This window comes from Pristis pectinata, chromosome 11 (genome assembly GCF_009764475.1).
Source record: "Pristis pectinata isolate sPriPec2 chromosome 11, sPriPec2.1.pri, whole genome shotgun sequence".
NCBI classification, from domain to species: Eukaryota; Metazoa; Chordata; class Chondrichthyes; order Rhinopristiformes; family Pristidae; genus Pristis; species Pristis pectinata.
The window spans coordinates 17,861,500-19,014,932 of NC_067415.1; the positions used below are offsets into that span (position 1 = coordinate 17,861,500).

The following is a 1,153,433-nucleotide window of genomic DNA, read 5'->3' on the forward strand; positions in this document are numbered from 1 at the left end:
AACAGATGTAATCACAACCTCATTTTAAATTCCATAATTAAAATCCACTTTATCTCTCTTTACTGAATTTTTTAAAGTATAGATCCTGATAACTGGAAGAAAACCAAGGTATAGAGGAAAACAGTTCTAATGCTGGCAGATGAGATCAGTTTAAAAGGTTGGCATGGATGTTGTGGGCTGAAGGGCCTGTTTCTGAAATGTATGACTCTATGATAATTAGCCTAATAGTTTAGGGAAGGTGAAATTGCTGAACATGAAATTAAAGAACTTGGAGACATAGAGGGATACAGCACAGAAACAAGTGCTTTGGTCTAGGAAGACCATCTGGCACCCATTTACACTAATCCTATACTAATCTCTTTTTTTTATTCTCCCCATATTCCCATCAACCCTCTAGATTCTACCACTCATCTCTACACCAGGGACAATTTACTGTGGTAAATTAACCTACCAACACACGTCTTTGGGATGTGGTAGGAAATCAGCACCCGGGGGAAAGCCACAGAGGTCGGGATTAGTCCCATGTTACAGGAGAATTGAGGCAGTGGCTCTATTAGGGGTGCCACTGTGCTGCCCATCTAAAGAATTGAGGCTCTGTTGAGAAAAGATTTAAGGGTGACCTCATAAAGGCCTTTTAAAACAGGTTTTGATTGAGCTGGTGTATAGAGAATCCACAAGGAATTCAAAAGAAACCACTATGATTGAGATGTGGAATTTGCCAGTATAGGAGTGGTTGAATCAAATGATGTAGCTGCATTTAAGAGAAGACTACACAAGCACGAAGGAAATAGAGGGTTACACTGATAGGTTTAAATGAGAAAGGACTAATGGGAGGAGGCATGAGTGGGCCAGTTGGGATGTGTGGCTGGTTTCCATACCAAATATCTTATCCTACATTTTAAAACAAAAAGCCCATAGAAGGATTCCAGGCAAAGTAGTAATAGACCGTGCTGTGATCAGGTGTTGAACTTTACAGTGAATGGTCAAATAGACAGCTAACCCTTTTCCTTCAAATTTGGGTATGAAAATAGAATAATTAGCTTCAAAGCTATGTACAATTTTATTTAAAGATAAGATATCTTTAATAGTCACATGTACATCGAAACACACAGTGAAATGCATCTTTTGCATAGTGTTCTGGGGGCAGCCCCTAAGTGTCACCATTCTTCTGGCACCAACATAGCATGCCCACAACTTCCCAACCTGAACTTCTTTGGAAAATGAAGTTCAAAATAACTGTGTTAAGTTTTGATTCCAGAGGCAATTGACATCTTTGCAGGTGCAGTTTTAGCTTTGTGGTCTCTCCAGCAACTGTCCATGTTGCCTTACACTGCAAAAGTCAAACCCATAACTTTTACCTTCAATGAAACAACTGTATTTACCATTTGCCTAAATGTAGCAAATTATGTCATTTGAAGTTGAATTCATCACATTTTAAAGAATGCAGAAATATTTTTAGGTGCACCATCACCCTCTAAAGGTAAGAGGAGGAAGAGCAACAAATTAAATTAAATAATTTTATGTTTATTCTTGGTTTGCAGCAAATTAAATGAGCTTGCATTGAATCCAGTGATCATTTGATCTTTATATCAACAATGATGATTTTACAAAAAAGGCATTAAACCACAGAATTCTATAGATTGAAAAGTGGGTTATTTGGCCAAGCAAGATTGTATTCCTGTTCCTAAAGCAATACCAAACTAATTTTCCCCATCCTATTTTAAACCATCCATTTCTACCTTTCCCTTAAAAAAATGGAAAGGTCTTTGTCTCAATTACTCCCATCAAACAACTCTGCCCAGAACTTGACCCCCAAATGCATGCTCTCTAGTCACTTATCATTGTCTCCAACCACATGAAAATCTTTGTCCTGTCAAAGATGTTAATTTTGAAAAGATCTAAATGAAAAATTTACTAGACCTGGCCTATGTGATTGGAGTGGAGATGATTGCAATACTACAGGTCTCTCTCTCTTACAGTTATCCAGTCCCAGTAGCTTTGAGGGTTTTACGAATTGCAAAGGGAAAGATTTGGCAGTAGGGATGGACTTAGAGGTGATAGTGATGGGGCTGAAGATAAGAGATTTAAAGAATTTAAGCTTGAATTGTTTGAAGGCCAGTTTCTGTGAGTGAGGCTAACTGATCAGTGACTGGGATGGGCACAGGCTAGATTACTGATAACTGATAACTGAAATTAATAAGAGCTGATGGGCAGTCTAATTGGAATAATTAAGTTTTGAAGTGATAGTATTGGTGAGGGATTCAAGAGTGTTTCAGGTTGAGGGAGATAATGCTGCTGGGTAGAAGTTGACTGCCCTTGTGATTGTGGGCTCATGACAATTGAGTTTTGGATCTGATGAGCAGTGGTTAAAAATGAGGTTCTAGCAAGGCAGGATTGCTTTGCCGCTTTGACTGCCGTGTGAATGTAGTAATTACAAAGAAGGGGGTTAATCAGGGCAGTTTGGGGATTCTTGCAGCTGAAATAAAGTGACATTTGCTACTATGTGCTGTCAGCAGTTTGTTGCTATGTCTTCCCAAGCCTGCAACCTCTGTCACATAGGATGAAGGTAGCAGGTGCTTAGGAATGCCACCACCAGTAATTCCCCACCTCCCAAAAAAAGGCATATCATCACTACCATCAAAGTACTTAAGATAAACTAGCAGATCCACAATGCAACTCACCACCAGCTTCACCAAAGCAGTTAGATGGGTAATGAATATCGGCATTTGCAGCAATACCCAATTTGTCGTCTTGAATTTTAAGTGTCTTTGAAGGCTTGCTAAATATGGCTAGCATTTACTTACCAATAAATCAAAACTGGCTAAAACACTCTGAGAAGTAAGAGCACTGAATGCTGAAAACACTCAGCAGGTTAGGCAGCATCACTGGAAAGAGTAGCAATTACCTTATTTATCAGACATGTTCTCATGTTGCTCTGAGCAATATTACTATACCTGTATTCCTTAAGTGTATAACAATTTGTGTTTATTAAACAAGCTTGAATTCTAATTCTCCTATGAGATGAAATATAAAATTTGAGTGGCAGTTTAATATTAAAGGTACAGACATTGTTATAGATTAAAGACATAGAACATAAGGAATAGGAAGAACAGGCTATTGAGCCTTTTAAACTTGCTCCATCATTGACATCATGGCTGAACTAATTCACCTTCCTGCACTGTCCCCATGGCATTTGATTCCCTAAATCCAAAAAGTATCAATTCCTGTCCGAATGTACTCTGTGCACCCATACCATCTAGACCAGAGAATTCCCAAGATTTATGATATTCTGAGTGCACAGATTTCCCCATATTCTCTCAAATTGACAGTTCCCAATTCTATTGCCAAGACAAACATCTGGCTAGCAAAATTAGAAATTCTCAATCTCTGCTATTAGCTCAGTTTTTCCCTCTTCATTTGCATAGGCTCATCTGCTGTGCATGCACCATGTTCTCCTGTTAATAAAACATAACACAGACAGAGAAATGTCATTACCAACTAATAGGCACCATTAACCCCTTTGATCTGGCATCACCTTATCATAGATGGAGAGACAAGACACCGCAGATGCTGGAGGAACTCAGCAGGTCAGGCAGCATCTGTGGAGGGAAATGGACAGTTGACATTTTGGGTCGAGACCTGTACTGTGAAGGGTTATGGTCATGTGACACCATTGACCACATGGTTGAAAGCCACACCACTGTCAATCAAGGTCTGGCTCCACCCACCCATTAGCGCACACACTTGACCATTGGCCTTTGTAAACACCTTTGTAACTGACCCTGAGCTATTGGCTTGTTTAAATTACCTGGGCTGGACCACCCAGCCCTCCAGCACTATAAAGAATGCCACATGTGCGTGGCTCTTTCTCTTTTGATTGTTCCAGGAATCGTGAAACAATACTGAAGAGACCATTGGTAAGAGTATGCACTTCCACAAGGGTTAGGAGCATCCTAAGTAGATTCCCGGTAGTGTAGAGCCGATGCTTGCACTGAGGTCAAGGGGTCAGGCACTATTATTTCTTCCTTGATCATGTGTAACCAGTTTGTTATGTGTGTGTACGCATCTCACCCTTGTTGCGATTTCCCCCACGTTTGCGATCACCCATGTGTGTGTGCGTAAGTGTGCGTCTATTCCCGTTCATCCTGTCCCGCGTTTGTCTTTGTGAATAAATTATTTTAACTCCGAAGACTGTGTCCAGAGTCCTTGCCCTTTAAGACCTTACGAACTTGTCTTACAACAAGACCCTTCATCTGGACTCATGCAACCGCAACCCTTCCTGTTATCTGTCTCATTAAGTGCCTTTATTGATTTTGTTTCAATAAAGTTCATTCACATCTAAACTCTGGCGAGTAGAAGACAATTCCAGGAAGTGGTTTATTGCACTTTTGTTCCATTTCCTTCAGAACAAGTATATCCTACACACAGATAGCTCTGGAGTTTCTTGGGAGCAGCAAACTGCACAGACCAACTATTCCCCTAAGTCTGCACTTGTTGCGTCTTCAAGTGGTAACTTTGCCACAAAGGTGGCTCCAGTCTGGTCAGTGACATCCTGCATAACAGTGTGTTTGGGCTATAAATGATAATCTAGCCACAAAAAATATATGGTTGGTTAGGGTTGAATTGACTGTTAATGATTTTAAAATATTATTCAAACTTTAAAATATTCAAACTATTAACTTTTATTAATTTTAAAATCATTTAAGTTACTAAAGAATTGTACTTAAATACTAAATACTCATTAAAAATGCAAACTTGCTCTCCTCTCTCGCTGTGGTTCCTCCTTATTTAAGTGGAGTTACTGAGGCTGGCACAGATTTCTCAGAACAACTGCAGCAAATTAGTCCTTTGCTGCCTAATGACAGGAATCATTAGAAAATTGCTGGCAAGTTCAGGAATTCAGCATTCAGGCATGCTTGCACAGATATCCTAAGCTTCCTGAAAGTTATGTAGGAAAAGTAGTGAATTCCACACACAGCTGTTGGTATTTTACGGGAAAAGCCAGGCCAGCATAGGTGGCCCAGTGTTACCATAGCATCATCTGTTGTAAAAAGGTTTTATACTCACTTGGTATTGGTTTATTATCACTTGTACCGAGGCACAGTGAAAAGCTTGTCTTGCATATCGATCATACAGATCAATTCATTACACAGTGCAGTTACATTGAGTTAGTACAGAGTCCATTGATGTAGTACAGGTAAAAACAATAACATTACAAAGTGTCACAGCTACAGAGAAAGTGCAGTGCAATAAGATGGTGCAAGGTCAACAACAAGGTAGATCGTGAGGTCAGAGTCCATCTTATCGTATAAGGGAACCGTTCAGTAGTCTTATCACAGTGGGGTAGAAGCTGTCCTTAAGTCTGATGGTACGTGCCCTCGGGCTCTTGTGTCTTCTACCTGATGGAAGAGGAGAGAATGACCTGGGTGGGTGGGGTCTTTGGTTATGTTGGCTGCTTCACCAAGACAGTGAGAGGTAAAGACAGTCCAAGGAGGGGAAGCTAGTGTCCGTGATGTGCTGGGCTGTGTCCACAACTCTCTGCAGTTTCTTGCGGTCCTGGGCAGAGCAGTTGCCACACCAAGCTGTGATACATCCAGATAGGATGCTTTCTATCGTGCATTCATAAAAGTTGGTGAGAGTCGAAGGGGACAAACCGAATTTCTTTAGCCTCCTGAGGAAGTAGAGGCGCTGGTGAGCTTTCTTGGCTGTGGTATCTACGTGATTCGACCAGGACAGGCTGTTGGTGATGTTCACTCCCAGGAACTTGAAGCTCTCAACCCCCTCGACCTCAGCACCGTTGATGTAGACGGGTGCATGTGCACCGCCCCCTTTCCTGAAGTCAATGACCAGCTCTTTTGTTGTGTTGACATTGAGGGAAAGGTTGTTGTCATGACACCATTCCACTAAGCCCTCTATCTCCTTCCTGTACTCCGACTCATTGCTGTTTGAGGTATGGCCTACAATAGCGGTATCATCTGCAAACTTGTAGATGAAGTCAGAGCAGAATCTGGCCACACAGTCATGAGTGTATAGGGAGTAGAGTAGAGGGCTGAGGACGCAGCCTTGTGGGGCACCAGTGTTGAGAATAATCGCGCTGGAGGTATTGCTGCCTATCCTCACTGATTGCGGTCTGTTGGGTGATCCAGCTCTGTTCCCTCAACAAAGATGTTCAACATCTTTGAAGATACAGTTCTATTCACTACATGTAATATGAAGTCACAGATGGAGCAAAGCCTATGGTCCCCGATAATACCTCAACTGTAGTCCTGAAGTGTTGTTCCCCAGAAGTGGTCATACCTCTAGTCAAATACTTCCAATTAAACTTCAGCATAGGTATTGAATTTGTTCTTTATGCTGAGTGATGACAGCAATTGTTGAAAATGAAATTGTACACAAATACTTGCTTGTAATGCTTCTAACTACGTGCTTGGCGTAATGATTAGCCATACCACGGACAGTGGTGATACAAAGCCTATCACTTGAATGTAATGATAATTGATCAAATGTGAATAAAGTTATGCCCAGATTGACAATCATATTTGGAATTATAAGGTTACCCCAAATCTTCTTGGTTTACACCAGTTGCTGACCACAAACCTTTGCTGGCAATTGTGGAGCTCAACTTTGCTGTTCTTATGTTCGAGTTCAAGTTTATTGTCACAGACGTACGTACACAGGCTATAAATGCCATGAAAATTAGCTTTTTGCAGCAGTGTCTTCCTGTCTCACTGCGGTTTTGACATTATACACAAAACATCCAAGCAAAATGACTTGTTGAGGCTACTCCATGAAGATGCCATACAAAAGTAGAAAGAAGTTTCCACACTATAGGAAACGGAAGACTTTTCCCATTACTGGATTGTAAATAGCTGGAATTACACCAGAAGGTGTGATCTTGGAGGTGGGTGTATGAACACATTAAGTGGATGGGCTAATTTAAACTCAGGCCTGAATGATGACATGTAGCTCCTCCATTGCAGATGCCATGAACCCTCTACTATTAAGGCTACATAAAATTGAGACACTAGGTAGTTATAGCAAAGAAGTTACAAAGCAAGATTAAGAAAAATCTTGATGCACAACACCTTGGTGTAGTGAATATGAAGATGATGGCTAGAGGATTTGTAAATTGTCCTGGCATAGGCAAAGCTAGGGAAGGTCTAGCCAGTAGCTGTGTTTTGTTGGGACTAAACTTCCACACACTCCTAAAGCACCTCTCCAGGTGTGGGAGTGGCCTACAAGATGAGACCGGCTGGTCCATACCGCATTGTGAAAAAGATGTGGACAACTTTTTAGTATCAGTTGGCAGCCAGTTTTAGTGGTTAGAATTAGAACATGTGAGATCATGCACACCGCAGAATGCATGATAGATTAAGATCTATTTTTGCCCTACACGGTCTTTAGGAAGAAATCCTATTGGTTTAGATCATGCTGGTTTGAGCAGTTTACAATAAGCAATGCAATAAAAGCACCATTTTAATTCTCACCACCACCTTCAAGAGGGGAAGCAGAAAGCTCAGTTACAGTGGCGAAGGAGGAATTGAAGAAACAGAAGGTTAATCAAACATCACAATAAAACATTGACTTGCAGCATTTCTTCAAAAGACGAGACACTCCAGTGAAAGTTGATGCACGGGAGACTCAGGATGCGGTTAATTCTCATTCAGCCCAATTCGGAAGCAAACAGCTTATAATAACATTGTGGCACAAGTTGCAAGAAGAGGTTTTGTCTGCACAATTGAGTTTATGTACTAAAATCTCCAGCAGGTCCAAGAAGAAAAAATAGGTCATGGGCAGGTAGTGGAGGTACATGGTTGTAGGAATTAAAGTAGTAAGAAATTCAGGAAAGTCCACATGGACCATTTGCCGCTAATGCCTGATGCCTAGCAGAATAACAAAAAAATGAAGATTGAAGATGGTCATTAAGTGAATTGTTCAGGAAGATTCAATATATAATATTTCTGATGAGAGTGTCATAAGACAATGTCATTGAGTCTGACATTGAGACTGGGAACACAGGCTATATGGCGGGACAGTTGAAGAACAGTGGAAGACTTTCAAAAGAGATTTTTCACGGTGCTCAGCAGAAGTATATTCCAGTTAAAAGCAAGGACAAGTAAGAGCGGGGAGAGCCAGCCTTGGATAACTAAGGAAATAAAAGAAGGTATGAAGCTAAAAGCTCATGCATACAAAGTCACCAAGAGTAGTGGGAAACTGGAAGATTGGGAAAACTTCAAAAAGCAACAGAGAGGCACTAAGCATGCAATAAGGAAAGGGAAGATAGATTATGAAAGCAAATTAGCACAAAATATAAAAACATAGTATAAGTTTTTATAATTACATAAAGCGGAAAAGGGTGGCTAAAGTGAACGTAGGTCCCTTGGAAGATGAGAAGGGGGAATTAATATTGGGTAATGTGGAAATGGCTGAGGCCTTGAATGATTATGTTGTGTCAGTCTTCATGGTGGAGGAAACGCCTAACATGTCAAAGAGAGATGTTATGGATGTGATAGGAGGTGAGGATCTCGACATAATCGCTGTCACTAAAGAGGTAGCGATGAGCAAACTAGTGGGCCTAAAGGTAGACAAGGCCCCTGGTCCTGATGGGATGCATCCCAGGGTACTGAAAGAAGTGGCGGAAGTTATAGTAGAGGTGTTTGTGATAATTTACCAAAATTCTCTGGACTCTGGGCAGGTCCCAATGGATTGGAAGACAGTGAATGTCACGCCACTGTTTAAAAAAGCACCTAGGCAAAAGGCAGGTAATTATAGGCCAGTTAGCTTAACATCTGTCGTTGGGAAAATGCTTGAAGCAATCATTAAGGAAGAAATAGCAAGATATCTGGATAGAAGTGGTTCCATCAGGCAGACACAGCATGGATTCAGGAAGGGCAGGTCCTGTTTGACAAACTTACTGGAGTTCTTTGAGGATATAATGAGTGCAGTGGATAGAGGGGAGCAGGTGAATGTTGCATACTTGAATTTCCAGAAGGCAATCAATAAGGTGCCGCATAAAACTTCAATCAGTTGGATGGGTTGAAGTGTGTCTATTTTAATGCGAGAAGTATCAGGAACAAGGGTGATGAACTTAGAGCATGGGTTAGTACATGGAACTACGATGTTGTGGGCATTACAGAGACTTGGCTGTCACAAGGGCAAGAATGGCTGCTGGATGTTCCAGGGTTTAGATGTTTCAAAAGGGATGGGGAGGGAGGTAAAAGAGGTGGGGGAGTGGCATTGCTAATCAGGGATAGTATCACAGCTACAGAAAGGGAAGATGTCCTGGAGGGATCGTCTACTGAGTCAGTGTGGGTGGAGGTCAGAAACAGGAAGGGAGCAATCACTCTATTGGGAGTATTCTATAGACCCCCCAATAGTAACAGAGACACTGAGGAACAGATCGGGAGGCAGATTTTTGAAAGGTGCAAAAATAACAGGGTTGTTGTCATGTGTGATTTCAACTTTCCTAATATTGATTGGCACTGCCTTGGTGCAAAAGGTTTGGATGGGGTGAAATTTGTTAGGTGTGTCCAGGAAGGGTTCCTGACACAATATGTAGACAGGCTGACTAGAGGAGAGGTCATTCTGGATCTGGAACTAGGCAATGAACCTGGTCAGGTGTCAGTTCTTTTGGTGGGTGAATATTTCAGAGACAGTGACCACAACTCCCTGACCTTTACCCTTGCCTTAGAGAGGGATAGGAGCACATGGTATGGGAAAGTATTTAATTGGGGGGGGGGGGGGAACTATGATCCTATTAGGCAGGAACTTGGGAGTGTAAATTGGGAGCAGATGTACTCAGGGAAATGCACAATGGAAATGTGGAGATTATTTAGAGATCACTTGCATGGGGTTCTGGATAGGTTTGTCCCACTGAGGTAGGATGGTAGGGTGAAGGAACCATGGTTGACAAGAGATGTGAAATAGCTAGTGAAGAGGAAGAAAGAAGCCTACTTAAGGTTTAGAGAGCAAGCATCAGACAGGGCTCTGGAGAGTTACAAGGTAGCCAGGAAGGAGCTTAAGAGCTAGAAGGGAGCATGAGAAGGCCTTGGCGAGTAGGATTAAGGAAAACCCCAAGGCGTTCTACTCGTATGTGAAGAACAGGAAGATGACTAGAGTGAAGGTAGGACTGATTAGAGATTGAGGAGAAAACGTGCCTGGAGTCAGAGGAGGTAGGGGAAGTCCTTAATGATTATTTTGCTTTAGTAGTCACCTGTGAAAGAGACCTTTACATTTGTGAAGACAACATAAAACAGGCTGATAAGCTAGAACATGTTGATGTTAAGGAGGATGTGCTGGAACTTTTGAAAAACGTTAGGATAGATAAGTCACTGCGGCCGGATGGGATATATCCAAGGATACTATGGGAAGCGAAGGAAGAGATCTCTGAACCCTTGGCAATAATCTTTGCATCCTCACTGGCCACAGGAGTAGTGCCAGATGATTGGAGGGTGGCAAATGTCGTTCCTTTGTTTAAGAAAGGGAGTAGGGATAACCCTGGGAATTGTAGACCAGTGAGTCTTACTTCAGTGGTGGGTAAATTATTGGAAAATATTCTTGGGGACAGTATTTATGAGCATTTGGAGAAGCATAGTCTGATTCAGGATAGTCAGCATGGCTTTGTGAGGGGCAGGTCATGCCTCATGAGCCTGATTGAATCTTTTGAGGATGTGACAAACACATTGAGGGTAGAGCAGTGGATGTGGTGTATGCGGACTTTAGTAATGCATTTGATAAGGTTCCTCACGATAGGCTCATTCAGAAGGTTGGGAAGCATGGGATCCAGGGAAGCTTGTCTGTGTGGATTCAGAATTGGCTTGCCCAGAGAAGACAGAGGGTGGTTGTAAATGGAGCGTATTCTGCCTGGAGGTCGGTGACCAGTGGTGTTTTTATAAATGTCTTTGAGGAAGTGGAAGGGTGGGTTAGTAAGTCTGCAGATGACATGAAGGTTGGTGGTGTTGTGGATAATGTAGAAGGTTGTCAAGGGTTACAGCGGGACATTGACAGGATGCAAAACTGGGTTCAGAAGTGGCAGATGGAGCTTAACCTGGAAAAGTGTGAAGTGATTCACTTTGGAAGCTTGAATTTGAAGGCAAAATACTGGGTTAATGGCAGGACTCTTAGCAGTGTGGAAGAACAGAGGGATCTTGGGGTCGAAGTCCATAGATCCCTCAAGGTTGCCACGCAAGTTGATAGGGTTGTTAAGAAGGCATATGGCATGTTGGCCTTCATTAGTCGGGGGATTCAGTTCAAGAGCTGCGAGGTAATGTTGCAGCTCTATAATACCCTGGTTAGACCACACCTTAGAATATTGTGTTCAGTTCTGGTCGCCTCACTGTAGGAAGGATGTGGAAACTTTAGAAAGGATGCAGACGAGATTTACCAGGATGCTGCCTGGATTGGAGAGCATGTCTTATGGGTTGAGTGAGCCAGGGCTTCTCTATGGAGCAAAGGAGGATGAGAGCTAACCTGATAGAAGTGTGCAAGATGATGAGAGGCATAGATCGAGTGGACAGCCAGAGACATTTCCCGGGGCGGAAATGGCTAACACAAGGAGGCATAATTTTAAGGGGATTGGAGGAAAGTACAGGGGGGATATCAGAGGTAATTTTTTTTACAAAGTGGTGGGTGCATGGAACGCGCTGCCAGGGGTGCTGGTGGAGGCAGATACATTGGGGACATTTAAGAGACTCTTAGATAGGCACATGAATGATAGAAAAATGGAGGGCTATGTGGGAGGGAAGGGTTAGGTAGATCTTAGAGCAGGATAAAATGTCGGCACAACATTGTGGGCCAAAGGGCCTGTACTGTGCTGTTCCATCTAAAACATGAAAATGGTTGGTAAGCCAGCAGAGGGTGCTCTATTAGCACCTTAGCACTGAATTAACAATGGATTCTGTAAGGCTATTTAAATCAATTGTAAAGTTAGGCTGTGTGACAGTGGAAACAACGAGTCAGGCTCTAACAAGCTAGAAAAACATGATTGTGATTTTTTTATCCCCCTGCAAGGGCATCGATGAGGTCTAACTTTATATTTAAATTTCCTGCCAGTGGTATTTTACATCCAAAATGTGTGTGGGTATTACTTTTGTGAAAAGGATACCTAACCCTACTGTAATAGGCTGCAATTAAGTTTTTTTTAAAAATTGTAATTTTAAGAAAATGGATTCTGCTGCCCTAAGCTAAGTAAGTAAGTTATCGCTATTCAATGTGTGGCTGGTGGAAAATAACCCACACAGTATGTTAAAATGGTCCCTAGCAATACAACTATTGGGCTGTTCACATCCCCCACAATGATTCATTTTTATTGTCTTACACAGAAAGCCATTATATAATGTGGTTACATTACAAATCATACCTAGTTATGAGGACATCCTAAAAATCTGAATAGGAATGGAAATACATTGAGAAAAGTGATCTTTCTTTCACAAAAATAGTACCAAATAAGTATTGTTATTGCATCCGTAACCACATGTTAACCTCAAAGTAAGCCAATCACTAACCACCAAACCATTCTCTGCAACCACAGTGTTGCCTAATCTCCAAATGTGCCTGGTCCATAATGATATATCAGGTCTAGATCTGAATACTTGTTTAAATCATGGTTTAGACAGCATCTTCCTGAAGAAACCTACACACTTTCTTTAAAAAACAGGCAGAAAAATGAGTCATTTGCCTTTTGTTATATAAAAAAAAGTCATCTTATAGTAGCAGCTGCTACTTTTGTATCCTTGAAGCCTGCACCAGAAGAGCCTCATCAAAGTCACTTCTATGGTTACAGCTATGGAAAAGTACAGAGCTCACTGCACAAACAGGTAAGAGTGCATTCATGGGATAGGTGAGCAGCACAAGCATGTGGCCAGCTGTTCAGCAGGCCATTATTGCTCATAATGCAATATGTTAGATGGCTAGAACTTCGACACAAGCTGGATAACTGGTTAAAGGGTTGCAATGGCAGGTCTCCACCTGTGAGGGTCGCATGTATCACAGACAAAATAAAGCCTCACCTTGTCTGTTCCAATGTAGTTCAAGAGAATCCCTGTGGAATGAGATTGGATATATTGATTTGTCACTGCCAACACCTTTCAAAATTGATAAACCTAACATGAAGTTTGTAACGCATTTGCTGAAGATTGCACATACTGTAAATAGAACGTAGAACAGAGTGGCCCACAATGTCTGCACTGAGCACGATACGGAATTAAATTAATTGTCTTCTGCCTGTACATGATCCATATCCCTCCATTCTCTGCATATTCATGTGTCTGTCTCACTGCCTCTTAAGCTCCACTATCTCGTTTGCTTCCACCACTTCAGCCCGTTCCAGGCACCCACCACTCCCTGTTTCTAAAAAAAAACCTCCCCACATATCTCCTTTAAACTTTCCCCCTCTCACCTTAAATGCATGGCCTCGAGGTACCTAACAGGTAAATACACGCCCATTTTCACTTTAGTCAATGTCTTCAAATAGCATATGAAAGTATCCGAGTGTGTAGTATATGAAAATAATTTGTGACGGCTGCTTAAGAACCAGAAGTCAACTATATAATCTGCACGTTTAAGGTAGGGACTACCTAGTTAATAATATGGATGAAGTGGAAGAATAAGTAAGGGACTGCAATGGTCAATCTGAGATGATGGCAATGCAGGAGATCTGTAGTGAGCTATCATCTTTTTATGGATATAAATAAATATAAGTCCCCAGTTTTCAAGACATCAGTGACTATTTAGATGGCTTTTGCCATAAGTCAGACTTAAGGTAGCATGGAAGGAGCCAGAGACATTAAAGTAGTAAGTGTGTTCTGTTGTACTTGGGTTAGGTTCCAGAAAATGCGCACTCACTGCCTCCCGTAAGCATATCAAGCTGGAGCACTTCCAGATAACTGAACAAATTGCTGTGAGGCAAAGGAGTCAATCTTCAATAGCAAATAAACCTTCCATCACCAAAAGAACCAGGCAGGGAACAGTACATTTAAATAATTTTGTTTTGTTGCAAAAAATGGTCCAGCAACGCAGCTTTAAATAGTCAATTCCTGAAAGACTAAACTATGACATTATTTAATCACCCATTTATATACTGCACACAAAGCAGGCTCCCAGCAAAAAAAACAAGAGATCTCAGTTAATTGTTCTTCTGTACGTAACATCTGCACAATTAATAGGGATAGGGAGGGCATTTTAAGCTGTGTTAAATAGTGAAGCAGAAGCTTGAGTGTTGTATTAGTTGGGTGGTATCTGATGAAAGTGATTCATGCTCTCTCTATCTTTAATAGGAGCAAAAGCATAAATTATGTAATTAGACTGTTAATCTGAGGATGCACGAGTTAAAATCCCACAATATAATTGACAAATTTAATTGAGTTGTTATAAATAATCAGGAAGGAAAATCCAGTGTTGGTAATGGCGACAATAAAACTACAGTTCTGATATAAATGCCCATCTGATTCACTTCCTGAAAGGAACCCTGTCGCCCTTACCCAGCTTGGCCTCTGTGCCTCTATAGATATGGTGGTGATACAGTAGGAAATTACCAGCTACTAATGCAGAGGATTAAAAATCCAGAGGCATGAGTTCAAATGCAGTTAAAAAAATGGAATATTTAAAGCATAATAGTCTTAGTAATAACTATTGGATTGTCATCTGACTTACTAATGCTTCTCAGAGGGAGAACTCCTGTCCTTACCCAGAAGACATATATGTGACTTCAGACCCACGGCAATATGGTTAATTCTTAACTGCCAGGAAACCCAAAGGGTTGTATCATAACTGATATGTTTGACATTTCAATCAGGTGGTTAACCACCATCGGTTTCTCAGGGTAATTAGGGATGTGCAATAAATGCTGACCTTGCCAGTGATGTCTGCACCTTGGAAAATAAATACAAAGATAAACCCCATAGAAATGTGACCAACACTTAACTATTTTCTGAAATTGTCCAACAAGCCACACAGTTATATTAGACCACTACTGTCCATTGTGTTTTAATGTAATGAATTTGCCATTAGAATTGGTTTATTATTGTCACATGTACTGAGGTACAGTGAAAGACTTGTCTTGCATACCGTTCATACAGATCAATTCATTACACAGTGCATTGAGGTAGTACAAGGTAAAACAATAACAGAATGCAGAATAAAGTGTAACAGCTACAGAGAAAGCAGTTAAGGGAAGCAGTGCAGGTAGACAATAAGGTGCAAGGTCATAATGAAGTAGATTGTGAGGTCAAGAGTCAATCTTATCGTACTAGGGAACTGTTCAATAGTCTTATAACAACAAGATGTATGCTGTCCTTAAGCCTGGTGGTATGTGTTTCAGGCTTTTGTATCTTCTGCCCGATAGGAGAGGGGAGAAGAGAGAATGTCCGGGGTGGGTGGGGTCTTTGATTGTGCTGGCTGCTTTATTGAGGCAGCAAGAGGTATAGACAGAGTCCATGGAGGGGAGGCTGGTTTCCGTGATGTTCTGAGCTATGTCCACAACTCTCTGCAGTTTCTTGCAGTCCTGGGCAGAGCAGTTACCATACCAAGCCGTGATGCATCCAGATAGGATGCTTTGTATGGTTCGTCGATAAAAATTGATGATGGTCTTTAGCCTCCTGAGGAAGTAGAGGCATTGGTGAGCTTTCTTGGCCATGGCGTCTACGTGGTTGGACCAGGACAGGCTATTGGTGATGTTCACTCCTAGGAATTTGAAGCTCCCAACCCTCTTGACCTCAGTGCCTTTGATGTAGACAAGTGCACTGCCCCTCCTCCTGAAGTCAATGACCAGCTCTTTTGTTTTGCTGACATCGAGGGAAAGGTTATTATTATGACACCATGTCACTAAGCTCTCTATCTCCTTCCTGTACTCCGACTCATTGTTATTTGAGATATGGCCCATTATCATTTGAAAACTTAGATTCATAGAGTACTACAGCACAGAAATATGCCCTTCGGCCCATCTAGCCCATGCTGACCTGATCTTCTGCCTAGTCCCATCTACCTGCACCCAGACCATATCCCTCCAAACCCCTACCATCCATGTACCTATCCAAACTTCCCTTAAATGTTACAATTCAACCCACAGCTATCACTTCCACAGGCAGCTCATTCCACACTCGCACCACCCTCTGAGTGAAGAAGTTTCTCCTCAGATTCCTCTAAAATATTACACCTTTCACCCTAAACCTATGACCTCTAGTTTTAGTCTCACCCAACCTGAGGGGAAAAAGCCTGCATGCATTCATTCTGTCTATACCCTTCATAATTTTGTGTACTTCTATAAGATATCTCCTCATTCTCCAGCGCTGCAGGGAATAAAGTCCTAATCTATTCAACCTTTCCCTATAACTCCAGTCCTCAAGTCCCGACAACATCCTTGTAAATTTTCTCTGTACCCTTTCAGGCACAGGCAGGCACAGTAGTGTAGCGGTTAGCGTAATGCTTTACAGCGCCAGCGACCCGGGTTCAATTCTGACCACTGTCTGTAAGGAGTTTGTATGTTCTCTCCGTGTCTGCATGGGTTTCCTCCAGGTGCTCCGGTTTCCTCCCACATTCCAAAGATGTACAGGTTAGGAAGTTGTGAGCATGCTATGTTGGCGCCGGGAGCACGGCGAAATTTGTGGGCTGCCCCCAGAACACTACGCAAGAGATGCACCTCACTGTGTGTTTCGATGTACATGTGACCCATAAAGATATCTTATCTTATCTCTTATCTTATCAAGCTTATTGATATCTTTCCTGTAGGTAGGTGACCAGAATGGCACACGATACTCTAAATTCAGCTTCACCGACATCGTGTACAACTTCAACATAACATCCCAACTCCTGTACTCAGTGCTCTGATTTATGAAGGCCAATGTGCCAAAAACTCTCTTTATGATCCTATCTTCCTGTGACGCCACTTTCAAGGAATTATAGATCTATATTCCCAGGCCCCTTTGTTCTACCACGCACCTCAGAGCCCTACCATTCACTGTGTAAGTCTTACGCTGGTTTGTCCTCCCAAAGTGCAACACCTCACACTTGTCTGCATTAAACTCATTTTCCTAGCTGGTCAAGGTCACACTGCAAATTTTGATAGCCTTCCTCGCTGTCCGCTATGCCCCCGATCTTGGTGTCATCTGCAAATTTGCTGATCCAGTTTACCACATCATCATCTAAATCATTAATATGGTTGATAAACAGCAACAGACCCAGCACCAATTCCTGCGGCACACCCCTAGTCACAGACCTCCAGTCAGAGAGAGACAACCATCTACTACCACTCTCTGGCTTCTCCTGCTAAGCCAATGTTGAATCCAGTTGGCTACTTCATCCTGAATGCCAAGCGACTTAACCTTCTGGATCAGCCTCCCATGCGGGATTTTGTCAAAGATCTTACTAAGGTCCACGTAGACAATGACTGCCACCTTTCCCTCATCAACCTTCTTGATAATCTCCTCGAAAAACTCTGCAAGATTGGTTAGACACGACCTACCACACACAAAGCCATGTTGACTATCCCTAATCAGGCCCTGTCTATCCAAGTACTTGTGTATCCTCTCCCTCAGAATACCTTCCAATAATTTACCCACAATTGACGTCAGGCTCACCGGCCTATAATTTCCCAGCTTATTGTTAGAGCCTTTCTTGTACAATGGAACAACATTAGCTATCCTCCAGTCCTCCAGCACCTCACCTGCGGCTAAGGACGTTTTAAATATCTCTGCCAGGGCCCCTGCAATTTCTGCAGAAGCCGCCCACAAGGTCCGAGGGGACAACTTATTAGGCCCCAGGGATTTATGCATCCTAATTCGCCTCAAGACAGCCAGCACCTCCTCTTCCATAATCTGGATACAGTCCATGATCTCACTACTCTTTTGCCTCAGTTCTATAGTCTCTGTGTCTGTCTCCAGAGTAAATATGGATGAAAAAAATCACCTAAGATCTCGCCCATCTCTTTCAGCTCCATGGATAGATGACCTTCAAGAGGACGAATTTTGTCCCTTGCTACCCTTTCGCTCTTAATATAGCTATAGAAACCCTTGGAATTCTCTTTCACCTTGTCTGCCAGAGCAAACTTATATCCTCTTTTTGGACCTCCTGATTTCTCTCTTGTGTTCTCTTACATTTCTTATACTCCTCAAGCGCCTCATTTGATCCTAACTGTCTATACCTGATTTGTGTCACCTTTTTCTTTACCAGGGCCTAGATATCCCTCAATAACCAAGATTCCCTAAACCTGTTAGCCTTGCCTTTTATTCTGACAGGAACATACAGATTCTATACTCTCAATAGTTCACTTCTGAAAGCCTCCCACTTACCAAGCACCTCTTTGCCAGAAAACAGCCTATCCCAATCGACGCCTGCCAGATCCCTTCTGATGCCATCAAAATTGGCCTTACTCCAATTTAGAATCACAACCCAAGGACCAGTCCTATCCTTCTCCATAATTATCTTGAAACTAATGGAATTATGATCACTAGATCCAAAGTGTTCCCCTACACACACTTCTGTCACCTGCCCGATCTCGTTCCCTAAGATGAGATCCAGTATCGCGCTCTCTCTAGCCGGCGCTGTAACCGCTACACTACTGTGCCTGCCTTATTGAATTAGTACCTCACCTTAGCCTCCGCCTCCAACTCCTTCTCCTTGTAAATGAAGTTAGAGCAGAATCTGGCTTGTCGTATTTAGGACTGATGTGATAAAATGAGTTTATCACATCACTGATTTAGCTGAGATAAATATAAAACAAAGAGCTTAGAAACATGAAAGCTGCTGAGCAGCATAAAGCACCAATACTTTCTCTCCAGTAAAACTTGCGCAATGTATAACTTTAAGGAAAATGTTTTTGTAATTTGCCTTTGTCAATCCCTTTGCACCAGTTTACAAGACTCAGGAAATTGTGCTGATTAAAATGATCATTCTACCAGGGAGGAATATTCCATCAACAAACTTTTAAATAATTTAGATTGCAGCAAGAAGAACCTAGAAAAACCGCTTTGAACAGTCACATTGTGAAAATAATATTTTTATAAGTGTATGCCTCATCTTACCAGTTGTGAAACAGAAGCTACTAACTGACTAAAACTCCCCCAGGTGCATACACAATATGCTGTTGAAGAAGGTGAAAAACCTGTAGGGTTTTGGTTGATGGCTCTTTCCTCATCCTGAGGAATTAGAGCCAGGAATGAGATCATCAAGCCTATCTGAACAATATAGAGGCTGTGATTTTTTTTTGAGATGTTTTTGCTGCTTCAGAAAATTCCCTTAATGACTTAACTCCTTATAGCCACATCTGTCTGATATCTTCTAATACATTTAATTGGCAGGAATCTATCATAGAGCATAGAACATAGAAAAACTACAGCACAATTCAGGCCCTTCGGCCCACAAAATTGTGCCGAACATGTCCCTACCCTAGAAATTACTAGGCTTACCCATAGCCCTCTATTTTACTCAGCTCCATGTACCTATCTAACAGTCTCTTGAAAGACCCTATCGTATCCGCCTCCACCACCGTTTCCGGCAGCCCATTCCACGCACTCACCACTCTCTGAGTAAAACACTTACCCCTGACATCTCCTCTATATCTACTCCCCAGCACCTTAAACCTAAGTCCTCTTGTGGCCACCAATTCAGCCCTGGGGAAAAGCCTCTGACTATCATCTTTAGATATACACGATTAATTAATTGACCCAGCAACAATTGTCATTTGCTGAAGAGACTTCCAAATTTCCACAACATCCTGTGTATCATGTTGTTTAGACTGTACCTCTTGGTGCTAAACTCCCCAGCAGAAGTAGTTTGAAAATCAAAAGAAAACTGCAAATGCTGGATATCTGAAACATAAAATGCTGGTAAAACTCAGGAAGCATCTGTGGAAAGAGATTTTGTCAGAACTGGGAAAGAGAGAAATGCAAGTTAGTTTCTGTGAAAATTAACTTGTCTTTGTAGTGGTTAGCATTACACTATTACAGCGCCAGTGACCCGAGTTCAATTCCGGCCACTATCTGTAAGGAGTTTGTACATTCTCCCTGTGTCTGCATGGGTTTCCTCCGGGTGCTCCGGTTTCCTCCCACATTCCAAAGACGTATGGGTTAGGAGTTGTGGGCATGCGATGTTGGCCCTGGAAGAGTGGCGACACTTGCGGGCTGCCCCCAGCACATTCTCAGTAGCGCAAAAAGACGCATTTCACTGTGTGTTTCGATGTACATGTGACTAATAAATAAATATCTACATCTATCTATCTTTCCCAGCAGAACTGGTAATTGGTTTATTATTGTCATATGTATGAGGTACAGTGAAAAACTCTGTTTTGCATGCCATCCTTGAAGATCATTTCACACATCAATACATCAGGGTAGTACAAGGGAAAAGCGATAACAGAATGCAGAATATAGTGTTACAGTTACAGAGAAAGTGCAGTGCAGGCAGACAATAAGGTGCAAGGCCACGACGAGGTAGATTGTGAGGTCAAGAGTGCATCGTATCTTACAAGGGGACCATTCATAGTCCCATTGACCCTCACAATCTATTTTTATAGATTCTTCATAGAAAGCATCCTATCCGGATGCATCATGGCTTGATATGGCAACTGCTCTGCCCGTGACCGCAAGAAACTAGAGAGTTGCAGACATAGTTCAGCATGTCACGAAAACCAGCCTCCCCTCCAAGGATTCTGTCTCCACTCTTGCTGCCTCAGTAAAGCAGCCAACATAATCAAAGACCCCACCCACCCCAGACATTCTCTCTTCTCCCCCCTCCCATGGGGCAGAAGATACAAATTTCTTCATCAGGTATACAGCTCTAAATTTGTGCATCTCCTCTTGTAATTAACCCTTAATCCAGGAATCATTTTGGTACACATTTGTTTCTAGAGTCCAAAAAATCTATTGGTCACCTCCTTGAAGACACACAAAGACTGAGCATTCTCTGAGGTTGAAAATTCCAAAGATTTATTATCTGCATGAAGAATTTCACTTCCTTTTTGTCCTAAAAGTTCGTCCTTTCTCTTGGGATTATTCTTTCTAGTTGTGGACTCTATCTGTTGAGGAAACAGTCTCTTGATTCTGTGTCAATCTCTCTGAAAATCTTGTATACCTGATTGAGGTACCCTCTCAGTAGTAAGGTGGACAATGAATTCATTGCACATATCCAGGACGATTATCTAGATTTAAGTGTTGAGAAACCAGCAAAGGTTATATTTAGATCTTGTTTTATGCATTGAGGAAGGGTTAATTGATAATCTAGTTGTAAAGGGGCTTTTAGAGAAGAGTAAACAAAAAATGACAGAAATTTACGATTTGAGATGGATGTACTTCAATCTGAAACTTGGGCCTTGCATCTAAACAAAGCAAACTGTGAAGGTATGAGGGGAGAGTTGTCCGTGGTTCATTGGGAGAATTCATTGTAATGAATTGATGATGGACAGGCAATCAGCAGCATTTAAAGAAGTAATGCACAATTTGCAGAAAAAAATATATTCAGTTAAAGCACAAAAACCCAGGAGGATTTTAAAGAGAAAACGTGGTCCATCTGTGGCTGACAGGAGAAATTAAAGAGTATTAATTCAAGGAAGAGGCTTGTAAAATTGTCAGAAATAGCAGTAGGCCTGGGGATTGGGAGCATTTTAGAACACAGCAAAGGAGGACGAAGAAATTGATGAAGAAAGGCAAGCTAGAATACAAGGTGCTAAACGTAAGAATGCATTGTGATAGCACCTGTAGATATGTAATAAGGAAGAGACCAGCAAAGGCAACTGTGGGTTCCTTGCAGAGAAGATGAGAGAATTTACAATGAGGAATTAAGAAATGGTAGGGGAATCACACAACTGTTTTTTGCCTGTCTTCACAGAAGACACGACAATCCTGCCAGAAATACTGGAGAACTAAGGTTCCATGGAATCATACAGCACAGAAACAAGCCCTTATGCCAACCCGGATGCCTATCTATGATAATCCATTTGCCCTCATTAGGCCCATATCCCTCTATGCCCTTCCTGTCCAAGTACCTGCCCAAATCCTTTTAAACATTTTAATTGTATCTGCTGCAACTACTTCTTCAGGCAGTTCATTCCAGATATTCACTACTCTCCGTGTAGAAAAACTTACCCCACCCAGATCTCCATTAAGAAATAGGAACTGGCTGACATAAGCAGCAGTAAAAAAAAAGTAGTACTAAAGGAATTAGTGAGACCAAAAGCTGATAAATTCTAAAGATCTGATGACCTACATCCCACAGATATGAAAGAGGAGGCTGTAGAAATGGTCCAACCATGTAGATGCCACAGCCAAGAAAGCTCACCAGCACCTCTACTTCCTCAGGAGGCTAAGGAAATTTGGCATGACCCCTTCGACACTCACCAACTTTTATTGATGCACCATAGAAAGCATCCTATCTGGATGCATCACAGCTTGGTATGGCAACTGCCTTGTCCAGGACCACAAGAAACTGTGACACAGTCCAGCACATCGCAGAAACCTGCCTCCCCTCCATGGACTCTGTCCATACCTCTTGCTGCCTTGGTGAAGCAGCCAGCGTAATCAAAGACCCCACCCACCTGGGACATTCTCTCTTCTCCTCTCTTCCATCAGGCAGAAGATACAGGAGCCTGAGGGCACATACCACCAGGCTTAAGGGCAGCTTCTATCTTGCTGTTATAAGACTATTGAATTGTTCCCTTATACGATGAGATGGACTCTTGACTTCACAATCTACCTTGTTATGACCTTGCACTGTATTGTCTACCTGCACTGCACTTTCTCTGTAGCTGGTATTGGTATTGGTTTATTATTGTCACTTGCACTGAGGTAGAGTGAAAAACTTGTCTTGCAAACCGATTGTACAGGTCAATTCATTACACAGTGCAGTTACATTGAGTTAGCACAGAGTGCATTGATGTAGTACAGGTAAAAACAATAACAGTACAGAGTAAAGTGTCACAGCTACAGAGAAAGTGCAGTGCAATAAGGTGCAAGGTCACAACAAGGTAGATTGTGAGGTCATAGTCCATCTCGTTCTATAAGGGAACTGTTCAATAGTCTTATCACAGTGGGGTAGAAGCTGTCCTTAAGTCTGTGGTACGTGCCCTCAGGCTCCTATATCTTCTACCTGATGGAACAGGAGAGAAGAGAGAATGTCCCGGGTGGGTGGGGTCTCTGATTATGCTGGCTGCTACACCAAGACAACGAGAGGTAAAGGCAGAGTCCAAGGAGGGGAGGCTGGTGTCCGTAATGCGCTGGGCTGTGTCCACAACTCTCTGCAGTTTCTTGCGGTCCTGGGCGGAGCAGTTCCCATACCAAGCCGTGATACATCCAGATAGGATGCTTTCTATGGTGCATTGGTAAACGATGGTGAGAGTCAAAGGGGACAGACCAAATTTCTTCAGACTCCTGAGGAAGTAGAGGTGCTGGTGAGCTTTCTTGGCCGTGAAATCTACATGATTTGACCAGGACAGGCTGTTGATGATGTTCACTCCCAGGAACTTGAAGCTCTCAACCCTCTCGACCTCAGCACCATTGATGTAGACAGGTGCACGTACACTGCCCCCTTTCCTGAAGTCAACGACCAGCTCTTTTGTTTTGTTGACATTGAGGGATAGGTTGTTGTCATGACACCATTCCACTAAGCTCTCTATCTCCTTCCTGTACTCCGACTCATTGCTGTTTGAGATACGACCTACAACAGTGGTATCATTTGCAAACTTGTAGATGAAGTTAGAGCAGAATCTGGCCACACAGTTGTGAGTGTATAGGGAGTAGAGGGCTGAGGACGCAGCCTTGTGGGGCACCAGTGTTGAGAATAATCGTGCTGGAGGTATTGCTGCCTATCCTCACTGATTGCGGTCTGTTTGTTAGAAAGTCAAGGATCCAGTTACAGAGGGAGGTGTTGAGTCCTAGGTCACGGAGTCTGGTGACAAGCTTGCTTGGGATTATTGTATTGAACGCAGAGCTGTAGTCAATAAACAATAGTCTAACGTAGGTGTCCTTTCTGTCCAGGTGCTCCAGAGCTGAGTGTAGGCCCAGGAAGATGGCATCTGCTGTAGACCTGTTTCGGCGATAGGCGAATTGCAATGGGTCCAGGTTGTCTGGGAGGCTGGAGTTGATGCGTGCCATGACCAACCACTTCATGATGGTGGATGTTAGAGCCACTGGTCGGTAGTCATTGAGTCATGTTACCTTGCTTTTCTTCGGTACCAGGATGATGGTGGTCTTCTCAAAACAGGTGGGAAACTGAGATTGAAACAAGGAGAGGTTAAATATGTCCGCAAATACTTCTGCCAGCTGATCAGCACAAGATCTGAGCACATGGCCAGGGACACCATCTGGGCCAGGTGCTTTCCTCGTGTTCATTCTCCAGAAGACTGATCTTACGTCCTCCGCTGTGATCACGGGTTCAGCTGCATTGTAGCTGTGACACTTTACTCTGTATTCTGTTATCGTTTTTACCCTGTACTACCTCAATGCACCGTGTAATGAATTGATCTGTACAATCAGTATGCAAGACAAGTTTTTCACTGTACTTCGGTACAAGTGACAATAATAAACCATACCAAATGGTGAACACTCTGGTTATCATCTTCCAAAATTCCATAGGTCGTGTAATTGTTCCAGAGGATTGGAGGGTAGCAGATGAGGCCTCGCCATTTAAGAAGGGAGGGAAAGAGAAAATGGGGAACTACTGAGATGTTAGTCTAATGTCAGTGGTGGGGGAGATACTGGAGTCAACAGTGAAGGATACAATATAGAACACCTGGAAGAGAATAGTACTAATTAGTATGGACTTGCAAAAGGACAATAACGTTTGACTGAAAACATTTGTCTAATTAGGAGTCCTTTGAGGATATGACTAGTAGAATAAAGTCAAGTGAAATCAAGGAGTCAAGCTGAGTTTATTGTCATGTACACAAGTATGGTGAGGTACAGGTACAATGAAAAATTTACTTGCAGCAGCATCACAGGCATGTAGGTACAGACAACACACAGAACATAAATTATACATAAATTATATTAGACAGTGAAGAAAAAAAAGACTGCAAATCAAGACAATAGTGCAAAAAAAACCACAATCAGAGACAAGTCCATGGTAGTGCAAGAGGTGGTCCCTAGTGTTTCATTGCTGAGGTAGGGTTAGGGTTGTGCAGGTCTGTTCAAGAACCTGATAATTGTAGAAAAGTAGCTCTTCCTGAACCTGGTGATTTGGGACTTCATGGTTCTATACCTCCTGCCTGATGGTAGCAGCGAGAAGAGGGGGAGCCAGTAGATAAAGAGCCACACAAGAGGTTAGTCAACAAGGTAAGAGCATAATGAGTTGGGGGTAATATACCGACATTGATTGAGAATTGGTTATTGGGCAGACCTCAGGCTTAAGGGACAGCTTCTACCCCACCGTGATAGGACTATTGAATGGTTCCCTTATACAATGAGATGGACTATGACCTCATGATCTACCTTGTTGTGACCTTGCACCTTATTGCACTGCACATTCTCTGTAGCTCTGACACTTTACTCTGTACTGTTATTGTTTTTACCTGTACTACCTCAATGCACTCTGTACTAACTCAATGTAACTGCACAGTGTAATGAATTGACCTGTACTATCTGTATGCAAGACAAGTTTTTCACTGTACCTTCGTACAAGTGACAATAATAAACCAATACCAATACCAAGACAGCAAGGAGTGAGAATAAATGGATCTTTCTTAGATTGACAGGCTGTGACTTGTAGGTTATTGCAGAGCTCAGTGCTGGGGTGCAGCTATTTACGATTTATATTAACAATTTTGTTGAGGGAACCTAGTGTCATTTTCCAAGCTTGCTGATTATCAAAAACATAGGGCGTTGTACCTACCTTGGTCTTGTTCATTCACTCAGTTTGTCTGTATCCCTCAAAGACTCTTGTACCTTTGTAGGTAAAATATAATGTGGAAAGTATGAAACTATCCACTTCGGCATTCAAACCGGAAAAGCAGAATATTTATTAGATGGTGCTATTCAAAGGGCACTTATGTCCTTGTAAGGAAGTCACTGAAAGCAAATGGTAAGTTGGCCTTTATTATAAGAGGATTTGAGTGGGATGGTGGCTATCAGATCCGGGGGAATTGAAAATCAAAAACTGAAGATGCTGGAACTCTGAAATAAAAATTGAAAATGCTGCAAGCACTTAACAGGTCAGAGAACATCTGTGCAAAGAGTTTCAGATCCAAGACCCTTCACCGGGGATTTATCTGGGTTCAGTCCCTTTAATTTCTCCAATACAGCATCAAATATGATATTAATAACTTTAATAAGTTCCTTACCATCATTAGACCTTTAGTTCCCCTTCAGTTCTGCTGATGCAGAATATTTGTTCAATGCCTAGGCCATTTATTTCCCATTACAATTTCAATTGTTTAGAAATTATTTATGGGAACCACATTAACATTAAATCTACATTGCAAACCCCCTGAAACTGATATGTCCTTAACAAACTCTCTTGCCTAGAGCTGTTCAGAGTACCTCAGGTATGTTCTGATGAGGGCTTTGCAACAGATAAATTCTGATGTTGATTTTGATTGCATAAAACAAACATGGAAATAATCTGCGGAACTACTAAGAGTATGGAATTTGCCACTCAGTTGCAATACTCAATTGTTTTATTAATCCTGACTTACAGCATAATATTTTGTGCACCGAAATGGTTCATCAATGTATCTTTCTTTCAGGGAGTAGGTGAAATATGAATATACCCTTGTGATTTAGTATCAGGTGATGTAGTTCTGTCATCAATTTATAGGAAGCTGCAATGAACTTCTGTCAGCCACATTTCCAAATTAACGTACTGGGCTTCAAATTGTACGATGTAATTCCAATTTCAGTAACCATTGTACAAATTAATGTGCCTGCAACCATTTAATGCTATAAATAAAGAGGATGAAGGATGCTCAATCAAATTCTTGTACCTAACTGAAAACTACACACTAGATTCAATCTTAACAGCTTTTTCACATTGTTATTTGGACTGTTCCTATCCTTCCTTTCTCATGATTCCTGAATCGTAGGGTTTCTTTTCTGCTTTTTCTGGACATCGATAGTCCGGTAGTCTTCATGAAGCTTCCTTATACAACGCAGCATAATGAAGATCTGAATCACACATGGAAACTGGCCCTTTGGCCCAGCAAGTCCACACTGACCATCAAGCACCCATTTACACCAATCCTACGTGAACCCATTTTATTCTCCCCACATTCCCATCTACTTAGCCCAGATTCTACCGTTGTCTGTCAGTGAGAGGAGATGTTTCAGACAAGAGCATGATAGAATGGTGCTAAGATCACTTCAAATAAGCTCAAGTATGAGTCCCATGATGCTGGGCTTTTGAATTCTTCAGCATCAGTTAGACCAGAAGATATATGAGCAGAACTGGGCCATTTGGGCTCATTGAGTCTGCTCCACCATTCAATCATGGCTGATTTTTTTTTATTCAACCCCATTCTCCTGCCTTCTCCCCATAACTCTTAACCCCTTTATCAATCAAGATCCTATCAATCTCTGTCTTTAATACACCCAATGACTTGGTCTCCACAGCTCTCTGTGGCAACAAATTCCACAGATTCATTACCCTCTGGTTGAAGAAATTCCTCCTCATCCCAGTTTTAAAGGGGCATCCCTTTATTCTGAGGCTGTGCCCATGGATCCTAGACGCTCCTACTAATAGAAACATCCTCTCCATGTCCACTCTATCCAGGCCTTTCAGTATCCGGTAGGTTTCAATCAGGTGCCTCATCCTTCTGAACTTCCTTGAGTACAGGCCCAGAGATGTGATCAACTTTGACAGGAGGAAAAAGTGATTCAAGCTTCCTGCTGATGTCCAAAATGTCTCCTCTCACCAACAGGCAATGGTAGTATCTGGAGGAAGTTGATGGGAATGTGGGGAGAATAAAATGGGCTAATGTAGGTTTAGTGTAAATGGGTGCTTGATGGTCAGAATGGATTCGGTGGGCTGAAGGGCCAGTTTTCATAAGACAGAAGGACTTAGCATCTCAATCTCAAGTTGGTCTTCAGATAAACTACAGTGAATCTCTGCAATGATATTCCATTTACACAGATCAGACTTTCACAGACTTCTCCTTATTGTATTTACAGATTTACCTGTTGTCTGCATATCACTACCAATGTGTGTTTTACATTCTAACACTTTAAATGACAGTCATTGTTATCACAGAAAATACATGAAATGCTGAACATGTCAGGCAGAATCTGTAGCAGTTCAAGTGAAAGGTCATTGACCTGAAACGTCAGCTCTGTGTCTTCTCTACAGACGCTGCCTGATCTGCTGAATATTTCCACCCTCTCGCCATCCTCAGCGAAGAGAAGCAATGAAAGCCCTGAAATTCTAACATTGCAGAGTTGAGTCATAGAGTCATACAGCATGGAAACAGGCCCTTCAGCCCAACTTGTCTGTGTTGACCAAGTTGCCTAACTGAGCTAATTCCATTTGCCTGCTTTTGGCTCATATCCCTCTAAACTTTTTCTATCCATGTAACTGTCCAAATGCCTTTTAGAACATAGAACATAGAACACTACAGCACAGTACAGGCCCTTCGGCCCACAATGTTGTGCCAACATTTTATCCTGATCTAAGACCTATCTAACCCTTTCCTCCCACATAGCCCCCCATTTTAAATGTTGTAATTGTACCCATTTCTACCACTTCCTCTGGCAGCTCGCTCCATATACTCACCACACTCTGTGTGAAAAAGTTGCCCCTAAGGTCCCTTTTAAATCTTTCCCCTCTCACTTTAAAGCAATGCCCTCTAGTTTTGGACTCCACTTCCCTGGGGAAAAGACTTTGGCTATTCACTTTATCTATGCCCCCATGATTTTATAAACCTCTGTAAGGTCACCCCCTCAGCCTCCTACGCTCCAAGGAAAAAAGTCCCGGCCTATCCAGCCTCTCCTTACAACCCAAGCTCTCCAGTCCCAGTAACATCCTTGTAAATCTGTTTTGCACCCTCTCCAGTTCAATGTCATCCTTTTCTCCTGCAAATGCCTCAGTCATGCACCATGTAATCCCAGAGCTATGCATACCTAGAGTGTATGACAGACTGAATATGCAGGATATGCTCTCTATTGCCCATCATCCCTCAATAGATTTGGCAGTGGGCAAAGATTATTCAAACTCAGGAGTAATCTGCTTTAGCACACAATGAAACCCTGTTTTATTCTCAGTCCTTATCCATGGGCTCTGCCTGGCATATTAGAGGATAGTCAGAACCCTTGGCTGATATCTATCCATCCCTATTGAAAGAGAGGTCAACTGCAACAGAGGAAGACAGTTCCAAAGACTCACAATTCATGAATTATTAGAATCTATTATTAAGGATATAATGGCAGCACATTTAGAAAATCGTCAGACAACCAAGCAGAATCGCCATGGTTTTCTGAAAAGGAAATCATGTTTGACAAATTTGCTGGAGTTTTTTGAGGATGTAACAAAAAGTGGATAAAGGGGAACCAGTAGATGGAGTGTATTTGGATTTCTAGAAGGTACTTGTTGAAGTGTAACATAAAGGTTACCATGAGGTAAGAAAGCATTGGTTGAAGGTAATATATTGGCATGAATAGCAGGGTGGCTAGCTAACACTAAAGGTAAAAATGGATCACTTACGCACTGGCAATCAGTAAACAAGTGGAGTGCCACAAGGATCAGCGCTGGGGCCTCAGCTGCGTTAATGACCTGGCGCCTTCGTATCTCCTCTTCACAACGTGTTTTCCCACCTATCTACGTGTCACCTTTGGCACTTGGTATGCAGATCAGCTGTTGCGGTTGGATGCAAAATTTCCAAACTGTATTCATACCTTTGACGTATACAACAAGAATCCAAGAAGGCTTAGTTATTTCGAACAGAGGGATTTGAGGGGACAAATTCACAGGGCATGAAGGGCTACATAGTAAAACTTTTATCCCGCTGTTTTAAGACTCCTGAATGGACCTCTTGTACATTAAAGGTGAACTCTTGATCTCACAATCTATCTCATCATTGCCCTTGCACCTTATTGTCTGCCTGCACTGCACTTTCTCTGTGACTAATTGTAACGCTGGTTTCTGCATTCTGTTATTGCTTTTCTTCTTGTTCTGTCTTGATGTACTTGTGTTTTGAAATGGTCTGTATGGATGGCAATACAAAACTGAATTTTTCACTGTACCTCAGTACATGTGACAATAATAAACCAATTCCAATTCCAATGTATTTTTTGGGATGTGAGTGACACTGGCAAGGGCAGCACCTAATTCACATCCCCATTTCTGCTTGACAAGGTGGTTGTGAACCATTGTCTTGAACTGCCGCTATCCTTCTGAAGGTTCTCCAATGGTGCAGTTGGGGAGAGAGCATGAAGGACCAGCAATACGTTTCCAAATCAGAATGGTGTGCCACTTGGAGGAGAATTCCAAATGTCATGAGAAGCCATGACCTTGAAACAACAAAGTGAAATGACATTTGAGCTTAACAGTGATGCTTGTGATTACTGTTTGTGTTAAGCCTGACTTTCCAGTAGGATATTGCACTGCGTATATCAGTTTGTAATTGAGATGGATTACTCAGAGGTGAGCTAAGAGGTTATGATGCATTTATATAAGATTTCAGTTTGATGGTCCACTGAGCACATTGCATGCACTCTCATCTGTGAATATTTCAAAAATTAAAGAGAACATTTCACCAAGTAACAATTTAAAACAAATGAAGGAATAAATATTTTACATTAATTGCACTTAGTCAACTGCTTACTTCATTTTTGGATAGCTTTCTAATAAGCCTGTTTGCAGTATTTATTTCTTGTGAATAAGACTTAAAAAAACTTGCCAGTATATAATACATTCAGGATGTCTTGGTCCTTTATAATAATTATTCTTAAAGTGCAGTCATTGTTGAATTAAAAAGTAATATTCAACGCAACTCCCCATTGGAAGGTCAGATTTTAAATTATCAAAGGGAGAATAATCACAAACATGATTGTTAAGAGTCATAGAGTCATACAGCATGGAAAAGGGTCCTTTTGCCTGACTCATCCATGCTGACCGAGATGTATATACTGTACACACTAATCCTATTTTCCTGCATTTGGCCCACATCCCTCTATTCCTTTCCTATCCATGTACCTGTCCAAATGCTTTTTGAAGGCTATAATTGTACCCTCTACCATCTCCTCCAGCAACTAGTTCTATGTACCCATTACCCTTTGTGTGAAAAACTTGCCTCTCAGATCTCCTTGAAATAATTCCCCTCAATATGCTGGGAAAAAGGCTGTGCCTATCTACCCTATCCATGCCCCTCATAATTTTATAAAGCTCTAAGGTCACCACTCAGCCTCCTGTACTCCAGTGAGGGAATCCCTCACTCCAGGCAACATCTTGGTGAATCACTTCTGCACTCTTTCTGGTGTTGCCACTTCCTTTCTATAGTGCAGTGAGCAGAACTGCACACAATATTCCAAGTGTGGCTGAATCAATGCCTTGTACAGTTGCAACATCATGTCCCAACCCTTATACTCAACACCCCGTCTATGAAGATAAGCCTGCTAAACACTTTCTTCGCTACCCTGTCTACCTTTGTCACCATTTTGAGGTCATGTATCATCTACTTTGTTTCTTTAATCACTTGTGATGGTTTCATGAGTTCCATTTTGAGTCAAACACAGAAATATTTAATTGTACTTAAACTTCTTAACACATCTCACTGAGTCCCAGCTGCTTCTCAGATAGAACATAGAAAAGTACAGCAAAGGAATAGGCCCTTCAGCCCACGAATTAAACTAGTAATTAAATGTCTAATTAAACTAGTCCCTTCTGCCTACACAAGGTCCATATCCCTCCATTCTCTGCATATTCATGTGCTAATCTAAGTGCCTTTTAAACGCCTCTATCATACTTGCCTCCCTCACCACCCCTGAACTACCGAAGCTGTAATGCACAGCTACTTGTGTGCTGAACAGCAAGCAATAGACAGGGCTCAGCAACATTACAACCAATCAGATCAAAACTCTGCAGTCCTACCTCACCCAGTCATGAATGGTGGTGGTAAAGGAAATAGTTAACAGGAGGAGAAAACTCCAAGAACACACCTGTCCTCGATGATAGCAGGGATCAGCATGTGAATGCTAAAGAAAAGGCTGAAACATTCGCAGCTATGTTTAATTAGAAGTACTGACTAGATGATCCACCTGGAACCCCTCCTCAGATCCCCACTCACAGAAACCCGTCTCAATTCACTCCACCTTAAATAAAAAAAGCAGCCAAGAGCACTGGTTACAGAAAAGGCACTGTGGGAGTGTCTTCACCAGAAGGACGGCAGTGGTTCCAGATAGCAGCTCACGATAACCTTCTCAAAGGCAGTCAGGGATGGGGAAAATTGCTGCTCTTGTCAGTGATGCTTGGATCCCAAAAGTGAATATATAAAAAAGTAGACATCAGTGTGCCCACTAATACAAGGTTACAGAGGAAGTGCTGGTAAACGGAATTAATATAGATGGATACTTGATGGTCAGTGTGGTTATGGTGGGCCAAAGGGCCTGTTTCTGTGCTGTATGACTTTATGACCTACTTCCCACCTAGTTTCACAGCACATTTCTGGCTTAGAGGCTCCCTGAATAATTTGTGCCCAGGCTTAATGCATTTGATGATTTCCTTCTAATTCATTCACAGATTGCCTTCTATTAGACAAAGATATCCAACTCAACCTTCGTGCCTCATATTCCCCTGGGGTTGTTACTCCTGGAGTGAGTTACTGTCATCAATTTACAGCCTTGTGTCAAACTCTGTTAAGCGCTTCGAGCAATCTAAGCACTCAGCATGACATAGCTGTGGCTGATCATTCTGGGATCAGTGAGAGAGAAGCCTTGAACCAGAAAAATCAAAATGCTTGGATGGAAGGAAGATACCCCCAACCCGCACTAGTTAAAAATTCACAGATATGGGATGGTCGCACTTCGACACCAATCTGATTACACAGAGCTGCTTGACTGGCTGGTAAAATGACAAATTCATTATTGAAAATGACAGAATGGAACGAGTTTGAAGGATCTACTCTGCATAGAGGGGTTTTTGCAAAGCACATACAACTCGCATGGGAAGATTTTGACATTTGAATATTATTAAATTGACTTTGCTGGGACCACTAGTACATAGAGAAATCAACCTGTGATGGCTATCCCTTCCTGCTGGTGAAACATTTCTGGATTAGATTGGGCATGTTGCGAGTGAAGCAGGACTCTAAGATTCTCCAGTCTACTCACCTCTTCTTCAATTGCTCTATAAACTATCCCCTCTATTATTAAACGTTCACATTAATTGGCTCAATAAATGTTGACATCCTCCATCTTCATTCATCACCTCCAACTGACATTCTTCATTTCAGTTCTTTGCCCTGACTCCCTCCATTCTTTAACTAGAGGGTGACCCCAAACATCCAACATCCTTTACTCTGTCAGGTCTATTGGAATTGGAATTGGTTTATTACCTAAGCCACCTTGCCTATCAAAAACAAATATGATAACCATCTCTTCAAACTTTTCTCTCCAACCCACTCAATCAGTACCACCTTCTGTTTCATTGTGCACGAGATTATGGGAACTCGCTGGGTTTGAGCTGGAATAGCTGGTAAATAATAAAAACTACTGAGGATTTTGGGCCTTGTATTCGGGTCTTTAATGCCACAGGATTCAGGCTCCAATTCACATGCTCAGACCAAGTGCTGGAGCCTGTACGTGTCCCACCCTGACCCATGGCTTGAGAGGTCCCAGATCAGCCACTGCAAAAGCTCCCAGGTAGATGTGATTTAGGAGCATGGTTGCTGTTGGGAATTGTTGGAAGTTAGAAAATATTAAAATTAGAACATAAAACAACCATTGCAATGATTATTCATATTCAGATAAATTCTATCATTAAAAATAGAGAACATGAAGCACAGAGGTAGGCCAAAGCAGGCAGCTGTCAAGCTTTCATGTCATAGTTACACCGCATGGAAGCAGGCCCTTCAGCCCCACTGTCTCCATGCCAACCATCAATCACCCATTTGCACTAATCTACATTAAACCCAATTTATTTTTCCCACATTCCCATCAATTCCCTAGATTCTACCACACACCCAATCACTAGGTGCAAGCTGTACGTGGGAGGAAACGGGAGAACCTGGAGAAAACTCACGCAGGGAGAATGTGCAAACTCCACACAGACAGCAGCTGAGGTCAGGATTGAGCCTGGGTCACTGGAGCTGTGAGGCAGCAGCTCTACCAGCTGGACCACTGTGCCACTCCAGTCCTTCCTGTACAGAATATCTACTTCATTTCTTAATAGTTCCTAACTCTCTGTGCTGAAATACTTCCATAGTGCTCAGTAGATCAGTCCTGTCAGCACAGAAATCCCACTGCAGATCACAGTAGACCTAATCTGTAAGCATGGGAATCCTACTGCAAATCAGACTGGATCATTCCTGTCACCATTGGTATCCTGCTCCAGTCTCAGATTGAACCAGACTCCTCCTGGCCTTAAGACATAAGAAATAGGATCAGGAGCAGGCCATTTGTCCCCTTGAGCTACTCCACTGTTCAATAAGATCATGGCTGATCAGACACTCAAGTCCACGCACCCTGTTCTTTCCCCATAACCCTTGATGCTCTTACTGATTAGAAATCTACCTGTCTCAGATGGCTAAGCACAGCTCAAATGCCATCTATAAATTTGCCAGTGACACCACTGTTGTTGGCAGAATCTCAGATGGTGATAAGGAGGTGTACAGGAGTGAGATAGATTGGCTGGTTGAGTGATGTTGCAACAACAGCCTCGCACTCAACGTCAGCAAGACCAAGGAATTGATTGTGAACTTCAGGAAGGGGAAGTCGGGAGAACACACACCAGTCCTCATTGAGGGGTCAGCAGTGGAAAGGGTGAGCAGCTTCAAGTTCCTGGGCGTTAACATCTCAGAGGATCTATCCCAGACCCAACACATTGATGCAATCATGAAGGTGGCTCGCCAGTGGCTCTACTTCGTTAGGAGTTTGAGGAGATCTGGTATGTCACCAAAGACTCTTACAACTTTAATAGATGTATGGTGGAGAGCATTCTGACTGGTTGCATCACCACTTGGCATGGAGGTTTTCTAATTTGGCTCCTGTAAAAACAGGCATGATCATCAAAGTTAAAAAAAACACACCCAGTACTCTACTGTCTAAATTGCCTAAAGCAGTCATTCTCACTCTGGCAAAGTGGAGGGAGGGAAATGTTCACCAAACATGCAGCACAGAAGGACGTCAATCAGACCAGCATGGTCTGTGCTGAGTGAAGCATCAGCCTTCCTGCTTCTGTTGATATTCCCTGCAAACTAAGAGTTGTTCCTTGACAGGCTTTCTGCAAACATTGATTGTGATTAGACGCAATGGGATGGAGTAACCACACTGAATAATTTAACAATGCCTAGATAAAAGACTGTTAAAATTAAATATTTATATTACATGCCTTAAGCTGAGGTTGAAAGGCAGCTCTGTCATGTTTTGTTCAAATGCCAGAAGCTTCCTTTCAGCTGAGTTTTTACATTACTGTGCAGTCAAGAGTGACAACCTGCAAAGTCCCAGAATGATTGCTGAATTATTTTTCATCAGTAGCCTACCTGGGAATTTTATCTCTACTTACTAGGAATATCTACTTATTTTCCATCAATGTTCAAAAAAGTTAACTTGCCATTACAGAATTCAATGTGTTTTAAGTATCACATAACAGAAGATGGAGCTGGAAAATATGGTTATAACAAATGCTTTGTCTAAATAGTGTGTGAAACTACCCACCACAATGAAGCACATCTTCCCTTCTCTATTTAAGAAACTGGAAGATAGAGACAGAGGCAGTCTCGAGAGTTGTTACCCCATTCATTGAGGTCATGGATGATTCATGAACTAATTCTGTCTTCCAATCTTTGCCATGTACGCTCCAACATCTTTAGTTACCAAAAATCTGAGAATCAAAATGAGTGGCTGGTTCAGCATCATTGTCATTTGCTGAAGAGAGTTTCAAACTTCTATCAATAGTTATTTATAGACACGTTTCCTAATTTTCTCCTGAAAGGTCTGGCTCTAATATTTAAACTCAGCGCTCTAGATCTAGATTCTCTAAAATGACCAAAGTAAAGCCTGCAAAATTCATTGAAGCACAGAAAATTCCTAAGGGGCTTGAGAGGGTAGATGCAGGGATGATACTTCCTCTGGCTGTTGTGTCGAGAATCAGGGGTCACAGTCTTAAGATAGGGGGTCAAGAAAGAGATGAGAAGAAACTTGTCCACTCAGAGGGTAGTGAATCTTTGGACTTCTCTATCCAAGAGGACTGTGGGGCTTAGGTACTGAGCATACGCAATGCAGAGATTTTTAGATAGTAAGCATAATCAAAGCCCCACTCACCCCAGACATTCTCTATTCTCCCCTTTCCCAACGAGCAGAAGATACAAAAGCCTGAAAGCACATACCACCAGGCTCAACGACAGCTTCTATTCCACTTTTATAAGACTATTGAATGGTTCCCTAGTACGATAAGATGGACTCTTGACCTCACAATCTACCTTGTTATGACCTTGCACCTTATTGTCTACCTGCACTGCACTTTCTCTGTATCTGTGACACTCTATTCTGCATTCTGTATTGTTTTACCTCAGTGCACCGTGTAATGAATTTATCTGTATGAACGGTATGCAAGACAAGTTTTTTCACTGTAGCTCGGTACAAGTGACAATAATAAACCAATCCAATTCCAATAGTGCAGGAAGGTGATGCTGTGGTAAAAGATAAGTCATGATTTTATTGAATGGCAGAACAGATGCTTGGGGCCAAATGATCAATCACCCCTGTTTCTATTTCACAACCTGCTAGCCTCAACAAAATAGCCCACTTCCTGGGACTGAGTTGACTGCCTGGTCACTGTCCCAAAACCAGAAATGGCTGGGTTTAAGATGTTGAAGGGTTAACATCTCACCTGACCCAATCTGACTAGCTCCAACAGAGAGATTCAGATCACCTACCCTTGACATTCAATGTCATTACCATTGCCATTCTCCCAAATTAACCAAAAACTCAACTGGCCCTATAAGTACCACGGCTACAAGGGCAAGTGAAAGGCTGGGTATGCTGTCAGGACTCACCTCCTGTCTCCCGAAACACTTTCCACCATCGATAAGGCACAAGTAAGGAGCATAACAGAATACTCTCCATTTACCTGGATGAGTGCAACAACAACAACAACAACTCTCAAGAAGCCTGTCAAAGCAGGACAAAGCAGACAGCTTGATTTGGCACTACATCAACCACCTTAAACATTTATTCCCTCCACCACTGGCATACATTTACAAAATGCACTGCACTTTTGCCTAGGCTACCTTGACATCTAGCATGAAGAAGCTATAAGAAGAGATTGAACAAACTTGGGTTGTTTTCTCTGGACCGTTGGAGGATGAGGGGTGTCCTGATAGAAGTTTATAAAATTATGAGAGAAGTAGATAGAGTAGATGGAGTCTTTTTCCCAGGGTGGATATGTGAAATACTAGAGGGCATACATTTAAAGTGAGAGAGGGAAAGTTTAAAGGAGATTTATGTGGCAAGTCTTTTACACAGAGAGTGGTGGATGCCTGGAACGTGCTGGCAGGGGAAGTGGTGGAAGCAGATAGGATAAGAGGCATTTAGAAAGACAGATGAACCGGCAGGGAACTGAGGGATACAGACCATGCGTTGGCAGATGTGCCAGCAGATGTGCAGCTTAAATTAGCATCATGGTTGGCACAAACATTGTGGGCTGAAGAGCCTGTTCCTGGTCTGTACTGTTCTATGTTCTACGCTCTAAGAAGGACAAGGGTAACAGGCACATTACCAGGATGATGTGCCCTCCAGACGTACATCATCCTGACTTTGAAATATGTCACCGGTCCTTCATTGTTGTTGGGTCTAAATCCTGGAACTCCCTACCCAACAGCACTGTGGGAGTACCTTCACCAGGAGGACTGCAGCAGTTCAAGAAGGCAGCTCACCACCACCTTCTCAAGGGCAATTAGTGATGGACAAGAAACCCTGGCCCTGCCAGCAATGCCAAGATCCTGAAGAAGGAATAAATTAAAAAATCTGCTTTGCAGGTTTAAGATTCAGTCTAATGCCATAAAAAATAATCATTTTTGAAATAAATGATGTTACCTGCTTTTGCTTATTTTAAGACTGTAACCTTCATCAATTTGCATTTTCTTCCTCTCTATAAATTCTGAAGGAAAGTTTGAAGTAAGTACTGGGTTGAAGTAATGCACAGCCATATTTTTCAGATTCATACCACTCTGTTTTAGCACTGTCTTTTCTTGTTTAATTGTGATATAAGTGACCCTATTAACTGGGAGGTCACTGACCCTTTTGCAGCATTTATTTGTAACAAAAGATTTCTTGCTGAAAAGATTTTTTACTTGCCAAGTGTTGTTTGTGTCCTGTAGATTTGTGGGAATGCGAAACTTAATCATTTTATTATTCCTGTCCTACAAGTCTCCAATCTTCAAAGGAATAAATGAAAATTTAAAATAAAAAATACATAGAAATAAGCATACACACATGCAAATTAGGAGGAGGAGAAGTCACTCAGTCTCTGTAACCTGCTCTGCCATTCAAAAAGATCCTGGCTGATCTGTATACAACCTCTGCATTCCCATCTACTCATGGTAACCTTACACCCCTTGTTCATCAAGTATCTCTTTACCTCTTCCTTAAAAAGATTCACACTATGCTTTGAGGAAGAGAATGCCAAAGACTACAACTCTCTGAAGTAAAAGGTTTCCCCCATTTAAATAGCAATCACTTATTTTTAAACAGTGAACCCCTAGATTCTAGATTCTCTTAGAAAAGGAATCTACCTCTCCACATCCACCCTGTTAAGATCCCTCAGGAACGTAGATGTTTTCATTAAATCCCTACTCTCTGTTGTGAACTCTAGTGGATACAATGAAAAATACAATGATGCTGGAGGAACTCAGCAGGCCAGGCAGCATCCGTGGAGAAAAGCAGGCAGTCAATGTTTCGGGTCAGGACCCTTCTTCAGGACCACGATCTGTATCTCCCCGTTGCCAGACACTTCAACTCTCCCTCCCACACTATCACTGATATATCAGTCCTCGGCCTCCTCCACTGCCAGGAGAATTCCAAGCACAAATTGGAGGAACAGCACCTCATTTTCTGTCTTGGAACCTTGCAGCCTAATGGCATGAACATTGAATTCTCCCACTTCAGGTAATCCCCACCCCTTCCCCACAAACCCCCCCCCCCCCCACCATGCTTCTTCTCTTCTTCCATTTCCTAGCCTCTTTTTTTTTCCTCTCTCTCCTTACCTTTGACGTATCCCCCAGTGGATCTGCTCTCTCCTCCTCCCCCGCACATGCCGATCACTATCTCTTACCTGCATCTACCTATCACCACCTTGTGCCCACCCCGCCTCCCCTCTTTTGTCCACCTATCGCTGCTCTGCTTTACCCTCCTGTATATTGGGCTTCCCCTTTTCCTATCTTCAGTCCTGAAGAAGGATCCTGACCCGAAATGTTGACCGCCTGCTTTTCTCCACAGATGCTGCCTGGCCTGCTGAGTTCCTCCAGCATCATCGTGTTTTTCATCTAGATTCCAGCATCTGCAGTCCTTTGTTTCTCCAGTGGATACAAGCCTAGTCTGACCAAACTTTCCTCTTAATACAACATGCCCACTCCAGATATTGGTCCAGTAAACCTTCCCTTTAAACCATATGAATTAGTATTGATATTGGTTTATTATTGTCACTTGTACCGAGGTACAGTGAAAAACTTGTCTTACATACTGATCATACAGGTCAATTCATTACACAGTGCAGTTACATTGAGTTAGTACAGAGTGCATTGAGGTAGTGCAGCTAAAAACAATAACAGTACAGAGTAAAGTGTCACAGCTACAGAGAAAGTGCAGTGCAATAAGGTGCAAGGTCAACAACAAGGTAGATCGTGAGGCCAGAATCCATCTCATTGTATAAGGGAACTATTCAATAGTCTTATCACAGTGGGATAGAAGCTGTCCTTAAGCCTGGTGGTATGTGCCCTCAGGCTCCTGTATCTTCTACCTGATGGGAGAGGAAAGAAGAGAGAATGACCCGGGTGGGTGTGATCTTTGATTATGCTGGCTGCTACACCAAGACAACGAGAGGTAAAGAGGGGAGGGGAGGCTGGTTTCCGTGATGCGCTGGGCTGTGTCCACAACTCTCTGCAATTTCTTGTGGTCCTGGGCAGAGCAGTTGCCATACCAAGCCATGATGCATCCAGATAGGATGCTTTCTATGGTGCATTGATAAAAGTCGGTGAGTGTCAAATGGGACATGCCAAATTTCTTTAGCCTCCAATTCCTCTGTATTTATTTTTTCTAATAATATTATTTGTACCTGATTAATTGATAGTGTTACCCCTTCTGGAAAAGTGCAATTGAAAATGTGGGACAACGTCCTGATGCAGGGCTTCGACCTGAAATGTTGACAATTCCTTTCCCCCAGAGTTGCTGCTTGACCTGCTGAGTTCATCCTGCAGATGTTTGTTGTTCCAGATTCCAGCATTTGCAGTCTCCTGGGTCTTGACGATGTTGTATTTGGACATAGATGGAATGCTCCACCTCTCTGCACAATATCCTGCTGTTACTCAGTACTCACTATATGGGATCATTCACGAAAAATAATTGGGTACAGCACCAGAATATTGCTAGCACTGATGGATCCGTCCATCAAAATAATAGTCTTTAAAAAATTAAGTGTGGTTTGTGAACAAAGGGTTGCAAGTGACACTGCACTGTAGCCAGCACACTGATGGTAACTGGCTATTTTTAATAAATAAAAATAAAGTAAAAATTAACAGCACACTAACTTTTTCCTCCTGCTGACAATAACAGGGAATATTTTTCAAAAATTGTTCATTCAAGTAAAGGGCAGTTCTTAACTTCAAACATAAAGAGGGGCCATCTGCCTCACTTACTGCCACAGCCGCTATTTACTATCAATAAAGAGTGACCAATGTAGACATACATACAAAGGTGTACATGGTGCATTAACTTTCTTTATTGCCCTGTATATGAGTTGACAGATAATTCCCTAAATGCTTCTTTATATATCTAAGCTACTGACATAAGGTAACAATGAAAAGCCAGAAATGCTAACCTGAGAACATACACTGCTCCATAAAGATTGCAGGTAATATTGGAGAGGAGAGCTATTCAAGAGCTTTCACATAATCCCAGTTATGATTTATCCTTGAGCTGTTTGTGTGCCTGCCTCTTAGCTATAAAAAAAGTAGGTAATAGAGAGGGAATGTATTGATGAGAAAAATGATCAGGAAGCCTTGGATTGATAATATATTTTATAAATACAGATGCAGAGATCAGTACAACCTGAGGACCTTCTGTTTATCATTAAATTTTATGGAATGAGATTGAGAAATTTAATTTGAGATTAACTGATTGGTGCTGTCAGGGATACTTAGGACACGAAGGCATCATGGAGTGAAGGTGATGAGAATGGAGCTGTGAATTTGGCTACTAATATTGACAAACCATTGACTGAAGGCAGTGAGTTCACTCCCTCCATCTCCCTATCCACTCTGTGGGTGACTCATCAATGGTGAAATTATTGAAGTTGTAGAAGATGCATAGAATTTCTCTTGGGTGGTATAATTTTGACCTGACACTTTTGTTGCACAATCATCACCTTTCACTTATCATCCCCAAAACTTGCTATGGGCTGGTATAGACTATTTTGTTGTTGGACAAGTAATGAATGCTTGGAGTCTCAAAGGGCATTTTAACAAGTGGAGCACAATTGACCTGTCAATAAAATTGAAGCCCACACATAGCTGAGAAATTACTTAAAAGCTGGAGGAATACAGTAATGTTTCCCCTGGATTGGTACTGAGATCACTGCTTTTCCTGACATAGAATTTACTTGGACCTGGTGGTCAAGGACACTATTTCAAAACTTGCAGATAATGCAGAACCTGGAAGTGCGGTAAGCAGTCAAGAACACAGCAGTAGATTTCATGAAGACATACTTCATGTGGTAGCACAATGGCACAGCTAGCAGAGCTGCTGCCTCACAGCTCGAGTGACCTGGGTTCATTCCTGACCTTGTGTGTTGTCTGTGTGGAGCTTGCATGTCCTGTCTGTGACAATATGGGTTTCCTCCGGGTGCTCCGGTTTCCTCCCACATTCCAAAGACATATGGGTTAGGAAGTTGTAGGCATGCTATGTTGGCACCGGAAGCATGGCGACACTTATGGGCTGCCCCCAGAACACTCTAGGCAAAAGATGCATTTCACTGTGTGTTTCGATGTACATGTGACCAATAAAGATATCTTATCTTATCTTAAAGAATGGGCAGAAACAGAGACCTGGGGTATTTGTGCACAAAGCTTTGAGACCAGTTAAAAAGGCATTTGGGATCCATAGCTTTACAAATGGAGGCATAGATTACAAAAGCAAGGAAGGTTTGTTGAAACTCTTTGAAAGACTAGTTTAGCTGCAACAGAGTAGGGTCACTTAATTCTGGGTGCCATACTTTCGGAATGATACAAAGGCCAGAGAGAGGATATGGAAGGGGTTTGCTGGAATGGCTCCAGGGAAGAAGTCCAGTTAGAGAGATAGACTGGAGAAAGTGGGATTGTTCTCCCTAAATCGGAGAGATTGACAGGTGACCTTAAAAACAAGAAAAATCATGGAAGGTCCAGATCAAAAGAATAAGGAGAAAGTGTTTATATGAACCAAAGGTTTGAGAACAAAAGGACAAAAGGTGATTGGCAAAAGAACTAAAAGTTACAGAAGGCAGAGCTCTTTATGAAGTGATCTGTGCAATGTATTTGGTATCAGTTGTTAAAAGGTGATTGGGTTTTAAAGCTGTTTTAACTTGTCATGTGATTAACTGCTCTGAGTTGTACCTGTTATCCGTGGAGGCTTGTTGAACCAGGCTGGAGAGCCCTTTGGAAAAATAAGCAGTATAATGTGGTGAGCTCTTGAGTATGTGAACCCATTCAGTTCTTGGCTCATAAGGAACCCAGGCACCACAATCTGGAACTCAATGTCTGAACAGGTGGGAGAGACAGGCTTCAACCATGGTGTTCTAAAAGCAATCAGAGAAATACTTGAAGAGGAAAGATGAATCCAGGCTACAGGGAAAGGGAATAGGAACAGTATTACCCTTATAAAAACATTGCACATGCTCCGTGACTTCCTTCTGTGTCGTAAGAATAATGCTGATTAGGAGATGGTGCTAGTGTGGTAATTGCCTGAGCAAGGTTTCTCCTATTGTTTTTGTGAAGGTAAGCCTTCTAAGTAATCACACAGCTGGTTTTCTGGGATGCTTTGAATGTTTTGCCAGAAAAACCCTAAAAGGAGATTCCATGGTAGTGTTTGAAAGTGAATGAATATTTCAATATTTGAGAAAGAAAATGCTAAAGGACACCAGAGTGGAAATAAGTGAACAGCTTTCAGACATTCAGTGTAGGCAAAAGGAGCTGAACAGCTGTAAAATTATAAAAAAAGTTTTTTCTGTACCCTCTACATGGCTTTGACATATTTACAAAGTAGGGCACCCAAACTCCATGATTTTTTACAGGCTCAGCATTAACTGTTACCAGCTTGGGTGTTCTACCAGTGGAAGTAAATTTAATTTGTCTTTATATTTTTTGGAGAAAGTGCAGTGAAGAGCCAGGGTTAATAATTCAAGACAATACCAATGTTGAAAAAGTAGGGCACTAGACAAAATATAAGCAGTGGTTAGCGAGATCAAGCTTTGGTTTTAATACCCCAGAGATCTTAAGCAGTAGGTTGATATGCTGAAACTGGTTCTTCAATTATTAACCCAAGAACCATTAATGCTTTTATATGGTACTTTGGTACTTTGACTTCACTGCTAATGTGTATATTTTAAGCAGGCTTGAGCCATTCTGAAAGAAAGAATTTTTCTTTTCTTTACCATTTTTCTTTACCAAACCATTGTGGGTCCTTAAGGTAACATATAAAATGATTAATTCTAAGGCATTGAGTAGTCAGAATTCCAGAATGTAGACAACAGGAAATAATGATTGGAATTGAGAACTGGGTCAGTATTTCAATAATTTAAAACTTTATAGAATAACAGAAAGATGCAGTAGGCAATCTACTGGGAAATTAGTAGATATAGAGTCATACAGCATGGAAACAGGCTCTTCAGCCCAACTTGTCCATGCCGACAATGTCCATCTGAACTAGTCCCATTTCCCATTTCTGTTGCCCTGGCTACATTATCAGCTCACACTCCCAGTGCTGTTATGGACAAGGTAGTTTGAGCAGAAGACTGCAGAATCAAACATGATTAACAGGCCAAACACTCTAGCAAATAATCTGGCAGTATTTAATTCAGATTTCCTTCTGTCTTGGTCACAGGGGTAATTTTATGTATCCGTCACTGTGTAGCCTGAGCTTAAGTAATAAGTCAACCGCAAGACCTTCAATGTGTCTGTTCTTCTGATGTCGTGTGAGAGCATCAGAAGTCTAATACCAGACTTCAACTGATTTTTGGAACTTAATTCCAGCAACAAACCTTTTTTAATTAAACAGCAATCTGGAGGGAAGGATTAGTGAAAAGTTCCCCCTCAGACGAACAAGTACAAGAATTGGTTTCTTTACACAATAATTACCATCGTGTATCCTTTCAGAACGGAAGTATAAATTGAAAATAGTGATTCCTCCGCTGGGAGGGTTACATTGAACACACAAAGGAGCGAGATAAATCTAGGATCCACTTCATTACGTCCACCTCCTGCTTTTCCCATTGCAGCAATAAAGCCAAGGTCCTTCAGGATCTTATAGTTCAGCTCCTCACCACTGTCATACATTCTACCTTTCTCTAGAAGTTTCAGCAGAGCAATGGGTTGCTCTGCACCATACTCATCAACCTAGTTTTCAACAATCAACAAAGGCAAATGAACCTTGGAACAAAGGAAATTATTTAAGATGGGAAGTTACTTAATCAGACACGAGGCTCTGTAATAAATCCAATTTTGTAACCATGGAAGCCTCACTAGATGTTGAAGAGGTAACTTTACTCTTCTACTGCAGGTTAGGCAGGCAGCAAGGAAATGGGTGACCACCATGCAGAGGAGAGTGGGTAGCGCAGGAACATTCTGAGAAGTATCAGCCATAAGGATTTCATTAAGATGGTGATCCATGAAGGAATGTAATGAGAGAGACCAAACATTACAATTGAGTGAATAATCATACATCAGATGGCAAACATTTTCTTGTATTCTAGTTGAAGTGTACGAAAAAAGTCTTTAGAAGTGTAAATGCACCGTACATAGCTCAGTTCAGGTATGATTGACACCCTTTTTTTGCAAGTGAAAATGCACCTGTAACCTGTCAACAACAGTCTTTTGATAAACACAATATACACTTTTTAAGCAGATCTGAAATGCTGCACATGCTTGGCTAAACATCAAAAATTATTTACTTCTCTGAATTGCTTTTTGTTTTCACTTGGATGAATTATTGATCTGTTAGACAGTGAGATTAATGATGTTGCCACAGACCTGGATAACTCAGTCAAGATTTTCAAACGCATTACCTTTTTGTCCATGTTTCCACTCACCAATTTCAAAGACTTTCAATGCAGTACAGTATGGTCAAATATAGTGTGAATTTCGTTCATTTGTATAGAATGCACTGGACGATATTAAATAGCTTCAAATCACTAATTAGATCAGTAAGCGGTATGCTTCAGTCTTGGTAGAACATCCTGTAAGAAATTCCTTTTTAACTCCTGACAGCCAGCCATCAATCAAGGATCCTTGTTTTCCTTCTTGTAATTGGGTTTCTAAGACAGAAGCACAGCACTCTAAAACATTGTGGTCTCCTCATTAGTGGTTTGGAATTTACAATAAGAAATAATGGTGTCAGCAGCTTATGGATTTCAAAACTCAAATCTAAAAATTGTGGTCAGTGGCTCCCTCCTCTATCACAGGCAACATTGTTTTGCAGCTGTCTGCAGATGACCTTCAAAAATCAGTGAATGGAGGAGAGTTTGGGGTTTCTCAACCCACTCTAATTGTAAAAATACCTCAAAATATTATGGTTTATTGCATGAAGTATCAATGAACTTTGAATGGTTTTATAATAATTACTGCTTAGCAAACTTGCTACCTGGAAATAAGTGATTTAATATTAGTGGATACTCATTCCCTCAAAAAATACAAATTTTCATCCTAGCTTAAGCTAGTCTTTATTAAAATTTGCTTATGATGTTTTGCTTCTACCTTATTCTCATGTTTATTGTGCAATATTTACTTTACACTCTGTGCAATACTTAAATTGAATTAAAAAATGTGCTTTTTACTTCCTGACGTTGACTGCAACAATGCCTCAATGGGATTGGTTGCTCAGCCCGATGGTACCAATAGAACTGACATCACAAGACAAGGGAGCAGAAGTAGGCCACTCGGCCTGTCGGGTCTGCTCCAAACAAGATCACAAGACAAGATCACAAACAGCCACAAGACATGTGGCTGCAACAAATGTTAGGAAAGGTCAAATTTGCACCATAGCAATTGTTAGGTCTTTGACCTAAACATTGAACACCATTGCTTACCCTGACCACAAAGTCCATCATGTAACATCCAGATTTAAATGATTTTCATCTTGTGCTCTTTTGCTTTAATTGTTGTATACACATACTTCAACACTTTTTTACAACATGGAAGAAGGCCATTCAGTCCATTGAGCCAGTTCTTACAGCAATTCCAACAGGCCGTTTCCCTCACACTTCCTGGTGGCCCATTCTCTCTCATGTGATCATCAGCTCCATCCTGATTCTCCAGCTGCCTTCTTAAATAAAGGGTAATTTACAGCAGCCAATTAACACACCAGCAAACTATATGTCTGAAGATCTTCAAGTGAACAGAACTTGTACAGAAATACAGACATGGAGCATAGGAGAATGAGGGGTGACCTTATAGAGGCTTATAAAATCATGAGGGGCATAGATAAGGTGGACAGTAACAGTCTTTGCCCCAGGATAGGGGAGTACAAAACTACGGGGCATAGATTTAGAGTGAGAGGAGAAAGGTTTAAAAGGGACCTGAGGGGCAACTTTTTCACACAGAGGGTGGTGAGTATATGGAACGAGCTGCCAGAGGAAGTGGTTGAGGCAGGTATAATAGTATCATTTAAGAAGCACTTGGATAGGTACATGGAGGGGTGGGGCTTGGAGAGATACTGGATGAGTGCAGGAAATTGAGACTAGATGGATGGGCACCATGGTCAGCAAGGACTTGTTGGGCCAAAGGGCCCGTATCCGCGCTGTTTTACTCTATGACTCTATGACAAAATTGTAATTTTTGCTCCTTCTTTCTTTATTTAGTGATAATGGTCCCTCATTTTACTATGTGACTCTAATCTATGTGAGCATGGTACACAGTAATAAGGACCTACCTGGATCAAGAATTGAATATGTGATCTAAAGTCCTCTCCTTGCATTCAATGAAAAAACATTCACCCATTTTGTTGACATCAAGTTACGTCCACACGCTTCCAACCAAAATCAGTTAATGTAAAAATCTGTGTACGTCAGCATAAACAATTATGGCAAAACGAGAATGATAAGTATTTTACCTTTAGGCAAGTAGTTTAAACTGCACTTATTCAATTATCATTCAGGTATGTCTGGTACACGGTGCATTTTGAAACCTGCTCTTGGGGAGCTTTTTTAAAATTTTAATGTCACATACTTATGCCATAAAAATCAATTCAAATGAACAGAAAATGCAGTGCAGGAGTCAGTGAGAAAGGTTCTTTTTATAATGTCCAAAATTGCATGTGAAGAATTACTTTCATTATTGCAGTGCCTAAGTATTTTCTTTCAATAATAAGAAGCACCTGAATCAATGGAACTGGAGGAGGGTTGGAGGAGCAGATTACATTTAAGGAGAGCTACCATTTTAGTGGGTGGAGACTTGTTTGGGCAAAAGGCTTAATAGTAAGATCAATATGACTGGATCACGGAAAACTACCTGATCAGATTTCTGTTGATGATTATAAAGTAAAAATAACCGCACAATGACATAAGACTAATAATGAGGGTGTATATACTTTCCTCAGAAAACTTCAGTTCAGACTAACTCATTTGCACAATCCTAATACTGAAAAATGCATTTCAATCAGTGGCATTTAAGCATTTTTCTGATGCACATTTTGAAGGGTAATTAGATAAGATGTTAAGATAAGGTGTTTATTTATCAGTTGCATGTACATCAAAACACAGAGTGAAATGCGTCTTTTTGCGTTACTGAGAATGTGTGCTGGAGGCAGCCCACAAGTGTTGCCACTCTTCCGGCGCCAACAAGGCAACTTTGACATTGTGCAATAATTTGCATCTTTTCCAATTTCTAAAAATTATTTCCATTGACCGTTGGAGGCAAAAGTTGCTCTTTTGTTATGATGGATTCATTGCAAGTTAAAGCTATTTGTGGAAATCAAAAACAAATCTTCAGCTTTGCTAGGGTGGTTTCCAAGACCTTAGAAATCGATTTTTGACAAAGTTAATGTCAAAGACCAGTCCAGTAACACATGGAACTAAACTGATTTCCCTAAATTCTCACTTTGAGTAAATCTCTCTAAAGAGATTATCGGCAAATCACCAGAAGAAAGAATATTTAATCACTGCAACATTGTGGAAAGATCACCTCATACTATCTAGTTCTGGAGTAATTAGGATAGGTTTTCCTCTTAATTTTGCCTGGACAATTCCCTGGACATTGGAAAGAAGGCAGAAACCTGTTAATTCAGATCTCTGCAACCTTTCCTGGGGAAATGCAGTAGCATTTCATTAAGACGAAAGACCAATCATATTTTCTTGCTTCCAGTTTATTCTGTCAATGACTTTGGTCACCCATGGGAAGTGCAGCTCTAGAAATCTGGTGCCGACAGCTGCAGAATGACCACTGGAGATTGGAGAGAGGGAATCAGGAAGCAAGCCAAAACCTTGCAGCCTTATGGCAGATGTTCTTTAAAACCCACCCCCTCCTACACCAATCCCAATGGCATCAGCCAGGAGGAAAACCGGCATCAATGACAGTGTTCCTGTATCCCTATCTCAAGTATATTTCTGATATGTCCCCTCGAATAGGATGCAGCAAAACTTAAGAAAATCCAAAAAAAAACTGCAGATGCTGGAAATCTGAAATAAAAACAAAATTGCTGGAAACACTCAGCAGGTCAGGAAGAGAAACAGCTGATATCTGAGGTCTGGGAGCCTTCATCAGAAAGTGGGAAAGGAGAGAAGCAAGTTAGTATAGGCAGCAGAGAAAGTGGGGGAAGGAGATGGGTGGAACAAAGGGAGTTTCTCGATAGGTTGAGACATAACAACCTAATGTGACAGGTGAAGGAAACTTATAGTTGAAAATGGAAAACGGTTTTGTATGCACAAAGGAATGATTAGTCCTGTAAGTTTTTCTGATAACACTTTATTTCAAGGAACAAACACAGCTAAGACAAAGGTTGTATTGGGACAAATTCAAGCAATTTCAGATACGCTTGAATGACTAATTTGTCTTGCTGGACCTACGCTCATACTGGTGGACACCTACTTTATGTCCAAACCATTGCAATTCAGCTCTTGCACAGAACTAACAAAACAAAGCTCTGCTGCTGCATCTTCAAACACAGGCATGGACACCTTCCAACCGGAGCTCAGTAAGTAACGTTGTAAATTTGAATGAGAGTATTCTGGATTGATGGGCCTCTCACAATGCTGAATGACCAAAGTCAGCCATCCTAATATGGAGATCACATGCTTAGCAACAGGGACATCCAATGGAAAAACCCAAGGGTCCTCTTAACGTCAGGCTCGAGTGCTGGAAGAAACCATCAACCTTCTTGGTCAAAGTTGGGCCATAGCCTGTGCAAACTCAGGAGGTTGAAATAAATTGGTAAAATAATACCAAACAACGCAACATATAGTGACATCGTTGTGGATTATTAAATACCTAAACAAAAGGGGCTTCTGTTAGTTGAACAAAAGAAATTGAAGCTAATTTTGTGCAAAGGAAATGCTTTACTTGCAGCATATGTCTAATGCTCTGCACAAAACTGTAAAAATAACTTTTCCTGTTGTACATTAGGAATTTAGTTTTTATTTTGATTTGAAACCAAAATACTGACTAATTACTTCATTTCTAATTATGCCCAAAGAATTTGTATAACTAAAGCCCCCTACATTTGTCCAGCAATGCACAAGTTATTGTCTTAACAACAACATCATTTTAGAACCAACATGGTGCCCACATGAGTGATCTCAGCATGGTGCCCGTGACAACCCCAGCAAGCATCCCCAGCACAATTTGTCCTCCTGCGTTACTATAGGGGTCCTGGTGATACACACAGGTCATCCTCGACCCTAAAAAAAAAGAGGAAACACAGTTTATTAATGTATAATTATAACACGTATACATAACTAACGACTTATCCCATGATCTATTGTTTTACATGCTGATACAGCTGAAAGCCTAGATTTTCTTACAGCAATATTGAATTGGCAGTTGGTGTTTGGGTAGGAGGACTTCTCCACCTGAAGTGCATGCATCACCTCTGCATTCCACTATTTTCCAATAGATTGGATAAGCTGCAGTGGATTGGCCTTCCTCTATTAAGTAGATGCCTTGTTTGAGTATTGATTTGAGCCTATTTGAGTACTCCTGCAACTTCCCACTATTCGTAGAATCCTACAGCACAGAAACGGGCTCTTTCGACCTATTTTGTCCATGCCAACCATGATGCCTTTCTACACTAATCCCATTTGCCTGCATTAGGCCTGTATCCCTCCCTGCTCCTTTCCTATCCAAGTACCGGTCCAAATGCTTTTTAAATGTTGTAATTGTATCTGCCTCCACCACCTTCTCTGGCAACTCGTTCCAGATAACCACCACTCTCTGTGTGGAAAACTTACTCCTCAGGTCTCCTTCAAATTTTTCCGCTGTCATCTAGACTCACCTGCCATGGGAAAAAAATGCTCTATCTATCGTATCTATGACCCTAATAATTTTATAAACCTCTAAAGGCCACCCCTCAGCCTCCTACATTCCATTGAGGATAAACCCAGCCTAGCCAATCTCTCCTTATAACTACATCCTTCCATTCCAGGCAACATTCTGGTGAATCCCTCTTGCACTCTCTCTATTGTTACCACATTCTTCCTGTAATGCGGCAACCAAAAATGTACACAATACTCTAAGTGCAGTCTAACCAATGTTTAGTACAATTGCAGCACGCTCCAACTCATGAAACGCCATCTGTCCATTTCCCTCCACAGATGCTGCCTGACCTGCTGAGTTCCTCCAGCAGCTCATTTTTTTGCTCCAGATTCCAGCACCTCTTATGTTTTCATGTACACAATGCCTGAGCCTATGAAGACAAGCATACCAAATGTCTTTTTCACTACCCTACACACCTGTGTCACCACTATCAGGGAACTATGGACTAGCACCCCGAAGTATCTCGGCACATCAATGCTCTGAAGGCCCCTGCATTCACTCTATATGTCCTACCAGAATGTGACCTCCCAGAATGCATTACCTCGCACTGTTCTGGATTAAATTCCAGCTGCCACTGTCCACTCAACTTTCCAGCTGATCTATGTCCCACTGTATCCTTGGACAACCTTCTTTGTTATTTAGGATTCCCCCAATTTTTGTGTCATCTGCAAACTTAGTAATCATACCTCCTAGAATATCATCCAAGTCAACAAAGGTTCCAACACCGACCTCTGCAGTACACCACTAATCACAGTTTTCCAGTCTGATTAAACATCCATCCTCCACTACACACTGCCTCTTATCACCAAGCCAATTTTGGATCCAGTTTGCCAACATGCCTCAGATCCCTTGTGCCTTAACTTTCTGGACCAGCTTACCACATGGGACCTTGTGAAAAGCCTTACTAAAATTTATGTAAGCCATGTCTACTGCTCTGTCTTCATCAGTTTTCCTAGTTACCTCCTCAAGAAACAGTCAGATTTGTGAGAAATGCAGGAAACCATTCTGACTCCTCCTCATCAATCCCTGCCTTTCCAAGTGAACATAAATCCTGTCCCTCAGAATCTTCTCCAACAACTTCCCTACTGGGCTTATCTCTACTGCCCTTTTTGAACAAGAGGACAACATTAGCTATCCTCCAATCTTCTTATACCTTCAGAGAACAAATCTTTGTCAGAACCCCAGTAATCTCCTTCTTTGCTTGGCTTTGCATCCAGGGTTATATCCCATCAATCCCTAGTATTTATCTATCCTAGTATGCCACAATATTTCCAACACTGATACAGATGTGCTCCAGAATATCAGCATACCTCTCCCTTAACTTTTCAGTCTCCACTTCTTTCTCCCTGGCGCATTATGATGAGAAATATTCAATTAGGATCTCACTTATATCCCCTGGTTTCACACATATGTACATTACCCCTCTGGTCTCTGAGGGGACCTATTCTTTCCTAGTTATTCAACATTGCAGAAAGTCTAATGTAAAGAATGTGAAATGGATACCCAAGATTGCCAGTTGGTTCAAAGCATAAGGAAAGGGGGCATTCATACTAGAAATATGCGTCCAGGCATTTCTAAACCAATTTTATCTCATTTTTTTTTTACTGGTCTTAGAATTATTTGTGCCAGTTGTTCAACGTTTTTCTCAACATGGTTGCTTGCACGAATGGTTTTCCCAATGGGAATTCCTCTACCTGTCACGTTTGGAAAAGAAGACGAAAGGAAGGGTAGCAGATTGCATTGGAAATGCAGTGTGATCACTCAGGTACAGCTGTTTCCAGATGGTGGTGGGTAGCTGATGTTTGGACAAGTAAAGGGACATTCTTCAGGACAATAAATTTGATGACATTACTGAGAAATAAAGAACCATAGAATGAAAGAAAACTTAAGATGGAGGCCATTCAGCCCATTGTTCAGTGTCAGCCTGATCCCACCTTCCAGCACCATGTTTGTAAACCCTGAAGGTCATAGCTCTTTGAGTACTCATCCAAATACTTATTAGGTTTGGTAGTGAGTCCCTACGACCCCCTGGATGAAAAAAAATCTTTATCTCCCCTCTACTCCTTCTACCAATTACTTTAAATCTCTGCCTCCTTGCTAAGGGAAATAAGTTAAGGCCCCTTACCATATTATACACCTCCATTAAATTTCCCCTCAGCCTCCACTCTTCCAAAAGGAACAAGCTTAGCTTATCTAATCTTTCCCCATAGCTACGATTTTCTGGTTCTGGCAACATCCTCATAAATCGTCTCTGCCCCCTCTCCAGTGCAATCACGTATTTCCTGACATGTGGTAACCAGGTCTGTAGGCGGAAGTCAAGCTGCAGCCTAACTAGTGTTGTATACAGAATCAGAATCAGATTTATTACTACTGACCTATGACGTGAAATTTTTCGTTTTGTGGCAGCAGTATAGTGCAAAGACATAAAAATCTATAAATTACAAAAATAAATAGTGCAAAGAAAAAGGGTAATAAGGTAGTGTTCATGGGTTCATGGACTGTTCAGAAATCTGATGGCAGAGGGGAAGAAACTGTTCCTAAATTATTGAGTGTGGGTCTTCAGGCTCCTGTACCTCCTCCCTGATGGTAATAATAAGAGGGGATGTCCCAGATAGTGAGGGTTCTTAATGATAAATGCCACCTTCTTGAGGCACCTCCTTTTGAAGATGTCCTCAATGGTGGGGAGAGTTGTGTCCATGATGGAGCTGGCTGGGTCTACAACCCTCTGCAGCCTCTTACGATCCTGTGGAGCCTCCATACCAGGTGGTAATGCAACCAGTCAGGATGCTCTCCATGTACACTGTCCACCGTCCTGCATTACCTCTCTGCTCTATATTCTGTGCCTCTGCCAATATAGTTAAATGCCTGCTAACCATAATGTCAGATGCATGCTGCGAAACACTGTTAACAAGATTTATATTGGTTTCCGTGGCATTGCATGAAAAAGATCTGGCAAGATAACAGTGAGTGCTAACAGATAAGGTTCACCCCCTGAAATGCCATTTACAAGGTCTCTAGCCCTGACAACTTAAACTAAAAGTGGCCATGGAGAGCTAATCTTCTCAGGATATGGGTCAATCAATTGACAGCTGTGGCTTTTATTCTGTGAACACACTTAGATCTGTCTACCTAACACAATACTAGTATTGGTTTGCAGTCACCTGTAATTGGTTACCTCTCCTTGCAGTCATTCTGTCATGCTATGTGAAATCAGTACCAGCAAGTGATAAAGGTGTAGATAACACCACAAGGTTATGTATGCTTGTTGGAAAAAGAGCAGGATAACATCAAGTTAACAAAGTTGTAACTTAAATTAAAAGCTAAGCTAGCATCCTGAAGAAGGGTCCTGACCTGAAATGTTGACTGCCTGCTTTTCTCCATGGATGCTGCCTGGCCTGCTAAGTTCCTCCAGCATCATCATGGTTTTCATCTAGATTCCAGCATCTGCAGTCCTTTGTTTCTCCAAAAGCTATAACTAGCTTGAAATTGATTTGCCTTTGACATGAAATTATTGCCATGTTGTGTGACAGGACTTTAAATGCCATACCTGGACACGGATAGCCGCAGTTCCTTGGACTGATGTAGATGGTGTTAAACGCATCTGGAGCAATGGTCTGATAATGATCGTCAGCAGGATCATACACAGATACCTTAAACAGAACAATTTATTAAACATTAGTGAGCTTTACAATAACAAAGGAGCAAGAGAAATTTTATCTTTAGTGACTACATGCAGTTATTACATCAAGGATCAAAATGATTTCCTGCTGATACTAAGCAGTGGCCAAATGCATTGAATGAGTTTATGGAACCTGAAATACAAGGTGAGAATTGCTGTCTTTATAACGTACCTGTTTCTAGTACAAGTACCAGGATTGGTGAATATTTCTGGTGGAGAGGTAGCGGTACATACCTCGACAGGCTGCAAATGCATTTTTTCTGTTCAAGGTCCTTTGTGGCATTCTTATTACATCCTATTTTTGTATTCCCTTTGTATTTGTTTAGTTTTCAATCCTTCTGGTTTCAAAGTATTCTCATTGCTGTAATTCTAAGGTGAGTTGGGACGCCCAAGAAAGCAAACACAAAACTATTGCCAGAAGCTTCATTGGACTTGACATTTCACCACCAGCAGGAAAGAAGCCAAATATTCTGTACTAAGCGACTCAACGCCAAACACAATCAACTACAAGGCTTGGGCGGCATTATAAAATAACCACTGCCAGCCTGGATAGACACAGCTGACATAATACACAAGAAGTTCCACTCCCCATCTGCACCAGATAGATCTGTCCATGATAGCAACAAGAGAAGTGACCACTGCACTGTCTGTGTGGAGACAAAGTTCTGTCTTCACCCTGAAGGCTCCTCCATTGCGTTGTGTGATTCTATGATTATGCTAAATGAGATGGACTCATAACCAATCTGGCAGCTCAAAACTAAGCATCCATGAGGTGCTCTGCACCATCAGCAGCAGAAGTGAACTCCACCATAATCTGTGATGTTATAGCCCACACCTCCTTCGCACTGCCATTACTATCAAACTAGGACATGGCAAAACAACAGTGAGCACCACCGAGTATGTTTCACCCCCTGAATTCACCAATTACAATATCTCTTGCCCTGGCATCTCACACTAAAAGTGGCCAAAGGAAGTTCATTGAACCCTGGTTCAAAGAGGATAGCGGAAGGTGTTGCTGGGAGCAGTACCTGGTGTACCTAAACTGAGTGCCAACCCAGTGAAGCACAACAGAGGACCACATTCATGCTATACATCAAAATCAGCATGCGATGGATAGAGCTAAGTGATCTCACTAACAATGGATCAGATCAAAGCTCTGCAATCTTGCCAAAATTAGAAGTGCATGGTGGTAGAGTGCATGTTAAGCAGGTGACTCCAAGAATATCACCATCTGTAATGGTGTCTGGGCCTAACCTGTGAGAGCTAAGGACCAGGCTGAGATATTCGTGACCATGCTGGGTCAGAGATCTACCTTAGTTTTCCCCTGAAACCTGTATCTCAGAAGCCGGTTGTCACCAATACAGTTCACTCCACATGACATCAAGAAACAGCTGAAAGCACTGGATTTAGCAAAGGCTATGGAACTGGACAACATCCCAGTTGTAGTACTAGAGACCCGCGCTACAGAACTAGCTGCACCTCTAGCCAAGCAGTTTCAGTGTGGTTACAAAGACGTAACTGTAAACTGATGGAAGGTGTTGTCAACAGTACTAACAAGTGGTAAAAAACTAATCAGCTCCTTCCATTGCAAGGACTGAAGTGGGCATGTTCACTGACGATCTCACAATGTTCAATTCCATTTGTAACTCGTCAGCAAATGAAGCAGACTATGCCTGTGTGCAGAATTTGTGTAACATTTGTGCCACGAAAGTGCCAGACAATGACCATCTCCCACTGGAGAGAGTCTAATCATCTACGCTCGATACTCAGTGGTATTACCATCGGATGAGTCCCCCACCATCAGCATCCTGCAGGGACCAGGCCATCATTGACCAGAAAGTCAACAAGACAAGCTTCATAAATACCATGGCTACAAGGGCAGGTCAGGGACGAAGTATCCTGTGGTGAATGACTCACATCCTGTCACAACAGCACCTTTCTTACATGGACAAGATACAAGTTAGGAATGTGATGCAGTGCTCTCCACTTGCCTGAATGAGTGTATCTCCAAGAAGCTCAAAACCATTCAAGGCAAGGCAGCCTGTTCACCACCGTAAGTATTCATTCCCTCCACCACTAGTAGAATTAATACCCTAAGTATTCATTCTCTCCACCACTGGTAGCAGTTTGCACCATTTATAAAATGCACTGTAGTTATTGCCGGGGCTACTCTAACACCACCTCCCAAACCTGTGGCTTCGAGCACCAAGGACTTCAGGTGCATAGAACACCACCACTAGCACTTTCCCTGCAAGCTGTACACCATCCTGACTTGGAAGTATTTCATCAGTCCTTTATCATTGCTGGATTTAATTTCAAGAAAGCAGCTCACATCCACCTTCTCAAGGGCAATCAGGGATGTGCAATAAATCTTGGCTTTGCAAGCGACACCCTAATCCTCAAAAATGAATAAATGATTAAAATGGTCAACCAAATATTTGACAACAGTATAATTCCTGTGTTTGAGAACCTCTGACTCTGCTGCCATGTGGAACTTGCTATTTAAGATGTGTTAGAGATGATAACATTGAGTTAAATTCAAATGTCAAATGGTCTTGGAGACATGGATTATAATTGGGATAAGGCTGTCTGAACAGTTCTCTGGAGACAATAAAAGATAGTTAAACACTCTAATCATTACACGTATTTTGACTGAGATGACTTTATTCAGCTGAACTCAACATTGTCAGTGGATCCTAAGGTATTTGGATGCTAAAGGGAAAGAAATAAAGTAAGAGCCTGCATTTATTTTGCACAGTTCTTGACTTCAGGACGTATTTAAAGTGTTTTCCAGTCAATGGATAGTGTAGATAGTAAGAAACCTTTTCCTGTGGCAGAGGTGTCTGAGACCAGATTTAAAGTGACGGGGAAGAACTTTAGAGAAGATCTGAGAAAGATTTTTTACATACGAGGGTGGTGGCAGTTTGGAGTGCATGGCTTCAAGGGTGGTGGAGGAGGCAGGTACTCTCACAGTATTGAACAATCATCTGGATGAGCACTTGAATCGCCAAGTGCTGGTTACTGAGATTTGTATAGAAAGATGGTCAGCATAAACCTGGTGGGCCAAGGGGCCTGTCTCTGCTCCATTGCTCTATAACTCTATGCAGATAGAGCAAAATGGTTCTAGCATGTAAAAATGTAAATATTTGGTTTCTTATATTCTGTTCAACTATTGTTCAACTTTGACAATATGGGAACAGCAGTCCACCAACAAGGAAAGATGGTCCAAGTTCGTTTACTACTTTGTATAAATAAGATGATTGTTATCTAGAAGAGTGAGTGTGGGTTCACGTGCCATACTGAAAACAAAGCACCTTAGTGGTTCTTAATGGAATTGTTGGTCCAACTTTGCTAAGGTACATTCAGTCTACATGAATCTTTGGTTCAGGTCACATGGTGGATCTACTTTTATACCCCTGTGTTACATTATTTATAGAAACAGGCCCTTCAGCCCACTGAGTCCATGCTGACCATCAATCACCCACTTACACCAATCCTACACTAACCCAATTCTATTTTCCCCACACTCTCATCCATTCCCTCAGATTGTACCACTCACCTACACACTAGATAAGATAAGACATCTTTATTAGTCACATGTACATTGAAACACACAGTGAAATGCATCTTTTGTGTAGTGTGTTCTGGGGGCAGCCCGCAAGTGTCGCCATGTTTCCAGTGCCAACATAGCGTGCCCATAACTTCCTAACCCATATGTCTTTGGAATGTGGGAGGAAACTGGTGCACCCGGAGGAAACCCACACAGACACAGGGAGAACGTACAAACTCCTTACAGACAGTGGCCGGAATTGAACCCTGGTCGCTGGCACTGTAATAGCATTATGCTAACCACTACACTATAGTGTGGGCAATTTACAGTAACCCATTAACCTACCAACCCACAAAACTGAAGCACTTGGTTTAAACGCGTGCGGACAAAGGGAGAATGTACAAACTCCCTACAGACAGCACTCAAGGTCAGGAATGAACCTGGGTCACTGGAGCTATGAGGCAGTGGCTCTACCAACTGTGCCACTGTGCTGTCATTACTGTCACAGTAGACATGGGGGATTGTGACCAACTCCTATAAAACACGCTGAAACCACTGAACGTGACTGTAGGTACAGCTGAACAGAATTTGCAACAATAATATCTTTATATTTTCTGTAGACATGTCTTGAATAAGGAAATATATTCAAAATCTTCAGGATAGCCTATTAATGGAGTTAGCCATAATGTAGTTAATTAGTCTTAAATTGCAATAGCAATCCAACCTAATCTTTCTCTGAAAGTTTCAAGTTCCCCATTTGATGAGGCTCCAAAATAGATTCAGCTGAATTTCAATCACTGAATTACATTCAAAAGCAATCGGAAATTACACATATAACGGACCTGATCACATAGCATGTTTTCACTTTAATATGGCTCTTCCCCTCAAGCTGTCTGGTCAGAGAGCAAAGCAATATGCTTACAGCATAGGTTGTGTTCGGCTGGTGACACAATCTGAAAGCACCTGTTTATTCGAGTGTTGATGCCTGAGTGTTGGGTGACTGAATTAACAAGAAAGTATCTACATTTAGTTTGATAAAATGTTTCATATTTGTCAGGTGCATTATTTATCTGTGTGCATTGAGCAACAGTGGTATCAATACTGTACAAAACATAGAACTCCCTCACACTCCCAGATGAAGAATGCAAAACTATTTAAGGTAAACAAGATCAGATAAGATTTCTTTATTAGTCACATGTACATCAAAACACGCGGTGAAATGCATCTTTGCGTAGTATGTTCTGGGGGCAGCCCGCAAGTGTCGCCATGCTTCCAGCGCCAAACAAGAATAGAGACACAAGAGATTCTGCAGACGCTGGACTCTGGGGCAACGCACACAAAATGCTGGAGGAACTCAGCAGATCAGGCAGCATCTATGGAGGGTTTTGACCCAAAATGTCAACTGTTTATTTCCCTCTATTGATGCTACCTGACCTGCTGAGTTCCTCCAGCATTTTGTGTGTCTTGAGGTAAACAAAAAGCCATTTTGTGCTGAAAGTCTAGTGTTTTCTAAGTTTAATGTATTATTTTGTGTTGAACTTCCAGGCAAGTAGAGTTGGCAATAATAGAAACTAATTACTTCTGTACATGGTGGTGTTTATTTGGTGTATTATGCCTTGTAGATGAGATTTGCATTTCTACACAATCATGCAGGGCCAATTCACTGCCTGTGATGTATGGCTATTCATAAAGGCACAAACAACAGACGTAGAAGTTGAATTATATGCTGCAATCAGAATTGCTGTCTTGAAGCAGAATTTCACAGACTGGAACCAATTGGAAATAGCATTCAAAACTCCTACACATGGTCTTGATCAGAATATTCAATATGTTTCATGGCTTCACCCCAAAGAAAATTTCAGGATGCAGCTCCACAGTAGAGTAGAAGAATTAACATACTATTGAAGAAATGGTAGTAATATAATAAGAAGGCTCTGGGCCAACCTTGCCTTCCAGTTAATGCCATGGCTAATAAGGGAGGCAGGGTAACTTAGTGGTTAAGTTACTGAATTGGTATCAGTAACGATGACAATTAAACTATTGTAAAAAGTCACCTGGTTCACTAACGTCCTTCTGGGAATGTAGTCTGCTGCCCAGATTGACCTATTTCCGAAACATCAAAGATCCCCACCATCCGGGCCATGCCATTTTCTTGCAGCTACCATTGGGCAGGAGGTACAGAAGCCTGAAGTCCCACACCACCAGGTTCAAGAACAGCTACTTCCCTTCAACCATTTGGCTCTTGAACCAACCTGCACAACCCTCATCACTACCTCAGTATAGCAACACTATGGCCACATTGCACTACAATGATTTTTTTTGTTCTAATTGTGTTCTTTCTTTTAAAAATTGTGTTTAATTTATGTTTATCTTGTGAATGTTGTGTCTCTGATGCTATGTGCCTGTGATGCTGCTGCAAGTAAGTTTTTCATTGCACCTGTGCATACATGTACTTGTGTATATGACAATAAACTCGACTTTGTCTTAACTGCCTTCTGAAATGGTAACTTACTTAGTTTGTGATTAATTATGGCATTAAATGTTGACCTTGTTACTCATATCTAGTGAATGAAGAGTAAAGAAGCTTCAAAAGCAGTTTATCACTTGAGTTTGCTCTATAACTCGGTGTATAAAATCATCGTAAGTTAATGCTCGGCCCTGAAACTGCAATCAATGGCATGTAACAGTACAACAGAATGTACATTATTTTCTCCATTTCTTCGAGCACCCAGGTAGTTTCTGTTGACCAACTGTTTCCCTCTCTGAGAATCTCTTTTAGGGAAAAGGTGGGTAGAATTTTGAATGTTTTTTCCCCTTTAATTATTTACCTAAGCCCTTTAGGAAAGTTGCTATTGAATCCACCAATCCTTCTGGCAGTTCATTTCAGGTTACAATCTGTCACTTCCGCCCCTAGATTTCTTGTATAAAACATAACCTCTGCTTGAAGGAGAACAATTCCAGCTTCTGCACTGTCTCCATATGAATCTTTCAGGGTTGATACCATTCCAGTGAATCTTCTCTGCACTCAGTCTATGGACAAGATCCTTGCTGCACTATGTACTTAGAAATGGCCTAAATGTTTTGGCAGGGTTAAAACTATTGTTTTAGAATAGCTTCCTTGCTGTTTTACGTATCTCTCATGAGATGTTGCTGTCACTGCCAAAGATAGTATTCAATGCTTCTCCCTTTTTCTCCAATGTTTTTGTACTAAATTGCCTGAATTTTCACTGGGCAGGAGTATGTGGTTGGTGAGAGGTTTCATAACAGGAACCAAGATGTCTTAGGTATCCTGCATGTTGTGGAATTTTAAACTCTGCAATGAATGTTTAGGCCACGATGGTCCAACTGAGAGTTTTAGCTTCCAGTCAACCATTTCAGTGCAGACTGGTCCAATTCACAGTTTGGAAGGGATGGGGAGGAGCTGCAGTTCTCAATTCCAGTCCCCCAGCCCTGATCCAATCACGAGGTGGGGATCCAATCCATAATCTTGTCAATAGCAGAGTGGGGTAATTTGGGGCAGGGAGGATCTCTTCTTGAAGATGAAGCTGCCTTACTTAAATCCCCAGATTTCCAGAGGCCTGGGAAACTTGACCACCCACAGTAACACCTGCAGGTTAAATCATTATTCCAACCCATGCCTTGTGTGGGCTGTGGCACCCCATACCAACCCCCAACTCTTGTTCCACCTCCTTAATATCTTGAATTCAGTAAGATGTATCTGGCTTCATGAAACACAAAGAATTCCCCCTCTCCCCCCAACACCTCACCCCAATTCTCCCGGATGTATGGCATACTTGCCTTTATTAGTTGAGGCATTGAGGTTAAGAGTTAGGAAGTTATGTTGCAGCTTTACAAAACTGGTTAGCCACATATGGAGTATTGCAGTCAATTCTGGTCACCCCATTATAGGAAGGATGTGGGGGCTTTGGAGAGGGTGCAGGACAGGTTTATCAGCATGCTGCCTGTATTAGAGAGTATTGGCTATAAGGAGAGATTGGAAAACTACAGTTGTTTTCTCTGGAGTGGCAGAGGCTGAGGGGAGACCTGATAGAAGTTTATAAGGCATAGATAGAGTAGACAGCCGGTATCTTTTTCCCCAGAGTTAAGGTGTCTAATACTAGAGGGCATGCATTCAAGTTGAGGGGTGAAAGTTCAAAGGAGATGTGCGGGACAAGTTTTTTATACAGAGAGTAGTGGGTGCCTGGAATGTGCTGCCAGGGGTGGTGTGGAGGCAGATACGATAGAGGTATTTAAGAGGCTCTTAGATAGGCACATGAATGTGCAGAGAATGGAGGGCTATGGACCCCATGCAGGCAGATGGGATTAGTTTAATTAAGCATCATTAGCTTAATTAGTTTGGCACAGAATCGTGGGCTGAAGGTCCCGTTCCTGTGCCATACTATTCTATGTTCTATGTTCTATCCCCACCACCTCCCCATCTGCATCTGATCACATGCACCCCACTATGTTACAATTCCCCCAAGACATTAGCTACAAAGCTATGGTTCTTATACTTTTTTAACTGCCTCCTCAACTTGTCAGCCACCTTCAAAGACACATGTACGTGAAGTCCAGTACTCCCTTTAAAACTGTGGCATTTTCAGAAGGAAACCTGCCTTCATTTACTGAAGTAATCTGTTACGTGCCTCTCACTAACATGATTGTCCCTTAACCACCCACTGTCTAAGAAGGCCACTCAGTAGTGTGGAACCATTGTGGTTCAGGAGACACCTCATGATTACCAGCTCAGGGACTGGAGACATAAACACCCCCTTTTGCAGCATCTCCACACTCAAAGAATGAAATTTTATAGTTAAATTGTTTAAAATTAAATTATTTTCTTATAATTATTTTAAGGTAAAGAACTTAACTAGGGATTTTTATGCCACTTATTCTTCAGGCCCAGCCTGCATATACAGCACACAATACAAAGAATGCAACCAGTATGAATAGAATAACAGGCAGATCTTCTGAAAGACTTGTTACCATGGCAATAGCTGCATGCTGCTCTTGGGCAGTCTGCCAAGATAGTGCAGCGAGATAGCTGCTAAATTAAATTTTATGTACAGTATGATATTGTTCCAAATTTGGAATTTTCTTGGATATTGTGATAAATGAAACCTGTGTCTGTTATCATGAACCTGCTTTTCTATTCAAGTGTTAAGCAGTAGTGTCGAGATTAGAGACAAGAGACACCCACACACAAATTCTATTTAACACATTTGAAAAGCTGGGTCTTCATGGAAAATCTCTCTGAAGGGCTTTGTTTTCCATACGCTTAGATACAATGAAGGTGTTTGCATCAAAACACCTCTTTATGCCTCAATATAAAGTCATCGCACTGCACAGGAAGCCACTTATCTCTGTATCTATTATGACAGAGCAGGAGATTCAGCCCATCGAGTCCTTGCCAATCTCAGCCAAGCAATCCCATCAGTCCAATTCCCCTTGTCCCCCTGCAACATATTCCCACTTGCATGCCCACCAGATTCCCCTTCAGATACACTTGCCACCCATCTATGCTAGAGGCAATTTACACCAGTCAATTCACCAAGGGACACATCTTTGGAATATATGAGGAAACCAGAGCACCCATAAAATATAGGAGCAGAACTAGGCCATTCGGCCCATCGAATCTGCTCTGCCATTCAATCATGGCTGAATTTTTTTCAACCCCATTCTCCTCCTTCTACCCGTAACTCTTAACCCCCTTACCAATCAAAACCTATCAATCTCTGCCTTAAATACAGACTTGGTCTCCACAGCCCTCTGTGGCAACGAATTCCACAGATTCATCACCGTCTGGCTGAAGAAATTCCTCCTCATCTCAGTTTTAAAGGGACGTCCCTTTATTCTGAGGCTGTGCCCTTGGATGCTAGACTCTCCTACTAATGGAAACATCCTCTCCACATCCACTCTATCCAAGCCTTCTATCTGAGTCACATGGAGAACTTGTAAACTCCACACAGGTATCACTGGACAACAGGATTGAACTTGGGTTGTTGGAGCTGTTAACTGCCGCACTCCCATGGTTAATGTTCTCTTAAAGGACGTTTCAATAAATACTGCAGAATGAACTTTACAAACACACATTGTTTATAGAGTGTTACTAATAAAAGCAAAATGGCAAAGACGTTCGCACAGGAAGTGTTTTCCCCATAATCCTTCATTCTCCTGAAGATCAGAAATCTATCTATTCAGACATGAATACACAATGCTCTGAGAAAATTTCCTCCTTGTCTGTCTTGAGTGGTCAACTCCTTATCCTTAACCTTTGACCACTAGTTCCAGACTCTCCCACAAACCACCACCCATGGGAAATAGCCTCATAGCATCTATCCCATTGCCACCTCAGATTCTTTTATATTTCAGTGAGATCACCTCTCATTATTATTAGTTCAGACAGTAAAGGCCTAACCTGTTCAATTTTTCCCCACAAGACAACCAAACCTCTCAACCCAGAAATCAGTCCACTGAGATATAAACCGAAAGTCTTGGAAGTACTTAGCAAGTCAGCTTTTTAAAATTCACTTTCAGAACCCAAGCACCACTGGCAAGGCCAGCATTTACTGCCCATCCCTAATTGCCCTGGAGAATGTAGTAGTGAGTCACCTTCTTGAACCTTGGCTGTCCTCTGGTGATGATACTCCCACAATGTTTTTGGGTAGGGAGTTCCAGGATTTAGACCCAGCTATGATAAAGCAATGGTGATGTATGTCCAAGTTAGAAAGTGTGCTACTTGGAGACGAACCTGGAGATGGTGGCGTTCCCATACACCTGCTGCCCTTGTAGAGGCTGTGATTTTGGGAGGTACTATTGGAGTTGCTTGGGTGAGTAACTTCTGTGCATCTGTAGACGGTACACATTGCAGTCATTGTGCGCTGGTGATGGGAATACATGTTTTGAGTGGTTGATGGGAGGCTGAACAAGCTGGCAGGTTTGTCCTGGATGGTGTCAACCTTCTTGGAAGCTGCGGGCACTTCACTCAGCTAGGCAAGTGGACAGAATGCGATTCCTGACTTGTGCCTTTGGAGATGGAAAGGCCTTGGGTGTCAGGAGATGAGTCACTGGCCAGCTTCTGACCTGCCCTTGTAGCCCTGGTATTTATGTGGCTAGTCCAGTTGAACTTCTGTTTAATGGTGATCCCCAGGATATTGATGGTAAATGACTTGGTAGTGGTAGAGCCATCGACAGTCAAAGGTAGGTGGTTAGACTCCCTCTTATTGGTGAGGGTCCTTGGCTGGTAATTTTGTGGTGCAAGTGTCACTTGCTTCTTATTAGCTCATGCTCGAATGTTGTCTGGGTCTTGATGCGCACACACATTGGCTGCTTCATTTGCTGAGGAGTTGCAAATGGAATTGAGGACTGCACAATCATCAGCAAGCAGCCCCACTTCTGGCATATGAGGGAAGGAGGTTCGTAGATGAAGCAGCTGAAGATGATTGGGACTATGACCCTGCCCAGAGGAAGCCCTGCAATAACATCCTGGGGATAGGATGATTGACCAACAACAACCTCAATAATCTTCCATTGAGGGAGGAATGGCTCCAACCATTGCAATGTTTTCCCTTCTATGCCCATTGACTTCAGTTTTACCTGTGTGCATTGATGCCACATTCAGTTTGGGGTTATTGACCTGAAACATTCACTTTTTTTCTCTCTCCACGCATGCTGCCTGACCTGCTGAGTATTTCCAGCATTTTCTGTTTTTATTTCAGATTTCCAGCATCTGCAGATTTTCTTTGCTTCAATATACTGCTGCACTTTGAACCTTTGCTGCACTTTCTTAAACAGTGTGAGTTCTCCACTGTATACTTCCCTCTGGTCTGAAAAATAACGTTTCACTATTATACTGTTTAGAATCAGAATCAGGTTTATTATCACTGATGTATGTCGTGAAATTTGTTGTTTTGCGGCAGCAGTATAGCGCAAGACATAAAACTTACAAAAATGAATAAATAGCGCAAAAGAGGAATAATGTGGTACTGTTCATGGGTTCATGGACCGTTCAGAAATCTGATGGTGGAGTGGAAGAAGCTGTTCCTAAAACATTGATTTTGGGTCTTCAGGCTCCTGTACCTCCTCCTCGATAGTAGTAATGTGAAGAGCGTATGTCCTGGGTGGTGAGGGTTCTAATGATGGATGCCGCCTTCTTGAGGCACCGCCTCTTGAAGATGTCCTCGATGGTGGGGAGGGTTGTACCCGTGATGGAGCTGGCTGAGTCCACAACCCTCTGCAGCCTCTTTTGATCCTGCACATTGGAGCCTCCATACCCGCCGGTGATGCAACTGGTCAGAATACGCTCCACCGTACACCTGTAGAAATTTGCAAGAGCCTTTGGTGACATACCAAATCTCCTCAAACTCCTAATGAAGTAGAGCCGCTGGCGTGCCTTCTTCATGATTGTGTCAATGTGTCAGGCCCAAAATAGAACCTCTGAGATGTTGACACCCAGGAACTTGAAGCTGCTCACCCTTTCCACTGCTGACCCCTCAATGAGGACTGGTGTGTGTTCTCCCGACTTCCTCTTCCTGAAGTCCACAATCAATTCCTTGGTCTTGCTGATGTTGAGTGCGAGGTTGTTGTTGCAACACCACTCAAACAGCTGATCTATCTTACTCCTGTACGCCTCCTCATCGCCATCTGAGATTCTGCCAACAACAGTGGTGTCATTGGCAAATTTATAGATGGCATTTGAGCTGTGCCTAGTCACACCGTCATGAGTGTAGGGAGAGCAGAGCAGTGGGCTAAGCACACATTCTTAAGGTGCGCCTGTGTTGATTGTCAGTGAGGAGGAAATGTTACTACCGATCCGCACTGACTGTGGTCTCCTGTTAAGGAAGTTGAGGATCTCGTTGCAGAGGGAGGTACAGAGGCCAAGGTTTAGAAGCTTGCTGATTAGTACTGAGGGGATGATGGTGTTGAATGCTGAGCTGTAATCGATAAACAGCAGCCTGACGTATGTTTTGCTGTTGTCTAGGTGCTCTAAATCCGAGTGAAGAGCCAGTGAGATTGCATCCACTGTAGACCTGTTGTGGCAGTAGGCAAATTACAGCGGGTCCAGGTCCTTGCTCATGCAGGAGTTAATTCTAGCTATGACCAATTTCTCAAAGAACCACATCACAGTAGATATGAGTGCTACCGGGTGATTGTCACTGAGGCAGCTCACCCTGCTCTTCTTGGGCACCAGTGTGATTGATGCCCTTTTGGAGCAGGTGGGAACCTCCGACTGCAGCAGTGAGAGGTTGAAGACGTCCTTGAACACTCCAGCCAGTTGGTTGGCACAGATTTTCAGTACCCTGTCTGGTACACCGTCAGGGCCTGATGCCTTGGGAGCATTTACCCTCTTGAAGGATGTTCTGACGTTGGCCTCCAAGACAGAGATCACAGGGTCACCAGATGCTGTGGGGATTTGCACAGGTGTAGTGTTATTCTCCCTTTCAAAGCGTGCACAAAAGGCGCTGAGCTCATCAGGGAGTGACGCATCACTGCCATTTATGCTGTTAGGTTTCACCTTATAGGAAGTAATGGCAATGCAAACCCTGCCACAGCTGTCGTGTGTCCGATTGTGTCTCTAATTTCACACGGAATTGCCTTTTTGCTCTCATGATGGCCTTCCGTAGCTCGTACCTGGACTTCTTATAGGGTTCTGGATCGCCGCTCTTGTTCCAATAAGGAATTCAGCAGAAACTCCTTTACCCAGAGCAGTGATGATGTGGAAGTTGAGGTTAATGTTGATAGATTTATGTGACAAAAATAAGAGGAGGTCTAAGTGGAGCACAAACGCCGGCATGGATTAACTACCTGAATGTGCTGAGCATCCTATGTAATCCTATGAACATAAGCCCTGTATAATCATAAATCCCTCCATTCCCTGCATAGTCATGTATCTAACAGCCTCTTATTCTTCAAATACTTCATTCCCCTGTAAGAAACCATTTGATTGCTTAACTACTTGCTATACCTGCATGGTAATGTTTTGTATTTCATGTACAAGGATACCCAGATCTCTCTCTGAATACCAAAAGTTAATAATTTCACATCATTTAAATAACATTCTGCTTTTCTGTTCTTCCTACCAAAATATACTCCATCCACCATCTCTTTGTTCTCTCTCTTTACCTTTCTAAATCCTTGCAGAATCTTTGTCGTTTCCTCCCAACCTACAGTATATTTCCCACCTATCTGTACATCATCAGCAAACATGGATACATTAAATTCTAATCCTTCATCTAAATCATTGACGTAGATTATAAACAGCAGAGTTCCAGCATTCATCCCTGAGGCATTCCACTAGTTACAGCTCGCCAATACGAAAATAACCCATTCATAGGCAGGTTCTCAAACAATCTGACACCTGGCTGCTCAAAATGGTAGATTTTAGGGAGAATCAGTAAGGAGGCAGGGAAAGTTAAGGAGGGAATTCCAGAGCTTAGGGCCTTGGAGGCTGAAGGAATTGTCACCAGTGTACCAGTGGGGATAATCAAACAGGCCACATTTGAACATTGAACATAGAACATGGAGCAGTACAGCACAGAACAGGCCCTTCAGCCCACAATGCCGAATTAAACTAAATCTCTTCTGCCTGAACATGATCCATGTCCCTCGATTCTCTGCGTATTCATGTGTCTACCTATCAGCTTCTTAAACACCACTATCATATCTGCTTCCACCACTACCCCTGGCAACCTGTTCCAGGCACCTACCACTCTCTGTGTAAAACATCTTGCCCTGCACATCTTCTTTAAACCTTCCCCCCTCACCTTAAATGCATGTCCTCTTGTACTTGACATTTCTACCCTGGGAAAAAGATTCTGTCTGCCCTAACTATCCACTTTCATAACTTCATAAACTTCTATCAGGTCTCCTCTCGGCCTCCAGTGCTCCAGAGAAATTTGGAACACAGTTACCTCTGAGGATAGTTGGGCTGGGGGAGTTGATAGAAATAGGGAGGACTGAGACTATGGAGAGATTTGAACACAAGGATGAGAATTTTAAAAGCAAGGTGTTTCTTAACCAGAAGTCAACGCAGGTTAGTAAGCACAAAGTTAATGGATGAATAAAGGCCACCTTAAAACTATAGGCCTTATTTCAAATTCAGTTTATAAAAGCCCTCATTGGGTAGGCAAGGTGGTGAAGAAGGCATTTGTTATGCTGACCTTCATCAGTCAGGGCATTGAGAATAGGAGTTGAGGCATTATGTTGCAGTTGTACATGACGTTGATGAGACCACACTTTACTGTGTACTTCATTGTGGAGCATTTTGTACAGTTTTGGTTGCCCTGTTATAGAAAAGACATCACTAAACTAGAACGAGTGCAGAGGAGATCTATGAGGATGTTGCCAGAACTTGAGGGATTGAGCTATGGAGAGAGGTTTAGCAGGTTGGGACTTTTTCCATTGGAGTGTAGGAGAATGAGGGGTGATGTTGTAGAGGTGTATAAAATCATGAGGGGTATAGATAGGGTGAATGCACATAGTCTTTTTCCTAGGGAAGGGGAACTAAAAACTAGAGGGCATAGGCTTAAGGTGAGAAGTGAAAGATTTAAAAGGGACCTGAGGGGCAACTTCTTCATGCAGAGGTGGTGTGTAAGTGGAATGATCTGTCAGAGGAAGTGGTTGAGGCAGGTACAACAACAACATTTAAAAAACATTTGGATAAGTACATGGATAGGAGGGTTTTAGAGGGATATGGGCCAAATGCGGGCAAGTAGGACTAGCTTGGTGGGCACCATGGTCGGCATGGACTAGTTGGGCTGAAGGGCCTATTTCCATGCTGTATTACTCTATGACTCTATCTTTTTCCTGGTTCATTGTGGATAATTACCAATTTAGCTTATTTCTGCTTCATGAAGTGCACTTGTCAATACCAGTTGATCTTGCATGATTTTGCACACAAGATGTTAGCACTTAGGTTTGAACTGAGGGATTAGAGACCGGGGGATGCTTGGGTCAGAGTATACAGAAACAATTCAGTTGAAGTCATATATTCGCTTCTTATACTTGCAATTTTATTATAAATTCCCATGTCCACATTTATGCATCTCTTCAACTGTGATGAGGGCATAATTACAATGTGACAGGTTTGAATGTGCTGCATCATTATATACATGGACGCAGAAAGTCTTAGTGAAGAAAGTTGACAGGAGGTGTGCACTGACACAAGACTTATAATGAATTATATTCTTTATGATGGAACCTAGCTCACTGCATTAGATTCCACTATTTCAGCTGTGCTTATCGTCAGGATTTAATGAGACTGACTACTGAAAGTAATTCTTACACAATTATTATGTGAACTGTCAGGGTTCAGGAATTTGAATGGCAAGTTCATGTCAGATAACGTTTAAATTATGTAGATAGGGGGGAAAAATCAATAAAATTATCATCAATATTGAAGCTGTGAGAAAATGAACAATTTATATTTTTTTATTACCTTCAGGAATCATAGTATAGCAAAAGCACAGATTTATAAATTATTCATTTCAATGATTTAATTACAGACCCTGCTGGAGTCAAATAAGATGGGTAAATTACAGCTTCCATGACTCTTATATGGAACTTCACTTATAACCATGACTAACTGAATTAATTTTTCATCTTATTTTTTTTCCATCAGAATTAGCACAAAAATAATAAAATAAAATCATTCTATTTATTAAATGAGAGTTTTAAATTTTTTTCCAGAACTTTGGTAATAGGTGAGCTGGTTTCTTGATAAATGCCTAATCAAATATTTGTAGAACATAAATGTTCCTGGTTTTAGAGGTACCACTTTGGCAGGGAAGGAAGATTAACTGGAAAACAGGAAACAGAGTTTGGGCATGAATGGGTCTCTTTCTGGTTGGCAAGATGCAATGAGTGTTGTGCCACAGGGATCGGTGCTGGAGACTCAACTTTTCACTGTTCATATTTATGACTAGGATGAAAGTTCTAAGGGTTTGATGTTATATTTGCTGATGACCCAATGAAAGGTAGGAAAGTAATTTGTGAAGATGGCATATGGAGATTACAGACTGAGATAGTGGGCAAAGATTTGGCAAACAGAAATTGCGATATAGTTCATTTTAGCAAGAAAAATAGAGGCATGTAATTTAAATTGTGAGAGACTGCAGAGCTCTGATGTGCCCCTTGGTGTTCCAGTGCATGACTTGCAAAAGGGTACAACCAAACCAACCCTCCTGAGTTAGTCAAAAAACAAACTGCTGGAGGGACTCAGCGGGTCTGGCATATCTGTGCAGGGAAATGGACAGTCGACATTTCGGGTCGAGACCCTTCATCTGGAGGGGAGATAGTGTAAAGAGATGAGGGAAAGGGGTGAGGCAAGAATTTCCAGGTCATGTACAGTTACATAACAATCCCAATACTGTTCTTCAGAGCAAAAAAACTTCGGAGGCTTCGTGGGCTTCACTTCGGAGGACTTAGGAGCAGATAAGTTTTTCTTTATCTTTTTTATTAGGGTTTTAAATATAAGGTTTAGTTTTTAATAGGGTTGTAATTTATTAGGGTTAGTGTTTTTATAAGGTACTTCTATAAGGGTGTAAAAGTTTTAAGTGGTAGAGTGGGGGCTGGACTGCGCAGGCGTGGCGCGGGCAGATTAAAAGGCCAACCACCATATCCAGCGGGCAGTGTCGGAGCGGGCAGCTGAGTGAGAGGTAGCAGAGTGTTCTGGGCTTTGGCTCAAGGGGCTTCGGCGTAAAAGGGGAGAGGAAAGGTAGGTGACTTGAGTTAAGGAAGGGGTATGAGTGCGGTTTCCTGTACTCAGTGTCAGATGTGGGAGTTCCCGGAGTCTCCCTGCCTCTGGGAGGGCTACATCTGCACCTGGTGTGTCGAGCTGCAGCTCCTGAGGGACCGTGTTAGGGAACTGGAGATGCAGCTCGATGACCTTCGTCTGGTCAGGGAGAGTGAGGAGGTGATAGAGAGGAGTTATAGGCAGGTGGTCACGCCGGGAACATCGGAATCAGGCAATTGGGTCACAGTCAGGAGGGGGAAGGGAAAGGGGAAGGGGAAGAGTCAGGTACTAGAGAGTACCCCTGTGGTTGTGCCCCTTGACAATAAGTACTTCTGCTTGAGTACTGTTGGGGGAGACAGCCTACCTGGGGGAAGCAACAGTGGCAGTGTCTCTGGCACAGAGCCCGGCCCTGTGGCTCAGATGGGTAGGGAAGGAGTGAGGAGGGCACTAGTGATGGGGGACTCTATAGTTAGGTGGGCAGACAAGCGATTCTGTGGATGCAGGAAAGAAACTCGGAAGGTAGTTTGCCTCCCAGGTGCCAGGGTCCGGGATGTTTTGGATCGCTTCCAAGATATCCTGAAGGGGGAGGGAGAACAGCCAGAGATCGTGGTACATATTGGTACCAATGACATAGGTAGGGAAAGGAATGAGGTCCTGAAAAGAGACTATAGAGAATTAGGAAGGAAGTTGAGAAGCAGGACCTCAAAGGTAGTAATTTCGGGATTACTGCCTGTGCTAAGTGACAGTGGGTATAGGAACAGAATGAGGAGGAGGTTAAATGCGTGGTTGAGGGATTGGAGTAAGGAGCAGGGATTCAGTTTTCTGGATCATTGGGGCCTCTTTTGGGGCAGGTATGACCTGTTCAAAGAGGACGGGTTGCACTTGAATCCCAGGGGGACCAACATACTGGCGGGGAGGTTTGTTAAGGCTACTGGGGAGAGTTTAAACTAGAATTGTTGGGGGGTGGGATCCATACTGGAGAGACTGGGGAAGAGGTGTTTGGCTCTCAAATAGAGGAGTAAGTACCATAGGCAGGTGATAGAGAAGGGACGTGTTCAGACAGGCTTGAGATGTGTCTATTTTAACGCAAGGAGTGTTGTTAACAAGGCGGATGAGCTTAGAGCTTGGATCGATACTTGGAGCTATGATGTGGTGGCCATTATGGAGACTTGGATGGCTCCGGGGCTGGAATGGTTGATTCAAGTGCTGGGTTTTAGACGTTTCAGGAAGGACAGGGAGGGAGGCAAAAGAGGTGGGGGAGTGGCGCTGTTGATCAGAGATAGTGTCACGGCTGCGGAAAAGGTGGACGTTGTGGAGGGATTGTCTACGGAGTCTCTATGGGTGGAGGTTAGGAACAGGAAGGGGTCAATAACTTTACTGGGTGTTTTTTATAGGCTGCCCAGTAGTGACAGGGTTATTGAGGAGCAGATAGGGAAGCAGATCCTAGAAAGGTGTGAGACTAACAGAGTTGTTGTGATGGGGGATTTTAATTTCCCAAACATCGACTGGCATCTCCAGACAGTGAGGGGTTTAGATGGGGTGGAGTTTGTTAGGTGGGTTTAGATGGGGTGGAGTTTGTTAGGTGTGTTCAGGAAGGGTTCTTGACACAGTATGTAGATAGACCTACAAGAGGAGAGGCTGTGCTTGATTTGATATTGGGTAATGAACCTGGTCAGGTGTCAGATCTCTCAGTGGGTGAACATTTTGGTGATAGTGATCATAATTCTATCTCATTTACATTAGCACTGGAGAGGGATAGGAACAGACAGGCTAGAAAGGTGTTTACTTGGAGTAAAGGGAATTATGAAGCTCTCAGGCAGGAAATTGGAAGATTAAATTGGGAACAGATGTTCTCTGGGAAAAGTACGGAAGATATGTGGCAAATATTCAGAGGATATTTGTGTGGAGCTCTGCATAGACATGTTCCGATGAGACAGGGGAGTCATAATAGGATACAGGAACCGTGGTGTACGAAGGCTATAATAGATCTGGTCAAAAGGAAAAAAAAAGCATACAAAAGGTACGGAGAGCTAGGTAATGTTAGAGATCTGGAAGAGTACAAGGCTAAAAGGAAGGAACTTAAGAAAGAGATTCAGAGAGCCAGAAGAGGACATGAGAAGACCTTGGCGGGCAGGATTAAGGAAAACCCCAAGGCGTTCTACAAGTATGTGAAGAGTAAGAGGATGAAATGCGAAAGGATAGGGCCTATCAAGTGCAGCAGTGGGAAAGTGTGTATGGATCCGGAAGAAATAGTGGAGGTACTTAATGAATACCTTACATCAGTGTGCACGACGGAAAAAGATCTGGGGGATTGTAGTGGGGACTTGCAGCAGCCTGAAAAGCTTGAACATGTAGATATTAGAAAAGAGGTGGTGCTGAAACTTTTGGAAAGCATCAAGTTAGATAAGTCACTGGGACCGGATGAGATGTACCCCAGGTTGCTGTGGGAGGCGAGGGAGGAGATTGCGGAGCCTCTGACGATGATCTTTGCGTCATCGATGGAGACGGGAGAGGTTCCGGATGATTAGAGGGTTGTGGATGTTGTTCCCTTATTCAAGAAGGGGAGTAGGGATAGCCCAGGAAATTATAGACCGGTGAGTCTTAGCTCAATGGTTGGTAAGCTGATGGAGAAGATCCTGAGAGGCAGGATTTATGAACATTTGGAGAGGTATAATATGATTAGGAATAGTCAGCATGGCTTTGTTAAGGGCAGGTCCTGCCTTATGAGTCTGATTGAATTTTTTGAGGATGTGACCAAGCACATCGATGAAGGGAGAGTAGTAGATGTAGTGTATATGGATTTCAGCAAGGCATTTGATAAGGTACCCCATGTGAGGCTTATGGAGAAGGTGAGGAGACATGGGATCCGAGGGGACATTGCAGTGTGGATCCAGAAATGGCTGGCCCACAGAAGGCAAAGAGTGGTTGTTGAAGGGTCATATTCTGAGTGGAGGTCGGTGACCAGTAGTGTACCTCAGGGATCTGTACTGGGACCCTTACTCTTTGTGATTTTTATAAACGACCTGGATGAGGAAGTGGAGGGGTGGCTTAGTAAGTTTGCGGATGACACGAAGGTTGGGGGTGTTGTGGATAGTTTGGAGGGCTGTCAGAGGTTACAGAGGGACATAGATAGGATGCAGAGTTGGGCTGAGAAGTGGCAGATGCAGTTCAACCCAGATAAGTGTGACGTGGTTCATTTTGGTAGGTCAAATATGTTGGCGGAATATAGTATTAATGGTAGGACTCTTGGCAGTGTGGAGGATCAGAGGGATCTTGGGGTCTGAGTCCATAGGACGCTCAAAGTGGCTGCGCAGGTTGACTCTGTGGTTAAGAAGGCATATGGTGTATTGTCCTTCATCAATCGGGGAATTGAATTTAGGAGCCGTGAGGTATTGTTGCAGCTATACAGGTCCCTGGTCAGACCCCACTTGGAGTATTGTGCTCAGTTCTGGTCGCCTCACTACAGGAAAGATGTGGAAGCCAAAGAGAGGGTGCAGAGGAGATTTACAAGGACGCTGCCTGGAATGCGGAGCATGCCTTATGAAAGCAGGTTGAGGGAACTCGGCCTTTTCTCCTTGGAGTGACGGAGGATGAGGGGGGACCTGATAGAGGTATATAAGATGATGAGAGGTATTTATAGGGTAGATAGTCAGAGGCTTTTCCCCAGGGCTGAATTGGTGGCCACAAGAGGACATAGGTTTAAAGTGCTGGGGAGTAGAAATAGAGATGTCAGGGGTAAGTTTTTTACTCAGAGTGGTGAGTGCGTGGAATGGGCTGCCGGCAACGGTGGTGGAGGCTGATACGATAGGGTCTTTCAAGAGACTGTCAGATAGGTATATGGAGCTGAGTAAAATAGAGGGCTATGGGTACGCCTAGTAATTTCTAGGGTAGGGTCATGTTCGGCACAGCTTTGTGGGCCGAAGGCCCTGAATTGTGCTGTAGTTTTTCTATGTTCTATGTTCTGCTCACAATGTACCTCCCATGTAAAAGGTGCAGGCTAGCTTTAAGAAGTGCAAATAACTAACAATGTTGGGCACCCCTACTGTGCAGGCTGCCAATGAATAGTGTGGGAAGCAGTTGCTGCTCAGAAAATTCATTATAATAAGCAGAAAGCAGCATAAAGTTGGCATAATGCCTGAATTCCGCTCAACAGATTAATTGTGCACAGTATTCCCTGCATGTGCCTTAAGGGGCTAGCCATTTTATAGACTATCATCTCATAAGGCAATTTCCCTGCAATAGTTATACTTAAGATTGACAGAATCAACAGGTAAATTATGGTCAGCCCCTAACATTCCCTCATTTGTAACAAACTATTACTGCAGTGTGGGAGCATTATCTTAACCAGTGTGACAAAGCATGCACCTGTTAATATCTCAGTTCAAGCATCCTGGATGTAAGCAGCAGACTACATTAATGCATATTGCCAGCTCCAGAACACTTAGGAGTGAATGAAGAAACTTTGTGTCATCGCAACAGCCAAGAGATGTATTGATATTTGTATAAATAGTTTTTTATTCAAGGGATGAACACAATGTGGCACTGATGGGGAAGATAACCTGCAGTGGTTCAAGAGAACAGCTCACCACTTTCTCCCCAAGGGCAATGAATGGTGGCCTTGCTGAGAAATGAATAAAACTACACAGAATGCACAGAGCATTTGCAACACTCCTTCATTAAACAGAAGCTGCTGCATTAATGGACAGTAATTTCTTGCTTGTGTCATTTCACAGTTCACTTGCAAAGAAGTAATTGCAGGAAAATGAAACATTAGTTAATTTGAAAGGTCACTATTGTGGGGAAAAGAGGAAATTCAAGTACTTGATATTATTTTGACAGAAAGGAGACCAATCATCCTGAATCAACAGAAAAAGTCTGAGGAGATGGCCTTCCCCTTTTCTGCTTCTATCTGGAAAATTGGATCATATCTGGATGAAGATCTGGGTTAAAATATTCAATGAATTTACATGTCATTGAAACTGATGGTGGGAGTTGCATGGTAAATCATATTACTAACTCTTGTAGTTCCCTGCTAAACTGAGGAAGAGGGAAGAAGAAGGTGCCACAGAACTTGGCACTTTGATGTGAAGCTCTGTCTACATAGCAATGGCAATAGATTCTTAACAAACAATGTGGGCTGTTTGAAGGAAATGCACTGGTGGTGTAGAACTTATCAGAACGAGTGTGGCAGAACATGCAAGGCAAAGATCAGGGCTGTATGATATTTTCAGACGCACATTTATTGAGACTGATATTATATCAGAAGCATCTTCAAGTGAGTTAATTCAAAAGCAGAAAGCCTTTCCTGCATGTTTTATGGCTTCAAGAATGAGCCTACTGCAGCGGGAAAAATGTAGTACTGGACTGGAGTGTATCAGCTGTAAGGAGAGGATGGACACGTGGATTGATTTCTCTGGAGTGTCGGAGGCTGAGGGGTGACCTGATAGAAGTGTGTAAAATTATGAGGGGCATAGATCAGGTAGATAGCCAGGGTGGAAATGTCAAATACTAGAGGGCATAGGTTTAAGGAGAGAAGGGAGAGATTTAACAGGAAACTTAGGGGAAACTTTTTCACCCAGAAGGTGGTCCGTATAGGGAATGAGCTGCTAGAGAAAATGGTTGATGCAGGTACATTAACGACATTTAGAAGACACTTAGACAGGTAGTTGGTTAGGAATGGTTTAGAGGGATATGAGCCAAATGCAGGCAAATGGGAGTAATTTAGATGGGCATCTTGGTCGGCATGGACCGCTTGGTCTGAAGGGCCTGTTTCCTTGCTGTATGACTCTATGAAATAATGATTCTACTAGAATTGCAAGGTTAACCCTAGCAGGAAAGAAGTTAAAAGCTTAGTTGCTTTTGAAAAGTTAAGGTTGAAGGATGAAGGGTGGCCTTTAAAATTACAAAGGGATTTGAAGGAGTAGACATTGGGAGCATTTCCACTTCTGAGAAAGAGCAGAGCTAGAGGCTATTAACATAAGATAGTCATTCTAGAAGTCAAACAGGGAATTTAGAGGAAACCTTTATACCTGGACAGTGGTGAGAATGTAACTTGGTACCACAGGGGGTGCTTGAGGCAAATGGCGTCAATGCATTTGAAGAAAATCTGGATCAGTTTATGGGTATTAAGGGTTCAGGGGACTACCCTGATACAATGTTACAGGGGAAGGCAAGAGGAGACTCAAGAGGGGCTAAAGTGCTCGCTTGCACAATCAGGGCTGGATGGCCTGTTGCTGCATTGTATCTTCTATGTGACTTACTCACAGCAGCAGGTTTTGCTCTCAGGAATCTGCTCATTTAAACCCCTCTTAATGAGAACAGCACACCACAAGATACATTAAATATTCCCAACAGCAGCTCTCATACATACAAAGGAACTCCTTTTCAGAGCAATCGCCAATTCTTTGCTGATAGATTGGCATATTGAAATTATTCTTCATTTCATCATCATTCATGTTGGATATTTAATTTGATTTCCTTTTGATAAGTTAGAAAAGGTGTCCATTAAACAGTGAAACTGTGAGATAGTTTCAAGTTATCTCATTCTGTTATCTATTAGCTGTGATTTAGGACATTATCTCTTCTAATTTATCACTGCCATTTAAGTTTAGCCATGCATATATTTCAATTGACTGAAGATGTAAGTCCAGAGATTTATTAGAAAATACAGGAAAAGGATAAGATTCTGAAAAAGACACAATGTGATTTATATACGGGATTAATTATGTCTCTTCAAAGAGTAAAACAGTTTAAATGTGATGCACGTGACGACTAATTTATTGTGCATAAAATTTCAAACTTTATATTGTTACCTACCACTAAGAATGTTTGTCAAATGACTGGCTTTTAATAACAGAATATGAAAAATCTTAAATTTTTAGAGCTCTTTGCACTCTTGTGGATAATTAGGTTTCAAAGCAATCCAGCAGCCTTCATGATCATTATTAAAATGTCAATGCACAAATTACAAGATTTGTCAAATCTATGGCTGTGATTACTGGATCTCTAATCTAGCACTTTCACCACTACATTATGGCCATACGTTTTAGGCTGTGTACGAATGCAGCCTTTTGAAAGAGCTATAGCTTGGAATTGTTAGCCATATTGGTAAAAGATTAATACATTCATATGATGTTTCTCTGTTAAGTTTTTCTATAGTAACTCGCTCATTTTTAAATGTTGCCTTTTAAATTAATATAAGGATTTGCTTCCACTTCTTCAAATCTAGTGTACTACATTCAATGCTTACAATGTGATCTACTATACATTGGAGAAGCCAAATGCAAAATGGGTGACCACTTTGTGTAGCACCTCCATTTAGTCAGTAAGGACAACCCTGAGCTTCTAGGTTCCTGCCCCACTCTCACTTTGACCTCACTATATTCAAATACATTGTTCCAATGACATCCAATTTATGCCTAAAGAACACTTCATCTTCTATCTGAATGAATTGCAGTCCTAGGGATTTAATACTGAACTAAACAGTTAAAGGTAGCTGTCTCTTTTTTCCTCTCTGTCTGCAGATGTGGCTGCCTCTCTGTTGAAATTTATATCTTTTTCTTTTCTGTCTCTAACTACCAGCTTTTCAAGTAATTGCTGCCTTGACAACATTGGCTTGCACTGTATCAAGGTTTTCCCTCTGTTCTCTCCCCTCTCTGCTGCAACTTAAAGCTCTCTTGTTTTCACACCTTTCTAGTTCTGATAAAAGGTCTCTCACCTGGAACATCTACTCCTCTCCCCACTGAGGCTGCTTGACCTGCTGGGTGCTTCCAGCATTTATTTGCTTTTGTTTTGGATTTCCAACAATCTTCATTTCTTGCTTGAAGTTATACCAATTTTATTGCTATTTTAAAACTTAGAACACAGAACAGCACAGGAACAGGCCCTTTGGCCCACAATGCTGTACCGAACTAATTAAACTAGTAATTAAACGTCTAACTAGACTAATCCCTTCTGCCTATACAATGTCCATATCCTTCCATTCTCTGCATATTCATGTGCCTATCTAAGAGCCTCTTAAACGCCTCTATCATATTTGCCTCCACTACCACCCTTGGCAGCACAATCCAGACACCAACCACTCTCTGTGCTGTAATAGTTTTATGGTATGAGGTGCATTACAGCATTTCATCCTTCAGAAACACGTGTAATAGAATATAAACACCTTTAATGGCTGTGGAGGAGACACAAGAGACTGTCGATGCAAGACTCACTTTCTTCTTTTAGAGGAAATTTTTACTGACAGATTATGACCAATTCCTTTATTTATTGTGCACTGACTAGTTCCTGGTTGGCACATTTCTAGTTAGTTTCTTCTCTTCCGACTTGGACTGCTTTTATTTTCTCAGCAGTGTTTCAATCCACCAGGTTAGCAATCCACCAATCACAGTCATAGATTTGATCATTCCAGTTACAATTTACTGTGGTTTATCAATACAAGATTCAACTCAATCAGGAGTAAGAAAAGTGCTAACCCTGAAGTTTGATATTAAGAGGTGTAACAAAGTAAAATTTTCAAGCTAAAAAAACATAAATAAGGTCTTACTTCACAACATTCATTTTCTATGAACAACCCTCTCACTTCAAATTGCACAGTTTTATCCATATGAAAACATATTTACAGCCATTGGGTGAACTCAATGGGCCAGGCAGCATCTGTGGGGAGAAATGGACAATTCACATTTTGGTTCGAGACCCTTCATCTGTCTAGATGAAGGTTTTGACCCGAAATGTCATTGTAGGCCAAAGTCTCTTTTGTCTCCTCTACAGCTATTAATGGTGTTTACTAATCATTGCATTCTCTTACATGTGTTTCCAAAGGATGAGCTACTGCTACGTACCTCATATCATAAAACTATTACAGCACAGAAGGGTGCCACTCAGACCATCAAGACCATGGCTCTCAAGTCAGGAGTATTTGTGCCTGTTCCCATACAGACAACAAGGAACTGGTCAGAGCACACTAAATAAAGATGTTGGGCATAACCTGTCAGCAAAAACTTCCTCTAGAAGAAGAAAACGGCAATAAAATTGGTATAAGTTGGAGCAAGAAACAAAGATGTTGGAAAACCAAAACTGAAACAGAAAATGCTGGAGACACTCAGCAGGTCAAGCAGCCTCAATGGGGAGAGGAATAGCTGTTTCTGGTCAAAGACCTTTCATCAGAACTAGAAAAGTTACATTTGGCACGGACATTGGATTCTCCCACTTTAGGTAATCCCCACACCCCTTTCCCCTCCCCCTCCCCCAACACCCCGTCCAACCATGCCTCTTCTTTTCTTCCCTTTCCTGGCCTATACTGAAGAGGGTCTTAGATAGGCAGATGAAGATGCAGAGAATGGAGGGGCATGGACAATGTGCAGGCAGAAGGGATTAGGTGTCATTAGTTTAATTAGTTTGGCACAACATTGTGGGCCAGAAGGCCTGTTCCTGTGCTGTACTGTTCTACTTTCTAAGAAAGGTCCTCACCCAAAACGTTGACCATCTACTTTGCTCCACGGATGCTGCCTGGCCTGCTGAGTTCCTCCGGCATCATCATGTTTTTCATCTAGATTCCAGCACCTGCAGTCCTTTGTTTCTCTAAGACATTTATATGGTATAAAATAAAACCAGAAAATGCTGGGAATACTCAGTGTCAGTGGGAAGAGAAACAGAGTTAATGCTTCAGGTCAAAAACCTTTCATCAGCATTGGGAAGGAGAGAAAAGAATCTTGTTCAGCTTCAGGTAGGGTAAAGCCAGGGTGGCCATGAGGATAAACTGTAAACAAGGTTATCTCGTCAATGAGTGAATGGGAGCAGTTAGAGAATGAGAATATAGACAGAAGACTGTAGACCAAAGAAGATAGCTACTGTGCAATAGCTATAGGTCAGTCTGGCATGTCCTCTATTCCCAGAGAAAAAAAACAAAAATATAAAAATATACTAATATTGTAGATGGACAACTGATACAGACATAGAAATCAAGTTGCCTGAAATTGTAAACTTCAATCTAGAGTCCAGAAGGCTGCAATGTGGATGATGAGGTGCTGTTCCTCAAGCTTGCATTGGGCCTCATTGTAACAGTACAGGAGGCCGCAGACGGATAGGTCAGAGAGTGGGATGGGGAATTAAATTGACAGGCAACAGGAAGCTCAAAGTTGCCTCTGTGGACTAAACGCAGGTGCTCCACAAAGTGGAGACACAAGAGACTGCAGACGATGGAACGTTGAGCAACAAACGCTCTGCTGGAGGAACTCAGCAGGTCAATCTGATGTAGGGTTTTGACCTGAAGCGTCGGATATTCCTTTCCCCCCCACAGATGTTGCTCAACCCACAAGGTTCCTCAAGCAGAGTGTTTGTTCCTCCGCAAAGTGGTCACCCAATCTGCGTTTGGTTTCTCCAATGTAGAGGAGGTCACACAGTGAACACCGAGTGCAGTACACAAGACTCGAAGAAGTGCAAGTGATTTGCTGCTTCACCTGGAAAGATTGTTTGGGTCTCTGGATGGTGGGAAGGAATGAGATGAAAGGACAAGTGTTACATCACCTGCAGTTGAAAGGGAAAGTACTGTAAGTAGGGAGTGGTTGATGGGAATGGAAGAGAGAACCAGGGAGTCACAAAGGGAACTGTCCTTGCAAAATGCTGAAAGGGGAGGAGAGAGGAAGATGTGTCTGGTGCTGGAATCTCTGAAAGGGGTGGAAATTGCAAAGAATGATCTGTTGAATGCAGAAGCTGGTGAGGTGGAAGGTGAGGAGCGGGGCACTCTGTCCTTGCTTTGTCCTAGAAGAAAGAGGGTGAGCGCAGAGGGGCAGGAAGTGGATGAGATGTGGTCAAAGGTTTTGTTTACAACAGTAGAGAGGAAGCTATGGTTCAGGAAGAAGGAAACCATCTCAGAGGCACCTGTGTTGGAAAGTCTCATCTTCAGAGCAAATACGGCAGAGACAGAGGAACTGGGAGAATGGAATACAATCCTTACAGGAAGCAGGGTGGGAGGAAGAGATAGCTGAAGGTGTCGGTGGGCTTGTAATGGATGTTAGCAGCTAGCTTATCTCCTGAGATGGAGACAGAGAGATCCAGAAAAGGGAAAATCAGAGTGGAGGACATGCTCAGCCTAATCTAGCAACATGTCTTCCTCCTCTGCATTTTGTAACTCCGAAGTTCTTTTATCCATGTTCTCACTCTCTACCTGCTCCCATTCACTCATTGACCAGATAACCTTGTTTATGGCTTTCCTCGGTTTTACCCTTTCAGAGACAAACTCCCCTCCCCACCCGCCCTGCAGCTTAGTGAGCTTTTGTTGTCTCCTGCCAGTTCTAACAAAGGGTCTCCAACCCAAAACATTGACTCTTGTTCCTCTTCCCATAGATGTGGCTGCATCTGCTGAGTATTTTCAGCAGTTTCTGTTTTTATTTTAGATTTACATTATCTGCAGTTTTCTTTGTTTGATCTTCACTTACATTTATATAGGACTTTTCATCAACCAGGCCTGTGAGGTACATCTAAAGGGTAATCATTATTGTAATGTAGGCAATGGGATACCGATTTGCTAGAAGCAAGGATCTACAATTGACAACAAAATTATAACCAGATAATCTGCAGTAATGATGTTGATTAGGACTAAAGCATTTATCAACATGCCCAGGAAAACATGAGAGGAAATGGGATCTTTTGGAAAAAAGATGTCTCAGGGGATGTGAAAGGTGGTACTTCTGACAACACAGCATATTCTCAGTGCTGTACTGACGTTTGAGTCAGGGTTATGATTTCATGATTATGTGGTCACATCTCTCGATAAAATTATACTTGCGCTAAGAAAATGCTGAGAAAATAAATTAAATCTTAACACGGCATTTCAATATTAGAGGCAGATATTATAACATCAGTAATTTTATCATCTAATTATCATCATGTATTAGGGAATCCTTAGTGTGTTCTTAATGCCACTCCACAGAATTGGACATAGAGCAGTAAATGATTAAAAAAGCTAAAAGACTAATTTACCCACACATTCCAGGGCAGATTCAATTAGTTTAAGTAGTTCTTCATATTCTTTTTTTTAAAGATGTACTACAATTGGTACAATAACAATGAGGTTATGTTATGGGACTGGTTTTCCAGAGGCCTACACTAATGATCTAGAAGCCTGAGTTCAACCCCCGCCAGGGCCGCTAGGGAATTTAAATTAATTTTTTAAAAACTAGAATTAAAGAGATAGCATTAGGAATAACAAAATTACTGGATCATCATAAAAAATGCATCTGATGCACCAGGGAAATAAATCTGCTGTCATTATCCAGTCTGCCTATATGTGACTCCAGACCCACAGCACTGATGTGATTTGGCAAGTCACTCAGTTGTAACAAAAACACAATGAAACAAAAAAGAATATAAATGGATGGAGAACAAGACTTGGAATCGATCTGGGGACCAGATTCAGACATGCCAAAGGCACACCCAGCCCACTTGGCTCTGCAAAGATTTTCTCACTAATGTCTGAGGATCTATGCCTAAATTAGAAGAAGTCTCCACAGGTTGATTAGCCAACAGCTTTAGGTGGTTATACTCACTGAGTCATACACTTAACTAATGTCTCAGATCTCCTCTACCATCCTCCCAGCCCAGACCCAGCATGGTTGGAGGGAGTTAGCTTTTCACTGTACATTTGACACCTATTACCAATTACCAATCCTCAACATTGACCCAATTAAGACAGGACAAGAAAATCTCCAGGACGTTGGAGGCACAAGAGACTGCAGCTGGAACCAGAAGCAAAACCCGGCTGCTGGAAAGCCAGGCTGGAACTCAGCAGGTTAGGCTGCATCTGTGGCCCACAGTGTCTTGCGAATGTTTGGCATCTGCTCCATCGAGTTCTGTTTCCTGCACTGCCTTTACATTCATTGGGTTCTCTTTACTACACTCCTTTGAAACTCATGGGACTCCATTTCCCACTCTCTCTTTAAACTCAATGTATTCCTTGCAAAACTTATTATACTATTAAGTGATGTCTGACAAAAGACAGCATAGGTCTGTTGTGGTATTAATAGGAGTAAATTAGTAAATTGGTTGATTATTGTCACATGTACCAAGGTACAATGAAAAACTTTGTTTTGCATGACATCACCATACAGATCATTTCATCACATCAATACATCGAGGTAGTACAAGGGAAAAGCAATAACTGAATGCAGAATATAGTGTTACAGTTACAGAGGAAGTGCATTGCAGGCAGACAATAAGGTGCAAGGGCGTGATGAGGTAGATTGTGAGGTCAAGAGTCCATCTTATCATACAACGGGAGTGTAACATCCAATAGTCTGGAACATCTGCTACTCTGGCACCAGCAAAGTCCCCAAGGTGCCAGATTATCAGAGTTCTATTAGAACAAGAAAGGAACAATGTGGACTCCTTAATAAAGGGTAATGATGATACTGTAATTGAAAATAAGGAAATGGCCGATATGCCAAGGGTTCTCTGATGACACCTCCCAAACTCATGACTTAAATGATCCATAAGGTTAAGGCCAGCAAGTAGTCAGGATCACCACAATTCATGTCATGCACCACCATGACGTGCAAATATTTCACTGTTCCTTCATCATCACTGGCCCCAATTCCTGGAACTTCCTACCCAACAGTACAGTGGAAATGCCTTCACCACATGAACTGCAGGAGTTCACAGAAGTAGCTCACCATCATCTTCTCAAAGGCAATTCTGATGAACAATAAATGCTGTTCTTGACAATGAAACCTGCATCACAGGAATTATTAGAGAAATGGCACCATAAATCACAACTGGGCTGTATTTTTAAAAACAGACAAATTGAAGGTAGTATAAAAACAGAAGTGCTGAAAATATTCAGCAGGTCAGGCTGCATCCATGAAGAGAGAAAAATAGTGTTGATATTTCAGGTCAATGACTCTTCATCAGAACTAGAAAAGTGAAAAGGTGTTTTAAGTGCTTTAACGGGGAGGAGTGGAGAGAACAAAGAGAATATTTGTGATAAACTGGAGACCAGGATTATCTGGTGACACATTGCTTTCGGAGCCGTCTAGTCAACAGTTGACTAAGGACAGTTACAGAGATGCTGGAACTGTGAGAAGCAAAACACAGCAGTTACTGGAAATCTGAAACAAAAGAGAATGCTGGAAATGCCTGGAGATCAGGCAGCATCTGTGGAGGAAGAAAATCCAAGTTACGAAGGATGACCTTATGTCAGAGCTGGCCATTTCTGACACAAGCAGGAAAGTCTGGTTATCTGAAACTGTTGAATTCATTACTGAGTGCTGAGGGCTACGACATGCCTAGACAGAAGATAAGGTACTGTTACTTAAGCTGACATTAAGCTTAGTTGGGACTGTGTTGGAGGCCAAAGACAAAAAGAAGGATAATTAAAGGAGGTGCTGTCCAAAGTGGTCACCCAATCTGAATTTGGTTTCATCAGTGCAGAGGAGACCACATTATGAGCACTGCATGCAATACACTACATTGAAGTACCAGTGAAGCCAAGTCAAGTATAACAACTTTGAAAAGACAATTGGACAGGTAAGTGGATAGGAAAGGTTTCAGAGGTGAGACCAAGTGCTGATAAACAGGACTAGCTTGGATGGGCATCTTGGTCGACATGGACAGTTGGGCTGAAGGGCCTGTTTCCATGCTGTATGACTATGACTCTAACTTCAGTGTCCCAGGTTCTGTTCTGACTTGTGTCTGAAGTGTACGCCTTCTTTTAGCAAACGACCACCTGCTCTGTTTTCGTCCCACATTCCAGACACGTGCTGGTTGATAGGTTACTCGACCATTGGAAACTGTCTCTGGTGTCTAAGCAGGTGGTGGAATCTGGGGCAGTTGCTGGGATCGGTGTCGGATCAGTGTAAATAGGTGCACAGTGTCAGTGGGCCAAAGGGCCTGTTTCTGTGCTGAATGTGACTCTCAGTGACTTTAAACACTAAAGGCCGGCAAACACATGGGGTTTGTGCATTCATGTTAAATACCATCCTGACTGTTCCTTCATTGTCACTGGAACTAAATCCTGAAGCTCCTACCCAACAGAACCATGGAAGTATCTTCACTGCAAGGACTGCTCACCACCGCCTCCTCAAAGGTAAGGATGGATTGTAAATTCTGTCCTTGACAGTGAAAGCTATGTCCCAGGAATGATTAGTAGGTTTCTATAATACTTACTATGGAACTTCAATTCCACATCCCATTCCCATGCTGACATGTCTATCCACAGCCTGCTCAACTGCCACGGTGAGGCCAGGTGCAGGTTGGAGGAACAACACCTCAGGTTCCGCCTTGGAAGTCTCCAACCTGACTGCCTCAACATCGATTTCTCTAACTTCCGGTAACCCCTCCCCTTGTGCCCCCCCACCTTCTCCCCCCCTTTGTCTTCCCTCATTCCTGTGGACCCCTCACCCCTTCTCTTTCCCTTCTCCCACCCTCATGACCTGCCCGTCTATTCCCCACCTCCTTCCCTTTATTCCTCTCCTACCGAATTCCTTCTTCTTCAGCCCTTTGCCTCTTCTACCTATCACCTCTCAGCTTCTTACATCACCCCCTTTCATCCCCCGTCCCCCACCCACCTACCTTCCCCCTCTCACCTGGACTCACCTATCACCTGCCAGGCTGTGCTCCTTCCTCGACCCCAACCTTCTTATTCCGGCTTCTTCCCTCTTCCTTTCCAGTCCTGGTGAAGGGTCTCGACTCGAAGCGTCGACTGTTTATTTCCCTCCATAGATGCTGCCTGACCTGCTGTGTTCCCCCAGCATTTTGTGTGTGTTGCTCCAGATTCCAGCATCTGCAGAATCCATAATACTTTGCTGCAATATCTCTTAAAATTACCAGCAGCTTCTTTACTCTTTTAGGAATGGATTGAAATGGCATATTCAGAAAGACAGCAGCAAGCAGAAGGCCATCCTATAGGTACAGAATGAAACACTTGGTCTTATCAGACGAACCATGCATTTGGAAGCATATGGTCACCAGGAAGATGCTTACTGAGATCTTTAATGCTGGCTGCAGATCCATCGTTCAGTAAGCCAATGTCTCACCTGCATCTCTCTAAGTCACAGCATTGATCAGGTGTTATTTTAGTTCCTAGATTGTTCCACAAATTATTGGCATCACTGAAAGGACCAGGCCCATTTACGTGCAGAAGGCAGCATATTTATTGTTGCAGAAAGCAGCCACCCTTCACTAAAGTACGATAAACATCAGGTCAGACAAAATCACATCCCATTACTAAGGCTTCACAGAGTACTGACTATGGTAGACCATGGGAAGTAATCAGTGGAATCCATCCACCAGAAGAGTTTTTACTTGTCTTTGTGCAGGTGTTGGGCCAATTGTACCAATTGCCAGCTAGTAGTTCCATAGAATGTTAACCATAAGTCTGGAGAACTTGACTAGCTGCACCATGCAGGTCAGCAAATTCCTGATTTCTATACTGGACTCATGAATGCACTGGAGAGACTGGTTTATCTGACATCCTGCCCCATTGCTTGACTTAGCATTGAATCCAGGGACAGGGCTCAGACATGCTGAACTAGGCACCCGGATACACCTTGCATTCTGGTCCTCTGGGTAGCCCTATTTGTTAGAATGGGTTCCCCGAACTAGACCGAAAAAAAAAGTACATTTTCGTTGATCTTACTTCAGGTTATTGCTTATAATTAGTTTCAATAACTTACTTGTCTTTAAGTAATTTATCAGTTTGCATTATGCATTTAAAACATTGGCAATAGTAATTATTATTACAGCTAGGCACAGAGGAGAGAGGCTATTTGATAACATCTAAATTTTATGTGCTGGTAAAAGGTGCCATTACACATCACAGTGCTTTCAGTCATAAACCAAACTTATAACTAATGTTCTAACGTCACTGCTCCAGATATGTTGTGTGTCCACAGTTAGAGAGAGCTGGGATCAGCCACTGTCTTGTCAAAGTTCAAATTTGCAGGCCTCTGAATTTTAGCCTCAGAATCAGCTTTCTCCTTATCCACATTATTATGTGAATTATTTTATTTGGGAAAATTTATTATGAATGTTAAAATGATTGCAGAAGACAGGTTTTGTGTTTCCTATTGCTGTGAAATATCTAGATGTGAGGCAATATGATAGTATATGATAACCAGGTGGGAAGCTTATACTCTACCTGTTGAGGCAATGAGTGCAGGACAGGTAATTCCCTGTGGTCATAAAAGGAACATCAGAAACCCAGGGTTTTTTTCTGTTCCTGTAGAAGTTTTAGTAACTAGTCATGGTTCTCCAGTAAAAACCTGACAGTGGATTTCCCATTCACACAGATTTCAGAGGGGAAAAACAGTGAGAAAAAGAGATTGGATTAATGGGCATTTTATTATTAAAACTTCATCACATAGGCTAATCTAATGTCTACTATTATAATGTCTCACACTTGTCAAAGTTCACACAATATTTCTTAAAGGTACTGTGTAAATCCATGGCTTCTAAGATTACATTAATCAGTATTAGTCAGCATGGCTTTATGCGTGGTAGATTGTGTTTAATGAATCTTGTAGAGTTTTTTGAGGAGGTTACAAAGAAAGTAGATGAAGGAAAGGCTGTGGATGTTGTCTACATGGACATTAGTAAGGCCCTTGACAAGGTCCCACATGGGAGGTTAGTTCAGAAGGTTCAGAACTAGGTATCCATGGAAAGGTTGTAAACTGGATTTGAAATTGGGAGAAGAAAGAGAGTGGTAGTGGATGATTGTTTCTCAGACTGGAGGTGTGACTAATGGTGTGCCTTAGGGATCTGTGCTGGGACCATTGTTGTTTGTTGTCTATATCAATGATCTAGATGAAAATGTGGTCAATTGGATCAGCAAGTTTGCTGATGACACTAAGATTGGAGGCGCTGTGGACAGCAAGGAAGGCTTTCAAAGCTTGCAGAGGGATCTGGACCAACTGGAAAAATGGGCCAGAAAATGGCAGATGGAATTTAATGCAGACAAGTGTGAGGTGTTGCATTTTGGAAGGACAAATCAAGGTAGGACATACACAGTAAATGTTAGGGCACTGAGGAGTGTGGAGGAACAAAGGGATCTGGGAGTTCAGATACATAGTCCCCTGAAAGTGGTGTCACAGGTAGACAGGGTTGTAAAGAAGGCTTTTGGCATCCTGGCATTCATAAATCAAAGTATTGAGTATAGGAGTTGGGATGTTATGGTGAGGTTGTGTAAGACATTGGTGAGGCCAAATTTGGAGTGTTGTGTGCAGTTCTGGTCACCTAACTATAGGAAGGATATCAGTAAGGTTGAAAGAGTGCAGAGAAGATTTACTAGAATGTTGCCGGGTCTTCAGGAGTTGAGTTACAGGGAAAGATTTAACAGGTTAGGACTTTATTCCTTGGAGCATAGAAGAATGAGAGGAGATTTGATAGAGGTTTACAAAATTATGAGGGGTATAGACAGAGTAAATGCGAGTAGGCTCTTTCCACCTAGATTAGGAGAGATAAGTACGAGAGGACATGGGTTTAGGGTGAAGGGGGAAAGGTTTAAAGGGAACATTAGGGGGAGCTTCTTCACTCAGAGAGTGGTGGGAGTGTGGAACGGGCTGCCACCTGACATGGTAAATGTGGGCTCACTCTTAAGTTTTAAGAATAAATTGGATAGATACATGGACGGGAGAGGTCTGCAGGGTTATGGACTGGGTGCAGGTCAATGGGACTAGCGGAATAAAGTTTTGGCACAGACTAGAGGGTCGAATGGCCTGTTTTCTGTGCTGTAGTGTTCAATGGTTCTATTAGGCTCATAAGGGACATCCAGCTTTGCACTGAGGAAGTCAAAAATAAAGTCACTGACTCTTGCAGTATTTCTATGTTACTATGTTTTCACAAATGGAACTTTTATTTGAGAGAACTTCCTTATTATGGTGTGGTTCCACCGTTATTAATAGAACAATAGCATCTCAGTTTCTTCCTTTAGCCCTCCATTAGAGGGCCATTGCAGCTAATTGTGGAGCCCCTAAAGTCACCCTCAGCTGTGACCTTCTCTCATTCGCTGCAAGCATCATGTCTGAGTCCTTAAACTGAGAGACAATCATAGGTAAATCTGCAAGAGTTATAATCTACAATGGACAATAATGAGTCGAGATTGACTTCTTCAATGGAAGCAAAAAACTTTTCTTAATTGTGCAATGGTTTGCTAATTATCACAATTAATCCCTGAGACATTTAAAGCCAGAAAGAACTCAGAACCAGCAGGGAGGATGAGCAAGTGGAAACCTTGGGAGTAGCGGTTTCCTGAGAGTTTGCCAAGTTTTTCAAATAATCATGTTTCAAAAAATCAACAGGTTTCCATCAGGTAGACTGACAGTTACAACTCCCCCATTCCCTCTCTCCCCATCCTGTTTATCTCTGAGCTATCCAATAATTATTGTCTTAGCCAAGAGATCCCATCTTAAAGAAATAACAATGATGTGATCCCCAATGTTATATCAATGGTAAGAACAGAATGAAATTAATGCAAGACTTGTCTTTACTGCAGTAAGCATCCTTCCTGTTGTAGCACAAACCATCTCTGAGCACAAACAGACAGCGTTAGAGCAAAGGAGGCCTGGATATGGCAGTAACTGGGCTATCTGAATACTTATAATGAGATTAGGTCTCTTTGCAGTTTGCAGCAGTAAAGAAAGGAGAATCTTTTCTCCAGTCTGATACTTAAGATCTAATGTACCAACAACCCAAAGTTGTAACAAGGCCAAACTTCACACATGTAACCTAACAACTGAGGCAGAGAGTTTTAATTTTTTTTGCAGGTAGAGAATAATGATTGTTGACATCTCAACCACTTGCTTTTTATCCACCCAACTGCAGAAATTAGGGACTCCTTAAAACAAACTAAAACACCCATCACCTACGAGTTCAAGCTGACTCTTAAGAAGCAAGTATTTTCAAAGGACTTTTTGCATTCTGAAATTATAAAGTGAATCAATTTCCTCCCTCCAAACCCCATTAATGAACTCTGTTTCCCTCTCCATGGGTGCTACCTAACCTGAGTCAACCCACTGAGCTTTTCAACAACTTTCTGTTTTTTTATTTCAGGTAATCAGCATCTGCAATATTTTATTGGCAGGGCCAGCATTTATTGCCTAACCCTAATCACTCAGATATTGGTGAGCTCTCTTGAAACATTGTGACTGTGTGGGGAATGTTTTTCGCCACAAATATTGCAGTCAGCTTGACCATTATCTGTGATATTTTAGAAAAACGAGCATTTGACTCAAGAGTGAACAGTTCAATCCTCATTAAGGAAGAGGCAGCTTTGGGTCTCTTGAAGAACATTAAGAAAGATAAGTCCACAGGGCCTGATGGGATATACCCCAGGTTATTGAGAGAGGTAAGAGATGAGATTGCTGGGGCCTTGACCAAGATCTTCATGTCCTCTCTAGCTACAGGTGGTGTCCCAGAGGACTGGTGAATAGCTAATGTTGTTCCTTTGTTTAAGAAAGGAAATAGGGAGAATCCTGGTAACTATAGACTGGTGAGTCTCACATCAGAGGTAGGGAAGCTATTGGAGAGGATTCTTTGAGATAGGACTTATGAGCATTTGGAGAGCCATGCCTCAATTAGGGACAGTCAGCAGGGCTTTGTGCAGACAAGTCTTGCCTTACTAACTTGATTAGGTTTTTTGAGGAGGTGACAAAGGTGATTGATGAAGGTAGAGCTGTGGATGTTGTCTACATGGATTTTCGTAAGGGGTTTGACAAGGTCCCACATGCTAGACTCATCCAGAAGATTGACATCCATTGGACTTGGTCATTTGGATTTGGAATTGGCTTGCCCATAGAAGACAGAGGGTAGTGGTTGATGGGACTTATTCTGGCTGGAGGTCCATGACTATTTGGTATTCCACAGGGATTTATACTGGGACATCTGCTGTTTGCGATATATATAAATGACTTGGATGAAAACGTGGAAGGGTGGGTTAGTAAGTTTGCAGATGATACAAAGATTGGTGGTGTTGTGGATAATGTAGAAGATTGCCAAAAAATACAGCAGGATATAGATCAGTTGTATATATGGGCAGAGAAATAGCAGATGGAATTTAATCTGGCCAAATGTGAGGTGCTGCAATTTGGGAGGTCAAATGTAAAGGGACAGTACACAGTTAATGGCAAGACCCTTAAAGGTGTTGAGGTACAGAGGGATCTTGGGGTCCAAGTCCATAGCTCCCTGAAAGTGCCTGCACAAGTTGAAAGGGTAGTAAAGAAGGCATATGGCATGCTTGCCTTTATTAGTTGAGGTACTGAGTTCAAGAGTCAGGAAGTTATGTTGCAGCTTTATAAAACTCTGGTTAGGTTGCATCTGGAGTATTGCATTTAGTTCTTGTCACCACATTATAGGAAGGATGTGGAGGCTTTGGAGAGGGTGCAGAAGAGATTTACCAGGATGCTGCCTGGATTAGAGGGCATGGGCTATGAGGAGAGGTTGGATAAACTTGGGTTGTTTTCTCTGGAGCAGTGGAAGCTGAGGGGAGACCTGATAGAAGTTTATAAGATTATGAGAAGCATAGATAGAGTAGACAGCCAGTATCTTTTTCCCAGTGTTGAAATGTCTAATACTGGAGGGCATGCATTTAAGGTTAGAGGGTAAGTTCAAAGGAGATGTGCGGGCAAGTTTTTTACACAGAGAGTGGTGGGTGCCAGGAATGCACCGCCTGGGGTGGTGGTGGAGGCAAATATGATAGAGGCATTTAAGAAGCTCTTAGATAGGAATATGAATGTGCGGAGAATGGAGGGATATGGACTTGTGTAGGCAGAAGGGAATAGTTTAGTAGGCTTTTAATTACTAATTTAGTTAGTCCGGCATAACATTGTGGGCCGAAGGGCCTGTTCCTGTGCTATACTGTTCTATGTTCTGGAAGCCAGCACTGTAAGTGCTGCAAGATACAAGGTGTGCATTTAACAGAGTCAGAATAATAAATATGCACTTTGAATCTTAGAATAAAGCAATGAGAGATTAGTGGAGACACAAGAGAGTGCAGATGCTGGAATCTCGAGCAACACACAAGTTGCTGGAGGAACTCAACAGGCCAGGCAGCATCTGTGGAGGGAAATGGAAAAGACCCTTCATCCCAAAACCTTGACTATCTATTTCCCTCCACAGGTGCTGCCTGGCCCGCTGAGTTCCTCCAGCATCTTCTTTGTTGAATGAGAGATTAGCCACTGGTGAGCAGAGCAAAGTGCACATATTCAGGCATGAAATTAAAAGCTCCTTTTTATTCATAACTTCAATTCAATTCATAATAGTGAGAATTTTTTGGAATAATTCAGGTCGAAAGTGGTGTACCTCATGTTATAGAAAACATTAACTCAAGCCACAGTCTCATAGTCACAAGGAGCGAGAATACATGATATTTTAATCCACTCTTAACCCATCCCAACCATTGAACCTCTCTGAGCAGAATGTCCAAATTTGGTTTTATTTAAACATTGTACATTTTCATTCGTCTCCATTTGAGTATTAAATAATGTTTGAAGAAATCTCAATAATCAAGATAAATTGTTATAAAATAGAAACCATTTAAAAAATTGCTCTTACCACATTGGACTTTGCTTCCAGGAAAGCCAGCTTCCATGCCCTGCCACACACAATATAAGAAAAACAGAAAAGATTTCATTGATTTGGATTTAGAATTTTTCCATACAATGTCAAGAAATTGCACCAAAACCTTATACTCACTGTTTTATGATTATTAGGGGCAAAAATAAGTTCAATTTCTGAACTGCAAGATATTTGAGATAGCTTGACTACATAAATGATATCACTTGATAGTCTTGTTAATGTATCGAATTCAGAATCAGAATCAGGTTTATTATCACTGACCTATGTCGTGAAATTTGTTGTTTTGCAGCAGCAGTAAAGTGTAGGACATAAAAATTACTGTGTTACCAAAAAAAAAATAAATTAACAAGATAGAGTAAAAGAGGAATAATGAGGTAGTGTTTATGGGTTCATGGACCGTTCAGAAATCTGATGGCGGAGGGGAAGAAGCTGTTCCTAAAACATTGAGTGTGGGTCTGCAGGCTCCTGTACCTCCTCCCTGATGGCAGTAATGCGAAGAGGGCATGTCCCGGATGGTGAGGGTCCTTAATGATGGATGCTGCCTTCTTGAGGCACCGCCTCTTGAAGATGTCCAAGATGGTGGGGAGGGTTGTGTCTGTGATGGAGCTGGCTGAGTCTACAACCCTCTGCAGCCTCTTTTGATCTTGCACATTGGAGCCTTCATACCAGGCGGTGATGCAACCAGTCAGAATGCTCTCCACCGTACATCTGTAGAAATTTGCAAGAGTCCTTGTTGACATACCAAATCTCCTCAAACTCCTAATGAAGTAGAGCCGCTGGCATGTCTTCTTTGTGATTGCATCAATGTGTTGGGCCCAGGATTGATCCTCTGAGATGTTGATGCCCAGGAACTTGAAGCTTCTCATCCTTTCCACAGCTGACCCCTCAATGAGGACTGGTGTGTGTTCTCCCGACTTCCCATTCCTGAAGTCCACAATCAATTCCTTGGTCTTGCTGACATTGAGTGCGAGGTTGTTGTTGCAACACCACTCAACCAGCCCATCTATCTCACTCCTATACACCTCCTCGTTGCCATCTGGGATTCTGCCAACAACAGCAGTGTCATCAGCGAATTTATAGATGGTGTTTGAGCTGTGCCTAGCCACACAGTCATGAGTGTAGAGAGAGTAGAGCAGTGGGTTAAGCACACATCCTTGAGGTGCGCCTGTGTTGATTGTCAGCGAGGAGATGTTATTACTGATCCACACTGACTGTCGTCTCCCAATAAAGAAGTCAAGAATCCAGGTTAAGATAAGATATCTTTATTAGTCACATGTACATTGAAACACACAGTGAAATGCATCTTTTTGAGTAGTGTTCTGGGGGCAGCCCGCAAGTGTCACTACACTTCTGGTGCCAACATAGCATGCCCAAAACTTCCTAACCCGTATGTCTTTGAAATATGGGAGGAAACTGGACCACTCGGAGGAAACCCATGCAGGCACAGGGAGAACGTACAAACTCCTTACAGATAGTGGCTGGAATTGAACCCGGGTCACCGGCACTGTAATAGCGTTATGTTAACCATCACACTACCGTGCCTGCCCTAAAATTATGTTCCCTGACCAGGAATTGAACCTGGGTCGCGGCGGTGAGAGTGCCGAATCCTAACCACTAGACCACCAGGGAAGCTGTTGCAGAGTGAGGTACACAGGCCCAGGTTTTGAAACAAATGTCAATCCATAAAGCAAGCAATCTGAGATTTTATTTGGACTCTTTTTTGACTAGTGAAGAATAGACATGGAGGTGGCAGATGCATTTTTTACGCCTTCTGTGTTACTGGGCCCATATGTTAACTTTGGCCCAGGGTCAGAGTCTGGACAAATGACAAATGGGCAGAAGCACTCCCCAAGCTCACAAGGAGCTCGGTGTTACTTTACCATCTTCAAAATGCATGACCAAGGTGCTTGGCTTTTGATGTTAAAAATAATAGGATGCATAATTACTAACAACAAGGAAATGCAGAAGACAACTAAAGATGTAAAGATGACCATACATTTAGATTTTGTTGCTAGTGCAGCAGTTATTGCTGCTGCCTCACAGTTCCAAGCACCCAGGCTCAAGTGTTGTCTGTAAGGGACTCTACATTGATGTATGGGATTTGCCAAGTACTTCAGTTTCCTCCTACATCCCAAAGATGTGCTTGTAGGTTAACTTGGGAATGTAACTTACCTCTTGGTGTAGGTAAATTGCAAAAGAATCAAAGGGGAGTTGACAGACATGTGAGAGAGAATAATTTGCAGTGGTAGAGGGAAATGAGGAGAGCAACGAATGTGATGGCTCGGCTGGGAGTTGGCATGGATCAGACGGGCCAAATGGTCTCCTTCTGTGGCATGATGTAAGCAAATACCCTGCTTGTATCAGCTGTGCAATAATAGCTGGTGAAAGTGGAGGTGTTTTCAATTTTCTAATCTTCCAGCTAACTGAACATTGATCATCAAATTGCAGGTGGGTTCCTCAGCAAACAACATGCTGTAGCACACTGATGAATGGCTGCAACATTTATCTTGCAAATTATGAGCATCAGAGGCATTTTTGGAGAAATCCTGGAATTTGTTATCCTGCATCACATGTGCAATGGACTCAACTGCCTAAATATAATAGGCCTATTCAAATCTTAGAACAGTATCTGAAGCATTTCTCACTAAGCTCTTTCCCTGGTGGAATACCTTCTATAATGCCAAAGACCATAGAATGGATACTGAACTGGATGCTGATTCAATGTTGCTTTCAAGCTGCCGTATAAAAGACTGTCAATACAAAAATAACCCATACTGCTGACAGGGACACTATATAATTAAATAGAAAATACATTTATTTCTAGGTTGGCTTTTCATCCAATGACACAAATTGCTTAACACTGTGGTGTAGTTTGATTGAAACTCAGAAATCAAAGTAGCCTCCAAATGTTCCAAAAATTGGCTCTGTGTTCTGCACCAGCTCACATGTAGATGTCATCTTAACACACCTCAATTTACGCTGAAAATAGGCAATCCTTGATTGTAATAGGAAGAACACATTTCTCCTTTCTCTTTAATATTTTACCTGCTCTCTTCATTACTGAAAGCCAGGGAAACCTGGGACCTTGTAATGAAAGCTTCTATAACAAGACTCTGCACCTTTATGTATCTTTAATAGCAGCAAAGCTATTACTTCTCAGGCACCAGACAAAGGAAATATTGGGCTGCGCAATCACCCTAACAAGAGGAGGGCAAAGTGTAAAAATTACTCCTAAACTGAATATAGGTTTCTTACTGCCTCCAGCTCCCAGAAATTTCTGATGGATCTGCAAATTTAAAAAGAAATAACAAATCTATGACCATTTTAAATTAGCATTATGAAAGAAATTTCATTAAAGGATAACCAAGGGGAATGTGCAGAATATCAGGTGAGGGACTAGAGAGCAGTCAATGAGTAACTGAGTAAGTACCTATTGGTTTACCCTACATTCACAGAATAGAAGTTCCTAAGGTTTCACCACAACTTTCACAGAATGCAGTTATGGACAGGGGTGTACACCTTGACATATGTTTACACATGTGAAGATACAATAGAGCAGATTTCCTTTTTCTTATTACTGAAAGGCTATGGTGGGTAAGTGGTTATCAACCCTGGTCTTTAACAAGGCAAGTCAGACATACTTGGTCACTATGGGGATGGAGAAATTGAATTGTTGCTGGTGGGAGAATGTAATTTGAGTTTCATGTTCTGAGGAGATTTAACTCCTAATCAACAGCAACAAGTTGGCTTGGGCCTATTCTGCTCATGGTTCCTCAGTACATTGGTACATTTTCTTTTAAACGCAGATTGCTCCAGAGCCCAGGGGAGTAAGGGTACTTGCCCAGCTTCAATCCTTATAGGACATACCTTTGGACTAATGCCAATGAGACAAGTGACCCTCTGCCAGAAGAGGCAGATCAGCTGCTGGAAGCTCACCCAAATAATAACGGAGCTCTGAGACACAAATTTAACCAATTCTGGGTGCAGACGCTGCAGAACAGTCACAGGATTAAACAGTTTGACAAATGTTTACACTTGTCAAGATACAGCTGTGCAGCTTTTACTCTTCTTGTGCTTGAAGGGGAATGGAGGGCAAGTGGCTACGTCACTAGACTCACAACCCTGGTCTCTTACAAGGTAAGTCAGAAATACCCAGTCAGAGCAGAGTTTGGGTCATTACTGCTGGGGGATGGCAAAATCTCTTGCGGAATTTGAACTTTACATTTTGAGGAGCATTAAATCATCTAATTTTAGGAAGAAAAGGAAATTCTATTCGCTGGCTTGTTGGTTAATTGGCCAATGTAAATTAGGAGTATTAGAATCTGGGAGAGTTGATGGGAAAGTGGGGAGAATAAAGTAGGGTTGGTATAATTGGGTGCTCGATGGTCAGCACTGACGTAATAGGCTTGAAGGGCCTATTTCTGGGCTGCCTGACTCTAGCAGGATGCAAAAGTAACCTCGTTCCCTCTCTGAATCATTTCCTTAATTTCACATTGACATTACTTATCCAGAAAGCTAAACTCAACCATCTTAACCTGGCTTCTTAGAATTCTCACTACATGGGCCCTTCTGTGTAACTTGGGAATGAGAGTGGGAGGACAAACGCTGAGCCATCAAGGGCAAGGGCCACATGCTGAATCCTTCTTACATGTCTCTGAATCGTGGATATGAAATTGTGAAGCTTCAGCAGAGAGTTAAAGATTATAGTCCAGTTTTAAAAGTGAGGTGAAGTTTTGGAGGCTCAGAATTTCCTCCAAGATATTCATGTGGCACTGCTGTGGTTTAGATTCAATGCCAGTGTATAGCAGGAGGGCAGAGTGGTACCACAATTATTGCTGTTGCTGCACAGCATCAGTGGTTAGAGTTCGATCCTGACCGAGGGAGCTGTCTGTGTGGAGTTTGTACGTTCTCCCTTTGACCACCTGGATTTACCCTGTGTGCTCCGGTTTCCTCCCACGTCCCAAAAATGCACCGGTCGGTAGGTTGATTGGCCACCGTAAGTTAACCCTCATTGGTGTAGGTGGCAGGAGAGCCGGGGGAGTTGATGAGAACGTGTTAGAGAGGTTGGGTTGCAGGGAAGTGGGGAACGTGACTGATGAGCATGCCCTGATAGCTGCACGGACTTGATGGGAGGAATGGCCTCCTGTTCTGTCATTAGAAAATATGAGATGAGAATGTGGGAACAAACCTGAGGAATTTCAGAATATCTGAATCTTTTCTTCATATTTCTTATTTCCTTATGACATAGAACGAAGACTTTTGGCCAGCAGGCATATCCCAGCCCTCAGTGTAGCCGCAACAATCTTATTCCCCCACCTAGAGTTTTGAACTGTGTTACAAACATCCACCATTCCACATTTGATAATACTTGAAACACAGCCAGTACCTGCAGCAACAGAATGTTACAGCTACATGTAGCAGGAAATTAAATGAGCATTGTAATTCCTTGGTGAGTTTGCACATGACTACACACCTCATCAGCTCCATAGCACACACAGTGCAACACACATCTCCCACGATATAACACCAAGCTAATTACAGGAATAATAAACAATTCTTCAACAGAAAAGAATTAAAGGGAGAGAGAAAACACTATGGCCCTCTTCACATGCAGATTTCAGGAAAATAAGCATTTTCTTCTTGCATTGGGTACTCTCAAGTTTATTTAATTTGGTTGAATAACATTTTTTGACCCAACAGCAGTGGTCTGTTAACTTCTTTTAATAACTGTATCATATTTTGTTTCTGAACCATACCTAACCCTCAAGCTGCAGGGAATTTAACAGAGACATATCACTTCCACAAGCTGTGAGCATTTAAAAATACTCCAGTAGTAATAGGTTGCAAAATTCACAAGGTGAGTTTCAAGGTATACTGAATGTCAATTTCAAAGCTATCAGCAGTTTTAACATATATCTGGAAATAAGAATCAGATCTTTCTCGTATAATACATGGGGAAAGGATTCTATTGCTCTAATCTAATAAAAGGAATACTTCAATGTAGAATAAAATATTAGGAAACTGATTCATTTGTGTAAATAATGTCAGTGTACACAATAAAGCAACAAAGATGCAGCAGTATTGCAGTCTAGTTATATGGATATGAACGACTAGTAAGTAACCAGTCATCTAACCTGATATCCAATAATCCTGTAAGGAAAGGAAATAAATTCAGTGTAATTTGTATTTACACTGCTGAATTTGAGACATGTTTTTGTGATCTCCATACTGAACAGAAGATTATCTTTCAATTAAGATATCAGCTGATTTACATCATCCATTACAATTATACTCAGTTCTCTTATAGATTTTTCTAAAGCATGCAGTCTTCAACCAGTCAAGAGATTGCAGTGGGACAAAGACTGCTAAAATGTCACACAGCCATTGTTTAAACAGACTATTATGCTGATTCCTTAGTAAGAGAGCAACGTTTTCATTTGAACATTGCAAGCACATCCTGGAACCCAAACCTTCTGACACTTCTTTTAATCTTTTGTTTGTAGGGTTTATTGTTCAGTGAAGCCCTCAAGAAAGTTAGCACTCTGGTTTTAAATTTTGAGAATCAGATTTTGAATAGTTAAGTATAAGGCAGATAATAATATGATAGATTTAATGAATTTGCACTCCAGGTGCAGAGCATTCTGTACTGACAGTGCGTATCAGGAATTAATGTGTGCAAATCAGCACACAATCCCACAAGATTCTATGCCTTTTATTTTCATTGTTCTTGGGATGTAGGTGACACTGACATTGCTGCATATGTTGTTCCCCCTTGTGCTTTGAAAGTGACATGGTGGAAGCTGCAGAGTGGGGGTCTGGAATGGTAGTATCAGCCACTAGCAGCTTTCAAAGGGCTGTTGGCTGCCCTTGACATTGAAACATTTTTTAAGAGAGAAAAATGCTTCAGGACAGAACAATCTCATTCATCAGTTAGCATCTGGCAGTAAAGTAAAAGGTTGTATAGCAATGAAGGGCAACCCTGATTCAATGGTGGCATCATCTGAATGGGGTGTAGAGGTGGGAAGGTAAAGGGGGAATGGGTGAGGGGGAAATAAAATTATTTTTATAGACCTCCTTTGAAGCATTCACTTGAAACAGGCATTGAGTGATTGAGGCAATTTTCAGATAATCCAGCTGCATTAATCAAGAGCTCCTATAACTTGAACAGAATGTGTAACCTTGATAAGCCTTGAACAGTGAGTGTACAGGCTCAAAATTCTTAAAGTCTTTACACATCTACTAAGCCAGAACACTAAAACACTGCTGAATTAATCTGTCCAAAATATTCAGTTGTTAGTGATCTGATTAAGTAATTCATCTTAACTATTGCACTTCATTTCCAAAAATATTGTTAAGGAAATAAAACAATAGGGGTTCTGCTGTCTCAGCTATTTAAACTAGTGACAGTACAGGTTCCTTGCTTCATGGGTTAACTGAACTCAGCAGGGATTCTGCAGGTAACATCAGTGCCTCTGAGACAACAAAAGGAATGGTGCTACACCTGCTGTCTAAGCGATGACTCCTGTTGGAAACGTATCAGCTAAGTATAGAATCAGTATAGATGATGCCCTCATATTTGACATTCATAATCATTCAGGAAAAGTATGGTCAGTAAAGGAAAGAAGAGATAGAAATGAAACAGGTTTCAAAAATTATGCTTTTATTATAAACCAAAAAAAATCTCCATTTGCTCATTTTCCTTGTCCTCAACTAAAGAAGACTGTTTAAGCCATTGTTCACAAGTACCTACAGTGACTTACCCAAGTGCCTAACCTTCATGCATGAGCATAGATTACAGTAGGCTATTCAGTTGTGATAAGCATTCCGGCCAAGTTCACTGCAGCATTCACATGACTTCTACATGGGTGCAATCTCAGTGATCGGGAATGGGCACAATGGTTGATTATATTTTATATTTTCCTAATCTGGGATATTGAAGCTAACTTTTGCATCCAATGCAGCAGAGATCAGCTCCTCATCCCTGATCAGGAATCAAACATGGCTGGTACAGATTTGTTTGAATGACACAGCTGGTGCCACGGTTATTCAAAGAGCCCTCAATAAATGCACTTGTTAATTGATGGTTCCAGTTCCTACTCTAATTCAGTTCATCCCTTCACCTACATGAGAAAAATGAGGTTCACAGCAAATGTTTTTTGAATGCAGATCCGGTGGTCGCTTTGTGAAGCACCTGCATTTGGTCAGTCCCAGGTGACTCTGAGCTTGCTGTTGCTTGCCATTTTAATTCTTCATCCCACTCCTACTCTGACCTATCTGTCTGCTGCCTCCTATACTGTCATAATGAGGCACAACACAAGCTTGAGGAACAGCACCTCAACATCCATTTGGGCATTTTGCAGTTTTTTAGACTCAGTGTCGAATTCTATGACATCAGATGACTCACTTTCTCTGTCTGCATCAGAAATGACTGCATCTGCTGCAAGTAGCTCCGTTTCTCTCTCTCCTTCAGCACAGCCTGACCTGCTGGGCACATCCCACAGTCCTGCATTTCACATTTTACACTTCTTTGGATTGTCACCCTCTCACTGTCCCCTTGAACCCAATGACCAGAGGACCTCTACAATCCTTCCCCATGGCAACTCCCACCTCACCTTGTCACAGATGTTCCCTCCCCCACCATCTCTGCAAATAAAAGCTAACTTATTTTTCACTCTTTCCAAGTTCTCACTCTGGGTCTTTGACCAGCAAAGGTAGATAAGGTAGATAAAGCATATGGAATACGTTTTCATCAGCTAAGACACAGAATGTAACAGCAAGGATGTTAAGGTATAATTGTATAAATCTTTAGTTACGACACAGCTGGAATACTAGGTAGAGTTCTAGTTACCAAATTGTAGGAAGGGTGTGATTGCACCAGGGAAGATTCAGAGGAGGATCCCAGGATGTTGCTTGGGATGAAGTATTTCAGTTATGAGGAGACATTGGATCGGCGAGGTTTGAATTTTTTTGAAGCAGAGAAGGATGAAGGGGGACTTGATTGAGGCGTACAAGATTATGAGGGGCATTGATTGTGTAGATAGTGAGAAACTGTTCCTCTTGGCAAAGGTTGTATGACCAGAGAGCCAAGTTTGAGGTAAGGAGTAAATGATTTAAAGGGAATTTGGGGGAGAATTTCTTTCATCCAGAGGGTGGTTAGCATCTGGAATACACAGTCTGAGGGGTTGGAGGAGGTACTCTCACAACACTTAAATAGTATATAGAGGAACACCTGAAGCACCGTGCATAAAAGGTTACAAGGCAACTACCATGAAGTGGGATTAGCTTACTTAGGTTCTTGATGGCTGGCATGGACAAGGTGGGCCAAAGGGCCTGTTTCTGTGCTGTATGACTCTATGTCTCTTTGCTTCTTGCATTTTCTGCTCTTGCTCAAGATAAGATTGTCTGCTGGTGATTAATATGGAAGCTGTTAGATGCAAAAGTGCCTAATTTGCTGTCTACAAGTGTGATAATAGTTGCCTGAAAGGATAATAATGGGAGCTGTTGACCAATCACATCAATCTCCATCCACTAAATTTACAACTGATCCAGATGTTAGATGAGGAAACCCCACAGTAATGGAAACCATAAATACAAAGTCACCTGTTCCTCTAAAATATGTGAACATATCTCAAAACAAATCTTAAACTGCTCATGAAACAGTAATTTTGTAAAAGAAATCTTTTTAATCTGTATATGTATAAATCAACACTGTTTCCTCAGTTTCCCTGGGGTCCCTGCTTAGTAGATTAGCTACTCTCTACAGCACTCACTGGTAAATTATTCTATTAGATTGGATACATGAGAAAGGGAATAGGATTGATAGACTTACAGTGCATCATCAGCGCTGTCTGCACTAAGTCTCAGTTTTGACCCGTCTTTTAGGTGAATCATCAGCATACATTCCCTACTGGTTTCCTCGGGTGGCAATCCACCTAAAGCAGAAAAGAAGGCAAAATTAATCCAGAAAAAATATATAGGTTAAAGAAAGAGGCTCTGTTCCCCTTCAGCTGTTTCTATCAAGAACAGTATGTAAAACTGGCATTTCAAAAATGTTGTTCAGATCTTGCATTTTTTCAATAATTTGGAGATAATCAATTTCAGTTTTAAACTCTTGTTACATTCTAGGTGAATCCTGGCATAGAATGAAGTTGCACATAAAATGAACGCATGTTGACAAAGGTGCAACTGATGCATTTAGTCTCCAGACAACACCCACACTCTGAAGTAATCATTTCTGTACTGAGCTTCAACCCTTAAACTTACACTACTATAAAACAGGGATAACTTTTGAGGAAGAAAATCTTTTGATTTGACTTGTTTCTAGAATGAAATCTGGAAAAAAATACAATGAAAACTGTACTTATAATGGATGTCTCAAAAGCATTTCACGATTATAATTATTCCTATTCTCCATGACATCATACAGATATAACAGAGAGCAAAAATTAAAAGCATAAAGGCCATTGTTTGTATCTGTGCTACATACTGAATTAGTTCCAAAATGACAACTATTCCATATTACTTGCCATGCCAGTCATTGTTTGGAGAGGACATAAGTTTGGTAACACTATGGAAGTTATGTAGAACAGGCAAATCATAACATTATCATGCAAATGGGATTTCCACTCTAGCTATTGCTTTACATTAATATTTCACAGCAGAACAAGCATCCAGAATCAGCAAGTGCCTATATGACCCCAACCCCTCAACTTTCCCACCAACCAACCCCCCCCCCCCCCCCACCCCACCCCCAGCCCCACCAATTCACTACCACTGTTTAACAGAAACATCAATTTATCGCAAGTTAGCTGCACTAATTCTACAATGGCTTGGTTCTTTCCGAGATCCTTTAAAGTTGCTGAAGTCTACAAGGGTTAAAGTGACAGATGTTGAAAGACTTTTGTTTTATTTCTCCTTGAAAAGTTGCAGGACAGAAAAGACAAATAAAGGGTCACAGTTCAGGACCAACTGCTAGGAGAGGAGATGTGGAAGTGGTGGTGGGGGGAGGGAAGGGGGACAGGAGGGATGAATGGGAGGGAAGGGACGGGAAGAATGAGGAGAATGGCTTTCAACAGGAGAATAAACCTTAGTGAGAAAGAGTATGTGGAGCCTTGGTGGAAACATCTTCTCCGAAACATCTGCTGCATCCTCAGAAAATGGCAAGCATTGGTTTGCCAGTGGATGTCAGGGTCAGAAGGGTCATGAGCACTGATGTGCCTTGCTCCTTTGACAGAGTGGTAGTGGGATACTGCACTTCAGATTCCATTTCACCTGCCAAAACCAGTCGCAGCAAAAATGCACTTCCCCTTTCAGAAATCCAGAGCAGCTTTAATTGCTGCTAAGTACTCACAAAATTGGGCACATAGTAATGTATTAAAAATGGTTAGTGTTGACCACAAGATGAGACCAGTATAAGGATCAGGCAGCATAGACTTGGCCTATCATGATTATTTTTAAGTACTGTGTTTCTTATCACGTCTACACCAACCCGAGCATGTTTGGCTAATGCAAATCTTTCCAGTTCGGCAAATGTATGGTTATAGAGGAAGAAAAATTTTGAGAATATTGATGTAGGAGCAATTCAGCAAAGTTCAAACTCTTCCTAGACTTCAGAGGAAAATTCTGCTGCTTATTCAATACATTCTCAATAAAATCTAAAATTTCCAAAGTGGCAATCTCTAATATGGTCCACAAGAATATAAATTTTGGCAAATGTGAGATTTCGCAGTTCTGCTACAGTAGGAAGGACTTCACTACAATATCCACCCAACATTGTTTGGTGTTAGATTGGATCCAACAGTGTAAAATCCTATTTGTACAGTAACCCTTATTTTGCAGAGAGAGGTGAACAAACAGTAGTGTCCATTCACTACACTTGCTCATGGTCTTCTCTTGGGCTATTACATTGGATTATAGAATGATAGGAAGTCACTTTGGTGTGGGATCCTATTCAGGGATCTGAGAACACTGTGAATTGGAAAGCAAATAACCCATCAGAACAAGGCTGAGGAACTTAGAGCGCGGGTAAGTACGTGGAACTATGATGTGGTAGCCATTAGGGACTTGGCTGTCGCAAGGGCAGGAATGTCTGCTGGATATTCCGGGGTTTAGATGTTTCAAAAGGGACAGGGGCAGAGGTAAAAGAGGTGGGGAAGTGGCTTTGCTGATCAGGGACAGTGTCACAGCTGTAGAAAGGGAAGATGTCCTGGAGGAATCGTCCACTGATTCAATGTGGGTGGAAGTCAGAAACAGAAAGGGAGCGATCACTCTATTGGAAGTATTCTACACACCCCCCCAATAGCAGCAAAGATGCTGAGGAGCAGATTGGGAGGCAGATTTTGGAGAGGTGCAAAAATAATGGGTTGCTGTCGTGGGTGATTTCAACTTCCCTAATATTGATTGGCACCTCCTCAGTGTAAAGGGGATAGATGGGATGGAGTTTGTTCGGTGTGTACAGGAAGGATTCCTGACACAGTATGTGGACAGGCTGACTAGAGGAGAGGCCATACTGGACCTGGTACCAGGCAATGAACCTGATCAGGTTTCAGATCTCTCGGTGGGAGAGCATTTTGGAGATATGACCATAACTCCTTGACCTTTACCATAGTCTTGGAGAGGGATAAGAGCAGACGATATGGGAACGTCTTTAACTGGGGGAGGGGGAATTATGATGCTATTAGGCAGGAACTTGGGGGCGTAAATTGGGAACAGATGATCTTGGGGAAGTGCACAGCAGAAATGTGGAGGTTGTCTAGGGAGTACTTGCATGGGGTTCTGGATAAGTTTGTCCCATTGAGGCAGGGTAAGGACGGTAGAGCGAAGGAACTGTGGTCGACACGAGATGTTGAATATCTTGTCAAGAGGAAGAAAGAAGCTTACCTAAGGTTTAGAAAGCAAGGATCAGACAGGGCTCTGGAGAGTTACAAGGTAACCAGGAGGGAGCTTAAGAATGGACTTCAGAGAGCTAGAAAGGGGCATGAGAAGTCCCTGGCAAGTAGGATCAAGGAAAACCCCAAGGCATTCTACACGTATGTGAAGAATAAGAGGATGACTAGAGTGAGGGTGGGACCAATCAGGGATAAAAGGGGAAACATGTGTCTGGAGTCAGAATAGGTAAGGGAGGTCCTTAATGAATACTTTGCTTCAGTATTCACCAGAGAAAGAGACCTTGATGTTTGTGAGGATGGCCTACGACAGACTGATATGCTAGGGTGTGTCGATGTGAGGAAGGAGGATCTGCTAGAACTATTGAAAAACATTAGGATAGATAAGTCACCGGGGCCGGATGGGATATATCCAAGGTTATTACAGGACGTGAGGGAAGAGGTTGCTGCCCCTTTGGTGATGATCTTTGCGTCCTCACTGGTCACAGGAGTAGTGCCGGATGATTGGAGGGTGGCAAGTGTTGTTCCTTTGTTTAAGAAAGGAAGTAGGGATAACACTGGGAATTACAGACCAGTGAGTCTTACTTCAGTAGTGGGCAAATTACTGGAAAGATTCTTAGAGACAGGATTTATGGGCATTTAGAGAAACATAGGCTGATTAGGGACAGTCAGCATGGCTTTGTGAGGGTCAGGTCATTCCTCATGAGCCTGATTGAATTCTTTGAGGATGTGACAAAGCACATTGATGAAGGTAGAGCAGTGGATGTGGTGTACATGGATTTTAGTAAGGCGTTTGATAAGGTTCCTCATGGTAGGCTTATTCAGAAGGTCAGGAGGCATGGGATCCAGGGAAACTTGGCTGTGTGGATTCAGAATTGGCTCGCCCATAGAAGACAGGGTGGTGGTAGATGGAGTGTATTCTGTCTGGAGGTCGGTGACCAGTGGTGTTCTACAGGGATCTGTTCTGGGACCCCTGCTCTTTGTGATTTTTATAAATGACTTGGATGAGGATGTGGAAGGGTGGGTTAGTAAGTCTGCTGATGATACAAAGGTTGTTGGTGTAGTGGATAGTGTAGAAGGTTGCTGTAGATTATGACAGGATATTGATAGGATGCAGAGCTGGGCTGAGAAGTGGCAGATGGAGTTCAACCCGGATAAGTGTGAAGTGATACTCTTCAGGAGATTGAATTCAAAGGCAGAATACAAGGTTAATGGCAGGACTCTTAGTAGTGTGGAGGAACAGAGGGAGCTAAGGTTCCAAGTCCTTAGATTCCTCAAGTTTTCCATGTAGGTCGATAGGGTTGTTAAGAAGGCGTATGGTGTGTTGGCCTTCATTAGTCAGAGTATTGAGTTCAAGAGCCATGATTTGATGTTGCAGCTCTATAGAACTCTGGTCAGACCACGCTTGGAGTATTGTGTTCAGTACTGGTCGCCTCATTATCAAAAGGATGTGGAAGCTTTAGTGAGGGTGCAGAGGAGATTTACCAGGATGTTGCCTGGATTGGAGAGCATGTCTTATGAGGATAGTTTGAGTGAGCTAGGGCTTTTCTCTTTGGAGCGAAGGAAGATGAGAGGTGACTTGATAGAGGTGTACAAGATGATAAGAGGCATAGATTGAGTGGACAGTCAGAGTCTTTTTCCCGGGCCACAATGGCTAACACAAGGGGACATAATTTTAAGGTGATTGGAGGAAGGTATAAGGGCGAATGTCAGGGGTAAGTTTTTTACACAGAGAGTGGTGGGTGCGTGGAACGAACTGCCGGCAGAGGTTGTGGGGGCAGATACATTAGGGACATTTAAGAGACTCTTAGATAGACACATGAATGATAGAAAAATATGGGGCTATGTGGGAGGGAAGGGTTAGATAGATCTTAGAGCAGGATAAAATGTCGGCACAACATTGTGGGCCGAAGGGCCTGCACTGTGCTGTAGTGTTCTATGTTCTATGTTCTAGAATGAAGAATTACTAAGCCTCAAACCTGGAAGCATCTGCTGGAATAGATAATTCAATGCAAAGTGATCTACACAAAGCAAAAGAAACAGAAAGAAGGATAACATTAAAGAAGGACAAGACTAAATTTTTTTATATAATCTCCAACAGTATTAATAAGCTGCTGTCTTATGCAATGAGACAGTGGATAGTGCTTTTTAATGCAAGTTGTTTGGAGATATTATTTGGTTAAAATCAGTTAGCATCCACAAATCAAGTGAATCACAATGATTTGATTTCTTTTGTATTTACTTGTCACTTCAACATCATTCTAATGTTACCTGCTGCAACTTGTATCTGTTCTTCATTTCTGTCAGTTCTTTCCCTCTGTCATAATGAACAATGAAAACAAAAGAAACTTCTAACAGGCAAGTTTCATGGGAAATTCCAGGCAGCAACACTGTTCATAGCTCACCGCATGGGCAAAGATATTTTGCTTATCATTCTGCAAATGGGCATACAGTTTTTGTCTTATTGCTCATGCAGTTCTTATTCTGACAAGATTTTAATACTTAAAGGGATTACATTTTAATGAGATCACCTCTCATTTTTCCAGTATCTAGAGAATATATGCCCATTCCATTCTATTACTCCTGTTACCCTATGCTCGTAATGCAGAGGACAACCTAGTAAACAGTTGTTGCACTCCTCAGCTTAATACACCCTTGCTTCATTAAGGAGACAAAAGCTGCACATAGACTTCTATGTTTGGTTTCACCAAAGCCCTACATAATTGAAATAAAGATTAACATAATATTTCTCTTCTTAATTACGTTATATACCTACATGTTAACTTCCAATGACCCGTATGCAAAGATAAATTTATTGCTCTGAAACTCATCCTCTTCCAATCTCTTGTTTGTTAAAAAAGTTCTGTTTTTCTTTTTATCTTCCCAAAGAGTTGATTTCCCACTTCCCCATATTATACTCCATCTGATATCTTTTGTCCATCATCGAACTGGTTTCTGTACCTTTGCAGCTTTTTTACTTTCCTCTCCCTACTTTCTCATTTTGCTTCAAAGCCACCAACCTAGGTTGTAAGTAGCCGTGGCCCACTTGCTGATTTTCACTCCAGACAATGGCTTGTTTATTTATGCTTTGTTTTCTGTCCATTAATCAATCCTCCATCTATTTTAATATATTATCCCTGTCCCATAATCTTGTGGATCAATCAATCGTGTAGCACATTTGAGATTGCCTTACAAAAATCCAAATATATTGCAACTATTGGTTCTACCCTACTTGTTACGTCCACAAAAACTTTAACAGATTTATCGAACAATATTCTTGTCTATGGAACTACTAACTCTGCCTAATTATAATGATTTTCAAAGTGACCTGTTAACACATCCTTAACAATATGCTCCATCATTTTCTCCACTTCTGATGTCAGGCAATTGGCCTATAGTTCCCTTCTCCTCCTGATGGTCATAGAGTCATACACCGTAGAAATGGGCCCTTCAGTTCACCATATCCATGCTGACCATTTTACTCAGCTACACTAATCCTATTTGCCCACATTAGGTCCATATCCTTCTATGCCTTTCCTATTTACATGCCTGTCTAAATGTCTCTTAAACATAATGATTGTATCTGATTCCACTATCTTCTCTGGCAAAACAAACCAGATATCAACCACTCTCTCTGAAAAAAAATCTTTCCCCTCAAATCCCCTCTAAAACTCCTTCCTCTCACCTTAATCCTATATCTTCTTGTTTTTGATTCTGACTACCCTATCTATGCCTCTTATAATTTTATGTAGCTCTCTCAGTTCACCCTTCAGCCTCATACACTCCAGGGAAAACAAGGCCAGCCTATCCAATCTCTCTCCATAACTAAAGTCCTCCAATCCAGGCAACATCCTGGACATCAGATTTCTTTATTAGTCACATGTACATCAAAACACACAGTGAAATGCATCTTTTGCGTAGAGTGTTCTTGGGGCAGCCCACTAGTGTCGTCACGCTTCCAGTGCCAACATAGCATGCCCACAACTTCCTAACCTGTACGTCTTTGGAATGTGGGAGGAAACCGGAGCACTCGGAGGAAACCCACGCAGGCACGAGGAGAACATACAAACTCCTTACAGACAGCAGCTGGAATTGAACCCAAGTCGCTGTCGCTGTAAGGCATTACACTAAACGCTACACTACCGTGCCTGCCCCCTGATAGATCTCTGCACTTTCTCCAGCACAACCACATTCTTTCTACAATGTGATGACTAGAACTGGATACAATACTCCAAGTTCAGTCTACCCAGTGTTTTGTAAAGTTGCAACATTACATTCCAACTTTTATATTCTATGCCCCAACCTACGAAGGCAATCATGTCACATGCCTTCTTCAGCACCCTATGTACCTGTGTTTCCACTTTCAGGGAACTATGGATTGAAGCCAAGGTCCCTCTATTCACCAACATTCCTTAGCACCCCAGCATTTACTGCATATGTCCTAACGTCATTTGACTTCCTAAAATGCATCGCCTTGCAATTGTCAGGATTAAATTCCATCTGCCAACATGCTGCCCAACTTTCAATCTGATCTATGCCCTTACACAACCTTCCTCATATCCACAATGTCACAAACTTTCATGTCATCTGCAAATTCACTAATTATACCTTTATGCCTTTACATGTCCTATCTTTCAATTTATTGGGACCATTCTAAAATCTGCATAACTCTGAAAGATCAAAACCAATGCATTTACTATCTCTGCAACCACTTGTTGAAACCTAGAATGTAGATCATTGGATTCGAGAAACTTGTCCAATTCATTTCATGGGGTATTTTTAACTAATAATTTTACACTCTTATTAGATGTTCCATTCTCCACAATTCTGATATGTTCCTTATGGTTTTTATTGTGCAATGTGCCACAAAGTATTTGCTAATCAATTCTGTCAAGTCCTTATTCACCATACTAATTTCTCTTGTCACTGCTTCAAGGAGCCCACCTTATGTTTGCTAATCCTTTCTTTTTTTCACAGGGTAGAGCAGAGATCGTCAGCATATATTAAGAATCTGACTTCTGGCTTTTGCATAATGTTGCCAAGAGGCAACATGTGAAGGAAAAATAAGAAGGGACCAAAGCTGGGGGGGTTTCCAGAAATAATACGTCGACTTATTTTTAAATAGATCTGTTCTACTCAGTGCCAATGAACTGCCTGAGCCACAATCTCAAAAAAGCAACCACAAGCAAGGTAGACCCTTCAACTACAAATGAAAGTGCCGAATTTGTGTCAGGAAGTCTACTGGAATTTTTCACAAGATCACAAGACAAAGGAGCAGAAGTAGGCCATTCTGTCCATCGAGTCTGCTCCATGAGCTAAACTAAAACTATTCCTATCTAGCCCCAATTTCCAGCCTTATCCCCATACCCCTTGATACCTTGACTAATTAGATACCTATCTATCTCCTCCTTAAACGCTTCCAATGATCGGGCCTCCACAGCTGTACGTGGCAAAGAATTCCATAATTTCACTACCCTCTGGCTAAAGAAATTTCTCCTCATCTCTTTTAAACCGGTACCCTCTAATTCTAAGATTGTGCCCTCCACTATTACCGCATCATTTCTCATGCCATCCATTGTAATAACCCAAGAGAGCCAAATTGTGTTGACTTATGGTTCATTATGTGCTGCCCCAACACTGAATAAGAGATGCATTTGGAAATCCCCAAACTTCATAAACAAAATATTCTACCAAGTTGAATGGATTCAAGTCAATGTCCCAATGCCACAAAGCACTCTAGGATTATATAGGATTCCATAGGATACATGGCATGGAAACTGGTCACTGAGCCCAACCAGTCCACATCCACCATTCAAGCCTCCCTCTTTCTTTCCCCATCTAAGTCTATCAGAGTAAACCTCTATCCCCTTCTCTCTCATGTTCTTGTCCACTCATGCAATTGAATGTATTATTTGCTTCAAACCATTCTCTGTGGAAGTTCAATATTCTCACCACTCTTTTGGCCCAGAACTTTATTCGGAATTCCCTATTGAAATTTCTTGGTGACCCCCAGATGCTGATGGCTCTTCCTCAATATTCTCTTTCTAACCATTCTATCAAAACTCTTCATAATATTAAAAAAATCTATTAGGTCACCTCCAACCTTCCTTTCTCAAAAGGTCTACTCTGTTCAGCAAGTTGTTCACCAGGGAATGAAACAAATCATTGTTAAACTTACAAAGTGACAGGAAATATTTACCTGTGCATTCATATCCCACCTTTACACTTAAGCAATTTATTTTTAGATGGATTCTGTCTTCCAGTTGATTGCGATTTTCATCTTGATAATAATAAAGGCTACCATCCAGCCATAAATCAAACCAGTTCCTCTTCCATCGCCGAAGAACTGAGCCTAAAGACACACAACGTTACATATGTTCATCGGCTGCCCACGTTAATGCAGGATTAAGAAATTTACTGTTGAACTTTAAAATGGTTCAATTACAGTGAAGCTTCAAATAGATTCAAATAAAGGAAATCCCTGCCACTCAAAAGTCAAAAACAGGGGGCAAAGATTCACATAATACAGTGGTTTCCTCACAAACTCTTTGAATTTACGATATTTAAAGCTGTAAAAGTAATTATAAAGTTAATTGATTTAAATACGTGATAGACAAGTGTTTGAATTTAAAAACAACGATTTTAACTTCTTTCAAGGTGTCCCTTTCGAAAGCGCAGTGACGAGTTAAAAGTACTGACTTTGTCTCCACAACCAACCACTCTTCACCGGAGCCATCCTCGGTCTTCCGAGGAAGGGACGACCGCCCAGCGGGACCTGGGACAGCTCCTTCGGCTCTCGCCTGGTTTAGGACCGAATTTGTCTTCCTTCGCGCACTTGCGCTGGAACAATTTGCACTCGACAGCTCAGGGGATGGCGGCCTCTTCTCTTAATCCTGATCCCAATGACCGGATTAGGATTTATCATCACGGGTTGATCCAGCCACTGAAGCTTCTAGAAAACAGGTCGAGGACGTTTTTGCAATTTCACACGCACAATGAAGCAAACATTCTTCAGAAACCAGCTCTGTTTCTGGAGCTGTTCACAAAACAAAAAATAAGTCCCGCAATTTTTTCGTTATTACTCCTTGCCAGGTTCCCCAGACAAGCTAATGCCCAGAGTTCCCTCCAGATACGAGCAATCAATTATTAATTTAGACATTAAAAATTGCAATGCCAATTAATTTAAAAATGAGGTTAGAATGGGTTTTTAATTTCTAAAGGCACCCCATTTGTAACCAGGCACTTTCTAACAAGTTTCAACTATTGTATATAAGAAAGGTAGACCGTTTAAAAGGCGTATTGATGCCAGTTAATACCGCTCCAGTTAAGATTGTGTGTTAACACCAATGTATTTCACACTGTGCAGAAAGACTATGACCACGACAAAGGGAAATGGAATTATAGGCATTTTGCCCTTGTTAGTTGGGTTGAACCGAAAGAAGCTGATATGTTTGGCACGGTGTCCGAACTCCACAAACTTCCTCCGCTGGATAGTTTTTGACAGTGTCCTTGCATACACTTGCGAGACGTAGCCTGGGAGTTGCAGTGTGTGTGTGTGTGTGTGTGTGTGTGTGTGTGTGTGTGTGTGTGTGTGTGTGTGTGTGTGTGTGTGTGTGTGTGTGTGTGTGTGTGTGTGTGTGTGATGGACGCACATTTCGCAGGAGACGGGCCTTACCTGCCGGCACTTAGGTGCGCTGCACCAGATACTGAGTGGGAAGAGATGCTGCAATCTTTTACCAGAAGGCTAATGTTGTGCCAACTGGAAACAACAGGCTGACGATTTTTCCAATCTTGATTGCTGCGTCCCTGTTCAATTAGATGCATATTGTATCAAATGGGACGTGGTGCAGCCTCAGGCTCTGGGCAGAGGTTGAGTTTGTGCCAGGGGATTCACGGCAGGCTGGGGCTCATCCAGGACTGTATTGCAGGACACGGAAGGTGATGCTGGTAGTTCTGAGTCTCACACGTGGAGCTTTACTCAATGTCTTAAAGTTATTTCGTGGAATATGTGAATGAGAAGTTAAAGGGGCCAAAGATAACTTCATTGGGGGCATCAGAGGTGTGGAGGCAGAGAAGCCTTTGACAACAGCTGGACGGGTAAAGGTGGAACCAAGCAGGGGCAGTCATACACGGCTGCAGAAGAGAGGTCTGTGAAGAGGATTGCATGATCTGGAGTGAGAAAGAGTACAGGAAGGACATGAAGGAAGGGGGGAGAGTGCATGAAGATCAATTTTCTTTGGGAGGGGAATTTCGACCAATATTTTGACGGAGCATATGAGGAATGCTTGAATATTAGTGTGAAAGTGAACAAGATTGCTTTCAGGATAGGATATGGACAATGGAATTTAGATGAGGTGGAGATTGGTAGGTGCTGAAGCTTGGTGAAGCAAGAAGAGGTGAAATTTGCACATTGAGCTGTCTCCTTCATTCAGATCTACAAGTAATTAATTTCCGCTGCATTGTTCACTATCCGATCCTCAAGACACAAATGGGTCTGCAACAGCTAACAATTTATTTCTCACTAAAACGGTAACTGATTCATCCATCAGTAGCTCCGCTTCTGGGCCTGAGCTGGAGATGAGAAAGGCATCAGAACTTGATACAGTCATTTATTATTGCTCTCAGCTGGTGAAAACTCACCATGCGAAAGACTGGAGGAAGAAGAACTGTAAGGAAAACAATTTATGATTATATATCAGACAAGTAAATCTTCTGAAAACAGTTACAATTGTGACGTTGGCCCTGAAATTTAACTGCGTGAATATTAGCACTTCCTTCACCTTGTGTAGTTAATACTTCTGATAAAGTAATGAATAACAGAATATTACATGATCTGAGGACATTGGTCTCGATTTTGAATCAGTGACGGTGTTAGCATGGCCTTTGCAGAAAGGTGCCCATCTGGGTCTAGTGATCTCTGTGGCATGGATTTCCCTTTGCTGATGTCAGGGATCCATTCCCTGATGCTGTGCGGACATGATGGAATTAACCTCAGTAAACAGAAGAATTCAAATGAAAGATCAACATTTTGAACTGTTAACTCTGTTTCTCCTCCACATTTGCTGCCAATTTTGCTGAACTTTTCCAGCATTTTCTATCTTTGTTTTAAACTTTCAAAATCCACAGTATTTTGTTTTTGCTTATTACTTTCAGGGTATTTTATAGTGAGACTATCTGACATTGTTGCTACTTTGTTGATCACCGGAGATTTCGACATTAAATGACACATGTGGAAATCCCGAAGTAGTTATCAGTTTAATGGCATAATGATGATGGACTCTTTAGTTTTACTGTAATTACTGTGGAAAATGTGAGCTATTACGTAAAAACAGAAAGTGCCAGAAATACTCAGATGAAGGGTCATTATAAACGAAGAAGGGTCATTGACCTGAAGTGTTAACTCTCTTTTTACATGTATATTCATTCAAGGGGTGTGGGCTTCACAGGCTTATCCTTAGAGAGAATCATAGAGTCATACGGTACAGAGTTGCACTTGAGAAGGATCTGGTGAGCTGTCTTCTTGAACCACTGCAGTCCTTGACAGGTGGGTATGCCCACAATGCTGTTAGGGAAGGAGTTCCAGGCTTTTGACCCAGTGATAGTGAAGGAGTGGCAATATATTTCCAAGTGAGGATGGTGTGTGGCTGGGAGGGAGCTTCCAGATGATGCTGCCCTTGTCCATCTACCCGGTAGAGGCCGTGGGTTTGGGAGGTGCAGTCTGTTCCTCTCTCCAAATATGCTGCCTGACCTACTGAGCATTTCTAGCTCTTCATATTTCAGATTTACAGTATCTACAGTATGTTTCTTTTCAATGAGCTGCCAGTATTCAAATCCTAATATTTGTTTGGCATTTATTTCAATCTCAATATTTCCACAATTCAACAATGAAACAAAAGCTGCTTCAGTTAAATCCCCTGCACTGTGTGCAAACTCATGGCCCATGATCATTTCTATTTTATCTCTTACAATCAAGTTTTAGAAATAATTTTCATAAGATTCAAGCGTTCCTCCATTTAATCCATCCCAACTCCTGTCAGGTGCATAACGTGTTCTTCCACAAAGATCTCACGCCAGTCACTGATTATTAGCTCGATTATTAACGTGCAATTCCTTTTCCAAAGGTACACTTTACAGCGCACTATTTTTGGTTGTAAAGAGCATCATTAGTTTCTAATGGTTGTTGGTACAGGAGAGCTGAGAAAGAAAATTCCATGAGAATCTTTCCCAAATGACTTAACCACAATGTCATCTCTGCACTGATCGTTCAAGGTGACATTGTCAGCCATACTGATAGAAGTGTAAAACAAAACAATAAAATTTACATTGATGTTGTTACCTATGCCACATTAATCCATGTCCTCTTCTTATAGCTCATTGTTAATAGGGTGTAAATTAAAATATGATTCTTTTAAATAGCATTAGCAGCATGATCAAAGCACTGATTGTATTAAGGCTCTGGTATCTTAGCAACATAGACATTGAATGCATAAGTTCCAGTTTGAAAAATTCCAGGGGAAAACTCGGCACTATTGTCAATGCTTTGATTGATTATACATGTCCCAAATTTCCCAGTGGCTTAGAGGACTCAGTCTCCTTGAAGCCTTAAAGCATAGATTTAAATAAATGATTTTTTCTAGTACAGCAACTTAGATGTAACTTGTTGTTGGAGATAGTTGTTGGAGAGAGTTTCTGGAAAGATTATGGTGGCTAAATTAGATATTGGTGGAAAACTGGGAGTGCGTTATGCAATTAACAAGCCTTCATTTAACCAGGTGCAGCAAGCACTTAAGTTTTATGCTCGAGTCTCCTTATTATGATCAATGCAGTTTGCCTGCACAAACTATTGTTTATGGCCTTAGCAAACATCCACAAGATCCCACCTCATCAGTGGCTATCACCAATTGAAGCTGGCTTATGTTGATTGAAGCCACACTCCGTGCCTCAAAGGGCAATCCTTGTTGCTTGCAGCCAGTGGTAAAAGGCATTGCGTTTTGTGGAAACAATGGTAGAGTACTGGCAAGCGTGGGCACGCTTGACTTTTGGATGCATATCTGGAAGGTTTCATGGACAAGGTGGAAAGAAATCCTCTACCTGCAGGAGCACAGGTTACCACTCAGGCCCATCTTCTTAGGCAGTCCCTTGGGATCGAGGATGACTTACCAGCGCTCTGGTTGTTGGGTGCATGGGGGACAAATATGCGAAGGACAGACTTTTCCGCGCATGGGTAAGATGTTGGCTGATGGGGATAGCTGGTGGCAGTTCATGAGGTGGTCTGCTCCTTCTGCCATTTATCATGACCTCTCTGTGTGTTCACAATGCAATGCCTCAGTACCATCCTGTGTGCTCCTTCTCAACACACTTCACCCTCCACACACCTAAACCCCTCCCTCCTCCTCCCTCCACAACCTCACCCCCTCCCTGCTCCTCCTTCCACACACCTCATGATACAAAGATAGGTGGAGGGGCAGGTAGTGTTGAGGAAGCAGGGAGTCTGCTGAAGGACTTGGATGGGTTGGGAGAATGGTCAAGAAGTGGCAGATGGAATACAGCGTAGGGAAGTGTATGGTCATGCACTTTGGTAGAAGGAGTAAAGGCGTAGACTATTTTCTAAACAGGGAGTGAATCCAGAAATCAGAGGAGCAAGGGGACTTGGGGATCCTAGTGCAGGATTCCCTAAAGGTTAACTTACAGGTTGAGTCGGTAGTAAGGAAGGCAAATGCAATGTTAGCATTCATTTCGAGAGGATTAGAATATAAAAGCAAGGATGTAATGCTGAGGCTTTATAAGGCAGTGGTCGGACCACATTTGGAGTATTGTGAGCAGTTTTGGACCCCATATCTAAGGAAGGATGTGCTGACGTTGGAGAGAGTCCAGAGGAGGTTTACGAGAATGATCCCGGCTATGAAAGGGTTAATGTATGAGGAGCATTTGATGGCTCCCTGCCTGTACTTTCCAGAGTTTAGAAGGATGAGGGGGGATCTCATTGAAACCTACCGAATATACAGCCTTAGAATGGAAAGACGACCCTTTAGAACAGAGAAGAGGAGGACATTTTTTTAGCCAGGTGGTGGTGAACCTGTGGAATTCATTGCCACAGACAGCTGCGGAGGCCAAGTCATTGGGTATATTTAAAGCAGAGGTTGATAGGTTCTTGATTAGTAAGGGCGTCAAAGGTTACGGGGAGGAAGCAGGAGAATGGGGTTGGGAGGGAAAAATAAATCAGCCATGATCAAATGGAGGAGAAGACTTGATGGGCCAAATGGCCTAATTCTGCTCCCATGTCTTATGGTTTTTTCCATTTCTAGTGATCACAGGCCAGAAATTTCTAGGGGATGTTGTATTTCTCCATGGAGGTTTTCAGTACATCCTTGAAACATTTCCTCTGTCCACCTAGTAATCCCTTCCCATGACAGAGCTCGGAATAAGTGCCTATTTTAGGAGCATGGTCAGTCATGCCCAATGTAACCAAAGGAGTATAACTAAGGCCTCAGTACTGGGGTTGTTGGCCAGAGAGAGGACACTGACATTGGTTTGCTTATCCTTCTAGTGAATTTGCAGGTGGAGACAATTTTGGTGGTATCTTTCCAGTACTTTGCTATAGGTAGTCCAAGTCTCAGAAGGATGTAGGAAGACCATGCTTTGCACCAAGTCTGAGGTCTTGACCTTCAATTATACTTTTCCTCAGTTAATGAAGTCTGTGCTGGCAAATTGAAATTACTAGTGAACTTCATCATCAATGAAAGTCTTTGGTGAGAGGTGGGTCCCAAGATATGTGAATTGGTCCACATTTACCAGGGTCTTGCTGTGAACCTTCATTGTTGGAGGGCAGTGTGGTGTATTAGCAGCAGGTTGTTAGAGGACCTTAGTCTCACAGATGTTGAGTGTAAGAGCCATCTTCTCATAAGCTTTAGCAAAACTGTGGACAATGCCTTGGAGCTGGCCTCCAAGCCTGTACCACTGCAAGTGCCGTCTGCACACTGCAGCTCAACCACCGAGGTTTGAGTAATGCTGGTTCTGGGATATAGTCGCCATAGGTGAAAAGCTAATCTGAAGATTAGTTTCACTTCCATAGAGAGTTTGTCAGAGGTGAGTTGCAACATTGCACTAAGAAAGATTGAAGAAAGCGTTGGGGCAATGATGTGACCTTGCATGATGCAAGTCTTCACTAAGAATGGTTCTACTGTCAGCCCTCTGGTTAATATCCCAGTCCTGATGAAGGGTCCCGACCCAAAATGTCGACTGTTTATTTCCTTCCATAGATGCTGCCTGACCTGCTGAGTTCCTCCAGTATTTTGTGTGTGTTGCCTTTGGTTAACATCATGGCTTGCATGCAGACATGGAGCAGGTGTAAGATGGAAATGAATTTCTGTGGACAGTCAAATTTGAAGAAGGTGTTCCACAGTCTTTTCAGATAGAACAAAGAACATAGAACATTACAGCACAGTACAGGCCCTTCGGCCCACCGTGTTATGCCAACATTTTATCCTGCTCTAAGATCTATCTAACCCTTCCCTCCCACATAGCCCCCCATTTCTCTATCATTCATGTGTCCATCCAAGAGTCTCTTAAATGCCCCTAATATATCTGCCCCCACAACCTCTGCCGGCAGTGCGGTCCACACACCCACCACCCTCTGTGTAAAAAACTTACCCCTGACATTCTCCTTATATCTTCCTCCAATCACCTTAAAATTATGTCCCCTCGTGTTAGCCATTGTGGCCCTGGGAAAAAGTCTCTGACTGTCTGCTCGATTTATGCCTCTTATCATCTTGTACACCTCTATCAAGTCACCTCTCATCTTCCTTCTCTCCAAAGAGAAAAGCCCTAGCTCACTCAACCTATCCTCATAAGACAAGCTCTCCAATCCAGGCAACATCCTGGTAAATCTCCTCTGCACCCTCTCCAAAGCTTCCACATCCTTCCTATAATGAGGTGACCATAACTGAACACAATACTCCAAGTGTGGTCTAACTCAGAGTTCAACAGAGCTGCAACATCACCTCGCGGCTCTTGAACTCAATACCCTGACTAATGAAGGCCAACACACCATACACCTTCTTAACAACCCTATCGACCTGCGCGGCAACCTTGAGGGATCTATGGACGTGGACCCCAAGACACTGCTAAGAGACCTGCCATTAACTTTGTATTCTGCCTTCAGAATACAATGGAGTGACAGGCTTTGGTGAGGTCAAAAGAGGGCAATGTATGGTCACTAGTGTTGTGCTCTGAATCTTCATTGGAGGTGTTATCTGGCAAAAATCATGTCCACTATGCTTTTGGATGAACGGAATCTAAGCTGTGTTTGGGGGAGCAGCTACTCAGCCATTGGGTGGTGGCAGTCGAGGAGTCCTCAGGAGCAGATGTTAACTCCACTGAAATCCTACAACTCGGTGGTGAAGATCTTCAGTCTCAAATCCACATCTGGGAAGAGGAGGATATTCTAGGGACCTCTGAACCATGCCCATCTTCAAGAATGGAGACAAGTTTGATTGTGGAAACTACAGAGGGTTCTCTCTGCTGTCTGCCTAGGTCCGTAGTGGAGGGAGATGGTACTCACGGTCAACATTAGTAGAGAAGATCCAAAAACATAGATGCAGTGTCATAAGAACATTAATGACATTGCACACATGGTTAGGTCAGGTAAAGTATCAAGTCCCATCTTCCTATTATTACATCACTAGCATCACCTACCACCTCACGTTACACACGAAACACTCACATAACAGCAAAAAAACAAACTGCCCAATGAAGGGTCTCGACCTGACACATCGAAAGTCCATTTTCCTCTACAGTTGCTGTCTGACCCGCTGAGTTCCTCCAGCAGTTTGTTTTTTTGCTCCAGGTCCCAGCATCTGCAGTCTATTGTGTCTCTACTCACTCACTGACAATGTCTCAAAGTGAGGACACCCACCTGATCATCATTTTTCTCTCAGATGGTCATGAGTCTTTACAACCCTCTTCTTCAAAGGTGGTAGAAGTAGAGTCTTTGAATATTTTTAAGGCAGAAGTAGACAGATTCATGATAAACAAGAATTCATGAAAGGTTACCGGGATAGTCGGGAATGCAGAGATGAGGTTACAGTCAGTTCTGTGATGACCTTACTGAATCACGGAACAGGTTTGAAAGGTCGAGTGCTGACTCCTGCTGCTAATTTTTATATTTGTATCCACACCTTTCATTTCCTACACACTGCTGGCTATGCAGCCATGGCAGCCACTTCACCCAGAACCATTGCGGCACACTCATAGAACATGGAACATTGAACATAGTATGTACAGCACAGTACGTACAGCACAGGAACAGGCCCTACAGCCAACAATGTCTGCACCGAACATGATGCCAAATTAAGTTAAACCTCTTCTGCCTGCACATGATCCATATCCCTCCTTTCCCGCATATTCATGTGCCTATCTAACAGCCTCTTAAACACCACTATCGTGTCTGCTTCTACTGCTACCACTGGCAGCCCATTCCAGGCACCTACCACTCTCTGTCTAAAAAACTTGTCCCGAACGTCTCCTTTAAACTTCCCACCCTCACCTTAAGTCCATGTCCTCTAGTATTTGACACCTCTACCCTGGGGAAAAGATTCTGACTGTCCACGCTATCTATGCTTCTTATCATCTTCTATCAGGTCTCCCCTCAGCCTCCAATACTCCAGAGGATGTTGGCACTTGCCAACATATTTCCCCCTATCACGAAGGAGAAGACACTAAGCAACTTACACCAGACAAAACCATACTCTCTGGTTCAACCCCATGGGGGAGAGTGTGTTATCAATAACTGGTGTGGTTACCAGTGAGCTCTTGGCCTTAAAAATGATGGTAACTCCCATACAATGCTTCCTGAAGATGTGTTGCTCTTTTTTTATCTCCAGTCTATTTTTCTGGCACTGCAGGCATTCCCTTGTTCCCTATCCTGCTGGAAACCCAGAGGAAGGAATACCAATGCACCCATTTCTGCAACCCAACATGTGGAACTCAAAATATCTTAGCACCAGCCATGGCCATTCCCTGTTAGAGGATATTACTTCCTCAGAAAGGGTTGAAGTGCAGTCTTTTCCCATGATCTCACCTTCAAGTCAATCTCTGACAGATGTACCAGTCATTAAGGATTCCTGTAAATAATGCAGGTGAAGGGGACTTTCTCTCATCTAAGCCCTTCCTTCCATTTCTCCATGTGTGATTATCAACTGGATCATTGCATCCCAAATTGTTATGCCTGCTGTTGAATTAGTGGGTTGCACAAGGATTGCCACCATCAGCTCTCCACTCGGCATTACTCGAGAGGAACACGTGCCACAATACGACCCACTTTGCCAAGCAGTGGAAAAAGGGCACAAACTTGTGTCTGTAACTCACAAACAAAATTAGCAATCAGTTGTCATCATTGGCGCCAAAGACCCAGCTTTCCAGTTAATCATTTCTAAATTAGGTTTAAAGCTTAAAATTCGAATGCATAAATGGACATTGATGAAAATTAGTACGTGAGTTGCCAGTACTATTCCCTAGTTGACACAGATGCATTTGAAAGTGGTTTGAATTTCAAAGCTACACTGAACACATTATGAATCTACTAATATGTAATGAGTTGATCCTATTGTGCAGTAAGTGATAAAATGATTGGTTACAATAGTAAGAGCAAGATAGAAAGGGACTTTGTAAGAATGCAAAATATGATGCCAGCATATTTTTCCAATACTCTAAAAGCAGCATGGTAATCAAAAAAGTGTCAAGTATTAATAAAAATTTAAATATGCAGGAGATATTGAATTTGCTAACTTTTTGCTTCATTGAGGCTTATAGCAAGAGAGGACAGTTGTGTACCTGGGCATATTAGCATTTGAATGAGACCCGGGGAAAGGTCCAAGAGACTGGAAAAAGACAGATATGATTCTTGAAGGGACACAGACTCATCGCTGGCAAATACCCAGACCTATTAAGTCTGGTTTCAGTAATAGAAAAATTAATGAAAATCAAAAAAAAACTGCAGATGCTGGAAATCTAAAACAAAAACAAAAAAATACCAGAAATACTCAGCAGGTCAGGCTGTATCTGTGGGAAAAGACACAGAGTCAACTTTTCAGGTTGAAGAACTTTCATTCTGATGAAGGGTCTCCAGCCTGAAACATTGACTCTGTTTCTCTTCTCACAGATGCAGCCTGACCTTGCTGAGTATTTCTAGCTTTTCCATTTTACATACTGTAAAATTAATAGCTTTTTAAGAAGCAAAATTGAAGAGAGCCTGTATGAGATAAGTTGCCAGATCTTGCCACCAATGTCTTTGGTGGTGCCAACCCCCACTTCTCATACATTCATTGTTGGGCCTCCTAGTTGATTATCCTATGATTTGTAAGAGGTAAGAATGTAGAGGTATCTCAAAAGTCTGTGGACATGCTGCTTGTATCTGAGTGCTTCAATGTCAGCAGCCACAGTTTAATGCTGGAAGCTTTTGAGGCAGTTCCAATATTGGTTTCCAGAAAGATATAAATGGGCTCTTGTGGTGCCCTAGTCTCTTGTGTCCTTGATGCCAGAGAATAAGGGTTTTACCCCTTTCCTCAGCATTTATCGCATTGACTCTTTATGAAGAGGATTGCAAATGGGCTTTCAACCAGGGGAACCAGCAGTCCCCAACTATATAACTGGCAGGTGTAGGAGCATTCAGAAAAGCATTCCAGGTGTGTCTATAAATAACACTCTTCCACAGATCCTACCAACTCTAGTGGAACTTGCTGTGACTGGAATACTTTCTTGACACAGTGGCCTTTTTTTAAGGGAAAGTGGACATAGATAGCATATGTGTATCTCCTTAACCAATCAATTATAGAAACTTTGCTGAGGTAAGCAGAGAAGCCAAGAAGTATCAGTTAGAATATTTAGTACATATAGAAATCAGAAATGAGAGAGGGAAAGAAAGATGGGATTAATAAAGTGATGTGAAAGAGGCAGAAAATGTTTGACTTATAGAAGCTCATTTTCCGTTCGAGGGAGGGTTTTTGCAGCAATTAATTGCAGGGTTAAAAATGGTCATACACTAGAATGGACAAATTCTAACATTTCCTGGTGAGTTTAGTGGTTATATATCATGTAAGTATAGCAACTTCAAACTGTGCCAAGTATTTCATTGCAACAGGAACATTTAGAGGAGCAGGATAATTCAGATGGGAATTTCCTGACTCCTGCATTTAACTGGGAAGTGCAGATCCCAGAAATCTGATTTACTTCTTAATAGTGGTGAACACTGATAGCCTCCATTCCACTGCCAATATATCTGGGCCAGTGATTTTACATGTTTTCTAAACTCTTCTTAATTGAATTGCTCACTTTCCAACAGTCATATCTTTGTTCTAATCATATAATATTCAAATTAGCTACATCTCCCTCATATACTTTATCAAAAAGTGGTATGACACGGGCTATGTCTATGTAATTCCCCACATACTTTTATCTTATCTGGAGCATAGGATAGACAATTGGAAAGTTGCAAGTTTTAATACATGAAGAAAACTATTTGGGTCATCAAAATGTATCCATCGAACAGGATCCTAGAAATCCCTGAATTGTAGCATTCATAAAAGCAACAAAAAGATGAGAACACTCAGCAGGTCAGGCAGCATCTGCAGAAAAGCAAGCAGAATTGGCATATGGCATGTTGAGGTTTCTCGCATTTTGTCTTTTGATTTCAGATTTCCAGCATCAGCCCTTTTTCTATTCTCATAAAAACTATAGCTTGTTAGAGGCATAGGTACCAGCATAGATTGTTGGGATGAATGACCTGTCGCTGTATTACAAATGCTATGTAATTTCAGGGCAGGTTTTGTCTCACTTGAAGTTTCTTCCATGTATTCAAGCTTCTGTGAAAAGATTTGGGTGCTTTGAATAGGTCTAAATGTGCCATATAAATGCAAGTTCTTGTAAAATATCTGAAAATTAATCATAAATTTACCTTGTACTATCTCAACTCTTTTCATACTTATTAAGTTAAAGTACTATTTCTGATTTACAAGTTTCTATTCCCATAATAATTAGCAGCAACCATTGAGGTTGGGTTTTAGGGATGTACAGTATATCTGTTTTTCCCACCAGCACCCGATCTTAAAAGACGTTTATATGAAAACTATACAAGGTTTGTCTTTGTGTGCTGGTGCTTTTAAAGAGGTACAGAAGAATTAAGGATGGAGATTCTTGATAGATAATTTGGACAGAATAATAACATTCAAAGTTTCAAGATAAGTAATAGCTTTTAAGCATGCTGAAACAAACACAACATGCTTTCAGGCAGTATAGATTTAGATAAACCCACTAAGTGAAAGTCCGGTCATAATTTAGGAGAAATGTATTATCCTCAGAATATCATCAGAACAATTTTAAAATCTGTATGTTTTCCAGCTGGCTCTGTTTCTACACAAATGCATAAGGCTCCCATATTAAGTTCATCTGCATGCATTTTTAGCATAGGTGTTAACCCATTTATTCAAAACAGCAGCATAGAGGAATTTAGTATGAGTGCTTTAAACGTTGCTATAGGAACAGTGTTGACTGAAGAATACAATGCCAAGTTGCTGATGGGGTCAGCTAATTTGAAACAGGACTTTTGTGCTGCCTCTTCACTCTCTGTGTCCATATTTTCTGAGATTTGGATCTTTCTGCCTGTCACTCTTCAACATGAAAAAATGTTATTTTTATTTAATCCTCTAATGCTGACTGAAAAACTGGATGAAACCTTAGAAGATGATTTTATTCCCTATTTTTAATTTTGGAAATGGAGGCATATTTTGCTAAAATGAGGAGTTCCTGTGAAAAGGTGAGAATGGAGTTGTGGGATTGGGGGAGGAAGGGTTAATAGCCTTTCCAAAATTGAGCTGTTTTAAAGTGGTAAATTAGTTCCATAATAAAACAGATAAAATCATGGCCAATTCTGCTTTTGAAGTTTACTACTGCATATTGGAGATTAGGGCTTGACAAGGGCCTTCACATTTCCCAATTTCCATTAGGATGGTTGTAGATTGGGTATTTTCAGGTAACGGTGTGGAAGTTAATTAGGCATTGAAAAGATACTGCTGCAAAGGTGATCAACTGTGGAAAAAAGATGTGGTGACAAAAAATGGAATGGAATGAGAACTCACATTTGGCAGAAAACTCATGTTAGCATACCTTTTGTCAATTTCCTTCTCTAAAAATTATATCAGATAAATATAATTGTATTCATTCATCCCACCACGGATGCTGGAGGTAGATCCCAGATATTTAATGGTATTGGTTTATTATTGTCAATTGTGCCAAAGTACAGTGAAAAACTTGTCTTGCTACCGTTAGTACAGATCAATTCATTACACAGTGCATTGAGGTAGTACAGGGTAAAATCAATAACAGAATACAGAGTAAAGTGCACAGGGAAGTGCATTGCAGGTAGACAATAAGGTGCAAGGTCATAATAAGGTAGATTGTGTGGTCAAGAGTACATCCCATCCTATAAGCGAATCGTTCAATAGTCATCTCACAGTGGGATAGAAGCTGTCCTTGAGCCTGGTGGTACATGCCCTCAGGCTCCTGTATCTTCTGCCTGATGGGAGAGGAGACAAGAGAGAATGTCTCAGGTGGGTGGGGTCTTGGATTATGCTGGCTGCTTCAGCAAGGCAATGAGAGGTATAAACAGAGTCCATGGAGGGGAAGTTGGTTTCCGTGATGTGCTGGGCTGTGTCCACAACTCTCTGCAGTTTCTTGTGGTCCCGGGCAGAGCAGTTGCCTTACCAAGCTGTGTTGCATCCATATAGGATGCTTTCTAGGGTGCATCAATAAAAGTTGGTGAGTGTCAAAGGGAACATGCCAAGTTTCTTTAGCCTCCTGAGGAAGTAGAGGCACTGGTGGGCTTTCTTGGCCGTGGCATCTATGAATCTATTTTACAGGATTAAACACTGATAAGTAATGGGAAAATGAATTTAGCCCCATGTTCTTAAAACAACATAAGGACTTAAGAACTGGATGTACGACATTGGAGCTAGAAGTTACAGTCAGCCGTCTGGCTCCTTGAACCTGCTCCCTCAATGTGGACAAGGCTAATCTAGTGCCTCGTCCACATTGCCTCCGATCGCTGTATCCTTGGATTCCTTTTATTTCAGAAAATGTATTGATCCCAGCCTTAAATATATACAGTATTCAATAACTACATATACACAGGCTTCTGAGATGAAAAATTTCAAAGATTTACAATACCTTTCATCAAGAGAATTTTCCCCTTCTTAATCATGGATAGTTGACTCCTTATCCTGAGACTCTGAACCTGAGTTCTAGACTCTCTATTTAGAGGAGACAGCCTTTTGTTTATCGATGCAGGAGGTATGACAGGCTTAACTACCAGAAGCGAACCACCCAACCAATGGTATCAATATTTGGGAAGTAGGCTGTTCTCCTTTTAGTTATTCTTGTTGGAGTCATGTCTTCACATGGCATGGTTAGAATATGGAAATCATTGCATGACAGGGTGGTGGAAGCAGATTCAATCATGGCTTTCCAAAGGGAATTGGATCAATGTTTGCAAAGAAAAAAAGACATTGCAGGGTCAAATGGTGACATCGTGGGAATGGGATCAGCTACATTGGTCTTGCAGAGAGCCAACATAGACTCAAATGGTTGAATGTATTATTACCATTCTGTGATTCAAAACAAAACACTGTAAATGAGGAAATCTGAAATGAAAACATGAAATGTTGGAGATACTCAGCCGAGCGGCAGCATTTGTGCAGAATGAAACCTTTCTCCTATGATTCACTTTCCTCTGCCACAGGAACTTTACAACTGTCAATGCTGGTGGTGTCTGTCCTCAGAGTAAGTTCCCTTACTTCCTTCTTATGCCTTCCAGGTTCCTGGATATATTTTACTAAAATTCCTGAATTTGGTGGGGAAAGAAGATTAATCTAGTGATGAGTTAGAGAGGAATGGTTTTGGTTAAATTATGCTGAGTAATGTCTATGTTCAAACACATACTAAAACTTGTTGCTAGCAGAAGTGTGGCTGAAGTTAGTGCATGCATCCAATCAGACTTGTCTTCTTCCTTGAAAGTGGTCATGATTTCAGCTTCTCTGAGGTCCCATGGAATATCCTCCTCTTTCGCGATGTGGATAATGAGGCTGAGACAAGTCCGACTGTGAAGGGATTTCACTGCTGACCACCACAGGGAATGCTATTGCCAAGCTCCTCTTCAACTGCCTGCCATCTCTTCAACTGATTCCATCCATCCTGAAGCACAGTAGACATGATCTTCACTGCATAACAATTCCAAGAAAAATACAGAGATAAGCATTAGCTACAATACATGGCCTTTTTTGATCTCACCAAAGCCTTTGACTCCATCATTCAGGAGTGACTGTGGAATACCTCCCCATATTTGACTGCCCCTAGAAATTCACCTCCATCTTGTGTTTGCTCCACAATGGCATGCTAGCCGTGTTATTAACCAATGGGTCTCCAATAGAATCATTCTCAGCAAAGGCTGGTGTCCAACAAAGCTTCGTCGCTCCAATGCTTTTCTTGATCTTTCTTGCCGCAACGTTGCATTTCACCTCTGGTAAACATCCCATGGGCATTGAGCTAATCTTCAGAACTAATGGAAGGCTGTTCAAGCCTGCAATGATTACATCGCAGAACCAAGGTTACCCAAGATTGTTACCCAAACCTCGGAGGTTGAGCTGCAATATGCAGATGATGCTTGCGTTTGTGCATGCTCAGAGGCTGAGTTCCAAGCCATTTTGAAGCGTTCACTTAACAAAGATCCTCTGCTACCTGCTCTGCTGCACTACTCTGCTCTCTGACAATAAAGAGACCCTGGAAATCATAGACCACTTCCCATATCTTAGAAACAACCACTCAGAGAAGGCTGACATTGATGATGAACTTCACCGCTGCCTTCAATGTGCCAACACAGCCTTTGGTTGGTTGAATAAAAGTGTACTGGAAGATCTAGACTTCAGACCTGGCAGAACATTCATGGTCTCCCTGTTACCTGGACTACCTATATGCACCTGTTACCTAGACTACCTACAGCAGGCATTGTAATGCACTGGAAAAGTACTGTCAATGCTGTTTCTGCTGAATCCTTTAAATTCACAGGAAGTCTAAGCAACCAGCATCAGCATCCTCTGGCAGGTCAACATCTCCCTCATTGAAGCTCTAGTTACTCTCTTTATTGGGCAGGCCACATTGATCACATGCCCAACACCAGACTCCTAAGCCTGGTGGACTGAGGGAAAGATTCAAATATTCTCAAAGTCTCCTTAAAGAAAAGCGACATATTCACTCATACTTGGAATCCCTGGCCTTGACCGTGCAAAGTGTAGAAGGAACATTTGGGGTAGTATTGTGAACCTTGACTCCACACATCGGGACCACACCGGGGATTTGTGTAAGGAACAGAAGGAGCACACCACCTCACAAACTATTCACACACTCACCCTGGCAGCCACCCCCAGCCCCATCAACCAAAGGGTCTGTGGTTCCCACAATGGCCTCATTAGCTACTCTGAAACGACAAAACCAGAGTGGAAGTAAGTCATCCTTGATCTCGAGGGACTGCCTAAGACTAAATGCATGATAGATCAATAAAGGAGAAATTAGTTGGGATTGAATTGTATCCTCTGTTTGAACACTGAATGGGTGATGAATTAATGTATAAAGTCAAATAATGTCATCTTGAATGGAACTGAATTTCAGGAATTCAGTATGAACACATTACTGCATTGTGCATTTAGCACACTCAATTGGGAACAGGTTTCTATCCAACTGTCCTTAAAGTTTACTCTGGAATTCCATATGACTTAATCCTGGAAACATTCAGCAAGTCAGCCAGCATCTATAGAAAGAGAAACAGAGTTAATATTTTGGGTCAAAAAACCTTTGTCAGTTTCTCTTTCCATAGATACTGCCTGACCTGCTGAGTGTTTTCAGCATCATTGTTCTTATTTCAGATTTCCAAGATATGCGTTTTTTTTAGAATTTTATCTAATAGAAAATGGAAATCATTTATCTGCAGGACGTCATACCAGGAATTGAATGAAGGGCATTTTGGTTGAGCTATATAGTAAAACAGACAATATTAAATCAGCTGTCCAGTATACATTTCTCCCAATTGTCACTTCCCTTCAATTGCATCCTCCACCACACAATCATAAAGGTACAGTGCTGTGCCTCTCTTTCTCATTCCAAGCACACATTTCCATCACACCACAAACAACTATTCTCTCTGCGTGTTTCTCGATCTGATTTTACCCTTCCTGATCTAGGGCTGCTGTGAACAATTGCTGCGTCTGACTTTCTTTGTGACTCAAATTAGCTAATTCAACACAGAACTGGAATTAAACATTGGTCCTTCTTGGGTGTGTGACTCAGTTACTCACTTGTGTGAGTTTTAGTTAAAGCCGAAATGCTGACAGATGAGACCGAACAGCATTTATGAAAATAATTATCTTCCCCAGAACCCTAACCAGGGAACAGGCTAATGATAGAGTTGATTTAGGATTTTTAAGAAACATTTTCATAAGTTTTATTAGATACTGCCCCTTTTTTAAAATCGTCATAGCATATACAGATTGCACCCAAAATATTTAAGAATGTTTTTGTATGTTTTGGGGTGTTTGGTATGACAATTAAAACAAGGGACAATAAATCATGAATTTGATTTTGAAATTTGCACAAGGTGTATTAAAATCCTGAGGAAATTTTACTATTATGCTAAAGCACAGAATTTCTTCCTGTACTTTAATATATGGCCCACAAATGGTCGTTAATATGACATTTAAACATGCGCATGCAAGAGATATAGGGTGAATTTGGCAAAATTACACTCCTGATATTAAGTTCCGTTTGATTAGAGTTCAGATTGGAGATCTGAATGATAATAAGAAGAACTTGCATTTTTATAAATGTATTAATGTATCATCTTTCACAACCTGGCAGGGATTTCGCAAACAGCAATGTCTCACAAACAGCAGGGAGCTAGTCAGTTTGTGATTCTAGTCGCAGGATAAGCATCAGCAAATGCACAGAGTGAATTCCACCATTGCTCAAAATAGTACTATGTGTTTTTCTGCATCCACCATAGAGGAGAGATGGGGCTTTGATTTAACATTGCAATTAAAGATGGCACCTTTGATACAACATGAAGCAAAGTACTGCATGATGTGTCAACCTCAATTTTGGGCGCTGAGGTTTGATACCGCTGTTGATAATTTTAACCCTCGGTAAAGTAGAAATGCCACATACTAAGACTCGCACACCAATATTATTCTTTGATCCAGGCTCCATTTGAGGAAGTTTCAGTGCCAGGCACATAACCTCATTAAACTTGTTTTTTTTATTTCAAAACAATAAAGCTTCTGTGACAGTGTTACACAAGAAGGAGAAACCATGTGGGAGGCATTGCCACTGACTTAATGTGCAAACATTTTGGGTGATATAAATGTGTGCCACAGAGACTTTCTACATAGTTTATAAATCTGCACTGTGGGTCCACAGATGATCAGCAATTCTGCTCTTTCTGAGAATATTAAGGAATCCATGACTGTGATCAATATTAGCCAACTTAAGTAAGTCAAAATAATCTTTGCTGTTATGCCTCACTGCTTTTGACATTGAATGCTTCATGATAGAGAATTATTGCTTTGTCATTGATACAACTTTCCCTTCATTACATTTTGTATATGACAGCATTGTTTTGTGTTTCTCTGAAATTTGTATGCATATCAATGATGTATTGTATGTATATCAATGATGTATTGTATTTATGAATGATTTATCAGTTGCTGTTACAGTGTGCTCATTTATTCTCAATGGTTTTCTGCTTGTTGAGCAGATTCCTGCAATAACTTTGACAGGACACCCCAAAAAGTAATTTTTATGCACCTTCACCATTTCTCAAGGAACTCCACCAATCCCCAGGTGAAGTAATTGGAAAGCTGTTGTGGAATTTCAGTGTCATATTATCTCCGCCTCACTTCTTTTTCTGCTCTCTCTTGACATGTTCTCTATGCATAGTTCTTGTTGTTGATTGAAAACCCAAATCAAATTTAGCACCCAGGTCAAATCACAATTCACAGAGACTAACATTGTTATGCACAGATGTGAATGGATATAATTAGATAATAGAACTCAGAATCCAAATTCAAACAAAATGTGTAGCGGGATTATAAACAACTTTGAGAGGAAATATAAAAAAAGTGCTAAGTCATAGTTAACAGCTGTGTGAGGAGTTAAAGATGGAAAATGTTGATCAAAACCATGGACCAACATGCAACGACAATGTTTACCTTCTATTGCACCAAGTCTTTCTGGAAACCAAGAGTGTAAATCAGGTAATCAAAGTTATTTATAAGATTGCAATTTTTATTTATTCACTATAAATACTGCTTGTTGCTGAAATCACAATGTCAGTCTTTAACACTGAAATTTTTGTTAGTGTACATCATCTGCAACCATTTACCTTTCATCCCTCTGTGGTTAATCCAATAACAGGAAAAGACTCATAGTGTCATACAGCACAGAAACAGGCCCTTCAGCCCAAATGGTCCATGCCAACCAAGATGGCCATTTAATCTACTTCTTGATTCCCTAACCCTGGGAAAAAGACTGTGTGCATTCACTCTACCTAGGCTGCTCATGATTTTATACACCTCTATAAAATCACCTCTCAGCCTCCTACACTCCAAGGATTAAAGTTCTAGCCTGCTAAAACTCAGTGCCTTGAGTCCCGACAACATCCTCATAAATCTATTCTGCATTCTTTCCAGCTTAATGGCATCTTTCCTATAGCAGGTTGACCAAAACACAAAACTCAACACAATATTCAGAATCAGAATCAGGTTTACTATCACTGACATCTGTCGCGAAGTTTGTTGTTTTGTGGCAGCAGTACAGTGCAAGACATAAAGACATAAAAATTACTATAAGTTATAAAAATAAATAAATAATGCAAAAAAGGAATAACGAGGTAGTGTTCATGGACTGTTCAGAAATCTGATGGTGGAGGGGAAGAAGTTGTTCCTGAAACATTGAGTGTGGGTCTTCAGGCTCCTGAACCTACTCCCTGATGGTAGTAACGTGAAGAGGGCATGTCCCGGATGGTGACAACTGCGACATAACTTCCCAACTTCGATGCTCAGTGCCCTGACTAATGAAGACCAGCACGCCAAAAGCCTTCTTCACCACCCTGTTTACCTATGATGCCACTTTCTGGGAGCTATGTACTTGTATCCTAGGTCCCTCTGCTCTGCAACACTCCCCAGGGATTGTGAAAGTCCTACCCCTGATTTGTCTTCCCAAAATGTAACACATCAAACTTATCCGAATTAAACTCCATTTACCCAGCTGGTCAAGATCCCACTGTGATTCAACTTTTCTACTATGCTACATGTCCCATTTTTGGGAATGTTCTTAAGTCAGTATCTTTAAAGAATACATCAAGTCCCTAGCCACATTGAAGTTGTACCAGACCATAATCAATGAAGCCACATGCAAGGAACCATGTTGTTGAGATTTTAGGTTTCACTGTCTGCACAATACTGAGCTGGATCATGTAATATTCTTTCCAGAATAGGTAAATCCATTTTAATAATCAGATCATTACATATTACTAAGTAAGCACTAGTTTAAAGTAAAAAATGGTGAGCAGTGTTGACATTACACCAGTTCTCAGTTTAGTCAGGATATAATGACTAACATGTCTAGCTTTTCCAGCCTGGCATATGCATAAGTGAGAGTTAGCTGGTACATCATCCTGGCACTAACTCCACATGTATTTCAGTGTTATTTTCAAATACCATAAATGGTAAATGGCTGTGATTGAGAACTCATATGATAGAAAAAATCAGGTGCAGGTCTTGGTAACAGTAATTTGCAAATTTGGAAGACAGCAAGCTTCCTTGAGAAAGAAATAATTGTAAGTAACACAGAAAAGATATCCGCTCTGTTTCTATTGGAATAGTAAGTCAGGGAAAGGAGAACACTCTTTGACAGTGATTACTGCAGGATTTTCTTGGTGCCTTCTGCTCAAATTACTGAATGATAAAAGGGGACAACTATGGAATGGATGGTTCCACATTGTTGGTAGATATCTCAGCAAGAACTCTTCTGGTCTTTTCCACCAAAACATCTGTGCAATCAAAAGCCTACAAGGCCAGGTTGACCTTGAGGTTTTGAAAGTGGCAACAACTACAACTGGTTGGCAGCAGGACCTAGCTGCCTACAGTTCTTTGTGGGTTAAATGGATGTTATGGGGGCAATTCTTGAACCTAATCCTCCTTTCCTGATTCTAACTCTAATTTGGCAGCTGATATCTTCTGAGAATTCACTTGCCTACAGCAGAAGTTAGGTCAGATGCCTCTTTTTGAATTTTGATTTCCAAGTTTTTTTTCCAGTATCTTTATTATTAGCCACACTGGGAAGGCCAGCTTAAAGTGGTTGTTGTTAGTTGTTATTATATAATACAAAAGGTGGTGAGCCCAAGGTAAAGAGATCTTGTGATTCTGGAAGATCTTAAGCTAACTGTTGGCATTTTAAGTGGATGCTAAGCTACTTTAAAAAAAAGTGCTCTGGAAAGCCAGGAAGCATGACAGACCCTTAACACTGACAAAGACAATTGCCACTCTCTCGCTCTTTCAGTTCCTCCTCCCTCAGCACTCAAATGCCTCCTGCCTCTCCTCTCCTGATCATCTTTGCCACTCCCTTGAGGTCGTCCATCTTGTCCCAGGATCTAACTGAGGGCTAGTCCTGGGGATTCATAGCAGACAACCAAAGTCTGTCAAGTTAACTTAAATGTGGAGCAAAAAACAAACTGCTGAAGGAACTCAGTGGGTTGGGCAGCATCTGTGGGGGGAGATGAATTGTTGATATTTTGAGTCGAGACCCAGCATGAAGATGGAGATTTGGGAGGTAAGATGGCTGGTATAGGGAGGAGGGGGGGACAGTGAGACAAGGGCCAGTGGGTGATAGGTGGACTGAGGAGGGGTGAAGGATAATGGGCAGAAGGAGCCACGTGGGGGAGGGGTGGAGTTGGGAGACAGAGGCAGGTTGGTGATTGGTGGAAGCAGGCAAGGAAAATAAAAGAAGCAGATGGAGCGAGTTTGGGGAGGGTGAAGGTGGAGTCAGAGGCTGGAGGATGATAAGCAGGGACACAAAGCCTACAAGTGCTGCAATCTGATATTGGTATTGGTTTATTATTGTCACTTGTACCGAGGTACAGTGAAAAACTTGTCTTGCATACCAATCGTACAGGTCAATTCATTACACAGTGCAGTTACATTGAGTTAGTACAGAGTGCATTGAGGTAGTACAGGTAAAAACAATAACAGTACAGAGTAAAGTGTCACAGCTACAGAGGAAGTGCAGTGCAGGTAGACAATAAGTAAGGAAGGTGATAATGGGAACTATTAAGGGAGAGATGAAGGGCAGATGAAAGCATGTGGGGGAGGGGATTTGGTGGGTGAAGTGTGTGGGTCATAGGTGGATCGAACCAGGAGGGTGAGGGGGGTGAAAATGGGTAATAAGGGGCTAGAGGAAGAGTATGGAAAAGTGAGCAAAATGAGAGGACTGGAAATATATTGGAAGGAGAGAAAGAGGGGAAGACAGAAGGTAAGGGAAAATTGGAAAATTCAGTGTTCAATTTAATTCAATTTTAATTTGGCCTCTTTTGATTCTGCCTGTATTTACAAGTTTCCTGAAGCAAATTCATATTGGCAAACTATGAAGTGCTATGCAGTTTCCATCTCTGTTAATACATTCTTTGCCACTGAGTATCACTTATTCACCTACACCATGTTTAATAAATTATCTGTCAGCTTATAGCTTGGGTCTTGGCTTGATGGGTAAACAAATATTCATTCTCTATACAGAGAACTTGAAGGCTGTGGTGATGTGATACAATCTAGTAAGTAGATGTACGGATTCAGGGATTTTGTTTTTGGGAGTTACTATTATTTACTTATATATTGGGAGATAAAAATTCAGAGTAAAAGATGTTAAAGTGCCTACATAAATGGCAGCACCTGAGTGGATTAACTTACGTAAAAGTCAAAGTTGAGTTTATTGTCACATGCACAAGTACATGTGTGCACAGGCGCAATGAAAGACTTACTTGCAACAGCATCACAGGCACATAGCATCATATAAGCAGCATTTACAAGAAAAACATAAACTGAACATAAATTATACCCAAGTTTATTACATACCCATTAAGATAAAATAACTTATTACTGAGCACATTAGTATTCTGTGGTAATGGTCTGAGTAGCTAGTGTAAATATTCACTGTCACAGACCTGTGCCTGGAGCAGTAATAAATACAGGTGACAGTGGAATCAGCAATATCATCCCCCAGTGTGTTTATCCTGGAATTATCCATGACTCAAAAGTTCTGCCATTATTTCTCGCTGAGGTGTTCTTCCTAAGGCAACACTTCCTGTAAATTGACAAAGGGCAAAATTCATCAATAGATGGTATTGGTTTATTATTGCCACGTGCCGAGGTACAGGGAAAAAATTGTTTTGCATACCATTCATACATATCAATTCATTACACAGTGCATTGAGGTAGCACGGGGTAAAAACAATAACAGAATACAGAGTAAAGTGTCACAGCTACAGAGTAAGTGCAGTGCAGGTAGACAATAAGGTGCAAGGTCATAATGAGGTGGATTGTGAGGTCCAGAGTCCATCTCATTGTATAAGGAGCTGTTCAATAGTCTTATAACAGCAGGATAGAAGCTGTCCTTGAGCCTGGTGGTATGTGCCCTCAGGCTCCCGTATCTTCTGCCTGATAGGAGAGGGGAGAAGAGAGAATGTCCCGGGTGGGTGGGATCTTTGATTATGCTGGCTGCTTCAGCAAGGCAACGAGAGGTATACACAGACTCCGTGGAGGGGAGGCTGGTTTCCATGATGTGCTGGGCTGTGTCCACAACTCTCTGCAGATGGTATAAATAGATCAGTTGGGAAATGCATAGTAACAAAATTGCACAATTGCCAATGACTTACATGAAGGTTTTTGGGACAGATGATGGATAACAGATCATTGAATCAAATATGAAGCAGCACAGAATAAGCCCACTCAGAAATAAAAACAGAAAATGCTGGAAAAACTCAACAGTTCGGGCAGCATCCGTGGAAAGTGAACCAGTTAATGTCTTGGGTAAGCAACAAGGCTCTTAACAATGTTCCATGTGTCAGGCTGGTCTAAGATGTCAAGGTGCTTGGAATACAAGAGAAAGGGGCAAATTGGGCCCAAAACTAGCTCATTGACAAAAACCAAAGGTTAATATTGACAGGTGATTTGTGATTGGAAGGCTGTTATCAATGGGGTTCCACAATGCTCTGTACTTGTTTTTTGGTGTATACATTAATGATCTAGGTTTAAATGTAGATTAAAAAATGCAAATAAAGAAGTCGACAGTTGACACAAAGATTTGTCTTTGTGCTTGACAGAGAGGAGGAAAAGTTTCCAAATGAGGATATCGATGACCTGGTCATTTGGGCAGAGAAGTGGCAATGGAAACTTTATTCAGAGAAGTGAGAGGCAATGAGGCGTGACAATGCAAGGGAATACACAATGAATGAGAGGATATTGTGCCGTGAAAAGGCAGAAAGGGACTTGGGAGCAGATGTCCACAGATTTTTTATAGGTAATAGACACATGGAATGCTTTTCTTTATTAGCTAACACCTAGAGGTTATGCCTGAAATATACACAACACTAGTTAGGCTTCTGCAGGGGTTCTGTGTAAATTTCTGGTCACCACATTACAGGAAAGATGTGATTGCACTGGAGAGGGGGCAGAAGAATTTTATGATGTTGTCAGGACTGGAAATTGTTATTTGTGATGAAAGCTTGGGTAGACTGGGGTTGATTTTTGTGGAACAGAGGAGGCTAAGGGGAGACATGTATAATGTCTGAAACATATAAAGTTGTGAGGGACTTACATTGAGTTAACAGGAAAGACGAACTTCCCTTAGCTAAGGGGTCAAAAACAATAGGGCACAGACTTACAGTGCTTGGTAGAAGGATTAGGGGGAGATGAGGAATTTCATTTTTCACTTAGAGGATGGTAGAGGCAAAACCCTTCATCACTTTTAAAAAGGGCCTGAATATGTACTTGAAGACCTGTGACTGACCAAGTACAGGAAGTTGGGATTAAGCTACGATGCTACTTTTCAACCAGCACGGACACAATGGGCCAAATAGACACAGAAGGGGGCCACATTTTCTAAGATTCCATGAAGGGAATATAGTTTGATGGGGAAGTGATGTCAGAAGTAAGTAGTTTAAGGAATGAAGTGATGTAAGTTTTTTTTGGAGGGAGAAAGATATGGCTCCAAGCCAGATCAGCAAAATTTCAATGCTCATTTATGACTGTCAAGTACTAAAAATATGATTAAACATATTAGTTTAATTTTGTTAACACTGTTAACATTGACATCATTATTGTTAATTTGCTGCTCCAACAACCCACTTCCCCAAGGTTGTGATGGTTTTGTTGTTGCAGTAACATCCAAAGGCTTGGACTGATAATCTGGAGACATGAGTTCAAGTCCCAGCAAACAGGTAGGAAATTTAAATTAAGAAAATTAAATGATTCAGAAGGTATCAGTAATAGCAGCATTAGATTGTCTTGGAAATCCAAAGTCTTTGTGGGATCAAAATATGCTCTGCCTGATCTGGTCGTATTGGCTACAGACCCAAAACAATACATTCTGAAGTTTCCTGGCAAGCTGCTCAGTTGTATTAAACCACAGCAAGGGTGAGGGATTTCTAAATAATTGCCAATAGTGTTTTGGTTGTGTAATAGATGCAGCACCATCCAATGCAGTCCCATGGCAATACATTAGTTATAACATCAAACATACCGAAGGGATAAGAGTTATTGAGCCAGAGAGTAACACAGCATGGAAACAGGCCCTTTGGACCAACTCGTCCACACCACCCAAGTCATCCACTCCTAAGATAGTCCAGTTTGTCCATGTTTGGCCCATATCCCTCTAAATCTTTCCTATCCATGTACCTGTCCAAATGTCTTTTAAATGTTGTTACTGTACCTGCTTCAACCACTTCCTCATTCCATGTACGCACCACACTCTGCATGAAGAAGTTGCCCCTCAGGTCCCTTTTAAATCCTTTCACTCTCATCTTAAACCTATCCCCCCTAGCTTTTGATTCCCCAACCCTGGGAAAAAGACTGAATGCATTCACCTTATCTATGCCCCTCATGATTTTATACACTACTATAAGGTCACCTCTCAGTCTCCTTTGCTCCAAGGAATAAAGTCCTAGCCTGCTCAACTTCTCTCTACAACGCAGGCCCTTGAGTTCTGGCAACATTCTTGTAAACTTTCTTTGCACTCCTTCCAGCTTAATGACGTCTTTCTTACAATAGGGTAACCAAAACTGTACACAATACTCCAGGTACACCCTCACCAGTGGAGGATGTTGCCAAGATGTGAGATGATCACACTTCAGGCTTGTGAGTAGCTCAGAGCTAATCTGGTAACTTGACTTACCAAGAACCCACCACATATGACAAAGTGCATTGAATTTGGAAGGAGAATATTCACTGGGTGCAGCATAACACAACATGGTGTCAGAAAAGCAAAAAGATGAATTGCCTGTTATTCGAGTGCAAAGGCAGTAAGACCAGTAGCAGGCAGAGGAGGATTAGTAAAGGGATAGGGCCAGTTCACTGTGATGCAAAAGCTGACTGCAGTTCCTGTCAGAGGAAGAGTATAATGAGATCAAAGCCATGGCAATGAACCCAACAGAGAGGAAAAAGAATGAGTGAGTAGAAAAGTGGAAGGCAAGTTTAAAAAGAAAGGTCAGGTTAAGGTAGACAGTGGTGCAAGATGTAATATTATTCTTAATAGATTTGCAAAGAATCTATTAACACGTGCTTACAATCTACAACTGTAGAACGGCAGTAGCACTGGGAAAATACAAGTTGAAAATGAAAGATCCAAAATTTGGAAAGAAGTACCGTAAGGAGTTTGTTTGTTGAAGAGAACCATGTGCCACTCCTTGGTTGCTGTCAAGCCCTGGAAATGGAACTGATAATAGTACAGCCAGAGAGCCTGATGAAGTTAAAGGCTACTGCAGTTGTAAGTTGTACACTCAACAAGCAGCAGGTGTAAGATGAGATTGAAGGAAATGGAAAGTTGGAGGGAAAATACTATCTAGAGGTGGATTAGAATAAGCAACCCACATTATAACCTCCAAGTTGTGTTCCTGTATCTGTAAAAGAGACAATAAAGTTGAATTTGTAAGAGTGACGGAGGCAGATATCACAATGACAGTAGTCACTCCTCCTTCTTGGATATCAAGCTTACTGTGTGTGGATAATCTAAACAAGCTGAGGATCTGTTTGGATCCACGTGATCTGGACACCACATCAAAAATAACCCATTATCTGATGAAGACATTTTAAGATATTCTGTTGGATATGAACAGAGCACAAATCCTTAGTGTGCTGCTTGGCATTAATGGATTTTGACATGTAGGACTCAATGGTGAGAGTTTGTTTCTAACAACCTTCAGCACAGCTTTTTGGAGATATGGGTGGCTGAGGATGTAATTAAAAATCAGCACCAAAGAGTTTTGATGAAGGCTGGCATAAGTCCAGAGTCAATGATGTTCTTGCCTTTGGAGAAACACTGTAGGTGGGGAGATAGGCTGTGACAGAAGGATAGGAGCCTTCATAAACAGATGCAGAGAGAAGCAGTTGAAGTGCAACATATGGAAGCTAAAGTTGGAATTGAAGGAGGTTTCCTTTGTGGGTCATATGGTCACTACTGAGGGGTTCAAACCAGATCTGGTAATGGCGAATGTAGTGATGGAAATGCCAAACCTGACAGATGATGCTGAGATCCAGCATCTGTCGGGATTTGTCAACCACTTAAGGAAGCTCCTGCCTATTAGAGTGAGGTGTGTGAAGCATTGAGGGAACTAATACGGAAGAATGTCGAAGAGCATTGAAGGGAGATCCATGAACAAACAGTCCAACATCAGCCCAGAGACTGGTGAACATCTGAACCAAAATAAATCTGCCAGCCATGCAAGGTTGCCAAGGCCTAACATTCCAACTAGAAGCAAGGGAGAAAGGAAAAAGAAGCCTCTTGCTACAGTAGTATAGCTGGGAAAATGTCACCCCTTAAATCAAGTGGTATAATGGGAATCCAACCAGGACAGCAACAAGAAAAGCAACAATATTTAGAGAGTTGGCATGACAGAGATCCCATGATGTAAAAATCCAGAAGGTATTAAGTATGACAGGAACAGGGATCATCTGAGGAAAACTGTGGAAGAGGTTTGGGATGCTGAAGCTGCTGAAGATCTAGCGGAGGATGCACTGCAACTTCTGCTGCAAAACAACAACACCACAGACCACAGATAATGAACAGCAACTAGTGACTAGCAGATCTGGGAGTACCCAAGTGAAACAGTTCAGGAGCAGCATAACCCATACCAAAAAAATTGGCTACTGGTTTGGTGAAGCTACAGCACAGGACACCTTGCATACTAACCAGCAACAGAGAGCATGAAGTGTCCCACATCCAACAAATCAGATCAAGCCAGGAGCCCTTTCACATTAATTTGTGAATGGTGGTGGACGGTTAAATAATTAATGGGAGAAACAGACTCCATGAACATCTTTGTCTCAAGGATAGACAGGCCTGACCACACCATAGCATTTGGGCCAGAAGGGCAGAATGAATGATCCATCTTGACTTCTTCCTGAGAGCCCCACTATTATAGAACATAGTCTTCAGCCAATTCAATACACTAATGGTATTGAGGCACTGCAGATTGCACAGAGTACAGCAAATGCTTTGGGCTCTGTCAACGTGGTTGAAGATTTGTGTGAAAGAACTGGTCACACACCAGCCAAGTTGTTTCAATATAACCGCGACTCTGGCGTCTATGCAACAAAAGCAGAAAATTGCCTGGTTTTCTTGTATCCACAGGACAAATCCAACTCAGCCAATTGAGGGCCTGTTACTCTCTCAATCAACATCAAAGTGAAGGAAGAAATCAATATTACCATCAAGTGCTGTTGAGGTCATTTCAATTTTTTGTATGTTCTAGGGATGTAAACTTGAATACAGAGTGTGTCATTATGTGCTATTATGTAGTTATAATAAAGAACTACAGTTCTCAGTAGGCAATGCAAGGGGTCACATGGGGGAAGAGGAAGTGGCTGTAAAAAGAGAGGGAAAGCAAGCCAGGCTGTGGTGTTGGTTAATAAAAATGTTCATATGTTAAACCCGTGCAAAGTTTGTCTCTTGATGAAGAACAAACATAACACAGAGAACTTAATTTCAAGGTCTGCAGATGAACTAAAACTCAGAACGTAGTAGACAGTGAGGAGCATATTAACAACTTCAGGAGGATATAGAGAGAAAATTGAAATAGGCAGGTGCATGCCTGTGAAATTAATGTGGAGAATTGTGACATAGCTCAGGTTGAAAGGAAGAATGCAATTTAAACTAAACAGTACAAATTTTGAAGAGAGTATAGGGATAGAGTGGCCAGGGAGCATTTGCAAGTCATTTGAAAGGTAAACAGGATTCTATGCTTTATAAATTGAGTATCCAAACAAGAAAGTTATGCTAAATCTTTATTTAAAAATCTGTTTGGGTCTCAGCTACAATATTATAATCATTTCTGGAAAGGACATTTAATGAAATGGTAGCAGGGATGAGCTGAATTATGCAGGGAAACTGGACCGTTCTCTGAGCAGGGAAGGCTAATAGGTCATTTGACAAGACAGAGGTATTCAAAGTCATGAAAGATTTTGATAAATTAACAAAGGGAACCATTTCCCATGGCAGTAGAGTTGGGTAATGGAAGGGATAGATTCTGAGGGAAGGAAATTGCAATAATGATCTAAAATACATTGCCTGAAAGGGTAGTGGAAGCAGATTCAGAACGAGCTCGTGAAAGAGAATGGATAAATAATTGAAGGGAAAATCTTAAAAGAGCTACATGGACATGTATTGGAGTGGGACTAATTGCATTATTCCTTCAAAGAGCTGGTGCATAAATAGTGGTCTGAATGGCTGCTTTCTGTACTCTATTATTTTTTGATTCATTGTTAGAGATAATTAGGACAAATGCCTTTCCTGTTGAGCAAGGTTGATATTTTTAATTTATGGGTGCTAAGTTTTTTAAAATTCATGTAGGAGAATGCTCAAGATACACTTAATGCCTGAAGTGCAAATTTGCACCTGCAGTAATTGGGCAGTGAAATTACAGGTATTCCTCCTTCTCTCTGAGTCACATAATATTTATAATCTCTTCCTGATTTCTGATCTGCAAACTTCAAAAGGAAATTTCAAGTCCTTTCATTTATATTGATATGAATTTCCTCAAGCCTTCAAGATACAGGAAAAGCATTGAAACATTACAAGAAGCATTGAATACTATTCTAATCATGAAATGGAACTGAATAGAAGTCCATGAAGATTTAACTGTGTCTCCTGGATTAGGACTTTTCAATATAAATGTGAAACTTTTTTGAAGTCCACATACTCATAAAGACAACAGAGGCCCAGGAGCAGAATGTCCTCATGGTTAACAACTTCTAATTTACATTTTTATTTAATTTCTTAAACTTTTTAATCATCTGCATATCATGAACAGCCATTCCCTAAAAGAGCCAGAAGACATTCATCACTGTTGTCTCTAGATGGCTATTAGAAGGTGCATAATAGCAGCATGGGTTAATTTTTCCTCTTATATTTTTCTTTCCATGATGATAATAGCTTGCTTCCACCCAGCGTTTATTGCACATTCATTTCTTTGCCCAGTATAGTTTACATTGAGATAAAGAAGATATTCGGATACTAGAACATAGAACATTACAGCACAGTACAGGCTCTTCGGCCCACAACGTTGTGCCGACATCTTATCCTGCTCTAAGATCTATCTAACCCTTCCCTCCCACATAGCCCTCCATATCTCTATCATACATGTGGCTCTTAAATGTCCCTAATGTATCTGCCCCCACAACCTCTGCCGGCAGTGCGTTCCACACACCCACCACTCTCTGTGTAAAAAAACTTACCCCTGACATCCCCCTTATACCTTCCTCCAATCACCTTAAAATTATGCCCCCTCATGTTAGCCATTGTGGCCCTGGGAAAAAATCTCTGACTGTCCACTCGATCTATGCCTCTATACCAATCTATACCAAATGACTCAGCACCATGAAATACATAAAATAAAGTGGTTTTAAACAAGTCATTACATAGTTTTATTGTAGTAAGTGGCAATGGAATGAATTGATGCAGTCTGCATTGGAAACGCTGTTTTAGCCAATTTGGAAGTTTTGTCATACCATTGGCTTTAACTTTTTAGTGTTAAGTTGTACAATCAAATAAATGTTACCAAATGACTCAGCACCAGGAAATACATAAAATAAAGTGGTTTTCAACAAGTCACTACATAGTTTTATTGTAGAAAGTGGCATTGGAATGAATTGATACAGTCTGCATTAGACTTTCTAACAAACAGACCGCAGTGAGGATAGGCAGCAATACCTCCAACATGATTATTCTCAACACTGGTGCCCCACAAGGCTGCATCCTCAGCCCTCTACTCTACTCCCTATACACTCATGACTGTGTGGCCAGATTCTGCTCTAACTCCATCTACAAGTTTGCAGATGATACCACTGTTGTAGGCTGTATCTCAAACAGTGAGGAGTTGGAGTACAGGAAGGAGATAGAGAGCTTAGTGGAATGGTGTCATGACAACAACCTTTCCCTCAATATCAACAAAGCAAGAGAGCTGGTCATTGATTTCAGGAAAGGGGGCAGTGTACGTGCACCCGTCTACATCAACGGTGCCGAGGTCGAGAGGGTTGAGAGCTTCAATTTCCTAGGAGTGAACATCACCAACAGCCTGTCCTGGTCAAATCATGTTGATGCCATGATCAAGAAAGCTCACCAGCGCCTCTACTTCCTCAGGAGGCTAAAGAAATTTGGTTTGTCCCCTTTGACTCTCACCAGCTTTTACCGATGCACCATAGAAAGCATCCTATCTGGATGTATCACGGCTTGGTACGGCAACTGCTCTGCCCAGGACTGCAAGAAGCTGCAGAGAGTTGTGGACACAGCCCAGCGCATCACGGACACCAGCCTCCCCTCCTTGGACTCTGTCTTTACCTCTCATTGTCTTGGTGAAGCAGCCAGCATAATCAGAGACCCCACCCACCCGGGCATTCTCTCTTCTCTCCTCTTCCATCAGGTAGAAGATACAGGAGCCTGAGGGCACATACCACCAGACTTAAGGACAGCTTCTACCCCACTCTGATAAGACTATTGAACGGTTCCCTTATACAATGAGATGGACTATGACCTCACAATCTATCTTATTGTGACCTTGCACCTTATTGCACTGCACTTTCTCTGTAGCTGTGACACTTTACTCTGTACTGTTATTGTTTTTACCTGTACTACGTCAATGCACTCTGTACTAACTCAATGTAACTGCACTGTGTAATGAATTGACCTGTACGATTGGTTTGTAAGACAAGCTTTTCACTGTACCTCGGTACAAGTAACAATAATAAACCAATACCAATACCAATACCAAATGCTGCTTTAGCCAATCTGGAAGTTTTAGAAAATAGAACATAGAACAGCACAGCACAGAACAGGCCCTTCGGCCCACAATGTTGTGCCAACGTAGCTAATCCCTTCTATCTGCAGTAGTACTAGAAGTACTACTGCAGGGCTCACAGTACTTAGGTTCTGAGGAGAGTCTGAAAAACTTGGGGTGCTTATCCTTGAAAGGAAGGTAGGTGCCCTTTATAGAAATGTTTGAGGAATTGAATGGGTATGAAAAAAGGTAAGTCTCAAACACAGCTGAGGTTGTAAGATGGAAGTGCTTAAGAAACAAGAGAAAATAAGAGCGTGAAAAGGCCATTCTCCATCTTGATACCTTACCACTTGATGCCTTAAATGTATTTAATGACTTGACCTTCAAAGCACTCTGTTGCAGTGAGTTCTCTAAGTTTATCACTATTTGAGTAAAGAAATTCCTCCTCATCTCACTCCTAAACCTCTTGCATTGTAACCCAAGACTGTGGCCCCTTGTCCAGTCTGTCTAACCCTGTCAGAATTTTGTAAGCTTCAATTAGATCCCAAGTCATTCTTCTAAGCTCCAGTGAAAACAAACCCAGATAACTTAACCTCTAAGAGTGACAGAAACTATGGTGAGATTGAGAAAAAGGCACTAGGGATTGTCTCTGAATGAAAAGGTTTCATCAGTTTTCACTGTGGTCACAGCCAACAAGCCTTTTATCAGCAATTCTTGGTCTGGTTGGCAATATTGACATAGGCTGTGTCGAGAATGCAAAGGCAGAATAGATACTAACTAATGAACAGTCAATTTAGGATTGATGTGAGGAATTTCTTCTTTACACAAATGATCAACACATGGGATAATAATAGCTGGAACCTTTAAAGAAACAGCAGGAATTGGAGGTCTGTAAGTTTTGTTATTGATGGATAAACTGGAAGGTGGTAAATACCCCTCCTCAGCTCTGTCTTCAAAAGTTAACATGAACCAGATAATCAGCATATACTGCCCTACACAGAGCCTTATTGACAATGATTGTATAGAAAAAAATACAAGGACAATAATAAATCCACAAGGAGCCTACTGCATCCATCAAGGAGCTATCAGAAATCTCAGTGTACAATTTAGAGATTTAAAGGAACTTCCTAATGGAATTTTTATAACAGCATATGTTCCAGATATTTTTATGAAAGGTTAAAATCATGAATGCAAACTTAGAATGTGTGAGGGAAGTCCAGGCAGAGGTGTGTTTTTCAAACTTTTGAATCACTTTGATTTTAAAAGGTCATGGAGAAAAGTTCCCTGTCCACCAGCTTGTTCACACATAAAACAGGGTGATAGGAAGCTATAAGAGTTTTCAAACCTAGCATATACTGTATGGATGCCCTGGGGCCTGTATGATTCCATTTTTGAGCCAATAAGTGGTGTTGTAATACATATCAGTCATGATCTGATTGAATGCTGGATCAGGACCAAGGAGCTGAATGGCTTTTTCCTGTTCCAATAACCCCACCACCTTTCAGTCAGAAAGCTGCCTTTGGGCTTTGAATAATGGCAGCTAGCTTTTCTTCTGAAGAAAAGGCATAAAATGAAGATGCTTCTGGCCTCCTATTAATGCCAGGTGGTTGATACAATTCCCTATAATGCTGCCTGTCTGCTGTGCGCTGCATAAGGGAAATATATAGGGTCAGCAATTCAGCCTCTCAAGCCTTCTTTGCCAGTGTGGTCTGTGATCGTATGTAGCGGCCATTTCTTCTCATAGGCCAAATGTCTCATTCCGGGAATCAAACTAGTGGATCTGTGCTGCACCACCTCCAATGCAAGGATTTCTTTCCTTAGGTATGGAGACAAAGTTATTGATCACCAGACTGAAACATTTTTGGGTGGAAAGTCATCCTCTGTTGTATGCATTAAATGCATTATGTTCTAATGCATGTGCATTGAACTCCGATTTGAAGTTGAGTTCTGTTGTCTTCAACAGTTTTGCATTTACTTTTGGCAGTTGTTTACACTAGTAATAATATCTTCATCACATGTCAGTCACTTCGAGTTCTGATATTCATTTGATCATGCCTGAAGTTTCTTTGCATTCTTCCAAGGAATAATCATACTTACAGAGCAATTACTACAACAACTTATGTAGCACTACGTTCCTCACAGAAACATCATCGAACAATACGATGTAAGGCAAATGAGCAAAAAGAGGGAACTGCAGCTGAATGGAAGGCCACCAATTATAAAATGATGAAATCTGAAATCATCAAGGAACCAGAATGAGAGGATCAAAACAGATTTCTTGGAAGGCTATAGGGCAGGAGAAGGTTACAAATCCAAATGCATCACAGCTTTGTATGGCAACTGCTCTGCCCAAGACTGCAAGAAATAGCAGAGAATTGTGAATGCAGCCCAGTCCATCACAAAAGCCAGCCTCCCCTCCATTCACTCTGTCTACACTTCCTGTTGCCCTGGGAAAGCAGCCAACATAATCAAGGACCCCTCCCACCCTGGTCATTCTCTCTCCCCCCTCCCATGAGGCAGAAGATACAAAAGCTTGAGAACACATACCACTAGACTCAAGGACAGCTTCTATCCCACTGTTATAAGGCTCTTGAATGGACCTCTTAAATGATAAAGATGAACTCTTGATCTCTCAATCTACCTTGTCACAGCCCTTGCACTTTATTAGTCTATCTGCACTGCTTTTTCTCTGTAATTGTAACACTTAATTCTGCATTCTGTTTTTTTTGTTTTGTACTACCTCGATGTATGGAATGTTCTGTCTGGATGGCACGCAAACAGAAGCTTTTCACTATATCTCAGTACATGTGACAATAATAAATCAATTACCAGTTACCAAATATGAGACCACAAAGTGAAAAAATTTCACGTAACTTCCATAGTACACAATCTATTTCACTGTTTTGTTAACTCGTCCACTTGTCCACTCGTCCCTCCTGGCCTCCAAAAGACCAATTGGCTGATTGGTTAAAATATTGCTCTAACTTTTCATCCTGGACATTTTAAAATGTTAGTATACTCTAACGCCTCTATCTATTATTTTAATTGAGTGCAGTGCTCTTTTCTGTTTCTCAGATTATCTATAAAATAATCAGATGGTGCAATTGTTTTTTTTATTTGAATTAGTGCAAGTATTAACAAGCAAAATAACACATTGTATTTGCATACTTCACTTTGTTTCATGCCTAGAGCTGCCAATTTATGGAATTTTCTTTATAACTTCTGCCCAAACTGCCCTGCTCAGTTAAACAGCATTTTTTCTATCTGCAATATTTTTATAATCAATAAACTAAGGTAGTCCAAAGCCTCTATGACAGGAGCATCCAGGAAATCAATTCTTTATGATAATTCCCAAACAATCCTGAAGATTACCAGTCCTCCTAATACTGAAGAACAACAACAGAGAGAAATCTTCACACTGTCATTGCTGTCTGAAAAGAAACAGCCTGGGGTTTTAAACTGGACCATAGGCTTCTTTAGAAGAACAGGTTACATATGTTATAGATACTGGTACTCCAGATACAGAAAGTAAAAAGAAATTTGCAGAAGAGCCAAAGAGGAGATAGAGAATTTGTTCTGTTTCAGAAAAAGTTATGGTTTGGAATGCAGCACTTAAGTGGTATGGTGGAAACAGACTGATTGGTAACTTTCAAAAGATGATAGTATATCTACTTGAAAAAAAGTACTTTGCTACATAGAAAGAGAATAATTGTAAAGTTCTTTAAAGCAGGCGGCACAGGCATGATGGGCTGTATAAACTCCCTCTATGCTGTAAAATGTCACAAAAGGGTCCTTTTCAATTTTACTATAATATTAAGGCACTCACATAATTGGTTGTTCTGTACATATCACATCACCAGCTAAATGTGACCATCATATATAAACAAATCAATAGTTTAAGATGGAGATGTACTGAGCCAACATAGTAATACTCATTATTTGGCAGTTCAAAATCAGATGGCTGTTTGGACATAACCGCAAATTTCTGATAGTTAACCCAAGTCATTGATTATGGCGTATTGATTTGTTTCAAACTCTTTCAAATAATTCATTAATACTAAGCACAATTTTAATGGTTGACACATTCTTTTAGTCACAGCAGTGCTGACATATGGCTTCATAAAAGCAGCCTTGATGACTCTCACCCAAATATTTCACATGATCTTGAAAAAAGATCATTCATTCAGTTTTCTACAGACTTGGGCTATGTTAAGGGCCACTTCATCCTTTCAGCTGCAATGGATGTTGCTGTTTGCAACTTCCAGTTATTATAATATCATCAGGGTTATAAATTACCCTATCTCTAGTCCTGTAAGACTTCATCCATTTTCTTTTGAAAGATAGTGGAGCACAGGCAACTGCACAAGGGAGTATGTGGTAACAGTACAACAGTACATCCCCTTCTGTATATTAATAGACATCATTTTGTGCTGTTATCTAATGTGATCAGTTGATAACCTTGCTAAAGATCGTTTGGGATTTTTTTTGCTAATTTCCTTGCAATTTTGCAGCTAACGTGTTCACACAATGTGATCTTTCAGTTGAAGCAGAAAAAAGACAGGCCAATCACAGCACAGCTGTAATAATGTTCCTTTCACACTTCTCAAGCAGCTAAATTGCTACAACCTGTGCAAATGACATATTTTGCATTCATTCAGCTGTAAAGTTTGCAAACCTTTTTGGAAATGGTACAATGAAAACTCGGGAAAGCCAGTTTCAGTGAACAGGACAATGTTTTAGAACACAATCAGGATTTTGGAAAATGGTAGCTGCACAATTTCCCTTGGTGGTAAATCAAAGGGCTCTGTCACTACAAAGTTTATGAAATGAATTACAGCAGCAAGGTAAATTCATTTAGGCTCTATCACAATTTGAAGCATGAATCAGGCAGGTGGGTTGAAGACAAGTTGAGTGGAATGACCCAATGGTGTTATTAATTCGCTAGCTCATTTCAATCAAGTTAGTCAGGCACAACCTTCCCTCAACAAAACTGTACTGGCTGTCCTTGGTTAATCTGTGCCTTTCTAATTGAAGCTTTATACTGTCCCTCAGAATTGATTACAATAATTTGCCTACCACTGAAGTTAAACTAACTGGTTCATAATTACACTGTTTATCCCTCACTTTCTGAAAAACACTAGAATGATACTAGTCCTCCAATCCTTTGCCACCTCTCCTGTAGGCAGGGAAGATTAGAAAATGATGGTCATTGCAGATGATCTTCTACAATTTCCTCCCTTCTAACCCTTCATTCACCCCTGACAAATATTGAGTAAGCTTTGCAACTTCAAGTTGCATTCTCGAATGCCACTTACTTCTGCCCAGCTTCTCAGTGATGTGTGCCTGTTGCAGAAATGCGCAAGTGCAACTCATGCCAAAGTGCCTGGTCACACTATTGGGATGTTGCAAAATGACCCCTAACTTATCATTATTGCATTTCATTCGGGGGAGCTACATGATCGATTTTCTGGGCCTCAGCCTCTGACTGTGGCATTTGTTGATGATGATGGATTCAACAAAAGCAATGATGTTGAATGTCAAGCAGGGATAGGAGAGATGGAAAGACAAGGCATTCTGTTTTCTGAATATTGATGAAATCAAAGTCTTAATTTTCTTAGAGTCCATTTGGGGCTACAGTTCTTGATATGGAGTCCATGTATGTTTTAAGGTCAGGATGGGAGGGAGTTTTACTCTGCAGTTGATTTTGCTTAATGAACAAAGGTAACTGAATGATGACAATTCCCCATACTGTAAACAATGTCCATTTCCCAGAGACCAAAACCCTTCAACTTAATTACAAATAAATGATCAAAGTCTTTAAGTTAAAAAGGGCGGGAAAAAAATGAATATTATACTCTGGTTACCTTCATTTTGAAAATAAAATTTGTTTACATAGGTAGTAATGTTGCTTTAAGTGAAAACCAAGAAAAATACTCACTATAGGTTTCAAGCACAGATGAAACCTGCACATTTTTATAACAATCTGACAATGGTGAAACCCAATCCACCTTGTCCTTCCATGTTTCTGCTGTCGACATCTTCTGTGTTGTGATTCGTTCAGTTTGGCAGATTATCATTTAAGCTTTTATTACAATGAAATATTGATCTCTTAATGCCTCTTAATAATGCAAGTGTTTTTCCCACCTGAACTTGCTGTTCAAAGAAGCCCATTATGTTTGCTTCCTCTCCCCTGAGCTATTTTCTCTGGAAGCACTCCGCTAGCATTGCAAATTATATGAATTACTAGTAAATGATTCACACAGACTACTTTTCCTATTTATCAATAACACCTAGTCTTGCAAGAACCAAACACTTCTTTTGGTTCAGTGGCTTTCATTATTGCAGGAGATATTTGTTTGCAACTGAAAGCTTATAACAGATCTATTTCATGAAAACCATGGAAGGAAACCCAGTATTCATAGGTGTCAATGACATTCATGGCCATATTTTCATGGTAGTCACAGTTAGGTTCCTTCTTGGTGTAGCAAACTAACAAAATGAAGTAAGAATTGAAATATAGGATACAACGTGTTTCCAGACCTTCAGTTGTTCATGGTATTCAGATGGTGAGCGGTTCCAAAGCCTGAGTTACACTGTGAAAGTAGTTAATTGGATATAAATTAGCTACAATCTGTGAGTTCCCTCTTCTGAATTTGCCAGCTTCACTCATTCACTCGAATTTGCCAGTTTTCACTCATTCACTTGAAGAGAATATCAGAAAGCTAGTGTAATCAACTTAATTTCCCAAAGAGTGTCTGTTGAATTTCCAAGTAGATCTAGTTCATGTGTAGCTCATGAAAAATTGATTGAGGTTCAAGGGCAATTGAAAAACTAGGTTTGACAGTACATTGTGGAATGCTGCAAAACATTACAATCAAGGATAACAATAAGGACCTTTCTCTCTGTTTATACTGCTTAAAGTCTGAAACAGAAAGAAGCAGTCTGGCATCAAACATAGTCAAGTAGCTTTATGAAAATTAACAAAAGAGGCAATAGGTTTCCAAATAGTGTTGCTGTGGCGAGCAAGCAAGAGGCAAAAGAAGGGTCAGGCCAGACTCTCAAATTCAAATGACAAATTACTAACTAAAATCTGTAAAGTTGGAACAAGGTTCGTGGAATATTGGCATTTTATAGCAAAATCAAGCCCATTTGGCCCATCACGTCAATTCTACCTCAATGAATGTGTTTTCTACTTAATCCCATTCCACTACTTTTTCACTTTATCCATGAAGTATCTACTCTGAGAAAAATAGCTTAATTTTCTTTGAAAACCTATGTGGAGCCGTATAGCATTTTATGCCATTCATCCAATGTCTTAATTCAAATTTTGAACTTTTCCTTTTCTTTCGAGGATGATTTCCATACAATTACTCTAACCGGTGACTTAATGATAAATGGAAATTTTTTTTCCTGAGTTGCCTGTTTAAAATCCTTCATAAGTTTGAACATCTTTAATAGACTAAAATTGCCTTCTGAAATGAAAGGATGACTGACTTTTCTGTTCTGTTCTAATGTCTGAAGACTTTCATTCCTGGGATCGGCTCTCTGAATGCTCTCCCCTGAATCACCTGAATCCTTTCCATCACTGCCTTCTAAATGAGGGTGAGAAAGGTCTTGAGTTTCCATGAGGTTTGCTGATCTTTTCAGAATAGTTTTCCTGAAATTGGTTAAACCATTTCAAAACCTAGGGAAGTTCAAATGCATTAATTCCATGTAGTCTTTAAGATCATTTTCAGTTATTTAAAATTGGATTATACATAGATGGTGAATTGGACACACTTTAAAAAAGCTTGATGGGATAAACCCATTTTCAACTGTAAATGCATTAGGTTACCTCTTATAAACAATCATTGAATATTTTAACGAAATTTTTAAAAAGCAGATTAGAATAGATTAGCTTATTGTCATAGACACCAGGGTGAAATGAAACTCCTTGTTTGCCCGAAACTCGCAGAATTAACAGTATACATGGTAATAATAAACACAACAATAAAATCAATGAGTGCAAAACAGCAGAATGTTGCAAAGGTTGCAGTACAATCTGAAGTTGTGCAAAAAACAATACTGAAGTGACAACAGTGGAATAACAGAGAGATAGATTAAGACTACGAGAAAGTGGCAGTACCACTGGGAAGAGGATGTGAAAGAGGTGATTGGTTCAGAAGTTTGAAAAAAGTGGGAAGGAAGTCTGGAAGTTTGGGCTTTCTAAAGTGATGTCTGATTGGCCTAGTTTGTGCAAATGGGTTTGAATCAAAATTGGATTAAAAAATTGATCTCTTTAGGCAAGCACAATTTTGACCAGAACTTGCAAATGGATTAACATTTGTACCCAAAGCAAAAACTCTTCACCAATAATTTCACTTCAGTCTCAGCTCTTTAACAGAAAATTATGCCGGATATCAGTGCAAACATAAAAATACAAACCTTGAATTGGGGAGAATAAGTAGGAATTGCTTTCAGACATTTTGGGTATTATATCTATCTTAAATATCTCTTGGCCTGAAAATTATCTAAAATTCCTCACTCCACTACTTAACTAGTTAGCTGGGGTGCAAATGAAGAGAAGAGAAGAGAGGATTCATTTTCTCATTTATCTTTTGCAATGAAGAATGTAACAGCATCAAGATAACTTGTCTATTGGTTGTATCACTGGACCCTTGATCTGCTTGGATGCATATTTGATCCTCCATCTGAAGACAAGGGGTAATGGCAAAAGTTACTTTCTGATTTTCATTAACCCATTTATTCAAATTTTCCAAGAACCATTCTCCTGAAGTACAAGAGTTGGGATGTCATGTTGCTGCTGTACGAGACATTGGTGAGACTGCACCTGAAATATTGTGTGCAGTTCTGGTCGCCTAGCTATAGGAAAGATGTCATTAAGCTAGAAAAGGCGCAGAAAAGATTCACAAGGATGTTATTGGGTCTGGAGGGCATGAGGTATATGGAGAGACTGGATAGGCTGAGAGGTGACCTAATGGAGGTATATAAACACATGAGGGGCACAGATAAGCTGAATGGTCACAGTCTTTTGCCCAGGGTAGAGGAGTTTAAAGCTGGATCACATAAGTTTAAGGTGAGAGAGGAAAAATTTAAAGAGGACCTGAGGGGCAACTTTCTCACACATAGGATAGTGGGTATGTGGAATGAGCTGTCAGAGGAAGTGGTAGAGGTGGGTACAATTATAACATTTAAAAGACATTTGGACAGGTACATGGATGGGACACACTCAGAGGGATATGGGCCAAATACAGGCAAATTGAACTATCTCAGGTCCCTTTTAAATCTTTCCCCTTTCACCCTAAACCTATGCCCCCTAGTTTTGGACTCCTCAACCCTGGGGAACAGACTGTTACCATCCACTTTATCTATACCTCTCATAATTTTAAACACTTCTATAAGATCACCCCTCATTCTCCTACATTCCAAGGAATAAAGGAATAAATCTCCTCATTCTTCTTACCAAGATACATCACCTCATATTTCTCTGCCAAGTACCAGCCCATTCCACTAGTCTGTTTATATCCTACTAAAATCTATCACTATATTCTCCACCCTTCAGTTGCCAAATTGTGTGTCATCTACAAATTTAGAAACTGTGGCTTGCACCCCGGATTTAAGTCATAAGTATTAAAAAATGGCAATGGCTCTAACACCATTCCCTGGGGAATGCCACTATTCATCTTCCTCCGATATGAGAAATAACAATTTCCACAACTGTTGTTTGTTACTTAGACAGCTTCATATCCTTGAACATTCATATCAATGTTCCTTTTATGCAGTGTGCTTCAACTTTACAGACAATCCTGTAATGTGCCATAATGTGACACTTACATTTTTTTTCTTGGTCCTATAGTCAAGTCAAGTTCAGTTTATTGTCGTATGCACACGTACATGTATGCACAGCTGCAATGAAAAACTTACTTGCAGCAGCATCACAGGCACATGGCATCATATAAGCAGCATTCACAAGAAAAACATAAATTAAACATAAATTATACACAAATTTTACAAGAAAGAACACAATTAGAACAAAAAAAAACACAGTTCATTTTAGTGCAAAGTGATCAAAGTGTTGCTAAACTGTAGTGATTGGGGTTTGCCGGTTGGTTCAAGAACTGAATGGTTGAAGGGAAGTAGCTGTTCTTGAACCTGGTGATGTGGGACTTCAGGCTTCTGTAGTTTATTTGGGTACTGTGATCCTGGAATCCCTGGTAATGCAGTTAATGTCAGGAAGATTTGTCAGAATGTGAGCTTCAGACCATTGCTACCATTTGAATATGGGCAACATCAGTTGCAGGTGAGGCAAACAGAGGTTAATCAGTACAGTGAGATGGCAATAAAGATGCATAATCTGGTTTTCTGTCTATTTATATTTCCTCTACCTAACTTCCTGTGCGATCGGGGAGGAAAATCCAGACCTGTGTATTTGAGTTAATGAATAATAAGGAATTTATAATCTTATTGGGAATAGAACATAAACCTTCAGACCATGCGAAAGAGACTTTAAAAAAAGGCATTGAAAGGGATTTTTGCTATTGTAACAGAGTTTTAATTAATGGATGGTATAATTAGCCTTATCCTGATGTAGATAGGATAACACAAATGTTTGTGGTCAAATAATGACGGAGGTTCTTAAAACATATCTTTCACTAGTTCTCCTTAATAAAAATATTGTCCACCCAACGATTACTGTACAGTGCTGTATCTAGTTCTGCTAATGAAGCAGGTCAAGTGTGTAACCTGAAGATAGGTGAACTCTTGGGAAACAACCTAATTAGGTTCACATTGAAAATAGAAAAGTAGAGAACAAGATAGAGGTTTTGGTTTGGGAATTAACTAATTTCAGTAACATGAGGGGGGAGCTATCCCAGATTAATTGGTTTGGAAAAAAAAAGGCATTTCAAACAACAGACCACAGGAGAGATGATAAATATGAAATAGATGAGCCACAAGTTCCATCCAGGAGTGAAGGGAGTATATCAAAGATAGGTAGCTCCATGGATAAATAAAAAGTTAAGAGCAAAGTTAAATTTAAAAATTGATAAATGATAAATACAGAGAAGTTAACATATGGAACCTGAAAATTGCAGGAGTTATAGAAAGGAAATAAAGAAGAGATATTAGGAATTCTGTGATGGAATAACTATCATTAATTAGATTGGTGGAACCATAACAATTATGTTGATTCTGCCAAAATTGCTTGATCACATCAATATAACCTGCTCCATAATGTATGGAGTGTCCAGTTAGATAGAGGAAGGCAAACTATTTTCTCTCCCAAGGAATCCAGAACAATGGAGACATTATTTTCCCAATCAAAACATGGTGGAAACCTGGAACTCTGTCCCCAAACGGCTACGATCAATAGATCAATGATCAAGATTGATGCATTTTGCTAAGGTATCAAGCCCAATGGAGAAAATATAGATTAATGAATTTGAGGTGCAGATGTCACTCAATCCAAAAAATAACAGGGCTGATGGCTCACTCCTGTTCCTGACTGCACCTCTCTCCCCCACCTATCACCAGAGCAATCTGAATATTAACAGCTCACTAACGTAACTTCAACATTAGAACATAGAACAATACAGCACAGTACAGGCCCTTCAGCCCACAATGTTGTGCCGACATTTTATCCTGCTCTAATATCTATCTAACCATTGATATGATAATCATATCATTATATCAATCTATCTAACATTGACCCATCTTCTCTGAATCCTACCACAAAAAAAGAATCAATGGTGTGGAAACATGATTTGCTCCAAATTGTCCCCTAATTCACACAACATCCTGAGTTATTCAATTCCATTCCTCCATCATAACCATGTCAAAATCTTGGAATTCCTTATTTTTGATCACATCTTTCCCTTTGTCCCATTCTTCAGGGTACTGGGGATGGGCAAAGAATATGGTCTTGCTCATCTCAAACATAAGTAAAGAAGGAAAAATGAAAAAGTCTGCAAGCAATATAAATTGCAAGAAGTATTACAAGCAGATAAAAAGTATAAGGATGGTGAAACTAGATGACAAATTAGTTTAAAAATGAAAGAATATCAGATTCTAAAAGTTCCTTTTCAGGATATTGGAATTATTGTCACACGTACTGAGGTACAGTGAAAAACTTGGTTTTGCATGCCATCCATACGGATCATTTTAAAACATAAATACAATGAGGGAGTACAAAGGGAAATGCAAATAACAGAATGCAGAATATAGTGTTATAGTTACAGAGAAAGTGCAGTGCGGGTAGACAATAAGGTGCAAGGGCCAAGTCGAAATAGATTGTGAGGTCAAGAGTTCATCTTTAACGTACAAGAGGTCCGTTCAATAGTCTTATAACAGCAGGATAGAAGCTGTCCTTAAGCTTGGTGGTATGTGTTTTCAAGCTTTTATATCATTCTTTGCAAGGCTAGCTTTTATTTCTCAGCCCTTGTTGTTCTTGAGATGGTGGTGGTGTTTGGGCATAGATTTCTTCAATATCTGAAGAACTGCAAAACAAATTATGTGAAATCATGAGCAAATCTGCACAGATCCGACCACGTGATGGAGAGAAGGTCTTTGATGAAGCTGATGAAGTTAGTTAGGTTTTCAACATCGGCTTGAGAACTCTCTGCAGTGATTTCCTGGGGCTGAGGTGATTCCTTTCTAATAATCACAACCCGTCTAGTGAAATCAATGGGACTAGAAATTGGGAGAAATTATAAAACAGGTTGTTAATTTGTTACAATACATTTTATATTATCATATCATTATCCCAAGCATCATTTAAAAGGACAGTGTATTAAAAGAGTGAATGGAACAAAATCTCCAAGCCCAGATGATGTGCATCCCAGAATATCAAAGAATGTCAATGGTGACAATGATAGTGGGACTGTAGTTATATTTTCTCTGAATTCTTAGGATACTGAAGTTGGTGAAAGAACCAAAAGCAGCAAATTTTGCACTCTATTCATGAAAGGAGAAAAGGACAAGCAGGAAATCAGTGCCAACTTATCTTTACTTGCTTGTAAGCATTGCATAGAAACTTAAGCCACAGAAAGAGGTAATTTACCTTATCATGTTCACAACTAAGGGCTGGTTTCCCCCTTTTGAACTCCCATTCCGAAGCCTTGTCTTATGAAATGTATTCTCATATTATCTTACAACATAAAGGTGGTCATTTGGCCCATTGAGTCTCTGCCAGCTGTCAGAGCAATCCCATCAATCCCATTCACCCACTTATGTCCCAGTATTCTCTCTCACATGCCCATCAACTCCACTTACACTTGGGGTAATTTACGGTAACAAATTAACCTGCCAAACAACGCATCTTTGGGATGTGGGAGGAAATCAGAGCGCTCAGGGGAAACCACTTGATCACAGTGAGAACATAAAAACTCCACACAAACAGCACTGGAGGTCAGGATTGAACCTGGGTTGCTGAAGCTGTAAGGTTCCAGCATTATCTCTGCACTGTTGTGCCAACCTTTGATGGAAGGATTGAAAATTCAGATTGATTTCAGTGGAATGTTGGCCAAGAAGGTATCCAATAGAGCTTTTTTAGAGTTTGAGAGAATAAATAGTGAATGATTAGCTCCTGAGATAGTAAGATGATAGATGAAGGAGGTTAATGAACTACTCTGCAATGCCCTTTTCTAAAAGATAAGGAGCCTCTGGGATACTCCTGATGTATTCCACTCACATTATGTGAATCAGCCCTCTTTCACACAAGCACTCCAAGCCTTACTGTTGAGCAACGAGTGCATTAGTTGTTCTGTGATCCTCAATGACCCATAGTACCCTTACTCTCAACTACTGCAAACCTGCACATTACCAACTTTCTATTTTGCTTCACATGTGAAAAAAAGGAAACTGAAGGACAGATTAACACAAACCCTGCAGCAAAAAGCAAACAATTTGCTAAGAATATTGATCTTTATAATTCACTTCTAGCTTTCATTGTTCACAAATCCTGTAACAAAAACAGGAGTGGGAAAATAAGGTAAGAATTAGTAATGCAACAGAAGCAGTACAACTAGAAAATAGCAATACTATAGATACGATTTGATGTGAATTCTAACTTGCTTATTGGCAGATGAACAGGCAAATTGGGTTCTACTTTCTTGAAGCTACTTTATGCAACTTGTCCTTCAGCTGAACATAACTTTGTTACCAAAATTAACTAATTTACGTGTTTTTCTATCTCACAAAATTGCAGTTTTTCTTCACAGTATCTGGTGAATGCTCAGTTCCCATGTGCTTTGGAAGGGGAAGGGGCAGCATCCCACATCCTTATGATGCTGCCCGATATTTTCCAGCCTTAGCCAATCCTTGATGTTGCCATAAGACCAGTGATAATGTAGAAATAAAGTGAAAGAAGACAATCTTGGTCATTCCACTCAAACCTCTTCCATAACCATCACTGAAGTGTCTAAGATATATGGCTGCTAGGTCTTCTGCTAGAACTCTCCTAAGGCCAGAGTATCAAATGAAGAAGCAGAAGGTGACAAAAAGAGTTGACTTTCTCCCTTTTCAGTGGAATTTTCTGCGTCTTCTGCTTGGTGCTCTTTTGCCGCTCCATTTAAGTAGGTCTCTTAAGAAGGTTGGTCACAAAATGAGCTGTTATGATTGCAGCTTAGGGAGCTGCTTAGTAATCCTGTGTTGCTGTTCACCAGTGCATTGATGCAAATCATGAAGGCCACAAAATTGTCCCAGTGTCATGGATCATTTTTGCTATTTATGGAAACTTGAAATGTAAAATTATTTTCTACACTGCTGAAACCTTTCCAGAAAAAAAAATGATGATTTTCACTCTAGCAACATAGTATTAGTGACATGCTTGGTGCTCCTGTGCTACATATTGGCTAATATTATAGAACCATAGAGTCATATGGCAGAGAAACAGGCCCTTCACTCACCATGACCAATCCAACCATGAAGTACCCATCTATACTAATCCCATTTACCGACACAGAGTTTGTAGACTTCGATGCCTCGGCAATTCATGTGTATGTTCAGATAGTTCTTAAATGGTACCTGCCTCCATCACCTACTCGGACAGTGCATTCCAGATTCTATTCACCTTCTGGGTAAAAAAAATTCTTCATCAGATCCTCTCTAAACAGCTTAATGCTCACTTTAAACCTATGTCCTCTGGTTATGGATGCCACCACCACAGGGAAAAGTTTTGTACCATCTATGCCCACCATAATCTATCCGGTCTCTCCTCAGCCTCCTCCACTTCAAGGAAAACAAACTCAGCCTATCCAGTCTTTCCTCATAACTGAAACTTCCATCCCAGGCAACATCCTGGTAAGTATCCTCTACACCCTCTCCAATGCAATCACATCCTTCCTATAGAATGGCGACCAGAACTATGCAAAATACTCTAGCTGTGACCAAAGTAAAGTTTTATAAAATTGTACCATGACTCCATATTCTCTTAATTTATACCCTGGCGAATGAAGGCAAGCATCCTGTGTGCCTTCTTCACCACTTTACAGGTCCTCCCCAGGTTACAGTAGGGTTACTTTCCTGTGAACTGTTCGTAACCCAGACAGTGCGCAAGTTGGAAATGCAACTGCAAACTAAGTTCTCAGGTGACAGAAGATGCCTGCAGTCCTGCAGCAGCTGACAAATCCATCCTGCCAGTCTCCCAAATGCTTGTTCATATATGCATGGCCTGTACATAAGCTGGGGGCTCATAAACTGGGGAGGACCTGTATTTACCTGTGCTGCCACCTTTAAGGATCTATGGACTTGTACACCAAGATCTCTAAGTTCCTCAATACACCCTAGGTTCCAATCATTCATGGTGTATGTACTTTTCTTATCACACATCCCAAAATGCGTCACCTCACCCTAATCAGGATTAAGGTTCTTAAATTCCTGTTGAAATAGAGCCAGCAAACTCAGTTTTCTCTCACACATTATGTTCTTCTGTAGACTTGGCTCTGCAGGTAAAAATATTTACTCAGTTACATAAATATCCATCTTTTCATCTTCTACATAAATAAATCAAAAAAAGGGAACTTTCCACATTTATTGTGGCAATGAAAAATGAGCATATTATCTGGAACAAAAAACATCTAAAATATTACTGCAAAGTTCAGCTCTCACAAGCTCAAAATTTAAAGTCCATTTTTATCGATGTCACAATTAAAAAACATTTGGTCCTTTCTTTCATCAAGAAGTACTTGACTCTTACTCTTGATTAATAAAAGCAAAGTGATTATATATTGCATTCCTAACAACTCATGCATGTATTCACTTCAATTTCGTTACCATGCTTTAACATATAAAAAATAAATCTCTTGCATGTTTTCTTTAAGAGTAAACTCTAGTATATACCCATAAGACCACATGTACACACAATGGATGGAGAACTTTCAAAATTGGTCATCTGACTTCACCATGATTCAAGGATTTTCCTCTGTATTGGCGTCTAAAATTGGTAGCCAAAGTGATCAAATAAGTTATCCAATTCTGTTCAACCCTTCTGGTGATCATCTGTATCATTGAATACCTGCTGATTTTTTTTTATATAACTTATTTTCCTTCACTAGCAGGGTTGGAGGTAGGGAAAATGGTTGATTTTCCAATGCTAGCTTTGCAGTAGATCAACTATCACCACCCCTGTCTTCATCTCCCTCCAGAATGTCTGTTTACTTGCAAACTAGGCCCTAGAAGTCTTTAAGCTTATTGCAGATAAATTGCATCAAAATAATGGCCTTAAAGGTAACCTGATGGAAGAATGTTGACACCTTTCCCTAAATGAAGCATCTGGACCTGAATATATCTTTCCACCATTTGCCCTGTGCAGAACATAAGCTTGGGGTTGTGGTGTTTACCACCAAATCACACATTGGTTTGTCTTCCCATGCCTCTGGCAGTTTATCTTCTTTTGAGCACATGTTCTTGGCAGACGAGAATAGTTTACAATGGCATCATGGTCAGCACAGACATCGTGGGCTGAAGGGCCTGTTCCTGTGCTGTACTGCCAAACGAATTACCATCAAAGTTTCCTCAGCAAGGTAGCTTCAGTACTTTCCTCACTCAGCCTCTCCATTGATAGATATTTTCTTCAGCCTACATTATGGTCTGTCTCCACTGTTCATTACCCCCATGCACTCTCTGAAGAATTTAGATCAGTCTTTGTTTTAAAGTGAGGAATGGAGCATCTAAATTACTTTGTCTCAATTAATCTTTGTTCTCTATCCATAACCCCATTCTTTGCCTTTGGAAAAAAAATCCTCTCACTAATTCATTTATAACTGAACCTAGAAAACAGAAAAGTGGAATATTGTTTAATTTGGTGACTAACTGCGAAATGTTGATGTTCAAAGAGACAAGTTCAACAGTCAGGGGGACAAATGGTATGTTAGCATTTTATTGCGGGAGGATTTGAGTCTTGTGAGAGAGCTTTTGTTATGGGAGTTTTGGTGACTTGACACCTAGAATATACTTTTGGCTTCCTTACCTCAAAAAATATAGTTGCCAGAAAGGAAGTTTGGCAAAGATTCACTGGATTAGTTCCAGCTTTGGTCATTCTCTAGAGTTTGGAGCAATGAAAAGCAACCTTATTGAAACTTAGAAAATTCTTACAGGGTGGAGGTAAGGGAAAATGTTTCTCCTGGCTGAGAAGTTTAGAACCAGGGATCACATTCTCAGAATAAGAGGCAGATCATTTAGAACTGAGATGAGGAGAAAATTATTCTCTCATATGCTGGTGAATCTTTGGGACTCTCTACCGTGTATGGCTGTGGAGGATCAGGCACTGAGCTCATTTGAAACAGATTGATTGATTTCTGGATATTAAGGGAATAGAGGGAAATGGGTTTAATACAGGAAAATGGTGCTGAGTTAGATAAGTCATGATCTTGATAAATGGCAGAGCAGGCCTGAAGGGCCGCATGGTCCACTCCTCCTTCTAATTCTTTAGTTCTTTTGTTCTTATCTGGCATGCATCTCATGCCAGGGAAAACCCAGGCTCGTGCATGTTAAGTGCTTGGCCAATTTAGTGATGTCTGTGATTTCAACTGGAAAAGAATGAACACAATCTACTTCTAGTAAAATCACATTTTGTACAATTAGTCTCTAAAATCAGCTGCTATGTGAACTAATTTCCAGACAAATGAGTGGGCATCAATAGCACTTTGCAGTTCAGAAATCCAAAAATTTATTGGTAATTGGTAATTGACTTATTACTGTCACAAGGAGTATTGTGAACAAGGCGGATGAGCTTAGAGCTTGGATCGAAACTTGGAGCTATGATGTGGTGGCCATTACAGAGACTTGGATGGCTCCGGGGCTGGAATGGTTGATTCAAGTGCCGGGTTTTAGATGTTTCAGGAAGGACAGTGAGGGAGGCAAAAGAGGTGGGGGAGTGGCGCTGTTGATCAGAGATAGTGTCACGGCTGCGGAAAAGGTGGACGTTGTGGAGGGATTGTCTACGGAGTCTCTATGGGTGGAGGTTAGGAACAGGAAGGGGTCAATAACTTTACTGGGTGTTTTTTATAGGCTGCCCAATAATGACAGGGTTATTGAGGAGCAGATAGGGAAGCAGATCCTAGAAAGGTGTGAGAATAACAGTTGTTGTGATCGGGGATTTTAATTTCCCAAACATCGACTGGCATCTCCAGACAGTGAGGGGTTTAGATGGGGTGGAGTTTGTTAGGTGTGTTCAGGAAGGGTTCCTGACACAATATGTAGATAGACCTACAAGAGGAGAGGCTGTGCTTGATTTGATATTGGGAAATGAACCTGGTCAGGTGTCAGATCTCTCAGTGGGTGAACATTTTGGTGATAGTGATCATAATTCTATCTCCTTTACGTTAGCACTGGAGAGAGATAGGAACAGACAGACTAGAAAGGCGTTTACTTGGAGTAAAGAGAATTACGAGACTCTCAGGCAGGAAATTGGAAGATTAAATTGGGAACAGATGTTCTCTGGGAAAAGTACAGAAGATATGTGGCAAATATTCAGCGGGTATTTGTGTGGAGCTCTGCATAGACATGTTCCGATGAGGCAGGGGAGTCACGAGAGGATACAGGAACCGTGGTGAACGAAGGCTATAATTAATCTAGTCGAAAGGAAAAGAAAAGCATACAAAAGGTACGGAGAGCTAGGTAATGTTAGAGATCTGGAAGAGTACAAGGCTAAAAGGAAGGAACTTAAGAAAGAGATTAGGAGAGCCAGAAGGGGACATGAGAAGACCTTGGCGGGCAGGATTAAGGAAAACCCCAAGGTGTTCTACAAGTATGTGAAGAGTAAGAAGATGAGATGCAAAAGGATAGGGCCTATCAAGTGCAGCAGTGGGAAAGTGTGTATGGATCCGGAAGAAATAGCGGAGGTACTTAATGAATACTTTACGTCAGTATTCATTACGGAAAAGGATCTGGGGGATTGTAGTGGGGACTTGCAGCGGCCTGTAAAGCTTGAGCATGTAGATATTAAAAAAGAGGTTGTGCTGAAACTTTTGGAAAGCATCAAGTTAGATAAGTCGCCGGGACCAGATGAGATGTACCCCAGGTTGCTGTGGGAGGCGAGGGAGGAGATTGCGGAGCCTCTGACGATGATCTTTGCGTCATCGATGGAGACGGGAGAGGTTCCGGAAGATTGGAGGGTTGCGGATGTTGTTCCCTTATTCAAGAAGGGGAGTAGGGATATCCCAGAGAATTATAGACCGGTGAGTTTTACCTCAGTGGTTGGTAAGCTGATGGAGAAGATCCTGAGAGGCAGGATTTATGAACATTTGGAGAGGTATAATATGATTAGGAATAGTCAGCATGGCTTTGTCAAGGGCAGGTCCTGTCTTATGAGCCTGATTGAATTTTTTGAGGATGTGACTAAGCACATCGATGAAGGGAGAGCAGTAGATGTAGTGTATATGGATTTCAGCAAGGCGTTTGATAAGGTTCCCCATGCGAGGCTTATGGAGAAAGTGAGGAGACATGGGATCCAGGGGGACATTGCAGTGTGGATCCAGAACCAGCTGGCCCACAGAAGGGAAAGAGAGGTTGTTGAAGGGTCGTGTTCTGAGTGGAGGTCGGTGACCAGTGGTGTACCTCAGGGATCTGTACTGGGACCCTTACTCTTTGTGATTTTTATAAACGACCTGGATGAGGAAGTGGAGGGGTGGGTTAGTAAGTTTGCAGATGACACGAAGGTTGAGGGTGTTGTGGATAGTTTGGAGGGCTGTCAGAGGTTACAGAGGGACATAGATAGGATGCAGAGTTGGGCTGAGAAGTGGCAGATGCAGTTCAACCCAGATAAGTGTGAAGTGGTTCATTTTGGTAGGTCAAATATGTTGACAGAATATAGTATTAATGGTAGGACTCTTGGCAGTGTGGAGGATCAGAGGGATCTTGGGGTCCAAGTCTATAGGACGCTGAAAGCGGCTGCGCAGGTTGACTCTGTGGTTAAGAAGGCATATGGTGTATTGTCCTTCATCAATCGGGGAATTGAATTTAGGAGCCGAGAGGTATTGTTGCAGTTATATAGGTCCCTGGTCTGACCCCACTTGGAGTATTGTGCTCAGTTCTGGTCGCCTCCCTACAGGAAAGATGTGGAAGCCATAAAGAGGGTGCAGAGGAGATTTACAAGGATGCTGCCTGGAATGCGGAGCATGCCTTATGAAAGCAGGCTGAGGGAAGTTGGCCTTTTCTCCTTGGAGAGACGGAGGATGAGGGGGGACCTGATAGAGGTGTATAAGATGATGAGTGGTATTGATCGGGTAGATAGTCAGAGGCTTTTCCCCAGGGCTGAAATGGTGGCCACAGGAGGACATAGGTTTCAGGTGCTGGGGAGTAGATGTAGAGGAGATGTCAGGGGTAAGTTTTTTACTCAGAGAGTGGTGAGTGTGTGGAATGGGCTGCCAGAAACGGTGGTGGAGGTGGATACGATAGGGTCTTTCAAGAGACTGTTAGATAGGTACATGGAGCTGAGTAAAATAGAGGGCTATGGGTAAGCCTAGTAATTTCTAGGGTAGGGACATGTTCGGCACAGCTTTGTGGGCCGAAGGGCCTGAATTGTGCTGTAGTTTTTCTATGTTTCTATGTACTGAGATACAGCGAAAAGCTTTGTTTACATGCCATCCAAACAAATGATTCCGTACATAAGTACGTAGAGGTAAGATAAGATATCTTTATTGGACACATGTACATTGAAACACACAGTGAAATGCATCTTTTGCGTAGAATGTTCTGGGGGCAGCCCACAAGTGTCGCACGCTTCCGGCGCCAACATAGCATGCCACAACTTCCTAACCTGTACGTCTTTGGAATGTGGGAGGAAACTGGAGCATCCAGAGGAAACCCACGCAGACAAGGGGAGAATGTACAAACTCCTTACAGACAGCGGCCGGAATTGAACCCGGGTCGCTGGCGCTGTAATAGCATTATGCTAACCGCTACACTACTGTGCCTGCCCTACAAAAGGAAAAAAATAACAGAATGCAGTTACAGAGAAGGTGCAGTTCAGGTAGACAGTTCAGGTGCAAGGGCCATGATGAGGTAGATTAAGAGATCAAGAGTTCATCTTTATTGTACAAGAAATTTGTTCAAGATTATTATAACAGAGGGGTAGAAACTGTCCTTGAGCCTGGTGAAATGTGTCCTCAGGCTTTTGTATCTTCTGCCCGATCAAAGGGAGGAGGGGGGAGAAGATAATGACGAAGGTGGGAGAGGTCTTTATTAAGTTGTCTGCTTTCCTGAGGCAGCGGGGGAAATGTAGACAGAGTCAATGGAGGGAAGGCTGGTATTCATGATGGACAGAGCTGTATCCACAACTCTCTGCAATTTCTTGCGGGTCTTGGGCAGAGCAGTTTGCAACAACCCTGATGCAGGGTTTGACCTGGAACATCGACAATTCCTTTCCTCCTACAGATGCCGCTGGACCTGCTGAGTTCTTCCAACTCCACATTCCAGCATCCGCAGTCCCTTGTGCCTCTAGCTACAGGGAGGTCGGCAAAGAGATGGGGAATAATGAGACATAGATCGAAGTGGACAGTCAGAGACTTTTTCCCAGTGCGACAGTAGCTAACACGAGGGGACATAATTTTAAGGTGATTGGAGTTTTTTACACAGAGAGTGGTGGTTGCCTGGAATGTACTGCCTGTGGAGGTTGTAGGGGTAGATACATCCGGATTCCTTCCACATTCCAAAGACGTACAGGTTAGGAAGCTGTGGACATGCTATGTTGGTGCCGGAAGCGTGGTGAAACTTGTAGGCTGTCCCTCGAACACTCTACGCAAAATGATTCATTTCACTGTGTGTTTCTATGTACATGTGACTAATAAAGTTATCTTATCTATTTAAGAGACTCTTAGACACATGAATGATAGAAAAATAATGGGTTATGTGGGAGGGAAGGGTTAGATAGATCTTAGAGCAGGATAAAATGTCGGCACAACCTTGTGGGCCGAAAGGCCTGTCCTGTGCTGTTCTATGTTCTATATATGGATGATGGGACCAGAGGGGCCGAATGGCCGGGAACCGCACGGCAGATTCGATCTCTTATGACGTCAGCGTGGGTGATTGACAGCCGGGAGGGGGTGGGCTGGTTCCCTTCCGTACGTCGTGACGCGGGCGGGCAGAGGTGTGCCGGATGTGGCGTTTCTGCCGCTTCCCTCCCCCTCTGGCTGGGTTCGTTTTTGAGAAGGAGACCGAGCGGTGCGGAGGAGAGAGTGAGAGAGAGAAACTATCCACAAGCAGGCAGGCAGGGAGGGAGGTGCTCGGTCCCGTAGTCGCTGGTAAGTCCCTGCTCTTTCTTTTAAAAATGCAGCTGCGGAGCCGCCAGACGCACCGCTGTTTTTTTTTGTGCCTTTGCAAGTGAGGAGAAGGGAGAGAAACAATAAAAAAGAGGGAGTTTTTTTGTGTTTTAAGATGGACGTTTGTTGTGGCTGCTGACTGAGTTGTGCAGGGGGGCAGGGCCGGCTGCGGCGGCATTCACTCTTCCCTCCCACCCTAACTCGGCCGTCGAAGTGTCAGTGCGGGAGGGTGATCGCACGGGCTTCGTGTGTTTTGGGATCCCGGGTTCCCTGTGAAGGGACGTGGAGGGGGGGGGGGGGGGGGAAAGGGAAGGGAAATAATGAACTAAAATGGACGTTGCTGGCGCAGGAGCCCCCTCGTCCACTGCTGCTCAGTCCCAGAGACGATGAAGGGCTCTTTCTCTCACCTCAGGAATGCAGCGAGGCGCGGAAACAGCCCCAAAGCTCAGAAGAAAATGCATTAAATTGCATTTTCCCTAATTTAACTTCCTTCTGTCCCTCCTTACGCCAAACCCAACAAGAGCAAGTATTTTGATTTTTTCCCCCCCTTTCACGTTCCCTTTCCCAGCCCTTCTTTACTCGCTGCAGTCTGTGGAGTGGGATACATTTTTGTCATGTTTGTTTTAAAATGAACATTGAGATGGTGTTTTCAAGGCGCAAGGCTGCATCTGAAGCACAATTAAAATAAAGGCGGTTCCGTGTCTAGTATATTCGTTCAGTTGTTGGAAGTGTTTTCTTTGTGATGGCGACAATATTTTCTTTTCAGTTAGTGAACAACCTCAGCAAACACCTCCGCCCCCCCCCCCCCCAAACGCGGAAAAGACCCGCTAATGTTATACTGGCCAGGTCTTTCTGTCAATACCTAAATGTAACAGAATAACTAATTTTTGTAGATATGTAGCTTGTATTTTTAAAAAATATGTAAATGTGAAATGTGCGGATTGCATCTTGAAGCAATGCCATTTCTTGTTTCTGCTGTTTAGAAGCATGATACGAGTACTTAAAATGGACGGGTTATGGCTGCTGGTTTTAAGGAGCTGAAAGGCATTAAAATCTATTAGTTTTAAGAACGATGTCAATTGCACTAAATGACCGAGGCATAAATGTTTTAATAGTTTCTCACTAATTTGGTCCATTTTGAACATTAGGAAAAGCTTTCAGGAACTCTAGGGACGGTATACATTGCTCTTTCGACTGTCTCAGCCTAAAAATTCCTTCAGTTTTTACCCTTCATTTTCTCTGATGCAATTGCGCTAATTTAGACACGTCAATCCGTTTTGTATATACGTGTGGATGTTCATCGAAATAACATTTAGCCTAAGTTATTGCAAAAGGGATAGAACTGTACTGAACACATTTTTGATTCAAAAGTGCTTACCAGAGGAGTTCGTTATTTCCTAGGAGGATGTATCCAACACTCTGGTGCACAGTATTATACCTCGCTGCCGACTTTGGCACATTCATCATGCAGTTTTTTGGTTTTAATCTTTTAACAGCGTTGGCTTTATTGAATGTGCTCACTTATTCGTTTTTTTTTGCGTTAAGTGCCAAAGCAATATTGCATTGAACATAGTTGACGCTATGTTCTTTTAATGCATTAGTTTTTTGCTGTTGGTCTTTATAGATCTGCCCTGTTTACCTCCCCTCTCCAAAATAAAGTACTCTTGTCTTCAGGTACTTCATATTTTTGCCAGTTGGAATAATTATATATATGTTTGGTAATGTACAGAAATTGCAATACAGAAATGTAGATTGCCTGCTCAGTTGTCAGTTTTTAAGATGCTGTACGTCTCATCTTCCTCTGTGGAATGGGCTGTGGGTATTCTTGCAGAACCTGCTTGTTCTTCTACATCCATGACTGGCAATGTGAGATGTTCAGTGTAAAATATTCCAGTTCCTCTAAATGCTACTGCCTATTAGAACTTCTTCCTTGCATCCTGAATTTGTTCAATTGGTACCTGTTTTAATCTATAATTGATCTGAATTCAATTTTTCATTTCAGAGATAAATTTCATTTTAGTTAAATATTTTATGCTTGGCTGTTGGGTGAGCAGAAAGTGCAGTTTTGTGGTGACTACGTTCAACACATAGAATCATTTGAATTTACGGCACAGGAGCAGGCCATTTGGTCCATTGTATCCATGCCAGCAAAAATGTCTGTTTGTTCCACTTCTTACCTCTGGGCCATAACGTAATCATAGCTCTTCAAAATGCTCATCCTGATACTTTTTTGAATGTGGTGAAGGCTTTGTACTATTTTTAATTTTGCATGCAATCATGTGATTCTTTTTGGATTAAATATTTCAGGTCTAGTTCATCTCAAAGATGTTGGTTATCAGAAACAATAACATGTTGGAAACCTGAGTCTTAAATGTTTGGGCCATGGGTCAGACAATACTGCTCAAAGGCAATAGTTACAAATAGAAATAGGGTGTTGCACAACACCCTCAGGCTAAACTACATGTAATTGTAATTTTGGCAAGGATATTCTAACTTTTAATGTTTGAGATTCTTCTTCAAGAATAAGTTGGAGGCTTAGGTAAAATGCCATGTTTTTTCTGTGGAATAGGATCTACTCTGCAGTTGCTGAATTTGCTTGATTGTGAATGATTGTTTAGAAATTGGGCACCTTGCTGTGAAATTTACTTTGCCTTGCCATAGTCCATATTTAAATGTTTAGGAAGTTTGCATGCTATTCTCATTTAATCTGTACGCATAAATATTTTAAGAAATGCAGATCAAACTGGTTGCTTTAAGATTAGGGAAGTGAACAAACTTTATTCCATGCTTCTGCAAGGTATGCAGTATAAGCAGGGCTTGGCAGAATTCTATTTTGATTTGATTTCAACAGATAACATTGTTTATTTTTAGGCATATTTATCAATTTAAATTTGTATGATTACAAATAGGGCAGTCTGGGCAAACAAATTTATCAACAATTTTACACCATGAAGAGGCTTACAATCATTACCCAAAGTAGAAACACAAATATGCAGAAATCAATAATAAAATCATAAAACCTGCCATGCATTGTCAAAACCTTTGGTCCAAATGTTTTGTGGCAAAAATGCATTAATGTTAGGTGATGGCCACTGCTTTCTTGCATAGTGTTGCACTGATGTCAGTGCAAATCATGCACATGTTAGTTTGGGGAGTGTTGTGAGCAATGGCTCAACATTTGAGCTACCACTGGGCATAGTTCTCTGGCCATAAATCAGCAGGAGGAGGTTTTAGTTCTTTGGATTGCTGCTCATTTTGCCATGGGCAGCTGCCTGATGCAGGTGAGTCACAACATGTCATTGGTGTTTGAGAGTGACACAGCTTGCTGAAAAACATTTGGTGTGGCTCCTCTTGTCACAATCACTGTAGTTGTGAAGCAGGCAGAGTGTTTAATGAGGCTTGGCTCTAAGTGCAGAAACCACTGCTGCATGGGTAACCTGTTATTTGGGGCACCAACTTGCATTGGCTGCTGGCTATGTTTTGGGTTTGTCTGATCTATTTCCCCTTTATCTCCAACATCCCTAAATGCAGCTTCCCTAAATGAAAGACTTGCACACTGCCTATGCCTAATTAATTTGATTTTTAACAATAGAAATATTTTGACTTGAGAGTGAGTGAAATTATGTATGTAAAATAACTGGAATCCATTCCCAGCAGGCCTAACTAGGTTGTGTGTGTTGTGCATGTGCTCTTGACCCATAATTGTATAACCACTAATTAAATAAGGTATAACTACTGTGCTGAGTAACAACAAACTCTTTAGGACTAACCTTAAATCTTAAAAAAAAGAAATTACTTCTTTGAAGGTTTGATGTAACTTTTGAGTTCTTGGAATGTTGCAGAATAAACTTGAAAATCTAGTGCTTAAGTCTTTTGCTTATTCTGTGATCTGTTTTCTTTAATCGTTCCCAAATATAAACATCCATGGAAGATGGATGAACTTCCAGGTACCAAACCCAATGCATCATTTTAATGTCTGAGCATGGGTTAAGGATGTTGAGCTAGCAGGACGTTTCCTGGTATATGAAAATGACTGAAACAAAAGACTTGGAAAGTAATGTTTTCTATTCGGATAGAAAACAATGAGATTTGATTTGGGCTCAAATAATGAAGGGATGGGAGAAGGGTAATATTTGGCAAAGGAAATGGGGTTAACTCACTGCTCTTTGAAATAGTATCATTGGACATATTACATCTGCCTTGGAAAGCAGATGTGACTTGCTGGATTCAGTCTCAGGTTGAATGACTTTCCTTTACTGTGTCTGGTTAATCTTAGGTGATCTTTCATCAAAGTATTGAGTTAGGCCTTGCACTCACCTAGATGTTTGTGCCAAGCCCTTGAAGTGGAACTTGCACCACAATCTTGTGTTTTGATGGAGTGTACAACAAGTAAATGGCTGTACTTAAGCCATGAATGAGATCAGTAAATTGAATACATGCAACAATTATTATTGCCATAATTTGCGGATAGAATTAACTATTGAACAGTTGAGTTTGCAGTTTGGTGTGTAATGTAGTATTTGGCAAGTGTATTGTGGTTTGAAACATTGTTATGCCTTGGCCTTGCATAACAATCTCTTGCATTAACAGTGGACTGTACGTATCCCAGTGGTATGCTAAGGTGTCCCAGCTGAGAAAATGCACTCCAAATTCTCTCTAGAAAGAAATGGAGTGCAAAGCTAATGTGTTCTGGTTAATGGAGATGTGGCAAAAAATGGGAGATGGAAAATATTTTAATTAAAGCTATTCAAGTTGAAAAGTTCAGTGGAAGAGCAATAATGTGAAAGCCATGCAGCAAGCACCCATTGCTTATTTAAGTGAGATGTAATATCATTTTGATAAAATATTGCAATATTATTTACCTCCATACCCCCTCATTCAGTGTGTTCTAGTTTATAAATGCCTCCAGGCGGAATAAAAACCTCTCTAGATCCCCTCCAAATCTCGCTCACTTTACTCTAAATCTAATTTATACATTTCTGGTATGTGGAAACTTTTCCTGCTGCTACCCTATCTATGCCCCATGATTTTGTATAGCCCACAGCCTCCTCTGCTCCAAGGTTTTTAAATAAACTCAGCCTTTCCTCATCATCGAAATACTCCATCGCAGGCATCTGACTGATTTTCCTTTGTACTCTCACTGTGCAATCGTGTCCTTCCCATAGTTTAAAGAACAGAATTGAACACAGTATTCCAGCTCTGGCCTAACCAATGTTATATAAAGTAACTGTTAATACATTTTTTAAAAAGTGCACACAGCTCCAGTAGTATTTTGATGAACAAAGTTTTGATTAACATTTATTCCTCCAGACCACATTGATCAATTTGTCAGTTTTCTAGATCCTCTTTATAGGGCTTTATGTATCAATTGTTGATCAAATGATTAATATTGCACAGAAAGAAAACTGAGCAGACCTCTGAGTGGTAGATAACATACTCTCATGGACTTGTCTGTGTGATTCTGTTGTGTGAAATTTTTTCAATGAAGAAACATTACATTGATAGCTTGGCTCATTGTTTTGAAAGCTATTTTCCAGCTATCAGAAATTGCTTTATAGTGTCTGCTTAGTTGTGTAACTGTTTATCAAAAAGCCAAATTTGATGAATGGGGGATGTGGCGGTGGATATTCTACTGGACTGGTAATCCAGGTTTATAATTCTGATTTTAGTGGTAGCATGATTGTGGTAGATTGAGAATGTCAAATTCTCTATAAGGATTTTTTTAAAGTTGGAAATAGAAAATTAGTACAAATAAACATTGACTTTCAACCTGCCAAACTAGACTGTGGGGGGGGAAACCTGTGGCTCTTTCATGGTTTGGGCTGCCTTTGTGGCCTGAAAAGTTACTGAAGGTAGAAGGCTCAGCCTGCATCACGGAACAGCTTTGAATTGCCCAGTAAACACGTGATGAATATTTCAATTCAGAAATCGATCATGGCTGGTCCAAGCATCAGTAACTGTGTGAGAGCACGTGAACCATTCTTAAACTTTGGTCATCAAGCAAAGTGGAAATCTCTTGCCTAGATCACCAGAAATGGCACGCGCGCACATAGGATGACCATCCCTTGAATTCTTCTGGCCTCTATTTGGTAACTAACCATCCACAGCCTTGTGTGATGCCTTCGGAATTTGCACGTTCTCCTTGTGGTTGCATGGGCTTCCTCCAGGTGCTCCGGTTTCCTCCCACATCCCAAAGATGTGCTGGTTGGGAGGTTAATTGGCCACTGTAAATGGACTCTAGTGTGTAGGAGAGTGGTAGAATCTGGGGGTATTAAGGGGGTAGTTGATGAGAACATGGAGAGAATAAAAAATGGATTAGTGTAAATGATTGCTTGATGGTTTGTGTGACTCAGTGGGTCAGAGGGCCTGTTTCAATGCTGTATCTCTCTGATTCGTATGAAAGAATGCATGGTATCCCACCTGATATAGTGCTTATGGAAAAACTTTTCTCTGGGGATGAAAAATAACACATCTTAAATTGAGCTAGTTATTTAGGAGAGCAGTTAGGAATGTGAGGAAAAAATTTGGAAAACTAGCATTGAGGGATGCTGAATAATGATGGTCAAATGGAATTTGGGTGCTGTTCATCTGTGATGTATTTGAATGGCAGAGTTAACTCGGAGCTGACTCTCTGCCCTGTCAGTATATAATGGCAGTGCATTGCTGGTGTCACTTGTTATGAATGAAATGGTTGTAGCTAGAGAGATTACGGGAGGTGAAGGAATAAAATGAACTAGACTTTGATAAAGATTTAGAAAAATAGGGTGATGTGGTTGGGAAGGGGTGGAAATTGACAAAAGGGGAGATGGTAGAATCAGTAAGAGATGCTAATACATTTGGAGGAATGACGTAAGCCTAGAAAATAGAAAATGCGCCTGCACTGCAGCAATGGGAGGTTCATGCTGGGACAGCGAGCAAGTAAGCAGTCTGTTTACACTGGCATAATTTATGTAGCTTTGTGTAGTACAAATACATCTTTTTGCATCCATTTTAAAAGGTTATGCAGCCTCATGAGGTAAGGTGAAAGAATGCACAGCTATAGACCTTTGATATAGGCTTCACACAGAGCATGTCCAACATATCTGCGTTTATAACGATGACATTTGAGTAATACATAATTCATCATTTTTCTTTGCAGTAGTTACCTAGCTGACTGAAGAATATGTTGAAAAATAGATCTTTCATGCATTAAAGTTTTGGGAAGGTTGTTGTTCAAAAGCTGCAATTAGCTAAAATAGTTATACTATTTTATTTTTATTTATGGAATGCGGACATTGTAGGTAGAGGAGTTCCAGCTGATGAGAGAACAGCAATATATTTCCAAGGCAGAGTACTTGCATGCCGGTAGGGGGTCCCCATGTGCCCCTTGTCCTTGGTGGTAGAGGTTGCAGAGTTGTGCAGTGGTATTGGAGTAGCCAAAACAAGAAACTGCAATGCACAACTTCCCCTCACCCCCTCTCTTTCCGAAGGGACCGTTCTCTCCGTGACTCCCTTGTCCACCTTGTCCCTCGCCACTGATAACTCCCCTGGCACTTAGGCCTGCAACCGCACCAAGTGCTACACCTGTCCCTACACCACCTCCCTCACTACCATTCAGGGTACCAGGCAATCCTGCCAGGTGGGGCAGTGCTTCACCTGTGAGTCCAAGGGTGTCATTTATTGCATCCAGTGCTCCCAGTGCGGTCTCCTGTACATTGGTGAGACCTGACAGATTGGGTGACCACTTCATCAAGCATCTTTGTCCACCGCAACAGCCAGGGCTTCCCGGTGGCCACCCACTTCAATTCCACATCCCACTCCCATACTAACTTTTCTATCCATGACCACATCTACTGCTACGTTGAGGCCAGGCACAGGTTGGAAGAACAACACCTCATTCTGCCTTGGGAGTCTCCAACCTGATGGCATCAACTTCGATTTCTCTAACTTCTGGTAACCCCACCCCCTCTTTCTTCCCACCCCCCCCCCCCCACTCCTTGGATTTCCCTTATTCCTGTGGCTCCCTTCCCCTGCCTAGATGACCTGCCCATCTCCTCTCCATCCCTTGTCCATCCTTTATTCCATGGTCCACTGCCCTCGTACTGGATTCCTCCTTCAGCCCTTGACCTCTTCTACCTATCACCTCTCAACTTATTACATCTTTTCCCCCTTCCCCTCCCACCTACCTTCCCTTTCTCACCTGAACTCGGCTATCCCCTGCCTGCGTGTGCCCCTTCCCCTCCCCCCACCTTTTATTCTGGCTTCCGCCCTCTTCTTTTCCAGTCCTGATGAAGGGTATTGGCCTGAAACGTCGACTGTTTATTTCCCTCCATGGATGCTGCCTGACCTGAATTCCTCCACTTTTTGTCTTGCTCCAGATTCCAGCATCTGCAGAATTTTGTCTCCTAACTACAATGCATTTTGTTGCTGGTAGACTGCAGCCATAAGTTGCAGATGGAGAGAATGAATCTTTAGGCTGGTGAATTTGATGTCTGCTGAACTGACTCCTCCATTTTGTAAGGTGTTGAGCATTTTAAATATTGTTTGGGTTTTGCTCATCTGGGGGTTTGGAAAATACTCCATTGCACTCCTAATTTGTGCCTTGAAGATGGTAAGGATTTTAGGAGCCATGGGGTCATCTGATTACCACAGGATACTCACTGATCTGGTTTTAGTAGCCACAGTGTTATACAGTTAGTCTAGTAGAATTGCCACAGTATTAGGTAGCCAGTCCGGAAGGGTTACTGCTTAATGGTGGTCCTTGGGACGTGGATAGATTTGGTGATAAGTGCTGTTGAATGTCAAGAGTGGTTTTAGACACATAGAACAGTATAGCACAATGCAGGCCCTTCGGTGTTGGAGTTGGCGATAGTATTGTATGGTGCAAATTTTATTTTACATTTTTTAGCCCAGTCATGAATGTTGTTCACCATTTGCTGCTGCTTAGATGTGCACTGCTTTGCTGTTTTTGTGAACTGTATTGAAGATTGCTGACAGTTTGTGTGCATACAAACACATTTCTGACCTTTTGGATGCATACAGAGTCGTGGATGAAGTAGTTGAAGATGATTGGACCTCTGCTGGGATGACAATAGCTAACATCCTTTTTGTGCAAAGTACAACTCCAGCCATGGAGACATTTCTACTTGATCCCCAATCACATCAATTGTATTCTGCCTCATAAGGTTTAGTGACATCAGAATTCCAGGATTTGAATATAGCAATAAAAAGAAACTGTAGGTGTTTTTGTAGTCCCTCTCATGACCTCTCCATAAAGCTTCATACCTAATTAAGTACTTTTAAAACATAGGTAGTAGGAGAAACCTGCAGCCAATTTGTGCACAAGGTTTCACAAGCAACCATGAAAAATCCAGTCAGTTTTTAATGTTTGTTGAAAGGCAAATAATTGGCCAGGCACTAGAAGAATTCCTAAGCTCTAATATGATGCTTTTTGTCTTGGTTTAATGGGCCAAGTTATGCTGAGTGATTTTGAGCTCCTTGCACCTTGGGACAATTTGGATTTAAGCTTGTACATGGTCAAACATGAAGGTCTGAGACATCCTAAAGGTCACATGCTAGTGCATCTGACTGTTCTATTGCTGGATTTGTCATTGGGCCTACTGTTTGAGCAGTGAATCACTGAGCAAATGGTGCACTTTGCATCTGGCAGCTTTATACCAACTTGTACAAATTGAGACCCTGTTAATTTTTATGGCGTTGTTGACCCTGTGGGAGGGTGGGGGTATGTGTTTCGTGTATTTTATTTTAAAACTCTTAACAAATAATTGAAATTACAAACAATGTTTTAATGTCTAAGTAAAATATTGAAATAATTGATAAATTGCCTTTATCACAGCCACTTAGTCTTTAGAGTTGTACAGCACGGAAAAAGGCCCTTCGTCCCATTCTTGTCCATGCTGACCAAGCTGTATATTCAAGCTAATCCCATTTCCCAACACTTGGCCCATATCCCTCTAAACTCTTGTCATCCATCTATCTGTCCACATACTTCTCAAATGCATCTAATGTATCTGCGTCAACCATTTCCTCTGGCAGCTGGTTCCATACATATACCATCCACTGTGTACATTTAAAAATTGCCTACTTAACTCTTTATGAAGCATTTGATAGGCAGTGATTTGTTTAATGCTGGGTGCTTTAGGAGTAGTGCCTCAGGATGTCTTGAGGCACACTTGGAGTCCTCTCCATCTTGCCAGATGCCTTTTTGTGTGATGGGTCAGTTTGTTCAGCTCTCTGCATCCAGGAAAGGTGATTGCAGGTAGATGGAGACTGTGGTTATGTACTTATCTCAGAGCAGACCTTGAACTTGTTGCCTTCTGAATAAACAGAATGGTACTTGGCGGAATGAATATCTAAGACATACTAGGCTCCAACAAACTGCTAGAGGAACTCAGCAGGTCAAGCAGCACCTGTGGGGGTTGGGGGAGGAATTGCCCTGATGCAGGGTTTCAACATTGACAATTCCTTTCACCCCACAGATGCTGCTTGACCCACTGAGTTCTTCCAGCAGATTGTTGCTTTAGATTCTGGCATCTGCATTCTCTTGTCTCCATACTAGGCTCTACTTTGATTTCATCATTTAGCTCTAGTGGTGCTGAGAAATCTAAGATCTCCTAGTATCGGAACTAGATTAAGAAATTTGGTACTTCTGCTTTGAAAATGAGGTAAGTGGAATAGAAATCCAGAGCACTGTTAAACTATAATTGTTGGGTAAACAACTTGCATAAAAATGAGCAAGACTCATTGGCTGAAACCCTGCAAATAGTTCTCTTACCTGTAATCTAATATTGTCGTCATGGAAGAGGATGTTGGATGCAATCAGTTCTTCTAGGATGAGCATAGTGACCTCTCATTTGTGCTTTGATTTATTATAAAATTTTAATAGCCAATTCACTAAATGGTAACAAACCAGAAATAGCAAAAAAAAAGTCAGGGAAGCATATTGTAAGTTGCTGTCATTAACATGACATTACTAAAATTACACTTTTTGGGGTTAATTTTACAAAATTAAGTTTGCACTTTGTTCCTAATTTAGATATTCATTAGTTTTTTGATTGTTTTAAAACTTGTGGTGAGTAAAAGATCCAGCATTTTCTTAATTGTCAACGCAATTTTTCAAAGTTGTTCATGATTGCAACTAAAGTGGTGTATATGATGCCCAACATTTGGAAAGTGGGTCACAGAATTTGAAATTTATGCAGAAGCTGTCAGATGGACTAGTAAGGACAAAAACATCAGGCATGCTCTGAGTTATGCTGGAAACACTATGCAGAAAGTTTGGCTCCTGAATAAATGGACTCAGTGGAATGGCCTTTATTCACCAAACATTTGTATTGTTGCAGATTTTTTTAAGCAATATCCATAATTGCAAATATATACTGTAGCTATTTAAATGTCATATACTTTTGCAGGAAAAGTATCCTGAGAAATACTGAAATTTATGTCAAAGAGCTTTTTGTAAAATCTGGAGTTGTGCAAGTGACTTTTTAATCCATTACTTACTCCCCAGGTATCTTGACCCATTTTAAATCGCAGCCTGAAGTCTTGCATTAGAACGGTGGGGGGGGGAGGAGAGGGCTGTTGTAAATGAGAGTTCCAAAATTGTGTAGGGTTTTGATCTGTTGCTTTAAACCTTTGTCTATAATTCAGAAATGATATCTTGTGGTTTTTCAGATTTGGAGATCTATTGGTTGCTGAAAGATAAGGTTTTTTCCCATTGCTTTCCTTTTCTTTGCCACAACCTTTGAGATATACCAAGCAAATTAGTTGAAACTATAACAGTGTAGGAAACATTGGCAAATTGGGTAGTATCTGGGGAGAGTGAAACAAAGTTAACTAGTGAGAATAATTACCTTTAATCAAGTTCTGGTTTTCATCATCTTACAGCATCACATTCAACCTTTACTAGTAACCCATTTTTACACACTAAAATTTTTTGCAATCCTAAAAGGATGCAGTCAGTGTCTAGGTAATGTCTTGAATATGCTCAATAACGGTCAAGCATTTTTGTGATCCTTTTTTTTTTATCTTCACATCAAGTTGGCTTACTTGGGTTTGGAATGGCTGATCTGCATTATTTTGCATTGCTGTCAATTGATACTGTAAATTCCTTGGAGGCAGAAAACTTAGGTTTAAAAACAGGATTGAACGTCATAAGCTCAAGTATCCCTTTAAAATACACTCGGGGATTGCTTTGATTTTAAATATTGCCAGAAGTTGTTAGATATGCAGTCCCTCAAGGGCAGGCACAGTAGTGTAGCGGTTAGCGCAATGCTATTACAGCACCAGTGACCCGGGTTCAATTCCAGTCGCTATCTGTAAGGCGTTTGTACGTTCTCCCTGTGCCTGCATGGGTTTCCTCTGGGTGCTCTGGTTTCCTCCCACATCCCAAAGACGATGGGTTAGGAAGTTGTAGGCATGCTATGTTGGCGCCAGAAGCGTGGTGACACTTGCAGGCTGCCCCTAGAACACTGCAAAAGATGAATTTCACTGTTATGATGTACGTGTGACTAATAAAGATATCTGATCTAATCATGCTTAAATGTAACTTTATTGATTTAATATCTCCCTTTTATTCAGAAGACCTGAGTTATTCTCACATTTGTGTCATAGTAATGTAAATTTACTATAAAAGCAATAATACAGGTAACTAGGATGGTTATCTTTGGCAAAAGGGTCAAATTTAAACTGTAGAGTTCTTTCAGTAGAGATCACAATTCATAATACTAAGTATCATCAATCTACTTGCTATTTAACTGTTTACAGTTTTAAAAAAATAGTTGCTATTATCCACTGGGCACTATTGAGATTTTGTTATTGATTTTGTATGGTTGCTATTCTTGGCATTTACTGCAATTTTCCTAATGGAATTTCCATGGATGTTGAAATAATACACGGGAGATAGCAAAAGCATAGTTGAGGTTGTGCATAGTAGCTTGACTGAGGCAGAAGTGGGTTTGAGATGGCTTTTGATGTTGACATAGATGTGTTGTTTGGAGCTTAGTTTGGGTTTGTGAAGAGTTTGCATTAATCTTGGGGTTGGTCATTTGGGTTTAAGTATCATTGGATGCTGAGTGATTTTTGGTGGCATGGACTAAAGAGTAGGTTCATAACGGTTGAGGAAGTTCCTGCTTATCAAACTGCATGCCGGGCAAGTAGTTTAGAAATTGAGTAGTTTTTAAAAAAAAGGTGGTAAGAGTAGAACTGTTGCCATTGTATGTTGAATCTATCAGTTTGAGCTGGAAAGTTTAATTGTGGTTCTAGTCCAAACCACCAGATTACAATGCCCACAGCCCACAGTCTACTAACACCTTTCTTGTTCATGTGATGCCAGGATCTGTAATGGTAGAGAAGGACGTTAGTCTTTTGAACCACTCACTGGATAACAATGGTGTGGAAATTCTGAAATTTGGAAGCCAAGTTTTGTTATCTATCCATCTCTGACATGCTTCACATCTCTGGCCTTCACCCCTTGCTCCACTGTTTCTGAAGATGAAAGTGGATTTAGAAAAGTTAATGTTTCTTTCGTTGACCAAAATGTTGGAAAGCTTTACGTTTGAGTGAGTTTCCACCTCTACCACCTTTTCAGATACTGAGTTCCAGGCTCTTCATTAGGGAGAAATGATTAAAGTGAAAAATGGTAAGAGTGGGTGTACTTTATCAAGATTTTCAAAAGGCCATCATTAAAGTACACCATAATAGACTTGGGTTGCAGAATGTGGAGTCAGAGGTCAAGCAGCAGAATGGATTACAGGTTGGTTTCAAAACAAAAGAATTGAAAGGGTTGTTATTCACAGGAATGAGGAGGGATAATGTTAAGTGCAGGGACCACTGTTAACAATTTAGACTTTGAAATCAAAGGCATAATTTCTAAATGTGCAGATAATATGAAATTTGTAGGGGGCATGATGATCAATATGGAGGAAAACTGGAACATTGTGAGGAAAAATAATATACTTGTAGAATGGTTAAATTATTGGTAGACGAGGTTAAGTACTTGCAAGGTAATACATTTTGATAGGACAAAATTGATGCCACTTGGAAGGTGGAAGTCTAGGTGATTAAGAAGATGAAAGGGATCTTGCCACCACAAATTACTTGTCCTCTGATCCTTCTAACTTAAATCCTTGCTGATTGTTTTTAAGCTCAAGAATGAATATGAAGGATCTATTTGCTTATTTAGGCCTTTCAACTTTATACACTGGAATTAAGTCTCACCTCATTCTGTATTTCAGAGAAAGCAACCCTAGCTTTTCAATCTTTCTTCATAGTTAGTTTTCCACACCTGGCAACATCTTTGTAAATCTCCTCTGGACTTTTCCCCAAAACAATTACATCTTTAATATGGTGACCACATTTGTATGACACACTCAAGCTGTGGCCTGACTAGTGTTCTATGCACTTCTAGCATAACCTTACTGTTCCATGCCTTGGCCAATAAAGAAGAGCACCCTGTGTGCCTTTTTACCCATCTTTATTGACTTGATCTTAAGCATCTTTTGGAAGTACACTCCAAGGTTGCTCTGTTCCTCCACAGCACTCAATATCCTGCCATTTATTCTATATTCCCTTGCCTTGTTGAATCAGCCCAAGTGCATTGTATCATGCTTCTCTGGATTAAATTTCATTTGCCATTTTTCAACTAGATGGAATAGGACCAAGAGGCAAATTGCATTTTAATTTTAAGATTGAAATCATTATAATTGTTTTATTCCTTTTATTAAGTAATCATATCAACCTTAACTTGGGGAAGCAAGTGAAGAAAGCTGAATATCTGATCTGTTAAATCTAATACAAGCTCTTTCAATGAAAGTAAGATCGTAAAAAGCAGGCTGCTTAAATATGGTTTCTGTTGAGTTTAAAAAAGTACGGGAGTGATCTAATTATGATATTTAGATTGGGAAGCACTTTTTCCTGGAGTAGTGAAAATTTGGAAGTCATAGCGAACTAATTTGGAAACTTGTTTACTCCTTTCCTCTGGTTATGGTGGATAAGAAATTGGCAAAAGGTGGTTAGAGCGAGGTATCCTTGAGGCAGTGACAAAAGAGTTGGAAGGTATGGGCAGCATGATTAAGAGTTTGGGTGGAGGGGGAGGGTGGGCAGAATACATTAGAAGAGGTGAATGATGACCTTGACTAAGACCGATAGATCTAATTTGTTTCTTATCCTAGTATCTTTTATCTTCCTGACAACTACAAAAATGAAATGTGCATCACTCAGATATATATACATGATTGTTTTAACTATAATTTATGTGCCTCTTTCTTCAAGATTTTGTTTCTGGTTGTCAGCATTTTCCATTATGAATCCTGTGCTGCATTTAAAGATGCCTGTGTTCCATGTAATGCTGTGGTGATGCTGAGATGGAAAAAGTGCAGTACTTCTACAATGCTTTCCAAAATGCATGTTTTCTTACGTGATATAAATTCAAAGCATTATGTCGTATATAGCTTAAATGAATCTCTATGTTCTGAAGTTATCAGGCTTACTTAGCCCAATTTCTCCTGGAGATTTAAATTTGTCTTTGTTTCCTAAAAGCAATGCCAAAGGAACTTTGAGTTATGGTATGAAAGCACAATGCTAACGAAAATCCTGTTCGTGATCTGACATTTTTATGTTTTAAATATTACTAAAAATCTGACACAGGTGATGAAAATGTAAACAATTCAAAGCTTCAGTTCATGCTTTAACCTAGACTTAATTTAAGCTAGGCGGTATGTCCTAGGAGGTATGTCAAGATCAGAGTTGTTAGAAATGTACCAGGACTTTAATTGGAGTTATATATGGAGCATATTTTGTATATTGAGTTACATTACTTTGGAACGCACTGCTCAAAAGGGTGGTGAAATCTGATTAAGTACTTTTCAAAAGGGAATTAGATAAATATTTGAAAATTGTGATGCAGTTGAGGAAAGAATAGGAGCTGCTGGAAGGTAGCTTAAAAGCCAGCATGAACCTAATAGACCAAATTCCTCCTCTACAAGATGGACTCTGACCTCACGACCTGCCTTGTTGTGACCTTACACCTTATTGCACTGCACTTTCTCTGTAGCTGTGACACTTAACTCTGTACTGTTATTGTTCTTACCTGTACTACATCAATGCACTCTGTACTGACTCAATGTAACTGCACCGTGTAATGAATTGACCTGTACGAACGGGATGCAAGACAAGTTTTTCACTGTACCTCGGTACAATAATAAACCAATACTACATGTATCATTCCATGGTCCTTTGATCAAAAACCAAACTACTGGAGGAACTCGGTGGGTCAGACAACATCTGTGGAGGCAGAGGGGTGATCGGCGTTTCAGGTTGAGACCTTGATCTGGATGCAGGATCTTGACCCAAAACACCAACCATCCCTCTGCTTCCACAGATGCTGCCTGACCTGCTAAGTTCCTCTAGCAGTTTTTGTTTTGTTCCAGATTACAGCATCTGTAGTTCCTTGTGTCTCTATTGGTTGATCAATCCTTTGTTTTCATTATTGGTTGATGTGTTGAACCAATGGCCAGCCACTGGGTTCTGTATAATGCGACTTCAATATTTTCATTAATTCCACCCTAATTTGGATCAGTTAAAAATCATCTTGTGTGCAGCTAAACCATACTAATCTGAAATATCTAAATTAATATTCTGTTTGTGAGCTGATTTCAGTAGGTTCACAAAAGGGTTTCTGCATTTGCCCACAATTTTCCACACTGCCCCCCACCCAACTTGACCTGAAAACCCAGTATTGTACAAATTTGCATGCGAGGGATGTCAGGAATGTAATGAATCCACTGAAGTCCATCTTGGCATGAGCTAATGGCTTGAACAATAAAAATTAGGGTATGAAGTTTATCCTTAGAGCAGTGGTTTATCCTTGTTCTTTTCATCCACTGTTTATATTATGCATGAAATTGGTATTGGTTTATTATTGTCACTTGTACCGAGGTACAGTGAAAAGCTTGTCTTACAAACCGATCGTACAGGTCAATTCATTACACAGTGCAGTTACATTGAGTTAGTACAGAGTGCATTGATGTAGTACAGGTAAAAATAATAACAGTACAGAGTAGTGTCACAGCTACAGAGTGCAGTGCAATTCGGTGCAAGGTCACAACAAGGTAGATCGTGAGGTCATAGTCCATCTCATCGTATAAAGGAACTGTTCAATAGTCTTATTACAGTGGGGTAGAAGCTGTCCTTAAGTCTGGTGGTATCTGCCTTCAGGCTCCTGTATCTTCTATCCGATGGAATGTCCCAGGTGGGTGGGGTCTTTGATTATGCTGGCTGCTTCACCAAGACAATGAGAGGTAAAGACAGTCCAAGGAGGGGAGGCCGGGTGTCCGTGATGCGCTGGGCTGTGTCCACAACTCTGCGGTCTCTTGCAGTGCTGGGCAGAGCAGTTGCCGTACCAAGCCGTGATACATCCAGATAGGATGCTTTCTATGGTGCATCGGTAAAAGTTGGTGAGAGTCAAAGGGGACAAACCAAATTTCTTTAGCCTCCTGAGGAAGTAGAGGCGCTGGTGAGCTGAAACTAAGCCATTGATTGCAGTTCTTTCTATGTATTTTAAAAATTATCTATCCTTGTGTTCTAAAGTTTTCACAAGTCAAGTTTTGTTGTGTCACTGGCTGTATTTTGCAAATACCTGGCTCCTGTGCACAGCGATTCACCCCCATTTCTCACTCATCTATTGAAAAATGTCTTTTAGTCCCTCACCCCGAAGAAACTTGATGTTACTGCCCATCCCAAACTGAAACCTGAAGTGTTTTTAACTTTTCTCCACGGATGAGGTGCTGGCCATTGTTGCTCCTCATGGAGTTGTCCAGTTTTAATCCTTCCCTTTCCATTTTGCTTGTTCATATTGAGCCATGATCATATTGAATGCGCTACGGTCTTGAGGGGCAAGTGGTCTTCAACTGCTATTTTCTTATGTTGTCTCCCTCATCCCTGTTCTCTGCCTTGTTTTCCCTGTCACTCATGGCTTCTGACCTCTATTGAAACTAACCCTGATCCACTATTTATTTCTCCTCCTGCACCATCTCTCTGGTCTTAGTCAGTTTTCTTCTTGTCTCATCTTGTCTGTGCTAGTTCTCTTTTCTTATTTGACTATAATTATCCATTAGCTTTCTAACCTGGATGTGGACTTGTTGGGTGATTGATTGCAATATTGGAAATTAAATGTGATAGCATGTTCTGTAGTGTTTTTCAGGCGTGCATCCACAAAGAGGGGTATTATCTATAAACTTTCTGGTTCAAGGTTGTGACATAACTTTTATAGCCGCCTCACAGCTACAACAATTCTACACTTAAGTGCGTTTTGATTTGACTAGAACATCACTGCATGATGTCTATTAATGCCTTCTGTTACAGCAGATTTGTGAATTATTTTTTTCACAGTAAACATAAAAATCATCTGAAGTTTTTATTTTCCTGGGAATTTGAGATTGTATGCCAATCAATCAATGATGTCAAATCTGACAGCATGGCACAACAAATGATTAAAGTGTCCAGTTTCTGTGGCCAAGGGAAATTGTGGCTCTACTTCCAGAAACGTTTCCCGATACAGTGCAGAAAATAGTGGCCGTTGGAAACTTGATTTCAAAGGAGTATTTGCTGTAGAATTGTGTAAGTTTGAGCTCATCTTTTTATTCCAGAGGGTGCAGAAGGCTGGAGAATTTTGGCTGGTTTCGGTTTTATGCTGTTCACTGTAGGTTTGATTGGGTGCACTTTACCATACCATCCTCTTGCACTCAATGTACATTAAGGTTTTATTCCCTCTCGGTACGTGGGAGTTGCTGGGAAGGCTAGCATTTATTCTTCATCCTGAATTGCATCAAACACAATGTTGGACCTTTGTCTCGTACCACTGCAGGGCGCTTGGTAAATAGAATCCATCAGTGTAAATTCTAGAATTTAGACCCAAGGAACAAAGAAGAATCAGCACTGTATTTCCAAATCAGGATAAGGTTCGACATGGAATGGAACACACAGATGGTATGTTCCTGGGTGCCTGCTGCTCTTGTTCTTCTAATGATCGCTGAGCACTAGTGATTTGCTGTAGCCCATTTTGTAGATGCACACAGGAGTTATGATGTGCTGCTGATGAAGGGTATGACTGTTTTAGGATGATGGATGAGATGCCAATAAAACATTTTGCTGTTGAACTGATTTGGTATTATTAGAGTTGCATTCATCCAGGAAAGCTGGTCTCCCTCCATCCCAGAGATAGTTGTAAGACTTTTGGAATTGGGAGGTGAGCTAGTTGCGGATACCCAGCCTCTGACATTTTTTGGCCACAGTATTTATGTGATTGGTCTAGTTGAGTATCTGGTCAGTGATATCTTCCTCCAAGATGATGGTGGGAAACTTGGTGATGACAATATTGAAGATTGTGATGGATAGCCTTTCTTTTGGAGATAGTCTTTGACTGGCACTTGTGACTTAAGTGTTACTTCTTAAAGCCCATACTTGATGGATTTTGATGATGTAAGCATGGTTGTTTTATTGTCTGAATTTCCACAAATGGAGCTGAACAGTCTATCTTTACGATAGAGGTAAAAACATTGAAACTGTAGAAGATGGTGGGTGCTGTGACACAGCTCTGAACTCTTTCAGGAATGTTCTGGGGCTGAGATTGATCTCCAGAAACCAAAACCATCTTCCTTTGTGAAAGTATGTCTCCACCCAGTGCAGAGAATTACCCTCAATTCCTTTTGACCAGATTTACCAGGGCTTGACACATCTGGTCAATTTTGCCTTGATGATAAAAATGGCCTTGCATTTGGAAGTAAGCTATTTTGCCCAAATTTACAAAGATTCTACTAAATTCCAGAGCCAAGTAGTCCTGGGTGACCACATTATTTGGTAGATGGCAGTTCTATGGGTGCCCAGGAACAGACTAGCTGCAATGGGATGTGGCCTTAAAAAATTGCTTTATTATTGTCATGTGCCAAGATACAGTGAAAAGCTTTGTTTTGCATGCCATCCAGACAGATCATTCCAAAACATAAGTACGTCAAGGTAGTACAAAAAGAAAAGCAATACCAGAATGCAGAATATAGTTTTACAGTTAGAGGGCAGTGTAGGTAGATAAATGAGGTGCAAGAGCCTTGAGGTAGATTGAGAGTTCATCGTTAGCTTATGAGGTCCATTCAAGAGTCTTATAACAGCAGGATAGAAGCTGTTCTTGAGCCTGGTGGTATGTGTTTTTGAGCTTTTGTATCTTCTGCCTGACAGGAAGGGGGAGAAGAGAGAATGACTGGTGTGGGAGGGGTCTTTGATTATGTTGGCTGCTTTCCCAAAGCAGCAGGAAGTGTAGATGGCGTCAATGGAGGGCAGGCTGACTCTTGTGCTAGTGTTGGCTGTGTTCACAGCTATGCAATTTCTTGCTGTCCTGGGCAGAGCAGTTGCCATACTAAGCTGTGATGCATCTGGATAGGATGCCCTCTGTTGCATCTGTAAAACAAAATAATAATAATAATTGATGGGAGTCATCGTGGACATGCCGAATTTCCTTGGCCTTCTGAGGAAGTAGAGGCACTGGTTTGGTCATAGCTTGTCCTGGTCCAACCACATAAATGCTATTGATGATATTTACACCTACCAACATAAAGCTATTAACCTTCACCTCAGCACCATTGATACAGAGATGGGGATATACTCTGCCCCACTTCCTGAAGTTTATGACCAGCTCTTTTGTTTGCTGACATTAAGAGAAGTTGTTTTTATAGCCTCTGTATCCATGATCTCAATTATTTATATACAGATTGAATGAAGTTTGGCTTCTCTACTGGTTTATACCTTAGGAGGAGGCTGATATGGATTAGCCACCTGGCACTTAGAGTTGAAGATGTTTGCAAATGAATTTGTTTTTGCCATTCAACTCTTAGTTTCCTTATTCAAGGAAGGATGTTAATGAGTTGGTAACATTTTGGAGAAGGCTTACTGGAGGTACCTGGAATGATGGGTTGTCTTGAGGAAACGCTGAACAGACTAGGGTGTATCAGCTGGAATTGAGAAGAGTGAGGGAACCTAACTGAAACACAATCCTGAGCGATCTTGCCAGGGTGGGTGTGGCAAGGGTGTTGCATCTTGTGGAGAGCCTAGAGCTAGGAGGCACTCTTTAAAAAGTGTTACCCATTTAGTCAACAAATAAAGTGAATATCATGAATCTTTGGAACTCTTTTCCCCAAATGGCGTGGAAGAGTTTTGTATAGTTTTAAGTCAGATTCACGAAAAGCAAGGAGTTGAAGGGTTACTGCAGGCATGTGAATGTGGAGTTGCAGTCAGATTAGTCATGATCTTATTAAATGGCAGAATGGGCTTGAGCAGCCGAGTGACTAATTTGTGAGTTCATAAGCTCCATCATTGTTAATGTTCATGGAGCTGCCACATCCTCCTATTAACTCTTAGATTTTCTGCTATCATTCATTCTGGGGAATCAAGAACTAGAGGTCTCAGATGAGAGGAGAAAGATTTAATAGGAACTTGAGGGGCAACTTTTTTTTTACTCAGGGTAGTACGTGTATGGAATGACCTGCCAGAGGAAGTGGTTGAGGCAGGTACAAAATAACTTTTTAAAAGACAGTTGAACAGGTACTGATAGGAAATAGATAGGAAAGGTTTAGAAGGATATGGGCCAAAGGCAGGCAAATGGGACTAGCTTGGATGGGCATTGTGGTCAGCATAGACCAGTTGGGCTAAAGGGCCTGTTTGTGCTGTAAGACTCCAACTGTAACTGAATTTTAATTTGATCAATTGATTGCAGATTTCTTAATTCTGTCATGTTTTCATTTTTACATATTGCACTACCACAATGCATCTTTCAACTGTTTTCATGCTTGGGTCTTCCTGTTGTACATTCATATTTTTTTATCAAAATAAACTTTATTCATAATAAAAAACTATATACAATAATAAAACTGTTCAAACCTTTACATTCGTGTACAGTTCCATTCTTAGTGTTACCTTTTTATATATAAAAAAACACGGCACCGATGCCACACGCGTGGCTCCCTGGGGTGATACCCCAATCCCATATTTACAACCTTTGAGCGGCATCCTCGCCTGACCCCGCCCCTCCTCCTGTGGCAGAAGAACCCTAAACTGTTGTCCTTCCCCACCGAGCCCTCGCGTTGGCTGCACCCAGCTTCAGTGCGTCCCTCAGCACGTACTCCTGCAGCCTGGAATGTGCCAGTTGGCAGCATTCCCCTACGGACATCTCGCAGTGCTGGGAGACCAACAATTTTCAGGCAGACCAAAGGGCGTCTTTCACCGAGTTGATGACCTTCCAGCAGCAGTTGATGTCCGTCTCTGTGTGTGTCCCCGGGAACAGCCCGTAGATCAGAGAATCCTCTGTTACGCTGCTGCTGGGGATGAAACGTGACAAGGACCCTTGCATCTTCTGCCACACTCTCCTCTCAAACCCACAGCCCGCAAAGAGGTGGGCGACCGTCTTGTCCCCAGCGCAGTCCTCCCGGGGGCAGCGTGCACTGGGGGTGATGCCCCAACGATGCAGGATGGATCTGACTAGGAGGGCCCCTCTCACCGCCAGCCAAGTGAGGTCTTGGTGCTTGTTGGTGAGTTCTGGCGATGAGGCATTCTGCCAGATGGTCTGGACAGTCTGCTCAGGGAACCACCCCATGGTGTCCATCGGGTCCTTCTCCTGCAATGTCTGCAGGATGTTCCGTGCTGACCACTTCCCGATGGACTTGTGGTCCAAGGGATTAGTCCGGAAGAATTTTTCCACGAAGGACAGGTAGTGCGGCAACGTCCAGCTGACTGGGACGCTGTGTGGCCACGGGGCCAGGCCAATCCTTCGCAACAGCTGGGACAGGTAGAACCTCGGTACGTAGTGTCACTTGGTGCCCACTTACTTGGGTTCCACGCCCCACAGCCACAGCATTTGTAAGCATAGACCTAAGTTTTTTTTGTTTGTGGTGCTCAGTATTAGTTGTCCACTACCACTTTTAATTCTTGGTTGTCACTGTGCTTTTGAGCTATGTTAAACATTTTGCTTTGTTTCTTAACCCCATTGTTGCTTTCCACCTTTGGGCTTTGAAACTTGAGGTTGCATCTCTGTCCAAGGATTGTAGACTATCCAAGGTGGCAACTATTTAGGACTGAGTGTTGCAGAGTCTTTTGGATGAGACATTAACTTGAAACCTGTTTGCTCTTTTGGTCAGCCCTGAGCGATCTCATTTGAAGAGTGAGCAAGTTCTTCCACATCCTGACAGCTTTCCTCAACAGACAAGGCTGAGGGCATGTTTTGTTTGCTCTATTAATATTGTTAATGGGATCTTGATATACTAAATTTGATTTCTCAAATTTCCTGCTTACACTTTAAAAGCACTTCTGGTGCAAAGCAACTAAAATATTCTGACTATGCAATAGTTAATGCAAATTTTGAAATTTAATGAAAATTAAATCTTCATATTATGAAATCTATTATCTTAATTTTAAATAGGCACCCTCTGCTGGGATTGCACTCCTTGGTTCCAGATGTTCCAGACATTCCAGCCAGAGCACCTGCTCCATCAAGCACTCAGTCTTGTTTTAATGTTAACACATTCTTGCAGACTTACCCTATTCAGCAGCTTGTAGGACAGCCCCTTCTAAGGATTGTTAGGGAATCTGTATTCCTTTCTCTAAAACAAATATATCCTTCCTTCAGCATTGGCACTAAAATTGCAGCTCTCAAGTATGGTTTCCTCAGGACTATATCAATTGCAGCAAGATTTTTGTAGTTTTGTACTCTAAGCCCCTGTAGTAAAAATAGACAAACTCTTCAGAGTACACTTTTGAGCTCATTTATAACCTTGATTAATACAACAGACTAATTAATAACTAATGAGTTAATACAAATTGGAAAGGGCATTTGTCAGGGCACTTTGCAGCCTTCTGGAGTCAATATTGAATTTTCTGACTTCTGAAGGTCAGAATTGGCCATTTTTGTCACAAGTCATCTCTAATATTGGTTCTCTTCTACCTCTCCATTAGCATGCCATGACCTGTTATTTACAATACATCAAATGTTCCCCCCCTCTAACTGCCCCATTAATAACTTATCCCCACAGCAACCCTGGCCTGAGCCTTTCACTGATTCCCTTTGTCCTATCCATCTATTCCCCCCCCCCCCCCCACCTCCGCAATTTAAACCTTTTTCTGCTTTCTCATTTCTGATAATGGACCTTTAACCTGAAACATTAACTCTTTTCATTGCCGTCTATTTCCAGCATTTTCTGCTTTTGTTTGAGATTGATGGATATTTGTACTGGCAGGGAATCATGTGAAATGACAATTGGGCAGGATTGTAGACTTAAGATAGAAAATAGTGTTGTTGAATGACAAAATAGGCTTGTACAGCTATATGACTACCTACTGCTTTTTAGTTTGTTGACCTGTTGAATACCAAGATGCATAAACACTTTCCAATTGTGTATTTTGAAAGCAGTCTAATATGATAAGCCTAAATTTTTAATGCATCACCAAACTCTGTATGAATGCTGATCACAACTACATATTTGGTTACCTTTACCAAGTCAATGTTAAATAAACCCTTGATGTTTAAAATATTTTCTTTTGCTGCAATGTTTAATAACAGTAGTCAAATTGAGCTTTCCCCTGAAATTTATTCTAACTTAGAAAATCATCTTTTAGAATATTTAGAATTCTAGTGATCTCCCTGAAGAGAGGACAGTTGAAACATGAGTTCTTGAAGGATTTTGACAGGATGGATGTTTCTTGTGGGAGAATCTCAAATGAGGGGTCACAGTTCTGCCTACTTAAGGCAGAGATGAAGTGACATTTCATTTGAGAGTCATGAGCATTTGGAACTTATAGGGTGGTGGAAGCAGTCTGTGATGATTATTAAGACAGAAGTTGATATTTGATAAGCGGTTGAATATGAAGTTGAACTTGCAATCAAATCAGCCAGAAACATTAAATTGTGGAGAAGTTTAAGGGGTTGAGTGGCCTACTCCCACTAATTTGTATATTCATATTTTCAGATATCCCATCCAGGTCCATTTTATTGCACTTGGATACAGTTATGTTAATTTTCAATATTAGCTGGAAAGAAAGGATATGGCTTTGTATAGAGTGATAACTATTTGCTTGTGGCTAAGAAAAACTTAGACCTGTATTCCTTGGAGTTCATGAAAATGAGGGATGATCTTATTGAAACAGGAGCCAAAGGGTGCATGACGAGATAGATATTCCACTAATGGGAGAGTCTTGAATGAGGAGATGTCCCTAATCTTGTAACTACAAGATTTAAAACTGAGGTGAACAGGAATTTCTTCTCATTGTGGTGAATCTTTGGAATTCTTCACCTAGGCTAGAGCACTGGAGGTATTTAGAGGAAAATAAATTTTCAAAATGTAGAGGAATTGAGTGCAATGTGGAACTGGCACAAGATGAGTTGAGGTGCTGGGGAGATTGGCATGATCATATAGTGGGGCAAGCTTGAGCAGCTAAGTGGCCTACTCCAATTTTGTGTTCTTGTGAATGGATTGAAATTCTGCTTAAATACTAGCACTAGATTATACTGTTCATACTGTTTTACTCCACTTCCAGCTGATGCTACTTAATGCAACAGATGCTTAAGATGAGAACTTGATTCATAACTCAGACATTAAGATAAATTTATGTCTGTTCCAGTTTCATCCTAATAGTTGAGTAGACTGCTTAGTGTTGGATCCCATATTTCAAATGTATTCAGTAGTAATAATTCCAGGAAAGCTCAATTATCCAAAATTAGATGGAGGAAATGAAAAAAGGAGAGGCTGTTGCAGTCTTGTTAGGACAGTTTACTCAATGCTGGGAATACCATTTTCAAAGCAGTATCCAGGCATATCTGGTTTTGAATGAAGATGTATTCTAGAATGCTATAACTATTCAAATAAATCCAATAGTTTACATATCTAATATTATTCAAGTATACACTTACAGATCAGAGTTCATACTAGTTCGTATAGTTTGCAGCAATTCTGTAGTTGAATTGAGATCTGGCCATAACTGTGATTCATGCAGAGCTTAGCCAAGTTTAGTGGGAAGTTGTATTGGTACCAGTAGGAGGCTGGTAACTTCGCTTCATTACCCACGGAATGAATACTGCCAGTGCTTTGGTAAACTGTTCTTATTTCTGCTAACACTTTTCGTCTAATCTTTTGGTGCAAGATAATGAGAAATAATCTAGTCAATTTCTATTCCTTGCACATGGGCATTTATATCTGCTCTTGTGATGGAATTGTTTCCTGAGAATTCTACAGGTAGGTTACATATTCTATACTTCCATAATTCTTGGCTTATTTTTGAATGTTTTTCACTTACAAGCAACTTGATCCTTTTGAAGATAAATAGAAATGATCTGTCTTGCTTGAATATTAAGACATAGCTGGTTATTATTCATAAATAGCACTAAAATAATTGCAACAGAAATATTGTGTACAAAAAAGTATCAGAATATCTAAGTTGTATTTTCTTTCCTTAGAGTTCCTAGTCTTCCATCATGAATCCCGTTTATAGCCCCGTTCAACCTGGGACTCCTTATGGAAATCCTAAGAATATGGCTTACACAGGTAAGTCTGCTTTACTTTAACTACACTGGTATCCATATGTGCATGATTTAAAGAGACATCAGTGATATTCTGCTGTGAAAGGAAGTGTTTAAATAGCATTAGCTTCTCCTTCATTAGACTGTGATTATGCCCTCTAGAAAAATGGATGCTTAATAATGTCTTTGTCTTAAAATGTATAAGTTAAATGGTTTTGTCGATCAGTTTAAAATTTATTCTAGGGAGCTCTGGTGCAGGAGTATTGTGGTGCAGCTATTATGTATAACCATTTGGTTCTGACCATTTGCAGTTAAAATGGTTAAACAAAATCTGGTGTTGGTATTTTCCATGAGAGCAAGAAACTGGAATTTTATGTGAATGTAGACATTGTAAGAGCCAAGTTAATTCACTGAAGTGATCATTTTCTGGTTATGTTTGAGTGCACTCAATCAGGTGTGCTAATGTATGGCGAAAGGTTATTAAACAATTTCTCATTTGGATATACAAGGACATGATACTCTGCCCTTAAGCTACATAAGTGTTCAGAAGGTTTACCTTTGAATCATCTAAGCACATCGACAAGTGCTTGGATTACTCAAGCAGTGATGTGAATTTGAAGTTGAGTGAATTTTGCAACTTGGAATAACTGAAGATAGGTAAATGCAAAGTTTAATTAAAAAACTGTTTTGATTGACAACAGTGAAAACAGAAAACAGAGAAAGATAGTTTTGAAGCCAATGAGAGGAGGTAGGTGTAATGGCCTACAGGTTATCTAATTGTACCAGTCACTGTTCATGTTTATCTTGTCCAGTGCTTCAATGTGTTTAAAAAAAAATCAGTGCATACATATTCAAGCATAAGATAGACAAACTCTTCAGTGTACACTTTTTGAGCTCATTTACAACATGATGTAGTTCCAAGCAGTCATAATTCTTTAGATCAGTTGTCCAAAACATTTGTGATCACATGCAGTCTGAATCAACCTTAACAAATTGACCCAAAAACATGGGCTACTATTTACAGTGAATAACTAAATCATTTGTAATTGTTGAAAAAATAAATTGCTGGTGGTTCCACTGCGTAGCAAATTTTGGAATACCGTTAGGACTTCGCGACAGGAGTTTTTCTTTTTTGTATAGGGTTTTTATTATAAGGTTTAATGTTACAAGGTTCTTTTTTATAAGTTTTTATATAAGTTTTAATCAGGAATAGTGGAGACTGAACTGCGTAAGTGTATGACGTCAGCAGGTAAGGCATGGGCAGTTTAAAAAAGCAAACCGCCATATCCAGTGGGTAGTGTCGGAGCGGGCAGTGGAATGGGAGAGAGCAGAGTGTTTTGGGCTTTGGCTCAAGGGGCGAGGAAAAGTAGGTGACTTGAGTTAAGGAAGGGGTATGAGTGTGGTTTCCTGTACTCTGTGTCAGATGTGGGAGTTCCCGGAGTCTCCCTGCCTCCAGGAAGGCTACATCTGCACCCGGTGTGTCAAGCTGCAGCTCCTGAGGGACTGTGTTAGGGAACTGGAGATGCAGCTCGATGACCTTCGTCTGGTCAGGGAGAATGAGGAGGTGATAGAAAGGAGTTATAGGCAGGTGGTCACACTGGGACCATGGGAGTCAGGCAAGTGGGTCAGTCAGGAGGGGGGAGAGGAAGAGTCAGGTACCAGAGAGTACCCCTGTGGCTGTACCCCCTTGACAATAAGTACTTCTGCTTGAGTACTGTTGGGGGAGACAGTCTACCTGGGTGAAGCAACAGTGGCAGTGTCTCTGGCACAGAGTCCGGCCCTGTGGCTCAGAAGGGTAGGGAAGGGGAGAGGAGGGCACTAGTGATGGGGGACTCTATAGCTAGGTGGGCAGACAAGCGATTCTGTGGATGCAGGAAAGAAACTCTGAAGGTAGTTTGCCTCCCAGGTGCCAGGGTCCGGGATGTTTCAGATCGCGTCCAAGATATCCTGAAGGGGGAGGGAGAACAGCCAGAGGTCATGGTATATATTCGTACCAACGACATGGGTAGGGAAAGGAATGAAGTCCTGAAAAAAGACTATAGAGAATTAGGAAGAAAGTTGAGAAGCAGGACCTCAAAGGTAGTAGTTTCCGGGTTACTATCTGTGCTAGGTGACAGTGGGTATAGGAACAGAATGAGGAGGAGGTTAAATGTGTGGCTGAGGGATTGGACTAAGGAGCAGGGATTCAGATTTCTGGATCATTGGGGCCTCTTTTGGGGCAGGTATGACCTGTTCAGAGAGGATGGGTTGCACTCGAATCCCAGGGGGACCAATATCCTGGTGGGGAGGTTTGCTAAGGCTACTGGGGAGAGTTTAAACTAGAATTGTGGGGGGTGGGGTGGGATCTGAACTGGAGAGACTGGGGAAGAGGTGTTTGGCTCTCAAATAGAGAACGCTAGTAGTAGGTATGATAGGCAGGTGATAGAGAAGGGACGTGCTCAGACAGGTTTGAGATGTCTATTTTGAGGCATGGAGTATTGTGAACAAGGCAAATGAGCTTAGAGCTTGGATCAATACTTGGAGCTATGATGTGGTGGCCATTACGGAGACTTGGATGGCTCAGGGACTGGAATGGTTGCTTCAAGTGCCGGGTTTTAGATGTTTCAGAGAGGACGGAGGGAGGCGAAAGAGGTGGGGGAGCGGCACTGTTGATCAGAGAGTGTCACTTCTGCAGAAAAGGTGGATGTTGTGGAGGGACTGTCTACAGTCTCTCTGAGGGTGGAGGTTAGGAACAGGAAGGGGTCAATAACTTTACTGGGTGTTTTTTATAGGCTGCCCAATAGTAACAGGGATATTGAGGAGCAGATAGGGAAGCAGATCCTAGAAAGGTGTGAGAATAACAGTTGTTGTGATGGGGAATTTTAATTTCCCAAACATCAATAGGCATCTCCAGACAGTGGTTTAGATGGGGAGGAGTTTAAGTGTGTTCAGAAAGGATTCTTGACACAATATGTAGATAGGCCTACAAGAGGAGAGGCTGTGCTTGATTTAGTATTGGGAAATGAACCTGGTCAGGTGTCAGATATCTCAGTGGGTGAACATTTTGGTGATGGTGATCATAATTCTATCTCCTTTACGTTAGCACTGGAGAGATGGTGCCACTTGATATACACATGCTGTGCACTCTGTCAACCTCTAAGATACTGGTATTTGAGTTTCTCAGTCAGGCCATGTGACCAATTTGATCACAGTATATGCGAATAACAAAGCCCATCTATTTTGCACAATCATGCAGGAAGTTAATGATATGTTCTGACAATTTTCAACTGACCAGCTGAGCAAGGATGTTTGTCTCTTTCAATTTTTCTTTCAGTTTTTATAGTCAAGGATCAGCAAAGTTATAGTTAAATTGTCAATTGACAACCCATAGAGCCATGTACAAAATTGATTAAAATGGATCTGTTTGTCACCTCAAATGGGGAAAAAATTCTTCCTCAATATTCTATTGGGTTTATTAGTGAACATTTTGATTATGTACCTTATTTTGGGCTTCCTTACAATCAAAGATATTCTATGTCAAACTGTTTCTTGTGTCACAAGAGATTCTGTTCCACAAGGGTAGTCAACTCCCTATGTTCAGAGTGAGTTTTTAAGTGAAACAACATTTTTAGCGCACAAAATTAAAGCAGGATGTCTAGACCTATTTCGGACCCCTCTCCTGCCTTTAATGTTTTTGTAGTATCTAAACAGCAAAATCTCTAATTTTGAAAGCAGTGATATAGTTGGTTGAGTTTGTTGCAGTGACATCATTGTTAAGAGGGCTTAATTGAAAGAATTATATTTGTTTGGCACCTGTGTCCTTGGGATCCTTTGAAGTTTCGTAGCAACTGAATTGTAGACTTGCATAAAAGGCAGCTATTATACATTGTACTGTACCAATTCCCTATGCTGATTTCTCCGTAAATTAGAAACACCAGTTTTCGATAGTAACCCATATCACATCGCTCTACATACACTTGCTATAATTCTTTCATTTCATTGAATATTCAATACAATGCTACCTACAATTAAACTAATGGAATATATACTGTATTCAGTCATTAATCAATACCACAAAACATTTTATTACTATGTTGGAAAACACTGAAAATATATGGGAGAATTTGCACAGTCAAATTTCAATAAGGTTAGCCATAACCCAGGGACCCCCTATACATTATCTTTAAGAATACAGCTGCTGATTCACAGCAGGAGGTCACTTAAGAGATTTGCTTTGAGAAATGACAAGGCAAATCTCATCTGTTGACTTCTACTGGTGGGGTGGGGGGGTTGGGGTGGGGGTGAAGAAAAATGGTTTACATATAGTTCTCAGAAAGGGAACTCAAATGTAATCTGGGGACTGCCAGTATCTCCTTACTGCAGGAAGGTTGCATGTAAACAGTTTTGAATTAACTACCTGTTGCCCCTATCCATAACTCCTGAAGATGTTTGCATTTCTATATGTAACTTCCCTGTCTTGAAAAATGCTTTTTCTCAACCAAAAAAAACTGGGAGAATTTGCATAAAGTTTGATTTCTATAAGTTGGTTATTCTGTAACTTAAGGGAGCCCCTGTATGTTCTTCCTGCTACTCCATCCCACACCAGAATTGTCTGAGGGCACTCTGCTGCCTTGAACAGAGGTTCAACCAATTCAAACCCACAACACTGGACTCATTCTCGTATTGAGTAACATTAACTCAACCCATTTTATCCAGATCACAGGTAAGGCTTTGGGAGCTCAACATGGGCCCAAGTTACAACTCTGTGGGATAAGTGGAACATTGCTTCGGCCCTAGTCACACTCCCTTGCTCAAGTCATTCTAGTACACTGGTGACTCTATTGGTGCTGTTTCTTGCACTCACACAGAACTTTAATTTTATTAGTTTTGCTGTGATTTTCCACCCTATTCTCAACTCATCCCTTCTCTTTCTGGGTCTCTGACTCTGGATAGGTTAGTGACACAGATCCATTATGTCACAGAGGGTGGTTTTAACTGGCATCTGGAGGTGACTACACACAAGGTTTAATGGTCTGAATTTCTCGGAGAATGTAAATGTATAAGCAAGGAGATTGAGAACTTAATCACAGAAGTGAATCACCAGAGTTGATTGATCACAGGATTCTGAAATGGGAGTTGTTTTGAGAAGCCATTGGTGCCTGTATAGCGAGCATAATCTACAGGCTGGAACCAGACCAGCATGAGAAGAGCCACTAGCCCAATGTAATATTGTCTAGCCTCACTAAGCAGCCATAAATTGGGGACTTTGCTGACTTTGCTCGCATTACTAAGATCCAACATCTGAGGTCTAGTAAATTGGGAAGTGGCCAGCTAAATATAGTGAGATAAGAAACAATGTGTGTCCACTCTTAAGATATCTATATGCATCTAGGGCCACGAGCAGAAGAACTGGCAGTGACTATGATGAGAGAGAATGAGAGCCAAGACTAAGAAGTATCTTGGTGTTGAGGCTTCATCAGACCCAGATGAAGAATAAGGTCTTTATAGCAATCATTTCCATGCTTATCTGCACTTGATTGGCACTCTACCAATAAGGAAGCCACAGATTGGTTAAGTGAAAATGGAGGCTTTACTGTGGCAACCAGCTCCAATGAGATGCAGATGGCTGAAGTAAGTTGGACCTGCACTGGATTATTGATGTGGTGACATTGTTAAAGGAAAACATAAAATATAGGAGGAAGATGGGTCTTGGAAACAATTTAACTCCTTACTGAACTCTGGAATAGCACAAGAACGTGGGATCAACACTCAAAGATGCCGGAGTCTGGGACTTGGGGAATAAAGGGAAACCTAAGTCTGACCGAAACTGATCACCTTGTATCTAGATGGGTAGTTTACTGTGCAAGATGTGGGTGCTTGTATGTTGTATTTGCAATTAAGAGTTTGAATAAAGCTAAGTATACTTGGTGCCAGTGGTCTCTAATGTAAGTGCAGATTTGGCACAATATTCTACCTTAGTTGACAGAACTCGTTTGTCTCCATCTGTTTCTTGAACCTCTGTTATCACTCTATCCTCTTGGACAGAGCAAAGATGGGGTTCCCCTGGTTCTCACTTTCCACTCCACCATCCTCTGCATTGAACAGATCATCCTTTGCCATTTCTTCCACATTCCATGAGATTCCACTTCCGCATGCATCTTCCCTTCCTGTTTTTAGTATTCTGAAAGAATCAATCACTTTGTGACTCTGATCTTCCATCTTCACTCCACTTCTCACAGTACTTTACAAATGTATGAGATGAAGCACTTGTCCTTTTGCCCCTTCCCTTTTCACCATTCAAGAGCACAGAGGTTCCTTCCAGGTGAAGCAGTGATTCTCTTGTATTTGCATGTTTGGTGGGCTGTTCATGTGGTCAATTCTATATTGCAGAAACTAAATATTGATTGGATTAATCCGCAAGGGTGACCCAGAGTTTCCAGTGGGCTGCCAGGTAAATTCTCTATCCCACTCCCACTCTTACCTATCTGTGTGTGGCCTCTGCACTGTTCTAACGATGCACATTGTAAGCTTGAGGAACAGCACCTCATCTTCCATCGGGGTATGTTGCAGCCTTTTGGATTCAATATTAAATTGAACAATTTTAATTAACTCACCTTTTGTTTTTATCAGAATAGCCAGTTTTGCTATAGGTTATCCATCTGTGATATTATCAATATTTTCTCTCTCCACTGATGCTCCTTGACCTGCTAGGTGTTTCCTCAAGCTCTCACTGGTTCATGGGTTTTACTTCCTTTGTTTCCTCTCTCAAATTGTCCTCATTAATAACCAGATGGCTTCATCAACAGTTAATCACTATGGCAACCCTGGCCTCACCATATCAGCAATGCATGGAGTCCTTATTATCCACGAGGGATAGGAATGCAAATGTCCAGCAGATAAACATGGTTACCCCGGGGGCCTTCTCCTTTGTACCAATATATCCACAAAATATGCCCTCCTAATATTCTGAATGTATTAAAATAATAGACAATAACAAGGATTAAAAATATTTAAATACCTAAAAGAGAATATCAGCTAACCAAGTGCTTCCATTGAATATGTTCAAATTTAAGACCAGTTATTAATTTTGAGATCTAGGTGTAGTGTGTAAACAAAGGCTATAAATCTATGGCTTTATTCGGGGAGGAAAATATTTTGATGATGCTTTCAGTGTATTCTATTTGCCTATCTATCCATTCCCCATCCTCTTTGCAAGTTGACGCTAACTTTTCAGTTTGGATGAGGGGTCATTATCCTGACACATTAACTCTTTCACTTTGTACAGTTAATGCCTGGTCTGAGCATTTCCAACATTGTTTTTATTTCAGATTTCTAGTATCTGGAGATTTATGTTCAAATATTTGTTGTTCTGCATCCTTTTAAACAAAAAAAAGGTACCCAGCATCTTGCTCCAAAAATTACAAATGTGTCCAGGCTTTCTTGAGAATTTTATTTAAAATGCTATTGTTTTATTAGCTTTTAGTCTTAATAACTTTGTTAATTTTTAACTAAATTGTGAATTACCTTCTGATCTAGATCTGTTTAGATGAATTGTGAATCAAAAGGTTTCTAGTTCCCACCATTTTTGGAAAGCTGGAAAAGCATTGAACTAGTCTGCAAATTTTTGCATCTTGTACTCCATTGATGAAATTGGGCTACAGTTGAAGTTATCATAAATTTGTCTTCTGGTGTGGAATGCAACTTTTATCCTTCTCAAAACTTGATATTTAGGAGTACCAGGAATAATCAAGGACAGGAAGAAGCAAGGGGATGGAGATCGGTACAGTTACTTCCAAAGGCAGATGGATTGATTTTAAGATGTTGGTTTTGAAAGGGAAGAGTTGCAAATCATCATGCAGTCAAGAAAGGGAGTTGGATTAATAATGAGAATTAGCTTAAAGGTGTGATGTTCTCATGAACAAAGCAAGCTTGGGGGGGGGGGGGAATGAAGGGCATGAAACTTGATTATGTGGGTTTGGGGCTGGGAAAGAGGATTCCAAGGGATTTTGTGTCAGTAGACAAAGGTTGCTGAATGGATCTTTTAGTTCCAAGATGTCATTAGCATACCGAAGATAAATAATTGACACTTTGAAGAGTCCCATCATTGTGTGGAGATAACAAAGCTGTCCATCTGTTCTCTGTGCCATGCAGCACAGAAGTGGGACCTTCTGTCCACCACACCCTTGCACTACAAGTACCTATCTAAACTAATCCCATTTATCAGTACTTGGCCTGTAGCCTTCAATGCTTTGGGATTCAAGTGCTTGTCCATCTACAAAATGTTGTGAAGCTCTCTTCTTTCACTGCTCTCTCAAGCATTGTTAAAGATTCCAACCACCCTCTGGGTGAAAATATCTTCCCTGTACCCCTCTAAACCACCCAGCCCTTGCCTTTGATTGCCTAGTCCTCTGGTTTTAACTGCCTGGACCTCTGCAATGGGGACAGGTTTCTTGCTATATACCACATCTCTGCCCTGCATTCTGTATTAGATAGTGGGCATAGGTTCTTTAATGTGGGCAAGAATGACTGCTAGGAAGATGGAAAACAGGCCTGGGGCAATAACACAACTTTATGCAACCCAAGGAGATTTCAGCATTAGAGTCAGATGTGAATCAGATCTCTGGAATGGTTGGAAAAGGAGGGGTCAGAAAGAACAATTCCAATGCAGTTGTGAACATTCATTATTCAGTATCCTGTGTGGTTATCCCAAAAACCATCCTTGGAGTCAGAAGTTATAAGACAACCTTGAGGCAGCCTTGCTCTAAGCACCTAGCACCTCTTTGACCATATCATAGAGTTAGGTTGGAAGGATGCTTATGTGTCAAAGGCCATGCAAGAAACTGACTATTGAATAGACTGCCACTTTGTGAGAACCATCTTGAATATTCAGAACCCTTCAAAGCACCATAAACAGGCAGAATCTTTATATAGAAAAGAAATTTTGCACCAATTCCCCTTCAAGGATCTTCAGAAGTGTCTTCAAGAGAAGCTGTCTGCTAAATCTATATCTATTACTCCAGACTTAAAGGTTTTAAGTCTGCTATTCTAAGTATATGCTGGGTCCATAGACTTTGTCATCCACCAGCGCAAAAAGTGAAGAGAATGATTCTCAATGCATATGGCAAAACACAGTCCAGCAGGAGAAAGTGTCATGTATTATAGTGCTGGGTGCCATTGGGAAAATGGGATAAGAGTAAAGGTTTTACTGATTTTAAAACAAATTGGGTTTTCTATATTTGTAAATAGTCATGGTTAATCAACAGGGTATTGTGCAATTTTAACATTTTATCCAAGGCATGTTAAAGCAGTATTCAGTATACACTATACTGAATAAGCAGCTAGTTGTGAATGCGCGAGATACTATGACTGTGTTCTCTGATGCGAAGAAGGCTGAGGAGATTTAGAGGTTAAAATTTTGTTTTGATATTGTGATCAGAAAAATATTACCTAAGTTTGGGGAATTAATGAGTAATCTAAAATTCAGTTTGAGATGGATTGCTTTTTGTAGAGAGTTGTTAGATATGGAGTGCTTTACCACAGGGAATGGTTAAAATCTTGCTGCATTCCTTAAGAGAGTGGACAAATTGCAGCAGCAGAAAATAGTTAAGATGGAGATGGTTGTAATATTTTCATATGGTTATTGTAAAACTACAATTTGTGTTGTAAAAATGATTGAAGTTGGTCTTTTGAGAACTAATTCCTAGAAAAATTTGTTTTAAATGGTGCCACAGGAGTTTTAACCTCCAGTAGAATAGTTACCTCAGGAGAAAGAGGGTCTTGTGGCTATCTTAAGCATGCCTTCCATTCTGAATTAGACCATCAGTTATAAGCCTGATATGGGCACAAAGTTGGTTACTATAATTGTGGGCAGAAGTGGTAATATGAGCAGTAATTTGCATTGGAATCAATTTGAATGTTAATTAGTCCTTTCCTGTTGCATTAAAATTTTGTTTTTGAGCACATCATTATTTGTATATCCTTGCAGTTAAAACTACATTGTTCTCGATGTTTGTAACTCAGCATTCTCAGTTTTTGAACAGTTAAAATTAATTTTGATGATAATCAATGTTAAACTGAAATCTGAACAGTCCACTTGTACAGAAGTGCAAAGTATGTTTTGCATAGAGCATTTTCAGTTTGGGCTAATTTTCTAATTAATTCCTGATGGCATTTGGATGTGGGCACTAAATGTGTAATTGAAGCAGGTTTGTTTCCAGTATCTCAAGTTATTTGTCACTTAGTGTTAATGTGCTGAGAATGCAAAAACAGTTTATAAAAAGAGGGTTTATGTGGATCTAATTGACTTTGTCCCGGGAAGCTTAGTAATTAGCATGCCGCAGATGTTACTATGACAATCTTGGGCAGTCTCTCAGGGTCAAGGATAGCTTCAGTTCTTTAGGTTAAGGGGGTCGATGAAGCTAATGTGGGTTCCACAGACTGCCATAGATGGTGCAGGAGATTTTTGATGGGCTGGGTGGGTAGTGTAGTACTGCTCATGCCATTTTCATTGGGCTTTTACATGATTCCAGCAAAGGGATGAGGTTCTCAGTGTCACCCCAAATGTGGCTCCTCTGTTTTGAATGGTCATGGACCAGTGAACCTATGAATTGGTGCAGATGCAAGACATTTTTGAGAACACTCAGAACATTCTTGAATTGTTTCCTGTGTCCTGGTAGTCTTTTGCTGTGATGTAGCTTTGAGGGTAAAGTGCCTGTTCTGGGACTTTGGTGTCAGGCAACCAAATGGTATGGTCTGGCTATTGAAGTCATAATGAAATGGCACAGAAACGGGCTGCTTGGTTCACCTTGTCGATGCTGATCATAGAGTACCCATCCATCCCACCCATTTACCAGCACTTGGCTGTAGCACTTCTATGCTTTGGCAATTCAAGTGCTTGTCTAGATACTTAAATGTTGTGGAAAATCTCTGCCTGCACCACCCTTTCAGGAATTGCCAATCCACCCCATCCACCCGCTGATGGGAAAATACTTCCTTGTATCCCATCTAAACCTCTTGCTCCTCACTTTAAACCTTTGCCTCCGATTATAAATCTGCAATGAGAAAAAAATTTAGTATTGACTACCCTATCTATGCATCTCATAATTTTGAATGCCTCTAGATCCCCCATTCAGCCTTCTCTGCTTCAAAGGAAACAAACCCAACCTATCCATTCTCTCCTCATACCTGAGACACTTCATCTCAGCAACATCTTATTGAATCTCCTCTACATCCTCTGAAAAGCAATCACACCCTTTCTACACGGACTCTAGTTCTTTACTGACCTGTAACTGCAGTTTTAAACCCCTTCTCTCTCCCCTCCCCCCCCCCCCCCCCCCCCCCCCCCCCCCGAGGCGCACCAGCAAACCTACCTGCAAGGATATTGGTCCCCAACAGTACAGGTGTAAACCATCCCACTTGTACAGGTCCCACCTGCCCTGGAAGAGAGCTCAATGATTAAAAAATCTGAAGCCCTCCCTCTTGCACCATCTCCTTAGCCATGTGTAATCTTGCCTTGTTATCATGCGGCATGGGTAGTAATCCTGAGATCACCACCCTGGAGGTCCTGTCTTTTAACTTGGCACCTAACTTCCTGAACTTGCTTTGCAGGACCTTGACACCCTTCCTGCCTCTGTCATTGGTAGCGATGTGGACCACGACTTCTGACTGCTGACCCTCCCCCTTAAGAATGCTGTGGACGCGATCTGAGATGTCTTTGACCCTGGCATCCGGGAGTCTTGTTCTCGTCCACAAAATCTCCTATCTGTTCCCTTAACCAATGAATCCCCTATCACTACTGCACTTCTCTTACCCCACCCTTCGTTTCTGAGCCACAGAGCCAGACTCCGTGCCAGAGACGTGGCACGGACCTTGTATTCTGTGTGCTGGCTAATGGCACTTAGCATCACATATGCATTCTTTACCACCCTATCTGCCTGTGTTGCCACCTTCAAGGTTGTTGTGGACTCGTTCCTCAATGCTCGCTAGGGCCTTAGGAAACTGAAATGTGTATGTCCTATCCTTGACCTCATTTCTCATTTATTAGGATTAAATTCTTTCAGCAATTGCTGTGCCCAGTTTACCAGCTGATCAATATCTTTCTGTAGTCAGAGGCTATCCTCCTCACAATCCATAATATAATTGTATCTCTTACATTCACATCCAAGTCTCAGGGACCCAGTACCAATCCCTGTTGGACACCACTGGTCACAGGTTTTAATCACAAAAGCAGCCTTCCACCATCACCTGTCTCAATATTCAAGCCAATTATGGATCCAATTTTCCTTGGAATCCATGGGGTCTTACCTTTTTGAATTAGCCTTCCATATAAGGCACAGGACCTTGTCAAATGCTTTACAAAAGCTCATGTAGACTTATCAACTGCACTGCCCTCATCTAGCTCAATCAAGTTTGTAAGACATGACCTCCCTGGCACAAAGCCATTGCTGACTGTCCCTAATGTCTGTTTTTCCAGATGCAAGTAATCCTATCCATAAGAATCTTCTCTAATAATTTCCCTACCACTGATGCAAGGTTCACTGGCCTATAATTTCCTGGTTTGTTTCTACTGCACTTAAACAGAGGAACAACATTGGCTCTGCCCCAGTAATCTCCACTTGCCTCTCTCAATAACCTGGGACAGATCCCATCAGACCCTTGGGACTTATCCACCTTAAGGATCTTAAAGACACCCAACGTCTCCTTGATATCAACATGTCTTGATATCAGCATACTCCTCCCTGATCTTGTTATCTTCCATGTCCTTCTCCTTGGTGAATACTGATGCAAAGTACTCATTTGGTACCTTGGCCATTTCCTCTGTCTCCAGGCATAAATTTTCTCCTTTGTCCTTGATGGTCCTACCCTCTCCCTAGTTACCCATTTGTTTTTGATGTATGTGTAAAATGCCTTGATTCTTTAATCCTACTCACCAAGGGCATTTCATGGCTACTTTAGGCCCTCTTGATTCCCAGTTTGTTCTCTCCTGCTTTATATTCAAAGGACCTGTTTGATTTCAGCTTCCTAAACCTTGCACATGCTTCCTTTTTCTTTAATAAATTTGCAACATCTTTCATCTGAAGTTTGTCTTCCTCATGGGAACATCTTGCCATTCTTGTTTGTCTTCCTCATGGGAACAACTTGCTCCTGAATTCTCACCAGCTGGCCTTTAAATGACTCCTATCTGTCAGATGTGGATTTCCTCAATAACAGGCAGTTATGGGATGGTGTAAATTATGTCCATTGTGTCTCTAGATATGACTGAGGAGGACCTCTGCCTGAACGTGGTTAAGTTACTTTGTCTTTGTGGCCCCTTTGTATATTTTCCTCTTTGCTGTTTTAAAGGTCAGCAAGGGTACTGGCTGTTCTGGAGGCCTTTTTTTCACCTGCTTGTTGGTCTGGGGTGACGGCAAGACTCCAACAGTTTGCTGTTGGACAGAATTGAGGACACTTGCACGGTAAAGGGTTCTTCAAAATGCTATTTTCAGCGGATTCTAATTTTGGTGATAAATACTTGATACCATTGTTCTTTTAAAGATGCCAGAAATTAGTAAAATGTTTTAAACATATTTAAGATGATAAGGCAAGTAGTTTTTCTCCATGATGGGGGTGTACAAGAGGAGGCATATGTTTACATTGGGAGGTAAGAGGTATTGAAGGGATCTGAGGGGGATTTTTTTTTCAGCTGTTGAAATCTAGATTGTACTACTTGAGGTGGTGGAGACTGATGCTCAACATTCTGCATACTCAAACTTTGAGATAGCACTTGAATCACCAAGGCATAGAAGGCTAGGGACCTAATGTGGGCAAGTGGGATTAGTAGGGAAAGGTGCAACGGTTGGCGTGGAAGTGGTGGGCTGAAGGGTTTGTTCCAGTGTTGTACAACTATGGCTCTATGATAAGAATTGTCTGGTGTTTTAATTTATAGATGAAGATTTGTGTGCATTGCATTGCACATGTGCTAGCCATTACAAATCTGAGTTTTTCAGGAGGTAATTGAGATTGATAAATGCAGGATGATGTTGCCTATGTGGATTTTTAAGACTTTTGACAAGATGATAGGCATAAGGAATATGAAGCGCGTTAGTAAACTGGATCCAAAATTGGCTGGAGGCACAGGATGCTGGTTTTTCTGACTGGAAATCTATAACAAGTGGTGTACTGCAGGGATCAGTGCTGGGACCTTTGTGAAATAATAGGGAGTGTGACTAGTAAGTTTGCAATTAACATGAAAATGGGTGGAGTCATAGATAACTAAGAAGGTTGTTTAAAGATACAGCAGAACCTAAATCAACTAGAACATTGGGAGGAGTGGTGGCAGATGGAATTTAATCCAGATAAGTGTGAAGTAATGCACTTTGGGAGGTCAAATTCTGTTACGGCATATAGAGTAAATGGCAGGGACCTTGGGAGTGTTGATGTACAGACACCTTGGGGTGCTGGTCCATCACTCCCTGAAAGCGGTGACACAGGTGGATAGTGTAGTGAAGAACGCATTTGGCAAGCACTCCTTCATAGGCTGAGGTACTGAGTACAAGAACATAGAATATTAGAGCACAGTAAGGCCCTTTGGCCCATGATGTTGTGCCGACATTTTATCCTGCTCTAATATCTAACCCTTCCCTCCCACAGCTCTCCATTTCTCTATCATTCATGTATCTATCTAAGAGTCTCTTAAATGTCCCTAATGTATCTGCCCCCACGACTTCTGCCAGTAGTGCGTTCCATGCACCCACCACTCCCTGTGGGGGGGAGGGGGGGGGGAGAAAAAGACTTGCCTCTGACATCCCCAATACCCACAATCACCTTAAAATGATGCCCCTTCATGTTAGCCATTTTTGCCCTGGGGAAAGCTTCTGACTGGCCACTTGATCTATGCCTCTTATCATCTTGTACATCTCTATCAAGTCACCTCTCATCCTCTTCTCCAAAGAGAAAAGCCCTAGCTCGCTCAACCTATCCTCATAGGACATGCTCTCCAATCCAGGCAGCATCCTTGTAAATTTCCTCTGCACCCTCGAAAGCTTCCACATCCTATAATGAGATGACCAGAACTGAACACAATACTCCAAGTGTGGTCTAACCAGAGTTCTATAGAGCTGCAACATTTACCTCACGGCTCTTGAATGCAATACCCCGACTAATGAAAGCCAACACACCATATGCCACCTTAACCACCCTATTGACCTAGACAGCAACCTTGAGGGATCTATGGACGTGGACCCCAAGATCCCTCCGTTCCTCCACACAGCTAAAAGTCCTGCCATTAACCTTTTTGTGCTGCCTTCAAATTCGATCTCCCGAAGTGTCACTTCACACTTATCCGGGTTGAACTCCGTCTGCCACTTAGCCCAGGTCTGCATCCTATCAATATCCTGTTGTAATCTACAGCACCCTTCTACACTATCCACAACACCACCAACCTTTGTATCATCAGCAAACTTGCTAACCCACCCTTCCACATCCTCATCCAAGTCATTTATAAAAATCATGTTGGGACATCGTGTTGCAGTTGTTCAAAACATTAGTGAGACTGCATAGTTCTGGTTGCCGTACTACAGGAGGACATGTAGCAATAGAGTGCAGAAGAGATTCACCAGGATGTTGCCTAGAATGGAGGCAGATTGGATAGAGTGGGTTTAATCTCACTGGAACATGAGGCTGAGGGGTGACCTTCTAGAGGTTGAGAAAATTGAGGGACAGAGTATCGATTGTTAGTATCTTTTTCCCAGGGCAGGGTAGTCTAAAACTAGAGTGCATAGGTTTAAGGTGATAGGGGAGAAATTTAAAGGAGATCTGAGGGGTATGTTTTTTCAGAGAGGATGGTAGTTATCTGGAAACATTTGCAAGAAATAGTGGAGGCAGATACTGTTGCAGTGTTTAAAGGCATTTGGACTCCTATTTGGATAGGAAAGGAAAGGAATAGAGGGATATAGGTCTAATGCAGGCAAGTGGCATTAGCATTGTTGGCATGGGTGAGATGTACTGTAACTGCCTGTTTTTGTAATGTAAGTTTCTATGATTTTTTTTGATCAATTCATCATGAAGGATGTACTTGTATCTTTAAAATAGCATTTTGGGGAGAATATTTTGTTAATTCATCTTTGGTTAGCCAGAAACACCCATTTTAGTTATGTAAACCATGCTAATCAAGGTTTCCAAAACACTAAGGAATTGCAATGCAGTAGGACAGTTAACCCCAGGAATCTCGTTTGAATACAAGCTCAGGCAGAGTTAATTACTAATGTGTAGATATAGCTGTAAATAGTTTGACAGTTGTTGGCATAACCATGTGCTTAAACTATCCAGTATAAAAGTCAGAGGGTTCTGCTCTGGGTTATCATCTGGAGAAAGAAACCTGAATATAACGAGGATAACTGTAAACTAATGTAAAGCTAGGTTGGAATTATTTGTCATTTAGCACAGATAGGAATATTAAAGGAATAATGCATCAATAAGGTGGGTTTTCTTGGTGTCAGAATGAGAGAAGTGAAATTGTACAGGTGACAGAAGGGTCCAGAAAACATGGATGCAGTGGACTGTGCAAGGTGTCTCTATTTTGAGGAGCTTGTGGTGGTTTAGTACCACTTGAAAATGGAGGGTGGCCTTTTGTGTGTGGTGGGGGGGAGGGGGGAGCTTTCAGTTATTGGCACCTTAAGGAATCTTGAAAGCACTTTACAACCAGTTAATGAAGTATAGACACCTTTTGTAGAGAATCTAGCAGATTACACACAGTGACCCCATAAATGGCAATGAGACAAATTAGCTTATTTACTTCGGCATTGATTGACAGAAGGATATTGGCGAGATGCATGGGTCTCCTTGCTCAATCGGAAAGGTCTTCAGAAGGAAAGATGCCGTTAAATGTTTTAATGGCATCTGAACAGGAAGTAAGACCTTGTTTTATGCCTCTAAATAATGATGCCCAACTACATATCCATCCATTTTATTTGCTGATTATTTTAAAAGCAAGAGCAAACCAATCACCTAGAGTACTTGACAGTTAGTGTTTAATTAGACTTGAAGTCTCCTCCTTGAACATAAATGAAACTAAATTATTGGGGGATCTAGAACAGGCCAAAAATAAGTAATCTGTCAAAGGTGTATATGCCATTGGCATTGAGTCCATTCAGTCTTAATTTACTGCTTTTCATAAGTTTAAAGATTTATCTAAAATTTAATATATTCCAGCATTCAGTAAATTAACATTCTTGTAAAATAAATGCAGGAAAATTGCTAGCTATTTTATCAGTTAATCAAGCTTCATACAAACCCTATTTTCATCAGTAGGGACCAAGTTTTAGAACTTTCAGTTGTGCCTATGAGCAAGGTACCAGTCCTAAATACATTAAGTTTTTAAGGTATGACGTGCATATTGTACATTTTGAAATTGCCAGTTCTTGAGATCTGTCGGGCTTGCTGAGCGCCATTTGAGAGCTTTGAACTGTCATATGCATCAGTATACAGATGCAGGCAGACCTGATGTCTTGAATAAGTAATTCCAGCTACTTTATACATCACAAAAAATTTAAATATATTTGTATATTTGTTGTAGATTGGATTTGTATGATATCAATAATTGGAGTAAAATTGTTGACATTTTGGGTCAAAACCCTGCATCAGATGCTGCTCAACCTACAAAGTTACTCAAGCTGATTGCTTGCACTGGAAATCAGTATCTTTTTTCCCTTGCATATTAAAACTGACAAGATATGCAGAGTTGACAAAATTTTTACGAGGAAAGAGTAAGCACTGTTTAGCATAATGAAATAGAAAGGCAGAATGTGCATCGGGCTCACTTTATCCTAGAGAGTTGAGTATTCTGAATTGATCTTCAAACTGATTTCCTCAATTTATAGCAATGATATAATGAACATTTAATGCAGCAGAATGTTAACTTTTTTTTAAGGAAATGATTAAGTGCAAGTTCCCTTCCAAGTTTCATTTTATCCTGGAAGTGCATCATTGTTCCTTGCTGTATCTAAATTATGTAACTACTACAGTTTGTGGTTGTATCTTCAGAATCATGCAGAGGCAGTTGAATCCACTTTCTTGCCTTCAGTAAATGTTTGCACATCCAGAGAAACAAAGGAAAAAAAATTAAATTAAGCAATTGATCTAGGAGTGCCTTGATAACACTTAAGTTAATGTTGTATTTCAGTCCATCAGGTCACTGAGGTGAACTTGGCTTAAATGAACCCAGCTGCAGGATTAACTTGGTTTCCTATTCCATTTCTCCAGCAATCTATCAGTGGGATACTTAGTGTTTTGCTTTAACATTAATAAGTGCTGGAAATCTAAAATGAAACCCAACATATGGGAACTTCTTAGCAGAGCAGATAGTATTTGTAGCATGAACTGGGCATTTTGGATTAATGACCATTTGTCAGGACTTAAAGTGAAAAGTAATGAGTTAATTACAGAAAAAAGGAAATTTGAGATGGGACAAAAGAGCAAAAGCAAGGATCTTTCATAAACTGAAGTTAGAAGATTAAAGAGGACAATAATTCAAGGCAGATGAGATAGTAATAGGGCTAGTAAAAAAAAAGTTGGGCTTAACTGGGAATCATTACTACATCTGCCTGAAACTGGAGGCAATGGTTAGAATTTGAAACTAAACTGCTGTTTGGAAGACTAAAGATGAGATGCTATTCAATGTTAGGCTGCTTTGTTCTCTAACTCCTACACTGTTCCAAATTGGTCAAAATTGGAATGTGGTGGTGAATTAAAATGCCAAGCAGCTAGAAGTCTGCAGTTGTATCCTGACCTGAGATGTTCCACAAAGCGTTCCTCCTATGCAGGAGAAACCATGTTAAGAGCAGCAAGTGATGGTATACCAATTTTTGAAAATTGCAAATTGGATCAGAAGTTGGCCTTGGAGCTAATCTATATTTACACAGGAGGGCGCCATAAGGAGAGCAATGATAATTTATCAGAAAAAAAATCAAGGGAGATCCTGGGGGCTAGATTAATAACATTTATTGGAGCATCAATTACCTTCAAACTATTAAATGACACTAGTTTCTATTACGTAAGTAAACATTTTCCTTGAAAGGATGTTGATGAACTGGGGAAGTTTTAATAAAGGTTAACTAGATTCATACCAGAACTAAGATTCGATCTGTCAGAATAGATTGAACTGATTTGGGTCTTTTTCCTGAGGGGAGAAAACATCAGATAACCTGAGGACTCCTTGAAGATAACGAAACTGCTTGTTGTATCTTGTTGACAAGTCCAAGAGTGGGAGCTATCAATATAAAGTGGTCTTATAGGGTACGCTGGAAAATCTTTACCTGGAGAGGAGTTGCAATGTGGAGCGTGCAACCACAAGGCAAAAAATAAATGAAAAGTGAAGTAAATCTGTGTTTACCAACATGAACCTTTCAGGGAAGCTAAAGGAGAAAGGATTAGAAGAATATTTTGAGGTCATAATGAGAGGACTATGCATGAACCTGTTAAATTGGCTTGTTAAATATTGGAAACATTTTGCCATAGTGTATTTCATGTATTAGTGGGCATGTTAAGTTATAGGTGACCACTGCATTATGGCAGTGTGGGTAATGGAAATTCATCCTTATGGAATTCACAAATCACTACAAAAATCTGGGAAACGGAATAAAAATGTGCTCAAAATTTAGGTTGGGGAAAAGGTAAACAATTTTGTTTTTGCAACTTTTACTTCTTGATGCATGCGCACGTGGCTTTGTAACATAAACTCATTGACCTTTGTCTAGGAACACAACGTCCCTCTAACGCAGCGTTCACCTGTATTGATTTGTAATGATTACATCTTGTGTTGGGGATATTGGTTGCAAGCAAAGATGTAACTTATTAGAATCACAATCTATTTCTCTTCTGTACTGTGCCATAGACCCTAACCTGAGTCAAAAGCAAGACGTTGCATCTTTGTTCTGGAGCCTTCAGCTAGATTGGGTATCTATGAAAAATTCATGTACTCAAATATGGGATGCACTCCCTTTTATAATTACTAGTATTAGTATAAATGCTGCCTGTGGACAACCATTAAAATCTAACTAGGGAAACACTGAATTTTGATGTGTTGTTTGGTGAAGGATATCTTAATATATGCTTGTTAATAGTGCTTTTGTTTTAATTTTGAGCATATTCTATTACTTGACATTGTGTTCTGTTTCATTGTCCAGGTTATCCTGCAGGTTACCCTACAACTGCACCAGCCTATACTGCTAATATGTATGCTAGTGGCAGTCCTGGATATCCTCCAGGTAAGCTTTGAACTTTTTATTCCCCCCATACTCATTGAATTTTAAATGATAAGCTGACGTTCATTGTTCGTTGCAGATTCAGGTAATTACATTTTTTGACAACTTATCCAGAATTCAGACATTTTCTAATGGAAGAAAGTAATGGAAAGGATATTCCTAGACCTAGCTCACTCCCCACAGTCCCTACAATCCACCCTCATTTGCTTGGTATGGATGCAGAGGGCTAGTGTTGCTGATCCTCCACATCCTGGAGTTGGGCAACAAGATCTCAGTGGCAGCTAGGCCTTGAGTGTTATACAGAGGAGATGCTGCCCCTGGAATGCCCTGGCAGTCTGTCAGAAAACAAAGCCTGTTCTAAAATTCTGATGTTTAAACACGTTGGAAATTATCAAACTAGATATAAACAATTTAAAAATTTCAAACCAAAACGTTAGTGAATGTGCACACTCACAAATATCCATAAACATTAAACTGAAGGAAAGATGTTTCATTTCCTAAAGTGCAGGTTAAGAATCCCCATTGAAATAAATGGGGTCTTTAATCCTTTTCCAGCTATGTCTTGGCACAGGATTAGAGACTAATTCCCTGGCATAATGGAGGCATAGAAAGTGACACTTGCGTGGTTTATGTCATTCAGTAAGTCTTGGACTTGCAAGGAGTCTGTAAGTCAAGAACTATTGGAATGGTCAAACATTGGGTAGTTACCTTAGATTTGCCTGCCACGACTACAGGAGTCACTTTATAACTTCGATTTTCCTTTTTCCCCTTCCATTGAATGGAAGCTTGGATATAAAGGAAACTGACAAAGAACGGATTGAGAATGAAAAGAAATATCCAGGTTGGAAAAATGGTGGTGGGGGGTGGGTGTGGAATGGAGGAGGGAACATGGATTCAACAAAGAAATTGTTTGCATAAAAAGAAGGAACCGAAGCTGGGATAGGCCATTTAATCTGTCGCACCTACTTTGTTGTTCAATAAAATCATGCTGATCTTTTACCTAAACACCTTCCTGTATGAATACCATGTCCCTTGTTCCCTCAGTTTCCAGAAATCTATTGATATTAGCATGGAGTTTAGCAAAGATTTTGACAAAGACCCACATGACATGTAATCAAAAATGGATGGTGGTAAATGGATTCAAAATTTGCTTAATGACAGGAAGCAAAAGGTTGTGTGTTTTTGTGGCAGGAAGACTTACCAATTATGTTCAGTTAGGCACAATATTTAGTATCTTGCTTTTTGTAACATAAGTGATTTATACTTAAACATAAGATGTATGATAGGGAGCTACAGAAAATTTCATTAAGCATGTTCATAGATAAGTAAAGGGAAGAAGACTAATGAAGGCAAATTTGGGTTCCTTACAGACAGAATTTATAATGGGAAATTAAGGAAATAGCAGAGGAATTTAAACAATTACTTTGTCTGAGGACAGAAACTTGGCCAGTTATAATAGTGAATCAAGAGTCCAGCAAGAATGAGGAACTGAGGGAACTAAATAGCTAGGCAAAAAAATGGTACTAGAGAAGTTGGTAAACTTAAGCTCACAAATCCCAAGGACCTGATGACCTACACCAGAGTTTTGAAAGGGGTGGCTTCGGACATGGTAGATGCTCTGGTTGTCATCTTTCAGGGTTCTATACATAGTCTTTTGAGGGTAGCAAATGTGATCCTACTACTTAAATGGAGGGAGAAGGAAAATGGAGAACTAACCTGTTAGCCAAAGATCAGTGATGGGGAAAATGTTTGAATTTATATTGAAATATTTGATAACAATACTCTAACAAAAGGATTGTGCAGAGGCAACCTAGATTAATGAGGGGAAATCACATTTGACTAAACTGCTGGAACTCTGAGGTTGTGATGTAGAATGAGGAGCATGGATAGAGGAACTGTACCCATTAGTGGAGGGGTCAAAAACTAGACACAGAATGAAGCTGATTGGCAAATTAACCAAAAGTGACAAGATGAAAAAAGTTTTAAACTGTAAGCAGTTGGGATATGGAATGCACTACAAAGGCTGGAGATAGAGGCAATTTATTGTAGTATTAAAGCAAGAGTTGGATAAGTATCTGAAATTACAGAATGTAGAGCTATGGGAGAAGGTAGGGAATGAGATGTTGATCCCTTCTACATTGAGCAAGTATTGGCTGGGCTGGTTGAATGGCTGCCTCCTGTGCTGTAGCCATTCACACATTTGATGTGAGAATAATTGAGGCATAACATTCAGTAAAGAGTTCAAATAAAAAACCGGGAGATGGGATGTAAAGACATTGAAGATTAACTGAAAGTGTATGGATTTGAAAACTTGGACCTGAATATTAATGTGACTCAGGCATGTCCAATGCCCTTGTAATCCATGACCTATTGGTCACTTTAAATGAAGTTGGAGAAAGTTATTGATAAAATAAAATTCTCAGTAATCACTCCATCTCTCTCACTAACCCCTCCCCCCAAACCAAAAAACATGGTGTAACTAAATGCAGATAGTTCTGCTATAATACAAAAGTTATGTTCCTAAGAAACCTTGCATTCCTAAGGAAGTTGCATTATAGCAAAACAGTCTGTAGTTGTGCCATAACCAATGTGGCTCATGTAATGCAAATGGTGTTCCCTAATCCATTAATCACATTACTGCCAATTCTCATTATGGAAACACATGTTATAGCATAACTATCTACACAAATAATATTAGAGTGGAAGTTTCATTGGTTTAACCCTAGAATCTCTGGTTTTGACCTATTGAGCTGTCTCCTGGCGATTGCCAATGGTTCTGAATGGAACTGGCAGTTGGTCTTGATCTTTGTACAAGCACTGTTAAGCTTGAAGTTCAGGATTTGACAAATTTGGGAGTCTGTCAGTTTGCATTGCTCGTGGACTCTGGAGAATCACCTCTTGAATCTATTGACATCACCCCAGGACTCATTGATTTTAGTGGGAATTGTAAAGCAAAGGATTAACGGGCTACTCTGAGATGCATTTATTTTGTTTCAATTATATTTGTTTTTTGGGTGTTTTTCATAACTTCATCTCCACCTTTTACCAGCTCTCAAAACTTTTGAGGTGGTATTTTGTGGGGAGACTCTCCTCGCTTCACAGCATCTAAAACACACTTGTTGAATTCCAATATATGAAAGGCCAATGAAATGGACCCACTACGCCTGAACTAAGTAGAAGGGGGTGTGGGGCAGGGGCAGAATGGGATGAGGTGTCTCTTGATGGCTGCTTGAAATGGTGGGATCTCACCCATTGTTTCCCCAAGCTGATAGTTCTACCAAGAAAAAATCTTTGTTTATTTTAAGTTAAATGAGACCTTGATGGAGAATAATTTCAGAAAAATTGAATTTGTCTATAGTATAATGTAGTTGTGAATTTAAGAAATAGAATATTATTATCAAGTGACACTTGCTGTCAGCCTCTCGTGTGAATGCTTTATGAAAGTTTCATTTGAAGTACTTTATCCTGATGTGGGTGTATTAGACTTTTGTACTCTGCAGGCTCTTGTTTGCTTGCAAATCCTGATTATACTCTAACTTGTTTACCTTTAAACTGTAAGAGATGCACCTTTGTTCACAATTCTTGGTTTCCAGCAAACACTGAATATTCAGGAAACATAGCTATTTCCTTTATCATATTTATTCAGTGAACTATAATGCCAATTCAGATTGCTTTATGAAAATTGTAGTGTGTTGCACTTCAAATGTTAAGTAAATCTGCATCTCAATTTCACCTAAATGAAACCATTGACAGTAGCAGTGGGCTATCCCATATTATAGTGGATTTCCCAAGCATATTTGCATATTTGAGTGTTATATATAGATATCTAACAGTAATTTGAGCATGTTCTAGAATTTCTGGCTAGCTTTTAGCTTCCAAGCTACCAATTTATTTGAAGAAAATCCTATTGTCATACCATGATAACATGTTGGTACTACTGATTTGAGTTTTTGGACTGCATTTACAAACAGTGTTATCAGTACATTGAGCTTAACTGCACCTGTTTTCTGTATGCCTTTTCATGTGCTGAAGATGATTTTAGTGTATTCATGTACACAATCTTCACTGTCTTGAGAGGCTTCCATTACCAAAGCATCTTCATTATCCCCATAGTTTTGCTTTATTTTATTGAAATTGCTAATGACCTATTCTTGAATTAAATTATGTACTGATTTGTTAAACCTGTGAAAAGCTTATTGGTGTAACTTTTGGTGCCTGCCTTTTAATTTTTGCTAATATTTGCAGATTATGTATTTTGAGTTGCGCTAATTTAAGTTGAATGAGTACAATGGTGGTTGAAGGGCATGCAATATTCCAAATCTTGTACAGCAAGATCAATCTAATCATTCCCTCCCATATACCCCTCCATTTTTCTATCATCCATGTGCCTAAGAGTCTCAAATGTATCTGCCTCTACCAGCATTCCTGGCAGTGCATTCTATGCACCCACCGCTGTTACAAAAAAAAACTTGCCTCTATTCCACACACCACCTCCCTCCACTCCACATCCCCCCCACCCCAATGTTAGCCATTTCTGCCCTGGGAAAAAGGTCTCTGGCTGTCCACTCTATCTATGCATCTTGTACAGCTATCAGGTCACCTCTCATCCTCTGTTCCAAAGAGAAAAGCCCTAGCTCACTCAACCTATCCTCAAAGATATGCTGTCCAATCCAGGTAGCATCCTGGTAAATCTCTTCTGCACCTTTTCTAAAGCTTCCACATCCTTCCTATAGTGAGGCAACCAGAACTGAACACAGTATTCCAAGTGTGGTTTAACCAGGGTTTTAGAGCAGCAACATTACCTCACGGTTCTTGAACTCAATCCCCTGACTAATGAAGGCCAACACTCCCTACACTTTCTTAACAACCCTATCAACTTGCGTGGCAACTTTGAGGGATCTATGGACTTAAAGATCCCTCTGTTCCTCCACACTAAGAATCCTGCCATTAACCCTATTCTGCCTTCAAATTCAACCTCCCAAAGTGAATCGCTTCACACTTTTCTGGATTGAACTCCATCTGCCACTTAGCCCAGCTTTGCATCCTATGTCCTGCTGTAACCCTTGGCAATCTTCCACACTATCCACAACACCACCAACCTTCGTGTTACCTGCAAACTTACTAACCCATCCTTCTACTTCCTCATCCAAATCATTTATAAAAATTGCAAAGATCAGGAGTCCCAGAACAGATCCCTGCGGAACACCACTGGTCACAGACCTCCAGTCATCTACAACCATCCTCTGCCTTCTATGGGCAAGCCAATTCTGAATCCACACAGCCAAGTTGCCCTGGCCTTCCGCATGAGCCTATCATGGGGAACTTATCAAATGCATTACTAAAGTCCGTATACACAACATCCACTGCTCTACCCTCAGTGTTTTGTCATATCCTCAAGAATTCAATCAGGCTTGTGAGGCATGACCTACCCCTTAAAGCCATGCTCACTTTCCTGAATCAGACTATGCTTCTCCAAATGCTCATAAATCCTTTCCCCACAATGATTTGCCCAGCACTGAAGTAAGATTCACTGGTCTATAATTCCCAGGGTTATCCCTACTTCCTTCCTTAAACAAAGGAACATTTGCCAACCTCCAATCATCTGACACTACTCCTGTGGCCAGTAAGGGTGCAAAGATCATCACCTAGGGCTCAGACATCTCTTCCCTTGCTTCCCATAGTATCCGGAGATGCATCTAGTCTGGCCCCAGGGACTTATCTGTTGTAATGTTTTTCAAAATTTCCAGCACATCCTCCTCAACATTAACATGTTCTGGCTTATCAGCTTGTTTTATGTTGTCCTCTCAAACGTCAAGGTCCCTCACAGGTGAACACTGAAGCAAAGTATACATTAAACACCTCACCTACCTCCTATGACTCAGGCACATGTTTCCTCTTCAATCCCTAATTGGTCCTTCCTTCACTTGAGTCATCTTCCTGTTCTTCACATATGAGTAGAATGCCTTGGGGTTTTGCTTAATCCTACTTGCCAAGGCCTTCTCATGCCCCCTTCTAGTTCTCCTAAGCTCCTTCTTGGCTACCTTTAACTCTCTAGAGTCCTGTCTGATCCTTGCATCCTTAAACTTAAGCTTCTTTCTTCCTCTTCACTAGATATTCGACACCTCTTGTCAACCATGGTTCCTTTACCCTCCCATCCTTTTCCTGCCTCAATGGGACAAACCTATCCAGAACCCCATGCAAGTGATCTTACAAGAACCTTCACGTTTCCATTGTGCATTTCCCTGAATACAAGTGTTGCCAATTTACATTCCCAAGCCCCTACCTAATAGCATCATGATTCCCCCTCTAATTAAATACTTTCCCATACTGTCTGTTTCTGTCCCTCTCCAAGACAAGGGTAAAGGTTGAAGTTGTGGTCACCGTCTCTGAAATGCTCACTGAGATCTTGACACCTGACCAGGTTCATTGCCTAGTACCAGATCCAGCATGGTGACTCCTCTAGTCAGCCTGTCTATATAGTCATAGAATCATAGAACAGTACAGCACAATACAGGCCCTTCGTCCCACAATGTTGTGCTGACCTTCAAACCTCACCTAAGACTATCTAACCCCTTCCTCCCACATATCCATCTATTTTAAATTCCTCCATATGCTTATCTAGCAATCTCTTGAATTTGACCAATGTACCTGCCTCCACCACTGCCCCAAGCAGTGCATTCCATGCCCCAACCACACTCTGGGTAAAAAAAACCTCCCTCTGATATCTCCTTTGAACTTCCCACCCATTACTTTAAAGCCATGCCCTCTTGTATTGAGCATTGATACCCTGGGAAAGAGGTGCTGGCTGTCTACTCTATTCCCCTTATTTTGTATACCTCTATCATGTCTCCTCTCATCCTCCTCCTCTCCAAAGAGTAAAGCCCTAGCTCCCTTAGTCTCTCCTCATAATGCATACTCTAAACCAGGCAGCATCCTAGTAAATCTGCTTTGCACCCTTTCCAGCACTTGCACCTCCTTCCTATAATGAGGTGACCAGAACTGGACACAGTACTCTAAGTGTGGTCTAACCAGAGTTTTGTAGAGCTGCATCATTACCTCACAGCTCTTAAACTCGATCCCACGACTTATGAATGCTAACATCCCATAAGCTTTCTTAACTACCCTATCCACCTGTGAGGCAACTTTCAGGGATCTGTTGATATGAACCCCCGCCTCACACTTCTCCAGCTTGAACTCCATCTGCTACTTCTCAGCCCAGCTCTGCAATGTCCTTCTGCAATCTTTGACAATCCTTTACACTATCCACAACATCACTAACCTTTGTCATCTGCAAACTTGCCAACCCATCCTTCTACCCCCTCATCCAAGTCATTAATAAAAATTACAAAAAAGCAGAGGTCCCAGAACTGATCCTTGTGGGACACCGCTAGTCACAGCCCTCCAATCTGAATGCACTCCTTCCACCACAACCCTCTGCTTTCTACAGGCAAGCCAATTCTGAATCCACATGGCCCAGCTTCCCTGGATCCCATGCCCTCTGACCTTCTGAAGAAGCCTACCATGTGGAACCTTGTCAAATGCCTTACTGAAATCCATGTAGACCACATCTACTGTAATACCCTCAATCTTCCTGATCACCACTTCAAAGAACCCTATCAGGCTTGTGAGACATGATCTGCCCTTCACAAAGCCATGCTGACTGTCCCTGATCAGACCATGATTTAAATGCCCATTGATCCTATATCTAAGAATCCTTTCCAACAGCTTGCCCACCACAGACATAAGTGGTCTATAAATCCCTTGACTATCCCTACTTCCTTTTTTGAATAAGGGGACAACATTTGCCACCCTCCAATCCTCTGGTACCACTCCCCTGGACAACGAGGACTCAAAGATCCTAGCCGATGGTTCAGCAATCTCCTCCTTGCCTCGGAGCAGTCTGGGGAATATTTTGTCAGGCCCCGGGGACTTATGTCCTAATATTTTCTAACAGCTCCAGCACATCCTCCCTCTTTCTATCTACATGCTCTAGAACATTGTCCTTACCAACACTGTCCTCTGTGTCATCAAGGCCCCTCTCCTTGGTGAACACCCACTTCCACAGCTTCCAGGCACATCTTCCCACCTTTGCCTCTAGTCAGTCCTACCTTTACTCTCGTTGTCCTTCTGCTCTTCAGATAAGTGAAAAAAGCCTTGGGATTTTCCTTAACCCTACTTGCCAAGGCCTTTTCATGTCCCCTTGCTCTCCTCAGCCCCTTCTTAAGTTCCTTCCTTGCTACCTTATATTCCTCAAGAGACCCATCTGATCCTTGTTGCTGCCACCTTCTTAACTAGATGTTCCACCTCTTATCACCCATGGTTCCTTCACCCTGCCATTCCTTCTCTGCCTCACCGGGACAAATTTATCTCTAACATCCTGCAAGAGATCCCTGAACATCAACCACATCTCCATAGTACACTTCCCTTCAAAAATGTCATCCCAATTTACACTCAAGTTCTAGCCTTATAGCTCATAATTTGCCCTTCCCCAATTAAATATCTTCCAGTCCTCTTCGCTCCTATCCTTGTCCAGTTAGGTAGCAGTGGTCACTGTCCCCCAAATGCTCACCCACAGAGATCCGTCACCTGACCCGGTTCATTACCTAATACTAGATCTAATACGGCGTTCCCTCCAGTTGGCCTGTCAACATACTGTGACAGGAATCTGTCCTGGACACACAAACTCTGCCCTGTCTAAACCTTTGGTGCTAAGCAGGTGCCAATCAATATTTGGGAAGTTGCAGTCTCCCATGATAACAACCCTGTTATTCTTGCATCTTTCCAAAAATCTGCCTCCCAATCTGCTCAGTGTCCTTGCTGCTACTGGGGGTGGGGCTATAGAATACTCCCAGTAGAGTAACTCCTTTCTTGTTCTTAACTTCCACCCATACTGACTCTAGAGAGGATCCTGCTACATTATCCACCCTTTCTGCAGCTGTAATAGTATCCCTGACCAGTAATGCCACCCCTCCTCTTCCCCCCCCCCCCACCCCCATCCCTTTTAAAACACTGAAATCTGAGAATATTCAGTATCCATTCCTGCCCTGGTGACAGCCAAGTCTCTGCAAGAGCCACAATATCATAGTTCCATATATTTATCCAAGCTCTTAGTTCATCACCTTTATTCCTGATACTTGCATTTAAGTAAATGCACTTTAGCCCATCCACCTTACTACTTTTATACCCTATACTCTGCTTCTCCTTCCTCAAAGCCCCTCTGTGTTAGATCTGACTTTACTACTTCCACTGATCTACCCCTCTGGTTCCCATCCCCCTCACAAACTAGTTTAAACCCTCCCAATCCATGCTAGCAAACCTGCCTGCAAGGATATTGGTCCTCCTCGAGTTCAGGTGTAACCCATCCATTCTGTACAGGTCCCACCTTCCCCAGAAGAGATCCCAGTGATCCAAAAATCTAAAACCTTAGCCCTGCATCAACTCCTCAGCCACGCATTCGTCTGCCATCTCCTCCTATTCTTACCTTCACTATCACATGGCACTGGCAGCAATCCTGAGATTGCTACCCTTGAGGTCCTGTTCTTCAGCCTTCTGCCTAGCTCCCTAAACTCACTCTGCAGGACCTCATCCCTCTTTCTACCTATGTCATTGGTACCAACATGTACCATGACTTCTGGCTGCTTTCCCTCCTGCTCAAGAATGCTGTGGACCCTCTCAGACACATCCTGGACCCTGGCATTTGCAAGGCAACATACCATCCTGGATTCTCACTCATGTCCACACAACCTCCTGTCCGTTCCTGACCATCGAGTTCCCTATCACTACTGCCCTCCTCTTCTCCTCCCTTCCCTTCTGAGCAGCAGGACCAGTGCCAGGGACGGCTTCTGCTGCTTAATCCCTGTAGGTCATCCCCCTCAACAGCATCCAAAGCAGAATACCTGTTACTGAGGGGAACAGCTTCCAGGGTCCTCTGCACTGTCTCCCTGTTCCCCCTTCTCTCCTCTCTGACAGTCGCCCATCTCTCTGCCTCCTGGACCCTAGAAGTACCTGCTTTAGTGGGGGTGGTGAATGCCTCCTGATGCATAGCATCTACATCTCTCTCCCTGATGCTCCAGTGTTTGAAGCTGCGACTCCAGCTCATCAATTCTGAGCCAACATTCCTCCAGCCTCATGCACTTACTGCAGATATGGTCACCGTGCACCACAGCAAGGTCCACTAGCTCCCACATCATGCAGCTGCAGCACATTGTCATGCCCTCCATCTGAACTAGTTTTTTCCCCTACCTAGCTGTAGTCTACTTAAAATTTATAATAACAGTAAACCTTACCCTTACCAGCTACTCACCAGTGTTGTTGCAAATGGCCTCCACCTCTTGATGCCAAAGAGAGTGCTAGATAAGTGGATCCCACCTCACCCCATTACTACCAAAGCCCAATCACTCCACTCCTTGCTGGATATGGTCTTTTTAAACTGCTTGAGCGCTACCCACTTACGTCACACGCCTACGCAGTCTCCTCCCCATCCAAACCTTTTGCGCTAAGGAGGTGCCAGTCAATTATTTGGGGAAGTTGAAATCACCCATGACAACAACCCTGTTATTTTTGCACCTTTCCAAAATTTGCCTTCCAATCTGTTCCTCAGTGTCTCTGGTATTGGTGGTGGGTGTCTATAGAATACTCCAAATAGTATGATCACTCCCTTCCTGTTTCTGACCTCCACCCACACTGACTCAGTAGACGATCCCTCCAAGACGTCTTCCCTTTCTGCAGCTGTGATACTATCCCTGATTAGCAATGCCACTCCCCCACCTCTTACCTCCCTCCCTGTCCCTTTTGAAACATTTAAACCCCAGAATATCCAGCAGCCATTCTTGCCCTTGTGACAGCCAAGTCTCTGTAATGGCCACGACAACATAGTTCCATTTACTGACCCATGCTCTAAGTTCATCACCCTTGTTCCTGATACTTCTCGCATTAGAACAGACACTTCTATCTATCCAACTGACTGAAATTTTGCCCTATCAACTGCCTATCCTTCCTCAGTCTCACTGCACACTGCATCAACCTATACATCAACTGCCCCATCCTCCGACCTATCACTCAAGTTCCCATCCCCCTGCCAAACTAGTTTAAACCTTCTGCAACAGCTCTAGGAAACCTGCCCGCAAGGACATTGTTCCCCTTCCAATTCAGGTGTAACCTGTCCCTTGCGTACAGGTCATACCTTCCCCGGATGAGATACCAGTGATCCACAAGTCTGAAACCCCACCCCATGCACCAATTTCTCAGCCACACATTCATCTGCCAAATCAACCTATTCTTACCCTCACTGGCACAGGCAGCAATCCAGAGATTACTACCCTTGAGGTCCTGTTTTTCAGCTTCCTATCTAGTTCTCCATATTCACTTTTCAGGACCTCATCCTTTTTCCTACCTATGTCATTGGTACCAATGTGTACCACGACTTCTGGCTGCTCACACTCCCCCTTTAGGAATGCTGTGGACCTGATCTGAGATGCCCCTGGCACATGGGATGCAACATACCATCCGGGAATCTCTTTTACATCCACAGAATCTGCTATCTGCTCCCCTAACTATAGAGTCCCCTATCACTATTGCTCCCCCCACCCCACCCCAGTCTCGATGCCAGAGACCTGACCGCTGCGGCTTTCCTCTGGTAGGTTGTCCCCCTGTTAGAGGGGGACAGCAACGGGTACTCTACATTATACCTGCCTCCTGCAACTTAGGTGTGGCTGCCTCCCTGTAGCTCTTATCTATCACCTCCTCATTCTCCTATAAGAGCTGAAGGTCATCCAGCTGCAGCTCCAGTTCCCTAATGTGGTCTGTAAGGAGCTGGATGCACCTCCCACAAGTGTAGTTATCAGGGAGACTTCAGATCTCCCACATTTGGCAGGAAGGATACACCACTGACCCCGGATCCATTGTCACTATTTTAGCTAGGCACTAATAGACAAAATCTTACCGGAAACTTGCCTCGGGTGCTTCTTGCTGAAGCTTCTTGAGCCAAAGCTTCTGCTCCCCATACTAACACTGGTCCACTCCAAAATGGCCACTCTGCTTGACCCTACCTTTGTATTGGTTGTTGCCAGTTGGCTAATTTCCCATTCAATTATCGCCTAACACTTTGCAGCTGTGCCTCTTGTATTGTCTGGAAATATCTGGAAAAGAACTGGGTCCCGACACTCGCCTCTTTCTGTGGCTCCCACTTGCTCCAAGTCACAGCCCTAGCTACCTGGAATTATTCTTGTTCTTATAGTCCAATTTCATGCTGGTCTATCAGACAATTTTCAAATCAAATTTTATAGACCTGTTTAAATAATTTAGACATAATTTTCTGTTGATACGTTTACTGTGAGACGGTTGTTGCTTTCCATTTTCCATTCTGAATATTTATTTAATGAATTACTAACCTTGGTCTATTTTTAAGACCATGAGCAAGCCACCTTTTTTGCGAAGCGATGGGAAAGGAAAATATGACCTGAATTCTATTAAGCAATGCACCTTTTGGTGGCATCAATAAGATTTGAGAGAATTGCAGAATCAAAAATAAAGAAAGCATTTAAAGACCAATCAACAAGCAAAAAAATTGCAAATGCTGGAAACCTGAAATAAAATGATGGTAGTGCTCAATGGATTAGATGGCATGTGTGCAGAGACAAACCAAGCCATTGTTTCAGGTCGATAACCTTCCATCAAAACTGCGAGAAGCGGGGACAGGAGTAGGCCATTCTGCATCTTGAGCCTACTCTGCCATTCAGTAGGATCATGGCTGATCTGACATTCCTTGGTTCTGTGTTCCTGCCCTTTCCTTATCCTTGATTTTTCTCTTCCTGATTAGAAATCTATCTCAGCCTTAAGTACACAAGGACTCTGCACCCACAGTGCTCTGTTGTAAGGAGTTTCAAAGACCCTCAACCCCCTGTCAGAAGAAATTTTTCCTCATCTCAGCCTTGTTCTGAGACCATGCCCCTTGGCTTTGTAATATCCAATGAGAGGAAACATCTTCTTGGCCTTTATTCTGTCTGATGCTCTAAGAATCTTATTTCAATAAGATCAATACTCATTGTAGGCAGGACTTAAGATGTGCTCTCATTAGTGTGCTTGCAGTTGCAGTAAGACTTGTACTTCAACGCCCTTGAAATGAGAGCCAACACTGTTCCCTACTACCTGCTGCACTTGTGTGCTAGCTTTATGTTTTATGACGAGGCTTGCTAAATCCTTCTGTGCTACAGTTTCTGCTGCTTTTCTCCATTTTAATTACTGTTTTGTTTATTTTGCATGAACAGCAACTTCACTTTTTCCTATTTCTGTGACACTTTCTTTGCCCATTCATTTTATCTTATCAGTATTTGGCTACCATATACTTGCTTGCATCCTCCAAGTCATTGCTATGTTAACTGTTGGGACCCCAGCACTGATTTCTGTGGTACTCCACTGTTAACAGGTTGCTAATCAGAAAATTACCCCCAGCTCTTACCTTGTGACATAATACATCTACTGGTTCCACTCTTATCTATTCTAGTGGGATTTCATCAAAAAAATCTAATCAGATATGATTTCCCCTTTATGAAGATTGAGACTGAATAATGCAATTTATATAAGTACCTGCTAGAATGCATGGTGAAGGGTTGCTAATCGATATCAAAGAAAATGCTGGGAAGTCCAATAAATCCAGGCAACATATGTAGGGAGGTATTGAGAGAATTGGGAAAGGAGTACTAGAAATATTATGACACTAGGCTATAAAATAAAAAGCAACACTGAACTCTTGCAATAAATAACTGGGAAAGATAACCTAATTAAGAGTGCTGAGTGATCTAGGAATTAGGTTATTTGGCTTCATTGGTGTGAGACAAGTATAGTACTGAAGTTACAGGGAGGGAAAATGCACATTTTAAAAACTGCAATATCAAGGGTTATTATGTCCATGAGTAGTAAGAACTAGAAGTTCTGCAGGTAGAAAAATGTAGTTTATACTTTAAAGCTATAATTATCCTTTGTCAACTTTGTGTCCTATAATTACACTCTTCTGTTAATAGTTTTGCTTCACCTCTGCTAATGGGTACATGTTGTTAAAATGATAACCAGGTTTACATAGGAAGTTTTCATGTTAAATCTAGACAAATTAATAAAGGGAAGGAGACTAGGAAGTAAATGTTAAGATTTCAGCATATATTCGTGGGAAAAGTTCACAGATGTCTTTCTGGTATTGGTTTATTATTGTCGCTTGTACCGAGGTACAGTGAAAAGCTTGTCTTACAAACCAATTGGTACAGGTCAATTCATTACACAGTGCAGTTACGTAGAGTTAGTACAGAGTGCATTGCTGTAGTACAGGTAAAAACAATAACAGTACAGAGTAAAGTGTCACAGCTACAGAGAAAGTGCAGTGCAATAAGGTGCAAGGTCACAACAAGGTAGATCGTGAACTCTTAAATGCTTTTAGTAGTCAAATCAAATCAGTTAAGTTTTTGTTTGTGTAATGCTTAAATGCATTAGTTTTCCTTGTTGAAACCTTGGATTTGTTATCTGATCTTGATTCTGTAAGTGCTGTACACTGAGACAAAGATGCCATTTGTCCATGAATCATTGCATTGTTATTATTGAGACTTTTTTTGGTAACACCCACTTTTTCTGTCTCTGTGCAAGCTTTATTCATGATGAGACAGAGCTGGCCACAGACGTCAACTTCTGGTGCCTCTGAGGGTACTTATGACCTCCCAGTCGACGCTGGCACCGAGAGCAGAACTTTCCAAGCTTCTTCTGCGTCATTCAGTAAATAAAATATTTTTGTTATATTGTAGAACTTTATTGAACTGATTTACTTTTGAAGTGTATGTGCAGAAGAGTCCTGGGGAAGTAGTGAGGTAAAGTTTCATGAAGCACCTGAAATTGCAAAAATCTTGAGTGGATTTGGGTTAAGAAAGCTAAGGACGGCAGTTTATTTGGAGGCAGAAAACTGTTGACTTTGCAAGGGAAGTATATCGTTAAGGTGGTGAAGTGGTAATTAGATGTTAAGTATTTATCAGAAGTAATCATCAAATTCGTTACAAGTTGACACCCCTTTTTAATATTACCAAATCAACTAAACTATTGGAAAACTGATGGAGGCTAGAGCAAAGTCCATTATTCACAAGATTGAAGTGCTTAAATTTATTCAAGACCGACTTGAGACAAGAGACCACCTAAAAGGTGTTGCTGAAAATCATGGAGGATAAATTTCCCTTCCCTGTAAGCTGTCTTAAAAGTGAATATTTTGGTCATATCTCTTCTGCACATCATTTGGAATAACTTATCTAATAAAGAAATGGTATTTTCAAACAATCTCAAGGATATAAATGACTAAGAATCTCAAACTACTTTCTGTGGCATTATATGCCTAACTGCAGCTACAATCCTTTCTAAAGTATACTTGGAGTGGAACAAACTCAAAATCCATTATGTAAGTTGTATTTTGCCAGTCAATGTGAATGTTTTGTATCTTGCTTTAAATTTGTTCAGCATATAAAAGTCGCATTGCACTTTATTAGTGTTACCGCACTCTAGAGAATTATTCTTTTACGTGGGAATATAAGATACACAAAAAACACTGCAGCTTTGACAGAATACAGAACATTAAAGTATGAATGTTAAGCTTAAGACCTATCGCACAGATTTGTCGACATTTGCCTGTTTTAATGATCAGCATATTCACGGGTTTAATCCATTGCCTTTTGTAATCATGGCTCCACTTCTTCAAACTGAAAGAGTCTTGGTTCTGTTTGATCTAGAACAGCATTTGTTTACTGTTATACTGGTGAAGTGCACAGCCAGATTTGTAGCCTAATTTTCTATTTGCCCATGATCATTAGGTACCAATGCATGAGAAAGAAGCACTAATAAGAGAATTGTTGTGTAGTACTAACACGGTTGTGAATTTAAAAGCCACAGCATTTCATAACTTCTTCCATGATGAGGGGAAGGAAGAAGCTGTAAAATGCTATATCTATTGATTTCCAATGCAGTTTTCACAAATCTGATTTCTATTTGTAAAGAAAGTTTGTAATAACTAAAATGCAAGAAATTAATTCCCTTTTTCGTACATTATTAACTGATGACTGGAATGGGAATGCACATCTTCCAAAGCAAGAATTATCATAGTATTTCTATTGTCTTTCCCTTTCCTATCTATTCAAATAAAAATCTTTGTTGTAGGAAGTATTGGTGAAATGAATCTGCTTCTTCCCTATATTTCTCATTTTTCCTTTCCTCTTCCACATCCCCTTCCAAACCACCTCAAATGGACTCCCTTATGTTTAAATAGCGTACCGCTCCACTGAAAATAGTTGAATTCTCAATGTCAGGAGACATCTGAGCTGTCATTGGAAGAGCACTCTCTAAATTATCTGTGGGAAAAACATTGAAGATATTGTCTTCCAGATTGAAGGTCTTTTTTTCTAATTTCTTTCAGAATCCTATCTGGAGAAAGCAATTTATATTGTGTCTGACCTAAACTCCATTTTCCCTAATATAATGAAAATTGGGCAGGGCCAAATATTTTAAAATGATTGTAGATTATATTTGTGGACAGGTTGTACTGTACGCATGACTTTTTCCAAAAGGCTGGCCACGTCCAATTTCTCTACATGAAGCAGGTAAGTCCTTTTTAAGAGGCAAGGTGATTTGCATTACCTAGTTAGTTGAGGTGTGAATGTGTGTATGCATACGAGAGTGTGTGACTATTTTAAGTGTAAATTAGAAGATAGACTAGATGCAACGATAAAAGTGAAATGCTGGAAATACTTAGACTGGAAGCAGAATTATATTTGGCCAGGGAAGGGTAATGACATATAACCCAGAATATGAATTATGTACTGGGTGCAATACTCGAGCCTCACCCTAGGTAAAACAGCCCACATTCAACCAAATAAATTTCAGATAATGTGAAATGATATATCAAATTAAAATTTTATAAATGCATCTTGCAGTATTTTTAGATGACTTGTAGATTCTAATGCATTTATAGAAAGTTAAGTTAAAGCTTTGGCTTGGTAACTTAACCAAATGAAAATGAGGGATATTCCTTTCTGATCTTTTAGATCCAGAGATTTGACTTGTTGCATAATAATAGGGACTAACTTAAAATTGTAGTCTGGCTTCTGAGACTAGGATGTTTTTATTAAATAAAACACATTCTTTCCAACATTTTTCACCTGTAACATCAAGAGCAATTTCTAATGCTGGATATTGTAGCCAGAGCGCAAACTGCTTGGATAACTTGACCTGGTTTGCAACTGCCTGGCCAGCTGTTAAACTGAACTGTAATCAACACTCTTCCTGGTCCTTGATGCCAACCTCATTTTTAAAATGACCTGTCAACTTCAACACCTGAAACCTTTGTGTTTAAGTGCCAAAATGATCATCTAGAGCCAACAAGATTAATGATTATTTGAAATCTCATGGCAATTAGCCAGATTTATATCTACTGTGCAGATCATTTTTGTTGGGGCGAGGTTATGGATAGAAGATTCATCACATCTACGTGAAGGCATTAACACTTTTTCATCAAAGGGCTGTTCCTATCACTTTTTTTGTGCTTGGAGATAGGGTAAAAATACCCATGATTCAAATTGCTTAACCCCCAGAGTGATAATTCATTTTGAGGCACGCTCACAGAGGATCCTTTTGCACCTGGTTTTGTTTCCAGTATCATTTTTCTCTGTTTCCCCATGCCACATTTTGTAACAGTTGTGGTCAGTTGGCTTAATTTTAGTGCATACTAATACCGCTTTGTAACCAAGCACTGATTAACCTTTTTCCTTTTCCTGTGGGGAGGGGGAAATCTCTGCTTAATGCCACATCTGACAGATACATAACTCAGATTGAGTTTGTATCTTATTACTTTTGAAATGTAGATGTTCTGTATAATTTTTGTGTAAACTGTTTTTTTGAACACTTATTTTGCCACACAGCAAGTAGTTTGAGATTTTTGTCATTAAGGAATATTGCAGACCTTTGTCATAAAGATGCAGATTGAAAGCTGTGGCTACATAAACAAAAAAACTATCTTGATAAGAAGACTTACAAGATCCAGGATGTAATATTCGTAGCAAAACAATACAGAGTTACCCTGTATTGTAAAATAACCTATGTTAATATAATTCCATCCATAAAATCTTCAATTATGCATAGAATGAAAACAGTTTTTAATGTAGGATTAGATAGTGATCCAAACCTATTTTAAATATTTTGCACTAAATTTTGCAGAGGAAGAAATAGCTAGTTCTCAGCTCTAACCACTTTATTACAAACATTTACTAAAATCTAGATTATACTTGGTCATTTTTATTATAGGATATGAATCTTGCATAATCTGGTGAAGTTTTAAACTGCAGTTGCTATATTGGCCCAGAATTTGCTTGGAAAATGGTGAGAGTTTGCCCGCACCATTATTGGTTTGTAAAGAAGCTTAAAATTTGTGTGAAGAATTAGGTAATGCTGCACATTGCACATAACAACAAATTATTGGTTGATTTATCTGTCCTCCTGATAGCCTCCTGAAATTAGTGCTCAGTGTTACCATCTCTTATTTTCAGAAATTGCCACATTTGTGCTGTCACTACAAATTGAACTCTCCACAGAAAATAATGGCTAGTACTTGACATGAGGGCCCATTTAATGGGGACACTGTTCTTACAATTCCATTTACTTTCCCTAGTCCTTGGAAATAGTTGAGACTATAGAATTTCATCTCTTCAGGTAGTAAATTGTTCCCAGTGTTTGTTTTATGTACTTCTTTGTTTTCACACTCTCATTTTATTTTCTATCTAATTTGACTCCAATTCAAATTATTTCCTTAACCTGTCACTCCTGCTCTTTCTCAATCATTTTCGAAGTGATGAGGTTGTGGGAGTGAAAAATTCCTATAAGTTGGTGCGCATGTGCAAAATTCCCTGTTCCAGCAAATTCCTGGCTTATTACCTTAACTAATGAAATCTTTCAGTTATCTAAATCAAGCTAAAGTTGTGTGCAGCAGCATCTTGGAAAGAGTAGAAATTTTACTGCATGCTCTAAGTTAACACAAGTTATTTTTATTTCTCTTTGAAATTTTTTGTTTTGGAGTTGGTGTTTAATTTTTGACCGCTATAACTTTGATTTTAAAAATCAGAATACAAATTGAGGGTTTATTTACTTCTAATGATTTTGGCAGGATTTGTGTCAGTTAAATATGAGAAAATGTGAGCTGAGTTAAAGCTTTGGTTTTAAAACTAAATTTGAATTCCAATCTAGAAATTAGTTGTTAGAGAAAAATCTGTTAGTACTGTTTTTCTTGTGCTTTTAATTGATTTTATCTTTTTAGGATACACTGGAGGAACCCCCTACAAAGTAGCACCTACTCAGAGTAATGGTGCACCACCACCTTATTCTCCATCTCCAAACCCTTACCAGACTGCTATGTATCCCATTAGAAGTGCCTATCCACAGCAAAATCTGTATGCCCAGGTAAATTTAATGTGAAATGGAAGTGACTATTGAACCAATAAATTTGCATTGCATTGTGGCATGATTCATGAAGGTATTATGCATATCTGATACCAGGTGTATAATTATGCAATAGACAAGATTGCTGGAAGTTAAAATTGTGAAAGCTCTGCTCGGTTGTCTTCACTTTGTTTAATCATTTTTGGCTTTTCATCTGTAACCACCTCCAACACAAGCCATTCCCTGATTTTGTTCTCTCTGGTGGGTGGCTCTGCCTTGTGTCCAGGTAAATCTGTGTTGCTGACATTACTGTAAGTTTATCTGGTCATTAACCCACGTACTGACTGGCTGCCATATTGCATTACAAAACAATGACAGTAGTTCAAAGTATTATTGGCTTAAACATACTTAAGTGCTTTTGGATGTGAAAGGTACTACTGAACTGACTGGACCACAGGTAACACTGAATTGGAATATCAGGTAAAGAACCTTTTTGTCTAATGTGTTAGTGGAAAGTTGTTTACAAAATTTACAGTGCACTTGTCAATTTTAAAATTCCACCTGTTTTCTTGGAATAATATGGATATTATGTGCAGCAAACAAAGGTATATGATCTAACATGCATGGAGAGAAAGAAAGAAAATCTCCGATTTAATTGGCTGAATGGCTTGCCATGTTCTCCCTTTGCCAGTTGTTGTATAGGGAAGCAAATATGAAACCAGTTTTCTCCTCCCATAATTCTCCCCTTGACGTGTTTATACAATGGGTGCCTGCATCACATGGCTAGTCTTGAGAATTTGGCCTGTGGGACCACATAGCTCAACTGGATCTCCTGTCAACTTAATACACAATAGATCTTTTCTGCTGTGTTAAAGTACAAAGTGAGGAATTTGGCAGATTTGAGTATAATTGAGTGTGGAAAATCTGTCAGCCAGTGTATCACTGATTGCAGGCTGAGATCTAAAATGCATGGTGAAAATTAACTCAAATCCTCCTTGTGCTTTGTTTTTATTCCTTTTTTCAGGGAATGGGTGTTGTGGGCAAAGCCAACATTTACTGCCCATCCTGAATTGCTCTTGAAAATGTGAGCCACCTCAAGTCAGTCCACTCATGCTGACTAAGAGTGTAACACTCTTGGGTAGGGCATTCCAGGATTTATAGCCAGTGACAATGAAGGAATGATACTCCATTGGTGGTGTATGACTTGGAGGGGGGTCCTACAGATACTGTCCTTCCCAATTGCCAGCTGCCTTTGTACTCATTGATAGAGGTCATGAGTTTTTGAGGGGCTCTTTAAATAGCCTTTTTTTTAAATAGCCTAGGTCAGTAACTGTAGTGCATTTGGTATAACACATTGCTACAATGTTTTGCTGGTGGTGGAGGGAATGAAAATTGAGGGTGTTGATTAGAGTAGCAATCAAACAGGCTGTTTTATCCTAATTGTTTTTGAGCTTGCGTTTTGGGGCTACCTTCGTCCAGGCAAGTGGAGAGTGTTCCATCATGCTTTTAGCTTCTAACTTGTGCCTTTTAGATAGTGGGAGGGATTTGGGGTGCCAAGAGAAGAGTTGCTTGTTGCAGGATGCATAATCTCTGACTTGCCTATGTAGCCACAGTATTTATGTGACAGGTCCAATTGAATTTCTGGTGAATCGTAACCTCCAGGATGTTGATGTTGGGAGTCGTAATACTATTGAATATCAAGCATAGGTGGAAAATGATCATTGCCTGGCACTTTGGTGTGAATTTTACTTGTCACTTATCAGCCTATTCCTGCATGTTGTCCAGGCCTTGCTGCATAGACTTGCTGAGGAGTTGTGAATGGAATTGGACATTGCACAGCCATCAATGAACATCCTCACTTTTGACCTTAAGGAAGGTCATTGATGAAGCGGCTGAAGATGGTTGGGCCTAGGACAGTACCCCCAAGGAACTCCTGCAGCAGTACTGGGGTTGAGATGATTCATTTCAAATGACTGCAGTCATATTCCTTTGTGTAAGGTATGACTTGCATTATTGGAATGGTTCCCCAATGATGCCCATTAACTTGAATTTTACCAGGGCTCCATGATGATGCCCTTGCTCAAATGCTGCCTGATGTCGATGCATCATAATATCTCTTATTTTCAACTCTGATCCATGTTTGAACAGAAGCGGTGATGAGGTCTAGAGCTAAATGGTGCTGGTAAAACACAAATTGGGAATTGGCGAACAGGTTATTGGAGAAGAGGCTTGATGGCACCTTCTTAGCAGTGATTGATGGTTTAGATTTGTTTTACTTTTTTGTGCATGGGACGTACCCAGCCAGTTTTCCACATTGCCAAGTAGATTCCATTGTTGTAACTGTGCTAGAGCTGGAGGAAGCCAAGAGGGATCATCTGCTCAGTACTTTTGATCGAACCTGTTTGCAAATGCTTTCACCTTGTCTTTAGCAGTCTAGCTGGTTACCACCATTATTGAGTTTGAGGCTATTCTTGGAGTGGTCGCCTCCCATTAATGTTTAATTTTCCACCTTTTGCTCCTGATGTGGTATAATGAGAGAGCTTTGTTCTGACTATTGCTTGTCGAATTCCTTAGCTCTATACTGTAAACTATTTTTATTGTTTAGCAAACATGCCTTGTATTGCAGCTTCACCAGATGGGAACTGCATTTTTTGGTGCATCTGATGCTGCTTGTGACAAGTGCTTCTCTGTAACAGTAGATTGAGGAATATATCTGGTCAAAGGGTTGCAAATTATGATGCATTTTCTGCATCTGTGGATGGTCCATTGTACCGCTGAGGTGGCTGGTTTTGAGCTGCAAAACCTCCTCTGTGTCTATCCCATGTAGCATGACTGCAGTGCCTCTCAATCCAACCATCCATGTTTGACTTTTTCTGACCCCTCCCCTGTATCTCTCCCTTGCTCTTTCCTGCTTGTCCATGCCTGCCTTCTGCCTTCCTTTTTGATTTTTCCCCCCACCCCCCTCCCAACCCCATCTTTCTGCCCTTGCACCAGCCATTACCCCTTTGTTATCGTACTATTTGCCCCACCCAAGTTTCCTGGTTCTTGAGTCCTCCCAATCCTTTTTAGCAGTCGTTTTTCAACCCCCTTCCCCTCCCCCCCCCCCCCCCCCCCCCCCCCCCCCCAAAACTCTGCCTTCCTTTCCCCTCTCTTGCTCCTCCCTTCTCCACCATCACCTTTTCTCTTAGGTTCTGTTGCTTCACTGCAGCAGAAGTTGGGACCAAAGCCTTGGCCTCTAGTCATGGGTGTTAGCTTGGCAGGTTTGGGCAAGTTCTGCCTTCACTTCTGCAACTTGGTTTCATGCAAGTGGGAGACCCTGTAGCTTCTGGCCTCAGGAATTTGGTATGCTGTTCTCTTGCTGCCTTATCTCTTGCAGCAAGAATCTAGCCTGCACCTCAGTGTGACACTCCAAGATGTTTTTATCAACTGCTGGAATATAGCAAAGTTTAAAACACCTTACAGTGATGATTTCCTATGTTGTCACTCACCAGAGAGCACACTCAACTGCTCTTTATATGCATTGTTGTTATTATAAATGTGTAGATTGTTGAAGCATTGAAATGTTGCCATCACTGGCAAAGCCAACATTTTTGCATGTACCTCAGTGCCTTAATGTGGTGTACTAATTTCTTGAACCAGCCTTTACGGTGATAAAGCTTTTAAATTTTGGCGAATTGAAGCTTGTGTTTTGTCATTTGAACTTTGATAGTATAAAGTATAGCATACACTTTTAATGAAATTTTGTGTAGGATTTTAGCTGATTTCTTATTTTTTTTTAAGCAGGGGGCTTATTATACACAGCCTGTGTATGCAGCACAGCCTCATGTAATTCACCATACCACGGTGGTGCAACCTAATAGCATTCAGCCTGCTATTTACCCGACTTCTGTCCCTGCTCCACGGACCAATGGGATGGCTATGGGTATGGTTGCTGGGACTACCATGGCAATGACAGCAGGTAGGCAGTCCGTGAATGTACGTAGTACTCTTGGAAAACAATGCACAAAAATTGTGTTAATAGTCCATGGAAGCACTCTTTAAACACTCAAGGTGGGTATCAGTACATTATTTCCTAACTTAGAAAATAGCTGTATTCAGAAATGGAGAAGGTAATAAAGAATAATTAAATTCAAACATCCTTCCATTACGTGTATATTTAATCTTCTTGGGGAATTATTACACAAAGCTGAATATTTAAACCAACAAAATTGCGGGATCATTTGAAATTATTTTGGATAGTTGTACTGCAATGGTGATTCTCAAGGGAACTGTTATGTTTAGAAATCTTGTTTCTAAACTGTCTAGATCAATCTGAGCAGAAATGGTGCATCACCTTGTAACTTGCTGCATCCCAGTTTTGCATGTCAATTGCTGGTCTCTGGTTGAGATGCCATAGTCATTAAGCATACTTTTTCTTAAACTTCAAGGATATTATAGAAGTATAATATAGTCAATGTTGATTGATAAGGGAGAGACTTTCCCTTGGGTAGTGCTTTGTAACCTCTTAGAAGTGTGTCATTACTTTGTGTAAATCATGGAAATATTGCAGTTATTATGTGGTTAATCCACTGTAGGGCTGAAATAAAATTGGGCGGATGCTGAGAATCTGAAATGTTGGGAATTCTCAACAAGTGAGGCAACGTAACTGGAGAGAGAAACAACGAATTCAGTGAACTTTCATCAGACTGGTTCTGATGAAAGGTCATTGACCTGAAATATTAATTTAGGTCCAGCAACATCTGTGAAGACACAGTATTTCCAGTATTTTCTGTTAATTCCAATATAGGATTTATCTCCATCTCTTGACAAAATTGCAACCAAAAGGTCCAAATTGACTTTCCTGAAACAGGGTCTTGAGCCAAAATGTCGACTTTTGCCTCCACAGATGCCAATTTGACCTGCTGAGTTCTTCTAGCGTTGTTTTTTGTTCCAGATTCCAGCATCTGCAGTCTCTTTTGTCCTCTTGACTTAATGAAATGGAGTTATGTCTTAGCATCATAGTAGGAACTTGTAATTTAAAAAATATTTGAAGTTACACGCAATGGTTTTCTACATTTCTTGCTTCATTTGGTCCTTTGCGATAGAAGAATGCAGACGACATCAAAATGGGGTGAATGTGAAACAGGACCTAAAAGTGTCAAGGTTAGATGGGGTTTATTTTTAGATCCTGTTTCTTATTCTGTTTTTTCCTCTTAATCACTTGCCTAAATTTAAAGTTTAAAATTTGTAGATTATTGCAGTAAACACCTGAAAATCATTTGAAACTTTACCATGAAACAGTTGTACTTGCATAACTTTTAAACAAGTCGTTGAAATTCATTTTTACCTGCTGTATTAATCCAAGCAACAAAGTGAAAAGGATAGGTTGATTGTGCTAATGTCATCCAGCAACTTTCTCTCACAGTTCTGATAGGTTTGTTTGTGCAGAAAAGTTAGTTACTTCCAAGCACCTGAAATGTTGTTGAATTGAAGCTTTTTCCATTTCTTCCTTCCCTCAAAAGGGACTCTGCTGACCACACCACAACATACTCAACTAGGACCACATCCAGTTTCTGTGCCAACGTACAGGACTCAAGGAACACCTGCCTATAGCTACGTACCTCCACACTGGTAAATTCGCAAACCAATTCATGTAAGTTTAACATCCAATCTTAATGCTTATTGATTTTAAGTTTGTCATTTATTTGGGATCTGGTCATCACTGGCAAGGCTGCAATTCATTGCCCATCCCTAATAAGCCCCACACATTAAATGTAACGTACATTTTGAGAATTAATTTTGAAAGTAGAGTAATGTTTAGTAAACGCGTGCCTTGCCTGGTGTAAGCCTGCCCCATCAGGCAGCACCTGACCCAACTGGAAGAGTGGGTTGCATGTCAGCCTCATGAGTCACCACAGAACAGGATTGGAAGCAAGTCCTCATTACTAATGGATTGTAATGTTTTTAATTGTCTCCAGAATGTCTTCATGGTAGAGTTTTCTCCAAAGCTTCAGGTTTAAACTTGAGATCTAGCTTGTCAAAACTGTTCTAGAAATTATTTTAAAAAGCATAACACTTGGTTGCTTCTGATCTAATACTTTGGTTACTGCACAATCCATATATTTTGCAAGATAAGCTGAAGATTGACATCTGACACTTGGAAAAACCAAGCTTAAGATGCCATTGCTTAAAATTTTGAAACCTTGAGTTGTCATTTCAGTTAAATTTAATTTTTTTGAAAGTGCAAAATTTTAGCAGGAGATAATAGTTTAGAACAGCCTATAATTCATTGATATCTGAAGTTACTTCTGATTTTTAAATATTTGCCAGCATGGGCATTTTGTTCTGATTTGCACTCAATTCCTTTGATTTAATTTTGAAAATTTGTAAATAAAATTCATTTGACCAAAATTCTAATTTTTCTTCATAATTGTATCTTCCAGAGGTGTATAGTTTTATGATGCAGTACTATACAGTGGCATGCAAAAGTTTGGGCACCCCAGTCAAAATTTCTGTTACTGTGAATAACTAAGCGAGTAAAAGATGACCTGATTTCCAAAAGCCATAAAGTTAAAGATGACACATTTCTTTAATATTTTAAGCAAGATTACTTCTTTTATTTCCATCTTTTACAGTTTCAAAATAACAAAAAAGGAAAGGCCCAAAGCAAAAGTTTGGACACCCTGCATGGTCAGTGCATAATAACACCCCCTTTGGCAAGTATCACAGCTTGTAAATGCTTTTGGCAGCCAGCTAAGAGTCTTTCAATTCTTTTTTGGGGGATTTTTGCCCATTCTTCCTTGCAAAAGGCTTCTAGTTCTGTGAGATTCTTGGGCCGTCTTGCATGCACTGCTCGTTTGAGGTCTATCCACAGATTTTCGATGATGTTTAGGTTGGGGGACTGTGAGGGCCATGGTAAAACCAGCTTGTGCCTCATGAGGTAGTCCATTGTGGATTTTGAGGTGTGTTTAGGATAGCTCTCCTGTTGTAGAAGCCATCCTCTTTTCAGCTTCAGCTTTTTTACAGATGGTGTGATGTTTACTTCCAGAATTTGTTGGTAGTTAATTGAATTCATTCTTCCCTCTACCAGTGAAATGTTCCCCGTGTCACTGGCTGCAACACAAGCCCAAAGCATGATTGATCCACCCCCGTGCTTAACAGTTGGAGAGGTGTTCTTTTCATGAAGTTCTGCACCGTTTTCTCTCCAAACATACCTTTGCTCATTGCAGCCAAAAAAAGTTCTATTTTAACTTCATCAGTCCACAGGACCTGTTTCCAAAATGCATCAGGCTTGTTTAGATGTTCCTTTGCAAGCTTCTGACACTGAATTTTGTGGTGAGGACACAGGAAAGTTTGGAGAAAAACGGGTGCAGAATTTCAAACAAGAATTGGAAGACTCTTAGCTGGCTGCCGAAAGCGTTTACAAGCTGTGATACTCCCCAAAGGGGGTGTTACTAAGTACTGACCATGCAGAGTGCCCAAACTTTTGCTTCGGGCCCTTTTCCTTTTTTGTTATTTTGAAACTAAGAGATGGAAATAAAAAGTAATCTTAAAATATTAAAGAAATGTGTCATCTTTTTAATAGGGTTTTTATTATAAGGGTCAGATTTTATAAGGTTCTTTTTAAGTTGTTTTATAACTTTTTAATCGGGAATAGTGAGGGCTGGACTGCTCAGGTGCGTGACGTTGACAGGTAAGGCGCGGGCAGTTTAAGAAGCAAACTGCCATATCCAGCAGGCAGCGTTGGAGCAGGCAGCTGAGTGAGAGGGAGCAGAGTGGTTGGGCTTTGGCTCAAGGGGCTTTGGTGTAAAGGGGCAAGGCAGGTGAGTAGCTGGTAGGTAGGTAAAGGTTAGGTTTACCTGATATCTGTTATAAATTTTTAAGTAGAAAAACTAGGGGGGAGAAAAGAATTAGTTCTGATGGAGGTCATGGTGGTGCGCTGCAGCTGCTTGATGTGGGAGCTCGTGGACCTTGCTACGGTCCACGATGGCTACATCTGCAGTAAGTGTTTGAGGCTGGAGGAACTTTGGCTCACAATCGATGAGCTGGAGTTGCAGCTTCAAACAGTCCACAGCATCGGGGGGGGGGGGGGGAGAGTTATTGAGATACTGTACATAAGGAGAGCAGGTACTACTGGAGTCCAGGAAGTAGATAGAATGGTGATTGTCAGGGGAGGGAAAAGGAAAAAGAAAACGAACAGGCAGTTAGAGCAGAGGACCCCGGAGGCTATTCCCCTCAGTAACAGGTTTTCCGTTTTGGAGGCTGTTGAGGGAGATGACCTGCCGGGGCCTAGCAGCAGTAGCCAGGTCTATGGCACTGGGACCGGTCCTGCTGCTCAGAAGGGAAGGGAGGAGAAGAGGAAGGCAGTAGTGATAGGGGACTCGATAGTCAAGGAAACAGATAGGAGGTTCTGTGGCAGTGAGCATGAATCCCGGATGGTATGTTGCCTCCTGGTGCCAGGGTCCAGGATGTCACTGATTGGGTCCACAGGATTCTAGAATGGGAGGGAGAACAGCCAGAAGTCGTGGTTCATGTTGGTACCATTGACATAGGTGGGAAGAAGGATGAGGTCCTGAAAAGTGAGTTTAGTGAGCTAGGCAGAAGGCTGAAGAACAGGACCTCGAGGGTAGCGATCTTGGGATTGCTGCCAGTGCCACGCGATAGTGAAGGGAGGAATACGAGGAGATGGCAAATAAATGCGTGGCTGAGAAGCTGGTGTAGGAGGGAGGGTGTTAGATTTTTGGATCATTGGGATCTCTTCTGGGGAAGGTGGGACCTGTACAGAGAGGACGGGTTACACCCGAACCTGAGGGGGGCCAATATCCTTGTGGCCAGGTTTGCTAGGGTGGTTCAGGAGGGTTTAAACTAGATTGTGAGGGGGAAGGGAACCAGGGGAGTAGGTCAGAGGAAGAAGGGGATGGGGAAAAGTCAGATCTGACAGGTAGAGAGGCTTTGAGGAAGGAGAAGCAGAGTACAGGCTATAAAAGTAGTAAGGTGGATGGGCTAAAGTGCATTTACTTAAATGCAAGAAGCATCAGGAATAAGGGAGATGAACTGAGCTTGGATCAGTACATGGGACTATGATATTGTGGCTATTACAGAGACATGGCTGACATCAGGACAGGAATGGATATTGAAAATTCCTGGTTTTCAGTGTTTTAAAAGGGATGGGGGTGGGGGGAGAAGAGGAAGAGGGGTGGCGATACTGGTTAGGGACACTATTAGAGCTGCAGAAAGGGTAGATAATGTAGAAGGATCCTCTCTAGAGTTGGAAGTTAGGAACAAAGGGGCAGTTACCCTCCTGGGAGTATTCTATAGGCTGCCTGGTAGCAGTAGGGATACTGAGGAGCAGATTGGGAGGCAGTTTTTGGAAAGATGCAAAAATAACAGGGTTATTATAATGGGAAACTTCAACTTTCCAAATATTGATTGGCACCTACTTAGTGCCAAGGGTTTAGATGGGGCACAGTTTGTTAGGTGTGTCCAGGACAGATTCCTGACACAGTATGTTGACAGGCCAACGAGAGGGAATGCCCTATTAGATCTAGTTTTGGGTAATGAACCAGGACAGGTGACAGATCTATCGGTGGGTGAGCATTTGGGGGACAGTGACCATTGCTCCATAACCTTTAGAATTGTCATGGACAGGGATAGGAGCAGAGAGGACGGGAAGGTATTTACTTGGGGAAAGGTGAATTATGAGGCTATAAGGTGAGAACTTGGGAGTGTAAATTGGGGTGACATTTTTGAAGGGAAATGTACTATGGAGGTGTGGTCGATGTTCAGGGATCTCTTGCAGGATGTTAGGGATAAATTTGTCCCGGTGAGGCAGAGAAGGAGTGGTAGGGTGAAGGAACAGTGGGTGACAGGAGAGGTGGAACAACTAGTTAGGAAGAAGGTGGCAGCATACATAAGGTGTAATGTAAGCAGCAAGGATCAGACAGGGCTTGTGAGGAATAGAGTAGCAAGGAAGGAACTTAAAGGGCTTAGGAAAGCGAGAAAGGGACACGAAGAGGCTTTGGTGAGTAGTGTTAAGGAGAATCCCAAGGCTTTTTTCTCGTACATGAAGAGCAGAAGGATGGCTAGGGTAAAGGTAGGTCCGATTAGAGACAAAGGTGGGAAGATGTGCCTGGAAGCTGTGGAAGTGGGTGAGGTTCTCAATGAATACTTCTCTTCAGTATTCACCAAGGAGAGGGGTCTTGATGATGCTGAGGACAGTGTTGGTGAGGGTAATGTTCTAGAGTATGTAGATATTAAGAGAGGATGTGTTGGAGTTGTTAGAAAATATTAGGACAGAGAAATCCCCGGGGCCTGACGGAATATTCCCCAGGCTGCTTCGTGAGGCGAGGGAGGAGATTGCTGAACCGTTGGTTAGGATCTTTGAGTCCTTGTTGTCCACGGGGATGGTACCGGAGGATTGGAGGGTTGCGAATGTTGTCCGCTTATTCAAGAAAGGTAGTAGGGATAGTCCAGGGAATTACAGGCCGGTGAGCCTTACGTCTGTGGTGGGTAAGCTGTTAGAAAGGATTCCAAGAGAGGATCTATGAGCATTTAGAGAATCATAGACTGATTAGGGACAGCCAGCATGGCTTTGTGAAGGGAAGATCTTGACTCACAAGCCTGATAGGGTTCTTTGAGGAGGTGACCAGGAAGATTGAGGGTAGTGCTGTGGATGTGGTCTACATGGATTTTAGTAAGGCGTTTGACAAAGTTCTGCATGGTAGGCTTCTTCAGAAGGTCAGAGGCCAAGGGATCCAGGGAAGCTTGGCCGTGTTGATTCAGAATTGGCTTGCTTGTAGAAAGCAGAGGGTTGAGGTGGAGGGAGTACATTCGGATTGGAGGGCTGTGACTAGTGGTGTCCCACAGGGGTCAGTTCTGGGACCTCTACTTTTTGTGATGTTTATTAATGACTTAGATGAGGGGGTGGAAGGCTGGGTTAGCAAGTTTGCAGATGACACAAAGATTGGTGGTGTTGTGGATAGTGTGGAGGGCTGTCGAAGCTTGCAGAGGGATATTGATAGGATGCAGAGCTGAGCAGATGGAGTTCAATCCAGAGAAGTGAGGTCGTACACTTTGGAAGGACAAACTCCAAGGCAGAGTACAAGGTAAATAGCGGGATTCTGGGCAGTGTGGAGAAGCAGAGGGATCTGGAGGTTCATATCCACCAATCACTGAAAATTGCCTCACAGGTAGATAGGGTAGTTAAAGCTGATGGGATGTTAGCTTTCATAAGCCATGGGATCGAGTTTAAGAGCCGCGAAGTGATGATGCAGCTTTACAAAACTCTGGTTAAACCACACTTAGAGTACTGTGTCCAGTTCTGGCCGCCTCATTATAGGAAGGATGTGGAGGCATTGGAAAGGGTGCAGAGGAGATTTACCAGGATGCTGCCTGGATTAGAGAGTATGGATTATGCGGAGAGATTAAAGGAGCTAGGGCTGTTCTCATTGGAGAGGAGGAGGATGAGGGGAGACATGATAGAGGTATACAAGATATTGAGAGGAATAGATAGAGTGCATGGCCAGTGCCTCTTTCCCAGGGCACCAATGCTCAAAACGAGGACATGGCTTTAAGGTAATGGGTGGGAAGTTCAAGGGAGATGTTAGAGGGAGGTTTTTCACCCAGAGAGTGGTTGGTGCATGGAATGCGCTGCCTGGGATGGTGGTGGAGGCTGATACATTGGACAAGTTCAAGAGATTGTTAGATAAGCATATGGAGGAATTTAAGATAGAGGGATATGTGGGAGGAAGGGGTTAGATAGTCTTAAGTGTGGTTTGAAGGGTGGCACAACATGGTGGGCTGAAGGGCTTGTATTGTTCTATGGTTAACTTTATGCCTTTAGGAAATCAGGTCATCTTTTACTCGTTTAGCTATCCACAGTAACAGAAATCTTGACTAGGGTGCCCAAACTTTTGCATGCCACTGTATACAGTACTACAGATAAAGCAGGTCATGAAAGAACCTGAATGCTTTTGTGCAAGAGAAAAATATTTAAACCCTCAACCTAATGCTGTAAGGTAGTGAGTTTATATTTTCTTCACACAACAGCATTCAGGTTCTTCCTTAATCTATGCACTATTGCACTGATTTTGATTTCATATCAATTTTACATTGTTTGCATTGAACTGCATCTGTTATCTATTGGTCCGTTTTCCTAAACTTCAAAGTCCATCCTGGTCTATATTCAGTTGATGTGTGTTTTTTAAAAAAAATGCGTGCATGTGGAATCCCTGTGAAGCTTGTAAAGACAGAAGTCGCTTCCCATTTTTAGTGAGTTGAAATGTAAGCTACATGTGAATCATTAGTGATCTTGTTGCATTGACTCCTTTATAGTAATGAAAGTGTTTAACATGTGATTAATTATACTGATAATGCTCTTTTGAAAACGTGTGCGGATTTATGTCTTGGTTTTTAATGGAAATACATATTTGTTATTTTCTGTTCTAATGTTACATAAACTCTTGTTTAGTGCACAGCCCATTGCTTACCATTTTAAATATAAAATATGTATGCAATTTTGTTTGTGTATGATCCTAATTTGCTGACAAATTTAAATATTAATCAATTTTTCCATACTTGTAATATTAACCAATTTTTTGATGTCCAATTTCAGTCTGTTGTTGTTTGATTGCATTGCATAAATATCCAAGTTTCTTTGTTAAGACCTTGCCTTCAGCTTACAGTTGGAGAAGACCAAGCTTTTTACCTTTTAGTTTTATTCGCATTTTAGAATCTAAAATCATTGTTCCACTGAAAATATTTGCATAGAACAGGACTTAAGGATAAGTTTTTTCTTGAATGAAATGTGAATGTAGAGTAATTAACTTTTAGATTTGTTAGATATGGTATAAAGTTCTGTTTCTTTTACCTCCCTTACAGATCTGGAGTCAGACATTGTATGCAACTACTCAAGTCTTACGTTGGTGCTTGTGCATCGAAGCCACATGGCACCAAATCTGTTTGCAAGGACAAAGTGCAAAGGTCACTTTATGCATTTAGTGTTTTTTTGTAAAAGCTGCTTTTCTCCAAATTTCTGCCTCATTTAAGTTCTTTTCCATTGTAGCTACTCAAAATTGTTACAGACCAACATTTGTTATTACTGGTGAGGCTATGGCCAAAGGGGCCTATTCAATGGTGAGAATACATCCTTTAAAAAATTGCATGTTTCACCATTTCTATTACTCAGATCCTATATGGAGATCTACATTGAGGTTTAAATGCAAAAAATTGAGCCCAACCCAAATTTGATGCATCAATCCCAAGCAAAGCAAAAACATTATTTCAGTTTAAAGGGAAGTGTGACTGTCTCTTTGATCTGATTGGTGTTCTCAATCTAGCAAATAGCAGCCATAAAACCTTAGACATTCAGTTAGAACATTAGCCCTTATATTTAAAAGGCATTATCAATATTAGTACTCACCACTGAAATGGCCTTTAATCTTTTTTTTGTTTTTGATAGAATTATTCAGGAAAGCTTTGAGGGGTTAAAGGGATATAGAAATAATGGAGCACTCATTTCATTGCTACAGCACAGTGAATACTTGGGATGGCTTGAGTAATGTAGCATTACTTGTTTGAGCTAGTTGGCCAGATTCTTTGTTCAAGATGAAGTAATTGGCTGAGCACCGTTTCTCCCTGCTGCCAATCCACTACAGCTATTAAATCAGCATTGTGTTCTTTTGGGGTCCTAAATACAGGTTGCACTGTATTGAAAGCGGAATTTCTATGGCATCGGCTTCCCTTTGCTGCCTGTCAGAAATGTCAAAAGATCTGGATTCATAATGCACAAAGGTTATTCTCCTCAAACCTGTGAAATTCTGCTGCCATTAAGTTTGTTACCATCTTTTAGATGGTTTTATGCAGTCTCCCTCATTAAATTGATCTAATTGTCAGTTTGTTAAAGTTATTAACTGACATTTTTGCAGTTTTTTGGAAGTTTAAAGTATGTCACTTAAATATTGTACAATTTCAAGCAATTTAATCACAATTTTAGATATTCCTTTAATGAAAAGACCTGAGTAGAAGAACACTGCAATTTTAAAACTCTTGAGGGTCTTAGTTGATAGGAATTTGTGGAACAGTATCATCCACATAGAATGGGTGCAGTGTTAATTTATGAAAGTATTAATTCATAGCCTGGCAAATGAATTCTTTCCACCTTGTTTTGGTAAAATCCTAAGGGAATGAATGTAAATGACTGGAAAGCACTGACAAAGGTATGAGGGTGAAATATTTTGAATTTTAGGGAGTACATATTTTCCTTCAACTTAGAAATGACCACATATCAGAATTCTGTCAAAACACATAAGATAGGTTATGTTGCACAATACATATATAAAAATAATCTATGCTAATAAACAGGTACAAGACTTTATACATGAATATATATATAGATATGTATGTAACACGCCCGTATTGTGTTTGTGGTTGGCTTTATAGACTGATTCTTGAAGAGCAAACTATACAAGACCTAGGTTTTAAATAGAATTGTAATCAAATACATTAAACTTCAGTCTGCTGTGGCAGAATTTTTTTACATTCATTTCACTTAATTGAAAGAGGTTTAATTGGATAATTTCCTAAAAATGCATGTGGTGTTTTCTATGCACTCACTACAGTCCTAACCAAACAAAGCTATGGTTGTATGGAGCAGCATTTTGCTTAAAGTAGCCTGTTTAATAATGATGGGAAAGTGGATATATTCTGCAATATTAAAGGAGGCATTCTGATGCTGAAGTTTTAAGACGATCCAAGGTACAAAGGCTCACATTTATAAGTGGTCAGAAATGCTTGTTGTCATCTTGGAAATCCATCAGGTTTGCCTCTTTCAGCATTGCAGGATTGTTACAGAAGATGTAATTTTAAATCTTCATGTTTTAGCAATTTCAATATTTAAGGTATAGACAAATCTGATCCATTTTATATCTAATTGTGGCTTTAAGCAACATTCCATTTTAAAAAAAAATGAGCTTGCTTGCCATGTTAAAAGGGAAAAACATAAGTGTTTTTATCCAAATCTTTTTGCTAGAACAGCCATTATTTCGTCTGGTGTTTAAATTTGCCTGAACTTCAGTGATGGATCTCAAAATTACTATACCGTTGATTTAACCAACTAGTTAATTTCTCAGTGGAAAAACTGAATTTTCTGACTAATTTTACTAAACCATTCCACATCAGAAAATGGAGTCTGGCTAAAGTGTTTAGTATCCACCAGTTTTCCATTACTGCATTACAAACTCTGCAGTGATTAGGCGGTATTCTTCATCGCCTTGCACTTTACAAGTACAAATTGGTGATGAGCGCTCTTGCATCCAAGCAAAATGGGGAAGGAGACATTTTTGGTTTTTCATTTGTTATATCAACAAGTGGTTGAGAAGCTGCCCAATCCAGTAGGGATATTACAAACATCAGGTGTGCATATGTTTTAAGTTGAAATTAAATTAGGCATAGCAACTTTGCCATCTGCCTTTAAACTGAAATTTGTAGCTATAAAATGGACATTTGGCAAAAATGAATTTCCAAATTACTAAGTACTAATTGGAAGCAATGTTACTGCAGGGTACAAGTGCAATGGGCAGACAGCAATTTTGAACAGAACCAACCACTTGATGCAAATGATTATCTTGTGATTGTTTTCAGTGATTTTTTTTCATCTCACTGAGAAATCAGGAGTACATCAGTACAAACTAATCACTGCTCTTAAAATCAGCAGATTAGCTTTTCACAGAATGTAATGATGGGGGGAGAGCTAGCATTAGGTTTGCTTCAAGTACAGTATGTAAAGAAATGGTGGTATTGTGGTAATTGTCTTGAGGTTAAATTTCCCACCAATTTGTATGAATTGAACTGGCAAATGGGAATTATTTAGTGCGACATTAGCTGGTTATGCCCCATTGACTTAACTAGTTTTAGGCATTTTCAAAAAGTTTGTGCCTGGAATCAAAGTAAAATTTCCCAGCTCATTCTAATGGTCTGAATTCTGACTGCTAATATCTTTGTAAATAAGGGTGTTTCACTTAAACTGATTCATAAAATGGGGGCAAATATTTCAGTCATTATTGAAAAGGTTACGTTCAGATGTTTGTGTAAATTTGCTGCACTTAATATGTAAATAGATATACATGGGTAGGCTTGCAGAACGTTCTGGTAATTCCATTTATCCCTGATGGAACTTCATCCTTCAGCCATTTAGTTAGTCCATGTGATTTTTTTTTTTTCTTTTTTTTAACTGGGTTTTCTTCACGTGAAAGGCAAAGTACAATTTTCTAAGCAGAATTATGTAAATTTTGGACCAAAATCTAAACAGTTGTCTTAAATTTGGTACCAGTTTATGGTAAATTGACGATTTTACTCCCCCCACAAATAAAGCTAGTATAGTATGGAGAGTTGCTCTGAAGCCTGGACAAACTTACTCTATCAAGATCGTTTTTTTTATTTATTTCCTTCCCCCACCCCACCGACTTGGGAATGCTTAATGCCAAAGTGCAGATTTTGAGTAAAAAGTAGTTCATTAGATCCTTTACATCCTTTTAAATACCACCCTTTTGCTTTAGTTTCAAGTGAATGTAGCTGATTAATTTTTGGATAATTTTACTGCTGCTCACCAGACTATTTCATTAAATGGTTCACCATTTGTCAGATCAGTATTATGTCACCAGTTAAGATATTTTGGTATCACTGCCCACAGTTAAGCTGATCACTTAGCTACAGACCATAAGATATGCTTTGTAAATTCCTATTTTGATAAAATCTGCACTCGATTACTATTTCTGGTGACTGTTAAAAGCAGGCAAATACAACTTCAAACGTATAAAAATGCTTATCTAGCGATCTCAAACATTGTGGGGGTGCAGTTCTTCAATAAAAATTGTTGGTGTACATAGAGCAACAGCAGACATCATGGTGGTCTTGTTAATAAAAACACATTGGCCATCACTGGTAATGTTTTTAAACTATTAAAGTGCTTGCAGTACTGCTCTGTGTGGAACATCCTTTATTTACATCCATAAGGTTAATAGAATTGGATATCCTTTAATTTTGCAAAGTCACCAGAAAAAAAATCTATTTTAGGTTAGTTGATTAAGAAATTGAAAGTAAATGTGTTTCCAACAGTTTGCCTTGAAGTCCTTTGTTTTTAATATAACCTTGTTATACACTCAATGTGCTGCATAAACCGTAACATTAGCTGAACTTGCATTCATGTATATTTCTTTTTTTTCCCTCCTTACCATTCTTGTTAAATTAGATTTTTAATTTTAACTCTGCCACATTTTTGAAAAGAGAAATTGGTGTCCATATTTCAGTGCATTTGAATTTTTATTGGACTGAGCATTTTCTTACTAGATAATCAAGCATTTTTTTAAAAAGGCATGATATTTCAGAATATGACTAAAGCATTAGAAACAAATTCAAATTGTACTGTGGAAGTTGCAGACTGTTCTTTTAATATTGAATGACTAATTTGGATACTGCCAGATAACTAATGTTTGATTGTTTAGCTCATAACCAGTGTGTAATTGTTTGCAACAAAAAAGCATACCAAGGCAAACAGGACACACGTAGTTAATTCAACATAACCAGGTTTACCAATTCATTTATAATTATACATGACCTTTCAAAAGATTTTTGTACATCTTTGCTAAATTAATAAGTACTGTAATGCAAGACTTGAACAATGCATATTAATAGTTGTACTGGCCCAATTCAATGTCATAAGTACTTCAGAATATCAGATTTATATAGGAGAGATTAAACGGTGTGTACGAGTGTTGCTCCTGTATTTTAAAGAAAAATAACCTAGGAAACCTTTGCAGTTCAGATATGTAATTTAAGCGCTTTTTACCATAAGTGTTATTTAAGTTGTTTAATGATTGATGTTTATTATTCTTAATAGAAAAAAAACTTTATGGTTTAACTGAAGTTGGATGCTTCTTTGAGCTACAGGGAGCATTTCAGAACACAAGTCTGTGGGCTTTCCTTTTACTGTATTTCAATTGCAGTTTTGGACTTCCTTATTTTGAATTCTATTGGAACACTAATAAAGCAAGAGGAGAATTATGGAAATGTCATTGTCTTCCAAGCGTAGTTCATAGAACCTAAGTGTTTTAATAACGCAGATTAGAAGTTACTTATGGAATCTGAAAGACCCACAGATTACACTTGTGACTATGAAGTGTAAATCTGTTTTTTTTATTTTGTTTTTTTGGATAAGATCAGTTAGTGATCTAAGTGACAGAATTAAGCCAAGAGTTTGTAATTGTATATTTACTGTAAGATGTAGAACATTCAATAACTATTAAAATGTTTACAAAAAATTGCATTTGTCATTTTTTTGCCATGTTGGATCTTTAGGGTAAAGTGTTAAATTTGATTTAAAAAAAATTAGGATCAAAGAAATTTGAACTTTTATCCAGTTGTTTGAATCGAATTTTGGATCTGCACAATAATTGTGAGAGCGATGAAAGTGGTTGTTTAGAGACTGTATGAAAGTGTATTGGAATGCATGACCCATGACTATACAATTTAACTTCGCTGTTTGGAAACAAGATCTGAAGTCGTCATAAAGCATAGGAAGAAGCCACCCTGCAAATACCATATGTGCATAAAGGCATCAGCAGCATCTACTTGAATGTTGGTGATTCTGTCTTACAACACCTTCACCTCAAGATTTGACAGATTGGAAATATTGAACAAGACTGAATCCTATAAATAGGTTGGAATTGTTTCTTTAAGGGGGTCAGAAATACTCATTGATCTTGTCTGTGCCTGAATTATGAAATGTTACTGCATAGAGGATGGCCGTTTGCAAAGTTGCATGTGTGTCAACTTTGGTAGAGCAATCCAGTTAGTTCTTCGTTCATGCTCTTTCCCCATATATCTGTAAATTTTTGAAATCAAGTTGTAAGTACTTCAGAATATCAGATTTATATAGAAGAGATTAAACAGCAGGTCTGACTGTTGCTCCTGCATTTTATTTTTGACTGAGGAGCACAGAATCTGTGTTCACTTTCTTCTCTGGAAGCATATCCCAGATAGCACCAACTTGCAGTGTAAACAAAACAGCACCATTTTCTGCACATAATTGAGCTTCCCCATACCTGATATAATTCTAGTAAATCTCTACAATCTATCCAAGGTTTTGACAGTTTTTCCTAAATCCAGAATTGTATGTCATTTTCTACTTGAGACCACATAAGTACTTTGTAAAAGTTTATCACAACTTCAAACAAAAGCAGAAAATGCTGGAAAAACTTGGCAGGTCAGGCAGCATTTGTACTTAGTTGTAATAATTTCCCATCACTCTATTGCCCCATAAATCCAAAAACCATCTCTCTTCCTGCCTTTAGCACTTTTTTTTTCCAAGTCTGTTATTTTAACTGTTTCTCTTATGCATCTTTGAGATCTGCAGACAAAACGTTGATCGTTTTTCTTTCCACGCATGCTGCCTGACCTGCTCAGTTTTTCCAGCATTTTTTGTTTTAGATTGAAATTTATTGATCTTGTTCCTTCTCACTGAGTACTCTGTACAAATCACATTAGTTTCTCTCCTTAACTCAAGCCAAATGAATAATCTAATCATGTAATCTAGAATCATGTAATATAATGTCTCTTTAGAACTGATATGCTTATTACAGCCAAGCCTCTTTTTAATATTTGGTAATCATGAATATTAAGAATTCCTTGACTTGTTTAAGGCATTCTTAAAGTAGCCATGGCATTATACATGCTCTCACTTTGTGTCTGCAGCTCACCAGCTTTACTGATTATGCTGCCAGAATTGATCAGAACTTGATTAAGGATGGCAAATGCAATTTGCTTTTTGTCAAATGCCAATTAATGTTCCTCAATGTCAAAATTATCCCACTATTGTTTTTTTTGTAACCTAGGATGCAATCCTTCAATCCATGGCATTCCTGCCAAATCCAAGGAGATTAGAAAACCATGGTGAGAAGCCCTCCTCTTCCATCAGCACCTCATCTGGAACAAAAGACTTTAAAGGATTAGTAACCTTTGAATAGTTTATCTTGGTACAAAATTGATTCACCAGTAGATTCCTGAGATGGTTCTTTTTCCTAGTTGGAGAGGTTCAGCAGACTGGATCAAGGAACTCTCGTTTTGAATGAGAGGTGATCTTGTTTGAAGACACAGTTTTGATGGGGCTTGATGGGGTAGATGTTTCCCCTAGCTGGGGTGTCCAGAACCAGGGCTTAGTCTTAAAATAAGGAAGCGGCTGTTCAGGACTGAGATGAAATTTCTTCACCCAGAGGTTAGTGAATCTTCAGAATTCTCCACCAAAGTGGGCTGTGGGGACTCGGTCATTGAATATAATCAAGGCAAAGATTGATAGACACTTGGATATTAAAGGACTTTTTTTTCCAGGTTCTTGATGTCACTGGCAAGGCTAATTGCCACCTTGAGCCACTACAGTTCTTCTGAAGTGCTGCTGTTAGGTAGAAAGTTCCAGGATTTGGACTTGCTGATGATGAAGAATGGTGATATGTCCAAATTAAGATGCTGTGACTTGGAATGGTACCTACTGTTGGAGCTGCTCTCTTGCAGATGAAGTTTATGCTCTTGATGGTAGAGGTTGCAAATTTAGGAGGTGCAGAGTAGCCTAGGTGTATAACTGCAGTGCACTTTGTGGATGGTATTATGCAGTAGCTGCATCAGTGGTGTAGAGAAGTAATGTTTTGGATACTGCATGGGGTACCAAACAAGTGGGCTGCTTTGTGGATGGTGTTGATCTGAGTATTGGGGCACTGGTCCAGGAAAGTGAAGGGTATTCCTTGTGCATTGTAGATAGTGGAAAGGCTTTGGGATATTGGGAGGTGAATCCCTCTTCGCAGGATATCCAGCTACTGATCTGCTCTGTAGCCTCAGCATTTGTGTAGCTGTTCCAGCTGAATTAATGACATCCCACAGGATGTTAATGGTGGACCCTCTGGTGATGCCATTGATGGGTTAATGAGGGCAGTTGGAGGGAACATGAACGAAGGAATATAGCCTGGGCAGATAGAAGATAAAGGATTGTAAAAGTTGCAAACTGCAGAGCCATAGAAAAGAGGAAATGCTGAAACTACAGCAGGGTTGCAGTGTCCAAGGAGGAAAAGAAAAGTTAATATTCTCAGAAGGGTGATTCCAGACTGTTAGTCATCTGAAATAGCCTCAAAACCCACTCAATGAGGCATGTGATGAAAAAAACACGAGAAACTTGTCCTCGCCAATCTTGCCTATTGCAGTAGACACTTATTCATCTGCACAGTCTTTGTGGAGATTGTCCTGTTGTCATCTTCACAATGAGAATAACATTGTGTGGCACAGCCACTGTGGAATGGGCTTACGATGGATCTAGTGGGTCAAAGCTGAAAACCTGGTGGTGTTACTCATAACAGGATTGTACGCTGTAACCCACTAGTACAGCATTACCCTGATCGATTCAGGGTTGGCTCAAGGCATTATCAATGAATGAAAGGTATGCCAGGAGTGACAGAAGATGCAGTTTAAAAATGAGATGCCAATCTGGTGATGCTGAAACAAAAGTAACAAACTAAGGGCAGAGCTGAGCAATACATGACTAATACATGAAATTAAAGCTGTGTACCAATCACAGACAAAAACAAATGCAGCAGGCAGGTAAAAAGATAAAGGGTATGTAGCTTCATTGCAAGAGTTTTTAAACAATTATAACAGGTCCATGGTGAGACCCCAACTGGTATTTTGTGTGTAGTTTTAGTCTCCTTATCCAAGGGAAGCTATACTTGCAATTGAGGAATTGCAATAAAGATTCACCTGACTGATTCTTGGAATGGCAGGACTCTTGAATGAGGAGTGAGTGGTCTACTTGGCCTGTATACTTGAAGTGTACAAGAGCATTGAAACATACAAAATTCTGACAGTTCAACAGGCTGGTTGCAGGGAGAAACCTTCACCTGCTTTGGGGTTCTAGAAACAGGTCAGTCTAAATACAGAGCGAGACATTTCAGACTAAGGAACTGAACTATCTTCATATAGTGGCTGATGAATTTGTGGGATTTACTACAAAACTTTGCTGAAACTAATTCATTTGATATAGGGGGATAGGTAAAATTCTAGACACAATGGTACCAAAAGGTTTTGGGAGAGAGAGAAACAACTATGATCTACAAGGAGTGCTGATGCAGAGTTCCAACTGGAAACATCTACAATTCCTTTCCTCTCACATACGTTGCTGCGTCTGTTAAGTCCCTCCAGCAAATTGTTCCAGCATCTGCAGTCTCTTGTGTCTCCTCTTAACCAAGATTGTATTGAATGGCATACCCCTGCTATTTTTCCATGTAGTTTCCTACATAAAGCAATGGTAATACTGCATGAACATTCCTGTCATCTGGCAGAGCCCAACCCTTGAATGAAAATAAATTAACTGATCATTGATTATTTTCAGCCAAATGACCAGAGAGTATATATTTAAGTCCTCATGGGTCTATATGCTTACAGAAGCTAGGATGTCACTGGTGTGTTTCAAGGCAGTATTCTGCACTCAACAACCTTCAGCTACTTCAGTGATCTCCCTGCTATTATAAGGTGTATACTGGGTATATCTGATGATGATCAGTTCCACTTGCACCTCAGTAAATGAATCAGGTTTATTATCACTGACTTGTATGTTGTGAAATTTGTTTTGTGGCAACAATACAATGCAAAGACATAAAAATTGCTATAAATTATAAAATAAGTAGTGCAAAAAAAAGGAATAACAACAGTGTTCATGGACCATTCAGAAATTTGATGGTGGCGGGGAAGAAGCTGTTCCTAAATTGTTGAGTGTGGGTCTTTGGGCTCCTGTATCTCATCCCCCATGAAGCACTACAACCTGACTTCCAGTAAGAGCTATATACATCACATTGAGCCATAATCTGACAAATGTTAAGTAATATTTGAGCCACACAAGTGCTGGTTCAGGACTATGTCCAACAAGAGGGTCCTAACCAACTCCCCTGGCATTTAACAAAATTTCCAAATGTCTCACCATCAACATGCCGGGAATCACTATGTACCATGGTCCTGAACAGATCAGAGGCTGGGTATGCTGTGATCAATTACTCATGCCTAACCTCCCCAGAACCTTTCCGTCATCTATGAGGCATGTCAAGAGAGTAATAGAATTTTCTCCACTTGCTTAAATAAATACAGTACCAAGAACAGTCAAAACCATTCAGGGCAAATATAAGGACGATATAGGGGATTGGTGGTTGATGTGGACTCTGGGCCAAATTGCCTGTTTTCTGTGCTGTATAACTCAATGACAAATCAGCTGCATTGTTATGGCTCTATGTACTGCCCTAAAAGTTTGGTCTTTTCCACCGCCAGTGCACCATGGCAGAAATGTGTATTATCTGTAAAATGCACTGCAGCAAAAGACCAGGATTTTATTGACAGCATCACATAAACTTTTGATATTTACAATCCAGAGGACAATAGAGCAGGAACATGACAATACCACCACTGGCAAGTTCTCTTCCAAGTCTCACACCACACTCATCAAGTCAACATTGTTAACCAGCAGATTGCAACAATTCAAGTGACACTGCCACCTTCTCAAAGGCCATCGGGGTGGGGATTAAACACTGGAGTTGCCAATGATGTCCAAATCCAATGTGTTTAGTTTGCAATTTAAGTTTTCTCTTATGTTAATTTTTCAACAGCCACTTTGAGTAACACAAGGTCTGTGTAGCTGGCTGGATTGCATATTGTTCACCAGCATAGCCAGTTTGAATCAAACTCTTGCAGTCTCTTCAAACTCTTGCAACAACTCTCCGGCCTAGGCTGATGCCAAAATTCTTACCAACTGAACAGACTGCAGCAATTCAAAGGAGTGATCCCCTCTCCTTTCAAGATATTTCTATGATGTTCAATAACTTTATTGTATCTCTCCACTTTCTGCATCTTGGGTGTCGCAATTAATCAGAAACTCAATCAGAATAGCCACTCACATATTGTGGTTACTTGAGCAGATCGAAGGTGAATATGGAGATACAAGAGACTGCAGATGCTGGAGTCTGGAGCAACAAAAAATGTGCTGGAAGAACTCAGCGGATCAAGTAGCATCTGTAGGAGGAAAGGAATTGTCGATGTTTCTGGTTGAAACCCTGCATCGAGGTTCTTCCAGCAGATCGTTTGTTGCTGTCAAAGGTGAATATGATGGGACAAGTTACTAATTGGATTTCCTAAAGCTATTCTGTTGTGACTGTGATCTGAGTTGCCGGAAAGACACTGAAGCTGATGAAATAAAAGTCTTTATTCATCACGACAAGCAGGTATTCTCCTGGAGACCCTCTCAGTAGGAGTCTCTCAAACTCAAAGTACATCACATTTTTATACTCGTGAGATCAAAGGTAACAGCAGGTGATTCAATACAACTTCAATAGTTACAATGACATTGTTTACTTCAATATTTTGAGTCTGATGGTGCTTCCATTGAGTTATATATCTACAGTGGGAGACACCTCTGGATGTTCAAACACCTTTGCTGGGACAAATAATTCACATGGATGGTCTAAGAGCTGTGAGGTAATGATGCAGCTCTATAAAACTCTGGCTGGGCCACACTTACTGTGTCCAGTTCTGGTTGCCTCATTATAGGAAGGATGTGGAGGCATTGGAAAGGGTGCGAAGGAGATTTACCAGGATGCTGCCTGGATTAGAGAGTATGGATTATGAGGAGAGACTCAGGGAGCTAGGGCTGTTCTCATTGGAGAGGAGGAGGATGAGGGAAGACATGATAGAGGTATACAAGATATTGAGAGGAATAGATAGAGTGGACGGCCAGCACCTCTTTCCCAGGGCACCAATGCTCAAAACAAGAGGATGTGGCTTTAAGGTAATGGGTGGGAAGTTCAAGGGAGATGTCAGAGGGAGGTTTTTCAGCCAGAGAGTGGTTGGGGCATGGAATACGCTGCCTGGGGCGGTGGTGGAGGCAGGTACATTGGTCAAATTCAAGAGATTACTAGGTAGGCATATGGAGGAATTTAAAATAGAGGGATATGTGGGAGGAAGGGGTTAGATAGTCTTAGGCGAGGTTTAAAGGTCAGCACAACATTGTGGGCTGAAGGGCCTATATTGTGCTGTACTGTTCTATGATCTATGTTTAAAAGGTTCTGAGGACAGAGATCCCAAATACCCAACATTATTGTTGTGAGGGCTGACTCTGAATACACAAATATCCCAAATATTGATAGAGCAAATATGCCTGTGATCATGTTTGTTGTGCTAAGTGACATCAGTCTGGTCTGCAAGCTTCCTTGAACTTGATCACAATGGTGCAAAATAACGTAGACAGTGTTGCTTGGTTCCACCAACATTTCACTGCTACTTATTTCTTTTCTCAGCTCTGATGAAGGGATCCCTCATCTGAGACATGAACTGTTTCTCTTTGCACTGATGTTGTCTGACAGCCTAGTTTTTTTTTCAGTATTTTCCATTTTCTGCTTTTATATCCTGTGGGCTCAGTTTTTCTTAACCAAATATACGTCTAGCGTGTTGGACCATAACCTTACCATTAACACAGACCAATGGTGACTGTTGCCATTTTGGATCTTCCTAACACAGACCTTCTCTTCCATTTGCATCTCTTCCCCAGTTGTGCAAAGAGGGTACAGAGCTGAAGCATTTCTTTTTCCATGGATGCTGCCTGACCTGCCGAGTTTTTCCACAGTATCTTCTGTTTTCACTTCAGATTTTCAACCTGCAGTTTTTTTTTGTTTGTCAGGCAATAGTGAGGCCAATTAACATACCCTGTTGTCTTAGGTTTGGCTGATGCAGACAAGAACATCTTACGGTCACTTCACTTTGCAAACGACATCTCTTGAGCAATCATGTGACTAATAAAGAAATCTTATCTTAATCAGCCCCCTGCTGTGGGGCAGCAGTGTGTGCTCTGTATTGTACTGGTTGCTTACAAAGCTGTCCTTTTAACTTCAAACTCATTACTGCTTGCATTATACATTAAGAACTGAAGACTGGTTCTTGTTTGAATTAATGTCTGCTATATTCACATAATTCCATAACTCCTGAATCCCTAACACATTCCACTAGTTATGCCCTGGAGGGTGTTGATGAGAATGTGGGGATAATTTTAAAAAAAAAGGAATTTATGTGGTTAATGGTCTGCGTGGACTTGGTGGGCCAAGGGGCCAGTTTCTGTGCTGTATCCCTATGACTTTGTTTCCAATAGATACTTGTTGCTGATGTGTGCATGCTGTAGCTGCTTTGAAAAAAGGCCACAGTCAGCAGGTGGTTCTCAGAAACCAGAAATGTAATACAACAACCAGTGAGGCCCAGAAGTGAGATCAGAAGGATGCATCTTTTATCAAACATACATGCCAACCTCTTTTTTTTATCTCTGCAGAAATACATGCTGGGGTTAAGATTTTGCCCTAAATTGATCACATAGAGCAGCATAAGTGTTCTCATACACCCACGTCACCACCCATCATGGCTGACGTGTCTTCACACGATCAGACAAATTCCCTTTGTTCCACCAACATTTCACTGCTACTTATTTCTCTTTCTCAACTCTGTTGAAGGGACCCTCATCTGAAACATGAGCTGTTTCTCTTTGCACTGATGATGTCTGACAGCCTAGTTTTTCCAGTATTTTCCATTTTCTGCTTTTATATCATGTGGGCTCGGTTTTTCTTAACCAAATATATGTCTAGTGTGTTGTGCAGGTCCCACCACCTTACTATTAACACAGACCTTCTCTTCCATTTGCATCTCTTCCCCAGTTGTACAAAGAGGGTGCAGATCTGAAGCATTTCTTTTTCCATGGATGCTGCCTGACCTGCCGAGTTTTTTCATAGTATTTTCTGTTTTCGCTTCAGATTTTCAACCTGCAGTTTTTTTTGTTTGTCAGACAATAGTAAGAGCCATGTTACTGTGATTTTTCTACCTCCTTGAGATCTCCATGGACATTTGAAAAGACTTTTTCTGAGTTTTGTTTTAATAACTTTTCTTTTTGCCTCTCCCTGAGGATTGTATAACAAGTTTTATATTCCATGAAGTTTAACCATGTGCGATGGACTTGCCTGTGTTTTTCCATCTATCTGAAACATTTGGAGATTTGCAGAACTTGTGTAGCCTATGATGCATTGATTGGATATATGGTGTGGGCAGGGCAATCTTAACTTCTTGAATTCTTTTATGCTCTCTTTATGTATTCTCCCTGAGAATCCCGTGATTAACTGGAATGATGAGCATTTGCCTTCAATTAATACAAAACCTGTTGTTTCAAAGTTGTTAATGCACAAAGAATCACTGGGAACTTCAGAGGATGTTACATAAATGGACAGAATGGCAAATAGTAGTAGTAAAACACCTACAAATAATATGTCAAAGCTATCTACTGATCTTTCTGTTTTTTGTGTTTGTTGCCAGTGGTTCTTGAAACGAGATATGTGAATATGTAAGGAATTGATATTGATGTAGCATTGCGTATGCATGGAATTACACATTTTCAAATGGGTAGAAATTTCTTAAAAAGGCTTTTTTTTTAAACGAAGTGCTTTCTTATTAATGTGATTGTCTTCTATTTTCATTAATAACTTTTAATCTTTAAGAACTCTTTCCATCCCTCTACCTAATAACTAAATGGGTGGGTACACTTGGCAATGCCCACTGGTACCTATGGTATTTCTATATGACCTAGTATAACATTATGTATGATTTTACTGCTCTGAAGTTCTCCACTTGAGGTTTTGCAGACATGAAAAATCCTATCTGTTGATGGAATGGCATATTATTAAGGTATATACACTAAGGATGGATTGCCATTTATGCGGAGTGCTAAGATTATCAGAGAGTAGAATTTACAAAAATTCATAACCTTGGTGTCAAATTTGATCCTGATAATGAGCTTCAAATCATATGTCTACACTATCACTATTTCATCCACCTGGTATTCTGTTTGTGTCCTAACTGCACCAATGCCCATTTATCCATCACCCACCTGTTCACTGTCCTACATTGGCTCTAATTAAAGAGAGCCTTGAATCTATATAGTGCATTTCACAACCTCAATAATTCCCACTGTGCTTTACAGCAAATTAACAACTTATTGAACATTTGCACTACTATTGTAATGTAGGAGAAGCAGCAATCAATTGGCTCATAGCAACTCCTGCAATTAACATTTTGATAATGAAAAGCTAATAAGCATTAGTGATTTTGATTGAAGGATAAATATTGAACTGGCAGTTTATCAAAATAGTGCCGTAAGTTGTTTATATCCAGCTGAAAGCACAGTCACACCTCTGACAGTGCAGCATTTTCTTAACACCGCAGTGGAGTGTCAGCCCTGGTTAAGCAATACTCGATTTTAAAGTTCTCAATTCTCAGTTCACAAGGGTGACCCTGAGCTTCCAATCACCTGTCACTTTAACTCTGCGTCCCACTCCTGCTCTGAATTCTCGGTCTTTGACCTCCTACGTGAAACCCAGTGTAAGTTTGAGGAACAACATATCATCTTCTGTCTAGGCAAGTTAAAATCCCTGTGACACAGTATTGAATTCAACAATTTCAAATAACCAGCTTTTCCTGTTTGTGTCACAACTGGTCAGTTCTGATGTAAGGTCATCCAGTTGTAACGTTAACTTGGTTTTCCTCTCTTCACGGATGCTTTCTGCTCTTTTGAATATTTCCAGCATTCTCTTGTACGGTTCCAGCAACTGCCCCATTCCATGTATCACAATTCAAGCATTCTTCTTTTCTCTCAGCTTCCCTCATTCGTGTTCCTCTTCCACAAAGATCAGCAATAATTAATGAGAATTCATTTCTCTCTGTTAGCCTGCACCAAGAGCAATATTGTTGGCTGTGCCATCTTGGTTTATACCCTATCGGAGGCACTCCCTTTGTCTCTCCACCCCATCCCTCCCCAACTTAAAACACTTTTCCAATTTTGAAGGGTCGTCGACCTGACACATTAACTCTCTTTCCCTCTCTGAGCTGCAGAGTATTCCCAGCATTTTCGGCTTTTAAGTAAAATGGTCGTTGTTGTTTTCGAATTTCTCCATGGTTTCACTCCTTAACTTTGTAATCTCCTTTTGCCCTTTAATGGTCTGAATCTCAACATTCCTCAATAAAGCTACAAAACCTAGGAGAGTTCTAGTCAGATTATAATTTTGCTTTAGCAATGGGGCAATAGGTGATAGGGTCAGATTTATTGCCTTCCTGTTCCATGATACTGACCGTGTTTCCTTTTAGAATATAGTTATACTGTTATTTTCTTTACCAAAGCTTGTTATCTCACTTTCATGCCCCAAAGTGTTTAAAACCGATTTAATCCCTGGTTTAAAGCAAGGTATCACAAATACATGAGATTAGTGACCATTTTTATGTGTTACTGATGCTGACTGAGAAATAAATAATGCTAGGTCATTAGGAGAGCTTGCCTGTTCTTTGAATACTGGCCTTTTACATTCACTTAAGAGGGTGTATTTGCCTTGGTTTAGTATTTTCAGCAATGCAGCACCCACTCATGTCTGCACCAAAGACTCTGCCTAGCTTGTGAGCTCAACTGCTTGCATGAGGCTTGAACCCGCATTCTTCAGATTCAACAATTTGCACTCATCCAATGTTGTAAAACGTCCTCAGACACTTCACAGACTGTGTCGTAATAAATCTTGAAACCAAGCCACTAATTTGCTGCTTTTCTGGTTTTATTTCAAATTTTCAGGAAAATTTGCATTTTTTTTTGTTTGATAAGATGCTTTGTGTTCTGCGCTATTGGCAATTACCGACAGGTGGTGCTATTTGTCACTAAGTTGGTCTGCTACAAACCATAAACAGTCATTTTAAGTTTAAGGTTCTGCATGAACAAGAAGTACATTGTTTAGAAAATAGTATGACTCATAGTTTTTACGTTGAAACATCCTATTTATGGATTAGTAACCACTGATCCCCCTTCCTCAACTGAATTATAGTACTCTTATAATATAAAATGCTGCATATGCACTGTTTTAAGAAAAGTAAACTTTCATCCACTAATCTCCTGTCATCACGTGAGTATTTTTTTATTCTCAAAACCCAAATTTCATTCAGCAAACATCAAATAGCAATACAATAAAAACAATGTCATCACACACAGTCTCTGATGTCACTGCTATTGTGTATGTGTGTGTATATACACACACACACACACACACACACACACACACACACACACACACACACACACACACCTCTGACCATTCAGCAGCTATTGATAACAAATTAGTTGAAATCATAACTTCGATATGATCTTTGGTATGAGTTCTGTGGTATGTAAAGAAATGATAAAGAAGGAAAAATATAATCTTTCCACCACAGTGTCTCTCAAAAAGTTGTGTGGTGTGTGTGTTTTGACCTACCTAGTCCAAGATGATTTGACAATGAGTGCCTCCTACATGTAGAATACAAACCAATGAACAAGTGGAAATCCTAGTCGGGTTTCTCTCCTGTTCCCAGTGAGACGCATCCTGAATTACTTACATTGGGACTCCCTAAAATTCTCTGTGGGCCTCAGGATTGCACAGACCATAGTTTGAGAAACACTCATCTAAATCACTCCAGAATTTACAATTCCAGGCAGACAAATAGCTGGAATAATTTTAAACTTTATTTTGATTCTGCAAGTTATTGGTGTCTTTGGTAAACATCAAGTATTAATTCAATGGTCACAGTGAGGGTATTTTTTAAGGTTATGTGTGCTAGTGCCTTAGAATTCTATGATTTGCTGATGGTCTCCTGCCCATGGAGAGCCACTTGTGCTCAATGCTGACCCATGTGGTGACTGATATTTTCTGGATCTGCCTTCATTGACTTTCTTCAGGTAGCCATTCCCTTCCAAAAAAGTCAAACACTGTGTGGCAACAGAGTCTTGCTTAACATAATGCCATCAAATGGTCTGGCCAGAACATGCCTTGCCCAGATAAAAGCAAGAAAAAAGTCTGACAACAAACAATCTGCTAGAAGAACTCAGCAGGTCGAGCAGAATCTGTGGGAGGAAAGGAGATGTTGACAATTCCTTTCCTCCCACAGATACTGCTCAACCCGCTGACTTCTTCCAGGAGATTGTTTGTTACTCCAGATTCTGGCATCTGTAGTCTCTTAGTTGGATTTCTAGGAGTGAACATCACCAATAGCCTATCCTGGTCCAACCACGTAGACGCTGTGGCCAAGAAAGCTCACTAGTGCCTCTACTTCCTCAGGAGGCTAAAGAAATTTGGCATGTTCCCTTTGACATGCACCAATTTGTATTGATGCACCATAGAAAGCATCCTATCAGGATGCATCACAGCTTGGTATGGCAACTGCTCTGCCCAGGACCGCAAGAAACTGCAGAGAGTTGTGGACACAGCCCAGCACATCACGGAAACCAGTCTCCCCTCCATGAACTCTGTCTATACTTCTTGCTGCCTCGGTAAAGCAGCCAGCATAATCAAAAACCCCATTCACCTCTCCTCCACTCTCCTATCAGGCAGAAGATACAAAAGCCTGAAGGCACGTTCCTCTAGGCTCAAGGACAGCTTCTATCCCGCTGTTATAAAACTATTGAACGGTTCCCTAGTACGATAAGGTGGACTCTTGACCTCACAATCTACCTTGTTATGACCTGCACTGCACTTTCTCTGTAGCTGTGACACTTTACTCTGCATTCTTTGTTTTACCTTGTACTACCTCAATGCACTGTGTAGTGAATTGATCTGTACGAATGGTATGCAAGACAAGTTCTTCACTGTACCTCAGTACAAGTGACAATAATAAACCAATTCCAGTTTCTCTTGTGTCTCCAAAAAAATTTTGACAGTTGGCTTACCCACATTCGTAATTTTAGCCAGCTGTCAAACCCGAGAAAGGCTTTGAATGTTATGTAGGCCACCTACATTCAGAAACAGTCAAAAGCTGTGAAAAATGATTTTTTTTAAAAAATTGTCTAAAAAGTTTTGAAATTAAAACATGTAAAAACACAAAAATCTGTAAGTAAACTGAATTTAACAAATGTAAATTACTTATTACTAACCTGGGACCTATGCAGTTGTTCATCCTCATGTTCAATGGAGTGCATCAGGGTTTGCTTCTTATGTTACAGAACCTACCCAGGAATAGGCTATTTTAGGTCATGTGTAATGTGGAAGGATTAATAAGAGGTCTTGTGGTTAAAGATCCTCCAGGAAGTAATGTCCACAGTATGATAGTGTTCTAGTCGCAGTTTGTGGGTGAATACCACAGGACCAAAACCACTGTCTTCAACTTAAATTATAATGATCATTAAATTATAATGATTCTCTGAGGTGGACTGGGAAAATAAGCTCAGGGACAGGTCATTGATGAAGAATGGCAGATATTCAAACAGCTGGTCTATAACGCTCAGCAGTAATCTATCTTACTTAGAGGGATTTCATAAGAATGAGGTACAATGTGTGGTTAACTAAGGGGGTCAAGGATAATGTTAAATTGAAAAGTAGAGCATGCAAAATAACGAGCTGGTGGTGGGCCAAAGGACTTGGGAGGTTTTTCAGATCCATCAGCAAAAGACTAAAAATCTCATAAGAAGGTAGAAAAATAATTTTGAGAGAAAGCTTGTGTGTAATATCAAAATAAACAGTAAGACTTTCTATGGATATATAAGTAGTGTCACGAACCAGCAACAAAAGAAACACACTGAGCATGACTCAGTGTTAAAAACTATTTTATTAATCACTATTTATGATAATACGTAAAATAAAAGTAAAAACGTTAGTATGTTAGAATTCAAAAACGTTAAACCTCGAACGTTAACCCCAAAACTAAACTCTTCGTGTGTGTGTGTGTGACAAAGTCCAAAACTCCAAGTTCCGGAATGGTTCTTAAAGTTCAGTTCCGCAAGCCATAAGGTGAAACATGAGCAAGGGCTTCTTCAACAACCACCGTTGTCAGAAGATAAGACGTAGATGTAGAGAAACATAGAGAGAGTAAACACGAAATCCATATGTTCCACCATGGAACCCAAACGACACTTCAGTGTTTACTCGGTAGTGACTTCGTCACCCCGAAAAGCATCCGAATCGTGGTCGTCCACACACAAATACCTGTTTCCTTCTACAGGTCAGCAACAAAGTGAACTCCACCGGATTACTTCCAACTTCCATACATGGATTTCGGTGGCAAACACAGTTATTGTTTCTCATCCATCGATAGAGAAAACAAGCAGGCTGGTGTCTCTCTCCCTTCTCTCTCTCTCTCTCTTTTTCTTCTGACCTCTTCAACAACGTCATTACGTCCTTTATCTTCTGTTGACGTAAGCACGCCCCACACACACATACACACACACTCTCTATCTTAAAGGGACTTTCACTGAGTCCGTAACAGTAGGAAGAAGGTGGCTAAGGTAAATCTCTAAAGAATGATGCTGGTGAATTAATAACAGGTAGCAAAGAAATGTCAGATGTATTAAATCGGTTTTTGCACCTGTCTTCACCATGGAGAACACTGAAAATATTTCCTAAATTGGGTTAATTTCAAATAACAGGAAGGAATTTGCAAAAAATTGTAATTAGGAGGGACAAAGTATTAGAGAAATTCAAGGGCCACTGGGACCCAATGATCTGCACCCAAGGATTTTAAAGGGAGCGGCTGCAGAGATACTTGTTTTTTTTTTATTGGTTGAAAATTTTCAAAACTTGCTAAATCCCAGGAGGTCAGATTAGATTAGTTTACTATCATATACACTAGGGTGCAATGAAATTCCTTGTTCGTAGGAAGCTCACAGAGTAAACAGTAAAAATGGTAATAATGTAACAATAAATACAACAATGAGCACAAAACAGAATGGTGCAAAAATTGCAGTGCAATCCAAAGTAGTGCAAAAAGAAATGCTAAAGTGACAATAGCGAAATCACTAAGAGAGGTAGTCTTAAGAGTACAAGAACGTGGCAGCACCACTGGGAAGGGAGTGTAATGGTGGGGATTGGTCCAGAAGTCTGATAGCAGTGGGGCAGAAGCTGTCCTTAAGTCTGGATGTCCGGGCTTTCAAGAATAGGGAATGGTCAGGGTGACAGGTACCAGAAGATTGGAAAACAACAATGTGACTCCCTTGATAAAATAGGAAGGGAGAAGGCAGAGAACTATGGGCCAGTTAGTTCAACATCTGTTGTTGGCAAGGTACTAAAATCAGTAATCAAAGAGGAAATGGCTAATAATTTAGGAAAGCTGAGTACAATCAAACCTCATTAACATGGTTTTATGAAAGGTAAATCATGTTTGACAAATTTGCTTGAATCCTTTAAGGATTTGGTAGGGAGAGCTGGTAGAGGGGAGCCTGTGATGTAAGTGGATTTAGATTAACAAAAGGCATAAAACAAGGTGCCACATAAGAGGCTGGTGCATAAATTAAGAGCCCAAGATAATGGTGGAAGTGTGTTAGCCTAGATTGAAAACTGGCTGCCACATAGAAGACAAAGAATTAGAATGAATGGACCCTTTCCCAGCTGGAGGGATGTAACAAGTGGAGTATCCTGTTTACTATTTACATCACTGAGGAGAGAACAATGTGTAAGGTTTCCAAGTTTGCTGATGATCTGAAAATAGGTGGAAGGGCATGTTGTGATGAGTACATTATGATTCTGCAACAGGATATAGACAGATTGAGGGGGCAAAAACCTGACAAATGGAGCTTAAAGTGGGGATGTGTGAGGTCAGGCACTTCAGTAAGAGGCAGGTTATTATCTAAATGGGAGAAACTGCAAACTTGTGAAGTTCAGAGAGACCCAGATATTCCAGTGCGTGAATCAGACAGCATGTTGGCCTTTATTGTGAAGGGCTTGGAGTTTAAAAATAGGGAGGTTTTGTTACAATCAATAAAGCTGCAGATGCTGAAAATCTAAAATGAAAATGTTGGCAATGCTCAGCAGGTCAGGTAGCAACTGTGGGAAGAGAAAGAGAGTGAATGTTTCAGGTTGAAGACGCTTCATCAGCTGGGAAGGAGACAAAAGAAGCTCAGTAAACTGCAGGGAATGTGTGGGGGTGGGGAGATATGTCTGACAGGGTATAACAAGGGTGACCATGGGGGAAGCTTGGTTATCTGGTCAATGAGTGAATAGCAGCAGTTAGAGAGTGAGAACATAGATAAAAGAATGTGGGAGATGTAACAAGCAGGACGTGGGAATCCTGAACCTGGTGGCACTGGTTGGTGCTTAAGTCTGTTGGCAAAAGGTAAAAATGTTTCTCTTGGTCTGCCTTTGTTTATAGATAAGAAATTAGCGTAGTAATTAAGAATTGGCCGTTGTAAACAAAGATACTTAAATCTTATATCAAGAGGGAAGCAATTAGAGATTATCAATTAACCAGACATTCTTAAATTTTGAAATCCCTTTGCATGACCTTAATGTAGTATAAACTAAATTATTATAAAGATCCTTACTGCTTCATAAACGTGTATAAATTTCATTATAAATACTTTGATTTTTTTTTAAATTGCTGGTGGTGTGTGCATTTGGGGCACCAGATAACATTGAGCCCTAGCTGTGAATTTCTTCCTAATAATAAAACAGCTTGCCAAAGCTCAACGTATGAGTTCATAATAACAACATGAGTAAGCCTTGGGATGAGCAGTCAGATAATTATAACCCTCAAAAATGGGTGGATTCCAATTAAAACTATTTAGTTTTTTTTAGTAATTTGATATTAATTTTAATTTTAAAGAAAATTATAACTTAGACTTAATGGCATGGAAGAGCTATAAGTTTGCTTTGTGCAATGGCTTCTGGCATCAAAAACTCAAATTGAGATAATTTAATTGTCCTGTCTTTTGTTGGTGTTGTGATGCAGATTAATAACCAGTAGAGGGTGCCCCAGTAGGGCTGACCACACTGAGGGGCGAGAGAGATAGAGAGATTTTTTATAGAGATATTTATTTAGTCACATGTACATCAAAACACACAGTGAAATGCATCTTTTTGCATTACTGAGAATGTGCTGGGGGCAGCTTGCAAGTGTCGCCGCGCTTCCGGCGCCAACATAACATGCCCACAGCTCCTAACCTGTACGTCTTTGGAATGTGGGAGGAAACCAGAGCACCCAGAGGAAACCCACGCAGTTATGGGGAGAACGTACAAATTCCTTACAGACAGCGGAAGGAATTGAACCGGAGTCGCTGGCGCTGCAATAGCGTTATGCTAATCACTACATATGAGAGCATAAAATAATGTTGTGAGAGCCTTAGCTTTACACAGAGACAACTTACTGGAAATGTGCAGCATTCATTGAGTGGAAAATTTACAAATTGGAAGAAGGCCACTCAGCCCATTGTGTTGATGATGGGCAAAAAAGAGTGATTCAGAGCAAGACACTTTCCAGGCAACAAACAATCTGCTGGAACAACTCAGCGGGTCGAGCAGCATCTGTGGGAGGAAAGGAATTGTTGACGTTTCGGGTCGAAACCCTGCATCAGGACTGAGAGTGGAGCGGTGAGATGGCCAGTGTAAAGGGGAGAGGGGGAGTGGTGAGACAGGAGTCCAAGGCAATTGGTGGACTGAGGAGGGGTGTAAGATGACAAGCAGGTTACGCCAGGTAGGGGAGGGGAGTGGGGGTGGGGTTGGGGTTGGGAGACAGTGGCAGGTGAATGAGAGGCAGATGGATCAAGGTGGGGGGAGGGGAGGGTGACAATTGCAGATGGCTGCCGGAGGGAGATAAGCAGGAACACAAGTTCTGGATTCTGATAACTAAAGGAGGTGATAATGGAAACCATTAGGGGAGAGGTGAATGGCAGATGGAATCAGAGCCAGATGGGGGGCAGGGGAGGGGGAGTCTGTGAGGGAACTGTGTGTGTAGTGGGTGAATGGAACCGAGCAGAAGAGGGGGATGAAGATGGGTGATGTGGGGGGGAGGGCTGATGTTGAGGGAAAGGGGACAAAAATGGGAGGACCCGGAGGAGGATCAGGAAGGGGCAGGGGAGAGGGAAAGAACCACCACAAGGGAGGGTTACCTAAAGCTGGAAAACTCCAATGTTCATGCCAGTGGGTTGTAGACTACCCAGGCAGAATATGAGGTGTTGTTTCTCTAGTTTGCATTGGGCCTCACTCCCTAATCTTGAGAGCTTTCAGCACAATATGTGCTCCTTCAGGTACATTTTAAATAGAGCGAGTGTCTCTTCACCCACCAGCCTTTCTAGCAGTGAAGTCCAGACTGGGTGAAATGCTAAAATCTTTCAACTCAACCATAATACCCATGTGAAGCCAAATATGAGAACGTTCTTAATTACTTTATAATTATACATAAATTCCATTATGTCATCAAGATTAGGGTTTGGATTTATCAATTTTGCTGGTGACGTGCATTCTTGGGACACCAGATTGATATCACCACCGTCTGGCCACTGTTCTTCTCTGGAACCAGCAACATCTACGGAAATCTCCTCTAGACCTTTTCTACTGCAATCACATCTATCCCGTTCTGTGGTCTCCAGAACTGTACATACAACCCTAGCTGTGCCCTAGCAAGTGTTTTATACAATTTGGACAATATCTCCCCGGTCTTATAGTCCATGTTTTAGGTAGTAAAGACAAATTTCCCATATCCTTTCTTCATCACCTAGTCTACTGCCCCTGCTGCTTGTAAGAATCTGGAGACATACAACCTTGACTTGTTTGTTCTCCAATGAATTAACTCTCACTTCTCCAGTCTGAATTGCTTTTGCCACCTTTCGCTTCATTTAACTATTGATAGTTTAGTTTAGTTCAATCCACAGCTTTCTCACACACTCTCAATCATACAGCTAATTTCTTATTTTACAGTCTGTAGTTATATAAATATCATTGATTTACACTGTTATTCCTTTTGTTGCTGTGCCTAGGAATATTCACAAGGCATGGCTGAATAACACATACAAGGATGAATTTACCCCCACAGAAAATAAACCAAATTATGATTCACTTGGAGCAGTATCAAAGCTTGATACTTTGGCTAGAACTCAGAACCAATTTTATCTTAAATTACAGGCAGTATAATGAGTAAACTTTACATAAATCAACCTCCCACATTTTGAAAGGGTGTAATTCAAAACTATGTAACTGTCAGACTAATGCATAGTTTAAGGGACGTTTAGCAAGAACTATGGGAACACAATATGGTGCTTCCTCTGCCCTCTGAAAACAAAACATTCAGGGGGACTCCAGCAACAAGGCGAAAAACTGTTCCAAGTTATATGAGGAGCAGCATCACATCTTTAAAATTACTGTCTCCCACTTTTATGGACCCATTTTACTAGAGTTATAGAGCAATACAGTATAGATACAGGCCTTTTGTCCCAACGTGTCCATGCTGACTACGGTGCCCACCGGCTAGTCCCAATTTCCTGTGTTTGGCCCATATTCCTCTAAGCCCTGTCCCTCCATCTACCTATCCATTGGGGAAAGCATACCATGGTTTAGCTGTTTGCATTTAGTTTGATCCAAACTCATCTCTCAGTGTTACCAGTTTAATTTGCTGTGAATGTTTTAAAATGCCTACATTTCCCACGCATTAGTCTGACTGTTACATGTATTTCCTGCCATAAAAAATACACAAGCTCCACAATTCAAAATGGGGAAAATACTCATGTCAGTGATTGATGTGGTTCTATTGGACTTTTTGCATCGGCATCAATTCCAGTCAAATCTTATATTCTAAGGAGAGAACCTGTTCCCTTCTGCTACATGCCAACTGTTTAAGCTAAGACATTGTTGCTCTTGGAGGCAAGAATTAAGGTCATGCCATAGATTAGTGCCTCAGAACAGGTGTTTGAGCAGTTAGCTGTACACACTATGGAATAAGTGATGAGTCTCAAGTGTTTTAAACCTACTTTACGTTCTCTGATTTTCAAAAACCTTTCCATTTCTTACATGGTGACATTTCTCAGGACTGACAGTCTTACACGTAGAATGGTTGATTTGATGGCTATATCACAGTGGATGGAATATGTAGACTGTTAATTTGGAGTGAAAGATTGCATAGTAGTTGCAGGACTCATTTCATTGTTGAATCAGACGGCCACAGGGCACATGACATGGAAGAGTTGGCTTGGAGAATGGGCATTCCTTCTTCACAGGTGGCCCTTCTGGATTGAGGATGACTTGCTTTCATTCTGGTTTTGTGGTTGCTATGGGGTCTGATGAGGTCAATATGGGAACCACAGACTCTTCCACAGATGGGGCAGGAGATACCTTGTGGGGCGGGAAAGTAAGTTGTTTGCGAGGTAGTCCACTCCTGCTTGCTTAGAGCGCCCTTATGCTCCAGATGCATAGACTTGAGATGCCGTGTACCATTCCGAATACTCCTTTTCTACTTTATGTGGTTATGGGTCAGAGATTCCCAGAAGTTAGTGGGGACGTTGCATTCTTTCAAGGAAATTTTGAGCACATTCTTGAATCTTTTCTTCAGTCCACCTGGTAATCCTTTCTCATGACAGAACTTAGAATAAAGTGTTTTGGACAAGCCAATGATGTGTCTTGCCCACTGGGACTGACTGGTGATTGAAGGTGCTGGGGGTGTTGGATTGGGAGAGGATGCTGATGTTGGTTCATTTATCCTTCCAGTGAATTTGGAGGCTTTTGTGAAGAATGTCAGTGATATTTTTCCAGTGCCTTAAGGTGCCTACTGTAGGTAATCGTTGGAAAGTCAAGGACATAGTCACCATGGCTTTATGCATGGGAAATCATGTCTCATGAATTTGATTGAGTTTTTTGAAGAGGTGACAAAGAGGATTGATGAGGGCAGGGTGGAAGACATTGCCTATGTGGACCTTAGCAAGGCTTTTGTCAAGGTCTCACATGGTAGGCTGGGTGAGCTAGCCAACTGGATTGGTAGTAGGAGTCAGAGGATGGTAGAGGAGGGTTATTTTTCAGATTGGAGGCCTGTGATGAGTGGTGTGCTGCAGGGATTGGTCCCGGGTCCCCTGTTGTTCATCATCTATATAAACAATTGGATGAGAATATAGTTGGCACAGTTATTAAGTTTGTGAATGACATCAAAATTGATGGTATAGTGGACAGTGAAGAGGGTTATCTAAGATTACAACAGGACCTAGATCAACTGGAAAAGTGGGACAAGGAATGGCAGATGCAACTTAACTCAGGCGAGTGTGAAGTGACGGCAGTAGTGTAGAGGTTAGCGTAACGATATTACAGCGCCAGCGACCCGGGTTCAATTCCCACCGCTGTCTGTAAGGAGTTTGTACATTCTCCCCGTGTCTGCGTGGGTTTCCTCTGGGTGCTCCGATTTCCTCCCACATTCCAAAGATGTACGGGTTAGGAATTTGCGGGCATGTTATGTTGGTGCCGGAAGCGTGGCGACACTTGCAGGCTGCTCCCAGCACATTCTCAGTAACACATAAAGACGCATTTCACTGTGTGTTTCAATGTACATGTGACTAATAAATAAATATTTTATCTTATCTTATTTTGGGAAGTTCAGCCAGGGCTGGACTTGCACAGTGAATGGCAGGGCCCTGGGGACTGTTGTAGAACAGAGAGACTGAGGGGTACAAGTACAAAGTTCTCTGAAGGTGGTGACACAAGTAGACAGGGTGGTGAAGAAGGTGTTCGGCACACTTGCCTTCATCAGTCAAGGCACTGAGAACAAGAGTTGGGACATCATGTTACAACTGTTCAAGATGTTGATGAGGCCACACCTGGAATATTGTGGGCAGTTCTGGTCACCATACTACAGGAAGGATATGATTAAGCTAGAATGGATGCAGAAAAGATTCACAGGGATGCTGCTGGGCCTGGGGGGCTTGAGTTATGAGGAGAATCTGGATAGGCTGCGATTGTGTTCCCTGGAGTGAAGGGGGCTGAGAGGTGACCTTATAGAGGTCTATAAAATCATGAGGGCAATAGATAAGGTGGATGGTCACAGTCTAAAACTAGAGGGCATAGGTTTAAGGTGAGAGGGGAAAGATTTAAAGGGGACCTGAGAAGCAAGTTTCTCACACAGAGTGTGGTAGGTATGTGGAATGAGCTGCCAGAGGAAGTGGTTGAGGTGAGTACAATAACAACATTTAAAAGACATTTGGACAGTTAGATAGATAGGACTGGTTTAGAGAGATGTGGGCTAAATGCAGGCAAATGAGACTATCACAGGAAGTCACTTTGGTCAGCCTGGCCTGTATAACTCTATGACTCTCTCTGTATAGGACAGGGATCACAGATTCCTGGAAATTGTGAGTTTTGTGCTAGGTCTGAGGTCTTGATCTTCAAACAACCTTTTCCTTTATTGACCAGAGGCTCTGCTGACAATAGTGAATTTCATCACCAATATCTGCCTTTGCTGACAAGTTGTCCACATTATCCAAGGTTTTGCTCTCAATTTTTATTGTTGGAGGGCAGTGTTGTGCAGCAGTGCAGCTTGGTAAAGCACCTTTGACTTGCTAATGTTGATTGTAAGGCCCATCCTCTCACACAATTCAGTGAATGAGTTGTTAAATGGCTTAGAGCTCAGATGCAAGCACCAGCTGCATACAGCAGCTTAACCACTGAGGTTTGGGTGACAACGTTTCTGGTATGTAGTCGCTGTAGGTTGAACAGTTTCCCTTTAGTTCTTTTTCTTTTTCAAATCTTTTTATTAGTTTTCAAATTAATACAGATTAATATATCAATATTTATACATGTAATACAAAGAGATCAAGAGAATAACCATGACATGGATAATCATAAAGAACAATAGAGTATAAAAAAATCTGTAGATCCAATGATCTGTTAGTGAATGAATATAATATAAAAGAAAAAGATTTATTATAAAATATAAAAAAAAACAAAACAGTAAGAAAAATTATAAATATATCAAACCAAACTAAGCGAAAGAAAAAATTTTTTTTAAAAAAACAGAAAGAAAAACTGGGCTAAAATTTCTCTATAGAAACAGAGCAATATTATGTCATCAACTCCGTTCCTCTAAATTGAAAGGTTATTATAAGGGGATCTATATCATGTGAAAATATTGAATAAATGGACTCCAAACTTCCTCAAATTTAAGCGAAGGATCAACAGTACCACTCCTAATTTTTTCCAAGTTTAAACATGATATAGTTTGAGAGAACCATTGAAAAGTAGTAGGGGGTATTCGATCCTTCCATTTAAGCAAAATGGATTGTTTGCCCATTAATGTAACAAAGGCAATCATACGGTTAGTGGAGGCAGATAAATGGCCAGATTCTATCCTTGGTAAACCAAAAATTGCAGTGATAGGATGAGGTTGTAAATCAATCTTCAATACATTTGAAATAATGTTAAAAATATCTTTCCAATATTTTTCCAAAAGAGGACACCCTTTAGTTCTGAAGATTTGCTCAACTCCAACAGGCTTCCCATGGGAGTGAAGATCCCGCATTGTGACAAGAAAGACTGGAAAATATGTCGAGTCAATGACGTAGCCTAGACCCCAGTCTTTATTGAGATCGGCTCTGTTGTAGTCCTGTTGGTTGGCATGACAGCTTGCACGCCATCATGAAACAAATTGAAAATGGGACTGAATTTCTGTGGGTAGCTGAATAATCAGAGTTCTCCACTGATGGAGTCAAAGGCTTTCGTGAAGACAAGGAAGGCCATGTATGCTACTCCCTGCATTTCTCTTGGGAGTTGTCGGGCAGAGACGGTCACATGCACTGTGCCTCCAGATAGAAGGTGAAGCAGCTCTTTCGTCACTGGCGGGAGGACCCTGGTCATGATATTCCCTCTGGCAGAGAGCAGGGAGACCCCTCACTAGTTAACACTTTCTGACACTCCAGTCTTGATGGTCATGATTATGGCATCTCTGAGGCCCCGAGTCTGATCCACTCTGAGGTAAACAATGAGATCACTGATTCGTGGCTAAAGTTCTTCATTGCTGAGCTTTAAAACTTCAGTGGCGATACCCTCTGCTCCCAAGGGCCTTGTTTTTGGGATAATGCCATTTCAGCCTCTTGTTGATCTGGAGTGGCAGCAAGACTGAACTGGGTGGGCTGCTGTGGGATGGAGTCAAAGGCACTTACATCAAGGACATCAACTGCCTCTCTGTTCTTGATAACAACTGCTGTTTTTTGGCTCTCAGTGGGGCCTTGACAGTGCTGAAGAAGCCACAGATGTTGTGGCCATCGGTGAATTGCTGAGCCTCATGCACTCTTTCCATCATCTGTTCTGGTTTTCTGCTGGTCTTCAGGTGTCCGTTGAGCTGTTTCTCTTCCTTTGCTAGAGAAACTAAGAATTGTTTCACAGGTGCCTATAAGCTGCAGACACTTTGTTGGCTAGGAGCTGACAGGCTGTCTGTCAGGTGATATCCGAGGAAATCTGAGGGGTCCTCAAGAACTGTGGACTCAGATGTTTTAACATTGACCTTGCTGCTGAATGATATATGCTGGGCAGGAGATGGTTTAAAGGACAAGGTGCTGGGTATTGGAGGGGCAGACTGGAAGAGAAACAATCTTCACAGAGTGAGCTTTGCCATCCAGAATGAGCTGGTCTGGCATCTCAGTGACTCTGGAATCAATGAATGCCTCGTGACCCCTCACTCTAACCTGCAACCAACACACCATGATCATTAATGCATGTACCCCAACCCTTGAAGCTACAGATAAGCCAAAGGAGGACTTCTATTCCAACATGATCCACATCCCAGAGAGAGACAAAACTGATCAAGGATGATTTCAATGCTAGTGGGGGAAAAGCCACAACTGTCTGCAAGGAGTGATGGGCCAGGAAGGAGTAGTGATGGCAAGCTGCAACAAGGATCCCCACCTGATAAAGTGCATTTATACTGTTTCATCAGGGACACAAAGCACAAGAACTCATGACATCGCCCCCAATTCAAGCACCGACACCTGCTGGATTTCAGTCACAATCTGAGCACGAGGGTCATAAAGATGTTCACATTACCCATTTTGTGACAGGTGCAGATGACTGACCAGGAAAATCAATGTCAAAAGTGAACATACTGCATTATTGAGAGGTAAAATCTGGCAAAAAAACAAGCTACAGGAGAAACAGGGAGTGCAAATATTCACTGTTCAAACAACCAGCTATTTCTGCAGATAAGGTGAGAGATACTTGGCTAACTGTTTGGTTTGTACTTTATGTCTGATTTGTGCTTCAATTTTGTAATTTAAGGAGGTAAACTTTAATGTTTGGGTGGATTAAATCCAGCACTGATTAAGAATAAAGTTGAGGAAATTTGTGAGCAATTTTGGGCCTCATATCTAAGGAAGGATGTGCTGGTCCTGGAGAGGGTCCCGAGGAGGTTCACAAGAATCATCCCAGGGATGAAAGGCTTAACAAATGAGCGTTAGATGTCTCTGGGCCTGTTCTTGATGGAATTCAGAAGGATGAAGGGGGTGGGGAGAAAAAAGGGGAAATCTCATTTAAACCTACCAGATACTTATCTGAGATACTGAAAGGCCTGGATAGAGTGGATGTAGAGAGGATGTTTCTATTAGTGGGAGAGTCTAGGATCCATGGGCACAGCCTCAGAAGAAAGGGATGTCCCTTTAAAACTGAGATGAGGAGGAATCCCTTCAGCCAGAGGGCTGTGGAGGCCATTGGGTGTATTTAAGACAGAGATTGATAGGTTCTTGATTGGTAAGGGGGTTAAGAGTTACAGGGAGAAGGTGGGAGAATGGGGTTGAAAAATAACAGCTATGATTGAATGGCAGAACAGACGCAATGGGCTGAATGGCCTAATTCTGCTCCCATATTTAATGGGATTAAAAACCTGGTTGGTAGCAATCTATTTCAAACTATCCAAATTCATAGCAGAAACCACACAGAAACAAATTTCAAAACATTAGAAAAGAAACTCGTGTGCATCTCTGATGTTACAACACAATAACAAATTTTATTTCATTGAGTAGAACCCAAATAAAAATCCTGCAACAAAACCCAACCAAATAAATACAACACATGGTACAAGAATGGTTTGTATTCAGTGCATCTACTTGAACATGTCAGTACTTTATAGAAAGTCCTAAAAATGTTACACAACCAGAAATAAATTAAAACAGTAACAAGTTTAAAAAGCAGCAATATACAAATTAATTTTCACCCAAAATTAAAATGCTGTAAACAAGTCTTACAAAAGGGGATTGAATCAGGAATCACATTTTCAGTGCTACACTTAACAGATTCTCTCTCTAAATACTCATTAAACACACCAATAGTGGTTTCAATAATCTGCCATGTGTGAATTTAAAATGCTGTTTCCTTTCCCTGTAGCAAGTATGGAGCTAGAAGTTTTTATTTTGTTTGACCAGGACAAAGATTCCACTTAACATAAACCATGAGCTGTAGTCTGTGCAAACTCAGATTATAGAATTGGCATCTTGGATGTCCTATCCTTACTGGCAATATCGGACTGAAGGATTAGTTCTATACTATGCTGGTCCTCTGCCATTGAAACCACTCCATTTGTTTTGCAGGACAAGTTACAAAACACTTCATGGTCAGAGTAAATCTTCAAAATCAAGACTGGTGTATTTGCACTGACTGTGTGCATGCTCCTGTCCTTGGTAAACAATGATTGGCACTGCAGGAGCAATAGCCCACATTTACAGTAACTGCCTCAGAACCCCCAGCCTCTTTCCCAATTTCCAAAAGTACTGCCAGTAAAATGCAAATTCCAAGTTGCCATTGATGGCGGCTCTGGATATATCACTTGCTGTAGAAACACTCTTGTCTGAATGAATTTAGTCAGTTCAGATTTGTTGCATGTGAAAATGCTGTGATTCTTTTTTTTAAAAAAAAATTTTTCTTCAAACCACTGGCCCAATTAAAAAGTCTAAAGGTAGATAAAATAATGCATGCAGGCCAATGTAACCATCCTCACTGAATACTGTGGGTCAATGGATGGCTCTTTATAATCCTCTTAAAATTGCATTTTATTAGCATTTTACACAAAGGACACTAATGAAACAAAAACAAATATTTTAAAGAAATAATTATGCTTGCACTAATCCAAATTGGTGGAAGCAGTCCTGTTTCATTGGTGTTTGACCCACCCAATGCAGTTTCTAACAATTCAGGATATAATAGTATATTGTTCTACAATCAATGGTTGGCTTGTTATGATTACTGGTTTAAGATTGTGGTGCATTTATCACAATTACCTCCAGAACTCAAGGCTCTTATCAGACGACTACTGTCTGCATTTCTGACTCGAACCTCATGTCAGAAATTGGATCACAGTAATGAAAGTTCACTCAGACTGTTCCAACTCTAGGCATTACTTAGCATATGGCTCTGCTGTGCACATACCAGGTGAATGCACACCTCAAACTGGTGGATTTTCATTGCACAGGCAGAACATCAAATTCTGCCCCCCCTCTTTCTCCCTCCCACCACCCCCCCCCCCCAAAAAGTAAGATTGCATTCTACAAATGAGGTTAGGGCTATCAGTAAGTAAACAAAGAATAAACTGAATAGCTATCATGGACCACTTGCCTCTTCACCATTTAGGATCTCTGCCTCAGTTTCCTCCCATGAAGCATTTACAGTGACTATACAATAAATTCAAAGCCAAGACATTCCACATACGCAAATAAACTAGTTCCGCTATGCATGATTTGCCAGTTTCTGGTTGAGGCAAACACAGCTGTTGCAACAGTGGGCATCAACCACACCCACACAAATCAGCAGTTAGTTAACAAAGGGAAGGCATGTGCTGTTAGTACACAGCAAACACCAAGTTAAACATCACTAAATACCCTCCCCTTTCTTAAACAAATGGCAGCCCAGGCATGTCTAAATGGCAGCAATGTAGAGGTAGCTCAATGAATTATTAGATTTTTCCTTTTAAAAAGATATATTATTGCTTTTTGACATTTTAAACCTCTTTACAGTACCACAATTTACGAAGATAGGAAGTAGAAAAGCTGCATATTTTTTCACCATGTTGAAAGATATTTTTCTATTGTTCCTGTCTTTAATACTTTAAAATGGTCAATGGGTCAGATTTGTTCTGATTCATTTACCACAGGGAAAGCTTTTTTTTTGGGAAGGACAACATTGCCATTACTTGTTTCATGAGAGTGCTTTAAACACTGGTCCCTTTTTAAAATAACAGCAAGAAATGAATCTTGACTTTCCTATTAATCACTAATTTTCATACCATGTTCAGAACTGGCTGCTTAACGTGCCTTCTTATTGCATTTTTCCTTTAAAACAAAGCAAAGTTACCTCTTCCTACTCTACTGGCTGTTGGTCCTATAACTTGGACTTGTGTAGTTATAGTGTGTGGTCCAATAGTAGAACCAATACAAGGTTGTTGTTAAGCTTAGTTCCACAGAAGCACTCTGGTTGCCCTCAAAATAGAATCTAAAAATCTAGGAGAGCATGAAACTTTATCAAACAAATGAATATTACTAAAAAATCCAAGGGAAAACAAATAGATAATAGCACCTTTGTGTGCAGTTGAGGTTATAACTTATTTTCCAAAGAAAATTTACAATTATAAAAATAACATAGGGGAAGGAAAAGGTAGGACTTTGTGCTTTAGGGCTGTTGTTGGGCCTTGCTCCTCCAATCTCAGCTTTCCAAGTGTGTTCACATAACTGAGTGTGTTTCCCAGCAGTTCTTCAGGTAGACCAGGCTTCCTCACATTTTGCCACAGATAATCTACAGTATTTGGGAAAGGGATTTTTTGTGTCTTAAATGTTGTTAGTTCCAAGGCTTGTATTTTCCACCTTTGCTTCAGCCCCAGCTGGGGGCAACTTACAGACCTCTTCAGGATCTTCAATAAATTCCAGTCAGTCACCAACCTGTTTAAATCAAAGAAATTTTTTTTTCAAAAAAGAATGAACAATGATATCCCTCCAGTTCTCTTGGAGTGTTCCTATGCAATGGACAGGTACAAGGTCACTACAATATGTGATGGAGTGTCTTGGAGTTCTCCGCTACACCACCTGGGCTTTAGGAAGCTAAAGAAATATGGCATGTTCCCTTTGACATTCACCAATTTTTATAGATACACCATAGAAAGCATCCTATCTGAATGCATCACTGCTTAGTATGGCAACTGTGATGCCCAAGACTGCAAGAAGCTGCAGAGTTGTGGACACAGCTCAGCACATTATGGAAAACCAGCCTCCCCTCCATGGACTCTGTCTACACTTCTTTCTGCCTCAGTAAAGCAGCCAACCTAATCAAAGACCCCACTCATTCTCTCTTCTTTCCACACCCACCACCCAACCCCCACAACAGGCAGAAGATACAAAAGCCTGAAAGCACGTACCACCAGGCTCAAGGACAGCTTCTATTCCACTGTTAAGACTATTGAATGGTTCCTCCAATCTACCTCATCATGGCCTTGCACCTCATTGTCTGCCTGCACTGAATTTTCTCTGTAAATGTAACACTATTCTGCATTCTTTTATTGTTTTCCCTTGTACTACCTCAATGTGCTGTTGTAATGAAATGATCTTTATAGATGGCATGCAAAGGTTTTTCACTGTACCTCTGTACATATGAGAATAATAAAGCAATAACTTTAATTTCAATGCTGAATATTTGTAATTTAGTTTGAGCTATTCTCTGTATCCATGGGTCCTTTTCATACTCTGATCTTCACTGTGCAGAGAAAATCATGTTGTGTGCCTACATTGGTCAGACCACATCTGGGAGTATCAAGTACAATATTGGTCTGCTTTTTTTTAAAAAAATGCTAATGCTTGGAGTCCATTTAATCAATATTTCCATATGATATAAGCTGACTTTTTCAGATCCCTTTCAATAACCCTTGAATGCAGAGGAGCAGAGTTAACAACATAATAATGTTTTTTTTTAATTGAAGAAATATCAGTCAAGTTTTTATTTTGAAGTTTTTGGTTTATGACTAATATTGTTTTTGTGATTTCGGGGTTCTTTGCTCATATAATTAATCTCTTTTCAACGTTCCTTTTGAAATCACTTAATCAGAGAGCGGAGGTCTAGATTACTTTTTGTTACTCCTTGTGATTATATGTATTAACTGTTATGATTGTTATCCTGATCTATTTGCACCATCTGTATAATTATTAATGTTCTATATATTAATTTGTACTAATTTGAAAAGAAAAGAAAAAAAGAAAAAATGCTAATGCATTAGAAACAGTACAGAGGATGGAGTCAAAAATCACACAGCACAGAAAAAAAGGCCCTTTGGCCACTATGTCCCATGCTGGCAATCAAATACCCATCTGTACTAATCTCATTTAGCAACATTTAGTGCATAGCCTTTTGTGTGTTGGTGATTCAAGTGCTCGTGTAGATACTTAAAACCTGTGAGAGTCTCTGCCACCATCCACTCAGTACATTCCAGATTCCAAAAGTTCTTCCTCAGATCCCTTCCAAACCTCTCACCCCTTGCCTTAAACCATGCCCTCTGGTTTTACCTCTACTTTGGGGAATGTCCTTTGAGGGGAGGTCAGTCAGTCAGGCTAGCTTTTTATCCACTGGAGTTTGGATAGGTGAGAAGGGACGGGATTAAAAAGAAAGGTCAAGATCAAGGGCTCATGGCCATGAGTCATTGTTTAAAAATAAGGGATTAGTCAATTAGGCAAAAATATTTTCTCTGAGGATCTTGAATCTTTAGAATTCTCTTCCTCAAAGGGTGGTGGAAGCAGAGGCTTTGAATATTTTTAAGACGGGGTAGATAAATCCTTGTTGAACAAGACAATGAAGTGGCACTACGGGTGGGTGGGAATGTGGAGTTGAGGTGACAATCAAAAGAAGTGATAATCTAATTGAATAGTGAAGCAGGTTTGAAGGGCAGAATGGCTTGCCCCCGATTTGTATAATTACATTATAGGCTCACGCACATTCAGTCTGCACCAGCAGCTTAAAGTCTTAGCGTGTAAATAGTTCAAGCCCGTGATTTGTAAAGATAATTGCCCTTTAGTTTATGATTCAGTGACCACTTATGTCCTGGAAAGGGGTAAAACAATCTGTTTATACCTTTTACTTGATGTGGAAATGGGTATTTCTGAACTCAGTAACTTCCTGCCACAACTAATATGGATGCCATACCACAGAACACAATGCTGACGGCACTTGTCCTGTTATGAGCCTGCATGTTAGTCACCACAACTCATTTCCATTTCCTCCAGTACACTACAGCATGAACACATCTTGGGTAGCATTCTAATGAATAAATCATCTTTAACTCAAGACATGAATATCAAAGTTTGCAAGTTAAAGTTACTGTAGGGTTCCAAGACTCACCATACATGGCAGTTGCCCTCTGCATTGCACATTTTATGGTTGGCCAAGTCCATTCAAAACCTCAAATTATAACTTGTGATTTCATTTTGGAGAACAAACAACATTGCTGCATATTTCTAAAACGTGTCAATAAGCATGCAGCAAGGATTAAATAATCTTCATGTGGTTTTCCACTTGAGTTAAAGGGTTGTTAGTTTTACCTACATGCATCTTTGAAAGTTTTTATTCAATTACTACGACAACAACACTAAACAAATGGAACAGGGGGAGGAGTAGGGCCTCCAGCCCTTTGTTCTGCCATCCAACAAAATCATTGCTGACATTGTGCCTCATCTTCATTCCTGCCTGACCTCCACATCCTCCAATTCCAAGAATATGTCAGTCTCAGCTCAGAACATACTCAGCAACTGGACATCTGCAGCTCTCTGGGGTAGCAAGTTCCAAAGGTTTACAATCCTCTGCATAAGGAAATTTCTCCTCAGTTCTAAATGACCAACCATTAGACAGAAACCAGGCCCTCTTATTTCTAGACCTCCAATTAGAGGACATCCACTGTCAATCCCTTTCAGACTGCTGCAACTCTCAATGATATCATGTCTCATTTTTCTAAATTCCAGCAAGTAAAGTGCAAATTTTCCCTCAATCTTGCTTCATATCACAATTCCATCACCCCATGAAACAGACTTGTGCTGCACTGGATTCTTCCACCCCAACCACCCTCAGTATATAGCTAACCTACATTTCTGAAATTATATGCCAAGCTCCTGGAGTGGGCCTTCCAATTTAACAAAAAAAATTCTTTAAAATAATTAAATCTCCCATCGATGAGAGTAACAATGGGAACACAATATGCAAGTTAGGAGGTACTTAAAAAAAAAATCTTCCTCTCAGGAAGTCTGTGTAACCTACTGAGTGCAAAATGAAGGCTGACCGATTTAAATACAGTCACCCTTACTAACCACAAACAGAACAGACAAGATTTGTTAAAATTTGTAATTAAATAAACCTATAATGAAAAAAAGCAATAATCAGTAACCACAAAAATCACCAGATTGTCTTTAAAAGTCATTTGGTCCACTAATGCCCTTCAATGAAGGAAATCTGCCAACCTTACCTAGTCTGGTCCATTTGACTTGAGACCCAGCAATGTGGTCGATTCTTAAATGACCTCAGTTCAGAGGTAATTAGGAATGAACAATAAAGGCCAGCGACCCGTAAACAAAGTGTGCTAATGAATGAGTTGCATCAAATATGATATTCTTCTTCAGTGGGAAAGATCAAGTATCAGAGGATGAAGGAATTGTGGAAAAGTGAGATTTGCCTTCTGTCAGCACACTATCAGTTAATCTGCTTCAAATAAACAATCTGGTGATGTTGCAGCTATAATAATTAAATTGTGAGGACAGATTCCATAGAATAGTCCTGTATTCACTGGTGTGTAGAGGGTAATCTATCTGGTATTGAGGATGATCAAAGGATTGTCAGGGAGACATCATTTTCACTGGATGGAGTTTCCAGGATAAGGGAATGTAACCATGAAATTAGAGTTTGGTCATACAGGGGCAGGCAGAAATTCAGAAGGATACTCAAAATCTGGAATATTTCCCCATCACCTGTCCCTCCATCCAAAAAAAATTGAAGGCAAGTCAACTGAAATTTAAAAATTGAACATTTTTTTAATTGGGCGAGGATATTAAAGGTTATGGAAACAAGGCTGGTAGAGTGTTGAGATGCAGATACTCATAATCCAAGGGATAGGCAGAACAGACCAACTTCCCTTTTCCATGTTCCTCATTGTTTTTAGTTTATGATTGATGAACAATAACCAGGAAGAGAAGCCTTGAAAAGTGTTCCAGTGGATGAAGAATTGGACCAAGCCAAATGCAGAAATGAAGTTGTACATTTAACAACGGCATGTATTTAAATGCAAGTCAAATAACCCAGAGTTTGTCTACTCTTACCTCTTGCTGGCTGGCTGTGTATTTTGGGCATTTTACTGAGCCCAGCAATTTTTGGTCCATTGAGCTGTCACAGGTAATGTCCACTGAATCATTTTCCTTTAACGCAGGCAGATTTTTCCCATCAACTAAATTCTGCTTCTGTTCAGGAATCTGGGTAACACGGAACCTGTCATAGTAAAAGAAAACATTGAGAAATTGGAAAATGCATGAGGAATAATAAATATCACCAATTTTTAAAATGTCAGTGAACTTTGGTTATATTATTTTAGTTCTACTATTCAGAAATGGATATGATCTAGAGAAATGCATTATAATTTGTACATCTTCAAAGATCTTCAAGCATCTTTCACTGAAAATGTTTTTATGAAGTGTGGAAGATGACCATGTATTCTAATTTCAATCAGAAGTTGATAGACCTCATCACTTTTAAGGGAGGTGGTAGGAGAAGATCAAACTGGTGTTTCTGGGTGGCATATTCCTGCCTCTAATTCATAGAACACTATAGCACAATACAGGCCCTTCGGCCCACAATGATGTGCCAACATTTTATCCTGCTCTAAGATCTATCTAACCCTTCCCTCCCACATCACCCCCCATTTCTCTATCATTCATATATCTATTTATGAGTCTCTTAAATGTCCCTAATGTATCTGCCCCCACAACTTCTGCAGGCAGTGCATTCCACACACCCACCACTATCTGTAAAAAAAATTTACCCCTGACATCCCCTTTATACCTTCCTCCAATCACCTTAAAATTATGTCCCCTCATGTTAGCCATTTTCGCTCTGGGGAAAAGGTCTCTGACTGTCCACTCTATCTATCATCTTGTACACCTCTATCAAGTCACCTCTCATCCTCCTTCTCTCCAAAGAGAAGCCCCAGCTCACTCAACCTATTGTGCTGGGCAAAATAATAATTCTTGTTGGTGAATTCATGTGTTCAGTTCCAAGTGAAATAGTCATCTGAGAACGAACAGCTGGAGATTCGTATTGGCTGTGGGACAGGAAGATAAAGGTGGTTAAGGCAGCATGTGGAATGGTTCTCTTTATCCTAGGGCATGTATATAAAAGCATGGCATATAAATGTGTATAAAAGCCCAATTATGCCACAGCTGTTGATACAGCATACAGTTCTGATCAAACAGTACAGGAAAAATGTGAAGGATACAGAGGAGATTTACAAAGAAGAGTATTTCAGCTACAAGGAGAAACTGGGATGATTTTAGTTGCAATGGAGGGAGGAGAAAGATTTAATTGGCATTTAAGAAATAGAAGCCCAAGGAGTAGGCCATTTGGCCTTTGAAATTGCTCCATCATTCATCAAGGTCATGGCTGATCATCTACCTCAGCACTATTTTCCCACTCCGTCCTCCTATTCCTTAGTATCCAGAAATCTATTGATTTGTGCTTTGAATGAACTCCATCACCGAACACCCCCTCGTAAAGAATTGCAAAAGGTGCACCCCCTCAGAATGAAGAACTTTATCCTCCTCTCAGTTCTAAATGGTCTCCCCACTTTTAAGTCTGTGACCTCCCCCCACCACCACCCCCCCCCCCCCCCCCCGAATTCTCAACTCCTCAACCAAGGGAAACATCTTCCCTAAATCCACCCTATGGAGCGCCATAAAGAATTTTGTAAGTTTCAATGTGATTACCTCCAACCCTTCTGAACTCAAGAATACAGGCCCAGTCTACTTGATCTCTCCTCATATGGCAAAACTCACCAACCCAGGAATTGGTCTGGTGAATCTTGTACTGCATGCCCTCTTTGGCAAGTAAATGTTTTAGGCAAGGAGACCAAAACTATATGAAATACACCCGATGTGGTCTCACCAAGGTCCTACATAATTGCAGTAGGGTCATCTGGACTTCTGTAATCATATTCTCCTGTAACAGAAGCCAGCATATAATTTGCATCCTAATTAATTACTGCACCTTCAGGTGAGCTTTCTGTGACAAGCATGCAAGGACACCTTGAACCATTAACATTTCCCAATCAGTATAGGTTAGAAGATTTACCTTAGCAGAAAAGTCAATAACCTAACATAAACCCTTGTCCTCAATTAAAAAAATACTGCAGTCCCCTGTACATCTCAAAGCAAATATTTCTGATATTTCGATTTGGCTTTGTAACCCTGTGCAAATTCAGAGCATACTGGCCATTTCTACCATTCACTGACATACAGGACACTGAGAAAGTGACATGTAGCAGATGACCACTCACTCTTTGGGGGCACACGAATTGGAGATTGATTGCCCTGTAAAATATTAGTCTTAGAATATTACACAAGTGCCTACACTAAGCTAGGACAAGGTTCATTAGTATGAAGTAGAATGGTGATTATTCGTACACAAGGAACAACTAGGTGAAAGGTCTTATTCATTTGGATATCTGTACATTCTAATACAGTAGGCATTTCATGCTCGGTGATGATTAAGCATTGTATTTCCATGACAGTAAGAGAAAATGTCAATTTAATGTGTGGAAGAATGTGGCTTGATTGGAGGTCAGCTTTCAATGGACCAGTCTCAATGAGAAAGTAGCGAGGCTGTAATTGTCCTCAGCTCTCTGGTCCTGGGAGTGAAACCATTAGGTGTCACATTATCTAGTCAGCTCCATTTAGAGTGAACAAGCATGATTAAATAAATAGCTGTGGTTCATTGTCTGGACTTGCTCAAAAAAAGATGTGCCACTTGGAGCGGTACTGGAGGAGGATTGCTGACATATTGTGGAAACAAACCTCACCAGACTTGAGGGGAAAGAGGGGATGGAACTTGAAGTAACAGTCCCAAATAACTCCGTTAAATAATGGAGTCTAAACACCAGCATGGAACACTGGAGGTGAATGGCCTTTCTTTGCTGTATATTCACTGCAAAGGTTGCCAGTGGTGAGGAGACAGAACAAAAAAGAAAGGAGCTGGAAGTCTGAAATTAAAAAAAAATGCTATAAATAAATCACCAGAACAGGCAACAGTGGAAAGAGAAGAGTTAACTTTTCAGGTTGATGACCTTCCATCAGAACTCATGAATCGTTAACTCTTTCACTGCCTGACCTGCTGAGTTTCTGCAGCATTTTATGCTTCCAGTACACAATCCCATTTTTAACATATGATGACTGAGTATTTTGGCGAGAACTGGCGAGAACTGTACATATGCTCTGAAATCAGAAGCATGGTCTTCAGTACAGTGAGGTGCTTACCTGCCAATGGATAGGATGGTGATTTCACCAGGCCTGTGGCCCGGGTTCCTACTTTGACAGTTTTTGTGGTGTTCCGGATGGGAGGATTCAGCAACAGTTCGGCCACTTCTTCTGACTGCATCGTGTACAGCTGGAACCCAACAGGGTTGCCGACGTCTGTACAGTGTGGACGTGGTGGTGCTTACAAAGCTTGGGAATGCTCAACAATGGAACCAACCTGTGGAAAAAGCAAGAGAGGGTCTGAGGTCTGATCTCAGAATGTTTTAATCAGGAAGTCAATCCCATATAATAGATGTCAAATACAAAGGAATATAGGAAAGGATGATACTGGATAGAGGCAATGCCTGTCCAATAGAACCCAAAAGGTAATTTAACAGTACTCCAACAGAAATCTAAGTTTTATAATCTTCAAATAAGTCAAAAATGACCAAAATAATTTTTTGGTGATGGAAAACTTTTGTAAAGTGTGCTCTGAATAATAGACAAAATGGTGGTCATCATCGTGACTGCTGTAGTTGAGGCTATAGATGAGATCAACAAATTGAGCCCTGGTTGATGTAGAAACTGGACATCAGTTTAAAAACAGTGAAGATGTGACAGTAGCTTGCAGAATGCTGAGAGGGTACCAAAGCATTTCATTAGCTAAAGGAAGGCACCTTGAACAGATTCATACAGCATGGAAACAGCTCTTCAGCCCACTGAGTCCATGCCATCAACCCAAACACTATTTTCACACTAATGTCATTTTATTCTTCCCACATTCCCAAAACCTCCCCTAGATTCTACCACTAAACTACATTAGGGAGAATTTACATTGGCCAAATAAACCCACTGAGTGCATGCCTTTTGGGATATGGGAGAAAACTGGAGCATCCAGGGAAATCCAACCCGGTCACAGGGTGAATGTGCAAACTTCACACAGACAGCACCAGAGGTCAGCATTGAACCCAGGTCGCTGGAGCTCTGAGGCAAGCAGCTCTACTGACTGGCAACCAGGGAACCCTTTAAATAAAACCATCACAGCATACAAGTTTTTCTTTATTTCCATACTCATGAAATGATAATATTTATTGTAAAATAAAAGGGAAAAGTAGATATTAATGTGACAAACATTTGCAAAATAACTACTTGGTGACTGCCTGGTGAAGAGGGTCATTTTTTCTGTTGTTCAAGGAGTTGAAGGGTTTCCTCACGTTAATTTTCATTTAGTTCTTGGATTCAAGTTTGATTTGGAATCATTCCATAATTTGCATCACAGCATTATATTGATTACAACAGAATGAGCAGCTTGATTTATCTGAAGGGAAAATCAGGATAATCTTCTTTAAATTAATGTACAGCTTATTGTACACACAGTCACAGATAAATTCTTTGTTGTATTACTTAGGAAGGCCCAACAATTGTAAAGAATGGAAATTGGGTCAATCAATACCGCATCTTCCCACACTCTAATTAATGCAAGTCTATTTGAAACCAGAAGTGTGCACAGGTGACTGGGTTGCCAAGCCACCTGATACAATTTTCCATTCTCTTTAGGTAAGCATATGGCTGTGCTATGCACCAGCATTATCACAGATGTTTACAGAGGAATCCATCTGGTTTAAAGCACTATTTTGAACCCGGTGATTAAATTGTTGTGCATGCAGCAGTAACACTAAAAATACCGCAGTTAACATTAGCAGTGATCCTTCTTCAAAAAGATGAGTCTTCCCCTCTTAAAAAAATATCAAAGCCAAAAATACACCCAAAAATGTCATCACTCATCTTGCGATTACTTATGGGGGAAGGAGTGTTTGTGAACGAAATAGTTGTGGTTTCTTCATTCTGTTTGAATTTACATAGAGCTGAAACTTCAATGTAATCTAGCAAGATGCTTTGTCCATTTACAAAGTCTGGCTTCCTGCTGAATGAGTAGCATGTAAAATTAGGTTGTGTTGGGTAGAGGGGCACTAAGGTCAAGGTCATCATTGTAGATCTTCAGTCTATTTGCACTTTTAGTGTGCATGGCTAGTGGGGATCTTAGCTTAAAAATTGAATGTGCAGCAAATGGTCAGAACACAGCACAATTTTCAGAGTTAAAACTATTAAGCAGCAAGTAGATACTGACCAGCTTCTTCCTTTAATGATTATTCTATACACAACATTTCTACTGCTGCTGATATACAAGATTCTTTTTTGTTTACAAAAGTAAACTCGTGCTTAAAGCAAGGGATATTAATGGTGGGAAGTCAAAAATTTCCATTTGAGATAGTCATTGGGAGCATCAAGCAGTCTGTTATAACTGGAGATTCTGCAGAAACATGATTAAATTTTCACTAGTTATTATTCACAGTAAAACTATAAACAGAAACCTGTTTGAGTTTTTTTTGATAATTGGCAGAAAGAGCAGAATTCCCCCCCCCCCTGCCCAGGATGCTTAATCCAAAAGCACCCCTGGACACAGTGATAGAAACAGAAATCTATGATCCAGGAGACCATGAGGCCCATCATGTTTGCGGAGAAGATTCACCTCCTCCCCTGCCAATCCCAAATCCATAATCCTGATGGTCACTGTTTTTCAAGTACAACCCCCTTCCCCACCCCCCCCCACCAGGGTAAAAAAAAATGTAAATGAGGATTTGTGCCTCCAAAATCCTTTCTGGCAGTAAGTTCCAGGCTCATACCACTTTCTGGTGATTTTGTGTGTCCCCTCATCTCCCCCTAGCTAATATTTTAAATCCATACCCACAGTACAGCTGCTGCCTCACAGCTCCAGAGACTCAGATTCAATCCTGACCTCCAGTGCCGAATGTGAGGAGCTTGCAGGCTCCAAGGTTCCAAAGAATAAAAAACCTAATCTAATCTTTCCTCATGGGTTTTCTTCAGGTGTTCTGGGTTTCCTCCCACCCCAAAGACATGGGCTAGCTCGGTTAATTGGCTGCTATAAATTGCCCCTAGGAGTAGTGAGGGGTAGAATCTGGGATTTGATGAGAATGTGGTGAGAATAAAATGAGATCAGTGTAAAATGGGTGTGAGATGGCAAGTGTGGAATCCATGGGCTGAAGGGCCCATCTCCATGCTGCAAGACTCCTAGTTAAGGAAAAATAGTCCCAATTTATTTAAGCCCCTTAATTTTATACACCTCAATCAAGTCTTCCCTCAGCTTTGTCTGTTTCAAAGAATAAAAAACCTAATCTAATCATTCCTCATAGACAAGCTGCCTAAACTGTCTATACACTCTTTCAGGCTTGTTCCACTCTTGTTGTGGTTTTTGCCTACTGATCACTTCATCAGCCAGCAGAGACTTTGTTGCATCATTCTACATTTGAAGCCAAGCCAGTGGCAAAAGAAGCAGCATAATTGTCCGCAATTGTATTGTGGGGCACATAACCACAAAACAGTCACACAGCATCTCAGGCGGGTTTGAAACAAAGCTGAGCACCTCAGAAGACCCACTGCAAAAGGGGCTTTGGAACTCCAGCACCGTTCAGTGTCTTGCAGGTTCAGCAAGAATGAACTCGCCCTAAGTTTTTTTTAAAAAGAACATGGAATCTGAATATCATGGAAGATAATTCAAGAACACAAGTAAATAGGAGCAGGAGCAGGCCCCAGGACTTAAGCCTGCCCTGCCATTCAATACGATCATGGCTGATCTCTGCTGGCCTCGACACCTCTTCTGTGCAGTTCCCCATAACCCTCGATCTTTCAGTTATTTATCTACCTCCACCTTAAATATATCAAATGATCGGGCATCCACTACCCTCAGGGGCAGAGAATTTCAGAGATTCACTACCCTCGAGAAGAAACTTCTGTACACCTCAATTTTAAATGACAGCTCCTTATTCACCTAAGAATTTTCCACCAGAAACAATGATGCTAGCAATTTCACATTAGTACTTAGTCTAGAAGTGGTTAAATACAAATGGTACAAGAGAAGGTCAGGTGTAGCTAACTGGGTAGCTCGTGCCAGGATAGCTGTGATAGGATGAATGGTCTCTGTGCTATTAAACCACCTAACTCACCTGATAGAAACAGGGAGACTTCAAATCAGCCAACTGTTTTAAACATCCAATTTCATTCCACATTAATTTCAAGGGAGAGTGAAACAAATGGGGCACAAGATGTAATTCTATCACAAACTCAGATTGATTCCTTGAGATGAATAAGCCCAAAGATCTCCAATTATAAAGTGCATTTATACAAAACTTACTTTTCTGATGCATTTTTACTGTGAATTTCTGCCACATTGTTGGAGTCTGTCACCTCCAAGAGTTCATGCTCCTTTAACAACTCCTGCAAGGCTGCAGCATTCTCTGTCGATAACAAAACACCATGATCATCTCTGAAATCAGTGTATTGCAACATCATTGACAAACGTTGGATGATGTGCTACTTCACAACCTCTCAAAGGCACCTACTTAGGCTATTACCCAAGAGACCTGATCAATAGTCTTTTCTTCATTGGAAAATCATTCAAAGAATTGAATGGCAAGGAAGTTACACTCTTGAATGTTTATAAACAAATCTAAAGTTGGTGTAACAAATCACAATGACTCTGGACTTGTTTGGATTTAGAAGCTCTTTATACAATGGACAAAGCTAAACCTTCCCTATATTTGATATTTGTAGCAACATTACAGAATTAAGGGAGAACAGTCGCTTGCAGTGACATGTAAATTGCGTCAGAAAGTGTCCTTTGTTCTGAATCCCCATAACATCCAGTTTATGATTTTGGCAGTGATTGTGCATGGAGACAATCTTCATGACATTTCTCAGCAGATAGGTTGCACATCTTTACTTGCTGGAGAAACAAAGGTCTCATCTTGTCTTTCCCCATGTCCTTTGAGAGATGCTGTCAGATTCATGGCATCGGGCCATTCAGTCTGAGTGCTGAGTAAGTATTGCACTGTGAGCTGTTGGCTCCACGCATTCAACAATGAACAAAGAAAATCAGTACTGGGTTCAAGTACAGGTAAAGACTACATGATGTTGCTGCATCCCTCCCATTATATTGAAGTACTAATGCTGAGGGACCACATACCTTTAATGGCAAATGAATGAATACATCAATGCTAACCTTTCTTCTCTGTGATCAGCCGCACCAGCACACCAATTGTGTCTTCATTGGTTTCGTCTGACCTGAAGGGAATCGCGTTAATAGCTGCAGTAAAAGAAGAAATGAAAATGAAGAGGGTACTTTTGGAACTGAATAATCTAAACTAAGCTTCGAATCTGTTCAATGTAGGGTTATCCAAATACCATAGGCAGGAACATGAGGAACCACATTCACATGGTTTAGGAAACTGTGGGTGCACGGCTGTGAGCATTGAATGTGGAGAACTTGCCCATTTGTGGTTGATAAGATCCACTGGTTAAAGATGATACATGCCACTTTGCAACTTGTCCTACATATCAGGATTCATTCCTCCAGTGGTAGGAGTTACAGGTCACAAATATCGACTAAAATAACATTTCGTACCACACAAATACCTGCAAGATTAAACATTTCAAGGGTCATATTCAAGGATACAGCCGAGACTAGTATCTTGCTGAACACTGGTTGGATTAAATCCTAACAGAAGCTCAAGTTGGACAAACATTTTTCTTTGATCTTGGGACTTGCACAAAACCAACAAGTTAGTATGTACTACCCACATCTAGTTATCCTGAGAGCATCGTGCCAACCACATAATGTGGGAATGGCATCACACAGGGGCAGTACAGTGTTGCAGCTAATAGAGCCACTGTCCCACAGCTCCAGAGACCCAGGTTCAACCCTGGCCTCAGGTGCCCTCACTGGGGAGTTTGAAGGTTTGCCCTGTGATTGTGTGATGCTCCAGTTTCTTCCCATAGCCCAAAGACAGGGTTTGGTATGTTAATTGGCTTCTGTCAATTGCCCCCTATTGTAGAAAGAGTGGGAGGATCTGGGGGGGGGGGGCAGGGAGTTGATGAGAATGTGGGGAAAATAAGAATAAAAATAATAGGATTAATGCAAGATATGTGCAATCAGATGGTTTATGGTTGATATGGACTCACTGGACTGAAGGTCCAGTTTCCATACTGTAGATCTCTGTGGAATACAGACCAGATCAGTGTGGCAGGGTCTATAGGATTCTAGTGAGATAATTGGGTGTTTACAGCAATCCAGCAGCATTCGTGGCTAGTTTGCTAGAACCAGAAAACAGTTTATATTTATTATATTCATACATCTTAAGGAGGTGTATAAAATTATAGGGGCATAGATATGGCGAATGCACTCAGTCCTTTTCCCCAGGGCTGGGGAAATCAAGAACTAGAGGGCATAGGTTAAGGTGAGAGGGGAGAATTTAATAAGAACTTGAGGCAACTCTTTTTCCACCCCCCCCCCCCCCCCCCCCCACTGAGATGGTATGCATGTTGAATGAGCTGCCGGAGGAAGTGGTTGAGGCAGGTACAATAACAACATTTAAAAGACAGTTGAATAGGTACATAGATAGTAAAGGTTTAGAAGGTTATGCGGCAAATGGGACAAGGTTGGGTGGGCATCTTGGCCAGCATGGACCAGTTGGGCTGAAGGGCCAGTTTCCATGCTGTATGACTATTATTAATGCTAAATACACAATGTAATGACATTCATTCATTAGTGGGAGATTTTAACTTCCTTAGTACTGACTGGGCCAACCATAGTGTAAAGGCTTGGATGGAGTGGAATTTGTGAAATGTGTCCAAGAAAGCTTCCTTTATCAAAATATAGAGGGAACTACTAGACGGTGCAACACCAGACCAGAATGGGTTGAAAAGTACACCAGCACCTCTATTTTTTTGTTGCAGAAGTTGAAGAAAGAATCTTATTCATGCAACTCCTTAGAATACAGCCACATTCTAATTCTTTGTTGACCATGTTTCTAAAACAACTCCATTTGGGCTAGCTAGTGAATTTTACAGTGCTTTTAAACTCAAGCTGGCCTTGGGCCAAGACTCTTGTTTCCCTTGATACAAAGGCAGGAAATGGCATAACCACTAGGGATTATGCCATTTCCTGTCTTTGCACTCTGATTGGTCTGCTCTGACCCTAGAGAAAAATCAATGATTATCTTGTACTGGATTATCCCCTATCCAAGAATATCTTGTATGAAAATATCAAATGGGAAGCTGATAAAATTAAACCAAAATCTCTTTGGGAAAATACTCAAATGTGCAGCTATACAGCTTTGTTGATACAAACATTAGAGATTTTTAAAAAAATCTTGGATAAATAAGACAATTACTTTTCCCTTCTTTTGAAGGAACTGTACAGTGGCTACCAGCAACCCAACCTGAGCAATGAGCCAGTTCACCATACATCAAAGTATCATGTCAAACTTCAGTCTGGTCCTCACTTAAGATTCTTTGTGCAGATGACATCAGGTAACAAATCAGGAGCAGAAACCACGAATGTTGATAGCAATAATCTATGATTTAATTATGAAAATACATCCAGGATCACTGGACAAAATTAAGAATGAATAGGAAAGTGAACTCCAGACATCTATACCTACAGAGACATGGAAGAAAAATTTTCATTTAGTTAATACATCTTCAATGTGTGCCAGACACTTTTATACAATTTAAGGTAGTTCATAGGACCCATATGTCAAAAGATAAGCTAGCTCATTTTTAATTGCCATATAAATCCTATATGTGACAGATGTAAATCAAATGTGGCTTCTCTGACCACATGTTTTGGTCCTGCCCTCTTTTGGAAAAATATTGGAAAGACATTTTTAACACCATCTCAACTGTACTGAATATTGATTTACAACCTCACCCTATCACTGCAATTTTTGGATTACCAAGGATAGAGTCTGGCCGCTTATCTGCTTCCGCTTACCATATGATTGCCTTTGTTACATTAATGGCCAAACGATCCATTTTTGCTTAAATGGAAGGATCCAATACCCTCTACTACTTTTCAATGGTTCTCTCAAACTATATCATGTTTAAACTTGGAAAAAATTAGGAGTGGTACTGTTGATCCTTCACTTAAATGTGAAGATATTTGGAGTCCATTTATTCAATATTTTCACATGATATAGATCCCTTTTCAATAACTTTCCAATTTAGAGGAACGGAGTTGACGACATAATATTGCTCTGTTTCTATTGAGAAATGTCAGTCTAGTCTTTTTTCTTTTTTTTAAATTTTTTTTCCAGTTTGGTTTGATATCTTGTTTATAATTTTTCTTATTGATTTGGGATTTTTTCCTCTTTTATATACACAATAAATCTTTTTCTTTCCTTTCTTTTACATTATATTCACTTACTAAGAGATCATGGATCTACAGATTTTTTTTATATTTTACTATTCTTTATGATTATCTATGCCATGATTGTTCTCCTGATGTCTTTGTATTACATGTACAAACATCGACGTTATATATTAATCTGTATTAATTTGGAAACTAAAAAAGATTGAAAAAGAAAAAAGACTAACATCCAGTGCCTTGCCACTCTATTTTAATCAGCTGTTTCCAAAACCTGTGTATCGTAACATCTAATACAAACTCAGCCACCAAGGTCCCATCACCAATTTTCCATTGCTTTGCCGAGTTGAAGAACAGCCTCGGCAAGACTCAAACCTTTTTGTGGAACGCTGTGAATAATGTTTTCTATTCATAGAATCATAGAACAGTACAGCACAATACAGGTCCTTTGGCCCACAATGCTGTGCCGACCTTCAAACCTCACCTAAGACTATCTAACCCCTTCCTCCCACATATCCCCCCATTTTAAATTCCTCCATATGCTTATCTAGCAATCTGTTGAATTTGACCAATGTACCTGCCTCCACCACTGCCCCAGGCAGCGCATTCCATGCCCCAACCACTCTCTGGGTAAAAAAAAACCTTCCTCTGATATCTCCCTTGAATTTCCCACCCATTACTTAAAAGCCATGCCCTCTTGTATTGAGCATTAGTGCCCTGGGAAAGAGGCGCTGGCTGTCCACTATCTATTCCTCTTAATATCTACCAAATCATCTACCAAAATATCTACCAAATTATCTATAATATTATCTACCAAATCCACGTGAATCAGATTGGAAGTATTTGAATCCAATCTGGATAACAAAAAAAAGCTAGAATTTCTGCAAAACTGGAATTCAAAAAGCAATTTACAGCATGCATTCAGTTTGTAATATTGGTCTCCCAACACCCACAAGCCCAACTTTCTCACTCTCTTCCCTAAAGGAACCTTATTCCAGTTTACACTTCCACAGCTTCAAACACAGCCTGCTGTCAGCATTCCTCAAAAGGCAAGGTCAAGTTGCACCACAGGAGAACCACTTATTTGACCTACATTCAGACTTGACTTAACATTCACAAACACAATGTTCAGCTGCAGTTATATATGGTCCTCATAACTGAAGAATCCCAGCAATACAGAACATATTGAATGAGGAAATAATCTCCTCATCTCAGTGCAGTGACTAATACATCACCTTGAGAATATACCCCCCATTTGTAGGGGTCTCTCCAGCTAGAGAGAGAAAATGGGGACCCTACTGTCAACCCCTCTCTGTATATACCATATTTCAATGAGATCATCTTTCATTCAACTAAACTTTACTTGAGTGAGTATGGGCCAAGCTTACTCATTTTCACATTGTAGAACATCTCCTCCATCCCAGGAATCAAGTGAACTGACTACAAGGCAAGTTCACCTTTCTTTAGAGTTATAAAGTCTGACACAGAAACAGACCCATTCAGCCCAACGTGTCCATGCCAACCATCAAGCAGCCATATACACCAATCCCATTTTATTCTTCCAACACTCCCATCAACTTGCCCAGACTCTACTCATCTACACACTAGGGGCAATTTACAGCAGCCATTTAACTTATCAACCCACAGGTCTTTGGATGGTGGGAGGAAACAGGAGCAAACAGGCAAGACCACCGTGGTCATAGAAAGAATGCACAAATTTCACATAGACTACACTGGTGGTCAGGATTAAACCTGGGTTGCTGAGGCTCCAAATGAGGTCAACCTTTAAAATCTTAGTAAGAATTCTAATGGTCCCACCCATTAAGCCCATGCTGGCTCTTTGTAGAGAATCTGATCAGTCACATTCCTCCTGCTCTTTCTCCCATAGCCCTGCAAGTTATTTTCCCACCAGTGCCCTTGAAGGCCCTGTTCAACTCCATTCCTGCCACCCTTTCAACAGCAACTTCCAGATTATAACTGCAGACTCCATTTTCTTCACCCCCTCCTTTAAATCTTGAAGCAGGGGACACACGACACTGCTGTGACAAATAAATTACAATCAGATCAACAAAAACCTGATCCTGTGCCACGTCACACAGACACCTCAAGCCCAACAAAAATCTTGTGCTCATCACCCTATCCTAGGTGGGGTGCTTTCACTCCCAGTTCCAAAAAGACTGACGGGGTTTAACTGGCTACCTAAGAAACAGGTGTGGGTGCAAGATGCCTCTCCCAATTCATGCTGAAGGAAACTAGGAGTATAAATGGATTTACAAGCTGCCTCTGGTTTATCTGATGCAGAAAATACAAGGAGCTAAAACTGAACATTATTTTTCCTTCTTACAATTGGAGCTTCTAATTTTGTCAAATGACAGTTGGAATCTGGTTACATTTTAAATACCAGGCAGCAGGAGAACTTTAGTCTTGATCAAAATAAAATGCTGCTTTGTAAACGATTGCGTGCAATTAGCAGGCTGGATGAAGATGCTCTCCAAATTTAACACAGAACTAGCGAATCAGTCAATGTTTTCTACATTCCAACTGCCAGTCCAGTTCAACAAGCCTCACAGATCAGAACTATATAAACAACCACTGAGCTTGAGTAACTATCCAATTACCTTAACTATGCTCCACGTCTCTTGTGCAAGCAAGGGGCATGGTAGCAGTTTCCAGTGGAGTTACTCCAAGGGGCACAAGCTCACTTCTCTTTGCTAGAGAAGTGGAGAAATAAAACTACTGAAGGATTAGAAGAGCTCTCAAATTGTTTATTTTTAACCCCCCCCCAAAAAGAAAGTTTGTGTGCCCACTCTCCCAAAAATAGGTTAAGCTACTGACATTTTTAAATTGGTTCACGTAAGATCTTGGTGGGGGGGGGGGGGGGGGGGGGGGGTGGGGGGGGGGGCGGGCAGTAAAAGGGAAATATAAAAACAATTCATTCCCATATGTATGCAGTCTTTGATGTCTGTAGAAGGGGAAGGATATGTACAATTCAGTAAGAAGTTTCCTGGGCTCTGCAAATGGAGGTGGTAGTAGACATCTCTTCAAGTGGTGAATGAAGAACCAACAGCCCCCTGATGGAGCAATAGCATAGTGATTTGGTTACTGGGTTGGTATCCAGAGGGATAGACTTAACCCAGAGGCTGTAGTTGCAACTGGGGAAATTAAATAAGTCTGGAATTTCTCAAAAAATCTGGAGTCTGCCAGATTGTTGTGAAAACCCCTGGCTCACTAATGTCCTTTGAAGGAGGAAATCTGTTGTCCTCAAATCAATCTGACCTGAAACTGACCTCTACACTCTCAGCAAAGTGGCTAACTTGTAAATAAAACCAGAAAATGCTGGATTTATTCGGCAAGTCAGGCAACATCAGTTGAAGGAAAAACAGAGTTAATGTTTCAGGTCAAAAGCTTTTCATCAGAACCTTGGAAAATTTAGAAATGAAATACTTCATGTGAGTAGTAAAAAGGGGGAGGAGAGGAGAGAACAAGAAGGGATGTGATAGAGCAGAGACCTGGAGACTGAATGGCACACGAGGTGATGGTGCTGACTGAGAGGGACTTAAGTCAAGTCACAGCAGATTTATTTGGAGGAGATGTAAATAGAAGGAGATAGATGGAGATGAACAAGGTCAAAGGAGAGAAAAAAATGCTGGAACTGAGATACGAAACAGTGGAGTTGATGGAAATCTGAAGTAAGAGAATGCTAGAAATACCCCACAGATGTACAGTTAATGTCACACGTCATAAGTGACCAGTTTTGATAGAAGATAAAGCCTGATTATCTGAAATAGTTAAATTCAATAGAGTCCAGAGGGCAATAATGTGCCTTGTAAAAAGACCAGATGCTGTTCCTTGAGTTTACATTTGTTGGAATAATGCAAAAAGCCAAAGGCCAAAAGATGGAGATGAGAGCAGGAAGGAGAATTAACAGGTAACTGGAAGTTCTGAATGCTTTGCAGTATGCATCCAGTCACCAAATCTGGATTTGGGTTCTCCAGTGCAGAGGAGACCACCTTGTGTCCAATGAATGTAGTCTTCCAAAGTGGAGGTAGAAGTGAATCACTGCTTCACCTGGGAAAGAGTGTTGACTTCCAAGATGGCGGAGAAGGACTAGGTAAAAGGGCATCACCTGCGGTTGCCATGGGAAGGTGCCGTGAGAAGGGGAGTGGCTGCCTGAGGTGGAAGAGTGAACCAGGAATCAAGAGGTTTACCTTTTAATTCCCCTGAAATGGCCTCTTAGTTCAAGGGATGGAAAATAACTGCTAGCCTTGTGGACAACCCTCACATCCTGCAAATTAAAAGGTGACTCCATATCAAACGTGATTCAGGAATCACCCATGAATGGTGGCAGTGGTCAAATCAGAACACATAGGGACCCAATAGATCAGGGCCTCTGTAACCATTTTACTAGTAGCAATACAATACAATTTAAAGGAATTGAAACAGTTACAAATGGTCTAATAGCGTCCAGCTTTAGACAGAAAATCTGCTTGCCCAAACATTCCCCTCTGAGCTGATGCCATTAATTGGAAAGGCAAAAACTAAATTCTGAGACACTCCCAGGAAGCAGAGAACTCTGCACGGGTGTCTTTAGATCCATCACGCTCCATCGAGCTCCAAAAAGGGTGGACATTAAATCACAGTCTTGCGCAGATCCAGAAAATTTGCACAGGGAAATTAGAACCCTGGATGGTTCCTGGAGGCAATCCTTTTGTTGCTGAATATTGGATACAGCACTCAATTTAGAGCCACAAAATAAGAATCTACAGTCAAAATGCTGGAAGAACTCAGGTCAGGCAGCATCTGAAGTCTCTTGTGTCTACAAAATAAGAAAGCTCACTATTGAAATTTTAGAGCCATTTACCACAGTGGTTTTACTGCAAAAAAAAACAAATTAAACTGTATCACTTGGGATTGAATTTACCCAGTTTTCCATTGGAGCTTTCCTCATCAGATTTTTCCGAGGTACAGCGGTATCCTTTCTTCTTTAGGAAATTGCAAATGAAAATGCCACACAATCCCACAATGCAGAAGACTGGCACCAATGCGAAGACAACATATTCTGTGTGCTTTTCCTCTTGTGCCACCTCCTTGCTCTCATTGGAAGACTTTGAGAGGCCTGCCTGATGTGCATGCTGGGTATTCCGTGCCACACGTACGAGCTGGGAATAAAAACCTGGCAAAAACAAAAAAGTGATTTTAATTACCAGGTACAAATCAGGTTAATAATTTTACACATTTAAATTTGTTGATGCATTTTAGTGGATAAAATAATTTGTCATTTAATCATCCAGCACTATGGCACAATCTTCCCGCTTAGCTCACTAATGGGATGAGGACATCACAATCTACACCAGCATTAAACAATCTGCTCAACAGGTCGAGCAGCATCTGTGGGGAGTGGGGGACAGTCCTGATACAGGACTATGACCTGAAGTGTTGACAATTCCTTGCTCCCCCCACCCCACAGATGCTGGTTGACCCACTGAGTTCTTCCAGTGGATAGTTTGTTACTCCAGATTTCAGCATCTGCAGCCTCATGTCTAAATCAGCATTAACCATCTTTCCTTGGTTGTTCTCTGAAAGTGCTGGTGAAACATCTCGTCGACAACTTTGAGGCTTGCTAGGCCTTTTTGGAGTCATACATAATCCACATCACTGCAAGTTTGGAGTTACAAATGGAATAGACTGACTAAGGACAGATTTTGTCCCAACAGAACATCATGGAAACAAAGACTTAATAACAATCCAGTGTTCCAATTGCTCACCACAACCAATAATTTTCTCAACTCTGGATCATTAAATTAGATGCTGGATTATTGAGGCACAAGTATAACCACTGTGCTGCTTCATCCTTTTACCATTAAGCCATCATTCTTTTGATCTTCTATGCCACATTTGAACAAAAATATTTGGTCTTGGGTTTGACCAGGGATAATCACAAGCAGCCATTGTGGGTGTTAATATCCAAGACATTTATACTCTGACATTAAAATGTGATTGTCCTTGCTTGGATTTGCATCACTGCATTGTTTAGTCAGATAGAGAGGGAGATTTACTTACATTTGCATAAACAGTGCATGCAAAAAAAAATTCTAAAAGAATGCATTCTAAATAAGGGGAAGTAACATGTTAGTCATCGATGGAAGACTTGCGTTGCTTTCTTATGCTTTCTGCAGTGACTGATCAAATGACATGAAGAATTGTTTCCAGCCTTGAAGTCTTCCATGTTTGTGCTATTTGCATCATTGTGAAGATTGCAACCGGAAAGATGCAATGACACACATGGAAAGATGCATCAGCATAGAGTGGGAAGCAATTATTTTTGAAAATTGTACATATTACTTGGAATTAATCTACTGCAGATACTCAAAGGGAATGAAAATATTTTGTGATGGGTAAAAATAGAATTGTTATTTAATGTTTCTAATAATACTACAATATATTCGTAAAGAAAATCATTCATTGGTTGAGGTCATTATGATAAAAGTATTTGCTTTATTTCTAGTAGGGTATATTGTAACTTTTCTTCCAGCACATTCAAAGATCATTTTTAACTTATGATGGTGATAAACATAGTAATATTTGCAAGACCTGCGGATTTAAACATTTGGAACTTTAAGAGTTGATTTTCAAGTCCCTTTTTTCTTCAGTGTTCATCTGTCACTGTGCAAGAACCACCATTTTGTCTAGTTTACAGTCGGGACCCTTCTTAATGGGGCTTTGCACAAGGAAATTGGAGGGGTAAAGGAAGGTGGGGTGGGGGCACAGGTCTGCATCTGCACTTCTGGCTACCAGGAATGAAGCTCTCTGGTCATCACTGATGACAGATAACTGGAGAACCCACGAGGATCTGGTGTGTGAGGAAAAATTCACCATACATCCATCTGTTCATTGGGTGTTCCCAGACCACCACAAGGACAGTCCTAGTGCAGGCTCCACTACCCACTTAAATGTTGGGCTCACACACTGCAGGCAAGAAGCACGTGTGGAGATAGACACCAGGAAACTCTTAGGCAGATAGTGGAGAGATCTGGTGCAATGGGACTGTGCTGCCATTTCCTTTTCACTGCACTGCACGCATGGACATGGTGCTCCCCTGGCACAATGGAGGAAAATAAAAGAAAATGCAGCGAATTTCCATAGTTTCTAATAATGACTCTTCATAAAAGAAAACTGGATTCTAATCTTCTACTAGGATGGGATTTGAACATGTTCTCTAGAGTAATGTACCCCACTGGTAGATTACCACATCAGCAGCATAACCAACGCAGCCCTGTGCCTGGCTTTTTATGAACCCTCGTTTAAAAAAAAGACTGGAGCTTAGTTAAAAGAGCATTTGGGAAGCACAAAGGTTAATACATGTGTATGATATTGCCCATATATCTGAAGGCACCATGTCACCGAAGACTACCACACAGAACTCTTTACACGGTATGATTGAAAGTTTTCTCCAACAACCTCCAAATCTCTAAAATACATTTCTTCGACATATTTGTTCCTTTTATGGCATCAGTCTCGCTGGACTCTATTTTGGTTACCAGTATACAAAGAAATCTTTGTATTTATATACAATGTCACAACTCTGAAACAACTCAAAAAGTCTCCTTGCAGCAAGTTGCATTGAACCAATGTGGTTACATAGGCAATCTGGAGAGCAGAAAGGAGAGCACTCCCATTCCATGATTTGACCATTCTGACAACTTAAAAACTGACAAAATGTTTTTTTTTGTACTCCTTTCTGGGAGTACATGTTCATTACATCCTGCAGATTGAGATTAAGTATACCAAAGTAGGAAGGGCAAGGCATGGGTTAATGGTTACACTGCATAAGACAGGAATTGAATAGCTTGTATTGTGCGTGATCCGATCAGGATGCAGTGTCCTTCAACACTTAGATAATTAGATACCAGTCTAATGAACAATAAGACAGAACCACAAGTGACAGCTGCAGTGTGCGTGGCATAGCAAGCCAAGTTATTTTAGGATAGTGTCTGTGGGCTCATATCGTTTTCTGTCAGAAACATTAGACAATAAAAAGGTTAAACAGCACAGTCCAACTAATCTCAGCAAGTTTATCTAGCAAGTAGATAAAGCTTATTGATGAGGAAGTCTCCACCTTCAAATAATCAGATTTTACCTGGGACACGAGGTGGGGAAGAGCTGCTGCCACACAAACGCAGAGACCCAGGTCCAACCCTGACCTCAGGTGATGTCTGTGTGGAGTCTGCATGGTCTCCCTGTGATCACATGGATTTCTGCTGGGTGCTCCAGTTTCCTTCTACATCCCAAGCCATGCAGGTTGGTAGGTTCTATAATTGGTTGGCCTATATCTATAATACAAGTTGGCCACCATAATTGTCTCTAGTGCGTAGGTGAAACTCTGGGTGTAGTTGGTAGAATAAAATGGAGTTGATGTAGGATTAGTGTAAATGGGCCTGAACTCAGTGGGCTGAAGGGCCTGTTTATGTGCTACCCGATACCAGGAGTCTAAAATCATGAATAATTTAGAAACAGATATTTGAACAGTTCCAAACAAGGTGCTTGAGAGAATAGTTTTCTAACAAAGAATCATGGAAAAATTCACCTGCTGTCACTTATGATAAACATACCACAGTTACAGCTGAACATTGTACTTTGCTGCTGAAATCCAGTCCCACTGATTTGTGCAAGCAACGAGATGTATTTCAGTGAGTGACACAAGGACTGACCTCTACACCCAACTGTCCTTAAAATAATAAAGCAGCAAAGGGTTTACACAAATATTAGAGCTCTAACAAAATGTTGTTAGCACCAAATCCTTGGAGAGCTAAAGAGTCTTTAAGAGCTAAATTGAAACCTCCGATGGAAACCAGTCTGTCATAAAAGACATCACTAATCCTGGGAAACAAGATAACTCAAATAATGCCTTGGTGTCGATTGAGTTACTATGGACATACCCATCTTCTACCAGCAAAAGACTTACCCGAACATTCCACAGTTCCCATTGGAGCAGATGAACATGGAAGACATTTCTCTACACCTGAGGTTTCTTCAACTGAGGTATAATGCCTACAAAGGAAAGCAAAAATGAGCCGTTAGTTAAATGATAACTGCTTAAATAGTCTGTTTAAACAAAAAAAACATTGTTATACAATCTAACATTTCAGCTGACTCTGCAGTTATACAACTCCAGAGTAACACCTTGTAAAGACTCCTCAGAAGCTTAGGGAGTATGATTCAAAAATCATATCCGGGAATTCTCTCCAGGGCTGTTCCTGCTCTGCCATCATTTATTAGCCAACAAAGACTCCATTTCCACACTTAAATGATGCTCCACTGCAAATCTAGCTCAGCTGTGGTAGTAAGTAGTAGCTACTCCAAACAAATTTCTGGCCCATGTATTTCTTCAAGGTAAATCCTAGACAGACACTTAACAAAACCTTAAAAGCCTGAGGCAAGCGTTGAAGGGTCTTATCAATTCGACCAAGAAAAAAAAACTAACCTGCAGCTGGATACAGAGATAGGAATTTAGGAATGAGTTCCATTACTGATCTTTCTACTGCCTTGATTCATTTTCATAAGTAATTCTGTTACGGATGGCACAGAAACACCAATGATAGTAAGATACGAGAGAAACAATGGTTAGATGGGATAATAAAGTACAACTACTACCAAGGGGAAAAGAGAGGTCGTCATCCTTCGGCCCCTACATTGTTGAGGTTCAGAATAGCTAGCAAAAATAACACACACTTCCCCAGTCTTGATTCAAAACCAGGTGCCCTTCAGTGTGAATGGAATTCCACACAGATCTCAACCAGATCCACTAAAAGGGTATTTAGTAATGTCACAATTTTAATGTACCTTCTTAAGCTGAAAAAAAGCTCAAATTTTGCAAAATTTAGACCTTTCATTTTTAGTTGCAAATTCTAAATAATTTGTGTCAAATGTCATCTTGGTTCTCGTTCCCAACCCCAACTGCATTCATTCCCCATTCTTAATTGTCAGTTGATGGGTGCATTCACAGCCACATCTTTATCAATAGGCCATTTAACTTAAAGACATACAATGGAAAAGAACATCACAATTTGGATAAGGTACTTGAACTTCCGACATAAAAATAAGAGATTGTCTAAATATTAAAAGTACAATTGATATTAGACCTCATGAAATAATATTCAACGTAAACAGAAAACTCTCAATAATCCAGTATTTATCCTTCCAGTATTCCAATACAACCAGCAAAAATTTCTAAGGATTTGATTTTTTGCTGTATTTTACATTAATACTAATTATATAGAGTCACAGTGCAAAACATTATTTAAAAGGGCAAGAAGATGACAGTTTGGCAATTTAAACATTTATGCATAGAATATGAGTGTGTGATGCGTAGTATTTTTTTGAGCAGGCTTATGCAATTGGCAGAATCAAGCAACTGGCACTGCCCCCACCCCACATGGACGCCAGATGGCTGAGAGTATATTGCTTAACTTAAAGTGGCCATCTCTCTGCACACAAAATAAACTGTTTCCCCATTGTGCAATTAAAGGAATAATGGGAAGAGTTTTCAGATACCTTGCTCCAGAATTGCACACAAATTGATGGGAAATCAGGAAATTGCACAGAGCCATCTTATTTTACATTCACATCAGCAGAATCACATAACATAAAAAGTACCATTTGGGAGTCTTAAATCTAACCTTGTAGCTGCAGGAATTGCTGGAATGTTGCTCCGGATGTACTCCTATAGCAGGAGGATTTTTTTGGGGAAAAAAAGGGACCTGAAGTGCTTTAAGGTTTCTTTTAAAGAAGTTTGGATTTAAACATTGCCAAACATTATTGTGGAGAGATCAGTTAACAGATGTTATAATTACTACAAATGATAAACATTAGATCAGGCTTTTCTGGCTGGGTCTAGATAGCATCATCATTTGGAACATTCTTTGCAGGAAACAAGATGTTTTTGGTAATTAATAAGCAAACAGTGCTTATTTATGCTGATCCACCAGTTTAGTCTGACTTGGATTCCATTGCAACAGATTGCTGCCACGTGTAATATAAGGCTCTCCCGGGCTGTATTAGGGGTGAAATTCCAGTAACTTTTGAAATGGTTAATCAACCACTAGTGAAGCTCACAGCAAGCAGATTGCAAGTGGCATCTGAGCTCAAAGTCACAGGAAAGAATGCCAGGTTTGATAAAGGAGGAATTTCATTTACAATAAGGATATACAAAAACCCATGTGAAATAGCTGGGTGATAAGTTACTGGCATTTCCAAGAGGTAAGTGAAAACAACAGGATCAGCATTAAAAGAAACAATTAAAAATGTATCCTGTATGAAGTCCAGAGCAGAAAGGACTTTCAACATACAGAAAGTTTCAATCAATGACAACAGGCAGTACTGCCTTAGATTCTAATTCACAAATTGCACAAGCCCTTTGGTTTGAGGACTAAAGAAAATAGGGACAAAGTCAATTAACGAATCAGAAAGTCTAACTTCAGTGGTGGGCAAATCACTGGAGAAGATTCTCAGAGACAGGAGTTATGGGCATTTGGAGAAGCATAGGCTGATTAGGGACAGTCAGCATGGCTTTGTGAGGGGCAGGTTGTGCCTCACGAGCCTGATTGAATTTGAGGATGTGACAAAGCACATTGATGAAGGTAGAGCAGTGGATGTGGGGTACATGGATTTTAGTAAGGTGTTTGATAAAGTTCCTCATGGAAGGCTGTGTATTTACTTCTCCAATACATGCCATTCATTCACCCCTTGCCATCCTTGCCCAACTCCCCAGGGAGTCTGCTTGTTTGGCAAATATTATGCCACATAGACATGACTGATGCCTGCTGAAAACCATGCAAACAGTCTTCGTGCTCTCAACGATGAAATTTCCTTCAATTGATGATTGATATGAAAACCTTCAGTGATATGTCTCAGATGTGCCTTCTATTGGCTTGGGGAGTCAGAATGAGGGCAGGTAGTGACAGTGCTCAGCCTCTGAACAGCAAAACCCTGCCACCCCAGCAGGGTAGGTGGGGCCAAGCTACAGCCAAGAGGTTCCACTGGATAGCCATGAGAAAGGGGGAATTTATAGTTAAGCCCAGCTTTCATTTCAATTAAAATTGTTTGCCCAGAATACCTCTGCCTGGTTAGTTGGACAATTTCCCCTATTAATGGAGTGACCAGAGAAGAAAAGCAAGACTTGGGTGGGTAAATGCTCTACTGTAGAGGCCAAACAGTGGTTTAAAAAGATGTTTCAATGTAGGAAGGGCCATGGTGTTGTTAGGGAAGAAAAGAAAATACAAATTGGCTTGAACCAGAGGATGAATATCAGTGCAGGTATTCCAAATGATCAATTCCTGCATGGATTCATAATTAAGACAATACAGAGTCAAGCTTCTTATCCTAAATATGCAGCTTAGCCACTTCTAATGGCTTTGGATGAATCATTCTGGCTCTGCAAAATATCTTTAAACAGGACATCTTTTGTTTTGTGTGACATGAGAAGATTTGTCAAATGAAAAACACCATGATGCTGGAGGAACTCAGCAGGCCAGGCAGCATCTGTGGAGAAAAGCAGGGGTCAACGTTTCGGGTCAGGACTTTGGGACGAAGAAAAATTCTTCAAAGTGGGCATCCTTGGAGACTTTGCAGTGGAGCAGTAATACTAGAGAAATAAAAGGACTGCAGATGCTGGAATCTAGATGAAAAACACTATGCTGGAGGAACTCAAAACCAGGCCGTCAACACTTCGGGTCAGAATCCTTCTTCATGACTGTAGGGTCCTGACCCGTAATGTTGACCGCCTGCTTTTCTCCACAGATGCTGCCTGGCCTGAGTTCCTCCAACATCATAGTGTTTTTATCTAGATTCCAGCATCTGCAGTCCTTTGTTTCTAAGATTTGTCACATGCTGTGCGTTTCTAGCCCAGTGTTGTATCTTTACATTCACAAATCAGAACATTTTGGGCTTTCATGATATCAACTTCTCCTTAAACCTGGAGGATACTGTTCACTTCAAGAACACATCCATTCACTGAATATATTAGCTCAATGGTTTACAAGCTCAGTCATACAAGCCTAGGTTCCCTATATTGCCATTCAGCTCTGCCACGTTGTCCCACTCCTATTCAGCGGCATGGCTAAACTTACTGAGTAGTAGTCCGTTGATGAGTCATGCCACTGTGCCTTGCCATTGTGGTTTGCTGTGCTGTGCACTCTATTCAACAGAGGTCTTTGACAAACAAGATTCTGGTTTAACACACAGTTTGCTTATTACCAAAAACATTTTGTTTTCTGCAAAGAATGTTTCAAATGATGATACCCATACCCACACAGAAGACATGCAAAAAGGAAATCACCTAAAACTTACCACATTAGTCAACAATGTCCTTCCACAAATCTGAAGTAAATTTCCATATTTGTCACTAAAGGTTTATTCTGCCAAGCTGTCCATTTACCTGTTAAGTCTATAGGCTATTGCTACAAATTGAATGCTCCAGACTGTGTGAAATGGTTACATTTACAAAGTAGTCGCACCACATGACTCTTCTGTCAAAAATAAGTACAATATGAACAACCACATGATATAGAACAGTATACAGATATCCATATACTCAATAGAACACAATGATGGAATACTTGGATTAGTTTATAAATAGAACAGGGATTGGGATTACAAAAGGGTTTAAAATCTAATAATTTCTTAGATGCAATTGAGGGTATAGATTGTGATGTCAGGATGAACACTGATATCACTTCAGTTAGTGACTGAATTTACAAAAGGTTGAATCCAACATTCTGTTCATCTGATTCATCATATTAAGTCTGCTGAATGAATACATTTAAATAAATATAATTAAATGCCACACAATTTGTTGATCTCTTTGGTAGGTTTGTAAAGATGTGTTTTCTCCCCCCATCAGTTGTGTTTAATAACAGTTCAGAAATCATACATATCTAATTTGATTTGTTTTCTAGAAAGCTGTGATATATTTAGAGGTAAAATTACTGCTTCAATCCAAAACCACTAGAAATTTTGATGACTGCTACATCTATTGACTAATAATAACAACAGCCTTCCAGTTTTACAGACTACATTATGTAGAAGTTTATACCAATTATACTGCACTGATTAAATTTCTTTATATCCAGCTGTTAGCTTTTAATTAATATGCATGTTGAAGCCATTTATACGGAAATGTGCTTGCTAAACATAAAACTTGTTGCTGGTTGATTAGTGCAGCAACATTTAGATACAATGACCAGCAGAGAATTGTACTAGTTCATGTCTTTGTGTATTTGATTTCCAATGTATTAGCCATTGGTGGACAGATAATGAGAATATCTCATTGTCACTGTGCTCACTAAGTGGATGTGTGGTCTTCTGAAGTTTGTATCTCAATTTATGAAATGAAAACTAAAGTTACTTTATCCAACCCTACATGGGCATTTGAAGCAGAGCTTGATGAAAAGTCACTTTTTTTCCTTTATGGTTTCAGCTTCAAAAGGAACTCATGTTCATTTAAGGGTTGGTGGCCAAGAAAAGGCACAGTAAAATGTGCATAGGAACTGTGGCAGTTTTGTTCAAGGACACAAGCAGCAAAAGCCCAGGGTTTTGCAGACTTTACTCATACAAGGAGGCGGCAAGCTGTCACATGTCTGGAGAACTGTGCATCTGATGCATGGAGGACCCTGCACACATTTCCCAGAAGCATGCAGTCTGCACAACAAGATTTGGTCACATTTAGCAATTGGATTATTGAGAAGATTCAATGTAATGCAGCAAAACATGGTGCAATACAGGGGGAACTGCTTGACATGATAATTCTTAATAATTCATTCAAAGACATAATAATAATCTTTAAAGTTCATCTGATAATGTTACAATCATGTAAACAATTATAACTCTGAATAATATCTATAAAAAGAGCAATGTCATAATGTATAATGACACCACAAATTACAGGTATCTCAGTGTAATCGTTAATCTGCTCTGCCCAGGACCACAAGAAACTGCAGAGAGTTGTGGACGCAGTCCAGCAAATCACAGAAACCAGCCTCCCCTCCTTGGACTCTGTCTATACTTCTCACCGTCTTGGTGAAGGAGCCAGCATATTCAAAGACCCCACCCACCCAGGACATTCTCTTCTCCCCTCTCCCATTGGTCAGAAGATACAGGAGCCAGAGGGCATGTACCACCAGGCTCAAGGACAGCTTCTATCCCACTGTTATAAGACTATTGAATGGCTCCCTTATACGATAAGATGGACGCTTGACCTCACAATCTACCTTGTTCTGACCTTGCACCTGCACTGCACTTCCTCTGTAGCTGTGACATTTTACTCTGCATTGTTATTGTTTTACCTTGTACTTCCTCAATGCACTGTGTAATGAATTGATCTGTAAGAACGGTATGCAAGACAAGTTTTTACTGTACCTCAGTACAAGCGACAATAATAAACCACTACCAAATGTTATCCATATGCATGCAAAATGAGGGAAAGTCATCTAGATCAAGCCCAAGTTTTTCAATAGCTAAAGCATTAAAATTTACAAGAGGGAGACTTGGAGGTTAATTACCCTGGCAAACAGTGTCCACAGGCAGCATCTGTCATTGGTGTCCCCAGACGAATATACGTCTTCCTCAAACTTGCACAGTCCTTGTGGGGTTTACAGGACCCGAAACCATAGCCGTCTTTAAAAGTGCCCTGTATGCAGCTCCTGCAGCTCATTTCAAAACCTTTACCGTAACCACATTCCTAATAGAAACAGCTTGCATTTTAGTACAGTAAAAATTATCCTTCCCAACAGATCATCCCCAAGCAGTTTCATACTTTTATTATCACGATGAAAACAAGATAATGACGATTATAAAGTGCAGAGTCAGTTAGAATTTCACTGTATTCTCTATAATTACCAAAAGATAATCTCTTGAAGCGATGAGACTGGCCACAAAGGTCCAGTGGAGGACACAAATGAGTAATAAACAGTGATAATACAGTCTTCAGAGTAAAAGCAATTCATATAAACAGATTATATTGGTCATTCAAGCATTGCAAAGTTTCATTAATCTCTTTGTTTTCCAACCAAAGACATTTTAGCCCAATTATATTTTATCTTATCTATTGTTCCTGTTGATTGATCAGTCAATAGTGGAATTATTAATGATTTGCTATTAGAACAGGGAAATGATGCTAGGATTTGCTTTAATATTATGCTCTTCATACTGAAATAGACCAAGGGTTTAATGCTCTGGGCAATGTTGTTTAATGAGTGCTATCGAATTGGCAACCCATTTCAGATCAATCCCAAATTCCAATTCTCATTTCCATGAGGTCACTTAGCAACCAAACTGGAAGCTGGAGAGTGATACAGGAATCACCAAGCCAGCTCATTTGAATGGTTCCAATGGGACTGTCTCTATCGCAGGAGCCTTTACTGACCTCATTAAGGAGGTGAATCAAAACTTCCCCTTCCTCACCCCTCCAGCAACAGGCACACCCAACAGGAACATCACTGCAGTTTCCCCACTCAGGACAGTTAAAAATTGCAGACAGATCCCTATGATGCAAACTGGACCTGACATAGGTGCAAATACTTATTTCTTGCTCAGAGTGAGGCAAAAACTATTAGCATCCCCTATATCTATGATTTAAGTACAGCTAACCAACACATGCATCAGCACTGGCCTGCTTGACTTCGGCTTACTAGGTGGATTAAAAACTATCCTCTATTTCATAAATAAATGGGTCCTCCTCAGCGTGGCAGGTGGTAGCTAGTGGGGAACCCCAGAGCACTAACTAGTCACAACAGTTATCAGTGACTTAAGAGGAAAATGAACGTCACCTTTCTAGGTTTGCCAACAATGTGAAACTTGTGGGATTGAGAGTTGTGAAGAAGTTGTAATGAGGCTTCAAGACAAGTCTGGTGTGTGGGCAAGTACATGACAAGTGCAGTATAATGTGGATAAATGTGAAGTTATCCAATGCAGTGGGGAAAAATAGAAAAACAATTATTTAAATGGTGAAAGGTTGGGTAATATTGACGTACAAAGGGATCTTATTGACCTTTTGTGCCAGTCACTTAAAGCAAGCATACTGGTACAGCAAACAGTTAAGGCGGCAAATGGTGCATTGGCCTTCATTGCAAGAGGTTTTGAGTACAGGAACAAGTATTCTTACTATTATATGGGGCATCGATGCATATCGTTTGCAGTTTTGGTCTCCTTGCCACACAGGGAGCACACTGAAGGCTCACCAGATGGTTCCTGGGATGGTGGGATTGTCATACAAGGAGAAATTGGGTAATCTAAGCCTGTGTACACTGGGAGGTTAGAAGGATGAAAGGAGATCGAAATGAAATGTAGAAAATTCTGACAGGCTGGGTGCAGGGAATACACATTCACTACAGGGAGGAGCACCTAAGGCCTAGGGTCACAGTCTGAGGACATATCCAAGACATTTGGAACTGATCATTCGGCTGCTTATCTGATGCTATGTGCCTGTGATGCTGTGGCAAGTAAGGCTTTCACTGCACTTGTGCATGTGACAATAAACTCGACTTTGAGAAGAGGAGGGGAGATTCCTTCATTCAGAAGGTTGTGAACCCATAGAACACTCACAAAAGGCTGTGAAGCAAAGTCACTGCACATATGTGAGGAGGAGATAGGTAGATTTCTAGACACAAAGGGCTTCAAGGAGGTATGGGGAGGAGAGCAGGAATTTGATACCAAGATAAAGGATCAGCCACAATTGTACTGAATGGCAGAGTAGGCTCAAAGGCCAAGTGGCCTTCACCTTAGAGTCATACAGCATGGAAACAGGCCCTTCGTTCCTCTTTTCTGTTTCTACATTTTGAAGCTTTAACTGCATGTACACATCGACTTTCTAAAGGTAAAGCAAATAAAATACAGACAAAAGAAATCAGTTTATCACCCAGGCATACATATTAAATTAACGAAGTTAGAAGGAGTGAGCTTATTACCTTGTCAGGCTCTTGTCCAGGAAGACATGGAAAGCAGGGGACACAGTGACCTCGTTTGTCCTCAAATTCCCACTTGCCGCACTGCAACATCATTATACTTTGCCAGGTCAGCAGCTGTGAGAGAGCAGACACACTGTTCATGACACATAATCATTCACTCCTCACTGGGGCCTAATTAATTGTTCAGTGAAGCAGCTTATAATGCAATTGAATTATAATGCCACCTTCTGCCAAACAGCAGAGTAACTATTCTATTAACCCTCCATGTGCTGAAATCCCAGTTCTCCTTCCCCAGGCATTCCCCAAATATAGGGGCTGGGAGCTAGATTCACATTTGTTCACTGCCAGGAACCTGATTACTTTAGACAAGATGTCTCTTGGATGTTAAAATAATGAGAGCATCCTCCGTGCACTCAATGGAAATAAATGCTGGGGAGAGGATAAATCAGCTATTGATTCCCTAACACATGATATTGCACAAAGACAACTGGCCCATGGGTTAGTGCTTTCAGCCATTCAGAGTACACTGTGCTCAACCTTACTTTATTATTCATTCATGGATGGTTCGCAGCATCTACAATTGCCCTTGAACCGAGAGGATCATTGGGCTATTTCAGCAAGCAGTTGAGAGTCAACATCATGATGTTAGGTATGGAATCACTCATCACCCAGATCTGGGCCAAGAATGTCAATGAACCGGCAAACAAGGTGCTAGAGGAATTCAGCAGGTCAAGCAGCATCTGTGGAAGGAAAGAAATTGTCCATGTTTTGGGTCAAAATCCTGCATCAGGACTGAGATTGGAGAGGCAAGATAGCTGGCATAAAGAGAAGGGGAGTGGCAAGAAAGGATTCCAAGATGATTGGTGGACTGAGAGGAGTGCAAGGTGACAGGCAGGTAGTGCCAGGTAAGGGAGGTGAGTTGGACTGGAGTTGGAAGACTGTGGCAGGTGAATGATAGATGGAGGCAGAGAGAGGAAAAAGAAACAGGAACACAAAGTGCTACCAGTGCAGGACTCGGATAAGTAAAGGAGGTGAGAATGAAACCATTAGGGAAGAGGTGAACGACAGTTGAAAGCAAATAGGAGGTGGGGTGGTAGGGGGAAAACCTTGTGTTAAGTGGGTGGATGGAACCAGAAGGGGGAAGGGGGACAATAACGGGCGGACCAGAAGATCGGGAGGGGGGGTCAAAAAAAGGGGAAAAAAAAGAGGGTTACCAGAAGTTGGAAAACTCATTATTCATGCCATTGGGTTGTAAACTACCCAGGCAGAATATAAGGTTCCAACTGTCATTCACCTCAAGAGTTCCTCTGATGACCCGCTGAGTTCCTTCATCACATCATTTGTTGCTTCAGATTCCAGCATCTGCAGTCTCGTGTCTCCATGTCACTGAGCCAGATGGGTTTTAATGACAGTCCGATAGTTCAGCAGATACATTTACTGGCATTGGCTTTCATTTGTCCACATTCTTGATCACTAGTCCAGTAACTGTACTCACTGGATTCTTTTCTTTCCATAGATTACCACACATTTTACAGTGCACTAAAATAAACTTCTGTCCTTGGAACTGCACAGCTGCTGCACTGATGCAGATACATCAAGATACAAATTGATTACAAATGCACTAAAAATATGCTCACATCCACATTAAACTAGAGAACTTCATACAAACACATCAATGACTTGCTACTAGAGTTAGAGTTATGCAGCATGGAAACAGGCCCTTTGGCCCAACTCATCCATGCCAACTAAGGTGTCTTCCTGAGTTAGTCCCATATCCCTCTAAACCTTTGCCATCCATGAATCTATCCAAATGTCTTCTAAACATTATAACTGTACCCACCTCTACCACTTCCTCTGGCAGCTCATTCCATATATCCACCATCTCTTGGGTCCCCTTTACATCTTTCCCCTCAATAGTTAGTACAGCTTCAAATCAATATTGAAAAAGTGATACCAAGGCAGTTAACGTCTGAAAAGGAGTTATTGTTTCATATAGGACTTCTAATCAGAACTGGTACTGTGAGGGGGAAAAGAATTACTGGATAGCATTCATGTTCCTAAACTCTGATGGAAGTTGCTTCAGTTTTCCCCCCATAATTTAACACTGCCACAAATTATTTTCTTGGGGACTTCAGAATGGATGATTTTGAAACTGCAGTTTTTTGGCCATATCATAGGAGTTCACAACATGCTCCTGACTTTAGGAAATGCATCAAGTCAGTGTTCTATCACTTTCTTTCAGTATCTCCCCTCCCCCGATTCTTGTTCATTAGACAGTCAAGGGTTTGCCCAGTGGAATCTCTCTCTCTCTCTCTCAAGTCACTTGTCTACTTCAAACTTCCTAATTTAAAAAAACAAGGTTGAGATTGGTACTTCAGGCCATACTTCCACAACACTATCCTTTGACATCTCTCAAGCAGAATTCTAATACCTGCTGATGAGTATTACTGAAAAGTCATCTCTCACTAAAATTCCTGTGATAGGAAATGAGAGAGAAATGCAGAAAGAGACAGCACCTGGCCCAGCCCTCATATACATATTCAAACCACACCACATCTGGTGAGGCACATCAGCGCAGATTCACTTGTCCCTTCAAAGGGTCTGGCTGAGAGTCAGTGTTAATGCAGAAAGATTTTCACTGCATCAGCATTAGGCAGTGTAACATTGCTGGTCCCAGCCCAGCTACATTATATGAGACCACCTCCAAACTTACCTCTCTTTCACTGGTGGCAATTTCATATCCTGGTGCCTCCTCACTATTGTTGAAGATCCACCTGATGCAAGTTTCATGGTTACTGGCTCTTCACTGATCCCAAAGCCAGCAAGAATGTCCTGGATGGGATGTGTTGAGATTACAGGGATATAGTTCCCAATTCTGGGCTTGATCTCTATGATTTTCAGAAAGCCAGGTGTGTTGGAACACATCAGTAAAACCAAACCTTTAACTCAAGGACTATTAAGCAGGTCCCATTGAGGCATATCCTCCACACTATCCAATTCACTGCACCATCTAGGGGATTACTGCACTGTTGCGGTGTAGTTACCCACTCCCATAGATGACAACTGCCATTTTCGTCAGTTCTACTAGTGCAATGAAGCAGCTGCACCCAGCCCTGCCAAAGGTTTCAATGGACCTCTGTAACCCTGTCCAACAATTAGGACTCTCCCTTTCTGCTTTCAAGTGCAGCATTCCAAATCAACACCAAATCTACCAGAGCAAAAGTTACTCCATGTCCATGGCAGCTGTCCAGTTCATGGAAGATCATCATCACTGATTTACAAACAAAACTACTTTGTGGATTCCTGGTGATTTCAGCAACTGTTACATTTACATTGCACATCGAGCACAGTAAAGTGCCCCAACACACTTCAAAGGAGTGTTAAACAATATTTAACAGAGGCATGGAAGGAGACTTAAAGCAAGTGACCAAAAACCGATTTAGGGGGCTGAACCCTAACCCTGGGACATGTGGGCAAGGGCAATCTGATGTTGGGGCAGCTCAAAGGAAGCACTGCTACTCTTCCTGACCCACAAGTCATTCAGCACCTCCCCAAACTGCCTTGCTTTACTTCATTTGCTGGGTTCCCTGAAACATGAGAAACCTGGCAGCTCTTTATAAAGGCAGAAAAATAAAAGGTTAGACAAGGAGCCTTCCAGCCTAAGTTTGTATCTAAAAAGCCAATCTACCTTCTGGGAAGAGGCTGACTGCCTACCCCTTCCCTGCTTCCATGAATCTTGGAAGTTGTCAAATTGGAATTTGCTTCCTGATGCTATCAATTTCCCCAGATTTAAACCCATACCAACAGCCAAATCCAATTTAAAAAATAGCCAGTATCAGTAATGGTGATTGTCAAACTGTCAGATTATATAAGGACCCAGTTGGTTCACAAAAATCCATTGCAGAAGGAAATCCACTATCTTCACTCAATCTGTTTTTTTTGTGCAACTTCAGACCCCCAACAAGGTCAACACTTATCTGCCTCCAATAAGGCTAGTGTGCCATCTTGTTATTACCACTGCCTTCTCAATGTAAATAGAGGTGGGCAATGAATGGGGTGGGCAAGGCTTTAGGGGTTGGGTTCAAGTTGCAGAGAGGGTGGGGGAATAGGGGTGGGCAAGGCTTTGCCTTGAATGAATAAAAGAAATTGCATGCTCTTGGAAATTAAAACTAACCCATGTTAGCACCATGGAGTTGGTGGTAATAAGAACGTGGAAACAAATTCAGAGTAGCTAGTTAGATATCAAAACATTAAAAATTGGTATAACCAATTTATATTGTTACAGCTGGTCTAAAGTTTGCTTATGTGAAAGATTTTCAGAAATAATTATGTCAGAGTCTGCACTATACACCACATTAAAACTACTAAACAGTAAATTATATGTTGCAAAAGTTTCCACTAAACCTTGATTCTTCAGGGTTGTACAGTGAAGAAAACACAAGATAACTGGGAGTTTTGCTGAAAGTGTTACCATCATGATATTAGCAAATATTTTCATTAATTCAATGGTGAGCAATGGGTTTTAATTTGAGCAGGCATGATGTGGCACAGATTCATTATTCTGCAGTTTGTGGCAGAGTATGCATCCATGATGTTAAAGGAGGAGTGGAGAGGGACAAAGTAAATCTGGAACCAATTTTGCTCCAGTGATTTAATCAGTAAATCTCACCCCCGCCCCCTACCCCTCCCCCCACCACAAACTCTGAAAAATCACCCACTGTGTGCAAGTTCCCAGCAGCGTTGCAAAGCAGTCGGAAACATTAACCCCATTGTTCCAGCCCGATTACAACAAGCTTAGTGCTCCTAGAAGGCTTCTGGATGCAATAGGCTACGCAGTGTCTAGATTTATCCTGTTTATAATATTTTTTTTAAAAAAAGGGAAGAGCAGTTAGGAAAACAGTGCACATAATGGAGATACACCCACGGCAACAATGTCAGCAAATAATGAACAGCAGGTGTTTGCCTTGTACAAGTCTGGTATTTACAACAGGAGGCTAGCTTTAAAAAAAAGCAGCTTTTTAAAAAAGTCAATTGCTTCTGATGAAGCAGAAACAATTGACTTTTTAAAAAGCAGCAAAAAGTCAGAACTTCAACCTTGACTTCTTTAATCTATCTGGTTTTGGACCTGGTAAGAGACGAGAATACAATTCCTAGTTGTTCCGTATTTGTATAAACCTCCCTCTTTAATTTGGCAGAAACAGAGCAGGCAGTTGATTCTCTTTAATATTCCTCTGCTTGTAACTTAATTCACAGGTCCCATTTACTCATCACACACACTCAAAATTTATTCTCATTTATGTGTGTTCAAACCCCTCCATCACCAGCAGGTCTTCCAGCTTGTAACCTCCCTAAACTTCACTCCCTTCCTTTAAAGAGTCCCTTTAGGCTAACGTGCTCACCTTTACCCATGTCAATTTTAGTCCAGTTACATTCCTGTGAAGTGCCTTGGGTTGGTTTCCTACAATCAGGGTGTTATTTAATTGCATGACATTGATGTTGATACAAAAATTCTGACCATCTAAATTCATCACAGAATTAATATGGCACATAGCCTGGACAACTACAAAGTCTCCCTCCATGGGCTCCAGATGAGCAAAAGACTGGCTTCCAACAGTTCCAAAGCACTGTAATCCACCTGTAAGTGTGCTTCACTCTGTATAGCCCAGACATCTATGAACATTTGGCCAAACTGATGGAAAAATAAATTCTCCCTATTTATGTGCAGTCTGTCTAAGAAGGAGGATGCAAAGCATTTCTCACTATTTTTGTTCTTTTCTCCCCCACAGAAAACTCAAGTGATCCATCTTTGTCTGCACTAAAGAAAGATTCAGCACAACTACAAGAGCATGGCTTTCAAACTATTTAGGGTGACCTTCTTGGAAGAGTTTACCTTCAGCCAAAGTTCTCAATCCTTTTATAATTGCCCCAAGTGCCTCTGAAATACTAGACTGCAAGAGAAAATACTCACAGTGACGTAACAAAATAACATGCAACTCAGAGGAATCCTCTTCATCTTCAATGTTTATCAGTCCTGAGACAAAAAGACAAATGACAATCAATATCAAAAAATGATAGAAATGATATGGAAATGGGTGCATGAAGAAATCTCGAGTACACACCTGGATAAGTTTATGATGCACTATTCACTGATGGGAGCTACTGAGTCTTCATATCAGCTTAAAGTCTTTCCAGCATACACCTCGCTCCTTTCCAGCAACTCTGGTACAGATTCACAGTGGGGACACAACTAAGGAGAAGAGAAAAAAGAAAGCAGTGAGTTAATGATCAGCCTGTTATGTCTTTGCAACTTCTCTTCCTGAGTGTCCTTGCTGTCACATTGGAGCATTTCTACTAATCTCCTGCTTTCAGCTGAAGCTTCCTCTCCTCCTGCCCCTTCCCAGCTGTTAATACCAATTCAATAGATTCTTATTAGGAATAGGAATTCAACAGCTTCCCCACAAAATCCTGTGCAGATTAGTGCAATGAAGCACCCAAGTCTAACCACCTACCTTGACATTCAATTATATTACCATTGCTGAGTCCTCACCATCAACATAAGATCGGATAAAATTTCTTTATTAGTCACATGTACATCGAAACACAGTGAAATGCATCTTTGCGTAGAATGTTCTGGGGGCAGCCCGCAAGTGTCGCCACGCTTCCTGGGGGTTTCATCAATGACCAGAAACTCAACTGGACCAGCCAGACCAGAAACTCAACTGGACCAGCCACATAAATACTGTGGCTACAAGAACAGATCAGAGGCCCAATATCCTTCAGCAAGTGATTCACTTCGACACCCCAACCATCCATAAGGTACGAGCCAGGAACATGACAGAATACTCTCCACTTGCCTGGAAGATTGCGACACTGACAACTCTTAAAAAGCTCGACACCATCCAGGACAAAGTAGCCCACTTCACCGGCATCACATCAACCACCCTCCACCACCTGCATACAGTGGCTGCAGTGTTCATTATATACAAAATGCACCACAGTTATTTGCCCGGGCTACTCTAACAGAACCTCCCAAAGCCCTGAACTCCAGTACCAAGAAGCTTGACACAGGTTCCCCTCCAAGTTACACACCATCCCGACTTGGAAGGTTATCATGGGTCCATTCTGGAACTTCCTGCTCAACAGCCCTACACCATTGCCTGAAAGAATGTAGCAGTTCAAGGCAGCAATTCACCACCACCTTCTCAAGGGCAATCAGGGATGGGCAATTAAGTGCTGGCCTTACCAGTGATACTCAGATCCTGAATTTAAAAAAAATTCGTCATCATAAAAGCAGTCATGAGACAAGGTGCAACAGAACCTTTCCAAACTGCAACAGGTCTATCACATTTGCAGCTTTGGTTTAATCCCAGCCTAGCCAAAAGAATGAAAATCTTTCATTGCTGGTTACAAGTGCAACATGTGAAGCACATGCAGGGAGGATGGGCTGCTCTACCAGCTGTGGCACCCTCATTGATTTACTAACTAGATGGCTTTGTAAACATTGGGATCACCTCAAGTTTTAAAGGCTCTTCTCTTTTACCTGATCTACAACTGACAACATCTGCAAGAAGGAGCAAATTGTACAATTTGCCAGTAGAACAGAAAAGGAGACACAAGAGACTGCAGATGCAGGAATCTGGAGCAACAAACAATCTGCTGGAGGAACTCAGCAGGTCGAGCAGCATCTGTGGGGGTGGGTGGCGGGTGGGGGGGTAGGAGTTTGAAAAAAGGAATTGCTAATGTCTCAGGACACAACCCTGCATCAGGAGAAGCTGCTGAAAATATAAAGTGCAGATGTTAAATTCTGAAATAAAGACAGAAGATGCTGGAAACATTCAGCAAGTCAGGCAGCATCTGTGGAAAAAGAAACAGTTAATGTTCCTGGTTGAAGAACCTTCATCGGATCAGGGACAGTGAGCAAACGAGTTGGGTTCAAGTTGCAGAGAGGGTGGCGGAAGAGATGGGTAGGGCGGAGGGAATGTCTCTGCTTGGGTTAAGCCCAGGTTCCCCAGGTAATCCGAGTGTTTACAGAGTCATCTAGTCAGTAGAGTAATGAGGGCAGTTAGTGAGGGAGAGCGAGAGAGAGAAAACACTCAAGGGACATATCAAAGCTGTTGCTGAAACCCAAAACGAGAATGTTGGAAATGCCCAACAGATCAGGCTGAGTGTGTGGAGGAGAAAAACTGAGTTAATATTAGAGATTGATAACCTTACAGCAGAATTGGCAAAGTACAAGTGCTTTGTTGTGTCATCTCAAAAGGTTGTTTGGGTCCTTGGATGGTGGGAAGGGATGCGGTAAAATAGCAAGTTTTGCATTTCTCGAGCTGTGTGGGAAAGTGCTGTGGGAAGAGGAGTCGCTGAGATGGAAGAGCAGAGCATGGAATCATGAAGGGAATGGTCCCTTTAAATACCAGTGACCCCTGAATTACAGGGAGTTGAGTCACTAGAAGACCGAATGTATCAGGACTTTCTGTAACGAGAAGCCATGTCATCTGCGCATACGGCAAGAAACAGGAGTTAAAAGACAAAACTTTGTATTGATTTACTCACTCCATGATTGAGAGACAAATTCTGTGAAAGCAAATTTTATTCCGCACCTCAAATTGCTGGGTAGTGATTCGTTAATTCTGCAAGGTCAAATTTCGTAACCTCAAACAGTCGTAACACGGGGCTCATCTGTACTGAAGGGGACAGGGAGAAGAAGTTGTATCTAGTGGTAGGATTGCACTGAAGGTGGCAGAAATTGAGAAAGATGATCTGTTGAATGCAGAGGTTGGTGGGATGGGAGGCAAGGACCACAGCACTCTGGGCAGAAACTTCCAAAGGTCTACAACACTCTGTATAAAGAAATTTCTCCTCATTTCAGTGCCCGATGGAAGCCCCTTATCCTGAGACCATGCCCCCCCCCACCAGTTTTGAATTATCCACTCAGTAAGACCACATTTTGTCTATCCTGTTAACCTCACACCTCAGTATGATCACCTCTCATTCTTCCAAAGTCCTGAGAATGCAGGGAGTTGTGTTACTAGAAGACCGAATGTATCAGGACTTTCTGTAACGAGAAGCCATGTCATCTGCGCATACAGCAAGAAACATGATTTTCTCAATTCCTCTTCAATAGGACAATTCCTTTGGATGGAGTTTAAGGTACAGTTCGTGTACAAGCCCATCAGTGGATCATGTTGGAATGGCCGAAAAGCTTATAGCATTCCTCTGTTCCAAACCTGACAATGGTCCAATATTCCCTTTAACTCTTCACATCTGCTGGAGTATCGTAACACAAATATAGTGTTCACTCCAGGACATTTAGGAAGGGACAGGCAATGTAAGGAGGACACTTGGTGCTGGTGCTGTTTCCCATCTTCTTGCCATGACATAAATAGGATTTAAAAACATGCATCACTCAGGGAAATCAATAGAAAATGTCTTATAATATAAAACCAACCAAGCGTAGTGAGTGGGCAGACGACAAGCAGGTCCATTCAACCACAGCATTTTGAGTGTTCTATTTGTACGAGCTTTAAAGAGATGTAAATTTTAATAGGTTGTTTTCCAAATATTTCTCAGCTGTCTTGTTGAATAGTTTGACCCCTTGGCACTTTCAGAGGAGGGTGCACAGGTCACAGAGACTCCACCAATGGTGAGCAACAGTTATGTAAAAAGAAAAGTTTACACACATTGATAAAAGACCAGATAGGTGAATTAACATGTTACCAGTGTAAATCTATACAGTCATGCTGTTTTGAGTCATAGAGTCATACAGCATGAAAACAGGCCATTCGGTCCATCACATCCATATTGACCAGAGCACACTAACTCATATTAATCTCATTTTCCAGCACATGGCAGCAGCCTTCTATGCCTAGGTGATTGTTGATCTTTTATTCATTTATTGATGATGTCTGGCAGATTATTACGACCACAATCCAGAGCAATGTTCATGAATTTCATAGATTTTGTAATAGTGGGTAGTTGGTGGGCAGGGGATGAGGAGATTTGCTTGTATAATGGGTGGTCTAATGGACTCACCACAACTCGCCCTGATATTTAACACGTAACAGTGCATTCTAGGTGTATGGGCATCACAACACTACGAGCGAGTCACCTGGCCCTAGAGTGGAAGCAAGGTCCCGCCTGGCTGGGCTGATTCAGACAAGTTGCACATCTCTCATCCCCACAGGTGCAGCCATTAGATTCACGTCTTCCATATCTATTTTGGTTTCACATAAATCATTCAGTACTCAGTAAAATATCTGTTCTATTTTAGTACTGACATCAAAGGGTATTAACTATGCACATCCTTCCACTGCCGACCTCCCAAAACGATGGGGACCCATATCGAGCGATGCCCTTGAAGTCTGCGTCCCAGAAAAATCACTTTGTTCATATCCCCGAACCTAAAGGCAATGTCACCCTCTGAATAGCCTGCTTATGACACAACCGACAATCACAAACTGTCGTAACCTGCAACGCGAGTGACCGCTTGTACATTCCTTCAGGGGCAACTCCCGGGTTAAAGTACAGGAGAAAACCCCCAGCGCTCAAGTAGATCTTTCTTTCCACCCAACTCTACACGGTACATCACCGAGAAGTTTCCTAGCCAGATGGATTGCAGCGCTGGATAGGAAAATTCCCCATGTCCTCGCCCCGGTAAACCTAAACACTTGTAACAAAGCCTCCGCACGACTAAAGCGAGGGAAAGAAATCCCTTCAGAGACGCTGACAGATCTGTGCCTCGTTTCCTCTTGAGGAAGTCACACTTCGGTTTTGTCTGGTTCCAATGAGGAATCGGACAAAGCACAATCCAACTCTGCTTTCCTGTTAACAGCACCGGTGACATTTAGAAGTTCAAGATATCTTACAACAGGAAATAATGTAATCCTCTTACCCCAATGAGACAGATATCAAAACAGCAACGATGAGGCACGGAAACACGAATTAGGAGTAGCTGGAGGCCCCTCAAACCGATAAAGTGTCAGAGATCGTTATAAAAATAGCTCTGACCCAGAAATCCTTCCCCTCGGACTGAAGGGGATGAGAGGACGCCCCAGCCAAAAGCTGGGGCAAACCCAAAGGCGGGCAAGCAAAGGGAGCAAGAGCCTGGGCAAGGAGAAGGAGCCAGGGTCCGAGTCCTGCTCCCAACAAGCGGGGGAAGAGATGATGGGTTCGTTGAGCCTGACCTGCTCCCCATTCGGCTCACTCCACCCGGCAGCTCCATTCATTGCAGCGGTCATTGCAATGACGGGAATATTTATTTATAGTTTTGTTTTTAGTTATAAAACGCACTCACCTGACGGCTTTTTGTGCATTGATCCACTGCTGATGCTGCCCGCTGACATGTGACGACGCACCACCGATCAACCCCACTCCTCTTCTGCCGCTCACCGCTCGTCGGCCCCGTTGTAAAGGCTGGTGACGTCCGCGGTGACGTCGCTCCGGAATCGTCCCCCTTTTTCCCCGCGCCCCCTCCCCCCCCCCGCCTCCCTTCGGTCTGCGTCATCACGCACGACGCCGCCTCAAGCTTGGCTGACGCGCCCCTCTCTCAGCCGCTGTCAATGACAGGTCGAGCGCCCTGCCCTGCGACCGCTGTGTCAGTGTGACGGCTCTGTGAATCACGGTCTGCCGGGGGGTTGTGATCTCCTGCAAGCGTCTCTGTTTGTTTACTGCTGCGTTTGATGAACTGGAGCTTTTAATAGTTGAAATGCATGAATAGGGAGAAGAATGGAATATTTTGAAAATTTTGAATTATGGAGAATTAGCAACAGCCCCCAAATAGACGATGATGAACAGATGATAACTAACTACAAATTGTACGAGCGTTTAAGGAAGGCAAACTTGCAAGAAATGTCCCGGTGCTACTGTGTATTTCATGTTATATAGTTAAATTATTTTATGTACTAGGTTGAGCTCAGTTGAGAAGTTTGCATAGGGTGAGGTGAGAACCAACCATTTTGGCTTTACTCTGATTGCAACATGGGTAAAAGTGCACGGACAGCCTCTTGATAAATCTATTGCATACAGCGAGATACCTCAAATCATTCAACAGGACAATGGACATGTGGAGAAGGTGGAGGAAAGGGGTGGATGAGAGAGTTGGCATAGCTAGAGAGAAATCTTATGGAGACTTCGGAAAGCAGGGAGAAGGGTGAAATAGCACTAGGTTTGAAGGGCACTTAACAATGGTTGAAAGTCCGGCTCTTAATGATGGATAATGGGGAATAGCCAGTGGAACAGTGTACCTACCCAGTGGCACAGTGACGCAGCTAGAGGAGCTGCTGCCTCACAGCTCCAACAACCTGGGTTCAATCCTGACCTCCAGTGCTGTCTGTGTGGAGTTTGCATGTTCTCTTTGTGACCGCGTGGGCTTCCTTTGCTGATCCCAAAGTCATGCAGAGTGGTAGGTTAATAGTCCATTGTAAATTGCCCGAAGAACACGGGTGCATGGTAGAATCTGAGGGGAGAATAAAAATGGGATTATGTAAATCCGTATTTGATGGTCACTGTGGACTCAGTGGGTTGAAGGACCTCTTTCCATGGGGTATGATTCTGATTGTAAAGTACACTCCTTTCCGAGAAATAGCATGTGAAAGTATAATGCAGCTGAAGATAACAGATGAAATAGCATGGGATGAAGAAATCAAATAAATTAAAGTGAGGATAAAGATCTTAGATTCATTATCTGGGACAGGAAACGTGTAAATAACATAGATGTGGTATTGTGGCATCTTTGCTGAGGTGATGTTTGTGGCTCCAGATGGGAGACCAGAGATCTTAAACTTACATGTAATAAAGTCTATGTAATATTTCCAGCTGAAATGCAGGCAGCTGGACAATAGATTCCTGTTAATCACACGTGGGATATAGGTGCTGTGGGTAAAACCAGCATTAAATGCACATCCTAACTGTCTTTGAGATGGTAGTAGGGTGCCAGGCTCTTGAAACACTATAGCCACTGTGATGAGGGTGCTTGCACAGCAGTTTTAAGTAGGAGTTCCAGTATTTTTATACAGCAATGATGAAGGATTCACAATGTATTTCCATAAGGAATATGTATGATTAGAGAGGGAGCTTGCTGATGGTGGTTTTCTCCTGCGTTGCTGCTCTTGTCATTCCAGGTGCTTTGGAGGCACTTAGGTGTTACAGAGCATCTTACAGACAATGCACGCTGTGGCTATGGGTACCAATGGGTGGGAGTTAATGAATATTTAGTATGATGCACAGAGTGAGAATTAATCAGGCTATTTTGTCACACTTTCTCATGTTCATTGAGTGCTTTTGAAGCTGCATTCATGCCATCATACTCTTGGTGTGCCATGTAGAATGTTGATAGACTTTGATTAACCAGGGACTAGGTTATTTGCTACATTATACACGTGTCCCTTCATGGCCACAGTATTGATCTGGCTGGTTCAGTTAAGACTGCGATAGATGGTGAACCCCGGCATGTTGATGGTGGTGTATTAGAGAGATAATGTTATATGGAAGTGGTTAGCCTCTCTATTCCTAAAGACAGTCATTGCCTGGCACATGGATGTTACTTGCCTTTTGCCACCAAACCTGAAAGTTGTGGTTCAATTCCAGTCGCTGTCTGTAAGGAGTTTGTACGTTCTCCCCGTGACTGCACGGGTTTCCTCCCACGTTCCAAAGACGTATGGGTATGTTAACATGGGTTTAAATGGGTGGTGTGGACTCATTGGGCCAGAAGGGCCTGTTACTGTGCTGTAAAAATGAAATAAAATTTTAAAAAGATTTTTAAAAAGTTTTAAAGTTTTGTCCAGGCCTTACTACGTAATGCAGGCTCAGAACACTTCTGCAAAGTTTTGAATCCTGTATAATTCAGACTTATTTTGGAGGGAAAGGCCTTGGCTGAGCAGAGAAAGTGATTGGGCACAACATGCTGTACTCCAGGAGCAGTGTCATGGGGTTGTGATCATTCACCTCCGGCTACAACCATCTTCCTTTGTGCAAGTATATCTCCAGCCTGTGAAAAATGTCCCATTGATTGCAATTTTATCAGACCTTCTCGATGTTCCACTCAGTCAAGTGCTGCATTGATGTCAAGGCAAGTCATTCTCATCCCATCTCTAGAATTCGACTCTTTTGTCCTTGCTTCGACCAAGCTGCAATGAGGTCTGGAGGCAAGTTGTGCTAACAGAAACCAAACTGAGCATAGGTGAGCAGTAATGCTATTACAGCACCAGTGACCTGGGTTCAATTCCTGCCACTGTCTGTAAGGAGTTTGTACGTTCTCCCCCGTGTCTGCGTAGGTTTCCTCGGGTGCTCCGCTTTCCTCCCACATTCCAAAGACTTACAGGTTAGGAAGTTGTGGGCATGCTATGTTGGCGCCGGGGTAACAACATATTAAAAGGATATATTTTAACAGCTTGGGATATATTTCATCTGGACCTGGTGATGATATCTTTGAGAGAGTGCATTAAGAACATTATCCACATCCTCTGTCTCCATACGTAGCTTATTTTTTTGTTCCCTAATAGACATTACTCTTTCATTTGTTATCCTTTTGTTCTTTGTAAAAAACCTTTGATTATTTTTTTTATTTAATTACCAGTTAATTTCAAGCCCTCTCTCTGCATTCCTGATTTCCTTTTAATTTTTATTCTGGCATGTTCTATACTCTTTCAGGCTTTCGTGCTGTATTAACCTTTTGATGTCTCACAAATGTTTCCCATTCTTGCTTGATGCCATCCTGGGGGCATCCTGGGGCTCAAGCTTGGCAATCCCAACCCATTGTCTTTGTGGGGACATGTATACCAGAAACCTCCTCGAATGACTCCCGGTGCTCTACTAGTCACTAGTTCTAGCCCACATTTGCTCCATCGTTTCTTAGTTCAGTAAGATCAGCCTTACCCTGATTAGAATCAGAATCAGATTTATTATCACTGTCTTACAATGTGAAATTTGTCGTTTTGTGGCAGCAGTACACTGCAAAGACATAAAATTACTATAAATTACAAAATAAATAAATATTGCAAAAAAAATGGAATAATAAGGTAGTGCTTATGGGTTCATGGAGGGGAAGAAGCTGTTTCTGAATCGTTGGATGTGGATCTTCAGGCTCCTGTACCTCCTCCTTATGTAGTAACGAGAAGATGGGCATGTCCCAGATGGTGAGGATCCTTAGTGATGGATGCTGCCTTCTGAGGCACCACCTCTTGAAGATGTCCTTGATGGTGGGGAGAGTTGTGCCTGTGATGGAGCTGGCTGAGTCTACAACCCTCCGCAACCTCTTTCGATCCTGCACATTTGAGCCTCCATACCAGGCAGAGATGCAACCAGTCAGAATGCTCTCCACTGTACATCTATAGAAATTTTCAGAAGTCTTTGGTGACAAACCAAATCTCCTCAAACTCCTCATGAAGTAGAGCTGCTGGCATGCTTTCATTGTGATTGCATCAATGTATTGGTCCCAGGACAGATCCCGAGATGTTGACACCCAGGAACTTAAAGCTGCTCACCTTTTCCACCACTGACCCCTCAATGAGGACTGGTGTGTGTCCTCCCGACTTTCCCTTCCTGAAGTCCACAATCAATTCCTTGGTCTTGCTGACCTTTACTTCTATTTTATCTGTAATTAGATTGGATTTTCAGAACAAACAGTTGAGAGCCAAACTGTTTTCCACACAAACAGTTGATTCAAAAGCTGAGTTGCATAATTTATTATCAAGCAGCAAGAATTGTCAACAGCCTCTGAACCAAGACAAGCAAAAGAGAAACCTCAATAGCAGAAACTATCTAGATCATCAAAAAATCTTCCCACCTAGCCAGCAGCAGTCAAGATAGAAAGCAGCACAGAAATACATGGCTTAGAGGTTAACAAAGGTGCAGTCATTCACTCAGGTGCCGTCTGTGTCAGAGTTCCTGAATCCAGGTTTCCAGCATTAAAACCATTAGCATTAATTAACAAGGCTCAGCACAGGGTACTGTGCAATCAAAATTCAAGTTAAATGTTGCCAAAACATTAATGGACCCCACATACAGTTCTTTCCTCTCAGTGACATGCTTACCTAGTTTGCTCAATCCCACTGGCATGGTGCTAATCTACAGGATGAATAGGAAACTGTTCAGCTGACGTTGCTCCACTCCAGAACTAAAGTCACTTCAACCTCAATCATTGAGCCTCGGTATGCATATGATGCGTGCGCATGTATGCATTCGGAGGCCAAGCTCCAAGTCACTGTTGCCTGATTCACTGAAGTGTATAGGAGAATGAGCCTTAAATTGACCTGTACGATCGGTATGCAAGACAAGTTTTTCACTGTACCTCGGTACAAGTGACAATAATAAACCAATACCAATGCCATTAAACATCCACAAAACTAAGGTCCTGCACCAACCTGGCCCTGCTGCAAAGGTTTGCTCTCCCAACAATAAATGTCCTTACAAAGACTCTGGAAAATCTGGACCACTTTCCATTTCTTGGGAGACACCTCTCAGCAAGGACGAACACCGATGACGAGATTCACCATTGCCTTCAGTGTATCAGCACAGCCTACAGCCATTGATGAAAAGACTGCTTGAAGATCAAAACTTCAAAACTGGCACGAAGCTTGCTGTGTAGTGGGCTTTATGCCAAGTTTGAAGTCTGCTCTTTACAAAAAATCTTTGGTTTTCTTTTATTTTACTTGCCAATGTTTGCAGTTTATTTGTCTACCTGCATTGCATTTTCTCTGTAACTGAAACACCTTATTCTGCATTATTTTCCTTTTACTACCTTGATGTTCTTATGTATGGAATGATCTGAATGCATGGCACATAAACAAAAGCCTTTCACTGTATCTCGGTACATGTGACTTTAGTAAATCATTTCCAATTCCAAGTATATTTTCAAGCCCTCTCTCTGCATTCCTGATTTACCTTTTTACTTTCTTTCCTGCATGTTCTATACTCTTTAAGGCTTCCTGCTGTCTTAACCTCTCAATGTCTCACAAATGCTTCCTGGCTTTGCCTTATCTTACCCAGCGATACCTGCCTTTCTGCAAATTTCAGAAAAATAGACTGCCTACAATAGGCACCTGAAAGCTATTGAGAGGTACCACCATTTTCTGCGGTCTCCATATTCTCTGGCATGATAAGCAAACAGAAGTCGTCGTCCTCTCCTAGGCCAACATCCTCAGCATCAAAGCTTCAATGACACTAGTTAACAAGAGAGGTGGAAGGTTTAGTTAAGAAGAAGAAGGAAGTATATTTAAGGTTTAGGAAGCAAAAATCAGACTCTTGGGAGTTATAAGGTAGCCAGGAAGGAGCTTAAGAAGGGACTTAGGAGAGCTAGAAAGGGACAAGAGAAGGCCTTGGCAAATAGGGTTAAGGAAAACCCTCAGGTGTTCTACAGGTATGTGAGGAACAAGAGGATGACTAGGGTGAGGGTAGGACCACTCAGGGATAAGGGGGGAAGGAGGTAGGGGAGGTCCTGAATGAATATTTTGCTTCAGTGTTCACCAGGGAGAGGGACTTAGATGAATGTGAAGTTAGCGTAGAACAGGCAAATATGCTGGACCATGTCGAGGTTAAGAAAGAAGCAGTGTTGGAGCTACTAAAAACTATTAGGATAGATAAGTCCCTGGGGTCAGGTAGGATATACTCCAGGTTACTATGGGAAGCAAAGGAAGAGATTGCTGGAGTGTTAACAATGAACTTTAAGTCCTCCCTGGCCACAGGAGTGGTACCGGAGGATTGGAGGATGGCAAATGTGTTCCATTGTTCAAGAAAGGTAAAAGGGATAATCCTGGGAATTATAGACCAGTGAATTACATCAGTGGTGGGCAAACTATTGGAGACGATTCTTAGGGACAGGATTTATGAGCATTTGGAGATGCATAGTCTTATTAGGGAAAGTCAACATGGCTTTATGAAGGGCAGGTTGTACCTCACGAGCCTAATTGAGTTTTTCAAGGAAGTGACAAGACAAATTGATGAAGATAGTGTGGTGAATGTGGTGTATGTGGATTTTAGCAGGACATTTGACAAGGTTCCCCATGGTAGGCTCATCCAGAAAGTCATGAGGTATGGGATCCATAGAAAGTTGGCTGCGTGGATTAGTAATTGGCTTGCCCACAAAAGGCAGAGGGCTGTTGTAGAAGGGGAGTATTCGACCTGGAGGTTGGTGACTAGTGATGTTCTGCAGGGATCTGCTCTGGGAACCCTGCTCTTTGTGATTTTTATAAATTACTTGGATGAAGAAGTGGAAGGATGGGTTGGTAAGTTTGCAGATGACATGAAGGTTGGTGGTGCAGCAGATAGTGAAGAAGGTTGTCGTAGGTTGCAACGGGATTTAGACAGAATGCAGAGCTGGGCAGAGAAGTGACATATGGAGTTCAACCCAGAGAAGTGTGAAGATTGAACTTGAATGCAGAGTACATGGTTACTGGCAGAATTCTTAGCAGTGCGGAGGAACAGAGAGATCTTGGGGTCCACGTACATAGATCCCTCAAAGTTGCTGCACAAGTTGATAGGGTGGTTAAGAAGGCAAATAGTGTGCTGGCCTTCATTAGCTGGGGGATTGATTTCAAGAGCTGAGAGGTAATGTTGCAGCTCTATCAAACTCTGGTTAGACCACACTTGGAATATTGTGTTCAGTTCTAGTCGTGACATTATAGGAAGGATGTGGAAGCTTTGGAGATGATGCAGAGGAGATTTATAAGGATGCTGCCTGGATTAAAGAGCATGTCTTATGAGGAGAGGTTGAGCGAGTTACGTCTTTTCTCTTCGGAGCGACGGAGAATGAGAGGCGACTTGATGGAGATATATAAGATTATGAGATTATAGACAGATTGGACAGCCAGCATCTTGTCCCCAGGGCGGTAAAGGCCAATATTAGAGGTCACCCATTTAAGGTGTGTGGAGGGAAGTTCAGGGGAGATGTCAGAGGTAGGTTTTTTACACAGAGAGTGGTGGGTGCCTGGAATGCACTGCCGGGGGGGAGGGGGTGGTGGTAGGGGCCGATACAATAGGGGCGTTTAAGAGACTATTAGATAGGCAAATGGACAGAAGAAAAATAGAGGGTTATGGGAAGTGAAGTAGAGAGGGGGATAGATTGAATGGGGATAAGGTTAATATAGGTCGGCAAAACATCGTGGGCTGAAGGGCCTGTACTGTGCTGTACTGTTCTATGTTCTATGTACACTCAGTCAGCTCTGATGGACAGGTCACACCACTTGCATGTCCCAGATCAGACTATTAAGATAGGCACTTCACCCTGAGCTCCGTTATGGCAAAGTGTTACCTTGTGGATAGAGAAAAAGTGTATCATTCCCACCTATTGTTGGGAATCCTTGGCCCATGACTGCTCGAAATGAAGGAGCATTTGGAAAACATCGAGAAAACATTGAAGGTGGCACAATAGCGCAACTATTACAGTGCCAGCAACCTGGGTTCAATTTCCGCTGCTGTCTGTAAGGAGTTTGTATGTTCTCCCCATGTCTGCATGGGTTTCCTCCGGGTGCTCGGGTTTCCTCCCACATTCGAAAGACATATGGGTTAATAGGTTAACATGGATGTAATTGGGCGGCGCGGGCTCATTAGGCTGGAAGGGCCTGTTACCGTGCTGTATAAATAAAGTTTTTAAAAATTTAAAATCACTTCATTGGAACCCCAGCGAAAATGTCAGAAAGAGCCCACCACCTTCTACACTATCCACCTGTCTCCCCATCAAGCACCTCCTGCCTCATCTGTGGCAGAGTCTTCAGGACCCACATCAGCTCCATCAGCTATCTCAAAGCTCATAGAACTGGAATAGAAGCAAGTCATTCTCAACCCTAAGGGACTGCTGAAGAAGAAGGAGAAATGTGCCTCGCAAAATATGGTAAATGTGACAATTTTAATTGATTTTAATCAACTTTCTGTCTGCTTGGTGTTTGCAGCAGGTGTGAAATGAGGTTGTCTCCATGTGTCTGTAAATAAGGTTTTTACACAGTAACCATTGCCTAATAGTCAGTTCCACAAATAAATTTCAGACTGCTTCTTCTGTGTGGCTGAAGTAGCTCTTATACATTATGTCTGAGATTCAGAAGTCACTGTATGGCTTTTTTGAAGAAGGAATTTACCTCAAAAATATCTCCACTGAATTTGTGTCACAAGCAGGCTGTGATGATATAGTTCATTGTTCACTCATTAGGTGGTACTCTCATGAGCTCAGCCCAAATAAGAAAAACTAAAAGCTAAAATAAAAAAAGGGACAGATTTATTTATCTCCTTTCCTGACCTCACAACATTCTGAATGCTTTGCAGCCAATTAATTATTTTTGATTTCCAAAATGCAACTGTTCAGAAGCAACAATGACACAAATAAAAAGATCATTTGATATTTTTTAAGTTCTGAATGATAAACACGGACTACGGCACACATCTACACTTCTTAAAACAATATTTACCTGGAAAGTTAGACATGGCCTCAGATTTTTAATGCCTCATTTGAAAGTTCACAACTGACATTGCAACATTCCTTATGTGTTTCCTTATGTGTCAGTCTGGATTACATGGTCAGGTCTCTGGAACAGGATCGAGAAGCCACAATGTTCTGATTCAATGCTACAATTGAACCTACATCAAGCAGAGAATATTGGTCATGTAAGTGTGGAATTGTCTTTGCCAGCACTGAAGATCACTAATTACATCAGTACCACCTGATATTATATATAAATAGGAGTTAATCCAAACTGATTTTCTTTTCACTGATTTCAACCTGCTCTGCAAAACCACCACCCATGATGAGTTGGATGGAAATTTACCCCAGAGTGTTCTGTGATTCATGGCAATACACACCCTAACCGGGAAACACTGTATCGCCGGCATATGTTTAAATAAATGTTACAGTAAAGAAAACACTGACTTATGATGAATAATGTAGTAATGTAATATTTAAGATTAGAAAGATGAATTGCAGCTTGCTTTGTTTTTATCAATAGGTGTAAGCATTCCTGGAAAGGTCAACAATTATTATCCAAGTTAATTGTCTCAGAAGGCTGTTACTATTTATTGGGTCTGGAGTCACATGTAATCCTGACTGATTTCCTTCATCCCTTTTGTAAAGGTGGATTTTTAATCCAGATTAATTTAATTAGTTGAACTGAAATTCCTCAGATGTCATTTTGAGATTTGAACTCATGTCAAAGAATCAATGATCCAGATCTTTGTGGGTATGTTCACTTAACCTTTAAGCTACCATACTCTTCTCTATTTACCTGCTGGCAGGAAGAGTCTTCTTTCATGATGTGAAAAGATCTAGGGCAAGACATTTTGCTGTATATTGTCTGTAACAGGAACAGGCATGCTAACTGTAGACATTTTCTCATTCCTCACTTATGTTCCTCTTTGCACATTAGCACTTAATCAAGGAGCTGATAAATGGTCTACTAAGTAGGTTAAAGTCTAGAGCTTGCATGCAACACATATCCAATTCAAACAGTGGCAAAGAATAGGAAAGCACCGTGGAATTGAGAAAAGTGTTTGAGGCACTGTTTTCAGAGTGAGGTATGTTGACAATTAAATCTCCCAAAAGCAATGTGCTTGATTGCCAGCTCATTCATTGTAAGGGAGCATCTTCATCACAAGAACAGCACTGATTCAAGAAAGGTGCTCTGTGGGGCAGCTAGGGATTGACAATACATGCTGGCCCATATTCAGAGAATTAAGAAGATGTAGCGTTAGAACTGCTGCCAGTTAACACTTTACATTTCAGGCAAAAGCTGGAGATGGAAATAAAATGTCAAGATCATTGCTAGATATCTTAGCATTCAGGATCTGTGGAATATGTTTTGATATGGATAAAGCTGTCCACTGTGATAGTTGACACTAGTCAATATATCCATTTGGACATCTACTTAGTGCAGGTAAAATTTACGATATTCATTAATGACGTCGGCTGGGGTTCTTCTGATCACCCACCACAACTCTCCTGCTCCCTCGACTTTCCTGAATCACACTTTATCTACAGGGGTCTGTGGAAGCTCCTGAGAAATGGAATAAATTGCAATTAGGTCATTCTGCCAGGAATGCACACACCCTATCGATAAAAACAAAGCAAGCTTCAGCTCAAGTTACAATAGGAGATCAGGGAATATTACGGACATTGTGCCCTACCATTTACCCTGTTGGACAGCCTTTCTGACAAAGATACCTTCTTAGTATCATTTGTCAATCCATTATCCAAACCCTTTTAACTTGATCTTTTTGACTGTTTGCTTTCGGGCGATTTAAAAAGAAGACCGCCATATCCAGCGGGCAGCGTCGGAGCGGGCAGCTGAGTGAGAGGGAGCAGAGTGGTTTGGGCTTTGGTTCAATGGGCTTCAGCGAGTCCGGGTAAGAGGCGAGATTTATAGAGGGGGGTAAGTTATTAGTTTATTTATCTCAGAAGTATAGTATTGGACAGTGCTATTGCAGTATGCATCTGGGGTTGGTCTTATGTTTGGAGTGCCAGATGTGGGGACCCTGGGAGACTACCAGCCTCCCCGATAACTACATCTGCACAAAGTGCACTGAGATGTGGCTCCTCAAGGAACGTGTTGAGAGTCTGGAGCAGCTGCTCAATGACCTTCGGCTGATTAGGGAGAGCGAGCAGGAAATAGACAGGAGTTATAGAGTTTGTAGAGAGTACCTCTGTGGCAGTCCCCCTCGAAAATCGGTACCTCATTTTAGATTCCGTTAGAGATGATGACCTGACAGAGGAAGACCACAGCAACCAGGACCTTGGCACCGTGCCTGGTACTGTGGTCCAGCGGGGAAAGAGTAATGCAGTGGTTATTGGGGATTCTATAGTGAGGGGAACGGATAACAGATTCTGCGAAACTGACAGTGAATCCCGGATGGTGTGTTGCCTCCCTGATGCCAGGGTACGGGATGTCACGGACTGGGTCCAGAATATTCTGAGGGGAGAGGGTGATCAGCCAGAAGTCTTGGTACATGTAGGTACCAGTGACATAGGTAGAAAAAGAGAAGAGATCCTGAAGGAGGAATACAAGAAGTTAGGAAGAAAGTTAAGAAGTAGGACGTCTAAGGTGGTAATTTCAGGATTACTACCTGTGCCACGTGCTAAGGGTAGTAAGAATAGAATGATCTGGCAGATGAATGCGTGGCTGAGTGACTGGTGCAGGGGGCAGGGCTTCAGATTTCTGGATCATTGGGACCTTTTTCGGGGGAGGCATGACCTGTTCACTAAGGATGGGTTACACCTAAACTCCAAAGGGTCCAATATCGTGGCGGGAACATTTAATTTAGCTGTTGGTGAGGGTTTAAACTAAACTGGCAGTGGGATGGAAACCAGGATGTTAGGATACAAGTTGTTAGGGTAAGGGAGGAGGTTTATAGAAACAAGTCCAAGACAATGTGCAGTGAGGATGGCAAGAAGGACAGGCAGGTGAAAAGTCAGGATAATTTTCTAAACAATAGAAGTACACCAAACCAGGATGTTAGGATACAGGACGTTAGGAAAGAGGATGAGGTATATAGAAGCAAGTCCATGATAGTGTGTAGTGAGGATGGTAAGAAGGACAGGCAGGTGAAAAGTCAGGATAATTTGCTGAACTACAGAAGTACAACAAAATCAGTAGCAAATACTGGACTAAATGTACTATATTTAAATTCACGTAGCATTAGGAATAAAGTAGATGACCTAGTGGCACAACTACAGATTAATAAATACGACATTGTGGCAATCACCGAGTCATGGCTTTATGACAGATATGATTGGGAACTAAATGTCCAAGGGTACACAGTGTATAGGAAGGATAGGCGGGTAGGCAGAGGGGGTGGTGTGGCCATGATGGTTAGTAATGAAATAAAATCAATAGAAAGGAAGGACATTGGGTAAGAAGAGGTGGAATCCTTATGGGTGGAGCTAAGAAATAGCAAGGGTAAAAGGACAATAGTAGCAGTTATATATAGGCCCCCTAATAGCAGTCAGGAAGTGGACTATAAGTTGCAGTTAGAAATAGAAAAAGCATGTCAGGGTGACAACTTTAAGATAATTATGGGGGATTTTAACATGAAGGTGGACTGGGAAATCCAGCAAGGCAGTGGATCTCAGGAGAGTGAGTTTGTGGAATGTCTATGGGACGGCTTTTTAGAGCAACTTGTTGATGAGCCCACCGGGGATCGGCTGTTTTGGATTGGGTGTTGTGTAACGAACTGGAGGTGATTAGGGAACTAAAAGTAAAGGAACCATTAGGAACTTGTGATCACAATATGATTGAGTTCAGTTTCAAATTTGAGAAGGAGAAGCTGATAACTGGTGTATAGATTTTTCAGTGGAACAAAGGAAATTACTGTGGCATGAGAGAGGAGCTGGCCCAAATTGATTGGAAGAGTAAGCTAGCTGGAGGGACGGCGGAGGAGAAATGGATGGAATTTCTACAAGAAGTAAGGAAAATGCAGGATAGATATATTCCAAGAAAAAGGTTTTGAATGGAAAAAAGGCACAAATGTGGATAACGAGAGAGGTGAAGGCTAAAATAAAAGCAAAAGGGAGGGCATACAAAGAAGCAAAAATTAGTGGGAAAACAGAAGACTGGGAAACTTTTAAAAACCTGCAGAAAGAAACTAAGAAGGTCATTAGGAAAGAAAAGATGAATTATGAAAGGAAGTTGGCAGATAACATTCGAAAGGATACTAAGAGATTTTTTTAAATATATAAGGAGTAAAAGAGAGACACGGGTTAATATAGGACCAATCGATAACGGTGCGGGAGGGATTACAATGGATGATAAAGAGATGGCAGAGGAACTAAATGAGTATTTTGCATTGGTCTTCACTGTGGAGGACATCAGCAATATACCGGATAGTCAGGGGTGTCAAGGAATGGAACTGAGTTCAGTTAAGATTACTAGAGAGAAGGTGCTAGAAAACCTAAATGGACTAAAGACTGATAAGTCTCCCGGACCGGATGAGGTGCATCCCCAGGTTCTGAAGGAGGTGGCTTTAGAGATAACAGAGGCATTGGTGATAATTTTCCAGAAATCGATAGACTCTGGCATGGTTCCGGAGGACTGGAGGGTCGCAAATGTAGTTCTGCTGTATAAGAAAGGTGGGAGACAGCATAAAGGAAATTACAGACCTATTAGTCTGACGTCAGTGGTGGGAAAGTTATTAGAATCGATCCTCAAGGATGAGGTTATGGAATACCTAGAGGTGCAAGGCAAGATAGGTCGAAGCCAACATGGTTTTGTGAAGGGAAGACCCTGCCTGACCAACCTATTGGAGTTTTTTGAAGAAATCTCAGGTAGGGTGGATAAGTGAGAGGCAGTAGATGTTGTGTATTTAGACTTTCAAAAGGCCTTTGACAAGGTTCCGCACAATAGACTGATTAATAAGTTGAGAGGTCATGGAATTACAGGTAGGATAACAGAATGGGTGGAGCATTAGCTGGTTGGCAGAAAGCAAAGGGTGGGAATAAAAGGATCCTGTTCTGGTTGGCTACCAGTTATTAGTGGTGTTCCGCAGGGGTCAGTTTTGGGGCCGCTTCTTTTTACCCTGTACATAAACGATTTGGATGATGGAGTAAATGGTTTTGTGGCTAAGTTTGCGGATGACACCAAGATAGATGGAAGAGTAGAGAGTATTGAGGAGACAGGAAGGTTGCAGAGAGACCTGGATAGTTTAGGAGAATGGGCAAGGAAATGGCAGATGAAATTCAATGTTGAGAAATGTGCTGTTGTACACTTTGGAAACAGAAATAAATGGGCAGATTATTATCTAGAAGGGGATAAAATTCAAAGTACAGAAGTACAAAGGGACTTGGGGGTACTCGTGCAGGATACCCTAAAGGTTAACCACCAGGTCGGATCAGTGGTAAGGAAAGCGAATGCTATGTTGGCATTCATTTTGAGAGGTATAGTGTATAAAAGTAAGGAAGTGTTGATGAGGTTCTACGGGGCACTAGTGAGGCCTCATGTGGAATACTGTGTACAGTTTTGGGCCGCATATCTTAGGAAGGATGTGTTGATGTTGGAGAGGGTTCAGAGGAGATTTACGAGGATGATTCCCGGAATGAAAGGGCTTACATATGATGAGTGTTTGTCGGCTCTTGGACTGTACCCACTGGAGTACAGAAGAATGAGAGGGGAACTCATAGAAACATTTAAATTGTTGAAAGGACTGGACAGAGTAGATGTGGCCAAGCTGTTTCCCTTGGTGGGTGAGTCCAGGACCAGAGGGCACAATCTTAGAATTAGAAGGTATAGGTTTAAAACAGAGATGAGAAGAAATTTCTTTAGCCAGAGGGTAGTGAACTTATGGAATTCCTTGCCACATACAGCAGTGGAGGCCAGATCATTGGAGGTGTTTAAGGAGGAGATACGTAGATATCTAATTAGTCAAGGTATCAAGGGATATGGGGATAAGGCCAGAAATTGGGGTTAGAATAGTTTTTGCTCATGGAGCAGACATCCCCCCACCTCCCCATTTCTCATTTCTTTTTTCTTTTTCCCCTTTTCTTTGGAGCAGACTCGATGGGTCAAATGGCCTACTTCTGCTCCTTTGTCTCGTGATCTTGTGCTTTCTTTTTTAAAAACTATTTCTGGCCGGGCATGATGGAACCAAACACTCCTTGTGTAAAAAAAATGGCTTTTGTAATAACCTTCATGTTTAGTTCTTGATTCTTCTAGCATTGATGATATATTTTCCCCCCAGTTGCCATCAAATGTCCTTGGATCAACAAATTCTTTTGCTGGCATGATACTGAGCCACAGACAGCAGGAAAGCCCAAGTTCGTCGATGTTCTTCTGTACGTTATGATCACATCCAAGGTGCTCTATTTCTCCTCAATGCTGCTTGTCTCTGGAAGACAAAGCCAGACAAGATAACAATGGATGCATTAGCAGAATTGGTTATAAAGTGTATTCCCAGGTTGATGCAGCCTGCCTATGATCACAGGGCTCATATATCAAAACTTTTAAAATTAGTTTTTGCTGATAGGTCTAAGGATTCTGTTTTGGATAGTCGTCAGTGGAAACAAATATCTTCTTAAATCCTTCTGTCTTATCCCATGACCCTCAACCCCTGAAAAGAAAATGCCAATTTCTTTTTCATTAAAATCCATTCTTTCTAAACTTTTCTAAACTTTACTTATACAGCACGGTAATAGGCCCTTCCGGCCCAACGAGCCCATGCCGCCCAATTACACCCACGACCTACTAACCCGTACGTCTTTGGAATGTGGGAGGAAACCGTAGCACCCGGAGGAAACCCACACAGTCATGGGGAGAACGTACAAACTCCTTACAGACAGTGGCGGGAATTGAACCCCAATCACTGGTGCCATAATAGCGTTATGCTCACTGCTACGCTACCGTGCTGCCCACAGCTATTTCTTTAAGTCCATCTGAACTGGATTCTTAATATTATCATGTGTAGTGTGTTCTTTACAAGACAGGTTAATGTGGCAGGCCCATATCTTTGGAGGAAAATAGCAAAGGTTGTAGGATTTGGATTTTTCATTAGTTGGCTCTAAATCTTTCCTAGGTACTACTACATAGAATATAGAACGGTGCACAAGAGGAACAGGTCCTTCCGCCCACAATGTCTCTGCTGAATACAATGTCAAACTAAATCCCTTCTGCCACATGATCCATATCCCTACATATTCATGTGTCTATCTAAAAGCTTCTTAAACACCACTATCGTATCTGCTTCCACCACTACCCCTGGCAGCTTGTTCCAGGCACCTACCACTCTCTATGTAAAAAACTTGCCCACACATCTCCCTTAAACTTTCCCCCCCTCACCTTAAATGCATGTCCTCTACTATTTGACATTTCTAACCTGTCTACCCTATCTATGCCTCTCATAATTTTATAAACTTCTATCAAGTCTCCCTTCAACCTCTTATGCTCTGGAGAAAACAACCCAAGTTTGTACAACCTCTCCTTATAGCTCAAACCCTCTAATCCAGGCAGCATTCTGGTGAAGCTCTTCTGTACCCTTTCCAAAGCTTCCACACCCTTCCTGTAATGGGGTGACTAGAATTGCACAAAATAATACAAAGTTTTCTTTAAAGCAAAATCAGCCTTTAAGCTGAGTTTGACGAGCGGGTGGCCTTTGCAGAAACCTGCCAGCTTTTCACTTCTTATTTCATGTCTGGCCAGGTAGTTGATCATTTCTTGTCTGGCCTTCTTCGTGCTGTTAATCTTCCAATGTGCCTTTTGTTCCAAAGAATTACAGACTGACATTGAATACAATGAACTGCTTGACTGGATAGGTTTCACATCGAGGGGCAAATATTCATCTTGTGTCATATGTGCCAAATACTCAATGTGGTTGTGCATGCACATTGAAGTCTCCTGAAATTTGCTTCTAACTGAGTCAATGGAACCTCATTTCAGAAACTGAGTTCAATGTGCATCTGTGTTCAGTGTACCACATCACACATTTAGCTCATTTAAATAAAGATACATTTCTACTAAACTGTAAGTAAATTTTATTCATCTTGCTTATTGTAATTGCCTCTGATCTTATCTAGCCACCAAATTAACAGCATTGAAGTCCTGTATTGTGAATTCCCACCATGTGTTAATCAATGGCCTAAGTCTTCTAATTAATTGAAGGCTCTAAAGTCCTAACTAAGGACAATGGTCACTTCTACCTTCCAGTGAATGAAACATCAGTTGGGCCTACTGTTGACTTTGGATGACAGCATATATAACAGGTGAAGCTAATGTAGCCACACACCATACATCCCTTCTGATTTTAATTTCTATTGCCTTCAAAGCTGAAGCCAAAGCAGGGATTGCAAAGTAGATAAGCTGATTTTCTGGATGGAAATATTGTTAGAATTATAGATACAAAACAGAAAAAAATATAAATTAAAATCAAGCAATGGTCTTGTTATAATGTGAAGTGTTTAAGAGAGGTGGGTTTTATCTCTTTCTGCTGTACAGACCCCTAACTTCCTCTGTACAGACATTGCACTTCCTCTGTAGAGACCCTGTACTTCTTCTCCACTTGCACTGTACAGACCCTGAACTTCCTCTGTATGGACCTTGCACTTCCTCTGTACAGATCCTGTACTTCTGCTTGTACATGAGACAAGAGGTGAGGCAAATGAGAAACTTGTTCTTGACCACTTGGCCATTGGCCGAAGTCGATGGAACCCAGTATCAGAAGGGGAGGATATACAGCTTGTGTTTAATGGTAATGGTTGGATAAGTTTCTCCTCCACTTATCACAGAGAAGATTTAAAATCAGAGGCTAAGTTGGTTCAGAGTAATGATAATATAGGAATTAATTACTCATTTGCTCTTTTGCCAATAATGGGGAAGGATGCCAGAAAAGCTGGAAAGAAGCGAAATCGATTTTCCTCAATCAGAATAAATATCTGGGGCAGTTCTGAGACCTGCTAACACCACCCACAGACCACCACAGCCAGTAATTTGGGAACAGATCACTGATTTTCCATTTGGTTGTAGATGACATGTGGTCCAGGAAAGTTAAGGGAACGGGACAGAAAACAAAATTGTTCTAATGTCAGAATGTTATTTTGAAAGGATCAACTTTTTAATGAACTCTCATGAACTCTTGGACCAGACAGTCAGCACAGTTAAAATCAGACAGAGAATTTGAAAAGGAACTGCAGCATTTACCGCTTTAGCATAAGAGCATGAGTTCAAGTCTGATTATGGGATGTTGGAAACAGGGGAAATCATTGAGCCCTTGGGCTTGTTCCAATTTCCATTTAAATCCTGAAAGAAGGGTTGGATATGAAGGCAGATGAAGCACTTCATTTATTCCAGCATTGTCATGTCCTTTGCAGGCCCGAAATGATACAAAGAATGTGTGTGCCAGTTATTGTACTTGCTCACCAGGTTCACTGAAAGACTGAAAGGCAACACATAGGTGTTTTTGTGTTCCCCGCACATTAGTTTGTGCTGTCCAATTCTCTTGTGATCTTGCAGCACTAACATCTTAATTACTGGATGTTACTTACTCCTGTAGCTTAAATATTCTAACATGATGTTCAATACATCCTTAACAAGAATACCTTGCAAAATGCTTCCAAAACAAATTCTATGGTCCAAAGTGTGAAAATGCCGAGGCTGTGACATTTGCAAGTCCTCAGCAAGCTAAGCCATTCATACATAGATGCAACAAGAGCTAAGCAACATTCAGGAATGGACTGATAGTTGGCAAGTAACGTTCTTGCCACAAAAGTACCAGGTAATGTTCATCTCCAACAAGAAACAGTCAAAACCACCTATCATTGTTGTTCAAGGGCATTACCATCACTAAGATCTCTACCATCAACATCCTGGGGAAGGGTCACCATTGCTCAGATATTCAGCTGGACCAACAACGTGAATACTGTGGCTACAAGAGCAGGTCAGTGGTTGGGTACCCTGTGGTGATTGACTCACCTCTTGACATCCCAAAGTCTTTCCATTATTCAGGAACATTATGGAATTCTCTTCACTTGCCTCAATGAGTTCAGCTTCAACAATACTCAAGGAACTCAACGCCATCCATCTATTTAATGGGCTACCCATTTAATTGGTAGACTATCTATCACCCTAAACATCCTTTCCCTCCACCAATGGAGTACAGTGACTGCAATATGTACCATCTACAAAATGCAATGTAGTTATATGCTACTTTGATCGTGCATCCCAAACCCTCAGCCACTACCACCAAGGAGAACAAAGGCTTCAAGTGCATCGGAGCACCACCTCCCATATCTTTCCCTTCAAATCATTCATCATTCTGACTTGGGAATGTATTATTTTTCCTTCATTGTTGCTGGGTCTCAATCCTGGTACTCCCTACCCAACAGCACTGTGGGAGTACCTTCACCAGGAGGACTGTAGTGGATCAGAAAGGTGCCTCACTACTACCTTCTTCAGGCAGTTAGAGATGGGGAAAGCTGGTCTTGCCAGTAAGGCCCTTATCTTGAAAAATGAACAATTAAAAACATGAATTAATACATTTAAAAGATAGAATTTTGGTCCTTAAGTCAAAACTATTTAAAAGAAAAAACATGCAACACATGCACACTCAGTGGCTGTCATTTGGTTCATTTTTATTTTGAATGAAGTAAGAGGAAGACAAGAAATATATGCCTAGAAACTGGATCAACTAGTACCAGTTTTTTTTGTGCACAAGCATCCATAATGAATCCTGTGGATTGGAGAAGAGCAAATGTGACACCTTTACTTAAGCGAGGAAGAGAGAAAATAGGGAACTACTGACTGTTAGCCTATTGTCAGTGGTAAGGAAAGTGTTGGGATCTACCCTGAAGGATGTATTCATAAAACGCCTAGAAAATGAGCAGAGTTATACTTGACTAATCTGCTGGAGTTCTTTAAGGATGTGATGAATAGAATAGATAAGGGGGAACCAAAAGATGTGGTGTGTTTGGATTTCTGGAAGGCATTTGATAAGTCCCACATAGGAGGTTGGTTACCAAGGTTAGAGCACATATAATTGGGAGTCATGTGCTGACATGATTGAGAATTGGTTATTAGATGGAAAGCAAAGAGTGGAAATATACAGATTCTTCTCAGATTACCAATCTGTGACTGGAGTGCTATCACAGTGATAAGTGCTTGGGCCCTAGCTCTTCATGATCTTCATCAGTGAGTTGCTGAGGGCTGGAACAGGCACAATAAAAAAACATTTGGGCAGGTACATGGATAGGAAAGGTTTAGGCCAAGCACGGGCAGATCTGACTAGCTTGGATGGGGCATTTTGGTCAGCATAGTCAAGTTGGGCCAAAGGGCCTATTTCTGTGCTATATTACTTTATGATTCTATGACTTTCTATTTCTAAGTTTGTTGGTGATACCAAACTTGGCGGGGTTGTGGGTACAGGGGAAGATGAAAAGAAACTTCAAGGGGACATGGACAAGCTAAGTGAAGGGGTAAGAACATGGCAAATGGAAAATGTGAAAAAATGTGAGGTCATCCACTTTGATCCATATAAGAGAAAAGCATAGTATTTGTTAAATGGCGATTGGGTAGTGCTGACGTTCAAAGTATGTGCTCGTGCACAAGTCACTGAAGGCCATCATGCAGGCGCAGCAAATGATTAGGAGGCCAAATGGTATGTTAGACGTTACCTCATGATGGTTTGATTCCAAATGTATAGGGTCTTGGTGAATCTGCACCTGACCACTGTGTACATTTTCTGTTTCATTACCTAAGAAAGGATATACTTGAGGGAGTACAATGAAGATTCACTAGACTGCATCCAGGGATGGTGGATTTATTGTACAAGGACAGATTGAGTAGGCTGGGACTGTGTTCTTTAAAGTTTAGAGGACATCTCACTGAAACTTGCAAAGTTCTTAAAGGATGTAGGGAGGATGTTTTCTCTGATTCTGGAGTCTTGAACCAGGGAACACAGTTTGAGAATAAGGTGTGAAGACTGAAATGAGGAAATATTTCTTCACTCAGAGGGTGGTGAGCCTTTGGAACTCTCTATCCTGGAGGGCCGAGGAAGCTCAGTCATCATGTTCATTGAAAACAGAGATCAATAGATTTACAGGCATTAAGGGCATTAAAGGAATCAAGGTTGTGGGACTGTGCTGGAAAATGGCGCAGAGGTGAAAGATCACCCATGATCTTGGTGAATGGCAGAGCAGGCTTGGAGGCCCTTATGGTCCATTTCTGCTCCCATTTCATATGTTCCTCTGTAAGGTCATCCTAACAATCACTTCCAATTGAAGTAACACCCACTAGAAAATTGGACCAGGTACTTCATAATCCATGTCAGCACTAGGTGAAACCAGGTCAGCACTTTCCCCAGTGAAAAACCATGCACCTAACGATGCCATTGATTGTATAATGCCAATTTCTGCCATTGACAACTTAAACTGGAGCAGAAAACTGCAATTTACAACCTTTTTGAAACAACCTATATAAAAAGAATCACTAAAGCCTACTGAGATCAGCAAAGAGATGTAAATTAACGAGTCTCATTCTGACTTTGATTTATTGCACACAGCATCTGCCAGCCTCATTTTTCAATATCCAAGGTGTTTGAAACCTCATTACTCATTGTCCCATCACCGATGCGGCTCACACCAGAAGTACGTGCTGCAATTTCTGTTCCATCAATCATCCCACTCCTTGCAGCGTTGTGGGGACATTCACATAGGCTCCCCAATCAGGACAGCTGATCATGAGAGGGGTGGCTACATATTCAGGAGTTTTCCATGTCTTCTTTCCATGATTTTTCCTTTACCTTCATGGCAGGCTTTAAAACAGCTTTTCTAATGCTACCATGGGGAGAGATCCTGTTAGGTCTGATTCCCTTCCCTTTGATCAATGATAAGGATTTGATAGTTAGGACATAAGAACATAAGAAATAGGACCTCTGTAAAGCTATCACAGATGCCAAGGGACAAGACCAGTCGAAAATCAAATCCTAGACCTGCCGTCAGTTGTGGCAGGGCTTACATGCTACAATGGGCTACAAAATGAAGTCGGGCAACATTGCTGACAACAGCGCATCCCTTCCTGATGAGCTTAATGCATTCTATGCACGTTTGGAACAGAAGGAGATTGATATGTCACCACCCACCCCGACAGCCTCCAATGCACCCGAGCCCATCGTCACCGTTGAGGACGTAAATCAGTCTTCCGGAGAGTGAACCGGCGGAAAGTATCCGGCCCAGATGGTCTCCCTGTCCGTGTCCTCAGATCTTGAATAGATCAGCTGCTGGGGGTATTTGCAGACATTTTTACCTCTCCCTGCTTCAATCTGCGGTTCTCACCTGCTTTAAGACCACTATCATCACAGTATCTAAGAAAAACAAGGTAACGTGCCTTAATGACTACTACCTGGTGGCTCTCACATCCACCATTATGAAGAGCTTTGAGAGGCTGGTCATGGCATGCATTAACTCCAGCCTCCTGGAAGGCTTCAACCCACTACAAGTCACTTACCGTCGAAACAGATCTACGGTGGACGCCATCTCCCTGGCCCTACACTCATTTCTGGAGCATCTGGACATGAAAGACACCTATGTTAGACTATTGTTTATTGACTACAGCTCCGCCTTCATTACTATAATTCCAAGCAAACTCATCACCAAACTCCAAGACCTGTGACTCAACACCTCCCTCTGCAACTGGATCCTTGACTTCCTGACCAATAGACCGCAGTCAGTAAGGATAGGCAGCAACACCTCCAGCACAATTATTCTCAATACTGGTGCCCCACAAGGCTGCGTCTTCAGCCCCCTACTCTACTCCCTATATACTCATGACTGCGTGGCCAGATTCTGCTCTAACTCCACCTACAAGTTTGCAGATAATACCACCGCAGTGGGCCATATCTCAAATAATGATGAGTTGGAGTACAGGAAGGAGATAGAGAGCTTAGTAACATGGTGTCATGACAACAAACTTTCCCTCAATGACAGCAAAACAGAAGAGCTAGTCATTGACTTCAGGAAGGGGGGCAGTACACATGCTCTTGTCTACATTAATGGTGCTGAGGTTGAGAGGGTTGAGAGCTTCACGTTCCTTGGAGTGAACATCACCAATAGCCTGTCCTGGTACAACCACGTAGACGCCACAGCCAAGGAAGCTGTCCAGTATCTCTAGTTCTTCAAAGGCTAATGAAATTTGGCATGTCCCCTCTGACTCTCACCAATTTTTATCAATGCACCATAGAAAGCATCCTATCTTCAAGGTATCATGGCTTAATATGGCAACTGCTCTACCTGTGACCACAAGAAACTGCAGAAAGTTGTGGACAAAGCTCAGCACATCACGAAAACCAAACTCCCCTCCATGGACTCTGTCTATACTTCTCACTGCCTCGGTAAAGCAGCCAGCATAATCAAAGACCCCACCACCCCGGACATTTTCTCTTCTCCCCGCTCCTCTTGGGCAGAAGATACTGTAGCCTGAGGGCACATGCCACCAGGCTCAAGGACAGCTTCTATCCTGCTGTTATAAGACTATTGAATGGTTCCCTAGTAGGATAAGATGAACTCTTGACTTCACAATCTACCTCGTTATGACCTTGCACCTTATTGTCTACCTACACTGCACTTTCTCTGTAGCTGCTACACTTTATTCTGCATTCTGTATTGTTTTACCTTGTACTGCTTCAATGCACTGTGTAATGAATTGATCTGTACAAGACAAGTTTTTCACTGTACCTCAGGACAAGTGACAATAATAAACCAATTTCAATTCCAATTCCAAATAGAAGAATGGCCCTTCAAGAGGTTCTACCATTCATCAAGATCATGGTTGAACTTCTACCTCAGTATCTTTTACCAGCTCTATTCCCATAACATTCCTTAATATGCAGATAGCTATCCATCTCTGTTTCGGATACACTCAGTTTCCACAGGGATTTTATGCAATTCCCATTGGAACTTCACAGGTCTCATTTTAGCCCATAATTCGGGGACAAACCAGCCCAATTAAGCTTTAAACTGACTTTTGGCCAATTTTACTCTTGTTGTAGGACACATAATTTGGGGTTAGTGCTATATACAGCTTGAGAATAGTACCCCAGTGATGGGTGAAATCCAATTTCGAAGCATTTCTTAGCTCTAGATTAATATCAAGTCTACATTAATGGTTGTTCTCACTACCAGTTGTAAGAAGGGTAAGGAAATGAGTTTGAGAATCTCATTTCAACTCATCATGGGCAGGGTTTACATAAGAAACTGATTCTACCCAATCATCACATCATGGTTAACAAGGAACCTAAACATGTCACACAGGCACATGGTAGGTTTAGGCGCTGACATTCAATGCACTGAGAAAAGACAGTTTTACTGTGTTTCAAACCATGTTATACCAAAATGGAAAGTGTTCCATTATCCATTACTGTCATGTGAAACATATGGGAATTGATCATTTATTTATAACAATCAGTTGATTCTTTATGTGTAAGAATATTTTTGTATTTACATATGATGTATTTCAAAATGGAAAGGTGCAATGAAACCTTTGAGGGCCTCAGTTTGATTTGAGAGAACATTGTCTTGCAGCTTACAGATGTTGAAGGTTTACGGTTATAAAAAAAACACTCTGGAATTGTAGGATCTGGTGGGATCCTGCTGCTCACTGAGTACCTTGAACCTGGATCCAAAATCCACCACAGATTAGGAGCTGCCTATCAAAATTCTATCCTTTCTTTGGATGGCAAAACAGACCAGCCGTCCCAACAAGCCTCTTCAGTCACTTGTAAGCCTTAAAGGAGGCCAGAGGACCTGTCAAGCAAGTGCAACAGAGATAGAAGGTATTTCCCACAGTACATGAGACAGTAGGATCTTGGCCCATTTGTGCACCTACCACATCCAGACCATGGTCATCTTGAGAATGGGAAGGCCTGCTCAATACTCCAAGGGAAAGCACAATGATAGGAAGTAGTGGTGAGACCCATCATAAAAGCTATATTGATGTATGTTTTCAAACTGTTCTTCCAGAGTTTTCACTGGGCTAAAACAAAGTGGTAGGATCATGATTGATTTAGTCATAGAGTCATAGAGTCATAGATGTACAGCACAGAGATGGGCTCTTTGACCTACTACATCCACGCTGACTTTTTTGCCCACCTCACACTTGTCAGAATTAAATTCCATCTGCCAATGTTCTGCCCAACTTTACATATCTAATAACAGCTGATTTTAGTTGAAGGAATTGGGGCAGCCATAAATCTCAGAAAAGGTACAGTAAGGACCCAGCCTAATTATTTTTTTAACAGGATTTTGGCCAATTTTGGTACTTTATTTGAGTCACTTTATTTGTTGTTAGTGCTATAAGTAGCATGGAGCAGTATAGTCAGAAAGATATTGTCAGGGGACTGATATAAACACAAGGAGAATGTTTGCTGAGTAATTGCTCTACATATTTCTCTAATACTATAGTTACACATGAATCTAGTTCTTCTGATGTTGGCCACAGACACCTCCATTAATTGGGCCTTTCTCCATCTATACTTCCAGTGCCAGTTTTGATTAGTGAACTTGTGTGGGATACAGTATGTAAACACAATGCGAGTGACTCACTTGACATGGCTTTCTCTGCTCTGCCCCAGATTCTTTAATGTATTGTTAGCCTCCTCCTGTGGCTATGTATGTCTGACCATAGTGTTGCTGAGGCTGATATTCAAGGTGGAATCGCAAAATGGGAATGCAGTAAATACTGGCCAAAGCTGGCAGGCAATGCAAGCACGTGAGAACTGAAAGCAAGTCATGCATTCATGTGGAGAGTACGAAGCTGCTGCAATTGAACAATCATGGATTACAAGTCTTGTCTACTTCAAAGGAGGTGTTTGCAAGAATGTGGTTTCAGTTTGTCATCCAGCAAAAATGAACAGCCACCTTTTTTTTGCTGTTTTGATGTCAATCCAAAATGATTGAATAGCCTAGCTTTCCTAAAAAGGCATATGACCTGGAATTGTCTAACGTTACAGACATCACCAACACCAGTTTGGACAAGGAAAGTGATGAGAAAAACTGAAAATTATATACAATCAAAACTGGATTAAAAAATACATCTGTGTTTTGAAGTATTTCTGCTCATTTCCGCTGAATGTCCTGCCCAACAGGAAAATAGAAAAAAAATTGCAGATGCTAGAACTCTAAAATTAAAAAAATCTAAAATGAGAAAATGTAGGAAATACCCAACAGGACAGGCTGCATCTGTGGGAAGAGAAGCAGAGTTAATGTTTCAGGTCAAAGACGCTTTGTCAGAACCATCCATCAGGAATTTGGGCTGGGCACTTCTCACCACTTATCCTAACACAGCTGTTATTTCCCCAATCTACTTCACATCAGTGATGACACCATCAATGTGTGTGATGTGTCTTTCTGATTAACTGTCAGAAATTGGACAGAAAGATTGTGACTGATGTTACGGACTCAGTGAAAGTCCCTTTAAGATAGAGAGTGTGTGTGTATGTGTGTGTGGGGCGTGCTTACATCAATAGAAGATAAAGGACGTAATGACGTTGTTGAAGAAGTCAGAAGAAGGAGAGAGAGAGAGAAGGGAGAGAGACACCAGCCTGCTTGTTTTCTCTATCGATGGATGAGAAACAGTAACTGTGTTTGCCATAGAAATCCATGTATGGAAGTTGGAAGTAATCCGGTGGAGTTCACTTTGTTGCTGACCTGTAGAAGGAAACAGGTATTTGTGTGTGGACGACCACGGTTCGGATGCTTTTCGGGGTGAGGAAGTCACTACCGAGTAAACACTGAAGTGTCGTTTGGGTTCCATCGTGGAACATTTGGATTTCGTATGTACTCTCTCTATGTTTTTCTACATCTACATCTTATCTTCAGACAACGGTGGTTGTTGAAGAAGCCCTTGCTCATGTTTCACCTTATGGCTTGCGGAACTGAACTTTAAGAACCATTCAGGAACTGGGAGTTTTGGACTTTGTCACACACACACACACACACACGACGAGTTTAGTTTTGGGGTTAACGTTCGAGGTTTAACATTTTTGAATTCGAACATACTAACATTTTTACTTTTATTTTACGTATTATCATAAGTAGTGATTACTAAAATAGTTTTTAACACTGAATCATGCTCAGTGTGTTTCTTTTGTTGCTGGTTTGTGACACTGACAACCTCCAATGCTCACTCAAGGTAAAGCAAAAAGTGTAATATGTGGAAGGTAGAGAACAATGCATGAGCTAAAGTTTCCCCTCTGAGATATCACTTATTTTTTTCCTTACAGACTCGATTTCCATTTGCTGCCCTTTTGCAGACAGGCAGCACTGACAAAACTGTGTACGAGTGACAAGTGTCAGAGACTTTTTCCCAGTGGACATAATTTTAAGGTGATAGGAGGAAGGTATAAGGGGGATGTCAGGGGTAAGTTTTTTACACAGGGAGTGGTGGGTGCGTGGAACGCACTGCCTGCAGAGGTTGTGGGGGCAGATACATTAGGGACATTTAAGAGACTCTTAGATAGACACACGAATGATAGAAAAATAGGGGGCTATGTGGGAGGGAAGGGTTAGATAGACCTTAGAGCAGGATAAAATGTCGGCATGACATTGTGGGCCGAAGGGCCTGAACTTTGCTGTAGTGTTCTAGGTTCTATGTTCTATGAGGTGCTGTGATCTGTAGCCCCAGTAATCACTGTGACTGTGGCCCAATCAGGCTGCTCATTAGTATGAGGATCCCATCACTCAACATTGCACTGCTTAACCTATCATTTGACTCAATTTCCCTTTCCCCCTCAATCCCACCCGTATAATTTCCCCCTGCCTGTCTGTTTCCTCCCTTCTCCATTTTCAAATTTCCCACCCACCCTCCTATAGATCCCATTTTCCCTCATCTCCACAGCAACCTGGGCCACTGCCATGGAGATACCTTTTTAACTGCACTGACCCATTTTGTTGTGAGGTCCAGCAAAAGCTGCCATCCATCAATGCACTAGTTGGCTTCTAACGCTTTTAAACAGTACAAAATTATGATAGTGATTTCTTAAAGTGTGGCTGCCCCAATTTAGTGATTTGTCGAGCGACACCCAATTTGTTAGGACTAAGTGTAGTCCCTTTTTAGCACACCGGAACTGAGTGAGATCCAATTTCTTGGCATTTTGTATGTTGTTTGCAGAGCTGAGCAGAATTTCTGGGCCTCAGATCTGGGTCACATCATCCAAGGCATCGAGAGCCAAGCCAAGTTCCCTTGGACATTTTGAGAACATTGAAACAAAAGTCAAAATATGAGCAAAACATCTCCAGCATCAGAGCTGCTTGCAGATACAGCAATTTTGTCAGCTGATGTAGCTGATGTTATTGTACTGCCTTTAACTTGTTGTGTAATATATCAAGTACAATAAGGCAGTAATGAGTGGAATTTTGAGGCATGACATCATCCCACTATTATCCTTCAATTTGCCGAACTAAAAAGGCAAGTCCAAGAAACAGCCAGATCTAGTTTGTTGAATCATGGAACAATCTGACACAGATGGAGGCCACAGCCCGAGGTACCTGTGCCGGCTCTTGGATGAGGCTATCCAATTAGTTCCACTGCCTTGAATTTTTCCTGTTGCCTTGGAAATTTATTCCCTTCTTTTGGAGATCTCAGTGGGGGTGGGGTAAGACAGGGTGGAAACCTGGAGAGAATGGATGCATTCCCAAAATGGGGTTAAAGAAAAAGTCTAATACCAACATTACTTCTCAGCCACTGAAAATGGCATGGAAGTATGAGGACATAATATCATTGGATTTATTTCCTTTTACTGTATTCCATTACCAAACATTTATGATAATTTGAATTTCTTTGTGATAGCTATTTTAATCAACATATAAAATCAACCTAAAATGTCTGGCAGCATCTATGGAAGGAAATGGACAGTCGACATTTCGGGACAAGACCCTTCTTCAGTCTAGATGAAGGGTCTCGGCCCGAAATGTCGGCTGTCCATTTCTCTCCACAGATGCTGCCTGACCCACTGAGCTCCGCAGTGTTTGTGTGTTGCTCCAGATTCCAGCATTTGCGGTCTCTTGTGTCTCCAGCCTGAAATGTCTGTTAGGAAATGAGATCAGCATCTAACTTCTCTTGTGCTGGAGTTGCTGACTCAGTAGAAAAAGTGGGCTATGAATCGGCAGGAATGAAATTTAATTATACTTTATCTAACTTAAACCTTAAGATGAATGACAACTTTCATTTGTACAGCATTCCTACAGGTGACCCACTAATTTGTCTGATTCACGTGGGCGAATGATTTCTATATGCAAATGGGGTTCTATAATGTACATGGGGACCAGATAGAATTAGAACAACTGCGGCCCAGTTGAACTTGGGGATGAAGAGGAGAAGTCTCCGAACATTCCTTCAGGCCTCACAAGAATAATGTGGATCACCATGACACCACACACCAAACAACCCACCTCATGATTGACCCCCTTTTCCCAAGCTGACTTAGGACCTGACCAGGCTCTGAGCTCCTCTTTATCCCTTTCAGCTATAGTAATGGGGCTGAGCCTTCAGGAGGTCAGGCCTCCTATTGGCCTGGAAATGTAGACATTCCATCCACTGCCTACCTATTCCTATAGTTAAGGCATGCTTCCACAGGTCCATAAATCCTTGACTTTGCTTATTTCAAGAGTAATCTGATTGAAGCGCTTATGATGTTGTGCTAGAATGGGGGAAATCAAACAAGAGTCAAGTAAAACCTTAAAACTTTTAAAACTTTATTCATACAGCACGGTAACAGGCCCTTCCGGCTCAATGAGCCTGCGCCACCCAACTTACTAACCCATGCATCTTTGGAATGTGGGAGGAAACCGGAGCACCCGGAGGAAACCCATACAGTCACGGCGAGAACTGTCCTTACAGACAGCGGCGGGAATTGAACCCCGATTGCTGGCACTGTAATAGCTACGCTACCATGCCGCTCTCAACATAGTTAAGAAGTCAAATGAGATTCTGGCCTTCATTAGTCAGGGTATTAAATACAAGAACAGGGAGGTTATGCTCCAGCTTTATAAAACGTTAGTCAGACCTCAGCTGGAGTACTAATCACCACACCATAGGAAAGGTGTGATAGTGCTGGAAAGGGTGCAGAGGAGATTCATCAGGATGTTGCCTGGAATGGAGTGTTTCATTTGAGGGTAGAAACTGGAGAGGCTGGGTCTATTTTCCCTGGAGCAGAGTTGGTTAAGGGGCAATATGATTGAGGTATGTAAAGTTATAAGGGGTATAGATAAAGTAGACTGCAGGAAACTTTTCTCCAAATCAGATGTAGGTAAAACTAGAGGACATAGATTTAGGGTAAGGGGTAAGAGATTCAGAGGGGATCTGAGGGGGACCTTTTACATCCAGAGAGTGATGAGCAGCTGGAATTACACTGCCTGTGAATGTGGTGGAAGCAGAGTCACTGACAGAATTTAAGAAATATTGAGACAAGCACTTGAAATGCCTGGGCATAGAAGGCTACAGACCAAGACAGGATTAATAAAGATGGGTGCCCACTAGTCGGCATGGATGTGATGGACCGAGTGGCCTTTTTTATGCTGTATGTCTCTATGATTCTAAGAGGAGATAATCTTGAAGTCAGAGCTGGACGATATATGAAGAAAGTCAGAAAGCACATTTTCACACAAAGGGTAATAGAAGGTTGGAACAGTCTCCCCCAAAAGCCTGTAGATACTAGAACAATTGGAACTTACAAATTGAAAATGGATTTTTTTTTAAAGCTATCAAGGGGTGTGGAGCAAATGAGTGCAAAAGGAATTGAAGAGTTGTCATTGAATTGAAGCCCAAGAAGACGAATGGCTTGCTAAGAGTGCAAAAGACCATGCAGCTCCTTAAGCCTGCTCAACCATTCAATGAGATCATGGCTGATCTTGCGTCAGTCCTACCTGATCCAATATCCTCTGGATCCCTTACTGTCCAGAAATCTATTCATCCCAAACCCGAAGACACTCAATGACTTTCAACGACGCACAGCCATCTGAGTGAAAGAATTCTAAAGATTCACAAACCCTGTATTAGAAGCAATTTATCTTCATTTCAGTCCAAAATGGTTAGGTGCTTATCCTAAGACAGTACCCCTTGCTCTAGACTCACATCTATGAGGAAACCACACCTCTGCATTGGCCCTGTCAATCCCTCTCAGAAACCCATATGCCCAAACGTACCCAATGCTCCCCTGAAATGTTTTTGAGATATCAAGAATGGCTATGACCAAAAAATCTGAAATATGAAAGAGGGGAGAAGACTTAATAAAGAAGCAGAAAAGTTCTTGGACCTTAGCCAAAAAATTACAATTCTTTTAATATAACTATAATCCTGAAATCCCACAATTCAGCATCTGAAATACATACCTCAGACAAAAATTAGCCAAAAGAAACAGTTGTGGAATAAAACCAGAATCCACAACTACCTTCAGCAGTCTGAATCCTTTGGAAAATTCGCCCTGTAATCTTTGTCTGCACTGTGGCTAAAGCTCTTAATTATAGTTTTCTTTTAAAAGGATTCATTCCACTTTAGCTGTAGGGAGTGTTAGTCTCGGGATACATTCTGTTTTCTGTAAAATAAGCAGTTAGAAGCTGCAGAGAATGCACAAAGATGAAGTTCAGTTCTAGTTCAAGGAATGCAATCAGGATCAGCTTTAAAACAGTTTGGGAATATGGCAGTCATCAGTTATTTTCAGGAAAACAGCTGGCTGCATTTCTTCATTTCTCTGTCACTTCAGTGCCTCCCTTGAGATGGATTAACTCTGCTCTGACGTCACACCTATTGTTCTATAGTACCTTCCTGAAAAGTCCAGTCCATGTGTATCCTTTTGGGGGGGAGGAGGGGTAGTTGCTATAAAGGAGTTCAACTAGCCTCAGTCACACAAAAGTAGAAAAGTAGTTGCAGGCACTGGTTCCCATTGAGAGGCGGGACATTCAAATTTAGCTATTAAAGATTTTTAAACTGACAAATCTGATCCAGATAAGTTGTTAGCAGTGTTTTCAAAAAGAAATGATAAAATGAAATCAGAAGTAAGGAATAGGGCAGAGCAGTGATGAAGCAGGGAGAGCTGCTGCCTCACATCTCTGAGACCTGGGTTCAGTCCTGACCTCTGGTGCTGTCTGGGTGCAGTTTGCATGTTCTCCCTGTGAATGTATAGGTTTCCCCTGGGTTCTCCCAATTTTCTTCTATATCCCAAAAATAGGTTGGTTGGTAGGTTAATTAACAACTATAAATTACCACTGCTGTTGGTGGGTGGTAACAGAATCAGGGTGGGGTGGGCGGGGGCTAGTTAATGGGCATGTGGCCTAGTTAAAGAGAAGTAAATAGGAATTGATGGGATTGCTCTGATGGCCAGCATTGGCCTCAATGGGCCTAATAGCCTCCTCCTATGTCATGAGAAAAACATGAGAAATGAGGACTCTGACCTCACAATCTACCTTGTTGTGACCATGCACCTTATTGCACTGCACTTTCTCTGTAGCTGTGACACTCTACTCTGTACTGTTATTGTTTTTACCTGTACTACATCAATGCACTGTGTGCTAACTCAATGTAACTGCTCTGTGTAATGAATTGACCTGTACGATCGGTATGCAAGACAAGTTTTTCACTGTATCTTGGTACAAGTGACAATATTAAACCAATACCAATACCAATCTTAGCAGTATCAGTTCACACAAGGGAGAATGGATGTGAGAATGAATTTTAGTGAATGATGTCTCTCACAGTTATTGAACGTGGGGAAAATCCATGCAAAACTGTGGTATCCAATGCTTTACTCACTTTGAGAATATCGGATTAGGAGCTGGGCACTGAAGCCAATGATATGCATCGTTTTACGTAGTTAAAGTAATTCCCTTGAAAGAGGACTGTTATAGTGGGCAATAGAAAGTTCTGGACTTGATGTTTAACCTTATAGAGTCACAGAGTCAGAGTTGCACAGCATGGAAACAGGCCCTTTGGCCCACCACATCAATGCTGACTATCATGCCTATCTATACTAATACCTGCATTAATTCCATAGCCCTCTATGCCTCGCTTATTTAAGTACCTGTCCAGATGCCTCTTAAACGTTGTTACTGTTCCTGTCTCCACCACCTCCTCTGGCAGCTCATTCCAGGTACCAAGTACTCTGTGTGAAAACATTATCCCTTCAAATCTCCTCCATCTCACCTTAAAACCTACGCCCTCAAATTTTCGACACCCCTACCATGGGAAACAGAGTCTGGGTATCTTCCATGTCTGTGCCTCACATAATTTTATATATCGCTAAGTGTGTGTGTGTGTGTGTGTGTATCTTTACCCCATTTGGGATTCCAGGCCAAGGTAACAGCCTTTGGATCCAAAGGAAAGTACACTTAAAGACAAATGACATTCACATAGCTCTTTAACAGAGAGAGAACTCTTCCACATTCTTCTCTGAAAGGAGGTCCCACAAACATCAAGAGATAAATGTTTGGCAGGACAACTACCATACTTGTCCCTAAATGATGCCAAGGGATTTCTACAACCCAACAGATTGAGCCTAGATTTGATGTCTCATCTGAAAGGCAGCACCTTTCATGGTGTAACACTCCCTCATTATTACACAGATGTGGGTGTAATGTTATGTGCTTGTCTCTGTGATGTTATGTGCTTGCCTCTGGTTCAGAGGCAAGGATGGTCCCAATGCTGTCTCCGCCCTTCAGTGTGGTATTTTGTTAGATGCCTGTGGAGTTTACAACCCATTTCTGTTCTTACCTAACATCCCCACATGTGTACTTTCAAGTTATGGCTACCAGAAACAGCAAATTTGACATTTCCTCTCATAAAAGGGGAAATCTGTTCTCCTGGCAACAGCTGGTCCAGTTGACGCAACATGAGATGCCAATCTAATGTGGCCACCTGTATAACCAAGCACAGCACCTGCTGAGTTTTTCATCACTTGATTATTGTGAAGCTGATATCCAGTGTGGCTTTAACCATTATAAAAAAATTCTCAGTTTGTTGCCCTACAAGCGTGAACAACAGTATTTCAAATTCGAAATACCTCTCTAGTCATTCTCTAGGTGCGTCTGTAATCATTTCATACCAGTTTTTCTTCTATTTTAACAGTTAATTATATTTTCCTGTAATTATCTGTTTACTGGAAGTTCTGCTTTCCAATTAGTCAATGTATGCATTAACATCTGACGCATTCATAGCAAAAGGGGAGTCATCTGGTTTTAATGTTTTTTCAACTGAGTCTTTCCCCTTATTCCAACTCGCATTTTCCCTTCCCTTTCCTTCATTCTTATCCTAGTTTTGGCTGCAAAGATCATTGTAAACCTTCAAAAATAATGCTGATGTGCTGATTCATGAAAACAAGGTTGGGCCTGTCCAGACTAAGCCTGTTCATTTTCCTTCAGTTTTATTCCAACATTCATCACTTTTAGGGCTGCTGTCTACACACAACTTTGCTGTAGCTTATCCACAGGTTTTCATACTTAACCCATGAATTTTTGGGAGGCAATCCTAAATCTAGATAGATCACCTTTCCAATGCGATGCTTCACAGCCAAAGAGTCATACAGTATAGAAGCAGGCCCTCCAACGCACCATGTCCATAGTGATCAGCAAGTACCCATCTATACTAATCTTATTTTCCAGCACTTGGTCAGTGGACCTCTATGCCTTGGTGATTCAAGGGATTCTCCAGATACTTCTTAAATGTGAGAGTCACTGCCTCTACCTTACGAGGAGCTGGAAATGGAATTGAACATTGTATGACCAGTAGTCCTTTAAGCAGTGTGTTCCAGATTCCGACCACTCTCTGGATGAAAACATTCTTTCTCACATACTCTCTATATCTCCTACTGCTTACTTTAAACCTATGCCCTCTAGTTTTAGACACTTCTGCTATGGGGATAAAGTTTCTTACTCTCTACCCTATCTGTGCCCCTCATAATTCTGTATACTGCTGTCTTAACATGAAAGGAATCAGCAATGATCCTATAGCTGTTCAAACTTCTAAATGAAGAATTCATTATTTTTATCACTTATTATATCACATTGAAAAGGTTGTGACCTCAGGATGCCTTAAGTATTTTGCAAGCAATTACATAAAGCCTTTGAATGCTGTCACTTTTGCAGTAACGGTAGCAGTGAAACTATGTTCAGCAAATGCACACTTGGTGAGATAATTACCAGAGTTGTGGACACAGCCCAGCGTATCACGGAAACCAGCCTCCCCTCCATGGACTCTGTCTATACCTCTCGCTGCCTTGGTGAAGCAGCCAGCATAGTCAAAGACCCCACCCACCTGGGTCATTCTCTCTTCTCCCCTCTCCCATCAGGCAGAAGATACAGGAGCCCGAGGGCACACACCACCAGGCTCAAGGACAGCTTCTATCCCACAGTGATAAGACTATTGAATGGTTCCCTTATATGATGAGATGGACTCTTGACCTCACGATTTACCTTGTTATGACCTTGCACCTCATTGTCTACCTACAATGCACCTCCCTGTAGCTGTGACACTTTACTCTGTATTCTGTTATTGTTTTTACCCTGTACTACCTCAATACACTGTAATGAATTGATCTGTACAAACGGTATGCAAGACAAGTTTTTCACTGTACCTCGGTACAAGTGAATAATACACCAATACCAATACCAATATCAATAAAGTGTTTTATTGGTGTTGGTTGAGGGGTGCATTATGTCTGGAAGACTGTTGTGACTGTGATCTGAGTCACCGGAGAGGCACTGGTGATATAAAAGTCTTTATCCATCACGACAGTCAGTTAGTCTCCTGGAGACCCTCTCAGTAGAGTCTTCAAACTCAAAGTACATCACATTTGTATACCTTTAAGATCAAAGGTAACAGCAGGTGATTGAATATAATTTCAATAGCTACAATGACATTGTTTACTTCAATATTTTGAGTCTGACAATGCTTCCATTGAATTACATAGCTACAATGGGAGACATCTGAATGTTCAAACACCTTTTTTGGGACAAACTAATTCACACGGATGGTCTAAAAACTTCTGAGGATGGAGATCCTAAGCACCCAAAATTAATGCTATGAGCACTGACTCTCTGAGTACACAAATATCCCAACTATTGATAGGGAGTAGTGGCCCGGACCCGCAGGACTCGAACCGCCATCTGTGGCTGCGGGCGCATGCGCGGGAGCGTGACGCGAACTAACTGCGACGTGGACTAACCGCGGGGCGGGCCTTCTGGCGGGGACCGCACGTCACGTCCGCTGGAGAGGCTCTTGGTTACTTTGGCAAGCGCGCGTGCTTTGTTTCAGTCAGTAAAGTGTGCTCCAGTCCAGCCGCCGGTCTCTGCGTTTTCTTTCCTGCCACGCGCTGCGTTTGGCTACTAGAGCAAATATGCCTGTGACCATGTTTGTTGTGCTAAGTGACAACATCAGTCTGGTCTGCAAGCTTCCTTGAATTTGGTCACAATGGTGCAAAATAACTTAGTCAGTGTTGCCTGGTTTGACGTAGGCCAATTAACATAATCCCATTGTCTCTCTTGGTAGGACAACCTTCTCATCCCATGAATTAGCCTGGTGAATCTCCTATGTACTGCCTTTAATGCTACCATAGTTTTTCTAAGTAAGTGGACCAAAACATTATGCAGTATTCCAAGGTAAGGTTTCACCAACACCCTGCACAATTGCAACAAACCTCTGATTTTTATACCCCTAACCCCTTTGCAACAAAGGCCAAAATACCGAAATACCATTTGCCTTCTCAATTACTTGTTGAATTTGCCTGCTAGTTTTTTGTGATTCATGAGATAGAAACCTAAATCCCTTTGTACTTCACTCACTTGCAGTCTCTCTCCTTTTAGACAATAATTGATTTCTCAGGCTGTTGCAGAACACCACTGAAGCAAATTGGTATTATAATCTACCAAAAAAAGGTGTTTCCCAAGCAGTTGCTCAAGGAATCTGATTTCAGTAACATGGGTGGAGCTTCTGTAACTCGTTGCCATGGTTCCAGTGCTCAGGCAGATAGACAAGTTATGTAATGAAACAGGTGAGGTGCAGAGATGAATCAAGTACTCTCTTAGCAGTACTCAGGTGGCAAGCTGAACTCCAGAAAATTTATTGATAGTTATTTAAATTTTTCCTTCCTGGAAATGTTAACTGAAGTGAATTAGGGACAGATCATGACAGGGAAACTGGACCTGCACTTTTTAAGGAGTTTGTTATTGGATAATTGGCCCTTGGGATTTAATACTGAATTCCACAATTTTACGTAACCAGCCTCTCCTGTTTGTGTCAGAACTGGCCAATTCCGATGCAAACTCATCCATTTCTAACATAATCTCAGTTTTTTTCTCTTTCTCCACAGATGCTGCCTGATCAGCTGGGTATTTCCAGTGTTCATTTCCAGCCAACATTTTCCTTTGTTCCTTAGCTCTCCCTCACTGCTGACACAGAAATTATTCAGGTTGTCAGGGCAACCTTGGTCTCCACCCTATCACAGACATTCTTTCTCCCACTCTCTGCGATTTAAATTACACTTGTTTTCTCCCTTTTCCAGTATTTGAGCTGAAATGTTGACTGTTTCTGTCTCCACAGCTGCTGCCTGACCTGTTGTATGTTTCTGGTATTTTCCGTATTTTGTTTCAGATTTCCAGCATCTGCATTTTTTTTGTTTCAGTTGGATAATTGGTCTTCCCTATTCAACACTAAGTCTTTATTTGGGCTTCTTTAGTTATGTCTTCCATCCTTTTTCTCAGCTGGTGACTTTCGGTTTGACTCTTTAGCCACAACACACCTGCCCTCCAGAATTCTATTCCAAAACCATTGAACTTTGTTACCTTACACCTAGTATTGAAAAAGTCTCCAAAACATCTTTTTCTCCTAGTACTTTTGCCAGAGATATTTGAACATAAAATTGGATTTATTTAATGATTCCTGAAAAGTTACAAATAAAAATTGTTCTGTACCTTCAGTTCTGCCACAATAACTTGCTAGCAACAAAACTGAAAAATCACAAAGGACTTACAGTCCCTCATTCATAAGGAAAAGTATCAGCAGAAATGCTTTTCCTCAGCATCGACATTACAAAGGAGCTGTCAGAGTTGCTAAGAGTAGGAAAGTTTAGGGTGAATGAGAGCTTTATAATTTACAAGGTTGCCCCTTCTTTCTCAAACATAAGGAGGTCAAAAATACTAGGTGCAGAGGTGGGAAGGATATGAATATATTATAATCAACACAAAACTCTCATTTATGAACAAAAAGAGTCCCTAAATCCTTATCCCACTGGACATGAGCCATTTAGTTAAAAATTAACTGTTGGTGGCACTCAGGAGTGTATATTGAACCGATAGTCCCCACTGAGGGTCTGCCCAGCATAGATGACGCTATCCAAATTTCATTCTTTTAAGAAGCTATTGAGTGGAATGAACATCTGGAATGCAATGTTGCCACACTACAACTCCAATCATTTCTGCTTCTTCAATTGGAAATAAAGCTATAAATCAACTTGAGATTGACCAGTGGTACACATCTGATATAATACCCAAGACTTTTGGTCAATGGGGACAGTAGGTCGCTGGACACAACTAACTCACTACCCTCCTTGTATTGGAGACACAAGAGACCGCAGATGCTTGAATTTGGAGCAACAAACAATCTGCTGGAAGAACTCAGTGGGACAAGCAGCATCTGTGGGAGGAAAGGAATTGGTCCTGATGCAGGGTTTCAACCTGAAATGTCGTCAATTCCTCCCCCCCACCCCACCCCCGCACACCCCCACAGATGATGCTTGACCTCGTGGGTTGTTCCAGCAGATTGATTGTTGACCTTCCCAATATTACCTATTTGCTGAACTATCCCCACCAAAGACACAAGTATGTAATTTGGGGAAGACTAAATAAAGGAATCACACTAGGAGACTCCGGCTCAATATCAGAATATTGTAGTTGTGTTTAGGGAATCCTCTTCTTGTTTCTGAATTAACTATCATCCTAAAACCTGTGACTTAGTGACTAAACCAGATTTGGTCTATTCTGTGCAAAACACCATCTCCAACAATAACAGAAAGCTGATTGTCCCAGACCCTGGTGGGTTCTATTAGAGGTTAAATCAGACTTCAGTATTGGTGCCAGGAACACAGCTTTGTCATAATGCAGCACGGCATTCAAATCCACACAGTCTACCTGATATCAATTTCACACATGGCTTTCCTACCTGTTAAATTCTGTTGGTTAGTCGTCATCACAGGGAAACTTGGCTCCAGTCTGCCGGCTGAGTTACTACTGTTTGCTCAGTCAGTGCTACTTAGGCTGTTAGAAGTTCATGGCTCACTCTGTAATTTCTTCTAAAAATTACTACTCCAACCGCCACCAATCTACACAATTTTAATGCCAAGGGAGTAGATATTAGGAGGGTGACAAAAAACTTAGTGATAGATGTGGGTTTTAAGGAAGCTCTTAAAAGGAGGAGAGACGGGATGGGAGACAGAGTCGGAGACAGGAAGGTTTAGGGATGGAAGTCCATCTTTGCTTCCAGCAGCAAATAGAGTTGGACTGGAAACAACTTCAATTTGCTGGATAATACCAAAGAGATGCATATTTAAGTGTCCCTGACCCACTCTTGGTGATGGATATTGAAGTCCCCCACCAGTACATTTTGTTTTTTCTATCCTTAGTGCTTATTTTAATCAGTATTGAACTTTGAGGAGTTCTGGTTCATCAGATGTGGTGGAATAGGAAATGATAATCAGCAGGAGTTTTCCTTGAAAATATTTGACCTGATGGTATTGAATTTAGTGGTCCTGGTTCCCACTCACTCCCAGCCCTACACCACTAGGAAGGACCATCGCCAGGGTTGGTGACCGAAGAGTTTGAAAAGCTAGTTGAAAGGTCTGATACTAAGGGCATGATTATGTGAGGCTGATGCTTGCTTAGCTTGTGGGATTGCACTCCCAACTTGGCCTTGTGTTCATATATTTATGAAAATGATAGTGCAGTTTGAGCTGGGCTAGGTGACCCTTTCTTGTGTACTAATCTGCTCCCTAGGTTGATACTGAGTTTTCTGTCTAGTTGCAGTGGTTAGGTTTAAATGAGTAAAACACACACACACACACACACACACACACACACACACACACACACACACAAAATGCTGGAGGAACTCAGCAGGTCAGGCAGCATCTATGGAGGGAAATAAACAGTTGACATTTCACGTCGAGATCCTTCATCAGGACTGGGAAGGAAGGGGGCAAAAGCCAGAATAAAAAGGTCGGGGGAGGAGAGGAGCACAGGCTGGCAGGTGATACATAACAGGGGGAATGTAGGTGGTGGAGGAGGGGGGACGAAAAGGAGTGATTTAAGAAGCTGAGAAGTGATAGATGGAAGAGGCAAAGGGCTGGAGGAGGAGGAATCCGGTAGGAGAGGGCAGTGGACCATGGAATAAAGGGAAGGAGGTGGGGAATAGATGGGCAGGTCATGAGGGCAGGGGAGGGGAAAGGGGATGGGTGAGGGGGCCACAGGAATGAGGGGGGGAAGGGGGGAAAGGGGAAAGCAGAGGGAAGGGGTTACTGGAAGTTAGAGAAATTGATGTTGATGCTGTCAGGTTGGAGGTTACCAAGGCGGAATATGAGGTGTTGCTCCTCCAACCTGCGTCTGGGCTCAAAGTGGCAGCAGAGGAGGCCGTGGATAGACACGGGAAGTGGAATTGAAGTGGGTGGCCACCGCGAGATCCTGACTGTTGCGGCGGACAGAGCGAAGGTGCTCGAGGAAGCGGTCCCGATCTGCGTCGGATCTCACTGATGTAGAGGAGGCTGCACTGGGAGCACCGGATGCAATAAATTAAACTCTCATATTCGCAGCTGAAGTGTCCCTCCCCTGGAAGGACTGTCTAGGGCCCTGAATGGTGGTGAGGGAGGATGTGTAGGGGCAGGTGTAGCACTTTGCACGGTTGTAGGGATAAGTGCCGGGAGGGGAATCGGTGGGGAGGGACGAGTGGACAAGGGAGTCATGGAGAGAGCAATCCCTGAGCAAAGTGGAGGGGAGGGGAAGATATGCCTAGTGGTGGGATCCTGTTGGAAATGGCAGAAGTTGCAGAGAATGATGCAGAGGCTCGTGGGGTGTAGGTGAGGACAAGGGGAACCCTGTCCCTGTTATGTCGGGGGGGGGGTGGGTGGGTGGGGTGAGGGCAGATGTGTGGGAAGTGGAGGAGATACGGGTGAGGGCAGCATTGATGGTGGTGGAAGGGAAACCCAGGTTACTGAAAGAAGAGGACGTCTCTGAAGTCTTGGAATGGAAAGCCTGATCATGGGAACAGATGCTGTGGAGGCAGAGGATCTGGGAGAAGGAGATGGCATCCTTGCATGTAACTGGGTGGGAAGAGGTGTAGCCAACGTAACTGTGGGAGTCAGTGGGTTTGTAAAAGATGTCAGTGGATAATCTGTCTCTGGAGATGGAGACAGAGAGATCAAGAAAGGGGAGAGAATGTAGAGGAGAAAGAGTTGGGGAGTGTTACCAATATAAGCTTGGAACATGGACTATTCCATGTAGCCAACAAAAAGACAGGCATAGCTGGGGACCATGCGAGTGCCCATGGCTAAACCTTTGGTTTGGAGAAAGTCGGAGGAACTGAAAGAGAAGCTGTTGTGGGTACCATTTCTACCAGACAGAGGAGGGTGGTGGTAGAGGGGAACTGGTTGGGTCTATAGTCAAGAAAGAAGCAGAGAGCCTTAAGGCCTACCTGATGGGGGATGGAAGTGTACAGGGACTTAACGTCCATGGTGAAAATGAGGCAGTCAGGGCTGGGGAACTGAAAGTTGTTGAAGTGATGGAGTGCATGCAAAGTGTCACGGAGGTTTTAATGAATGATTTGTTGAGACACTTCTGAGAGCCATTCGGCATCAGATATAAGTTCAACTGGGTAAGGAAGGAAGTGTTCCTTCCCTGAAGGGCGTTAATAAACCAGATGAGCTTTTACGATAATTTACAAGTGTCATCGTCACTGCTGTTACAAACTTCTTATTCCAGACCATTTAATTAACATGGTGTGGAGGGATCTGAACTGACTTTATTAAATATTTAATCCAGACCTCTGCATTAGCAGTCCACTATCACATCTGGAATGATATCTGGCTGGCCCACAGAAGGCAAAGAGTGGTTGTTGAAGGGTCGTATTCTGAGTGGAGGTCGGTGACCAGTCATGTACCTGAGGGATCTGTACTGGGACCCTTATTCTTTGTGATTTTTATAAACGACCTGGATGAGGAAGTGGAGGGGTGGCTTAGTAAGTTTGCGGATGACACGAAGGTTGGGGGTGTTGTGGATAGTTTGGAGGGCTGTCAGAGGTTACAGAGGGACATAGATAGGATGCAGAGTTGGGCTGAGAAGTGGCAGATGCAGTTCAACCCAGATAAGTGTGAAGTGGTTCATTTTGGTAGGTCAAATATGTTGGTGGAATATAGTATTAACTGTAGGACTCTTGGCAGTGTGGAGGATCAGAGGGATCTTGGGGTCCGAGTCCATAGGACGCTCAAAGTGGCTGTGCAGGTTGACTCTATGGTTAAGAAGGCATATGGTATATTGTCCTTCATCAATCAGGGAATTGAATTTAGGAGCCGAGAGGTATTGTTGCAGTTATATAGGTCCCTGGTCAGACCCCACTTGGAGTATTGTGCTCAGTTCTGGTCGCCTCCCTACAGGAAAGATGTGGAAGCCATAGAGAGGGTGCAGAGGAGATTTACAAGGACACTGCCTGGAATGCGGAGCATGCCTTATGAAAGCAGGCTGAGGGAACTCGGCCTTTACTCCTTGAAGAGACGGGGCATGAGGGGGGACCTGATAGAGGTGTATAAGATGATGAGAGGTATTGATCGGGTCAGAGGCTTTTCCCCAGGGCTGAAATGGTGGCCACAAGAGGACATAGGTTTAAGGTGCTGGGGAGAAGATATAGAGAAGATGTCGGGGTAAGTTTTTTTTACTCAGAGAGTGGTGAGTGCGTGGAATGGGCTGCCGGAAACTGTGGTGGAGGTGGATACGATAGGGTCTTTCAAGAGACTGTTAGATAGGTACATGGAGCTGAGTAAAATAGAGGGCTATGGGTAAGCCTAGTAATTTCTAGGGGAGGGACATGTTCGGCACAGCTTTGTGGGCCGAAGGGCCTGAATTGTGCTTTAGGTTTTCTACGTTCTATGTTCTATGATATCTCTCCTTAACAACAGAGGTTCCAAAGTTCTTCTTGAAGCACCCCACTTCAGAGAGATCTGTTTTGTTTCCTGCACCTCTCCCATTATGGAAATTCTAAAAACTGAATAAAAATTCCATCCTCTTCTTACCTTACCGCACGTCAGGTTTGAAAACCTGAACCTCACAGGATTGTTGAGGTGAAGGTAAATAACAAGTGGAAGATAGGTGGATAATGGAGAAAGGAATAGAAGGATGTGGAAATAGCGTTCGATGATCAGAATGATAAATTTGGTAAATTAGTTTATTATTGTCATGTGTACTGAGGTACAGTGAAAAACTTTGTTTTGCATGCCATCCATGCAGATTATTTCATCACATCAGTACGTCGAGGTAGTACAAGAGAAAAACAATAACAGAATGCAAAATGAAGTGTTACAGTTACAGAGAAAGTGCAGTGCAGGCAGACAAAAAGGTGCGGGGCCATAACGAGGTAGATTGGGACGTCAAGAGTCCATCTTATCGTACTAGGGGACCGTTCAATAATCATAACAGCAGGATAGAAACTGTCCTTGGTACGTGCTTTCAGGCTTTCATATCTTCTGCCTGATGGGAGGGGGGAGAAGATAGAATGTCGGGGGTGGGAGGGGTCTTTAATTACGCTGGCTGCTTTACTGAGGCAAGCGGGAAGTGTAGACAGAGAGTCCATGGAGGGGACACTGGTTTCCGTGATGTGCTGAGCTATGTCCACAACTCTCTGCAGTTTCTTGTGGTCACGGGCAGAGCAGTTGCCATACCAAGCCACGATGCATCAGGATAGGATGCTTTCTATGATGCATCTATAAAAACTGGCAAGGGTCAAAGGGAACATGTCAAATTATTTTAGGTCCCTGAGGAAGTAGAGGTGCTGGTGAGCTTTCTTGGCTGTGGCATCTACGTGGTGGACCAGGACAGGCTATTGGTGATGTTCACTCCTAGGAACTTGAAGCTCTCAACCCTCTCGACCTCAGCATTGTTGATGAAAACAGGAGCTTGTGCACCACCTCCCCTCCTGTAGTCAATGACCAGCTCTTTTGTTTTGCTGGCATTGAGGGAAAGATTGCTGTCATGGCACTATGTCACTAGGCTATCTCCTTCCTATACTCTAACTCATCGTTATTTGAGATTTGGCCCACTACAGTGGTATCATCTGCAAATGCAGAATCTGGCCAAGCAGTTCTGAGTGTGTAGGGAGTGGTGTGGGGACTGAGGACGCAGCCTTATGGGCACCAGTGTCGAGGATAATCGAGGCGGAGATGTTGCTCCCTATCCTTACTGATTGTGGTCTATTGGTCAGGAAGTCAAGGATCCAGTTGCAAAGGGAGTGTTGCTTCCCAGGTCCAGGAGTTCAGATATGAGTTTGCTTGGAATTACAGTATTGAAGGCAGAGCTGCAGTCAATAGACAATAGTCTAACATAGGTGTCTTTACTATCCAGATGTTCCAGAAATGAGTGTAGGGCCAGGGAGATGGCGTCCACTGTGGATCTGTTTCAGTGGTAGGTGAATTGCAGTGGGTCAAGGTTGTCTGGGAGGCTGGAGTTGATACGTGCCATGACCAGCCTCTCGAAGCACTTCATGATGGTGGATGTCAGAGCCACCAGGTGGTAGTCACTAAGGCACGTTATTTTATTTTTCTTAGGTACCAGGATGATAGTGGTCTTCTTAAAGCAGGTGGGAATGTCAGATTGAAGTAGGGAGAGGTTAAAAATCTCCGCAAATAGACCTGTCACATGACCTGCGCAGGATCTAAGGACATGGGCGGAGACTCCATCCAGACCAGGTGCTTTCCGTGGGTTCACTGTCTGCGAGACTGATCTAACGTATGCAACGGTGACTGTGTGCACAGGTGCATTGGAGGCTCTTGGGGCAGCTGGTGACATCTCAGTCCCCTTCTGTTCAAAATGTGCATAGAACATATTAAACTCATCAGGAAGGGATTTTTTTTAAATCAGGAAGGCCATTTTAATTCCACTTACCATTCCCACACTGACACATCTGTCCACAGCCTCCTCTACTGCCATGTTGAGGCCAGGCGCAGGTTGCAGGAGCATCACCTCATTCTGGCTTGGTAGTCTCCAACCTGACGGCATCAACACTGATTTCTCTAACTTTCCCCCTCTGTTTTCCTTGCCTCCCCTCCCTTTGTTTTCCCTCATTCTTGTGGCCCCTTCATCCCTTCTCTTTCCCCTCCCAACCAGTCCACCTCGCTCCCTTTATTCCATGGCCGACTGTCTTCTCCTATCAGATTCCTTCTTCTTCAGTTCTTTGCCTCTTCCATCTACGACCTCCCAGCTTTTCACATCATTCACTTTCACAACCCCCTCCCCCACCTACCTACCTACCTCCCCCTCTCGCCTGGACTCACCTATCACCTGCCAGCTCGTGCTCCTCCCCCTCCCCCTACCCTTTTATTCTGGCTTCTGACCTCTTCCTTTCCAGTCCTGACGAAGGGTCCCGACCCGAAAGGTCGACTGTTCATTTCCCTCCGTAGATGCCGCCTGACCTGCTGAGTTCCTCCAGCATTTTGTGTTCGTTGCTGAGGAAAGGATGTGCTGTCGTCAGGAACACTGCCTGATTTTGTTTTGAAACCCATTTGTAAGCCCTGCCACAACTGACGGCTGGTCCGGGTCTCGATTTTGGACTGGTATTGTCTCTTCACATCTCTGATAGCTTTACGGAGGTGGAGTCAAACATCAGCGATGTTCATTTGGGCTAAATGACTGGCTTCTGTGCTGTGAATGATCCACACATATAATAAATTGGATTGGTTAGCACCCGTTTTTCACGTGCAAAGCATACAAGAGTCAATTTAACCTGGCAATCATTTCTGTGTAACGTAACACCCATCAGGAAATTGGACTGGGCATTTTTCTGTGCTATTCACATTATTTCAAGTGACATCAGTATGGCATTGTTCAAGCACCTAATGATGTCACCATTTGCACAACATCATTCCTGTCCCTACTGAGGAGGTGTAGGATTAATAAACTAGAACTGTATTGATATCTTAAGACGGATGAGAATTATGGCTGCTTGAAATACTGATTTAAAAAGTGTCCTTCAGGCCAGAACAGCCACACCACTGCTTTCCTGGGCTGGGTGCTGTGTGGTAATTGCTGTGTCTGGAACTTAATTGGATTCCCATTATGCTTGACTATGGAGATGATGGTCAATCTTAACGGGAAATGGGAAGGCTGTCTCAAACAATGAAGGTGATACCTGCCTTTGTCTCACCCGATTGCAAAATGATTAGCTGAACCTGTGGTGTGAGGCTGCTCTTTGTCCATCTGCAGTAGCCCTTTGTCCGCTTCCTGCTCAACCAAGAACTCCGGCACCTGACTCATTAAAGTATGCGTGACAATACCTGTATAAATCTCTGTCTACCCCTTTGTACTGAGAGAACTCGGGAAGCGACTCTTAGCGAGTGCTGAAGAGAATTCTCCTAGCGGTGCACTGCTAATAAAGGTATTTGTTCGAATCGACCTCGTGGCACTGTGTTATTTACAGCGGACGGATAGGGAAATTGATTTCGGGATGACACTACCATCGTAAGTTTGAGCTTAGGGTGCAATATTCGACCATCTTTGAACAATCACGATATATCTAGAGGCAGTTTGTTCCACTTTGACGCATTTTACACAAAGGGTCACTCTGGTGACTGGGCAGCTTCAGAACTGACTGTAGGCTGCTTAGGTCCATAGGACACAAATAACAGTGCTTTTTCCAACACTGAGCTGCTGAACTATTCACTCAGTGTGTGCCTTGGTGACACTGCTGGCAGCAAGTCATCACTGGAGGTTTTGCAATGGTAAAGAGCTGGGCATCAATCTTTCTTTCTGTTTCTATCAAGACAGGCCAATGCTGCCTGCAATTCCCTTTTCCCTGGGCATATCATAGTTGGCTAGACTATATAACATTTCACTGCTCTACAATATTACCAACATATAACACTGACAAAGGTGGACACGTTATTTCACCCTGTCAGAGAAATTCCTTTTCTTCCTTCCCCCTACTTCTCTGCTAACTGAACCAACTTTTTTCTCTCTTTCTCAGTCTTGATGAAGTGTCTCAGACCTGAAACATTGACTTTTTCTCTTTCAAGTGCTGCCTGACCTGCAGAGTTTTTCTCGTATTTTTATGCAGAATGGTCGGGAACCTGCAAGTCTACAGGAGACAAAGACACAGACATCTTTGAGGAACCTAATCACAGTGAGCCTGCAGAGATACTACTGGTGGCTCAGATTTTCCAAGACAGCCATCAGTGCAATATGTGACATTCTGCAGGAAGACCTTAGTTGAAGCTGTGTTCTCACGTCTCAATTGCACTCTCTGTGTACGAAACAGCCTTTCTCAGCTCCTTTATCACAGAAACTTTCCAAGTGCCCACAGTAAACCTCGGCCATGTTTCACATTATCTGCTGACCACTGTGTGAGGTAGATCACCCCAGCTCTGTATTGCTGGAAAAATAATTTCACCTACTTTGATTTTAGTAAAGAAGTTTTGGGCTACCAGACACTGGGATTTGCCAGCATTGCTGGTGTCTACTGAGTGCATGCCCACAAGGGCTCCTATTAATAGCCTGGAACTTTCCTCAAAAGGAACAGTTTCCACTCTCTCGACATTCTGGAGGTTGTGGATCATATGAATAACTGCTTGATGGTCATTGTCATGTTTCCAGGAAGCATGATGTTTTGTGCTGAGGGAGGCTGCAGGGGCAGACATTCTCAATGGGCTGGCAAGGCTCAGAGAGAGAGATCCTGGGGAACAAGGGCTGTCCTCTGCTTTCCTGTCTCCACACACAAATAAGATCACCAGCCATCCTCGCTGAACAGAGATACAAGGAGACGTACAAGTACAAAGATTGTGGCGAAGGATGCCATTGGTTTCCTGAAAATGAGATTCTGCTGCCTTTATCGTGTATGTTCATAAACCAGTAAACAAAAAACAATAGCTGGTGCCAGCGGGAGAGCAGCAAGGAGACCCAGAGGCTGATGGACATGAGGTGCAGGCTGGAGTAGGGAGAGCAGGATGATGAGGAAGGCAAAAACCAGGAAGATGCAGCAGAACACCACCAACCTCATTCCCCAGCACAGGGTAGAAGGAAGACATTGACTGCACAGGTATCGTCGTAGAGTGATGGATTTAATTAGGAACCTATTAACTTATGCAAAGATACCTCCTTCACTCCACAATGCTCATTAAAATCAATATGGTTGACCAGTAATCAGCCGAGAGAACCCAGATGACACATAACTGTACTGCACATCCTTCCCTTCAGGACCACCTGTATTGATCATAACGCATCAATAGATGAATCCTTGATCCAACTGCTATGATTTGCTACAATATATTTGGAGGAGTGTAGCTCATACTAACTTATTGTGTGACGATGTAAAATTTACATCCGTATTGTTATACGAATAGGGATTCTCAGTGCTGTAGCAGACCACTGTAGCCACCTCCTGCAATGGCCCTGGCTGGTTTACCAGCCCCCTTGGTGTACTGTACCTTCCTCCTGACATGTGAGTCACTGGAGATATTGAAGCTGGGAGATATGCAGGTCTTTATTCATTGCGACAATCAGGCATTCTCTTGGAGACCCTCTCAGTAGCGTCTCCCCAAGCTCAAAGGACATCAAGTTTTAAACTCTGAAGAACAAAGATAATATCAGGTGATTCAGTACAATTTCAACAGCTAGAATGACATTGTTTACTTCAATATTTTGATTCTGAGAAGTAGTTCCATTGAATTACATATTTACAATGGGAGTTTCTGTAACTGACAAGACTCCTCTGCATGTTCAAGCACCTTTGCTGGGGCAAAGTAACTCAGATGGATGGTTTAAAAGCTTCTAAGGGCATAGAATGCAGACATCCAAAATTAATATCATGAGGGCTGACTCTCTGAGTCTACAAATATCCCAGTTATTGATACAGCAAATATGCTTATGATCATGTTTGATGTGCCAAGTGACAAAAGAAAAGCGAGTGTCTGATGACTGGGTTGATGTCGGCCATTTAGCATAGCCCCATCGGTTTATGTTTAGCTGATGAACATGGGAACGTCTCATGGTCGTATCAGTTTGCAAACCATATCTCTTGATTAGCCTCCTGCTGTGGACCAGTGCTCTCTTGACAATACAGTTGGTTTACAAAGTAGTCCTTTTAATTTCACACTGATTACTGTTTGTAGCTACATTTCAACAGGTTTTTATTTTGAAGGCTTGTTCTCGTTTGTATTAATGTCTGCTATCAACATAATTCCATAACTCCTGAATAATCCCTAACAATGTGGACTAAAGAGTCATAGAGGCAGAATTGTCCAGCATAGAAACAGGCCCATAGAAACACCACATTTATGCCAACCATTATGCCTATCTCTACCAATCCCACTTGCCTGCATTAGTTCTACATCCCTCCGTGCCCTGCTCATTCAAGTACCTGTCCAGATGCCTCTTAAATATTGTTGCTGTTCCTGCCTCCTCCACTTCCTTTGACAGTTCATTCCAGACACCAACTACTTTTTGCATGAGAAATTTACCCCTCAGATCCTCATTAAACCGCCTTCCACTCACCTTAAACCTGCGACCTCTAGTTTTAGTCATCTCTATTATGGGAAACAGACTCTGGCTATCTACCCTATCTATGCCCTTTATAACTTTATAACCCTCTATCATTTCACCTCTATGTCTCCTTTGCTCCAGGGAAAACAGACCCAGCCTATCCAATCTCTCCTGATAACTCAAGCCTTCCAATCCAGGCAACCAATCTTTTCTGCACCCTCTTTAGCTTAATCATGTCCTTCCTATAGTGTGGTGACCGGAACTGCACACAATACTCCAAGTGTGGCCTAACCAACATTTTGTACAACTGTAATATGAATCTGTGAGCTCGTTCCTTCTTCTCTATTGTCTCCCCATCCTCTGGGCCAGCCATAGTGTGCGTTGCTTAAGTCTGGTCACTATGAAGGAAGTCCCTTCTCAGGCAGATGTAGAACCAATGGTCACTAGTTTATCTAAACTGAACACTACACCAGTCTACAGAAATACATAAAAAGTGCTGGAGGAACCTAGCAGGTCAGGCAGCATCCAACTAGGTTCAATTGAGCCTGATTCTGTTGGGAAGTGCCCAGGTCCAGTTTTACCATGTTTCTGACTGTAAACCATCCGAAAACTTTTTAGTGTCATTTTGGCCAATTTCATAACTTTTTTCTGAGGGGCACTCAAATGGGGTTGTTGGTGCAAAATGCAGCAAATGGTTATGTGTACAAAAATGGGGAAAAATCTAATTTCTAAACATTTATGTCTGGAAGTTGGATTTCAGCTTCTTCCTGCATTCACCATATGCTGTGTATAGGGCTAACAGCCAATTGAAACCGCCCCAACAATTTGTGAAATTGGTTAAGGTAAAAATATGTTAAAGATGGTGCTGTGATGATTTGCACACAGAAGCATACATTAATCAGTGTGGTTCCCATTGGAAGCTACTTGGAAAACATGCAGTTGCTGCATCATTGCTACTGTTGATCATTGAGAAGGGCATCAGACCTCAAATGAATTGTCCCACAGCAGCCACAGAACCACTGCATAAAAGGGTGCCATGGAGGTGAGGGAAAATGCTGTGGGCAAGCAGAGCATGTGTGTGTCCAGGTACTTACCCATCATGTGAAGGTCTACCCTGATCTCGTCCCACGCAGTGAATAGCCCCACGCCACACCACAGTGGTGGCTGATCAATGGTCCAATGTCATAGCGTGTAGCTCAAAGGAGTTTCCTGCTTCTTTTGTATTTCTCAAGGGGCCTGTCTAATTTCAGTTTCCTAAACCTTGCATATGCTGCTTTTTGTTGTAACTTGTTGTTCTAATTTACTCTGATCTTGTCTTTGGCAACTTTGTTGAAATTTTCCACAGATCTCAATAATGTGAGATTGAAGTTGACTCAAAACCAACGCAGATTTAACATGGCCATAAGAAATTTATGGAGCATGCACTAACTTTCTTTCTTTAGATTAAAGGCTGCCTTGTGTTTTAAAAAAGGCAAACATGGAAGCTTTTTGTTGTTTCAATGTTAAAGATTATTGGGCCATAAGGAAATAGTATTGCAAAGAAATAACTTCAATATGTTATGATCTAAGTGAGGGACATTTAGATAGCCACATGAATGTTAGAAAAATGGAGGGCTATGTGGGAGGGAAGGGTTAGATGGATGTTAGAGCAGGATAAAATGTCGGCACAACATCGTGGGCCGAAGGGCCTGTACTGTGCTGTTATGTTCTATGTACGTAAGTGAAATTTGTAAAAGGAGGCTGCAAACAGTGAAGGGATAATGAGTGGTATGTGCAAGACTTTGGTGAGCTAGTGCTGACCCTTTAACTGACACCTTGTTGGTGACCTCAGTGTGATGTGCTCCTGGTTTCTTTTGTGAGTGTCCACTGAAGTTGGTCAATTGCATCCAAGAGCTACAGTTCATGCTGGGAATGAAGGAAATGTCTGGTGCGTGATGGTGATGAGAAAAGGTTGCCTGGACTGAGGTGAATTAAACACGGTGCCATCCCAGGGCCACTTTCCCAATGGCTTCACTTTGAGCTGGAATTGATCGCAAGCATGATCTAACCCAAATTAAACACTTCATGCACAATTTGCATTTGGAAAATGGGTGCAAATAGATCCAATTTCCAGACTCTGATCTGCAGATCATCAGTTGTTGCCCTCAAGTGGCCGAATAGAGCACTACAAAATAATTGTGGGTTTGATAATCCTGAAAAAGGAAAACTATTTCCATATCATTCATTTTCACAATTGCACCTTGCAGATTATATAACATTTCATTTACCAGCATTGGTTGTCTATACCATCAATAAGCCTAAATGTTAGTTGGCTATTTTCATTACAATTATAAATGCTGGCACTGTGCTTTTTTCAGAGGTAAAGGTATGCAAGACATGCATAATGTAAGCATATAAATCCTTCCACTGGTTCCAGCTGCTTATATTTTAAAAAAAAAGGAATACATATCCTGTATATTTATAGGCTCAACACAGACTTATTGAACAAGGGGATAAAATCAACCTCTGAATTCACCTGCATTGCAATAAATCTACATGTATTGACTAGCTCTCGATTATTTTATTTTAATGAAAGCTGCTAATACAGGGAAGGCCCTAGGTATGTTTATATATTACTGAGTGCTGGCAAGTCAAATAATTTACCAATAATAAATAATATACAAAGTCACAGGTCATCAGAAGATGAGAAGATAAACCATATTAATATTGAGAGAGTTAGCCTGAATCTTACTTGCTGCTTCAATCATACATTCACCTCTGAAGTTGGGAAGGTGTTTGTACCAAGGAGGACGCAACACACAAAAAGCTGGAGGAACTCAACAGGTCAGGCAGCATCTACGGAGAGAAATGGACAGTTGATGTTTTGGGTTCAGACTGTTCATCAGGACTGGAAATAAAGAGGGGAGGCAGCCAGCTTAAAAAGGTGGGGTGAAGGGGTGGAGGAAGAGCTGGCGGGTGATGGGTGGATCCAGGTGAGAGGGGTGATAGGCAAGTGGTGGGGGGGAGAGTGGGAATGATGTAAGAAGCTGGGAGATGACAGGTGGAGGAGACAAAGGGCTGACGAAGATGGAATCTGATAGGAGAGGACAGTGGACCATGGAATAAGGAGAGGAACCGGTGGGGGGGACTGTGTGGGTAATGAGAGGGCTGGGGAGGGAATAGAGATGGAGTGATGGGGCCGATGGGATAAGGGGAGAAAAACGGGACAGAGGGGAGTGGTTACCAGAAGTTAGAAGAATCGATGTTGATGCAGTCAGGTTGGAGACTACCAAGATGGAACATGAGGTGCTGTTCCTTTAATCTGCGTCTAGCCTCAGCTTGGCAGTAGAGGTGACTGTGGACAGAAATGTCGGTGTGGGAATGGGAAGTGGAATTAAAATGGCTGGCCACCGGGAGATCCTGGCTGGTATGGCAGACGGAGCGAAGGTGCTCGACGAAGCGATCTCCCAATCTGCGTCAGGTCTCACTGATGTAGAGGAGGCCGCATCGGGAGCACTGGATGCAATAAATGACACCCTCAAATTCACAGGTGAAGTGCTGCCTCACCTGGAAGGACTGTCTAGGGCCCTGAATGGTGGTGAGGGAGGTGGTGTAGGAGCAGGTGTAACGCTTTGCACGGTTGCAGGGATAAGTGCCCGGAGGGGGATTGGTGGGGAGGGACAAGTGGACAAGGGAGTCATGGAGAGAGTGATCCATGCAGAAAGCAGAGAGGGGAGGAGAGGGGAAGATGTGTCTGGTTGTGGAATCCCGATGGAGATGGCGGAAGTTGCGGAGAATGAAATCCCTAAACCTGAGATATCCAAATTAAAGCTACACAACTGCCAAAACTTCAACTTACGTTTTTTGTTTCAGTTCTTCTTAATCACATTTGTTCTTTTCTTTGATTCTCTCTTGCTTGAAACAGGATTATGGGGGCCATAGATAGGTTAGATAGTAGGAAACTTACCCCCACAGCAAGTATCTAAAACTAGAGGGCATAGATTTAGGGTAATAGACAAGAGGTTTAGAGGGGAGCAGAGGTTGAATTTTTTTTTACCCAGAAGTTTGTTGGAATCTGGAATGCTCTGCCTGGAAGGCTACAGATCAAGTTGCTGGTAAATGGGATTAATATACATGGATACCTGGCTTGACATGGTCTTGTGGGCTAAAGGGCCTGTTTTAGTGTTGTGTGACTCTACAGCTCTATGATACCTACTACCAGAAGAGGATGACACTGCTTGGAAATGGCATGATCCAATTTACACCATTGCCAAATAGTCTTGCAATTTGTCATTGGTGTAAATTGAATCAAGAATTGGTGGAGGATTCTTACAGAGACAGCTTCCCAGATATTGCATCCTGACAGCAATTAACATCACAAACACACAAGATGATAACTTGAATTTTCCTTTTGCCAGAAGTGAGTCGATCTGTCTTAGGAATACTTTACGACTTTTCTGCACTGTAAGATCCTTATTGATTTAACTAAAGTTAGACAGAAGCATTCACAAAAAATAAATAATTTACCTTATGATGTGTTTGTTGATATTCTGGTGCCACTTTTTCTTAGTTATTATGAATTTGGAGAGTGCAGCTACCTCAAGAGGACTGGAAGGGAGGAGGTGATTGGAGAGGCAGAGAGGAGCAAAGCCTTGGAGGGATTTGAAAACGAGAGTCATAGAGACATACAGCACAGAAACAGGCCCCCTGCCCTGCCCTGCCCCTCCCCATCCGTCCACCCCTCAAGTACCTTTCTATACTAATCTCCAAGGGAATACTAAGAGAAATTTAAAATTGAGGCTTGGCTTAACGGGGAGCCCATGTACATTGGCAAGCTCAGTGCTGATGAATGACAGGAACCTGATGAGAGTTAGAAAACAGGCAGCAAAGTTTGGATGACTTTAAGTCTTTGGAGGGTAAAACAACAATGCAGTGGAACAGATGTGCCTGGAGGTAACAAGAACATAAATTCAGCCACTCTGACCTTTACACCCAATCATCAACTGTTTATTGTTAAAGCTAGAAAATATTGAGCTAGATTTTCAATGTGACTAGTGTGATATTGTTGCAAAATGTTGTCAGTGTATCCTACTGAGATAATCTTTTCAGTTCCCTCAGACTCTGGTTTCACCACCAAATAAGCGTGACAATTTCAAAATAAGGCATTGGCCACTCAGGACAGAGACTGGAAGAAATTTCTTCAACCACAGGGTGGTGACTCTTTGGAATTCTCTATCCAAGAGGCCTGTCTGGGCTCAAGCACTGAATGTTCAAGACAGAGATTGATATATCTTAGATAATAAAGGAATCAAGGGATATAGGGTTAGTGCAGGAACATAGCACTGAGACAAAAGATCAGCCATGATATTAAGGAATGGGAGAGAAGGTGTGAGGAGGCAAATAGCTTACTCCTGCTTTGGTTTCTAATGTTCTCTCCACCTCCATCTGTTTCACTCACCCTTCCAGCAGTGCTTGCCCTGAGTCATAACCTCAGAGCAGACAATCTCCTCTCCCACCTCATCTAGCCTACTTACCATTTTCCACCTCAGGAGCAGTCTGAGTGCATGCCCAAACCTCCTTCCTTACTGCTCAGTCTTTAATTTATACCCCCCAGCAAAAGAGGGGGGAACAGTGATAGGTGGACAAAAGAGGCCCCTCCCTTCTTTTGTCCACCTATCACTGCTCTGCTTTTCCCTCCTATATATTGGGCTTCCCCTTTTCCTATCTTCAGTCCTGAACTGAAACATTGACTACCTGCTTTTCTCCACCGAAGTTGCCTGGCCTGCTGAGTTCCTCCAACATCATAGTGTTTTTCATCTAGATTCCAGCATCTGCAGTCCTTTGTTTCTCAGTTCTGGGAAAGCCCAGGCTGGTTTAGGGAAGGTGAGCAGAGCAGTACAAAGGCCTAAACTTTAACCCTGAGTACAGCATTATTGCCCAGAGGTAACTGAGACGCCAGTGGCCATCTCCTAGTCCTGAACTGATATGGGAGCTCCTGGCTTGAAAGTAAATAAATGGGAGTGTTTTTTGGGGACAGGTCTCTAAGGGAGTTGGGGACTGGAAGGCAGACAGAGTGGGGCAGAAGATTTCTTCATCCTTCTCATCTGCTGCCAAGTTGCTTCAGATAGGCATAAGAATTATACAGCAGGGAAACAGGCCTTTCAGTCCAACTCATCCATACTGACCAAAATGTCTATCCAAGCTAGTCCCATTTGCCCGCAGTTGGCCCACATCTTTCTAAGCGTTTTCTACCCGTGTACCTGACTAAATGCCTTTTAAGCATTGTAATTATGCCTGCCTCTATAGCTTCCTCTGGCAGCTCGTTCCATAGACCCACCAGCCACTGTGTGAAAAAGATGCCCCTCCGGTCCCTTTTAAATCTTTCCCCTCTCCTTACATCTATGTCCCCTAGTTTTAGATTCCCCTACCCTGGGAAAATGACTGTGACCATCCACCTTATTTATTCCCCTCATGATTTTATTTGCCTCTATCAGGTCATCCCTTAGCCTCCTACACTCCAGTGAAGGAAGTCCCAGCCTATCCAGCCTATCTTTATAACTCAAGCCCTCCTGTCTCAGTAACATTCTTGTGAATCTTTTCTGCATCCTTTCCAGCTTAATGGCACCCTTCCTATAGCTGGGCGGCCAGAACTGCACACAATACTCCAAGCGTGGACTCATCAACGGCTTGTACTCGAAATGACATCCCAACTCTTCGACTCAATGCCTTGACTGATGAAGACAAGCATGCCAAATTGGGAAATCTGCAATTGCACCCTGGCTAAAGCCCAGTCACAATTCCACTGGGACCCTGGTAGCACCGTAGATCTCCAGTTAGCTTTTTACACAAAGATCTCACCACCATCATCAATAAAGTGGCAAATGGGAGGGCCCCTGTTAACTTCTCTGTTCCCATTGAATAAGGGGTGGGTTGGAGGGATTCAAATTCCTTCACTCTACTTGCTTTGCTGCTGCTTAAAGAATAATAGTGGCTAACTAATGCCTTTCCCATAACACTGCAGCATGAATTTCAGTTCATAAGAATAACCTCTATGCTCTGCCCCTCATTTGAAAAATTTCGCTAGAAACCACCAAACAGAAATGACATAACGTTCATAAAGAATCTACCAATTACATTAATTTCTAAATGATAAATGAGTTCTTTACCAACCTTGCAATATCACTTCTTACATTAGTGCCACAAGTTATAGCAGCACAGATGTATGGAGCAGATGGCCGTGAATTCACAGTTGAAATCTGTCATGGGTTAAGCAAAGTGATGATTGGCCCAGAAGATTTCCTCTGATAAGCTGTATCAAGCTTAATGGGACAGATGGAGGCTTATTTACTCTGATTTCTGGGCTGGGAAGAAAATGCAATTCATGTTCAGCCATAAATTCAAACCAATTTGTTTATCTTGTGTTGGTGAAAGAGACTTATATTTATACAGAATAGTGTTTCAGGCAAATAATTTGCAGCTTAAGACAGAGAACAAGAAGCGTGACTTTACATTGTGCACAATGATGAGTTTTGAGATGATTTACTTCAGTGTCAGGGGCTTGGCATTCTGTGGTGAATGACTCACCTCCTGACTCCACAAAGTCATTTCATTGCCTCCAAGGAGCATGATGAAATACTGTCCCCTTGCCTGGATAAGCACAACTCCAGCCAAAGCTGAGAACCCCATCTCCATCCAGGATGATTCCACCACCCTAAACATTCACCCCCTCCAACCATAAACAGACACATGGTGGCTGCAGTGTGTACCCTCTACAAGATCCATTGTCACAACTCATCGGATTTTATAGTACCTCAAAAACCCACAATCTCTTTCACTTGAGACAAAGGCAATAGGCACAAGGGAACAGCACCACATGCAGACTCTCCTCCAAGTTGTACACCATGCTGACTCATTAATATATCATCACTGAGTCAGAATCTGATAACTCCCTACTCTGCAATACTGCTGGAGGTCCTTCAACACTAAAACTGCAGGGAGGCAAGATGGCTCACCACACCTTCTCATGGGAATTAGGGATATGAAATAAATACTGGCCTTGTCAGTGATGCCCACAAAACAATGAGCAACAATTTAAAAAGATTTTGATGCAAGGCTTCAATCCGAAACATCAACAATTCATTTCCTCCCATAGATGCTGCTCAACCCGCTGAGTTCCTCCAGCAGATTGTTTGTCGCTCCAGATCCCAGCATCTGCAGTCTCTTAGGTCTCCATTAAAATAAGATTACCTGTTTCGTAAAATATAGCTGCATGCATTTCCTCTTAATATTCTGCTCATTTAAATTATTTTTTTATATATCAGTGGAAATAAAGCACACTTATACAATGTAAATATCTGACACCAGTGAACTTTAATAACAAAGATCCCACAGTGACAAAACATAACAGGAATACGTGATAAACATGACAACCTCACTTGACTTTTAATGGTTCAGAATAAAAGTTTTCCAAGTACTGTAGTAGTTATAATTTAAATGCCCTGGTCCAACAATGATTGTACCAGTGAAACTTAAACGTATATAAAAATATGCCATTAAATTCATATCAACAATTAAAGACTGAGAACAGTATGTACAGAGGAGGAAATATATACCATTATTTACAATACTCAAAAGGTGGCTTCTCCCATTGCCCAAGCAATCTGCAACCTGAAGAAACACATCTTTCTTCACTTTCTGCATATAATTTTAAATCATGTTTTATTTTACTATTAGTTCTTGAACTCAGTACAGGGTGAGTGAATGGAGTGTTAATTTCAGTGCAGGCTGATAATTACAAAGCAATACCCTAATATCAAATTGACACAACATTAAAGATACTGCTATCCTTTACAATCGGCCAACATCGTATGGTTTGTGAGAGTTAATGCTTCTCGATTAATCAACACTTAAAATAGACTTGCAGTTGTATGAAGAGAATGTGAAAGGAAACACAGTGAGGTGTTTAGAGCAGAAGAGCCATTCTTTAACAGTAATTATTTATCATGCCTCATGCATCATGAATTACACATAACAGATCCTTTTGGTTCTAAAGGGGCTCTGCCACTTGGTAATGTGCTTTCTGCACCCAGATATCTAGAACAATAGAAATCTTTTGACTCAGAAGCCAAAAAAGCTACCCTTCCTGTTGAGAGGTGAACATTTGACCAAACCGGCAATCACCTCTACCCTGACAGGTGATTGTCCACCGGAGTGTGCCAAGGGTCCAAGTCAAGTCTTGCAAAGTGGCCAATTCTTGACCACAGCAGGAACTTAGCCTGCTCCCAAGCAGTGTGACACTACTTTAAAATAAGCTCTTCACATGTAGGACCAAGAAAAATATTTAAGTGTTTTGTTTTGAAAATCTGAAGTGCTTCTTTCTCTCTTTACACCTTTTTTTTTAACTTAAGGGTCTTCATTTTTTTTGCAGTGATATGTGGCACTTAGTGAGATATGTTTTAACGTAGTGCATGCATGAAAGCAATAATAGTATTTTTAATCATGGTGATTAAAGTTTGTGTCTGAGAGAGACACAGCAGACAAGCAACTATTATTTGACTGTACACACAGAGGATGGGTATACAATCCAAGGCCCAGAAGGTAATAAAGGGCACCTCCTAAAATCAATCAATGTTTTTAAAAACCAAGGATACCTCATCAAAGACAGTGTGCTTCTGGTTTAAATCTGCAGGTACGAATCCAATGGTTTATTGGGATCTGCCTACAGTCTTTATTTTGTCAAGAGTGAAGAAGCTTTTGTATTTGTTGATTGGCAGAAGAGCCCTTCAAGGTGAGAGTACTTTTTTCCCCTTTATGGAGATGGTCTCACAAGGAGAGCACAAGCCTTCCCTGAACTACCTTCTCCCCCAAACCACTGCATGCCATGGACTCACCACCTACTTTCCACACTTAACTTCCACTGGCCCACTTCCTACAAGCCACCTTATTCTTAGAAACAGGCTGACTCTTCCAGCTCTAATTTAACTTGAAGTGGTGGCATACTTCTGATGAATATGTGCCAAAAAGCCTCTAAGACCAATATATCTTTCCAAAACTCCCTGCTATCTAAGCCACCTTCCTTTAGGGGAATACATTTTTCCAAGTGTTCTAAATGTTCACTTACCATATCTAAATTATAAAATTTAACACAATCTTCACTGACGTACTCATTCTAGTTCTGAACTTCCAAGCATTAGCAGGGAGCACCATACTGCGTTAGAACTGGTGGACTCATTTGGTTTCTATGTCCAGACTTAATTCTGGAACGTGGATCCTTACTTTGACCGGTGCAGTGTTTTCTTTGCAACTGTACATACCAATCTGTATCTCATACATGTTCTTCTCTTGCAACTCTAGAGTCTACCTACTTAGCAAACATATAACAGTTGATTCTTTTAAACCATAACAATTCATTGTTTCTTCTTAACCTTTCAACCTGTTTCACTGGCCACTGCAATCTGCTCTCGTTCAGTGGATAACCCAAAGGATTTTGGGAAAGTGCTCAGCAGGGGCATTTAAAGAAGGCCACAGAAGTGGACTACAATCTTAAGGCTCATCCTCCTCTGGTCCATATTCCTTGCCAAATTAAAACATTCATCTATTTTGGTCCCAAAAATGTCACTTTTAGCCCCACCTCTACAGGGAGAGAGGGCTTCAGATTTCCTGTAATCTTTATGAGAAAACATGCATCTTAACTTTCCTTCCAATTTTAAGACTTTCTGAGGTTCTCCACAAGTGGAAGTGGTTAGTCTGTCAAAATGTTCTATCATTTCAATCACCTCAGCTCACCCCACAAGTTCCTTAAAAGGAAATGAAAGCCAAACTTAATTTGTAATTTACCCCTTTAGGTCCTGGCACATCTTCCACTCCACCCCAAACCTGGAGATTCAAGACCCACGAAGTGAACTGAAATGCCATTGATGTAAGAGCAGTCTTTCATGGGTCTTGATCCAGTCAGTGAATTTTCAGCACATGGTTGGTGATCACTGCTGAAAACTGAAAGTTTCCAAACTGGTAATCCACATGCCCCCACCTTGACTTCTCAAACAAATCTCTCTCTTCCTCCCCTTGGTGCACACATCTACTTAGAAGTTTTGGAGACAGGAATATAAATCCCACAGAAATTGAAGTTTTGATGATTCAATTTCCTGCTATAAATTTCAACAAACTTCTTAATTTTGATGCATGCCACAAACAACTGGGCACATCTATTGGCCCTCTGATTTTACATTCAATCAATTTTTCCCTTCATTTTGTACCTCGACTTTGCAAACTTTTCTTTTATCTGAACATCAGTTCCCTTCCCTAATTCCTTTGGCACTATGTGAAAAATTAAGAAATTAAATCCAAAAATAAATTTCTTAATGGTGAAATAATTTTTCTGGCTTAAATGACTGGATCCCCTTAAAACAATTACAACTGATATAATTCCCATTAATTTGTTAATCCCTTTAATTGCACATCCAACATTAATCTAGGCACTTTATAATTCACTGTTTATACTAGGCAGTTTGAGCCCTGCCTCCACTAAGTCAGTGACTTCAGAACTTTAGACTGACACAGTCTCCTTCGATCTCAGTGCATTAAATATATTGAACTTTCTCCAGCCTCCACGCCACCCCGACCTTCTCAAGACATTTTAAAAGTCACGATATCATCACAGGCCAATTAAAGCTTTCTTCATAATGTGTAAACATTCTGGGAGGAAACATCAGCATCATCGGCAAACATTTGTGCAAACATTGCTTCACTGGCAGAAGAAACTTAAAAAGAAGTAAAGGTCAAGCAGTTTCCTGTACAGTTGTTTGACTGGGATGTATGTGCTTACTAGGAAAGTCTTTATGACGTGTGATTGATGAACACCAATAGGCTTGTGTTATAGTAGATAACGCTACACTTAGGCATTTTTCAGCAATGTGAAATACCAGATGATCCCACTCTATTTGTTTGGAGATAATCCTGGTGGTTTGAGAATCGAGTTGTATTATGTCTGCATATCTGGAAACTGTTTCTCATTAATGCAAAATGTGTGGTACAATTAGTCTAACAATGTATTTATTTCTACCAACAACCACTGCTCCTGAAACACATCCACACAGTTACGGATCAACGTGCATCATGCTCAGATATTTTCCAGTTATGATCTTAAGACTTAGATTTGTAAATGTAATTCAGAATTCCACCTCATTCAGAACACCACTGGTTTAATTAGCAGCGCAAATCATTCCCATTGTTCACAAAAATAATGCCACAAAACAATGGGGCTTTAATCAAGCTCAGAATGTTCATAAGGCAATTTTATTTCTAGATTCAGTTGTAAAGGTTAATTATTTTTATGATGATGTTCTGTGAATGGGCTAGGAATATGATGCAATTCTGAAGAGGCCACTGTACGCTAGTCTTAGATTTGGCAACTCTTGCGCTTCAACCAAGCACTGAATAAAATGCAACATGAGCTTGAGTCAAAATATTTCAAGGTTTTGATCTGCACAAATAGAAGATTGAGTTTCTCGAAACAACTTTAATGCAGATAAAGCAACTTTTTAAACATCAAAGCCCACAGATCTTCACTGGGCCCATTGCATGTGCTACATAACAACAGAAAACACCCTTTTCAGATACTGATTATAACCTGGCTGTTCCAATGAATGATAACGCAGAGCCAACAATCTAATTTTACTCATTCAGGTATAAAATATTTAATTCAATACCAGAAATCTTGTTCCTGTGCTGCTGATTCACACAGTCACTACTTAATTTTATTGCAATGCATTCTTCCACTGTTTTATGTCATCCCATTAATAAGAAAACCAGGAAAAGGTGAGAAGGGCAGAATTTTCCCCTCACATTTTTTAAACATTTAATACCTGTGTCTGGCTACTTGACCCCTTATATAACTTCGGAAAGTAAACATGGGAGAAAAGAACATTCATTATGTATGTGTCTTCTAATCTTTGGCTTCTCTTGATCAGGTAAGACCATTTGGGAGGAAATACTACTTTTTTGGGATGCAAAATTAAAACTGTTCATAAGGAGCAAAAATCAGATTTAATCAGTGAAACAATTTTTGAGTAAAGAATATTGAGCAAGCTATAGCATCGTGACTGAAGTCTAACATAAAAGGAATTATGTACTTAGAATTGGACCATCAATACCTGTATTATGCTACATGCAATCAAAGATATACTCCACAATTGTGCTGTTCATTGGAACATAGAACAGGCTACATGCACTTTGTAATGGAAAACGCAATGGGCTTGGGAGGTGGGAGTGGCACTGGGTGGAGCGGTACTGGGTGGAGCAAGGGTAATTGTGGAAGGGCTACTGGTGGAGGGATAGGGGTGATAGATGTGGAGCACCACACCAGAAACACAGTTGTTATTTCCAAATTTTAACCCTAATTTTTTGCAATTCATCTTTCAAGGGATAATTACTGGGTGAAAACTCAACAGCAGAAGGCTTAATTACATACCACACACACATCTAAAAGGCTTTAGATCCAAATCACCGAATACAAATAAACAGATATTAAGCTAAATTATTGTCTTCACAACCCAGGTGTCAAGCTTTAGTGTGTGGGAGTACTAAAGAAAAACTTTTACCTTAATGTCATTGCTTTCAGATGAGTATGTGGGGTTGTGATACCCTAGCAAAGGATGGCCAAGAAACAAGGCAAAAGCCAAAGTCATATTGACACCAGTAAATGAATCAAAGTGTCTACTTGCAACACCTTGGAATCTCATTATCTCTGACCCTCAAAGTCTTCCCCTTACAATGACATAAATGAAACAAACTTTGTGGCATGTCCTATTGAATTATTAAAATAAAAATTGGCAGTGCGAGAAATGCACATCTGGTCAGTACCTGCAAAGAGAGTTTGTAAAGTTTTGGATGTTCACCCAATTATTAATTGTTCTGGAATTTCCAACACGTCTCCTGCATTTGAGCTGATTTAAGACCAAACATCGCACAACATATCTGTTGTTTTATTACAGAGTTAGTGAAAGTGGGGAGTAGAATTGAAGTGCATGAGGAACTGGGAGTAAAGTATTGGGGAAAAATTGTAATCAGTTAACTGAGATCGAGATCCACATAGTTCAGTCACCCTTCCTTTTACAAAATCTCACCACACAGAATGAACAACTAGATTAAGCCACAAAATGTAAAACAAACTTTGTCAAATTTCTAGAGATATTTAAAAAAAAAGGTAAATGCATAAATTAAGTGCTGTGAAAGATAACTAAGTTAAAATAAACATAAATACTGTACAAGAGGACCAATATCAGTTCACCTTCTGGATCAACTGTCCAAAAGGTAGCTTCGACTATAATTGCGGCCTTTGGCAGATTGAGGTTTTTATGTGGCACTACTTAACCGGTGCTTCCTGCAAAATGTTTGAATGTCCTCTGGTTAAATGCTTCTGAAAAGTGATGGTCCTCCATGATCTTGGCCACATATTGCACATAGTCATTTTACACACACGCTCTGGTTTCTATATAAACTGGCTCCATTCTACAAAGATGGCAGTAGAACACAACCAAGTGCATGCATGTGCACGCACACACCCATACACACGTGCACACACATGCACACACACACATACACACACACACACATTACTGGAACGTTGTAGCTGTCGGTACACAATGAGGTACATACAATGCAATTCATCAGTCCTCTGATTGAAAGTGAAAGTACATGGAAATTTGTGTGGTGTCCAAAAGGAATTAATACTACAAACATAATTCTCTCTCATGCAGATTCACTGAGAATGAAGTCCACAAATGTTTGTCTTAGGTGTGTAAGTACATACACATATGCCACGATGCACTCCACTTTGTGGTTCATATCAATATGACACATTTGACTGAGGTCTTCTGATTTCTGAAAGGCCTGTTCATTTCAAACACCACAACAAACAGAATTCCACTGTCACAATATCCATGCAGACCACCAAGATTGTCTTAGACAGGTTCCCACAGACGAAGGTCTCATTGGAAATGATTACTTGGTGGTTACTTGAAACATAATCATGGTGCCGTCAGCTTGATTCCTCATGATTGCTGCTACAAAGAAACTGCCAGACTTTGAACTTTTGGGAACAGAGGTTAGAGATAAAGAAGGGATCTCCTGTCACAAATGAAGATGTCCTGTACAATGTGTGATTCCCACAATCTCCTGCCTTATTCTTTGCTCAACTCCTTGTGACACATTGTGTCATTTCTTGGTCCCAAACTCAGTGACATTCTTTTCATTAATGGGAAGCCATAATTATCACAGATGGTGACAGATGGATTATCCTTACTTGTTCCACTGCTCATTAATAAAGCAACTCACAACCATGTACCATTTCACATCAATGGCACACTGTGTGGGAAAGAAAATAACATCACAACTAAAATTCGGGGTGGATCACCTCACAAACTTGCAGATATGTTCTTAAGACTGATGATCATTCATTCAGGGTCCTGCTCGTGTACAGTAAAAGACAAACAATGCACACAGAGACTAAATGCCCAAGCATTAGACTAAGCACACTAGGAGACAAACAAAAACAGTAGTCTTGTAGCCAACGATTTGCTTCACTCCTCTCAAACGCGCCACAGAAGCAGATGGTTGGTGCTATCGTCTCGGCCGACAGTCTCACTACTGTTGGTAAGCCGGAAGTCTTCATACCCGTCTCCTCCGCTGATCACCAGCATGTTGGTCTTCAATGGAATAATGGCAGAAGATCGGCGTCTCGCCGAGTCCCGCTTCTGTGAACCAACTAGCCTTTCTCCACCTGCGTTGGGCCGACCTACAAGGTTAAGGAGATGTTTGGACTTCATTCAAAAATGCAAATCAACAATACCACATGTGCTTTAATCCAAACCAACCCCTGCTTCAACAGTAAGAATCAACGTCCCAAAATGAAATAATTATTTTACATCTGCCTAGCAATCTAAAGTTTCACATTGAACATGAAAAGACAAATTTTGAATGCAGGGAAGGTGTCCCAGTCTCAACCGTGGAAGGACTCAGCAAGTCAGGCAGCAGCTGTGGAAAGGGAAACGAGTTAGTGTTTCAGATCAGCCCTGAGATATTAACTGTTTCTCTTTCCACAGATGCTGCCTGACCTTGACAGAGTTGTCAGCATTTTCTGTTTTTGTTTCCACCTTCTAGCATTTGCATTTGTTTTGATTAACAATCTCAGCCTTGCAGTTTTCCCAATTTGTTGCCCTCTATCTCCTTTGCTGGAGATATATCCAGATGCATCTTTCACCCACAAATGTTATTTGCCGCAGTGACCTTCCCTGGCAATTTATTACACAATCTTTGTGTGAAGTGGTTCCCCTTGAATTTCCAATGAATCTTAATTTCCATAATATTAAATAATGCCCACTATCCTTTGCACTTTTTATCACTATGAACAATTTACTCAAATCAATTTTATACTAACTCTATTGTAACTCTGAAGGTCTCTCTCAAGTCACTTTGAAATCTCATCAGTTGAGGACAACTCTAGCCTCATCAAGCTTCCAATTTTATGCCAAGTTCTTTGTTGGCCTACAATCATATAGTCATAGAGCTACACAGCACAGAAACAGGCCCTTTACCCTAGGTTCTATGTTCACCCCAACCGTCCATGCCGACCAAAGTGTCTTCTTGAGCTTGTCCCATTTGCCTGCGTTTGGATCATATCCCCCTAAACCTTTCCTATCCATGTATGTATCCAAATGTCTTTGAAATGTTGTAAGTGTACCCAACCCTACCATCTCCTCTGGCGGCTCGTTCCATATACTCACCACTCTCTGTGTGAAAAAACTTGCCCCTCAGGTCCCCTTTAAATCTTCCCCTCTCACCTTAAACCTATGCCCTCCAGTTTTAGACTCACCTACCTTGGGAAAAAGACTATGACCATCCACCTTATCTATGCCCTTCATGATTTTAAAAAACAACTATAAGGTCACCCCTCAACCTTCTTTGCTCCAGGGAAAACAGTCCCAGCCTATTCAGTCTCTGCTTATAACTCAAGCCCCCCAGTCCCAGCAACATCCTCATGAACCTTTTCTGTACCCTCTCTAGTTTAATCACATCCTTCCTATAGTCTGGTGACCAGAACTGCACACACAATATTCCAGGTGCTGTAACATGATGTCTCAACTCTTGTACTCAATGCCCCCTCCGATGAAGGAAAGCATGCCATACGCCTTCATCACTACCTTGTCTACCTGTGTTGGTACCTTCAGCCCACCGTCTCTTTTCTATGGCATAGATCAACACTGCATATAGGCACTTCAGATGTGGTCCAAACATTGCCATCTACGCTGTTTCCACAAAATCGTCCAAATCCACTGGCAAGATAAGCAAACCACTAGCAGTGGGAGAGCAATGTCTTCTCCCAAGCCAAATTCTCCAGCAGTGAGACTCCAACTACAGCCAACCACCTCTGGTGCATGGCCATATCTTTCACATGCCCAACACCAGACGACTGAAACAGGCATTCAATTCAAATTTCTGACGCAGAAGAGAATTTCAGAAGACCAGAGAAGATGTTTCAAGAATGTTCTCAAAAACTCGTACCCGGCCAGGGATTGATCAAAATGGAGGAGCAGCATCTGAGAAAGCTCTGAGGAGTTTGAGTCCCTTGGTTGGGAGCATGCAAAAACCCAGCATAAACAGTGCAAGGAACGCACCAGCTCCCAAATCATGTTGCAAATAAATCACATACATTTATGAAGACACAACCATGGCACATTGACCTGCCCAGCCTCATTTACTTAACAGGTTGATATGTGGCTACCAGAAGTAGTTCACCGGTAGCCGATCTACATAAGAGACGACACGAAGGGGCAATGTCTCCTGGTTCCACTTTGTACAAGAGTAGCTGAAACTTTTTTTTTACTGAGCCTTTGGATATCACTTTAGGGATTGGTGCCATGGTTCTAAGTATTAACAAAACTGATGCTAGTATGCAAGTTGCATGCTGCAACTGTAAGTGGACCTGAAACTGGCATTAGGTCCTTTATGTAAGAAGGTTTGAACATAGGGGGGGTTGAACACAAAAGGTTGACTGCTTCTTTTGGGCACTAGCACTAGCTGCCTATGGAGGAGCCTTAACCAGTCTGACAGGTTGTGCTCTTTCAGGTCTCTGGGTTCCTGTTTTGCACCTGAGATGCAGCGAGATCCAACTTTTTAAACATGTTTCATGGCACATGTGCAAGAATGCCAGGGAGAGATAGAAAAAAAAGGGAAAAATATTATAGTTCAGTATAGACACAAGAAACTGCAGAGGCTATTTCTAAACTTGAGGCTGCATAAAAAATAAATCACTAGGTACAGCCACTGTTGGCTGAACTGAGACTAAACTTTGTTAGCTACAGAAGGAATACACTCTCTGCACTACTTCCACGTGGACCATTCAGAATAAGATATCTTTATTAGTCACACGTACATCAAAACACACAGTGAAATGCCCGGCCAATTTGTTTGGATCAATCTATCTGGATTTCCTGGAACAGTGACTTTACCTGGTCAGAGATAAAGGAAAGTAAAAGGAGGCCCACATGGAGCAAAAGTATCAGTACAGATCCGATGGGCTGAATGGCCTGCTACATTGCCATAATTTCCATGAAAATCTCACAAAGGGGAAATGGTTCAGCATACATGTAGTTCAGTACACTATTGTCAAACCCAAAACAGAATTATGAGGGATATTATCTAAGCTTTCTGTGACTCAGAGTTTAATGCTGCCATTATTTCTTAGTTTGATGATAAAGACTTCAGTGATCTTGGAACATAACCCAATTATAGTTCTACAGAGCAAGCAGGACACATGAAAAGAGGAGCCCACCCCACCACGGCTGATCTGTGTCAACTCCTGTGCCAGTTCCCCATAGTCCTCAATTCCCCAGTCTCTCAAAAAATCATCTTCCTCCACTTCAAATACCTCCAGTGATTTAGCCTCCATAATCCTCAGGGGCAGAGAACGTTAAAAATAGAAAGTTGTACGCAGTGATTGACTGCAAAGAATCAAAGCAAGTGCAGCTTTCCCACGGTTCTAACACTTGGCAAAGTTCTTTAAGAAGACTGAAAAACTCTATAAACTTGCCTGGCTCTCTGGCTGGTGGGAAAGTCAGATCAAAGATCTCTGGCAGCTCAATGGCTGTGAGGAATCGAACGTGTCCCGTGTGACCATGAGCTGATCCCATGGGTGTTAAAGGTATCCTGAGCGAAGTGGTGTTGGCAGTGACATGGGGAATGGTTAGTGTTAACACCACACCAGCACTTGTTCCGATCCAGAGAAGGTCTTTACAGGCAAGGAGGGCAGTAATCCGTAAACAGGCAGCTTTGTGCTGGCGAATAATGGCATCAGAACCTGTTGGAGGGAGGATATCATTATAACACACAATGCTGACATACTTTGAACAAATCCAAATGAGCATACAAAAAGTACGATGCATTGAACTAAGACTGTGAAATTTCCCAGTACATAAAATACCAATCATAGATTATCTAGAGAGCATGCCTGGCTTTGACTCCGCGTTCTTCCTCTTTGCACTTTGCTAAGAGGTAAATCAAAAGGCAGTTGTTTGGCAAATATTTTAAGTTGACTGGTAATATTTCATGCAAGAGATGAGTTCTCGGCCTCCCAATCCACCTTGTCATGGCCCTTGCATTTTATTTGTCTACCTGCACTGCACTTTCTCTGTAGCTACTACACTATATTCTGCATTCTGTTTTCTTTGTATTACCTTGATGTGTCTATATACTTATGTTTGGCATGAGCTGCCTGGATGGTGCACAAACAGAAGTTTTTCACTGTATCTCGGTACACGTGACAATAATAAACCAACTCCAGTTCCAACTGAAGTTCTGATAAATCCATTGAAGTTGTAAGTACTGCTTTAAATCCAATGGGCGGCTGTTCTTATAGTTTTAAAATGGTCCTCATTCCCTAAGGAAAAAGCCACCTCGGTCTCTCAAAGCCAAGCCACATGCTTTAGCAACAGCTGTTACAGCAATGTTGGCTGGCAGCTCAGGAGCAGGACATTTCTACATCTTCATCAGGGGAAACATGTGGTAGAGGGGAGCCAACAGAAGGCAGCAGGGGAGGATGTCTGCTCAGTGAGATATTGGATTTATAAACAAGGCTTGAATCAAAGTAAGAGGCTTCGCTCTGAAAATATGTTGAGAAGTCAAAACTTATTGAAATCAGCCAGATAAAATCTCTTGGCAAAAATGTGTAACCATCATGAGAGACAGAGGCCATTGTGAGCACTTAGTTTATGTCAGTAAGTCTTGCTTGTCAGTTACACCAAGCTATGAACAAACAAACATCAAAAATCGTAAGTGGTCTTTCCAAATTAAATAGAAAAGAGATTGATGTAAAGATTTGTTTTTAGAATACAAACAGAACTTCCAGTTAAATTTTTGCAGAAGAATGTTAACTCTGTTTCCCCCACCACAGATGTTGCCTGAGTATTTCTAGCACTTGTTGTTTCTGGTTCTAAATTTTCAATAGGTTTGACTGTATGCTCTCAGATTTATCAATATTCCTATGCAACTCCTGACTATCAAACCTGTCGAGCAAGGCAGAGAAAGCATCCTATCTGGATGCATCACGACTTGGTATGGCAACTACTCTACCCAGGACTGCAAGAAACTGCAGAGAGTTGTGGACACAGCCCAGTGCATCACGGACACCAGCCTCCCCTCCTTGGACTCTGTACCTCTCGCTGCCTTGGCGAAGGAGCCAGCGTAATCAAGGACCCCACCCACCTGGGTCATTCTCTCTTCTCTCCTTTTCCATCAGGTAGAAGATACAGCAGCCTGAGGGCACGTACCACCAGGTTTAAGGACAGCTTCTACCCCACTGTGATAAGACTATTGAACGGTTCCTTTATACGATGAGGTGGACTCTGACCTCACGATCTACCTTGTTGTGACCTTGCACCTTATTGCGCTGCACTTTCTCTGTAGCTGTGACACTTTACTCTGTACTGTTATTGTTTTTACCTGTACTACATCAATGCACTCTGTACTAACTCAATGTAACTGCACTGTGTAATGAATTGACCTGTACGATCGGTATGCAAGACAAATTTTTCACTGTATCTTGGTACAAGTGACAATAATAAACCAATACCAATACCAACCAGCACAAAAGCACAGAATGAAGGCATATAACCTCAAGACACTGTTTTCCATTTAGTGTACAATAGCCCATCACCTGGAAGTAGATACTGATGTTACAGTCATGCTGTTTTTGGTTTATTTTCTTCCTCCATCTATCTTCCTTACTGTGGTGCAATCATGGCCTGGACTTTACAAGGAAATGCCACTGATAATGTTAGCGTCTGCTGACCACACCCCCTGCAACTAAGAGCAACTTCTACATTTCTTTGCATCTGAACACAGAAATCAGAAGTTGCTGTCAGTAGTTCACTGCCGGCAGTGATGAAGGGAACTTAAATTTCTTACCAGTACATTGCTGATTTAACCCATTTATACTGATGGTGTCAGCCACTTTTCTATTGGTGGACTCCACTGGTCTTTACTGCCTTACCTTCATCCTTGGCTGACAGACACCAGGTTGTAGCCTGAAGCTGGAACTCAGCACTACAGAAATTCCTGACCACTTACAGAAGATCTTGTGCCAAATTGGAAAAGGGTGCAGGAAGAGCATCACCCTTGATTTGAACGGAGGGGATAGGTGGGAGAGACTGAGGTTAGCACTGCAGGAAAGGTAGCATCCTTGGAGACAGGAACAGAAACAACTTTTCAGATTAATAATCTTTCATCGGAATAAATCATTAACGTGACTGTTTTTCTCCCCATAGACCTGCCTGACCAGTTGAATATTTCCAGCAATTTGTTATTGTGCTTGTTAATTTAGATATTTTAACACATTTTTGTGTGTTTTAAAACACTTCATCTAGGAATTGTAAAAGTAGTCAAATGGGTTACCATAATTCAAAATGCCATACATATCTTGATCTTTGATTGTAAGGTCCCCAGAAGAATGTTCCTCTGTGTAACACTGCACAGTTTCATGGTGACACTATTGATCTGTTGCAAGATCTTGCAATTGCACCATTTAGCCACGAAGCTGCAACCTCGGCAGCTAGTTGTTAAAGAGACAAACCACAATACTCTTCCAGCTATCGGGAAACACTGCTGTTTAAAGAATAGATGCTGCAATGAGATGCTGGGAATGGGTTGGGAGAATGTTCCCAGAGTGGTTAACAACGGTACCTGCGGTAGGCACGTTCTTTGTGCTGGGGGTCCTGGAGACCCTTCATGGCTCCATCCTGGGGCTCCTGGTAGGAGTTTGAATCAGAATCGGCTTTATCATCACTGACTTATATGACGTGGAATGTATTGTTCTGCAGCAGCAGTACAGTGCAAAGACATAAAAATTACTATAAATTACAAAAATAAATAAATAGTGCAAAAAAAAGTAATAACGAGGTAATGTTCATGAATCCATGGAGTAATATTACACGAGAGTAGTCCATGAATACCTGCACTCAGTGGGAGGCTGCAATGTTAGCAAATGTCCATGCCCACTCGGCATGCCCCTTTCGGCTGAAAGATAAGGAGATGGACTTCTCCTTTCAGGTATGGAACTAGAGTGACCTCCCTAATGCAGCAGTGAGCAGCAGACAGTGAGAGGTGACAGAGATTGGCAGCAGCAATACTAGAGAAACAAAGGACTGCAGATGCTGGAATCTAGATGAAAAAAACAACAAGATGCTGGAGGATCTCAGCAGGTTAGGCAGCACCTGTGGAGAAAAGCAAATGGTCAATGTTTCGGGTCAGGAGCCTTCTTCGGGACTGAAGATAGGAAAAGGGGAAGCCCAATATATAGGGGGGGAGAAACAGAGCAGTGATAGGTGGACAAAAGAGGGGAGGTGGGGTGGGCACAAGGTAGTGATAGGTAGATGCAGGTAAGAGATAGTGATAGGCAGGGGAAGAGGGGAGAGTAGATGGCAGCAGATGGCAAGAGGAGAGAGTAGATTGGCAGCAGCATCCTGGAATGATCCTGAGGCTAGAAACCAGGAGTGACCATGACCTTGACCTCTACAGAAAAACAGTCAAGTTACATGTGTGATGTATACTTGAGATCACAGGAAGCCTTGGATCTCTCACCAAGGATAACAAATGTAGTTTACATTTTGACTCTCTAACTACCATATTTTTGCATCAAACGAAGTTAATAAAAGCCAGCTGTTTTGTGAGTAAATAAGAACTGTTGTTTTTCAGCCTGGTGAGGTTGAAAATCGCACTGGAGGCAAATATTGGGGCTCAGTCGGAGGGAGTTTCTCTCTGGGAAAAGCTGCAAGGGAAAATGAAAATACCAGCAAAAAATCAGGGGCTGAATTCCATGACAGGCAGTGAGATGCCCAGAACTCCTCTCCTCAGGTTAACTCTCAACTGCAGAGCACTGTTTATTCTGGAGATGCACAAAAAATTCTAGATGCTTAAATTCTTATTAAAAATAGTATTTCAGGCTTTTAAAAACTGTTGAATATAATAATTTTTGATTGTATTTCAATATCAAAAACATTTAGTCTATTGACACTTCTGGCTAAGTCAGGAGATTGGCTTGGCTTTCTGTCTTTGTTTTAATTGAGTGCAGGTCTAACCTTCCCACCCCACATGATGGTTCATTTGTGCAGAATCTGACCAACCAGCTTTCTCTTCCCAAGTTTCTGCTGGGACGATTGCATCACTTGTTCATATTTTCCTTTCCAGGCGTGCAGCAAGCAAGACCAATTCACACCGATGGCAAATTCTGTCTCCATGGTTACCTAAGCACTTGCTACCTTAATTGGTATGGCCATTTTCACGCGTCCCATATCTCATGGCAGTAGGACTTCATGCACTCTGTACTTAAACGTAGCATGAGGAAAAGATAGTTCACAGTAAAATTATAGTAACAGGCGCATGCTTCTAAATGTACCATTTCTTTTACCATGAATCAGTCAGGCTGTTGGAATTTAATCCAAGCTGAAGCCTCCTCACTGGTTCGAAGCTCCCAACCATTCCATCCACTTCAGTCATTGTGAGAAACAGAAATGCACCACGGTGAAGCCCATCCTCTCCTTACCTGCAAGCATTTTGTGTACTGCAGGAGCCACGTCGACTTCTGCCAGGTTTTCGTAGGTGCCCGCGTGGTACAGCTTAACCTGAGCGCTGCTCTGCATTGCAATCCAGACTCCCAGGCTGGAGCTCACCATACTCGTCACACACCGGTTGCTGTCCTGGCCGATCTGAATCATGTGCTGTCATTAAACGCAGAGACATGGGAGACATCAGAAGTGCAGATTCTCTATTAGCAAACACCTCACTTCCTCCAGTTTGGGAAACATAGCAGAGGCTACAGTGTCTGCCTCAACTCTTACACACATTAATTTGCTTTAGGTATGAGCAAAGGCCAGGGGTAGGACTTTGTCATCTGTTGCTTGCACTAAATATGTAAATTATAGTGGCTGCACAGTGTAATCTGTTTCTGAAATTCACTTCCATACATTTCACTGTAACCAAATTTTGACTGAAGAATACAATCATCACTATTATAAGGTTTCCTTGTAAGCACCTGAATATCTACGCTGGGTCTGTCATTGTAGTATATAAAGCTTCCTAAATAATATGTGTACAATCCTTTTAATCCATAGAAGATATACCACACATTTCCCACTGATTGCCGGTAATTCTGAGAGAAAGAAAGAAGTCTCCTAGCCTTGATCATGCCATGGCATCTTTTGCATCCAATGAATGTGGGGAGACGGGGAGAATAAAAGAATGGGATTAACATAGGATTACTGTAAATGGGTGCTTGATGGTCGGCATGGACTCTGTGGGCCGAAGGGCCTGTTTCCGTGCTATATGACTATGTCTCAATGTCTCTATGCATCTGATTGAGCCTTAATTCAAGGTCTCCTCTATAAGAGAACTGCATTTGTATTTAAAGAAGAAAGATTACGATTTATGCAGAATCTCTTATATTATCAGAATGTCTCACAACACTTTGTAGCTGATGAAATACTTTTAAAGTGTGATCACTTGTAATGGAGGGAAATACAGCAGACAATTTGCACACAGCAAAGTCCCACAAACAACAAATCATCTTATCGTTCACTGATTGTTTAGGTAGCTGACAGGGATAAATGCTGGCAAGGACACCAGGAGAGCTCCCTCGCTCCCCTTTGAAATAGGATCTGTTCTGTCCACAACTTAATTGGAAGAATATTAAGTAGTTTCATTTACACACATGCTCTGAGCTTCCCAATTTCCTGGCATATGCAGTCTCCAGGCAACGGAATGCATCCGTGCACAGAAAGTGGGAAAACCCCGAAGTTGTGAAACTTCAGTAGCATGCATGCAAGTATCAGTAATACATACAAAAAAATACAGGAAGTCCTCAGTGGGTCAGGCAGCACCTGTGGATAAAGAAAGTGTTAACTTTCAGGTCAATGGCCTGTCAGAACCCAAAGTTTTCTTCAATTTGCTACATTTCGAAGTTTTATTCCTGTCCTGATGGCCACCAACCTGAAACATCAACTTCTCTCCACAGGTGCTGCCTGACTTGCTGAAAATTGCCAGTATTTTCTTTTATTTATTTCAGATTTCCATCATCCACAACTATTTTGCTTTCATAGGAGTTCAGTTAAAAGGTTAATATCAGGCTAAACTAAACACAAATAAATGTCCCTGAACATTAACAGAGAAAAAAAACTGCAAATACTCTCCAAGTGACGTCTGTACGTTGAAACAATGCAATCTCAAAGGGCCAGAATAGATTATACACTGGTGACGCTTATCAGAAGGAAGATACAATATATATTTTGTCACGTCATGCACAGCATATCCCATATTTTCTCATGATACAGGAGGCCATTCAGCCCACCAAATCCATGCTGAGTCTCACAGCAATTCCCTCAATCTCACTTCCCTCCCTATTTCACTGTAACCTTTTCTATCTCACATACCCAGCCTGATTCTCCCACCATTCACCTGCCTTGCGTAACTTGCAGTAAGCAGTTAGCCAAAGAACCAGCACATATTTGAGATGTGGGAGGAAGCCAGAGCACTTGGAAAACCCATGTTGTCACAGGGAGCATGTGCAAACTCCACACAGACAGTGCCAGAGGTCAGGATCAATGCCTGTTTGCTGGTATGACAAGGCAGGAGCACTACCTGCTGACCCACTGTGCCTCCCTTCAACGTAACTTAAGGACAATCCGTAAAATTAGAAAGAAATGATTTTGAGTCAGTAATTCCATCTTGATGAGATAATTTCAAAGAACTAAGAAACCCCAGTCCTTGAGGTGCTATTTTTCATATTTTAGGTATTCATTTTTTTATTATTTTCACAATGGACTCAAATAAATTTTTATTTCTGAAGCCAGGATTTTCCAATCTTGCAAAATCTTGCAGTGATCTATTAGCATGGCACAGGGAGGCATAGATAGGATAAACAGTCAGAATCTTTTTCCCAGGGTAGAAGTATCAAATGCTGGAGGGGATATCTTTCAGGTGAGAGGGAGAAAGTTTAAAGGAGATGTGTGGGGCAAGTTTTTCTTTCACACAGAGAGTGGTGGGTGCCTGGAACATGCTTCCAGGGATAGTGGTGGAAGCAGATATGATGGGGGCATTGAAGAGGCTTTTAGATAGGCACATAAACATGCAGGGAATGGAGGGATATGGATCATGTGGAGGCAGAAGGGATTAGTTTAATTTGGCATCATGGTTGGCACAGACATGGTGGGATGAAGAGACCTTCCTGTGCTGTACTGTTCCAACTGTCTCCACAGGCTGCCATTAAAGTTGACTATGATGGTAGTTTACTGGCTGAGTTGCCAACACCGCACCTTCTTACTGCCTTACACTGCAGGGACCAGACATGCATATGCTGTGCACTTACCTCCTGGCAAAGCGTGGTGGTGTTGATGACGAGAATCCGGTTCTGGCAGCCGCACCACAGTTTCCCTGCTACCTGCACCATTTTGGTGACGGGATTCCCCGGCGATCCCAAGCACAACGTGTGTGAGTTCTGTGGATCCCAAAAACTTCCTGTGCAGGGAAAAGTCCAGCAAACAATTAAAAAGCATGGTGCCAGAGGCGGAGAGTTTTCAAAAGACATGAAGATATGTTCTGACAGGCAAAGGAAGCATTTACTCCTTTTAGTTTCTAACCATCCTTCCGTTGTTCACTATTTCTAGTTACAAGAAAGATATGAAGGCCCTATTGAGTGATTGAGTAAATTAAGTGACTGCAGTGGCTGTTTATGCCTAAGGTTACAGTTTAATATTCATTGATGTGTCCAGTCAACCTGCTTTCAAAAAAGCCACGATTCTGACAGCAGGAAACCACTATCAAGATTTTGGAAATCCCACAAATTCCTTTTTGAATTAAGTTACTGGGACAACAACTTTCTCTTTAGAGAAATGTAGGTACACGTTACAAGATAAAAGGGATTTGTTCATCCACTTTGGTAAAGATTCAATCAGAAGTTTTTGCACAACAGATTCAAGCACTGACAGCTAACAGATAAAATTCATTTTCTAATAAAATCAGCATCTGGTGAGAGGGCAGGGAGTCACTAAGAGGGGTTATTTCTGACTTTGCCCACAAAATCAACCCAATCAACCCTAGTGCCTTTAAATAAGTCAGGTGATAAGACTGGCTTGGCTGGCCTGCAATGAACTGATGGTTTGAGATTAACCTTCTGCATCCATTGAGGCAGCCGATCCAATGCTGACCGTTTTAGTAACGCCGCAGGCCAAAATGTCGCCATCTATTGGCCCTTCTTTGAAAATGTGCTTGCCTGTATTCCTGGATGGGACAAAATTAGACAAGTTTGCCTCAGTGCATCCCACACTCAAAAAGTCTTCCAACACATGCACACTGGGTCACACAAATTACCACTTGAACATCCAGAGATCCATTCCATGTGCTGATCATTGCAGATTGAAAAACTTCAAAACTTGGGAAAATAACCACAATTTACCTACTCAGTTCCTTGAAACTGCTCTGCCATTCAGAGGCGCTTCAATAGAGTCCATGCATTTAGGAGGTAGGGAGATTTGACTTAAATATTTCTGTATAATTCAGCTTTTTAATATTGAGAGACAAGTGCAAATATTGCTAACTCCAATGGGTCTTCCAAACAATTGTATCACAGATTGCATTCACTTTGTAGTTATGTAAGGTAACAACATCAACCCTAGAACAAACCTGCATCTCTTTGATAGACTATCAGCTCGCCATTTGCCAGTGAGACAAAAACCTTGTTGTCGAGGTATCTGTCAGGGAAGGAAAGAAAGTGGAATCAGAAAAATCTGTTAGGCCACAACGCTTCAAATCAAACTGAGAATACACAAGTCCGTCTGCCTACTAGAAAACATTGATTTCCAACACCTCTCAATTCTCATGTACAATATGAGTAGTAGCAGCAACATTCTTCATTTAAAGGTACACACCATGATTTTCTGTTGCTCTACTGCCTGCATACACAAAATATGCACATGGAAAAATTTTTATTAGAATCATGAGCATCAAGAAAACATTGATGGATTACAAGACTTAAGCATGCATCATGCTTTCCCTCACAAAATATCCATTTATTTATTTAAACCCTCTTACTGATTAAAGAGGAAGGAGTGTCTAGGAGGTGAATGTCATTGTTCAAAGCAAGAGGACTTTGTGAAAAATTATAACACAAATTATATTTGCTACTTTCCATAAAGATCCATCGGAATTCCCTCCCCCATCATTTCTAGCTTCTTTGCTCTAAAGGTTCTTTTGAACACCACTGAGTTCAGTGTCCCAGAGCATCAGGTGTTCATAAACATGGGAACTGCTGCCATTGTAATGGAGGACACAATTTCAGACAAGTGAAACCAACCAGAAGGCAATGTCAACGCTAGGCTGGATATTTGTTACAACGCCAGGATGGATCGGTTTGTTGACCTGTACGATCGGTTTGTTTGACTTGTATGATCGGTTTGTTGACCTGTACGATCGGTTTGTTTGACCTGTACAATCGGTTTGTAAGACAAGCTTTTCACTGTGCCTCGGTACAAGTGACAATAATAAACCAATACCAATACCAATACCAATGTGGTGCATAATGCAGGGTCAAAACATTTTGTGCCACACAATTTACTTTGAGTTATATACACTTGATTACCCTCATGCTGCAAACCAAACACTGAATCATCATTTTCTAAGTAAACCATTGTAGGTTACACTTTGACAATTACAACTGAATTTATCCATGTTGATTGAAAGGGGGGCTGGAGATGCCAATAGTCACATTATTGCTTTACACCAGGTTCAAACATCTGAGATGCTGATGCTCCAGCCTGACTAGTGCAGGTGCAATGTAACTGGTTTCACACTGGTTAACTGCAAGAGTGCCTCGTCCAATCCAAAACCCAGCAATGACAGGAATTCCCTTAATTTTTTTTTCTGCTTTGCTCCCATAATTTGGTGGAAGTTTAGCAGGAGTTTGTGAATAAACAAGATTTCTTCCAAACTTCCAGGTAGTTAGGGTGGTAGAGCTGCAGATGCCCAGAGGGGATAATTCACTGCTAGTTTTCTTTCTGTAGACTGACTGGTCCACATACTGACATGTACAGATGGAGTGCACACAACCTCCAGTCCTGTTGAAGTGCAATGGCTCTATCACTGTCTCTTAATAGCTGTGGCAATCAATGCCCTTCAATGGATCAATGATAACTTCAGGATTTGAAATAAACAAGCCTGGATTGCCTGGTTAGTTATCTTCTATAACATTATACGGATCCAACAGCTCAGCCTGCTGGTTTGCCCCGTAATTTGCCAATCCAATTAGCCAATTGTCTTTCTGCCATCTTCCCCCTTCCTCTATTGGCACCTCACTATCTCTCCATTTTAAGTGGAACCATCTCCTCTACTTCTAATGAAAGGCCATGAAGTTGAAACATGAGCTTTGCACATTAACCTGGAAGTGCCACTGACTAAAGATAAATGGAATTCATACAGATGGGTGCTTGATGATTAGTATGGACATGGTAGGCTGAAGTGCCTGTTTCTGTGCGAGTCTATGATCCTGTCTGTGACTCCATGACTCCACAGCTCTAGAACCAACAACTGGGAAATGGGATTGCTCTTCTTCTGGATGGCACAGTTGCAATGGGTTGGATGGCCTCCTGTGCAGTAAATTGTTATGATTCTACGGTTTATTTTCCTCTCTCTGCTGATGCTGCGTGATCTCCATTTTCATTTCTCCATTCCAACAGCTGAATTTTAAAGCTTGGCTACCTCTTTCATGCAGAATATTTATTTTTGTCACAGTAATAATTAAAATTTTATAAAGACCAAATCTACATGCACTTGGATGCTGCTCTTGTATCTGAACAGACTCCTTTCACACCCTTATTAAATATAACACATGTCAAGAAAAGATTTCACTCTGTGAATGGTGATCATACTTTGACGTACAAGCTTAACTTTTTCCCTTCATGCTTCCTGTTTTATTATTTAAATTTGATCTGTGCTTTTCTAAATGTTCCCTTGTCATTCTTTCTGTGCTTGTAACAAGTTGTACTGGATACTCTTCCTTGCCCTTTCACTCAGGATTCATCACACAGAATAGAATGGAAGTGGGGATGTTTGCTGATGATTGCACAACGTTCAATTCCTGTTGCAACTCCTCTATAAATGTAGCAGCCCCAGGAAACATTCAGGCAGGGGATGATAAGCAGCAAGCAACATTCACATCACAAAAGTGCTAGGCAATGACCATCTCTAACGTGAGGAAGTGCAATCACTTACCCTTGGCATTCAATAACACTGTCATTGCCAAGTATTGGGGGTCACCAATGACCAGAAACTCAAATGGACCAGCTACATAAACATTGTGGCCACAAGAGCAGGTTAGAGGCTGGGTATCCTGCAGTGAGTGACTCACGTCCCAATACCCATGGCCTTTCCTCATCTACAAGGTACAATTAAGGAGCATTATGAAATACTCTCCATTTGCTTGGGTGAGTGCAGCTTCAATAACTCTCAAAAAGTTACATAGAACAGTACAGCACAGAACAGGCCCTTTGGCCTACAATGTTGTGCCAACATAGCTATTCCCTCCTGCCTACAGAATGCCCATATCCCTCTATTTTCCTCTCATTCATGTGCCCATCCAAGCCAATCTTAAAAGCCCCCAATGAGTTTGCCTCAACCACCCTATCAGGCAACGCATTCCAGGCATCCACCACTCCCTCAGTAAAAAATGTACCTCTCACATCTGTTCTGAACCCACCTCCTCTCACTTTAAATGCATGCCCTCTGGTATTGGATTGCTCAATAATGGGAAAAAGATATTGCTCATCCATCCTATCTATGCCCCTCATAATTTTATACACTTTCAACAGATCACCCCTCAGCCTCCGCCGCTCCAGAGAAAAGAGCCCAAGTCTGTCCAGCCTCTCCTGATAGCACATGCCCTGTAATCCAGGCATCATCCTAGTAAACCTCTTCTGCACCCTTGACATCCTTCCTATAGTGAGTTGACACCGTCCAGGACAAATCTGCTTACTTGACTGGAGCACCAGCCACCTTAAACATCCATTCCCTTCACCATTACCACACCATTTATCTACAAAATGCACTACAGTTCCCGACCTGGGCTACTTCAACAACAACCTCTACAGCCAAGAGGAACAGGGCAGCAGGCACAGGGAACACCACTGCCTGGAGGGGTCCCTTCCAAGTCACACACCATCCTGGTTGGCAAATGTATCCCTGATCCCGTATCATCACTGGGTCTAAATCCTTGAACTCCCTCCCCAAGAGCACGACAGGAATACCTTCTTCAGAAGGACTGCAGCAGTGCAAGATGGCTCACCTGAGTCCTTCTGGAGAAGGTATGCCTTCTCAAGAGTATTTAAGGATGGACAATAATTGCTGGCCTTGCCACCGATTAAAAAATCATTCATTCCTACTTATTCTTTCCTCACCAAGCACTCCTTAGTTACCTCATTTATTTTCTTCTTTCTACAATCTCCGGGCTTTATCAACAAACCACCTACTTTCTCTCATGAAAAGTTTGAAACATTAACTTCTGTTTCTCCCTCTGCATTTGGTGCCTGAGCTGTGAGTATCTCCGGCATTGTCTGTTTTTATTTCAGATTTCCAGCATCTGTCGTTTTATTGTGCTTATTTGCTTCCTATTTCCTGCTTTGCCTCAACACATTTTTACTCCTCTGTGTATTTCCTGATGCCCAGAGCTGGGGGCCCTGTTCTTAACATGGCTTCTCAATGAAACAAACTTGGTGCCATGCAAACTTTCTTCACTCTCCCCCCATTTCACCATGGGAACAGAAGTAGGAAACTGAAACTGGAACAGCAATGGGGAAAGTGACACCTCAGATACTTCAATAAAAACAGAGAATATTGAAAACGCTCATCAGGTCAGGAGATGTAGCGTGGATATAAGCTCTGTGGCCACTGACCATTTTCACACTAATCCTGCCTTAACCTATTTTATTCTCCCCACATTCCCATCAACTCTGCCCCAAGATTCTACCACTCACTCACACACTAGGGGCAATTTGTAGCAGCCAATTCAACTACCCGTCCTCATATTTTTTGGGATGTGGAAGGAAACCGGAGCACCTGGAGGAAACCCACCTCCAGACATAGGGAGAATGTGCAAACTCCACACAGACAGCAGCCGAGGTCAGGATCGAACCTGAGTCACAGGAGCTGTGAGGCAGTACTCAACCAGCTGCGCCACTGTGCCGCCCCAGCAGATCAGGCACCATCTCTGGAAATATTCAGCGTGCTTAAGAGGACAAGTTAATATTTCAGACCTTTCTGACGGAGTGTCTTTGACCTAAAATATTAATTGTCTCTTTCCACAGACGCTGCCAACCTGCTGAGAATTTCCAGTGTGTTCTGTTTTTATTTAAGATTTTCAGCACCTGCAGCTTTCTGATCTTCTACTCAGATACTTTGGTGCCATAGGGATTAAATTACTGAACAAGCTAGCCAGAGTTCTGGACTGTCGATCCAGTAACAAAAGTACAAATCTCACCACACAGCGGGAGCATTTAAGCAAGTAATTAAAACAAAATCTGGAAAGTGAAAAAAGGTCTTTTTAATTGTGGATTGTTGGAAAATTGATCAAGGTTCACTAACGTCTTTCAGAGAAGGAAACTCAACAACCTTACCTAGACTGGATTGTGTGTAACTGCAACCCACCAATGTGGTTGCTTCCTAATTGCCTCCTCAATTCTGGGGCAATTAGGAATGGTCAATACTAATGTGGTCCATCATTATGTCATTGCCTGTGACATCTGGATCCTGTAAACAAATTGATAAAAGGTGTGGGTTAAAAGAAAATGGGAAGCATTGTCTCTGCACTTACAGGATGCACATGACTGATGCTGAATGCTGCATCTTCATGCTGTTCTTCCGGTTACGGATGTTATCAGATGACTGATACACATGAATGCTGAAAGAGAAAGGGTTTGCATCAGTACAGTGGCCAACATTAACTCACAGAAAGGTGCAGATAGTGTGTATACAGACCGCTCCTGCTTTATCCTGCACCTGTTTTCATGAATTACTGCAGTACCAAAATCACACACCCAGTGCCATTCCTACAACACCTGTTTTTAGTGGCAATTATTTCCTTTTTTCCTATTAAACTTTCACAATCTAGAAGGCTTTTCCAGTTTAAATAACGGACCCCAAGTTTCCAGCCTGCTTTTCACCTGTTGATGCTGCTGTCTCTTCTAGACTATCTAGCTCTGGCACTATTTCCTAAAACATGTGCTGCTCATGAACATTGTCAGTTATGATGGGACAGCCCAATCCCCCTGCCTAACACAATTTGCACTGAAATTCAGGGGATGCAAATGGTGACATTCCAATAAACTAGTTCGACTTGAATTATGTTCACAACGTTCAGAAAAACTCAAGCCACATACTTTTTCAGGTTCCTGTCTGTTGAAATTTTATCAGTTCTATGGGGAAAACTTCCTTCTGTGCCTTTAGCCTGTTAAAAATTCCCTCTATATTCAGGTTTATTGTGCTGTCATAATATTCTGTTTGGCCACTAGGAGGCTCAGTGTATAATTTCATAGAGTCATAGTCATAGAGTAATACAACATGGAAATAGGCACTTCGGCCCAACTTGTCCATGCCGACCATGGTGCCCACCAAGCTAGTCCCATTTCCCTGCATTTTGCCCATATCCCTCTAACCCCCTCCCATCTATGTACTTATCCAAATGTCTTTTAAATGTTGTTATTTAAATGTTAAACATGGCAACACTTCAGTGCTTTCCTTATACGCTCACATCTTACAACTCCGCTTTCGATAATTCTCCAGAAATTTATTTGGACAACATTTTTCATTTTTTTGCAGAAATGTGCAACTTAAAATCTATTGTTTTCTCCAGAGTGAAATGTGGTATCGACTTGTTCTGGAAATCCAACCAGCTGTTCCAGGGACGACTCACCCTTGGACCCAGACAGGATTTCTTGGGATTCCCAAAGAAACACTCCTTCTGCAGCACTGCATGAGAACGAGAACAGCGATGTTACAGCAACGCCTGTCTATGGGCAACAGGGGTTTGATGCAAAGCCAGGATCAGACTGGGATGCCTGCCAAATACTGAGTTATTTACCAAGGTCCTTTGCCCTTCCCTGCTCCAATTTCACACCGCACAACCTGCCCCATCTGATATCCCACCCCAATCCTCCAACCTGCCCATCTGATATCCCACCCCAATCATCTAACCTGCCCACCTGATATCCCACCCCACCATCCAACCTGCCTATCTAATGTCACTCCTCCCTATTATCCTTAATGCCCACTCAATTCCTCCCCTGGCCATTACATGGGTCCCACAGGCAGTGCTGAAAATGTGCAACACTCAATGTCCTTTGCATAGGCTATCTAGAAATTATTAACTGATTCAATTGGTTGCAGTGTGCATTAGAATTTCCAGGCAAATGTGTATAAGCGCCAGAAGCTGCAGTAGCATCTGGATGCTATGAGAAGGAATAATTATTGCAAGATGAGAGGATCCTCTGTGGGTGAAAGGACATCTGAGCTAGCTTTACTGAGTAACTTGCTCAGATCTTGCTCGACTATTTCTCAGCTGAAGTGCCAGAAGTTCAGAATTCCCATCCAAATCTCCCAAACCTGGCAGGTGAGTTTTGCCAGTAATTTCCTGACTGTGCGCCAATGTTAGATCCAGCGTAGAGTTCTGTGCTGCTGCACAAACTTGCCACAGTCCTTAGAACTTAGGTTGGGAAACTGACCTGGAACAAAGGTAGAGGCTCACTCACTTACATTGACAGGAAAGGCTCCAGTGAACAAGGACAATGCAAGACAATTTACAACCTTTGAATTGACTGATTTGCATTAATATTTTTAAATATTTAAAAGTAGTTTAATTGATTTTTAAAAGTCATAATAATTTTTTAGATTTCTTAATTGTTTAATTGATTGGTTAATAGTTTTTGAATATTTCTGAATGTAAGATACATCATTTCCAGGTTTGACTGCTGGTAAAGCTTGGTGGCATGGCTTAACCGACGGTCAGATTTTGGCTGTCACCATTTTGGACAATGGTGATTTTGGCAGCGTCAACACTGGTGGTTCTGGAGGAAGGAAGTATGGTGGTGGCAACTGAAAATAGCTCACCAGTGACAGTAAGCTTTGACCCTATACATTTCACAGAATTGAAGAAGGTGTGGACAAACTATGGGGCCAAGTTCCATCTGCTGAAAACTAAGGCTTTCATCTATTATTTCTTCACAGTGAATCTGTGCTTGGTTTTTTCCTTTTACTTCAGATATGCCTCCATACTCAAAATGTGATATGGCAGTATGCACCTGAATGGACTGCCACACCATATTTCTCCCCCAGTAACAGCAATTTATATTCTTCCTGATATGAATCCCATTGATTGACATCATTACTCCATGTTTAGTTTAATAACTTCAGCAACACCCTTTAGGTACTTAGATACATATCTCATTTGTCAATCTTCTTCCATTAATATGAGAACAGCTCCAATGATTTTAACCTTCCCCAATTTCCAATTTATTCTGTAAATATTTATCTCCCTCCATTAGAATTATCATTATTAGACAGGTAATGTTGTAGAAAGGAATCAATCAACTAATCATTTGTTGAATTAACAACCGATTCTATTGGATATAAAAAAGTGTGATTTGGTTATTATACTCTAGTGCTGAGATATACATACCAACCCAATGTATACTGGAAAAAATACCAGAAAGACTGAATGTGTGGCATTACAAAGATACATCTTTAAAAGGGCTAGCGCTGTCCAGATGGGAAAAATGCTATGCACTTGTGCTGTTTAAGGACATTACAATAGGGGTTAAGTGAAGATGAAACAGAAGGAAGAAAGGAATCCATTTCCATCACCAAGTATTCTCTTCCACTACCAATTCTGCCCCCTACCCCTTACAACTCCTTCCCTCCATCAGATCTGGAGCCAATCAGACCATAACTGGGAGCATTTCTGGGAAGGAGGTATTGGCTTTTCAGTGAATTCACTGCATGTTTACACAATAATACCAAAGATTAAGTAATGTGCACAGATTACACAAACAAGTGCTGTATTCCCTGAATTACAGAACTTCATAAAGTGACTTGATCAACTGTTTCAAGATATCAAGGATACCAATTTCTCATTTCTCTAACTCCACTTGTTGGGGGATATAGGTCTTGGGATCATACAATATAACTAAAAATCAGAGCCAGGTCTTGCTGAAGGGAAGTTCAGGAAAAGTTCTATATGCAAAGAGTGGGCAAGGTTTGGAACTCTCTTCTGCAAACAGTAATGGTTAATTTTAAACCTGAGATTCATAGATTATTAACCAAAGGTAGTAAGGGTATTATGGCATGAGCCATATTCCTTTGAATGGTTCAGTAAGCTCAAAGGGGTGAATGGCCAACTCCCATTCAAAGGATTCTGTGGTCTCTTCCACCATTGATTCTGGTCCAAACACCCAATGCTTTTACATCCTACAACAGTCCCAATGCCTCTGCTCTCTACCACTTCTAGTGTTTTCTCTCCCACTAAAATCTAGTCCCAGCTGCCATAACTCACTAACACCAGTCCTTCTCTGGGTTATGGCACTTGACTCCATATCCCACTGCTCATAATTGCTGGACCCCCACCTTCAGTTCCATCTTCCCCACCACTCACTGGTTTCCACCTTCAGTTCCAGTTCTCTATACCCTGCTTCTCGCCAGTGGTTTGCAGGATAGTTAGGATTTGTCATATGGCACACTGTGACAAATTGTTTACTGTAACTAAGAGGAGTAACCTTTTCTTTGGAATCTTGAGTGAGGGCTAAATCTCAGGGATAACTTCTTTACACACCTTGTAAATAGTGCCACAGAATCAGCCAGGGAGGCCTGAGGTGGAGATGGTTGAGAGCTTCGAGCCCCTAGGTACAAATATCATCAACAATTTGCCCTGGTCCAGCCACATGGACGCCATGGCCAAGAAGACACACCAATGCCTCTATTTTCTCAGAAAGCTAAGGAAATTCGGCATGTCCCTCATGACTCTTACTAATTTTTACAGATGCACTATAGAAAGAATCCTATCTGGATACATCACAGCTTGGTATGGCAACTGCTCTGCACAAGACCGCAATAAACTGCAGAGAGCTGTGAACGCAGCCCAGTCCATCACGCAAACCAGCCTTTCCTCCATTGACTCCGTCTATACTTCCCACTGCCCTGGGAAAGCAGCCAACGTAATCAACAACACCTCCCACCCCGGTTATTCTTCTTTCTTCCCCCTCCCATTGGGCAGAAGATACAATAGCTTGAGAGCATGTACCAGCAGACTCAAGGAAAGAACTTACCTCTTATATGCTAAAAGATGAACTCTTGATCTCCCAATCTATCTCATTGTGGCCATTGCACTTTATTTGTTTACCCGCACTGCACTTTCTCTGTAACTGCAACACTATATTCTGCATTCTGTTTTTCCTTTTTACTACCTTGATGCACTTATTTATGAAGTGATCTGTCTGGATGGCACTCAGACAAAAGCTTTTCACTGTATCTTGATACATGTGACGATAATAAACCAATTCTAATTCCTTGTGGCTTTCCCAGTTAAGCATGGCCTGGAATTTAATGGACTCCATTCACTTTCCTTGCGTTGAACGTGCCCCAGTGGCTTCTCCAAATGAATGGGCCTTCACTTACCAACCGTCTTCTGTTCCTAGCCACATTGAGCTTTGGTTAGCTTCAGGATCAATACTCAGCAGTTCCTCCAGACTTGCTCTGGTGAAAGAGCCTCGGCTGGAACGTCTCATGGCACGCCCATCCATGGGACTGTCACTGTTCCTGGTCTGACAGAGCGTGCTGGGGTTGGAAACAAAATCAGATTCCGCCTCCTCTTCTGAACTCGTTGCTTCTGTCGCAAAGTCCTTTGAGCTCGACATCTCCTCATCTGCAGAATAAAACCATACTATGAATATCAGAATAAAACCATACTTTGAATTCAGAAGAATGAGAGGGGGTCTTATAGAAACGTATAAAATTATGAAAGGGATAGTTACGATAGAGGCAGGAAAGTTGTTTCCACTGGTAGGTGAGACGAGAACTAGGGGACATAACCTCAAGATTTGGGGGAGTAGATTTAGGACGGAGATGGGGAGGAACTGCTTTTCCCAGAGTAGTGAATCTGCAGAATTCTCTGCCCAGGTCAGCAGTACAGGCTACCTCATTAAATATATTTAAGACACATTTAGATAGATTTTTGCATAGTAGAGGAATTAAGAGTTATGGGGAAAAGGCAGGTAGGTGGATCTGAGTCCACGGCCAGATCAGCCATGATCTTATTGAATGGTGGAGCAGGCTCGACGGGCCAGATGGCCTACTCCTGCTCCTGTTTCTTATATTCTTATGTTCCATGAACTGACTGGCTGTGTTAAGGCAGGATGGGGGAGGGTGAGTTGGTTGATCAATATTTTTCCTTTTGTTAGCTCTTTTTAATGTGGTAGGATATTAACTTTTTCCAATTCCCCCATTACAATAGTGACCACATTTTAAAAGCACGCAATCGGGCAGAAAATCAATCTCTGACTGGGATTTTAAAAGCACTATATAAATGCACGTCCTTCTTTCACAGTTTGTTAATGGAACTAATCCTACCATGTAAAGTTACGTTGGATTTTTGCAACATATCAAAATGTTTGCATTTCCCTTTGTGGGAATCTCTACTTTTGAATCAACATGTTCCAATACTCCATCATCATTTCACCACCTATCAGACTTTTGCTTTGTTTTTGTTTTCCTGAGGATTCACCACACTGTAATCAATGAACTTAACAACAGAGTTGATTGGTGACCGTGTTAACTAGTTTACATGTGGACACACAAGTGGAGAGCAAATATTTCCTCTGTTAGACCGGATAGAAATAGATCCATCACTTTCACTACAGGCTCCCCTCACAGCAGAGGGTAGTGGGCATGTCTGCAGAATGTGCGAGGTGGAAGAACCAGCTTGGGAAATACCTGGAAGTTAGGGCTATATCTCATAAACCAGGGCAATATTGAGGAAGGGTTTGAGTGCACCAGACATTGACCACTGTATCAACAAACAATCTGCTGGAGGAACTCAACGGGTCAAGCAGCACCTCTGAGGGGGGAAAGGAATTGTCAACATTTCAGGTCGAAACCCTGTATCAGGACTTTGATAATTCGTTGAAAATTCCTTCCTCCCATCCCCCTCCCACCCCTAACCCCCCCCCCCCCCCCCCCACAGACGCTGCTCAACCCGCTGAGTAGCTCCAGATTCCAGCATCTGCGGTCTCCTGGGTCTCCACTGATCACTGTATCGTCCCAATTAAAAGGTTTGAGTTAGGAAGAACTGAACAAGAGAAAAGTAATGGAGAGCGACAGGACATAAATGTAACAGGAAATGAACTCTACTCACTTCCTGTGCTAGAGGAGATGGTGGATCTGCTGGCCTGACTCCTCAGTGTGCCTGAAGGGCTTGGGGAGGACTCGTCATCTTCAGTGTCGTCGCTGTCGAATGGGTTCAGGCTTCTGTTCCCGCTCTCCGTCAACTCCCCCAATAACTGAGCAGAGTTTGAGATGGAGATTAGGAGAGGCTGCTGGGAAGTGTTCTCTTCCATGGGCACTGCTGTGGTTCGGTGTGGGTGTAAACAGGAAGGGCTCAGAAGCAATTCTGACCTGTCTCTGAGAAGGTAAAGTGTAGAGAGAGAAAAGAATCACCATTCATTCTCTCTGTATTCATTTACCATAGAACAGTACAGCACAATACAGCCCTTCAGCGCTTACAAGATGTGGAATTTTAGTGGAAGTTGCCACAGAGCATTGACCCTGAAGAAAATATACTGGTATCTCAAGTACTTCGTGAATGTTACATCCGTGGTTGGAGCAGAGTGACTTAAACTGATTATGAAGACCATAGAACTGAGAAAACAATATCCAAAGGAAAACAGGAACACTGCTGTTCCTGTTGTGAAAGTGTGATCCAGAACTTCAATGCCTGTTTTCATCTATGGGTAAAGTTAATGAATGGTATGCTAACATACTCCAGACACAGGGCAGAAAATAGACCCTTTGAACAATTTTGACTCAAAAATTAATGACAGGTCTGACTCCAGGACAATATCACTTTCTATGAATTGCTATTAATGTTGCAGAAAGTAAACTTGACCCAAAATAAATGATTTAACAAGTAAATTCCTGACATTTATGGGCCGTTAACAACCTTTTAACAAGTTGTTTTCTCTGTTCCATTGTTTATATATGTGTACACTTTATGAAGGAGAGCAATGGAAACTACTTTTAAAAAAGAATATCGGTTTTGGGAAATTTACAAAAACAAGTACAATTTTTCATTAGTATACATGGTGTGTTTTTTCAGTTTGAGGAAAATATACTTAGATTAGAGATAGCAAACTGCTCAGTAAATGTCTGTAAACCAAGCAATGCTAATGACAATAAAGCCTTAAGGGCATATTCAATTTTTCAATCCTGTGCAACATTCCATGCCTGAGAGACAATATATCTTCATTGGAATGTTTTACAAGCTTGGCCTGTTTTCACAATAGTGGAAAGTAAGTTTGTTTATTGAGATCAGAAACATTCTATTTGTGGCAATGCACTCAGTTTAATTATACAGCGATGGTAGTTTAAAATGGACTAAAGGGTAATATGCATAAATCCCCACCTGGAGGTGCCACTAAGGCCTGGCACTGAGGCGATGCAGATGATCCTTGCTGAACAGACTGCGATGCAGGCTTCCACTGTGGGCACTGGTTTGATGCTGAGCAGGCAGACCTGCCCAACATACCCATCGCTATTGCAGACCCAAACTTCATGGCCATTGTCTGGCCCACCATGGCTAGGAGATGCACAGGAGAACTGAAAACAGCACAATATTGTCAGTCAGTGTTTCACTATAAGGTTTGTTGAACTCTTGTTGATTAAACAAAGGATTTCCTATGGTGTAGCCAATATATCAGTCAGAAAGTTTATCATTCCAACAGAAATGTCTGCCTATACTGGCACTTCCTTGACCTTACAATTTCCCCATTAACTGACTCAAGTGAATTAACCTACTTTATGGTTAAATCGAACAGATTATGGGCAATTCAGTTCTTCCAGGGAGTTGACGGAAACGTAGGAGAGAAGAAGTTGCAGGGTTACAAAGTAGCGGGGAATGGAATTTACGATTGCTCTGTGGGAACCAGCATGGATCTTATGGGCTGAATGGCCTCCTGTGCTATAGTAAGTGAGACAGGAGGCACTTTAGTGCAGATGATGGTAGGAGGGAGGTAGCAGCAGGCAGTCATGCGGTAGAGGTCTTTTTTCCTTGCCAATCAATGATTCGGCAACATAAGGAAGAGCAATCATGAAGGTAACTATAAATGCACAGATTTTACTCCACACAGAATGGAAACAGAAATGTCTTGTAACAATTGCAGAGGTTTCTCTTCCATTCTACCTAGAAGACCAGGCATACTACCTGTTCCTCTATATCCCGGTCAGGGAACAGTTCCTTTGTGGGCAGGCACGGTAGTGTAGCAGTTAGTGTAATGCTATTACAGTGCCAGCAACCCCGGTTCAATTCTGGCCATTGTCTGTAAGGAGTTTGTACGTTCTCCCCGTGTCTGCGTGGGTTTCCTCCAGGTGATCCGGTTTCTTCCCACGTCCCAAAGACGTATGGGTTAGGAAGTTGTGGGCATGCTATGTTGGCGCCGGAAGTGTGGTGACACTTGCAGGCTGCCCCCAGAACACCCTATGCAAAAGATGCATTTCACTGTGTGTTTCCATGTACCTGTGACTAATAAAGAAATCTTATCTTATCTCTGCCACTTTTGCTGATATTCTGATATATCTTGAAATAGTAGCCAAATGAAACTCATCTACTCCAGAAACAATATTGCTTGAGGTATTCTCAGCAACTGTTGAATAACTGCACCTTTTAATGTGCCCCCTGCTTTGTAATGCCTGAGACAGGATTTCAGTATTTCATAAAATTAGAGAGTCATGCATAAGCACTTCTCAATTAACTTATGACATTCATGCTTTCCACTCAAGTGCAGAATGACTGCCATATGCCTCAAAAAATTACAGCATCAACTGTTTAACCAAAATGTTCAGGCTTGAATATTTGCAAATACCAAGGATTTTGAACTTCTTTGAAAAATCCTTTTAAGCTATCAGAAGCAGTGAGACCTCTCTCTAGTGGGTTCAGTGAAGCTCTGTTAATACCACCCGGACAATCTTTCATGCTTTGCTCATTTCTGTCAGATGCACTGCCTGATTCCAACCATGACATCAGTGTACACAGTCACCCTCTTTCAACATTGTGTGATACAGACAGCTTGCCAGCACCACGAGCCAAACTGCTGCTGGAGTTAGGTTTAACTTTTTTACTTTCTTCTCATTTGAAGAAAGATAACATTTGGAATGGATTCTCTTGAGGTTAGACGTTTGAGGGTGATCCAACTGAGGCTTTCTGTAGAGTAGATTAATTCCATTGAGGGGGATTCCTGAACAAACTAAAAATTAAGAGTCAGACCATTTTAGAGGGAAGTCAAGTAACATTTTTCCTATGCAAAGTCAGGGCCTGTAGAAGGCAGAATCTAGTGGATGGACATGGCTTCACAAAAACCAGGATGGTGGCTATACTACGTACTGGCAAACTAGCACGAGCAAATTGACTAGAAGCACAACTTCAAATTCCAGATGGAGAACGTAAACTCAACTAATGGATTAAAGTATCTAAACCTATTGACAGTGGAATGACTGAGTTGTTAAAACCAATGAGGTTCACTGATGTGTGTTGGGGAAGGATAGTTCCCACTGTCCTCATCCAGTATAGCCCAAATGTGACTCCAGCTGCAAAGCACGGAGAGTGACCCTGAAGTGGTGCACCAAGCCACTTAGTTTCATGAAGCTGCTACCAGAAAATACATTGAGAATTAAATCAGGTGGGTCTACGGGGTTTGAGTTTGGTACTGAATCAGCAAAGGCACACGCTGCAAATAATCCTTGTTAACGTTGGGGACATGCCAAAATTGAGGGAAAGCTTTGCCACAGAAGAGTCAAGCAACAGCCTAATACAGTGATACAGGATCATAACTCTCAGCCAATGTCCCAGACTCTGCCATCTCAGTCACTGGGTGCGCTCTGTACCCACCCACAGGGCAAGCCGCCAGAGACGATTGTAGGCAGTCAGACAGAGCCTTCTTTATTCAGTCTGGATGTCATGAAGCCTCAGAGTAGCTGGTTAATCAGGGGTATGAAATCCTCCTGATGGTTCCCTCACACCACCCATCTTCACTTGATGGCTCAGTACTCCTCGAAGTCGAACCCCAGTCAGAAGCAGAGCAAAGGGCACAGAGCGGGCACCAGACCACAACAGAGACTTTGTAAAATTGCTGTCATCTGAATCCTGAAGGACAAAAACTTTGGGTCTGCAGCAGATGATAGGGGAACCAAGAGGAATGAACGTCCTTTGCAATCTTAACCACACCAAATGTCTGGAGGACAATTCTTGGTAATTGAAAAAATGTTGTTACTCCTTCATTGTTGCTGGGTCTAAATCCAGGAACTCTCTAGCAAAGAGAAGCATGGATTACGTGAAATAATTCATTAATTTGCAATAATTACTGTTGTATAATGCTCTGCACCTAGAGTGTGGTGGTTCAAGAAGGGAGCTCACCTCTACATAACAATGTAAGAAATAGGAGCAGGAGTCGGCCATCTGGCCCGTTGAGCCTTCTCCGCCATTCAATAAGATCATGGCTGATCCGGCCGTGGACTCAGCTCCACCTACCTGCCTTTTCCCCATAACCTTTAATTCCCCTACTATGCAAGAATCTATCGAAGTGTGTCTTAAATACATTTAATGAGGTTGCTTCTACTGCTTCCCTAGGCAAAGAATTCCACAGATTCACTACTCTCCTCATCTCCGTCCTAAATCTATTCCCCCGAATCTCGAGGTTATGTCCCCTAGTTCTAGTCTCACCTACCAGTGGAAGCAACTTTCCTGCCTTTATCTTATCCATCCCTTTCATAATTTTATATGTTTCTATAAGATCCCCTCTCATTCTTCTGAATTCCAGCGAGTATAGTCACAGGTGACTCAATCTCTCCTCATAGGCTAATCCACTCATCTCTGGAATCAACCTGGTGAACCTCCTCTGCACTGCCTCCAAAGCCAGTATATCTTTCCTCAAGTAAGGAGACCAGAACTGCACGCAGTACTCCAGGTGCAGCCTCACCAGTACCCTGTACAGTTGCAGCATAACCTCCCTGCTCTTAAATTCAATCCCTCTAGCAATGAAGGCCAACATTCTATTTGCCTTCTTGATAACCTGTTATACCTGCAAACCAATTCATGCACAAGCACTCCCAAGTCCCTCTGCACAACAGCATGCTGCAATCTTTCACCATTTAAATAATAATCTGATCTTCTATTTTTCCTTCCAAAGTGGATGACCTCGCATTTACCAACATTGTACTCCATCTGCCAGACCCTTGGTCACTCACTTAACCTATCTATATACCTCTGCAGACACTCCGCATCCCCTGCACAATTTACTTTTCTACTCAATTTAGTGTCATCAGCAAACTTAGATACGCTAAACTCAGTCCCCTCTTCTAAATCGTTAATGTATATCGTGAACAGTTGCGGGCCCCGCACCGACCCCTGCAGCACCCCGCTCACCACTGATTGCCAACCAGAGAAACACCCATTTATCCCAACTCTCTGCCTTCTATTGGTTAACCAATCCTCTATCCATGCTAATACCTTACTCCCAACTCCATGCATCCTTATTTTATGGATAATTCTTTTATGCAGCACCTTATCAAACACTTCTGGAAATCCAAGTATACAACATCCACCTGTTCCCTTCTATCCACTGCACTCATTATATCCTCAAAGAACTCCAGTAAGTTTGTCAAACAGGACCTGCCCTTCCTGAATCCACGCTGTGTCTGCCTGATGAAACCATTTCTATCCAGATGTCTCACTATTTCTTCCTTAGTGATAGCTTCAAGCATTTTCCTGACTACAGACATTAAGCTAACTGACGTATAGTTACCTGCCTTTTACCGACATCCTTTTTTAAACAGTGGTGTGACATTCGTTGTTTTTCAGTCTGCTGGGACCTGCCCAGAGTCCAAAGAATTTTGGTAAATTATCACAAACACCTCTACTATAACTTTCGCCATTTCTTTCAGTACCCTGGGATGCATTCCAACAGGACCAGGGGACTTGTCTATCTTTAGGCTGACTAGTTTGCTCATCACTACCTCTTTAGTGACGGCGATTGTATTGAGGTCCTCACCTCCCATCGCATCCATAACATCTCTCTTTGGCATGCTAGACGTGTCCTCCACTCTGAAGACCGACACAAAATAGTCGTTCAAGGCCTCGGACATTTCCACATTATCCAATATTAATTCCCCCTTCTCATCTTCCAAGGGACCTACGTTCACTTTAGCCACCCTTTTCTATTTATATAATTTTAAAAAAACTTTTACTTTCTGTTTTTATATTTTGTGCTAGTTTACTTCCATAATCTATCTTCCTTTTGCTTATTGCTTGCTTAGTTGTTGTTTTTTAAATTTTTCCCAATGTTCCAGTTTCCCACTACTCTTGGCGACTTTGTATGCATGAGCTTTTAGCTTGATGCCTTCTTTTATTTCCTTCGTTATCCAAAGCTGGCTCTTCTCACCCTTACTGTCCTTGCTTTCAACTGGAATATACTTTTGTTGAGCACTGTGAAAAATCTCTTTGAAAGTCTTCCACCATTCCTCAACTGTCCCACCATATAACTGTGTTCCCAGTCTACACTAGCCAACTCCTCCCTCATCCTGTTGTAGTCTCCCTTGTTTAGGCATAATACACTGGTTTTAGATCAAACTATTGCACCCTCCATTTTATGAGAAATTCAATCATACTATGATCACTCTTTCCAAGAGGATGTCTAACTACAAGATCGTTAATTTTACCTGTCTCATTGCACAGGACTAGATCTAAGATAGCATTTTCCTTTATAGGTTCACTAACATGCTGTTCAAGAAAGCTATCATGGGTGCATCCTATGAAGTCCTCCTCAAGACTGCCTCGACCAACTTGATTCGCCCAATCTATGTGCAAGTTAAAGTCCCCTGTGACAACTGCTGTTCCATTCTTACATGCATCAAATATTTCTTGGTTTATTGCCTGTGCCACTGTAATGTTATTGTTCGGTGGCCTAGAGACAACTCCCGCCAATGATTATTTTCCCCTTACTATTCCTGATGTCTATCCAGATGGACTGAACATTCTGCTCCTTAGATCTTATATCGTCTCTCACTATTGCCCTGATCTCATTCTTAATTAAGAGTGCTACCCCACCTCCCTTACCTTCCTGCCTGTCCTTCCTTATTACCTGAAACCCTTGGATATTTAATTCTCACTCCATCTCCACCCTGCAACCACATTTCTGTAATGGCCACTAAATCATACCTCTTTGTACTGATTTGTGCCACAGGTTCACTGACCTTGTTTTGAATACTACGGGCATTCAGATAAAGTGCCCCTACACTCATTGTCCTTTTAGAATCTAGTAACCTTTGTGTCCTTTGCATTTGACTTTTCTGTACACTCTTACTTTTCTCTTTTCTGACTTTGGCTCTGGTCTCTGCTTTGCTTCCCTCTGTCTTTCTGCATGGATTCCCATCCCCCTGCCATATTAGTTTAAACCCTCCCCAACAGCACTAGCAAACGATCCCTCCCGGTCATTGATCCGAGTCCTGCCCAGGTGTGGACCGTCTGGTTTGTACTGGTCCCACCTCCCCCAGAACCGGTTCCAATGCCCCAGGAATCTGAAACCCTCCCTCCTGCACCACTGCTCAGAGAGGGTTTCAGATTCCTGCACCTTTCTTAAGGAAAATTAGGGATAGACAATAAATGCTGGCTTTGCTGGTGACACCCTCACACCGTGTATGAATAAAATAAGGTACCCTTAGGTAGATTGCCATAGCCCCAAACCATTCAGCTTATTATATCTGCCAGCTCTTTGCACCAATCCCACATCTTTCTCAGAGTGAACCTGGAGTTTTTTGACTGGGAATGGTGGTGAAATCCAGACTGATCCTCCATTCACCCGGTTTTCATGCACTCTCCGGCATAGATCACTTTATATTGATCCGATATGAAGGCCTTCCTTCTGTCCAATCCAACTGAAAAAGCCCAAGTTCCATCCTGGCTGGGTTCACTTGGCTAAGCACAAACACAATACACTAGGCCCGAGTTAGTTCATCCACTGTTGTATAGTCTGAACTTACTTGGTTACCTCAGACAGCCATTTTGCTTTAAGTACAATGGGACTATTATTATAATTTTTAATTGGATAATCAGCTGAAACATTAACTTTGGCTGAATGCCTGACACATTCCAAGCCGTCCTAGAGTAGGAATGTAATTGGAACCTATGAATGACAGCACGGAATCCACTTTGCACCTGGTGAGACAAGGGCAGCAAATGCACAGAAAATCCATCACCTTAAAGCTCTGCTCCAAGTCACACACCTTTGTAACATGGAAATATATTGGTACCTCTTCACTGTGTATCCTGGAACTCCCTACCCCAAGTGAGTGTGTTCACCACACAGACTGCAGAGGTTCAAGAAGTACCACTATCTTCTCAAGTGCAAAAAGGACCTGGTAATAAATGCCAACATCCCGTGACTAAATAAAATATACCACAGTCAATTCCATCAGTCAATGGGAACTGATGGCTCCAACTTTCTATTGCTCTTTTGACCTGTCAACATTGCTACCAATTCCCAAATTCAAAGGGATTACCCTTATTTAAGTAGTAAAATGGCTGCCCGGCATGACATCATTTTCCTACACTGGGCACCTGACCTACAAAGATGATATCCTGGCTTAGTAAAGTCACATCAACCACGATTTTGTGGTCAACATGAGCCCTGTCAACTTGCCGCTGACCTCTAAATAAAATTAAAACTTGCCTTCATGGCAAGATAAAATGAGGCACATACACAAACACAAGGTCCACCCATAACATGGACTTTTTTCATGAAATACAATGTTAGCACCCTGTCAGGCAGTGGAGACCCCCGCACAAGGTCCATTTTAACCTATATATGTCTGTCCTCGTCACATCATCTGGACCCACCTCCAATCTTTACTGGGACAATTAAGCATGTGGTGCCAGTCAGAATCCTGCCAGGTTAATCCACCAACAAGAAGGATCAGAGTCAGGTCTGAAAAGGTAAGCTTTCAAATCATTATTTGCTTTTACTTTCTTGTTGGGGCCCAGAGGACCAGAGATTCAATGAACTACCAGTCTGTCTCTTATATTCTGGCAACAGATTCCGTACAATAGAAAGCTATCTCTTTACTCACCAATGTCTCTCACTAGAGAGTCACCAAGTCTGCATCAACCATTAACACCCATTTACACTAACCTTCAGTGATCCCATTTGTTTATTCTCATCAACTCCCCTCAGATTCTACCGCTCACCTATACATTGGGGGCAATTTACAGCGGCCAATTAACCTACCAATCTGCATATCTTGTGGATGTGGGAGGAAGCTGGAGCATCCAAAGGAAACCCATGTGGTCACAGGTAGGACATGCAAGCTCCACACAGACAGCACCCGAGGTCAGGATTGAACTTGGGTCTCTGATGCCGTGAGGCAGCGGCTCTACCTGCTGAGCCACTGTGCTGCCCATTCTTTCAAGTAATGTCACAGTAGACATGCTAATTTGGTAAATTAACTTGTTTTCCAGTACAATAAGTCAAATCAGGCTAGAAATTGCTGTCTGTGAGGTTGTAACACAAGCAACCAAAATGGTGGCATCAAATTCCAGTTTCTGCTTAGTTTAAAGAAGGAATTAAATGGAGAAATGAGTGAACTAATACCCTGCCAGTAATTTATTAATTTCAAGTCTCAGACAAACTACCTGCATTCCACTCCGTGTCTTCATGATGGGAATGGCCTTCAGGAATTCAGGATCCCAGTGATCTTTGTTCAAAGCTGTAAAGATAAATAAAGAAAAACAGGCCTAAAACAATGCACTGAAGATAAAAGGCAACTGAGCAAAGCCAAGGCTGATCACCCATTTAAAGAGTTATCCTCCCCATCAATAACCCCATTTAAAACCAACTGAAGAAGCATCTGAAAGAAACCAATGGAGCATCTGTTCCTATTCATGGATGAATTGAATTCCCCAGACAGAACAAAGTCAGTAAAAAAAAGGGCAGGAGTGATCACAGAAAACAGCAACATGATGTCAGATGAAGGGATGGAAGTATCAGGTTGGCTGCACTTCACTATAGGTTGATGAAAAATCAGAAAAAGAACTAAGACCATAAAAATGTATTTCAATATCTTTCTGGTTGAGAATTTGGGGTCTAAGCATTTTAATGATGGCAACCTTGCTATTGGTGGTGCACCCTAACAACAGCCCAACCTCCTTTACCAAGACCTTGTGCACAACAGGATTGACCTTTCATCAGGATCACACCAACACAAAGAGAGAACAGGATATGGACATCATGAGGTTGAACAACTCCCTTCAAGAACAGAAAAGGAATATAAAATTGCCCCAGACTCATTTATTGGTGAGATTCATCAATTTTAAGCCAACTTAGGGAGCTGAAGCTGCAATTAAAACGACAAGGTGAATTTCCTCCCACTCCAAGTGCATTTATATATATATATATATATATATATATATATAAAATCAGGTCAAAAAACTTATCAGCAACAGCCAGGCTAATTGGCTTGTAAAACTGCTTCAGAAAGAAAATTGTATGCTTCATTTTTCTGTGAGGCTTCAAATATAAAAACGGTTCATTCAAACGTGAATTCAATACAAAAAGAGAAAATGCTAGAAACACTCAGCGGGTCTTTGACCTGAAACCTTTAATTTTGTTTCCCCTTCCACTGATGCTGCCTGACCTGCTGAGTGTTTCCAGCATTTTCTGCTTTTATTTCAGATTCCCAGCATCTGCAGTGTTTTAGATTTTCAACAACATTCAGTAAGAGTTCTGCACATTAAAAGTGAAAAATGTAAATTGAATGGAATTGGCACCTTTTGTAATATCAATGTAAGACAATATCATGAATTTCAATAAAGTAACAGGCTGGCATTGATACCGGTGTATTTTTCTTGTTCTACAGGATCCAAATTGTAATTGGACTCCAGTTTAATATTATGCATTCTAAAGGATTAGAAGGAAATGATTCAGTCAATCTTTGCCTTTTCACTTTTTAAGACCTAATATTGGCTGCTTGCAGAAAATAATTCTTTAGGCATGACACAAAGAGAGAATTTCAAAAGCTGCCATCAGTCATGAATAAAGCCACAAATGCAGGCCCATATTTCTGATACCATCTCCTTAATCCTTATTAAAGAGGACAGGCAGATCAGATTACATACTTCGGAATTATTTCTGACATATGATATGACAATCATACTCTGATGATGTCTATTTGCAATGAGTGAGATTGTACCAAGCAAGCCAGCACTCAGTGAGGCTCGCTAAGTTATTCCCAGCCCTCTGCACCCTTATGCCTGAAAAAATAGTCTGCAACATAACTCAAGACTGACAACACTGTACTTTTCAATGTGAAGGTCTTACGTTGGAGAAAAGATTGACTGGCATGGCTCCGGGGATAAGGGAACGCTAGTTATTTGGGAACACTGGGGTTTCTCTCCTTTGGGTAGTAGTTGAAAGGGGATTTGATAGAGTCACTCAAAATCTTGAAGGGTTTAGACAAAGTGAATAAAGACAAGTAGTTCCCATTGGCAGAAGATTCAGGAAGCAGAAGACTAGACTTAAAGTGACAGGGAATAATTTTTTCAATGATCTAGGATCACCAACTATAAAGGTGGTGGATGCAGATTCAATCATGAATTTCAAAAAGGAATTGGTTAAAGACCGGAAGGGGAAAAAAAATTCAGGACTTCATGAAAGAAGTTAGGGAATGGAGCTAACTGGATTGCTCTTACAGTAAGTCATACAGCACAGATACAGGCCTTTTGGCCCATCATGTCTGCGCCGACCATCCAGTACTCATCTAATAAACCAATACCAATATAGTAATGCCATTTACCAGTGCTTGGTCCATAGGCTACTTTGGTTGGTGATTCAAGTGCTCTTCCAGATACTTCTTAAATGTTGTGAGAGTACCTGCATCTACCACCCTCTCAGTCAGTGCCTGCCAGCTTGCAACCAGTCTCGGGGTGAAAAAATTCTTCCTGAGACCCCCTCTACACCTCTTACCCTTTACTTTTGCCCTCTGATTTTAATCACCTCTGTCATGGGGAAAAGCTTCTGACTTTCTACTCTATCTATGCTCATCATAATTTTGTGTACATCTATCAGGTCCCCCTCAGCCTCCTCTACTGCAAGGGAAACCAATGCAGCCTATCCAGTCTCTCGACATAACTGAAATGTTCCATCCCAGGTACATGCAGCTGGGACAGTGAATCCCTTGAGGAGTACAAGGGATGTGGGAGTAAACTTAAGCGGGAAATCAGGAGGACAAAAAAGAGGACATGAGATAGCTTTGGCAGATCAGGTAAAGGAGAATCCGAAGAGATTCCATAAGTACATGAAGAGCAAAAGGATATCTAAGGAGAGAATAAGGCCCTTTACGGATCAATGTGGTCATCTATGTGTGGAGCCACAGGGGATGGGTGAGTTCTTAAATGAATATTTCTCGTCTGTATTTACTGTGGAGAAGGTCATGGAAGTGAGGCAATTCAGAAAAGAGAGTAGTGATGTCTTGAAACAAATCCAAATTCCAACAGAGAAAGTGCTGGCAGTCTTAAAGCACATAAAGGTGGATCATTCGCCGGGGTCTGACCAAGTGTATCCTAGGACATTGTGGGAAGTCAGGAAAGAAATTGCTGGGGGAAAAGAATTGTCGACATTTCAGTCCTGATGCAGGGTTTCGAACTGAAATGTCGACAGTTCCTGTCCTTCCACAGATGCTGCTCGACCCACTGAGTTCCTCTAGCAGATTGTTTGTTGCTCCATACTGCAGCATGTGCAGTCTCTTGTGCCTCCAAGAAATTGCTGGGGCCCTGGCAGAGATACTTGTATCATCGTTAGCTACGACTGAGGTACCAGGGACTGGGGGGGTGCGGGGGCGGCTAATGTTGTGCTTTTATTTAAGAAAGGCTGAAAGACAAGCCAGGGAACCACAGGCTGGTGAGCCTCACATCAGCAGTGGGAAAGTTACTGTAGAGGTTTCTGAGAGACAGGATCTACCTGCATTTGGAAAGGCAAAGACTGATAAAGGATAGACAGCATTGTTTTATGTGTGGGAAATCACATCTGATGAATTTGATTTGAGTTTTTTGAAGAGGTGACCGAGAAGACAGATGAAGGTAGGGCGGTAGGCATTGTCTACATGGACTTTAGCAAGGCTTTTGACAAGGTTCCGCATGGTAGGCTGGTCTGGAAGGGAGATAACATGGGATCCAGGGTGAGCTAACCAATTGGATACAAAATTGGCTTGAAGGTAGGAGTCAGGGAGTGGTAGTGGAGGGTTGTATTTCAGATTGGAGATCTGTGACCAGCGCTGTGCCACAGAAATCGGTGCTGGGTCCACTGTTGTTCATCATCTATATTAATGATTTGGATGAGAATGTAGTTGGCATGTTTAGTAAGTTTGTGGATGACCCCAAAATTCATGATGTAGTAGGCAGTGAAGAAGGTTGCCTAAGATTATAACAGGATCTAGATCAGCTGGGAAAGTCATGGGCCAAAGGTTGGCAGATGGAATTTAACTCAGACAAGTGTGGTGTTGCAGTTTGGTAAGTTAAACCAGGGCAGGACTTAGTAAATGGAAGGGCCCTGGAGAGTGTTGTAGAACAGAGAAATCTAGGGATACAAGTACGTATTTCTCTGAAAGTTGCAACACAGGCAGACAGTGTGGTGAAAAAGGTGTTTGACACGCTTACCCTCATTGGTCAGGGCATTGAGTACAAGGGCTGGGACGTCACGTAACAACTGTACAAGATGTTGGTGAGACTGCACTTGGAGTATTGTGTGCATTTCTGCTCACCCAGCTATAGGAAGGATGTCATTAAGTTGGAAAGTATACAGAAAAGATTCCCGAGGATATGATTGTGACTGTAGGGCTTTCATTATAAGGAAAAGCTGGAGCATTTCTTCCCTGGGGTGTAGGAGGCTGAGGGGTGACTTTACAGAGCTATATAAAATCATGAGGGGCACAGACAAGGTGAACGGTCACAGTCTTTTTCTCAGGGTAGGAGAATCTAACACTATTAGATTGAAGGTGAGAGGGGAAAGATTTAAAGGGGGCCTGAGGGGTAACGTTTTCCACACAGAGGGTGGTGGGTATGTGCAGCGAGCTGCCAGAGGAAATGGCAGAGGCAGCTACATTTAAAGGCACCCAGGCAGAGTAACTAACACAAGGGGCATTGATTGCACTCCAACTATCCCCTTTTAAAGAAACATTGAATGTTATTATATTCATTTGCCCAGAGATTGTTGGGTTCTGCACCCAGCAGTTTTTTCTTCCCATGGATCACCATGGGAATGCCACTAGTAGCTGACCTTTTATATTTATATGACCCGAAGGTCAAGTGTGAAGGTGAACTCCAATCGACTGAAGTACTGACTACATTGGGAGCAGATGGAAAATTAGGCAGAACTCATTGCTTCCAGAGTTAACACATCTAGTTGGTGGATAATACTGCAAACTATATATCATTTGATATAAGTAATATTTCTCTCTAACTTCTTAAAAAGGGCATAAGCTGGTACATGGCAGAAGCCCCAGTGATAGAGGAAAGCACTGATTGCAGCTGTACTGTCCAAAGAATTCAAAGCACTGAAAAAGTTCATAAAGATTTTTGTTTAGTACAACTGGCTGAACATTTTTTTGTTGGCATATCACCAGGATCCAGATCATTCGTGAAGTACTGTGTTGATGATATATGACCATGAGTGGCTTCCTAAACTGGGATATGCAACAAATGCAGATTATCAAAAGAGATTATGGTTTCTTTAAAGTCTAAGATATGGTAACATTTTTAGCTGGAACATGATGACATGCTGAAGATGGCTCAAGCCCGGAGCAGAGATGGTTATTGACTTGGCATCCAATTATTTTGAAGGTTTTTACATTTCTGAGGGAAACAGACTGTGAGGGTTAGATAATGAGAATGGTAATAACACACAGCATGAATCAGGAAACTGAGTCCAAGTAAATTTTGATGGCTGGGGGAGGTTGGACCAGAACGAAAATGGTTTTGCTTCTTGAACAAAGCTGTGGCACCAAATCAACCAATCACAGAGCAGGCTTTTACTCAGCAATGAGCAAAGGGTGCCAATCTGTAAACAGGTCCAAGTGCCACACATTCTCAAAGAAGTGTTGTCTCATCGTTGTGCTGCCCCTTTACATTTGGCTGCACTACACTCGGCATACAGTATTGTAACTAGTTTGATCATGACTACTTTTCTGAAATCTAAACTTTAACTTACATTTGTTTTCATCCTTTGTTACCAAAAATGGCATTGTGACTGATGCGATCACCTTGGAGTAATGCTAATCTCTTGCCCTGTGCAGCTGTGTACAGTTTCTCAGCCACTGCTAAATTCTATAAACCTGCACAGACTCAACAGAGTAATCTCTTGCCCATCCAGGATGCTGCCTGGATTAGAGAACATATTTTATGAGGAAAGGTTGAGCGAGCTAGGGTACAAAATATTAGAGGTGTACAAAATATTAAGAGGAATAGATAGAGTGGACAGCCAGCGCCTCTTTCCCAGAGCACCAATGCTCAATACAAGAGGGCATGGCTTTAAAGTAATGGGTGTGAAGTTCAAGGGAGATATCAGAGGAAGGTTTTTTACCCAGAGAGTGGTTGGGGCATGGAATGTGCTGCCTGGGGCGGTGGTGGAGGTAGGTACATTGGTCAAGTTCAAGAGATTACTAGATAAGCATATGGAGGAATTTAAAATAGAGGGTTATGTAGGAGGAAGGGGTTAGATAGTATTAGGCGAGGTTTAAAGGTCGGCACAACATGGTGGGCTGAAGGGCCTGTATTGTGCTGTACTGTTCTATGTTCTATGCTTGTTCTATGAGCTGGGGCTTTTCTCTTTGGAGCGACGCAGGATGAGAGGTGACTTGATAAATGTGTATAAGATTATGAGAGGAATAGAGTGGACAGACAGCATCTTTTTCCAAGGGTGGCAATGGCCAATCCTAGAGGACATCTGTTTAAGGTGAGTGGAGGAAAGTTCAGGGGAGATGTCAGAGGTAGGTTTTTTTACACAGAGTGCAGTGGGTACGTGGAACGCACTGCCAGGGGTGGTAGTAGAGGCTGATACAATAGAGACATTTAAAAGACCCTTAGATAGGCACATGGATATAAGAAAAATAGAGGGTTATGGGCTATGTTGGAGGGAAGGGTTAGATGGATCGTGGAATAAGTTTATGTAGGTCGGCACAACATTGTGGGCCAAAGGGCCCATACTGTGCTGTACTGTTCTATGTTCTATCTCCTGACAGGTCAATATACCTGTAACTATACATAATGGCTCTTCAATTATGATCAAAATTAAATATGTTGGTGGCATTCACAGGAGAAATAGTATGAGGCCAACTAATGGGGCTAAAGGCTGACAGGTCTTCTGGACCTGATGGTTTGAAGAAATAGCTACAGGGATTGTGGATGCTTTGGTTGTGGCCTTCCAAAAATCCTCAGACACTGGAGAGATAATGAAAGGTTGGAAAACTGCCAAAGTGATACCCTTATTCAGAAAGGGTGTTAGCCTAACGTCCATTATTAGAAAAATATTGAAGTCAATTATTAAGGAGGTAATAGGGGAACATTTGGAAATTCATAATATGATCATGTGATATCAGTATGTTTAAAATTTATAAGGGTTCTTTGAGGAAGTATCAGCCAGGGTGGGTAGTTGGGAACCAGTCAGAGCAATATATTGGACTTTGGGTTTGGATTTTCAAAAGGCATTGAACAAGGTGCCAGACAAAATGATACTTTGCAAGATAAGGTCTCATGGTGTTGAAGGTAATATATTGGCAAGAATGAAGAATCGGCTAACTAGCAGGAAGCAGCAAGTCAGGGCAAGGGTGTAATTTTCATTTGGCAACCTGTAACCAGTGGATTGCCGCAGGGATCGTTGCTGGGACCACAGCTGTTTACAATATATGTTAATAATTTAGAGGAAGGAAGCAAATATACTGTAGCCAGATTTGTGGATGATACAAAAGTGGGGATGGAGGAGTGGGGGAGGATGTGGGGGGCAGGGAGTTAAGCTGCGACCGGAAGACAAGAGGCATTGGTGAGTTAAGTAAGCAAGCAAAAATCTGGCAAAGAAAGTATTATGTGGGAAAATATAACATTGTTCACTTTGGAGGGAAAACAGATTAATATTTAAATAGATAAAGACTGCAGAAAGCTCAGTGCAATGGGATTTGGGGTCCTTGTACATTAAACACAGAGAGCTAGCAAACAGGTGCAGCAAGTGATCAGGGCAGCTAATGGAATACTAGCCTTTCCTTTAAGGGTTTGGGTAGAAAAGTAGGGAAGTCTTACCACAATCTTACAAGGCACAAGCGTGACCACATTTAGAGTAGTGTGTAGAACTTGTCTTCTTATTTAATTGAAGATATATTGTTACTGGAGGTAGTTCAGTGAAGGTTCACCAGGATAACCCCTGTCTGGAGGGATTGTCTTATGAGGAAAGGTTGACCAGGTTGGGTCTGTACTCATCGGAATTTCGAAGAACGAGAGGTGGTGTTATTGATCCGTAGGAGATGACAGGTTAAATGCAGGGACAATATTTCTCCTCACAGGAGAGTCAAAGATGAGCAGGCACAGTCTCAGATGATGAAGTGTGAAGAGTCAGAGGAAGAGTTAAATGTACTCTAAAGGTGGGGACTACAGTGACACTGAACACTCGGCAACCTGAAGTAATCAAGGACGGGTTACCGACTTGTGTGTTCAACAAACTCAGAGTAGTCTGCTCTGATGTGCAGTTGATGTCGTTGACAGGGTATAACTTAATGCACTATCCTGAATGAATCATGGCAACAGGTGCCAGCACCCAATCAACTACCAATGCTTTGGGCAGACATCCTCCAGGAGGAAAGATGAAGTCAGACATCTGGGATGCTTCTCATTTATATTGGCACAGGGGTCCCTGCATACATCAGGATACCTCAGCTTGGGTTTAGTATAAACTGACACAGGATTAACTTACTGGCAGAGTTCATGTTTAACACAGCTCAGAGATAGAGGCTCCTGTATGTTACAGAAATAAAATTGTTAACATGCTTAATCATTAATACAAGTCAATCACTTTGTAAAAGTAACAAAGATGGAAATTTGATTGCAATATTTATGAAACTTATTTTGGAATATCTATGAACTTATGAAACTAATAACAGGATGGGAGAAGCATCCAACAACGCTTGGGATGGTGTAAGGGCCACACATTATTACTCGCTTTGAATTGTATCAGGCACCCATGAGCAGGAATAAATCCAAGATAGGCTTCACATATATTTTGGCAACTTAGCCAGTTCAAAGGGATTCACTGCAAATTAAAGATTTAAGCAAATTCCTTATTGGATGTCTTAGTTTTTTTTACCTAATTTCTTCTTGGTCTCCTCGAATGCCTGTTCAAACCCGGCTCGTGCCTCGATACTGCTGAACTCGAAAATGAACGTCTCAGTGCCTTCTGCTGTTGTGGCCGTTAGTTCAAGTTTAGTGAGGGGGAACATGGTGCTGACTGCGAGTGACTGCTTCTCCGAGAGCTCACGGTTCACAGAGGCCATCAGGTCCTTAATGACATCATCCAGACTCTGACGTAAGGAAAAAAGGAAATCATTTTTGTTCTTTTGTAAACTAGCGAAATGGCATCAAAAAAACAAAATGTGGCACCAAACTGCGAAAATCAATAATGTTTGGAGAGTCATTCAGAAGAGGTAAAAGCCCTCATATTACACACTGACTGTGCATTTCCAGCATTTGGTACTGCCTTCACATAAGGCTGTGGCTGAGCTGGGTTCCGGCACTGTTTGCCTGTGCACTGAGGCATTGTTTATGCTCCTCCATTTTGCTGCAGGAGTCTAATTTGAATAGACCAATGTCACACATAATAATTCCCCAGCAAACTTAGCCTGATGCACACTTAGCTGAACCAGGGAGTTATTCGGCAAAGCAGCAGGTAGTTCTGGTCTCTGCAAAGCCAGCCGTCTGCTCTTCTTCTTTTGTCTCCTGACAGTGCTTTGGATTATACCCACTGGTTTGCACACTGATACTTCCTCACTGGGATAATGAGGGAACTTCTACTTCTGCTCATTTGTGTTTTATTTACTTTTTCATTCACAGGATGCGAATTGCAGTGCCTGGAGTCACATACAATGGGTAAAGACAATAGTGGACCATATGGGCTTTCTGTCAAGCTGGTAGTGTCATGGAGCACAGAAAGGGGCCCTTCAGCCCTCTAAGTCTGTACTGACCACCAAGCTCCCATTTACACTAATCCTACCCTAATCCCATTTCATTCTCCCCACTTACCCATCAATTCCCCCAGATTTTACCACTCACCTGCACACATTCAGCCACAACTTGCACCACGGAAACACACTCTATGAGCACCAGATTGGTGAAAATTGGTAAAGGTTGCAGCAGTGAGGTTAAATGGTTTGTGCTGGTCTTTAGATTAATGATGATGTACCTGAAACACTAGTGAATTTAAACTATCTGAGGGTTTTGAATGCTGATGTTGTGGAGGAAGGTGGGGTGGTTCAGGGGAAACACCAGCTCACTGTTCCGGTGCTCACAGTGCTGCTGCCCTTTGAGAATTTCACAGGGGAGATGAGGGCAGCTGAACATGGTGCGGTGCTCAGAGGGGGAGGAGGAGGTGCAGCAGTGGGTAGGAAGGCTAGGGTTCAGCCTGGGCACCAGCTGAAAGTGTAAACGGGAGAAAGACTCCAGTATTATTATGGCTTTCCCCTCCCCCACCCTCTCTCTCACCAGCTGTCCATCACCCACACACTCCTCCCACTGGTTCCCCTCCCCACCTCCCTCCCTTTATTCCATGCTCCACTGTCCTCTCCTATCAGATTCCATCATCTTCAGCCCTTTGTCACTTCCACCTATCACCTCCCAGCTTCTGACATAATTCCCACTCTCCCCCATCCCTCATCTGCCTATCTTCCCCCTCACCTGGATCCACCTATCACCTTGCTCCACCCCTTCCGTCCACCTTTATATATTTTCTGTCTCCCCTCTATCTTTCCAATCCAGATGAAGAGTCTCGCTTTGTGTGTTGCTCCAGACTCCAGCATCTGCAATCTCTTGTGTCTCCAGTATTAAGGTGTAAACACTTATGGGCCTGGTTTCAGCCACAGTAGGGCCATGGTGGTGATGTCCATGAGTGACAGGACACTCTGCAAGGAAATGCAGAGGTGGTGACTCAGGTGGTGGGTGAGGTGAACAGGGGTGGTGTGTTGGGAACTGATCTTCCAAAAACAACAAGCCTATGGTTTTTAGCATGAGTTAAAATCACTGCTGAAGCTCTTGTTTGACATCCTGCCAGATTCTACCTTGTCATCATGACAAGGAAGTAAATTTTCTGGGACCCAGGGAGCTGGGAACTTGCACAGGAGAGATGGAAACTGAGTGGTTTCCACCACTAATGCCATCCACGCTGACAACATCAGCCATAGGAGACAACTGCAAAAGTGCAAGGCCAGCGTTTGTTATTACGAGCTGTTTACTACTCATTTCAAAGCACTGTTGATCTTGGGCAAAGTTAGCTGTCTGAGGCTGGAAAATGGGAACATAGGTGCCTTTAACCATCTGTTCATTGCCGTGTATATCATGAAAGAAACATCAGAAGAAACCTTAAAACATTCCAGTGAACTCTATTACAAAACTTGTACCTTATCAATCTGTGGCTTCATTGGGCAACATCAAGAGACATATTAACAATTGACTGGATGTGAGTCACTGTCTTCATGCACAATCTTGGCTCTTAAAGAGAATGCACTAGTTCTGTATGAAGAGCTGTATGCATCAGCTTGCTTCTAAATGCATCAAAAGTAATTTCAAAACTATTTAGAAAGTCTTCATTTACAAGTCACCAGCCGGTACCTGATGTGAAATACTGAGCGTTTCTGCCAACGTGCTAATCTGACTCAAGATACTGAAATCTTCCTCCAGTCGATTTAGAGTTTTCTGGATGCTTTCTCGGTTGGTAGCTTGGGAAGAGCCTACAACATACAGAGCAATATTAACATCAGAATTCGAAAGACATCAAAACAGAAGTAATTTACTCAATGACGATTGAAGATGATGTTCCAACAATATCCTAACAACCTTTATGTAGAGCAGGCAGTTCTGGTGTAACATCTGTTTCCATAACCCGAATTGGTTATAATGTGATTAATGGATTAGGGAACACTGTTTGTATGATGTGGGTCGCAATGGTTATAGTGCGATCGTGATTGGGAAAATTTGTTTAAATCTGTGCTTTGAAGGCAACTACAGCCTGTTCTGCTGTAACGTGACTTTTAATAACGTGAGGTTTCTTGGGAACATAACTTTCATGTTATAGCAGATATGTAAGAACATATCAAACAGGAGCAGGAATAGGCCAAATGGCTCTTTAAGCCTGACCCATCATTCTTCGAGTTCATGGCTGATCTTCTAACTCAGCGCTATTTTCCTCCACTATCCCTATATCCCTGATTGCTTTCATATCTAAAAATCTATTGGCCTCTGTTCTGAATGATCTCAATGACTGAGCCTCCACAACCCTTGGGATAGAGAATTCCAATGACATGGCAAAGTCACCAAAGACAGCTGTAATCAGAGAAAAACTGATCCCAAGAAGAAGGATTCAGGGAGCGGGTTACCAAAAGCTTGGTCAAAGACCAGGTATTTGCAAGTGTCTGAAAAGAGAGAAAGGTGAAGAAAGAGAGAGAGTTTAGGGAGGAAATTATGAAGGGCCTACGAGACTGAGGGCAAGGTCACCAGTGGTGGGTAAGGGAAGTGGATGGGTGGGAATTACAGGGGATAAACTCTGGGTGAAACCCGAGTTCCCAGCGGATTATAAAGCTTACGGACAATACAGAAATAGCGATGTAAATTATGATCTGATCTCTGGATTCTAATGTAGAAGTTCTGATGCAGTAAAGCTGATAAGCTGATTGTATTTATATATAACATGAAATGGCTAATTGAACATTATCAGTTAAACATAGTGGAGCTGGCACTTTGTTCAGATGACCTTAAGTGTTTTACTCTAGTAACAGCCCAGGAATTCTTTCCTATGAGCCATTTATGGACAGTATGTAACAGAAGCAATGCCCAACAAGATCATTTAATGGAGCACAGATGAATATGTTTTAAACTTTAAGAGAAACCTATCTTAGCATATATGCATATTGATTCCTAGTTTGTAATTCACATTAAAATGAAATTTTAAAATAATAATTAAACATGATCACATATTACAATCTACTTATATAATAAAACATAGAAAATAGAGGCAGGAGTAGGCCATTCAGGCTTGTTCTAGCATTCAATTTGATGATGCTTGATTTTCTACTTCAATACTCTGTTCCTTCTTTCTCCTCCTGTGCTTTGATTCCATTTAGCATTAAGAAATACATTCATCTCCTCTCAAATATATTTAATTACTGCCACTGCCTTCTGTGGGAGAGATTCCAATGGGTTCATCTATCTCTGTGTGAAGAAATCTTTCCTGATCTTGGTTTTAAATGATACACTGTATATCTCGAGGCAATGAACACCCTTCCTTCCCCCTCCCCCAGCCCAATTGTCCAATTAAATTCCTGTTTTGTGAAAAGAGTCCTCTAATCCTGAGACATGTTCTTTCACTTTTCAGTGGATACCCTGGGATTAGAATTCTTACAGTCTTTTCAATGGATGTCTTGGGATTAGAAGTCTTTTTTCTTATATTCATTTCCTTATATTCGAATCATACAGAATAATCACTGGGTATTTCACATTTGAAAAAAAGATAATGGAAACAGCAGAGCCAATTTAGTCCCACAATGGTGTGCAAAACCTCTGTGGATCAACTAGTTTTATTTAAAACTACTGTATTTTCTCACTGATGGATTACAAAAATTCTGCTGTTTATCTCATTCTTTGATCTTTGGTCAGCTAAGCGAGCAATTGGTGTGGTTGGCTGCATTTACTCATGATAACTCAGCTAAATTGGAAACTCAGAATGAATGTTAAATCCTTTGAGAATCCCAAAAGCCACTTCATGAACTCATCCACTGAAGTGGTCACCCCCTTACAAAGGCAATTTATTGTAACAGAAATGAAAATTGGCCTGACAGTCCACACTTTCTTCCTACTTCCGTCTTTCCTTCTTAGCCTAATTATCTCAGACATGTTTTGGCTCCTCGCTTTTTAAAGTCTGCAGACATTCTCTCTTGGGGGGGGGGGGGGGGCTAAGATTATATTAAAAACAGCTTTTAACCCACAGTTTGGACTCCTATTTATAAACAAGCATTGTGTCTGAGAAGGATAAGATATTGGCAGAAAAGATTCAGAATATGTCACAAACCTTTTACAATATCCAAGTCCTCCAGCGGCAGTTTCCAGAGGAACTTGTACTTGCTTGCAGTGTCAATCACACTCCCAGCTGTGTATCTAGTTGAACAAAACAGTCAATGGAGGTGAAGATTTTGGCTTAGTTTCATTTTCATTTCTTTTTCAGTTTTTATTCACGTTCAGCAAAATTGGGTATCATTAGTGGTTAAGAAATTATTCACTCAAAGCGAGAAATTTCTATCTGTATAAATACAACCAAATCAGAATTATGTTCCCTGGGAATAATAACTATTATTTCTGTTTCTGTTGCTTGTCTATAATTACAATTATGGATTAGTTCAGGCTCTAGCTCGATAATTTCTTTGACAGACTCTTTACTTTGTAATCTTGTTTTATATTTTGTTTTTACTCCATTTTTGCCTATACTCTTACTCTTCCGTTCTTTTGCACCACCCTCATCCACTGACCAACACATGCCATGGGTAAATGGGAATGATCAGTAGACTTTATGAGGGTTTATGTGTGGCATTCTTAAAGCAAAGGTATGAAAATCTAAATACTGCATGGTAGATATTTATTCCCAGAGATTAAAGAAGACTTTCCAGATAGGCCCTTGGGATTTTTGTTGGGTTTTATCTACTCCAGCTGGAAAATGGAAGTCCTAATTGTACATGAAGGTGAAGGTTCGGGATTAAGTGACTGTAAAGCGATATAGATAGGTTAAACGAGAGGGTAAGAAGTTGGCAAATTGAGCATAATGTGGAAAAATGTGAGGTTCTCCACTCTGGAAGGAAGACATTTTTACTTAAATGGAATGAGACTATGAAATGTTGTGGTACGAAGGACCTGGGGCTGCTAGTGCTTGAAAGCCAAGAAATTAGAATACAGGTAAGCAAGTAGCTATGAAGGCTAATAGCATGCTGGCCTTAGTTGTAAAGGGTATGGAGGGTAAAAGTAGAAATGTTTTGCTGCAACTGTACAGGGTGTTGCTGAGTCCACACCTCCAGTACTGCATATAGTTTTGGCCTCCATTTTTAAGGAAACACGTACTTGCATTGGAGATAGTACGGCGAAGATTTGATTTATTCTTGGGATGAAGGGGTTGTTGTCCATTGAAAGTTTGAGCAGTTTAGACCTATACTCATCAGAGTTGAGCAGAGCTGGAGATGATCAGATTGATTCTGAGGAGTACCGATAAGTGGATGCTGAGATGTTTCTCCTAATGGAGCTATCTATCCCAGGGAACATAGTTTCAGAATAAGGGATTGTCCACAGATGACAGGGAAGTTCTTCTCCAAGAGCATCATGAATATTTTGATTTCTGTACACTGGAGCTACAGAGGCAAAATTATTGAATATATTCATGGCAGAGATAGAAGTCATTTAAATTTAGAGGCGAGGGGTGTGGAGAAAGAGAAGAGAATGGTGCAATCTAAGATTGGATCTTACTGAAAGGTGGAGAAAGATTGGGGGCCGTTCAGCCTACTCCTGTTTCTGTTTATGAAGTCCTTATGCAGAGTACTATTCCAATGGAGAAAGTGTGATTTTCAAGAGGGGACTATTGCTGGGAGAAGTGCTCCACCAGATGTGCCAACAGATATCCATACTTCCATTGGAACATAAGACAACTGGCCCTCACCGGCCTGAGATGTCTTATGGCCTATTCCTGCTCTTATTCATTATGCTCTTGGATCCTTGTCAGATAATGATCAAAGTTCAGATGATAGAGCAGATGTTTTGAGCTATTGCCCATAGATGAAAAGTGCAGGGGAGCTCTTTGTGGATTGCAGATAGATACAGGGAGTACGTCACGGAATCATAGAACAGTTATAGCATGGAAGGAGGCCAGTTGGTCTGTCAAGTTTGCTCTGTATATGAGCAATCCAGCTCGTCCTACTTCCTCTGCCTTCTCCTCATAAACCTGAAAATTCTTTCCTTTCAGTTACTTATCTAGTTCCCTTCTGAATGACACATTGAATCGGTCTCCTCTGCTACTCTGGCTGTGCATAGCAGACCCTAACTGTGTAAAAAGACTTTTCCTTGTGTCACCTCTAGTCCTTTTGCCAATCACCTTCTTCCATGTCCCATAACTCTTTTCCCCTTAACCAATAGGAATGGAGGCACAAGAGACTGCAAATACTGTAATCTGGAGCAAGAAACAAACTGCCATTGCAGATATGATAGAGGCGTTTAAGAGGCTCTTTGATAGGCACATGAACGTGCAGAGAATGGAGGGATATGGACCACGTGCAGACAGAAGGGAATAGTTTAATTAGGTGTGCTTAGCTTAATTAGTTCAGCACAACATCGTGAGCCGAAGGGCCTGTTTCTGTGCTGCACTGTTTTATATTCTGTGCTGGAGGAACTCAGCAGGTCAGGCAGCATATGTGGAGGCAGAGGGATGGTCAATGCTTCATGTTGAGAACCTGCATCAGGACTCCTAACCCTAACTCTCACCCTAATCAATAGGAACAGTTTTCTCTATCTTCTTTGTCTATGCTCTTCATGATTATAAATACCTCTATCAGATCTCCCTGCAACCTCCTCGTTTCCAAGAAGACTCCCAGTGTCTCCGGTACATTCTAACTAATGTCCCCTATCCCTGGAATCATTTTGGTAGTTCTATTCTGCACACCCCCAAAGCCTTTATATCTTCCCTAAAGTGTGGTGCCCAGAAGTAAACACAGTAGTCCAGTTGTGGCTGAACCAATGTTTTATCAAGTTTCATTGGTATTTGGACCACCTTGATATGAGAGTACTTGGAAATGGATACCCTGATGTTGCCTTTTCAATTAACAAGAGATTGCATAATTGAAGAAGCAGCTGACAGACCCAACAACCAACCATTTATCCTATAGGTTGATTATCTTGTATTGAAAATGTTTAATCATTGGTGAAAACGAAACACTGTCATTGAGTTATGTGCGAGATGACATTTGTAAGATTGCAAGTTTCTTTCAGTAATTCCTAGTTTCAGGAAAAAGGGTGGAAATTGGCGGGAAGCGTTGAGAGAAATGTGTCCTTTGGTTACCAGTGCTAAAGGATTCCACGAGCAGTGGTTGCTGATTGTACTCAGCTCCACAAATTCAGTTCTGATGACATCAATGGGACCAAGGGGTGGGAGGCAAGGACAACTGGTGACTAAAGCTCTTGCACATGTTTAGGGCTGTCAATGGAGGTTCTTCCCCAATGTTCCTCAGTGGTGTCTCTGCTACCCCAATGGAAGAAAGTCAGTCGTACAATTCATTTTGTATGGGATCAGTTGTATTGGCCCATCCATAAATTCAATTTCATGGCCTGGAAAACAATTCCAAATCCACCTCAAGTGTTGCGAAAGAATACCCATTCTGCAAGTAAACAGTTTCTACTGGAGAGAGGTTGCATACTCACAGACTCATGGAACTCCGCCGTAGAGAGCCGGTCTTACGTTTCAAGGTCGTGCAGATCAGAAGGTCAGTGAACAGAAAGAGCGAGCGTTCCTTCTTGCTGCTTACTGTTTTCTGGGCATGAAAAACACAGCAAAATAGAAACATATCAGGGCAACAAGTGACAAGTTTTTAATGCGACATATGTGACGTATTTTGCACAATTTAAGGATAAATTTGATTTTGTGATGGTTTCAAGGACTTGCATCTTTAGGGAGTTATACCTGTCTCCATGATAAGTGGATCATCCATCAACCACTGACAGACGATATCGATCCACCAATAGAATGACAATAAGTTGACCTTTCATTTGAGTCACTGCGTTTGTTGGTTAGACACCTCTCCCTTTTTTGAAATGCTGACAGGGAGGAAGGAAAGAGGACAGGAAAGCAGAACAGGGCCATGGAATCCAGCAAGCTCAGGGGCATGAAGGCCTGTAAAAATTAACAACAGAACCTGTTCTCTTGTTCCACTTGTTTCTGTCAGCAATTTAAACTGACAACCTGGTCAATAGTCGGCGTTGAAAATCCAATGGCACAAGACTGCAGCCTGGGACCTTTGGGAAGGTGGGTTATGTTAGAACATTACCCTTCTAAAAACAGAGTGGGCCCTTATCTACATTCTCTATTGATTCAACACAGAATTACCCTGCCCTACCCAAGATGGTCCCCTCCATCCCCATAACCAAAGCAAAGAGGTTCTGTTTACCCTGCTGTGCCTTGTGTTATTGACAAGAATTAGAGTTGGGCAAAGTTCTTACCACTTCAATCACCATCTCCTGTCTTAAGAATTTTCTATGAGGAACCAGAAGCTGTAGAAAAAAATAAGGAAATATACCATTACAACTCTGAAATTTCACAGTGGAAAAAAGGAAAAACTTATCATAGTGATTACAAATAATAACATTTAATGAACCATGGCCTCTCTCAAAATGTAGAGGAATAGGTAGGGAAGTTGGCCAATCAGCCCTCAAAACTTGATCTATCATTCAAAGAAAGCATGATCGTGGCTAATCTGTAACTTAACTTTATTCACTCTAAACCCTTTAATGCCTTCGAGTGAAAAAATTAAGCTGAGATCTCGTATAATATTTTGTAAGGGGTTCCACACTTCTATCTTTGTAGCTGTGAAGCAATATTTCCTCTCCTGCATAGCTTGGCTCTGAATTTAAGGTAATGTTTCTTTGTCTTCACCAATAGAAAATAAATTTCTTTTTTACCTTATCAAATTCATTCATCATCCTAAATGATAAGTCAACTTTTCAGCTTTTACATTGTAGAGAATGTAATTTACATAATTTAACTTTAAGAATCCTGGCGATATTAATTGAACTCCTTCTAAAATCAATAGATTCCTCCTAAGGTGCAATATCACAAACTCTACACAAGGTACCAGTTGTGGTGTAACCAGAGCTGTGTGTAGTTCTGGTACAACTTCCTCTCTTTTATTGTCTCGCAGTCTAGACATAAAAGCCAGTGTTCCATATGCCTGTTCTTATTTTTAACCTGACACATCCTTTTGGTGATCTGCGTACATGGGCCCTCAGTCTCTTTTCACCATTTATTGATTTATTTTAATTGGGTCCATAATGGTTGACACCACACTCGCCTGCATAAACATCTATCTTTTAGTCTGACCACTCACTTAATCCATCTTCGTAATTTTCTGTTCACGTCTACACAACTTACTGAGGCACCAAACTTGCTCTCCAGAAGGATCATAAAGTCATACAGCATGGAAACAGGTCCTTCAGCCCACAAAGTCAGTGCCAACCATCAAGCACCCATTTACACTGATGCCATTTTATTCACCCCACATTCCCATCAACTACCCCTCCAGATTCTACCACCCACTTACACACAAAGATAAATTTACAGTCGCCCAACTAACCTAACCTGGGATGTAGGAGGAAACTGGAGCACTTGGAGAAAATCCATGTAGTCACAGGGAGAGCATACAAACTCCAGACAGCACCAGAGGTCAGTATTGAACCCAGGTCATTGGAGCTGTGAGGCAGCAGCTACAACAGCTGTACCACTCTAGTTTGTTTTTCAAGTCATTATGAAACATTACATATAGTTGAGGCTCTAGCACCCATTGCAATACCATATCTCATTTTTTGTGTTGCTCCAGATTCCAGCATCTCCAGTCTCTTGTGTTTCCACATCTCTAGTCACTTCATTTTGATTCCGGTATATATAGTTGGCTTGCAATTTTCCAATCCAAAGAAACAATTCCAGAATTGAAAGAGCTTTGGAAGATTATGGGCAAAGTGTTTGCAATTTCCTCGCCTATTTCCTGTAAAACCCTGGGATGGAAACCAACAGACCTTGGAGATTTGTTAGCTTCGAGTGCCACTATTTCCCTAGCACTGTTTCCTTGTTAACATTAGCTTTACCATGTTCCGGTCCTTCATTCATTATTATTTTCCCTGGAAAGTTGGATACATTATCCTCTTCCTCTACTGTGAAGACCAACACACTGTAATTTTTCAATAATTCTGTCATTTCTTTATTTTCATTTGAAACACTACCCACATCTGTTTTTAAATATCCCACATTACCCCCATGGACACTTCTTATTCTTAGATAATTGCAAAAATTTAGTCTTGGAACTGGATTTGAGTAAACCAATTGGTGCCCATTTTCTTTGCTGTTAATAGCACAGAGCATAATTTGCAGAATCTGCACACAGTTTCTGCGGAAATCCTGCCCATCAGGAAATTGGACTGGACATTTTCTGCAATGATTCACCCTCATGCTGATGCCATTTAATAATGTCACCAATATGTGCCCTGTGTTACATTTGCATAATAGCTGAAATTGGATGAAAGAAACAATATTTATGGCCTGCTAATTAACACAAAATTCAGCAAGAGGTGCAACATGACGCAAATAGCAAAGTTGCTTGATTTAAAGGAACTTTGATGGGACATTGTCTTTTAATTTATTTTAATTGGGTCCATAATGGTTGACACCACACTCGCCTGCATAAACATCTATCTTTTAGTCTGACCACTCACTTAATCCATCTTCGTAATTTTCTGTTCACGTCTACACAACTTACTGAGGCACCAAACTTGCTCTCCAGAAGGATCATAAAGTCATACAGCAAATAGCAAAGTTGCTTGATTTAAAGGAACTTTGATGGGACATTGTCTTTTGATTTATTTTAATTGGGTCCATAATGGTTGACACCACACTCGCCTGCATAAACATCTATCTTTTAGTCTGACCACTCACTTAATCCATCTTCGTAATTTTCTGTTCACGTCTACACAACTTACTGAGGCACCAAACTTGCTCTCCAGAAGGATCATAAAGTCATACAGCATGGAAACAGGTCCTTCAGCCCACAAAGTCAGTGCCAACCATCAAGCACCCATTTACACTGATGCCATTTTATTCACCACACATTCCCATCAACTACCCCTCACTGTTTCAACTGAATTTTATTTTAATAAAATATATGGGAAACCCATGGTATTGACTGGGATCACGGTCCCTGGCTCATCCCTGGCCCAATCACAGACGCCAATCTCGTTCCCTGACCTAACCAGATTGATCACAGCCAAACATGTCTCTCAGCTCCCTTGGCCTGAACTCCACTGGTCAGTTGATTGGCACTGAAACCTTTCACCCTCACCTCTTCCGGTTTCCACTCTTACGACCTCTGGTCTCCCCTCCCCTTCAGTCACTGAGCCCAACCCTCCATAGATTCCTCCCACCCACCCCTCCATTTTCTGCACTCGTGCTGTTTCCTGAAATCCTCCAACCTTTCACTCAACTCAATGCTGCTATGGAGACAGCCCTTGCATAGCATTGACCTACTTCCCATGGGTCAGGGGACAAACACCATTGCTGCCGTGAGCCCAGCAATTAATAGTCTGTGGAAACTGCATGGGATGGGTCTTAACATCTTTAGAAGCATGGATACTGTATTAAAACTTTCTTAAATCAAGGATGTCCAATTCTCTGATTTTTTTTGTGAATTCAACTTAGGTCATATTTCTAGCACTCATTTAGCCCACCAAAAATGTGGAAAATCCAGTTTCTAGGCAAATTTTTGGCATCAAGTATGCCAACTAAAGCTTGTGGCTGGTAGGATCTCAGAGCCAGTTAATTGCAGAAGTTCCCAGAACTGGTGACACCTTGCTTCTTTGCCAACCATTACTGTCTTATCTGGTAAGCAGAGCAAAAAATATTAACATCATACGGTGCCTTTCATGACCCCAGCCTTGTTCTAATGAAGGACCTGAACCCGCAGCCATCTGACTCAGAAGCAAGAGTGTTAATCATTGCAAGATACACAGTAGTGAATAAGAACTTAGATCAGAACAACATGAAGACTTTATAGAATCAAATAACCTTTCAGTTCAGGAAGAAAGCATAGGGGATACCAGATTATGTTTTATTACCAGAAACGAGCTGCTGGAGCAACTCAGTGGGTCAGGCAGCAACTATGGAGGAAAATAGGCAATCGACGTTTTGGGTCGAGACCCTTCATTTCGTCCCCTCCATTGATGATGCCTGACCTGCTGAGTTCCTCTTGCAGCTCATTCTTTTGCTCCAGATTCCTCCTTCTGCATTCTCCTGTGTCTTTGTGTTTTATTACGTTCAGACCAACTACCTAGTATGGTACTGTAGGTGTGGCATTGGCTCAAATTATTGCCATGATAACTATCTGACTCTAACATTGAACGATTAAAAGAGCGGATATATACTTGTCTGCTTCCAGGATTCATTATAGTGATAAGGAGTAACACGTCTTTTGAATTCTAGTTCCAATTTGCCAACACAGGGAATCATGGCCAACTGTCGTTAAGAGCACGGTAAGGTAAATTCATACAATTTATGGCATAGATTTTCAACTTGCCTCCTGGGCATAAAGCTGACTCAGAGGAATGCCCCCTGCCCCCATCATAGAATTAGCTGATTTTAATTTCCATCTATTTCAATGGGAAGGAGAATCGGTCACTTTCCAGAATGAGCATCAGGTGAAAAATCTATCCTCACTGGTTGCACATTCTGTGATTTCACCTTGACTAACTGGCCAATCCCACCTCAGTACAGCTCCATCTCTACTGAGATGAGGACAAATACAGGAACAGGCAGACCACTGAACCCCTCACATCTGATCTATCTGTCAATGAGATTGTGACAAATCCAAATCTCAACTCCTCTTCTCCTTGGCTTGGTAACACAACCCTTTATACACTTGGTTAACAAAAAACAATGCAGTGCTCTCAGTTTTGAAACATATCTGACCTCAAGACCTTTTTTTTTGGGATTGTGTTCCAGATTACTGCTTCCCTTTGCACTAAAAAGTAAGAGGTCAGAAATCAGGTCACTGTACAATTTTCAAAACTTGGTCAGGGCAGAAATGAGTGGAGGAGATCCTACTGCATATAAACCAGAGAAGATTGGAACATATTAATTAGGAGCCGGAATAGGTCACTTGGCTCCTTGAGCCCTCTCTGCCATTTAATAAGATCGCTATTTATATGACTGTAACCTCAACTCCACTTTCCTGTCTACCCAGGGAAACCTTTCATCTTCTTATCAAGAATCTGTCTACCATTTTATAGCTGCATGGATTCGCAAAACATTAATTGTGCTCACAGTGTCAACTGTTTGATCTTAGAAGTCTATAATAGTTGTACCTCTTCATGGATACGTACGTCCACCATGCCTTCTATATGGGATTCTATCTCTTGCAGGATGCGAGCCTCTTTCTCAGCCTCCTCTGCATTCTTCTTTCCCTTGTTTATCCTTTCAGCCAGCAACTTAATGTACCGCTGTGCTGCAAGTAGGCAGGGGTGGTCCGGGTGATCATCAGGAGTGTGCTTCAGAAGGTCCTGCCACACAGAAAATACAATTAGTTGACTGATTAGATTAAACCACTGTCAGCTGTCTCACTTATCTTGACGTCATCCTTTCTGGCAACATCCTGAAAACTGGTTAAGGTAGTTGTTCCCTGGTGTGGGGAATCGAGCAATAATCAACCCTGGTTTTGATTTCAGTGTTTAAACTAGATCCTAAATTGCTGCGTAAACGGTCAATGCATTCATAAGAAAATATTTCAACTGTTATTCTAGTGTGGGATGTCGCACAAAGAAGTTAAATCTTGGACCACCACTACTGCTGATTGTAATTTTGAGGCTCTTGCATCATTAGAATTGGTGTGAATCCAACCGGAGGAATATTTCTTTCAAATTCCAGTTTGAGTCAAATTTTCAATTTGATGCTCAACCTTTGTAACCGATCCAAAAGAACAAACTCTTTGAGTCATCAGTAAGATTGTGCACAATGAAATTGAACTTGCCAGGTTAATATTGAATTTAAAACACTTAAGAAAGCAGAAACCAATTTAACTGATAATGGCAAACTTGAAGCAAGCCATCAAAGTACTGGCAGTGTGAACAAGTAAAGGCTAAGGATTGTCTCTCATAGTTTTTCTTGCTGTTTCTGAAACTATAATCTTGTTAATATTCAGAAGCCACACTCTTACCTTAAAACCAGGCATCTTCAATATAACTGGTTTCCATCAAAATAAAACCCAGTGTCAGACTGAAATTGTCCATGATCCAGTTGATATATTTATTGCCTTTCTTGATATTGAATCATTGGAGTCAACTAATTCAGCTGCCAAGCAATCTTGGTATCACAGACAGAGTAAGAAATGTGGCTGGGTTCTTAGGCTTGATTATTGTAGCAGGACTCTGCCAGAACACAGATAAACGACGTGCTAGATTCATCTGTGATATCTGCTGGTGTCAGCCTGCCAACACTCCTAACCCAAACTCACATTGGATATTTGGTAATGCAACAGAGGCTTTTCCAGTTCTGTGCAACTATACAATGACAGGAGTTACCAACTTCAGGCAAGCAATGGGCAGTGGGGTGGGATGGGGGTGCGGGCAGGAAAGAAAAATTGGAGGGTGGCTGATCCAAAGAAAGAGAGACAATTCTGAAATAATATTTGACAGTAAAACTAAAATAGAAACAAAATTTATCATGCTCATGGATGATTGTTGCTGTCTATTTGTGGCCAAGCAGGATTGTTGTCTCCTATGCTGGCTTTAGTAAAAAGAACAGTATCCGTGTTCCATATTTCAGTGATATTTTGCTTGGCTGACTACATATTCCATGAATTTGGACAGCCATCAAGATCAGCTTTGCAGCTGTGCAGCCTCATAAACTTCACCTGCTATTTGTGTAGTTTCATTTTCATGAAGTCCTTGTATACTGTAATTGTAAAGGAGAGCAAACACTAGAATAGAGATTTATTACTCATTCTAAACTTGTCTGTGTTTGCTTACAGTGTCCTGAACTTTACTAAGATAAATTGTTTGGTATTCTAGGAAGAGTATTTGTAGGGCTAATATGGTTTTACTAGTTTGATGGAATATATTCTGAAAAATAAAATGGTTAGACTTTGGTGAATGCATCATAATTATTATATAATCAGTATGTTTTTGTTCATTGTTCTTCTAACCTGACTCATTCTACATTCTGTTATTCCTTATAGTATAGAAGAAGGCCCATCAAGTTCAGGCCAGTTTAGACAGCAATCCCATTTTCCCTGTAACCTATTCCATCCACTTAACTCTACCACCCACCAACACGAGGGCATTTTACAGTGGCCATTTAACCTACCAATTTGCACAACTTTGGGATGTGGGAAGAAACCAGAGAACCCAGAGGAGACCCATGCAGTCACAGGGAGACCAAGCAAACTCCACACAGATAACACCGGAGGTCAGGACTGAACCTGTGTCACTGGAGCTGCAAGGCAGCAGCCCCTACTAGCTGAACCACTGTTCCTGGTGTCCTGAACACGAAATACAATACAAGCAACAAATGTAAAAGTGGATTATCTGTTCATGATCACAGTTATATTAATGGAAATCATCTGTGTGCACATTAGCTGCCTGTATTTCCCACATTATAAGAGCAGCAATGCTTCAAAAGTAGTTACAAAACACTTTGGGACATCTTGAAGACTTGAAAAATGCCAACCAACCAAGTCTTTCCCTCTACAAAGTCAGCAATATAAAGGGCAGGAAAAAAATCTTTTATTATTATGATATATTAATTGGTAAAGGCAGAAAGCTTAATTAACTTCCTGCAACTTTGTAACCTCCTGCTGAATATAACTCACGTAAAAGGTAGGATAAGTCCAGGGCTTTATGCTAATTCTTGGGTGCACACCACTCAAAACTTGATCCAGTCTCCAGTCCAGAGGGGCCTTCTGCTTATTTTTACTTCCCTCAGGTTACAGGAGCAGTTTTACACTGCCTCTCTCACTTACAGGCCTTAACAATGGTGACGATCACTGCTGAGCATAAACCAGACTGGCAGGTAACCATAAGACTGAAATTTCTCAAAACTAGGCTCCACATCCCTCAATTCTATTTATCTTGGCTTGGGAAGTAATCCCAAAATCAACAAAGCCTTACACCCCATCTCACGACTTTACTTGAAAGAAATCCCTATCCTGGGTTTCCTGCCCCCTCCAGCTTACTTGCTTTTCTTGGGAAAGTAAACATTCCTTATTGTATCTTTTCATTCAATGAGGAAAAGAGATCCTCACTTGCAGGGCTTGCTTTAGTTTAAACTACTGTATGCAGTGAGAAAGAGGGAAATGCCGCTCATCCGGAAGCAGAAATACTGTCATCAACCATTTCTGGAACAATATTGATTAGCTGCGGTAGAGATGACTGTGACTCCCATCCGGAAAAAGGGCATCCCGTGCAATTAACTCGAAAAGAATTTGGGCAATAAAATGGAATTAAAAGTAATAATAGATTAAAGTGGTGCTTAAAAATATTTTAAAAGCAGCATTGGAATAAAAAACATTAATGTTTGTAGGAATAACTAGGTCATTGAATGAATATTTATCAAGGACATTACATCAGAAATTTATTGAATTTAATATTTAAGCACAGTGAATTAATTAAACATTTATCTGTAAACTTTTATAATCCTTTTTATTTTTTCAAATGACTTCTCTCCACACATCAGATTCAAGACATTCCATTTGCTATATTAACAAGGGCAAGTTCTGTGTGTTAAATGATCTTCCTCCAGCCATGGTGGCCACAATTCAAGAAAAGTTCAGGTCAAATGGAATCTTACTAAAACGCTCAGTGCCGGAGCCAACAGTAAGAATTAATTAAGGCAGCAATGAGCAGAATGAATGTTCCACATCACTTTGTAAATAATCTGCACAATCAGTCACCTGAAACTTCCTTGGCTGAACATTAAATTGTGCAATTAGTGTCTTGAAATTTATATATGGAAAATATGGCCGAAGGACTGTGCCAAGTACCATGTATAATAAGAGAGCTAATTATTTTGGGAATATGTGGGGAGAGAGTTTCCTCACCCATTGATTAGACATGATGAAGTGGCTTCCCCTTTATTCCTCAGTGAAGATTCTTTGGATACATTTGTATGAAAATAGAAAAGACCATTCTCTACCCACCACAATCCCACCACCATCTCAGCACCAACTTAAAACCCTCTCCTCATTGTTGAATTAGAAATCTGACTAATTCTTTTCAGAAAACTTCCCCGGAATCAATTCTTATTACACTAAGAAGGAACTCGCTTCGAAAAATTAACTTGCAAGCCGAGTTATGTTGCCACATCATTCAAATAAATGAAGTTTTCCTGAGCTAATAATCAAGCCTCTATCCCCATGTTTCACAGCAATGAATAGGTTTACATGCATTATGGTCCTGCGTTGTTTTAAAAAGTCATCTCATGCCCCTTCCTCATATTTACTAATGTGATGTGGTTACCATTTATCACATCAGCCATTTCATTAATCAAGTAAGATCGTAACCCGTGGAATCCTCTGCTGAAACATCTCTGCTTTTCTATTTAGAGCCATAGAGTACTGAGCACAGAAACAGGCCTTTTGGTCCATCTAGTCCATGTCCTAAAACATCACAATTTAAGAGAACTTTCACCCTAAACCTATATCCTCTAGTTCTAGTGTCACCCAACCTTAGGTATTCACCCTGTCTATACCCCTCATAATTTTGAATACCTCTATAAGATCTTTTTTATTTCTATTTCCCCATCCTCTTGATCTGGAGTCACTTTCAAAGGATTTGGACGCCACAATGGGAATGGTATTGGGGTAGAACCTTAGTTTCTTCACAGTCCACTATTCCTACATCTGTACTTAGTCACACAACAACCTCCTTACACCCACTAACGTTTTGTGTGTTTTGGTAATTGCTGTTAAATGATGCGATGACTTTGTCAACACTTGAATGGTCAGCATATCCAAGATATTCCCCTGCAATCATGGCTTAACCAAATCATAGTAAGTTACATAAATGGAGGAATTCTGCAATTGAATTAAAAACTGAAACCACTGCAGGACTTTCAAATGCAAGTCATAAGATCTAATACACCAGAAAAAGATAGGGGCAGAAGGCCATTTAGCCTATTCCTGTCTCTTCATTCAGAAAGATACTCAATCTATTTATCACATCATCCATCTATTTCTCTCCAATTGCTGCTCTTATGCTGGCCTCTTGATCATGGCTAATTTTAATTGCTTAACCCCTGGCAACTAATCCTCAAAGCAATGAACTCTAGAACCCCCTCCCAAAACCTCTCTGCATTTCTACCTTTTTAACGTGCTCCTTGAAGTCTACTGCCTTAACCAGGCTTTTGATCATCTGCTCTGTTTTGACTCAGAATTAATTGTTTTGCTTGGTCTTGTTCCTGTGAAGCCATTTTTATCATTCGGACAAATTTGCTATGTTAAAGGCACTGGATAATTGAGAGTTGCTGTTGTTTCTGAAATGATTTAGGGGATTTTGCCTTCATGACTCCAGTCCACATGTTAAGCATTCTTCAAATGAAAAACTACATGACATTTTATCTTTACTGAGTTAGAATGATTCCTTTGACATGGTGTTGTGGTTTAGTTCAAACTAATGCTTCAGGTTTTACCTTTTCCATAGCAGAGAGTCCCTGCTGCCTCTGTTTAAGACTGAAAAGCCCAAACTACTACAACTTTCCCTCATAACTCATTGCCAAGTTGCTAAGGATGAGGTATAGGGCTGTTCTTCAGTGTTAGTCTAGAGTTGCAATGTCTCTCATATTCCTTGTTGATGTCACGCACTTCTCACAATGTGATCCAACTCGAATACAGCAGCTTAAGCTGTACGTTCTCCATTTGGGTTCAGAGTTTTATTTGCTTTATTGATTTTTACTCCACAAGACCACTGACAAGCCATCCAGTTCACCAAGTGTTCTATATTCCACTTGTTGGGAACTCACAGCATCTGCTGCAGGTGTTGACAGGAGACACAAGCATCTACAGACGCTGGAATCGGGACCAAAAAAATAAACTGATGGAAGAACTCAGTGGGTCAAGCAGCATCTGTGGAGGCAAAGGAATGGTTGGCATTTTGGGTCAAGACCCTGCACCAGATAGAACAGAGGTAGAGTTCCCTTGGCTCTCACCTTTCACCCTATGAGCTTCCATATCCTACACATCATCTTTCACCACTTCTCTCAAATTCTCCATCTCCAACACATCTGCTCTCAAGATGAGGCTTTCCACTCCAGGACTTCTGAAATGTCCTCCTTCTTCAGTAAACGTGGTTTCCCCCGCCATGGAAATGCCTCACATGCATTTCCTTCATTTCCTGCGTCTGCCCTCATACACTCCTCTCCATAAATGGAACAGAGGGTTCTCCTGGTCCTCACCTTTCACTCCACTAGCCTCCGCAGTCAGGTGTTGACGGACCTCCCTGGATCCTAGGGTCTGTCTCTCTCTCTCTCCACCTCTTGATGTATGTGATGGAACCTGATATCTCTCCTACTCTGTGTTTGCCTGTAGCCCAGATGGGTTCTCCCTAGCCCAGATGGGAGGAAGTCAGCATAGACCCCAGCCCAGGAGCAGCACTGAATGGCTGTACCACTTGCCTGGGTCCACCAACTAGGCAGCCTGACCACACTGAACCAGGTGGTGATTCATTGCTTGCAGAGGGTCAGTAACATGCATCAAGTTCCTGGCCACAGTAGCATGCAGCAGTGGGGAGTACAGGGGTTCATGCCAGGTTCCCAGCAGGGCAGTCAGTAATGCATGCATCTACACACAAAAAACATAATTATGCACCAATTCCCATTTCTGGGAGCACATCCTGGGTGATAAGCATGGTAACAGTGTAGTAAGTGGAATGCACAGTACATGAACACAGGGAAAAATTATGTTTCAATAGTTTAAGCCTGTAGACTAGATTGGAAGCGACAGTTGTACCACCGGATAATGGCCAAAGAGAGCCACCTGCTGCCCACAATACACATATCTGTGTGTTCTGGACTATCGCACCTGCACAATGCAGCATGGAACATGATGGACAACAGTTGGCAGGGTATCTGACCTTTCGCTCCCTCACTGGAATCATCATACAGTGCATCAAGCGTTCCATAACATGCTGAACTGAGGGCCCACATACATTTCACATCTGGCCCCTCAGCTCTATGCCAAATGATCCATCTAAAGTACTTCTATCTATTATTAAGAATTACTAATTTTTTTAAATTACTTAAATATTTTCAGATATTTCTAAATATATTTGATCATTAGAGATGTTTAGTACAGTTCTGACAGCATGAAGATGGGCCAGATTCTGAGTGATTCAGCCCAATTCTCCATAATTGTTGCTAAGGCTTTGCAGTACATTAGTATTCTGTACCTGATGAGACAAAAGCACATAAAGTGAAAGGACTGCAATTATAACTGTGAGGAAAAATTACATAGCCTTAAAGGAGCAGCTTGTTTAAAATTAAAATAGATTGTCCAATAATGTACATTAAAAATAGATAAAATTGATTGCTCAGTATTTAAGATAAGATATCTTTATCAATCACATGCACATCGAAACAAACAGTGAAATGCATCTTTGCATAGAATGTTCTGGGGGCAGCCCGCAAATGTCGCCACGCTTCCGGCACCAACATAGCTTGCCCACAACTTCCTAACCCGTACATCTTTGGAATGTGGGAGGAAATCAGAGCACCCGGAGGAAACCCAGGTAGACACGGGGAGAACGTACAAACTCCTTACAGACAGCGGCCGGAATTGAACCCGGGTCACTGGCACTGTAAAGCGTTCCATAGTAGTGTTGAAGAATATACTATTTCATAAGAATAGGAGATTAATCAAGAATTAAGGCTTATACTTAGCAGAGATGCAAAGAGTATCTAAGATCTTTAATATAAGATAGCAGTGGAGTGAAAAACAATTGTAGGTTTAGTGGGCCAGGGATCAGAACATGTGGATGTAAATCTTCACCACTTCTAGAGTCATACAATTTATGTATCACTAAATGTTCCTGTGTTAAAACGGAAACTGATTTTGTAAATGTGTCACCATGTGGTTTTCATTGCTGTATCAGTGATAGTACTGTAGCAAACATGTCAGGTAGAAAGTAACAATCATTACTCGCTAAGTGTAGGGCATTTGAAGAAGGTAAACAAAATGAAGAAATAATATTATTCCCCATATTACACAGGAGGTTCGTTCCTGGAAATCACTTTGAAATATGAAGTAAAAACAGAAAAATGCTGGAAACACCCAGTAGATCAGGCAGTACCTGTGGAAAGAGAAACAGCTAACGATTTTGGTCGAGGACTCTTCATCAGACTGGGAAAGAAAGAAAACAATTTTTTTTTCATGTAGTAGAGAAGGGGGAGTGAAATGGAGAGAACAAAGGGAATATATCTGACAAGGTGAGACCAGATGAATTAACGTGGCAGTTGAGTAGAGGAGATAGAGTTGGAAACATTTTATAAGGTGAGAGTTATGTGGGTGTGGAAGTAAGTTTTGGTCAACACCTTACCAAAAGCTAGAAGGGAAAGAGCAACTACTGGGGCTGAATAAGACAAAAAGGACAGGTAGACATCCTGCCGGAGAGCAGAAGAGAACTTCTTCAAAGTTGGCATTCCTAGAAGAGAAGTGGTAGTGAATTCAACAGTAAACTCAGTGTCATTATAGAAGGAAATTACTTATATAAAGGCACAGAAATATTTATTAACAAGACTCCACTGAATGATGGTGACCAAGACTAGGCTCTTCACTAACTGGCTGCTGAAAAATGTACACAAACATGGTGCCTGCAGCTTTTTTCTGGAGAGTGCTTCTTTCATGCTTTTAACTTTGAACCGTTGTATAGAATTTTAACTTTATTTTGATTTTAGCAAAGAAAAATAAAAGATTTCCTCAGAATGAATTTTTATTATTTGAGTCTTTGTAATATGAGGTATTACTGTATGTAATAAAGTGCACAGGAATCTTGAGAATGCATGCCCACAGATCCTTGAAGAGAGTAGGAAAGGCAGACAGGGTGATTCAGAGAGCATCTCGGATACTTGTTTTACAAGTCTGAGAAAGGAATATAAGAAAAGGAAGATATTGGTTAGATTACTGTGCCAGAGTACTGTGTACAGTTCTAATAAGCACATTACAAAAAGATTGTGATAGCTCTGGGTGGGGAGAGGAGGTTTTTCAGTGACGTTGCCAGAACTGGAGAATGCTAAAGCAAAAACCTGCAGAAACAGAAAATGCTGGGAATAATCAACAAGTCAGAGAGCATCAGTGAAGAAAGAAACAGAATTAACAGAATAAACAGAGTCAGGCCAATGGCTTATCATCAGAACTGAGGAGAATTGACTGGTGATGTTGTGTGTCCTTTGGAAATCCTTTACCGACCAGACAATCAAATGTCCCAAAATGAGACTTTTTCCCCTGGGGCTATAAAGGAATTTTAGAATGATGTAACATTTTCCCGTGAGTTCTTTAATCTTGATTTTCTTTCAACAATTTAATTTCATAATATTTATCACTTTGTTCCAAATAAAGAGTAGTCAATAACATTTTCTCTTGTAATTTTCCCTGTTAGGGAAAGAGGAAACATAGCACTTTTTGCAGGCTAAAACTAAAAGGACGAAATACATCTACATTTATGGATTATTATAAAGAGTCCTGCCCACCTCAAGCACAATTTTTCTTCTCTTTACAGCAATGGGCACCATGATTTGTTACTTCAATAGATTTCAGATGAGGAAAGCTATTTGGCTCAACTTAATTCACCTATCCTAACCTCCTATTTCACCAACATATTAGCTCCTTAGCTATCATTTTCTTGTGAAAATACCCTTTCCTTTTGTTTTCAGTGGCTGAGGACATTTCCATTACATCTACAATCCTCTTGATATCTCACCTTAGTGTTTGAAGACTAATTGATACATTGGGAGGGAGGCTTCAACCCTAAGCTTCATGCTGTCCAGTAGTTCTCTGCAACTACTCGAGCAGGTACCACCAACTGGCAATCCAAACAAGCATCCCAGCTTATTGTTCTCTGCAACTACTCGAGCTGAGACCATCTGAAGTGTCTTAGCTTTTGCTCCACTGAGATCATCCACCTCAGGGCAATCCATGGGGCCATCCCAGTTTGTGTGGTTGAGTATCAGGTCTGGATGTCCAGTTAGCTACTGGTCCATCAGGCACAAGTGGCAAAAGCAGTACAGCTGCTGCCTCATGGTTTCAATGACCTGGGTTCATTCCTAACCTTCAGATTTACGAGGACGTTGCCAGGACTAGAGGGCTTGAGTTATAGGGAGAGGTTGGCCAGGCAAGGTCTTTATTTCTTGGAACATAGGAGAACATGCCTCAATGACTACCGACTAGTGGCTCTGACATCCATCATCATGAAGTGCTTTGAGAGGTTGGTCATAGCACGCATCAACTCCAGCCTTCCAGACAACCTGGACCCATTGCAATTCGCCTATCGCCAAAACAGGTCTACAGCGGATGCCATCTCCTTCGCCCTACACTCAGCTCTGGAGCATCTGGACATTAAAGACACCTACGTTAGACTATTGTTTATTGACTACAGCTCTGCCTTCAATACAATAATCCCAAGCAAGCTTGTCACCAAACTCCAAGACCTAGGACTCAACACCTCCCTCTGTAACTGGATCCTTGACTTTCTAACAAACAGACCACAATCAGTGAGGATAGGCAGCAATACCTCTGGCACGAGTATTCTCAACAGTGGTGCTCCACAAGGCTGTGTCCTCAGCCCTCTGCTCTACTCTCTATACACTCATGACTGTGTGGCCAGATTCTGCTCTAACTCCATCTACAAGTTTGCAGATGATACCACCGTTGTAGGCCGTATCTCAAACAGCGATGAGTCAGAGTACAGGAAGGAGATAGAGAGCTTAGTGGAATGGTGTCATGACAACAACCTTTCCCTCAATGTCAACAAAACAAAAGAGCTTCAGGAAAGGGGGCAGTGTACATGCACCTGTCTACATCAAAGGTGCTGAGGTCGAGAGGGTTGAGAGCTTCAAGTTCCTGAGAGTGGACATCACCAACAACCTGTCCTGGTCAAATCACGTAGATGCCACGGCCAAGAAAGCTCACTAGTGCCTCTACTTCCTCAGGAGGCTAAAGAAATTTGGTTTGTCCCCTTTGACACCCACCAACTTCTACCGATGCACCATAGAAAGCATCCTATCTGGATGTATCATGGCTTGGTATGGCAAACTGCTCTGCCCAGGACTGCAAGAAACTGCAGAGAGTTGTGGACACAGCCCAGCACATCACGGACACCAGCCTCCCCTCCTTGGACTCTGTCTTTGCCTCTCGTTGTCTTGGTGTAGCAGCCAGCATAATCAAAGACGCGACCCACCTGGGACATTCTCTCTTCCATCAGGTAGAAAATACAGGAGCCTCAGGGCATGTACCACCAGACTTAAGGACAGCTTCTACCCCACTGTGATAAGACTATTGAACGGTTCCCTTATACAATGAGATGGACTATGACATCACGATCTACTTTGTTGTGACCTTGCACCTTATTGCACTGCACTTTCTCTGTAGCTGTGACACTTTACTCTGTACTGTTATTGCTTTTACCTGTACTACCTCAATACACTCAGTACTAACTCAATGTAACTGCACTGTGTAATGAATTGACCTGTACAATTGGTTTGCAAGACAAGCTTTTCACTGTACCTCGGTACAAGTGACAATAATAAACCAATACCAATACCAATGAGGGGCAATCTTATAAAAGTGTTTAAAATTATGAGTGGCTTAGATAAGGTGGATGGTAACAGTCTCTTCCCCAGGTAGGGAAGTCCAAAACTAGGGGGCATAGGTTTAGGGCGGGAGGGGAAATATTTAAAAGGGAACTGAGGGGCAACTTTTTCATGCAGAGGGTATTGAGTATATGGAACGAGCTGCCAGAGGAAGTGGTTGAGGCAGGTACAATAGTATCATTTAAGTAACACTTGGATAGGTACATGGAGGGGCGGGACTTAGAGGGATATGGGCTGAACACAACAAATTGGGACTAGCTGGGTGGGCACTGAGGTTGGCATGAACTTGTTGGGCCGAAGGGCTTGTATCTGTGCTGTATTGGTCAATGACTCTATGACAGTGCTGTCTGAGTAGAGTTTGAATGTTCTCTCTGTGACTATATGGGTTTCCTGCAGGTACTCTGGTTTCCTCCCACATTCTACAAATGTGCAGATTGGTAGGTTAATTGGCCACTGTAAATTGCCCTTCAATAAGTGGTAGAATCTTGATAAGATATCTTTATTAGTCACATGTACATTGAAACACACAGTGAAATGCATCTTTTGCGTAGAGTGTTCTGGGAGCAGCCTGCAAGTGTCGCCACGCTTCCGGCACCAACATAGCATGCCCACAACTTCCTAACCCGTACGCCTTTTGGAATGTGGGAAGAAACCCACGCAGACATGGGGAGAACATACAAACTCCTTGCAGACAGCGGCCGGAATTGAACCCGGGTCGCTGGTATTGATAGGATAAGGTAGGATTAGTGTAAAAATGGATGCTTGATGGCCAGTACGGACTTGGTGGGCTGGTGGGCCTTTATCTCTATGACTCTCTGATTTCCAGAATAAAACAACTGAATTTTAATTCATTTAGTACTTTAATGCAAAAAAAATTCATAAAGAGGATACAAAATTTAGGTAAAAGAGAAAGATTGTCAATAATGGATCAGTACCTACAGTTTCATCCCCAGTGGAGTGTTAAACATGCTATATGGTGGCTTCAGCACAATGCAATCTTGTCTCTGAAATTGAATCAACTGACTTCGATGAAATGAATTTGTAGAGGCAGATGGCAATGTGCTGATATTATTAGTTAAGTGCTACTGAAGGGGAATGAATTTCAATGCATGGAAACTCAGTTCTTGGCTAAAAGATTAGTTTGAGAAGGTGCTGCAGGGAAGTAGAAAGGTGGACTGAGTTAAAGAAGTAGCTAGAGGAAGATGGACAGTTTACTGGGCTGTATTACCATCTGAGGAATGAGACAAGAAAAAGGACAGGCACAGAGAACTGAAGGGTGTAAGAGGGGAATATAAATTTGGAGAACATTGTCAGGATATGGTGGAATGAAGCAGAAAAGTATTTTTAATGTTCTGGAGGACAGGAAGGCAATCAGGTTGCAGTGGAGAAGAGATATTTTGGTATGGGAACAAATGGAGATTACAGAAGGTAAATAAAGGGTTCGCAGTCATCTCTAGACTGGATGTTGGAAAAATCTAATCTAGAGGTGGCAAAAGCATAGAAACATAGAAAACCTACAGCACAGTACAGGCCCTTCGGCCCACAAAGTTGTGCTGAACATGTCCCTACCTTAGAAATTACTAGGCTTACTCATAGCCCTCTATTTTTCTCAGCTCCATGTACCTATCCAAAAGTCTCTTAAATGACCCTATCGTATCCGCCTCCACCACCGTTGCCGGCAGCCCATTCCACGCACTCACCACTCTCTGAGTAAAAAACTTACCCCTGACATCTCCTCTGTACCTACTCCCCAGCACCTTAAACCTGTGTCCTCTTGTGGCAACCATTTCAGCCCTGGGAAAAAGCCTCTGAGTATCCACACGATCAATGCCTCTCATCATCTTATACACCTCTATCAGGTCACCTGATAGTGTTTCAATAGCTGAGTGACTGAGTGTCATGACTGAGTGTTTCAATAGCTAGGAGACTGACTGGGTTCAGAGATGGGCAATACTGCAGAAGTGGGAGATGTTGCCATGATGATGGAAAGTTTATGGGGTTGGAAGCAGTAAGAAAAGAGTTTCCCAAGAAAACTAAATCATCACTCTGTGGCAACAAATGAAATCCTGTGGATATCTTGCACGAATTGATGGTCCAATATTTTAAATGCCTAATGCTGTTCCTAACAGAAGAGTTGGGAGCTTAGTGATAGTCCCTTAGTTATGATTTTTTTATATGCATTTAGTTAATTACATTAACATCAATGAAGTCAGGACACAGGAATCTGATGAAGAGCTTCCCATCTAAAATATAACTCTGTTTCTCTTTCACAGATGCTGCCTGACTTGCTGAGTTTTTCCAGCACTTTGTTTTTATCTCAGATTTTCAGCAACTGCAGTTTTATTATGATTTAGAGTTAAACAGCCCCTCTGGTCCCAATGATGTCATACCACCATATTCACTATTCTCAGTTATGTCATACCTTCGTATTTACTATTGCTAAGGCATTAATGTCATCATAAATCATTATTTAATCATCAATATTTAAATATGAACATGAGATGGCTTCCAGAAAGGACACCTGATCCAATTAGTAAGTTAAAATTCTATGGTGGAAAATTATTCTTACAGGAGCACAGGCCACACAGATAGGCAGTCCCCCAGATGGTCCTAATGTAGATTAAACATAAGAACACAAAAGGAGGAATCAGCCATTCAGCCCCTCATGTCTATTCCGCCAATCAATAAGATCTATCTCAACACCATTTTCCTGCCCTATCTCCATAATCCCTTGATTTGTTGAATACCTAGAAATCTATCGATCGCTGTTTTAATACAATTAATGACTGTGCCTCCTCAGCTCTTGGAGGTTGAGAATTCCAACGATTCACCACCTTCTGAGTAACAACATTTCTTTCCATTTCAGTCCTAAAGGGCCTACCTACTACAATGGGTCTGCAATCCCTCTTTAGCCAGGGAAATATCCTCCCCATACCTACCCCGTCAAGCCCTTTATGAATTTTGTACAGTTTATTGAGCTCACCTCTCATTCACCTAAACTCTGGAGAAGAGAGGCCTAATCTACTAATTTTCTGGCAATTTGACAAAGCTGCCATCCCAGGAACCAGTTTGGTGATTCTTCAATGTATTCCTTCCATAGTAAATATATTCTTTGGTTGGTAAGGTGATAAAAGCTGTACACAATACTCCAGTTGTGATCGCAACAAGGCCATATATAATTGTGGTAAGGTATCTTTACTATTGCAAATATAGGCCAATATACCATTTGCCTTCCCAACTATAAACAAGAATGTCCAAGCTCCTTTGATCATCAACATTTACCAACCTCTTACCATTTAAAAAAATACTCAGCATTTCTCTTTTTTCTACTTGTGGGTAACTTCATATTTTTCCACTCCATCTGCCAAGTTATGCATTCACTCAGCTTGTCTATATTGTTCTGAAGCCGCTTTGCACCCTCGTCACTATTCATATTCCCAGTGTACCCCAACAAACTGGGAAGAGTTACATTTGGTTCCCTCAGCCAAAATAGAGTACCGATCCCTGAGGTACACCACTAATCACGATCTGCCCAGCTGAGAAGGGCATGTTCATTCCTATTCTGTTTACTATCTGCATTTATGAAATTTCCTTTACGTGGATCAGAGCAATACTAAATGCACAATGTGTATAAAATGTACAGCACATGTAAAATGAATGGGGTGTGCAAACGGGACCAATCTTCGCACCTCTGAGATTTTCAGTCATGTTTGGAATGTGCCTGTGTAGCCAGTTACAGTGGTATAACAACATAGAACGTTACAGCACAGTACAGGCCCTTCGGCCCACAATGTTGTGTCGACATTTTATCCTGCTTTAATATCTATCTAGCCCTTCCCTCTCACATAGCCCCCCATTTCTCTATCATTCATGTGTCTATCTAAGAGTCTCTCAAATGTCCCTAATATATCTATCCCCACAACCTCTGCCGGCAGTGCATTCCACGCACCCACCACTCTCTGTGTAAAAAACTTACCCCTGACATTACTCAAATACCCCTTATACCCTACTCCAATCACCTTAAAATTATGTTAGCCATTGTTGCCCTGGGAAAAAAGTCTCTGACTGTGCACTCGATCTATGCCTCTTATCATCTTGTACCCCTCTATCAAGTCACCTCTCATCCTCCATCTCTCCAAAGAGAAAAGCCCTATCCTCATAAGACATGCTCTCCAATCCAGGCAACATCCTGGTAAATCTCATCTAATCAGGTGACCAGAACTGAACACAATAGTCCAAGTGTGGTCTGACCAGAGTTCTATAGAGCTGCAACATCACCTCGCGGCTCTTGAACTCAATACCCCAATTAATGAAGGCCAACACTCCATACGCCTTATTAACAACCCTATCAACCTGCGTGGCAACATTGAGGGATCTATAGAGAATTCATGGAGCAGGTCCCAAGTTGCACTGAGAACTTTCCCTGGGTAAGATATACATCTCAGCTCTCCTTTGGGACTCCTGCTCCCACCACCAAATCCCCATGATAGGGACTCCTAAATTCTCAAGCTCATAACCCCCGACTGACCAGAGCCCTCATTGACCCCTGACCCCATATTCTCAGAAAACCTCACATTGCCTTGCCAACCATCGTCCCCAATCACAATTGCCCCACTTCAACTATCACCATCTCCCCAACTCACCAATCCCCACCCAAAGCCTGGTTGATAAGAACAGTTCCCACCTATTGACCTGCACTCCTGAATGTTGATCACTGTTCCTCCCCATCCCCAATACCCAGCCACCAATCCTTACCCTACTTCTACTTATTGGTCCAATTATGAATGTGCCACCCACCCTACCCAAGGGTCTATCTCCTATGCAGTCCCTTGGGGCCAGCTCTAATTTCTGCATACACTTCACAAGGGCAGAGTGCCTTGATTGTATCATTAACTTTCACAGAGTTGAAATGTATTACAACAGAAACTGCACTCAAAAGGCTGTAAGGCACTTTGGAACCTCTGGTAGTCATAAAATGCAAGTGTTCATTCTCCTCTTCACCACTTAAAGAGCATAGTTTAAGGTGAAAGACAACTTTTTCACCCAAGGGTGGCGGTACATATATGGAATGAGCTGCCAGAAGAAATGGTTGAGGCAGGTACAATAACAACATTCGAAAGACAGGTACATGGATAGGAAAGGTTTAGAGGGATATGGGCCAAATGCAGGCAAATGGGAGTAGCTTAGATGGGTATTTTGGTTGGCATGGGCGATTTGGGCCAAAGGGCCTGTTTCTGTGCTATATGACTCGATGACACTTTGCCTTTAATTGAAATAAGAAATCTCTTTCATACACATATTAGCAGCATTTTGAAAATCCAAAGATATCACAACCACCTGCCAACATGGATGTCATTCTTCATAAAAGGCACCAAACAAATAAAAGTGGGTGTTAACTTCTTCAAAGAACACACTTAAGTTACATAATAAAGTAAACTGAGTGACATTCTAAAGACAATTTGAGAGGATAAATGAAAATTATAAACTGTTAAAATATAAACTGTTAAAATAACCTGCACTAAAAATGGGTTAATATTTCAAATTCAGGACTGAACATCGTCAACTCTAGATGAATGATCTACACCAGAACAAAAGAAGTGCTTCTCACTCTTTTCAGATTCTGTGGAAAGATCCATATTTCTCCAGAATTTTGTTTTTGCTTTTTATTTTGCCCTTCATTGAAATCGCAGCATCAAATTATTTCCCGTACCTCCTGAGTATCTCTTTAACTGATGCAGCTGTCCCACATTCAAGGCATCCAGAGAATATTATCATCAGTTAAAATCAACATTTCAAATAGCTTAGTGATGACCAAACCATTGCTTGCTCGTGTCTCTAGGCAGCTGACGGCAATTACTCATCACTTATCCTGCTCGGCACAGCTCCCCACTCAGTAACTAGCAGAGACAGTCCGGCGCTACAGGACAGCAATACTGGCATTGGAATGAACCAGGCAAAGCAATTATAGTTAATAACAGTCATAGCAATCAAAGTTAAATAAACAGATTGTCAACCCTGCACCATCACTAAATGCTGTTATCTTAATGCTCTTTAGCTTTTTGTGCATCAGAGTGGTCAAAGGAGATATTTTTATATTGTGTGAATACAGATTCATAAGAATGAGTGAACTTTAATTTATTTAGGTCTTTCCACAAGCTCAGGACATTCTAAAGTGTTTTATAGCCAGTAAAGTACTTTCTGTTTCTGAAGTGGCAGCCAATTTGCACATGACACAATTCCACAAACAATAATGAGATGTGTGACCAGATAATCTATTTTTAGTAATGTTGATTGAAGGATAGATGGTACGTAGGAGAATTCCCCTTGTCTCCTTTACAACTATATGTCAGCCGAGACAGCAGATGGAGTCACAGCTAAGTGTCTTGTCCAAAAGAGTGTACCTCAGACAGTGTGGCACTCCCTCAGTAATGCACAGGAGTGTCAACCGAGATGTTGTGCTAAGTATCAGGAACAGGACTTGAACCTACAACCTTCTGAGTTAGACTCAGGACCATACCACTGATTTGCTGGAAGCTGTATAATCCTTAACCCACCTCTATCCTGATATCTGCTACAACTTAAATTACAAAATGGCAAAGCCAGAATGAACATCCAGATATAGGTGTGGGGAAACATTGATTATAAAGCGGAAAGTTTAAACCACCTTATTATTTGAAATGAAGATGAAAAATTTTCTTCAGAACAAGTGGTTAGATGTGCTTTTTTCTTGGCTTCCTTAGATGAATATAAAGTGACACAAGAGATTAAAGTGGAGCTGAAAGTGAAGACAGCTTTGGTAGCATGGAAAAGGCTTGTGGAGCTCAAAGTGGAAGAGGAACTGTATTCCAAATATTGAAAGAAACGGAAAAGCAGAGTCCCTGACCAGAATCCAGATGTACTTTGACTGGAGGCTTGCCAATGTGTGCCCTCAGTGAAGGAGAGAGAGAGAGGAATAAATCAGATAATTATGGGCCATTTGGACAAATACTGGTGGTTAGGTTTCTGAACGTTGCAATAGAATAATACATGTTAATTACAGAAATTGGGAAAAGCAGCTCTTGCTTGACAAATTATAAAGCCCTTTAAGGGAATAATGGGTTGTGTTGATAAGAGGAAATGCAGAGTATATACTGAATGTTGACTTTCAAATAGTATTTGAAATACAGCTGCATAGGAAACTGGTTGACATAAATAATTGCACGGCATTACAGGATGGATAAGGAAATAGCTAAACCTGGAGCAAAGAACTTGCATTTCTACTGCACCTTTGATATTTTTTGGTGTGATCTTCAAAGCAAATACGGCAACTAACTTGTATACGGCAAGATCCCATAAACAGGGTTGGATGAGCAGATAATCAACTTTGTGATAGTCGATGGTAGTAGAAATATAGGACATCATGGGATTATTTATGTCCCTCTGAGCGGGCAGATGGGTATTGTCTTAACACCCTATTTGAAAGATGACACCTCCACCGCAAATAAGTCAAGACGAGTTTATTGTCATATTCACAAGTACATGTATCCACAAGTACAATGAAAAACTTACTTGCAGCAGCATCACAGGCACGTAGCATTAGAGACACAACGTTCACAAGAAAACATAAATTTAACATAATTTATACAAGAAAGAACACAATTAGAAAAAAAGGTCCCTTGTAGTGCAAAGTGGTCATAGTGTTGCTATACAGAGGTAGTAATTAGGGTTGAGCAAGTTCATTCAAGAACTGATGGTTGAAGGGAAGTGGCTGTTCTTGAACCTGGTGGTGTGGGACTTTGGGCTTCTGTACCTCCTGCCCGATAGTAGCTGCAAGAAGATAGCGTGGCCCGGATGGTGCCACTACCGTGGGCAGACAGGGTAGTGTAGCGGTTAGCGTAACGTTATTACAGCGCCAGCGATCCGGGTTCAATTCCCGTCACTGTCTGTAAGGAGTTTGTACGTTCTCCCTGTGTCTGTGTGGGTTTCCTCTGGCTGCTCCGGTTTCCACCCACATTCCAAAGGCGTACGGGTTAGGAAGTTGTGGGCATGCTATGTTGGCACTAGGAGCGTGGCAACACGTGCGGGCTGCTCCCCAGAACACTCTACGCAAAAGATGCATTTCACTGTGTTTCGATGTACATGTGACTAATAAAGATATCTTTTCTTATGGTGGGGATCTTTGATGATCTTCTTGAGGCAGTGCCTCAAGTAGTTACTTTCGATGGTGGGGAGGGATATGCCCATGATGTAATGCACTGAATCACCACTTCAGATCTGTAGACTGGTACGTGCTTGAATTTACAGTCTTCTGACACAGCCCAGTTACAAAAAATGCACACCTTCTTGATCCAGAGGGATGTAAGTTACATGGCCCTTCAATGGTCTCTGTTAGACTCATTGCACTTCTCAAAAAATCTATGGCAGAACTTTCTTCATTAAATAGCATGGCATTCTCTAAAATGCAGGTTTACAAACTGGAGGTGGTGTTGTGGTGGACAAAGTAAAGCAGGATAGGAAGTCCAATTATAATCAATGTTTATAATTACAGTGGAGAATGATTAGTTGGGGTGGGGAGGAACAGTAAAAAGGAATAAACCTCCCTGCAATGGGGAAATGAATGAAATATCAAGGAAGCTCTGCAATGAGAACCAGTGCCTGCTATACTTCCTTGCTTCAGAGTGATTCTGCTACCTCTCACAGTCATTAAGACAAACACAGCTGGAAGACATATGCCCAAAGTCATTATTTGCCCCTACTCGGGTGCTTTTTTGAGGGGGTAGTGGTTCCTGGTGTCATATCTATAGCTGTGGCTATTGCATGTTTAATTATTTGAACGGCCCTAGGTATATCTACTGATGCTGAAGGTGTCCACCCAGTGGAGGTCTATGGAACGCGCAGAGGTGTGGATCTCATATAATGGTGGGCTAGTTAGTTGGGCAGGATTTCCATTCTTGTTGGGTGAAGAGGTACAGTGACTTCAGCTGAGGTGCATTTATGCATCCATATGTTGCTGTCCGAGAGTCACAGCTTCACCTTTGGCTCTGCAAACATACCATCACCCTATCTGCTTCACCAGTAGCATGCAATGAATTTCTGGAGAAGTTATGAACCAAATGTTCATTTCAGTCCGAGTACATTTTGGGATGTGCTAAGTCTTAATTATTGGTTGGCACTGAAAATTTACCATTAAAGATGTGGACTTTGGCTGCTTTAATTTTTGTCAGGGATACTAAAAATCTCCTCAGTGTCAACAAAACAAAAGAGCTGGTCATTGACTTCAGGAAAGGGGGTGGTGTACATGCACCTGTCTACATCAATGGTGCTGAGGTCGAGAGGGTTGAGAGCTTCAAGTTCCTGGGAGTGAACATCATCGACAGCCTGTCCTGGTCAAATCACATAGATGTCACAGCCAAGAAAGCTCACCAGCATCTCTACTTCCTCAGGAGGCTAAAGAAATTTGGTATGTCCCCTTTGACTCTCACCAACTTTTACCGATGCACCATAGAAAGCATCCTATCTGGATGCATCACAGCTTGGTATGGCAACTGCTCTGCTCAGGACCGCAAGAAACTGCAGAGAGTTGTGGACACAGCCCAGCGCATCACGGACACCAGCCTCCCCTCCTTGGACTCTGTCTTTACCTCTCGATGCCTTGGTGAAGCAGCCAGGATAATCAAAGACCCCACCCACCCGGGTCATCCTCTCTTCTCTCCTCTCCCATCATGCAGAAGATACAGGAGCCTGAGGGCACATACCACCAGGCTCAAGGACAGCTTCTATCCCACTGTGATAAGACTATTGAACAGTTCCCTTATACAATGAGATGGACTCTGACCTCACAATCTACCTTGTTATGACCTCGCACCTTATTGTCTACCTGCACTGCACTTCCTCTGTAGCTGTGACACTTCACTCTGTACTGTTATTGTTTTTACCTGTACTACCTCAATGTACTCTGTACTAACTCAATGTAACTGCACTGTGTAATGAATTGACCTGTACGATCGGTATGCAAGATAGGTTTTTCACTGTACCTCAGTACAAGTGACAATAATAAACCGATACCAATACCAAATGTAAAACTTAAAACTTCTATAATTTTTCTTTACCCATTTTTTTCTCTTGCTTGAATCTAATCTTTCTTTCTTTCTCTTTATTTCTCTTTCTATACCTGATCTGGTGTTGAATTCACCCACTCAGATTTACTCTCAGTCCTTGCGCTGCTAATTTCACAGTCGCTCAGTTTGATTGGTTAAGTACTCGTATTGATACTCATACAAGATGCCTGCTTCCTCAAATTTAAAAATCAACAGCAAGTCTTGTTAATGACAGACTCTGTTTGAGATTTTGCTGCAGCAAAATCTGGGCCATTATTCTCCAACCCACCCAGTCAAATATTATAATTTTTGCAGCACTGAAAGGAAATGTTAAGCGAGGTCTCAGTCTGTATTTGTTTGGCCTTTAGCTGCGAGTTCCACTTTGTAATTTTCCATGGTAACAAGGTAGTGCAATAAGAGGGCCCTATGACTGTCTTTCTAACTGTTGTTGAAAGTAGTGCCAAAACCTCGACTTTTTCATTTCAATTAACCCTTGTCCGAACACCATTAAAACCACTGACAAAGAGATTCCCTCAAATCCTTTAAATGCTCATTTATTCCTTGTGACAGCCACTGTTTTCAGTGGGGAACTGTAACCAGTTGCCATTTATCTCACTGAATTAAAAAAAAAGTTTTATTCATGAATGTGTACACAATCTATTACACTAATGTTCGCAAAAACTGTTTCCAATGGTTTGACCTTGGCAATGTTGTTGCCTTGGGGACTGCATGTCTATGACCCAACTTCTGGTCTCGGATTTGGCATGAATATGACATACTGACATTACATTGTAAAGAAAAGGTTGCTTTGTTTCTGTTTCAAGACACAAGTAAAAAATTACTCTTGCAAGATTCTGGTGTTTCATTTACAAGTATAAAGAACCCTGAAACTCATGAGGACACACTGAATTTTTTCCCCCAGAAGGGAAGTAGCAGGATGAACATTCTTCTGAGAAATACCAATGAGGATATTTACTCCTATTCCCCCTGTCCTTGTCCAATAGAATTTTGCTCGGACGACAAATAGATGGCTCTTCTCCATTTGTGAGGGCAGATGGTAGGAATGTCAGCAGCAACTAACATTTATGCAATGCCAACAATATAGCAAAATATCCTGCTTCGCAGAGCAAAAAAAGGATTGCACACAGAGTCTCTGCAGGGAATATGACAGCTAGAGATTTGGTCAGAAGAGTCTGTTTTAAAAATAGGGAGAGAAATAGAGAGCTGAGAAGGTATAGAGAGGCAGCTCCAGACAGGAGGGTTAAAAAAAAAACAGTTGCACTTAGATAGCACCCTTAAGAGATGAACAAATAAAATTTAACATAAGCCACATATTGGCTGCGAGGTAAAATGACACAAAATTTGGACAAAGAGGTTGGCTTTGAGAGGCATTCTAAAGAAAAATAAAGAGATGGAGAGACAGTTAGGGATGGAAGTCTAGAGATCGGGGCCTTTGCAGCTTGAAATATGGCCAACAATGGCAGAGTGATTAAAAAATTTCAAGATGATCGTGAGGCTAGATTAGAAGGGTGCAGAGATATGAAAGGAATGTAGATCTGGAGGAAGATATAATGACAGGAAGGGCAAGATTATGGACGGATTTGAAAACAAAGATGAGAATGTAAAAATCAAGAGTTTTTTTTTCCAAGTTGAAGGTTTTGTCAGAAGTTGTACCATCGAGGAAGGGTTAAAGCCATAGAAGCAGGGTTAATATAAGTTTAGAGAACATTGCTGGGGCAGCGTGCTAAGACTCTGTGGAAAACAACAGCAAAACAAATCCCTTTGTTGTAGTTGGAGACAAGGAGTTAATGTAGGTTAGGGAGGACAGAGCTGACAGAGCAGTGGGAAATGGCCACTAATATCATAACCAAGTCCAAGACAACATGGGGTTAATGTTCAGTGGAAGTTGGAAATTGGTGAGAAGAGCAAGGGATAAATCAAAGCTACAAGTGATAAAGACATGATTAAAGGCCAATTATGATCTCATCCACTGTCCACAAATCCAAACTTTCTAACAGGCCTTACTGGAGATTAACTATCAAAGAATGGATGCTTGCCATGTATTTACATGCACAAAGTAAACCAGAATCATGCACTCCGGTTTAGATATATTCTTTAAAAGCTGTGGCTCAGCTGGTAGCCCTCTTGCCTCGGAATTAGAATGTTTTGGGTTCAAGTCTCACTCAAGGCTCTTGAGCAGAGACATTTAGGATGATGCTCCAATGCAGTATTGAGAGACAATGCACTGTTAAAGGTGCCAGTTTTTGAATGAGGCATTAAACTGAAGCCCTTAAGTTCTCCTGGAAGGGTGTAAGAGATTCCTTGGCATTGTTTCAAAACAGAGCATGGGAGTTTTTGCAGCCATCTCAAGTGATATTTATCACTCATTCAACATCACTGGATTATTTGGTTATTTTCTGTTTATGAGAGCTTACTGCATGCAAATTGGCTGTTGTATTTTTTTGTATTACAGCAGTGACTACACTTCAAAAAATGGAAAATGCTGGAAACTCCCAGCAGGTCAGGCAGCATCTGTGGAGAGAGAAACAGAGCTAACATTTTAGGTCAAAGAACCTTCATCTGCCAACCTGAAGCATTAACTCTGTTTTTCTCTCTCTGCATATGCTGAGTGCTTCCAGCATTTTTATTTCAACTGTCTGTGTGTATGCTTGGTCCATGCAGCAGAGTCTGGTGTCCAATTGTCTTGGACCAAAACCTTGTTCTGCCAAGTCCTTGTGGTGGGTGGTATGCAATGACCACCCCAGGTTAGAAGAAATCATGCACAGGCATTTTCCCTTCTTCACTGTGGTGGAAGTACTTTGACTTTGTGCTGGACTGCTTAAGAGACTGAGACAAAGGCCATTGAGAGTAGTCTCAGATGGAACATGGCCCAAGCTGCAGAATGGGAAAAGGTCACCAGTGAATTCACAGTGTAAGTGTAAGGCTAACCATCACGGGCACATTAGTGTCACAGCCTTCCATTCACATGTGATCATGCAGCATCTGTAGAAGATGGTACAGGAAGAGGGAAGCTCAGGGGATTTAGAGCCCCAAGCTCCAAGCCCATCTGGTTCTGTCAGCTTCTAAAGACTCAATATTGTTGGACTTACTTTAACTGCAGTATTTTGTTCACATTAACATAAATCCAGTTACAGCTTGGACCAGCAGGTCCAATTTTTCCAATACAGCTTGCCAAAATATAATATACAGAGCAAAATCCTTCAGTAAAAGATGAAAAACAACAAGCTGGCAACACTAGCCAAGATGCTCAGGAGCTCGAATCTCCGCCACTTCAAATATCGAGAGAACAACACTTTACTCTCAGAATCAGAATCGGATTTATTATCACTGACTTATTTGACGTGAAATTGATTTAACTAATATGAATGTACAGGTGTTAGTAAAACTCCATCTAAACTACCACAAGTAACCACATGATCATTGTCATTGATGTTCATGGTTAGCTAATAGTGTAAAGAGTAATTGTGACAGAAGTTAATGCATGCAGTCTGCAAGTTACAACAGGGTTCTGTTCCTGAGATTGGTTGTAACCTGAACTGTTTGGAACTTGGAAATGAACAACAGCAGTGTGTGGGATAGGATTGCAGAAACGGCTCTGACAGGAGAGACAGCAGACACAGGAAGAGTGAGCAGACACGGGAAGAGTGAGCAGACACGGAAAGAGTGGCTGTCAGCTGGCCTCAATGACTCAGCGAGTGAGCGGGTGAACCTGCTCAGCACTCCCAGCTCTGCTCAGCTCCACCCAGCCCCCAGTTGTTGCAGCTTGGGGTGGGGTGGGGGTAAGGTGGGGAGACAAATCCATGCCCTTCCATCTCTCCATGTCTCTCAAATGCTTGGGAGTCTATAACTCGGGTGTTTACAACACAGGAAGGATAAAACGTATCCAGCAACCTTTAAAACCAAGCATCAACTTTAAAGGAGCAGGTTAAGATACAGAGCTAGTTGCCATGGAGATCTGAGGAGCCAAGATAAAGGGGAGGGAATACAGAATGTGGGCATTTTATAGGTGAGATAGATTTTGTTCATTTTTGGTACTTGAGTCATAAAATTATATTAACTAGGAATGGACATCCAATCCCTTGAACTAGCTCCAACATTGAAGATACACGTCAACTGCATTTTTTTTAACTTTAATATCATTCCTTTTGATTCTCCAGGTATCACAGAATCGATCAGACTCGGTCTTGAATATTCTTATTGGCAGCCTTCTGAATATTGGATAATTTCAATGATTCACTGCTCTCAGGGAACCAATTTCTCTTCATCTCACTCGTAAATGGCTGAACCCTTATCTGGAAATGACATCCTCTCGGGGTGAACCAAGGGTACGATAGTGTAGTGGTTAGGTTACTAGGCTAACAGCCAGAGTTCCGGACCATTGATCCACAGACACGAGATGTATTCCCACCATGGCAGTTGGGGAATTTAAATTCAAATAATTAAATTATTCTGGAACGTTCAAGCTGGCCTCTGTAACGACGACCAGGAGTCACTAATGTTCTTCAAGGAAGGAAATCTCCCATTCTTACCTGGTCTGGCTTGTATGTGGGTTCAGACCCAAGTAACTTACTCTTACCTGCTTCATAGAGTCATGGGGAGATACAGCATGAAAAACAGGCCTCTTTGGCCCATAGACTCCATACTGACCATCAACTACCCATTTACACCAATCCCATTTTTTAAATCGCCCCATTCCCATCAACTCCTCCCCCAGATTCTACTGCACACCGACTCATGAGAGGCAACTGACAGCGGCCAATTAACTCGCATGTCTTTGGGATGTAGGAGGAAATCAGAGCTCCCGGAGGGAAACCCATGAGGTCAATGTGCAAACTCCACACAGACAGCATCCGTGATCAGGATTGAATCCAGATGTGTGTGGCACCTCCCCCCTCCACCCCCAGGCATCCAAAGTATTTGCTCTTGCTCATGAGAATCTGCTGCCAGGTCATTTAAATTCTGATCACACATTGCTGCCCTTTACACAGAATTGATGTTCTCAAAACATGCTGTTGGTCAGAGTTGAACTGAGCCAGATTATAAAATTACCCCAAGTGCAAATTTGAAACCTTCTCTGCACCCGGAGTCAAAAGCAGACTGAAGCAGTGCCCTCAGACATTGAGACCAAGCCAGTTGCAGTAACAGGCAAAATATTTCAGATGCCATGCCCATATAATTGGGCAGAGGTCAAAGGCATCCCAGCTTATCTCTCTTTTTTCTCCTTGCCAATTTTTTTTCTCTCTCCTTTTCCTTTCCTCCCCTTCTCCCATGCCGCCTGCCTCTACGCCTTTGACCTATCCCCCGGTGGATCTGCTCTCCCCTCCTCCCTTGCAACTGCCTATCACTCTCTCTTACTTGCATCTACCTATCACCACCTTGTGTCCACCTTGCCTCCCCTCTCTTGTCCACCTATCACTGCTCTGCTTCCCCCCCCCCTATATATTGAGCTTACCTTTTTCCTATCTTCAGTCCTGAAGAAGGGTCCTGACCCGAAACGTTAACTGTCTGTTTTTCTTCATGGATGCTGCCTGGCCTGCTGAGTTCCACCAGCATCTTGTTGTTTTTTCATCTAGATTCCAGCATCTGCAGTCCTTGTTTCTCTAACCCACAGCTTGTATCACATTTGTATTTGCAATGGGAAGCAGTAAGTTGCTGCACAGTATGAAACACCATAGAGTCCCACACCATGGAAATAGGCCCATCAGCCCATCAAATCCAAGCCAACCATCAAGCACCCATTTGTACTAATCTCATTTTATTCCCCGAATATTTCCACCAACCTCCTCCAAGATTACACTACTCACCTGCACATTGGGGATAATTTACTACAGCCAATTAACCCATCGACCCAGGTGTTTTTGGGATAAGATAAGATATCTTTATTAGTCACATGTACATCGAAACACACAGTGAAATGCACCTTTTGCATAGAGTGTTCTGGGGGCAGCCTGCAAGTGTCTCCACACTTCCGGCGCCAACATAGCATGCCCACAACTTCCTAACTTGTACGTCTTTGGAATGTGGGAGGAAACTGCAGCATCCAGAAGAAACCCTTGTGGCGAACTTGAAAACTCCAGCAGAGTGCGTCGAAGTTGGGAATGAACTCAGGTCACTGGAACTGTGAGGCAGCAGTTCTACTAACTGTGCCACTGTGCTGCCCATACAAATGTTCTGGGAATATTACACACAACTCTGGGAAAAGTCCATGTTCTGTTGCATGTGGTGCTGAAGTAGACAGCTCTACATGGTAAAAATTCCAGGCTTTTATGTTTCTGGAGCTAAGGGGAAACATACTAAAAAGAAAATTCTTGGTCCATGCTGTGTGGAACTGTCCCAGTTCTCTTGCCAGGAAATATTTTCACAGATGCACTCATTGCAGCAGGCATTGCTGCATTTCTCTTATTGCAGAGCCGAATGATAAAGAGAGAAAATTCCGGTAACATGCAACAGGTCTGTCAGTGACGAGAAAGAATCAAGATTCCTGATCTATACCAGAAGCGGTCAGAGAATCTACACCTGAGGTGCGAATCTTGCCTCTCTCCTCACAGTTTCCACACTGTTTCTGCTCCAGGTTATCAGTCTTTGGAGTTTTGTTTGTACACAGGGCACAGCTCTATTTGTCTTCAGATAGCTTGGGTTTTGCATTCCCTTCCAATGCCCCTGTTGGCATCAATGCTTTGAAAAGAAGGATTCTGTTCAAAGAAATGCTGGAGTTTTCAAGTTCACCTCACAAGGGTTTCCTCAGGATGCTCCAATTTCCTCGCACGTCCCAAAAATGCCTCGGTTGATGGGTTAATTAGCTGCAGTAAATTGTCCCCAATGTGCACGTGAGTAGTGTAATCTTGGAGGAAGTTGGTGGAAATATTCTGCTTTTAGGGCGGGCTTTGGCCATGATAAACAGTGAGAAACATTTCATCAGATTTTCCATCTCCAAGAGCCCTCATTTTCTGAACCTTGTGTGTTCCAAAAGCTGGCTCCTGCATTGGTTAGGACCCACGCTTGTCTGAGTTTGGTTGATGCAGAAGCCTATCCCTGAAGTTTCCCTTGGGCTTCTCAGCTTCCTTGTGGTGAGCAGCAGACACCACAGTCAGCAGCACTCAGATAGTTGGTAGGAGGGGGAGGTGGACAGGGGAGAGGAGGGCAGAATGAGACAGACTTTTGAACCAGAGGGGAGTCAATTGTTATGGGTAATAGGCAGGTGAATGGAGTTGAGGTCAAGGTCTGAGTAGCCTTGATCTTTTTGAATGGCAGAGCAGGCTTGAGGGGGCCATATGACCTAACCCTTCTCATATTTCTTATGTTCTTATGAGTGGAAGCCTGTGGCACCTTGGAACGAGGAGGAGCATTCTCATTCAGACTAAGCTCTACATTAAAGAAAGATTTTCTTCTAAAGAAAATTACCTTTTTGATGTTGGCCTCCAGCAGAGTCTTTAAAGAGCAGTGAGTAGGTAGCAAACCCACCACATACTCTGCTCAGCTCTGACAAATTGCACAATGACCTAATGCAAGCAATCGACCCTCATCAATTAGGACAGCAATTGGTATGCCAGCCTTTATTACTGGGGATTTGAGCATAAAAGTACAGGGACATTTTGCTGCAAGTACCTGGGGCCCCACATATGGAATATTATGAGCAGATCTGGTCTCCCTACCTAAGGAAGGATATATATGCAATAGGCAGATAGCAGCAAATGTTCCCCAGCTGATTTGTGGGATGATGGTTTTGTTGTATGATGCACTGTTAAGAAGACTTATCTTGTGTTCTCTTGAGTTTTGCAAGGATGAGTGGCGATCCACTGAAACGTGCAAGTTCAGAGTCTTGACAGGGTAGATGTTGGCTTCATGCTTCCCATGGCTATGGTCACAATCTCAAAATAAGGGGTCAGGACAGAGCTGAAAAGAAATTTCTTCACCGAGCGGTAGTAAATCTTTAGAGTTCTCTACCCGAGGGTGCTGCAGAGGGTCAGTCGCTGAGCATTTTCAAGACTGAGTTTGAAAGATTTTTAGATGACAGGGGAATCAAAGGAAATGGGGTTACTGCAGGAAAATTGCACTGAGGTAAAAGATCAGCCATTGTCTTATTGAATATCAGAGCTGAATTGTCTACTCCAGCTTCTTTTTCTTATATCATTGACATATGTCATCAGTATTAATCAACAAGCTTCAAAACCTGGGCCTCTGTACTTCCTCTGCAACTGGATCCTTGACTTCCTTATCGGGAGACGACAGTAAGTGCGGATCTGTAATAACATCTCATCCTCACTGACAATGAACACAGGTGTACCTCAAGGATGTGTGCATAGCCCACTGCTCTGCTCTCTCTACACTCATGACTGTGTGGCTAGGTACAGCTCAAATACCATCTTTAAATTTGCTGATGACATCACCGTTGGCAGAATCTCAGATAGTGCCACATCGTCACATAGTCTTAAAACAGGCTATGGACCCCATATCAGTCAAGTGTAAGAGGGAGCATTGGGTGGCTGTTCCACAAACCTGAAAAATGAGCAGATCAATCTTGGGCCAGTCAGATGTTTCCAGACATCCGTGGATGCTAGGACTCTCAGTGCTGAAACTGAGCTAGAAGTTCTACCTTGGTGCGTGAGATGGATGGATTCTCCAAAGTCTGTCCAAAGGACCAGCTCATGAGAGTTAAAGGCAGGCAGAGAGGTTGAGTAACTTTTGTTCACACCTTAACACTGAAGTGTTACATGCAGTTTCTTGAAGAACTCCCAACTGCCTACTGGGCCAATTGCTTTAGATTAAGCAAAGGCTGTCTCTTCTTTATGTTTTGCCTCTTATGTACTGGGTAAGGGAAAATTGACAGTGCATGTAAGCTAAACCAAGTCAGGCTGTGTCCATCAGCTGGTCCGTTCTTGTCTTTTCTTCCACCTTTCAAATTTGAACTTAAAAGTGATTTTACAGCGGCTGTCATTTATTTTTAATTGCCAGATTAACACTCGATATCAGCCTGATCCATGTCTGGTGGTGTGGCTGCTGTTGAAATAGCTGTAGCCTGGAGAACCACTTTGCACAGTTGACAATGAGGTTGCTGGCCTCCAGTCCTTGAACCATTCTGCTTCTACCAGAATAGTTCTCAGCCTGGGACTTCCTTGCCCAGCATACTGCCAGGCTCAGGGCAGCGCAGGGCTGCTCTCAGTGCAAGTGGCTGGCTGTGCTGAGACAATGGCTTTGACAGCTGGTGAGGCCATGTCCTCCAGGCTCACTGGCTGTCAACAAAAAACAGCAAGCTGAAGGAGCTCAGTTGGTCAAGCAGCGTCTGTGGAGGCAAAAGGTGTAAGTCAACATTTTGGGTCGAGACTCCGCATCTGGATTTGTTGCATGCATCTTTTGCCTCCGCAGATGCTGCTTGACCTGCTGAGTTCTTCCAGAGTTCTGTTTTATGTCCCAGATTCCAGCATCTGCAGTCTTCACTGGCTATCAAAACTGTTAGTGCTATCCAATGTTTGTGGATGTCAAAAATGTTCACATTCAAAATCACTCAGGCCCAGTTAAAGATATACTGTAGCGGTTGCTACCGTGGAATAAAACAAGACTCTACTCGGAGGATTGCCAAACAGAACTGGTTTATTTTCCCACCTTGCACGGGCCCTTTAAGGGAGAATGTTCCCGCCCAAAACAACCGGCAATGACGTAAGTCCTACGTCATCAGGACTTTCCCGCACGTGGGTTCTCCCCGTCGCTCGGAAAGACGAGGCCCGCCGCCATCTTGGGCCTCGTCGCTCCGACGCCACGCGACCCGACTGCCGAGCCGGTTCGCCCGACTAGACGGTGAGTCGCCACACAACCCCCCCCAGAACCGGCGATACAGTCCCCAAGGTCCGTGGGCTGTGCCAGCTGCCGCTTAGGGGGGCGGCCTCTGCGTCACGGCGTGGCAACCTCGACAGGCTGTTGCAGATCCAAATGGGCCGGTTTGAGGCGGTCCGCCGTGAAAACCTGTTCCCTGCCTCCAATGTCCAAAATAAAAGTGGATCCGTTATGCCGTATGACTTGGAATGGTCCCTCATATGGTCGTTGCAATGGCGCCCGAGGTGTGCCCCTGCGAACGAAAACAAACTTACAGTCCCGTAGTTCCTTGGGCTGGCAGGATGGGGCGTGACCGTGCCGTGAGGTGGGAATCGGGGCCAAGGCGCCAAGATTCTCGCGCAGTCTTTGTAGGACTGCTGGGGGTTGTTCCCCTTGGTCCCGAAGGGCAGGTATGAAATCCCCGGGGACAACTAGTGGCGTCCCGTATACAAGCTCAGCTGACGAAGTGCGGAGGTCTTCTCTGGGGGCAGTGCATATGCCGAGCAGGACCCAAGGCAGCTCGTCAACCCAGTTAGGACCCTTCAGGCGGGCCATCAAGGCCGATTTCAGATGGTGGTGAAAACGTTCCACCAACCCGTTCAATTGAGGATGGTAGGCCGTGGTGGTGTGCAGCTGCGTCCCTAGCAGGTTTGCTAATGCAGCCCAGAGACTGGAAGTGAATTGGGTGCCTCTGTCTGAAGTGATGTGGGCCAGAACGCCAAAACATGAGACCCAAGTTGTGAGCAGCGCCCGGGCGCAGGAATCAGTTGTGATGTCAGTCAGGGGGGTTGCCTCAGGCCACCTCGTGAACCGGTCCATGATGGTAAGGAGGTACCGGGCTCCTCTTGAAACCGGCAGAGGGCCCACGAGGTCGACGTGTATGTGGTTGAACCTCCTACGGGTAGGCTCGAACTGCTGTGGTGGGACCTTGGTGTGTCGCTGGATTTTTGACGTCTGGCAGTGCGGACAAGTCCTGGCCCACTCACTGACCTGTTTGCGCAGGCCATGCCAGACAAACTTGCTGGCGACCAGTCGGACAGTAGATCTGATGGACGGGTGCGCCAACCCATGTACCGAGTCAAAAACGCGTCTCCGTCAGGCTGCAGGGACTATAGGGCGGGGCTGACCAGTCGCAACGTCGCAAAGTAGGGTCCGCTGACCTGGACCAACCAAGAAATCTCGGAGCTGCAGACCCGAGACTGCGGTTCTGTAGCTGGGCAGTTCGTCGTCGGCTTGCTGTGTGTCAGCTAGGGCCGTGTAGTCGACACCCAAGGATAGGTTGTGGATGGTTGGTCTGGAAAGTGCATCAGCAACGACATTATCCTTTCCGGAGACATGTTGGATGTCAGTTGTGAACTCGGAAATGTAGGATAAATGTCTCTGCTGACGAGCTGACCAGGGATCGGAGACTTTGGAGAAGGCAAAGGACAGAGGCTTATGATCGGTGAAAGCGGTGAAAGGCCTGCCTTCTAGAAAGTATCGGAAATGCCGGACCGCCAGATACAGCGCTAGAAGTTCCCGATCAAAAGCGCTGTACTTCAGTTCGGGCGGTCTAAGATGCTTGCTGAAAAATGCCGAGGGTTGCCAGCGGCCTTCGAGTAGCTGTTCCAGTACCCCACCCACCGCGGTGTTGGACGCGTCTACCGTGAGGGCAGTCGGGACGTCAGTCCTGGGGTGTACCAGCATCGTGGCGTCTGCCAGGGCGTCTTTGGCCTTAACGAAAGCAGCCGCAGCCTCGTCAGTCCAGGTGATGTCCTTGCCCTTACCAGCCAGCAGCAAGAACAGAGGGCGCATGATACGGGCTGCTGCAGGGATGAAACGATGGTAAAAGTTGACCATCCCAAGGAATTCCTGTAGGCCTTTGACTGTGTCGGGGCGGGCAAAATGGCGGATAGCATCCACCTTGGCGGGTAGGGGTGTTGCCCCGTCGCTGGTGATTTTGTGGCCGAGGAAATCGATAGAGTCAAGTCTGAATTGGCACTTGGACGGGTTGATCGTGAGGCCGAAATCGCGGAGGCGGGAATACAGCTGGCGGAGGTGGGAAAGGTGTTCCTGGCGGTTATGGCTGGCGATCAGTATGTCGTCCAAGTAAATGAACACCAAGTCCAGGTCTCGACCTACCGCGTCCATCAACCGCTGGAAGGTCTGCGCGGCGTTCTTAAGGCCGAACGGCATCCGAAGGAATTCGAACAGGCCGAATGGGGTGATAATCGCAGTTTTGGGGACGTATCGTTGTACCGTTGGCGGCATTGAGTAGAGGACCTGGTGGCCTGTCACGAGTGTCGCGGCCTGTCGGGAGCAAAATACTGACCTCCGCTCCAGTATCAACGAGGAAACGCCGTCCAGATTTCTTGTCCTGAACGAAGAGGAGGCTCTGTCGGCGGCCAGCCGCCGTAGCCATCAGCGGCGGCTGGCCCTGGCGTTTCCCTGAAACTTGCAGGGTGGGCGGCATCGACGGGCCTCCGCACCCCACCTCTGATGGTAGGAGCACAGCTGGTCACCCGTGTCGTCGTCTGCGTTCCTGGGGCGTGGCTGCTTGGTTGCTGGGGCCGGGCGAGGCGGGCGTTGGGCTCGCGGCCTGGTGATTTGACTGACGGACGAACCCCTCTCGCGCTTGGCCCTCCACAGGACATCTGCCCGGGCGGCCACCTCACGGAGGTTGCTGAAGTCGGCGTCAGCTAACAACAAGTGGATGTCATCGGGGAGCTGTTCGAGGAAGGCCTGTTCAAACATCAGGCATGGCTTGTGTCCCTCGGCCAATGCCAGCATCTCATTCATTAGGGCAGATGGGGATCTGTCCCCCAGGCCATCCAGATGAAGCAGGCGGGCGGCACGCTCACGACGGGAGAGGCTGAAGGTCCGGATCAAAAGGTCTTTGAAAGCCGGGTACTTATCTTCCTCCGGAGGCGACTGGATGAAGTCTTCAACCTGGGCGGCTGTCTCCTGGTCCAGAGAGCTAACCACATGGTAGTACTTCGTGGAGTCGGAGGTGATCTGCTGAAGGTGGAATTGCGCTTCGGCCTGGTCAAACCAGACGCTGGGCCGAAGTGTCCAAAAGGTGGGCAGCTTGAGGGCCACTGCGTTGGCTGCTGCGCTGTCGTCCATTTCGCTGGTCCAAAAGCCGTTTGGACCATCGGGGTCACCAATGTAGCGGTTGCTACCGCGGAATAAAACAAGACTCTACTCGGAGGATTGCCAAACAGAACTGGTTTATTTTCCCGCCTTGCGCGGGCCCTTTAAGGGAGAATGTTCCCACCCAAAACAACCGGCAATGACGTAAGTCCTACGTCATCAGGACTTTCCCGCGCGCGGGTTCTCCCCGTCGCTCAGAAAGACGAGGCCCGCCGCCATCTTGGGCCTCGTCGCTCCGAAGCCGCGCGACCCGACTGCTGAGCCGGTTCGCCCGACTAGACGGTGAGTCGCCACAATACCAACATTAATAAATAAATCAAGTTATAGAAAAACTTTTAAAGATTACACATACACACACACACACACACACACACACACACACACACACACACACACACACACACATAGACTCTCTCACACACGCATGCACTCACACACACACACACACATACTCTCTCACACGTGTAGGGACACACACACACTCTCTCTCACACACACACAATTTAACAATTAAATCAAATAAAAAAGCTCCATCCACCTTCCTCCTGGCAATTGATTGTCATTAGGATAGCTGTGTTTTAACTAGGTTTATCCTGAGGGAGGCTCAGCAGGCAAAGTTTTCAGCCTGAGAGGGATCCATTAGTACTCTGGAAGTGTGATGGGACCAGTGCTCTAATGAGCGAAAGACTTCGTTACAGCCTCTGCTCAGGAATAACCCATTTATAGATATATCAGTCAAAAATCTGCTCCAATGTTTGGATCGCTCCCTGTCACAGGTTATAACCAGCTAGAGCCTTTATTGAAAGAATGGAACTGAATTTGCTTGTTTTCTACAGCATCGATATATCCTGTCTGTTGGCCACGCAATGCTGTCTGTCATCAGAAGTCAACACTGGAGAAGGTGTTAAAAAAAACCAAACTTAGGGCAAAGTCAAACATTGAATGGAGGTCAGACCACTTGCTGAGTTCTCTTTTGTTGAGTTGGGAGGGGACGGGCCATTTTCCTGAGAGGAACTATCAGACATCAAGACCTACAGAGGGCCTTCAGTACATTATATCTGCAGATTCAGTACATTGTTCACAAGAAAGTGGACCACACAGGTGGACCACACTGTTGGAAAGGGACATAACTAGCTAATAGTGGGATTAATGTTGTGAATTGAAAAAGGCAGAGATGGCATAAAATTCTGTCACCACATTTTTCTGAACTGTTTCCAGACTGATCCCAGATATTGAATGTACTCAGCAAGGGACTTTGGTTCATTCTGGTATAAATTCACAGACCTCATTGGCTTTACTTGACAATTAGAGACTAGACTTCAATAGACACCAGTCTGTTCTGCCTCCAAAGCTTCTGTCTCATCTTGCAATGAGAATGCTCTCCCTTTAGAAGTTAAGTCCATTGGCAGATATATACCATTCGGTTCAAGTCTTTGCATGCATACAAGTTTAGCAGTTATGTACTTAAGGCCTTTTTGCTACACATTCCTTTCAAACTGATTATTCTAACTGGTTGGGGATCACATAGCAGTGCTGGCAAGCTCATATGTAGTGAGTTATAACACATTCATCTTCAATTACATTTGTTTTCTTGACCTGGTTGATCCCATGTTCTCATGTGGGAAAATGTGGTTGGATTGCTGGGATAAGATTGTTGTTTAACCACTGGTTCTGAAGAGGAACGATGCTATGAATACCTATTCAGACCTCTCAGGGAGAGGGAGGAGGGGCCCAAATTTAATCGGGATGAGGATGCACTGGAGTTGAGGATAATCTTCCAGGTCCTTTGGAAACAAATGCCGGTGGTCAGAAGTCAAAGGTCAAGTTTCTTCTTTCTCAAAGGCCCAGGATTGGCCAAAAAGCTACTATAAGATTCAAACATTTTATTTTTGTAAAACTGCCTACTTGAATCACAAGATGGTGACTGACCTGCAGAAGTGTCCCTGTTAGAACTCTGATACAACAGCCCCTTGAGCAGTAGGACTTGTTGCTGCTCAACACATCACTGGCTGGGAAATGATCCAAATCAAAATCCCCCTCTTGGCAATTTTAATTTGGAGAATCAAAGATCTGTCTGTCACCATCTTCTCTTTATTTGCTAAAGTGAGCAATACTTCTTGCCGCATCACCTTAGGCATTTTCTATAAGGATATCTCCAACATATCAGCCTCTAATGTTAGGAGGGTTTAACCGCACTCTTTGTGATTCTTGGAGAAATGTTATGCCCCATGTAAAGTATGTGGGATAAAATTGGGCTAGAACTTGTTTCATGTTCCAGGTGTCAAGCCAACAATGTACAGGGCGCCAAGGCTTGTCTTAAATGCAGGGTCCCCTCTGCAATATTCTCCAATGTAGAACAGGCTATGTGTTCAAAGACACTTTTTCACCTCTGTTGCCTCCATTATCATGGAGCTGGTGGAGGAATTCAGGTTGATGTTGGGTTGTGGGTTACGTAGAGAGAGTGGGAATGTGGGGTTAGTGGGGACGGAGTATTGGATCTTCAGGTGGGATGGTGGTATGGTGGAGTAAGGGGGTGTGAGATCACAGTGGGGGAGTAGCGGAGTGAGGGGCAAGTATAGGTGTTAAGGTCTTATGTTAAAATCTTAAGGAGATTTACATGCAAGAGAATGCATGTATCACAACCCACAATGATGTTACAGGTAAGCTCTCTAACTGATTCCTCCTGTACATCACCTCCATGCAAATAGAAGCCATATACAGGCCATGACTGGGTAACAGAATCTGCAGCATGCGACACCCAAACAAGCATCAATATGCCTGCCAGGCGTCATCACAAGTACACCCAGCATACACATGTAGGACCTGGAAGCAATTTGGCACCCTTTGTGAACCACTCATTAGGTTCCTGGCTGTTTTTAAGTAAAATTCTGTCACACAGTGCACAAACTGGTTGTTGTTAATTTCTGGACTATTAAGTTTAAACGTCATGCTTTAAAACAGTGCAAGTTTACACAGGATTACAAACAAAAAAGGACATATCTTTTAACACTTTGTATTAAGCCTGACTGAGCCATGGTGGAATATCAAGGCTTGCCTTCTGCATTAAAAGGAGCAATGGGGATCATTGGACACACACTTGGTCCTGAGCCAGGGTGGTCCCTGTTCATTTTGTGAGTGGCAGGAATGGGCTTCTCTATACCTAAATCCCAAAGCAGGGAAGAGACACAGCCATATCTTACAAACCAGCTGCCTAATGAATCACTGAGGGAATTACCGAGAGAACTCTGAGGAAACAAGGACAACGGGATACAAGGACAGTCAGGCAGTCTGGTCTCCAGCAAAGGGAAACTTCTTTGCCTAGCAGTGGTCAGGATTGGAAGGCTAAACAAAGTCACCCTGCTAGTATGGATAGTGTACCACTTTTTTGTTATTTTATTGTCTTGAAGCTTGGGTTGAATTGGGTGGTGGGGTTGTAAATTTTGTAGTTAGTTGAGTAACTAACCATTAGGGGCAGGAGTAGGTCATTTGGTCCTTGGAATCTGTTTCAACATCATCACTGACCTTCCACCTCAACTCCCTTTTCCTGCCCTATCTAATACTCCTCTATTTCCTTGCAATCTAGAAATCTATTGATCTCTGTTTTGAACAAAGAAAATAACCAGGCCTCCAAAGCCCCCTGGGGTACAGAATTCCAAAGGTTCACCACCCTCTGCGTGAAGAAATTTCTCCTTCCATCATTCTAATTGGCCTTCTACTTATTCTGAGACTGTGATCCCTTGGTTCTGGACTCCTCAACCAGGGGGAAAATCTTTTCCGCATACAGCCTGTGAAGCCCTGTAGGAGTTTTCTGGGTTTCAAGGAGATCTCTAGTTTTTCTGAAGTCTAGAGAATACAGGTGGAATTGACTCAATCTCTCCTCACATGGCAAACCTGCCATCTCAAGAGTGAGTCCAGTGTATCTTCATTGCACTCCCTCTTAGGCAAGTATGTCTACTTAGAGATAAGGAGACCAAACTGTACACAATACTCCAGGTGAGGTCTGACCAAGGTCCAATATAATTACTGCATGATATCCAGACGTTAGAACAGCTTCTTCCCCACTGCTATCAGACTCCTGAACCAAGTACCTCTTTCACAGCTGCTACCCGGTGGTGCTACCACATTCTCGTTCTCTTAACACTAGCTCTCTTGGTTATTCTGTTAGCATCACTTTAGTTTTTTATTGCACTACTTCAGTTTGCACTACAATCTTTGTACCATTTTGCTGTTTGGCACTCATCGTATTTATTGTTGTGTTTATTATTACCATGTACACTGTTTACTCTGTGAGCATCATAAGAACAAGGTACTTCATTGCACCCTGGTGTATATTACAATAAATTAATCTATCTATTTATCTATATGCTTTTACCTGCACTCAAATCCTCTCAAAACAAAAGCCACATAAGTTTACCTTCTTACTTGCTTTCTGCACCTATATGTTAGTTTTCAGTAGCTGTGTTCAAAGACACCTAGGTCCCTTGAGTATCAACGTTTCCCAATCTCATTTGAAAAAAAGTCTGCTTTTCTGTGGGTGACCTCACATTTTTTCCACATTATTTTCCAACTGCCATGTTCCCACCCACTCAGTTAGCTCATCCATATCCCCCTGAAACCTTTTTACAACCCCCTCCTCACTCACAATGCAACCATGTTTTGCAGACTTGGAAAAAACTGACATTTGGTCCTCTCAGACAAATTGTTGCAATATACTGTGAACCGCTGGGAGCCCAAGCACCGATCTCTGCAGGACGTCAGTAGTCACAGTCTGCCAGCCTGAGAAAGACTTGCTTGCTCCCACCCTTGACTTTCTATCTGTTAACCAATTCTCAATCCATGCCAATATATTACCCCCCAGTTCCAAGTGCTCAAACGTTGCTGACCAATCCCTTGTTTGGGATTTTATTGAAAGTCATCTTAAAGTGTAAATACATCCACTGGTTCCCCCTTATCTATTCTACTAGTCACCTTGTCAAAGAACTCTGATAGATCAATCAAACATGATTTCCCTTTCATAAATCCATGCTGACTCTGCAATTCTACTTTCATAGCCTTTAATCCATAGAAAAATTTCCTGTACCTATAGAATTTTGGAGGGTCATAACCAAAGCATTTCCTCAGTCTACAGCCACCTCTTTCAGGAATCCAGCATTTTCACAACTGTGTTATGAAGGGAGTTTTGGTCATATAGGCCACTCTGTACATTCACTGTAAAATGACACAGTTTATGATCCATACCTGCCTCACCTAACAAGTAATTCAACTGCTCTTTGGAAATATTGCAGTAATACAAAAGGCAGGTGCAAAAGACACAAATCCAGTTCAGACTACAAGGAAGAGGGATGGAGTCCTCCCGTCATTTTCCTGCATTTGTACTTAGGGACTGCCAGTCCATTACACCCTTGATATAATAGGAATGTTTAACATAAGTGATCAGGTTTGCTGCATTCAACAGAGTGTTTAAGGCAGACCTTTTACCCATGTAAAAGGGAATAATGTGTACTGTGATCTGCACAGGTGGACACTTCTGAGTAAATAAACATAACTATGATTTGAGGAAGATGTTCCAAGCACCAACAGATATAATGATATGGACTTAAGTAATACCATTTCTCTAATGTTTCCGTAGTGTGGCTTCAGCATACAAACTGAGGCAAACTTTCTCTGAATATTCCTGTAAAACCTATAGAAGTTTCAAAAATATATCTTACAGCTAGAGCATTTATTTTAACAGCAAATGAGCAAAACAACTATTTGCATTTAACATCCTAAAGTGCCTAAAAGCTCTTTGCAGGAGCATTATCAAACAAATTTTACCCCAAACCACTTGAGTTATTAGGAATGATCAAAATGTTGACCAAAGCAATTATGTTTTATAGAGGGGAGAGGAGTGGTGAGGCCAAGAGGTTTTGTCAAGGAAATTCAGGGTCTAGGGCCTTGGCAGCTGAAGGCAGACATCTTCTTCAAATCATGAGCAGATGTGGTGCAGTGGTACAACTAATAGAGTCATTGCCTCACAGCTCCAGTGACTTGGGTTCAATCCTGACCTCTGGTGCTGTGTGTGGAGTTTGCACGCTCTTCCTGTGACCATGTGGGTTTTCTCCAGGTGCTCTGGTTTCCTGCCACATCACAAAGTGTACAGGTTTGTAGGCCACTCTACCTAGAGTGGTGGAATCTGGGAGAGGTTGGGGGACAGTTGATGGAAATGTGGGGAGAATAAAATGGATTAGGGTAGGATTAGTGTAAAAATGAGTGCTTGATGATTGGTATGGACTCAGTGGGCTGAAGGGCCTGTTTCCATGCTTTATCTCTCTACGACTTAGCCTGTCACTCCAAGTGGATTTAGTGACCAGGATTTTCCATCATGAAACCTTCTTTTATCACCCCACCTTTGCTCATGGATGGAAGTTTTTGGAAAATCCCAAGTAGGCAAGAAGAAAACTCATGGAGTTTCACGGAGCTTCTTTGTTACCCATGAGTATGCTATGTCATCATGTTCCAGTGAGGAGTTATTCGAAGTTGGCTCACTTAAAGGCTCAATACATTATGGTAAATCTTGCAAAATATTTTTCCAAACAGGTGAAATATTTCATTCAAAGTAATGCAACTGGAATCACCATGTCAAGTATAGCCCCTGGGGGCAAATAAATAGTGTAGAAAATGTCAGTAGAGTTGGGATAACATATCTGCTGCTGTGTAAATATTTCCATTGCAGTAAGACCAGAACCGAGCCTGGAGTGAAAATAATCTCTAACTATCAGTCACAACACCTCACCTTAAAATCAGCAGTTCCAGCATGAATGAGGCTTCTGGGACTTAGGTTGCCCCATGACGTCTTATGACAACATCATTAAAACTCTTGGTGAGGTAAGCCCCCATGTAAACTGTTAAAAGACTTCTTAGACAGTCCTTCAGATGACTTAATAGTCAAGTAACATGTGGAAGCAAGCTGAGTCCTGTCCAGCAGTATGAAATACCAGAGGTGGAGGGGTCAGCCTTCTTTGGACTGCACTGCTTAAGCATTTGTGGAGAAGGATGATGTCCCAAATCTATCAGTTTAACTTCAGGTGATCAGAATGTTTCCATTTTAAAACCTAGGAGTGATTGGACTCAAAGATGTCACACTGCACAACCTACACCGGGTTCTGAATTAGATCAGGAGCTTTTAGTCTTCAGAAAGTTGATGAATTAGTTGGCTGCCTCTTAAATGCCAAACATTGGCTTTGGCCTCATTTCCATATCTTCTTACCTTTATCAGAAGTTCATAGCGAGGTATTCTCTGTACTGGCTTGATCATCAAATCAGACAGTGCTTGCTTTTCCTTGTTCTCCCTCATGCTTTGCTGCAAGGTTTGAAAGGAACAAAAAAGGTATCAGTTCCAGCATCAGAATATGGCTCACAGCAGCCACACTTGTAACCCACAAGAACAAGATAGAATTGGACTGGCTCCGCTCTACACTAGTGATGACGTTCACAGGAGACTATTTTAATTGTCTCCTATAAAAGTCATCACTAGTGTAGAGGGGAGCCAGTCCAATTCCATTCCAGCAGCCTGACCAATACCCTTACTGGTCTGCACTGTTCCAGGCCTCTCAATTGCAGGCCTGTTGCTGAGTAGACCAATCGCATTCAAACTCTGACACTGACCCTAACCAATCTCCTTTCAACTCCATCCCATGTTTGACTAATTCCTTACCAGCCCCATCACTAAGCTTGACTAATCCCCTGTCACAGAGCAAGACCAATCCACTGCCAGCCTGGGTGCATTATCACGTACCTCCAAAAACTTAATGAATGCGGGCTTTGCATCCTTGGCCAATCGCACAGCTTCTTTGGCATTGAGGAAGTTATCGATGTATGCGGAGTACGAGTTGGCCAGTACATCCTTAGAGAACTGCAAAAAGAATAGAGGCATTAACGTAGAGTGCATCGAGGAATTGCAGAAAACATTGGAAGTATCAGGGTTGGTGCTGTGGGTAAATAATTAGAACCATTCCTCTGCTCTATAACCCTTCATTTATTTATGAATTAACTTTCACTACTCCATCAGGCAATTTATTCTGGATCAAAAATAACTTGCTGCTTAAAAAGCCTTCCATATCTGACCTCTGTATCATTCAACCATTATCTTTGATCTCAGCTGACTGACCCTCCTATCCTCGGAAACACTTCCTTCCTCTGTACTCGAAACTCTTCACAATTTTGAGCACCTCAATTATATCTCTCTCTAATCTTCTCTGCCGTGAAGAGAAGACATGCCGGTCCTTTGGTCTTTTTAACCTCATAAGTAGGAACATGTCAATCTGCCTGTGGAGGACCTCCAGATTTTCCCTGACAAGTCCATGGTGAGGTGGTCCATGAGTCAGCAGGCTCCCTAAATTGCAGAAATGGTAGCCACGTGCTCTTTCCTGCAGTCAACAGAAATGAAACTCATACACACATAAGAGAGGCTGCTAAATTGCTACTCTCCATTTTACACCATTGCACAAATATCAGGCTCTACCCCCGCAGCAGTACAGTTGAATTTTTGTACAAATAATAACAATCACCACAGGGGGGCGCACTGATGGAACTGTGAAAGGTGAGGGAGGGAGAAGGACCCTTCCTTTTTCCCACCAGAATCCTTGGCTGACCTGCTGGATCTGCTGTGTATGAACGGCAAAGGTTCTGGATTACGGTTGGCCCCTGGCTGCAAATGCACTCTCAACAGAAACAGCATTCTGTTCCTTTTTGCTTTTACAAAAATGAACACCACGTACTATCTGGCAGGAAGTATCTAAACTATTTTTTAAAAACAAACAGTATATTAATAAACATTAATAAGCAAAGTGACCCACATAAAGAATTCTGTAAAAAGCATTGTGGCAGAACTTTGCTCTAGGCCGGCTGTGTCAAATGCCTGCTATCGTCGAGGCTGTGCATTGTAAACTGCTTCCCTGGAAGTCTGTGAAACAGAGTTTCATTATCTAATACAACACACGGCCACTATTATATTGCATCCTTCATAAACACAACAGAGGATAATTTTATGCCCCATTAGGCCTATACAGACTCGCCTCACTATGATTTCAACTCCTGCTAAAAACCACATCTAGCTACACACATCCTGTGGTCTATGGATTAAATCCAGATCAATTGCTGATCTGAATGTAGCTGGGATGTTTGCAAACTGATCACGTCTTTACTTTCTCCCATTCTCATGCAGAGCTATGATGATGTTATAGAACTGCCTCATGGGCACATATCACCCTCTGGTATCTTGGACATCTGCAAATCAATACCAAGATTGATCGCACTATACTTGCCAAAGAGGAAGTGCAGTAAAGATCGACCAGACTTGTTCCAGGGAGGGCAGGTTTGCCAAATGAGGAGAGGTTGAGTAGATGAGGCCTGTGCTCCATGTGGTTTAGTGGAACGTGAGGAGATTGAAGCCTACAAAATTCTTACACGCCTTGAAAGGTCGGATGCAGGGAGGATGTTTCCCCTGATTGAGGAGGTTAGGACCGGGAGCACAGAGTTAGAATGAGGGGTAGGTCACCTAAGACTGAAATTAGGAGAAATTTCTTCATCAGAGGGTCGTAAATCTTTGGAATTCCCTCCCCCGGGAGTCAGTCACTGAGTCCATTCAAAACAGAGATCGACAGATTTCTGAATATTAATCAAGGGATGGGGGGGAAATGCAGGAAAATGGTGCTGAGGTAGAAGATCAGCTATGATTTTGAAGAACGACGAAGCAGGCCTGAAGGACTACTGCTCCTAATTCTAATGTTATGTACATGTCCTCACCAATCCTTCACAATGTAGTTTATAAAAATAGAGGAACAGGAATGGTCCAGGATTACTATACACTTTGCCTTTCCATAGGTAAATGTCTCTCCTTTGACCTCCATCTCAAATCAAAGTAACTCTTGTCACTCCCATTGCATGCAGTAGGAAGAGCAGAAGTCTGTGGCATAGAAATCTGTCTGCACCAGTTTTCTGTTTTTAAAGCAGTATTAGCAATCTCCCTAACACTCTTTTGAAAAGCTGTAAAAAGATCGCAACATTTGTTGGCATCTGTTTGAAAACAGTCCGATCGGCCTCCGAGAGAACTGGCACTGATTGTGTTGCCATCTTGTGTCACAACCACATGGCCTCACAGCTCTGACCTCAGGAAGCAGTTCTTAAAGGGTCACACCACACTGCATGCAGCACTCTTCCTGTTACTGGTGAATGCTGATAAGGAATAAATAATGGGGAGCTGGATGGCTGATACTACTAAAAACCAACACAAGCTGCTTAAACAACAGTGTACGCAGGAGGCAACCTCTTTGTGTAAGAAGTTGCCAGGGGAGGTGTTTGTAAGGATGTGAATGCTCTCACTGAATGCCTGCAGTTTGGGGAAGCAAATATTCCTGCCAGCCCTAAATGCTAAGATTGCATCAACCAAACATTGAAGGCTTGTCATCACAGTGAATGAGCTTTTTTTGACCTGCAATGTAGTGGTGAGTCCCAGAGTGTTATGCATGGTGTATATTAGCTGAGTCTACCTGGAAGAATCCCAAGGCTAGGTTTCTGACCGTGAAGATGACTTTGACTTTGAGAGTAGTGCAGGCTTCTATTGGAGCTTTACTGAGGTTGCAGATGTGATTGAGGACTCCTTGCATAGGTATAACTCCTGCAAGAGCTGTTAATATAAGGGTGGCTCTCTGTGGATAAGACATTGGGTGCCATCTCCCTCTTTTGTAAGATGTCTTCTGTGTTTTACTTATTTCTCATCTGATGAACATGAAATCACTTCTATATTTGCAGGATTTCTTCTGGCATTTGTGACCATAAAGTTTGAGGGGGTGGTGACTGGGATGCCATTTGTGTGGGTTTACTTGAGGCTTGTTTCAAAAAGAATTAGCACTCTGCCTATGAATGCGGGAGCAAAAAGCTTGGTCCTTTAAATTAAGCTTCTGTGGTTTCTTCAGTGTTATTGACCGTTAATTGTTATGTGAGTGCCAGTTGTCATTCAGAGCGATGTGATGAACATCTTGCTGGAGACTGATTTTGGGTGCTGCACTACTGTTGATGCCATTTGGCGAGTGGGATGCCAGAAAGAATGGTACAGGAAAAGGTTCAAAAAGGACAGACTCCTTTAATGTGAGATATTAACTCCGATGTATATATTCAATGTTACCTGCACTTTTCTTTTCAGCAGTAAAAATAACAAAAAACATATTATGTAAATGGTGAAAGTTTGCAGGGGCCTGAGGTGCAAACACCTGTGTCTCCGAGTGTATGTTTCACAATGTTCGGAGAGCTTTCTTAGTTACTTGCTGTACCTGCATATTAGCCAAGAAAGCTAACCAAACATTTTTGCACATTGTGAGGGGAATTGAATACAAAATTAGGGAAATCAGTCAAGTTGGTATTGGTGAGAATTGCATCTGGGCTCCTGAGTAGACTATTGGTCTTCTTATTGAAGGACTGATGCTGATGCATTGAGAGCAGTTCAGAAAAGGTTTATTAGACCAATACCTTCTAAAGCTAGAATGGGTGTGTTGCCTTCTGAGGAAAGATTGGTCAGGCTAGGCTTGCATCTGTTTAGAAGAGTGAGAGAGGACTTGATTGAAACATATAAGATCCTGAAAGGTCTTGTAGGGTAGTGTGAAGAACACAGTGTCCCTTGGCAGTGATCTGAAGAGCAATTCTGCTATCTAGTATTGAGCAATACAAGGAGCGCTCTGGTTCCCAGTGGCCACTTAAAGATGTCTTCAGAGGCAGCACATTCCTTGATATCAAACTTGCCTTTAGAGGTGTGCGTCCCTACATGTTCTGCCCCTAGATGGGGGATGTGGGGGGGGGTGTGGATGGGGGGGTTCAAGTTAGGCTGCCTTTCCAGCCTGATCCAGCTCCTGAAGCTGATCGACTGACGTGGAAATGCAGTCTCCAATGTGCATCCCAGATCCCTGGGCAAAGTGGGTGCTTCTAAAGGACCCAGTGTTCAGAAGAAGGCAGAGAGGGAATGTGGGTGGGAGGAATGTTTGGAGCTGGAAGCAAGGTCTTTACAAATGCTCTCAAGGACTTGGCATGAAGAAAACTTTAGAGTTTGAAAGTTTGAAAATAAATATTTTTTCTCAATGATCCTTCACTCTCCCAATAAGAGTACATACACATTTCTGCCCTTAGACTGGCCTTGTTGTGGATGAGGCATCAGTGTGAGCAGGATGACTGCAACACACTGGGCCTGAGCTAGCAGCTCCACACAGTGAACTTGTAATAACTCATATGTTTGGGAAACCAGGAAAAGTACTTCATTCAATAGCTTCCTGTTACACAGCCAATGTTTCCCCTTACTTGACCCTTCACTTCCTGTATTACAAGGGCTTGTGCTGTTTGATATTGTACCTTCAGTGCTCCTACTAAGCTTCTTAGCCTAGTCACAGCACTGCAGTGTGTGTGGTGATGTTCACACTATGCTACCCTGCTTCAATGTTATTTTAGTACACCTCTTGTGAGATACACTTTATACACCAACTAAAATTGCTTCTGCTACCCGTGACGGACACATAACAGCCAGGGTTGATGAGAACAACTGATACAATGGAAAAGTTTTCTACTGCTCTGATGTTTCAATTTCCCAACCAGAGTGCGACTGCCTTTGCCACCTCTTTCCATGTTAAGGTCTGTGGCCTAGAGAGTCCAGTCTGTCAAGAAGACAGGTTTGAGACATTCCTCGGACCCTGCTGAATTCTGCACTGGGGTTTCCTGACAGGACTGGGTGGATTTCTCATCAGCCAAAGATGCCATGACTTCTGTGAACTGTTTACCAGGCACGTGTCATTTACATTAGGCAGTACGGTGATGCAGATAGTAGAGCTGCCACCTCACAGCTCCAGTGATCCAGGTTCAATCCTGACCTCGGGTTGTTTCTGTGTGGGATTTGCACATTTTCTCTGTGACTGCATGGGATTCCTCCGGGTGCTCCGGTTTCCTCCCACATCCCAAAGATGTGTAGCTTGGTAGGTTAATTGCTCCCTATAAGTTGCCCCTAGTGTGTAGGCAAATGGTGGAATCTGGGGAGGTGGGAATTGCTGGGAATGTGGGGAGAATACAATACGACTGCAGAATAAAAGGGATTAGTGTAAATGATTTCTTGATAGTCAGAGCAGACTTGGTGGGCCAAAGCGCCTGTTTTCACACTATATGAATCGGTAACTTGGTGGCATTAATAGAAGTCTATAATTACTCCCCTAGAATCTGAAGACTAAAAATTTCTTGGGGTAGTAATGCATCCTTGATTGTCAGTGGTAAAGGAAAATGAGAGTATTGCGCACTTGTTCTACTCCCTTCCAGAGATACAGTTCTATGGAGCAATACTCCAACACCCATTTAGTGCTGTTTTCCAAAGGCAAATTCCTGTCTCCAGTTTTCTTCAGGTATGAAATAGGCCTTTGGCTGCACATCAGTGTACCATCATCTGCAGGTCCCTCCTTCCTTCCACATCAATCCTACTCCACAACCACAGTCTGGACTTCATCTCCAGGACTAGGGAAGGAGTCTTCAGCCCATTTCACTGCAAAGAGTGGAGTTTCATCTATTCTCCTTCCTCTATAAATGAATAGTCAGTGACATGTTTGGCACTATCTTCTTCCTTCAGGGCAGTTTCAAGCTGAACTGAGTTGAGTGGCTTCTTCTTGCATTGCACATGTTCAGATATGTTTCTTTGTAACACGGCTCCTAAGCAAGACTGTAAGTGGCAATCTCCACGCAGCACTCTCTGGATGTTGACTACAGCAAAAAACTGCCCACTCACTTCAGCATTAACTAGCTGAGGCCAATATCATGCTTAGTCGGGGAGAATGGAATTGATTTCACTGCTGCATCAGGAACGACACTTTCTTGGCTGTGGTCTTGGCCACCTTGAAGTCACAGGAAGGACCTTCTGTCGTCTGGCATAGGCAGACGCAACACAGCCCAATCAAAAACACTTCCTCGTTGCTGATCAATGACATCTTTCCCATTTGGGGGAAGGAATAAAGGTCTAAAGAAACAATAGGGAGTTTTTAAATATCTGCACTGCTGGAAATCCACACCTGCATAACATTAAGATTGTTCAGCCTGCTTTCAGACAAGGTCAGTAATATGTTCTGTCAAAAATTAATTAATTTATTATGTATACGTATCTTGATCTCACACACACACTCAACAGACTTGTCCCAATTCCATTTAAAGATTTTTTTCTCCATAGTAAATTTCTACAGGTATATGGTGGACAGCAAAGGCAGTCGCACTCTGGTTGCATCACTGCCTGATATGGAGGCTCCAACGTGCAGGATCGAAAGAGGCTGCAGAGGGTTGTAGACTCAGCCAGCTCCATCACAGGCACAACACCCCCCCCCCCCCCCCGCCATCATTAAGGACTTTCTCAAGAAGGTAGCATCCATCATTAAGTCCCCTCACCATCCGGGACAAGCCCTCTTCTCATTACAGGGAAAGATTGAACAGGTTAGGAGTTTATTCCTCAGAGTGTAGAAGAATGAGGGGAGATTTGATAGAGGTTTACAAAATTATTAGGGGTATAGACAGAGTAAATGTGAGTAGGCTCTTTCCACCTAGATTAGGAGAGATAAGTACGAGAAGACATGGCTTTAGGGTGAAAGGGGAAAAGTTTAGGGGGAACATTAGGGGGAACTTCTTCATTCAGAGAGTGGTGGGAGTGTGGAACGGGCTGCCATCTGTCATGGTAAACGCGGGCTGGATGGGAGAGGTCTGGAGGGTTATGGACTGGGTGCAGGTCAATGGGACTAGTGGAATAAAGTTTCGGCACAGACTAGAAGGGCCCAATAGCCTGTTTTCTGTGCTGTAGTGTTCTATGGTTCTACTACCATTGGGGAGGAGGTACAGGAGCCTGAAGACCCACACTCAATGCTTCAGGGACAGCTTCTTCCCCTCTGCCATCAGATTTCTGAATGGTCCATGAACACTACCTCGTTATTCCTCTTTTGTACTATTTATTTATTTTTGTAACTTATAGTAAAGTTTTATGTATTTAGGTCTTGCACTGTACTGCTGCCACAAAACAACAAATTTCATGACATATGTCAGTGATAATAAACCTGATTCTGATTCCATATATTTCAACCTTAATACATAACTCGAGAATGAAGTAATCAGAAACCAGCACCAATACTCAATAGCCTGTGGAGAGTTAGCCCATTGTTACTAAAACTCACCCCTACTCCTCTGAGACACAGTCCACCCCAATCACCTTTCCCTTTCATTGTACATCAACCTACCTAAAGCTGAACCAAATTTATCATCTTCCCTCCTTTGGACTCCATCTTCAGTGAATTCAGTCCATTTCAGAACTTGCTGTCATATCCACTGAAATCACTGCCCACCTATCTTGTCTAAGTCCCTCAATATAGACTCCCTGCGTCCACACTTCTCCCATGACCTCTGGCCATTTCATCATATCCCTTGCCATTATATCCCTCCTTCCCATTATACTCACACTGCATTTGGAAACAAATCTCCACAAGTCACTCAAAAGCTGGCTCTGTATTCATCATTATACTTCTGGAGCCATCGATGTTTCAGTCACTTCCTCATCTCCACCCTGACAAAACTTTTACCCTCTCATCTTCTGGTCTCTGTTCTCTCCAAAACAAGACGTTCTAAATGCTTAGGAGCGGACTTTCTCAGGAGTCAAAAGAATTTTGGCATGTCCCCTTTGACCACCACTGATTTTTATCAATGCACCATAGAAAGCATCCTATCTGGATGCATCATGGTTTGGTACGGCAGCTGCTTTGCCCCTGACTGCAAGAAACTGCACAGGGTTGTGGACATAGCTCAGCACGTCATGGAAACCAGCCTCCCTTCTGTCTACTCTTCTCACTGTCTCAGTACAGCAGCCAACATAATCAAAGACCCCACCTACCCCGGACATTCTCTCTTCTCCACCCCCCTCGCCCAATTGGACAAAAAATAAAAAAGCCTGAAAGCACGTACCACCGGGGTCATGGACAGCTTCTATCCCACTGTTATAAGACTATTGAACGGCCCCTAATATGATAAGGTGGACTCTTGAGCTCACAATCTGCCTCGTTATGGCCTTGCACCTTATTGTCTACCTGCACTGCACTTTCTCTGTAACTGTAACATTTTATTCTGCACTCTGTTATTGTTTTCCCTTGTACTACTTCAATGTTCTGTTGTAATGAATTGATCTGTATGAACAGTATGCAAAACAAGTTTTTCACTGTACCTTGGTACATGTAACAATAATAAACCAATTTACCAGTGGTAGTTATACGTAATCCCCTTTGCTGAACCCAAAAGTCATAGGTATGGTTGTGCTGCAGTGGTTAAATTACTGGATTAGTAAACCAAACAAACAAACCAGAGATGAGTTAAAATCCTGTCAGAATTCAGATTAATAATCTGGAATTTCAACAATAATATATATAAATTGGCCATTGGTAATGATGACTACAATTTATTCTTTCTCTGTTCCAAGGTAGCTGTTGCAAAAACCGTGCAGGGATAGGAAAATGCCATCCTTATTTAGTGGCCTGCACCAGACTAACCCACTCAAGACTGCGGTTGTCTCTAAGTATCCCACTCAGTTGCATTCAATTGCTGCCTTGAAACAGGGAAAGACTAAAACTGGATGGGCCGCACAGCATCAACCTCAGCACTGAATTTGGACAGGGCCTTGTTGGTCCCAATCCACTCACACCACAAAGGTGCCAGGCAATGGCCATCTCCGATGAGAAATAACCTAATCATCTGTTTACAAGTGACTTATTTCCAGCATCTTTGGACATAAGTCAGGAGTGTGGAGGAATACTCCCCACAAGAGTGCAATTCCATCAACATTCAAGACTTTTGACACCATCCAGGACAAAGCAACCCATGTGACTGGTACCCCATCCATCACTCTAGACATTCATTCTGTCCAGCATTGGTGCACTGTCTGCAGTGTGTACCATCTATAAAATGCACTGACATTCCCTGCCTAGGGTACTCTGGCAGCTCCTTCTAAACTTGCAACATCTACCACCAAGAAGGATGGCTCAGCAAATGCATGGGAACACTACCACCTTCACATTTCCCACCAAGCTGTGCACCATCCTGACTTCAAAATATGTCACCGCTCCTTCGTCCTTACTGGGTCGAGGAAGCTGTTCCCCAACAGCACTATGGGAGTACCTTCACCAGGAAGACTGCTGAAGTTCCACATGGTAGCTCACCACCATCTTCTCAAAGGCAATTAGGAATAGGCAGTATATGCTGGCCAGCAATGTCCAGATCCCCTCAAAAACTAAACAGATAAAAATTTCTTTGTACCATTAAGTGCGTCAACCATTTGCTGCACCTCACTCAAATCACCATGGCAACCATGATTTAAAATGCATGCAAGAGATGAAAAGTGACATTCTGATTACTATGGGTTTCCCACAATATCAAAAAAAAGGAAACTATTGTATTTTAAGATCTATTGTGCAAGACTAAATCTTAGCAACTGCAGCCTATGAATATATTTCATCACATCAACACTCTCTTTACCCTTGAATAACTGACAGATAACCTTTGGAAAGGTATTAATGGCTGTTATATAAATTATGTTGTGTAGAAGAATTGGACAAAGAACCATAGTATATTCAGTCAGTTAACCTGGATAAGGAAGGAGTCATGTTGCATTCTTGGTTTGTCTTATGCCAGTTAATCATGAACTGAGGGAGGATCAAAGACGCTCAAAATCAAAGATGTTCAAACACATTGGTCAGCAGAACTTGCCTTTTGAAATCCGTGCTGATTACTCTAATATATTTGGTTTTGGATGTTTTTCTATTACACCTCTCTGAGGATTAGAGAGGAAATAAAATGTAAAACTACCATGGGAAAATAACACAAGTGAGCTCCTTCCATGCCCTCGGGGTCTCAAAGCAAACACCACAGCCATGATATGAAGCATTCTCACTATGGTAGCCAATTTCTGCCTGTCAAAATCCCCCACAACGAAACGAAAGAGATGATTGACCAGTCTCATCTAAACAGATGGTGCCTCCAGCATAAAGAATGGTCATTTCAGTGATGCAAGGAAGAAGAAGCCAGAGCCTGTTCCTTGCATCCCATCTGGCAGTAGTCATGCCTCTGCCTCAGTGGTTCAAGTCCCATTCCATATACTGGAACACAAAATCCAGACAGGTGCATGACTTAACTGAAGCACATAACATCCTAAATACTCATGACAGGGCTGATAGGGAGGATGCTTTCTCTTAGGGTAGGACCTATAACTAGAGGGTCACTGTTTAAAAATAAGGGGTTGCCCATTTAAGTCTACAGTCCTCTCAGAGAATGGTGGAAGCAGAGCTCTGGAAAATTTTTAAAGGCTGGGTTAGTTAGATTTTTGATAAGGGGGTGAAATATTATCATGGATGGACGGAAAATAGAGTTGGGTACAGCTCAGATGACATGGGGTTCATTTTGACTTGCAGTGCTGTGTGGAGTTTGCACATTCTCCTTGTGACCATGTAGGTTTGCCCTCGGTGTTCTGGTTCCCTCCCACATCCCAAAGATGTTCTGGTTGGTAGGTTAATTAGACACTATAAATTACCCACAGTGTAGGTGATGGCAGGAGAATCAGGGGAGTTGATGAGCATGTGAGAGAACATTGTTTACAGGGAAACAAGGAGGAGAATGGGACAAATGGGAACATCCTGAGAGATGGTCAAGGCTTGATGTGCCAAATGGCCTCCTCTATGTCATAAGAAAAAAATGAGAAATATGAACCATGATCTTATTGAATGATAGAACAGGCTTGAGGGCTGAATGGCCTATTCCTGTCCTAATTCAGGAATGTTTGAGTACAGTATTTTGAGGTGGGGGGCGGAGGCTTTGTCATTGGAGATCTAGTCCTTCATATAAGGTGTTAGGCCGAGTCCCTATCTGCTCTCTCATGTGGTACTACTTTAAAGAGAGGGGAAATTAATTAATCTCAATATTTATAGTATCTTCCAGTAAACATCATTAAAACACACATTATCACATAGCTGTGTGTAGTTATTGCTGTGTGCAAATTTGGCCACATTTTCTACACTGATCAGTGGCTGCTCGTCAGAGGAAGTTCATTAGCTTCGGAAAACCCTGAGGCTGTGGAAGGTGCTCCATAAATGAGTGAATCTTTCTTTTCCACAGAAATGTACCCAGCAACTGATGTACTCTGAATTAATTCAGAGATGATAGGAAAGCGACTTGAAGTTGTACATGCAAATCCCCAAGAGGTAAATTCAAATCTCTCATCTGACATTAATATCCTGTTTCCAGCAAAACATTTAAGACTTTATCATAGTTACAGAATATATCAGAGTGTGTGCCTATGTGAAAGCAAGAGAGATAGTAATATAGAACAAAGAACAGTGCAGCACAGGAACCACGCCTGTGTCAACCATGATGCCAATCTATCTAATCCTATCTGCCTGCACATGGTCCATATTCCTCCATTCCCTGCCTGCTCATGTGTCTGTCTAAATGTCTTTTAAGCTTGCTATTGTATCTGTTTCTACCACCTCCCTTGGTAGTGCACTCCAGGCACTACCACTGTGTAAAAAACTTGCCTTGCACATCCCCTTTAAATCTTCTCCCTCACACCTTAAACCTATGCACTCTGGTATTTGACATTTCCACCCTGGCAAAAAGACTCTGACTATCTACCCTCTCTGTCCCTCTCATAACCTTAAATACTTCTAACAGGTTGCCCCTCAGCCTCCGCACTCCAGCCAAAATAATCCAGATTTGGTCAACCTCTCCTTAGAGTAATACTCTCCAAACCAGGCAACATCCTGGCGGACTACTTTTGCACCCTCTCCAAACCCTCCACTTCCTCATGTAGTCTGGTGACCAGAACTGCACACAATATTCCAAATGCAGTCCAACTCCAGTTTTATACAGCTGCAACATGACTTTCTGACTTTTATACTCAATGACCCAACCAATGATGGCAAGCATGCCGTGTGCCTTCTTTACCACCCTATCCACTTATGTCACCACTTTCAGGGAGCTATGGATTTGCGCCCCAAGATCCCTCTGTATATCAAAGCTACCAAGGGTCCTGCCATTTACTGTATACTTTCCTCTTGTATTTGACCTCCCAAACTGCAACACCTCACATTTGTCCAGATTAAACTCCATTTAACATTTCTCTGCCTAAATTTCTAGCTGATCTATACCCTGCTGTACCTTTTGACAACTTTCCTATTCAGAACTCCACCAATTTTTGTGTTGTTTGTAAGAGTTATGCTGTGTTTTAGTACAAATATCACATTGTTTATGTGTGTACATATGTGAGAGAATCATGACACATATGTACCACATTATATTTGTATGTGTATGTGACATATTTATATGTGTATGTGACATAAGTGGAATTATGCTGTTTGCAGTATGTATATTACACTGTGTGTATGTAGTTTTTGTATGTATGATGCACTCAATGTATTTGTGTGTATTTGTGAGTCTGTATATGTATTCCACATTATACTGTATGTGCACACATGCTTGTATGTGGATTACTCTGGCTGTGTGTGTGTGTGTGTGTGTGTGTGTGTGTGTGTGTTTGTATTCTAAATTAAAACAAGGACTGTAACTGAAAATCAATGAATAAAAGAAATTCAGCAACTCCATCTATTTGATGAAAACTGATTTAACTCATTCCACTACAGGCTTGTTTCTTACTTTCTCCCTCTGCTCCCCTTTCTGTCCCTACCATCCCCACTGTACTTTAAGAAGAAACTTCAGTCCTTATCAGGACCATTCCTTTACTGTGACCAAATAAGTGAAATTCCATTTTTATTACTTGAATTCCGGGATGCTTAATGGTGGTTTCGGGGATTGCATTCCACTGCACCATCCAAAATCAAGGCTCAGTGGCTTTAGTCCTGATCCCACCTTCACAGATAAGCTCTGACAAATGATTTAAAAGGCTCATGGATCTTTCTTTTTGTTGTTGTTGAAAAGCTAAAGCAAAATGGGATTAGACAGCAGACTTGCAGCTCCCTTGTGAAGCCATTTTGGTTGTGGAATGCAGGTTGTAATCACTGTGAATAAGCTGGAGAATGGGGCTGAAACTTGCAATGAAAGGGATTCAGCAGAGTGCCAATAAAGTTGCCTGCCATGCAGTATTAACTTGGAGTTAGCAAGTTGTTCATCATGAGGCAAAAAACGCAGAAGAAAAACAAAAAGATAATCTTTTGTACTAAGGTTTATGCACTCTTCCAATACTGTTCATAAAAATGCAATTGTTCATTTATTTACTGTTAAGATAGCTGCTTGACAGAAGCCAACCCTGTCACTGGTTGCCCTGATGTCTCGCCTTCCCTTCCATCATGGTGAGTGGATCGGCCTGAAAATTCACAACTTTCTTCTCAGCGCAAAATGACATCATAACACAGCCACACAGGGTCAACACCATACAGAAAATAAGCATACAGAAAACGCCGCAACAGCCAGGACCTCCCTGTGGCCACCAATTTCAATTCCACATCCCACTCCCATACTGACATGTCTATCTATGGCCTCCTCTACTGCCACGTTGAGGCCAGACGCAGGTTGGAGGAACAACACCTCATATTCCGCCTTGGGAGTCTCCAACCTGATGGCCTCAACATTGATTTCTCTAACTTCCAGTAAACCCACCCCTTCTTTTTCTCCTCCCCCACTCCTTTGTCTTCCCTTATTCCTATGGCTTCCTTCCCCCACCTTGATGATCTGCTCATCTCCTCTCCTCCCGTCCCCCATCCCTTATTCCATGGTCCACTGCCCTCTCCTACTGGATTCCTTCTTCTTCAGCCCTTGGCCTCTTCTACCTCCTACATCTTCTCCCCTTCCTGTCCCCCACCTACCTTCCCCCCTTACCTGGACTCGCCTGTCACCTGAACTCACCTATCCCCTGCCTGCGTGTCCTCCTCCCCCTCCCCTGACCTTCTTATTCTGGCTTCTGCCCTCTTCCTTTCCAGTCCTGATGAAGGATCTCGGCCCGAAACGTCGACTGTTTATTTCCCCTCCATGGATGCTGCCTGACCTGCTGAGTTCCTCCAGCACTTCTTGTGTATTGCTCCAGATTCCAGCATCTGCAGAATTTCTTGTGTCTCCAAGTAACTGTTTTGTAGCCTTTTAAAAATTTAAAGGATAAAATGTGGGCCTCTGTGCCAAGGTCACTGGCAATGTAATTATTACTCAAAGTAACCAAGCATAGGCAGAAGAATTGGCATCACTCTTTCTAAACCTCGATCGGGTTAACTCATAATGCAAAATAACTTCTGCACTTCAGGAACTCCCTGCCTTGTAAAGGTGGTAAAAAATGAATCAATCAGGGCTTTTAAAAAGGAACCAAAGAGGCATTTGAAGGAGATAATTTACAGAACTGTCAGGAAAGAGCTGGGGAGCGGCACTGTTGAGATTGCTCTACTAGGAGTTGGTATGGTCTCAATGGGCCAAATAGCTTGCTTACCATGCTGTGCCAATTGTGTGATTCAAGATGGCAGAAGAGCAAGACAATTTGGCCAGTCCCCTGACATCACAAGCCCCATTTCAACTGTGTAAACATGACTCGACTCTGCACAAAAATGTTGCATGTGCGCCGCACATTTTTTGTTCATTTGCCAGTAGAGCTAATTCATGGATCAACTCACTGCATGAATAATTATGGGCACTGTTCTGCTGCTGCCTGCAGAAAACACGGACTTACTTCCCAAGATAGTGATTTCCCCTTGAGGAGGTCTGCCAAGGCCCAATCTTTTAATCAGTGCTAGTATGTGTCACCAGTGATGTAATTGCACTAAATTTTTATGAACTGGAGCTGTGAGGCACCTTTAATTCAGTCAAAACAAAGCTGGTTAGGTTAGCTGCCTGGGTTTGGTATCCAACTAACTACGATCCCTGGACCTGCTGTTATTAAATAAGGACATTCCCCACAGCAGGAAGATATAGACCATCTCCAATCAGTGTCTCCCTTTCTGTTTAACTTCAATGATGAAGAAATGCTTGGACCCCATCACATGCTGTAGCAGACAAAAATAACCCAACTGAATTCCAGTAATGAGAAGAGGAATTTCGCTCACTCACTCATCTCTCCGATACCATGAGCAGAATGCAGAATCAGCATTCCTGTGGTTATAACTGCAATGATACAGGTGCCAATCAGATCTCAGTGACAACGGACACACTGGGATGGGAAATAGAGTGTGGATATTACAAAAAGCATTGTTTCTTCATTTTCCAACTTCACCTCTTTTAAAGATGGTTCAATATGGTAGGGAGATGGCCATTCAGTTCATAGTGCTTGTGGGGACAAAGACTCTTCCTGGATTCAGAGTATTTATTACAAACAATGAATTGAAGATGGGGCAGGAAACAGTCAATTTAGTGTTAAAGGGTCATACAGCAGAGAAACAGGCCACTTGGCCCACCATTTCCATACCAACCATCAAGTACCAGTATTGATCCATAGCTTGCTATGCTTTGGCAATTCAAATGCTTGTCCAGATATTTCTTAAATGTTGTGAGAGTCTCTGCCTCCACCACCCCCTCAGACAGTGTGTTCCAGATTACAACCACCATTTGGGTTAAAAAAATTCTTCCTCTGATCCCCTATAAACCTTTTACCGCTTTTACCTGCGGCCTCTAGCTTTAGACACCTCTGGAATGGAGAAAAGTTGCCCTATCTACTCTACTGTATATGAAATTATGAGGGGCAGAGAAAATTTACTCAGGTTAAGTTTAAAGAGCATAGGAAACAAATTACAGCAACCTCCCAATGAATGTAGAATAATTGTTCCAGAAGAAAGCAGGAAAGGAAAGTCACATGTAAAGTTTGCCATGAAATCAATCACAGGGACTTACATTAGTGTGCTCACCAAGCCTGACTGACAGGGAAATTGCCGAACCATCTTTGGATGGGTTGGCTAAACCATTGTCAGCACATGCAGCCTTCTGCATTATGGATCCATTGGCACTGCCTCACATAGTTCCTCATCTAGGTTTCTTTGAATGTGAGAGTCAGTGGGTTCTTCAACCATGCTCACTTTACAAGACAGCAGACTGGCTTGGTTGATCACACCGCGTTCTCAGGGACAAATGCAATGAGGTCAAATTAGGTACCTCATTTCCATTGCAGGAGTACGTACTGAGGGACGCACTGAAGCTGGGTGCAGCCAATGCAATGGCTCGGTGGGGAAGGACAACAGTTTAGGGTTCTTCTGCCACTGGAGAGGGAGAGGCAGGGTCAGGTGAGGAAGCCCCTTAAAGATTGTAAATATGGGATTGGGGTATCACCCCAGGGAGCCACACGAGTGGCATCGGTGCTGTGGTTTTTATAAAAAGTAACACTAATGATTGATCTGTACACGAATGTAAAGGTTTGCACTGTTTTATTATTGTATATAGTTTGTCTCTTATTATGAATAAAGTTTATTTTGATTAGAAAAAATGAATCCTTCTGGTGGCCATTGTTTGATTCCACAACCAGGCGCTGGCACACTTGCTCAAAGCTTGCAGCAAAAAACTGCTTGCCACTTGACCCTCATGCTACCTTAACCACTTCATGTGCAAAATATATGGCACTTCATGTCCTATAGATATATGAACTGGGCTGCCCATTTAAGACAGAGATGTGGAAGAATTTCTTTCAGAGGGTCATGGCTTTTTGGAATTCCCAATCCCAGAGTTGTAGAACTGAAATTTTAGATTACATTTCAAGGCAGACATCAATGGACATCTGAACTATTATGGAGACCAGAGGTATGGAAAGAGAGTGGGAAAGTGGTGTTAAGACCAAGATTGGATCAGTCATGATCTTAATGATGGCAGACCAGACTTGAGGAGCTGATTGGACAATCCATGCTCCTGTTTCTTCTGGAGACACAAGAGACTGCAGATGCTAGAACCTAGAGCAACAAACAAGATGCTGGAGGAACTCAGTGGGTCAGGCGTTTGTGGAAGTTAATAGACAGTCAACGTTTCCTCCACCTTTGTTGCTCCTGTCTCTTGTGTTCTGGTGAGGCATTTCAAGCACCAGCCTGCTGTCTAGATCATACGTTGCACACTTTGGCTGTGCAACAAGGAGGACAATGTTGTAATTTATTCATTAATGAATGTAATATACTCCATTACCATTCCTAATTATGAATGATCGCCAGTGAGTAATGTGGCAACTGCTTACTCAAGAGTTGTGGATGATGTCACAAAGACCCAAGCTCAATGGTTTCTGGATGTCACCCAGGGCCTTTCTAAATTACAGCTTCCTTCCAACTGCCAGCTAGTGGCAATATATTATAATGCACATAAATTCCAGTCTCAAGGAGATAAAAATAGCCCAGGAAACACAATGAAGCTGGCACTGAAGTATCACCGTGGGCTGCAAAATGTAATTAACCAATATGGTCAAATGTGGGCTACCCCACAGTAGATAAAAATCTTTAACAAACCTTATTTTTCCTTTGAAATCAGCACTGAAGATGGCATCCTGCTTAAGTGGTACATTTTGGGTGTGGTTTACATCAGTCCACCAAATGTTTGTAAATAAAGAGGTTTGCCTAGCAATTATTAAGGAAACTGAGTAATTCAAGAGCCCAACATGTTTTGTGTCTGCCTTACATTTGGAAGAAAAACTTTAGAGCAGTGGGCAATGGTGCAGCAATAGGCTCAATGGTGCTGCTACTTACTAAGGCAATTAACAGAAGTCGTGCTACTGACAAAACACCCTTTATTAAAGGTCTCTCAACCAATTGCAGTGCCTGGGACAACAATGTATTAAAAGCCATGCCTTGTGGTTTTTAAGGGTATACCAACATCGGGTATAACTGCAGCAACTCTGGTAATATGACCACAGTGTTTGCAAAACACAGTGAGGAGTTGGGGAGAATTTCATTAACCTGAGGCACACAGTCCAGATTATTGAGCCAGACTCAGTGTAAATGAAATAGTTCTGTTCATACATGTTCAATATTGAAGTATCAAGCCTGCACTACAGCAGCAGGCCCCTGCATAGCTGATACCCATTTATTATATCTGCATTGATTTCCCTAGCTGTTGTTCTTATAGCATCATATTTATCCCTTCCTCATGTTGTGTCTAATGTCACATTAATCAAAGTTCAGATTCTGACCTATGCCAAAATATTCCAGTGATTGTCATCAAGATTGTTGTATTTCTTAACAGTGTTAAATGAAGTAAAGTTTGCCATCAGAAAAAGAATTTTACCAGCAATATCTATACCGAAAATATAGAGGAGAGAAGGAGCCATTTAACAATAAAATAACCACAGAAAATGCTGGAAAAAAGAATTCTACCCAATTATTTTGGTTTGAAATGAAAAAAAAAGCAACATCTGCAAATATGTTGCAGATTTATTAACATCTTGTTAAAAGGACTAGGTCACTTTCTTGGAACTGGGATGTGTTCCCATGTTGGGTGTGGGACACTACCCTGATTTTCCCTAAAGGCAGGAAATTGGAAAATAGTCAGTCCAGTTGGTGAGGCCTTTGCGCCTTCCATATGATAGCAAACTTGTCATTACCAAGGTACCTGCTAACATTGTCAGGAAAGTTCCCAGATTAGATTCTGTTTCAAAATCATTGTTTTTAAGAATAATAATTCATAATTTCTCAGACTTGGTCCCATTTTTAAAGAATCCACAACAAAGGATATATTGTTAGGAATAAGTTTCTGATGAAGGTATAGACTCCATTTATAGGTGGAAACCAATCAACTGTGTATCAGCATTTGCAGCTCTTTCATGTATTTATTTACCAGCTACATCTATACCGAAAATATGGAGGAGAGAAGGAGCCACATAATAAAATAACCACAGAAAATGCTGGAGACACTCAGCAGGTCAGGCAGAATGTGTGGAAAGAGAAACAGAGTTAATGTTTCAGGCCTAAGATCCTTTGCTAAAATTGGGAAAGAGAGAAAAAAAGTTAAAACTCTTTCCTTTCATTCCTAGTTCTGACAAAGAATTGTTGACCTGAAATATTAACATCTCTCCACAGATGTCGTTTGGCCCGCTGAGTGTTTCCAGCATTTTCTGTTTGTTTTAGATTTCCAGCACCTGCAGATTTTTGATTTTCTAGTTAACAGTGGAATGCATTATAATACAATAATATCCTGTACAATACAGGACTTTAACAGAGTAAGGAGTACAAAAGCTCTTTACAGGAGTGATCATCGTATAGTATATAACGATCTAGGTAAGAACAGAAAATAAAATTGTAAGATTTTCAGAACATTGGGCCTAAACTGCTGATGGATACATGGATCCAGAAACTGTCTTTATCCTGTTTCATTATTTAGACCTAGCAATATATTTCCAAGCAAAGAAAGTGTGTGATATGGAGGGGAACCTCGAAGTGTCAATGAGGTGCCATGTATCTGCCACCTCAATCCATCTAGATAGTCTATATTTTGCAACATTGTGCCACTTAAAATTTACTGAAGGAGGAAAGGAAACATACGCATATCTAATGCATTTTTAAAAAAATTATATTGGGAATTAAAAAAAAACTTTAGAGCTATTCAGTCCTCCAAACAAGGCCAATAGCTCAAGAAGATGCTGGAAACACTCAGCAGGTCATGGAGAGAGCAACAGAGTTCATGCTTCTGATGAAAAGTCAATGAGCTGAAACACTGATTCTGTTTTTCTCTCCACAGATGCTGCCTGGTCTGCTGAGTGTTTCCAACACTTCCTGTTTTTATTTCATATTTCTAACATCTGCAGTTTTCTTCATTTCCAAAGGCCAATATCTTAGCTATTTTTCAAAGTCAATATGCAAGAACCATGTATTTTAACACATTGTAATATTTCATTGTAAGTTAAAAAAGATAAAGGTACTTCCTGGAGTGCTACATAAGGATTATTAACAGAATTGACTCCAAATGATGTCATAAGCCAGAATGATTTATTCAGCCATGTAGATCGCGAAGTTACGTTGTAATTTTAAACATTCCTACTTCCATCTTTATTGTGACAATTGTTTCATAAGTTGTAAAACATTGCAACTTCTACCCAATTGTATAACAGTGAAACCTGATTCTGAAAGGGATACATCAGTAATGTTATAAAAAATCTGTTTAAAATATCTACACATTTAAAAAAAACTACAAAAAGATCTGCAATCATACTGTTTCTGCCATAGAGTCTTCACTGTAATCATGCCTGGATAACAGCACTGGGTCCCCACTGAGTCTTCACCAAACAGCAAGCATCCAAGTTACACTAATTCCACATGAATCCTGATGCAGGGTTTCGACCCGAATTGTCGACAATTCCTTTCCTCCAACGGATGCTGTTCAACCTGCTGAGTTCCTCCAGCAGATTGTTTGCTGCTCCAGATTCTTGCATCTGCAGTCTCTTCCAAGTTTTATCCTTCCCACCTTCCCATCAATTCATTCTAGAAACTACCACTCACCTGCATACTAGGCGCAATTTACAGTGACCTAACAAACCACACATCTTTGGCATGTGGGAGGAAACCTGAGCACCCAGGGGAAGCCCACGCAGTCACAGAGAGTATGTGCAAACTCATCACAGACAGCACCAGGAATCAGCAACTCCCCTGTTGCTGGAGTTATGAGGAAACAGCTCTACTAAATTCACCAAGTGCTGCCCCTTTGGGCAATGTTAGAATTTACAGAGCTAAAAGCTATATTGTCTCAGGGAAATACTAATATTATTTTCAAAGAAAGTAGTGCAGGACTAATTAGCAGGTGATTATTTGTCCCTTTGTATCAAATTCTGTTTGATCATCCACCTATGCAGCACCTTTGGATGATTTATTGCTTTTAATGTGCCAAGCAGTTGATATTGTACCATTACTTTGAGTCTTGTGCTCAATCTTACAGGCACTTGCCTGCTTTTTGAAACCCTCAAGTTCTTGGCCCACTAACTCTCGAAATGCTCACGGTAGCACATGCCTTACAGAACCTTGTAGTAAATGCTCAACCTTCAGGAACTACATTATATAAAGAACATTTTTACAGTAGATGTTCAGATGTCTTATCCAGCAATACTATCACAGTTGAATTGAAAAAACATGCTCAGTATGGCTAACAACAGCAATAATACTGATATACTCCATGCTGGCATCAGTACTTTAGCTAGTACTGCTTGACTTTTTTTTGCTGAAATATTCTCAATGGTGTCAATGCATTTGATCAAATTATCTGCACATGTAATGGGCGCTGCTCTCCAGAACTGCCTTGAAATCAGCTGGAGGCTGTTTCAGACTTGCTTTGTAAAGGAGAAACAGCTGCGGGAACACATAAAGCCAGCCAGAACTCAGCTCCCTCCAACCCCTCTCCAGCTCTCAGCATGCACCCTTAATTTGGAAGGCGTGCACATTTGCGCAATACTCACTGTTTCAATCATCAGGTCACCCACTTTCTGCTTCTCATGCCAGTTCTGGACACACTGGTGAGCCTGTTCCAGGAACTTCTCGTGATGCTCTAAGATTTCCGGAATTTGGAAAAACATATCATCCACAAGTGCCAGGTCACAGATAGATGAATTCTCTGGCTGCTTCAGAGGTCTCATGTATCCCTGCCAGAAAGAAATGTTAAAACCAGTCATTAATCAGCAGTAGAAAGCATGATCAATACACCCCTTATTGTAATCCATTGGAATTCCTTAAAATCAAATTCTGATTCTTTCATTTGAGGAATCAATAAAGTCTTTGCAGTGCTCCCTAATCCCACGCCAAGTGCTTGAGTGAATCTGATTCTACATCTAATTCCAAATTCTGATCCTCAGATACTATCAAGTGATTTCACAATAAACACCATGTCCCAAACAGATGGAAACTGTGACAGGAAAATAACAAGAGATTTACCCTGGGAAACTTGGGCAAATACCTGCATCCCTTTTTTGTTTGTCCCAATGTCACCAAACTTGGAACGGTTTAGGGATCCAGCTTAGAACCTACTGCTTGCAGAGGGTGATGAATCTTTGGGATTCTCCATCCCAGAGGCTTAATCGCTAGAGGTTTTTAAAGAGGAGCTGGATACATTTTTGAAAGATCAGGGACTTGATGGCTGTGGAGGAGTGGAACAGAAGAGTTGAGGTTTGAGGAGATCAGCCAGGATCGTAATGAATGGTGGGGCAAGTTTAAGGGTCTGAGTAGCCTACTCCTGCTCCTAGTTTCTTGTGTTCTTGTATTCTTAGTCATTTTTTTTGCTGACAAATTTTAAACTGCTTTCTTATTAACTAATATTCAGAAAATGGTGTATAAATATTTGCTACTGTGAAAATGTTCCTCATATTCAATGAATTTGCTACGAATCAAAAAAGAGAGGATATTTTCTGTGATGGCCAGAGGTGATCTCTGACATTTGAGTGGGGTAGCTAAAAGCACAAGTATGAAATTAAAGCAAAATACTGGAAAAAGAGTTGATAGTGGCAAGGAGTACAATCTGAATAAACAGAGGCAGTCAGAAATATTCACCTTAGAATATGATCATGAATTTAAAAAGTGAAAGGGATTTTAATAATTTTCACATGTTCTGGTGCCTAGAATATTACACAAAGAATAACATCCATGTACAGTACAAGTTAGAGTACATGGAATGCAGCATGTTACATTGTACAGAGGCTGGAGTATAATAAGACTGTTAGGCAATCCAATGCTCTCGTCATGAGCTCACTGAGTGGTAGTACCTGATAGGGAATTCTATTATGTTGCAAAGGATAATCACTCACATTTACACTGTGCATCTAACTTAGCCAAATTCCCTAGGGACTTCACAGCAGCATTATTAAACAATATTTGACACTTAGGGGATACTAGGATTGATGATGAAAGCTTGATCAAAAAGGGAAGTAATAATGACCATCTTAAATGATGAAAGAGGGGATTAGAGGGAACAGCAAAGAAATGCAAAAAGCAGCAAAGGTAACTGACGGCAACAGCTGTCAGTGGTGGAATGATTGAGGCCAGTGCGGACAACTTGGTGAGCTGCAGCGATGGAGGAGATTGGAGACAAACGAGCAGGTGAGGTCAAGAAAGGATCTGAAAACAATGTTGAGAAAATGTAAATACAGACATTACTGGACAGGAGGCAATGGAGGTGGGCAAGAGCATATGGAAGGACAAACAGGAAACTGGACTAAATTAGGGCACTGGCATCAGTTTTAGACATGTTCATGTAAGTTTATGTGATGAAAGGAAAGGATTAATGATCTAACAGTGTAGATACTGTAATATACATTATACTCATTATGTAGCTGCAGCAAATTGCATAGGATTTGTGCTTTAGCATAACTTATACTGTTTGGCACAATATGCAAAATTACATACATTGTAGAAAATATTCCAAATTGCATGTACAAAGTATAACCTAAAGTATAGTGCAGGGTATAATACCAAATACCATATTGGTGTGATATTAAATATTGTAATTTAATATAATGTTTAGTATGTATACTTTCATAAGTTTTCAAACCCATATGTGAATGGGTCCAAAGGGATCTGACAGGCCAACATTTTTCTTCATGGAAGCAATATGTTAGATCCAAGTTAGATGTGTGCTGAAACTACAGGACAGGACTACTGACTATGGAAGATGTACTTCACAGTTCACAGTGTTTCTTTCTTGGCATGGGATTTGGGCAATCCTTAGCCTGAAATCCTTCTTCAAATGTCAACAGCCAGCTGCCTTGGCAGCCTGAGTCTTGCCTGGCCTGCGACAGACAAAATGTGCAGATCAGAGAAAATATGGATAACTGGCTCCAAAAATCCCAAAAGACATAGTATAGAGAAAAACTTCCTGTATGCATCAACTGTGGCTCAGTGGGTAGTACTGATCAGGACTTTGGTAGCATTATGGTTAGATATCCAAAGGCATAGACTATCAATCTGAAGATCGAATCCCACCACAGTAGCTGGGAGTGGGGGGTGTGGGGGTGGGAGTGAGGGTGGTTAAAGTCAGGTAATTAATTCAATCTGCAACAAAAAGCCAGCATTAGTTATGGTGGCCATGAAACAATCAATTGTTGCAAAAACCCACGTGGTTTGGGATAGAAGTCTACCAGAATGATCCAGTTTGGCTTGTATGTGATTTCAGGTGCACCAGTGTGGTTGAGTTTTATCTGCTTACCCTGAGAGAGGGCACTTAGAGCCGACAATTAAAGCCAGCAGCAAGTGATGTCCACACCCTGCAAGTGAGTAAGGCAAAATATGAAACTAGTTCCTGATTCGATCCTGTTGGTTTCTCACATGGTGGGTCAGGATACAGATACCATTATGAAACGGGCTTTGGGGATCAGTTATTTCTGCACGTAGAGTGAGGGAAAATCAGTTTTTACACACCTGCTGATGGGCAATGCACTGAGACCAGTGCCAGGTGGGAGAAGCAGGCAGGCATTGGCTCCTGACATCGGCCGATAATAGAACTTATCGACCAATTGGAAAAACAGTTCAGCACCTCTTTGGCACAATCAATTAAACAAAACAATGGCAATACCATACCTTTACCTTCTTCCTTCCTGTAACTCCACCTTGCTTCTCCAACCCACACCACCACTTTCATAATTGTAGCTTTGTCCCAATAATAATTCCAGGGTTTTAACTAAGATTTCTCTATCTAGGTTTACTGCAATAAAATTTTCTTTGACTGGTTTGTACACGTATCTTCCAATTCCACTACAGTCTGACATCTCAATGAACTTGGTTGGTTGATGTGCTGTAATGGTTGTGTCCATGTACTAGTTTTACTTTATCCTTTGCTATTTCACCTCAATCCAGGTGGTGTTTCTTCCTCTGTGTAGCACTTTATGTGCCCTTACATTAAACATGTCGGCCATTCTTCATCCCATTTCTATATTTTATCCAAATTGTTTGCAGGCTCGGGACTGTTCCAACTCCATCAATTCCACTGTCCCTTCTCTTTTGTTGTTGTCTACAAACCAGACCACTTTGCTCTGAGTCCTTGAATCCAGGTCGCTTAATAAGCAGCAAGAGTAAGTGTGGAGGGAGGCCACAAGGGTCTAGTATTCTACTGCACACAGTATCCTAAGCATTGAGCGCAGTAGAACTGGCATTGCATCTGCAATCACTCCCAAAGACTTCCTTCTGTGACCTGTCACCATGGTGTAGGGTAGAGGAAATTATGGAGTAGGTGGCGGGGAAGCGGTTTGCAGGTGGGGTGAAAATAATAACAGGGCAGATTGATTGGAGTGGAGATGGCTGCTCCAGTTTCCTCCCACATTCCAAAGACGTGCGGGTTAGGAAGTTGTGGGCATGCTATGTTGGCACTGGAAGCGTGGCGACACTTGCGGGCTGCCCCCAGGATATTCCATGCAAGAAAGATGCATTTCATTGCGTGTTTTGATGTACATGTGACTAATAAAAAATCTTATCTTAAGATCAGGGGGAAGGCTCCCTGCCCCACATCTCAAGGAGGTCAGGATAGTAGCTGATGTGATCACGTGCTCCACAATATTCACACAAATGTCCGTATCAGTCCGGTCCAGTTACACACACACACACACACACACACACACACACACACACACACACACACACACACACACACACACACACACACACACACACACACACATACCTGTATGAGTGTTCGGAGAGACTCCACGTAAGACTGTTCCGCATCCAGCAGGGTCATCATTACATGCTTTCTCATATCCTGTGTGAGGAGAAAGAAAACACCATGAGGATTGGCATCAGTGAAGAGCAAGGCCATCGGGGAGCAGTTATTCTGGATGCCTGTCACCTTCTTGAAGTAGTTCCATGGGCACTGTCTACATTCTACTTCCTGGCCCAATGGATCACTAACAGGGCTAACTTCAGGCTGTGTCAGCTGGCTGGTTGCAGGGCTGTTCATAATCCCCAGCTGTCACACAAACAGCTCTTTTCAACTGGACAGCATCAGAAATGGGAGCCCTGCCTCATTACCCAATGTCAAGTCACTAGGGCCATTTTTAGACTGCTGCCATTTGAGATCTTCCAACTCAAACAGACTGGGAATCAAATTATGAACATGTCTTATCTGTATGGCTCAACACCAAAGCATTGAGTCTGCCAACTGTGTTAGTGGAAAAAACCCTGCTCCCTCATCTCATTCCAACTATAATTAAAATATAAGTGCAACAAGAAAAAAGGATGTGAAAACTAATTTTAATAATGTGTATGTTTATTTCCAAAAGCTTACGGGAGGTCTGAGGTTTGTTGTTCCAGCTAATTTCAGGCTTGCACCTGATCGCAGCATTCTACACGCACAAACCAGCCTCCTCTCCCTGGACTCTGTTTACACTTTCCGCTGCTCGGGGAAACAACCAACATAATTAAAGACCACCCCCCACCCCAGACATTCTCTCTTCTCCCCCCTTTCATCAGGCAGAAGATACAAAAGCTTGAAAACACGCACCAGCAGGCTCAAGGATAGCTTCTATTGAACAGATCTCTTGTACAATAAAGACGAACTCTCGATCTCTCAATCTACCTCATCATGGCCCTGGCACCTTATTGTCTATCTGCACTGCACTTTTTCTGTAACTGTAATACTATATTCTGCATTCTGTTATTGCTTTTCCCTTGTACTACATAAGGATATGTTTTGAAATGATCTGTATGGATGACGTGCAAAACAAAGTTTTGTATCTCAGTACATGTGACAATAATAAACCAATTACCAATTACAACATGGCTTCATAATTCATTCCATTATATGGGGATTCTATTGTTCCTGAACAACAGTCAGAATAAAATGCACCATGTTTTTGCTATATTGCACATTTAAGGATTGTCCATCCAGCAAGTTTAGCTGTTTCACTTTAAACTTTAGTTGTTTGCTTTTTACTTCTAAATGTATTTTCAGTACTTGTGAAGGTACGGTAATAGTATTGAGCATAGACATTTCCTCAGATAGTCATAGGCTTTCATTGTTGAAAATACTAAACATTCTCAAAACCATCTCAAATTCCTGATCTATTTAAGCATCATCCTGAAACACTGTGGTCTTTTTCAAGATAAATGGAAACAAAATGTCTTTTTGTTTTAATTAAAAGTTCAGGCCAAAGATTAAATGAATCCCAATTGTTCCAGGATTGTGCATTTATTTTATTAAACAAGTTGATACAGCAAACCACTAGAACTGGATTTCAAAACTTGGAGCCAGTTGTTACTCTGTGTATAATATACAAAATGGTTAAGAATTAAATTAATCGTTACTACTTTCCCCTTGCGAGAAGGAAACTCTTCACTCCACTCACAACATCAATTGGCAAAATAGTTTCTGGGATGAAATCACTCTGAGAACAAATATCTCTCTGTAGGGAAGGTTAATACCTGATGCTAATATCATATGGAATATCACTGCAAAGGCCACTTAAATCCAATCCCAAAAGAATGAGCAATTCATTTGGAGCTAAGCCTGACCACATGATAACAAAAACAGAAAATGCAGAAACACTCAGCAGGTGTGGGACTGTGTGTAAAGAGAGAAACAGAGTAAAAGTCTCAGATCAATGACCCTTCATCAGAACTTCCTGTGTTTTAGGTATTTTCTGTTTTTGTTTCTGATTTCCAGCATATAATTTTTTTTTGGTTTTAACATCCAACATAACACCTTATTTGAACCATGTGGGATCAGCTGAGATAGAATGATCCTTTTCACAGATAGTCTCCATTTATCTGAGCTGTAGTCAGGAGTAAGTATCGTGAATGTCAAGTGGTCCAGGACTAGACCTGAATGTTTGGAATTCTGTGAGACATATTATAAATGTGTCATATTAAAAACTGTGAATTTGTCCTGAGTGTTGCAAATGCTAAACATTCGGGTGGTCAGGTCCTGCAGTATAACAGACTTTGTACTGGAAGTATCAAGGAGTATGTTTTCTGAATGTTAAATATTTAGGAAGAAAGAGAATATTACTTACTTGGAGACTGAAAGTTGCATTTTCCCACCCCACACCATCAGTCCCTTCAAATTCTATTTTCATTAATTTTTTTTGCACATTTTCAAGATCAAAGTGAACTACAGGGCTTAGAGACACAAGAGATAGCAGATACTGGAACCTGGAGCAAAAAATAAACCACTGGAGGAACTTAGTGGTTCAAGCAGCATCTGTGGAGGCCTGATACAGGGTTCCGACCCGAAACGTTGATCATCCTTTTGCCTCCACAGATGCTGCCTGACCTGCTGAGTTCCTCCATCAATTTGTTTTTTGCTGAAGAACAAGTCTCCCCAATAGATGGGAGTTTTACCCAATAGATGACAGATTCATTTTATCAGGACTTCTGTGGCAAATGTCATTGTACATATCCAATTAGCACAAGATATATGATGTATAAATGAATAATAACTGAGAAGAAGCAATACAATTTTTTAGTCTTTAATTTATGAATTGGGCCACAAACATTGGTAGCCACTGAAAATATAATTCAACCAAGCTGGGCCTCGTTTGGAGCATTTCCTTTTTGTTGCACTGACCAGCCAGTGCACAAGCTGGCCATCGTTACAACAAAGCCCCAACTCCAAATATTTGAATAATCATTTTAATAACTAACACAATATTCACTTACAAATATAGTATATAGTCAGCTGGCAGAACCACTTGGTCCCTTTTAAACAAAGCCATGGAAATCCTGATTCAAGATTAGAATGTTTGGGCAAATGAGTTCTGTACTTATCAGTATTTAACCACTGATAAAAGAAACATAATCCTCGTTGTACAGATTAGGAGCTCAGGCTACAGACTGGATCTGGAGTCAGTTTTATTACTCCTTTTACATCTTTCCAAATTAATGCAGTAGTTTTATTTTGGAGGTATTTTGTTCATATTAATTTTTGATAACTGGCTTATGTTAGGCTTTGGGAATGTCTCTAATTTACTGGGGAAAATGCTGCACTTTATTTGAAAATTGTTCATTCAGTAGCTGGTGCCAAGAGAAATGGTCATGAGGACATTTGACCTGAACTCCCTTCCCCGGTTAGCCACCGTGATTGGAACTGTAGGGAGGTTAAGTATGACTCCTTTCCTTCCCCCTGAAAAGATCATGGTTGCATTCAATAACCATTAATGTAAGGTGTCTGAGAGGAGCTAACAATTCTGAAGAAAGGCCATCAAGCTGGAATGTTACCTCTTTCTTTCTCCATAGATACCATCTAACTTGCCAGAAGTCTTGACCCGAAACATTGACTATCCCTTTGCTTCGATGGGCATCTTAGTCAGCATGGGCGAGTTGGGCTGAAGGGCCTTTTTCCATGCTGTATGTCTCTGTATCTTCCATCTAGGAGCCCTGAAACTTACCCTGACAAAATACTGGCAGTTTCACATGAAACTGCTAGCAAAATCTCAGCTACTGCGTTTTATTATATTCCAATGAAAGTTGCAGCAAAATTGGAAAAGCAATCACTGGCAAACTTGGAATGCATAACTTCATCCCATTCACGAGTGAGAATTCTGCATCTTTTGAGTTGCTTGATTGATAAACTCAGCTGCCTGTGGTTTACCATTGAGTACCTTCTGAACAACAGCTCCCTTCATTTCTAATAGTGAAGATGGTAAGGAATCAAGGGTGAAAGTATGCAACAGTTCCCAATTCATGATAGTGCCAACAAGAATCAAAAATACCTAAATACTTTTAATTGTCACCAAGTATTTACTCTAGTGTACTAAAACGTTTACGCTCGAGAGCTCAGGAAGAATGATAATGAGGATCAGTCAACATCAATTTTAATTTAAAATCACCGAGGAATTGGCTGGCAAATAAATTACCAGTCATAGCAAGGAAGTGTATTCTCTAAAGAGTGCAAACATCCTTAGAGGATAGCTAGGTGGGTATCTGTGGGAGAAAGGAATACGAGGACATGGGAACACAATTAGATAAAGCAGGCTGGAAAGAGGCTTCTTCAGAACACTGACAAGCTGGAACCATTTGTCAGTTTCTGTGCTGTAAATTCTGCATAGCTTGATGTATTGGCACAAATTGCAGATAAACCTAATTCATGGACTGACAGCACAGACCCACTCCAGTACTGCATCCTGCTTCTATTGTCATGGTTTAGCTTCCAGCTGATGTGAGGACATGTAAAATTGTTTGCAGAACTGAGTGGCTAGATTTATAATTGGATTGAACCACCGTGCAATCCGCAATCTAAATAAATGATGGAGCAGATGGAAGGAGGGGAAAATCAGGCAATGCTACCTCGGATTTCTATGGCTGGTTATATTTCTGGACAAAGTGGACAGCACTCTTACCTTTGAGTTCATGTCACACTCCAAGGTCCTGGGTGCATTACAAAGGGTGAGGTTTCTGTGTGGTACCAAAGGAGTGTTGCATTGTTTGACAGGACATTACACTGAGCTTTCATCTGCTCCATCCTCCTTTCTAGAGTTCCCCAGGTACAGGGGGCAGGAACATGGGATGGAGGCCCATTTCACTCTAATTCCTGGAGCTTCTCACACTGGTACAGCTGCCCGGAAAACCACGGAAATGAGCCAGGAAGAAGAATGTTCTACTCTCATGCCTTCTTTGGAAGACATCATGAGGGGTGATGGGACATGGAAGAATTGAGGCCACTGGAAAGACTCTGATTCTGAGATAATCCCACAATTTAAGAAGCCTCGCCAATTATGTAAGAGGTGCCAGAGGAAGTGATAGAGGCAGGTACAATGACAATGTTTAAAAGACATTCAGACAGGTTCATGGATAGGAAACATTTAGAGGGATATGGCCTAATGCGGCAAGTGGGACTAACTCAGGAAGGCACCTTGGTCGGCATGGACAAGTTGGGCCAAAGGGCCTGTTTCCATGCTGTATAACTCTATGACTCTGAGGTGCAATCAGGCCAAGCCAAATTACGCAACCCACTAATTTCGAGTGAGCATTCCAGAAGCCTACACACCACCATTGGTGGCCCTTTGCAAGACTGGGGCTGGACCTATGTCAGACCATGGATGTACACAATTGTGGCTTGCATCGGGTATCACAGGCTTGTAATCGGTGTGGTGGTTAACACTGAGGGACCTCAAGGGGATCACTAAACCCTGGTTAGGTGCATGTGAAGAAAATTTAATTGAAGCCATTTTGGGTGTGCTGTGCCTGCTTAAAGCCAAGGCAAAAATGGATGGGGTAGGGAATAAGACACTGACACTCATCACTTTTGATGGTGTGCACCTGTGGCTACTTCTAAACTTTTGACTTTCCTGCCTTGCTAAAAATAAGCATCAAATAAATATAAGATTTAACTGGACCTCGGAGAGCCAAATGGGCTTTACTATTCCAATTAAGCATCCACATAAGGATGACAGATAATCAACCATTTCATAGCACTGTTTATTGAATATTGGCATTCTGTCAGTGGCAGAATTATGTCTCATATTTACAAATGTCCTTGGGACAGTGCATCATCAAAGCAATTATTCTAGAACAGTAATACAATTGAGTTTTATGAATGCAAATAAACCAGTCTTAATATCCCATCGAACTCTTGCTTCCCCAATGGGTCACTACCTTATTAACCTTCCTGAGGTTGGAAATGACTGTGGGGCCTGCAACTCCCAGCATGCTACTGGAGAGATCAAGCAAGACTTCAATCCAAGCTCCACTCCAAAATAATGTTTATAATGGTTGAAGAAGCCAGAGACACCAGCAAAGCACTTTAAATGTGTAATATATTGTCACCTACTTTGCCCAAGGAAGAAACATTGAGGCCCTTCTGGCCAAATGCAAAACAAAATGTGTACACAAAGCATTATTTCTAAGGGCAGCCTTATTGTCTGCTATATCCCTTCAATCATCCACAACCAGAAAGTTTAGATCATTTGAAAAAGAACACTCACAAAAAAAAATCTTAGAAGTATCAACAAAGTAGATATGGGCAAGATATTTCCCCTGAGGTCTGGAGTTTTGCTGAGGAGGCTGGAATTGGAGGTCAGTCTCAAAATAATAAGTAAGCCATTTAGGAGGAGAATGAGGAGAAATTTCTTCCCTCAAAGGGCATGTGATTCGTTGGAATTCTCTACCCAGAAAGCTCAGTTACTGACTGCATTCAAAACAGCGATTGATAGATTTCTGGTTATTTGAGGCATCAAAGGGATACAGGATGGAGGAGGAAATTGTTGCTGGGATAGCAGACTGGCCATGATCATTGAAAGGTGGACCAGGCTTGATGGTCTGAATGATTATTTATGTACTTACATCAGCCTCAATGGTACAAACACCAACTCTCAGTTAGTGACAGTTCTACTGAAATGTTGAAGGGCGGAATTGGCATAATTCCTGGATAGTTCTCAGGCGGACCTTCCTAATGCAGAATTGGGGATAGATGAGTAGCAGAAATTGAGTAGGTGGAATTCCTTAAGTGCTATCCAGCCACGTTGTCAATCTATGTCTCTTCATCCCAATGGTGGTACCCTGCACTCTAATTCTTTCCATAATGAGAAGGAAATAAATACATATTCTTTTGCCTGGAACATTCCATTAATGCTCCAACTGTATTTCTTCCATTGTATTTCTTAGGTTTAGCACTCCCAAGAATACCACTAGTGTATTCTAAGCGTATTCTTACAATAATGAGAAAATATTTGTCCATGGCCAGCTGTTAATATTGGAGATATGTGGATGGGTAAATATACTGGAATTTTGGAAACATTTGTTCAAGAGCAGCAGGTACATGGGAACACCACCACATGCACATTCCCTCCAAGTCGAGCACCATCACGACTTGGAAAAATATCACCATTCCTTCACTATTGCTGGGTCTTAAGTACTGAAACTCCCTCCACAACAGCACTGTAAAAGTACCTTCACCAAAGATCTTGCGAAAGGGGTCCAAGAAGAGTTAGGGTTAGGGTTAGACCTTGCTCCCTTCGCAAGGTCAATGCCAATGACACCCAGATCCTGAAAAATGAATGAATAAAGAAACAAAGAAACATAACCCTCACACCAGCCATCTGGTCATTCACACCAGAATGGGGCAAGTCCAATTAAAATAGCTCTGGCCCATCTCTGTCTCAGCAGAGCCAGATGATCAAACTACATTCTCATCCGAAATTAAAATCAGAAGCATTGAATGCAACTGCTAAGAAATCTGAATCACTTTATAAAAAACAATTTCTTTTGATTGCTATCCAGTGAGAGAGAAATTATTTTTTGCAGAAAAAAACATCAAAGTTGGCAACTTATACAAAGTCAATATGTACAAAATTTTACTTCTGCTATTAACTTTATAAATTGCCAGTTGAAAGAAACAAGAGTTTAAATTAATAAGGCTGGCTGTGTCCCACACTATCAGTCAATGATGATTTCACTGTCAAAGCAAGGGCCTAATTTTAACCCAGGCTGCCCAACTAGAACAATGTAGACTCCTACTTGCAGCCCACACTATCTTAATGCCTGGCTTCTGGGGTGTAGCAAAACTGCCTGTTGTGGGCAGATGGGGTTCTTGCACTTTCTTAAATCTTGGCTTCTGATACTGTAATTTGGGGCCCTCTGTTGTTTTACATCTGAAAAGCATAAATCCTGTAGAGACTTGGGGCTACAATTGAAAACCTGGTATCAATCAGGATTAGGGCAGGTAAGTCCATTTAAAGTGGAATTTTAAGGTGTCCTTGTGAGCAAGGGAATGTTCAGATGGGCATCCCAGGCCCTGGTCAATCTCCCTCTCCCCCAGCCACAATGGGCAAGAACACTACCTCCACACTTATCCCATTTGAGACATTTCCTTAGTTTCCTGGTAGCCACCCAATTTACTCTTCCCTTCCTCATTACCACTCTGGGCTGTTTTTAAAATTTAATTGAGGTTCTGGAGTAAAAATTGTCTGAGCCAGACATTAGCACTATTGTCTTAACTTTGCATTGGCTCCAGTATTTGACAGACCACATTCTTGATCCTGGTTAAAATGAGGCTGAGGTTTGTGGTGAACAGCCAATATTGAAATGATACTGTTTCAATCTCATTCATCCCCATGCTTACATTCAAGTCAGATGGAAACCCTTTCTAGTCTACATATAAATAGCCAAAGAGCTGGGCTGCCCATAGTCTAAAGGAACAGCTTGTCATCTCTTTGTGCAATGTTCAGACATTGTCACCATTAACATCAGATAATTATAACACTCCATTGTAGGAAGCATTGAATCACATCCTAGATTAATAATTATCCAGTGTGACTGAGGTTAGAGATCATTGAGAATCAAAGGCACCATGGAGTGCACAAAGTAGGAATTTTGCAATTCATGGCTCCTTTATATTTATGACCACTTCAAAGGAAGAACTTCAGTAATATGCTGGGATTCCTTCTGATGTTGATTCCCTCTTCACTGCTGCATTAGTTGTCAAACCTTCTGCAATCACCAGACAGTGAAATGCCTACTACTGACCCAAAGATAGTGCAGGTCCTGCCAGGATTTCGAACACCTGATTTATGTACAGTCAGTACATACGAATGAGCATTTGGGAGACCAGTGGGACGGATCTGTCGGCTGCTGCAGGGCTGCAGGCATCCTCTGCTGTGTGGGAACTTGGTTCAAGGCAACATCATTGCACCTTGCAGAGAAATCTGAATGGTTCAGTTAGATGTCCTAGTTTAACTACACATTGCCCTTGGTTGGCCAAATTTTTATTTAAATATATTGCCAGGCAGCTGCACTTCTGCATCTCAGGAACAGAACCCTGTCGTAACCTGGGGAGGACCTGTACTGGTTACCAACAGCGCAAGTGATTACAGTGTATTCCAAAAATTAATGGCTTTGCTCTTGTTGTTCTTCAGCTAAAATTATCACTACTAGAGACATACTAGAGAATGATTTATTCTCTATCATGGGTTATTTATTCTTTAGCATGGATTATTTACAATCTATCAAAGATTTTTTATTTTCCTTTGCTGAATGTGGTTTAGCGGCTCATTCCCTATTCCCCTGAACTGCTGAGGGCCTTCTGCTGATAGTACTCCTCAGGAGTTGACTCCCAAAGCAGCAACCTCCTAAAGCTCAAATAGCCTACAACCAACTAGATTGCCAAGGTTGTCCCTCAGAACGTTTGGCATCAATAGGAACAGGAGAAGGCCATTCCGTATTTCCAGACTGCTTTGCCAGCTCCATTTCCTGACCTGGTGCATCTCTACTGGTGCTCTTCCTTAACAAAATTATCTATCCTCATCCGGAAGGCTCTAGCATTCTTGGTTTGCAACATGCCTTCAGCAGTGTGTTTTACACAGTATGCCTTTAGTTTAAAGTTCCTGAAACACAGTGTAAGAACACTCCCTCCATACTTATGCAGCCTGGATCATTTCCTTGCTTTCCCAGTGGCCACCTAGTTTCCAGTCTGTGCACAAAAATGCAACAGTCACTATGGACGCTTTGTAAAAGGACTCTACTGCATGGAAAACAATGAGCCTCGGGCAGCATTGTTCTCAGGCCAGATGGTTCTCTTGCTGGATTTTATATATTATATGAAAATTCTGTTCTAAAGATACCATATTTTTATACTAAATAGATGTGTAAATAACTTATGAACTTACCATAAATGGGTTCTAATGTATGATATGCTATCTACAAGGCACTTTTGCCAAACTGAACAACAATTATGCCCTCACCCATCCAAACCTACAACCATGCTACTTACCATTCTACTTTAACCAATTTAATAAACAATTAAATAAGTGTATTTCCATAATTTCATTTTTAATTCAAGCAGTCTGATGCCATTTGCAGCACCAGCAAAGCCAGTAAATCTATCTCCCAAAGGATGATCATTCCAGGTCCTCATTGCAAAGGGGTTTCAGACCAGATTTTGACAAGGCCATCATTGGAATAAATAAGCAGTGCTGAAACAGGTCCTCCCAGCCATGAAGTGACAAATGTCCTCCACTGGATCACTTCAGTACACCCAGTGCCAAACCCAGTGACATCAGCAAGTCAGACTCAATCAGAAGTGGCACACACAATCATTGCCATGTTCCTTATACAGCAATATTCTCCACTCATGGAATGAGATGTAAAGCCAACAGGTACAATGGGAACGTGACCTGCGTTACCCACCCACACTGGTGTAAATGGAGAGATGTACTGAGCTTGACATTTGCAAATTCTAGAGGCAGCTCTGCCACACATACCACACTGAGACTAACTCTCTGTATTCTTCCCAGTCCTTTCATGTAAGAGGTGGTGAGATGATTGACTTGTGGGAAACCTCAAATAAATGTTCTGGGTATTACCACTTCCATCACATCTGAAGGAGGTTCTGGAAACCATCCAGATCAGAAGCAAGCTCCTCGTTCCTCTAGGCTAAGCCCTTGTCCATGTGATTTAATGCCCGTGGAGGAAGTGATTCCTGCCACTTAATGGCTACATCATCTTTCACTCTAACTAGCACTAGTGAATCCCAATTACTTTCTCTTCTTCCCACAATAAGCAGAGAGAGAAAGAATGAAAGACCTTTTGCTTGTTATTTCAGAATGTCCCACGTTATATTACTTTGTGCTGTACGGTAGAACACAAGAAATTCGGCTATCCAGCCCCTCAATATAATCACGGCTGACCTACCCCAGGCCTCAACTCCTCCTCTGTGCCAGACTCCAAGGGCCCTCAGTCCCCTGATCTTTCAAAAATGTACCTTCCTCCATCTTAAGTACTTCTAATGATCTAGCCTCCACAACACTCTGGGGTAGAAAATTCCAGAAAGTCAAAGTCACTCCACTTTCCATTCTCCGCTTAGTTCTCCACTCTCTGCAAGAAGACATTTCTATGTACCTTAGTTTTAAATGACCAATCCTTATCTTGACACCATGTCCCCTAGTTCATCACTTTCCCACTGGTGTAAACATGTTGTCATCTACCCTGTTGTGTCCTCTTGGGATTTTACATGTTTCAATAAGATCACTCCTCATTCACCTAAACTCTAAAGAATACAGACCCAGAACAATCGATGTCCCAGCTGTACAAGAACCACAAAAGCTCCAGCAGACACAAAAAAAACTTCTTGTAGGCAATTCTAAAACCATTTGGATATTTTCACCTTAAATCAGTCCTCAGAAGAACAGTCAAAGTTAAAGAGATCCAAGTACTCCCTCAATCCATTATCAAACTGTGACTACTATCAATTACGTGAAATATTGCTGATTTTCTTTATGCAAGTTGGCCATCCCACCAATAAATCACCATGGCTCTGCCTTTTAGTATCCCCATCTGTTATAAGGAACTGAAGAGAAATAAAGGTTTACGTTTTCGTACAATCGCTTCTCACAAGTGGCAGATGACTTAGAGCTCTTTGCAATGAGGTGGAAATAATAAAGATAGGAACTGAGCACAAGGGAGGAAATCTGCGACACGTGCCCCATCTTCAGACACATCTCCAGCCTCACAGCAGCACAGTTGATGCATAATTGTCCCTGAAGCGAGCCTCACAAGCCATAAAGTCTGAAAGCAGTTAGGGGTGGGTGATAAATGCTGACATTACCAGAGTCACCCACCTCCTGTGAATGATTAATCCAGTTTGGAGGGGTAAGACAATCTTGTGGGGGCACAAAGTGACCTTGGAAACAGGAAGATGGAAACGCGACAAGGCAAAGAATTGGAGAGACACAGAGACTGCAGACGCTGGAATCTGGAGCCACAAACAATCTGCTGGAGGAACTCAAGTGGGTTGAGCAGCATAGGTGGGAGGGAAGGGAGTTGTCGATGTTTCAGGTTGAAACCCTGCATCAGGGCTGAGAGAGGAGAAGGGAGGTAGCCAGTATAAAAGAGGAGAGGGGGAGGGCCAGAGGTGATAGGTGGACCGAGGAGGGGTGAAGGATGATGGCCAGGTAGGAGATCGGGAGGGATGGAGTGGGGAGACAGAGGTAGGTGGATGATAGATGAAGGCAGTCAAAAAAGGAGAGAGGTAGATGGAGCCGGGGGGGGAGAGGGAGTGTGAAGGTGGAATATCTGCGAGGACGATATGCAGGAACACAAAGACCAGAGTGCTGGAATCTGACAAGTAAGGAAGGTGATAAGGGGAACCACTAGGGGAGAGGTGAAGGGCAGATGGACCCAGAACCACATGGGCTGGGGTTGGGTTGGGGGGCGGGTTGGTAGAGAGAGCTGGTGGGTGAAATGTGTAGTCCATCCACCTATTTAAGGGAATGAATGAATTTAAGGATATGGGTGTCAAGTAGTTAAACTACCGGATTAGCAGGAGAGATCCAGAGTTTAAATTCAAGTGATTAAATAAATGTGGAACTTTACAAAACCAGCCTCAGTAATGGTAAACATAAAACAATTCCATTGTCATTAAAATCCATCTGGCTCACTCACGTCTTCTAAGGAAAGAAACCTATCATCCTCACCCTGTCTGGTCAAAGTCAAAATCAAAGTCAAAGTCGATTTTACTGTCAGATGCAAAGTACATGTGTGCACAGGTGCAATGAAAATCTTACTTGCAGCAGCATCACAGGCACATAGCATCATATAAGCAGCATTCAGAAGAACATAAAATATGCCCATATGTGACTCGAGAATATGAGAGTAAACTGGCAAGAAACATAAAAATAGACTGTAAGAGCATCTACAGGTATGTAAAATGGAAAAGAGTACTGAGGGCAAATCTGGTTTCCTTATGGACAGAGCTAGAATTAGGAAAATGGCAGAGGAATCAAACAAATTCTTCATGGAAGAAGACACAGAAGTCTCCTAGGACTAATTGAGAGTCAAGGGTCCAGTAAAAATGAGGAAGTATAAGAAATTAGTATTGGTAGTAAAACACTTGAGGAGTTCTTAAACCTAGAAACTGATATATCCCAAAAGCTTGAACCACATCCAACAGTTTTGAAAAAGCTGCCTATGATAGTGTATGTTCTGGTTGTTATCTTCTAAAATTCTACAGATTCTAGAACGGCTCCTGTGGAATGGAAGGTAGCAAATGTGACCCCTGTACTGATACCTACCAACCTATTAACCTGATATCAGCAGTTGCGAAAATGCTGGGTCTATCACAAAGAATGTAAATTAGAAAATAATAATATGATTGAACAGTCAACAAGAATTTATGAAAGAGAAATCATGTTTGACTAATCCATTGGAGTTCCTTGAGGATGTACCTATGAGAGCAGGTGAGAAGGAACCAATGGACGTGGTGTATTTGGATTCTCCGAAGGCTTTCAATTATGTTCCACACAGGAGGTTGATAAATGAGGTTAGATTACATGAAAGATCGAGCATTAGGTAATAAATAGAAAACAAAGAGTTGGAATAAACGTATCCTTCTCAGGTAGGCAGTCTGTAATTGGTCGGGTGCCTCAGGCACCAACCATTCACAATATATGTCCATAATTTGGCTGAGAAAACCAAATTTAACAATATCAACTGATGACATGAAACTAAGTGGGATTGTGAGTGCTGATATGAACCCAAAAAGACTTCAAGAGGACATTGACAGGCTTAGTGAATGGGTGGCAACATATTAGATGGAGTACAACATGGAAAAATGTGAAATTATCAACATCAGTAGAAAAAAAGCCAGAAATGCTGAGAATTTTGAACTGGTAAGAGATTGGGAAATATTGACGTTCAAAGGGACCTGGGTATCTTTACACACAAATTAGTGTACAAATGCAGCAGGCAATTAGAAAGGTAAATTCATTGCAAGAGATTTGAGTGCAAGAGTAAAAATGACTTAATAAAGGGTCAGGATGAGAACACAGCTGCAGTATTTTATGCAATTTTGGTCACCTCACCTAAAGAAGGATATACTTGCTGCAGAGAGAGTACAGCGAAAATTCACCAAACTCGTTCCTTTGGAGGGTCTAGCATGTGAGGAGACATAGGCCGGTATCCTCTTGAGCTTAGAGAATAAGGGGTGACCTCACTGAGACATACAAAATACTTATTGGAGACACAAGAGGGACTGCAGATGCTAGAAATCTGGAGCAACACACATGAAATGCTGGAGGAACTCAGCAGGTCAAGCAGCATCTATGCAGGGAAATGAACAGTCGACATTTCGGGTCGAGACCCTTCATCAGGACTGGAAAGAAAGAGGGCAGAAGCTCCTCCCCCTCCCTCTCCCCTTTTATTCTGGCTTCTGCCCTCTTCCTTTCTAGTCCTGAAGAAGGGTCTCAGCCTGAAACGTTGACTGTTCAATTCCCTCCATAGATGCTGTCCGACCTGCTGAGTTCCTCCAGCATTTCGTGTGTGTTGCACAAAATACTTATTAGAGGGTTTAATAAGGGAAGTGTGGAGAATGTTTTCCCTGGCTAAGGAACCTAGAACTATAGGTCACAGTCTCAAATTAAAGGGTAGGCCATTGAGGACTGAAATGAAGAGAGGTTTCTTCACTCAGAGGGTGGTGAATGGTTGGAATTCTCTAGCCCTGAGATTGAAGAGGTTCAGTCACTGACTGCACCTAAAACAGAGATTGACAGATTTCTGGATGTTAGAGAAAACAAAGGCTGGGATTCAAATAGGAAAATGGTTTTGCTGAAACTGAGTTTAACCATGATCTTAAGTGGTATAGCAACCTCGAGGGGCCGAATGACCTACTTGCTCTTATTTCTTATGTTCAGGCACAAAAATAAGGTTGACTCTTAACTGCCCCCCGAAGGACAAATAGACACAGAACAGATGATGTTAGATGGATGATCACTTCCAGCTGTACACATTCACCCTTGCAGCCAGAAAAAAAAATCCAGTTACAGGAATATTAAGAGGTTGTTGTTTCTCATGTCTCGATTGGAGGAAAGGGTTGCAGAGAACTTCTCATCACAACATGTTCTGTTCTCGTTACATTTTGTTGATTCTCATGATTTCTTTGGATGGTTCTTACATACAGTAAAAAGACCCCAGATCTGCCGGATATTTTAATGTGCAAATGAGGTGTTTTGAAGTACTCTCTGAGCTTGTGCCTTTGCTCTTGATGGACTAGATAATCAAGGAAGCAAATTCAGTAACGTCACAGTTGTAATTATTCCTAGTCGCATTACCAACTGCTATTTTTACACCTGGGGAGTCAAAGATATCAAACTGTGGGTTGTAGATGAAATTATGCTTTGCTCACCAGTAATTACAATGAAATTCATTTTTAAAAACCTGCCAAAAGTGACATCTTGGGAGTGAATCTATAATAAGTGGTTAAGGGTTGACTTCACTGTTAAATAAATATGATACTGTGCACTTGTCAGCATCGGAATCTAAGCTCACAGCTGGTAGGTGGCAATAAACTGCACTCACCTATCCCACTCTTCCCAATAAATCTTCCTCATACAGTCCGTACTCTCTTAGTTACTGCGTGGGTGCTGTCTTTGGGCACCAAATTGAGAAAACAAAGAGTAAAGGTTATTTATGTGCAATCTGTGGTTGTATTTAGAGCCATTGGTTTCTTTTTTATTAATATCTGTAGGTTTTTGCTGCAATTCTTTGGCCCAGTTTCCAGGGAAGAACCAGTGTGTGGATGAATGAATTGGCTGGGCTACCCCATGGATCGATGAAGAGATGCCGCTTTCTAACAACTGGACCCAGAAATTCAGTGCAAAGCTTATAGAGTCTGAGGTGGAGGAGTGTGTGTAGGTGGGCAAGAAAATGGGCAGAGTTAGTGGAAAATCTGTGCATAAGAAAAATTGACAACAGTAGTACTCCATGAAGAAAATGCCTATGTATAGAGATAAGTTAGGAGCTTAATAGGTTCAATGTATCTCACATCCACAAAGCAGCAGAAATCAACAAATCAAAAAGAAAACATTGGTAACTATAGGAGATTAAAAGCTGGAAAAATGCGAGAAACAAAGGACTGCAGATGCTCGAATCTAGATGAAAAACACGTTGCTGCTGGAGGAACTCAGCAGGCCAGGCAGCATCCGTGGAGAAAAGCTGGTGGTCAACGTTTCAACAATTTATAACCATGTAAATTGGATATCTGTTTTGCACCTCTCCTGAATTTTAAGCCCAAATCCACATGCCAGCTATTTCCCTGTCCACCACTCACCCCTGCAGGAGCAAGAGCAGGACATACACATCCTGACACTTGCATTGCCATTCAACAAGATTCTGACTGATCTTTTACCTCAGTGGCTCCCTGCTGCACTCTGAGCAATACTGACAAGACTGGCATTTATTGTCTATCCCTAACTGTACTTGGAATGGTAGTGATGAGCCATCTTCTTGAACCACTGCAGTCTGTGAGCTGTCAATGTTCTCATGGGTTTCTGGGTGGGGTGTTTCTGTTCTCAAACCCAGTGGTGATAAAGGAGTGTCAGTATATTTCAGTCAGGACTGTGTAACTTGGAAAGGAATTTGCAAGAGGTGATATCACTGAGTTCCTGTAGCCTTGGTCCTTTAAGATGGTAAAGTCTGTGAGTTCAGGAAGTTCTGTTACAGACTTCTTGATGAATTGCTGTATTGCTTATTATAGATTATACATGCTGCTGCTACAGTGCACTGCTGGTGGAAGGGATTAATGTTTAGGATGGTGGAGTTCTTGCTAGTTAAAGTGTACCAAGCCCTAATCACACAAACAGTGATAACTACATGTAGCAAACTTCTGAGTGGGCCCATTTGAAGCTACATACTTGGTAAACAACTAGATGCAATGATTGGGAGAACTGCAGTCTTATATAAATGTAAGAAGATAAGAAATAGAAACAAGAGTAGGCCAATCAGCCTCTGTTGCCTGCTTTTGCCTCTTTCCTGCATTAGAATCATAGAGTAACACCGCACAGAAACAGGCTCTTTGGCCCAAATCATCCATGCCAACCAAGGTGCCCATCTAAGCTAGTCCCATTTGCCCACATTTGGCTTGTAACCCTCTAAACCTTTCCTATCCAGTACTTATCCAAATGTCTCTTAAACGTCATTATTGTACCTGCTTCAACTACTTCCTGTGGCAGCTTGTACCTTCCTTAACTACTTTCTCTGGCATTAACCTAATATCCCTTGATTTCCTTAATATCTAAAAATGTTATCAATCTGTCTTGAATCCTGTTTCAAAGAATAAAGATGACCTGAAATAGCATCTTACCTATTCAGAAAAAAGTAAAGAGGCTGTTAGTTCCCACCCTTGGTAAATGAACTTAAGAAGAGATGTAAAAAAATACACTTAAAAATTAAAATTGGATTGGACGCTGCAGCTGTGGAAAGAAAGCTTCCACCTGTAGGAGAATCCAGATGTTGGAGCTGTAAGTATATGATTGGAAGAGAGGAGACACTTCTTAGAAGGGGTTGGAAAGTAAAACACATTACCAACCAACAAGGTAGAGGGAAGATGCTTAGATGGTTGCAAAAAGAAACCAAAAGAGTTCCTAAGAGGTTTGTTAAAGTCCTGAGGTGAGGAATATGGAATGGGAGGGGAGTTGTGTTAGTATAAACATCAGCTTAAACTAGTTGGGCTGAGTGGTGTGTAACTGCATCGTCTATTTTATGTAATTTGATCTTCAGAGGATACCAACCCTGAGACATTTGAGCTAAGGAAAGTTAACATCAACCCAGTACTATGATGTTGAAAAGTAACCCAGAATGCCCTCTGCTGCTTTTAAACCCACACATGCCTTTAATCAAAGAACATCTGCTAAAAGTTATATTTCTGGAAATTTCTAATGGTGAACAGTACAAGAGTTCATTTACATCAAGAAATAAATCACAGGTTCCTTTCCTCCCTCGCCACAAGATCAGTAATTGAATTCTTGCTGATCATTTTGATGCGCTCGTTATTTTCAAATGTTAAAACTGTGAATTTACCATTACTCTCAGGTAATAACGTAATTGTTTATTTTGGTTTTCTTTAGCTCTAAGTAAAATTCTGATGGTGGTTGACACTATATAAGTAAAGAAAAATAAATCTAAATTGAGATATAAAAGTCCTGATGAGGTTCTTTAAATAGTTAATACTAGCCTCTTTAGATTAATGCAAACAGTGCTCAGAAATGATTGCTTACTGCATGTTGTCTAGTATTGGGAGAAGGCCATTTGGCCCTTCAAGTCTCATCTGCCATTCGTGGCTGTTTTGCACTTTAGCTTCAGCTACCTGAATTGGTTCCATAATACCTTTGTGAGTCTTTCACTGTCCCAGAGCAAACTGGAAGTTCAGTCAATGAGTTCACTTAGCAGACTTCTGGACATGAAAGGATTTAAAGAACATGAAAGAAGGGCAAGAACATGGAATAATGAAGAAGTTCAGCCATCAACAGAGCATGATCAACAGAATCATGATGTACACAAGAGAGACTGCAGATACTGGAATCTAGAGCGAAAAACAAACTGCCAGAGGAGTTCAGTGGGTAAAGCAGAACCTCCAGAGGCAAAGCGATGGTCAACATTTCAGGTCTCTGTCCTTACTCACCACTACAGTCAGCTTTGAAATTTTCAATAAAACCTTCCTCGCCAGCATCTTGGAGGAGAAAATTCTGATCTCCCCTGCCCTTTTTGTTAAGCAGTGTTGTTTGGCATCACCACTGAACAACCCAGTCCAACTCTAAGCTTTTGCCTCCCTGATCTGCACTCCTATACCAGAGGAAATACTGGGTAGAATATTGTCCTGGGGCACTTGTGCACAATATAATTGCTTTCCCACAACTTAACAATAAAAATAATTATCTAAACATTAAAATACCACTGCACCATCATTGTAAAGTATGAAGAATAATTCTTACAGAATACCACTGAACTTTATTGCATTTCCAGCATTTGTTACTAATTATGTTGTAATAAGAGCAACTAAACATTTATTTTGAACTTGTCAAATAATGCATTCATTTCTAAATGGAACTGAATCATGTAAGTGGAGTACAAGGTACAGCAGTTACTATTTTGTGCATTTAGCGCTGGTAACCTAAAGGTGAGTTTCTATACCTTTTTCTCTACCTAACTGATCAACTCTTGGAATCATCTCAAAACTGCTCCATTAGATCAAGAAGGGAATAGAAGATGCTCAGTTGGTGCAAGCTGTATTCATAATTCAGCTCAGGGATCACTCTAGTGAATGTATTGGGCTATTACTTTATTCAGTAAGAGTGGAGTCGATGTTAAAATGACAATTTTTCTCTCCTCCTGTGGGCACTAATTTAAGGTGGGATGCTCTCTAGCACCCCCGCCCAGTATCTGCTCATCATTTCAAGATCTAGAGCTCTTTCACATTTCCATCAACATCCTCCGGATTCTACCACTCACTCACAGTGATTCAGAACCACTGCCTGAGTTAGCAGGTTGCATCAGGACAACGGGCCACATGGGGTGGGGGAGATATCACTCTTCCACTGTGAGTACCCTCCTCAACAGCTTCCCTAAGCCAGGATAATCAGTGTCCCTCCCACCAACTGTCTCAAGAGAAGGCAACGGACACAGACTGGGGGCCTTCCTTATGTAGTCCATGTTGCCCAATGAGGAGAAGCTGGTGTGGAGATAAAGTTTATTTTTAAAGAAGAGGAATAAAACTAACAGTTCTGCTTGGATGAGTGTTATGTACATGCCGAATGCTTCAATATGAAGAGCATCTGTCATCACTAGGCTTCCAGAAAATTCTCAAGCATTAATTCAAGTAAAATTAATCACTAATTTGAAACGGGAGAAAAATTTAATCTAATAAAGTGCAATCCAATTGAATAATTTAAATAATATTAATGACATACCAAATTAAAAGTACACTATTTCCCTTCCTTCAATCACTCCTGTATATATAATGTAAATAAGGCACAGGAAAGGCTTTACATACTTTAAAGATGACTGTTAGCTGATCTACAAGGCATGACATGAGCATTTCAATTTTTCTCAACATTCTGAATGCTACTTAAATATAACTCTTGATAGTTCAGGTCGATGGGTCAAAACTGCAGCTTCTTCAAGCATACAGTCATCAGTTCCATTGCCTGCTTTAAGATCACCATCAGAAAATTCACTGCAGTTCTTCTGCATCGCTGCAGACTGACGAGCCATCTTTTCAAACACAGCTCAGGCTGAGTGAAACATCTTTGGATGGGGAGCCTGGCAAACTGGCTTTTACACCTGTGATCTGCATGTTTTAAATAGTCTGGTGAACGTAGAAATGGGTGTTAGGTGGATCTAACCTTTGACATCCTCAAACGCACTCTGCCAAGTTATCATTTTAGTGCAATTAAGAGCTGGATGTGATTTTTCCAGAGTTCAAGGCCACAATTCAGCTAATTCAATCCACGGAGCAGTTTGCTCTGTTGAATGAAATTAGAGAGGCCAGGAGACTGTAAACGCGGGGCTCTGATGAGGTGGGTTAACGAACCATCTCACCACAATCTGATTTCAAGCATCTCAACAATTGCTCAGGTTGACAGCTGCCAGAACTGCCTAAATAATCAACCATGGGTTCACTAAAGGCAAGGTAGTGATGCAATAGTTAAATTATTGAATAATCCAGAAATTTGGACCAACAATCCAAAGACCAGAACATTAATAATCTGGAATTTTGACAACAACTAATCTTAGTAACATTTGACTGGATTGTTGTTAAAAACCCATTTAGTTCACTCCTGTGTGGGAGGAAATCTGTTATCCTTACCTGGTCTGGCCTCTGTGCAACTCCCGACCCATCTCGTATGATTGACTCTTAAAAACCAAATGCCTTCTGAAATGGTTATCACCACAATCTTCTTAGGGGACAATGATGGAGAGGCAATAAAGATGTGCAGTGGAGAGCATTCTGACTGGCAGCATCACCGCCTGGTATGGAGGCTCCAATGCACAGGATTGCAAGAGGCTGCAGAGGGTTGTAGACTCAGCCGGCTCCATCATGGGCACAACCCTCCCCACCATCGAGGACATCTTCAAGAGGCGGTGCCTCAAGAAGGTGGCATCCATCACGAAGGACCCTCACCATCCAGGACACACCCTCTTCTCGTTACTACCATCAGGGAGAAGGTACAGGAGCCTGAAGACCCACACTCAATGATTCAGAAACAGCGTCTTCCCCTCCACCATCAGATTTCTGAATGGTCGATTAACCCATGAACACAACCTCGTTATTCCTTTTGTTTGCACTATTTATTTATTTTTTGCAACTTATAGTAATTTTGTGTCTTTGCACTGTACTGCTGCCGCAAAACAACAAATTCCACGTCATATAAGTCAGTGATAATAAATCTGATTCTGATGCTCTTTTGAAACTGCTTCTTGGACAGTTCTAACAAAAGCTTAAGCTGTGGAATTTTTGAGTTTTGATATATTGTAACACACCAGGTTATTGCTGTAATACTAATATTAATGATAACTGAAATGATTTGTAGAATAAATTCACATAATTAAATCAATTCCACTCATCATGTTACCTAAGGACCACTTCATCCTCAACCATGGACATCAGCAGATCATCTGTGCTGTGTGCTTCCAGGCTTTTGCTCATTCCTTTCTAACTCGTGACATTACTGGAGCTGGGTTATCATGTAGAAATGTGCTTATGCAGGGGGCAGAGACTGAATTGCGGCCTTTAGAAAGTGGATAAGCACTAAAAAAAATGGTTTGTACAAATGTGTGACCTTCGTGAGGGTTTTGCACCCCAAGCGAGTTAGTTTTGGGAATGGATGTTGTATTGCAATGTCACTTTCACTGTCACAATCATCTGCTCTACAAGATGGTTGTCTAAGAGTCAAGCTTCAAAACTGTTAGCTACTTTGGTCAATGCACAGCTAAAACTTTGCATGGGTGGCCATGAACACAGGGAAGCAATGGTGTATCACAAACCCAGTGTATTCAAAGGTGCTGGGAGAGCATGTGGATTCAGGAGGAAGGGGAACTCACCACCATCGCCAAATGGACAATACTTCTTCCCAAACAATACCTCAGCTGGCAAATGCCATGAATACATCAAACCTCTGAGTGATTTTGGTATCACAACATCTCCAGAGCTGGTGCCACCACCACAGAATAAAATTACACCAATAACCAGTGCAGCAGTGGACAACCGTCACAGGTAAACTCATCAAGACTGCATTCCACATTGTAAATTGGGTGCCCAACCAATAAAGCGATGCTATTTTAATCTTTGGTTCGTCACTAAACAGCATCACCAGCCCTCAGCAAATAAAAAGCTATGAGATCAAACTTAGATGTATGCGCAGAACTGTCCATTCCCACACTGCATGGCCTCCTGGCGAATTGATTGCAATATTGAACTTAATTACATGCTGTACTCTTTGATTAACTAATTCATTCCCAAAGGTTGGCAGTTCACTCTTCCATACCCCTCCTAAAATCCACATTCAACTGATGAGCTCTTTCTCGGTTATTTTTGAAAGTGGCTTTACCTGAGATCTCTCTAATTCATTCTTACAGTTGTTACCCTCATCGCACAGAATGGTGCACTGTCACTGACATTTCTGCTGTTGGTCATAGTTTTTTTTGTCTGACCAGTGCTTCCAAACATTTACGTTTCCAAATTAAAAAGCCGTTCCTGAAATTAAAGCATTATATTGGTAAAAATATAACAAAGCCCTGAACATTTCTATTTTTTTTCTTTCAGTGTCTCTTATTTGAATTACATCGCAAATAAGCTTTTTCTCTGATACCAAGATGAACAGTGCTTCAAAACAAAAATGGAGAAATGTATAAATAAAACTACTGTCTTGTGCAGAACAAATTGTGAGCATTGTCACTTCATAAACCCTGATTAATATTCTACGCCTGCCTTCCCAATGCCAGCCACTTCTCTAAAGAGTGAGCTGCCCTTAGCCATATTTGTAGCCCCCTCATCACCTCAGAGATGTTGCCAGTGGTAGAGCACTGCTCCACAACTTGGGGGGTTGCAGAATCAGGAGCCTCCCCATTGTCCTTCATGTCCTCCAACGCAATGGTGAATTGAGCGAGTGTCCTGACCATTTGAAGCATGCGTTTTCCTGGGGTTCCAGCCACACGCAGCCGCTGAAAGATAATAAACAGCGTTCGCTGTCGTGTCGTCCTTGCAAGGGTTCGGGAGAGGAGAGGGATCGAGCGCTCTCCTGGCAGGTGTATGCCTGTGTGAGGCTCTGCTTCTGTAATGAGAGGCAGCCGGCAGGCTAGAGCAATCAGCAGGCAGAGTGGGAGCTGCTCCTTTGAAAAGGCATGAAGCATCAAATCCCTGGCAGGGATGTGTGCAGCTCACATCACAGAAAATCAGCAAAACACAGAGATCTTGGAGATTGCCAGCTTTACATCAGGGTTTCCTTCATTTTAGAAACCCGGATCAGCAAAATTAATCAAAGTATATGCAAAATGACTGTTGCCGTAGGAACAGAAAGTGGAAGCAAACGTAACTGCTCTGCTTGGCACTATATCTTGCAGGGAAAGGAGGCTGTTATGATTTTCACTGTAATAGTCGACATAAAGAGCACAGTTTACTGAAAAACAATGCCTCCCATTTTGCTGGGTTATGACATCGCTATATATTACACATTGTTCTAAGAATGTTCCTAATCTTTTAAAATTACAATGAAAATAATAAAACCCATGATCTTGTGTGCTATGTTGCCATTTGGGAGGACTGTGCATTATAGATCATCACAGATTAATAATTTGTTGCCTTTTATTTCTAGTGCAAGTTAATGTCAGTGTACGGTCGTGTCCCTCTTAACTCTTTCTGTCCCTGCCACCCTCTCAGGCACTGTGTTCCCAGCACTCAGCCCACCACGTTTGGTATCAAGGAAAATTCCTCCAACTCCACTGCTTCCACAGGAACTTCAGGTGGTGCAATCCATATCATTGGTTGGACAACCTAGAACCAGGGGCATCTTCACTGCATAAGGGTCTGGTCGTTTAATTGATAGTTGTTTCATTATTGTCACATGTACTGAGATACAGTGAAAAACATTGTTTTGCACGCCATCCATACAGATCATTTCAAGACATACAGATCATTTCAAAACTTCAGAACTTACATTAGAGCAGGATAAAATGTCAGCACAACATCGTGGGCCGAAAGGCCTGTACTGTGCTGTAATGTTCTATGTTCTACATCATGGTAATACTAAGGGAAAAGCAATAACAGAATGCAGAATGTTGTGTTACAGTTACAGAGAAAGTGTAGTGCAGGTAGACAAATGAAGTGCAAGGACTACAGCAAGGTAGACTGTGAGACCAAGAGTTCATCTTTATCGTATGAGAGGTCCATTCAAGAGTCTTAACAGCGGGATCACAAGATCACAAGACAAGGGAGCAGAAGTAGGCCATTCGGCCCATTGAGTCTGCTCCAAAGAAAAGGGAAAAAAAGAAAAAGAAATGAGAAGGGGGGGGGGGGGGGAAGCAATGAATAAAAAATAAAAAAAAATAATAGAAGGGGTAGAAGCCTGGTGGTACTTTTCTATCTTCTATCTTCAGCTGGCTGGAAGGGGGGAGAAGAGAGAATGACCAGGATGGGAAGGGTCTTTAATATGTCAGCTGCTTTCCGGAGGCAGCGGGAATTGCAGACAGAGTCGATGAGGAAAGGTTGGTTTTCATGATGGATTGAGCAGTGTCCACAACTCTCGGCAATTCCTTGTGGTCTTGGGCAGAGCAGTTGCTAGATCAAGCACTGAGGTGAGGATAAATTTTTTTGCTCGTTTGTAGAATATATTCAAGTCTGAGATAGATTCATTATTGAACTCTAAAAAAATCAAGGAATGTCGTTATCAAGGAAAAAAGGGGAGCCTAGATATAGGGTCAGCTATTATCTTACAAAGCAGGCTAGAGGGGTTCATGGCCTGATCCTGCTTCCATTCTTTATGCTCTAATGTTCTCTGTAGCTGTTTTTAGAAAGGGTTTTTTGGTGTAAGTGAAGGGCTTCAGTGTGAGCAAACTGATGACTGTAATTGGTGACTGCGTGCTCAATGGGTACTCAACCTCTAGTGTAGCCAACTGCAGCATGTATAGACTGATATACAGCTCAAACAAGCTATATGTGGTTGATTCAAGGACTCTTCACCTAATGGCCCTGAAACTCTCTGGACACATTGTTCTATCCCAGTAGCCAGTGAGCCACAAGACACAATCTGTGAAGTGTGACAGTTCTTAACAATTATTGTTCACAACCAATACTATACTGCCCCCCTTTCAAAACAAAAACAATCTGATTTAACACCTTTCCAATTTAAGTGAATCACAGGCTTTCTATGATCTTCACAGCAGTGCTGGTATTATTTTTTATTGAACTTGAACAGTTACCAGGTGTTGTTAGAGCCTGATCCAACTCCAGCCTCATTGATGTTACCTTTACTTGAATCTTGTTAGAAGTAGTTGGTTCTTGCACAATTGTGAGATCCACTTCAGGAACATCTTCAATCACACAGTCTTCTTTGATCTTCTCCTGGGGATTGTGTACCAGGATCAAATAATCCATGCAAATGTTTCCAAATCTCTCACTAGCCCTAATGTGATAATTCTTCGAACTGTATACTTGCTCAGTTTTCCTGACATTCATTTTTCTCATCTCTGACCTGCTGGGAAGTTTCAGCACCTGAACTCTAATAGGCATTGTCATAGAGTCATACTGCACAGAAACAGGCCCTTTGGCCCACTATGTCTGTGATGACCATCAACCACCCACTTACACTGAGCCGACATTAATCCCATTTTTTATTCTCCCTACATTTTTATCAACTCCTCCCAGATCCTACCACTCACCTACTCATGTGGGGCGATTCACAGTGGTCAATTAACCTACCAACCTGAACGCCTGTGAAATGATTGAAGGTACAGGAGCACCCGGATGAAACCCATGTGATCACAGGGAGAACCTGCAAATTCCATACAGACAGCACCCAAGATCAGGATTGAACAAAGGTCTCTGGCCCTGTGAGGCAGTGGATCTACCAGCTCCTTGTGGCTTGCATTGTAATGCTTACTCTGTTTGAACAGCCTTTCTCTACTTTTTGTTCCAAGCTGGACTAAATGAGACTTAACCAGATCAGCATGTCCTGTTGTGGAGTGTGACATTGGTCCATGGCTCAGAAGAAATGTTGCATCGATGTTTCATTGTGATGTTCAATCAACCTTCCATGACCAGTTTCTTCAGTGTCTCCTTCACAGTGTGAACTGACCTACACACTTGCCTAATTGAAGCTTGGTGAAAAGAAGACAGGAAATGGTGCTTTATCCCACTATCCTTCATAAGTAATCCAAACTGAAATGATGTAACCTGTGGTTATTGTTTGATAAGGTGTCTGGAAAACAACATGTGTCAAAGCTATATCTTAATTGATTTATCGTGTGCTCTTTATATGCTTTATTTCATATCACTTTTAATAATTGTTGATTAACACTAAATAGTTGTTCACACCTTTCTCACAATATATATGGACTAACAATATATATGCTGTGTTTCCTTCACAAAGTGGTGTTCTGTAATTCTTATATACTCTACATCTACTCTATATCTTTGCCTATGCCAGACCACCAGCCAAATCCTCTGGCCACTGCCTTCATATTCGCTACATCCAAGTGCTTTACATGGAGCTCTTGCGTAATCTTGCTTTGCAATTCCTTCAATATACCTTGGTTGGTAGACAGTCCAAAGCACTTGCCATGAAACTGCTTCGTGTCTTCATTCAGACCTGTGTCTTATCAGTTCAGTCGCTTAATGTGTGCTTGTTCCAAAGCCAGATCTTTTTGTGCAACTCCAGTTGTTTCCACCATTGTGACAGGGAAATCATCTTCTACCACCTGTGGAAATTATATTTCACATGCTACAATGTGGTCTCCTCATAAGGTAGCTTGAATGATGCTCTCCCTCTGCATCCTTGATGCTGCCATTGTGATAATAGCAGACCTTGGCTGCAGAATAACCAAAGTGGTTAACTTAATGGGGTGAAACACATTCCAGCAAGAACCGAGGAAACCTTGCAACTCCAAATATAATGAACAATACCTCCTTCTCTATCTCAACCATTTTAGGTCAGCGTGCTGTGCCATGTAAACATTAGGCTTCCTTCGGCTACTGTCCATGACATGGTTAGTCAGCGCTCATTCTCCATGATTAAAAGCATCATAACCAAGTTTTAACACATGTTTGGTGTTATAACGTACTAATGGGACACATGGCTGAATCTTTTTTTGCACAGGTCTCAAGCCTTTTGCTGGTCTTTCTCCCACTAACATGGTCTATCTTTGAAATGGAGTCAATTAACAATGTGGTCGAATAGAAATCTGGAGAGGTCGACTAGGAATCTGGCGTAGTATTAAATCATACCTCAAAATACCAGAACGCAAAAATGTTTTTGGGTTTTCTGTCCCTGATGACGGCCTCAACATTCCCTTTAACTTGCTGCAGCTGATTTACAGACGCTCACACACCTAAATAGATCACTTCCTTCTGCACATTTTTTCTCAGCTTTACATTATGTTCATGAAGTCTTCTGAACACTTCCTCTAGTATCCCAAGCTTGGCTCCTCCATGGTGGTTCTAATTAGAATGTCATCCTGATTGCATAAACAATACCCTGCAGCATCTCCTCCATTGGCACCTGGAATATTTTTAGCAGTTATTTTCACCATCCTGTGGCTCAGTATAAAAGTACAACACCTTGTGAATATAACTGTTAAGTAGTGCTAACTTCTTCTATCTATATTAAGCTGGGTTTGGGCATGAGATAGGTCTAATTTAGTGAAAACCTTCATCGCTGCCAAATCACTATTTAAATCCTTTTAAGCTTGAGGTATTGTTTATCATTAAGATTCTATTAAGATTCACCTTGTATCTCTGCAAAGCCAGACAGTCATATCTGCTTTAGATACCTCTATGGTGGCATCTCCCAATTACCCTATGCAAATATCCCATGTCACTCCAGTCTGCTTAGCTCTTGGGTTTACAATAAGTCAGTTTTAACATTTTGATTGGATAATTATATGAGTTTGGTGTATTTTAATACCACCGCATTAAATATTTTCACATTGTTTCAGAAGCTTTCTTAAACATAATGTAGACAAACTGAATGTGGTTTACCTATCCATCCTCAACTCTATCAGTCAGTTCTCTCTAGCAGAGTTAGTATATTCATGTAATCAGCCTGTATAATTGGTAGCCTTGCCTTTTGTCCATTATGAATTACATTTGCCCTAGTATTCTCAGGAGGCTCGCCAGGGTACGTTTTTCACATTTCCAGATTTTCTATGCTTATTCCAATGTTAGAGCTGGCGTGTTTAATAACATGGACTGGGTGTGCTATCAGTTCGTCTGCACGTAATCTTATCTTACAATGCACGAACTAAGTACTCATCAAAGTTGTAATGCCGTGACTGATTTTTCAGAACAACCAATTGCCTCTCCTGAACTGATTACGGATTCCAGACTTATAACTCCTCATAAGATCTGGTGGCATTGGGTTGAAATGGTTTTGCAGCTTTTCTATTACTGTGTTTAATGGGACATCGATTGTCCTGTGGTACACAAGTAAGCATGCCAGTGTCACATAATTATCTGGTGCTATTTCTACCAACAAGATCAATATTCTTAATTTTGCCTCCTTCTGAACATTTCTGCCCCTTAACCCTCTATTTTGACAAAATTATTCATGCTTAAAAGAGAACCTGAATCCATTCAATGTATGAATTGAAGGGCTCTGCTGCTCTCTCATAGCCTTCAGGACTGCTCTGTATAATGGATCTGGGACTGGATTGCCACTGTGCACAATTTTCCACAACTTACTGGGCTTACCTTTCCATTCACTACTTTTATACCTCAGACTTGCTGTGATTAATCAAGAACTTCAGAGACTCACCCAACCAGCACAGTCACACAGCAACAAATAAGATGCTGGAGGAACTCAGTGGGTCAGGGCAGCATCTGTGGAGGGAAATAGACAGTTGATGTTTCGGGTCGAGGCCCTTCATCTGGATGACTACACAGTCATTTGATGCCCCCCATGACTCCGTCGGTATTAATGACTGTGATGTTTTGTCCTGCTGTCTCTGTTGCCAGCAAAAGATGGGTGCACTCAGTGGCTTCTGAACCTCCAACAAAGTCTGATGGAGGTAAGGCAGGAGAGCTCAAAGAAGTATGACTGGCTTATTCAGGGATTCTTCAAAGACTGCTTCTCGGATTTTCTGCACACATTGTTGCAGCCGAGAAAATAATCTGGTCACATAATGTGATCTTCAAAGGAGTGACAGCCTTAAAGCAACAATTACAGTTCACAACCGATATTACATACACTATAATGATTTTCCTCTTTTAGCCAGCCAGTGCCATTCCTCCATGTCAGCTGAAGGAGTATGAATCCACAGTACATCTCCACTCCCTCTGGCCAAGCACTGCACTTGAGGCACAGGACTTACACCTTTCCATTCTTATTGAATCCAAGTCTATCTTAGCATTGAAACAAAAAACTTATTAGAAATGAGCTTAAAGAGAGACATGAAAAGTGTATCAGTTTGGGTCCAAGGAAAGACTTAGACTGGGAGTGTTTCCTTTAGGACAGAGAATGCCGGGTATAAAATGATGAGAGACTTAGAATTAATGAACAGGAAGGACACACATCCCAGAACACCTAAGTCAATAATTAAGAAGACGCTCAGTTAAGGTAAGTGGCTATAATAGAACAGAGTAGGGCAAAGTTTGCTCACCCAAAGGTTGGTGGGAATCTGGAACTCACTGCCTGGAAGTATTCAATCATTATCATGACTGCTCTTACCCAAACCACCAACACGCGTCGTAGAATGGAAGCCAGATTCTGGGAGACAAATCAGGTGCCTCACCTTTGCCCTCTGTCGGTGAGCAACTACACTGGCCGAAGGCATTCCACTTCTTTTAAATAAGGGAATGATGCCCAATTTGGGGAGGGATGAGCCAAAGAAAAATGTTGTTATAAACCAGAGGCAAAAAAAACACAAGAAACTTACAGCAAACTTTTTTTAACTAATTAGCAGAAAGAAGTGTTTATATTTTGGAAATGATTTGCACTAACAGCATCTGTAAACCTTTACAGCAGCAATTCAGTAACAAAGCATTCGGACAATACTGTAATGAGGCAAGAGTAACTGTACCCATTACTCTCAGTGGGAGCTCACTTACGGAGAATGGGCCAGTTTCTCCTGCAGGCGAGTGGCATGCGTTAAAATGTCGCAGAGCTTTGTGCTCTGCACTGATTCTATTTCAAATGAACAAGCCTCATAGTGACAGGTATTAACCACACTAACGTCTGGCACTCAAGTCACAATTGCACTCAGTTTTATACAACAAAGAATCCTATTGGAACCTTTTGCATTCCAGGCATGGCTTTATTGCTTGAATACTCAGGCTACGAATATGGCATAAATCCCAATTTTAACACGAGTTTTAAAAGTGCAAATGCTTCTTCTCTGTCACTTTTCATATTTGGGTGACTACTAAATTCAAGTGCACCTTTTAGAGATCTGCTTGAACATATTTGGGAACTATTGCTCTTTGGTGTTCATAATTATTGAATACCTGGCACAGATTTTATTAGATTTGCTGCTTTGAAACTGATGTTCCCATTTATAACCAAACAGTGAATCTCAATAACCTATAAATTAATAGCCCATCACAGGAAGCCCATAGCCCATCAACATGCATTCATGTAGCGCCTTTAAAATGTAGTAAAATATTTCAAAGTATTTCACAGGAGTGTTAACAAACAAAAATTGACCTAAAACTTTATCAGAGAGGTAGGTTTTACAGGGTGTTTAAAGGGGAAAAGTGAAGCAGAGTGATAGAGAGATTTAGGGAGGGATTTCTAGAGCTCAGAGACGTCAAACTTATGGTGGAGGGTTTAAATCTGGGTTGGATTAAGAGGCCAGAAAAGAAGAGACGCAGATATCACAGAGAACCAATGTGCTGTAGAAAATAACAGTGAAAGGGAGGGCTGACACTATGCAGAGATATGAAAACAAGGATGAACATTTTAAAATTGGGGTGTTGATTGATAGGGAGAAATGTGATTCAGCATGCTTGGTGAATGGGACTTGTTGTGAGTTGGGACATGGGCAGCAGAGGTTTAGATCAGCTCAGGTTTACAGAAAGTGGAATGAGGGAGGCCAGGACTATGTTGGGATAGTCAAGTCTCGAGATAATAAAGATGTGGACGGATGCAAGTATCAAGAGCAGATGAGCTGAGGCAGGAATGGAGCCAGGCAATCTCATGGAAGGTGCAACACACAAAGCACTGGAGGAACTCAGCAGGTTAGGCACCATCTGTGGAAGGAAACGGACAGTCAATGTTTCGGGTCGAGACCCTTCACCTGGGCACCAGTCCAGATGAAGGGTCTCAACCTGAAACGTCGATTGAAAGTTGAAAATTGATCCACTGTCGTTGTCACCTACAATTGAGTCGGGAACATTCTGAGCCAAAGGCTTGCCAGCTTAAGCTACACCGTTGAGGACATAATACAGGTTGATGCTTCAATACAGTATTGAGGGAGAGCTGCACTGTCAGCAGTGCCATCTATTGGATGATGCATTAAACTGGTGTCCTGTATGATCTCTTGGGTGAGTGTAAAAGGTCCAATGGTACTACCTCACTGAAATGGCAGGTTAAGTTTTCCCAGGTGTCCTGGGCAATATTTATTTCTCATGCAAATACATTAAAGTAAATAAGCTGGACATAATCATCTTCATTTTCATAGAATCTGATCTGCACAAATTGACAGTTCTTTTCCCAACATTTGAAAAATGAAAACACTTCAAAAGAATGTCATTAGTTTCTAAGTACTGTAGACGATCACGAGCTCATGAAAGGTGCTAAATACAAGTACGCTTTTATTTAGTATTTAGAGAAATTAGAAACCAGAACAAGTTAGCAGTATGATATAATCCTGCTAACCTAACCCACCTCCACAGCCTGAAAAAACAATGTCACTCTGGCCCAAAGTAAGAGGAAGGGATTACATTTGTTTAAAAGGACAATCAATTCATTTGAATGACTTTTTAAGAAGTTTAAAAATACATTTCCTATTTGTCTCTTAAAAATAATGTATCAATTACAAGTTTCTATTCCTTCAAAGTGTAAATAAATCTATTTATTCCCACAGAGTTTCCCACATTAACACAAACTGTGAAATGGCACCTTTTACTACTAGCAGATGGAAATCCCAAATTCAAAAACATTTTTCCTATTCAGTGTTGACTACATGATGTTAATATTTAATTTTTTTCTGTATTTTAATTGCAACTAATTTAACTTGGAGACAAAATTGGCTATGTGTAGAGTCAGGCGCACACCTGACTGAGGATTCCCTCCTAATTATGTCTTCTACCTGCAGCTTTCATGATTTACTCAGCTCTGCATCACGTCCAGCTCAATGCTAATGTTGGGTAAAACAAACATGCTAAACTCAATTCTAGGTGTAGCAAACACACTGAATAAATCCTTCATGATTTTACACATCCTGAATCTTACTCACTGCATTAGAATATGGCAGTATGGAAAAATTCACACCACTATTGCAGGCTGGAATTAAGGAATACTGGAGCAGTAGAGTGGAGGGACATACATTTGTTCATATCCTTTTTTTTAACCTGAAAATATATTTTTAAATAACATTTACATCTATATTACAGTACCTTCAAATGTCACCATTCATAGTACAAGTTATTTTACTTCATTTGCTCAGAAGATTTACATTTTATCAGCACGACATCAATTTTTCTTTTCATGAGCAATGCCCAAGACATTTACACAGGATCTAGTTCCTCAGTGTGCAGTGGCATGAGGGCCTTAAACTGCGGCCTATCCTAACACATTAAATTACATCTGCCATTGTTGTTTATTGCACTAAATATTTGAAGATATGAATTGCATTTTATATTTAACATTTATGAAGACAGAAAGAGGCTAAACTACATTTCCCAGAATTGTAAAGGGAGATACAATTTTCAGTTTTCCAGCAGGGGTCATCAGCTCGAGAGCATCTATTGAATATTTCCTACCCCAAGCCAAATGCATCAAGGCCAGCCAAATCTCACCCAACTCCAGCCCTGACTGCGATCGGCTATCTTTGTCCAGACCAGAACTGAGATTCTTGGCATATAGTACATACATCAATTAGGCACACGTATTGGTTCTTGCATCATAAAAATGGAAGAATGTGTACTATTATAGCAGCTCCCCATTAGAAGAATGACCCAAAGTTTTCACAATCAATGAGTTGCCTTTGAAATGCAGTTCCTGATCCAACAGAGGCAAACACAGGTGTCAATTGTGCACATTAAGTTCTCATATACAATACTGGGATGGATGTTCATTTCAGCTGAGGGATAAATAGGATGTGAAGAGAACTCATCTGCTCTTCATTGAATAGTGTCAAGGGATTACTTATTCCTTCGCAAGATGAATAGATCTCAGTTTAACATCAAATGTGGAAGACAGCAGCCACTCATACTGAACTTTCAGAATATGTGCTTGAGTCATACAGTTGGGTTTGAACCCAAAACCCTCTGGCCAAGCTTGCCGATATCTGTCCTAAGATGCAGGAGATGTTGAATAATCAGCAATCACTTGATTGCATCTGGAATTATGTTGTTTCCTTTCCAAATAATGAAATTTAATTTTGCTACAGTTTTATATTTTAATTTAAGCTTGCCACCACGCTAGACATGCTGCTTGGACTGACATACACAACAATGTCTAATCGTCACTTGGCTAAGACTCTTGGTGTAAAGTATCCCTGGAATGAATTCAGACCTTCAGTGACAGAGGGAAAGAAGAGAGGGACCAAAACGTTTCATGCCAATGGAATTACAGTGAAGGTAATTTTAACATTTCTCATGGCCCATAATGAAAGAGTGCCCATTTTCGTCTGATTTTCTGTACTTTCAACCCAAATTGGACTTTCCTTATGTTAGTCAACTAGGCAACTGGATGTGTTTCTTTTTACAGGTCCTGTGACTTTTCAGCTCATCCATTTCGTGGAGTTCAACACTTGCTAAATTATTATTACTGCACTAAAATAGATTTAGCCACAAACTAAATAAAGCTTACTCTGTCCCAAAGGAACATTTTTTTGCCTGTACATAAATTCTGTGCATGATGATTAAAGTGGAATTTGCCACTGTCACACAGTTCAGCCTGTAATTGCTATTAGATCTGCACAATGTACAATCTGATTCTTTCTGCAAAAGGTAATCTACAATTACCAAATTGATAGCAATGGCCTAAAGTGGAACTCCCAAAGCTCACAGCTAAGAGTGATGGCCCATTCCTTTTCTCATTTCCCAGCAGAGGATGGTTTTGCTGCTCTTTACTCATTCTCCTAACCAAGAATGACTGGCTGTTCTTTTCACATTCTATTGCTGCCGTTTCCCATTCCACACCTCATACTGATAAGCTATTCTTCTCCCATTCCATATCTCATGCACTTAAACTACCTTAATCTTTCCCAACAACATAGAGTCATAGTCACAGAGTAATACAACATGGAAACAGGCCCTTTGGCCCAACTTGTCCATGCTGACCATGGTGCCCACCAAGCTAGTCCCATTTCCCCGCATTTGGCCCATATCCCTCTAAACCCCTCCTATCTATGTAATTATCCAAATGTCTTTTGAATGTTTTTATTTAAATGTTAAACATGGCAACACTTTCTTATGCACTTTCAGTGCTTTCCTTATACATTCACATCTTACAGCTCCGATGATCCATCAAAGGTCGTGTATCTGAACGTGATTTGGCTGTATTTAAGGGTTACTGTTTAAGCTGTTTGATTGTGAGCCCGCAGGTTCTTTCAGGCATGATTGAAATGTAGATGCAAGAGACTGCAGATGCTGGAATCTGGAGCAAAAAACAAACTGCCGGAGGAACTCAGTGGCTGGACAGCGGTCATTTTGTGATGATTGAAATGGAAACTGGACACCAATTTTCCATGTATATTTTCTCCCTGTTATGAAATGAGAACTGCCTCACTGGCGTAAAGCTCCATTTCTCACGTTGACCTCCACCACTGTTGTTCTTTTCCACTGCTCCTGTTGCCACTAGGTCAATGTGCATCCAGCCCTTGCTGCCCACACAATGTAGCCTCTACTTCTGCTTCCTCAGATCAGAAGATCACAGCCTGGAGTATATTTGGGCCTATCTGGTTTAATCAAGTACTGGGGTATCCCCTTTCTCATTTAATATGGTCGACCATGTTATCCTCTTTCAGCATTCTTTCTACACTCTCCACCTCTGTGTATTTACCTTTGCACAGTGTCATTATTACGTATCTGCCCTCTAAATTCATCCAGGGATTTATCTGTGGCCTATTCCCCTTACTTATCTATAATTTAACCGAATATCACCTTCCAAAGGAATGCAGATGATACTTAGTTCTACCTCTCCAATGTTCCTCCTGGTGCCTGGACTGCCTCTGTTCAATAACACTGTTTGTCTAATCTTGAATAATCCATGAAAATCACAGAAACAACAGATACAAGATATCTGAAACAGAAACAGAAAATGCTGGAAACACTCAGCAGGTCAGGCAGCATCTGTGGAAAGAGAAACAGAGTTAATGCTGCTGACCTTGATGAACTAGAACTTCTTATGGTCCAACATTAAGACCAAAAGCATTATCTTCAGTATCCACCATAAATTCTGTTCCCTTAATCTTTCTTCCAGTCCACTACTCTGCCTCCACATCATACAGTCCATAAACAGTCCAATCCCTGATTGAATTTAAACACATCCTTTCCAATGCCAAGCCCGCTTACTTCCAGCCCTTTGACGTAGTTTATCTCTGCACATATTTTAGCCCCTTCACTGCCAACGACCTTCCAACAAGCCTTTATCATTCTCAGACTTTACTTAGCCAACAACCTCTTTGCCAGAATCCAATAATCTACCCACCATAAACAACATGTCAAAACTCAGGTCCTCATATTCCATCCTATAAAAGTTTATTTCTTGGTTCTGTGCCCAGCAATATCAATTATTGACTTTAAAACTTGTGCCTCTCAAGTCATGAATGATCTCACCCATCACCTTCTCAGTGTTAGTCTGAACTAAAGCAGTAGTCTTGGCATAACATTCACCAGAAGTTGAAAATACCACCCTTTACCATAGTACTATGGTAACAAAATATTTAATGTGAATCCTGTATTTCTCACAGAAATGTGTTCTTCCTTTATGAAGCATGTGCCAGAACACTACATAAATTGTCAGTAATAAACAGGTGAGAATGTATTAGCACCATATGTCTGAGACAATTATTTCCTATTTGGTAAGGAATGGTAATGAGGAATCAGTCTGAAGAAGGATATTCCCAAGTAATAAAAGATTTTTACACTTACCCACCTCAGTGCAGTTCTGGGTTACATATAGGATAGATTAGAATCATTGTCAACTCCCATTTTACTGTTCATTATGCTGTTACACCTTAAGTATAAAATAAAGCAAGGATTGTTTCTTTTCAAATCTAGTAATGTATCATTAATATTAATCTCTGAGTGATGGCACCATTGATGATCTGATGGTACCATTCCCCGTGACTACTCCAAGCCCTGATATCTGGTCGTCCTACCAAAGGGACTGTCTGAAAATCCAGGTTAGATACTGCCCGTGGACAAGTTCACTCTGGCTGCTAAGTCTACCCCTGAGTGGCCCTGGAGATGGAGCCCTTGAGGTCCACCAGTACACTGGGACATTCTGCAACCAGTTGACACTGCAGGGTACGCACACAGGATACCAAACCAAAGTTACTTTTGTTTTGGATCCCATAACAGAGGCACTTTTGTTAGTTATTGTTTGCTGGCAAGACACTTATTCCTTATAGTTTTATTCATAAAAAGCATACTGATTAGTGCAAATTAGGGGCAGCTAGGAGTTGCAGCCTTGTGCTCATAGGGAAGTGGGTTGGGCATATCTCAGCTCACTTATAATATAGCTGTCAGGAAATGTAAACATTCTATAGATGTGTATTATAGGGTTGCTTCCAAGGGGACCGCTGAAAAAGGTGGAAAGCCAGCAATGGAAACAAGAAAACAAGATGATGCCCATACCTCCAGACATCTCGTCTTCTTCCTACTCTGCAGCCTTGGAGCTCTGCTCCTGATCTTTCCCAAACTGGTGGCTTTAATCTTATGATAACTTCTGGCTCAGGACTTTTTGCTATCATATTCAGCCAGCAGTATTCCTAAGGCTAGTCTGTTTAAATCGTTCTTGGCCAATGTGAAACAGTGACCTCTGTTTGTCCCTGTGTAACAACCACAAACGGAATAGTGAACTAAGCTTGCAGTGGATTAAACATTTACTTTAGATAACAGAACAGGCCTCACAAACCTCCCTCTCTATTTATATTTTGGATTTCTATAAGTCATTCCACATCCCTGTGTAATTTTAAATAATGATTCTGCATTAACAGTCCAGGCTTTGTTTACCTTATGTATTTTTGTTCTAATTGTGTTCTCTCGTGTAAAAATTGTGTACAATTTATGTTTTTCTTGTGAATGCTGCTTATATGATGCTATGTGCCTGTGATGCTGCTGCAAGTAACTCTTTCATTGCACCTGTGCACACATGTACTTGTGCATATGACAATAAGCTTGGCTTTGAGACATTTTTGCTCCCTCCCATGCCTCCAGTCTCTGTATTTTTTTCATCCAGCATTTCAGACACCATATCTCAGTATCTCTATCCTTCACTCACTCAGATGCTGGAGGAGAGATGACTGGTTGAACCAATGAACAAAGGTACTTATGAAAGAAGTTACGTTAAAAAAGCAGCACTTTCTTACTGGGTGCCTACAACACACAAGCAGGCAGCTTCTCCCCTGGGCCACACTGAGGCGCCTAAAAATTGGACCCTTGCCATTTATGGCATGCTAAATGAACATTGCACATAGCTCAAATGCCAAAGTGGAAATCGCAAATGAAATCATTAAATTGGGACATCCTTGCTTCAAGATACCACTATCAAGGATTGCACCCCACTCCCCATGACCTGTGTGGGTTAATGCTTATAAAGAGATCTCACCACAGGTTGCTGTGGATATGAGAGAGAATGTTGGAGGGAAGGGAGTGCATTCTGGAAAGGGAGAGGATAAACAGGGTTGCGAGGGGGTGTCATGGTTCTCCTGAAGCAGGACCCCCACTATGAAGTGAACCCACAGCACACAGGTGGCCCTGAGCTCCTGAGACCAGCACTGGGCTTGTGGATCAAGGGATCTGTGACCTACACTGTGACCCAATTCACAGAAACCTCCATCTTTACCAGCACCAATTCTTTCTCATAAAGATTACAGAGGAGGAATTTTTTGAATATAACACTATACCCCTGGGAAACATGTTAAATCAGGTACACTTACACTTCAAGAAGAGCCAGGATAAATTTCCCAAGGGGTGGGATTTCGACAGGAAATGGGCACAAAAACAGGCAAAGTCTTAAATTCTTTATATTGAAACATTCGTATCAATGTTCTGAGAGTAATTGGTCACATGCTATAATTCTTAAGGTGGTACCAACCTACATTATACATGCTACATCTTTCACCCTGTGCAGTTATCACTTTTATCATTAATCTCTGCTGGTCTCCATCCTATTACAGACCTTCCCTTTTGCCCTCTCCATCCCCTTGTCTCTACCTCTACATCCTAAAAGCTGCTTGCTCTCTAACTTCACGGTTCTGATGAAAGGACATCGACCTGAAACATTTCCCCACAGATGCTTCCTGCGCTGCTCAGCACTTCCAGCATTTTCTGCTTTGATCTTAGATTTCCCACGTCTGCAGTAACCTGCTTTGATGTTCTTCTCTATTTACTTCATCTGACCCTGTCAATAGATTTCCTTCTACCTCAGGTAGGTCTTTAAGATTACGGAAAGGGTCTGATGGAGTAGACTTAGAGAAAATACCTCAAAGTGTTAGGGATTACAAACTGGAGGTATAAAGTTCAGCCTTAAAGTACGAAGAGGCAGCTGGAGAGGCGGAAAGGTTTAGTATGAGGTTGGCTCCTACTCAAATGAAGATATAAATAGTCTTTATAAGGAAGTTCCTTGCAAAAGAGGAAAAACTTCTAGGGAATGGCTGTCAGAACTCTTCCCCAACTCTAGCTACAATCATTGCAGCATCCATTCATTAAGTAGTACACTTCCCAATAGCAGGAAGAGTGCTATTGTACTGTGATATGTCCCTATAAGAGCTGTCTGCCAAAGTCTAGACATTCACAGCTACAAGGACATGTAACAGATCAATAGAGAATGACACAACACTGTGTAACAGAGAGAATGTCATAATTGAATACTACAGTCTCTGTTGGACAATGATGCAGTTTTGTTGCCATTAAAATGCAGTAAACTAATTTCTAAGCACACCCCGTAAAGCTCACAGTTTCTGGAGGAGTGCCAGTATCTGTGGACCATTCCCTAGGTTAGAGTCTCCACTTTTGGGCAAGGAGGTCAATTTTAACTTTAACTATGGACTTAGCCTTCATAGGCCCGTCTTGAAGAAACACTGTGCAGAAAATAAAACACTTGGACGTACATTTGCATTTTTTTCTTAAGCTCTTGAATTTAGAAGTCACTAAAACTTCAGAGGAACTCACACAGAACTGGTATGCCAAGGAATTTAAAGCCTGAATCACCATTTTTATAAACTGCAGATTTATAAAAAGCCAATTTGAAAATATTTGTACTACATCCAATTTAATCATCCATCCTACAGCACAATCCAGACCAAATAAAAGCGAAGCTGCAAAGTCTTAGTAAAAATTGAATAAGTTACATGACCCAAAATCCCCCACAATCATTAGCTTTCAAGCACACGCTGTTGTGCATGCAGCCTGGATTAACTTTTTCAACATTGCAGCAAAGAATATGAAAATCAGCAGCATGAACACTTTCAGGACCACAGGGTGCCAGCAGGTGCAAAGAGGAGATGGCCTAGAGTTACCAGCTCCAGATGAATCCAACTCCTTTGGATGTTTCATCACATCTTCAGCTGCACTGTCATAAAGTCATAGAGAAATCATAGAGCAATGTAGTGGGGAAACAGACCCTTTGGCTCACCAAGTCCGCAACGACCATCAAACACCCATTTTGACACTAATCCTGCCCTGACCCAATTTCCCATCCCCACATTGCCATCAACTCCCACTCCCCCCCCCCCCCCACCCCCCAGACTCTACCACTTATCTACACATTAGGGAGAATTTGCAGTGGCCAATTAACCTACCAACCTGCATGTCTTTGGGATGTGGGAGGAAAACAGAGTGCTTTGGAGGAACCCACATGATCATTGGGATAATGTGCAAATTCCATGCAGACAGCACTGGAGGTCAGGATCAAACCTGGGTTGCTGGAGCTGTGAGGCAGCAGCCCTACCAGCTGCAACACTGTGTCGTCCCTGTCTAGCAGTAAGTGAAAGGAGTAAGCTGACTTAAATGCACACATGATTTTTTTGTCTGGGTTACTTACAGTACCATTTGACAGGTAGACCTCCAGTTCCTCAAGACTCCAGTACAACCCTGGAGGTCTGACAAACCTTCTAAGATCTCAGTGCACTTCCAAATTTTAGTGTGCATTTGCAGGGACTGCTGGCAAGCAAAGTCCAGAATCCAAACCACTGTGATCATATCACTTCCAGCTGAGGTATTTCGAATTAAAGGAGGATCAAAGTAAAGTTGAATGCTTGCAGCCAAACTACTGAGGCAAACTGCATTGTAATGATTGGACCTGATCATGTACTAGGACAGGAGATAATTTAGTTTAATCTGTTCATTTTATATAAATATCTGTGAGATATTTATATAAAATGGATGCAACTGTTACTGAGGTCAGATCATAACAGCAGTAAATTGTCACTTCTGCTCTAAGAGCCTTCATTAAGGTTGGCATGGAAATCAGTAAATCTCTATCAGCGACTGCTACTGCTAGGTGATGGTAAGAGGTGAAGAGGACGGGGGATGCTAAGACCACCAGTTATAATTCTCTATTGTTCACCCAAGTCCTGCAAACTTGCCCCAATCCCTAAATCTTCCTGGGTCTCAACTCATCATTGCCGATGACTACAGCCCGGTAGCAATCCTGTACCAAGAAGGAGACCAGCAGATAGAAACTGATCCCATCCATGAACAATTACTTGTGGTCATACCTGAGGTAGGCGAACCTGCTGTAAGGCCTTCCCCCTTCTCAGCGGGATTTCAAGACCCTTTCCTCTGTTTCCTACTCCAAGCTTCCCCAAGGCACAGTAGTGTAGCGGTTAATGTAACGCTTTATAGCGCCAGTGACCCGGGTTCAATTCCGGTCACTGTCTGTAAGGAGTTTGTACGTTCTCCCCGTGTCTGCGTGGGTTTCCTCCGGGTGCTCCGGTTTCCTCCCACATTCCAAAGACGTATGGGTTAGGAAGTTTTGGGCACCAGAACACTTTACGCAAAAGGTGCATTTCACTGTGTGCTTCGATGTACATGTGACTAATAAAGATATCTTATCTTACTTATCCTAGAAATGGAGATTCTGAGGCCAGAGGAGAATAAAATCATTCAACACCCCCTAGCATTCAGTTGATGAAGAGGAGGGGGAATGGCCAATGGTGGTGTTGGTAGGAACAGAAATGAACAGGGGAATAAAATCTCTGCCTGCTCTGGGATATCTACACCTACTCTCATAATGCTGGATGATAGAATTGAATGACTACAAGGGGAATACAATTACTCTTCTTTTTCATTCATAGGATATAAGCCTGGCTTGTATTAGTTGCTCATCCTGAAGTATCCTTGAAATAAACTGCTTGTAAGAATCAGCCACAAATACTGTGGGTCTGGAGCCACATGTAGGCCAGCACAGATAAGAATGCCAGATCCTCTTCCTTGAAAGACATTAGTATTCACCACAGTGCAGTAGTTTTCATGGCCACCATTACTGATAGTAGCTTCCTATTCCAACTTATTTAATGAACAAGTTCCAAGGAGACACAAGAGACTGCTGTAATCTGGAGCAATACACACACTGCTGGAGGAACCCAGTGGATCAGGCAGAATCTGTGGAGGCAAAGGAATGGTCGACGTTTCGGGTTGAGACTCTGCATCAGGACCTGCAGTGGTCTCAGTCCAAAACACTGACCATCCCTTTGCCTGCACAGATGCTGCCTGACCCACTGGGTTCCTCCGGCAGTTTGTTTTTCGTTCTGTATTCCCCATGGATTTGTACTCATGGCACCAAATCATTAGCTCAGGCCTCTGGATTACTTTACTACTGCTGTCCAATTTCAAACATTCTCACCTTAATGGGCACAAATAAGGTAAAATGAAAATGTGAATAAATCTTACCGTAAATTAAATCCATTGCCAATGCAAATATGCATTCTCGGTCCAGAGCCTATCTTATAATGTGCAAATATCACATTCCAAACTCTTTAAGGAGAAATTTTCTCTCAGTCTAAGTGAAGCAATTCCAAAGAGTTCTGATATATGCTAACACCATTCGTTAATTTATTTTTAAAAGCAAGTGGCAATCCTGTAATCCTGAGTACTCCAATGAGAACACAGGAAACAGCCAGCATGACTTTCACAAATTACTATTTGTACTGCATTATTGATTATGCGCATCTTTAGAGGGTGTGTGTCAAGCTTAATTTAAGAATGCACCAACAGAATTTAGAGAATAAAGCTACTCCTCACTCAGCACAATATGTCACAGCATATTTTAACACAGAGGATAAAGTGGATAAAGGGAAAAAGAAAGATGCACATTTATATGGCACCGTTTATGGTCCTTTCAGACTGTCCCTTGGTAAGCACTGTTATAATGTTGGACAGATGACAGCCAATTTCCACTGAAGGGGGAAGAGAAGGAAAGGTATGGGAAGGGTGGGGAATCTTAAAAAGGCTTCGTCAATGAGAGGCTACTAGCTTGACTCTAAGAACCCCAAAACATAATTTACTAAATTTAAGTTGCTTTATAATTTATAATTAATGATCATTCCAATTGCTAAAAACACACACCTTCCCCTCTGCATATTTTGACATGATAGCCAAACCTCAATAATAATAACTTTATAAAGCATTCTTTCCTACTTCAGATATATCCTAAAAGTAAATAACACAATGACCACATAAATCACAGAATGGTTGCATTGTGCAAATAGGCCATTTGGTCCATTGAGTCAACAGCAGCTCCTATGACAATTGTCTTTAAGCATGAAAGATGTGGAGGATTAACCTTATTACTACAATCCTATTCTTTCTGTGCAAACTATAAAATTTACAAAGCCTATTTATAGGTGCTGAAATGAAACTGTATATCATCCTGGACCTATTACATTCTTTCAGAGATTGCAAGTTCTAAGCCAGTGAAGTCAAGTAATGGTTTGCGAATATCTTATATCTTTTGGGTACAGGAGTGAGGACATTATGCTACAGTTGCACAAGATGCTGGTGAGACTGCACTTGGAGTATTGCTTGCAGTTCTGGTTTCCTAGCTGTAGCAAGGATGTTATTAAGCTGGAAAGGATGCAGAAAAGATTCACAAGGATGTTACTGGGACCGGATGGCTTGAGTTATAAGGAGATACTGGATAAACTTGGCTTTTTTCCCTGGAGCATTGGAGGCTGAGGGGTGAACTTACAGAGATATTTAATCATGAGGGACATAGATAGGGTGAATGGTCACAGTCTTTTTCCCAAGGTAGGAGAGTCTAAAACTAGAGGGCATAGGTTTAAGGTGAGAAGAGAAAGATTTAATGGGGATCTGAAGGCCAACTTTTTCACACAGAGGGTGGTGGGTATGTGGAACAGGTTGCCAGAGGAAATGGTAGAGGTGGGTACAATTGCAATGGTTAAAAGACATTTAGGCAGGTACATGGGTGGAAAAGTTTAAGAGAGACATGGGCCAAATGCAGGCAAATGGGACTAACTTAGCTAGCCAGCTTGGTCAGGATGGACGAGTTGGACCAAAGGGCCTGTTTCTATGTTGTATAACTCTATGACAGCAGATATTTTCTGGGATGAGCTAAGTACTCTGATATTATCTTCATTCATTAGGCTTTAAATTGATTCTGCAAAGATTTTTTGCATATGTGGAGACACACTAGGGACTGCTCAATGTTAATTAATCGGGAGACTGGCACTATTTCTTTTGTTGTTTTCAACATATATTTTAATTGAGCCTCAGCTGGGGATCATTTAATTTAAACGGATTTATTGTCTGCTCTGTAAATAGAATGGATATTATGCTGATGCTGGACCTTGCACATAGCATGTTTATATTTATGCATAAACACTTGATTCCAGAAAGTATCATGGGAAAGATAGTCATGTTCCTGATGTTTCAAACATTTTATTAGATGTATATCCCCCTAGCCACACAAAACAGGATAACGGTAAGAAGAATGGCAATGTAACAGGATGATGCAAATTGTCCAGCCTTGGTGCCCTTTTATTGCTCTTCCACTTCAGTATCTCTCCTTCCTTTCTTTTGGAGTTACTGGACCCTCACCAATTTTTATAGATTCACTATAGAAAGCATCCTATCTGGATGCATCACGGCTTGGTACAGCAACTGTTCTGCCCGAGACCACAAGAAACTGCAGAGAGTTGTGGACACAGCTCAGCACATCACGAAAACCAGCCTCCCCCCCATGGACTCTGTTTACACTTCTCACTGCTTTGGAAAACCAGCCAACATAATCAAAGACCCTTCCCATCCTGGACATTCTCTCTTCTCCCCCCTTCCATTGGGCAGAAGATACAAAAGCTTGAAAACACGCACCACCAGGCTCAAGGACAGCTTCTATCCCGCTGTTATAAGACTCATGAACAGACCCCTTGTACGTTGAAGATGAACTCCTGACCTCACAATCTATCGCATCATGACCTTGCACCTTATTGTCTACCTGCACTGCACTTTCTCTGTATCTGTAATGCTTTATTCTGCATTCTGTTATTGCTTTTCCCTTGTACTACCTCGATGTGCTTATGTTTTGAAATTAACTGCGTGAATGGCATGCAAAACTAAGTTTTTCACTGTACCTCGGTACATGTGACAATAATAAACCAACTCCAATTCCAACTTCACGTTCAAAGAGGAAGGCTGAGAAATTCAGTTGCTTTTCCAGCATTCTTTTCTGGAGTGAAACACAAAAATAATTCCTTCTAAATCTTTAGGTCATTTCAGATATTTGACTAGGCACTTTCAAGTGTTTCTCACCCTTTTGCCCAATGCATATTTTCTCCTCACTCCCTGCTCATCATTGCAGTGAACCCCAGCAACCCCAATACCACCCAAGTTCCAGGCCTGATCTGCTGTCCACCACCCTCAGCCCTGAAATACCCCCAGTCTTGATGTCCACCAGTCCAACATCATGAATGCTTTGTTCCAAATTTCTGCCCACCCACAGCTGCCCATTGCCAGTTGCTATCTGATTCGGACAACTGCAGGTCCTGATTCCCGCCCTCACTCGCCCTCCCCCAACCCACCCCCACCCCCTCACGATACCCAACCCCCAGCAACAGGCCACCAACATTCAATCCCCAGCTAGGATGTCAAGTCCGACTTGATGTCAGTGTCCGAGTAGAATATTCTGCAAACCCCTCCAGGTTGGGTCAGTGCAGGTAAGGAAAAGATACGTGTCCTTGGTCTCAGGCTGCATATAGATCGCTCGAGAAGTTTTAATTTTACTCTTGAGCAGACTTTGGCTTCAGAGTCCCTCTTAGCTAAATCCCACCACATGCAGTTAATGAAAGAGATCCTGCCTATCATAAACTCTCGTGGGAACATGCAATGACTTGAATCCCTAACATTAGGAATCTTGTGGTTGTGCCAATGAGTTATGGTTAGGGAATGATTTAATTGTGGTATTCAAAATTATGAGTGGCTTTGACAGAGTACATAGTGAGAGACTGTTTTCTCTGGCAAGAATGAGAGGTCACAGATTTAAGATAACTGGCAAAAGAGTCAATGGGGAGATGAGGTGAATTTTTTTTTATACACAAAGTGAATTTTACAGTTTGGAATGCATTGCCTGAATAGATGATAGAAGTAAATTCAACAGTACCTCACAAAAGGGAACTGGGACTACACTAATGGAAAGTAAATATACTGTGTTATGGGGAAAGAGCAGGGAATGGAGTCACCATCAGCTGACAGGGGGCACTTCTGCCCTAAGATTGTGGGTGGAGAAAGTTCTAGTTGTACTGAGCATGGCCAGCAAATAAAGGCAACCAGATCATGGCCACAAAGTACTGGTGTCAATGGGAAGAGGTGATGGTTGCTTTGTATAATCTTCTGCAACTTCTGAGGTAGTCACTCTGTATCGAGGATGACTTTCATCAACTCCAATTCTATTGAGTATGAGGTGACTGATGAGATCAATGTGGGATCCTTAGACTCTGCAACAGGCAGAGCAGGACGTGCTTGATAGAGCAAGCGTGTGTGTAGTTTGGGAGGTGCTCCTTCTGCTACTTACATTGGCCTTTTGTATGCCCCCAATAATTGGTTCTCACTGCCAACCCAAATGCTCCTCCTCCATCTTGAATAGTTTTGGGCCAGGGATTCCCATTAGCTGGGGGGATGTTACACTTTTCCTTGGATCATTTCCTGGCAATCAGCAGGGAAGTAGATATGGAATGTTGTTCAGGATTGGAGAGTGTTTTCTCAGGCATTGTCTTCAAGCTTACCTCAGTACCATGGTCAGGCAATGACAGCCACTTGATAATCACTTGTCATGTTGGAGCTCAGGACAGGGTGTCTTTGGGAATCCAGAGTCAAACACGGGAATGAAGTGGCCTGTCCATTGCAGCAGAGTGAGTACAATTTGGTCCTTAATGGCTGAGGACTTTGGACAGGGAGTGGATGCTGATGTTGGATAATTTCTCCTGCCAATAGATTTGGATCACCGGAATGACCACTGAAATGGTCACTGAATGGTTGAAATTACAGCATGGGAAATGCCATTTGGCCCATTGTGGTAGTGCAGACCTACACTGTTTCAGCTCAACAGTAAATGCACACTGCTTGTTCAAAATTACTACTGTTTCCACACAGATTCCCTCTGAGATTTGACCTGATCTGTTAGTGGGAAGGGTTCCTCTCTCTCTGGCAGAGTTGGAAATTCACCAAGGAGAACGGGAATCGTCTGCTGCAGAGGAAGCGGACCAGCAATGTGTCTCCGAGGCAGAGGGCCACTTGCTAGGGCACTCTGCACACTTCTGCCACTGTTCAGCCTACGCCTGTTTACCAGTGTGGATCAAATTGGTTGGGTAAACAGCTTCCATGGGAAGCCTTACAGCTCCTGCACAAAAGTACTGGGTGAACAAACGACAAATGGGTATCTTTTTCCGAAGATCGAAATGTCTCATAGCAGAGGGCATGCATTTAAGGTGAGAGGGGATGAGTTCAAAGGAGAGGTGTGGGGCAAAGTTTTTACACAGAGAGTGGTGGGTGCATGGAATGTGCTGCCAGGGGTGGTGGTGGAGACAGATACGACAGTGCCATTTAAGAGGCTCTTAGATAGGCACATGAATGTGCAGAGAATGGAGGGATATGGACATTGTGTAGGCAGAAGGGATTAGTTTAGTTAGGCCTTTAATTACTAGATTAATTAGTTTGGCACAACATCACGCACAACACAACCCGAAGGGTGTGTTCCTATGCTGTACTGTTCTGTGTTGTATGTTCTTCTCACGAACAGTTCAGAAAACGTGGTGATGTAAAGTTTTGAAGCATCTCAGACCTGAAATGTTAACTCAGTTTCTCATTTCACAGCCATTGACTGGCCTGCTGAGTTTTCCCAGCATTTTCTGGTTTTATTCAGATTTCCAGCATTTGCATTTTTCTTGCTTTTCAGAAAAGGTGGTTTGCACTCAACTCTCCAAAGGTCTTCAGATTGACACAGGAGCTATGGCTCAGTACACACCAAGGACGCTGAGTCCTCGGCAGGAGTTATTGCCCGTCTCACTCATGGTCGAGAAAGTGACAGAAGTTTCCTCTCTTTCCAATTTCTGATGTTCATTCCCGCCGCCGAAACTCCCACAAGCCAGAAATAAATCATGTGGGCAGGACAGTCGAACACATCACACCTGCTGGCAAAACTTCCAGGGCAGTGACCTCACTCTCTGATATCTCCGTGCCAGAGGGACCTGCAGCATGTTAGCAGACAAGGGCTGTCCATCAGCAGCCACTGCAGGCGAAAGGTGAAGAGCAACCTAATCACTGACTTGCCTGCCTTTAGAATTAGAGGGTCTGGCTCATCTTTTAAGATTTAAACAAACCTTGGCTGAAATTTTTAGCTGAAGTCTGGCAGCATTATTCATTGTTCATCAGAAGATGCATGGCATAAAAGAAGGCAGCCCAGAATGTAACAACCACGCTATGAGGTGGAACAATGTCTCCTTAAGGCTAAAGAATAAGGCTAACTGTTCCGAATAGAGAATGCATGAAGCTCAATGAAAGGCTCCTCCTTGAAGCAGAAAATGGTGGCTTTGCATTTGTAAAAAAATAACTAAAACATTACAGTTTTACAAGTCCTGAGTAGGTTGTTGGGGCTAACAGCTGTCTTCTTGTAGTTTGCTGGTACTACATTGAAGTGCTTATTCTGTGGGAGGGGCTGTTTTCTGTACAAAAACACAGAAGTTCCCCCCTACATTATTTCCACCAATATTTTTCTTTTAAGAACAAGTTCAGCAGAAGCAAAGAGAAAATTTTCCTACTCTATATCATGTCACTAATCCAAGCAATCAGTGCAAATTCTGGTGTGGTCTCCTGGCTCTGTATCCCACTTTGGCCTCTGTAGTTCAGTTCTATAATCTGTGTTTACGGTTCTCCTCCCTGGAGACTTGCAAACATCCGGTTCTGGAAGCTGGAAGGTAACAGGCCTGCTATCGAACAGGCCATCTACTTCAGACTCTGCTCCATGCAACTTCAGCCTGTCCCACACTGATCGGGACACATCCAATTCAAAATTTAGCCCTCTCCTTCCCAACTCTGTAACTCATTTGCTTCCTCAGAACTGAGGAAAAAGGAATGCTGCACAATGGCACAGCTAGTGGAGGTGCTGCCTCACAGCGCCAGAGACCTGGGCTCAATCCTAACCTCAGGTCCTTTCCATGTGGGGTTTGCACGTTCTCCCTGTGCCTGCTGGGTTTCCTCCAGGTGCTCCAGTTTCCCCCCACGTTCCAAAGCTGGGCGGGTTGGTAGGTTAGTTGGCCACTGTAAATTGCCCCCAGTGTGGAGGTGAGTGGTAGAATCTGTGAAGAGTAGACATGAATGTGGGGAGCATAAAAAATGGGATTAATATAGGATCAGTGTAAATGAGTGATTGATGGTTAGTGCGGACTCGGTGGGCTGAAGGGCCTTTTTCATCCTGAATGGTCTATGACTCTATAACTTGATTCTTTTATTAGTCCTTAAAGTATGCTGCCTTCCTTTGTTCATCAGCTTCTTCTTGGGCAGTCCTTCAGCATCAAGAGCGACTTGCTTCCACCCTAGTTCTGAGGTGTGGAAGATGCCTGTGCATGAAACTTCCCCAAACTGTGGTTTCAGAAGATTGAGAACAGTGGCTGGGAGGTCTACAAGAGAGGCCGGATGGGGTTTCTCTCTGTAACTGACCGGGTTTCCTTGTTTCTCTGGAGCTTCTGTCAAACTTCTACAGAAAGTTATGAATGGGAGATTGGGGAGCCTCCCTCATCCCACTGCCCCGCCTCTCCACCTCATCCAGCTTTCAGGGCCTGCATCTCAATTCTTAGGTTTAACCATAACTCCATTGTTTTTTATTTGGCATTAGGAACCATTCCACCTCCATAATGAAATCTGAAACATTAACTGTGTTTCGCTCTCCGCAGATGCTGCCAGACCTGCTGAGTATCTCCAGCACTTTCTGATTTTATTTCGGATTTTCAGCATCTGCCATTTTTTGCTTTTCGATCGCTCTCTCTCCTCCCTCTTGTTGTCTGACCAGGTCACCCCTCATCAGACACTGGTGTGTGCAGCTTCCCAGCACTATATCCTTCCACGATAACACTGCTAGAGAAAGAATGCTTCCTCACCCTATTTTTGTGTCAATATCTTAATTCTATGCTCCATTTGATACCAACTCTTCTGCCACTGGAAACAACTCCTCTTTTATTACTTACTCACTATAACACAAGAAAATAAGAGCAGGATTAGATAAGAGCAGCTGGTCCCTCAAACCTGCCCCACAATTCAATACGATCACGGCTGATCTATCCCAGCTCTCAGCTTCCGTGACAGTTCCACATAGCTCTCACTTCCCCAAACTTTCAAAAACTTATCTACCTCCACTTTAAATATTTCTAATGATCTAGCCTCTACAATGCTTTCCTGACTGTGAATACTTTGCAATATGCAAACAGTGCTGCATGTGTTAATAGCCATTTCGATTTATCCTGTCACAGACATCGAAGAGTCATCCTGAAATCTTTGCTCAATCCTGAAACCTTTGTTCCTACACAGCTCTCCCCCACCTTCCCTCTAACTGAAAATCCACTTGTATCTCCCTCTGATGAAGGGACACAGACCTGAAACATTGACTATTTCTCTTTCCACAGAAGCTGCCTGACTTGCTGAGTTTTCCCAGCATTTTCTGTTTTTGGTTCAGATTTCCAGCATCTGCAGATACTTGATTCTCTTTTTAACCATCTCTAAGGAAAACGAGTTTCCATCTTCCCATCTTTCCACACCACACAAGTTCCTCATCCTTGGTATCATCCTGGTAAACTTCTTCTGCACACTCCCAGGCCTCAGTAACGTGCATTGTCCAGAACTGAACACAGCAGTCCAGGTGAGGTCAAACAAGTTGGAAGAAAAGTTTAGCATAACTTCCTGCGTTTTGGACAACTGCTAAAACCAAGCATCCCAAGTACTTCCTTACCCAGTTCCTCAACTTGTGTGTCACCATATGGTTCACATTGCCTTTCCTCAACTTTCCTACTAAAATGCATCATTTCACTGTTCTCCATATCAAATTCCACCTATTGTGTGCCTATACCACTAGTTCATATCCGCCTGAAATTTGCTTCGGCCTTGAATTCATGCATCTACTCTGTTAAATGCTTTAATAATCTTGCCTTTATCAAAGGGATCACCTCACTCTTCTAAACTCCAGAGAATCAGGCCCAATCTATTCAAAGCCATATTTACCCTTCTGCCACCCAACAGATCACCACCATTGCACCAGTTTATTCCCATTGAAAGTCATATGCAACATTCTTCAAGGAATCTAAAATGCATCATTTGTAAATTCACTTGGTTGATATATACTACCGATAGTTTTATTGGTGAAACCTGGAGTGGGAACTTTGACCCCTCTCTATGGATGCTGCCTGATCTACTAAATATTTCCAGCACCTTCTGTTTTTATTTTAAGCCTTTGTGGATGTTTTCTTGTCCTTTCATGGTTAAGACTGAAAAATATTTCTGAGTTTCGTATCTTAGAAAAAATTCGCAAGCCTGTACTTACAAGTCATTAACTGGATTTTGCAGGAAAAAAACTGTGCCTTTAAAATATAGTTGGCTGCTTATTACTTGCTAAAGATCCTTACTTTTCAGAGGCCGATATGGCTCTCAGTAAGCGATCTCCCCCAGACCGATTTCCAAATTGGGAAATGCTCTCTGCTGTCCAGGGACATTCTGTTCGGATGGGGTGTTTATATTAGTTTCAGGAAATGTAGCGTAATAGGGATATTTTAGGAAAAGGGAAGATTCTACCATTTGATTTGAAGGCCCACTCTGTCTGCTTTGTGCTTGGAGGAGAGGTTTTAATTTGTTTGAACGCATTAATGCGATGCTATAAAAATAGATTGATGTATTCCAATTGAGAGGTTAGCAGTGCTCAGATTTAGTGTTTAACTACTGTGTTCCAGTAATTTTTCTTTCAAGTAAATATTTTATTTCATGTTAAACTCTCAGTATGTGCTACTCTCGGGACAGCACGGTAGTGTAGCGGTTAGCATAACGCTATTACAGTGCCAGCGACTCAGGTTCAATTCTGCCGCTGTCTGTAAGGAGTTTGTACGTTCTCCTCGTGTCTGTGTGGGTTTCCTCCAGGTGCTCTGGTTTCCTCCCACATTCCAAAAGATATACGGGTTAGGAAGTTATGGGCATGCTATATTGGCGCTGGAAGTGTGGCGACACTTGCGGGCTGCCCCCAGCACGTTCTCAGACTGTGTTGGTTGTTAACGCAAAAAGACGCATTTCACTGTGTGTTTCGATGTACATGTGACTAATAAATAAACATTATTATTATATTTGAAATATTCTTCCTATACTTACACAACAATGTGTTTGGATGCTTGGCTGCCTTCTAAGGGAAGTTGCAGTTTGTAGCCAGACATTAATCATTAAAACCAGAAGATGGAACCAGGCTATTCTGTCCCACCCCCAAAAGCTCACTCTTCTGGTACACTGAGTCTTTTGCTCAGTCTGCCTTACTTCAAAGCAACTTTCACTAGCAATTTATGAAATGATGAATGAGTTCTACTGTTATTAACAGTAATCTCTGGCAAGTTATCAGAAAAAGGTTTACTCTCTCACATTTAAGAAGCATCTAGGCAAGCACTTAAATTGCCAAGGCACAGAAGGCTATGGACCAACTGCAGGTAACATGGGACTAGCATGGGTAAGTACAAAGGTCAGCATGAGCAAGACGAGTGTGCATTCTGGTTAGATAGTTAACCGTGAATTCACTGAAGGTTTTAACCCTGAGTTGTGCACTACTCTCATCAAGGGTGGGTACAATGAGTCACAGTCCAGCTAGTGGGAGAGATATAATGAGGGTTCCTACTATTGATCAATACCTAATAATACCTGCTAAAGAACATCCATCCATCCAGGTATCAGGAAAGACCAGGATTTGGTGAAAGATGTAAAACGTCCAGCAACATAAATACGGTTTCCACAGAGCAGGTCAGAAGCTGGGCATCTTGCAACAACTGGCACATCCCCTGATTCCCCGAACCCTTCATGTAAAGTCATGTGGGCATATATCAGGAGTTTGCTGGTATATACCCCACTTGCCTGAATGAATGCAGCTACCACAATACTCACTTTCCAAGGAATGCACTGAATCCAAGACCATCCACTTGATTGGCACCCCAAACACCTACGTAAATGTTCCCACCCTCCACCACTAACACATTATTGCTGCACTGTGTAACACTTACAAGATACATTGCAGTGATTTACCAAGATTTCTTCCACAACACCTTCCAAATCCACAAACTCCACTACACAGATCACAAGGGAACTAAAAGTTCCCCTCAGTGTTACACACCACCCTGATATGGAAGTATTATCACCATTCTTTCACCATTATTGGGCCAAAATCATGGAACTCCTTACATGACAGCACTGTGGGAGCACCATTAGCACACGGGCTGCAACTGTTCAACGAAGGGCTCATCACCACCATCTTAAGGGCAGTAAATGTCAGCATTGTCCACTTCCCACGAATATTAACTGATTTATAGACTCCAATTGTCCAGTAGTTATATGCATAGAACCCCTTGAAATACAGCTTTGATTCGGAGAGGTTAGGCTGCCAGACAGAAACTCTTTACTGTACAATGGTCTTGGGTTTGCAAAGAATGTGGGAGGAGGAGAAAAATGGACATAGTTGTCTAAGCAGAACTTGACTTTCTCTGGTGTCTGACAAATGGTGTTTATGCTACAGCTGATTTGGCCTTGGCAGAGTGGTGCAGCAGGCAGCATTGCTGCCTCACAGCTCCAGCAACCCGGTTTCAATTCTGACCTCCGATGCTGTCTGTGCAGAGTTTGCAAGTTCTCCGTGACCACATGGGCTTCTTCCAGGTGCTCTGGCTTCCCCCCACATCCCAAAGATGAGCTGGTTGATAGGCTAACCAGTTGCTGTAAATTGCCCCTAGTGTAGGTGAGTGGCGGGAGAATCAAGAGGGTATTAATGGGTATGAGACAGAGAATATGTTACGAGGAAAAAAGTGGGGCAATTTGGTTTGAGAGCTGGCAAAGACTTGACAAGTTGAAAGGCCTGTATCATAAGGAAGTATGTGAATATGATAATGTCATGCATTTAGAGTCAGGTGATATGGGTTAAGTATTTCTAGCATTTAAGTTAATTGGCACAGTAAGTACTATAAGCAGCAGCAAAACGTTGCAAAGTGACATGATAAATTAAGTCAATGGGCAGAACTGTGGCAGATGGAGTTTAATGGGGGGAAGTGTTGGGTCACCCACCTTGCACCCAAAGGCAGATCAGAACATTCCCCAGTGAATCCAGGAACTAAGGAGAAGCAGAGAGACTGAAAAGTCCATGTAGAGAAATAATCAGCAGCAAGTGAACCAATAGCACGGTGCAGGCAGTAGGTGCATGGTGTAGGGCAGACATAGTGGGATAGCGGTTAGCATAACACTATTACAGCGCCAGTGACCTGGGTTCAATCCCGGCCACTGTCTGTAAGGAGTTTGTACGTTCTCCCTGTGTGTCTGCGTGGGTTTCCTCCGGGTGCTCCGGTTTCCTCCCACATCCCAAAGACGTACGGGTTAGGAAGTTGTGCGCGTGCTATGTTGGTGCCGGAAGCGTAGCGACACTTGCGGGCTGCCCCCGGAGCACTCTACGCAAAAGGTGCATTTCACTGTATGTTTTGATGTACATGTGACTAATAAAGATATCTTATCTTACATGGATAGTAATTAAAATAACAAATAGGACGTTGGCCCTTATCTCAAGGAGGTTGCAATACAAAGGAATACTAAGGTGAAATGCTGTTTTATAAAGCTCATTAACCTGTAATCAGTTCTGGCCTCTGTGTCTTGGGAGGAAGTGTAGCTGAGATTCACCACAATCATCCTGGGCTAAGATGCTGACATTATGAGGGCTGGTTGTATAGGCTGACAAAGGGGGGGCAACCTAATTGTGGTTAAGTGCCATTAATGAAGTTAAAGTAGACAGAAACAATTTCCACTGGTGATAAAATCCAGAACAAGGGAACCACTTAACTTTAAAATCAGAGTCAGGGATTATTTCAGGCAATGCTTCTTCATTGTGGGAATTTTCGCAAGCAATATACTGTTGCGTCAATTGCAGATTTCAAAACTGAGATTGGGAATTTTTTGTTAGGCAAGTATATTAAGGCAGGCAAACAAAGTTGAGGTACAAATTCAACTGTGTTCTAACTGAATGGTGGTACAGGCACGATGCACTAAGTGGCCTAACCATATTTCTATACTCCTGGAACAGCCACAGGCCAATTCCTAACCTTTGGTAAAGTTAATGTAGATTACATTACATTAAGTGCAGTGCTTTATCAATCTTCCTTGGTTAAATCAATCAAGTTAGCCAGACAGGTGCTTCCTTTAACAAATTCACACTGTCTGTCCTTTATTAATTGTAGCCTTCCTGAATGAAGACTTATATGGCTCCTCAGAATCGATTCCAATAATTTGTCCACTCTCAAAGTTAAACAACTAACATATATTTACTCATTTTATCTCTTACTCTGTTTTTCAACAATGGTACAATGTAAACAGCCCTCCAACTGTGCTGTTGCTAGGGAGGATGGAAAAATGATGAACAGAATTATGTAATTTCCTCTTTTGCCTCCTTTAGTGGCCTGGTTTATATTTCATTTGATCCTGGCAATTTATCCAGTTTCAATGATGCTCAACCCCTTAATACTTCTTCTTTTACTAAGTTTATCCCATCCAATATTTCACGATTGTCCTCCTGAACTACAACACTGACATTGTCTCCCTCTTTTATGAAGATGGATGCAAAGTATTCATTAAAAACTTTCCCCATGTCCTTCACCTTCACGCATTCAAGGTCCCTAACATGCCCTACTTTTGTCTAATTTATCCCCTTCCCCTTTATGTACTTATAAAACATCTTTGAATTTTCTTTGATTTAACTTGCCAGTATTTTTTCATACACTCTCTTTCCTAATTTCCTTTTTCACTTCACTGCTACACTTTCTATACTCTTTTAAGCTTTCTCCTCTATTAAGCTTTAAAACTGTCACATAAACCTTTATCTTATCCTCTATGAACCTTATCATGCAGTGGGCCCTAGATTTGGCAGCCTTGCCCTATTTTCTTTACAGGAACATGTTTACCCTGAACCACTTGAATCTCCTCCTAGAATGCCTCCCGTTGCTCTTGGAGTGATTTGCTTTCCAGCAGCTGTTCCCCGTCCACTTTTGCTAAATCATTTTTCAGTCAAGCAAAAATGGCCTTACCCCAATTTGGAATCTTCACTCCTATTTTCTTTTGCCCTTTTTCATAAATGAACTATGGTCACTACCACAAAAGTGCTCTCCCACTGATATTTCTTTCATCTGTCTTAATCTCCCTTAAACATAGAATTGCCCCCTTTTCTTGGGCTTGCAACATAGTGTCTAAATGAACTTCTGAATGTTATTTAGGAGTTCTGTGCCCTCTACAACTTTAACAGGTATCCCAGTTAATATTTGGGTATTTGAAATCTCTTACCATTACCACCTCAGTGTTTTTGCACCCTTCAGAAATGTGTCTCCGAGTTTGCTCTTCTCTCTCAGACTTTGTGGAGGTCTACCCAACAACCCCAAAAATGCCCCTTATTTATTCCTTAGTTCAACCCTGTAATCCCATCTGATGATTATGACTGGAGTCTGACATGCACTATCTGCTGATATGGTGGAGGCAGGTTTCTTTGTACCCTTCAAGAAGGAATTGGATACCTATGTGACATTTCCAGGGCTACTGGGGGTTGGAACTAGGGAGTTGCACTGGTATAGAATCAGTGGGCTGAACGGCCTCCTTCTATAGCGTAACCATTCTATGATTCTATGACTATCCCTTCAGAATCAGAATCAAGTTTATTATCAGTGACATATGCCGTGAAATTTGTTGTTTTGCGGCAGCAGTACAGTGCAAGACATAAAAATTACTGTAAGTTACAAATAAATAAATAGTGCAAAATAGGAAAAATGAGGCAGTATTCATGGGCTGTTCAGAAATCTGACGGCAGAGGGGAAGAAGCTGTTCAGAAAACATTGGGTGAGGGCCTTCAGGCTCCTGTACCTCCTCCCCGATGGTAGTAATGCGAAGAGGGCATGTCCCTTCCCATACCTATGCTCATTTCTTCAACCTATATTACCACCTCCCACTCCTTTTTTATCCCCTCAGTCTTGTAGCCAGAAATGTTCTCTCTTCTTCCCCTCTTTATGCTATGTGTCAGTAATAGCTACGATATACCTACAGCTCATCTGCATTATTCAATAAACTCCTTGAAGCAGAGGATTACTTCCTCGTGGTCCAGTTTACAACCTTTATTTGCTCTGCCTTCCAAAGTGCCTCATTATTCTTCTATTCATTACTAGTTCTACCTTTTGCCTTTTTTAACCAATGCTCAGCTTTGTAACTCCCTGCAAGTTAGTTTGAACCCTCTCCCAAAAGTATTAGCAAAATCTGCTTGTAAGGGTGCTGATCCTGGCCTTACCTAGGTACAACTCGCCTGGCCTTCCCCAGAACTGGTCCCAATGCCCCAAGGATCTAAAGCCCCCTCTCCTGCCTCATCTCTCTAGCCATGTATTTATCTGTACTATCCACCAGAGATTACAACCTCCTTAAAACCTGCCTGCAAGATCTTATTGGTTTTACGACTTATATTGTTGGTATGGGAATGGATCATGACCTCTGGCTGCTCGCCCCTGCCACTGCTCCCCTCTCCCCACCCCAAGCCCCCTCCGATTCTTCAGCAGCCGCTCGGTGATATCCTTGACCCTGGCACCATTGGGAGGCCTTCATTCTCTAGGAGAAACAGTAATGCTGGATTTTTGGGTTCAAGTTACGTTTGTATCTGCCTTTTTTTTAACCCCTTAAGGATGCAATCTTAGTTCAACTACCTTAAAAAAGAGCTGTAAAGGCATCCCCCAAAATTAACAGCCATGCTGTGGTATGCCAATTGGGATTGTTTAAATTGTCTTCAGAGTGAGACAGTGGGATTGATTAAATCTGAGTGTTCATCAAAATCTGATTCCAAGACATGTTATGGGCTTGAAACAGTTAGCAGTCTGCAGTTCCAGCTGGAAAGGACAGAAATAGACAAGTTCTCAAACACATTGCAGCAGCAAAGCATGCTGCCCTTAGTGAATCATTCTGAGGCCTAAAGTTCAGTAATTACCAGCTAATACACACCTTGTCACTCATGAGCAGTCTCATCTAATGCCAAGAAATCCTCCGACACCCATTTATGGACACATTCCTACTACATGGATGTGGAATGTGTTCCAACAGTACAACCCTCATTTTTTTCCCCCCACGCTGATCACACGATTCAGGAAATCATTCACATCTTTAGACGGAACCTTCAGCCGTGGAAGGAATGCTTCATGAACGGTGCCCTCGTTAATTAATGCAGCTGCCCCCTGACTCCAATTCTGCTGAGAACCAGCAGATGGCACCAGTGGAACTAAACAACAAAGGGCTGCCAGGATCTCGTTCGATGGCTTTGTTGTGTGCGCCATTGAGTTTTCTCCGCTGTGTTTGCAATGTGATCATCTTTCATCATCAGGCAACACCTGCAGACGTGGCATCCTCTACATGCCCAAAACATTCATTCGCACCAATCACACAACATTGCTGTTAGAAGGCACAGATTGTTTGCAACCGATTGTAATGTTACCACCATCAAAGACAACAATGAATGTCAAATGCTGCCATTATTGGGTTCACAGTGCATGATATTGGCTACACAGTAATCAATGGATATCAATATCTAAATAAAGCCCTGAATATTTAAATAATGGTCTATTCTCATCGATAGGGCTTATTCTCTCTACTGACAAGCGTTTCCTACAGTTGTGAAGGTGGTCTTAGAAATGCCTACTTTTCTCAAAATGCATCTCTAAAGAGGGAGGCAATGCAGTCAGTGGAATGTTCAGGTGGAGACCACAGCTGCTGGAATCTGCAGCAAAAAACAAACTGCTGGAGGAACTCAGTGGGTCGGGCAGCTTCCGTAGAAGGAAAGGAATTGTCAACGTTTCGGGTTGAGACCCTGCGTCAGTACCCTGAGCCGACTCATCACCACAGAATGGAAGTGCAAGCATTCCCGATTCTGAGGGACTGGTCTACAAAGAAGAAGAAGACAAAGGAGACAACCCTGACAAAGTGAGCAGGCCGACTGGAAACAGGGCAGCTCACCTTTCGAACCACATCCCTGTCCCCAACATTTACGGTCATCTGTGGAGTGAGGTGAGTAGCACTGTTGTGTCAATAGGAACTATGCTGAAACTACTTTCAGGATAACCCAAACTACTTTACAACCATTAAAGTACTTCTGGAGTGTGGTACTACTGCAATGTAGGAAATACAGCATCCAACACCACAGGGTAACAACGACTGGGCAATTTTCTTTAAATATGTTGATTCAGAGGGTAACATTCCCACTCTTCCCTGGTACCTCTAATGGCAAACCAAGGAAGCAGATGAACACCAATTTAATATAAAAAAGGGCACACTCCACCAGAGTATCAGCCTAAATTATTGACGTCAAGCCTCTGGAGTGAGACTCGAACCAACGATCTTCCGATTCAGAGGCAAGAATGCTACCAAATAAGCCACAGCTGATTGACTGAAAGCCTATTGGAAAAGTGCTCAGCTATGTTCAGTTCAAACATAGACACAGATACATCAACATATAAAGTGGTTTGTTAGGAACGGGGAAGAATAGTCAACTATTGTACGTGTATGCATACCAAAGAGTGAAAATGAGACTGCTTATCTCCGTGCATTTTTTATTATGTGCGTGAAGCTGAAGCACTGCCTGTCAGTAGATGCAAAGTTGCCTCACGATTTTAACTGTCAATTCATCTCAGTGGGGAAAGCGTGACTGAGTTCAGTTGCTCAGTATGGCAGCCTGATAGACGGACAAAATCAACTCCTGACTAATGGTAACTGATAGAATCGCCATCATCACCTTCAAGGAATAGACAGAAAGAATTTCTGCCCATGCTAGAGTCAGGGTTCATTATTATAAGCAAGTTAAATGCAATCTTGCTATCCACTGTTTTACAGCCAGCTACTAAAAATTAAAGATATGCCCCAAAAAATTTCAAAATTACAGATGAAATTGGAACTGTGGCCACAAAGTCAGATTGTTAAAGAAAATCATACGTGAGATCAACAAGGGTTTCCCTTTCCCTGGGTCATCAACTTCATGGACCAGACCATTACCACTGCTCCAGCAATCACTGACACATTGCAACTCCCAACTGGAGAGCTGGTCACACTCACCTCGATCACTGATCTCAGCCCCAATTCTCAAGCTGGTTCCTGACTCCCAATCTTCAACTTCTAGGCTCAGTCCCCTACAAATGCTCCTTCCTCTACTCTGCTGTCTGACCCCTGACCATCTACCATCCTAACTACTGATCCTCCACTTCCTCACCTACCAAGATGATCCGTCCCCTCGTCATCTCCTTCCAAGACAACCCTTGACTACCAGCAAGCCTGACCCTTCCATCCAGCTGATATTGATGCTATTCACCAACAAACCCTAGCAGCTGACCTTCACCCTGGCTCTTCCTCTGTACGTATCAATTGGCGTTGTCCCTGCCCTTCTGATCAGCACCCTATGCCCCCACCCCCCCCCCCCACCACCACCACCAACCACACCCTGCTAACCACTTCCCTGGCTTCTCTTCCCTTCAATCCCCAAACCCTGACCTGGCCCTCAAACTTCTGTACATCGGTGAGACCCGGCATAGACTGCGTGACTGCTTCGTCGAGCACCTTCGCTCCATCCGCCGCAACAGCCAGGACCTCCCAGTGGCCACCCACTTCAATTCCACTTCCCACTCCCATACTGACATGTCTATCCACTGCCTCCTCTACTGCCACATTGAGGCCAGACACTACTTGGAGGAACAACACCTCATATTCCACCTTGGGAATCTCCAACCTGGTGGCCTCCACATCGATTTCTCTAACTTCCACCCCTTCTTTTTCTTCCCTCCCACTTCTTTGTCCTGTTCCTCCCTTCCCCCACCTTGATGACCTGCCCATGTCCTCTCCTCTCCCATCCTTTATTCCATGGTCCACTGCCCTCTCCTACCAGATTCCTTCTTCTTCAGCCCTTTGCCTCTTCTACCTATCACCTCTCAGCTTATTACATCTTCTCCCCCTCCCCCACCCACCTCCCTTCCCCCCTCACTTGGACTCACCAATCACCTGAACTCACCTATCCCCTGCCTGCGTGTGCTCCTCCCCCTCACCCCACATTCTTATTCTGGCTTCTACCCTCTTCCTTTCCAGTCCTGATGAAGGATCTCGGTCTGAAACGTCGACTGTTTATTCCCTTCCATAGATGCTGCCTGACCTGCTGAGTTCCTCCAGCACTTTTTGCGAATTGCTCCAGATTCCAGCATCTGCAGAATTTCTTCTGTCTCTAGTTCTTTTGTGTGCTCTGGGAAAGATTGAGGGTGCAAGGTGTGTCCAGCAATAAATAAACTTGAGGTCACATGTGCCACTGTATTTCCCGGGAACATACCATGAACAAAATGCTCTTTGGTCTCAGTAGCACACTTTTCTGGGAAACCAATCAAGTTCCAGGCAAATGAGGCTAAAATTCACCAGATGGATTTAAAACTGTTTCATACTGTTACTCTTTAACACTTGCTGGCCAGACAGAAACAGGTTGCAGTCTGCTGTCTTGACCATGTAATAATGCATGGTGCAGGAAAGGAAAATATACTGTTCAAAATACAATAAGGAATGCATTGATTGCTCTGTCACTGAATTCTCATATTATTCCTTCGACACATTTTCTTGTACCATTGCACTCATAAGTGTTGTGGTGCAAGCAACTCTACAAAGGACCTCCGTGTGGGTCTGTTTCTGGACCTGGCCAAGGTGGTCATCCATGCATCCGGAATGGACTTTGACCAGCAATGGGGGTGGATAGGAGGTCGCTCTGACCACATCACTCTTGGGCAATCATATCCACACCCGAGTGCCCCTGAACAAGAAGCATGCTGTGTACACTTGGGGCCTTCAATGACCAGCGGCACTACAAGCACTGGAGTTTTTTATAGGTGCCAGGCATAATTTTATAAATTAGTTTCTTTCCCTTTGTATTGTTCAAAGTTCTCACTGAAATAGGAACAGAACCACCATAAGATCAAATTCTGACACCCAACTAAGATCGAATTCCTGCTTTCTCGCCACCTTTTCCATAACCACAGCTTGTTCTTCTCATCTACATGTAAAGACATATATCTTGGCACCAAGTGCAGACTCCCAACACTTGTGAATATTTCACGTTTGCAGTCTCAGGAGGCAATGGTGTTGTGCCAGTGCTGAGCCAGAGCTTTTGCACTGCAGAGTTCCTGTTTTGAAAAGATGGCGCTGCATTGCAAATATCCCATACCTTCGGGTCTCCTGCAAAGAAAGCACCAGGAACTTCCTCGAGGAACACAAGACAGAAAGTGAATGGGAGAAAGTGGGAGAGAGCAAGACTAATGCAGTGAGAAAGAGAGAGAGAGAGAAAGGGAGAGGGATAGAGGAAAAGATCAGGGAATTTCCACATTGGGGCAATGTCTGCAGAGACTTGTAAGTGGGCCACAAGGATGGCAAGCTACAGTAAAGGTAAGTGAAAATTAAATAGATCCAATATCGTTGGTTAATGCGATCAGTTACCTTTAACTTTCTCTGGCATGCTTTTGAAGTTTTGCACACATTAATACTTACATAGTAATAAGCATTAAAATACATAGAAAAAGGAGGAAGTAAAAAGACTGGGGTGAAAATACATCGTTCCTCCAAAGTGCAAGTGCAAATAAAACCATGAAAAACATCAATTTGGATTTCATAATTAGGATTGTAGAGTTTTAGAGTAAACAGACTGTTATAGATTTCTGCAGGGCAATAGTTGGGTCCACCTTTACACACAAGAAAACAAGAAAATAGGAACGGGAGTAGACCATCGGGTCCTTCAAGCCTGCCCCAACATTCAATATGATGATGGTAATTGGTTTATTGTTGTCACATGTACCGAGATACAGTGAAATGCTTTTGTTTGCAAGCCATCCACACAGATCATTCCATACATAAGTACATTGAGGTAGTACAAAAGGGAAAAAAGTAACAGAATGCAGAACATAGTGTTACATTTACATAGAAAGTGCAGTGCAGGTAGACAAATAAGGTACAAGGGCCATGATGAAGTAAACTGAGAGATCAAGAGTTCATCTTCAGTGTATAAGTTTGCTGATGATACAACAGTGGTGGGCCTCATCAGCAGGAATGATAAAACAGCTTACAGAGAGGAGGTGGCAAGGCTGGCGGATTGGTGCTCAGTCAACAATCTCTCCTTGAACGTGGACAAAACAAGAGAGATGATTGTGGATTTTAGAAAGGCTCTGGCTGACCACTTACCCCTGTGCATCAATGGCATCATTGTACAAAGGGTCAGCTGCTATAAATTCTTGGGAATACATATAGCAGATGACCTGTCCTGGTCAACTAACCTCTTCCCTCACCAAGAAGGCACAGCAGCATCTCCCCTTTTTACGGCGGCTGAAAAGAGCAAACCTGCCCTCCCCCACCCTCACCACATTCTACAGGGATACCATTGAGAGTGTCCTGATTAGCTGCATCTCTGCCTGGTATGGCAACTGTAACATCTCTGACCGTAAGTCTTTGCAGAGAATTGCGAGTACAGCGAGAAAGATCATTGGAGTACCTCTTCCCTCCATCTCGGATATTTACAACACACGATGAACATGTAAGGTTTACAGAATCATAGACGACCCTTCTCATCCCTCTCACGACCTATTTGTCCCACTGCCGTCTGGCAAGCAGTACCGGAGCATCTGGGCCAGAACTACTAGATTGCACAACAGTTTTCTCCCGCAGGCTGTCAGGCATCTGAATACCCTGGTAGACAAATGCCACGTCAAAAGCCCTGGTTTGCACAACGACGTATAAGAACTTTAGCTGCTGCTGAACATGTTTATACAATTAGTACAACACACTGAGCTTTGTATTTCTCTTCATCCAACTCGGTTTTGCACTAACTCTGCACTAAATGCGTATTTTATATATACCGTTTTTTTGCACTATTTGTACTTGCACAATATTTTGTTTTGTTTTTTGTTTTGTTTATTGTATGTCTCCTGTTCTATGTATGTCCTCTGTTGTGTGAGTCTGGGGGAAACGACACTTCGTTCTGTCATGTGTTTTTATAGCATGGATGAATGACAATAAAGTAACTTGAACTTGAACTAAGAGGTCCATTCAAGAGTTTTAGAACAGTGTAATAGAAGCTGTCCTTGGTGGTACGTGTTCTCAAGCTTTTGTATCATCTGCCCGATGAGAGGGGGAAAAGAGAGAATGACCGGGGTGGGAGGGGTCCTTGATTATGTTGGTTGCTCTCCCGAGGCAGCAGGAAGTGTTGATGGAGTCAGTGGAGGGGACGCTGGTTTGCGTGATGGACTGGACTGCATTCACAACTCTCTACAGTTTCTTGCAGTCTTGGGCAGAGCAACTGCCATAGCAAGCTGTGATGCATCTGGATAGGATGCTTTCTATGGTGCATCGATAAAAACTGGTGGGAATCATCGAGGACATGCCGAATTTCCTCAGCCTTCTGAGGGTGTAGAGGTGCTGGTGTGCTTTCTTGGCTATAGCATCTACATGGCTGGACCAGGACAGATTGTTGATGATATTTACACCCAAGAACTTGAAGCTCTCAACTATCTCCACCTGCTGGCCTCAAATCCTGATGATGCTGGAGGAACTCAGCAGGCCAGGCAGCATCCGTGGAGAAAAGCAAGCGGTCAACGCTTCAGGTCAGGACCTTTCTTCAGGACTGAAGATAGGAAAAGGGGAAGCCCAATATATAGGAGGGAAAAGTAGGGCAGTGATAGGTGGTCAAAAGAGGGGAGGCGGGGTAGGAACAGGGTGGTGATAGGTAGATATAGCATTATATATATATTGCCTCCTATATATTGGGCTTCCCCTTTTCCTATCTTCAGTCCTGAAGGGTCCTGACCCAAAACGTTGACCACCTGCTTTTCTCCATGGATGCTGCCTGGCTTGCTGAGTTCCTCCAGCATCATCGTGTTTGTCATCCAGATTCCAGCATCTGCAGTCCTTTGTTTCTCTGGCCTGAAATCCTCTTCTGTGCCATTTCTCCATATCCCTCTCTTCCTCGATCTATCAAATATTTATCCACTTCCACTGTAAATACTTCTAATAATCCAGCTTCCACCACCGCCGGGGCTGAGAATTCGAGAGATTCACCACCATCTGTGAGAAGAAATTTCTACGTACTCAGTTTTAATCGACTGGCCCCTTATCTGTAGTTACATCCTCTTGTTCGAAACTTTCCCATTACTGTAAACATCCTAACATCTACCCTGTCAAGCCCCCTTAGAATGTTGTATGTTTGAATAAGGTCACCCTTCATTCTTTTAAACTCTAAGGAATACAGGACCAAACTATTTAGTCTTTCTTGGAAGGAGCATAATGCAGAGTTTTGAGTATCCCATTTTAGACAGTTTTTTTAAAACTATGAAGAATTTTTATACGGTGAGACTATTTCCTGTGTTTAGTGAGTTGTTGAGACATTAATTAAGAATTGTTAGTAAGAGGATGAAGAGAGAGGTTAGGAAAATATAGAGAGATCTGGCATGTGGGAGTAGTTAGACTGACAGCTACAGAGGATACTTAATAATATTTAAATTGCAAATACATTGACTTCTATTAAACCCCATGTGCAGAGGTGAGTGAAGTGAGGCCAATTTTCTCACATTTCTGTATATTAAGGGAATCAAGGGATAGAGGAATAGTGTCTGGAAAATGGTGCTGAGGTAAATCTGCCTTGATCTTGATGAATGGCAGAGCCAGCTCAATGGGCCAGATGGCCTACTTTTGGTCCCATTTCTTTTAAGTTCTTATGTGTTTAATGCTGGTGATCAATATCTCTTGACTCTAATGTTCCCAACACACAGCAGAATGTAACATGAAGGAATGGAGGGTTTTGCAAGTTATTAGGGGAACAGTGAAATCAAAGCATTTGTGTTTTAAGAAGTTTTTTTTCCCCAATGTTCATGAGCTCTGTTAAGTCTCATTCAGAATAGGTATTCCTATTTCCAGTTCTGTCCCTCTGAATTGGTAAAGGTGCAAGTTGTTGTTGTAACTGGAGGCCACAGTCTAAGGGTTCTCGGGATCAACTAAAGAAAAAGATAATCTAACTTGTCTCGCTCTCTCTCAGTTCAGTCCCAGAGCTGATATGGTAACTCTTGTTTCTTCTTCCATGGACGCTGCTGAGTGCTTCCAGCATTTTCTTTTCTCACTAAAGGTAAAGATGTCTAAGTCTGGTTACTCTTGGAGACACTGTGGATTATCAGGGAGGCTGAGGTTGCTAGATGGGTCAAGTGATAGCTGCCCTACAGGCAGAAAGAGAGTCCAGGTGACTGTCTAGAGAAGCAGGAAAAGACAGGACGCTTTGGAGAAACAAAGGACTGCAGATGCTGGAATCTAGATGAAAAACACGATGATGCTGGAGGAACTCAACAGGCCAGGCAGCATCTGCGGAGAAAAGCACGGAGATCTTTGGAGAACTTGGAGTATGTGTCACTGTGGAGTTGGCACTCGGCAGTGGAGGTGGCTGAAAGTGACGATGCCGTGAAGGAGTGCAGTCCCGATCATGGCAAGGGACTACACTGGGGGGGGGGGGGGGGGGGGGGGGGGGGAGGTGGGGTGGGGAAGGTACAGCAAAGCATAGCAATGCAGTCATTATGGGACATTCCATGGTTAGAGGAACTGACAGGTATTCTTCTACCAATCACTGTGAAAATTTTGGTCGCCTCATTATAGGAAGGATGTGGAAGCTTTGGAAAGGGTGGAGGGGAGGTTTACCAGGATGCTGCCTAGTTTGGAGGACATATGTTATGAGGAGAGGTTGGACAAGCAGGGGCTGTTTTCTCTAGAGCAGCGAAGGCTGAGGGGAGATTTGATGGAAGTTCATTTATGCGAGGCAATAGATAGAGTAGACAGCCAGAATCTTTTTCCCAGGGTTGAAATGTCTTGTACTAGAGGGCATGCATTTAAGGTGAGAGGGGGAAAGTACAAAGGAGATATGTGAGGCAGGTTTGTTACACAGAGAGTGGTGGGGGCCCGGAATGCATTGCCAGGGGTGGTGGTAGAGGCAGATAGCATAGGAGCATTTTAACAGATTCTTAGATAGGCACATGAATATGCAGAGAAGGGAGGGATGTGGTCAATGTGCAAGGAAGAGGGATTAGATTAATTAGGAATCATTGGTTTAATTAGTTCAGCACAACAAGCACGGTAGTGTAGCGGTTAGCGTAACGCTATTACAGCGCCAGTGACCCGGGTTCAATTCCGGCCGCTGTCTCTAAGGAGTTTGTACATTCGTCCCGTGTCTGCATGGGTTTCCTCCGGGTGCTCCGGTTTCCTCCCACCTTCCAAAGTTAGGAAGTTGTGGGCATGCTATGTTGGCGCTGGAAGCATGACGACACTTGCGGGCTGCCCCCAGAACACTCTACGCAAAAGATGCATTTCACTGTGTGTTTCGATGTACATGTGACTAATAAAGATATCTTATTTTATGTTATCTTATCGTGGGCCAAAGGGCCTGTCCTGTGCTGTATTGTTCTATGTTCTAATCCCCTGGGGTGCATTGCCTCCTTGGTGCCAGAGTAAAGGACATCATAGAGAGGGTGAAGAATATTTTGGAGGGAAAGAACTTGAGACAGATGTAGATCATTTTGGTATTTATGACATAGAAAGGGCAAATATTGAGGATCTATGATCAGACTTTCAGTAGGTAGGGAGGAAGGCAAATAGTTGGATCTCTGGATTACTTCTATTGCCATGTTTTAGCAAGAGTAGAAGTTGGAACAGTAATGTGTTGCTTGAGGCACAATCCAAGGGAAAGGCTTCAAATTCTTAGGGCATTAGGACTAGTTCTGAAGCAGCAACAATGTATTCAAAGGATGGACTGCACATCCACAGGACTGTGAAAAAATGTTCTTCTGCTGAGGTTAGCTAATGGGATTAAAGAGAGTTTAAACTAAAATGGCAGTGGGATGGTCACCAGTAGATAGGAATTGAAAAGAGGGATAAAGTGTGTAAACAAATAAGAGATTTGCCGAGCACCAGAGAAGGAAGTACTACCAAATTAGACAGCAGCAGGCTAGGAAAAGTATGAAGGCAGGTTCAGAATCCTTGTGTATAAACATACAAGGTATGGTGAATAGGCAAAGGAGAATGCGATGTAATAATGGAAATATGTCTTAAATATGGTAAGTGCTGGGTGCTTAATATTAACAAATACAAAGTGATCAGAAAATATCGGGAAGGGTGGCAGGACTGACAGGGGAAAATATTGCACTCTTGTAAAGAGAGGATGTCCTTTAAAGCGAAAGGGCAAAATCCACTTGGTTACAGTTTAGACGTAAAAAAGGCAAGATCACACAACCAGGAGTATTCCACCATTCTCCAGAGAATGAGAGGGAGATACACGAGCAAATATTCACAGGAATTACAGAGATGTGCAAGAAATTTTATTGTGGTGACACTGGAGGATTTCAATTACCAAAATATTGATTAAGATAGTGTTGGAGTAAAGGGAAAGGAAGATTTTCTTAAAAAGTGTTCAGGAGAACTTCCTTGACTACTATGTCCAACTAGGAAGGAGATGGCCAAGAGGCCCAAGTATCGACAGCAAAGCAGTTGGGCAAGGAGTGAGAATCATATCTTAGGTTTTAGAATAGTAATAGACATGGGCAAAAAACAATCCGAACTAGAGCTTCTAATCTGGAAGGAGAATAACTTCAGTGAATAACAATGGATCTTATTGAGGTAAAATAGAAATAAAGATTGGCAGCATAAACTGTAAAGGAACAATAGGAGATCTATAAGGAGAAGATGTTTCAGGTACAGTTTAGAAACATTCCCAATAAAAGGTAAAGGTAGGGGAACTAAAGCCAGGCAAAGAGATAAGAAATATTATTAAATATACAAAGAGAATATATGATGCATGTCAGATGAATTCTTCAAGGCTAAATACAATAAGATTGGAGGGGAGGTGAAAAGAAAAATGAGACTGCAAAAGAAAGAATGTACGAACAGAAAATGGCAGTTAACATAACAGAGAACTTAAAGGTCTTCTTCTACCATGTAGATAATAAACTACTAGCAGGAGGTGAAGTGGAACCTATTGGAGGCAAAGAAGGTGACTTTTAATTAAAGGTGCAGGGCATTTTATATTAATGTTTACTGAGGAAGAGGATGCTAACAAAATAACAATAGAAGCAAGAATGGTTTAGATATTGGCTGAGGTGAACGTTGTAGGCAGGAGGTACTGGAAAGGCTGGCCAAACCTGGGTATCTACCTGGGAAGGGTGGATAAATCTCCTGGTTCAGATGCCTTGCATTCATGGATCCTAAAGGAACTAGAGTGGAGATAGCAGAAGGGCTTGCCATTATCTTCCAATCTGCCCATGAAATAGGGAGGACCAGAAAGATTGATAAGTGGCAAATATGAAAATCTTGTTCAAGAAAAGGTGAAAGGCCTTCCTACTAATTGCATCCTGGTCTGATGGTTAAGATTTTAGAAAAAAATAATCAATGTAAATATTAGCAGACACTGCCAGGGGTTTGAGTTAAAAGAAGACCCCACATAGATTTGTAAAAAGCAGTCCATATTTGACTGCGTGAATTTTTTGATGAATTAACAGAGACGGCGAATGAAGGAAATGTAGTGTCTGTTTTCCATATGGATTTTAAGACAAAATACTAGATCAAAGCTGGTTTTCCTCTTGGTGCTCCGGTTTCCTTCCACATTCCAAAGACGTATGGGGTAGGAAGTTGTGGGCATGCTATTGTTGGCGCCGAAAGTGTGGCGACACTTGTGGGCTGCCCCCAGAACACTCTACGCAAAAGATGCACTTCACTGTGTGTTTCGATGTACGTGTGACTAATAAAGATATCTTATAAAACTAAGACTGATGGAAGAGGAGTGACAACTTGGATAATTTGGCTTAAGGACGGCAAACAACGAGTGATTTGTTTTACAGACTGAAGTCTGATTAGACAATGGTAGACCACGAGGGGCAGTGCTCAGACCACAGCCTTTTTTGATGTATATAAATGACCTTGATGTTGGAATACTGAATAAAAACTCGAAATTTGCCAAAGATAGTACAGAAATTTGCAGGACAACACCATTCAACTGCAACAAGTGTAAGTAGGCTGGCATTTAAGGCAGAGAAACAGTAGATGAAATTTAATGTGGAGAAGAGTGAGGTGATACATTGTGGTGGGAGGGATGGGGCAATGCAATTTGTACTTAATGTATAGTTTTAAAGAAAATGAAGAAATACAGGGAGCTGGGGACAGGACATTTTGAGAGAATAGTTAACAAACCGTATGTGCTCTTGAGCTTCATGATCTTAGATTTTTGTGTGCAAAACCACAAAAGTTACGCTGAACCTTCATAATGCTCTGGTTAGACCATGTCTAGAGTATTTCTTCTAATTCTAGTCACCACACCTTAGAAAGTTTTGGAGGGGAGAATATTTCAAGGATGAGGGATTATAGTTACAAGACTGGACTGGAACAGCTAGGTTTGTTCTCCTTGGCCTAAAAGAAATTGCTGGGAGATTTAAAGTGTTTGTTAAGGGATATTAAACAATGGCAAAATGAGTTCAAGGACTTAAATGGCCTATTCTTGCTGCCATGTTGTGCCAGAAACGAGGCAGCTAATGTGCACACAGCAATCCTCTTACAGCAATAAAATAAATGATTATTGACTCATGATCTACCGGAAATACTCAGTAGATCAAACAACATCTGAGGGTCCAATCCTACTGAGTATTGCAAGCATTTTCTATTTTTATGTCAGATTCACAGCATCTGCGGTGTTTTCCTTTTGGAAATAGAACCCTTGTGCTAATAACCAAATTGTATGTGCTTTTCTGAGTGAAAGTGGTTGGGATTTACTCCTGTCTGTTGATTATTTCAATCTGAATGCTTTTCTTTAAGCGGCAAGTCATGACCAATCTCCCGGTCAATCTCCATCTCAATCCAACCCACTGTCAAATGAGTAATTGCAATTCATCGTAACTAAAGCAAAACATTGTTCTACAGCCAAACCACCATAGGATGGTTTGATGTTAGTCCTGTTTGCACTAGTGTATTGGCACATTGATAAAGAGCTGATTATGACAGCAGCCCCTCCTTGTTGGCCCACACAGATTGTATTTCACAGCTGTGGCAGGAATGGAGTAAACTCCAAGGATCAATAGTTCCACATTTATTGGTTCTTTAAGGTCCCACTTGTAACAATTAATCTGCTAAACTAAAATCAGATAACCACAATGAAAACTTGAACCTGCAGGCTATGGAGGACGAGAACTATCTCTTTACACCAAACAACTTCCCTATTATATAAAGCTTGACAAAGGAGTCCCAGTTAACTGTGAACTTGTACTTTCTAAAGGCAAGTCCATTGTTAGCAAACATTCTGCTAAGATTGTTGAATTCTTACATATTTCCAGAGTAGGGGTCGTGGCATGTGTAGAATAGGTACAGTCTTATTCTCTACTAATGCACAGTAGTAGTGCATTAAATATCACCAACTATGTTCCACATCTGTCCTTTTATCAAACTGCACCAGGAACATCAGTATTTGTTCTGTTCACAGCTCTATTTGGCCTCATATCTAAACCAAGTAGCAAATTAGGTAACCTCTGACCATCGCTTGACAAAAGTATATAATTCAGGATACAGCATAGATGGAAGAATGGTGATGGCTCCGCTGCAATGCTGGAAATGAGAACTGACGGATGTGACAAACAGTTCCAAGATCCATATGGCATGTCAATATACAAGCTGCTGCCTTAGAAAGTTATGATTTCCATCAATACTGGGTAACCTCCCTGTCCATGCTTCTGTTCTTCATAATGAAGTACTGTTTAGAAGTACTAATGGATAATAGCTTAATGAGCTGTTTAATTTGGTATCTGTTGTTTCTAAAGCTATTTTTATGAGACACTGTCCCTCTTTCTTAAACTACTTGGAATGCTCTTAAAATTTTCTCACATTATCCAGACTTTTCCCCAGCTGTTTCAGTCCCACTGTCCATATATTAGACTGCTGCTCTTTCTGCTGTATTTAGTCCTTTATGTTGTATTTAGTTGAATCTTCCACTCAGCTAAGTACAGTAAGAGCCCCATTACCTTTTTTGGGGCTCTTTGCCATGGCAATCAGATCCCAGGGCAGATAACGGTACAGTTATGTTATTGTTATTGTGCAGCATTCCCACAGTATAATTATATCCACTGCTTTCCTTTACATCAGCAAGAGCTGAGTCAGCGTTCTGGCCCGTTCCCAGTGTCAGTATGGATCAGCCAAGTGGGCAGTTGAGCAATGAGAAGCAAATATAGCCCAACTTTGCACAGGACAAGGCAACAATGCCTTGGGATGAAGGTGAACACACTCGGCTCTTCAAGTTACCCACTTGCACAGATCCATAAATGGAAATGATGGGTGAATCCAAACCTATGGGCTCCTCCCTCACAACAGACCACTCTTATGATCTTCAAGGTAATATCTACCAGGGCCAAGAAAGATCTTTCCTGTTTATTCTCCAAAAAAAGTTATCATTGGGTACCCAATACTAGTCTTTGCAGGCTCTGCACATGAGGTACAAGAAGAAAATACCTTAGTTTTAACCTAATTTCTATTTAAGGGCATGGAACTTATACCGCCAGATTATAGAACCACCTCAGAAGCATCTCCCACTCTGTTAGCTACTGAAAAACTATAGATAGGAGTGTTCTGGAGAATACTGCATCATAGGAACAATATCTGCACTGGAATCTGCCTACCAATGTAAGTAACTTATCCCTGAAACATTAACCTATCCTCCCCATTTTTATTTCAAACTGAGAGGTCTCAGCTTTCAGCCTGGCTCTCTGCCAAGTTACCTGCTCTCATTAAAAGCAGAGGTAGATTATTATAATTGGCCTCAGTAGCCCTGGAGAATGGAAGGGAAAGATCAGCCAAGGTTCAGTGTCCAGTGGCTGGAGCATATATGGATGCTGGGTTAAGAGAGGAGCATTGTCAGCTCTACAGATCCAAGGACTTGTCTTGCTAATGAATGAGAGAATTACTGACTCATGTGCAGCTATATACCACAAGCAGATTGGTCTCCTTTCTCAGAAATGGCCATAATTGTTGGCCCATTCCCAGTGTGAGATCCTCTTCTGGGAAGAGGAGGATCTTCCCAGGAAGACCCTCTTCTTCCCAGAGCTGGGATATGAGATAGTGAATTTCCACTCCAATAAGTTTCAGTCAGAGATAATATGTGCTCCTGAGGCCTTACATTTTATCTTGCAAACTGGGATGGTGACAAGGTTGGAGCAGATAGTTTGCTGAGGAATGGTGGCAAAGGAGCTCACATCAAGGACTTAGCTTAAGTGTCATGCTGGTGGGACATGACTGCTTTCAGTCCTTGATTCACCTCATTTCGTAGCTCTCAGGAGGAGAGCGGATGCCATGGCCTGGTTTGAGAGTGCTGAGGAATCTGTGCATATCTGTGTGCTGCTGGAACTCCTGTGCTATTTCCATCCACCATTTATTCTGTAGGTCATAGGTTTTCTCACAGAGCTGAGACTTGGTGCCTGTGGAGTGCGTCTTTTCCCTTGAGGCATGGTGGAGCTTCTAATCCATCAAACCAGTCCTGTAGGAGAAGCCAAGAGTCTCTTCACAAGTACTAATTACGGTGACTTCAGGGCAGAACAGCCTCTGGGCACTTATGGCTCCTGTTGGCTAGGGGTTGTCAGGTATTCTATGAAGTGCTATCTGAGACAAACTACCTTTCCAGGGTCCTTAAGATTTTCAACATTGTTTTCCTGTGGCAGAAGAGCTGCTCCTGGTTTTGCATCCATCTATAGGCATAATGGATGTGATCTTCATACCTTGCCAACACCAAGAGAACTGTAGATAAGATATCTTTATTAGTCACATGTACATCGAAACACACTGTGAAATGCACCCTTTGCGTAGAGAGTTATGGGGACAGTCCACAAGTGTTGCCACGCTTCCAGTGCCAACATAGCATGCCGACAACTTCCTAACCCGTACGTCTTTTTGGAATGTGGGAGGAAACCAAAGCACCAAGAGGAAAGCCATGCAGACGCAGGGAGAACGTACAAACCCCTTACAGACAGCGGCCAGAATTGAACCCGGGTCACTGGCGCTGTAAAGCGTTACACTAACCGCTACACTACTGTGCCTGCAATTGTAGGAAGCAGCATCAACTTCCACAACTCACCTTTACTGACCATGCAAAAACTTTTGAATCCATCGCTCAGGAGAGATTGTGGAGCATTCTTCCCAAAGGTGGTTACCTGCAGGAATTCATCTTCATCCCATGTCAGCTTCATGATGTCATGCAAGTCATGATTTTAATCAACAGGCTCATTACTGACACAATCTCAGTGCAGACTTGGTGTCAAGCAAGACTGCATCATCTGTCCAATACTCTCCTCAGTCTAGAGAAACAAAGGACTGCAGTTGCTGGAATCTAGATGAAAAACACGATGGTGCTGGAGGAACTCAGCAGGTCAGGCAGCATCCGTAGAGAAAAGCAGGCAGTCAACGTTTCGGGTCAAGACCCTTCTTCAGGACTGAAGGTAGGAAAAGGAGAAGCCCAATATATGGGAGGGAAAAGCAGAGCAGTGATAGGTGGACAAGAGAGGGGAGGCGGGGTGGGCACAAGGTGGTGATAGATAGATGCAGGTAAGAGATAATGGTAGGCAGGTGCGGGGAAGGAGGGAAGCGCCACTCTGTTGATGCACTGACCGTCTGTTTTTCTCCAGGGATGCTGCCTGGCCTGCTGAGTTCCTCCAGCATCATCGTGTTTTTCACTCTTCTCAGTCTCTCTTGCCACAATAGTGCACCTCACCTTCAACAAGTTTCTCACTGAAGTGGACGTGATGCAACAATGTTTAGTCTCCGCCTCAGATCCAACCCTGGTGAACAAGCAGTACACAGACTTCCCTTGTGTATCAGAAGACTTGGACACTGAGTTCCAAGTTATTGCCAACTTATTCATGGAAGTGTACCAGAGAAAGGGTCTTATGTTGAACTGTGAAACAAAGGTCTTCTACTGACCTGCCCCTACTGCATAATACCATCCATCCAACATTAAAACTCTGCAACAAGCTGCTGGAAAACATAAATAATTTTGCGTATCTCTTGTGCCACGTCTCAGCAAAGGCAAAGATCATGAATGATACAGTTCCTCATTGCCTTCAATGTACCAGCACAGCCTTTGAGGAAAAGTGTTTGAAGATCACGACCTCAAACCCAACACAAAGCTCACAGTCTACTGAGCAGCAGTGATCCCTGCCCTCCTGTACAGTTCTGACATGTGGACTATCGATAGTGGGCACCATAAACCGCTGGAGAGATACCACCAATGCCATCTCCTCAAAGTCCTCCAGGTCCTCTGGCAGAATAAGTAGACCAATGTTGGTGACCTCTCCCAGGCCGACACCCCCAGCACTTGAGGCCCTTATTACACTCAGTCAGCTCCAATGGGCAAGCCATGTTGTTGACATGCCCAACACCAAACTCAATAGAAAGACAAACTGTTTCAAGCACTGTCATGGGAAGAGGTGACCGGGTGGACAGAGGATACGATTCAAGGATATGCTCAGAGCTTCCCTGAAGAAGTGCAACATCTCTGCCGACTTGTAGGAATCTCCATTCAAAGTGGAGGAGGACTATTTGAGATGGCATATGGTACATGCATCATGAAAACACAGACACCCAGCATCTGTAATTTGGGAGGTAGCACTTGCAAACTGCAGAGCGAGCGCCACCTCCCAAACCACCCATCTACCTCCCCTGTCAATCACCTTCTGTCCCCCCTGTGGTCTGCTCTCCCACATTGGGATCCCAAGCCAACCAAGAATACATAGAAGTGGACTGAAAGCATGTCAGTTTGGACCCCGGAAGGATTGCCCAAGAAGAATTACACCCCAGCATCAGCCAAGCAGAAGATGAAAGGGGGAAGAGGACGAAGAAACATAATTAAAAATAAATTACAAGCATTAATTCACATGAATATGTCCTGAGAGCTGTTTACACAGCACATTCTGCTTTGGTCTGGTCCCAGGTGTCCAGTCTTCCTTTCACCCATCCTGATGGCATTACCTGTGGTGATATAATAAAACCTGAAGCAACCTACTTTCACTTTATGTGCTTCTTACTCACAAATGTTGTATTGATGAATAAGTGCACTGGCTGATCAAGGAGAAATCTGCACTAATGCAGTATGGAATTTGAAATGGTTCTGAAATGCACAAATTTCCATACCCCCCATCCCCTCCTCCCACCCAGTCTGTTATTTGTGGGATATCATCACTGCAACTTGGTGCAAATAACAGCCAGGGTTCCTCTAGCAGCAAGTGCAAAATACAAGCAGTTAATCTTCCCATAACTGGTTAATAATAAAAAGAACAAAAAATAGGAAATCTGAAACCGCTGGAAAGAAAAGTTACACTATTTCAGGTGTGTAAGCCTTCCATGGAAGGCGACACAATTAGCCCAACTGAACTTGCCTGAATCTCTTGGGACAATATGTGCCTGATGGTTTCCTGTACTGTTTGATACTTGCCATTACACTGGGTGCCACTTGTTGTAAACTGAACAGAGATGATGGTTTCAGGCTCAATTTCCATGAAGAACCCCTCTGCTGGGAGGGAGAGCTTTGGAGGGAATGGGAATGGCTGGATGGTGTTTGAAACTTAGCACAGCAAATTGGACTGGTTATGGTTGGACTGGTTATGTCGCAATGTATTTTTTGTCAAGGTATCGGTATGATTTTGTACTCTACCTTAGTAAAGGAAATTTCCTGTAAAAATGAGAGGGAAATACCTTTTATGCAGTCAGTTGCAGGGAGTGTGTGCTTGAAAAGGTGGCGGAACCATGTTCAATAATAACTTTCAAAAGGGAATTGGATAAATATATGAAATGGAAACTTTTGCAGGAGGGGTGGTGGAAGCTCAGGAGGGTGGGATTTGTAGGATAATATTCAAACAACCAGCAGGGGAATAGAGGACCAACCAACTTCCTGAGCTGTACCAGTCTATGTTCTAAGGTCCTGATGCAGGGTTTCAACCCAAAACGTCGACAATTACTTTCCTCCCACAGATGCTGCTCGACCCGCTGAGTTCCTCCAGCAGATTGTCAGCTCCAGATTCCAGCATCTGCAGTTTCTTGTGTCTCCAATGGCCTAAGGGTACATAGTTGAAACATGACACCTTGCCATTCCAACTTACAGATGCGAATTGAGTTGCCTGTCCATAGCCAGCCTTTTTCAATGTTGATAGTACTAATCGAAAGAGACATGATAGCTTGGAAAATTTCCTGCTTATCATCAAACTGTGCCAAAAGACCGTTTATGGCGACTCTACGAGACTGACAAGGCTTCAACTTAATACCTCATCCTCTCTCCATACCATACTGAAACACTAGTTTAAGGTTATGCGCTCATGTCCTGGAAGGAGCTTGAATCAGTAGTCTTCTGATTCACAGCCAACAGGGCTATGTTGACACTGAAAATGGAACGTGTTAACATCATCTATAGTTTGTTGAACACTAAATATTAGCTATTTCCTCTTTTCCTTCATTACCAAATTTAAAGCTGCTTCTTTCTGATGTTTATATTCCTCATATAAGATCAGACAAGATTTCTTTATTAGTCACATGCGCATCGAAACACACACAGTGAAATGCATCTTTGCATAGAGTGGTTCTGGGGGCAGTCCACAAGTGTCGCCATGCTTCAGGCGCCAACATAGCATGCCCACAACTTCCTAACCCGTATGTCTTTGGAATGTGGGAGGAAACCTGACCAACCAAACCAGCTCAGTGCAGTCTGTCATTGCCTGAGTGATGCTGATAAATATTAACACAGGCCTGAATTTCAAGGCAGTTTTGGGACAGACTGCATTGAGCTGGTTTGGTTGACAGAGACAGAAGTTGAAAGGTTAGGAAATTATTCTCCTTGGAATATTCTATAAAATATTCTGGCCTTTCACAGTTTGTCTGTTAATGCAGAGCACATAACAACTATTTCCAATTATTTTGGAGTAGATATAATCAATATAGCCTCTCACTTCCAATTATACATAAATCCTTATTGAAAGCTGATGTCTTTCATGAGACATCATTTATGAAAGCACTATTCTATTTCTCTAGATCATTCAGAAAAGTTGTGTTTTAATTTTTAATCAATCTTAGCTTGATAGTATTGCAATCTGCATTTTATTAATAGGGCAGCATGGTAGTATAGTGGTTAGCGTAACACTATTACAGCTCCAGCGACCCAGGTTCAATTCTGGCCGCTGCCTGTAAGGAGTTTGTATGTTCTCCCCATGTCTGCGTGGGTTTCCTCCCACATTCCAAAGACGTACGGGTTAGGAGTTGTGGGCATGCTATGTTGGCGCCGGAAGAGTGGCGACACTTGCGGGCTGCCCCTAGCACATTCTCAGTAACGCAAAAAAAATGCATTTCACTGTGTGTTTCAATGTACATGTGACTAATAAATATCTTACAAAATGAAAGAAGAACTTCCTGTGCAACCATTGGACATCAATGCCACTTACTTCCCCCAGCTCTCTCCTCTGCTGTCCCTCAGGCTATGATCGACAGAAACAACATATTATTTATGTTTGTCATTTCAGATTTCATCTTGGAAGTTGGTGCCAATGCATCCAGCCCCAGAATGCACTCTATTATGTAACATTAAAGCACACAAAGCATTGAAGTTCTGAGTTTTATCCTTAATCTGGGCAGTTTGCTGGAGTAACAGTTGAAATGCCATAAGTGGGACAGTCAAGAGGATAAATTAAGTAAGCCCACAGAAAGCATTATTCAATAATCTGTGCTGAAAAATGCATGTGAATATTGAGTGGGGGTGAGATTTAACTCAGCTTGAGGCTCCCTGTGGTCGAAGAACTTGTCAGTGTTCAGTAGCCATTAGCACACATGAAAAATGGTCACTGAGATGCTTAAGGGTTGTGTTCCCTTGAAAACAGAAGAGTTAGGAGGTGATCTAATGGAGGTGTTTGATGCTTAAAGGACTTGATGAGGTATAGAAGGAGAAAATATCTCCTCTGGTCTGGAAATCCAGAACCAATTGGCTCTTTAGAAGATTTCCACACAAAACCCCTCCAAAAGCTGTGAATCTTTCTGAATGGAAAATGTCTGAACTGGGGCTGATATGATTTTTTTGTTGGATAAGGATATTAGGGGTTAAAGAACTAGAGCAGGTGAATGGAAGTAAGATCAGTGATGGGGTTAACTGAACAGCAGAACAGGGTCAAGAGGCTGAATGGCCTCTTTCTGTTCTTTTGTTCAAGTGGAAAATCATGTGACAATGTCATGAGGTTATCTATTTAAAATCACACGGAGGCAAATAATGTCACAGCACTGCTGTATCCTGTGGCGACCAGGATGGTAGAACGTAAACCTGTTGAACATTAGTCTCTTTTCATCCATTTCCTCCCACATTCCCACAATGGGTAACCTATTACAATTTGTGCCATAATATCATGGGAGATCTGAGTGATGTCTCTGTCTTCTTTATATCAGAAAGCTTTTGTTTGTAACTTTAAATCGCATTCCACCCTGTTCACATGCTCCTCAATCTGGTTTGAACTGCCTCATCCACAAAAGCACTGCATTTTACAACCGCTTTCAAAACATTTCCTTCCCACTCCCAAACTCCTGGTAGCCATGAAAGGGCAAAGAAACAGAAAAAGCGGCTTTGTGCATGACAAATCCTGCGTCACAAATCTGATTGACCTTTTTGAGGAGGTTCCTAAGAAAATTGATGAAGACAAGGTGGTAGACATGGTATGCATGGACTTTAGCAAGGCTTTCTACAAGGTCCCACAGAGTTGGCTGGTCCAGATAGGTAGGGCACATGGGGTCTGAGGTGTTTTGGCAAACTGAATCCAAAATGGGCTTGATGATAGGAGACAGAGGGTAGTGGGAGAGAGTTGTTTTTCTGGCTGGAAGTCTGTAAATAGTTGTGTACTGCAAGGATTGGTGCTGGGACCTTTGTTGTTTGTCATATATATAAATGATTTGAATGTGAATACCTGTGGTCTGATAATTAAGTTTGCTGATGACACGAAGATTGACGGAGTAGTAGATAGTGAGGATGGTTATCTAACGATACAGAGGGGCATAGATCAGCTGGAAAGTTGGGCAGAGCGATAGCACGTGGAACTTAATCCAGACAAGTGTGAGGTAATGCACATTGGGTTGTCTAATACTGGCCGGACCTATACAGTGAATGACAAGGACCTGAGGAGCATCGATGTACAGAGCAAACTTGGGGTGCAAGTTTGTAACTCCCTTTAAATGGTGATACAGTTGGATAGGGTAGTTAAAAAGGCATTTAGCTAGCTTGCCTTCCTAGACAGGAACATTGAATATAAGTGTTGGGACATCATGTTGCTGCTGTACAAATTTCCATCTGATCTATGTCCCTCTGTATCCTTAGATAACATCCTCACGATCTACTACTCCACCAATCTTTGTGTCATCAGCAAACTTAACTATCACACTTGGAGTATTGTGTGCAGTTCTGGTCACAACACCATATAAAGGATGTGGTAGTGCTAGAAAGAGTGCAGAAGAAATTCACCATGATGTTGCCTGGAATGGAGGGCTTTAGTTACAAAGAGAGATTGGATCGGCTGAGATTGGAGTAGGCTGAGGGGTGACCTCACAGAAGTTTATAAAATTTTGAGGGGCATACAGTAGATGGGGTAGATAGTCACAGTCTCTTTCCAGTAAAATTAGAAGATGTAGGTTTAAGGTAAGAGGGAAAATATTTAAAGAACATCTGCGGGGCAAGTTTTTCACAGAGAAGATGGTAGGTATTTGGAATAAGCTGCCAGAGGAGGTGGTGGAGGAGGGTACAATCACAGCAGTTAAAAAGCATTTGGACATGTACATGGATAGGAAAGGAATTGGGAGATATAGGCCAAATGCAGGAAAATAAGATTAGCTTAGATAGGCATCTTGGTCGGCATGAACGAGTTGGGCCCAAGGATCTGTTTCCGTTTTGTACGACTCTGTGACCCTCTATCACTCTATTTAAAACTACTGTCATGCTCCCAGACCAGATTATTAATAAGACCAAAAACGGAGGTATCTGCTCCAGTCATAAATTTTGTACCAGTCTTAAGAGTAACTGGTTCCTTTGAGGAAAATTCCAGCTTCAAACCACCCCTTTTCTCCCCCCTTGTACCAATATGTTTGTGTTCTGAGGCATAATGCAAGTGTATCAAGATGTGAGAAAGCAGCATGTTTATGCCATGGGCCACGTCTGAGGCCAATTTCCAAATATTTTGATTTCCTATGTAAATTCAATCCAATTGGAAGGGAATCTAAACCACACCCACAGCTGCATTATAACGCACAATTCTATGGTGGCAATGAATTCTTCTGTCCCCAAGGAATAAAGCAGACATTTAGAAATACTAAATAAGGAAGCAGAACAGAATATATTTTACTGAACTAAGGACTCCTCGATTGCACCCTTGTTTCTAAGCAGTTACTGTATATTCTGGATTACCATTAGAGATATATACATAATCTTTTTATTTTCAAAATTAACCAATGGTTGCTCTATCATTCAGCTGCTAGATCTTGATTTACAGTAACTAGTTTACAAAGTAAACAAATTGCTCAGAGACTGCTTTTCTTGGCTCAAAAGACACAACAGTGGCTATAAATATCTCTAAGGTACAGCATGCACCAGAGAGCCTGATAGGTCCACTTACTTCTGTGAAGAACCACAATGTCTTACTATCAGTTAGAAGGTAAGCTGCTGGTCGAAAGATAAAGCAGCCTCTCACTGGGAACAAGAGCATTGAGATAGCTGGTTGAGTCTCTGCTGTTTTGATTCTGACTCAGAGGAGATCTGCAAAATGTGTCAGAAATGTTTTCCCTGCCATTTCGCAAAACATCATTGATTGTGCACATCCAGAAATTGTTGGCTCTGAAAGGGAAAAGTTGATCCAAACGTGAAGAAGGAGGTATCTGCAGAAGGGAGTTGTTCAGGTGACCAGATGTGTGGGCTATCTGTACAGAACCAGGTTGTGGGGGAGGGGGTGGGTGGGGGAGGTTTCATTAAGCAGAAACTATGCCTTTTCAAAGTAACTGTCACTTTTCTGCATGAAACAATAGATGTTGATGTTCTGGCAGAGGTTCTTCTAGGCTCCTAATGTTGGCCGAGCATCAGTGTATACAAGGGATGCTTCAAAATACATTCTTCCCACATAATAACCAGCCTTCATTTATCTTAGTGACCTTAGGTAAGGTTCCCATGCACTATTCCATTGTCTTTTAAACTCCATAAACTTTAACCCTGCCTGAATGAAATCGAAATGATTTACTAAATTGGATTCTTGGCTACATCATTGAGACACAATTTTCTGAATGTGGTGCAATCCTGACAGAGTTATAGAAAGATGCATGATGGAAACAGGCCCTTCAGACCACCAAATCTGAGCCAAGCATTAACCGTCACCCTACACTAATCCCTTTTTTTTATTTGCCCACATTTTCATCATCTCCCTCCAGATTCTACCATTCACCTACTAAAGGAAATTTACAGTGGTCAATTAATCTAGCAACCAGCATGTTTTTGCAGTGTGGAAGGAAACCAGAGCAACCCGGAGGAAACCCACACGGTCACAGGGAGAACATGCAAACTCTGCACAGACAGGGCCCCAAGGTCAGGGTCTCTGGCCCTGTGAGGCAGGGTCTCGACCAGCTGCATCACTGTGCCACCTTGAATGATGTAAGAAGGTTTTTCAGAAAGATATGTCAACCATTGCCATAACCAGCAGCTGCTGCAAATGCACAAGTTCTCTCCATAAAGTTTGCTGGATCTTTGTGGGAGACTCTTATCACTTCTTCACCTCTGATTCTATTGCACAACCATCAACTAAAATAAACGTTTCACTTATTGAAGGAACCCAACTATCCTGTTTTATGTGGCAACATTTGGTAAATGTGATTTACTAAAATTTTACTCATTTTGTTGAACCACTGCAAAATCTAATGAACATTAACATAATTTTAGAATTTGTGAAACAGTGCCGATTGACTATATTTTGAAGGTTTCAGACATTGTACAGCTGACGAAACCACATTTGAGAAAGGATTGCCAGATTGTCTATTTTGCGTTCAAAGAGGTGGTGTCTGTGGTTGCTTTATTATTTCACCTATTTCTCACTCTCTACCACACATTTGAGCCTGAGTAGAGGACTTTCTGACTGTCATAGAAACAGCAGCTGTGCCAAGAGCTTCACAACCAAGTGGACCATCAATACATGGACATTCGTACTAACAGTAGGACAGGATGTTGTGCAACCAGTTCCTTGCAACTGGTGCTTTTTTTTAAAAGAATCATCAATCTAGATTCAAAAGAAATTTTGCAGATGCTGGAATCTGGAGCAATACACAAAAAGTGCCGGAGGAACTCAGCAGGTCAGGCAGCATCCATGGAGGGAAATAAACAGTCGACGTTTTGGGCCGAGACCCTTCAGCATGACGGGAAAGGAAGAGGGCAGAAGCCAGAATAAAGGTAGGGGGTGGGGATCATTCTAGATTACTGCTCCAAGATTACTTTCCGAGGACAGAGGTGCTTAATACAATCAACCAACCAGCTGAAACTAAGGTGCATCAATTTATAATCAGAACTAATATTAGCCGATGAGATACATACAGTCTCTCCCTGAAGTTTTTGAGTCCTCTCCTTTGGGACTCTATGTGGAGCTCACTTCTGCAATAAACAGTAAGCTGGCCACTATCATTCTTCTTCCCATTTCCAATGTATTCCCCTACACTTCCCCTCTCACAGCCACTAACGCTCCGTGTCATAGGCTCTTTTTCTTGAGTCAGCTCTGTCACTGTGAGTGGCATCAGCCCTGTCACAGGACACCCCAGAGACAACATATTTCACACCATGACATCAGAGATAAAAAGATGGCACTCCAGTAAGAAACTGGCCAATGCAATCAGTACAAATGTGTCAACTTGGTTGCAGTATGTTTTGAATATGACCATACTGGCAAGGAATTTAAGTTACTTTCATCCCTTTTGTTGCATTGTCTCAAACTGTGGAACCAAAGTTTCTGGACATTATTTAGGCACTGCCAAAGCACTTGTGGTGCTGCACCACATCTCACCTTCCCAGGTCAGTGCATGGAGGACCATTGCTAACCACAGCGAACCATTTCAGCTTAACGTCAAAGGGTTAGTAAAATGTTATGCAACACCTCTGCTCAGGAGAAATTAAGAACAGGCAGCTCATTTTCCCTTCCCTACTGACTCAAAAGCATTAAGGGAAAAGCTGCATGCAAATGTAATCCCAAGTAAAATGAACCCAAAAAATCCACCCAATCTTGCTGGCTGCATGTGTCAGACTGTGATAAATGTACTGACAAAGTCACATTCCTAAATTCCTGTAGGTAAGAAAACTTATATCCTGTGTCTGCATCTCTGGCATAAATCACTATTAGGATGGAAGGGTCTGGGTGAATCATTCTTTTCTTACATAAATGTGAAAGTGCTGGAAATTCTTAACATAATTCTATGCTATTTATAGAAATTCCAGGAGATGTAAAATATGTCAGCCTCAATCACATCTTTACTCTTTGTTTTCTTCAGTCAAGAGCAAGACAGCCTTGACTGTGGTTCAAGTAAATAGCATTCTGACTGGTTGCATCATGACCTGGTATGGAAACTCTAATGCACAGGAATGCAAGAGGCTGCAGAGAGTGGTGCACTCAGCCAGTTTATAACTCTCCCCACCATCAAGGACATCTACAAGAGGCGATGTATCAGGAAGTCGACATCCATCATTAAGGACCCCCACCATCCGGGCCATGCCCTCTTCTCGTTGCTGCCATCACGCAAGAGGTACAGGAGCTTGAAGACCCATACCTCAAGGTTAAATAACACCTTCTTCCCCACTGCCATCAGGTTCCTGAACTGACCTGAAAAACCCTAATTCTAACTCAGACTAATGTACTGTGCTGCTGCTGCAAAAAGCTACATTTCATGGCATTTATATCCAGGTTATTGCACATGACAATAGACTTTAACTTGAACTAGAATCGACCGAAGCTAGAAATCGGATTGGAACCAGAATCTACGGCGTGCACCTATTACAAATGACGGGCAGCAAGAGAAGGTCTATGTTGTTTGATAACTGAAAATGGATCATGCCAGAAGTGTAGATAATAACTTACGTACAGTATTCTCCTTGTTCAATAAACCAGATTTTTACACCTGACAACAGCACATCCACCTTCACCAGCAGAGAGCCCATCACAATCCCAACTGGAAAACTGCTGTATTGGAACCACTTGTAGGCTGGTTATCAATAAATGGGTGGGATGCTTGACCAAATCTTCCAAGTCCATGTTTCTAAAGGTACATACGGTCTGGTTACAAACACTAGTTCAGGACGTACGACAAAGCAGAATGCTGAGAGGACTTAGATCTACAGCTGATGTGATCACCAGAGACGCACTGAGAAACACTTTGTGTGATGAATTACAGGAAACTTAGCAAACCTGCTATTGTGAGGATGGAGAAATAAGGTTAGAAGCTTCTGACATTGCTTCAAGATGAGGGGCCGGTCAAAACCAAGCTGCATAGAAATTTCTTCTCACAAAGAATAGTGAATCTCTGGAATTTTTGACTCCAGAGAGTTGTGGAGGTTAGATTAATATGAGTACTTAAGGTGAAGGGAGATACATTTTTGGAAGATTGGGAAATTGAGAGCTGGGAACTGGGAATTGAAATTGGGAAATAGGGAACTGGCACAGAAGAGTTGAGGCCCAGGGTAGTTCGGCCATGACTCATGACTATATTGAATGGCAGGACAGGTTTGAGGGGCAGAATGGTCAACTCCTGCCTCCATTTTTTGTGCTCTTGTATCTCCTTGTTGGGCGAAAAATCTCAAGGTTCAGCAACTGAGATAGGAGGAGGCATTGAAGAAAAATTTTTAATGAAGATACTAAAAAAAGACACAAAAGAAAATGCAAACCTTAAACATCTGTGTAATACCAAATGCTGCTGCTTTATTGTGTTCACAGCTTGATTTTGGATATTGGAAATCTCAGTTGCTAAAAGAAAAAAATACAGAGCATGACACCAAGAGGGTTTTGCAATTGTGAAGTGCTGGCATCTCCATTTCTATCCTGAAGGTACTTACTCCTTGCTGGCATCTGCATTTGGGAATGTGGCCTATAAATAACTCATGTCAATGACCAGCTGGCAAGGGTATGGTTATGAGTTCAAATCCCACCACAACAGCTGATGAAAATTAATTAATTTTAATTAAATTAAATGTGACCATGAAACTACCAGATTGTGATTAAAAACCTTTCAGGTTCACTGATGTCCTGGAGGGAAAGAAATCTGCCATCCTAAGCAGGTCAGGCCTACACGTGACTAACCAACAACAATGTGGTAAACTTTTAACTAACTAACTTCTGAACTGGCCTAGGAAACTGCTCCACAGTACCAAACCGCATTGTAACCCCTCAAGAATAACTTATTAATAAATGTTGGCCTTGCCATAAATATCTATCTTTTGCATATGAATGAGTAATTAAGTAGATGTTTAACTGGAAGAGCATTATAGTTGAGCCAGATCCTGCTTTATCCTGATATCCACATGTACTATAGTTAACCTTGCATGTGTGAAGCAGGATTCCAGTCAGTAATGCTATCCACGATGGTCCACAGACAGGAACAAAACTTGTGAAGCTTTGTATTGATAAGGAATGTCCAGGTGTAACCACATCAACTCTTGGGATAACATCGTGACTGGTTTTGTGTGCTTTCAACTGCACTTGTGGTCCAGAGAAAGCAAACAGCCTAGATGCATCCTTTTAATCGAGGATAACTCCAAATGAGGCAATATGTTTCTACATCAAGTCCAATGGACTGCAGAGTTTTGGACTTTTCAAGAGAAGTGCTTCCTTTGTGGTCTCCCAAATATTATTTCAAATAACTCCCATAATGGCATAACTGTTTATTTTCAAAAATAGAATTGTCTTTATTCAGATCAGAAACTTTATTTTAAAATAAGGAATTTAAAGGCAAGAGTTTCTATTTTCAGCTATCATTCCGGAGTGACGTGCATAAATCAGCAATTACAGTTCTTCCCTATACTTGCATAGGTTGCTGGAGAAACCGTATTTGGAATACTTTGTACAAAGGTCACTTCTAGAGGGTCAGTACTACGTTGAGGAAGGTTCAAATAAAGGACCATGCACTATTACAGGAAGTACTATTTTAAGTTATAAAGAAAGTCCTAAATTTGTTCTCTTTGGAATAATGAAAATTAAGTGACAAAAATAAATCAGTGTTCGCATTCTGGAAAAATGACCACATGGATACAATCCGGTAATGTAACCCCAAAAACATGTGTTGGTGAGTTACCTCCTAATTAGGGGTCAGTTATTTAAAACAGGGGGGGGTGCGGGTGTAAGAACTCCTTCTCGCAGAGGGTGGTGAACCTCTGGAATTCTCTGTCCCGGAGTTTTGTGGAAGCTGGATCAATGGGAGTACTTAAGGAGGAAGTAGGTAATTTTTTGAAAAATTAGTGAATGGGGAACTGGTACCGAAGAGGAGATGAGGCCTGGAGCAGATCAGCCATGATTGTATTGAATGGCAGAGCAGGCTTGAGGGGTCGAGAAGCTGGCTCCTGCTCCTATTTTCTTACGTTCTAAGTCAGAATAATTTCCTAAATGCTTTACACTCAGCGGGAAAGTAAATGGTGTCTTTCAAGCATGCATGTGGGAAAGGGAGAACGTTGTGGTGATGATGCAAAGACACAGTTGAAAAGAAAGATTTGAAAGGATTTAGCAGGGAGATTGGAGAAAAGGTGGAAGGAACTGCACAGAGAGTATCTCTGTGGACAATCAGGTGGACAATAGCTGAATCCTTGAATTAGAGGGAATTAGTGGAACAGGGAACCCAGACCTAGGTTAGAAGCAAACAAGGAACCCATTCCTAAGGCAATAGAGAGAGGAACGGACAAGGAGAGGGTCATAGGGAGCTTGTGTGAACACTAGACATGTGAAAATCACTGAGGTATTAAAGGATGATATAGCAAGTTCGTTCAGTCTTCCTCCCCAAGAAGTTCAATGACTACAGCGGTTAAATTTACCATTATATCCAGGACATTAATGTTGTTCTACTTCTAACAATTACAAAGGACAAGGTAAGAACTCCAGGATAAAAAAAAAATCTGGATGCTGGAGCTCTGAAATGAAGGCAGAAAATGGTGGAGATACTCAGCTGGTCAGATTGCACCTGGGAACACAGAAACATTTCAGGGCAATGACTTCTCATCTGAACTGGGTAAAAGTGGAGAGAAGAAGAGTATGAAGCTGCAGGGAGAGGGAAAGTCTATGATAGGGTGGAAGCCAGGGGAGTCTGAATGGCACAAGTGATGGTAACAGCCTGTGAGTAACAAAAGATTGGTCTGGGGGAGGTGAAAATAGGAGGAAAATACAGTCTTTATTAGCAAGTTCACTCAGTCTTCCTCCCCAAGATGTTCAATGACAACCATAGTTAAATTCACCATTATATCCAGGATATTAATGTTGTTCTACTTCTGCCTGGGTAACAATTACAAAGGTGCATTGTAATAAGATCACATGCAAGGTATCCAGAACTGAGGGCAGAAAAAAACTTCTTCACTTGCAGGTTTATGAGGCTGTAGTATTTACTTTCAGGTTGGTGATTCAGGCAGAAACTAAATCAATAGAGTCAGTGAATTATAGAGAAGGACTGCACAAAAACAGGCCCTTTGACCCAACTGCTCTATGCCCACCAAGATGCCCATCTAAGCTAGTCCTGTTTGCCCATGTTTGGCCCATGTCCCTCCAAACCTTTCTTATCCATGTACCTGTCCAAGTGTCTTTAAATGTTGTTATTTGGATGATGGTTGAAGGAAAGGAGTTGAAGGGACATGGGAATGGAGAGATTTGCATGTATGTGTAGAACTACCTTTGGGAATGTGGAGCTTGATTGGGCTGAGTGATAAATTCAACATATTTCCAACAATGGGTCAATAGCCAAACCCGGTTTAGGAAAACTCAAGCACAGCAGGGAATCAGTATAAGAATCAGGAGAATTTATTCTGTAGAGATTCAACTCTTCAAGTCTTTTTACAGGCATTATCTATGCAGGAGTGTGTACATGGTGCTGTGGTATATTCTACTGATGTGGGTGGAGTGAAAATTTCAAACTCCATATCCAGTCATCTTCTGTTGCCTCTTTCCTTTCAATTGCTAAGCCAGACAAAAGGATGTACAGAGGTTGCCAAATGGAAAACAGGTCAGATTTAATTCAGGTTATTGCAATAGCTCAATGTAACTCATCAAACAGACAGGATACATTCTGCCACTTTTACAAGGCCTTTTATACTCAAATATTTAACTGCCTGTGTTAACAATAGACGTCATTTCTAAATTAAGCAGCTTAATCATTCCAAGTATTCTAGGTTACTAAAAGGTGTTATATTTGAGCTCCTCGTCTCTGAATGGTAGTCATTCGGTTTCTGAGGGATTGATAACCTTTTCCATTACTACTCTACAGAAGTCAGAAACACACTTCTCAAATGTTTTGTAATCTCACAATGTAGGTAACACGGAAACTAGATTGTACCTGTGATACCCACCATGGGCACATCACATGGTTTTGCTCATGTAATTTTGCAGAGGACACAGAAATTGGTGGAGTTGCAGATAGTGAGAAAGGTTGTCAAAGGATACAGCAGGATATAGATCAGCTGTAAATATAGGCAGAGAAAAGGCAGATGGACTTTAATCTGGACAAATATATGGTGATGCATTTTGGGAGGTAAAATGCAAGAGAAAAGTATACAGTAAATGGCAGGACACTTAGGAGCATTGATGTACAAAGGGGCCTTGGGGTACAAGTCCTTAGCTCGCTGAAAGTGACAACGCAAGTAGATAGGGTAGTAAAAAAGGTGTATGGCATACTTGCCTTCATTTGTCAAGACATTGAGTGTAAAAGTTGGCAAGTTGTGTTGCAGCGGTATAAAACTTTGGTTAGGCCACATTTTGGAGTATTTTGTGCACTTCTGGTTGCAACACTAATAGGAAGGGTGTGGCGGCTTCTGAGACCATTCAGAAGGGGTCCATCAGGATGTTGCCTGGTTTGAAGTGTATCAGCTATAAGGAAAGATTGGACAAACTTAGATTGTTTTCTCTGGAGTGTCGGAGGCTGAGGGGCAACCTGATAGAGTGTGTAAAATTATGTGAGGCATAAATAGGGTAGATAGCTTGAATCTTTTTCTCATAGGTTTGAGGTGAGGCGGGGAAAGTTTAAATGAGATGCTCTAGGCAAGTTTTTTTTAAACTCAGAAAGTGGTTGGTACCTGGGATGTGTTGTCAGGTAAGGTGGTAGAAGCAAATATGGAAGCGACGTTTAAGAGGCACAGGAACAGGCAGGGAATAGAGGGATACAGACCATGTGCAGGCAAATGGGATTAGTCAGGTTGGCATCATGGTTGGCACAAACATCATGGGCCAAAGGGTTTGTTCCTGTGCTGTACGGTTCTTGGAATTGGTTTATTATTGTCACATGTACTGAGACACAGTGAAAAGCTTTTGTTTGCGTGCCATCTAGACAGATCATGCCGTATATAAGTACATCGAGGTATTAAAAAGAAAACAGAATGCAGAATATAGTGTAGGAGCTACAGAGAAAGTGCAGTGCAGGTAAACAAAAAAGTGCAGGGGCCATGACAAGGTAGATTGGGAGATCCTGTTCTACATTCTATGTCCCAGATTCCTTCCTGGAAAGGTCTGAGATCACCCTCTAGTCTCAGTCAAGGGATGGTTAATTGAAATAGGGCAACTGTAACTAATAAACATCAAGCCTCAGTATCATGAGCCCACCTCAATGTCTGCCGCAATTACATTTTCTGAATGGAGAGCTGGAGGGGAAATAGATGGACTCAGCCTCCTTATGCATTGGGTGTGCTGCGATGTGGAGTGGGCTACAATGGATGTTCACTTGAAGAACTGTGATCTACAGAGCTATATATTAACAATACTGTATATTCTGCATTTGTAAGTGGAATGATCTGTCTGGATGGCATGCAAACAAAAGCTTTTCACTGTATGTTGGACATGTAACAATAATAAACCAATTACAGATTTAGTGCTGGAAAGTGGAATTAAGTCAGGGAACTCTTTTCTGATGGGCATGCACACAATGGGCTGAATGGCTTCCTGTGTGGTAAATGTTCTAGAGCTATATTGCATATTTTAATGGTGACTTCAATGACAGAGGCACTGGCATTTGACCTCCAATCATCTCAGACCTCCATCTTTCACCCTCATGTGCAGAGATTCAAGGCCCAAACAGCTGGTAGTCAGTGGTTTATCCTGGAATCACCAGCTGTTCAGCCAGTGCAGTTCAGGTCAATGAAAACACAAAGATTGCAATGATATTTATTTATTAGTCACATGTACATCGAAACACACAGTGAAATGCATCTTTTTGCGTTACTGAGAATGTGCTGGGGGCAGCCTGCAAGTGTCGCCACTCTTCCGGCGCCAACATAACATGCCCACAGCTCCTAACCTGTACGTCTTTGGAATGTGGGAGTAAACCGGAGCACCCAGAGGAAACCCACACAGACACGGGGAGAACGTACAAACTCCTTACAGACAGTGGCTGGAATTGAACCCGGGTCGCTGGCGCTGTAATAGCATTATGCTAACCGCTACACTACCGTGCCGTACCGTGAGGTATCTCAGTGATGGCTCAACGGATTGTCTGTCGTGGAACTGAGACTTTTAGGCATTTCCCATCCTTTTGTCAAGACTGAGTTAAGTTCACTTCAGTTGGGTTGGTGGTCACAAGATATAAAATACACAGTGGAACAGATGAAGGTTAATCTTCCTGAACTGCTATGGTGATTCCAGTTGGGTGTGGACAAGACCAGACTCGGTCACGATGCCTCTCCCTCTCAGGTGTAACCAATGTCTTGGCCATTGTTCCTGCACCACAGATTAGGAGAAAGGGAGTTCAAAGAGAAGATAAAAAACTTGTGACCAAATCAGGAAAAAAACAAGTGGCTTCAAATTGCACATTCAGTTTACAGAGAACTGGTCTGTGCATGCCAGAGCTGAAATGTAGTTATTTGTGCCTTTCTAGGGTCAGACTGGCAGATTGTTTAATGGATCTGTGTCTCAGTACCAGCTCCAATTAAGCAACAAGTAAGAGCAGCCAAAAATAATCCTGCCTGATGGAAGCTTTGCTCCAACAACGGGTGTGTCCAATAGGCATTACATGGTACATAACTCATTCTTGTCTGTCAGGCTAAAATGCTTTAAATTAGACGGTCTTAGTAATCAGAAGTTGCACATAATACTGCCTATTCACTGAATTAATATGCCCCAGAAGGGGGCTATTTGGCCCATCAAGTCTATCCTTAGAAATGAGAAACAAATGATCCTGTATTCAGTTAGAAAGCAACATTTAAGCATGAAGTTCAGAATTAAAAGATTGCTTAATTTTTGCAAATTACTAAGGAAATGCTACAAACCAACTACTCAGGATAAATCTTTGCCCTCTGTCTTTTTGCCCGAGACTACTCTGTTCCTGCTTCAGGAACTGGGAAGTTTGGTCTTCTCAATTGCCTTGGTGCTCTTTATCAGCCATGGCTCAGAGGTTGCACCCTGGCTGCTGAGCAGGAAGATTATGGCTTCCAATCCCACTCTGGTGACCGGAGCACTGAAATCCTGACTGACAGCTCAATGAGATGCAGAGGGGATGAAGCACTCTGGGTTTCTGGATGAGGTTAAATCGAGATCTCAGCAGTCAGAGTATTTCAAAGAGCAGTAGAGATCCTCAGCTAAAATCAATTATCCAGCCCTTATCATATCTCTATATGTGGGACAAGTGTGCTTGAACTGGATGCCTCTTTCTCTAAATCACCACGGTGACCATATTTCAGATCTCCTTCGTTGGCTGCAAGTCAGCTTGAACATCCCGAGGTGGTAAAAGTCACTATAAAAGTCAATAAATTCTTTTCCTTCTTTCTGAGTGCTAAAGATAACAGAGGTGTAAAAGAAACAGGTCTCAATGTGGCCCACGGGAAATGAGTGATCATTTGGCCATGATTCCACAATGAATGAAGGAAACTTCCATGCACAAGAACAGTTCTGGTCACATTTCTTAGCCGACTAGGTTTAAAGGAGTCACATATGTTCCAAGCTGATTCATGGGATATATTTTAAGAATAGGTGTGCCTGATCCTCCAGCTTTTACAACATATCTCGGGCCAATACCTTTTTCAACCACTTCACACACAAATACCACACAATGGCCATACAGTAGTGACAAACATGTCTATGCACCAAATCCATGTGGGAAAATATTGTTCATTCATCTGGCACGCTGTTAATAGTATGATGTAATGTCATGTTTTGCACATGTGGACAGTTATGGCTTGAGGAAACTCATTTTTGAATAAATGATCCCCTATGACAAACATAGAAAAATTAATCTAGCTATCTAGTAAAGTCATTGCATTGATGATGGGTAGCACTGTGGCACAGCTACTAGAACTGCTGCCTCAGCTCCAGTTTTGGGCCCTGATTCTAAGGAAAGATGTGCTGGCCCTGTAGAGAGTCCAGAGGAGGTTCACAAGCATGATCCCGGGAATGAAAGGCTCAACGTATGAGGAGCGTTTGATGTCTCTGGTGGTGAATCTGTGGAATTTGTTTCCAAGGAGGGCTGTGGAGGCTAAGTCATTGAGTGTATTTAAGGCAGAGATTGATAGGTTCTTGATTGGTAAGGGGGTAAGGGTTACAGGGAGAAGGTAGGAGGATGAGGTTAAGAAAAAAACCCATCTATCATTGCATGGAGGAGCAGACACAATAGGCCGAATGGCCTAATTCTGCTCCTATATTTTTGGTCTGATGGGCAGTAACCCGGGTTCAATCCTGACCTCTGCTGCTATCTGTCTGGTGTTTGCATGTTGTCTCCAATACCACATGGATTTCCTCCAGCTGCACTGTGGGGTTTCCTCCCACACCCCAAAGATGTGCAGTTGGTAGGTTAATTAGCCACTGTAAATTACCACCAGTGTAGGCGGGTGGTAGAATTGATGGGAATGTGGGAAGAATAGGTTGTAGGGAAAACTAGTGGGGGGTTTGAAATTCCTCTGTGAACAGTCATGGATTCGATGGGCAAAATACCTACTTGTATGACATAAGGATGTATGGAAGTATGTATGATGTGGTCTCCAAAGATATGCAAGTTGAATAAATTTGTATGGTGACTTTTCCTATAAATCTACATATCCAGTGTTGAAAGGAGGTGAGATTTAGACTGGCTAAGAATGGTTTACTGGGTAAGTGTACCACATTAGTGAACACAGTCAAGATTGGAAGGGTCCATGTGCAATTGCACTATAATTGGTCAAGGTTCTCACAGGGGAAACAATGTCATGTTCCAAGTTCTAAATTTTTTGGGGGACAAAAACAGAAAAGCAAAATAGTGCGAATGCTGGAAATCTGAAACAAAAATTGAAAATGGTTAGCAGTTCAGGCAGCATCAATGTACAGGGAAACAGAGTTAACACTTCAGGTCGATCAGCTCTTATTGGAATTGAAGCCCACAGCAAATGAGGGGAGGCATAGCATTAGACTTAGCTCCAATTTCCCTTCCCAGACCAGGTCAAATACCCACCAACATTCATTATCTGGACACACAGAGTATGGTACAGCACACAACTGTGCACACAGAGTATGGTACGGCACACAACTGCCCACACAGAGTATGGTACGGCACACAACTGTACACACAGAGTACGGTACAGCACACAACTGCCCACACAGAGTATGGTACAGCACACAACTGCCCACACAGAGTATGGTACAGCACACAACAGTGCACACAGAGTATGGTACGGCACACAACTGCCCACACAGAGTATGGTACGGCACACAACTGCCCACACAGAGTATGGTACGGAACACATCTGCCCACAGAACATGGTACGGCACACTACTGCACACAGAGTATGGTGTGGCACACAACTGTGCACACAGAGTATGTACAGCACACACCTGCGCACACAGAGTATGGTACGGCACACAACTGTGAACACAGAGTATGTGCAGCACACACCTACGCACACAGAGTATGGTACGGCACACAACTGCCCACACAGAGTATGGTACGGAACACATCTGCCCACAGAACATGGTACGGCACACAACTGTGCACACAGAGTATGGTGTGGCACACAACTGTGCACACAGAGTATGTACAGCACACACCTGCGCACACAGAGTATGGTACGGCACACAACTGCCCACACAGGGTATGTACAGCACACAACTGTGCACACAGAGTACGTACAGCACACACCTGCGCACACAGGGAGCATGGTACGGCACACAACTGGGCACACAGAGTATGGTACGGCATACAACTGCCCACACAGAGTATGGTACGGAACACATCTGCCCACAGAACATGGTACGGCACACACCTGCGCACACAGAGTATGGTACGGCACACAACTGTGAACACAGAGTGTGTGCAGCACACACCTACGCACACAGAGTACGGTACGGCACACAACTGCCCACACAGAGTATGGTACGGAACACATCTGCCCACAGAACATGGTACGGCACACAACTGTGCACACAGAGTATGGTGTGGCACACAACTGTGCACACAGAGTATGTACAGCACACACCTGCGCACACAGAGTATGGTACGGCACACAACTGCCCACACAGGGTATGTACAGCACACAACTGCCCACACAGAGTATGGTACAGCACACAACTGTGCACACAGAGTACGTACAGCACACACCTGCGCACACAGGGAGCATGGTACGGCACACAACTGGGCACACAGAGTATGGTACGGCACACAACTGCCCACACAGAGTATGGTACGGAACACATCTGCCCACAGAACATGGTACGGCACACAACTGTGCACACAGAGTATGGTGTGGCACACAACTGTGCACACAGAGTATGTACAGCACACAACTGTGAACACAGAGTATGTACAGCACACACCTGCACACACAGAGTATGGTACGGCACACAACTGTGCACACAGGGAGTATGGCACGGCACACAACTGCCCACAGAGTATGGTATGGCACACAACTGTGCAAAAAGAGTATGGTACGGCACACAACTGTGCACGCAGAGTATGGTATGGCACACAACTGTGCACACAGAGTATGGTACGGCACACAACTGCACAACCATGCCCCTTCTGGAGAGGAAGTGGGGGAAAAAAACACCCAACAGAAATTTGAAGAAAGTTAAAGATAAACAACTTGCTGCTTGTTGCTGTTACAGTTGCATTTGGTGCCGTCAGACAGACTTGCATCAGGTTATTCCCAGGCAAGATATTTATAGCTCAGTCTAAAGGCTGCACTGACACAGCCTCTGGTTTCACAAACAAACCAGGCGACTGCTGCAAAGAGCCACAGGGAAAAATCTGACGCAGTGCACCCCCTAAAACGCTTCCCTTCTGTACTTCAATGATGGCATTAAAAGCTTCACAATTCCGATGGGTTAAACTTGCATGACAGCTTTTGAAAACCTATTATTCTAACTTTAGTAAAAGGTTCTGCACTAAAACAAATAATCTAGCCTCTGTAATAGCAATCTGCTTTTCAGATCAGACTGGGAGGGGGCAGGGGAATGCAGCTTGAATGACTTCTGTTTGATCGATGTGAATACATCTCAATCTGTACTCGCTGTTCCTCTGACCCCAGATTACTGCCTGCACCAGTCTTCCAGCCATTGCCTCCTAGCTCTCAAAAGCAGTTGCTGTCCTGCGTCCCTGCTTCAAAAGTCTCCTTTAAAATGAGCCCTTGGCTTCTGATGATGCAGTCAATCCTTCTGTTAAGCAACCCGCCCACCCCTCCGTTTCCTGATGGGCACCCGCCTCTCTCCTTTGCAAAGTTTTGAAATAATCTCCAATGTGAGAGTCAGAGCAAAGGGAAGAAATGAAAACAAAAAAAGATAAGTATAATAAAGAGGAGTAAGTTTTAATTCATATTTTTTTAAGCACAGAGAAATTGAGGATAGTCACCAGAGACTAGTTGTACTTTCTAAAATAAGAAAAAGCATCTCATGCTGGAAGGTCCTGATTCACGGAACTGTCTGCCATTCATAAAGTAGTCAATGAAACCCTGCTTAATGCATTCTCCAGATGGAAATGCCACACAAGCTGTTAACACGATTTTCTGTCTTGTCATGTTAGTGTGGCCTGCCTTATGTGCAAACCACATGAAAGACATCTGCTTCTTCACAGAACAATCAAAGCTTCACAAAGAAGCAGAAACATTCTGCACCAACAGGATCTCTTCCAAATTATCACAGAACTTCATAACCAGGACCTTCTTTGGAATGTTTAATGCACAGGACAAGTATGATCATTTCTTTTAGCATTTATTAGTAATCGAAGATCAAGTTCTGAAAACACAGGGCCAAGTCTTGCATGTCTGTTGTTAGTCAGACTTACTGCCAAACCTGTTGGCTCAAAAGAAATTTGCCCTTAATGATGCTAGAAGTGAGAGTTGATGAAAATGAGGCATCTAAGACCCAAGTCCTGTTATCATGATGGTACCATGTAACTACTGGATGATCAGAAACCCCACCAGGTTCACCACTGCACTTTGGGAAAGGATATGTTCCATCCTACCCTGCCCATCTCCAGAGCCACAACAATATTGCTGGGTCTTAATTGTAAAATGACCTAACAACCAACTTAATTCAAGGGCAATTCAGTCTGGGCAACAAATATTGGCCACATTGGAATGATTTAACAAGATTCATTACGATCATGGCTAATCTGACCTTAACTCCACATTCCCACTGGCCCCCAATAACCTTTCATCCCTTGCTTATCAAGAATCTATTTCATTCTGCCTTAAAAATATTCATCACTCTTTCAGGAAGAGAGTTTCAAACATTCACGACCTTCAGACAAAAAAATTCACCTCATCTCCATCCTCAATTGTTTGGCTCCTAATTTTTAAACAGTGATTCCCTAGTTCCAGATTCTCATACAAGGAAACATTTTCTCCACATTCACTCCATCAAGACCCTTTGGATTTCTCTGGTGGAAAGTGGTTTGTCTTAAATTGAGCTTGTCTACTCAAGGTTGATGTTAAGACACAAAGGGGGGTACAAATTTGGATCTCTTTCCCAACCTCTAAAAGTTTGGAGAAGCTGGGGCCCAATTCATGTTCCAAAACTGAGATTGATAGATTTTAGTTCAGTAAAGGTAATAAGGGAATGAAGACAAGTATCTGAGTGAAAAAAATGCAAGAGATTCACAGGCTAAGGTAAAAATCAGGCGAGAATGTGTACAAGACATGAATTCAGCCAAGATCTAACTGAGAGGTCGAATAGACTTCTATTGCTTAGTTCTTATGGTCTGGTCAGTTAAGTTTCAATTTATTCATAGTCTACGCTCGAGGGGCAATGAACACAAAAAAAAATGAAAAGGGCAACCAAAAAGACATTACCTTAAGAGCTGAAAGAAGAACAAAGAAAGATGGCCAATTAAAAGACAGTTCAACGTCAAATCAGACTGAGAAACAAAAAGAGAGAAAGAAAGATGGGATTGAGTGTGAGAGATAGGGAGAGAAAGAGAGAGAAAACAATAGGCAAGACATAGAAGGATACAGTCCTAATGTGGAAAAGAATGATTTAATATTTTACATTTTTGAAATCTTCCTAAAAATGTTCAAATCTGAATGAATGAGACCTGACACTTGTCCTTCAAAGCCAGAAAGGTTAATTAACAATAATTTAGTTCTGGCATATTCTTAAAAGGTACTTAGATAATTAATTAATAACCCAGTAGATTTAATTCATATCCATTGTGCAAATAGTAGTTTCACAATATTCAACACATTGTCAATGTTGAGACAGAGGGGATAATATTTTCACAAAGCCTTACTTTTTGGACAACAACCTCTGGATTTCCACTTTTAATCTTACCTCTGCAGCTTGCTTGTAGTCACTGTAAAACTTGCCTGTAAATAACATTAACATTGCCACACCATTGCTCCAAACAGAAAATTCTGGCCATGTTCTAAAACTTGAAAGATATTTCTTCTTTACAAGTGCATGTCACAGAGTAGTCAGGAGAATATTTATCTTCTATTTGCCACCACTCTTGAAAGGAGTGTGGGAATGTTGTTACTACCACCCACTGATGTTCAAATCAACCATTTGAAATACAAGCAGTAGAAAATTCAACTGTGGGAGACATGACAACATAGACTAAAGCTGTCCTCACCCAATATTTAGAGCTACAAACTTTTCAGCAGAGGTCATAGTGAATGTATCAAGGTTAACTTTCCATATTTCATGGCCAGAACTGAATGCGATAGGCTGTACTAAATTATTCATACTTCATGGCCGTGCACCAACTCAACATGATTACATGATTCTTTCATCCATTTTGTCCTTCCCTCCTCTGTTTCCCTGTGGGCTGAAAGTCTGAGCAGCACTGCTGTGCAACATCTTATCTCTGTCCCTGGAACATTTGATGTCTGCAACAAGGTTCCCCCCTTGCTAACCTTCCATTCCAATAATTGAGCTTCTTCACACTCTTTCCCCATCTAACTCATCCACTAGGCTCCTTCCTTCTCTGCATCGAGGCCTCGTTTAGTTTGGTGAAGGTGCTGGTCTGAGAACACAGGTAGGCCTTTGTCATCCATTTGGGCCAATTGTTTTATCAGGTCCTGAGAGGACCCGGTCAAATAACATGGTTGGATGAATCCAATCTCTGAATATAGAGCACCACTAAAGCAAGGACTCACATCCATTTTCCCTCTTGTTCATTCCCTGCCACACTCCCAAGCAGTTGAATGGATACACTGCACCTCTCATAGCTCCAAATCAACAGATGACGGTGATAGAGTGGTGCAGGACAGAAATGGGCCCCCCAGCCCACCTCATCTATGCCAACCTTTTTGTCCATCTACACTAATCCCATTTCCCCACATTAGGTCTGTATCCTTCTATATCTTGCCTATAGAGATGCCTGTCTAAATGCCTCTTAAACGTAGTATTTGTATCTGATTCCACCACCTCTTTTGACAGCACGTTCCAGATACCAACCATTCTCTGTGCAAAGAACTTACTCCTCAAATCATTTTTAAAACCACCCCCAGAGCACTCAATGCAAAGATGCATTTCACTGTGTGTTTCAATGTACATGTGACTAATAAAGCTTTCTTGTCTTATCTTCTCACACCTTAAACCCAGGCCCTCTACTTTTTGATGGCCCTACCACGGGAAAAAGATTCTATCTACCTGATCTATGCCTCTTAAAATGTTACATACCTCTATCAGGTCACTCCTCAGTCTCCTTCACTCTCGAAAAAACAAGCCCTCCTCATAACCCAGGTCATCCAATGCTAGCAACATCCTAGTGAATCTCCTCTGCACTCTTTCCAGCAAAATCATATCTTTCCTCTAGCACGGCAACCAGAACCGCACACATTAATCCAAGTGTAGCCTAACCAGTGTTTTGCAAAATTGCAACCTGACCTCCTAACTAATATTCGGTGCCCAAAGCAAGCATGCCATATGCCATCTTCATCACCCTACCTGTGTTGCCATTTTGGAACAATGGACTTGAACTCCAAGGTCATCAACATTCCCTAGAGCCATACTATTTACTAAGTATGTCCTACCCCTATCTGACTTCCCAAGATGCATCACCTCACACTTGTCAGGATTAAATTCCATCTGCCAACACTTCACTAAACTTTCCAACTGACTTATATCCTGCTGTAGCCTTAGGTAACCTCCCTTACTGTCCACAACACCCCAATTTTTGTGTCATCTGCAAACTTACTAATCATACCTCCTACATTCACATCTGTGTCATTAATATATATCACAAATGATAAAGGGACCAGCACCAATCCCTACAGTACACCATTATTCACAGGCTTCCAATCAGAAAAGCATCCTTCCACCATCACCCTTCTGCCTCCTATCACCAAGCCAATTTTTGAACCAGTTAGCCAGTTCACCTTCAAAACAGTGAGCCTTAAACTTCTGGACCAGCCTACTGTGTGGGACCATGTCAAATGCCTTACTAAAGTCTATATAGAGAATGTCTACCACCCTGCCCTCATCAATCTTCTTAGTTATCTCCTCAAAATAATTCATCCAAATTAGTGAGACAGAATTCCTCCCACAAAAAGTCATGCTGACTATCCATGATCAGCCCTACCTTTCCATATGTACATAAATCCAATCCTTTAGAATCCAATAATTTCCACATCACTAATGTAATTCTCACAGGCAGAAACTAATTGTTGACCATATCACCAGGTACAGCATTAGTACTGGTGATGGTGTGCCAATATGCAGCAACATTTCCATTGACTGTTGCCACTATATTACCAGGAATGCAATGAATAATTTCCCCTCTGGTGAACTATTGGCACATATGACAACTTTCTTCCCACTCTAAATAAATGGACACCTGTGGGTGCAGCCAGAAAACATTCACAAGTTGCCCAAAGAGATCGCTGTATTTCAAACAATGGCCACCGTTCCCAATGTGCAAGACGGCAACCTTTGCACTTTTTGGAATATCAACATTAAACACCTATTTTTGGTTGTATCAGATTTTTCCCAATGATCGTTAAGGATTGAGATTTGGATTCAGATCTTCCTAACAACCTCACTAACCTTTTGACCCTCACTAACCTTCTGACTGGACATTAGGGGTAGGTTAACTTGCTGCAGGCAACAATCAGCCGGTTTACCATACTGCTCAGTTGCATTCAAGAAGTAGTGAACACATCTCTGTTTTGATTATAAGTGTCAAGCTCAAGGCACCACTCTCAAGATGCAGTTTTGGTAAAGTCCCTTTCTTTTATTCATCAACTAATGATACAGTGACATATCACATGACACAAATCCTATTTTGTGCCTTGCCGTAACATCGATGGCATGTGACATTTCTGGCACCCCAGCAATGCTTAAACCTTCCTTCTAAAGGCTGGAGTCTTGAGAACCAAATGGGAGCTTGGTGGGTGGAATGGTTGGAATGTATGGGAACAGCAACTGGAAAAAGTACAAGGACTAACATATTAGATGGCTAGAGAAAATTGCAAAATTACTCACTTAACTCTCATTAATGTTCATGGGCACTGAATCACTGCATCTCATCTCAGTAGAGATGCACACACAGTTGGAATAGCCCATCTCAAGCAAACTGCGTTGTGAAAAGCTATTGGGAATACATTGGAAATGGAAGTGCATATATTCTCCATGGATAGTGCCCTGCATAGCACTCGTGTTACTAAAGTACTGCTTTGTGTCTGCTGCATGTCTCCTTACCCATTGAAACCTTCCAGAGTTTTATTCTAGTGCACTCAAATACAACAATTATTGAATATGTGTGACACAGAAGGCCATTCAGCCCATTGGTTTGTGCCTGTTGATAAACAGCAAACGATCCTATCCCACCTTCCAGCATTTGCTTCAGGCTACAGCTCTCCAAGTACATATCAACGTACTTTTCAAATGTGACGATGGGTTCTACCTCCACCACCCGCTCACACAGTGAGCTCCAGACCCCTATTATTCTCTTGGTGACTTCTTTCCCTCAACACCCCTCTAATCCTTCTACCAGTTACTTTAAACCTATGCTCCCTCCTTAGTGATCCCTCCACTAAGGAAGATAGATCATTCTTATTTACTCTAGCTGGGCCCCACATTAATGCATACACCACAATTAAATTACTCCTCAGACTTCTCTGTTCCAAACAAGGCAATCCCAGCTTTTCTGATCTTCCCCCAGAGCTGAAATGCTCTGGTCCTGGAAACAGCCTTCTAAATTTCCTCTGCATCCTCATTAATGCAATCACATCTTTCCTGTAATTTGGTGACCAGAACCGAACCCAATACTCAAGCGATGGCCTAACTCATGTTGTATATAGTTCTGGCATAAGCTGCCTGCTCCTGTATTCTATGCCTTGGAAAATAAAGGAATGCATCCTGTATACTTTTTAACTATGTTGTTGACCTGCCTGCCTCACTTAAGAATGTGTCGATGTGCACTTCAAAGTCCTTGTGTTGCTCCACACCTCGCAGTATCTTCCCATTATCTGCTTATTCCCTGGTCTCGTTGCATCCCTCCAAATGCTTCACTTCACACTTCTCAAGCACATGAACCAGCAAACATTCTTCAACAAAGGAAGATGTTGGGCACCATATCACAAAATATGGATTTTAACAGATACATGCTCTCCCATCCAGACGAGAACCAAGATCGCTCCAAACTGCAGCCCACTGCCAATGCTAACACACTCAACGGCTGAGCTCCAAGTTATCACTGATTTCTTCTCTGAAGCACAGGAGAAGATAAGCCTTACATTGAACACCAGGAAGACAAAGGCCCCTTGCTAATGGCCTCCACCACAAAACAACGATTTCCCTGACAATTAAGATCCACCTGGATCATTTTCCATATCTCAGGCTTCTCATTGAACTTACCACCACCTCCAACATGTCATCACAGCTGCTGGTTGACTGAGGATGAAACTGTATGAAGATCAATACCTCATACCTAGCACTAAGTTCATGGTGTATTCAACAGCAATGGTCCCTGAGCCACAATATCCTCCCGAGACCATGGACAACCAACTGTGGGGGATTCAGATCACTGGAGATGTACCACAGACATTGTCTCCACAACACCTTCCAAATCCTTTAGATCATAGAACATAGAAAACCTACAGCACAATTCAGGCCCTTCGGCCCACAAAGCTGTGCCGAGCATGTCCCTACCTTCTACAGCATCAGCTATCAAGGCTCTGACCACACTGAACACAGCACTGATTGACAGGCTGCACTGGTCTCCTGCTTGAGAGTTAACTCCAAAACAAGCACTCTATTCCAAGCTTTGTAATAGCAATGGATATCTTGGAGGACAGGGAAATTTTTCAAGGACATTCTAAAAATTTCCATTAATAAAAAGTAACCTCCAGTGCCTCTTGGGAATTCTTCACCCATGTCGCTCAAAATGGAAGTGGATCTGGGAATGCACAGAGAATCCCGAGTCTCCGAGAGCAAACAGCAGAAGGAGGAGTTGGATTCTTTCACAATCCAACCTATTGCCTGACTCATCCCATCTGTGGAAGAGTCTGCAGATTCCCCATAAGACTCTTCCGCCACTTCAGAACTGGAGTGGTAGCAAGTCTGCTGGGATTACCTCAGTAGAAGTCGGTCACTGATGTGATACTGTGCGCTTGTGTGCACAGACAAGCAGACTAAATCTTTACCACAGGTACTAGGCACCAACAATTGAAAATTGGCTCAACCCTCTCCCAAAATTAGTCAGCGCAGGACATGGAAGATCGTTCTTTCTTCAACTCCATCAACGATACTGATGGCTGTAGTAAAGGACAAGTGATATCACGGCAGAGCATTGTTAATGGATGATTACAGCAGTCAATGAATGCCATAAACATGAACAACTCCTTTTGCAATGAGGACGAAAATACATTAGAGAGAAGGGGCATTAAAAATATGTAGCAACAAACAATCTGCTGAAGGAACTCAGCGGGTTGAGCAACATCTGTAGGAGGAAAGGAACCATCAATGTTTTGGGTGGAAACCTTGCTTCAGGACTCAACCTGGAAGGTTTAAAAATATGTAGGTTGGCTCTCCTTTAATAGTAAATATTGTGGTGCTTCCTATCTGAAAGGCATTAAGTTTGCTTACTAATAGGTTTGGAGTGGGCTAAATATGTAAGGTCAACAATGGAGGTACTGGTACACCATGTCACTGAGTTAGTTAATCCTTATCCTCTGTGACAAGTGTATCCTAGTCATCCTATGTGACTGTATTTCCCTTTTAAGAACACTGTGTACAGTTATAAACACATGCAATGGATTGCAAGGCTGTCATGCAGCAGCATGGTGGACTCCATTCTATGGAGCAATAATGTGTGAGTTTAGTCACTAATACAAGAGCGAATCCATTGAGATTTACTGCACCTTGCTGGAACATATGGATAGGTAGATAGATAGCTGGTAAGCACAGAATCAGGCTTGTTTTGTGACACCTTTCATGGTAGGACCTCCTTAATAGGAGCCAAGCTCCTGTATGAGCTTCTAGTTGAAGGGTGGTGGCTGTGGTTTGGTAAGGTCTTTGAGGTAATTGATAAGGTCTCTTGGAAGAGGAGGTGGAGAAAAGGAATTGTTCAAGAACACTTTGAGAGTTGGAAGCCCCATCCATTGGCTTAACAAATTGGAAACCAGTCAGTGCATTCATGGTGTTTTCCCATCCACTGTCCCATTTATCTCTCAATCACGTAAGCAGCATTTACAAGAAAAACATAAACATAAATTATACGCAATTTTTACAAGAAAGAACACAATTAGAACAAAAAAAATCCATTTGAGATCAAAGTGGTCACAGTGCTGCTAAACTGTAGTGATTAGGATTTTGCTGGTTGGTTGAAGAACCAAATGGTTGAAGGGAAGTAGCTGTCCTTGAACCTGGTGGTGTGGGACTTCAAGCTTCTGTACCTCCTGCCCGATGGTATGATGCTATGTGCCTGTGATGCTGCTGCAAGTAAGTTTTTCACTGCACCTGTGCATACATGTGCATATGACAATAAACTCAACTTTTTTTTGACTCAACCTCACTGCAGCAGATCAGTTGGTCATCATTTTACACTTTGTTGGATCTTGCTGTGGACAAAGTGGCTGCATGCCTCTTACACTTCCAAAGATAGTTAATTGGCTGCAAAGGACATTGAGCAATTCTTAAGGAGATATATAAAAGGTGTATATGCAAGTTTCTGTGTTTTGAATAGATTCTAATAGATGAAATTCATGACCTCTGGGAATAACTTATATCAGAAAAAACAGCCAGGAGTTAACCCTAGGACCAGGTGCTAAAAATCCCCTCCCATTGTTACTCATATACTTGCTGAATGTTCCAGAGTGCTCGAAACTTTTCCCGAGAACATTCAACAGGTATAGCCTACAATTCTCTATGAAATAAGGCATCGCGTTGCAACATTTTGCCTTTCTTCATTAGGAATGACTTTGACTAATGGAGATCCCCAGCAAGTTAAATATTTGCTCATGCATTGTCTGCACTGACCTGCCTCATGAATCAGGCTGGTCTGCAAGATCCTTCCAGCAACACCCTTTCTGAAAAGAACAGACAGTAAAACAAATCCCTTAAAATACCATCCATGCCCCAGGCCGGCTCGTGCAACACACAGGGCCAGGCTTTTAAATGAACTTCATTACTGCAAAATAGAAGCACTCGTCAAGGTCAGGGTTCAGTGCTTCTTTTTCACCAGCTCCTGCATTCCAAAGGAGTTCTGCCCAGCACGGCTACCTTCTCCTCACTCTCCAGAAGACAAATTGAAGTTATTGGCGGACAGGTTGCTAGGAGATCCCAGCTGCTATGGTAACAGCCTTCATGGAATTCGATCCTAGCAGAGCCAGGCAAAAAATGGGCCGTACTTGAACTTTTTTTTAAAAGTGTGCTGGATGAGTGATCTGGAGTCAGCTTAATTAAAAAGATTTGTTAAAGGGACCATACACGCTTTTGATTAGCATTTTGCAAGTTTGTAGACCCAAGTAAAATCAAATACAAATTATGTTCCCACTGCATTATTTTAATTTTTCTGATAATAACTGTATAGTTTGTTGAGGAAAGTATGCTTGGCAGTTTAACTACCAGACAATTATTGCAATTTCACTCACCAACTGATTTGAAAGGGTAAATCTGAGCACAACTTCCAGGTTTCTGTGTTTAACTGTGTACATGCACACTCTATTACTGTCTGATTCTCTCTGCAACAACAATGAACTTCATTGTTGACATAAAATACAGCTTAATGAATCCCAAGGAAAATCATTCAACCTTCATTTTACTTTGCCTGGTTGGTAACTTGCTAACTAATTAACAAAGCCACCAAAGCTCTTTCTAACCTGGCAGGTAGGTCACAGAGCTTGGATTTGATATCTCAAACGTGGGATTCTGTTTATCCCAGCAACCACAGACTGCAAGTTTTAATTCTGCAATTTGGTCAATGGGATTCTTTGACTAAGTGTTTTCCCTAGACATCACAATCTGGTGTTGCTTTACAAAGATGAAGGAGTGAATGGCAGGTGGGGGAGGAGGGAACATGCTGGTGCTCACTCCTGCCAACACTGGAATTAAAAACACTGCAGCTTTCGTCAGTACCAGCACTGCTGACTGACAACAAGAAACCAGAATTAATAGTTAGAGGCATATTTTCATTTCTTTGTCTGCAGGTAAAATATCCACAGTGGAGATTTTTGTTAATTCATTCACAGGATGTGGGCATTATTGGCAAGGCCGTCATTTGTCTTTCCAACAAAGGATCTTGGACCTGAAATGTTAATGCTGAGCGTTTTCTGGCATTTCCTGTTTCTATTTCATTCTTTATTGCCCACACAGTACAGACTAGGTAAGGATTGGGTCAGTGTGGTGGTGCAGCTGGTAGGGCCGCTGCCCCACAGCACCAGAGATCTGGGTTCGATCCTGACCCCGGGTGCAGTCTGCGTGGAGCTTGCACATTCCCCCTGCAACTGCGTGGGCTTCATCTGCGTGCACTGGTTTCCTCCCACATCTCAAAGGCGTGCAATTTAGGAAGTTAGTTGACCACTGTGAGTTTCCCATAGTGTATAGGTGAGTGGTGCTGTTTTGGGGGGAGTTGATCAATATAAATGTGATTAATGTTGGATTAGTGTAATGGGTGGTTGATGGTTGGTGTGGACTCAGTGGGCTGAAGGACCTGTTTCTGTGCTGTATCTCTATGTAGCTCTATAGCAGATTTCCTAAAGGGCTTTAGTAAATCTTCTCTGACAATTTTGTTGTTTTGTGATCACTAATGCTGAAACTAGCTTTTTATTCCAGCTTTATTTAATTGTTTGAAATTAATTTCCTTCTGCTGTGTCAGGATTTAGATTGGTGCTAGCCCACTAAACTTAATCATGAGAGTATTGTACCTCCAGTAGTCTCATTATGCAACTCACATACGTCCATAAATAGTATGCCCACAAAATTGTAGGATTGGGAATAACCACTAATGGCAGGTTCCCAATCCTGGCCACAATATCAGGATAAATGACAGCTGGAGTCTCCCTCATTAGGATGTAAAAATCAAGCAGAAAGCTGTTTTCATTTGTGTCCCCATTGCACAGAGGAAGATCAACATCAGGGTTGCTTGAATACATAAAAATCCAACTGGTTCACTAGTGTCTTTCAGGGAAGGAAGTCTGTATTCTTTATCCAACCTGCTTCCAGACCCATCAATATGGTTGAACCTTACCTCCCTCTTCAGTTCAGTGGTAATTAAAGATGGCCAGCAACATTCACATCCATAAACAAAATGAATAAAACAAATCCATCCTTTCAGTCAAAAAATCATGCAGGCTCCAGAGAAGAGAGTTAACTAATAACATTGATTGAAAAATGACACAAACAAATCGGAACAGACATGTTAAATCATGCTGCTATTCACACATTATAAATGCCAAAAGTTTTCTCTGTCTTTTACTGGTTTGATGTGAAAGACGTGGAGCTGGCTCCAACCGAAAGCTTTAGTTAATGTCCAAAACTGGCACTGCTGAGTGATTGCCTGTTTTTAAATACCTTTGTTAAAGTGATAATTGATTAAAAGAAAAATGCCAGTAATTTTATCAAAATTCCAGATCAGACATACCAACTCATTCATCAGCAATGTACTCTTCATTAAGAAGATAAAAGAGCTTTGCTACTTACCTCTTGGGGAAACAGATTCCTTTGGTAATTTCTGATGCTCTCTCTCTTATTTATATATAAATATTGCAGGTCGACAAGATAAATATAGATGATAAAGGTTCTTGGCTTATTTAAGAAACTATGTAGTTCCTCATTAAGTTATTCTATTATTTACTGCATGATTCTTGTGACACAACCCTCTTCACATCTCTACCCATATACCCTCAATCTCACAGGACCCACTGCATGTATTGATCACCGGTGTAAAAAACTTCCTGTTATCACTTTTATGCCTTCCTTTAATTGGTAGGTTTATGTTGTTTATTTTTCAGGATCCAGCCCTCACCAGCAAGGTCAGTGTTCATTACCCTCCCAAACTACTCTTCAGAAGGTGGTGGTGAGCCACTACCTTGAACTACCACAATATTTTTGGTGAAGATCCTCCGACAATGCTATTGGAAAGGACATTTCAAGATTGAGACACAGCAGCAATGATGGAATAGCAATATATTTCCAAATCAGAATGGATCTTTCTTGGAAGGGAACATGCAGATGGTACAAGTGAATGTTCAGGTTGATGAATGAGTACGAGTCAAGTGACCTGCTTTGCTCTTGATAGTATTGACCTCCCTCAGTTTTGTTGGAATTGCACTTATCCAAGCAAGTTAAGAGTATTCCATCAGGCTCCTGAGTGATGCATTGCAAATGACGGAAAGGATCTGGTGACCCCTGGGAGTTTTCGAAGTTGGGAGATACAATGATACCTAAGCCATTGAATGCAAGTGTCTTTCATATACTTTAGTTTTGAGCCTTATTCCAGAAATACAATTTCCATAAGGTTTATTATCCTGTATGCCTCTGTGAATTCACCTCTGACTCACCTTTTCCCAAGGCTGCTTCTTCTCATTTTCCCATTCTCTGATGCCAGGGATCATTTAGATCATTGGTCTATGAGTCAACAATGTGGTCTGAATATCTCCCCTTGCTGACTTGAACTAAATAAGGCAAGGGCTAATTCGAGCACACACGTTTGAATGTGGACTCTATTGATTTTCACACCACTACTCTGGGCGCTTAAATGGCATTCTGTGGGATTTGATTATTGGTTTGTTGTGGACACCGAGTTCACAAATCCTCTTTCAACTACATCCTTTTCCAGCACAGTGACAGAGATCTTAAGATTGTTCATAGTAAATTGTCAATATTCCATCTACTCCTACATTTATCAAAATGAAATTCCCAGATTTATGTTGTAGCATGTTGGAGGGATGCAATGGAATGGTATTCCTCTTTGTTTCTGGCTACTATCGTCTTCATCGATAAAATACTTGCAAAGTCCTACTGTGGAGTTGCTAATGATCAACATTTGCGGTAAGAGTGCTGGTTAACCTCAAGAGCAACAAAGCTTTTCAAATGGCTTTGGAAGCATGCCCATTCCAAAACACCCTCTCCCTCTCTCCTCAAAGAACTCCTCCTTAATGTAACATCGTATAATGGTGTGAGTTAAAAATGGCTCCATAATATGAATTCAATACCTTGGATTTGGTTATCATGTAACAATGGCCACCGTGCTTCACCCAACTCCCAGAGTTGTCAGATTTTTCTAATGAAGTGGACTTGATTCTTTAAGGAAACACAAAGAAAAGCCCAAGGCAATAGTTCCTAAAATAAAAACACATGATTTGGCATTCCTACCAAGACACATTGCTATTTATCTCTGAGGCAACAGATTCTTTTAGCAATTTTATGTAACTTTCTATTCATGTAACAAGAAACATTCAACAAGGCCTTAGGCCACAAGGATCGTTTATAAACTTTTCAAAAGAACACTGAACCTGTTTCCTTGGTTACAATACATTAAACATTAGTCCTTGCAAATAAATGTATTTTTATGAAATACTGAATACCAAGATAAAATCATTCCTCTCACTCAACAGTCTCTAGTACAAAAGTAGTAATTCCAAATTTTAGATTTTTTATCTTGTCTGTCCCCTAATAATCATCTAAAGTTGTCTGTGAACATGTTACTCTTTTATTGTGAGGGCTGCCACTCTAACTCTTGGTGCTCAGGTTTAGAATTCTTTCTGATACCTCTTGTCTGTTGGACCACAGTGACTGAAGAGATGCTGCCCATTGCACTGAGGGAGCTTCCAGAGCCCAGGCAAAGTCCCCTGCAGGTCGGCAATGGCACTGGTTTCAAATACCCTGAGTGGTGGCAGAACTGGAGCCAGGCTGGAGTGATCCTGGAACAATGGGTGGTCATTTAGAATCAGCATTGGATGGCAGTGGTTGGGTTGGAGGAGGAGGTGAGGTGAGGTGGGATGGCAGCCTCATCTCAGCAAGTACAAGTGATCAGTGGTTGGTGTTCTGGGAAAGAACAGGGGCAGAAGAAGGAGAAAGGTGGGGGAAGGAAAGTCAGGTGAGGAGGAGAAGGATGGGGTAGAGGGAGAGGCAGGACTGGGGTAGGATGGGGCAGGGAGAGGGGGTTGGGGAGGCGAGGCAAGGTTGGAGTGGAGAAGAGAAACAGAGGGCTGAGGGAAGGGAGTGAGGAGGAGGATAATGGGTAGTGAGGGAGGAAAGGAATTAGGGATGTGGGAGACAGGCTGTGGGATTAAATGTAATTGTCTGGGAACAGATTACGCGAGCAAAGTATGTGTGGGCTGATATTCCTGTCGAGAATGTGCTAAGTCCATGTAGCAGAACCCGGTTTCTAATAGACCAAAGCCATCCCCACCCTCCCCACCTCTGGACCAAGACCTTTCTGTCTGTCAAGCCCACGTGGTAGTTGGTTCACAGCGGCTATCCCATGTTAAAAGAAATCACGCACCAGCATCGTACTTCTCAGAATGAAGTTGGGGACCTAGTGGGTCAGCTCACATATGGACAATCCCAACAGCAACAGATCTGAATATCGCTCCATTGTCATAGCCTGGGAACTCAGATGCTTTGACATTCACATCACCACCCTGAGTAAGACACCATTGTTAGGAGCTATTTTTTGAGTTGACCAAGGCAGTGCCCACCTTCTTCTGGAAGAGTATACTGGAGGAGGTACACCCTCTGGTCAGTATCCTGACTGGTTGCATCATGGTCTGCTGCGGCAATTCGAATGCTCAGAAATATAAGAAGCTGCAGCGAGTGGTGGACTCAGCCCTATACATTACTGGCACATCCCTCCCCACCACTGGAAGAATCTACATGAGATGTTGCCTCAAGAAGGCAACACCTATCATCAAAGATCCCCACCATCTGACCCATGCCTCCTTCTTGCAGCTACAACTGGGCAGGAGGTACAGAAGCCTGAAGTCCCACACCATCAGGTTCAAGAACAGTTACTTCCCTTCAACCACTTGGCTCTTGAACCAACCTGCACAACCCTCATCACTACCTCAGTAATAGCAACACTATGACTGCTTTGCACTACAATGGACTTGTGTTTTTTTTTGTTTTAATTGTGTTCATTCTTGTAAAAATTGTGTTTAATTCATGTTTTTCTTGTGAAATCTGCTTACATGATGCTAAGTGCCTGTGATACTGCTACAAGTAAGTTTTTCATTACACCTGTGCGTGCATGTACTTGTGCATCTGACAATAAACTCGACTTTGACTTTGACCCATCTTCATGGTGTGAATCTTAATCCTGACAATAATGAGCCAGTCTGGCATATCAGTGACTCACTCTGTGGAATAACTGAACATCTCTTGACCCTCTGGCTCAATCTAACATGGACCCAGCATGTTAGGGTCATCAGCGCATTCATCCGAACCTTGGGCACTATGGATGAGGTAGAGGAGGACAACCACCACTTAATCCAGTCCATCATCTCCATAAACCTGGCCCCTAAATAATCAAAGCAATGTAAATGCTGCCCGAGAACAATCAATACCATAGGACTCAAGGACTCTGAAAAGTAAACTCTGTACAGTTGGTGCTTCATTAACAAGCTGATGAGCTCCAACCAAAAGGAGCCACAGAGTGTCCAGAACCTGGATAGCCCTCAAGTTCACCAAAATTAGCACCTGTGAAGAAACTCTTAGCCTCTCTACCAGAAAACATTCAGGAATGGTTTAATGAGAAAGACCAGGAGATCTAGGATCTAATTAACCACAAACACGTGTTCTCGGACTGAAAACACCATCAGATCTTGAGGGAGAGAAAGCACATCTATAGGCATCTGAAATCCAGGGTCCAATAAGAAGATGGTGATCTATAGAAGCTAACCATGGGTGGAAAGAGCACAGGAACTTTCTGATAATCACAACATGTGCAGATACTTCAGTGCACCACACCCACTGCCCAAACAGCCATGTATCCCCCAGCTGAGAGGAAAGCTTATCAAGGACGACAGGGTTGGAAGGAGAAGACTTTCAAGAACTTCTTAAGCAGGACTCTGCCTTTGATACAAGTATTCTTGACTATCCTACAACACATTATCCAATACAATCTTCGTGCTACCCCCGTCTGCAAGAAACCGAAAGGGCCATCCGACAGATGACAAAACAACAAGGTCTCTGAAGTTCGAAATCATGGTGGAGCGGTACCTCTGGCACAAATTCACAACACATCTCCCTTAGATGCCTTTAGCATTAACGTGAATCCCCCATTTCCCAATCCTCTGGAGCCACTACTCGGGGAAGGCAGACATCGATAATGGAATTCATCATCATTCCATTGCACCAGCATAGCTTTTGGCCTTCTGATGAGAAGGGTATCCACAGAACAAGGTCTCAAACCCAGTACCATACTCATGATCTAACAAGCAGTAGTGATTCCTACTCTCCTGTACATTTATGAGAGATGGACAAAAGTAGGCACCTCGAAGTTCCAAAGCTATACCTTCAAAATCCTCCAAAATCATTGGCAGGTTAGATGAACCAATAACCTCTACCAAGAGAAATCCCTGTCATTAAGACTCTGAACACACTCAACCAAGTCAAACAGGTGGGCTCCATCATTCACAAATCAACACCAGATTCCCAAAAGAAGCAAGAGGATTTCCAGGCGGATTGAGAAAACCATTCAAGGACATTCTCAAAATCTCCTTTAAAACAATTAAACATCCTCAGTGGTTCATGGTAATTCCAAGCCTTAACCAATCAAAATGAAGAAGAAACATTCTGAGCATCTCCAGCCTCTATGACTGAACCAATGGAGGGCAAATGCAAAAGAGGTTGAGAATGGGAAAGACTCTGTCACCCGTGGAGGAGTAAAGAGAATCTTCGAGTTATGGTTATGGGGAAGGTTGGAATAAGACCACAGAGGATGTGCAAGGCAAGGTTTTATTAGGATTTATGGACAATCGAAAGATATGGGGTAATGGGTGGGTGTGGCAGAGAGTCATTTTGACTTTAAGCATTTGTGTAAAATGAGCAATAGCCATTTGGATGCCTGTGATACGGTTTCCCAGATTTTTACTTTCAATAAACAGATGGTGACTTTGGCAAAGCTGTCCCTTAACCATTGTTCAATCAATATCCTAGAATTCCTTAGCATGAAACTATTGTGGGAACACCATCACCGTAAGAAAAGCAGCAGTTCAAAGTATCAGCCCTTTGTCATCTATGCTGGAGCAAGATTTTCACAGCTGTTCCATCAACAATTTGAAACCCACATTTGGCGCAAGCAGGGGGATATAACACTACCCAGGAACACATTTAAAATGCAGCATTAAACTCTGTAATGATATATAAATATAACCTTTGTTTGGTTTCTTGAAAAAGTGAATGCAAGCTTGTGCAGCTGGGTTCCTGGTTAGCTGCTTTAACCTCTATTCTATAAAGCCATCTGAATAAAAGCAATTAGCTTAAGATAACCATGTGTCTGAGAGTGTGAGATAGAGAGAAACAGGCTTTTGTGCAGTAAAAAACTAAAGAGAGTCAGAACACCACATGACCAAATGGTAGAACACCCACTATGCATCTCCCCCCACCCGGCATCCCTCCCAAGAATATTGGCACAGAAAGAGTTAATCCTTTCAAAAAGCAAATGAAAGTGAAGTATAAACACAGCTTCAAAAGCCCTTTAAAAGGAACGTTTGGTGCATTTGGCTTTGATTTTTTTTCTCTCTTTTAAACAAATACAGCCCCTGGATATGCTTTCTTCCCTTGCTGATTAAGGGTGCCGCTGTGTGTGAACTCACATTTCACTTACATTTCCTCTCTCAATAATGGGCTTGTTTCTAAAAGAAAGCCGATTGTTAGCCTAAACACTGATCACATACAAAGATGGTCCAGGTCATACAAGCTGTATAATGTACAGGGTCGAGAAAGTTCAAACTCTCAACTTTCACCCACATTTGGAGATATACCATGTGTGCATGGTGATGACTGCACCTCAGACAGTGGGACTAGACACACTGCCAGTGTAGAGCTGAGGCGTAGTGATGGAACTTTCACCCTTGAGGGGCCAGCTATGAAGTTAGTTCCAGCTATTCCTGGCTATTCAATCAGAATAAAGGATTAGTCTATGAACTGGAGCCATCTGAATACTGGTCAGCAGAATAGAGGAAAGACAAGCAGCACAATTTAAGGGTTACTTCCCTACTGAATTTCTACAACAGCTCCTATCCTTAGTTTTACTACTGTTGGTGTGGTCTGACGCTGCAACGTTTCTGAACAGTTACTCTATATGTATAGATACTAACATCCTTTCTTTCCTGCAGTAAACTAACAACTTGTATTTATTTGTTGAAACTACTAGAGCAAGTATCCCAATGGATAAAATTATGAGGAAAGCGAGGGCACCTCTAAGAAAGAATTCAATTCATTATACCCGCCAGCAGAGCCCAAGCTCTTCTTAAATGCACGGCTAGCCGAAGACCAGAAGTATATCTGTGTGTGCTTCATGATGTCGGCGATTATCAACTGCGTTCTAATAGAAAAACACCACCTGTATAAAACTGGTTAGGTCACAGAGTTATACAGCACAGAAAAAGGCCCTTCAGCCCAACTGGTCCATGCCGACAAAGATGCCCCAACCAAACTAGTCCCATTTGCCAGCGTTTGGCACATAACTTTCTTAACCTTTCCAATCCTTGTCCAACTGTCTTTTAAAAGTTGTTATTGTACCTGCCTCAACCACTTCCTCTGGCAGCTCATTCCACATACACACTACCCTTTCTGTAAAAAAGTTGCCTCTCAAGTTCCCATTAAATCTTTCCCCTCTCATTTTAAACCTATGCCCTCTAGTTCTTGATTCCCCAATCCTGGGAAAAAGACTGAGTGTATTCACTCTGTCTATATCCCTTATGATTTTATACACTTCTTTAAGACCACCTTTCAGTTTCCTACACTTCAAGGAATAAAGTCCTAGCCTGTCCAACCTCTCCCTTTAACTCAGTCCCTCAAGTCCTGGCATCATTCTTGTAAATCTTTTCTGGACTCTTTCCAATTTTAATAACATCTTTCCTATAGCAGGGTGACCAAAACTGAATGCAGTACTCCACGTGCAGCCTCACCAGCGTCCTGTACAACAGCACCATGACCTCCCAACTTTTATACTCAATGCCCTGATTGATGAAGGCCAGTGTGCTAAAGGCCTTCTTCACCACCCTGTCTACTTGTGACTCCACTTTCAGGGAACCATGTACTTGTACTCCAAGGTCCCTCTGTTCTGCAACACTCCCCAGGCCCCTGCCGTTCACTGTGAAAGTCCTACCTGGATTTGACTTTCCAAAATGCAACACCTCACACTTATCCAAACTAAACTCCATTTGCCATTCCTCAGCCCACTTACTCAGCTGATCAAGATCCCCCTGTAATTTTTGATAACCTTGTTCATTGTCCACTATATCACCTATTTTAGTGTCATCTGCAAACTTACCAACCATGCTTTGTACATTCTTATCCAAATTGTTGATATAGATGACAAACAACAATGGGCCCAACACAGATCTATGAAGCACACCAGTAGTCACGGGCTTCAAGTCTGAGGAATAACTTTCCACCATCAGCCTCTGCTTTCTACCATCAAGCCAATTGTGTATCCAATTAGTCAGCTCCACCTGGATTCCATGCGATCTAACCTTCCAGAGCAGCCCACCATGTGAAACCTTATCAAAGGCCTTACTGAAGTCCATATAAAGCGTGTCTACCACCCTGCCCTCATTGACTTTCTTGGTCACATCATCAAAAAACTCAATCAAACCTGTGAGTCGTGATCTCCTACATACAAAGCCATGCTGACCACCCGTAATCAACCCCTTCTTTCCAGATGCATGTATATCTTATCCCTCAGAATCCTCTCCAGTAACTTACCTACCACAGATGTTAGACTTACTGGTCTATAGTTCCCAGGTTTTTCTTTGCCGCCCTTCTTAAATAAAATAACAACAAGTATTTTGTATAGTTCTGGTTGCCACAGTGGAGGTTTTAGAGAAGGTGCAGAGGAGGTTCAAGAAGGCATGGGTTTAAGGCGAGAGGAGGAAAAGTTTTAAGGAAATTTGAGAGGCAAGTTTCTTTTACACAGATGTTGCTCAACCCACGGAGTTCCTCCAACAGATTATTTGTTGCCCCATTTTGGAAGGTCAGTGCTGGTGCCAGCCCTCTCAGGGAAATCATGCTAACCTCCAAGTCCAAAGGCTGTAGATTCAAGTAGCACTCAGAAATGCATGACAACACTCCAATGCAATACAGGGGGAGTGCTCCTGTGCTGGAGGAGCTATCTTTCAGAGGAAACATGAAACCCAGGCCCTCTTGGGTGGATATCAAACACCCAAGATATATTTTCAAGGGAGCAGGGAGATTTATCCTTCAATCAGAATTCATCATTATTGCATCACGACTTGTGAAAGTTTGCTGGCTGCCCAAGTTTCCCACATAACAAAGACTACACTTCAGCAAAGACAGCCTTGGCTGCAAACGGCTTCGGATCAAGCTTTATATAGGTCAGATGTTTCTTTCTTCCTTTCTGCTGTAAATCACTTAAACTTAAGGCTCAACCTAAATTGTAACTTCGCGGAAATTGTAGATTCATAATATTAGACCATTTTGGTCCAAGCCATTTGTTCCGTGTTGCCTCACTCAATTCTTCTCTTTCTCTTTCTCTCTCTCTCTCTCTCTCACACACACACACACACACACACACACACTCTCTCTCTCTTTCACTGTTCCAGATGACTGGTTCTTAAAAAGAGGGAATGAGATGGTGGAGGAAGGAGGGTAAGTGTGTGAAATGATTGGCATGTTTGGACCCAGGTCAGAGGTCAGCAGCCAGCAGCTATCAGAAAGCGACTGTGGTGATGGACAGCCTGTGAAGATTTCGGGGAGTCATCTGACCTGAGGGGCTGTAGTCAGGGTGGTTGCATCTGCTCCAGGAGTCAGATCAGGCTGAATATTAAGGCTGAGCCTCCTCAACCTGGGTACGAGAGTTAGTGAAGCACCAAACCTCCTGACCCACCACAACTGACGTGCAAGACACCAAAGGCCACGTTGCTCACTCCCAACTCCCCGCTGAAGAACAATGACTGAGGACCAAGATGGACAACAGCTGGTTATCAAAAGAAGCCGTAAGATAACACGCATTAGCAGGTCTTAAATATTTTTTAAAAGTGTGTTTATTAACTCAACAGAAAATGCTTAAACACCCATTATGTTAGATAGTATCTACGGAAAGAGAAACAGTTAACGTTTTGGGTCTGGGACCCTTCGTTGTAAGTTCTGAATGTTCCAGCATTTTCTGTTTTTATTTCAGATTTCTTGCATCTTCAGTTTTTTTAATTTCCATTTCTGTAACTCAAAGTGTTTCTCTCCCAGAAATGAAAATGTCTACTTTTGTAAAATACCAGGATTAATATAAAGTCAATTGAAGTTTTGCAATTTTGTCTGGTTCGTCTGCATGTCAGCCACACTATTTTGAATCTCATTGTCCAATTAAGATAGGGCCTTAATTAGATTTTTTAGCAGTCCTTGGCATTGCTCCTCGCTGTGGACCCAAGCTACAGGCAGAAGGTAGGTTTATGATGACGAATTCTCAGAAAAAGTGTAATGACCACCAGTACAGATACCACAGGGAATACAGATGTCCCAGACTAGATCGAATGAAGGTCACAGTAACAAACAATCTGCTGGAAGAACTCAGTGGGTCGAGCAGCATCTGTGGGAGGAAAGGAATTAATGACGTTTCGGGTCAAAACCCTGAATCGAGTCCTGATGCAGGATTTCAACCCGCAATATTGACAATTCCTTTCTCCCACAGATGCTGCTCGGCCCACTGAGCTCCTCCAGCAGATTGTTTGTTGCTCCAGATTCCAGCATCTGCAGTCTCTTGTGTCTCCACTGATTGTGACAAAGAATCTAGCCTTATGCAGACGTGCATTACTGAGAGCCTGTTGCACCCCTCACCCCCATTTCACCAGGTGTTGCTGTGTAATGGTTTAAGTCTGGCTGCATCTGTGGAAAGAGAAATAAGAGTTTTAACATTTCAGGTTGAAACATTATTTCTCTTTCCACAGATGCTGCCTGACACTCTGAATCTTTGTGCCCCTATGTTCAGTTGCACAACCCCTTACAGAAAGGAACAGATCCAATGATGAAGCTGGCATATTTAGAGAGCAAACACCTCCAAGGGGGCTGCCAAGATCACATCAAAGCTCTGTTCAAAAATAATTATAACTTTCTCTACTCCACAATGCCTCTCCTAGCCTGCCCCACTTTTTTCCCCAACTGTTGCCCTATCAAAGGGGTTTAGATTAATGCTAACTTCTCATTGGTTGGAAAAAGCTGTGGCCTTTGATGAAGGGACCTATTAACAGTGTCTTGGCAACTTCACAATTAAATGGCTGCAAACCTCATGGAGCAGCTTAAAGTGGCATCTTTTCAATCCACCCCTGTCTTTGAAAACAAATTGAAGCTCAGGCCCAACAGCTATCAGAGTTGAATAAGCACCGCCTTCTGGCACTTGTTTAAAAGGATGCCCAAGTGAGAGAGGCAGGCAGCAACACAATGCATTTAAGGTTGATGCCCAAGTTCAAAGCACTCCATTGGCTGCCCTGGCAGTATTAGCATATCTTTCAGCCCACTTAACTTTTGTGAATGGATTTCAAGAACATTTCACCCAGACTGACAAAGAGAGGTTTTACTGAGTGACTTTTGTCCCAGACTTTGTGTCATCTTTAACCCAGGTCCCACAATGGCTGTGTTCCTTTCTTGGGGAGCAAACAATGCTGAATTTGATTAAATAAGTAAAGGGGAGAAAATAGAGCTGGAAATCTGAAATAAAAATACTAAAAACACTCAGAAGGTCCAGATTTACTGGCTCACTGGTAAACTCTGAGATCCAGTTCAGACTAGAATCTGCGTAAGCAACAGCTGATTTCTGTAACCTCTGTTAAAGATGAGTTACATGCTTTATCAGAGCCATTCTCAACTGTTGAAGATCTGCCCAGAGAATACATTTGAATTAAGCAAACATGGGTTTAACACAAGTTGATGTGCGCCATGCACTATTGAGGCCAGTTTACCTATTTAATGGGCTATTCATCTGGAAAAAAAGTTGTAGCAATTTTCCGTTAACGCCCTGAGCACAGCTCATTATGTTGTCATCTTTTCAATGTTAATCTTCTATCCACAGGATGTTACCAAATAAGCTACACTGATACTGCTCTACATCACAGTGGAATCTTTTCCCTGTAGTTTAATGATGAAGTTGTATTGTCCAAATATAGACTGAGCAACATGCATTACAAGAACAGGAGACAAGACCTTCAGACGGACTCAGTGAGCTGTGTGGAACAGGGCAGGGTGTTATTTTAACGTAACTCTGGGTATTGTACTGACACAGAGACCTTGGTCTCCAGTGTTTCTGCAACAACCTTGATAGATACAATATTCTGAAAATGCAGTGAAACTATAATGGCAACATCAGTCCAAGTGTATTAGAATTTGTTAAGCAAATGCCAAAGTCCCTTTAATGCAATGCATCAGATTTTATTGTTCAGGTCATAATTGCATCTTTGTATGGACAACACTGGAGTTTAGCAACACTATGACCACTTTGATCACTTTGCACCAAAGTGGACTTTGTTTTTTTGTTCTAATTGTGTTCTTTCTTGTAAAAATTCTTTATGTTTTTCTTGTAAATGCTGCTTTCATGATGCTATGTGCCTGTGATGCTGCTGCAAGTTTTTCATTGCATCTGTGCATACATGTACTTGTGCATATGTACCTTTCCACCGATGTCAGAGACTGATTGAAATGTTTTTGTTCAATTAAAATGGCCATGACTGCAATTGATAATGTAGTGGTAACTGGTGTGGTATGAAATCACACAAAACTGAAACATTTCAGATTTATTTGTTATTAATAGGTATATTTACTCTTTGAGATACCAGCAGAGCCTCCAATCTAATTTCTCTTGGAGAGATAAGCAGATGTTCAGTTCTGTAGATTCACAGAAGAAATTGGTTCCGGCTCATTCGCAAAGTAAAAACAGCTGGAGATGCAGCTCACACCAAGGTGTCATGAGAGCAATGACATTTCCAATGTTTGCCTGAAGCATGTGCTCTGTACTGTAATCTTATCATGTTATAGGTTTTACATAATGTAATTCCAACACATATTTTGCCCAAGGCCTATGAAAGTGCCACAATTACTCCCTTACACACGTTCTCCATCATGCTTTGATGGTAACACATTCTTTTAATAGAAAAGAGCACACCCATCAATTCTTTGAAAACAGTACAGAGGATCTGAGCTCCAGCCCATGTGGCAGCATTGGGACAGTGAAGCAGCAATGTTGCTAAATTTAAAGTCATAGACTCAAATAGCATGGAAAAGCCCCTTCAGCCCATCGTGTCCCTGCTGACCATCAAGTATCCATTTACATTAATCAGAATCAGATTTATTATCACTGACATATGACATGAAATGTGTTGTTTTGCAGCAGCAGTACAGTGTAAACACATAAAATTACTATAAATTATAAAATAAAGAGTGTAAAATAAAAGGAATAATAAGGTAGTCTTCATGGACCATTCAAAAATCTGATGACAAAGGGGAAGAAGCTGTTCCTAAGTTGTTGAGAGTGAGTTTTCAGGCTCCTGTACCTCCTCCCTGATGGCAATAACGTGAAACGGGCATGTCCCAGATGGTGAGGGTCCTTAATGATGGATGCCGCCTTCTCGAGGCACAGCCCCTTGAAGATGTCCTCAATGTGGATTGCGCCTGTGATGGAACTGGCTGAGTCTACAACCCTCTGCAGCCCTTTCTACATTACTCCTACATTAATTAATCCTACATTAATCCCATTTCATTATTCCCCACATACTCATCAACTCCTCCCAAACTGAACCACTCACCTACACACTAGGGGCAACTTACAATGGTCAATGAACTTACCAAATCACACATCTTTGAGATGAGACCTTATTCTCCCCACATCCCCATCAGCACCCCAACATCAGAATCCATCATCCCCTCCCCCAATCCCTAGTGATCCAGTCACTCACCTATACACTAAAGGCAATTTACAATGGCCATTTAACCTATCAACCCCTTGGTTTTGGGGATGTGGGAGGAAACCCACACAGTCACAGGGAGAATGTGCAAACTCCACACAGACAGCACTGGAGGTGAGGATTGAACCTGGTCACTGGAGTGGTGAGGCAGCAGTTCTACTAGCTATGCCATCCCAATGTGATTTGGACTCGAGGCATCACACAGAGTTTGGTACACAGAGCCAGCTTAGGCAAGATTGTCTGTTAATATTCTGCACAGTTCAAATTAGTCATTGATTTGGATTCAATCCAATTTTTAAACCATCCAATGGAGAAGTGGGATGAAATAACTACATTTTAAATGCTGCTTCATTTATTCCTCTCCCACCAGTATATTTATATTAATGTCCAAAAGGAAAGCTTAGAGCAAATGTTTAAAAAAATACAACAAATGTTTAAAAAAATACATTCAAACACAGAGGAAAAAATTCTTTGACAGCTAGGAAATGGCACTAATGTGCATAAGAGGAAACTTATTAGACCCTCCTGAATACCTTAGGCAGTTTGAATTTGTATGCTTCATTCAAACATGTGTGGAAGGAAATCTGAAGCCTATTAAACTTGGTTCTGAGAACTGGCAATGGGAATTGCATAATATGAGTGAAGGGGTAAGTGACTGGCACAAAATGGACAGAGTTCATGGAACGCCAGCCCAACTGAGAATGGAGAGGCAGTATCAAAAATCAAATACCACAGATGGCTGAAATCTGAAATAAAACAGAAAATGCTGGAAATGATCAGCAAGTCTTGCAGCATCTCAGGAGCAAGAAACAGAATTTGACCTAAAACAGTCACTGTTTCTCTCTCCATAGATGCTGCCAGACATAAGAGTATTTCCAGCATTTTCCAGCAGTGGTCCTGTATATAAGTGGAATCATAACTTTACAGTTCCTGCTGTTGTGCAGTATCACATCTCAGGACTTCGCATAAATAGGTTGGGTGATCAAGGGTTTGGGAGATGCTGGCAAAGAAACCTTGGTGATTGTACATGGTACACAATGGAGGGATGATGCACTGGTGTTGGAGAGAGTGCAGGATAGAGTGCAGCATAAGGCTGAAGACTCTGTGCCAATCAAGCATGGTTGCTTCATCTTGATTAATGTCAAACTTCTCGAGTGTCACTGAAACTGCACTCATCCAGATAAATAGAGAATATTCTTCCACACTCTCTTTCTTATAGATGGTGGAAAGGCTTTGTGGAGTCAGAGGGGAGTCACTCACTGAAGGATACACAGCTTGTTACCATAGCATATATGTAGCTGATCCAGGTTATGCAAATTCCTTCCTCTAGACCATCTGAAGTTTTCAGTTCTTCGGACAAAGTTTGATACAGTATCTTAGTTTTATTTTTCATAGAACACGGGCCTAGAAATTCATTGTTTATTTATATACTATGTAATTGGAAATTCCCAAAATGAAACACGATTTCCAAGTCATTTTACATCATCCCAGGTGTTTTCCAGCATGAATCATGATGTCATCTCCCAGCATGAATCATGATGTCATCTCCCATGTGACACTCATTTTCATGGCAATCTGGCAGTGTCACACTCACTATTAAAGCTACTAAGCTTAGTATCCCAGATTTAATAATTTAAACCTAAACTTTCCCAGCCTCCATGGTTGAAACTTTGGATCAACTTACTATTTTTCACCATCTTTCCTGTCAAGAGTGTCTCATGGAAAGAGAAGTGTGTGGAGTCCCAACACTTCCTTGAGCTTCAAGTGTTGGTCAATTACTGCCCAGTAACTTAACCACTATGTTGCCACTGTAGTTGGCCAAAGACAAAAACAAAGATGAGCATGGAAGCAAAAATCCAAATTTTCAGCTGCAGATGAAAATTTCACAGGTTCTTGGATTGGAACTTGAAACAGGGAATCTTTATGATATTCCTGAAGCTCAGTTCAAAAGTACCCAGGGCCTGTTTAGCCTGAACAAACAATCACCGAGAAGCTGGGAGTTGGAGGCTTGGCTACAAAAGTAATTTGACCAATACTTGGTCAAGGAAATGATAGGACTTTATATGCTTCTCTTTACACAAGACACTAATGACAGGAAGCCAAGTTCAAACACAGTTCTCTCATGATCTACCAGTCCTTGTCCTTTTGAGGTATATTTAAATACCACATTTTATTCACGGCATGTTACTATATTCAGGTGAACCTTTTAACTAGCGTCAGGTAAATGAAATTCCAAGTTCCATCTGTGCAAAAAAAAATCAACTGTCATTATCAGAAAACAAAATCAAAAACATAAATGATAATGAACAGTACTAAATAAGTTAGGAAATATCTGCCTGCATACCAATTCAAATTGCTCCAAAATAATTAGTGTACTTGTTGGTCTGGGTCAACATTGACAGACTGAAATAGATTTGGCATTCAAAATGATCCCATGGTTGATTTCATATCAAGAAAACTTTCATTCCAGAAATGCTTGGATTCCCCCACATGGAAGATCTCTTTGTCCAAAAACTTATCTGACAATACAGAAGGCTTCAAACATCAGCCAGTAGTTCGGGAATGATGCAGAATTCTATATAGGATTGATTTTCCATCTTAAATCTTTCGTGTGACCATCTCCATCAGGCAAGTAGTGGACCCACTGCCCACAATAGCCATCCGGTGATAAAGTTACCCAGAGACTCCAGCCATTTTAATGTTGGACAAGATTAAAAAAAGTGGTGAGCAGTGATTACTAAAGTGAGCCAAGTTGCTGAATTCCTCTTGCAGCCTAGATAAAGCTGGGACTTAAAGGGATAGGCCAAACAAATGTCAATAGGGAAGGGGTGGAAGGGAGAAGGGGAAAAGAGGCTACAGAAGGGCCTAAAGCAGGTAGGATTTTTTTTGTAGAGGCAAAATCTTTCAGGCCTCAAAAAGTCAAAAGCAAAACTCCTATGGTAGTTTTTAAGGGACTATTAACCTTTATGTGCTTTTATGTCACCTCATTCAACTCAAGGTACAGTATGGATGCTTCAGGGCAGAGATCTCCCCCATGTGGGTCATCCCCGAGTTAGAAGGATTTCCTTGAGAAGCTTCCACCCCCAAGACAAGTTGACCTGGCTCTGGAGGGCTCCCTTGATGGCTACCCCGGCTGAAAGAACGCAGCAAGTGTTTCACTTGCTGAAACTTGTCCCTTTGCTTTCTGTTGTTCACATAAACAAACACAGAAAACAACCAGTAATCAATCAACATTGGTGGACAGTTCCATAAATGGGCAAAAGCAAATTTTTGTAGCTGTACATCATCAGGACAAAGGGAGGAAGAACAGAGTGAACAAAAGCAAATGGCATGATTATATTACAAATGCAGATTCAGATGGGAATGCATTGATCTCGATTGGTTCCAGCTGCTAAGCATACGGTACCATTTACACACAAGAAACAGTGAAAGTGAGAACAGCATCAACAGTTCATATTACACAGCTAGTTCATGCGCACAGTGCAGCATGATATCATCCAGATGCACTGTGACCTTAAGGAACAATTATTACATAAAAATATCACAGACTTTTTCCCCTCCCAAATTACCACTATAGTGAGGACACTGATTCACAACCGGGTTTGATTCCCAAGGCAATGATCCTTGATCCAGACCTAGACCCAAAAGGTCCTTCAGGTGCAAGTCTGACAAGGAATATTGACAGAGACTCAAGGGACTGCAGATGCTGGAATCTGGAGCAACAAAGCAGTTGCTGGAGGAACTCAGCGGGTCAGGCAGCATCTGTGGAGGGAAATGGACAACCTAAGCTTCAGGTCGAGACCCTTCATCTGGGCAACTTCCTATTGTCCAGATATGACCCTTCATTCTGACAACTGTGAGGGCATCACAACTTTGTCCAATTCTGTCATCCTCTGAAATGCACGTTTACAGGAGAAGGAACGAGGTAGCATAAAGGAGTGGCAATCCTGGGCAACTGTTCCATTCACTAGCTCAGGACCATCAGAGGTCCAGAGGTATTGCTGCATTTTGCTTCAGTCTCACAGAAGCTTGTGTATTTATCAACCAAACTGCGAAGCCCAAATATGTGAGAATCAATTTTAACTCAAGCAGGACATGGAGGTAGTGATGGTTAAAATGAAAGTAGTCAGATACTTCCCACTGAATTCTAAACACAGTTGTATGACTGTCTAACTATGCCAGGATAGATAGTCATTACAGGCAGTTAGTGCCTTGTTACTGTGTAAAAGTCATGGTCGTGATGCAAGCAGGATGCTGATACAATTTTAAGATACAAGAGATTCTGCAGATGCTGGAATCTGGAGCAACGCGCACAAAATGCTGGAGGAACTCAGCAGGTCAGGTAGCATCTATGGAGGGAAATAAACAGTTGACATTTCTGGCCGAGACCCTTCATCAGGACTGGAAAGGAAGAGGGCAGAAGCTGGAATATGAAGGCTGCGGGAGGGGGAGGAGCACACGCAGGCAGGTGATAGGCGAGCCCAGGTGAGGGGGGAAGGTAGGAGAGTGGGGATGGGGGAGGGGGGAGAAGTATGAAGCTGAGAGGTGACAGGTAGAAGAGGCAAAGGGCTGAAGAAGAAGGAATCCGGTAGGAGAGGGCAGTGGACCATGGAATAAAGGGAAGGAAGTGGGGAATAGATGGGCAGAGGCATGACAACTTTGTCCAATTCTGTCATCCTCTGAAATGCACGTTTACAGGAGAAGGAACGAGGTAACATAAAGGAGCAGGAATCCTGGGCAACTCCTCCATTCACTAGCTGTCACTACCATTCACTTCCGCAACTGCTCTGCCCAGGACCGCAAGAAGCTGCAGAGAGTTGTGGACACAGCCCAGCGTATCACGGACACCAGCCTCCCCTCCTTGGACTCTGTCTTTACCTCTCGTTGTCTTGGTGAAGCAGCCAGCATAATCAGAGACCCCACCCACCCGGGACATTCTCTCTTCTCTCCTCTTCCATCAGGTAGAAGATATAGGAGCCTGAGGGCACGTACCACCAGACTTCTACCCCACTGTGATAAGACTATTGAACGGTTCCCTTATAGAATGAGATGGACTCTGACCTCACGATCTACCTTGTTGTGACCTTGCACCTTATTGCACTGCACTCTCTCTGTAGCTGTAACACTTTACTCTGTACTGTTATTGTTTTTACCTGTACTACATCAATGCACTCTGTACTAACTCAATGTAACTGCACTGTGTAATGAATTGACCTGTACGATTGGTTTGTAAGACAAGCTTTTCACTGTACCTCAGGACAAGTGACAATAATAAACCAATACCAATACTTCCAGTCCCGGCACTTATCCCTGCAACCGCACTAAGTGCTACACCTATCCCTACACCTCCTCCCTCACCACCATTCAGGCCCCTAGACAGTCCTTCCAGGTGAGGCAGCGCTTCACCTGTGAATCCGAGGGTGTCATTCATTGCATCTGGTGCTCCCAGTGCGGCCTCCTCTGCATCGGTGAGATCCAACGCAGGCTGGGTGACCGCTTCGTCGAGCACCTTCATTCCGTCCGCCACAAAAGCTAGGATCTCCCGGTGGCCACCCACCTCAATTCCACATCGCACTCACATACTGACATGTCTGTCCATGGCCTCCTCTACTGCCACGTTGAGGCCAGACATAGGTTGGAGGAACGACACCTCATATTTCGCCTTGGTAGTCTCCAACCTGACGGCCTCAACATCGACTTCTCTAACTTCCGGTAAGCCCTCCCCTCTTCTCCCAGCCCTTTATGTTCTCCTATGTCTTCCCTCATTCCTGAGGCCCCTTCCCCCCTTCTCTTTCCCCTTTCCCTGCCCTCATGACCTCTTTCCCTTTATTCCATGGTCCACTGCCCTCTCCTACCAGATTCCTCCTCCTTCAGCCCTTTGCCTCCTCTACCTATCACCTCTCAGCTTCTAACTTCTCCTCCTTCCCCCACCCCCACCCTCCTACCTTCCCCCCCTCACCTGGACTCATCTATCCCCTGCCTGCGTGTGCTCCTCCCCCTCCCCCGACCTTCTTATTCCTGCTTCTGCCCTCTTCCTTTCCAGTCCCGATGAAGGGTCTCGACCCGAAACATCGACTATTTATTTCCCTCTATAGATGCTGCCTGACCTGCTGAGTTCCTCCATCATTGTGTGTGTGTTGATACAATATTAACTCTGGTATCTTTTTCCCAGGATCAAAATGTTTAATACTAGAGGGCATGTACTTAAGCTGAGAGGGGGAAAGTTCAAGGGAGATGTGCGGGGCAAGTTTTTATTTTACACACAGTGGTGGGTGCCTGGAATGTGCTGCCGGGGGAGGTGGTGGAGGCAGATACGATAGTGCCATTTAAGAGGCTCTTAGATAGGCACATGAATGTGCAGAGAATGGAGGGATATGGAGCAAGTGCAGACAGAACAGATTAGTTTAATTAGGCATCATTAGCTTAATTATTTGGGCACAACATAGTGGGACGAAGGGCCTGTTCCTATGCTGTACTGTTCTATATTCTACCTGAAAGTGATGAACAAAAGCATGGTAAAGAAGAGACCAAGTTTGAATCCTTACATTTCTCATGATTTCTTTAGCCATTCCCTGCTCCTTCCAGTTTTCCTCCTCCAGTTTTGCCTCCTTCCTAGCCATGCTGCTGTGTACCAGACAGTGCACCCCAACCCTTCCATGGAGACAAGTGTGAGAAGCCATACTGTTCCATAAAATCCGTATCGAGTGCTAAACCTGCAGGCATCTGCAGGCACATTCAAATCATGTTGATCAGCAATTAGCCTGAAAATTGGGTGCTAAAACCAGACCATCAAGCAGACATTACTTATTAGCACAGCAGCCATTTAGTGTTTAGCCAAAATAACCGCCTCCTTCTCTTTTGATAGTCATCCACGGGAGCTCACCAGTACATATTCATTAGATTCTACTGTAGTCAAATTAGTTCCTCCTAACGATTAGATCAGAATTCCTACCAACCTAACTAGTAAATGACATAATTTGTACAAGTTCATGATCTTATCCTGATCATTGTGAACCAGTGTGCCGAAACAAATGCACATCAGCTTTTAAAAACTAAAATTATTTCAATCTGCCCTGCACCACTAGCCAAAAGAGTTCAGGGGCTTTCTAAAAAAAATTCAGTAAGGGTAATAACGAAATTTTTTTAATTCATTAAGTAATTGCCTAAAATGCCATCACTTAACATTTGTGCATCCTTTAAAATGTGTTTCTCTACGAAAATTCAATCACCATTTTGGCTCCTTGACTCAATCTGGTTATTCACGATGAGCCACATGATTAATGATCTGTTTATCTACATAACTACAACTCCACTTCAAAGGTAGTTCATTGTGTGAATGGTTTTGAGACGTTCCAACCAGATAACGTAAGTAAAATCTACTCTTAATTCAATACAGGTTAGTTAATTGTTCAAAATAAATTTTGGAATAAATTCCCAACCTTGCTGTTCAATTAACATTATTAGATCATTCAATTTTTTTATAAGTCATTAAGCAAGTTTCAATTACTGGGGTAGTTAATTATGATGATGGTCTACAGAGCTGGATAAATGTTTACCCCTGGGGAGTTAATACTCTTGGCGTTCCTGTGCTGTTCATTAAAAATTTCTCCTCTGAAAGCTGCCACATTGTGAAGAATTAAAGCACAAATTTTTCAATTACAGTTCCAAAAATATCTCTGTTATCACACCCTGAATATGCCAGTATACATCTGTTTTAGTGATAGCCCAAAGGGCTGGAAAGAATAGGCTTCCAATAGGGGCAGCATAGTGGCATAGCGAGCAGAGCCACTGCCTCAATGCGCCAGGACCCAGGTTCAATCCAGGACCCAGGACCTCAGATGTTGTCTGTGTAGAGACTGCACATTCTTCCTGTGACTATGTGGGTTTCCTCTAGATGCTCCGGTTTCCTCCCACATTCCAAAGATGTTGCAGGCTTGTAGGTCGATTGACCACTGTAACTTTCCCCTAGGTGAGTGGTAGAATCTGATGCGAGTTGACGGGAATGTGGGAGAATAAAAATGGATTAATTTAGCATTAGTGCAAATGGGTGATGAGCATGGACTTGGTGGGCCAAAGAGACTGTTTCTGTGCTATGTGTGTCTATGACTCAGAATCAGGTTTATTATCACTGACATATGTCATGAAATTTGTTGTTTTAATGAAATAGTATTCATGGACCGTTCAGAAATCTGGACTGTTCAAAATAAATTTTGGAATAAATTCCCAATCTCCCTGTTCAATTCACATTATTAGATCATTCAATTTTTTTATGTCATTAAATAAGTTTCAGTTACCAGGGGTAGATAATTATGATGATGTTCTGCAGAGCTGGATAAATGGCAGAGGGGAAGAAGCAGTTCTTAAGTTGTTGAGTGTGGGTCTTCAGGCTCCTGTACCTCCTCCCCGATGGTAGTAATGGAAAGAGGACTCTACGATAATATACAACAGCTTTAATGATAGTGCATAGGTCTGCAAAGAACAGGTATCCAATCCACCTTCCCCCGATTGGCTTCAGAATCAGATGCTTAAATTCTGGGAGTTTAAGCCTCAATAAGTACTGAAGCTACATTACAGCCTCCAGAAAGCTGGGTGGCCCAAGGAACTAGAGTATAATATTATAAACACTGTTTTGAAGATCTAACATAAGCCCCAGGCAAAGGAACAGAAGACTGATCTCACAAAGTATTTTGAACTCTTATTTTGCTTAAGTTATATGCTTAAAATTCCCAGGGGCCAGATTTTATAGAACACAGGAAAGCACTTGAAGCTATTGTAAATGCTTAACTGGTAAATATATTTGAAAATATGAAACCAATTCATAAAGACCAGTTCAAGCCCAGTCCTGTCCTAAGGGGGATTGTGGTCAGTGATCAGGCATAGTGAGTTCTTGATCTCAGGACAATGTTGTAAATTACCTCAATGCCCTTGCTAGGAAGAGAGGGAATCTGTTGTGGCTTTTACTCCTGATCACTAACATTAAACTCTGGTGGAATGTGTTGGGCCAGGAAGGAGTTTACTTCTGGTGTCTTGGTCAGAATAATTTGCTGATATTCAATGTCTAGGATGGCAGATACTAGAGACAACCAGTGCACATGGAACAGCTTAAGCCAGCATCTTCAGAACAGCATGAGAAACTTACTTAAGTGTGCTAATGGGAACGGATGTAGGGTGCAAGGGTCACCTTGAAACCTATTGGACTGAGCAGTGCTGAAAGCGGGGGAACATTAAGCTTCCTTTTTGCTTGATGCATCATTGAGTACTTAGCATTGTCTAATCCACTTTAGAATACATGCATCAGACCAGATTAAAGATCTATTTTATTCATTAGTGGGTTGGCCAGGTCAAAAAAGACAAGTTTCCAAAACCAGTCTGAAGCAAATTGCCCTCATGAAGCATAGTGCAGTTCATAATTCTGATTCTGGATCCTAAATTGGCTTGGTATTAGGAGACAAAGGATGTTGCTGGAGTTTTGCTTTTGTGATTGGTAGTTTGTGACCAGCTGTGTATCATATGGGTCAGTGCTGGACATCTTGCTGTTTGTCATCTACATTAATGACTTCAATGTGAATGTAGGAGGTATGATTAGCAAGTTTGCAGAAGACACAAAATTTGATGGTGTCGTTGACAGTAGGAGGGTAGTCAGACTATAGAGTGATCAATTGGTCAGTTGGGCAGGGTAATGGCAGATAGAATTTAATCCTGATATGTGTGAGGTGATATATTTTGGGGGTCTTGTACGAGAAGGATATAAACAATGAACAGCAGGGGCACTGAGGGATATAGGGAGCATTGAGGGATAAAGGACAAGACCAAAAATCTCTGAATGTGGCAGTGCAGGTAGATAGGATTGTGATGAAGGCATATAGGATGCTTGGTTTCATTAACTGGGGCACTGAATATAAGAACAGAGGAGTCTAGGTACAACTTTATAAAATATTGCTAAGGCGACAGCTGAACTATTGTATGCAGTGCTGGGTGCCAACTATATCAAGGATATGATTGCATTGGAGAGAGTGCAGAGGAGATTCACCATGATGTTGCCAGGGATGGAATGTTTCAATTATGAGGAGAGTCTGGATAAGCTGGGTTTGTTTTTCTTGGAGCAGAGGAGGGTGAGAGGGATCAAGGTGTACAAAACCGTGAAGAGCATTGACGGTTTAGATAGTAAGAAACTTTTCTCAGCAGTGCACTGTTATACATCACATGGCATGGATTCTGAACAGAATCAGAAGAGATGTCAGCCAGTGTTGGTGTGGCCATTCCTTCGCCAGCAAGTGTTCTAAGATCAGAAGGCATGAGCTTAGGGTGAAGAGAAAGAGGTCCAGGAGGGATCTGAGGAAGATTCTTTTTCCCCAAAGGTTGGCTAAAATCTGGAATGCATTGTTTGAGAAACTGGTACAGGCAAGCACTCTCACCAGATTTAAGAAGCATTTGGATGAGTACTAGAATCACCAAGGCAGAGTAGGTTAGGAACAAGTGCTGGTAAATGGGGTTAATATAGATGGATACTTGACGGCTGGCATAGATATGGTGGGCTGAAGGGCCTGTTACTATGGTGAATGGCTCTATGACTCTATAATCCTAGAGAACACTCGCTGGCCAAGAATGGCCACACCAACACTGGCTGGCATCTCTTCAGAAACCATACCATGTGATGTGTAACAGTGCACTGCTGAATGGCGTGCGAGAGGTGCTTTCCATACATAATGTGACTCTCATATACATAATGAGGGCACCTTCTGTAAATCGTTGCATGTCATGTGTTAGGCTATAATGTGATTTGTGAGATCACACATTCAACCCCATTGGATGTCCCAAGTGCAGGAGCCACTTGAATATTCAGCTGTTGACCTGAGCAGGCAACAGACAACATATCCCCATAAACAATTTTAGGCCATTACACCGGTCCTTGAAAAACCCAATCCATAATGCAAACTGTGTGTCAGGATATTCTGGTTACCACAGAAGGGATGTCACCTACAAAAGAAAAGGATTTCAGTGTCATTGAATCTTACAGCACAGAAATAGGTCCTTTGGCCCACCATATCCATGCTGACCATCAAGTGCCTGTCCCCTTTTCCAGCTCTTGGTCCAAAGCTGTCTACGCTATGGAGATACAAGCGTTTGTCTGGATACTCCTTAACCATCTTGGGAGTCTCTACCTCCACCACCTCCTCAGGATCTGCGATTCCTTTCTCTGTGTTTAACCACGATCTAAAATAGAGATTCAACTGCTAAATTTAACTCTATTTGTGTGTTTGCAACTTTTCAATGAAACATGGAAAATGATAAAATTCCTCCACCTTAGAGTATTTCACAGTTAAGTAACAAATGCTACATTGATAGTAAATGTCCTTAAACCTATTGAACAACAGTGAGTGACTAAACCAACACCACTTAATAATTTCTGGGTAATGAATCTTTAAGTTGCTTAACTCTGGATGAGATCATTTGAAAACAATGCTGCTTTAGACAGACTCTGTGCCATAATCATTAACAAATGCCTTAAGCAAAGTCACCTAAATCAAACATTCTCTATGGGGAACATTTCACAGTTTGCACAGTGTTCTCTTCAACAACCAGTACACAATTAACTATCTTGTTCCACATAATGTCCCAATTGCCCATCACCTCCATCCCATCGATCCATCGCCATCTTTTGCCAGACACCCCTAATCAACTCCTAACTCAAACCCAAGAGGTTGATCTACAATGTCGCTGTGTCTCTCAATATATCACAGGCCTTTCATCGATGCTGGGTCTAAATCCTAGAATGTTCCCCACTACCCCCTCCCTTCTCCCCTCACAGCATAGTGGGAGCACCCCTACCAGAAGAACTGCAGATGTTCAGAAAGTGGGCTCACTGCTACCTTCAGAGGGGCAATTTGGGATAGGCAATAAATACTGCCCTTTAAGATAGTGATAGGTACAGAGCGAAGGAGTTATTATGATCTGGATACACTGACAATAGAAGCATATTCTTTAGCTTTGGGGGAAAGAGCAGGGTGTGGGATTAGTTGGGTTGCTTTTGGAGAGGCAGTACAGAAATAAAAGGGCAGCAAAGCCTTCTCCCATTTGATTCCATTCAATGAAAATTCTGAGCTTGTTGAGGAGCAACTGAAGCTTCTACTAGCTCCTAGATTATCCACTGAACAAAACAAGCAGTGTTGGAAGCAGTCAGCGTTCACTGAAAATATCAAAACAGTTCAAATTTGTTTTGACTTCTGAGACTGTCCTTCTACCAATATCAAAAATCTGGTCTCCCACTGGTGTAAGACTCCACTTTTCCCCAAAAATATATTTTATTCATAAAATATACAGTTATATAGTACAGGACATTATATTGTATTCACTCACTGTACCAAGCATATTATTACATTCCCTTGCAATATTTACATTATATCAACATGGCATCACTTTTTCATTCCTAAACAACCCATCAGTGATAAGCCTGACGGGTTATAATACAGGGCCCAGTCTCTCAATGTCCAATGGAAGATAGACCCTGCTGAAGAACAGGGCCTTGTTGTTGCTGCAAGTGACTCAGGCTCCTGAGGCCTGATCAAGCTACTCATCAATCCATGGACCAACAGCAGGTCTGAAAAGAATGGACGGCAACATTATCCATATACAGGGAGGCTCCATTATCTGACCTGCAGTGTGGGCAGGGGTATGGGTCCACCTGCACCCCAATGCAGTGTGCACTGGCCACCATACTTGGCATTGCCTGCCTTCCTTGCCCAGACTCACAGTCCAGTTGGGTCTGCAAGCTCTCGCATTATTATGGTTCTTAAAACCCAAGAATCTCCTCAAACCTGTTGACTCTTAATGATGCAACTACAGTGTCGGGCACATTCATATTTCCCATTTCAGTATTTTCAAATTATATTTATATTTCCTTGCAACACAGAAGGATTTCACCCAGCAAGTCAATACCAGCTCTCAGAGCATTCCCATTCATCCCATCTCCTCACATTTCCCTGCCACCTATATCTCTCACATGCCCATCAATCCCACCTACATTGAGGGTAGTTAATTGTAGATAATTACCCTACCAATCAGCACACCTTTGCGTCATGGAAGGAAACTTGAGCACCCAGGGGGAAACACTCATGGGCACAGGAAGAATGTACAAACTCTGGAGGACAGGACTGAACCTGGTACACTGGAGCTGTGAGACAGCTGCACTAACTGTTACGCCAACTATTCAGTTGCATTTTCAGTGAAGTGTGATGTTTGTATCAAAAGATGGACAACGCCTGGGAAATTAAAACTTTAAATCTCCTCTAAATCTCTTGGCCCCTCTACACTGTCACCTCCTACTGAGTTCAAAGATCTGTAATATCTCCCTTTAAAGTTGGCATTGTTAAATTCATCATTAATCATCTGAAAAACATAGTTCTTTAAGAAGCAAGGTCTCAAAGAAATGCTTTACCATAGGAGTTGGGGCAATGACAAATGGCTAGCTGCTGCAAAGCCATAGAATTGGTGAACCCAGGGCAGGGGGTAGATTTTCCATTTACCACCCAGGAAGGTAACACCCATGATAGAAACCATTTCACATTCATCCTTTTAACCTAGTGGAACTTTTCACTAGCCTCGGAAATGTACCTACAACGTATACTGCCATTAATACAGGTACCCAGTGGCAAGCTTCATCATGGAATGTGGAAAGAAAGAGTATCAGTGGCGACACAGAAACATGGGTGTGACCTTGTAGACCATGTCAGTATTTCCCCTGATCCTCTGACAAATTTTGCAATAGAATAAGATGACAAAATGACTTCAAATATGCTGTTATTGCAGAAGATGTCCATGAATTAAAAAGATATCTGGTCCTTCAGTAACAACTCTCTAAACAAGAGTCACAGTTGTTAAATTTAATCTCATTCATTTCACTGCCTTGTATATTTGCAACTATGCAATAAATGCTTAGCAAATTCTTTTATGTTCTGCCATTTTCTGTATTGACCATGAATGTCCTTAAAACCACTAAGTATCAGTAAATCTTCTTAACTAGTTTTAGCTCAAATCTGAAATTGGTTAATAATATCTGGGAAATAATACACATAAATCTGCTAATTTCAACCTCGGTTCCACTAGTCAGAGATCAACATTTCAGTGAAAGTTTGCTGTGATTGGAAACAAAAAATCATCCTGCCTCAGGTGTGGGTGACTTGTGGCTATGATGTGAGGCAAAGAGAATGCATTGCTGGGCAAAGTCACTTACTAGTCCAAGTTCCAAAGCGATGACTCTCACCAAAACTTTCCTTCTCAGATTGATCGCACACAATATCAGATCACAGACAATTAAAGAGGCACCATCTCCTTCTGCCAGAATAGTTTGGCCAAAATTCAAAATTTCCATGCACAATAAAACAAAAACATTTGACTTCCAAAGCTTTAGGGGCCTTTGTTGATGTTATTTCTCTGTTTGCACTGGTTTGGATGATACCGACCAGTTTCTTAGAATGTCCTATTCCTGTTCCCATTTTTATATGACATGGTTGGGGCAGCACAGTAGTGTAGCGGTTAGCGTAACGCTATTACAGCGCCAGCAATTGAGGATCAATTCCTGCCGCTGTCTGTAAAGAGTTTGTATGTTCTCCCCATGACTGTGTGGGTTTCCTCCAGGTGCTCTGGTTACCTCCGACATTCCAAAGACGTACGGATTAGTAGGTTAACATGGATGTAATTGGGTGGCGTGGGCTTGTTGGGCCGGAAGGGCCTGTTACCGTGCTGTATAAATAAAGTTTAAAGTTTGCCTTTCTAATGTGCTTACCTCTAATAATGTACACATATAACTTAAAACGTTGGTTAAGTGTTTCTTGTAAAAGCAGAGAAAAATTAATAAAATTTGAGTTCATTTAATAATAAAACATAGAATAAATAATCTCTCATTTTCCTCTCTGGAATGGAGCATTCCAAGTTTACAGCTTACTGAGGTTCAGTGTTTCCAGAGATCGAACACCAGGCTCCCATTCAGAGTGCCAGATTTCTTTCATTAACTTCATTTCACCATCTCTCAGACCCATCAGTCAGGTGGCTGGGCGAGAGAGTTGCCTCCGGGCAGGTAAAGTTACTGGTTGCTGCCCCAACAAACGGGCACTCATGAAGTATTGATGGTTCCTCATTGACAGTTAGGTGCTACATCATCTAATAATCATTTTGAAGCAGCCAAATATAATCAGTCCCGAAGTGGCTTGGTTAGTATGTTGCTGAACTACAGAAGCCAGGCAGTTCTGAGGATTATAAGATAAGATAAGATCTTTTTTAGTCACGTGTACGTCGAAACACACAGTGAAATACATCTTTTGTGTAGTGATTTTTGGGGGGCAGCCCGCAAGTGTCGCCACGCTTCCGGCGCCAACATAGCATAACATAGCATAACGTAAATTCCTGGCTGCTTGAAAATATGGAGCAAGAATGGGAACACTAGTTGATGTTTAACCAGCATCAAACCCCCAACTGTGGCACACCAGCTGACACTTGACCCCTACTGATTCCCCAGGTGGGATTAGGAATTTAAATCGGACTATACCAACCTCTGATTTACTCAGTCAGCTCACGTTACGTTACCTTCTCACTGACCTTCTCCTGTCACCAGCTGTGTATAAAATGCTGAGGCTTCACTGCTCTTGAACTGATCCCTAAACAGAATTGGTAATGGTCATGTGAAGTCTGTCAGAGAATTTCAGTATAATCTAGCATCTCCATGTCTTCTTAAAGTTAACATTAAGGAACATCCACAATGAAGGATTGTTCATGGACTTGGTCATTCCCATGCACAGACCTTCACTTCTGCATTCTCTGGCCCATGATTACTAACCAATATGCATTTATGCCTGTGCATCTTCCTCAATAATGTAATCAGATGGGTTTAAAAAGTACAGTGTGTTTACTGACTTTATTGCTTTAATTACAGGAGTGTTTTCTGGACCGACACAAAACAACTACACTTCTAAATTTTGACAAAGCAAAATAAAAGGCAAGTGCTATATTTAAAGAGAACACTTAAATACTCGCATTAAACCTAGAAGAAACACCATAAACATTGCTGGCAACATTATTTGACGTTACTGACAGCATGCAATTTAAGGTCATGCATTTAAGGTAAGAAGATGTAAGTCCAAAGGAGCTGTGCAGGGCAGGTTTTGGGTGGTGGGTGCCTGGAATGCACTGCCAAGGGTGGTAGTGGAGGCAAATATCATAGAAGTGTTTAAGAGGCACATGAATATGCAGAGAATGGAGGGATATGGACCTTTTGTAGCCAGATGGGAATAGTTTAGTTCAGCATTTAATTCCTAGTTTAATTAGTTTGGCACAACATCATGGGCAGAAGGGCCTGTTCCTGTGCTTACTGTTCTATGTGCTTCACACAGACGGTGGTGAGTAAATGAAACGAGTTGCCAGAGGAACTGGTTGAGACAGGTACAATAACAACATTTAAAAGACATTAGTAAAGGTTCAGAGGGATACAGTATAGGCCAAATGCAGGCAAATGGGACCAGCTTCGATGGGCATCTTGGTTGGCATGGGTGAGTTGGACCGAAGGTCCTGTTTCTGTGCTGTACTACTTAACAAAAAGCATTACTAAAACTGCTGTAAGAATACAGCACGATACTGCTACCATAGGATGGTATTACCACAGTAAGGATAGGCCACCACACCTCCGCCATGATTATTCTTAGCACTAGTGCCCTACAAGGCTGTGTCCTCAGCCCCCTACTCTACGCCCTATACACAAATGACTGTGTGGCCAGATTCTGCTCTAACTCCAGCTACAAGTTTGCAGATGATACCACCGTAGTGGGTCGCATCTCAAATAATGATGAGTCAGAGAACAGGAACAGGAGATAGAGGGCCTAGTGACATGGTGTCATGACAATCTTTCCCTCAATGTCAGCAAAACAAAAGAATTGGTCATTAACTTCAGGAAAGGGGGCAGTGCATATGCTCCTGTTTACATCAACAGTGTAGAGGTCAAGAGGGTTTGAGAGCTTTAAGTTCCCAGGAGTGAACATCACTAATAGCCTGTCCTGGTCTAACCATGTAGACACCACAGCCAAGAAAGCTCACCAGTGCCTCTTCTTCCTCAGGAAGCTAAAGAAAGTTGGCATGTCCCATTGACCCTCACCAATTTTTATCAATGCACCATAGAAAGAATCCTATCCGGATGCATCACGGCTTGGTATGGCAACTGCTCTGCCCATGACCGCAAGAGACTACAGGGAGTTGTGGACACAGTTCAGCACATCACAAAAACCAGTCTACCCTCCATGGACTCTGTCTATACTTCTTGCTGCCTTGGTAAAGCAGCCAGCATAATCAAAGACCCCACCCACCCCGGACGTTCTCTCCTCTCCCCCCTCCCATCGAGCAGAAAATACAAAAGCCTGAAAGTACGTATCACCAGGCTCAAGAACAGCTTCTATCCTGCTGTTATAAGACTATTGAACAGTTCCTAATATGATAAGATGGACTTTTGATCTCACAATCTACCTCATTTTGACCTTGCACCTTATTGTCTACCAGCACTGCACTTTCTCTGTAACTGTAACATTTTATTTTGCACTCTGTTATTGTTTTACCTTGTACTACCTGAATGCTCTGTTGTAATGAGTTGATCTGTATGAACAGTATGCAAGACAATGGTGTCATGACAACAACATTTCCCACAATGCCAGCAAAACAAAACAGCTGGTCAGCCAAGAAAGCTCACCAGCATCTCTACTTCCTCCGGAGGCTCAAGAAATTCGGTTTGTCCTTTTTGACACTCACCAACTTTTATCGATGCACCACAGAAAGCATCCTATCTGGATGCATCAGAGCTTGGTACAGCAACTGCTCTGCCCGCAAGAAACTGCAGAGAGTTGTGGACACAGCCAAGCGCATCATGGACACCAGGCTCCCCTCCTTGGACTCTGCCATTACCTCTTGCTGTCTTGGTGAAGCAGCCAGGATAATCAAAGACCCCACCCACCTGGGTCATTCTCTCTTCTCTCATCTTCCATCAGGTAGAAGATACAGGAGCCTCAGGGCACGTATCACCAGACTTCTACCTCACTGTGATAAGACTATTGAACGGTTCCCTTATACAATGAGATGGACTATGACCTCATGATCTACCGTGTTGTGACCTTGCACCTTATTGCACTGCACTTTCTCTGTAGCTGTGACACTTTACTCTGTACTGTTATTGTTTTTACCTGTACTACCTCAATGCACTCTGTACTAACTCAATGTAATTGCACTGTAATGAATTGACCTGTACGATTGGTATGCAAGACAAGTTTTTCACTGTACCTCGGTACAAGTGACAATAATAAACCAATACCAATACCAGTAATGTGACATGTGACAATAATAAATCCAATTTACTTCTCCTTAATGGCACGAATACTGCTAATCCTCCCTGTGTCCTGGCCAATAGTATCTTTCAACCAACAGCATTGAAAAGAGATTCTTTGGTGATTTTCAATACTGTTCTGGGATCTTGCTGTGCACAAGTTAACTGTCAGGTTTCCCTATACTAAAAGGGAGATAATACGTCAATACTACTCAATTAGCTGTAAAACACTTTGGGAAGTCTGCAGGTGGTGAAAGGTGCTATATAAATGCAGGTTATTTTACTCTGGCTATTGAAGGTGCCATAGCAACAGGGATTTGGCCCTGACTCCAGTGCTCCCATACCAACAACCAATGGATGTTAAGTGTGCAGGTAACACTCCAAGAATGGATCTTCAGTGTGAGAAAGTGACAGATAAATCAGCTTAGTTAACCAAAGAGCTTTCAAGTACAGATTGTCTATAGAGGAATATGTACTCAAATCAGCTGAAAAACACTTGAAAGCTGCTATTTATTTTTCCTTTGATAATCAGGTTAGCAATCACATGGACATAAGTAACAGATAAATGCCTTGAACAAACTTATGGGCTAAGTCATCATCAATGCTTGCAAACCTGGTAGGTTGGAGAAATAGCAAGACTTGTTCTTTCCTTTTCAATATGTACCTCTCTGCAGAAGTTTCCTCCACGGGTCAGCAAAGGAATGTGTGCCTAATGTAAGAGTAAACCATATAGCCCACGTGTCTTTGGACTGGAGACAGAGCAACAAAAGGAAAAGCCAGAACCAGTTCTTTGCTTAATATTCTCTGTCTATTCCAGGGATATGTAAACACATGGTCAACAGGTGGAGACAGAATCAGCCTCGACTGTGACATGTAGATGACATGCTTCCTGTGACCATGTGCATTTCTCTTGGTTGCTCAGGCTTCCTCCTATATCCCAAAACATATTGGCTGCTCGGTTAATTATTTTACTGTAAATTGTCCCTGGTGTAGGGGGGTGGTAGGAGAATCAGAGGGGAGTTAACGAGCATGTGAGAGGTCACAGGGAAATATGGAGAAAAGGGCTTGATGGGCTCACTCTGAGAGTCAGCATGGATTCAATGGGCCGAATGGCTTCCTACCACGTCATAAAGAAAAATAAAAACAAAGTACGAAACAGGAACTGCACATCAATTTCAAATTTCCAGACTGGTTAATAACAAAAACATTAACTCAATTTTCACCAAAAGCTGAATTTCCATAAACTAAATTGTTGCAATGGGAATTCATGAGACACTCGTCTTGTAAGATAATAGCTTTAATAACTTAATTTTGTAAATGCATTGCCTAACCCTTTAAATACCAAACAAATGGGAATTTAAGACTGAAAAGGAACAAGCAAATCTTCTAAATATAACGTTCCTAATAGATTCTGCATGAACCAACGTTGGGAACAAAGCCTACAGGCAGCTGGTTCTTTTTTCCAAATATGGAAAGCTTTTCCTCTCAGTTCATCTGCATGGACCTTGGGCCAAAGCACAAGCCTCTTAGGTCACCCAACAACTTCCCGTCAGCATTTCCTTATCGAGCCAAGCATGACACAGTGAATCCAGCACAGTCACTCTCTGCGTGGCTCTCACTGAGCTACTGGAAGAATTCAAACATTCTGCAACAGGCCAACTAGTGAATCCTTAACAATTAATGAGAGCTGCAAAACAGTCAAGCCAAATGTTTGGGAGACCTAAATTAATCATCATCCCTCCTACTCTCCTGAGTCGACTGGTGGAATGCAGATACTTAAATGTTTCCTGAAGCATTTTTAAGAAGCAGTCTCAATGTGATTAGAACTGAAACCTATGCCTGGCAGTCAAACTAATGAGGTGAATGACTAGAATTTTATAATCAAACCATCAATGGCTGGAAGTGGGAATCTGAATGTGCAATACACCCACACGCCACATGTACAAGCTAAAACTTTTTGTTATAAAATAGCATGGTCTTATCAATGATTTAATAAGCTTATTTTCCTCCTCCCCCTTCTTTGACAATCCAGAGAACAATAGAACCATAGAACAACACAGCACAATACAGGTCCTTCGGCCCACCATGTTGTGCCAACCCTCAAACCACGCCTAAGATTATCTAATCCCTTCCTCCCACATATCCCCCTATTTTAAATTCCTCAATATGCTTATCTAACAATCTTTTGAACTTGACCAATGTATCTGCCTCCACCACTACCCCAGGCAGTGCATTCCATGCACCAACCACTCTCTGGGTGAAAAACCTCTCTCTGATATCTCCCTTGAACTTCCCTCCCATTACTTTAAAGCCATGCCCTCTTGTATTGAGCATTGGTGCCCTGGGAAAGAGGTGCTGGCTGTCTACTCTATCTACTCCTCTTAATATTTTGTATACCTCTATCATGTCTCCCCTCATCCTCCTCCTCTCCAAAGAGTAAAGCCCTAGCTCCCTTAGTCTCTCCTCATAACCCATATTCTCCAACCCAGGCAGCATCCTGGTAAATCTCCTCTGCACCCTTTCCAACGCTTCCACATCCTTCCTATAATCCTCAATCCTTCTGTGGTACAACCCCTTAAATGTATTGCCAAATAGCCATTCTTCATTTTTTAAACTAAATAACGATCATATTCTAACCTGGGAGCCAAAGCAAGACTGCTACTGCCCTTATTCGGCTTCCATGCAGCTATACTTTACAGTGTGGCTGATGATTATAAAATGGTTTGCTGCTGAATAAAATGGTAGCAGCACGATCACATTAGTCTTGGGATCAAATCTACATGTTCATGAACTTCATGGGTCAGATCCATCCTGAAGCTGGGCATACATCAACTGTCATCGGGGGTATTTTTCACCAAAAGAGTTAAATACAAAATGTTGCTCACAGTTACAACACTGTTGATTGAGAGTGACTCTGTAACTCTGTCAGCCACAGAGAACTGGCTTGCAACTTGCTTGGTAATAAGATTTACGTTGCCAAAATTTAGACTAGAAAATTAAGTGTTGGAAACAATCAATGGAGGAGTCAATGTTCTTGCAGACTAAGTGATGTCAGGTTAATATATTCTAAAACCAGTTTCTTGAGTGACCTAGCTGCTTGTTTCCAGAAGACTTTCAGCCGCAGACAAGCCACGAATCAAGAGTCTGGTGGAATACTCTCCTCTTTGAATCATAGAGCATGGAAATGGGTCCTTCGGCCCAACTGATCCATGCTGACCAAGATTCCCACCTATGCTAGTCCCACTTGCCCGCCTTTGGCCCATATCCCTCACTTCTGCCATATCCCTCACTAGCTGCACTTGCCTGCATGAGTGCAGCTTCAACAATACTCAAAAAGCTCGACACTCTCCATTTTAAAGCAGCTCCCTTGATTGGCATCCCACCCACCACCTTAATCACTTGCTCCCTCCACCATCAGTAAACTGTGGCTCCAGCATGTACCACCTACACAATATTTTGCAGTTACTCCCAAACACCATTCTGGCAGCACCTCCCAAATTCACAATCTCTATCAGCAACAAAAAACAGAACACCGGAAGAACTCAGTGGGTTAAGCAGCATCTGTGGAGGCAAGAGGTGTATGTCGACGTTTCAGGTAAAGACCCTGCATCAGAACTCAGGTCTTCACACTACTGCTCCACCGTGAATTCTCTTCAAGGCATGCCCATTTTGAAGAAGTTTTTTTCTCAAAAAGTACACCTTTTGCCTCCTCAGATGTTGCTTGACCCGCTGAGTTTTTCCAGCATTGTTTCTTGTTCCAGATTCCATTATCTGCAGTCTCTTTTGTCTTCTTACCTCTACCACCAAGGAGAAGAGCAGCACTGGAACTGCAGGTCCCTTACATCACACACACTGTTCAGACTTGGTCCGTCATCATCACTGAGCCTAAGTCCCAAACTTTCCTACTGAAGGTTGTGGGAAGGAGAGAGGGTAACGATTTAAGGAGGTGGCTCAGCACCACCTTCACAGGACAACCAGTGATTAGCAATAAATACTGGTCTTGCCAACATTTCCACATCCTGTAAATGCAAATAAAAGTCCTTGGTACTGGTATTGGTATTGGTTTATTATTGTCACTTGTACCAAGATACAGTGAAAAACTTGTCTTGCATACTGTTTGTACAGGTCAATTCATTACACAGTGCAGTTACATTGGGTTAGTACAGAGTGCATTGAGGTAGTACAGGTAAAAACAATAACAGTACAGAGTAAAGTGTCACAGCTACAGAGAAAGTGCAGTGCAATAAGGTGCAAGGTCACAACAAGGTAAATTGTGAGGTCATAGTCCATCTCATCGTAGAAGGGAACCGTTCAATAGTCTTATCACAGTGGGGTAGAAGCTGTCCTTCAGTCTGGTGGTACGTGCCCTCAGGCTCCTGTATCTTCTACTTGATGGAAAATGAGAGAAGAGAGAATGACCCAGGAGGGGTGGGGTCTTTGATTATCCTGGCTGCTTCACCAAGACAGCGAGAGGTAAAGACAGAGTCCAAGGAGGGGAGGCTGGTGTCCGTGATGCGCTGGGCTGTGTCCACAACTCTCTGCAGTTTCTTGCGGTCCTGGGCAGAGCAGTTGCTGTACCAAGCTCTGATGCATCCAGATAGGATGCTTTCTATGGTGCATCGACAAAAGTTGGTGTCAAAAGGGACAAACCGAATTCCTTTAGCCTCCTGAGGAAGTAGAGGTGCTGATGAGCTTTCTTGGCCGTGGCATCTATGTGATTTGACCAGGACAGGCTGTTGGTGATGTTCACTCCCAGGAACTTGAAGCTGGGAGCCTTATTTATCAGGTTCAAAGTCATAAACTGCTTCGTATTTGTCGACACCAACAAGAGCCATAATTACACTCATCTAGCACATACCCACACCAAAATATCTCAATGTTATAACAATGGGGTAGATCTCCATTTCATTCACTGTCACATTCGTAAGTACACCAACTATTGTACAAACATCCATGAAAAGAACAGCTAGTAATTAGTTTCTTTCTGATATCAAATGAGGGAAGGCAGTATGGCCTTTAAATCGTGTCACAGAATGTGTAACATGTACCTAGGTAGAAACATGGGGGCTTGGGATAATATATAATTTAAAGAAAGAAATCTCCAACAAAGCAGCACTCACTGGGGTATGCACTAGGGTCTCAGCACAGATTGGAAGCTCAAACGTGTCACTTTGTGGTCCAGAGGCGAGGATGTCACTAGATGCACACTAGCGATGGCACATTGCTGATAATCGTGAGTTTCTGCAGCAGTTCTGGATAACAATTTGAGTTTTAATTCTTGAAATAACAAGCTACAATCTTGTGTTGTCATTCTTCATAACGGGCCAGTTGGCCTCATGTTTCACAAAGTTGTAGACAAAAAGTTGGTAAGAGATTTGCATTGACTCTATTGCTCATGCATAAATTGTGCAAAAAAAAATTCCCATGATTTGTGGTGTTTACTGGCAGAAGCCCACCGACTGCAAACATTCTCTGAGCCGCACACATCAGGAATTAACACTCTTAGTGGAATGAAAGCCTCAATTTCTTAAAACAAGGATGTCCCAACTTTGTGATTTGTTGTCCTTATTGGAACAGGGGAGATTGCAAAGGGATCTGATACAGATGTTTAATATTATGGAGGGTATACACAGAGAAGATGTAGAAACTGTTCCCAATGGGAGAAGGGCCAAGAGCTAAAAGCGGACGTGAAAGCAGTTACACAAACAATTATGATGGCAAAAAAATAAAAGTGACATGATGCAAACGTTTCTAGCATCATGTGGTTTGGGTCTGGGATGCACTGCCACGTGGAGTAATAATGGAGGTAGATTCAATTGTAGCATCTGCAAGGGAGCTGGATACGTATTTGAAAGGAAAAAATAGGTATGGGTAAGAGGGGAAGGGGAGTGGGACCAGCTGGATTGCTCTTACGTAGAGCTGGTTCAAACTTGACAGGCTGAATAGTCTGTGATTGTGATTCAAACTTGGCATTAGTGCTAAACGTTGTACCCACGAGGGACCAAAAATGCCTAATGCCCAATTTCTTGGCAGTTTTCATCAATGGAAACCAATAACGAGACACGAGACAGAGTAACTACAATGCAAAATGATCATACCTGCAGATAACAACAAGGTGGATGGTGTAATGGAAGCAAAGGTGCCAACTCTGTAATTACAGACCAAGTCAGGGACCACATGAAAGTAGGAAGAACAATGGTTCATGGAAAGGTTTACAGAGAGGGTAAGAAAATAAGCCAAATGCAGACTTTATGAATGGTGATGAAACAGCTAACAACTGAAGGTAGTTCAGGATTCCAAGTAAATTTGGTGTCCAACGATGCAATTACAAAAAGCCAGCAGGACATTGAAGCACAAAGCTGAAAAGGTAGAGGAGGCAGTAATCAAATTCTACACTGCTGCTGTCAGACCAAATGCAGTTCCAGGTGTCAAGGATTACCAAAGGCATTGAAGGACAGGTGGTAACTCAGAAGAGAGCCACCAAGTTGACCTTAGCTGTCAGAAGTCTGAGTAATAGGGGAAGATTAGAGAACAGAGCACTTGGGCTAAACAAAATGAAGCAAATGAAAGAGCTTTGGTGCATGGAGGAAAGGCGAGTGCAATGGGTGGAAATTGGTAACACAGAATATTACCTTTAAGTAAGTCACAGGAGATAAAAATGACATAATTTCCTAACTTCAGCACTAATGTCAAGAAATTCTCTTCCACACAGAAGTGGAACTTCAGCTTTGGGAAACTGTATATATTATTGCACGCTGCCTGCTTTAGTTCATCAGGCAGCATTCTTTTCCCCTTGAGTCAAAAGTTACGGATTGAAGTCGCACTCAGACACTACCTCAAAAAACTAAGCTGACCAGTACTCGGAGTGCTACAGTGTCAAGGGTGACATATTTTCAATGAGATGTTAGGTTGAAGCCCCATCTGCCCTCTCAGGTGGGTGTGCAAGATCCTCTGATAGTATTTTGCAGAAACAGAGGGAAGGCATTCCCAGTGATCTGGCCAATATTTATTGCTCAACTATCATCACTAAAATAAATGGCCACTTTGCTGCAGTGGAGATGTGCTGTACACAAGTCGGCTACCTGAATTCCTACATTACAGCTGCAATTACACCTCAAAGGCACTTCATTGGCTGCAAAGGGCTTTCGGACATCCTGAAAAGTGCTATGTAAATGCAAGTTCTATCTTATATTGAGTAACCCCAGCTCAGCCATTGTCAAACACCTCTCCCAATTTTACATTCCTTTGAAATGAAAATGACACATTCTACAGTATCACTGAAAATCAAAATTACCCTCTTCAAATGATCAATGGAAAAGCTGATGGTGAATGTGTTCCCAGCTTTTCATTCCCAAACTTTACTGAGTGACAGATGTGGGATATTACTGGGATCTATCTGGCCCAGAGTGAGTGAGCATTTCGACAAACTTGAACTCATCAAAAACTGTCAGTCATGTGAGTGGAATTCAAGCTAAACTGAAGATTTTGTGGATATCAATTACACTACAGGAGGTGGAAATTTTTATGGTGAGGTTATTACACCTGGAAGAGTGAAGCACAGAAGGTAACCTTGTGAAATTAGCTATTAATAAATTGGAAAAAAAACAAAGCAGGTAGAGATTTTTCTTGGTATCATGTTCTGGCCCCCATTCTACTGCCCTCACAATATGACAGTGATGGTGATTTTTGATTGCAATGGGACCTCATTTGCCACTGGCAACCAAATATAATTTGCCATCCCAGAGAAACAGAACACTCTCTGATTGCTAGTGTGTGACTAGCATGTTTGACCAGAGATCTGTAGATGGGACCAAAAATTTTAAGGGCTTGGATGAATATCCATTCTACATTTTAGATGTCACCAGATTAGCACATTTAGTAAGGTGCATGCAGAAAATTGCAAGGAGCAATGGTAGGCTAAATGAATGGGCTAAGCATAGGCAGCAGACTTCAGTGTAAGATTGAGAGCAATAACAAGCATTAATACATACTCCAATCAAGGGAAAACATCACAAAGGACTTTACAGGGGTGTAATCATAGAAACAATTGAGCAAGTAGGAGATGTTACTTCTCCCTACATTAGGAGCAGTAATTGAAAGCTTGGCTGGAGCATTTGATGGGACACAGAACTATTGCTATTACAGAGCAAGTTGCTATTCTGACTTCAATAAAGCAGATTATGTGCAAGTAGCACAGTCAACTCCTGACGACATGCTGAGTTGACCTTGCAAGTTCTGTAAAGCTTGGAGTCAGCTGTGAAGAAAATTGCAGGAACAGAGTCATCGAGCAAATGCCACCATCTACTCTGTACCCAGACACAATCAAAGCAAAACTGAAATGACACCGGAGCCTCAATGAATCAAGCACTCTCAACCCAGATTCCCACTGAAAACACAGATAGCTCCAGGTACATTCACAATCTTTCAAGCTTTTTTATGGCTCTGACAGCTGGTTCAGTCTGGGGGTATGGCTTAAACAGTTCAAAGCCCTTCAGTGGGATTGATGTTCAGCCAGTGTTCCACAGTACAGCCCTCGTAGTACAGAAAGCTCCATCACTCAAGCTATCTGGAAGGTCAGTTCTAGCTGAGTAAGTCTGGGAGTCACTGTGCAGACAATACTGGTCCTGCAGAAATCTCCTATCCATGAACTAAATGTGCACAAGCCATTATCTTGCCATCCATCTGCTGTTTTGTGGACAGCTCTGACTGAGCAAGAATCAGGACACAAAAGGCTAAACTATAACCCTGAGTTCTCCCTCATTACATTGAGCAATGATAAATATTTGAGTTGACCTTGATATTTTACTTACCAAAGGTCCATGACAATATCATATTACATTAATGGAAGAAAATTCTTTAAATGACTATGTAATTTTTCAATGTCACAGAATTAGTGAGCACTTACAGCAGAGAAACAGGTCACTTGGCCTACCTGATACATTCAGAGTTAGTGCAGCATGAAAACTTCCTCTCCAACAGGGCATATTTACAGCAATTACAGAATGTATAGTGGTGAAAAAGACCATTGATCCCACTTGATCCATACCCATCTTTATAGCCCATAAGAATCTTGTCTCACCCTACATCAATTAACTTCACTGACATCTTCTGCTACAGAGACTAATCGCCTACCCACTAAACTTGCTTTTATCCAGTCTGATAAGCAAAATCCTGGCATCAATTCCACTGAAAAGCTTCAGGCCCGTTAAGCCATAGCCCCAGGATGAACCAGCTATCAAAGCTATTAAAGAGCTTGAAAATTTGTGGAATGTCACTGATATTAACATCAAAAACATTAATAAAAAAACAACTTGAAGATCAAACATTATATTAAAAAACACTTACTAAGATAAAAATAAATACATTTAAATTCACTCAACTAAATTAAAAAGTGAATATTAAGTGTAACTTACCTCTCTTCCTCAAAACTATTTCTCTCCATTGAAACAAATGGTATAACTAAAACCGAGCCAGATCTAAACTTACGCAAATTATGCAGTTTCCAAACACTTTCATTGGGAAACCCGCTTGCTGAAGTTTGTGCTCCACCAATGGACTCTTTGAGGGGACCGGCTTTGGAGCACAGTGATCCTAACAGTAGCAATCAGCTGTTCTTTTAAAGCAAGAAATTTCGAGCCATTCAAGCTTTTTCCTTTTAATTTGGTGCAGCACTGTTCTGCATAATATAACGATTACAAATAGAATATTCTTGGAATTGTTCCAAAATAAACATCAAGGTCGAGTTTATTATCATATGCACAAGCACCTGTATGCACCGGTGCAATGAAAAACTTATTTGCAGCATCATCACAGGCACATAGCATCAGATACGCAACATTCACAAGCAAAATGTAAATTATACACTACTTTTACAAGAAAGAATATAACTATAACAAAAAAAGGTCCACTGTAGTACAAAGTGGTCATAATGTTTCTATATTGAGGTAGTGATTAGGTTTGTGCAGGTTGAGTCAATAATAACAATATGGTGTCATAAGCCAGTTTCTTCTTGCTCACAAGTACTGTTCCTGGGTACAGCCAAATTATTACATCCGAATTGGATTTTTATACTGATAACGACAAAGAAGGGGGCCATTCAGCTCAATGTGTCCTTGTCAGCTCCTGGGCAAATAATCCCATGTGCCCTTCCCTTATTCGCTGGTACTCTTGCAATTTATTCCTTTTCATATGCCCATCTTGCTGAGTGAGATCTCTCAACCAGTGGAGTACAGTTCCTACTGCTGTCCTCCATATCTTTAAACCTTTAATGGTGGGTGAGGGGTAAATTATCCAGGTTTCACAATCCTCAAGCCTGACTTGCTCTGTATACACACGTGGTCATCAGGTAAAGTCAGGATCATGTTTAAACTTTAATTCCTCAGTTGTCAGTCTTGTCAATGCACATCATCTGGGCTCACACATGATGGCCTCTTGTGAAAAGAGGCTCAACTCAGACACTTATTAGGAATATGAAGGAATGAGAGTATCCTTCACCAAATACTTCAAATGACAGAGGCCTGACAGCAATCTGAGAGCCTTTCTTCTTCACCAGGAAAATCGAGTAGATGGTTAACAAAGCTGATGAGTCGACCACAAGCATATCAATAAGAGGTACAACGTAGTAAGAAGAGTTTTATTTCTCAGTGCACAACTGCAGATTAAGAAAGCACAACTTGATGGTAAGTTTATGAGAGGAACAAAACTCCACCTTTAATCACTCCTGTGTACCCATCGCAAATCAAGAACAAGGCCTAAAAAGAACAACACACAATCTGCTGGAGGAACTCAGCAGGTCGAGCAGCATCTGTGGAGGGAAAGGAATTCCTCTCCCCCAGCAGATGCTGCTCGACCTACTGAGTTCCTCCAGCAGATAGTTTGTTGCTCCAGATTCCAGCATCTGCAGTCTCTTGTGTCTCCTAAAAAGAGCATCCTTTTCTTTTTAAAAGAATTAAAGATGTAACCGAATCCATCTCAGAAGGATCTCTCCGAGGCAAACTTTATTTCTTGGATGGCGCTCGTTTTTCAGAACACAGCCCAATAAAATGCATTTCCATCTTAGCTAGTCTCCTAAGTTTCTAAACAGTCTTTCACCATGGTCACCAGGGGACCTAGAAACATCCCGGAGAATGCTTTTTAAGGAATAACTAAGAAGAGCCCATTAGCTTTTGTTTGGCAATTCATAATTGCAATTATCAAATTGAAAAATCTAATCAGTAATCTCAATCAAATATGTTACTGTAACAAGTTGATCATAGATTTGCTGTTATAAAATATAACTTAATAATACCAAACTGCACAAGACACACGTGTAACTTTAAAGTAGCCCTTCCTCTCAGACCTGGTCTATCACACACTGGCTGTCCCGCAAGGGGTAAGGACAGGTACTGCAAGCTTCTTGACAAAAGAAGTAGTTTAGTGTGTTCCTTGGGAGTCATTACACTCAATATTAAAAGGAGCAGGACACATACTTAATACACCAGCAGGCAATGAAGGAATTAGAGAATTTGCAGGTAAAAATTTTCCTTTGCTTGGAAGAGGGATAAGCGGAAAAAACTCAGCATTTTACAATCCACAGGATTTAAAGCAAAAACACTGGACGTTTATTTGCTGACAAATGATACAAAATCTGGCAATGAATGCAAGACCCATTATATAAGTAAAATTTTGTTTTTAAATCGTGTATTTCAAGGTAACCGTAGTTACTTTAATTTTTGTACATTACAACAATGATAACACAAGCATTTTTCTACAAGACTGCTTGGTGATATGAGAATGGTACCCTGCACACCACTCTGTCAACAGATTGTCAAGCAGAGCAAAACAGCTCTGCCAGTTGCAGAGAAGTGGAATGTGTAAGGTAAATATGGGCAGCAGAAGAGTGGCTTTCAGTGTGTCCAAGTGCCTTAACCATTTGTATTCACTGGAGTCATAGAGTCATACAGCATGGAAACAGGTCCTTCGGCCTAATTCGTCCATGCCAACTGTGTTGCCCAGCGAGCTTGTCCCATCTGCCCACATCTGGCCCATACCCTCTAAACCTCCCCTATCCATGTACTTAACTAGTTGGCTTTTAAATGTTGCTAATGTGCCCGCCTCAACCAGTGTTTCTGGCAGCTCATTCCAAATACGCACCACCCTTTGCTTGAAGAAGCTGCCCCTGATGTCCCTTTTAAATATCTCGCCTCTGATCTTAAACCTATGTCCTCTTGTTTTTAGCACCCTCTCTCTTGGAAAAAGATTATGTGCTTTCACCCTATCTATGCCCCTCATGATCTTATATACCTCCATCAGGTCACCCCTCAATTTCCTACATTCCAGGGAATAACGTCTAGTCTACACAACCTCTCCTTGTAACTCAGGCCCCCAAGTCCAGGCAACATCCTGGTAAAACTTTTCCTGTGCTACTTCTAGTTTGATAATATCTTTCCTATAACAGGGTGAACAAAACTGTAGACAATACTCCAAGTTGCTCTAGAATGCAAGTGCTGATACTGGGTACACATTACAAAGACTGCTGTAATCTCTTCCATCAAGAAGAATGTGTTTGGGATGTGTTGTCAGAGTGGACTAGGTGAGTAACTGCAGTGTGTTTGGTTGACAGCACACAACGAAGCCCCTGTGCACCCGCGGTGAAGGGAGTGAAGCTTAGGATGATGGAGAGGGTGCCTATCAAATGGGCTGCTTTGTCTTGGATGATGTTACGCTTCTTGACCATTGTTGGAGCAGAACTTATTCTGGCAAGTGCAGAATATTCCTCTGTGGTTTGTAAATGGTAGAAAAACATTGGGGTGTCAAGAGGCAAGTCACTCATCCCAGGATATTCAGCTTCTGACCTTCCCTGTATTTATGTAGCTGGTTTAAGTTAATTTATGGTCTAGGATGACAATCAGGATCCAGATAAAGTGTGACTCAGACACTCAATAGCATTGCTATGCTGAGGGTAGGTGGTCAGGTTCTCTTTCTGGAGATATTCATTGCCTGTGGCATGAATGTCAGTCATCAGTCCATGCCTGGAGGTTGTCGAGGTCTTACTGCGTTCAAGCATGGACTATGATATTTTCAATGTTTGTGAATGGAAATAAACATTGGGCAAAATATAGTGCACTTTGGAAGAATAAAAAAATGAATATTTATTAAAAGCTGTGAGAAACCAGCACGTGTTGGTTTACAGAGGGATCTTGGTGAGATCAAAAATTTAACAAGCAGTTACACAACCAATTAGGATGGCAAATGTTATATTTTTTTTGTGGGGAGGGTGTTGGTGTACATGAAGAATGAACCGCACAAGCTTTGTGTGGCCACATTTGGAAAAATTGGTATGTTTTGGTCTCCAGACCCAAGGAATTATACATCAGAAGGGGTGCAATATATTTTCACTGGATCGATTCCTGGGTTGAAGGGGTTATTTTCTAATAAAGTAGAGCAGCACAGTGATGCTGCAGGTAGTGCAGCTGTCTCATAGCTCCAGTGACTTGGGTTAGATTCTGATCTCCAGTGCTGTCTCTGTTGAGTTTGCATGTTCTCCCTGCGATCCTCATTTCCTGGTCTCCTCCCGCATCTGAAGACTCGCTGGTGAGCAGGTTAACTGGCCACTGTATGTTATCCCAAATATAGGTGGGTGCAAGAAGAAGTAGAGGGGAGTTAATGTGCATATGAGAGAAAAAAGGTTACAGGGAAATAAATGGGGGAATGGGATTGACTGGATTGCTCCAAGAGCTGGCATAGACTCGACAGGCTGAAAGGCCTCCTTCTCTGTCATAAGGAAATACGAGTGATGGAGTAAAATTGACTCATTGTTTTGGAGAATAAGGGGTGATCTCATAATAGCAACAGATTTTGAAAAGCACTTACAGGGTGATTGCTCAGAGTATGCTTCCTTAGCCTGAAGAGTCTAGGCTAAGAGTCTTGGTAGTGTATCAAGATAGGATGTTTGCTGTATTGGACTGAGCCAAGAGGAATAAGCAGATCATAGGACATGAGGTTCTGGCTGGAAATGAGGCACAGGATCGGCCGTGAAAATTAAAAAAAACAGATGCTAGACATCTAAAATTAAAACCAGAAAATGATAGAAATGCACAGCAGGTCAGGTAGCATCTGTGGAAAGGGAAACATTTAATATTTCAGGTTCAGAACTCCTCAAGAAAGAGAGACAACAAGTTAGCTTTCAGTAGCAAAGAAAGTGTGGGAAGGATGGGTGGAACAAAGGGAATATCTCTGATAGGGTGAGACCAAATGAGTTAATGTAGCTGAACATCAGCAAGAATCAGATTATGCTTCTTTGCATGTATAATGCCCTGCTTTTAGCAGGGCTCTGGGACACCCAGAAGGCCAGACTATACAAATAGAAAAATGAAAAACACAGCCAAAAAGATGACAGGCAGAAATGGCCAGTTCTGATACGGACAGGAAGGGTGAGCCATCTAAAGTTGGAGAACTGAACGATGTGCCCGGAAAGAAGATGAGGTGTTGTTCCTTTAGCTTGCATTGGGCCTTGTTGTAACAGTGTGGGAAGCCACAGACAGAAAGGCAGTGTCTGTCTGTGGCTGACTTGCTGAATGATCCCAGCATTTTCTGTTTTAATTACACAATCTTCCTTATTGAATAATGGAGCAGGCCAGGGTCAATGGCCTGCTTCCGCTTCAATTTCTAGTGTGTTTTATATGTCTTAAAAGCTTTTTAGCTCTCTGGCAATGTAGTAATTATGAATCAATAAGTTGCCAGCATGCTGAACTTATGACTTGAGGATTGCTGCAAATCTATGGATTTCTCCAGATTCTGGATTAAAATGTGAGGTTTTTGACTCCAATTTCCACAGATTCCTGGCTGGAACAGTAATACCATTTGCTTTGTGATGTTTAACAGTTATAGCAAGCTTTATATATTTTGAAATCCCATTGGAAACTTCCTTGCTATCTTTGAACATGCTGCATGTAAACACATTCATGATGGCACGGTAGCATAGTGGTTAGCGCGACGCTATTACAGCGCCAGTGATCGGGGTTCGGTTCCTGTCGCTGTCTGTAAGGAGTTTGTACATTCTCCCGTGTCTGCGTGGGTTTCCTCCGGGTGCTCCGGTTTCCTCCCACCTTGCAAAGACGTATGGGTAGGTTAATTGGGCTTAAAATGGGCGGCGCGGACACTGTAAATAAAATTTTTTAAAAATGCCGCTGTCCCCATTTGCCATCATACATGCTGCAAGATTAATCAGCATTCTTATTTGGATGATTGGAAACTACGTCTAAACCTTTTCAGTGCAGGGTGAGTCTTAATAAACAAATCACCCTCCCTTGACCTGGCTGAAACTCCTGTAAAGGTGGGATAGGTGCCAATAAAATGAGAAGTATAATACTTAGGTAGTAGCCAATGACACCACTGCTGTTGGCAGAATCTCAGATGGCATTAAGGATCCTCAATAACCTGGGACATGCCCTCTTCACGTTACTACCATTGGGGAGGAGGTACAGGAGCCTGAAGACCCACACTCAACGTTTCAGGAACAGCTTCTTCCCCTCCACCATCAGATTTCTGAACAGTTCATGAACCCATGAACACTACCTCAGTATTTGCACTATTTATTTATTTTTGTAACTATAGTAATTTTTATGTCTTTATGTCTTGCACAGTACTGCTGCCGCAAAGCAACAAATTCCACGACATATGTCAGTGATAATAAACCTGATTCTGATCTTTGCCAGCTTCTTGCCCATCTTAATCAGAGGTTTAAGTGCACCTATACCAAAATTTGCGCAGCCATCAAGTGGAAGAGCAGAGTAAACTGTTGCAAGTGGACATTCAGCATGGAGTGATAAACCAAGTCAGGCTTACATTTATGCTCCCTCTCTCAATGAGAGTATAAGGCAACTCACAAGGATAGAGAAAATTTTTGAGATGGCATAGGGGGGCGGGGGGGGGATCATAAAAGGGATTTCCATATGAGGATAAGAATTTAAAATTTGAGGGTGTTGAGGAACTGGAAGCTAATTTTGATCTCTACCTGAGAAAGCTAGAAAATAAGGTAACACTGGCAGAGTTTTGAATGTGCTGAAGTTTATCAGTTGAAAAATGGGAAAGAAAACAGAACAATAGTAGAGTAATCAAGTCTGAAGCTGATTAAAGCATACACAAAGGCTTCAGAAACTGATAAGCTTGAAACAAGTGCAGGGACAAACAATGTTACAGGCAGCCTCGTTAAGGGAGCAGATATGGGTTTGTAGCCAAGTTTGGTGTTCAATGTGAAACTCTGATTCAGCCTGAGACAGTGGCCGGGAAGAGGAGACTGTGAGCTTGTCACTGTTTATACAGGGCTTAACACTACACTTTTGTCTTGCTCAGTATTCAGCTGCAGGATCACAGATCATCCAGGTGTACATGATCCGATAAAGGACACTGGAAAGAGATGGGTATTGTGGTATACATGTAGAAGTTGAAACACATTTCCAGATAATATTGTGAAGGGCCAGGATGAATCTGAGGAAGGGATGTGGTCCAAGAATACATCTTTGAAGAACTTTAAAGGATGTGAAGAAATTTTCTGACTGTTGTATGTTAAACAAGAACAGAAGAAAAGCAAATGCTCTCCCACCACGTTGGACAATGATGCAGTAACTCTGAGCTAAACCTTTGGAGTTTAAGTGATATGGATGCACCATCAAGCTACAGGTTTTGTGATTAGTTGAACTCAGTTTACCGTAATTTGGTCTCTATAGAAACAAAGTCATTTAACATTCTCTACTTTTAATTTATTTAAGATCACTTAGAAATGGTGGGCAAATCAATAGCACAGAATTCCGAGAGGACAAGATAGTCACTGACAGTTTGCTTTCCCTGACTGAAGAGTCTCCAACTCGAGGATGTATTAACAGGTAAGGCAGGTAGATCATTTAAAACAGATGAGGAAGAAGTTCTTCTTCGAGGTTGGAACTTTCTAAGTATATTCAAGTCATTAAGTATACACAAGGCTGAGATAGATGGAGCACGTGGGAAATGAAGGATTATGGGGAACAGACAGGAAAATGGAGTTAAGGCCAAAAATCAGATCAGTCATGATTTGAACGAATGGCAGAGCAGGCTCAAGGGGCCATCTAGCCTACCCTTACTCCCATTCCATACTTACTTGCGTTGTGCTGCAGATATTTATTGAGGCAGGAAGATAATTACAGGTTTCCAAGCGTTAAACTACAGTTCTCAACAATTTGAAGATTGTAGACACAAATACTGCAACTCTTGCTTTGCATTAACTTGGTCAAAATCCCAGTTCAGTTTTGGTTAGCCCAATTCAAATAAACAAAGCTTGACCCTCCCCTCCCTTATGTCTACCTTTTGTCCATCAGTTCCAATTGGGCATGTCTTAGACAGTATATACATTAATCACCATTGTTTGCTCAGTCACTAAACCCAACACAACTCGACTTTCTTCAGGCTCTTTCAAAGCACAAGTTATTACAAAACTACTGCCAAGGGGATTCTTGCTGAGGTAGCTATATGGTTAGAAATTGATGTACAAACAACAATCTTTAGATATCTGTAGTCAAGTTGACATGCAGGCAAATTTTTAGTAATGAATATCAATACCATGGTAGATAAATACATTGCGAGAGATGTTCTAATATTTGTAAGTGGGCAATTTGTATATTAAAAGAGGGGTAGAGTTTCTGCTTTGAATCAGCTGGGAAATTGCATCCAAGGAGCCCTTGAAATTAAACAGGGTTGGTTGCATTTCAATTCTCTGCAACAATTCATTGAGGTGAACCATCACAACCAGACAGCATTAGAACATAATTGCTTCTTTTTTTTTGATTTTCCATTGAAAAGTATTCCTTGATACATTTGAGAGTGGTAATCTGATGTGGTTTTATTAACATGGTAGAAAAAGGGATTAACACCACATGTCTTCTTAAGCCGAGTCATGGATAATGTGTCCACTCCAGTTCTCTGGGTTCTGAAATGGCTGATGAGGTTGAATATGGGACCACAGACTCTGCCAGTGGTGCTTGACAGGGTGAGTTGGGAATCTTCCTTCCATTATTTATGCTCAGCTTTTACGTGCTCCTGGTAGTGGGACTCTCAGTACCATCCCAAATGCTTCTTCTCCATTTTGGTTCATTACCAGCCAGGAATTCCCATAAGACCTTCTGCCATTATACTTTCTCAAGAAGGTTATGAGAACATCTTTGAATCACTTCCTCTATCCAGCTGGTAATCACTTGATGTGACAGAGTGCACTTAAGAACCTGGTGTTGGGCTTGCAAACAGCATGTGCTGATGTTGGCTTGTTTTCCCTGCCCATGGATTTCAAGGATTTTGCGGAGATAGCATTAATGGTACTTCTCCAGTACTTTGAGGTGTCTCCCATGGGTACTCCATGATTGCAGGGATCACTGCTGCCTGGTGGACCCTGAACCTTGGGCCAGCTTTGAGGTCTTGATCTTCAAGCACTCTTTTCCTCAGATGGCCAAAGGTTTTGTTAGTGCACTAAAGACATTGCTGAATTTTGTCAGTGGCATCGGCCTTTGTTGAGAAGTGCTTTGTGATTTCCAGGGGCTTGCCAGGAGATTTCTTTGTTAGGGGGTGGTTTGTGCCGTATGCTTCAATGAATGAGTCTCTGACAATTTGGAGTTCAGTCTCCAAATGCACATACAGACAAGCATCATCTGCATACTGCAGATCAAAGAGCGAGATTGGAGTGGCCTTGGTTCTAGAGTGGGGCAACGTAGGTTGAACAGGAAAGATAACAACTTTTAATATGTGCCCAAACCTTCCCAAGTGAGTAGCTCGCAAGAAGCTGCAGAGTGTTCTGGACACAGCCCAGCGCATTACGGACACCAGTCTCCCCTCCTTTACCTCTCATTGTCTTGGTGTAGCAGCCAGCATAATCAAAGACCCCACCCACCCGGGACATTCTCTCTTCTCTCCTCTTCCATCGGGTAGAAGATACAGGAGCCTGAGGGCACGTACCACCAGACTTAAGGACAGCTTCTACCCCACTGTGATAAGACTATTGAACGGTTCCCTTATACAATGAGATGGACTATGACCTATGACCTCATGACCTCACGATCTACCTTGTTGTGACTTTGCACCTTATTGCACTGCACTTTCTCTGTAGCTGTGACACTTTACTCTGTACTGTTTTGTTTTTTTTACCTGTACTACTTCAATACACTCTGTACTAACTTGATGTAACTGCACTGTGTAATGAATTGACCTGTAAGATCGGTTTGTAAGACAAGTTTTTCACTGTACCTCGGTACAAGTGACAATAATAAACCAATACCAATACCAATAGCTTGATTTAAAATTTACTGAAAATTACTTCAAAACACTAGAACATCTTGTAGCTTCACTGGGGCTCATTAGTCAGTTTCTTCATAAATTAAATATCATTTGATATGAAGGAGCTTTGAAAATATGCATACTTTGCCTGTGTGCTTCAAAAAAAAATGCAATTTGCAGAACTTTCCTAAACCGGTGCACTAATAGAATTGGTAGTGTCCCAAAGGGTTCAGTACTGGATAGTGCTTCACATTATCAATAAACAATTTATATAATGGGATAGAAAACCCTGAAGGTTAGCAGTGTTAATAGAAGTACCGAACATAAAGACATTTTAGAATATGCTGTATGAATTTCAAAGCAAGGTCATCTAATTTGGTCATACAAAGAATGGAGCAAAATACTCTTCTCACTGCTGGAAAGCCAAAGACAATGAAGGTGATAGTGTCTGAGGCAGCTATGTACATAGATCATTAAAATATCATGAATAAATTCAAAAATAATTAAGAACAAAAATGGAACATTAGCCCCCTCAGATACTGAGGACAAGAATACAAGGGAAGTATAAGTTATGCTGCAGCTATACAAATGCCTAGTTAAACCATAATTGGGGTACATGAGCAGTTCTGGGCACCTCTGAGGAATGATATATTAGCTTTGAAGAGAGTGCATTAGAAACTTATGAGAATGATATCTAGACTGCAAGGGTTAAATTCAAAGAAACATTACATTATCTTATCTTATATTGTATATGCTGGAATTTAAAGATGATTTCATCCAAATCTTCAAGGCAATAAGGCTGAACTAGTAAGGTAGATAGAGAGTGTGATCGGTTCACTCGCATAAATAGGCAAATGCTCTCCCTCAAGAGGTTACCTGTGGCACTGCCTCTTTAAATCAAAAACAGAAAAGTGACATTTCCCAAAAGCTATAACTCTCTGTAGAATCAGTACCTCGTGAATGAACTATATGGCCACATGCTTTAACAAATGGTGTGAGCTGCCCATGCACTTTGGTTTTCAATGTGAAAAACTGAGATCAGTACTATTAGTTTCTATGATGGTTTTAACATTTTTGTTTGAGAATCATTTCTTAACCTTCTACCTGACTGGAGTAGCTCCATAAAACTGGGCTCATAAACTGATATGGCCATGTAATCATGTTAAAGTCATGCCATGAATTATGTGCTCATCAGACCATGTTCTCATTTTAATGGAAAGGAACTTTGTAGATTGGGGAACACAAACTGTAAGTCATTCCATGGCACATGTATTATAAAAGACAAGACTCATATACACATCGTCTGCATAAATTGTGCTTGTTTCTAAAGTGTGAATTACACAAAAACAATCTACTTAACTTTCATTTCATTGTGCAAGGACTGAATCAAACTTGCTGAGCTGACATCAGCAGTAGAGGTCAATGGGTGACTACAATGGCAGTAAATCAGCTGTCTGCTTTTCAACAAGCAACAACTGCAAGCCAGTGATTACTGAATAAAATGGAGCTTCACAGTGTTCACTACTGAAGTCTTAACAACAAACACACAAAAGAATTTTAGAAATAGTCATAGAGACACTCAGTACAGAAACAGGCCCTTCGATCCAACGAGTCTGCGACAACCATCGACCACCCATTTAACACTAATCCAACAGTAATCTCATTTTAATTCTCCCCACATTCTCATTAGCTCCCCCCAGATTCTACCACTCATCTCCACACTTGGAGCAATTTACACTGGCTAATTGATCTACCAACCTACATGTTTTTGGGATGGGGGAGGAAGCTGGAGCACCCAGAGGAGACTAGAGCACCCAGTGGAAACCCACATGGTCACAGGAATAAAGCTCCACACAGACAGCACCCGAGGTCAGGATTGAACCTAGGTGTCTGGCACTGCGAGGTAGCAGCTCGACAGCTGAGCATTTTACCGCCAATATATAAACATATTCACATACCTTGAAACAGAACATTAACACTTTTATTAGCATTTGTCAGATGTAACTATAAAGGAAGTAGGCTAAAATAATTAACATGGAACAAGTAAGTTACCACAAAGCACTTTTATATCTGTTTATTTTAACACAGTTATTAACTTATATTTATAATGTATATACTTACAAAAATATAATCTGTACATTTAAATTTTACTGTTCCATATCACAATGTTAGCTGATGCACAAATCATTAAAATATCATGAACAAGTTCAAAAATAATTGAGAACACAAATGGAACGTCGACCTCTTTAGATACTGAGGATTAGAATACAAGGGTTCTGCTGCAGCTATACAAAGGCCTGGTTAAACCACAGAGACACAAGGAACTGCAGATGCTGGAATCTGGAGCAAAAATTGAGTTGCTGGAGGAACTCAGTGGGTCAGGCAGCATCTGTGGAGGGAAATGGACAGTCGATGTTTTGGGTCATGACCCGTCATCTGGACTGCAATCACAGAACAGATGTTGGTGCAACATTACTTAATTCAGAGCCTAGACAAGTTAAATATGGCATGTCCATTCAATTGGAACAATCATTAGGTGGATTGATTGCTCAGCCATTATGTAATTATACTTTCAATTAGTAAAAGAACAAAATAATAATCAATTAATCAGCATAGACATTACAGATGTTCAGCGGAAAGTCCAACCAAATCAGGAAATACACGCCCTTAAAAGACAGCAACAGCTTTTACAGATTTCAAAACAGATGCCTGTTTTCCATCAGGTAGCATCTGCAAAAATGATCTCTGGTTCATTTACAAAAGTGGATAAGAAACTAACGGAACCAAAGGAATTTACTGCACAAAGTGGAGGGATGAAGATTTATGTTCATTCTTCACATGTCAAGATCCTGATCTTATACCTTGCCTCATAAGATAAAGGCAGTAGGAGATGCCAAATCGAAGCCTATCATTTTCCTGTGGGCAAGAGGTGCATTGCGACTTCGGAAATAATTAAATAAATCAGAGCCTGAAGCTATTTAATCTATTCCTCCCACATTTTGCTGGCAGAGATCTAAGAGTATGAACCTCCCCAGTCTCTTGGCAAGAAAACTATTTATTTCAGGTCAGGATTAAGATACCCTTACAGATGCAGTTACTGGCTAGAGCTGCCTGGCTCTTTAGCTCTGGCCAATGGGATCTTCAATGTCCACCTAAGAATTCGGGCATGCACCAATTCTACAATGCAGGAGACGTGTTGATACACAGGACTTTGCTGGGAGGGTTCAAGCTAATCCTGGACCATTGTTCCAATTTATAGGAAATACCAATTTATTGTTAAAAGTATAATGCTTTTCTTTAAACCAATCACCGATACTGCTTGAAGCCAGATGCGAGAACAGATGTCAGTGTTGCACAGCTGGCGGACACAAGTCACTGCAGAGTTTCCTCTCCTCCCTAACCATTGCCACTGTAGGTACAATGCTGCAAGCTGGGTTTGACTATATATAGCCACCACCCTGGATGGACATGGAGCACACATGTAACTATGATAACCTGGACTTTGCAGGGAGATTGTGACAGGATTCCCAACTTTCAGTGACATTACTCCATATAACTGAAAGCAACCTTTAAATCTCTGTACAGATCCACATGATTAGAGCTGATGCAGGAGCTGTACCCATTGATGTTAATGGAGGGGAATGGCTATGAAGGTTAATGAGAGCAAGTTTAGACTTTTTAAAACATCTGAATCAAACATTTCTATCCACAATTTTAAGTGTCTATAAATGTTTTTGTGTTTGGTTTAGTAATATATATATTTTTAATATGAATTTTAAATTGTTTGAATAATCTTTAATAGTTTTTAACAGTACAATTAAATCCCTTCTCAAGACTCTGCTCTAAGCTGATAAATCCCAGTTTCTTCAGTCTCTCCACACAACCAACTTGCCCCATCCAGCAAACTTCTTGGACCTTTCTAAAGTCTGAAGTCCACAAGGAGCTGAGCCCAGATCTGTTAGTTATAAAAGATTCAGCAAAACCATCATGCTTTTAGACTCTGCTTGTAAGGACATAATGTTACAAGATGGGTTTGAGCATCTTCACAATCTATAACCACAATTTGTCTGAGGGGACCTAAAATCATACTCTGTTTGATGATGATGATACAAAACTAGCCAGGATTTTGAGTAGCAAAGAGGATGTAAAGAAATATGAAGAGGATACTGACAAGCTAAGTGAGTTGGCGAAAGCATGGCAGATGTAATATAGCTTCAAAAAAATGTGAGGTCATCCACTTTGGTGAGCAAATTTAAAAGGAGCGACAGATTGGAAAATATTGATGTTCAAAGGCACCGGGGTTCCCATTTAAACAAGTCACTGAACGCCAATGTGCAGGTGCAGTTAGCAGTTAGAAGAGAAAATGGTTTGGTGGTTTTTATTGTAAGAAGATTTGAGGACAGAGCTAAAGAGTCGATGTACATGTGACTAATATAGAAATCTTATCTTAAGAGATCTTACTGCAATTACTTCAGTCATGGGATGGCGGTTTGCCATATGAGAAGACATTGAGTAGACTAGTCCTGTATTCAGAATTGGATTTATTATCACTGACATATGTTGTGAAATTTGTTGTTTTGCAGCAGCAGTAACATAAAATTACTAAAAATTACAAAATAAATAAATAGTGCAAAAAAAAGGAATAACAAAGTAGCATTCATGGACCGTTCAGAAATCTGTCGGCGGAGGGGAAGAAGCTGTTCCTAAGTCGCTGAATGTGGGTCTTCAGGCTCCTGTACCTCCTCCCCCATGGTAGTAACAAGAAGAGGGCATGCCCTGGGTGGTGAGGGTCCTTAGTGATGGATGCCGCCTTCTTGAGGCGCCGCCTCTTGAAGATGTCCTCGATGGTGGGGAGAGTTGTGCCCATGGTGGAGGTGGCTGAGTCTACAACCTTATTCTCTAGAATTTACAAGAATGAGAAGTGATCTCATTGGAACTCAAAATACTTAAATAGCTGGGCAGACTGGATGCAGGAAGGGTGTTTCCCCTGGCTGAATCCAGAGCTACGGTCATAGTCTCAGAACAAGGGATAGGCTGTTGAGGACTGAGATGAGGAAATATTTCTTCACTCAGGAGAAGGTGAATTCTGTGTCTCGGAGGGCCGTGAAGGCTCCGTCACGGAATCCATTTAAAGTAGTTTGATAGATTTCTGGACGTTAGGGGAATTAAGGGTTACGGTGATAGTGCAGATAAAATGGCACTGAGGCAAAAGACGAGTGATGATCTTGATGAATGGTGCAGCAGGCTTAAAGGGATGCATGGCCTACTCCTTTTCCTAATTATGTTCTTATTAGCTTTCTCAACTTATCTGGCCATCCACAAAGGTTTGTGTATAAAAACCTGCAAAATAAATCTGAGCTGGAATACTGCATGCAGTTCTGGTAACCACATTATAGGAGAGATGTAACTACACTGGAAAGGGTAGCAGAGGAGGTTCACCAGGATAGACCCTGGGGAGGAGCATTTCAGTTATGAGGAGAGAGAGGATAGGGTTTGTTTTTCTTGGAGTAGAGAAGGGATGAGGGGGAACTGATCGAGGTACAGAAAGTTATAGTAAGAAACTTTTTCCTTCAGCAGAGGTGTCTATAACCAGAGGATATAGATTTAAGATAAGGGGGTATGAGATTTAGAGGGGACTTAAAGAACGTTTTCACAGAGTGGTTGAAATTCGAAAAGCACTGCCCAGAGGGGTGGTGGAGATGGGTACACTCACAAATTTGAAGTGCTTGGATGAGCACTCGAAATGCCATGGCATAGAAGGCAATAGGCTGAGTGCTAGAAAATGGCGACAGAGGGATTGTCCTCTCAAGCCCACTAATTCTCCAGGTTCATCAGGTTAATAATAGGTTTTAAGTAAAGTTCCATGTCTAGTAGAGTATAATGCATGCTTGTTTTTCTGAAGGGCAAAGCCAGAGCAAGACAGGTAAAATGTCCTTGAAAAGATCTGACTCTTCCTTTTCAATAAGACTTAATGTAAAAATAATCTGATGCAATTCAGTGATGAGAGGAAAATTTCAGTAGCAGGCAATACCCAAGGGGGCTCTTCAAACCTGAAAGGAGTGCTGCCGATGTTCTCTTGGATTTCTGCCCTGCCGCAGATCTCTCAGAAGAGACAGCAGAGTATCTGATGTCACTTGCAGGCAACATTTGAGAAAGAAAACTCAGACCTCCAGGAATTTGCACTGATTCAGCCAGAGAGAATTCATGATCTGTTTAGACCTGAACATTTTCCAGAGCATCTGGATCCAGGCAGATCACAAAAACAACACCATCTGTTTTCCTGTTACTCAAATGGAACACTAGTCAATACTGAGAATATCAATCATGCCACCTTATACCAGGATCCAATTTGCACCTTAAAATTTGCTTCAGAGAGCTGGTTAAATCGAAATGCCTGTGATAATCTTACTATAAGATCTTGGCAAGTATGTGGAGGAAACTTTGGGCCTATAATACCAACTATAGCAGGTGAAATTCCACCAATGACATTGCAAACTTTGAGATTAAAATTGGGGACAAATGCCCCTCCTTCAACTAAATATTACCTAACATAATATGCACAAACAGTTATGGTCCCACCATTCTAAAGGATTTTGCTAGGTCCTTAGCCCAAATCTAGGGCACAATGAAGTCACCGAGCTTATGAGAGCCTTGGAACAAAGTAACTAAAACCAGCAATCTAATTCAATCAGCAATTTGCAAAAAAAAAATCCATATGGTTCATTAGTTACATGTTCAAACTTTCATTAATTTCACCAGAACCATGCAAACTCTTCATTCAGAATCTAGGTGAGGTATTGCAATCCCTCACTCTGATTATAGACACAATAATAAAGGAACATCAAGACTACTTCAGCAAAGAACAGCAGCTGAAAACCATCAAGACTGAGTTTCCTTACATTACCCATTAAAATAGGTGGCACAACTTCCTGCCGAACTTTCAAGATAGCTTCATAATGTCCACTGGCAAGCAGATGTACCAACACCTACAGATATAATTGGTGGCTTGGATATGGTGTTGAGTGTAGGAAAGGTCAGCCATCTCTTAATCAGCCTTATATGTGTTCTCTCATGGAGTCCCATTGGAGACAAGACACACTGCCCCTTATTTTGATGGATTGTTTGGGTATCCACAGGCAAAGTCTCAGCAAACTCCTCACTTAAACTGCTCCATTCTCATTTCCCAACCTCAATCACTGGAGTGATTTCCTATAAAATGCAATACTCCTCTGGCAATTAAAATGATTAAGTGTATTTTCGATTCTGACCTTTTGAACACTATCTTTCTGAGGTACTCACTGAGCTGTCAGCATTTAAGTAGAGGGTTGGTCAGGCCTTCTATTACATTACAGATGGCCAAGCAGAGGACTCCTTCCACCCAAGATCACGATTTTGATTGCACTACAGATATTAACAAAAGAAACAAATCACCTCCTTTTCCAAATGACTTAAAATTCCCTAGCATCTTTAAAGTTTCAAAAATAAAATAAAATGAATGCATCAAGCACCCCTCTCACATGCACAATTAGAAATGAGAAAAGTATTATAATATTTGCTCTACACAACACGAAATCCACCAAGTCTCCAGCAATACCTCTGCCACAATTATTCGCAACACTGGTGCCCCACTAGGCTGCATCCTCAGCCCCCTACTCTACTCCCTATACACTCATGACTGCATGGCCAGATTCTGCACTAACTCCATCTACAAGTTTGCAGATGATACGACCGCAGTGGGTCGCGTCTCCAGTAACGATGAGTCAGAGTAGAGGATGGAGATAGTGAGCCTCGCAACATGGTGACATGGCAACAACCTTTCCCTCAATATCAGCAAAGCAATCTTGATGTTACTATCTTGATGCACTGAGTGAATGAATGAAATGATCTGTATGAACAATATGCAAGACAAGTTTTTCACTGTACCTTGGTACATGTGACAATAATAAGCCAATTCCAATTCTACACATTACAATACATCCCTGCCTATTGCAGCTACCATTTTAATAATGGATTTTCTTGCAATATGAGCAAAATTTGCTGGTTTCTCACATGGTACAGCATACAATTAATGTACAAAACAATTTTTGGGCATGAACTGGACAGAAATCTGCAGTAAAAATTGAAATCACCATCAGCTGAATGAGGGATGTTGTTCAAATCCCACTGTGACCTCACTCCTCCAGTCTCTATAACCTGCTCCAGCCCTACAACCCTTCCATAATTGCATTCTTCCAACTCCAACCAATGTCCATCCCATATTTCTTCACCTCATCATCGACAGCTGTGGCTTCAATATCTACGTCTGCACTGCAGATTTCTCTCCTTAAATCTCTTCATCATTCCAACTACCTTGAAACCCATTTAAAAGTCCACTGGATCAACCATTCTTTTTTTAAGAACACACCTCCTTCCTAATATCCTTGGCGCAGGAGTTTTATATTTGTCAATTATATTACTGTGAAATTCCTTGTTGTGTTTTCTACATTAAAGCTGCTAAAATAGAGGGCTATGGGTAAGCCTAGTAATTTCTAGGGTAGGGACATGTTCAGCACAGCTTTGTGGGCCGAAGGGCCTGAATTGTGCTGTAGTTTTTCTATGTTCCTATGTTTCTAAATAAATACAAGTAATTGCTGGTATTCCTATAAAACTGAGAGAACCCTGCAATAGCTACCACCTGAAAGGAACACAAGAATGCAAGAGGCAGGAGCAATGGTCAGCCGTTGGGGTCCTCGAGCTCACTCCACGATTAAATGAGATCATGGCTGATCATGTGTCACGTCCACTTTCCCACATCACCCAGTTCCACTGGATTCCAAAAAAACAAGTGACCTGATTCTTGAATATGCTGAATGTATGAACATCCACAGCTTTTTGAGGTCCAGAATTCCAAAGACTTGTAGCCATCTGAAATGTCTTCACTTCTCATTTGGATCCCTGAAGACTAAGACCATTCTTCACTAGTTCCAGACTCTTCAACTAGAGGAAACAGCTATTTGCCATCTACCCCATCAACCCCTCTCACTGTCACCATTTCACATCAATGACAATTTGGTCCATGTGGAACAGCAGCTTTTTCAGCATCGAGCCCTGAGTCGTCCATCCACTCAAGTGTAATTTCAACAAAGAGTAATAAAAAGAGGGAATGCTGGAAATATTCTGTAGGCTAGGCAGTAACAATGAAGAGAGAAACAGGGTTAACAGAAAAGCAGAAGATTCTGTTTTTCCCTCTCTCCGCAGATGCTACCTGACCTGCTCAATATTTCAGCATTCACTGTTATTTCAGATTTCCAACCTCTCCAGTTTTTGTATCTCTAATGAGTATTCATTACAGCCTGACTTTCAGTTTTTTTCTCATTCATTTGCAAGTTTTTTTCTCATTCAAGTTTTACATTTGCAACCCAAAATGTTATTGGGACACTCTTTTTAATAAAGACTCAACAGTGAAAGATGCTTCCGTAATGGAGTTGAGTGTAAGAATAGCAAGACATCTGCTCATATGTTTAAAACATCCTTACAATAAACATCACCCCCTACCAACCCACGCCCACTGTATAATGCTGCCTCCTAAGTAAAGGTCCATGACAAGACCCTGTAAAATATAGACCACTGCCCTTGCCTCAAGAACTACCTCGCAGTGAGAGCAGGCAAAGATGATGAAATTCACCATTGCCTTTGATTCACAAGCACTGTCTTTGTCTGTCAGAAGAGTGTTTGAAGATCAAGGCTCAAAGCCAAGACAAAGCTGAAGAACTTTCAATGTGTTCTGTAGATTAGCTCATGGTCTACCAGACAGCAGTGATCCCTGCCCTCCTGCACTGGAGAGATACCACCAACACTGTCTCTGCAAGGTCCTCCAACTGACAGCATAGGCTAACCAAGATCAGGAACTTTTGAGATGAACCTCAAGTCCCTTCTTTAGGATCACACAGAAGCCCAGCATGAACATTAGAAAAAGCTACACACTGGCTACCCAATCAAGCATCTCCTGTTCCACTTGTGTCAGAGTCTTTGGGCCTCATCAGCCACCTCCAAGCCCAAAGAACAGGAGAGGAAGCAACCCAAATGGCCTGCCCAAGAAGGAGCAAATTCAAACAATGCAAAGCAAACTGAAGGAAGGCAGGACCTCAAAACCATTTCCCGTTCATGCAAAGTCACCAATACCTCTAAAGAGACTTGGGCTACATTTAGTGGAATGATATAGCCAAAGTGGAAATGATTGGTTAAACACCCCAGTCAATTAAACTTGTGGATCACACTGTCCTAAATGACTGAGATTAATTTTATGCACATGTATTCTCATTGCATTTTTCTGGAGAAATTAACTTGTTTTATTGGGAGAAGTTGCTGTAGTTTCTCTGCTCTTTAAAAAGACACTATTGTTCAAATAAATTGACTTTGTTTTTTGAATAATTGATTTTTGTGGGTCATAAACACCACCCATTGGTACAGAGTGGTCAATAAATACCATGCCCAATTTACATAACTAACATTTTGCTGTGAAAGTTTATCAATTAAATCATTAACTAAATGTATGATTTGCTGGTCAAGTGTAAGAAATGGATGTTAATCATTTTAGTATTATAAATGAAAAAATCCATATTTGCCTTGACTCACAAGTATGATACAAAGAAGCTCAGAGCTAAGGATAGAATGTATTCAGAATAAAAAAAAGTGGATCACCATTACGCCTGCAAACATTGCATTTAGAGCCAAGTTCCCAATCACTGTATGATACAAAACAGTGTTAAATGCAATACAAGGAAATACTCATGTTGGCTAATGCAGCAAATTTTTATCTGTGATGGGTGCCAGTGAACAAACTGTTGATTAAACCAGTCCCAATGCAGCATCTTATCTTCAACTCTTTACTTTCAATGAGTCACCAGGCACTCTAGAGCTTTACCTTATCAGCAAAGCAGAAGGCACAAGGCTTCCAGACCTCATCCACACACTGAAGGACTATCATCATTCACAAGTCAGCAGCTGGTACCAATAAAAGAAAATCAGTTTCCATCTGCATTTAGTGGGAGCCTAGGTAAAGCAGTGCTGAAAGTCAGGGCAACGTTCCATGGCCTGAACACTGGACATGCTCAATACAAACTTGGTCCATTTCTTCACATTTCCAGACTTCAGACTGCATGAGTGCAGGCACACGTTAAAAAAAATTCAGAAGATGTGAAAGCATTACATTTAGAAATATATTATGATTCACAAATTGACTCAATAGGCAAAGGCCCTACTGTGGAACCATAATTCTGAACAAACTCATCTCCAGCTCTAGACCTAGGACTCAGCATCCCCCTCTGCAACTGGATCCTTGACTTCCTGGCCAACATATCACAATCAGTAAGGACAGAGAGCAACACCTCTGCCATGATTATCCTCAATGCTGGTGCCCCACAAGGCTGTGTCCTTAGCCCCTTACATTACTCCCTATACACTCACGACTGCATGTTCAGATTCTGCTCTAATTCTATTTATAAGTTGCAGATGACACCACCGTAGTGAGCCAGATCTCAAACATCGACGAGACAGAGTAAAGGAAGGAGGTAGAGACCCTAGTGGCATGGTGTCATGACAACAACCTTTCCCACAATGTCAGCAAAACAAAAGAGCTGGTCATTGACTTTAGGAAGCAGGGCAGAGTACACATCCCTGTCTGTATCAATGGTGCTGAGGTGGAGATGGTTGAGAACTGAAAGTTCCTAAGTGTAAATATCGCCAACCATTTGTCCTGGTCCAGCCACATAGATGCTATGGCCAAGAAAGCACACTAGTGCCTCTGCTTCCTCAGACAGCTAAGGAAATTCAGCATGTCCCCAATGATCCTCACCAATTTTTACAGAGGCACCACAGAAAGCATCCTATCTGGATGCATCACAACTTGTTATAGCAAATGCTCTGCCCAAGACCGTAAGAAATTGCAGGGAGTTGTGGACACAGCCCAGTCTATCATGAAAACCAGCCTTCCCTCCATTGAGTCTATCTGCACTTCCAGCTGTCTTGGGGAAGCAGCCAACATAATCAAGGAACCCTCCCATCCCAGTCATTCTCTCTTTCCCCCCCTTCAATTGGGCAGAAGGTACAAAAGCTTGAGAACACATAACACCAGGCTCAAGGAAAGCTTCTATCCCGCTGTTATAAGACTCTTGAACAGACCTCTCATACAATAAAGACAAACTCTTGATCTCTCAATCTATCTCGTCATGGACCTTGCACTTTTTTGCCTGCACTGCACCTTCTCTGTAACTGTAACATCATATTCTGCATTCTAGAACATAGAACACTACAGCACAGTACAGGCCCTACGGCCCACGATGTTATGTCGACATTTTATCCTGCTCTAAGGTCTATCTAACCCTTCCCTCCCACATAGCCACATGAATGGTAGAAAAATGAAGGGCTCTCTAGGAGTCTCTTAGATGTCCCTAATGTATCTACCTCCACCACCTCTGCCAGCAGTGTGTTCCACGCACTCACCACTTTCTGTGTAAAATACTTACCTGACATCCCCCTATACCTTCCTCCAATCACCTTAAAATTATGCCTCCTCATGTTAGCCATTTTCACCCTGGGAAAAAGTTTCTGAATGTCCACTCGATCTATGCCTCTTATCATCTTGTACACCTCTATCAAGTCACCTCTCATCCTCCTTCGCTCCAGAGTGAAAAGCCCTAGCTCACTCAACCTATCCTCATAAGACATGCTCTCCAATCCAGGCAGCATCCTGGTAAATCTCCTCTGCACCCTCTCTAAAGCTTCCACATCCATCCTATAATGAGGCGACCAGAACTGAATACAATGCTCCAACCAGAGTTCTATAGAGCTGCAACATTACCTCGCGGCTCTTGAACTCAGTACCCCGACTAATGAAGGCCAACACACCATACGCCTTCTTAACAACCCTACCAACCTGCGTGGCAACCTTGAGGGATCTGTGGACATGGACCCCAAGATCCCTCTGTTCCTCCCCACACTGTCCCTAACCAGCCTATGCTTCTCCAAATGTCCATAAATCCTGTCTCTAAGAATCTTCTCCAGTAGTTTGCCCACCACTGAAGTAAGACTCAATGGCCTGTAATTCCCAGGGTTATCCCTACTCCCTTTCTTGAACAAAGGAACAACATTTGCCACCCTCCAATCATCTGGCACTACTCCCGAGGCCAGTGAGGACACAAAGATCATTGCCAAAGGCGCAGCAACCTCTTCCCTCGCTTCCCATAATAACCTTGGATATATCTATCTCATCTACACACGGCATCTACTTGTACACTAAATGCACCAACCTCTGATCTATCACTTGGGTTCCCATCCCCCTGCCAAACTTGTTTAAACCCTTCCCAACAACTCTAGCAAACCTGCCCAAAAGAATATTAGTCCCCCTCCAGTTCAGGTGTAACCCATCCCTTTTGTACAGGTTGTACCTTCCCCAGAAGAGATCCCAATGATCCACAAATCTGAAACCCTTCCCCCTGCACCAACTTCTCAGCCACGCATTCATCTGCCAAATCATCCTATTCTTACCCTCACTGGCGCATGGCACAGGCAGCAATCCAGAGATTACTACCCTTGAGGTCCTGCTTTTCAGCTTCCTACCTAACTCCTTATATTCCCTCTTCAGGACCTCATCTCTTTTCCTACCCATGTCATTGGTACCAATATGTACCATGACCTCTGGCTGTTCACCTTCCCCCTTCAGAATGCTGTGCCCAATCCGAAACATCCCTGACCCTGGCACCGGGGAGGCAACATACCATCTTTCACATCCACAGAATCTCCTGTCTGCCCCCCTTACTATGGAATCCCCTATCACTACCACTCTCCTCTTCTCCCCCCTTCCCCTCTGCACTGCAAAACCAGGCTCAGTGCCAGAGACCTGGTCACTGTGGCTTTACCCTGGTAGGTCACCCACCACCATCACCCCCCCCCCCCCCCAACAGTATCTAAAGCGGTATACCTGTTATTTAGGAGAACGGCCACAGGGGTACTCTGCACTACCTGCCTATTCTCTTTCCTCCTCCTGGCAGTCACCCAGCTACCTGCCTCCTGCAACTTGAGAGTGACTGCCTCCCTGTAGCTCTTATCCATGAACTCCTTGTTCTGCCCTAGGAGCCGAAGGTCGTCCAGCTAACATGGTCTGTAAAGAACTGCAGCTGGATGCACCTCGTGCAGATGTAACTATCAGGGAGACTGGAGGTGTCCCAGAACTCCCATATCTCACAAGATGAACACACCACTGACCCTGGAGCCATTCTAATTATTCTGGCCTGGCACTAAAGGAAAAAAATCAGAGAAAGAAAGACAGAAAGAAAGAAGTTTACCAGAGACTTACCTTAGCCTCTGCCTCTTGAGTCAAAGCCTCCAGTGATCCACTCTAACACTAGTCCGCTCCCAAAATGGCCGCTCTGCTTATACTTACCTTCCTTTTATTCACAGCTGTTAATTAGCCAATCAACCAGTATCAATGTGCAAATGTTCCTCTTTTAGACTCTTGCAAGGTGAAACTCACAAGAGACTCACCTCTTTTCAAAGCTTCCGCTCCAAACCTCGCTCCAACTCCCGATTCTGCAAGGTGAAACTCACAATTCTGTATGTTCCTTTTTCCCTTTTGTACTACCTTGATGTACTTACGTATGAAATGATCTGGCAGGATGGCATGCAAACAAAAGCTTTTCACTGTATCTCGGTACATGTGACAATAATAAATCAATTACCATTATTGTGAACATGAATCCTCTCATTACTACCTGCAGTTACAGTGTTTTTTAGTAGTGTTATTCCTGCACCTGAAACCAAGAACTTCCTATTTCTGACAATGTGTCCTTTTTGAATCCTACAGCAATGCATCCATCCCTTCAAAATTCCATGTACATTTCAGGATTTTGACTCGAAACACAGGAGGAAAATGGAGGAAGGAAAAAGGAATTCTCTTTGACTCCAACCGTTTTTGCTCAAGTCTGACCTATTAAATTCTCCTTTCTTCTGGGCAAAGTCTGAAATGACTGCTTCTCTTTGCTCTCATTACATTAAATCAGTGAGCACAAGGAGAAGCCAGACCTAACTTATTCCTCTTCCCGTATGTTGTGTGAAAACAATTTATATTATCTCAGGCCACTCTTCCATTTCACATTGCAGAGCAGGCTAGGTAGCTTTACCTACTAATACTCATCCTGACTCCAGCAATAAGAATGGGAGCAACCAAGCTTTACAGAAACAGATTCAACAGAAGAATGGTATTGGGTATAAGTGAAGGGAGAGACTAATTGAGAAGCACAGGCCAAGAATTCAACTGACTTAATGAGCATGTTAATGGAACTGTGTCAATGTCATAATGGCTGCATCAAAGAAATGGCTTTTTGAAAGTATTAACCAGTAATGTCACTAATCACTTCAAAAAAATTTTCAATAAAAATGCAAATGCTTAAAGCAAAGTAATATCTTAATGTTCAGGACTTTATGTTTACTTTATAAGGCCTCTATATTTCAGCTTAGAAAGATGATTCAATTATAGTCTCCTTTGATGGGGTTACACATCCTTCCATGCCACACAAATTCAAATCCAATCAGTTACACAGCTCAATGCACCCTCTCATGTGTTTAGGCTATACAAGCTCCTTCAGAGACTGGTGGAGCAAGAATGAAAAGGGGAAAAAAAGTAGATGGTGAGCTAGAGGACTGTTGTTCTTTGACAAGCTCTGGAATACCTGCAACTGGTGGCTTTGCAGAAAAACTTCTGGTTCATCCCTTGAAATAAGTCACCCTCTGGATAAATTCAGAGATGTTGTGGTGTTGTAAGTTAGAGTTTGTGTGAGGTCTTCTCTGTTATGAGTAATCATAATCATTTAAGCAAGGAAATAATCTGTCTCTTCAGAAGACAATAAGGAGTGTGTTACTCGACAACAGAAAATGGTTATCAGTGTTCATTCTATCTGCAGTCTCAACTTTCATGTTTTAGTTGGATATTCCATTCAACTAGCATGAATAGAAATTTTGAGAACTCCTCTATAATTCAGATTTTGAATTACTGCATTTCCTCATTTCACCCCAGCAGCCAATGGCTGCAGTATCTCCTGGTTAAGGAGACAAGCTGCCAGGAATCCTGAGTACTTCCAGGAATCCTGAGTACTTCTTGTTCACCTTTACTTGTGCAATAACTCAGGTCAATTACTGGCTCAGTTCTGCTCACTCATGGGTTAGGGTCATATCTGAGGAGTGGTCAATTGGCTGAGATAATTGGGGAAAGGGCAGGCGTAACTTGAGCCACAGTAACATGATGGTTCAGTTACTAGAATCAAAAGGCACATGGATACAAGTTCGAATCCCACTGTGCCAGCTGGCAATTTTAACTTCAAGTCATTAAAAAATTGGAAATAGTTGTGAGCTATGAACTACTGTAATGTCATAAATACTGTTTGGGGAAGGAAATCCACTATCCATACTGACCTGGCCTATTTGCTACTCCAAACTGACCAACATGATTAACTCAACTTCTTAAGAAATGCTCTAACAAGGTTCCACATGGTAGGCTGATCCAGAAGTTTAATACACACAGGATCCAAGGCAAGCTGGCTACCTGGATCCAAAATTGGCATAGTGGTGGGAGGCAGAGGGTAGTGGTGAAGGGATGTTTTTCTGACTGGAATTCTGTGACTAGTTGTGTACCGCAGGGATCAGTGGTGGGACCTTTGTAGTTTGGAATATATATTAACGACTTGGATGTGAATGTAGGAGGTATGATCAGTAGGTTTGCAGTTAACACAAAAATTAGTGGTGTGGTGGATAGCAAGGAAGGTCATGCAAGGCTATAGCAAGATGTAGGTCAGATAGAAAGTTAGGTGGAGCATTGATCTATGGAATTTAATCCCAAAAAATGCAAGGTAATGCATTTTGGAGGTCAAATAAGGATAAGACATATACAGTAAATTCTAGCGCACGAAGGATTCTTGATGAACAGAGAGACCAAGGGGTCCAAGCCCATAGCTCCCTGAAAGTGGCAACACAAATAGATAGAGTGGTAAAGAAGGTACATAGCATGCTTGCCTTCATAGGTCAGGGCACAGAATAGCAGAGTTGTGAAATTATGTTGAAACTTTACAAAACACTTGGTTAAGCCACACTTAACCAAGTTAAGTGTGCAGTTCTGGTCAGCACACTATAGCAAGGATGTGAATGCGTTAGAGAAGGTGCAGAGGAGATTCACCAGAACATTGCCTGATTTGTAGAACTTTGGATATGGGGAGAGGTTGGATAGGCTGGTCTTGTTTTACCCAGAGTGAAGGAAGCAGAGGGGTGACTTGATAGAAGTATAAGATTATGAGAGGCATAGATAGGGTAGATAGTCAAAATCTTTTCCCCATAGTAGGGGTATCAAAAACAAGAGAGCATAGGTTTAAAACTGAGAGGAATTAGTTTGAAAGGGGATTTGAGGGGATTTGAGGGGATTTCCCCCCCCCCCCCACACACACAGAAAGTAGCTGATATCTGGAATGCACTGCCAGAGGACGTGGTGGAATCAGATACAATTACAATGTTTAAGAGGTACCTAGACAGACAATTAATTATGCAAGGCTACGCTCCAAATATGGGCAAATGGGATTAATGTAGATGGGCAAAAAGGTTGTCATGGAGATGAGGACCAAAGGACCCATTTGTGTGCTGGACAACTCTATGACAATGACACTAAGCCTCACAGTTCAAGTGCAGCTAGCAAATGGGTAATAAATGTGACATCCAGATCCCACAAATAAACAAAAACAAAGCTAGTTCTTCCGAGGTGGAGGACAACTGCAAGTAACAAGGTAGTGGCTCCTGAAATAATAATAATTTACAACTATTAGAAACATACAGCACATGGAATTGTTTGTGCATGAGCAATTCTAAGAAACTGGATGGAAAATATAGGCCTCATCTGATGGTTTTTTGGCAGCTAATTTGGTAGAATAAAACACATTCAAGTATGACTGGAATACAACGTTGTGTAAAGAATAAAGTATGGGAACATTGTCATTCTTTATGCCTTAAAAGAGCACTGATATAACCAGAAAATAAAATTTACATTCCAAGAAATAAAGTCATGCTTGTCAAGGCAAGCTGATTGGTTTCACAGCGACACAGAGCTTACATGTAGATATCTATACCGTTTGAAAGCCCTCTTCTCCTCCCCATCTTTTAGCCAAACTATGACAGCTTAGCTCTAATCTGGAACTATTATTACTTTCTGTCAAAAGAGACATTTCCTGGCAAGTCTACTATATCATGATCTCACACTTTACCAATATATCACAGTCCAGAGAAAAAGGGGACATCAGGCAACATTCCCTCACCTCCCACAATCACACCAGTTATAACACATTAACTATTAACAGTTAGGGAATGTTTACTCATACATGATCCTTTTCCCATGGAAACCTGACATGCAGGGCTGTTTGGTCTGAGAGGTATGAAGTGCTGTCTCTTTGATGCCTCTTCAAGTTCACAGATGTGCCTCTCAGCTGCTGATCAGGGTTAAGAAAAGTACAAGACCATAGCACAAAACTTCTGTGCCTTCCCTCTCACCAGTATTCCAGCATGACTGATTTCTCATGCTAGGCTGGATAGGCAGCTGCTAATCGCTGGTTACAAAGCATTAACATGGGCTAGGGACCCACATACCACTCTGTACCTGTAAAATGGAGCAAAGAAGAGCAGTAAAACAGCTCACCAGGTCTGAGAGAAAAGTGTCACAGCATACCGACTCTAAAAGGGAATAGTGTGGAGATATCAGCCACCCTTTTCGGGAGGGGAACAGTGGGAAGCAAGATAACAGCTCACCCGTCTCTGAAAGCAAACTGCACAACATTGGGGCAGGGATACCAGAAAGCAGTCAGTGTATAAATACACAAAATAATATAATACTGGCTGGAATCTTATCAATAGGGCAGGATTAGCATTGAAATGAGCAGAAATGTGACCAGTTTTTCCTAGAAAGGAATGAAATACAAGTTTGTGAAGGTGCTTTGGTTTTAATTTGCACATTGATATTACTAGCTCCATCTGAGTATAAGCAAATGCCCCAGCTGTACACTCAGCTACCTCTTCAGTAAAATTAGCAAATGAAAGGAAATGCAATCTCCTGTGAACAATAAGGGATATTGTTGTAAAGTAGATCATATAACCTTGCTTCTGATTAAACTTTCTCACATCTTCACCTTCTCATTCATTCCTACACACAGGAAGTAGAAAAAGTAGTGAATGATGGCAGTGCTTCTAGTTACAAGAGGGCCGATGCAGACTTGAGAAACAACACCTCATCTCCCACCTGGGTACTTTGCAGCTTCTGGACTCGAATTCTCCACCTTTAGGTAACTCACTTTCTTTCTGTCTGTATCAGAACTGTCCATTTCTGACTATCATCTTTTTGGCTCAGTTTTTCTCATTCTATTTGTATAGTCTGGCCTGCTAGGCATGCCCCACATTACACAGACAAAGCATAATGTCCTTGTAACAGGCCCCATTAACTCATTGGGACTCACACTATCAGTGTTTTTCCCTTTTCCTACCCATCCATCCACCATCTTCTCCACTACTGAAAACTAACTTGTTTTCTCTCTTTCCCAGTTCTTGCAGGTTAACTGTTTCATCTTTTGCAGATGCTGCCTGACCTGCTGAGTGCATTTTCTGTTTTTATTTCAGATTTCCAGTTTCTGCATTTTTTCTTTATTTTGATTTCACGTTTCCATATCCAGTTCACCTCCCTCCCCGAGGACTGGGCATGCTCACTAACTGAGCCGAAGACACCAGAATGGCACATATCTTCATCTCAACCACAGCAACGGAAGACAGGCTAAAATTGGCCGCAGCATACCGGATGGCTGGTCTCCCCACTATGCCAACTAACCCTTCCACGGCCATCAGCAGATGCAACTTCAGGGCCAATAGATTCCTTTCTTCCTAATCAATGTCCAGCATTTACCTGCTCCAAGCAACTGGATTTAACATTTTGACAGTGTGGATTTTCCAGAACCACCTTCCCCACCAAGTCATCCCCTGTGTCCCATATAAGGAAGTTGTTTGCTCTGAGTTTTTGGTGTTTTTATTTGATACCCTCTCCAGGGTTCTAGTGGAACATCTCTTTCAGACATATTTCATTCATCAAGTTGCCTTCTGATGCTGAGGATATGGAGAAAGAACTGATGTTGGAATTCTCTTGTCAGAAGGCATGAGCACTGCCCCTTAACAGCCAAACTTTAAATTTTGGATACAAAGCAGGCCCAATGCAATAGAGCTTCAGGATTTTTGTGGAGTTCGGCAAGACTGCCTTTGGAGATAGAGTGGAGACCATTTGATTCCCCAAGGAACTGCAGCACCATGGTATAATCTTCCTGCACTATTTCCTTTAACTAATGTTAGCTGTGCCTTAGAAGATTTGCTAGTAAAATCTCCTATTCCTTGAATTCCTTGATAGCACACACTTCTGATGTCATACTCAGTCTAGTGCAAATTTGCATAATCACACATTATTCTGGAGTCTACAGGTTTACAAATAATCTTCTTCACACAAGAGGTTCTAATTTGCAGCATGGCCCGCAACCTGCATTAAGTCATACCTAATAGCTTTGAAGTGAAAGGTACCTACAATTTAGAAGCTTGGTATATTCTGCTGTGTTCCATATTACCATATTTCCTTACAACATCCTTTCCTACTTACTGTGAGCAACACCTCACATTGTACTACAAATGCAAATGAACCTTAATATTTTGCACACACATTACTTCCTGCCGCTGAGTTTCTCAGTCATGCCAGTCAGTTCAATATTTAAAATTGTAAACTACTATGTCAGCGTTATTTTATCCCTTAAATCTTATATGTTAACTATCAAGATACATCTGCAAGCTCTGGCAACCAGATGGGTCTGAGGTGCTTCTTAAAACCTCAATCCAAATTCTATCACCATTTTGTGGAAGTTATATATAATCCATGAAAAAAGAAAGCCATGAACTTGTAAACCATAACTGCTTAGAATGCCTTTGGAAGCCAAACTTAGTTTGATTTCGGGCTGTGTTTGCTTACTGCAATTAGAAACCATGACCTTAAAAGGGACGAATCAGCTTAGCCACAGATATACAGTATATTTGGTAGCAGAATAACACAATGCATGGTTTAACACTCCTGTCGTTATAAAAAGAGTGATTGTCTAACTTACCATGAGTAATACCATGAGGGATCCATCTAACAATGTTTACAGCAATACTGCATGACAAGATTTGTTTCCCAACGTATTCATCTCTTCCTGGCATCTCTTTGGAATATACAAGGTAGCAGCACATGCCCAACTAATGTTAATTCTCTGCGCACTTAAGAAAATACAGGGAGATAACATCTCTCATAGAATCAAGAGAACGTTACAGTGAACTGTGAAATTTAAAATGGTATGACCGCATTGGCCACATACAAGGTATTTCTTCAACTTCTTTCCATCAGATTATTAAATGCATGTCTGAAGAGAAGTCAAACCAAGACCACGAAAGGAAAAATATGCCTGAGAAAATGCAAGAAAATGCTTTAAGAGTGGAGTGCCAGCTGTTTCCTTTGATAAACTGTGACAGGCTGCTCATGGATATAATTAATTAGTTAGCAAAGTTTCTGCACTGAAATGGTTCCTCCAGTACTGTTGTTTTATGGAGAGCTCTTAATGACGGCTAATAATACTGACTGGAAGCCAGAAAGGGATTCTTAACTGTGAAATCACTGGTTTGCTTGGAGTATTAACTCTTCAAATACATGTGACACAGTAGCTTTTCTGCAAAATTTCTGCAAGTAAAATATTCAATGACAGTGCAGGAACATACATACCTTCACCTTCTTCTACATGGCATTTGTCCATTATGTCCACAGAAATAGCACTATCTTTGCTTCTCTAACTATGAATGCTGTGAGTGTAGTCTGCTAGTGTTCACTTGTGAAGTGTCTCAGATCTTAAGTGTTTGGCACATTTACTGCAAGGATACTGCATTCATTTTTACAGCAACCAATGCACTGGAGAAGAGACCTATTGTTGGATGGTCTCTTGTCTAAATTAAACCACTCAACAAAACAAAAGTCAGAGATGCGGCTAAAGGACATACAGATTTTGAGTAGGGTTCAAGCAGAAGTTCAAATAAAACACCAGCTCTCATTGTTATTGAAGGGACTCCAGAGAATGCATAGAATTCTCTCCATCAGAACCTCCAGAGTCAAAAAAAGATTATTCTCCATAAGATAGAAAATATTCTACAGAAACAAAGTATTTATATAAATTAATACTGTAAGACATTTTATTTATATTTGGATACCTACTTCATAAGCTAAGACAAATTGCAAACAAACTTTTAAATTTATTCCAAAAGTCCAACAAATGTACCAAACGCAGAATGCTTATGATTTGAGCTGATACAAGTTAACACATACAGAGAAGAGAACACAAGAGGGTGCGGTGATAAAAAGATCAAAGGTGGTTTAGCCCATCAAGTTCACTCGAGTGTAGGAAAGGTACAGTTTAGTCAGTAGTATACTCCACCTGATCGATTTAGTCATCTGAGGAGAAGAAACTAAAAACACGTCTGATCTTCAAAGGAAATCAAACAAAACTCTTGAGAATTAATATTTCCACTATTAAAACCTGGCCTACTGCCACTGGCAATTCATACACTAACTTCACCAGTAGACATGATGATCTATTGTGTTTGCAATGGCTTCAATCTGCACCTGAACTGATTAGAGCAGTTTAGATTTTTTTACTACTAAGTTTTCATAATGGATAATTATTTGCATTTCAGTTTATGTGACCCATAAAACTTCCCTTCGTGTTGTTCACAAAGGCTGCAGCTTCAATTTATTGGCACATTAATAGAACCACAGGTTAATGAATTTTATATTCCTGCCACCTTCATTTCTAATGGTCAAATGTGTCAGAAGAAATTTGTCCATCCTGAATGTGAGCCCATAATTACAGTAAACCTCACCATTTACATCTGATTGCCTTAAGGTCAAACAGCAAATGAAATCAATTTGTTCCATTACACCCACTTTAAACAACCATTATGCCTTCAAAATGGTAGCATCTCAAAATACTTTATCTTTTCTGCAACACCTGCACTTGGTACTTGGATATGTAAGGCCACCTCCTGTCTCTGCAATTTTTCAAATTAAGTAATTAAGCCTGACCTGATGAGCATTTCCAGCATTTTCCATTTTTATAATAAGCAATTAGATCTTTTTTTACTGAGTGGTTATGTCTAAATTCCATTTAATATATTTTTGAGTAATGCAGCAGAGTTCTAATCGAGTCCTGTGAACCTGTATTGCAATGGGCTTGCACTCCTTAATGGTAGACCCTAGTAACACAATAGTGTAAGCACAGACTATCTTCAGCCACCAATCTGGCACCAAGACTAAACCCTCACTCGATAGTTCACAAGTATAAATGATGGAGGAACAGAAATGGACACTGTACAGCAAAATGTTTAATAAATGCCAATTACAGTCATCGTTTTGAGACTAGAAGCCTATCCCTGGCCTGAAAAATGGGTAATTCACAAAGGGGGCATTAACCCTCTGATTTCAGTACAACATGTGTGGTCTTACAGAAACAGAGCTTAGAATGCTGGTAATGGACACTCACAAATGTTTACCCACTTTGACAGCTTTAATAGTGGGTTCAGCCTTTAGCTGTGGTGAGGGAATTAACTAGAAAACAAATAAACTGCAGATGCTGGAATCCGAAACAAAAAAAACATAAAAATGCTGCAAGAATTCAGCCAAAGAAGCAGCATCTGTGGAAAGAGAAATCAGTTAACGTTTCGGGTCAGGAGTCCTTCCTGTGGGATTGCCGATCAGTATTGGATCCTGACCAATCAGCTTGGAACCTGTTTCCTTGCAAAGAGTTCATGGTTGGGACCTGCTCCAGGTAAAAGCAGGAGTAGCAGCCAGACAACTAATGTTAAATGTGTATGTTACAGAACTGCACCATTAGTAACAAGAGCAATGAGTCATAGAGTTATACAGCATGGAAACAGGCCCTTCAGCCCAACTGGTCCATGCCAACCAAGATGTCCATCTAAGCTAGTCACATTTAAGATAATATGTTAGTCATGTGTACATCAAAACACACAGTGAAATGCATCTTTTGCATAGAGTGTTCTGGGGGCAGTCTGCATGTGTCACCATGCTTCTGGAGCCAACATAGCATGTCCGCAACTTCCTAACCCGTACGTCTTTGGACTGTGGGAGGAAACCGGAGCACCTGGAGGAAACCCATGCAGACACGGGGAGAACGTACAAACTCCTTACAGAGTGCCCCTGTTGGGCCCATATCCCTCCAAACCTTTCCTATCCATGATTCTATCCAAGTGTCTTTTAAATGTTATTAATGTACCTGCCTCAACCATATGATTTAATGCATCCATATAATTTCATAAAGCACCTCACAGAGCACAATCAGCCAGAAGGTGACAATCAGCCACATGATGAGGATAGAGGTGAAGGATAAAATTTAGCAAGAACACTTCAGAGCTTGTGACCTAGACAGCTCGTGGCAAGGCAGCTGGTAGAGATGTGAGGAAAAGTGAAGATGCACAAGAGGCTTATTAGGTGGACAATTCACTTTGTCTTAACAGAGAAGATAATGACTCTTTTGTATTTCAAAAACAAAAGCAGCTAATCAAAGAGCTACAACATTCACCCAATCCTTATATTAACTTATATCAATGCTTCCCAGCATTTGGAGATCCAGCTAATGCAGTTGTTTTGATTTTCATCAACTAATATTGATGCATATCTTGTCTGATAGTTGGAGATTTAATTCACTGCTGCATTTGATGGCTGGATACATAAATCCTCTGATCAATGTACTAACGATACACACTGACCAGGAAAGTCCCAACTTGATCATCAGGCCAGTTGAATCAGTTGATCTCAGCAGCAGTGGAAGCTGAGAAACATCAATGGCTTGAACCGTGGAGAAGGGTGGAAGGAATAGTCTGTGTTCCCAATCGTTCCCAGGCACAGTAGTGTAGCGGTTAATGTAACACTATTACAGCACAAATGACCCAAATTCAATTCCGGTCACTGTCTGTAAGGAGTTTGTACGTTCTCCCCGTGTCTGCGTGGGTTTCCTCCGGGTGCTCTGACTTCCTCCCACATCCCAAAACACATATGGGTTAGGAAGTTGTGGACATGCTACGTTGGCGGCGGAAGTGTGGCGACACATGCAGGCTGCCACCAGAACACTCTATGCAAAAGATGCATTTCTCTTTGTGTTTCGATGTACATGTGACTAATAAAGATATCTTATCTTATCATTGTCCAGTAATTCTTTCTGGTGAATGAAAGTTTACAGACATCAAAAGAGATAACTTCCATTGTGTGATGTACAGCAGGTTTGAGAGTACATTTAGAATGTTGTTACACAACTCACTTTCTACTTTTGTGGAGTTGGTGTGGGGTGGATGCAAGATTTCAGAGCTGTTGCCTTTCAATTAACACTCCAGAAGTTTCCCTGGACTCTCAAACGATGAATGGGGTGTTTATTTGCCATCTTCCTAATCTTCCTTTCCCATCCTTTCCACACAGAATACAGGGGCCAGGTCCAGCTCGGATGTTTGGTCTAGTAATGGTATCTAACCTCACACAAGAAGATTGACCAATGCACTGGAAGGAACAGGTGTAGGTGGAATTGTGCCCCAGTAAGAGTCAATGTCATGAGAAATGGGCTAGTTCAAAGGAAGGGATACACGAATAAAAACAGTAAGATTCAGAAATGCTCCCTCTTTAAAAATGATACTAAGAACAGCATTGGAGTTAGTCTTTTGGTGAATAAGAACGTTGTCACTTGGCTCAACATCCACCCAAATGCTTTTTCCCTCTTAGCATCAGGTCTAGCAAAGTGCTAGAAGGAAATTCAGTGTTTAAAAATAAAGCTAAACAGCTTCCACATTGTGACACTTTGAGTTACAGCAGAGCCAAACACATCATACTGTGGGATCCATTCTACTCAGGCTACACAACATAGGCTGCCTCTATGCGTGGAGAGCATCAGAATTTTGATGTGAAAGATTCCATTCACCAAAAAGGCAAGAACAGATTTTGCCATTCACAATGCAAGCTTGGTCATCCCAGCAACTGATGTCACTTTCTCCAATGAATCCATCCAGCAGTCTGTTTCACGCTTTGGTAGTCTATGCAATGGGTAAACAGCAGAGGCCCAAAAATAATATCCTGCTGACATGTGACCTGGCATCAAGGTAAGTATGCCATTAACAAAATATTTTTATGACCCAGCAATCATTGATGGCTGATCTATTTATAGAGAGCAGAAATTCATGCAGATCGGAGGTGCCACGTTACCATGGAGAAATACAAACCAACAAATGAGATGGTGCACATAGGGAGAGCTTTTGTTTGTGAATTCTGTCTCAGAACACTTGTGCTAAAGTATGTTAGACATTAGCGCTAAGGAGACATCCAATATTAGCACTGAGCTTTTCCAGGTCAGATTAAGGGAAATCTCCCACTGTTCTGTCCATCACTAATGCAATTTATTTCCAGCTCCATAACATTGTTCACCTCCTCGTCAGCTGCAGCTCATTTGCTGCTGAAACTCATACCCATGCTTTTCCATTCACTTTTCCATTGCCCTCATTTGCCTCATTTTGTTCTCCATAAATCAGGCTATCCTAATCTCTGCTGCTCACATCCCAACTTGCACCAAGTCCTGGTCCCTGATCAATCCCACACTTGCTCAGCTAAACTAGTTCCTGTTGAAGCAACATGTTGATCTTAACATTTTCATTCTTAATTTCAATGCCTCCATGGTCACATCCCTCCCTATCTCTGCAATCTCCTCTAGCCCCATAATTCTACAAGATAAATGCACTGCTTTGATTTTAACCTCCTGCTCATCTCCAAATTTAATCACTTCACAACTGGCTACAGTACATTTGGCCACTAAAACACTAAGCTCTGGAATTCCCTCCCTAAACCAGACAACTTCTCCTTTCTTTCCCCCATTACGACACTCTATAGTCAAGGGTGGATCTTAAGCTTTTGGTCAACTATCCTAACACCTCATATGTCTCAGTACCATGTTTTGCCTGAACAGATTACAGCTGGATGATTCACCTTGCAGCCCAACCCATTTTCTTACACGGCAGATAGATCTGACTAGTTCCAACACTGGCGTGCGACACATTGACAGTACACCTTACAGGGAAGTGGCTCAGACCCATCTCAGAGTTGATACATGGTGCAGAAATAGCTCAATTAGATGAATCCTTCCAAAGTAAGAAAAATTACAACTAGGAGGGCTTTACACTCTCAAAGATCTACTAGTGCGTTGGTTTTTTAAAGAAGTCTGTTTTCACTCTAAGATTAAACAGCTTTAAAAAGTAGACTACAAGAAAGATAGCATCTGCTGGTATTTGATAACAAGTTAGGCACACCCCAACAGATCGCATCCTCCTGTATTAAGGCATACTGGCTCCATTTAATATTGATGCATTTTCCATCCCAAAATAAGAAATGTACAAATTCTAATATGTTGCAACCACAAACATGCCCATGAAAATGTTATCCAGATTTGGACCTTATGGTGCATTTTCAATGATTCCTTCTGATGGCCAAGGGAAACCTAAGAGTTTTGCCAGTTGTAGAACGTAAAAAAGTGTTGGGTCAAGAAGATGGAAAGTAAACTGATCAGTTTTTTCCAATTGGCACACAAAATGAAGGAGGCATAAGGGCAATTTTCAAATTTATACTTATTTTAAAAAAAGACCCCATCCCATTTAGAACATCCCAAAGTACTTGTAGCCAATGAAGTATAGTCTGTAATGTAATATAGGAAACCCAGTAGCCAAGAACATTCATAATAACAAACCATGCAATAATGACCACCAAATCTGCTGTTTTAGAAATGTTGATGAGTAATAATAAATATTGGGCAAAATGTAGCAATAATTCCCATTTGCTTTTCCAAAATAGTGCCATGGGATCATCTATGTCCACCTCAGAAAGCAAATGGAGCCACAATTTGAAGTTCCATCTAAAAAACTCCACTTCAGACATCACAGCATTCCATCGGAAGTGCTGAATTTTTTGTGCTCAATTTCCTACAGGAAGGCTGTGGAAGCCATAGAAAGGGTGCAGAGGAGATTTACAAGGATGCTGCCTGGAATGCGGAGCATGCCTTATGAAAGCAGGTTGAGGGAACTCGGCCTTTTCTCCTTGGAGCGACGGATGATGAGGGGGGACCTGACAGAGGTATATAAGATGATGAGAGGCATTGATCGGGTGGATAGTCAGAGACTTTTCCCCAGGGCTGAAATGGTGGCCACAAGAGGACATAGATTTAAGGTGCTGGGGAGTAGGTATAGAGGAGATGTCGGGGTAAGTTTTTTTACTCAGAGTGGTGAGTGTGTGGAATGGGCTGCCGGCAACGGTGGTGGAGGTGGATATGATAGGGTCTTTTAAGAGACTGTTGGATAGATACATGGAGCTGAGAAAAATAGAGAGGTATGGGTAAGCCTAGTAATTTCTAGGGTAGGGACATGTTCGGCACAGCTTTGTGGGCCGAAGGGCCTGAATTGTGCTGTAGGTTTTTCTATGTTTCTAAGTCTCTGTATTTAAACCCACAGTCTACTGACACAGAGGCAAGAGTAGCTACAACAAAAGCAGAGCTGACTCAATTTATATTATAAAATAACTGTCAATAACTTGTGTGATCATCAGGTTGAACAGCAATATGAACGAAGCTGTAACTATCCCAGTCTCTTGCTGTGTTAATGTTTGCAATCACTCAATATCACCCTTTCTGTGATTCAACCATAGGGTAAAGGCTCCAATAAGCTTCAATTTAAACAAAGCTGCATCATATTCAGTTCAATGTATAAAAGTAATCAACAAATATAAAAGGTGGAAGAGCCAAGAGCCGAAAAATACAATCCTAACTGCTAGTGCTTTATATAAAACAAAAAGCTTCAATGTTATTTTGATCTCTTGAATCCATTTCAGAAGCCCTGCCCACAATTCATACATTCTCTGGGCTCTCCACAGTTTTGGTATGAAACAATGCAAGTTGGCTTTGCATAGACTCAAAATCAATAGTCAGATGATCTTGCCCACCATTTTATGATTAGATATTGACTACAACTGTCAACCATTGTAGAAACACAATAGCCAAGTTCTTCCAGTATTTCTATTTTTATATTGGAGAAACACAAATGTAGAGAAAAGTTGACAAAAACATCCTTGAAAAGTTGAATAAAAAGCAACAAAATATATATTTTTCTGTATTTTGGTAGAATGGCATCTCCTGTTTCAAAAAGAAGGAACTCATCAATTGAGATAGGTGGCAATACATTGGACCATAGGAATGGGAGCATGTGGCGTGACATCAACAATTCTCCAATTCTCCTTTACGCAAAGATCACTAAAAGATGTAACAGAGTGTTTAAAATCAAAGAGTTCCTGAAATGAGAGAAGCTGCTTCCAACTATGTTCATCAGAGGCCACAGATTTGGGGTGATGTGTGATTAATATTTGGATTGGACAACCTGACTGGGTTGAGAATAGAGATTCAAAAGCAGCCTTCACAAGGGAATTGGAAGAAAACCTACAGGTAGACAAGGAGAGAGTGGGAAAATGGAACTAATTAGCATGTCATTCAAAATAACCAGCTGGCACAGACTCAATTGGCCGAACTGCCTCCTTCTGCACTGTACTGTTCTGATTCTTTGAGCCTATGCTTCACAACCTTCCTCTTCTCCCCCTTCCCAGCCCATGCGATTGGCTTGTGCGCCAGCAGTATCAAGGTCAGAGGTCTGGATGCAGGGCTCCATTGGACTCGATTGCTCAGTTCAGAGAGGATTAACTGGTTATTTTTAAAGTGAATTAAAAATGCAGGACTACTCCAGCACAAACAATGGTATACCATTTGGTGGGGCAAGGCGAGGAAGGAAACAAGGCCTCACATGCCCTCTAAACGGTTAGCGTTACGCTTTACAGTGCCAGCGACCGGGGTTCAATTCCAGCCGCTCTCCGTATGGAGTTTGTACATTCTCCCCGCGTCTGCATGGGTTTCCTCTGGGTGCTCCGGTTTCCTCCCACATTCCAAAGATGTATGGGTTAGGAAGTTGTGGGCACGCTATGTTGGCGTCAGAAGCGTGGCGACGCTTGCAGGCCGCCCCCAGAACTCTATACAAAAAGATGTATTTCACTGTGTGTTTTGACGTACATGTGACTAATAAATATATCTTATCTGTTAGATAGAATAGCTTCAGGATGTACAGGTGCCTGTCCAGCCTGCTCCACCATTCAATCAGATTACAGCTAATCTTCAACTCATTTCCATTTTCTGTATGTTCTAAATCACACAAGGCCTTGTCACTGCATCATTCCTGTGCTTGCCTTTACAGTGATGCCTGTAAAGCTTCCATTTTAACATTTTCATCCTTGCTTTCAAATCCTTCTGTGACCAACTTTCCACTCACAGATGTCTGTAATCTCACCCAGCCCTGTGCTCCAAGATATATTTGATCCTCCATTTCTGGCCTCCTACTTATCCTCAAATGTAATTGCTGCTTTACCTGCAAAGACACCAACCTCAGGAATTCGCTCCCAAAACGTCGTCACCTCTCTTTCAATGCGTAAGACACAACTTAAAAAATCTCCCTCTCTGGTCAGCTTCACTTGTGAATCTTCATGTGATGTGTATTTTTTTTAAACAATGTTTTCCACATCATTCAGTATAGGAGTAGGGATGTCATGTTCAAATCGTTGATTAGACCACACTTGGAGTATTGTGTACAGTTCTGGTCACCACACTCTAGGAAGATGTGATTAAGGTAGAGAGGCTGCAGATAAGATCCCCAGGAATGTTGCCTGCACTGTTGGGCCTGAGTTATAAGGAGAGACTGGATAGGCTAGGACTATTTTCCCTGGAGCAAAGTAAGCTGAAGGATGACCCTATAGAAGTACTGGTATATTATTGTCACTTGTAACGAGGTGAAAAACTTGTCTTGCGTACTGTTTGTACAGATCAATTCATTACACAGTGCAGATACATTGAGTTAGTACAGAGTGCATTGAGGTAGTATACAGGTAAAAACAATAACAGAGTACAGAGTAAAGTGTCACAGCTACAGGGAAGTGCATTGCAGGTAGACAATAAAGTGCAAGGTCACAACAAGGTAGATCATGAGGTCAAGAGTCCACCTCATCGTATAAGGGAACCATTCAATAGTCTTATCACAGTTGGACAGAAGCTGTCCTTGAGCCTGGTGGTATGTGCCCTCAGCCTCCTATATCTTCTGCCTGATGAGAGAGGAGAGAAGAGAGAATGACCTGGGTGGGTGGGGTCCTTGATTATGTTTATAAAATTATGAGGGGCATAGATAGGGAAGACAGTCATAGTCCTTTTCCCATGGTAGCAGAGTCTAAAACTTAGGGACATATCGTTAAGGTGGGGAAATATTGTCCTTCAGATCCTCTTTCTGAAGGGCAGGTTCTTTCCCCACACAGGAGGTGGTGCGTATATGGAATGAGCTGCCAGAGGAGGTGATAGAGTCAGGTACAATTACAGTGTTTAAAAGACATTTGGACAGGTACTTGGATAGGAAAGGTTTGGAGGGATATGGGCAAGACGCAGGCAAAATGGGATTAGGGCAGATAGGCATCTTAGGAGGCATTGGACAAGTTGGGCCAAAGGGCCTGTTTCCATACTACGTAATTCTATGAATCATACCTGACTACACCAGGAGGCATTTGCTAAATATGGCATTCAGACATTGATGTCAAGTCAGACTTGACGACCATGGCTAAGAAAGGCACTTCAAGCTGGGTGAAGTCTCTTTTTGTCATTTCCCCCCACCTACTGTGGGTAACGTCACTGTCTGACTTAAGCACCAAGCTATATTTGAAACCCAAGAACCACACTGCAAGAACCACATTGCAAGTGGGTCATGCCCTGCCATTAACGCCAACTTGAAACAGGTGCTCAGGAATGAGCTCCCCAATCCTGAACAACATTGCCTGCCCACTCCCTTGCACAGTGAAGCTCACACCAGCTGCTGACATCAAACCAAACTTGAAATCAATGCTCAAAAATCTCTCTCCCTTCCTGGGCCAAGTCTCTAGTCTGCTGTTTGACTGAATGTCTGTCTGACACAGCTGCTACTCCCCCCTCCCCTCTCCCCCCACCACCAGAAATTGACCTGGATATGTTTCCAAGCCAAATCAGCATGGCAATGACCCAGAATGTTTCACCTAAACTGACCCGAATCTGACACATTCAATCAGGTCCTGCCCAGGTTGGGTTGGGTACCTAAACTAATGCATATTCATTTCCAAAGGGTGTTGAGCAAAGTACCACATTACACACTTAAAAGCAAAATTACAATCTGTGAGATAAAAAGGAGAGCAGCAATTTGGTTGCAAATTGGCAAATGGACTGGGAAAAGAGAGCGTTGACGATTGTGTGTCTTCCAAAACGGAGCAAAGTATTAACACTGTTCCCCAGAGGTTGATATTAGGAACATCGAACAATGTCCCACTGAGAGTTCCTGCTTCTCCCTATACTCCTCACCTTCCCTCCTAGCATAGTGCCAGTTGCAAACTTGGACACACTTATCTCTGCTTTTTCAACTCAGTCATTGACATGCACAGAGGAAAACCTAGGGCTTTGGTGTAGATCTCATAAGAAATATCGTATGCAATATTTTACCCAACTCCATGTCTCCATTGTGCTAACCAGCTTCCCATCCATGCCATCAGCTTACCACCAATTCCCAGAGTTTTTATTTTTAACTAATAATTTCTTATAGAGAATCCTACTGAACATCCTCTGAAAGGTTCAGAGACCTTCTCCTATCTCCAATCCACGTTGGTGATTATCTTAAAAAAATCCCATAAGTATAATCACATGTGGCCCAATCTTAACAAATTCATACTGGCTCTGATCACACTAAATTTATCCAGAGATGGTAAACCTGTCAGAGATGATTGATCTAATAATCTCCCATAACCAATAAAAGTGATGGGTTTCTACTTTCCTTTGTTCTTCCTCCCTTTCAGAAACAAAATGGCATTTCAAACATCCTTTAAATCAACTCAAGTCTAGAGAGCTATGAAACATTATGGCCACTTGTCTGTTTATACCTCACCTACTTCATTCAATAACCTGAATTGGAAACCAGCTGCTGGAGATCCAGCCATCTTACAGCTCATTATTTTCTCTGTTATCTTTTTGTTACTTCTATTACGTTTCCCCTTCATATATTTCTAGGTCCTTTGTAATGATGGATACTTTACATTCCTCAGCATTCAACAAATCAGCTACTTTCTTACCATTCATTATTATTTATCTATTTACTATTAGGTTTGAGATTCCTTGCCTTTTCTTAAAACACTGAAGATTCTCTTTCAAAATATGTTTATTACTTTCTTTCTAACAGTTTGGTGCTTTTATAAAAAAATCCCTCTATTTTCTGTATTTCCTCTCTTATTGAAAATGCTTCTAGATCTCTCTTCTTGTTTAATATTTTCTGGATTTATTATTACAGTCAGAACAAAGGAAACCTTCAATGCTTGTTGCCAGATCAAGAGTCCCTCACCTCTGTCCAGTATAGTGATAATTGAGCGGACTTGGATACAAACCTTGCAGTCTGGAGAACTAGCAGAGTCATAGCCCTGGTTGTTATATATTTAGCTGTGGCTGTGCATTCCGCTGTTACCAGATATTTTTCCCCCCACAGTGGGGTGGGTCAGGCATCCATCAGGAGGTCAAAGCTACCTAACTGGCTGAAAGGGGAGACATGGAATCTCAGAGAGAAGAAATGCAGTTAAAAAAAATACACAAAGTTAATGGCAAGTTAAACATTTCAGGACAACAACAGCAGTTTTGTATCACATCCAAGAATAACAAGCTCAAAATGTTCCATTTCTCTGTGTATGAGGTATGCTTCGTGTGTATGGTAAATTATTGCCCTGTCATTTTCAACATGTGCAAAGGAAGGTTGGGACAGAGGGAGGAGGAATGGCTGGCTTAAAATGGGTATATTAATTTAAAACTAATAATTCCTTCTAATAGAAAAAGGATTTAAAAAATGCAGATAAAGTGTCATGGTAATGCCTGCAGAAAATGTGAGCCAATATAGATTTAACCTTTTCTTTGTCAAATTTTGACAAGAAAATTGGTCTAGAAGACTTCTTTTTAAATGATCAGTCGTCAGCAAAAGGATTTGCAGTGGAATTACTGGCAGTGAGTCAAGGAGTATACTGGAAAATTATGAATGGAAGGTCTCCATGATGGTCAGTATTCATCTCAAATGCAATCTGCGATTCTGCTGCTGGACCACATGTCAATGCAGTGTCTCAGGGAAATTAGACACCATGACCACAGTTATCACTATTATTTTAATCATTTAGATTAGTCAGAAGGACTTTATAATAGTACAACAGCGATTTGCATAGACTATAGTGTCTAAAATGTAGGAAAGAATGGAACACCTTTCAGAAAGACTTATCAGGCATCAAGCCATTAAAGAAATGTTAATTCAGGTGACCAAAGGCTTAATCAATGATATGGGTCATAAGAAGCATCCAAAAGGTCTAGAGAGGTGGTGGGGGGGGGGGGCTTGTTGGAGGGGGAATTAACATCAAACTGCTTGGACTGCTGAAGGCCCACCGGCCATTGGTGGAGAGATGAAAACCTGGGACATAATTCTCATAATTATGAAGGCAGTGGGGGGGGGGGGGGAGGGGGGGGTTGCATAGGAATCATGGATGGTAGAGTCATACAGCAGGGGAACAAGCCCTTCAGCCCGACTGGTCCATGCTGACCAAGATTCCCATCTAAACTAATCCCATTTGCCCCATATCCCTCTAAACCTCTCCTATCCATATGTACCTGTCCAAGTACCTTTTAAATGTTACTAATGTACCTACCTCAACCACTTCCTCTGGCAGCTCATTCCATACACTGACCACTCTCTGGGCGAAAAAGTTGCCCCTCAGGTACCTATTAAATCTCTCCCTCTCACCTTAAACCTATGCCCTCTCATTCCTAATTCCCTAACCCTGAGAAAAAGATTGTGCACATTCACCCTATGTATGCCCCTCATAATTTTATACACTTTATAAGATCATCCCTCATTCTCCTGTGCTCCAATCAAAAAAGTAGAGATAGAAATAAGATGGGATGAAAACAAATAGAATTTTAAATCTATAAAATGATGCTGATTTTTTGTCCCGTCACCCTCCAACATAACCACATCAACATTCTCATTCTATGTTGAATTATTTAAAGTATTTATTTCTTCTTGTATTACTTCTTTCCTTTTGTACTTTCCTCTTGAATGCTGTTCAAATTGAGCGTTCATAACCTGAGGAGGACCTGTAAGTTTTTGTTTACCTTATCTCCTTTGAAAATCCTAAAAACCTCAATTATTCCTTAACCTTCTGCAAGCTTTGTTTTGTAATCATTCCACTTAGCTAACCTTGGAGCCCTGGTAACATTCTGGTGACTTCACATTCCACTCCTTCCTGGACTGACATATCCTTTCTGAACTGTGGTATACAGAACTTAGCTGTGTACCGTGTCCTTACTTATGGTGGAACCAAGGTCTTAAAAGGCTGTAGCAAAACCTCCCTTTAGATTTTAACCCTCAGGTTAGAAAGGGTAACATTTCTTTGATTTTCATAAATCGTTTTTGTATCTGATGACTTCCTTCTAAAAAAAAAGGATGTCTAAATCATTTTTGACTTTCTTAGCTTCTCACCATTTCAATTCACAGATTCATCCTGTTTGGATTAGAAACAAAGGACTTGGCACTTATCAGTATTCAAATCTATTTGCCAAAACTTCACTTACTCATTTAACTTATCAATGTTGACTTTTAATTTCACAAATCCACCCATATTATTTACATTGCCACCAATCTGTGTGCCCTTGACAAACTTGGATATATATCTCTTCATTGTGTTATTAATATAGTAATTAGTTAAGGCCCTAACACAGACTTTTGCAAGACACCATTGGTTGCTTCCTTACAACTCAAGTATATAATCATTACAACTACTACTACTACTACTACCACCACCACCTCTTAACTAGGAAAATTATGTACTTTCAACTTAATGAACTTTGATTTTAGCTAACAGACATTTGCATAGAATCATGTCAAATACCTCTGCCATATAAAACAATGTTCAGGTATTCTCTTGTCTACTACTTTAACTATTTCCTCAAAAAAACTCCATTAGGTTTGTTAATCATGATCTACTCTTTACAAATCTATGCTGACATTCTCCAAAGAGATCAAATTTCTTGTAGTGTCCAGTCACTCTGTCATTAATAATGGTATCCAGCAACTTCTAAGTGAGTGACAAACAGGTCTGCAATTTACCAGTTGCTCTCCCTTGCTTAAGTAATGCAATCACATTTACAATTTTACAAATCCAAAAGCGGGACAACACCTGAGCCAAGATCTTTGAAAGGTTATGGTTAAGGTATCTGCAATTAAAATTTAAATCTGCAGATTCTCAGAATCTCAATTCTATTTGAAGTTGATACAGTATTTAAGCAATTAGGTTCCTTAAAGGTTTTGGAGATACTACAGACGGTGTCTGCAAAAGACAATGTTCAAAACTTAGACTTAGCTTGTGCTAATGAGCGAGATACATATTGATTGTATCTATTTTTAATTGCTAAGAATGTGTCAACCAATCAAAACAGATGTAGACATGTTTATATCATGTGTGTGACAAATATATTATGATTATTATAATATTCACGAATAATGCATATGAATAAATTATTGGCAGTATGCATTATTAAACTCTCCAAGTCAAAGGTCATTACAAGGACTACATTTGTAGCCGATATTTCCCCAAATCTTTATAAAAACATCTAGCAATACACATGAATATTAATTTGAAGAACAGTAGCTTCCTACAAACAAAATATGTAGCAAGTAATACAGGTAAAGAAATCCCTCTCTGTATTGATAATAATCACAAGGTGAAAGTTTGGGCTTATTTCTGAGCCAACTAGACACTAACATGACTGCAGTCAGCTGATTAACCTGTGGTGCTGGTCACCCCAGAGGGCTGTGGAGGCCAAACATAGTCAAGACAGAGACTGATGGACTTTTGCACACCATGAGAATCAAGGGATATGGGGTTAGTATAGGAAAGTGGAACTGAAGTAAAAGATCAGTCATTATAGATTGGTCTAGCTGCCACTATGAGCCAAATAATCTCTACCTGCTTTTTTATGTATCTGTGTAATGACTGCTCAAGAAGCTTTTCAGAATGAAATGCTTTTCTGTTTCCACAGTCATTACCTCAGTGAAAAACTCAAGGTTTCCCGTTAAACACAGATACAGCCATGAGTGCTACATGCAAACATGATACATGATGTCACCTCCCAAATAGGGACTACGTTTAATATTTACCAACTCGAAGCATAGAGGCAGTACGTGCTCCGAACTGGATTCATTCATTGCCCAATTATGTTAGAACCAGATCAGTCCATCTGCATTAACTAGTATGGCTGTTACAGTGTACGATATACTACACTTTAATTCATTCATCATATAATAAACCAACGAGTAGCTTCAAATCCCCTTTTCACTTGAACAGCTCCTTTGCAGAATAAGTACTGATACTTTAAAGTGGCATGATTTAAAAAATGACCTGTACAATTTAAAATGTCAAACCATGACACTGTACTGTCGGGTACATGCCTTGTTGGAGGGACTTCATCCACCATGAATGGTTGTTCCACTGGGGCACCTTTAAAATGCCAAAGAGTTTTCTATCACCCTGGTTTTTTTCCCACGCTTGCTGACTGACTCGCTTTATATTTCCAGCATTTACTGCTCATGTTTTGGATTTGCAGCAGTTGCCAGTTCTTCTATTCATTTCTTCTAGGGCTGTTTTTGGCAGCGGTGATTGTGGTGGGTGTGAGGGGCGAGAGACTGCTTACATCTAGCATAAAGCACAGTCTTATCTTCATTCAGTAACACACTGCACAGCTATTTACATTTCCTACCAATATCACAAGCCTATCTTCCTCTCAATTTCTATTCTTCTGGTCAAGGTTTAGTATAATGAAGCTAAATCTTTCCACTAGGCATCCTGTTTCACATGGCAAATACCTCCCCTCCCAAAAAGGGAGGGGAGGTATAATCAAAGACCCCACCCACCCGGAACATTCTCTCTTCTCTCCTCTTCCATCGGGTAGAAGATACAGGAGCCTGAGGGCACGTACCACCAGACTTAAGGACAGCTTCTACCCCACTGTGATAAGACTATTGAACGGTTCCCTTATACAATGAGATGGACTATGACCTCACCATCTACCTTGTTGTGACCTTGCACCTTATTGCACTGCACTTTCTCTGTAGCTGTGACACTGTTATTGTTTTTACCTGTACTACATCAATGCACTCTGTACTAACTCAATGTAACTGCACTGTGTAATGAATTGACCTGTATGATCGGTTTGTAAGACAAGCTTTACACTGTACCTCGGTACAAGTGACAATAATAAACCAAAATAAAATAAAATAAAGCTAGGTCCAAATAATACGCAACCATGAGGGGTGTGTGAAGGTATTAAACTCTGAATGCTTTTGAAGGAACTTATTAAATAGGTAGCTACTTGTATTCATAGTGTGTGTCCTTAGCATGATTAATAATGGAAGGAGGGCAGGAAGGGAAAGAGGCACAGCCCCAGGGACAATCCCTGTCCATAACCAAAGTTTTTTTTTAAAATTGCTTGTACTGTATCTCCACATCAGAAATGCAGTGCAAACATCTAACATAAGATTCCTGTTCTTTTACATTACAATTTCTTCACTCCAGGTTGACTCAAAAGATACCAACCTGAAGAGCCAGTTACTCTTCTGGTTCACTATTACAGTTCAAGTGTCAGTGTTTTGCTTTTCCATAAATCACTCATCTTTGTTTGGTTGTAACTATCCATCCCTGAACACTGCAGGCTCAGAAGGAAGTCAACAGGTTGCAGCAAGACCTGTTGCCTTGATAACATCCTGCTAAGATACTACAAATGGAATGAAGAACTTGGTAGCTGCCTTTGCTAGTTGTACATCTGCATAGGTTAGATCCTTGATGTGGCTGGATCTTGCAGCCACAGAATTCATTGTCTCCCTCAGTAAAATCTCCTTTGGCTTTTAACAGAAAGGAATACTGCAGAACAAACTTTGTTGTTGAGGACTAATCTTGGAACCCAGACAGCTCTCAAATGTTGGCTGAATTCTTACATTGAGGAAAAGGAATCTGACTCTAACTACAATGGATCTTAGTGAACTAAATGTTAGTTTTTCCTTCAGTCTGATGTGAACAGACTTCCCAATTCTAAAAAGTGCTCGAGATTTGCATTCAAAGACATTCCTAAAGGTTAAGGTTTAGTCTCTCTTTCTGCATGATTACACATGGCAGGAGGTTCAAACAGAAACTCATGGTTACAAACCAAAACTTAAAGTACATTATGGAGCACTTAACAAAATTTCCAGAGACCAAAATGATGCATAAAGAGAGGTTTATGTAAAATAATCTGAAGCCCAATTCACTTACCACTTGAGGCTTGGCTTTGTTGATGTTTGCTGTCAGTTCTTCATTTGGTTTTGATAGAGAAGGCACTCGGTTTTCAGAGCTGGTTGGCGTACCAGGGGCCAAGAGAGGCAAATCCACAGGAGATATGATGGGTGGTTCCCCCTTCGAAACGTACTGTTTGGTGACATCTTCCAAGGACGGAGTCTGTGCGAGGGGAAACTGCTTCCTAGATTGTCTCGTGGGTTCTGGCGTAGCAACGTGAACTGGCTGACTACAAGACAAATGTGTTTCTGGGGCAATGACTTTGGAAGCTATAGGAACAAAATTGGCTGGTTCGCTGGTGTGCCTCACGTGCTTGGACGATGGCCTTGTCTTGGCTGGTGGAGATTGGTCCATCTCACCACGTATTTCATACTTTCTACCCTCCTGTTGTGTGACCCTGTTGTTACGCTTCTTAGAGCTCCGCCTCATCGACCTTGGAGAAAGAACTTCAGCTAACTTTGGGTGCAGACTGAAGTTCTGCAAGTTAGCTTTATCCTGTTCTTCAATGACCTGCAAGGGCAGCGTGCGCTCAGACTGCGAACGGGACTTCCTGACCTGTTTGGAAAACTCTTCCAGGTCCCCTACCTCGTCTCGCTGCTCAGAAAGGATCGGCTCACTGCTGGACGCTGGAATTGCCTGTTCCATCTCCGTTATCGGCTCGCTTGGACCCTTGAAGCCTGGTGTAGTCAACTCTCCTCTCCGACTTGGGTCGCTCAGGGACTTCTTCTTCACCAGCTTCCCGTTACCTTTCTCGTCAATCAGATTGTCCATGGTTCCTGGCTCCCTGACTATACGCTGGATCACGGTGTTGTAGTCCTTCAGTCCGTCACTGCACACCGACAGGTCACTGGCTGCACTGCCAGTGCACTCCGATAAGGCAGTGGTCGAGCATTCCAGGATGCTACCTTTCACAGAGTTCAATGAGCCGAGCAAGTTGCTGTCCACTGAGAAATGTTCACTTTCTTCTGGACACTTTCTATGTGGCATAGGGTCACTGAAGGATCTGTAAGTGTCACCGCTGGAGTCTCCATTGCTCCCATTGCTGGAATCAGATCCATTGCTACCACCGGGAGGAAATTTCCTCCTGCGTCGAATGGAACTGGGAGTTGACGGAGGATCCAGTGTAACCGGGGTAGCAGTTTTATTGTACACCACATCTCCTCCTATTGCAACACTCTCATAGCCAGTCCTCACTGCGGCCATTGCAGGAACACATCCTTTGCTGGCCAGCAACTCCTCGTGATCCTCCATGCTCGGGCCACTGGCTGGCTTTCGTTCCAACACATGACTAGAAATGTCCTTGTACAAAGTGCTGCTGGATCCATTTTCAGGCTCGGTGACAATCCCCTCGTCCGTCATACTGGACTCGGGACCCGACAAGTCATCGGCCGACTTCCCACCGGACAGGTTCTCCTCAGACCCGCCTCGCCTCGCGTTCTCGAGCTCCCTGTCCGCCGTAGCGAGTGGAACTTCAGCGTCTTTTGGAAACAGCCCGGCTTGCTCCTCATGCTCAGGGCATTCCGCGCCCTTCTGGTCAAGTTCGTGGGGAGATTCCTTCTGGGACCACATCATGTTGATCTTCTCGAAGAGCTGCCCAGCTTCCTGGATGTACTGAACCTGCACGTCGACGGGGAGCACTTCCTCACTTCTCTGAGTGACAGTGTCTTGGCCCTCACCCTCTGAAGCAGAATCACAGCACCCTATGTTGGCAAGCATGACTTCTGAATTACTGGGCTTCATTACGCTGTGAGCAATCAATCTGCGGGGAGCCGGCTTGTCAGAATACGTGAAAGATTTGGCACGGCGTAGAGTTGCAGTGAGGTCTTTGAGAGTGGGACGTGCACTCCCAGGCTGCTGGTTCAGAGAATGGAGCGAGCCCCTGCCTCTTCCCACTGAGGCAAGCTCATGCAGCTGGTTTGTGTTTTGGCACTGAGTGCCTCCAGTGCGGCTGGGATTAACCCCATCCCTGGGATATTCCTCCTTTTCCTTCCTCCTCATCCTGAGCCCTGAAAAGTCCGATTTAAGAAAACTAAACAAAGTCAGTGTTTCTGATGCTATGTCAGGATTTGACATAGACTTTCTGTGCTTAGATTTATCAGTGCTACATTCATACTGCGGACTCACACTCCCTGTTGAACTCTCATTCATTACCTTGACAATCCCAAAAGGCAGCTTAGGTCGGGAGCGCACTGATGGTTTTAAATGCTTTGCTGTCTCATCACTGTGACCAAAGAATGGTGACCGGTGCATGTTCAAACTCCCTTGAAAGCTCCTGCTTAATCCAGAATAGTGGTCTTCCTCCTTTAAAGTTTCAGTGCTGGAGTACCTGCTGCTGCCTCTGGAGCTGCTTGGGCTCGGAAGGAATGACTGGATGTTGACTTTTGCAACTCTGGAGACCATTGGTATGGGTGACCCTGAAGTGCTGTGAGGCTGATTTACAGTGGTGGGCGTTCCACTATCTCCAAGCGGTCCAACAGACCTTTTATGGTTCTGTTCAACTTTGCTTGTCTGGCAAGCTGCTGAGATACAATGCTTCCTCTCACGTGGAAGGGCTGCCAAGCCACACGGTGCGGAGCCCGGTTCTACTGCTGGTTGTGGCTGCAAAGCTTCATCGCCTTTACAGGCGAAATGCTCCACCTGACCTCCTTCACGCCTCGACAGAGAAACACCGAGGGGGCTATCACTGTCGGATTCATCTTTACTGCCCACCTGCACGCTGGCTTTCTTCTTCCTCAGTGACCTTCTCTTGACGTCCCTGTGGACCACGGGCTGATCCTCGTCGCTCCCTGAAGACCTGTCCTGGGATCTGGAGAGCTTTCCGACCTTGCAGCTGGCGTGGGGGCTGGTGTACTGCGCCGGCTCTCTGCTGTGTTCCTTCTCGTCGCTGGAGCTCGCCTCTGAGCCAGGAGCAGCAGCGGTAGGGACGGCCTGTGGTTTGGAGCAGTTATGCCAGGAATGCGCGCTATCTGATTGCTGTCTTGCCCCTTGTTTATGCGCACCAGTGGAACACCAAGGCAACCTCAGAGCCAGTGGAAAGGAACTACGAGGGGGTGGCGGCGGCGGCGGCGGCGGGGGTTGCGGGCTGGTGGTCTCACTCCAGCAGGCGGGAGAACTTGCCTGGGCACCTTCTGCCCCGGGACAGGGAGCCTCATGACCGGCCGCTTCGCTTTGGTCTAGTGCTACCTCCCAGGGGCAAGAGCTACTGAGGTCAGGGGCGTCCGAACTGGGTCGTGGGGATCTCCTCTCTCCAAAGAGTTTGAGCATCTCGGCCACACTGGGCCAGTTGGTAACCTGGCCAGAATTTGCCTGGGTAGATCGGACCTGCGGGGGCTCCTCCTGTACCTTCACGCCGGGCGTCCCATCTCCTTCCCCGCAGCCCGCCACTGGCGCCGGTTCGAGCCCCGCTTCCTCCTCTCGATGAGTTTTGCCCGGGGCCACCAGCTCGCCCTCGGCAGTCTTGCTGTGGAGCCGGGCTCTGGGGACCCCGAGAGCTGGGCTGTTCTCCACCGGGTCGAACAACTCCGAGAGCTGGCGGATGGACGGAGAGATCTGGTGGCTTCTCTTCACCTCCGGGCTGGAGACCTTGGCAGAAACCAGCTTGCAAACCGAGCGGATTTTGCCAGTAGACCTGACCAGGTTTTGCTGACTGCTGCCGGCTGCAGCAGCTTGGAGTATTGGGGGCTGGGTAGCATTGGTTAAAAGTTTCGACTCCTTCTGACTCTCATCAGCCGGACTCCTGGGTCTCCACTCGCTCAGATACTTAAATGAAATACTTCTATAAACGCTCACTCTTCTCTCTTGATCTTTTTCCGCCATCGTTTTTTTTTATTATGTTCTCTCTCTCTCTCTTTCACATCCACTGTTCCAGAGGTCGCCTTTTGTAACCCACCCAATACATCGTTGACCTTTTTCTTCTACCCTTGTCTCCCAAACTCCCCCCAAAGTTAATAAATACTCACTCAACTAACGCATAAATGAACAATCCAAGCGAGCAAGGAACAAGCGTTGACCTTTCCGACACTTTGGTCGATTCTTGATCACATCCATGCACTGCAAGAGAAAGTTTTGCCAAAAAAAGAAAATTTCCTCTCCAACTTTTTCGCGCTGGGACTTAACTTTTCGAAAACGACGAGTCGCACCGGACACAATCACCGAAACCAAGAGCATGGTTATTTCCCTAGCTACAGCCGCTTTCCTCGGTACCCATTGATTTTGTTTTGGTCTCTCCTATAATCTGTTGTCCACTTTTCCGTGACTTTTGTCTTTTTTTCCCCCCAAAAAATGCTATGCAAATAAAGTGTACTAAAAGGGGCGGAGAAAGTCAACGGGGACGGCCTCTGGGTAAAAAATTTGGTGGAGGGGTGGTGAAGATTCCTTAAATTTATTTTGAGGTAGCTCTTGCATCGTAAAACGTGCTTCTGTTGCTTTTAGGCGATGTTTAAGTGCATCTTTATCCACGTTAGCGGGATTTCTGCGTTGAAACGCGGAGCTGATTCGCTGCCTGTTTACCTTTCTTTGTGCTTGAGACAATTTACCGGAGCCCCCACCCCCACCCGGCCTTACACGGTTCCTGTGATTAATCAGGCTGGACTAACCTCGCTCTCTTTTTACCAGGTTTCACCCTAGACTTCTCAAAACGTGTTTTTTGTTTATAACATAAATTATTGTAAGGTGACACGCTCCAGTAATAATCGGTGAAATTGGTGTTTGCCGATTAAAAGGCGGGCTTTATCGCCCCCAGGTGGACTGAGATCTAATTGCAAAAATAAACTGATTTTTATCTTTTCTGAGATTTAAATCTTAAATATTCGCTTTTCACTCGGGGCACAAGCTGTAAAGGCTGATCTTTCCGGGTTTTTTTTCCCCTATCTACAGACCTGAGTGAGCTGAACTTTCTCCCAGATGGATAACTGGGAAGACCAAACATATGGAGACGCAAGAGACTGCAGATGCTGGAATCTGGAGTGTGCAAGTAAAACCAAAATACTGGAGGAACTCAGCAAGTCAGGCAGCATCTGTGGGGGGAAATGGGCAGTTGACGTTCGGATCAAGGCCCTTCATCTGTCCAGATTGAAGGTTCTGATCAAACCCTTGAAAAAAATGTAACATCCCCACCGACTCCTGGGAATCTCTGGCCCATGACCACTCAAAGTGGAGAATGACAGTACCATGGTACAGCTGGGAGGACCACTGTCTCACAGCTCCAATGATCTGGGTTCAAACCTGACCTCCGGCACTGTCTGTGTGGAGTTTGCACCTTCTCTCTGTGGCCCTGTGGATTCCACCCACCCCACTGCCCCATGTGCTGGGGAGAGCAGGGAGGTAATGGTACAACTTCAGAAAACATTGGTTAGGCCACAGCTGGAAATATTGTGTGCTCTCGGCACAATTGGAAGGATGTGGTTGCACTTGAGAGGGTGAAGAGGAGATTCATTAGGATGTTGCCTGGGTTGGAGAATTTCAGTTGGGAAGAGAAACACTCCACCAGCTGCACCATTGTGCCACCCTTCTCCACTTCAAGTGGTCACCCCATTTGCTATGTTGCTTCCTTTAGGGATCCTTGGACCTCTACACGGAGGCCTCTGCTCTTCAATATTCTCCAGGGCCTTACCATTTCTGTCCTAATTAGTCCTCCTTCACACATATCAGGATTAAACTACATCCGCCATTGCTCTGACCTTCTTACCAACTGATCATTACCATCCTGTAGCCTACAACTACCGACAGCACTACTGATCTTTGGGTCATCTGCAAACTTCCTGATCTCACCTCCTACATTTATATCCAAATCATTAATTTGTATAGCAAACAGCATCAATCCCTGTGTTGCGCCACCAGTCACAGGCTTCCAATCTCAAAAACAAGATTTAAGATTTCTTTATTAGTCACATGTACATTACATCAGTGAAATACATCTTTTGCATAGAGTGTTCTGGGGACAGCCCACAAGTGTCACCATGCTTCTGGCACCAACATAGCATGCCCACAACTTCCTAACCCGTACGTCTTTTGGAACGTGGGAGGAGATTGGAGCACCTGGAGGAAACCCATGCAGACACAGGGAGAACGTACAAGCTCCTTACAGACAGCGGCTGGAATTGAACCCAGGTCGCTGGCGCTGCAAAAGAGTTACACTAACCGCTACACTACCGTGCCTGCCCTCCATTATCACCCACTGTTTCCAATACCAATCCAGTTTTGTATCCAATCTGCCAATTTGGCCTGGATCACATGTGCTGTAATCTGTAGTCAGCCATTTGGGACCTTCTCAAAAGGCCTTGCTGATCTGTGTAGACTACATCAACTGCACACTTTACTGTCACTTTAATTCTCCATCCTACTCCCATTTCTCATCTTTTTGTCTTTGGTCCTTAACATTGGGCTTTGTTGGAAGAGAGCAAGTTCAAGGAAGAGCTTCTCATTTTCTAACTAGGTGCATCCTAGGACCCAACGATATCAGGTAACTAGCCTTTCTAGTTGGCATCTTTTCTTCCTGCACAAATACTGCCAGCCTCGCTCAGGATTTTCAGCATTCACCATATTTCGGATTTCTAGCATCTGTAGATCGCTTACGGTCAGAGTCATACGGATTCGAACCAGAACTCTCAGCCCAATGTGTCCATGCTAGCTATCAAGTACCTATCTGTAATAATCCCATTTACCAACACTCAGCCACAGCATTCCAGCTCACCCAAAAACTCTACGGTTCCGTGCGCCACCTAATTCAGGGGATTCGATCCTACAATGTTTGATAGTAATCTTGTCAGATTCTCTCAGGTACATGCAACTGGACACACAATCTGGAGAATAAATAGCAGGAGGAAGCAGTGCTCCTGCATTACTTAAAAAGGACCAGCAATTAATTATGGGATTGTCAAGGACTGAGCTGGAGGGCTTAGAAGCAGTTGAGGATTCACCAGAAATGCCGATCTCTCAGTAACACCAAGCATGTGATTGATAATGAATAAAACAAAACCCAATTCCCCATGGCGGGCGGTATAGTATCAATGCCACCACCCTTCTGTTTCTGATCATTTCAATATTCCTTTCCACACAAAGCCAGAATCAAACACAAATCAACAAGTATCTTTTACTCATCCATTCAAGAAAACCATACAATTGGGCTTCTACATTTTGTGGCTTCCTGTATTCCTTCTGCCTTTGTCTGTCCTCCAACTTTCACATAGTGCTCTGCTGATGGTTGCTCACCTGCAGTGGAGGTGGTTGCAGATGGCTGTGAAGGGGGACTGCAAGCAGCTCTGGACTTCTAACTGTCCTGTTCTATCATGAGCAGCAGCAGCAACCAGGGCTAGGTGGCACTTGGGCATAAAAGATCCCACACCTCTCCTGGAGGAAGAGCAGAGAATTAACTCCCATGCTCTGGCCATCAGTTAACCCTCAACAAACATCACTGAAAAGATATTAACTGATTAGCACATTGCTGGTTGTGAAAGCTTGCTATAATAATCACTCTATTTATATTGTCTACAAAGTGCTGACTGCAAACACCCTGCAAAGTGATCGATAACTATTTCTATAAATTGCTGATATTTGAAGTATATTTTTACAACTTCTGATTAAGTACAAATTTGCCTGCAACTTCTCATTAATTCCTGCAGTCCATCTGTTTAAATATGACCAAGTAATACATTTAACAGCAGTCCCATCAGTGGGTCCTGTAGCAGAGTCCTGCAGCCCACTTTATCTTGAAGATATGCAAATTGCTTTCAGATATTCTAGAAACTTCTCACTTCTGAAATGAAACAAAAAAAACTTAAGTCGTTATCACATCACTATGTGTGGGAGGTTGCTATGTTCAAATTGGCCACAATATTTACCACATTACAACTGTGATTATTACAAGTATTTCATCAGCTGTAAATTTGGGAGGCTCTCTTTGAGAGGTACAAAAGGCATTTTATACACAGTCTTTCCTTTTTCCTTGGTGCCCCAAATCTATTGAATTCAGCCTTGAATGCACTCAATCACAATATCCACAGCCCTTTGATTTGGGGAATTCCAATGATTCACAAGCACTTGACTGAAGAAATTTCTCCCTATCTGCCTGAAGTGGATCATCCATTATCCTGGTATTGTAACCCTAGTTCTAGGTTCTTCATTTGGAGGCAACAGCCTGTCTGAGGTTGCCCTGTCCAACTCTCTCATTTAACCTGGAGATAAATAAATGTTGTAGCTCCCCTAGCTTTTGCATTAATTATGTAGCACCACTGCAGGTACATTGCTGCAGTGATGAATAACCACAAGACTATAATGAGACAGAGTTAAGTAAAAGCGTTTCGTGATACTTATTAATGACTTGGATGAGGGGGTGGAAGGGTGGGTTAGCAAGTTTGCAGACGACACAAAGGTCAGTGGTGTTGTGGATAGTGTGGGGGACTGTCGAAGTTTACAAAGGGATATTGATAGGATGCAAAGCTGAGCTGAGAAGTGGCAGAGTTCAATCCAGAGAAGTGTGAGGTGGTACACTTTGGAAGGACTAACTCCAAGGCGGAGTACAAGGTTAATGGCAGGATTCTGGGGAATGTGGAGCAACAGAGGGATCTGGGGTTCATATCCACAGATCACTGAAAGTTGCCTCACAGGTGGATAGGGTAGTTAAAGAAAGCTTATGGGATGTCAGCTTTCATAAATCATGGGATCGAGTTTAAGAGCTGAGAGGTAATGATGCAGCTCTACAAAACTCTGGTTAGACCACACTTTGAGGACTGTGTCCAATTCTGGTCGCCTCATTATAGGAAGGATGTGGAAGCATTGGAAAGGGTGCAGAGGAGATTTACCAGGATGCTGCCTGGATTGGAGAGTATGGATTACGAGGAGAGACTAAGGGAGCTAGGGCTTTACTCATTGGAGAGAAGGAGGATGAGGGGAGACATGATAGAGGTATACAAAATATTAAGAGGAATAGATAGAGTGGACAGCCAGCGCCTCTTTCCCAGGGCACCAATGCTCAATACAAGAGGGCATGGCTTTAAAGTAACGGGTGGGAAGTTGAAGGGAGATAGCAGAGGGAGGTTTTTCACCCTGAGTGTGGTTGGGGCATGGAATGCGCTGCCTGGGGTGGTGGTGGTGGCTGATACATTGGACAAGTTCAAGAGATTGTTAGATAAGCATATGGAGGAATTTAAAATAGGGGGATATGTGAGAGGAAGGGGTTAGTTAGTCTTAGGCGTGGTTTAAAGGTTGACACAACATGGTGGGCTGAAGGGCCTGTATTGTGCTATATTGTTCTATGGTTCTAAAATTAATTAAGTAAAATTGTATTAAATAACAAATGATTTAAATGTATTCAAATAAAACATCTTCTGTATAATTCTTCATATAAAGAAAGTTAAGATTATCAAAAAAGATAATTAAAATCTGAACAAATAAAATGCTACACTTTTACAAATATGGTAAGTGAATTTTCAGTGCCAGAGTGGTTGGTTGACAGTAATTCAAACTCTCCATGCTGTTAATAGGGTTCTCACACTGGAATGAATGAACAAGCCCCAACTTTCTTTGATGAGCTTGGTTCATGTGTGAAAGTACAAGAACTTCATGCCATTCAATGTACTTTCAGTCAGACAGCAAGATCTTATCTTTGGGAGGTTTTTGGACTACAATTTCAGATCTGCTTATCCACACAAATGCAATCACCAGAAGTTGATAATAACCGCACTATGATTTTGCAGTGAAATCTGTCCCAATAGTTCAACAAAATTGTATTGTGTTTATTAATACTCTATCTTTTTTATAGATAATAAGGCATCTTACTAGCAGATTAACTACCTGCCTGATTTTCATTAACATGCACGTGAATCAATCCAAATTCCAGGAGTTCAAGTTAATGTACTTTAATTTTGTTCAAAAATACCTATGCACAGCATCCAAAGTTGTTCCTACTCCAAAGTCTCTATGGCGACCACCACCAATAGTGCCATTAGTTCCATGAAGTTTTAGACAACCATTATATAACAAAATAATTGAGATGGTACAGTGACAAATGGATGAACACCATTGCCCACTAATGATCCCCTCCCCACCAACAACAGGGCCAATAACAATTGCACATATTTAGTTCTGCATAGGGATTGGTAAGGTTTTACAGCAGTTAAAATGTTTGCTTTTTCCGAGTGACTTAATATATGCATATTCTTGTGTTACTAATTACTAAATGTCTACTACCAGTGAATTGCATTATTACAATTATTAGCTCCCTGTGCTACAATTAAAGCTTAATAATTTGTATTATATATTATAAAAGGCTATATTAAAACATAATGTGTTGTCTTAATAGAACCTTCTTAATGAACAGGATTCAAAGCAATGATTAGGGAAATCACTATTCTTTTGCTAAACCATGAGGGTTCCAGAGTTCAAAAGATTAGCAGCTCTGACAAGGCACAATTCCTACAAAGTGGATCACAGACTTCCTGCACCAGGAACCAGGGCATCAGAGGTTTCACCGAGATTATTATTAAGAAACAAAACTAAAGCATTCTTATATCAAAAAAATCACTTCTTTTAGAATCACAGGATGATTCTTGGGAGGAGGGTAAATTGGAATTGACCCAATTGATGATGCACTTTTAAGACTATCTCTAGGAGCCATTTGGAAAATATACCGACTTTCATGCATTTAACTTTGCTCAATATTCTCTAGAGGCTGTGTACACTACTCGTTCAATCACAAGTTTCTTTATCTGGATACACAACTGAAGCTCAATCCAAACATACTCTGTTTTCCCAGATGAAATGTCAGCAGACATTTAAACTTCCTCTGCTGACACAGAACTAATAACTTTGAGACAGGAAGAATTGCTTTCCCATTACTTACAAGTCAGATATTCGCTTGAGAAACACTCAAGATTAAGCTGCTTTTATCTTTGGGGACTGAATTGGCAGGTTACCCTAGCAGTCAAAATCAACACAGTGGAAGCAAAGTTAACATTCATTTTCTATCTAGGTCACGTACATTTGTAAATCACTCACTTTTACCCGTACTCCATGCTACAACTCAAGTCCACCTAGTGTTTATTTATTACAAGCAGTAACATTCTCTAAGTACATTAAATTAAAAGATAGTTAGCAAGTGTTCAGGTAAAGGTGGAAGTAAAAGATGGCAAGATTAGGGAACCTTGAATGACAAATGTTATTGAAGGTTTGATCGGGATTTAAAAAAAGGAACATTTGACACATATAGACAACTACAATCAAGCGAGTCCTTTGAGGAATAGAGAGTGTAGGAGAGTACTTAAGGAAATTAGGAGGGCAAAAAGGGGTTGTCAAATAGACTTGGCAGGTAAGATTAAGGAGAATCCTATGTTATTCTATATTAGAAGAGGGTAACTAGGAAAGGAGTGGGTCCCCTTGTGCAGAGCCATGTAGGCAGGGTCCTAAATGAATACTTCTCATCTGTGTGGATATGGATGATAGAGAGTTCAGGGAGGGATACATCGATCATCTGGACCACATAGGTACTAAAAAGGTGAAGGTGTTAGAAATCTTAGAATACACAAGACTGAATAAATCTCAGGGTCAGAAGAGATCTAGCATAGAATGCTATGGGAAACATGGGAGGAGATATCTGGGTCCCTTACAGAGATATTTGCGGCTTCGTTAGCTGCAGATGAGGCACCAGAAGACTGGAGGATAGCTAATGTTGTTCCTTTATCTAAGAAGCACAGCAGGAATAAGTCAGGTAACCACAGGCCGGTGAGCCTTATGTCAGTGGTAGGGAAATCACTGGAGAAAATGCTAAGGGACAGGATTTATGTTCATTTGGAAAGACAGGGACTGGTTAGGGATAGTCAGCATGGCTTCATGTGAGGGAAATCCTATCCCATTAATCAGATTTTTTTGGAAACCAAGTAGATTGAAGGTTGCAGGGCAGTCGATGTTGTCTATAGGGACTTCATTAAGGCATTTGACAAGGTCCCCCATGATAGGCTGGCCCAGATTACGATATGAGATCCAAGGTGAGTTGGCTAATTGAATCCAAAATTGGCTTGGTGAGAGGAGACAGAGGTTGAAGTAGGTTTTTCTGATGTTAGTCTGTGACTAGTGGTGTACCACAGCAATTGGTACTAGAGCCTTCGTGTTTATTATATTAATGACTTGGATGTGATTGTAGGAGGCATGAGTAAGTTCGCAGATGACAGCAAGGAAGGTGTTTAAGGCTAAAGCAGAATTATAGATCAGTTGGAAAGTTAGGCAGAGCATTGGCTGATGGAACTTTACAAAACACTGGTTAGGCCACACCATAGGATGTGATTGCGCTAGAAATAGTGCAGAGGAGATTCACCAGAATGTTGCTTAGATAGGATGACCTCAGTTATGGAGAGATAGAATAGCTTGTTTTACATGAAATGAAGGCAGCTGAGGGGTGACCTGACAGAAATATATTAGATTACAAGAGGCATAGATAGGGTAAATAGTCAAAATCTTTTTCCCCATGATAGTGGTATGAAAAAAAGGACATAGGTTTAAAGTAAGAGGCAGGAAATTTAAATGAGACCCAAGGGCTAACTTTTTTCATTACACAGACAGTTGTTAATATTTGGAATGGTGGTGGAACCAAATACAATTACTATGTTTAAGAGGTATTTAGACAGATACCTGAATTGGCAAGGCATGGTCCATGGTCCTAATACAGTCAAATAGGATTAGTACAAGTGGTCTAAAAAGTCAGTGTGGACAGAGCAAGCCAATGGCCCCATCTCTGTGCTGTACAACTCTTGACTCCTAAATCTCAATACATTGAGGAACAGTTGAAATGACAAACACTTAACATTTACAAAATATTCTGCAAAATCCCTGCAAATGAAAAACTATTTTCTTTGCAAAAATCAGGTCATCTGGTTCTTGAAGACATTACAAGCCAATCATTTTCCGAACTTCATTAACAAAGATGCCAGTTGTTGGAGCGTGCCAAATGGAAAGTTAGCTTCACTCTTGTACAACTTTCAAGGCTTTTGTGGGAGTATCTTCTGAATAATTTTTGCTCCTCCTTTGCAAATAGAAAAATCAGTTGAAAACTATCAAATCAGCAGGCCAACAATGAGACCTGAAAAAAATTCCTATCAATAGTTCAATACTGAAGTGATGCCCTTACTCAGAGCAGAAATAGCTTTGAGGGATTTAAATAGTATGGACATTACTACACAACAGTCAACCAGTCTCCCAGACCATGGATATCAACCCCACCCTTTCAAACCATAATTTTACACTGCGACCAGTGTGGATTAACACCTTAATGCGACAGTATGACAAGTTAGAAAAATTTGGAATACCAACTGAAGAATACAAGATGGCCTCCTTGTGTATTTGTAGTCTTACTGTGTGTGTATTTGTCCCTATTTACAGTGACAGGCTAAGAAACAATATTAAGGTAAAAGGCCTACCCAAATGTAAAACATGAATTCTGAGCTATAATAAAGACAAATAGTAAAGGGAGTATGAAAACTTAAAGGATAATTTTTACTTAGGCCAACAGTATGGATAAATGAAGTCCATATTACTAAGATACTGGTAAGCAATTTGACCATGGAAGTATGCACAGTAACACTTCCACTGTTGAATTGCATACTAATATCTTAGTGGTACAGTGGATAACATTTTCCCTTTAATTTTGACCAATACAAGAATGCTTTATAGCTTCTAATCTCGTTTCTAACCTCTTGCAATCCTCAACTCTGCAGTCCTCCCAATTCTGGTCTTGTGCATATAACACCAACATTCCAATCTGTATAATGTTGAAAGCATTTTTATTTGAATCGAGCTACTATAAGGGGAGAGGAGCACTAGGACAGGAGCAAGGCCAGGCAGGCAGGCTTGGATCCAGATTCGGTTGCCTCACACTGTTCCCTCCCTCCCTGCACAAGTTGCTCTTCCAAATGTTTCCCAACTCCCAATTAGCCAAACTCATGTTCTTAAATCTGGGTGCAGGTTACATCTTCGTTGCAACCGCCTATTTGTTTTCCCATGTACATGAGTTCTGTAGCACAATAGAACATATGGCATGATTATAATTCTTCAGTCACTGGATACTTTCAGTGACCCAGATTTGATCCTGGCTTCCAAGGCCATGCTCAGTTTGCATCTTCTCCTTGTGATGAGTTTCTCTTCCTACCACGACTCCACAATGTCCCATTGGTGTGTAAATTGGCCACTGTAAATTGTTCATTGAGAGAGGAATTGATAGGAAGGAGGGGACAATAGGTCACAGGACAAAAAAAGTGGGCAAATTGGATTAGTCTAGAAGCTAGTGGACTCGATAGACTGAAATGACCAATTTGCAAGAAAAACTGATTGTATGCAACTTGCTGACACCATATTGTGCATCATTATCAACAGCTTTAACAGTTGTTGATGTTGAGGTAATTGGTCACCCATTTAAGATTGGAGATGAGGAGCAATTTCTTCTGAGATTAACCCTTGGCACTCTCTTTCCCCAGTCATGGAGGCCAAGGCACCAAACACATTCAAGGCCAAGATAAATTTTTGGACTAAAGGGGAGCTAAGGGTAAATCAGTAACAGAAACATGGAGTTGAGACCAAGATCAGTCAAGACATTACGGAATGGCAAGAGCAAACTCAAAAGGGATGTATGTCCTACCCCCTTTTTTTTAAGTTTATGCTAGGGTATAGAAAACCAAGAACAATTTAAAATTATTTTTCTACAAATGCATTTGAAATCTCAGTGCAGGACTCCAATACCCCTGCATCCTTGGAACTTTGGAAAATCTGCCAGTTTAGCACTAGCAGATGCTACTCCTATGACTACCCATACACTTACTGTATTTCACATTGTTTTACATGTTACATAACAGTGCAATAAAATTTCCTAAGAACCCCATGAGTCTAAAGGGAGCAGGAGCTATACACACACTCCAGACCCTGGGTCCATATCCCTGGCTCTCAACCCACTTGCTCTCTGGACCCAGGGCTCATTCCAAACAAACCAGATGCCAAGGCATCAGGATCCCCAAACAACTGGATATCAGATTATGAGTTTACTATCATTAAAATTATCCCAACATCAAATGAAACTTGCATCACTGCACTATCAAATGGATAATAAGAGGTTTTTAATAAGCAGGCACGGTAGTGTAGCGGTTAGCATAACACTTTACAGTGCCAGAAACCCGGTTTCAATTCTGGCCACTGTCTGTAAGGAGTTTGTACGTTCTCCCTGTGTCTGCGTGGGTTTCCTCCTGGTGCCTCCTATATTCCAAAGACATACAGGTTAGGAAGTTGTAGGCATGCTATGTTGGTGCCACAAGCATGGCGACACTTGCAGGCTGCCCCCCAGGACACTACGCAAAAAATGCATTTCACTGTGTTTCGATATACATGTGACTAAAGATCTTATTTTGATTTGAAAAACATAACCCAAAATAACTCACTGGCTTATTTTGTTCTTAAAAATCAGAAAACGGAATACTAACATGTGTTATTTCACAATAACTACAAACCAACTGGCCTGGCACACAATCTAACCTAATATTAGAATGGTAACTTTAAGCCAAGCTTCTACACTGGAACTAAAGAATCCAATACTTAATCCTTTCCCAGACAAAATGTCTGCAGTCATCAGAAGACACTAAACAGATGAAACCAACAGAAGCTATATAAACCATTAAGAATTCAGATCTAGAGGATACATGGGATCTGTCAGATGTCATCGTACATCAAAGTTAACCTTGACCTTTTCATCTTTAATAGAGCTTTACATACATGCTTGTAACCTCAAGAAGAAACCTACCAGCTTATTTTACAATCTGCCCACTACCCTTCCTCAAGCCTATTCTTCGCCCCACTCCAGAAAATTTCATCTGTGAGCAGATAAGTTTGCAATTTCAGTGACATTGATTTTAGCAGTTTGTGTAGTGGATACCTAGAAATTACAGTACTCAATTCTAGCTTCAGCAGCTTTTTTTTTATATGAACAGTTGAAAGATGAACCCCTTTGACAATTTCTGAATCTTCCTTAAAATTATACACCAAGTCTACAAAATCCAAACTGACAGGACAGTTTTTAAAGAGAGAATCATGCCGATCTAACATATTACAAAACGACTTCCAGAGATGAAACAGTTTCAGTATTTACAAGTTTGTTTGTTGTCTATCAACACGCATCAAGTTTAAATTAAAACAAGCAACACATTATTTTTGTTCTGTTTTATTGGAATAATTACAGAAAATTAACTTTTAGGTGATTTCATACCTGTAACAAAAAACAAAAAGCAAATATTAGAAGCACTTAAACCTGTAAACAACATACACATATTTTGTTGTTTAGCCCTTCTCAGACAAATGCCTCAAAGTCATCAATAAAAGACACACTGTGCTCAGGGACCTCAACACAGAAGCACAGAACATGCCACCTGTATCAAGAATCCCGAGACAGATCAAGTCCTAGCAGACTCGTCATCAAGCATCATCACTGAAGGCATCAACTGAAACTGTAGCCATCCCCGTCTTTAGTCCAGGGACACATGATCAAGCAATTCATGCAAGTATACTTCTAAGTATAAAATTGCAAATCCCAACAAAACCCATTCCCACCAAGTAGAAGCTAATGTACTCTAAATGTAGCAACAGGATTGCTTCTGCGATGTTTTCAAAGACCAAAATGAGAAATACTCTGTTCTTGATTAACTGCAGAATCCATCAATAGCATACACTGCTTGTCTACTGAGATATGCAATTACAAAATATCTCCATGGCAAAACATCTCGTCTCCAAGATATTTTATAAATGACATAGCAACTTGATTATAAGAATTGTTCTTGGGGTATGGGCCAAAGTGCAATTTTGCTCATGTCTAGTTTTTCCAGGTTATCAGTGGATTGCTTTTTTTGAGTTACAACAATGGTGTGAACTACAAGTCTAAAGGGATTAAATAATTTGAGACTGTCACAGGTAGGCCACATCAGGCAAGGATAATGAATCGCACCACCAAACAGTGGCAGCATTAGTTCTCACCACCATTACTGTTATACAAAATGACTAGAATGGTCAAATTTAAATTCATAACTTCCTGGAGGAAATCTCTCACCCAGCTTTTGTTAGTGTGTACCACAACCAGCCAAAGGTTGCTATACAATACCAAAACACATTCAAATAGAAGCATAAAGGGTTACCCTCTACAGCTGAATCAAAATCCATTTTCAATGCTCTACCTCACTTAAACTAGCTTTAAAAATAAAAACAAATCCCAGCAGCATCTCTAGAGAACACACACTTGGAAGCTAGTCTAATTTTTTTCTGTGGACGTTTTAGTAAAATCAAAGTATCATGAAGATACTTGAAGTATCTCCTCACCTCCACAGAGCTTCACGAGAATACAGTGCTGGGAATTAATACCTTACCAATTATGCAGTAGGAACTGGCCCAGGCTGCTGGATCACAGGCTGCTCTGGTTTGCCTCCTTTCTGTTCTGAAATGGGTGTAGTTGGCAAGATTTCGTCCTTGGGCTCGACAATGCTGACGTGATCAGGGAGAGGTTTCTTGGGCCCAATTTTACCACTTGGGTCCCATGGTAGCATTATTTTAACTTTAATGCCCAATACACCTGTGAATGAATGAATGGGTCAATGTTGGAACAGAACAGGCACCATGGATTATTAAAATACAAATACATTTAAAGCATATTCAAGATCCAGTCTTCAGGAAAAAAAGACTAACTTTATCAACAGACTGAAATTTGTAAAATCACATGAGAATATTCAACAATCAACTTTTTCTAATTACTCTAACTCAAATTAATAATTCAAGAGCATCCTGATCTTAAATCTCAGCTTGGTGCAGTGACTATGACCCTAAGTTTGACCACAATAGCGACATTTCATTGTAGATGATGATTAACCTTAGCGACACGAAAATGAGCAAAAACAGTTTTCTGTAAAAAGCCTGCTGAATATTGTCTTCCACTAACCAATAAAGAAAACCACTAGAATTCAAACCTACAGTGGCTATAAACACATGAAAAAAGTTTTTGTACAGCTGGAAGGCACATTTAATTATCTTAACCATTGCCTCTTGGACACCATGGGGAGAAGTGTTTGCTTTTGCCTACTGAACAATGATACACAATGAAAAGTATGCATGGAATTACAACAGAAGTCGGCTCAGTTATATCATTTCCATGAGCACCTGGAGTTAAATGAAGGCACTGTTAAGATATCAGGGAGAAGAGATTAAGCCTGCATTTTCTGGAAACTAAAAATATTCTGTGTGGAAAAACAATGTGTGGAATGAAAGATTTGCCACTCACCTTGCCTTAGCAGTACATGACGCACAGCTGTATCGACATAGTAGTTCACAGGATCACCACTGTGGATCATTAGACCGTCAACAAACTTCATGGACTTGGCTCTCTGGCCTCGAAGTTTTCCGGAAACTACTACCTCGCAGCCCTTGGCACCACTCTCCATGATGAAGCGGAGAACACCATAGCAGGCTCTGGAAAGAGGAGGAAAGCACTACATGTTTTCAGTTTTATTGACAACAGTAAGAAGTGCATGGCAACTCCAACCTACAAAAGAATACAAAGCAGGATTACCCAGGTGGTCTGGGAATAACGAGAACACCTTTTGAATGAACACATTTGACAATCTGCCAGATGAATGCATTTAAGGATCTAAAATAATGCCAGTGCACACAAGCAGATGGAAAACCTGGGAGTAGACCTGTTTCCTAATCACTGTATAAGGATTAGGAACAACACCACCACCAATGCCAAGGACATTTGTACTACCTCATTCACAACTTTAGCAGAAAAATTAAAACAAACCATCCTTAATGTGTGACTTGGGCCAACAACTGATAATTCACTTTATTTTGAAGCAACACCCACCCAATAACCCACACTTCTGTAGTTCAGTTTTGCATGTCACAAAATCTTACTAGCCCCCCCCCAAAGCACTCCAAGTTCAATGGTACAACGACCTATCAACAATCGAGATCTGTAAAATTTGCAATGCGAAGTGTGAATTTTAATCTTTGGCTGAATTTACACCACAGGTAGTGTAAAGCAGTTCTGCCTTGTACCAACACTGGCATCATAGACACTGAGGTTATGGGAGAAAAGATGACTAGCAGTGCTGCCTTTCACAATACCCACCGCTGCAATGTTAAAAACAATTGGTGCAGCAGAGGATCCAGCAACATGAGTGACTGGATATTCCAAAACCAAATTATCCAGAGTTGAACATTGGCCTGAAAGTGGGTGTGCCTGGATTAACAACTGGACAAAAGACGGCACCTCCAACAGTTCTACACTCTGCAAGTGTCAGTTTATACTTTTGATCTAGCTTTTGTGTGGTAGAACCAATGACCCTTTACAGTTCAAAGTAGGCTGACATGTTTGGCTTTAGCATAAACAATTTGCCCTGGCAGTAAATACACAGTGCACACACACATAGCTTCTCAACCAAGCGTTTCTTTATATAATTGCCTATAGTCTTGTGATCATATGCATCAAATAACCTCATTTGATTACAGATGCTTTACAAGCCCCTGAAATCTCATTCGTTTTCACACAAAAGTCTACTTGATGCAAAACTTAAGTGAGCTTGAAACCAGCATCTTACCTTCGTACAGCCAGGCCTCCGAGCAACTTGTAGCGCAGAGATTCTGCCTGTGCAATGGCACAAAGCCCCCGAGTGGCAACCTTTTCAGCATAGAGCTGGGGGGAGGAAAAGAGCTCATTATTCCACTCGAAAGCTTAAAATTCTATAGCATCACTTCTGCTCAGATGAAGTGTGGTCAGGCATTGGCACTGTGCATTTCAAAATGAAAGCTGCTTGTGGACAGACAAGCCCAGGTAGCCAACAGCATCCATGCAAAACAAAAATACACGCAGAGCCTAAACCCACCTTCCAGTACTTGGTCTGTATGTAATGGCTGATGTTACACCCTACATTATTCTTGGGAGTTGTACAGTGAAAAATAACTGTGTGGTCATATATGAGTAAAAGCCATGTCAAGTTGGGAAACAGCCCCTCAGTCACTGTGGAGATGAAGTTGAGGACCCCCGTGGCAGACAACAGGGATGTTCCTCAGTAGTTGAGTTGTTTTCTTCAACCTAACTAAAGCCTTCGACTTCAAACAAGATGAACCAACAGCCCCCTCAAATTCAGATGCATGCAGAAATTCACCTCCAATTTGCGTTTGCTCCACAAAGGGATACAACCCTGATACTAACAGTGAAGACTGGAGTGCAACAAGACTACACCAATGCCCCACTTTCCTTCATTTTTTTCATCTCAATGCTGCACCTCACCTCTGAACTTTATGGGAGTTAGCCTTCAGAACAAATAGGGAACTGTTCACTCTATGGTGACCACACTCCAGAAGCAAGGTCACGCAAACTCCAAACACAAACTAAGCTCCAAGACATCACCAGCTTGTTCACAGAAACGTACAAGGATGAGCCTTGCACTCAATTCACAAGATCAAGGTTCTCTACCTCACTCAGACCCCAAACAATAAAACATGGACCTTTTCTCAGAACTTAGGAACCATCTCTTGCCGAAGGCAGACATTGATGAAATTCGCCACCACCTTGAATGCACCAGCATAACCTTTGGTCAATTAAGTAAAAGGATATTTGAACTTCAAAACCTCAGACCCGGCACTAAACTTGGTCCACCAGGCAACAATGATCCCTGCCTTCTAACATGCTTCTGAAACCTGGGCTGGCACCTCAATGAGAAAAATACCATTAATGATTTCTCCGCAAAATCCTCCAAATTCACAATCACTCAAAACAGAGCAGCATACAGGGTGGTACTGAGAACCTCAAGTCCATGCATTGAAGACTCACCTAAGCAGCAGAAAGAGAGCACCACCTCACAGACTACTGACCCACTCACCCCAGTCACCTCCTGGCCATCTGCAGAAGTCTGGCATTCTGTAATTGACCCCATTAGCCACAAAACCAGGTGGAAGCAAGTCATCCTCAATCCCAAAGACTGAGCTACAGCTTTCAAGTACTAATTAAATGTGTTGAGATTTCTGTTGCTTCCCCCCTTTTCAGGAAACAAGCTCCAGACCACTATTAGCCATTGGACGAATTACTTTCTCATCTCGGGTTAATCTTTCAACTAATCTATGCCATCCTGGCTTTTGATCCTTCTGGTGAGGGAAACTGGTTCTCTGACTTATCAAGACCACCCAATTTCATACACCTTAATTATGCATTTCTTGATCTCTCGCACAGAAAATACCACCAATTTATCTAATTTTCAATCATAGCAAAAATTTTCAGCTGTACCCACACAATTCTCTTCTGCACCTTCTCCATTAAGACCCAAATTTTGCCCAATACTCAAGTTACTGTAACTAGTGTTATATACAGTTTTAGTATCCCCATCCTCATTCTAGTCCTCAGCTAATAAAGCACACTCCAAATCTTTTAATCCATCTTATTGATCTATCCATCTCTGCTTAAAGGATCTATGGACATGCCAAGGTCCCCATGTCTCCCCCTACTCCACACCCTAGTACATGCCCATTTACTCTATGTCCCTCTGTCAAAATGTCTCACCTCAACGTCCCCAGCAGTTTTCCATTAAGACAGACAACTTTTACACTGAAACCTTCTCAGACAAATGCCTGAGTCATCAAAGGACATATTGTTCAGGACCCTGAAATCAGCAGCACAGAACATGCCAACTGTATCAGGAATCCTGATACAAGTCATATTCCCATCAGACTCGTCATCAAACATCACTGAAGGAAGCAAGGGAGAAAGCACTGCCTTAGTCAACTGAACCAGAAGACTCCACGTTAATAAAAAAAACAAGTGGCACCAATTTCCTTCAGATACCCATGCTCCAACTTACCTCCACACTTCCTTCAGGGAAACCAAATCTCTTCTGAACTACAGCAGTCAGCTCACGGATTCGGCGACCTTTCTCACCAAGCACATTCTGAGTCCTGAGAAATTTTAAAAGTTACCTATATTGAACAATCATTAGTGGAATATATTCTAGCACAACTTGGATTTTCTGAAGCAGAGTGTGGAGAAGAGTTATGTCAAAAATCTTCAGATTACACTTTTTACCTTTACAATCTTATTCAAGCTTGAAATTTGCAACACGGGTTGACAGGATGAAGGCAGTATGCTTGCTTTCATCAGCCAGGGCATAGAATACAAAAGTTGGGATGTTATGTTGCAACTTTATAAAACACTGGTTGGGTTACACGTGGAAGTACTTTTAACTGAGAGTGGTTAATATCTATAACGCATTGCCAAAGATGGTGATAGAATCAGACAATTTCTACATTTACATAGACGTTTAAATAGGCAAGACGTAGAAGGACATGGTGGCTCATAGAGCCCATTTCTGTGTTATGTGACTCTATACTGGATCATTTCAACAGATGAAGTATAGACCCCACTAGTTTTCTAGCTTAAGGATACCCAAGAATCACTTTTACATATTGGAGCTGGACATTGGATTTTACTGCTAATATTTTTACCAAAGTAGCAAAACTATCAGGAAAGATTTTGTCTGTGATTTAGTACCAAGTCCAAAACTAACCTTCAACATTATCCAAATTCAAGACCTAGAATGTTTAGTTGGCATGAGTGAACTATGCAGAGCCAATACAACTTCCAGGTATAAGGAACAAAGATGACAATTTAATGCAAAGCTATCAAATGCATTAAAGCCAAAGTTACAAAAAGCCTTCATTGATAGCTTCAAAATGTATATAAACCAATTTGGTCTACAACAAAAAAATTATCAAAGTTTATGGACAGCTTCAGAGGCATAACAGCGAAGGTTCATAGTTTGATCCTGAAGATGCAGGAGGACCAAGAAAAACAGGCAAACGTTCTTGAATCTACAACTATGGTGCAGTCTCAGCATAAGCAGTCAACACAAAATCATTAAGTACAAATGTACCAAAGATCAACTGAATTCAGAACTATATGCTAACAGAGGGCTACAGGAAATACAATGGAGTGCTGGTGTGGCCAGTGATCAAATCAGGGACAACTGCATTGAACAGTGGAGCAGGCTTTCATGTCTGCATGGCCTACACCAGTCCCTATTCCTCATGAAAGGACTTAAGCAAATCATTGCAAAACTACCACTTTCCAACGGTGCTTGAAAATGAATGAAGTTCAGCAAGTCACAGTGAAAATAAATGCATCTTAAAACAAATAGTATCAGGGCTGTGCAAATGCTTGTACATAGCTTGAGCAACACACAAAATGCTGGAGGAACTCCGCAGATCAAGAAGCACTCTGCCTGACGGAGTTCCAGCAGCATTTTGTGTTCCTCTAGATTTTCAGCATCTGCAGCCTTTCTTTTGTCTCCCTTATACATAGCTTATAAGTGCTCTCAGGAAGAGCAACTCCATTAGGTTCAAAGCAATAAGGACACCATTTCAGCTCAGTTTGCTGACCTGCCTCTACTATATTATCTATAATCTTACACTACATTTATGCAAGACATTCCCAAATAGGATATATTAAATAATTCCACCCTTGTTCAGCTCTTAATATGACTACAAGGTGCAGTGTGGGGACAATATGCAACATGCGCACCTGGGTAACAACCCTGTGCCTCCAGTACTTTGGGCTATTTGGATTAAGGGCAACTGCAAGCAGCTTCAGGAATGTAGCCACTTGTAGGAAGCCCAGAGAGACCCAGTTGTGGACCAGGGGGTGTCCAGCCCCATCCCCACCCGGAGTTGCAGCTTCAGGAGTGTGACCACTGTAGGAAGCCCAGTTGTGGACCAGGGGGTGTCTCAGACCCCTTCCCACCCAGAGCTGCATCTTCAGAAGTGTAGGAATCCCAGAGTGATCCAGTTGTGGACCACAGGGTGCCTGGCCCCGTCCTCACCCAGAGCTGCAGCTTCAGGAGTGTGACCACTGTTGGATGCCCAGAGTGACCCAGTTGTAGACCACAGGGTGTCCCAGCCCCATTCCCACCTGGAGCTACAGCTTCAGAAACGTAACCACTGTAGGAAGCCCAGCATGACCCAGTTGTGGACCTGGGGGTGCCCAGCCCCATCCTCATCCAGAGCTGCAGCTACAGGAGTGTGACCACGGTAGGAAGCCCAGAGTGACCCAGTTGTGGATGAGGGGGTGTCCCAGCCCCCTTCCCACGCAGAGCTGCAGCTTCAGGAGTGTGACCACAGTAGGAAGCCCAGAGTGACCCAGTTGTGGACCAGGGGGTATCCCAGCCCCCTTCCCACCCGGCGCTGCAGCTTCAGGAGTGTGACCACAGTAGGAAGCCCAGAGTGACCCAGTTGTAGACTAGGGGGTATCCCAGCCCCCTCCCACCCGGCGCTGCAGCTTCAGGAGTGTGACCACAGTAGGAAGCCCAGAGTGACCCAGTTGTGGACCAGGGGGTATCCCAGCCCCCTTCCCACGCAGAGCTGCAGCTTCAGGAGTGTGACCACAGTAGGAAGCCCAGAGTGACCCAGTTGTGGACCAGGGGGTATCCCAGCCCCCTTCCCACCCAGAGCTGCAGCTTCAGGAGTGTGACCACAGTAGGAAGCCCAGAGTGACCCAGTTGCGGACCACAGTGAACCCGGCCCCGTCCTCAGCCGGAGCTGCAGCGGCCGGGACCCGGGCCACCGGCGCGGCCTTTTACCTGGTGGCCAGGATGATGATCTCGGTCCGGGTCGGGGTGACGCGCACCTCCACGCCGCTGTAGCCGTCCTCGGCCAACTCGCGGGTCAGGAACTCGTTGAGCTCGGCCTTGAAGATCCCGTCGGCCACGAACTAAAAGACAGACGGCAGTCGGCGCCATGTTAGGCACGGGGAGACAATCCTCCTCCATCCTCCACCATCCCCCACCGCCAGCGCTCCGGCCCGGCACCGCCGTGTGCCGACACCCGTGTGGGACCATCCCCGCCCAGTATTTGTGCCGCTGCCGCCGGACCCGCACGTTCCCCGCCTCACCTTTCGCTTCTTCGAGATCTGAGCCGCCATTTCCCGTCACGGCCCCGCGGCAAAAGGAAGACGCCGCCCGGCGGAAGTGATTTAACAGCCCCACCACTTCCGCCCGAAGCTTCCCGCCAATGGAAAGGGAAGGACGGCTCAGGTGGTGCGCAGGCGCGGACGCCTGGCATTGTGGTCTTTGTAGTTTTCTCTTGGCAACTGGTTTATTATTGTCCCATGTACCAAGATGCTTTTGTTTTACATCCCCATCCAGACAGATCATTCCATTCATGAGTACGTTGGAGATGGTACAAAAGGAAAAACAATGGTGCTATGTTTCAAAAGGAAAGTGTTACCCCTACTGAATATATTGACCAAATGACAATAAAATTTTATTTACAGCGTGGTAACAGGCCCTTCCGGCCCAACGAGTCCACACTGCCCATCTTAAACCCAAATTAACCTACCCGTACGTCATTGCAATGTGGGAGGAAACTGGAGCACCCGGAGGAAACCCACGCAGACACGGGAGAACGTACAAACTCCTTACAGACAGCGACGGGAATCGAACCCTGATCGCTGGCGCTGTAATAGCGTCGCGCTAACCGCTACGCTACCGTGCCTATGCACTGTTTTTCTTTTTGTATATATTTTATGAATAACGTTGATTTTTGAAATAATAGAAAAAGGAAAGGCAATAACAGAATCCAGAATATAGTGTGCAGCAAACAATCTGCTGGAGGAACTGTAGGATGATGCAGTCCTGATGTAAGGTTTGGACCCGAATTGTCGACAATTCCTTTCCCCTCACAGACGTTGTTCAACCCACTGAGTTCCTCCAGCAGATTGTTTGTTGCTCCAGATTCCAGCTTCTGTGTCTGAAGAATATAATGTTACAGTTAGAGAAAGTGCAGTGCAGGTAGACAAATAAGGTGCGAGGGCCATAAATTGAGAGATCAGGAGTTCATCTTTACCGTGGATGATGTAGTAGCAAAAGGGCAGGTACTGAAAACAGAGGGAACCAGCATCTACTTAGTGCCACTCACAGTCTCAGGATTCCTCACAGTTGGATGGAACTTTACCGAAGACAGCAAGGTCCCACTCGTATCAGTGAAAATGAGCAGATGATTTGCTGCGGTTCTTCTTAGGCAGTCCCTCAGGATGGAAGATGACTTGCTTCCACTCTGGTTTTGTTGGTTTTCAGGTGCCTATGAGGCCAATGTGAGCACTGCAGACTGTTCCACAGATGGGGCAGTAACTAGCTGACCAGTGGGTAGTTCATAAGGGGAAGCACATCTTCCTCCACTTATACAGGGCCTCATTGTGCTTCTGGTGGCATCCTGAATGCTCCTTCTCAACCATGGTTCTCAATGTCATCCCTAATGCTCCTTCTGCATTGAGTAGTCATGGACCAGAGATTCCCAGGAGTCAGTGGGGATGTTGCACTTCTTAGAGCACAGAGCGAGAACATGACAGAACAGGAACAAGCCCTTTAGCCCACAATGTCTGTGCAAAGCATAATGTAGCTGGGGCCTCAATGCTGGAGATATAGGCCTGGGAGAGGACACTGATGGTGCTTCCCGTATCTTCGAGTGGTTGGAAGATAACAGAGACAGCATTGGTTGCTGGAACTACCTGCTGTAGGCAGGCCAACAACAATGTCCCACAAATAGCACTGTGGTAAATGATCAGATTGGTAATGTTGTCTGCTCCTTTTCTAACTTATGTGTCAGTGCTGGCCAATGTGGTAATATCTCCTGGTCTACCTAAAGGTAAATTAGCTACTTTTACAACTAATTGCATTTCAAATGTGATACATTGTCTGAGAAGTCATTTTTAACTTGAAAAAGATTTTTTTGCATGATGCCTCTAAAAAGTTGATTTTCTTATGTACGGAAGACTACAGATATCATAAGCAGGATTGGGGAATGAGTAGACAACACATACCTCCAAGGATGAGTGGATCAGAGAAGTTACTTATTTCTCAGTCAGGCGATCACTGTAGATTGACTCAAGCTAACACAGTACTCTTCTGCTAAGCTGCAGGTTCTGGGTAGGTGCCTGAGTTTTCAGCTCAACTACAAAGGTCAGCAAGGAGCCCCAGGTTTTATACCTGCTATTTACTGAGTGAATCAATTTCAGCAAATCCAGAGATAGCAGAGTTACAACTGCATATTTAAAGAGGAAATCACCTGGGGCTCCTAAGTTCTGAGCTTTCACCAGAGCCCCTTGTTTGAACTCCAATAGGATGGATGTGTCATATGAGGAATGGACTGATCTTTCTTGCTGAATTGCTTCCTGGTAATCATCATAAGGTTCAAACAATATCATCAGAATAATATCTGTTGGAAGAAGTGGAGAGGAGAGGGGTGGAGGAGGGTGCGAAGGAAGGGTTACCAAAGTAGAATTCTATCACAATAAGGCAGTTTGTTTCAGATCCCAGCCTACTTTTGCAGAAGTCCCTGATCAGATGCAGCAAGCTGTTTATCTCCCAAAGTAGCAGCCATCAATTTCTGGCAATAGCCAGCTTGAAGGAATGTGAACAGCAGGTTATTCAACAATGCGAGGCATTCCATACATAGACCAGAGAAGGAAGTCTTATTTCAGCATTGGTTCCACCAGCAGAACCAGGTAACATTGTTTATTTGCTGCATTATTTGTTGTCTACAAAGCTACATTGAGTGTAAAAACTATGCACTGCGAATTAATTTTGTGAATAGTGCTTTATTTTAAAAACTAACAAAATAGAGCCATAGCATATTGGTGCAGGATCCTTCGGGATTTCTGACAGATATAAATGCAAACAATATATTCATTGTTTTTTCTGTGGTGAAATTCATATTACTCTTTTCAGTTGTTTTGTGTCCCAGCAGGTAGATAGAACCTCTTCAATCACTTGTAAGGTTATTACTAGATTGTAAAGTTGTTTGATGCACATAAGGTCCATGTGCCCAGTGATTTATAGAGAAACCAGAAGGCTCCATTTTCAATAGAATTGTGAAGCTGTTCGCAGTTTATACTGGAGGCTGCTAACCATTCTTCATAATTCTCTTTTTAGAGGCCCAATACTAAGTACAGTTGATTTATCAAACAAAAATCATATTTAGATTACACCTATATTTGTCTGAACAAATTCAGACATAATTCTATGATGCTGATTCCAAGTTCCTGAGGAAGGGTCCTGACCCGAAACGTTGACTGCCTGCTTTTCTCCACGGATGCTGCCTGGCCTGCTGAGTTCCTCCAGCATCATAGTTTTTTTTCATCTAGATTCCAGCATCTGCAGTCCTTTGTTTCTCAGACATAATTCTTGTGTGTTGTCCACCAAATGGAATAAACTGAGGGATTGGCACTGTCTGCTCATATTTATTGGTCATCCAGATATATAAAGCAGTTACTGTGAATATTCATTGGGTGAATTTACCCAAACAGCATCAGGTAAGTCTTTAAAACACCAGCTTTTCTTTATGGAAAGATATTCACCTTTGGTCACCTCAGTCAATTGGCTTTTAATTTTGTTCTCAGCACCAGGATAGTCAACAACTGCATATATTCCAACACTCCCATCTTCAAAACCAACTAAGATATTTAAATCATATTCACAGATGAGAATACTGGAGGGAATTTTACACAAATGGCAGCACCCAATATTTTTCCCATCTGTTATTCGAACAACATTAAGTGTTGGACTTGAATGAAAGTCACAACTACATGAATCTCTGTAATCTATGTAAACAACATATTGACCATCTCTTGTCAATTGCTGATTAAAGATCGTTCCCTTGGTACTAATGACACACATTTTACCTTGTAGGATGTCCAAAACATTGATACTCTTACTGATAACTGACACAATTGCAATGCTCCCATTATCAGAAACCTGAAAGTCATCCAGTTGTCTGGAGAATTCGATAGGGAGCTGGACCTGTTGGCAAAAAGTTTCTTCTGCCACGTTCCAGGTATACATGCGTCCAGAAGATGTGATTAGCAAAATATAGTCTGGATAATCTTTCAATGTTTGAAAGGCTACAATGTCAGATTTGTCAATACATTCAAATCTCTTGACTATGCCACCTGACCACAAGCTGACAGCAAGGAGACAATGCTGATGAAGTCCCAAAACAAAGGTGCTTTCAGGCATTATCATTGCCTTCTTTAAGGGTATGTGAATATCGCAGACAACATGCCCATTGGACAGATTCCAGACCTTAGAAATACAATCTTCACAAAGTGACACCACAAAGTGATCATTTGGCGTTACCAACAGTTGCGTCACAATACTGTATCTGATCCTGTATAGGTTTTGACCAGTTTTTGTGTCCCAGGTATAAAGGTCGCCGCTAACATCTGCAGTTATCAGAGTGGCCCCTGTTCCTGTGAGAGCACAGTGCTTAACGAGATCAGCATGGGCAAAGGTAGCCTCTATTTGACAGAAAGTCAAGCTCCACTTGAATATGACGTTGGTACCATCAGATGTGTAAAAATACTTCCCTTGTTTCGAAAGAAGAATTGACTGTATGGCCTTTTCTGCCTTTGCTAGAGCTGAGACTTTATCTATGCAATCTAAGTCCCAGGATATGAGATATCCCTTTGAAGTGAATGACACCAAAGACTTCTGTGCAAAGCACTTGGATAATCTCAGTGGTGTACCAAACCTGTTCTCAAGTATTAGAACACATTGCCCTGTCTCTCTCTTCCACACAAATAAGGCCTCAGAACCACTGATGACAGCTATAATACAATGACAATCTTGTGATAATATAGCTTGGATAAAATATTCATTTTTTGGAGGCCTGAACATGTCTGACATATTCCAATTCAATATGTCCCAGACTTCAATACAAGACATCTTGCACAATAAAAGGGAATGGGAAGAAAGTTCAACATCAAGAAGTTCACCTTCATTATCTGAACAAATAATACTTTCCTGAAGACTTGGCTCAGTCAGGTTTTCTGTGTCCCAAACAAATTTATTTCCAATCTTGTCTACAACATAGATTTCTTCATCAGAAGCAGACAGGAAAATGGAATAAACAGGTGCTTCATGGAGTTCACAAGCAACCATGGCTACCTGGCAACCAGTGTGAATATTAAATATTGTGACTGTGCTTTTCAATTGTCCACACAGTGCATAAGTTCCATCAGTAGAAAAGGAGACACACTGAACCTCATGTTGGCAATTCAACTGCCTGATTGTGTGATGAGAATTAAGATCAAAGACCCTCACCACTGTGCTATTCTCAAACCACACCACCGCATATGCACTGCATAAAGCAAAGCCACTGATTGGCTGAAGAATCTCTGCTATGCCACCAACAACTGTTCTCACTTCAGCTTCATAAAGCAGGGCTAACTGGGAAAGATCATACACTAATATTGTGCTATGTCCAGTCGCTAATACAAGGAACTGGTCACCATCTGATATTCTGGCTCCAAAAATCTTGACTCCATTTGTGTTTATTTGTTCCCAAGGTCTTTGAAACTCTGGGGTCCAAGTATATACAGAACCACTTTCCAGTGTCACAAGAACTAGAGATTGTGACTGAATTTCAATGATATCTGTTGCTATAGAAAAATCAGAAGTACACAATGTGGTATGCACTCTGGGCACAGTAACCACTGGACTGTGTAGCACAACAATGACACTGTGCTGGAGCCCTTCTTTATAAGCTTGCATTAGAAAATTGAACAGTTGTGGGAAGCATCCTGCAAATGGCAGAACCCTCACCTGAATAACCATTGGAAATTGATCAGGGGATTTTTGCAGTAAACAAAATGCACTCCTCAGAACTGTTGCCAAAAATCTAATACCCCTTCGGTTTAATGTCTGAATATTCTCTTCCAGCTCAGTTATCAGTTGAACCAAGTGACCAGCTTTAATCATTGCAAGATGGGATGTGAATGAAGATAGCACATTAAAATATAGTTCCTCCAGTCTTCCAGTTCTCCTCAAATGATAAGCCAGTTCTTCAACTTTTCTGCGATTTGCATAGACTTGACAGCGGCCTTCAGAAGAAGGCTGGAAATGAAAAAGCCACGACTGTGAAGGTTGCTGCCTATCGACATATTTTTCCATCAAACATCTGTGTTCTGAAATCCCCCGACACAGCTGTTGATCCTTCATTGGGCCCTGTGGTAACATAGCGATAGGAAATGGCTTCCCTCTTCCAATGGACCATCGACCACTAAAATATTCCACCATGATGTTGTGCATTTGTTGTACTGTGTCCCAGTTCTGGAGGTAAGACCTGTTAATGACCAGCGGAAAATGTCTGTTTGCCCAGAAGAGCAACTTTACTCCATTCTGTGGCCTTCCCACTAAAAACCCTCTCAGATCCTCTTGCAGTCTTGCTAATGTATAATATGGTACCTTCACTGAGACTGGCAAATCATCTTGAGGCCAGAAGTCTCTTATCACGTAGTTGTCAAGTGACAAAATGTCCAGCAGTTCAACCTCACTAAGTCCTGAATTTGCAAGTGTTACATAGCCCAGAGCTCTGGAAACTAGACCTTCCCCATGTTTCCTTTCAAGTCTTTTAAGTAGTCGCTCAATATTCTCGTGAACAGTTCTTCCTAAGGTCTGGTCATTAACATCCTCATGAGATGTCCAACAAAGCACTTCACTATAAAGCAACTTAACAAAAAGTGGAAGAGTGCACTGCCCCAGAGCCATATTCACATATATCTGCTGCCCAGATGTAATTCTCCTGTTGGAGGAGAGCAGATGTTGTGTGAGAATTTTGTTGCATTCCTTTCTCTCTCTTGGCTTTAATTCAAGGAAGTATGCTGCATCTGGGTGCAGCAACGTGCCCTTTTGTGCAATTCCATACTTCTTAATAGTGGTGGAAATAATTAACCTGGTAAAGGGTGGCAGAATCTTTGGAAGCCAGCAGAATGTTCTGACACTATCAGCCTCTGAGACCTGATCGACAGCATCAATCATCACTGTCAACGGATGCTGTTCAGATGACAACTCTAAAAGGTTCACAAAACAGTTCACTAATTCTTCAGTGTTGTCAGAATATATCAGCACGGATTTGTGATAGCTCATTGCTATTTGGTGACAGATTCCAGTCAGGTCATTCCTAAAGGAAGTTCTGTGGCCTGTGGAGAGGAAGCGGCTGACTATCACAGGAGCACAGTTATTCAGCCATGAACATATCTGAAAAGGAACACAGAAAAGAAATGATGTCGCTATTATATTTAAATTTATTATTTCTCAAGTTGCATGTTGGTAGCCCCATGTGATTGGTTATGAGTAAAGAAATAGATCAAGTAAAATAGCTAAGTGTAAAATAGTGGAATAATATTAGGGGAAATTTTAGAAAGATAAAGAATAAGCTAGCTGAATGAGGCAGAGGAAGAGAATTGATACTTGAAAATATAAAACACCACAGAGGAGACGCCATAGATAAATGATTAAATGGAAGAGATTTAAAACACAGGGCTTAGGGAACTCTTCTTTAGAGTTATGAAGCTCTGGAATTCACTTGCAGGGTTTGGGGTTCATACAGAAATTACATCAACACTGAAAAGTTGAAGGATTATGGGGAAGGCAAATGTGATGGTTCGGAGATGGAAGAGAATGGTTAGGGTTTGTTCTGGTGTGTAAATTCTGTGTATTATTTTAACCTCTTCTGTGCCAGCAGAATAAAACCACAGCACTAAAAATATGAGCACATACAGCCGCCTTTACTGTCCTCCGACTAATAACCAACACTACCCTTTCATTATACCTCAGTACACCATTGTACTCAAAGGGACATACTTGCAGATGGCTGTGAGTCTGGTTTTGTACTAACAAATTATCTTGGTTTAGATATTGCTGGAACAGGATTATTTCATGTTGTGCCCTGTTAGATCTTCCTCTGAGTCCTTCAGATTTACATTCCTTTGTTGTATTCTCACTCTATATCTGTCCCCATTAACCCATTGGCCAGATGACCTCTACAACTCATCCCCACAGCATTCCTAGCCTCACCCTATTATATCCACCACTCCCCCTGTAACTCTCAGCAACTTAAAACTAACTTGTTTTCTCTCTTTCCCAGTTATGATGAAGGGCTTTGAAGGGAAACATTCAATTTGTTTCTCTTTCCACAAATGCTGCCTGACATGCAGAGTGTTACCAGGATTTTCTGTTTTTATTTCTGTTTTTCTTCAAATCAAAATTATTTTCTGTTATTATTTGCTGGAAAGAAGGGTAACAAGAGTCTTTGGTGAATATTTTACCATTGAGATATAAGGATTCAAAAAGGAACAGATTAATCGCAGTGAAGGGGGGGAGCAATAGAGGGTGGATTGGAGTATACTTACTCGAAAGAGAAAATGTAACAAAATTCTTACATGGCACTTAGTATCCTCCTGCAGCATCAGGTATGGAAAGTAGAATAACGAGAGCAAATGAAAGAATGGATTAAGAGGAAGTAAAAAAGACAGAAAGGAAAAGGTAGGACAAAGTAAAATTTGATCTGTTTAAAACCTTTAAATCATTTAAATTTGAGGGAATGAGACTGCAAAATTTAAACTGTTTCATTTCTAGTGAGAAGGTTGATTGGCATTGCATTATTGTTAAAGGGGTGCATACACTTAAGTACAAGACTTGACTGCCTGTGGTGAGTTTAATGGGCAATTACTGCAAAAACCCAGCAAGTTCTTAACAATAACAAGGAAGGTAAGTATGAAACAAAGTCTGTACAAAGCAAACGGCGAAGAGCTATAAATTGACCAGGAGATTTCAGACAGCAATGCAACCCTTAATCCCATAAACTTTCTGACTGATTTGCACGTTAATAAAGGCGTCCTTAATTAATGCCTTCTTCTTTTTAATAGCAGAGGCTGATCTGTTACAACACAAACACCTCAGCAAATAAAGGCTAGCTCCATTCAAATTCTGTGTGGTTTTCATTTGGAAAAGAATCAGTCACCAGAACTGGGAGGGGTAAGAGAAAACAGGGGCAAGTTAAATCTACTTCATAATCTATCCTTTCCCAGACTTTCCCTTTTCGTTCTTTTCTCTTCATTCCCTTTCCTCGGCACCTTGAAGTTGTTTGTCTCCCGGTTGTGATGGAAGGTTATCAACCTGAAATGTAATTTTGTTCTGCTCTTCATAGTTGCTGCCTGATTAGCTGGGTATTTTCACCATTTTCTGGTTTCACTACAGACTTCCAGTACCCACAATTGTTTGCATTTAGAGTCATAGAATCATACAGCACAGAAACAGGCCATTCATATCCACACTGACCGGTGGGGAGCCATCTGTATTAATGCCACCTTCCAGCACTTGGTCCATAGCCTGCTATGCCTAGGTAACTTAAGTACTCATCTAGACACTTCTTAAATGCTGTCAGTGACTCTGCTTCCATTATTCTCTCCGGCAGTGCATTCCAGGCACTCACCACTCTCTGGGTGAAAAATGTCCCCCTGAGATTCCTTTTAAATCTCTCACCCCTTACCCTAAATCTATGTCGTCTAGTTTTATCTACCTCTGATATGGGGAAAAGTTTCCTGCAGTCTACCCTACCGAAACCCTTCAATCACATCCCCTCTCAACCTCCTTCCCTCCAGGGAAAACAGACCTAGCCTCTCCAATCTCTTCTCATAATTGAAATGCTCCATTCCAGGCAACACCTTGGTGAATTTTATTGAAGAAAATGTAAAATTCAGTACCTGTTTAGCACAAGTTGCCAAGAGAACCGTCTTTCCAGTACAAGGCCCTCCCACAACGATGAAGGGCGTGTTCGGTTGCTTCCCAACAATGTATTCTTTAATTTGGTCCCTTTCTTTCCATTCAAAGTCAGAAAGGGATGCATATAAATTGCATAAGGCCGTGTGCTTTATCATTTCCTCTTCCACACCCTCAACCTCGTCCACAGGTTTCTGTGTGTTATTGTTGCTGCTGTCAATAAGCCTAACAATATCAGTGTAGAACTGCTGGCAAAGTCCCTCGATGTATTCCTGCTTCATCTGCCCGGTGTGGTTTCCCAGCAACGTTGAAGTGTAAACACGCAAGTCTGAGACAGTGGCCAATGATGGGAGAATCCCATCCCGCAGTCTGAGGAGCTTGGCGTGTGCCAGGGCATCCTCGGGCAGCTTCCCAGAAGGGCCTTGTTGTCCCTTCTGGTTTGCAAGGAGTTTCTTCAGGTGATGAGTGAGGTGTGGAATTTTACAAATGTAGCAGACGCAGTTTCGGAGAACGCTGGGGGGCTGATTTATCACAGCATGCTGCAACTCAGCTTCAAGAGCTGTAGAGTAAAATAAAGATATTGAAACATTCATGCTTTTAAACAGAACATAGAAAAAATAGGAACAGGAGTAGACAATCCATAGTATTAGTAGACAATAGTAGTACTCTTTAAGATCACGGCAGATCTTCTACCTCAGCATCATTTTCCAGAACTATCCATGTCCTTGATTCTCTCCAGATCATCTGGTGATCTTTATTTTGACTGAACACAGTGGCTGACTCCACAGCTCTTCAGATAGGTTCACCACCCTCTGGATGAAGAAATTTATCCTTATCTCAGTCCTAAAGGGCCTGCATCTCATACTGAAACTGGCCTAGACTCCTCAGCCAGGGAAAACATCTTCTCTGTCAAGCCCTTTAAGAATTTTGCATGTTCTGATGAGATCTCCAAAATATGTAGCAGGATATAGATCAGTTTTGCAGATATGGGTGGAGAAATGGCAGATGGAGTTTAGTCCGGGTAAGTGTGAGGTGTTGCACTTTGGGAGATTAAATGTAAAGGGGAAGTACACAGTTAATGGCAGGAGCCTTAACAGCATTGATGTACAGAGGGATCTTGGGGTCCAAGTCCCTAGCTCCCTGAAAGTGGCCACACAGGTTGATAGGGTGGTAAAGAAGGCATATGGCATGCTTGACTTTATTAGTCAAGGCATTGAGTTCAAGAGTCAGGAAGTTATGTTGCAGCTTTATAAAACTCTGGTTAGGTCTCATCTGGAGTATTGCATTCAATTCTGGTCGCCTCATTATAGGAAGGATACGAAGGCTTTGGAGAAGAGACTTACCAGGATGCTGCCTGGATTACAGAGCATGTGGTGTAAACACAGGTAAGACAAACTAGGGCTGTTTTCTCTGGAATGGCGGAGGCTGAGGGGGGAGATCTGATAGAAGCTTATAAAATGATGAGAGGCACAGATAAGAGACGACAGCCGGTATCTTTTAACCAGGGTTGAAATTTATAATACCAGAGGGCATGCAGTTAAGGTGAGAGGGGCAAGATTTTCTTTACACAGGGAGTGGTGGGTGCCTGGAAAGTGCTGCCAGGGGTGGTGGTGGAGGCAGATATGATAAAGGTGTTTAAGAGGCTCTTAGATAGGCACATGAATGTGCAGAGAATGGAGGGATATGGACCACGTGCAGGCAGAAGGGATTAGTGTAATTAGGCATCTTTAGCTTAATTAGTGGGACACAACAGCATGGGCTGAAGGGCCTGTTCCTGTGCTGTACTGTTTTATATCCTATTTTCTATGTTCCTCTCATTCTTCTAAACTCTAAAGAATACAGTTCCAGTCTACTCAATCTCTCTTCATTGGGTAAACTCACCATCCCAGGAACCAGTCCAATGAATCTTCTTTGTGCTTTCTCTATGGTAAATACATCCTTTCTTAGGTAAATCCAAAATTACACACAAAACTCCAGGTGCAGATTCATCAAGGCCTGATATCAGTTCAATGAGACTTCCTTACTTGTATATTCAAATACTCCCACAACAAATCTTAATCAATTGTTTCCCCTGCATGTAGGCCTTCAATGACCTGTCTGCAAGCACACCCAGGTTCCTTTGAACATCAACACCACCGAATTTCACGGCGTGCAGCAAATACGCTGCTTTTCCATCATGTGCAGCAAAGTGGAGCACTTCATATTTTTACACACTGTATTCCATCTGTCATGTTCTAACTTGCTCACTAAGTTTGTCCATATCCCCTTGAAACCTCTTTACATCTTCCACTGTGCTCATAATTTCCACCTAGTTCAGTATCATCAGCAAACATTTGGTCCTCTCAGCCAATAAATTGATTAAGATTGTGAAAAACTGTGGCCTAAGCACTGATCGCTGTGGTATTCCACAAATTGACGATGTTCTTTTATTACATCTGTGATATAATCACAGAATAGTACAGCACAATACAGGCCCTTCGGCCCACAATGTTGTGCCAACCTTTAAACCTCGCCTAAGACTATCTAACCCCTTCCTCCCACATATCCCTCTATTTTAAATTCCTCCATATGCTTATCTAGCAATCTCTTGAATTTGACCAATGTACCTGCCTCCACCACTGCCCCAGGCAGCGCATTCCATGCCCCAACCATTCACTGGGTAAAAAACCTTCCTCTGATATCTCCCTTGAACTTCCCACCCGTTACATTAAAGTCATGCCCTCTTGTATTGAGCATTGGTGCCCTGGGAAAGAGGCGCTAGCTGTCCACTCTATCTATTCCTCTTAATATTTTTTACACCTCTGTCATGTCTCCTCTCATCCTCCTCTCCAAAGAGTAAAGCCTTAGCTCCCTTAGTCTCTCCTCATAATGCATACTCTGTAAACCAGGCAGCATCCTGGTAAATCTCCTCTGCACCTTTTCCAATGCTTCCACATCCTTCCTATAGTGGGGTGACCAGAACTGGACACAGTACTCCAAGTGTGGTCTAACCAGAGTTTTGTAGAGCAGCATCATTACCTCGCAGCTCTTAAACCCGATCCCACGACTTATGAATGCTAACATCCCATAAGTTTTCTTAACTACCCTATCCACCTGTAAGGCAACTTTCAGGGATCTGTGGATATGGACCCCCAGATCCCTCTGCTCCTCCACACTACCCAGAATCCTGCCATTAACTTTGTACTCCGCCTTCCAAAGTGTACCACCTCACACTTCTCCGGATTGAACTCCATCTGCCACTTCTCAGCCCAGCTCTGCATCCTATCAATGTCCCTCTGCAATCTTTGACAATCCTCCACACTATCCATAACACCACCAACCTTTGTGTCATCTGCAAACTTGCCAACCCACCCTTCTACTCCCTCATCCAAGTCATTAATAAAAATCACGAAAAGCAGAGGTCCCAGAACCAATCCTTGTGGGACACTGCTAGTCACAGCCCTCCAATCTGAATGCACTCCCTCCACCACAATCCTCTGCCTTCTACAGGCAAGCCAATTTTGAATCCACATGGCTAAGCTACCCTGGATCCCATGCCCTCTGACCTTCTGAAGAAGCCTACCATGTGGAACCTTGTCAAATGCCTTACTAAAATCCATGTAGACCACATCTACTGCACTACCCTCATCAATCTGTCTGGTCACATCCTCAAAGAACACTATCAGGCTTGTGAGACATGATTTGCCCTTCACAAAGCCATGCTGGCTGTCCCTGATCAGACCATGATTCTCTATATTCCCATAGATCCTATCTCTAAGAATCCTTTCCAACAGCTTGCCCACCACTGATGTAAGGGTCACTGCTCTATAATTCCCTGGACTATCCCTACTACCTTTTTTGAATAAGAGGACAACATTTGCCACCCTCTAATCCTCCGGTACCATTCCCGTGGAAAACGAGGACTCAAAAGATACTAGCCAAAGGCTCATCAATATTCTCCCTCACCTCGCAGAGCAGCCTGGGGAATATTCCATCAGGCCCCGGGGACTTATCTGTCCTAATATTTTCTAACAGCTCCAACACATCCTCTCTCTTGATATCAACATGCTCCAGAACATTAACCTTACCAACACTGTCCTCAGCATCATCAAGGCCCCTCTCCTTGGTGAATACTGAAGAGAAGTATTCATTGAGGACCTCACCCACTTCCACAGCTTCCAGGCACATCTTCCCACCTCTGTCTCTGATCGGTCCTACCTTTACTCTCGTCATCCTTCTGCTCTTCACGTAAGTGAAAAATGCCTTGGGGTTTTCCTTAACCCTACTCGCCTAGGCCTTTTCATGTCCCCCTTCTTGCTCTCCTCAGCCCCTTCTTAAGTTCCTTCCTTGCTACCCTATATTCCTCAAGAGCCCTATCTGATCCTTGCTGCCTACACCTTATGTATGCTGCCTTCTTCCTCCTAACTAAATGTTCCACCTCTCTTGTCAACCATGGTTCCTTCACCCTGCCATTCTTTCTCTGCCTCACCGGGACAAATTTATCCCTAACATCCTGCAAGAGATCCCTGAACAACGACCACATCTCCATAGTACACTTCCCTTCAAAAATGTCATCCCAATTTACATTCGCAAGTTCTAGCCGTCATAATAAAAGTGCCTTCAGCAGATTACTTGAATAAAGGGATTTTAGATCAGGCCTTCATGTTCCTATGCTTCCCACAGCCTTTCAGGTAACATTGTGACCCAGATTTTACACCACAACACATTGAACTTCGATGTTGTAGCTAAAGAATTTGCCATTCATTCTAAAAACAGTTCCAACTACTGGCCTGGAAGTTACAGAATAACATTTTCAGCAAGTTGCTTTTGCCCTTTTTAAATGAAGAATCCATTGGTAGAGAAACTTCATACAAATGTGTTGAACATTAGATTGTTTTATGCTGTATAATTCCACTCACTCTGGACTACTGCCACTTCCAGCCCATGCTTTTCTTAAGGCCTGTTTCCACAGTTGCTGTTCTTGACCTGGCACTTTTCCCAAGAGGCCAACCTTAGTGAACGTTAGCAGGTGATTCCACCTCGGAAAGCACCTTAGCAAAACCTGCCGCTGTTTTCACTTGATACTCCTGTGGGGATATTCCCAGCAATGATCCCTGAATACAGCTCTGACATTTTTCTTCCTTAGCCCAGGAATATTCAGGCCAATTTCAGTGATTTCATTCTGATCCCATTTTAAATCAATAATCATGCTTCCTTATAAACAGTTGCTATTCGTCTTCCTTTCAAATTTGGCTTCACCATTCACCTCTTAAAAATCCCAAACTCTTTTGGCTTTTTAAGCCAGCAGCCCTTCCCCAAACTCCCTAAACCTCTTCTTGTTTTCTCTTTCACTATGTCTATCCTATCCAAGCTCTTCCTTAGGTATGGGTCGGATTTCACAGGAACCAACAGTCATCTAAACAGGAAGCAACCTTCATGCCTTTATTCCCCATAGTTTGGGCAGCTCAGAGGAGTGCTATGGATTTAAATGAAGGTGACATATAACTCTTACAGGTATTTGCCTTTGAGTAAAGTTTGGGGAACAGTAGGATGCTTGGAAGCTTAAAATGTACTTCATAGTCTGTCCACTAGATGGTGAAGTTTCTTTACTGGGTGCTTTGGGCTAGACTGTTAATAGTGCTGGGTAGTTAATATGACAGGATTGTGACCCTTCCCACCCTGGCTTTGAGGTCACCCTGGAGGATCAGTTGGTCTCCCTTAGCGACGTGGACCAGGATTTTTACATGATTGGAGTACACATCTTCCTTAGCCTGATCCATAGCTTCCAGGCTTGGTGTGCATGCACTGATGATCTTAGTGTGTTGGTTCCATGTTAGAGTGAGCCACAGGGTCACAAGGTGTTCATTAATTCCTCAGGAGGAAATCTGAAAGCTCACCCTAGGAAAACAACATTTCACTTCCAGTTTGTCCCTCTAATAAGAAGGGATACCCATCACCTGATTCTTTAAACTCAGTGGGGCGATGTTAATGTCAAAACTTCTGAGTTCCTGTTGGGATTGGCCATGAGTGTCCTGGTATTCCAGGTCCCAGACTTTGTGTTGTGGAATGGAAGTTGCCTGTGCTTTTGCACAACTGCTACCACACAGTTTCACAGAGCAAGGTCTTGTTCCAGTGGTAAGAGGGGCCACGAAGACCAGAGACTAGGCTGCACAGGTATTAATGCTCACAAGTCAGTGGGCATTTACATAGGTGCCTTCTGGCAAGTGCACACTCACTCACACACATATCTACACACTTCTAGGCTCAGGCACAGGGGTCCTTGCCCACTACCTCCCTCCTCGCTTTGCATTAACCCTATCCTCTTCCGCCCTACCGCTCCCGCATCATTGCTCCAATACTTTTCGCAATCTTTCATGCCGTAATATTGCTCCTCACCTCCAACAATGTTCCCATAGGAATGGAGCCAATCTTCAGAACTAATGGGAAACTTCAGCCTCCAGTGATTATACTTCAAGATCAAGGTCACCTGAAGCTCAGTAATCAATCTACAGCATGCTTCAAGCCATTGTCCATTCATTCAGTGAAGAATCTGAGGGGACGGAACTTACACTGCACATCTACAAGAAGAAGATCCTCTACCAATCTGCCCCCGCTGCACTACGTTGCCCTCAAACAATAAAGACTCACAGCAAAGACAATGGGAAATGTGGATCACTTCCTACATCCCAGCAACTGCCTCCTGAAAAAGGCAGACTTTGATGATAAAATTCATCAATGTCCCACCACAGCCTTTGGTCGATTGAGGAAAAGGGAATACGAAGATCAAGATCATGGACCTGGCATGGTCTAACAGGCAGTTGTAATCACTGCCCTCTTCAATGCTTCTGAGACCTGGACTATTTACAGCAACATCTCAATGCACAAGAAAGATACCACTAATTCTGTTTCCATAAAATCCTCCAAATCCACTGGAGGGACAAGCGAACCAACATCAGTGTCCTCTCCCTGGCCAACATTTCCAGTTTTGAGGCCCTGGTCGCACTCAGTCAGCGATGTGGGGCAGGCCATGCCCTTTACATGCTGACATCAGACGCCCAAAACAGACACACGGAAGGAGATTACCAGGCAGACAGAGGAAGAGATCCAAGGATGTCCTCAATGCTGCCGTGAAGAAATGCAACATTCCCACTGACTCCTGGGATTCACAGGCCCATTACTACTCGAAGTGGAGAAGGAGCATTTGGGGATGGTATTGAGAACCTCAAGGCCATGCATCAGGAATGCACAGAGGCCCTACATAAAGGGCAGAAGGAACACACCACCTCACATCCTAACCACCCACCCAGTCAGGCATTTCTTGCCCCATCTGTGAGAGAGTCTGCAGTTCCCACAATTGCCTCAGCAGCCACTTCAGAACCCAGAGTGAAATCAAGTCATCCTTGATCCTAACAGACCACTTAACAAGAAGTGATTATAACTGAGTTAGATTTATTGATGAATCAAATATTTAGCACATTCTATTGATATCCCACCTCTCACCCCAAGTTCATCTTTCTCATTCCTCTTATGTTTCTCTATCATTAAAGGCCAACACCTTTAATGTCCATCTCTTAGCAGTGAAGCTGCCTGCTCGGGCATTTGCAGAAGGCATTTAATAGTCAACCACATTACTATCATCATAAATTCCAGCTTTAATAAAAATGGGAGCCTTCCTTCCCTAAAGAACATTAATGAATCAGATGGGTTTTTAATGATAATTTGGTAGTTTCAACATTACCAATTGTGACATGACCAACATCTGGGAGGCCACAACAGGCCCATACGGTGAGAGGGGAAAGACTTAAAAGGGACCTGAGGGGCAACTTCTTCACAGAGAGGGTGGTGCTTATGTGGAACGAGCTGCCAGAGGACGTGGTTGAGGCAGGTAGAATAATGACATCTAAAACATATTTGGAAAAGTACATGGATAGGAAAGGTTTAGAGGGATATGGGCCAAACACAAGCAAATGGGACTAGCTCAGGTGGGCACCTTGGTCGGCATAGACGAGTTGGGCCGAAGGGCCTGTTTCTGTGCTGTCTTACTCTCTGACCAGGCCTATAATTTGGATATCAGTATAAAAGTGTCAAACAATAATGATAACTCCATTACTGTTAACAGCTTTATTATTGCAGATTTATTAAATTAAACTGAATTTAAATTCCAAGCTGCTGTGAAGGATTTTGAACTCATCTCTCAGGATCATCAATCCTCGATCCAGTGGTTCAATAATGTAACCACTACCATACAAACCTACCACTGTACAAACAAATAGGCCTTTAACACTCACTGAACAATCCAAACAAACAGCTTTTACCTGAAGTGAAGTATTTTTGAGCCTGGTCTGGTTTTATTGTTTCCTCTTTGAGACACTCTTTAATTACTGTACTGAAGATCATCTTCATTTCTGAGAAGTTTTCACGCCACACACTGTGAGCTGCTTCCCTCGCTCTTCCCTTGCTCTGTAAAGTTGGACTCATTTACTATGAAGCAGCAAGTCAAACTTAAAGACCAACAACAGTGTCCATCAGTCCTTGTCACTAGATATTCATTGATTGAAAAATTGGGTCCTTTGCTAATGGTGGAAATTCATGAACAAACCTAACAACCTTTGCACAATGTACTATGGAGGAAAGCTGGTTAACAAAAAAATAGAAGCAGAAAATGCTGGAAATACTCCGCAGGTCAGTCAGCGCATGTAGAGAGATCTCTAACCTGCTGAGTATTCCCACATTTACTTATTTTATTTCTGATTTACAGCACCTGCATGTTCTACTTTTTCAGATGGGGACGCAAGAGACTGCAGACGCTGGAATATGGAGCAGAACAACAAACCGCTAGAGGAACTCAGCAGGTGAAGCAACATCTGTGGAGGCAAAGGGATGGTCGACATTTCAGGTTGAGACCCCGCATCAGTCCTTCAACAGATGCTGCTTCACCCGCTGAGTTCCTCCGGCAGTTTTTTTTACTTTAGTTTTTCAAAGTTGGTTAAATTAAAAATACTTTACAAAATCATACTTTTTGGCTGCCATGACGTTTGGTGATGTTTAAAAAAACTTGTTACGAAGACAAAATATTGCAGATGCTAGAAATCTGAAATATCAACAGGTAACATTGTAAATACCAGCTCAGGTAACAGAGAGAAGCAGTGTTAATGGGACAAGTCTTCCTGCTAAATGCCGCAGTTTCAGACATTGTGCATGCATTTGCTCACAGATTCTTGACAGTGAATCTGTCAGTGTGTATGGACTTGCTAGGATTCCTATGCCCTTATATTTTTGAACCTATTCATGACCCTCTCCAAGCTCATGCACTTCAATGGCAGTTTTACAGCTGCAGGGAAAAAAGATATGAATAAAGTAACTCGCATTTTCTTAAATATTCAATTATTTGTATCCACAAATAAAAGTACTAAGTATCTTTATGCGATTTTATTTTTTAAAACTGTTTATTGTCTAAGTGCTTCTGAAAGCCAGAGCTGGTGGCCTGGACTTGTCATCTGTCAAGGGTTTTCTCAGCAGTTTAATCAAAGAATGTGGGGGTGATTTTCCTGACCTGTGTCCTAACCACATCAAGTCCTGTTTGCCCATTAGGACTGTGTTCACTAAGTCATGTCAGTTCCCAGTCAACTTTCATCCTTGTCTTTCTACAGCCCTTCTAGAAACTCCTCCTACCCTACAGCTCGATGAGATACAGTGGCATGCAAAAGTTTGGGCACCCTTGGTCAAAATTTCTGTTACTGTGAATAGCTAAATGAGTAAAAGATGACCTGATTTCCAAAAGGCATAAAGTTAAAGATGACACATTTCTTTAATATTTCAAGCAAGATTACTTTTTTTATTTCCATCTTTTACAGTTTCAAAATAACAAAAAAGGAAAAGGGCCTGAAGCAAAAGTTTGGGCACCCTGCATGGTCAGTACTTAGTAACACCCCCTTTGGCAAGTATCACAGCTTGTAAATGCTTTCTGTAGCCAGCCAAGAGTCTTTCAATTCTTGTTTGGGGGATTTTTGCCCATTCTTCCTTGCAAAAGGCTTCTAGTTCTGTGAGATTCTTGGGCCATCTTGCATGCACTGCTCTTTTGAGGTCTATCCACAGATTTCCGATGATGTTTAGGTCGGGGGACTGTGAGGGCCATGGCAAAACCTTCAGCTTGTGCCTCTTGAGGTACTCCATTGTGGATTTTGAGGTGTGTTTAGGATCATTATCCTGTTGTAGAAGCCATCCTCCTTTCATCTTCAGCTTTTTTTTTACAGACGGTGTGATGTTTGCTTCCAGAATTTGCTGGTATTTAATTGAATTCATTCTTCCCTCTACCAGTGAAATGTTCCCCGTGTCACTGGCTGCAACACAAGCCCAAAGCATGATTGATTCACCCCTGTGCTTAACAGTTGGAGAGGTGTTCTTTTCATGAAATTCTGCACTCTTTTTTCTCCATACATACCTTTACTCATCGCGGCCAAAAAGTTCCACAGGACTTGTTTCCAAAATGTATCAGGCTTGTTTAGACGTTCCTTTGCAAACTTCTGAAGCTGAATTTTGTGGTGAGGATGCAAGAAAAGTTTTTTTCTGATGACTCTTCCATGAAGGTCCTATTTGTGCAGGTGTCGCTGCACAGTAGAACAGTGCACCACCTCTCCAGAGTCTGCTAAGTCTTCCTGAAGGTCTTTTGCAGTCAAATGGGGTTTTGATTTGCCTTTCTAGCAATCCTACGAGCAGTTCTCTCGGAAACTTTTCTTGGTCTTCCAGACTTCAACTTGACCTCCACTGTTCCTGTTAACTGCCATTTCTTAATTACATTACGGACTGAGGAAATGGCTACCTGAAAACGCTTTGCTATCTTCTTATAGCCTTCTCCTGCTTTGTGGGCATCATTTATTTTAATTTTACAGAGTGCTAGGCAGCTGCTTAGAGGAGGCCATGGCTGCTGATTGTTGGGACAAGGTTTGAGGAGTCAAGGTATTTATAAAGCTTTGAAATTTGCATCACCTGGCCTTTCCTAATGATGACTGTGAACAAGCCATAGCCCTAACAAGCTAATGAAGGTCTGAGACCTTGGTAAAAGTTATCTGAGATCTCAAATCTCTTGGGGTGCCCAAACTTTTACGTGGTGCTCCTTTCCTTTTTTCACTCTAAAATTGTACAAAACAAAAATAATACACTAATCTTGCTTAAAATGTTGAAAAGAATGTTTCATCTTTAACTTTATGACTTTAGGAGATCAGTTCATCTTCTACTCACTTAACTATTCACAGTAACAAAAATTTTGACCAGGGGAGCCCAAACTTTTGCATGCCACTGTATCTGCACCCTTCCAAATTTGACCACTTGATCCTTCTCGAATGTTATTACTTCACCACAGGTGGCTGAGCCTTTGTGCTAAGGGAGTTCTTTCCCCAAGCCTCTTCGCTCATCTTTGAAGACTGCTCCTAAGAACTATCTCTACCTCTAGGTCATTTGCCCTAATATCTCTTTATATGACTTGGTATCAAATTCTGTTTGTTAATGCAGCAGTGAAGCAGCAGGAAACACAAGTTGTGGTCAAAGCAGTGCACCAGTAAATGCATCACCACATTTAAAACAAAATTTTCACATCTGTACTTTATATTGGTGATGTTCTTGCTAAAATAATTGATGCAGGCCTATAATGTGAATGAAGTAAAGGATTCACATTGGAAGAATATAATTGGATGAACATGCTGGTAACACTCCTGCCTCTGAGCCAAAAGGTTCAGAGTTCAGTCGCACTCCAGACCCAAGTTGATATTCTGGTGTATTAATGGATTCTATGCTCCAACCTTTTGCCCATGACCCTCTTTATATGCATGTACATTTGTCTATTAAAATTCCTATACATTCTTTCCCAACATCATTTTAAAGATGCACTCCAACTCGTGTGTGTGAAGCAGCTTCCCCACTTTTTTCCTACAGTTTTTGTACCAGATTCCCCTGGTTAATCCATTAACGCCCATCATTACCTTGTGTATCTCAATTAGATCCCCACTTCCCTAACATCATGCCTACAATATATCATTTCTAATCTTCTGGATCTCTGCTCCAATAATCCCAAGTTCTCCACAAAACTGAACTCCCTGATGCCTGGCATCATCCTGGTAATTCCCTGTCATACCCCTTCCAGGATCCTTCCAAAGTGCACAGCTCAGAATTGTACTCAATACTCTACTAATACCCCACCATCGAGGACATCAACAAGAGGCGATGTCTCATGAAGGCGACATCCATCATTAAGGACCCCCACCATCCGGGCCATGCCCTCTTCTCGTTGCTGCCATCAAGCAGGAGGTACAGGATTTTAAAGACCCACACCTCAAGGTTCAACAACAGCTTCTTCCCCACTGCCATCAGGTTCTTGAACTGACCTGAAAAACTCTAATTCTACCTGGGACGAAATTTCCCTCAACTTGCACTAATGTTGTTATGTTTATTATTGTTTATCCTGTTGTGTAAGTTAGGTATAATTTATGTTAATTTAAGTTGATGTATTTTATGTTTGTAATGTACTGAGCTGCTGCTGCAAAAAGCTAACGTTCATGGCATTTATACCCTGGGTATATATGCCCATGACAATAATGTTAAAATGAGACTTAACTAACAATTTGTAAAGATTTAGGATGACCTTTCTTTTTGTATCACACCCTGTGTACAAAACCAAATATCTCATAAAATTTCTTAATCACCTTCTCTGCCTGTCCTGCTACCTGCAGAGATTTGTGATTGTGCACCCGCGAGATCCCTCTCCTCATGTCCCTCCCTACATGTCTCACTTCACATTTAATTACACCTGTCACGTGTCTACCCATTTCATCTATCTTCACTGGTGGAGCTTCCTATAAAGTGCAAGAGAGCTGGGGTGTACAACACTAAAGAGCTCACCTTGTTGTAGTAGTCAGGAAGGACATCAGTTTTCGACCTCAGACGATAGGCAGCAGGAACAGAATTCTCATCTCGATGGTACCAGTTCTCCAGTACCATGGTGTTAAAGCCTTCATTTTGCGATCTGCACAGAATCATCTCAAACTCATTGGCTTCAATCTCTTCTGGTATGCCAGTACTTCCATATTGTTCTCCTATTAATGCCTGATGAAGAGTTCCAACAGACAAAATCATGCAGGACTGTGAGATTTCATACGGGAAAATACCAGTCAGGAACACTGGTGTATGCATTGCCTGCTGAAAGTGAGGAATGCTCCACAGCTAGGGAGGAAGACTTGAGTAGGTGCTCTCAAGATTTACCACAGCAGCAATTAGACATGCAAGTAAATTCCAAAATCTACTTTTAAATACTTACAAGCACTGGCACTGAGGTCAATTCTTTATCAGATTCAGAGACAGAAAGTCTTACTCCAAGTGCTAATCTGTTGCCATGAATAAATGGAATAACAAACAAAATGCTGGAGGAACTCAGCAAGTCAGGCAGCAACTGTCGAGGGAAACGGACAGTCAAGGTTTTGGGTCCCGAAATGTCGCCTGTCCATTTCCCCCCACAGATGCTGCCTGACCTGCTGAGTTCCTCCAGCATTTTGTTTGTTGCTCCAGATTCCAGTCTCTTGTGTCTCCACAAATAATTGTTTGAAACCAAGCAAGAATCAGCACAGTGATGCAGCCAGTAAAGCCACTGCCTCACAGCCCCAGAGGCCTCAGTTTAATCCTGACCTCAGGTGCTGTCTGTGTGGAGTTTGCACGCTCTCCCTGTGGCCACATGGGTTGTGCCGGTTTCCTCCTACATCCCAAAGATGTTGGTAGGTTAATTGGCCGCTGTTAATTGCTCCTAATGTGGAGATGAGTGGTAGAATCTGGGGGGAATTATTGAGAATGTGGGTAGAATAAAGAAAAGGGATTAATATAGGATTAGTGTAAATGGGCAGTTGATGGTCAGTATGGATTTGATGGGCCAAAAGGCCCGTTTCCATGTTGTTGCTCTTTATGACTATGACTGTGGTGTACAAAAAGGTGCAGTGATTTCCTGGGTCCTTTCTGTGCAAATTTGCATACTTATAAAAGCAAATTAAGGAATTATGGAAATGTACTTTAAGAATGAGAATATTCAAATGGAAGTTTTGGAAAAAAAAATCAGAAATGTGCATCAAGAAGATCAGTCAGAGGGATGAGCATGACTGAACAACAGTTAAGAGCAATGAATCCAATTGAACAGCCTTGCAACACACACTGATCTTGCTGATACTGACTGTTTGACCAATCCACTGGAGGCTGGTTCTGGCATTGCTCTGCACTTGTAGACGAAGTAAGGAGAAAAAAGTTAAGGATGCCAAGGCAAAGACTGATGAGCTTGGGGTGATGAGCTAGAAGTTTATAGGATTATGAGAGGCATAGATAGACAGCCGCTATCTTTTTCCCAGGGTCGAAATGTCTAATACCAGAGGGTATGCATTTAAGGTGAGATGGGCTCAGTTCAAAGGAGATGCGCGGGGCAGGTTTTTTTTACACAGAGAGTGGTGGGTGCCTGGAACATGCGGCCTGGGGTGGTGGTGGAGGCAAATATGATAGAGGCATTTAAGAGGCTCTTAGATAGGCACATGAATATGCAGGAGACGGAGGGATATACACATTGTGTAAGCAGAAGGGATTTGTTTAGTAAGGCACTTAATTACTAGTTTAATTAGTTCGGCACAGCATTGTGGGCCAAAAGGCCTGTTCCTGTGCTGTACTGTTCTGTGTTGTTCTAGTGACCATCCAGTTAACACAAATCCTGACCTTATCTGCACTGAGGCTTCAGGAACATGGAGAGGGAAACCACAATTTTTGCAGAATTCAGTGAAACCAAATTACACCTTGAGAGAATTATACTCTCTCTGTTCTTGGTGGCATATGACGAAGCTATCCTTTTATATCCAGCAGATCAGTTTCTGGAGTTTTTGTATGTGCATACCTACTTAACCTGATCCAGGTGTCATAGAATAAAGAATGAAAAACACAATGATGCTGGAGGAACTCAGCAGGCCAGGCAGCATCCATGGAGAAAAGCAGGCAGTCAACGTTTCGGATCAGGACCCTTCTTCAGGGCTGAAGGTACGAAAACGGGAAGCCCAATATACAGGAGGGAAAAGCAGAGCAGTGATAGGTGGACAAAAGAGGGGAGGCGGGGTGGGCACAGGGTGGTGATAGATAGATGCAGATAAGAGATAGTGATAGGCAGGTGTGGGGAGGAGGGGAGAGCAGATCCACCTGGGGTGGGATAGAATATAAAACAGCAGAGGAACAGGCCCTTCAGCCCACAATGTCTGTGCCAAGCATGATGCCAAATTAAACTAAACCCTTCTGCCTGCAGATGATCCATTTCCCTCCAATCCCAGCACTTTCACGTGCCGATCCAAAAGCCTCTTGAACGCCACTATTGTACCTGTTTCCATCACTACCTCGGCAGTGTGTTCTAGGCACCCACCATCCTCTGTGAAAAAAAACCTGTCCCCCACATCCCCTTTAAAAATTTCCCCCTCACCCCCCCACCTCTAGTATTCAACATTTCTACCCTGTGGGATGGGACACTACACTTCTGTCAGACCAGAGTACCCTGCTGAAAGTCAACTTGATGTCTGCTCAAGGGGCTGCTGGCACTGAGATCCAAACCCCTAACCTTCTGATTCAGCCTATCGCCACCAAGTAAAACCCCCTCTCATGGCCTCTGAAGAACTGGCCAAACAGCCTGCGCTTATTGCTTTATTTATGATATATATGAGATATCTGTTGGTAGTGATGCAGAGGGTTGGGTCTTAATAAAATGCTGTTTGAACTTGACTGCAATAACATCACCACAAGTTTGCAAAGTAGTGAAATGTGCCAAGGTGTTTCACAGGAACATAATCAAGCAAAATTTAATGCTAGGCCATTTGTTAGCACCAATGGCTACAAGAGTAGATAGATGGGATTTTAAGGAGTGGAAAAAGAGATAAAGAAGCAGAAAGGTTTAAGGAGGGAAATTCAGGTCTAAGGTCTTCGCAACCAAAGGCAAGATTGATAATAGTATACTAATTAGACTGGGAAAAATTAGAGGAGCAGAGACATCTTTAAGGGTTCAAAAGGCCAAAAAAAAGGAAGCGGTCATAAATCTGAAATGAAAACACAATGCTGGTCAGCAGGTCATGCAGCATCTGTGGAGAGAGAAACACATAGTTAGTGTTTCAGGATTTCATCTTGTAGTATTCAAGAAGATTACAGAGACAGAGACAGACAATGCTGTGAAGTATTGCTTTACCAAGAGCCAATATATGTGGCAAGCACAGGGGTGATGGGTGAACACAAGCCCAGAATTGACCCTTCCAATACATTTGCCCTTTAACCATTACCAATGAGTGAACCAGTCATCTTTACAAGCATCTGTGTTACACAACAGCCCTGCAGTTGAAATTAAAGATGCTGGAAATCTGAAATAAAAGCAGAAAACAGTCAGCAAGTCAGGCAGCACCTGAGGAAAGAGAAATTGAGGCTAATGTCTCAGATCAAAGGCCATTAGTTGGATTGGCCTTTACCCCTGTGAACCACCAAATGAGGGAATTTCCAGCAGTTCATTTGAGGTCACACAACTTTATCCTGCAATAGGCACTGTGGAATTAACAGCCAAAAGTGAAATGGCTTCTGGCCGACTGAGTGGTTATAGTACTCCACCCAACCTCTGCACAAGCACCTCACTGTCAGAGAGTAAGTTTGTGCAGCAGTCTGCATTAGAGCAAATGTAACCATTCACTTCCATGGCCAGGGTGCAGAGTTACTAACAGGTTCACCAGTGCTCAGCATCCACATTTTGATCACTCACCACAAAACACGGCCCAGCGGAAAACTTTAAACAATCGTCCAACAGCTTCATCCGGAGCTTCCGGACGTCAAAATCAGGGACATCATCAGGATCCACGCCCGTATAAGCATCAATTACCTGTAAATTGGACAGTTAGTGAAATGCAGTCAGCTGCCTTGTTGCAGAGGCACAAGAGAGACTGCAGGTGCTGGAAATCTGGAGCGACACACACAAAATGCTGGAGGAACTCAGCAGGTCAGGCAGCATCTATGAAGGGAAATGAACAGTCAGCATTTTGGGCCAAGACCCTTCATGAAGTCCTGATGAAGGGTCCTGGCCCTGATGAAGGGTCTCAGCCTGAAACGTTGACTGTTCATTTCCCACCATATATGCTGCCTGAACTGCTGAGTTTCTTCACCTTGTTACAGATCTGTTCTTGAGAAGATTTGCCGTCAGTTGCACTTAACGAGGCCCAAGAACAGCTCAAGAGAAGTAGTCACATCCCAACTACTTGGCAAAGACATTGCACTTCTCTTATTGGTAAAATTCCAGAATTTCTAACTTGGGTCCTACAAAGGCATCACTCTAAAAAGTGTTCTTCTCAACCCAGCTAAGGGGACATTCTTCATGAATGAAGCTGAACAAAAAGGCCTGCAAGTGGGTTAATAGACAGTGGTTTGGAGGTCCTAGATGGTTTCCCCATCAGCTGTGGAGTTTTATTCCCACATTTAATCACTGGCATGTTTCCCCCAGGGCTGGTTTCAAGTCCGCTATGGGTTGGTCCAATTCATGAGCCAGGGAGAGGGGAGATCTGAGGATCTGGGAGCTTGAAGAAGATAGAAGCACTCCTGCTTCTGGCCCCCAAGTAGTGCGAGCAAGGCACTTAACTTCTCCCCAAAGCTGTCCTGGCCTGCCTTCAGCTGCCTGGTTTCCTAAGACCAGGGAAATCTGCTGCCAGTGTTAAACCTCCAAAGCTGCTAACCTCATTAAAACATTTCAAGTGTTAACTCGTCTCCTGGGAGCATGCTGGCTGCGGTCACTTAAATGCTAAAGTGAATTGATTGGAGTTGATTTTAGATCTCCAACCCACCAACTTCTGGGGGCTATTAAAAGTTAATAGCCTATAAGAGATAAGATATCTTTATTAGTCCCATGTACATCGAAACACACAGGCTATTAAAATGAAAACTGACTTGCTTTCTCTCTTTCCCAGTTTTGATGAAGGGTCTCAGACCTGAAACGTTTATTGTTTCTCTTTCCATAGATGCTGCCTGACCTGCTGAGTGTTTCCAACATCTTCTGTTTTTATTTCAGATTTCCAGCATCTGCCAGTCATCTTGATTTTTACTTCTGGGAGTTAATGGGCAGACATGGTAGTGTAGCGGTTAGTGTAACGCTATTACAGCGCCAGAGACCCGGATTCAATTCTGGCCACTGCCTGTAAGGAGCTTGTACATTCTCCCAGAGTCTGCGTGGGTTTCCTCCGGGTGCTCTGGTTTCCTCCCACATTCCAAAGACGTAAGAGTTAGGAAGTTGTGGCATGCTATGTTGGCGCTAGAAGCATGGCGACACTTGCAGGCTGCCCCCAGCACACCCGACGCAAAGGATGTATTTCACTGTGTTTTGATGTACATGTGACTAATAAAGATATCTTATCTCTTATCTTATAATGTTTCAGCCCTAGGTGTTGATAGGATGATCCTATCGAAGGCTATATCACTGTCAAGGATGAAGCAGTCTTCATCAGATATACAAAAGCTACTGTTGTTAACAAGGTTAAATCTGGGTGGTTCATCGGGGATGATAGAGGGACAGATGAGAGCAATAGCGTATCGAGACCCTGTGGGATGGTACAGATAGAGCATGATCAGTTACAGCAAAGTAGAGAAATTAGAGTAGATAGGATTTCGAATGAAGGGATTAGACTCAATCTAATTGAGCAGATTACTTGAAATGATAAGAAGTGAATGGGACGAGACAGCTTCCATTTAAAATCTTTAAAATTGAGAAGCTAAAATCTATTTTTTCCACAAAATCCATGCTTTCTGGAAAAAATTCCCAGAAAAATGCAATAGAGATACATTTGCTATAATCCCTTCTACTGGATCATGACAAGTTGTTGATGGAAGACATTTTCAGATATAAAGCTACAATTGTAGGGAGTTATGATGGGGTAATTGGTAATTAGTTTATTATTGTCATTTGCTCTGAGATGCAGTGAAAAGCCTTTGTTTGTCTGCTATCCAGGCAGCTCATTCCATACATAAGTACATTGAGGTAGTACAAAAGGAAAAAACAATAACAGAATGCAGAATATAGTGTTACAGTTACAGAGAAAGTGCAGTGCAGGCAGACAAGTAAGGTGCAAGGGCCATGACAAGGTAGATTGAGAGATCAGGAGCTCTTTATCGTATATGACGTCCATTCAAGAGACTTATAACAGCAGGGTAGAAGCTGTCCTTGAGCCTGGTGGTATGTGTTCTCAAGGTTTTGTATCTTCTGCCTGATGAAAGGGGGGTGGAGATTGATCAGGGTGAAGCATGCCTCAGCCTCCAGCAACCTGCTGCTTTTGTCTGGTCCTCTCTCTCTCTCTCTCCTCAAAGACACCATCATTAGGGGTGAGTCAATACGGAATGAATGTGTCTGGACAGTGCAGAGCTGGTGGTCTTTTCTCATCCTCTTAGGATATTGTCAGCAGGTGGGTCAGGAAAGAACTTTGGAGCATTTGGAATTCTGGTTGCTTCTGTATTGCCAAAATCAGGTGGCTTTAATCCTCTCCACCTGAGATTTGAATCACATCATCCCTGTAAATTAGTGTTGTCAATGCAACACAACTTAATGATTGTCAAACAAGTTGGAGGTAATGCCACCACCAGGCATATCTTCCCCTCCCATCCCCTTCCAATACTCTGCAGGGACTGTTCCTTCTGTGATGCTCTGGTCCACTGCTCAACCTCCACCAAATGCCACTTGTCTTCTCACAGCAGCTTTCCACAAAAATGTAGGAGATGAGACATCTGCTCTATAACCTACTCCCTTCCTGATGTCCTAGGTACCAAATGTTCCTTTGTGGTGAAGCAGTTGTTCACTTGTTCTACCAATGTGTTTCATTTGATGCTGCATTGTAGTCTTCTCTACAATGGGGAAACAGAATTTTGAGGTTTATGTTCTGAGATGCAGTGAAAAGCTTTTGTGTGTGTGCCATCCAGGCTGATCATAAGTACATTGAGGTAGTAAAAAGGAAAACAAAATGCAGAATATAGTGTTACAGTTACAGAGAAAGTGCAGTGCAGGTAGACAAATAAAGTCTAGGGGCCATGATGAGGTAGATGGCAAGATCAAGAGTTCATTTTTTAGCCTATAAAACGTCCACTCAAGAGTCTGATAACAGCGGGATAGAATCTGTCCTTGAGCCTGGTGGTAGGTGCTCTCAAGCTTTTGCATCTTCTGCCTAACGGGAAGGGTCAGAAGAGAGAATGCCGGGGTGGGAGGGGTCCTTGATTATGTTGGTTGCTCTCCATCCCACTCCTGTTCCTATTCTGACCTCTGTCTTTAATCTCCAAAGGCCAACGTAAACCCAAAGAGCAGCACTTTATCTTCTGACTTGGTATAGAACAGTCTGTTCAGGATCTAATGCTGGTTATATGATATTGAATTCACAGTTTTGTATCATATTGATCCAACATTTAGATGCTTTTTTTTCTTTGGGTATTTCAGATTTCTCCTTCTATCTGCACCTCCTCTTACATAACTGCACATTCTCTATCAGCTGACACTACCACCACCTCTCCTGGTCTATCCTATCACATACCTGTCCCCTTCCTCTGCATCAGGATCCCGACTGTTAACTCTGCTTCACTCTCCATAGATGCTGCCTGACTTGCCGAGTAACTCCAGCACTTTCTAGTTTTAAGTTCAGGTTTCCAGCGTCTGCATTTTTTTTCTTCCAGAAACCTGCAGTAGAATCACCACCACTTGTACTGCAGACAATGGCGCTAAAGGACTCACATAAACTGGTAAATTATCTCCTTTCCACTATACAAAACAGAGCTTTAGCTTCAGTCCCCTTTGTTCCTGCATTCGTGTAGTCTGTAGCAAAAAGAAACACCTTTTGCTTATTCTAGCAATGATCAGCTAATTCATCTGTAATTAACCATTCTGCATCTTGCAGGGAACCTCCTACAATGCCTTGGTCTGTGTGTCCCAAGCAATTTCCACCTCTCAACCAACACCACTAAATAAAAATAACTAGCCACTTAGTTCATTGTTGTCAACAAGTTGTATAGCTCTACATTGAAAGCAGTGACTACATTTCAAAAGTGGTTCATTAGCTGGGTTGAAATCCTGGAAATCCCAACAGAGTGGGGGAATGCCGTCGCCAGAAGGACTGCAGCAGTTCAAGAAGGCAGCTCACCATCACCTTCTCAAGGGCAGTTAGGGATGGACAATAAATCCTGACCTCGGCAATAATGCCCAAATCCAGGAAAATGAATACATAAAAATAACGCTTGGGACATCCTGAGGTCCTGATACCTTCTGATGGTTACCTGGAACTCCAATCCATGCTTGTGTCTGCAATATTCTCGCAGTTTTGGATAAACCTTTTCCCTCAGTGCCTTCCTCTCCATTTTGGTTTCTGAAAACATGACAGATTCATTTAAACACCAACACAATTAGAAAATGCATATGCTGACGGCATTCCCGCCATCTGCGCAGGGACATCATCTGAAATGCAACGGCACCTGAATAATAAAGCAAGCAGCTAGTAATAACTAAAAGTTATTGTTTTCATTGGATTTTGGATAGAATAAAACAGGCTGTTACGAGTTTACCCTGCCACAAACATTACAAAGGTGACGACACCTGATTTGCAATTCAACACCTCCAAAGCTTTTGGGGACTTGGGAAAGGCGCTGCATAAATGCAGATTCTCTCTCCTTTGACAATCAGTTGGAGCCATCTGTCGGCGATGTCCTCAATGTGTCGTAGGCGGAATCGGAATAAAATGGATACAGCTTTGAAGGCGAGTTAACACCGAAACGTCGTGAATGTGCCTTTTGGAACTAGGTACAAAAGCACCAAAACAATACTTGCACATTTATACATCGCTCCCGAGGCGTTATTGGTTATTTTAGCGAACACAGGATGATATTGTTACCTTCTGGGTTGCAACAGAGAAATATCTGCACACATCTCGATGCCCGAGCAGCATTTTCATTGCGAACTCGGTGATTATCCATTTGTCACGGCGGTTAACATATACGGGAAATCAGCGCCAGTTTCGCCCAATAAACTACTGGGAGGAATCTTTCGGCTCAGCAGCTCCAGGACAGTGGCAGAACTTTTTTCCCTCGATAAAAGGAGATGCCAGTTCCTCAGGGATTCTGCAATATCCCGATGTGATGACACTGCCCCTTGTGGTGACAAAGGCCACCGCAGGAAGCCCACCGGCCACAGACAGAAACACTATATTGAAGTGAACTCCAGGGCAGTAAATGAATAATCTCAGGCTCCACAGGTTTATGTTGCCCATATGTATATATTGGTAATTATGTGTTTATGCGTCACTTTTTAAGCGAGGTTAGGCATTGTTCCCTTCAACCTCCCTCAGATTTTAATGATTCCTTCCAATTTAAACCCAAGTAAGTCATTATGGTAATCTTGGGACCATTATAGGAATGTACGATCAGGGGCAATGGAGAGCAAAACGCCTGCAAACAACTCCATAAGTGATGGCAAAGTCAAGGAGCAGGGTCATGAGTGGAATGAGGAGGGAGTCAATGGAAAGGGACACAAAGCTATTTCTCACAGTTCTGCAAACTGAACAACAATTTAATCAATAAATCACACAACATATACATATTGCATTATCATCAGCCAATATAATTGTGAATCTCGAAATGTCTGAAATATTCCGTTCCTCTTTCCTCAGATACTGCCTGAGCTGTTGGGTCATAGAGTCATGCAGAATGGAAACAGGTCCTTCAGCCCACCAAATCGAACATCCATTTAAACTAATTCTACACAAATCCCATTTATTTCTCCACATTGTCATCAGCTCCCCCCAATTCTACCACTCACCTACACACTCAGGGCAATGTACAGTCACCAATCAAGTTACCAACCCACGTCTTTTGGATGTGGAAGGAAATCAGGGCGTCTGGAGGAAAGCCATGTGGTGATAGTTTGTTCCCAGCATTTTGTTTTTAATTTGGATTTCCAGCATCCGCACTGCTGGTTTTTCCTAATTATTGCAAATCAGTCCACCTTTGAAGCAGATTGATTTCAAACTGCAAAACAACTCTGCCCTGGAAATTAGTTCTTTCACCGTTATCCCATTGATCAAGGCTTTTTGAATGCCAGTTTTCTTTCAAAGGTCAGGAAAAGAAAGGGAGGCACATGTCAGGTATAGATAGTTGGGATCAAGTAAATCCCTTGAGTTCAAGGGATGTAGGAGGACACTTAAGGAGGAAATCAGGAGGGCAAAAAGGGGACGTGAAATGTTCTTGGCAGACAAGTTAAAGGAGAATTCCAAAAGATTCTGCAAGTCTATGAAGAGCAAAAGGTAACTAGGGAGAGTATAGGTATCCTTAGGGATCAGTGTGGTTGTCTGTATGTGGAGCCACAGAAGATGGGTGATGTCTTAAATGTATACTTTATCTGTATTTGCTGTGGAGAAAGTCATGGAAGCTAATGAATTCAGGGAAGAGAATGACGATGTCTTGAAAATACATTGACATTACAAAAGAGGAAGTGTTGGCGGTCTTGAAGCACAGATAAATCCCCAGGACCTGGCCAAGTTGTGGGAAACGAGGGAAGAAATTGCAGAGGCCTGGCAGAGATTATTGCATCTTCCTTAGCCACAAGTGGGGTCCCAGAAGACTGGAGAATGCTAACATTGTGCCTTTAAGGAGGATTACAAGGACAATTCAGGGAACTACAAGCGAGTCTAACATCAGTGGTGGGAAAATTACTGGAGGGGATTCCAAGAGAAAGGATCTACCAGCATTTGGAAAGGCAAGGACAGATTAGGAAGAGTCAGCATGGTTTTGAGAGTAGGAAATTGTCTCATGAACGAGTTTGTTTTGAAGAGGTGACTAAGGATTGACCATGGCAGGGCAGTAGACATAATCTACATGAACTTTAGCAAGGCCTTTGATAAGTTCCCACATGTAGGCTGGTCCAGAAGGTTGGATCACATGGCATCCAAAGTGAGTTAGCCAATTGGATGGTAGGAGTCAGAGGGTGGTTTTTCAGATTCAAAGCCTGTGGCCAGTGGTGTGCTGCAGGAATCCATGCTGGGCCCCCTCGTTTGTTATTTATATTAACGATTGGATGAGAATGTAGGTGGCATAGTTAGCAAGTCTGCAGATGACATCAAAATTGGTGGTATAGTGGACAGTGAAAAAGGGCCTTTTGTTATGCTGTACAACTCTATGACCCTTCATCTGTGGAAAGAGAAACAAGTGTCGTTTCAGGTATACAGATGCTGCCTGATCTGCTGAGTGTTTACAGCATTTTCTGTTTCTACTTCATTGTTTTTAAATCTTTCTCTATAAACTTTTTCATGTGTGGTTTCCATTAGTGCTCAGTGTGAGAAATGAGATGGAGTTTCAGATCTCTGGCAATGCCCATGCTGTAAGTTCTGTGAAATGTTGTAGCTCTTCTCGCATGACTAAACCAGGCAACATGAGCACCACCACTTATGATATTTGTGGACATGGTCTGATATGATGTACATTTCTTACTGTTCTAAATTAACCTTGGTGCAACTTGGCCCCCAAGGCCACAATTGGACAGGGAAAATAGTGCTTGGAATAAAGGATGGCCAAGCTAAACTTAAAACTAGGGAAGTCCTTTGGCACTTACAGCCTCCTCCTTCCAAGCTCACCTCACACAACTCTCAGAATCATTCGTCATTACTCAAGCAACACAACAATTTTCAACTTACCTTGGATGGTGAAAGGACACTTCTGAAACAAAAAGATCTTTTTAGGTCTTGATAGGTTGCACACAGGACTTTTAACTTCCACTGCAAATGGAGGGGCATGCCTGCGTATCCTTAATGTTATGGGCCAATATGTCTCTGCACATTTATAAATCTGCACTTTTTTTGCATGATTATTTGTGGGAAGCAAGGGTGCCTGACACTGCAGTGGCATTAGAGTAGGAAAGTGGCACTGAAGTTGAAGACAAGTCATCTTGTTGAAAGGCAGAGCTGGAACAAAGGAGCTGAATGACCTATTCTTGTTTCTTTTACTTATGTTCTTATTATTTCAAGGCTTTTATTCCCCCACTGCTTCTCTAACACTGATTTGCAATGGCTAGCACCTTCTGAATCCTATTCTGCTTGCAACCGTTTACCAAGGCCTCAATCCTGACAGTAAATATTGCTATGTATATGCAGCATTAGAACAATGTGACACTATAGATATAATGACTTAAGTTGAAAAGCAAGGTTCAGACAAAATGCCGAAAACAGCTGAAATAAAGTTTCTTTTTTTTATTATTTAACATTTGTACATAATAAATACAAGTTTTAACAGCCAATACACTGCAGGAAACATTGCACATCTGCTTTCTCTGCTTGAAGTACTGACACTATACAATGTATAATGTGGATAGTCGGCCCATGTATAGACAACTAAAAGGAACATATAGTTTGAAAATTCTTAGCACTTCTTAATTTAGAGCAAATATGCAATTTTAAAATAATACTTGAGAGAAAAATAAAATATGGGCAAACTGGCAAATAATCAATAGGCAAATGAAATATGGGGAAAATAATGAAGTATGGATGAATTGGCATCAGCAATAGTCAGGTTATAAAAATATGGTCTGTAAACATAAAAGTAAAAAATAACTGCAGAATACGTCAACAAAAGAATTTAAAGTAGGGTGCTAACAATATCTAAGTGCAGGTTTCAGAAAATTTTATATTGTTTATTTTAGTTACATTCTGGTTATATTCCTTTACCATTTCAACAATTTTGTGCTTTCTTCTTGTAAATGCCATTAAAATTGTCATGTTTATTCAAGGCCTGGTGATGAAACTCAAACATTATATATTACCAAATAAGCTCAAGTGTAGGTCTTCACCAGGATTTGAATTTATTGGTCAAGTTGTATGTAACAAGTGGTTTCACCACTACATTACTGAGATGTCAGGATCAGTTGCTGGCTGGAAAATGCATGTCCTGTGTATTCTGGAACTACAAAACAACAGCAAAATAATGCTGAAGGGCCATCAGCACGGCTTGAGAAACTTCAAATAAGTCAAATGTACCTTTCTAGATTTAATCTAAACTTCAAGCCAAGTTGGTGATACACAGGCAGATAAAGCCTTCATGGATACGGCATCTTTAAATGGCAATTAGGGAGTTTTTGTGTGGTCCCTCCAAAATTCGCTCTTCAATGTATGTTTTACAGAGTTAAAAATGTGTATGATTAGTAACAATAACCATTATTTCATCAGTGACATGTTATTATTTCACTCAATCTATACTAATTAGATTGAAAAGTCAGAGGAATGTCTTTAAGGTGCTATTTTATTTTGAAACTATTGTATATTTATTTTTTTAAGGAATTGTTTGACAGCAGTCTCAAAGTAACCCAGATTATATTTTGTCAAAGACCAAAGAAGGGTCAAATAGAGGAACATAGATCAGTTGGACAATTTAGCTAATAAAAACAAAACGGCATCACTTTCCCCCTCAAACTCACTGTTTAATGAAATGGTCATAAAAGCATGCATTATCCATTTGTAGTTTTAAATATTCTTTGAAATATGGTGCTTTAAAGCTACAAACAAGGGGAAAAAAATCACTAAATGTTTTGCAGTACTTTTAGCACAGATATTCTTTTCAAAAAATCTTCTGATAAGGCAAATTAAACAGAGATCAGAATCTCTCTGCAAGTTTCCATCAATGCTTTGTGTTTCTTGGCTAACAGGAGATGTACATCCATGTCAGTATCACACAAAAGCACTCGTTTCACCTGGTTGACACCTAATGGCTTTGTTAGTTACTAACAAGATGCAGTAGACAGTAGTATTGGTGGATGTGAATGTCAGCTCAGATGAAATCTAAACTGGTTAGATAAGCAGATAGATTTTCCAGATTGAGAGCTGTTTTAAAGTTGCACAACTGTGTTTTTGTTTGCATTCACAAATTAATTTTCAGTGATCAAATTGATGTATACAAAATCAATGTTCAAAGTTTTATTGCCTCAATTAGTCACGTCAATCATTCAGAGATACTAACATATCAGATAAATATTAGCTTCACTTACCATTTTCCAGCACACATTCTGATCTAATCTTAATTCGCAACCAACTTGTGCGAATTATTAGGGTTCAAATGTATTACATGGCAACTTGCACCTGTCTTTCTGAAATTTCTTATTTTAACTGGTTTGGCATTACCTTTGAGCTGGAAAGGGAAAAGCCATTAATCACGGACTTTTCCAGGGCCATCACCATACTTTACACAAGTAGCTGGAAACTTGCCAATTCCACTCTCCATCTTCTCACAACCACCCAAATCAACGGTGAACTTATCAGCAGGGGCCTGGTGCAATATGGATTTGTTTGGCATTGAAGGAGAAATGCAAGAGATGTGGGGACAGAACAAATTTAAACTCTGCTAGCAATTAAGCCTGTTCCATAAATTACAGTTTTCTGATGATGTCTTGCCAATGATAACTAAGCAAGACATGATACAGAGATATGGTCGATTGCATTTATGATATTTCACTGAATCCTTACCCTGATATATACATGTCCCATAGAAATTAATCCAAATGAAAAAAGAAACACAAGAGGAACTAGCAGCTAATTTCAATCTAGGAGATTATGCAGTAACAAAGATTGCCAAGTACATTTATTGGTTAAAACAAAGCAAACACATTTGAATCTTGTTGACCAACACAACTTGAATAAGGAGAAATAATGGAGCTACTAAGTTTGAAAAGACTGGTATCTGCATAGCGACTTCTGATGGACCATAAATGAAATTCCTTTAGATGTTTACTATGGGAAGTTTAAAATAATGCTAATTAGAATTGTAGCATTTGAACTTTACAGTTTTACTTTTGTTGCAAGTCAGCCATGTAAAGATTAAGGACATAAATGTAATTTCCATTGGAAATGAGTGGTTAAAAACTTCTTACTGTGAGGTACTATAACCAAATAGTGCAACTAAATTCAAAAACACAATTGCTAATCTCAGTTTCTCCTCCAGCAATGTTGGTATACAAGATTGACATGAGCACATTGCACTCTATGAGTGGGGTAAGACAAAAAGAGAATTTGAACAATTGGCAGCCATCAGATTTGAAAACTTTAGTCTAATAAACTAGATCATCCAAGAATCTACCCTCCAAAAAACTAATTTTTGAACTACATCTCTGCCATCATTAAAAATTAGCAACCTTTGTGAAAACATTTGGTAGTCATTTGTTGAATGTTTCAAGTAGGCAGCAAATAAAATGTTACCCTTAACTTCCAGTCCGTTTTTCCAGTTTTCTAGCTTTTAGTACATTCAATACAGTAATCTGAAAGCCCTGGGTGTGGAATAATAGCAGTGTGTACATAATTCAGAAACCTGAATGCTCTGACAAAAGGCAATTTAAATAGACTTTATCACTTTAACAGCGGAGATAATGCTTCCCATGTTCTTACTGATAAAACTTCAAACCTGCCAACCTCATTAAAATGCAACAATTTAAAATCTATATATTTAATGAATACAGCAACCAAGTTCAACCCTTAATTGCAATAAAGCAGCTGGATAACACAGAAATAATGCCTCCCTTCCAATCTGATACTGGAAGTAAGTATTTTGGGGAGTACAATGTCAATTTTTTTGAATGCAAATGTAACAAGCACATCATGATTTATGCAATGTGTACTTTAAAAGATAATGATTTGAAAAAGCTTTTTTTTAAAAAACCTAAGAGGAAAGAAACTGTAATCTCCAGAAAACAATTTTTTCTACTGGAAGGGTATTCAGATTCAGCTTCACTGGCAACATATTTATAAAGAATCCTATTTTAACATGTCCATAATGTATTTTCTTTCTTGACTAGAATTGTGGCATAAATATTAGTCATAAACAATTATGGAAAACTAAGACTCGAGTTAACATAGAGGCATTTCTTTGTATTTATTCCCTTATTTGTCTGATTATCTTTCTTTGCACTAGAACTACTGAGAGGAACCAGCCCCTCTTAAAAGAACATCAGTCCTTGCTCAAGCCTATTCTCTCAATTCTAGTCCAATCATGCTACTGCACATTACAGCTGAATACATGTATACAGACTGGATTAATACTAAAGGGAGATATGTTTTACAAATAGATCTTTGTGGCTACATCAATGTGTTAATGAATGTACACAATAAATGATATGAACATTTCCTGTGCCTTTTAAAAAAAAATCACTTCCATCTCCATCTTTCAATCTGAAAATAATGATAAGCAATCAACTGATAGTATAACCATTCCTATATCTGGCCATGGTAAAGAAAGCAACAGCCTTGCACTTTAACAGTACCAGAAAAACACACCTTTCTGATACAAAACTGTGCCCTGCACAGCACCAAAGGCATATAATTACAGAAGTACCAGACTCTGCTGCACTGGGAACAGATGAAGCAGTGTGCTTTATATCTTTTAAATAGTGGACCAAAACAAGGCTGTGGCCATTGAAAGTTAGATTGGCCAACCAGTATTCCTTTTACTCTACTAGAAGAAAAAAGGACAAAAAATATTCATGGCCCAATTTAAACAAATAAACAAAGCAGTGGCTATAAAGGCACAAGATATTTGTAAATTAAAGAATTAACATTGACTTTCCTCATGATCCACACTTCATAAATTCCTTTTAGAATCTGCCTTCTGCTGCTCCTCGAATGTCATTGTACAAGTACGGCAGAGAACGCAAGGAATCTGAAACCAAAATATTCTGAATAATTCAGTCCCAAATTTGAACACACAAGTCATCTATTGGTTACACTAGAGTTATTTCCACTTCCTCTGTCTTTTCTGTTTTTCGACGATGGTGCTGAGTAGGCGGAGGTGGAGCAGCCCGTACCTGCAAGGGGAGAATTCTCTCCATCAGAACCTGAATTAACATTTTATTTTAATATAGACGAGTTAGTTATGAAAAGTACTGTCCCTGTGTAAATGTATGATGAGCACTGTAGAATTCCTTTGGATCAGGGCTAACCAGATTTCAGACCTTAGCTCAAACTGAATCATTATAGTAGTGGCATTTCAGGTTGATGGCTGTTTTGTGAAAGAACACTAAATTCTGTGGGATAGAGACATTATGATAGTGCCTCACCTATTTAATACTCCCTAAATTTTAAAATATAGCATGTGAAAACAAAAACACAAATTGACCCATTGCATTTATCCACATTGACTTTTGGGATGAAAAACAGCTTACATTTGTGGGAACCCTTGCTGGAACAAACCTATATGAAATGAGGAAAGTGAGAGTTTGGTTTCAAAGTTGATGGTTAACAGGCCTCCTGACAGTCTGCCTATACTTATAAATCAGGAATAGTTATTGAACAGTTGTGTATAGTTGCAAAATAAGGCTTGGGCAGAGTGGAATTTGTGAAATGTGTCCAAGAAAGCTTCCTTTATCAATATATAGAGGGATCTACCAGAGGGTGCAACACTGGACCTCCCCCCTGGGGAATGAGGTAGGGCTAGTGGTAGAAGTGTCTGTTGGTGAGCACTTTGAGTCCAGTGACCATAATTCTAGTTTTAAAATAGTTACGGAGAAGGATATGACCGGTTCACAGGTTAGGGTCCTGAACTGGGGCAGAGCAAATTTTGGAGCCATTAGGCGGGATCTCGCGGTGGTTGATTGGGTGAGATTATTTGCAGGGAAAGGAGCATCTGCCAAGGCTTTTAAAAGTGTGGTGTCAAGAGTTTAGGGCCTGCATGTTCCTGTTGCAGGCAAGGCAAGGCAAGGCAAGGCAAGGCTGGCAGTTTTCGGGAACCCTGGTTGACGTGAGGTATTCAGGTTCTGGTGAAGGAAGGAGGCATACACTGCACATAAGCAATTAGCAACTAGTGAATCTCTTGATGACTATCAAAAGTGTAGGAGTGCACTTGAGAGGAAAGTTAGGAAGGCAAGAAGAGGATATGAGAGGGATCTGGCATGCAAGGTGAGGCAAAAATCCCAAGAGATTCTATAGGTATATTGCCAATTACCTTTTAGATTGGTAACTGACTATGTTATGTACTTAGGTGTTAAAATTACCAAGAAACATAAGGACTTATTTAAAGCTAATCTACTGCCTTTAATTGACCACGTTAAACAATTATTTACTAAGTGGTCTCCACCGTCTTTATCATTGGTAGGCCGAATTAATGCTATTAAGATGAATATTTTACCAAAATTTTTATATTTACTTCAAGCAATTCCAACTTTTGTCCCGAAATCTTTTTTTGACACTATTGATTCTAAAATTCTTTCATACATTTGGCAGAATAAAAACCCAAGGTTAAGTAAGAAATATTTACAAAAATTAAAAAAGGATGGTGGTATGGCCTTGCCTAACTTTAGATTACATTATTGGGTGATTAATATCAGATATTTAATTTTTTGGATACAAGATTTAGATGTAATTCAATGCCCCAAATGGGTACACCTTGAGCACCAACCAGTACTGGAATTTTCATTAGTTTCTATTTTAGGAGCTTCACTCCCTTTTGCACTTACCAAATTAAGTAAACATATGACTAACCCAATTGTTAAACATACAATATGAATATGGTTTCAATTTCATAAATTTTTTGGATTGAATAAATTTAACTTGTCAAGTCCCATTCAATCAATTTTCTCTTTCATCCATCCAGAATGGACTCAGCTTTTTCCATATGGAAAAGGAAGGGAATAGTATGTTTTCGTGATCCATTCATTGATAACTGTTTTTCATCTCTGGAACAATTGTCTAACAAATACAATTTGCCTAGATCACACTTTTTTCAATATTTGCAGATGAGAAATTTTTTTTAAAAGCTACTATACCCTCTTTTCTGACACCTTACAAAATTGAAACTACGGAAAAAGTTTTAGGTCTTAATCCTTATCAGAAGGGCTTGATAGCAATAATCTATGATTTAATTATGAAAATACATCCAGAATCATTGGACAAAATTAAGAATGAATGGGAAAGTGAACTCCAGACATCTTTACCTACAGAGACTTAGAAGAAAATTCTTCATTTAGTTAATACATCTTTAATGTGTGCCAGACACTCGTTGATACAGTTTAAGGTAGTTCACAGGACCCATACGTCCAAAGATAAGCTAGCTCATTTTTATAACCATATAAATCCGATATGTGATAGATGTAAATCAAATGTGGCTTCCTTGACACATATGTTTTGGTCCTGTCCTCTTTTGGAAAAATATTGGAAAGACATTTTTAACATTATTTCAAATGTATTGAAGATTGATTTACAACCTCACCCTATCACTGCAATTTTTGGATTACCAAGGATAGAGTCTGGCCATTTATCTGCTTCTGCTAACTGTATGATTGCCTTTGTTACATTAATGGCCAAACGATCCATTTTGCTTAAATGGAAGGATCCAATACCCCCTACTACTTTTCAATGGTTTACTCAAACTATATCATGTTTAAACTTGGAAAAAGTTAGGAGTGGTACTGTTGATCCTTCGCTTAAATTTGAAGATATTTGGAGTCCATTTATTCAATATTTTCACATGATGTAGATCCCCTTTCAATAACTTTCCAACTTAGAGGAATGGAGTTGATGACATAATATTGCTCTGTTTCTACTGAGCAATTTTAGCCCAGTATTTTTTTTTTTTTTTTTGTTGTTTGTTTTTCTTTGCAATTGTTCTGTTTAGTTTAGTTTATATTGTTTATAATTTTTCTTATTGATTTGGGTTTTTTCCTTTAATTTATATAATACATCTTTTTCTTTCTTTTATATTATATTCATTTACTACAAGATCGTTGGATCTACAGATTTTTTTTATATTTTATTGTTCTTTATGATTATCATCCTGATCTCTTTGTATTACATGTATAAATATTGATGCTATATAATCAATATGTATTAATTTGAAAACTAATAAAAAGATTGAAAAAGAAAAAGATTCTATACGTATATTAAGAGTTGAAGGGTTGCTAGGGAGAAAACAAGTCCCCTTAAAGATCAGCATGTTCCCCAGGGCCTGAATTGATGCATTCTCGGACCTTTTGGGAAGCTAGAGAAAAAATTGCAGAGGCCCTTGCAGAGATTTTGCTTCATCTCTGGCCACAGGTGAGGTTTCAGAGGACTGGAGAATGGCTAATGTGGTACCATTGTTTAAAACACTTAGCAAAAATAAGCCAGGAAACTACAGGACTGAGTCTGACATCAGTGGTGGGTAAATTGCTGGAGGGGATTCTGAGGGACAGGATCTACCAACATTTGGAGACACCAGGTCTGATTTGGGACAGTCAGCACGGTTTTGTGCGTGGGAAGTCGTGTGCGACAAATCTCAGAGCTCTTTGAGGAGGTAATCAAGAGGGCAGGGTAGAGGTTGTTGACTATATGGACTTTCAGCAAGGCCTTTGACAAGATCACTCATGGCAGGCTAGTCTGAAAGGTTAGATTGCAATGGATCCAGGGGGAAATAGCTGATTGAATTCATAATTGGCTCAGTGGTGGGAAGCAGAAGGTGATGGTGGAGGGTTTATTCCTCAGACTGGAGGCCTGTGTCTAGAGGTGTGCCACAGGTGTCGGTGGTGGGAGCTTTGTTGTTTGTAATTTATATAAACGATTTCAATGTGCATGGTTAGTAAATTTGCAGATGACACTAAAACTGATGGTGTTGTATACAGTGTTGAAGGTTATTAAAAAATTACAGAGGGATCTTGATCAGCTAGGCAAGTGGTCTGAGGATTGACAAATGGCTTTCAATCTAGATAAATGTGAGGTATTGCATTTTGGGAGATCAGACCAGGGTGGACTTATACAGTGAATGGTAAGGCCCTAGGGAGTGTTATGGAACAGAAGGACCTAGGAGCGCAAGTGCATAGTTCCCTGAAAGTGGCTTCACAGGTAGATGGGATGGTGAAGAAAGCATTTGGCTGCTGGCCTTCATCAGTCAGGGCATTGAGTATAGGAGTTGGGAAGTTATACTGCAGTTATACAAGACGTTGGTGAGGCCACACGTGGAATATTGTGTACAGTTTAGGTGACCCTGTTTTAGGAAAGATATTATTAAACTCGAAAGAGTGCAGAATGGCAGCATAGCAGTTAGCGTAACGCTATTACAGCGCCAGCGATCGGGGTTCAATTCCCACTGCCGTCTGTAAGGAGTTTGTACATTCTCCGCATGACCGCGTGGGTTTCCTCCGGGTGCTCCGGTCTCCTCCCACATTCCATAGACGAATGGGTTATTAGGTTAACATGGGTGTAATTGGGCAGCATGGACTTATTGGGCCAAAAGAGCCTGTAATCCTGCTGTATAAATAAAGTTTAAAAAATTTACCAGGATGTTGCCTGGACTTGGGGACCCGAGTTACAAGGAGAGGTTGCGTAGACTTGGATTTTATTCCCTGGAATGTAGGAGACTGAGGGGTGACCTGATAGAGGTATACAAGATCATGAGGGGCATATACAACGTGAAAGCACAGTCTTTTTCCCAGGGAGGGAGTGCTAAAAACAAGAGCGCATAGGTTTAAGATCAGAGGAGAGAGATTTAAAAGGGGCATCAGGGGCAGCTTCTTCATGCAGAGGGTGGTGCGTATTTGGAATGAGCTGCCAGAAATGGTGCTTGAGGAAGGCACATTAGCAATATTTAAAAGCCACCTGGATAAGTACATGGATTGGAAAGGTTTAGAGGGCTATGGGCCAAATGCGGGCAGATGGGACTAGCTCGCTGGCAACACAGTTGGCATGGGCATTGGGCCGAAGGGCCTGTTTCCATGCTCTATCATTCTATAACAGTATGGACCAAAGTCTTTAGGAGGAGGAAGAAATGTGTGTGGTGGGGGGGGGGGTGGGGGTGCAGAAACATCCCTGTAAAAGCTTTAATAACAGGCAAGATCACGAAAAGCAAAACATAAAATTTACCGGTCGTATTTTTCCAACTGAAGTTTCTGGTGCGCTTCTCTGTTGCTGTGGATTAGTGGACGCTTCTGAGGTTAGGTTTTCATGATCTGAAAATTTAATACAGATGGTACACCCTGAAGCTGTTTCATCAAAACCACATTTGTAATGTCTACATTACTTTGACAGATTTAAAATGATAATTGTATATTCCACTTGTAATATTTCAGGTCCAGAAATCAAGAATATTGTATTTGTAATGTGCAGCAAAATGTAGCTGTATTTGGAATTTAATATTACAATGTATACTTTGAAAGATGCAAGATAAGGTTCACAATTATCATCACTCAACCTGCAGGTGGCTTTGAATAAATAAAAGCCTTACTGAATGCTGCTATAAACAACATCAGCTATCCCAACATCCTACTGATATCTCTCAATACAACTTCCATTCTTTACCTGTTACTGATGGTGATTGGGGGAAGAACTGTGACCCTGCCTTGTCCGGGCTGCTGAAAGGACTGGAAGGCGGCTGATCATACAACGGTAATGAAAGACTGGGCTGTGGTCTCGAGGATGGTGATACCTAGAAATCAAAGTTTAACAAATAAGAATGCCTGGGTATTCTATAATGAAGGATTCAACTAACTTCACAAGGTCTTTCCATGATTATACCAACCACAAGTCAACAGCGTAATAGAGTTCTCATCACCTGCCTGGACGGACAAGTACAGATTCAATAACCAAGCAGCTTGACCTTATCCAGAACAATACAGCCATATTACATGGAATGGAACTCTATCCACCTCCTTCCTGCCACACGAACTTTGCTGCAGTATGCATCATCTACAAGATGTACTGCAGCTGCTGAGCAAGGCTTCTAAAACATTTACTTCCCAAATTTACAATGTCTACCATCTAAAAGTGCCAGGGTAACAGACTTACGAAAATAACATAATTTGTAGTTCTCATCCAAAACACCTTGCTGTAGAAATTTATTGCCTGTCCATTGTTGCTGCTGGGTCAACACTCTGCAAGTCTCTACCTGTGGGATGTTTTTAGCACATTGCCTGCTGATTGTAGGCAGTGTCTCACTACCAGCAAGGGTGATTGGGGATAGACAATAAATCCTGGCTTTGCCAGCACAGTCCCTTTACTGCCATCACCACTCCCCACCCCAAACACCTCAACCATGATACAGGCTCTGATTTCTTCTTCCCATACCCCTTGACAAATAGCTCACAGCCACCATCCCACCTGACACCCCGACTGTGGCTCCCAGATGGCACACTTCTGTGAGTGAAACTGTGCAATTGAAATTTGCAGTGTGGAATGAACAAGTAATCAAAAAGACTGTTGCACCCCACTGCAAAGACTTTCTAGCATCTCCATCTAGGTTGATGGTCTATCCTTTTCTCCTATTTGTTTCTGTATGTTCCAAAGATCACAACCAGGACAAATGTCCATTAAATTTGTGTGCACTGAGTGGATTAGGAGTCCATTGAACTAAACCTGAGCAAAAATGCTCAATTTCTGTTATTAGATTCCAGTCAATTGTGACAAAATTCACTACAACAGCCATACTTAAAGGCTGTTTCCTCAGCTGAAGCATGCTCACTGTCCGATCTTGTCACCAATGTTTCTTAATTTTAGTTTCAAGTACTAGAGTTGTTCAAATGCATGTCCAGGCTCTATTTATGATACAAAGTCATAAATTTAGGTTTCCACTGTACAATATTATGACCATATTTTAATTAAGTAACTAATAAACTCAAAATAGTTCAAAGTTCTGCTCACCCTGTCAAGTGGTTGCAAAAAAAACTGTGGAAACAACACTAACATGTTTTGAACAACAAAATGTGTTTGGGATTGTGTATAAAATCTTACATCCACACCTTCAAATTGCAACAACACAACTAACTAAGAATCAGCTTATATTTCAGCAGAATCAGCTACAAATGGATGATTACTGCTTTCGAGTCCTGCATTGTTCCATAAACGAGCTAATGGGCAGGAAGCAGAGATTGCATTGCGTTATTTCCTTCTATTCTGCATTTCTGTAGTTTTTTAGGCCTAAAAACAACAAATCATTAAAACTGCTATGACTGTACCTCAGAGAATTTGCTGCTTACAGTTCAAGATTTTTATCGCTATTGAGAAGTAACATTCTAATGTACACTACAAATTAAGTGCCGTCTTTTAAATGGCACACCCATTTTTCTGAGAAAATTAGGAAGTATTAGTTATCCGTTGAGAAATATGTAAAAGAAAAAAAAAGTCACAGAAGAAGAACAAGTAAATAATCACTACAAGACAGGGACTTAAAAATGCCCTCTCATTTGTATGATGGAACATTGAAAAAAAAAGGGAAAAGCTTGTTAATTCTTAGTTGTTCCTTAAGTTTATCAGAGACAGAAATCTGCAAGGCACATTAAGGAGCAGGAAGAGTATTGGATCTTTAGACCGAAGTTGAGCTATTTTGTATTCCCAACATGAAAAGTTCAGCACTTTGTCTCTACATCTTAAACTGGATGACTAAACTAAAATAAAAGTTCTATTTAAATAAAATAACCAGAGCAGGCACGTAACAAGCTGTTTTGCAATACGTGCTCTCATGATGATTAAGAAATTACTTACACTTTGTCACAATAATATTAGGAAGATGTTGAGTGTAGGTTTTATAAAACACGTTTATACAGCCAAACGTTTGTTGGATACAATGATTACTAACAATGGCACCAGCAGTTGACACCCCATATTTCTATTTGTATCCAACATAGTAACCACTTTAGCAGTGACCCAGCTCATCATGTCATATGCTCACATCCACAGGTATTTTGTTAATTGTGCTATTTGAGGTCATATCAGCTGAAAATGACATCTAATGAGGAAAGATTGGAAATGAGTCAATGTTCCATGGCATATTTGATAACACAATACTTGAGCGAGACAGATTATACTATTAAAAGGAACCATTGAAGACTGATCCACCACATTGGCTCATTTTGGTGACAGATTTAGAGGCACACTGGGAATCTTCCTATTCTTCAATTGGTGATGCAACAAATGGACTGCAAAGTTTTAACAGGACAGGCAGAATAAAGCTTACTGATCCTGTACAATGAAAAGCTACACTGTCTTAACTGATTTCATTTTTGCCTATATCTGACAATCTATAAACCTTGACTTTTGTCAGAGTTATCAGTCACACAGCACAAAATGGGCACCTTCAGCCCATCAAGTGCACACTGACCACTCATTTACACAAATTCTGCACTAATCCTATTTTACTCTCCCATCAACTCCCCCAAGATCTGACCATTCACCTACACACTAGGGCAAATTTACAGTGGGAAAATAACCTACCAATCTGCACAACTTTGGAGGAAACCAGTGTACTCAGAGGAAACCAAGCAATCACATGAACATACAAACTCAACAGAGACATGACCATGTCAGGATTGAACCTGGGTCATTGGAGCTGTCAGGCAGCAGCTCTAATAGATGCACCACTGTGCCATATTACAGATAATGCCTTATTTATAAAGTTGATTTATACAGTCCTGCACTCAGTCTGTACTAATTATGCTGTTGACTGACTGCACACATCACCAAGGGTGCAAAATTGATACTTATTGGCCTTCATCTCTTAAGGTGGAAGACGTCTGTTCAAAAAAGAATAGGTGACCACAGCAGAGCATGCAGCAAGGCTTCCTGCATTGACCTGCAGAATCTCAGTGCTAGAGATGGAAACAAGGAGAACTGCTCTGTATCCACAGTGCGCTAGGTGCCTTTGAAACATGGTGAAAAGATAATGGGAACAGACAGCTGTGGAGATCAGTAACCTTAAAGCTAACCCCATGGACCTGGATGCAGTGCCACATTAAGTTTAATAACCTCACACAAGTGGTCAAGTACAGGAAGTACATTTTGAAACGCCATGTTGCACCATAAACCTCAGCCACTGCTATCTCTCACTTGCCAACAACCTCTGATCTTTTTGGGGGGGGGGGGGGGGGGGGGGGGGGGGGGGAGGAATAGTAGCATAGATGGTAGGTTACAATTTGTCCATTGTGTTTGCAACATGACATGATTTCCTCTAAATATGGACTGGAATGCTTGTCTTATGGGGTCTCTTCTGTTTGGATTGTGGCCACAGGAATGATGAAATGATGATTGAAGGATGCTGATGATTGTGGGATTATGAGCCCATTCAGGGTTGCAGCTACCGGCATCTCACTTGAATTAATTTTTCACGTGTAACCTAGACAGAGAGGCTGAGTAAATGCTGTCTCTTTACTCTGCCACCCTCAAGGTGCTCCTGGCTGCTCATCCGAGTCTCTGATCCCTGTTAATGACAAGGTTAAGCATCATAAAGCATAACACAGTGAATCTCATTCAGCAGAGTACTGCAGGGCTCCTTCAATTGCTCCGGATAGCAGAATCATTGCTTCATCATGGCAATGCTCTGCTCCAAAATGTTTTTTGTGGCAGGATAAATTTCCTACTTCCCTTTAACAAAGGAGTCCATTTGGCCCATTCATTCTATGCAGGCTCACAGAACAATTCCATTCCTCTACTAATTCCCTCTGTGACCCTTTCTCCCCATATTTTCATTAATTCAAGTTTCCACCACTAACCCATAAACTACGGGCAATTTAGTGGAGAATTAATCTACGAACCAGCATGTCTTTGGGATGTGAGAGAAACCCAGAGCACACTGGGGAAACCCACGTGCTCACAGGGACAATATGAAAGAGTCTCACAAACAGCAGTGGCGGTCAGGACCAAACCTAGGTTGCTACCTCTGAGGTAGCAGCTCTACTAGCTGCACCACTGTGTTGCCCTGTATGAATACTGTGAACGTGACAGTGGGTTGCAAGCCAAAGACATGCACCATGTTGTCAATGTGTTTGTCATTCAGCATCCACCCTTTGCCATGGTGGATGAATGCACATGGCATAGTATACTTTTACAGGATCAAGGCATTGTGAGTGTTGCTGGGAAACTGGGCAAGGACCTTCATGATATGCTTCCCTATAGTACCAAATGTTGAGCTATGGGATCCTTTTCTTATTCTGGTACATGCCTGAATTTACATGTGGAAACACAAAACATTGTGGATGTAGTCAATAATACCCTGCAATCCAAGGTACCATGTTAACTGCCTGCTTACATCTTGCAATGAAAGAAAATTGGCTCTCTGAAAAGAGCCTATCAGTGACCTCCTTTATGCAACAGCAGACAAAAAAAAGCTACTGGGAAGGAGCCAATACATGAAAGTTCGTCACCAAAGCCACATATATGCCACTGGAAATGAGATCCTTCCCTTCTCCAGGACTGAAGTGTACCTACAACAGTTTGCACATTTCAGTCAGAACATCCTTATGTAAGCACAGATATTTAGCATTGTTCCTAGCTTTAGGATCAGGTAGAATAATCGTTCTTTCTGCAACCCAAGCTGATGCATCCTTCTACTGAGTGCCCTTCTCCTTTTCCTCTTCCCTCTTCTATAGTTCATCTTCCTCTGATTGTCCTGTGCTCATTCTCTCAGTCATGCTTCATTGCACAAGGAAAGGAAGCAACTGGCTTGTCTTGAAGTCAACAAAAAAATACTGCAGCACCAGCTACACTTCCTCTGAACTTAGGAAACTTCAAACAACAGGAAAATAATAAAATGTCTAGAACTGTAGTTTTAGTCAGAAGTTAATCAGCAAGTTACCTCCTAGCTGTTATGATTTCTCAATGCAGTGGTTCTTCCTACTGTTAAATCTGTTCAAATAGTGAGCTAGAATGCATCACTAGACTGCTGAGCTGCAAAGTTGCAGTGAATTAGCAACACCACAATTTGTCTGTTATGCATACCTCTGCAGACGCTCAGTACATGTACACTAGCACGTGTGGCAAGGTGGCATCTGGTACACCTCGTGTCAAAAATGCAGCCATGTTTTGTAACTTTAAGGGCACTTGTTCTCATTCAAGCTCTATATATTGAGCTAAACTGAATGCATCTCTGCAGAAAGAATGCACACATAACACTGATCACACAGAAGCTGTGTATACAAGGTTTCATGCTATTTTGTCTTGGGTGCGAGAACAATCTATGCTCGACAGAACCAAATGATCCAAAGAATCCATAAGTCGATAACTTGTGAATAAAATCTGGACAATTGTATTTGGTAGTATTACAATTGTTAGAAAGGTAAATGACAGTTAACTTATAACAGGTATGTCCAATATTACAAATCAGTAGAAATAATAATCATTAAGGTGAGGTTCCTTGCATTCCAGGTGTCTGGAACTTTTCCCCACTTGTAAATGTCAGTATTAACATGCCTTTGAGCAAAATTTTAAATACCATTACATACAGCTACCAAACTCTTACATACCTGTGCATCTCCAATCCATTGAGAGTCACCATTCTCAGATCCTGCCAGTTCTTCTACCAAGACGGAAGGAAAGACACCAACACGGCCATTAAGTTCACCTTCCCAGAAGCCATCATCCTCTTGATTTTCTTTGTTTAGAATCCTAATGATAGCTCCCTCAGGAAATGAAAGTTCATCTGCTGTCTGCCCCTCATAATCGTAAAGTGCCTTTACAAAACAAACTGAATCGGAAACAAACACATTTTACTACTGAGAACTTTATGGAAGGGAAATCAAAATGAATATAATTGGTATTGGTTTATTATTGTCACTTGTACCGAGGTACAGTGAAAAGCTTGTCTTACAAACCAATCATTTAGGTCAATTCATTACACAGTGCAGTTACATTGAGTTAGTACAAAGTGCATTGATGTAATACAGGTAAAAAAAACAATCACAGTATAAAGTGTCACAGCTACAGAGAAAATGCAGTGCAATAAGGTGCAAGGTCACAACATGGTAGATCATGAGGTCATAGTCCATCTCATTGTACAAGTTCAATAGTCTTATCACAATGGGGTAGAAGCTGTCCTTAAGTCTGGTAGTACGTGCCCTCAGGCTCCTGTATCTTCTACCCGATGGAAGAGGAGAGAAAAGAGAATGTCCCGGGTGGGTGGGGTCTTTGATTATGCTGGCTGCTACACCAAGACAACGAGAGGTAAAGACAGAGTCCAAGGAGGGAAGGCTGGTGTCTGTGATGCGCTGGGCTGTGTCCACACTCTCTGCAGCTTCTTGCGGTCTTGGGCAGAGCAGTTGCCGTACCAAGCCATGATACATCCAGATAGGATGCTTTCTATGGTGCATCGGTAAAAGTTGGTGGGAGTCAAAGGGGACAAACCAAATTTCTTTAGCCTCCTGAGGAAGTAGAGGCGCTGGTGAGCTTTCTTGACCATGGGATCTACGTGATTTGACCAGGACAGGTTGTTGGTGATGTTCACTCCCAGGAACTTGAAGCTCTCAACCCTCTCGACATCAGCACCATTGATGTAGACAGGTGCACGTACACTGCCCCCTTTCCTGAAGTCAATGACCAGCTCTTTTGTTTTGTTGACATTGAGGGAAAGGTTGTTGTCATGACGCCATTCCACTAAGCTCTCTATCTCCTTCCTGTACTCCAACTCATCGCTGTTTGAGATATGGCCTAGAACAGTGGTATCATCTGCAACCTTGTAGATGGAGTTAGAGCAGAATCTGGCCACAGTCATGAGTGTATAGGGAGTAGAGTAGAGGGCTGAGGACGCAGCCTTGTGGGGCACCAGTGTTGAGAATAATCGTGCCGGAGATATTGCTGCCTATCCTCACTGATTGCGGTCTGTTAGTTAGAAAGTCAAGGATCCAGTTACAGAGGGAGGTGTGGAGTCCTAGGTCTCGGAGTTTGGTGACAAGCTTGCTTAGAATTATTGTATTGAAGGCAGAGCTGTAGTCAATAAACAACAGTCTAACGTATGTGTCTTTACTGTCCTACTTTGTCCTACTGTGCTACTTTTTATTTGTAGCAATGGTAAGACACGAGAGCAGTAATTGACAGAGATCTGTACTGGAACACAAGGTTTTCCTTATTTATTTAGAGTTGCAGACTATACACCACTAGAAAGCGTAACAAGTTTTAAAGAATAACGACATTATGGAATCAGGCAAACCTGTTCAATGTTAGGAAAATATTAAGTACTCACAGTGTGGCCAAATTCTGCTCTAACTCCATTTATAAGTTTGCAGATGACACCACTACAGTGGTCGGATCTCAATTAATGACAAGGTGGAGTGCAGAAAGGAGAAAAAGAGCCCAGTGGCATGGCGCTAAGACAACAATCTCTCCCTCAGTGTCAGCAACACAAAGGAGCTAGTCATTGACTTCAGCAAGTGGAGTGGAATACACACTCCTTTCTGTATCAATGGTGCTGAGGTGGAGATGGTTGAGAGCTTCAAGTTCTTAAGTGTAAATGTCGTCAGCAATTTGTCCTGGTCCAGCCATGTGGACACTATGGCTAAAAAGCACACCAATGCCTCTATTTCCTCAGAATGATAAGGAAATTCGGCATGACGCCAATGACTCTTATCAATTTTTAGAGATGCACCAAAGAAAGCACACTATCCAGATGCATCACAGCTTGGTATGGCAACTGCTCTGCCCAAGACCACAAGAAATTGCAGAGAGTTGTGAACACAGCCCAGTCTACATGCAAACCAACCTCCCCTCCATTGACTCCATCTACAATTCCTGCTGCCGCCTCAGTAAAGCGGCTAGCATAATCAAGGACTCCTCACACCATGGTCATTCTCTCTTCTCCCGTCTCCCGTTGGGCAGAGAATACAAAAAGCCTGAGAGTACAAACCACCAGATTCAAGGGCAGCTTCTATCCCACTGTTATCAGACTCTTGAACGGACCTCTCATACACAAAAAGATGAACTCCTGAACTCGATCTCCCAATCTACTTCATCGCGGCCTTTACACTTATTTGTCTACGCGCACTGCACTTTCTCTGTAACTGCAACACTATATTCTGCATTGTTTTTTTCTTACCACCTTGATGTAATTACGTATAGCATGATCTGTCTGGATGGCACATGGAACAAGTGCTTTTCACTGTACCTCAGTACGCGTGACAATAATAAATCAATACCACAATGGCACAGGACTACCAGGTGTAGAACTGAGAGATTTGGGTGCCTGGGCATGGTGAACAGAAAAACATTAATCAAAGTGTCAAATGAATTTTAAAACGGAATACAGGTATCTCCGTTAAGGTCAGCATTTATTACTCACGACTAGTTGTGCCAAGGTGAAGGGAGGTCATTGTCTTGACTGCTGACAGTGGTTTAGATGCAAATAATTGGAGTTAAAAGTCTCACCTTGTTGGCATGGTTTTGGATTCACATTGGCCATACCAGTTAAATTTCTTCATGAAGTCCATTAGTGAATGAGTTATTAGTGTTTAGAGTATAGTGTGAACTTGAGAACTCAATTGTTTTTATATTTAATTCCCAGTTTCAAATTTCCAAACAATCATGATGCAATTGGATCTTCTAGATTATTAGACCAGCCATTTGGTCTACTGTCCACTTCATTATTACATACCTAACTACACTGGCACTTTTCTTGAGGGTTAAAGTACAAAATAAAGGAACATGTGATTCCATGGAACAATATGATCAGAACTTTTTCTTATAATGGTTATACTTTCTTTACCAAAACACAGAACCCCAAGTTGGAGTAGTAGTACTCTATTCAGTTTAGCACAAATGTTCAAGGCATATTGGCTGTGGAAGAAATACAGAATCGTCATAGTGTTACTCTGGTTTCAAGGGTTACATTGAGTTTTGTTATGGACTCAGTGAAAGTCCCTTTAAGATAGAGAGTGTGTGTGTATGTGTGTGTGGGGCGTGCTTACGTTAATAGAAGATAAAGGACGTAATGACGTGGTTGAAGAAGGCAGAAGAAGAAAGAGAGAGAGAAGGGAGAGAGACACCAGCCTGCTTGTTTTCTCTATCGATGGATGAGAAATAATAACTGTGTTTGCCACTGAAATCCATGTATGGAAGTTGGAAGTAATCCGGTGGAGTTCACTTTGTTGCTGACCTGTAGAAGGAAACAGGTATTTGTGTGTGGACGACCACGGTTCGGATGCTTTTCGGGGTGAGGAAGTCACTACCGAGTAAACACTGGAGTGTCGTTTAGGTTCCATCATGGAACATTTGGATTTCGTATGTACTCTCTCTATGTTTTTCTACATCTACATCTTATCTTCAGACAACGGTGGTTGTTGAAGAAACCCTTGCTCATGTTTCACCTTATGGCTTGCGGAACTGAACTTTAAGAACCATTCAGGAACTGGGAGTTTTGGACTTTGTCACACACACACACACACGAGGAGTTTAGTTTTGGGGTTAACGTTCGAGGTTTAACATTTTTTTGAATTCTAACATACTAACATTTTTACTTTTATTTTACGTATTATCATAAGTAGTGATTAATAAAATAGTTTTTAACACTGAATCATGCTCAGTGTGTTTCTTTTGTTGCTGGTTTGTGACAGTTTAGAAAGTTGATACAATTTCAATATTTAAGATGATAAAGGGATGTTAAAGATACAGAAAAATATTGCCTCATGGAGGAATTCAGGCAAGGGGTTGCAAACTTAAATGTAGTACTAGGCCATCGAGGAGTGAAATCACAGGAAGTGTTCTGGAACTCTGGTATTCTCCTACTCAAAGTGTGGATACTTGTTCATTTGAGATGAACAAGATTAAAAATGACAATCCTTTTCTGCAGATTCATGTTGAGGCACAGCTCCACACTGCTCAGCTCAAGTCTTCAGATACACAACTAGACAACAGACGCCGTAAAGCTATTTAACCAAAGAAAGCATTACTGTTGAAACCAACCTTCGACTTTCATTGACCTCATAAATTTATTGATCTCATAAATGCTCACTTTCCACCAAAGGTACAAGTTGGGGCTGGCAAGATAAAGGCCATTGTAATTATGGATTATTAGACTTTGTTTTTCTCTTCACAGATCCAGCCTGACCCAAGTATTTCTAGTAATATTTAGTAAAATATATTTACATACAAGAACAACTCAAACAGGCTGTTGAGACAAACTGCCCTTGAAGTTGCTTATCCTTCATGTAAGCAGTCACTCTAATCACATCTACTTGCTCTGTTGCTGCATCTCAATTTTTCCTTTTGTCACCTATTTAATATTAAACTTTGCAGTATTTTCCCTCCTAATCCCAGGAATAGTCAGGCAAATGAAGCAACCCTAAGGCAATCAGTGAAAACAGGCAAACTGAGCACAGATGTTCCATCAAACACGTGATAATTTTTGATTAATTTCGCCAAGTAGCAAACTCAGCAATATACCACTAGGATCTGTTGCCCAAAGTTATGAAAGATAATTGTTGAGCTGACTGGTATAACAGAATTCTAGGCGCCTTCTACAGGATATGCAACATTAGAATCTCATATTAAGGCAGTTTTTTTTTTAAAAAGCCACTTTTCATTTTTGTCAATACCTACATCAATTAGTCAAATACTATATTGACAACACTCTGTAATCTAATGGAAAAGCAAAAAACTAAGATGCTGGAAGTGAGAAATAAAAACAAAGTTCCCGAATATTAAGCGTGTCAGGCAGTACCTGAGCAGAGAGAAACAGAGTTTGTGTTTGAATTCAATGACCCTTTAACAGATGCTGGCAGACCTGCTGAGAACTTCCTGCACTTTGTTCTTAACCTATGTCACTCAATTTTTTCTAGATAGGATGAAAATTAAAATTACCACTGGAATCTCCATTAATGCCGCCAGTAACCAGCTCAGGCTCTGTAGAGTTGCTGGAAGAATGAGATCGTGCATCCAAGGAACCCAGAGTTTGGAGCATACCGATTAAACTATTGGAGGTCGGAAACCGTAGGTACTTCTCTGGTACGTATCCTACTTGTGCTGCTTTATTCCTTGCCTTTAAAGATAGAATGAGTTGGAATGAGAAAAAGAAATGCTACTCTTGATCATGCTCTACCTCATCAAATTGTACTGAGAATTTTTAACCCATATTTAAAGCTTGCTATGTTGAAAAATGAATTAACTCAAACATTCAGTTATTTCCTTTCATAATGTGGACCAAGGTATATATATTTTTTTTAAAGTTTAAACAAAATTCAGAAATTACATGCTACCATTATGCATGAAATTTATTTCGTCTTCAACAGGAAACAATGCCTTATGATAGACAAATAGAAAAAATTGCTGCACAAAATGATTTTTCATACAATTATTTAAATATAGAGAAAGAAGCTTCCAGCTTGCAATGAAAAAAATTCAAGACTTTCCAAAATATATCGAAAGGCATATAATTCAAATGCCAATGATGTGGTCAGTATTCACTACCTTGACATACTTTCTTTACCAAAACACAAGTTATATAATCAAGTTACTTTTGCAATTAACTAAACACTTTATAACATGCTTTTATGCACCTAAAAGACAAATGAAAACTGCAGCATGTAAAAAAAAGATGCTGGCATTTTTTTTGGCATCCTTTACAAACTCAACATCTCAATGTGTTTTACAGCAAAGAGTCTACAGATGTGCACTTGTGCATTGGGTTGAGAGGCATTGGGGGCAGAAACCCCATCAATAAACTTTTAATGGGCATCTTGCATACACATAGCAGGTGGCCTTAATGTACTTAATGTGCACCTCCACAAGGGATCATGCTTAAATTCCTACCAAGCCTCTATTTATAGTTATTTTATTAAAAATTGAAATGCATCGCAGACCTTCACCCAGTCTTCCATGTCTCCATCTTCAATTACTTCCAAGAGTTCATGTTCTTCAATGGTGAGCTCATCCGGCTGGTTAGCCTAAAGTAAACAAAAAAAATGTTCAAACTGTGAATGGTTTTATAACAACAGAACAGTTGGTTTTCTTTCAGTTGGTTGCCTCTCATTCATTACATTTTAAGTACACTTCTGAAGAACAAGCTTCAAGAAATGAAGACACAGAAGACACTTCAAGAAACTGAAGCAATACACACGAAATACTGGAGGAACACAGTAGGGCAGGCATAGTCCCTCTAGTATTTTGTGTGCATTGCTCCAGATTTCCAGCATTTGCAGTCTCTCTCATGTCAAGAAACTGAAGACAGTTCTAAAAATGTGATTTTGTTTAAATGTGGATTGTTAATCTTGGAATTCAAGGAATATTCATTAATTCACGGTTGCTGACTGTGATGATGTGCAACAGTCTTTAGCCACACCCAATGAAATGCAGGAATATTTCCTGTATTCATTTTATGACTAAAACAGTAATGAGTTATTTAGATCAAAAAATATTCTTTGACTTCTTCAGCTCAAAAAGACCATCACAAACATATGAAAATTATTACCGAGCATTATTTTAAATCTTTATCCAAGTATGACCATAAAAATGTACACAAAAATCAGAATTACTTTATTCTTTATAGTCAAAATGCTATTGAAAAAATTAGCATCAAGAGTACAGATTAGCAGAGTGGGTTGTCTTTTCGTCACAATCAGACAACAGGCATGAAATGATTTTGTTTCACACTGATAGGGAAGTAAAACCCAGGAATGGGGCTTGTATGAAGCACTGAGATGAGGGGTCAGGCTGTTTACGTCCACAGATTTCTTCTCAAGCTGCAGTCTGTAAGGAGTTTGTACATTCTCCCCGTGTCTGTGTGGGTTTCCTCCGGGTGCTTCAGTTTCCTCCCTCATTCCAAAGACACACTGGTTAGGAAGTTGTGAGCATGCTATGTTGGCGCCAGAAGCGCGGTGACACTTGCGGGCTGCCCCCAGAACACTGCACAAAGATGCATTTCACTGTGGGTTTCGATGTACATGTGACTAAGAAAGAAATCTTATGCTATCTATGTAAAATTGCTTCCTACCATGAAGCAATTGTCAATAGTGCTTAGAAGTAAAGAGAGTAAATATGTTTAAGTGCTCTCCACATAGTTTGTACAAATAAAAACCAGAATTTCTGAATATTTGCCACAGTAATGGGTGTCACGAACCAGCAACAAAAGAAACACACTGAGCATGATTCGGTGTTAAAAACTATTTTATTAATCACTACTTATGATAATACGTAAAATAAAAGTAAAAATGTTAGTACGTTAGTATTCAAAAATGTTAAACCTTGAACGTTAACCCCAAAACTAAACTCGACGTGTGTGTGTGTGTGTGTGACAAAGTCCAAAACTCCCAGTTCCCGAATGGTTCTTAAAGTTCAGTTCCACAAGCCATAAGGTGAAACATGAGCAAGGGCTTCTTCAACAACCACCGTTGTCTGAAGATAAGATGTAGATGCAGAAAAACATAGAGGGAGTACATACGAAATCCAAATGTTCCACGATGGAACCCAAACGACACTTCAGTGTTTACTCGGTAGTGACTTGCTCACCCCCAAAAGCATCCGAACCGTGGTCGTCCACACACAAATACCTGTTTCCTTCTACAGGTCAGCAACAAAGTGAACTCCACTGGATTACTTCCAACTTCCATACATGGGTTTCAGTGGCAAACACAGTTATTGTTTCTCATCCATCGATAGAGAAAACAAGCAGGCTGGTGTCTCTCTCCCTTCTCTCTCTCTCTCCTTCTTCTTCTTCTAACCTCTTCAACAACGTTATTACGTCCTTTATCTTCTATTGACGTAAGCACGCCCCACACACACATACACACACACTCTCTATCTTAAAGGGACTTTCACTGAGTCCGTAACATGGGGAACATTGAAAGCTTTTTGTTCATTGAAATCCTTAATTGTTGTTGTAGAATGAAACAGAAAAAGTGCACATTGGAACTTTAATAACTGCTGGAAAGGAAACCAATGACTATGGCAAAGGCCACTTTGCAAGAAACCAGATGACATACTTTGCCTGTCAAACAAACCAAAATAGGATATTACCCCTCCTTTCCAGCAGTTATTAAAGTGAGAGTTTTCCTCTAAAGGCAATTTAAATTCTAAAAAAATTCTGAAGAACCTTTAGTTTAGAATAAAAATTAAGTCTTTAAAAATAAAATTAAACTTTTGGCTAATGGGAGATAATTTACTTTCGCATTTTTGCTTTACAAAGCACCCAAATGAATCAGTGTACCCATAAGTATCTTTGGAAAATGGAATCATATTTTGTTTCCACTACTCAACAGTGGCAGTTTCTTTACATATAATGCTTACTTTTATTAAGATGTCCATGTCTTATTTGATGCCCACTTGTTATAATTGGCTGAAGTGAAAGAATTCAGCGAATGCCAAAGAATTTTGCTGGCTGCTTTGGATTCCTGAACTAGGAGTTACTTTCTTATATGGTTAGCATGTGTATTCATGTGTGTGTCTCTTGTGTTTCCTTAATGGTCTTCATGTTGTTCTGAGCCATTTCCAAAGACAGAAAATTTGAGTGCTTATTCACACCACCACCCCCCCCCACCCCATAAGTATTCTACTTGGATTTGAGAGTGTTAACCACCTTAAAGAGGAGTAACTTAAACAGCTTTCCCTTGCACAATCTAATTATGAGCAAGAAAATTACTTTGAAACTGCTGAGGACCTGTACAATATTAAAATCACTTTTTACACAATTCTCAATGTCCACTATATGATTTACTAACCTTGTATGAATAGAGCACTGTGCAAGTGAGAGGATACATTCTCAACGTGCCAGATGGACTTGAACTGCTGTCATCAAATACATCCATATTGTCCTCGAGTTCCTCACCGTCATCCTTTTCAAGATCCAGGCTTCCCTGCACGGAGAATTAAATGTTGCAAGTTGTCAGCTACTGTACCAATGACAGGGTAGGACAATGCAAGACTGACAGATAATAAGAGGAACTTGAAAGAGCTTAGTATTCACATAGAAATTTAAAAGGCTATCCGAGTAATAATCTGTCTTGTAAAAGTTCCCATGACACTATTCAAAGGAGAACTTGAAGTCTTAGCTATCATTATTCCACTACCAACAAAGATAAATGGTATATTCAGCTTGTGCTGCTCCTGGAACCTTGTTACGTACAAATTGGTTGCCACGTCTGCCTACATAAAAGTGACTATTGATTAGTTGATTGATTTGTAAGTACTTTGAAATGGCCTGAGATTGTGAAAGTTATCCCATGAATGAAAATGAGTTTATATTCTATGACAAAAAGAAAGCTTAATTATTTCTGTTGTCATGCTATTAACTATTCACCTCAACACTCTTCATAGCTGGCTTTGGAAATCAATGAATGTTTAGGGAAAGAACTATTCACAAAAGACTACAAGCTATAACAATTTTTTAAACTGCACTTTACACAATACTTAATAAAATCTGTACCGGAGATGAAATAAAACTGTTAACATGTTGAACCTTTCATGATGGAATGACAAGTGTATTACTGAAAAGGATATTGAAGGTGAAACTCTTTATACAAGCTATTTCTAATCAAGTGCAGCAGCTTACGCCAACTCTTCCGTAAACACAGCATTCAATAAAACAGCAGGAAAGCTCAGGAAAAATATAGTATGTGCATTTGTTTGCTTTCCAGATTACAATGAATGGAGAATTAAGAACACAAGAAACAGTTGCGGAAGTGTGCTATTCAGCACCTCATTCCTGTTCTGCCCTTTAATAAGATCATAGCTGATCTTTTACCCCAGTGCCACTTTTTTTTTTAAATACTAACCCATATTCATCATGTCCCTTAACATCTGAAGATCTATTGATCTCCTTGAATATACCTAGCGACCAAGCCTCCCCAACTTTCTTGGATTGAGGATTCCAGAGAAAACATTTCTTCTCATCTCTTGTCCAAACAGTAAAACCCTTATTTTGAGACTGTGACCCCTGGTTGGAGACATCCTGGCCAAGGGAAGCATCAACTCTGCATCTGTAAGTATTTTGTAAGCTACAGTGAGATTACTATTCTGCATATCCCGTACAATGTCTACTATTAGAAAGTTTTAGATCACACAGCAGATATTCATAGTACCAAGAAAAACAAAAGAATGACCTAATATATCAGTAGAAGAACTATCTGACGATCTAGCAGAAATAATCCCCCTTTTTCCCCCTTGGAATCCAGTCTGAAAGTATGACCTAAACTAAGCCGAAAATCACTTAAATGATTTCTGCTACAAGAAACAAAAGTTGTGTGAATTTATTGTTTACCACTGTAATAAAAATCCATCCATCAAAACAAAACGTTCTCCTGCTTCAGTTAATGTTAAACCAACATGGTTCAGATCAAGGTCCTGTTAGCTGTTTAAGTTTTAACTGGATGGCCTTTTGTCTTTCATGGGGCAGCAGGCAGCATATACATCTGAGCCACAAGATTGTGGATTCCGACCCCATTCCAGAGACGAGTATAAAAATCACAAATCATGGCTGATACTAAGGAATGGTATTGAGAGTGTTGTACTTTGAGGTGTGTTTCATGTCCACGGCCCCAACCCCTCTCCTGGGCGAGTACAAAAAAGACCCTGAGATTCTATTTCATAGAAGAGTAAGGAAGTTATTCCATTTGTCTCATTCTACAAACATCACTAAAAATAAAAATCCTAGTCATTATCACCTTGCTTTGTGGGATCACGCAGTGTGCTGATTGGTTACTGCATTTCATACAAAGTATTACTTTCATTTGCTGTAGCTTTGGGCTAATCAGAAGAGAGGTGGTATATAAATACCAGACTTTCTTTCTAGATTGTCCAGTTAAGGAAGTGCATTTTTAGTTCATATTAATTCACTGGCAGTCTAGAATGAAAAGAATAATCCACAGAACTGCCTTGCAAGAAGAATATGACAGAGGAGCTCACTTATCCATTATTCATGTGCTTCAACAGTACTATTATTTCTAGGTAGATTCTTGTACTGACTCAGAATTGTATTGCAAATGAATGCAAGTGAAAATTGATGTTTACCATCATCAATTAACTCCCATTCCAGGAACCAGGTTTCATCAAGAGAGCTTCTGATGACTCCTGGAACACATTTTGTCAGGAATTCCCTACTAAACCCTATCTAAAGTTAGCAATAAGTGTTTTTAATGATATATTTTAGGGAAATAAATACCAGACCTTTCTTATGGTGGACGAGATGTGGGGAAAAAAAATACACTTGTACACATCATTCTTAATGCCCTAACCAGTACTAAATTATTAATAATTTTATGATGCACATCAACTTTAGAATGAATGAGCAATTTTTTGTTAGAAGCTATAAATACAAAATGCAACACAACAATAATAAAGCAGATTTTTAAATCATTTATAAATAAGATCATAAGACATAGGAGCAGAATTAGGCCATTCACCCCATCAAGACTGCTCTGCCATTCGATTATGGCTGGTTTATTTTTCCCTCTCAACCCCATTCTCCTGCCTTGTCCCCTTAACCTTTGATGCCCTTACTAATCAAGAACCTATCAACCTCCACTTTAAATATACCCAATGACTTGGCCTCCACAGCCGTCTGTAGCAATGAATTCCACAGATTCACCAACCTCTGGCTAAAGAAATTCCTCCTCATCTGTTTTAAAGGAACATCCTTCTATTCTGAGGCTGTGCCCTCTGGTCCTAGACTCTCCCACTACTGGAAACATCCTCTCTATCAAGGCCTTTCAATATTTAGTAGGTTTCAATGAGATCTCCTCCCCCCCCCCCCCCACCCCTCTAAACTCCAGCAAGTACAGGCTCAGAGTCATTAAATGCTCCTCATATGTTAACCCTTTAATTCCTGGGATCATTCTTGTAAACCTCCTCAGGACCTTCTCCAACACCAGCACATCCTTCCTTAGATATGGGGCCAAAAACTGCTCTCAATACTCCAAATGTGCTTTCATATTCTAGTCCTCTTGAAATGAATGCTAACATTGCATTTTGCCTTCCTTACTATTGACTCAACCTACAAGTTAACCTTTAGGGAATCCTACACTAGGACTCCCAAGTCCCTTTGGACCTCCGATTTCTGAATTTGCTTCCCATTTAGAAAATAGTCTACGCTATTATTCCTTCGACCAAAGTGCATGACCATACACTTCCCTACACTGCATTCCATCTGCCACTTCTTTGCTCATTCTCCCAACCTGTCCAAGTCCTTCTGCTGACTCACTGCTTCCTCAATACTACTTGTCCCTCCACCCATCTTTGTATCATTCACAAACTTGGCTACAAAGCTATCAATTCCATCATCCAGATCATTAAAATATAACATGAAAAGTAGTGAACCCAACACCAACCCCTGCGGAACACTACTAGTCACCAGCAGCCAACCAGAAAAGGCCCCCTTTATTTCCACTCTTTGCATCCTGCCAGTCAGCCAATCTTCTATCCAGGCTAGTACCTTTCCTGTAATACCATGGGCTCCCACCTTGTTTAGCAACCTCACTTGTGGCACCTTGTCAAAGGCCTTCTGAAAATCTAAGTAAACAACATCCACTGACTCTCCTTTGTCTCTCCTGCCTGCTACTTTCTCAAAGAATTCCAACAGATTTGTCAGGCAAGATCTCCCCTTAAGGGGACCATGCTGACTTCAGCCTATTTTATCCTGTACTTCTAAGTACCCTGAAACCTCGTGCTTAATAATGGACTCTAACATCTTACCAACCACTGAAATCAGGCTAACGGGCCTATAATTTCTTATCTTTTGCCTCCCTCCCTTCTTAAAGAGTGGAGTGACATTGGCAATTTTCCAGTCCTCTGGAACCATTCCTGAATCTAGTGATTCTTGAAAAATCACCACTAATGCCTCAACAATCTCTGCAACTACCTCTTTCAGAACCCTGGGGTATAGTCTATCCAGTCTAGGTGACATCCACCTTCAGACCTTTTAGCTTCCCAAGCACCTTCTCCTTAGTAATAGCGACCACACTTACTTCTGCCCCAACTCTCTCGAGTTTCTGGCATGTTGCTGGTGTCTTCCAGAGTGAAGATTGACGCAAAGTACTTATTCAGTTTGTCCACCATTTCTTTGTTCCCCATTACTACCTCTCCAGCATCATTTTCCAGCATTACGATGTCCACTCTTGCTCTCTTTTACTCTTTACATAGAAGGGTTACATCTGCTATTTGTAAAGCCTTCAAACAGGGTCACCTAAACGTCTCCCCCTGGCTCCCACAAGCCTTTGGGCACAGTGTGGTTTAAAGACCATGGCTCTAATGAAACAGTGAGAGAGAACTTACACTTGACAAGGACAAATGAATAATAAAAAGTTGATATTCAAGCTATTATTTCAAAACAGAGCATTGAATTGACCTATTTAAGATTTAAATGTAGGTACTAACTAGACATTGATTCCTATTAATTCTCCAACTGGAAATGGGCATCACTTTTAGAAATCAACTCTAGAAACAGAAAAGCACATGTCAGATGACTAGATTGGCATTGTCTACAAATCTGACACCTTTATAATGAGTTTATTGGTATTAGTTTGGAACCAATACCATCTAAATTACCTTTAATTTCTGAGACCACACTGAAAGGTTTATATTACATTGAAACTATTTAAAGTTGCATTATTGGCAAATATCAAAAGTTAAGAAATAGGTGAAGACAGCTCTATAGAAAGTTAATAAAATATGTATTCCCTGTTGAAGACATGCCATCAGACTTAATATTCACATTTTATTCACATAACAAACACTTCATCACATTAGATGCAAAGACATAATTTTGTCATTGTTTTATTATGGCAACTCCTTCATCTCCACATAACATTTTTAATAGCAAAGCACTGAGCTTATTTAAAAATGTAGATTTGGTGCAAGTCAAATTCCAGCTGCCACAGGATGGTGCTGTGGTGCAAATCGCCCAACCAATTTATTTGTTTACTCAAAATTAAAACATGAAACTTAAAATTTTCAGCACATCAGGCAGCACCCATGGATAGAGAAAATAGTTAAAATTTCAGTTCGACCTGAAAGGTTAACTCCATTTTTCTCTTCAAAGACGTCATCTGACCTGCTGAGTATTTGTATCATTTTGTATTTTCACGTATTTCAGATTTACCGCCTCCGTAGTTTTATTTTGCATTTTTATATTTGTTTGTTCAGGTGATTTTTGCCTGCTTGAAACCTAATTTGAGTGCTTTTGTACTTCCTCCCAAGTTTATAAGGTTCCCAAGCCATAACCAAGTTGACCAAGAAATGCTTACAAGTAATTAGTGCAAAAAGATTTAGTATTAAATGATTAAGTACCTTAAATGCTTTAAAAACATACTAAACAGGTTTCTTCATTAACACCATTAGAACCAAACTTCAGATCTGCAAGCCTACAACAGAAAATGCCTGAAAAGATTTGCTGTTTTAGAGTGGGTGCAATGGCCATGTGGATTCCTCAACTACGTCAGATGCTTCCTCTGATGGTGGAATGAATTTGATACCAAAAGCAATTGATTCTGATTACAGAGGCAGATTCTTCACGATCCTCACTATTCTCAACTTTTCTCAAACTGATTCACATTTCCTGTAATGTCATGCCTCAATGTGATAGTTATTCCACAAGAAAGGCAGCTACACCACTGCTGTTTCTATAGGTATTATAAGTATAGTTCATCACTATGAATTCTGTTGGGCAATCCATACTTGGGATAGACATGTTTTTTTAATAATAAACTTAAAAATACTAAAGAAAATATAATCTTGATGAAACAACCAATGCATTTAGTGAAGTCAAATATCCCATTTTGCTACACTATTTTAGAGAAAATTCTGATACAGAGCCACATAACAGGATTAACAGCATAGACTAAAACCATGGTCGAAGAGGTAAGTTTTAAAGTATGACATAAGAGGCTGGCAGGGGTATAGAGGCAGAAGGATTTAGTGAAGGAATTCCAGAATACTGTTGAAAAGCTTGGACAGTAATAGGGGAGGAATAAAGGATGCATGAGAGGCCTGGAAGAGCACAGGCTGAAGTAATAAAGAAGAGATGCAGAAACACAGTTAGGGATTGACAGACTTGCAGAGAGATTTATAAGGATAAGTTAAAATTGAGGTACTATTAGACAAGAAGTCAATGTACGTCACTGAGCACAGGGGTGGGTGGGAGCTGTGGAGAGTTAGGATTTTGCAGGTTTGATGAGCTCAAACTTCTGGAAGGTGCAATATAGGATTATGGAGGAGGTCAGCTTGAGCACTGGTCAATGAAGACTGAAGGTGAAAATGACATAGGTGAGAATTTTAGCAGTTGATAAGCTGAGGCAAGTGAAAATCTGCTAAGTGGCCGCACGAGTGATCAGAAGTTCACACGGGGGTCAAGTATGACATGCACGTTTGAATGGTCTGGTTCTAAGATTGTTGCCAAGAGAAGAAAGGAGTCTACGACTAGGGAATAAAGTGTATGCTTAAATCAGTTTAGTAATTCCAATGTTTAGCCAGAGGAAATTACTCGTCTTGAATTGGATGTCAGGCATCTAATGTGACTGTGCTTAGAAAAGGGATGAGGGAAATGGTGGTAGTCACTGAAATACATATGAAAGTCTTACCAAATGCACAGTATCACTGTTGGGGAGTGCAGGGAGGCTTGCCCAACGTTCATTTTCTAATTCCTCCATTACTTGATTCATGGCACTTTTCAACCACGTGTCCACAGCAACCCCAATCTGTCTCAATAACTCCAGTCGTGCTTCTGCCTTTAGTTTAACTGTCTGGAAATCAAAATATTTTACAATTAAGACTAATTTGAATGATGAAATCAATATCTTTTTCGCAAAGGAAGTAGCAAAACCACAAAATGAAGCAAAGAATTCTCCCAAAGCATTAACCTACAATGATTGGATGAGCATCCACTACATCGCTGTTTCTTGCTTTTACCCTGATGCAGAGAATCTCATTAGTTATCTTTAAAATTCTAGCCATTCCTTTCTTTTATATGGATGTTCTTTAACTCTTTCCCTCCCTTCTTGCAATTCTTTCTCTGGCATTACAAGACCCCACAAGCAACTATTACAAAGTTACAAATTTATACTATCCTTTAAGGACTCAATTGTTTATTTCTGTTATCAACGTCTTCAACACATTTACTAAAATAATGCCTCCTACGTTTTGAAATGTCCTCAGCCGAGTTCAATCCTGACCTCCGATACTGTCTGCATGGAGTTTGCATTTTGTCCGTGACGGCAGGGGGTCTCCCCCAAGTGCTTTGGTTTCCTCCCACATCCCAAACATGTACAGATTGGTAGGATAATGGGTCACCATACATTATTCTGAGCATGCAGGGGAGTGGTATAATGTGAGAAAGGGATGGGAACGTAGCGAGAATCAAGTAGAATTGGTGTAAATGGGTACTTCATTGTCATTGTGGACTCGGTGGGCTAAAAGGTCAGTTTCCATGCTGTAGGACTACAACTGCATGACAGAATGTACATCAAGAATGAGTACAAAAGTTGTTCAGAACAAAGTCAAACAGTAATGCCTAAATGCTGCAGTTATCTATAACAATCATTATTAATTACAACTTTAGTTGAGCACACAAATAAGAAAGCAGACTTTTATATTGTGCAGTGTATGCATGACTCAACAGCAACCTCTTTATAAGATTTCTTCACTTGCTAATAGGAAGCAATTTTCCCCATCTCACTTGCCCAAGATCATAACTCATTCCTTTCAATTATCTACTTAGCTGATATCATTAGTTGAGTTTTCCCAAATTACATCACTGAAAACTGTTCCAAGTCCTTTTCTGCCCTGAATGTTGATCAAAAATGTTAAGCATATGACCAAATAGAATATCAGACATCTCTCAACTCTAAATCTTTCTTCAAAAAAAGTAAAGATTTAAAAATTCCTCAGAGTATTCCATCTTAAAACCCTTTCCTTTCAGTAAACACCAATATGATTTTATGATAAAAGTAGATATTTATAAGTTTTAAAATTAGACTACAAAATTCTTTGTTGGAAGTCTATTCCATTGTTTGTTACACTAATTAAAGGACTGGAGATACAAATTTCTTCTGAAGAGATAGGTGATCTATTGGGTCAAAACACCAAGTTCTACGAGGGTACCAGTAGACTGATAAAACACAAATGTGACATCCGCCCTGGTGAAGAAGGGAGGAAGAGAATAAAAACCAGCAAACTATACACCAGTTAACTTAACATCTGTTGTTGGCAAGATGCTGGAGTCTATAATCAAGGAAGAAATATCTTATCATTTAGAGAAGCTACATGCAATCAAACCAAGTCAACCTTGTTTTATCAAAAGAAAATTATGTTTGGCATATTTGCTGGAGCTCTTGAAGTTGATAGAGAAGAACTGGTAGTTACAGCGTATTTGGATTTCCAGAAGCCATTTGATAAGATGCCTCCTAAAAGGCTGGTGCTTGAGATAATAGCTCACTGTATTGGGTGTATGTTAGCATGGATTCATTATTACATACAAGTTAGAGTCAGAATAAAAGGTATTTTTCAGGTTGAAAGGATACAACTAGTGGAGTGCCCCAAAGATCACTTCTTGGCCCTCAATTTTTTACTATCTATATTAATAACTTGGAGAAGGGAGAAAGGGGAAGCATATAAGGTATCCCAGCTTGCTGATGACAAAGGTAGATGGAAAAGCATATGGTGATGAGAATATTTGGACTCTCACAGGATATAGATGGGTGGGGGGGGGGGGGGGAGTGTAGGGGTTAGGGGCTCTTATTTTCCAATGTTCTTGTGAGACAGACTAATTTTGCACCATTATTACTGACACAATTAAACTGAAAAACTAGTTTCCAAAGTTTGAAAAATTTGTAGATTTTATAAAAGAGTCAGTATCTCTGTGCCTCTGTTCACATTTTGGATCAAAAATGTAAGAATCCAACACAATTTTTAAATGTATTAATGTCACTTTGAAGGAAGCCGTATTTGTTTCAGATAACTCATGTGCAACTACTTGCATGCGATTTAACTGTGAGCAATTTGCCCCATCAGTTTCAAGAGTAATAGGTGCTTTGGCTTCCTTTAGTTTAGCAGCCACTGATCATTTCTTCTGCCTGTCTAAAACACAAGTTCCCATTGAAGCCAATGAGCATATCCAAAAATGCATGCAAAACTGTACACTTCCACAACTAAAAAAAATTACCTCTTAAGACGCAAGAGCTAGATGCATTTTTGTTAAATTACAGTTATTTATTACTTCTACTCCTCAACTGACAAAGCCCAGAATTTAAGACATTTCAGTAGAATGTGATGTAGCAATGTTATTACTACTGTAGAACATGCAAATAAATAGGAAAGAGAATTAACCAACATTGTGATATTTTGCTAAGTAAATATTCTTGATGGCAATTTCAAGTAAGGAATGGAGATATATGAACACAAACACACATACTAAAAATGGAATGGTTTATATTTTCCATTCATTATTTACTACATTTAGCAAAGTCACAATCCAATACAATTACTCCATGCATTAATCAGTATCCACATTCCTTTTGGAAAGGTAATTTTCTGCCCTTATTTTTCTTACCTCAGCCTTCCGTATCGTTTCTCTAGCCTCTTCTACTTTTTGTTCTAATTCCATTCGTCCTTGTTCCGAGACCACAGTTCCTTGAGCTTTTAGATCTTCCAGAGTCTGTAAATTAAAAAAAATCAAATGACCCTATAAATCATAGTAAAATAAAGCAAATTTGTGATTTTGTTATGTCAAGGATTGAAGGACAAACAAGATAGGCTCAAAACATAAACATTGTTCATGACTAAGTCAATGATACGACTTGCATGTTGGATAGGCAATTTTGATAGGTAATAAGAGCTTCATCCCCAGAATGTGAGTAACTTGGCCTATTAACAGATGTCAATAAAGGTAAACACATGGGATTAGTACTATACATTAACATCTTAAATGAATCCAAATTGGTTCTGCTTTTAAAAACAATGCTGTGAAACAGACACAGTAATGTCAACCAGGACTAGGTTCATTTTTGCACAATTGCTCTAAACTAGACTTGCATGTTTAGTCAAGGACAGCCAAGTTTATTTTACCAAAATAAGGTAGATTATTTCTATTTTTCCCACTTACCCTCTGACCATGGATTATTGTTTTATGTTCCCGTGCAACACGTGTTGCCCATTTACGAGCCTCCTTGTTCAGGCTGTGCTCCTCAGTGGTTCCAGATTCATTCTCCAACTGCCGACTCTGTAACAGGTTGCCCATAAGGATGACCAAGAACACAATTTTTTCACCTTTTCTATGAAGTTTGTTTGCATTCAAGCATGTTTTTTTTAAAGAAAAATCTCTAACTTACATACCAAGAGATACTGAAATTTATTCTGTTGTATTTGTAAAGATAATATGCAGAAAAGCGAGGAGGACATTGGAAATTGGTTCATAAAACTGCATTATGAAACAGCAAAAATTCTCTTTTCACAGGAATACAATAAAAGTTTATTTATAAGTCTTGAAAATTATTTTTATAATGGAAGCATCTATAGAATGAACAATAAGGTGAGGTCCCAGAGGACTGGAGAATAGCTAGTGTTGTTTCCAAGTATGAGGAGGACAATATAGAAAAACTAGGAAATTATAGGCAGTGAGCCTTACATCAGTGGTAGGGAAATTACTGGAGAAGATTTGTAGGGATAGGATCTACTCGCACGTGGAAAAGCATAGACATATTTGGGATAGTCAGCAGTGTGGCTTTGTGAGGGGGAGGTCATGTCTTACAAACTTGACTGAGTTTTTATTTGAGGTGACAAAGATGATTGATGAAGGCAGGGCAGTGGATGTTGCCTACGTGGACTTTAGTAAAGCTTTCAACAAGGTTCCTCATGGTAAGCTGATCCAGAGATGAACGTGGGATCAATGGAGACTTGGTAAATTGGATTCAAAACTGGTTTGGCCATAGAAGACAGAGGGCAGTGGTGGAAGGGTGCTATTCCTCTGGAGGTCTGTGACTAGTGATGATCCTAAGGATCAGTGTTTGGCCTCTGTTGTTTGTGATATACATAAAATATATATCATAAACAACAGAGGCCCAAGACAAACAGAGAATGAAAATGTAGGTGGGCTGATTTGTAACTTTGCAGATGACACAACAATTGGCAGAGTTGTGAATAGTGAGGAAGGTTGTCAAAGGATTCAATAAGATATAGACCAGTTGGAAATGTGGGCAGAGAAACGGCAGATGGAGTTTATTCTGGACAACTGTGAGGTATTGCACTTTGGGAGGTCAAATGCAAGAGGAAAATACATCATGAATGGCAGGACCCTTTGGAGCACTGGTGTGCCCAGGGGATCTTGGGGTGCAAGTCCATAGCTCCCTGAAAGTGGCAATATGTAGATAGGGTGGTAACGAAGGCATACAGCACACTTTCCATCATCAGTCGGGGAGTTGAGTATAAAAATTGGGAAGTCATGTTGCAGCTGTATAAAACTTTGGTTAGGTCACATTTGGAATAGTGTTGCCTGGATTAGAGAGTATTAGCAATAAGGAGAGGTGGACATACTTGGATAGTTTTCTCTGGAGCATCAGAGGGGGGCATGACCTGATAAAAGTATATAAAATTATGAGAGGCATAGACAGGGTAGATAGAGTCCTTTTGCCAGAATGGAAGTGTCAAATACTAGCTGGCATACATTTAAGGGTAAGATTTAAAGGAGATGTGCAGGGCAAAACACCTGCTTTTTTTTTTACACAGAGAGGTGCCTGGAATGTGTTACCAGGGGAGATGGTGGAACCAGATATGATATTAATGTTCAAGAGGTATTTAGACAGGCACATGAACAGGCAGGGAATAGAGGGATATAGACAGGGAGATGTGCAGTTTAAGTTGGCATTATGGTTGGCACAGACATTGTGGGCTGAACAGCCTGTTCCTGTGATATACTATTCTATGTTCTGTGGCCAATCAGCATCTCAGAACACAAAGCTGGAAATCATGGGGATGTTAGCCAAGCTGACTTTAAATGAGTGCAAAATCCAAATCCACAAAACTAGCTTGGCCAGATATTCAGTCTGAACTCTCAGGTCATGATGCTATGACACGAATAGATATTACTAACCACATACATGCAGGTCCATTGATTAGTGGCTGATTATTCAATTCTGGTCACCTCATTATAGGATGGATGTGGAGGCTTTGGAGAGGGTGCAGAAGAGGTTTACCAGGATGCTACCTAGATTAGAGGGCATGTGCTATGGGGAAGTGGTTGGACAGGCTTGGATTTTTCTCTCTGAAGTGGCGGAGGCTGAGAGGAGACCTGATAGAAGTTTAAAAGATTACAAGAGGCAGAGTAGACAGCCAATATCTTTTTCCCAGGGTCGAAAATTCTAATACTAGAGGGCATGCATTTAAGGTGAGGCGGGGCAAGTTCAAAAGGAGTTGCACAGGGCACAGAGAGTGCTGAATGCCTGGAATGCACTGCTAGTGGTGGTAGTGGAGGCAAATATGATGATAGAGCCTCTTAAAAAATCTTAGACAGGCACATGAATGTGGAGAGAATGGAAGTATATGGACATTATGTAGGCAGAAGGGATTAGATAGGCATTTAATTAGTTCGGCACAACATCATGCTGTACTATTTTATGTTCTACAATGTCAGGGAAAAAGAAAGAATAGAGAGATAGATGCAATAGAGCCTCAGTTTTCTGCCTCAACCTAATTTGGAGAGTTGATTTCAAAGCTTCCCCCAAACTCATTATCCTTTGAGGTGACTAGCAGTGGACCTCCCACCTTGCTGTCCAATTGGTCAAGCCAAGAGAAGTTTCTGGAAGGCAACAGAAGGGTATAACTAACCCCCATAGCAAGCTACAGGAGTGATAACTCTGCCCTGGTGGTCAGCAGTGAATAAACCCCGACAGCAGCCACTGAAGGCCTACTTTGAGGGCTCCATCGGGGCGAAGATGGCATAAGCGCCACCTGAAGCAGGGGACCAACCTTCGTGAAGAGCAGAGGACCCTGGATTCCAGGAGTCCAGAGAAAACACCTGTGACTGCCCCAAAGTGTAATGGATAGCATTTGGACTCGGGACAGATAGTTAGCACCCAAGTTAAGTATTGCGTGTGTGAATAAAGCTGCATTTGCAACAGGACCCGACTTATGTCCTTTCGTTTGCTTCAAAAGTATAAAGCACATGGGTAAAACGCACTTAAAGGAATATTGGTCAAAGTGCTCAGAAAGAATAAGAGTAACAGTCCTAAGACAAATGGGTTTGATAGTTAACATGTAAACCATGTTTATATTACAAACTTATGACGCTTGTGGGGGAAGAAAAACATTTTTCTTTTAGATAAACAACTAAGTATTTTGCCTCCTCCATTTACTGCAAAAACACTGGCAAATGGGGGACAGTTAAATTTAGGGGAGGTGGGCAACAGAACATTTAAAAACATATAATCTCCAGCTCTCTATGTAACTGACATAAGAAACACAGCCCTAGGCAGTCAAGAAGTTATTGTGTGTGTTCTGGAGATTTGATTATAGTTAGAAGTGGCATTGTAATATCAAATGAGTAAAAGGGTAAACAATACTTCTGCTTACTCTCAGATTTGAAACGGACTGATTGAGACAAATAAAAAGAGCAGCAAGTTTTACCACACACCCGGAGCATGCAAAGCACCAGTGTACCCAGTTCTATCATCAGCTATTTTAATAATCCACTGCTAAAGACCAACAGGCAAGGTCTAACAAATTCACCTTCAACCCTCTCTGTTTGGATTTATGAATAACATTTTAAATCAGGTAACATTCAATGCCTACTGTCTTAATATCCTGGTTAGCTCCACATTGTCTGTAAGCAATGCATTTAAAACCAGTGTCTGGAAAATCTGTTCCATATAATAACAGACTTGTATGCAGTTGGCATCTGTCGCATTCTAACTTCACTCAAGCAAATTCATCACTTTTAATTTTAAAAGCAGGCAAGGTTATTCTAAATTAGCTTCTAACTGACCCAAGGAATGCACAAATTCCTTTGATTAATATTGAAAATCTAGAAAGTCTGTCTAAAATTTACATACCAAAGAACATTAGAATTGTGTTACATTTATTAAAAAAAATATGAACAGCATCAGAAGTTTCTGACGAGGGAGTATCTTTTGAAAAGCTAGTCTGACTTCCAAATAATCTGAAGATATGCAAAAGACAATAGTTAGCTTCCAGGCAAATAATTATATACCTCACTGCCTTTAAAATGTCACAATAATTTCACACAGCTATGCTTTAGCAGCAGAACACTGCATAATTTTGCAGTGAATACCACAAAAATATGTAGTTTTACACCCTAACACCCTTCATTTTATAAAATTGCATATCTTCAGATCTACCAGGAATGGTGCCATAGGAGAACCATTACTGCCCTAAAACAGAGGAAGTAAGCCAAGACTGCAATTTGCTGATTTTCAATTGACTTCGGCTACAATCACCAGAACACTCCTTTTGTTCTTTTGCAAAAAGGATTCCAGCAATGCTTACTTTAATAAAATCATCATCTACTAAAATAGCAATATTCTACAGTATATCCTTGCATGATAAAATGCCCCAACACACTTCATACAGTACAATCAAACCTAATTTGGCATCTATTCCAATAAAGACATTAATGCAAGTAAATGAATACGTGGTCAAAGAAATAATTTCCAAGCAGCATCTTTAAAACAAAGGGGAGATGAAGAATTTGAAGAGGAAATTCTAGGTATTATGGCTTAGGCAGCTGTGAGCTTGACCACCACCAGAATGGTGGGGAGAAGGAAGTAGGGAATCGATGGGAGTATATTTGGAGGATTGCAAGCATCTCAAGATTGTAGGGCATAAAACAATTTGAATAGGGGGATGAGAATTTTAAAATTAAGACACTGGTGGACCAGCAGCAAACTTGGGTCACAAGTGAACACAACTCAGGATACAAGCAGCAAACTTTTGGTTGAGGTCAGATTATTCAAACAGACCAACCAGGAGAAAAGCAGAATAGTTGATTCTGGAGTTAACAAAAGCAGCATTAAAATCTTTTAAAATAAGGTAAAAATAAAAGAAATTAAAGGATTTATATAGATAATGATATCAGAAATTTCAGCTTTCAAGAAAAGTAACATCTGAATACTTCATAACAAAGCAAGCATAACTCCCTGATAAAGGAAAAAAAACTATGCAACAACAAAAAATATCTCCATATTTGGTTGGTGATAATATCTGTTAAAAGAAAACAGATGTTTCCATTGATCCATAATGAAGTGTCAAAAGTCAAAATAGCAGGAGGAATTCATTCCTCTGCAGACTGCAGAAAGCCCATAATACTCCACTTTGTTACAGTGGAAGCCAATGAATTAAAGGAAAATGTCTAATAAGTATCTTCTGTAGCTCTAATACTTAGCTAGAATAAGCTAACAGTCTGCTTTCTAGAATTAATTAACTGTTATTTGAAAACATAATATCCAGAATCCAAATGACTTAAATAGAATTCCAGAGTATGACTTCCTGTAAATTTCATAATGTTAACTATTCTGATGAGTCGGTTACAATAACTTAAGTGCATTGAACTATATAGCTTCCAATTCAGAATTTTAAAATGAAGGACCTTTAATTTGGCTGGGGGCGGGGGGGGGGGGGTGGTGTCAGAGGGGGATGGAGAGAAAGATCAACAGGTGGAGCAGGTGGGGGGAGGAGGAAGAGGAGGAGGAGAAGGAAAGGGTTCCAAGTGGGGAGGATCGACAGAGGACACGCAGCATTATTTTTTTCCAGTGCAAGTTGCTTTCTGGCATACAATAACTTGATTGTTGCAGAATGCTGCTTTCAATAATTCAACACAAAACGTTAGTAATTTAAACTACTTCACGCTTTGGGAGTGGTTGGAATTTTCTGATATTGTTTGGCAGTACATATAATATTATCAAGTAATAAATCAGCACTGTAATGTGCAATTTATGTTAATTATACCCATGTTCTGTGACACCAATACTTATGTAGTTATTGCTAGTGATCTAATGAACTGTAAAACTAAGGATAAGATGTACATCCACATCATGGCTTCTAATTATATTTTAGATATCATCATTGATAGAAATATTTTACCAAGACACCTTCAGAATTACTGATTGCTATCTCAAAAACTGGCACATTATTAGAGCTACAGAACAGGTTGACCACTACTTTCAGTTCCCATTTATTGTCCATATACTAAATCGTCTCATGAAATCTATCAGGATGCCATTTGTGATCCAGGCTTCAGCACAAGACTTCACATGGAAAAGTAATTAGGTACTTTAGATGCAAAAATATGAAAACAACATTTCTAATTGCTAGTCATAGGAGAAAATCAGTGAAAATTAAGTAATCCATTAAGGATGACTGCTATTGAATGCTATCATTGTGATCACAAGTACATTATCAATGGCATCTCTTTGACCATATTAAAGCTTTAAGATTATTAAGTATTTATATTACAGTTTCTCATTGTGAAGCAAATAGAAATCATCTTGCAATCAAGTAACATTTGTATTGATTAGTTGGCAATATGCCTAATTCCTTTTAGCATCCTGAAAGCTTATGTCTCCATGCAAATAACAAGGGTGCAACACAACTGCAACATATGCCAGGCTGTGATACAGTAAGAATCCAATGTATAAAAATTATGCACAATGTTACTTAATGGAATTCAGTGGAACAATTTTTGACACATTTATAGCACATCTGGAGCAGTGCCAAATTTAATGAAACAATATCAAAAGTTTCCAAGTGGAAATATTTCATTTTATTTTTAATGCCAATTCACAAGCTTCCAGCATTTATGCAATAATAATTAGGTAGCACAGCCTCTTAGAACTGTTGCCGTTGCCCTTCAAAAGATGTCAATTTCTCCACATGCACACCAAACTTTCACCACAGAACACTGAGCACACAAGGAGAGTGTGTGTGTACCTCTGTTAAAGTCATTCTCAAAGTGCTGATGGGTGAGAGGTCAATATCCACAAGCTGCACGGTGTTAAAACTCTGAGCAACAGAAATGTTAATAGGACAAAATGAACATGTTAGTTTTTACACACAGTGTAGTTAAAATAAAAGCAGCACAAATAATACAGCATCTGGGTTATTCATGCCTTTTCTTAGTTTACATGTAAACTGTCCAACCACTCCAAAATAATACAGCATTTTCACATTCAACCAAATTCATAGGCAAAATTATATTCTTAAAAATAACAACTGGCAATAAACTGACATTCAATTTTCTGTCAAAATAATTTAAGAGAACAGTAATTATTTTCTACAAATCAAACTTGGACATATATGCATGGCATAGGCATAAGTAAACTCAATTTAGAAGAACAAGGGCCTGATAACTTGGTGAGCGGATGTATGCTACATAAAGAACCGATTGTTGATAATATTTACTATTAATTTCAGTGCTGATATGGAAAGATGAATGTTGGAATAATGTTTTTAACCATCCTTAAAGCAAACAAAAAATCTCAGTCAAACATATGGTTATTTGAAGATAATTTTTATTATCTTCTGATACGTGATTACTAAAGCCTAAAAGAAACAGGTCAGTACCATTAATCAATGAGCAAAAATTACTTCAATTCTATTTAATTTGGACAATTTGGTACAATAGTTAAATTTTAGATGAGTAACCCATGATGCAGAGACCTTAGCTCAAATCCCACCATGACAGCTATGGAATTTATTTTTTTTAAACTTACAATATAGACTTCCACAATACTACTGGATTGTCATTAAAAACCCACCTTATGTACATCAAGGGAGGAAATCTGTCATCTTTCTCTAGTTTAGCCTATGTGAATCTGGGCATAAAGCAATGTAGTTGAATCTTAAAAGTCCTCTGAAATAGCCTTGTAAGGCATTTTACCCAAAGGAATTTAGGAATGGGCAATAAATACTGACATCGTCAGCGATGTCCACATCCCAAAAAAAACTAGAGCACATGTACAAAATTCTCGTCTAAACTTAGGGGATTAAGGAAATAAAACATTCTCAGGAGAGAGAGAACACATGAAAAAGCTTTTTGTGCAAGATCAACCAAACACATTGAAAGGAAGCTGGACTGTTACCTTGACAAGCAATTTTAAAAGTTAAGAGATCATAAAGCATTGTTCAATTTGCTTTTTATGCATGAGGTACAGAGACAGATTCAGTGCTTCTTAAAGAGGGCAAAAGCAAATGGGTGACATCAGCTGCCTCCTCAGTTCAGGGACAATCAAGGACAGACAATAAATGCCACAATATCCAGGGACAAACATGGATATATACATTTAAAAAAAGATTATAATCAGAGAATCTCTAATAGAAAAATCAAACCTGCTTTGATGAGATCATCTCATCTCTAGAGAGCATAGGTCCAATCTGCTTAATCTCATCACATATTACAAACATGCCATCCCAAGAATCAACCAAAAGATAGTCATCCCAGGATTACAGCCCAAATTGATACATGGTGAAGTAATGCAGAAAGGAGGGTTTCAGATTCTTGGGGCTTTGGAAATCATTTCTGGGGGCAGGAGTAATGGTATTAAATGAAAAGACGGCACCTGAATATGGCTAGAACCAATGATCTTCCTAAATGGTTACAGAAGGTTTAAACTAAATTTGGCAGAGGAAGGGACCAAAAAAGTATCACAGAGCAGTCATGATAATAGAGATTATAATGATAATATGATACTAACAACAGCGAAAATATTCAGAGGTAATTGTATGGACTACATTGAGAAAAATAGGAAATGTGATTAAGTGTTACATTGTATATAAATCAGTCTAACTGATAAGATTGTTAATCCTACAAGGCTGCATGCAATTTATGATATAATTATATTAACAATGACAAAGACATGGCCCAAACAAGAGGAGGAATAGGTTCTCAATGTTCCTGTTTAGAAGCTATGCAAGAAAATTGGGAAAAGAAAAGAATGGGAGGAGTGGGTGTGGCAGTATTGATTAAGATGTTACAGTTCTCAGTAGAAGGGACATACTAAGTGGTTCTGGAAGCGGGGAAGACAGCACATTCTAAGCGTGAAGGAAGTTATTCAGTTAATATACAAATAGGTCATTAAAACTGTGATAGAATTTTAAAGCTTAACAGGGAAGCAAAGAAAAATTACAAGATTATCAGGCAATATTAAATTGCTAAAACACTTCACACACACACATAAATTAAGAGGATTCCTGGAGAAAAGGTTGGACTGATTAAAAGGACCCAAAGGAAAACCTTCATGTAGAGGCAAACATGTCCAAAGCACCAAATGTGTAATTTATAAAATTAGAAACAATCTTACGATCCACACTGGATACAGGACTAGCCAGAGGATTGAACTGTTGCTAATGTTAACCACTATTCACAAGAGGTAACAGGGAAAAGCCAAGAAAATACAGGCCAGTCAGTGCAATATTGATTATTGGAAACCATTGTCAAAGGCAAAATATACTTTCACTTGAAAGGCATGTGTTAATCATACAGTTGGAATAAATTTGCTAAAGGCAATAAATCTCTAATAACCTCAATAAATCTCTAATAACCTCAATCAAATTCTTTGATGAGGTACCAGAGAGGGTTATCACTGGAAAATAACATTTTCCCCATAAAAGTGCTAGCAATAACCATCTGTAACAAAAGGGTCTAACCATCTACCTTCACCAATGGTAAAGCCATTGAATGTCAAGTCCTCCATGCTCAAAATCCTGATGGTCACTATTGACTAGTAACTCAAATGAACCACAAATACTGTGGCTATAAAAGCAGGCTAGAGGTTGGGTAATTGTGCAAAAACCAACTCACTTCTTGAAATCCCAAAGCCTTTGTATCATACAAGGCACAAGTCAGGAATGTGATAAAATAATCTCCACTTGACTTAGTGATTTTAGCTCCAAACAAGAAGCCCGACAGCATCCAGGACAAAGCAGCCCCCATCACTGACATCCCATCCACCACCCTGGATATTCATTCTTTCCGTCATCGGCATATAGGGATGGCAGTGTAGAAAGTCTACAAAATGCACTTCACTAACTTGCCTAATCTACTCCAAAAGCATTTCCGAAACCCATAATGTCTGTCACCAAGGTTGCCCTTCAAGTTGCACACCATCTTGATTTCAGAAATATATTGCTGATTTGTTATCAGTGCATTTAAACCCTGGAACTTCCTACCAAATGACACTTTAGGAGTACCTTCACCAGAAACTCTAAGGGCAATTAGAGTGGTACAATAAATGCTGGCCTTACCAGCGACACCAAGAGCATGAAAAATTAATGGCTCTGTAGGATTAAATAGTGAAAGAGCTGAAATTATAATCTGTTAAATAAACCGATGGGATTAAATTCTGCTGTCATGTAAACTGATACCATCATGAGCAACTCTGGCCTTTTTCTCAACACCTAATTTAGTTACGGCTGTTTTCCAATTTATAAAAGATATTAAAATTTTAGCAACTGCCTTTAATTCCTTCAAGCATTATTTCATAAACAGTGTTACTGGTTTCATCCTCCATGCTTCAGGAATCTTTTCTCAAAAATCTAATGATCAGATGGGTGATTTTATTCTGTATGTTACACAAAGAACAAACCTATCAATTATTCAAAGTTAAAATCGGCTCCAGAATTCTTCCCCATCAACTATCTGATGTTTAAAACCATAATTGGTTCTAAAGAGCCATTCTTATAAATCTAAGTTTTTGTTAACAACTTGGGTTAGAGGGAATGAAGGACATCTTTGTATTAGCCATTAACAATAATATTTCTGAATAAGTGAATCTTACCGTATCATTATCACTAGGCTGGAACTGGAATGACTGTGGCTTCTGGAAGACTGGGTTTTCTTGCAGAAAAAGCTGCAGATTGTAATCTTGTAACCCCTGAAATAAATTTATCACCAAATGTTATCATCACTTGATCAAGGGTATTTAAGCAAACAGTGCCATGTCAGCGTTTGAAAAACATATGGAAAGCATATACCCTTTGTATAGCAGTACAGGCCATCCCAGGGTAATGAACGGGTTCCATTTTTACACGTCTTTAAGTCGATTTTGTCCACAAGTTGGAAAATACACAAAAAAAAATCACTTGATATTACAACCATACCTCCACAATATTGTAAAGAATGATATCAAAAGCACATAAGACTGATAAGAACAATTACTCAAAGTGGAGAGAGACAAAACTAATTTTGCTGAACATATGAATGAATATATGTATATACAGTGGACTTTTGAATTTAATAACATTATGGGAGCTCATTCTTTTGTAGGGGTCAGCTGTTCTTAACCTGGGGATTGCCTATACTTGTCCAATTTAAGTGATACGTTAATCCTGTACCTGAACTATTTGTGTGGTTGAGAGCACATTTATAAATTTACTTCTCCAAAACCAAACCTATTAAAACAGTTACGTCAATCACCAAAACAAAATAAACACAACAATAATCAAGTTACTTTCTGACTATACTTGGCTGCAAGGCAAGAATGGGTTGAAGAACTTTAGATTCTAACTACTGGGAAGCTAGCAATCTGTTTAATTGTCACATTGGAGCATAATCAAAAGAATGAGATTGAGAGCAGTTTAATATTGAAGTCTTTGTCTTCTAATTCTTGTTGAAGCCATCTGTAAAATGGGAGTCTGGGGAAAATAATAGCTCTAGTAGAAACACAGAAGCCACACAGCAACAAATTTCAAGAAATTAACTTTCAAAGAATTAAAGTCAGCCTGTCACATTAGATTCAATTCTAAAATTATACTAGGAATTTCTGCTCAATGAAGAAAAAATACAAAAAACTACAATGACTTCACCCTGTAATTAAACATTTGCAAGTCCTGCACAAATTAAACATACAAATTAAAATTTACCCAAAGGTTTCTCTCTGATGCTTTTAAAATCAACCAGAAGCAGGCTTCTTACACTCATTTTCTTTGGTTCAGTTATATGGTTTTCTCTCTCAAAAGTTGGGAATTTTTTTTCTGGGCAGATTCAACTCCCATCACAGCACAGTGCTTAATTTTACACGCCTGATCCAGGGCAAAATACCCAAGTTGTCACATCGTTGTAAAATTCCACTGGGTCATCAAAATCCTTCGTGAAAGGGAAACTTTCAATCTCGCACAATTTGACCAGCATGTGAATCCAGGTTCTCAATATTTTGATGACTCTTCCTCCTCTGACCTACTCTAGCAAGAACTAATCACTGCATAAAGTGGCCCACCCTCATTTTAGTTGGAATGGACAAACTAATGACTTGCACCCTCCCTAGTACTTCTCACATCTGGTGAATAAAAATGAGGTTGTTTAATTATCTGCTTTTAGGCCTTGTCCTGCTCTAGATTCAACCATCAGGATGGGTATAATATCCCTCCTTGCCTATATGCAGCTACATCTGTAACTTTTCTGGATGGGATTAACCTTCATTCATTTTCCTCCTCCAAAAGTCTATGATTTGTCCTTGCATGGGGGCAAACATATCCAACTGTTATCTGTTCCTATCACCAAGGACCCTTGAAACGTCCTTATAAGCACAGCTTCGGTGTGTGCATCTTTTTTAATACTGCTATTGACTGAAACTCTGGCACCAAAAGAAAATAAACAAATCCAGCTTTACGTTTATAGAAAGTAAAACAAACTGAAATCTTAGAAAGAAAACTAGAGAAACAAAGGACTGCAGATGCTGGAATCTAGATGATAAACACTATGATGCCGGAGAAACTCAGCAGACCAGGCAGCATCTGTAGAGAAAAGCAGGCAGACAATGTTTCCGGTCGGGACCCTTCCTCAGGACTGAAGATAGGAAATGGGGAAGCCCAATATATAGGAGGGGAAAGCAGAGCAGTGATAGGTGGACAAAAGAGGGGAGGCTGGGTGGGCCCAAGGTGGTGATAGGTAGGTGCAGGTAAGAGATAGTGAAAGGCAGGTGTAGTAGAAAGAGAGATAGGCTAGGAAAAGGAAGAAAAGAAGCATGGAGGAGTGTGGGGAATTGCTTAAAGTGGTAGAATTCAATGTTTATGCCTCTAGGCTGCAAGGTTCCAAGATGGAAAATAAAGTGCTGTTCCTCCAGTTTGCGCTTGAAATTCTCCTGGCAAGGAGGCGGCCGAGTACTGACATATCTATGATAGTGTGGGAGGGGGAGTTGAAGTGACTGGCAACGGGGAGATGCAGGCTGCGGTTATAGACAGAGCGCAAGGGTTCTGCAAAATGGTAATCTAGTCTGCGTTTGGTCTCTCCAATGTAGAGGAAGCTACTCTTGGAGCATCGAATGCAGTTGATGATATTAAAGGATGTGCAGGTGAATCTCTGTCTCACCTGAAAGGACTATTTGGGTCCCTGGATGGTGGTGGTGTAGGGGCAGGTGTGACACCTATGACGGGGGCAGTGGAAAGTTATTATGGAGTCGAGAGAGAGAGTGGTCCCCGCGAAAGGCAGAAAGGGGTGGGGAGGGGAAGATATGCTTGGTAGTGGGGTCCCGTTGGAGATGGCGGAAGTGATGTGTTGGCACCAATGCAGTCGTCGATATAGCAGAGAAACAGTATCAACGACTGCATCAGTGTCACCTCTTGCACCCGTACGGAACTCAACAGTTTCAAAAATTCCGCCACAAGTTTTCACCCTGCTCTCCAATTCACTTGGACTATCTCTTACATGCCTCTCTCTCCTTCCTCATTCTTTCAGTCTCCATCTCAACAGATTCCTTATCCACCAATATCTTCTACAAACCCACTGATGCCCACAGTTACCTCGATTACAGCTCCTCCCACCCTATGTCTTGCAAGGACGCGATCCCTTTTTCTCAATTTTTGCAACTCCGCCACATCTGCTCCCATGATGAGGCTTTCCACTCCAGGACATCCGAGATGTCCAACTTCTTTTCTAACTGAGGCTTCGCCCCACCCCCCTCCACCTCTGCTCTAACTCCCACCCCTCCCAGCCCCAATAGGGATAGGGTTGCCCTTGTCCTCATTTCATCCTACCAGGCTACGTATTCAACACATCATTCTCTGCCATTTCTTCCCCACCTCTTTCTGCCTTTTGCAGGGACTGCTCTCTCTGTGATTCCCTAGTTCACTCCTCCCCCCCTCAATCCTGCTCCCACCCCCGGAATTTTCCTCTGCCCCCGCCATAGGTGCAACACCTGTCCCTGCACCACTTCCATCCAGGGACCCAAACAGTCCTTACAGGTGAGAGAGATTCACCTGCACCTCCCTTGATATCATCTGCTGCATTCGGTGCTCCAAGTGTGGCCTCCTGTAAATCGGTGAGATCAAACACAGACTAGGTGACTGTTTTGCAGAACACCTGCGCTCTGTCCATAACCGCAGCCTGCATCTCCCCGTTGCCAGTCACTTCAACTCCCCCTCCCACACTATCACTGATATGTCAGTCCTCGGCCTCCTCCACTGCCAGGAGAATTCCGAGTGCAAACTGGAGGAACAGCGCCTCATTTTCCATCTTGGAACCTTGCAGCCTAATGCATGAACATTGAATTCTCCCACTTTAATTCCCCACCCCCCCACCATGCTTCTTTTCTTCCCTTTCCTAGCCCCTCTCTTTTTTCTACCCCCCTTTTTTCTTTCCTTACCTTTGACCCATCCCCGAATGGATCTGCTCTCCCCTCCTCCCTTGCACCTGCCTATCACTATCTCTTACCTGCATCTACCTTCACCAGCTGAGCTCACCCCACCTCCCCTCTTTTGTCCACCTATCACTGCTCTGCTTTTCCTTCCTATATATTGAGCTTCATCTTTTCCTATCTTCAGTCCTGAAGAAGGGTCCTGACCCGAAACGTTGTCTGCCTGCTTTTCTCTATGGATGCTGCCTGGCCTGCTGTGTTCCTCCAGCATCATAGTGTTTGAAATCTTAGAAATTTCTGGTAGGATTTAACACATATAGCTTAAGGACTTAGTTAATGAAGTTCCTGAACCTGACTGCTGTTTAAAATATTAAGTCATGCAATTAATGGAGCACATTTCCAATTGCTGATATATAAACTGATCCTTGCAATGTTAGAGACTCACCTTACTTGAAGCTTCTACTAATAACTGGAATGCGTTCTGTACAGATTGACAGGCCTCGAGTTCTGTTCTGTTAAATACCATCAGGTATTCTTTAAGATGGTCATAGAAATTCCCATCCAGAGCCTGTGAGAGCATGAAAAAGGAACCATTGTTATTCAACCCTAATGATACAAAAATCTATAAGACTATGGATAACCTGACAAAACATTTGCTTCCACATGAAATGAATAACTGCTTCAAACCACTGACTTGGTTTAAATTAGGTAGAAAATATAGTTCAAACTACTTCGATGAAGGATGGGAAATGGAGGTGGTGGGGTGGTGATGCGAGGAAAGTATTACTGAGGTGATTAATATTAGAAAACAGTGGAAACTATTCTTCAAATCTAAATTTGTTTATGCAAGACCAAAACTTTTTAATGTCATGAAATCCAAATTTTATCAATGTGTATAAATTCAGATATCACTAAGACAAACTCTCACTTCTCTGCTATTTCCTTTCTTCACAGCTTGGAGACGTAACCATTCAACTTTGCACCAAAGTGTCTTGTTTACTTTAGAGACTTGTAAATTCAGTAATTTTTACCAGAGGCTCAATCAAGTTGAAAAAATACCAAAGATTAAGTAATAATAATGAATACCAATACAATTTAAGATAAAGCACAACAAATTAAACATGGACTTGTGTCTAGGTGGGTATTTTAGGCAGCTTATAGCAAGTAAAACTTGCACACAAATAAACAGACATGCAAGGCAAAAAAGGAAAAGGAAAAGCTTTTGAGGTCTAGTAAATGAGATCCAGTTTAGTCACACCAATTAAGTCAAAGAGAATATCTCCTGTGGAATCACACATGCCACTGAAAATTCACTTAATTTTTTAATACATTAAAATATTCTGACATTGAGGGACAGGAAAATAAGGAATCTTATCTTTTAATCAAGTGAAAGATGTTGAAGTGTTCACACCATTCTCTCCAACTGCCAATTTAATCATTCAATAAGCCAAATATCAACTTATTAACATGATGATTTAAAAAAAAATTGGGTAGGTTCATAATGTGGAGTGATGGTCACTTTTAAAAACATAGATCTTAAACCAATATAACTTTTTTGAAAATCAGTTGTGCTAAATTTAGTATGCCATGCTTGGAAAACGAATATGATAGTATTTGGTAGATGCAACTTGTAGAAGATACAATGTAGAAAGAATTGCTTTTATGCTAGGAACACAATGCAAACTGTAAGATAGAGACTCGAATGGAAGCAAGAGTGACAAGTCTGGGAGCAAAGAAATGGAGGAGAAAGAAATGGAGGGGCTGAAGAGGAGTAATTACTAAGAGGAGAGAAAGCAATTACTGCACAAAATAAAGAAGATCTCATGTCTATAGAATTGTGGAAATTAACTTAGTTTACAAACAGCATGGAAGAGAGAAGCCCCAAATGTTTGCAAAATGGCAGAGAGAAGCTCCAAGCATTTACAACATAGGAGAGGGGCTTGTAGTGTTTGCAACACAGAAGAGAGGTGCTCACGTGTTTACAGCACAAGAGAGAAAAGCTTCAAGCATTCAAAGCATGGAAAAGAAAGGCTCCATTTCAAAACATCATTAGACAGACAGGGAGTGGGCTTCAAGTACTTATGGCAATGGAAGGGATCCAAGAGGTCAGAAGAAGTGTAGGGGAAAGAGAAGCTTTGTATAGTTGTAGCACCTGAGCACTTCTGAGTGCTTAGTGAGAAGACTGAGACTCCTAGGTGTTTGCAATGTAGAAGGTAGTCTCCCGGTGTTTACAGTGAGGTAGAATAAAGCTTTTAAGAGAGTAAAAAGATGAGACAGAGAAGCTACATGTATTTGCAGCACAGGGGAGAGAGGCTTCGAAGTGTTTATAGTTGGGGGGGGGGGGGAGAAAGAAAGGCTCTGACAGCTTAAGAGTGGTGTAGGTGAAAGAATTTTTGAGTGCTTACTGCACTTGAGAAAGGGTGGTGCCAATAAGGGACAAAACAAAAAAGATCTATTCATAGAGGCAGGTTGTGGTTGAGGTTCTAAATGCATAGCTTACATCGGCCTTTACCAAGGATGATGCTGGAGTCTCAATAGAGGAGGATGTAAAGATTGTGGATGGGCTAAAAATTGATTAAAAGCTGCTTTATAGAGAAGGTAGCCATATCAGTCAAGAAGGAATGCATTGAAAGTTGTTGAGAGAAATAAAACCAGGTAAATGATGGTAACTAAGAAATGGAAAAATTGCAGATTTTACAGAAAAAGGTTCAAGGATAAACTCAGCAACTACTGGCCAACAAGTTTAATCTTAGTAGCAGGGAAAGCTTTAGAAATGCTATTCGGAGACAGAATTAGCAGTGATTTGGACAAATGTGGATTGATTAGAGGGAGCCAACAGGGATTTATAAAAAAGCAAATCATACTTAAATAACAACCAAGTTTTTTTTTGATGAGTCAACAGTTGATATATTGTATTCAGAGTTTCAAAAGGCTGCATACAAGGTTGTTATCAAAATTGAGGCCCTTGGAGTAAAATGGGTATTAGCAAATTGAAACAGGACAAGAAAAAGTAATTTCAATAAATGATTGTTTATTGGGGAGATAACCGTACAGTAGTGTTTTCTAGGGGTTTTGAACCAGGAACACTGCTTTCAATACAAGCAGTCCCTGGATTACACAAGGGTTCCGCTCCTGAGAATTCTCATAAGTCAATTTATCCGCAAGTCAGTAATGTCCATTTTCTATGGCTACCCATATCATATTACTCTGCGCACACTTCTATAATGCTTTCATTTCATTGAATGTTCACCTTAACACTACCCATAATTAAACTAATGGAATATATACTGTATTCAGTTGTTAATGAATACATGAAACATTTTATTATCTTGAAAAATTCTTCAAAAATTTATGGGAGAATTTGCGTAAGCCCAGATTTCCACAAGTCAGGTCTACATAACCTGGGAAGCCCCTGCATATATCAATGACTTGGATGTATAGAGGCATACTTTGCTTCCAAGTTTTGTGTTGTCTATAAATTTGCAGAGTGAACCACAAGAAAAATGTTAATGAATACCACAAAGAGCAAGAAAGTCACAGAATCAGAAAATTTACATGGAAAGAGGCCTTTTGACACCACATCTCTGTTTGGTTAAGAGCTACATGACTTAATTCCAACTTTTAGCACAGGATCTGTAGATTTGATGGCATTAGAGAGTGAAATAGAAATGTACCAGAATTATTTCAGAGATCAGGGAATTTTTCATAGCATTGTACAGCACAGAAATGGGCCTTTTGGCCCACCTTGTGCATGTTGACTGTGATGTCCATCTATGCTAATAGCACTTGCCTGCAATAGGCCCGTATTCCTCTATGCCTTTCCTATCGAAGTACCGGTCCAAATGTCTCTTAAATGTTGTAATTATATCTTCCTCTACCATTACCTCTGGCAGCTTGTTCCAGATAACCATAACCCTCTGTGGGGGAAAAAAATTACCCTTAAAAAGTTACCCTTCAGATCTCCTTTTAACTTCTCCCTTCTTACCTTAAACCTGTGCTCTCTAATCCATGACTCTCCTGCTCTGGGAAAAAAAATTCCGACTATCCTATCCATTCCCCTGAATTTTATAAACCTCTATAAGGTCACCCTCAGCCTCCTACATTCCAGTGAGAATAAACACAACCCATCTAATCTCTCCTTATAACTACAGCCCTCCATTTCAGGCAACATCCAGGTGAATCTCTTCTGCACTCTAACGCAAGCACATCCTTCCTGTAGTATAGTGACTAGACTGTACACAATACTCTAAGTGTAGTCTAACATTTTGTAGAGCTGCAACATGATGCCCCAACTCTTATACTCAATACTTCAGCCTGTGAAGGCATACATACCAAATACCTTCTGCACTACCCTATCTTTCTGTGTCAGCTACAGACTTGCACCCCAAGGTCCCTCTGTACATCAGCTCTGCTAAGGTCCCAGCCACTTACTCTAGGAACGACCAGAATTTGACTCCCCAAAGTACATTACCTCACACTTCTCCAGATTACAATCCACCTACCAAAACTCTACCAACTTTCCCGCTGATACATGTCATCCTGTTTCCTTAGACAATCTTCTTCACCATCTATGACTCCAATTTTCTTGTGAACTGCAACTTACTAATCATACCACTTACAATTTAATTCAAGTAATTTGCATATATTACAAACAAAGGTCCCAGCACTGATTCTTGTGGTACACCACTTGTTACAGACTTCCAGTCAGAAAAACACCCATCCTCCATTACCCTCTACCTCCCATCACCAAGCCAATTTTTGACCCAGTCTGCCAACAAGCCGCAGATCCCTTGTAAGTTACATGAAATATCTGTAAAAGCTGATGTTGTTCTCCTGTGAACAGAGGTTGTGGGACGATTAGATTTTACTACTCCACTGCAAATTCTCTTCAAGGCATACTGACTTTGAAAAAGTTCTCTTCTCTTCAATGGGAATTCTGCAGGTCCCTCTCACTGTTGTTTCTACTGCTCTTCAACAACTTTCTTACCAAGACTCAGTATCACAGCCACCTATCACCTACCAGCCCTTGTCTCACCCCTCCTTCTCATCTCTTTATACTGACTATTTTCCCTCTACACTCAGTCCCGATGCAGTGTCGACAAAAAATGTTGACCATCCCTTTTCCTCCACAGATCCTGCTTGACCTGTTGAGCTCCTCCAGCAGTTTGTGTTTTGCAGAGGATTAAATAGTGTTATTTAAAATCATGAAAGGCCTAATCAGTAGATAGTGATAAACTGCTCCAATCGAAGGGTCAAGAATCAGAATACACTGATTTGCAAAGAACCAAAAGTGACATGAGAATTTTTTTAAAAAGTAACAGTTTAGGAGTTAGAATACAGTGCTCAGGATGTTTGTGCAGTGGGGGTGGGGGTGGATAAGTAGGGAGGCAGATTTTATCATGATTACAAAAGGGAACTTGAGAAGTCCCTGAAAGGAAACAAAATTGCAGGGCTATGGGGATATTGCTCCTGCACAGAAATGATATGGATTTGCAGAGCTGAATATCATTCTCCATTCTGATGTAACTTTGCAGTAATTTAAAAATTTCCTAAATTATAAGAATGATTGCACTTCAACAGTATTCAATCTGCTGTAAAGCCATGGGATATCCCCAGGAACTCCATAAATGCCTGATTTTTTTTTACAGTTTTACAGAGACCAAGGGCAAAAAGAGAATCTTAGACAAGAAAATACAAATAGATAATGAAGATTTAACATCTTCATGTAGATTACGGCAAATATGTGGAACTGCTAGCCAGAAAGGCAGTACAGGCAGTACAAGTGAAGGAAATCACGACTTTCAAAAGGATGATGGATCTGTTTTTGTCACATAGTTATTTAAGGTATGAAATATTAAGGAAGTTTGTAACCCTTGAGACTAGGCTGATGGATGGCAAATGCTTTCTTTCCCCCCAGTTCTTTGCAGTTGCGCTTCTGGTATGGTTATGGACGTTTTTGATGTGTCATGCTCTCCTGGAGTTTGCTCAAATGCCTAGGACGTCAGGATGGAATTTCCCAGATGTTTGTGAAATTAGCCACAGGCTTTTACACTTTTTTTTTATTGCCTCCCTCAGGAATTAATATTATTTGTGATTGAGGCTTCCACTCGCCAAAGAATAGGATAAGCATTTATTTTTAATGTCCTTCATTTCATCTGCTGTGAAAGTTGGTATAAAAGTTCCAGTTTATTACGGATTTACTACCCACACTACATACATCAACTATGGCAGTTTGATCATCTTTCATCTGACAATGGCAATTAGAAGATGAAACGATTGTGATAATCACGTTTGTAAGGAGTTGTAGGAACAGGATGATTTTGCATAATGGCAAGCTTTAACTGTACAGAAGAATCAAAGATAATCACAACAGCTTCTGAGTTTTGTCTGCAGGATTAAAACCCATCACCTTACGCAGTGCACTAGTTGCAATGCTTTCTGCTGAATAAAGCAAAAAAAAAAGAAAGCTCAACAGAAAATTGTACTTGTGGCCTATGCATTTTTCAATTGTGCAGTTAAAACAAAAATAGAATCAAACAATGGCAACAAAAATCAACACTATTATTCATGTGATTGGAATGATGAATATAGCATTTTACAATGCTCAATCTGACTCAACACTGTTTGAAAACTGATCATGGCTCAATGAGCTTCCCTTTCCAGGTTTTATGGTTTAACAACGGACATTTCCTCCTTTTGTTTGTCCATAGCAATCTCACACTCTCCAACCTAATTTAGACCCAATATTAATCTCTATCATATAGCAAAAAGAAATAAGAGCACTTTAAAATTTAAAAAAAGTGGGCAGCTGGGAGTAATCAGCAGATAATGGCTTTAAAACCATTTTGGAGATGCTATTTTATCTCACTTCAAATACAATGGATTAGGAAAGCTAAACCCCAGAAACAGTGAATCAGCAAAAGCCAGCGGGAATGTCTGGCTGGGTAGGTTTCATAACACTGAGGGAACAGACTACATAATTGCATATGGACAGACTGAAACTTCCTGGGCAAGTTCTACTTGGATTAAATCAGTTAAACATTCCTGTAGACATAGCTGGAAGAGGGAAGGATAAACTTTGCTGAGAGTTGTAGCACTGAATACAAACATTTCTCCAAAGAAAGACTTCAGTGGACCCCAGCAAATCTAGAGGCATTGATTTTTCTTTCCTTACAGTACTTTCTTGATGTTAAGGTTTCATTGGCACCAACAATCGACAATGAATTTAAGAGCCTATAATATGTACTACACAAAAGCTGCTTTGTTTCTGACATGTTAACAGTAGGTCGAAAGGACACGTCAGAAGTAGTTGTTACATTTTCGAACGTAAATGAAGTGGTTGTAGGAACAGTAACTTGCATCTCTAAAATGGGTTAGAATCACACAATGGAGGCCAAAGAGAGTGCAGAGACTGAAATCTAGAGTGAGAAAAACAAACTGCTGGAGGAACACAACAGGTCAAGCAGCATCTGTGGATGGTCAATGTTTCATCAACTATCCCTTTACCTCCACAGACGCTGCTTGACCCACTAAGATCCTTCAACAGCTTGTTTCTTCAGACTGATAATGTTGGAAATAAGGATCTGCCTTCTTGTATATCCTTCACTTGGCAACAAAGGATTTACTTGACATGGAAATTTTAATTCTCTACATATGACAGAACCAATTCAATACTCGGTGATAAAACTCTAGTTTTGAATCTGTGCCTTATATTGTCATACAATATTTATTTCCAGAAACAGGCCATTCAGCCCATGCCTGTAGTTATGCTCCATTTGAACCTTCTCCCACCCATCTTCATCCAACTCCATTAAATTATTCTTCTATTCCTCTTCTATCCCTTTGTCCCACATGTTTTTCTAGCTTCTCCTTAAATATATCTGCACAAGCTGCCTCAAATACTCATGGCAGTGAGTTCCACTTTCTAATCACCTCAGAGGAAAGAAATCACAACCAATTTACCAGTGGCTATATTGTGCTAATGTCTCCTAGATCTGGTTGTTCCTAAAATTAGAAACTTCTGTTTAACTCTTTTAAATCATTTTATAATCTTAAATAAACTATTTCTGGTCATAACCAAAATCTCTTCTGGAGATAGGTGCACCCACAACCTACCTAATCTTAATATTACCATACTTCTATTGCATTCTCTCCAGCTTCTTTACATCTTTTACATTATATGGAGACCAAAACAGCTTACTGTACTTTAAGTGTAGTCTAACCATGGTTCTGTACAAGTTTAACACTACACATCAGATCCATCTCTCTGGAATCCACATCTATCTCATCAGAAATGGCTTCAGCAATAACTATGTGGGACATTTGTATGTAATCAATGTACTTCCTCTGTAGATTTGTACAAAGCTGCTTCATTTTAAATCCTTACTCACTCCTTTCAGAATTTTTGGCTGCTAATTTACATATCACATCTGCTAAAAGGTTAACATGCATTTTGAGACTACACATCTACTTTAACATTGAAAGAGAAAAAAAGGGGCATTTCTACATAGTCAGTATAAAGATACTGAAGACCTGTGAGCTAGGGCAATCAATACTAATAGGCTACTTGGCCTGAGTGCTAATGAAATACTTTCCCCATGAAAGGCACTGCAGCCAAATTTGTGTACTGATCCAACATCTACACCACAGGCACATTTATTAGCATGGTTACAGAATAATCAATGCCTTCAACCAACTGATTAGCCATTTCCCCAGACAACAGATAACCAGTTTTAGTAATGCAATCACAATTCTGTTGAGATCAGTTAATTTGGCAGGGATGAAGTGGAGACGATTCTTATGGCTCAGTACATCTTGTGGTATAATTAAGTCAATGAGCAATACCCTTAAAAATTGTAATCCTATGTCAACTCACTCTGCGAGGGCATTTTTCATTAAACCAAAACAAAATGAATCCTAATGTTACTAATCCTCTACATTTTCATTACAAAGACAGTTGATGCATATTTGTAATATCAATACTGTACCATGAATTACCACTTTTTTCCCCTATGAACAGGTAGATCGATAGGAAGAGTTAAGGGATATGGACCAAATGCAGGGAAATGGGACTAGCTCAGGCAGGAAACTTGGTTGGCATGGATAACTATGACTATGAAAACAAACCAGGATTAATCAATCCTTAAAAAATCTGTTGCGCTATATTGTATAATCAAAGAGACCACCAAAGAATTGTCCTACTGGAGAACAAAATGTAAAACATTTAACCATTCAGAAGATAATAACCAAGTATTCAGTCTTTATTTACAGTTTATTCCTTGACTTCAATTGTTGACACAAGTAAAATGCGTCAAAAGTTGAAAGCAAGGAATAAAGTAGCAACGTATCAAACAATCAGAAAGCTTCATTCAATCTTGCAAGATTCAGTGGAATGATGTTTCTGCAAACTAAACATATGTAACAGGAGGACAGCTCACCTATTGAGCCTGCTCCACCACTCAGTATGATCACAGTCAATCCTTTACCTCAAACACAATTTCCTTTTTGATTCCCATGCCCTTTGTATCCAACAACTACCACATCTCAGTCTTGAATTTAGTAATGATGGAGCATCCAAAGGGGCACAGAAACATCAACATGAAATGGAACATTAGAAAACTGAAGAATCATTAGGTAGCACAGGACCTTCATCACAATACAGGTTAGCAGCATTACGTGTGACCACCTGTGACGAGTTGTGGTAGGCTCCTCTTGCAAATCTCAACAGCAGTGTCAGCATAGGCTATAGGAAGACTGAGCATCTTCCTAATGGGACACAAAAAGCAGACTACATGGAAGGCCTTAAATTGCTTCCATACCCAAGGTGACCAATGTTTCTCTCTTCAAGGTAGTAAAATGGGTTTATGCCACAATTCCCAGGACCTCTAACTGTAGCAAGAGGCAGACCATGAAGTTCCTTTCAGTGTGCCGAGTGATCGGGTTTGGCCCATGCAATCTGGTACCTTAGCATCTATGGAAAGATCTGCAACTTTGGTGGATGGGAATCACTAGATGATGCGTGGAAGCAGCTATCTGTACTGTACACAGCTGTATTACAGTATCTAAAACTATTTGTAATCTGGCAGAGGAGATTTCCTGAATATGGGGTTGGTGGTAGAAGAGAGATGAAGAGTTAAGTGATGGATATATTACATAACGAGTTGTACAGGCTGTTAATAACCAATGGGATGAACTGTTTACAACAGAATCTGGAGAGTGCTGACTACAAGTGGCAGACTTTTCAACAAAGTAAACCTGCTTACTGCTGAGTCTGTCCCAGAAGCAATATTTATATTCAACCCAATGATTCCTGGGAGGATCTGTTCCTGGAGGAACTGAGTAATTGTTGCACTAGAGAGTGAGATTTAACTTGTCAAGTCATCAAATCTAGCTGGTGAGGCTGCAGATGAAGTGAAATGGAGTCAATGACCTGAAATTTTAATTGCTTCTCTCTCCACGGATGGCACCTGACCTGCATTTTGCTTCGTGTTTCCAGCATCCGCAATTTTTTATTATTGCTCTAGGTGTATACCCTGCTTGCAATCTGGACCCTGGCTCACATTCCAGATAATGAGCAAGCTAGATGCTGAACCATCAGGAGTTCTGAACGACTGGATGTGAGGTTATCAGATTTTTACTGTAAATTGAATCATGTTGTTCATTTCATTTAACTGTATTCCAGACTAGTATAGTAATCATGATAGTTCCCGTAAGTATCAGATATTTGTACTAAGCTCTTCAATTTAATATGTGGGAAGGATTGTTGCCACATCAAGCTGGTGTAGATAATCAGCAGAACCCCAAAGTTGTAGCCACAGTCTCAAATGGAGTACAGTTATATGCTATTTTAAAAAAAATGTCAAATTTTGCATGAGAAATAGAATGGCAGAGTGCTTTTTTTTTAAAAATGGTGAGAGACTGAAATGCGTTGGTATTCAGAGAGACTAAGTGCCCTTTAATGCAAGAGGATTTGTGTACAATAGTAGAGACATCCTGTTCTAATATAGAGACCCCAACTAAGACCACACCAGGAATAAAAACAGAATGCTGGAGCTACTTAGCAGATCACATAGCATCTCAGGAGCTGCTTTCATCAGAACTGGAAAGAGAAACAGATGGTGCTTCAGGTCCAGGATTCTTTATCAGAACTGGTCAACATCTTGTCAAAGAGCGGAAGGGCAAAAGAAACTGCTGAGAGTGAACAAGGCAAAAGGGACAGGTGGAAATCTGCTGAAGAGCAGAGAACTTTAAAGTTGGCATTCCCAGAAGTGGCAGCTGATTTACCAGTAAATGAAAAAAAACAAAAACATTGCAGATGCTGGACAAAATCCAAAATAAAAACAGAAAAAGCTGGAAGAGCTCAGCAGGTCAGGCAGCATCCGTGGAAAGAGAAACAGTAAATGTTTCAGGGCTGGGGCCCTTCATCACAACTTGGTTTGTGGAGACATGAAGCATCAGTACAAACAGTTGTGCCACTGTGCTGCCAGGTTGACTCTTTGGAATTTTCTTCCCAAAACAGTGTGATGACTCAGTCATCAAGTAGATCCAAGAGAGATTGATACAAAAGGGATGCATTCCTGAAATACCTTTTAAGTGAAATTCTGTCAAATCAAAAAGGCTAGATGAAATTCATTGTGGGTATTCTGGGATAATGTTTTCTGTATGTAGTAATGAGCGGGAGTAATCTTTATAGAGAAAAATAGAAATTGGGGTACATTCCTTCAAGGTATAGCAAAGATCTATAAATTAAATATCTATTAATCAATGAATCATTGTAGCTTTTTAGATATTAAGAAAATCAAGACATGGGGTTAAGTTAGGAAAGTGGTACTGATGTAAGAAAAAGTCATGATCCAATTGACTGGTAAAGCAGGTATGAGGGGCCTGAATGGCCTACTCCTGCTAATTTTTTTTCCCCCTCTTATGATTTGAACAATCTGGAGTACAGTACATGGAGATCTGCATTTGGAGAACATATTGAACTATGGGTATTCAAAGCAACAGGGGGCACTGTTGAACACTGCTTGATCACTGTACGAATTAATTTGAAAGACTCACTGGTGACAAAATACCAATTATTTTGTAGCTATAACCTACTATTTTATAGCTGCTGGTCAAATGTGCAGTCCTTCATCATATACACATTTCTTAAGTTGTATTGAAAATTATTTCAATAATTCACAACACAATTGCATGTATTTTTTCCTTTTAGATCCCTTACCAGTTTGAAAATCATTTCTTATTTATAGACTTTCATGTAAACTGTAACTATAATTTAACAGTTAAAAAACTAAGATATTTGCATTAAAAGATAATTCATTGAATACAGAATTAGACAATAATAATTTTAATAATATGACTTGCATGAGATTAGAAGGTTTACAATTAATTGCCTGTTTTTAAACATGTTAGACATCATTGACTTGCAGATCGAAGTTTTCCACTTGTTTGCTAGGCCTTTATTTGCCTGAAATTTATTTTTAAGGAACAGGAAAATCCTAGACTACCAATACCAATGAAAACCTCGGTCATAAGGTAAGATATTAAAGTACAAATCACCACTAACTGGGGCCAGACCTTTAAGTACATTAAATGCCCAATTAGAAGTTGAAACTAAAAATATACTTCAATATTTGTTTTATTACCACCTGAGTGATCTTCTAAACAAAACTCGTCACTTGGCAGAGTCAGAACACAGAAAAAGGGCCCTTTCACCCAATTAGTCGGCTCTGACCATTAAGCACCCATTAACACTTAATCCTATACTGGTCCCTCGCATTCTTTAAACTCCAAGATTCTACCACTCACCTACACACTAAGGGTAATTTACAACAGCCAATAAACCCACAACCTGCATGTCTTTGCAATGTGGGAGGAAACTGGAACACCTAGAGGAAATTTACAGTCCTAGGGAAAACATGAAAACTCCAAGTGGATGGCACCAGAGTCAGGACAAACTCAGATCAGTGGCACTATGTTCGAAGTCAAGATGATGTGTCTAGAACATGCAACTCTGTAACAAAAGCTCAGTGATTTTCTTTTGTAGTTGAATATGAACTGATAATGAATGGTTTCTTACTTTTATCAGAGGCGCAAAATCAATAGCCTTCCACACTTAACAGCAGACCTAATCAGAATTAAAATTTCACCCGAGCAGGCACCAAGTAGGAATAGCACAACCATTGTGAGCAACTTTGTGATTTGTGTCCTAAACAGATGTGTGATTCTGTTTCCACATTGGTATCCCAATATTATGGTCTGTGCCTAGGGTAACCATGAGACAAGTACTTCCCACTCTTATTTCATTCATATGGCAATACATTCAAAACGTATTGCAGAGGTGACCAAAAAAGACTGCTTGTGCTTTGCTTTCCCTAAACCGTGGATACAATTGCAGTGTTACGTTGCTGCGAGTGGTTATGAATTGTTCTAAATACAAGGTCAGCAAGCTCATTCTATTCAGGGATCAAAACTGGAACTTGCTACATTTCTATTAATGAATTGCAGCTCAAAACTAGATTGGAGGGGGAATACAAGCAAGTAGGCCTAAAAAAAATTAAATGCACTGAATGGAGTGAAGACTCCTCAACCTGTAACAAAAAAAGTTGAAGAAAAGGGAACCACGGAATATCATGAAAAGGAAGGCAACAAATTTGTGGGTGTATAATGGCATTTTGAAGATTAAACAAGTATAATGTTGGTTAATCTGACATTTTTCCCCACATCATTTTCAAATGTTTAGGTGGCACTGAGTATTGTGTGCAGTTCTGGTTATCATGCTATAAGGAAGGATGTGATTGAGCTAGAGGGGGTGCAGAAAAGATTCACAGGAGCATTAACTGGAGTGGAGGGCTTGAGTTACGGGGAGAGAATGGATAGGTTGGGACTCTTTTCCCTGTTGTGGAGGTGGCTGATGAGTGACCTTACAGAGGTTTACAAAATTACTAGGGGTATAGATAGTGTAGATCATCACAGCCTTTTTCCCCAGGGGAATCTAAAACTAGAGGGCATAGGTTTAAGGTGAGAGGGGAAAGACTTAAAGGGGATCTGAGGGATAACTTTCTCACACAGAGTGTGGTGGGTATACGGAACGATAGAGATATGGACCTAATGAGGAATATGAGCCAAATGTACGCAAATGGAAATAGCATAGACAGACATCTCAGTCAGTATGGATGAGTTGGGCCGAAGGGCCTGTTTCCATGCTACATAATTCTATAAATCTATGTTGTAATCCCTCCCCAAGTTCATATGATTCCTTGTTCAAATGGGCAGTCTTTAATACCCTGTTCTAGCAGCCATTAAGCACTTGCAAAGTGTGAGTGTATCATGTTGATGTGATGTCTTTTAAAACACTGTATCATGTTGACATGATACAGTATTTTAAAGACATCACATTCCAACAAAATCCTGCTCCTATCATACAAACACTTTCCAGTAGGAGCTGACCTCTAACAAATCAGGAGCAAGAATGCTGGAAATTTTTTCTCTCAGTGAGCTACCATAGTACTATGAATGATGACTTAGTTATCAGCTAACCAGCACCGCACAGATCAGAGAATCAACGTGGAATCTTAACTATACTGCTCAGTTACTCATGAGGAAGTAAAAGCGGCAAAGAGGATATGTACTTTTTCAAACAATTAACTAAATGATAAATGTACTGACAGAATGGACTATATTAAATTTGTGGAATGAACGAGTTGGATGGTCAAATAAACATTTTCACATTCAAACTATATTTGCACAAATGATCAACATATGAAAAGTTGGGAATTAATAATTTCAGTTTTGTGCAAACACATTTCAGTTTCCTGAATTAGCAAACATAATTACTATGCATATAAGCACCTGTCTACATTGTTTTGAAACATAAACCAACACTAAGATTTGAATACTTTAGTTACTTGACAGGATACAAATGAACAAGCTATTAAAATGATTTTAAATACATACTGGATCTCCCATTCCATTGTTCATGATAGCAGCACTTTACCATGTAACAGAGTGCATTAATATAATTCACGTCCCATTGCTTTGGTCAGGTTTAATGAATAAAAATAAGTTATCTTCTGATTTCCCAGCATTATTCTGGGGTAATAGTTTATCAGATCCTGTGCAAGTCATATCTGGCTCAAGATCCAAGACCCCGTAGTGCACAAGTAGTAGAGAAACTCAGAAAGTAAATGAACACCTAAACCCCAGAAAATTACTCATGCCTAGAATGCAGTTGTGTGGTGTTAATTCAATTTAGCAATTCTGATAGTGAGCAAACCAATCATGTAACCACAATGCACTTGTTGAAAGTACAGACATTCAGTTATTACATTCCAGATTCTCGCAGATCAAAGACATTCTTATACCCAATTCATATGCGACGTAAGAATGAACTCAAAAATACATGAGCACAAATAGGCAGAAATTGTATACTTTGTCAGGTTTTGAACCATGGTTGCTAGGACACAAATTATAAACATTTAAAAAATGTCCAGTAGACAACAAAATTGCTTTGAAATTTTGGCCTGGAATGTATTAATTGGCACATTATCCCAAATGTTCAAGTTACCAATAGCGATTTTGTGATGTTATGACAAATCAGGCCAAAGCACATCACTGCTAAAACAAATCATTGCATCACTTGCGTGTGACTACTATGACAAATGCAGTGCATGACTAAAGCAGTTTATCAGGAGTGTCTCCTTTTTAAGTATTTTTTCTTCCAAACCTGCTCAACATCTGAACTTGCAACACACCTGATACATAAAGCTTCATTGTTCATAAAAGTATGGATAAGATAATAAAAGCTGAAAATTTTAAACTTAGAATAGAAAGATGTCTAGTAATTAACTGCACAGTAATCAAAAACTAGAACTATATGATTCATTGTCAATTACAAACTGGATCACATAGCACCATGCTTTTGACCAAAATGCATGGTCTTCTGGAAGTTTCACCCATGAATCATGGCCCCAAACCACGAAGTTTGACATTAGGAACTCTCCTCAGGTTCAAATAATCTACCTATGCAGTCTTGATTAAATTTGACACCTAGAACTTTAAAACTCAATGCAAAAATTGATTGTCTCTCTTATCATGATATTGCTCATGACTAGTGGTTTGACATAACATTAAACAACAGCAGATTAATGCATATACAAGCCACAGCTATCCCCAAATCTGTTAATGGATAGCAACGAATATGGCAAAGTAGTGGTGAATTTAACAGAACATGAAATATATATCAAAAGCATTTTCTGTTGTATTTCCAATTTCAGGTTTGTTTTTGAGTTGTCAAGTGGAAGCCCCCAAAGATGGAAAGCAAAAATTGCAGTATGCTACAATTTTCTCCTATTACACATTAGGAAGTAGAGAGGATGTGGAGGCTGACACCCCCTTCCACCCCACACCATGTTATTTTTAATTGAAAATCATAAACTCATCTTGAACTACAACAGCCTTACGCCAACAGAAATTTTTCTACATCACTCCTCAGTGTGGTATAAACGTCCTAGTGATAGACAAGGACGTATACATGCACAGCTATTGTTGGAAACACTTTTCTGGTTATTAGAGGATAACCCTGATTATTGCGGCATAGATGACACAATGAAATGCTAAATCATTAAATTCAAGCTATTACTTTCACTATTAAAAAAGCATACATACTCTTGCCAGATACAGTTTGCTGCTTCCCAAGGATAAAGTAAATATCCTTGGGTATTAAAGGGGAACCAAGAATATTCTGTTGACAGGGATCAGAAACTCTCCAAGGATTAAGGCATTTTCCAGAACCAAACAAATTTTGATTGGAGAAACAGAACTCCTCATGGTAATGAGAGGAGTCAGGAACTGGTGTAAACATCCATATTCCACATACAGATTACATAAATAAAGATTTCCTTCAATGATTCTGATATTTTGAATTCTCTTGCATAAAAGAGAAATGTTTTAAAACTGTGCAGAAAAAGCTGAAAGTAAATAATAATTCCACAATTTACTTTTAATACAAAAATAGTTCAAGGTCAGGTCACAGCCTTGCCCAAGGTAAAGATCAAAGCAGAAAGTCATAAGTTGTTCAAGGGGAAAGCACTTTCAAGCAATTGTTAGAGGGAAACATCTCTCATTGATGAAAGATGTGCCTAGCTAAAAAGCAGCAAATAATCTTGCAACATCCTTAAGGCACCCAATAGTTGCTTATTCACTTGGCCTTCTCTGAGCTTTCATTTTATACTCCGTGCTAGGTCCATGCAAAGATTAGTGTATAGCGTTTAGGAGGGCAAACTGAACAAGAGAGAATTAATTCCAAGAACATTTGTTTCAACATGCATCAGGGTATTGAAATTATAGTGTAAAGACAGGATCTATCTAAATATTCCTGGTTCAAAGTCAAAACTAATGGTGATGAACCTTCTGAAGCTTGAAGAATGACAATTTTCCAGAAATGACTAACATGAATATGCAAGTAAATCATTTTGTATGCAATTCATCCATTTATGCCTTAAAGCTGTTTAACTCAATGGGATTACCATAGCATCAGAGGAACAAAATATAAATGCCTTAAGCTTATGTGTTACTAGTAACTCAAATATGCAGCAGGCAATTTTAATTGCTGTAGCAAAATCACCAGTTATGAAGTCTCCAGATACTAGACCACTTCTTTTACAAAAGTGGAGGAAGAATATTAAATGACAGGAATTGAGAAGGTTCACCCAGCAGAGGTTTTCAACCTAAAACTTCGGCTAAGCTCGGGGCAGGGTTAAAGTCAATGGCAATGATGTGTGTTGAAAGTCTAAGCTGATAGTTTCAGACTTCCTACTATGTGATCCAAACTGTAGCTTATCTGACACAGACATTGGGCAAGCTTATTGATAACACAGGCACATTAAAAAAAGACAAGGTTTAGGGAGAGATAAAAGGGCAATGTATTGACAAAGTACAAGTAAAACTTTATATATTTGAATGATGCTACCTGGGACAGGTTATAATTAAGGAAGAGAACAAGAGGATCCACATGTAATGATTTTGCACAAAAAGTTGTTAAAAGATGCTCTGGCTACAACTTTAAAAAGTAGAATCAAGTAGTGCAGTCCCACTTAGACAAGTAACTAAAGAAAGTCTTTAAGAAAAATGACATGGTTGACCAAAAGTTCCAAAGAGATTCTAGAGGGATGGTGGACAAGGATCAGTATCAGCTTCAGTTCTAGGTCAGGATATAAATTTGGTTAGAGTGATTCAGACTGAAAGTTGTGAAAAAGGTTTAAGAAGGCATGTTCAAAGATTTTACAGGAAAAAGGATGGATGGAAGTAATTTGGGAGCAAAAAAACAAACAGCAGGAGGAACTCAGCAAGTCAGGCTTAGTTCATTTTTTGCTCCCCATTACAGAACCTGCAATCTCTTGTGCCTCATCTTATACATATCATCAGGCTCAAGGACAGCTTCTACCCTATTCTTAAATGGACCTCTTGATCTCTCAATCTACCTCATCATGGCCTGTGCACTTTTGCCTACCTGCACTTTCTCTGTAACTGTAGCAATACATTCTGCATCTTTCCCCCCTTTTGTAAATGATCTGTCTGGATGGAATGCAAACTAAAGCTTTTCACTCTCAGTACATGTGACAATAATAAACCAATTACCATCCACTGTTTGTCCTACCTTTAGTCATTCCAAAGTGCACATTTCATACTTATCAGAAATAACTTTCATCTGCCATTGCTCTGCTTATCTTACCAACTGAAAAGCTCAAGAAAAACTTGCAAAGCAGGCTAAACCAGAGCTTCCAGGCTCATTAACATACGTAAAATGCCAACCTGCATCCCAGTACGAGTTGACTGTTCTCCTTGTCCTGCTAAAGTAAAATCCGGGAGACAGAGGGTTAGAGTTAGCTGGTCAATATGTTCACATTAAAATACCTGCTCAACTCCTCAAACCTCCTGCCAAACGTCAAAGTATGCCGCACTTCATCCTTGGCTAATGAATAATTTCCCTCAACAGTTTGATTACACATCTAACAACTACAACCAGATAAAAAATCTGTTGACTTTTCATCTGGTCTTGACTGGCCTTTAACAGCACAGTACTTAGTAGGCTTCACCTTGATCACATTTTAAAATGCATCCTGTTCAATATTATGTTTGCAGTCTAAAACAGATCCTTTGATATGTTACAATAGGAGCACTTTTAGAAGTGAGAGAACTTCAGATCAGTCATTTTACATGATATTGATGGTCAAAAGATGAATAATCTACTGCCTATAGTCAATTTCCCCTTGCTATCAAATTCACTTTTAAATGCAGGCTTCTTGTTTGTTCTGCAAGCAATGCTCATGAACAACTGTTTAGCATAAACAACTCACATTTACATAACAGTATTAAACATCCCAATTGACAAATCCATTAGTGCACAAAATTTGACACCAAACTGCATGGAGATTTCAGAATGTGATCAAAAGCTTGGCTGAAGCATTATTTGGAAGAAGCAATGTGAAAGAGAGTGTATCAGAGAAGGAATTCTTAGCATCTAGCCAGATGGCAATGGCAGGATAATAAAATGGTGAATTCACGAAGGACCAGAAATGAAGCAAAAAAGATACCTCAGAGTGCTACAAGATGGAAGAGGTTATCAATATAAGGAAGGCCAAGATTAAGGAAGCATTTGGAAACAAGGATAAGAGCTTTAAAATCAAAGTGCTGCCAAACCAGGAGCAAACAAAGGTCAGATATCACACAAGTGATGACCTGCCGCAAGTTTAGACAAAGGAGCTGCGGTTTCGTTGAACTCAAGGTTATGGAGGACGGTAGATGGAAAACCAGCCAGCAGAGCATTAAAAGAATTGGATCCAGCGGAAGCAAATACAGAAATAAATTGAAAGGAGAAGTGGAGGCAGGCAATGTTACAGAAGCAAAGTCTTAATGGCATGGAAAATATTGGTTTGGTTTGTCTCAGAATCCAAAATATCTGTTCCTCTCAAGTCAGTCAACTTGTATATTATAAGAAATCTACTGACGTGATTTTAATGAGGCAACTTCAATTATATATGATGTAATAGTTTAAACTACACTGATTCATGCATACTAATATCAGTCTTCCTAGGCCATGTTTGGCCACAATTCTGTACAGATGCAACTTTAAAATAACTCAGATACCTGGTATAAATGGACTAACATTAATGGCAATATTTAGCCTTACATTTATCAAGTAGCTAATGATGATTTTTCATCAAAGCATGAGGAATACATGGCCCACACCCTTCTTTATTTTTTTCCTCTCCACCCCCACATCACTTGGATATCCAAACTCTTAAAACTCTGGCTTTCTATATATCTGTGGTTTACTATGTTCCATCACTGACAGCTGTGCTAGGTCCCAAGGTCTAGAATTATTATTCACCCAAGATGCTCCATAAAACTAATTTTTGCCTAATGCTTCAATGTGATCTGGAGTCAAATTTGTTCAATGCTGCTCCTGCGAACCTCCCTGGATATTTTTCTACTTTAAAAGGTACTATACACGTACAAGTTGTTGGTGATGTTATCACCACCAAAGACTTTAAATCCTTTCATTCTCATTAAGTAACAGAAATAACAAATAGTTCAATCAGACCGAGGGTGACCTTGATGCAATGTAATATTTGAAGTTAAATGTTAGGTAAATCGTTGTACTCTGCCTAAAATGTCTTCACCTGATTTTCAAGTTAATTCTTAAAATTCTTTTTTCAGAAGAAAAGGCACATTTGAAATGATATATACTAATTCTTATTTTTAAATATCTGAATTATAAGGAAAGACCGAAGAGATCTGGACTTTGAAATAATTGAGAGATGACCTTATGGATAATGAAAGATAGTGAAGAAATACAAAAGAAATCCAGAATACACTTTAGACTAGATGGTAAATTTAGAATTCATATCAAGAAGTCCTTCACCGATATGGATGTCCATTTAGGGTATGAGGGCAAACAATTTTGGAACCATTTAACAAGCAGGAAAATACTATGACATATTTTAAACCATCATCATGTCCTCATAGCAATGATAAATACTTCTATTACATTATCTATTTACTTAACAAGAAATTAATAATGTTTAGATTTTTATGATAATGAAAAAAGTTTGGCTAAAAGATTTTGGTACATTTTGAGATATTTAGTATTACTCAACAATATTTTTTCTGCTGCCTACCATGAATAATTTTGGCATATCATATTAAAAACTTTATGAATAGAAAAATAATTATTAAGGTTTAAGTTTCAGCCATTTTCCTTTTTAAATGAGTAATTTAAAATATTTAGGATTTACCCATTTAATTTTGTGCCACTGATTCAGTTTCTCTAATGGCATAATTCACAGAGCAAGAAAACATTAAGACAATAAGCTAAAAGCCTGTTTCTTCCAGAGCACATACATATTCAGAAATTCAATCCCACCCATTTATTCACCTGAAGTAGTACACATATTCCCCGATTTTTGAATATAATCAATTTAATGTCTTTTTCAAAGCTGAATGCCCAAAGTTGCATACTGATATCCAGTATGTCTTCAAGTTAGATTTATTAGACAGACTAACTTTCTTCAATTTACGGTCAAAAACTCTTTACTAGTTTTGTTGCTTATACCTTCACAACAAGTAGAAACTTAGCTAATTATTTAAGTGCTTTTTCCCATCTGCTAATAGGCAACTCTTCATTTCAGAAGTTTGACGTTTAAATTGTTAATGCCACAGCAAGCCTAAGTCTACATTTTGGCACTGAACATAGAACGTTACAGCACAGTATGGGCCATTGGCCTACGATGTTGTGCCAACCTACATAAACCTACTCCGTGATCAATCTAACCCTTTCCTCCTACACAGCCCATAACCCTTTATTTTTCTTACATCCATGTGCTTATCTCAGAGTCTTTTAAATGTCCTTATTGTATAAGCCTCTACCACTGCCTCCGGGCACCCACCACTCTGTATGAAAAATCTACTCTGACATTTCAGATATAAAGCCAGGGCTGGGTCTGTTCAAAAACACACTTTTCTCTTTCACTTCTATTTGCTAAGAAACTCCTCACTTACAAATCACTTTAGAGCCGAGGTTGAAGAGGATGGAAAATGGGATAAGCCAGCAGCTAGGTCAATGACTTTCATTAAATCATCTGCATATAACCATTAAAAGAGTTTGGTCTATAGTGGCGTTCTCAGATTCTTCCATTCCTAACTGAACAAGACCTTGATAAGGCACTAGAACCATTTCTCCATCGTCTTACCAGTGCTGATCAAAGGATAACCTGACATGCAGCACTACTCTCCACAATAATAATAATTTCCCTTTCAACTGTGAAATAATGGTTGGCTCAGATATCACAATTACCCAAGCTTGTTAATGGGGATTAGTTTTAGCAAAAGCAGAAATATGCAAGCCTTTAAGAAAGCTATCACATAACATGAGATTTTACCCTGCCTTCTGCTTAATGACTGCTCAGCGTAAAACGTTACACCCAACTGTAATTGTTAACAATGTTCACAGATGCAAAGAACAAAGGGTAACATATCGCAAGATAACTCAATCAAGTCTAATGCTAAGCAACAGTTTACAAAATGAAAGTTAGTGTTGGTTTTATATACACATGATAAGCAAGGTTGGATCTTTCGATTTAATGAGTATTGTATTACATACTGTATAGAAAAAAATTATGAAACCATAAACATTTCTAATAACACATTAGCTTACCTTCTGATAAGCCATATCTTTAAGACCATAAATACACAGCATCTTATAAATACATTAAGTCTATTTCACAAAACTTTTTTTTTACAATTTTATTAAATAAAATCAACAGGATCCCAGTCTCAAAATGAATGGTCAGCATCACAGAGGACAGCAAACATAAATAACAAAGATAAAACTCAAGTTTGTTAACTTTAATGTAATCTATTGGCTCTACCCTCACTTATTACCAACCAATAGTTTCCATGTCTGTGAAAGCGTTCACCGCATTTTGTTTTTAATGAATAGTTATTCATTTTTACTACAAATAAAATACCTGCTCTAAATCCTCAAGCCATGCAAGTAAAAAGCCAATCTCATAAAAATGACCTAGCTAAAGGACTTTTCCTAAAACAGAAGTCAATCTCTGGAGTATAAATTCTAATAGGAGAATATATTTGACAAATAATATACAATTCTTTACACCAAATACATTTACTAGTTTACCAAATACATATTGTGGACAAGGAACAGCTCAATAACATTCAACACCTTCCTTTCGTTCAGCTTTGCCCATAATTCCTGGCACGCTCCACACCCAAACTAGCCTGTTATTGTGATGGCAACAGCAGAGTAGATCCCCGTCTCCCACTGAGGCTTGCCTACTTCTGCAGACCTCAGACATTTGGAACTGCAAGTCTGCCTTCAGGTTTATATACAGACAAAATTCCAAGGTAAGAGTGCCAGACAAATGAACTTTAGATGTTAACAAGTAGGTAGCCTGGTTGAAAGTGCAAGCAGGTTAGGGAGCAGAGGGAGGAGCAGAAGGGAGACAGGAGCTTGTGCTAATATGTTAGTTGTGCCAAGAGAATGGGGACTGATCAGCAGTATTTGTAATATGTTACCACAGAGCAATCAAACAAGAAAGATGAAAAATCAAGTTAATAACAACCAAATGATCAAATTGTCTTATTATGAATTGTTAAATAAATTACCATGATGTCAATTATAAATTTAACATTATTTAATCTTGGTAGACTAATTGGCCACTGTAAGTTGCCCTAATGTGTAGATGAGTAGTAGAGCATGGAGGGAATTAATGGGAATGTATGGAGAAATAAGTGGGTTTGGGTTGGATTAGTGTAAAACTGGGTGCTTGATGGCTGACTGGCACCGACTCAGTAGGCCACAGAGCCTGGCTGCATGCTGTATCCCTCTAACCTTTCTATGTTACACTTATATTTGTTCTTGAGGACAAGATATCGAAGGTATAATAATGCCACGCAACTCATTCAATACAATTTAAGTAGGCACTTAATATTTATTTTCCACCAAACAGCAGACTAAATAACAAAATCTGCTGGAGGAACTCAGCAGGTCAAGCAGCACGTGTGGGAAGAAAGAAACTGTCGACATTTCGCGTTGAAACCCTGCATCAGGACTACAAGGATTCGACCTGAAATGTCGACAATTCATTTCCTCTCACAGATGCTGCTCGACCCACAGCAGATTGTTTGTTGCTCCAGAGTCCAGCATCAGTAGTCTCTTGGGTCTCCAGCAGACTAAATAAAACTAGGATGGTCAGATACATTCGTGCCTGCCCAATAGACGACTATTGCATTTATGAGTAGGATGATTAACAAAAGAGCCAGTTTGATTCAGAGCTTACAAAACATTTGGGGTGGAAAGATGAATGGAAAGAACTGACTTTTTTTGCAGTTTGATGCCATAAACAAATCACCAAAATGAGATACCAACTACAAAAGTACCATTATTCATAATCCGCTTTGGTCGAGAGGAAGGACAAGAGTCAGTGAACTCCTACAGGTAGTTTGCCTCTAGAATTTAAACATTTTGGAGAAAAAGTTACTGTGATGATTGGCTTGGTGAAGATGGAGAACGAGTCCTGTTTCTGAGAATATTTTAAAACATAAATCAAATGCAAACTGTTGTTCTGTTCCTCAAATTGTTACTTTAGAAAGGACCCAAAAAATTCACCTCATAACTCACTAAACATTTGATTTGAAAATGATACAATTACGAGTCCTTTGATATTCTGGAAATCCTTTTAAAACTGGCTGGTGACATATCCTTCTGAGCTTTAAGTGTCAAGACTCTAATTGATCAATTCAGGCAATGCAATCATTCTAATGCATATCACAACGTGACAGACAGCATCCAACATGACTTGTTAAAAAAAAGTGTCATGAACAAAAAGCATGGATATGAAGTACATCTTACTCAGCTACTTAATTGTGCTGAGCTCATTTCTGAAACATAAACACAAGTGCATAGGAAGTTTGCCTACCGTCATCATGTTTACCAGATCTATTTGATAATAGCGATCTTGATGTGCATTTGCAGCTGCCAGTGTAAGAAGGTAGTCATTTCGAGCATGGTTAGCTTTTATGTTGCATTCACTGCGTCGTGCTTTCAACTAAAATTCAAACAGAATACATGTCAAATAGACTTACAAAAGTTTCCCAATTTTCTTCTTAAAAGTGTCTTTATTATCTTTCACGTAATGGATTACAAGGATATATCAATAAAATGGCCACATTATGGGCTAACACGTCTATCTTTTAAAATCAGTAAATTGGTTTATTATTGTCACATGTACCGAGGCACAGTGAAAAGCTCATTTTGCATACTATTCATACAGATCAATTTATTACAATAGTATATTGAGGTAGTACAAGGTAAACAATAACAGAATGCAGAATAAAGTGTTTCAGTTACAGAGAAAGTGCAGTGCAGGTAGACAATTAGATGCAAGATTATAACGAGGTAGATTGTGAGGTCAAGGGTCTCTCTCATCATACCAGGGAACCTTTCAATAGTCTTACAACAGTGGGATAGAAGCTATCTTTGAGCCTGGTGGATTGCACTTTCAGGCTTTTCTATCTGCTGCTCGATGAGAGAGGGAAGAAGAGAAAATGTTCAGGGTGGGTGGGGTCTTTGATTATGCTGGCCGCTTTACTGGGCAGCAAGTAGGATAGACAGAGTCCAGGGAGGGGAGGCTGATTTCCGTGATATGCTGAGCTGTGTCCACAACTCTCTACAGTTTTTTGTAGGTCACGGGCAGAGCAGCTGCCATACTAAGCTGTGATGCTTCTGGATAAGATGCTTTCTGTGGTGCATCAATAAAAATTGGTGAGGGTCAAAGAGGACATGCCAAATTTCTTTAGCCTCCTGAGGAAGCAGAAGCACTGGTGAGCTTTCTTGGCTGTGGCATCTACGTGGTTAGACCAGGACAGGCTATTGGTGATGTTCACTCCTAGGAACTTGAAGCTCTCAACCCTCTTGACATGACTGCTGTTGATGTAGACAGGAGCATGTGCCCCATCTCCCTTCCTTAAGTCAATGACCAGCTCTTTTGTTTCGCTGATTGTCATGACACCATGTCACTAAGCTCACTATCTCCTTCCTGTACTCCGGCATCATTATTTGAAATATGGCCCACTACAATGGTATCATCTGCAAACTCCTAGATGGAGTTAGAGTAGAATCTGACCACACAGTTATGGGTGTAAAGAGAGTAGATTAGGGGGCTCAAGATGCAGCCTTCTGGGCAGCAGTCTTGAGAATAATCGTGGCAGGGGTGTTGCTGTCTATCCTTACTGATTGTGGTCTGTTGGTCGGGAAGTCAAGGATCCAGTTACAAAGGGAGGTGTTGAGTCCCAGGTCTTGGAGATTGGAGATGAGTTTGCCTGGAATTACAGTATTGAAGGTGGAGCTGTAGTCAATAAACAATATTTTAATGTAGGTCTCTTTACTGTCCAGATGCTCCAGAGATGAGTGTAGGGCCAGAGAGGTAAATGGACCCTTCCTCAAAACTCTGACCTTGGGTATTCGCACTTTTTCTACCCCCACAGATGCTACCTCCATGGAAAATATTCCCTTATTTAGGTTTCCCATGGGTGCACTTCATTACTTGCACTATTTAAATAGGTTTAACCTTCTAATGCCTTTCCCAATGTAAGTGTTCATGAAGGTCCACATTACAAGTTGACTTGTCCCTCATGAAATGCTTGCCTTTGTTCACATTAAAAGACAACACAAAGGATTTGCAAATCAACTGCTGTATCATTATTCCAGAATTCACAACTTGATGTTTAAACCCTTGAGAATTAAAATATGCTTGAAAACAATTATTTCAAAATGTGGTAAGAACATGCAGTTTAATGATTCCAACCCCAAGTCTTACATTGTCTATCACGTTAGGTATTCTTTGGATTCATTATGCACTTTTACATAAAAAGAGCCATTGCCCTACAAGATTGACTTGGTGAAGATGAGAAATAGTCAAATTCCAAATCCCTTCTCTTACTGGAGTATCAAACTAAAGGAACATTGATATCCCTTTAAATAAAAACAGAAAATGCTAGAAATGCTTGATGGGCCACGCAGCATCTATGGAGGTAGAAACTGTGTTAACATTTAAGGTTGAAGAGTTTTGATGAAGGGTCTGTTTACCTCCATTTCTCTTTCCACACACTGCTAACTTTAAGTATTTCAACATTTTGTTTTTAATTTACTACTCTGGCATTTTCAGTACGTTTTATTTGACTCCCTTCACCCACAATGTTCCTTGCAATCAGAAGTAGTATTTCTCCTCCATACTGGACCTGAAACCAGGAGCTCACTATCTGGTAAATGCAAAGATACATCTTTAAACTATGTTAGAAGGTGGAATTTTTCCAATATGACTTAGAATTTAAAGATGTGTTTCTTCTTCATCCCCGAAAGCAATGATTTATGTTGCACAGATCTCTGATCCCTTACACAAATCTGCATTAATCAGCGTAGACATGAGTTGATGGAACTCTGTTTAGTTTCATAATTGTTGTCAACACACGGTTGGTGGGGAAAGCACAGCTGAGCACGATCTTCTCAGCTGCTTTTCACACACACGTACTTCCCAACTGTGGTCACTGGACAGTGATCAGGACCAGGAAATGGCTGAATTTCTCCCATGGATGCTGAGACCTCAACATAATTAAACTTTAAGAGAGAACAAAAATAATCAAATAGGGATTTTTAGAACAAAATTGTAGGTCCCAAAAAATTGAAGCCTACAAAATGAAAGTATGTGTCTTTCTCAGGAAGACTGTAGTTCAACAGAAATATGAAAATACAAAAACTTTATATAAAATCAAATTTCATCTTACAAAATGACACTATGAAAAGCCAAGTCTCAATTTCATATAATGATGTTCAAAGGCTTAGCGTGTCCAAGTATTGCACCAAATTCACCATCCATAAAAAAAACTTGATCTATCATTTAAGATGCACTCTCATTTTAATCCGCTAGTTTCACTTATAAGGAACAGTTTTTGGACTTCTTGCTAATGCATTATATAGAGCACAATTAATCTTAATGCAGGTCAGGAAAATAAACTGTTCACACCTTATGACAAGTGTGCCTCATCCTAACACAAATTGTTCAAAATTTTAGCCACCATCCACATAGCTCAATTAAAATGACTTGCAGCACACTGTTAAAATATCGTACAAAAAGCCACCAGCTCAAGATTAACAACAACATGAAGCAGTCATTCAAAACCTTGTGTAACGTACCTTCACGCTTGCTTTCTGTAAACTTATTCTTGACTGAAATAGACTAAGCTTGGACCTGGAATATAAAAGCTTGTGTTTAATAGTACATTTGATTCAAAGGATTTGATTTTTTATTGAAATGGCACAATGTAGTTAAGAACCAATGTAAAAGCAAGAATCATTATTGTTTAGACCATTTCAAGTAGTTTTGTCGTGATAATTAATTGTCATATTTATTAATTAAAAGATTTATACAAACATTGAATTGTATTCAACATGGTTGTGTTATAACTGTGGCCACAGTAATGACAATTTTAATGCCATTATTTAAATCACATAATGCTCAACTCACCAGAAAAATTTGTTGGGATTATTGAGTCAAATGCACTGAAGGTACATGTACACAGGCACAGCTACAACTCAGTGGATTGTAGAATCACATTTTTTTTCTAGCTTCCTTCACACTTGCTAATTATCGTCAAAAAGCTTTGTGCCCACTGGGATTGAAGAAACACTTGAAGATTAGCAGCAGCCGCTTGAGCAATAAGCGACTGTTACACCTATCACTACACAGGTGAGTGCTGCACAAGAGCTCCAGCACTCAGCTGGAATCAGTTCCCTGGTCCTGTCTGATGAACTGTGCTTCTCCAGGTAGCTTGTCGAAGTCCCGACAAGACCTGCTGCCTGGTAAGCCAGGGGTTCTTGTTTTGTGGTGGCTTTGAACATTGTTACACCCTTAATTTCTACACCAAACTCCTCTCAATCTGCTAGATGAGACACCATTTCCAGTTTGCAGTATCCTGTGAACTCTCAACCTTCTAACTCAAAAAGTAAGAGCATTAGCAACGCTTAGTCGAACCTGAGGAAAAAGGTGGATAAATACTTAGAATTCTGGTGTCTTTCACAAGACAAAATTAATTTTGAATTGCCATAATAAAGCACAAGCACATTCAGCTGAATAGTCTTTTTCTGTGTTTTGGTGCTATGATTCTAAATGTTATGTATAATGAAATCAACACACTGTTAAAGCAGTAGAATCTTTAGCAATTTGTGTAACAGTTAAAGATGAAAAAAATAAAGCAAAATTACGAAAGCTAAGGCAGTGAAGTTAGAAATATTCTCATGCAATTATTGAATTTTTGTAAAACAATGGTAAACTAACATGCACATCTTAGTAGCAACTTACAAAATATAAAATGCACTGAAAATAATTCAAAGAATAAAGTTAACTGCAGACTTCAAACTATTAAGCACAGAGATATGGTAAACAAATAGCATACATTCATTAGAAAGTGGGAAAGAATAACAATAGCTATTCATACAAAGAACAAAATTAATGTGGATTAAACATAGCATTGGCACAAAATCAAAAGATAAATTGCCATGAGCGAGTGTGGAACTTCATGCTTAAACTCACATGCAAAACGGTGATGGCTATGTTAGGGGTAATGTACAATTCCTGATTAAGTAATGAGCAGAAAGTAATGAGGCTGTAGCTTGAAAAAGAGTCAAATCCAATAGATGGATTCAATGATCCTTCCTTTTTCCTACATGTTCCTTAGTGTACATTACATGCAAAATCAAGGCAATCTGTGTCCCATAATGGTAAAAACTGGCACTTTTCCCCTTAAAAATATTCCTAAATACACGAGGGAAAATAGCTTCCAATAATTCTATAAAAATCTTTTGATAGGCACATATGTTCAAGTTTTCAGGAATAGGCAATTGTGCCAAATTCTACTGCAGATGGAATTTAATCTGGACAACTGCAAGGTGTTGCACTTTGGGAGGTCAAATGCAAGAGGAAAGTATACAATAAATAGCAGGATGCTTAGGAGCACTGATGTACAGAGAGATATTAGGGTGCAGGTCCTTAGCTCACTGAAAGTGGCAGCCCAAGTAGATAGGGTGGGAAAGAAAGTGTACAGCATACTTGCCTTCATCATTTGGGATGTTGAGTATAAAAGTCAGGAAATCATGTTGCAGCTATATAAAATTTTGGTTAGGCCACATTTGGAGTATTGTGTGCAGTTCTGGTCACTGTATTAAAGGAAGGACATGGAGGCTTTGGAGAGGGTGCAGAAGAGGTTCACCAGGATGATGCCTGAATTAGACAGTATTAGCTACAAGGAGAGGTTGGGCAAACTTGGATTGTTTTCTTTGGAGTGTCATTAGCTGAGGAGCAACCTGATAGAAGTATATAAAATAATGAGAGGCATAGATAGGATAGATAGTCAGTCTTTCTACCCAACCATCCCCCCCCTCCCCCCATGGGTTTAAAGTGAGAGGGGGAAAGGTTAAGGGAGATTTACGAGACAAGTTGTTTTATATATATGTAGGAAGTGGTAGCAGCCTGGAACATGCTGCCAAGGGAAATGGTGGAAGCAGATACGACAGTAACATTTAAGAGGCATTTAGAAAGGTACATGAATGGGCAGGGAATAAAGGGCTATAGACTATGTGTAGGCAGATGGAATTAGTTTCAATTGGCATCATGGTTGGCATAGTCAGTGGGCCTGTTCCTGTGATGCACTGTTCAATGAACTACGTAATAGAGTAAAACAATACATGCTGCCTTACTTCGGTAGATTGCAGTGATTGATGAGTAAGTTCCCCTACCTACTTCTCAACTCCACCTATTCCAGATTTTCTCTACCTCATTCACTAGATCTCTTTAATGCAAAATATATAGGTATTTTATCCCTTCCTGTTCACAAAGAAGTTTTAAAAAAACCTGAAGTGGAGCATCAGATACTTTTTCAATTACCAAGATGGCCTATAAAATACAGATTGGTAGCTTACGAGGAAACAATATCATACTTGTACTTGAGTACCTGCAGAGTATCATCTATTATTTTCTTTGTATGCATATAGAAATGTTTTTAAACACAATTTTTGTTTTTAAATGGGGAAAAATGTAAAAATATCATGAACAGTGAATTAGTTTACCTTTTTTTTCCCCAGAATTACATGTTGTATTTTGTGTTTCTGATTAATGTTATTTCTGATTATATACATTGATTGAGATGATATTTGCGTTATTCACATTTAATTAAATATTTGATCGGTAAAACTGGCAAATGATGTCAGCTTTCAGCAAAATGTTTCCATTAAGAGGTTCATTGACAATTTTTGTTTCATATAAACTGCACTTTCAGAATCAGTTGAAACGCACAACGTAAAAGTGCAAATTCAAAACTGGATTATAGATAACATTTGCTTTTTGCACTTCACATTTTTTTTGCTATACTGCTTTTCTGACGGAAAGCAAATTAAAATAAAGCTAGATAGTTTTTTAATAACAATAAGTGCTGTTGTGATTGTATTTCCATATTCAGGTAAAGCACTGTCGGAGAAGCTGCTGGTGCTACAAAAACATTGTTACTGGATGGAGCATATTGCTGATTCCACAAATGTTTAAATTTCAGCAAACTTTCCAACAGAATTAGTTACAGATCATCAATTTTCCAATGAAATGTTTGTATAGTCATTGTGTGAGGCAGTACAAGTGTAAATACAGGGCAGCACGTTTCAAATGAATTACGGTTCTTGTGCAACACACTGAAGCACAAGGAACAAATTAAATGCTTTACACATTTTTTCTTGAATTAGGAAATAGCAAAGAATCCCTATTCATACAATTAAAAAAATCAGAACGTACTTGGCCTCTAAATCTGCTTTCTCTCGCGCTGCGTGAGCCATCTGTTCCAACTCAAAATACTTCTTTTTAGACTTCGCCAGGTCCTTCACAGTCTCCTGGAATTCAGCCTGAATTTTTGTCAGTTGATCAATGCACTACAGAAACAAGATAACACTGAAAATTAGATGCAGCACAATGTGAACAGAAGGGTTTTCTTTTTAACAGTAACTGATAATCATGACTACTACTTTACATACCACAAAATAGGGATACAATTGTGACAGGACGAGAAAATTCTTATATTCTGCATTACATTGTAACTTGTGGAGTATGTGCACTTGGAGTAGACAAAGGGCACTCTAAATACTCCAACATTTCTGTACGTGGAATTCAAATACGCAGGCAACTCAGGACTTCAAGCTTACTCAAAAGGAAAGAAAAAGCCTTGCAATACTGAAGCAATGGATTCTTTGTTAAAATACCAATATAACTTAAGTATCCTTATTCACTTAATTTATTTTGTATTCGAAGACAACTCAAAATGTTTCTTGGATTACTCCATCATTCAATATAGCATTTGAGGAAAGAAAGTTTAAATTCTCTTAAAATGAATTTCCAGACTATAACATTTATGATCTTGAAATAATGTCCAATGAGTTCCAATATTTGTTGGAGATATAGCAACAAAAGTACAATGGACAAGAACAATTATGAAGAGTAACTACTTATTCATATTCAGTTCTTCCTAAAAATGGCAGTCTAGTGATCTGCAAAACACAGGGCAACATGCATGTTGTTTTTACTGTTTAACATGCATGCTGCCATCCCATAACCAACTGATCAGATCAAAATTCTTCGTTCTGCTATTTTGAGTGAGTACAGTAATAATATATAATTAACCATGAACTGTTTAAGGGAAGGCTCAAGAACACCCCCACCCTCAATGGTAGCAGGGCCCACCATATGAGGTCAATGAGACATTCACAACCATGTTTAGCTACAATTCCAGAGAGGATGATTTAGTCCCGCTTCCTCCTGAAAGCCCCTCCATCACAAAATCTAGTATTTAGACAATTAAATTTACTCCATGTGATGTCAAGAAATGGCTGAGAGCACTAGTTGCAAAAAAGCCTAGGGGACCAAATGCTATTCCAGCTGCAGCACTGAACACATGCATTCCAGAACTAGCCATGCTATTAGCCAAGCTGTTCCAGTACAATTACAAAAGCAGCATCCACCTGACAATACAGAAAACCGAAATAACAAGTGCCGGTAACACTCAGCAAGTCGGGTAATATCTGTGGAAAGAGAAGCATTTAATCCAACAGGTCCAGGCCCAAACTTGAAACATGAACCATTTCCACAGATGCTGCTGACCTGCTGAGGATTTCCAGCACTTTTTGTTTTAATTTCAGATTTCTAGGATCATCAGCTTTTTGATTTTCTAATATGGAAAAGTGTCCCATTATGTCCTGTCCACAAAAAGGACAAATCCAAAGCAGCTAATTATCATCCAGTTTACTTTCAACTGTCTGCCAAGAGATAGACGGTGTTGTCAACAGCATTATGAAGTGATAATTATTCTCTAATGATCTGCTCAACTTTTTTTGCCAGGACCACTCAGCTCCAGCCTTGGTCCAAACGTGGACCTAAAAAGCAGAGTTTCAGAGGCGAGGCAAATATCCTTGACATCAAGGGAGCATTTGGCTAAGTATGGCATCGAGGAGTGCTGGTAAATGGGTAGCAAAGGAGAAAAAAAAATCTCCAGTGATTGGAATCATACCTTTCACAAAGCAAAATGGTTTTGCTTGTTGGAAGTTCATCATCCTTGCCACAAGTTATTCACCACTGAAGTTCTGCAGGGTGCTGGGCTCAAACATCTTCAGCCCCTTTCTCAATGAACTTCATCTCAACTTCAGACATGGGCTCATTGGACATCATTCCATTCCCAACTTCTTCACATACTTGCATTCAACAATACCTTGACAACATTCAGGCATGTGCTAATTATCAGCACAGATGACACTCAAGTTATTTCCCACTTGAGTGCGAGGCAATGATGATCAGCAATGAGAGGTCCTAACCACCTAACCTTGACAATCAATAGCATTATCACTACCGATTACCTCACGAGCAACGTCCTCATGGTCACCATTGATCAGAAAATCAATTGGACCAGCCACATAAATACTATGGCAAGAGCACGTCAGACACTCAATATCTAATGGTGACTTACTTGCTTTCTGACACTCCAAAGCCTTTCCACCAACTACAAGGCCCCAGTCAAAGTTGATGGTATACACTATACTTATGTGGACAACTGCAGCTCCATCCAGCCTTAAGTTTGATATATCCAGAACATGGCAGTCCACTTAATTGCTGCCCAATTCACAACACTAAATATTTATTCACACCAGCACCGGTGTACTGTGGTTGCACTGAGTGCCATTAACAAAATTCGTGCAGTTATTCACCAAGGCTACTCCAACACCTCCCATGTCTGTGGCACCTACTTCCAAGGACTTCACTGAAACACACCATTTGTAGGTTCCTCTCCAGGTTGCACACCACCTTGACTTTGAAATATTTTCCTACAAAATGTGTATGTGTGAAGTAATAATTTTGCAGTCACCCATCATATCCACTGGATGTCTACCTATTAGGACGTAGCAACTTCAACGGAAATTATTAAGTGGGCAATAAATGCTCTATTACCTACATCCTGTAAATGAATTTTAAAAAAAACAGCTATATCCTACCTTTACTTTTCTTGTTTAGCTATCAATTATAACAGTTTCTATTTCCAGATGAAAAGACACATACTGCAAAATTAAAATTGTTACAAATTTCATAAGTTTTAAAAATTATACTATGAATTATTCAGTGGATCAACATATTTGCATGTATGCTAGTCAACTGTGCAAACCAATGACTTTCCAGGTTTAATTCCTAGTTAGCATTGTGGTGAGAGAGTTCTATATTTAACCTCAGTAACTTGCCCTTTGAGAAGATGGGGTTAATTAACTAGGTTCTCACATCTCAATGATGTTTGTTGGAAAGTACACCATCTTATTCGAGGTCAGGATCAAACTCAATAGTAAAGCTTGGGTTTTGAACAGCCAGCCATAATTCAGATGCAGGTTCAGGTTGTCCAAGTGAGCTACTAAGACAGGTATAAATGATGAATCACAAAACAAAAAAGACACACCAATATACACCATGTATTCCAATTCTTTTATTCTTTATATAGTTGTCAGGTCTGGTGGCATAATCATATGAAAGCATTAGAGAAAAATACTTTTTTTTTTTTAAAAACCTCTCCACTGTATCAAGAGGTCTGATTATTTTGTGACTCCTACTCCATCTTCAAGAACAACATATGATAAAACTAGTATAATTAACGGCAACGTGAATAGATTAAGATAATATTCAGCAAATCTACAAGCAATAAATAGATATTTCATGATACAAATCTTGATCCACTATGGTTGGATAAGAGTGAAATCAAGCATTTGAAAATGCTTTGTGGTTGTTAGTTATTGAACTTGTTACTGCAGAGACATCTCTAGGATGGGGAGAGCAGTCAAACTGAGGGGGAAATATCAATGACGATAGGATCTGGGTGGTGTGCAAAAAACAAAATCAGCTTGTGCCAGTCTCCACACTCACTGTGCCAGCCAGTGTGCACCAAGTGTTACTTTTCAGTTTAAAACTGCCGCACCACTTGCCCCTGCTCACCCAACACCAGCCTTTACAGGGAGCCTCTGTTCAATGCCTTAGCTGTTCACCCCCCCATCAAGTACATAGTGATGAATCACCATTTCATTGCTGCAGGAGTGCCAACATAGTGCAGTGGCTTCTGCCAGGTTTTGAATTCAACAGTGGGCAGTTTGAGCAGGTATCTCTTTGAAGTGGGAGGTAGGTGGTACATGTCTGTATGTTCAGACTTCAGGACAAAGTGCATTATAACAGACCAGGAGCCTGTGGGTAGCACTAAGCTGGGTACCAGTCTAAATTAACCTTCCTGGCTCTAGTGCAAACCCAGATTCAAGTCTGCATTCATGATAATGTTCTAGTCAGTTGATGCAAAGTTTCTCTGTTACAACAGTGCATACAATTGAAAAGGTACTTCACTGGCCGTAAAATGCTTTGTGACATCTTGAAAGGGACAAGAAAGATGCAAGATAAATGCAATTAATTCTTTCTTTGAACTTACCTGGCAGATCTTTTATTATTTTAATATTTTCCTATAATGGACAATAAAAAAATGTGGCCTACACAATGGAGAGACAATGCTGAAATAATTCCCAGTTCATTTCAAGAAAAATCTTGGAAAGGTGCCACAATATCAGCAAGAATACTGAAGGCATTAACCCAAAAACAATAATGCAGAATTGTGCACAAAAGAGGATAATTACTCATTAAGTAATGCCAAGAAATTGGGATTAATAGATATAATGAAAAAGTTGCTGTTGCTAACACTATTTCAACATAAACCTTTTATTTGTATTCAGATGAATCACAATGCTAGATTTTACTTGACATTGTCTAATCCCTTTTGCAATGCATCCCATTACAGAAGACTACATTAACTAAGCAAAACAACAACAACAAAAATCAGCACAATACTTGAATAAAGTTTAATTTGGAAATAATTTTTAAACCCTAATATAAAAAGACAGAAATAATGGCCAGCACCTTCTAACTGTGCAGGCACAGAAGTTGAATACTTCCAAAGTGCACATGCAAGTCCTGAACTTCCATACCATTGGCTGCCACTATGGGACAACCACGATTTGTCATTAGGTTCCATATGGAATCCAGTGGAGGACCACAGACCTCTGCAGATTTTCTAGCCCTTAGGCTGGGAAATCTGCTGAACTTGTGTCAGGTTATTTCACACAAACCCAGTAGGCCCATTGATTTTAATGGAGAAAATTGGGTGGAGAGGAAAGGAAGATGACAAACTAAATTTATTCAAATTAGTGATTTAAATGTATTTGATTGTTTTCCAGTGATTAAGTGGGTTTATTTTTAAGAATTTAAAATAGTGAGCTTTGTGAACATCAGAGTCATAAACATTCTCTCTCTCTCATCCCCAACTGACAATGAGATTGGAGATGGGGCTTACTTAACCAGTTCTCAAAGCAGTTCAGGGAGCACAGCTTTCTAGTTTCAATCAGGAAGATCCCAAGCTGTACTGGGCCTTGATCATCAGCTAAAAGCTGGAGTCACAGCAGAAATATGCACCTGGAACTGCTCTAGGGAAGATTTGGTTTCAAGGGCCACTGACCACAAACATGAGCAGTTCAGAAATTAGTGGAAGATCTGAGCCAATATCAAACAAACTCAAATTTTACAATTCAGACTTTTTTTTTAAAAAGACTTTGTGAAAAGCAAAATTGCAGATGCTGAAAATCTGAATAATACAAGAAAGTGTTGGAAATACTCAGTAAGTCAAGCAGCATCTGCAAAGAGAGAAACAAGGGTGAACAGTTCATCAGAACTTGGAAAAGTTAGAAACTGAGGTTTCAAATTTCAGAGAAGGGGGAGAGATGGAGAAAGCAAAAGGCAAGGCAGTGGTTAGCATAATGCTATTACAGCGCTAGCGACCCAGGTTGAATTCCGGACACTATCTATAAGGAGTTTGTACGTTCTCCCCGTGTCTGCATGGTGTTCCTCTGGGTGCTCTGGTTTCCTCCCACATTCCAAAGACACATGGGTTGGAAAGTTGTGGGCATGCTATGTTGGCAGAAGTGTGGTGACACTTGCAGGCTGCCCCCAGAACAGTCTACGCAAAAGATGCATTTCACTGTGTGTTTTGATGTACATGTGACTAATAAAGATATCTTATGTCTGCGAAAGGGTGGAGACCAAGAGGAACTGATTGACACACATAGTTGTGATACCTGCTGAAAGAAGGTGGTGAATGTTCATTTTATGTCTAATCTGTTTGGAGACAATGTAAACAGAATAAGATGTACAAATACAGGGGACAAAAAAAAAATCTGGAATGGTAAAATACAAAACTCTACAGCTGCTGGAAATGTTAAAAGAATGCCACAGATACCCAAATCAGACAAAATCTGTGGAAAGAGAAAAACAGAATTAATGTTACAGGTTAATAACGATTCCTCACAACAAATTGGTTACCCAAAATTACTTAATTCAGCACTAACTGCAATTCATTTGTACTTCCAATTTAGTATTCCATCGTAGGTGCGCATGAAGCCATCGCCTCTACATTGGGGAAACTAACTACAGGTTGGGCAACTACTTCGCAGAACATCTTTGCTCAGGTCTTACAGTGTGACCCTGAACTAACTTCAATTCTCCACCCTACTCCCAAACCACTGTCTTCTGCTCCAAGAGTGTTCTAATGAAATTATAAATAGATCAAGGAACAATATCTCGTCTTCCAATTAAACACATCATAGCCTTCAGGATTCAACATGCAATTCAACAATTTCAGACAACCAGCATTTCCAGTTTGTTTCAGAAATAGAAAGCAACAGTGTTACATTATTAGGCCACAAAACTGGTCGATGCCAAGTGGTTCTGGTATTATCACTTCAAATGAATCATTTTATTAAAACTTTCCAAAGAACAACAGAAGTGCAAATAGCTTTTAAATTTCATAGTTCAGTTATAAGTTAACAGCAGCTCAACATTTGACAAGTTGCTGGCTCACAAATAGATTTTTTTTTAAAAAGTACATTGTGTAAGTCAGTCAGGTAAGTTTTTTGTTTGTTTTGTGCTCATGTTCTCATACAACTACACCATGTACTTCTCAGACTTCAAAACTCAGATTGCAACCTCTTAATTAGTTTCTCTAATAAAACAAATTCACTGGTGCATTGGTGCATGTCTATTAGCTGCTAAATGCAACAGGTGCAATAAGAGGTGGGGGGGGGGGGGGCGGGAAAAAGAAGGGTTGGAGGATAGGGGGTTGCCATGACCTTAAGTTAACATGACACGATTACCTACTATAACAGTGTTCATACAATGCTTACTATTAGTAAAATTAATCCGTCACTGCAAACAAAAGCAAAATACCGTGGATGCTGGAAATCAGGAAGAAAAACTGAAAATTGTGGAAATACTCAGAAGGTTAGGTATCATCTGTGGAAGGAAACAGTGTTCAAAAGCAAAGTACTGGAGATTTTCATGAAAGGTCATCGAACTAATACATCGACTGTTTCTCCAGATGGTACCTGACCTGTTAAGCATTTCCTGCACTTTCAACAGTAAGAAAACAGCTGTGTCCTTGCTGCTCCATGCCCATGTATCTTAAAGTGATTCCTAATAGACAGAGAAGAATCCACAATACACCGCACTGTCAAAAATGAATGCTGTCACGAACCAGCAGCAAAAGAAACACACTGAGCATGATTCAGTGTTAAAAACTATTTTATTAATCACTACTTATGGTAATACGTAAAATAAAAGTAAAAAAAATGTTAGTATGTTAGAATTCAAGAATGTTAAACCTCGAACGTTAACCCCAAAACTAAACTCTTCGTGTGTGTGTGTGACAAAGTCCAAAACTCCCAGTTCCGGAATGGTTCTTAAAGTTCAGTTCCGCAAGCCATAAGGTGAAATATGAGCAAGGGCTTCTTCAACAACCACCGTTGTCTGAAGATAAGATGTAGATGTAGAAAAACATAGGAGAGAGTACATACGAAATCCAAATGTTCCACGATGGAACCCAAACGACACTTCAGTGTTTACTCGGTAGTGACTTCCTCACCCCGAAAAGCATCCGAACCGTGGTCGTCCACACACAAATACCTGTTTCCTTCTACAGGTCAGCAACAAAGTGAACTCCACCGGATTACTTCCAACTTCCATACATGGATTTCAGTGGCAAACACAGTTATTGTTTCTCATCCATCGATAGAGAAAACAAGCAGGCTGGTGTCTCTCTCCCTTCTCTCTCTCTCTTTCTTCTTCTAACTTCTTCAACAACGTCATTACGTCCTTTATCTTCTATTGACGTAAGCACGCCCCACACACACATACACTCTCTATCTTAAAGGGACTTTCACCGAGTCCGTAACACCTCCCACCTAAAAAAAAATTTTCCCAAGAAAATTTTAACCGCGCATACAGTTAGTAATGTTAATAATTATCATGCTACACAACTACAGACTATCAGATTAGTACAGATACATGTTTCCCATTTAACATCGGGAAAGACAATCAGCAATCACATTATCTTTGCCTTTAATGTGAGTTATCATGAGATCAAATTCTTGCAAAATTAAACTCCAGTTTAACAGCCTTCTGTTCTTGTTTTTGACTCGGCTCAGAAACACCAATGGGTTATGATCTGTATACACAGTCAATGGTTTCTGAGCGGTGCAAACATATACACTGAAATGTTGCAAGGCTAAAACAAGCGACAGTAATTCTTTCTCTATGGTGGAATAATTCTTTTGATGCTCATTAAATTTCTTTGAAAAGTAAGCTACAGGATGGTCAATATCATCAAGGTCACCCTTCTGCAACAACACAGCTCCTGCAGCTTCATCACTGGCATCTACTGCTAATGAAAATGGCTTTTCAAAGTCAGGTGTTCTGAGCACAGGATGGTAGCATAAAATGGCTTTCAGCTTCTTAAATGCTTCTTGACAAGAATCTGTCCAAACAAACTTTACTCCCTTCTTCTGAAGATTAGTTAGGGGAAGAGCAATATCAGCAAAATTTTTACAAAATTTTCGGTAATATCCAACCATTCCCAAAAATCTTCTAACAGTCCTCGTACCTGTGGGAATAGGGAACTCAGATATTGCTTGAACTTTTGCCTGAACAGGAGCTTGCTTGCCTTGACCTACAACATAACCAAGATACGTCACAGTGGCATGGCCAAATTCACTTTTAGCCAAGTTAACTGTAAGGTTAGCCTTGGAAAGTCTTTCAAACAACCTTTCTAACGCAGAGATGTGATCCTCCCATGTATCATTCCCAGTCACTAAGTCGTCAATGTAGGCATCTGTATGTTTTAACCCATGAATCGCTGAATTAATCATTCTTTGAAATGTTGCCGGAGCATTTTTCATTCCAAATGGCAAAACATTGTATTCATACAATCCAGAAGGGGTTACAAAGGCTGAAATTTCCCTTCCTCTATCTGTTAATGGAACACACCAGTACCCTTTTAATAGGTCAATCTTTGTAAGAAATTTTGCCTTTCCCACTCTGTCTATGCAATCATCCACCCTAGGAATAGGGTAAGCATCTGACTTTGTTACAGCATTCACTTTCCTGTAATCTGTGCAAAATCTAACAGTTCCATCAGGTTTAGGTACAATAACACAGGGCGAACTCCAATTTGAACTAGAATGTCTAATAATATCATTTTCCAACATGTATTTTATTTCCTGATCAACAAGTTTACTTTTTTCCACATTCATTCGATATGGGTGTTGTTTGATTGGTTTTGCATCCCCAACATCAACATCATGGGTAATTATCGATGTTCTGTTTGGAACATCTGGGAACAGATTTTTAAATTTTAAAATTAATTCTCTCATCTGTTGTTTTTGTGAAACTTGTAAATGGTCCAACTTCATTTCAAGGTTCTCCATGATATTTTGGTTTTTCAGTTTCGATGGAACAATATTTGGTCTAAATTGGTCTTCCTCAACATCAACATCAGGCATTCTAGAAACAACCTTTACACCATCCACCAAGGCCACAACTGAATCCCTCTCATAATAAGGTTTTAGCATGTTTACATGACAGAGTTGTGTTTTCTTGCATCTATCTGGTGTTTTGATTATATATGTTAGATCAGTCACTCGAGATTCAATAACATAGGGTCCAGAAAAACGAGCTTGCAAGGGATTATTTTGGCTAGGGAAAAATACCAACACCTTTTGCCCCACTGCGAATGTCCTAGGCCGAGCACGTCTATCAAAATATGTCTTCATTCTTATCTGGCTTGTTTTCAAATTCTCTCTCGCTAGCTGGCAGACTCTCTCCAACCGAGTTTTAAATTTTTGGACATAGTCCAACAGACTCAAGTGAACTTCCTCATTAACCCATTGCTCTCTTAACAACTCCAAAGGTCCTCTCACCCTATGTCCAAACACAAGCTCAAACGGACTAAATCCGATTGACTCCTGGATCGATTCTCTAACGGCAAACAAAAGTAAATGGATACCTTCGTCCCAATCCTTTGTGTTTTCAAAGCAATAAGTCTTCAGCATATTTTTGAGAGTAGAATGAAATCTCTCCAGAGCTCCTTGAGATTCTGGGTGATATGCAGATGATACAATCTGCTTTGCTCCCAGCTCATAGACTATTTGTTGAAAAATTTTTGACATAAAATTACTACCTTGATCAGATTGGATTTCTTTTGGCAAACCAAACAAGGTAAAAAATTTTACAAGAGCCTTTGACACCGTCTTGGCCTTAATATTTCTAAGGGGTATTGCCTCTGGAAATCTAGAAGTGGCACACATGATGGTTAACAAATACTGATTTCCAGTCTTAGACTTTGGTAAGGGGCCAACACAGTCCACAATCACCTTCGAAAAGGGTTCACCAAAAGCAGGAATTGGTTTCAAAGGAGCCACAGGGGGTTTTTGATTTGGTTTACCTACCATCTGACATGTGTGGCAGGTTCGACAAAACATCACCACATCTTTTCTCAAACCAGGCCAATGGAATTGTTTCAAGATCTTCCCTACAGTTTTATTCACACCAAAATGACCACCCAAAGGCATACTATGGGCCAGGTTTAAAATCTCATCCCTATAAACTTTTGGAACAACAACCTGATGAATAACTTCCCATTCCTCATTAACAGGAACATGAGGAGGTCTCCATTTCCTCATTAACACTCCATTTTTGACATAGTATCCAGTTGGCACCTTTTCAATCTCCTCACATGAGAGTGCTTTTTCTTTCAATTCTGTCAACTCAGGGTCCTTTGTCTGTTCCACCATAAAATCCTTCCTTGACAAAGACAAATCTTTAAATTCAGGCTCACTATAAGGATGTTGATCCTCCAGTGAAGACAGAAAAGTCTCAGATAAGGCATCAAAATTTTCTTCCTGTTTAGGACTGTCACAAGGAACCACATCAGACTGCACCGGACTGTCTGTCTTGGCTAATTCTCTAGCTCTAGCTCGAGTCACCGCACATGATGGGTAAACATCTGGATCATCCTCAGACTCATCAATCCTTGGTTTGGTTGTTAACCGTACCACAGGATCACTTTCTCCATTTGCAAGGTCATTTCCCAATAACAAAGAAACTCCTTCCACTGGCAAACTAGGTCTTATCCCTATCTCGACTGGTCCTTCTACGAACTTTGACTTTAAAATCACCCTGTGAAAAGGGACAGACATGGTCTCACCTGTAACGCCTCGTACTAGATTTACTTCACCAGTGTCACTTTCTTCACCAAAATTTAAAACACTGTCCAGCAAGAGAGATTGACTAGCCCCAGTATCTCTAAGAATTTTCACTGGCACCTGGGGTGACTCATCATTCAGTGAAACAAAACCCTCTGATACATACGAACGGAATTCCTTTCTCACCTCCTCCAACTTTTCCACTTTTCCCTCTTGCAAGGACTGATCTTTAACAGCATCTCCTAAACCTTCTTGATTTTTAATTGCCTGAAAGCAAGCATTGGGCCCAGCTTCCTTCTTTTTCTTCAAAAGGGCACAATTAGATATCACGTGGCCAGGTTTCCTACAGTAAAAACAAGTACGCTCAACAGGTTTCTCCAGCCCTGGCTTCTTTTCATCTTTTCCTTTTTGATTACCTCCCAATTTAATCTCTGGTTTACCTGGATTGTCTTTGTAACTCTTTTGAAAGGTTTTAGGTTGTCCCCATTTGGATTTATGGGTTAAAGCATAATCATCTGCCAACCTAGCAGTTTCTTGTAAAGTTTCCACTGCCTTTTCATTTAAATATGTTGTTAATTCAGCTGGAACACATCTTTTAAAGTCTTCCACTAGTATCAATTCTGTCAATTTATCATAATCCCCATCTACATTTTTAGCCAGGCACCATCGTTCAAAACATATTCTCTTTCCATTGGCAAATTCCATATAAGTCTGATCTGCAGATTTCCTCAAGTCTCTGAATTTTTGTCTATAAGCCTCAGGGACCAATTCATAGGCCTTCAATATAGCTTGTTTTACCTTGGTATAATCAGCTGCATCCTCAACAGACAAAGCAGAATAAGCTTTTTGAGCTTTACCTTTAATCACACTCTGTACCATAAGAGCCCATCCTTTCCTTGGCCAGTTTGAACTCACAGCAACCTTTTCAAAATGTTGGAAATACTGATCAACCTGATCTTCTTCAAACGGAGGGACTAATCGAACCTCCCTGCTGGCTGAAAAACCATCATCAGAATCAGATTCCGAACTCCTATGCTTCATTTGTAACTCATGCTGCCTCTGTTTTTCCTTCTCCTCTGCCTCAAACTTTAACCGAATTAGTTCCCGTTCCCGTTCAGCCTCTAACTTCATCCGAGTTATCTCTCGTTCCCGTTCAGCCTCTAACTTCATCTGAGTTATCTTTTGTTCGGCCTCTAATTTCTTTTGTTCTCGTTCAGCTTCTATCTTTAACTGGGTTTGTTCTCGTTCAGCTTCTATCTTTAACTGGGTTTGCTCTCGTTCAGCCTCTATCTTTGCCAGCTGCACCTGTGCCTCAGAAATTGCTATTTCACTGCCAAGAAACTGTTTTAACACTTCCTTCTCAAACACCTTCTTTTCCACATAATGGCCAGCTATCAATCTCTGAATATCTGCCTTTCTCATAGACTGCTTTACTTCTGTAAGGTTTAGCCTTGTAGCAATCTTTATCAAATCATCCTTTTTCACCACCTCCAATCCCTTTTGGGTTGGTGACTCCAAAAATGCCTTAATATCCATTGCTGCTGGTTTCCACACACACAAGCCAATTAAAAAAGAATTTATCAGACCTCCCTCAAAAATCTTTGGATTGAATCCCGAACAAATCTCGTCAATCTGGGGTACAATCCCAGACGACACTCGTTAACCTTGGGAACTATCCCGGACGAGCCCCCAATTTTGTCACGAACCAGCAGCAAAAGAAACACACTGAGCATGATTCAGTGTTAAAAACTATTTTATTAATCACTACTTATGGTAATACGTAAAATAAAAGTAAAAAAAAATGTTAGTATGTTAGAATTCAAGAATGTTAAACCTCGAACGTTAACCCCAAAACTAAACTCTTCGTGTGTGTGTGTGACAAAGTCCAAAACTCCCAGTTCCGGAATGGTTCTTAAAGTTCAGTTCCGCAAGCCATAAGGTGAAATATGAGCAAGGGCTTCTTCAACAACCACCGTTGTCTGAAGATAAGATGTAGATGTAGAAAAACATAGGAGAGAGTACATACGAAATCCAAATGTTCCACGATGGAACCCAAACGACACTTCAGTGTTTACTCGGTAGTGACTTCCTCACCCCGAAAAGCATCCGAACCGTGGTCGTCCACACACAAATACCTGTTTCCTTCTACAGGTCAGCAACAAAGTGAACTCCACCGGATTACTTCCAACTTCCATACATGGATTTCAGTGGCAAACACAGTTATTGTTTCTCATCCATCGATAGAGAAAACAAGCAGGCTGGTGTCTCTCTCCCTTCTCTTTCTCTCTTTCTTCTTCTAACTTCTTCAACAACGTCATTACGTCCTTTATCTTCTATTGACGTAAGCACGCCCCACACACACATACACACACACTCTCTATCTTAAAGGGACTTTCACTGAGTCCGTAACAATGCATACCGAGAGAGCCTATAGCTCCAAAACTGGAAAATCTGTGATTTAACATGCCCACAAAACAAAGGTAAATCCCTCAATACTAAAGTAACCCATGGTAAATGGACAGGCTAGATGACAGAAATGGCTCAATGAAGGTACATTGTTAATATGCAAGTGTATAATATCTGTCTTGAACAACTGGGTGTTTTCCCCCCTCGAGCTTCGAAACTGTAGCCAAAAATTCCAGAGAACGAAATGCAATTATCCACGAGCAAAAGAAAGCATATGAATAGTGGAAGGGGGCTCGAATACACATACAACATAATTTGTTAGGATCATGCAGTATAGAGTCAGAGCAATACAGCACAGATACAGGCCCTTCACCCCAACAAGTCCATGACAACCATGATGCCCACCTAGCTAGTCCCAATTTCCTGTGTTCAGCCCATATCCCTCCAAGCCCACCCCTACAGGTACCTATCCAAAATGATACTATTGTACCTGCCTCAACCACTTCTTCTGGCAGCTCATTCCATTTACTCACCACCCTCTGCATGAAAAACATGCCCATCAGGTCCCTTCTAAGTCTTTCCCTTCTCACCCTAAACCTATGCCCCCTAATTTTGGACACCTCTACCTTGGGTAAAAGACTGTTACCATCCACCTTATCTATGCCTCTCACTATTTTAAACACTTCTGTAAGGTCACCCCTCATTCTCCTACGTTCCAAGAAATAAAGAGCTAGCCTGGCCAACCTCGTCCTAAATCTGAGGCCTTCTAGTCCTGGCAACATCCTCGTAAATCTTCTCTGCACTCTTTCCAGTTTAACTACATCTTTTCTATAATAGGGCGATCAAAACCATACACAGTACTCCAAGTGTGGCCCCACCAACAACTTGTACAACTACAACATAATGTCCCAACTCCCATACTCAATGCTCTGACTGAAGGTCAGTGTGCTAAATGTCTTTTTCCCCACCCTGTCTACCTGTGACAGTCCTTTTAATGAACTATGCACTTTTACTTCTAGGTCCCTCTGTTCCATTACACTCCCTAGTGCCCTACTTCGTAGTAGAAGTCCTACACTGGTTTGACTTTCCAAAATGCATCACCTCACACTTATCTGTATTGAAATCTATTTGCTACTCCTCTGCCCATTTCCCTAACTGATCAAGATTGCTCTGTAATCTACAATAACCTTCTTCACTGTCAACAACACTTCCTATTTCCTGTCATCCACAACGTACTGATCAAGCCATTCGTGTCCAAATCACTTATATAAATAACAAATAACAAGAGTCCCAACACTGACCCTTGCAATACACCGCTAGTCACTGGCCTCCATTCCAAGAGACAACCTTCAACCACCGCCCTTTGCTTCCTACCTCCAAGCCAATTTTGAATCCACCTAACTATCTCTCACTGGATTCCATGGGACCTAACCTTCCAAACCAGCCTACCATGTAGGACCTTGTCAAAGGCCTTGCTAAAGTCCAAATAGACAGCCCTATTGCCCCATTCTCATCTACCATTCTCTCCTCTTCCATAGGGTAGAAGATACAGGAGCCTGAGGGCACGTTCCACCAGACTTAAGGACAGCTTCTACCCCACTGTGATAAGACTATTGAATAGTTCCCTTATACAATGAGATGGACTCTGACCTCACGATCTACCTTGTTGTGACCTTGCACCTTATTGCACTGCACTTTCTCTGTAGCTGTGACACTTAACTCTATACTGTTATTGTTTTTACCTGTACTACATCAATGCACTCTGTACTGACTCAATGTAACTGCACTGTGTAATGAATTGACCTGTACGATTGGTTTGTAAGACAAGCTTTTCACTGTACCTAGGTACAAGTGACAATAATAATAAACCAATACCAACCAATACCTTTTTGGATACCTCTCCAAAAAACTCAGATTCATCAAGCACAACTTTCCATGCACAAAGCCACACTGATTCCTCCTAATCAGACTCTGACTATCCAAACGCTGGTAGATCCTGTCCCTCAGAATTCCCTCTAGTAACTTCCCCACACTGACGTCAGGCTGATGGTTGACAGATATAGTTGATATCCCATCTGACAGAGGTTGAAAAATTTAATTCATTTAACCCAGGACCACCCAAAATTCAGTACTTGCAACATAACACGAGAGAGATAACTTAATGGTGAACTTGAAAGATCTGGTGAGGTGTTGCAATTTTGGATTAGACCAAATAATGAGGGACAGAATATCAGGCAGGTGAACTGATGAGCAAGTACAGGCCAAGCTCTGCAATATTCCATAAAACTACCAGTTGTACAATTGTAAAAGGCCGGAAACCTTGCTATCAACATCAGGGAACCATGCAGTCTCCATCTGCTCTTTTAAAACAGTCCATTGCTATAACTACTATTTGACACCTTGTAATGTGAAGCTGGAAATGAGAGACTCCCTACACTCACCCACCCCAAGGAAATCAATGACACAATATAGAAAATGCCTGGAAGGAACGGGAACAGAGGGCATAGCCACAGGAAAGGAGCACACCACAGACATAGAAAAGAGGAAGCAGCTGGCAATCAGGTCATTTCGCTAAATTTCATAAACCTGCACTCCAAGAAGCAATTTGGGAAGAAAGCACTTAATGAATGTTTTCCATTGAAATGCAACTTCCAGGTGTCGATGTCTGGATTGGATCTCTCAAGAAATTTGGCTATGTAGACTTCAAAAATAAGGAACTAACATGGGCATTAGAGCTCAATGGGAACTAAATTCTGGGTCAGTAGTCAAACTTGACAAAGTATGCAGTAAGGGAAGCAATCCAGGTAACAAAGGAATTACAGAGCATTGTTAAAAATGTTCCATGTAAAGTAAATGGATATCCTAAACAAGTGTTCGAAAACACTGAACAACACAATTTTCATCTCTTTTGATGGTAGGAACTTGAAGCATTACATATATTGAATCTGAGAGGTAGCAGGAATAGTACTGAAACAGAAACAGTGAACCAAAGTTAGAGGTCAGTCCATTGAAGTTTGGGTCCAAACTGACACATGTCAAACCACCAGGTATGTTATTCTGAAGAGGTATTCTGTCACATTTTTGAAAGGGCATTGTGGATCAAAATATCAAGTATGGATAGAAAACAAGAAGATTTGCAATTGTCAGATTTCAGTCCAAAGAGTCTCTGCAGGGATACATTGACATCCAAATTTCAGGAGAACCTTAAGAATAAAGTGATACAGAAATGGATTGTATGAGAGTACAACTATTCTTTATCTTTCTATTGACATAACTCAAAAAAAGGTGAGGAAAAAAGGTGCAAAGTCACAGGACAGAAAGGAGATCTGGAGATATCCATTCACTAAAATTAGTCATCAATAAAGTCAATAGCAGTAATGAGAAGCTGCATTTGAAATTGAAAATAATTCCTCAACATTCACTCCAATGAATTTCCGCATTCTGCACTATGCTATCATGATATTAAGAAACTATTCAATGGTAGCATTTGCAGCAAAAGGAAAAAGCAGTTAATTGATTTTCTATTGTTTCCTTTTCTCATCCTCACTGTTTGATTGACCTTATACCCTTTCTATTTCTTTCATTTCAATTTGTGACTGCTATTTTTGTTTGCATTTGAGTCCTTGACCTGCTTCACTAAACGTTTATGTCTGATGACAGTGTCACAGTTCAGCAACAAGATACAGCATGCATAATACACTGTAAATATCAATTTTGGCAGCCTTTTGAAAAGACTGAGAAATTAACTTATTGAAAGACAAGATTAAGGGGGATTAACAGAGAATGCCAAAAGGATGTTTTGCTAATGGGGCATCTAGAACTAGGCATGTGGTTTCAGAATAAGGGGTCACTCATTTGAAATGCCAGTGAGGAATATTTTCTTTTCTCAGAATCATGAATTTCTGAAATTCTTTTCTCCAGAGAGCTGTGAAGACAGAATAAGTGAATGATATTCAAGGCGGACACCAACAGACATTAAAACCACAGGTGTGTGTCTTTGGACATGGGGAGAGTGGGAAACTGGTTTTAGGGCTGCGCACCCTGCCACAGTCCCATGCCCTGCAACCCTGCTCCACCCTCCCATTTACCAACAGCTCTAGTCCCCAGCTTTTAACAGCAAAACATTTGTGAACAATCATTAGCCAGAAAAACACTAACATTGTCTTCACAAAATCTTCCCTATCCACTGGAAAGATGCAAAAACAATGTCATGTCTTCTCCAGGCCAACATTTGCCCCCTCCCCCCTTTCACTTGGCTACATTGGGCAGGGTACATTAGGGCCTGAGGGCCTGTCTGATAGCAGACTCCCAAAACCTACTCTCTATTCAGAGTTCTCTCATGGGAAGAGATTACCAGGTGGTCAGAGGAAAAGATTTAAGGGTGTGCTCAAAGTATCCTTGAAGAAATCATACATCCCTATTAACTCCTGGAAATCCCTGGCCAATGACTGCTCAAAATGACACATGCACATTCAGGACATCCTGAGACCATGCATCAAAAGCATACAAAAAGCCTTGTGTGAAAGGATGCACCACCTCAAAAACTATCCACCCGCACCACCAGGTCCATCTGTGGTTCCCACATTGATCTCATCCCAACTCAGAACCCACAAAACCAGAGTAGAAATAACTCATCCTCAATCGTAAGGGACTGTAAAAGAAGATGAGGCCAAGATTGGATCAGCAATGATGTCAATGAATAGCAGAGCAGATTCTAAAGGTTGATTGGCCTATTATTCATGTAAAAACTCAAGTAGAAATTGATCCTTTTTAAGAAAATGCACACGAATACGACAGCCAGTTTGAACAGCACGAATGAAAAGAATGTGAGTCAGCAATTACTGCTGGTGGTTCATAGCTTCAGGAGCTGGGTTTGGTGCTGACCTCAGCTGCTACCTGTGTAGAGTTTGCACATTCTTCCGATAACTATGTGGGAGTCCACTGGCTATTCTGGTTTCCTCCCATGTCTGAAGTTTATGCTGGTGGGTTAATTGGCTACTTTTTAGTTTAGAAAGTGGCAAATGAATCAGCGGGGGGGAGGGGGGGGGGTTGATGGGCACGAGAGTGTGATTAAGTTTGCAGGGCCACACAGGAGGGGCCTGAATAGACTGAAGGGAATCCTCTGCTGGAATAACCATGGGATCTGATGGACTGAATGGCTTTATTCTGCACTGTTAACAGTAATTAAGTAAAAAAACTTAAATGAAAAGTTACTCTGGAAAAAAAAATCTGATAGGTATACGTAACCCTGCACAGAACTCTATGGCATTAATTGGTCACGAATAAAAAGACATTGAGCAATTACATCAATTTGCAAATACCTTTTTCAGCTGCTGTTCTTTAATACTTTTTACAATTTTAGCAGGTTCCAAGATGTGATTCCTATAGTTTTCTGATGCTATAATTCGAGACTGGGCCAAATGCAAGGTTCCTTCTAGATAGGACTTCCATACTGCAAGAATGCTCCTGTAATATACAAAACAAAAACAAATATTTAAAATGTTGCTGTGCCTGTATAATGGTTTTCCCCCTTTCACTTTGTGGTGAAAAATTATTTATTATAAACAAAACTTGGAGCTGCCAAATTATATAAAGCATTTTAATTTTGCCCTTTCATTCCTGGATTTGGATCAATTTCATCTGAACAGAAGAATCAAGATCTTTTTCTACATAAACATTTGGATAATATAGTAGAACCATCTTCAAGCCATGCTTTGGCAATTTTAAGAGGCTAAAACAAGTGCCACATTTGCCACAAGTGCTACCAAAACTCTACATTCAATGATACTTCTTGTCAGGGAAGGCTTCATTACATCTAATATGGCATTTATGAAATTAGTTATATTTGGCCACTAAATATAAAAAGTGTATGGAAGGATGACAAGAAAATCAGATGAACCATTCTATAGTACTGCAATACTTCACTTTCATTATTCTTACCTTATTGTAACAATCAAGTAAGAAATCAGCACACTTTTAATTCTCAAAAGTGTCAAAGTCATCAGATCAAAACGTGAATGGCAGAATGAATTCATTGTCTATGTAAATACCTTGCAGTCAAAGTTTTGAGGGTGTAACCAGCAGAATAGATAAAGGGCAGCCAGTGGCTCGGGTATATTTGGATTTGCAGAAGGCCTTTGATAAGGTGCCATACAAGAGAGTTACACCCAAAATTATAACACATGGAATTGGGGTAATAGACTGCTGAAGATTGATAACCACACAGAAAACAGAGCAAACATAAACTAGTTGTTTAAGTTGGGAGGCTGAGACTGATGGGGTGCCACAAGGATAGATGCTAAGGCTTCAGCTGTCCATAGCAATGTCAATGATGATATCAAGTCAATTTCAATGTTGAGGGAGCAAGTATCATATATCCAAGTTTGCTCATGGTATTAAGCTAGGCAGTGGTGTGGGTTGTGAAGAGGATGCAGAAAGACTTCAAGGACATATATATAGGCTAAGTGAACAAGAGCATGGGAGATAGAACAGAATGGGGAAAAACATCATCCAATTTGTCAGAAGGAAACAAAAAAGCAAAGATTTTTTTTAAATGGCAAGAGATTGAAAAAACTGGTGCTCTGAAGGATCTGGGTGCCTATATATACAAATCACAGAATATGCAGATACAGGAAACAATTAGGATGTCTTATTGGAATTATATAGCACCCTAGAGAAACCACACCTGGAATAATATGTATAGGTCTGGTCTCCCTACTCAAGGAAAGATGAACAACCAATAGAGGGAACCAATGAAGGTTTACCAAACTGATAACTGGGATTGGGACAGGGACCATCAAGATAGATTAAGCAAAAGGGGCCTGAACTTGCAAGGCTTGGAGGTAGTGCACTGAAAAATTACTGGGATGACTGTTATTCTTTGAGGGATGACCTATTGGGATGACTGGAATTGAGAAGAATGAGAGGTAATCTCACTGACACAAATTTCTTAAGGGGTCTTGAGGCTAGATACAGGAATGTTGTTTCCTTGGTTGAAGTATCTAGAACTAGTGCGCACAGTCTCAAAACAAGGGGTTGGTCATTCAGAGATGAAACTATATTCCTTCATGGAAAGAATGATGAATTTTTGCCCCACTTTTTTTTTTATGGTACATATGTCCACAACAAATAGAAAGTAGAGTGCTTCTCCTGTCTGCTGGAGTATAGTCACTATAAACACAAGTCATCCAATTAGTTCTAAGTAAAAAGTTAAAGCATCACTTTATACTCTGCACTCAGTTAGTTGATACTCTGGGCTTTCAGGTAGAGTTGAAAATCAATTATTTTTTCTGCGAGTATTAGGATCAAGATAATGACTTTGGTGGTACAATAGTCCATTAGTCACCTTAGCTCAACACTTACAGCCAAGTGGAGCAATCTGAACAGTAGAACAAGGTTTTTAAATAAAAGATATTTTTATTAGTAAATGACAGCAAGTAATGGGGTGATGATTGAACAAAGCCTGATAAAATTTATCAAGTATCCTAACTTTTATCTTGTATAATGAACCACTAAGAGGAGCGTCCGAATAACCTTTTCTTCCATTTCTCCCTGTGGGCTACCTTCAGGTTTCTAACTTGCTACCTCATTGTTGACTTGGTTGAAAGTAGCAAATTTAATAGTTAAAATATGTTAAACAACATGCAGCACACAATGCTGCACCACATTTGTGTTCTTAAAAATGTAATTAAATATTACTCCAATAAAATTATAAAATGCTTATCAAAAAGAAATGGACACCGCAGCATATTACCATTACAATCATGAATAACAAAAACTCACTGCAATAATTCCTTTGATATCTTCACATTTTTATGCACCATTGAGGTAAAGAGTCAATTCAGGACAACAATACAATTCTTTTTGCCAATGGTTTGTATGCTTACACTATATATTTATGGCATTCAATCTATAAACGTGTAATAGTGGAAGGAAACAGTTCCTCGGCCCACCACGTCCATGCCAGCCATCAAGTACTTATCTAAGCTGACCTTATTTTCCAGCAATCGATCAGAGGCCTTCCACACTATGATATTTCAAGTGCTCAACTAAGCACTTCTTAAATGTTGCGAGAATGCCTGCCTCCATTCCTCAGGCAGTGTGTTCCAGATTTCAACCACCTTCTGGGTGAAAAATCTCTTCCACAAATCCCCTCCCCCTTAAACGTATGCCCCGTGGTTATAGACACTTTTCTCACCATCTACCCCATCTATGCCTTCTTGATTTTCTACATCATAATCAGGTCTCCCCTTATTCTTCTCCATTCCAAGGAAAACAAACACAGCCTATGCAGTTTCTCCTCATAGTTGAAATGCTCCAGCCCAGATAACATCCTGGTGAATCTCCACTATACCCCATCTCGTGCAATTACATCCTTTGTAAAGCAGTGATCCAAAACGCACATATTATTCTGTGGCCTAACTTGTATCTTGTATAAATTGTGCCATAACCTCCTTGCCCTTAGAATATATGTCCCAGCTAATGAAGGCAAGTATCCAGTATGCATTCTTGATCAACTTCCCTATATGTGCTATTGCTTTTAGGGGTCCTTGAAATGTATACCAAGGTTCCTCTGCTCCTCAGTGCTTCACAGGGTCCCATCATTCATTGCATTTATGTGAGCAAACAATTTATAATATCTTCAAACAATAGTTGCACATTGTTTTCATACATAAAAAGATATTAAAGGAACATTTTCAAGAATGCAATATCTCACTACCTGCCTCTTCAAAAATGCTTTCAAAGGATGTAATCTCTTTCAGCCACATTATAGTTTGGCAGCCACACCCTTTATTTCAAGTTTAGATTGGGATGAAGCACTTCAATATTCAGACAGAAACACCAGCAAGGAAAATAATTTGCAATCAACTGCTGGAGATGCCACTTTTACCTGCCAGTCTTTAACCTAATGTAGTTTTAACATAACCATCAGTTATCGATTTCACACTGAAAGAGGATACAACTTTAATGAGAAATATGCAATGGAGATTTATTCAAATGTTAACGAGCATAGGAGGCAACAATGATGAAGAAAGGCGAGAGAAGTTGAGGCTTTTGACTTGGCAGTTTTTAAATTGTGAAAGGCTAAGAGTTTAATCTAATGCAAGTTCACGGTCAGAGACAACTCAGCATTCAGGTCAAGTTGAAAATGTATTTTTTCTACAATTAGTATGTCCCTCTGACTGCTGCTGGGTAAAGCTCAGGATATGGGTATTTTTAAGATAACCATTTACTTTTGATAGAATGAAACTGGTGGATCATGCAAGAGAAGCACATTTACACAAATGAGAGAAAATTGAATTTTTAGATGTGCTTATACAGCTATTGACAGCACAATACAGAATTAATCATACACATAATTTTATTGCACCATCAGTGTCAACTTCAAGATTTCCATGGCTGAGTAACTTAACATGGAAATCTGGATTATTACCAATTCAGCACACCTCTGCAGACTGCATGTATGCAATCTACCTTTAATCAAGTTCTTTTATTTAAAAGCAGAGGAAAAGCTTGTGGTATTAGTTGGAGCCATGCTACATGTTTTGAACAACTAGAGAAGAGGGGCAAGAAGATAACCCATGCCAGGAAAGGTATGTGGAATCATGATTTCATAGTGGTCCAATGCATAGGCACCCAACTGCAAAACTGTTTTGTGCACAAGGTCCAAGGTGGGAGAGTAAGAACTTCAGTTGGAGATGAAAACAGGACCTTGATGGTTCGCTGGTGCCATATCAGTGTTGGATTGAGGCCTTGGAAGATTAGTGGTGGAAATCAGGTTGACGGGAGAAGCAGATTTAATCAGGTTGGTGAGGGGAGCAGCTGTAGTCAAATCAAAGTATGATGAGGGAAGAGGAGGGTAGGGTTGTGAAGTGACGGCAAAAGAAAATCTGAAGCAAGGGTTAAGAATAGAACATTATGGGATACTGTCTATAGGTAGCTTCAAGTGGCAGATTCCACTGCCTCAAATGCAGTCAGGCAGCACCCCCCCCCCCCCCCCCAAAATGAGTCACTAAAGCAAACATCATCACATTTGCCGTTAAGGCAGACTTCCGCATCAAATATAAGAATGAATTTTGTGGAAGTGTTGTCCAATCACATGATCAAATGATTATTGAGTAAAATTCTACAGGTCAAAGCACACAAGTGCTGTTGAATGTGATAGAATTTCTGGATCATTTCCAAAGATGTAGGAGGGAAGGGTGACCATTTCAACGAATCAGAAAGATTGTAACATGAGGAACAAGTTTACAACAACTAATAAAGAGAATTAAAGGAAAATTTAGAAAGCTTTCTTCACACATTGGAATACTCTGGCATAAACATGAGAGTAATATCATATCCTATGTGGAAAGTTATCTGTGGACAAGGTGGTTCATTTGGATACAAACAGGCATGCAGCTGATGGGCCACAACTCAATCCCCAATCTAGAATTCCAGGATACTGTGATTTTAGACAACTGAAGCAGGTACTGCCACTTACCCTCCATACACGCCGTTGACCAAAGTTTTTTTTTGTGAAGCAGCAGAACATGGTAGAAGCAAAAACCAATACAGTACATTTCATCTCCAGGTCTCAGAACAGTCACAGGAGGGAGGGATAGGACAGGACATTGTCACAGAGATAATCAAACAGTAAAAAGATAACTGACGAGTCTACACTCATTGAGGGAAAGAGTTACATATCTAGTTCTAAATGAAATTTAACCAATAGTGCATAGTATAGACATTGATTCTTTATTTAAATCAAAAATATTAAGATTGGGTGTGCTAACTCTAAATGCAAACACTCCAGTAATAAACTGTTTTTATAATGGTCTTTAAGATAGAGAATTATCCATACATTTCAGATATTTTTTGACAAAATCTGTGTCTTGTGATAGATACTGAAAATAAAGAATACACACAAAAATAAAAAGCCATGTAATATGCGCCACCTGGACTTCAATTAGCATTCTTTATTTTTACCTGTTATGTTCACTTCTTTCGTCAATCTTTAATCCAATCCAATCCCTCTTGAGGTACTGGGTGGTCAGTTTCTGCAGAGCCTAAGATCATAAAAATAATTCGAATCTGAACAATGTCTATAGATTGTAAAATAATAGCTCTTATATGAAGCATGGTTTTATCAAAAATTATGTTATTAAAATTAGGGACTGTGTTTATCAAGTATCAAACCTTATATGAAATGAAATGCTTCAAACACTGTCAAGCACATTTAAGCTAGTAAACATTTCAACTCTATAGCAGAGTACTACTAATCTGTATTACTTCAAATTCATATTCTCCATCTTCCTATCCTCACTTCATTGCACTCCAAATGAAATAATCTGCAGAATCAACATGTACATAAAATATAATGCACAAATACACGTTTATGAACTAAAATAAATAGAAATGAAACATGCAACAAAATATCCATACACTTAAGGTTTATACTAGTGTGATTAACAAAAAATAATGCAGTTTAAAATTACAAGTTTTAATAGGAGATAATGTAAAAATGTGATAATACAGATAAGACATCATAGAAGAATATAACAATGTATGTGCACACAATAGATCACAACATCTTCAGAATGAAAAGGCCGGGAATAAAATGAGTCATGAAAATAATTAAAAAAAAGAAAACAACATAAACCAAGTAGATGATAAAGCACAATTCAGACAGCTTTTCAGCATAATTTGTTGTGATCCGATTGAAGTGTTTGTACTTACCAGTTTTCATATGCACTTTCTGACCAATTAATAGTGGCCAGATGTCTTGCTTGAATTTGAATCTTTGAGCCCTTTACTATATTTAACATAGCATATGCACACAAAGACCTAAAACTTCAGTCAGTAAAATACTTGCTTGCTAAAAACTGTAAAAAAAAATGCCAGAGGTAGCCAACACTGAAACAGTATATAAACCTCAAGCCAAAGATAGTTTTAAAAAAAAATCAATGCTTAAAAATACAAAGTTAGAGATTCAAAATACAATAATGCACCATGTAATTAGGTAAAAATCATAGAATAGAAATGCCCTACTACATTTACAAAATAACACATGCCCTTTGCTAGATTGGCAAAGCAGCAAGAATGGCCCAGACTTTTCCAGCAGATTCAGAAGTAAATTATTTTGAATTACAAAGCTACTTTGGACATAAAGAGCAAGCACCATAGTAATTTTACCCAATTGTGAGTAAAGAATTGCACCATACAAAAGTTAATACAGGCACCCAAGAACCAGCTACAGTTGATCTGGTCTACAAATACACTTATTCTGTTGCTTATGTTTGGACGATTGAAACAACAGCATTAATGTAATAATACATAGATACATACGTATGGCACAGAACAGGCCCTTCGGCCCACAATGTTGTGCCGACATAGCTAATCCCTTCTACCTACAGAATGCCCATATCCCTCTATTTTCCTGTCATTCATGTGCCCATCCAAGCCCCTCTTAAAAGCCCCCAATGAATTTGCCTCCACTACCCTATCAGGCAACGTGTTTCAGGCATCCACCACTCTCAGTAAAAAACCTACCCCTCATGTCTCTTCTGAACCTACCCCCTCTCACCTTAAGTTGATGCCCTCTGGTATTGGATCGCTGAATAATGGGAAACAGATATTGCTTGTCCACCCTATCCATGCCCCTCAATTTTATGCACTTCCAACAGATCATCCCTCAGCCTCTGCCACTCCAAAGAAAAGAGCCCAAGTTTGTCCAGCCTCTCCTGATCCAGGCAGCATCCTAGTAAACCTCCTCTGCACCCCCTCTCTAAAGCCTCAACATCCTTCCTATAATGAGATGACCAGAATTGCATGCAATACTCTAAATGCAGCCTAACCAGAGTTCTGCAGAGATGCATAATAACTTCTAGACTCCTATACTCAATACCTTGATTAATAAATGCAAGCATTCCATAAGCCTTCTTGACCACCCTATCTACCTGTGTAGCCACTTTCAATGAGTCATGGGCTTGCACCCGAAGGTCTCTCTGCTCTTCAATTCTTTTAAGGGTGTACCCTTAAGAGTGTACTAATAGAATCAATATTTGATCCAGCCTCTTGTCGAGTATCAGCTGCTTTATGTTCCTGGTTTCTTCTAAGGCCCATGACCCATACAAATGCAACTCCTACAGTGTGGCAATGAGAAGTATGCAGTATACCAGCTGTGGTCTAACCAACGTTTTATAAAATTGTACCACAACCTCCCTGCTCTTGCATTCTGTGCCCCAGCTGATACCCTATCTTGCATGTCTGCTTCGCAATCTTATCCACCTGTACTGGTACTTCCAGGGATCTTTAGACTGGTACACTATTCCTCGGTGCTCCCTAGGGCCCCACCATTCATTGTGTATGTTCTAGTCTTTTGGGTCCTCACAAAATGCATCATCTCACACCCATCTTGATTAAATTCCATATCCTATTGTTTAGCCCATCTTACTAACTCATTAATACCATCCTGTAGCCAAAAACAATCCTGCTCACTATCAATAAAGCCATCAATTTTGTGTCAGCCACAAACTTACTAATAATACCTACTACATTCACATCCAAATTATTAATGCATATAAACAAACAGCAAGGATCCTAACACCAATCCCTGTGGTACACTACTGGCCACAAGTCAAAAAAACAACCCTCCACCATCACCCTTTGCCTCTCACTACCAAGCCAAATTTTGAATTCAATTTGCCAACTTTCTCTGGATGGGGAGATCTTCTCGAAGGCCTTACTGATGATATCACCCACACTGTCCTCATCAATTCACATTGTTACCACTTCAAAAAATTCAGTCAAATTGATTATTCCAGATTTCCCCTCAAAGCCATAATGATCATCCTTGATTAATCTCCACCTGCCCAATTGTAGACGAATCCTATCCCTCGGAATATTTTCAAATATCTTCCATATCACCAGATAAGAGGAAAATATGCTGGAAATACTCAGAGCAGGCAGCATCCGTGGAAACAAACAGTTAACATTTAAGATCCGAGAACCTTCATGGAGATGAAGGGGTGTCAGTCCTGAAACATTAACCGTTTCTCTTTCCACAGATGCTGCCTGACTTGCTCAGTATTTCTGTTTTTTTTTACCGATTTTAATTTCAGATTTCCAGCATCTATAGTTTTTTGATTTTCATTTCTCTACCACTGATGTAAGAATGAAAGGCTTGTAATATTGCTATTGCACTTCTTGAATAAAAGGTACCACATTTGCTGTCCAGTCATCCTTGCACCTTACCTGTGACAAGCAAAGATTTAAAAATGTCAGGGCCCCATTCTCCTCCTTTGCCTCCCAGTACTCCCAGGGATACAGCTCATCATGCCCTGGCCATCTATCCACCTTTACGCCCACTAAGGCACCTAACATCTTTTTTGTGGTAACTGTTCCAATGACATGCAATGCAAGCATGAGGAACAATGCCTCACCTTCCATCTGGGCATGATGCAGCCTTTGGGACTCTATATAGAATTCAAGAATTTCAGATAACTTTCTTTTCCTATCAGAAACAGGTGGTTCTACTGTATAGTTATTCATCTGCTATATCAACTCAGCTCTTCTCTTTTCAAAGCCAGTACATGGCATCCAACATTCTTTTGGTTTCAGTTCTTTGCAGATCAACCACATGGCTTTACAAACAGCGCATTGCAAAAGCAATCCAGGCCTCACCCTTCCTCATCATACTATCCATCCCTCCTCACCCTCTCTGCAACTTAAAACTAATCTGTTTTCTACTTTTCCAATTCTGAAGAGGGATCTCTGTATGTGAACTCTTTGTATTTCCACAGATGCTGCCTGACCTGCTGAGTTTCCAGCATTTTCTGTTTCTATTTTAGATTTCCAGCATCTGCTGTTTTCTGATTTTCCAAATAGGAGAGGACCTTCATGAATATTAAGCCAATGATGTGTAACAAAATGCAAAGCCACTGCAGGAAATTCTCCAGCTATACCTAGTAAAGCAAGGGTTGAAATAAATAAGGCAGTCCCGAGCAGTGCGGGGGGGGGGGGGGGGGGCGGTTTGGGGGGTGGAGGGGAGGCATTGGAGGAGAAAGGTGTGATAATAGGATTAAAAGCTACAGGCAGGTCAAGGATGATAAGGTAAAGTTCATAAAGTTCACAGTAACACAGGCAGAGACAAAAATGATAGGTGAAAGTCAAATGTGAATGTACAGAAAGAGTAGACACATCTGGGCACCTTATTCAAAGGAGAATGTTCATGAATTGGAAGCAGTTCAGAGAAAGTTTACCAGACCATTACTGGAATGGGTGATTGATTTTTTTTGCACCAGTATGCAGATGGTCCTACTACAGAAAATGCCTAATCTTAGGAAATATAGTCGGCCAAATGACTGGAGTTTCAGTGGGAGAGCATTTGAGATAGTGATCATAACTCTAATTTTCAAGGTAGTTATGAAAATTGATATGAATGGACCTGAAATTAGGGGCAAGCTGATTTCAATTTTGCAAGACAGGACCTGACAAAAGTAGACTGGGAGCATTTACTGCAGGCAAGTCTACATCTGACAAGGGGGAGTCATTCAAAGCTGAAATAGTGAAAGTTCAGGGCCAATGAGTTCTTAATAGGGTGAAAGGAATGATAACAAGTCCTAGGAAACCTGGATGTCAAAGGGTAGAGGGTTAAATAAAGAAAACAAAACAAGGAGCATATGGCACATATACAGCCCTGTCCTACCTCTGCATTTTCTCCTGTACCTTTTGGTCTGGTGCTCCAGTTCTTGCTTTCTATTACTGTTTATCCCACCCCTTCAAGCAAACCCTTCAGCTATTTTAGCCCTTTTCTCTGGGATTATGGCTCTTAATCCCTATACTTCTCTATTTTTCTTCCCTGATTTAAAAAAAATCTTTTCAGCCTAGTTTTCAGACACTTCCAATTTTACTACAATTGTTTCCATATTGTTTCTTTTATTAATTACATATCTAGATTTCTATGAAGTAGCCAGGTTATTTTCTGTATCATATGTGCTCTTTAATAGAAGTCGTGCAAGGTCAATAATGAAACCAAAATTAAGATATTGGTGTTCAATAAGTGTTATGCCTGAGCCCCAGACGGGTAAATTTAACAAACCTTGTGGACCCTTGGTGTCAGCAACTTCCACTAGAAACCAATTTATGTTTAAAACTTCGTTACCAGACAGACTATTCATAAACTAGTTTTTAATTTTATTGTATAGTTTAGTGCAACTCTGAGTTTGTTCCAGGCTTAAAACAATACAGGGAAATCTTTCCAAGAGACAGTGTTTAGATAATTTTACGAATACAACAAATTGCAGTCTTTTTATTCCTTTGCCTGCTCCTATTTAATATTCATGAAGGGTTCACAAAGACCAACTTTTAAACTTATTGCAATAGAGAAAGATGTTGCCGTGTGGCATGCTGAAACAGAAATTTGATTCTGAAAGTATTCAGACGCTATACAAACATTAACAGAATCATAGTTTTTCTAATATTAAATGAAGTTATTCATTGTACACGAGCTGCTGTGAAAACAGATAATGTTACACAAAGGCTAAGTTCATTAGTTCTGGACAGGTGGCCAATCCAACTCTAAATGTGACACTGCATTGGCATCTAAAGCCCGCCCACAATAGTACTAAAGACGATTATGCAAATATGGTGTTTCCCACAATTTTCCCAGGAACAGGAGAAGGGCTCCATGTGGAAGAGCTAATTGTTCATCAGTCATGTGGAAAAGCAAACCCAAAGAGAAGCTTTGTTGAGGATGCTTTGCTATCCAGTCAGTTCAATGCTGTTCAGTGACTATTAAGGTAATTTTCATTAGAGAGATAAATAACCAAGTAAACAAAATAGTTCCATTTATAATCAGTGACAATGTACCTGTATAAATCTTAGTTTTCCTAATCTCGTGTAAATGTTACTGGCAAATATATTAATACAAATGCAGCTTAGTGAAACAAAAAGGTCAATGTCCATTTAAAAAAATTGCCAACATTTATTCTGATGACTTTGCTATGTAATACAAGTAAAATGGACTTCAAATAATTTACAACAAAATTAAAGTATTACAAAACAAGGTCAGATTTTGTTGGCACAAAAGAATTCAGCTCTGGAAATATCCTCTCTACCCCCAACACTGCTAACTCTACCTACCAAATGTCTTTTGGTTCTGCCTCATTTTACTTAACCCTGAAACCTTCAGCCACACTTTTAACTCTAGACTTGATTTCTTGCAAGTCTGCTGCTTATATCCTAACCGAAACAATTATATTTCTCTATTAACCTTGCACTTTCAGACTTAAATTGGCTTCAAACCAATAAAATATCCATTCTGAAGTTCCAATAGCTTTTTTCAAAAAAACTCCTTCCCCAAGGATCAAATATGCAAAGATTCAGTAAATCAAAGTGTAGACAAGGCTAGAAAGAAAGATCTGAAAATGGGAAAAGGTAGAGACTATGACAGGAATGAACAGAGTGCAAATCAAGGAGTGAATCAGTAGATAAGGCCAAAGGTTGCAAAAATAATTAAGAGTACAACCTATGTCTCTATATATGAATACATGCAGCAAGCAAAATAAGACAGGTAAACTAAGAGCAGAAATAGAAATAAAGATAATCTGATTGCCAGTGACATGGCTGCAGGAAAACATAGGACCACATCACATGTGAAAACTGGCTAGAAGAAACTGGCCAGAAGAGCTCAAAAAAAAAGCTCCAATGCCAGTAATTCTGATGTTTGGGGCACTTTCCACTAAGTATATAGTCCTAAATCCTACATTTTAACAAAACTTTAGGCTCCAGGTCAAGATTTCATCAAATGACAGAAATTACAGCACCTGCTGGCATTTTAGAAATATCTTCCTCCTCCAACTCTTAAATATAATAAAAATCAAGCTCATTCAAAACTCAAATCTACATCAAATGCCTATCATCCTTCTGGCTCAACAAGCTCCAGTCCAAATGCATCTAGATTTTAAAATTGCTTTATCAGATTGAAAACTTTATTACCCACCTTCCTAGCAGCACCAAGTCACAATGCCTATAACAAATTTCACTTGAAGTTACACTGGTATTCTCAAGTTAAATGCAATTCACATTTTAGCGCAAAATTACTTTCACAAATAAAAACGTAATTTTTTTCCATGAATGACTACTTCAGATTATAGCAATAATGCAATTATTTACATTTTAATGTGCACATAAAAGATCAATGTTTTAAAAAAAGGTGGAGTAGCTGAAATTGATTTTTTTTAAAAAGAGGAACAACCATTTTTTGATGTTTAGTCCATCACCATCAGCAAGTAATCAGGTTTTAAATTAACTTAAAGGAGCTTGAAATAAAACTATACTAAACCATTTATTGGTTTTCTTGATCTATACTCGTCATTTTCTAGGTACATTTAAATGTTTATGATTTACATTCATTTTTAGACATTTTCATTTTAAGTTTTTATTTTTCTATGCAGATCTCGTAAAATGGTCACAACAGCTGCTATTGCAGAAACACGACTTGCTCCTTATTTTAATACATGGACTAATTGGTTTCCAAGACAATGTACATTTCCATATTTGACTGATTTCAGGCACTTGTGCTATTCCACAAATGAACAGAATGCTATCAATTATATACTTCTAAAATACTTCATCTTGAATTAGCTTAATTTACCAAGTCGCAAGTAATATTGTGGTTAAAAGTATTTGAATATACATAGTTCTAGGATAAAGTTTGACATGTAACCTGAAAAGATATAATTGAGAATGTTTAGCTGACATGTTCAAGACAAAATTATAATTTAAAGAACATGGCATAAAATGATAAGAAAAAAACTACATTGCTATTGGCAAAGTTTTTAGTTATTACACTGCTGTGATTTGTAAATCTATTTGAACTAGGAAAAAACCTATCACAAAAGGTTATTGATCCCATTAGATTAAGTGCACTCCAGGAAACTAGATATACACAGACAATTGAATAGAAGGACATCAATAAGGAACAATGGTGGAATGAGACTTTTGCAGACCATAAACCAGTTGCACCAAATTATATTCCTGCAATGTAAAGTTCACTGCAATTCTATTCAAGTAGCAAGTACAAGATTTTGTTAAAGTGCACCTTCTATGAAGCAGAAAACTGGTTTTGATTAACATGTACACTCAAAGCATGGTGAGATTTCCAAAGTTTTTCCAAGATATTGCTTCCAACATGTACCCAAATTAATGCAAGCTTCAGTATCAACAGTTGGCTAATTGCCACAAGTGAAATGGAAGATGTAGCAAACAGACATATCCCATATTTTCTACAATGTTATTTGTGACAAGGCAAGATGTTCCAGATTAACAGATAAGAATTTCTATGCATTACATATCATAAATCAGTTTGAACTACATCAGACTTAAAATTATATTGCATTTATAAATAGCAGATATTCTCTTTAGTATACTACTTTAGCTAACATTTTCAAATTAACTAATTTGGTTATGTAGATTGTAATGATATACCTTAGGTTCTATAACAAGTTTATGCTCCTAAGGATACTTGTCTACATTCCAAAAGTATTCTCCTCCAAGATATGAGCACTAAGTTACGGCAGCCAGAGTTACCCAGTGAGCAGCTTTTTGCAAAATATGTTTTCTTCTTAAATACAACTAAAATATTTGTGCAAAAATCATTGTTTCCTTGTAAACAGTGCTTTTGTATTAAATATAAGGCTTTGCTTTCAAGCAATTGCCCAGATGAAACGATAACTAATAATTCATTCTTAATTATGCTCTTGACTAATGCCCTGTAGATATTGTAAAGACATTAGGGTGTGAGGAGGCAACCCATTTGGCACAAAATAGTTGGCTTCTATCCTGCTGTTATAGCCAGTAAAGTTTCTTGTCAATGGGAGGGACTTAGTAATGCTACTGAATATCAAGGCAAGACACTAGAACTCTGTTATTGGTTACTATAACCTAGTACTAGGGTGGTGTGAATGTTACTTATCACATATCAGGCCAACCTTAATCATTGTCCAGGTCATGATGCACAAGGGTACAAACCAAAATGGAACTGAAAATGGAAATTAAAATGCATTTACTCCACACTCGAGCAAGCAGCACTGCACACCCTTAGCAAACCTGACCTGCTGAGTTCCTCCAGTACTTTTTGTGCATTGGTGCAGATTCCAGCATCTACAGGATTTCTTGCATCTGAGCTGACCAGTACCGATATCCCATTAAGTCTATTCTTTCATCTTCATCAACCTTTGACAAAAAATACAAGCCACAGCAGGCATTCTGCCTTGATTCATTATTAATTGAATCACGAAATGCTCAACAGTTTAGAATTCAATCATACAGGAGTTGCCTACATTTAGTGCATCATTAATGTATAGGAACTTTAAGTTGATAAGATACTCCCTCTACTTCATTCTGATTTGAAGCCAACTCACAAGGCAAGGATGTTTAATTCCTCAAGTCTCAAAATGTGTCAACAAACTCATGGGAAGCATGCTAGAAAATGAAAAAAAAAACGAGAGAATATGTGAAAGAGCACTTGCTTGGGAGGAAGATGGGTGAAAGTGATATCGGGAGACAGATGGTGGGGTAGGGGTTGGGAAAAGACAGCAGGGTAAGAGGAAGGATACCAATGAATATGGCAGGAATGGTTCAGGGCATGATATTGGGGCTGTTTTTTTGTTTAGATAGAGAAATGCTTTTCAGTGCCATTTCAAGTAAAGGATATAGAGCTGAAGTGCTCTGTGTTCTAATCACATTATAGGCACATTTTATATTTTTTTAAGGATTGATTGTAATTCATGTGCTGTATTAGGACAAACCAATGTCTGAATCATATTGTATGTCACAGACATTGTGGGAAATGGAATGCATCTTTCATTTTATCAATCCCTTAATTTCTTATCAGTAAGCCAATAACAATTGGTCATATTTTGTAACAAACCCAGTATAACTTCTGTAGTAAGGGATTAAATGTATCAAAATCTAACAATGTTGCACAAATACTTAACTGGATAGAAAGTGTACAGAAAGGAACTCCTTTAAGATACAGTTTAAGAAAACCATTAGGATCCTATTGGAAGGGTTCATTTTTATAACAATGTAAAATTAATATTGTGCAATATTGGGGAATATAAAGATAGCAGGAAAGAGCTCAAGCAGGGGATTAGGAATGCCAAAAGGATCCATGATGTAAGTAGGATTAAAAGAGAATCCCAAGGTATTTTATACTTGCATTAAAAACAAGAGGATAACTAGGAACACTCAAGGATAAAAGAGAGAATTTATACTTGGAGTCAGAAGGATGTGAACAAAGTACTAAATGAGTACTTTGCATCAGCATTCACAAAGGAGAAGGACATGGAGGATAGTGGGAGCAGTGTGGAGCATGCTAATGTGTTACAGCATTGAGATCAGGAAAGAGGTGGTGCTGGGTCTTTTGAAGAGCATCAAGGTGTACAGGTCCCCAGGGCATGATGGAATCTATCCCAGGTTATTGAAAGAGACGGGAGAAGATATTGCTGGGGCCCATATGAAGATTTTTGTATTGTCACTAGCAAGAGGTGAGGTCCAGGAGAGTAGCCAATATTTTTTCTTTGTTCAAGAAGGGAAATAGGGACAAACTAGGAAATTATAGGTTGGCGAGTCTCACATCAGTGATAGAAAAGCTATCGGAGAGGATTCTTAGGGATAGGAGTTGCGTGCATTTGGAAAAACATAGCCTGATTAGGGATAGTCAGTATGGCTTTGTGCAGGGCAGGTCATGTCTTTATAAATTGGATTGAGTTTTTTTTTGAGAAGGTGACGAAGATGATTGATCAAGGTAGGACAGTGGATGTTGTCTACGTGTATTTTTGCAAGGCATTTGACAAGGTCCCTCATGGTAGGCTGATCCAGAAGTCCAAGATGCATGGGATGCACAGTGACTTAGTAGTTTGGATTCAGAATCAGCTTGCCCATAGAAGACAGAGGGCAGTAGTGGAAGGGTGTTTTTCTGGCTGGTGGTCCGTGACCAGTTGTGTTCTGCAGGGATCAGTGCTGGGGCCTCTGTTTAGTGATGTACATGAAAACGTAGATGAGTGGGTTAGTAACTTTGCTGACGACACAGATTGGTGGAGGTGTGAAGAGTATAGAGAACTGTCAATGTATACAGCAGAATATAGATCAGTTACAGATATGGGTGGAGAAATGGCAGATGAAGTTTAATCTGAGCACGTGTGAGGGGCTGTACTTTGGGGAGGTCTAATGCAAGGGGAAAGTATACAGTTAATGGCAGGACCTTTAGCAGCACTCATGTACAGAGGGCCTTTGGGGTCCAAGTCTGTAGCTCACTGAAAGGGGCCACACAAGTAGATACAGTGGTATGGCATACTTGCCTTCATTGGTCAGGGCTTTGAGTAGAAGAGTAAGGAGGTCACATTGGAGCTGTATAAAACTTTGGTTAGGCCGCACTTGGAGTACTGTGTGCAATTCTGGCCGCCCCATTACAGGAAGGATGTGGAAGCTTTGGAAAGGGTACTGTTTACCAGGATGCTGCCTGAATTAGAGGGTACGAGTTATAAGGAGAGGTTGGACAAACTTGGGTTGTCTTCCACGGAGCATTGGTGGCTAAGGGAAGACCTGATCAAAGTTTGCAGAATTATGAGAGGCACAGATGAGTAGACAGTCAGAATCTGTTTCCCAGGGTAGAAATGTCAAGAACTACAGGACATGCATTTAAGGCGCGATGGGGAGAGTTTAACAGAGATGTGTGGGGCAAGTTTTTTGTTAATACACACATGCATACACAGTGGTAGGTGCCTGGAACAGGATGCCAGGGGTAGTGTTGGAAGCAGATACGATAGTGGCATTTAAGAGGTTGTTATATAACATGCAGAGAATGGAGGGACATGGATCATGTACAGACACGATTTAGCTTAACTCAGAATTGTGTTTGTTATAGACATTGTGGACCAAAGGGCCTATTCCTGTGCTGTGCTGTTCTATGTTCTAAATACAATTTGAAAGATCAGAAAGGATATAATAGACTGCATCACACTGAAATCACCCCACCACCTAGAATTACAGCTTACTATCTCTAGGCTTCCTGGCCGTCAAGTTGGCTGGCAAATCCTGGATGGTGACTAGGTGTCAGGCAATGTAGTGATGAGGCACCACCCTCAAGAATGCCTCATGACACTTTGAGAGAAGGCAAAGCTGGGAGAGGAGCTTTGTCTTCAGTAAAAGCTGCAAGTGATTTTAACAAATTTTATTTCTGAATTCTAAAGATATTTAAAACATTAAAATTAAAATAATTAAAGCAAATTAAGAAATTAGAAAATTAACACAAACACAGAGAAACAATTAAAATATTAATGTTAAATAATTTGAAAAGCAATTTCCCTCCTCCATGTTTCCAAATCCAGAATACCCAAGATCAATGGGTCTCTAAATGTGACCATGGCATGGAATCCCAGTGGCAATTACCCAGCATTCTGCTTGGTAATCCTACTAATACTCAGTTTCACCACAGGGCTTCACGTGGAGTCCAATAGGCTGTACTGACAGTTGCTGCTTACTTTCATTCAGATCCTTCTGGAACCAGCATCCACAGCCAGCACAATTCAAACTAATAGAATTTTGCAATTTGCGAGCCCTATTATAGCCTGTTGTTATGCAAAAGATTTATCTATTGTCTTGACAAACAACAATCAGCTTAGCTGAGCTGGTAGCACTGAACGAACAAACTGAAGATGCTGGAAATTTGAAATAAAAGCAAAGTGCTGGAAATATTCAGATTAGGCAGGATCTGTAGAAAGGTAAAAAGTTAAAATTTCAAGTCAAAGATCCTTTGCAGAACTGAAGAGAGGAAACAACCAACATCTGCAAGTTTTTATGATTTTCAATCACAATTGAATTCACTGCAACTTCTCTTCCAGGAATGTCAACTTTGAAGATCTTTGCTCTCCGAAAGATTTCTGCCAGTTCCTTTTGCCTCGTTTACCCTCAGCAGTTTCTGTTTTCCTTCTTGAATTTGATTAGGTATTGGCCAAAATGCACTTCCACAATCAAATCTTTCCTTAACAAATGTCATTTAGTCATACAACATGGAAACAGGCCTTTCAACTCAACTGGTCCACGCCAACCAAGATGTATGTCTAAGCTAGTCCTATTTGCCTGTGTTTGGCTCATATCCTTCTAAACCTTTCCTATCCATGTAATTGTCCAACTGTGTTTTAAAAGTTGTATTGTATCTGCCTCAACCACTTCCTCTGGCAGCTCAGTCCATTCATGGACCACCCTCCTGTGTAAAAAAAAAGTTGCCCCTCAAGTTCCTATTAAATCTTTCCACTCTCACCTTAAACGTATGCCTCTAGTTCTTGATTACCCAACCTGGGGAAAAGACAGTGCATTAACCCTACCTGTGCCCCTCATGATTTTATAGACCTCTAGAAGATACCCCTCAGACTCCTACAGTCCAAGGAAAAAGAAAGTCCTAGCCTGTCCAACCTCCCCGTATAACTCAGTCCCTCAAGTTCTGGCAACATCCTTATAAATCTTTTCTGCACTCTTTCCAGTGGACGCCACAACATGGTGGGCTGAAGGGCCTGTTTTGTGCTGTATGGTTCTATGGTTAATAACATCTTTCCTGTACCTCAGCGACCAAAACCAAACACTATACTCCAAGTGCAGCCTCACCAACGTCTTATACAGCTGCAACATAACATCCCAACTTCTATATCAATGCCCTAACTGATGAAGGCCAGTGTGCCAAATATCTTCTTCACCACACTATCTACCTGTGGCTCTACTTTCGGGGAACCACGTACTTGACCGCCAAGATCCCCCAGTTCTACAACACTTCCCAGAGCCCTACCATTTACTGTGAAAGTCCTACCTTGATTTGACATTCCAAAAATACAACTCTTTTGGCTTGTCTCTGACTCCAACTCATGCCTTTCATATTCCAACAGAAATCCTACTATTTGCAATTCAGATCCACCCAAGATCGAGTGTTCATACTATCTAGCATTTCTCATCACTCCCTAAAATTCACCACTTAATACCATGCATTCTTTTGACCTCTCTCTGCAACAACAGCCACTCACAATCCCAAAGTTGTGGTTTGCAATTCCACTTTGCCACATTTGGTGCTGTAATAGCAGCAATTTTCCTACAGCATATCTATACTGCACAAATTTGTTGAGAAGTACTAAAACTTTTTAGCCACATAACATGGGGTAACATATTCACAAATAATCCTCAATCCTATTAGAATCTACAATTATCCATCGAGTACCCAAAGTAACCACATGCTAAGTGTAAACAGCAAATAAATCAAAAAGCACAGCATTACATATGCTGCAAAACAAAGTCCAAATGATAAAAGCAATTAACTGCAAATGATAGAAATCTGCGAAAAATATTACCAGAATCCAAGATTTAATTTTTTTTAAACAAACTAGTTTCCATCTTAACTAGCTTTCATCTTGGCTTGAGTAAACTCCTTATATTCTTCAAAATATGTAATATTTTACTTATTGAAAAAATAATCATAAAAAGGCAATTAGTTCCTGAACTGCAGTGGTGAAACTCAGATGGCAGAACCTAGATCTTTGGCTCATCTTCCAGTCATAAACCAAAATGCAAACAAAAACTAGACACTATGGAAATGTCTACATAGAACATAGTCCTATTCTAAATAATGACTTTTGTAGAGGTCTCAGTTTTTCTTCCTGGAGGTCATCTTACCGTCTGTCACAGGGAAAGTCATCGCCTCAAACATCTCGTCCCAGAGGCCTAAAGGCTGTTCACCAAATCACAGTGTGGATTCCATCCATTCAAAGACAGTGGACACAATCTTCATCACATGACAACTTCAAGATAGATGCAGGGAACAGCACCATCCATTATACACAGCGTTTTTCTGACCTCACTGAAACCTTTGACATCAACCAACTGGAGGGAACAGAGAAATACCTTCCACACATTAAGCTTCCCATAGAAATCTGTCTCCACCTTACTGTGTCCTGACCCAAAACATTGACCACCTGCATTTCTCCACAGATGCTGCCTGGCCTGCTAAGCTCCTCCAGCATCAGTGTTTTTCATCCTCCTTACGCTTGCTTTATAATGACTCAGTAGACAGGCTGCAGCATGTAGATAACGTTTGCGCATATTCAGATGCCAAGCTATCGGTAAGACTTTGATGAGAGAATGGGCCTCAAACTCAAAATGTCCCCCATCAACTTGCCTCTGCTGCTGTACATTGCCATCTGACAATCAAAGCTCACAACAAGACCCTAGAAAACAGGAAGCACCTCCCACATCTCAGTTACCTCTGTGACTGCAGACATAATAAAGAAATTAAGCACTGCCTTCAGTGCACCAACCAATGCAGCTTTTAGTCAATTGACTAAAAGGCTACTGAAGACCAAACGAAATTCATGGTCTACCAGGTGACTGTGATCCTCCTACATGCATCTGAGGTCTGAACTGCTGACAGCAGGCACCTCAAGGCACTGGAAAAATACTACCAACACTGACTATGCAAAATTCACCAAACTCACTGGTGAACCATAAGTTAATCAATGTCATTGCCAAGTCAGAGGTCAACAACCCCAGAATTGAGGCTCAAGTTAAATTCAGTCAGCTATGTTGGGCAAACTATGTCATTTGCATGCCCGACATCAGACTCCCAAAATAAACACACTATTCATAGATCTATCACAGGGCGAGATTATTAGATGGACAGAAGTAAAGATTCAAGAAAGTATTCAAAACATCTTTAAAGAAATGCAATATTACCATTAATTACTGGGAATCTCTGGTCCACGAATACACAACCTGAAGAAGCAGAGTTCAGGATGATATTGATAATGAGATCTTGCATCAGGAACGCGTGGATGCTCTACACAAGTAGCAGAAGGAGAGAACGACCACATAAGCTACCCACTTGCTCCTTTGGAAGAGTTTGACTATTTACAGACTATTATCCAAAATCTATAACAGACTTGTCTCACCCTTCACCACCCCCCACCCCCCTTCTTTATAATGCCAACTTCCCCCTCTACTCAGTTCTGAAGCAGGGTCTCAACCCAAAACATTGACAATCCCTTTCACCCCCCCCCCCCAGGTGCTGCTCAACCCACTGAGTTCCTCCAGCAGTTTATTTTTTCACTCTGAACAGTTTTGCACCTATGAATCCACTCAACCAGAGGATAATTACGTGACAACAAAGCCAATAGCTATTTAGGTCAGTGGGTCACTTTAATTCTATGAATGCATACACGACGTTAACTTGAGAAGACGCCTTCGAAGCACTCTTGCTATTCTGTAATCTTTCCCATTTTACATTGTAAAACAAAGGCAATCAGGCCATCAATGATAACCCCAAATTAAAAATTAATGAACAGCACACCAGTCTTTGAAATAATCCAGGACAAAAAAGCTCAGTGGTACCTCCAACAGCCGATTTATCAATACAAGATGATTTTGTCAGCTATGGCTCAGTGGGTAGCAGGCAATTCTTTAAGGCAAAAGCGAGTTAAAATTCCACTTCAGACACTACTGCCAAAATTATAGATTGACACACACTAGTGCAATACTGAGAGAACGCTGCACAATGGGAGGTTTTCTTTTGTTGAGAAGGTAAGCAGTGCTCTTTGCTCTCTCAAATGAATGCAAAAGATCCCACTTCCTATCCAGAGGAAGAGTAGAAGGGTTATTGCTGGAGTTCAGGCTAATATAGTAAATGGAATTTTCTTTTTTTTTAAAAAAAATGCAGGTGGTGGAATTTTGAAATAACAAAATGCTGGAAAGACTCAGGTCAGGTAGTATTTGTGGAAGGAGAAACAATTAACGTTTCACATCCAGGATTCTATATCAGAACCAAGAATGAGAGAAACAAGTTAGTTTACGTAGCAGAGAAGATGGGGGAGGCCGATGGGTGGAACAACATGGCAGTTAAGGCCCAATTAAGCTTCTTTGTGTAATGTGTTGCTGATGTTCTGTGGTCTGTGTAACATTTTACAGTTGGTCCTACTGGGACATGCCCAACAAACCAGACTGTACAAGAAAACAGAGTGACAGGCAAAAATGATCAATCCTCAAAAACAGAAAGAAAGAGCAAGTTATCTAAAGTTGGAAAATTCAATAGAATCCTGAAGGCTGAAACGTGCCCAGGCTGAAGACAAAGTGTGGTTCCTCGAGCTTGTGTTGGGTCTGGTTGTAATAATGTAGGAGGCCACAGACAGCAAGGTCAGAGCTGGAATGGGATGACGAAGTAAGTAGCAGACAACCAGAAGTTCAGGGTCACTCCTGCAATCTAAGCACAGGTGTTCTGCAAAGCATTTGGTTTCTCCAGTACAAGAGAGGGCCACATTGTGAATGCCAAATGTGGTACACCAGATTGAAAGAATTACCAGTGAATCGCTACATCACCTGAATGGACTGTTCAAGTCCCTAGATGGTGGGAAGCGAAGAAGTGAAAGAGCAAGTACTGCACCTCCTGCAGGTGCCACACGACAAGAATGGTCAGAAATGATGGAAGAGCACACCAGCAAGTCATGAAGGAAGCAAGCCCTTTGAAATGCTGAAGGGAGGGGGAGGATGTGCGTCTGGTGGAGGAATCCTATTGGAGCTATGAACATTGCAAAGGATGACCTGTTGAATGGAGAGGCTGGTGCAGTGGAAGGCAAGGACTAGGAGAACTCTGTATGTGTCTATTCAAGAGAAGGGGTGAGAGCAGAGATTCAAAAGATGGATGAGATATTGGTCACGGGCACTGTCCATTATGGAAAAGGAGATGCCACAGTTCAGGCAGGAGGAAGTAATTTCAGAAGTACCCATGCAGAATGTCTCATTAACACAGCAAGTGCAATTGAGACAGAGAAACCAAGAAAATGGAGGGAGGGCAGAAGGAAATATAATCAAGATGGTTGTGTGAGTCTGTGGGCTTGTAATGGATTCTGTTGGCTAGTCTTCCCGCTACAATGGAAACAGAGATTAAGCGAAGGGAAGAGTCCAAGTTGGACTGCACAAAGGCAAGAGTAAGGTGGAAATTTTTCCCCAAAGCTTTGCCTGGTATATCAACACCCACATTGGTGCCGTTTGTTGCACTCATGCAAAACTTGAAAATTTCACTTTTGCAGCCAATTTCTACCCTGCTTTCACCTGCTGAACATGTCCCAGTAGATCAGACAAAGCAACATTATACAGACTACGTAACATTAGTAACAAATTACACAGACCAAGCAGCTTAAACTGATCCAATTGCTCTCTGTCGTCATATTATTTCACTTCAGAGAAATTCCCTTTGTTGCACTCATCACATTCCCCAACGTTTTCTGCTATCTAGACGAACTTGTTTCCGTTTTGATAAAAGATCCCAGACTTGAAACATTACTGGGACTTTCCACAGATGCTGCCTGATCTGCTGAGATTTTCCAGCATTTTATTTTTATTCCAGGGAAATACACATCAATTAGCATTTCTGAAACTGATTATCTAGGTATTATCATGAATGTGGTGGTTGCGTTCAAATAAACTGCTCAATTATCTATAACTCAATCACGGCTGGTCTTCAAAAGGTACTATTGTCTATAAGTTATTTTGAGATGTACTGAAAGAAACTACAGGAGACACAAGAGACTACAGATGCTGGAATCTGGAGAAAAAGCAAACTGCTGGAGGAACTCTGAGTCAAGCAGCATCTGTGGCGGCAAAGGAATGGTCGACATTTCAGATCAAGACCCTGCATCAGTCCCTTTGCCTCCACAGATGTTACTTGACCCAGCAAGTTCCTCCAGCAGTTTGTTTTTTTTAAACTCAGCCTTTCTGTGTGTTATTACATGCATTATGATGACCATTTTATCACCAGTGTGTAAAGCTGCTCATCCAGAAGATTCTTAGAATCAACTCTGCCAAGTAGTTGTGCAACACAGATTGGAATTTAATTTCACTTCCTACACCAGATGTGCAGGAATATTCAATAAACATTGCATCATTCTTGCCAGTTAAATCTTATCCTGGGAATAGAAACAAGGAAAAGCTAAATACAATTGTTTACCAAATATCATGCCAATGTAAGAGGTAAAGAGTAAAAACAGCAGAAATGTATTTGTAAATTTAAGAGTCGACTATTTTGGAAACAGGATTATGGGACATGTTTGAACCAGAGGCTTGTACATGCGCCTGCACGAGGAGTTAAAAAAAGGCAAGAATGGTAGATTCTGGACAGATTACATCATCCTTTCATTCCTCCATCCCCAGCTGGTTAAAAAGGACTCCCACTTGTGTTGATGTTTTTCCTCAGAGGCCTGGAAATCCAGCTCAACCAAGTCTGCTGGAATCATCATCAGTAGAGGCGGACACCCTGGAGATTTTATAAACAGCTCCAAGACCTGAAAATTAGCTAGGTCAAGTACTCATCGTGGGGAAGAAGTTTAACCAGGCAAGTGATTTTTTGCTTAATTTCAACTGGCATCCTTTATGAAGTTGAGTTCATCAAAAACTATGCTTCCCATACCTTAACTTTACTGTTCCTATCCTAGTCTGCACCAAGTCTTAATCACCCATCACCTTTTTTCTCTCAAGGACTTATGGTAGCGCATGGTCTAGCAACAGTTTGCTTCAAAAAAAAAATCTGATCCATATTTCAAATCCTTCCAAGGTCTTGCCTGCCTCCATTACTGTAACATTTTAAGAGTGGAATTCACAAATGTACTCCCCTAATTCTGACCTCATTGTGGATTTTAATCTTAATTGCTTAAGCATTAATGACCATTCTTTAGCTGCTTAGGCTCTAAACTATGGAACTTACTTCTTAAATTCTCCTTAAGAGATCTCTTTCAGACTACTTCCAGCTATGAAGCCTGATATCAAATTTGTGTGACCACACTCCTGTGAAGTACCTTGGGCCATTTTATTACATGATGCAAGCTACATGATATTATGCAACAGCTTATATAATCACAAGCTGTTGCATAGTGGAAAGCTGGGTTGCAAGTGCGGGAAAACTAAAGTCTATTGGCAGAACAGAAGGCATTAAAGAATTAGCACTGGTATATATAAGGATAAGACTGCCCTCAACTACCCTCATAAAAAAGGACTATTTGCAATGCTGACTGTTGTTTTCACTTCACTTCTGCTCCAGCATTTAGCCAATCTGTTAGCCACTAGGTGTGTGATTAATTGGGAATCAGGGTATAAGCTAATTGTATTTACAAATATCAAATACAATGAGTAACAATTGTAAAGTGATCTGAATATACATGCACATGTATTGTCAATATTTATATTTGTTAATAAGAAAGATGCAGAGTATGAGAGTGTGTCATTTTGTGCACTTTTTGTTATCTTCTAAGATCTGTAACAGGAATGGAAATGCTGACCAGCATCAAATCATAACAATTATTAGCTAAACCAATAAAGATATGTATTTATAAACACAACTTTCATGGTCTCAGGGCTGAGTGTAATGGCGAGATTAAAGTTACATCCAATCACATTCCGAACAGAGAACAAGAGAAAGTCCAGCAATCTTCTTGTGCTAGTCAAGATCCTGGAGAATATTAATGATGTCAAAATAACATCTGGAATATATAACAAATCCCAGAAGTAGCAGGAGATTGTGCCATATTTGATAAATTGATGCATAACTTAACTTTATAAGATTCAAGTTTTGCTTTAAGTAAATACACTCATTAAGTTCATTTGCTATATTTAAAAAGATACTGGCAATCTTCAAAGGCTAGTCAAAAACTTCTATGGGACATGAACTGTTTCCACACAGAATGTTAATCTAGTCACTTTTCAAACAAATTAAAGGATGTTCCGAATAATTCCAAATTTGCTGTAAAAATTCATATGATTAAGTGATTAGGAATTAAATGGACAATTTGTGAACAAAAAATACAGTAATCATTTACCACTGTGCTGCAGTTCAGATTCATCAAATCCAGCCTTTTTAGACCATCTGTGACTTGAAGCAGGATTTACTTCAGACTAGTGTTTTCCTGGTTAAGCCCACAGACGGAAGTTATAAAAACACTGTGTACCAGCACCACAGCCCTTAGTTATCCAAACATTAATGGCATTTTATTATCCAATGTGCAAGAATGCTATTCTGGGCACTGTGCCAAGTGACAAAATGTACATAGTATAACCCAAGTACAACCTAGCTATAACTGCACTGTACCAGTAAAGATCTGAATTAGATCATGCCTCATGCAAAATTTGAAATTAAATTAGATGAAACTATAGACACAAGTTTGAAAGAAAATATTACTTATCAACATTTAGCATTTTTTTTTTCAGAAACTGCAATTTTCTAATACAAGCAGTTTCCAGGTTACAACAGAGTTCCATTCCCGAGAACCGTTTGCTAGGTCAGAAATGAACAGAAAGAGCAGCTGCCAGTAGGCCTCACTGACTTGGTGAGTGAATGAGTGAGTCTGCTCAGTACTCCCAGCTCTGCTCGGCTCAACCCAGCCCCTGATTGTTGTGGCTTGGGGGGGGGGGGGGGGGGGGGGGGGGGGGGGGGGGGTTGCGGGGAGGTGGCGGTGGTGGTGTGATAGGGACAGAAGGCACATAGAAATGCCCCACTCCCACCTGGCAGAAGATGCCTGCAGCCCCAGCAGCTGGCAAATCTCCAACCCGCTAATCTCCCAAACGTGGCAGCTGTCTTTATAGATCAAGAAGAAAATGAAATAGAACCACTGTGTTCAGCTTGACGCAACTAAATAACAATGTGCAAAGGACTTAACTGCAGGTTCTGTTGTCTTTGAACAGGTAACTTTCTAAAAAAAATTACAAAATGAAATAATCACATTCTTAAAACATGTTTGCTAATGGGAATGACTTAACTCTGTAAGTGCATGACCTTCCAAAATTTTCTTTTGGGTGTCAATGAAAAGGCAAATGCATTAAGAGCAGTACTATCATAAAAATATGCAACTACTTAATTAGCTTCATCCAGCACATATCAACCAAAACAGATTTAATGTTATTGCAGCTTTTTTAATAATTATGATATGCCACTTACCATATATTTAACTGAAAAGCAAGAATGACACTGCTTCAGGCCATTGCAAGATTTGTACACCCAATGAAGTACTTTTGAAGTGTTTGAGGAATCTCCCTGTAGTCTACCATAGGGAAAGTCATTGCCAGTTTCCTTTTCAACAGCATTTTCCCAGTGTCTCAGCAATTACCCACGACAAACACCAACAAAAATGTAGACAGCAGCACCAGCCACTACACATCTTTCTTTGATGACAGCAAATTCTCTGACTTCAATTGGAAGGCACTGTAGAATACCTATCTCGATCATATGCTACAATACAGGTCTACAACCAAACATTCTCAGTGAAGACCAGTGTCAAAAGGCTGTGTCATTGCCCAAATTATGCTAAATTGTTGCATCTCACCACCTACAAACTTGTGGAAGGCCTCAGGTTAATGCCTTACCCAAAAAATTGGCAATGCAGTCCTACTTCAGTTCAGCACTGGAACATCAGTCTAGATTTTTGTTTTAAAGCCGCAGGTGTGGGACTGGAACCTCCAACTTCCCACATCAAAGACTTTTAACATGGCCGACATTCAAAGCTTTTCACAGGAACATTTTCAAACAAAATCTGACACTAAGCTACACAAGAAGATATTAAGGCAGAATGCCAGAAAGCAGCCAAAGAGTTCAATTTTCAGCTAAAAGTAAATGAGAGGGGAGAAGTTTGGCCTTGCCAGCTTACTCACATCATTGTTTGACACGTCTTAAAATCTAGAATGCAGGAAAGATCAGAATTAGATGGGCGCAAACATCTGAGGTTACAAGGCTAGGTGGGATGACAAATATACAAAAACCAAGGCAATGCTTGGTTTTGAAATCAAGAGAGAACATTTTAAATATCAAGACATAACCCGTAGTCAATAGGATGCTGAGCTCAACAGTGTTGGTGCAAGCTAGCGGCAGTGAATATTTGTAGGGCCTCAGGTTTCTAGAGGTTAATTTGTGGGAAGCCACGCTGAAGCACATTGGAATAGCCAAATCTAGAAGTAACAAAGAAAATACTGGGAATACTCAGTAGAACAGGCAACATTTGCGAAAAGTGAAAGAGTTAGTGTTTCAGGTTGATCACCTTTCATCAGAACTAAATAACAAAAGATAAGAACTTTCTGGAGCAGATGTGCTAAGAAAGTACCCAAGTTGGGTAGTGTAATTGAGGTAGGAATAAGCTGTCTAGGGATGCAAATGTGCACTCAGAAGCACATCTTGAAAGTAAACACAACACCAAAGCTTCTGAAGAGTCTAGTTCAGCCTCAGACAGTTGCCAAGTGGAATACAGTTTGTAGCAGCAACTGAAGACAATGACTTTAGCCTTTTTAGTCTTCCCAGAATTTAATTGGGAAAAATTTCTCTTCATCCAATACTGAATGTCAGACAAGTGGAGACAGTGAAAGGATCAAGAGAGGTTGTGGTGTGGTAGAGCTGGGTGTAGTCCATATATTTGTGGAAAATGACACTGATTTTGTGATGCTGCTGCTGAGGACAAACTACTTTTCAATTCCCAAAAAGATGGATTTCTTAAGAAAATATTTGTGTTTCAAAGTCACTGAATGACTTAATTACTTTGTAATGGCTATGTTAACTTACTCCAAATTTCACAGAATCCTTTCTATAGTTTACCCAATGTTACTCTAACTACCCAGTGAGATCACTGCCCACAAAGCCCATATAGTCTTCCTGCTTCTAACTGCGCAGTCACACAGCCCTTCTTTGTCTGTCTTCTGCTACCACAATGTTCCACACTGTTGCAAGGTAGTATAATAACACATTGAGACTTGCAGTACACTTTCACTTCTGGAACTCATAACATTTAATAGCCATACTAAAATAAATGCTGAGTCAGGATTAAGCAGATCTCAATTAAATCCATTTTTACTACCAGGTATGTTTGGTCATGCATCATTTTATGAGATTCAAAATGAATCTTTGAATGGCATGATTTGAATTATAAATGTTAAACATTAATAACTGAAGAGCTGTACTTGGGTTGGAATTTGCTTGAACAATGTGATGAATGATGTATGTCATTAATGAGAACCTTAACTCATCTTGTACCATACCAATGTCAAAAATTATTGTACAATAAATCTAGCTACAAGGGCAATAAAATCAATTTTGAACCATGAACTCTGTTCACCAAACAAACCAGCCATATGGCACTATATACATATATAAAAACAACAGGAAACAGGTGCCATAATTCAGACTGAAGTTGGCACTGAATGGCAATGAGCAAGCCTGACAACCTTAAAATCAACCTTAAGACTTTCAATCATTCAGTAAAATATGAGAAAGCACCTTTGATTCATTTTCAGTATCTGTAAATATCTTTATAAAAATTATGGTAGAGGCTGCAAAAGAGCAGGCCCAGTGTCCTCTATTGGATGAGGTAGAGCAGAGGTTTGCAACCTGTGGTCCGTGGCGGGTTGCCAGGGGGTCCGTGATCAAGCCAAGAAAAAAAAAATGGAAAAGCGACCTGTTACAAAGACGTAGCTTACTCGCTTGCTCCAGTTTTCCACTATTCAGAAAAATTGGCCATATCTATTCTATCTGTTATAGGCGACGATCTTAGAAACTTAGACGGTGTTTCCCTTCTGGTAAGCCGCCGCTTAATATTCGATTTGTGTAGTCAGAGTAGGCAGTAGTGTTCACTACTCACTACTATTCTGTTGTGCACTGTTGTCTTAGTGAGGCTGAGTGATGCTGTTGGTATGCCTTAATAATATTGCTTGCTTACCACCAGTAACATCACTGTTAAACGAAAAGTGCACAAGCGTATAAATTTTAGATTAGTTTTGATAATTTTGTTTATCAGTAATAGTAATTAAACTGTCCAGCGTGTATTGCTGAGTATGGAGAAATATCTGAAGAGAAAAGCTGACCAGAAACCAGAAGATTCTGAGGATGAAGGGGATAAGGGTGACCAAAAGAGAAAACGACGCAAGTACGATCCAGAATACATTTCATATGGCTTCTTTGCAGTGGGGACAAATACGGACCAACCTCTGTGTTGTGTGTTTGCAAACACTGTCCAACGATGCAATGAAACCAGCGAAATTGAAGCACCATTTAACAACAGTGCATCCAGATATTGCCAGTAAGCTGAAGGAATATTTTGAGTGGCAAAAGGAACTGTACCTCAAGCAAAAAGGCAAAATGACAGCCTGCGCCACTGTAAATGAGAAGGTTCTTCGCGCATCATATTTGGTAGCATTACGAACAGCACGTTCCAGAAAGCCTCACACAATTGGAGAAGAGCTTATACTGCCTGCAGCAGTAGATATGTGCGAAGTTGTACTGGGAAAAGAATCCAGTCAAACACTGAAAGCCATTCCACTGTCTGATAACACAGTAAGCAGAAGAATTGGCGATATGGCGGAAGATATACAGAGCCAGCTGATAGCACGTCTTCAGCAAGTCAGATTTGCGATTCAGCTCGATGAAAGTACTGATGTTGCCAGTGCTGCGCAGTTGTTGGTTTATGTTTGATGTTGCTGGGAAGGAGAGGCTTTGGAAGACTTTTTGTTTTGCAAGGCGCTCCCAGGGCATACAACCAGTGAAGAACTTTTCTGTGTGCTTGACACTTTTTTTTGTACAATCGGCATTGGCGTGGACACAGTGTATTGGAGTATGGACGGATGGTGCTGCCGCAATGAAAGTCGGGTCTAGTCGCACGAGTGAAAGAAGTAGCTCCACACGTAGCAGCAACCCACTGCATGATTCACCGTGAGGCTTTGGCTGCAAAGGATATGGATGAAAATCTTGCAGATGTGTTTTCCACGTGCATTAAAATCGTTAACTCTATCAAAGCCAGGCCGCTCAATCATCGTTTGTTTGAAAACATATGCCGTGAAATGGAAGCCGAGCATAAGCATTCGTTGCTACATACAGAAGTCAGATGGCTGTCACGAGGCCGAGTTGTGCAGTGTGTATATGAATTGCGAGATGAACTGCTCATTTTTCTAAATGAGCATAATGGATCATTGGCACAGTTCTTGACAGATGAGATGTGGGTTGCCAGATTATCTTATCTTGCAGATATTTTCAACATTTTGAACAGTTTAAATCTATCATTGCAAGGACCTGGCTCAAATGTTCTGAAAACACATGACAAAATCAATGCCTTCCAGAAAAAACTCCGTATCTGGAAGGGAAGATGTGGGCAAGGCATCTATGATATGCTTCCGTTGCTGGCTGACCTTCTGACAGTGAACGAGACTAAAACAGAGGCCATTGCGAGCACTGTTTTGAACCGTATTCAACAGCTGTCACATTATTTCCATGAGTATTTTGGTGACGATGACACGAGCATGTTTGATTGGATTCAAAATCCATTTGAATGCATGCTTACTGATTTAACTGGACGTGAACAAGAAGAATTGGCTGAACTGTCATCTGACAGGACTTTGCGCTTGCAGTACAACCTAATGTCACTGTTGTCGTTCTGGATAGCATGTTCCCAGGAGTATCCACTGCTGTCCGGCAAAGCCGTCAATGTTCTGTTACCATTTGCAACCACTTACTTGTGTGAAATAGCATTTTCTGCAGTCACTGCCATGAAAACCAAATACAGATCAAGACTGAATATTGAGGATGACATACGCGTATGTTTGTCGCACATACCACCACGTTTGGACAAACTCGGCAGTGCAAAACAGACACAACTTTCACATTGAACTGAACACTGAAAGACACTGCTGGTAATTATCGGTGATTGAAATAGTCACTATTTCAATAGGGCCTATGTGCAGTAATTTAAGTGTTGTATGCATGAATTATCAATTGTTTGATTTTGTGGGCATTAGGGGTCCGCTATCTAACAAGGACATGTTCTGGGGGGGCCGCAGCATGGAAAAGGTTGAAAACCACTGACGTAGAGCTTTGAGCTATTGACCTTAATCATTAACTCTGTTTCTCTTTCCACAGATGCTGCCTGGCCTGCGTATTGTTTCCAAGATTTTTTTTATTATTAGAGGTTTAACAAAACTAGTTATATAGCACAAGGGTAAAATGAGGTAGATGGTATGGAGAGGCCAGTAATCTGATTACCTTAATTTAATTCCAGAGGATCAGTGCCGAAGTTTGAAAACCAATACAAATAAACACTCACAGGACTTCAATTTTGAACATTAAAAGAAAATGAATAATCAAAGAGTTCCCATCTCTGACCCATTTTTTTCTAAAGAGCTTGTTTTTAAAAGTGCTGTCCTTCTAAGTCTATGTCTATAACAGCAACAGAAGGGATTGGGTGCCACCCTTGTTGTTGACACCCGCTCTACTCATTCGCACCTGGGGAACTGCCATAATTTGTAATTAGAAATTGCTTTTGTGGTTTTTAAGTTATATTAGTATGTGTTCTTCAGACTTTAGATTGAAATTATTACAATTTGTTTCATAATTTTTAAACAGCCACCCCTTATTTTTAATTGAATGGCTCAACTGATGCAGCTTGTTGGTGATGGAAGCACATACACTGTAGAATCATTAACAACCTTTGACCATATCTGCACTAAAGTATTACACAGGAAAGCACTTGCACAATCTCTAACACTATACTATTTATTACTTTATAACCGACTACCTCAACAATGCTGGACACCTTCCTTTACACGCACTATACAGCAGTCCGATGTCACTACATTTTCCCACTTCATTTGAAGATACTCATGTGTCTAAAGGCCTGAAGCATCGAGAAATTCTCACTTCTTTGGAGATCAAGCTGCACTTCTGAACTTTTAACTTAGCAGTCATAACACTGGTAGACATCCTGCTTCCCATTCAGAAAACAAGCACTACCTCTCAACTCACTGGAGTGAGAGACAGGGCATGGTGCAAAATGCAAGCGGTGATCTAAGATTTCACTCTACCCGCCACCTGTTTTGAAACTTGCTGGTTTCAAGTGTATGAATTACATCCTTTGCTGCAAAGAAAGTGGAATCCATAAACATTCCTATAATTGCAAATAACTTTTGCTTAGTCATTAGAAAGCATAATTCTACTGATCAAGCCATGTAAATCCTGTCAAAGCAATTAGTCCCAAATACCTTTTTGGGAAGAGCAGAGAATTAATGAAATTCAGCTAACAATGCAAGAAAATTAAATGAAATGATGTCCACCAATAGCCTCCAGTTCGAGTTTTTTTTACATTGTACAAAAAGCAACTGGATAACATCAGCTCTGACTTGCAATGAACCAAAAAAAAGCTCACTGCACTCCCCCTCAAGTGCAGTAATTGCTGATACTTCAAATAAAGATTTTTTTTTTATTTTTCATCACATCTTAACATTAATATTCAATTTGCAAGGAACTCTTTGTTGTATAATTCATATCCCTAGACTTCCATTCAACCACAACTGCTTCTTTACAAAATTCACAAGAGAAAATTTTATTCTATAACTTATCATGGTACTTCCTAAATGCCAATCAGCTAATGGTTCTCATAATACCTCTGCAGCCCATGGTGACTATGCTCTTGCACCAGTAAATCCTTTACATTTTATAACCTGCTGTTATGATTGCTATTTTTACTCCTAGTCCAAGAATGGAGAACATATAGTTATCACACAACTGACTTATGGCATCTAAATCTAGCTGAAGCAATTCAAGCCCAAATTCTGCAAAAAACACTACTCCAGGTTCACCAGGAAAAGAAAACAAAAATGAACTCTGGTTCTTTCCCCCATTAAGTACTATTGCCCTAAATTTCTCTACCCTACCCATTCCACACACCACTCCAATACATCTAAGGAGCAAAGATTGAAACCATACATTCTACTGTCCTTGTCCAGCTTCAACTTTTCCATATAGCCAAATCCCCCCTATTTAAAGTATTTAACCCAAAACCACATTTTTCTTCAGTCTCTCGTTACTTGAAAATGCACAAGAGGTGATTAATCTTCCCATGACATCGACATCCTACTCTTTTTTTCTCAGATCCATTAGTTAGTAACAAATCAGCTTATCTTCTGGACATTGTAAATGCCCCTCATTCCTCAAGAATGTTTCCATTTCCTTTCGCAACCCTCAAAGAAAATCTTTGACAGTTCCATTCTTCAAATGACCATCTAAACTCCATTTCCTCTTTTTGATGCTTTATCAATTACATCCATCTTTCCTGAAAATTTCATGCACGAACCTCTGATTGGGTCTCTAGCCTTTAACCATGCTGCCTTCAATTGATGCCCTTATCCTAGCATTTCCTTTAACTTTCTTTCCAAATGTTTTTCTCTAATGGCCAGTCAAGTAGAAATGCTGTTCTTTAGGCTTAAAGAAAGCACACTGCAGGCCTGACATGTATACTAACTTGGGTAGAATTGCTTCTTTTTTTTTTATACAGAGGGTCACTAAATTTACCTGAAACTTCTTTTGGATTTCATAATTTCCAACTTTAGTAACAATTTTACAACATAGTAAAAATAGTCAAATCATTACTATGCATGATGACAGATAAGTGTATTCAGTGTCAGGTATTTTCTACAGCTTCTGCCTCATTGTAATAGTAATACATCTTTGCAAAGAGTGAGCCAGATTTAGCTTGATGATAGCCCTATGATAATAAAGGAGGATGGTACCAAAACTAATGGTTTTGATCTCCCCAATACAGTTAAGAGGATACATACTCCTACTGGCTTCAGTGAATTAGCAACAATTTGTCACATTTTAATGCTGAGTTATCCATACTGGACCAAGATTCATGGCATGAAGATAAAACTGACTGATGGTTGGGGGGAGGGGGAGTAGTAGCAGCAGGAAGAGTAGTAGTAGTAGTAGTAGTAGTAGTAGTAGTAGTACTACAGGGGTTTGTGGTACAAGTGCACAGGTTAAAACAAAAAAGTGTTGGCCTCAATTTCAGTACCCTTGAAGAAGTAAAAAGCAGAAGTTCTCAGTCATATTATAGAAGCTCTAGTTAGCTCCTAGGGGTATAGAGTTAAGTACTGCACTTTAGTGAGGAAATCTTGCCCTTTTGCAGTGCAGATTTACATTAATGATACTGGAACTAAAAGTGGTAGATGCTTCACGGGTTCCACTTAGTAGAAGTACCTAGGGGCAACCTAGTTGAGTTTAAATATCATACTATGACCCAATTTTCACAAGTGTCGAGATGTTAAAATTCGCCCCACTGTGTGAAAGATAGACCTGATAGAATCATCATTACACTTGAAGGATGAGAGCAATATCAACAAATTTACAATCTTTCTTTGGTTTATAGAAAATTATGAAGATGCCATATAAACAAGAGGTTTGGACAGTTGAAACTTTTCAAATTAATAAACTGAATTTAACGGGAGAGGGCAAAAAGTAAACTGTGGATTCACCAATTCAAAGTAATCATGAATACAAGCTCAGCATTATCTTCCACTTCAGAAACGGTTTGCATCAACTATAAAACCATTATACAGTCTTTAACATTTCCAAAACTATCAATGCCTGACACCTATTCTTGCATCTAGAAAAGCTTTTCATGTATATTTTAAGCATTCTTGAAAGAAAAAGGTTGGCCTGACACAGATTCTTCATTTACGCAGTCTTCACCTCTTCTTTTCCAGAGGCTTTCCATTTGATGGCTACACTCAGACTTACAATCCTCACAAGTGCCAAAATATTCTTGTATTTTCCAGCTTTGTTAAAAATCAAAACTAATCACATTGCAGGATAGAATTAGTTTGCAGAAGACAATCTCCAACTGTTAAACTCTGCCTCCATTTTTTTTTCTTACAAGCTCTAGGCTTTTAAAGAGCAAGCCTGAATTCCGTACTTACAGATCCACCCCATCTTTCATTTCACTTCCTAGTCCTTTGCAACAGTATTTGCTATCAATTTTAAGAACTTAAGAAAAAGTAGGAACAGCCTACAGTCACTTGAGACTGCCACTACTTCACAATATTTAAAAAGAAAATCACTCACACCTTACCTGAGCATAGTCCTTCTCAATTGCAATTCTCTTCTGACTGAAAGTCCTTTAAGAGAAGGAACAAAATTATTAGCAATACATCCGTAATTATAGACAAAGTGTTCATCACAAAAATGAATTTACCAATTTTATATTTCAAACAACTTTCAATTTTTTGAAAATAACCACCCTAGAGATAGATACATTTTCTTAAAGTGTAGATAAAACAGGAAGACAGAAGATCTGAAATTGGACAATTTAAAGTTAGAAAGCAGCTATTAGAACCAGAAGCATAACTACATCTGAAAGAGAATATGATGAAAACATATAGGCCAATCTACATCCAAAAAAAGACAAGTTCTGAATGATTCATTGTGTACTTTACACAGCGCCAGTCATTAAAACTGTTTTGGTGACACCAAACAGGATGTTTGGAGAAGGAAGAAATTGGGCCGGGGAAAGAATAAATGAAAACTATGATTAAGTTACTTTTATAAGAAAAATCACATTTACACACTTAGCATTCAGATAATGTCCATTTCAACGCACTAAATGCAGAGCTGCACTATTACTCAGCATGACTGCACACGGGATTAATAAAGGACTTTCACTTAAGTCTGGCTGCAAAATAAGCATGATAGCCCAGCAACCCCCAGAATAACTCTGATGAGCAATAAATCATAGACAAAACAATCACAGACCCAACTGTAGGTCCTGAAGCCCTGAACAGTAGAATAGGCAGAAGATTTCACATCAGATTGTAAATGGCTAGGGAGGCAAGTTGGTGTCTAACTATGACTGAGAATACAAGACCCACTTATCTTAGTCACTTTGCCATGGGACTAAAGAAATATTCTGCCCAGGAGTCTATGGAAGGTGGGGTATTGGAGAATCTGTATATTAAAAATAAAAACAAAGCATTGGGAGTTGATGAAAACCTTCCAGAAATCTTCAAACATGGGTCAGCAGTGCTTATTTCACACATCCACAGTTAGAAGATCTGGAATAATGAGGAATTTTTATTTTTTCCTTACAACAGAGGCGGCGGCCACTAAGCCCATTAAGTCTATGCCTGTTCTCAGAGCAAGCCCATTTCCCCTACTTATTTCCCTGTAACCTATTCCCTCACACATGCTTATTAACACACAGGAAAACAGGAAAGTCACTTAACTCTCGACTAAAGTCCTCCTTCCGCATTCTCACAGCAGCAGTCTGCTGTGACAACAGAAATTCAACTGGTGAAAGGAATGTGTTTAAAAATGTAGCATTATCTTGAATCCTCAATATAATTAATGTTGATTTAAACATATTTTTCAAAAAATTTCAATGCTCTAAGTAACTTTGCACTAATATTTCATTAAAAACAGAAACTGTGACTTTAAAGCAGTATTTCTTATAATAACCTACTGCTAAACCAGCTTTAATTCCAAAGAATTAATCACCTGGTTGAGGGGCAGAACTCCTGAAAACCTCAAACTTGCACACCTGCAGCTTTTTTTTATTCAATTACAGCAAGTAAACATGAGAGGAAAGCTATGCCACTCTCAGGAACTTCACACTCCAAAGTTCCAGACCTCTTTAATCAAATGCCACTTTCTGTAATCAAAAAAAGAGCAAGCAAGATCCAACCTGCGTTATTTAGTGAATGTCGGAGAACAAAATAGAGCAACTATTAACAGTACCATAGCAATCGTTTCTCAAAGTTCCAGCATCTCTTTTTGTAGGCATAAAGTAGGTACTTGCTAATATGTAGGCATACATACACATGAGCATGTTACTCAGCCCTGAAGCTCATTCCAGCAGTAAGATCCCAGCTGATATGTTTGGAGACTTAACTCCAATTTCCCACTATCCCAGTAACCTTTCATTCCCTTTCTCATTAAGGATCTATCCACCTCTGCCATACAAATATTCAGATTCTGCTTCCACTGCCATTTAATAGAGCAATAAAGATCTTTGAGATTAAGTTTTGCTCTGTCTTAAGTGGGTGATACCTTTTTTTTTGAAATAGTGATCCCCAATTCTAGATCCTTTCATAAAAGGAAACATCCTCTCCAAATACATCCAGCCAAGACCCCTCAGAAATTTACGTCTCAATTCCACTCTCACTCTTAATTCCAGCAGACACAATGTTAGTCTGTCCAAGACCAGACAACCCACCCTCTCACTCTTAACTCTAGCAGATACAAACCCAGTTTGATAAGACATCTCACCCATTCAATACATTTGTTCTCCAATCCACTGTCAATATTTTGCATTTATTTTTAAAAAGAATCAACTTCTCATAAGTGTCAGTTTTAGCATGCCCTCCAGTTGCCACTGTTCATGAGCCAGGAATATTAAAGATACTGAATTTTCTCTTCAACTAATATTCAAAAGGCATGAACTTAAGTTGGAATCACTAGTTATGAGGAATGGCAACTTTGATCAACATGATCCAGAAGAATAAAGAGGTTGCATAGAGTAAATCAGAACTGTAAGTGACATAGAAGAGCAGACACTTAGAAATGAAATTAATTAAATTTCAAAAAGTGTAATTTAAAAAATATATAGAATCTAAATTTCAGAAATGGGAACACAGAGTACAAATTGAAAGAACTAAAATCAACATTATTTATCCAGTCAACTAAACTGTCCAGTTTTGGTCATGCAACAGTGGATGGCTTTAGTTGTGAGTAGAGACTAGAGAAAAATTAAAGTACTTTTCATTGTCTCAATATTCATTGCTGCATGTGTTCAAAATTATGATGGACTTTGATCAAATAAATAAGGTACTTCACCTGAAAACTGAAAATGCAATTTTGATAACAAGTTGACAGGAACCAACCTCAACACTTGAGGGTAAACTAACATTTACATAATTTCCAAATTGGGCGACATGATAACAGCCATGCTGCAGCAAAACTGTGATATAATGAGATGTTATATCGAGGTTACATTGTATTAAAAAAAAATCACATGAAGAATGAAAGGAAGGCTTCATAAATTTATTTCTTTACTCCCTGGGATGTTAGAAAATTGAAATGACCTGCTCAAATACATGAGAAAGAAGAATCCAAATTCATTTAAAAGTGATGGATTAATATCTGGGAGGAAACAAAAAAGATAGAAATTCAGCAGAGGGGAACTAGAGAATGGTCTACAAAATTTAGAAACCGTGAAAGCTTAGTATCTTAGATGGAAGATGGATACTTCAAGTAGGAGTGGATTTGTTAACTATGAAAGCCAGAGAAATGTTAAGAAAAGGTGACAAAATAAATCATCATTGGAATTTTTTTAAAAAATGGAATATTGTCAACTTTCACCAGATAAATGTGTGTATAAATTGGAAGCTACAAAGTAATCTGAACAGAGGAAAGTTGGGAGCATCAAATGGCACTAATGAAGCTGAGAAAGGAAAATTTGGAAAAATGGGACTGTTAACCAGGAGGTGCAGTAGGCATGGTTTTTGGGAATAAAAGGAACAAAGTTTTTAGAATCGGAGCTTTATCTGCAAAGGTCAGAACAAGAGGTAGCTTAATTATAAGGGAACATGCTTGCAAGGGCAAGGACCTCGGGAAAGAGTGCAATTACTCAGGGCAGAGCATGGGAACACTCCTAAACACCAAGACTCAGCAAGATATTGCAAAAATACATCAGTTTCCACAGGTTAATGACACCTGACCTCAATGCCTCTTCTTTCTGAGTTATTACAAAGTTGCATAGGGTCAATGAAAATTGAATGCATGGCCCAGAGAGTGGTTACTGGATCCCCTACCTCCCATCTGCCCACCATCCCTCCCTTATTTGGTTCCATTCCATCACCTTCCTTTCTTTTCAGATTCCATAATCTGTAGCCTTTTGTCTCTACTTAATATCCCCCAGCCTCTGTCACTACCTTCACTCTTCCTCCCCCCAACCCAACTCCATCTGCCCTTCAGCTCTCCTCCCCTGGATCCACCCATTACATGCCAACTCCTGCTTCATTGCTCCTCTCCTTATACTGGCTATCTCCCCTTTACAATCTCAGTCATGATGCAGGGTCTTAATCCAAAACATCAACTATCCCTTTGCCTCCACACGTTGCCTAACCTGCTGAGTCCCTCCAGCAGCTTTTTTTTAAACTTACAAAATAATAATGTACTGAAGTAGAGTCAACATGGTTTTATGAAAGGGAAATCTATGTTTGACAAATTTATTAGAATACTTTGAGGATGTAATCAGCAGGGTGGATAAAGTGGAACCAGAAGACGTGGAATTAGATTTCCAAAAGGCATTGCATAAGGTGCCGCATAAAGGTATCCAAATGTATGAATGCAGGAAACAAGAATAATACCTTGTGGCATTGACGGTAATAATGTATCTGGAGGATTAACTAACTAACACAAAACAGGATTGGGCTAATTAGGTCATTTTCAGGTTGGCAAGCACTCAAGGGTGCCAAAGGGATTAATGCCAAGCCCTCACCTATTTACAATCTGTATTAATGACTTGCTTGAAGAAACCAAGAATACTGTACCAAATTTGCTGTTGATACAAAGATAGGTGACAAAGTAAGTTGAGACAAAAACACAAGTTGGCAATAAGATAAAGATAAGAGAGCAAGCACAAAGTTGACAGAAAAACATAATGAAAATTGAGATTATCTGCCTTGGTAGCAAGCAAAATATTAAATGGACAGAAATTGCAAAATGCTGCTGCAGAAATGGTTCAGGATGCCAACTGTCCTATATGAAACAAAGTTATCAAGCAGGTATAGCAAGTAATTAAGCCAAATAGAACATCAGCCTTCATTGCAAAGGGGTTTAGGTATAAAAGAAAGAAGCCTTGCTTCAACTACATACAGAGGTGATGCAAGACCACACCTGGAATACTGCATTCTGTATCAGTTTTCATATTTAAGGGATTAATTGCACTGGAAACAAAGATGATTCAGTAAATTGACTGAGGGTTGAGGGGTTGACATCTGATGAAAGACTGAGTATGGTGGATCCATAAATTGGTGTAGTAGAAGGAGGTGTCCTTATTCAAGCACAGTGGGTTCTGACGGACTTTGAAATGGAGATGCTGAGAGAATGTTCCCCTCGTGGGAGAATCTAGAATTATGGGCAAAGTTTCAGATAATGAGGTTGTTCATGTATGAAGATTTAGGATTCTTCAGATGGTTGAATCTTTGGAATTCTTTCCCAGGGAGCTGTGAAAGCAGAGTAATTTAACATAGTCAAGACCATGAAAAACAATGATTTTTTTGATAACAGTGGCTTAGTTTCTGGAAGAAAAGTAGAGTTATGACCAAGGTATTATTAGTCCTGATGTTATCAAATGATGGACCAGATACAAGGGGCCAAATGACCTATTTCTGCTCCCATTCTTATGTTCACATCCTTGCATATTGCACATGACGTGGAGGTGAGATTCCAACCCTATGAAAAAAAAAGGCAAAGCCAAAACATTTCCACCTCCACAATGCTGCCTGACTACACTCCTCAGCTATTTTCTGCTTACATCTTTATTCATCTGTTTGTTGCCTTTTGCCTTGAATATTCCAATGATCTCCTGACTAGCCTTCCAGCTACTTTAAACTCTAGACTAAAAATTCATGCTGCCCATATCCTAATTTATAACAAATCCCATTCACCCATTACCCTGTAGTTATTTTTCTCCCTGTCAACCAAGACCACAATTTTCAAATTCTCATCCTTATTTTCAAATCTCTCCATTACCTCGTCCCATCTTACCTATTATTTACTTCAGCTCTACAACCCTCAAAACCTCTGCAGTCCCATCTGGCCTCTTGTACTTTGTTTTATTTAAATTGCTTCTCTATTTATGGTTATGTTTTCAATACTGCAATTCACTACTTTTCTCTCCTCCTTAAAAGTTGCTCCTTAATCTCTCATCTGTCCTATTTCCTGGTTCATGGTGAAAGTTTACATAATAATGCTGATAAGAATTAAGGTTCATCTATATTAAAAATTATATTCAAATTATCGCTGTAGTTGATAGGAGAGCAGGCTGAAGTAACTGCATAAAAGTAAATTCATATTTTATCTATGTCAGATAGGAAAATATTTGCATAAGGCCATCTGTGAAAAGGAAAAGTTTAGGTTACTCTTTTGGGAGGTAGATCTAGAGCATTGGAACAATCCAAACTGCAGAGCAGGCCTTGGGTTTTTTTTAAAAGCATGGGGAGGGGCTGGTGGAAAACAAAGGCAAGATAGAGGCATGACTTACAAAACCAACGATGTTATTCATTATTTACAATGGTGATAGTAGAGTGAGGAAAAAGTAGAACAGATCTCTGAAGTGGATTGCAGTAAACGTTTGTCAACCTTTAATCTAAAGAAATCAAAAGGCACGGATGAGGGTTTTGGTTGAAGTGTCAAGATTTACTTGTGGTCTGTTAAGATTATTGGAGGTGCCAGTAAGCAATCTTAGTGATGGAGCAAATATATGACGGGAAGCTCATATCAGGACCAAACAAAATGCCCAGGTTGTGAAGATGCAGGAGGGGATTCTGAGATATGGCTAGGTGTTATTGACTTCCCTGTGCAACATACTTTCCAATGATAACACCAAAGGATCATGTTTGAAAACAGAATTCTTAGCCTACAGGAGAAAATGGTGCAGCAGTGAGGATGGATGCCACATCAGGCCTTGGGTACAAATAGATAACCATGCAAGCTAAATTACAGATGCTGTGGGCAACTGTGCCGAAAGCAAAGGTCAAGAAGACAAGGTGGGGACAGGACAATTTGATCTCAAAGAATGCACGTTATGACTGAGAAGGGCTGTTTCAGTACTGTGCTGCAAACCTAATTGAAGGGATTAAAACAGGAGGTTGGGAAGGATTTGGGAGACAATAACACATTTCAAACACTTTGTAGAAGATTGGGAAGCTGCAGATGGCACAGTTATTTGTAATGGCAAAGAGACAGTTTTCCTCATGTGTTTTTGTTTTAAAACCAGAGTTGCTTTGCAATTTAATTATTTCTATTTTGGCCTCGATCACCCTGCCCCTTGCAGCAAACTGTGTTCCTCAATTCATTCCTTTAGAAGATTATGGCAGTGCAGCTCAGCAACTCTACCAGTAATATTAAAGAATTTGTTTCAGTGGCTGATAATGAACCATATTTCAGATTTTGTGCATTGTTTAAGAGTTGCTTTGTCCTCTCAGGCAGTACTTGTAAAAACATTAAATTTGAGTACATCAAGTTTTAAAATAAATGACAAATTTTTTTTTTAAAAAACGTCAAAGTTGTTAATTTTTGTTGGTTTTATGTAATAACGTCCATCTCTTCTACTATCCACATACTTCTTTGGCTTTTCCTGTAGTGTATATGATAATTTAGTTCTATACAACCACAGTACTAGGAATCCCACTTTCAAACCAATTAGAGATGTTGGATTTGAAAGAACACAAAATTTCCACGATGGCAATAAAATTTGTATTTTCTGTGGCGTCACTTCATGCTCCATAAACATCTCAATGAAATTAATAATAGTCTACAAACAAGGGAGGTCAGATGAAAGGGCAATGACCTGAAACGTTCTCTCTATTCCTCTCTCCAGACACTGCGTGTATTTTGAACTTTTGCTGTTTTTATTACAAAGAGAGAAATGATTGAAGGATTTCCCCTTTGTTACATAGCTTCTTATAAAAAGCCATGTAAAATCAAAGGTCAATAGGTAGAAGGATATGTTGATCTGAAAGTACTCCTCCCACTTTATATGCTACTCATCAGTGAACTAGTTTCAACTAGAATCCAGTTTGTCTCATGCAGCTTTATGACTCATTGGTTTACCACGCAGTTGCAATTTTTTATGGCCCAACCCAATATACGGATTGGAAGTGCCATACTATTATGCTTTTGAATCATATGTGACATTAGAAATCAATGCAAGCTTCAGAATGGGAATCTCTCTATGGCAAACAGCTAAACCAATCAATGTCTAGAATAACTTAGTAGAACAGCTGCCATCAAGATGGTGTGGAATTATTTACTTATCATCGCATAGTCTTGACCAGCCAAATGGCCTCCTTTATATCATAAGGAACCATGGAATTAAATTTCAACATCGCCTCATGCAACTTTGAAATGTCAAACCTTCTCAGAATAACTATTCCAATCTGTTTTAGTTAATGATTTTGTTTACCTTTGGCCAATTGCCCCATATGAAGGTTTGAGGCATGCCAGTCCATTAATTTTTTTTTCATCTGAAAATGCACTACCACCCTACCTACCTCTCCCTCCCCCAACCATGATCATAGTTAATGAGGAAGACAGAATTTAACTATTCAACTATTCTTCTCAATACTGGATTTATTGCCTGGAGTAACACCATGGTCATAAAACAAGTGTCAAGTCCCTCATTGTTTTTAGGCAACCGACTTTAGCTATCTGCTGCCTTTGGAGAAAAATGTTTTCAAGTATAAAGAAAAAAAGTTCCTCTAAATACAAAGTTTCTGAAAATCTGTGAAACTCCCTTCCTGTTTACACAAGGCAAAATGCATCAGGGGTTCCAAATCATAGGGGGGAGAAAAATGACAAAAATTTAGCTTTGAGAGCTATTTCTCAATAGCTACAACACTTTTTCAGGTTTTGTGCACTTAGGATGTGGTGTTGAATGTGTGTATAGTTTACAAGTAATCAGTCACTTTCACATAAGCTTTTATTCAGTCTTTGAGCTGCAAGCTTTTGCTAGCTTCCCAAATGCATAGGAGAGTGCCTTATTAGGCCACATAAGCTACTCTGTTTTTGCCATGTATCAATAGCAATTTCTTCCTATTTCTTCACTTCTGGCCTTTTTACCCAACTATTTTAGTCTCAATTTTTACCTTCACTTTCAATTTACCTTCTACACTTTTTCAAAACATTTCCTCAATTCAGTCATTTTTCATTTCAATGACGACGTAATGAAATAAGGTGAAATGGAAACTGAAACAAAAGCAAATCCTCTACACGTTACAGCAACAGCACTTTTGATGTTTGTAAATTATAATTATTTCAAAGATTTATCACATATCATTACTAAACAGCATCCTGAAACATTTAAAAGCAAATCAATAAAAGCATTTTGCCTTTTTAAAACCTTTTATAAGTATATTCAAAGCAAGGGGGCAGCTAAGAAAAGACTAGGTCCCTTCAGGAGTGATCTGTGTGTGAAGCCATGAGATACGAGTAGGGTCCTAAATGACTACATCTTATTAGTATTCAACAGGGAGAAGAAAGTGAAGGCTGGAGAGTTAAGGAATAAGCTGATATTCTGAAGCATGTCTGTATCAGGAAGGAAGAAATGTTAGAAATACTGGCACACATCAGGGTGGATAAATCCCCAAGGCCTGACAGGATCTATCCCAGAATGGTAAGGGAAGCAAGGGTGGAGATTGCTGGGGGCTCTGATGGAGATTTTTGTAACTTCATTAACCACATGTGAGGTACTAGAGGATAGACAATGTTGCCCCCTTATTCAGAAAGGGCAAGAGGGATGAGCTTGGAGGCCAGCGAGCCTTACATCAGTGACAGACAAGCTGTTGGAGATTATGAGGGACAGGATTTATGTTCAATTGTAAATGTAGGGACTCATTAGGAGAAATCAGCATGGTTTTGAGCAGGGGAGATTGTGTCTCACAAATCTAATCAAGGAAATAACAAAGAAAATTGAAAGCAGAATGGTAGATGTCGTCTACATGGACTTTAGTAAGGCTTTTGACAAGGTCCCATAAAGTAGGCTAGTCCAGAAGGTTAAGGCACAAGGGATTCCAGGCATGTGGAAAACTGGATCCAAAACAGGCTTGGTGATAGGAGGCAGAGGGTAGTGATGGATGGGTGTTTTGCTGATTGGAACTCTGTAACGGTGTACTGCACTACCAGTGCTAGGACCTTTGTGTTTATGTATTATATGCACACATAAATGATGCACGAGAATATTGGTGGCCTGAGCAGTAAGTTTACTGACGACACAAAAATTGGTGGAGTCACAGATAGCAAAGGTTGCCCAAGGATACTGCAGGACATAGATTAGCTGGAAAGTTGGGCAAGGTGATGGCAGATTGAATTTAATCAGGTGTGAGATAATGCACGTTGGGAAGTCAAATTCTGGGAGGACATATAGAGTAAATAGCAGGGATCTCAGGAACATTGATGTACAAACAGACCTTGGGGTGCAAGTCCATACTTCCTGAAAATAGAGGCACAGGTGGATAGAGTAATGAAGAATGAATTTGGTATGTTTGTCGTCATTGGCAGAGGTATTGATGATCCATCTCTCATATTGCAACAGCGGTTAGACTCCACATAGAGTATGATGCATAGTTCTGGTCACTATACTACACGAAAGATGTGGTAGCAATAAAGCGCACAGAAGACATTCACCAGGAAGTTGCCTGGAATGTAGTCATAAGGAAAGATTGGTTAGGATAGATTTATTCTCACTGGAACATAGGAGACTGAAGGGTAACCTTGAAGAGGATTAAAATATTATCAGGGGCATTGATAGGATAGTCAGAATCTTTTCTCCCCCCCAGGGCCTGGAATCTAGAGCTAGAGGGCACAGGTTTAAGGTGAGTGGGGAGAAATTTAAAGGAGATCTGAGACACAAGTTTTTCTACACAGGTGGTGGTGGTCGTCATCATCGGGAATGAGCTGCCAAAGGAGGTGGCAGAGACAGTTAAAATTTTTTAAACATTGTTAACTTTATAAGGCATTTGGAAAGATACTTTGATAGGAAAGGTGTAGAGGGATAACGTAGATAAGCATCAGAGTCTGCATGGACAAGGTGGGCCAAATAGATTCCTGGTTTTGAGTACTAAATAGAACTCAACTTGTCAGCTACAAATTGATGAATTTGGCTTTTATAATACCAACCTCTTAATATTTTCCAGTATTGATTGAAAAATTAAACAACTTTAAGCAATATATAGATCCCACATAAATATAAGGTTCTGTGAAAAAATGCCTGAAATGAACAATCTTGTCTTTATATGGTGCCTTTTCTGTCAGATGACCAAAATATTTTGTTTTTACAAGCAAGAGAGTAAATTTGAAGCACAAATTGATAAGTGAATAAATGCAGTCTGTTAATTTCTGCATATCAAAATCACTCAAGAACCATAACCCGTTTCTGGCTTCATTGTCATGACAGGAATAGTACCAAGATATTAGAGAACGCTATGACATTTCCCTAAAGATATCACAAGACTTTTGAACTTACCCATGGAGGTAGATTGGGTTTGCCATCATACAAAAATATTGCATCTGATAATGTAGACTCTTAGCAAACTAGATTTAGAAAAACCAAGTACAATGTAATTTTCTCCTCCCAATCCTAACCACAATAGTATGGTAAATACTACAAGAAACTTACTGAGAGAAATCACCAAATAATTTATTTTAACATTATAAATTGGAACTGTTATGTCACTACTGTTGGGCGGCCTGAAGTTAGTTTGGTGTAACAGCCAACTTGGCTTTTCACTTTAGGGTCACTGTTCCCCTCTTTTGACAAAGCAATTGTGGTTTAAACTGGTGAATATACACAATTATAGCTTTTTGATTAATCCAAAAGCCATTTAGCAACTGCAACTTTAACGCTAAAAATGCAAGGGGTAACAAAAAGATTAAAATACTTCTCCTTTATCTGAAATGCAATTGAAACTCTTCAAACTATTTCATGGATAAATGCAGAACACAGTTGACATGCAACATGTTAATTCTCTAGTTTGTGAAAACACCAATCACAATCATTTTGTCCAGCAGTTTCAGTAGAAGCTTAGAGTCACAGAGTCAGTCACAAAAACAGGCGATTCTGCCCACCATGTCCACCCTGACCAGTGGGCACCCATCTGTATTAATCTTCCATGATGATTCAAGTGCTTGTTATGATTCTGTTTCCCCTACTCTGTGTATTCTAGGTACTTGCCACTCTCTGGGTGAAAAAGGTCCTCTTCAGATCTCCTCTAAATTTCTTACCCTAAATCTACATCCTCTAGTTTCATCTCTGATATGGGGAATAGTTTCCTACAGTCTACCCTATCTCTACCCCTCAATTTTATATACCTCAATCATATCCCCTCAACCTCCTCTGCTCCAGGGAGAACAGACCCAGCCTCTCCTCACAACTTAAACTTATATCCTATTTAATCCCATATTACTAAAGGGGAAAACATTCCCCAAGGTCTAAAACAGCTACAGTATTACTAAAGTTGAATTTTTATCTCAGTTCTTCTCAATACAGGTGGGGTTTAATTGTATCAAGATACCACAGGGGAATCTTCAATTTTCCACTTGGGCATAAAGCTGCAATGTGGATCAGTGATGCTTATGCTTCACTGAAATCGATGGAAAATAGAATCAGCTTTTTCAATAATAGGCTGTCAATTTATAATGACAGTGAACAAGTTGAAAGCGCATCCTCACCTCTATAAACCACCAGAAAGTTGATAGGTTTCAATATAGTGGCCTTACAGATTTTGTACCACAATGTACTTTAAATAGCTAATCTTCAACTCTGTAGTCTGGACAGAATTCTGAAAAAATTCATCCACTTAAGAATACCAGAAAAATCTCTCTCAAAGTTAAATGATCACATTTCACTGGTACGCTGCAACAAATATCTTCAACTTTAAATTCATGAACTAGAGAAAATCAATTACAAACTCAAAATTCAATTGGGCCATACACACAGCTGCTACTGGAACTCAGAAGTATAAATTCATGACATGTTCAGTATGAAAAAAAATATAAAATATTAACAATTAAATCAAGTAGGAAATTCAGGAGAAGCTTCTTCAGGAGTACCTCCAACATGGAGTTTGCTTCAAAGCTGGGTACAGAATCACTTGAAACTAATTTTGTCCTTGGGAACACATTCATACCAATGTTGACAAACTTTCAGACCACAATTCAGGAGAACTTCTTCAATCAACCTGATGATGTCATAGTCCTGACATATGAAACCTTTCGTGGACCAATCAACTCTTGTGACACACGTCAAGACAGTATTTTTGATCACTAGTATTATTTGACTTTAGACGCCCACCAACATTGCCGATGCCAATGCTGAGAGAAACTGCCAGCCAGTGACAGCAAAACAAGAGCAGGTGAAAAACACAATTAAAGTGGACTCAATCTATTGCCGAATTCTCAGTTGGTAATTAGTTTATTATTGTCAGATGTACTGATTGTTTGCATGCCATCCAGACAGCTCATTCCATAAGTACATCAAGGTAGTACAAAAGGAAAAACAAAAATACTGTAACAGAATACAGAATATAGTGTTACAGTTACAGATAAAGTGCAGTGAAGGTAGTCAAATAAAGGTGCAAGGGCCATGACGAGGTAGATTGAGAGACCAGGAGCTCTTTATTGTACTAGAGGTCTATAGAAAGTACACCTGTAGATATTCATGAATTTTCCTCAACTTATTTCTTAAATGTTTATACTTTAGGTTAATAACCTCTGAGATATTAAAGCTGTAACATTTCACCATGACAAATGGATATGCTGGTTTATTCAATGTCACAATAAATGACTGTTAACCCTGCCTAGCTGCATTCTACAAATGAAAATTCCTTGCATGCACTCAGGCAGGATACAATATTAGATATTTTATATATAAATTATGAACTTGTTATAGACATTCAGCTTCTTTACAATGGAGGTAAATTGGCTATGTATTAATTGCCTTTGGCAAAGGTCTATGCAGACTGGAGAGCTTGAGTTACAAGGAAAGACTGGATATGCTGGGCTGTTTTATAGAGGTATATAAAATCATGAGGGCACATCTAAGTTGAATGGTCAGTCTTTTTCCCCAGGGTAGGGGAATTGAAAAATAGAGGGCATAAGCTTAAGGTGAGAGGGGACAGATTTAAAAGAGAATCCAAGGTACAACTTTTTCCACACAGAGGGTGGTGGGTATGTGGAACAAGCTGTCAGAGGAAGTGATAGACACTGGTACAATTACAAGGTTTAAAAGATATTTGAATTTATATATATTTAATATTGTATCCTGCCTGAGTGCATGCAAGGAATTTTCATTTGTAGAATGCAGCTAGGATTGAGAGGAATATGGGCTAAATACAGGCAAATGGGACTAGCTCAGATAGGCAACTTGGTTGACGTGGACAAGTTAGGCGGAAGGGCATTTCCAGATTGTAACTTAGAACAGTACAGCATAGTACGGGCCCTTCAGCCCATGATGTTGTGCCGAACTATATAAACATCTCCTCCATAATCAATCTAACCCTTCCCTCCTGCACAGCCCATATCCCTCCACTTTTCTTACTTCCATGTACCTATCCAAGAGCCTTTTAAAGGTCCCTATTATATCAGCCTCGACAGCCACTCCTGGCAGCACTTTCCAGGCATCCACCACTCTGTATAAAGAACCTACCTCTGACATTTCCCCTGAACATTCCTCCTCTGACCTTCAACTGATGTCCTCTGATATTGGCTTTGCTGCCCTGAGGAAAAGGTGCCGGCTGTCGACTCCATCTATGCCTCTCATAATCTCATACACCTCTATAAAGTCACCTCTCATCCTGTGTTGCTCCAAAGAGAAAAGACCTAGCTCCCTCCATCTTTCCTCATAAGACACGTTCTCTAATCCAGGCAGCATCCTGATAAATCTCCTCTGCACCCTTGCTAAAGCTTCCACATCCTCCTTATAATGCGATGACCAGAACTGAACACAATATTCTAAGTATGGTCTAACCAGAGTTTTATAGAGCTGCAACATTACCTTGCAGCTCTTGAACTCAATCCCCCAATTAATGAAGGCCAGCACATCATACACCTTAACTACCCTATCAACTTGTGCAGCAGCTTCGAGGAATCCAAGATCCCTCTGTTCCTGCACACTGCTTAGAATCCTGCCATTAACCTTGTACTCTGCCTTCATGTTCATTCTTCCAAAGTGCATCACTTCACACTTCTCCGCCCAACTCTGCATCCTGTTGATATCCTGTGTAACCTATGACAACCTTCTACACTATCCACAACCCCTCCAACCTTCGTACCACAGGGAACCCTGTCAAATGCTTTACTGAAGTCCATATACACCACATCCACTACTCTACTTTCATCTATTTGTTTTGTCACCTCCTCAAAAAACTCAATTAGACTCGTGAGGCACAACCTGCCCTTCACAAAGCCAAGCTGACCATCCCTAATAAGACTATGCATCTCCAAATGCTTGTAAATCCTGTCCCTAAGAATCCTCTCCAATAGCTCCAAACGACGTAAGACTCACTGGTCTACAATTCCCAGGATTATCCCATTTACCTTTCTTGAACAAGGGAACAACGTTTTCCATCTGCCAATCCTCCGGCACCACTCCTGTGGCCAGGGAGGATGCAAATATCATCAACACCCCAGCAATCTCTTCTCTCACCTCCTGTAGTAACCTGGGGTATATCCCATTTGGTCCCAGGGACTTATCTATCCTAATGTTTTTCAGAAGCTCTAACACAACCTCTTTCTTAACCTCAACATGCTCCAGCACATTAGCCTGTTCTGCACTGGCCTCGCATTCAAAGTCCCTTTCCCTAGCAAAAACTGAAGCAAAGTATTCATTAAGGACCTCCCCTATCTCCTCCACCTCCAAGCACACGTTTCCCCCTTTATCTCCAAGCGGTCCTACCCTCACTAGTCATCCTCCTGTTCCTCACATGTGTAGAACACCTTGGGGTTTTCCTTAATTCTACTCACCAAGGCCTTCTCATGTTCCCTTCTAGCTCTCCTAAGTCCCTTCTTAAGCTCCTTCCTGGCTACCTTATAATTCTTAAGAGCCCTGCCTGATTTTTGCTTCCAAAAGCTTAAGTACGCTTCCTTCTTCCTCTTGACTTAATATTTCACCTCTTGTCAACCATGGTTCCTTTACCCTACCATCCTTTCCCTGTCTCAGTGGGCAAACCTATCCAAAATCCCCTATGCAAGTCTTCCCTAAACTGCCTCCACATTTCTTCTGTGCATTTCCCTGAAAACATCTGTTCCCAATTTACACTCCCAAGATCCTGCCTAATACTGTCATAATTAGCCCTCCCCCAATTAAAAGTGTTCCCATATCATTTGCTCCTATCCCTGCCAATGGCTATAAGAAAGGTCAGGGAGTTGTCGTCACCATCTCCAAAATGCTCACCTATGAAGAGGTCCGTCACCTGACCAGGTTCCTTGCCTAGTACTAGATCCACTATGGCTTCTCCTCTAGTCGGCCTGTCCTGGTACTGTGTCAGGAATCCTTCCTGGACACACCTAAAAAATTCTGCCCCATCTAAACCTTTTGCACTAAGGAGGTGCCAATCAATATTAGGGAAGTAGAAGTCTCCCATGACAATAACCTTGTTATTTTTGCACCTTACCAAACTCTGCCTACTTATCTGCTCCTCAGTGTCCTGGTGGCTATTGGGGTCCTATAGAATACTTCCAATAGAGTGATCGCTCCCTTCCTGTTTCTAACTTCCACCCACACTGACTCAAGTAGACGATCCCTCCACAACATCCTCCCTTTCTGCAGCTGTGACACTATCCCTGATTAGCAATACCACTCACCCTCCCTCTTTTACCTCCTTCCTTAACCCTTTTGAACCATCTAAACCCCAGAACATCAAGCAGCCAATCCTTCCCTTGTGACAACCAAGTCTCTGTAATGGCCACAACGTCATAATTCTGTGACGGTCATCTCCTAAAGCTGACCATTTCTGTTCTCGTAACTTGTTGTTAACTTTAAGCCATCATTGACCGATATTTATGCAAATTGGCAATTGATTGCAAAATCCTATAGGCAGAGAAGTGTGTGGAGGTGGTGTAAAAATCAAGTTTGCAGCCAATTCCCAAATACATAAATGTGACAAATCATTAAGTTGAAACTAAGCACTTCCCCACTGTAGGAGAGGGCATGTCCTTGCTTATTACAACACAGGAGGCAAACGTCAGGTCTAAGCCAGTTCCCAACAGAGCAGTTCCATCAATTCCTTCCCCACCTCCATTCTTCTTTTTTCCCCCCAATTCAATCTTCTTTCTATCCAACAGTGCAAGACTAAAGTGTCATCCTGGATTTTCATGCTCAAAATCTCTGGAGTGAAACTTAATCCTAGTCTTCTGGACTCCAAGGCAAGTGCCCAATTTAAACAAAGAATACAATTAGAATCCAAACAAAAATATGTATTTTTTCATAGAAATACAAGTATTTTTAAACTTCATAGTAACCAAACAACATTATGGAGCAGATGTCCTGTGCTGGAAATGAATGAATCTCCTAGAAGCAATCAGCATAACTGGGCAAAAGTTCAAGAGTCAGTGGAAGTTCAAAAGTTGCCAAGCTCGCACTACTTTTCTGGCCCCTTGCTGCAACATTGAATTACAACATGGCAGTTCAATCTTTCACACTTCTGACTTCACCTACACTTGCACCATCCTGTCCGACCATGCACTAGGAGGTAGCGGAGCCTAGTGTTCCACTGCAGAGAGAATAGCAACATGTATCCACACAATGAGATGCTTTCTGGCCTAAATGGATTTTATTTTTAAGAATGAGTAAATAAATCAAATAACAAGCTTGTAAAATAAACAGCAATTAAGGATTATTCAGTCATGAGAATCCAACATACCACTTGCATTGAAATATTCCATAACTTTCTCACCCTTTGCCTCCAGTGCATTTTCCAAATGTCAAGCATTCTACTGACTTCTGATCCATAATCAATACTTACTGAGTAAATAACGTGGATCCCACTGACCATGTCTTTATCTAATTCTCTTCCATCTTGGGAAGAATTATCCAACTGAAGTCATCTATTTCAATGAGAAATGATCAATGGAATTTATTTCAATTGCAATAAAACTAGACGCAGAACTGTATTCATAAAATAACAATTTAATACACTGGTATTTAGCTCAAGCCACTATTGTACACTGGAACAATGAACTTCACGTATTCATTCCTGCTCTGACTTGGGTTCAATCTCCAACTAACAGCTGCTTTCTGTGCTATTCAGTGGCCTGCAACAAACAAGCTATAAAGGCACATGTCAGACGGCAGCAGAGCAACATCTGTAATGGCGAATGGCAGGGCAGAATATAGGTTCCTCTGAGGCAGCTCCTTTTTAAGTAAACCTTTTATTATAGATTACTCTATTGAATTTATCCATTTGAAAATAGTGCAACATGTAATAATGTACAGGTGCACTGTATTTCTTACTAGAATCATTATATCAAAAGGAAATGGAATTTAAAAAATACCTTGCCCTTGAGCTCATTAGTGATAAATTAGTAAAAATAAACTTCTCTCTAAAAGTGCCAAATGATTTGAATTATGCAAGTAATTCACTGCTTCAGCATGCACCTATCCTCTTTTTAAAATCCCTCCCTCTGCACATTACTGAATTTACAATTAACATGTAACAATACAGCTTGGGCCACTAGGGAGAGCATGGTAGAAAAAATAGAAAGGGAACGTACTGCTTTCTTTGAGGATCCCATCAACTTATTTTCCTGAACTTATTAACAAAGCAACCAAACTCCACTTGGCTCCTCTCTAGACAGCCCAGTTAGATCATAAATTTGACAACCACATCCACCTGTTGTCAGACTGCCCATATTGCTTCAGGGCATACCAATTGACTTGTGATGCTTTCAATCTCAGTTCAGAAATAGCCATTCTTGAAATTCCCAGCATCCTGTTAAAGCAGTAAGTGCATATTCAATATTTCTGCATTATTAAATAGCAGAATCATTAAAACTCCTGCAACATCCCTGCCCTGAATCACATCAAAAATATAGCTATGCACTTACAATTCCACAACAGATCCATTAACAAAGCCTCTGTTAATGAAGCAAACTGTACCACTGTACAATAGAACTTGTATCTCCAAGCATGGATATTTTCCAAGTGGTAGAAACCATTTGCCACTTATGGCGAGTTATAACCTCAAACATGCGATAGCTTAGCCATATTTCCCTATTTTTCAATGTTCTCCATAAAATGCCATAAATAAGTTTTATAAACATTGTAGAAAACTTTTGCAAAGCAAGACAATGATGTTGCAAACCTGCAAAGTAAAATACCATTGCTGAAAATACACATCAGCACAACTTGCATTTGGAAACGGAGAAAACTCTGATAAGTGATTTTTGCAAGAACTTGTATCCAAAAATATATCTCCTTCCCCAGGACGTGATTAAATTGTAATACTGAATGATTTTGAATTAAACAAACAAATGTTTTACATACAAATTGGTTTTCAAAACCAATCTTGATCCTTAGTCTGGGAACATGCTCACGTACAGTGATCCACTGTAGAAAATGGAGCAAAGTACTATAGTCTGACAACTTCCTGCTTTCAGCTGTGCATCTTTTAAAATGCCAAATGAAGATCCTCCAAAAGACTCTACAGAATCACTGGCAATAACATCAAGCAAATGGATCAGAGTTGAAGTCTGGGTACAGGACTCCTCAGCAGCCAAGCTTAACTGGTGAATAGGCATTAGGGAAGGGAGAGGAGGAGAAAACACTTACTTGGTCAATGTTCAGAATTTGCAAGAAACTGAATTTGGAAAGTCAGGCATAGATAATGGGGACACATTAGACAATGGAAATACATCTAATTTCCACAAAGAATAAGATGGCAGCAGTAGTGGGACAATTTTTAAGTGCTAAATATATATTTGCGTTTTAAAAATATCTAGAATATGCAGGCACTGCACATCAATCATGTATATTTTATTTTTAAAATAAACACATAGAAATTACAACAAAAGCACAAGTCATACCCTCTACACAAGACAAAAGATGTAATCAAATTTATCCAATTGATTTTTATATCCCTTCAATGGATTTTCCTTCATTTACCCATTTCACCTAAATTTAAGTTTTAATCTGTAGTTTTTAGTTCAATGATTAATCCTAGAAGTGATTTCCACAGCCTTACAAAACTGAAGGTTTTTCCCGCTTTCTGCATCTATGCTCCTCCACTGATCTCTCAAAAACTGAAATTAGCCCGCTTCTTTCTACCCACTCAGGCAGGAAGGTTGTTTCCACTGGAAGGAGAGACTAGAACTAGGGGACATAACCTCAAGAATCAGGGGAATAGATTTAGGTCAGAGATAAGGAGAAACTGCTTTTCCCAGAAAGTAGTGAATCTGTGGAATTCTCTGCCCAGGGAAGCAGTGGAGGCTACCTCATTAAATAAATTTAAGATGCAGTTAGATAGATTTTTGCATAGTAGAGGAATTAAGGGTTATGGGGAAAAGGCAGGTAGGTGGATCTGAGTGCACGGCCAGATTAGCCATATCTTATTGAATGGCGGAGCAGGCTCGATGGGCCAGATGGGCCTACAATTGCTCTTACTTCTTATGTTCTCAATCCTTCATAATCCATTTACAATCTAAATCAGTCCAACAAAATAAGAGTGTTGGTGACACCCAATCTCTTTTTGGGTGTAGTTGTGTTTTCCCTACACAAGGAAAGATTTCCTTGCCTTGGATTCTGTGCAGCATGAATTCATTAGATTTTTCCTCAGATGAGGAAATAGCTTGACCAAGATTGTCAATACTCACTAGAGATGAGAATTGAAAGGTACAATATTTTGAAAGGGTTTGACAGGGTAGATTCCAAAATGTTATTTCTTCTGCATGGCAACACTGCACTGGGAAGCACAGTCAGAGTAAGGGATTGGTTATTTAAAACAGATGCACAGAAGTTTCTGTTCTGGCAGATTCAAATCATTAGCATTTTCTGCCCTCGACATCTGTGAATGCTCAATCATTTAGTAAATTCAAGGTTAAGATAGATAAACTTTTGGACACCAAACAGAATCAAGATATACAGAACACAAGCAAGAAAGTGGACAAATATCGGATTCGATCTGATATTGATGAATGGCATAGCACACTTAAAGGAACACAAGGCTTACTCCCATTTCAAAATTGTATATCTCATGAAGACACGCATTAGGCATCTTCTTTCCTGTGAATTTGTGTTGCCTCCTCTATAAACCCTTAACTTCCATCCCGCTATCAGACTCTTGAACAAACCTCTTATACGCCAAAGATAAACTTTTGATCTCCTAATCTACCTTGTCATAGTCCTTGTACTTTATCCGTCTACCTGCACTGCACTCTCTCTGTAATTGTGACACTATATTCTGCATTGTTTTGTTTTCCTTTTGTACCAACTCACTCAATGTACATATGTATAATCTGTCTGGATGGCATGCAAACAAAAGCTTTTCACTGTATCTCGGTACATGTAACAATAATAAGCCAATTAACAGGGGCTCCCCGGGTTACAGGTGGTGCAACTTAGGGAAATCTGACTTTACACAAATTCTTCCATACATTTTTTTTTACAGCACTTCAAGATAAATAATAATAATAATAATAATAAAGTTTTGTGGTATTCTTAATATCTTCAATGGCCTTCTGAAGAATTAAATGTGCCTATTTTGATATCACCAGCAAATGTTAGTATTTCCCCTCGGCCTCATACCAAAATTAATACAAGCAGTCAATATACATAACTTTCACGCACTGCTAGTGAGGATAATTTTCAGTAATATTTATCTTTGTTCAAACATTTAAAAGAAGTACTCAATGTAAATCTGAACACCCAGCAAAGGTGTTGTCTTTATTCAAGGACAGCAGGGAAATGCTAGGTAATTACAGATCACGAGTCCAACATCAGCAGGAGGAAGTTTTTGGGGGGAAAAAATAAGATACGGAATTAATTTGCACTTGGAAAGGCATAGATTAATCAAAGTTAGTCAGCTTGGCTTTATTGTGGGGAGATCCTGTCTGACCAATTTGAAATTTTCAGAGGTAGCAAAGTGTATTGATTTAGTCCAAATGGGCTTCAGAAAGGCCCTTAACAAGATCCCACAAGAGGAACTGACCCAAAACACTTTTCTCCACGGATGCTGCCTGACCTGCTGAGTTCCTCCAGCATCATCATGTTTTTCATCTAGATTCCAGCATCTGCAGTCCTTTGCTTCTCTGATCCAAAAGGCTAAAACCTCCGGAATAGTTGGCAAATTAAATCCAAAACTAGCTTGGTAATAGGAGGTAAAGGAAGACAGTGGAGGGTTGTTTTTGTTATTGGAAGCATTATGGCCTGCGGTGTACAACAGGGATCAGTGCTGGGAGCCTTACTATTCATTGTATACATTAACTGTTTGAATATGAATGAAAGAGGCACAATTAGCAAGTTCGCAGATAACACAAAAACTGGTGTTGCAACTGAAAGTGAGGACAGTAGTATTAGGCTACAGAACAACACTGAGGAGTTGGCAACATGGGCAGAGCAATAGCAAATGAAACTTAATCATGAAAGTGCAAGGTGATGCATTTTGGGAAGATTAATAAGGCTAGGACATTGTATTGTAGAGCGTCGTGGCTGTCATGTGACAGCACTACCCCTACCTGGTCGGAAAACACACCACTGCCAATCAAGGTTTGGTCCCGCCTTGTCTGTACCCAGTTCGTTTTGTGTGTGCGTGCGCACGTGCATTTTACCCCCGTTGCAACTTTCCCACAGTCACTATCAACTGTGCGCGCATGTTATTCCCATTACCCTTTCCCCACATTTCTCTCTTGTAAATAAATCATTTCTCTCTAACACTGTGTTCAGAGTCCTCGCCTTCTGAGACCCCGAACCTGTTTCACAACAGACATACACCATGAAAGTAGGGCCTTAGAGTATGGAGGTACAGAGGGACCTTGGCCTTCAAGTCCAAGGATCCCTGAAGATGGCAGCACAAGTAGATCAGGTAGTTAAGAAAACTTATGGGACACTTGTATTCTATGCCCTAGCTAATGAAAGCAAGAGCAGGAAGGTTATAAACACAACTTCATAAAACATTGGCAATTTCACAGCTGGATTACTGTGCAGTTCTGGTTGCAATCACTCCAGAGAGGGTGCAGAAGAGATTCACCAGGGTCTTGCCTGGAATGGAGCATTTCAATAAGCTGGGTTTGTTTTCCTTGGAGCAGAGGCTGCTGGGGGTGGGCGAACATGACAAGGTATATAAAATTATAAGGAGCACAGATGGAAAAGAAACTTCTCCCCACAGTGGAGTGTATAAATTTAAGGATGATGAGTCAGAAGTTTAGAGGGGATCAGAGGAAGAATTTCCCCCCCAATACACAGGATGGTTGAAATCTGGAATGAACCATCTAAGGGGATGATGGAAGTAGAGATTCTCAGAACATTTATGTACCTAGACAGACACCTGAATCATCAAGGCATAAAGGCTATGAGCCAAAAGGGCCTATTTACATGTTGTGTGACTCTATGAGGAATAAAATTGGCCAATATTTTGGTTCATTTCATTTAGTAATTGAAAATTTATTAGTGTTCTTATTTTAACTAAGGAGGAAGGGGCAATAGATAAGAATTGAATATTTTAAATATTTCGGTTTAGAAAAACAACTCCAACATACATCCAGAAAATCCACTGAGTGGTGCCCCATAATCTACACTGGCTGGACACATCCTTAGAAATGTTCAAGATTATAAACAGGTGGGATTTTTGTTCAATTCTCATTTTACCTTTTCATCACTAAACTAAAACTTGTTCTCTATAGTGGAATGAGATGCTGTCAAACATATTGCATTAAAACAAATGTGTTCTGAAGTACAAAAGCCATATCATAGTCTCCACAGCAGTGCACAAATGAACCAAATATAATTTTAAGTAATGAAATAAGATGAACCACAGGAAGAAATGTGATACCACTGTAAACTCCAGCAATGGACTAATAATAATTTTACAGTGTGGGTTAACAAATCTATCAACAAATGCATATTATTCGTTTCCCACATATTTAAAAATGGACTAGAATCACGGACCTACAGGATTTCTATTATAAGACTGACGAAAGCAATAAGGTTCTACCCCCCCCCCCCCCCCCCCCCCCCCCCGAGGGCCACTCACTACTTACATTTCCTTTTTCCCTTACCTGAATCAGATTAATCTTGTTGGAGTAGCAGGGCCTTAAGCACTATAACTGAATGCATGGGTGGGCCAGAAAAAGCCCCGCAGCCAGCTACACTGTCAAATTTTTATCAATGCTTCTGAATTTCTTTGACATTCAGAAACATTTAAAAAGCTATTAAAACATAATACCCAATTAAGAAAACTTCAACCATTAAATCACAATTTAAACCTGTAACTCATCTTATTGATTGGCAGAAGGTAGGTTGCTGATTCGCAAGAACCCAAGGAGTATTTTCTACAGTCAAATTTCTGCTTTATAAATTATTACATAATAAATTAAGAAATTGCAGGGTAGCTCAGCCAAGTGGAACTTGCATCCTGTGCTATGAAGTCATGGACATTTTCAGTAACCTACACAAGTAAGAGCACAGGGAATATCTACAGTGCAGTAGCTTGAACTCCAGCTTTCCAAGTTGGAGCATATTTAGACAGATGATCACACTGCAGCTTTAGTGTATATAGGTGGAGAGGGAATTGGGTTCCACCTGGCAGACTAGGAGTAGGTACACACTGCAGGAGTCCCCAACTTCATCTCGGTCACAGACAAATTTTGCCCTTTTGGATATGGAAAGTATGACTATTCCTTGCAATTGTGCAGTCAGAAGCAGAAACATAGAACCACAAGTCTCAATTGAACAGGAGGGCAGGAAGAAGGGTAATTGGTAAATTATTGTCACATGTACCTAGATTACAGCGAAAAGCTTTCGTTTGCATGCCATCCAGACAGGTAATTCCATACACAAGTCCAAGTACATCCAGGTAGTACAGGTGTTTCAATGATCTTGGATGTGACTCCAGAATGGTATGCTGCATTGCCATACCAGGGTCAAGGATGTTACTGAATGGTTTCAGAGCATCCTAAAGAGCTAGAGTTCATGGTCTACATCAGTACCAACTAGAAAGGGCGATAAGGCAGAGTTTAGGAAAGTGGGAAAATAAATGATCTCCAGATTCTACTGTTACATGCTAATGATTACCAAAACAGGAAGATAGAGCAGATGAATGCACATTGAAGAGATGGTACAAGAGATTGAAAAGGAGTGGTGTGGGGGGGGGGGGGGGGGGGGGGGGGTGGTGGGAAGGTGGTGGTGGAAAGAAAGGAGAGAAAGAGAACCTGAGGCAGACAGATTGTCCCTCAACAAGAGAAAAGAACTAATATTTTGGAGTGTGATGGGGAACAGTTTTTCTTGCACTATTGAGGATTTAAACTAATTTAGGAGGGGTAGACTACCTGATCGTGGAATTGGAAAGGAGAATAGTTAAACTGTTAACGTATTCAAGGGTAATTAAAATTTTGTGAAGATACGGTAGTGTAGCAGTTAGCGTAACGCTTTACAGCGCCAGTGATCCCGGTTCAATTCTGGCCACTGTAAGGAGTTTGTACAGGTTTCCTCCAGGTGCTCCGGTTTCCTCCCACATTCCAAAGACGTACAGGTTAGGAAGCTGTGGGTATGCTATGTTGGTGCCAGAAACGTGGCGACACTTGCGGTCCTCCCCCAGAACACCCTATGCAAAAGATGCATTTCAATGTGTGTTTCGATGTACATGTGACTAATAAAGATATCTTATCTTAAGGTGGTGTAAGTTTAAGATTACAGGATGAGGCGATGTCTCAGGAAGGTGACATCCATCATTAAGGACCCCCACCATCTGGACCATACCCCCTTCTCGTTGCTGCCACCAGACAGGAGGTACAGGAGCCTGACGACCCACACCTCAAGGTTCAACAACAGCTTCTTCCCCACTGCCATCAGGTTCTTGAACTGACCCGAAGAACCCTAATACTAACTCGGACTATATTTCTTTTCTCCCCTCTCCCTCAACTTCCACTAATGTTGTTGTTTATTTTGTTGTGCAATTTATGTATAATTTATGTTTGTTGTGTTTGTAATGTACTGCTGCTGCAAAAAGCTACTTTTCATGGCATTTATACCCTGGGTATGTATGCCCACGACAATAAACTTGAACTTAAAATTGGCTCAGAAGCCCAAAATGTGGATCTGCTCACAGTGCAACTCAAGAAATAATGGGAGCCTGTAGGAAAGGTACCAAAATAATCATGGCAATTTTAATTATCATATAGATGGATAAATCAAATTGGCAAGAGTAGACTTGAGAATAAGTTCATTGCATACATTTGGGATGCTTTCTTTAAGAGCAATGTATTTAACATTCAAATCAGGGAGCTGTCTATTTTAGATCTGGTATTATGTAATGAGACAAGTTTAATTAACAATCTTAAAGTAAAGATTTTCCAGGAACAAGTGATCATAGCACAGAAGAAGTTTCTCACTGTCAAACTGAAATTAAGTCTGAAATTAGTGTCTCAAATTTAAATAAAGCTTATGCAAAGGTATGAGGACAGAGCTGGCTAAAACAGACTAAGAAATAAATTAAAGAGCAAGATAGTAATTCTAGTCTGACAGACATTTAAGGAGACATAGTATAAATCTCAGCAAAGGTATATTCCAGTGAGAAATAAAGGCTCTAAGGATGCACCATCTGTGCCTAACTAAGGAAGTTAATGATAGCATTAAACTGAAAGAAAAGGCATACAGTATTATGAATATTCATGGTAGGCCAGAGGATTGGGAATATTTTTGTTAGGAACCACCAAAATATTAAAAGAAATAAAAAGGGAGAAAATGAAGGATGAGTGAAAAATAACAACAGATAGTGAGATCTTCTGTAGATATACAAAAAGTAAAGTAAGCATGGGATCATTAAAGGACACAAGTGTAGAATAATGGGAAATAGAGAAATGACGAAGATTCCAATCATTGTTTTAGATCAGTTTTCACAACTGAAGACACAGAAACATCCCAATAATAATAATAGTCAAGGAGCATTCAGGAAGGAGGAACTTAAAATTACAAATAAAGAAAAAAAATAGGATTAAAGGCCAACAAGTCCCCTTGGAACTTATGGCCTGCATCCTAGTGTCTTAAAGGAAGCGAATGTAGAGAGTGGATGAGCTGGTTGTAATCTATCAAAATTCTCTGAATTCTGGAGAATTCCCAGAGGATTGGAAAACTGCAAATGTAATGCTATTATTCGTGAGAGGAGGGGAACAGAAAGCAGGAAACTACAAGCCAGTTAGTCTAGCATTTGTCATTGGGGAAAATGCTGGAATCTATTATTTAGGAGTTAATAGCAGGACATTTAGAAAATCATTAGACAATCAAGATAGACTTTTTTTTGAAAGGGAAGTAGTGTTTGACAAATTTGGTAGTCCTTTCAGAATGTAATGGTCAGGGTGGATAAAGGTATAATTGAACTTCCAGAAGGCGTTCAAAAAGGTGCCACATAAGACGTCACAGTACAAAACAACAATGCAAGGGGATTGAGTAATATACTGGCACGAATAGCAGAGGGGTCAGGATAAATGGGTCCTTTTTGAACCGACAATTAGTAACTAATGGAATGTCAGAGGTCTGTGCTAAGGCTTCAATTATTTATAATCTATATTAATGATATGGATGAAGGAACCAGATATTTTGTAGCCAAATTTGATGATGGTGCAAATATAGGTGGGTTAGATAGTGCCAAGGAATCGCAACAAGTTTCTTCTCTGCCCTTGTACTCCATGTGGCATCCAGTGGCAAAGCACAGTTGGAAAACAACCTGCAATGATTAGCCAGCAAGTTCCAAACTTCTGCATTCACAAAGAATCACAAAACTTGCATGTACTCATACTGGGGAATACTGGTGGAACTACTAGTAAAAAGAAAACAGGCATGTAGATGCTAATAATAAAAAAAAGTAAGATTTTGCAGATACATTCTATCCCCAGGTTACGAACACCCGACTTATGGACACCCCTATATACAAATGAGCTCCCATAATATTAAATTCTAAAGTCTGGTCTACGTGCATACATTTGTTCCTACGAAGGGCAGAAGTAGTTTCCTCTCTCCACTTTTATTAATTATTCTTATCAGTGTTATGTGCTTTTGTTGAAATGCATTACAATACTGTGGAGGCATGGTTACCATAGCGTGTGATTTTTGTGTATTTTCTGACTTATGAACAAAATCAACTTACAGACGTCTTTAAAAACAGAACCTGTTTGTTATCTGGGGATAACCTGTACTTTTTTATAGTTTGGAAAAAAATTAACATGTCAGCGACTTCTGAAAGTAGAAGCAATTCTAAGTGTAAACAAAGAAACCAACCAACCACAGTAGATTGTACAGTACATTCAACAGATTAGTGCCCAGGGACTGTGGCTTTAAATACAAGAAGTTAAACACAAGAATGAGAGATAATCTCGTTAAAAGACCCATGGAGGCTCAGTCCCCAAGTGTATTCAAGATTGAGATCAATAGATTTATTTTTAGGCAATAAGGTAATCTGATATAGTATCAGTTCAGGAAAGTGGCAATGAGGTAAAATATCAGCCATGATCTTATTGAAGGGTCAAATGGCCTACAGCGACTTCTATTTCTTAAATTAGAATTGAATTTCAAAATTACTTAATCCCGAGGCCAAGTGAGTTAATATGAATGCACTTTTGACAATTAGTATTTGAAATGCACAATACCTCTCAATCTCTCTTACTGCTATTCTGAGTATTTACATTATCAGCAATGCAATGTGTTGAATTACTCAAAAGAACACAGAACTCGAAGTAACAAGATGCACAAGATCACTTTTAAAGTTTACAATCAAGCCATTATGAATTACGACAATATTTGCACTATGGTTAGATAAAAGCAGTTAATTGATAGAATATAATTCAGAAGTACTAATTTTCAGTAAAAGGCCTTGATTTTTTTTTAAGAAAGCCTTTTTCCAAAACACTTTAAAATGTTATAAAATTGAACACTTTACTATTGCCTATCAAAGCTTACAAGAAACTGAAATGCCTGCAACAACACAGGAAAATACAATTAAAACATAATGCACATTCTTAGTAAAATATTTTATTCAATTTCAAGAATTTGCAAATGTGTTTTTGCTTGACTCAGGGAAAAATACACACACTATTTTAGAAATAGGTTAATCACAAAAATGCTCAAGGGGCATCACACTCTTGTATCTTGTGAACTATATGACTCCAATTTCAAATTTCAAATGTAATTTAAGCACATCCAACTGGTTCATAATTTTCTAATCCATTTCCAACTGCATTGTTTGTGCATTATCAGTTGATTGTGCCTTTTCCAGGTCAGCTAAATTATTTTTAAATTGGGGTGTCAGTTTATATCAAAATAATGGTATCAGTTGTCACACTGACTTAAGCAATAGTCAATACATGTACTTCAGAAGTGCTTTTAAGATGTTTGAATTGTAATGGTGTATTGTAAAGTGCAGTTTTTTGTTAATGTGGTTTACAGCAAACTTTCTATTTATATCTGAAAGCAAAAAAAAACTACAGATACTGGAAATCTGAAAAGAGGTATTGCTGAAGATACTCAATACTTCAGGCAGTATTCATGGCGAGATAATCTGTGCTAACATTTCAGATTAATGACACTTTACCGTAATTGGAAAAAGGCACAACAAGCATGTTTTAAATTGTGGAGAACAGGAAAAGTGGAACAGAACAAAGCGAATGTCTGTGATGGCATGGACACCAAGAGAACCCAGGTGACACCCATGCTGTTGGCACATCTATGAAAAAGTGGTGAATTGCAACAAGTCTGTCTAGTGGGGGATGAATGAGGCAGGAGAGAAAACAATGCTGGAACTGAAAGATGCAGTTGCAGGAAACTGAAATAAAAGAATGCTATAAATAGCCAAAAGGCTAAAGAGAGAAAAACTATGTCACAGGTTGATGAACTTCAGTTCTGCCACAAACAGGAAAGACTGGTTATCTGAAACCGTCATATTCGACATTGTGTCCCGAGGGATGCATCATGCCAGGATGGAAGATCATGTGCTTTTCCTCGAACATGTTAGATTTCATTGGAACAGTGTAAGAGACCAAAAACCAGAGGTCAGAATGGGAGTAGGATAGAGAATTAAACTGACAATTGGCAACTGGAAGTTCAGTGTCTTCCTTGTGGACTGAACCAAGGTGTTCTACAGAGCAGTCACCCAATCTTTGTTTAGTTTCTTTATCGTAAAGATCACACAGTGCCAAATGCAAAACACCATATTGGAAGTACAAATGAACTGCTGCCTCATCTGTAAGAACTGTTTTATCCCTAGATGGTGGAAGAGGTAAACAAATAGGTATTGTATATTCTATAGTTAAATGAGCAAGTGCTATGAAAAGGAGAGTGCTTTTGGTGGAGGCCGTGGAGAGGCAAGTTGTAGAGGGAAACTTTGGAACATTGAAAGGGAAAGGAAAGACATTCACCAGAGTTCAATTGAAGATAGCAGAAACGATAACGCCCTGTTTTATGCAGAGGCTGGTGGGGTGAAGGCAAGGAAAAGGGATGTCCTTTCCTTGTTTTGGATGGGAGGAGGAGGACTAGGACTAAGATCATAAACATAGGAAATGGAGCAGATATGGTTAACAGCCCTATCAACTCTTCTGGTGGGGGGGTTGGTGAGAAAAGGAAGGGGTAGTAGGGAAACCCCATGTATTAATAAAGGTGAACAACTCAGAAGCATTGACATGAAAAACCTCATCATCAGAACAGATATGACAGAGCCAAAGAAACTGGATGAATGGAGGTGTAGTCCAGATGCCCATGAGAATCTCTGAGCTTATAATGAACACTGATCACTAACCTATCACAAGATGGAGGTAGAGAAATCAAGAAAGGGATGCAGCAATGTTGTTTCCCTTGCTTGATGTATCAAGATGGTAGATTGGTCCAAAAGTTAGAGCCCATGGGATCCAAGGCAAGCTGGCAAATTGGATGCAAAATTGGCTTGGTAATGGGAGTCAGGGGGTTGCTTTTCTGATTGGAAGTCCGTGACCAGTGGTGTACCACAAGGATCAGTGCTGGGACCCTTGATGTTTGTAATATACACTAATGACTTGTATGTGAATGTAAGAAGTATGACTGGCAAGTTTGCAGATGGCACAAAGATTTGTGGTGTTATAGATCCTGAGGATTGTCCTAGGCTACATGATATTGACCAACTGGAAGGTTGGGTGGAGCAATGGCAAATGGAATTTAATACTGACAAGTGTGAAGTGATGCATTTTAAAAGGTCAAATAAGGGTACAGCATAAAGAGTAGATGGCAGAGCCCCACAGTGTGTCGATGAACAGAGGGACCTTGGGGTACAAGTCCACAGATCTCTGAAAGGGGCAGCACATAAAAAAAAATGGGATGCTTACCTTCATCAAGCTTGGCAAAGAACATTAAAGCAGGGATGTCATGTTACAACTTTGTAAAACATTCATTAGACTACACCTGGAGTATCGTGTGTAATTCCAGTCACAACACTGTAGGAAGGATGAGATTGTGCTGAAGAGTGTGCAGAGAAGATTCACCAGGATGTTGCCTGGTTTGGAGCATTTCAGTTTTAAGGAGAGATTGGATAAGCTGGGTTTGTTTTCCCTAATGTGGAGGATGCTCAGGGGTGACCCAATAGAGATATGCAAATTTATGAAGGGGATACGTAGGGCAGATAAAGGAATCTTTTTCCCATGGTGGGTGTGTCTATAACATGAGGGAAGAGTAAAAGGTGAGAAATAGGTTTATAGGAGACCAAAAGGCACTCTCCCCTGCCCCCCCCCCCCCCCCCCAAGTGTTTGGAATCTGGAATGTGCTGCCCAAATTGGTGGAAGTAGCATGTACTCCCAACACATTTAAAAAGCATCCAGACAAGCACTTAAATTGCCAAGTCATATAAGGCCACGGACTAGATGCAGGTAAATGGAACTAATATAGAAATATATAATGGTTGGTTAAGGGCCTGTTTCTGTGCTGTTTGACTCAAGAACCACAGGTCACAGCCAAAAGGGGTCAGGCATTCAAGACACACGAGAAGAAATTTCTCCAGTAGGTTGCAAATGTTTGGAATTCTCTATCCAAGATATACGTGGAGACTCAGTAGCTGAGATCAGCCGTGATCTTATTGAATGGTGGACAAGACACAAGGGCCTTAATGGTCTCCTCCAGCTTCTATTTCGTAGGGAAAATAAAAACGCAGATCGGTGCAACTTATCTAGATTACATAATGTAAAGGTTTACACATGACTAAAATGTCAACTTTCAAAAGACAAATGAAAATATAGTCAGAAAGACTGCTGGAAAATCCAATTCAAACACCTGTAAGCACTCTCAAGGTCATTGCAAGTGAATTCTAGTATGCTTTTAGATTAGAGATAAGCATATTCAGTTTAAGAAAAACAATGCAGATTATGAATTTGCCATTTATTCCAGTAATGAAGATAACAATTGTAGAACTTTCATTTTGGCACATCTGTCACATGACACAACTTGGCCCACAAGGAGGAAATAATTTAATGTGGCCACAATTCGTGATTTTTTTTGTCACACAGAAAGAAAACATTGGAAACCTTACCTCAAATCTTCCAGTAAATCGCATTCTCCTTGATGCTTTGCCTGAAGTTTAGTCATTTGCTCAGCATGGATGTTTTTCAGTTCTTGAGTAACTTTTACCTTTGATAAAAACACACTTCTTTAAGAAATAGCAAAACCATACAAATCAAAGAACTCACCAAGCTACAACTGAACCCACTAACTTCCTAGACAGAACTTGCAAAACAAACATACAACACAGCAATATTCAGTACTATTTTGTGTCAAAACACAAGCCAGTGTCCATAAAAAATGCTTATTTCCTTCATAAATGCAATAACTATGTAAATAAATCAAAACATTTCAACCAGGCTTGTGAACATTATAACACACAACTGGTCATGGAAACAATTTCGGAAAATTCTACCCTCGTGACATTTCACTTTGCGAGAAAGTCATTGATTTAAAAATGTAGTTTTATATACCATAAAGCGCCTTTGCTTGAACGCCCACTCCAATTACAAGCATTTTAAAGGGCAGATGTGTACACATTTTGGACTATACTTCGACGCGTACACGATACTCAGCTGGATAGAGTCCGATATACGAGGAGAAATGTTTGGTTTCCTAGAAAAATAACCCACTGCTCAACCTCCAGAAAAACAATAACACCCCCTCCTTTCACATGCAAATCTCTCACCATCACCGTGATTTTCAAACCCAACTGAGCCCACATCCTACAGATTTACGTTCCGACATAAATGATGTTAACAAAAAAAGATATCACTAACCCCTCTGAGTAGATGAGCTAATTAACACTTTTCTGCTTTAATTCAAGCTTGTAAATCCGGAGGGTGCTCCTAAACACCGGGGACATTTTTTTCCTTCCCCACCACCCCCGTCCCGCATACGACATTTCTTCACAGCGGCGAAGAAAGATGTCTGGTTGGGGAGCTCACTCACCTTTCTCGGAGGAGGCTGCATGTCGAAGAACAGGCGAGAAGCATAAATCCGACGTTGGCGGCTGAGGAAAAAAGCCGAGGGAGGGAGGGAGGGAAGGAAGGAAGGAAGGAGGGGGAGGGAGGGAGGGAGGGAGGGAGGGAGGGATGGATAGATGGATGGAAGGAAGGAAGGAAAGTCGCCGCCGCTGGAGGGAGAAGGGCTGAGAGAGTGCGGGGGAGAACGGGGAGCAGCGGAGGGATGTAAAGGAAGGAAGGAAACTGCGGTGGAGAAGGGGGGGGGGGGGGGGGACGAGTGTGAGCGCGTCCTGGCTCCGCGCTGGCGGGGCGTCACTCCGGCACCGCCATGATTTTTCTTCTCCTCCTCCTCCTCCTCCTCCTCGGTCACTTCAGAGAGGGAGAACAAGCCGCGTTCAGGGAAGCGGTGAGCATGAAGCAACCGAGCAGCCCGCACAACAGCGACCGCCAGTGGAGGCGGCTCTCTCAAGCAGGCGGCCGGGAGGCGGACATTCCCTCCTCCTCTTTTCACCGTCACACACCACACACACAAAAAAATGTCTTCGTGTCAAACGCCGATCCAACCCAACAGGCGCCCCCGCTCGGAGGCACCAGGCCTCGCCGTTGTCAGGCAACCGGCGCCCAGGGCGAATGCAATCGAGCCCGATCGCCCCGATGGCTCGGCCCGATCGATTGGTTAGACGCGCGCAGGAGCCGGGGGCGGACAGTCTTCCTGTCAGCACTGGCAGATGCACCTGGCCCGAATGAACCCACATCTCTCTCCACAGTAGCCCAGTCTCCCGACAGGTCTTTTATAACATGTAGAAGTGTGAACTGTTTGGAGAAATAATCCCTTTTAAATTCATTTTCTGGGGATTTGGGCATCGCATTCTCACCAGCACCCTTGGGAAGGTGGTGGTGAGTCTCCCGCAGCCCTTCAGGTAAAGGTGTTCCCACAGCGCTGTTGGGGAGCGTTGGGGAGCGTGATAATGAAGGAACGACGGTATATTGCCATGCCAAGATAACGGAGAAGGTGCAGTTGGTGCTCTTGTCCTTCTTGATGGTAAAGATTAGGAGTTTGGGAGATGCTGTTTGAGTAGCAAGTAACTGCAAAGCTTTTTGTAGATGATACACAGTGCATGGCATGGTGCGCTGGTGGTAGCAGGAATGATTGCTTAGGATGGTGGGTGGGGTACCAATCAAGTGGGCTGCTTTGTCCTTTACGGTGTCAAGCTTCTGGAGCGTTGTTGGAGCTGCATCCGTTCAGGCAAGTGGAGGGCATTCTCTCATAGTCCTGACATGTCCTGTATGGTGGAAAAGCTTTGAGTGACAGCAATGTAAGATACCCAACCTCTGACCACCTCCTAGCTACAGCAATTAAGTGGATAGTACTGTTGAGTTTCTGACCAACGATGACCCCTTGGTTGTTGATGGTAGGGGAGTGAGAAATGGTAATGCTATTAACTGTCATGGGTAAGTAGTTATACTCCCCCTTGCTGGAGATGGTCATTACCTGGTACTTCAGTGGCCTGAATGTTACTTGCCACTTACCAGCCCATGCCTTAATGTTGCCTAAGTCTTGCAGTGTGCAGCAATAGACTGCTTCATTTGCTGAGGAATTGTGAATAGAATAGTTAGCGAAGAGGGTTGTCCAAGGATACAACAGGACATAGATCAGTTGGAAAGTTGGGTGGAATGGTGGCAGATGGAATTTACACAAGACAAGTATGAGCTAATGCACTTTGGGGAGTCAATTTCTGGTAGGGCATATAGACTAAATGGCAGGGACTTAGGAGTGTTGATGTACAGATAGACCCTATGATGCAGTTGGTGCTCTTGTCCTTCTTGATGGTAAAGATTGGGAGTTCGGGAGATGCTGTTTGAGTAACAAGTAACTGCAAAACTTTTTATAGATGATACACAGTGCAGACATGGTGTGCTGGTGGTAGCAGGAATGATTGTTTAGGGTAACTCCCTAAAAGGGCTGACACAGGTGGAAAAGGTAATAGAAAGGCATTTGGTATGCTTGCCTTCGTAGGTTGAGGCATTGAATACAAAATAATGAGTAGACCACACTTAGTGTATTGTATATAGAGTATAACTTACAGTTCTGGTCGCCACACTACAGGAAGGATATAGTAGCAACTGAGAGAACGCAGAAGAGATCCACCAAAATGTTGCCTGAAATGGAGGGCTGTAGTTATAAGGAGAGATTGGATAGGCTGGGTTTATTCTCACTGCATGTAGGATACTGAGGGGTGACCTTCTTAAGGTTCATAAAATTATGAAGGGCACAGGTAGAATAGATAGAATCTTTTTTCCCAGGGCAGGGGAGTCTAGAACTAGAGGGCACAGGTTTAAAGGTGAGAAGGGAGAAATTTAAAGGAGACCTGAGGGGTAACTTTTGTCACATAGAGGCTGATGAATTTCTGGAATGAGCTGCTAGAGGAAACGGTGGAGGCAGATACAATTACAACATTTAAAAGGCTTTTGGCCAGGTGCTTGGATAGGAAGGGCATAGAGGGATTAGGATAATAAGGCATCACAGTTGCTATGGATGAGATGAGCTAATGGGGCCCTTTCTGTGCTGTGCATTTCTATGATCCTGCATGAATTGAACATTGAATGTAATGCAATCATCAGCAAACATCCCCACTTCTTGCCTTCCAGAGGATCTTGATGAAGAAGGTGATTATGGTTGGGCCCAGGACATTGCCCAAAAGAACTGCTGCAGTGATGTCCTGGAGCCAGGATGATTGACACCTGACAACAAAAACAATATTCCTTTGTCGGAGTATGACTTCAACCATTAGAGTATTTTCCCTTTGATGTCTATTGACTCATTTTTGCCAGGGCTACTTGATACTACATTTTGAGTATTTGTGAGTTGATGCTAAGGATAGTCACTCTGACTTCAGCACTGGAATTCAGCTCTTTGGTCCATGTTTAGATCAGGATTGTGATGAGGTAAGGAGCTGTGGTCTTGGTGAAACTCAAACTGGGTATCAGTGAGTTGGTTATTAGTGAGTAAATGCTGCGTGATAGCACTGTTGACAATACAGGGGCACGCTGGGTTGTGGAAGACCTGACTTTTGGAAATCTGACTTTGTGCAAATGCTCCCATAAATTTTTAAAGAATTTTTCAAGATAGGAAAGTTAGTTACAGAAACGAAAAATAGTTAATCGCAGATGAATACTGTGAAGTGGAGGCATGTAGCAGGAAGCATCGTCTGCCATAGACACTCAGTCACGTTGTTATGGTTTGGATACTAACCACATTGACTCGTAAATTTCAGTATAATAATCACTCTTAATTGCATTGCAATAAAAACTGGAAAGTGACAGTAGTAGCAAGAGTGCTGGACCTCCTTGTAAGTGTAAAACGATTGATTTGGAGCAGAAAATGAAAATAATTATGAAGGAGGCCAAAGAATTTCTTCCATCTCACACAAACTTGGTTTCACTACCTCAACAGTGAATACGTTTTTGAAAGGCAGAGAACATATAAAGGAAAATATGAAAGGTTCAGCACCTTTAATATCAACTGTGATAACAAAGCAGCAATCAGGTACTACCTGTGAGATGGAAAAGTTACTTACTTTATCGATGGAAGATCAAATTCAACAACAATTACTGCATAGCCTAATGGTGATTCAAACTGAAGGTCTTAAAGACTTTAAAGAGAAGCGCGGTGATCCTGACACAAAATTTGAGGATAGTCATGGTTGGTTTAACAGATTTAAGGCTCATGCTGATTTTTGTAATGTGAAAGTGTGTGGTTAGGCTATCAGTGCTGATAGAAAAGCAGCAGAATTGTTTCCTGATGTGCTGGGGGAAAAATATCATCAAAGAAGGTGGTTATATGGCCCAGCAAATCTTTAGCATCGATGAGACAGGACTTTTTGGGAAAAAGTGCCAGACAGAATGTACCTTTCCATAAAGGAAAAGACAACACCAGGTTTTAAGGCTGCGAAAGATCAGCTTATGCTTTTGTTTGGTGCCAATGCATCCAGAGATTACAGACTGAAACCACTACTCGTGTATTCAGAAAGCCCCCGAACATTTGAGGACAGCAGTAAGGCGACCCTTCCAGTTTATTTCCATGTAACTCCAAAGGCTTGGATCACATTAGCAATTTTTGAGGATTGGTTCACTTTATTCCTGAGGTGGAAAAATACTGCAGAGGGAAAGGCATCCCATTCAAGGTTTTGCCTGAGGCTGATAATGCTCCTGGCCATCCTGTACATCTGGATGATCTTCTCACGAATGTAAAAGTGATGTTTCTCCTACCAAACACAGATTCACTCATCCTATCTATGGACCAACGGGTCATTGCAAATTTTAAAGTCTACTATCCTCGCAGGACCTTTGCTCAAGCATTAAACACCAGAGAGATATGGATGGAAGATCCATATGATATGATATGATTTATATGATATTTGGAAATCTTATGACATTTACCAAGATATCTAAAACATCGATAAGGCTTGGGAAGAGGTCACTGAAACCTGTTTGAACGGGGTACGGAAAAAGTTGTGCCCCCAGGTCATACATGGCTTTAAAGGTTTCCAAAGATATGAAACATATGAAGAACTGGCAGATAAAATTGTGAAGCTTGCTGAACTGCTTGAGTTGGAAGTCGATGTTGCTGATGTTCAGCAGCTAATCAAGTCCCAAGGAGCTAAACCTTCAAATGAAGATCTGGTGGAGTTAGAGGCAGTGAAGGTGGCAGAGGAGATTGCACTGAGGCTCAAGATGAACCAACTGAAGAGCCATGATGCTTTAACACCAGAGAGATGGTAATTGCATTTCATGAGGTGGCACAGAATTGGAAAATGGACCCCGATTCCTCACGATTCTTGAAAGTGAGTAGAGGAATGGATTAGACGTTGGTTTATTATAGAGAGATATAACATATAGAGAGGTCAAATGCACAAAGAAAGTATACAGTAAATGGCAGGACCTTTAAGAACAATGATGTACAAAGGGATCTTGGGATGCAAGTCCATAGCTCCCTAGATAGGTTGGTAAAGAAGGCATATGGCATACTTGCCTTCATCAATCAGGCTGATGAGTTTAAAAGCCAGGAAGTCATTTTGCAGCTGTATAAAACTTTGGTGGGGCCTCATTTGGAGTATTATGTGCAGTTCTGGCCACTGCATTATAGGAAGGATATGGAGGCTTTGGAGATGGTGCAGAAGAAGTTCACTGGGATGTTTCCTGAATTAGAGAGTATTAGCTTTCAGGAGATGTTAGACAGACTTAGATTGTTTTCTCTGGAGCACCAGAGTCTGTTTCCCAGGGTGAAAATGTCAAATATTAGAGGGCATAGTTTTAAGGTGAGAGGGGTAAAGTTTAAAGGAGATCTACGAGGCAAGTTTTTTACACAGAGAGTGGTAGGTGCCTGGAACACACTGCTAGAGGAAGTGGTGGAAGCAGATATGATATCAACATTTAAGAAGCATTTAGACAGGCACATGAACAGGTAGGGAATGGAGGGATATAGACCATGTGCAGGCAGATGGGATTAGTTTAGGTTGGCATAATGGTCAGCATAGACATCGTGGGCTGAAGGGTTTTTTTCTGTGCTGTACTGTTCTATATTCTATGTTCTAATTATCTACTGTACCCCCTTTATTTAACATAATTACAATTTGATTGCTTATAATCTCAACCAACATTCAGAAGTGAATGCTTTCTTAGCTTAACAAATAATATCAAAAGGTTTTGTGGTATTCATTAACAACTGGATACAGTACATGCTCCATTAATTTATATATGTGTAGTGTTAGGGAGAACATAGAAGATATTAAATGAAATGAAAGAATTATACTAAGTCTATGCAGAGCGATATGATATGAGTAGTTATATAAAACGGATGACTGTGAGATGCAATACTGAGAGAAAACAAAGTTGTGCATCAGGAAGGGGAGGCTCAACCATTTGGGCAATGGACTTTTATCTTGGTTTTGGAGGAAATTGTTTGTTTCTGACTTACAGAAAAAATGGTTTATGGACAGTTCTCAGAAACGGAACTCTTACGTGACCTGGGGACTGCCTGTGCTTTCCAACATTTTACAGTTTATTGAGAATAAACTGACACTATAATCCTCATTAGCTGGATTGATTTGTCCAGCTTTTTGTGAACTGGACATACATGGCAATTTCTTTGTAGAGTAAATGCAAGGTTGTAGTTGTACTAGGATAGTTGGCTAGAAGTGCAATAGTTCTACGGTTTGGAAATTGTGTGGTCTTACACTCTTTGGAGTGTCCAGTACTTTCATCTATTTGATACCAACTGGAGGGAATTGAATTGGCTGAAGGGACTGGCTTCTGTGGGATCTCAGGAGGAAGTGGAGATGATTTATCAACAACCCTGCACTACTGGCTGAACATAATTGCAAATACTTCAGCCTTTGCTTTAGCACTCAAGTGCTGGGACATGCCATTGTTAAGGACGTGGAGTTCCTTGGAGTTTTCTCCTTCCTTTTTAATTGCCCATCACCATTCATGATGAGATGAAGCAGGACTACAGAGCCTTGATCTGATCCTTTGGTTGTGGGATTACTTAGCTCTTTCTATTGCATGCTGTTTAACATGCAAGTAGTCCTGTGTTGCAGCTTCTCCAGATTGACAGCTCATTCTTAGATATGCCTGGTGCTGCTCCCAGCTGCTGCTGATGGTCCTCAGTGCCTTGTGGATATCCAGTTTTGAACTGCAAGGCCTGTTCTGAGTTTGTCCCATTTTGCACAATGTAGTGCCACATACAAAATGAAGGGTGTAGATGGGACGTTTTATCCATGAGCACTGAGCAGTGTCATATCTACCAGTGTTGTTGTGGACAGATATACATTATCTACCTCAGGGAGATTGATAAGGATGCAGTCAAGTAGATTAAACCTTGTGTTGGTTCACCACCTACTATAGTCTGGCAGCTGTGCTTACCAGGATTGGGCCAGCTTGGTTAGTGATGCATTCTGTGCCCTTTCTACTTTCAATGCTGTTTTTCCCCACTGTTCAACATGGAAAAGCACTGCTTCGTCAACTGAGGGAAGAGTGATGGGCTGTAATCTGGAGAAGATTTCCTTGCTTGTGTCTTGCATCATGCCATAAGACTTGGAGTCTGAAGCAAATGTTGAGGACTCTCAGGCTACCCTGTACCACTTGCATATCACATGTGCCACCCATTCTGATGGGTTAATCCTGCCAATGAGACAGGATGTATTCAGGGTATGTCATCTATAAGATAAGATTCGGCAAGTGTACCTGCATCAAGATGCTGCTTGACTTGTCAACACAAGGACCTAAGAAATATGAGCAGGAAAAGGCTACATGGTCCTTTTGAGACTGATCCATTTTTTGGGATCATGGTTGATCTTCCACCTCAGCACCATTTCCCAGCACTATTGTCAAATCCCTCGACTCCCTTAATGCTCATAAATCTATCAACCTCTGTTTCAAATGAACATAACAAGTAAGCTTCCACAGCCATCCAGGCAAAAAATTCCAAAGGTTCACAATCTTCTGAGTAAAGAAATTTCTCCTCGATCTTCTCAAACTGTACCCCAGGTCCTCACTTGGGAAACATCCTCTCTGCATCTAGTTTGTAAAATCTTATAAGAATTTTTTTAAGTTTCCATAAGATTTCCACTAATCCTTCTAAACTCTAAAGAATACAGTACCAGTCTACTCAATCTCTTTTCATGTGGCAAATCTGCCATCCCTAGAACCAGGCCGATGCTGCACTTTCTCTATGACAAATCCATTAAGGTGTGATCTCACCAAGGGCCTTTACCATTGCAACATAAATTCCTCGTTCCTGTAATCAAGCCCTCTCATAGTAAAGGCTAACATATCATTTGGCCCCTTAATTGTTTGCTGCATCTGCATTTTGGTTTAAATGACTTGTGTCAAAGCACACACAGTTCCCTTGGTCTATGTGAGAGCTCCCCAATTTAGACACCAATTTCCAGATGCCTATAAGGAGGACTTTGCAAGATCGATTGTGCTAGAAGCAAATTTTTTCATGTCTTTATTCAACGTCCAGTTTGTCATTAGATGGTCCATCTGATTTTTATTCTTTGATAATTGTAAACCTCAGTAGCTTTATAGGGCTTTTCGGAGTCAACAACATTGCTGAATCTGAAGCAGATATAGGCCAGACCAGGTAAGATGGTGGATTTCTACCCCTGAAATGTATTCATTATCTAGATGCATTCTTATGACAAAATGGTCATTTTTTGGTCATAATTACTAAGACTAATTGTTGGTTTTGTTCCAAATTTGATGGTATTCAAATTCAATTAATAGCAAAACTGCTACTGTGGGATTTGAACTCGCCTCTCTGAATTGTTGGTCTAGTAACTTAACTCCGGCACCACCACCATTCCTTGGAAAAGAACAGCCTATATAGCAAACTTGGGAACCTTTACAGGGAGGTGACTCTGTGACCTTTCAGACCACAGAATCCAGTCGGTGCAGGTACAGACTTCAGCACTGGTTGGGAATGTGCCAATTAGTGCCTGTGGTCTGAATAGTTTGAGTTTGGGTACATGAGCTCAGGCCCAAGTTAGGGTGCCTACACACACTACCAAATTTTGATGATCCAGAGTTGGAAGTCCTTGGAGTCAGGACCATTTTCATAAGAGGTTGGATATTCTGGGTTAAACCTAGAGGAATCCCTGTTGGGCTAAAGGGGGTTGAGTCACAAAGGGTTCAAGGGGTACAGATTCACAAATCATTAAAAATAACAAAATTGATCTAAATTACAAAAATTTCAAACAGTACTGGATTCATTTCTAGAGAAATAGAATTATTAGAGTAGTTATGTTAAACTTATGTAGAACTACTTGTACTATACACTTACAGGAAAGAAAATAAAGCTCCAAAGAAAGTGTGAGAAAGAGATTTACAGTCCAGATCCTAAGTAGGTACAACAAACTTGGGTTTATTTCTCTAGACGGCGAAGACTGGGAGATGACCTGCTAAAAGAGTTCAAGGAGTTCTAAAAGGGATATAAAAGAAGTTTAAAATAAAAAAAATCTGCTGAAACACTGAAATAAAAGTGTTGCAAACATTAAACAGGTCAGGCAACATCTATGGAAAGAATAAAAGTTAATGTTTCAGGCCAAAAACCCTATATTAGAACTTCATTAGAAAACGAGTGGAAAGAAAAGATGTTTCTGCTCGTGGGAATTTAAAAACTGGAGCACAATAAATTAAAGTTAGTTTACTAATAAATCCAGGAGAGGGTACAAGAAGAAGTTCTTTTTGTATAAGAGTGTCGTGAATGGAGAATTCAGTGCAGCATGAGATGGCTAAGATAAATAGGATAGATAAACTTAATAGAAAGCTAGTTGCCACATGAAGAATTCCCCTACACAATGCTATAAGACTGGACAGCCACTGCACTGCACTGCACATGGCTGATCTGGCCTTCCAGATCTGGTTGTAAATAGTGAACTTCTGCATTTGACAGTGCATGTGCAGAAATCCAATAGTTACAGATCTTTGAATGGTTGAATAGCCCATTATAGTTGTCCTGTCTATAAAAAAAATCAGTAGTTGCCATATCCCCTTAGTACTATGGCAACCAGAGCTGAACACAGCATTTTAAGTGCAATTCCAATAATGACTTATGATGTGATTACTCATCATTTCAGCTCAGTATTGGCCTTTTAGTATATTCCATCATCTGATTTGGTTTTCTCATTACTGCCAAATACCGGTGCAATAGCTTTGATTTATTGTCAGTCTGGACCACCAGATCTCTTTCAATTCTGTGCATATTATTTTCTTTCCACTTGAGTAATAGATTTTTCCTGGATTTATATTTATGAACTATTACAGCAAGATAAACCAATCTCCTACTTTCGTTTTGCATTTTAGGAGATAAGTGACAAAATAAATCCAGAGTTTTTGCAGTTTTTTTGCTGAAGCAAATGAATGCAAAGCTATAACATGAAGTTCCAAACAAAAAGTAATTTGTAATTATAAATTGGTGTAATCTAGGATATTGTTCTTAAGCCATTTGGTATTTTACTGTCTATATTCTAATCCACTTTCTTAACTTAATAAGGAAATTGTTTATTGTCACTATAATGGCCAAGAGTGTAAAGCTCTGCAAGATTTCTCTATATTCTCAAAATGTAGCATTGCAAGATTCCAGGCTATTATTGTGTGCTACATTATTCAGCTCCTAATAGTTGCATTCCTTAATAGTTTCCATGGTGGTCCCAACAGCACAGGAACCAACCCAGTTTATAAAATACTTAATACCTCAGCCTTTGACTAATCCTCAGATATTTAAATTTACTTTTGCATGAATACTTATCGATTTCTTCTGTAATTTACGTGATATTTATCAGAAGTCTGTTCCATATACAAACTACAGCTCAGTAAAAAATGTTTCAATTATAATCTCAGATGGCATGAGCCTCACATTTCCTATTTCAAAAACAAGACTCACCAATATTTTAAAACTTGGCAGCCAGTGGTAATTACATAGATTCATGTATCATATCTTTCTACTTATTCGGCGCAGTGACTTAAAGTAAATTATTGGATTATCAGTCATTTGTACATATATGAGATCAGTTGATAATGGACAGAAATTCAGTGGTGGAAGACCTCAGATATAAAATTACATGCATTGGAATATTTGGTCAAGTCCCTTCAACTGGACTCTTAAAGGGAATGTTATTTATTGAGTTGCAATTGAAATTCGTCTTTTGCAATTGAAACTGCGGTTTCATCCATTCTGCTCCAGTCCATTAACTGGTTTTGCTAAACAGACTGCTATTTTTGCACACTTTATTTCTGCAAATACATTATTCTCAGGCAATATGTGGAATACTGACATGCCAGTAGATATGTCCTGCAAACATAAGTGCCATGCTAACCTGCTTACATTTAAATAAAGTTCTGTAGGTGAAAATTCTTTTGTAAGTATGCCTAAAGGTGCTGTATTAGAAGGTTGACAATCTGGGTTTTGCTGATGACATTGCTCGGATAGTAGGGACATTTGAGGAACTTCAGGATCTTACAGAAATGTTAAACAATAAGTGTCAAGAAAAGCAAGAACTACCATGATTAACAATCCTAATGTTGGTGTGAAGATTGGCAATCAAAACTAAGGAAGATTAGCATGTTTAATTAGCTGGGAATCTCCATTAGAAGACCTAACATATGGAAAAAAAAGATATGTCCAAAAAAGAAATTGCACCTGCCAACTAACAAATGAAAACCTGGATAAGCAGAAACATTACATTGAGGACAATATTACACCTGCAGCATGCTGTGGTTATCCCTCCCAAGTTCTTATGACTGTGGGGCACGGACATTTAACAAAAAGTTAGAGAACAGAATAGTGGCATTGAAAATGTTCTTCTTTAGGATTCCACTGCCTGTTTCATACACTGAGCCTTCATTCAAGGGATGTTTTCACTCAAGAAATTGGAACCTATGAACCATTGAACAATGAAGGAAGTGGTTTGAGCACATCATGAGGAAGTCAGACAGCCTTGCCAATCCTACATTGTGGAGAGGAAGAGAAAAAGTCAACCGTTAAGAAGAGCTAGAGGATCAGGCAGAGTGCACAAAGCTAGCCAAACACACAGTGGATCAAAGAGTTAATCACTTTCACTGTGAAAAATGGGCATTGTTTAGAAAGGACACATTTGGTAGCAAATTTGACTCAATTCCAGGATGTCATTGATGGTATCTGTCTGCTATTAAGAAAAACGAATAATGTTAAAAGATAATGTCTGATCATTATGGTGCATGATAATGCACTTCATTGATTGCTATCATAAAGGCAGACATGATGCTTCCATTATGTGCCATTCAGTTTAGCCTGGATCATATGAAGAACCTCTGGAACTGTTTAAAAATGAGTGGCTCACTAAAATTTTTTACCTCCAGCCAAGTGACTCATAGGGCAAGTTTGCTAGGACCATCTTTTATTTGCATCCTATTTAAATTACAATGAAGAACCCCCATCACAAATGTCAACTTGCCCAATCTTCTGCCCTGAGGCTGCAATTGTTCTACTGGCCAATTCAATCTCATAGGCCTGATTTTACAGAAATGGAAGCTATCATGGTTCAGCATAAGATAGTTAATTCCAAAGGGGGGGGGGGGAGGGGGTCAAAAATGTTGGCACGGACTGAGAAGAAATTCCACAACTGCTTAGCTTCATTCTGCAGGCATTTTGGACTGAGAGAATTTTGAGCTTTAGTTATAGCAACTCTGGCATTCCATATGTTATTACAAGAACATCAAATTCCATTACAATACCACCTTTACCATAAGAAAAACTTCTGAGATGTTTCAAAAATTGATGTAAGAGAAACAATACTAGGAAGTAGGATAGAAAGTGACTGCAAATGTGTGCAAGGAGATGGAACTTGAGGAAGTTTTAAAACATAAGAGCATAACAATTGGGTATATACTGCATTGAGCCTGTTCCTCATAACTAATTATAAACTTCAACCACATTTTCCCTTGTAGCCCAAAAATCTGTCAACCACAACCTTGAATATACTCCAGGTCTGAGCATCCATAACCCTCTAAGGCAGTAAATGCGAAAGTTTCTCAGTACTGTGAGTGAAGAAATTCACAATCCTGTACGTCACAGTGACTTATGGCTCATTGGGCCAGACTATTCCTCTTGGGTGCCCAAACACACAGGAAAACATGATGTCTCCTACTCCCACTCCTCATCTTCACACCAGCCTCTAATACTACTGTACAATGGGTGCCATTGAGAGTGCTCACTTCCAGTGAACAGGGAGGCAGTGGCACAGCAGCTGTGAGGGCACAGCAAGTGTTTGCCATCAGGAAATGCCCAGGTAAAGTTTTTGTGCATGATACAGGGTGAAAACTATATCAATGATTTTTAACCCAAGATTTTCACTGATGGTGCAAGTGCTACATGCAGCACCCGAAAAGGGTGAATTCCAAGTTCTCGGGAACAATTATTAGTGTCAATAGGATAGTACTTCACTCTTCTCAAGGAACGTTCAATAATCACTTATGCCAATATCAGGTTGATGAGCATATTTTCTTGCTCATATTTTTTTTCACTGCCTGTTATGGAAATAGTCCAGCAGCTAAATCCAGGATTTGACCAACTTGGTTCATGGTAATCTTGTTGAACCATTCTTGGTTGGTGTACATTGAAGTCCCCTACTTGAGTACATCTTGAATCTGTTTCATAAGAATTCAGGGCTCTGGCAGAGATGTTTATGCACCAAAGTCGAATTGTGGGGCCATCATTAAATTTTTTTAGGAAGTTAACAATCCTTAAACCCTTAATTCCCACTGCATTATCTGAAAAGATTTGAAGAGGGTGAATAACTGTCCTCAGAAACCATTTATACATGGTGGCTGAGCTTGATGTGTATACTGTGGTTCCTGATCATTTTTATCTGTTGAGAGTGATGTTGTCAGTAATAAGGAAAACTCCCCTGTCAAATGCATCCACACATTTGAGGTGCGTTTTCTGCCCTTAGAAAATAAAAGGGGCTAAATATTTTTTAAAAATGAATGACCTGTTCGTTCAATATTATGTTTTAGAAACTTTAGGTGAAATATTGGTTAAAAAGTTCTAATCAGTTGTTTGTACTTTATTATAATTAGTAACTTTACAGATTTTCTTTATGAGCTATTTAGTGCTTGACATTTAAATTTTAGTTTAATATTTTAAAATCATGCCTTGAAGTAACGAGAAATCTATTTTGGAGGCATCACATTCAGAAAAAATCATTACAAAATATGTCAAGAAACTGAATAAAATGGCCAATAAGAATTAAATTCACACCTCTACCTGAACTGATTTGTTTCCCCCTTATTATTAGTTATATCTTAATTGTAGTCCTTTGTCAAAGCAATTTTTTGTAATTTTGTATTCAAAGAGCAAGTTATGGAAAATAAAATGCAGTTTGTATGAGGTCGAGTAGTGCTGTGAGACCTTCACCTGAAGGCCTACAGTTGTTCAAGAAGGAAGCACAGCACCACTACCTCAAGACAACCTGAGAATCCGCATTAAGTGCTATCTTTGCCTGGAATGCACATATCTCATAAGCGAATAATTAAAAAAGTAAAGAAATATCCAAAGTATTCTGGCTGGTGATGCCTTGCAAATCATCCCGTATAGTATTTCAGCATAAATTGACATATTGGCAAACAAATCTAACCTGGCCATAAATAAAACTCATATAATATATGCACTTATCGATTAAACAAGAAGTGCACTGATTTGTTTGCTATCTTTGCATTCTGCATGGAAAGCTGTTAATTATAACACACACCTTTAATTTCCAGTAGCATGGTAATCCTGTGTGCTGAATCTGCAAATGGAGTGACAGTAATTAATTTCAATTTTCTCAATACAATTTTCTCTCTTGGATACCGAGGCCCGAATTTTCTGCAGTATCTGGCCAATTTGACAAGAGTTAGAGTCAGCTATGACCAATCCTTGCTAATTCTTAGTGTGGCCATACTCTACCATCATTTTTGGTGACATTATTAGTGCTTCTCTACCTTTCTGCTTAATTTAGGCAAGTCTTAATTACGCCAGAATAAAACTTGCTCCAAAGACCACTACACTTCTCAATGCCTTGGTAAAGCAGCCAACGTAATCAAAGACCCCACCCACCCCAAACATTCTCTCTTCTTTCCCCCCCCCCCACCCAATTGGGCAGAAGATACAAAAGCCTGAAAGCACATACCACCAGGCTCAAGGACAGCTTCTATCCCACTGTTATAAGACTATTGAATGACCCCCTAGTATGATAAGATGGATTCTTGACCTCACATCCTACCTCAATGTGGCCTTCCAGCTAACTGTCTGCCTGCACTGCACTTTCTCTGTAACTGTAACACTTTATTCTGCATTCTGTTATTGTTGTCCCTTGTACTACCTCAATGCACTGTTATAATGAAATGATCTGTATGAATAGCATGCAAAACAAAGATTTTCACTGAACCTCGGTACATATTGATGATAATAAACCAATTTACCAATTTAGACCCAAACCCAAAAACAAAGTAATGTAAGAGAACATGTTTACTTCCATATTGTTTCTGTTAAGATACTGCTATATCATCTTTTTCTGTTTGCAAATTCCATATATGCCATTTGCTATAATGAAGTCATAGACTTCTTTTTTAAGGCAATTCATGGTTTTCTTTTGGGGATTCCTCTTTATTTTTGATGTTTGCAAGAAGAAAATCAATGGATTAAATCAGTAAAGTATGTCAATCTTTTTGGTATATGATGCTAACCTGCTTGACACAAGTGGATGTCATATGCAGGCTGGAGGGTGATCCCTGATACAGTGGAAGTTCTTTCACCTTTGAGTTGCAATGTGTATTCCAGTGCTGAAACTTGGAAAATGTCAGACTGACAATCTACTACATCACGGGAGTGCTACACCATTGAAAATCTTGTCCTTCAGATGAGACATTAAAATGGTGCCTTTTGCACTCCTAACTAGGTGTAGAAGATCCTGAGGTAATATTTTGCAGAAGACCAGAGATATTGCTCTGGGCAGTATTGGAGTTCTTGTCCATATTTACCCGTTAACCAATATCTAGAAAGTAGATTACCTATTCATTATTACATTGCTATTTGAAGGAACTTGTCATGATCGAGTTGTGAGGCATTCTTTCTTTTTTGCCACGATGACTATAAGCCATAAGTTCTTCAATGACCGTAAGAACTTTAGAACATCCTGAGGACGTGAAAGGTGGTATATAAATCTAAGTTCTTTCTTTATCTGCACTTGACTAAGAAGTAATGCCCACAGAAGCTCTGCTTTTCAATAGATGCTGTCACAAAGTTATATCACATACTGAAAGGAAAATTACATCCTAGGTCCTCTAATCATGCTACTCTCCAATTGATTATTAAGCTCATGAAATTTTATGCTATGCTGTTATTCAGGCTACCATTAACATAAGCAAAGAAAATGCACAGATGCATCAAGAAAGTATAAGATGCTTGTAAAGTATACTTACAAAGTATAAGAAAGTATAATATGTACAAGGATTGTCACCAAAATCCTCATAGGCAATTGGCAACACTGTGGAAGTGCAGTACAACTTTGTCAAATAAGTTTATTCCAAAAGGCTATATAAATCGTGTATAAAATCTGGGTGGCTTTACAAAAACCTCAAGGTAAAAAAGGTAAACGGCAATGGTCCTACTCCTCGTTCTGTTTCTAATGTTCTTATTTTATCTTCATGGGTGTCAAGATGTATATCAACAGGAAAGGATATCATTCTTTCATTGCCCGGCTTAATTACAAGCAGAAATGCTCCATCATTTAAGTAAATGCTAGTTTACCTGACAGCTGCCACTATGTTAAGGGATCTTACTGCACCACCATAACCTGGAAATGCAGCTCTTGGGGTGTGCTTTACCAAAACTTCAGGTGAGTAACATGATAAGGCTGATTTATGCATTAGAAACTTCACAAGATACACCACAAAAGTTTAGAGATACACTTATAAAACCATCCTGTGAAATTGACTGCTGAGATTGACTGTGATAGCATAGTGGATGCTGAAAACTTTCTTTTATAAATAGGCTTCTTTATGGTACTTCTTGAAAATGCCGACTACCATCACCAATAAAGAATTAACTCAAAGCCTGCAGGGGAATTGGAAGGCAACTAAATACCAGCTGCATGAGATATTTGTACAATTTTAATTGCTGTATTTCTGGCTTGTACATACAGAGTTCTGTCTCCATCTTCTTTCTGTTGCAAATATGCAATCAGCTACAGACCTTTCTCTGAGTATATCATCAGCTCTTCTGTTCATGCGATCTCGACAAAATCACTTTAGTGCTACTGTCATTCTTTTAGATTATGCTGTGTTTGTGTGTGGTCTCTAAATGCTAGCAAGTGTGATGTTTGAAATGTTACATCAAGCTACTGCATGGAAAAGTGTGTGGTGTGCAAGGAAGGATTGATAGAAGGGCAAGAATATATTGCTGTTCATCTCACTTTACTATTTTACAAAGATACCACTCCTTTTGATCAAGACTTCTGCCTGGCCATTGAACTACAGCAAAGCAGACATAATGATCTTAACTACATAAGAGAAGTCTATGTAATGTGTGCCATTAATCAAATCTAAACCAAAAAAGGAGACTTCTTTCCAATCTGGCACCTTAAAACTCCATGAGTGTGCACTGTGCATTCATCCAGGAAGCAAAGACTGCCCTTAGGAACTTGAGGAGAGGCAGAATACTTCATGACGATATTTAAATCGTGCTACTGCTGTGCGGTTGCAAACCTAATTTAAATGTCACCCTGTCCATCTGGTTAGCTTTTCCAATTCTACGGAAAAATGAAGGCTAGAGCTGGCAGCTCCAGCAAGTGTTTCTTATAACGTTGCTGGTAAGTCAGGTGCAGCAAAAGTTCATCATCCCTCTTGCAGCCAGCACTGACCTCATGCTAAAGACCCCAATCTTCTCTCTTGCTTGCTGTACTTCAACATTGCCCCCCAAGCTTCTCGATCTTTCCTCCTCCTTTTCAATCTCTCCACTGTGCCCCAGTATTTCAAAATTCCATGGTGCCTGGCTGCAGCCTTCAGCTGCTAATTTTGGTGCTCAATCTGCCAATCTGTGAGCTGCTGCATGGGGAACAGAATAAAAAAAATTGCTAACTGAAAAGCAAAGAAAACTGCAGATGCTGGAAATCTTAAATAAAAGGATGGTGCAGGAGGTTCTGATGAAAGACCTTTGACCTGCAACACTAACTCTGTTTCTCTCTCCACAGATATGAGTACCTGCAGCAATTTATTTTTTAGATATATATAATGAGAACAGAATGTTTTGCCATTCAATTTGTCAGGACCTCTGTATTACAGGGAGTTTCTGCACAGTTTAAAACAATAGTGTTGAAAGACATCATGGTCCGCATGGACAAGTGGACCAAAAGGTCCCATATGTGTGTTATATGATTCTATGAATGTTCCCTCCCTTCCTTCCCATCTCAGAGTATATATCAGCTCTAGCGGCACTAGGCTAATGCTACACAGGGATAGAGCAAGTGGCTATGGTACATTGTCAGATGAATGTTAAAGATCCCGCTGCATTAATAAAAAAGTGCTAGAGTTCTCCCGGTGACTTGGGTAATTTCATTCTTCATTAATCAATTGGATTTGGAAAATAATCATCAAATAGTCTTCGTGATGATGATCATGAGAAAATACCAGATTAACATAAAGAAAACATTTGGTTCACTAATGTCTTTCAGGGGAGCAAATATGTTGTCTTTACCTGGTCCAGCCAGCATGTGACTCCAGACCTATCCTATATGGTTGCCCTCTTAAAATGCCTAGCAAGATACCCAGTTGTACCAGTACTGCTTCATTTAAACAGATCAGGAATAAAACTGGACAGACCACACACATTGACCGAGGCACCAAATTCAAACATGAGAGTCTCATGATCCACCATCCCAAATATTCATTCCATCCACAACTGGTGCACAGTGGCATCATTGCATGCCAACTACAAAATGCACTGCAATTACTTGCCTAGGCCCCACCCAAACCTGTGAGCTCTGTCACCAAGTAGGACAAGGGCAGCAGACTCCTGGGAATGCCATTAACTGCAGGTTTCCCTCCAAGTTGCAGACCTCCCTGAATTGGAAATATATTGCCAGTGCTTCATCATCATTGAGTCTAAATCCTGGAACTCCCTACCCAATAACATTGTGGGAGTACCTTCACCAGAAGAACTGTAACATTTCAAGAAGACAGCTCACCACCACCTTCTCGTAGACAATTAATAATGGGCACTGAATGCTGGTCCTGCCTAGATCCCAAAAATGTACCAAAAAAATCATGACATTTATCTTTAACCAGCATTACGGCACTTTGCTGCATGCAAATTAACTACTGCTTTACAGTTGATTTAAACCACATCTGAATTTGATTGTTCTTTGAAGAGCTTCAGATGTCTGAGAAAAGCACTTTAAAATGCAAATTATTTCTCTCTTTCATCAGGTAGTCATTTCTGGAGCCTTTCCCATTGCTGTTTTGTCCACTAGCTCCACCCTTCATGTAAGCTTATGCAGTTCTGATTTAACCTTGTAACAGACTTCCATGTCAATTTCAACTATACAATGGCTTATCATTTCTTTATTGCAGCTAATGTACCTTTTTAAAAAAAAGCAGACAGTTGGTAAGCTTGCATATTGGTCACTTTTTTCTTATCTATAATAAATTCCTGTCATGGGCATTATATAGTGAATCATTTTGAGCAGATACTGCGTGTGAAGTGCAGAATTGTCTTAAGATGTGCATAAATAATATCAGATTTCTACATTCTTGTTGTTGTCTGGAGTTAATTTATTCTGCAGGTTAAAAAGTTGCATCGTGCCAGTGCCTGAGGGAAGAAAAAGAATGTGTGTATTTATGTGAGATAAAACAATGATTATTTCAAATTCATTAAAAGTCAGTGGTACATGGCATATATCCAGTCCCAGGTTAGGTGATTTTAGTTCATAATTTTTTATTTTATGTAGTCCTTCACATTTTACAAACTGCAGTCTCCTTTTCTCAGTTCCTCTTTTATCGCTTGTCAATTTGACCATTAAAAAAAATAAATCAGATTTTCCCTTCTCAAATGAATCTAGTTGGTACTAATGATGCATTGCATTTGGAATAAACTTAGAAAATGCCTGCTACAATGTTACAACAAATAACTTATTTTAGCAAGACAAATTGTAAATAAGAATTACACATTCCCCTAGATGCTTCCTCACACAAAGTGACAAACATATGCATTGCAATTTTATATAAATATAATCCAATATGTCGTCGTGTCAAAGAGAATGGATTAATCATTGCACAGTACTTGAACAGGCATGTTAAAGTGGCACTGAGCCAGAGGCTCTCTCCAGTTTCATATGAGGCTACTGGCAGTGAAATTCTATCATGCCCAAGGCCCAAGGCATTGGGCATGATACAAGAGACATTGCACATTTTCTGTGTACAAAAGCCTTTCTTCAACAGCTCCTGCCATTGCCAGGCTAGCAAAGGAATTAGGTTGGGTAGTGAATTGAGGTTGGGGGATGGTTGAGCTTTGGCTTGAGTTGGGGATTGGGAGTGGGGTGACGGTCAAAAAGAGGACTGAGGTAGAGTTGATTCACCAGGTAGCTGTGGATTAAGGTGCTGGTGATTTGGGTAGCTGATGTGAGCTTAAGGTTGTAGTTGGGGTAGACAGGTGATTGGGGAGTAGGGGTAGGCTTTGGATAGACCGGTATTCTATTCTTTAGGGAATACTGGCAAACTGAGGATAAAATCCATTTGCTTGGTGATTCAATACAGAATAGAATTTCTTGGTCAAAGCCTTAAATTATGCCTGAAGACACCATTTTATGAAATATTTACTTGACACCTCCTATGAGTCAGGAATTGGATAAGAACGGACAAAAATATGTTATACATATTTCAATCCTTTAGTTTTGGAGTCTTGTTTATTATAAGATATTTTTATCAGTCACGTGTACATCGAAACACACAGTGAAATGCATCTTTTTGCGTAGAGTGTTCTGGGGGCAGCCCGCAAGTGTCGCCACGCTTCTGGTGCTAACATAGCATGCCCACAGCTCCTAACCCGTACGCCTTTGGAATATGGGAGGAAACCAGAGCACCCGGAGGAAACCAGAGCACCCAGAGGAAACCCACGCAGACACAGGGAGAACATACAAACTTCTTACAGACAGCAGCCGGAATTGAACCTGGGTCGCTGGCACTGTAAAGTGTTATGCTAACCGCTACACTACCGTGCCATCCCATAACATCAGGTACAGTAATATAAGTAAGGCATTTGAAGTATATTCTAAATGATATTCATCTTTAAACTCTTGCTTAATTTTAAAACTACCCTCTGACATTCTAGATTCCTGTTAAGATTTGTTGCATGTAACTGTATTTCCACAGATGACTTTCTTGCTTCAATATTCCTAGAATACGAACAACGTAAGGATGTCATGATTCTGAAAGAAAAAGAAGTATCTGTCTTTAGTTACTGAGAAATGCATACACATCAACAAACTGCTATAAGACACATCGGGAGTGAATTCTACAGTGTGGGTCTTAACCAGCTGAAAGCATTGTTGTCAGCATTGGAGTGAAGGGATGGGTGCACAGAAGGCCAGATTCAGATGATCACAAAATTTGAGAGATTCAGTGGGGTTGGTGGGAATTATTGCTTCTTGGGTTAAAGTCTCAGAAGGTTGCAAAGTTGGGTTATGAGGTTACTTTCATTTTATAAATTAAAATTTTTATAAAATTATGAATTGCTCTTGCTCTCCTTGTGCCTTCAATGTACTTCAAGACTTGCTGCTCAATGGGAAACAGGCAGCAGCAATTTGAATAAGTTAAAGATTAAGATGGACCAATGGAATAGTCATGTTGAGCAGTGACAATAGCATGAGTGTCTGGGCTTGAGCAGGTCAGAGCCAGGCACTGTTAAACAGATGAAAGTAAGCAGTCTTTGTGAAAAATAGCATGTTGTTTGGAAGCTCATTTCAGAGTCATTTAATCTGTTGTTATTGAAAATTGACCTATTCAACCTGATGTAATAGTTTGGGAGTGCTTTCATCTGTCTCAAGATTAGGAATTTGTAACAGTAGTCAAAGTCAATGAGTTCAATTTTCCTAATGTTTAAGGGAATAAACTAGCTCATCTGAGATGGGATACCAGACAAACACAGAGATAGCAGAGGAGTCAAGAGAAGTGGTAGAGAAATTGAACTTGATGTCTCCGACACAGGTGGCATGAAGATGACTTCATGTCTGTGAGTGATTTATTGAAGGATGCATGTAGATGAGGAAGTGAAGTGGACAGGCATAAGGCATAGAAGCCCAGGGACCTTAGGCAGGTAAATGGGATTAGTATAAACAGGTGTAATGGTCAGTGTGGACATTGTGGGCCGAAGTGTCAGTTTCTGTGTTGTACGACTCTATAATTCTATGACTCAATGGACTGAAGAAAGATCCTTAGGAGGCTTTGGAGGTAACTATGGAGGCAACAGGAGAACCTACTACAGTCATGCTTTGGCCACACTTGGATTGGGAACAGCAGAATTAAGCAAGGATGCCATTAAGCCAGACAGTGATGATGAAGTAAAGGGGGCATGTGGTGGTAAAGAATTCAAAGAAGGGGGTCAAAAATAGGTTTATCAGTGATAGGGACAAAGATTCAAATATTAAGGAGGAAGCATGGACCACACCTAACACAAAGGTACTTATGTGGTGAAGCAGAGATCAGAACCAGAATCAGGTTTATTATCACTGACATATGATGTGAAATTTGTTGTTTTGTGGCATCAGTACAGTGCAAAGACATAAAAATCTATAAATTACAAAAATAAATATTGCAAGAAAAAGGAATAATGAGGTAGTGTTCATGGACCATTCAGAAATCTGATGGTGGAGGGGAAGAAGCTGTTCCTAAATCATTGAGTGTGGGTCTTTAGGCTCCTGTACCATCTCCCTGATGGTAGTAACAAAAAGAGGGCATGTCCCGGATGGTGAGGGTCCTTAATGATGGGTGCTGCCTTCTTGAGGCACTGCCTTTTGATGATGTCCTCAAAGGTGGGGAAGGTTGTGCCCATAATGGAACTGGCTGAGTTTATAACCCTCTGCAGCCTCTTGGGATCCTGTGCATTGGAGTGTCCATAACAGGCTGTGATGCAACCAGTCAGAATGCTCTCCACCGTACATCCATAGAAATTTGTAAGAGTCTTTGGTAACATACCAAATTTCCTCAAACTCCTAACGAAGTAGAGCTGCTGGCATGCCTTCTTTGTGATTGCATCAATGTGTTGGGCTCAGGATAGATCCTGTGAGATGTTAACACCCAGGAACTTGAAGCTGCTCACCCTTTCCACCGCTGACCCATCAATGAGACTGGTGTGTGTTCTCCTGACTTCCCCTTTCTGAAATCTACAAACAGTTCCTTGGTCTTGCTGAAGTTAAGTGCGAGGTTGTTGTTGCTACACCACATAACCAGCTGATTTTCCTCAATCCTGTAGCCTCCTCGTCACCGTCTAAGATTCTACCAACCACAGTGGTGTCATCAGCGAATCTATAGATGGCATTTGAGCTGTACTTAGCCACACAGTCATGAGTGTAGAAGTAGAGCAGTGGGCTAAGCACACATCCTTGAGGTGCGCCTATGTTGATAATCAGCAGGAAGGAGATGTTAATACCAATCCGTACTGACCGTGGTCTCCTGATAAGGAAGTCGAGGATCCAGTTGCAGAGGGAAGTACAGAGACCCAGGTTGCATCATTGACCCACATATGCTGGTATTTGAGAATGTAGCTTCCTTATTAGGTTTACATGCTAATGCCACATTATTTTGAAGGATGTAAAAGTTATCAGAATTGTAACAATTCATAATCATTACCAATGATAAAAAGGGAAGCTAACATTTTCTCTTACTAATGGATGAATTATGTTACAACAGGTGGTAAATTACTTTGTAGGAATAAAGACAATGCAAAATGTAACTGCAAAGCTTGATGTACTGTCCTTGACAGTACCACATTCTTAACCACATTTCTCTTTATCTTCCTCAAATATCAGATCTGATCTCTATTTTTTATTCTTCTAACACTAGATAAAACGTGTTTTTATAAATATCAGGAGATAACTCTAGAAAATCACAAGTAACAACTTCAGAAAAAAAATTCTATAACTCCTTACGTCGAATTATGGTAGACAGTGATGTTTACATAATCACAAATGGATTATTTGAGAATGTAGCTTCCTTAGTAGGTTTACATGCCAACACCATATGGTCATGGAGAAAGCTGTGATGTTTGGAGGAGTTTACAGTGAATTTAGAGAACATCAGAGTGGGAATAAATCCCTTTTTTCCTCACTTGAGACACCAAGAAACCAAATGACTGAGTTTGTGATAATTAAAGGACTTAGTTCTGATTTATAGCAGCTGCAGTATTTTGCTTTGTTTGCTATTATGAAAGAGATATTGTTTCTGGTTGACTTCTTCTGTAGTTCATTTTTTTTCATTTATTCATTCACAGATTGTGGACATTGTTGGCAATACTGACATTTATTACTTAACCCTGGATGCCTCTGAAGCAGTTAAGATTTAGCTACATTGGTGGGCCTAGAGTCACGTATTGCATCTCTTATATTGACACAGAAGAAGGCCATTTGGCCCATCAGGACTATGCCAACATGCAGACGAACAATTTCATCAGTCCCATTCCCTGTATTCCTATTCTCTCTCACAGAAGCCCATCAACTCTCCTTTGATTCTTCTATGCCATTAACATACAGTAATGGCTTATTTACAATAGCTACAGGTGAGATTTAAAACATGTTTATGAATCAATGGTACAAAACTCTGGCTGCTGGTTTGCTAACAACTGCTGTGCTCTGTAACTTATTAGAAAACCACCTATCAAAACAACAGATGCAAGTTGAAAGGATTCACGTGGATTAATGATCTTTGATTTATCATGTTAAGTGAATGTTTGTTATTCCCCTGAGCAGATGATATTGTTAATTTAAAGTCATTGTGAAAATTAAATTATTTTCACTTATCTAACTGCTATCAGTGAGTAAACCTCTTTAGTAATGACTTAGTGCACAATAGTGCTTCTGAAAAATAACCATTTAACTCCCACTCAAAAGACTATTGGTTAAGCTCAGGTTTCCTGTTAGAAGAGTTATGCTGCGGTGGGAACTGCTGAATAGGTGCTTCAGAGATGTATTTGGATCATGAGTGTTTCAAATCTATGTCAGTGAATTGAATTCAGATTTGAAATGCAAGTTAGTCAAACCTGCAGGAGATAACAAACTAAGAGAGCTATGATATTGCAGGAGGTGTCTCAGAAATTGCAAAATGAATTAGACAAAATATTTAAATGTTCGATAAATAAGAACAAACAACATGGCCAAATTGAACCGCTTTGATCAGACTGAATCTTGAATATTGTGGCCAATTATGGTTGCTGAGCCTCAAAAAAGCCATTCAAGCAATGAATGACTTATGGGGCCATGCAGAGATTAGCTCTAGACTGTTCTTTTGTGCCATATGTCTGATTAATGAAGAAATAACAAGGTCTAGAAATTCCTCTGCACCTGGAAGGGCATGTTCATATGGCAATGTGAGACAGTCCAATTCAAGCCTGCCCTGACAACACGCTGCTGCAAATTTCTACAGTGCCCAAGGCATTGGCTGGTGGAGACTAGGCTTTGTATCTTTTCCTTCACATAGCCTATCATCGCAGAGCTTATACAATAACAGGAATGGGTCTGGGCTGCATTGCTGTGGGGAGAGTGGGAAAAGAAATCTGGGTAATGGGGAAAGGGGTTTCAGCTGGAGGGCAAACAGGGCCTCAAAGGTTGGGTTGTGTCATTAGATTCCTTCACAATCTGCTACTGGTGAGGAGGTTGGTCCTTGTAGTCATGGGTAGTGAATGTTAGCTTCCTAGTCGGCCAGGGGTAGTGATGAGAAAAGTGGACAAGATTGGACTAGTGATCAGAGGTGAGGGTTCAGGGGCAAGAAATAACTAGCTTTCAGAGCAGGGTAGGAAAGGTCACACAAACATTGTGCTGCTGCACAAAAGAATATGTAGGGCTTAGATTTTTCACCCTTTGAGCAACAGTTAGATGCTGCAACGTGGGACTGAGATATTTTTAGATAGTTGAGTTAAGATAGACTGATTCAACTTCCATAAGTAATAATTGTACCTTGTGAAATGTTAGGTTAGAGCAGTGAACTGCCTGTGCTCAGTAAAGTATGGATTTTTTCATACTAACTAGTACTAGCTTGCTGCTTGAAGTTATCCTGATTCTCAGTGGCGAGGCCCTGTATAGCGGCAGAGTCTTGCGCAATGCAGTGCTGTCAGTTGTGTGGACCAGAACAGGCTTCAGCCACAAGGTACCTGAACAAGGTCCAATTAAACTATATACTTGATTTGGTCAGCTGTCAGATATATGAATGATTAAGAATACCTTTGAATTTTTCTGACATTGAGAAATATTCAAAAGCTATTAATCTCAATGAAGCAATTAAAGAATTTTAGAAACATTAAAAATTTCCAAAGCTTAAATTAAAATATTTAACACTACTATGAAATAATTCAAAATGTTTAGTTAACCTCAGTTAATTCAAAAGATGTATAGTTCCTTATACTTTTTAACTCACGGTCATTTCTCTCCACTGAATTGAATAGGCACAACACCCCAGTGCCAGGTCTGTTTGGTCAAATGCACAGATACCCAAACAAAGGTGCTTGGGAGTTGCAGCATGTTTCTGTTCCATTACTGGAATGGATGTACTCAGGGTGGGGGCATCAATGTCACCACCATCAACATTCAGGGGTCACCACTGACCATAAACCCAACTGCACCAGCCATGTAAATACAGTGTCTCTGAGAGTAGGTTGGAAGCTGGGTATCTTTCTGTGACTGACTCACTTTCTGACCACCCAAAGTCCTTCCATCAATACAAGGTACGTAATGGAATACCCTCCACTTGCCTGAATGAATGCAACTCCAACAACTTTCAAGAAGCCTAACACCATCCAGGTTAAATCTGCCCACTAGAATGGTACCTATTTACCATCTATTCACCCCCACCCCAACATCATCAAGCCAGAGCTACCACTGCACTATCTACAAAATGCACTGTAATTAATTGTCTAAGCTACTCCAACAGTACCTTCCAAACCCACAGTGCCTGCCACCAAGAAGTGAAGGGCTTTAGGCACCTGGGAACACCACCACCCACGCATTCCAACTCTCACACCATCCTGATTTAGAAGTATATCATCGCTGGATCTAAATCCTGGAACTCTCTCTCCCACGGTGGGTGTATATTCACCAGAAGGACTGCAGTGGCTCAAGAAGGTGACTAACTGCTACCTTCTCAAGGGCAATTAGGGATAGGGAGCAAATGCTGACCTTACCAATGATACTGAGATCCAAAAAAGTGAATTAAAATAATGTCGAGTGCATTCAGCAAAACTCTAGCAAAGAGCATGGATCTTCCAAATCTGTGTGGGAGTCCCAAATTTACAGACACTTACAGGAGATGTGGTGGGGTGGAGAGAAACCAGCACTTGGCCACAGAACGGCTGACACTTCCCAACAAGTTCGAACCCACAGATGTAAACTTTTTTAAGATTGTTATAAGGCAGAGATTAGTTTACAAAGTCACTTCCTGTTGGACGAAGAATCAGGTGTGATACCTCAAAAACCAATATCAATTAAAGCACCAAACTCTCCTAGTTAATCATTGTTCCACCTACTGATATCAACTACAATTATTTATACATTGCAGGACTTAGTTTATTCATTTGTTTGGGATTGGGTGTCACTGGCCAGCATTTATTCGCAATCTGTAATTTCTCTTGAGAAGGTTTTCCCTCACTTTTCCCTCTGCATCGTTTGCCTATCACTTTGCACCTGTATTAACTGGACCTTGTACTAACTGCCTTTCTCCCTACGTACTCTGTCTATGCACATTGTCATCTTGTGCATCTCTATCAAATCTTTGTTTCTTCTTTGCTGCATTGATAATACAACCTTGCATCAGAAATCCCTCATACCAGCAACCTTGCATCAGAAATCCCTCATACCGGGAACAATTCTAATAAATTTTTCCTGTACCCCTTTAAGGACCTTCGCATTCCTCTTGTTCTTTTGCTGGTTCATGAATTGGTGTCAGGGCCATCTCATCTACATGTTTTTATCAGCAGATGGCAGAATAGAGCAGAGTTCTCAGAATCCAAAAAGGTTACTTCCTGTAAAAATGTAAAATATTTTTATCTCTTGTTTTCTGTTTCTTTAGCTGAATACTTAAAATTTAGTTGCCAAAACCATCTTTAATACTATCTGCTATGCCATAATTTTGAATCCTTTCTAATTATGGATTCAACTCACAATCTAAAAGTTAAAGATTTAATCAGTTTTGCTGTGTATGTTTTTATGTTCCTTGTGAAAGACATTTGCTACAATTCCTCCAAAGGAATCTAATATCCTCATTTTATTTATTGCCACTGTCATGCACTTACCTACAAGCACCATTACCTTGCTGAATAACCTTTTATAGCAACCCAGCAATTAACACTCTACCCAAAGCCATCTGACCATGGCCAATCCCAATCCACACCCAAGGTTTAATTTTTTTTCTTTACCTGAGCTGACCCAGACTTGATGTCTATGTCCAAGAAAGGCATTACTAACCTTGCTGAAGTCCCTCATACTTGTGCAAATGCCCATCTCCTTAACAAGGAGCAGATGTCATTGCCTAACTGTGACACTGAGGTAAATTTGATGAACAGTAAAATATCCTGAGCAATTGTTTACCATCCACCCTCTGGATAGATGTCACCATCTGACAGGCTCTGAGGGGAGTTAGAAGCAGATGCCGGAATATCCTCTTTACATTCTGAACAAGTTGGTCATCCACCTGCTGGTCAAGTGCTGGCAATTGCTGTTTGTCTGCAGTAAAATATCCACTACATTTTGAAACTCCTGGTGTCTCCCAGAGATTGCTATAGATAATGCTTTGCAGCACTCTCCAAGTCTTTCTTTCAGACTACTTTCAAATGTACCACAATCCTCCTACCAGAAGAAATGTAGTTAGATTCTTCCTCCAATTTGCACAAGATTTCATTTAGCACTGCAGATCTCTTCAAATACCAATAAAGTTCTACAATCTTTCTTTGCTCTTTAGTAAGATAAACTTGGCCCACTCCAAACACCAGCCCTTATCTCCACCAGTTTCAGTAGCACTGAGATAACCATCCTCTATTAAGCAATGCATTCTCCTGGGGTTGGGGTTAAAATACATTGGTAGAATAACAAAGAAGGAACAAACCAACTTCTCCCCTCTCTGGCCTGTGAATACTGAGTCCTAATACTGAAATCAAAAACAATCCACTTCATATCTTCTGCTTGTTGATATGCACAGGAATCAAACAGGAAAGAAAAATTAGAAGTACAGCAGAATTTTGCATGTATGTAATTGAAGGTTATGCGTGATTTGGCACTCCATGTTCTACCCGCTGAGGTTCAGGATCCATATTGAGCACCAGCTGCACATTTGCCTTCCTGATTCTTCTGGAAATCTCTAATGGTGCAAGGGTGATAGAAGATTTCCAGTGGTTTGAGGTTAATACCTTCTTCCTGTAATGTCTAAGATTTGTCTTGATGGCATCTCAAAAGCTGAAACTTCTTTGTGCCTCTAGCGAAATGACGTCAAATTGCTGAGACTGGAATGACCTGAGCATGGTCATAATGCTAATTTTCTTATGAGGGGAAGTCTGTGTTCCAGCTGACTTACTTTTTGCCTGCAGAGTGCAATTATAATGTGCTTTGCTTCTTGCCCTTAGTATTTTACGAAATACTGATATAGTAAAAGAGTTAATTAGTTGTTCCCCACAGGCAGCTCAGTCCTGTTTCAGACTTTTATAATTAGCCAGTTATTGACTCCAACAAAGCTCCTGGTTTAAAGCTATTTTAGCTGACATTGCAACTTACTGTATTCTGTTTGATCTGTTTGATATATGGTCATTGAAGTCTCTATTAAAGAGAAGATATTAAATGTTAGCGTAGCTCCCAGGATACCCCTAAGTATTTCTTCTTGCTAATTACATTCTGATAGAGTCACTCTTGCCATTTAAGTGAAATTAACAATTTCTTTTATTATTTTATGGAAGTAGTTATGTTGGCCAGGAACTCATCTTTAGTTAGTGTTATAGGACACCAATTTTGTCTTTGCATAATTCTCCAAATCCATTTACAGAGGAAGTGAACCATCATCGGCGCCCTCTCCCAGGCCAACATCCTCACCATCAAAGCTCTAATTACAACTGTGAGGAGCTGAGGGTAATCACTGGCAGGGAGGGCACATCATTCACATGCCCAACACCAGATTCCTGAAACAGACGCCTGAGATCTGTCATGGCAAAAGACTACCAGGTGGACAAAAAAAAAGATTCCAAGTTGTTCTCAAAGCCTATTGAAGAATATGCAACATCCTCAGCAACTTATAGGAAGGGCATCCAAGGTGAAATAAGAACCTTGGGTTTCTTTGTTGGGAGCACACAGGAACATCACTTCCCATACTAACCATCCACTCACCCTGTCAAACATCACCTGATCCACCAGGGTCTGCGGGACCCACCTACACCTCTTTAGCCACTGCAGAACTCATTCTTGACTCCAAATAACTGCATAAAAAGAGAAGTGGCAAAGTGTTATGAGATCTTAAATGTGCCCCCGAACAGGCTAACATTCATTTTAAGTGCTTTACCCCAACAATGTATTAAAACAGTACAACACCTCAGTATTGGTCTGAAATTTCAATCCAGATTACCTGTCAAACTCTGGTGATGCTGCCAGGTTGAGTTTATAAGGCAAATATCTGCATTAGCGGAGACTGGTATATGCAGAGATCACATTGTGGTAAATTGTAGGTAGGTCATCGTGATTTAAAAGTCAGACATTGTGGTGTGTTATTGTTCTATTATTGTTCATTGCTCAGCGCACCAGCAGCCATTTCTGCCTTGGGCACTACTGAGCCATGTGCTCCGTAGTTCATGAAAGATGATGCAACGTCTGGGCCAGAGGCCAAACTGTGGAGGAGTGGGCAAAGGAGGACTGGCAGCTGGAGGAGGAGTCGGAGGATTTGTGGTTGAAGGTTTGGGGACAGGTACAGAGGAGGTGATCAGAAGATCAGGGGCTGGGATTGGTGGGGTACTGATAACAGCATTCTGAGGACTAGGGCCAGACGTGGTGGGGGGCAGAGGTGGGGAAGCTACATGGAGACTGGAGCCTCCATTGGGAGAATCAGAGGGTTGGGTGATTAGGGCAATCACAATTTAAACAAAGTGTAGGCATGGACCAAAGTCTTCATGGTCACATTACTCCAAAGGTCCCAAATATGTCTCATTATACTCATAGCAATAATGATTTCTAACTTCATAATTACTTTTGGAGTTGTTAAAAATGCCTTTTGCCTAGAGTTGCATGAAAAAATTAGCGTCCTCTTTATCAAATATTTTTATGCAAAATTACAGGATTATTATTTTTCCTGTGTGCTGACCAATGACTATTCTGGATTATACTGCTTTGAACTGGTAAAGTTTGTTTAATCAGTAATGTACCATGACTTTGTAACAGAGTAAGTTTGCTTATAACCTTTAACAAGTAAATGCAAGTGTGCACTCTAAGTTTCATAATTCATTGGCGATTGCATTATTAGTATTTGGTTTGCATAAGTATATCTTAGTATATTTATTACACAAATCTTCAATTACTATAGGCATACTGGTAAGTTTTGAAGTTGAAATGAAACCATTAATGACAAAAGAAGGATTGGTTTGAACTTGAATTTAAAATTAACTATTTTCTGCCAAACGTGTACTTTATTTTAAATTTTCTTCTATCAACACTGCCCAAGTGTCTGAAATAATTGTGCTATCTTATCTTCAAATCAAGTTGCCAGTTAATCTTCAGCATGCTGATTTATTTAAAAGTGCGGGTAGAATTTCTGATTTGAATGTAATTGACAATCCAGGTATAAATTGTATTCAAAACTGCATTCACTTGCAGGATTTAAATTTTGGTTCAAGTTTCAACTCATTTACCTAAATCCTCCATCAACCATTGCAACCAGATAGTATTTCTGTATGTAATGTTTGTTCATGCATTAAAAAAGTTATACCCGGATAAATTTAAGAATGGTAATCTGATGCTTCTTCTTCTTCTTAAACAGTACCTTGGGATTGAGGATAATTTACTTCCACTCCAGTTTTGTGTATTCTTAGGTGGCTAATTATGCCAATGCAGGAAGTGCTGATTCTTCCATTAGATAGGGCAGGTGGACAGTTTGAGAGAGAGTGCACTTCTTCCCACTGCTTATGCATAGCTTCTGTGTGAATCCAATGCATGGCCAAAAGATTCTTAATACTATCCCAATTGCTCCTTCTCTACTTTGTGTGGTCATGAGTGAGAGAATCCCAGAAATCAGTGTGGATGTTGCATTTCCCTTAGGAATCTTTGAGCACATCCTTGAATACTTTTTTCTGTACGCCTGGAAATCTCCTCCCACAACCCAGTTTGGAATGGAATGTCTATTTTGGGAGTCTGGTGTTGGACTCTGGTATTGGACATGCGGATGATGCAGCCTGCCCAAAGTGGCTGGCTGAGAGTAACAGAACAAAAGAGAAACAAAGGACTGCAGGTGCTGGAATCTAGATGAAAAACACGATGATGCTGGAGGAACTCAAACAGTAACAACTCAGAGCTCAGAGTAACAAGATAACTGTCACCTTATTCATCAAAGCTTATGAGAGGATGGCCTTATCCTCAATATTAGCAAGACCAAGTTTCTCCAACAACCTGCCTCTGCTGCACCACACTAGACTTTGACAATGAAGGTTTATGGCAAGATCCTGGAAAACATGGACCACTTTCTGTGTCTTGGGAGCCACCTCTCAGCAAAGGCAGATATTGATGATGAAGTTCAGCATGCCAAAACAGTCTTTGGTTACATGTGGAAACATGTACTTGAAGATCAAGACCTCAGACCTGGCAGAAAATTCATGGGTTGCCAGGCAGCGATGATCTGTGCCCTCTGAAATAACTCAGAAACCTGGTTACCCACAATGGACACCTCAAGGCACTGGAAAAATACCACCAATGCTGTCTCTGCAAAATTCTCTGGATTCACTGGAAGGACACGAGAACCGATGTTAGTGTCCTCTCCCAGGTCACATGCCCAACACTGAGGGCCTAGTTATAATTGCAGTTTTGCTAATACAGCTGAAAATAGGTTAATCACCAAAAATATGTTTTTTTTAATGGTGATAACCCTGTTGCATACCACTTTAGTTCCCCATCCCACTCCAGCTCTGATATATCAGTCTGTGGCATCTGACACTATTAGAATGAGACCCAATGCAAGCTTGAGCAACTGCAACTTATCTTCTGTCTGGGTATACTGCAGCCGTCTGGACTCAGTATTGAATTCTATTGCTTCAGGCAACCTGATTTCTCTGTCTATATCAGTTGTCCATCTGTGATATTGGCTCAGCTTGTTTGTGTTTTTTCTCCCTTTTTTCTTTTCTTTTTCTCTCTGGAAGTGAAGGATACGCTCAGCCTGACCTGTCAGGCATGTCTTTCTGCTCTGCATTTCACAACTTCTTCATTCTTTTGTCTATGCTCTTTTGTTTCTGTTCTCACCCTCTAACTGCTCCCATTCACTCATTGACCAGATAACCTTTCTTACAGCTTGGAGACCCTGGTCACCCCACTTTCACCCGATCAGAGACCTCCCCTCCCCCACCCTCCCTGCAGCTTGACGAGCTTCTTTCTCTCCTTCCCAGTTCTGATGAAGGGTCTTGGATCTAAAGCAATAACTCTGTTTCTCTTCACACAGATGCGGTCTGACTTTCTGAGAATTTCCACATCTTCTGTTTCTATATTATGAAAGATTTTATTGAATGCCAGAGCTAGAATGAGGAGCCGATTGGTTTATCCCTGCTTGTAGTTCTTATGTTCCTATATCTATCCATCTATCTGCTCTCCATCAGATTACCAGGTTTGAAATACTTCCCCATGGGAGTGCTTGTCATAATCTGTCTGCTCTGCGTAATTCCAGCAAATGTTGGCAAAAGCACACACTAAAATGAAGTATGGCCCAAACTGAGCCACAAATATGCAAGTGTGATACAAATGCCATTTTGTATCCAGACTCGCTTCTGCTCCAATTGCTAAGGCTTACCACAAACGTGCAAACTTAATTGTATTGCCGAGAATGTAGAAAATCCATAATCTAATAATGTGAAGATTATGCAGAACAATTTATCAGAATGCTGGTCCCTATCAGCTGAGCTATGTCAATGGGTTTATTGCCTAGGAGAAGAAATTCGAATTAGCATCAAGTAAAGTGGTAAATTGGTTTATTATTGTCACATGTAATAAGGTACAGTAAACACTTGTCTTGCATACTGTTAATACAGATCAATTCATTACACAGTGCATTGAAGTATTACAAGCTAAAACAATAACAGAATGCAGAATAAAGTGTTACCGTTACAGAGGAAGTGCAGTGCAGAAGACAATAAGGTGCAAGGTCATAACAAGGTAGATTGTGAGATCTAGAGTCCACCTTATCGTACTAGGGAACTGTTCAATAGTCTTATAACAGCGGGATAGAAGGTGTCCTTGAGCCTGGTGGTACATGCTTTCAGGCTTTTGTATCTTCTGCCTGATGGGAGAGGAGAGAAGAGAGAATGTCCGGGGTAGGTGGGGTCTTTGATTATGCTGGCTGCTTAAATTTTCCAAAAGGATGCACTCCCTACTGGAATTATGACAAAATAGGTTGGGGTTGGCTTTGACCCAGAGCCTCTGCTAGTGGGATTAATGTTGATGGGCCGTTAGGTTGGTATCTTTGTGGTGGGCCGCAAGGCCTGTTTCTGTGCTGTATGACTCCGTAACTCCTGAGGAGTAGAGCTTCTGTGCAGGCAGGGGCAATGCTTTAATAACCTATAGATGCTTAAAAGATCAGACAATATCCCAATTCTTTGGGCTTTTTAAAAGATTCATTCAATTTTTTTGTGTTATGGGCACTGCTGGCAAGGCCAGCTCTTATTGATAATCTCTAACTACTCTTGGGAGGGTGATGGTGAGCTGCCTTTCTGAATGGCTGCAGTCCTTCCCGGTGAAGGTACTCTCACAATACCATTGGATAGGGAGATCCAGGACTTAGACCCAGCAATAATGAAGGAATGACAATGAATTTTCATGTCAGAATGGTATATGAATAGGAGGGGAACCAACAAGTTACCCTAATGCCTGCTTTCCCTGTACTTATGTAGAGATTGTGGATTTGGGAGATGTTGACTCTATGACTCTTTGTTCTTGGTGTAGCAAAGGTAGGTAACTGCAGTGCATTTTGAGGATGGTATGCATTGCAGTCACTGTGTGCCGGTGGTGGAGGGAATGAATGGTTTGACTGTTGGATGAGCTGCAGGAAATTAATATATTATTCTCACAATACCCGAGGCTGAGCCCACACCCATACCTGATACTTTGTGGATCTGATACAAAAAGTCAAAGTCGAGTTTATTGTCATATGCACAAGTACATGTATGCACAGGTGCAAATACTGCTCCACAAGTTTAAATCAAGGCAGGATGATCTTTAAGGAAGGATTGGGCATAGGGTTTCCAGGAAAGTGTGTCAGAACCAGTGGAGGGAACTGGCTGGAGAAAACACCCTTTCACGACTAATCTGTTCTAGATGAAAAGTTCATATGACCTTTTTGGTTAAGTCAACCACCTAATTTATGCACTTTATTCATTATAATCGCTACTTATATTAACAATGAATTCACACTGTGCTAGAGCTTCTTACCACCCTTGTGTTCATGTTGAAGCTGGGAAGCGTGATGTCACTCGGATGCATTTTTTTTTCACTTGTTTTCTTACATGCATTCACCTGATTGAAGGTTTACCTGGAATGTAAACTGTATGTTATACGCAATTATCATGATACCATTAAAGACTATGGGCTAATGTCTGGCATCTATTGCATGGCAAAGGGACAAAGATTTTTAATTGTTTTATTTCATTCGAGAGAGATTAGTTCAGGCGCTGATATAAAAAGCAGAGACCTTGTACTCCACAACCACTATGAGGAAAACAGCTTTGTAGATTCTGGAGAGGGCAGCTATTGATTGTGAAAATGGGAAATAGAAGGAAAGTAAGGTTTCCATGTGTGTTATGTTTCTCTTTCTATTGTAGCCTTCATTTATTGTCAGTAAGCCATGGTATGAAGTTTTCATTTCACTCCTAATAAAAGTGGAATATTGGCTGTGCATTTCAGGGATTCACTCATTGTAAACATTGAATAAGTAATTTGAGATGTCTCTTGCTTTATTCATCCCATAGGAAATTCAATCCCAAGATCAGGCTGGTGCTCAGTGTGCTGGATGGGCTCAATGGGCTGGATTTTCCAACCCATCACTTATGGGAGTATCTGCTGGTGTTTACCTTTGTTTCTGGCTGTAAGGTGTAGTGTGCTGAACATTGAGCTGGTCACCTTATAACTACCACTTGTTCATGAATCCAGTCTGATGCTTCATAGCCAGGAGTGAGAATCCTGTGAGCTTTGCGTCAGTGAGTGGCCCTGGCATTCAGGGATCCAGGATCTGCCATGAATGTTTAGGCTTTACATAGAGGTGTTGTTTAAGAAAACTTGATACCACAGTTCACTTTTTAGATGGTACACAGTGCAACCATACTATGGGAGTGATGGAGGCAATGATTATTTGGGATGGTCGATGAAATGACAGTCCTCGGCCTTCTCCAGTGCCAGGAGAATTCCAAGTGCAAACTGGAGGAACAGCACCTCATTTTCCATCTTAGAACCTTGTAGCTTAACGGCATGAACATTGAATTCTCCCACTTTAGGTAATACCCACCCCCCTTCGCCACACGCCCCCACACCCCCCCCCCCCCCACCATGCTTCTTCTCTTCTTCCCTTTCCTAGCCACTTTTTTTTTCTACCTTTTTTTTCCTTTCTCTCCTTACCTTTGACCCATCCCCTGGTGGAACTGCTCTCCCCTCCTCCCCTGCACCTGCCTATCACTATCTCTTACCTGCACCTACCTATCACCACCCTGTGCCCTCCCTGCCTCCCCTCTTTTGTCCACCTATCACTGCTCTGCTTTTCCCTCCTATATATTGGGTTTCACCTTTTCCTGTCTTCAATCCTGAAGAAGGGTCCTGACCTGAAACACTGACCACCTGCTTTTCTCCATGGATGCTGCCTGGCCTGCTGAGCTCCTCCAACAGCATAGTGTTTTTCACCCATTTACACTAATCCAGCATTAATCCTTTATTTTTGTTATTCTCCACACATTTCCCTCAACTCTCCTCCCTCCGCCCCCGATGCCCAGATTCCACCACTAATCTACACACTGAGTTCCTCTGCATCATCATGTTTTTCATCTAGATTCCAGCATTTGCAGACGTTTGTTTCTCTGCAATACCAATCAAATGGGTTGCTTTGTCCTGGATTATTGCTGAACTTCTTCAGCATTGTTGGAGCGGCACTCAACCAGGCAAGTGGACTATTCCATCACGCTGCTGATTTGTAGCTGTGGAGAGGATTTGAGGATCGAGAGGTGTCACGTGTTGCACAATACCCAGTGTCTGCCCTATTCTTGTAGCCCCAACACTTGTACAGCCCTCCAGTTAGGTTTCTGATTAATGCTGATGCTCCTCCTCTCCGATGTTAATGGTAGAGGATTTGATGACGGTAAACAAATTTTGGAGATGGTTACTTGTTTGGGGCAATGTTACTGCCACATTTCAGTGCCTGTTTTAATGTTAGGGTCTTGCTGCATGTGGGCATAGAATGTTTCATTATGTGAGGAATGGAATAGGTGTAAGCTTTTGTGAAAGCCTAGTCTAGCCAAATGATATAAATGAGATACATTGAAAGGCAGCATTTAATGTATTTCAATTAGCAGCATCAATTATATCACAGAATGGTTACAGCACAGAAGATGGTGATTCTGGCCATTGATTTTGTCCCAGCTCTGTGTAAAGACAGCCATCTTCTTCCACTTCCCTGCCCTTTCCTTACAACCCCACAAATTCTTCCCTTTCAGATACTTACCCAGCTCCCTTTTGAAGTTTACTATTGAATCTGCTTCAACAGTTGTGCACTTCAGATCCTAACCACTCACTGTATTTAAATAAAAATCCTCACGTTAGTTTAGGTTCTTTTGCATCTTCATTTTACATGCCTCAGTTCCTGACCCCTCTGCCAATAGGATCAGTTTCTCTCTATCAAGTCTGATATGCACCACAATCTAAATATCTCTTGTCAGATCATCTTGCAACCTTTGTTCAAACGAGAACAAACCCAGCTTCTTGAATCTATGTAAGTGGGAAATGTTAACCTGCCATTAGTGAATGGTAACTTCACCAAAGTCTTGGTACAGTGTGCAGTCTACCTCCTGGTAAGTATGACAGTCCTGTAAGGTGGATACCTTTATCTGCATTCCTTGAGCTCAAGTGCCCACTTTACAATCATTCAAACAGGTGCTCAAGACCCATATTTCTCCAGCAATTGCTCAAACGCTTGTCATGTCATGATAGTGGATTGCATTCCAATGCTCCTTTTTAACTGCCTCTCCCAGTCAAGTATTTTTAAAAAGAGAAAATTATTGCCATATATTGTGAAGACCATCAGGGTTTTATGCTTGAAATGAAGTCAAAATATCTAAATAAGTGGTCTTTGTTTCTACCATGAGGTCACTTCTTTGCTTCATTGGGGAAACCAGGATTTGATTTCTGGTGTTGCTGTGTTGGGTCATTACCAATGCATACTTGGTTGCTACTGTGTTCCTGAATCTGCATTCTAACATTTATTGTTTCTTGATCATTGCAAGATCTGAAAGCCCAGCTTGCCAGCCCTGCCAATGACCCAGAACAAGACACCATGTCCCAGACACAACTGCAAACATCCCAATGAGTTTGTAAGCACTCAGATGTAGCACTCGATGATTCACTGTGCACAGAGGTGGGGAAGTATATTGTAATTTTGGAGGAGGAGCAGTCCAGATGGCCCCATAACTGCCATCAATGAGTTTTTGCAGTGTGGGAAATGCAGCAATGTGATTGAGCAGAAATCTTATGCTTCAGTTGCTACTGGGTAGGAAAGGACACCACAGCACAATGCAGCAGTTACTTATGTGATACAGTTCTAGAGAGCATCTGCATTTCAGTACAGAAAGAATCAGATATCTAACTTTGGTAGCACAGTGATGCAGCTGGTAGAGCTGTTGCCTCACGTGCCATGAACCTGGGTTCAATCCTGACCTCAAGGTGCTGTCTGTGTGGAGTTTGCACATTCTCCCTTTTGCATGAGGGTGGCCTCCGGGTGCTCCGGTTTAATCCCACATCACAAAGATGTGCGGGTTGGTAGATTAATTAGCCACTGTAAATTGCCCCTAGTGTGTAGGTGAGTGGTAGAATTTGGGGAGCGGGCTGGAGCCTATGAGAATAAAAAATGGGAATAACGTTGGGTTAATGTAAATGGGTAGTTGATGGTCAGTGTGGACTCAGTGGGCCAAAGGGCCTGTTTCCATGCTGTATCACTCTGTTAGTCTCTAACAATTACAGACAGTGTTGACCTTAACTTTGCAGTATACCTCATGGTACATGGTCCAGCTTTGCAATTGATTCCCTTCAAACCTCCTGGAAAGATATATAGCTGCAATTAAATGCATTGCCACTCCCTGAATTATCCCTCAAATAACACTACTCTTCCCCCTACCCCCTCCACTGCTCTGCTCACTCCTCTGTTCATATCTTGCTGTTTTATTGAATAAGTACTAAAATTACAGTCAGTTCCAAGTGATTTTGCCGTTGAAACAGAGTTGCTTTGGATTTCAGATAAACATCCACAACATGATCTGCTGACAAAATAACCCAAAAGGAAAAGAATTAAACAGGAATGAAATTAAGAAAATCAACACAAAAAAAGAAGAAAAATGACAATAAAAGTACTTCCTGAGTCCACTTCATTTAATGTTAGGTAAATTACTTTGCACTGAGAGAGAAAAGATGAACATTATCCACTGTGGTTATAGTCCTGCCTCATAGAAAGATCTTCTATCAGTCCAACAAAGTCAGATTTCACATAATTGAGGGCAAGAGATTTGCAGTCAGGGACTCTGCTCCCTCATTTGGGACACAGGTTAATTGACTCTTGACAACATTTCTATTAAGCAAGGTGTCCTCGATACCTTAAATATAGAAGTCCAATTGGTCATCTGCTGGGCATGGGCAGATATTTAAATCTGACCACTTTTGGAGGATTACTTTCTATATTTCCATATTATACACATGCACTAATGGAAGTCCTCGATGTGCCAAGTGATTCCTGAGGAGCCCATGGCCATACTGAATCCTTTTACTCATACCACAGATCGGGATGGGTAGCCACTGTGTTATTCCAATGCACCTTTAAATGGCCATGGATCCTTATCAAACAAAACTCACCTTGTTTCCAACTATGGGAGGTGAGGAGCTAGGTATTGTTACCACAGTTAAAGTACTCCACAGTATTTTTCAAAATGTGATCTTAATTCAATGCCCTTTGCTGCTTTGTCAAGGTATAGTTTGGCAGTGAATAATTACATTTGGCATGCTTAGAAGCTAACTTAAAATGTTTATTTGAATATAGCCTATGGATCAAGAATAATATTAAAAGTTTATAGATAGCTGTTGAAAGATAATCAACTACTCCATAAACTGTGACAGTTTCTGAGCCACAATATCAAGAGATGCCATCTGTGTGAAGCAGCTAGCCAAGAAAGGAAAAGTATCCTGGAAATTAATTTGACTACAGTCAGTACATAGGTAGGCATGTTATCCGAACTAACAGAGAATTCTTTTCATCATCACCTCTACAGATCCTATCCCTATGTGTCCCGTGATTTCACAGTTGAGCTGCCAATCAAACCAGTAAAGCCCTCCTAGTATGGTTTACCTTAATAATCCAACAAGAAATACAATTTTTTCTCTGGAAGATGATAATTAACCATGCTATCTCAAATTATTGTGGTATGTGAGAAACAGAATTCTCATTAATTGCTTTAATGAGAACTAATCTGTATTTCTAAAATGTAAATATACTTCTGCAAGCTGCACTCAACTAAACAGTAATGTTGTAATATAAATCATGTGATGTTCTTCCAAGGTTAAACAGTAAAAAACCCAAAACATGAAAAGCCCAAAGTATGAAACCAAAGAGCTCATGCTAAATATGTTCCACATTGTTAATTAGGTTTCAGTGTTCCTTGTGAAATCTAGATTTGGAAGAATGTTATACAGAGGTTACAGAAGAGATTTGTTAAGCTGATACAAGGATTGAAAATGAGTCCTTTTTGTGAAAAAGAGATAATTACAGGGAAGTACGATTGATGGAGTTTCATACACTGAAAGCCACTTCCACTGGTTAGTCAGTTAACTGCTGTAGGTAAATTTAAAGTAGTAATCAAAAGAACTAAAGGAATGGTTTAGAAAATACTGTTTACACTGAGGATAGTTTGGGCATTGCATTTCCTATTGAAAACACTGGTGCAAGAGAACTCGAAAGGGAAATGCAGAAATAATTGATAAAGAAAAATGATAGAGAATTTGGAAAAGGCATATTGCCAAATAGATTCTTATGCTGTAGCATTCTGATTTTTGTCTGCACTGCCTGTCATTAAGGATTACATGTCCACAACAGGGCCTTCCTGGTTTTCCTTCTATCAAATAAGTAGAAAGATAATGGGCAGATCTCTGTTGGGGGGAGACAAGAGATCTCCTCTGCCCAGTTTTCTTTCCTAAGTTCCAACCAGTAGAGACACAGTCTTCTCCTTGTGTGCAAATAATCTTTTGCCATATGATGCTAAAGAAATTGTGATAGGATGACTTTCTGTTGCTCTGCTTAACTAAGTTGTGCTGCATAAAACTGTCCACCATAACATTACATATAGGCACAGTTTTGATCAGAAGTCATTAAATTCTGTTATTAGTTATTTTGTTTATTGGTGAGTTACTGTCCTGATTGCACATTTTTCTTTCTGAGCAGGAAGAGCATAAAAAAAAACATTCACAGCAAGCACTTAGATCTGTCATATATTTTTACAGTAAAATGGAGTCAGGTTCTGTTTAAGTGTCTGTGGAGGTACAACGTGTAAGTCGATGTCTTGGGTCAAGACCCTGCATCAGGACTGAGAGGGAACAGGAAAGATTGCCTGTGTATAGCAGTGTGAAAGGGGGATGGGGCAGAGGCTGGTAAGCAATAGGTGGAATCAAATGGGGAGGGGATATTGGGTAGATGGAACCAGGTGTTGGGAGAGATGAGCAAAGGGAGAAGGTAACTAGGTGGGCAGGTGAGTGTGTGTGGGAGGAGAGCACTGACGGTGTGGGTTACCTGAAATTGGAAAATTCAATGTTCATACCACTGGGTTGTAAGTTCCCCAAGCAGCATATGAGATGTTGTTCTTCCAATTTGTGTTTGGCCTCTTGGTAGAAATGGAGGCCAAGGACAGACAGGTTGGTCTGGGAAAGGGAGTTCAAATGACATGCAACCAGAAGCAAGAGGTGGCCATAATGGACAGAGCACAGCTGCTCGGCAAAATGGTTGCCTTGTCTATGCTTGGTTTCACTAATATAGAAGAGGCCACATCGCGAGCACCACATGCAGTAGACCATGTTGGAAAAGGTGTACCTCTGCCTCACCAACAAGGACTGTTGTGGTCTCTGGATGGTGGTGAGGGTGGAGGTGAAGGGACAAGTGTTGCTTCTCCTTCAGTTGTAGGGAAAAATGCCGGGGACAGGAAGGGGTGTGTTTGGAGGGATAAGCAGACCAGGGAGTCTGGAAGAGAGCAGTCCCTGTGGAAGGTTTTCACCCCACCAGTCTCCGCATCCAGCACACCATCTTCTGCCATTTCTGCCACATCCAACACGATCTTCCTACCAGTCACATCTTCGCCTCTCCTCACCTACCAGTCTCAGTCCCACCCCCATTCTCCCACCTGCTTCCATCTGCCCATCATTCCCTCCCCTTCAGGTTCCATCTACCACCTACTAGCCTTAGTCCCACCCACTTGGTACCGCTATATACCTGCAATCTTTCCTGTTCCTTCTCAGTCTGACAGCGTCTCAACCCAAAACGTTGACTTACACCTTTTGCCTGCACCAATGCTGCTTGACTGTTGTTATCTTCCAGTTTTCTGGGTTTTTTTGTTCTGTAATTTCTTTCGTCTTCTGTTGTCCGTTTGCATATGTTCTTTCGCAATTAAAGTGTGACTTTTTTAAAAAAGTATAACGGTAAAGGCCATAATGAAGTGCAAATTGTCTCTTATTCACCAAAATATTTAACTGTTCTTGGCTTCTCCAGAAATTAAAGATTAATTTAAGGGGCACAATAAACTGTTTTAGCACTTTTGTTTATTAGCTGTGGGAGATGGTGTGATGTGGTGGGGTGGAGGATGGTAGTGGGAGGAGGCTATTTGAATAGCGGGGTGTTTGGAGATGGATGGTCATGCATTGAAAATTGCATGAACAAACTAGCTAGTGCTGGCATGCCTTGATAAACCTGATAGGCTGTGATTAGGAGGTGATCATTTCAAAATCATTAATGAAACCACTGCACAAGTTCAAAACAAATTGAATCCTGATGAATTATATTTGGCTTGCTGCCATGTGTTAGCAATTTCCAGATTGTATATGATGCCTGACCGGCTGTATAAATCCAGCACTTTCTGTTTTATAACAGGGAACAAAGCCAGGGGAGAGTGAAAAATAATGCTTAAGACTGCAAAAATTATTCACTAAAGTGAGTCACTGGACGTAGAGGCTGAAATGGGTGGTGCCTCTGCCGTGTGAGTTTTGGAACAGCTTATGTCCTCGGCTTCACTTGTATGTTCAACTCTGATTCACAGTTGAAACTGTGGAGATTAATGTCATCAGCAGTGAGCTGCAATCAAAATTGACAGGGTAGTAGACAGCCACTGCTGGAGACCGACTGGGACAGTCCCATCGAGCTAAACTCAGATATGTGGGAGGAAGGGACAGAAAGTCCCCAACTGGGTAGGTGAAAATTGACCCCCTTATCAACTTCAGTGTTATAATAGAACAATACAGCACAGGAACAGTTCCTTTGGCCCACCATATCGATGCTGACCATGATGCCTATCTAACTAATCCCATCTACCTGCACGTGTATCCCTCCATTCCCTGCCTGTTCATGCGCCTGTGAAAATGCCTCTTAAATGTTGCTATAGTAAGTGCATGCGTTCCAGGCACAATTCTGTGTAAAAAAAACATGCTTCACAAGCCTCTTTTAAACGTTCTCCCTCTCACCTTTAATCTATGCCCTCCAGTATTTGATATCTCCACCCTCAGAAAAGACTCTGACTATCCATGCCTCTTATAATTTCAACTCAATCAAACTTGTGAGACAGGACTTCCCCTGGACAAAGCCATGCTGATTATCCCTAATAAGTCCATGCTTTTCCAAATATTGTCACGAAGAATCTTCTCCAATAACTTGGAAATTATATCTTTATATTTTACTGTCTTTAACGTGAAAGAAATATCTTTACCATACAAAGTGCAATATGTTTGTGATTTGTCAAAAAAGTTAAAAATCTTTCAGATCTGGGTTCCATTCTTCAATGTAGATTCTTGCAGGAATAATATTATTTATATCCCTTTTCCTTTATTTTCCCAGTTTCTTGGTTGGGATACTTTTCTGTTGATTATGAATGAATAAAATTGCAATTGTTGCAAGGTTAAGCAGAGTAAAATGACTTGAATTTCCCTTCCTTTTCTCATTGCCAAATCTAATCCCTATTCTAACATTGGGATGGTACTCTCTCTAGTTAAATGTCAGGGGCTTTAGGAGACATCCATCATGCAGAGCACCTAGCTGTGTGCAACATGCTATTTGGCTAGGGACCAGGCATTGCATCATAGTTATGGTCCATTATGCATTAAGGTTATAAATGGCAGCATGATTTCTAACCAGTCAGTAATGAAGGCTGATGATGGAAGATCTAGATATCAAATCACTAAGATCTGCTTCCACAATAAATAAAATATACCATTTTAGTATAATTGGCTGCATATTTTGTTGCTTAGCAACCTGCAGCTCCTGGCTGCAGATTTAAAATAAGTTTTTTTGTTTTACCCAGGGGCTGGTAATACTGATGGTGATTATCCTCCTTTTCTAAGTTGCAGGGTAGTTGATGGAGAAAAAGAGGTTTGGAACCTCAGTGTTATGCATAACACCTTCCAAAATACTCAACAGGTCAGGCTGCATCCGTGGGAACAAAAACAGAGATAACATTTCAGATCGAAGACCCTTTGTCAGAACTGAGTATTTCCAGCACCTTCTGTTTTTATTTTTTATTTCCAGCTTCTACATTCTTTTATTTGATTTGTTTTGGTTTAAATTTTCACTTTGTGAGGTATTTGCTTTTTGAGAACTTAAAGATTCCACCACCAACTGTAGAGCGATATGATTTGAGAGGAACAATTCATAGACTTATGGGGAGCCATCACACAGAAGGAGGTGATTTGGCCGATTGTGTCTGGGCCAACCCACTTCCCACATACTGATCAGTGTCCTTGTGTTACTCACTTCAAATGCACAGCCAAGTACTTTTTAAATCTGATGGGATTTTTACCTTTTGTCCCCCTTTCAAAAAGTGGGTTACAAGCACTACCACCCTTTGGAAAGGGAATTCGTTATAAAGCAAATGATACAATTTTAAAGGAAAGGCAATAACCAGAGAGACCTGGGTGGCAGGACAAGTTGAAAAGATTAAGAAGGAAATAGTTTTATTATCAGAGAAATTAAGGTAAAAAGCAAGAAAGTTATGCTGAAGCTTTAGTAAACAATGATTAGGCTCTGGTAATATATTCTGCTCAATACAGTGAATCACGCCTTAGGATGTGAAAACTTACAGATGATGCAATATAGATTAACTAGAATGCTATCAAAGATGAGGGATTTCAGTTCATGTGGAGGATAATGTATTACTCTGTTTAGGACAGAGATTAAGTGTGCATGTAGTCATCTAAACTGTGTTAATGTTGGCAACCAGTTACTGTTTTATCAATGCCATAAAGCAGTACAGTGCTCATTACGTTATCAACTTTCACCTTAAGATGTTCATTCACTCACATCCTTAAGAAGGATGTAGTGGTGTGTTGCTTGTACCAGTCATCAAGCCTTTTAGCACCTCTAGATAATGTCCTGTTTGCAAGAAGGAGAAAGACACAAACAAAACATTTGCATTAATGCAATGCCCTGACATGATAGTTAAGAATCTTCCTCCACTAGATTAACATAAACATCTCACACAGCTGCCAATGGTTCTTATCTGTGTTGCCCTCATACATCAACCGTTGAATCGCCAGTTCCTCTCCCTGCACTCGGTATTGTTCTCTTCATACTGTGGGTAGTCTATAGTGTCCCTTGGAGGATGTTTACAGGAGAGCTCCCGCAATGATTCCTAACTTAACCATAGAACCATACAGCACAAAACAGGCCCTTCGGCCCACCATGTTGTGCTGTCCATCAAACCACCCTCACACTACCTAACCCTTTCCTCCCTCATATCCTTCTATTTCACATTCCTCCATATGCCTATCCAACAAGCTCTTGAACCTGTCCAATGTATCTGCCTCCACCACCATCCCAGGCAGTGCATTCCATGCACTAACCACTCTCTGGTTAGTGCCAAGTACATTGCTGTTTACCCTGTACCTTGCCCTGGAGTTTGTCCTTCCAAAGTGTACCACCTCACACTTCTCCGGATTGAACTCCATCTGCCACTTGTCAGCCCAGCTCTGCATCCTATCAATATCCCTCTGTAAACTCCGACAGCCCTCCACACTATCCACAACACCGCTGATCTTAGTGTCGTCCGCAAACTTACTAACCCAGCCTTCCACCCCCTCATCTAAGTCATCTATAAATATCACAAAAAGTAGAGGTCCCAGAACCGATCCCTGCGGGACACCACTAGTCACTGTCCTCCAATCCGAGGGCACTCCTTCCACCACAACCCTCTGCTTTCTACATGCAAGCCAATTCCTAATCCACACAGCCAAGCTTCCCTGGATCCCTTGGCCTCTGACCTTCTGAAGAAGCCTACCATGAGGAACCTTATCAAACTCCTTACTAAAATCCATGTAGACCACATCCACTGCACTACCCTCATCAATCTTCCTAGTCACCTCCTCAAAGAACTCTATCAGGCTTGTGACGCTTAAGTAACCTTGTCCACTCTGATAGACTTAAAATGCAGGAGCCACAGAATGAAACCTTGGGGTGAAGGAGATCATTAAGGCTCAAGTTAGTGAGGGAAGAGATCATGGCGTGGCAGAGACTATGGGGAGATGGGTTAATTGTTTTGGAGCAAGATGGCAGACTGCAGTCATGACTGGAGTCAAGTTCGAACGGCCACCAAAATTTCATTACAGCAGTTTAAACATTGAACTAATTAAAATTATTCCTTTCTCCCTCGCGTATTTACTGAGTTTATCCTTGCATACGTCCATGCTAACCAGCTGATCCACTCCATCTGGTGGCAAGTTCCACCTTCTCTCTGCTCTGAGTGGGACAGCCCAGGCTGTGAACAACTATACTTTTACAGAATTGTGCATTTTGCAAAGCATTGCACGGCGACCGACCTAGAAGCCAGCCCAAGTTCTGGTTGCAGCTTCTGCAAACCGTTTTGAAATTATTTCCATCACTTGTAAAGCAGAATGCAATTCTTGTGAACTTGCAAAACAATTCATGGAAACTGGGAATATGAGATCGGCGCACACACCCCATCGGGTATTAAAACTGGTCCCGCATGCATTTACAATAGGTTGCTGAGAACCACATTGAAATCCACTGTGACACATCAACCTTGAACTCTACCAGTGTCCCAGCGGTTAATGCTCCCAAACGCAGCGTTCACCTGAGAGAGAAGGGGAAACGTCCAGTTAGTGCTCCGGGTTTGTGGAGTCCCGCCCTCTGCCACACAGTGACAGATTTAGACATCACTGTAAGAGACAGTACGGGATCACGGGCCACTCACCATTCCCCCCCAGCCCGGAGAAGCACAATTTCCAATAGAAATGCGGAAGATTATTCACCGACTGCTCCCCCGCCAGCGAACCAAAGGTTCCAGAGCCGGATGAACAGCGGCCAGTGCATTGGATCCGCACTAAGTAAGTACTCAGACCGATGCACCGATCTTTCCAGATTTCTTTGTGCGTATTTTGGATTTTTTGTTTACGTTTGTGAATTGTCATCATCTTTACGAGCGCAGCACAAGATGTTGAAAGATTGATTCTTTGCATCGTCGGCGCTCAGAAGTATTAAAATCGTAGGCGTAGCATTTAACGTATGCAAACAAAAACTACTTCTGGTGATGTGGTGGAGCGTTGAGGTTGGGAAACTTGGGCGATGAAGGTTAACCCAGAGCTAGAAGAGAAAGGAATGTGAGGAGATGATAACGTGGAATGGGTTTGCTCCGTGAGCCGCCATCGACTCGATGGGTTGAATGGCTTTCTTTTCTGTAGTAAGGGGATATGGAATTAGCAGGTGTAGCTGGCGGGACTAGTACCAGAAAGTTTGAGGTTGCGCCGGCTCTCCAGATACAGCAATGTTATAAACGACGCTTACGAAACTTTTAGACCTGATGTAAATAGTTGTTTACTCTGCGGGTTTTGCAACACAAACGGTTTTCAGAAAAAAAATTCAAAGGTGTGGAATGTTTGACAGTGCAGTAAAAGTATTAGTAATAATTGAACGGTAGGAAAATTACTGGATCGACAGGACTGCTGAACTGTAAGAGTTAGAAGAATGTGAGTGTTTCATTAGAGAAGGACTGCTGCTGACAGTTCTGCACACAGAAGTAATTGCACGTTTTTTATTGCTGCAGAACGATTAAAGGGACAATGTCCTTTGCTGATTCGTTTTGGTGGGTAGGAAGTCTCACCACAGTTGAAGATGATATAATGTAATGCAGTGATGAACTTTAGGCAAGTGAAAATGGAACATTGCTGCCATGGAAACAGCATTATACTTGGAAGGTATTGTTACAAGCCTCTCAAGCTGCAGTAGGGTGTCCTCTAGGGCAGAGGTTTCAACCTGTGGTCCGTGGACCCCTGGGGTTCGCGGCGGGTTGCCAGGGGGTCCTCAAGCATGCCAAGAAAAAAATGGAAAAGCGACCTGTTACAAAGGTGTAGCTTACTTGCTTGCTCCAGTTTTCCACTATTCAGAAAATCGGCCATATCTATTCTATCTGTTATAGGCAACAATCTTAGAGACTTAGACGGTGTTCCCTTCTGATAAGCTGCTGCTTAATATTCGATTTGTGTAGTCAGAGTAGTCAGTAGTGTTCACTACTCACTACTATTCTGTTGTGCACTGTAGTGTTAGCGAGACTGAGTGATGCTGTTGGTGTGCCTTAATAATATTGCTTACTTACCACCACAGTGACATCACTTTTAAATGAAAAGTGCGCAAGCGTGTAAGTTTTAGATTAGTTTTGATAATTTTGTTTATCAATAATAGTAATTAAACTGTCCGGCGTGTATTGTGAGTATGGAGAAATTTCTGAAGACAAAAGCTGGCCAGAAACCGGAAGATTCTGATGACGAAGGGGATAAGGGTGACCAAAAGGGAAAACAATGCAAGTACGATCCAGAATACATTTCATATGGCTTCATCGCAGTGGGGACAAATGCGGACCAACCCCTCTATGTTGTGTGTTTGCAAACACTGTCCAACGATGCAATGAAACCAGCGAAATTGAAGCGCCATTTAACAACAGTGCATCCAGATATTGCCAGTAAGCCGAAGGAATATTTTGAGCGGCAAAAGCAGCTGTACCTCAAGCAGAAAGGCAAAATGACAGCCTGCACCACTGTAAATGAGAAGGCTCTTCGCGCATCATATTTGGTAGCATTACGAATAGCACGTTCCAGAAAACCTCACACAATTGGAGAAGAGCTTATACTGCCTACAGCAGTAGATATGTGCGAAGTTGTACTGGGAAAAGAATCCAGTCAAAAACTGAAAGCCATTCCACTGTCTGATAACACAGTAAACAGAAGAATTGGCGATATGGCAGAAGATATACAGAGCCAGCTGATAGCATGTCTTCAGCAAGTCAGATTTGCGATTCAGCCCGATGAAAGTGCTGATGTTGCCAGTGCTGCGCAGTTGTTGGTTTATGTTTGATATTGCTGGGAAGGAGAGGCTTTGGAAGACTTTTTGTTTTTGCAAGGCGCTCCCAGGGCGTACAACCGGTGAAGAACTTTTCTGTGTGCTTGACACTTTTTTTGTACAATCGGCATTGGCGTGGACACAGTGTATTGGAGTATGCATGGATGGTGCTGCCACAATGACGGGACGGAAGTTGGGTCTAGTCGCACAAGTGAAAGAAGTAGCTCCACATGTAGCAGCAACCCACTGCATGATTCACGTGAGGCTTTGGCTGCAAAGGATATGGATGAAAATTTGCGGATGTGTTTTCCACGTGCATTAAATCGTTAACTTTATCAAGCCAGGCCGCTCAATCATCGTTTGTTTGAAAACATATGCCATGAAATGGAAGCCGAGCATAAGCATTTGTTGCTACATACAGAAGTCAGATGGCTGTCACGAGGCCGCGTTGTGCAGCGTGTATATGAATTGCGAGATGAATTGCGAGATGAACTGCTCATTTTTCTAAATGAGCATAATGGATCATTGGCACAGTTCTTGACAGATGAGATGTGGGTTGCCAGATTATCTTATCTTGCAGATATTTTCAACATTTTGAACAGTTTAAATCTACCATTGCAAGGACCTGGCTCAAATGTTCTGAAAACACATGACAAAATCAATGCCTTCCAGAAAAAACTCCGTATCTGGAAGGGAAGATGCGAGCAAGGCATCTATGATATGTTTCCGTTGCTGGCTGACTTTTTGACAGTGGACGAGACCAAGACAGAGGCCATTGTGAGCACCGTTTTGAACTATATTCAACAGCTGTCACATTATTTCCATGAGTATTTTGTCGATGGTGACTCATTCGAAATCCGTTTGAATGCATGCTTACTGATTTAACTGGACATGAACAAGAAGAATTGGCTGAACTGTCATCTGACAGGACTTTGCGCTTGCAGTTCAACCGAATGTCACTGTTGTTGTTCTGGATAGCATGTTCCCAGGAGTATCCACTGCTGTCCGGCAAAGCCGTCAATGTTCTGTTACCATTTGCAACCACTTACTTGTGTGAAATAGCATTTTCTGCAGTCACTGCTATGATAACCAAATACAGATCAAGACTGAATATTGAGGATGACATACGCGTATGTTTGTCGCACATACCACCACGTTTGGACAAACTCTGCAGTGCAAAACAGGCACAACCTTCACATTGAACTGAACACTGAAAGACACTGCTGGTAATTATCGGTGATTGAAATAGTCACTATTTCAATAGGGCCTATGTGCAGTAATTTAAGTGTTGTATGCATGAATTATCAATTGTTTGATTTTGTGGGCTTTGGGGGTCCACTATCTAACAAGGACATGTTCTGGGGGGCCGCAGCATGAAAAAGGTTGAAAACCAGTGCTCTAGGGTACAGTTTCACTGAGGTGGGTTCTCACACTCCTTCTGTCAAGATAGACTATAACATCCCAACAACTACCTCAATGGTGGTCTAATTTTGGGGATGTAAAATAGACTCTTTGTATGTCCTGTCCTCTGTGATCTCACACTCCCAGTTGTGTGTCTCCTCAGAAAGTGCCTGAAAAGCATTCTGGTTTCCTGAGGTGACTGCCTGCAAAAGGAATGAATTGATTATGTGAAATGTATGAATGCGCATAATCCAGCTTTCAGCAATATTCAATTAATTCTCTGTGGCCCAGTATACCATAACACAACTTAACAAGCAAACCTACATCTGTTGCAGGCATTCTGTCAGTTCCAGATTTAATGAGTAGAAAACTTTTCTTGTATATGTGCTCATATGACACCTAGAGTCTCTCAGACTCCCTCCAACTCACTATAAGGTGATTCTGCTCTGTGTTCCTGTCAACAATGTCAAAGGGAGAGAACGTTTAATGCCGTCTGCAGTGATCAAAATTGCTATGTTGAGGACGACCATAGAAAGCATCCTATCTGGATGTATCACGGCTTGGTACGGCAACTGCTCTGTGCAGGACTGCAAGAAACTGCAGAGAGTTGTGGACACAGCCCAGCGCATCACGGACACCAGCCTCCCCTCTCCTTGGACTCTGTCTTTACCTCTCACTGTCTTGGTGAAGCAGCCAGCATAATCAAAGACCCCACCCACCCGGGACATTCTGTCTTCTCTCCCTTTCCATTGGGTAAAAGATACTGGAGCCTGAGGGTATGTACCACCAGACTTAAGGACAGCTTCTACCCCACTGTGATAAGACTATTGAACAATTCCCTTATACAATGAGATGGACTATGACTTCACGATCTACCTTGTTGTGACCTTGCACCTTATTGCACTGCACTTTCTCTGTAGCTGTGACACTTTACTCTGTACTGTTATTGTTTTTACCTGTACTACATCAATGCATTCTGTACTAACTCAATGTAACTGCACTGTGTAATGAATTGACCTGTACCATCAGTATGCAAGACAAGTGTTTCACTGTACCTCTTACTGTACTGTAGCACTATAAATAAAGGAGCAGATCAGTGCAAAGTAATATTGGTGGCATGGTAGCGTAGTGGTTAGCATACCGCTATTACAGCGTCAGCGACCTGGGTTCAATTCCGTTCGCTGTCTGTAAGGAGTTTGTACGTTCTCTCCATGTGACTACGTGGGTTTCCTCCGGGTGCTCCGGTTTCCTCCTGCATTCCAAAGATGTACAGGTTAGGAAGTTGTGGGCATGCTATGTTGGCACCGGAAGCGTGGCGACACTTGCGGGCTGCCCCCAGAACATTCTAGGCAAAGATGCGCTTCACTGTGTGTTTCGATGTACATGTGACTGATAAAGAAATCTTATGACAGATAATGACGTTGACTTGGAATCAATTTGGATTGAGCTAAGAGATGACAAAGCTTGAAACACTGGTAGAAGTTTTTATAGGCCACCAAATAGTAATTTTAATATTAATGTGGCATAAATCAGGAAGTTAGAGGGACAAGTAACTGGGGTAATAGGATAATTGTGGAGATTTTAACCATATAATGTAGACTGGACAAATCAATTTCATTAAGGTAGAAGATGAATTCATTGAATGTGTTGAGATGCTCTTCTGGACCAACATGTTAAGGAACCAACTAGGGAAATGGCATTTGAGGAGCTTTTGGGGGAGGCTGAACATAATATGATATAATTTTACATTGGATTTGAACATGATGTAGTTTGATGTGAAACTGGGGTCTTAAAAGAAGTATGAAGGTCGAAATAAACAATTGGCTCTGGTAGACTGAAAAATATTTTGCAAGGTGTGATAATCCATAGACAATGGTTAGGATTTAAAGAAATGATACAAGTTACAAAAAAAAGATGATGTCACAAAAACCCAAAAGGAAAGTGATTCATCTGTGGCTGGACCGAAAAAGTAAAGATAGTATTAAAAGGAAGAGGTTTATAAAGTTTTCAGAAATATTGTTAGACATAAGGATTGAGAGTATTCTGGGACTCACAAATAGATAAAGAAAGGGAAGATGGAATTTATGTGAAGACTGGCAAGAAACACAAAGATGATAAGAGACTTTGTAGGGACTTTAACGAGGGCAAATGTGGGCTCCTTACAGAAGAGACAGGAGAATTTATAATGGGGAATGAGGAATTGGAAGTGGAATTAACAATTACTTTGCACCTGTCTTCATAAAAGACACAGAAGATCTGCAAGATGTTTTAGAGAAGAAGGGTCTAGTAAGAATGGGGAACAAAGGAACTAACTAATACTCAAAAACAGGTAGGAGAGCTTGAAGAGTGATAAATCCTGAGTTTTGACCCAGGGTTTTGAAGGAGGTGGCTTTAGAGATCAGAGATGCCCTGGTTGTCATCTTTCCAGGTTCTGTAGATCCTGGAATTGTTCCTGTGAATTGAAGGGTAGCAAATGTGACTCCAGTGTTTAAGAGAGAAAACAGGGAACTGCTGACGTGATTAGCATGCTATCAGGATATGCAAAATGCTGGAATCTAAAATGAAATGTATAACAATAAAATACCTTGAAAAGAATAATAGGATTGAGTAAAGGCCCTTCCACCATCAGATTTCTGAACAGTCCATGAACATTACCTCGTTATTCCTCTTTTTGCACTATTTATTTGTTTTTGTAACTTATAGTAATTTTTATGTCTTTATGTCTTGCACAGTACTGCTGCCGCAAAACAACAAATTTTACGATAGATGTCAGTGATAATAAACCTGCTTCTGATTCTGGATTTATGAAGGGAAAATCACATTTGACCAATCTGTTGTACATCTTTGTGGATGTGACTAGTGAAATAATAAGGGGGAACCAGAGGACATGATGTATTTGGATTTCTGGAAGCTTTTGAGAAGGTCCATTTACAAGGTTGGTTAACTAGGTGAGAGCAAATAGAACCATGTATTGATATGGATTGAGAATTAGTTATTGGACAGAAAGCAGAGTGGGAATAAACAGATCCTTCTCAGGTTACCACAGGGATTGGTGTTTGGGTCCCAGCTATTAACAATCAACATCAATGATTTAGCTTGAGGTAAGAAATGTCATATTTCCAAGTTTGCTGATGATACTAAGTGATGTGATTCTTACTACACAGGAGGATTAGAGAGGGAACAGGCAACATGGACAAGCTGAGGGGGGAGAAAACATCAGATGGAATATAACATGGAGAGATATAAAGTCATCCACTTTGGTACACATACGCAGAAAAGCCTGGGCCTCAGTCCCCACACTCCCTTTCACCTGCCGGGGCCACAGTCCCCGCCTTCCCTTTCTACTCACCAGATCCTTGATTCACTTACTCTCCAACCAGTCACTGGGGCCCCAGTTCCGAAGTACCTTTCCACCTGCCAGGGCCCCAGTTTCCATGCTTCCCCCTACTCACTGGGGCTCCAGTTCCCAGACTTCCCTCCACTTACTAAGGCCCTGTTTCCAGTATTCCCTTTAAACTCACCTGATTCTGCTGGCCACGTTCCTTTGAAACTCACTGGGTGCACTGCAACCTACCAGGTTCACTGTACCTGGGTGTCAACATCTCAGAGGACCTATCCTGGGCCCAGTGTATAGGTGTAACCATGAAGAAGGTGCACCAGCATCTATACTTAGAAGTTTAAGGAGATCTGGCATGTCATCGAAGATGCTGAAAAACTTCTACAGACATACAATAGAAAGCATTCTGACTGGTTGCATCACGGCCTGGTATGGAAACTCCAATACACAGGAACACAAGAGGCTACAGAGAGTAGTGCACTCATCCAGTTCCATCATGGGTACAGCTCTCTCCACCATCATGGACATCTACAAGAGGCGATGTCTCAGGAAGGCTACATCCATCATCAGGGATCCCCGCCACTTGGGCCATGCTCTCTGCTCAATTATGCCATCAGGCAGGAGGTACAGGAGCCTGAAGACCCACACTTCAAGGTTCAACAACAGTTTCTTCCCCACTGCCAGCAGGTTCTTGAACCGACCTGAAAAACTACCTTGGTCCATATTTCTTTTTTTCTCTCTCAACTTGCACTAATGTCGTTCTGTTTATTTTGTTGTGTAAGCAATGTGTAATTTATGTTAGGTTTATGTTAACTTATGTTTGTACTGTACTGTACCGCTGCTGCAAAAAGCTAATTTCATGGCATTTGTACTCTGTGTATGTATGCCTATGACAATAAACTTGAACTATAACTATAATGTGAATATTAAGACAAATCTACTTCTTTACAAATGTCCCTGTCTTGTTCTGAAAAATCCAAACACCCAGACATCGAAGTGTGACAGTCCTGAACTTGAGGGAACCGTGCAACTGGGTGAGCGTTGGATGTCCTGGCCTCCTCATGGCCCTTTCCCACAGGAAAAGTGATGAAGATGCAACTCTTTTCTAACACTGTGGTCAGTCTTCTCATACATATGCACATTCCGGATGACCAGATATGGCACCTGTTTCAGTCTGGCTTGGAAGGATTTTGTGACATAAAATTGTGGTAATTGGTGATTGGTAATTTTCATGTACCGAGGTACAGTGAAAAACTTTGCTTTGCATGCCATCCATACAGATCATTGTCAGTATATTGAGCTAATACAAAGGGAAAAGCAATAACAGAGTGCAGAATATAGTGTTACAGTTTCTAGAAAGTGCAGTGCAGGTAGACAATAACGTGCAAGGGCCACGATGAGGTAGATTGTGAGGACATCTTTATCATACAAAAGGCCTGTTCAAGAGTCTTATAATTGTGCCAATATCTACGGGTAGGGCTCTCCCTTACCCTACTGTTGTAAGCAAATAAGTGGGCCACATTGACCTTCCTTTATTGTAGCCTAACTTGTCAAGGCTAGCAGCAACCTGGTGAAAGTTCTGGTGCTGTGATGGATGCAGCTAAATATATAAAGGGGGTGGGGTCACCTGTTGGCAGTTTTTACAGTGATAAATGAAACCTGAAATGAGCTCACCTTTGCAATATGCCAACATCTTTAATGACTATTTTCCTACATTACTGCTGCAGCCATACTTCAGTAGTACTTCATTGGCCATAAAGAGTAGTATTTGAATTAAATGATCTTAAATGCAGTCTGAAATGAGGGGTTGGGTTAGCCTTTAATGACTGATGACATGATAGAAAAATAATTAAATCCAGATTTACTGGTCTGTGTGTCTTTATTGTCAAAGAAACTGACTTTGTATTCAGAGTGTTGGAAAATTAACAGCATAATTACCATTAAGCAGGTAATTACACTTCTGGCAGTGAGACTACTTTGAGCAGTTTTACTGCTTGCTGCATGTTTAAATTTGGTTTGCCACATCAGTAAATGATTGCCTCCAGTATATAGCAAGTATTAGGTGGTAAATTGTAGTAACTTTAATTAATAAATGCTTTTTCTAAAGTCTCAAAGGCTTTATGATACCAGCAGTGTGTCAGAATTGAACCTGATTTAATTGGACTGGTAGGATGGCCCAGATTTTTCTTAGTCTGATGCTCTATGTGCATATATTTCTCAGGCATTAAGCTGAGGAAAGAGGAGTGGAGACTTCTTTTACCGAGGCTTCACCTATTTTCTCCATTAATATGGGTGGACACAGGAGATGAGTCTTCAGATTTCGCAAAAGCATTCAGAACAACGGGTACATTCTTCTGAGGTCTTACATACCTTACTTCTGACATCAGCATTGGTGCAACACAAAATTGTATACTTTACATGTACTGCATGAAAAAATGTTCCAAAATGATCACCAGGCTGGAAATTTTTTTTTTGGTTATATCCGCTGAGATGCAGATAACTACTTTTCCAGTATTGTTGCCTCCAGTGGAATGGAGTGTTTAATTGAGACCTACCAAGTATGTATTCATGTGATAGCCCAATAATATCAAGGCTCACATTTTATTACCCGTTCTCCGGGCCCTTGAGGTGTTGCTATGGAAGTTTATATATTTTAGGGCACTGCATGGCTTCACGTACTGAGAAATAATCATGATGCCTTTTGAGTTCCAATATTCTGTTCAGGAGCAGCAGTAGCTCCTGATACATTTCCTGAATGCTTTTCACCAGATAGGTGTGGACAAAGAATATGTGTGTGACATATGTGTCATATGTAATATTTGAGCTACTTCTCAATGAAGGCAGACATCAATAATGACATTCAGTATCACCTTTAATATGCCAGTACAGCCTTAGCTGTCTGAGGAAAAGGGTATTTGAAGATCAAGATCTCAGACCTGGTACAAAACTCATGGTCTACTAGGCAGTAGTGATTCCTGCCTTCTACATGCTTCTGAGACCTGGACTACTTATAGTAGACACATCAAGGCACTGGGAAGATACCGTGAAAGCTTTCTTCATAAAATCCTCCAAATTCACTAGAAGGATGAGCAGATCTATGTTATTGCCCATTCCCAGGCCAACATCCCCAACCATGAGGCCTAATGTTACTTCCAGTCAGCCATGTTGGGCAGGTCACATTGTTCACATGCCTGTCACCAGTCTTCTGAAACAGAAACAGGAAGAGATTACCAGGCAGTCAGAGGAAAAGGTTTAAGGATGTGCTCAAAGCCTCCTTGAGGCAATATCCCCACTGATTCCTGGGAATCTCTGACCCATGACTGCTCAAAATGGAGAAGGAACAATGCAGATGGCACACAGAATCTTGAGTCCATGCATTGGGAGTACACAGAAGCCCTGCATAATTAGTAGAAGGAGCAAACCACCTCACAAACAGGTACCTCCTGCCTCATCTGTGGAAGAATGTGCGGTTCCCACATTTTTGCATAGAAGGGGAATTTTTTGCATAGTAGGGGAATTAAGGGTTATGAGGAAAAGGCAGGTAGGTGGATTTGAGTCCATGGCCAGATCAGCCACGATCTTATTGAATGGCGGAGTAGGCTCAACGGGCTAGATGCCCTACTCTGCTCCTATTTCTTATGTTCTTATTGACCTCATCAGACATCTCAGAACCCATAAAACCGGAGTGGAGCAAAGACATCCTTGAAATTGAGGGACTGCCAAAGAAGAAGAAGAATATGTAACATTGAACAATAGTTATTTTTTTAATGGCGTCATCCTTTAGGGGTTGTTCCATGTGAGGAACTACAGGCTAGAATTGTGACAGGATTTTGGTTAGGAGAGTCCCAGAATAAAGCAGTAGGAAAGAAAGCAGTTATAAAGATATAAGAAAAAACAGCAAAAAAAAAATTGCAGGTGCTAGAAAATTGAAATAAGAACAAAAAATGCTTGAGATGATCAGCAGGTCAGGCAGGAGCTGTGGAGGGAGAAGGAGTTAATGTTTCAGGTCAATAAACTCTAAACATGTATGACAGGAATGGTCTTGGACAAGACAAAGTAAGTAGCCACCAGTAGTTTGTGTAAAAGATTGAGAGTCTATTAAGAACACAATGCTATACTTAACAACAGGCAGTATTTGTTGAGTAGCTCACAGCCCTTGGTCTCCTCGATCTGTTTTCCTTTTTCCTGTCTTCCCATGAGGTCCCTAAGTCTGTGTGAATAATTCTTCATTTATTTATTACTCAGACGAAGGCCACAAGATCAATGTCCAGATATGGTCTTTAATACAGAGTGGAATGTAGCCAAATGATTTCTTTGCCTGTAGTAGTTAGAAGTGCCTCAGTCTCTGAAGACCCCAAGTGACCTTCTTATTCCACTAGGTCAGTACCTCATGTTAGTTTGCCCATTATTTACCGTTATCTCCCTCACACAGATCATTCTTCCTGCAGATGTCCTTCCGACAATTGCTAATATCCCCTTAATCTCCTCCAAATTAATGACCATACAGATTTGGCTTGGCTTGTCCTTACTGGTGATCCTTCAAAATAACAAACAACGGATTGCAGTGCAGAGCAAACAGTCGTGCGATAGTGAAAGCCACTTCAGCCAGGAGAATCAGAATCAGATTTATTATCATTGAATTATATGATGTGAAATTTGATGTTTTGTGGCAGCAGTACATTAAAATTACTATAAATTACAAAAATAAATAAATAGTGAAAACAAAAGGAATAACGAGGTAGTGTTCATGGGTTCACGAACCATTCAGAAATCTGATGGCGGAGGGGAATAAGCTGTTTCTGAATCATTGAGTGTGGGTCTTCAGGCTCCTGTACCTCCTCCTCAATGGTAGTATTAAGAAGAGGGTATGTCCCGGGTGTTGCGGGTCCTTAGTGATGGATGCCACCTTCTTGAGGCACCGCCTCTTGAAGATGTCCTCGATGGTGGGGAGGGTTGTGCCCGTGATGGAGCTGGCTGAGTCTGCAACCCTCTGGCAGCCTCTTGCAATCCTATCATCAAATAAGAAACATTTTGGCTTTTGATAAGAGAATTAGAACCATAGAACCACAGAACACTACAGCACAGAAAACAGACCATTCGGCCCTTCTAGTCTGTGCCGAAACTTTATTCCGCTAGTCCCATTGACCTGCACCCAGTCCATAACCCTCCAGCCCTCTCCCGTCCATGTATCTATCCAATTTATTCTTAAAACTTAAGAGTGAGCCTGCATTTACCACGTCAGATGGCAGCTCGTTCCACGCTCCCACCACTCTCTGTGAAAAAGTTCCCTCTAATGTTCCCCCTAAATCTTTCCCCTTTCACCCTAAAGCCATGTCCTCTCGTACTTATCTCACCTAATCTAGGTGGAAAGAGCCTACATGCATTTACTCTGTCTATATCCTTCATAATTTTGTAAACCTCTATCAAATCTCCCCTCATTCTTCTGCGCTCCAAGGAATAAAGTCCTAACCTGTTCAATCTTTCCCTGTAACTCAACTCTTGAAGACCCGGCAACATTCTAGTAAATCTTCTCTGCACTCTTTCAATCTTACTGATATCCTTCCTATAGTTAGGTGACCAGAACTGCACACAATAATTTGGCCTCACCAATGTCTTATACAACCTCACCATAACATCCCAACTCCTATACTCAATACTTTGATTTATGAATGCCAGGATGCCAAAAGCCTTCTTTACAACCCTGTCTACCTGTGACGCCACTTTCAGGGAATTATGTATCTGAACTCCCAGATCCCTTTGTTCCTCCGCACTCCTCAGTGCCCTACCATTTACTGTGTCTGATTTGCCTTGATTTGTCCTTCCAAAATGCAACACCTCACACTTGTCTGCATTAAATTCCATCTTCCATTTTCTGGCCCATTTTTCCATTTGGTCCAGATCCCTCTGCAAGCTTTGAAAGTCTTCCTCGCTGTCCACAACACCTTCAATCTTAGCGTCATCAGCAAACTTGCTGATCCAATTGTAAATTTGTTGACTAGAAGCACCAGGATTACCATATTGTCTCAGTATCTTCCTTACTGACTCTCTTCTTTTGCTTCTCGTTTTTTTTACATCTCACCTCAGTTCTGTAGCAGTTCCTCAGGTAAGTACAAGATTAAAGATTTTTATCACAGTTAACAGAAACAATATGGTTTACATATTAGCGACACAATTCTTTAACCTTAAGTTCTCCACCAGGTTCCCCATCATGTCTTATGAATTACAATTTTACCACTATTCACAAATAGAAGATCAGTGGGGGGATGGAGGGGGAGGTTGGTGATGAGGGGAAGAGGGTTAGATATTATAAGGATGCCAGTTGACCAGGTAAGCTGTTCGATGAATAAAGTATCCAAGGTGATAACTTAAATTACCAACTATTTCCAGTATCTTCCAGAGTCAGTAAGGGAGATACTGAGACAATATGAAAGCTGAAATGTTTCTTATTTGATGAAAATACCTCTTTTTTTAACAATCTTTGCAGAGTAGGTTTCACGGAATGAGCCTTCGAAGCACTGATGGGGAATATGTGGCTATTCAGGTTGTTTCTGGTGAGAATAAAGTATTGGTCACTTTGAATTCAACAGAAAGAGGAATTTTGAATGAATGTTGAAGTATGGCACATGCAACCTCTTTGGGATTATTTCTCAGATAGACATCTAAATCTTGGAATATATGCATTTGAAGATTGTTTGGATAAATTATTTGGTATCTGGCCAGATATAGAAATAGGAAAGTAATGTTAAATTTTAATAAAACCAGCAAATTTACAATGGAGACACAAGGGATTGCAGATGACGGAATCTGTAATTCCATTCCAGGACATCTGAAATGTCTGCCATTCTGCTCTCACCCTGCTGTTGGATTAGGGTCCAGATTGTTGTTTATCATGTAATATGGTTGGCTCTGTATTTCTGTATGTTCTTTGTCTGTAAGACTGAAGTGTTACGGTGGTGTAACTCAGACAGTACTTTTCCACTGACTGCTTTATCAGAAGACACTTCCTTATCTGACTAGTGTAGACTAGTTTGCAGTATAAAGGAAGAGCATGAGGACAAGTTCATGATTGCTTCACTTTACTTCCCTTACTTGCTGTTACAAGCTGACCTGTACTCTGATGAACGTCTAATAAAACAGCTGTAACCGTAAGATTTGTTCCTCATTCTTGACTTCTGAAGAACCTTCTGGATAACATCATCTCAGACCTAACACTACCTTCCCCAGCTCATCCCCCAGACAGAACAGAGATCATTCCAGCAAATTTACAAGGCTGTTACCAGACGTGAGGACATAACTAACGTAAAAGATGGAGAAAGTTAGCGCTCACATCTCATGAATCGATTCCCGTCAATGTCTTTCAGATTTTAACTGAGAATGTGGAGAAATTATTCTTCTGAAATTATTCCCTCTTCTGTGGGAGAAGTAAATGTATGGTTATCACTGCCAAAACAAATGAAGGATTTAAGAGGAATTTCTTCACAGAATGATGAAAATATGGAAAGGTGCTGTAAGATAGACTTAGTTGGATAACATTAATAAGGAAACAAGAGAGACTGCAGATGCTGGAAATCTGGAGCAACACACAAAGCACTGGAGGAACTCAGCATCAATGGAGGGAAATGGTCTGTCAACATTTTGGATTGAGACCCTTCATTTGGACTGGAAAGAAAGAGAGGAGATAGCTAGGCTGACTGTATGCATGGATAAGGATGTTGAGGGATATTGAGGCATGGTTGGAAGAGAAATTGGAGTCAGAGGTGTCCCATGTTGACAACACCAACATAATGTTTCCATGCTATAGATCGTGCATAATTCTAACTATATGTAAACATTGCTAATTCCTGATATTCTATCCAAGGAGTTACATAATAAGCAGCAGACATGCTTAACAATGGCCATTACTGAGAAATGTAGTTCACTGGAAGTTATCGCGGGAAATGACAACATTGTTTGAATATGGCAGCCCACGCCTTTGCAATCAAGAGCTGAAGAATTTTAAGTTTTATATGAATCCGAGATTTGGTTCTGTTTGCATTGTATTTCATGTTTTGTAAGTTTACTTTTCCTGTGAGCTGTGGTGAGGAAATCAATTCAGGGAATATGGAGATTAGAAATTGCCTGTAACTGTTAATTGAGTTGAAAGTTCTATTTTGGTGGACTATTTTTAGAGACCACATTCTCAGAATAATAATTACATTTGCATCATTATTATAAAGGTTTCATAGATCCTATTCTATCAGCTGTGGAATTTTTGCATGTAGCTGCAAAGGTAGTCACAAGATTTGGAGGAAGAAACCCTTTCATCTCCATGAATTCATTAGAAAACAAGTTGAAGACCTCAGAGCAAGATCGCTTTATCAGAGGGCCACAAGATACTGCTGTGTACTCTGTTTCACAGAGACATGACTCACTCCCAATTCCCATGACACAGCACTCCAGCCCGAGGGATTTACGGTCCACCACAGGGACTGGACAGCAGCGTCGGGTAAGGGAAAAGGCGGTGGCGTCTGATTTATGTCAGACTCGTCATGGTGCACGGACGTGGCAGTCTTGTCCCATTCCTGCTCCCCCAACCTGGAACACCTGGCAGTGACGTGCCAACCATTCTACCTTCCATGGCTGTTCTCCAGCGTCACCCTGACTGCAGTCTACATCTCACCTCAGGCAGACATCAAGCTAGCACTTGAGGGGCTAAGTGCTGTGATCAACAATAACGATGCGGCGTACCCCAACGTCTGTCACATCGTGGTGGGAGACTATAATCAGGCTAGCTTGAAGAAGTCCTTGCCTAACCACTATCAACACATCACCTGCAATACTAGAGGATTCAACATACTCGACCACTGCTCTACCACCAACAAGAATGCCTACAGCTCCATCCCTTGCCCATGCTTTGGTAAATCTGACCACCCAGCTGTGCTCCTTCTGCCTGCATACAGACGGAGACTGAAGTGGCAGAGGTGGAGGAGTGAATTTGGGATTGCTTCGAGTCGGTAGACTGGACCATGTTCAGGGATTCATCAGCAGACCTAAATGAATATGTCACATTCATCACTGACTTCATAAGGATATGCATGGACAAGTGTGTACCCACAAAAATATTCCACATCTTCCCCAACCAGAAGCCCTGGATGAACCAGGAGACTTGTAATCTGCTGAGGGCTAGATCTGTAGTGTTTAGGGCTGGCGACCCAGAGTTATATAATTAGTCCAGGTATGACCTCCAGAAGGCCATTGCGAGCCCAAAAAGGCAATTTTGGAACTGGAATCACAGATGGACACTCGACAGCTGTGGCAGGACTTGCACAATATAACTTCCTACAAGGCGAGGTCAGGTAGCATAAGTAGCAATGACCCATCACTCCTGGAGAGTTCAATGCCTTTTATGCAAACTTTGATAGGGAGAACTATGACACACCCACACGGACCCCCACATCTCCGGATGACTCTGTAATCTCAGTCTCTGAGGCTGACCTCCGGGCATCCTTCAAGAGGGTAATTCCATGAAAGACGTCTGGTCCAGACGGTGTACCTGGGCGAGTACTAAAGATCTGTGAGGACTAACTGGCTGGAGTATTCACGGACATGTTCAACCTCTCACTTCTGCGATCTGAGGTTCCGACCTGCTTCAAAAAGGCATCAACTGTACTGGTGTCCAAGAAGAGCGTGGTGACCTGCCTCAATGATTACCGTCCAATAGTGCTTACATCAACCGTAATGAGGTGCTTGAAGAGGTTGGTTATGGTGTGATTCAACTCTTGCCTCAGAGATGACCTGAATCTGCTCCAATTTGCCGACCACCACAACAGGTCAACAGCAGGTGTGATTTCTCTGGCTCTTCACTCTGCTCTGGACCATCTGGACAACAGGAACTCGTACGTCAGTCTGATGTCCATCGACTACAGCTTGGCGTTCAACACAATCATCCCATCCAAACTCAACATCAAACTTCAAGACCTGGGCCTCTGTACCTCCCTCTGCAATTGGATACTCAACTTGTTCGTCGGCAGACCTCAATCGGTGAGGATTGGTAACAACATCCCCTCCTTGCTGATCAACACAGGTGCACCTCAAGGCTGCACACTTAGCTCTCTGCTCTACTCCCTACACACACACGACTGTGTGGCCAAGCACATCTCCAATGCCATCTTCTAATTGGCCGATGACACTACTGTTGTTGGTCAAATCACAGGTGGCGATGAGTCAGCTTACTGGAGTGAGATAGGACACCTGGTTGAGTGGAGCCGCGACAACAACCTCTCGCTCAACATCAGCAAAATTAAAGAGTTGATTGTTGATTTAAGGAAGGAAAGGGAGAGCAGACATACGCCAGATTACATTGTGGGATTGGCGGTGGAGAGAGATGGCAGCTTTAAATTCCTAGGGGTTAACATATCAGATGACTTGTCCTGGTCCCAGCACATAGATGCAATCATAAGGAAAGCACGCCAGGGTCTTTCTTAGGAAGTTAAGGAGGTTCGGCTTGTCAATGAACACTCCAACAAACTTCTACAGATGTACTGTTGAAAGTATCCTGACTGGTTGTATCATGGCCTGTATGGCAATTTGAAGGTGCAGGAACATAAGAAGCTGCAGAGAGTAGTAGACTCTGCCTAATACATCACGGGCTTGTCCCTCCCCACCATTGTGAGTATCTACAGGAGGTACTGCCTCAAGAAGGCAACATCCATCATCAAAGATCCCCACCATCCGGGCCATGCCATCTTTTCACAGCTACCAATGGGCAGGAGGTAGAGAAGCCTGAAGTCCCACACCACCAGGTTCAAGAACAGTTACTTTCCTTCAACCATTCAGTTCTTGAAGTAATTGGCAAAACCCTAATCACCACTACAGTTTAGCAACACTGTGACCACTTTGGTCACTTTGCACTAAAATGGATTTTGCTTTTTTTTTGTCCTAATTACGTTCTTGTAAAAATTATGTATAATTTACATTTAATTTATGTTTTTCTTGTGAATGCTACTTATATGATGCTATGTGCCTGTGATGCTGCTGCAAGTAAGCTTTTCATTGCACCTGTGCATACATGTACTTGTGCACATGACAATCAACTTGACTTTGATTTTGATTTTGATGAGATCCAAATTTGCTCTGATTGAAAATATAAAGGAATAGGAGTGGGAGCCATCTTCTCAAGGGTACTTTAATCACAAGTATTTGTTCTACTTACTACTTAGCACTCTGTGTAACATTTAAAAAGTTAATTAAAAATTGCTTCCCAGTTTTTATGAAAAATCTGCAATATGATTGGCTGCCCAACCTACTTGATGACATCACAGCTCCTAGGTTCCAGGGTATGTACTGAGCTGAGTCCTGGCAGAAACAGGCATGGTAAAAGGGCAAGATTCTTGCTACAAACAATACTAGATCTTCATGGGGAAACTTTTTTATGAGGTCAGCAGTGAGCAACTTGGTTTCCTTCTGAATGAAATTCTAGATCAGTGTTTTAGTTTACAGTTAAATCTCCAAGTGGATCCCTGTAGAAGCTTCACTTTTGTGTACAGACCTGGTTGCTCTGGGTTCCAGTCAGTTTTCAACCCCTGCCATTTCTCTTGTGTCCATTTTATCTCCCTCTTCTACAACATCAGTCCTGAGGATATCCGGGACCAGACAGAAATTAGTCTCACTCTCTGTTTGTTGGACCCTGCTGCTTGAAAATTGCTTGCAATGTTTGTCCACAGTGACCTTCATTTTCTGTGGAATGCTTTGAGATGTTCCAAGGATGTTTAAAGCTTTGTAAAGTTGCAAGTTCTTTTCTAACATGAATGAATTTCTGAAATCCCCTGGGATGCACAAATAATAGAGACTGATTACAAAGTGGATATAATTAATATCTGCTAATTGGAAGCAGACATGATAGTGGCATTTAAGAGGCATTTAGACAGACGTGCATATGAAGGGAATGGAGGGATGTGGGTCACGTGCAGGCAGATGGGACTAGTTGCATGTGGCATTATATTTGGTACAGACATTGAGGGCCGAAGATTTCAAATTCCACATAAACAGAAAAACCCCTAACGTTTTGACTGACTGCCCCATCTCCCCTGTCATCAGCTGAAACCTATTTATGAACAAACATTTTTGTTTCTGTTTTCATAAGAGTAAATTTTCTCTAAGCCATAGGAACAGATATAAGAATATAAGAAACAAGAGTAGGCCATTTGGCAGCTTGAGCTTGGTCTGCCCTACAAAATCATGGGAGATTCCCTCTGCCTCGAGTCCACTTTCCTGCCAGATCCCCCATAATCTTTCACTCCCTTAGTGTCCAGAACTGTACCTTTCTCAGATAAAAACAAAAAATGCTGGAAACACTGAGCAGGTCAGGCCACATCTGTGGGAAGAGAAACAGAGCCAATGTTTCAGGTCGAAGACCCTTCAGCAGAACTGGGAAGGAGACAAAAGAAGCTCGTGAAGCTGGAGGGAGGATGGAGGAAGGGGGTATGTCTCTGATAGGGTAGAACTGGGCTGACCCTGGGGATAAGCTGTAAACAAGGTTATCTGGTCAATGAGCAAATAGGTGCAGTTAGAGAGTGAGAACATGGACAGAAGAACGTAGATAGAATAGAATGGGTCCTGATGCAGGGTTTTGACCTGAAACATCAACAATTCCTTTCCTCCAACAGATACTGCTTGACCCACTGAGTTCCTCCTGCAGATTGTTGCTCCAGATTCTGGCATCTGCAGTCTCTTGTGTCTCTGTAGACAAAGTTGTGAAATGCAGAGCAGGAAGACATGCCCTGCAGGTTGGGCTGGGCATGTCATCCACTCCCAGAAGACAATAAAGGAAAATAAACAAACAAACTGAGCCATACCTTTCTCAGTCTTGAATATATGCGGGCAGGCACGGTAGTGTAGCGGTTAGCATAGCGCTATTACAGCGCCAGTGAACCGGATTCATTTTCAGCCGCTGTCTGTAAGGAGTTTGTACGTTCTCCCCGTGTCTGTGTGGGTTTTCTCCAGGTGCTCCGGTTTCCTCCCACATTCCAAAGACGTACAGGTTTGGAAGTTGTGGGCATGCGTTGTTGGCGCCAGAAGTGTGGCGACACTTGCGGGCTGCCCCTAGAACACTCTACGCGAAGATGCATTTCACTGTGTGTTTCAATGTACATGTGACTAATAAAGATATTTTATATTGATCACCCATATTTCTAAATCTCCTTACGAAATGGATGGAGGCCACTTTGGCCAGTTCACAGAGCAATCCCATTCAGCTAGTAATATTTATTGTAACCTGTTCTCCCCACATTCTCATCAACTCCCTCCCCAACATTCTGTCATGAGGAGTAATTTACAATGGTCAATTAACCAACCTTTATTTAAGCACATCTTTGGGATATGGAGGCTTTAAACTAGCACGGCAGGGGATGAAAGCCAGAGCAGTATTGGTATTGGTATTGGTTTATTATTGTCACTTGTACCAAGGTACAGTGAAAAGCTTGTCTTACAAACCGATCGTACAGGTCAATACATTACACAGTGCAGTTATTTTGAGTCAGTACAGAGTGCATTGATGTAGTACAGGTAAAAACAATAACAGTACAGAGTAAAGTGTCACAGCTACAGAGAAAGTGCAGTGCAGTAAGGTGCGAGGTCACAACAAGTTAGATCGTGAGGTCATAGTCCATCTCGTTGTGTAAGGGAACCGTTCAATAGTCTTATCACAGTGGGGTGGAAGCTGTCCTTAAGTCTGGTGGTACGTGCCCTCAGGCTCCTGTATCTTTTACCTGATGGAAGAGGAGAGAAGAGAGAATGTCCTGGGTGGGTGGGGTCTTTGATTATGCTGGCTGCTTCACCAAGACAGTGAGAGGTAAAGACAGAGTCCAAGGAGGGGAGGCTGGTGTCCGTAATGCGCTGGGCTGTGTCCACAACTCTCTGCAGTTTCTTGCAGTCCTGCACAGAGCAGTTGCCGTACCAAGCCGTGATACATCCAGATAGGATGCTTTCTATGGTGCATCTGTAGAAGTTGCTGAGAGTCAAAGGGGACAGACCAAATTTCTTTAGCCTTCTGAGGAAGTAGAGGCGCTGGTGAGCTTTTTGGCTATGGCTTCTACGTGATTTGACCAGGACAGGTTGTTGGTGATGTTCACTCCCAGGAACTTGAAGCCCTCAACCCTCTCGACCTCAGCACCATTGATGTACACAGGTTCATGTACACCACCCCCTTTCCTGAAGTCAATGACCAGCTGTTTTGTTTTGTTGACATTGAGGACAAGGTTGTTGTCATGACACCATTCCACTAAGCTCTCTATCTCCTTCCTGTACTCTGACTCATCGCTGTTTGAGATACGGCCTACAACGGTGGTATCATCCGCAAACTTGTAGATGGAGTTAGAGCAGAATCTGGCCACACAGTCATGAGTGTATAGGGAGTAGAGTAGAGGGCTGAGGATGCAGCCTTGTGGGGCACCAGTGTTGAGAATAATCATGCCGGAGGTATTGCTGCCTATCCTCACTGATTGCGGTCTGTTTGTTAGAAAGTCAAGGATCCAGTTACAGAGGGAGGTGTTGAGTCCTAGATCTCAGAGTTTGGTGACGTTTGCTTGGGATTATTGTATTGAAGGCAGAGCTGTAGTGAATAAACAATAGTCTAACGTAGGTGTCTTTAATGTCCAGATGCTCCAGAGCTGAGTGTAGGGCCAGGAAGATGGCATCCGCTGTAGACCTGTTTTGGTGATAGGCGAATTGCAGTGGGTCCAGGTTGCCTGGGAGGCTGGAGTTGATGTGTGCCATGACCAACCTCTCAAAGCACTTCATGGTGGTGGATGTCTGAGCCACTGGTTGGTAGTCATTGAGGCATGTTACCTTGCTTTTCTTGGGTACTGGGATGATGGCAGTCTTCTTAAAACAGTTGGGAACCTGAGCTTGAAGCAGGGAAAGGTTAAATATGTCCGCAAATACTTCTGCCAGCTGATCAGCACAAGATCTGAGCACACGGCTAGGGACACCATCTGGGCCAGGTGATTTCCTCGTGTTCGCTCTCCGGAAGACTGATCTTACGTCCTCCACTGTGATCACAGGTTCAGCTGCGTTGGTGGCTGTCAGGGTGGGTGGCGACAATCCACTTCCCTTCTGTTCAAAACGCGCATAGAATGCATTAAGTTCATCCTGAAGGGATGCGCTGTTGTTAGCTATGCAGCCCGACTTGGTCTTGTAGCCTGTTACGGCATGTAAGCCCTGCCATAACTGACGGCTGGTCAGGGACTCTATTTTGAGTCGGTATTGCCTCTTAGCATCCCTGATAGCTTTCCGAAGGTCATACCTTGATTTCTTGTACAGATCAGGATCCCCAGATATGTGTGCAGCAGTCCTCTCCTTCAGTAGGGAGTGGATCTCCCGGTTCATCCATGGTTTCCTGTTTGGGAACACCCAGATTGTCTTCTTTGGTACTCTGTCCGCCACACACTTGCTGATAAAGTCTGTGATGGTGGTGGCATACTCATCAAGGCTGGGTTCAATTCCTGCCACTGTCTTTCAGGAGTTTGTATGTTCTCCCCGTGTCTGCGTGGGTTTCCTCTGGGTGCTCCGGTTTCCTCCCACATTCCAAAGATGTACGGGTTAGTAGGTTAACATGGGTGTAATTGGGTGGCGCGGGCTCGTTGGGCCGAAGGGCCTGTTACTGGGATGTATAAATAAAGTTTAAAAAAAAGTTTAAAGCTGGGGGAATTGTACTACTGATCAGGCACTTAGCGAGGACATCCTAGAGGGCTCATCCAGTGAGTCCAAGAATAAGAAAGATGCAATCACTATGATGGGGTTATACTACAGGTCTCCCAATAGCTAGTGGGAGATAAAGGAACAGATAAAGGCAGTTTATGGAAAGATGTAAAAGCAGTAAGTTTTTGTAGTGGATGACTTTAATTTCCCTAGTATTGATTGGGACTTCCTTAGTACCAGAGGCTTAGATGGGGCAGAATGTGTTAGGTGCATCCAGGAGGGTTTCTTGAAATATGTGGATTGTCCAACCAGGGAAGAGGCCATACTGGACCTCGTATTTGGAAATGAGCCTGGCCAGGTGATTGGAGCTTCAGTGGGAGAGTATTTTGGCAGCAGTGATCATAACTCTGTAAGTTTTATGATAGTTATGGATAAGTCTGGACCTCGGGGGAAAGTGCTAAATTGGGGAAGACTAATTACCACAGTATTAGCTGGGAGAATAGATTGGGAGTGGCTGTTATTGGGTAAGTCCACATCTGACATGTGGGAGTTGTTCAAAGGCCAACTGGTCAGAATTCAGGATGAACATGTTCCTTTGAGGAAGAAAGACAAGGATGGCAAGGTTCGGGAATCTTGGGTGACAAGGGATGTTCTAATTTTAGTCAAAAAGAGAAAGGAAGCACATGTAAGGTTTAAGAACCTGAAATTGGACAGGGGAATATAAAGGAAGCAGGAAAGAACTTAAGCTGGGAATCAGGAGGCTAAAATGAGCCATGAAATGCCCTTGGTGTGTAGAATTAAGGAAAATGCCAAGGCATTTTATACATACATTAGAAACAAGAGGGAGAGGATAGGACCACTCAGGGACAATGAAGGGAATTTATGCCTGGAGACAGAGGAAGTGGGCGAGGTATGAAATGAGTACTTCACATTGATATTCACCTTTATCTGTTGGGATATTGAAGGCAAGCATGCCATACTTACTTCCAATGAAGGCAAGCATGCCATATGCCTTCTTTACCCCCTTATCCACTTGCGTAGCCACTTTCAGTGAACTATGGAACTGGATCCTAAGATCTCTCTGTACCTCAGTGCTTTTAAGGGGCCTGCCATTATCTGTATACTTTTATTTAACCTCCCAAAGTGCAACATCTCACACTTGCCTGGATTAAACTCCATCTGCCATTTCTCTGCCCATCTCTGTAACTAATCTATATACTGCTGCAGTCTTTGATAGTCCTTTACACCATCCACAACTTCACTAATTTTGGTGTAGTCTGCAAATTTGCTCATCCACCCATCTACATTTTCATCCAAGTCATTGATATATATCACAAACAACAGAGGATCCAGCACCGATCCTTGTGGAACACCACTGGTCACCCACCTCCAGCCAGAATAACAGCCTTCCATCCCTACTCATTGTCTTCTATGGGCTAGCCAGTTCTGAATCCAAACTTGCAATTCACCCTGGATCCCATGCATCTTTACCTCCTGAATCAACCTACCCTGAGGGTCCTTGTCAAATGCCTTGTAGATAATGACCACTGCCTTACCTTCATCGAGCACCTTTGTCACCTCCTCAAAAAACTCGATCAAGTTTTTAAGGCATGACATGCCCTGCACAAAACCATGCTGACTGTTCCTAAGCAAGCCATGCCTTTCCAATGCGCTAAAATCCTCTCCATAAGTATCCTCTCCAATAGCTTCCTTAGCCCTGGTGTGAGCCTCCCTGGCCTGTAATTAGCCAGATTATCCCAATTTCCCTTCTTGAACAAAGGTATAACATTTGCTACTCTTCAGTCCTCCTGGACCTTGCCTGTTGCTAGAAAGGACACAAAGATCTGTGTCAAAGCCCCAGCAATCTCCTCACTTGCTTCTTTCAATATTCTGTGATACATGCCAGCAGTTCCTGGAGACTTATCCACATTGCTTTTCAGAAGACCCAGCAGTACCTCCTCCCTAATCTCAAAATGTTTAAGTACATTAGCATGCCCCACTCTGTTTACACTATCCTCCAAATCCTTCTTCTCAGTAAATACCGATGCAAATACTCATTTAGTACCTCAGCCACTTGCTCTGACTCCAAGCACAAATTCCCCTCCTTTATCCTTGAGTGGACCTACCATCTCCTTAGTTATCCTCTTTTTCTTAATGTAAGTATAAAATGCCTTGGGATTCTCCTTGATCCTGCTCATCAAGGACATTTCATGGTCCCTTTTGGACTTCCTAATCGGCTGCTTGAGCACTTTCCTGCTATCTTTATATTCCACAAGGGCCCAGTCTGATTTTAGCTTCCTTTTCCTTCCCGACTAAATTTAGGATTTCTCAGGTCATCCAAGGTTCCCTTACCTTACCATCCTTGTCCTCACTCCTTACCGGAACCTGCCGATCCTGAATTCTGATAAGCTGGTCTTTAAACAACTCCCACATGTCAGATGTTGCCGCAGTATAAGATTATGGTTAGGCTGCATTTGGAGTATTGTGTGCAGTTTTGGTTGTCACATTACAGGAAGGATGTGGGCACATTGGAGAGGGTGCAGAAGAGGTTCACCAAGATAATAAAGAGATAAGGAGAGGTTGGACAAACTTGGATTGCTCTCTCTGGAGCATAGGAGGCTGAGATGGAACCTGATAGAAGTATATAAAATTATGAGAGGCATGGTTAGGGTAAATAGTCTTTTCCCCAAGGTGAAAATGTCAAATATTAGAGGGTATAGCTTTAAGGTGAGACAGGAAAGTTTAAAGGAGATATGTGGGGCAAGTTTTTTACACAGAGAGTGGTGGGTGCCTAGAACATGCTGCCAGGGGAGGTGGTGGGAGCAGATACGATAGCAACATTTAAGAGGCAGTTAGACAGTCATATGAACTGGCAGGGATTAGAGGGAAACAGACCATCTGCAGGCAGATGAGATTATTTTAAATTGGCATCCTGGTGTACTGTACCGTACCGTTCAATGTTCTCTGTTTAAATGTTGTGAGAGTACTGGCCTGCAGCACCCTTCTGACAGACTAATACAGTTTCCAGCCATCCTCTGCATGAAAAAAATTCTTTCTCACATCCCCCTTACCTTAAACCATTGTCTTCTTGTTTTTGACAGTGTTGTTATGGGGAAGATCTGTCTACCCTATCTACTTCTGGACTGTAAACTTCTTTGATTCCTAAATCAAGTGAGTAGCCATCTGGGATATTCAATTAGTAGGCAGTTCAGACCATTTGTTGTGTTATGGCTCTTGAAGGAGAGGCATCTAGATTTCTCTTGGTATTTTCCCTAATTCCACAAGCCAGAATGGGAAGCCACCATCTGGAAAAAAGACCATATATGGCTTGCTCTGGTTGGTATCTTGCATGCAGTGAAGTGGCCTTATCATCAGTCCCTGATGTGGCAACAGCTTTAGAGGTTAAAATGCCATCAAAAATATTGATGAAGTTTCTTGTTACGAGCTAAATCTTTCTCTATCAAAAATCTTTCTTTGTTGTTTCAGGAACCAAGGAAAGGATCGGAAATGAAGTTGGAGCAGTTCTGCTTAAGGCTGTAAATTCAGATTTAGTTCTTCCATCCTGGTTTTGTGACTTGAACATGACTGAACCTTATGAGGGGAATTCACATAATTGTACTTTTAATGAAGATTTTAAGTATATTCTCCTTCCTGTGTCCTATGGCATTGTGTTTGCAGTAGGGCTTGTCCTCAACGCTCTTGCGATATGGGTCTTTGTATTTCGGATGAGACCATGGAACATTACAACCACCTACATGTTCAACCTAGCTCTCTCAGACATCATGTATGATATATCATTGCCTCTGTTGATCTATTACTATGCCAAACACAACGACTGGCCTTTTGGGGCAGCTATGTGTAAAATTGTCCGATTTTTGTTTTATACCAACTTGTACTGCAGTATTCTTTTCCTCACCTGTATGAGCATCCATAGATTCCTAGGGGTTTGCTTTCCAATGCAGTCATTGAGATGGTCAAACCTGCGATATACCCGGATGGTGTGCATCGTTATTTGGGCTGTGGTGATAATATTCCAGACACCTATATTTGTATTTGTTAATGTTGAAACTACTGGTAACACCACCATTTGTTATGATACTTCAAATCAAAAAAACTTCAATAAGTTTGTGATTTACAGTGCCATCCAGCTTGTATTGCTTTTTTGTGGCCCCTTCACCGTGGTTATGATCTGCTATGGAATCACAGCTAAGAAACTCCTTCGACCCAATGACATTCGCCCAGAATATGCCAGATCCCGAAAAAAATCAATCAAGATGATTATTACTGTGCTCACAGTTTTTGTCTTATGTTTCTTACCTTTCCACATCACACGATCCATTTACTACTCCTCCAGAAGTCTTCATGTGAGCTGCAGTACCCTTGATGCAGTCAACCTGGCCTACAAACTAACCAGGCCCCTAGCAAGTGCAAATAGTTGCCTTGATCCAATACTTTATGTTCTGGCTGGGCAGACATACCGAAGTAAGCTGGCACGTAAAGGTAATGGTGTGGACAAAAAGAACAATCAGCTTTCAGCCCAAAAGACAACCAATGGAACAGAAATTACACACTCTGTTTATTCCACTGAGATCAGGCTTGAGGAGATAAAGCAAGGTACCAGTGGAAGTAGTGATGGTGTCTAGCGTTATTTGATATTGCAGGCCGGTTCTAAAGGGGAGAATTTTAAAGTGGTAGTTAGCAGTTGAATATCAGTGGGGAACACATTGGATTCCCCATTGAAATCAAGATCTGACTTTCAATTTTCACATGTGAGCAATTAGCCGGACCAGAAACAAACTGGAGGCTGCTTTAATTCTGCCCTACAATGGTCATAGGAACCCAGATGTGGTGTTTAGGTGCAAGTAGGTGGAACGTTTACCACATATCCCTGCAGATTAGTACCACACAGGGAAAGGCTCAATCAGAGCTATTTTCAAGGACTGTTGGTGACTGCTCAAAATTCAACCTTTCATTTCTTTTATTGCTAGTGAGATCAGGAGGAAGATCTGTGCTCACCCACAGTCCCCTAAAGGAACCCTGATCCATGGCTGGCCAAGGCAGGACTGTCTCCAGGATCATTCCTCAGTCCTCCTAGGTCTGACTTTATTGGTTTAGTACGAGACCCCGCCAATCTTCTTCCTATCCCGATTTGCCAAGAGGCACCAGGACACCTTTGCTTACTGGCAGTGTATTCATGGGGCCAGGGCCTCACCTGGATTGTCTGGCCCACAAATTGACAAATGGTCACCAAGCATCATAAAAGTTTCAACAAAGACGGTGGACACTTGGCCCATCTAGTTCTATGCTACAGTTTTGCTTGTTCCCCTTACCCTTTTCACCTGCTCCTTCAAATGTTCATCTTTAAGTGCAGAGTTTTGTATCACTGGAAAGCTATTTATGCTAATCCAGAGTAGCACCTGTTTGCTGCAGGCAAGGGAAATGCAACAAATGGACTCTCAAGTACTTCTGGGAATGATTTCACCTTCAAAAAGCCTAATCTCATTTAAATTCGGGTTAGATAAACAAACCAAAATTTTGTCCAGTATCAAATTTCACATTGAATAAACTTTGCTGTACTGCCCTTGCATTGAATCTGTCTTACCTCAGTCAATTTGCACACAAATTGATTGATGCATTTAGTTGCAATCACAATTCTGACATTGAACAGATTTCTTTTCAATTTGCCTTTCATGAGAGATGTTTTAAAGGATTAATGTTCTCTGCTATTTTAATTATTCAAATGGGTTAAAATTGCTGTTGAAATAGTTGGGGATAGAATTTCATATGAATATATTTGTGTCTCTTGACATCATTTGAATTTTAAGGCTTTTAAAACAGCTGGAAAATTCCTGATTTAGGGCTGGCCATTTTGAAAACTGTGGTGGTACCAATTATGTAAATCTTAAAAGTGGATGTGAAGAGATTTAAAATCATTTTATTTCCATACGCTTTTGTACATTTTCTGACTGTTACAAATTCCCATTGTTTGCTATCTTACCTTAATTTTGTATTTAGTCTAAATAAGCCAGCTGTATACAAGTATGTCCTTTCCAGACTGGGTCTTGAGCCAAAATGTTGATCATCCCTTTGCCTCCACAGACATTGCTCCACCCACTGAGTTCCTCCAGCAGTTTTTCTCCAGACTACCATATCTGTAGTCTCTTGTGTCTCCTTTCTAAACTTACTGTGATCTGCAGGTATAGGGAAATAAGGAGAAAATAAGAACATAAGAAAATAGGAGCAGGAGTAGGCCACTCGGCCCCTCAAGTCTGTCCTGTCATTCAATATGATCATGGCTGATCTGCCCCAGATTTCATCCAGTCTGTGTCAGTTAGAGGATGGTTTGATCCATTGACCTTTGTGTTATGGGCCCAGAACACTTCCCCTGTGCCAATCAGAAGGGGGGTGGGATTAACGAGAATATTTCACTGGTAGCCAGCATGCACCCTATGGACTTGTTATTCTCCTTATGAGTTGTTATAAAAATATAAGATAAGATCTCTTATACCAGCTCATTCTCTCACAGACCTTTAGAACTGGGGAATTTCTTACAACCTCAGTCCCTCCCACAATTCGCACAAAAGCCTGCATCACTTCAACTGAGCTGGTTCATGTTTGTTCTTCTCTCCCCCATAGCTCCAATGGACCATGTCTCAGCATCTGTTTCCACATTTATGAAATGAATCGGTTCCAATAATCAGACCTCTGTTGCCACTGCTGTTTTCACCTATATTTATTTCATTATAATAAATCTCCAGTTGCAAAGATGTTAAATAAAACTTATTGAACAATGGGTCACAATTTTTACATTTTTTAACATTTTTGTTCCGAAATAGAATTTATTGGTGTGTTGTATCAAGTTATCAAAATATTTTAATACTGTTATTATGTAAACTGTGAAGACTTTTGAGACTTTTTTTAAGCCAAAGGTGTAAATTAATCTTAATTGTATTTTGAGTTGATTTTAGAGATTTTTGTAAATGCTCCCTTTGACATATTAATCATCTGTGAAAAATTCAACAGGATTGCTTCATCTGACAGAGATACCCAGAAATGAATATTAGATCCCAGGCAATCATTTAAAAAAAACCTTGAAAAGTACAAGGAAATCAAGACACTGACTCAAACTGGACTGCAGAGGTTCAAGGAGGTAACTCACCACTATCTCCAGAAAGGCAAATCAGGATGGGGAGTAAATGCTGGCTTTGCCACTGATGCTCATATCCCATTAAAGAATAAAACAATCTGAGATTTAAGGGTATTAGGCATTTTGAATTTTCACCCTTCAGAGAGACCGGTCTAACCTTCAATCCCTACTGTGGTAGATGCTGTTGGTTTTTGTTAGTTAAAATGGGGCTGATGCTTCACATCTGAAATTAGTTGCAGGAGACAACCAGCAATTATAAAAGAAAATGCATCTGTTTATCAGTAACATTGCTGCAGTTTAATTTGGAATTTATACTGGAACAATAAAGGGAAATGCTTTAATTCATCAAGATTGCTGTTAGTGCCAATGCTGAATAGTACCAATGCTGAATAGTACCTTTGAGTGATTCCACTGTGCACTGGTGCCAGAATTCTGCTCAGTAGTAAAGTGAACGGGAGGTCACCCACAGGTAGCATGACTCCAGGCCCATTTTCTAGGCTTCAGTTACAGAATAAAGAAATTGGTTCAATGCCTAATCTGCTTGGAAGAAGAATCCATTGATAGTCATTTATGCTCTTTAAACCATGTTATTATTTGCTAGTCTATTGTACCACAGTGCAAATTATTGGTGCTATCATTGTTTTAAGGTCACAAAACATACAAGAAGTGATTAATGTCACATTGACATGGAGGTGTGTCCTGCATGTTAGGACGCGAATTTCAAACTCATTGCCCAATGCAGTGAGATTCCAGTGTCTGCTATTTCATTAGCTAGAAGTACTTCCTCCAGAAATCACATTGGTTAAAATGCAAGAAGAAACATGATTCAAAATATGAGAATAAAGAAAAGAAAGGGCAGAAAATTAAAAACCAGAACTGTGGCATATTGTCTACTTTGAAGTTAATGATGGCTGCCTTTGTGCTGGAGGCTGCAAACTGTTTCAGCCCTTCCCTGGTATCAGTCAAAGTAGCTGGGCTTTTGTATAGTGCATATTGTCATTTGGATTGAGAAGTCTAGTGTTGGATGCTGAGGAAAAGATTCAAATTTGGTGTCCAAGGAGATACATTTTCCATCCCTTTCCAAAATTCTGTTCTTGGTATTGCTGTAGTGGGGTGAAACTGCTTTGGGGACTCGCTCTGTGAGGAAACACTTGATTTTGGGTACTCAGGTGATCTTTTTACAGATGATGAATCACTGAGCGATAAACTGGTTGTTTAGAATCCACTTCCCATTATTCTGTGATACATTTTAAACTTGGCCTGAGGCATTGCATTGCGGTAATATTGTCTTTGATGCATGCATTTAGAAAGTGGCTTCCCTTGTGTGTAGTTACTAACTTTGCAATGTCGACTAATGTACATAAAATCCTTTTTAATGTAACTCATGATTCTATGTAATTCATGATCCCAGAACAAACCACTTATTTTTGTTTTTCCATTACAATGAGTGGAATTTTATGACATTTTTGTATGAACAACTGTTCAATAAAACATTTTGTAATAATTTCTAATTTGAGTCATATTTGTTAATTATAACACCCAGTTATTGTTCCATGATTTCAGGGTACACATTGAATTGAAAGAGTTCTTTTTTAACCCTGGGTTCCCAGGTCATTTATTGCAAGTACTCAGAAGGCAACCTTCTACGTGGCAATTTATTGGTTTTGTAATGCTGAGTAATATATTTAAAACTTTGCTGGATTTTGGATCTAATGTTAATCAGTTGTGCAGATTACAGCTATGAACAATATCTCAATATCTTGCAGCAGAGCTGTGTGGCAGAGGAGGTGGAGCTGCTGCCTGCAGAAGTCTCAAAAGGTGCTTGAACTGGTTATTTACTTGGATGTCTCTGGAGACAGCAATGCCAGAACTACCCAGTTAAAAGATGTTGCTTTTGGCAGAAGTCACTGTACATTCTGACCACAGGTAGCCTGAGCATTCATCCGAACCAAGGAGGCAAATCTGATGGAGCCTTCCAACCAGTGGATATATGGAGCTGGTGGACTACAGCACCTCACATCCAGTGCCTGGCTGGTTGTTGTAAGAAACCATATTTCCATACAGTGTAGAAGGAGTTAATTTTAGCCCAGCTGTACAAGATGCTGGAGAGACTGCACTTGAGTATTGTGTGCAGTTCTGGTTGCCCAGCTGTAGGAAGGATGTGGTTAAGCTGGAAAGGGTGCAGTAAAGATTCACAAGGACACTGCCAAGACTGGAGCACTTGAGTTATAAGGAGAGACTGGATAGACTGGGGCTTTTCTCCCTGGAGCGTAGGAGGCTGAAAGGTGACCTTATGGAGCGATATAAAATCAAAAGGTGCATAGAGAAGATGAATGGTCACAGTCTTTTTCTCAGGGTAGGGGAATCCTTTAACTCTTTTTAAACAAAGGTGTAATTTTGGCAATCATCTAATCCACTGGCACCATTCATGTGACCAGGGAAGCTTGAAACATTTTGGTCAGATTGTCCTGGTTTCCCTTTGAATTTCACTCATACACTTCCTTTACTCTTTCTGCTGTATTAAGCACTTGGTGTCTCACATAAGCTTACCTGTTTCTGTGCTGTGTGTCTCTGTGACTCTGGTCAGTGGTTAATTATCAAGCAATTCTCTAAACTCACAGCAATTCCAACAGATAATTCATGTCTGTGACACCATGAAGGATAAAATACAGCTGCGGCACACTGTGATATTATGAGCACTTTTCTGATTAGTCAGATGATACAGCAGGTCAGCGGCAGTTCTATAACTGATTATCAGCCCTGTCCCCAGTCCCTATGAATAGTTTCCAATTGTTGTTACTGCTGACACAAGCAGGTTAGACAGAAAGACTATATGACCATTTACCATTACACCAGAAGCCGCTATGCTTAACACCATTCATTTCCATCAGCTTTCATTGCTACACATTATTGATCAACAGAAATAAACTCCAAGGGAAGGGGAGATTATTATGAGTTATTCTTTTCCACCAAAATCAAATATTGCCTGATTTTATGGTCACTTAAAAACTGTGCATATTACATTTAAGGTTCTGTCGTGACTCTATAATCTTTGCAAACACTGATCTCCTTCAAACCAAATAAATCAGCTCAGAGGTTCAGTGTCCAGATCACCTTCTGCTGAACTTAAAAGTAATTTCTCTGAATGATGGTCTGTGACCGATTGATTGTTCCTGCCTGTTACCGATGAATCTTTCCAACACAGAACAATACAGCACAGGAACAGGCCCTTTGCCCACCATGTCAATACCAATCTAACTAATCCTACACATGATCGGTATTCCTTTATTCCCTACCTGTTCAGGTGTTTGTTTGAATGCCTCTTAAACATTGCTATTGTATCCGCTTCCACCAACCCCACTGACAGCACATCCCAGGCACCTTCCAATCACACTTTTAGTTGTGACGTTTCCTCTATAAGAATGAAAATTGGTCAAGGAGAGGAAATGTTTTGATTACATCTACACTAGCTTCTGTTTCCACCATCTAATTCTATAAACATATTTTCACCGATGCACTAACTTAGTTTCCCCTTCTCTGGCTCTTATTTAAAGAGCACCATGGTGTATGATGTGAACTTTGTGTTGCAGCAGAAGAAAAGTATTCCTGGTCTGAGTGAGAAATAATTTCAGCAAGCACCCTGATAGGATGAGATTGCCAAACATTGGATTTTTTTGTATTAACGATGGTGCCATTTCAATTATTAATGAAAACAGCCAAAGCTTGTTCAAGCATTTTTACCTGTTGGAAATGTTGAGGGTACAGGAATAAACAGTGGACTAGATGTCCAGGAATCTTTCTCCACTGGTGAAAGGGCAGTGGAGCAAAAGGTATTTATTGCATGAGGGTGGTTGTATAAGGATTAGGAAAAGTTGCTCGATTTATACAGGTGGTTGGTGAGGACTGGGAGTACTGGGTGGAGTTTCAGTCCGCATGCCTGTAGAAAGATATACTTGTCTTGGAGGTGATGCAATGTAAAGCTCCTAGAATGATTCCTGGAATGATCAATGCTGACTGGAGCTTAGAAGAATGAGAGGTCATCTCATTGAAGCATATCAGATTTTGAGAGTGACTCGTAGTGTAGATCCTGAGGGGCCAATTCCTTATGCTGGAGAGTTAAGAAGTAGGTGTCAGAATAAAGGTCAACATACTGGTTCCTTGCTGCGCCTACATGTGAACTTCTTCAGTACTGCACTGGTAAAAACTTTGAGCGTATGATCAAGGTTTTGACATGGTGCTTGAGACTTCTGATTCAAAGACAAGTGTCAAGTGACAGTGTGGGCTTTGAGGAGAATTTAGAGAGATTTCATGCAGATATAGCCAGGCTAAGTGAATGGGTGAGAACATAGCTGATGGAATATAATATGGAAAAATGTGAAAACATCCACTTTGGCAGAAGAAGTAGAAAGGTGGACTAATATTTAAATAGCAAGAGAGTGAAAGGTGTTGGTATTCAGAGAGATTTGGATGACCTTCTATTTGAACCATTGAAAGTTCACATGCAGGCACAACAAACGGGATGGTGCCCTCTATTGCCAGAGCATTTGAGTACACAAGTGGAGATGTCGTGCTCCAATTGTGTAGCAATGTTGAAACCATATTTGGAAAATTACATACAAGTTTGTGCTCCCTACAAAGGAAAGATATATTGCAATTGAGGGAGTGCAGTGAATGTTCAGCAGATTAATTCTTAAATTGGCTGGTTTGTGGTATGAGAGAGGATTAAGAGGACTACGTAAATAATCTCCAGAGTTCAGAAGAATTAGAGGCGGTCTGATTGAAACATACAAAATTCTTAAGGGCTTGGTAGAGGAGATGCAGAGTTAATGTTTTCTTTGGCTGGGGTGTCAAAGTCAGCCATTGAAGACATAGATAAGGATAAGTTTCTTCACCCAATGGGTGGTGAATATTTGGAGTTCTCTACTCAAGAAAGATATAAGTATGAAGGGAATTATGGGAAAGTGGCACTGATGTAAAAGATCAGCTACAATCTTGTTGAATGGCGGAGCAGTCACAATGGCACCAATGTCTAACTCCTGCTTCTAGTTCGAATGTCCTCTGAGTCAAGGCTGTAACCGTCACCCAGGGTAGGGAGACAGAGAGGGAATTGGCTGTCCATTGCAGAACCCATCCAACATTTAATCTCATTTATTTTAAAGGGTGGCTTTTACAATGGGAGAAAAATCTGCTGTCAGACACTGAGGTTGAAATGATGTCCAATTTATGTTAGAGTAGGCTCTTGTTATTTTGATATTCGGAGGAGGACAATGACGTCTCCGATGAGATTAACGCAGTTGTGGATTTTTTATGTTCTCTGTTAAATAAGAAGCCTGATCTTTAGTGTGATGGAGTATTTCCATCCATTAAAGATAAGAAGAATTATATGGGAACGCCAGTAAGTTGGAGGTCAGCAGCAGGAGTCATAGAGTTACACAGCATGGAAACAGGTACTTTGGCCCAACTCATCCATGCCGACCAAATTGTCTAACTGAGGTAATCCATTTGCCTGCATTTGGCCCATATCCTTCTAAACCTTTCCTAATCATGTACCTGTCCAAATGTCTTCTTAAGGTTGTAATTGTACCCACCTCTACTACTTCCTCTGGCAGCTCATTCCATATAGTCTTCTGTTAAATCTCCCTTTTTCCTCCTCCAACTTACCTTGATGGGGGTTTTGGCTCAGTGAAGCTCCCAACCTGGCCACTGATAGAGCTTTAACCCACTCTTACATTCAGCAGCCTCTGAATGAACTAGATTTTAACAGTCTGCACTGCAGATTGTTATAGTCTGCAATAGCCCAAGTTTCCCCAACAAGATGAGATGGTGGAGTTAGAAGGCTGCTTAGATATTCACAAGCTGTTCCAAGAATTTAATGTACTAGAAAACAGCATGTTCCCTGATCTGTCAATGGATTTGCTAGAATAGGTCAGAAGGAATAGGATCACACCTGCTTAGCATGTCATACTTCAAATATCCCCTCACTACAATTGTAAATTTTGGTTCATCGCTTGCTATCTTGGTGAACTTCAGTAAAATATGACTTTATTTTGTACAAGCTCTGAAAATAAAATGACAGTTTAAAGTAAAGCAAAATTGCACAGTGACTGGTCTAACAAATAACATTTTTCTTAGAAGAAACCCCTCTGCTGAGGTTCTGAAAATCGCTTGGATAACTTTAATGTTGTGAACATCCAGCACTTCATTGTCATAGTGAATAGTTATCCATTCATAGCCAGTCAACAGAGCATTACAAATATATATGCACCTGTTGGAAATGCAATCAGTTCAGAGGAATGTTGTTTGAAATCTCTTCAAGACAATTAGAAACAATATTTAATCCTGACTTTAGTTCTCCTTTCCCTCTGCAATCATTTTCTTCTAACCCTCCTCTTTTAAATTGACTATTAATGTTGTGGGATGATTCTGGATTGCAAGGGTAACAATCTATCCATTGATGGGGTGGGAGGGGGTGGGGGGTGCAGGGTGGAGATTATAGCCAAAACTGAACTGTCTTCATCCAATGGCAAATGAACGTCAGGGAGTCATAGAGTCATACAGCATGGAAACAGGCCTTCAACTCACTGAGTCCACGACAACCATCAAACATCCATTTACAAGAACATTGAATTCTCCCACTTTAGGTAATCCCCACCCTCCTTCTCCACAATCCCCCCACCCCCCACCCCCCCCCCCACCATGCTTCTTCTTCCCTTTCCTAGCCTCTTTTTCCCTACCTTTTTCTCCCTTTCTCTCCTTACCTTTGACCCATCCCCTGGTGGATCTGCTCTCCCCTCCTCCCCTGCACCTGCCTGTCACTATCTCTCACCTGCATCTACCTATCACCACCTTGTGCCCACCCCGCCTCCCCTCTTTTGTCCACCTATCACTGCTCTGCTTTTCCCTCCTATATATTGGGCTTCCCCTTTTCCTATCCTCAGTCCTGAAGAAGGGTCCTGATCCGAAACATTGACTGCCTGCTTTTCTCCACGGATGTTGCCTGGCCTGCTGAGTTCCTCCAGCATCGTCATGTTTATCATCTAGATTCCAGCATCTGCAGTCCTTTGTTTCTCTCATCCATTTACACTGATCCAACATCAATCCAGTTTTGTTCACTCTACATTCCCGCTGACTACTCCCAGATTCTACCACACACCTACACATTGTGAGCAAGATCCTGGGCTTTATAAATAGAGGCATAGAGTGCAAGAACTAGCAGGGCATGAGGAGCCATTATAAAATGCTAGCTTGTATCCAGTTCTGGGCACAGCCTTTAAGAAACTGAACTGGAGTAACGATATACCCAATGTGGGTCCAAGAGCAGGCCAGAGGCTGGGAACCCTGTGGTGGGTAACTCACTTTCTAACTCCCCAAAACCTGTCCACCATCTACAAGGCTTAAGTCAGGAACGGGATGGAATACTCTCCACTTGCTTCAACAACATTCAAGAAGCTCGACACCACACAGGACATAGCAGTCCGCTTAATAGATACCTCATTCACACCCATTGACTCACTCCACTACCAATGCACAGTAGCAGCAGTTTGTACCACCTACAGGGTGCACTGCAGCAACTCACCAAGACTCCTTAGACAGCACCTTCCAAACCCATAACCTCTGACAACTAAAAAGACAAATGCAGCAAAGGATTGGAATACCATCACTTGGAAGTTGCCCTCCAAGCCACACACCATCCTGACTTGGAAATATATCGCCGTTCCTTCATTGTCGCTGGGTTAAAGACCTGGAACTCCCTAACAGCATTGTGGTATACCCACACATCAAGGACTGATGTGGTTTGAGAAGGCAGCTCACCACCAACTTCCCAAGGACAATTAGTGATGGACAAGTAAATGCTAGCTCAGCCTGCATAGCCCACATTCCCTGAATGAATGAAAAAATGATGCAAAGTCTTTGGAGAGGGTGCAGAAAAGCTTAAAATGAGAAGGGATATTAGTCACGTAAATAGAATGGTGAAGATGGGAACAGAACATTGAGAGGAGATCTGATAGAAGTACTTAAAATTATGAAGGATGTAGACAAAAGGGGTGGAGAGAAATTTTTCCAATTGGTTGAAGGATCAGGGACCAGGGGACACAGAATGAAGCTGATTGGCAAGAAGATCTAAAGTGACAAGAGCATTTTTATGTACAAATGGTTAGGATCCAGAATACTTTGCCTGGAGTGGAGTGGAAGTAGATTTGGTGTTGGTATTGGTTTATTATTGTCACTTGTACCGAGGTACAGTGAAAAACTTGTCTTGCATACCGATTGTACTGGTCAATTCATTACACAGTGCAGTTACATTGAGTTAGTACAGAGTGCATTGATGTAGTACAGGTAAAAACAATAATAGTACAGAGTAAAGTGTTACAGCTACAGAAAAAGTTCAGTGCAGGTAGACAATAAGGTGCAAGGTCACAACAAGGTAGATCATGAGGTCAGAGTCCATCTCATCGTGTAAGGGAACCGTTCAATAGTCTTATCACAGTGGGATAGAAGCTGTCCTTAAGCCTGGTGGTAACATGCCCTCAGGCTCCTGTACCTTCTACCTGATGGAAGATTTGATCATGGTGTCCAAAGATAACTGAATAAGTAGTTGAAGAGGAAACATCTGCAGGGGTCTAGGAGGAGGCTGGGAGGCTAGCTGGATTGCTCCTGTAAAGGGCTGATATAGGGAAGGCGATGAAATGTGTAATCCTTCTGTGATTTCAATTAAGGGACGGTGTGTACCTGGAGTGTCCGAATCATATACACAGTATTTCCAACCTTCTGAATAAAAGCTGAGTATAGCTGGAGTAAATAAAGAAGAAACACAATGACAGAAGGCATGGGAAGTATCACACTTAGACTTAGTACAACTTGTGGGTGTTGGAGGATGGTATAAGAGGTCAGGTCTGCATACAGTTAGTGTTGCAGTACTGCCAATTATATTTCAGCTAAAAACTTACAGTATAACAGCTGGTAACGAAACCAGTTCTCCAAAGGAAATCATCACCTCAACGAACCAAATCCAGGTCTAATTTAAAGAGTCAATATCAGACATTACAACAGGGACAATTTATATGATGCAGCTTATAGGTGATACTTGGGTGGAGTGATCTAATGCTTCGCTGAAATTTATAGTAAGATAAGATATCTTTATTAGTCACATGTACATTGAAACACACAGTGAAATGCATCTTTTTGCATAGAGTGATCTGGGGGGCAGCCCACAAGCGTCGCCATGCTTCTGGCGCCAACATAGCGTGCCCAAAATTTCCTAATCTGTACGTTTTTGGAATGTGGGAGGAAACCAGAGCACCTGGAAGAAACCCACGCAGACATGGGGCCGGAATTGAACCCAGGTCGCTGGTGCTGTAAAGCATTACGCTAATTGCTACACTACCATGCCTGGTGTTTACAGGCATTCTCCCATCCAGGTAGAAGCTAGCCTCAATCTGCTTAGGTTTTGAGATCAGAAAGGAATAGACGTTTCCGGGCTAGTATCAAGGCATTACTCCTGTACTAGCTCTAAAGACAGCATGTAATTAACTCTGTTAATTAACTAGTCATTGATTAATTATTGTCTCAGTACGACACCCTCACCCACCCAGCTCCTACTAGCTCCCCTGCACAGGGGAAGAAGATTGGGAGAGAGTGGTAAAGAGTTAAATACAATGAATACATCATCAGTGTGAGCAGCAACCTCACGCAGTGTTAGGTATAGGGGTGTCCAAAAGACAAAACAAGCGGAGCAGGAGTTCAAGTTGACCATAACATATAGGAGCAGAATTAGGCCATTCAGCCCATCAATTCTGCTCCACCATTCATTCATGGCTTTTTTTTTCAAACCCATTCTCCTGCCTTCTCCCTGTAACCTTTAACCCCCTTACCAATCAAGAACCTATCAATCTCTGCCTTAAATATACCCAATGACTTGGCCTCCACAGCCGTCTGTGGCAATGAGTTCCACAGATTCACCACACTCCAGCTGAAGAAATTCCTCCTCATCCCAGTTTTAAAGGGACATCCCTTTATTCTGAGGCTGTGCCCTTGGATCCTTTGGGTGCTGGTGTTTCCCAGGGGTCAGGGAGCTCAGCAATGGAATCAGAATTTAAACCTAATGTGATACAACGTGGGCAGCATTCTTTATTCAAGAATGACTATTGGGAGACCATCTCACTGAAGGAAAATGAAATCTCTGTTTGAATAGAATAAAAACAGGAAATGCTAGAAAGACTCAGCAGGTCAGGCAGCATTTGCGGAAAGAGAAACTAAGATCAAAGACCCTTTGTCAGTGTTTCTAGCAGATTCCGATTTTCTTTCAGGTTTCCAGCATCTGTAGTTTGTTTATGAATTTTGTTTGGGATTTTACTCTTGAATAAGGCTATTTAGTCACCTCTTTAACAACTGAGCAGTGCCCCCCCCCCCCCCCCCCCCCCGTGGAAGAAACCACATGCTTTGGAAATTTTTTTCACTAGTCAGCTTTTACCTGGCACCTTGATAGTTGCCTCAGCTGGTACTGGTTCAAATCTCACTCTGGAGATATGAGTACATGATTGAGTCTGATGCTTTAGTGCAGCGGTGACGAAGTGCTGCACTGTGAATAGGTGCCGTATTTCATTTGGGATGCTAAATAACACGAAATCCTAGGAACTGGGTGTGAAGGATCCCACAGTGTCCTGGCCAAAATTCACCCCACAACCAGCATGATCATGGGGCATCATTGTATGTAAATTGATAGGATGTGGTCTGGAAACCACAGTGACTACAATTCAAAGAACATTGAGCCACAGAAAAGGACAGTACAGAAGGAAGCCATCGCCACATTGGCAATGACACAGAATCATTTTTCTTAGAATAAAAGAGACAAAACGTGACAATTCTGCCCATCGTGGCTTTACCAACTGTGAAAACACTTTGTAATTAAGCCTACTTCTTTGTAAAGTGCTTTTGGGCTGTCCTAAATTCATGGATGATACTACTTAAATGTAAATCTTTCTTCCTCTTCCCTGTACTTCTAAGCAGTGTACAATGCAAGCCAGCTCATTAACAAGTTGCTTGTGTTTCTTACTTGATGACATACTGGGATGGCAGTGGTTTTTGTAGGGAGAAGGATCTGGAGAAAGGTTGTCCACAGTGGATTCCAACAATAGCGGTTTGTTGGGGACAGGTTTGTGATTGAATGAGGCCACAACAAGGCCCACTGTACAGGAAAGGATTCTTATGAGGAAAGATTGAGCGAGCTAGAGCTTTTCTCTTTGGAGCGATGGGGGAGGGGGGGGGGCGGAGGTGGGTGAGTGGCAACAGAGGTGTATGAGAGGCATTGATAGATTGGACAGCCAGCACCTTTTCCCCAGGGCAGCAATGGCCAATACCAGAGGACATCCATTTAAGGTGAGTGGAGGGAAGTTTAGGGGAGGTGTCAGAGGTAGGATTTTTTTACACAGAGAGTGGTGGGTGCCTGGAATGCATTGCCAGAGGTGGTGGTAGAGGCTGACAATAGGGACATTTAAAAGACTCTTAGGTAGGCACATGGATGTAAGAAAGATGGAGGATTATGAGCTGTGTAGGAGGGAAGGGTTAGATTGATTGTGGAGTAAGTGTCTATGTAGGTCGGCACAACATTGTGGGCCGAAGGGCCTGTACTGTGCTGTTCTATGTTCTATGTTCTATAGGAGAAGATCTCAGGAGAAGCACAGTGGAACTCAGTAGACCAGACTGTCTCCTGTAGACAATATTACATAAGTGAAAGAGGAAAAAAGAGAAACTATAATCCAGAGGGTGGTGGGGATCTGCAATTCACTGTCCGAGAGGATGGCAGAAGCTGAAACCTTCACCATGGTGCTTGGATCAAATAGCTGTAATCTGCAGGGATATGATCAAGTGCTGGTAGATGGGATTAAGTTGATTATCTCTTTTATTGAGCCAGCATGAACACTGTGGGCTGAATAGCCTCCTCTGTGCCATAACATTTATAGGATTCAATGACTCTGAATATAGGATCTGCCACTTAATGGTTCCTGAAATCCGACCTTTGATTTCTAAAGGGGACACATTAGGAAATACAGAAAAAAATGCATTAAACCTATTAACCCCTGAGCCTGGTATTGGGTGGCGCTCGGGGACCTGAGCCCAGCAGTGGCTAGGCTTTGGGGGACTGAGACTGGTGCTGGGTAGGTCCTGGGAACTGAGCGCAGTGTTGGCGGGCTCTGGGAACTGAGCGCAGTGTTGGCGGGCTCTGGGAACTGAGACTAGTGTTGGGTGGGTCCTGGGAACTGGGCGCAGTGTTGGCGGGCTCTGGGGACTGAGACTGGTGTAGGGTGGGTCCTGGGAACTGAGCGCAGTGTTGGCGGGCTCTGGGGACTGAGACTGGTGTGGGGTGGGTCCTGGGAACTGAGTGCAGTGTTGGCGGGCTCTGGGGACTGAGACTGGTGTTGGGTGGGTCCTGGGAACTGAGCGCAGTGTTGGCGGGCTCTGGGAACTGAGACTGGTGTAGGGGGGGTCCTGGGAACTGAGCGCAGTGTTGGCGGGCTCTGGGGACTGAAACTGGTGTGGGGTGGGTCCTGGGAACTGAGTGCAGTGTTGGCGGGCTCTGGGGACTGAGACTGGTGTGGGGTGGGTCCTGGGAACTGAGCGCAGTGTTGGCAGGCTCTGGGAACTGAGACTGGTGTTGGGTGGGTCCTGGGAACTGAGCGCAGTGTTGGCAGGCTCTGGGAACTGAGACTGGTGTTGGGTGGGTCCTGGTGACTGAGCGCGGTGTTGGCAGGCTCTGGGGACCGAGACTGGTGGACACTGGAGACCTGAGTCCAGCGCCTGTCTAATGAAGGAACATTAACATGTACAGGCTGATCCTTCCCCACGTGGCTACTCATTGTGGGTTGCTGCCTCCAAGGGCAGGTGGCACACATGGAACATAGAATAGAATGGTACAGCACAGTAGGGCCCTTCGGTCCATGATGCTGTGCAGATACAGTTCACTCATCCATGCTCAGTGAGAAAGAAAGAAGCCAAATTCAGAATATAAGTTTTCTCATGACATTGGAGACCATTCTACCCATCAAATCTATGTTGGCTTTCAGAGAAATCCCATCAATCCCATTCTCCTACTTATTTCTCTCACACATGCTCTCACCCTAACTCCCCCTGATTCTCCTTCCATCCACCCACACCAAGGGTAATTTACAGAGGCCAATTATCCTACCAGTCAGTGTGTCTTTGGGAGGCAGGAGGAAACCAGGGCACCGGGGGAACCTCAAGTGGTCACAGGGAGAAGGCGGAAACGACACACAGGTGGCACGGGAAGTCAGGGTCGGTTCTGGTCATAGGAGCAGCGAGGCAGCAGCACTACCTGCCGCATCACTGTATCGCCCCTTAACCTTCAGCATGTCTTTGGGATTTGGGAGGAAACAGGAGCACCTGGGGAAACCCGTGCAGCCACAGGGAGAATAGGCAATTCCACAAAGACAGCGCCGGACGTCAGGAGTTTTAAAGGAATTTAACATTTCTGTATTGTTATTGCTGCATTATCACACAGATGTGTTCCTAATAAGTGAAGGATAAGGAAAGTTTTACACGAGTTGATCCCCCATCAATGAATGTGATGCAGATAGATACGTGTAGCAGTTTTGTTTTCGGTTAAGAGATCATGAACTGTGTTGCGTTGTCCTGCTGAGTAAGGAGTACAGTTGTATCTATTGGCACTGAACTAACTGACCACTCACTGCAGGCTGAAGGTCAGTCAGTTGGTTCCACTCCTGCTCATGTTTTCAAAATCCAGCAGGTGGCAGTGTTTCCTGACATTTCTGCAAACTGATTGATGGTGCCGAATCTTCAGCTAAAACATACCGTGAAAATGTTCCATGATAGAATTGAAATGTTTTGGTTTGAAGAGAGATACAGTTAATCTGACCATTATTTTCTGTTTATTAACTTTAACCAATTCGGTGTTCAGTTTTGTCAGTCCATGACCAGAACTACTTAGTAATGGTTGTTGTTTCATTTATAATGGTCGAGTAAGAACCTAAAAAAATTCAAGTCACTGTTCTCCATTTAAAATTGCTCTTGCAATTTTCTTTTGAGAAAACATTTTTCTTGTTCCATCAGTTGAACTGATCCACATGAAATTACTGGTCGACAAAAGGAGAAGTGAATGGAAAGGTGTGCAGGTGGGAGGAGATCTGGGATGGGCAAAGACTTGTGGGGAGCACAAAGACTAGGATTGACCAGATGGGCCGAATGGTCTTTACTCCTGCTTTAAATTTTGTGTAATAAGGATGATTAATAACCAGGCTGATTCAGTTCCCGTCATTTCTACATCTTGATGCCTTTAAGACGTACGGGTTAGGAAGTTGTGAGCAAGTTATGTTGGCGCTGGAAACATGGCCACACTTGCAGGCTGCCCCCTGAACACTCTATGCAAAAGATGCATTTCACTGTGTCTTGATGTACATGTAACTAATAAAGATATCTTATTTTCTTTCCTAAGGTGCATATTGGATTATTGATGGAAATTTCTCCTCCCTTCCTACACCTGTAACTGCATACGGCTTCTTCTCCTGAGTATCCCGACCCATGCTGCTGGAAAACAAACCCTCTGGAAAGAGGGAAACGTCAGATGAGGAGGGGGGTTTACAATAAAATCAGTGACGCTGCAATTATCCTCATGGTTGAGAGAGTAAATGCAACACACAGAATGGTATTGGGGGCTTCTCAAGGCTCGAGGTATCATCCCTGGTCATTGCTTACCTCATTGGGCAGGCAGCTGTCTAGAAGTGAATCCCTGTTTGGCAGCCCTAAAACAGGAGCGCATTCTTATCTAATAATGGCACTGAAGGGGGCCATTCTGGCTTCCAGGGGAGCAATCCCAACAGACGTATTCCCCCTCTCCTTATTTCCCTGTACACCTGCAATTTGTTCACCCTCACACATGTCTGTCAACTCTCCTTCGACTCTTCTGTAGCCCTCAACAAGGGGTAACTTACAGCAGCTAATTAACCTAGCAGCTCATCTTTGGGATGTGGGAGAAAAGCTGAGGACCTGGACGTCACAGGGAGAGCATGCAAACTCTACACAGACAGCACCGGAGGTCAGGATCGAACTCAGGACCTTGAAACTGTGAAGCAGCGTCTCTGACTGCTGAACCACAGTGCTGTCCAAATGTAGTGTCTGAAATCCTGAAATTCAGTTCCAGTGAAGTCAATTATGCACGTTTAGTGCTCCCAACTGGGGCTGAACTAGGAAAACTAACAAACAACCTGCTGGAGGAGCTCAGCGTGTTGAGCAGCATCTGTGGGAGGAAAGAATTGCTGACGTTTTGGGTCAAAGTCCTGCATCAGGACTTTATCCTGCAAGTAGAATAGGGGTGGGTAGGTAAGTAATAGGGTGAATGCACACAGTCTTTTTCCCAGGGAAAGGGTCCCAAAAGCTCGAGGGCATAGGTTTAAGATGAGAAGGGAAAGATTTAAAAGGGACCTGAGGGGCAACTTCTTCATGCAGAGGGTGGTGCGTATATGGAACGAGCTGCCAGAGGAAGTGGTTGAGGCAGGTACAATAGCAACATTTAAAAGACACTTGGACAGGTACATGGATAGGAAAGGTTTTGAGGGATATTGGTCAAATGCTTAGATAGACAGCTCAATCAGCATGGTAGAGTTGGGCTTGTTTTGTGCTGTGTGACTGTCTGACTCTAATTAGCAGCCTGTTGCAGAGGGAGGAAGGGTGAGGGGAGTTTGTGTTGAAGGATGCAGCAGAACATTTCTCAATCAGTGAAATAATTGTGAAGTGAATCATTGTTTCAAAGGATCATCCAATGGGTACACAGCAACGTGCTCCAAAAACAATGAGAAACGATTGGTGATGATAGAGGGATAAGGATCGGCTCGGAGAACAGTAATTGAACCTACCAACATCACATAACAACTGAGTTACCTCTCCACCTAATATTAAACTGAGGCAATTCTCATCTGCTGCTCTTTTGGCTGTGTACAGTAACACACAGCCCCAGTCTAGCTTGCACTGTGCTTGGGACCTCTCATTTCAGGCAAAGAATGAAGTAATGACCTTGCATAAGTAAGTGAATCAAACGATTTGAGTAGATTGTTAAATTCCCACCAGCATTCACAAAGGGCTGTTTACATTGGCCACTGTCCAGGAAACATGATTAAATAAAGCAGAGCCAACAAACAAGGGGCTGCTGATTTTGCTCAGGATTCAGCCAGACACACTCAAGCTGACCAGGCAGGAATGGGGTTTCCCTGATCGTTAAAGACACAAGTCCTTAAATAACAGTTTTCTCGCTTTGAGTACAGAGAGATATCCCAAGGCAGTTTACGCAAGGGAGGGATAGAGAAAGGTGGTTAGAGAAGGTGGAGAACTTCTCTGGTAAATATAGGGTTCCACTTACTTCTGCATTGTTGGTTCCTTTTGGTAGCTGTGATCTTCAGCGTTCTTCAATAGCTCAGTGGTTTCTTAAATTCCTTCACTGGGCATTGCTATTAAGCCTCCCGTTTATACCACTGGATCCTCATAGAGCAGGCTGCTGGGTTTCCACGGGAAGTTGGAGAGTCCCATTCCAGACACAAAAGCTGGAGTGGTGAGGGAGAGCTGTACCATCACATGTGCCAATGTTCATTTCTCAATTGACATTAGTAAAATAGATTAGCTGGTCAACATTAGATAGTTATTAATGGGAACTAGCTGTACACTCTGCACAGAATTGCTGATTTGTTTCCATTTATTACACTTCTTTGGACACGGAGCGACTTGGGATGATCTGAGGATGTGGAGAGTTCTATATGAATCTGTATCCTCCTGAAGATCATATGAGCTGATGGGTGCAGGCCCTGTTTCTGAAGGTGCCCTAGAGCATAGAAACGGATCCTTCGGCCCACTGAGTTCATGGCGACCATCAAGCACTCACACTAATTCCATTTTGTTCTCTTAACATTCCCCTTAACACACCCCAGATTCTACCACTCAAGGGGCAACTTACGTGGGCTAATTAAGCCATCGACCCACACTTCTTTGGAAAATTGGGAAACAACTGGAGCACGTGGAGGAACCCCACGCAGTCAAATGGAAGACTGCCCAGACTCCACACAGACAGGGCCAGAGGTCGGGATTGAACCCGGGTGACTGGAGCTGTGAGGTGGCGGCTCTGCCAGCTGCTCAAGGCCCCACTTTGGGAAACATCCTGGTATGTTTTGCCCCATTGTAGGTGCTATTGAAATTCTAGTTGTTGTTGTTGTTCAGATATAGCCATTCCAAAGGCCTTAGGATGGAACGGTTAGAGGCCTTATTTGATATTTCTTTGGGACAGTGTAAGAATTTCTCAGTCCTTCTTCCATGAAGTCCCCCATTTCCCTCCGTGGGGTGGTAGACGCTTTGGTTTTCTGGGACACTCCCAGGACGAACAGCGCTGTGGTAACAAATGTCCCTGAGAATGCAGATGCTCCCCATCCAGAGACTTGGGAGGGAATGTTTCATTGGTCCCTTCTGCCACTGAATGGGTGAATCTGAAATACAGCCACAAAGGCCTTTATGCTTTATGTTGTATTACTTACAGTTTTGAAGACCCACTTCTGGGTCCATTAATCAGGTTCCCTGACCCACTCTGGAAAAGCAGCTGTACAATTTCATTTATAAAATAGGCCATTTGGCCCACCAGGCACATGCTAGCTCTCAGAGGTTCCCCAACAGTCCCATTCCTCCTCTTATTTTCCATACAAACACTTGTCCATCTACTTCTGCTATATACCTACACTAGGGCTAGTTTACATTAGAGAAACAAAGGACTGCAGATGCAGGAATCTAGATGAAAAACACGATGATGCTGGAGGAACTCAGCAGGCCAGGCAGCAGGCGGTCAACGTTACGGGTCAGGACCCTTCTTCAGGACTGAAGGTAGGAATAGGGGAAGCCCAATATATATAGGAGGCAAAAGCAGAGCAGTGACAGGTGGACAAAAGATGGGAGGGGTTTACATTAGCAAGTTAACCTACTGACCAGCACGGCTTTGGCATGTGGAGGGAGCCCAGAGCAACAGGAGGAAGCCTATAGGATCACAGGAGGAACATGCAAACTCCACACAACACCCAAGGTTAGGATTGAACCCAGGTCATAGTCAGAGTCCAGGTGCCTGGACCCATGAGGTAGCAATATTAACTACTTTGCCATTGTGGGACCTGGGAAGAACCAGCACAAAACGGAGTCTGAACAAATCAGAGGTAAACTGGGATGATGAATGTAGGGGCTGGTTTGAAATTTGTATTTAATGTATTAAAATAATCAGGGGTATATTTTGCCTAGTGTGAAGGAAAAATCTCCTTGGTGGAAACAAATTCTTCAACTTTGGAAGTCAAATAAAACCCTGTCACTTTAGAGCTCCATTACACTTAGTGAACTGTTGGCTGCAGTAGTAGCTTTGCTCAAGGTTGTAATATGATTAAATAGGGCTCCAGTCACACCAAGTGCAAAAGTAGGATCATAAAGTTATCTGAAGCGTGGGATTATTTTACAGCCCTGTAATACACTTCACGTCAACTGCTATTTTTATAACATATATCAACATTTTTCAGTTGACTGTTTACTTACCTCTCCCATTGTTGCTTCTCCTTAAGGTTCATTGTCCTGAAGCTCTGCTCCTGATTCTTCAGCTGTAACAATGAAGTCAATGGAAGCAAGTCAGTGGAGGTGAACCCCACTGAGGTCAGATGAACCATTGATCTAAGATGAATTTCTCTCCCAGGAAGAGAAGCAAAATCAAACTAGTTATTGTTGTGGTGCAAGAACGTTTCCAATTTTTAAATGCTGCAGATAACATGTTTTAAGGACAATTAAACTGCTCTTGGTACATCAGCTTCTAGAATCGTATTTTGTAGAGGTGTAGCATGTTCAATGTATTCGAACTTGTGGAGGAATGCTGTCAATTCTGTACTGAACTCACTGCAGCCTCCAGCCCTCCCACATAGTTGGCAAGGGAAGAGTATGTCCACTAATTTGAAAGGAGAGGAATGGCTTTAAAGGAGAAGGGTAAGTATATGGTAATTTATCCAGCTTTGAGTTAATTGGTTTTTCTCTGATGTATTTAATTGTTTGAGTGATTTTCATTTTTAAAACATTTACAAGCATTCCTTGATTTTTGAAAGTGATATGTTCCTGGAAAATGTCTCATAAAGTGAAGTTTCATAAATGGAAAAGGCCAGGTGAAATGCTCTTTGGGTATTTTGGTAAGTGTACCCCTATTTGCAGAGAGAGGCATACTATTCCTTATAGTGCAATATAGATTTATAGTCAAAGAAATGCACCACCAAAGAGTCAATGACATGAGAGGGAAAACTTGTAAATGGAATATTTTTGAAATCAAGGAATACCTGTGATAATTAAGCATTTGATTTTACTTACTTTTGAAAGTTTCTGAATGCTATGGAAACTCATTGGCATTTTGATAAAGCTTGGTGGTGTGGGTTTGCTGGCTTTTTCTCAGCTGTTTTTAGATTTAGGAGTTTATTCTTGCCTGACATTATAATGCGCAAGGCTTGCAAGCCATAGTAACTATGGTAAAAAGGTAAAAAAACAGCGGTTGCTAGAAATCCAAAATAAATGCAGCAAAAACTGTACAGACCTAGCAGGATCTGTCAACTGAGAAACAAGGTCAATGATCTTTCATCAGAACAGATATTTCAAGTGGTTGAATACAGACTTAACTTCAAGAGAATAGAGTGTGGCAGAGATGACATAATTGGCGGTGTGTGATACTAATTTAGAGCTTAAAGTCATTGGCTGTAAAGCTTTTTCAAGGGGCCATGAGGATTTAGTTGATGTGGAGGGTCAGGAATCTGACTGGCTTTAAGGATAGTGCTCAAGGAAATGATTAGACCAGGTCAGATGGTGGAAGACTGAAGGAGGTTTGCAGTGAGGTGGGATGGGTTTGTGATGAGGGGTATGTAAAGAATTTAAAAGGATGCTTCTTGTAGGAGGATCCACATGCTGGACTGTAGTGGTGGATCAGGGTTGCCTGGTCCCCTTTAAAGTCAGGGCAGCCTCACCTTCGTTGTGAAGGTCTGCATGCACATGAATGGCCTGTGGATGCACACACACACACACACACACACACACACACACACACACACACACACACACCACACGCACACACACATGTCCACACACATACATCCACACACATATTCACTCACACACACACCCATGTCCACATACATACACACACCCTCATACACACACACACACACACACACACAGATGTCCATACACACTCAGACACATGCATGTCCACACACACACACACACCACACGCACACACATGTACACACACACATGTCCACACACATACATCCACACACATATTCACTCACACACACACCCATGTCCACATACATACACATACCCTCATACACACACACACACACAGATGTCCACACACACTCAGACACATGCATGTCCACACACACACACACACACACACACACACACACACACACACACACACACTCGAACGTTGCATCTAGCGTGATGACTATGCATGTGTGCATATGTTTGCTTCTGCCTCTTAAGCTACTCATGCATATAAGTCTCCTAGGATCACCTTGGCATCCTATGGGAAGTTCACAATAAATATCCAATTGAAAATCAATAGAGCTGCAGAGGCTGGACATGGGAAACGACAACAGAAGATGATGGGAACGCTCATGTGTTTGATTGAATTTTGTGATCTTTCTTTCTCACGTTCTATCTGTCATTCCTTCTCTCGTTCCTTCTCTCTTTCTCTCTGTTTCTGTCTTTCTTTCTCTCTTTCTTTTTCTCTCTCTCCTTCTTTCTGTCTTTCTCTCTCTCTCTCTCACTCTCTTTCTTGCTCTCATGTTCTTTCTCTGTTTCTCTCTTTTTCTCTCTCCTTCTTCCTCTTAGAATAGTGGACAAAGGATTATAACAGCGTCTGCAATACAATATGTTCAAAGTCAGTTCCATACTTCTGTGGCGAAAGGGTCAGTGCCAATGATGTAGAAGTCTATTAATGGTAGGAAACATAAATGTAAACTTCTTGGAGGCCAAGGGAAGGGAGGGTCAAGAATGGGGTCAATGTATGTCTGTGAAGATTTTTTGTAAATTTTAGCTGATTCTCCTTGATGAAATCTGTTAGGAAATCCAATAGAATCGGTCTGAACTGAATGCATGGTATTAATCCAGGGAGATGCATAACGACGATGATAACACTTGCTTGATTACTGCTGGATTTAAACTGTGAATTTAGTGACCCCATTAGATAAATTCCACATTGTAGCAAAACAGAGGCTGACTCATGACTACTGTGAGCTTGTGTAAGGGGCAAGATAAGCTCCTTTGGACAAACTGTCTCACACTACATGGGGTTAAAATCCCTGTGAAGTGTGAAGTTAGCTTTACCAAATCATAGACAGGATGGAACTGATAAAATCTAATGGGAATGTGGGTGATCCAGGCTGGAATCATGAACAGAAATAATATCCTGCTTCTATATACCACATGCTTTACAGTTAAATGTCCCAAGGAGCATTACCAAGTTAAATTTGATGCTGTATCTCGTAGGGAGATACTAGGACTGGTGATCACTTGTTTGGTAAAAGAGAAGATTTTAAGAGAGAACTGACTTCTCCTCAGTGGTTATGGAGTTAGCACAGACAAGAAGTTTCACAATTATGGGGTCCAGGTCCATAGTTCACTGAAAGTGGCTATACAAGTGGATAAGGTGGTAAAGAAGGCATATGGCATGCTTGCCTTTGTTGGTAGGGGTGTTGAGTACAAGAGTAAGGAAGTCATGCTGCAGCTGTATAAAACTTTAGTCAGGCCACACTTGGAGTATTGTGTGCAGTTCTGGTCGCCCCATTACAGGAAGGATGTGGAGAATGTGGAAAGGGTGCAGAAGAGATTTACCAGGATGCTGCCTGGATTAGATGGTATGAACGAAAAGGAAAGGTTGGACAAACTTGGGTTGTTCTCCCTAGAGCGTTGGAGGCTGAGGGGAGACTTGATCGAGGTTTTTAAAATTACAAGAGGCATAGACAGGGTAGACAGACAGAATCTTTTTCCCAGGGTAGAAATGTCAGACACCAGAACACTTGCTTTTAAAGTTAGAGGGGGGAAGTTTAAAGGTGATGTGAGGGACAAGTTTTTTACACAGAGAGGGGTAGGTGCCTGGAATGGGTTACCAGGGGAAGCAGGTGGTTTGGTGGAGTTTAAGAGGCTTTTAGATAAACACATGAATATGAAGGGAATGGAGGGATATGGATGATACACAGGAGGGGGACATTTAGTATAAATTGGCATCAAGATCGGCACACCATTGTGGGCTGAATGGCCTGTTCATTGCTGTACTGTTCTATGTTCTGTGTTCTAAATACACATACTTACACAGTTTCACTCCTTCACCAAAGTGTCAGGATGTTTTGTTTAAATGTCAGCATTCCTTGTTCCCTGTAAATGCATTCTCCATAGCTACAAACTGTACTGTCAGGAATGTACTCGGTGTATGGATTTAGACAATCTCAGATCTTTTCTAATGAAACTCCACATTTTTCTCTCTCTCTTTCTCTCTACAGATGCTGTCTGACCTGTTGAGTATTTCCAGAATTTTCTGTCTCTGTTTCAGATGTCTGTGATGTTTTGTTTTAGTATTAAACTTCAGCCGTGGCTGCAACAGAGATTCCACAGGTGGATCCTCTCACTGTCCCTGACCTGGGGACGAGATTGTCCATCTCAGCTTCTGCGCCTGATCACTTCCCATTAACCTCAGCTAGTATATTTGCACTTACAGCAGGATGGAACATCCGACATCCTTAAATGATACCTCCTAGAGTTGAATGGCCTGTGGTTGCCTTCAATCTAAGTTCACACAGGATAAGGAGCAGCTCAGGGCGAAGTGAAAGCTCCATTGCCACCAGTGAAGTATCAGATCATTTCCCTTATGGAAGGAGTGGTGAACGGAGGAACAGCTGGAGAAGTGGAACAGGCTTCCCATTAAAATTGGAGGATTGGATGATCTTGAAAGCCCAAAGCAACAGTTTTTGGTTATAAGTCTGAACAAGAAGTACCAGTGGTGAGTTAAGAAGACCTTCAAACCTACCATTGTCTGTCCGTGCCTCTCTCGTTCTCTGCCTCTCTCACTGTCTGCCTCCTTCACTCTCCACCTCTCTCACTCTCCACCTCTCTCACTCTTCACCTCTCTCTCTGTCTGCATCTCTGTCTCTCACTCTCTGTCTCACTCCATCTCTCTCACTTCCTGTCTCTCTCACTTCCTGCCTCTCTCACTCTCCACCTCTCTCACTCTTCACCTCTCTCTCTGTCTGCCTCTCTGTCTCTCACTCTCTGTCTCACTCCATCTCTCTCACTTCCTGTCTCTCTCACTTCCTGCCTCTCTCACTCTCTGCCTCTGCACTATGCTGCCCCCTTACCATAAATGTTCAAGGCAAGACCCTGGACGCAGACATCAATGATGAAATGCACCCCACCTTCAGTGCCACACACACCCTTTTGTTCCTTTGAGGAAAAGGGTGTTTGAAAATCAAGACACAAAACTCATATTTGACTGGGTAAGAGTGGACCCTGCATTCCCATCTGTTCCTGAGACTTGGACTGCCTACAATAGGAAAGAAAGTAACACTATCTCACCAAATCCACAGGAAAGGTAAGAAAACCAACATCATTGTCTCTCCCAGACCAGTATTCCCAGTGTTGAGGCTCCAGTGAGACTCGATTGGCTCCATTGGGCAGGCCATGTCACTTGTACATCTGACACCAAATTTCCGAGACAGAGATTTTATCCCCAGTCATAGGACAATACCACCAGGTAAACAGAGGATAAATTCCCTTCCCCTGATCCTGTTGTTTGACTCATTAACACATTTGCTTGATTTTCCCAATCTCTGTTTCACCAAAATCTATGTGTTTTAATCTTGAATCTTAGCAGCTGATTTGTGTCACTCGCTTCCAAACATTCAAACTCAATCATATTATTATTTCTGTTAAATAATCTCCCTGGTCCTGATGCAGGGTTTTGACCCGAAACGTTGACAATTCCTTTCCCCCGACAGATGCTGCTCCAACTGCTGAGTTCCTCCAGCAGATTGTTTGTTGCTCCAGCTTTCAGCACCTGCAGTCTCTTGTGTCTCAAATTCTCCATATTTCTCCCTCCTTGCCTAATTTATTTTATGGCCTAGAAATTCATTGGCGCCTAGTAAGGTCTGCTAAATGTATAGAGGACCAATAAATGTTTTCTTTCAGGCTTAACTGCAGCAAGATTCTGCAGCGCATGTCTCAAGATATAACTCACAACAGCAAAAGCCCTTCACAATTAATTCAGTGAAAGGCCAACCCCTTTGTACACACTGCAATGGAGAAAAACAAGTTGTGAGTCTAGGACATGGGTCAGTGGCATGTGAGGAGAGTTGGAATATAAGTTGAGGGGGGTGGGGATTGGCACTCTGAGGGTCAGGTCTGGGCACTGTGAGCATGCTGGTGACTGGCTGTGGTTCCCATTTTACTCACAAGCATCAGCAGAGATATGAAGTGCCAACAAGGGACCATTGTTTCAGGATCACTGTAACAAATGCTCTTGGCATCAAGCTTTATCAGGAGTAAACAAAAGATAATGGGATAGAATTTTGATTCCGGAGCTTGTGCTAAATGTTCAATTTAGCAGCAAAATGAGTGTTGTACTTGGTAAATGAAAATGAAAAAACTGCAGATGCTGGAAACCTGAAATAAAACAGAAAAAGGTGGAAACACTCAGCAGGTCAGGCAGCATCTATGGAAAGAGAAACAGTCAATGTTTTAGGTCCAGGTTACTTGATCAGTTCAGGTCAGTTCTGATGAAGGGTCTTCAACCTGAAAGGTTAATTGTTTTGCTTTCCTTGGATACTGCCTGACCTGCTGAGTGTGTCCAGCATTCTCTGTTTTTATATGAGTGTTTTTCTCTGCTTGAAAAATTCAGCTTCAATAACTAACAAGGAACCAAATTTCAGAGTACAATGCACTGCCATTACTGCATAAATAATCCTGCTGCAAATTGTGGAGGATAAATTTCCACCTCCACTGATTGTAATTTAACAACTCCACAATTAGGTTGTTTTGTCACATTTTGTCAGCAATGCTATTATGATGAGGCTTTTAAACTATAAGCATAATCACCTGGAGTTTCCACTGGCTTGTGCTGCTTTATCAATGTAATTGCATCACAATTGACTAAACCAGCAAAGAAGATCGAGGAATTTAAAGCACAAGTTATGCCCTGGGCAAATTCTCCTTTCTTACACACAGGTATAAAAGTCACTGTATTGGATCCAATCCTGTCTCCCCCAGTACTGAAGAAATCACTACACGTTGTCCCCGACTTATGGACACCCCGTACATTCAAACGACCCTTTGGGAGAATACGGATGGATTTGTCGGCTGCTGCAAAGCTGGGTGGAAACGGAATACTTACGCCTGCCTTCTCTCCCCATTGCCGTCCTCCTCCCCCCTGAGTTGCAACAATCAAGGGCTGGGTTGAACTGAGCAGAGCAGGGAGTGCTGAGCAAACTTACTCATTTGCTCACTCACTGAGTCAGTGAGGCCCTGCTGGTATCCACCCTTCCCGTGCCTGCTACCTCTCTTGTCACAGGTCTTTCTGTGATCCTCTCCCACACACTGTTGTTGTCAATTTCCGACCTACAAGCAGTTTGGGTAATGAACATTTCTCAGGAATGGAACCCTGTCGTAACCTGAGGACTGCTTGTATAATGACTTGCTGCTAATTGCCTCTGTTTGCCCACCTTGACAGAGCCCATTATTTTTTTCTTAATTGACTAACAAACTGACTGCGATACGTTAATGTAACTAATAAACAAAAAATCAAAAACTGCAGATGCTGGAAATCTGAAATAAAAAACAGAAAATCTGAAATACTCAGAAGATCAAACCTGATCTGTGGAAGTGGAAACAGAGAACAGACAAAGGGTCTTTCACCTGAAACATTAACGCTAATTATTTTACCACAATGTTGTCTGATCTGCTGAGTGTTTCTAGCATTTCTATTTTTCTTTATGATTAATAATTAGTTCTGTATTTTAAAGTCATTTACAGTCATTAAAATTATCAACCTTGGTTTACTGCTTCGTAAATAGATGGACATATTAGAAGAACTATGATTTTTGCCAGATGACAACACATTCATGATTTGGGTGCAGATTCTTCAGATTCACTAGATTCTGCCTAGTCCTTGCTGATGAACAATGTTTTTGAAGGCAAGCTCAGGTTTTCCAAGGCAGTCATCACAGACTTCTGGCTGCTCCCCCTCCCCCTTAAGAATGCTGTGGACTTGATCTGAGATGTCTCTGACGCTGGCACCTGGGAGGCAACATACCATCCGGGAGTCTCGTTCTTGTCCACAGAATCTCCTGTCTGTTCCCCTAAGCAATGAATCCCTTATCACTATTGCACTCTTCCACCCCCTTCCTCTCTGAGCCACAGAGCCAGACTCTGCGCCGGAGGCCTGGCTGCTGCTGCCTACCTTTTTAAACTGCTTCCTGCTTTCATTCTCGCTCTCGATCTAGTTCTCGTGGCACTTACCACGGCAACGAGACTTCCTGCTCCCATACTCGTACTATGCACCACACTTGGAACATTGTGTTCAGTTCCATTTGTAGGAAGGATGTGGATGCTTTGGAGAGGGTGCAGAGGAGGTTTACAAGGGCGCTGCCTGGGTTGGAGAGCTTGTCTTGTGAGGGGACGTTGAGCGAGTTAGGGATTTTCTCTTTGGAGCGACAGTGGAGACCTGATAGAGGTGTATAAGATTATGAGAGGCATAGACAGAGTGGACAGCCAGCATCTTGTCCCCAGGGCGGTAATGCCCAATACTAGAAGTCACCCATTTAAGGTGCCTGGAGGAAAGTTCAGGGGAGATGTCAGAGGTAGGTTTTTTACAACAGAGTGGTGGGTGCCTGGAATGCACTGCTGGGGGTGGTGGTAGGGGCTGATACAATAGGGTTATTTAAGAGACTATTAAATAGGCACATGGACAAAAGAAAAATAGAGGGTTATGGGAGGTGAAGTAGAGAGGGGGATAGTTTGAATGGGGATAAAGTTTATATAGATCAGCACAACACTGAAGGGCCGTACTGTGCTGTACTGTTCTATGTTCTAGATATGTGAAATGCTGCAGGAAGACCTTTAGCCATGCTCCATGCAACTTCCTCACCATTAGATCTTTAGTTTAGCAGCAGTGTTTAGCAACAGATCTCTGGAGTGTTAGTTTAAAACACCAAAAATATATGAAATCTGGTTCCTAGGCATTGCTTATGAAATGTTATTATCAATCACTTACTGTATACAAATTAATCTGTTGTGAATTAAAGTGAGCCTCTGGGTGAGTGAACCAGATTTACACCAGTCAATGCAAGGCCTCAAAATATATAAAAAAACTTGTTGTTAATTGCAAAGTCATTAATATGCTTTGATTTGGACACCAAACACTATCCCTCTATTAACGACACACATTCATTTCATTAGCTGGTTATATATGACCTATATCAGCGAGCAAAGCACATACGAAAAAAAAGCCCCAAGAAGACATTTTCTCTGTTGGTTTTCCCAGGGGTTTCCAGGGTTGGGGTAATACATTTGCAAGGGCAGAGAAATAACTGGTGGGTTGGGATAGGTTAGTCAATTTTGGATTGGAAATCACCAACTGGTGTGACGTCACAGGACTCAGTGCTGAGACCTCCAATTACCTGGAATCTACTTTGCTGACTTGATAAAGGGACCAAGTTGCTGATGATGCAAACATTGGTGGATTAGCAATAAAAACAGGAAATGCTGAAAGACTCTGTGGGTTGAACAGCACCTTTAGAATGAGGAACAGTTGATGTTTCAGTTCTGGGATACTTTATCAGAACTGAGAAAGAGAGAAGTAAATTAGTCTAGGTAGCAGAGAAGGTGGGAGAGGGCAATTGGAGAAAGAAAGAGAATTTCCCTGATAGGATGAAAACATCGGCAGTTAACGGACAGTTAGGCTCCTTTGTATATGTAATGTGTTGCTATGGTCTGTGTAAAGTTGTATAGTCTGACTTACTGGGACATGTCCAGCAGGCTAGACTATACAAATAAAAAAGAAAAAAGAAAAAAAGGGATGGCAGGCAAAAATAGCCAGTCCTCCTGCAAACCATAAGAAAGAGTGAGTTATCTAAAGTTGGAGAATTCAACACTGAGTCCTGCAGGCTTCAACGTGTCTGGACAAAAGATGAGGTGTTGTTCCTTGAACTTATCGGGGCTTGTTGTAACAGTGCAGGAGGCCACAGACAGAGAGATCAGAGTGGGAGTGTGATGATGAGTTAAAGTGGCAGGCATGTTGTGAGGAGGACTCAAAGAGCCTGTGAAGTAACATGGATAGGTTTAGTGAGTGGGCAGAAAGTTGGCAGATGGAGTATAATGTGGGAAGATGTGAGATTATTCATTTTGGAAGGATGAATAAAAAAAATCACAATTTTACTTTAATGAGGGACACAGCAAAATTTTGTGGTGAAGACAGAGTGTATGAAACGCAACAAGTCAGCACGCAGATACCGCAAGTAACTAGGAAGGATAACGGAAGGTTGGTTTTTATTGAAAGGGGTATGGAGTATAAAAGTAGGGACATTTTAACGCAACTTTACTGGTTGCTGGCGAGACTGCCTGCAGTTCTGAGGAGTAATATATCTCCATATTTAGGGAAGGATGTGCTTACACTGGAGGCAGCGAAAAGAGGGAGTCACAAAGAGAACAGTCCCCTAAGAATGCCGAAAGGTGGGAGGAGGGACGATGTGCCCGGTGATGGAATATTTTTGAAGAATGATCTATTGGAGGTTTTTTTTTGAGTTTCATTTACTGGGAGAAAGTTCATAAGAGCAGCCCACCAGCAAATGCTACATGGCTCAGGCTTCTCAGCGTGCACTGAAGGCAACATGGGCAATTTTTGCCCGGGCTTATGTCATAGTTCTCAATGGTTGAAATCATCAAATTCTCCCTTCCATATAAAATGAGTTTGGTCAGACTGGAGATGCAGGGCGTTCACCAACCACGGCACAATGCATAAGATAAAATAAGATATCTTTATTAGCCACATGTACATTGAAACACACAGTGAAATGCATCTATTTGTGTAGAGTGTTCTGGGGGCAGCCCGCAAATGTCACCATGCTTCCGGTGCCAACATAGCATGCCCACAACTTCCTAACCCGTACGTCTTTGGAATCTGGGAGGAAACCAGAGCATCCGGAGGAAACCCATGCAGACTCGGGGAGAACGTACAAACTCCTTACAGACAGCAGCTGGAATTGAACCCGGGTCGCTGGCGCTGTAGTTATAATTACTCAATGGCATGTTACAATGCTATGGAAAGTCACCAAACTGCGACATTAACTCTGTTTCTCTCTGTGAATACTGCCTTGCCTGCTGAGTATTACCTATGTTTTCTCTTTTATTTCACATTTCCAGCAGTTTCTTTCTTTTCAATTATAATTTGGGGAACAACACACTTACAGACGAAACATTGCACTATTTGGTCTAAAGAAAAATTACCCCCAAATGACTTGTGCTTACTAGCTTTCATATTTAGTAATTTTAATTCCCAGTTGGGAAGCTGAGGGGAAAAACTGTAAAAAGAGAATTTATGCCAAAAATCGAATAATGTTAAGTTATTAATTTAATAACTGTGCCGAATCTGAGCCATGACTTGCTGGACACAAACCTGCAGTCCTGTGTGATGTTGGAGTCATCCATTTGAAACTAAAGGTTAATAAAGTGTTAGATTCACGCTGTGCAAGGATGCACTGTGAAACATAGTGCCATACATGGAAACTGTAACATAATACACTACTTTCACAGCAGTTGACCAGGGTATCTTGGAGGTTACTGACCACTTAATCTGCTTTTTTAAAAGGTGGTGTTGAGAGCAAGACCGCCAACATAGCAGTACTGCTTCAGTATAGAACAGAAATCATAGCATCCTGGGTGTGGAATGTTAGGGCCTCATACTTCTCAACTTTCCTAATGGCATACTTTGTAAGTGGGTTGTTTTTAAAACAAGCTCACCTGTTTATCAGGATGAATCTCGAACAAAACCTTAACAAGAACAAAGCCGTTTTAGGTATTTACACACTTTTTAGGGTTGTTATTGTGTCCACTCCAACCCTTGCCACTCTGCAACCTGGGCACTAAGCTTATGGTCTGGGCAGCTGTGATCCCCGCCTTCTAGTATGGTTCAGACACATGAACCCACAGCAGACAACTCCGACACTGGAGAAGTACCACTAATGCCAACTTTGTAAAATTCTCTAAATTTGCTGGCATGATGTGAACCAACATCAGCAACTACCCCCAGGCCAGTATCTCAGTATCAATTGTGCTCAGCCAGCCATGATGTGCAGACCACACTACTTGCACCAGACTCCTGAAGGAGACAATATACTCTGAACTTTGTCAGTGCAGGAGACTAAAAAGTAGTCAAAGAAAACACTTCAAGGACCTTGAGGAGATGTAACATCTTGATCAACTCTTAAGAATCCCTGGTCCATGACTGTTCAAAGTGAGGAAGGAGCATAAATGTATAGGGAATTATAGAGGAGGAGAATGGAACTAGAGGGATTGCTCTCCTGGGAGCTGGCACATATCCCATGGGCTGAATGGCTTCCTTCTGTGCTGTTAAGAATCTGGGAATGCACTGAGGATCTTGAATCTCTTTGAGGGGAGTACAAGGAGGTCAAGTGAAAACTGCGGAAAGAGCATAGAATCACCTGGCCACTCTGTTAAGCACCTTCTGCCTCAGTTGTGCTGGTGTGGGGATCACGCATAAGACTCTTGAGGCGTCTTGAACCCCATGGAACTAGAATGGAAGGAAGGCAGTCTTGATCCTGAGGGATTGACTAGGAAGAAGGGTGCTAGTACTGATTTTTCTCCACATCATTTGGCCACATTTTCTTCTCATTATTTCTGGCAGTGATATTAGCAATTAAGACTTTTACTGTGTTCACTTGTGCAGTGGTATTCCAGATATTCAAAACTGTGTTTAAAATTGTCATTATGTATTGCAGTTAGACACAACACATACTTCATAGGCACTATATGATTGTAAACCTCTTGAAAGTACCAAGATTTCCAAGTTACTCCAACTACTTTGTAAGATAATAATGTTGGCCGATTTTCCTAAGCCTATATTAAATGGTATGTAAGGAGTAAACAAAAATAAAACCTAGTTTTAAACACCTCAACATCATATCCTTACTACTATACATTAAATCCATAATTAGAAGTAAGATTTTTAAATAACTGTTCTTAAAACCTAAGTGTTTCATTATATAATCATTATGAAACATTCTGTGCTATTAAATCTATAAATCTCTATTCAAATTATTTTTAACCCCTTGCTAAATTTTCTCATTCAATACTTCGATGGGACATGCCGTGTTCTGCGATGGCACAGTAGCACAATACATTAATGTTCCTCTTCAAACCCACAAGGTGAGTGTAGGTTTGGACCTGTTCTGCTCAATTCCCGGTAGAATGTCACCAAGCGCAAATCCTGCAGAAGAAAGGGGACATGGTAGCATTTAATCAACATTTTGAATGGAAGGAGGGTGTTCTCTGGCAGACAGCTGTGGAGAACAGATATCTATCTTCCTAACCATAGCAATATTGAGTGCACGGTGAACGAAAGATGAAATATAACTTGCAAGGCTGGCTTTATAAAATGACTGCAAATTTCTTCTTTCAGAATGCTGTGAATCTTTGGAAGTATCAAGCGCAGGATTTTGTGAATGCTGAGTTGTGGTACTTTGAAGGCTGAGATAAATAGATTTTTGACTGAAGAAGAATCAAAATTAATGGGGATCAGCCAGGAAAGTGGAGTTGCAGCCTAAGGTCACATCACCCATGACTCACTGAATGGCAGGACAGGCTCGAGGGGATATCTGGCACACTCCTACTCTTATTTCCTGTGTTCTCATATCCTTATGAATGTTACTGCTGTTAATGGAAATGTAGGTAATAGGTAAGAAAGATTGTACTCTTGAGATTATGCTATTGAAATATAAATGCACAAACAAATTTAACAATCATTATATCATTAGAAATAAAGACCTAGAAATTATACTGTATAAATTTTAGCATTTTAGATTGCATTTTTGGAATTTTTAAGAATAAAATTAATGACTTAATTACTTAAAACTAGTAAATTAAGTAATTTCAGATGCCATGTTCATACATGTACTGAAAATAAAAACAATGGGTTCTTTTCTCTGGAGTGATGGAGGCTGAGGAGTGATCTGTTGGAGGTGTATAAAATCATGAGGGGCATAGATAGGGTGGACAAGCAATATCTTTTTCCCATTATTGAGCGATCCAATACCAGAGGGCATGCATTTAAGGTGAGAGGGGGTAGGTTCAGAACAGAAGTGAGGGATATGTTTTTTGTTGAGAGAGTGGTGGATGCCTGGAATGCATTGCCTGATAGGGTGGTGGAGGCAAATTCATTGGGGGCTTTTAAGAGGGGCTTGGAGGGGCACATGAATGAGAGGAAAATGGACGGATATCGGCATTCTAATGGTAGGAGGGATTAGCTATATTGGCACAACATTCTGGGCCGAAGGGCCTGCTCTGTGCCGTACTGTTCTATGTTCTAATGCAGATGCTCAAAATCTGAAATGAAACATGACATACCAGAAGCACTCAGCAAGTCAGGCAACATCTGTGGAAAGCAAAACAGTTAATATTCTGGGGCCAAGATCCTTTGTCATAACTGACAAAGGTTTCCAGACCTAAAAAATTAACTGTTTCTCTCTTCACAGATGCTGTCTGACCTGCTGAGTGTTTCCAGCACTTTTCTGTTATAATTTCAAATATGTATTCTTAGCTTCCGAAATTAGGTTGTTCAAGCTCATTGCTTGCTTACACTGAATATAGTGTAGGCTTAATATAAATATTTAAAACAAAATATTAAATCAGGTAAGTATATTAAATTCACTGAAATTTATGCAAAACTAGACCTCAAATCCTCAACTTGGATGTTTGAATTGCCTTCTTAAAAGTATTATTAATAATGGTGCTTGTTTCAGAAAGAACAGGAATGAAAACAAGATAAGGAGCTCCTGGACACAGTTCCAAAGGGTGTGCAGGAACAGAGAGCTGGGTGTGTGTAAGTCCTTGAAAGTGGTAAATCATTTGGGATCCTGGGATTCATAAGTAGAGGCATTAAGTAAAAAAGCAAGCGGGTTACATTGATACTGTATAAAATATTTGTTAAGCACAATGGAATATTTTGTTCAATTCTGGTCACCACACTTTAGGGAGGATGTAAAAGCCCTAGTGAGAGTGCATAAAGGCTTTTACTTAAATGCTTCCAGAGATGAGGTCTTTCAGCAATATTTAGACAGGGCAAGCTGGTCCTCCTTGGAGCAAAGAAAGGAAATGTTTACAAGATAATGGCTGGTAGAGTAAACTTGTTTCAATCAGTACATGGTTCAAGAACCAAGGGCACAGATTTAAATTTTGGCCAAAAGGTAGAAGGGGGATGTGAGGAAACTCCATTTTACATGGAGCAGTTATGCTCCGGAACTCACTATCTCCGATACAGAATCAATAGGGCCTCCTGAAAGGGAGTTAGAGTTGAGAGGGAATAATTTGGGGAATGATGCAGGGAATGGGACAGATAGCTCCTTACCAGCTGGCATATGAGTGATGTGCCAAATGGGCTCCTTCTATGCCGTAATGATCCTATGAATCTATGGTTCTGTAAGCTTGGGTTTAATAAAGTCTCTGATTGAATTCATTTGTATTACCACAAATGTAAAATTTCACATCCATCAACACAATCAGGCAAACTGATCAAAATTATTTGCATCAAGGAAGATACACTTAAGAGTGACTGTTTTATTAATATATATGAACTTGGTTTTACCACAGAAAATAAACATTTAAATAAATGTGCCTAATTCCATACCTGGAATAACCTGATATCAAATCATTGAAAATGACTTGAAAAATCTTCACCTAGTTACAATGATGTACACTAATCAGATTTTGCACTGATTAAATATTTTAAAAAATGTGTACGGTTTAGTACTGGCCTACTGATGCCTCTTGCCTAAGAAAATGATCATAATTAGAAGATCTTTCTTGAACCATTGTTGGAAACATAGCCTTCTTGATAGTGTAGCAGTTAGCATAACGCTACTACAGTGCCAGCGACCCAGGTTCAATTCCGGCCACTGTCTGTAAGGAGTTTGTACGTTCTCCCCGCGTCTGCGTGGGTGTCCTCTGGTTGCTCCAGTTTCCTCCCACGTTCCAAAGATGTATAGGTTAGGAAGTTGTGGGCGTGCTATGTTGGCACCAGAAGTGTGGCGACATAGCACCCAGAACATGCTATGCAAAAAATGCATTTCACTGTGTGTTTCAATGTACATGTGACTAATAAAGATATCTTATCTTATCATTATTCCAATAAGGTTGGAGTAGGATGTGGGGCTCAGGGGCTGTTTTGTGATTGAAGCTGATTTTGTGAGAATGATTTTTAAAATGGCACAAAATATTAAGGAAATCAGATTTATCCTTCTGTAATTGTGTGCAAAATTCCCTAATTTTTTTTGCCGTTCAGCCAATTTCATCGTATTTGGCAGCTAATATTAATGTGATCCAGTAAGACATCTGTGACTATAACTCTGGTCAGTTCGTGCTCACTCATCTGTGGGATGGCAGAGTTAGGGATTTATTTTCCTTTATTGGACCCTCCGAGTCTGATGGCAAAGTCGGTCAGAAGAGAAAGAGTCAGTTACAGCATATGACTTTTGAATGGTTTGTACGCTTTAACGCTAATTTTAGTAAAATCTCCATTGATCCTATTAGAACCTTTCAGTATTGCACATCATCAATTCTTATGGCTGGATGTGATTGCCAACCTATGTGCCATGTTTTTGTGCTCAGACTGACCTCACTTAAGACTTTGTAGGAAGGGACAGAGAAGAAACTGTTATTCCTGCATAGTCTCTGGGATTCAAAAGGGTAGAATTGTTGATCTGACTGGGAGTAGTGCAGATATTTTTGGGATGGACCTGGTTATGCTGCAATATTGTTGCATTTGTAGAAATCCAGTGGAGTTCTTGATGAGACCGCTGTCCTCAATCTTCCTGGTGGTGTTTGATATCTTCTGCGGAGGCCCCATTAAACCATAGGAAGCATGGATGAAGCAATTGTTTGGGTCCTTGATGGGTCTCTATTATGAAGATGACATGATAGCTTCAAGCAGTGGTTTGGGATGCAGGCACTAATGTGTTTGCTGATGGTTGTGAGGTGGGATAGAGGTAGGGACGATATGGTTTGGTCCAGTTGTTCTGAAGAATGAGCTTCCACATATATCAGGGCCAGCATACTTGTGCTACTCATTTCGTGGACAAGTTCTACTCATGTTGTGACCAGTGGTAACATGGCATAGTGCATGGAGAAATTAATTATTCACATCAGATACCATGGTACTTAATTGGGACAATCAAACCATTGTCCAGGGATCTGGGGGACCTGAGAGAAGAAGACCCTGTGGATTATTTAGTGAACGAGGGATATCCAACCTGGAAGGATGTAAACACTGATGTAATCCCAGCAAAACTACCATGGTATTCCCAAAGCCAGGGAAAGCCCAGGAATTCAGATCACATGATCAAAAATGTTGACCTATCACTCGAGATCCTGGAAAATGTAAGTAAGGACAGCCTGATCTTTGGACATTGGAAGAGCTTGCATTCATTATTCCATGACATCATTAATGCCTGAGTTCACTGGCTTGTTGAGGCAGTGTGGGGTTGATAAATATTTAGTCTAGTCTTATATTCAATTATACACTTCATTTTGAACTCAGACAAAACCAAACCACCAACCATGAACCAATTGTTAAATTCCAATTATGTATATCACTGTTTGGGACCTTACTTGAAGATTGGTAACTTGACTTGCTGTGAACTTTGTTTGGTACTTTTAATAAGTAATTACTTTATATAATTGGTTGTATCTCTGTTTATTTTTCAAGGTAAAACTAACAGCTTGATTCAAATGTATGAATAGGGGACGATATAATGTTCCCACAAACCTAAATGAAAATCAAGATTTCCTGTTGAAATGGTTCTGCACGCCCCTGGTTGGAGAGAGGCGTAGTGTAAATAATCAAGTGTCAGAACATTGCCTGGATCAGAGCCATTTCCCATTGATTACTGAACACAAAGGTGAAGGTTTATAACACTGGCAGTAATATTAAAATGAGAGTGGGTCAGCAATTCAATAGTAAAGGCCTCACAGGCATTTAATATTACCATATTTGTTTGGCTGACCATGTGCCTTTCGTAACATAATGTTTAAATATCATATTTCTGAAAGCTTTAAAAACACTCAGATTAAATCACATTCCATGGAAAGAAAAGCTCCATTACCTTTGTCACACTTGTCTGTTAATTATGTATACCAATATAAACCGTACCTGTTGAAATTTATACCTGCATTTTTCTTTGCCAACGTAATTAAATCTTAAATTAAAAAAGTGGCCTTCAGAATTATAGTTATAATTTCTTGCACTTCCCTTTATCTTATGAGTAAGGCATTTTATCATCATAACTTAAAAGGCTTTTAATCATCCTTATATTACTTATTTTGAAAATAATAAAAACTGATTTTTCTTGTCCTTAGAGTTCTGTTTCCCAGTGTGCCACAGTGAACCTAAAACTAAAATATAAGCCATGTTATCTTCATACTGTTTTCTTTCATGCTTTTCAATTACCTAAGCAGTTGCTTTTCCTCCAATTTTATTTATCTTTCTACTGCAGGAGAACTGCTTTTTCCACACAGCACCAATGCAAGATAAGCTGGCTTGGATTGTGGCAATGCTGCTTGTGATATGTAAAGACACTACAAGAAATTTAAATAACATTGTAAACCAAATGCACTATGATTACCAAATCTTTTTTAATATGAGTACATCTGTTTCAAGCTTTGGCTGCTTTTATGACTGTTTCTCCCCAGTGCAATGTTAGTGTAAAGGTTCAGTAGAAGTGCATTTTTATTAAGTTACAAACATACATTTAATAGTGCAAGCCTTTGTTTCACACTGTCAAACAGAAGTGGTTCTTTTATTTCCTTTGAGACTCTAAATTGCTTTTAAGATTAGTAGGACTGTATGTCACAGTGGGAGTTTGTGACCCTACTTTTGTTGGTTTATTTCCATTGTGGTTTGTAATCACATTGGTGAAGTTTTCTCTTTGGAAGAGATATGTGGCCAGGCACGTATATCAAGTTAGGTCAGCCATGATCTCAGTGAATGGCTGAACAGATCCAGTGGGCTTTGTTTCCAGGTTTGTCATGTCATAGCAATGCATGGGACACCTGGGTCCTGGTGTCTGCTGCAAGGATCTCAACACTCTGAAACCATGAGAAGGCAGCAAGAAATGAGAAATAGAAAAGGCAGCAACACTGTGGTGTGGACAAGGCCTGTGCACCTCACCTTAGAATATCTGGGCAAGTCACAGCAGAGTCTGCAAATCCTGGATCAACCTCATCAGCCATCTTCAGACCCACAGGTAAAGTACACCTTTGATGATAATCACCATCAACCATAAATGATTGGTTTCAATGATTGTACGTGGAATGGGCTGCCGGAAATGGTGGTGGAGGCTGATACGATAGGGTCTTTCAAGAGACTTTTAGATAGGTACATGGAGTTGAGTAAAATAGAGGGCTATGGGTAAGCCTAGTAATTTCTAGGGTAGGGACATGTTCGGCACAGCTTTGTGGGCTGAAGGGCCTGAATTGTGCTGTGATTGTTCTATGTTCTATGTTCTATGTGCCTTATACTGTTCATCATTGAGGGAGCAAGTGAACAATTTGTTCCTTGCTTGCTGCCTGTCAATGCTATTTCATGTCAGACATTGGGACTAATGGAAATGCAGCTGGGAGAACCTTATTCCTTGATTCTCCCTCCCCGTTGCCCATGTCCTGTTCTGTTTCCTCAATGTGTTTGGAAGTACATCAATTGCTGATTTAAACTCATTCCTTCCAGTTCCTCAGATGTTGTTGGATGGCTGAGTCTTCATGCTGGAGCTTTACTTTAATTCATTGCATGGCTATCTTCTACCAGGGAATTACCTTGATTGAGTGATGGAAAGCTCTGCCATTAGGGAGCCTAATAAAAAACAGCCCAGGTGGGTGAAGTTGATAAGACTTTGTTCACAGTCTTGATGGTCATATATCGGCTAATATGACAGTCATGCCAAACAGTGACTATGAGAAGATTGCTTTTATGATTGACAAGAAGACAGACCAGAGGTTCTTAGTTTCAAGCTCCATCCACTTCTCAGAGGTACAAAATTGCTGTGCTAGTTAATAATAAATATAATATTTTTATTAAAACAGCAGGTCCAGGATGAAAATAAATCTGGCAACATTCTGATGTTCCCAAGGCCAAGATGAATAATGCTCAGCACAGAAAGAAACATTTCTTGTCTCGGTTCTGACTCCTTATTCTAAGACTAAACTCCCTAGTTCTAGAGGCTGGTGTAAATTCCCTGCATTAGCATTACACTCAGTGTTTTATGGCACTATTACCAATGACTAATCTTCTAAAGGGAAACAGAACTTTGCAAGTATTGTGAGTCACCATTGCCGAAATAAAACACAACAGGAATAAATAATGTAAATCAGTTACCTCGCTGTCAAGAGCTAATCTCTGGGGTTTAAATTCTACGTTTATTTGATTTGGAAGTGTAAGCAGAAGTTCTTTAGCAGCTGTAACACTGATCTATAACATACTGTGCTCAGCTTTTATTTGGGAAAGAATGAAAAATTGGACCAGATCTCTTCCCACTTGCCACTGGAGGAAAATTCCTTTGGGAAAAAAGTGCTTGTGGATACTAATGCATGGGTCCAGAAATACAAGGACAAAAATTCTAGGCAAATGACGATTTCCTTCATAAAACGTTCAGTTATAGTATATGAATTATCTTAGCTGTAGACCATAACATGATCTTCTGTCAAAAAGTTATAGAAGTTTCTCGAATCTGGTATTTCTCAAGATAATCATACAGAACAAATTTGAATATGATTTTAAATATTGAGACTTTGTGTAACTGCACACATTTCAGGAGAGCAAAGCTGAACTAGGGCCTCCTTTGTTCTGACATATATATTTCACGGCCCTCTCATTTTTTGCGGAAAGCTGGCCAAACGCAGAGCTGGTGAATTGGTTGCAGTTCACAATAGGCAGGTGAAAATAGATTTATTTTCTCGTTGAAGCAGAGGTGGATCATGCATAATTATAGGGGAAAGCTGATAGTGGGAGAATTAGGCATTTACTATTAAAAATGCTTTCTGTTTCACATGTAATGTGGACCCCAATGATGTCACACCACTAAAACTTCATTGAAGATACACCCCAATATTCTTTACTCAATGAGTTATATCTTTTTCTGCCAAATCTCAGCCATGAGCAATTCTGGCAGCTGGACAAATTTCCTGGAGGCAGATACTACCCGGTTTTCCAACCTGTGCCATGCTGTAGGCTTTGATGTCTCCAACAGCATATACATGTTATAATTGCTGGGTGACCACATATCCTTAAGGTCACTCTTACCTCAACAATATGCATTAAATAAGAACAGAGAACATTGCAGAAGTCAGCAGGTCAGTGACAGAGTTAACATTTCAGGTCAAAAGTCAGGTCAAGTTTATAATTTACACCGGACATTTGGTTTGTGGTTATGATGTTCTTCTTGTTGTGGACTACTTCAAAGATCAAGTGAACCTTTGTGGCTGTCCCATTGAGCCAAAGTGATCTGGTATAATGTTGTCTGGTAAGGTGGCTGGCAGAAACTAAAGCAGAGGTACTAACAGTTGCATGGAACAAGCAATCAAAGGAAATCAAGGCCAGTTGCCCATTGCCGTGACGAGTGAGGATTGGTAACACAGGTGAGCTGCAGGTCCTGGTGAAGGCATCTCCTTCCAGCTCACACATGTACCCAGAAGCTCCTCACTCCTCATCTCACTAATGGATCCTTCACTTAATCCTCTTCTTATAGGAAAATATTACAGGACAGCTGTCTGTCATGTCTTACTATATTAGCCCAGTTTGAAGGTATCTAACTAAAATACAGTCTTTCACTGATCCTTTGGTTGCCCAAGGGGAACTGATGAAATCCAAGCCACATCAGTGTAACCAACGCCAGCTCTCATTAAATCATCCCTGCTGATCTATCATTTTGAGATTTCCGCATGTAGAGATGTTGCTCCTGGGAAACCTCTACACGTGGAAGTATAATGGTGGAATGCACGACCACCATCTACCCATTACAAAGACATTTACATTCATTCCTAGATTTATTAAGGTTATGCTTTCTTGATAAATGTTTCATTAGGCAAAACTTTGTAAATGGAAAAGAAGGGGTTAAATGTGCCATGGGAATTTTAAAAAACTTTAAAACTTTATTTATACAGCACAGTAACAGGCCCTTCTGGCCCAACTAGTCTGTGCTGCCCAATTTTAAACCCATGTTACCCTACCCGTACGTCTTTGGAATGCGGGAGGAAACCGGAGCACCTGGAGGAAACCCACACGGTCATGGGGAGAACGTACAGACTCCTTACAGACAGCGACGGGAATTGAACCCTGATCGCTGGTGCTGTAATAGTGTCGCGCTAACGGCTACACTACCGTGCTGCCCTAAGTGTCTATATGAGGAGAGTGGCGCACTATTCATCATAGAGAAAAATATCCTTGTAAATTGAAAGCACATTTCCCAAAGAGTCAATGGTGAAAATTCATAAATGAAATGTTTGTTAATCAATGAATTATTATATACACAGAAATACCGCACATGCAACTGAATAGAATGACTGTTAGTGTTCATGAAACTTCGAATTTTATGCTGACCTGAACAATTGGCTTACAGATTTTGTGGTAGGTTGGTTGGAATACTCATGTCAGAACTAAAATCTTAATCCTTACAAAAGGATTAAGAAATATTTTAGTGAAATATTCCCATCTGAGGAGAAACTTCTTCACTCAGAGGGAGGTGCGAGTGTGGAATGAGCTGCCAGCGGAAGTGGTAGATGTGGGTTCAATTGTAACATTTAAGAAAAGTTTGGATAGGTACATGGATGGGAGGGGTTTGGAGGGATATGGTCCAGGTGCAGGTAGATGAGACTAGGCAGAAGATTAGGTCGGCATGGACTAGATGGGCCAAAGGGCCTGTTTCTGTGCTGTAGTGTTATATGGCTCTAAAAATAGGATTTCCTAAATTCGCCTGATTTTGTGCATTTGGATAAACAGCCAGCAGAACCTTTTAAATTTTAGAAATCTAGGGTATTAAGAAAGAAAGCCCTGAACTGACCATACACTTTTTACAACCTCAGCGCATTCAAAGAACTTCGCACCCAAAATGCTTTATAAATTAAAAGCTCCATCTTTTAAATTGTAATCTTTGTCGTAATTTAGAAAATGTGCTCAGCAGACTCCAACACAGGATATTGTTATAATGATTAACTATTTTTTAGTGACACTTATTGATGTGTCAATATGGTTCAGGAAATCTGGACAACTCCCTTGCTCTTCTCCAAACGAGAACTCTGGAATCCTTTACCTTCACCTAAGGCTACCAACAGGCTTAGTATGTCTAACAATTCAGGCTTCCTTCAGTAATTCACTAATGAGGCAGCGTAGATTTCTGTACTCAAATCGTTGAAGGGGGACCTGAACACCACCCCCCCCCCCCCCCCCCCCCCCCCCAATTTCCTGATTCAGAGGTAAGTACGCTACTAACTGAGACACATCTGACAATTACCAATAGGACAATAGCTCATTCAATTATAAAAATAGCAATATATGTCAAGCCACTAACTGAACTGCAGCTGACAATTAGTAGTAACGTAATGGTGTATTCAATTTTGAAAATAGCTTTGTGTGGCACTATGTTAACCAAATTATAAATAATGGATGACAGTGCCTTTTTTGATGAAAATAAACCACAACTTGCCTGTTAAAGCAGATCTAAAATCTAAATTCTGCTTTAATGGAAGCTGAAGAATTGTTTAGCATTGGATGTGGATTCTGTGACTCTGTAAGTATTGACCTTATGCACAATGGAATCCATTCTTAAATCCTCCCTGAACCAATAGTTCATGGGTCAAAGACCCCTGGAACCAACTGGAAACTACAAAGCAGTTCTTAACCAGCAAGCATAAACAACTGGCTATTGTTAATGCTCCTAGCACTAGTTAACTGGACATTCAAAGAGAAGGTGCATTGTAACTAATGCTTTGTTACTTAAGGAATTATATTTAATTGATTACCTTCACTGAAGTCATACAAAACATTTTTCAAGTTAGTAAGGATTGAAATACTGATTGTACTGAAAGCATGAGATGCAGATGGGATTTGGAAAGGAATTTGTCAAGATTCACAGTGCTGGAGTTGTTTTGTTAAAACGCAGAAACTGATGAGCCAAATGTCATGAGAATCTTCAACTCCTGACTCACCTGGATTCAAAAGTATAATCGTAAAGCCCTGAAAATGCCTTCCAAACTGTAGCCTGGATAAGAGGCCTTTGCCAGAAGAGTTTTGGTAAATTGGCTTCTGAGAAACTTTTGCCCTATTTTACGCACAACTTTTGTAAATATTAGCTCTGCTGTGAAGTAAGTAGGACAGAAACCCAAAGCTTTTCACTGTCCAGAAAAGAGATGTCTTCGCCGTGACTAGAGAAGTGAATTGGTTTGATAAGATAGATGTCGGGAATTGTCCTTAGACGTGTGCTCTAAAAATCACTACAGTATGTGAGTTGAACATTGTTTCTGCAATTGACATCAATGGAATTGAACTTTGGAAGCAGAATATATATGCGTGTATATTATGTGTTTAGTGTGTGCCCCCAAAGGTGAATTTCTATCCTGATAGTCCCATTGTGTTGGAGTCCAAACCCAGTCCATAAATAAAGGCAAGTCACTAATAAATCTAGTAACCAATTCAGGATAACCTTACTTAGAGCCCGGTTAACATGTGGAATTGGCTGCCTCTGTGAGGGGTTCTGGCAAATAACATGGATGGATTTAAGGAATGCTGGTTAAACACAGGAGGGTGAAAGGAATGGAAGGTTATGCTGACAGTGTTAGATGAAGGTGGATGAAAGGTAACTCGTGGAGCACAAATGCAGGGCTGAACCAGTTGGATCAAATGATTAGGTTCTGTCCTGTAAACACTGAAATTTGATACAAAAAAGTTGTTTGTCATTGTCTTCATCTTAGAAGCTGCAGAAAAATCAATAGTGCGCAATATGCAAGCTTTCCTACTATTCACAAAAATTATAATAAACTTCTGGATTTGTACAGTTTATATTTCTTTTATTCTAGAATTTCACAGGGAAAAAGAAGATTTTGTGTTTTTTAATGCAATGGATTACAGTCTGATATATAGCATAAAGCACATGCTTGCCCAATAAAAAGCTGCAGTAGTAAGGTGGCATTTGAACTGGTACACTGTAAATCAACATGTTTGTATAGAATATAAGGACTGGAGTGAGGTAATCCATTAAATTCTCTCATCTCTCCATTGTGGGTCAGTGGGTCATATTGGAGCCATGAGACATTGCGTGTTGTTGTATTTTGTGTAGTTATGCATATTTAAAAATAAAATGCTGAACTTTGAGTAAAGTCTGATGCAAAATGCTAACAATCAGATTCTTTTCTATCTTGAGTGTTCTTTCAGTTCTACATCGATATTAATTGCACCTTCTTTAAAAAACACTATTTTCTTGCCTTCTTTCAGCTCTCCATGCCTTGTTTTCTGACTGTGAGAGTGAAGGATGTGGTACCATGGAGTAATGGCAGCTTGTCAACATCAGAGGCAAGGTTTAAATCTCACTCTTACATGTGTATTTCTAGCTTGAGCCTCCAGCAAAGTAAAGGCGTGCTACCCTGTTGGAGGTGCTGTTTTTGGAGGAAGTATTAAACTGAGATCTCATTTCCCTCATGCTTGGATAATTCTGAAGAAGACGAGGTAATTATATCTGGTAAATGATTAGATAATTATTTCTCTTTTCTTGTTCTGATGTAGGGTTTACGATCTGAACTCTGCTTCTCTTTTTACAGATGCTGCCTGACCTTCTGAGTGTTTCCAGCATTTTCTGTTTTTATTTCTGATTTCCTGCAGCCATTAACTCAGTCGAAGCAGATGAAGAAGTGAATGTCCAGGCATGTTCATTGTTTTGAAAGCAAATACTCAACAAGTAAATGTATCAGGATGCGAATTACTTCCTCATTTCAAGATGATGAATTCTGGGTGCCTTGTGGAGACCTTTGTGGTTCTTTCACGCATTCCTGAGAAAGTGACCCTTTCACCTGTGTCACAGCTGTGGTTCACTCAAGGCAGCAAGGTTGAAACCTCTGCACAGTGACCAATGCAGCTTTTCTTAAATTCTGACCACAGTACTAAGGTCTTTGTTGCCTGTGCAATATAACTGGCTTACATCATATCTTTGCTCCCGTTGCAACCCAGCTACCTGGATAAACCACTGCAACAAACATAGTAATATCCAACGACTGAACTTAAATTTAAAGTCAATCTGATGCAGATCCCTGATGCGTTCATGTCCACAACAATAGCTTTACTTGTGAAATTCAGTGCACTCTGGAATTGGCTCAGTGGCAGGAAGTAAAGGGTAATTGTTGATGGGTGTGTTGCTGACAGGAAGACTGTTTCCATTTGGGTTCCACAGGGATCAGTACTGGGACCTTTGTGGTTTGTAGTATATATGAGTGATCTAAATTTAAATATAGGGAGCATAATAAAGAAACAATGCATGTCACAAAATCTGGGCATGTGGTTGACATTGAGAAGCTTTAAACTGCAGAAGGATATCAATGGATTCATCAAAGTGGGCAGAAAAGTGGCAAAGGAATTCAGTCTGGGGAAGTACAAGGTAATGCAGATGGGGAAGTACAACAAGGCAACAACTCCCTGAAAGTGGTAAAACACAAGTAGATGGGCTGTAAAAGGTGTACAACATACTTACCTTCATTGGTTGGGGCTTTGTGTATAAGTGTCGGTAAGTCATGTTGCAGCTCAATAAACCTTTGCTTAGGCTACGCTTGGAGTATTGTGTGCAATTCTGACCATGTCATTACTAGAAGGATGTGGAGGCTTTGGAGATCGTGCAGAAAAAGTTCACCAGGATGGTGCCTGGATTAAAGAGTAGTAGCTATAAGGAGAAGTTGGACAAAGTTGGATTGTTTCCACTGAAGTGTCAAAGGCTGAGGAGAAACCTGATAGATGTATCCTAATTATGAGAGGCATAGATAGGATAGCGGTCCAGAATCTTTTTCCTCGGGTGGAAATATCAAATACTAGAGGGCAAAGATGAGATGGGGAAAGTTTAAGGGCCATTTATGGGGCAGGTTTATTACACAGAGAATGGTGGGTACCTGGAGCGTGCTGCCAGGAAAAGTGGGGAACACATATATGATAGCAACTTTTAAGAGGCATTTAGATAGGTACATGAACAGGCAGGGATTGGAGAGATATAGACCATGTGTGGGCAGATGTGCTGTTTAAGTTGGCATCACGGTTGGAACAGACATTCTGGCCAGAAGAGCCTGTTGCTGCGCTGTGCTCTTCTAGGTTTTAGGTTTTATGTGAGGAATGGAAAATAAGAGGGAGGATACTGAGACATATGGAGAAACAGAGCGACCTTGGGAGTGCATATCTACAGATTGTTAAAGGTATCAGGACCAGTTAATAAGGTGATTAAAAAGGATATATGAGACACTTTCCTTTATTAGAATAGGGAGTCCATGTTGGAACTGTATATAACACTAGTTATGTAGCAGTTTGAATGTTGTGTACATTTCTGATCTCCACTTTACAGGAAATGTAATTATAGTAGAGAAGCTGCTGGGGAGATTTGTGAGGATGTTTGCTGCCAGGACTGGGAAATTTAGCTCCAATGAAAGATTGGATGGTTTGGTTTTTCCTTTGGAATAGCAAAGGGTGAGGGGAAATTAATTATGAGGAGCCTAGATAATGTCAACAGGAAGGACCTATTATCCTTAACAGAAGGGTCAAAAACTAGGGTACTGATTTAAAGTAATTGGGAGAAGGATTAGAGGGGAGATAAGGCTGTTACATGTGGGGATCTGGAGCTCATTGCCTGAAAGGAAAAGGGAAAAACCTTCTTCCTATTTAGAAAGTACCTGGATGCAGGGATATGAAGCTGGGCTTGGCTGGAAGGCGGGGCTTGGCTGGAGGGCACGGCTTGGCTGGAAGTCTCTCTCAACTGGTACAGGCATAATGGGCACCCCTTTCTGTGTTGAAATTATTCTGTGATTCAATGATTGTACCACAAGCCAGGAAATGTGAAAGAAAAAGATTCCTGTTAAATTATTTGGAGAACTTGCACAAAGTAGGGCTGTATTCCCTGGAATTCTGAAGGGTGATTTGATTGAATTTTTCAAAATATTGAGTTAGACTGATAAAGTGGGTGAAGCAAATCCTGAGAAACTCTTTGCCACCGTTAGAAAGCACCAAAAGGCCTTCATTCCACATCAGTGTTTTGGTCATGGACTTACTGCTGCAGAACATAGGAGTGCCTGAGTGTGGATGTTGGGGTGTAGGAGAGGGGTAGTGGATCAGGATCTGATGGGACCCAAGAGAAGGGCTGGTGCCTAGAGATTGGAGCCTGAAAGCAGAGATCAGATACTGGCACAGGATGAACAAGATGCCATGAGGGTGCTGATTGGTAGAGTTAATGGGCTGGGGGTAGGGCAGGTACTAGCTTGAGAGAGCTTTTTTTTATTTCAATAATATATTTTATTCATAATATAAACAATCCGTCATATTTTTCTCTACATTTGTTGTACTGTCAATCGAATACGTTCTCTCACAATGCCTCAATACCATTCAGGTTCCCTCCTTAAACAACACCCCCATGAAATGTTTGTGAGGCTATTACATAGGGCCCAGCTCTTCAGCGTCCACTGGTGCCTAGACTGTGATCCGTGCTGCACTGATCTTCAGTTCCTCCCTCAGCAGGTACTCCTGCAGCCTGGAATGTGCCCGTCAGCTTGAGGAGAGCAGGTAAATTTGAAACAAAATGCTTAAAGGGACTTTACATGCATTGAGTTCCAGTGCTGAGCTGGGACCTGCTCTAAGAGGCTCCCTTTAAATCTGCTATGTAAGCTCGCTGACCCAGGAGTAACTAATCAGGCAGTCCCTTGGAATAATATGAGGTAATCCTCCAGGCAATGTGAACAAAGCAAGGTGGAACAGTGGCACAGCAAGTAGACCCAGACCCACTGCCTCACAGCACAGACCCAGTTCAATCCTGGCCTCAGGTGTCATCTGTGTGGAGTTTGCATGTTCTCCCAGTGAATTCATGGGTTTCTTCCGGGTGCTCAGGTTTCCTCCCACATCCCAAAGACGAGCTGGTCGATAGGTTAATTGGCCACTGTAAATTGTCTCTAGCGTGTGGGTGAGTGGTAGAATCTGGTGGGTGGCAATGGGATAGGGAGAATAATAAATCCGATTAATGCAAGATTAAGGTAAATAGGTGATGGTTGGCATGGAGTTGGTGGGCTGAAGGGCCTGTTTCCATGGTGTATCTTTCTCTCTGACTCTCTGACACCATCTCTTGCATCACTGACAAGGAAACTGCAGTGATTTAAAACTGGGAAAGGCCAGCTGTGTGATTCAACCCCAAAATGCCCGGAATTGTGATGAACTCTGGAAATAAGTGACTTACAGACACATAACACTGAAAAGTAAAACTGCTGTGGAATGGTCTGTCTGTCTGGGACTGGAGGGTGTAATCCAAAAGTTAGGGCCTGGTCTTTCAGGAGTAAAGCTGGGCAACACTTGTATACACAGAGGCTGCTGGAAATTTAGAACTCGATGCTAGATCAATTGTTAATTTTCAATCAATGAATGGTAGATTTTTGTTAAAAAGTATATAGGGCAAAGGAATTAAGAGATTTGAAATTAGTTCACTGATCATCCATGCTACAGTAAAGGCTTGCAGGGCTAAATAACCTGCTCACCCTTTCTCCCTATTACTAGTTTTACTGGTATTAGATAAAATCCTCTTTCAGTAACCAAAATTCCAGAAACTGTAGATGAAAGAGTCATTTAGCAATGATGCCACATCACAGGGGATGTTTAGGTGCAGGTATGCTTGGCTCCATTGAATTATAAATCATTTTCCAAAGGTTACTAATTTCCCACAATGTTATCTGCTTTTCTTGTGCATTTTTCCCACAAATCTCTCGTGTGGAAAATGATCATGCCACAAATGACAGCAGCTTAGTGTGGCTCTAGTTGTGTGGGAGTCAAGCTGAGGCTGTGCTGCAGACATCTGACAGTTAATCTTTCACTTGTCAATGTCTACTTTGTCTTGTTGAGCTGCCTATAGATAATTGTCCTTTGAATGACAAGTCTGTCATTACCTTCAACCTTAGAGAGGCCTGCAGAGACTGGTACATGGCAGGTACATCTTGACATGCTCTGGTCCATGAAAGTAAGGGAGAGAAAGGGAAATAAATATTGTTTCTGCAGATGCATAATGATCTTGCAAAGATAATTCGTTTCAGTATAACAATGCAGCCTTAGTTTCACATCACCTGTTCTCTTTGTAAACTGAATCTTTAAAGTTGCGTCTGTTATAATTCATAAGGTAGGTATCTAATTAACCAATACGTTATGCATGCATTGCTGGTTGACGCGTATGTATCCAGGACTCAAGCTTGAAACAGACATTACTTGGGCATGAAAATAATCAGCTGATGCCTGCTTCAGGATCCCTTCCCAAATTTAGTCTGTGCCAATCACATGTTTTGAGCCTGCTGCATTTATAACAGTCAAGTCTGCTCCTGGTTTAACTGACAGTCAAAGGAACTGCTGGAGGCTATAGATAAGATAAGATAAGATAAGATAAGATAAGATAAGATAAGATAAGATAAGATAAGGTAAGGTAAGGTAAGGTAAGGTAAGGTAAGGTAAGGTAAGATCTTTATTAGTCACGTACATCGAAACACATGGTGAAATTGAGGCTATTGCTCAAGAGGTAAATTTAAAGGAAATATTTACCTGAGTGAGGAGCTGAGGGGTGCTGGAGTGTGCAAACAGTCACTGAAACTACTATTGATTGATGCATGAAGTTTCAGACCTGTGCAGACAGGTAAGGACAAGCAAGAATGCGAAGTGGCACTGCAGGACTTTGAATCATCTTATCTAGGACTGAATGGGTGATTGCACTCTCAGGCACTACCAACAAGGCATGACACTCGCAGAGAATACAAGTTACTTTCTATTTGTAACTTACAACTGATAATGTTTTGCAGTTGTATTTTATAGGAATTTTTGGGTTATTATTATTGTTAATTCATTAAAATAAATAATTGTAATCTAGTTTATTCTGCATATTTACTTCAGAGATACTTCACAACTGAAGTTTTGTTAAAGTAGGATTCAATGTTGAAGCTACGATGAATATGAAGGGATGCACTCCTAGTAGAGCTGTTGTGTCAGAGCTCCAGTGACCCAGGTTCAATTCTGACTTCTGGTGCTGTCTGTGTGGAGCTTTTGCACACCCCCTCTGTGACCCAGTGGGTTTCTTTTGGGTGCTCCGGTTTCCTCCCCACATCGCAAAGACATGCGGCGTGGTAGACAAACTGGCCAGTGTAAATTGTCCTCGTGTGTAGGTGAGGGGTAGAATCCACGGGGAGTTGATGGGAATGTGAGGAGAATAAAAACAGGGGTTATTTTAAATGAGTGGTTGATGGTTGACATGAACTCAGAGGGACAAAGGGCAAGTTTCTATGTTTTAGGACTCTATGCCAAAAAAGAAGCACGATCAGTCTGCATATCCTTTATAATTGCTAATCATCCATAGCATTCTTTGCTATACTCTTTGAGACTTGAAGATTTAGATGGGATACACTGGGCCTATTCTGTTGACCTAGAGCTATATTAGGAAGTATTATATTCTTTTACAATACTCCAGAGAGCAAAAGAATAAGGTCACATCCTGAAAGTAGAGCTAATCCCTGTGTTTCCACTTCGTGGCTACAAAATCCCTAGGTATGGCCAAGTACTTGAGAATTACAATCAAAACATTGTTTGGGATGTTTATTTCTGTGTTAGTTCATCAGAGTATCACTAATGCAAAATATTATTCCCGCATAAGTTAATGTGAGTAACAGGTTTCAGGCAGGGCATCCTTAGACACTTCTAGTTCAGGTGTATATGTGAATGTGGTCAGGGAGATTAGATGGGAATGTGTCCTGTCAACCAATCACTGTGATTCTGTTCCTTGCGCTGTTGCCCTCATGCTTGACTCTTTCCCTCGAGGTTAGGAGGAAAGGACTTATTCAGAGGTGAGTTTGTTTCTGAACATTTTTTTACAGAATGCATTCAGTGGATATTTGGGACCTCAAAATATGTCAATGAAAGCTGTTGTGTCTTGGTAATGCTTATGGTAATCACATTTGGAATAAAAATTGCATCTCAAGGTAAATTAAAAGAAGTTATATGTGCTGCAGTATATGTAATATTGTTTTTGAACAATAACTGTTGCTTTCAAGGCTGTTAGTTCTTTAAGACTTGTGCCATGTGATTAACTGCTCTCCAGACTGCAGGAATTTCTAGAGAAGCCATCTGTGAAAAGTCCTTGAATAAAGAGGACATACCTTATTTTGATCACCCTGTGTCTCATGTGGATTTGTCCACACACTTTGCAAATTGATTTCATTGGATGTTAGGGATTCATAGAGAAAACATGGGGCTAAATTGGGTATTGTTGGAAAACAGCCACTGAGGTTATAATTGGTGATTATATCCTGCCTGTCTGACTTGGTATATGACAAACACAAATTTCTTCTGTAACCTCATTAACATGACTTAATTATCCAGGCAGTGTTAACTGCACCACGGTGGGGCTGGAGATAGTGTGGCTGTCTCACAGCTTCAGTGACCCAGGTTTGATTATGAAATCTGATGCTGTCTGCTTGGAGTTAAATGCTTTCCCTGTTACCATGTGTGCTTCCCTGGTGCTTGTGTTTCCTCCGACTTCCCAAAGATACCCACACTCTTCCTTCACCAAAGCACAGCAACATAGGAATCAATCCAGTGAACCCTCATTCCACTGTCTCTAAAACAAGTATACCCTTCCTTATGTAAGAAGACCATAACTGCACACAGTCCTCCACGTGTGATCATACTAAAGCAATTGTAACAAGGCTTTCTTACTGCTGAATTCCATTCCTCTTTCAATAAAGGGTAACATCCCATTTGCCTTCCTAATTATTGCTGGACATACATTCTGTGTTTCATGCATAGGAACAACGAGGACTGAGGCACCACAGAATGATAACTGGGCCTATAGGGTTAATGTATAAAGTCAGTTTACTTACATAGTGTCACAGAATCGTACAGCACAGAAATCAGTTCTTCATCCCACCACATCCATGCCAACATTTTTGCCCAGCTATTGTAATCCCATTTGCCAGCATTAGGACCATATTCTTCTCTGCCTTGCCTATTTAGGTGTTTGTCTAAATGCTTCATAAATGCAGTCATTGTATCTGATTCCACTACTTCCCCTGGCAGCATGTTCCTGATATCAACCACTCTCTGTGTAAAAAGCTAACACACAGATCCCCTTTAAAACCCCTTCTCTCACCTTGCTTGCCCCTCTTGCTTTTGATACCCTTAGCAGGGAAAAAAGATTTTGATTATCTGCCCTATCTGTGCCTCTCCTAATCTGTATACTTCTATCAAGTCACCCCTCAGCCTCCCTCACTCCGGGGAAAACAAGCCCAGCCTATCTAATCACTCCCCATAACTTGTTGTCCAATCCAGGCAAAATTCTGGTGAACCCCCATAGTATAGGAGATACAGTGTTGATCAAATCAAAGTGCTTAGAATGTTAAAAGGAGTATAAAAAATGGATTCTTTATCCCTGATGGGAGCATCATGAACAGAAAAACGATATTATAGTTAGGCATAACAGTTAAGTCACTTATTACACAATACCCCAGCCTCCGACCTGCTTTTGTAGCCATTGTGTTTACATCCAGTTGAGTATTGGTTAACCGTGACATCTAGGATGTTAATGATGGGAGACCTGGCCATGGTAATGTCATTGAATGCCAAGAATAGGTAATTAGACTCTCTTGTTGGAAATGGTCATTGCCTGGCACTTTAGTGGCACAAATGTTACTTGCCACTTATCAGCCCATACCTGAATGCTGTTTTCATGTATGGACTGGCTCATTTGCTGGTGAATTGTGAATGGATTTGAACATTGTGCAGTCATCAGCAAACATCCTCATTTCTGACTTTATGATGGAAAGAATGTCATTGATAAAGTAGCTGAAGATGGCTGGGCCTAGGACGTTGTGCTGAGGTCCTCCTGCAGTGATGTCCTGGGGTTGGCCTAAGAAGAAGGTAAAATGTGGGTATATAGATTTAGGATTTGGAGGGCAAGATTACATTCTAATTTATAGAATAATTCAGGTTAATAAGGAAAATAACATCTAGAGCTAGATGAAACTAAGCAATCTGCAGCACAGTTTGTTTCAGTAGCTGTAGAAGAGAAAAGGAAAAATGCATTTGAAAGACCAATGGTGAGAGAGATCGCTGCACCAATGGTCACTCCTCCTCCTAGGGTATCAAGATTGTATGTGGATAATCCAAAGAAGCAGTTTTGATCCACATGATTGGAATAAAACATTGAAGGCGCTACACTGCCCAGTGAGGACAATGTAGCAGAGCAAAAATCTTTGGTGTGCTGAATGCCAAGTTTGGCTTGTAGAGCTTGACAGTAAGAATTTGTTTCTATGGCACAGTTTTTGCGATGGTAAATCAAAGGCCGAGGAAGCTGTGTAGGATTGGCACTGCCTCCAAAGAGTTAATCAGGCTCTTGAAGGACCCCCTGGTGTAAAGACCAGAGAGGATAATATTCTTGTCTTTGGAGAAGGAGCAATTGTCGCAGGTGCAGGGATAGACCATGATGGAAAGTTGAGGGTCTTGCAGAGAGAAGCAATTGATGTGCAAACCTGAAGTTCAAACTTCAGAAAGTTTTCTTCATGAGCCATGTTGGTCACCACAGAGAGGCTTGAACCAGATCCAGTAAGGGCGAAGGCAGTGATGGAAATGCTGAGCCTGACAGATGTTGTTGGGATCCAGTGTATCCCAGGATTTGTCAACAACTTCTACAGATGCACTGTTGAAAGTACCCTGACTGATTGCATCATGGTCTGGTACAGCAATTCCAAAGCACAGGAATGTAAGAAACCACAGAGAGTAGTGGACTCAGCCCAATACATCACGGGCACATTGCTCCCCACAATCAGTGCTATCTACAGGGTGCGCTGCCTCGAGAAGGCAACATCCATCATCAAAGACCTCCACCATCCTGGTTATGCCATCTTTTCACAGCTGCCATCAGGCAGGAGGTAGAGAAGCCTGAAGTCCCACACCACCAGGTTCAAGAACAGCTACTTCCTTTCAACCATTCATTTCTTGAACCAACTGGCAAAACCCTAGACACTACAGTTTAGCAACACTTTGATCACTTTGCACTAAAATGGACTTCATTTTTTGTTGTTCTACTTGTGTTCTTTCTTGTAAAAATTGTGTATAATTTATGTTTAATTTATGCTTTCTTTTGAATGCTGCTGATCTGACGCTACGTGCCTGTGATCCTGCTGCAAGTAAGTTTTTAATTGCACCTGTGCATACGTGTGCTTATGACAATAAACTCGATCTTGACTTTGACCTAAGCCCCATCTGAGTGAGGTGTGTTAGCACTGAGGCAACTGGCAGCGAAGGATATTGAATGGAGACCCAGGAGACTGCAGATGCTGGAATCTGGAGCAACAAACAATCTGCTGGAGGAACTCAGTGGGTTGAGCAGCATCTGTGGGGGGGAAGGAATTGTTGACATATTGGGTGGAAACCCTGCATCAGGCTATTAAATGATGTTGGATGGACACTGAGGGAAAAGCAGTCCCAGGTATGAAGGGGATTGTCACAGAAGAGAAAATGCTTCACTACTTTGATGACTGAAAAGAGTCAATGCTAAAAGCAGATGCCAGGGTCTGAAAGCAGCCACTGTGTAAGAGTGCTAAACAATAGTGTTGTGCAAACAGACACTGAGATATGCCACACTTAGACTGAAAAGGAATTGTTGACTGTGCCATTTGGGCTTGAGAAATTTTCCAGAATGTGTAGATGTGCAGAGTGATCACAAACCTCTTGAAGAATCTGCACCAAGAGACAGTCTTCCATCATGCCTATAAGGACATACATGGTAGACACACCGAGTTGTGCCTATCTTAGAGTTGGAAAGACAGATCAAAACACAAAACAAGACCAAGAGGATTTGCTGAAGGATCTGTCCAGAGCAAAGCCATTATGAAGCACATCATCTGATTCAACTCTGCAAGAACAACATGCATTGTTATGAGGGGGTGTCTAGAGAAACAGTGGGGGCTCCTGCACAGCCTTACCCTGTCCTTCCACATTTAAGGTGAGCTTGGAACATCTGAGCGGTTACTTTTCAAAGATTGAAAAGAGGTGGTATCAAATTTATGAGGAAAGATATGCTGGCGTGCGTATACTTGCGACATCTGAAAATGAACAGCTATAGAATCATTATACCAGCAGAAAAGAAAGACTTCATGCGGAGGTGGAATGTGCGCAGTTCATTGAAGGCAAGGCAGCAGAAGGAGCCCACGCTTGAATCTGAGCTGCCGGAAAGTCTTGGATGTAGCGGTTAGCGTAACGCTATTACAGTGCCGGCGACATGGGTTCAATTCCCACTGCTGCCTGTAAGGAGTTTGTATGTTCTCCCCGTGTCTGTGTGGGTTTCCTCCAGGTGCTCCGGTTTCCTCCCACGTTCCAAAGACGTACAGGTTAGGAGCTGTGGACATGCTATGTTGGCACCGGAAGTGTGGCAACACTTGCGGGCTGCCCCCAGCACATTCTTAGCAACGCAAAAAGACATATTTCACTGTGTGTTTCGATGTACATGTGACTAATAAATAAATATCTTATCTTATGAAGGTAGCAGGTGGACGAAACATTCTGAACATTACACTGAAGGAGCATTGTATGCAGAATGATGTAATTACGTACAAACTAAGATAAAAACTGTCTCCCTGGCACAAGCACAATCCTTGACCAGAATCACGTGGGGAGAATAAAAAATATCGGATTAATGGGATTACTATAAATGGTTGATGGTCGGCACAGACTTGGTAGGCTGAAGGGCCTATTTCTATGTTGTATCCCCCTGTGATGGTCATGGTAACTGCATTGTATGTCGGAAAGAAAATCAAGTTTTATATGCATGGAATTGAAGTAAAACAGCAACATTTGATTGCATTTCTTGATAAAGTTCTTTGATTCTATCAGGAATGGTGTATCAACAGGTTACAAAATGAAGAACGCTTGGGGTTAATATAGGTTTTGATCTAATCAAATTCAAATGAGTTGCTTTTTACATTGTGGTGCAGATTGGAATCTATTATGAGTTCTTGAAACATTTTAATGACCTAGAGATGGATTTTGGGCCAAGTTCCCAATATATGTGAGATTAAATTTAAATTACTGCATTCCCTGAAGAATGGTGGGGTTAAGCCTGAGAAAACATCCAGAGGTAACAAATGTTTAGTATGGTAATTTTAACTACCTTTCTTTCAGCCCATGATAGATGATGCTGATTCAAGCAGACATCCACACAAACTACACTTCTTCACCTTCAATTTTCTCAGCAGCTATCCAACCGTAATGTTTCTCTTGATAGCTTTCAGCAAATGATTGAAGAATTAAATTATGTTAGAATATCACTCAAATTCACTCTTTTTCAGTGGTGGAGATCTTATTCTAAGGAACTGTTGATGTGATCATTTAGCTTAAAGTTTCGGTTGAGTAATGGAGTATTTTGTTTTCAGGTTGAGTGAGATATAAATGACACACTTTAAATATAACTGTGTCATATCCAAATCTTGCTCGGTTATACAGAAGACCACAAGAAAATAGGAGCAGGAGATAGTTGTCTGACTCCCTCAAGCCTGCCCTGCCGTTCAATATGATTATGCCCCAGGCCTTAAGTCTTTTTTTGTGCCAGTTCCCCATAGTCCCCAATTCCCCGACATTCAAACACGTCACCTTCTCTTTAAATATATCCAGTGATCTAGCCTCCACATTCCTTCAGGGCAGAGAATTCCAAATTCCCTCTTCGAGAAGAAATTCTTACGCACCTCAGTTTTAAATGAAGGCCTCCCCCCCCCCCCCCCCCACTATCTTATAACTCTGCCTCCCCATCTTTTAACTATACCCCCTTGGTTGAGATTCCCCCACTAGTGGAAACTTCCTACAGATAGTAATACCTGAAGCAGAGCAATTCTTGATTCCACAACAAAGGAAAGTAAATGTTAATTTTAAACACTGAAAGTGTAACACTAGAGTCAATCTGAAACAACAGATAGGTTAGAAGTCCCAGGTTTAGATCTGTGAAGGACTCAGTTTACCTGGGAGTGATTGACAGAATTGACCAGGAGGATTTTCCCAAGGACTGAGCTACTTTTGTAGGAAGACATCATTAAAATATAGTCAGCAAGCTGCTCACATGGTTTGAGCATTATATGGCACCTGTTCTCAGGGAGGTGGGAGAAGGCAAGAAGGGCAGCTGTTTCTCCACTGAAAAGTATCAATAATCTTCTCTTGAAGGGAAAGGGCTGTGAAAGTCCAGCAGCAAGCTGATGCTAGGTGTTGAGACAAACCTGCATGCCCGAACTTTAAAACAATGAAGGGATCACTGAAGAGGTTCATCAAGATATTACAATTGAGAGATTTTATTTACTAGAGATGTGATGTTTGTTCGTGAAGTGTTACGATACACTGATCAAGGAAATCTGTTTCCTTAGGCCAATAAATTAGAGGCCATAAATTTAAGATAATTAACAAAAAATGGATAGGTTAGAAGAAGCGTTTTTCTGCAAATGGTGTGTGAAACACAGAGGACTTGGTTTTTCTTTACCATCACACATAAAATCATGTAGTTTTGTGGTGTGATTAATTATGGAATGGGGCGTTGAGGGATGCCGTTAGTTGTTTTCCCTGCCCTGTATTTCCATCTGTTCCACGGTCATTGTTATGGGAGTTGTGCCTTTTCCCCATAACTGCTGATGACATTCACCCTGATCTCAGGAACCTTGCTACCAAGGCTTCTGAAACAAGTACTTAATCATTAGTTATACTTCAAATCATCCTAATTTGGGTCTCAGCTGAATATTCCCTCCCCTGGTTAAGCGGTTCAATCACCCATAATAATAGAACTGAGATCTTCAAATTTTTAACTAATTATTCCAAATTTGTTTGAGAACTGGGTAATTAAGATAAATTATAAACATGTTTTATTTTTAGCTATTCCAAGATCTACCTCCTTACGGCTTTTATAACTTATCTGTTACTGTTGGTATCAGAACACCAATTCTTTCAGGAACTATTGATAGTTTCTTCTTGTTGGGACGTCTCTCAGGACTTAGGATGGCTTAATTCCACTCTGGTTTTGTGGGTTCTGAATTGGCTAATAAGGCCAATATTGTAACCACAGGTTCTTCTGCAGATCAGGTGGGAGGTGGCTGATGGAGCAGACAGTTTGTGAGGTGGTCTGCTGCTTATGTGGGGTCTCAAGGTTCTGAATATCATCCCAAATGCTCCTTCTTGACTTTGAGAGGTCATGGGCCAGAGGCTGCAAGGAAATGATGATAATGACACACAGAATGTATAAACAGGAAGTGCTGGAGATACCCAGCAGTGGCTTAAGGATCTATGGGGTCTGAGGAATGCACAGATATCCAGTGAAGTTTCTACAAAGGCTCTAAAGGGGGAAAGACCACAATCTAAGGCCCAGCCACCATTGCACATTGATAGGGTGCAAACTGTCTAAATATCTCTTGGACTCATGGCTCAAGAAAAATGCTGAGGTATTAATGTTGATAACTTAAAGTAACAGAGGTTTTACCCATGTTTTAATCTCTAACGATCTTGATTAGTCCAATGCTTTCTTTGCTTGAAGGTTTCAGATTCGCAAACTTTAACTTGCCCAGATCTTTTCGGTCTCCAGCCCATTCTGTGATAAGGCCAGTTCCCCTCTGCTCTCCCCAACTTTCACTGACTTTCAAAGTTTCAAAGTTCTTGTCTTCTGATTCTAATCCAAAACACTTTTCCCCAATTCACTATCCCTCTCTCCATCCACCATCCCTCTTCCCAATTCACTATCCTTCTCTCCAATTGATATTGGAAGCAAGTTTTTGTCCATTTGAACTCCACCATTCCTGCCTCTCTAAGATTCTTAAACCATGTCAAGAGCTGCTTTTGTGTAATTAGAGAGATAATTTTGACTGTTTGAGATGCCTTGGAATATTTTATTATTAAGGGAGTCCATGGACTATAAAAATGCAGGATACTTTTGATTTCACTGGTACAGGGTATGGCTGAAATGAACAGAAAATATAATTAGACAAGAAAGGAAAAGAAGGAGGCCTTGACCTGGTTAGGCATGAAAACAAACTTGCAAAAGGGGCAAAGTATATCAAAGAAATAAGGAAAGGGGAAAAAGTCTAAACAGCAATGTCTACAAAAAAGTTGGAACTGGGATTAAGAAGTTTGAATGTGAAACAAACTGTTCAAAAGGAATCAAAGAGCTGGAAGCATTAATATTTACTGAGGTACATGATGTAGTAACTACAATGGAGATGCAGATGAAAATTTGACAGCACAGGGAACTTAATATTCCTGGTTATAACTTTTTCAGGAAGGAGAATGGGACTAGTTTGGCAGTGTTTGTGAAGGATCCTATCACAGCAGCGAATGCAGGGATGTCCTAGGGGGCTGCATTTAAACAGAATCCATATGAATAGAATTAAGGTATAGAAAAGAAAGGGTACAATACTTGGTATGCATTAGAATCCAGCAAACTGTGGTGATGAGATGGAGGAGAGAGATCACAGTTCAGTGAAATAAATAAGAACAATTAGGTGATTTTAATTATTTCATAATAGATTGGCATGAAGATTATGCATGTGGTCAAAGGGAAGTACACTTTTAAAGAGTGTAATCTGGACTTCTTCCAAGATCAGTATGTTTCTAGTCCAACAAGTAATAAAGTATTGCTTGATTTAGTTCAATGAAATGAGGTGAGCCCAGTGACTAATGTCTGTAGAGAAACAATGGGAACTGGTCCTTAGAACACAGTTTGGTTCACTCCAAGAACAGAATAGGATTGATGGATGCCACGGGGCTGGAATGCATTGCAGGCACATTGTAGAATTTGTATTTAATTTGAAGATATTTCTTCTGGTTGCATATCATTTGTGCCAATCTAGAAATAAAGTGCCTTTGTCTGATTATTTTTAATTTGTATTGATGACACTGGAGCAATCCAGTGTGCTTATTGACCTCATCCACTTTTTAATTGATAAAAATTCAGACACAAGTCTATTAGATTCATACAATGGAACTGTTTTATGAAATGAGATGAGACCCATCCAACTTAACAGGACACAAAAGTTAATAAAAAATCAGCAGTGGGAAATCAGTAATAAGTAGAATATTCAATAAACTAGTCCTGTAAAATGAAAAAAAAAGTGTCATCCCCCAAATATATTGAGGAATTGATAAAATTAAGACGAACAATATAAAAAACAAAAAAACACAGGGAACATAGAAAGTGTTACAGGACAGTACAAACAGAGATTAATAGAAGTAAAAATGAGTCTGGGATAAACTAGGAGAAATAGGAAATAGTATGGGTTGTAAAGCATGTTAAGAGAGGACAGCATTGAACCAGTATCACACCCACTGGTGCTCCTTGTACACTGTTCCAAATACTATATACACTTGATTGACAAACTAAGAGACTCTTTTCTACCTATTTTGTTATGACAGCACATTGTCTTGCGAATGAACATTCTGTTGTGAATCATTGAATGGCTTATGTCAATTTGGTAAAATTCATATCACAATCTACCGTATATGGCCAGGCTTTAATTAGTTGGTGAACAGACTCTCAGTTTTCAATTCTAATTAGAAAAGAAAGAATCAAATTTTTAAAAAATGATCAGCCTTTGGTCATTCCCAGTCATTCTAGGCTAGCCAGATATTACATCCAGTTGTCTGGTCACTTTGACGAACCCGAGTTCACCTGCAGTGAGACACTAACTGGAAACAGCTGCCAGTTTCAGGAGCCCTTTGTTCATCTTCTCTCTGAGTCATTTGTCAGCCTCCCAGAATTTGAGAATTAACCCTTTAGTTTTCCCAGAACTGTGATTTTAAAGATGAATTTTGGATACTTTTTTGTTCACGAGATGTAGGCTTTGTTGGCAAGGCTGGCAATTATTGCGTACCTCTACTTCAATTTTGAACTGAGTGGGAGGCTAGGCTATTTCAGGAGCTAGTGGGCCTGGAGTCACATAAGGATTAAGTAGGTTAAGGTTGGTAGATATCCTTCCATAAATGATGTAGGTGAACCAGTGGGTTTTTATGACAATCTGGAAGTTTCATGGTCATCATTACTTGTCTTTTTCTAAGTGAATTTAAGATGCTCCGGTTATGGTGGGATTTGAAATCAGTTATCCAGCTGACTTAGGGTAGGCCTCTGGATGCCACTCCAGTACCCTAACCATGATGCTGCACGGTAGTGTAGCGGTTAGCATAACACTTTACAGCGCCAGCGACCCGGGTTCAATTCCGGCCACTGTCTTTAAGGAGTTTGTACGTTCTCCCCGTGTCTGCGTGGGCTTCCTCCAGGTGCTCCAGTTTCCTCCCACATTCCAAAGTCGTATGGGTTAGCAAGTTCTGGGTATTCTATGTTGGCGCCAGAAGTGTGGCGACACTTGCACGCTACTCCCAGAACACTCTACGCAAAAAGATGCATTTCACTGTGTGTTTTGATGTACATGTGACTAATAAAGATACCTCAGCTCATCTCAAATGTAAATTGGAGTCATCACAGTATATTCTGCAATTAACTTTTAATGATTGAGATGAGAGATCTGGGGTGGGGGTCTTATAGCTTAAAACCAGGCGACTAGATTATTGGGGATACTTAAAGAGGAATTTTTGAAAATCAGGGAAGTGGAGAACTGGCTCAGAAGAGGAGATGAGGCTTGGGGCAGATCAGCCATGATCATATTGAATGGTAGGTTGGACTTGAGGGGCTGTATGGCCTAATCCTGTTCCTATTTTCTTATCTTCTTAAAGACTAAAACAAATCCCATGTTAGAATTAAGTATACTAAATGCTGAAAGTCATTGTGAAGGAGATAAGGAATACAAGTGCAGTTCCATTGTTTTAGAAACAGGTCATCATGGTGCTTGTTTTCAAAATGGCAAGAAATAAGCTCATGGAATGGCAAACTCTGTAAGCAGCAAAAAACAGAAATGATCAACAGGAGTCTTCTTCAGAACTGTCCATTCTAAAAAAGTCTGCTAAATTCACCCAAATCAGTTCCAGAATGGGGAGCTGCTATTAGTTATTTTAGTATGACTTTCTTACTTAAAGAAATGCTGACTAGAAATTTGATTGCATAGAGTCAATTTTTTGGGGGGGGGGTGGAATTTTATACAATCTAAATTAAATGGTTAACAAAGTCCACTGTTTTTGTTCAAGGTTCCTCCTTGCGTCTGCTGCATCATGCTGCAAAGATCCCATTCATGTCCACTGGCTGCCAATAAGGTATCAGGTGCCACTTTTGGGACTTTCATTCATGCCACAGATGACTCATGCGGAAGCAAGGTTTCACAATGCATGGGAGGTCTTATACTGTCCTACCAAAGGAGATTTCCCAAGGCAGATCCCATATTGGAGCTGGAAGCCTGTCTCCGGCAGGTCCCCTTTAAGCTGCTTACTTACAAAAATTCCTTTGGAAAGGTTCTCCTCAGGGGATTTTCAGAACTGACATAAAAGATGCAGTCATCATTGTGAGATCAACAGCCATATGCTTGCTATGGGAGCAGCCATTTTATTATATTTTGTTATTATATTATTATAGGTAAAACCATAAAATATTGTAAATACTCGGCAGGTCAGGCAGTGGAGAGAGGAGCAGATGACATTGGATGCTATTCTTTCTTTCATCCACTCAAAGGCACAGATAACCTCCCTACTCTACATCTTTCCTGAGGATAACATTGCAATGCTGAGGGTTCCCTTTGGTTCTATTCATGTTGCAACTGCTTGCATGTGGATCAGATGTCAAGTTGGAAGAAAGTCACCACCCAGAGCATTCCAATATTGGGTGTTATGTAAGAAAATTTTGCAGCCTTTCACTCTAGTGTTAGAGAGGTGAGCTAGTAGGAAATATTAGGAAAAAACAAAACTTCTTAGCTTTGAAAGGAAAAATAGACTCTATTGGGTATGGGAGATACTAAACAAATCAAAGCAGTATTAATCTGGAGCTTTATGAATAAGTAAGTGTTGTATAAGAATAGATGTAAGTAGATCAGGAGTCTGTAGATTTCTGTTACAGGTTGAAAGGATTCCATTTTCCCCATTCAACTTTTTGATCTGATATATTGTTTTTTTCCATATTTCATATTTTTAATATTATGATATAGGAAGCTATTCTGCCATGTACATTGTCTATTCTGTCATGTCTAGTGTCTATTCAAGCTCTCAGTGCAATCCCATCAATCCTATTTCCCCACTTATTTCTTTGTATAAGTCATCCTTGGGTTAAGAATACCCGACTTATGGACACTCCTACATACAAACAAGCTCCCATAATATTATTAAATTCGGAAGTCCTTTGTACTTACATGCATTTGTTCCTACAAACAGCAGAACTAGTGTCCTCTCCCTCCACTTCATGTAATTGTTCTTTCTTATCAGTCTTACATGCTTTTGATGCCATTCATTACAATACTGCAGAGGTATGGTTACCATGTCATGTGATTATTGTGTATTTTTCAATTTACGGACAAAATTGACAAGGACGTCTGTAAAAATGGAACCCGTTCGTTATCCAGGGATGGCCTGCCAACAATTCTCTGTCTCACGCCATCAATTTCACCTCGAATCTTCCATCCCCCAGCTTCCCACTAAGGTAATTTACATTTGCCAATTAACGATCAGCACTTTTTTTGTGAAATGGGAGTGAACCAGAGCACACAGGGGAATCCCATGGAGTCACAGGGAGAGCTTGCAAACTCCACACTGACAGCAATGGAGGTCAGCATCAGACTTGGGCTGCTGGAGCTGTGAGGCAGCAGCACTACTTGCTGCATTACCGGATTGCCCACAATCGGTTGCCGACCAATTAACAGATTTTTAATGACTGCACTGCACGACAGCGAAGATAATACTAGGCTTATAAATATAACTGCAATGAAATTTGAAGGAGCTGGACTTTATTCAATTCCTTACACACTGCTCAAGGTCCTAAGGAAGTGACCTTCAAAAATTAGGAAGGAGATTGATAAAACTGAACCAAAGAAATGATTTACACTGATGAATTATTCAAAACCAAAGAGCATTCTTTAAACATTTGGAAACCAGGATTCAAAAGGGAATTGAAAAGAAACTAATTTATGCAAAGGATAATAAACATATGGAGTACATTACCAGGGAAGGCAATTAAAGGAATTAGTGTAAATAGGTTAAAGAGATGACCATAAAAGTTTCTGGAGAAAGTGGGAAGGTAGGATTCAGAGAAGCCAGTGAAAGATTGAGCTTGTTAGGTGAAATGGCCTTTTCCTGTCCCCAAAATATCTTGCATTCCTGTATTTAAATTGCTTTTCCTTTAAGTTTTCAATATAACAGACCAAGAATTCAACCAAATAATTCTAAGTGGATGTCAATGAACACCATACGACGCACCTTTAGACTGTGTAGTATATCACTAACACTCCATAATCTGTTCTCTTGTGCATTATTTCACGATAGGGGTTTAAGAACCATATGTTTATCATAATGTGAGCAACAGATCAGTTTTTGAATAGAAATGCTTAAATAATAATAAACTTTTCAATATGAGTGTTGCTCAGAATGCTTAAGACTATCGCATTACTTGCCTGTCATTATAACTGATGATTTGGGACTTCTTCTTCAAAATAAAAATGACTGTGAAAATTCTGGTATGAAATCCATTAAAAACGATTGCTTATATTTATTATTTATGCCTGGCACATACCCACTTGGGACTAACAGTAGAAATCTACTGGGCTCCAATGAGGGAAAACCAAGTTTATGCAAAGGCTTTTTCTGGTGGGGCTTGGCAATGAGGTTATTTTATATGAAAAGTTTTAAAGAAAGCAAAGGACAGAGATAATAGAGGGAGAGAAGAAAAAATCTCTGCACGTAATTCATATGGAAAATGTGTTCTGCGCTCTGGGTTAGAACTTTTCGTGAAGCCCACCTGTGACGTTCTGAAATGCAATTTTAACCAATTGTTTTGAAATATGAAACTAATGGTAAGACTCATAAACTTTCACATAAGTCCAATAGCTTTTACCATTGATATACTGGATAGGATTAAACTACTTGAGCAAATGATGCCAGGCTTTTGGTAATATTGTTATTTATTTTTTCAATTTGGAAGCTGGAGCCACTACCTTGGGGAGCTGCACAAGATGGATTCAGGTTATGGGCAGGTTCTCAAGAGTGGATCTTCTTGCAGGATGACCTTTACACCCAGCCCACTGTCAGCAAAAGAATAATAACGAAGATTACAGACATAAAAAAGAATTATTAAACAGAGACAGTAATTCCCATAGACAAGATTCTTTGACAATGCCTTAGTCTTGTTGGTAGGTAATATAAGAGTTCAGAAAAGGGTTACTGGTTAAGATTTTCATATCTAAGGAATTTCTGCAGCAAGATATCTACAGGGCAGTATGTTTTTCATTTTGATTCTATTTGGAATTTCTTTCTTAGACTTATGTTTACTGTTATTGGGGCTGCAGAAATTAAGTTCAGATGGTTTATGCATAATTACCTTTGCAATTCTATTATTTGGTCACCATATGGAACATTTAAGCATTTTACTTTTTCTTTCTGATGTTATGCCACTAAGTCAGACATCATGTGGAATAGCTGCAGCAATGCTCACAAAACATTCGATCTGGTTACTAAAGCCTAATAAAGTCAAATGTCAAATTGAACTAATTTCTAGTGGAAACAGAAATGACCGAAGTGCAAATCTTGGGATTTTTGAAACATTCTCAGATTAGCCATTGAACTTAATTCAGATCTAACCAATTGAATTTAAGTCAAAATATTTTAACAACTCTTTTGCTACATTTAAGAATATATGTTTGCACTGAAAACAATTAACAAGATTTCAGATTGATCTTGGGATTTATCATCACCTGATAAATATTTATTCTGATGAATCTTCTTCCCACTATAATTTTGTTCAAATAGGGCTGCTTTTAGCAAGTTTGTCTTCAGGCAGCGGACAAATCAACACAACTTCCTGGACACCTTTCCCATACTGATAAACATAAATTTGTGAGGAGAAATGTGGAAGAGGGGAGATAATTCTTTTGATGAAATCTCCTAGATCAGAGAGAGGATTGAGATTTTTTAAAGAAAGCTTTGTTTGGTCTATCATTCTTATTTGAGTTGCACAGGGAAAAAATAAATTATCTTTGATCACTCATGCTAAACACGAGTGAGAGTACTGGCTGTCTGTTGTACCCAGATCTTAAAATTCAGTTTCATTCAGTCCAATTTAATATTGAATATAGAAGATGCACCTTAAGTAGTTGAATGATTGTGTGAGAGAAGTAAATGTATGAACTAGCTGGTGTTCAACAAATTAATCACATTCACCATGACTTACACCATATGTTAAACATTAATTGCCATTAACAATTGTTGGCAGATAAAATATCAAAAGAAAACGAAGTTGATGAATATTCCCCCTTGTTGTGTTATTCTTGCATGTGGATACCAAATGGGTGGATTGATGGAACCTAAATGAAGCTCACAGTGATGAGAATGTCCCATGCATCTCAGGTAGAAATATCAGCAAGTGTATCACGTTCTTCCTCTCCCTTTCCATGGAATCGTTGGAAGGGATCCATGAAATCCATGTCTTGTACCTTGTACATTATGGACACAGCAATATGCAGAGCACAGATCACCACAACCACTCTCCAGACCTTTTGTCTGGTGTGTGCTGTAGGGCACCTCCAGTTCAGTCCAGGCACCTGAAGCATATCCTCCATGTGCCAATGGCTTGCCTAAAGACACATCTGGCTGTCAGAAATCTTCCATTGTATTGGTTCGAGGCATTATCAATTTGCTTGCCATCAGAGAGTTTCTAAGGAGATATACCTATTGTTGAGGAAATGAGGCAGCCTGCTCAGGGTGTAAAGAGATCAGGAGGATACAGTGCTACAGAGTGTGAACATCAGATGTTGTGCACATATGGATGAAAGTCATTTTGTGGTACCACATCAGCTGAATACCTATGGAATGGAAGAAGTTGCTGTGTATTCCTGGGTGATTCCAGGACCCCTAATTGCCACATTTGTACTGCTGTTGAAACTTTGCACTTGTGGGAAGCCAACAAGAGCTGCAACCTTCAGCACTTTCCTCTTCAGCTGTACATGATCTTTGATGAAGTTGACGTCACTTCCAGCCCAGAAAAGCAAGCCGTCAATCACCTGTCTAATGGACCTGTGATGGGCTGGTTGCGAGATCCTTCACAAGGCTCCAGCAGAGGCCAGGAAGATCCAGGGTCTGAGGGTGACATTTACAACACTGGGAAAAGCTGGCCATTGGGTTCCCTTGATAGCAGGTCTTCTTCCACCTGTCTGTAACTGTCGACTGCCAGCAGGCCAGAGAATCTGAGACACCAAGACACCTTCCATCTAGTCCATCTTCACGATGCGTTGCTTTAGGAAGACTAATAGTATCATAAGGATGCCTGCCACCCCAGCTGTTCCCTTAGCTCCACCCCTTCCCCTCACCTCTTTATACTGGCTATCTCCCCTCTATCTTTCAGGTCAGTGGTGATGGTGGGGGATCAGTGGGGATGGTGGGGGAGCAGTGATGACAGTGGGGGAGGGCAGTGATGATGGTGGGGGGCAGTGGTAATGGAGAAGGGTCTCGACCTGAATCATCCATTTCCCTCCACAGACGCTGCCTGGCCCGATGAGTTCTTCCAGTATCTTGTTTGTTATTCTCATTTCTCTTTCCTAACTTCTGGAAGAAGATACAGGAGTTTCAAAGCCCGGATAGCCAGACTTAAAGAACAGCTTCTTCCCCACTTCTATCAGACCACAGAACCAGTCACCTCTTTCACCTCCCCTTCCTGGAGCTGTTGCCAGGTTCTCATACTCTTAACTTTACCTCCCTTGTTTATTTCAGTATTGTCACTTCAGCATTTCTTTTTGCACTACTTCGAATTGCACTACAATCTTTGCATCATTCCGATATTTCACATTCACTTCCATATTTATTATTGTATTTACTTTGCTGTGTACACTGTTTACTCTGTGAGCTTCACGCAATTCAGGAATTTCATTGCAGCCTGGTGTGTGTGATAATGTGAATCTGACATGACTCTTGCTGATACCCCCGTATGGTGGGCATGGGCCCTACCGTGCAGAGGTGTGCAGAGTGCTGGAAGGATGGGGAAGCAGTTCTGGCACAGGCTGCCAATAATCAATGAGCATATTAAAGGTGGAGATGTAAAGATACATATATTATAAACGACTTGTTAAAGTGCCACTCAAAATCAGTGTAATTTAAATGCCAATCATTGATTCTGTTGTTGAACAGGATCAAAGCGACTGTGATCGCTGCTCTTCATCTTGGCCTTCAATAAGATAATGGCAGGGAGCAGTACAGATAAGGGGGGGCAGCAATAATGGGGGGGCAATGGTGATGATGGGGGGTCAGTGGTGATGGTGGGGGGGCATTGGTGATGGTGGGGGGCAGCGGTGATGGTGGGGGGGGCAGCGGTGATGGTGGGGGGCAGTGGTGGGGGTCAGTGGTGATGGTGGGGGGCAGTGGTGATGGGGCAGTGGTGATGGTGGGGGGGCAGTGGTGGTGGTGGTGGGGGGGGCGGTGGTGATGGGGGTGGGGTAGTGTTGATGGTGGGGGGCAGTAGTGATGGGGTGGGGTAGTGTTGATGGTGGGGGGGCAGTGGTGATGATGGGGGAGAGGTGGTGATGGTGGGGGGGCAGTGCGATGCCATCCGCCGCTCCTCCCTGGATCTCATTCCTCTAATGCCGAGCTGGAAATTTGTCCCAGTGAACTAAAGGGAAATGAACTTCAGAAGCGGGACCCAGCACACATTAGCTGTAAGAAGCAACAACATAAGAAGACAGGTTTCCACGTCAGGTTACCAAAACTGAAGCAACTGCAACTATTCAGTTCACTGCACATACTGTAAGTAGAATGTGTTCCACAAGCGGTGTGCCCCCTGTGTTCTGTGCTTCCCTTTCCCACTGCATTATTTGTGCTATCAGGTAGCTGCCAGCCATTCTGTAGGAATGAAGGATTTCTCTGTACCATTCACCTCTGTCAGTGCTGATACTTCCAAAATCTTGCCCTTGACTCCTACTGTGGAAACTTCAGTAGTGGGGAACTGTTAAATGTTAATGAATAAAAGCTGGAGTTGCCAGCTATTTCTTATTTTTACCACATGGAATTTCATTGAGTGAGCAGCTTTGTCTCCTTTGGCCTCTTCCTTCATAGGGAAGTTGCCTTGAGTGGTAAGAGGGCAGTGGAAACAATCATTTCCAAAACAACTGAGTATTAATTCAGGTTACTGCAGAGCTGAAAGAATTCTCTAATGTCCCATTCAGAGCACCTTATGACCACGCGAGCTCTGATGTGTGATTTGCTTTAGTGGGTTTGTGTCCTATCTCTGAATGGAATGACTGCTTGAAGAGGTAAATGCTTCAAAGTGAAAAGTAAAAGCCATATGTAACTACTGTGCAACAAAACCAGAAGAAAATGACAGAACCCCCAGGATTGTTCCGAGTCAAATGGAGCCAATTTAAAAACCAAGCCTGTAAGCTTTCATGAATGGACATGCAAAGAATCTTATTGCATCTCATGTACATCATCATTCCCACACAACCACAAAACAACAAAATGTTTAGACTATTTTAGGGACAATTCTCTGGAAAATTCCAAAAATAGTCAAGTGAGCATCAATGGCAATTGAAAATTTAAAAAAATAAGCTGGAGATCTGAAGTGAAAACAGAAAATACTGAAAAGCACCCAACAGGTTCGGCAGTGTCAGAGGAAAGAGAAACAGTGGCAATGTTTCAGGTCGAAAATTTTTCATCAGAACTGGGAAAGTGAAAAAAAAGTTATTTTTACATTGCAAAGAAGGTGTTAAGGTGGTGGGTGGTTTGGGGGCAGTGGGGAGGGGGTGTGTGGTAGGACAAAGGGAATCCTTGTGATAGGGTGAGGCCAGAGGCGGCCAAGATCGCCGTGAGCAGTGGTTGATGGATTAATGGTGGCATTTAGATAGAAGAAATAGCCAACTCTGAGACAGTATCTGCTGTGAGTCATCCACCTGTACCCTGGTCCTGTACCCTAGCTTAAATAGCATGTCTGCTTGTACCACTTTTAATCATGCCATTATTTTAAACTCCTTTGCCTGCATTTTACATAGAACAGTACAGCACAGGAACAGGCCCTTTGGCCCATGATGTTGTGCCGAACTAATTAAACTAGTAATTAAATGCCTAACTAAACTAATCCCTTTCCCCGAGACAATGTCCATTTCCTTCAATTTTCCCAAAATGGAAAGCCTTTAGCGATCTGCACATGTATAAGAGGGCTCTCACATAAGTATGCGCTCTGGATCTCCTCTGCATCTTTTCCAGGCCTTACTACTCCCTCGACATGAGAACACTGAAACTGGACACAGTGGGATAAACTATTTATAGGTATTCCCCAAGCTTCCCCCGTAGCTCAAGCAGGAGAGCCTCATATTAGGACTATCCATATAATTCTCATTTTCATGTGGTAGCTGCATTATTTCTCCAACAATACAATAGCCAAAAATGTGTTTGGAAGATAAAACAGAATGGGGAGCTTTACAACTTCAAGTATACTGTGCGTGTAATTTCAGATGTAGAGAGGTTCAGCAGAAGTGAAAATGTGCGGTAAGTATTGTAAGGTTAAAATGAATGAAAATCTAGGTATTAATTGTGATTTTCCTGGAAGTTACTCTTGTGACATTATCTTAAGTGCTCTTAATGTGCCTGCATCAAATCCGTCTGTCTACTATTTAAGCAGAAGAGATTTGTTTACTTTAGCAGTTGTGTCAAGGGTAAATACCAGCAGAAATTCCTGAGTTTGATGTCTATTCTCCATCCTCAACATCATAACGTGTTGAGATTAGAGTGAGAAGCAATTGTGTCCTCAGAAGCAATCAGGTGGTGCTTAATTGTACTTATGTGTGTGTGCACGCAGGCATATATCAAGGCCATTTTAATGATCGTAAGTAATAAGCCACACAGAAGTTTTGTAATGAATATTCCACCCTTCTTTCATTCCTTCGAACTCAGGAATTAATCTGATAATTTAAAAACAGCTAATATCAGTGAAAAAAAACATTCTCATGTGTATTTTTCTCACGTATTAGTAACAGCAGAACTACGTTTTTCAAATTAAAGAAAGAAGAGATTGTATAAATTAACCAAGCAGAAAATTACTATTTGTCCTTTGTTAGTGAATGTGGTTGAATTGTCCGCTGATGTTAATTACATGGTACAATTGCTGGATCCCACCCTGTGTAACCAGAAAACCACATTTTCTTCTATCTCACGGCTGGAGACAGGGCAGCAAACATCCATGTGTAGTTCCACCAGTGGAAGTGTCTAGGAACCACTAATCTTGGCATTAGACTCATTGGAATATTTAGGCTTTCAGTGGATCAGATAATTTGCACCCAATTCTAGCCCATGATACTGAATCTCAGTGCCCTACAATTGTCTGTGCTCCCTTCTGTTGTCTAATTCCTGGAATTCCACCCCCAAAAACCTCTCCATCTCTCCACATCTCTCTAAGATAGTCATTAAAATTAGTATCTTTCACCAGGCTTTTGATCAACTGAAAATTACCCCTTGTGTGCCTTCAGGTAAGATTGTGTTTGATAATCTGTGGAATACCGTACTGCATTGATGGTTTATGTATAGATGCAAGGACTTGCCGTTGTTGATGTTGCAAGAGATGGCAAGGATTGGTGGGAAAGAGAGGGTTGTCAAGCAAGTTTGATGATAACTGACAAATTTAATCATGTGTTGAACAATAACCCTGGCAATATGTAAGTAGGGAGGTTAAGTTTCAATTTTATGGAATATAGATGAAACTACATTTGAAGAACTGTATACAGGATTGTTCTCCTTGTTTAAGGAAGAATGTTAACAGCTCTGGAAGGTTTATAGAATAATACTTGGAATGGGTGGTTTGCCTGATGAGGCAAGGTTAAACAAGTTGGATTTAGAAGAGTGAGAGGAGACTTGATTGAAACATAAGATCTTGAGGGGTTTTGACAGTATGGATATTGGGAGGATCTTTCCCCTTGTGGGAGAACCTAAAACTAGGTATCACTGTTTACAAATAAAGAGTCACTCATTTTAGGCAGAATGGGCAAAATTATTTCTTACAGAGGGTGATGGGTCTTTGGAACTCTCTTCCTCAAAGGGCGGTGGAAGCAAAACCTCTGAATATTTTTTAAAGGCAGCAGTAGATGGATTTGTGATAAGCAAAGGAGTGCAAGTTTGTAGATGGGAATGGAGAGTTGAGGATTCAATCAGATCATCCCTGATCTTACTGAATGGTGGAGTTGGCTTAGGGGACACGTAGCTGGCTCCTGCTCCTAACTCGTACGTTCATATGTTTGTTTTGTATGACAGTGGATATTACTTACACTGGACAGAGAGGCCAAGTAGCTTTTGGAAAATACAAAGATAGAAAAATGGGAGAAGGAAGGAAAGAAAAAAGAATATAGAATCTTCCCTTCCCATTCTTCACCTCCCCCTGTGCCCCAGCCTTTCTCAGCTTCTGTACGTTACGCTACTAGATACATTTTTGAAGGATCAGGGTATTGCGATCTATGGGGAATTGAGGAGATGAGGCCTGGGGCAGATCAGCCATGATCATATTGAATGGCAGGGCAAGCTTGAGGGGCCAAGTGGACTACACCTGCTCTTTTTTTCTTATGTTCTTATGTTACCTTCTTGAATTCTGATGAAAACTTATTGACCTGAAAGATTAACTCTATTGTCACAGGCATTGCCAGATCTGCTGAGTATTTCAATTCTTTTCTGTTTACTTCAGGTTGCCAGCATCCGCAGTGTTTTGCTTTTAACTCCTTATCATTACCTCCCTGTGGGGAAGCTCTCAATGGAGCTCTCTTTGTAAAGTCACACCTGCAAATTAAGGTTCATGGAGACCTGTAGACACAAACTTACATCCCACATGCCTGTGTTGCAGTCTGTTGGCAACCCATTACAATTTAAACTGTTTACTGAACTTCATGTCCTTCAAACAAATGGTTAAATCAAGTTGACATTAAACCTGCTTTATTGGATGTTTACAAAGAAAACCTTTGCCACATTGTAACAATAACCACTTTGAATGCATTTTCTGGTTTCATGGCAATTGCTCACAAAACCAATGCAGAAAACACACCAGAATTCCTTTACCACAAACACGTCACTCAGGCCTCTATTATGTTCTCCTGGGGATATAAATTCTGGATCAGACATTTAAGCTACCACATCTGCATCTAACTAGAATTGATGTGGCTACAGTGCAACCTCCAGCAGCCTCTTTGTTGGAACTGGAGACAGAGAGCTGATTAAAGCACCAGTGAATCAATAGCTGAGAGTACTTTTAATCAACTTGAGTCCTCCGTTCCAGAATAGAACCTGCTGGAGACTGCACGACATGTTAGAGACCTGATTATAGGTGGTGTGCTTTTCAAATGCAAAAATATTCCTCCAAGTGCCTCAGTACGTACAAGCCAAAAGGAAATCAGCACAAAATTTTGGAAAAGCTTACTGGCAACCAGAAAGAGGGAACACATTGGTGTGACGGCCAAAGTTCGACTCCTAATGTAACCACTCAGTAATTATTAATTCAAGCAGAATTAAATGCAAGGAAACCAACTTTTCACTGTAGGATTCCTTGTGCTTTACCTTCATATTTTAGGTAATTATGCTGGAATATTACAGAAAGTTAGATTTTATTAGAAAATGAGGTTTTGAAAAAATATGACTAGAATAGGCAAGTGGATAAGATGGTAAAGAAGGCATTTGGCATTCTTGCCTTCATCAGTCCGGGCACCGAGCAGAAATGTTGGGGAGTCATTCTGCAGCTGTATAAGACTTTGATTTATCCACATTTGGAGCATAGGGGCTACCTGGTTATGAATGATCTGACTTACGGAAATACGACTTTGCGGAAATTCTCCCATACATTTTTAAAGCATTTTTCAAGCTAGTAGTAATAATAATAAAATGTTTCATGGTATTCATTAATGACTGTATACATTATATATTCCATTAGTTCAATTATGGGGAGTAGTAGGATGATTATTCAATGAAATGAATGAATTATAGCAATGCAGAGTGATACAATGTAGGTAGCTATAAAAATGGACGTTTCTGACTTATGGAGAAATCAGTTTGTGGACAGTTCTCAGGAATGGAATCTATACATAAATTGGGGACTGCCTGTATTATTTGCAGTTCTGGTTGCCACTTTATAGGAAAGCTGTCAAGGCTTTGGAGAGGGTGCAGCAGGTGTTCACTAGGGTGTTACCTGGATTGGAATGTATTAGCTATAAGGAGAGGTTGGACAAGCTTGGTTTGCTTTCTCTAGCGCATTGGAGGCTACTAATAGGAGTATATAAAATTAGCAGAGGCATAGATAAGATAGATAGTCAGACTCCTTTTCCCAGGGTGGAAATGTCAAAAATTAGAGGGCATAGGTTTAAGGTGAGAGGGAGAAAGTTTAAAAGAGATTTGCAAATGCAAGTTTTTTACATAGAGATGGTAGCTGCCTGGAATGTGCTTCCAGGGGAGGTGTTAGAGGCACTTACAACAGCAACATTTAGGAGGCATTTAGACAGACACATGAACAGGCAGGGAATAGAGGGATACTGATCATGTGCAGGCAGATGAGATGACTTAGATAGGCATCATGGTCAGCGCAGATATGCTGGGCTGAAGGGCCTGTTTATGTGCTGTACTGTTCTACGTTCTAAAAGGCATACACTTCTGCTAAATCCAGTTGGGAGACAAAAGGAAAATTACCTGAATAAAATAAAATAATAACCTGAAAAAAACCCTTCTGGGGTTCTGATGCCTTTTAAAAGAGTGCTAGCAATTTAAGTACTGAATTTTCCTGAAAACAGTGTATTCTAATGATAAGGAAAACAGAACTTGGGTTAGGTTCAGAAAGAGCTGGCAAGGGATGTGGGGGCTTGAAAGGGGTCCTCAAGAAGGCAAAGGTCTCAGATGTGGTATTAATTTTACCTGGAAGAGCAACTTTGCACTGGAGAGACTATAGAAAAGCCAGAAAATTGTAGGGCTTAGCCTCAGGGGCTGTGTATTAAAATTGGCATTCAATTACTTCATTGTATTTTATGTTTAATTTTTCCTAATTGCAGTTACTCTACATTAAGAGATATTTCAAGTTGTTCGATCGGTCAGTTGTTAGTACTCTTGTCTCTGAATCAGAAAGTTGTGCCTTGATCCAACTCCAGAAATTAGAGCATAAAATATCTGGGATGACACTCCAGCAGAGTGTTGAGGGGGTGCTACACCACTGGAGGTCCTGTCTTTCATTTGGGAGGTTAAAATAATTCCTCATTTGATTTCTCAAGTAGATATTCTCACAGGGTGAAAGATTCCCACAGTAAACAGGAAGGTGACATTGAGGTTACAGTCAGATTCATGATCTTGATGAACAGGCCTGAGGAGCAGATTGACCTCTCTTGGTCCTAATTCATATATTCATACATACGTACGTATGTCAAAGAGTATGAGAGTTTTCACCAGTGTCCTGGGTCAATATTTATCCCTCACTCAGTATTACTAAAACACACTTCATTTTGTTGGAGGTTGCTATGTGCAAATTAACTGCCTCACCTCCATTATTAGAACAGTGAAGAAAGTTCAAAATTACAACATTGCTTTTAAAATGCTTTTGAATGTCCTAAAAGTGAAGTGATAGTTCAATGTAAAACTGTTTTACTTTCTCTTTAATGAGTGGCTAGACTGGGGGCTGGTTTGAACTAATAAATCGATTACCTGTTTTTTGATTGGTCCTTTGCAAAGATGAGTCAAAAATAAATTGGAGATGTGGAGCATGAGATATTTTTTGAACTAAGTCAATGAGGTTAGGCTTTTTGGATGCTCTTCTGTTTTGCAAGGACTTTAGCACAGGTGCTATTGGAAAGAATAATTAATCTTTACAGGGAATGGGTAAGTAGAGTTTGATTTGTCTGAGAGAGAATGGGAATTGCTTCTAACGCAGCACATTTTAAACTTAATTGAAAAAAATAGCAATGCAGGAATCCACTCATATGCACAGTGTGGGGGCAAATAGGGACATTCGGTATACTTGGGTGAAACAGCTGTACTAAATAATTGGAAGTGATCATTGTAGCAGAAACTCTTTTGCTCTGGCAGAAGTAGGCCTTGCCTTACAGCAGCACAGGTTATTTGATGAAGGCTATGATAATATATCGGTTTTGCTGGAACAAAAGGGAATTATCTTCAATGGAAACACCACTTGTGTTCTAATAAAATGTCATTGATTCTGTTCCTCTTTCCACAGATGCTGCCTGACCTATTATGTTCAGCATTGTTTTTATTTTGGATTCCCTGGCAGCTGCAGCGTTTTGCTTTAGAGACACACTAGAATGTGTGAATGGATGGAGAAAAGCTTGAAGTTCAAGTTGGAGGTAATGACAAGTTTGTGGCTATGGTATTGGACCTACAAACAGGAGTTCCATTTGAGTTTGACAACTTTTGATACTACATTTGTGGGTCAGCACCAGACAATGATCAGACTACTATGGCCACGTGGTAATGGGACTGTTGCAAGAATGAATGGGTTTGTTATACGTTAAGGAAGGAATCTGCCATGTTTCCCTGATGTGCTGTAACTGCAGCAATAGTACCTTGCCCTTGGGGAAACGTTGGACAAGCAATAATGCCTTTTATTCCTACATCTTAGGAACTTAAAAAAATTCTCAGAAAATAGTTAAAGGGCTCTTCCAATGCTCTTATTTATTTTTAAACAAGAACACTAAATGCAAAGTGGGTGTTATTTTTGCAGAGAATTGGTCAGGCTTCATTTGGAATGTGCAGTTTTTGAATCACTTACAGAGTGAAAGTTTAAATTCCTGGGAAGATACCGGGAATGAGGGTTTGTAGCAAGGGGAAACAATGGGATCAATTAAACTAGAAAAAGTAATGAAGTAGATCATCTTGTCATTCTGTTGGTAGCATTCTTGTCTGTGGAAGAAGGTTGTGGACTGTCAGAGACTGGATCACAAAACCTAGGCTGAGGTTCCAGTTGAGTACTGAGGATGTTATGCATTGTTGGAGCTGAAGAGATGTTTAACTAAGTCCTGATGCAGGGACTTGACCTGAAACTTTGATGTATACCTTTTGCCTTCACAGATGCTGAGTTCTTCCAGCATTCTGTTATTTTGTGTTCTGGATTCCAGCATCCAGAGTCTCTTGTCATCTTTAACTGAGATCTTGTCTTCTCTATTGTTTGACTGCATAAAAATCCCAAGAGCACTATTTCAAGGCAAGGGAATTGTCTCTGGGGCCAAGGCCAGTAATTGTCCTTTTGGGTGTTACTAAATAAACAGATTAACTGATTATTCTCTCATTACTGATTGGGGGAGCTGATTGTGTGCAAATTACAATGGTAAATACACTACAAATGTTATATGTTGGATCTAAAGCATATGGAATGCCCTGAGATTGAACGGTGCTATATAAATGCAGGTGTTCAGGATAGAAGAAGCTTTATGATGAGGAACTAGGACTAATTTCACTGGAGGAGACTTTCTTAAATTGTTGGGAGTGAAAGGGGAAAGCTATTTCCTTTGGTTACAAAATCAATGGCAAAGCTTATCAATTTAACACATTTAACAGTGAGAAGAAACTTGTTTATACAGAATAGTGTGAGGAGCATGGAATGCTTTGCCCCAGGGAATGATGCAGCACATATCATGGGGAAAATTGGATTAAAATTGTAGAGGAAAATGCACAACTATGAAGAGTGTGGCAATGGCATAAGTTTAAAATTCCTTTAATGAGTAACTAGTACAGATATATAGGGCTGAATTTTCTTAAAATTCTTGGAAAAATCGTTCCTCTTCACTGGCTGGTGGAGTTGTAGTGAGCCTGCACCATTTACAACAATAGTAAAACAAACAGATTGGAAAAGAAACTTTCTAAAAGAGATCTGATTTTTGCAATAGTGACCACACTTCAAAAGGAAGTAATTTGCTGTAAAGCATTTTGAAGTACAGAAGTTGTAAAAGGTGCTATATTAATTCAAGTCTTTTTCCATATTTATTGAAATTTGCTGTTTTAAAATCTGAGGAAGCAGACACCATAAATTCTTTTGAAAGAATTGTTACTTGAATACAGAAGTAAACGAGAACAAGGATAGAAGATTTGTAATGTGGAAATAAATTTGATAGGTTTGACTTTGTTCTGTATCTATGCTATGATTTTAATATTTGATAAATAGAACAATGATGTTATGAGAATGGTGACTTTTGATGACAATAAACTGGCTTCAGTGGAACATGGAGTTAGGAAGAATTGTTTCTTGAATTCTGTTATTGTTAAAACACATTTAAAAGATACCTATTTTATTATCAGAGACTTCAAAGAGAAGTAAATGAAGTCAATAATCTTCCTTGCATGGTTGATTTGAGTTATTCTGGACCTACAAAGTATGTTAAGCTTTCTTCACTAAAACCTTTAGTCCTGACAGGAAACAAAGCATTTGAATCCTCTGATATGAAATAGATGCTTTTAACTTTCCATGCATATCCATAGCCTTATTAGCATTACTTTTGAGAAATGTACTCATAATAGTAGTGCTTCACTGGAAATATACAGGCAAGTAAATAAAGAGCCTTTTTTGGGAATGGCTTGTTTGATACAAGTATTTATACTACACTAATACATTCAATCCAAACATGCCAGGATTTTTGTTAGTTATCTGTAAAAAGAATCAGTGATGTATTATGATTATTTTGCTACCAAGTCTTTAACTCTGGCAAAATGTAATCTGGCATTATCTGGAATAAATGGAAGGCCAAAATATACTACTTGTCTCCCAAAATCATCTTCAGTTGCCTGCAGGTATATTTCATTTGAATGAAACAGAATTTTGTGGAAGGAATATCCCTCCTTTTTTTATTTGACCCTCAGATGTTGTCTGCCAAACACTTGGAGCTTGGCAGGAAAAGTATGAACTGAGGAAAGCTAAAAGAATAAATTTGAGGGGTGGGGGAATCAATTTCTGAAATCGTATGATTTTGCTTTGGCAACTTAAATGATCTGAGGTGCATTGTGAATATGCTTCTGTTATCCAGTTTAGTGCATGGGGAATATGGTTGCGCTCTTGGTGTGGAGAAACATATACACCTGTCTATACTATTGAGATAAAAATGATCTTGAGTATTTGAATTGACTAACAATGAATATTAATAGGCAAAGAACCTAAAGAATTTCTTCAGACCTTCCCATGTGGAAGAAAAATGGCATATAGGGAAGGTTCTGATGTTGTTGGACTTGTAACCATGTGAACATAGAACAAACATACTTTTTCTGACTTGGTCAGTATATCCATGCATGGATACCTATGTACATCTTGCTCCCTGGATTTGAAACTGTTGTGTGTGATAGGATTTGTCTTGTGGCCTTCATTTTAAAAGCATTGTCCTTGATGCCATGGGGATTGAAAACATCTTGCTGTGCAATGAAGGAAGCTGATTATCTGGAAGGGTGCACAAGACCATAGCAGTTCGTGAGGTTCATAAGCAACAAGTGACTCTGCCAGAAAGCCATAACTGAGATGGTTAACCATGATCACAGATTTGTATTAGACAAAACAAAGCGTATTAAAGGTCTTTTCACCTAATTAGTACAGACTTTTTTTTAAAAGAAGTGGAGTCTCCAGCTGCTGCAAGGGTTTCATTTTGTGGTAATAACATACATGTTGAATCAGTTATGGATATATTAAACTCCAATGCCGCACATCTGTCAAGTAGAGTTACTGGTGTTGCATAAACAGGTCTACATGTCTGTGGGTGGCTTTCACACTTTGATTTAGAGAATTAGTCACAGTTTATTGCTTTTCTATTCAGTTGTAACTCTGGGCCAAAAGGATATTTTAATGGACATGCCACTGTAACATCAATTCGATTACATTATAATGATGAGCCAATGGCTTTGAAGAGCTAAGCCCTTAATGTGCTGATGTTAATTTGGTTGGCTGCTTCGGAGGGATAAGTGAATAATTCACCTCCACAGACATGCTAATTTAGGCTATCAGTTTTTCATGGATGAATGGTGTTTATTTTCCCATATAAACTTATCCTTTTGAAAGATAAGAGAAAATTTGAATGAATTGCAAATCTTTATAGATAATACCATGCAATTCACATTCAGGGTTAATAAAGAATATTAAATGTAGTATAACCTTGGCTTGATTGCATGCATCAACTTCTGGTGAGTTTTGCAAGTATACAGGAGAACTGTCATTGAAAATGGGAAGGTGATGATGGCACTGTATGATTAAAATTAATCCAGAAAAGCACATTCAGGCACTATTCTTTAATTTTTTGGTATCTAAATATTGTGACCATGAAAGAAAATCCATCCACAACCTGAACATCTCACCCATTTCAGCATCTAGCATGTGTATCTCATTTTTTTTTGTTTCCACTTCAAACTCAACCCCTGTGGAAAGAATCTGACAAAGGATAAGAACAGCTTTCTTATTTCAGAATCGGGTTTATATCACCGACATATGTTGCAAAATTTGTTTTGCAGTACAGTGCAAGAAATAAAGACATTAAAAAAAACAAAATGTGCTTATTTCTCAGCTAACTGGCATATAAGTAAGAAAGATTAATAATTTGGGCATAACCCTGTACCACCTTAATCCCAGATGCTGATTGACATTCTGTGTATCTGTACCATTTCCTGCTTCACATCCCAACTTTGCAATTGAAGTATACTGTGGAACAGCAAGAGACCAAGTGAGCCAATCACTGAATCAAGATTTTGTTTTTAAGAGTATTGCTCATAAGTAGTTCATATTCTTGAATGATGCAAATCATCTGACTCAGTTTAGTTGCATCAATTGTTCATTAAATAGCACACATGTTTTCAATATATAATTGGGTATAATCCTGTTGAGTTACCTTGAACATAATTACTTCTGGGGCACAAAGGAGCCTGTATTAGGATCAACTTGTACTGCTGACCTGGTGAAGTATTGTCTTTGGGATATTTTCATGACATGTCCGTGGAGTAATTACATGGTAAAGTAACCTTTTAATGTAAAAAAAAATTAGCACAAATAATTCAGAATGCATGATTTGTATATTTGCAATAAATCAATAATAATAATTACTTGCCATCATGCTGCTTTTAATAGAGGCACACTGAAGGCTTAATGGGAAATGTATGAATTTGTTGGACCAGTTCTTATAAGCAGAGTTTAGAGATGGAGATACAGCACAGAAACAGGCCCTTCAGCCCACCAAGTCTATGCTGGCCATCATGCACCCAGTTTTTACCCTAACCTATTTTATTCTTGGGTCTCACCACTCAACTGAGTGCTAGGGACTGCTGAGAGGCTAATTAACTCATCAGTCTGTACATTTTTTGGGATGTGGGAGGAAACTGGAGCACCCTGAAACTACCTACACAGTCATGAGAGGAATGTGTAAACTCCATATAGACAGCATGGGAAGCCAGATTATTGGAGATGTGGGCAGCAGTTCTATCTGCTGTGACATTGTGCTAGTTCCTTGTCCTACACACTGAGGACCAGGGAGGAAAATGAGAGATCTTGCACCACAGGGTATCTACCAGGTCACACGTCTCTCAGCTTTCCTAAATAAATTCTATGCAGACTGTACACTGAGAATTTCTAAGTTATCAACACTTAAAACAGCAATGTCCCAATTGCAAATGATGGTCTCCAAGCAAAGCTCTATGATTTAACAGTATGAACAAACTTCAGTTGGTCTGTTCAGATCTTTCAAAATATAGACCCTAAATCTAACTTAAATGTAGCTTTCAACAGAACAATATTTCACAACAATGTTTGTTTGGAAATGTACAATGAACTAAACAGTATAAAAACACCAAGTGTCATATCACCTTACTCAAAGTTGTTAGATCATCTTGATATAATGTTCATCTGTTGTTTATGTTAAGAAAATATTTGGAGGAAGAAGGGTGCTAAGCCAAAGCTCATTGTCTGTACAACAATCTAAGTGCTGCAGCTGTACCCTGGCATTCCATGAAAATCCAAGACTTCCACAGGAATGTGGTTTAGTGAACTTTCTAACCATCCTAACCTTGCTAAAATCTCAGCTCATTAGTGCCTGGAACTCTTTCCCTTAAATGGATAATTTCAAACACAGACTTAACCATCACCTGCTGATCTGGTGTTGCTGGCGGATGTGTTAGGTCATGGGAAGGGTGTAGTCCTTGGCCTTCTGTACCCTTACACAAATAATCAAGGCATTTTATTACACTGGTTGTGGCTATCAGGGTCACTCCCGTCGAACATCTGTCCTAGCTGCAGCTGCCTTTAGCTGTGCTGTTATCATGCACCATTATGCATTTGGAGGTAAACAAATATTATCTTATTTCAAGTGTTTCTAAGTAGTCTAAAAACAACCATTGAAGTACAACTTTGCTCATTGTTCCTTTAAATACAAGTGTCTTGGACATCTGTACTAACAAGGAGCAGGAGTAGACCACTCAGCCCCTTGAGCCTGCTTTACAATCTCAGATCATGGGTGATCTGACTGTAACATTAACTTTCCATTCCTGTTTACCTACAGTAATTTTTTTCTACTTTGCTTACTCAGACTCTTCTTAAAAATGTTCAAAGATTCTGCTTCAATTGGCCTTTAGAGGAAGAGAGTTCCAAAACCTCCTGATCCTCTGAGAGAAACATTCTCTATCTTAAATGGTTCACCTTTGCAGTGATCATAGCTCTAGATTCTCCAATTTCCACCCTGTCAACACTCCTCAGGATCTTAATGAAAATCAAAAATAAAAACACAGATGCTGGAAATCTAAAATAAAAACAGAAAATCCTGGAAACACTCAGCAGGTCAAATCACCTTAGGGTCTTATGTGTTTCAATCCAATCCCTGCTCTCTAAACTCCAGTGGATACAAGCCTGATGAAACAATCCAGAGACAGGTATTAGTCTAGTAAATGAAAATCTTAAAACTGCAGATGCTGGAAATCTGAAGTAAAAACACTCAGCAGGTCAGGCAGCATCTGTGGAGAGAGAAATAAAAATAATGTTTCAGTTCAAAGACTCTAACTCTATTTCTCTTTCCACTGGTGGTTTCTAGGGGATTTGAGGAAGAATTTTTTCAGTGTGTTTGGAATCTGGAATGCACTGCCTAAAGTAGTGATGAAGATAGATCAGCACTTGAATTGCTAGTGCCAGTAAGGCCTTTGATAATGGTAGGCTGCTATAGAAAGTTAGATCGCATGGGATCCAGGGAGAGCTAGCTAATTGGATACAGAATTGGCTTGATGGTTGGAAGCAGAGGGTGATCGTAGGAAGTTGTTTTTCGGATTGGGAGGTCTGTGACGAGTGGTGTTCCCAGAGCTTGGTGCTAGGCACCATTGCTATTTGCCATCCATATCAATAATTTGGATGAGAATGTATAAGACATGGTCAGTAAGTTTGCAGATGACACTAAAATAGTTTGTGTTGTTGACAGTGAAGTTGGTTATCAGAATTTACAGAGGGATCTTGATCAGTTGGGTAAGTGGGCTGAGGAATGGCAAATGAAGTTTAATTCAGATAAGTGCAAGGTGCTGTATTTTGGGAAGACCAATGAGGGTAAGACTTTCACAGTGAATGGTAGGGCCCTGAGTGTTGTAGAACATAGGGACCTAGGGATACAAGTACATGGTTCCCTGAAAGTAGCATTGCAGGTTGACAGGGTGGCAAAGAAGGCTTTTGGCACACTGGTCTTCAGTCAGGGCATTGAGTATAGAAGTTGTGATGTTGCATTTGTACATGACATTGGTGAGGACACATTTGGAATACTGTGTTCAGTTTTGGTCACTCTGCTATAGAAAAGATGCCGTGAAGCTGGAAAGAGTTATGGAGAGCAGTTGAGCAGATTGCGACCTTTTTCACTGGAGCATAGGAGAATAAGGGCTGATCTTAAAGAGGTGTATCAAATTAAGAGGGGTATAGATAGGTTGAATGAAAACAGTCTTTTTCCCAGGGCTGGGGAATCTAGAGGGCATAGATTTAAGGTGAGAGGGGAGCGATTTAATAGAAACCTGAGAGGCAACATTTCGCCTAGTGAGTGGTCAGTATATGGAACAAGCTGCCAGAGGAAGTGGTTGAGGCAGGTACATTAACAACATTTAAAAGGTACTCAGACAGGTACATGAATAGGAAAGGTTTAGAGGGCCAAATGCGGGCAAGTGGAACTAGCTTAGATAGGAATCTTGGTCAACGTAGACCAGTTGGGCTGAAGGGCCTGTTTCCATGTGGTATGACTCTATGACTATGGATAGAAGGCTATGGATAAAATGCTAATAAATTGAATCAATATCGATGGGTACTTGATATTCGGCGCACACATGGTGGGCTTATTTTTGTGCTGTATGACCGAGAAGCTGCCTGACCTGTTTCCGGTATTTTGTGTCTTATATCTCAGTTTAATAATCCTCCAATGGACTCCTTCCGATACCTTAGTATGTTTTTTGTTTCACATTTCCCCACACTGTACTCCATTTGCCAGATCTTTGCCCATTCACTTAACCTATGTATAACCTTTTGAAACTCATGTCCTCTTTGCATACACGATAGTGTAGCGGTTAGTGTAACGCTATTACAGTGACAGCGACCCGGGTTCTGTCAGGAGTTTGTAAGGAGTCTGCTCGTTCTGTCTGTAAGGAGTTTGTACATTCTCCCCGTGTCTGCGTGGGTTTCCTCCGGGTGCTCCGGTTTCCTCCACATTCCAAAGCCATACGGGTTAGGAAGTTGTGGGCATGCTATGTTGGCACTAGAAGCGTGGCAACTCTTGCGGGCTGCCCCCAGAACACTCTACACAAAAGATGCATTTCACTGTGTGTTTCGATGCACATGTGACTAATAAAGATATCTACTTATGATAATGCACTAACAAATTCAATACCCATAACTTTAGTTCCTTCATCCAAATCAATTATATATGGTAGACATTTCAGGTCCTCAGTAAAGCAAGATTGTCAGGACTGTGGTCATTCTTTCCCTTTTTGTGGATGTCTGCATCCTTGTTTAAAATGACCATTCTGGCCACAATTATAACATTCCTCTTCACTGCTGTTTTTAGCTCTTGCTTGGGATTTTTCCTCTTGCTGCCACTTCACAATTATCACCTGGAACTTCTCCTTCGGTTTTCCTCATGGTCCTAGGCTGCTCCTATCAGCTCGCCGTACATCAAACAATATCCATTTTTGTTAACACTGAGGTTTTAGCGTTATCATTACTTTTGTGATCAAAATCCCGACAACTAGCTTGCAGGTATGTAGCAAATGTGATATCAGGTTCTGTAGTCAATTATCTAAAGGAGCCCTCTGTAACACTACACTATCCCTCAGCATTGATCTCTGTGGCACACCACTCAATTTAGCTCACTATATCAACTGAGAATGTGTGCAAGGGAATGGTTGATGGAATTTAACCCAGAGAAGTACGAATTGATGCATTTTTGGAAGTTAAAAGACACAGTTTCTTGTCAGTAGGTTAATTACTATACCATGTCTTCAAAAACTTGGTATTAAATTTTGCAGTTAGGGCTCCATTGCTGGAGAAATTGGAGGGGGTTATAGTCATAAACAGGTAACTAACCCTGCATAAAATTGCAAATGGCAACTTTGATTAGGAGCTAGCGTGTACTTGCCATAAAATAATGCCCAAGAAGGGGAAATTAAATTAAAAGCAAGGAAATCATGTAGATTAGAATCCACTAAAGAAAAAAAGACTGACATCGTTAACTAGAATTTTCCGTATAATTCTAAATCCTGGTCTGTTGCAGGCATTGGCATTATTAGGGTGAAAGTGCATTGGCCAAGTGTTATTGTTTGTGTATGAGCAGAGTGAGTATGTCATTTGGGGACTGAAATCAATGAGCCAAGTATGGTCTTGCTCATTGCCTGCTTGTATTGTAGTCACTTAGATGGATCATCTGGAGTGTTGCTTGTGTGCCACGTGATCCAATTTGTGTGAAAAATAGATTGCAGTGTGGATTGTGAAGTCCCCAACTTTTATTCTGGGTTTCTCATACATTAGTTACATAATGCAAGGAGGATGCTGGACACACCCAGCGGAATTCAATGGCTTGGAAAACACTTGGACACACCTTCCAATACTTCTATTCATGTTAACATAGTCCACCTGGTCACCGGCTACTCCTGTAGAAGTAGGCTTCCAATGCACAAGACTTGTGTCTGAATCTCTTAAAGGGCTTCTTGAGAGTCTCAGGCTGGCTGCAAGAAGCTAACTCTCTTAAGTACCCCAAGTTATTTACTACTTGGCTCTCCTTTCAGAACCCCACCAAACCCCCTACTGCCCTTATCCATCTCTGCAACAGTACAACTTCCCATCATCTCCATTCTCGTGATCTTTGCTTGACCAGATCACCCAACAGGACACACCCCTGCCCACCTGATTAAGCAGGAGCCCTCTCTCAGCTGAAAATTGCCCTCACATTCAGCCACTCACTCCTGGGCTGCTCCTCCTGACCTCGCTCTAGATCCAGACCTACCTGTGCCAATGCAGACCACGCAAAGGTTGGCTAAGTAGCAACCAACACCTTGGGCCTTGAATGCTACTGAATTTTCAAGTGGTGAGCTCAATCTGAAGATAAATGTGGATATATGGACAGTGAAGAATGTTGTCTAAGGTTACAACAAGATCTGGATCAACTGAGAATGTGGACAAGGGAATGTCTGATGGAATTTAACCCAGACAAGTGCAAAGTGGTGCCTTTTAGGAAGTTAAACTATGGCAAGACATACACAGTGAATTGCAGGGCCCTGGGGAGTGTTATTGGATAGAAAGACATATCTAAACATACCATTTGCCAGCATTTGGCCCATATCCCTCTAAACCTTTCCTTTCCAATACCTGTCCAAATGTCTTTTAAATGTAATTGTAATTGTTGGGGTACAAGTACATAGTTCCCTGAAAGTGGCGACACAGGTAGGCAGGGTGGTGAAGAAGGCATGTGGTATGCTTGCCTTTTGCGGCTGAGACATTGAGTATAGGAGTTGGGACATCATGTTACTGGAATAACCTGCCAGAGGAGGCGGAAGAGGTAAGTACAATTACATTTAAGAGAAATTTGGACTGGTAATGGATAGGAAAGGTTTAGCGGGATATAGGCCAAACGCAGGTATATGGGATTAGCTTAGATAGACATCTTGGTCAGCATGGACACGTTGGGCCAATGGGCCTTTTTCCATGCTGTATAACTATGAATGTATAAACAACAAAAATAATGGAAGTACTCAGTAGGTCAGGCTGAGGTCTCCGACTTTAAATGTTAACTCTGCCTCTCTCTCTGCAGCTGCTGCTTGAGATGTTGAGTAAATGACATAGGACAGCAGGGAAATGTAGCTAATTGTTTGAACATCCTCAATGATAACACAAGCAGAGTTTCAATGGTTCTAATACATGAGTGTGGTATGGGAAGAAGTGTGCTTTCTTGGAAAAAAAATGTAAATTGCAGATCCAGACACTGGAATAATGGTTCAGAGATTTGCTTTTTCTTCTACACTGCTGGATAAATAACATTTTTTTTGTACCTAGTTAATTGTAAAAACCATGGAGTATCCTCGGGGGGAAGATTCCCCCCGCATGGAAGTTACAAGGATGGATGGTCTGTAATTGAGGAAATGTGGCCAAAGGTTTCTGTTTTTTGTTTGCGTTGGCATCAAAGGACCAGAAAAAGAAATTGTGTTTCAAAAGAATTAGGCTGAATCATTTATTCCACCATTAGACTATTCATAGACATTAGCCTTTCTTTGAAACAAACAGGTTATTTTTAATTATATAAGTGGGCAGTTGATTATTAGTTAATCAAAAACATATCACTGGGATCCCATGTCTCATATTACATAAAAGAAAACAAATGTCAAAGTCTTCTGTCTTATGGTAGGAATTTAAAACCAAGAAATTAAAATAGAGAACTCAATATTTTACGGAAAGGTTTTACTTTAATAGATTCATCTACAGAGCAGGGGATAGGTAGTTAAATAATTTTCATGCATTACTACAATTGATTAGTCAAAAAGCATAACATTTAATAATGAACTCCACTCAACAGCAGAAAGCATAGACAATATAGCAAATAATCTTCACATATTTCTTACCTTAAAGCAAATTGAAGCAATGTTTGCTATTGGTATGTTTTGGTCTGATTTCTGTTTTAAATGACAAGGCTGGTTGATGTATAAATGTTCTGCATCAAAACTGATAGATGTCAGTGCATGTTCATGAGACATAGAAACTTTAATGCTGTAATGTTAATACCTGCTATTCCCGTTATTAACCTTCTGAAAAACTTCAGACTCGAAACCAATACTCCAAGAAGGTCAGTTATTCTTGCCTGTCCTAAAGGCAGTAGAGAAAGCTCTCTCTGCTTACTACATCAAGCACAGTTAATAAATGTGGGCCTGCAAATCTTCATACTCAGTTTTGCCAGAATAAATGTGTCAGAACATATTCTTGGCCCATTTCTCCCAAGGATCAGACACCCTGACTGTAATGCTGCATGTTAACTGGAAAGATGGGCTCCTTAGTGTTTCTTGACCTGGGACTTCCAGAATCAAGTGGAGTTCTCTGGAGGCATAGATAGGCTGATTTTTTTTTTTAAGTTGAATTCCATTGCCCCATTTTTTGGGGGGGGAATAGTGAATCTGTCTCTGAAATTCATTACTTTCTTCTAGTAAAATTTCTAGGGCTGTTAGAAGACCTTCAAGGGATTTTTAGGTTAGTCCTGGGAATATCCTTGGAGCTTTTCCTGTTTTGTCAGAATAATCACCAGAAACCCTGGATGTACTGTAGTTATTGTAGCTGACTGGGAGAAACCCCCAAGAAGATTCCTACCAGGGGTCTCCACTAGCATGAATTTTGCCTCTCAGAGGCATGAGGGAAGAAAGTTCCAGGAAAGAGATCAGGGATTGACATTTTCCCTTGGTGACACCTTTGCACATCTGATAACCTTTAACTCCCATCAATCATCATGGGTTAGAGCCTTGCCCAATAATTCCCAGTCTGATTTCACATAACTGGAATAGAAATATTGCAAGGGTTTAAAGAAAGTTTTACGTGTCCCTAAATGATATGGTGAACTGTTAATAAACTGTCTACTGATCTAAAACTTGACTGGCTGGCAACTATGCAACATAGAGTTATAGTGCATGTCCGCCCCATCAAGCAGAAATCTACTTGTGTGTTATTACAAAAATAAAGCTGATCCCAGTTAAAAGTAGCTGGTGTGACCCTGAATGTTTTATTACTTGCCAGTTCAATTCTGTATTTCACCCCCACCCTGATTTGTCTATCTCTTGCCATTAAACTGTTCCAATGAAGCTCAATCCAAGCTTGGGAAACATCACCAAGAGCATCTTCCTTATTCATTCAAGGGATGTGGGCTTTGTAGGCTGAACCAGCATTTAATTGGCTGTACCTAATTGTCCTTGAGAAGGTGGTGGGGAGCTGCCTTCTTGAACCACTGCCATCCTTGAGGTGTGGGTTTACCCACAATGCTATTAGCGAGAGAGTTGCAGGATTTTGACCCAGCGATGGTGAAGGAACAGTGATATATTTCCAAGTCAGGATGATGCATGGCTTGGAGGGCAACTTCCAAAGCATTTTTACCCTAGGAACTGCAGCTATCTGTTTAATACTGGATTTTACCATTTACATGCCTTAACTTTGACTCCCATAGCCCCTGACAGGAGGCCCTTCCAATATTGGATGGCTGAGGTCACATTTTTGGGTTTAGGGTAAAAAGGGAAGAGCCTAAGCAGGGGGTAGGCCATCAGGCCCTTCAAGCCTGTCCCACTATTTAATATGATCATGACTGATCTATGTCAGCCTCAACTCCTATTCCATTTCTCCACCCCTCTCTATTCCTCGATCTTTCAAATATTTATCTCTTCCCATCTGAAGGCTTCTAATGATCCAGCTTTTATCAACAACCAGGGCAGAGAATTCCAGAGATTCACTACTCTCTGTGAAAAGAAATTGCTATGTACTTTAGTTTTAATGGACTGGCCCCTTATTTTGTAGTTATTGAACCTTATCTTGAACCCTGTTCAAGCACCCCCCCTCCACCCCCACCAGTGAAAACATCCCAACATCTCCCCTGTCAAGCCCCTTTTGGATCATATATGTTTGAATAAGGTCACCCCTCATTCTTCTAAACTCTAAGGAATACAGGCTCAATCTATTGGGACACCATGTTGGGGAGAGAGTCTCTATTGGGAGACTGTACTGGAGATGTGGTCCCCATTTGTGTTTTTTGTCAACTAAGCTCCTGAACTACCAAGGTCTGTTCAACTTGACCACTTTTTAATACCCCCTTTCTACTCATTCTGGTTTGGGCATGGATTGGCATTGTTATCGGAGGAAGAGTGTTAAAATGGATTTAAAAACTGGTTGTCTCATAGAAAACAGAAAATTTGAATAAATGAGTTCTTTTCAGACTGGAAGGAGGTAACTAATGATGTACCATGGGGATCCGTTCTCATCCCGCAATTGTTCACTATTTACATTAATGACCTGGAAGAAGGAACAGTATGTAATGTTTCCAAATTTGCTGCTGATACAAAAATAGGTGGAAAAGCATGCTTTTCCGTCTCTAGAAAAAGGTACAATAAATAATGATATCTAAATTGTTGGAAATTTTGTGTAAATTGGAATCTCACTGAGTGGCTTGTGTGCTTTTCCTCCAATGTCACTAGGTAATGTTTATATTCCTTCAGATTGCACTCTGTTAAATGATCATGCTATTTCCACCCACAGTGTACAATGGGAATGTAGATGACACTACTAAGTAGGAGCACTTTAAAAAAAAAACATTTAACAAAAATTTCTGCAATACATCTGCTCGTAGATGTCTAGGAAATCCAAATGAATTAATTTTATTATCAATGCACAGAGGGGAATTTCATTTTATATAACTGATCTATCACAAACTGAAATATCTGTTTAAACATTTAAGATTATTTAACAAACTTTGTATACACTTGGCCCCACTACGTTCAAACCCACTACTAATATTTATCTAAAGGAGTTAACCAAACCATTTCTTGCTGATTTTATTGACATCCCTAGGGACAGGAAGTTTGAAGGATGGAGATACTTTTCTAAAAATGTTCTTTAAGGTTCAAATGGAGCATTTTTCTTTCATACAATGGTGTAAACCACAAACAACACATTTGGTTCCAATTATATGATTGCCATTGATCTTATATGGAACTGTGCTACCCTCATAGCATCTGTTATCATGTTGTTTTCTAATCTCATCAGCTGACCTCTAACTTATTTGAAGAAAGGGGATCATGTTTGTAGAGACATGTTCAGCTCTGAGTTTTTAGTATACAGATCCAGTACACTTCATGCATGTACATGATGACAAAACACTTTTGAAGCTTGCCCACTAAGACAGAATAAGCTGTAAATGAAGGCAGCCGCTCAGAGTTAGGAAAGCACAGAGAGGACCGAAAGAGTTCTTGAAAATGTTTAATCTTCAATTATTGGTGCTAACAGATAACTGCTTAATACTGTGCTTGCCGTCATTTAAAATGGTAGTCTTGAATTTCTTTCCAGAGGTTCTTTCCTGCTCGCAACCCAGTTATGGGGCTGAATAATTCATGGAATTTTGGGTGTGAGTTACAGGCATGACCATGATGCACCCAAGTCTCCTCAGTCTCTAATAACTGTCTATCAATCGTTTTGGCTGATTGCGTCACTGTCTATAAAACCAGCCAAATGATAGAACTTCTTGCAGCTGCACTTGTATGGGACAATCTCTTGCAAATAGTATCAGATTTTCAGGGACAGCAGGGAACAATCATTTTGCAGGTGTCTGAATGCAATCCTTGTGCATATTAAAAAAAAATGTATCCTCACTGGGACCTGCTCTGCATTTATTACTTCTTTGAGTTAAATCTTTTCTCAGAGTGCATATTGTGGATAGGATCATTCAGAAAAAACTCAAATGCTGTGTCTGTATTTCTATCGAATGGCCTTCAATAGATCCTTATCTCACTTACATTATGTATTTATTTCCATCACTTGTGCGTTCTCTCAAACTCTCCATCTATACTGTTTGGAATAAACTCTGACATGTTCCTTTGTGAGAGGAATTGTGCAGAAAGCACATGTTTCCTCCGGGTGCTCCAGTTTCTTCCTACATCCTAAAACTGTTTGGGTTGCTGGATTAATTGGACATTGTAAATTACCCTTAGTGTACGGATGAGTGATAGATTCTGAGGATAGGAATGTGGGAGAATAAAATGGGTTAGGGTGGGATTAGTGTAAAAAAAAATTAGTGCTTAATGGTCAGCATGTATTCAGTGGGCCGAAGGGCCTGTTTCCATGCTGTACCTCTCTGACTTCAGATGTAAGTTATGGTTGGAATAATTGCCTATTGCCAAATTAAAAAGACAATTATATAAATTGGTTATTAGAAGGATAACTTTAGAGGACGGTGCTGCCAATGTGCAGCCTTTCTCATGGAAGGTGTGGTTCAGAAATCAGAAAGTAGCCTCTGACGTCTCATTGATATTGAGGTCTGGAAGCAGAGTTGTATAAAATGATACTTCATCAATAGCCATGATCTGGTCAGGATAGATTATTCAACATGGCGTGATAAATTGAAGGTCTTCATCTTCCCAACTTTATTTTAATTAAATGAGAAATATAATGTGTGGTGAATTGTTGTAAAACTGAAGGATTATGATTTGATTTTGTGCTCAGTGAGGTTACTTGTTCCATGTACACATGAACATGGAGATTCAGGTATATATGGACAATGATTTTCCAGGAAAGATGCTTACAAAATTCATTTTGTTGCAGCATCAAATTTCCAGTTATTTGTGACACTTTTTTGCAAAGTCAGAAAATTATATCTCCAAAGGATTAGAGGTCATCAAGCACTGATTGAATAATTCACAGAGAGAAATGGTGTCAGTGACACATGCAGAGAGAGAGGTTTAGGCAGGACACTGCCATTGTTTCTTGAGTCTATCCTAATTGACAACACATTTGGCGACAATGGTGCAGAAAATAAGCTACTAAAAGGAGACTGTCAATAATCAGACCTTGTATACATAGGAGCAGGAGGGGAAAATAATGTTGGAGATGTGCTTGCTTCACAGGGATGGGTAAGAATGCAACAATGTGACTTTGGTTGGGCTGTGTTAGACCAAGTTTGATTGACTCAAGAAGGAATATTCATGAGAAATTAGAACCTGGATATGTTGATCCCACATATAATCAGTTCTTAACCCTCAACCTCTCTTCTGTTCTTAATCCTCTCAATCAGATAACCAAACCATGCAGGAATTTCCTGACATCATTCTTTCAAATTTCCTTCGCTTCCCTCCTCTGCCCTTTGTGGGAAATCCTTGGCTTCTTCTCAATGTTCCAGTTATAAACCTTAGATGGGGAAATGGAATCTGAGCCACAACTCCCTACAGTATGTCATCTAATGCCAGTCACTTTTGCAATGCATCCTTTTTTAAAAGAAAATGTTGGATGTGTAAAATACCAGTTGGCAAGTTATTGAATAATGTAGGCAAAGGTGTGTAATTGGATGATTTCAGTTGAAAAGACAAAACAACAGGCTTCTGTCTTCCCTTGGTAAAGTTTGGGAGATGGAGATGGTACATGATCTGTGCTCTTGTTTTTGACTCAGTCCAGTGTCTCCTAATGGGACAAATGTGAAATGGGACAAGACCAAGCTTCCCAGCAATTTCACTTCCCACTCAAACAGCTTGAAAATATTCACAAGTTAAGCTTGCACAATTAACTAAGCATTTCCATTAAGAGTCAGAATACTAATCATGGAACTATATCTCAACATGGTTGAGCATCTTAACTAGAAAATTGGGAAAACTGCTGCCATGAGAATTGAGTGTAATCATAAAAGTGACATTGTATTTTATTAATTCTGAAACATTGATAGGTGTTGCATGCAGGAAATAATTTAAAATATCAGTTTCTATCTATTGTCTTTACTGAAAATACAAACTTGATATTGTGCATTGTATAAAATAACTGGAAGAAGTTAGTTAAATATCTGTGGAAAGATCTACACCAAAGTTGTTTACTAGTTTGTTCTTGCCACATCCTGTTTTGTTCTGCAGAGATTCATTTAATAATGTGCACTGAACAGAGTAACAACACATTGTTATTTATTTTTGTCATCTATTGGGAGATTGTGACCATTATTGGATAGTGGTCCGGCATACCAGCCAAGAATGAGACAGACATAATCTGTTGAAGATTTTTTTCTCATTTAAATCTTCTCATATCCATCAGCCTGCAAAGAGGTGTGAACCAGGGGATCTGTTTCCATTGATTCCTGGTCTCCAGAGAAAACTGATACCAGCCCCCAACCTTGATTTTTGTCTTTAGCTGAGAAGTTCTTTGGCTCTTCTCACCAATTTTCCACAAGTACACAGTGGAGGTTGGTATGCCTCCAGCGAAGTAAACCTGGGCTGACACTCCTGTGCAGTATTGGAAGGAGTACTGCAGTGTTCGAGTGGGATATTAAATCAAGACCATATCTGCTGTCTGAGAAGAAAGATGCTATTTTGAGGAGAGGAATTATCCTTGGTACTCAAGCCGATATTTATCCTTCAATCAACATCACCAAAACACATTTAAGACTATTAACACATTTCTGTTTGTGGGTGTTTGCTGTGTGCATACTGGCTGCTATTTCTCTTTCATAATGAAAAAGACTACATTTTAAATGTACTTTACTGGCTATAATGAGCTTTGGGATATCCTGAAAGGGGAAAATGGCACCTTATAAATGCATGTCTGCCTTTACAGGTTTAAATCCATGTCTGATCATTCCCTGCCATCTTTTTCTTCTTCAAACTAAACTATGGTTATACTATTCTTTTGATTTTTAACTTGTCACTGCTCTGAACATTTTACAAGAGCATCAGTAAAATCTTCATGAACCATCAATTCAATTCCAACTCACGAGGTCCACGGTACCTGTGCTGCCTTTTCACTCAGCTGGGCCCTGATTCCTCTGCTCCCTTTTAGCATACATGGTTCACTAGAGAATTCATTACAAAACAGTGCAGCAGCTTAAAAAAAAGTGAATTAAAAGTGCCATGATTTTCTTGCTACAAAGTGGTATTCTTGACAAAAAGAACATCTAATTTCTTCCAAATGAGACATGGGTCAGTTTATTTCATTTGGCAATATACTCTCCCACAAATTTGAAAGCTGTAAGTTCAAATACTGTTAACATTCTCTGTTCTATAAATATATTGGGATTTGATAGGTCAATGCACCAACAATCCTGAGGGGCAATAAATGATTCTAATGGCCTCTTGCAAATTTCTATATGATTTCTAGTCGTATGGCCACTGTCCAAATTAAATAGCTTGTTTACTTCTAATTCTACCACTTTCATTCTTTTCATTGACCCTGCCTCCCCTGATTGCCTTCAAAAATCATGCAAACCATTAAGTTTATTTAATTAACAGGGACCTTTTTAAGCAAATATAACTGTGTACTATTTAAAAATGCTTTTGGAAATATGAATTTAGAAATAGGACTAGAAAAGAAGAGCTTGCCAGTCTGGAGACCAGAGAATAGCCTACAACACACAGTCATTTATTCACACTGCTCTCTGATTTGATGTTACGATCAATTCTTGCTGTTTTTTTAAAACAGCAGTAGTTTCCATTCATTTATTACATTTTAATTACTATATTTTCATCCTTTCCTAAATTTAATATTAGTGGAAGTCTTCCAATTTAGAGCATTGTTTTCTGTAATCACAATATGACCTCCTTTACATTGGAGAAACCAAACATAGAATGGGTGATTGTCTTATTCTGTTCACAAAGGTGACCCTGAGCTTCCCGTTGCCTGTCACTTTTTAACCCTCTGTCCCACTCCCACTCTGACCTATCTACCTTTGTCCTTCTTCATGTTCCAACGCAGCCCAATGTAGCTCGAGAAACAGCATCTCATTTTCTGCATAGGTACACTGCAGCCCTCAGTTCTAATATTGAAGTCAACAATTTAGCTAACCCAATTTTCCTGTTTGGTTCAGAACTGTCCAATTTCAACATAATGTCATTCCCCAACTTTCCATGAATGTCAACACATTTGCTATTTCCAGCATTCTCTTTTATTTCCTTGTTCCATCACTTGCTCTGTTTGGCATCTGTTGCCCTCACTCATCTCCCTTTATTTACTCTCCCACAGGCAGATCAGCAATGCTTAGTGATTATTCATCTATTAGATGTCCAAATAATACTTCTGTACGTGTATAATCTCCATCTCCACTCTATCTTGGATATTCCTTTTGTTTTCTCCACCCTTTCCCCTCTCATAGAGTCATAGGGTACTACAGCACAGAAACAGGCCCTTTGGCCCATCTAGTCCTTGCCGACCTGATCTTCAGCCTAGTCCCATCTACCTGCACCCGGACCATATCCCTCCAAACCCCTCCCATCCATGTACCTATCCAAACTTCTCTCAAATGTTACAATTGAACCCGCATCTACAACTTCCGCTGGCAGCTCGTTCCACACTGAAGTTTCCCCTCAGATTCCCCTTAAATATTTCACCTTTCATCCTAAACCTATGACCTCTAGTTCTAGTCTCATCCAACCTTAGGGGAAAAAGCTGGCATGCATTCACCCTATCTATACCCCTCATAATTTTGTATACCTCTATAAGATCTCCCTTCACTCCTGCATTCCAGGGAATAAAGTCCTAACGTATTCAACTCAGGTCCTCAAGTCTCGACAACATCCTTGTAAATTTTCTCTGCACTCTTTCAAGCTTATTGATATCTTTCCTGTAGGTAGGTGACTAGAACTGCACAGAATACTCTAAATTCAGCCTCACTGACATCTTGTACAACTTCAACATAACATTCCAACTCCTGTACTCAGTGCCCTGATTTATGAAGGCCAAAGTGCCAAAAGCTCTCTTTACGACCCTATTTACCTATGATGACACTTTCAATGAACTATAGATCTGTATTTCCAGATCCTTTTGTTCTACTGCACACCTCAGAGCCCTACCATTCAATGTGTAAGTCTTACCCTGATTTGTCCTCCCAAAGTGCAACACCTCACAATTGTCTGCATTAAATTCCGTCTACCATTTCTCAGCCCATTTTCCTAGCTGGTCAAGATCATGCTGCAAGCTTTGATAGCCTTCCCTTCTGCCTCTCAGCTCCAGTGACTTGGGTTGAATCCTGATCTCTGGTATTGCCTATGTGGAGTTTCTACATTCTCCTTCTGTGTTCCATATTAAATGTTCTGTGTTCTAACCTACCAACCAGTGAGGAAACCTGCTGAACATTAACTTAAACTAATCCCTTTTGCCTGCACATGATCCATATCCATCCATTCACTACATATTCATGTGCCTACCTAAAATTCTCTTAAATGTCTCCATTGTACCAGCTTCCACCACCAATCTTGACAGCACGTTCCAGGCACCCACTACTCTGTGTAATGAAAGAAAACTTGCCTTGTGCATCTCATTTTGTCACAAACCAGCAACAAAAGAAACACACTGAGCATGATTCAGTGTTAAAAACTATTTTATTAATCACTACTTATGATAATACGTAAAATAAAAGTAAAAATGTTAGTATATTAGAATTCAAAAATGTTAAACCTCGAACGTTAACCCCAAAACTAAACTCTTCGTGTGTGTGTGTGTGACAAAGTCCAAAACTCCCAGTTCCTGAATGGTTCTTAAAGTTCAGTTCCGCAAGCCATAAGGTGTAACATGAGCAAGGGCTTCTTCAACAACCACCGTTGTCTGAAGATAAGATGTAGATGTAGAAAAACATAGAGAGAGTACATACGAAATCCAAATGTTCCACGATGGAACCCAAACGACACTTCAGTGTTTACTTGGTAGTGACTTCCTCACCCCGAAAAGCATCCGAACCGTGGTCGTCCACACACAAATACCTGTTTCCTTCTACAGGTCAGCAACAAAGTGAACTCCACCGGATTACTTCCAACTTCCATACATGGATTTCAGTGGCAAACACAGTTATTGTTTCTCATCCATCGATAGAGAAAACAAGCAGGCTGGTGTCTCTCTCCCTTCTCTCTCTCTCTCCTTCTTCTTCTTACTCAACAACGTCATTACGTCCTTTATCTTCTATTGACGTAAGCACGCCCCACACACACATACACACACACTCTCTATCTTAAAGGGACTTTCACTGAGTCCATAACACCTCCCACCTAAAAAAAAAATTTTCCCAAGAAAAATTCAACCGCGCATACAGTTAGTAATGTTAATAATTATCATGCTACACAACTACAGACTATCAGATTAGTACAGATACACGTTTCCCATTTAACATCGGGAAAGACAATCAGCAATCACATTATCTTTGCCTTTAATGTGAGTTATCCTGAGATCAAACTCTTGCAAAATTAAACTCCAGTTTAACAGCCTTCTGTTCTTGTTTTTGACTCGGCTCAGAAACACCAATGGGTTATGATCTGTATACACAGTCAATGGTTTCTGAGCGGTGCAAACATATACACTGAAATGTTGCAAGGCTAAAACAAGTGACAGTAATTCTTTCTCTATGGTGGAATAATTCTTTTGATGCTCATTAAATTTCTTTGAAAAGTAAGCTACAAGGATGGTCAATATCATCAAGGTCACCCTTCTGCAACAACACAGCTCCTGCAGCTTCATCACTGGCATCTACTGCTAATGAAAATGGCTTTTCAAAGTCAGGTGTTCTGAGCACAGGATGGTAGCATAAAATGGCTTTCAGCTTCTTAAATGCTTCTTGACAAGAATCTGTCCAAACAAACTTTACTCCCCTCTTCAGAAGATTAGTTAGGGGAAGAGCAATATCAGCAAAATTTTTTACAAAATTTTCGATAATATCCAACCATTCCCAAAAATCTTCTAACAGTCCTCGTACCTGTGGGAATAGGGAACTCAGATATTGCTTGAACTTTTGCCTGAACAGGAGCTTGCTTGCCTTGACCTACAACATAACCAAGATACGTCACAGTGGCATGGCCAAATTCACTTTTAGCCAAGTTAACTGTAAGGTTAGCCTTGGAAAGTCTTTCAAACAACCTTTCTAACACAGAGATGTGATCTTCCCAAGTATCATTCCCAGTCACTAAGTCGTCAATGTAGGCATCTGTATGTTTTAACCCATGAATCGCTGAATTAATCATTCTTTGAAATGTTGCCGGAGCATTTTTCATTCCAAATGGCAAAACATTGTATTCATACAATCCAGAAGGGGTTACAAAGGCTGAAATTTCCCTTCCTCTATCTGTTAATGGGACACACCAGTACCCTTTTAATAGGTCAATCTTTGTAAGAAATTTTGCCTTTCCCACTCTATCTATGCAATCATCCACCCTAGGAATAGGGTAAGCATCTGACTTAGTTACAGCATTCACTTTCCTGTAATCTGTGCAAAATCTAACAGTTCCATCAGGTTTAGGTACAATAACACAGGGCGAACTCCAATTTGAAGTAGAATGTCTAATAATATCATTTTCCAACATGTACTTTATTTCCTGATCAACAAGTTTACTTTTTTCCACATTCATTCGATATGGGTGTTGTTTGATTGGTTTTGCATCCCCAACATCAACATCATGGGTAATTATCGATGTTCTGTTTGGAACATCTGGGAACAGATTTTTAAATTTTAAAATTAATTCTCTCATCTGTTGTTTTTGTGAAACTTGTAAATGGTCCAACTTCGTTTCAAGGTTCTCCATGATATTTTGGTTTTTCAGTTTCGATGGAACAATATTTGGTCTAAATTGGCCTTCCTCAACATCAACATCAGGCATTCTAGAAACAACCTTTTCACCATCCACCAAGGCCACAACTGAATCCCTCTCATAATAAGGTTTTAGCATGTTTACGTGACAGAGTTGTGTTTTCTTGCGTCTATCTGGTGTTTTGATTATATATGTTAGATCAGTCACTCGAGATTCAATAACATAGGGTCCAGAAAAACGAGCTTGCAAGGGATTATTTTGGCTAGGGAAAAATACCAACACCTTTTGCCCCACTGCGAATGTCCTAGGCCGAGCACGTCTATCAAAATATGTCTTCATTCTTATCTGGCTTGTTTTCAGATTCTCTCTTGCTAGCTGGCAGACTCTTTCCAACCGAGTTTTTAAATTTTTTTGGACATGGGGAGGTCTCCATTTCCTCATTAACACTCCATTTTTGACATAGTATCCAGTTGGCACCTTTTCAATCTCCTCACATGAGAGTGCTTTTTCTTTCAATTCTGTCAATTCAGGGTCCTTTGTCTGTTCCACCATAAAATCCTTCCTTGACAAAGACAAATCTTTAAATTCAGGCTCACTATAAGGATGTTGATCCTCCAGTGAAGACAGAAAAGTCTCAGATAAGGCATCATAATTTTCTTCCTGTTTAGGACTGTCACAAGGAACTACATCAGACTGCACCGGACTGTCTGTCTTGGCTAATTCTCTAGCTCTAGCTCGAGTCACCGCACATGATGGGTAAACATCTGGATCATTCTCAGACTCATCAATCCTTGGTTTGGTTGTTAACTGTACCACAGGAACAATTTCTCCATCTGCAAGGTCATTTCCCAATAACAAAGAAACTCCTGCCACTGGCAAACTAGGTCTTATCCCTATCTCGACTGGTCCTTCTACGAACTTTGACTTTAAAATCACCCTGTGAAAAGGGACAGACATGGTCTCACCTGTAACGCCTCGTACTAGATTTACTTCACCGGTGTCACTTTCTTCACCAAAATTTAAAACACTGTCCAGCAAGAGAGATTGACTAGCCCCAGTATCTCTAAGAATTTTCACTGGCACCTGGGGTGACTCATCATTCAGTGAAACAAAACCCTCTGATACATAAGAACGGAATTCTTTTCTCACCTCCTCCAACTTTTCCGCTTTTCCCTCTTGCAAGGACTGATCTTTAACAGCATCTCCTAAACCTTTTTGATTTTTAATTGCCTGAAAGCAAGCATTGGGCCCAGCTTCCTTCTTTTTCTTCAAAAGGGCACAATTAGATATCACGTGGCCAGGTTTCCTACAGTAATAACAAGTACGCTCAACAGATTTCTCCAGCCCTGGCTTCTTTTCATCTTTTCCTTTTTGATTACCTCCCAATTTAATCTCCGGTTTACCTGGATTGTCTTTGTAACTCTTTTGAAAGGTTTTAGGTTGTCCCCATTTGGATTTATGGGTTAAAGCATAATCATCTGCCAACCTAGCAGTTTCTTGTAAAGTTTCCACTGCCTTTTCATTTAAATATGTTGTTAATTCAGCTGGAACACATCTTTTAAAGTCTTCCACTAGTATCAATTCTGTCAATTTATCATAATCCCCATCTACATTTTTAGCCAGGCACCATCGTTCAAAACATATTCTCTTTCCATTGGCAAATTCCATATAAGTCTGATCTGCAGATTTCCTCAAGTCTCTAAATTTTTGTCTATAAGCTTCAGGTACCAATTCATAGGCCTTCAATATAGCTTGTTTTACCTTGGTATAATCAGCTGCATCCTCAGCAGACAAAGCAGAATAAGCTTTTTTAGCTTTACCTTTAATCACACTCTGTACCATAAGAGCCCATCCTTTCCTTGGCCAGTTTGAACTCACAGCAACCTTTTCAAAATGTTGGAAATACTGATCAACCTGATCTTCCTCAAAAGGAGGGACGAATCGAACCTCCCTGCTGGCTGAAAAACCATCATCAGAATCAGATTCCAAACTCCTACGCTTCATTTGTAACTCATGCTGCCTCTGTTTTTCCTTCTCCTCTGCCTCAAACTTCAACCAAATTAGTTCCCGTTCCCGTTCAGCCTCTAACTTCATCCGAGTTATCTCTTGTTCAGTCTCTAATTTCTTTTGTTCGGCCTCTAATCTCTTTTGCTCTCGTTCAGCTTCTAATTTCTTTTGTTCTCGTTCAGCCTCTATCTTTAACTGGGTTTGTTCTCATTCAGCCTCTATCTTTGCCAGCTGCACCTGTGCCTCAGAAATTGCTATTTCACTGCCAGGAAACTGTTTTAACACTTCCTCCTCAAACACCTTCTTTTCCACATAATGGCCAGCTATCAGTCTCTGAATATCTGCCTTTCTCATAGACTGCTTTACTTCTGTAAGGTTTAACCTTGTAGCAATCTTTATCAAATCATCCTTTTTCGCCACCTCCAATCCCTTTTGGGTTGGTGACTCCAAAAATGCCTTAATATCCATTGCTGCTGGTTTCCACACACACAAGCCAATTAAAAAAGAATTTATCAGACCTCCCTCAAAAATCTTTGGATTGAATCCTGAACAAATCTCGTCAATCTGGGGAACGATCCCAGACGACACTCGTTAACCTTGGGAACTATCCCGGACGAATCTTGTTAACCTTGGGAACGATCCCGGACGAGCCCCCAATTTTGTCACAAACCAGCAACAAAAGAAACACACTGAGCATGATTCAGTGTTAAAAACTATTTTATTAATCACTACTTATGATAATACGTAAAATAAAAGTAAAAATGTTAGTATGTTAGAATTCAAAAATGTTAAACCTCGAACGTTAACCCCAAAACTAAACTCTTCGTGTGTGTGTGTGTGTGACAAAGTCCAAAACTCCCAGTTCCTGAATGGTTCTTAAAGTTCAGTTCCGCAAGCCATAAGGTGTAACATGAGCAAGGGCTTCTTCAACAACCACCGTTGTCTGAAGATAAGATGTAGATGTAGAAAAACATAGAGAGAGTACATACGAAATCCAAATGTTCCACGATGGAACCCAAACGACACTTCAGTGTTTACTTGGTAGTGACTTCCTCACCCCGAAAAGCATCCGAACCGTGGTCGTCCACACACAAATACCTGTTTCCTTCTACAGGTCAGCAACAAAGTGAACTCCACCGGATTACTTCCAACTTCCATACATGGATTTCAGTGGCAAACACAGTTATTGTTTCTCATCCATCGATAGAGAAAACAAGCAGGCTGGTGTCTCTCTCCCTTCTCTCTCTCTCTCCTTCTTCTTCTTACTCAACAACGTCATTACGTCCTTTATCTTCTATTGACGTAAGCACGCCCCACACACACATACACACACACTCTCTATCTTAAAGGGACTTTCACTGAGTCCATAACACTTTCAACTTTTCCCCCTCTCACCTTAAGGCTTTGCCCTCTGGTATTTGACATTTTCACCCTTGGGAAAAAGATTCTGACTGTCTATCTTGTCCATGCTGCTCATAAGTTTATAAACTTCCATCAGGTCTCCCCTCAGCCTCTGATGCTCCAGAGAAAACAATCCAAGTTTGCCCAACCTCTCCTTTATAGCTCATACCCTCTAATCCAGGCAGCATCCTGGTTAACCTCCTCTGCACCTTCTCCAAAGCCTCCACCTCCTTTCTGCAATGGGGCGACTAGAACTGCACACAATACTCCATTGTGGCCTAACCAAAGTTTTATACACACAGCTGCAACATGACTTCCTGACTCCTATACTCAATGCCCTGGCCTATGAAGGCAATCATGCCATATGCCTTTTTTTACCACTCTATCTACTTGTGTTGCCATTTTCAGGGCCCCAAGATCCCTCGGTACACCAATGCTGTTAGGGGTCCTGCCACTAACTGTATACTTCACCTCACATATGACCTCCCAAAGTGAAACACCTCACACTTGTCCAGATTAAAGCTTAATTGAATACCTTTTGATATTTCAGTGGAAGAATTCAGGTCTTGCTTGGCCAAACCTATTGAATTTTTTGAAGAAATAACTGAGTAGACAATGCAATAAATGTAATTTATTTCAATAGGCCTTTCATCAGTTGTCCATTGTGGACTAATGAATTAAGTCAGAGAGTGAGGCGTTCAGGGAGCACATGGCAAAATGGATTACTTGCTGGCTGCAAGACAGAATGATGAGTGGGAGTAAAGGGAACTTACTCACAGTGGGAAATGGTGGGTAATGCCTTTAATTCTAAGTTTTGCAGATGGTATCAATATTCCTCATCCATCAGCAAAACCCTCCATTCCTTTATTCCTTAAATTAATAGAATTTGTGTCCTTGATTCCAAGTTTTACAGATGGTATCAATTTTTTTGGATGGTGTATTGTGTGATTGCCAACACTAAGGAGGACAGCTACAAATTATATGAACATATTAATAAGCTTATAGAATAGGCGCCTTATTAGCAGGCAAGGTAGTAAATTTAGGTCAGAAGAACGAGATCATGTATGACTTCGAAGGTGCAACTCTAGGTGAGGTAGAGGAATAAAAGAATCTTGATGTACAAATGTACTAATCATTTGATAGGTTAACTCCTTGGGTTTATTTCTGGAGGGATCGAATTGAAAATAGGTAAGTTATGCTAAACTAAAAAAACTTTACTTCATTACAGGTAGTCCCTTTTATTCTTTCCATCCCATAACCACCAAGGAACCCAACAGGGAATTCAGATGAAATATCTTTATCCAGAGTGGTGAGGATGTTGACTTGCTCCCACATGGAATGGTGGAAATGGGTAGTATCTCAGCATCTCAAGCAAGGGGATAATGGAATAGAGGGTTATGCTGATAGATGAGGAAAGAAGGGAGGAAGCTCAAGCAAAGCTTAAGTGCATGGGCTGAATGACTAGTCCCTGTGCCATATGTCCATACGACACATTCATGTGTCATAGAGTGTCACAGCACAGAAACAGGCCCTTCAGTCCACATGTCCATGTTGACCTTTGAGTGCCTATCTAATAATTCTCCTTCGTGTACAATGTGGTGAGAGCTCTGCCTGCACAAACCACTCAGGCAGAGCATTCCAGATTCCAACCAATGTTTTCTATGCTTCTCATTATTTTGTAAACCTCTAAAGCATCTCCCCAGCCTGCTCCACTCCAAGGACAACAAATCCAGCCTATCTGGTCTCTCCTCATAACTAAAATAAACCCAGCCCATCCAATCTCTCCTCATAACTGAAACAAACCCAGCCTCTCCAGTCTCTCCTCATAAATGATGTAACTGTACAAAATAAGTTAGTGTGTCTGAGATGTGATTCTTTTTTCCATTTTGAAAAAAATGTTAAGACCACAATATTTGTCTAAAAATAATTATGTCTTGCCTCATGTGCAATTGGTTTTCCGTTGCCTATTCCAGAATAAAATCTGCTGGATTCATTAATGCACCCCATTGAAAATTTTCAACTTTCCTTAGAACTTCCTTCGCATGAACCTAATTATTCCAGTGCCACCTCCTAAAGATGGAATCTCCGAAAATGTTATCAGCTTAAGTAAAATGTTTACACAGAAAATCAATTTTTCTCCACATTCCTAGAAGTAGTGCATGCATGTGCATGGGGTAAATGGGAAACTTAATACACTCACTTGAATAGAACTATGCCAGTATTGCTGTACTATTGCATTTCTTGAGCTTGAACAAAACCCTGTTTTCCCCATCTCCTGTCCCTAATTTTGCATCATTCCTGAGTATTCCTCTGGTGAATTCATCCTCATAATATGCCAAAGATCCAATTTCCACAGCAGCTGCTGGAAAATGCCTTCAAGTACAAAAATTAAGATAATATTTCTAGGAGTTGGGGAGCACATTGTTTCAATAGGGTTTAATACTAAGTCTGCTCTATCATTTCTGAACAGATATCAACAATGTTGTTTATGATGCTTTGAACAGAATGATCTATAAAGAATTGAAATAACATTGAGTTGATTTCAATGTGACTGTCCAGTTTAATCTGTGAGCAGAAAATTGAATCAATGACAATCAGTTACTGTTGGTTCATTTTAAATGTATTTCTATGCATGCATTCACTGAATTACAACAGCGACAACACTTTAAAAATAATTCATTGACACTAAAGCTCTTTGGGATGCCCTGGGGTCATGAAGGGTGCTATATAAATGTCTTTAACATCAACCACATAATTTATTTGATTAAATGTTGCTGCATTGAATACATAAATAGTAATGATAGATCTGTACCCAATTAAAATTCCTCAGAAGAGCCAAACTATATATATGGTAGAGATTGTATTTTGAACACGTAAAATTGACTTAAATTGAAGTTGAGTTATTTAGCTTATGATGGATTACTATTCTATCTTTTGACAAGCTGTGCTCTGTAGGGGGTTACTGAATAGCTGTCTCCAGCAAGTATAGGTCATCTGGTCAGTTGCATTTCATTTTTACACTTTTAAAAACTCTAACAGACCTTAAAATCACATAAGGGGTTTTTAAAGCAAGCATTCTATATAGTGAGCTTCTAGCTGCTGTCTTTGTGTAACTGTCCATTTTTTAGAAAGATACTTGTACCTTGATATTCAAGTAGATTTCTGTAAACTCAGTCAAACTTTATTGCATTTATCATAAATATTTTTAAACAATCTAATTCAGAAAATGCTTTCCCATTTTAGAAGATCATCTTGTTGTGCAAAAGTTTATCACATTTTGATACAAATTCTCAATGGACACTGCTCAGTAATCAAAATAGCACATTTCAAGCTACTTGTAATAATAATTTTATTTTAATCTAAAGAGTAGAATCTCTGAAGTATATTACCAAGTATAACAAAGAGGCAATGGAGCCCTCATTTTTTTTCAGAAATTTACATTCTTTGAGGTTTGAAAATTTCTTCTACAGCATTTTCATATGTTACTATTCTTGGTATAAAACATATGCCATTTACTTACAAGATTTGCATTGACATGACGTCAGTTTTTTCATGTGCATTCTGTGGCCAAACAGTCGAGGGATTCCTACACAGGCTTCAGCCATTGGTGGTTGAGCCTTTTACTGTGTCCTTTTTCCCCATAGAACCTTTGCTAGGGGTCAGATCCTTGCACAACCAGAGTCTCACTGCTATGCAAGCACCTCTCAGTCCTGGACCACAGCAATCAGTCATGGACAGCTTGGTGCACTGGAAGACCTGTAATTTCAAGGAGATCACACCTTTCCGACAACAAAGGTGGTTGTCAAAGGTTACAGCAAGTTTTAGATTAGTTGGAAATTTGTGAGGTGATGCAAATTGGGAGGTCAAATGCAAGAGGAAAGTACAGAGTAAATGACAGGATCCTTAGGAACATCAATGTACAGAGGGATCTTGGGGTGCAAGTCCATAGCTCTCTGGACTGGGTGGTAAAGAAGGTGTACGGCGTGCTTGATTCGTCGGTCGAGGCATCGAGTATAAAGGTTGGCAAGTCATTGTTGCAGCTGTGTGAAGCTTTAGTTAGGCTATATTTGGAGTATTGTGTGTATTTCTGGTCACCACACTATAGGAAAGGTAAGAAGGCACAGAAGAGCTTCACCAGGATGGTACCTGGTTTGGAGTGTATTAGCTATAAGGAGAGGTTGGACAAAGTTGGATTGTTTTCTCTGGAGCACCAAAGGCTGAATGGTTACTTGATAGAAGGATATAAAATTATGAGAGGTATAAATAAGGTAGATAATCAGATTTTTTTCCCAGCATGGAAATGTCAAATACTAGTGGGCATAGGTTTAAGGTGAGAAGGGGAAAGTTTAAAGGAGATTTGCGAGACAAGTTTTTTTACAGACTGGTGGGTGTCTGGAACACACTTCCAGGGAAAGTGGTGGAAGCAGATATGATATTGGCATTTAAGAGACATTTAGACAGGTACATGAAAAGGCAGTGAATAGAATCTGATCGTGTGCAGGCAGATGGGATTAGTTTAGATTGGCATCATGGTCGATGTGACATTGTGGGCCAAAGGGCCTGTTCCTCTGCTGTACTGTTCCATGTTCTTTGTTCTATGTTTACTGAGTTCCAGCAGCAGTTGATGTCTCAGAATGTGTCTTGGGAGGAACCCACTGAGAATGGACTCCTGTGATACGCAGATGTTTGGGATGAACCTCCACAAAGACCACTGTATCTGTTTGCAGACCTTCTTGGCAAATGCACATTCCAGAAAGAAACATAGAGAAACAAAGGACTGCAGATGCTGGAATCTAGATGAAAAACACGATGATGCTGGAGGAACTCAGCAGGCCAGGCAGCATCCGTGGAGAAAAGCAGGCAGACAATGTTTCGGGTCAGGACCCTTCTTCAGGATTGAAGATAGGAAAAGGGGAAGCCCAATATATAGGAGGGGAAAGCAGAGCAGTGATAGGTGGACAAAAGAAGGGAGGTGGGGTGGGCACAGGGTGGTGATAGGTAGATACAGGTAAGAAATAGAGATAGACAGGTGCGGGGGAGGAGGGGAGAGCAGATCCACCGGGGGATGGGTCACAGGTAAGGAGAGTAGGAAAAAAAAGAGTAGAAAAAAAAGAGTGAAAAAAAAGATAGGGAAGAAAAGAAGAAGCTTGGTTGGGGAGGGGGTGGGTGGGGAAGGGGTGTGGGGATTACTTAGTGGGAGAATTCAATGTTCATGCCATTAAGCTTCAAGGTTCCAAGATGGAAAATGCAGTGCTGTTCCTCCAGTTTGTGCTTGGAATTCTCCTGGCAGTGGAGGAGGCCGAGGACTGACATATCTGCGATAGTGTGGGACACTCAAATTGTCACCTACTCTGCTTTTGGTCTCACCAATGTTCTCATTCCAACACATCTGTCTCAAGGGCAGCTTACGGAAGTACTGAGATTTGGTTGTGCACGAAGGATCTGACCAAATGGGCCATTCTCACCACTGCCAAACTAGGTCTTGGTGTTTGTTGAGCACTTACATTCAGGATAGGACAATGGATACTCGCTTAATTAGTGTGGTGCAGAAGGCCATCGACAGAATATCACACATGCACATGATGGACAAGGTCTTAAAAATAGGGTTCAGGGTAGGATTCTGCAATTGAATATGACTGCCGTGCACAGATATCAGATGTGCAGTCCTAATTAGTTGGTGGGCAATGGAAACATTCCTGATCAAATCTGGAGTTCGGCAAGGCTGCCCTCTCTTTGCCCTGGCTTTGTGCTCTATCATACCTTTTGCCTTGCTCATCAGGAACAGTGTGGGTGTAAGAGGTAATGAAGGTCATTGCCTCCCTGGACAACATTGTCATCTTCTGCTCTGCTCTGTTGTTTGTCACAGATGTTTAAGCTCCTGTGGTCAGTTTCAGTCGGCCTTGGACCAGAGTGAATCACAATGAAAATGAGGCCGTGTTCCTTATCAACTGGTCAGAACAATCTGTTGTACTCTACACCATCAGGTCCGATTACTTGACGCTGGGGACGTGGTTCAATGTAGCTGGTTGGAGTAGAAGAAGAAACTTGGTTTGTGGCAGCTGAAGGTCATCAATTGTGAGGTAATCTGAGTGTTGCTGTACATGGTACAAGTGTGGCCTGTACCTTGAATCTGTTGCGGCCATGCTTTGAGCCATCTTTCATTTTATATGCAGAATAAGGGGTGAACATGCATCCAATGTGGCCCTCATCCTGATGGCTGCCTTTGTCTGTGGCTATATCATGATGTACATAGACCTCTGGGTATTCATAATCACCTTAGTTGCACTGAGTCTTCAATGATTTGATGGGGAGGACCTTTCTCATGACCAGTCGAGCAAACGTTTGATGCTCATTCTAAGCTCTGGGGATGAAACATTCTGCAAAATGACTTGGACAGTCTGCTCAAGAAACCATCAAGTAGGATCAACCATCTCCTTTTTCTGCAGGGCCTTGAGGAATTTGCATGCAGCAATTACCTGACCACTTTACTCTGTGCCTGAAGACATTGACAACCTCCCAGACATAGAGAGGAGCTGCAAGTCTAGAGTGAATGAGGAGCTGGAAGACCTCAGCATTAGTTAAAAAAAAATTAGTAGTGGAGAAATTAATTGGCTAATTGACAATTGGACTAAAATGCAATAACTACCCAGAGCCTGATGATCTGCCTCCATCCTAAGTTTTTGAAGGAGGCAGTTGTGGAGATCTCTGATCATCATTTTCTGAAATTCCAAAGATCCTACAGTTGTTCCCACAGTTTGGAAGGCAGCAGATGTAATCTCACTGTTTAAGAACATGCAGGCTGAGAAAGCACTGATCTTTAAAACAGTGTGAAATTAGTAGGGAAAATACTAGAATCTATTAATAAGGAAATGGTAACAGGAGTTAGAAAATTGGAATTGGTTTATTATTGTCACAGGTACCGAAGTACAGTGAAAAACTTGTCTTGCATACCATTCATACAGATCAATTCATTACACAGTGCATTAAGGTAGTACAGGGTAAACAATAACAGAATGCAGAATAAAGTGTAACAGCGACAGAGAAAGTGCAGTGCAGGTAGACAATAAGGTGCAAGGTCATAACGAGGTAGATTTTGAGGTCAAGAGTTCATCTTATCATTACCAGGGAACCATTCAATAGTCTTATAACAGCGAGATAGAAGATGTCCTTGAGCCTGGTGGTATGTGCTTCAGGATTTTTTATCTGGTCAGAGTCAGAGGGAACTCATGTTTGGCATCAATATGAACTCTGCTTCTCTCTCCTTGGATGCTGCCTGACCTAAGTTTTTCCAGTGCCTTTGTTTGACCTTGCAGACTTTGCTGCTTCTGAATCTAATTTTTATTCTCGAGAATTTTGAAAATCACAAGAGGCTTAACAACAAATGCTGAATGGTGAGGTGCCAAGACACGTCCTTGCTTGATTACACTTCTAACTGCAGGAGGTGGAATTGTCCCACTTGCCATCAGATAAGCTGCTATGGGATTGTTTGGCTAGTTAAAATCATTTATCTAGACATTTGTGTTGTGGAGTATTTTTCAAAGACCTTCTCTGCTGACAGTCTTAAATACCTTAGCTTGATCTACAGAGACACAGTGGAGGTCTACATTCTATTCCATGGTTTTGATGCAGCTGTCTGAATCATATCAGCTCTTTGCATTTCTGAAGCCACGATGAGTGCCTGGGAGGATATTTCAGTAACACATTGAATGAAGCGAGGGAACATTAAGTCCTGCAAGGATTTTTCCAGCCATGACAAGTGATGAGATTCTTCGGTGATTATCAGAGATAAAACAATTTCTTTTTCCCTTGGAGACTTGGACAATTGAAGCATCCTTGAAATCCTGGGTACTCCCAAGGTTAAAGTATCTCATGGAAGCAATCACCACTCACTGAACTATAATTCTTCAAAATTTCTTGGTGCTTGACATAAAAGATCTTTTATTTAGAAACTTACAGCACTGAAACAGACCCCGTAAGTCAGCAGGTTTGTGCTTGTGTTTATGCTTCTATGTTCGCCTCTTACATGGTACCTTGCCTTACTTTCTCATCCTTCCATTTTATTCTTTTCTCCTTCATGTACTTATCCTTCTTTCCATTAAATGAATTCAACTCAACCACTGGCTGTGAATGCTCTTCTGTGCAAAAGGAACTCCTCAAATCCAGGTTTGTTTTTGAGGTTGCTGTTCAATAAACTTATATTTTGGTAAGTGCAAACAACATAATTCTAAAAAATTAAAACCTCCTTGTCTAGTATGTTTTCACAGTATAGGGGCACATTTTATTTCAACAAACAGAATCTGAAAAGTGCTTCAGAATATGCCAAATTTCTCCAGATAATGAAGGCTATTCAGAATCAGGTTTATTATCACTGACATACCGTATGTCGTGAAATTTGTTGCTTTCCATCAGCAGTAACAGTGCAAGACATAAAGACAAAACTACTGTAAGTTACAAAAATAAATAAATAGTGCAAAGGAGCAATAACAAGGTAGTGTTCATGGACCGTTCAGAAATCTGATGGCGGAGTGGAAGAAGCTGTTCCTGAACCATTGAGTGTGGTCTTCAGGCTCCTGTACCTCCTCCCCCGATGGTAGTAATGTGAAGAGGGCATATCCTGGGTGGTGAGGATCCTTAATGATGGATGCTGCTTTCTTGAGGCACCGCTTCTTGAAGATGTTCTCGATAGCAGGGAGGGTTGTGTCCATGATGAAGCTGGCTTAATCTACAACCCCCTGCAGTCTCTTTCTATCCTGCACATTAGAGCCTCCATACCAAGCTGTGATGCAACCAGTCGGAATGCTCTCCACTGTACGTCTGTAGAAATTTGCAAGAGTCTTTTGTGACATAATGAATCTCCTCAAACTCCTAATGAAGTAGAGCCACTAGCGTGCTTTCTTCGTGATTGCATCAATGTGTTGGGCCCAGGATAGATCCTCTGAGATGTTGACGCCCAGGAACTTGAATCTGCTCACCCTTTCCACTGCTGACCTCTCAATGGAGGCTGGAGTATGTTCTATTGACTTCCCCTTCCTGAAGTCCACGATCAACTCCTTGGTCTTGCTGATGTCGAGTGCGAGGTTGTTGTTCCGAGACTACTCAGCCAGTCGATCTGTCTCCTGTACACCTCTTATTCACCATCTGAGATTCTGCCAACAACAGTGGTGTCATCGGTGAACTTATAGATGGTGTTTGAGCTGTGCCTAGCTCTCAGTTAAACATCCTATTCAGTTTTAGAAACAGGGCCAGTGACCAAAAATATTGAAATTTGGATCATTGTCTTCATCTCAACTTAGATCCAAAGTGTGGGGCCTTCATTGTGGCTAAAAATCATAATTTCTTTCACTTCTCAAAATATGCAGAGCATTGCCGAACCCTTATCATGCCACACTTAGCACCAGGGGGCAAGTCAGTGCCTTAATTGGTATTGGTTAATTATTGTTACATGGACAGAGATGCAGTGAAAAGCTTGTGTTTTGTGTGCCATTCAGACAGATCATGCCATGCATAATGACATCAAGATAATAAAAAGGAAATAGAATGCAGAATACGGTATTGTACAGAGAAAGTGCTATGCTGTGCAGATAGACAAATAAAGTGCAAGGGCCACGATAATGTAGATTAGGAGATCAAGGGTTCAAGAGTTCTTTTAGTGTATGAGAGGTCTGTTCAAGAGTCTGATAACAGAGGGATGGCAGCTATCCATGAGTCTGGTGGTTTGTGCTCTCAAACTTTGTATCTTCTGCCTGATGGGAGAGGGAAAATGAGGGAATGACCAAGGTGGGAGGGGCCCTTGATTATGTTAGCTCCTTTCCTGAGTCAGCAGGAATTGTAGATGGAGTCAATGGAGGGGAAGCTGGTTGGGTATTTTCCATGGCAACCCCCGTACAGTACAATAAGGTTGCCATGGAGGGAAATAAAAATGAGAGGTAAGGAGGAGTCGGAACATGTGACTGCAGTATATCTAGGCACAAACCCTTCCCCTCCCCAGTCCCACAAATATGCTTATGCATCTATTCATGTATCCCAAGTAGCCCCAGGCCACTGTCAGGAATGGGGTTATAATATAGATAGAGATCAGAAGCAAGAATCTCTGTACTTAAAAACGGCTGCAACTCAGACACTTAAAACTGATCTGTTGCAGAAGCAGATCAGTCATTAGGACATTGAGGCCTCGGGAGGGGGTGACTTCAGTTCATATATAATTGATGACTTGGAGTGTGTGAGGAGCACAACTAATAGCTTGTGCATTTTTGCACCAATTTATACAGGGAAACCCAACAATGTTCTGCAATCCTCACCATTGAAGTTATCCTTTTTTTGTGTGCTTTTCATTAATAGCATAAGGGTAACCATCAAATCTATTTTAACACCAAACAAAACAAGATGCAGCAACCTCAAGGTCTGTTTCTTTCTTCACAGATGCTTCCAAACCTGCTGAGTATGTCCAGCATTTTCAATTTTAATTCCAGATTTCCAGCTTCCATAGTATTTTGCTTTTGTATTCATAGACATTTCTAACTCTTTAATCTCTTTAATCATTCATGACATGTTTTATTGTCTAATAGTCATCCCCTTTGAGGATATAAAGTGGTTCCATGTCAAGTTAAATTCTCCTTTCAACATCTACCACTGATCTTCTGTCACTTTAGCCAGGAACAGATTTGCTCAGTTAGACACACTCTCATCACAGGCAAGTCAGACTTGCCCAAAATCAAGTATCTCAGTCATTGTTTCACATTCTTTCCTGTCAAAGACTATACTGAATTCTGTCACATAATGTTGGATTATTGTTCATTTGCAGAAAGGGTGCCAACTAAGTACAGAAAGTGATACGTTTGAGGAAACTTAATTTTAGTTCTCCCTGCCCAAGAGAAGTTATAATGTAGTTGGAAACTTACCTACTCAGTCTGTCTGACATCAATTTTCAGGGAGCAAGGAAAATGATGGCATCTTTATAACTATGGAGATCGATCTCCAAAGATGTCATCAAAGTCTCACCTTCCATTTTAACCTGAAGCTTGGGCACATAGCCTGGAAGACTAATAAGGTAGGGCTCCACATTTTAAGCTTCCTTGAGGAACAGGAGTGATCTTCTGGGCTTCTCATTACTCATTGGATCACTCCTGTGCTTGGCAAACCTGCTTCTCTTTTGTGCTGTGGCAGGGATCACAACTGGGGTCCATATAGAGACCTACAAATGACAAATTCTAGTGGTCAGCAGCCATTTCTAATGTTTACCCTCCCAGTTTAATGATCAACATAGCAAATAACATTCTGATTTGGGCCAAAAGATGACATTGCCTGAATCTTCCCATTTCTATTCCAACAAGGGCTTGCTGCTCATTTCGCTACACTTCCACCCAAAGGTTAAAATCAAGCTTATGGTCCTTCTTTGCAGCTCCTTTCAATAGTTTATATGTAAAGTGATGCTTTTATAAAATGGTACAGCAGTTTCTTTCCTGAGAAATGGATAAGTTTCACATTGACTTACAATACAATCATCAATAACCTTTAATAGAGCAACACCTTCCAAGCCATCTCATGGGTAGTTAGTCAAAGATTGACTTGGGTCTAAAGGAGAGACTAGGGCACTGTAGTTTTTATTCCTTGAGTGTTATTACAAAGTCAGATAGTTATCCCATATAAAAATACAATGGCAATCCTTTTTTGCCAAAGTAGAATGCACACTCCAGAATACAGGAAGTCCCCGGGTTCTGAACGGGTTCCGTTTTTGAGACTGTAACCTGATTTTGTATGTAACTCGGAACAGTGTCAGCGCATGTGCACTTGGCCTGGGGATCTCGGCCGCACACGGCCCCAGCCGCACATACGCACTTGGCTCGGGGTTCCACGGCCGCATGTGCGCACTTGGCCCGGGGTTGGGCCAAAGAAGGTTTACCGCCGCCGTGGTAGGATTGGGTGCCGGGCCCGCTTACGAACCGACCATGAAGGTTGGTTCGTAAGTACGGGCGTTCATAAGTCGGGCGTTTGTAAGTCAGGGACTTCCTGTACAATTCCATTGCTGACGCCAATATAAACAATTTGGACACAATGAAACTGAAAACATTGTTTGAATGCAGGTGCCATGCTGAAACAAAATAACTGATCATCAGGACCAGATGACTGAAGCAAGTATATGATCTAATAATATTTTAACTTTGATCTTTTAAGGGTTTTGTTATAATTATGGCCCGATGAGCAAGCAGGAGAATGCACTTTTGTTTACTGCATACCATCTAATTGTCTTTCATACTGAGATAAGTTAATTCCATGTTTTCATGACCTGCATTCCATATCTGTGGATAGGTAAATTTGTTACTTCTGTTGGCTGTGCATTTTGAAATCCTAATCCAACCCCTCATCAATTCATTGAAATCCTTGCAATCTTGCAGTGGCGTTCTAAAAATCCAACTGCAAGCTGTTTACTTTGCCAACAATTACTATAATTACCAATTCCATGCTTGAACTGGTAATGACCTGCCTATGTGTCTCATTAACATTTCTGTAGAAATTAACTTCATCTATTTGTTACGTGTCAGATTCCGTGTTTATCTCTTTTCTTTCCCCTGGCATTTTTCTTCCTTTGACAAGAACCTGACAGGTTTTCTATTTTTCCATATATGGTTTGAATAATCAACTGCACCATTGTGCCCTACTCTGTGAGTTAAAGATGAACATGACCTCCTGCTGTGCTTTTGGTCATGTTCTTACAGGAAATAAATTGTCCAGTGTTAATGAAATGAAAAAAAATGTTGATTAAACTATATTTCTCTCATCTGACTTTGTGCAATTGTATTAAGTGGTTAGCCCATAGTGCTTCTCTCTGAGTTTATTTCCATTCATTAACTCTCAAAGTCTAATACTTCCCCTATATTGTTTCTTCCATTCTCAACTGCGTAACTTTTATATACTGCATATAATGTTTCATATTCATCTTCCTCTTTCCATAAAAAAAGACACCAAAGTGTCTTTGTAACAAATTATATTAAAGCAATATAATTTTATACAGCCTTTGGAATTTAGTCATCTTATTTTTGTGATGAATTTCTCATTCATATCTTGCATTCTTGACGCAGTCAACCAGGACATCTGTTGATGTCAAAATTAAATCAAATGTAGGAAAAAGATAGAAGCCAGAGAAATCCAAATGACACAGTCTTCTCTGCCATTCAATCTGATCCCTATCTCCAATAATTTTCTCAAAGACCAAAGATCTGTTAATCTTTTCTTGATTACCTTCATCATTTGGAATAACGTAGACACTGTTCAGGTGTGGGCTAACAAATTGCAAAAAATGTTTATTCAAGGAAATGGTCAATGCTTTTTATCATCGCCAAGCCCTCACTATCAACATCCTGGGAATCACCAATGAACTGGAACTTAACTGTATTAGCCACACTAATACTTTGTCTACAAGGCCAAGTCATAAGCTAGGTATTTTGTTGTCAGCAATTTGTCCTCACTAGAACTGCACCAGTTTAAGAAGACAGTTCACCATTACCTTCTCAAAGGTAATTAAAGATGGACAATAATTGCTGACCTTGTCTCAACACCACATTCTTAAAAATGAACAAATAAATTAAAAAAAACACTTCAGAAATGAAGTGTTTAGGGTCATTAACTTATAAATGCTGCATGTGAATTGCCGACACCTTCCGTGTAGCACTCGCCACTCACAACCCCTTCTTTCTTCCAAAACCACTTTTTTTTTTGCATCTTCCCCGGAAGAAACTCTCTTCGTATCAGGTTCAACTTCAGTTTCATTGCATTTATTGCACTTCCTTTATTTCTTTGTTAAAATAACTAGTTGCACTCGCACAAATTCCAGCTGGAATTGTGCTCATCTCTGTTCCACTAACTACAGGGGAATGCATGGTTGAACATTTTCGTGGACCAGTGGTTAGGACATTCCGTGTTAAGTCTGATTGGACTACAGAAAGCACACCAGGATCATCCTGAAATGTAAAGATAACTGCATAGATTTCCACCCTCACTACAAACCAACTTCTTTTTCACTTCTCCCCTGCTCCACCTTCAACGGTAAATGCAAGCTGTTTCTGGGTTGTTTGTTACTAAGATACTAAAGTTTACTATAATCATCTATTCAGTATCTTTATTAATATCCTCTCTTCTCCAAGCCCACTGAGCTAATCTTTCCCTAGAAGGGAGAGCAATGTGGCAGAGTATTACAATTTTAGTGACCCAGGTTCAATCCTGATTTCTGTTACTGCCTGTGTGGAGTTTATACATTCTCCCTGTGACTCTGTGGGTTTTGCTCAGGTGCTTCAGTTTCCTCCCATATCCCTAGAATGTGTAGGTTGGAAGATCAATTGGCATTGCTAACTGAGCCTAGTTTGTACGTGAGTGGTACAATCTGGGGGAAGTTGATGAGAATGTGGGGAGAACAAAATAAGATTAGTGGAATTAGTGTAAGATTGGTGTGAATGAGTGCTTAATGGCCAACATGGATTTGGTTGGCTGGAAGGTTAGTTTCTGTTGTGGATGACTCTGACTTGAGATTACTGCTCCTGTCCTATGTGTGACTTTATATTAAGCCCTAATATCTTCCCTATCTCCCTTCATATCCCTTCAGAGCTTCAAGAGACCCATCTCCTTGAAGGAGAAGACATTGGTTGAGAAATGTAAAGGCCTAGGGAACAATTTCAGGATCTGGTCACATGTAGGCATTCCTGACAATTATAGAGCTATTAATATCTTTTATGCATGAAAAGTCAGTATTAAAGGAACACAGATACCTCGGAGAGTTGTAGGATAGGATAAAGTTACTGAGATAAGGAATTGTGAGATCATGGAAGGAAATGGAACAAGGATCAGAATTTTATAATTGAGACTTTGCCAGGTCAGGAGCAACTGCTAGCCAGCAAGCTCAATTGTGTAGTGATGGGATGTGAGTAACGGACCTTGAGATGAACTCAACTTTCTGTACAGGGAGGTTTCTATGATATCAGTCAGGAGAATGTTGGAGTAGTTACCTAGAGGTAACAAGAATGTAGATGAAGATTTCAGCAACAGATGAACTGAGGCAGAGGCAAAAGTAGGTGATGTTCTGATGGAAGGAACTGTTCTTGACAATGCCACAGATATGTAGTCTGTAGCTCATCTGAGTGTTAAATAGGATGCCAAGGTTGTGAAGTCTGAGTCAGTTTCAAATAGTTACCAGGTAGAGGGTAGGAGTCAGTGGGTTGCAAAAAGTTTGTGGCATGTATCAAAGCAAGTAACAATGCTGGAGATCAGGAGAGAGTTTACATAGTAACTGTATTATAGGATTCCATTTGTGGCTTAGTAGTGCTGTCTCAATCATGAAAATATTATTGGAGGGAGTCATGCATAGAGTCTGGGGAAAGGTAGACACTGGCTTTTGGAGGCAACCACGTGCACAAGGAATTTGGAGAGGAAAGAAATAGAAAACATTCGTAAATTCATCATAACTGAGCATGAAGATGTCATTAAATTCTTTCATCCTGTGGGACACTCTGAGAAATTGATCACTTGCCTTTTTTCATAAAGATATACCAGATTACCAAAGAACAATTCAACCACATATTGATACCTGACTCTGTGACTGGCATTGGTATTGGTTTATTATTTCACATGTACCAAGATACAGTGGGAAACCTAGTTTTGCAAGCCATCCATACAGATTTCAAAACATAAGTACTTCGAAGTAGTACAAGGGAAAAGCAATAACAGAATGTGGAATAAAGCATTACGGATACAGAGAAAGTGCAGTTACAATTACAATGACAGTTACAGAGAAAGTGCAGGTAGAAATAAGGTGCAAGGGGCCATGATGAGGTAGATTGTGAGTTCAAGAGTCCATCTTTAACGTACACACATCCGTTCAGGAGACTTAGAAGATGTCCTTGAGCCTGGTGGCTTGTGTTTTCAAGCTTTTGTATCTTCTGCCGATGGAAAGGGGAGAAGGAGAAGGGAGAATAGAAGGGGTCTTTGATTATGCTGGCTGCTTTTCCCAGACAGTGAGAAGTGTAGACAGAGTCCATGGAGGGGAGGCTGTTTTTTGTGTTGGACTGACCTTGATACTCAGTTTATACTCAGCTTCTTGTGGAATTACTTTTGACTCTGTAAAAGATTCTGAAAGGATCATGTTTGCCTGGAAGAGTGGGGCATCAGAAAGTTGTCATACTGTTTTACTATACTTCCATATGGTAAGATTTTAGAGTATTTTTTCTGTGCAGTGGGTTCTGGCCAGTTTAACAAATAATGAAAGCATCTGAAGCATCTACTCTAATCAAAAGCCAGCCACATGAATGTGGGCTTCCTCTGAATGGAAACACTAATCTGCAGTCAAATGGAATAAGGCACAGGAACAGAATTAGGCTATTCAGCCCTTTTGAGTCTGCTCCACCGTTTGATCATGACTGATTTATTTTTCCATCTCAACCACATTCTCCTGCCTTCTCTCTGTAACCTTTGATGCCCTTACTAATCAAGAACCTATCAACCTCCACTTTAAATATACCTAATGACTAGGCCTCTACAGCCATCTGTGGCAATGAATTCCACAGATTCATGACCCTCTGGCTGAAGAAATTCCTCCTCATCTCTGTTCTAAAGGGACTTCCTTCTATGCTGAGGCTGTACCCTCTGGTCCTAGATTCTCCCACTACTGGAAACATCCTCTCCACGTCCACTCTATCCAGGCCTTTCAATATTCAGTAGGTTTCAGTGAAATCCTCCATCATTTAAACTCCAGTGAGTACATGGCCAGAGCCATCAAACGTTCCTCATATGTTAATCCTTTCATTCCTGGGATCGTTCTTGTAAACGTCCTCTGGACCCTCTCCAGTGCCAGCACATCCTTCCTTAGATGTGGGGCCCAAAAACTGCTCACAATACCCCAGATGCGGTCTGACCAATGCCTTATTAAGCCTCAGCATTACATCCTTGCTTTTCTCAGGAGCTAAAATAAATTCTCAGGAGCTAAAATAAAAAAAAAAGAACTTAAATATCCATTACAACATTTGATCATGAGAAGACCTAATTAACTGAGGGTATTCACAATGTAGGATCTTACAATTTAAGAGTTTTTATTCTGAAGTCATTGACTATTATGGGTATGTGTCTTCAATTTACAAATGTATTTTTCACTGTAATTAATAACAGACTCTCTGCCTTTTAGGAATATATTGTATACAGATACTCATAATAACCAGCTTTACACAACTAAATTTCATCTAATGATATGTTTTTTCAGGGGTGTATTACTTTTGTAAATCAAGGAATGTCTGTACAATGGCACTGGGGATGAATTTCCTTTCCCCAAAGAATCTTCCATTTGATTATCTTACCATTGGCAGAAAGGTAATTGGGAAAGAAAATCAAGGAATATATAAGATGGATTGGTGATTTATCATCACAATTTGGTATACATTCAAGATGCTTTACTCCCATGGCTCTTGCTGCAGTTAATGCAGACACTGCCATTTGTCAAACCAAACAGCAAACAACGGAAGCATATCTAAAATAATAGAAATGCTGCTGAGACAAATATTTTATTCAGTTCCACGGGGAGCTACTAGATGTGTAAGAAAATAGATTTTTGTCAAGTCTTCAAATTGGCATACTGACACAATGTCCCAGTTCAGAGTAAAGCCTGGGTTTTGTGCTAATGGCTAAAAACTTTTCTCTTTCACAAATACCTTTCATGTAATCTTATCAGATATAAAGACAAGTAATTGCTGTGTTATTTTATATTAATGAAATATACTTAATACATATATGTATAAAGGCCATGAAAAATTCTGTTTATACTTGCCAAATTGGGTTTCAATCTTATTCCATTCTATAATGTGGTAAGGAATCGTTTTCACAGATGTTTTGGGACTTATTCAACTTTCATCAATCCAATAAGAAAGTAATGATATTAAATGAGTTCAGTAAAAAGCTGACAAATTTCCTACTGGCTTAATACCCTGTGCCCCAAGGAAATGTACTGTAACACACAAGTGGAACAGAGGGATGGGTTCACTGGCTTCCCGGGGATGCAGGGGGCAATCAGAAACACCCACATGACAATAAAGGTGCCAATTATCAATGGGCTGGGATCAATATATTTGTTTTCCCTCTGATGCTGAGCAAATGACCCAAATGTCAATACATAGCCTAGATGCCTGAGCTCAGCACCATTGCTGATTCCATGTGAGTCATAGTACAAAAACAGATGTAACAATCCAGTGGCCAATGTAAGAACCTGGGCATGTTTGGAAGCATCTTGCACTGTAGGCCAGAATAGTTGTGTCGAATGAAGTGAGAAGCTTTCAGCCCAGGCATATCTCTCCAGGACTCCAGGGGCATCAACAGAGCTGGAGCTGTATATACTCACTCACATACTTACCATTAAGCCCACCTTGATTCCTAACTGAACAATCTCTTCTGTTCAATACCCCTGTAGCCCTCCAATTTACTCTCTCTCACATGCCCATTTTGAATCTCTTGCCTCTTACCTACACAAGTTTACAGTAGCCTACACAAGTTTACAGTAGCCAACTAACCTACCAGCTCATCTTTGGAATATGGGAGGAAACCAGACCATCCATTGGCAATCCACATGGTCACAGGGAGAAAATGCAAACTCTACATAGACAGCACCCAAGTTCAGAATTGAACTGGGGTCCCTGGAGCTGTGAGGCAGCAGCACTAACTGCTGCTCCAGTGTCTTGCTCATGGCTTTGAGTAATGTCACTACTTCTAGTTGTCATGGTTGATGGAGGGAAACTCTTAAAGCACTGTTCAGGTTAGACTAGCTGCATCTTCACACCACGATGATGCTTATCCACATCCTCCTCCCTGTGGAGCAAAGAATGAAAATTAGTGCTTATCCTTGTGCAAGTCATGATTAAGTGGGCTGGCTGAACAGCCTAGCACTGATTCTATGTTGCACTAGGGTGTCAGTCTAGATTAGAGACTCAAGACACTCAACTGGGTCTCGATCCTGCCTCTTTCTAACTTAAAGATAAGAGTGTCACCAGTGAGCCTTTGACATTATTTTTAATTTCAGGATTGCCACTGGACTGCCTTTACATTCTTCAAATGACTGCTCACCAAAGTCAAAAATCCTCCCTTTGTTCTGATGATATTGAGTGGAAGTTTGAATGAGCACTGAAATGCAAACCCCAAACATTTTTTTTGCTAAAATGCGGAGTGTCGCAGTTTAACCCTAGCTCTACACTCTGCAAATATGAAGGCAAATAATGGTTAAAACATTGTTTGTGTGTGGACTTTCAGAACATGGTTGAAACATATTGGTTTCATCAGTAATTTTGGACTAAAATATTAAAATATGATTAAATGTATTTGATGTTAGACGGTTGCACAGGTATGAGGTTTGTGATGAACGATATATTGATGTCAATAGTTATTAAAACAGCTTTCTGTTCCTGTTAAACTGCACCAACTTCAACAAGCAACCTGAAGATATCCCACAGCACAAAAGAGCTTATCTTTCATTTCTCAATGGTTTTAAATTGCTATTAAATTATTGTCAGAAAGTGTATTTGAATATCATCAATGTCACATCTGACTCTGAGCTGAAGGTTGATAATGATTGTCTCAATATTGAAAAGAAATCTCATGGGAAAGGAAGTATAGGTTGAACTCCACAAATAATTAAACACCACATCAATAACAGGCAAATATTTGTGGGATTCTTGTTTAAAATTGTCTCAGCAATGAACTGACATAATAATGATAAAATATGTATAAAAACTATTGGAGTTTGGCAAAACATTAAAGGAAATACTTCAGACGTGTTCTTCCTGTCTGTCATACTTATGTCACCTTCTCCAGATTACAGAAATCTTTTAGATTTAATATGTCAAGTTGTTCTTAGAATAAAACAGTTTATTCTTAATACTTGAATAGCAAGATCTTGAGAAATTCAATTTGACTAAAGTCTTTGGTGTTTCATGAGCATCTATTCCAAGGATAAGGTCATGGTTAACTTTCACCATGTTGATGGGAAAATATCAGTTCTCTGTCTGGCTATTTTACTTGCTTATCACATAAGGAAGCCATTTGGCCCATCAAGTCAATGCCAGCTCCGCACAGAGCAATTCCATCAAACCCTTTCTCCTTTATTTCCTTTTAGCCCCGTAATTTATGCTCTCACACATCAGTTTCTCCCTACTCTAAGAGTTAATTTACTGCAGCCAATTACCCAATTAATCCATCTTTGGGATGTGCAATGAAACCAAACCTCCCAGCAGAAACTATGTGGTCAAGGAGAAAATGTCCAGACTCTACACAGGATCAAACCCAGGTCTCTTGCTCTGTCAGGCAGCTGTGCCACCGTGTAGCCTAATGTGTGGCTCCTCCCACTAAATATAAAACAACGTTGCATAAGACTAAATACATAACATTTTGTAATACTAAATACAGGTGTCACCAGAAATAGGTAAAATGCATTATTGGAAATAATAAACCTTTAGAAAAAAGCAAACCAAATTAATAAGCTATCTTGTTCATAAAATTCCAATTTGTGCAGCTGAAAGTGAATTAACAATTAAAAGGGAGCACATGAACAATAGTCCCTGAGTAAATAGTAATTATTCTATTGTGTGCTTGGGTTGACTGAGCAACTGAAACTAGTTTGTGATTTAATTTGGTACATATACAAAAGGTCATAGAAAGAAAGGTTGTCTTCATTCCTTTATTGATAGTTCCTCCAAATTGTTCTATCAAGGTTAGTTGTTTCAGAAAATCCGTGATAGTTTCATAATGGTGGACTTTTAGGCACTTCAGTGCATTACCTACCTATTTAAATTTGACTTGCCTCTGTTTTACGTTGCACTAATCAATGAAGTACAATGGGAAAGGTGTGATTAGCTCAGAAGAAAATTACTACAACAGGACATTAAGTAATATACAGCAAGAGTGTGTATGGACACAACTGGAGTATTTAAATAGATGATAACTAACCAGATCTCTACATTGAATCATGAAGTTAACTGAAGGAAAATTAGGTTTCTAAAGGATATGGGGGGGCAAAATTGTATGCACTAAAACTCAAATTCATTTCCAATAGGAACAGCATTTAAATTACATAAATGACCACATCACATGTTTACTGCATGTGATGTACTTTTACGTTGTGCTCCTTCAGCTTATAGTTCTGAATGGGAAAGCAATGTCCAGAAAAACAATTAAATAGAATGGAAGGTCAGACTATTTTTACCTGGTGATTTACATTGAAAGACATTTTTCATGGAATGTTTCAGCATGTCTTCAAAAACCAGTCAATGTTATTGATCACTTTTTTAAAAAACGTACCAGTCCCAGCAGGTTATTGTAGAGAACGCAATAACTGCTGCATAAATAAATTTCAATCTTTCTTCCTTCATGAATTGTGAAGATACCTTCAGTTCAGAGTGTGAAAATAATTGAGTAAAAGCAGTAAACTATGAAGCAAATATTAAAGAGCTTACTGCTTTGAATGATATAGTACATACAAAGGCATGAGGAATCTGGTAGTGTTAAGCTAGAAATATTTCAATATGCATAAGCTTGTTATTATTACTTAAAGAAGACAAATTCATTGGAAATAGATAGTGAGGAAATTGCTCAAGCATTTTCTTGATGAGGAGAAATTCGTGTCAAAATTCCACTGAGTTAAAAGGGCAGAGCAACTACTTTTGAAATCCTTGCAAAGTCTTATTCTTCATTTCATTTTTATCTATTATTTTGACTACTCCTTTTTGAGTTCCAGAGTTTCCTGACCTGGTGTCTTCCCCATTTAGATACACCACAGTGAGTGCCCCACTAGTAAGAAAAATAGAGGGCGTAGTGGGATGGGGGAAGAGATGTGGGCTGGTCAAGTAGCTAAGGGATCATGCAGAACTTGCACTCCTGATTCCCCAAACCAGAACTGTGTATACAGACTGTGCTAGAAAAGTGGGAGTTGCTTTGTCTATACAGCTGTATAGATGAAGCTGCTCTGACTTTTCTAGTATAGTCTGTAGCTCATAAAGGAGCCTATCGATGATTTATGCCACATGCTTGAATATAACCTGTACTCACTACCAGGACAGACACAACTTTTAAGTTACAAGATGTCCTCAGTATCTTTAGCCATGGATGCAAGAATCAGAATTTGCTATCTTTGAGGAAATTTATGTCAAAGTCAAAGTTGAGTTTATTGTCATATGCACTGGTACAATGAAAAATGTACTTTCAGCAGTATCACAAGCACATAATATCATAGCATGGTTGGCCTTTGTATTTGAGCAAATGACCAGGCCATGTTAGTATGCTAACTTTCTGATCAAAGGTATAGAAATGGTTAGGAAAGTGTTTCTGTCCATCAAAATCAGGAAGGAAGGCACCTCTTTCTGGGGAATTGACTCTGGCTTGGGGATGGGAATGCTGTTTGGCAGAGAATGATGGGTGAGGTGAACTCTGGGATAGGGAAGGCCCTCATGGGACCTGGAAGAGTCCACCACTCCTTCGTGAGTAACCTGTTAAAAGAAAGGTCGGCTCTTTTGGTCAGGGGAGTCAAAACTGATTCCTGTTTTTACTCTACAAACGAAAAAAGAGAGAGGGAAGTGACCTGACTTCAGACACAAACGGGAGTCTGACATTAGCTTGTAATGAATGAATTACTAAGTTGAGTCAGAGTTGTATTTAAGGCCAAATTTTAGCCAGACTGATGGCATTAGAGTTCCCTCTTTTTGATAGTTGTGATAATCTGAAATCAAATAACACTGGGCAGTCTCAACCCAATGTTCAGAGGACGTGAGCCTACAGTGTAAAATTGCCCATAATCTGACACTAATTGGGCACTCTCAGTCAGAGAGGTCAGAAGCATAGCTGGTGTAGGAAATTGAAAAGTTTTGCTGATGGAGCAGGAGGTGTTTGTCGGAGGTTAAGGTTAAGACATATTGTTGGAGCACTGTGATAGTGTCACCACTAAATTGCTTTACCCCGCATCTAACCTGACCTGGGAGTGAAAGATTCCGACATCAGATACAAAGACATGTAAAATGCTAGAAGTGATTAAAGTGCTTAGGGTTAAGTAGCATTTGGTGGAGCCAACTATTCCAAAGCAATGTTGCTGTAATGATGTTTGGGAAGAATTTCCTTCAACACTGGAGCCAACAACAGGGTGTCAAAGCGAAATATGTGCAGTACTTTCTGGTTAAGTGCCACTTGGTCTGAACTCATAATCTACTGTGCATATTATCACATTTTCATATGCAATGATGACTTGGAATAAATAACTATTAAATATTAGGAAATGTGTGTTTTGTATTAATGGACAGGGATTAAAATATTATAATTTGAAGATTTGTCGCACTTTTTGGTGGCTTAGAAAATAATATAAATGAATTAGAATAGTTTTGAATATGAATTGTAAAACAGTTCTGTGAAGACTTGCAGAACATTGAGTCAGCATTTCTGCTGTTTAATTCTTTGATTTACTGAGTTTATTGCTTCCCTTCTCTCCACTTTAATTTCTCAGTAACTATGTTCAATGTCATAAATTTGAAAAGAACTGAAGGCATGCCAGCTGCTGGGTGAGATAAGAGAGAAAAGATATGTATAAGGAGAGGGCAGTTATCGCCTGGGTGAGGCCACAAAGTTCCTCAGCTATGGCTTAATAGATTAATAGGAGAGGCTGCCATGTCAAGTAGGACT

General features: G+C 41.2%; 8 protein-coding genes and 3 non-coding genes across 14 annotated transcripts; 2 read left to right on the top strand and 9 right to left on the bottom strand.

Moving 5' to 3' along the window:
* Positions 1-50,252: 50,252 nt before the first annotated feature.
* Positions 50,253-118,739, bottom strand: plekhb1 (pleckstrin homology domain containing B1). Its single transcript, XM_052026518.1, has 7 exons — positions 118,612-118,739; positions 116,092-116,117; positions 113,651-113,803; positions 104,397-104,499; positions 94,544-94,583; positions 54,591-54,693; positions 50,253-50,409 (listed from the first exon to the last, which is right to left on the bottom strand). The coding sequence occupies exons 1-7, from the start codon at positions 118,737-118,739 to the stop codon at positions 50,276-50,278; spliced, it is 687 nt and encodes a 228-aa protein (XP_051882478.1). The 3' UTR covers positions 50,253-50,275.
* Positions 96,125-96,196, bottom strand: trnae-cuc (transfer RNA glutamic acid (anticodon CUC)). The gene has a single exon. It is a non-coding gene; the product is annotated as a tRNA-Glu (tRNA).
* A 50,923-nt stretch (positions 118,740-169,662) lies between the features above and the next one.
* fam168a (family with sequence similarity 168 member A) lies at positions 169,663-249,170 on the top strand. 2 transcript variants are annotated; one of them, XM_052026679.1, is made up of 8 exons: positions 169,663-169,812; positions 196,313-196,400; positions 216,514-216,594; positions 231,220-231,345; positions 235,910-236,052; positions 239,812-239,989; positions 241,533-241,663; positions 248,890-249,170. In XM_052026679.1, exons 2-7 carry the CDS (start codon positions 196,331-196,333, stop codon positions 241,643-241,645), a joined length of 711 nt encoding a protein of 236 aa, XP_051882639.1. In that variant the 5' UTR covers positions 169,663-169,812; positions 196,313-196,330; the 3' UTR covers positions 241,646-241,663; positions 248,890-249,170. The 2 variants fall into 2 exon arrangements, with proteins under 2 accessions (XP_051882639.1, XP_051882640.1); XM_052026680.1 differs by having other exon boundaries at positions 239,815-239,989.
* A 31,640-nt stretch (positions 249,171-280,810) lies between these two features.
* On the bottom strand, positions 280,811-328,903 carry relt (RELT TNF receptor). Its single transcript, XM_052026677.1, has 12 exons — positions 328,803-328,903; positions 323,632-323,759; positions 323,481-323,543; positions 317,513-317,626; positions 315,110-315,288; positions 308,518-308,603; positions 304,477-304,728; positions 296,412-296,495; positions 295,545-295,647; positions 291,356-291,572; positions 288,155-288,320; positions 280,811-283,753 (listed from the first exon to the last, which is right to left on the bottom strand). The coding sequence occupies exons 3-10, from the start codon at positions 323,523-323,525 to the stop codon at positions 291,443-291,445; spliced, it is 993 nt and encodes a 330-aa protein (XP_051882637.1). The 5' UTR covers positions 323,526-323,543; positions 323,632-323,759; positions 328,803-328,903; the 3' UTR covers positions 280,811-283,753; positions 288,155-288,320; positions 291,356-291,442.
* A 58,110-nt stretch (positions 328,904-387,013) lies between these two features.
* Positions 387,014-723,711, bottom strand: LOC127576238 (rho guanine nucleotide exchange factor 17-like). 2 transcript variants are annotated; one of them, XM_052026676.1, is made up of 21 exons: positions 718,834-723,711; positions 519,001-519,078; positions 514,799-514,981; positions 493,187-493,303; positions 492,659-492,751; positions 450,907-451,083; positions 445,987-446,037; positions 445,192-445,301; positions 441,815-441,900; positions 439,363-439,481; positions 436,850-437,063; positions 428,146-428,219; positions 419,875-420,068; positions 418,609-418,874; positions 416,874-417,120; positions 412,024-412,110; positions 406,848-406,915; positions 405,535-405,683; positions 402,718-402,892; positions 397,714-397,980; positions 387,014-394,419 (listed from the first exon to the last, which is right to left on the bottom strand). In XM_052026676.1, the coding sequence occupies exons 1-21, from the start codon at positions 722,668-722,670 to the stop codon at positions 394,214-394,216; spliced, it is 6,798 nt and encodes a 2,265-aa protein (XP_051882636.1). In that variant the 5' UTR covers positions 722,671-723,711; the 3' UTR covers positions 387,014-394,213. The 2 variants fall into 2 exon arrangements, with proteins under 2 accessions (XP_051882636.1, XP_051882635.1); XM_052026675.1 differs by having other exon boundaries at positions 450,889-451,083.
* Positions 723,712-735,021: 11,310 nt separating this feature from the next.
* On the bottom strand, positions 735,022-743,891 carry rps3 (ribosomal protein S3). The gene is made up of 7 exons (XM_052026215.1): positions 743,789-743,891; positions 743,478-743,608; positions 740,709-740,802; positions 738,453-738,547; positions 737,135-737,322; positions 736,230-736,432; positions 735,022-735,082 (listed from the first exon to the last, which is right to left on the bottom strand). Exons 1-6 carry the CDS (start codon positions 743,816-743,818, stop codon positions 736,233-736,235), a joined length of 738 nt encoding a protein of 245 aa, XP_051882175.1. The 5' UTR covers positions 743,819-743,891; the 3' UTR covers positions 735,022-735,082; positions 736,230-736,232.
* LOC127576320 (small nucleolar RNA SNORD15) lies at positions 735,159-735,307 on the bottom strand. The gene has a single exon (XR_007957221.1). It is a non-coding gene; the product is annotated as a small nucleolar RNA SNORD15 (small nucleolar RNA).
* On the bottom strand, positions 740,462-740,601 carry LOC127576321 (small nucleolar RNA SNORD15). The gene has a single exon (XR_007957222.1). It is a non-coding gene; the product is annotated as a small nucleolar RNA SNORD15 (small nucleolar RNA).
* A 3,270-nt stretch (positions 743,892-747,161) lies between the features above and the next one.
* On the bottom strand, positions 747,162-774,824 carry LOC127576132 (NACHT and WD repeat domain-containing protein 2-like). Its single transcript, XM_052026519.1, has 6 exons — positions 774,744-774,824; positions 770,218-770,334; positions 766,323-766,526; positions 761,747-761,891; positions 753,437-754,011; positions 747,162-750,929 (listed from the first exon to the last, which is right to left on the bottom strand). The coding sequence occupies exons 1-6, from the start codon at positions 774,822-774,824 to the stop codon at positions 747,162-747,164; spliced, it is 4,890 nt and encodes a 1,629-aa protein (XP_051882479.1).
* A 3,887-nt stretch (positions 774,825-778,711) lies between these two features.
* On the bottom strand, positions 778,712-950,228 carry LOC127575780 (F-BAR and double SH3 domains protein 2-like). 2 transcript variants are annotated; one of them, XM_052025862.1, is made up of 21 exons: positions 949,579-950,228; positions 948,659-948,756; positions 916,273-916,318; positions 885,314-885,393; positions 879,667-879,811; positions 860,595-860,728; positions 856,955-857,009; positions 853,683-853,811; positions 829,130-829,252; positions 824,893-824,988; positions 821,048-821,119; positions 814,215-814,331; positions 813,663-813,767; positions 810,697-810,858; positions 803,848-803,982; positions 800,995-801,078; positions 799,997-800,174; positions 794,677-794,897; positions 788,747-788,873; positions 788,312-788,397; positions 778,712-783,288 (listed from the first exon to the last, which is right to left on the bottom strand). In XM_052025862.1, exons 1-21 carry the CDS (start codon positions 949,597-949,599, stop codon positions 783,205-783,207), a joined length of 2,298 nt encoding a protein of 765 aa, XP_051881822.1. In that variant the 5' UTR covers positions 949,600-950,228; the 3' UTR covers positions 778,712-783,204. The 2 variants fall into 2 exon arrangements, with proteins under 2 accessions (XP_051881822.1, XP_051881823.1); XM_052025863.1 differs by lacking the exon at positions 821,048-821,119.
* A 29,969-nt stretch (positions 950,229-980,197) lies between these two features.
* LOC127576134 (P2Y purinoceptor 2-like) lies at positions 980,198-1,028,714 on the top strand. Its single transcript, XM_052026521.1, has 4 exons — positions 980,198-980,303; positions 1,021,515-1,021,537; positions 1,023,423-1,024,305; positions 1,028,581-1,028,714. The coding sequence occupies exons 1-4, from the start codon at positions 980,198-980,200 to the stop codon at positions 1,028,712-1,028,714; spliced, it is 1,146 nt and encodes a 381-aa protein (XP_051882481.1).
* Positions 1,028,715-1,153,433: the final 124,719 nt, after the last annotated feature.

Coding starts and splice junctions, on each gene's coding strand:
- relt (XM_052026677.1), bottom strand. CDS start 323,525: ATGAAGAGGATTCCTCTGAGTTGCATGTTATTTTGTTACGTCACT. Junction 308,604..315,109: donor TGTGGACACTGTTTGCCAGG/GTAATTAACCTC, acceptor TTTCCTTTGTAG/GCATTATACCTCAGTTGAAG. Junction 296,496..304,476: donor AAGCTCCAATGGAAAACTGG/GTAAATTCAATC, acceptor CTTTTACTGCAG/CTATTAACGCGATTCCCTTC.
- fam168a (XM_052026679.1), top strand. CDS start 196,331: ATGAATCCCGTTTATAGCCCCGTTCAACCTGGGACTCCTTATGGAAAT. Junction 231,346..235,909: donor AGCTTCTTCTGCGTCATTCA/GTAAATAAAATA, acceptor TTATCTTTTTAG/GATACACTGGAGGAACCCCC. Junction 239,990..241,532: donor TACCATGGCAATGACAGCAG/GTAGGCAGTCCG, acceptor TTCCCTCAAAAG/GGACTCTGCTGACCACACCA.
- LOC127575780 (XM_052025862.1), bottom strand. CDS start 949,599: ATGCAGCCTCCTCCGAGAAAG. Junction 948,757..949,578: donor TGCAGCCTCCTCCGAGAAAG/GTGAGTGAGCTC, acceptor TTTTTATCAAAG/GTAAAAGTTACTCAAGAACT. Junction 788,874..794,676: donor AATGGATTGGAGATGCACAG/GTATGTAAGAGT, acceptor TTTGATTTCTAG/GTATCACCATCCTCGAGACC.
- plekhb1 (XM_052026518.1), bottom strand. CDS start 118,739: ATGGCAGAAGGAGCAGACCACCTCATGAACTGCCACCAGCTATCCCCA. Junction 104,500..113,650: donor GGTGGGATATGAATGCACAG/GTAAATATTTCC, acceptor TTTCTGCTTTAG/GTGGATTGCCACCCGAGGAA. Junction 50,410..54,590: donor CTGCGGCTATCCGTGTCCAG/GTATGGCATTTA, acceptor CTTTTTTTTTAG/GGTCGAGGATGACCTGTGTG.
- LOC127576132 (XM_052026519.1), bottom strand. CDS start 774,824: ATGGAGAGGAAGGCACTGAGGGAAAAGGTTTATCCAAAACTGCGAGAA. Junction 761,892..766,322: donor TTCCTGACTACTACAACAAG/GTGAGCTCTTTA, acceptor CCAACTTTACAG/AGCAAGGGAAGAGCGAGGGA. Junction 754,012..761,746: donor TCAAAAATACTTCACTTCAG/GTAAAAGCTGTT, acceptor TTTACTCTACAG/CTCTTGAAGCTGAGTTGCAG.
- LOC127576134 (XM_052026521.1), top strand. CDS start 980,198: ATGATGCAACGTCTGGGCCAGAGGCCAAACTGTGGAGGAGTGGGCAAA. Junction 1,021,538..1,023,422: donor CCTCTCCAATAGCTTCCTTA/GCCCTGGTGTGA, acceptor GAACCTTATGAG/GGGAATTCACATAATTGTAC. Junction 1,024,306..1,028,580: donor GGCTGGGCAGACATACCGAA/GTAAGCTGGCAC, acceptor CTGGGTTCCCAG/GTCATTTATTGCAAGTACTC.
- LOC127576238 (XM_052026675.1), bottom strand. CDS start 722,670: ATGGCGGAAAAAGATCAAGAGAGAAGAGTGAGCGTTTATAGAAGTATT. Junction 417,121..418,608: donor CATCTCCTCTAGCACAGGAA/GTGAGTAGAGTT, acceptor TTTATTCTGCAG/ATGAGGAGATGTCGAGCTCA. Junction 394,420..397,713: donor CCCACCAGCCAGAGAGCCAG/GCAAGTTTATAG, acceptor TTAACCTTGTAG/GTCGGCCCAACGCAGGTGGA.
- rps3 (XM_052026215.1), bottom strand. CDS start 743,818: ATGGCGGCTCAGATCTCGAAGAAGCGAAAG. Junction 740,803..743,477: donor ATCATCATCCTGGCCACCAG/GTAAAAGGCCGC, acceptor AAAATTTCTCAG/GACTCAGAATGTGCTTGGTG. Junction 738,548..740,708: donor TCCCTGAAGGAAGTGTGGAG/GTAAGTTGGAGC, acceptor TCCTCCCCCCAG/CTCTATGCTGAAAAGGTTGC.